Source organism: Pimephales promelas, chromosome 7 (assembly GCF_988280905.1).
Source record: "Pimephales promelas chromosome 7, fPimPro1.hap1.1, whole genome shotgun sequence".
Lineage (NCBI taxonomy): Eukaryota > Metazoa > Chordata > Actinopteri > Cypriniformes > Leuciscidae > Pimephales > Pimephales promelas.
The window spans coordinates 12,951,109-14,090,108 of record NC_142775.1 but is presented as its reverse complement, the minus strand read 5'-3'; the positions used below and the strand labels follow the sequence as shown (position 1 = coordinate 14,090,108).

The 1,139,000-nt window shown below is 38.9% G+C and overlaps 3 protein-coding genes, 2 long non-coding RNA genes and 1 pseudogene across 9 annotated transcripts; 2 read left to right on the top strand and 4 right to left on the bottom strand.

The window, feature by feature from the left end:
* Nucleotides 1–165,035: 165,035 nt before the first annotated feature.
* Nucleotides 165,036–635,453, bottom strand: erbb4b (erb-b2 receptor tyrosine kinase 4b). 2 transcript variants are annotated; one of them, XM_089133085.1, is made up of 28 exons: nt 635,111–635,453; nt 406,472–406,623; nt 337,181–337,367; nt 306,883–307,014; nt 300,261–300,326; nt 286,912–287,030; nt 284,370–284,511; nt 281,595–281,708; nt 278,666–278,792; nt 275,963–276,036; nt 268,784–268,874; nt 265,225–265,424; nt 261,628–261,760; nt 258,405–258,476; nt 254,483–254,576; nt 246,945–247,099; nt 246,003–246,047; nt 239,994–240,126; nt 237,618–237,740; nt 232,877–232,975; nt 229,729–229,914; nt 188,256–188,411; nt 185,753–185,828; nt 185,450–185,596; nt 182,034–182,131; nt 180,984–181,154; nt 174,731–175,064; nt 165,036–171,261 (listed from the first exon to the last, which is right to left on the bottom strand). In XM_089133085.1, the coding sequence occupies exons 1-28, from the start codon at nt 635,187–635,189 to the stop codon at nt 170,576–170,578; spliced, it is 4,191 nt and encodes a 1,396-aa protein (XP_088989211.1). In that variant the 5' UTR covers nt 635,190–635,453; the 3' UTR covers nt 165,036–170,575. The 2 variants fall into 2 exon arrangements, with proteins under 2 accessions (XP_088989211.1, XP_088989212.1); XM_089133086.1 differs by lacking the exon at nt 258,405–258,476.
* Nucleotides 495,789–498,447, bottom strand: LOC120485611 (uncharacterized). The gene is made up of 6 exons (XR_016169397.1): nt 498,404–498,447; nt 497,853–497,907; nt 496,811–496,862; nt 496,658–496,701; nt 496,470–496,530; nt 495,789–496,366 (listed from the first exon to the last, which is right to left on the bottom strand). It is a non-coding gene; the product is annotated as an uncharacterized LOC120485611 (long non-coding RNA).
* Nucleotides 635,454–684,481: 49,028 nt separating the features above from the next.
* On the bottom strand, nt 684,482–712,544 carry ikzf2 (IKAROS family zinc finger 2). Of its 4 annotated transcripts, none has more exons than XM_039649719.2 (9): nt 712,266–712,544; nt 712,075–712,178; nt 707,936–707,984; nt 702,044–702,148; nt 697,032–697,235; nt 695,497–695,664; nt 691,366–691,503; nt 689,412–689,537; nt 684,482–688,078 (listed from the first exon to the last, which is right to left on the bottom strand). In XM_039649719.2, exons 3-9 carry the CDS (start codon nt 707,967–707,969, stop codon nt 687,351–687,353), a joined length of 1,503 nt encoding a protein of 500 aa, XP_039505653.2. In that variant the 5' UTR covers nt 707,970–707,984; nt 712,075–712,178; nt 712,266–712,544; the 3' UTR covers nt 684,482–687,350. The 4 variants fall into 4 exon arrangements, with proteins under 4 accessions (XP_039505653.2, XP_088989209.1, XP_039505652.2 ...); XM_089133083.1 differs by having other exon boundaries at nt 697,044–697,235; nt 712,266–712,541; XM_039649718.2 differs by lacking the exons at nt 712,075–712,178; nt 712,266–712,544 and adding an exon at nt 710,704–711,269.
* A 57,067-nt stretch (nt 712,545–769,611) lies between these two features.
* Nucleotides 769,612–773,436, top strand: LOC120461521 (serine/threonine-protein kinase pim-3-like; annotated as a pseudogene).
* A 132,042-nt stretch (nt 773,437–905,478) lies between these two features.
* On the top strand, nt 905,479–908,651 carry LOC120477957 (uncharacterized). The gene is made up of 3 exons (XM_089133082.1): nt 905,479–905,686; nt 906,704–906,986; nt 907,176–908,651. Exons 1-3 carry the CDS (start codon nt 905,601–905,603, stop codon nt 907,695–907,697), a joined length of 891 nt encoding a protein of 296 aa, XP_088989208.1. The 5' UTR covers nt 905,479–905,600; the 3' UTR covers nt 907,698–908,651.
* Nucleotides 908,652–1,127,017: 218,366 nt separating this feature from the next.
* Nucleotides 1,127,018–1,131,624, bottom strand: LOC148978313 (uncharacterized). Its single transcript, XR_016169262.1, has 4 exons — nt 1,131,570–1,131,624; nt 1,130,528–1,130,605; nt 1,129,345–1,129,865; nt 1,127,018–1,128,229 (listed from the first exon to the last, which is right to left on the bottom strand). It is a non-coding gene; the product is annotated as an uncharacterized LOC148978313 (long non-coding RNA).
* Nucleotides 1,131,625–1,139,000: the final 7,376 nt, after the last annotated feature.

Sequence of the window (1,139,000 nt, the reverse complement as noted above, 5' to 3'; positions counted from 1 at the left end):
GTACCCCTTACGTTTTTTTTTTTGGGCGAAAAATTAAGTTTCTCCAATCTTCCCAAATTCTGATAGAGGGCCATGAGACTTAGACCTGAGTGCAAAAATGGAGGTTCTAGCCCCTTCCAGAGCTGAGATATCGAAACTCAAAAATTCGGCCCGAAAAAAAAACGACAGTGGTACCCCTTACGTTTTTTTTTTTGGGCGAAAAATTAAGTTTCTCAAATCTTCCCAAATTCTGATAGAGGGCCATGAGACTTAGACCTGAGTGCAAAAATGGAGGTTCTAGCCCCTTCCAGAGCTGAGATATCGAAACTCAAAAATTCGGCCTGAAAAAAAAACGACAGTGGTACCCCTTACGTTTTTTTTTTTGGGCGAAAAATTAAGTTTCTCCAATCTTCCCAAATTCTGATAGAGGGCCATGAGACTTAGACCTGAGTGCAAAAATGGAGGTTCTAGCCCCTTCCAGAGCTGAGATATCGAAACTCAAAAATTCGGCCCGAAAAAAAAAACGACAGTGGTACCCCTAACGTTTTTTTTTTTGGGCGAAAAATTAAGTTTCTCCAATCTTCCCAAATTCTGATAGAGGGCCATGAGACTTAGACCTGAGTGCAAAAATGGAGGTTCTAGCCCCTTCCAGAGCTGAGATATCGAAACTCAAAAATTCGGCCCGAAAAAAAAACGACAGTGGTACCCCTAACGTTTTTTTTTTTTGGGCGAAAAATTAAGTTTCTCCAATCTTCCCAAATTCTGATAGAGGGCCATGAGACTTAGACCTGAGTGCAAAAATGGAGGTTCTAGCCCCTTCCAGAGCTGAGATATCGAAACTCAAAAATTCGGCCCGAAAAAAAAACGACAGTGGTACCCCTTACGTTTTTTTTTTTGGGCGAAAAATTAAGTTTCTCCAATCTTCCAAAATTCTGATAGAGGGCCATGAGACTTAGACCTGAGTGCAAAAATGGAGGTTCTAGCCCCTTCCAGAGCTGAGATATCGAAACTCAAAAATTCGGCCCGAAAAAAAAACGACAGTGGTACCCCTTACGTTTTTTTTTTTTGGGGCGAAAAATTAAGTTTCTCCAATCTTCCCAAATTCTGTTAGAGGGCCATGAGACTTAGACCTGAGTGCAAAAATGGAGGTTCTAGCCCCTTCCAGAGCTGAGATATCGAAACTCAAAAATTCGGCCCGAAAAAAAAACGACAGTGGTACCCCTTACGTTTTTTTTTTTGGGCGAAAAATTAAGTTTCTCCAATCTTCCCAAATTCTGATAGAGGGCCATGAGACTTAGACCTGAGTGCAAAAATGGAGGTTCTAGCCCCTTCCAGAGCTGAGATATCGAAACTCAAAAATTCGGCCCGAAAAAAAAACGACAGTGGTACCCCTTACGTTTTTTTTTTGGGCGAAAAATTAAGTTTCTCCAATCTTCCCAAATTCTGATAGAGGGCCATGAGACTTAGACCTGAGTGCAAAAATGGAGGTTCTAGCCCCTTCCAGAGCTGAGATATCGAAACTCAAAAATTCGGCCCGAAAAAAAAACGACAGTGGTACCCCTTACGTTTTTTTTTTTGGGCGAAAAATTAAGTTTCTCCAATCTTCCCAAATTCTGATAGAGGGCCATGAGACTTAGACCTGAGTGCAAAAATGGAGGTTCTAGCCCCTTCCAGAGCTGAGATATCGAAACTCAAAAATTCGGCCCGAAAAAAAAACGACAGTGGTACCCCTTACGTTTTTTTTTTTTGGGCGAAAAATTAAGTTTCTCCAATCTTCCCAAATTCTGATAGAGGGCCATGAGACTTAGACCTGAGTGCAAAAATGGAGGTTCTAGCCCCTTCCAGAGCTGAGATATCGAAACTCAAAAATTCGGCCCGAAAAAAAAAACGACAGTGGTACCCCTTACGTTTTTTTTTTTTGGGCGAAAAATTAAGTTTCTCCAATCTTCCCAAATTCTGATAGAGGGCCATGAGACTTAGACCTGAGTGCAAAAATGGAGGTTCTAGCCCCTTCCAGAGCTGAGATATCGAAACTCAAAAATTCGGCCCGAAAAAAAAACGACAGTGGTACCCCTTACGTTTTTTTTTTTGGGCGAAAAATTAAGTTTCTCCAATCTTCCCAAATTCTGATAGAGGGCCATGAGACTTAGACCTGAGTGCAAAAATGGAGGTTCTAGCCCCTTCCAGAGCTGAGATATCGAAACTCAAAAATTCGGCCCGAAAAAAAAACGACAGTGGTACCCCTTACGTTTTTTTTTTTTGGGCAAAAAATTAAGTTTCTCCAATCTTCCCAAATTCTGATAGAGGGCCATGAGACTTAGACCTGAGTGCAAAAATGGAGGTTCTAGCCCCTTCCAGAGCTGAGATATCGAAACTCAAAAATTCGGCCCGAAAAAAAAACGACAGTGGTACCCCTTACGTTTTTTTTTTTGGGCGAAAAATTAAGTTTCTCCAATCTTCCCAAATTCTGATAGAGGGCCATGAGACTTAGACCTGAGTGCAAAAATGGAGGTTCTAGCCCCTTCCAGAGCTGAGATATCGAAACTCAAAAATTCGGCCCGAAAAAAAAAACGACAGTGGTACCCCTTACGTTTTTTTTTTTGGGCGAAAAATTAAGTTTCTCCAATCTTCCCAAATTCTGATAGAGGGCCATGAGACTTAGACCTGAGTGCAAAAATGGAGGTTCTAGCCCCTTCCAGAGCTGAGATATCGAAACTCAAAAATTCGGCCCGAAAAAAAAACGACAGTGGTACCCCTTACGTTTTTTTTTTTTGGGCGAAAAATTAAGTTTCTCCAATCTTCCCAAATTCTGATAGAGGGCCATGAGACTTAGACCTGAGTGCAAAAATGGAGGTTCTAGCCCCTTCCAGAGCTGAGATATCGAAACTCAAAAATTCGGCCCGAAAAAAAAACGACAGTGGTACCCCTTACGTTTTTTTTTTTGGGCGAAAAATTAAGTTTCTCCAATCTTCCCAAATTCTGATAGAGGGCCATGAGACTTAGACCTGAGTGCAAAAATGGAGGTTCTAGCCCCTTCCAGAGCTGAGATATCGAAACTCAAAAATTCGGCCCGAAAAAAAAAACGACAGTGGTACCCCTTACGTTTTTTTTTTTGGGCGAAAAATTAAGTTTCTCAAATCTTCCCAAATTCTGATAGAGGGCCATGAGACTAAGACCTGAGTGCAAAAATGGAGGTTCTAGCCCCTTCCAGAGCTGAGATATCGAAACTCAAAAATTCGGCCTGAAAAAAAAACGACAGTGGTACCCCTTACGTTTTTTTTTTTGGGCGAAAAATTAAGTTTCTCCAATCTTCCCAAATTCTGATAGAGGGCCATGAGACTTAGACCTGAGTGCAAAAATGGAGGTTCTAGCCCCTTCCAGAGCTGAGATATCGAAACTCAAAAATTCGGCCCGAAAAAAAAAACGACAGTGGTACCCCTAACGTTTTTTTTTTTGGGCGAAAAATTAAGTTTCTCCAATCTTCCCAAATTCTGATAGAGGGCCATGAGACTTAGACCTGAGTGCAAAAATGGAGGTTCTAGCCCCTTCCAGAGCTGAGATATCGAAACTCAAAAATTCGGCCCGAAAAAAAAACGACAGTGGTACCCCTTACGTTTTTTTTTTTTGGGCGAAAAATTAAGTTTCTCCAATCTTCCCAAATTCTGATAGAGGGCCATGAGACTTAGACCTGAGTGCAAAAATGGAGGTTCTAGCCCCTTCCAGAGCTGAGATATCGAAACTCAAAAATTCGGCCCGAAAAAAAAACGACAGTGGTACCCCTTACGTTTTTTTTTTTGGGCGAAAAATTAAGTTTCTCCAATCTTCCAAAATTCTGATAGAGGGCCATGAAACTTAGACCTGAGTGCAAAAATGGAGGTTCTAGCCCCTTCCAGAGCTGAGATATCGAAACTCAAAAATTCGGCCCGAAAAAAAAACGACAGTGGTACCCCTTACGTTTTTTTTTTTTGGGGCGAAAAATTAAGTTTCTCCAATCTTCCCAAATTCTGTTAGAGGGCCATGAGACTTAGACCTGAGTGCAAAAATGGAGGTTCTAGCCCCTTCCAGAGCTGAGATATCGAAACTCAAAAATTCGGCCCGAAAAAAAAACGACAGTGGTACCCCTTACGTTTTTTTTTTGGGCGAAAAATTAAGTTTCTCCAATCTTCCCAAATTCTGATAGAGGGCCATGAGACTTAGACCTGAGTGCAAAAATGGAGGTTCTAGCCCCTTCCAGAGCTGAGATATCGAAACTCAAAAATTCGGCCCGAAAAAAAAACGACAGTGGTACCCCTTACGTTTTTTTTTTTTGGGCGAAAAATTAAGTTTCTCCAATCTTCCCAAATTCTGATAGAGGGCCATGAGACTTAGACCTGAGTGCAAAAATGGAGGTTCTAGCCCCTTCCAGAGCTGAGATATCGAAACTCAAAAATTCGGCCCGAAAAAAAAACGACAGTGGTACCCCTTACGTTTTTTTTTTGGGCGAAAAATTAAGTTTCTCCAATCTTCCCAAATTCTGATAGAGGGCCATGAGACTTAGACCTGAGTGCAAAAATGGAGGTTCTAGCCCCTTCCAGAGCTGAGATATCGAAACTCAAAAATTCGGCCCGAAAAAAAAACGACAGTGGTACCCCTTACGTTTTTTTTTTTTGGGCGAAAAATTAAGTTTCTCCAATCTTCCCAAATTCTGATAGAGGGCCATGAGACTTAGACCTGAGTGCAAAAATGGAGGTTCTAGCCCCTTCCAGAGCTGAGATATCGAAACTCAAAAATTCGGCCCGAAAAAAAAAAACGACAGTGGTACCCCTTACGTTTTTTTTTTTGGGCGAAAAATTAAGTTTCTCCAATCTTCCCAAATTCTGATAGAGGGCCATGAGACTTAGACCTGAGTGCAAAAATGGAGGTTCTAGCCCCTTCCAGAGCTGAGATATCGAAACTCAAAAATTCGGCCCGAAAAAAAAACGACAGTGGTACCCCTTACGTTTTTTTTTTTGGGCGAAAAATTAAGTTTCTCCAATCTTCCCAAATTCTGATAGAGGGCCATGAGACTTAGACCTGAGTGCAAAAATGGAGGTTCTAGCCCCTTCCAGAGCTGAGATATCGAAACTCAAAAATTCGGCCCGAAAAAAAAACGACAGTGGTACCCCTTACGTTTTTTTTTTTTGGGCAAAAAATTAAGTTTCTCCAATCTTCCCAAATTCTGATAGAGGGCCATGAGACTTAGACCTGAGTGCAAAAATGGAGGTTCTAGCCCCTTCCAGAGCTGAGATATCGAAACTCAAAAATTCGGCCCGAAAAAAAAACGACAGTGGTACCCCTTACGTTTTTTTTTTTGGGCGAAAAATTAAGTTTCTGCAATCTTCCCAAATTCTGATAGAGGGCCATGAGACTTAGACCTGAGTGCAAAAATGGAGGTTCTAGCCCCTTCCAGAGCTGAGATATCGAAACTCAAAAATTCGGCCCGAAAAAAAAACGACAGTGGTACCCCTTACGTTTTTTTTTTTTGGCGAAAAATTAAGTTTCTCCAATCTTCCCAAATTCTGATAGAGGGCCATGAGACTTAGACCTGAGTGCAAAAATGGAGGTTCTAGCCCCTTCCAGAGCTGAGATATCGAAACTCAAAAATTCGGCCCGAAAAAAAAACGACAGTGGTACCCCTTACGTTTTTTTTTTTGGGCGAAAAATTAAGTTTCTCAAATCTTCCCAAATTCTGATAGAGGGCCATGAGACTTAGACCTGAGTGCAAAAATGGAGGTTCTAGCCCCTTCCAGAGCTGAGATATCGAAACTCAAAAATTCGGCCTGAAAAAAAAAACGACAGTGGTACCCCTTACGTTTTTTTTTTTGGGCGAAAAATTAAGTTTCTCCAATCTTCCCAAATTCTGATAGAGGGCCATGAGACTTAGACCTGAGTGCAAAAATGGAGGTTCTAGCCCCTTCCAGAGCTGAGATATCGAAACTCAAAAATTCGGCCCGAAAAAAAAAACGACAGTGGTACCCCTAACGTTTTTTTTTTTTGGGCGAAAAATTAAGTTTCTCCAATCTTCCCAAATTCTGATAGAGGGCCATGAGACTTAGACCTGAGTGCAAAAATGGAGGTTCTAGCCCCTTCCAGAGCTGAGATATCGAAACTCAAAAATTCGGCCCGAAAAAAAAACGACAGTGGTACCCCTTACGTTTTTTTTTTGGGCGAAAAATTAAGTTTCTCCAATCTTCCCAAATTCTGATAGAGGGCCATGAGACTTAGACCTGAGTGCAAAAATGGAGGTTCTAGCCCCTTCCAGAGCTGAGATATCGAAACTCAAAAATTCGGCCCGAAAAAAAAACGACAGTGGTACCCCTTACGTTTTTTTTTTTTGGGCGAAAAATTAAGTTTCTCCAATCTTCCCAAATTCTGATAGAGGGCCATGAGACTTAGACCTGAGTGCAAAAATGGAGGTTCTAGCCCCTTCCAGAGCTGAGATATCGAAACTCAAAAATTCGGCCCGAAAAAAAAACGACAGTGGTACCCCTTACGTTTTTTTTTTTGGGCGAAAAATTAAGTTTCTCCAATCTTCCCAAATTCTGATAGAGGGCCATGAGACTTAGACCTGAGTGCAAAAATGGAGGTTCTAGCCCCTTCCAGAGCTGAGATATCGAAACTCAAAAATTCGGCCCGAAAAAAAAAACGACAGTGGTACCCCTTACGTTTTTTTTTTTTGGGCGAAAAATTAAGTTTCTCCAATCTTCCCAAATTCTGATAGAGGGCCATGAGACTTAGACCTGAGTGCAAAAATGGAGGTTCTAGCCCCTTCCAGAGCTGAGATATCGAAACTCAAAAATTCGGCCCGAAAAAAAAACGACAGTGGTACCCCTTACGTTTTTTTTTTTTTGGGCAAAAAATTAAGTTTCTCCAATCTTCCCAAATTCTGATAGAGGGCCATGAGACTTAGACCTGAGTGCAAAAATGGAGGTTCTAGCCCCTTCCAGAGCTGAGATATCGAAACTCAAAAATTCGGCCCGAAAAAAAAACGACAGTGGTACCCCTTACGTTTTTTTTTTTGGGCGAAAAATTAAGTTTCTGCAATCTTCCCAAATTCTGATAGAGGGCCATGAGACTTAGACCTGAGTGCAAAAATGGAGGTTCTAGCCCCTTCCAGAGCTGAGATATCGAAACTCAAAAATTCGGCCCGAAAAAAAAACGACAGTGGTACCCCTTACGTTTTTTTTTTTTGGGCGAAAAATTAAGTTTCTCCAATCTTCCCAAATTCTGATAGAGGGCCATGAGACTTAGACCTGAGTGCAAAAATGGAGGTTCTAGCCCCTTCCAGAGCTGAGATATCGAAACTCAAAAATTCGGCCCGGAAAAAAAACGACAGTGGTACCCCTTACGTTTTTTTTTTTGGGCGAAAAATTAAGTTTCTCCAATCTTCCCAAATTCTGATAGAGGGCCATGAGACTTAGACCTGAGTGCAAAAATGGAGGTTCTAGCCCCTTCCAGAGCTGAGATATCGAAACTCAAAAATTCGGCCCGAAAAAAAAAACGACAGTTGTGCCCCTTACGTTTTTTTTTTTTGGGCGAAAAATTAAGTTTCTCCAATCTTCCCAAATTCTGATAGAGGGCCATGAGACTTAGACCTGAGTGCAAAAATGGAGGTTCTAGCCCCTTCCAGAGCTGAGATATCGAAACTCAAAAATTCGGCCCGAAAAAAAAAACGACAGTGGTACCCCTTACGTTTTTTTTTTTGGGCGAAAAATTAAGTTTCTCCAATCTTCCCAAATTCTGATAGAGGGCCATGAGACTTAGACCTGAGTGCAAAAATGGAGGTTCTAGCCCCTTCCAGAGCTGAGATATCGAAACTCAAAAATTCGGACCGAAAAAAAAACGACAGTGGTACCCCTTACGTTTTTTTTTTTTTGGGCAAAAAATTAAGTTTCTCCAATCTTCCCAAATTCTGATAGAGGGCCATGAGACTTAGACCTGAGTGCAAAAATGGAGGTTCTAGCCCCTTCCAGAGCTGAGATATCGAAACTCAAAAATTCGGCCCGAAAAAAAAACGACAGTGGTACCCCTTACGTTTTTTTTTTTTGGGCGAAAAATTAAGTTTCTCCAATCTTCCCAAATTCTGATAGAGGGCCATGAGACTTAGACCTGAGTGCAAAAATGGAGGTTCTAGCCCCTTCCAGAGCTGAGATATCGAAACTCAAAAATTCGGCCCGAAAAAAAAACGACAGTGGTACCCCTTACGTTTTTTTTTTGGGCGAAAAATTAAGTTTCTCCAATCTTCCCAAATTCTGATAGAGGGCCATGAGACTTAGACCTGAGTGCAAAAATGGAGGTTCTAGCCCCTTCCAGAGCTGAGATATCGAAACTCAAAAATTCGGCCCGAAAAAAAAACGACAGTGGTACCCCTTACGTTTTTTTTTTTGGGCGAAAAATTAAGTTTCTCCAATCTTCCCAAATTCTGATAGAGGGCCATGAGACTTAGACCTGAGTGCAAAAATGGAGGTTCTAGCCCCTTCCAGAGCTGAGATATCGAAACTCAAAAATTCGGCCCGAAAAAAAAACGACAGTGGTACCCCTTACGTTTTTTTTTTTTGGGCGAAAAATTAAGTTTCTCCAATCTTCCCAAATTCTGATAGAGGGCCATGAGACTTAGACCTGAGTGCAAAAATGGAGGTTCTAGCCCCTTCCAGAGCTGAGATATCGAAACTCAAAAATTCGGCCCGAAAAAAAAAACGACAGTGGTACCCCTTACGTTTTTTTTTTTTGGGCGAAAAATTAAGTTTCTCCAATCTTCCCAAATTCTGATAGAGGGCCATGAGACTTAGACCTGAGTGCAAAAATGGAGGTTCTAGCCCCTTCCAGAGCTGAGATATCGAAACTCAAAAATTCGGCCCGAAAAAAAAACGACAGTGGTACCCCTTACGTTTTTTTTTTTGGGCGAAAAATTAAGTTTCTCCAATCTTCCCAAATTCTGATAGAGGGCCATGAGACTTAGACCTGAGTGCAAAAATGGAGGTTCTAGCCCCTTCCAGAGCTGAGATATCGAAACTCAAAAATTCGGCCCGAAAAAAAAACGACAGTGGTACCCCTTACGTTTTTTTTTTTGGGCGAAAAATTAAGTTTCTCCAATCTTCCCAAATTCTGATAGAGGGCCATGAGACTTAGACCTGAGTGCAAAAATGGAGGTTCTAGCCCCTTCCAGAGCTGAGATATCGAAACTCAAAAATTCGGCCCGAAAAAAAAACCGACAGTGGTACCCCTTATGTTTTTTTTTTTGGGGCGAAAAATTAAGTTTCTCCAATCTGCCCAAATTCTGATAGAGGGCCATGAGACTTAGACCTGAGTGCAAAAATGGAGGTTCTAGCCCCTTCCAGAGCTGAGATATCGAAACTCAAAAATTCGGCCCGAAAAAAAAACGACAGTGGTACCCCTTACGTTTTTTTTTTTGGGCGAAAAATTAAGTTTCTCCAATCTTCCCAAATTCTGAAAGAGGGCCATGAGACTTAGACCTGAGTGCAAAAATGGAGGTTCTAGCCCCTTCCAGAGCTGAGATATCGAAACTCAAAAATTCGGCCCGAAAAAAAAACGACAGTGGTACCCCTTACGTTTTTTTTTTGGGCGAAAAATTAAGTTTCTCCAATCTTCCCAAATTCTGATAGAGGGCCATGAGACTTAGACCTGAGTGCAAAAATGGAGGTTCTAGCCCCTTCCAGAGCTGAGATATCGAAACTCAAAAATTCGGCCCGAAAAAAAAAACGACAGTAGTACCCCTTACGTTTTTTTTTTTGGGCGAAAAATTAAGTTTCTCCAATCTTCCCAAATTCTGATAGAGGGCCATGAGACTTAGACCTGAGTGCAAAAATGGAGGTTCTAGCCCCTTCCAGAGCTGAGATATCGAAACTCAAAAATTCGGCCCGAAAAAAAAACGACAGTGGTACCCCTTACGTTTTTTTTTTTGGGCGAAAAATTAAGTTTCTCCAATCTTCCCAAATTCTGATAGAGGGCCATGAGACTTAGACCTGAGTGCAAAAATGGAGGTTCTAGCCCCTTCCAGAGCTGAGATATCGAAACTCAAAAATTCGGCCCGAAAAAAAAAACGACAGTGGTACCCCTTACGTTTTTTTTTTTTGGGCGAAAAATTAAGTTTCTCCAATCTTCCCAAATTCTGATAGAGGGCCATGAGACTTAGACCTGAGTGCAAAAATGGAGGTTCTAGCCCCTTCCAGAGCTGAGATATCGAAACTCAAAAATTCGGCCCGAAAAAAAAACGACAGTGGTACCCCTTACGTTTTTTTTTTTGGGCGAAAAATTAAGTTTCTCCAATCTTCCCAAATTCTGATAGAGGGCCATGAGACTTAGACCTGAGTGCAAAAATGGAGGTTCTAGCCCCTTCCAGAGCTGAGATATCGAAACTCAAAAATTCGGCCCGAAAAAAAAACGACAGTGGTACCCCTTACGTTTTTTTTTTTGGGCGAAAAATTAAGTTTCTCCAATCTTCCCAAATTCTGATAGAGGGCCATGAGACTTAGACCTGAGTGCAAAAATGGAGGTTCTAGCCCCTTCCAGAGCTGAGATATCGAAACTCAAAAATTCGGCCCGAAAAAAAAAACGACAGTGGTACCCCTTACGTTTTTTTTTTTGGGCGAAAAATTAAGTTTCTCCAATCTTCCCAAATTCTGATAGAGGGCCATGAGACTTAGACCTGAGTGCAAAAATGGAGGTTCTAGCCCCTTCCAGAGCTGAGATATCGAAACTCAAAAATTCGGCCCGAAAAAAAAAACGACAGTGGTACCCCTTACGTTTTTTTTTTTTGGGCGAAAAATTAAGTTTCTCCAATCTTCCCAAATTCTGATAGAGGGCCATGAGACTTAGACCTGAGTGCAAAAATGGAGGTTCTAGCCCCTTCCAGAGCTGAGATATCGAAACTCAAAAATTCGGCCCGAAAAAAAAACGACAGTGGTACCCCTTACGTTTTTTTTTTTTTGGGCGAAAAATTAAGTTTCTCCAATCTTCCCAAATTCTGATAGAGGGCCATGAGACTTAGACCTGAGTGCAAAAATGGAGGTTCTAGCCCCTTCCAGAGCTGAGATATCGAAACTCAAAAATTCGGCCCGAAAAAAAAAACGACAGTGGTACCCCTTACGTTTTTTTTTTTGGGCGAAAAATTAAGTTTCTCCAATCTTCCCAAATTCTGATAGAGGGCCATGAGACTTAGACCTGAGTGCAAAAATGGAGGTTCTAGCCCCTTCCAGAGCTGAGATATCGAAACTCAAAAATTCGGCCCGAAAAAAAAAAAACGACAGTGGTACCCCTTACGTTTTTTTTTTTGGGCGAAAAATTAAGTTTCTCCAATCTTCCCAAATTCTGATAGAGGGCCATGAGACTTAGACCTGAGTGCAAAAATGGAGGTTCTAGCCCCTTCCAGAGCTGAGATATCGAAACTCAAAAATTCGGCCCGAAAAAAAAAACGACAGTGGTACCCCTTACGTTTTTTTTTTTGGGCGAAAAATTAAGTTTCTCCAATCTTCCCAAATTCTGATAGAGGGCCATGAGACTTAGACCTGAGTGCAAAAATGGAGGTTCTAGCCCCTTCCAGAGCTGAGATATCGAAACTCAAAAATTCGGCCCGAAAAAAAAACGACAGTGGTACCCCTTACGTTTTTTTTTTTGGGCGAAAAATTAAGTTTCTCCAATCTTCCCAAATTCTGATAGAGTGCCATGAGACTTAGACCTGAGTGCAAAAATGGAGGTTCTAGCCCCTTCCAGAGCTGAGATATCGAAACTCAAAAATTCGGCCCGAAAAAAAAACGACAGTGGTACCCCTTACGTTTTTTTTTTGGGCGAAAAATTAAGTTTCTCCAATCTTCCCAAATTCTGATAGAGGGCCATGAGACTTAGACCTGAGTGCAAAAATGGAGGTTCTAGCCCCTTCCAGAGCTGAGATATCGAAACTCAAAAATTCGGCCCGAAAAAAAAACGACAGTGGTACCCCTTACGTTTTTTTTTTTGGGCGAAAAATTAAGTTTCTCCAATCTTCCCAAATTCTGATAGAGGGCCATGAGACTTAGACCTGAGTGCAAAAATGGAGGTTCTAGCCCCTTCCAGAGCTGAGATATCGAAACTCAAAAATTCGGCCCGAAAAAAAAACGACAGTGGTACCCCTTACGTTTTTTTTTTTGGGCGAAAAATTAAGTTTCTCAAATCTTCCCAAATTCTGATAGAGGGCCATGAGACTTAGACCTGAGTGCAAAAATGGAGGTTCTAGCCCCTTCCAGAGCTGAGATATCGAAACTCAAAAATTCGGCCCGAAAAAAAAACGACAGTGGTACCCCTTACGTTTTTTTTTTTTGGGCGAAAAATTAAGTTTCTCCAATCTTCCCAAATTCTGATAGAGGGCCATGAGACTTAGACCTGAGTGCAAAAATGGAGGTTCTAGCCCCTTCCAGAGCTGAGATATCGAAACTCAAAAATTCGGCCCGAAAAAAAAACGACAGTGGTACCCCTTACGTTTTTTTTTTTGGGCGAAAAATTAAGTTTCTCCAATCTTCCCAAATTCTGATAGAGGGCCATGAGACTTAGACCTGAGTGCAAAAATGGAGGTTCTAGCCCCTTCCAGAGCTGAGATATCGAAACTCAAAAATTCGGCCCGAAAAAAAAAAACGACAGTGGTACCCCTTACGTTTTTTTTTTTTGGGCGAAAAATTAAGTTTCTCCAATCTTCCCAAATTCTGATAGAGGGCCATGAGACTTAGACCTGAGTGCAAAAATGGAGGTTCTAGCCCCTTCCAGAGCTGAGATATCGAAACTCAAAAATTCGGCCCGAAAAAAAAAACGACAGTGGTACCCCTTACGTTTTTTTTTTTGGGCGAAAAATTAAGTTTCTCCAATCTTCCCAAATTCTGATAGAGGGCCATGAGACTTAGACCTGAGTGCAAAAATGGAGGTTCTAGCCCCTTCCAGAGCTGAGATATCGAAACTCAAAAATTCGGCCCGAAAAAAAAACGACAGTGGTACCCCTTACGTTTTTTTTTTTTTGGGCAAAAAATTAAGTTTCTCCAATCTTCCCAAATTCTGATAGAGGGCCATGAGACTTAGACCTGAGTGCAAAAATGGAGGTTCTAGCCCCTTCCAGAGCTGAGATATCGAAACTCAAAAATTCGGCCCGAAAAAAAAACGACAGTGGTACCCCTTACGTTTTTTTTTTGGGCGAAAAATTAAGTTTCTCCAATCTTCCAAAATTCGGATAGAGGGCCATGAGACTTAGACCTGAGTGCAAAAATGGAGGTTCTAGCCCCTTCCAGAGCTGAGATATCGAAACTCAAAAATTCGGCCCGAAAAAAAAAACGACAGTGGTACCCCTTACGTTTTTTTTTTTTGGGCGAAAAATTAAGTTTCTCCAATCTTCCCAAATTCTGATAGAGGGCCATGAGACTTAGACCTGAGTGCAAAAATGGAGGTTCTAGCCCCTTCCAGAGCTGAGATATCGAAACTCAAAAATTCGGCCCGAAAAAAAAACGACAGTGGTACCCCTTACGTTTTTTTTTGGGGGCGAAAAATTAAGTTTCTTCAATCTTCCCAAATTCTGATAGAGGGCCATGAGACTTAGACCTGAGTGCAAAAATGGAGGTTCTAGCCCCTTCCAGAGCTGAGATATCGAAACTCAAAAATTCGGCCCGAAAAAAAAACGACAGTGGTACCCCTTACGTTTTTTTTTTTGGGGCGAAAAATTAAGTTTCTTCAATCTTCCCAAATTCTGATAGAGGGCCATGAGACTTAGACCTGAGTGCAAAAATGGAGGTTCTAGCCCCTTCCAGAGCTGAGATATCGAAACTCAAAAATTCGGCCCGAAAAAAAAACGACAGTGGTACCCCTTACGTTTTTTTTTTTGGGCGAAAAATTAAGTTTCTCCAATCTTCCCAAATTCTGATAGAGGGCCATGAGACTTAGACCTGAGTGCAAAAATGGAGGTTCTAGCCCCTTCCAGAGCTGAGATATCGAAACTCAAAAATTCGGCCCGAAAAAAAAACGACAGTGGTACCCCTTACGTTTTTTTTTTGGGCGAAAAATTAAGTTTCTCCAATCTTCCCAAATTCTGATAGAGGGCCATGAGACTTAGACCTGAGTGCAAAAATGGAGGTTCTAGCCCCTTCCAGAGCTGAGATATCGAAACTCAAAAATTCGGCCCGAAAAAAAAACGACAGTGGTACCCCTTAGGTTTTTTTTTTGGGCGAAAAATTAAGTTTCTCCAATCTTCCCAAATTCTGATAGAGGGCCATGAGACTTAGACCTGAGTGCAAAAATGGAGGTTCTAGCCCCTTCCAGAGCTGAGATATCGAAACTCAAAAATTCGGCCCGAAAAAAAACGACAGTGGTACCCCTTACGTTTTTTTTTTTTGGGCGAAAAATTAAGTTTCTCCAATCTTCCCAAATTCTGATAGAGGGCCATGAGACTTAGACCTGAGTGCAAAAATGGAGGTTCTAGCCCCTTTCAGAGCTGAGATATCGAAACTCAAAAATTCGGCCCGAAAAAAAAACGACAGTGGTACCCCTTACGTTTTTTTTTTGGGCGAAAAATTAAGTTTCTCCAATCTTCCCAAATTCTGATAGAGGGCCATGAGACTTAGACCTGAGTGCAAAAATGGAGGTTCTAGCCCCTTCCAGAGCTGAGATATCGAAACTCAAAAATTCGGCCCGAAAAAAAAACGACAGTGGTACCCCTTACGTTTTTTTTTTTTTTGGGCGAAAAATTAAGTTTCTCCAATCTTCCCAAATTCTGATAGAGGGCCATGAGACTTAGACCTGAGTGCAAAAATGGAGGTTCTAGCCCCTTCCAGAGCTGAGATATCGAAACTCAAAAATTCGGCCCGAAAAAAAAAACGACAGTGGTACCCCTTACGTTTTTTTTTTTGGGCGAAAAATTAAGTTTCTCCAATCTTCCCAAATTCTGATAGAGGGCCATGAGACTTAGACCTGAGTGCAAAAATGGAGGCTCTAGCCCCTTCCAGAGCTGAGATATCGAAACTCAAAAATTCGGCCCGAAAAAAAAAACGACAGTGGTACCCCTTACGTTTTTTTTTTGGCGAAAAATTAAGTTTCTCCAATCTTCCCAAATTCTGATAGAGGGCCATGAGACTTAGACCTGAGTGCAAAAATGGAGGTTCTAGCCCCTTCCAGAGCTGAGATATCGAAACTCAAAAATTCGGCCTGAAAAAAAAACGACAGTGGTACCCCTTACGTTTTTTTTTTTGGGCGAAAAATTAAGTTTCTCCAATCTTCCCAAATTCTGATAGAGGGCCATGAGACTTAGACCTGAGTGCAAAAATGGAGGTTCTAGCCCCTTCCAGAGCTGAGATATCGAAACTCAAAAATTCGGCCCGAAAAAAAAAACGACAGTGGTACCCCTTACGTTTTTTTTTTTTTGGGCGAAAAATTAAGTTTCTCGAATCTTCCCAAATTCTGATAGAGGGCCATGAGACTTAGACCTGAGTGCAAAAATGGAGGTTCTAGCCCCTTCCAGAGCTGAGATATCGAAACTCAAAAATTCGGCCCGAAAAAAAAAACGACAGTGGTACCCCTTACGTTTTTTTTTTTTGGGCGAAAAATTAAGTTTCTCCAATCTTCCCAAATTCTGATAGAGGGCCATGAGACTTAGACCTGAGTGCAAAAATGGAGGTTCTAGCCCCTTCCAGAGCTGAGATATCGAAACTCAAAAATTCGGCCCGAAAAAAAAAACGACAGTGGTACCCCTTACGTTTTTTTTTTGGGCGAAAAATTAAGTTTCTCCAATCTTCCCAAATTCTGATAGAGGGCCATGAGACTTAGACCTGAGTGCAAAAATGGAGGTTCTAGCCCCTTCCAGAGCTGAGATATCGAAACTCAAAAATTCGGCCCGAAAAAAAAAACGACAGTGGTACCCCTTACGTTTTTTTTTTGGGCGAAAAATTAAGTTTCTCCAATCTTCCCAAATTCTGATAGAGGGCCTTACGTTTTTTTTTTTTTGGCGAAAAATTAAGTTTCTCCAATCTTCCCAAATTCTGATAGAGGGCCATGAGACTTAGACCTGAGTGCAAAAATGGAGGTTCTAGCCCCTTCCAGAGCTGAGATATCGAAACTCAAAAATTCGGCCCGAAAAAAAAATGACAGTGGTACCCCTTACGTTTTTTTTTTTGGGCGAAAAATTAAGTTTCTCCAATCTTCCCAAATTCTGATAGAGGGCCATGAGACTTAGACCTGGGTGCAAAAATGGAGGTTCTAGCCCCTTCCAGAGCTGAGATATCGAAACTCAAAAATTCGGCCCGAAAAAAAAAACGACAGTGGTACCCCTTACGTTTTTTTTTGGGGCGAAAAATTAAGTTTCTCCAATCTTCCCAAATTCTGATAGAGGGCCATGAGACTTAGACCTGAGTGCAAAAATGGAGGTTCTAGCCCCTTCCAGAGCTGAGATATCGAAACTCAAAAATTCGGCCCGAAAAAAAAACGACAGTGGTACCCCTTACGTTTTTTTTTTGGGCGAAAAATTAAGTTTCTCCAATCTTCCCAAATTCTGATAGAGGGCCATGAGACTTAGACCTGAGTGCAAAAATGGAGGTTCTAGCCCCTTCCAGAGCTGAGATATCGAAACTCAAAAATTCGGCCCGAAAAAAAAAACGACAGTGGTACCCCTTACGTTTTTTTTTTGGGCGAAAAATTAAGTTTCTCCAATCTTCCCAAATTCTGATAGAGGGCCATGAGACTTAGACCTGAGTGCAAAAATGGAGGTTCTAGCCCCTTCCAGAGCTGAGATATCGAAACTCAAAAATTCGGCCCGAAAAAAAAACGACAGTGGTACCCCTTACGTTTTTTTTTTGGGCGAAAAATTAAGTTTCTCCAATCTTCCCAAATTCTGATAGAGGGCCTTACGTTTTTTTTTTTTTGGCGAAAAATTAAGTTTCTCCAATCTTCCCAAATTCTGATAGAGGGCCATGAGACTTAGACCTGAGTGCAAAAATGGAGGTTCTAGCCCCTTCCAGAGCTGAGATATCGAAACTCAAAAATTCGGCCCGAAAAAAAAATGACAGTGGTACCCCTTACGTTTTTTTTTTTGGGCGAAAAATTAAGTTTCTCCAATCTTCCCAAATTCTGATAGAGGGCCATGAGACTTAGACCTGAGTGCAAAAATGGAGGTTCTAGCCCCTTCCAGAGCTGAGATATCGAAACTCAAAAATTCGGCCCGAAAAAAAAACGACAGTGGTACCCCTTACGTTTTTTTTTTGGGCGAAAAATTAAGTTTCTCCAATCTTCCCAAATTCTGATAGAGGGCCATGAGACTTAGACCTGAGTGCAAAAATGGAGGTTCTAGCCCCTTCCAGAGCTGAGATATCGAAACTCAAAAATTCGGCCCGAAAAAAAAACGACAGTGGTACCCCTTACGTTTTTTTTTTTGGGCGAAAAATTAAGTTTCTCAAATCTTCCCAAATTCTGATAGAGGGCCATGAGACTTAGACCTGAGTGCAAAAATGGAGGTTCTAGCCCCTTCCAGAGCTGAGATATCGAAACTCAAAAATTCGGCCCGAAAAAAAAAACGACAGTGTTACCCCTTACGTTTTTTTTTTTGGGCGAAAAATTAAGTTTCTCCAATCTTCCCAAATTCTGATAGAGGGCCATGAGACTTAGACCTGAGTGCAAAAATGGAGGTTCTAGCCCCTTCCAGAGCTGAGATATCGAAACTCAAAAATTCGGCCCAAAAAAAAAACGACAGTGGTACCCCTTACGTTTTTTTTTTGGGCGAAAAATTAAGTTTCTCCAATCTTCCCAAATTCTGATAGAGGGCCATGAGACTTATACCTGAGTGCAAAAATGGAGGCTCTAGCCCCTCCCAGAGCTGAGATATCGAAACTCAAAAATTCGGCCCGAAAAAAAAAACGACAGTGGTACCCCTTACGTTTTTTTTTCGGGGGCGAAAAATTAAGTTTCTCCAATCTTCCCAAATTCTGATAGAGGGCCATGAGACTTAGACCTGAGTGCAAAAATGGAGGCTCTAGCCCCTTCCAGAGCTGAGATATCGAAACTCAAAAATTTGGCCCGAAAAAAAAACGACAGTGGTACCCCTTACGTTTTTTTTTTTTGGGCGAAAAATTGAGTTTCTCCAATCTTCCCAAATTCTGATAGAGGGCCATGAGACTTATACCTGAGTGCAAAAATGGAGGCTCTAGCCCCTTCCAGAGCTGAGATATCGAAACTCAAAAATTCGGCCCGAAAAAAAAAAAACGACAGTGGTACCCCTTACGTTTTTTGGGGGGGGCGAAAAATTAAGTTTCTCCAATCTTCCCAAATTCTGATAGAGGGCCATGAGACTTAGACCTGAGTGCAAAAATGGAGGCTCTAGCCCCTTCCAGAGCTGAGATATCGAAACTCAAAAATTCGGCCCGAAAAAAAAAAACGACAGTGGTACCCCTTACGTTTTTTTTTTTTGGGCGAAAAATTAAGTTTCTCCAATCTTCCCAAATTCTGATAGAGGGCCATGAGACTTAGACCTGAGTGCAAAAATGGAGGCTCTAGCCACTTCCAGAGCTGAGATATCGAAACTCAAAAATTCGGCCCGAAAAAAAAAACGACAGTGGTACCCCTTACGTTTTTTTTTTGGGCGAAAAATTAAGTTTCTCCAATCTCCCCAAATTCTGATAGAGGGCCATGAGACTTAGACCTGAGTGCAAAAATGGAGGCTCTAGCCCCTTCCAGAGCTGAGATATCGAAACTCAAAAATTCGGCCCGAAAAAAAAAACGACAGTGGTACCCCTTACGTTTTTTTTTTTGGGGCGAAAAATTAAGTTTCTCCAATCTTCCCAAATTCTGATAGAGGGCCATGAGACTTAGACCTGAGTGCAAAAATGGAGGCTCTGGCCCCTTCCAGAGCTGAGATATCGAAACTCAAAAATTCGGCCCGAAAAAAAAAACGACAGTGGTACCCCTTAGGTTTTTTTTTTTGGCCGAAAAATTAAGTTTCTCCAATCTTCCCAAATTCTTATAGAGGGCCATGAGACTTAGACCTGAGTGCAAAAATGGAGGCTCTAGCCCCTTCCAGAGCTGAGATATCGAAACTCAAAAATTCGGCCCGAAAAAAAAAACGACAGTGGTACCCCTTACGTTTTTTTTTTGGGCGAAAAATTAAGTTTCTCCAATCTTCCCAAATTCTGATAGAGTGCCATGAGACTTAGACCTGAGTGCAAAAATGGAGGTTCTAGCCCCTTCCAGAGCTGAGATATCGAAACTCAAAAATTCGGCCCGAAAAAAAAAACGACAGTGGTACCCCTTACGTTTTTTTTTGGGCGAAAAATTAAGTTTCTCCAATCTTCCCAAATTCTGATAGAGGGCCATGAGACTTAGACCTGAGTGCAAAAATGGAGGTTCTAGCCCCTTCCAGAGCTGAGATATCGAAACTCAAAAATTCGGCCCGAAAAAAAAACGACAGTGGTACCCCTTACGTTTTTTTTTTTGGGCGAAAAATTAAGTTTCTCAAATCTTCCCAAATTCTGATAGAGGGCCATGAGACTTAGACCTGAGTGCAAAAATGGAGGTTCTAGCCCCTTCCAGAGCTGAGATATCGAAACTCAAAAATTCGGCCCGAAAAAAAAAACGACAGTGTTACCCCTTACGTTTTTTTTTTTGGGCGAAAAATTAAGTTTCTCCAATCTTCCCAAATTCTGATAGAGGGCCATGAGACTTAGACCTGAGTGCAAAAATGGAGGTTCTAGCCCCTTCCAGAGCTGAGATATCGAAACTCAAAAATTCGGCCCAAAAAAAAAACGACAGTGGTACCCCTTACGTTTTTTTTTTGGGCGAAAAATTAAGTTTCTCCAATCTTCCCAAATTCTGATAGAGGGCCATGAGACTTAGACCTGAGTGCAAAAATGGAGGTTCTAGCCCCTTCCAGAGCTGAGATATCGAAACTCAAAAATTCGGCCCGAAAAAAAAAACGACAGTGGTACCCCTTACGTTTTTTTTTTTGGGCGAAAAATTAAGTTTCTCCAATCTTCCCAAATTCTGATAGAGGGCCATGAGACTTAGACCTGAGTGCAAAAATGGAGGTTCTAGCCCCTTCCAGAGCTGAGATATCGAAACTCAAAAATTCGGCCCAAAAAAAAAACGACAGTGGTACCCCTTACGTTTTTTTTTTGGGCGAAAAATTAAGTTTCTCCAATCTTCCCAAATTCTGATAGAGGGCCATGAGACTTATACCTGAGTGCAAAAATGGAGGCTCTAGCCCCTCCCAGAGCTGAGATATCGAAACTCAAAAATTCGGCCCGAAAAAAAAAACGACAGTGGTACCCCTTACGTTTTTTTTTCGGGGGCGAAAAATTAAGTTTCTCCAATCTTCCCAAATTCTGATAGAGGGCCATGAGACTTAGACCTGAGTGCAAAAATGGAGGCTCTAGCCCCTTCCAGAGCTGAGATATCGAAACTCAAAAATTTGGCCCGAAAAAAAAACGACAGTGGTACCCCTTACGTTTTTTTTTTTTAAGCGAAAAATTGAGTTTCTCCAATCTTCCCAAATTCTGATAGAGGGCCATGAGACTTATACCTGAGTGCAAAAATGGAGGCTCTAGCCCCTTCCAGAGCTGAGATATCGAAACTCAAAAATTCGGCCCGAAAAAAAAAACGACAGTGGTACCCCTTACGTTTTTTTTTCGGGGGCGAAAAATTAAGTTTCTCCAATCTTCCCAAATTCTGATAGAGGGCCATGAGACTTAGACCTGAGTGCAAAAATGGAGGCTCTAGCCCCTTCCAGAGCTGAGATATCGAAACTCAAAAATTCGGCCCGAAAAAAAAAAACGACAGTGGTACCCCTTACGTTTTTTGGGGGGGGCGAAAAATTAAGTTTCTCCAATCTTCCCAAATTCTGATAGAGGGCCATGAGACTTAGACCTGAGTGCAAAAATGGAGGCTCTAGCCCCTTCCAGAGCTGAGATATCGAAACTCAAAAATTCGGCCCGAAAAAAAAAAACGACAGTGGTACCCCTTACGTTTTTTTTTTTTGGGCGAAAAATTAAGTTTCTCCAATCTTCCCAAATTCTGATAGAGGGCCATGAGACTTAGACCTGAGTGCAAAAATGGAGGCTCTAGCCACTTCCAGAGCTGAGATATCGAAACTCAAAAATTCGGCCCGAAAAAAAAAACGACAGTGGTACCCCTTACGTTTTTTTTTTGGGCGAAAAATTAAGTTTCTCCAATCTCCCCAAATTCTGATAGAGGGCCATGAGACTTAGACCTGAGTGCAAAAATGGAGGCTCTAGCCCCTTCCAGAGCTGAGATATCGAAACTCAAAAATTCGGCCCGAAAAAAAAAACGACAGTGGTACCCCTTACGTTTTTTTTTTTGGGGCGAAAAATTAAGTTTCTCCAATCTTCCCAAATTCTGATAGAGGGCCATGAGACTTAGACCTGAGTGCAAAAATGGAGGCTCTGGCCCCTTCCAGAGCTGAGATATCGAAACTCAAAAATTCGGCCCGAAAAAAAAAACGACAGTGGTACCCCTTAGGTTTTTTTTTTTGGCCGAAAAATTAAGTTTCTCCAATCTTCCCAAATTCTTATAGAGGGCCATGAGACTTAGACCTGAGTGCAAAAATGGAGGCTCTAGCCCCTTCCAGAGCTGAGATATCGAAACTCAAAAATTCGGCCCGAAAAAAAAAACGACAGTGGTACCCCTTACGTTTTTTTTTGGGGCGAAAAATTAACTTTCTCCAATCTTCCCAAATTCTGATAGAGGGCCATGAGACTTAGACCTGAGTGCAAAAATTGAGGCTCTAGCCCCTTCCAGAGCTGAGATATCGAAACTCAAAAATTCGGCCCGAAAAAAAAAAAACGACAGTGGTACCCCTTACGTTTTTTTTTTTGGGCGAAAAATTAAGTTTCTCCAATCTTCCCAAATTCTGATAGAGGGCCATGAGACTTAGACCTGAGTGCAAAAATGGAGGCTCTAGCCCCTTCCAGAGCTGAGATATCGAAACTCAAAAATTCGGCCCGAAAAAAAAACGACAGTGGTACCCCTTACGTTTTTTTTTTAGGCGAAAAATTAACTTTCTCCAATCTTCCCAAATTCTGATAGAGGGCCATGAGACTTAGACCTGAGTGCAAAAATGGAGGCTCTAGCCCCTTCCAGAGCTGAGATATCGAAACTCAAAAATTCGGCCCGAAAAAAAAACCGACAGTGGTACCCCTTACATTTTTTTTTTGGGCGAAAAATTAAGTTTCTCCAATCTTCCCAAATTCTGATAGAGGGCCATGAGACTTAGACCTGAGTGCAAAAATGGACGCTCTAGCCCCTTCCAGAGCTGAGATATCGAAACTTAAAAATTCGGCCCGAAAAAAAAACGACAGTGGTACCCCTTACGTTTTTTTTTTTGGGCGAAAAATTAAGTTTCTCCAATCTTCCCAAATTCTGATAGAGGGCCATGAGACTTAGACCTGAGTGCAAAAATGGAGGCTCTAGCCCCTTCCAGAGCTGAGATATCGAAACTCAAAAATTCGGCCCGAAAAAAAAAACGACAGTGGTACCCCTTACGTTTTTTTTTTGGGCGAAAAATTAAGTTTCTCCAATCTTCCCAAATTCTGATAGAGGGCCATGAGACTTAGACCTGAGTGCAAAAATGGAGGCTCTAGCCCCTTCCAGAGCTGAGATATCGAAACTCAAAAATTCGGCCCGAAAAAAAAAACGACAGTGGTACCCCTTACGTTTTTTTTTTGGGTGAAAAATTAAGTTTCTCCAATCTTCCCAAATTCTGATAGAGGGCCATGAGACTTAGACCTGAGTGCAAAAATGGAGGCTCTAGCCCCTTCCAGAGCTAAGATATCGAAACTCAAAAATTCGGCCCGAAAAAAAAACGACAGTGGTACTCCTTACGTTTTTTTTTGGGGCGAAAAATTAAGTTTCTCCAATCTTCCCAAATTCTGATAGAGGGCCATGAGACTTAGACCTGAGTGCAAAAATGGAGGCTCTAGCCCCTTCCAGAGCTGAGATATCGAAACTCAAAAATTCGGCCCGAAAAAAAAAACGACAGTGGTACCCCTTACGTTTTTTTTTTGGGCGAAAAATTAAGTTTCTCCAATCTTCCCAAATTCTGATAGAGGGCCATGAGACTTAGACCTGAGTGCAAAAATGGAGGCTCTAGCCCCTTCCAGAGCTGAGATATCGAAACTCAAAAATTCGGCCCGAAAAAAAAACGACAGTGGTACCCCTTACGTTTTTTTTTTGGGCGAAAAATTAAGTTTCTCCAATCTTCCCAAATTCTGATAGAGGGCCATGAGACTTAGACCTGAGTGCAAAAATGGAGGCTCTAGCCCCTTCCAGAGCTGAGATATCGAAACTCAAAAATTCGGCCCGAAAAAAAAAAACGACAGTGGTACCCCTTACGTTTTTTTTTTTTGGGCGAAAAATTAAGTTTCTCCAATCTTCCCAAATTCTGATAGAGGGCCATGAGACTTAGACCTGAGTGCAAAAATGGAGGCTCTAGCCCCTTCCAGAGCTGAGATATCGAAACTCAAAAATTCGGCCCGAAAAAAAAACGACAGTGGTACCCCTTACGTTTTTTTTTTTGGGTGAAAAATTAAGTTTCTCCAATCTTCCCAAATTCTGATAGAGGGCCATGAGACTTAGACCTGAGTACAAAAATGGAGGCTCTAGCCCCTTCCAGAGCTGAGATATCGAAACTCAAAAATTCGGCCCGAAAAAAAAACGACAGTGGTACTCCTTACGTTTTTTTTTTGGGGCGAAAAATTAAGTTTCTCCAATCTTCCCAAATTCTGATAGAGGGCCATGAGACTTAGACCTGAGTGCAAAAATGGAGGCTCTAGCCCCTTCCAGAGCTGAGATATCGAAACTCAAAAATTCGGCCCGAAAAAAAAAAACGACAGTGGTACCCCTTACGTTTTTTTTTTGGGCGAAAAATTAAGTTTCTCCAATCTTCCCATATTCTGATAGAGGGCCATGAGACTTAGACCTGAGTGCAAAAATGGAGGCTCTAGCCCCTTCCAGAGCTGAGATATCGAAACTCAAAAATTCGGCCCGAAAAAAAAACGACAGTGGTACCCCTTACGTTTTTTTTTTTGGGCAAAAAATTAAGTTTCTCCAATCTTCCCAAATTCTGATAGAGGGCCATGAGACTTAGACCTGAGTGCAAAAATGGAGGCTCTAGCCCCTTCCAGAGCTGAGATATCGAAACTCAAAAATTCGGCCCGAAAAAAAACGACAGTGGTACCCCTTACGTTTTTTTTTTGGGCGAAAAATTAACTTTCTCCAATCTTCCCAAATTCTGATAGAGGGCCATGAGACTTAGACCTGAGTGCAAAAATGGAGGCTCTAGCCCCTTCCAGAGCTGAGATATCGAAACTCAAAAATTCGGCCCGAAAAAAAAAACGACAGTGTTACCCCTTACATTTTTTTTGGGGGGCGAAAAATTAAGTTTCTCCAATCTTCCCAAATTCTGATAGAGGGCCATGAGACTTAGACCTGAGTGCAAAAATGGAGGCTCTAGCCCCTTCCAGAGCTGAGATATCGAAACTCAAAAATTCGGCCCGAAAAAAAAACGACAGTGGTACCCCTTACGTTTTTTTTTTGGGCGAAAAATTAAGTTTCTCCAATCTTCCCAAATTCTGATAGAGGGCCATGAGACTTAGACCTGAGTGCAAAAATGGAGGCTCTAGCCCCTTCCAGAGCTGAGATATCGAAACTCAAAAATTCGGCCCGAAAAAAAAAACGACAGTGGTACCCCTTACGTTTTTTTTTTTGGGCGAAAAATTAAGTTTCTCCAATCTTCCCAAATTCTGATAGAGGGCCATAAGACTTAGACCTGAGTGCAAAAATGGAGGCTCTAGCCCCTTCCAGATCTGAGATATCGAAACTCAAAAATTCGGCCCGAAAAAAAAAAACGACAGTGGTACCCCTTACTTTTTTTTTTTTTGGGCGAAAAATTAAATTTCTCCAATCTTCCCAAATTCTGATAGAGGGCCATGAGACTTAGACCTGAGTGCAAAAATGGAGGCTCTAGCCCCTTCCAGAGCTGAGATATCGAAACTCAAAAATTCGGCCCGAAAAAAAAAACGACAGTGGTACCCCTTACGTTTATTTTTTGGGCGAAAAATTAAGTTTCTCCAATCTTCCCAAATTCTGATAGAGGGATATGAGACTTAGACCTGAGTGCAAAAATGGAGGCTCTAGCCCCTTCCAGAGCTGAGATATCGAAACTCAAAAATTCGGCCCGAAAAAAAAAAACGACAGTGGTACCCCTTACGTTTTTTTTTTGGGCGAAAAATTAAGTTTCTCCAATCTTCCCAAATTCTGATAGAGGGCCATGAGACTTAGACCTGAGTGCAAAAATGGAGGCTCTAGCCCCTTCCAGAGCTGAGATATCGAAACTCAAAAATTCGGCCCGAAAAAAAAAACGACAGTGGTACCCCTTACGTTTTTTTTTTTTGGGCGAAAAATTAAGTTTCTCCAATCTTCCCAAATTCTGATAGAGGGTCATGAGACTTAGACCTGAGTGCAAAAATGGAGGCTCTAGCCCCTTCCAGAGCTGAGATATCGAAACTCAAAAATTCGGCCCGAAAAAAAAAACGACAGTGGTACCCCTTACGTTTTTTTTTGGGTGAAAAATTAAGTTTCTCCAATCTTCCCAAATTCTGATAGAGGGCCATGAGACTTAGACCTGAGTGCAAAAATGGAGGCTCTAGCCCCTTCCAGAGCTGAGATATCGAAACTCAAAAATTCGGCCCGAAAAAAAAACGACAGTGGTACTCCTTACGTTTTTTTTTGGGGCGAAAAATTAAGTTTCTCCAATCTTCCCAAATTCTGATAGAGGGCCATGAGACTTAGACCTGAGTGCAAAAATGGAGGCTCTAGCCCCTTCCAGAGCTGAGATATCGAAACTCAAAAATTCGGCCCGAAAAAAAAAAACGACAGTGGTACCCCTTACGTTTTTTTTTTTTGGGCGAAAAATTAAGTTTCTCCAATCTTCCCAAATTCTGATAGAGGGCCATGAGACTTAGACCTGAGTGCAAAAATGGAGGCTCTAGCCCCTTCCAGAGCTGAGATATCGAAACTCAAAAATTCGGCCCGAAAAAAAAAACGACAGTGGTACCCCTTATGTTTTTTTTTGGGCGAAAAATTCAGTTTCTCCAATCTTCCCAAATTCTGATAGAGGGCCATGAGACTTAGACCTGAGTGCAAAAATGGAGGCTCTAGCCCCTTCCAGAGCTGAGATATCGAAACTCAAAAATTCGGCCCGAAAAAAAAAACGACAGTGGTACCCCTTACGTTTTTTTTTTTTGGGCGAAAAATTGAGTTTCTCCAATCTTCCCAAATTCTGATAGAGGGCCATGAGACTTATACCTGAGTGCAAAAATGGAGGCTCTAGCCCCTTCCAGAGCTGAGATATCGAAACTCAAAAATTCGGCCCGAAAAAAAAAACGACAGTGGTACCCCTTACGTTTTTTTTTCGGGGGCGAAAAATTAAGTTTCTCCAATCTTCCCAAATTCTGATAGAGGGCCATGAGACTTAGACCTGAGTGCAAAAATGGAGGCTCTAGCCCCTTCCAGAGCTGAGATATCGAAACTCAAAAATTTGGCCCGAAAAAAAAACGTTTTTTTTTTTCCCTTACGTTTTTTTTTTTTGGGCGAAAAATTGAGTTTCTCCAATCTTCCCAAATTCTGATAGAGGGCCATGAGACTTATACCTGAGTGCAAAAATGGAGGCTCTAGCCCCTTCCAGAGCTGAGATATCGAAACTCAAAAATTCGGCCCGAAAAAAAAAACGACAGTGGTACCCCTTACGTTTTTTTTTTCGGGGGCGAAAAATTAAGTTTCTCCAATCTTCCCAAATTCTGATAGAGGGCCATGAGACTTAGACCTGAGTGCAAAAATGGAGGCTCTAGCCCCTTCCAGAGCTGAGATATCGAAACTCAAAAATTCGGCCCGAAAAAAAAAAAACGACAGTGGTACCCCTTACGTTTTTTTGGGGGGGCGAAAAATTAAGTTTCTCCAATCTTCCCAAATTCTGATAGAGGGCCATGAGACTTAGACCTGAGTGCAAAAATGGAGGCTCTAGCCCCTTCCAGAGCTGAGATATCGAAACTCAAAAATTCGGCCCGAAAAAAAAAACGACAGTGGTACCCCTTACGTTTTTTTTTTTGGGCGAAAAATTAAGTTTCTCCAATCTTCCCAAATTCTGATAGAGGGCCATGAGACTTAGACCTGAGTGCAAAAATGGAGGCTCTAGCCCCTTCCAGAGCTGAGATATCGAAACTCAAAAATTCGGCCCGAAAAAAAAACGACAGTGGTACCCCTTACGTTTTTTTTTTGGGCGAAAAATTAAGTTTCTCCAATCTCCCCAAATTCTGATAGAGGGCCATGAGACTTAGACCTGAGTGCAAAAATGGAGGCTCTAGCCCCTTCCAGAGCTGAGATATCGAAACTCAAAAATTCGGCCCGAAAAAAAAACGACAGTGGTACCCCTTACGTTTTTTTTTTTGGGGCGAAAAAAATTAAGTTTCTCCAATCTTCCCAAATTCTGATAGAGGGCCATGAGACTTAGACCTGAGTGCAAAAATGGAGGCTCTAGCCCCTTCCAGAGCTGAGATATCGAAACTCAAAAATTCGGCCCGAAAAAAAAAACGACAGTGGTACCCCTTAGGTTTTTTTTTTTGGGCAAAAAATTAAGTTTCTCCAATCTTCCCAAATTCTGATAGAGGGCCATGAGACTTAGACCTGAGTGCAAAAATGGAGGCTCTAGCTCCTTCCAGAGCTGAGATATCGAAACTCAAAAATTCGGCCCGAAAAAAAAAAAAACGACAGTGGTACCCCTTACGTTTTTTTTTTTGGGCGAAAAATTAACTTTCTACAATCTTCCCAAATTCTGATAGAGGGCCATGAGACTTAGACCTGAGTGCAAAAATTGAGGCTCTAGCCCCTTCCAGAGCTGAGATATCGAAACTCAAAAATTCGGCCCGAAAAAAAAAACGACAGTAATACCCCTTACGTTTTTTTTTTTGGGCGAAAAATTAAATTTCTCCAATCTTCCCAAATTCTGATAGAGGGCCATGAGACTTAGGCCTGAGTGCAAAAATGGAGGCTCTAGCCCCTTCCAGAGCTGAGATATCGAAACTCAAAAATTCGGCCCGAAAAAAAAAACGACAGTGGTACCCCTTACGTTTTTTTTTTGGGCGAAAAATTAAGTTTCTCCAATCTCCCCAAATTCTGATAGAGGGCCATGAGACTTAGACCTGAGTGCAAAAATGGAGGCTCTAGCCCCTTCCAGAGCTGAGATATCGAAACTCAAAAATTCGGCCCGAAAAAAAAACGACAGTGGTACCCCTTACGTTTTTTTTTGGGGCGAAAAATTAAGTTTCTCCAATCTCCCCAAATTCTGATAGAGGGCCATGAGACTTAGACCTGAGTGCAAAAATGGAGGCTCTAGCCCCTTCCAGAGCTGAGATATCGAAACTCAAAAATTCGGCCCGAAAAAAAAAAACGACAGTGGTACCCCTTACGTTTTTTTTTTGGGGCGAAAAATTAAGTTTCTCCAATCTTCCCAAATTCTGATAGAGGGCCATGAGACTTAGACCTGAGTGCAAAAATGGAGGCTCTAGCCCCTTCCAGAGCTGAGATATCGAAACTCAAAAATTCGGCCCGAAAAAAAAAAACGACAGTGGTACCCCTTAGGTTTTTTTTTTTGGGCGAAAAATTAAGTTTCTCCAATCTTCCCAAATTCTGATAGAGGGCCATGAGACTTAGACCTGAGTGCAAAAATGGAGGCTCTAGCCCCTTCCAGAGCTGAGATATCGAAACTCAAAAATTCGGCCCGAAAAAAAAAAAACGACAGTGGTACCCATTACGTTTTTTTTTTGGGCGAAAAATTAACTTTCTCCAATCTTCCCAAATTCTGATAGAGGGCCATGAGACTTAGACCTGAGTGCAAAAATGGAGGCTCTAGCCCCTTCCAGAGCTGAGATATCGAAACTCAAAAATTCGGCCCGAAAAAAAAAACGACAGTGGTACCCCTTACGTTTTTTTTTTGGGTGAAAAATTAAGTTTCTCCAATCTTCCCAAATTCTGATAGAGGGCCATGAGACTTAGACCTGAGTGCAAAAATGGAGGCTCTAGCCCCTTCCAGAGCTGAGATATCGAAACTCAAAAATTCGGCCCGAAAAAAAAATGACAGTGGTACTCCTTACGTTTTTTTTTGGGGCGAAAAATTAAGTTTCTCCAATCTTCCCAAATTCTGATAGAGGGCCATGAGACTTAGACCTGAGTGCAAAAATGGAGGCTCTAGCCCCTTCCAGAGCTGAGATATCGAAACTCAAAAATTCGGCCCGAAAAAAAAAAAACGACAGTGGTACCCCTTACGTTTTTTTTTTTGGGCGAAAAATTAAGTTTCTCCAATCTTCCCAAATTCTGATAGAGGGCCATGAGACTTAGACCTGAGTGCAAAAATGGAGGCTCTAGCCCCTTCCAGAGCTGAGATATCGAAACTCAAAAATTCGGCCCGAAAAAAAAAACGACAGTGGTAACCCTTATGTTTTTTTTTTGGGCGAAAAATTCAGTTTCTCCAATCTTCCCAAATTCTGATAGAGGGCCATGAGACTTAGACCTGAGTGCAAAAATGGAGGCTCTAGCCCCTTCCAGAGCTGAGATATCGAAACTCAAAAATTCGGCCCGAAAAAAAAACGACAGTGGTACCCCTTACGTTTTTTTTTTTTGGGCGAAAAATTGAGTTTCTCCAATCTTCCCAAATTCTGATAGAGGGCCATGAGACTTATACCTGAGTGCAAAAATGGAGGCTCTAGCCCCTTCCAGAGCTGAGATATCGAAACTCAAAAATTCGGCCCGAAAAAAAAAACGACAGTGGTACCCCTTACGTTTTTTTTTTCGGGGGCGAAAAATTAAGTTTCTCCAATCTTCCCAAATTCTGATAGAGGGCCATGAGACTTAGACCTGAGTGCAAAAATGGAGGCTCTAGCCCCTTCCAGAGCTGAGATATCGAAACTCAAAAATTTGGCCCGAAAAAAAAAAACGTTTTTTTTTTTCCCTTACTTTTTTTTTTTTTGGGCGAAAAATTGAGTTTCTCCAATCTTCCCAAATTCTGATAGAGGGCCATGAGACTTAGACCTGAGTGCAAAAATGGAGGCTCTAGCCCCTTCCAGAGCTGAGATATCGAAACTCAAAAATTCGGCCCGAAAAAAAAAACGACAGTGGTACCCCTTACGTTTTTTTTTTGGGGCGAAAAATTAAGTTTCTCCAATCTTCCCAAATTCTGATAGAGGGCCATGAGACTTAGACCTGAGTGCAAAAATGGAGGCTCTAGCCCCTTCCAGAGCTGAGATATCGAAACTCAAAAATTCGGCCCGAAAAAAAAAAACGACAGTGGTACCCCTTACGTTTTTTTTTTGGGCGAAAAATTAAGTTTCTCCAATCTTCCCATATTCTGATAGAGGGCCATGAGACTTAGACCTGAGTGCAAAAATGGAGGCTCTAGCCCCTTCCAGAGCTGAGATATCGAAACTCAAAAATTCGGCCCGAAAAAAAAACGACAGTGGTACCCCTTACGTTTTTTTTTTTGGGCAAAAAATTAAGTTTCTCCAATCTTCCCAAATTCTGATAGAGGGCCATGAGACTTAGACCTGAGTGCAAAAATGGAGGCTCTAGCCCCTTCCAGAGCTGAGATATCGAAACTCAAAAATTCGGCCCGAAAAAAAACGACAGTGGTACCCCTTACGTTTTTTTTTTGGGCGAAAAATTAACTTTCTCCAATCTTCCCAAATTCTGATAGAGGGCCATGAGACTTAGACCTGAGTGCAAAAATGGAGGCTCTAGCCCCTTCCAGAGCTGAGATATCGAAACTCAAAAATTCGGCCCGAAAAAAAAAACGACAGTGTTACCCCTTACATTTTTTTTGGGGGGCGAAAAATTAAGTTTCTCCAATCTTCCCAAATTCTGATAGAGGGCCATGAGACTTAGACCTGAGTGCAAAAATGGAGGCTCTAGCCCCTTCCAGAGCTGAGATATCGAAACTCAAAAATTCGGCCCGAAAAAAAAACGACAGTGGTACCCCTTACGTTTTTTTTTTGGGCGAAAAATTAAGTTTCTCCAATCTTCCCAAATTCTGATAGAGGGCCATGAGACTTAGACCTGAGTGCAAAAATGGAGGCTCTAGCCCCTTCCAGAGCTGAGATATCGAAACTCAAAAATTCGGCCCGAAAAAAAAAACGACAGTGGTACCCCTTACGTTTTTTTTTTTGGGCGAAAAATTAAGTTTCTCCAATCTTCCCAAATTCTGATAGAGGGCCATAAGACTTAGACCTGAGTGCAAAAATGGAGGCTCTAGCCCCTTCCAGATCTGAGATATCGAAACTCAAAAATTCGGCCCGAAAAAAAAAACGACAGTGGTACCCCTTACTTTTTTTTTTTTTGGGCGAAAAATTAAATTTCTCCAATCTTCCCAAATTCTGATAGAGGGCCATGAGACTTAGACCTGAGTGCAAAAATGGAGGCTCTAGCCCCTTCCAGAGCTGAGATATCGAAACTCAAAAATTCGGCCCGAAAAAAAAAACGACAGTGGTACCCCTTACGTTTATTTTTTGGGCGAAAAATTAAGTTTCTCCAATCTTCCCAAATTCTGATAGAGGGATATGAGACTTAGACCTGAGTGCAAAAATGGAGGCTCTAGCCCCTTCCAGAGCTGAGATATCGAAACTCAAAAATTCGGCCCGAAAAAAAAAAACGACAGTGGTACCCCTTACGTTTTTTTTTTGGGCGAAAAATTAAGTTTCTCCAATCTTCCCAAATTCTGATAGAGGGCCATGAGACTTAGACCTGAGTGCAAAAATGGAGGCTCTAGCCCCTTCCAGAGCTGAGATATCGAAACTCAAAAATTCGGCCCGAAAAAAAAAACGACAGTGGTACCCCTTACGTTTTTTTTTTTTGGGCGAAAAATTAAGTTTCTCCAATCTTCCCAAATTCTGATAGAGGGTCATGAGACTTAGACCTGAGTGCAAAAATGGAGGCTCTAGCCCCTTCCAGAGCTGAGATATCGAAACTCAAAAACGGCCCGAAAAAAAAACGACAGTGGTACTCCTTACGTTTTTTTTTGGGGCGAAAAATTAAGTTTCTCCAATCTTCCCAAATTCTGATAGAGGGCCATGAGACTTAGACCTGAGTGCAAAAATGGAGGCTCTAGCCCCTTCCAGAGCTGAGATATCGAAACTCAAAAATTCGGCCCGAAAAAAAAAAAACGACAGTGGTACCCCTTACGTTTTTTTTTTTTGGGCGAAAAATTAAGTTTCTCCAATCTTCCCAAATTCTGATAGAGGGCCATGAGACTTAGACCTGAGTGCAAAAATGGAGGCTCTAGCCCCTTCCAGAGCTGAGATATCGAAACTCAAAAATTCGGCCCGAAAAAAAAAACGACAGTGGTACCCCTTATGTTTTTTTTTGGGCGAAAAATTCAGTTTCTCCAATCTTCCCAAATTCTGATAGAGGGCCATGAGACTTAGACCTGAGTGCAAAAATGGAGGCTCTAGCCCCTTCCAGAGCTGAGATATCGAAACTCAAAAATTCGGCCCGAAAAAAAAAACGACAGTGGTACCCCTTACGTTTTTTTTTTTTGGGCGAAAAATTGAGTTTCTCCAATCTTCCCAAATTCTGATAGAGGGCCATGAGACTTATACCTGAGTGCAAAAATGGAGGCTCTAGCCCCTTCCAGAGCTGAGATATCGAAACTCAAAAATTCGGCCCGAAAAAAAAAACGACAGTGGTACCCCTTACGTTTTTTTTTCGGGGGCGAAAAATTAAGTTTCTCCAATCTTCCCAAATTCTGATAGAGGGCCATGAGACTTAGACCTGAGTGCAAAAATGGAGGCTCTAGCCCCTTCCAGAGCTGAGATATCGAAACTCAAAAATTTGGCCCGAAAAAAAAACGTTTTTTTTTTTCCCTTACGTTTTTTTTTTTTGGGCGAAAAATTGAGTTTCTCCAATCTTCCCAAATTCTGATAGAGGGCCATGAGACTTATACCTGAGTGCAAAAATGGAGGCTCTAGCCCCTTCCAGAGCTGAGATATCGAAACTCAAAAATTCGGCCCGAAAAAAAAAACGACAGTGGTACCCCTTACGTTTTTTTTTTCGGGGGCGAAAAATTAAGTTTCTCCAATCTTCCCAAATTCTGATAGAGGGCCATGAGACTTAGACCTGAGTGCAAAAATGGAGGCTCTAGCCCCTTCCAGAGCTGAGATATCGAAACTCAAAAATTCGGCCCGAAAAAAAAAAAACGACAGTGGTACCCCTTACGTTTTTTTGGGGGGGCGAAAAATTAAGTTTCTCCAATCTTCCCAAATTCTGATAGAGGGCCATGAGACTTAGACCTGAGTGCAAAAATGGAGGCTCTAGCCCCTTCCAGAGCTGAGATATCGAAACTCAAAAATTCGGCCCGAAAAAAAAAACGACAGTGGTACCCCTTACGTTTTTTTTTTTGGGCGAAAAATTAAGTTTCTCCAATCTTCCCAAATTCTGATAGAGGGCCATGAGACTTAGACCTGAGTGCAAAAATGGAGGCTCTAGCCCCTTCCAGAGCTGAGATATCGAAACTCAAAAATTCGGCCCGAAAAAAAAACGACAGTGGTACCCCTTACGTTTTTTTTTTGGGCGAAAAATTAAGTTTCTCCAATCTCCCCAAATTCTGATAGAGGGCCATGAGACTTAGACCTGAGTGCAAAAATGGAGGCTCTAGCCCCTTCCAGAGCTGAGATATCGAAACTCAAAAATTCGGCCCGAAAAAAAAACGACAGTGGTACCCCTTACGTTTTTTTTTTTGGGGCGAAAAATTAAGTTTCTCCAATCTTCCCAAATTCTGATAGAGGGCCATGAGACTTAGACCTGAGTGCAAAAATGGAGGCTCTAGCCCCTTCCAGAGCTGAGATATCGAAACTCAAAAATTCGGCCCGAAAAAAAAAACGACAGTGGTACCCCTTAGGTTTTTTTTTTTGGGCAAAAAATTAAGTTTCTCCAATCTTCCCAAATTCTGATAGAGGGCCATGAGACTTAGACCTGAGTGCAAAAATGGAGGCTCTAGCTCCTTCCAGAGCTGAGATATCGAAACTCAAAAATTCGGCCCGAAAAAAAAAAAAACGACAGTGGTACCCCTTACGTTTTTTTTTTGGGCGAAAAATTAACTTTCTACAATCTTCCCAAATTCTGATAGAGGGCCATGAGACTTAGACCTGAGTGCAAAAATTGAGGCTCTAGCCCCTTCCAGAGCTGAGATATCGAAACTCAAAAATTCGGCCCGAAAAAAAAAACGACAGTAATACCCCTTACGTTTTTTTTTTTGGGCGAAAAATTAAATTTCTCCAATCTTCCCAAATTCTGATAGAGGGCCATGAGACTTAGGCCTGAGTGCAAAAATGGAGGCTCTAGCCCCTTCCAGAGCTGAGATATCGAAACTCAAAAATTCGGCCCGAAAAAAAAAACGACAGTGGTACCCCTTACGTTTTTTTTTTGGGCGAAAAATTAAGTTTCTCCAATCTCCCCAAATTCTGATAGAGGGCCATGAGACTTAGACCTGAGTGCAAAAATGGAGGCTCTAGCCCCTTCCAGAGCTGAGATATCGAAACTCAAAAATTCGGCCCGAAAAAAAAACGACAGTGGTACCCCTTACGTTTTTTTTTGGGGCGAAAAATTAAGTTTCTCCAATCTCCCCAAATTCTGATAGAGGGCCATGAGACTTAGACCTGAGTGCAAAAATGGAGGCTCTAGCCCCTTCCAAAGCTGAGATATCGAAACTCAAAAATTCGGCCCGAAAAAAAAAACGACAGTGGTACCCCTTGCGGTTTTTTTTTGGGCGAAAAATTAAGTTTCTCCAATCTCCCCAAATTCTGATAGAGGGCCATGAGACTTAGACCTGAGTGCAAAAATGGAGGCTCTAGCCCCTTCCAGAGCTGAGATATCAAAACTCAAAAATTTGGCCCGAAAAAAAAAACGACAGTGGTACCCCTTACATTTTTTTTTTGGGCGAAAAATTAAGTTTCTCCAATCTTCCCAAATTCTGATAGAGGGCCATGAGACTTAGACCTGAGTGCAAAAATGGAGGCTCTAGCCCCTTCCAGAGCTGAGATATCGAAACTCAAAAATTCGGCCCGAAAAAAAAAAACGACAGTGGTACCCCTTACGTTTTTTTGGGGGGGCGAAAAATTAAGTTTCTCCAATCTTCCCAAATTCTGATAGAGGGCCATGAGACTTAGACCTGAGTGCAAAAATGGAGGCTCTAGCCCCTTCCAGAGCTGAGATATCGAAACTCAAAAATTCGGCCCGAAAAAAAAAACGACAGTGGTACCCCTTACGTTTTTTTTTTTGGGCGAAAAATTAAGTTTCTCCAATCTTCCCAAATTCTGATAGAGGGCCATGAGACTTAGACCTGAGTGCAAAAATGGAGGCTCTAGCCCCTTCCAGAGCTGAGATATCGAAACTCAAAAATTCGGCCCGAAAAAAAAACGACAGTGGTACCCCTTACGTTTTTTTTTTGGGCGAAAAATTAAGTTTCTCCAATCTCCCCAAATTCTGATAGAGGGCCATGAGACTTAGACCTGAGTGCAAAAATGGAGGCTCTAGCCCCTTCCAGAGCTGAGATATCGAAACTCAAAAATTCGGCCCGAAAAAAAAACGACAGTGGTACCCCTTACGGTTTTTTTTTTTGGGGCGAAAAATTAAGTTTCTCCAATCTTCCCAAATTCTGATAGAGGGCCATGAGACTTAGACCTGAGTGCAAAAATGGAGGCTCTAGCCCCTTCCAGAGCTGAGATATCGAAACTCAAAAATTCGGCCCGAAAAAAAAAACGACAGTGGTACCCCTTAGGTTTTTTTTTTTGGGCAAAAAATTAAGTTTCTCCAATCTTCCCAAATTCTGATAGAGGGCCATGAGACTTAGACCTGAGTGCAAAAATGGAGGCTCTAGCTCCTTCCAGAGCTGAGATATCGAAACTCAAAAATTCGGCCCGAAAAAAAAAAAAACGACAGTGGTACCCCTTACGTTTTTTTTTTTGGGCGAAAAATTAACTTTCTACAATCTTCCCAAATTCTGATAGAGGGCCATGAGACTTAGACCTGAGTGCAAAAATTGAGGCTCTAGCCCCTTCCAGAGCTGAGATATCGAAACTCAAAAATTCGGCCCGAAAAAAAAAACGACAGTAATACCCCTTACGTTTTTTTTTTGGGCGAAAAATTAAATTTCTCCAATCTTCCCAAATTCTGATAGAGGGCCATGAGACTTAGGCCTGAGTGCAAAAATGGAGGCTCTAGCCCCTTCCAGAGCTGAGATATCGAAACTCAAAAATTCGGCCCGAAAAAAAAAACGACAGTGGTACCCCTTACGTTTTTTTTTTGGGCGAAAAATTAAGTTTCTCCAATCTCCCCAAATTCTGATAGAGGGCCATGAGACTTAGACCTGAGTGCAAAAATGGAGGCTCTAGCCCCTTCCAGAGCTGAGATATCGAAACTCAAAAATTCGGCCCGAAAAAAAAACGACAGTGGTACCCCTTACGTTTTTTTTTGGGGCGAAAAATTAAGTTTCTCCAATCTCCCCAAATTCTGATAGAGGGCCATGAGACTTAGACCTGAGTGCAAAAATGGAGGCTCTAGCCCCTTCCAAAGCTGAGATATCGAAACTCAAAAATTCGGCCCGAAAAAAAAAAACGACAGTGGTACCCCTTACGTTTTTTTTTTGGGGCGAAAAATTAAGTTTCTCCAATCTCCCCAAATTCTGATAGAGGGCCATGAGACTTAGACCTGAGTGCAAAAATGGAGGCTCTAGCCCCTTCCAGAGCTGAGATATCGAAACTCAAAAATTCGGCCCGAAAAAAAAAAACGACAGTGGTACCCCTTACGTTTTTTTTTTTGGGGGCGAAAAATTAAGTTTCTCCAATCTTCCCAAATTCTGATAGAGGGCCATGAGACTTAGACCTGAGTGCAAAAATGGAGGCTCTAGCCCCTTCCAGAGCTGAGATATCGAAACTCAAAAATTCGGCCCGAAAAAAAAAACGACAGTGGTACCCCTTAGGTTTTTTTTTTTGGGCGAAAAATTAAGTTTCTCCAATCTTCCCAAATTCTGATAGAGGGCCATGAGACTTAGACCTAAGTGCAAAAATTGAGGCTCTAGCCCCTTCCAGAGCTGAGATATCGAAACTCAAAAATTCGGCCCGAAAAAAAAAACGACAGTGGTACCCCTTACGTTTTTTTTTTTTGGGCGAAAAATTAAATTTCTCCAATCTTCCCAAATTCTGATAGAGGGCCATGAGACTTAGGCCTGAGTGCAAAAATGGAGGCTCTAGCCCCTTCCAGAGCTGAGATATCGAAACTCAAAAATTCGGCCCGAAAAAAAAAAACGACAGTGGTACCCCTTGCGGTTTTTTTTTGGGCGAAAAATTAAGTTTCTCCAATCTCCCCAAATTCTGATAGAGGGCCATGAGACTTAGACCTGAGTGCAAAAATGGAGGCTCTAGCCCCTTCCAGAGCTGAGATATCAAAACTCAAAAATTTGGCCCGAAAAAAAAAACGACAGTGGTACCCCTTACATTTTTTTTTTGGGCGAAAAATTAAGTTTCTCCAATCTTCCCAAATTCTGATAGAGGGCCATGAGACTTAGACCTGAGTGCAAAAATGGAGGCTCTAGCCCCTTCCAGAGCTGAGATATCGAAACTCAAAAATTCGGCCCGAAAAAAAAAAACGACAGTGGTACCCCTTACGTTTTTTTGGGGGGGCGAAAAATTAAGTTTCTCCAATCTTCCCAAATTCTGATAGAGGGCCATGAGACTTAGACCTGAGTGCAAAAATGGAGGCTCTAGCCCCTTCCAGAGCTGAGATATCGAAACTCAAAAATTCGGCCCGAAAAAAAAAACGACAGTGGTACCCCTTACGTTTTTTTTTTTGGGCGAAAAATTAAGTTTCTCCAATCTTCCCAAATTCTGATAGAGGGCCATGAGACTTAGACCTGAGTGCAAAAATGGAGGCTCTAGCCCCTTCCAGAGCTGAGATATCGAAACTCAAAAATTCGGCCCAAAAAAAAAACGACAGTGGTACCCCTTACGTTTTTTTTTTGGGCGAAAAATTAAGTTTCTCCAATCTCCCCAAATTCTGATAGAGGGCCATGAGACTTAGACCTGAGTGCAAAAATGGAGGCTCTAGCCCCTTCCAGAGCTGAGATATCGAAACTCAAAAATTCGGCCCGAAAAAAAAAAACGACAGTGGTACCCCTTACGTTTTTTTTTTTGGGGGCGAAAAATTAAGTTTCTCCAATCTTCCCAAATTCTGATAGAGGGCCATGAGACTTAGACCTGAGTGCAAAAATGGAGGCTCTAGCCCCTTCCAGAGCTGAGATATCGAAACTCAAAAATTCGGCCCGAAAAAAAAAAACGACAGTGGTACCCCTTAGGTTTTTTTTTTTGGGCGAAAAATTAAGTTTCTCCAATCTTCCCAAATTCTGATAGAGGGCCATGAGACTTAGACCTGAGTGCAAAAATGGAGGCTCTAGCCCCTTCCAGAGCTGAGATATCGAAACTCAAAAATTCGGCCCGAAAAAAAAAAACGACAGTGGTACCCATTACGTTTTTTTTTTGGGCGAAAAATTAACTTTCTCCAATCTTCCCAAATTCTGATAGAGGGCCATGAGACTTAGACCTGAGTGCAAAAATGGAGGCTCTAGCCCCTTCCAGAGCTGAGATATCGAAACTCAAAAATTCGGCCCGAAAAAAAAAACGACAGTGGTACCCCTTACGTTTTTTTTTTGGGTGAAAAATTAAGTTTCTCCAATCTTCCCAAATTCTGATAGAGGGCCATGAGACTTAGACCTGAGTGCAAAAATGGAGGCTCTAGCCCCTTCCAGAGCTGAGATATCGAAACTCAAAAATTCGGCCCGAAAAAAAAATGACAGTGGTACTCCTTACGTTTTTTTTTGGGGCGAAAAATTAAGTTTCTCCAATCTTCCCAAATTCTGATAGAGGGCCATGAGACTTAGACCTGAGTGCAAAAATGGAGGCTCTAGCCCCTTCCAGAGCTGAGATATCGAAACTCAAAAATTCGGCCCGAAAAAAAAAAAACGACAGTGGTACCCCTTACGTTTTTTTTTTTGGGCGAAAAATTAAGTTTCTCCAATCTTCCCAAATTCTGATAGAGGGCCATGAGACTTAGACCTGAGTGCAAAAATGGAGGCTCTAGCCCCTTCCAGAGCTGAGATATCAAAACTCAAAAATTCGGCCCGAAAAAAAAAACGACAGTGGTAACCCTTATGTTTTTTTTTTGGGCGAAAAATTCAGTTTCTCCAATCTTCCCAAATTCTGATAGAGGGCCATGAGACTTAGACCTGAGTGCAAAAATGGAGGCTCTAGCCCCTTCCAGAGCTGAGATATCGAAACTCAAAAATTCGGCCCGAAAAAAAAACGACAGTGGTACCCCTTACGTTTTTTTTTTTTGGGCGAAAAATTGAGTTTCTCCAATCTTCCCAAATTCTGATAGAGGGCCATGAGACTTATACCTGAGTGCAAAAATGGAGGCTCTAGCCCCTTCCAGAGCTGAGATATCGAAACTCAAAAATTCGGCCCGAAAAAAAAAACGACAGTGGTACCCCTTACGTTTTTTTTTTCGGGGGCGAAAAATTAAGTTTCTCCAATCTTCCCAAATTCTGATAGAGGGCCATGAGACTTAGACCTGAGTGCAAAAATGGAGGCTCTAGCCCCTTCCAGAGCTGAGATATCGAAACTCAAAAATTTGGCCCGAAAAAAAAAAACGTTTTTTTTTTTCCCTTACTTTTTTTTTTTTTGGGCGAAAAATTGAGTTTCTCCAATCTTCCCAAATTCTGATAGAGGGCCATGAGACTTAGACCTGAGTGCAAAAATGGAGGCTCTAGCCCCTTCCAGAGCTGAGATATCGAAACTCAAAAATTCGGCCCGAAAAAAAAAACGACAGTGGTACCCCTTACGTTTTTTTTTTGGGGCGAAAAATTAAGTTTCTCCAATCTTCCCAAATTCTGATAGAGGGCCATGAGACTTAGACCTGAGTGCAAAAATGGAGGCTCTAGCCCCTTCCAGAGCTGAGATATCGAAACTCAAAAATTCGGCCCGAAAAAAAAAAACGACAGTGGTACCCCTTACGTTTTTTTTTTGGGCGAAAAATTAAGTTTCTCCAATCTTCCCATATTCTGATAGAGGGCCATGAGACTTAGACCTGAGTGCAAAAATGGAGGCTCTAGCCCCTTCCAGAGCTGAGATATCGAAACTCAAAAATTCGGCCCGAAAAAAAAACGACAGTGGTACCCCTTACGTTTTTTTTTTTGGGCAAAAAATTAAGTTTCTCCAATCTTCCCAAATTCTGATAGAGGGCCATGAGACTTAGACCTGAGTGCAAAAATGGAGGCTCTAGCCCCTTCCAGAGCTGAGATATCGAAACTCAAAAATTCGGCCCGAAAAAAAACGACAGTGGTACCCCTTACGTTTTTTTTTTGGGCGAAAAATTAACTTTCTCCAATCTTCCCAAATTCTGATAGAGGGCCATGAGACTTAGACCTGAGTGCAAAAATGGAGGCTCTAGCCCCTTCCAGAGCTGAGATATCGAAACTCAAAAATTCGGCCCGAAAAAAAAAACGACAGTGTTACCCCTTACATTTTTTTTGGGGGGCGAAAAATTAAGTTTCTCCAATCTTCCCAAATTCTGATAGAGGGCCATGAGACTTAGACCTGAGTGCAAAAATGGAGGCTCTAGCCCCTTCCAGAGCTGAGATATCGAAACTCAAAAATTCGGCCCGAAAAAAAAACGACAGTGGTACCCCTTACGTTTTTTTTTTGGGCGAAAAATTAAGTTTCTCCAATCTTCCCAAATTCTGATAGAGGGCCATGAGACTTAGACCTGAGTGCAAAAATGGAGGCTCTAGCCCCTTCCAGAGCTGAGATATCGAAACTCAAAAATTCGGCCTGAAAAAAAAAAAACGACAGTGGTACCCATTACGTTTTTTTTTTGGGCGAAAAATTAACTTTCTCCAATCTTCCCAAATTCTGATAGAGGGCCATGAGACTTAGACCTGAGTGCAAAAATGGAGGCTCTAGCCCCTTCCAGAGCTGAGATATCGAAACTCAAAAATTCGGCCCGAAAAAAAAAACGACAGTGGTACCCCTTACGTTTTTTTTTTGGGTGAAAAATTAAGTTTCTCCAATCTTCCCAAATTCTGATAGAGGGCCATGAGACTTAGACCTGAGTGCAAAAATGGAGGCTCTAGCCCCTTCCAGAGCTGAGATATCGAAACTCAAAAATTCGGCCCGAAAAAAAAATGACAGTGGTACTCCTTACGTTTTTTTTTGGGGCGAAAAATTAAGTTTCTCCAATCTTCCCAAATTCTGATAGAGGGCCATGAGACTTAGACCTGAGTGCAAAAATGGAGGCTCTAGCCCCTTCCAGAGCTGAGATATCGAAACTCAAAAATTCGGCCCGAAAAAAAAACGACAGTGGTACCCCTTACGTTTTTTTTTTTTGGGCGAAAAATTGAGTTTCTCCAATCTTCCCAAATTCTGATAGAGGGCCATGAGACTTATACCTGAGTGCAAAAATGGAGGCTCTAGCCCCTTCCAGAGCTGAGATATCGAAACTCAAAAATTCGGCCCGAAAAAAAAAACGACAGTGGTACCCCTTACGTTTTTTTTTTCGGGGGCGAAAAATTAAGTTTCTCCAATCTTCCCAAATTCTGATAGAGGGCCATGAGACTTAGACCTGAGTGCAAAAATGGAGGCTCTAGCCCCTTCCAGAGCTGAGATATCGAAACTCAAAAATTTGGCCCGAAAAAAAAAACGTTTTTTTTTTTCCCTTACTTTTTTTTTTTTTGGGCGAAAAATTGAGTTTCTCCAATCTTCCCAAATTCTGATAGAGGGCCATGAGACTTAGACCTGAGTGCAAAAATGGAGGCTCTAGCCCCTTCCAGAGCTGAGATATCGAAACTCAAAAATTCGGCCCGAAAAAAAAAACGACAGTGGTACCCCTTACGTTTTTTTTTTGGGGCGAAAAATTAAGTTTCTCCAATCTTCCCAAATTCTGATAGAGGGCCATGAGACTTAGACCTGAGTGCAAAAATGGAGGCTCTAGCCCCTTCCAGAGCTGAGATATCGAAACTCAAAAATTCGGCCCGAAAAAAAAAAACGACAGTGGTACCCCTTACGTTTTTTTTTTGGGCGAAAAATTAAGTTTCTCCAATCTTCCCATATTCTGATAGAGGGCCATGAGACTTAGACCTGAGTGCAAAAATGGAGGCTCTAGCCCCTTCCAGAGCTGAGATATCGAAACTCAAAAATTCGGCCCGAAAAAAAAACGACAGTGGTACCCCTTACGTTTTTTTTTTTGGGCAAAAAATTAAGTTTCTCCAATCTTCCCAAATTCTGATAGAGGGCCATGAGACTTAGACCTGAGTGCAAAAATGGAGGCTCTAGCCCCTTCCAGAGCTGAGATATCGAAACTCAAAAATTCGGCCCGAAAAAAAACGACAGTGGTACCCCTTACGTTTTTTTTTTGGGCGAAAAATTAACTTTCTCCAATCTTCCCAAATTCTGATAGAGGGCCATGAGACTTAGACCTGAGTGCAAAAATGGAGGCTCTAGCCCCTTCCAGAGCTGAGATATCGAAACTCAAAAATTCGGCCCGAAAAAAAAAACGACAGTGTTACCCCTTACATTTTTTTTGGGGGGCGAAAAATTAAGTTTCTCCAATCTTCCCAAATTCTGATAGAGGGCCATGAGACTTAGACCTGAGTGCAAAAATGGAGGCTCTAGCCCCTTCCAGAGCTGAGATATCGAAACTCAAAAATTCGGCCCGAAAAAAAAACGACAGTGGTACCCCTTACGTTTTTTTTTTGGGCGAAAAATTAAGTTTCTCCAATCTTCCCAAATTCTGATAGAGGGCCATGAGACTTAGACCTGAGTGCAAAAATGGAGGCTCTAGCCCCTTCCAGAGCTGAGATATCGAAACTCAAAAATTCGGCCCGAAAAAAAAAACGACAGTGGTACCCCTTACGTTTTTTTTTTTGGGCGAAAAATTAAGTTTCTCCAATCTTCCCAAATTCTGATAGAGGGCCATAAGACTTAGACCTGAGTGCAAAAATGGAGGCTCTAGCCCCTTCCAGATCTGAGATATCGAAACTCAAAAATTCGGCCCGAAAAAAAAAAACGACAGTGGTACCCCTTACTTTTTTTTTTTTTGGGCGAAAAATTAAATTTCTCCAATCTTCCCAAATTCTGATAGAGGGCCATGAGACTTAGACCTGAGTGCAAAAATGGAGGCTCTAGCCCCTTCCAGAGCTGAGATATCGAAACTCAAAAATTCGGCCCGAAAAAAAAAACGACAGTGGTACCCCTTACGTTTATTTTTTGGGCGAAAAATTAAGTTTCTCCAATCTTCCCAAATTCTGATAGAGGGATATGAGACTTAGACCTGAGTGCAAAAATGGAGGCTCTAGCCCCTTCCAGAGCTGAGATATCGAAACTCAAAAATTCGGCCCGAAAAAAAAAAACGACAGTGGTACCCCTTACGTTTTTTTTTTGGGCGAAAAATTAAGTTTCTCCAATCTTCCCAAATTCTGATAGAGGGCCATGAGACTTAGACCTGAGTGCAAAAATGGAGGCTCTAGCCCCTTCCAGAGCTGAGATATCGAAACTCAAAAATTCGGCCCGAAAAAAAAAACGACAGTGGTACCCCTTACGTTTTTTTTTTTTGGGCGAAAAATTAAGTTTCTCCAATCTTCCCAAATTCTGATAGAGGGTCATGAGACTTAGACCTGAGTGCAAAAATGGAGGCTCTAGCCCCTTCCAGAGCTGAGATATCGAAACTCAAAAATTCGGCCCGAAAAAAAAAACGACAGTGGTACCCCTTACGTTTTTTTTTTGGGTGAAAAATTAAGTTTCTCCAATCTTCCCAAATTCTGATAGAGGGCCATGAGACTTAGACCTGAGTGCAAAAATGGAGGCTCTAGCCCCTTCCAGAGCTGAGATATCGAAACTCAAAAATTCGGCCCGAAAAAAAAACGACAGTGGTACTCCTTACGTTTTTTTTTGGGGCGAAAAATTAAGTTTCTCCAATCTTCCCAAATTCTGATAGAGGGCCATGAGACTTAGACCTGAGTGCAAAAATGGAGGCTCTAGCCCCTTCCAGAGCTGAGATATCGAAACTCAAAAATTCGGCCCGAAAAAAAAAAAACGACAGTGGTACCCCTTACGTTTTTTTTTTTTGGGCGAAAAATTAAGTTTCTCCAATCTTCCCAAATTCTGATAGAGGGCCATGAGACTTAGACCTGAGTGCAAAAATGGAGGCTCTAGCCCCTTCCAGAGCTGAGATATCGAAACTCAAAAATTCGGCCCGAAAAAAAAAAACGACAGTGGTACCCCTTATGTTTTTTTTTGGGCGAAAAATTCAGTTTCTCCAATCTTCCCAAATTCTGATAGAGGGCCATGAGACTTAGACCTGAGTGCAAAAATGGAGGCTCTAGCCCCTTCCAGAGCTGAGATATCGAAACTCAAAAATTCGGCCCGAAAAAAAAAACGACAGTGGTACCCCTTATGTTTTTTTTTGGGCGAAAAATTCAGTTTCTCCAATCTTCCCAAATTCTGATAGAGGGCCATGAGACTTAGACCTGAGTGCAAAAATGGAGGCTCTAGCCCCTTCCAGAGCTGAGATATCGAAACTCAAAAATTCGGCCCGAAAAAAAAAACGACAGTGGTACCCCTTACGTTTTTTTTTTTTGGGCGAAAAATTGAGTTTCTCCAATCTTCCCAAATTCTGATAGAGGGCCATGAGACTTATACCTGAGTGCAAAAATGGAGGCTCTAGCCCCTTCCAGAGCTGAGATATCGAAACTCAAAAATTCGGCCCGAAAAAAAAAACGACAGTGGTACCCCTTACGTTTTTTTTTCGGGGGCGAAAAATTAAGTTTCTCCAATCTTCCCAAATTCTGATAGAGGGCCATGAGACTTAGACCTGAGTGCAAAAATGGAGGCTCTAGCCCCTTCCAGAGCTGAGATATCGAAACTCAAAAATTTGGCCCGAAAAAAAAACGTTTTTTTTTTCCCTTACGTTTTTTTTTTTTGGGCGAAAAATTGAGTTTCTCCAATCTTCCCAAATTCTGATAGAGGGCCATGAGACTTATACCTGAGTGCAAAAATGGAGGCTCTAGCCCCTTCCAGAGCTGAGATATCGAAACTCAAAAATTCGGCCCGAAAAAAAAAACGACAGTGGTACCCCTTACGTTTTTTTTTTCGGGGGCGAAAAATTAAGTTTCTCCAATCTTCCCAAATTCTGATAGAGGGCCATGAGACTTAGACCTGAGTGCAAAAATGGAGGCTCTAGCCCCTTCCAGAGCTGAGATATCGAAACTCAAAAATTCGGCCCGAAAAAAAAAAAACGACAGTGGTACCCCTTACGTTTTTTTGGGGGGGCGAAAAATTAAGTTTCTCCAATCTTCCCAAATTCTGATAGAGGGCCATGAGACTTAGACCTGAGTGCAAAAATGGAGGCTCTAGCCCCTTCCAGAGCTGAGATATCGAAACTCAAAAATTCGGCCCGAAAAAAAAAACGACAGTGGTACCCCTTACGTTTTTTTTTTTGGGCGAAAAATTAAGTTTCTCCAATCTTCCCAAATTCTGATAGAGGGCCATGAGACTTAGACCTGAGTGCAAAAATGGAGGCTCTAGCCCCTTCCAGAGCTGAGATATCGAAACTCAAAAATTCGGCCCGAAAAAAAAACGACAGTGGTACCCCTTACGTTTTTTTTTTGGGCGAAAAATTAAGTTTCTCCAATCTCCCCAAATTCTGATAGAGGGCCATGAGACTTAGACCTGAGTGCAAAAATGGAGGCTCTAGCCCCTTCCAGAGCTGAGATATCGAAACTCAAAAATTCGGCCCGAAAAAAAAACGACAGTGGTACCCCTTACGTTTTTTTTTTTGGGGCGAAAAATTAAGTTTCTCCAATCTTCCCAAATTCTGATAGAGGGCCATGAGACTTAGACCTGAGTGCAAAAATGGAGGCTCTAGCCCCTTCCAGAGCTGAGATATCGAAACTCAAAAATTCGGCCCGAAAAAAAAAACGACAGTGGTACCCCTTAGGTTTTTTTTTTTGGGCAAAAAATTAAGTTTCTCCAATCTTCCCAAATTCTGATAGAGGGCCATGAGACTTAGACCTGAGTGCAAAAATGGAGGCTCTAGCTCCTTCCAGAGCTGAGATATCGAAACTCAAAAATTCGGCCCGAAAAAAAAAAAAACGACAGTGGTACCCCTTACGTTTTTTTTTTTGGGCGAAAAATTAACTTTCTACAATCTTCCCAAATTCTGATAGAGGGCCATGAGACTTAGACCTGAGTGCAAAAATTGAGGCTCTAGCCCCTTCCAGAGCTGAGATATCGAAACTCAAAAATTCGGCCCGAAAAAAAAAACGACAGTAATACCCCTTACGTTTTTTTTTTTGGGCGAAAAATTAAATTTCTCCAATCTTCCCAAATTCTGATAGAGGGCCATGAGACTTAGGCCTGAGTGCAAAAATGGAGGCTCTAGCCCCTTCCAGAGCTGAGATATCGAAACTCAAAAATTCGGCCCGAAAAAAAAAACGACAGTGGTACCCCTTACGTTTTTTTTTTGGGCGAAAAATTAAGTTTCTCCAATCTCCCCAAATTCTGATAGAGGGCCATGAGACTTAGACCTGAGTGCAAAAATGGAGGCTCTAGCCCCTTCCAGAGCTGAGATATCGAAACTCAAAAATTCGGCCCGAAAAAAAAACGACAGTGGTACCCCTTACGTTTTTTTTTGGGGCGAAAAATTAAGTTTCTCCAATCTCCCCAAATTCTGATAGAGGGCCATGAGACTTAGACCTGAGTGCAAAAATGGAGGCTCTAGCCCCTTCCAAAGCTGAGATATCGAAACTCAAAAATTCGGCCCGAAAAAAAAAAACGACAGTGGTACCCCTTACGTTTTTTTTTTGGGGCGAAAAATTAAGTTTCTCCAATCTTCCCAAATTCTGATAGAGGGCCATGAGACTTAGACCTGAGTGCAAAAATGGAGGCTCTAGCCCCTTCCAGAGCTGAGATATCGAAACTCAAAAATTCGGCCCGAAAAAAAAAAACGACAGTGGTACCCCTTAGGTTTTTTTTTTTGGGCGAAAAATTAAGTTTCTCCAATCTTCCCAAATTCTGATAGAGGGCCATGAGACTTAGACCTGAGTGCAAAAATGGAGGCTCTAGCCCCTTCCAGAGCTGAGATATCGAAACTCAAAAATTCGGCCCGAAAAAAAAAACGACAGTGGTACCCCTTACGTTTTTTTTTTGGGCGAAAAATTAACTTTCTCCAATCTTCCCAAATTCTGATAGAGGGCCATGAGACTTAGACCTAAGTGCAAAAATTGAGGCTCTAGCCCCTTCCAGAGCTGAGATATCGAAACTCAAAAATTCGGCCCGAAAAAAAAAACGACAGTGGTACCCCTTACGTTTTTTTTTTTTGGGCGAAAAATTAAATTTCTCCAATCTTCCCAAATTCTGATAGAGGGCCATGAGACTTAGGCCTGAGTGCAAAAATGGAGGCTCTAGCCCCTTCCAGAGCTGAGATATCGAAACTCAAAAATTCGGCCCGAAAAAAAAAACGACAGTGGTACCCCTTGCGGTTTTTTTTTGGGCGAAAAATTAAGTTTCTCCAATCTCCCCAAATTCTGATAGAGGGCCATGAGACTTAGACCTGAGTGCAAAAATGGAGGCTCTAGCCCCTTCCAGAGCTGAGATATCAAAACTCAAAAATTTGGCCCGAAAAAAAAAACGACAGTGGTACCCCTTACATTTTTTTTTTGGGCGAAAAATTAAGTTTCTCCAATCTTCCCAAATTCTGATAGAGGGCCATGAGACTTAGACCTGAGTGCAAAAATGGAGGCTCTAGCCCCTTCCAGAGCTGAGATATCGAAACTCAAAAATTCGGCCCGAAAAAAAAAAACGACAGTGGTACCCCTTACGTTTTTTTGGGGGGGCGAAAAATTAAGTTTCTCCAATCTTCCCAAATTCTGATAGAGGGCCATGAGACTTAGACCTGAGTGCAAAAATGGAGGCTCTAGCCCCTTCCAGAGCTGAGATATCGAAACTCAAAAATTCGGCCCGAAAAAAAAAACGACAGTGGTACCCCTTACGTTTTTTTTTTGGGCGAAAAATTAAGTTTCTCCAATCTTCCCAAATTCTGATAGAGGGCCATGAGACTTAGACCTGAGTGCAAAAATGGAGGCTCTAGCCCCTTCCAGAGCTGAGATATCGAAACTCAAAAATTCGGCCCAAAAAAAAAACGACAGTGGTACCCCTTACGTTTTTTTTTTGGGCGAAAAATTAAGTTTCTCCAATCTCCCCAAATTCTGATAGAGGGCCATGAGACTTAGACCTGAGTGCAAAAATGGAGGCTCTAGCCCCTTCCAGAGCTGAGATATCGAAACTCAAAAATTCGGCCCGAAAAAAAAAAACGACAGTGGTACCCCTTACGTTTTTTTTTTTGGGGGCGAAAAATTAAGTTTCTCCAATCTTCCCAAATTCTGATAGAGGGCCATGAGACTTAGACCTGAGTGCAAAAATGGAGGCTCTAGCCCCTTCCAGAGCTGAGATATCGAAACTCAAAAATTCGGCCCGAAAAAAAAAAACGACAGTGTTACCCCTTAGGTTTTTTTTTTTGGGCGAAAAATTAAGTTTCTCCAATCTTCCCAAATTCTGATAGAGGGCCATGAGACTTAGACCTGAGTGCAAAAATGGAGGCTCTAGCCCCTTCCAGAGCTGAGATATCGAAACTCAAAAATTCGGCCCGAAAAAAAAAAAACGACAGTGGTACCCATTACGTTTTTTTTTTGGGCGAAAAATTAACTTTCTCCAATCTTCCCAAATTCTGATAGAGGGCCATGAGACTTAGACCTGAGTGCAAAAATGGAGGCTCTAGCCCCTTCCAGAGCTGAGATATCGAAACTCAAAAATTCGGCCCGAAAAAAAAAACGACAGTGGTACCCCTTACGTTTTTTTTTTGGGTGAAAAATTAAGTTTCTCCAATCTTCCCAAATTCTGATAGAGGGCCATGAGACTTAGACCTGAGTGCAAAAATGGAGGCTCTAGCCCCTTCCAGAGCTGAGATATCGAAACTCAAAAATTCGGCCCGAAAAAAAAATGACAGTGGTACTCCTTACGTTTTTTTTTGGGGCGAAAAATTAAGTTTCTCCAATCTTCCCAAATTCTGATAGAGGGCCATGAGACTTAGACCTGAGTGCAAAAATGGAGGCTCTAGCCCCTTCCAGAGCTGAGATATCGAAACTCAAAAATTCGGCCCGAAAAAAAAAACGACAGTGGTAACCCTTATGTTTTTTTTTGGGCGAAAAATTCAGTTTCTCCAATCTTCCCAAATTCTGATAGAGGGCCATGAGACTTAGACCTGAGTGCAAAAATGGAGGCTCTAGCCCCTTCCAGAGCTGAGATATCGAAACTCAAAAATTCGGCCCGAAAAAAAAACGACAGTGGTACCCCTTACGTTTTTTTTTTTTGGGCGAAAAATTGAGTTTCTCCAATCTTCCCAAATTCTGATAGAGGGCCATGAGACTTATACCTGAGTGCAAAAATGGAGGCTCTAGCCCCTTCCAGAGCTGAGATATCGAAACTCAAAAATTCGGCCCGAAAAAAAAAACGACAGTGGTACCCCTTACGTTTTTTTTTTCGGGGGCGAAAAATTAAGTTTCTCCAATCTTCCCAAATTCTGATAGAGGGCCATGAGACTTAGACCTGAGTGCAAAAATGGAGGCTCTAGCCCCTTCCAGAGCTGAGATATCGAAACTCAAAAATTTGGCCCGAAAAAAAAAAACGTTTTTTTTTTTCCCTTACTTTTTTTTTTTTTGGGCGAAAAATTGAGTTTCTCCAATCTTCCCAAATTCTGATAGAGGGCCATGAGACTTAGACCTGAGTGCAAAAATGGAGGCTCTAGCCCCTTCCAGAGCTGAGATATCGAAACTCAAAAATTCGGCCCGAAAAAAAAAACGACAGTGGTACCCCTTACGTTTTTTTTTTGGGGCGAAAAATTAAGTTTCTCCAATCTTCCCAAATTCTGATAGAGGGCCATGAGACTTAGACCTGAGTGCAAAAATGGAGGCTCTAGCCCCTTCCAGAGCTGAGATATCGAAACTCAAAAATTCGGCCCGAAAAAAAAAACGACAGTGGTACCCCTTACGTTTTTTTTTTGGGCGAAAAATTAAGTTTCTCCAATCTCCCCAAATTCTGATAGAGGGCCATGAGACTTAGACCTGAGTGCAAAAATGGAGGCTCTAGCCCCTTCCAGAGCTGAGATATCGAAACTCAAAAATTCGGCCCGAAAAAAAAAACGACAGTGGTACCCCTTACGTTTTTTTTTTTGGGGCGAAAAATTAAGTTTCTCCAATCTTCCCAAATTCTGATAGAGGGCCATGAGACTTAGACCTGAGTGCAAAAATGGAGGCTCTAGCCCCTTCCAGAGCTGAGATATCGAAACTCAAAAATTCGGCCCGAAAAAAAAAAACGACAGTGGTACCCCTTATGTTTTTTTTTTGGGCGAAAAATTCAGTTTCTCCAATCTTCCCAAATTCTGATAGAGGGCCATGAGACTTAGACCTGAGTGCAAAAATGGAGGCTCTAGCCCCTTCCAGAGCTGAGATATCGAAACTCAAAAATTCGGCCCGAAAAAAAAACGACAGTGGTACCCCTTACGTTTTTTTTTTTTGGGCGAAAAATTGAGTTTCTCCAATCTTCCCAAATTCTGATAGAGGGCCATGAGACTTATACCTGAGTGCAAAAATGGAGGCTCTAGCCCCTTCCAGAGCTGAGATATCGAAACTCAAAAATTCGGCCCGAAAAAAAAAACGACAGTGGTACCCCTTACGTTTTTTTTTCGGGGGCGAAAAATTAAGTTTCTCCAATCTTCCCAAATTCTGATAGAGGGCCATGAGACTTAGACCTGAGTGCAAAAATGGAGGCTCTAGCCCCTTCCAGAGCTGAGATATCGAAACTCAAAAATTTGGCCCGAAAAAAAAAAACTTTTTTTTTTTTCCCTTACTTTTTTTTTTTTGGGCGAAAAATTGAGTTTCTCCAATCTTCCCAAATTCTGATAGAGGGCCATGAGACTTAGACCTGAGTGCAAAAATGGAGGCTCTAGCCCCTTCCAGAGCTGAGATATCGAAACTCAAAAATTCGGCCCGAAAAAAAAAACGACAGTGGTACCCCTTACGTTTTTTTTTTTGGGCGAAAAATTAAGTTTCTCCAATCTTCCCAAATTCTGATAGAGGGCCATGAGACTTAGACCTGAGTGCAAAAATGGAGGCTCTAGCCCCTTCCAGAGCTGAGATATCGAAACTCAAAAATTCGGCCCGAAAAAAAAAACGACAGTGGTACCCCTTACGTTTTTTTTTTGGGCGAAAAATTAAGTTTCTCCAATCTCCCCAAATTCTGATAGAGGGCCATGAGACTTAGACCTGAGTGCAAAAATGGAGGCTCTAGCCCCTTCCAGAGCTGAGATATCGAAACTCAAAAATTCGGCCCGAAAAAAAAACGACAGTGGTACCCCTTACGTTTTTTTTTTTGGGGCGAAAAATTAAATTTCTCCAATCTTCCCAAATTCTGATAGAGGGCCATGAGACTTAGACCTGAGTGCAAAAATGGAGGCTCTAGCCCCTTCCAGAGCTGAGATATCGAAACTCAAAAATTCGGCCCGAAAAAAAAAACGACAGTGGTACCCCTTAGGTTTTTTTTTGGGGGGCAAAAAATTAAGTTTCTCCAATCTTCCCAAATTCTGATAGAGGGCCATGAGACTTAGACCTGAGTGCAAAAATGGAGGCTCTAGCCCCTTCCAGAGCTGAGATATCGAAACTCAAAAATTCGGCCCGAAAAAAAAAAAACGACAGTGGTACCCCTTACGTTTTTTTTTTGGGCGAAAAATTCACTTTCTCCAATCTTCCCAAATTCTGATAGAGTGCCATGAGACTTAGACCTGAGTGCAAAAATTGAGGCTCTAGCCCCTTCCAGAGCTGAGATATCGAAACTCAAAAATTCGGCCCGAAAAAAAAAACGACAGTAATACCCCTTACGTTTTTTTTTTTTGGGCGAAAAATTAAATTTCTCCAATCTTCCCAAATTCTGATAGAGGGCCATGAGACTTAGACCTGAGTGCAAAAATGGAGGCTCTAGCCCCTTCCAGAGCTGAGATATCGAAACTCAAAAATTCGGCCCGAAAAAAAAAACGACAGTGGTACCCCTTACGTTTTTTTTTGGGCGAAAAATTAAGTTTCTCCAATCTCCCCAAATTCTGATAGAGGGCCATGAGACTTAGACCTGAGTGCAAAAATGGAGGCTCTAGCCCCTTCCAGAGCTGAGATATCGAAACTCAAAAATTCGGCCCGAAAAAAAAACGACAGTGGTACCCCTTACGTTTTTTTTTGGGGCGAAAAATTAAGTTTCTCCAATCTCCCCAAATTCTGATAGAGGGCCATGAGACTTAGACCTGAGTGCAAAAATGGAGGCTCTAGCCCCTTCCAAAGCTGAGATATCGAAACTCAAAAATTCGGCCCGAAAAAAAAAACGACAGTGGTACCCCTTACGTTTTTTTTTGGGGGCGAAAAATTAAGTTTCTCCAATCTTCCCAAATTCTGATAGAGGGCCATGAGACTTAGACCTGAGTGCAAAAATGGAGGCTCTAGCTCCTTCCAGAGCTGAGATATCGAAACTCAAAAATTCGGCCCAAAAAAAAAAAAAAACGACAGTGGTACCCCTTACGTTTTTTTTTTGGGCGAAAAATTAACTTTCTACAATCTTCCCAAATTCTGATAGAGGGCCATGAGACTTAGACCTGAGTGCAAAAATGGAGGCTCTAGCCCCTTCCAGAGCTGAGATATCGAAACTCAAAAATTCGGCCCGAAAAAAAAACGACAGTGGTACCCCTTACGTTTTTTTTTGGGGCGAAAAATTAAGTTTCTCCAATCTCCCCAAATTCTGATAGAGGGCCATGAGACTTAGACCTGAGTGCAAAAATGGAGGCTCTAGCCCCTTCCAAAGCTGAGATATCGAAACTCAAAAATTCGGCCCGAAAAAAAAAAACGACAGTGGTACCCCTTACGTTTTTTTTTTGGGGCGAAAAATTAAGTTTCTCCAATCTTCCCAAATTCTGATAGAGGGCCATGAGACTTAGACCTGAGTGCAAAAATGGAGGCTCTAGCCCCTTCCAGAGCTGAGATATCGAAACTCAAAAATTCGGCCCGAAAAAAAAAAACGACAGTGGTACCCCTTAGGTTTTTTTTTTTGGGCGAAAAATTAAGTTTCTCCAATCTTCCCAAATTCTGATAGAGGGCCATGAGACTTAGACCTGAGTGCAAAAATGGAGGCTCTAGCCCCTTCCAGAGCTGAGATATCGAAACTCAAAAATTCGGCCCGAAAAAAAAAACGACAGTGGTACCCCTTAAGTTTTTTTTTTGGGCGAAAAATTAACTTTCTCCAATCTTCCCAAATTCTGATAGAGGGCCATGAGACTTAGACCTAAGTGCAAAAATTGAGGCTCTAGCCCCTTCCAGAGCTGAGATATCGAAACTCAAAAATTCGGCCCGAAAAAAAAAACGACAGTGGTACCCCTTACGTTTTTTTTTTTTGGGCGAAAAATTAAATTTCTCCAATCTTCCCAAATTCTGATAGAGGGCCATGAGACTTAGGCCTGAGTGCAAAAATGGAGGCTCTAGCCCCTTCCAGAGCTGAGATATCGAAACTCAAAAATTCGGCCCGAAAAAAAAAACGACAGTGGTACCCCTTGCGGTTTTTTTTTGGGCGAAAAATTAAGTTTCTCCAATCTCCCCAAATTCTGATAGAGGGCCATGAGACTTAGACCTGAGTGCAAAAATGGAGGCTCTAGCCCCTTCCAGAGCTGAGATATCGAAACTCAAAAATTTGGCCCGAAAAAAAAAACGACAGTGGTACCCCTTACATTTTTTTTTTGGGCGAAAAATTAAGTTTCTCCAATCTTCCCAAATTCTGATAGAGGGCCATGAGACTTAGACCTGAGTGCAAAAATGGAGGCTCTAGCCCCTTCCAGAGCTGAGATATCGAAACTCAAAAATTCGGCCCGAAAAAAAAAACGACAGTGGTACCCCTTACGTTTTTTTGGGGGGGCGAAAAATTAAGTTTCTCCAATCTTCCCAAATTCTGATAGAGGGCCATGAGACTTAGACCTGAGTACAAAAATGGAGGCTCTAGCCCCTTCCAGAGCTGAGATATCGAAACTCAAAAATTCGGCCCGAAAAAAAAAACGACAGTGGTACCCCTTACGTTTTTTTTTTTGGGCGAAAAATTAAGTTTCTCCAATCTTCCCAAATTCTGATAGAGGGCCATGAGACTTAGACCTGAGTGCAAAAATGGAGGCTCTAGCCCCTTCCAGAGCTGAGATATCGAAACTCAAAAATTCGGCCCAAAAAAAAAACGACAGTGGTACCCCTTACGTTTTTTTTTTGGGCGAAAAATTAAGTTTCTCCAATCTCCCCAAATTCTGATAGAGGGCCATGAGACTTAGACCTGAGTGCAAAAATGGAGGCTCTAGCCCCTTCCAGAGCTGAGATATCGAAACTCAAAAATTCGGTCCGAAAAAAAAACGACAGTGGTACCCCTTACGTTTTTTTTTTTTGGGCGAAAAATTAAGTTTCTCCAATCTTCCCAAATTCTGATAGAGGGCCATGAGACTTAGACCTGAGTGCAAAAATGGAGGCTCTAGCCCCTTCCAGAGCTGAGATATCGAAACTCAAAAATTCGGCCCGAAAAAAAAACGACAGTGGTACCCCTTACGTTTTTTTTTTTGGGTGAAAAATTAAGTTTCTCCAATCTTCCCAAATTCTGATAGAGGGCCATGAGACTTAGACCTGAGTACAAAAATGGAGGCTCTAGCCCCTTCCAGAGCTGAGATATCGAAACTCAAAAATTCGGCCCGAAAAAAAAAACGACAGTGGTACTCCTTACGTTTTTTTTTTGGGGCGAAAAATTAAGTTTCTCCAATCTTCCCAAATTCTGATAGAGGGCCATGAGACTTAGACCTGAGTGCAAAAATGGAGGCTCTAGCCCCTTCCAGAGCTGAGATATCGAAACTCAAAAATTCGGCCCGAAAAAAAAAAACGACAGTGGTACCCCTTACGTTTTTTTTTTGGGCGAAAAATTAAGTTTCTCCAATCTTCCCAAATTCTGATAGAGGGCCATGAGACTTAGACCTGAGTGCAAAAATGGAGGCTCTAGCCCCTTCCAGAGCTGAGATATCGAAACTCAAAAATTCGGCCCGAAAAAAAAAACGACAGTGGTACCCCTTACGTTTTTTTTTTTGGGCAAAAAATTAAGTTTCTCCAATCTTCCCAAATTCTGATAGAGGGCTATGAGACTTAGACCTGAGTGCAAAAATGGAGGCTCTAGCCCCTTCCAGAGCTGAGATATCGAAACTCAAAAATTCGGCCCGAAAAAAAACGACAGTGGTACCCCTTACGTTTTTTTTTTGGGCGAAAAATTAACTTTCTCCAATCTTCCCAAATTCTGATAGAGGGCCATGAGACTTAGACCTGAGTGCAAAAATGGAGGCTCTAGCCCCTTCCAGAGCTGAGATATCGAAACTCAAAAATTCGGCCCGAAAAAAAAAACGACAGTGTTACCCCTTACATTTTTTTTGGGGGGCGAAAAATTAAGTTTCTCCAATCTTCCCAAATTCTGATAGAGGGCCATGAGACTTAGACCTGAGTGCAAAAATGGAGGCTCTAGCCCCTTCCAGAGCTGAGATATCGAAACTCAAAAATTCGGCCCGAAAAAAAAACGACAGTGGTACCCCTTACGTTTTTTTTTTGGGCGAAAAATTAAGTTTCTCCAATCTTCCCAAATTCTCATAGAGGGCCATGAGACTTAGACCTGAGTGCAAAAATGGAGGCTCTAGCCCCTTCCAGAGCTGAGATATCGAAACTCAAAAATTCGGCCCGAAAAAAAAAACGACAGTGGTACCCCTTACGTTTTTTTTTTTGGGCGAAAAATTAAGTTTCTCCAATCTTCCCAAATTCTGATAGAGGGCCATAAGACTTAGACCTGAGTGCAAAAATGGAGGCTCTAGCCCCTTCCAGATCTGAGATATCGAAACTCAAAAATTCGGCCCGAAAAAAAAAAACGACAGTGGTACCCCTCACGTTTTTTTTTTTTGGGCGAAAAATTAAATTTCTCCAATCTTCCCAAATTCTGATAGAGGGCCATGAGACTTAGACCTGAGTGCAAAAATGGAGGCTCTAGCCCCTTCCAGAGCTGAGATATCGAAACTCAAAAATTCGGCCCGAAAAAAAAAACGACAGTGGTACCCCTTACGTTTATTTTTTGGGCGAAAAATTAAGTTTCTCCAATCTTCCCAAATTCTGATAGAGGGATATGAGACTTAGACCTGAGTGCAAAAATGGAGGCTCTAGCCCCTTCCAGAGCTGAGATATCGAAACTCAAAAATTCGGCCCGAAAAAAAAAACGACAGTGGTACCCCTTACGTTTTTTTTTTGGGCGAAAAATTAAGTTTCTCCAATCTTCCCAAATTCTGATAGAGGGCCATGAGACTTAGACCTGAGTGCAAAAATGGAGGCTCTAGCCCCTTCCAGAGCTGAGATATCGAAACTCAAAAATTCGGCCCGAAAAAAAAAACGACAGTGGTACCCCTTACGTTTTTTTTTTTTGGGCGAAAAATTAAGTTTCTCCAATCTTCCCAAATTCTGATAGAGGGTCATGAGACTTAGACCTGAGTGCAAAAATGGAGGCTCTAGCCCCTTCCAGAGCTGAGATATCGAAACTCAAAAATTCGGCCCGAAAAAAAAAACGACAGTGGTACTCCTTACGTTTTTTTTTGGGGCAAAAAATTAAGTTTCTCCAATCTTCCCAAATTCTGATAGAGGGCCATGAGACTTAGACCTGAGTGCAAAAATGGAGGCTCTAGCCCCTTCCAGAGCTGAGATATCGAAACTCAAAAATTCGGCCCGAAAAAAAAAAAACGACAGTGGTACCCCTTACGTTTTTTTTTTTTGGGCGAAAAATTAAGTTTCTCCAATCTTCCCAAATTCTGATAGAGGGCCATGAGACTTAGACCTGAGTGCAAAAATGGAGGCTCTAGCCCCTTCCAGAGCTGAGATATCGAAACTCAAAAATTCGGCCCGAAAAAAAAAACGACAGTGGTACCCCTTATGTTTTTTTTTTGGGCGAAAAATTCAGTTTCTCCAATCTTCCCAAATTCTGATAGAGGGCCATGAGACTTAGACCTGAGTGCAAAAATGGAGGCTCTAGCCCCTTCCAGAGCTGAGATATCGAAACTCAAAAATTCGGCCCGAAAAAAAAACGACAGTGGTACCCCTTACGTTTTTTTTTTTTGGGCGAAAAATTGAGTTTCTCCAATCTTCCCAAATTCTGATAGAGGGCCATGAGACTTATACCTGAGTGCAAAAATGGAGGCTCTAGCCCCTTCCAGAGCTGAGATATCGAAACTCAAAAATTCGGCCCGAAAAAAAAAACGACAGTGGTACCCCTTACGTTTTTTTTTCGGGGGCGAAAAATTAAGTTTCTCCAATCTTCCCAAATTCTGATAGAGGGCCATGAGACTTAGACCTGAGTGCAAAAATGGAGGCTCTAGCCCCTTCCAGAGCTGAGATATCGAAACTCAAAAATTTGGCCCGAAAAAAAAACGTTTTTTTTTTCCCTTACGTTTTTTTTTTTGGGCGAAAAATTGAGTTTCTCCAATCTTCCCAAATTCTGATAGAGGGCCATGAGACTTATACCTGAGTGCAAAAATGGAGGCTCTAGCCCCTTCCAGAGCTGAGATATCGAAACTCAAAAATTCGGCCCGAAAAAAAAAACGACAGTGGTACCCCTTACGTTTTTTTTTTCGGGGGCGAAAAATTAAGTTTCTCCAATCTTCCCAAATTCTGATAGAGGGCCATGAGACTTAGACCTGAGTGCAAAAATGGAGGCTCTAGCCCCTTCCAGAGCTGAGATATCGAAACTCAAAAATTCGGCCCGAAAAAAAAAAAACGACAGTGGTACCCCTTACGTTTTTTTGGGGGGGCGAAAAATTAAGTTTCTCCAATCTTCCCAAATTCTGATAGAGGGCCATGAGACTTAGACCTGAGTGCAAAAATGGAGGCTCTAGCCCCTTCCAGAGCTGAGATATCGAAACTCAAAAATTCGGCCCGAAAAAAAAAACGACAGTGGTACCCCTTACGTTTTTTTTTTTGGGCGAAAAATTAAGTTTCTCCAATCTTCCCAAATTCTGATAGAGGGCCATGAGACTTAGACCTGAGTGCAAAAATGGAGGCTCTAGCCCCTTCCAGAGCTGAGATATCGAAACTCAAAAATTCGGCCCGAAAAAAAAAACGACAGTGGTACCCCTTACGTTTTTTTTTTGGGCGAAAAATTAAGTTTCTCCAATCTCCCCAAATTCTGATAGAGGGCCATGAGACTTAGACCTGAGTGCAAAAATGGAGGCTCTAGCCCCTTCCAGAGCTGAGATATCGAAACTCAAAAATTCGGCCCGAAAAAAAAAACGACAGTGGTACCCCTTACGTTTTTTTTTTGGGGCGAAAAATTAAGTTTCTCCAACTTTCCCAAATTCTGATAGAGGGCCATGAGACTTAGACCTGAGTGCAAAAATGGAGGCTCTAGCCCCTTCCAGAGCTGAGATATCGAAACTCAAAAATTCGGCCCGAAAAAAAAAACGACAGTGGTACCCCTTAGGTTTTTTTTTTTGGGCAAAAAATTAAGTTTCTCCAATCTTCCCAAATTCTGATAGAGGGCCATGAGACTTAGACCTGAGTGCAAAAATGGAGGCTCTAGCTCCTTCCAGAGCTGAGATATCGAAACTCAAAAATTCGGCCCGAAAAAAAAAAAACGACAGTGGTACCCCTTACGTTTTTTTTTTGGGCGAAAAATTAACTTTCTACAATCTTCCCAAATTCTGATAGAGGGCCATGAGACTTAGACCTGAGTGCAAAAATTGAGGCTCTAGCCCCTTCCAGAGCTGAGATATCGAAACTCAAAAATTCGGCCCGAAAAAAAAAACGACAGTAATACCCCTTACGTTTTTTTTTTTGGGCGAAAAATTAAATTTCTCCAATCTTCCCAAATTCTGATAGAGGGCCATGAGACTTAGGCCTGAGTGCAAAAATGGAGGCTCTAGCCCCTTCCAGAGCTGAGATATCGAAACTCAAAAATTCGGCCCGAAAAAAAAAACGACAGTGGTACCCCTTACGTTTTTTTTTTGGGCGAAAAATTAAGTTTCTCCAATCTCCCCAAATTCTGATAGAGGGCCATGAGACTTAGACCTGAGTGCAAAAATGGAGGCTCTAGCCCCTTCCAGAGCTGAGATATCGAAACTCAAAAATTCGGCCCGAAAAAAAAAACGACAGTGGTACCCCTTACGTTTTTTTTTGGGGCGAAAAATTAAGTTTCTCCAATCTCCCCAAATTCTGATAGAGGGCCATGAGACTTAGACCTGAGTGCAAAAATGGAGGCTCTAGCCCCTTCCAAAGCTGAGATATCGAAACTCAAAAATTCGGCCCGAAAAAAAAAAACGACAGTGGTACCCCTTACGTTTTTTTTTTTGGGGCGAAAAATTAAGTTTCTCCAATCTTCCCAAATTCTGATAGAGGGCCATGAGACTTAGACCTGAGTGCAAAAATGGAGGCTCTAGCCCCTTCCAGAGCTGAGATATCGAAACTCAAAAATTCGGCCCGAAAAAAAAAAACGACAGTGGTACCCCTTAGGTTTTTTTTTTTGGGCGAAAAATTAAGTTTCTCCAATCTTCCCAAATTCTGATAGAGGGCCATGAGACTTAGACCTGAGTGCAAAAATGGAGGCTCTAGCCCCTTCCAGAGCTGAGATATCGAAACTCAAAAATTCGGCCCGAAAAAAAAAACGACAGTGGTACCCCTTACGTTTTTTTTTTGGGCGAAAAATTAACTTTCTCCAATCTTCCCAAATTCTGATAGAGGGCCATGAGACTTAGACCTAAGTGCAAAAATTGAGGCTCTAGCCCCTTCCAGAGCTGAGATATCGAAACTCAAAAATTCGGCCCGAAAAAAAAAACGACAGTGGTACCCCTTACGTTTTTTTTTTTTGGGCGAAAAATTTAATTTCTCCAATCTTCCCAAATTCTGATAGAGGGCCATGAGACTTAGGCCTGAGTGCAAAAATGGAGGCTCTAGCCCCTTCCAGAGCTGAGATATCGAAACTCAAAAATTCGGCCCGAAAAAAAAAACGACAGTGGTACCCCTTGCGGTTTTTTTTTGGGCGAAAAATTAAGTTTCTCCAATCTCCCCAAATTCTGATAGAGGGCCATGAGACTTAGACCTGAGTGCAAAAATGGAGGCTCTAGCCCCTTCCAGAGCTGAGATATCGAAACTCAAAAATTTGGCCCGAAAAAAAAAACGACAGTGGTACCCCTTACGTTTTTTTGGGGGGGCGAAAAATTAAGTTTCTCCAATCTTCCCAAATTCTGATAGAGGGCCATGAGACTTAGACCTGAGTGCAAAAATGGAGGCTCTAGCCCCTTCCAGAGCTGAGATATCGAAACTCAAAAATTCGGCCCGAAAAAAAAAACGACAGTGGTACCCCTTACGTTTTTTTTTTTGGGCGAAAAATTAAGTTTCTCCAATCTTCCCAAATTCTGATAGAGGGCCATGAGACTTAGACCTGAGTGCAAAAATGGAGGCTCTAGCCCCTTCCAGAGCTGAGATATCGAAACTCAAAAATTCGGCCCAAAAAAAAAACGACAGTGGTACCCCTTACTTTTTTTTTTTGGGCGAAAAATTAAGTTTCTCCAATCTCCCCACATTCTGATAGAGGGCCATGAGACTTACACCTGAGTGCAAAAATGGAGGCTCTAGCCCCTTCCAGAGCTGAGATATCGAAACTCAAAAATTCGGCCCGAAAAAAAAAAACGACAGTGGTACCCCTTAGGTTTTTTTTTTTGGGCGAAAAATTAAGTTTCTCCAATCTTCCCAAATTCTGATAGAGGGCCATGAGACTTAGACCTGAGTGCAAAAATGGAGGCTCTAGCCCCTTCCAGAGCTGAGATATCGAAACTCAAAAATTCGGCCCGAAAAAAAAAAAACGACAGTGGTACCCATTAGGTTTTTTTTTTGGGCGAAAAATTAACTTTCTCCAATCTTCCCAAATTCTGATAGAGGGCCATGAGACTTAGACCTGAGTGCAAAAATGGAGGCTCTAGCCCCTTCCAGAGCTGAGATATCGAAACTCAAAAATTCGGCCCGAAAAAAAAAACGACAGTGGTACCCCTTACGTTTTTTTTTTGGGTGAAAAATTAAGTTTCTCCAATCTTCCCAAATTCTGATAGAGGGCCATGAGACTTAGACCTGAGTGCAAAAATGGAGGCTCTAGCCCCTTCCAGAGCTGAGATATCGAAACTCAAAAATTCGGCCCGAAAAAAAAACGACAGTGGTACTCCTTACGTTTTTTTTTGGGGCGAAAAATTAAGTTTCTCCAATCTTCCCAAATTCTGATAGAGGGCCATGAGACTTAGACCTGAGTGCAAAAATGGAGGCTCTAGCCCCTTCCAGAGCTGAGATATCGAAACTCAAAAATTCGGCCCGAAAAAAAAAAAACGACAGTGGTACCCCTTACGTTTTTTTTTTTGGGCGAAAAATTAAGTTTCTCCAATCTTCCCAAATTCTGATAGAGGGCCATGAGACTTAGACCTGAGTGCAAAAATGGAGGCTCTAGCCCCTTCCAGAGCTGAGATATCGAAACTCAAAAATTCGGCCCGAAAAAAAAAACGACAGTGGTAACCCTTATGTTTTTTTTTTGGGCGAAAAATTCAGTTTCTCCAATCTTCCCAAATTCTGATAGAGGGCCATGAGACTTAGACCTGAGTGCAAAAATGGAGGCTCTAGCCCCTTCCAGAGCTGAGATATCGAAACTCAAAAATTCGGCCCGAAAAAAAAACGACAGTGGTACCCCTTACGTTTTTTTTTTTTGGGCGAAAAATTGAGTTTCTCCAATCTTCCCAAATTCTGATAGAGGGCCATGAGACTTATACCTGAGTGCAAAAATGGAGGCTCTAGCCCCTTCCAGAGCTGAGATATCGAAACTCAAAAATTCGGCCCGAAAAAAAAAACGACAGTGGTACCCCTTACGTTTTTTTTTCGGGGGCGAAAAATTAAGTTTCTCCAATCTTCCCAAATTCTGATAGAGGGCCATGAGACTTAGACCTGAGTGCAAAAATGGAGGCTCTAGCCCCTTCCAGAGCTGAGATATCGAAACTCAAAAATTCGGCCCAAAAAAAAAACGACAGTGGTACCCCTTACTTTTTTTTTTTGGGCGAAAAATTAAGTTTCTCCAATCTCCCCACATTCTGATAGAGGGCCATGAGACTTACACCTGAGTGCAAAAATGGAGGCTCTAGCCCCTTCCAGAGCTGAGATATCGAAACTCAAAAATTCGGCCCGAAAAAAAAAAACGACAGTGGTACCCCTTAGGTTTTTTTTTTTGGGCGAAAAATTAAGTTTCTCCAATCTTCCCAAATTCTGATAGAGGGCCATGAGACTTAGACCTGAGTGCAAAAATGGAGGCTCTAGCCCCTTCCAGAGCTGAGATATCGAAACTCAAAAATTCGGCCCGAAAAAAAAAAAACGACAGTGGTACCCATTAGGTTTTTTTTTTGGGCGAAAAATTAACTTTCTCCAATCTTCCCAAATTCTGATAGAGGGCCATGAGACTTAGACCTGAGTGCAAAAATGGAGGCTCTAGCCCCTTCCAGAGCTGAGATATCGAAACTCAAAAATTCGGCCCGAAAAAAAAAACGACAGTGGTACCCCTTACGTTTTTTTTTTGGGTGAAAAATTAAGTTTCTCCAATCTTCCCAAATTCTGATAGAGGGCCATGAGACTTAGACCTGAGTGCAAAAATGGAGGCTCTAGCCCCTTCCAGAGCTGAGATATCGAAACTCAAAAATTCGGCCCGAAAAAAAAACGACAGTGGTACTCCTTACGTTTTTTTTTGGGGCGAAAAATTAAGTTTCTCCAATCTTCCCAAATTCTGATAGAGGGCCATGAGACTTAGACCTGAGTGCAAAAATGGAGGCTCTAGCCCCTTCCAGAGCTGAGATATCGAAACTCAAAAATTCGGCCCGAAAAAAAAAAAACGACAGTGGTACCCCTTACGTTTTTTTTTTTGGGCGAAAAATTAAGTTTCTCCAATCTTCCCAAATTCTGATAGAGGGCCATGAGACTTAGACCTGAGTGCAAAAATGGAGGCTCTAGCCCCTTCCAGAGCTGAGATATCGAAACTCAAAAATTCGGCCCGAAAAAAAAAACGACAGTGGTAACCCTTATGTTTTTTTTTTGGGCGAAAAATTCAGTTTCTCCAATCTTCCCAAATTCTGATAGAGGGCCATGAGACTTAGACCTGAGTGCAAAAATGGAGGCTCTAGCCCCTTCCAGAGCTGAGATATCGAAACTCAAAAATTCGGCCCGAAAAAAAAACGACAGTGGTACCCCTTACGTTTTTTTTTTTTGGGCGAAAAATTGAGTTTCTCCAATCTTCCCAAATTCTGATAGAGGGCCATGAGACTTATACCTGAGTGCAAAAATGGAGGCTCTAGCCCCTTCCAGAGCTGAGATATCGAAACTCAAAAATTCGGCCCGAAAAAAAAAACGACAGTGGTACCCCTTACGTTTTTTTTTCGGGGGCGAAAAATTAAGTTTCTCCAATCTTCCCAAATTCTGATAGAGGGCCATGAGACTTAGACCTGAGTGCAAAAATGGAGGCTCTAGCCCCTTCCAGAGCTGAGATATCGAAACTCAAAAATTTGGCCCGAAAAAAAAAACGTTTTTTTTTTTCCCTTACTTTTTTTTTTTTTGGGCGAAAAATTGAGTTTCTCCAATCTTCCCAAATTCTGATAGAGGGCCATGAGACTTAGACCTGAGTGCAAAAATGGAGGCTCTAGCCCCTTCCAGAGCTGAGATATCGAAACTCAAAAATTCGGCCCGAAAAAAAAAACGACAGTGGTACCCCTTACGTTTTTTTTTTTGGGCGAAAAATTAAGTTTCTCCAATCTTCCCAAATTCTGATAGAGGGCCATGAGACTTAGACCTGAGTGCAAAAATGGAGGCTCTAGCCCCTTCCAGAGCTGAGATATCGAAACTCAAAAATTCGGCCCGAAAAAAAAAACGACAGTGGTACCCCTTACGTTTTTTTTTTTGGGCGAAAAATTAAGTTTCTCCAATCTCCCCAATTTCTGATAGAGGGCCATGAGACTTAGACCTGAGTGCAAAAATGGAGTCTCTAGCCCCTTCCAGAGCTGAGATATCGAAACTCAAAAATTCGGCCCGAAAAAAAAAACGACAGTGGTACCCCTTACGGTTTTTTTTTGGGCGAAAAATTAAGTTTCTCCAATCTCCCCAAATTCTGATAGAGGGCCATGAGACTTAGACCTGAGTGCAAAAATGGAGGCTCTAGCCCCTTCCAGAGCTGAGATATCGAAACTCAAAAATTCGGCCCGAAAAAAAAACGACAGTGGTACCCCTTACGTTTTTTTTTTTGGGGCGAAAAATTAAGTTTCTCCAATCTTCCCAAATTCTGATAGAGGGCCATGAGACTTAGATCTGAGTGCAAAAATGGAGGCTCTAGCCCCTTCCAGAGCTGAGATATCGAAACTCAAAAATTCGGCCCGAAAAAAAAAACGACAGTGGTACCCCTTAGGTTTTTTTTTTTTGGGCAAAAAATTAAGTTTCTCCAATCTTCCCAAATTCTGATAGAGGGCCATGAGACTTAGACCTGAGTGCAAAAATGGAGGCTCTAGCCCCTTCCAGAGCTGAGATATCGAAACTCAAAAATTCGGCCCGAAAAAAAAAACGACAGTGGTACCCCTTACGTTTTTTTTTTGGGCGAAAAATTAACTTTCTCCAATCTTCCCAAATTCTGATAGAGTGCCATGAGACTTAGACCTGAGTGCAAAAATTGAGGCTCTAGCCCCTTCCAGAGCTGAGATATCGAAACTCAAAAATTCGGCCCGAAAAAAAAAACGACAGTAATACCCCTTACGTTTTTTTTTTTGGGCGAAAAATTAAATTTCTCCAATCTTCCCAAATTCTGATAGAGGGCCATGAGACTTAGGCCTGAGTGCAAAAATGGAGGCTCTAGCCCCTTCCAGAGCTGAGATATCGAAACTCAAAAATTCGGCCCGAAAAAAAAAACGACAGTGGTACCCCTTACGTTTTTTTTTGGGCGAAAAATTAAGTTTCTCCAATCTCCCCAAATTCTGATAGAGGGCCATGAGACTTAGACCTGAGTGCAAAAATGGAGGCTCTAGCCCCTTCCAGAGCTGAGATATCGAAACTCAAAAATTCGGCCCGAAAAAAAAACGACAGTGGTACCCCTTACGTTTTTTTTTGGGGCAAAAAATTAAGTTTCTCCAATCTCCCCAAATTCTGATAGAGGGCCATGAGACTTAGACCTGAGTGCAAAAATGGAGGCTCTAGCCCCTTCCAAAGCTGAGATATCGAAACTCAAAAATTCGGCCCGAAAAAAAAAACGACAGTGGTACCCCTTACGTTTTTTTTTGGGGGCGAAAAATTAAGTTTCTCCAATCTTCCCAAATTCTGATAGAGGGCCATGAGACTTAGACCTGAGTGCAAAAATGGAGGCTCTAGCCCCTTCCAGAGCTGAGATATCGAAACTCAAATATTCGGCCCGAAAAAAAAAACGACAGTGGTACCCCTTAGGTTTTTTTTTTTGGGCGAAAAATTAAGTTTCTCCAATCTTCCCAAATTCTGATAGAGGGCCATGAGACTTAGACCTGAGTGCAAAAATGGAGGCTCTAGCCCCTTCCAGAGCTGAGATATCGAAACTCAAAAATTCGGCCCGAAAAAAAAACGACAGTGGTACCCCTTACGTTTTTTTTTTGGGCGAAAAATTAACTTTCTCCAATCTTCCCAAATTCTGATAGAGGGCCATGAGACTTATACCTAAGTGCAACAATTGAGGCTCTAGCCCCTTCCAGAGCTGAGATATCGAAACTCAAAAATTCGGCCCGAAAAAAAAAACGACAGTGGTACCCCTTACGTTTTTTTTTTTTGGGCGAAAAATTAAATTTCTCCAATCTTCCCAAATTCTGATAGAGGGCCATGAGACTTAGGCCTGAGTGCAAAAATGGAGGCTCTAGCCCCTTCCAGAGCTGAGATATCGAAACTCAAAAATTCGGCCCGAAAAAAAAACGACAGTGGTACCCCTTGCGGTTTTTTTTTGGGCGAAAAATTAAGTTTCTCCAATCTCCCCAAATTCTGATAGAGGGCCATGAGACTTAGACCTGAGTGCAAAAATGGAGGCTCTAGCCCCTTCCAGAGCTGAGATATCGAAACTCAAAAATTCGGCCCGAAAAAAAAAAACGACAGTGGTACCCCTTACGGTTTTTTTTTTGGGCGAAAAATTAAGTTTCTCCAATCTTCCCAAATTCTGATAGAGGGCCATGAGACTTAGACCTGAGTGCAAAAATGGAGGCTCTAGCCCCTTCCAGAGCTGAGATATCGAAACTCAAAAATTCGGCCCGAAAAAAAAAACGACAGTGGTACCCCTTACGTTTTTTTTTTGGGCGAAAAATTAACTTTCTCCAATCTTCCCAAATTCTGATAGAGGGCCATGAGACTTAGACCTGAGTGCAAAAATGGAGGCTCTAGCCCCTTCCAGATCTGAGATATCGAAACTCAAAAATATGGCCCGAAAAAAAAAAACGACAGTGGTACCCCTTACGTTTTTTTTGGGGGGCGAAAAATTAAGTTTCTCCAATCTTCCCAAATTCTGATAGAGGGCCATGAGACTTAGACCTGAGTGCAAAAATGGAGGCTCTAGCCCCTTCCAGAGCTGAGATATCGAAACTCAAAAATTCGGCCCGAAAAAAAAAAACGACAGTGGTACCCCTTAGGTTTTTTTTTTTGGGCGAAAAATTAAGTTTCTCCAATCTTCCCAAATTCTGATAGAGGGCCATGAGACTTAGACCTGAGTGCAAAAATGGAGGCTCTAGCCCCTTCCAGAGCTGAGATATCGAAACTCAAAAATTCGGCCCGAAAAAAAAACGACAGTGGTACCCCTTACGTTTTTTTTTTGGGCGAAAAATTAACTTTCTCCAATCTTCCCAAATTCTGATAGAGGGCCATGAGACTTAGACCTGAGTGCAAAAATTGAGGCTCTAGCCCCTTCCAGAGCTGAGATATCGAAACTCAAACATTCGGCCCGAAAAAAAAAACGACAGTGGTACCCCTTACGTTTTTTTTTTTTGGGCGAAAAATTAAATTTCTCCAATCTTCCCAAATTCTGATAGAGGGCCATGAGACTTAGGCCTGAGTGCAAAAATGGAGGCTCTAGCCCCTTCCAGAGCTGAGATATCGAAACTCAAAAATTCGGCCCGAAAAAAAAAACGACAGTGGTACCCCTTACGTTTTTTTTTGGGCGAAAAATTAAGTTTCTCCAATCTCCCCAAATTCTGATAGAGGGCCATGAGACTTAGACCTGAGTGCAAAAATGGAGGCTCTAGCCCCTTCCAGAGCTGAGATATCGAAACTCAAAAATTCGGCCCGAAAAAAAAACGACAGTGGTACCCCTTACGTTTATTTTTTGGGCGAAAAATTAAGTTTCTCCAATCTTCCCAAATTCTGATAGAGGGCCATGAGACTTAGACCTGAGTGCAAAAATGGAGGCTCTAGCCCCTTCCAGAGCTGAGATATCGAAACTCAAAAATTCAGCCCGAAAAAAAAACGACAGTGGTACCCCTTACGTTTATTTTTTGGGCGAAAAATTAAGTTTCTCCAATCTTCCCAAATTCTGATAGAGGGCTATGAGACTTAGACCTGAGTGCAAAAATGGAGGCTCTAGCCCCTTCCAGAGCTGAGATATCGAAACTCAAAAATTCGGCCCGAAAAAAAAAACGACAGTGGTACCCCTTACGGTTTTTTTTTGGGCGAAAAATTAAGTTTCTCCAATCTTCCCAAATTCTGATAGAGAGCCATGAGACTTAGACCTGAGTGCAAAAATGGAGGCTCTAGCCCCTTCCAGAGCTGAGATATCGAAACTCAAAAATTCGGCCCGAAAAAAAAACGACAGTGGTACCCCTTACGTTTTTTTTTTTGGGCGAAAAATTAACTTTCTCCAATCTTCCCAAATTCTGATAGAGGGCCATGAGACTTAGACCTGAGTGCAAAAATGGAGGCTCTAGCCCCTTCCAGAGCTGAGATATCGAAACTCAAAAATTCGGCCCGAAAAAAAAAAACGACAGTGGTACCCCTTACGTTTTTTTTTTTGGGCGAAAAATTAAGTTTCTCCAATCTTCCCAAATTCTGATAGAGGGTCATGAGACTTAGACCTGAGTGCAAAAATGGAGGCTCTAGCCCCTTCCAGAGCTGAGATATCGAAACTCAAAAATTCGGCCCGAAAAAAAAAACGACAGTGGTACCCCTTACGTTTTTTTTTTTGGGCGAAAAATTAAGTTTCTCCAATCTTCCCAAATTCTGATAGAGGGCCATGAGACTTAGACCTGAGTGCAAAAATGGAGGCTCTAGCCCCTTCCAGAGCTGAGATATCGAAACTCAAAAATTCGGCCCGAAAAAAAAACGACAGTGGTACCCCTTACGTTTTTTTTTTGGGCGAAAAATTAAGTTTCTCCAATCTCCCCAAATTCTGATAGAGGGCCATGAGACTTAGGCCTGAGTGCAAAAATGGAGGCTCTAGCCCCTTCCAGAGCTGAGATATCGAAACTCAAAAATTCGGCCCGAAAAAAAAACGACAGTGGTACCCCTTACGTTTTTTTTTTTTGGGCGAAAAATTAAGTTTCTCCAATCTTCCCAAATTCTGATAGAGGGCCATGAGACTTAGACCTGAGTGCAAAAATGGAGGCTCTAGCCCCTTCCAGAGCTGAGATATCGAAACTCAAAAATTCGGCCCGAAAAAAAAACGACAGTGGTACCCCTTACGTTTTTTTTTTGGGCGAAAAATTAAGTTTCTCCAATCTTCCCAAATTCTGATAGAGGGCCATGAGACTTAGACCTGAGTACAAAAATGGAGGCTCTAGCCCCTTCCAGAGCTGAGATATCGAAACTCAAAAATTCGGCCCGAAAAAAAAAACGACAGTGGTACTCCTTACGTTTTTTTTTTGGGGCGAAAAATTAAGTTTCTCCAATCTTCCCAAATTCTGATAGAGGGCCATGAGACTTAGACCTGAGTGCAAAAATGGAGGCTCTAGCCCCTTCCAGAGCTGAGATATCGAAACTCAAAAATTCGGCCCGAAAAAAAAAACGACAGTGGTACCCCTTACGTTTTTTTTTTGGGCGAAAAATTAAGTTTCTCCAATCTTCCCAAATTCTGATAGAGGGCCATGAGACTTAGACCTGAGTGCAAAAATGGAGGCTCTAGCCCCTTCCAGAGCTGAGATATCGAAACTCAAAAATTCGGCCCGAAAAAAAAACGACAGTGGTACCCCTTACGTTTTTTTTTTTTGGGCAAAAAATTAAGTTTCTCCAATCTTCCCAAATTCTGATAGAGGGCCATGAGACTTAGACCTGAGTGCAAAAATGGAGGCTCTAGCCCCTTCCAGAGCTGAGATATCGAAACTCAAAAATTCGGCCCGAAAAAAAAACGACAGTGGTACCCCTTACGTTTTTTTTTTGGGCGAAAAATTAACTTTCTCCAATCTTCCCAAATTCTGATAGAGGGCCATGAGACTTAGACCTGAGTGCAAAAATGGAGGCTCTAGCCCCTTCCAGAGCTGAGATATCGAAACTCAAAAATTAGGCCCGAAAAAAAAAACGACAGTGTTACCCCTTACATTTTTTTTGGGGGGCAAAAAATTAAGTTTCTCCAATCTTCCCAAATTCTGATAGAGGGCCATGAGACTTAGACCTGAGTGCAAAAATGGAGGCTCTAGCCCCTTCCAGAGCTGAGATATCGAAACTCAAAAATTCGGCCCGAAAAAAAAACGACAGTGGTACCCCTTACGTTTTTTTTTTGGGCGAAAAATTAAGTTTCTCCAATCTTCCCAAATTCTGATAGAGGGCCATGAGACTTAGACCTGAGTGCAAAAATGGAGGCTCTAGCCCCTTCCAGAGCTGAGATATCGAAACTCAAAAATTCGGCCCGAAAAAAAAACGACAGTGGTACCCCTTACGTTTTTTTTTTTGGGCGAAAAATTAAGTTTCTCCAATCTTCCCAAATTCTGATAGAGGGCCATAAGACTTAGACCTGAGTGCAAAAATGGAGGCTCTAGCCCCTTCCAGATCTGAGATATCGAAACTCAAAAATTCGGCCCGAAAAAAAAAAACGACAGTGGTACCCCTTACGTTTATTTTTTGGGCGAAAAATTAAGTTTCTCCAATCTTCCCAAATTCTGATAGAGGGATATGAGACTTAGACCTGAGTGCAAAAATGGAGGCTCTAGCCCCTTCCAGAGCTGAGATATCGAAACTCAAAAATTCGGCCCGAAAAAAAAAACGACAGTGGTACCCCTTACGTTTTTTTTTTGGGCGAAAAATTAAGTTTCTCCAATCTTCCCAAATTCTGATAGAGGGCCATGAGACTTAGACCTGAGTGCAAAAATGGAGGCTCTAGCCCCTTCCAGAGCTGAGATATCGAAACTCAAAAATTCGGCCCGAAAAAAAAAACGACAGTGGTACCCCTTACGTTTTTTTTTTTTGGGCGAAAAATTAAGTTTCTCCAATCTTCCCAAATTCTGATAGAGGGTCATGAGACTTAGACCTGAGTGCAAAAATGGAGGCTCTAGCCCCTTCCAGAGCTGAGATATCGAAACTCAAAAATTCGGCCCGAAAAAAAAAAAACGACAGTGGTACCCCTTACGTTTTTTTTTTTGGGCGAAAAATTAAGTTTCTCCAATCTTCCCAAATTCTGATAGAGGGCCATGAGACTTAGACCTGAGTGCAAAAATGGAGGCTCTAGCCCCTTCCAGAGCTGAGATATCGAAACTCAAAAATTCGGCCCGAAAAAAAAAACGACAGTGGTACCCCTTATGTTTTTTTTTTGGGCGAAAAATTCAGTTTCTCCAATCTTCCCAAATTCTGATAGAGGGCCATGAGACTTAGACCTGAGTGCAAAAATGGAGGCTCTAGCCCCTTCCAGAGCTGAGATATCGAAACTCAAAAATTCGGCCCGAAAAAAAAACGACAGTGGTACCCCTTACGTTTTTTTTTTTTGGGCGAAAAATTGAGTTTCTCCAATCTTCCCAAATTCTGATAGAGGGCCATGAGACTTATACCTGAGTGCAAAAATGGAGGCTCTAGCCCCTTCCAGAGCTGAGATATCGAAACTCAAAAATTCGGCCCGAAAAAAAAAACGACAGTGGTACCCCTTACGTTTTTTTTTCGGGGGCGAAAAATTAAGTTTCTCCAATCTTCCCAAATTCTGATAGAGGGCCATGAGACTTAGACCTGAGTGCAAAAATGGAGGCTCTAGCCCCTTCCAGAGCTGAGATATTGAAACTCAAAAATTCGGCCCGAAAAAAAAAACGACAGTGGTACCCCTTACGTTTTTTTTTTCGGGGGCGAAAAATTAAGTTTCTCCAATCTTCCCAAATTCTGATAGAGGGCCATGAGACTTAGACCTGAGTGCAAAAATGGAGGCTCTAGCCCCTTCCAGAGCTGAGATATCGAAACTCAAAAATTCGGCCCGAAAAAAAAAAAACGACAGTGGTACCCCTTACGTTTTTTTGGGGGGGCGAAAAATTAAGTTTCTCCAATCTTCCCAAATTCTGATAGAGGGCCATGAGACTTAGACCTGAGTGCAAAAATGGAGGCTCTAGCCCCTTCCAGAGCTGAGATATCGAAACTCAAAAACTCGGCCCGAAAAAAAAACGACAGTGGTACCCCTTACGTTTTTTTTTTGGGGCGAAAAATTAAGTTTCTCCAATCTTCCCAAATTCTGATAGAGGGCCATGAGACTTAGACCTGAGTGCAAAAATGGAGGCTCTAGCCCCTTCCAGAGCTGAGATATCGAAACTCAAAAATTCGGCCCGAAAAAAAAACGACAGTGGTACCCCTTACGTTTTTTTTTTGGGCGAAAAATTAAGTTTCTCCAATCTCCCCAAATTCTGATAGAGGGCCATGAGACTTAGACCTGAGTGCAAAAATGGAGGCTCTAGCCCCTTCCAGAGCTGAGATATCGAAACTCAAAAATTCGGCCCGAAAAAAAAACGACAGTGGTACCCCTTACGTTTTTTTTTTGGGGGCGAAAAATTAAGTTTCTCCAATCTTCCCAAATTCTGATAGAGGGCCATGAGACTTAGACCTGAGTGCAAAAATGGAGGCTCTAGCCCCTTCCAGAGCTGAGATATCGAAACTCAAAAATTCGGCCCGAAAAAAAAAACGACAGTGGTACCCCTTAGGTTTTTTTTTTTGGGCAAAAAATTAAGTTTCTCCAATCTTCCCAAATTCTGATAGAGGGCCATGAGACTTAGACCTGAGTGCAAAAATGGAGGCTCTAGCTCCTTCCAGAGCTGAGATATCGAAACTCAAAAATTCGGCCCGAAAAAAAAAAAACGACAGTGGTAGGCTACCCCTTACGTTTTTTTTTTGGGCGAAAAATTAACTTTCTACAATCTTCCCAAATTCTGATAGAGGGCCATGAGACTTAGACCTGAGTGCAAAAATTGAGGCTCTAGCCCCTTCCAGAGCTGAGATATCGAAACTCAAAAATTCGGCCCGAAAAAAAAAACGACAGTAATACCCCTTACGTTTTTTTTTTTTGGGCGAAAAATTAAATTTCTCCAATCTTCCCAAATTCTGATAGAGGGCCATGAGACTTAGGCCTGAGTGCAAAAATGGAGGCTCTAGCCCCTTCCAGAGCTGAGATATCGAAACTCAAAAATTCGGCCCGAAAAAAAAAACGACAGTGGTACCCCTTACGTTTTTTTTTTGGGCGAAAAATTAAGTTTCTCCAATCTCCCCAAATTCTGATAGAGGGCCATGAGACTTAGACCTGAGTGCAAAAATGGAGGCTCTAGCCCCTTCCAGAGCTGAGATATCGAAACTCAAAAATTCGGCCCGAAAAAAAAACGACAGTGGTACCCCTTACGTTTTTTTTTCGGGGGCGAAAAATTAAGTTTCTCCAATCTTCCCAAATTCTGATAGAGGGCCATGAGACTTAGACCTGAGTGCAAAAATGGAGGCTCTAGCCCCTTCCAGAGCTGAGATATCGAAACTCAAAAATTTGGCCCGAAAAAAAAAACGTTTTTTTTTTCCCTTACTTTTTTTTTTTTTGGGCGAAAAATTGAGTTTCTCCAATCTTCCCAAATTCTGATAGAGGGCCATGAGACTTAGACCTGAGTGCAAAAATGGAGGCTCTAGCCCCTTCCAGAGCTGAGATATCGAAACTCAAAAATTCGGCCCGAAAAAAAAAACGACAGTGGTACCCCTTACGTTTTTTTTTTTGGGCGAAAAATTAAGTTTCTCCAATCTTCCCAAATTCTGATAGAGGGCCATGAGACTTAGACCTGAGTGCAAAAATGGAGGCTCTAGCCCCTTCCAGAGCTGAGATATCGAAACTCAAAAATTCGGCCCGAAAAAAAAAACGACAGTGGTACCCCTTACGTTTTTTTTTTGGGCGAAAAATTAAGTTTCTCCAATCTCCCCAAATTCTGATAGAGGGCCATGAGACTTAGACCTGAGTGCAAAAATGGAGGCTCTAGCCCCTTCCAGAGCTGAGATATCGAAACTCAAAAATTCGGCCCGAAAAAAAAACGACAGTGGTACCCCTTACGTTTTTTTTTTTGGGCGAAAAATTAACTTTCTCCAATCTTCCCAAATTCTGATAGAGGGCCATGAGACTTAGACCTGAGTGCAAAAATGGAGGCTCTAGCCCCTTCCAGAGCTGAGATATCGAAACTCAAAAATTCGGCCCGAAAAAAAAAAACGACAGTGGTACCCCTTACGTTTTTTTTTTTGGGCGAAAAATTAAGTTTCTCCAATCTTCCCAAATTCTGATAGAGGGTCATGAGACTTAGACCTGAGTGCAAAAATGGAGGCTCTAGCCCCTTCCAGAGCTGAGATATCGAAACTCAAAAATTCGGCCCGAAAAAAAAACGACAGTGGTACCCCTTACGTTTTTTTTTCGGGGGCGAAAAATTAAGTTTCTCCAATCTTCCCAAATTCTGATAGAGGGCCATGAGACTTAGACCTGAGTGCAAAAATGGAGGCTCTAGCCCCTTCCAGAGCTGAGATATCGAAACTCAAAAATTTGGCCCGAAAAAAAAAACGTTTTTTTTTTTCCCTTACTTTTTTTTTTTTGGGCGAAAAATTGAGTTTCTCCAATCTTCCCAAATTCTGATAGAGGGCCATGAGACTTAGACCTGAGTGCAAAAATGGAGGCTCTAGCCCCTTCCAGAGCTGAGATATCGAAACTCAAAAATTCGGCCCGAAAAAAAAAACGACAGTGGTACCCCTTACGTTTTTTTTTTTGGGCGAAAAATTAAGTTTCTCCAATCTTCCCAAATTCTGATAGAGGGCCATGAGACTTAGACCTGAGTGCAAAAATGGAGGCTCTAGCCCCTTCCAGAGCTGAGATATCGAAACTCAAAAATTCGGCCCGAAAAAAAAAACGACAGTGGTACCCCTTACGTTTTTTTTTTGGGCGAAAAATTAAGTTTCTCCAATCTCCCCAAATTCTGATAGAGGGCCATGAGACTTAGACCTGAGTGCAAAAATGGAGGCTCTAGCCCCTTCCAGAGCTGAGATATCGAAACTCAAAAATTCGGCCCGAAAAAAAAACGACAGTGGTACCCCTTACGTTTTTTTTTTTGGGGCGAAAAATTAAGTTTCTCCAATCTTCCCAAATTCTGATAGAGGGCCATGAGACTTAGATCTGAGTGCAAAAATGGAGGCTCTAGCCCCTTCCAGAGCTGAGATATCGAAACTCAAAAATTCGGCCCGAAAAAAAAAACGACAGTGGTACCCCTTAGGTTTTTTTTTTTTGGGCAAAAAATTAAGTTTCTCCAATCTTCCCAAATTCTGATAGAGGGCCATGAGACTTAGACCTGAGTGCAAAAATGGAGGCTCTAGCCCCTTCCAGAGCTGAGATATCGAAACTCAAAAATTCGGCCCGAAAAAAAAAACGACAGTGGTACCCCTTACGTTTTTTTTTTTTGGGCGAAAAATTAACTTTCTCCAATCTTCCCAAATTCTGATAGAGTGCCATGAGACTTAGACCTGAGTGCAAAAATTGAGGCTCTAGCCCCTTCCAGAGCTGAGATATCGAAACTCAAAAATTCGGCCCGAAAAAAAAAACGACAGTAATACCCCTTACGTTTTTTTTTTTGGGCGAAAAATTAAATTTCTCCAATCTTCCCAAATTCTGATAGAGGGCCATGAGACTTAGGCCTGAGTGCAAAAATGGAGGCTCTAGCCCCTTCCAGAGCTGAGATATCGAAACTCAAAAATTCGGCCCGAAAAAAAAAACGACAGTGGTACCCCTTACGTTTTTTTTTGGGCGAAAAATTAAGTTTCTCCAATCTCCCCAAATTCTGATAGAGGGCCATGAGACTTAGACCTGAGTGCAAAAATGGAGGCTCTAGCCCCTTCCAGAGCTGAGATATCGAAACTCAAAAATTCGGCCCGAAAAAAAAACGACAGTGGTACCCCTTACGTTTTTTTTTGGGGCAAAAAATTAAGTTTCTCCAATCTCCCCAAATTCTGATAGAGGGCCATGAGACTTAGACCTGAGTGCAAAAATGGAGGCTCTAGCCCCTTCCAAAGCTGAGATATCGAAACTCAAAAATTCGGCCCGAAAAAAAAAACGACAGTGGTACCCCTTACGTTTTTTTTTGGGGGCGAAAAATTAAGTTTCTCCAATCTTCCCAAATTCTGATAGAGGGCCATGAGACTTAGACCTGAGTGCAAAAATGGAGGCTCTAGCCCCTTCCAGAGCTGAGATATCGAAACTCAAATATTCGGCCCGAAAAAAAAAACGACAGTGGTACCCCTTAGGTTTTTTTTTTTGGGCGAAAAATTAAGTTTCTCCAATCTTCCCAAATTCTGATAGAGGGCCATGAGACTTAGACCTGAGTGCAAAAATGGAGGCTCTAGCCCCTTCCAGAGCTGAGATATCGAAACTCAAAAATTCGGCCCGAAAAAAAAACGACAGTGGTACCCCTTACGTTTTTTTTTTGGGCGAAAAATTAACTTTCTCCAATCTTCCCAAATTCTGATAGAGGGCCATGAGACTTAGACCTAAGTGCAACAATTGAGGCTCTAGCCCCTTCCAGAGCTGAGATATCGAAACTCAAAAATTCGGCCCGAAAAAAAAAACGACAGTGGTACCCCTTAGTTTTTTTTTTTTGGGCGAAAAATTAAATTTCTCCAATCTTCCCAAATTCTGATAGAGGGCCATGAGACTTAGGCCTGAGTGCAAAAATGGAGGCTCTAGCCCCTTCCAGAGCTGAGATATCGAAACTCAAAAATTCGGCCCGAAAAAAAAACGACAGTGGTACCCCTTGCGGTTTTTTTTTGGGCGAAAAATTAAGTTTCTCCAATCTCCCCAAATTCTGATAGAGGGCCATGAGACTTAGACCTGAGTGCAAAAATGGAGGCTCTAGCCCCTTCCAGAGCTGAGATATCGAAACTCAAAAATTCGGCCCGAAAAAAAAAACGACAGTGGTACCCCTTACGGTTTTTTTTTTGGGCGAAAAATTAAGTTTCTCCAATCTTCCCAAATTCTGATAGAGGGCCATGAGACTTAGACCTGAGTGCAAAAATGGAGGCTCTAGCCCCTTCCAGAGCTGAGATATCGAAACTCAAAAATTCGGCCCGAAAAAAAAAACGACAGTGGTACCCCTTACGTTTTTTTTTTGGGCGAAAAATTAACTTTCTCCAATCTTCCCAAATTCTGATAGAGGGCCATGAGACTTAGACCTGAGTGCAAAAATGGAGGCTCTAGCCCCTTCCAGAGCTGAGATATCGAAACTCAAAAATATGGCCCGAAAAAAAAAACGACAGTGGTACCCCTTACGTTTTTTTTGGGGGGCGAAAAATTAAGTTTCTCCAATCTTCCCAAATTCTGATAGAGGGCCATGAGACTTAGACCTGAGTGCAAAAATGGAGGCTCTAGCCCCTTCCAGAGCTGAGATATCGAAACTCAAAAATTCGGCCCGAAAAAAAAAACGACAGTGGTACCCCTTAGGTTTTTTTTTTTGGGCGAAAAATTAAGTTTCTCCAATCTTCCCAAATTCTGATAGAGGGCCATGAGACTTAGACCTGAGTGCAAAAATGGAGGCTCTAGCCCCTTCCAGAGCTGAGATATCGAAACTCAAAAATTCGGCCCGAAAAAAAAACGACAGTGGTACCCCTTACGTTTTTTTTTTGGGCGAAAAATTAACTTTCTCCAATCTTCCCAAATTCTGATAGAGGGCCATGAGACTTAGACCTGAGTGCAAAAATTGAGGCTCTAGCCCCTTCCAGAGCTGAGATATCGAAACTCAAACATTCGGCCCGAAAAAAAAAACGACAGTGGTACCCCTTACGTTTTTTTTTTTTGGGCGAAAAATTAAATTTCTCCAATCTTCCCAAATTCTGATAGAGGGCCATGAGACTTAGGCCTGAGTGCAAAAATGGAGGCTCTAGCCCCTTCCAGAGCTGAGATATCGAAACTCAAAAATTCGGCCCGAAAAAAAAAACGACAGTGGTACCCCTTACGTTTTTTTTTGGGCGAAAAATTAAGTTTCTCCAATCTCCCCAAATTCTGATAGAGGGCCATGAGACTTAGACCTGAGTGCAAAAATGGAGGCTCTAGCCCCTTCCAGAGCTGAGATATCGAAACTCAAAAATTCGGCCCGAAAAAAAAACGACAGTGGTACCCCTTACGTTTATTTTTTGGGCGAAAAATTAAGTTTCTCCAATCTTCCCAAATTCTGATAGAGGGCCATGAGACTTAGACCTGAGTGCAAAAATGGAGGCTCTAGCCCCTTCCAGAGCTGAGATATCGAAACTCAAAAATTCGGCCCGAAAAAAAAACGACAGTGGTACCCCTTACGTTTATTTTTTGGGCGAAAAATTAAGTTTCTCCAATCTTCCCAAATTCTGATAGAGGGCTATGAGACTTAGACCTGAGTGCAAAAATGGAGGCTCTAGCCCCTTCCAGAGCTGAGATATCGAAACTCAAAAATTCGGCCCGAAAAAAAAAACGACAGTGGTACCCCTTACGGGTTTTTTTTGGGCGAAAAATTAAGTTTCTCCAATCTTCCCAAATTCTGATAGAGGGCCATGAGACTTAGACCTGAGTGCAAAAATGGAGGCTCTAGCCCCTTCCAGAGCTGAGATATCGAAACTCAAAAATTCGGCCCGAAAAAAAAACGACAGTGGTACCCCTTACGTTTTTTTTTTGGGCGAAAAATTAACTTTCTCCAATCTTCCCAAATTCTGATAGAGGGCCATGAGACTTAGACCTGAGTGCAAAAATGGAGGCTCTAGCCCCTTCCAGAGCTGAGATATCGAAACTCAAAAATTCGGCCCGAAAAAAAAAAACGACAGTGGTACCCCTTACGGTTTTTTTTTTGGGCGAAAAATTAAGTTTCTCCAATCTTCCCAAATTCTGATAGAGGGTCATGAGACTTAGACCTGAGTGCAAAAATGGAGGCTCTAGCCCCTTCCAGAGCTGAGATATCGAAACTCAAAAATTCGGCCCGAAAAAAAAAACGACAGTGGTACCCCTTACGTTTTTTTTTTTGGGCGAAAAATTAAGTTTCTCCAATCTTCCCAAATTCTGATAGAGGGCCATGAGACTTAGACCTGAGTGCAAAAATGGAGGCTCTAGCCCCTTCCAGAGCTGAGATATCGAAACTCAAAAATTCGGCCCGAAAAAAAAACGACAGTGGTACCCCTTACGTTTTTTTTTTGGGCGAAAAATTAAGTTTCTCCAATCTCCCCAAATTCTGATAGAGGGCCATGAGACTTAGGCCTGAGTGCAAAAATGGAGGCTCTAGCCCCTTCCAGAGCTGAGATATCGAAACTCAAAAATTCGGCCCGAAAAAAAAACGACAGTGGTACCCCTTACGTTTTTTTTTTTTGGGCGAAAAATTAAGTTTCTCCAATCTTCCCAAATTCTGATAGAGGGCCATGAGACTTAGACCTGAGTGCAAAAATGGAGGCTCTAGCCCCTTCCAGAGCTGAGATATCGAAACTCAAAAATTCGGCCCGAAAAAAAAACGACAGTGGTACCCCTTACGTTTTTTTTTTGGGCGAAAAATTAAGTTTCTCCAATCTTCCCAAATTCTGATAGAGGGCCATGAGACTTAGACCTGAGTACAAAAATGGAGGCTCTAGCCCCTTCCAGAGCTGAGATATCGAAACTCAAAAATTCGGCCCGAAAAAAAAAACGACAGTGGTACTCCTTACGTTTTTTTTTTGGGGCGAAAAATTAAGTTTCTCCAATCTTCCCAAATTCTGATAGAGGGCCATGAGACTTAGACCTGAGTGCAAAAATGGAGGCTCTAGCCCCTTCCAGAGCTGAGATATCGAAACTCAAAAATTCGGCCCGAAAAAAAAAACGACAGTGGTACCCCTTACGTTTTTTTTTTGGGCGAAAAATTAAGTTTCTCCAATCTTCCCAAATTCTGATAGAGGGCCATGAGACTTAGACCTGAGTGCAAAAATGGAGGCTCTAGCCCCTTCCAGAGCTGAGATATCGAAACTCAAAAATTCGGCCCGAAAAAAAAACGACAGTGGTACCCCTTACGTTTTTTTTTTTTGGGCAAAAAATTAAGTTTCTCCAATCTTCCCAAATTCTGATAGAGGGCCATGAGACTTAGACCTGAGTGCAAAAATGGAGGCTCTAGCCCCTTCCAGAGCTGAGATATCGAAACTCAAAAATTCGGCCCGAAAAAAAAACGACAGTGGTACCCCTTACGTTTTTTTTTTGGGCGAAAAATTAACTTTCTCCAATCTTCCCAAATTCTGATAGAGGGCCATGAGACTTAGACCTGAGTGCAAAAATGGAGGCTCTAGCCCCTTCCAGAGCTGAGATATCGAAACTCAAAAATTAGGCCCGAAAAAAAAAACGACAGTGTTACCCCTTACATTTTTTTTGGGGGGCAAAAAATTAAGTTTCTCCAATCTTCCCAAATTCTGATAGAGGGCCATGAGACTTAGACCTGAGTGCAAAAATGGAGGCTCTAGCCCCTTCCAGAGCTGAGATATCGAAACTCAAAAATTCGGCCCGAAAAAAAAACGACAGTGGTACCCCTTACGTTTTTTTTTTGGGCGAAAAATTAAGTTTCTCCAATCTTCCCAAATTCTGATAGAGGGCCATGAGACTTAGACCTGAGTGCAAAAATGGAGGCTCTAGCCCCTTCCAGAGCTGAGATATCGAAACTCAAAAATTCGGCCCGAAAAAAAAACGACAGTGGTACCCCTTACGTTTTTTTTTTTGGGCGAAAAATTAAGTTTCTCCAATCTTCCCAAATTCTGATAGAGGGCCATAAGACTTAGACCTGAGTGCAAAAATGGAGGCTCTAGCCCCTTCCAGATCTGAGATATCGAAACTCAAAAATTCGGCCCGAAAAAAAAAAACGACAGTGGTACCCCTTACGTTTATTTTTTGGGCGAAAAATTAAGTTTCTCCAATCTTCCCAAATTCTGATAGAGGGATATGAGACTTAGACCTGAGTGCAAAAATGGAGGCTCTAGCCCCTTCCAGAGCTGAGATATCGAAACTCAAAAATTCGGCCCGAAAAAAAAAACGACAGTGGTACCCCTTACGTTTTTTTTTTGGGCGAAAAATTAAGTTTCTCCAATCTTCCCAAATTCTGATAGAGGGCCATGAGACTTAGACCTGAGTGCAAAAATGGAGGCTCTAGCCCCTTCCAGAGCTGAGATATCGAAACTCAAAAATTCGGCCCGAAAAAAAAAACGACAGTGGTACCCCTTACGTTTTTTTTTTTTGGGCGAAAAATTAAGTTTCTCCAATCTTCCCAAATTCTGATAGAGGGTCATGAGACTTAGACCTGAGTGCAAAAATGGAGGCTCTAGCCCCTTCCAGAGCTGAGATATCGAAACTCAAAAATTCGGCCCGAAAAAAAAAAAACGACAGTGGTACCCCTTACGTTTTTTTTTTTGGGCGAAAAATTAAGTTTCTCCAATCTTCCCAAATTCTGATAGAGGGCCATGAGACTTAGACCTGAGTGCAAAAATGGAGGCTCTAGCCCCTTCCAGAGCTGAGATATCGAAACTCAAAAATTCGGCCCGAAAAAAAAAACGACAGTGGTACCCCTTATGTTTTTTTTTTGGGCGAAAAATTCAGTTTCTCCAATCTTCCCAAATTCTGATAGAGGGCCATGAGACTTAGACCTGAGTGCAAAAATGGAGGCTCTAGCCCCTTCCAGAGCTGAGATATCGAAACTCAAAAATTCGGCCCGAAAAAAAAACGACAGTGGTACCCCTTACGTTTTTTTTTTTTGGGCGAAAAATTGAGTTTCTCCAATCTTCCCAAATTCTGATAGAGGGCCATGAGACTTATACCTGAGTGCAAAAATGGAGGCTCTAGCCCCTTCCAGAGCTGAGATATCGAAACTCAAAAATTCGGCCCGAAAAAAAAAACGACAGTGGTACCCCTTACGTTTTTTTTTCGGGGGCGAAAAATTAAGTTTCTCCAATCTTCCCAAATTCTGATAGAGGGCCATGAGACTTAGACCTGAGTGCAAAAATGGAGGCTCTAGCCCCTTCCAGAGCTGAGATATTGAAACTCAAAAATTCGGCCCGAAAAAAAAAACGACAGTGGTACCCCTTACGTTTTTTTTTTCGGGGGCGAAAAATTAAGTTTCTCCAATCTTCCCAAATTCTGATAGAGGGCCATGAGACTTAGACCTGAGTGCAAAAATGGAGGCTCTAGCCCCTTCCAGAGCTGAGATATCGAAACTCAAAAATTCGGCCCGAAAAAAAAAAAACGACAGTGGTACCCCTTACGTTTTTTTGGGGGGGCGAAAAATTAAGTTTCTCCAATCTTCCCAAATTCTGATAGAGGGCCATGAGACTTAGACCTGAGTGCAAAAATGGAGGCTCTAGCCCCTTCCAGAGCTGAGATATCGAAACTCAAAAATTCGGCCCGAAAAAAAAAACGACAGTGGTACCCCTTACGTTTTTTTTTTGGGGCGAAAAATTAAGTTTCTCCAATCTTCCCAAATTCTGATAGAGGGCCATGAGACTTAGACCTGAGTGCAAAAATGGAGGCTCTAGCCCCTTCCAGAGCTGAGATATCGAAACTCAAAAATTCGGCCCGAAAAAAAAACGACAGTGGTACCCCTTACGTTTTTTTTTTGGGCGAAAAATTAAGTTTCTCCAATCTCCCCAAATTCTGATAGAGGGCCATGAGACTTAGACCTGAGTGCAAAAATGGAGGCTCTAGCCCCTTCCAGAGCTGAGATATCGAAACTCAAAAATTCGGCCCGAAAAAAAAACGACAGTGGTACCCCTTACGTTTTTTTTTTGGGGGCGAAAAATTAAGTTTCTCCAATCTTCCCAAATTCTGATAGAGGGCCATGAGACTTAGACCTGAGTGCAAAAATGGAGGCTCTAGCCCCTTCCAGAGCTGAGATATCGAAACTCAAAAATTCGGCCCGAAAAAAAAAACGACAGTGGTACCCCTTAGGTTTTTTTTTTTGGGCAAAAAATTAAGTTTCTCCAATCTTCCCAAATTCTGATAGAGGGCCATGAGACTTAGACCTGAGTGCAAAAATGGAGGCTCTAGCTCCTTCCAGAGCTGAGATATCGAAACTCAAAAATTCGGCCCGAAAAAAAAAAAACGACAGTGGTAGGCTACCCCTTACGTTTTTTTTTTGGGCGAAAAATTAACTTTCTACAATCTTCCCAAATTCTGATAGAGGGCCATGAGACTTAGACCTGAGTGCAAAAATTGAGGCTCTAGCCCCTTCCAGAGCTGAGATATCGAAACTCAAAAATTCGGCCCGAAAAAAAAAACGACAGTAATACCCCTTACGTTTTTTTTTTTTGGGCGAAAAATTAAATTTCTCCAATCTTCCCAAATTCTGATAGAGGGCCATGAGACTTAGGCCTGAGTGCAAAAATGGAGGCTCTAGCCCCTTCCAGAGCTGAGATATCGAAACTCAAAAATTCGGCCCGAAAAAAAAAACGACAGTGGTACCCCTTACGTTTTTTTTTTGGGCGAAAAATTAAGTTTCTCCAATCTCCCCAAATTCTGATAGAGGGCCATGAGACTTAGACCTGAGTGCAAAAATGGAGGCTCTAGCCCCTTCCAGAGCTGAGATATCGAAACTCAAAAATTCGGCCCGAAAAAAAAACGACAGTGGTACCCCTTACGTTTTTTTTTGGGGCGAAAAATTAAGTTTCTCCAATCTCCCCAAATTCTGATAGAGGGCCATGAGACTTAGACCTGAGTGCAAAAATGGAGGCTCTAGCCCCTTCCAAAGCTGAGATATCGAAACTCAAAAATTCGGCCCGAAAAAAAAAACGACAGTGGTACCCCTTACGTTTTTTTTTTGGGGCGAAAAATTAAGTTTCTCCAATCTTCCCAAATTCTGATAGAGGGCCATGAGACTTAGACCTGAGTGCAAAAATGGAGGCTCTAGCCCCTTCCAGAGCTGAGATATCGAAACTCAAAAATTCGGCCCGAAAAAAAAAAAACGACAGTGGTACCCCTTAGGTTTTTTTTTTTGGGCGAAAAATTAAGTTTCTCCAATCTTCCCAAATTCTGATAGAGGGCCATGAGACTTAGACCTGAGTGCAAAAATGGAGGCTCTAGCCCCTTCCAGAGCTGAGATATCGAAACTCAAAAATTCGGCCCGAAAAAAAAAACGACAGTGGTACCCCTTACGTTTTTTTTTTGGGCGAAAAATTAACTTTCTCCAATCTTCCCAAATTCTGATAGAGGGCCATGAGACTTAGACCTAAGTGCAAAAATTGAGGCTCTAGCCCCTTCCAGAGCTGAGATATCGAAACTCAAAAATTCGGCCCGAAAAAAAAAACGACAGTGGTACCCCTTACGTTTTTTTTTTTTGGGCGAAAAATTAAATTTCTCCAATCTTCCCAAATTCTGATAGAGGGCCATGAGACTTAGGCCTGAGTGCAAAAATGGAGGCTCTAGCCCCTTCCAGAGCTGAGATATCGAAACTCAAAAATTCGGCCCGAAAAAAAAAAACGACAGTGGTACCCCTTGCGGTTTTTTTTTGGGCGAAAAATTAAGTTTCTCCAATCTCCCCAAATTCTGATAGAGGGCCATGAGACTTAGACCTGAGTGCAAAAATGGAGGCTCTAGCCCCTTCCAGAGCTGAGATATCGAAACTCAAAAATTTGGCCCGAAAAAAAAAACGACAGTGGTACCCCTTACATTTTTTTTTTGGGCGAAAAATTAAGTTTCTCCAATCTTCCCAAATTCTGATAGAGGGCCATGAGACTTAGACCTGAGTGCAAAAATGGAGGCTCTAGCCCCTTCCAGAGCTGAGATATCGAAACTCAAAAATTCGGCCCGAAAAAAAAAACGACAGTGGTACCCCTTACGTTTTTTTTTTGGGCGAAAAATTAAGTTTCTCCAATCTTCCCAAATTCTGATAGAGGGCCATGAGACTTAGACCTGAGTGCAAAAATGGAGGCTCTAGCCCCTTCCAGAGCTGAGATATCGAAACTCAAAAATTCGGCCCGAAAAAAAAAACGACAGTGGTACCCCTTACGTTTTTTTTTTTTGGGCGAAAAATTAAGTTTCTCCAATCTTCCCAAATTCTGATAGAGGGTCATGAGACTTAGACCTGAGTGCAAAAATGGAGGCTCTAGCCCCTTCCAGAGCTGAGATATCGAAACTCAAAAATTCGGCCCGAAAAAAAAAAAACGACAGTGGTACCCCTTACGTTTTTTTTTTTTGGGCGAAAAATTAAGTTTCTCCAATCTTCCCAAATTCTGATAGAGGGCCATGAGACTTAGACCTGAGTGCAAAAATGGAGGCTCTAGCCCCTTCCAGAGCTGAGATATCGAAACTCAAAAATTCGGCCCGAAAAAAAAAACGACAGTGGTACCCCTTATGTTTTTTTTTTGGGCGAAAAATTCAGTTTCTCCAATCTTCCCAAATTCTGATAGAGGGCCATGAGACTTAGACCTGAGTGCAAAAATGGAGGCTCTAGCCCCTTCCAGAGCTGAGATATCGAAACTCAAAAATTCGGCCCGAAAAAAAAACGACAGTGGTACCCCTTACGTTTTTTTTTTTGGGCGAAAAATTGAGTTTCTCCAATCTTCCCAAATTCTGATAGAGGGCCATGAGACTTATACCTGAGTGCAAAAATGGAGGCTCTAGCCCCTTCCAGAGCTGAGATATCGAAACTCAAAAATTCGGCCCGAAAAAAAAAACGACAGTGGTACCCCTTACGTTTTTTTTTCGGGGGCGAAAAATTAAGTTTCTCCAATCTTCCCAAATTCTGATAGAGGGCCATGAGACTTAGACCTGAGTGCAAAAATGGAGGCTCTAGCCCCTTCCAGAGCTGAGATATTGAAACTCAAAAATTCGGCCCGAAAAAAAAAACGACAGTGGTACCCCTTACGTTTTTTTTTTCGGGGGCGAAAAATTAAGTTTCTCCAATCTTCCCAAATTCTGATAGAGGGCCATGAGACTTAGACCTGAGTGCAAAAATGGAGGCTCTAGCCCCTTCCAGAGCTGAGATATCGAAACTCAAAAATTCGGCCCGAAAAAAAAAAAACGACAGTGGTACCCCTTACGTTTTTTTGGGGGGGCGAAAAATTAAGTTTCTCCAATCTTCCCAAATTCTGATAGAGGGCCATGAGACTTAGACCTGAGTGCAAAAATGGAGGCTCTAGCCCCTTCCAGAGCTGAGATATCGAAACTCAAAAATTCGGCCCGAAAAAAAAAACGACAGTGGTACCCCTTACGTTTTTTTTTTGGGGCGAAAAATTAAGTTTCTCCAATCTTCCCAAATTCTGATAGAGGGCCATGAGACTTAGACCTGAGTGCAAAAATGGAGGCTCTAGCCCCTTCCAGAGCTGAGATATCGAAACTCAAAAATTCGGCCCGAAAAAAAAACGACAGTGGTACCCCTTACGTTTTTTTTTTGGGCGAAAAATTAAGTTTCTCCAATCTCCCCAAATTCTGATAGAGGGCCATGAGACTTAGACCTGAGTGCAAAAATGGAGGCTCTAGCCCCTTCCAGAGCTGAGATATCGAAACTCAAAAATTCGGCCCGAAAAAAAAACGACAGTGGTACCCCTTACGTTTTTTTTTTGGGGGCGAAAAATTAAGTTTCTCCAATCTTCCCAAATTCTGATAGAGGGCCATGAGACTTAGACCTGAGTGCAAAAATGGAGGCTCTAGCCCCTTCCAGAGCTGAGATATCGAAACTCAAAAATTCGGCCCGAAAAAAAAAACGACAGTGGTACCCCTTAGGTTTTTTTTTTTGGGCAAAAAATTAAGTTTCTCCAATCTTCCCAAATTCTGATAGAGGGCCATGAGACTTAGACCTGAGTGCAAAAATGGAGGCTCTAGCTCCTTCCAGAGCTGAGATATCGAAACTCAAAAATTCGGCCCGAAAAAAAAAAAACGACAGTGGTAGGCTACCCCTTACGTTTTTTTTTTGGGCGAAAAATTAACTTTCTACAATCTTCCCAAATTCTGATAGAGGGCCATGAGACTTAGACCTGAGTGCAAAAATTGAGGCTCTAGCCCCTTCCAGAGCTGAGATATCGAAACTCAAAAATTCGGCCCGAAAAAAAAAACGACAGTAATACCCCTTACGTTTTTTTTTTTTGGGCGAAAAATTAAATTTCTCCAATCTTCCCAAATTCTGATAGAGGGCCATGAGACTTAGGCCTGAGTGCAAAAATGGAGGCTCTAGCCCCTTCCAGAGCTGAGATATCGAAACTCAAAAATTCGGCCCGAAAAAAAAAACGACAGTGGTACCCCTTACGTTTTTTTTTTGGGCGAAAAATTAAGTTTCTCCAATCTCCCCAAATTCTGATAGAGGGCCATGAGACTTAGACCTGAGTGCAAAAATGGAGGCTCTAGCCCCTTCCAGAGCTGAGATATCGAAACTCAAAAATTCGGCCCGAAAAAAAAACGACAGTGGTACCCCTTACGTTTTTTTTTGGGGCGAAAAATTAAGTTTCTCCAATCTCCCCAAATTCTGATAGAGGGCCATGAGACTTAGACCTGAGTGCAAAAATGGAGGCTCTAGCCCCTTCCAAAGCTGAGATATCGAAACTCAAAAATTCGGCCCGAAAAAAAAAACGACAGTGGTACCCCTTACGTTTTTTTTTTGGGGCGAAAAATTAAGTTTCTCCAATCTTCCCAAATTCTGATAGAGGGCCATGAGACTTAGACCTGAGTGCAAAAATGGAGGCTCTAGCCCCTTCCAGAGCTGAGATATCGAAACTCAAAAATTCGGCCCGAAAAAAAAAAACGACAGTGGTACCCCTTAGGTTTTTTTTTTTGGGCGAAAAATTAAGTTTCTCCAATCTTCCCAAATTCTGATAGAGGGCCATGAGACTTAGACCTGAGTGCAAAAATGGAGGCTCTAGCCCCTTCCAGAGCTGAGATATCGAAACTCAAAAATTCGGCCCGAAAAAAAAAACGACAGTGGTACCCCTTACGTTTTTTTTTTGGGCGAAAAATTAACTTTCTCCAATCTTCCCAAATTCTGATAGAGGGCCATGAGACTTAGACCTAAGTGCAAAAATTGAGGCTCTAGCCCCTTCCAGAGCTGAGATATCGAAACTCAAAAATTCGGCCCGAAAAAAAAAACGACAGTGGTACCCCTTACGTTTTTTTTTTTTGGGCGAAAAATTAAATTTCTCCAATCTTCCCAAATTCTGATAGAGGGCCATGAGACTTAGGCCTGAGTGCAAAAATGGAGGCTCTAGCCCCTTCCAGAGCTGAGATATCGAAACTCAAAAATTCGGCCCGAAAAAAAAAAACGACAGTGGTACCCCTTGCGGTTTTTTTTTGGGCGAAAAATTAAGTTTCTCCAATCTCCCCAAATTCTGATAGAGGGCCATGAGACTTAGACCTGAGTGCAAAAATGGAGGCTCTAGCCCCTTCCAGAGCTGAGATATCGAAACTCAAAAATTTGGCCCGAAAAAAAAAACGACAGTGGTACCCCTTACATTTTTTTTTTGGGCGAAAAATTAAGTTTCTCCAATCTTCCCAAATTCTGATAGAGGGCCATGAGACTTAGACCTGAGTGCAAAAATGGAGGCTCTAGCCCCTTCCAGAGCTGAGATATCGAAACTCAAAAATTCGGCCCGAAAAAAAAAACGACAGTGGTACCCCTTACGTTTTTTTGGGGGGGCGAAAAATTAAGTTTCTCCAATCTTCCCAAATTCTGATAGAGGGCCATGAGACTTAGACCTGAGTGCAAAAATGGAGGCTCTAGCCCCTTCCAGAGCTGAGATATCGAAACTCAAAAATTCGGCCCGAAAAAAAAAACGACAGTGGTACCCCTTACGTTTTTTTTTTTGGGCGAAAAATTAAGTTTCTCCAATCTTCCCAAATTCTGATAGAGGGCCATGAGACTTAGACCTGAGTGCAAAAATGGAGGCTCTAGCCCCTTCCAGAGCTGAGATATCGAAACTCAAAAATTCGGCCCAAAAAAAAAACGACAGTGGTACCCCTTACGTTTTTTTTTTTGGCGAAAAATTAAGTTTCTCCAATCTTCCCAAATTCTGATAGAGGGCCATGAGACTTAGACCTGAGTACAAAAATGGAGGCTCTAGCCCCTTCCAGAGCTGAGATATCGAAACTCAAAAATTCGGCCCGAAAAAAAAACGACAGTGGTACTCCTTACGTTTTTTTTTTGGGGCGAAAAATTAAGTTTCTCCAATCTTCCCAAATTCTGATAGAGGGCCATGAGACTTAGACCTGAGTGCAAAAATGGAGGCTCTAGCCCCTTCCAGAGCTGAGATATCGAAACTCAAAAATTCGGCCCGAAAAAAAAAACGACAGTGGTACCCCTTACGTTTTTTTTTTTGGGCGAAAAATTAAGTTTCTCCAATCTTCCCAAATTCTGATAGAGGGCCATGAGACTTAGACCTGAGTGCAAAAATGGAGGCTCTAGCCCCTTCCAGAGCTGAGATATCGAAACTCAAAAATTCGGCCCAAAAAAAAAACGACAGTGGTACCCCTTACGTTTTTTTTTTGGGCGAAAAATTAAGTTTCTCCAATCTCCCCAAATTCTGATAGAGGGCCATGAGACTTAGACCTGAGTGCAAAAATGGAGGCTCTAGCCCCTTCCAGAGCTGAGATATCGAAACTCAAAAATTCGGCCCGAAAAAAAAACGACAGTGGTACCCCTTACGTTTTTTTTTTTGGGCGAAAAATTAAGTTTCTCCAATCTTCCCAAATTCTGATAGAGGGCCATGAGACTTAGACCTGAGTGCAAAAATGGAGGCTCTAGCCCCTTCCAGAGCTGAGATATCGAAACTCAAAAATTCGGCCCAAAAAAAAAACGACAGTGGTACCCCTTACGTTTTTTTTTTGGGCGAAAAATTAAGTTTCTCCAATCTCCCCAAATTCTGATAGAGGGCCATGAGACTTAGACCTGAGTGCAAAAAATGGAGGCTCTAGCCCCTTCCAGAGCTGAGATATCGAAACTCAAAAATTCGGCCCGAAAAAAAAAAACGACAGTGGTACCCCTTACGTTTTTTTTTTGGGGACGAAAAATTAAGTTTCTCCAATCTTCCCAAATTCTGATAGAGGGCCATGAGACTTAGACCTGAGTGCAAAAATGGAGGCTCTAGCCCCTTCCAGAGCTGAGATATCGAAACTCAAAAATTCGGCCCGAAAAAAAAAAACGACAGTGGTACCCCTTAGGTTTTTTTTTTTTGGCGAAAAATTAAGTTTCTCCAATCTTCCCAAATTCTGATAGAGGGCCATGAGACTTAGACCTGAGTGCAAAAATGGAGGCTCTAGCCCCTTCCAGAGCTGAGATATCGAAACTCAAAAATTCGGCCCGAAAAAAAAAAAACGACAGTGGTACCCATTACGTTTTTTTTTTGGGCGAAAAATTAACTTTCTCCAATCTTCCCAAATTCTGATAGAGGGCCATGAGACTTAGACCTGAGTGCAAAAATGGAGGCTCTAGCCCCTTCCAGAGCTGAGATATCGAAACTCAAAAATTCGGCCCGAAAAAAAAAAACGACAGTGGTACCCCTTACGTTTTTTTTTCGGGGGCGAAAAATTAAGTTTCTCCAATCTTCCCAAATTCTGATAGAGGGCCATGAGACTTAGACCTGAGTGCAAAAATGGAGGCTCTAGCCCCTTCCAGAGCTGAGATATTGAAACTCAAAAATTTGGCCCGAAAAAAAAAACGTTTTTTTTTCCCTTACTTTTTTTTTTTTTGGGCGAAAAATTGAGTTTCTCCAATCTTCCCAAATTCTGATAGAGGGCCATGAGACTTAGACCTGAGTGCAAAAATGGAGGCTCTAGCCCCTTCCAGAGCTGAGATATCGAAACTCAAAAATTCGGCCCGAAAAAAAAAACGACAGTGGTACCCCTTACGTTTTTTTTTTGGGCGAAAAATTAAGTTTCTCCAATCTCCCCAAATTCTGATAGAGGGCCATGAGACTTAGACCTGAGTGCAAAAATGGAGGCTCTAGCCCCTTCCAGAGCTGAGATATCGAAACTCAAAAATTCGGCCCGAAAAAAAAAACGACAGTGGTACCCCTTAGGTTTTTTTTTTTTGGGCAAAAAATTAAGTTTCTCCAATCTTCCCAAATTCTGATAGAGGGCCATGAGACTTAGACCTGAGTGCAAAAATGGAGGCTCTAGCCCCTTCCAGAGCTGAGATATCGAAACTCAAAAATTCGGCCCGAAAAAAAAAAACGACAGTGGTACCCCTTACGTTTTTTTTTTGGGCGAAAAATTAACTTTCTCCAATCTTCCCAAATTCTGATAGAGTGCCATGAGACTTAGACCTGAGTGCAAAAATGGAGGCTCTAGCCCCTTCCAGAGCTGAGATATCGAAACTCAAAAATTCGGCCCGAAAAAAAAAACGACAGTGGTACCCCTTACGTTTTTTTTTGGGCGAAAAATTAAGTTTCTCCAATCTCCCCAAATTCTGATAGAGGGCCATGAGACTTAGACCTGAGTGCAAAAATGGAGGCTCTAGCCCCTTCCAGAGCTGAGATATCGAAACTCAAAAATTCGGCCCGAAAAAAAAAACGACAGTGGTACCCCTTACGTTTTTTTTTGGGGCGAAAAATTAAGTTTCTCCAATCTCCCCAAATTCTGATAGAGGGCCATGAGACTTAGACCTGAGTGCAAAAATGGAGGCTCTAGCCCCTTCCAGAGCTGAGATATCGAAACTCAAAAATTCGGCCCGAAAAAAAAAACGACAGTGGTACCCCTTACGTTTTTTTTTGGGGGCGAAAAATTAAGTTTCTCCAATCTCCCCAAATTCTGATAGAGGGCCATGAGACTTAGACCTGAGTGCAAAAATGGAGGCTCTAGCCCCTTCCAGAGCTGAGATATCGAAACTCAAAAATTCGGCCCGAAAAAAAAAACGACAGTGGTACCCCTTACGTTTTTTTTTGGGGGCGAAAAATTAAGTTTCTCCAATCTTCCCAAATTCTGATAGAGGGCCATGAGACTTAGACCTGAGTGCAAAAATGGAGGCTCTAGCCCCTTCCAGAGCTGAGATATCGAAACTCAAAAATTCGGCCCGAAAAAAAAAACGACAGTGGTACCCCTTAGGTTTTTTTTTTGGGCGAAAAATTAAGTTTCTCCAATCTTCCCAAATTCTGATAGAGGGCCATGAGACTTAGACCTGAGTGCAAAAATGGAGGCTCTAGCCCCTTCCAGAGCTGAGATATCGAAACTCAAAAATTCGGCCCGAAAAAAAAACGACAGTGGTACCCCTTACGTTTTTTTTTTGGGCGAAAAATTAACTTTCTCCAATCTTCCCAAATTCTGATAGAGGGCCATGAGACTTAGACCTAAGTGCAAAAATTGAGGCTCTAGCCCCTTCCAGAGCTGAGATATCGAAACTCAAAAATTCGGCCCGAAAAAAAAAAACGACAGTGGTACCCCTTACGTTTTTTTTTTTTGGGCGAAAAATTAAATTTCTCCAATCTTCCCAAATTCTGATAGAGGGCCATGAGACTTAGGCCTGAGTGCAAAAATGGAGGCTCTAGCCCCTTCCAGAGCTGAGATATCGAAACTCAAAAATTCGGCCCGAAAAAAAAAACGACAGTGGTACCCCTTGCGGTTTTTTTTTGGGCGAAAAATTAAGTTTCTCCAATCTCCCCAAATTCTGATAGAGGGCCATGAGACTTAGACCTGAGTGCAAAAATGGAGGCTCTAGCCCCTTCCAGAGCTGAGATATCGAAACTCAAAAATTCGGCCCGAAAAAAAAAAACGACAGTGGTACCCCTTACGGTTTTTTTTTTGGGCGAAAAATTAAGTTTCTCCAATCTTCCCAAATTCTGATAGAGGGCCATGAGACTTAGACCTGAGTGCAAAAATGGAGGCTCTAGCCCCTTCCAGAGCTGAGATATCGAAACTCAAACATTCGGCCCGAAAAAAAAACGACAGTGGTACCCCTTACGTTTTTTTTTTGGGCGAAAAATTAACTTTCTCCAATCTTCCCAAATTCTGATAGAGGGCCATGAGACTTAGACCTGAGTGCAAAAATGGAGGCTCTAGCCCCTTCCAGAGCTGAGATATCGAAACTCAAAAATATGGCCCGAAAAAAAAAACGACAGTGGTACCCCTTACGTTTTTTTTGGGGGGCGAAAAATTAAGTTTCTCCAATCTTCCCAAATTCTGATAGAGGGCCATGAGACTTAGACCTGAGTGCAAAAATGGAGGCTCTAGCCCCTTCCAGAGCTGAGATATCGAAACTCAAAAATTCGGCCCGAAAAAAAAAAACGACAGTGGTACCCCTTAGGTTTTTTTTTTTGGGCGAAAAATTAAGTTTCTCCAATCTTCCCAAATTCTGATAGAGGGCCATGAGACTTAGACCTGAGTGCAAAAATGGAGGCTCTAGCCCCTTCCAGAGCTGAGATATCGAAACTCAAAAATTCGGCCCGAAAAAAAAACGACAGTGGTACCCCTTACGTTTTTTTTTTTGGGCGAAAAATTAACTTTCTCCAATCTTCCCAAATTCTGATAGAGGGCCATGAGACTTAGACCTGAGTGCAAAAATTGAGGCTCTAGCCCCTTCCAGAGCTGAGATATCGAAACTCAAAAATTCGGCCCGAAAAAAAAAACGACAGTGGTACCCCTTACGTTTTTTTTTGGGCGAAAAATTAAGTTTCTCCAATCTCCCCAAATTCTGATAGAGGGCCATGAGACTTAGACCTGAGTGCAAAAATGGAGGCTCTAGCCCCTTCCAGAGCTGAGATATTGAAACTCAAAAATTTGGCCCGAAAAAAAAAACGACAGTGGTACCCCTTACGTTTTTTTTTTGGGCGAAAAATTAAGTTTCTCCAATCTCCCCAAATTCTGATAGAGGGCCATGAGACTTAGACCTGAGTGCAAAAATGGAGGCTCTAGCCCCTTCCAGAGCTGAGATATCGAAACTCAAAAATTCGGCCCGAAAAAAAAAACGACAGTGGTACCCCTTACGTTTTTTTTTGGGGGCGAAAAATTAAGTTTCTCCAATCTCCCCAAATTCTGATAGAGGGCCATGAGACTTAGACCTGAGTGCAAAAATGGAGGCTCTAGCCCCTTCCAGAGCTGAGATATCGAAACTCAAAAATTCGGCCCGAAAAAAAAAACGACAGTGGTACCCCTTACGTTTTTTTTTGGGGGCGAAAAATTAAGTTTCTCCAATCTTCCCAAATTCTGATAGAGGGCCATGAGACTTAGACCTGAGTGCAAAAATGGAGGCTCTAGCCCCTTCCAGAGCTGAGATATCGAAACTCAAAAATTCGGCCCGAAAAAAAAAACGACAGTGGTACCCCTTAGGTTTTTTTTTTGGGCGAAAAATTAAGTTTCTCCAATCTTCCCAAATTCTGATAGAGGGCCATGAGACTTAGACCTGAGTGCAAAAATGGAGGCTCTAGCCCCTTCCAGAGCTGAGATATCGAAACTCAAAAATTCGGCCCGAAAAAAAAACGACAGTGGTACCCCTTACGTTTTTTTTTTGGGCGAAAAATTAACTTTCTCCAATCTTCCCAAATTCTGATAGAGGGCCATGAGACTTAGACCTAAGTGCAAAAATTGAGGCTCTAGCCCCTTCCAGAGCTGAGATATCGAAACTCAAAAATTCGGCCCGAAAAAAAAAAACGACAGTGGTACCCCTTACGTTTTTTTTTTTTGGGCGAAAAATTAAATTTCTCCAATCTTCCCAAATTCTGATAGAGGGCCATGAGACTTAGGCCTGAGTGCAAAAATGGAGGCTCTAGCCCCTTCCAGAGCTGAGATATCGAAACTCAAAAATTCGGCCCGAAAAAAAAAACGACAGTGGTACCCCTTGCGGTTTTTTTTTGGGCGAAAAATTAAGTTTCTCCAATCTCCCCAAATTCTGATAGAGGGCCATGAGACTTAGACCTGAGTGCAAAAATGGAGGCTCTAGCCCCTTCCAGAGCTGAGATATCGAAACTCAAAAATTCGGCCCGAAAAAAAAAAACGACAGTGGTACCCCTTACGGTTTTTTTTTTGGGCGAAAAATTAAGTTTCTCCAATCTTCCCAAATTCTGATAGAGGGCCATGAGACTTAGACCTGAGTGCAAAAATGGAGGCTCTAGCCCCTTCCAGAGCTGAGATATCGAAACTCAAAAATATGGCCCGAAAAAAAAAACGACAGTGGTACCCCTTACGTTTTTTTTGGGGGGCGAAAAATTAAGTTTCTCCAATCTTCCCAAATTCTGATAGAGGGCCATGAGACTTAGACCTGAGTGCAAAAATGGAGGCTCTAGCCCCTTCCAGAGCTGAGATATCGAAACTCAAAAATTCGGCCCGAAAAAAAAAAACGACAGTGGTACCCCTTAGGTTTTTTTTTTTGGGCGAAAAATTAAGTTTCTCCAATCTTCCCAAATTCTGATAGAGGGCCATGAGACTTAGACCTGAGTGCAAAAATGGAGGCTCTAGCCCCTTCCAGAGCTGAGATATCGAAACTCAAAAATTCGGCCCGAAAAAAAAACGACAGTGGTACCCCTTACGTTTTTTTTTTTGGGCGAAAAATTAACTTTCTCCAATCTTCCCAAATTCTGATAGAGGGCCATGAGACTTAGACCTGAGTGCAAAAATTGAGGCTCTAGCCCCTTCCAGAGCTGAGATATCGAAACTCAAACATTCGGCCCGAAAAAAAAAACGACAGTGGTACCCCTTACGTTTTTTTTTTTTGGGCGAAAAATTAAATTTCTCCAATCTTCCCAAATTCTGATAGAGGGCCATGAGACTTAGGCCTGAGTGCAAAAATGGAGGCTCTAGCCCCTTCCAGAGCTGAGATATCGAAACTCAAAAATTCGGCCCGAAAAAAAAAACGACAGTGGTACCCCTTACGTTTTTTTTTGGGCGAAAAATTAAGTTTCTCCAATCTCCCCAAATTCTGATAGAGGGCCATGAGACTTAGACCTGAGTGCAAAAATGGAGGCTCTAGCCCCTTCCAGAGCTGAGATATCGAAACTCAAAAATTCGGCCCGAAAAAAAAAACGACAGTGGTACCCCTTACGTTTATTTTTTGGGCGAAAAATTAAGTTTCTCCAATCTTCCCAAATTCTGATAGAGGGCTATGAGACTTAGACCTGAGTGCAAAAATGGAGGCTCTAGCCCCTTCCAGAGCTGAGATATCGAAACTCAAAAATTCGGCCCGAAAAAAAAAACGACAGTGGTACCCCTTACGGTTTTTTTTTGGGCGAAAAATTAAGTTTCTCCAATCTTCCCAAATTCTGATAGAGGGCCATGAGACTTAGACCTGAGTGCAAAAATGGAGAATCTAGCCCCTTCCAGAGCTGAGATATCGAAACTCAAAAATTCGGCCCGAAAAAAAAACGACAGTGGTACCCCTTACGTTTTTTTTTTGGGCGAAAAATTAACTTTCTCCAATCTTCCCAAATTCTGATAGAGGGCCATGAGACTTAGACCTGAGTGCAAAAATGGAGGCTCTAGCCCCTTCCAGATCTGAGATATCGAAACTCAAAAATTCGGCCCGAAAAAAAAAACGACAGTGGTACCCCTTACGTTTTTTTTTTTGGGCGAAAAATTAAGTTTCTCCAATCTTCCCAAATTCTGATAGAGGGCCATGAGACTTAGACCTGAGTGCAAAAATGGAGAATCTAGCCCCTTCCAGAGCTGAGATATCGAAACTCAAAAATTCGGCCCGAAAAAAAAAAACGACAGTGGTACCCCTTACGTTTTTTTTTTGGGCGAAAAATTAACTTTCTCCAATCTTCCCAAATTCTGATAGAGGGCCATGAGACTTAGACCTGAGTGCAAAAATGGAGGCTCTAGCCCCTTCCAGAGCTGAGATATCGAAACTCAAAAATTCGGCCCGAAAAAAAAAACGACAGTGGTACCCCTTACGTTTTTTTTTCGGGGGCGAAAAATTAAGTTTCTCCAATCTTCCCAAATTCTGATAGAGGGCCATGAGACTTAGACCTGAGTGCAAAAATGGAGGCTCTAGCCCCTTCCAGAGCTGAGATATCGAAACTCAAAAATTCGGCCCGAAAAAAAAAAACGACAGTGGTACCCCTTAGGTTTTTTTTTTTTGGCGAAAAATTAAGTTTCTCCAATCTTCCCAAATTCTGATAGAGGGCCATGAGACTTAGACCTGAGTGCAAAAATGGAGGCTCTAGCCCCTTCCAGAGCTGAGATATCGAAACTCAAAAATTCGGCCCGAAAAAAAAAAAACGACAGTGGTACCCATTACGTTTTTTTTTTGGGCGAAAAATTAACTTTCTCCAATCTTCCCAAATTCTGATAGAGGGCCATGAGACTTAGACCTGAGTGCAAAAATGGAGGCTCTAGCCCCTTCCAGAGCTGAGATATCGAAACTCAAAAATTCGGCCCGAAAAAAAAAAACGACAGTGGTACCCCTTACGTTTTTTTTTCGGGGGCGAAAAATTAAGTTTCTCCAATCTTCCCAAATTCTGATAGAGGGCCATGAGACTTAGACCTGAGTGCAAAAATGGAGGCTCTAGCCCCTTCCAGAGCTGAGATATTGAAACTCAAAAATTTGGCCCGAAAAAAAAAACGTTTTTTTTTCCCTTACTTTTTTTTTTTTGGGCGAAAAATTGAGTTTCTCCAATCTTCCCAAATTCTGATAGAGGGCCATGAGACTTAGACCTGAGTGCAAAAATGGAGGCTCTAGCCCCTTCCAGAGCTGAGATATCGAAACTCAAAAATTCGGCCCGAAAAAAAAAACGACAGTGGTACCCCTTACGTTTTTTTTTTGGGCGAAAAATTAAGTTTCTCCAATCTCCCCAAATTCTGATAGAGGGCCATGAGACTTAGACCTGAGTGCAAAAATGGAGGCTCTAGCCCCTTCCAGAGCTGAGATATCGAAACTCAAAAATTCGGCCCGAAAAAAAAAACGAAAGTGGTACCCCTTAGGTTTTTTTTTTTTGGGCAAAAAATTAAGTTTCTCCAATCTTCCCAAATTCTGATAGAGGGCCATGAGACTTAGACCTGAGTGCAAAAATGGAGGCTCTAGCCCCTTCCAGAGCTGAGATATCGAAACTCAAAAATTCGGCCCGAAAAAAAAAAACGACAGTGGTACCCCTTACGTTTTTTTTTTGGGCGAAAAATTAACTTTCTCCAATCTTCCCAAATTCTGATAGAGTGCCATGAGACTTAGACCTGAGTGCAAAAATTGAGGCTCTAGCCCCTTCCAGAGCTGAGATATCGAAACTCAAAAATTCGGCCCGAAAAAAAAAACGACAGTAATACCCCTTACGTTTTTTTTTTTGGGCGAAAAATTAAATTTCTCCAATCTTCCCAAATTCTGATAGAGGGCCATGAGACTTAGGCCTGAGTGCAAAAATGGAGGCTCTAGCCCCTTCCAGAGCTGAGATATCGAAACTCAAAAATTCGGCCCGAAAAAAAAAACGACAGTGGTACCCCTTACGTTTTTTTTTGGGCGAAAAATTAAGTTTCTCCAATCTCCCCAAATTCTGATAGAGGGCCATGAGACTTAGACCTGAGTGCAAAAATGGAGGCTCTAGCCCCTTCCAGAGCTGAGATATCGAAACTCAAAAATTCGGCCCGAAAAAAAAAACGACAGTGGTACCCCTTACGTTTTTTTTTGGGGCGAAAAATTAAGTTTCTCCAATCTCCCCAAATTCTGATAGAGGGCCATGAGACTTAGACCTGAGTGCAAAAATGGAGGCTCTAGCCCCTTCCAGAGCTGAGATATCGAAACTCAAAAATTCGGCCCGAAAAAAAAAACGACAGTGGTACCCCTTACGTTTTTTTTTGGGGGCGAAAAATTAAGTTTCTCCAATCTCCCCAAATTCTGATAGAGGGCCATGAGACTTAGACCTGAGTGCAAAAATGGAGGCTCTAGCCCCTTCCAGAGCTGAGATATCGAAACTCAAAAATTCGGCCCGAAAAAAAAAACGACAGTGGTACCCCTTACGTTTTTTTTTGGGGGCGAAAAATTAAGTTTCTCCAATCTTCCCAAATTCTGATAGAGGGCCATGAGACTTAGACCTGAGTGCAAAAATGGAGGCTCTAGCCCCTTCCAGAGCTGAGATATCGAAACTCAAAAATTCGGCCCGAAAAAAAAAAACGACAGTGGTACCCCTTAGGTTTTTTTTTTGGGCGAAAAATTAAGTTTCTCCAATCTTCCCAAATTCTGATAGAGGGCCATGAGACTTAGACCTGAGTGCAAAAATGGAGGCTCTAGCCCCTTCCAGAGCTGAGATATCGAAACTCAAAAATTCGGCCCGAAAAAAAAACGACAGTGGTACCCCTTACGTTTTTTTTTTGGGCGAAAAATTAACTTTCTCCAATCTTCCCAAATTCTGATAGAGGGCCATGAGACTTAGACCTAAGTGCAAAAATTGAGGCTCTAGCCCCTTCCAGAGCTGAGATATCGAAACTCAAAAATTCGGCCCGAAAAAAAAAACGACAGTGGTACCCCTTACGTTTTTTTTTTTTTGGGCGAAAAATTAAATTTCTCCAATCTTCCCAAATTCTGATAGAGGGCCATGAGACTTAGGCCTGAGTGCAAAAATGGAGGCTCTAGCCCCTTCCAGAGCTGAGATATCGAAACTCAAAAATTCGGCCCGAAAAAAAAAACGACAGTGGTACCCCTTGCGGTTTTTTTTTGGGCGAAAAATTAAGTTTCTCCAATCTCCCCAAATTCTGATAGAGGGCCATGAGACTTAGACCTGAGTGCAAAAATGGAGGCTCTAGCCCCTTCCAGAGCTGAGATATCGAAACTCAAAAATTCGGCCCGAAAAAAAAAAACGACAGTGGTACCCCTTACGGTTTTTTTTTTGGGCGAAAAATTAAGTTTCTCCAATCTTCCCAAATTCTGATAGAGGGCCATGAGACTTAGACCTGAGTGCAAAAATGGAGGCTCTAGCCCCTTCCAGAGCTGAGATATCGAAACTCAAACATTCGGCCCGAAAAAAAAACGACAGTGGTACCCCTTACGTTTTTTTTTTGGGCGAAAAATTAACTTTCTCCAATCTTCCCAAATTCTGATAGAGGGCCATGAGACTTAGACCTGAGTGCAAAAATGGAGGCTCTAGCCCCTTCCAGAGCTGAGATATCGAAACTCAAAAATATGGCCCGAAAAAAAAAACGACAGTGGTACCCCTTACGTTTTTTTTGGGGGGCGAAAAATTAAGTTTCTCCAATCTTCCCAAATTCTGATAGAGGGCCATGAGACTTAGACCTGAGTGCAAAAATGGAGGCTCTAGCCCCTTCCAGAGCTGAGATATCGAAACTCAAAAATTCGGCCCGAAAAAAAAAACGACAGTGGTACCCCTTAGGTTTTTTTTTTTGGGCGAAAAATTAAGTTTCTCCAATCTTCCCAAATTCTTATAGAGGGCCATGAGACTTAGACCTGAGTGCAAAAATGGAGGCTCTAGCCCCTTCCAGAGCTGAGATATCGAAACTCAAAAATTCGGCCCGAAAAAAAAACGACAGTGGTACCCCTTACGTTTTTTTTTTTGGGCGAAAAATTAACTTTCTCCAATCTTCCCAAATTCTGATAGAGGGCCATGAGACTTAGACCTGAGTGCAAAAATTGAGGCTCTAGCCCCTTCCAGAGCTGAGATATCGAAACTCAAAAATTCGGCCCGAAAAAAAAAACGACAGTGGTACCCCTTACGTTTTTTTTTGGGCGAAAAATTAAGTTTCTCCAATCTCCCCAAATTCTGATAGAGGGCCATGAGACTTAGACCTGAGTGCAAAAATGGAGGCTCTAGCCCCTTCCAGAGCTGAGATATCGAAACTCAAAAATTCGGCCCGAAAAAAAAAACGACAGTGGTACCCCTTACGTTTTTTTTTTGGGCGAAAAATTAAGTTTCTCCAATCTCCCCAAATTCTGATAGAGGGCCATGAGACTTAGACCTGAGTGCAAAAATGGAGGCTCTAGCCCCTTCCAGAGCTGAGATATCGAAACTCAAAAATTCGGCCCGAAAAAAAAAACGACAGTGGTACCCCTTACGTTTTTTTTGGGGGGCGAAAAATTAAGTTTCTCCAATCTCCCCAAATTCTGATAGAGGGCCATGAGACTTAGACCTGAGTGCAAAAATGGAGGCTCTAGCCCCTTCCAGAGCTGAGATATCGAAACTCAAAAATTCGGCCCGAAAAAAAAAACGACAGTGGTACCCCTTACGTTTTTTTTTGGGGGCGAAAAATTAAGTTTCTCCAATCTTCCCAAATTCTGATAGAGGGCCATGAGACTTAGACCTGAGTGCAAAAATGGAGGCTCTAGCCCCTTCCAGAGCTGAGATATCGAAACTCAAAAATTCGGCCCGAAAAAAAAAACGACAGTGGTACCCCTTAGGTTTTTTTTTTGGGCGAAAAATTAAGTTTCTCCAATCTTCCCAAATTCTGATAGAGGGCCATGAGACTTAGACCTGAGTGCAAAAATGGAGGCTCTAGCCCCTTCCAGAGCTGAGATATCGAAACTCAAAAATTCGGCCCGAAAAAAAAACGACAGTGGTACCCCTTACGTTTTTTTTTTGGGCGAAAAATTAACTTTCTCCAATCTTCCCAAATTCTGATAGAGGACCATGAGACTTAGACCTAAGTGCAAAAATTGAGGCTCTAGCCCCTTCCAGAGCTGAGATATCGAAACTCAAAAATTCGGCCCGAAAAAAAAAAACGACAGTGGTACCCCTTACGTTTTTTTTTTTTTGGGCGAAAAATTAAATTTCTCCAATCTTCCCAAATTCTGATAGAGGGCCATGAGACTTAGGCCTGAGTGCAAAAATGGAGGCTCTAGCCCCTTCCAGAGCTGAGATATCGAAACTCAAAAATTCGGCCCGAAAAAAAAAACGACAGTGGTACCCCTTGCGGTTTTTTTTTGGGCGAAAAATTAAGTTTCTCCAATCTCCCCAAATTCTGATAGAGGGCCATGAGACTTAGACCTGAGTGCAAAAATGGAGGCTCTAGCCCCTTCCAGAGCTGAGATATCGAAACTCAAAAATTCGGCCCGAAAAAAAAAAACGACAGTGGTACCCCTTACGGTTTTTTTTTTGGGCGAAAAATTAAGTTTCTCCAATCTTCCCAAATTCTGATAGAGGGCCATGAGACTTAGACCTGAGTGCAAAAATGGAGGCTCTAGCCCCTTCCAGAGCTGAGATATCGAAACTCAAAAATATGGCCCGAAAAAAAAAACGACAGTGGTACCCCTTACGTTTTTTTTGGGGGGCGAAAAATTAAGCTTCTCCAATCTTCCCAAATTCTGATAGAGGGCCATGAGACTTAGACCTGAGTGCAAAAATGGAGGCTCTAGCCCCTTCCAGAGCTGAGATATCGAAACTCAAAAATTCGGCCCGAAAAAAAAAAACGACAGTGGTACCCCTTAGGTTTTTTTTTTTGGGCGAAAAATTAAGTTTCTCCAATCTTCCCAAATTCTGATAGAGGGCCATGAGACTTAGACCTGAGTGCAAAAATGGAGGCTCTAGCCCCTTCCAGAGCTGAGATATCGAAACTCAAAAATTCGGCCCGAAAAAAAAACGACAGTGGTACCCCTTACGTTTTTTTTTTGGGCGAAAAATTAACTTTCTCCAATCTTCCCAAATTCTGATAGAGGGCCATGAGACTTAGACCTGAGTGCAAAAATTGAGGCTCTAGCCCCTTCCAGAGCTGAGATATCGAAACTCAAACATTCGGCCCGAAAAAAAAAACGACAGTGGTACCCCTTACGTTTTTTTTTTTTGGGCGAAAAATTAAATTTCTCCAATCTTCCCAAATTCTGATAGAGGGCCATGAGACTTAGGCCTGAGTGCAAAAATGGAGGCTCTAGCCCCTTCCAGAGCTGAGATATCGAAACTCAAAAATTCGGCCCGAAAAAAAAAACGACAGTGGTACCCCTTACGTTTTTTTTTGGGCGAAAAATTAAGTTTCTCCAATCTCCCCAAATTCTGATAGAGGGCCATGAGACTTAGACCTGAGTGCAAAAATGGAGGCTCTAGCCCCTTCCAGAGCTGAGATATCGAAACTCAAAAATTCGGCCCGAAAAAAAAAACGACAGTGGTACCCCTTACGTTTATTTTTTGGGCGAAAAATTAAGTTTCTCCAATCTTCCCAAATTCTGATAGAGGGCTATGAGACTTAGACCTGAGTGCAAAAATGGAGGCTCTAGCCCCTTCCAGAGCTGAGATATCGAAACTCAAAAATTCGGCCCGAAAAAAAAAACGACAGTGGTACCCCTTACGGTTTTTTTTTGGGCGAAAAATTAAGTTTCTCCAATCTTCCCAAATTCTGATAGAGGGCCATGAGACTTAGACCTGAGTGCAAAAATGGAGAATCTAGCCCCTTCCAGAGCTGAGATATCGAAACTCAAAAATTCGGCCCGAAAAAAAAACGACAGTGGTACCCCTTACGTTTTTTTTTTGGGCGAAAAATTAACTTTCTCCAATCTTCCCAAATTCTGATAGAGGGCCATGAGACTTAGACCTGAGTGCAAAAATGGAGGCTCTAGCCCCTTCCAGATCTGAGATATCGAAACTCAAAAATTCGGCCCGAAAAAAAAAACGACAGTGGTACCCCTTACGTTTTTTTTTTTGGGCGAAAAATTAAGTTTCTCCAATCTTCCCAAATTCTGATAGAGGGCCATGAGACTTAGACCTGAGTGCAAAAATGGAGAATCTAGCCCCTTCCAGAGCTGAGATATCGAAACTCAAAAATTCGGCCCGAAAAAAAAAAACGACAGTGGTACCCCTTACGTTTTTTTTTTGGGCGAAAAATTAACTTTCTCCAATCTTCCCAAATTCTGATAGAGGGCCATGAGACTTAGACCTGAGTGCAAAAATGGAGGCTCTAGCCCCTTCCAGAGCTGAGATATTGAAACTCAAAAATTCGGCCCGAAAAAAAAAACGACAGTGGTACCCCTTACGTTTATTTTTTGGGCGAAAAATTAAGTTTCTCCAATCTTCCCAAATTCTGATAGAGGGCTATGAGACTTAGACCTGAGTGCAAAAATGGAGGCTCTAGCCCCTTCCAGAGCTGAGATATCGAAACTCAAAAATTCGGCCCGAAAAAAAAACGACAGTGGTACCCCTTACGTTTATTTTTTGGGCGAAAAATTAAGTTTCTCCAATCTTCCCAAATTCTGATAGAGGGCTATGAGACTTAGACCTGAGTGCAAAAATGGAGGCTCTAGCCCCTTCCAGAGCTGAGATATCGAAACTCAAACATTCGGCCCGAAAAAAAAACGACAGTGGTACCCCTTACGGGTTTTTTTTGGGCGAAAAATTAAGTTTCTCCAATCTTCCCAAATTCTGATAGAGGGCCATGAGACTTAGACCTGAGTGCAAAAATGGAGAATCTAGCCCCTTCCAGAGCTGAGATATCGAAACTCAAAAATTCGGCCCGAAAAAAAAACGACAGTGGTACCCCTTACGTTTTTTTTTTGGGCGAAAAATTAACTTTCTCCAATCTTCCCAAATTCTGATAGAGGGCCATGAGACTTAGACCTGAGTGCAAAAATGGAGGCTCTAGCCCCTTCCAGAGCTGAGATATCGAAACTCAAAAATTCGGCCCGAAAAAAAAAACGACAGTGGTACCCCTTACGTTTTTTTTTTGGGCGAAAAATTAAGTTTCTCCAATCTTCCCAAATTCTGATAGAGGGTCATGAGACTTAGACCTGAGTGCAAAAATGGAGGCTCTAGCCCCTTCCAGAGCTGAGATATCGAAACTCAAAAATTCGGCCCGAAAAAAAAAAACGACAGTGGTACCCCTTACGTTTTTTTTTTTGGGCGAAAAATTAAGTTTCTCCAATCTTCCCAAATTCTGATAGAGGGCCATGAGACTTAGACCTGAGTGCAAAAATGGAGGCTCTAGCCCCTTCCAGAGCTGAGATATCGAAACTCAAAAATTCGGCCCGAAAAAAAAACGACAGTGGTACCCCTTACGTTTTTTTTTTGGGCGAAAAATTAAGTTTCTCCAATCTCCCCAAATTCTGATAGAGGGCCATGAGACTTAGACCTGAGTGCAAAAATGGAGGCTCTAGCCCCTTCCAGAGCTGAGATATCGAAACTCAAAAATTCGGCCCGAAAAAAAAAACGACAGTGGTACCTCTTACGTTTTTTTTTTTGGGGCGAAAAATTAAGTTTCTCCAATCTTCCCAAATTCTGATAGAGGGCCATGAGACTTAGACCTGAGTGCAAAAATGGAGGCTCTAGCCCCTTCCAGAGCTGAGATATCGAAACTCAAAAATTCGGCCCGAAAAAAAAAAACGACAGTGGTACCCCTTAGGTTTTTTTTTTTTGGGCGAAAAATTAAGTTTCTCCAATCTTCCCAAATTCTGATAGAGGGCCATGAGACTTAGACCTGAGTGCAAAAATGGAGGCTCTAGCCCCTTCCAGAGCTGAGATATCGAAACTCAAAAATTCGGCCCGAAAAAAAAACGACAGTGGTACCCCTTACGTTTTTTTTTTTGGGCGAAAAATTAACTTTCTCCAATCTTCCCAAATTCTGATAGAGGGCCATGAGACTTAGACCTGAGTGCAAAAATGGAGGCTCTAGCCCCTTCCAGATCTGAGATATCGAAACTCAAAAATTCGGCCCGAAAAAAAAAACGACAGTGGTACCCCTTACGTTTTTTTTTTTGGGCGAAAAATTAAATTTCTCCAATCTTCCCAAATTCTGATAGAGGGCCATGAGACTTAGGCCTGAGTGCAAAAATGGAGGCTCTAGCCCCTTCCAGAGCTGAGATATCGAAACTCAAAAATTCGGCCCGAAAAAAAAAACGACAGTGGTACCCCTTACGTTTTTTTTTTGGGCGAAAAATTAAGTTTCTCCAATCTCCCCAAATTCTGATAGAGGGCCATGAGACTTAGACCTGAGTGCAAAAATGGAGGCTCTAGCCCCTTCCAGAGCTGAGATATCGAAACTCAAAAATTCGGCCCGAAAAAAAAAACGACAGTGGTACCCCTTACGTTTATTTTTTGGGCGAAAAATTAAGTTTCTCCAATCTTCCCAAATTCTGATAGAGGGCTATGAGACTTAGACCTGAGTGCAAAAATGGAGGCTCTAGCCCCTTCCAGAGCTGAGATATCGAAACTCAAAAATTCGGCCCGAAAAAAAAACGACAGTGGTACCCCTTACGTTTTTTTTTTTGGGCGAAAAATTAAGTTTCTCCAATCTTCCCAAATTCTGATAGAGGGCCATGAGACTTAGACCTGAGTGCAAAAATGGAGGCTCTAGCCCCTTCCAGAGCTGAGATATCGAAACTCAAAAATTCGGCCCGAAAAAAAAAACGACAGTGGTACCCCTTACGTTTTTTTTTTTGGGCGAAAAATTAAGTTTCTCCAATCTTCCCAAATTCTGATAGAGGGTCATGAGACTTAGACCTGAGTGCAAAAATGGAGGCTCTAGCCCCTTCCAGAGCTGAGATATCGAAACTCAAAAATTCGGCCCGAAAAAAAAAACGACAGTGGTACCCCTTACGTTTTTTTTTTGGGTGAAAAATTAAGTTTCTCCAATCTTCCCAAATTCTGATAGAGGGCCATGAGACTTAGACCTGAGTGCAAAAATGGAGGCTCTAGCCCCTTCCAGAGCTGAGATATCGAAACTCAAAAATTCGGCCCGAAAAAAAAACGACAGTGGTACTCCTTACGTTTTTTTTTGGGGCGAAAAATTAAGTTTCTCCAATCTTCCCAAATTCTGATAGAGGGCCATGAGACTTAGACCTGAGTGCAAAAATGGAGGCTCTAGCCCCTTCCAGAGCTGAGATATCGAAACTCAAAAATTCAGCCCGAAAAAAAAACGACAGTGGTACCCCTTACGTTTTTTTTTTTGGGCGAAAAATTAAGTTTCTCCAATCTTCCCAAATTCTGATAGAGGGCCATGAGACTTATACCTGAGTGCAAAAATGGAGGCTCTAGCCCCTCCCAGAGCTGAGATATCGAAACTCAAAAATTCGGCCCGAAAAAAAACAACGACAGTGGTACCCCTTACGTTTTTTTTTCGGGGGCGAAAAATTAAGTTTCTCCAATCTTCCCAAATTCTGATAGAGGGCCATGAGACTTAGACCTGAGTGCAAAAATGGAGGCTCTAGCCCCTTCCAGAGCTGAGATATCGAAACTCAAAAATTTGGCCCGAAAAAAAAAACGACAGTGGTACCCCTTACGTTTGTTTTTTTTTGGGCGAAAAATTGAGTTTCTCCAATCTTCCCAAATTCTGATAGAGGGCCATGAGACTTATACCTGAGTGCAAAAATGGAGGCTCTAGCCCCTTCCAGAGCTGAGATATCGAAACTCAAAAATTCGGCCCGAAAAAAAAAAACGACAGTGGTACCCCTTACGTTTTTTTTTTGGGCGAAAAATTAACTTTCTCCAATCTTCCCAAATTCTGATAGAGGGCCATGAGACTTAGACCTGAGTGCAAAAATGGAGGCTCTAGCCCCTTCCAGAGCTGAGATATCGAAACTCAAAAATTTGGCCCGAAAAAAAAAACGACAGTGGTACCCCTTACGTTTTTTTTTTGGGGGGCGAAAAATTAAGTTTCTCCAATCTTCCCAAATTCTGATAGAGGGCCATGAGACTTAGACCTGAGTGCAAAAATGGAGGCTCTAGCCCCTTCCAGAGCTGAGATATCGAAACTCAAAAATTCGGCCCGAAAAAAAAAAACGACAGTGGTACCCCTTAGGTTTTTTTTTTTGGGCGAAAAATTAAGTTTCTCCAATCTTCCCAAATTCTGATAGAGGGCCATGAGACTTAGACCTGAGTGCAAAAATGGAGGCTCTAGCCCCTTCCAGAGCTGAGATATCGAAACTCAAAAATTCGGCCCGAAAAAAAAACGACAGTGGTACCCCTTACGTTTTTTTTTTTGGGCGAAAAATTAACTTTCTCCAATCTTCCCAAATTCTGATAGAGGGCCATGAGACTTAGACCTGAGTGCAAAATTGAGGCTCTAGCCCCTTCCAGAGCTGAGATATCGAAACTCAAAAATTCGGCCCGAAAAAAAAAACGACAGTGGTACCCCTTACGTTTTTTTTTTTTGGGCGAAAAAATAAATTTCTCCAATCTTCCCAAATTCTGATAGAGGGCCATGAGACTTAGGCCTGAGTGCAAAAATGGAGGCTCTAGCCCCTTCCAGAGCTGAGATATCGAAACTCAAAAATTCGGCCCGAAAAAAAAAACGACAGTGGTACCCCTTACGTTTTTTTTTGGGCGAAAAATTAAGTTTCTCCAATCTCCCCAAATTCTGATAGAGGGCCATGAGACTTAGACCTGAGTGCAAAAATGGAGGCTCTAGCCCCTTCCAGAGCTGAGATATCGAAACTCAAAAATTCGGCCCGAAAAAAAAACGACAGTGGTACCCCTTACGTTTATTTTTTGGGCGAAAAATTAAGTTTCTCCAATCTTCCCAAATTCTGATAGAGGGCTATGAGACTTAGACCTGAGTGCAAAAATGGAGGCTCTAGCCCCTTCCAGAGCTGAGATATCGAAACTCAAAAATTCGGCCCGAAAAAAAAAACGACAGTGGTACCCCTTACGGTTTTTTTTTGGGCGAAAAATTAAGTTTCTCCAATCTTCCCAAATTCTGATAGAGGGCCATGAGACTTAGACCTGAGTGCAAAAATGGAGGCTCTAGCCCCTTCCAGAGCTGAGATATCGAAACTCAAAAATTCGGCCCGAAAAAAAAACGACAGTGGTACCCCTTACGTTTTTTTTTTGGGCGAAAAATTAACTTTCTCCAATCTTCCCAAATTCTGATAGAGGGCCATGAGACTTAGACCTGAGTGCAAAAATGGAGGCTCTAGCCCCTTCCAGAGCTGAGATATCGAAACTCAAAAATTCGGCCCGAAAAAAAAAACGACAGTGGTACCCCTTACGTTTTTTTTTTTGGGCGAAAAATTAAGTTTCTCCAATCTTCCCAAATTCTGATAGAGGGCCATGAGACTTAGACCTGAGTGCAAAAATGGAGGCTCTAGCCCCTTCCAGAGCTGAGATATCGAAACTCAAAAATTTGGCCCGAAAAAAAAAACGACAGTGGTACCCCTTACATTTTTTTTTTGGGCGAAAAATTAAGTTTCTCCAATCTTCCCAAATTCTGATAGAGGGCCATGAGACTTAGACCTGAGTGCAAAAATGGAGGCTCTAGCCCCTTCCAGAGCTGAGATATCGAAACTCAAAAATTCGGCCCGAAAAAAAAAACGACAGTGGTACCCCTTACGTTTTTTTGGGGGGGCGAAAAATTAAGTTTCTCCAATCTTCCCAAATTCTGATAGAGGGCCATGAGACTTAGACCTGAGTGCAAAAATGGAGGCTCTAGCCCCTTCCAGAGCTGAGATATCGAAACTCAAAAATTCGGCCCGAAAAAAAAAACGACAGTGGTACCCCTTACGTTTTTTTTTTTGGGCGAAAAATTAAGTTTCTCCAATCTTCCCAAATTCTGATAGAGGGCCATGAGACTTAGACCTGAGTGCAAAAATGGAGGCTCTAGCCCCTTCCAGAGCTGAGATATCGAAACTCAAAAATTCGGCCCAAAAAAAAACGACAGTGGTACCCCTTACGTTTTTTTTTTGGGCGAAAAATTAAGTTTCTCCAATCTCCCCAAATTCTGATAGAGGGCCATGAGACTTAGACCTGAGTGCAAAAATGGAGGCTCTAGCCCCTTCCAGAGCTGAGATATCGAAACTCAAAAATTCGGCCCGAAAAAAAAAAACGACAGTGGTACCCCTTACGTTTTTTTTGGGGGGGGCGAAAAATTAAGTTTCTCCAATCTTCCCAAATTCTGATAGAGGGCCATGAGACTTAGACCTGAGTGCAAAAATGGAGGCTCTAGCCCCTTCCAGAGCTGAGATATCGAAACTCAAAAATTCGGCCCGAAAAAAAAAAACGACAGTGGTACCCCTTAGGTTTTTTTTTTTTGGCGAAAAATTAAGTTTCTCCAATCTTCCCAAATTCTGATAGAGGGCCATGAGACTTAGACCTGAGTACAAAAATGGAGGCTCTAGCCCCTTCCAGAGCTGAGATATCGAAACTCAAAAATTCGGCCCGAAAAAAAAAACGACAGTGGTACTCCTTACGTTTTTTTTTGGGGGCGAAAAATTAAGTTTCTCCAATCTTCCCAAATTCTGATAGAGGGCCATGAGACTTAGACCTGAGTGCAAAAATGGAGAATCTAGCCCCTTCCAGAGCTGAGATATCGAAACTCAAAAATTCGGCCCGAAAAAAAAAAACGACAGTGGTACCCCTTACGTTTTTTTTTTGGGCGAAAAATTAACTTTCTCCAATCTTCCCAAATTCTGATAGAGGGCCATGAGACTTAGGCCTGAGTGCAAAAATGGAGGCTCTAGCCCCTTCCAGAGCTGAGATATCGAAACTCAAAAATTCGGCCCGAAAAAAAAAACGACAGTGGTACCCCTTACGTTTTTTTTTTGGGCGAAAAATTAAGTTTCTCCAATCTCCCCAAATTCTGATAGAGGGCCATGAGACTTAGACCTGAGTGCAAAAATGGAGGCTCTAGCCCCTTCCAGAGCTGAGATATCGAAACTCAAAAATTCGGCCCGAAAAAAAAACGACAGTGGTACCCCTTACGTTTATTTTTTGGGCGAAAAATTAAGTTTCTCCAATCTTCCCAAATTCTGATAGAGGGCTATGAGACTTAGACCTGAGTGCAAAAATGGAGGCTCTAGCCCCTTCCAGAGCTGAGATATCGAAACTCAAAAATTCGGCCCGAAAAAAAAACGACAGTGGTACCCCTTACGTTTTTTTTTTTGGGCGAAAAATTAAGTTTCTCCAATCTTCCCAAATTCTGATAGAGGGCCATGAGACTTAGACCTGAGTGCAAAAATGGAGGCTCTAGCCCCTTCCAGAGCTGAGATATCGAAACTCAAAAATTCGGCCCGAAAAAAAAAACGACAGTGGTACCCCTTACGTTTTTTTTTTTGGGCGAAAAATTAAGTTTCTCCAATCTTCCCAAATTCTGATAGAGGGTCATGAGACTTAGACCTGAGTGCAAAAATGGAGGCTCTAGCCCCTTCCAGAGCTGAGATATCGAAACTCAAAAATTCGGCCCGAAAAAAAAAACGACAGTGGTACCCCTTACGTTTTTTTTTTGGGTGAAAAATTAAGTTTCTCCAATCTTCCCAAATTCTGATAGAGGGCCATGAGACTTAGACCTGAGTGCAAAAATGGAGGCTCTAGCCCCTTCCAGAGCTGAGATATCGAAACTCAAAAATTCGGCCCGAAAAAAAAACGACAGTGGTACTCCTTACGTTTTTTTTTGGGGCGAAAAATTAAGTTTCTCCAATCTTCCCAAATTCTGATAGAGGGCCATGAGACTTAGACCTGAGTGCAAAAATGGAGGCTCTAGCCCCTTCCAGAGCTGAGATATCGAAACTCAAAAATTCAGCCCGAAAAAAAAACGACAGTGGTACCCCTTACGTTTTTTTTTTTGGGCGAAAAATTAAGTTTCTCCAATCTTCCCAAATTCTGATAGAGGGCCATGAGACTTATACCTGAGTGCAAAAATGGAGGCTCTAGCCCCTCCCAGAGCTGAGATATCGAAACTCAAAAATTCGGCCCGAAAAAAAAAAACGACAGTGGTACCCCTTACGTTTTTTTTTCGGGGGCGAAAAATTAAGTTTCTCCAATCTTCCCAAATTCTGATAGAGGGCCATGAGACTTAGACCTGAGTGCAAAAATGGAGGCTCTAGCCCCTTCCAGAGCTGAGATATCGAAACTCAAAAATTTGGCCCGAAAAAAAAAACGACAGTGGTACCCCTTACGTTTGTTTTTTTTTGGGCGAAAAATTGAGTTTCTCCAATCTTCCCAAATTCTGATAGAGGGCCATGAGACTTATACCTGAGTGCAAAAATGGAGGCTCTAGCCCCTTCCAGAGCTGAGATATCGAAACTCAAAAATTCGGCCCGAAAAAAAAAAACGACAGTGGTACCCCTTACGTTTTTTTTTTGGGCGAAAAATTAACTTTCTCCAATCTTCCCAAATTCTGATAGAGGGCCATGAGACTTAGACCTGAGTGCAAAAATGGAGGCTCTAGCCCCTTCCAGAGCTGAGATATCGAAACTCAAAAATTTGGCCCGAAAAAAAAAACGACAGTGGTACCCCTTACGTTTTTTTTTTGGGGGGCGAAAAATTAAGTTTCTCCAATCTTCCCAAATTCTGATAGAGGGCCATGAGACTTAGACCTGAGTGCAAAAATGGAGGCTCTAGCCCCTTCCAGAGCTGAGATATCGAAACTCAAAAATTCGGCCCGAAAAAAAAAAACGACAGTGGTACCCCTTAGGTTTTTTTTTTTGGGCGAAAAATTAAGTTTCTCCAATCTTCCCAAATTCTGATAGAGGGCCATGAGACTTAGACCTGAGTGCAAAAATGGAGGCTCTAGCCCCTTCCAGAGCTGAGATATCGAAACTCAAAAATTCGGCCCGAAAAAAAAACGACAGTGGTACCCCTTACGTTTTTTTTTTTGGGCGAAAAATTAACTTTCTCCAATCTTCCCAAATTCTGATAGAGGGCCATGAGACTTAGACCTGAGTGCAAAATTGAGGCTCTAGCCCCTTCCAGAGCTGAGATATCGAAACTCAAAAATTCGGCCCGAAAAAAAAAACGACAGTGGTACCCCTTACGTTTTTTTTTTTTGGGCGAAAAAATAAATTTCTCCAATCTTCCCAAATTCTGATAGAGGGCCATGAGACTTAGGCCTGAGTGCAAAAATGGAGGCTCTAGCCCCTTCCAGAGCTGAGATATCGAAACTCAAAAATTCGGCCCGAAAAAAAAACGACAGTGGTACCCCTTACGTTTTTTTTTGGGCGAAAAATTAAGTTTCTCCAATCTCCCCAAATTCTGATAGAGGGCCATGAGACTTAGACCTGAGTGCAAAAATGGAGGCTCTAGCCCCTTCCAGAGCTGAGATATCGAAACTCAAAAATTCGGCCCGAAAAAAAAACGACAGTGGTACCCCTTACGTTTATTTTTTGGGCGAAAAATTAAGTTTCTCCAATCTTCCCAAATTCTGATAGAGGGCTATGAGACTTAGACCTGAGTGCAAAAATGGAGGCTCTAGCCCCTTCCAGAGCTGAGATATCGAAACTCAAAAATTCGGCCCGAAAAAAAAAACGACAGTGGTACCCCTTACGGTTTTTTTTTGGGCGAAAAATTAAGTTTCTCCAATCTTCCCAAATTCTGATAGAGGGCCATGAGACTTAGACCTGAGTGCAAAAATGGAGGCTCTAGCCCCTTCCAGAGCTGAGATATCGAAACTCAAAAATTCGGCCCGAAAAAAAAACGACAGTGGTACCCCTTACGTTTTTTTTTTGGGCGAAAAATTAACTTTCTCCAATCTTCCCAAATTCTGATAGAGGGCCATGAGACTTAGACCTGAGTGCAAAAATGGAGGCTCTAGCCCCTTCCAGAGCTGAGATATCGAAACTCAAAAATTCGGCCCGAAAAAAAAAACGACAGTGGTACCCCTTACGTTTTTTTTTTTGGGCGAAAAATTAAGTTTCTCCAATCTTCCCAAATTCTGATAGAGGGCCATGAGACTTAGACCTGAGTGCAAAAATGGAGGCTCTAGCCCCTTCCAGAGCTGAGATATCGAAACTCAAAAATTTGGCCCGAAAAAAAAAACGACAGTGGTACCCCTTACATTTTTTTTTTGGGCGAAAAATTAAGTTTCTCCAATCTTCCCAAATTCTGATAGAGGGCCATGAGACTTAGACCTGAGTGCAAAAATGGAGGCTCTAGCCCCTTCCAGAGCTGAGATATCGAAACTCAAAAATTCGGCCCGAAAAAAAAAACGACAGTGGTACCCCTTACGTTTTTTTGGGGGGGCGAAAAATTAAGTTTCTCCAATCTTCCCAAATTCTGATAGAGGGCCATGAGACTTAGACCTGAGTGCAAAAATGGAGGCTCTAGCCCCTTCCAGAGCTGAGATATCGAAACTCAAAAATTCGGCCCGAAAAAAAAAACGACAGTGGTACCCCTTACGTTTTTTTTTTTGGGCGAAAAATTAAGTTTCTCCAATCTTCCCAAATTCTGATAGAGGGCCATGAGACTTAGACCTGAGTGCAAAAATGGAGGCTCTAGCCCCTTCCAGAGCTGAGATATCGAAACTCAAAAATTCGGCCCAAAAAAAAAACGACAGTGGTACCCCTTACGTTTTTTTTTTGGGCGAAAAATTAAGTTTCTCCAATCTCCCCAAATTCTGATAGAGGGCCATGAGACTTAGACCTGAGTGCAAAAATGGAGGCTCTAGCCCCTTCCAGAGCTGAGATATCGAAACTCAAAAATTCGGCCCGAAAAAAAAAAACGACAGTGGTACCCCTTACGTTTTTTTTTGGGGGGCGAAAAATTAAGTTTCTCCAATCTTCCCAAATTCTGATAGAGGGCCATGAGACTTAGACCTGAGTGCAAAAATGGAGGCTCTAGCCCCTTCCAGAGCTGAGATATCGAAACTCAAAAATTCGGCCCGAAAAAAAAAAACGACAGTGGTACCCCTTAGGTTTTTTTTTTTTGGCGAAAAATTAAGTTTCTCCAATCTTCCCAAATTCTGATAGAGGGCCATGAGACTTAGACCTGAGTACAAAAATGGAGGCTCTAGCCCCTTCCAGAGCTGAGATATCGAAACTCAAAAATTCGGCCCGAAAAAAAAAACGACAGTGGTACTCCTTACGTTTTTTTTTGGGGGCGAAAAATTAAGTTTCTCCAATCTTCCCAAATTCTGATAGAGGGCCATGAGACTTAGACCTGAGTGCAAAAATGGAGAATCTAGCCCCTTCCAGAGCTGAGATATCGAAACTCAAAAATTCGGCCCGAAAAAAAAAAACGACAGTGGTACCCCTTACGTTTTTTTTTTGGGCGAAAAATTAACTTTCTCCAATCTTCCCAAATTCTGATAGAGGGCCATGAGACTTAGACCTGAGTGCAAAAATGGAGGCTCTAGCCCCTTCCAGAGCTGAGATATCGAAACTCAAAAATTCGGCCCGAAAAAAAAAACGACAGTGGTACCCCTTACGTTTATTTTTTGGGCGAAAAATTAAGTTTCTCCAATCTTCCCAAATTCTGATAGAGGGCTATGAGACTTAGACCTGAGTGCAAAAATGGAGGCTCTAGCCCCTTCCAGAGCTGAGATATCGAAACTCAAAAATTCGGCCCGAAAAAAAAACGACAGTGGTACCCCTTACGTTTATTTTTTGGGCGAAAAATTAAGTTTCTCCAATCTTCCCAAATTCTGATAGAGGGCTATGAGACTTAGACCTGAGTGCAAAAATGGAGGCTCTAGCCCCTTCCAGAGCTGAGATATCGAAACTCAAAAATTCGGCCCGAAAAAAAAACGACAGTGGTACCCCTTACGTTTTTTTTTTGGGCGAAAAATTAAGTTTCTCCAATCTTCCCAAATTCTGATAGAGGGCCATGAGACTTAGACCTGAGTGCAAAAATGGAGGCTCTAGCCCCTTCCAGAGCTGAGATATCGAAACTCAAAAATTCGGCCCGAAAAAAAAAACGACAGTGGTACCCCTTACGTTTTTTTTTTTGGGCGAAAAATTAAGTTTCTCCAATCTTCCCAAATTCTGATAGAGGGTCATGAGACTTAGACCTGAGTGCAAAAATGGAGGCTCTAGCCCCTTCCAGAGCTGAGATATCGAAACTCAAAAATTCGGCCCGAAAAAAAAAAACGACAGTGGTACCCCTTACGTTTTTTTTTTTGGGCGAAAAATTAAGTTTCTCCAATCTTCCCAAATTCTGATAGAGGGCCATGAGACTTAGACCTGAGTGCAAAAATGGAGGCTCTAGCCCCTTCCAGAGCTGAGATATCGAAACTCAAAAATTCGGCCCGAAAAAAAAACGACAGTGGTACCCCTTACGTTTTTTTTTTGGGCGAAAAATTAAGTTTCTCCAATCTCCCCAAATTCTGATAGAGGGCCATGAGACTTAGACCTGAGTGCAAAAATGGAGGCTCTAGCCCCTTCCAGAGCTGAGATATCGAAACTCAAAAATTCGGCCCGAAAAAAAAAACGACAGTGGTACCTCTTACGTTTTTTTTTTTGGGGCGAAAAATTAAGTTTCTCCAATCTTCCCAAATTCTGATAGAGGGCCATGAGACTTAGACCTGAGTGCAAAAATGGAGGCTCTAGCCCCTTCCAGAGCTGAGATATCGAAACTCAAAAATTCGGCCCGAAAAAAAAAAACGACAGTGGTACCCCTTAGGTTTTTTTTTTTTGGGCGAAAAATTAAGTTTCTCCAATCTTCCCAAATTCTGATAGAGGGCCATGAGACTTAGACCTGAGTGCAAAAATGGAGGCTCTAGCCCCTTCCAGAGCTGAGATATCGAAACTCAAAAATTCGGCCCGAAAAAAAAACGACAGTGGTACCCCTTACGTTTTTTTTTTGGGCGAAAAATTAACTTTCTCCAATCTTCCCAAAATCTGATAGAGGGCCATGAGACTTAGACCTGAGTGCAAAAATGGAGGCTCTAGCCCCTTCCAGATCTGAGATATCGAAACTCAAAAATTCGGCCCGAAAAAAAAAACGACAGTGGTACCCCTTACGTTTTTTTTTTTGGGCGAAAAATTAAATTTCTCCAATCTTCCCAAATTCTGATAGAGGGCCATGAGACTTAGGCCTGAGTGCAAAAATGGAGGCTCTAGCCCCTTCCAGAGCTGAGATATCGAAACTCAAAAATTCGGCCCGAAAAAAAAAAACGACAGTGGTACCCCTTACGTTTTTTTTTTGGGCGAAAAATTAAGTTTCTCCAATCTCCCCAAATTCTGATAGAGGGCCATGAGACTTAGACCTGAGTGCAAAAATGGAGGCTCTAGCCCCTTCCAGAGCTGAGATATCGAAACTCAAAAATTCGGCCCGAAAAAAAAAACGACAGTGGTACCCCTTACGTTTATTTTTTGGGCGAAAAATTAAGTTTCTCCAATCTTCCCAAATTCTGATAGAGGGCTATGAGACTTAGACCTGAGTGCAAAAATGGAGGCTCTAGCCCCTTCCAGAGCTGAGATATCGAAACTCAAAAATTCGGCCCGAAAAAAAAACGACAGTGGTACCCCTTACGTTTTTTTTTTGGGCGAAAAATTAAGTTTCTCCAATCTTCCCAAATTCTGATAGAGGGCCATGAGACTTAGACCTGAGTGCAAAAATGAAGGCTCTAGCCCCTTCCAGAGCTGAGATATCGAAACTCAAAAATTCGGCCCGAAAAAAAAACGACAGTGGTACCCCTTACGTTTTTTTTTTTGGGCGAAAAATTAAGTTTCTCCAATCTTCCCAAATTCTGATAGAGGGTCATGAGACTTAGACCTGAGTGCAAAAATGGAGGCTCTAGCCCCTTCCAGAGCTGAGATATCGAAACTCAAAAATTCGGCCCGAAAAAAAAAACGACAGTGGTACCCCTTACGTTTTTTTTTTGGGTGAAAAATTAAGTTTCTCCAATCTTCCCAAATTCTGATAGAGGGCCATGAGACTTAGACCTGAGTGCAAAAATGGAGGCTCTAGCCCCTTCCAGAGCTGAGATATCGAAACTCAAAAATTCGGCCCGAAAAAAAAACGACAGTGGTACTCCTTACGTTTTTTTTTGGGGCGAAAAATTAAGTTTCTCCAATCTTCCCAAATTCTGATAGAGGGCCATGAGACTTAGACCTGAGTGCAAAAATGGAGGCTCTAGCCCCTTCCAGAGCTGAGATATCGAAACTCAAAAATTCGGCCCGAAAAAAAAACGACAGTGGTACCCCTTACGTTTTTTTTTTGGGCGAAAAATTAAGTTTCTCCAATCTTCCCAAATTCTGATAGAGGGCCATGAGACTTAGACCTGAGTGCAAAAATGGAGGCTCTAGCCCCTTCCAGAGCTGAGATATCGAAACTCAAAAATTCGGCCCGAAAAAAAAACGACAGTGGTACCCCTTACGTTTTTTTTTTTTGGGCGAAAAATTGAGTTTCTCCAATCTTCCCAAATTCTGATAGAGGGCCATGAGACTTATACCTGAGTGCAAAAATGGAGGCTCTAGCCCCTCCCAGAACTGAGATATCGAAACTCAAAAATTCGGCCCGAAAAAAAAAAACGACAGTGGTACCCCTTACGTTTTTTTTTCGGGGGCGAAAAATTAAGTTTCTCCAATCTTCCCAAATTCTGATAGAGGGCCATGAGACTTAGACCTGAGTGCAAAAATGGAGGCTCTAGCCCCTTCCAGAGCTGAGATATCGAAACTCAAAAATTTGGCCCGAAAAAAAAAACGACAGTGGTACCCCTTACGTTTGTTTTTTTTTTGGGCGAAAAATTGAGTTTCTCCAATCTTCCCAAATTCTGATAGAGGGCCATGAGACTTATACCTGAGTGCAAAAATGGAGGCTCTAGCCCCTTCCAGAGCTGAGATATCGAAACTCAAAAATTCGGCCCGAAAAAAAAAAACGACAGTGGTACCCCTTACGTTTTTTTTTTTGGGCGAAAAATTAACTTTCTCCAATCTTCCCAAATTCTGATAGAGGGCCATGAGACTTAGACCTGAGTGCAAAAATGGAGGCTCTAGCCCCTTCCAGAGCTGAGATATCGAAACTCAAAAATTCGGCCCGAAAAAAAAAAACGACAGTGGTACCCCTTACGTTTTTTTTTGGGCGAAAAATTAAGTTTCTCCAATCTCCCCAAATTCTGATAGAGGGCCATGAGACTTAGACCTGAGTGCAAAAATGGAGGCTCTAGCCCCTTCCAGAGCTGAGATATCGAAACTCAAAAATTCGGCCCGAAAAAAAAACGACAGTGGTACCCCTTACGTTTATTTTTTGGGCGAAAAATTAAGTTTCTCCAATCTTCCCAAATTCTGATAGAGGGCTATGAGACTTAGACCTGAGTGCAAAAATGGAGGCTCTAGCCCCTTCGAGAGCTGAGATATCGAAACTCAAAAATTCGGCCCGAAAAAAAAAACGACAGTGGTACCCCTTACGGTTTTTTTTTGGGCGAAAAATTAAGTTTCTCCAATCTTCCCAAATTCTGATAGAGGGCCATGAGACTTAGACCTGAGTGCAAAAATGGAGGCTCTAGCCCCTTCCAGAGCTGAGATATCGAAACTCAAAAATTCGGCCCGAAAAAAAAACGACAGTGGTACCCCTTACGTTTTTTTTTTGGGCGAAAAATTAACTTTCTCCAATCTTCCAAAATTCTGATAGAGGGCCATGAGACTTAGACCTGAGTGCAAAAATGGAGGCTCTAGCCCCTTCCAGAGCTGAGATATCGAAACTCAAAAATTCGGCCCGAAAAAAAAAAACGACAGTGGTACCCCTTACGTTTTTTTTTTTGGGCGAAAAATTAAGTTTCTCCAATCTTCCCAAATTCTGATAGAGGGCCATGAGACTTAGACCTGAGTGCAAAAATGGAGGCTCTAGCCCCTTCCAGAGCTGAGATATCGAAACTCAAAAATTCGGCCCGAAAAAAAAAACGACAGTGGTACTCCTTACGTTTTTTTTTTGGGGCGAAAAATTAAGTTTCTCCAATCTTCCCAAATTCTGATAGAGGGCCATGAGACTTAGACCTGAGTGCAAAAATGGAGGCTCTAGCCCCTTCCAGAGCTGAGATATCGAAACTCAAAAATTCGGCCCGAAAAAAAAAACGACAGTGGTACCCCTTACGTTTTTTTTTTTGGGCGAAAAATTAAGTTTCTCCAATCTTCCCAAATTCTGACAGAGGGCCATGAGACTTAGACCTGAGTGCAAAAATGGAGGCTCTAGCCCCTTCCAGAGCTGAGATATCGAAACTCAAAAATTCGGCCCGAAAAAAAAAAAGACAGTGGTACCCCTTACGTTTTTTTTTTTGGGCGAAAAATTAACTTTCTCCAATCTTCCAAAATTCTGATAGAGGGCCATGAGACTTAGACCTGAGTGCAAAAATGGAGGCTCTAGCCCCTTCCAGAGCTGAGATATCGAAACTCAAAAATTTGGCCCGAAAAAAAAAACGACAGTGGTACCCCTTACGTTTTTTTTGGGGGGGCGAAAAATTAAGTTTCTCCAATCTTCCCAAATTCTGATAGAGGGCCATGAGACTTAGACCTGAGTGCAAAAATGGAGGCTCTAGCCCCTTCCAGAGCTGAGATATCGAAACTCAAAAATTCGGCCCGAAAAAAAAAAACGACAGTGGTACCCCTTAGGTTTTTTTTTTTGGGCGAAAAATTAAGTTTCTCCAATCTTCCCAAATTCTGATAGAGGGCCATGAGACTTAGACCTGAGTGCAAAAATGGAGGCTCTAGCCCCTTCCAGAGCTGAGATATCGAAACTCAAAAATTTGGCCCGAAAAAAAAACGACAGTGGTACCCCTTACGTTTTTTTTTTTGGGCGAAAAATTAACTTTCTCCAATCTTCCCAAATTCTGATAGAGGGCCATGAGACTTAGACCTGAGTGCAAAATTGAGGCTCTAGCCCCTTCCAGAGCTGAGATATCGAAACTCAAAAATTCGGCCCGAAAAAAAAAACGACAGTGGTACCCCTTACGTTTTTTTTTTTTGGGCGAAAAAATAAATTTCTCCAATCTTCCCAAATTCTGATAGAGGGCCATGAGACTTAGGCCTGAGTGCAAAAATGGAGGCTCTAGCCCCTTCCAGAGCTGAGATATCGAAACTCAAAAATTCGGCCCGAAAAAAAAAAACGACAGTGGTACCCCTTACGTTTTTTTTTGGGCGAAAAATTAAGTTTCTCCAATCTCCCCAAATTCTGATAGAGGGCCATGAGACTTAGACCTGAGTGCAAAAATGGAGGCTCTAGCCCCTTCCAGAGCTGAGATATCGAAACTCAAAAATTCGGCCCGAAAAAAAAACGACAGTGGTACCCCTTACGTTTATTTTTTGGGCGAAAAATTAAGTTTCTCCAATCTTCCCAAATTCTGATAGAGGGCTATGAGACTTAGACCTGAGTGCAAAAATGGAGGCTCTAGCCCCTTCCAGAGCTGAGATATCGAAACTCAAAAATTCGGCCCGAAAAAAAAAACGACAGTGGTACCCCTTACGGTTTTTTTTTGGGCGAAAAATTAAGTTTCTCCAATCTTCCCAAATTCTGATAGAGGGCCATGAGACTTAGACCTGAGTGCAAAAATGGAGGCTCTAGCCCCTTCCAGAGCTGAGATATCGAAACTCAAAAATTCGGCCCGAAAAAAAAACGACAGTGGTACTCCTTACGTTTTTTTTTGGGGCGAAAAATTAAGTTTCTCCAATCTTCCCAAATTCTGATAGAGGGCCATGAGACTTAGACCTGAGTGCAAAAATGGAGGCTCTAGCCCCTTCCAGAGCTGAGATATCGAAACTCAAAAATTCGGCCCGAAAAAAAAACGACAGTGGTACCCCTTACGTTTTTTTTTTGGGCGAAAAATTAAGTTTCTCCAATCTTCCCAAATTCTGATAGAGGGCCATGAGACTTAGACCTGAGTGCAAAAATGGAGGCTCTAGCCCCTTCCAGAGCTGAGATATCGAAACTCAAAAATTCGGCCCGAAAAAAAAACGACAGTGGTACCCCTTACGTTTTTTTTTTTTGGGCGAAAAATTGAGTTTCTCCAATCTTCCCAAATTCTGATAGAGGGCCATGAGACTTATACCTGAGTGCAAAAATGGAGGCTCTAGCCCCTCCCAGAGCTGAGATATCGAAACTCAAAAATTCGGCCCGAAAAAAAAAAACGACAGTGGTACCCCTTACGTTTTTTTTCGGGGGCGAAAAATTAAGTTTCTCCAATCTTCCCAAAATCTGATAGAGGGCCATGAGACTTAGACCTGAGTGCAAAAATGGAGGCTCTAGCCCCTTCCAGAGCTGAGATATCGAAACTCAAAAATTTGGCCCGAAAAAAAAAACGACAGTGGTACCCCTTACGTTTGTTTTTTTTTTGGGCGAAAAATTGAGTTTCTCCAATCTTCCCAAATTCTGATAGAAGGCCATGAGACTTATACCTGAGTGCAAAAATGGAGGCTCTAGCCCCTTCCAGAGCTGAGATATCGAAACTCAAAAATTCGGCCCGAAAAAAAAAAACGACAGTGGTACCCCTTACGTTTTTTTTTTTGGGCGAAAAATTAACTTTCTCCAATCTTCCCAAATTCTGATAGAGGGCCATGAGACTTAGACCTGAGTGCAAAAATGGAGGCTCTAGCCCCTTCCAGAGCTGAGATATCGAAACTCAAAAATTCGGCCCGAAAAAAAAAACGACAGTGGTACCCCTTACGTTTTTTTTTGGGCGAAAAATTAAGTTTCTCCAATCTCCCCAAATTCTGATAGAGGGCCATGAGACTTAGACCTGAGTGCAAAAATGGAGGCTCTAGCCCCTTCCAGAGCTGAGATATCGAAACTCAAAAATTCGTCCCGAAAAAAAAACGACAGTGGTACCCCTTACGTTTATTTTTTGGGCGAAAAATTAAGTTTCTCCAATCTTCCCAAATTCTGATAGAGGGCTATGAGACTTAGACCTGAGTGCAAAAATGGAGGCTCTAGCCCCTTCGAGAGCTGAGATATCGAAACTCAAAAATTCGGCCCGAAAAAAAAAACGACAGTGGTACCCCTTACGGTTTTTTTTTGGGCGAAAAATTAAGTTTCTCCAATCTTCCCAAATTCTGATAGAGGGCCATGAGACTTAGACCTGAGTGCAAAAATGGAGGCTCTAGCCCCTTCCAGAGCTGAGATATCGAAACTCAAAAATTCGGCCCGAAAAAAAAACGACAGTGGTACCCCTTACGTTTTTTTTTTGGGCGAAAAATTAACTTTCTCCAATCTTCCCAAATTCTGATAGAGGGCCATGAGACTTAGACCTGAGTGCAAAAATGGAGGCTCTAGCCCCTTCCAGAGCTGAGATATCGAAACTCAAAAATTCGGCCCGAAAAAAAAAAACGACAGTGGTACCCCTTACGTTTTTTTTTTTGGGCGAAAAATTAAGTTTCTCCAATCTTCCCAAATTCTGATAGAGGGCCATGAGACTTAGACCTGAGTGCAAAAATGGAGGCTCTAGCACCTTCCAGAGCTGAGATATCGAAACTCAAAAATTTGGCCCGAAAAAAAAAACGACAGTGGTACCCCTTACATTTTTTTTTTGGGCGAAAAATTAAGTTTCTCCAATCTTCCCAAATTCTGATAGAGGGCCATGAGACTTAGACCTGAGTGCAAAAATGGAGGCTCTAGCCCCTTCCAGAGCTGAGATATCGAAACTCAAAAATTCGGCCCGAAAAAAAAAACGACAGTGGTACCCCTTACGTTTTTTTGGGGGGGCGAAAAATTAAGTTTCTCCAATCTTCCCAAATTCTGATAGAGGGCCATGAGACTTAGACCTGAGTGCAAAAATGGAGGCTCTAGCCCCTTCCAGAGCTGAGATATCGAAACTCAAAAATTCGGCCCGAAAAAAAAAACGACAGTGGTACCCCTTACGTTTTTTTTTTTGGGCGAAAAATTAAGTTTCTCCAATCTTCCCAAATTCTGATAGAGGGCCATGAGACTTAGACCTGAGTGCAAAAATGGAGGCTCTAGCCCCTTCCAGAGCTGAGATATCGAAACTCAAAAATTCGGCCCAAAAAAAAAACGACAGTGGTACCCCTTACGTTTTTTTTTTGGGCGAAAAATTAAGTTTCTCCAATCTCCCCAAATTCTGATAGAGGGCCATGAGACTTAGACCTGAGTGCAAAAATGGAGGCTCTAGCCCCTTCCAGAGCTGAGATATCGAAACTCAAAAATTCGGCCCGAAAAAAAAAAACGACAGTGGTACCCCTTACGTTTTTTTTTGGGGGGCGAAAAATTAAGTTTCTCCAATCTTCCCAAATTCTGATAGAGGGCCATGAGACTTAGACCTGAGTGCAAAAATGGAGGCTCTAGCCCCTTCCAGAGCTGAGATATCGAAACTCAAAAATTCGGCCCGAAAAAAAAAAACGACAGTGGTACCCCTTAGGTTTTTTTTTTTGGCGAAAAATTAAGTTTCTCCAATCTTCCCAAATTCTGATAGAGGGCCATGAGACTTAGACCTGAGTACAAAAATGGAGGCTCTAGCCCCTTCCAGAGCTGAGATATCGAAACTCAAAAATTCGGCCCGAAAAAAAAAACGACAGTGGTACTCCTTACGTTTTTTTTTTGGGGCGAAAAATTAAGTTTCTCCAATCTTCCCAAATTCTGATAGAGGGCCATGAGACTTAGACCTGAGTGCAAAAATGGAGGCTCTAGCCCCTTCCAGAGCTGAGATATCGAAACTCAAAAATTCGGCCCGAAAAAAAAAACGACAGTGGTACCCCTTACGTTTTTTTTTTTGGGCGAAAAATTAAGTTTCTCCAATCTTCCCAAATTCTGACAGAGGGCCATGAGACTTAGACCTGAGTGCAAAAATGGAGGCTCTAGCCCCTTCCAGAGCTGAGATATCGAAACTCAAAAATTCGGCCCGAAAAAAAAAACGACAGTGGTACCCCTTACGTTTTTTTTTTTGGGCGAAAAATTAACTTTCTCCAATCTTCCCAAATTCTGATAGAGGGCCATGAGACTTAGACCTGAGTGCAAAAATGGAGGCTCTAGCCCCTTCCAGAGCTGAGATATCGAAACTCAAAAATTTGGCCCGAAAAAAAAAACGACAGTGGTACCCCTTACGTTTTTTTTTGGGGGGCGAAAAATTAAGTTTCTCCAATCTTCCCAAATTCTGATAGAGGGCCATGAGACTTAGACCTGAGTGCAAAAATGGAGGCTCTAGCCCCTTCCAGAGCTGAGATATCGAAACTCAAAAATTCGGCCCGAAAAAAAAAAACGACAGTGGTACCCCTTAGGTTTTTTTTTTTGGGCGAAAAATTAAGTTTCTCCAATCTTCCCAAATTCTGATAGAGGGCCATGAGACTTAGACCTGAGTGCAAAAATGGAGGCTCTAGCCCCTTCCAGAGCTGAGATATCGAAACTCAAAAATTCGGCCCGAAAAAAAAACGACAGTGGTACCCCTTACGTTTTTTTTTTTGGGCGAAAAATTAACTTTCTCCAATCTTCCCAAATTCTGATAGAGGGCCATGAGACTTAGACCTGAGTGCAAAATTGAGGCTCTAGCCCCTTCCAGAGCTGAGATATCGAAACTCAAAAATTCGGCCCGAAAAAAAAACCGACAGTGGTACCCCTTACGTTTTTTTTTTTTGGGCGAAAAAATAAATTTCTCCAATCTTCCCAAATTCTGATAGAGGGCCATGAGACTTAGGCCTGAGTGCAAAAATGGAGGCTCTAGCCCCTTCCAGAGCTGAGATATCGAAACTCAAAAATTCGGGCCGAAAAAAAAAAAACGACAGTGGTACCCCTTACGTTTTTTTTTGGGCGAAAAATTAAGTTTCTCCAATCTCCCCAAATTCTGATAGAGGGCCATGAGACTTAGACCTGAGTGCAAAAATGGAGGCTCTAGCCCCTTCCAGAGCTGAGATATCGAAACTCAAAAATTCGGCCCGAAAAAAAAACGACAGTGGTACCCCTTACGTTTATTTTTTGGGCGAAAAATTAAGTTTCTCCAATCTTCCCAAATTCTGATAGAGGGCTATGAGACTTAGACCTGAGTGCAAAAATGGAGGCTCTAGCCCCTTCCAGAGCTGAGATATCGAAACTCAAAAATTCGGCCCGAAAAAAAAAACGACAGTGGTACCCCTTACGGTTTTTTTTTGGGCGAAAAATTAAGTTTCTCCAATCTTCCCAAATTCTGATAGAGGGCCATGAGACTTAGACCTGAGTGCAAAAATGGAGGCTCTAGCCCCTTCCAGAGCTGAGATATCGAAACTCAAAAATTCGGCCCGAAAAAAAAACGACAGTGGTACCCCTTACGTTTTTTTTTTGGGCGAAAAATTAACTTTCTCCAATCTTCCCAAATTCTGATAGAGGGCCATGAGACTTAGACCTGAGTGCAAAAATGGAGGCTCTAGCCCCTTCCAGAGCTGAGATATCGAAACTCAAAAATTCGGCCCGAAAAAAAAAACGACAGTGGTACCCCTTACGTTTTTTTTTTTGGGCGAAAAATTAAGTTTCTCCAATCTTCCCAAATTCTGATAGAGGGCCATGATACTTAGACCTGAGTGCAAAAATGGAGGCTCTAGCCCCTTCCAGAGCTGAGATATCGAAACTCAAAAATTTGGCCCGAAAAAAAAAACGACAGTGGTACCCCTTACATTTTTTTTTTGGGCGAAAAATTAAGTTTCTCCAATCTTCCCAAATTCTGATAGAGGGCCATGAGACTTAGACCTGAGTGCAAAAATGGAGGCTCTAGCCCCTTCCAGAGCTGAGATATCGAAACTCAAAAATTCGGCCCGAAAAAAAAAACGACAGTGGTACCCCTTACGTTTTTTTGGGGGGGCGAAAAATTAAGTTTCTCCAATCTTCCCAAATTCTGATAGAGGGCCATGAGACTTAGACCTGAGTGCAAAAATGGAGGCTCTTGCCCCTTCCAGAGCTGAGATATCGAAACTCAAAAATTCGGCCCGAAAAAAAAAACGACAGTGGTACCCCTTACGTTTTTTTTTTGGGCGAAAAATTAAGTTTCTCCAATCTTCCCAAATTCTGATAGAGGGCCATGAGACTTAGACCTGAGTGCAAAAATGGAGGCTCTAGCCCCTTCCAGAGCTGAGATATCGAAACTCAAAAATTCGGCCCAAAAAAAAAACGACAGTGGTACCCCTTACGTTTTTATTTTGGGCGAAAAATTAAGTTTCTCCAATCTCCCCAAATTCTGATAGAGGGCCATGAGACTTAGACCTGAGTGCAAAAATGGAGGCTCTAGCCCCTTCCAGAGCTGAGATATCGAAACTCAAAAATTCGGCCCGAAAAAAAAAAACGACAGTGGTACCCCTTACGTTTTTTTTTTGGGGGGCGAAAAATTAAGTTTCTCCAATCTTCCCAAATTCTGATAGAGGGCCATGAGACTTAGACCTGAGTGCAAAAATGGAGGCTCTAGCCCCTTCCAGAGCTGAGATATCGAAACTCAAAAATTCGGCCCGAAAAAAAAAAACGACAGTGGTACTCCTTAGGTTTTTTTTTTTTGGCGAAAAATTAAGTTTCTCCAATCTTCCCAAATTCTGATAGAGGGCCATGAGACTTAGACCTGAGTGCAAAAATGGAGGCTCTAGCCCCTTCCAGAGCTGAGATATCGAAACTCAAAAATTCGGCCCGAAAAAAAAAACGACAGTGGTACTCCTTACGTGTTTTTTTTTGGGGGCGAAAAATTAAGTTTCTCCAATCTTCCCAAATTCTGACAGAGGGCCATGAGACTTAGACCTGAGTGCAAAAATGGAGGCTCTAGCCCCTTCCAGAGCTGAGATATCGAAACTCAAAAATTCGGCCCAAAAAAAAAACGACAGTGGTACCCCTTACGTTTTTTTTTTGGGCGAAAAATTAAGTTTCTCCAATCTCCCCAAATTCTGATAGAGGGCCATGAGACTTAGACCTGAGTGCAAAAATGGAGGCTCTAGCCCCTTCCAGAGCTGAGATATCGAAACTCAAAAATTCGGCCCGAAAAAAAAAAACGACAGTGGTACCCCTTACGTTTTTTTTTTGGGGGCGAAAAATTAAGTTTCTCCAATCTTCCCAAATTCTGATAGAGGGCCATGAGACTTAGACCTGAGTGCAAAAATGGAGGCTCTAGCCCCTTCCAGAGCTGAGATATCGAAACTCAAAAATTCGGCCCGAAAAAAAAAAACGACAGTGGTACCCCTTAGGTTTTTTTTTTTTTGGCGAAAAATTAAGTTTCTCCAATCTTCCCAAATTCTGATAGAGGGCCATGAGACTTAGACCTGAGTGCAAAAATGGAGGCTCTAGCCCCTTCCACAGCTGAGATATCGAAACTCAAAAATTCGGCCCGAAAAAAAATAACGACAGTGGTACCCATTACGTTTTTTTTTTGGGCGAAAAATTAACTTTCTCCAATCTTCCCAAATTCTGATAGAGGGCCATGAGACTTAGACCTGAGTGCAAAAATGGAGGCTCTAGCCCCTTCCAGAGCTGAGATATCGAAACTCAAAAATTCGGCCCGAAAAAAAAAAACGACAGTGGTACCCCTTAGGTTTTTTTTTTTTGGCGAAAAATTAAGTTTCTCCAATCTTCCCAAATTCTGATAGAGGGCCATGAGACTTAGACCTGAGTGCAAAAATGGAGGCTCTAGCCCCTTCCAGAGCTGAGATATCGAAACTCAAAAATTCGGCCCGAAAAAAAAAAAACGACAGTGGTACCCATTACGTTTTTTTTTTTGGGCGAAAAATTAACTTTCTCCAATCTTCCCAAATTCTGATAGAGGGCCATGAGACTTAGACCTGAGTGCAAAAATGGAGGCTCTAGCCCCTTCCAGAGCTGAGATATCGAAACTCAAAAATTCGGCCCGAAAAAAAAAAACGACAGTGGTACCCCTTACGTTTTTTTTTCGGGGGCGAAAAATTAAGTTTCTCCAATCTTCCCAAATTCTGATAGAGGGCCATGAGACTTAGACCTGAGTGCAAAAATGGAGGCTCTAGCCCCTTCCAGAGCTGAGATATCGAAACTCAAAAATTTGGCCCGAAAAAAAAAAAGGTTTTTTTTTCCCTTACTTTTTTTTTTTTGGGCGAAAAATTGAGTTTCTCCAATCTTCCCAAATTCTGATAGAGGGCCATGAGACTTAGACCTGAGTGCAAAAATGGAGGCTCTAGCCCCTTCCAGAGCTGAGATATCGAAACTCAAAAATTCGGCCCGAAAAAAAAAACGACAGTGGTACCCCTTACGTTTTTTTTTTGGGCGAAAAATTAAGTTTCTCCAATCTCCCCAAATTCTGATAGAGGGCCATGAGACTTAGACCTGAGTGCAAAAATGGAGGCTCTAGCCCCTTCCAGAGCTGAGATATCGAAACTCAAAAATTCGGCCCGAAAAAAAAAACGACAGTGGTACCCCTTAGGTTTTTTTTTTTTGGGCAAAAAATTAAGTTTCTCCAATCTTCCCAAATTCTGATAGAGGGCCATGAGACTTAGACCTGAGTGCAAAAATGGAGGCTCTAGCCCCTTCCAGAGCTGAGATATCGAAACTCAAAAATTCGGACCGAAAAAAAAAACGACAGTGGTACCCCTTACGTTTTTTTTTTGGGCGAAAAATTAACTTTCTCCAATCTTCCCAAATTCTGATAGAGTGCCATGAGACTTAGACCTGAGTGCAAAAATTGAGGCTCTAGCCCCTTCCAGAGCTGAGATATCGAAACTCAAAAATTCGGCCCGAAAAAAAAAACGACAGTAATACCCCTTACGTTTTTTTTTTGGGCGAAAAATTAAATTTCTCCAATCTTCCCAAATTCTGATAGAGGGCCATGAGACTTAGGCCTGAGTGCAAAAATGGAGGCTCTAGCCCCTTCCAGAGCTGAGATATCGAAACTCAAAAATTCGGCCCGAAAAAAAAAACGACAGTGGTACCCCTTACGTTTTTTTTTGGGCGAAAAATTAAGTTTCTCCAATCTCCCCAAATTCTGATAGAGGGCCATGAGACTTAGACCTGAGTGCAAAAATGGAGGCTCTAGCCCCTTCCAGAGCTGAGATATCGAAACTCAAAAATTCGGCCCGAAAAAAAAAACGACAGTGGTACCCCTTACGTTTTTTTTTGGGGCGAAAAATTAAGTTTCTCCAATCTCCCCAAATTCTGATAGAGGGCCATGAGACTTAGACCTGAGTGCAAAAATGGAGGCTCTAGCCCCTTCCAAAGCTGAGATATCGAAACTCAAAAATTCGGCCCGAAAAAAAAAACGACAGTGGTACCCCTTACGTTTTTTTTTGGGGGCGAAAAATTAAGTTTCTCCAATCTTCCCAAATTCTGATAGAGGGCCATGAGACTTAGACCTGAGTGCAAAAATGGAGGCTCTAGCCCCTTCCAGAGCTGAGATATCGAAACTCAAAAATTCGGCCCGAAAAAAAAAACGACAGTGGTACCCCTTAGGTTTTTTTTTTTGGGCGAAAAATTAAGTTTCTCCAATCTTCCCAAATTCTGATAGAGGGCCATGAGACTTAGACCTGAGTGCAAAAATGGAGGCTCTAGCCCCTTCCAGAGCTGAGATATCGAAACTCAAAAATTCGGCCCGAAAAAAAAACGACAGTGGTACCCCTTACGTTTTTTTTTTGGGCGAAAAATTAACTTTCTCCAATCTTCCCAAATTCTGATAGAGGGCCATGAGACTTAGACCTAAGTGCAAAAATTGAGGCTCTAGCCCCTTCCAGAGCTGAGATATCGAAACTCAAAAATTCGGCCCGAAAAAAAAAACGACAGTGGTACCCCTTACGTTTTTTTTTTTTGGGCGAAAAATTAAATTTCTCCAATCTTCCCAAATTCTGATAGAGGGCCATGAGACTTAGGCCTGAGTGCAAAAATGGAGGCTCTAGCCCCTTCCAGAGCTGAGATATCGAAACTCAAAAATTCGGCCCGAAAAAAAAAACGACAGTGGTACCCCTTGCGGTTTTTTTTTGGGCGAAAAATTAAGTTTCTCCAATCTCCCCAAATTCTGATAGAGGGCCATGAGACTTAGACCTGAGTGCAAAAATGGAGGCTCTAGCCCCTTCCAGAGCTGAGATATCGAAACTCAAAAATTCGGCCCGAAAAAAAAAAACGACAGTGGTACCCCTTAGGTTTTTTTTTTGGGCGAAAAATTAAGTTTCTCCAATCTTCCCAAATTCTGATAGAGGGCCATGAGACTTAGACCTGAGTGCAAAAATGGAGGCTCTAGCCCCTTCCAGAGCTGAGATATCGAAACTCAAAAATTCGGCCCGAAAAAAAAACGACAGTGGTACCCCTTACGTTTTTTTTTTGGGCGAAAAATTAACTTTCTCCAATCTTCCCAAATTCTGATAGAGGGCCATGAGACTTAGACCTGAGTGCAAAAATGAGGCTCTAGCCCCTTCCAGAGCTGAGATATCGAAACTCAAACATTCGGCCCGAAAAAAAAAACGACAGTGGTACCCCTTACGTTTTTTTTTTTTGGGCGAAAAATTAAATTTCTCCAATCTTCCCAAATTCTGATAGAGGGCCATGAGACTTAGGCCTGAGTGCAAAAATGGAGGCTCTAGCCCCTTCCAGAGCTGAGATATCGAAACTCAAAAATTCGGCCCGAAAAAAAAAACGACAGTGGTACCCCTTACGTTTTTTTTTGGGCGAAAAATTAAGTTTCTCCAATCTCCCCAAATTCTGATAGAGGGCCATGAGACTTAGACCTGAGTGCAAAAATGGAGGCTCTAGCCCCTTCCAGAGCTGAGATATCGAAACTCAAAAATTCGGCCCGAAAAAAAAACGACAGTGGTACCCCTTACGTTTATTTTTTGGGCGAAAAATTAAGTTTCTCCAATCTTCCCAAATTCTGATAGAGGGCTATGAGACTTAGACCTGAGTGCAAAAATGGAGGCTCTAGCCCCTTCCAGAGCTGAGATATCGAAACTCAAAAATTCGGCCCGAAAAAAAAAACGACAGTGGTACCCCTTACGGTTTTTTTTTGGGCGAAAAATTAAGTTTCTCCAATCTCCCCAAATTCTGATAGAGGGCCATGAGACTTAGACCTGAGTGCAAAAATGGAGGCTCTAGTCCCTTCCAGAGCTGAGATATCGAAACTCAAAAATTCGGCCCGAAAAAAAAACGACAGTGGTACCCCTTACGTTTTTTTTTTTGGGCGAAAAATTAACTTTCTCCAATCTTCCCAAATTCTGATAGAGGGCCATGAGACTTAGACCTGAGTGCAAAAATGGAGGCTCTAGCCCCTTCCAGAGCTGAGATATCGAAACTCAAAAATTCGGCCCGAAAAAAAAAACGACAGTGGTACCCCTTACGTTTTTTTTTTTGGGCGAAAAATTAAGTTTCTCCAATCTTCCCAAATTCTGATAGAGGGTCATGAGACTTAGACCTGAGTGCAAAAATGGAGGCTCTAGCCCCTTCCAGAGCTGAGATATCGAAACTCAAAAATTCGGCCCGAAAAAAAAAAACGACAGTGGTACCCCTTACGTTTTTTTTTTTGGGCGAAAAATTAAGTTTCTCCAATCTTCCCAAATTCTGATAGAGGGCCATGAGACTTAGACCTGAGTGCAAAAATGGAGGCTCTAGCCCCTTCCAGAGCTGAGATATCGAAACTCAAAAATTCGGCCCGAAAAAAAAACGACAGTGGTACCCCTTACGTTTTTTTTTTGGGCGAAAAATTAAGTTTCTCCAATCTCCCCAAATTCTGATAGAGGGCCATGAGACTTAGACCTGAGTGCAAAAATGGAGGCTCTAGCCCCTTCCAGAGCTGAGATATCGAAACTCAAAAATTCGGCCCGAAAAAAAAAACGACAGTGGTACCTCTTACGTTTTTTTTTTTGGGGCGAAAAATTAAGTTTCTCCAATCTTCCCAAATTCTGATAGAGGGCCATGAGACTTAGACCTGAGTGCAAAAATGGAGGCTCTAGCCCCTTCCAGAGCTGAGATATCGAAACTCAAAAATTCGGCCCGAAAAAAAAAAACGACAGTGGTACCCCTTAGGTTTTTTTTTTTTGGGCGAAAAATTAAGTTTCTCCAATCTTCCCAAATTCTGATAGAGGGCCATGAGACTTAGACCTGAGTGCAAAAATGGAGGCTCTAGCCCCTTCCAGAGCTGAGATATCGAAACTCAAAAATTCGGCCCGAAAAAAAAACGACAGTGGTACCCCTTACGTTTTTTTTTTGGGCGAAAAATTAACTTTCTCCAATCTTCCCAAATTATGATAGAGGGCCATGAGACTTAGACCTGAGTGCAAAAATGGAGGCTCTAGCCCCTTCCAGATCTGAGATATCGAAACTCAAAAATTCGGCCCGAAAAAAAAAAACGACAGTGGTACCCCTTACGTTTTTTTTTTTTGGGCGAAAAATTAAATTTCTCCAATCTTCCCAAATTCTGATAGAGGGCCATGAGACTTAGGCCTGAGTGCAAAAATGGAGGCTCTAGCCCCTTCCAGAGCTGAGATATCGAAACTCAAAAATTCGGCCCGAAAAAAAAAACGACAGTGGTACCCCTTACGTTTTTTTTTTGGGCGAAAAATTAAGTTTCTCCAATCTCCCCAAATTCTGATAGAGGGCCATGAGACTTAGACCTGAGTGCAAAAATGGAGGCTCTAGCCCCTTCCAGAGCTGAGATATCGAAACTCAAAAATTCGGCCCGAAAAAAAAAACGACAGTGGTACCCCTTACGTTTATTTTTTGGGCGAAAAATTAAGTTTCTCCAATCTTCCCAAATTCTGATAGAGGGCTATGAGACTTAGACCTGAGTGCAAAAATGGAGGCTCTAGCCCCTTCCAGAGCTGAGATATCGAAACTCAAAAATTCGGCCCGAAAAAAAAACGACAGTGGTACCCCTTACGTTTTTTTTTTGGGCGAAAAATTAAGTTTCTCCAATCTTCCCAAATTCTGATAGAGGGCCATGAGACTTAGACCTGATTGCAAAAATGGAGGCTCTAGCCCCTTCCAGAGCTGAGATATCGAAACTCAAAAATTCGGCCCGAAAAAAAAAACGACAGTGGTACCCCTTACGTTTTTTTTTTTGGGCGAAAAATTAAGTTTCTCCAATCTTCCCAAATTCTGATAGAGGGTCATGAGACTTAGACCTGAGTGCAAAAATGGAGGCTCTAGCCCCTTCCAGAGCTGAGATATCGAAACTCAAAAATTCGGCCCGAAAAAAAAAACGACAGTGGTACCCCTTACGTTTTTTTTTGGGCGAAAAATTAAGTTTCTCCAATCTCCCCAAATTCTGATAGAGGGCCATGAGACTTAGACCTGAGTGCAAAAATGGAGGCTCTAGCCCCTTCCAGAGCTGAGATATCGAAACTCAAAAATTCGGCCCGAAAAAAAAAACGACAGTGGTACCCCTTACGTTTTTTTTTGGGGCGAAAAATTAAGTTTCTCCAATCTCCCCAAATTCTGATAGAGGGCCATGAGACTTAGACCTGAGTGCAAAAATGGAGGCTCTAGCCCCTTCCAAAGCTGAGATATCGAAACTCAAAAATTCGGCCCGAAAAAAAAAAACGACAGTGGTACCCCTTACGTTTTTTTTTTGGGGGCGAAAAATTAAGTTTCTCCAATCTTCCCAAATTCTGATAGAGGGCCATGAGACTTAGACCTGAGTGCAAAAATGGAGGCTCTAGCCCCTTCCAGAGCTGAGATATCGAAACTCAAAAATTCGGCCCGAAAAAAAAAACGACAGTGGTACCCCTTAGGTTTTTTTTTTTGGGCGAAAAATTAAGTTTCTCCAATCTTCCCAAATTCTGATAGAGGGCCATGAGACTTAGACCTGAGTGCAAAAATGGAGGCTCTAGCCCCTTCCAGAGCTGAGATATCGAAACTCAAAAATTCGGCCCGAAAAAAAAAACGACAGTGGTACCCCTTACGTTTTTTTTTTGGGCGAAAAATTAACTTTCTCCAATCTTCCCAAATTCTGATAGAGGGCCATGAGACTTAGACCTAAGTGCAAAAATTGAGGCTCTAGCCCCTTCCAGAGCTGAGATATCGAAACTCAAAAATTCGGCCCGAAAAAAAAAACGACAGTGGTACCCCTTACGTTTTTTTTTTTGGGCGAAAAATTAAATTTCTCCAATCTTCCCAAATTCTGATAGAGGGCCATGAGACTTAGGCCTGAGTGCAAAAATGGAGGCTCTAGCCCCTTCCAGAGCTGAGATATCGAAACTCAAAAATTCGGCCCGAAAAAAAAAACGACAGTGGTACCCCTTGCGGTTTTTTTTTGGGCGAAAAATTAAGTTTCTCCAATCTCCCCAAATTCTGATAGAGGGCCATGAGACTTAGACCTGAGTGCAAAAATGGAGGCTCTAGCCCCTTCCAGAGCTGAGATATCGAAACTCAAAAATTCGGCCCGAAAAAAAAAACGACAGTGGTACCCCTTACGGTTTTTTTTTTGGGCGAAAAATTAAGTTTCTCCAATCTTCCCAAATTCTGATAGAGGGCCATGAGACTTAGACCTGAGTGCAAAAATGGAGGCTCTAGCCCCTTCCAGAGCTGAGATATCGAAACTCAAAAATTCGGCCCGAAAAAAAAACGACAGTGGTACCCCTTACGTTTTTTTTTTGGGCGAAAAATTAACTTTCTCCAATCTTCCCAAATTCTGATAGAGGGCCATGAGACTTAGACCTGAGTGCAAAAATGGAGGCTCTAGCCCCTTCCAGAGCTGAGATATCGAAACTCAAAAATATGGCCCGAAAAAAAAAAACGACAGTGGTACCCCTTACGTTTTTTTTGGGGGGCGAAAAATTAAGTTTCTCCAATCTTCCCAAATTCTGATAGAGGGCCATGAGACTTAGACCTGAGTGCAAAAATGGAGGCTCTAGCCCCTTCCAGAGCTGAGATATCGAAACTCAAAAATTCGGCCCGAAAAAAAAAAACGACAGTGGTACCCCTTAGGTTTTTTTTTTTGGGCGAAAAATTAAGTTTCTCCAATCTTCCCAAATTCTGATAGAGGGCCATGAGACTTAGACCTGAGTGCAAAAATGGAGGCTCTAGCCCCTTCCAGAGCTGAGATATCGAAACTCAAAAATTCGGCCCGAAAAAAAAACGACAGTGGTACCCCTTACGTTTTTTTTTTGGGCGAAAAATTAACTTTCTCCAATCTTCCCAAATTCTGATAGAGGGCCATGAGACTTAGACCTGAGTGCAAAAATTGAGGCTCTAGCCCCTTCCAGAGCTGAGATATCGAAACTCAAACATTCGGCCCGAAAAAAAAAAACGACAGTGGTACCCCTTACGTTTTTTTTTTTTGGGCGAAACATTTAATTTCTCCAATCTTCCCAAATTCTGATAGAGGGCCATGAGACTTAGGCCTGAGTGCAAAAATGGAGGCTCTAGCCCCTTCCAGAGCTGAGATATCGAAACTCAAAAATTCGGCCCGAAAAAAAAAACGACAGTGGTACCCCTTACGTTTTTTTTTGGGCGAAAAATTAAGTTTCTCCAATCTCCCCAAATTCTGATAGAGGGCCATGAGACTTAGACCTGAGTGCAAAAATGGAGGCTCTAGCCCCTTCCAGAGCTGAGATATCGAAACTCAAAAATTCGGCCCGAAAAAAAAACGACAGTGGTACCCCTTACGTTTATTTTTTGGGCGAAAAATTAAGTTTCTCCAATCTTCCCAAATTCTGATAGAGGGCTATGAGACTTAGACCTGAGTGCAAAAATGGAGGCTCTAGCCCCTTCCAGAGCTGAGATATCGAAACTCAAAAATTCGGCCCGAAAAAAAAAACGACAGTGGTACCCCTTACGGTTTTTTTTTGGGCGAAAAATTAAGTTTCTCCAATCTTCCCAAATTCTGATAGAGGGCCATGAGACTTAGACCTGAGTGCAAAAATGGAGGCTCTAGCCCCTTCCAGAGCTGAGATATCGAAACTCAAAAATTCGGCCCGAAAAAAAAACGACAGTGGTACCCCTTACGTTTTTTTTTTTGGGCGAAAAATTAACTTTCTCCAATCTTCCCAAATTCTGATAGAGGGCCATGAGACTGAGACCTGAGTGCAAAAATGGAGGCTCTAGCCCCTTCCAGAGCTGAGATATCGAAACTCAAAAATTCGGCCCGAAAAAAAAAACGACAGTGGTACCCCTTACGTTTTTTTTTTTGGGCGAAAAATTAAGTTTCTCCAATCTTCCCAAATTCTGATAGAGGGTCATGAGACTTAGACCTGAGTGCAAAAATGGAGGCTCTAGCCCCTTCCAGAGCTGAGATATCGAAACTCAAAAATTCGGCCCGAAAAAAAAAAAACGACAGTGGTACCCCTTACGTTTTTTTTTTTGGGCGAAAAATTAAGTTTCTCCAATCTTCCCAAATTCTGATAGAGGGCCATGAGACTTAGACCTGAGTGCAAAAATGGAGGCTCTAGCCCCTTCCAGAGCTGAGATATCGAAACTCAAAAATTCGGCCCGAAAAAAAAAACGACAGTGGTACCCCTTACGTTTTTTTTTTGGGCGAAAAATTAAGTTTCTCCAATCTCCCCAAATTCTGATAGAGGGCCATGAGACTTAGACCTGAGTGCAAAAATGGAGGCTCTAGCCCCTTCCAGAGCTGAGATATCGAAACTCAAAAATTCGGCCCGAAAAAAAAAACGACAGTGGTACCTCTTACGTTTTTTTTTTTGGGGCGAAAAATTAAGTTTCTCCAATCTTCCCAAATTCTGATAGAGGGCCATGAGACTTAGACCTGAGTGCAAAAATGGAGGCTCTAGCCCCTTCCAGAGCTGAGATATCGAAACTCAAAAATTCGGCCCGAAAAAAAAAAACGACAGTGGTACCCCTTAGGTTTTTTTTTTTTGGGCGAAAAATTAAGTTTCTCCAATCTTCCCAAATTCTGATAGAGGGCCATGAGACTTAGACCTGAGTGCAAAAATGGAGGCTCTAGCCCCTTCCAGAGCTGAGATATCGAAACTCAAAAATTCGGCCCGAAAAAAAAACGACAGTGGTACCCCTTACGTTTTTTTTTTGGGCGAAAAATTAACTTTCTCCAATCTTCCCAAATTCTGATAGAGGGCCATGAGACTTAGACCTGAGTGCAAAAATGGAGGCTCTAGCCCCTTCCAGATCTGAGATATCGAAACTCAAAAATTCGGCCCGAAAAAAAAAACGACAGTGGTACCCCTTACGTTTTTTTTTTTTGGGCGAAAAATTAAATTTCTCCAATCTTCCCAAATTCTGATAGAGGGCCATGAGACTTAGGCCTGAGTGCAAAAATGGAGGCTCTAGCCCCTTCCAGAGCTGAGATATCGAAACTCAAAAATTCGGCCCGAAAAAAAAAACGACAGTGGTACCCCTTACGTTTTTTTTTTGGGCGAAAAATTAAGTTTCTCCAATCTCCCCAAATTCTGATAGAGGGCCATGAGACTTAGACCTGAGTGCAAAAATGGAGGCTCTAGCCCCTTCCAGAGCTGAGATATCGAAACTCAAAAATTCGGCCCGAAAAAAAAAACGACAGTGGTACCCCTTACGTTTATTTTTTGGGCGAAAAATTAAGTTTCTCCAATCTTCCCAAATTCTGATAGAGGGCTATGAGACTTAGACCTGAGTGCAAAAATGGAGGCTCTAGCCCCTTCCAGAGCTGAGATATCGAAACTCAAAAATTCGGCCCGAAAAAAAAACGACAGTGGTACCCCTTACGTTTTTTTTTTGGGCGAAAAATTAAGTTTCTCCAATCTTCCCAAATTCTGATAGAGGGCCATGAGACTTAGACCTGAGTGCAAAAATGGAGGCTCTAGCCCCTTCCAGAGCTGAGATATCGAAACTCAAAAATTCGGCCCGAAAAAAAAAACGACAGTGGTACCCCTTACGTTTTTTTTTTTGGGCGAAAAATTAAGTTTCTCCAATCTTCCCAAATTCTGATAGAGGGTCATGAGACTTAGACCTGAGTGCAAAAATGGAGGCTCTAGCCCCTTCCAGAGCTGAGATATCGAAACTCAAAAATTCGGCCCGAAAAAAAAAACGACAGTGGTACCCCTTACGTTTTTTTTTGGGGGGAAAAATTAAGTTTCTCCAATCTTCCCAAATTCTGATAGAGGGCCATGAGACTTAGACCTGAGTGCAAAAATGGAGGCTCTAGCCCCTTCCAGAGCTGAGATATCGAAACTCAAAAATTCGGCCCGAAAAAAAAACGACAGTGGTACTCCTTACGTTTTTTTTTGGGGCGAAAAATCAAGTTTCTCCAATCTTCCCAAATTCTGATAGAGGGCCATGAGACTTAGACCTGAATGCAAAAATGGAGGCTCTAGCCCCTTCCAGAGCTGAGATATCGAAACTCAAAAATTCGGCCCGAAAAAAAAACGACAGTGGTACCCCTTACGTTTTTTTTTTTGGGCGAAAAATTAAGTTTCTCCAATCTTCCCAAATTCTGATAGAGGGCCATGAGACTTAGACCTGAGTGCAAAAATGGAGGCTCTAGCCCCTTCCAGAGCTGAGATATCGAAACTCAAAAATTCGGCCCGAAAAAAAAACGACAGTGGTACCCCTTACGTTTTTTTTTTTTGGGCGAAAAATTGAGTTTCTCCAATCTTCCCAAATTCTGATAGAGGGCCATGAGACTTATACCTGAGTGCAAAAATGGAGGCTCTAGCCCCTCCCAGAGCTGAGATATCGAAACTCAAAAATTCGGCCCGAAAAAAAAAAACGACAGTGGTACCCCTTACGTTTTTTTTTCGGGGGCGAAAAATTAAGTTTCTCCAATCTTCCCAAATTCTGATAGAGGGCCATGAGACTTAGACCTGAGTGCAAAAATGGAGGCTCTAGCCCCTTCCAGAGCTGAGATATCGAAACTCAAAAATTTGGCCCGAAAAAAAAAACGACAGTGGTACCCCTTACGTTTTTTTTTTTTGGGCGAAAAATTGAGTTTCTCCAATCTTCCCAAATTCTGATAGAGGGCCATGAGACTTATACCTGAGTGCAAAAATGGAGGCTCTAGCCCCTTCCAGAGCTGAGATATCGAAACTCAAAAATTCGGCCCGAAAAAAAAAACGACAGTGGTACCCCTTACGTTTTTTTTTTTGGGCGAAAAATTAACTTTCTCCAATCTTCCCAAATTCTGATAGAGGGCCATGAGACTTAGACCTGAGTGCAAAAATGGAGGCTCTAGCCCCTTCCAGAGCTGAGATATCGAAACTCAAAAATTTGGCCCGAAAAAAAAAACGACAGTGGTACCCCTTACGTTTTTTTTTGGGGGGCGAAAAATTAAGTTTCTCCAATCTTCCCAAATTCTGATAGAGGGCCATGAGACTTAGACCTGAGTGCAAAAATGGAGGCTCTAGCCCCTTCCAGAGCTGAGATATCGAAACTCAAAAATTCGGCCCGAAAAAAAAAAACGACAGTGGTACCCCTTAGGTTTTTTTTTTTGGGCGAAAAATTAAGTTTCTCCAATCTTCCCAAATTCTGATAGAGGGCCATGAGACTTAGACCTGAGTGCAAAAATGGAGGCTCTAGCCCCTTCCAGAGCTGAGATATCGAAACTCAAAAATTCGGCCCGAAAAAAAAAACGACAGTGGTACCCCTTACGTTTTTTTTTTGGGCGAAAAATTAACTTTCTCCAATCTTCCCAAATTCTGATAGAGGGCCATGAGACTTAGACCTGAGTGCAAAAATTGAGGCTCTAGCCCCTTCCAGAGCTGAGATATCGAAACTCAAAAATTCGGCCCGAAAAAAAAAACGACAGTGGTACCCCTTACGTTTTTTTTTTTTGGGCGAAAAAATAAATTTATCCAATCTTCCCAAATTCTGATAGAGGGCCATGAGACTTAGGCCTGAGTGCAAAAATGGAGGCTCTAGCCCCTTCCAGAGCTGAGATATCGAAACTCAAAAATTCGGCCCGAAAAAAAAAACGACAGTGGTACCCCTTACGTTTTTTTTTGGGCGAAAAATTAAGTTTCTCCAATCTCCCCAAATTCTGATAGAGGGCCATGAGACTTAGACCTGAGTGCAAAAATGGAGGCTCTAGCCCCTTCCAGAGCTGAGATATCGAAACTCAAAAATTCGGCCCGAAAAAAAAACGACAGTGGTACCCCTTACGTTTATTTTTTGGGCGAAAAATTAAGTTTCTCCAATCTTCCCAAATTCTGATAGAGGGCTATGAGACTTAGACCTGAGTGCAAAAATGGAGGCTCTAGCCCCTTCCAGAGCTGAGATATCGAAACTCAAAAATTCGGCCCGAAAAAAAAACGACAGTGGTACCCCTTACGGTTTTTTTTTGGGCGAAAAATTAAGTTTCTCCAATCTTCCCAAATTCTGATAGAGGGCCATGAGACTTAGACCTGAGTGCAAAAATGGAGGCTCTAGCCCCTTCCAGAGCTGAGATATCGAAACTCAAAAATTCGGCCCGAAAAAAAAACGACAGTGGTACCCCTTACGGTTTTTTTTTGGGCGAAAAATTAAGTTTCTCCAATCTTCCCAAATTCTGATAGAGGGCCATGAGACTTAGACCTGAGTGCAAAAATGGAGGCTCTAGCCCCTTCCAGAGCTGAGATATCGAAACTCAAAAATTTGGCCCGAAAAAAAAAAACGACAGTGGTACCCCTTACGTTTTTTTTTGGGGGGCGAAAAATTAAGTTTCTCCAATCTTCCCAAATTCTGATAGAGGGCCATGAGACTTAGACCTGAGTGCAAAAATGGAGGCTCTAGCCCCTTCCAGAGCTGAGATATCGAAACTCAAAAATTCGGCCCGAAAAAAAAAAACGACAGTGGTACCCCTTAGGTTTTTTTTTTTTGGGCGAAAAATTAAGTTTCTCCAATCTTCCCAAATTCTGATAGAGGGCCATGAGACTTAGACCTGAGTGCAAAAATGGAGGCTCTAGCCCCTTCCAGAGCTGAGATATCGAAACTCAAAAATTCGGCCCGAAAAAAAAAACGACAGTGGTACCCCTTACGTTTTTTTTTTGGGCGAAAAATTAACTTTCTCCAATCTTCCCAAATTCTGATAGAGGGCCATGAGACTTAGACCTGAGTGCAAAAATTGAGGCTCTAGCCCCTTCCAGAGCTGAGATATCGAAACTCAAAAATTCGGCCCGAAAAAAAAAACGACAGTGGTACCCCTTACGTTTTTTTTTTTTGGGCGAAAAAATAAATTTATCCAATCTTCCCAAATTCTGATAGAGGGCCATGAGACTTAGGCCTGAGTGCAAAAATGGAGGCTCTAGCCCCTTCCAGAGCTGAGATATCGAAACTCAAAAATTCGGCCCGAAAAAAAAAACGACAGTGGTACCCCTTACGTTTTTTTTTGGGCGAAAAATTAAGTTTCTCCAATCTCCCCAAATTCTGATAGAGGGCCATGAGACTTAGACCTGAGTGCAAAAATGGAGGCTCTAGCCCCTTCCAGAGCTGAGATATCGAAACTCAAAAATTCGGCCCGAAAAAAAAACGACAGTGGTACCCCTTACGTTTATTTTTTGGGCGAAAAATTAAGTTTCTCCAATCTTCCCAAATTCTGATAGAGGGCTATGAGACTTAGACCTGAGTGCAAAAATGGAGGCTCTAGCCCCTTCCAGAGCTGAGATATCGAAACTCAAAAATTCGGCCCGAAAAAAAAACGACAGTGGTACCCCTTACGGTTTTTTTTTGGGCGAAAAATTAAGTTTCTCCAATCTTCCCAAATTCTGATAGAGGGCCATGAGACTTAGACCTGAGTGCAAAAATGGAGGCTCTAGCCCCTTCCAGAGCTGAGATATCGAAACTCAAAAATTCGGCCCGAAAAAAAAACGACAGTGGTACCCCTTACGTTTTTTTTTTTGGGCGAAAAATTAACTTTCTCCAATCTTCCCAAATTCTGATAGAGGGCCATGAGACTTAGACCTGAGTGCAAAAATGGAGGCTCTAGCCCCTTCCAGAGCTGAGATATCGAAACTCAAAAATTCGGCCCGAAAAAAAAAACGACAGTGGTACCCCTTACGTTTTTTTTTTTGGGCGAAAAATTAAGTTTCTCCAATCTTCCCAAATTCTGATAGAGGGTCATGAGACTTAGACCTGAGTGCAAAAATGGAGGCTCTAGCCCCTTCCAGAGCTGAGATATCGAAACTCAAAAATTCGGCCCGAAAAAAAAAACGACAGTGGTACCCCTTACGTTTTTTTTTTGGGAGAAAAATTAAGTTTCTCCAATCTTCCCAAATTCTGATAGAGGGCCATGAGACTTAGACCTGAGTGCAAAAATGGAGGCTCTAGCCCCTTCCAGAGCTGAGATATCGAAACTCAAAAATTCGGCCCGAAAAAAAAACGACAGTGGTACCCCTTACGTTTTTTTTTTGGGCGAAAAATTAAGTTTCTCCAATCTCCCCAAATTCTGATAGAGGGCCATGAGACTTAGGCCTGAGTGCAAAAATGGAGGCTCTAGCCCCTTCCAGAGCTGAGATATCGAAACTCAAAAATTCGGCCCGAAAAAAAAAAACGACAGTGGTACCCCTTACGTTTTTTTTTGGGCGAAAAATTAAGTTTCTCCAATCTCCCCAAATTCTGATAGAGGGCCATGAGACTTAGACCTGAGTGCAAAAATGGAGGCTCTAGCCCCTTCCAGAGCTGAGATATCGAAACTCAAAAATTCGGCCCGAAAAAAAAAACGACAGTGGTACCCCTTACGTTTATTTTTTGGGCGAAAAATTAAGTTTCTCCAATCTTCCCAAATTCTGATAGAGGGCTATGAGACTTAGACCTGAGTGCAAAAATGGAGGCTCTAGCCCCTTCCAGAGCTGAGATATCGAAACTCAAAAATTCGGCCCGAAAAAAAAACGACAGTGGTACCCCTTACGTTTTTTTTTTGGGCGAAAAATTAAGTTTCTCCAATCTTACCAAATTCTGATAGAGGGCCATGAGACTTAGACCTGAGTGCAAAAATGGAGGCTCTAGCCCCTTCCAGAGCTGAGATATCGAAACTCAAAAATTCGGCCCGAAAAAAAAACGACAGTGGTACCCCTTACGTTTTTTTTTTTGGGCGAAAAATTAAGTTTCTCCAATCTTCCCAAATTCTGATAGAGGGTCATGAGACTTAGACCTGAGTGCAAAAATGGAGGCTCTAGCCCCTTCCAGAGCTGAGATATCGAAACTCAAAAATTCGGCCCGAAAAAAAAACGACAGTGGTACCCCTTACGTTTTTTTTTTGGGCGAAAAATTAAGTTTCTCCAATCTCCCCAAATTCTGATAGAGGGCCATGAGACTTAGACCTGAGTGCAAAAATGGAGGCTCTAGCCCCTTCCAGAGCTGAGATATCGAAACTCAAAAATTCGGCCCGAAAAAAAAAACGACAGTGGTACCCCTTACGTTTTTTTTTTTTGGGCGAAAAATTAAGTTTCTCCAATCTTCCCAAATTCTGATAGAGGGCCATGAGACTTAGACCTGAGTGCAAAAATGGAGGCTCTGGCCCCTTCCAGAGCTGAGATATCGAAACTCAAAAATTCGGCCCGAAAAAAAAAACGACAGTGGTACCCCTTAGGTTTTTTTTTTGGGCGAAAAATTAAGTTTCTCCAATCTTCCCAAATTCTGATAGAGGGCCATGAGACTTAGACCTGAGTGCAAAAATGGAGGCTCTAGCCCCTTCCAGAGCTGAGATATCGAAACTCAAAAATTCGGCCCGAAAAAAAAAAACGACAGTAATACCCCTTACGTTTTTTTTTTTGGGCGAAAAATTAAATTTCTCCAATCTTCCCAAATTCTGATAGAGGGCCATGAGACTTAGGCCTGAGTGCAAAAATGGAGGCTCTAGCCCCTTCCAGAGCTGAGATATCGAAACTCAAAAATTCGGCCCGAAAAAAAAAACGACAGTGGTACCCCTTATGTTTTTTTTTGGGCGAAAAATTAAGTTTCTCCAATCTCCCCAAATTCTGATAGAGGGCCATGAGACTTAGACCTGAGTGCAAAAATGGAGGCTCTAGCCCCTTCCAGAGCTGAGATATCGAAACTCAAAAATTCGGCCCGAAAAAAAAAACGACAGTGGTACCCCTTACGTTTATTTTTTGGGCGAAAAATTAAGTTTCTCCAATCTTCCCAAATTCTGATAGAGGGCTATGAGACTTAGACCTGAGTGCAAAAACGGAGGCTCTAGCCCCTTCCAGAGCTGAGATATCGAAACTCAAAAATTCGGCCCGAAAAAAAAAAACGACAGTGGTACCCCTTACGTTTTTTTTTTTGGGCGAAAAATTAAGTTTCTCCAATCTTCCCAAATTCTGATAGAGGGCCATGAGACTTAGACCTGAGTGCAAAAATGGAGGCTCTAGCCCCTTCCAGAGCTGAGATATCGAAACTCAAAAATTCGGCCCGAAAAAAAAACGACAGTGGTACCCCTTACGTTTTTTTTTTTTGGGCGAAAAATTAACTTTCTCCAATCTTCCCAAATTCTGATAGAGGGCCATGAGACTTAGACCTGAGTGCAAAAATGGAGGCTCTAGCCCCTTCCAGAGCGGAGATATCGAAACTCAAAAATTCGGCCCGAAAAAAAAACCGACAGTGGTACCCCTTACATTTTTTTTTTTGGGCGAAAAATTAAGTTTCTCCAATCTTCCCAAATTCTGATAGAGGGCCATGAGACTTAGACCTGAGTGCAAAAATGGACGCTCTAGCCCCTTCCAGAGCTGAGATATCGAAACTCAAAAATTCGGCCCGAAAAAAAACCAACAGTGGTACCCCTTACGTTTTTTTTTTTTGGGCGAAAAATTAAGTTTCTCCAATCTTCCCAAATTCTGATAGAGGGCCATGAGACTTAGACCTGAGTGCAAAAATGGAGGCTCTAGCCCCTTCCAGAGCTGAGATATCGAAACTCAAAAATTCGGCCCGAAAAAAAAAACGACAGTGGTACCCCTTACGTTTTTTTTTTTGGGCGAAAAATTAAGTTTCTCCAATCTTCCCAAATTCTGATAGAGGGTCATGAGACTTAGACCTGAGTGCAAAAATGGAGGCTCTAGCCCCTTCCAGAGCTGAGATATCGAAACTCAAAAATTCGGCCCGAAAAAAAAAAACGACAGTGGTACCCCTTACGTTTTTTTTTTTGGGTGAAAAATTAAGTTTCTCCAATCTTCCCAAATTCTGATAGAGGGCCATGAGACTTAGACCTGAGTGCAAAAATGGAGGCTCTAGCCCCTTCCAGAGCTGAGATATCGAAACTCAAAAATTCGGCCCGAAAAAAAAACGACAGTGGTACTCCTTACGTTTTTTTTTTGGGGCGAAAAATTAAATTTCTCCAATCTTCCCAAATTCTGATAGAGGGCCATGAGACTTAGACCTGAGTGCAAAAATGGAGGCTCTAGCCCCTTCCAGAGCTGAGATATCGAAACTCAAAAATTCGGCCCGAAAAAAAAAACGACAGTGGTACCCCTTACATTTTTTTTTTTGGGCGAAAAATTAAGTTTCTCCAATCTTCCCAAATTCTGATAGAGGGCCATGAGACTTAGACCTGAGTGCAAAAATGGACGCTCTAGCCCCTTCCAGAGCTGAGATATCGAAACTCAAAAATTCGGCCCGAAAAAAAAACGACAGTGGTACCCCTTACGTTTTTTTTTTTGGGCGAAAAATTAAGTTTCTCCAATCTTCCCAAATTCTGATAGAGGGCCATGAGACTTAGACCTGAGTGCAAAAATGGAGGCTCTAGCCCCTTCCAGAGCTGAGATATCGAAACTCAAAAATTCGGCCCGAAAAAAAAAACGACAGTGGTACCCCTTACGTTTTTTTTTTGGGCGAAAAATTAAGTTTCTCCAATCTTCCCAAATTCTGATAGAGGGTCATGAGACTTAGACCTGAGTGCAAAAATGGAGGCTCTAGCCCCTTCCAGAGCTGAGATATCGAAACTCAAAAATTCGGCCCGAAAAAAAAAAACGACAGTGGTACCCCTTACGTTTTTTTTTTTTGGGTGAAAAATTAAGTTTCTCCAATCTTCCCAAATTCTGATAGAGGGCCATGAGACTTAGACCTGAGTGCAAAAATGGAGGCTCTAGCCCCTTCCAGAGCTGAGATATCGAAACTCAAAAATTCGGCCCGAAAAAAAAACGACAGTGGTACTCCTTACGTTTTTTTTTTGGGCGAAAAATTAAGTTTCTCCAATCTTCCCAAATTCTGATAGAGGGCCATGAGACTTAGACCTGAGTGCAAAAATGGAGGCTCTAGCCCCTTCCAGAGCTGAGGTATAGAAACTCAAAAATTCGGCCCGAAAAAAAAACGACAGTGGTACCCCTTACGTTTTTTTTTTTTGGGCGAAAAATTAAGTTTCTCCAATCTTCCCAAATTCTGATAGAGGGCCATGAGACTTAGACCTGAGTGCAAAAATGGAGGCTCTAGCCCCTTCCAGAGCTGAGATATCGAAACTCGAAAATTCGGCCCGAAAAAAAAACGACAGTGGTACCCCTTACGTTTTTTTTTTGGGTGAAAAATTAAGTTTCTCCAATCTTCCCAAATTCTGATAGAGGGCCATGAGACTTAGACCTGAGTACAAAAATGGAGGCTCTAGCCCCTTCCAGAGCTGAGATATCGAAACTCAAAAATTCGGCCCGAAAAAAAAAACGACAGTGGTACTCCTTACGTTTTTTTTGGGGGGCGAAAAATTAAGTTTCTCCAATCTTCCCAAATTCTGATAGAGGGCCATGAGACTTAGACCTGAGTGCAAAAATGGAGGCTCTAGCCCCTTCCAGAGCTGAGATATCGAAAATCAAAAATTCGGCCCGAAAAAAAAAAAACGACAGTGGTAACCCGTACGTTTTTTTTTTGGGCGAAAAATTAAGTTTCTCCAATCTTCCCAAATTCTGATAGAGGGCCATGAGACTTAGACCTGAGTGCAAAAATGGAGGCTCTAGCCCCTTCCAGAGCTGAGATATCGAAACTCAAAAATTCGTCCCGAAAAAAAAAAACGACAGTGGTACCCCTTACGTTTTTTTTTTGGGCGAAAAATTAAGTTTCTCCAATCTTCCCAAATTCTGATAGAGGGCCATGAGACTTAGACCTGAGTGCAAAAATGGAGGCTCTAGCCCCTTCCAGAGCTGAGATATCGAAACTCAAAAATTCGGCCCGAAAAAAAACGACAGTGGTACCCCTTACGTTTTTTTTTTTGGGCAAAAAATTAAGTTTCTCCAATCTTCCCAAATTCTGATAGAGGGCCATGAGACTTAGACCTGAGTGCAAAAATGGAGGCTCTAGCCCCTTCCAGAGCTGAGATATCGAAACTCAAAAATTCGGCCCGAAAAAAAAACGACAGTGGTACCCCTTACGTTTTTTTTTTTTGGGCGAAAAATTAAGTTTCTCCAATCTTCCCAAATTCTGATAGAGGGTCATGAGACTTAGACCTGAGTGCAAAAATGGAGGCTCTAGCCCCTTCCAGAGCTGAGATATCGAAACTCAAAAATTCGGCCCGAAAAAAAAAACGACAGTGGTACCCCTTACGTTTTTTTTTTGGGCGAAAAATTAAGTTTCTCCAATCTTCCCAAATTCTGATAGAGGGCCATGAGACTTAGACCTGAGTGCAAAAATGGAGGCTCTAGCCCCTTCCAGAGCTGAGATATCGAAACTCAAAAATTCGGCCCGAAAAAAAAACCGACAGTGGTACCCCTTACGTTTTTTTTTTGGGCGAAAAATTAAGTTTCTTCAATCTTCCCAAATTCTGATATAGGGCCATGAGACTTAGACCTGAGTGCAAAAATGGAGGCTCTAGCCCCTTCCAGAGCTGAGATATCGAAACTCAAAAATTCGGCCCGAAAAAAAAAACCGACAGTGGTACCCCTTACGTTTTTTTTTGGGGCGAAAAATTAAGTTTCTCCAATCTTCCCAAATTCTGATAGAGGGCCATGAGACTTAGACCTGAGTGCAAAAATGGAGGCTCTAGCCCCTTCCAGAGCTGAGATATCGAAACTCAAAAATTCGCCCCAAAAAAAAAAACGTAAGGGGTACCATTGTCGTTTTTTTTTTTTCGGGCCTAATTTTTGAGTTTCGATATCTCAGCTCTGGAAGGGGCTAGAGCCTCCATTTTTGCACTCAGGTCTAAGTCTCATGGCCCTCTATCAGAATTTTGGAAGATTGGAGAAACTTAATTTTTCGCCCAAAAAAAAACGTAAGGGGTACCACTGTCGTTTTTTTTTCGGGCCGAATTTTTGAGTTTCGATATCTCAGCTCTGGAAGGGGCTAGAGCCTCCATTTTTGCACTCAGGTCTAAGTCTCATGCAGCCGCGGCGCTACCATTGGGCCTGGGTGGGCCTGGGCCCACCCATTTTAGGTCCGGGCCCGCCCATTTTGAGCCAGGCGGGTAACTCCTATTACCGTCTGCAGAGACCTCGCAGGCGTACGGATTTTCATTCTCAGACATCCAATAAGCAGCCAGAGGAAAACTTTGAGTGAAAGCTTCTAAACCAATCAGCAGCTTCTACCTCACGTGTGGACTCTTAAGCCTGCCCACAGGCTGCATCGTCACCAGCAAGTGATCCAATGAAATGAATGACGTTGGCGCGCAAGATTTTCAATGAGACAGAAACAGTCGGTAGCTATTAGCTAAAATGAAGCGTAATATGGAAAAGCAAAGCAGCTTGTTTTCATTTAAATTTAGCAATAAAAAAATAAAAAACGCTCCGAGGAGCAGGAGGAAACTCCTGCCATTTTTAGTAACGCGGTTTCTTCAATGAAGAGTTACCATCCTGCTCGGCCGCCCTCTCTGCATCAAGTCCTCCCGTAACCAACTTATAATTTTTTGCTCATGTGAATGTGAAACTGTGACAGATCGGATGTGTTTGTGACCATGTAAACAGGAAAAAAAAACGCATGCATTCGGCTATTTCGAGATCGGTTTCAGGCCTCATTCATATGTGGAAATAAATTGGAAATGAATCAGATGTCAATGCATTTAGACCACTTCTCCGCGGTTTAATGACGAGAGCCGACGCGCATCTGCAAAGGGATGGATTGCCCGACAAAACGCCGTAGAGAAAACGTGAATGTTTGTGGACAAACGTTGACGCATATCAACATATCAAAAAGGTTGGCTTGCTCTTCCTAAAATTTCGGACCCACTGCTCCTCGTTAAAGCCTATATTTAAACACAATATGCTTCCACCAGTCCTGAGATTTCTCTCGCACACAATAACTGAAGCGCATGCGGCCATGCGCAGGCAGCAATGATGGCACTTTTCGTCGTCCTCCTCCTCAAAATCATGGTAATGTTTGGAGAACTTCGCATAAATTGCAGATTTAGCATGAAGCATGTTTCACGTTCGTCCATCTTTAAAAAAGAGAATTTAACCCTTTAAGCTAGGGTGACCAAACGTCCTGTTTTCCCAGGACATGTCCTGTTTTCACGTCTTGCTGTTTTTTATAAAGTGATGAAAATGTCCTGGTTTTAATTATTTTTCATTGGGCCATTTAAAAAGAAAAACATGAAAAAGAGGAAGAAGAAACCTAAATATAAACAACGTTAGTTAGGTTTTTGTTAAGTTTGTGAGAGCTATTTTGGTTCAATTTGGAGGTAGGCTATTTTTTATTTTTATTTATTTATTTATTTATTTATTTCTAATACAGAAGAGACATTATTTCTATCATTATTTTTGAAACCTGTCATAATAAAACATGTTGAGTAGAGTATAACCTCTGAGAAGCCTATCTGAATTTGGTCTTTGGTTATAGATTTTGTAATGTAACCATTTATATCCGGAGGCATACCCTATTAAATTATTGAAATTAAGGCATCTTTGAGTAAACTTCGAGTATCATTTGAGTATCTCATTGCCTGGCCGATTGTCCTGGTTTTTGATAATCAAAATATGGTCACCCTTTAAAGCGCGATGTTTTTAGATATGGCTATATGGCAAGCGTAAACACATGACTCGGATAAAGTTGAAAGAACGTGTAAACGGACGGTAAAAGAAAAAAAAATCGGAGAAATGTAACAAATTAGAATTGGGCATCAAGACCTGCAGAGTAATCGAGGCCTTTTTTTTCAGAATAATAACAATTTAACTTTTTTATTTAATCTAATTATAGGCATATTTTACCACTCTCCACGCCTCCCATGGCATGCTCTGGCTCCCCACTTTGGTTAGATATGTTGTTCATTTCATTATTTCATGTTGGTACAGTTCTTCTATCATTCTGAATAAATAAAAAAAAAAAACAGTTAAATAATTTTGTATCGTTTTCCTGCTGTTTTTGTTTAGCAGCTGTGTCAGATTCAGTGCTGCTGTTATTTCACAGCCCATTCTCACCCCCAAGGCGTCACTTAACTGACGCCTTGGGAAGCATTTTGACATGCTTCAATATCTGACGCTTTAGGCGCCCTTTAGCGTCAGTAAGATGACGCCCTAGGATCGCGTGTACCCTACCCCCACCCCACACCTAAACCTAACCACGTCCTCTAACAGACGCTTTCCTTTAGCGTCAGTTAGAGGACGCCGTAGGATCGCGTCATGTAAGTGACGCTAAAGGGCGCCTAAAACGTCAAATATCGAAGCATGGTCAAAGGTGACGCCTTGGGGTGAGAATGCGTTGTATTTCATGTCGATAAAGTTCTTCTGTCATTCTAACTTTATAAGAAACAGTTAAATAATTTTGGACAGTTCTCTGCCCGTAACTGGAGAGAGAAACAGAGACCCTCCAAAGATATAATTCCGTTTCAGTCTTTTTGTGTATTAAACATTCAAAAGAGATAAATCAAGTTATAGGCTTACTGAGTCGCTGTCCACAGTGCCGCAGAAAAGCGCTGAAACGGATATGAAGGGGATTTTTTTTTTTTTTTTTTTTTTTTTTTTTTGCCTTACGGACGGGCCCATCCAGTTTTCTGAAGGCCCACCTACAATCAAAATCCTGGCGCCGCTAGTGCTTACAAGTGCAACAGCAAGAAGGCCAGGTCAGCATCGATTTTGCAGGCTTCGCTTTCTTTCAGTTCTATCTATTCTGAAAAAGCCGGTCCGTTTTCTCTTTCTTTGTTCCTCTGATAAACACTGCCGAGCTTCTTTTACATCAGCCATCACGAAAACTTGAAGAACTCAATATCTAGCGTTACCTTTTTCTTATAGCTAGCCGGCTCCTGGATGGATGGGGGCGTGTACGCATGCGTGTGCGCGTATAGTGCCGTAAAGCAATTAGTTATCTCGCGAGACCTGAAATCTCATGATACTTCCTAACACTGAGGCCGGCGGGCCGGTAAAGTTACACGGGTGGTATTTTTCCGGCGTCCCCCAGCTCCTCGTTTAATATAATTTGACTCAAGAGGGCAGTATAGCCCTATTTATGGTTTTGAGTTTAAACTATCACTATCAGTTAATCCGTGACATCTACACGTTTTCCAAAGTGGACCAACGATTATTTCACGTCTTGTCGTGATGTCAGGTTTGGCACTGAAGTTACAGGAGTTTATTGTTTAAAAATGTTTAGCATGTTTTTGTTACTTAAAATGAGCTAAATGACAGATATAAAAAAAAAATAAAAAAAAGTTTGGCAACAATATGCAATCCTGGAAAGTACCATAAAATCCATTTTTTTTTTAAATTTAAAACAAGACTCAACAAATCCAAGTAATATTCTATGAAATGTTTAAACAACCATTTATACAGTACAAATATATACATAATTTCTACAATTATCTGAAATGTCAGGTAATAATAACCAGGAAACTGGAACCTGTCTCTCTGCACAGTATTCATTCATTTCATTTCATTCAGTCATTTTTTGCTGTTTTATTTCATTTTTTTCTCTTCTTGCCTTGTGAAAGTCAACAAAGCAGTTCCTCTCTGCAGTGAAGCAGAGGAAAACTGCACACTTGGAGCACTTGCATCTCACAATGCCCTTGCATCCTAGCATTTTGCATCTGCCCTTCTCAGATACATGCGAGGAGGGCCAGTGGTCTGTGCGGTCTCTGCAGACAGATTCTGGCGGGACAACGCTTTGGGGCCCTCTTTTATTTCCCCCCAACGCAACAGCTTGTGAAGGAATCCCCTTCCTCTTGTTTCTCACCTTACTCATGCACAAGCATGAGGACACTTGGATTTTGAATTCCAACAGTGAGTGGGAGATGGGCAATCATCTGGGACTGGCAGTCTCTTCTCTAAAGCAACCATGTATTTACCAGGGTCATGTCAAGCATGGGAAATTACAATGATTTGGTACCATTTCTTCATTTCATTATAATGTTTTTACCTTTAAAATATAATCAAAAGTTGTAAACATATCTCAGAGTAGTTTCATGCTGTAAGTCAATGGGACTCCATTAGGTTGAATGCACTGGGGTGTTTCCATATTTGCATGTAGTTGCCATATGGCAACAAATGAAGAGTTCAGATGCAAAAGCCTCTATTTGAAATTTTTTTCTAGAATGATCATTTTTATCAAGCTTGTATATTTAAGTTCAGTAATTTCACTTAAATTGCAATGAGGATTACCTATTAATTGTCATTTAAGTGAAATGACTGAACTTGAATATATAAGCTTGATAAAAATGATCATTTTAGAAGAAAATTTCCAATGGCACTTAGAGGCTTTTGCATCTGAACTCTTCAAATGTATTTTAGCATATTACAATAAATGTATAAAATCAAGACTGAATTTAATGTTAAAAAAATTAAGTTTTCTTACTCCCGATAGTGATTGAATTTTTTTTTATTTGATGAAAACTTTCCAAAATTCGGAATAAAAGGCTATTGGAGCCCCAGACAGTGATGTTTCCATGTCAATGTCCATGCATGAGCAAAAAGGACTGGCAAACAGGATCCTGGTCATACGACCTCCTAAATTAAATTAAAGTAACCCCCCCCCCCCCCCCCCTTTCACAACTAACTGTATAAATATAGATTTCATATCAAAGCTTTTTAGAAAATTAAGAAAAAAGTAATTGTTGCCATATGGCAACACTATGCAATAAAGGGTTAAGTTTCAGTTTAAGTGTAAGTTTCACGTTTGACGGGGGGTTAAACCATGACATCTAGCCTACACGTTTTCCAAAGCGGACCAACATGATTATTTCACGTCTTGTGTGATACTGGGTTGGAGAAATGTTGTTTTGGCCACTTTGATATAATCACAACAATATAATGTTTAAGCAAGAATGGGATTTGAACTCAGGTCTTCTTGATTAAAGCCCAACGCTTTATTAACTGAGCCACTTAGTCTGTTGAGTTCAAAGGTGTATTGGATGGGTTATTTTATTGCGGGTTTGGTTTTATTTGTTGGGAAAATAAATATAGAAATATAATTTGACACAAGAGGGAAGTATAGCCCTATTTATGGTTTTGAGTTTAAACTATCACTATCAGTTAATCCGTGACATCTACACGTTTTCCAAAGTGGACCAACGTGATTATTTCACGTCTTGACGTGATACCGGGTTGGGCACTGTAGTTACAGGAGTTTCTTCCCGTTGCTAAGCAACGGAACTAGGTCGAGTATTTAAAAGGTTATGGTTAACACGGTTAACATGGTTTAACGCCGATGAGCTGGGGGACGCCGGAAAAATAGACATTTTACTCATTAGGCTGCTTCATTATACGTGACATTTAGACGTTTTCTTCGGCGTGGATCAAGGCAAATGAATCCTTTTCACCTTGAAAATTATAAATGTTTTTTTTTTCCATTTTAAATAATAGAACATTTCTCAGTGATCGTCAATAAAACAAAATTCCATTTTTTCTCGGTTTAATGAAAACCAAGGTCGTTATGGAAGAGGCGATTGCGTGTAGAATAGGTCAACATCCAGGTATCTCTCCACTGGAGCATGTTAACGCAAACGTGTAAGTTTCACGTTTGAGGGGGTTAAACCGTGACATCTACACGTTTTCCAAAGTGGACCATTTAGGCTGCTTCATTAAAAACATGACATTTAGACGTTTTTTTTGTTTTTTTTTTCCGGCGTGGATCAAGGCAAATGAATCCTTTTCACCTTGAAAATAATAAACGTTTCTTTGCTTTTTAAATAATAGACCATTTCTCAGTGATCGTCTATAAGTCAATAACAAAATCCCCTTTTTCTCGGTTTAATGAAAACCAATAGGTCGTTATGGTAAGTTTAAGTTTCAGTTTAAGTGTAAGTTTCACGTTTGAGGGGGGGTTACACCGTGACATCTAGCCTACACGTTTTCCAAGGTGGACCAACATGATTATTTCACGTCTTGTCGTGATGGTTGGAGAAAGCTACGGCAGTTCATTGGAACGAATGCGTCAATAGAGCCGCCATCTTGAAACAGGGGAGCCCCTCCACTTTAATGCATCAGCGTCAATGTAGTAGACACAGGTCTAACGGAAATAAAATCACCATAAATCATCATGAATGCGATTTTTCTTGTTTTTTTCGGTTTGTTCCAACAGTCAGACATGTATTTATCATTGATTCCAGAAAGAATTATTATTATTTTTTTTAAAACATTCTTCCTAGTTCAGATTTCATCCGTGAACATCATACGCTGCACAAAAGTCCGCTACCATCAATGAATTTAAAGTAAAGACAGCGTTACCTAGCTACTTCCTATGACAAGACCCCTGTTCCAAGATGGCGGTGGTTTTGACGCATGCTTAGAACCCCAAGTTGAGGTCTAGTGTATATGTCTATGCGTTTAATTGATGACGCAAAGTGTTCTGTGAGGAGAAATGCGAGCCGATCCGAGTTGGAGTATTATATGTGTGCATGCATCCTATAAAGTGAGTTAATTCTTGTCATTATACACTTAGGAGAAAGTTCATATTGTAATCTTGTATATAATTGTTGTTTCTTGAAGTTATTGAAACTAAATTCGAGTGTTCAATGGTGCCTAACGATCGTTACATGAACGATCATATTCATATCTGCTGTCGAATTATGCGATCGTTGATCATACTGCTGTCATATTTTATGTTGAGATAGATCGTTTTCTTTGTTTAATATGTTGGTAGTAAATTGCAAGTATAGGGGTGAGTCGATGGCGATTATATTTAAATGGCCTATTCTGATGCTAATATTGCTAATCGTGGCACTATTGTATTTCACTCTTATTGCAAGTAATATTCCACACAGATTGTATCATTCTTTACTATATTGGATTGTTAAATAATTGGATCTGAAGTCTGTATGTTTACTTATTGTAATTATTATTTCTCTTTGTACAAACCACATACAAACATACTCCAGTAAAGGCATCGAAAGAAATAACAGTGGTTGACTGAGTTCCTGGGTTCTGATAGGCCCATCCAGGACGAGTGTTGCTTATCCCTCAGTCCTTACGAGATAAAAGTCAAATTTCCAATTCCAAATCCAACAAGCCAGCCAGCGCTGGCATTTGAAAAAAATAAAACACTGGAATTATACATGCAAATTATTTTAAAATAATGAAGTCTTAGCCTACTTACAGGTTGTGGCCCAACAACTGCTGCCTCTGGTTTTAAAGTTGGAACTGCTTTTTTAGTAACAGTTTCTTGTTGAATTCGTGGAGATTCTGGAAGCTGTCTTCCGTAAAATGCGCAGCACAGAGAGCTAAATTACGATCGTCATTTTCAGGAACATAATAAATTGTATCCATTGTTGTCGAAGTACAGAGTCCGTGGGAAGCCCGAACACAGAAGACCTGACAGCTGGGTGAACACAACACACTTGACGAGCCGCAGAAATATGGCCATGCCCTTTTTTGCATATTCCGGAGGGAGGGGTTGATGCAAATGTGTGGGTTAGTGACGTCTAGAACCCAGCTGTAGCCCCAAGAGGCGTTTTTTAGGGAATATACTTCCTGATTTTTAAAAGATGATATCTCTGCTTACACTTAACTTTCAGCGCTGCAACTTTGCAGATACTGTTCATGCACCAACAGCAACATTACACACTATTTAAAATGAAAAAAAGTGAAATCTCAATCAGGGATGCAGTGAGAGAATTGCAAAGAATCCTGAAATGCTATATGAAAATACATTGCTGCTTGTATCCGAATACATTATAAGTGTGAGCGAGAGTATACAAAGATGCAACTTATGTCATCAACATCACTTTACACCAACCAAACAACCTGAACACAGACGTAAAATGAACTCCAGTCAACAGAAAGCGGCCTCTGAAGAATGGAACTGATAGGCCTTAAAATCCCAATCAAACGCTTCTGATCACATGCACATGAATGAGCACAGAGAGTCTCATCTCATTTACAAAGAGCAATGTGTGAGCTTTGAAAATCCCATGGAACAATTACACAGAGAAAGAAGGATGAGGCAGCAAACGTCTGGAGATCAGATCACTTCACATTGGCGCAGCAGAGGCAGGATCCGCAGTAATTACCAAGACAAACATGCAAACGCATGTCTTGCCACGGCTCTGCATGACGGCTGTTTCCTGATTGCTAATTGTGATTAAAAGCAGCACCTGAGGATGGAGCTGACCTGGAGAATGATCCTGTTGTGGGAGAGAAATAATTGGGGTAATTTTCTTCGCTTTAGCCGTTCCACTTAAACGATACTGCGTGATTTAGAAAAGAGAGAGAAACAAGAACATTTCAAACGAGGATTCCTTCATAAAAAGGGAGAGAAAGGAGTCAGGAGAAACAAGTATGTGCAGGAAGAAAGCATTAACAAAAAGCAGCCGTTGTAAATTGACAGCTGATTCTGTATAGCCGTAGTTTAGCTCTGTTGCATTTCTCCAGGTGTGTTGAATAAAATGAGACGGGCATCATTCCCTATTCAGACTAATGAGACATTGTGTTCAACAGTCTATCCCTCCCTCTGCACCGACAACCCTTTCATTGGAAACGAGTGTTTTAAAGGCTCAGTGAGTATATGTGGAAAGGGGCTGTTGGAGTAATCAAGTGTGGTACCGAGGTATGAATAGCCTATATAATGTCACACAGATATAATACACATATATTTGGTATATGCATACTGAGAGAAGCATGTTTGTTTACTGCAGGACATTCCATTTAACCTTCCAAAGCATAAACTGGAAGCAATAGCAGATAATTTAATATCAGTATCTTTTATGTCTCATTATTAAATCTTATTGCTAAGGCTTAAAGGAGTAGTTCACTTAAAAAAAAAAAAAAAAAAAAAAAAAAAAAAAAAACAAGCAACCTTTTGCTGATAATTTACTCACCCCCATGTCTTTCTTTCTTTAGTCAAAAGAAATTAAGGTTTTTTTATGAAAACATTCCAGGATTTGTCTCCATATAATGGACTTCAATGGGAACCAAATGGTTCAAGGTCCAAAAGACAGTTTCAGTACAAACTGTTCAAAGGGCTTTAAACGATTCCAGACGATGAATAAGGGTCTTATCAAGCGAAACGATGGCTCATTAAAAAAAAAAAAGTTTAAGTTTTATAAGCTCAAATGCTCACCTTGCTCTGTTCTGTTCTGTTCGTGACTCTCTCGTTTGAACTCGTTCATCAAAATGAATAAATCTTTTTTCATGTCATTTGATTCATTCAACGAACGAAATGAACGAATTGACTCGGAAAAAAGATTCATTCATTTTGATGAACGGTTTGAACAGGAGAGTCACGAACGCACATCACAGAACAGAGTAAGGCGACCATTTGAGTTTATAAAACTTAAACTTTGTTTTTTTTTTCTTTAAATGAGCGATCGTTTCACTTAATAAGACCCTTAATCATCGTCTGTAACCGTTTAAAGCCCTTTGAACAGTTTGCAGTTTGCACTGAAACTGTCTTTTGGACCTTGAACCGTTTGGTTCCTATTGAAGTCCATTATATGCAGAAAAATCCTGGAATGTTTTCATCAAAAACCTTAATTTCTTTTCGACTGAAGAAAGAAAGACATGGACACCTTGGATGACATGGGGGTGAGTAAATTATCAGCAAAAGTTTTTTAAAAGTGAACTACTACTTTAAGACATTTTATTTTATTTCTATGCAAACCTAGACTGAAAATGCAATATATATATTTTTTTTTCTTTCCAAGATGATAAATTGAAACTTGGTGAAATGTGCATATATGATATGCAAATTTCTAAGGCCTCTAAATTTTCAACATGATCAAAACTTTGCTGGAAAACCTGCTGTACACAATTCTACTACATGCTTAAAACTATAAGATGACCAAAAGCAAGTAAAAAGAAATTATAAATGTCCTCTTTCAGGTCTGCAGAGCTTTGATCAAGCATTTAAATATCATCTTTCTTAAACATATTGGGAGATATAAAATGATAAATGATATTTATATGCATTTATGTAAGTAGTCCACTACACTTTTGCAAAGATCTTATTGATTTACAGTCACAAGCGATCACAATTATGGCCATATACAAATCAGCAACTACACCAAATTGCAAATTCCATTGTAAAAATGGTTTGACTTTAGTTTCAGTAAACCTTTCCATAAAAATACATCTGACTATTTTCATGTGTCATGGTTCATATTAAGTAGTTCCACGAGAAGCTATATGTGACGAACGCAGGAAAATAATGTCACGATAAAGCTGACTGGCTGATGGGACAATAAGAAAACAACTCTTCCCTAATAACGAGCTCTGATGAAAAAAAAAGGCAACAGAAAGCTTTTCATGATTTTAAGTGCACTGATAAAATATATTCTGTAATATAATGAAATCTACTTTTGGATAATACACAGATACTTTGAAATGGCTGACAATAGAGAAAAATGCTTGTTGCAGCTAATGATGTCGTAACAGTATGCAACAGCAGGAGCCGTGACACTGTAGCCAAACCATGAAACCTAGTTACTCCCAGAAAACAGGAGAGAGTTACCCTCATACTGACAAACCACATATCGTTTACAGAACATGAAAACTGAGGGTCGGATTGAATAAAATGCTGTACAGCTTAGAATGTCAAATCACAGTAATCGGGTGCATCCGCCAACCCAGCACTGAGAACTGCGAGATGTGGAATTCACCCTGTGGCTTGATTTGCAGAAAACACATGGAAATAAACACAAAATTATTTCTACATTCTACAAAAGGCCAGCAGTGAGAATCCAGTTCTCTACATATCTCTGAAAGCATTTTGCTTGAATAAGAAATTTGACAAATTGCTCAAGTGGTGCAAAAACATTCCAGCCTATTTACTGAACCGGGTGGCCATGCAGTTCTCAGCGGAAAATTGTTCTGTAGATCCAAGAAGTTAATCGAGGTTTAGTTCTATTTTTATAAATTAGAAGACTACAGTATTGCTCAAAACCTCAGCAGCCGGGAAACTATCCAACATGAAATGTTAGTGCTTGGTGGCAATCATTCTGTTAGATACAAAAATTATATTTTGTAATGGGATTCAGTCAATGAGATTGCTCTGGAGATTGTCCCATAGGTTACCTGTAGGCAGATGCGTATCGATAGGCACATTGAGGGAAAATGAAAGACTCTTGCTTGGTGGCTTTTGCGCCTCATCTCTCCACTGCAGGGAATGTAATATGCGTCCTATAATGAAAGCTCTCAGGGGAACTCTTCCTCTGCTTAGTGGTCTATACCAGGCCCACTCAATCACAAACGCAGTGCGTGCTGATGCACCGACAGGGCTTTCAGTAACACCAAGCTGTGTAGTCTGGAAAATGCCGTCTATCGCCTTTAGCACCGTACTCTTTTCTTGCCACATGACAAAGCACAACATTTATCTCTGCATTTATGGAAACGAAGATGCTCGGCTCCACGATATGAAAATGGAATACCGCTGCTCTGTTGTGAAAGAGAACACCATTGCCTTTCCCCCGGTTTAGTTGGTTCATTAAAGCAGACAGTTGCAGTATATTATCAGGGTAAATGCGACTCTAAAGGTGATCCTTTTAACTATAGATTATTTAAAGAGTTGTTACATTATAAGGAAGAGGGGACTCATTTAAAAAATGTTCTGTAGAAACTGTCCTACATTTGATCTGACGATCATTTCTCAGATGTGCGCACATGATTCAGAGAATGAACGTACACACACACACACACACACACACACACACACACACACACACACACAAAGTGTGTATGCCTCCAGATATAAAAAAAAGTTTCAGAACTCGGAAACTACGTAAATCTTCTTAGACCACCATGCGGTGCTAAGCAGTTTTCCATGTCAAAGATTGTTTTTATAAATTTGAATGTTGGCGTTCAAAGTTGACTCTAAGTTGAAATCTGTGCGTACACATGTTTTATAACTGTAGAGTTGTGAAGACTGGAATACACTATGGGACTTTGTCCAGATTTTTGCTTCCCATCAGGAAGGGTCAACGATAGTTGCAGAAAGTCAATGCCAGCCACAGATTTAAAGGAATAGTTCAAGAAAAAATCCATCATAATTTCATTTCACTCCAAACCTGTATGTAGTTCACTTTGAAATTAATTTTTGATATGTTTTAGCTTACCTCAAGGGCATCAAAGAAGTAGGAGTCTTTGTTTAAACAGTATTATCAGTATTTTGATATTTTTAGGTCAAACCGTTCTTGTCTGTCAGTCATATAATGGAGTTCTATGGTCACCACCTCAAAGAGCATGCACAGAGAAGTCCAAATTAAACATGATTCAATGACTCGTAAATGTAAGCACACATTGATGGCCTAAGACACGAAATGAGCGGTTTGTGTGAATAAACAAACAGTGTTTATACCATTTTTTACCTCTTGTAACCACAGCCACGTCCAATTGATCTGACGGCACGGGCGCTTCGTTCTGTACAAGCGCCGGAAGTGATCTGTTGATTTATCGAAATCGTCTTCCATTGCAATTTCATGTATATCTAAATATGTATAGATCTTTACAGTGAAGGATAACACTTCTGAAATCTCTGTGAATAATGAGTGATGTACACGCGTGAGAGATCACTTCCGGCGCTTGCGCAGACAGAAGCGCCTTCGCCTTCAGAGTACTTGGACGTGACTGTGATTACAAGAGGTAAAAACGATATAAATACTGTTCGTTTTCTCACACAAACCGCTCGTTTCGTGTCTTAGGCCATCAATGTGTACTTACAGTTATGAGTCATTAAATCATGTTTAATTTGGAGATCTCTGTGCATGCTCTTTGAGGTGGTGACCATAGACTTCCATTATATGACTGACAGACAAGAACGGTTTGACTTAAAAATATCAAAATTAAAAATACTGTGGAAACAAAGACACCTACATCTTGGATGTGCTTGAGGTAAGCTAAAACATACCAAAAAACAATTTCAAAGTGAACTATCCCTTTAAGAACTTCCAAAATAAGTAAATAATAACAATTACACCATACAAGTATGAAATAGTTGGCATTTAAATAATGAGATGACGTTTATTTTTGGATGAACTATTCCTTTAGGCGAGCAGTTTGCTGGAGTTAATTTCCTGTCATTTTCAGGTCCTGTTCACGCAAGTAATATAAAAGCACCTAATTTGATCCTAATTACTCAATTATATGAATTATTTTAGGCCAGACGTTGTCAGAAAAACAGCGGCAGTAAATCTCAGCTTGAGAGATCAGGTCATATTTAGATCCAGAGATGCTTATCATTTCTCTTCAAGGGAAAATCCATACAGAATGTCACAGGTAAAGGGGGGATGGCTGTGGGAATGATGGATTGCGTCTATCACACTCAATTATGTGCTTGAGAAAAGTGATTTGACTCGCTGTGAGAGGGGGAAAAAAAGAAAGACAATACTGATCACACCCTCTTACAATATTGGATTTCCAGTGACAATACCATCAAATGTCACTGTGGGGAAAAGAGCAGAATCTGTCATGCACATGCACACAACACAAATAATATACTTTATCATCTTGTGTTGTGATTATCAGAAATATTAAATTTTAAGGTGGTTGCAATGCAATTCAGGTATGAGTGCAATAACTTTCATCAGATTGCCGTCTAAAGCACTACTCAGGTAGTAATGGTTTCTCATGGTCTAGAAGAACATTTGCATGGCTTCTATGCTAAAACTCAGGAATACAAATGCCAAGTAATTCAAACAGGAACGAGAAAGTGGTAATGCAATTTTATTCAGCACTAATAATATCTATACTACGTTACAGACATTGTCGAGAATACTCCTGTTTGTGTCAATATATACATGAGGGTCAGGTAAACAAAACTAGATGGTGCTATGACTCACCAAACCAATTCTGTCAGCAAAAACTTTTCCCTACCTATACGCATACAAAATAACATACAATTACAATATATATATATAAAAACCTTCTTCATGCTCTTGGAAATGTCAAATGACACGCTTCATTGAAGTTGAGTTAACTGTCCTGTCCCAATGTTTCATGACTGCCAGGTTTTGGCTTCTGAGAGAAAAACAAACATTTCCAATTTGGACGCCATAAAATCTCTGACTAGCATCTATGCTGAAACTACGTCAAATTCCCATATGAAACAATTACCATCTGAATAGGGCTCGAGTGAAGCCTTCTGATGAAACAAAGTGTTGAATAAATCACATGGCCAGAATGTCTTCTAGTGGTTCACTGTGACATTTTGTGCTATATATCAGGGTTTTTTTTTATAATGCTTAAAAAGGTTGTAGCATGTGATTTTGAAATCTGAAAGTGTTCTAGAGTGATTTTAAGAGTCTGAATCATTGCCTTGAGATGACTGCAGACTTGACAGACTCTCACTATCAAGACATTTAATATGCTGTGAAAAAAATGTCAAATTTTGACATTCAGAAAGTAAAACTCTCTGAGCAATCTTAATCCTTAATCAGACACCGTGCACCACAGGATACTTACTCTTTAAGCTTTTGTAGGAGGCATGAGAAATAATTTTTCACCAGTTCTGTCATCAAACTGTTGAGTCTGTTTCGAGTATGTGGGTCACATGAATTTATTCAAATTTTCTGAGCTTGATTTGTCAGTTTGACCTAAAGCCAACATGTCCACCCATGGAACGGGACATTCTGACTTTGTAGAAATTAGGCATACATTAAGCTTACTTTTCTTCAGCAAAAAGTGCAAAACAACTGCTAATATTAATTGTCAACATTAGTGGTCGGGCCGTCGAAATCTTGTTCCAGGACCGGGAGCCTAGGGAAGACCATTATAGCCCCTCCTGTACACAGTCCCTTTTCAATCTATGCATTTTGAGTAAAAAAAAAAAAATGTGTATATGTAAATATTCACATGTAAAACAAACAGTATTATGCTAAGTTAACTACAGTTAACTTTGAAGGTTTTTTAGTTAAAGTAGAACTCAGGTGTTCTGACGATTCATGCTACACATCGAGATTTGCTACTTACCGGTTATGCACATGTGCAGACTCACATTTTTTTTTTAACAAAAGGTACATTTTCCTGTTATAATGTATAATTTCCCTTTAAAAAAAATTCTTACTACCATATGAAAATTTGTACGGTCAGCCACCTGAAAAAGAATAACTGAAAGTTTAAGTTACTTTGAGGAAAGGTGTACTTTGACAAGTCAAAGATGAATATTTTATGATAATTTTTACTTTTCACACCGTTTTAAAAATAAAAACAGTAGTCTATACTGCAGCTACTCATAACTTAGAATTGTATTATAATTGTATTTCATACGACTTTAATCGGCATTCTGTGATCAATTCGCGCTATGGTAGCATTTTTCGACAAGGCAGCAAATATCGACAGAACACCGGCGCAAAATGAAACTTTGGTATAATTGCACATTGATACCTAGTCGACCGTTCTCTGAGAATTGTTTTCATGATAATTGAACGTAAAGAGTTTTATATCTGAAACCGTTTAGCATATACGCTAGTATATGGGGGCATAATAAGTAAAAAGAAATCGCTAGTTTATACCACTAACAAGGTTCAAAATAGCCCCACACTAACACAGTAACATAATGAGGGTCCCTAAATACAAAACGAAGCATTGAGAACTTTGTAAGTGTACAGACCATTTAATAAGATGATAATTTATAAAGACAGTTCACTTCGTGTATACAGGCGGCGCTATCTTTGGAAAACAGTCTCGACAACTCGAACCACAAACGACGTTCATACAGTTCAAAAGTTCGCTGAACTTCATACAGTTCAGCTCACTTGGCACGTCGTTCGTGGTTCGACCCAAGTCCAGATGATTTAAAAAATAAAAATAAAAGAAGTACAATGATTTTTGCTGATGGATTTCCACTCTTGCCTGTTTATGGGTTAACCCTCCTATTATCCTTGGGGTCAATTTGACCCCATTCAATGTTTAACATCTGTTAAAACATAATTTTATTTATTTTTTTTTTGCTTCAAATTTAATGACTTTTCCTAATTTAATGGGGACAACTCTGTAAACATAAAATTAACCTGCTAATATTTTTTCAAAGTCCTGTACAAATTTTGTAGCATCGGTGTTCCTTGGGGTCAATTTGACCCCAGGCTCTTTTAGTTGTATAATAAAACAGAAGAAATATTAAAATTTCACACACATTTGTTTTGGTTGTTATATTGAGGTCATTATAACATGTTATAATTTGAATGTATAATGTTCATTGTAATTTTACATATTCAATATCATTTTCAAAAAACGTCCCTCTGTTTTAGGGCTCTAACCAAACAGAACCATATCTGTAGTATTGCGAGAACTACTAGTAGTTCACATGACATGTGACATAATTCTCAAGATAACTAATAATTCTTTCCTGTGTATTTGGGAGGGGAAAACATGATTTTTTGTGAGAACTTTGATGTTTCCCGTGCCATGGGGGAGGAGAAAACATAATTTTTGTGAGATTGACCCCAAACATAACTCGTGTTACTATCCTTGATAAAATAAATAGTTTTTCTTTCCAAATGTTATAGATGACAAAAATCTATACTTAGAAATATTATAAAACAAATAAAACACCAGATGTATTTGTACTTTTCCAATTTTAGGTCAAATAAGTAAGATTTTATGTTGATTTGTAAATTTGTCCATAGTCGGGCAATGGGTATTCTGGATATGTAAGGGGTTAGGTGGAGTTAGGTGGGGTTAGGTGGGGTGGGGAGGGGGGTGGTGGGTGGATTTCAACTTAAAATGTTACTTAAGTAGTCAACAAAGACATAAATTAACTGAGACAAACCTTTGTACAAAAAAATAAACATATTGTGGAGATTTAAATTACTGGGGTCAAATTGACCCCAGAGGGTAAAAAGTGTTATCAGATTTGAGGGTAACAGGAGGGTTAATGTCATGTTTAAAGAATGTGAGATAAATTCACTTTTGAAAACACACACACACACACACACACACAGACTGACATATCAGGTGTTGTATTTATTTATTTATTTATATTAAATTAAAAATATAGATTCAGGTAACAAAACTGTGAAACAGTATTTAAATGCTCTAGCTTTGGGGAATGGGAAAGTGTGGTGGAGAAAGTTACTGTGACCAGAGCCGAAGATGGGCTTCTCAACTCTCACTGTATGCCTGGATCAAAAATGACAAGACTTGACTTTAGTTTTGACGAGCCGTCACTCAATCACAATGCGGCCAAATGAACACTACAGGCAATTAGTCCTCTTGACAGCATGAATAATACACTCTGACTTATGAATCTCTTGGAGAAACACCATGGCGGATGCATTTGAGAAGGTTGAGCTCAGGGACGGTGGCTTTCCCCGTAATCGCTCGCTAAGCCTGAGCTCACCGTGTGGTTGGCAGCAGATGGGAAAGGAGATGGGAGATTGTGCATGAATAGGAATTACATACCGAGAAAGAACTAGAGACTACCGATATGACCCGGACTAAAGTCAGGGAAAGCATAACTGGAGTTGAGAGAGATTCCTGGGATATTCAAATGCTTATCGTCACGCAGCTGCAGATTCCCCACACTGCATTCTGTACAAAAAGAGAAAATTGTAGGGCTATACCTGACAGAAAGAAAACATCTACCTCTTGAGCATGGGCAGGGGTTAAAGAACACAAAAAAGCACCAAGCCGGGCTACATACGGTCACGAAAAAACACACCGAATTCTAAAATAACCTGCAAGATCTACAAAATCAAATATGTGCTGTTCAAATTACAGATATATACAGCCATCAAATAAGAATAATAATCTCACACTCAATATAAGTGAACAAAACATAATGGGGGGAAAAAAGAGCGCAAGTTTTCTCAGCTATTTACAAATACATCAGGCCAATTCAACTTTCTATAAAAATACTATTCACATTTTCTCATTGACGTACAGTAGTAAAATCACGAGGAACAACCATTCCAAATGTCAATGTTATAGGAAGATGTTTTTCTCCCCTTTATTTGTCCTTTGTGATATAAAATGACTTTTTTAAACTGTGCTTAGTCTACCGTTACCTTCCTTGACACATGCAAAATAAGTTCCAGTGAGCAGATAAAAGAAATGATAAATAATACAACAAAAAAGGGGGCACAACTAATGAAAAGGACCCAAAAAGAACAACATGTGCTTTTTTTCCATCTGACACTGCAGATTTGATAATCAGTTCAGCAAATGTAGACTCAAAAACACTGCAAATTAATTCAATTTTTACACTAAATGCCCAAACATATTATAAGTAGCCTAACATTGTTTTTAGTAAAGCTTATTGCCTCTCAATACTGTCAAATACATGATCGTAGGGTCATTATAAATCCCTTTTTGAGTCATAGGGCCAATTTTAAAAATATGAAGGGGATGTTCAACCCGGTCTCATGACCAAATCGTACGAATTCGACGAATGATTAAAAAGTGGCTAATTCATAACAATTAATACGACTTCACTCGCACGAATTAGTACGATTTTGCTAAATCGTACATATTTTACGAATTGGCCAATTTGTATGAATTCGTTCGAATGACCTACCCCTAAACCTACCCATCACGTGGGTTTAGACAAATCGTACCAATTCGTACGAGTGAGGTTGTACGAATTAGTACGAATTAGACACTGTTTAATCATACGTCGAATTTGTACGAATTAGGGATGCTATGTGCCTAAATCAAGTAGTTGACAAATGTGTTAAACAAAACTGAGGAAAAATGAAAAAAAAAAATATTTATGGGTGAATTCACTAAACAAAGTAAAAACCTTGTATTTTTTAACCAATCACCTACAATCGTTCAACCATACGCTAAAAGTGGTAAAATAGTTCTGTGCTTTATTTAAAAGAAGTCATTGTTTTCAGCACACCGTATACACGCCTTGTGTAAATTAGTTTATCAACTCATCGTTATTGGCTATCACTCCAGACAGAAATCAGGCGGAAACCATTTTACATTTTAAGCAGATGTTTGCATACATACACTCTTCACTCTCAGAAAAAAAGGTACGAAAGCCACCACTGGGGCGGTACCTTTTCAAAAGGTACACTTTTGTACCTAAAGGGTGCATATTGGTACCTTCATGGTGCATATTTGTACAATTATGGTACCAATATGCCCCCTTTAGGGACAAAAGTGTACCTTTTTGAAAAGGTACTGCCCCAGTGACAGCTTTTGTACCTTTTTTTCTGACAGTGTTGGGTCAAATATGGACAAACCCATAGTTGGGTTAAAAATGTAATTAAAAAATTCACAGTTGAAAGTGAAAGTTGAAGTTGGGTTAAAATTTTACATGACATTTTTAAGCCAACATTTGGGTTTGAACAACCCAGCATTTTTTAGAGTGTAAATCATCAAATGTTGATTGAATGATGGAGATCATCACATGATGCGAGTTGTAGTAGTGCACTTTAAGCATTTTAAAGAGTTGATTCAAGTGCCCGGATCTCAGTACTGGAGATTCAAGCCTCCTGCATTCTTCACAATCAAGATCAGAATTTACAAATTGCATTCAGCACAGATTCTGTGTGCGTATTTGGACCGTTAATTGATTATTTTAGTGAATCGGGGGCGTGTGCAAATAAACAACGCTATCAGTGGTTTCATTCTTAGTGAACTCACCCATCAGTTTTTTTATGCATTGTGTAAAAAAAGGGGGAATATAAGCATTCACCAATTACTCACAACTCTTCACATTATTATCTCCAAATCCCCGCAGGTATATTTACACAAGTTCAAGATGTTTGTCTCACGTTCTTCTAGATTCCGCTAAAAGTGTGTCACTAACAAACAATGTGCAGCAAGACAAAATGTTTGTGCTCCAACGTAACTTTATCTCCAGGAAAGTGGAAATGTTCCCAAAGAGAACGAGTCCCATCCTCTAACAGTCTCGAACTGAAAGCATTTGCAAACAGTCTCTAATATCACAATTTCCGTTTTGGTCTAGTTGTTCCTCACGTGATGGATTTAGTAGATCGTTCCAAACCCTGTTTCCACAGCAGTTGCTACATATGTAGATTTAGATGCCCTAAACTGCGGTGACGTTATCAGTAGCGTGTACACGAGGTCCTCGTCTTTTATTGGGTTAAGAGAAGAGCTGTCCATCCCCCATGTGTGTTTTCATGGAGGTTGCAGTACTTTGGACATTTCATAACCACATCATAAGCAAGTGCCTTTGCATAAATGCATTGTGTTTGTCACAAATAAACAAAAACACATGAATAAAAAATGAATAAAAATATAATTTGGCCTTAGTTCTACACACTCTACGTACTTCATAACTTTTTTAAATAGAGTTCGAATTCTCTAGGAGCTAAAATGAAGCAGTTTCAAGTATCAGTTTGATTCTGTAAAAGCGTCTTATATTATTATTATAGGTAATCTTAGCGTTCTTTTACTGCAACCCATCTTAAATTATGCTCTATTCATTTTATTTTTAAGGTTAAAAGCTTGAGATAAAATACTTCAATTAGTAAACATCTGTGTTTGGCAAAATTACTACGCGTCACTAACATTCCCTGATTTCGTTTCCAGTAGAGAGCCAAAAATGTCATTTGTCTAATCTGTTATCACATGGGAACAGCAATATCCACAATGAAAGGAACTCTATCGTTGTTATGTTCATTAATTAAAGTGCTCCACGTAACCGTAAACCTTCATATTCATAAGCACAAAAAACGGGAAAACAATGACAGAGCAAAACAAATGTATGTGGGCGGGTGGTGTTTGCTATCGTCATGTGAGCTGTGATTATAATAAATGAGTATTCAATCAGTGCCGTTGGTGTTTAAAACAAACTCATGCGGCTGTGCCAGGCTGTTAAGTGCTTTAAAACCATTTCATATCTCCAAACCAGCAACACAACATCATTATACCTCTTAGCAGAAAAGCAGGGTGTCTGGCAGTGCTCAAAACTATACATGACGTGGTTGGTATCGAATATGTAGCAGTTGTTCTCCAACATGCTCAAATAAGCTGCGTTATCTTCCTTAACTTGTATCCGTGTGAATCCATGAGACGCTTCTTATAGAAAAGTCATTATGGGAGACAGTTCAAATGGAGATGACAGATTTGAGGAAGTCTCATCTCTAACCCTGGGGCAAATATTCCATTTGTATGTTCTCCTCGTAGTTGATGGATTTCGCATTCCTTCTCGATTTCAAAATGTCCCTCATTGTTGCAGCTTTACAAAAAGCTGCCATCTTGATAGCAAGTCTGGATATCCACTCGCACGTGGACGAGATTTATACAGTTGTAACAGTTTTCCGGCCATATTTCAGGACAGGAGCCAGGCGTTGTGTGATCTGTCGAGTCTTCCGTGCAAACCTGGTCCTCTGTCGCTGTGTAAATATCCATTCCACGCAGTAGATCCGTCAATGTGGATGCTATTGGTCGCTAGTATTGATTTTAGCTTCTAAAGTTCAAGGTAGACCCATTCCGGGTTTTTTATTCCACACATTAAATGACAAAATAAGGAAGGCTACCTTAAGGTGACAACTCACAGATCAATGCTGGCTAGATCAACAATGAAAATGTTATTACAGTAGACTGTTGCAGATCTGCTTTTATGAAGTTATTGATTTTGTTGTGGCCTTGTTCATATGCGGGCTGATACTATTCTCTTCATCACATTTGTTTTACACATGTAGTTTTACAGACGTATAATGCGGTCCGCTGGACTGTCTCCGGTTGTGAATCGTTCCAGTCTTGCTCAAAAGGAGGAGAGAGCGGCTCAATATAAGTAATAAAAAGTGCTTTGTTTGAGTAATATGATGTGCATAAAACCAGATGAATTATGAGAAGAACATCACATAATGTGTTGTCTTTTGAAGATGTGCCATCTGAGAAGGTTGTGGTCCGGGTCGACAACACACTAATGATGACTCTATAATGTGTTTGTATGTAGCATACGAGTTTCAGTTATTAGGCAACATCAAGGACCTTTTTGGGCCGTCTTGTCTCAGGGCCCATGACGATATTTCCAGTACAACACATCTGCCTTATATAATCATGTATGGAGTGCTTAAAAAAAACCTATGCTAACCAAAGTCATAAATTACAACAGATCATATCATAGCTTCAAATCAAAATCCCAAAATGAGATAAATATTTCTATAATAGCACAAAATAATGACTCCTCTCCGCTATTTGATCGACTCCTCTCTGCTATTGGATCGACCCACGTTGCATGTCATAATCAGTACTTGCTTCCAATGAGATGAGCGTAACATCTACCTTATGTTGGGAACAATATCGCTTTCTGATAGTTGGGGTCAGGTAGGGGGAAGGGTCTTAATGGGGATTGGAGTGAGGAGAGACAAGCAGATTGATGTGGTCATAGTGCCTCTGGAGGAGAAGCTCACCCAAGTGGATCAGTTCCAGGTTGTTGGAGGTTGGGTGTTAAATCCAGTTCAGAGAAGAGCAGAGAGATCAGGATGCTGGTGTGAGAGCCAGGGTAAGAGCACACTACGACTCTCTCTTTACCTCCATCTTTCCTTCTTTGTCTCGGTCGTTGTTGCTACACAACAGTGTTCCTCTGGCGGTAGGGAGGCGGCGGCAATACGGTGCCGGGTTTTAGCGCATACTCTGACAGGTACTCCTGGTTCTCGGCCACGGCGGGTCGGATCCGACCGTTTTGCCGATAGAAGAAGCGTGTGCTGCAGTCCTGCAGATATTCTGGGTTGTGGAGACTTGCCTTCGGGGGAAGACTGTGCTGCCAGTACTCAGGATTGTCAAATGTCTTTTTGGGCTTTATGTCGGGTTTGATGGTCCCGGAGTGAGCGGGATGGAGGTTGTGTGCTGGGTGGAGGGTGTGTCCGGGATGGGCAGAATGGACGGTGTGGCCTGAGAGGGTGGAAATGCTTTGTTTGCCTTGGTACAGTGGCTGTGTTGAGATGTGGGCACTGAGTGCTGCCGGTTGCATGGTTTGAGAAAGATTTTGGCTGTTGGAAGTTACAGTATTTGGCGCTACTACTGCTGCTGCCACTGCTGTGTGTGCCACAGGGACCCCATTCTTCCTCAAAATGTCGTGACTCTTTTCTCCAGAGTTATGGAAGGTGTTGAGGTACAGAGGGTCATTGACATACTCATCCTCCACCTTGGGCTGCCCATTGGAGGTGCTGTGGTAACCTCGCTCAAGAGTGTGGACCTCTCCGTTTCTGCGAAGGGTGACAAAGGGGTTCTCCTCCACGGGGTTGAGATAATCTGCGAGAGAAGAAAAGAGCATTGAGAAGAGAGAAGGTGGGGGACATTGTGCCAGCTAGTGCTCTAAGGATAACATCGATCAGTAGCGGAGTGGCAATCGGGAGAGTCGGGAGTTTTCCCGGTGGGAAAAATGATAAAATGTATTTATTGGAAGTTCGCCATGGCCCAAGCTAAGGGAAGAAAACAATTTTCTTTTGACATTTTTTATAACGGAGCATATATTTGCACTAAGTGCCTGTCTTTACAGCAAAACGACACCCGTCTTGAAACAGCCTCAGTGGCGTAGGTTGTAGGGCGTGAAATACTTGAAAGCAGCTTTTTGATGCCGCCTTGCCGAACTCTCTCTTCTCCCTTTTCCCAACACAGATATGTAAAGATGTAAAATGTAAAACCTAACATTAAGGTCTCTAGCGTTATATTTTGCCAACAAACTAAAATTTAAACCATATGGCGTTGCGCCATTATAATAACTGACATTAGAATAGCATCCAGTTTGTTCTGCGTGATCTTTGCTCTCGCGATCGTTTGGTGTTTTCTCCTAAATAAAAGCTCAAGGGTTTATTTCTTGCAAGTGAAGAAATTAGGACAAAAGTATTTTAATTTTCCTATATTAGTGTAATGTAGGTTAAAATATACTTTTGAAATACTCATTTTCATTTACACATTTATAGGCTATAAATGGATTTTACAGTACGTCATAGGAATAATTATAAATCATTATTAGGCTACATTATTATAATAATTGTTTGGCATCCTAAAACACCATTGATAATGTAATGCAAACTGAGACTCTCATAACTAAAAAAATATTTGAGCCCTCTTTATTGTCCTGGTACAAATTAATGTTTTTTCTTTGTTCAACGAGCAGTTCATGGGTCTTAATTTCGATCTCTCAGAGAGCATGAGATTGATGCATTATAACTAGGGTTGGGTATCGAGAATCGAGTATCGATTGGAACCGAGACTAACTTTTCGTTTTTCCCGGAATCGTTCAAAAGTTAAAATTTCGATTCCTAGTTTCGATATTCACAGTCCGCCGACCGGAAGAAGAAACCGCTGAACAACACCAACGAAGAAGCGTCTACCGGAAGTGTTGGCATAACCACGTGAGTCGAACATGAGGACCTTACGTCGGCGATCCAAAGTGTGGCTTCACTTTTCTAAAAATAACGAAATCTCAGCAAAATGCAAAATTTGTGACAAAAAGAGTATTTTTACAGAAGGAGTATTTCCTTCAGAAAGGATTATTTCCTTCAGAAAGGCCGTTGGTTAGCAAGGTTAGCTTAACTTTTTTGTCCCTGCCTCCTAAAAGAATCGGAATCGAGAATCGTTAGGAACCGGAATCGAAACAAGGAATCGGAATCGGAATCAGAATCGTTCAAATTCAAACGATACCCAACCCTAATTATAACCTTAAAATGTCCAAAATTTTCTTGTGGGGGAGCATGCCCCCGAACCCCCCTAGAGGCACAGAGTCCACCCAAATAGTTTTAGAAAGTACTATGGGAAAGAACGACCATTTATGAACTTTACTCCAGCATACTAGTACAACAAAGTTCCCTTTAAATCAGTAAAACTGTAAATGCTATTGGCTAATCGTGCCAGCGACGAGGGCCGGTGGTCTACGAAATTTCCCGGTAGATTTATTGGTCCCACTCCGCCCCTGACATCGATTTACCATTGATTTAAGCAGGTTTTCTTCACACACTCAATTGAAGGCTCTCTCAAGTTCTAGGCCTGGTACTGACACTTAAGTAGATTTAATACATGTGCAAAGATGAAGAAAGTCGTATACATCTAGGATGGATTTAGAGTGAGTAAATAATGGGATAATTTTTAATTTGGGGTGAGCTAACTTTATTCTGTGGAACACCAAATAACATATTTTAGGATTTGTTTCAGTGTTTTTTTTATTATTTTGTGTTCCACAGACAAAAATCAGTGATAATCAAATTAATTTACACACTCTCATGCATATATATATATATATATATATATATACACACTCACCTAAAGGATTATTAGAAACGCCATACTAATACTGTGTTTGACCCTCTTTCGCCTTCAGAACTGCCTTAATTGTACGTGGCATTGATTCAACAAGGTGCTGAAAGCATTCTTTAGAAATGTTGGCCCATATTGATAGGATAGCATCTTGCAGTTGATGGAGACTTGTGGTACGCACATCCAGGCCACAAAGCTCCCGTTCCACCACATCCCAAAGATGCTCTATTGGGTTGAGATCTGGTGACTGTGGGGGCCGTTTTACTACAGTGAACTCATTGTCATGTTCAAGAAACCAATTTGAAATGATTTGAGCTTTATGACATGGTGCATTATCCTGCTGGAAGTACTGTAGCCATCAGAGGATGGGTACATGGTGGCCATAAAGGGATGGGGGACATGGTCAGAAACAATGCTCAGGTAAGCCATGCCATTTAAACGATGCCCATTTGGCACTAAGGGGTCGAAAGTGTGCCAAGAAAACATCCCCTACACAATCACACCACCACCACCAGCCTGCACAGTGGTAACAAGGCATGATGGATCCATGTTCTCATTCTGTTTACGCCAAATTCTGACTTCACCATCTGAATGTCTCAACAGAAATTAAGACTCATCAGACCAGGCAACATTTTTCCAGTCTTCAACTGTCCAATTTTGTTAAGCTCTTGCTCTAGCCCATCCGCCTCAAGGTTGTGCGTGTTGTGGCTACACAAATGCTTTGCTGCATGCAGCATACCTCGATAGTAACAAGTGTTTTTTTTCAGTCAAAGTTGCTCTTCTATCAGCTTGAATCAGTCGGCCCATTCTCCTCTGACCTCTAGCATCAACAAGGCATTTTCGCCCACAGGACTGCCTCATACTGGATGTTTTTCCCTTTTCACACCATTCTTTGTAAACCCTAGAAATGGTTGTGCGTGAAAATCCCAGTAACTGAGCAGATTGTGAAATACTCAGACCAGCCCGTCTGGCACCAACAACCATGTCACGCTCAAAATTGCCTAATTACATCTCCGTTCCTAATAATCCTTTAGGTGAGTATATATATATATATATATATATATATATATATATATATATGTGTGTGTGTATGTGTGTGTGTGTGTGTGTGTGTGTGTGTTGGGGCACTGGGTGATCTATCCCTTTAAACAATTGGTGAAATTTACACAGATGAACAAACAGTTAGTAAAACAGGCTTTGTGCTGTATTTGTTGAGACAATATTATTACCCTTGTAAAATATGCAAGAACTGTAAACCAGGGTTTTCAATTTACAAAGTTAAATCTACATATTATTCACTTACCACTGGGCAAAAGAATGAACATTGTGAATCATTGAACAAAGACATGGGGTCATTGGGTTACCAATGACACTGGATAAATAATTTGAATAAAGCGTAACATCTCTATGTGAGCTCTTTTAGATCTATCTCCTCTACCACTCCTGCTCACTCCAGTTCCAGTACCTGAGGGCTTCTTGTCCTGCATAGCGCCCATGTATCCATCCTGGTTGGTCTCAGCTCGGGCTCCACGCTCACACAGTATCACAGTTGGATCTGCACTGTACCGCTGGCCAATGCTGTCCTCCCCGGTGCTCGCCCTGGGTGAAGCCTTCTTCCTGAGAGTGCCATTACAGCGGCTGTCTTCAAATGCATCAGAGGACCCTGAGGCCCCCTGCTGGGCCATAGATTGCTTCTGAGCGGAACAGCCCGGGCTGACCGCGGACACAGCCACGACCCGTGGGATAGTGGCCATCATCTCCTCCATGCCGAAGCTGCCATCCTGGTATGCGAACTGGTTCTGCAGAAACACAAACAAGCCTTTTAGTATCTATTCAGTGATCTATTTCTGTTTGCTTTACAATTAAATATTTCAAGCAGCAAATATTTTATACTAACAAGTCTCCAAATATTAATACAGTTTGAGATTTAATGAAAACTTGGCATCAGTGAATGAACAGACGCGAGTGTAGGAGCACAGCTCTCCTGATGCAATTAGAAATCACATCACAATTAATCTATTTGTTTTTTTCTTATTCCTAATCCTCAGATTCTCTCCGTCTGCTTGTCTTTGTTTTTCAGTCTCGCTTTGAACTTGTGTTGGAAAAACTGTTGCATAAATTCACGCAGTCACCCGGGACAATTTTTTACGCTATCTTATGCTAATACCATGGTACTTTGAAGGGGTAATGAACTGAGAAATCAAATTTTCCTTGAGCTTTTGACATCTAAGAGGTCATCATATTATAAGAATATCCTTTAAGTTTCAGAACTGAAAACGTCCTTGTTAGTCCAATAACAGCTTTTATTGACACCAGGCTCAGCAAACGACTTGTTTTTCAAAGTGGGGAACTATGACGTTAAAGAGGATAAAACACCACCCCCGCAGAAAAGATCAACAAAACAATTTCCCTCAAGTGCACCGAAGGGTGAGTTGAAACTCATTATAATATGCAAAACTGTTGTCCACTCACAGCTTACTTCCTTTTACTTCCAAGTCTTCAGTGCGAGACGCCCATAAAAACCGAGCGTTTTGCAGCTAGGCTCAAAAAATAGTGTATTACTTATTCATTTTGATGTTTTTGAATGCAAAAACCAAGCAAACGTCTTAAATTGACCTCAGACAACAATATACTAAAATTAAAAAAAGCCAGTTCATGACCCCTTTAAAATATACCATGGTACCAAACAATACCATGCCATTTTCATTCATTATGGTATTTATATGGTTATCAGCAGTATTTATTTATAGTGTGATATATACCATTCCAAAACCATTGTAATACCTAATTATGTGGGAGAAAGTTATAATAAACTAACGTAAAGTTTATATTTGGTTACACTTTATTTTGATAGTCACTTTAGACATTCTACTAATTGTAAGCAACTTTTCAACTACATGTCAAGTAACTCTCATTAGAGTATTAGTATATTATCATGGATTGTCAGTAGACTGTTAGGTTATGGTTAGGTGTTAGGCTTTGGGTTTGGAGAATAAGTTTACTTGTAGTCGCCAAGTTACTTATAGTCAGTAAAATGTCTGTTGGGGGACCAACAAAATAAAGTGTTAGCTGACAGTCAACTAATACTATAATGACAGTTAGTTGACATGTAGTTGAAAAGTTACTTATAGTTAGTAGAATGTCTAAAGTGAACTATCGAAATAAAGTGTTACCTTATATTTCAATAAATACGGGGTAAAGCATATTACTGGATAATAGTCAGGGTGTAAATGCAGGCAGAAGAAGACAAGGAAGGATCCAATACAAAGTATTTACTTATAATTTAACTCTATTGATACATACACAAATCACAACGTTACATAGACGACAACCGAAAAAGACTAACTGAACAGAAGGAGACTAATGCTGCGTTCACTTGCTATGGAAAATAGGATATTTTCCACTTGTGAACTGGTATTTACCAGTGTGTTGCGTTCAAGTGCTTTTGTTGTCGTAATGTGGTAAAAAGATGGAGACCCATCTAGAAGAAGGTAAATAATATGCTGTATATTTTCTAAATCATGAATAGTATATACACTCACCGGCCACTTTATTAGGTACCCCATGCTAGTAACGGGTTGGACCCCCTTTTGCCTTCAGAACTGCCTCAATTTTTCGTGGCATAGATTCAACAAGGTGCTGGAAGCATTCCTCAGGGAGATTGGTCCATATTGACATGATGGCATCACACAGTTGCCGCAGATTTGTCGGCTGCACATCCATGATGCGAATCTCCCGTTCCACCACATCCCAAAGATGCTCTATTGGGTTGAGATCTGGTGACTGTGGAGGCCATTTGAGTACAGCGAACTCATTGTCATGTTCAAGAAACCAGTCTGAGATGATTCCAGCTTTATGACATGGCGCATTATCCTGCTGAAAGTAGCCATCAGAAGTTGGGTACATTGTGGTCATAAAGGGATGGACATGGTCAGCAACAATACTCAGGTAGGCTGTGGCGTTGCAACGATGCTCAATTGGTACCAAGGGGCCCAAAGAGTGCTGAGAAAATATTCCCCACACCATGACACCACCACCACCAGCCTGAACCGTTGATACAAGACAGGATGGATCCATGCTTTCATGTTGTAGATGCCAAATTCTGACCCTACCATCCGAATGTCGCAGCAGAAATCGAGACTCATCAGACCAGGCAACGTTTTTCCAATCTTCTATTGTCCAATTTCGATGAGCTTGTGCAAACTGTAGCCTCAGTTTCCTGTTCTTAGCTGAAAGGAGTGGCACCCGGTGTGGTCTTCTGCTGCTGTAGCCCATCTGCCTCAAAGTTCGACGTACTGTGCGTTCAGAGATGCTCTTCTGCCCACCTTGGTTGTAACGGGTGGTTATTTGAGTCACTGTTGCCCTTCTATCAGCTCGAACCAGTCTGGCCATTCTCCTCTGACCTCTGGCATCAACAAGGCATTTCCGCCCACAGAACTGCCGCTCACTGGATGTTTTTTCTTTTTCAGGACCATTCTCTGTAAACCCTAGAGATGGTTGTGCGTGAAAATCCCAGTAGATTAGCAGTTTCTGAAATACTCAGACCAGCCCTTCTGGCACCGACAATCATGCCACGTTCAAAGTCACTCAAATCACCTTTCTTCCCCATACTGATGCTCGGTTTGAACTGCAGGAGATTGTCTTGACCATGTCTACATGCCTAAATGCACTGAGTTGCCGCCATGTGATTGGCTGCTTAGAAATTAAGTGTTAACGAGCAGTTGGACAGGTGTACCTAATAAAGTGGCCGGTGAGTGTATTTTTTACCATTCACAACTCTCGCGGTGCTCTCCGCCATTTTGAAATGGTTAAAGGTTATCTCATCTCGGCAACTCGTCCATCAAAATATTCTATGAGTGCGGGGGTGTTCATGTGCATTTTCCATGTCGGCTTTTGGCATTTACCATATAGCACATGAACGCACCATAAATACAAATACTAATGAACAATGATGAGGTGAACACAGGTGACACAGACGATGAAGACGAAGAACAGGTGGGTAATTGAGGGAGTGAGTTCAGGTGTGGAGACGTGTAGTGAAGACAGGATGGTGCAGACGACGACTGTGACAATAATCTTGTAAATAAATTATTCAATTTATTTAATAATGATTCAATAAATTATTAATACAATATCAAATATCAAAGGAATACAAATAAATATTTAAAAATATAAACAAAATATAATTACTTAATACACATATGAATAATAAACCACTTTTTTTTTTTCCCAATATTTACTTTGATTTAATATACACAGATATCTACCATCGCATGGTACTTTCGATCATACCACACAGCTGTACTTGCATACATTTTTTGTTTTTTTAACGTTGAATAAAGTAGCTGGTAATGTTTATGCCAAACCTAAAAAAAAAAAAAAAAAAAAAAAGCCAAACCTGCATTTTTTCCCTAGTTTTCCATTAAACTTAACTATGCGACCAAAGCGGAGCTGAAACACACACACACACAAATGTTTTTTTCCATTATGCTCAAACTTCACAACATTTTGAGTAGAGATGAATTTGAGTTAATATTGCATTCCGCTGTTTGGGTTATTTGGCAGAGTTTTGTTTTCCCAAAGCTCAGTTTATACGGCAAACTGCAGGCGAAAGATTTCTGTAATGTTCCAAAGAGGCTCTGAAGGATTGATGTCCCTCATTGATATTCATACCGCTCACTCTCTTTTCTCTCCCAGTTAGACAAAAACAAAACGCAAGTTAGAATGCAAAATGGCACACATGGTTAGCGAACATGGTCCAGGAGAAAAAAGGAAACATTTCATCACAGCCACCCCTCCCACACACTCTCAAATCCACATAAGTCCCTGGTAAAGAATGTTTGAACCCTGAGATTTTGTCTTTCTAAGTTACAGTTAAGAGCTGATCGAGCGGCATCCCAAATGGCTGTCCTTTCCCATTGCCGCTGTACACACCAACAGTTAATAACATGCTCATGGCTGCCTAACACAGAGCAAATACCCATTCTGGTCTTCCTGTCGATGGGCAAATATCAACTTCACTTTAGTGAGGACCCAGTTATTTACACTGGCATGCCTCTTTAATGAAAGCCCAGGCATGGAGCCCATTATAGGCACACATGTAAGGGCCACTTTATTTTTCTCCCCCACTCCACAGGAAAACCCTAATGCACCTTACAAAAGCACTGCTGCTTTCTAAAGACAAATTAGCACCTGAAAATAAAAAATAAAATGAATCTCAGCATTTCAATACCATTCACCATGCACCAAGGGAAATTATTCATGATTTGAACGAGACTTCTTTTTTTGTTGTCATCGCATTTCTTATTTCAACGGCAGACAGGTTTGTTCAGGGAGAGTAGCATCTGTCGGTGTAGGAATGGTGTGCTGGGGCCTGGGATTTCTGAAATGCTTATGTGGGCGGTACTTAATTGGGAAGAGGAGCATATATCCACCCCAAGGTCAACGTCAGTTAGATGATAGACTCATCTGAAAACTCAATTCAGTCTCAGACAAGCAATAAATAGAGATTCATGAGTGAGAAGTGAAAGTGCATTAAAATGTAAAAGCTATCCTAAAATATGTAAAAATGTGCAAAACGCCCAAATTTGAAGGTGTCGCATGCATGATGTATATGTCAATGCATCAACGACCTCTTGTCCTTAGTCTACTTAAAAAATATTTCAATATTTGATGACTCAATGCTATTTTCAATACAATTTTCCTGAAGAGTACCACCAACTTTGGGGTTTACCATGATTTAAAGTATTCAGATGAGGTATTAGGAACTGTAAAGAGTTAAAATGACGATAATCCAATGATTTTAAAAGAGTTCACACAACTGCACCCACAAAATAAAATCGGATTTAGCCACTAAACCCTGACAGATCCCAACCCAAAGTCACCTTTGGGGCTAGTCTATTCATTCAAGCCTGTTATACAGCACCTCTATAACTGAATGGGGAAACACTCAAACACTGCTTGTTAAAGTTTATAATGTGCTGTCGTTCAAAAGTTTGGGTCAATACGAAGTAATGTTTTTGTAAAAGGTCTCTCATGCTCACCAAGGCTGGATTTATTTGCTGAAAACCTGAGAAATTGTGAATATTACAGTTTAAAATAGTAATAAATAGTAAGTGTTTTAAAACAGTTTTCTATTTTAATATATTTTCATTGATACATTATAAGCAGCCATTATTTCAGTTTACCAACAGAAATCATTTGATATGCTGATTTTGTGCCCCAAAATCTTCCTCTCAATGTTATAACATTTTCATGGAAACCATGATACATCTGAATAGGAAGTTCAAAAGACTACAGAATAATACAGAAATAATATAGTTTTTGTATCAATAAATGTGGAAATATTTCGATCAATTTAATGCATCCTAGCTGAATAAAAATATTATTTCATCATTTTTAAAATAAAAATCTTACTGACCCCAAACCTTTGAACAGTAATGAACAACGCTCGCACACACTCACGCATGCAAGCATATAGTATATTTAATACATTTCAGGTTTAGTCTAGCCAATTCACATTTTGCAGCACCAAACAAAAGGCAGGGTATTTATTTACCTTTACAAGAGTAGCCTAAATTGAGCATTTCAATTTCCTCCATTTATTGTAATACAAGTGGACCGTCTATGCAATATACTGTCTTCGACAGAGCATGGTTTATTAAATTACTGAACCTAAAGACACTGTGTGTGAGTGAACAAACTGTGAGTACACTCACTCTGTTGGGGTCCATGCGTGATCTGGTTGTATATGCCAGTGGAGGAACACCGAAGGCTTGTGGCACTAAATACTCCTCGGCATCCATCAGATCCTCCAGTTCTTCCTCATCTAGCAGACTTTGGAAGAACTTACTGTCATTGGGGCTGGGCAGCTTCATGCGGTCGTCCCCCTGGCACAGAGAGAATCAGAGATGTATAAAGTACTAGAAACCCAGACTTAAGTAAAAGTACAAGTGCTCTATCAAAAAAGTGACTTGAGTAGAAGTTGAAGAGCTCTTTAAGCACCGCACTTAAGTAGAAGTACTAAAGTATTCAACATTTTTTGTACTCAAGTATTGCAAGTAGTTTCTTTTAAAATTCACTACTTATGTACTAAAAGTAAAAGTACAAGTATTGTGTCATGTAATTATTGAAGAAAGCAGTCAAAAGTTTGAACTACCAATCAAATAAGGCGCTTTGGCGGGATACAAATTTGCTTTGGCGGCCGCCAAAAAAATGTCATTGCAGGACAACCTCTGCATTAGTTGTCAATGTGTGTGTCAATCAATCCCATTACCCTATAAAACTGGCGTGTGATTTAGGCAGCATGAAAGCCAACTTGCAACGAATGATTCGTAACATTTTTATAATTGTAACGAGTAACTAGCAGAACATCAAAAAAATATCGAAGTAAAAGTATAAAATTTATCGAAAATATCTACTGAAGTAAAAGTACACTTCTAGTATGAGAAAAAAACCCCAATACTCTAGTAAAGTACAGATACAGCATTTTAGTACTTAAGTACAGTACTTAAGTAGTTCTACTTCGTTACTATACATCTCTAGAGAGAATCAGACTTCAGATATTTATGCAGTATGCAGAGAAATGACACTTTTATGATACTTGTATTATTTATCATTTTTTTTCTGTTATAGATTTTATCATTGTATAGCATACTGGTCAACAGTTTGTTTTTTAAAGTGTGCTCTATAAATAAACTGAACTGAACTTAACATCCTTGACTCTCATCACAACCATGGTCAGTTGTGTCGAGCTGTAAAGCTCTTACCTGGATGACTAGGTAACGCTGTGGGTCTCTTGCCATTCGGCAAAACTCTGCTGCAAGCTCCTTAAATCTTGGTCTGCTGTCTGCATCTATCATCCAGCCTGGAGGGGCACACATAGCACAACTTCTGTCAGCAAAGTAGACCAAAATGGATAAACAATGCAGTGAGCAATACATTTAAAAGAAGATGATGAGTACAGTATCAACGTACCACATGCTTTTGATTAGCGCATAACTAAATATTTCCTCTAGATTTACAAACAATTTTACATGTCTTTATTTTTAATGAATTAAGAATCACCAATCTCTTATTGATAATTATATAGCCGTTTACTTAAGTACAACTACAAGATTCAACAGTCATTGATCTACAGTATAAACTCACAAGATTTCCTAAGCCGACCTGCTTGAACACTACATAAGAAGTTAAAACTAGGGCTTTCAATAGATTATTGTTTTTAATCACGATTAATTGCTCACTCATCGTGAAATTAAGCATACACCATTTATCTTGTTTAACACATTCATTTTTCTTACAAAACTGTGTTTCTGTTAGGACCACTATCGTCAAATACAATTGAAAATAAGCATACAGTTTGGACTGGCGGTATGGTTCTATTCTGGGGTGCGTTTCCCAAAAGCATCGTTAGCCAACTATGGTTGCATACTTCAACAAGTCGGTGTTTCCCGAAACAATCGTTCCAACGAACATTCGCAAACAGCATCGCAAAGTTGTGTGGTTTGAACGACAGCTCTCGACCTGTGGTTAGAAGCATAGTTTCTATATTGCATCACATTTGGATGCAATAAATCCTTATCTTGAGCAAAATAAGCAAGCTGACATTCAGCACAACCGGTGCCTTTTATTTAGAATACATACAAATGTATTTTATGTCTTTTAGTTTTAGTACCGTGTTTGAAGAGTGCGCATGTGTGAACGTGCTCTACTATGTAAGAACGAGCCAAATATTCAGTCTGGCAATAAAACAACACAACTGAGAACAATTAGAAATAGTCCTCAGATGACATGTCTGTAATTTATATTTAAAAATCTAGCGTTAATTGGATCTCAAACAGTTTCATTAAAAGTAGTTATTACTCCACCACGTGCGAAACCAACATGGTTGAACGATACTTTGAGACAGTGGGTTTCAGGAAACAGTTGTGACTAGCTAGTTGATTTCTCCAAAGATGCATCGTACTATGGTAGTGAAGCTGCGAACTACGGTCGTTGTACGTTGTACAGATGTGTTTACATAATATATGTGGGTGCACTGTGTATAATTATTTAGTATATATATAAAAATACACCTAATATGAAGTTTTAAAAACACAAGCAGACACAACAAAGTTTAAAAAAACACAAGCAGGTTATAACTGTGTGTTTTATGTCATAGTTCAAAACGTGAAAATATGTAGAGGCTTTGTAAACAACAGACCTTATTTCAGGTGATTTAGCAAAAAACAATTAAAAAAAACCCATAGACTTCAGGGTGAGGGAACCGGAAGTGCTAAAAACTCACTTCCGCGTTTTGGCCTACAAAGTGTCGTCACTCCCTTAAGGTAAACAGAACAGAACCAACTTGAATGTATTGCTGATATCATTAATCAATTTTAATGACAACATAATTAGAGAATTTATTCAGATTCAGGGGGAATCAGAATGCCAAACCCTGACTGGTGAGAGGAGAAGGCGGAGCTGGGGATGGAGGAGGATAATGAGCTCATGAGAAACGCGATAGCTGCTCAAAATACTAAAGGAGCTTATATATGTATACAGTGATAGGCGTCGTATTCCTATAGGTAGAAGTGGATCAGCCGAGAGTAAGCTGATGCGAGCTTGACTAACGTGTCCCGCCGTTAGTCAACTGACACAGCACTTGATTTCTGCAAACTTGTTTTGGACACCAAATAACCAAAATAAGAAGTCCATATAATTCATACATTTATGCACACCCATAAAAACAAATAACAAACAGTCAAAAATCATGGTAACACTTTACAATAAGGGGGCACTAATAAGCATTAATTCATGCTTAACTAATGCACAAATAATACTGAATTAATGTGTAACTAATGATTATTTAAGCTATCCATTAATGATTACCACATTAGGAACTAATTAAGAGTATGTAAGGTTAATGTAAAGTTCATACATGAATTGTTATTAATTAAATATGTAATTGTGGATTAATTCCATTACAACTAATTTTTTTAACTAATAGCGTAAATTAATATGTTAATTACCAGAATGAGTCAAAGCCTTGTATTTCAACTTCCAGATAATATGACTGGTACACAAATATGCATTAATACATGATTAATTACTTTATTGTTATTGCAAATTCATGTGCAAATTACTACAATCACTAAATGACTAGTTAATAATAATGTGCCCCAACAAGTAAAGTCATAACATAAAGATACCTTTGCAAATCATTAGCTAATGATTAATTAAAGCAGACAACTGGAAGCTGAAGTGCATAGCTTTGACTAATTGTGTTAATTAACACATTAATTTACACTATTAGTTCGTAAAATATGTTATTAAGGAATTAATACGCAATGACACATTGAATTAATAGCAATTCATGTATTACTTAATCTATTAATCATATGGACTCTCTATTAGTTGCTGATGCAGTAATCTTTAATTAATGGTTTAGTTCTTCATGAGTTATACATTAACTCATGATTATCTGTGCATTAGTTATGCATGAATTAATGCTTATTAGTGCACCCGTATTGTAAAGTGTTACCAAAATCATTACAGGAAAATGTACAGCGCAACAGCAAAGAGCTTGTTTATATTTTAGACGAGTCAAGTTTCGATACAGAACAGGAACACATGGAGATGCCGAAGAAAGAACTAAATCAACTGCCTTGACCCGACTTCATATGCCTTCAACATTAAATGGATCCGTTCAGAATTACTAAACACAGCACATACACTTGACAAATCATAACATTATCACGAATGTGTGTGGAAACAACGTACTGAAATGTGTCTGTGCATAAATACAATGTGCGATCAGCGCAGTCGCACAAACATGGTTTGTTTGTTAGTTAGTGGATCAATAACAGACTCATGCATGGTTACTGTATGACTCCTGTCTACTGTATGTCACGGCAATTGTCTTTACCTTGTTCGCAATCCTTATCCATCAAAACTTTACTAGCGAGACGCTGCTTTGCTTTATCCAGCTGAGAAATGTTGTTTCAAACTTCAAATGTAGTCAACTGGTGATGTAAATTACGTTAATGACACAATTTCATGTGCTTTAGTAATTTATTTGCGTTCACTTATTTTAATTGCGTTCAAGGATTTTGAATTAATCACATGCGTTAACGTGTTACACTCACAGTTAAAAAAAATAAATAAACAATCTGGGATGAAAATTTGTGCAAAGCCCTCTTACATTTGACCATGACCATGTAGACGTCAATAGTGCAGATAGGAGGTTGAGGAAGCCTCTCTCCTTTCTCCAGCAGGTCAGGGATCTCTCGGGTAGGGATTCCATCGTACGGCTTTCCTCCAAATGTCATCAGCTCCCAGATAGTCACTCCTGGAAAAAATAAATGAATAAATAAACAAATTAAAAAGCTTGTAGGCATGTGCTAAGGCTGTTTGCCCAATTCATACAGAGTTTGGATGCATAAAAAAAAATGTCCACTTGGGACATTTTACTGAGGCATGTAACTGTAATTAAGGCTAATCTCACCGTAACTCCATACGTCACTCTGGTGAGTGAATTTCCTATAGTGGATACACTCCAAGGCCATCCACTTTATAGGCATCTAAAAAAACAATAGGGAACATTTCAGCGGCTTGTGTTGAATAAAAAAAGCACACAATGACACAGTACATGAAAATGTAATAAAGTTCAAGTGAGCACAGTCAGTATTGAAAACTTAATTATTGTTTATTTACGAAACTTGACAAAGTTTTTTCAAAGCTTACCCTGCTAAAACCAAACCTTATGCATTATTTATTAGGTCTGGTAAGTTAATATTTCAGAAATGGAATAATCAGTGATATCTGATTCTTTTCATCTTTTGCTTTAAAGGGAAACATAAGAAACAGGTTGGGGTAAATGTGTGTGTGCAGAGCTGCTGGGTATCAAACTGCACTAACACTTTAGAGTTTCAAGAGGTTTAAAATTTCTCCTATGTGGAAAAACAGTCATGGCTGATTTAAAATGGTAGCTGGTTAAAGCTGAACGGAGCACGAGCGAGTCCCAGGATGCTCTATTCCAGCATGGCAACAAGAAGGAGATTCAGAAGGATAAGATCAGATCAAGTGCATTAACATGCACGTTTAAAAGCATTAAACCGTTTTCTTTTCCGCTCATAAACGGCTTAAGAATGAACCAATCGACACAGCTAGATTTTGGCCATAACCCCGATTTTACCAGGTATCACACATTAACCTATGTTTTGTCACACTATATGTAATGTTACTGCTTTTTGCGGTAAAAAACATGTATTTCCATTAGTGCTGTCAAACGATTAAAATATTTAATCGTGATCAATCGCATTAATGTCATAGTTAACTCGCGATTAATCGCACATTTTAATCTGTTCTAAATGTCTATTGATTTATTTTTGTCCCATTATTTTTTTCTCATTTTAATGCTCTTATCAACATGGAAAACTGGATCGGCTTGCTTTGTGCAAATGTTTTTTATTGAAAACAACATTGGCATATACTGTGTTCAATTTCACACTAACGTTCTCACTTGGAACAAATAATCTCTCGCAGACAATGTAACACTGTCCATCAATAAAAGGGTGACCGAAATACTGACGAGGTCCTGATATTGATAAGGGGGTGGAGAATTCGCATCAGCTGTGTGTGTGTGTGTGTGTGTGCTTGGCCATCATCAGGTGGTATTTCAGACTGGACGTGCTGCGATGATGATAGCTCAGTTCACAACGACAAAACCCACAGATCACTTTGGTCTTGTCAATGGAACCATTTGGCAACTTTTTAAAAGTAAACTTTCCATTTAGAATCTTAATAGCATCTATTTCGGCGTCTCGCGCTCGTCATTCACTCAAAACGTAACGTAAACCAACTATTTGGCCGGCTCGCAAGCCCAAACGAGTGTGTGCGGCATGCCTGTTGTTTTGTTTACGGTCTAGCTAGATCCGCTTGCGCTTTGGTCGAAGAAACAACAAAACGTCCTCTAGCGGCGCAAGCCATTGAAATGAATGGGTTTCATACATAGCACAGTGTGCGCATGCCGCGTCCTGTTGCAAAAGCATGTGAAAGAAAACTACAAAGTTTGCTAGGCCAAAAAGGCTGTTAATCGCGTGATAAAAAAATTGACGCCGTTAAAATGGGTTTGCATTAACGCCGTTAATAACACGTTAAACTGACAGCCCTAATTTCCATATAATTTACAGTAAAAGGCTATTCCATATGATCACATATGATTATATTGAACATAAACAGCTGAGTTTCTTCTCATTTTTGTTATTAGTAGTGTACATTAAGGTGTTTTGTTTTACGCTTTCTGTTATTTAGTTACTATTTATTATATTATTTTAGTGTAGTACCCTCATGGTGTTTTGTCTTTGCGTGTATGACCCTGTGCATCATATATACTGACCATGTTTTATGGACTTTGAATCATCATGTGTATTTATATTTTACAACCTGCATTTCTATGGTGATTATTGAGGTAAAAGCCAATTTTGCTGTTTGTTACTTAATGAAAAATCTGATTATAATATGTAAAATACAGGCATAAATATGCCATTCCATAAAACCCATAAAACATTTAGCCTATATTTTGTACAATGAATTTCTGGAAATAAATTTATGTATACAGAATTTCTTTGCCCATTTTCTCGCCAGGTGAAAACTGTAAGTTTATCACTCAGAAAATTAGAAGCACACATTTCTTAGTCACATGCCAAGACTATTCCCAGCCACAATAATACTCAATAAATACACAAAAATAAGACTAGTCTATGGGTAGTCATGTAAAGTGCACACCAACATGACCCTTATACCAATGAGTCTTTGAAAGCGTGCAGAGCAATAATCTTCTGTCTTGTAGTCTGCATTATTAAGGATTGTTAATTAGCCTGTCATAAGATGTGTTCTAAAACCCAAAGACAAAGAGTGCAGCAAATCTTTTGACTTCCAACACAAAGAGCATATATTAACTGGTTCAGTGCATGCCCTTTGTCTTGTTGGGTTCATGTGACACTGACTTTTCCACCATCTGCGTTGTATTCCTTCTCATCTGCATCCAGAAGGCGAGCCAAGCCGAAGTCAGTGATCTTTATATGGTTGGGGGACTTCACTAGGACGTTCCGAGCCGCCAGATCCCTGTGCACAAGTCTCCTCTCCTCCAAGTACATCATACCCTGCATCAACACACATACACACACTTATATAATATGGCAATAATTTAACTGTTGTGTGACAACCGACAAACTTGCCAATTCAATAAAATAACATAATGCATAGCTGATATAAAAATGTGGGTGACAAGTAATTTCCTATTACTGTACTTCATTCTGAAAAAAAATTGTATCACATTGTTTATTGTAAGTAAAAGTTGTCGTTTTGGAATATTGGTCTTCCTTTACCTACACAATCTGTGACAACTACAAAATATTACTGAAAAATACACATTTGGATTTATGATAATACCATCATTATCTCTCATAAGCTTTTAAAGTTCATGTACTTCTGCATTAGTTTCATCATGATATCCTTAATATAGAAGGCAGCATTAGGAAGAAGGCATTAGCACTAAAATCAAAGTTTGTTTGTTCTGCCATCACTTTTTTCAAAGACACTTTGTGGAGGGATTATACTAGAAAAAAAAAGTCACAGAATTATTATTGGCGATTGTTCACAATGATAAGCAATGAGTCTCTTCTCAGGCATGGCCATGTATCGCAAAACAATGAAAACTCCAGACATCAATTTTCTGGAGGAGCGAACAATGCATGTAATCGATTTAAGTCCAAACCGCAGCATGGAGGCCTTTCGCAAGAAAATAGCCTCTCTACTTTTCCTTCCAACGGGGCTTTCAAGTGTCCTTGAGCTGGTGGCTGGAAGAAATTTAAATCTTAATGTGATTGGTAGAGAGGTAAGGACAGCATGTGGCAAAATGGTTTAAAAGAGTGAGATAGTGAAAGGGAGCTTGTAAAAGTGGGGAAATACAATTTGAGAGGTCCAGTGTAGGTCATCACAGGTGCTCTCTGAGATGAGAAGATTGTGTCTGTCATCACAGAAAGAGTCTGGATACAAGTGCTTTTAATATAAAACATCTCGGAGAATATATTCATAGGAAGATAGCGTATTACATCACCTGCAAGTTGGCAGTGCATCATATATTGTGTATGTGTATGTTTGCACTGAAGTACTTTGTTAGCAGATTACTGGTTAAGTAAATGAATCTAATATTACATGTACGGTGAATGTAAATTCAGTCTACTGGGATATTTATTTTTTACGCCTACTCCCATGTAAGCTATATGACAACTCGAGACTACTCATCAAACTGAATTATTTATATATATATATATATATATATATATTTGAACATTTTCATTATTTAATTTAGCTTAAGTATTTTTGTTATGTGCTTTTTGTAACTTTATCGTACACTTTCTTCCACATTGGCCCCTTTAGTTTGTGCTGTTCCCCATGGGTCTGTTTTAGGACCGTTGCTGTTCTCTCTGTATATGCTTCCTCTAAGTTCTATTTTTCGGAAGTATAGTATTTCATACCACTGTTATACCACAATCTCCAGTTTTACTTTCCTGTGAGCTTAGATAAAACCTGTTTGCTGGACAAAGCACAGGAATGTTACAGTGACATTACACTTTGGCTTTCTAGCAACTTTCTCCAATGAAATGAGAGTAAAACTGAGGTTTTGATTGTCGGCTCTCTCATTTTACCTATTTTTGATGATCATTTAGCTTCCTTGTCCATAAATATTGAAGATCATGTAAAGAGTTTAGGGATAATCACAGACTCATCACTAAATTTTAATAAACAGATTGGTGCCGTTGTTAAAGGTAGCTTTTTTAACCTGAGATCAATTACTAAAGTAAAGCATTTTATATCCAGTAAGGATTTGGAATTGTGAATTCACTTTTATTTCATCAAACATTGACTACTGCAATTCTTTATATAGTGGTCTCCCCCATAATAAGGTACATCAGTGACCTTATTATTCCCTACTCTCCTTCTAGAGTTCTCAGACGATAGACAATAGTCAGGGTACAGAGTTCTTCTATATTGCAGCTGAACACACTCATTTAATGACATTGACTTAAACTTAATTTACTATTATTATTTTCTATTTAGCCAAATCTGCTGGATATTCTTTTCATTTTCCCAGAAGTTAATAACATGGTTATACACCTAAGAGAGAGATCAATTCTAATTGGGAAATAAAAAGTTTCACATAAAACGTATAATGAATGCATGTCAACAGTCTAGACTCAGATCTGAGAGTGTGTTTCCCACTGTACTTATTAACATGATGGCAGCAGCTCTGAAAGAGATATCCCCCAATTTAAGATGAGCCGAGAATACATAAGTGGACTGGCTAAAGCAGTCTGGGAATTGAAAGAGGGGTTTATTACAACCATATTCAAATGGGTTTGGGTTAAGCGGGGAAAGAGGATAATGCTTTACTAAGAAGGGTCAAAAAAAGAATAATATGTTGCTCAGACTGCTCATTTATTATGACAGTTCTTTTCTATTATAAAACAAATGTTCTCTGCCTATAGAGGCATGTTTCCAAGGCATTATGCATTGTGATTAAATCAGTGAGACATAAAGCCAATATGGCGCCATATTATTATATCATATCCATTAAAAATATACATAATTCATCCAGGGCAATCTTTGCATTCAAAACTACACTGGATAACCTGATGCGTTTCCTACAGTAATAATTGATGGTCTAACCTAGTAAAGCCACAGAAGGGTATATTGTGAATGGGATTGGTAGGATATGATAAATTAAACAATAAACCCTTAGTGTCCCTCAGGGTTGAGGTCAGTGCAGGCCAATGGTGTTCATTATGTATCACGGGAGAAATGCTAATCGGTATGCTTTAAAATACACAAATGTGTGCAGAACTGTGAAGGAGGAGGGAACAAATCTCTTTATGCCATGCATATGCAATCTTTCCCCAGCAAGCAAGTGTAATCTGAGATAATGGTGTGGGGATTACATCCTCTGTGCTTGCTGAAGAAAAAAAAAAAATCACTTCCTCCTCTTCATACTCACCCACAGCACCACATTATTACAGGACTGTAACATATAGGCATAACACTAACTGTTCAAACTTTTCTGGTCAGTAATATTTAAAAAATAAATAAATTAATGTTTTTATTCAGCAAGGATACATTCAATTGATCATCGCAAGTATCGTTTTTACTGTATTTTTGTCAAATAAATGCAGCATTGATTAGCAATAGAGGCGTATTCTGATTATAACATTAATAAAGGAAGTGACAATCAGATCAAATGACCATGACTGGCAGCCATTCTGTTGCCTTCCTCTTTCCTCTGCACACATTGCAGCAGGTATACATCTCACGAAAGACATGGTCTTAAGAGCTTTTCAAAGATTAATGAGCCTACATTAACGTTAATCGTCTATCAAAATGCAATTATCTTTGCGTTTGCAGAGCTGAGGTAGAGAGGAGGGAAATGTAAATTTCAGGTTAAATAATCTTGGCTTCTGCACGACTGTATTTGCAAACAAGGAAAATGCTTGCACCACATTAAAACATTTACAAATGTTTGTCACAACTATTTTCATTGACATTGAGTCCTGGCTGTAAGCAGAGGCCACATGCATACAGGCTACACAGTGTTTCTCTCACTCAGTGTGAGTCAGCACGCAGTGCACTGCAGTTCCTATCAGTTGATCCACGTCTCTCACAGGACTAAACCCGAACACATTCCACAGTCAGCGCACAGGTCGCTTTGCCCCATTCACTCTGGTCCCAGTGTATTTAAAACAGATTACTTCTTTATCCCGGACAGTCAATCAATACTCACTCTGATTACAATAAGCCACAAGATGGCCGCGGCACACAATATTTATCCCCAGAGTGGACTTCAGTGTAATTAGAAATCAATGGCTCACACAGTCCATTAATGCACCGGACGTGCTGATAGAGCAAGAGATTGTCGCATACGTGAGCGTTAAAAACCCGGAAGAGAGAACAGGCGACTTTATGAAAGAGGTGAGCAGATAATGCTCAAATAATGCCCAATCTGGGGATTCTACATTAACATGTGTTTATAAGGGCTTTCAGTGACACTGAGCTCAAAAAGTGCGCAATACACATTCAATGCTTGTAGAAAACATGGGTGAATATAATTCACTATAAATGTATATGCATCAGTGTAGAGCAGATGTCTTCAAATAAAACTAAATGAGGGCCTATAACATACATAATACAATATAACATGCATGTAGTGCCATTTTAATGTATTTACTATACATACATTCTAGCGATCAATTTCTTTACTCTAAGCACCATACGTTTACTGCATGCACTGATTTGTGACATCGCTGCTGAATGAGCACATTTGTCATATTTTAAGCATTGTGAGTTTGCAGTTCAAGTACAATGGGATTAGATAAAAGTCACATGTACCACAAAATACTGTCAAGAAAACCTCTTTCTTTTAAGTTGTAGTTACGAACTATACACAGTAAAATAAAGCGTGAACAGGCCAAATCACAAACAAATGACTTATGAATCGTTTCTTTTAGTGCTTAAAAATACAGAGTGAACCAGTTAAGTCTGACGACTATTTTAATGAATCATTCAAAAAGACTCATGTTGTCATTTCACTGAATCAAAAAAAATATAGTCTACATTCACCTAAAGGAGTATTAGGAACACCTGTTAAATTTCTCATTAATGCAATTATCTAATCAACCAATCACATGGCAGTTGCTTCAATGCTTTTATGGGTGTGGTCCTGGTCAAAGACAATCTCCTGAACTCCAAACTGAATGGGAAAGAAAGGTGATTTAAGCAATTTCGAGCGTGGCATGGTTGTTGGGGCCAGACGGGCCGGTCTGAGTATTTCACAATCTGCTCAGTTACTGGGATTTTCACTCAAAACCATTTCTAGGGTTTACAAAGAATGGTGTGAAAAGGGAAAAACCAGTATGTGGCAGTCCTGTGGGCGAAAATGCCTTGTTGATGCTAGAGGTCAGAGGAGAATGGGCCGACTGATTCAAGCTGATAGAAGAGCAACTTTGACTGAAATAACCACTCGTTACAACCGAGGTACGCAGCAAAGCATTTGTGAAGCCACAACACGCACAACTTTGAGGCGGATGGGCTACAACAGCAGAAGACCCCACCGGGTACCACTCATCTCCACTACAAATAGGAAAAAGAGGCTACAATTTGCAAGAGCTCCACAAAATTGGACAGTTGAAGACTGGAAAAATGTCGCCTGGTCTGATGAGTCTCGATTTCTGTTGAGACATTCAGACAGAGGAGTCAGAATTTGGCGTAAACAGAATGAGAACATGGATCCATCATGATTTGTTACCACTGTGCAGGCTGGTGATGGTGGTGTAATGTAGAGGTCTTCACGGGTCCACGTGGATCCGAAAACCCGAGGTCCGACCCGAGACCCGAGCGGGTTCGGGTCCAAAACTACGACGAGTGTCTCGGACACGGGTCGGGTTCGGTATTAGTAGCCTCGGGAGCTCGGGTAACTTAAAATAAATATGCCTTTTCCCAATGGACCCGAGAAGACCCAAATTATTTTAAACAATGTTGGGCATTTAACAAAATTGCAGCATTGAGAGAGCGAATTCGCCCTTTTACGTGCAATGGGATATGAGCATAAGCACGGTTTGGTACAGCTTTGATTGGTACAACCATAGACCAGTCATGTTGATATTCTGACCAACAGCAACAGCAAGTGTGATTATCTGTGATATTGCTTTAAAACAACAGTTCAATAAAAAATAGTAACTTACATTTTACACACAATATCGCAAATTGTCGAGTTTTGTTCGGCCAAGGAAAATAGTTCCAAACAAAGCAACAGCAGAAACATTGTGCATAGAGCAACACACGACACTGCTGTATTGTTTTTTGCATTGTGAAATTCGCACTGATACCCAGTTCATCTTATCTAATTTTAATAACACATTTTAAAGCAGGGGGTCAATGAATATGCACTCATAGCTCTATTTCAGCTTCATTTAAACCTAATACTGTGCTTTTTGTGACACATTATTTATTTTTTCCATAAAAAATAGGTCTAGATCCAACAGATTCATCTACAATACCATCACACACCCTCAATGGGCTCCTGCTAAAGATACTCAATATGGAGAGATCATTCTTGCACTCACCAAAGGAAACTCAGAAAGGATTTGTCTCCATGTATAGTAATCATGTTTCAAAATGAGAGCTTTAAAGGAATGAAAATCCTCCTGTTTCATCATTATTGGATTACTATCTCTATGCCCATACTGCTTCCCCCATAAACTGCTCTGATTAAATCAACTTCCTTCCCAACTCGCTTTTGACCTTTTGAGTGATGTCCTTCATTCCCTAAGAGACAGATTTAAATTGTGTTTGTCACGTATTTTGCAGTGATGTGAACTTCTCTAACTTCTCTAAAGCCTTCTGTGCCTTTCCTGTCTCTGTGGAGGATTCGTGAAATAAGACTGGGAATAATCACTGAGTAAAGAGTGAGGAGTGTGACCTGTGAAGACCCACCGCAGAGAAAGTGATTCAGTCCTACTGTCTCTTCACCCGCATTCACACTCTTTATCATCTCCTATACCTGTAACCACATCTGACTGGGATTAGACTCAGCCATCTTTTCCTCATCTGAGACACATAATCTGTCCCTGCTATTTCAGCTGTGCAGAGCGTGGAGCCGTGTGATAGGTTCAGTCTAGTACGTGCAATCATCAGTATTCTGAATGTCCTTTCTGAACAGTGTTACCACCACAAAACCATTCCATCAATTCCAGACCTGTCAGAAGACCACAGTAGCTTGGAAAAAAAAATATGACAATCAACACAATTGGAGGGGAGATCTGTCAAACGATTATAACTTCAATCGCACTAGTGAATTCTATATAATGCCAGCTGGCTCTTTTTAGAAAGAAATTGGGGCTTTGACCTTGTAGATAAAGTTCACTTCTTCTTATTTCAGACAATTCAAATCACTGTCCAAAAATATTGTCATGTAGGATGAGATCGTATATAGAACATCTTAGTATATCAACTTTTAAACTTTTAAAACGGTTAAAACTTATTTTGTGGGTGAACTCTCCATTTATGTTTTAAAACTGCAGCACTTTATAAAAAGCTTTGATTTACAAAAATCACGATAAACAAAATATTACTCAGCTTTTGCATAGCCTAATATACTGTACACTATCATATTAGAATGATTGAAGGATCATGTGGCACTCAAGACTGAAGTAATGATGATGAAAATCTGCTTTGACATAACATTAATAAATTACATTTTAAAATATATTCAAACAGAAAACTTTTATTTTAAATGTTAAAATATTTCACAATATTACAGTTTTTTTATTTATCTATTTATTTTTTTTTTACAGTAATTCTGATCAAATAAATGCAGCCTTGGTTATTAAGAGACTTCTTAACTAAACATTAATAATTCCAAACATGTGACCGGTATTGTGTAGATGACAAAAATAGTTTTCCTGTCATTTACATTACATTCTTCTAAATACCAGTAGATAACCATGGAGGAAAAATGTTTAGAAAAAATATCAGCAATATATAGTTCCAACGACAGCTCCAGTGAGGACGTACCCTAGCCTGTGTGTCCTAATTTGAGATTGAAAATCGGGACCCCACTACTTACTGAATAGAGGAATAAGAAATGCTTATTAGAAATGATGTCTCTTTTCCCTCTGCCAAGCTTGTTATTATCTAGCACCTGGAATGTGCATTAATAGAGGTTAAAGAATCTCTCACACACACAGGCTGCATAAGGCAGGCAGTACACTCCCTCTGTGACCAATTTTCAAGCCAGTGTATGGAAAGAACACAGCGCAAGCACAGGAAAAAAAAATAATAAAGAGCGGCATGCTGCACAGACAAAGGGCTAATTAAAAGCTGAGCAGCACAACATGGCTGACAAAAGAGAGGCCTGTTTAAGTAGTTTGTATAAACATGCCACTGAAGACTACTGGTGCAATCACAGAAAGAAGAGGACGGCGGGGTGTAACAAACAATGACAGGTGGTGAGAGAGAGAGAGAGAGAGAGAGAGAGAGAGAGAGATGCAAGAGAGAAATTAAGGGCAGAAACATAAGAACGAGCCTTACAGCATGTGTCTTTGAGTTAATGCCAGTTGTGCTGCATTAAATAGCCATGTTGTGATGTTAATAAAATGAAACCAAATCAGGGTTGGTTAAAGGAACGCGCTGACTTTTTTGGACTTTAGCTTATTCACCGTATCCCCCAGAGTTTGCTAAGTCCATACATACCCTTTTCATCTCTGTGCGTGCCTTAACTCTGTCTGACACACCCAAGTAGAGCTTAAATAGGTGCTTAAAAATATATATATATATATATATATATATATATATATATATATATATAATAAAAAAGTGCTTAAAATGTGGGTGCTATTTTGTCACTTATTGGGAGCAGTATCCTAGATGGAGTCATTTACCTCCACTATTATATACCTCCACTAGGCTAGAGGTGGATGCGTCAGACAGAGTTAAGGCACACAAGGAGATGAAAAGGGTGTGTATGGACTTACCTAACTCTGGGGGATATGGTGAACAAGCTAAAGTCCCTAAAAGTCGTCGTGTTCCTTTAAAGGTGCCCAATTATTTATTTTAAATACCAGGCATAGCATTAAGGATGTCACAATACTCTTACTTTTAGTTTTACTACCTACACCTGACCCAAACTAATATAATTTTTTAAAAGAATCTTAGGGCTCATCATGCATTTTCAGTGCATGGAAAAGAGCAGCTTTTAATTTTGAAAAAAGCTCCTTCACTCATTGGAGAAAAAAGTTGAGGGAAGTTAAAGCAGAATTCAATTAAAAATTAAAGCTGCAAGCAGCATGTACCAGGGTTCAAGCATTTAAGCCCTTTAAGCAAAAACAAATTTAAAGACAATAAGTTTTATTTTGCAAGAATGTAAACACTTAGAAAATGGAGGAAACCAAAGGTAACTCATAAAACATCATATAAGAGATTCAGTAAAGAATCATTTTGTACAAATGTAAATAATATAGGTTGGATTGATATTTATAAGCAAGTTCATCTTGATAATGCATTGTCACCATTTGGAAGTTCATCCTTTGGTGGACAAACATGCACCTATTAAAAAATGCAGTGAAGAATGTGGTGAGAAGCATTCAGATGTGTCCGTTATTAATGGATTAAACAGCACTGATGTGGAAACCAGGAAGAAACATTGTGCCTTGAATGAACTATCCAGTGTCCAGAGATCAGCAACATTCACCATGGATTTACTGTAGTAACACTAACTGTAAACATGGAAGTTTGGCAGGAATAGTAAGTTAGGCTACAATGCTTTCAAGTTACGTTACGTCCATTTTATTTCGACATTATGAATAAAATTGCTACCCTCAAATGTTTATCTGAAATAAAATAAACTGTAGTTTATAACTATTAGAATATAACATTATATTTTTTTAAGGAGCAAGGAGCTGTTTTATATGTTCCTATGAAGAGTCAAGTATAGCTCCATCTTTGCTCAAAGTAAAAAAAAAGATCATACTTTATGATGCTAGTTTTAATTAAAAAAAATAAATAAAAGGAAATTGCTTTGGCAATTTTTTCTTTTTGTTGTATCTAAAACGAACTGAACCGTGACACCAGTGTATCGTGTACAAAATCGTATACACTGAACCGTGAATTTTGTGAACCGTTACACCCTAATGTTTTTTTTTTGGGATGAATGATTCAATAATGATTCAATTTGGTGAAGTTCTGCCATTTCATAAAATTTGTCAAGAAAAATAAAAACTCTCAAACCCAATACTGCATCTGTTTCTTTCACCTTGGCTCAAATAACTTTTAATAATAAAAGAAAATACACATTTTATAACAGATGTACAAAAAGAAATGTAATCAGATATTGGATATGACTCAAAACACAATGATTCAGAATTCCTCCCAATAATCCACCTTGACTTTCAGTAGTAGATGGAAAATGTTGGAAAAATAGATTCAGTTGAACAACGTTCATGAATAAACCAACTCAGTTAATCAAAGTTTTTCAATCAAAGGATTCAGTTTAAAGAGTTGTGTACACTTGGTAGTAGTGTTGTCAAAAAACTCGGTACTTCGGTACCAAGTCGGTACTAAAAAAAAAAAATGTTACGGTACCAGCTTTTCTAGGTACCGAGTACGTTAATCCAGTTCTGTTCTAGACGCGATGTCTGAAACGTGCACATTTGCGTCCTCTTCATAACGCTGATATGGCTCTCTCTCTCTGAATCCACTTGTTGAAACGAAAGGAGGAAAGAGCCACATATGGAAATATTTTGGATTAGGCTAATGTCACGTTGCCATAAGAGGCCGATTACATGCAATTTCAAATATAGGCGTGATTCAAGCGCGCTCCTAATAAAAACTCGTTGGCGTTGCATAGCAACGACAGACGCCGCGTGAGAGCAAGCGCTTTGGAAAGAATAAGCACGCGCAAAAATATAATTAAAAAACACGCGCGACATGTGAACGGCCTCTAAAGTGCTTTCGGGGTAGTTTTACTAGTACATGAGCACAGTAGTATCTACCCGACACTAGAGTACGTAGTAAGTATTATCATTTAATGTCAATGCCAGTTCTAGGCGTATTCTTGCCTTTATAACTCAGCAGGTTTAAAAAGCCTTTTTAAAATTAAATATGAATGCAGTTTTAGATTAATAAAAGGACAGTCAAGTCAAATAAAACATGTTTTATGGTAATGCTACAAAGATACCATTCATAAACATTACTTAGTTATCAACACATTGAGTGAACAATATATTTTTACAACATTAATTAATGTTTGAAAATGTTATTTATTACAAACACCTGATTGTTCATGTTTGTTCACTTAATTCATTGTGCATTAAATAAATAATGGATTAAAACTTTACAAACAACTTTAAAAATGTGTTATTGTTTATTTTAGGTCATTTTATCTAATCTTTTTCTAAAGTGTTTATAATACGAATGTACAGTTTCCATACTTGTAACCGTGATAAACACTTAAATATATGTAAATTTAAACTAAGCTTTGGTACCGAAATTGGTACCGAGAACCGTGAATTTTAACTGGTATCGGTACCGAATACTGAAATTTTGGTACCGTGACAACACTACTTGGTAGCTTTTCCTTTGGCTAACTTGTTCACCTCGGTCTGTGAGTGTGGCCTACTCAACTCAACTCAAATCAATTCAAATAATTTCTGAAATTTTCTCTCTCTGACGACACTCCAGCCTGACGCATCCAAAGTTTCCAAGTACACTCAATCCCAGTTCCCGTTCGATAATGATTTAGTGAAAGGAGTTTCTGGAGAAATGCTCCGTGTGCTCGGCCTCGTCTGACCTGTTCTCATCTGATTCCCTCATCTGTTCATGCTGACTGACTGCAGCGCCGGTGCAAACTGTGGGCGGGTCTAATGAATATGCCGCTACTGTTGGCTGTCAGGGGTGTCAGTCACTGCAGCACAATCAGTGTTAGGATGAATCATGTTTCTTTGTAGAAAACTTTAATTCTTTCTTTTTCTTAACTATGTCCAACTATCAAGTCATTTACTTGTGGCCTGGGATACCCGGGTTACAACTATATTTCTAAAACAATGGTTTAACTTAGATTATATGTCAATCGCTAAAGCTATTTGCCTGATTTCAAATTGCCTGTTTTTTTTTTGTTTTTTTTGTCTTGATCGAACTAACGCCTTTGAAGATTACAACATTTTTTTTACGTTTTAAAGCTCTAAATAATACCGTTACAAAAACCATAAGGCAAAACCTGCCATGTTTAGTATCATTGGACACTGCAAGGATTCATGAGTATAAAGAGGGCACTCCCGTGAAAAAAAAAAAAAACGCTGGGTTGAAAATTCTCAGGCTCCTTCAGGGCATTGTGCCAATGATGTATACTGAGTTTTTTGAGATATGCCAATGTTCTCATAGACTATCAAGGTTCCCTGGACAAACAGACTGCATGCCAATTTTTATTTGACTAATGGTTTGGTGCAGTAATAGCCATTTTAATGACTTTTTCCCCTTTTATAACGCCACCAAGTGGCCAATTGTTGCAATTTTTTTTTCATGTGACATCAAAATGAGCTCATGAACACGTGTCCCAAGTTTAGCGAAAATATTTCATTCCATTCACAAGTTATAACCGTTTTAGTAAAAGTGGCTCTGGTACCATCAAACATTTTGCTTCCCCTTAGCGACCGACAATTGAAATTGTGATTTTTTTGATGATTATAGACAGTCAGACTCCAGAGAACATTTCTGCAGTGGTTTGGTTCAGATCGGACCAAAAACCTAGGAGTAGTTCTCAAAAGTACGTTTTTCAAAAAAAACCGCAATTTACTCAAAATTGGCGAGCCAATCCGGGGCATGCATGGAGCCAAGGATTACAACGATGTAAGACACTTGAGCCTACGCTCGACGGTTGAGGAGTTATGAGCCATTTCGTACTTTTTCCCGCTGTAGTGCCGCTGTGAGGCCGATCGGGGCATGCCTTTGTGACGATGTCGGCGGATATGAGTACTACCAGCCCCCAAAGTTTCAAGTCTCTAGGACTTACGGTTCGTCCCGCATGATCAGTTTTACATGGAGAATGTTGCATGATGGGTAAATTAACAATAACAATAGGGTTTCAGCACTTCGTGCTTTAACCCCTTAATATGAAGGTGTAACTCAATATAATCAATATGTGTGTGTGGATGGATGGATGAATGGATGAATGGATAGATACAAATATATTTCATTTTGTGGTTTTGTTTCAGGTTTATGTTTTCATGTCTTTTTTTTAAATTGCCCTCTTGTGATCATGTCTTGTGGTCTCATGTGTCTTGTTCTGATTGGTTCTTGTGTTCACTGCTTTCAGGTGTGTCTTGTTTAGTCATTAGTCTTGATGTATAGCCCTTCAAGTCAAGTTATATCCATGTCTGATCATTGTCGTGTTTTGTTTATTTTTGTATTGGTTTCACATTTACTCCAATAAACTGTACATGGATTCTCATTCAATTTATCATCAGTGGATATTTGTTAAAGGAAGCTAGACAAGAGACAATGGGAAAATGAGGGCTATTTATACACCAAGACTAATGACTAAACAAGACACACCTAAGGACAAATGAACACAATGAATTAATCAGAACATGACGCATGAGAAGCACAAGTCACATGATCACATGAGGGCAATGAATCACTTGACAAACAGGAACCATGACTATGTTAATTATAAAAAAAGACATGAAAACATAAACGTGAAACAAGTCACTTGATCCTTTAGAACTGATTTCTTACTTTCAATATTGTAAACAGTTGTGATGCTTACTATCTTTATGGTAACGTGCATATTTTAGTCTTTGATGAAAGCAAGTTTAAAAGAACAGCACTTATTTGAAATATAAATCTTTTGTAACAATTTAAAAGTCTTTACTGTCACTTTTTACCCATACAGTGCACCCTTGCTGAATATTTTTTTTGAACGGTAGTGTAATATTCTTTATATCCACATAGCATCACCACTACATCACATCGGTCAGTGTGCCTTGTTTTCAGTCCACTGCGCCAGTGAATAAATGATGACCATTTTAACAGGGGGTGCTCTAATATAGCAGCCCTAACTCCGCCCACAACATTTTTTGGTCGGGAAGTTCGGTCTGGACTCGATCCATTGAGGAGTAATTCTGATCGGTTCAGAAATCATCGGGCCAATCAAATTGCCAGGACAGGCTTTATACGATGATGGACAGATGATCTGCAGTTACGTAATCGTCACTTTATCAAAGAGCGCTTGGGTTGAACTGGTTTCCCCTCAAAGTTGACTGCAGCTGGAGAATTGAGATCTATAGATTCCGCTATTGTGCCTGTTGTAAAAGAAATAGATTTTAAAAGACGAACAAAGAACTGAAATAAAGGCATTTGTCGATCGAAAAGATGTGTTTGCCATCCATTGGGATTTGGCAAAGGTTTAATTTATCACCTGGCTCCGACAGTCGCTAAGAAGAGGGAACGCAATGAAAGCCCTGTGGTCGTTGTGGTTTCTCCTTTGGTTGCATTCACGGAGGACCAAGTAAAATAATCAACACTTATTATTTTACTTCTTCTAGCATGCGTGCAGTTGAGGTCTGTTCTGTTGACAACTATGCGTTTTTTTTTCTGGTTCGGTTACTTTTTTTTATACACAACTACACAACTTTGAATTGCCAAGAGCACATAATATACGCAGAAATACAAGGCCACACTAATCAATACTGATATGATTCTGACTTTTTGGTGTAAATTTACAACAAAAAATGTTTTTTTGTGTGTGTGTGATGAGCATGGTGTATTATTTCACTCTCAGGCATTCAAAAAAATAAGAGGAAATTGGAAGTGTGCATGTGTGTGTTTGTTTGTAAAGGTGAGTGTATATGTGTGTGAATATGTGGCCTTGTGTGTGAGAGCCTGGCTCCTGTCCGTCACACTTCACTACCCGTTCAGCAGCGCTCAGAGTGACAGAATACCAATAGGAAACTTAGACAGGAGAAGGACAACCAGGCCATAGTGAAACCGAGCTGGACGCTGACAGAAAAAGAATAAGGCAGGAGAGGCAGGACCCTGATCAAATCCTTCAACCTATCACTGACACCTGCTTTGTAAATCATGGAATTAACATTAACCTGTCATTCCTATTTATAGCTAATCCATTACGGCCAAGACTCTGGAGTCGCCATAGTGCTAAGTGCTATATGCTTTTTTTCTGTTCTGCTTGCTTTAACAAAAGCTCACAAAACAACTTTTAAAGTTCTGATTCTTGCTTTCAGTTCAGCCTGTTTTAAAAGCATGAAAAAGAGCTGAACATTTGTGTATGCAGTGTTAAAAGCTTAGATGCCAATTGAAATAACATAACGAAGAAAATGATACTACAGTCTTGTCATCATTATGTCTTTCTAATGTCTTAAGTGGTGAGCTGTAAGTGTTCCCAGATTGTACTTGCCATCTTGATGAATTGATTTTGGCCTGCATGCATTATACTGTACTTTATTTAGCGTTCCAAATGCCCTTACAATCTAAGACTGAAATGAAGCTGTTACAAAACAGCTTGTATATAATATAGGATTGCCTATAAAAAAAAAAAAATATATATATATATATATATATATATATATATATATATATATATATATATATATATATATATACTCACCGGCCACTTTATTAGGTACACCTGTCCAACTGCTCTTTAACACTTAATTTCTATTACGGCCAATTTCTATTACGGCCAATCACATGGCGGCAACTCAGTGCATTTAGGCATGTAGACATGGTCAAGACAATCTCCTGCAGTTCAAACCGAGCATCAGTATGGGGAAGAAAGGTGATTTGAGTGACTTTGAACGTGGCATGATTGTTGGTGCCAGAAGGGCTGGTCTGAGTATTTCAGAAACTGCTAATCTACTGGGATTTTCACGCACAACCATCTCTAGGGTTTACAGAGAATGGTCCGAAAAAGAAAAAACATCCAGTGAGCGGCAGTTCTGTGGGCGGAAATGCCTTGTTGATGCCAGAGGTCAGAGGAGAATGGCCAGACTGGTTCGAGCTGATAGAAGGGCAACAGTGACTCAAATAACCACCCGTTACAACCAAGGTGGGCAGAAGAGCATCTCTGAACGCACAGTACATCGAACTTTGAGGCAGATGGGCTACAGCAGCAGAAGACCACACCGGGTGCCACTCCTTTCAGCTAAGAACAGGAAACTGAGGCTACAATTTGCACAAGCTCATCGAAATTGGACAATAGAAGATTGGAAAAACGTTGCCTGGTCTGATGAGTCTCGATTTCTGCTGCGACATTCGGATGGTAGGGTCAGAATTTGGCATCTACAACATGAAAGCATGGATCCATCCTGCCTTTTATCAACGGTTCAGGCTGGTGGTGGTGGTGTCATGGTGTGGGGAATATTTTCTTGGCACTCTTTGGGCCCCTTGGTACCAATTGAGCATCGTTGCAACGCCACAGCCTACCTGAGTATTGTTGCTGACCATGTCCATCCCTTTATGACCACAATGTACCCAACTTCTGATGGCTACTTTCAGCAGGATAATGCGCCATGTCATAAAGCTGGAATCATCTCAGACTGGTTTCTTGAACATGACAATGAGTTCGCTGTACTCAAATGGCCTCCACAGTCACCAGATCTCAATCCAATAGAGCATCTTTGGGATGTGGTGGAACGGGAGATTCGCATCATGGATGTGCAGCCGACAAATCTGCGGCAACTGTGTGATGCCATCATGTCAATATGGACCAAACTCCCTGAGGAATGCTTCCAGCACCTTGTTGAATCTATGCCACGAAGAATTGAGGCAGTTCTGAAGGCAAAAGGGGGTCCAACCCGTTACTAGCATGGGGTACCTAATAAAGTGGCCATATATATTTCTTGACTAAACCTGTGGCAAACAGGCTCAGGCTAAAGTAAGATGAAGGTACTATTAAAAATACACTGTTCAGAAGTTTGGGGTCAGTAAGTTTGTTTACATTTTTTTTTTAATAAATTAATACTTTTAGTCAGCAAAGATCCATTAAATGAAAAAAGTTACAATAAAGACATTTTGTAACGTTATATATATATATATATATATATATATATTATATATATATATAATAAAACCTATAAAATCCTGTATTGCAGTTTGCACAAAAATATTAAGCAGCTGTTTTCAACATTAATAATAAAAAATATCACTAAATCGTAGGGGTGTAACGGTACATGCATTCATATTGAACCGTTTCGGTTCGAGGCTTCCGGTTCGGTACGCATACAAACCGAACGATTGCTTGGACAATTTTTCCTGCCGGCAAAATTCGTGCTGGCGCGGCCAACACAACGTTGCACAACATCAAATGGCAAGCGTAATGAAAGCAGAACGAAACTGCGCTACTCGTTATGTGCTTCATGGATCGTTTATCAGTTCGGACCAGCAACATCTGTGCAGTGCGAGCCGATCTCGATCAAGCAACACTGTTGCACAGCGCTAAGAGATCCGGTAAAGAAAACCTTTGAATTCGCCACTGAGGTAATAACATCGCTGCGAGATCTAGTGAGATGCATTCACATTTCTCCGTTATTAACCCAAGATCTCTATTAGATCAAACAGCGCTGTCATGGAAACCAGGAGAAACATTGTGCCGTGAATGAACTAGAAATACTTTCGTCCACAGACAACGTTCACCATGGATTTTATATAATAGCACTAACTGGAACCAGTTTGGCTGGAATGGTGAAATGCTTTCAAGTACTTCACACATCTTTTTCCAGCACTTCAAAATTCAAATATTATATAAATAAATATATATTTAAATGTTATTTTTAATGTGATGACCAAAACATTATTTGTTCATCCTTCAAAGATGACCCCCATTTATAAACCTGAAAGTTTCAAGATCTAGGAAAACTCACACTTATTTCTTTAAACAAATAGGAAATTTCTCTGGCATTTCTTTCTGTTTGCTGTATCGAAAACGTACCAAACCGTGACTTTAAAACCGAGGTACGTACCGAACCCTGATTTTTGTGTACCGTTACACCCCTAAAATCGGCATATTAGAAGGATTTCTCAGGGATTATTTGACACCTAAAATGAGAAAATTCCACGTTTTTTGAACAAATGAATGAAGCTTTGGTTGGCATAAAACACTTCAAAAACATGATGGTGAAAAAATTCACCATGGAGTTTTCCCTCAATCAACTAGGAAGTTGTTGTGTTGCTTATGATTATGTATGGGGAGTATATTTAAAATATAAGACATTAATATGTAATTTATAAGTACTAAAAAACAGCCAATATGCTAATATTGCATGGTCAAGATCACTTAGTTAGCAGGGAATAGTGTTCCCAAATGTACCTCTAGTAACGCCTCTAGTTGGCTTCATTAGCGCACGGTTCTGATCTCAGGTGTTGGGCCTTTGGGGAGGGAAATGGTGTGCCAGAACATATGCCAACACATGACCTTGTCCTGACAGACTGGGCTGTACTTGGCATGGGGCACGGGGCACCAGATGGGCTTGGTAATGTGCTCGGCGTGAGGGAGGAGCGAGACCTACGTGCTCCTCTCAATCAGGTAAGACCTGGAGACCTGTGGAGGCCTTAGGGGTGGGGGGCCAAATTCATTAACAACACAGTGTGAGGGGCACAATAGGGGAGAGGGGGCATCACCCCCACCCAAAACACACACTCTTATTTGTCCTCTGCTGTGACCTACTATCATAAAAAATTCACACATTGGAGATATTAGTGGAAATGGATTAATGTTGTTTTCCTTCATATCATATTTTACCACAAGAGACAGTTCACCTAAAAATTATTTCATCATTTACACCAACGTAATTCCAAACCTGCTATGGATATTTTGAACAATGTTGAGGTCCAAACTACTTCGGACAAAAAAAAAAAAAAAAAAAAAAAAAACATACAGGTTTAGGCTTCCTCAATTCACTCAAAAAGGGTGAGTATAAATGATGACAATTTTCATTTTTGGGTGAATTATATCTTTAAAGTCCCTGTCAAGTCAAAATTAAGTATGTGTTCCGAGTTCGTGAACACCACAGAAAAATGTGTTATTAGCTACCCAGCCAAATTTGAATGATAAAAAAGTTGGCAAGTACATAAAATAAGCTATCAAAATCTTGAAAAAAAAAATCAAAATGCTGGGGGCGTGTCCGCTGGCTGCGCTGAAACCACACCCACTCGCAGGAAAGCTGCCGACAGTCATGCTGATATTAGGTGATACTGCTTTCGGGACGGGAGGATGAAGGCCGAGGCAGGAGATAGTCGTTTCGGCCCCGTTCGCCAGTAACAGCGGATTATCAGTGAATCCCAGTTGTCTCCGACGAAAGTTTATAAAACGATCCCGTGTAAAATGATCACTACAGAGGCGGGTGTTGGCGGTGATCGTCAGCTCTCCATCAAGGTGGCTCTTCACAAAATTAATCCACCTCTCCTTGATGTGATCATTTTTAGGAAATTTAAATAAAGACATGGATCTGTTTTGTACATGATTGCCATAGGCAGCGCTAGGGAGGGGCTAGCAGGTGCTTCAGCACCCCCAAGAAAGACCAAAGCACCCCAATAGCACCCCCAACCCCAAAAATAATATCTGTAAGCAATTATATTTTGGCTGTATAGGAAACAGTTTACTAATAAAAATCAATGTTTTCGTATATTCTAATTCATAAATGATAAAAATAATTTAAGACAAACATTTTACTCATTACACATAGGCTATGCGACGTCCGACGTCAGGTCACGTAAATTGCAATTTAAATTTTTTAGAAAGATGGAGCATTTCCTTCTGCCAAGTAAGCAAACTCATAATTCTAATTTAGTTTGTGAAAATGAGTAGCCTACATACATTTACCTCAGCCCGAGGTTGACAACGTTTCCGAATCGGATTTTAACTGTACGGAGTCTGACAAGGAGTCCGTTAATGCGTTTGCCTCAGATGCAGAAATGGCAAAAGTTACAAGGCGTTTCATATGCACCTCCTTTGTCGTAGGTCTGTGGTCTTTAAATGCTGTAATAACCTAATAAAATATAATCACTGACAAACATGCACATGCTCTGATTATAATCATATAGCCTATAGATCATTTTAGATGATGTTCTGTATGCTTTATTTTAGCAGCTTGCAAATTATTTATGCTATCTATGAAAGTTGGGGGAAAGTCGTCTTTTTCGGCTCGTGCTTCAATCTATCGCCATAGTGATTGTATGTGTACATGACTAGTGTTGCTAAGAACTAGCAATGTATAAATATCAGACCGGCCCTCGCGGCCTCGAAACACTCGCGGCTCACCGGGAAAAGTCCCTGGATTGCCACTCCGCTACTGACCGGCGGCCACAGTATCACTTGTGCTCGCGCATGTCTCATGAAGCTGCCGCTTCTTTGCTGCGAGCGTGAGGAGAAACACCGACCACAGGGAGGGACTGGAACCGCACACACCGATACGTCTCTTACAAGTCTGGAATGCGGTTATACATAAACGTATCAATTTTAATAAATTTAGGTATCGTTAGGTTTTTAATTTCCGAGTATCGTGATATCGTGATACTTTTGAAGTAGGCTTATCGGTGCACCATGCAACACTAATATATATATATATATATATATATATATATATATATATATATATATATATATATATACACACATAATTGCGCAGCTCCCCCTGAAAATGATCTAGCACCCCCTCAGCACCTGCGTTAAAAATGTTCTGGCGCCGCCCCTGATGATTGCATCCAGGTAGTAGCCTAAGCATACCGTGTCGAAGACATAGCTAGCTAGAAAACTGTAGGCTGGAATAACTAATAGTACTGACAGTAACTCGTGATTGAGTGGCGAACTGATGCGAATGTGCTCTATTGTTAGGGGAGGGGCCAGCCTCAGTGCGTCATCAAGTAGGGGCAGGGCCAGAAGCTCAGGGGCTCCAGTGCATCATCGAGCCCCCATTTTAGCCCCGCCCAAAAAATCCGGAAAATAGCAATGGTGCAAACGGTCTAACTCTACAATTCAGTACTTCACAGTCTTTGTAATATTATAGCAATACATTTGCAACATTTATAATGAATGAACAACTACAATTACTGTGAAAAAAAGTATATTTCAGAAGAAAATGAAAAAAAATATATATATTTTGAACAATATAGAAAATACAATTAAAAACGTCATCCAAAATGAAGCGTAATGTATTTAGGTAAGAGTAACTTCCACTCTCCACACTTTACCTTTTAAGAAAAACTGAGTGATGGTGACAAATGCACTCCCACTCTCTCTCTAGGATGCTGTCACTCTCTTCACATGACTTGTTGCTGTTAATTGAACCTCATATCCACCAATTTACTGCTCAATTTGTTGGCCTGGATGCGTCTCTTTAAGCTGTAACGGATGCCTGGCAACACATTAACCATTCAGTGGGATACAGACACGTTCCCAGGGAATCACACTGGGAGTGAGAAAAAAGACTGATGACTGAATAGGCTTCAAATGACATATATAATTCAATATTAAATCTAACCATCATCATAAAGAGCTCTTGACTGTTTATTCTTTACATAATGGAAAGGTTTTTAATTACATAGAGATGAACCGTGTGAGTGAGATGAGATGAACCACGAGAGAGAGAGAGAAAGAGAGAGAGAGAGAGAGTCCTCAAACCTCACCATTGTATGTGTGCAATTCACATAGACTACTTTATTATCTTTTTTGGAGCTTTTCTACTGCATCTGTATTGAAAAATGCACACTACACAGTCAGCAAAACCTCCACAGAAGAAAGAATCTTCTTTGAAATGACATGAGGGTGAGCAAATATCTCCATAATTTTAATTTTTGGTGAAATATCCCTTTAAATCAAACAGCTCAATCCAGTGTGAATGCATCTGCTATAAGTTCATGCAGTCGTCCTTTGCCTCATGGCATTACACTAGGGCACAAAGAAGAGCTTAACACTCATTTTCTGGATGATTAATTTACTCTAGATATGATCTCAGATAGTTCATTGGCACCGCCGCCCATTTCCTTTCTAACAACATTGGCTTCTGCCCCATTTTAGAGTCTTTTTCTCCCCCATTTTTTTTTCTCTGACCTGAACACTAATGTTTACAGATTCAGAGCGAGGTCTGGCACTCCTCAGGCCAGAGTAAATTATACACATCTGCCTGCTCCCCAAAACACAGCTCTGTCCTCTAGTGTCTGCTAGGCGCAGGTCTTGCAAATCAATATTGCAGGTTGTGTTTTGCGCTGGGGGCCAGTGTGGTTTTTTTTCAGGAAAAGGGGATGTTCATGCCTTTCCTCTGAGGCTGGTCTTACTCCATTGCAACAATGAGTAAACCTCTGTGGCAGCCATGATAAGGGCATCAGCATAAGGCTTCTGGGAAACGTAATGAACTGTCTCTGGTGTGTGAATATCGACTATTTTACAATGGCTTGTGCAATCATCTATAGTCTATACAATTGATACAAAATTAATACAAAATACAGCAAAAACAGAAATATTGTGAAATTTTCCAATTGTCTAACATATTTTAAAATGTAAAGCTGAATTTTCAGCATCATTACTCCAGGTTTCAGTGTTACATGATCCTTCAGAAATCATTCTAATATGATGATTTGATGCTCTAGAAACATTACTATTATCAATGTTGAAAACAAATTTCTTTTCAGGATTATTTGATGAATACAAAGTTCAAAAGAACAGCATTTATATGAAAGAGAAAGCTTCTGCAGCATAATAAATGTATATACTGTCACTTTTGATCAATTTATTACATCCTTGCTGAATATAATTATTAAAGGTACAATATGTAAGATTTTTTTTGCCACCAGGGGTCGCTAACCTCTTACAATAACAAAGGCGTATATTGATGACATATATTCTGCATTAAGCGGAATTATGGATCTTGTCGTCAAGCTGATGGATCTTTTATGGATGAGTGAATGGGCTCTATGCACGGCGTTATTTCTGGTGAAGGATTAAGGATGCTCGATAACTTCCGCCGATCATAGAGTCCAATGCAATACCGAGAATTTATATTGAATTTTATACTCCATGGTGTGTACGTATGTACGTTTCGTTTCAAAGACGGGAGGACAGTAAATATTGAAGACTCTGCCATAATCCCGTTTTCTCCGGGTTTCCTCCGCTTTAATCTACACAACCGGAAATGGACGAGCATCCTTACGTCAAATGCGGAACTTATGCGTGCATATAGCCCATACAGTGATGTTTTTAACATCATCATTTAACATCATTTTTTTCATCAATTTGAACTAATAACATTGATTAGTTTGCTCACCATGCTCAACATTTGCTCACCTGTTTAATAAAGTAACCTGCAACACTAGCGATGTTGATCTTCGTTTTAGTCCTCGTTTTGTCTCAAAGTCTGCTTGCCATGATTCCATTATGTTTGAACAAAACAACAACAGCCTGAGCGTCCTTCTAGGCATAACCGGCATAACCAACCCAGTTGTCAACGTCTGTCGCCATGGTTACTGTTGCAGTACAAGGTCAAACCGTAGCTGGCGGAAACCGGGGGTAATGCGGATATGACGTCATTGACTGGCGACTCCTCACCCCTGCTCACACGTCCCGTTTCCTTGGTTAAAAATCGCAATTTTCTCACATTTTACAAATAGTTGAAAACATTTGGGATATTGTAAGTAATCAACTAAACATAATATATATCACTGGCCTAGTGGTTTTTGGATATTTTACTGCAAAAATCCTGCATATTGTACCTTTATTTTCTTTAATTTCTTTCTAAAATCCGTAAGCAGAACAAAGTTAAGTATAATGTTTATTATATTATAAACTAGATACTAAACTCTGTGTATGGATGGTGCTCTGCTGATGCTCGCATGCCTGGAAGAAAAATAAAATCAACAAACAAAAAGCATTTTCTTCAGAAATGAGAAAAATGAGAGAAGGGGAAAGTCATTTTGCTTGAGGCGGCACAACACATCCATTTTTGCACTCCTTTAACTTAAAGCACTATGCCAAATGTGTGTGTGTTTTACGTTTCAGAGCAAAAACTCCTTCTGACAGCAAATGTTTTGGACTACACATGGGGAAAACCGTTTGTTTTCTTTCATTTTTGAATTGTTTCATGATCACTTATTAAGTCATGTTTATATTTTATATGAAGCCATATGGAGTGTATGTAAAAGAGCAGATATTACGCAGTACTTTGCGTAAAATCTAAATTTTTATTACACAGAAGGAGGAAAATACATGTTGGAATAACATGAGGGTGAGTAAATTATTTCTGGTTTCTTTTTTTGTACTCCTTTAAGCTCCAGTCGATTAATCATTTACTTTGTCCAGGTGTCTTTAGGGGTCTAATATTGGCTGTGTGTATATCAGTTCATGTACACCATAACACTAATTTAAATCCTGCGCCTTATGAAACTAGCCCTGGTGTAAAACCCCAATTCCAACAGACAAGTGCTAAGTGTCAGTCAGCAATTCAGACAAATGCTCCAAAAGTGAATCTGTGCTCCCAGCTGTCTCTCTCTGTCTGTGCGAGCGGCCAGTGAGCAGTCCGTGATACTCTCTGCACGCAGCCACATGGCTAGTCATGCTTTCTGTACACGCTACAGCATAACAGATGGCCGCCTGTGGTAAATATGGCTAACTTGACCTGATGAAATAGCACAACAATCGATCCAAGTCATTATCGTCTCCAGCTAATTGCAGAGGGCTTGATGAAACGGCAAAAGGAAAACGGTTTATATTCAGATTAGATGATTGCATTTTCTACTGACTCATCTGTATCTATTGCTCTTTAAGTATAATAAAAGCAATTATATGCTTAATTTTATATTCCTGTCATTCCAATACAAATTAAACACCTGAAGTAGCTCTGACCAATTCAATTCCAGAGCTGTGTTCAAAATCACCTCCTATACCCTTAAAAAGGGCATGTTTGTAGAGGTGTCCAAAACTACAGTGGATGTTATTGAGTGGACTCGTTCAATCCCATGATGCACCACAATAATGAGTGTACAACTGATGTACACTCAACGGCTAGATAATACCAATAATGCATTGCAAGGGTAGCGTCTCGCCAGAAGATAGAGCCCACAGGTTCAAACCGCTAGTCCAATGTGTGTACAGTGTAATATCATACCCGAGATGTTTACAAGTCATTTTTTGGAAGACTGAGTCAAGTCTCAAGTCTTTGAGCTCAAATCCAAGTCAAGTCTCAAGTCTTTGAGCTCAAATCCAAGTCAAGTCTTAAGTCTTTGAGCTCGAGTCCAAGTCAAGTCTCAAGTCTTTGAGCTCGAGTCCAAGGCAAGTCTCAATACTTTGAGCTCGAGTCCAAGTCAAGTCTTAAGTCTTTGAGCTCGAGTCCAAGTCAAGTCTCAAGTCTTTGAGCTTGAGTCCAAGTCGAGTCTTAAGTCTTTGAGCTCGGGTCCAAGTCAAGTCTCAAGTCTTTGAGCTCGAGTCCAAGTCAAGTCTTAAGTCTTTGAGCTCGAGTCCAAGTCAAGTCTTAAGTTTTTGAGCTTGAGTCCAAGTCAAGTCTCAAGTCTTTGATCTTGAGTCCAAGTCAAGTCTTAAGTCTTTGAGCTTGAGTCCAAGTCAAGTCTTAAGTCTTTGAGCTCAAGTCCAAGTAAAGTCTCAAGTCTTTGAGCTCAAATCCAAGTCAAGTCTCAAGTCTTTGAGCTGAAATCCAAGTCAAGTCTTAAGTCTTTGAGCTCGAGTCAAAGGCAAGTCTCAAGGCTTTGAGCTCGAGTCAAAGGCAAGTCTCAAGTCTTTGAGCTTGAGTCCAAGTCAAGTCTTAAGTCTTTGAGCTCGAGTCCAAGTCAAGTCTTAAGTTTTTGAGCTTGAGTCCAAGTCAAGTCTCAAGTCTTTGATCTTGAGTCCAAGTCAAGTCTTAAGTCTTTGAGCTTGAGTCCAAGTCAAGTCTTAAGTCTTTGAGCTCAAGTCCAAGTCAAGTCTTAAGTCTTTGAGCTTGAGTCCAAGTCAAGTCTCAAGTCTTTAAGCTCGAGTCCAAGTCAAGTCTCAAGTCTTTGAGTTTGAGTCCAAGTCAAGTCTTAAGTCTTTGAGCTCGAGTCCAAGTCAAGTCTCAAGTCTTTGAGCTCGAGTCCAAGTCAAGTCTCAAGTCTTTGAGCTCGAGTCCAAGTCAAGTCTTAAGTCTTTGAGCTTGAGTCCAAGTCAAGTCTTAAGTCTTTGAGCTCAAGTCCAAGTCAAGTCTTAAGTCTTTGAGCTTGAGTCCAAGTCAAGTCTCAAGTCTTTGAGCTCGAGTCCAAGTCAAGTCTCAAGTCTTTGAGTTTGAGTCCAAGTCAAGTCTTAAGTCTTTGAGCTCGAGTCCAAGTCAAGTCTCAAGTCTTTGAGCTCGAGTCCAAGTCAAGTCTCAAGTCTTTGAGCTCGAGTCCAAGTCAAGTCTTAAGTCTTTGAGCTCGAGTCCAAGTCAAGTCTCAAGTCTTTGAGCTCAAGTCCAAGTCAAGTCTTAAGTCTTTGAGCTTGAGTCCAAGTCAAGTCTTAAGTCTTTGAGCTTGAGTCCAAGTCAAGTCTTAAGTCTTTGAGCTCAAGTCCAAGTCAAGTCTCAAGTCTTTGAGCTTGAGTCCAAGTCAAGTCTCAAGTCTTTGAGCTCAAGTCCAAGTCAAGTCTTAAGTCTTTGAGCTCAAGTCCAAGTCAAGTCTCAAGTCTTTGAGCTCGAGTCGAAGTCAAGTCTCAAATCTTTGAGCTCGAGTCCAAGTCAAGTCTCAAGTCTTTGAGCTTGAGTCCAAGTCAAGTCTCAAGTCTTTGAGCTCGAGTCCAAGTCAAGTCTCAAGTCTTTGAGCTCAAGTCCAAGTCAAGTCTTAAGTCTTTGAGCTCAAGTCCAAGTCAAGTCTCAAGTCTTTGAGCTCGAGTCGAAGTCAAGTCTCAAATCTTTGAGCTCGAGTCCAAGTCAAGTCTCAAGTCTTTGAGCTTGAGTCCAAGTCAAGTCTCAAGTCTTTGAGCTCGAGTCCAAGTCAAGTCTCAAGTCTTTGAGCTCAAGTCCAAGTCAAGTCTTAAGTCTTTGAGCTCAAGTCCAAGTCAAGTCTCAAGTCTTTCAGGGCCAAGTTCAAATCAAGTATCAAGTCTTTGCTATGAGTCCAAGTCAAGTCTCAAGTTTCTCTTGCCATCTGATCTGTCCCCCTGCTGAGAGACGAAAAAAAAAAGAAAGAAAATCGTGTCTGTGTACACGAATCAAGAGATTTAAAGGTCCCACTTTATACTAAGTGGCTTTAAGTACTATACACTTACATTGAAATTAATTTCATACACTGAAATTATTGTTATTGAGTCGCAAGTCAAGTCTGAAGTCTTTTGGGTCGAGTCGCAAGCAAGCGGCAAATGTGAGGGGGGTAAATTCTGCCCTACAAAGCAAAAAGGCTGTAACTGCAGTTTTGGTAAAGCATTAATTATTACAATTTTCATGACATTCAAGGCATCCTTTGTTATATGACTAAACATCTTATCTTAAATGCGTGTCGTTTTAGAGAAAAATGGTAGTCATTTGTACAGTAACTGCAAAAAAGCCCTAGCAAAAGTCATTTTTCTCAGTTCTGCACTCTGCGTAGTTACTGCCTTTTTGCTTTGTAGGGCAGAATTGTTTTACAATTCATCCGTTTAAATTATATTAAGCCTTAAAGTTCTGCATAATTAAGGGCGTGGCCACTTGAGTGACAGGTGGGTTGTCGCTGCTTAAACTGCTAGTCTGTTTTGTCTGCTGTCTGTTAGCTTCACCAGCTGTGTTTGTGCTTTTTCGGGAAAAAAAAAAACTTTTTCGTGCTTTTGTTTCATACAATTTAATACACATATTATACCTTCGCCCATGCACGCCATTGGATTCCGTCATTGCAGAGTATGGAGAGAACAACCACTGCTGTATTTCCACTTGTTTCCCTCGCATACACTAATGGATGTCTCTGACTATTTCATTGCTTTTTGGAGATTTAAAAACGTCTGTAGATATACACTCATTATGGAGTACTGCTGCTCTCATGGAACAGATATGCTTATTTAACTTTGTAGTGTAAAATAAAAAAGTGCTGTCAGATGAAATCCTGCAAGTGTCAGTGTTTTCTCTCCGTCCATGCAATAGATGCACACACTTAAATCAGCGTGGATTTCTAGTGGACTTCTGAGATAATATCTTTATTTGCTAGTTTAAAAGCTGGTTTAACCCATCTGAGAAATTGCGAGGCAGCCAAAATCAGATTGTAAAATGGACTGAATAAAGCTCTTTACGAACTTGACGTACGATGCCCTGCTGACTGATATGTATGTGCATGAATCACTGTCACAAGCTCAGAGCAATATTGTAAGTTACTGTCTGCATGATAATACTTTTTTTTTTAACTAGAAGCATAATAATGCATCACACAGCCCATTCTCACTCCCAAGGCGTCACCTAACTGACGCCTTGGGAAGCATTTGGACATGCTTCAATATCTGACGCTTTAGGCGCCCTTTAGCGTCAGTTAGATGACGCCCTAGGATCGCGTGTACCCTACCCCCACCCCACACCTAAACCTAACCGCGTCCTCTAACTGACGCTTTCCTTTAGCGTCAGTTAGATGACGCCGTAGGATCGCGTCATGTAAGTGACGCTAAAGGGCGCCTAAAACGTCAAATATTGAAGCATGGTCAAAGGTGACGCCTTGGGGTGAGAATGCGTTGCATCACAATACACATAGTTGACTGCTATGTTGTGAGAAATGTGTGTGATCTGTGCTATGCAGCCTACTGTTGTATACATGCTCTTAACTAATTGCCACTTGTGGGATTAATAAAGTAAAATAAATAGTCTCACTTTTAGTTACATCTTTTAACTATTATAATATTTCGAAGGGCAAAAAAAATGAACTTTAACTATTGGCTTTACTTCTTCAATCAGCTGTCACTTTAACGCGAGGCCAGTAGCATATAGCATTAGCACCTCAGCTCCTTCCACGTCCCGCCTCTTTGCCCATTTTATTTTATCCGGTAGTGGCGAGAGGTGACGTGCTGCCAAGATGGGGATGGCCGGCCCCGCCCACTTTAGGCTTCAAAAACGCTCTTTAGAAACAGATACTACGTCCATATCTTCTCAGACTCGAGTCCCCATCTCTATATCACACAAGTATAAATTTATTTTTAATTGATTACTAAATTGTTTAATTAAGGTTTATACATACTGTACTACTTTCCATGGCAGAGTACAATATAAATGTTTTCATTACAACTGGAGCTGCCAGTTTGCCAAGTTTCAAATGATTATTAAACAGTAAGCACAAGCTATAAAAAAAGTGGCAGCCATTCCAGCACACTCAGTGTCCAAATTTTCTCGCTCCTTCTCACTTGATTCACTCCCTCAAGCGGACTATATTAGTAGACTAATGAACGGAACAGTGAATGAGGGTATCTAAATTCTCAGCGATAGTTCATGCAAAAATGAAAATTCTGTCATCCTTCACTCACCTTCATGTCACTCCAAACCTGTGTGGAGCAAACCTTTTGCGAAACACATAAGATATTTTAAAGGATGTTGTTAACCAAACACTTTTGGTGACCATTGACTCCTATTGATAAAACACGTAAATATATTTCTCATATCTTTATGTCTGTCTTTTTTTACTGAGCTTGTCACAATGCCTTCTGGTATTGCATTATGATAATTATCAGTCCTATTTTAGTATGATTTATCTACTATTACAGCTTTTATTAATTTTATTAACTAGTTATTTTTTATTAATTTCTTTTGGAGTTTTATTTTTATATATTTCAGTTTCCATTTCAATTTTATTTAATGTTTTTGTAATTTTGCTACATGTATGCTTTTGTCATTTTTTTTTAAATATTACTATTTAGGATTAATTTATTTTGAATTAAGTTCAAGTTTAGGTTTTATTTATTTACAGTTAGTAATTTTAGTGCCCTTAAACTTATTTCATTTAGTTGCCAAGCACCAAATATTTATATAATATTCTAATATTTATATTTAATTTAAATGATCAAAAATGTATTAAATAGTTTTAGGTGATGATAATAACCATGACAAGAACACATGTAAAGTCAAATCAAAGCAAAAGACTTGTTTCTACTTGTAAGCATAATGTTTTTTTATTTTTTAATTTTTTTTTTTCAGAATGCACGGAGTGTGCCTATAAACGCCGCCTATGCAGGCCACTTACTTGGATTTAGAACAACAAAAACAACACTCAAACTTCTCTTCTTAGCATATCTTTCATAAAACTCTTTAGAAAGTTTGTTGTTTTTTGTTGTTGCATGACACATGACATGCTCATAGAAATTGGGGACAAATGACAGGTCCCCATACCCCCCTCGTTCCCACCACAAACAACCGACAGATTCACAGAGGTCAAAGCAATTAAAGCTGCTCTTTTAGACAGGCAGTTTTGATATCCAGATAATTGAAATTGAAGGCCCTGCTAAACTGTTGGTGTCCTTGTTAACTTCATCTATCACTGGCGAGTCACTCTAGTCTGCAGGTCTACTGAGCTGAGAAAGCCCCTGTGTTCTCTGACACCTCTGCTGTCTTACTCTCTCTCTTACCCGTTTCAAATTTCAGCAACCCAGCATAAAAAAGCAAGCTTTAGAAAGAGTGAAGAAGAGGTAGGAAATGTAAGATGAATGATTTTATGTGGGAGAAAGACAAAATCTATTTCAAATGAATATTGGAAAAGATCTGTATACGGATGGCCTTTAAAGTAAATTGCTTTGCATCCGTTTGTTTGTCTAGGGTTTGCGGGACTCAGAGGATGTTTTTAAAGGTTTTTATTCAAATCTGAGAGATCTAGGTTCAGGTATAAGCTAAGCGGGATGACAGTTACAGCTTTATTTAGCTAATTAGGTTACATTGTTCAGGAAAGGTGTTCTTTCAAGACATCTTCACATATCTTTATCTACGGTCAATCCGTAGATTGTAATTAGCAAGTTAGAAGCCCGGCAATTGTCATCTCAACTAAAACCATTGAATATCAAGTGTCAATTTAATTACATCTATTGAAAATTCAATTGGCTTAGCTTCAAACATGAAGAATGGGAGGATTCCAAGATTTCCTCAGATGAAATGAAGCATGAAAGGATAAAAGGGATAATTGTTGCCTGTGATTATATCAGTATCATCATTGTTCTTAATAAGAACTCTGTAACTTGAAATGAAATTTAAACCACCACGTATATGCTTTCCATTATAAAGTTCTCCTCCAACTGGCAGAACCATGTCACTTCTGTTTTGGAGGGAAAATGACATAATTAATAAAGATATAAAGTCAGAATTGTGAGATATATAGTCAGAATCGTGAGATATGAAGTCAGAATTGTGAGATATGAAGTCAGAAAGAGGGGATATGAAGTCATAATTGCGTAATGTGAAGTCGCAATTGCTTGTTATAAAGTCAGAATTGCGAGATATAAACTCACAATTGCATGTTATAAAAGTAGAATTGGGAGAAATAAACTCACAATAGCAAGACATAAACTCACAATTGCAAGAAATAAACTTGTAATTCTGATGTTTTTTCTCGCAATTGTGAATTTATATCTCACAATTCTGACTTTGTATCAAGCAATTCTGACTTTATATCTCCAAATTGTGAGATATGAAGTCAGAATTGTGAGATATGTCAGAATTGTGAGATATAAAGTCATAATTGTGTGATATAAAGTCGCAATTGCGTGTTATAAAGTCAGAATTGTGAGATATAAAGTCAGAATTGTGAGATATAAAGTGAGTATTGTGAGATATGAAGTCAGAATTGTGAGATATGATGTCAGAATTGTGAGATATGATGTCAGAATTGTGAGATATGAAGTAAGAATTATGAGATATGACGTCAGAATTGTGAGATATGATGTCAGAATTGTGAGTTATAAAGTCAGAATTGGGTGATATGAAGTCAGAATTGTGAGATATAAAGTCAGAATTGTGAGTTATAAAGTCAGAATTGGGTGATATGAAGTCAGAATTGTGAGATATGAAGTCAGAATTTTGAGTTATAAAGTCAGAATTGTGAGATATGAAGTCAGAATTGTGAGATATAAAGTCAGAATTGTGAGTTATAAAGTCAGAATTGTGAGATATGAAGTCAGAATTGTGAGATATGAAGTCAGAATTGTGAGATATAAAGTCAGAATTGTGAGATATGAAGTCAGAATTGTGAGATATAAAGTCAGAATTGTGAGATATAAAGTCAGAATTGTGAGATATGAAGTCAGAATTGTGAGATATGAAGTCAGAATTGTGAGATATAAAGTCAGAATTGTGAGATATGAAGTCAGAATTGTGAGATATAAAGTCAGAATTGTGAGATATAGTCAGAATTGTGAGATTTGAAGTCAGAATTGTGAGTTATAAACTCAGAATTGTGAGATATAAAGTCAGAATTGTGAGATATAAAGTCAGAATTGTGAGTTATAAAGTCAGAATTGTGAGTTATAAAGTCAGAATTGTGAGATATGAAGTCAGAATTGTGAGATATGAAGTCAGAATTGTGAGTTATAAAGTCAGAATTGTGAGATATGAAGTCAGAATTGTGAGATATAGTCATAATTGCGTGATATAAAGTCGCAATTGCGTGTTATAAAGTCAGAATTGTGAGATATAAAGTCAGAATTGCGAGTTATAAAGTCAGAATTGTGAGATATAAAGTCAGAATTGTGAGTTATAAAGTCAGAATTGTGAGTTATAAAGTCAGAATTGTGAGATATGAAGTCAGAATTGTGAGATATGAAGTCAGAATTGTGAGTTATAAAGTCAGAATTGTGAGATATGAAGTCAGAATTGTGAGATATAGTCATAATTGCGTGATATAAAGTCGCAATTGCGTGTTATAAAGTCAGAATTGTGAGATATAAAGTCAGAATTGCGAGTTATAAAGTCAGAATTGTGAGATATAAAGTCAGAATTGTGATATAAAGTCAGAATTGTGAGATATAAAGTCAGAATTGTCAGATGTAAAGTCAGAATTGTGAGATATAAAGTAAGAATTGTGAGATATGAAGTCAGATTTGCAAGATATAAACTCACAATTGCATGTTATAAAAGCAGAATTGGGAGAAATAAACTCGCAATAGCAAGATATAAACTCACAATTGCAAGAAATAAACTTGTAATTCTGACGTTTTTTCTCGCAATTGCAAATTTATTTCTCACAATTCTGACTGAACATCATGCAATTCAGAGTTGATATCTCCCGATTGCATGTTATAAAGTCAGAATTGTGAGACATAAAATCCGGAGAAAAAAAGTTCTGACTTTTTATTTAATATATACACTTCTCTCCCCTAAAATATATTTACATACTATCTTGTTTTATCATATTTTTGTTAGTAACAGTCTGCAAATCAACCAAAATGGGTCAAACTTTTAGAAATGCAATTAAAATGTCAAATTACCCGAAACTACTGTGATGTGTATTTTTCCCTTTGGGGCTCGCCATAGGACGTATATTGGAAGCTGATGGACAGTCGCCGGCAGGACGGTTAACTCAGTAGTCCCAGAAAGACGCAGGCACAAACATCAGCTCTCTCTGATTGCAGAATGACTATGTAAATGAAGCTTAACATCTGAAAAATGGGCCGTAAAAGAAGTTCATGGGATGCAGTCCTAATGAGTGTGCATGCATGTGTGAATTCAGTTTCATGCTGTGTGTTCTGTTGTTTGCCAGTGCTGTCACTTCCTGTGTGTAACAGTATGTTTCCTTAACAATTACACCTCTAAGCTGTTTTCTTAAATGCCACTCGGAAAATATAGACTCTAGAGGTAAACATTCAAAACACAATAACCAAATGTGTAATTACTGCATAGATGTTATGGTACAGTGCCTCACAATTAGTATTTGAGGGAAACTTCAGTCTTGCATGGTTGCAGATGGTTGTCAGCTCCACACTGTTAATTTGAGAGATGGTGCTGCTTTGTACTGCTCTATCCTTACTCGAAGATCTCACCTGTTCACAAAGACTGCCACTATACAAAAAGACACACACGCTAAGAGCATGAAAGTTGCGGCAAATGTCCAGTAGAAGTCACAATAAATCAATGTTTTTGTCTCTCTCACCCAAACACACGTACGCACGAGCGCACACACACATCAAAGTAGTGCCTGACCTTTTCTTTAATAAAAAGTACTACTGGGGGTCTCTGGTGATCTAACAGGGCATCGAAATTTAACCTTCACACGTCAGGCTTATGTTGGCTCTTGAGTGAGTCATTTTTTTAAAGCATCTACACTTGATCACACCTATTCCGTTCCACACACACGTCCAATACATTAACAGAGCACGGATCTCATCCCATAGCATTATTCATTTATTAATCTACTTATTAAAATTCCTTTCATGCCTGATTATTTCATCAATAATCTATTGCATGGAGTGTATTTTTTTCCCCCAAGACTGCCATTAACCCTTTGGCACAGTGAGACAAACCACAAAAATAGGCTTGTAGTCTTCTGGGACACTTTGCCATGTTCTATCTCTTTGAATGGTGCTTTTTTCTTTTCTTCATGTCCTCTTTCATTTTTTTTTTACGTACATTACAGTACCCTCTCGAGAAGAACAATCGCTTTGTCCGGTTGCAGTAGTCATAACTCTGAAGGGCTCAACAATAAGGATGGCCTGCTGACCCAAGGTCAGTGTAAGAAAGATTCAGGCAATCTGACTGAACAGACACATGGCCTTTAGGGTCAGGGCTGTGTTTTAACTGAAACATTTATAATCATTGATTTTGTACATCCATGTTTTGATGCCTTACAAACTTAAATGTTTGGTCTTGAAACATCAATAACATTGTTGTATGTTTGCAAAGAAAAAAAAGTACCATTCTTTAGTGGTGGGGCCATTGAAAATGTTCAATGAAGACTGACACTGAAGTTTGTCCAATCTGTTCAATGACTGTCAAAATGGCTTGCATTATACTTATAAAGAAGACGGCACTTAGTGTCTTGTGAACTGCAAAAAGAAGTACTTGAAGCATTATCACAAGGTCAATGGGGAATATCATTGTCTCCAAAAACAAACAACGAGAAAAACAACGAGTCTATATATATATGTGTGTATATATATATATATATATATATATATATATATATATATTAGGGCTGGGCAACGATTAATCGCTGCAAGTTTTTGTTTACATAATATATGTGTGTGAACTGTGTATAATTATTTTGTATATACAAATTCACAAATGTATTATCAATATAAAAAATCTTAAAATTAATATTTAATAAAAACGATGTATAAATATATTTACAGTAAATACATGCAAATATTACTTTTATATATACACATGCATGCGTGTGTATTTATATATACAAAATAATTGTACACACAACACACACATATGTTATGTAAACACAAACTTTTATTTTGGATACGATTATTCGCGATTAATCATTGCCCAGCCCTAAATATACATACTGTATAGAACAATTAGAACAATATATAACTACTAGGGTTGTCAAACGTTTAATCGTGAATAATCGCATCCAAAATAAAAGTTTGTGTTTACATAATATATATGGGTGCATTGTGTATAATTATTGTGTATATATATATATATATATATATATACATGAAAATATTAAATATACAAGCATGTATATATATATATATATATATATATATATATATATATATATTAGGGCTGTCAAACGATTAATCGCGATTAATCGCATCCAAAATAAAAGTTTGTGTTTTGATAATATATGTGGGTGCACTGTGTATTCTTCTTTTATATATAAAAACACACACACATGCTTGTATATATTTAAGAAATATTTTCATATATATACTGTATATAGATTTATTTATAATTTATATTATATATAAATAATATTTTACATATAAATGATATATATTTTTTTTAAATATACATGCATGTGTGTGTATTTATATATATACAAAATAATTATACACAGTGCACCCACATATATTGTGCAAACACAAACTTTTATTTTGGATGTGATTAATCGCGATTAATCGTTTGACAGCCCTAATATACACAAAATAATTATACACAATGCCCACATATATTATGTAAACACAAACTTTTATTTTGGATTGTTTGACAGCCCTTATAACTACACAACTATCTCTCAAACATGATTGTTCTTTCTGTTTATTTGACGTTTTTTCTTTTCCTCGATCTGGCCTCATTAAAAGAAACACCTCATAGTCAGGTTCCCAATACAAACACACACACACACACACACACACACACACACACACACACACGCGCACACACACACACACACACTGTATTGAGTATGAGTGTAAATGTCAAAGAAACTGCATGAAGAGGGCATTGCAAAAACAACACACTCTATGTCTGTAATAAGGTACTTGTAAATAATGCATATGCCACGGTTTTGCTTCATCAATAATGCATGGACCACAACAAAACATAAGTATAAAATTATTTTTCTCTTCTCAAAATGAGTTGGTGTATAGTAACTGGCCATCTTTGTGCAATGGATTCAAATAAAAGGTATGCAAAACAAACAGTTTTAGAGACACCAAAGCCCTCTTTCACTGATGAAGATGAACCACATCCACAATCACCACACAATAGGGCTTCATATACTGTATATTGGCTAACTGAAATATCTCTATATATCTGTCTATGCCTTGATGAAAGGTTGGTTTATGTTATGATTTTGAAGCCAGTCATTTAACACTGAGTATATGAGGTGACATTTCTAAAGCCTTTCAAAACGAGCCTTGGCTCGTTTTGCTCGTTTTATATTGAAAAGAACAGGTCAGACACTGTCTGATTTTACTCTCACATTGCAGCCTGCTCTTAGAAAGACTATTATAAGATGAGCCTAATACATACATAATAACTTCTGGTTGTATCACTTCAGTTTAACATTTCTCAAAAGTATTGTGCCTAAAATATGTATTCTGCATGGCTGATTTGGAAAGCCACTGAAGTGGTCACGTGAGTACGGCAACCAAAAACCTGAATACCAATTAGCCCTCTTTGATTTAAATGCATGATATTTATTTAAACAGTTGAATCTGGCTTTTGTCTGTTCATGTACAATACAAAGCTAAACTAACACCAGCAGTGGCTAACATGGACATTCATTTCTATTGGTTATAATGTTTATTTGTATGCATTAGAGAATGTATATATTATACAAATATTTTATTACTACACTCTAAAAAATGCTGGGTTGTTTCAACCCAATTTTGGGTAAAATATGGACGAACCCAAACGTTGGGTTAAAAATGTAATTAAAAAAAATTAACCCAATGGCTGGGTATGTCCATATTTTACCCAAAATTGGGTTGAAACAAGCCAGCATTTTTTAGAGTGTATATTAGGGCTGCAACTAACGACTATTTTAATAGTCGACTAGTCACCGACTATTGAAACGATTGGTCGACTAATCGGATAATTATTACATATTTCAAAAATTTAGCATGAATTCCTTTAATTCTGTGGAAACTGATAGTAAACACAAGAAATAAGGGGGTACTTCAATGAAAAATGCATATTTTATTGAACTTTGCTGCTGATAGGCCGATTCATACTAAAAGTAAATTAAAAAATGCTCTGTCTAAAACCACTTAGGCAGAGTGCTTGGTCACTATAGACATAAATATATAAATAGAGAAACTCTATCATTTTTATAAAGGCCAGGCACATTTGTTTTACAAGAAAAAAATAAATTAAAATCAAGTAAATATTTTCTTCCTGTAGCTAAACCAGGGGCAGGCACATTAGCAGCAATAAAACAGTAAACAAAAATATTAAGTGCATTTTGTGAGATACATTCAGTGGTCAATCTGTTGCAAAATAACTTCTCGTGATCCAAAACAAAACGTATTGACTTCCATGTTATTTGCCCTATTTTCCGCACTTTAAGGCGCACCTTCAATGAATGACCTATTTTAGAACATTTTTCATATATAGGGCGCACCGGATTATGAGGCGCATAAGATACTGCAGTCACACGTTTGACTGGGTTTGCGACTTTGCGTTATGCATCAACTAGATGTGCTAAAGGGTGTGGCTAAATAGTGCGTGGCGCCGGAGCTGGTGAGTCGTTTATAATAGTGTGAGCGCGCTGGGGCGTGCACGTAACTTTCGCAGCCTGCGCCTCGTCAGCAACAGCTGGCTGTTACGAATGAGAGTAAGACGACCCGGTTACTATGAACGGGGAGCGCTTTATGAACGTTCTGTGACGCCCGAGTAGTGCCGGGGACAGTGTGTCTGTTAAGAGTGAGCGTTCGTGAGCGGGAGACACACATAACTTGATTTATACGAGGTTGAACTGGCTGTGTGACAAAGCAGGCATAAGATGGACACGAGCGCGAGTTCGCGGGCGAATTTAATAACGCGGGGCGTTGTTAACTAATTGGTCCATATATAAGAAGATCCGGATTACAAGGCACACTGTCGTTTTTTGAGAAGATTAAAGGCTTTTAAATTCGCCTTATAATGCGGAAAATACAGTAAATCTTACCGAGGCGAGTCAAACTCCGTTTTATTCAACTGTCCGACGTGCTTTCTTTTTAAATGTTCGTGCATCACCGAGGTGCTGCCGTGATAGCAAGGACTGCTTTGCATGATACGCAGGTAACCTTTTTATTCACCGTATCCAGGCTAAAATGCTCTCAAACTTTAGATGTTTTGGTATGTGCAGCTGCTGCGTTGGACACTGCCATTTCGGTATGTTATCGCTCAGTCAGCAGAGAAGCGAATGTGCTCGGTCAAAAAAAAAAAAAAAAAAAAAAACATGTCTGGCGACAATTCGACAATGAAATTCATTGTCGACTATTTCTATTATCGATTTTTGTCGACAACGTCGACGAATCGTTGCAGCCCTATACTATATACTACACAGCGATCTTGCATAGGTATGAATGAACCGCTCGTAAAAAAAAATTCCGGTCGACATTTGTTAAGACATCTGCTTTACAATGCTTATGATAAACATTACAATGCTCGTGATAACTTTTGTTAACTCTACAATAAGTAAATCCACTTCACCAGCTAATTACTCCTCGACAGCGATGCCATAGAAATATACAGAGCGACCGCAAAAACGGAAGTTCAAAGACAATATTCTAAAGATGACGGTGCCCACGTTTCTCTGGTGCATAAGGTCTATATTTATAATTATTTGTTTTTCAGTACCCCTTTCTGCATGTTACATAGTTACCCAAGTTGGTAGTGACAAAGGGCTGACTGTTTGAGTGAGTCATGAATCATTCACAAACGTTTCTTAAAAAATAAAAATAAAAAAAAACCATTAATTCAGGAACAAAACAAGTTTATGAGTGAGTCATTGAATCATTCATTCAACTGAAACGCTTGCTGAATATAAACCCGCATTTTTTAGCATACTTCTAGTATGATTTATTTGTGCCATGGCTTTGTTTGTAACCATTTCCGTTGACCGAGCAAAAGGAAACAAAGTAGCTGGCAATACTGAAACTAAAATATATGGAAACTTTAAGACCGTGTGTCCACCAAAGCATTTTTCCACGTGCCTGGCATATGTTTTCAATTGTTTTCAATGGGAGCGCTGCGTTTTTTAAACGCCATGAGCGTAACGAGGCGCTGAGCGTTTTTTTCACGCTGAAGCGCCGGCCGCCCAGCATTTTTACTGGTCGCCGAGAGTTGAAAAATGTTCAACTTTGGATAAAACGCAGCGCTCATCACTGTCACTTTTTACCCAGCCGCCCAATCACAGTGGAGGAGGGGCGGGACTAAACCACACTGACCAACTGTCACAACATTCAAACTGCTGCGGATATTCTGTAGCAACGAAACGTCTCAATGGAAAAAAAACGCTGTGCTGCCAAAACACTCTCAAGCGCCCAAAGCACGGCGTCTTCAGCAGAGCGTCTAGCGTTTTCAGCTGGCTAAAAACGCTTTGGTGGACACACGGCCTAAGGGGAAATGGTGGTTAAAAAAAAATAGGGAGGAAAAAATAAAAAGCCAATGCTTTTGGGTTCTCTCACAAAAAGTTTTGTGTGGTTTGCGAGTGAACGCAACGTTTCTCTAGACAGACTTCGTCATACTCAAATTCTAGTCAGAATATGAGTCTGATACTGCTCCGTAGGGTTTTGATTATGAGGCGTGTCTTAACCGAACCAGGAACCTCTGCACTCAATTGGATAGTCGGTAAACCTACAACCAATCAGAGCAACGCAGTAGGTTAACTCCTTTGCATAGCGCAGTTTTCAACTATAGAACTTACTTATTTTAGAAGTAAAATAACGAGTGTTGCTTCTTTCGGCAAAAAATATCTTTCCTATCGACAAATGCCTTGATTGCAGTTTTCTGTTCGTCTATTAAAATGAATGCGCTGTAAATTTATTTTACAACAGACGTGACAGCAGAATCTATACATCTCAATTCTCCAGCTGCAGTCATCTTTGACAACGTGATGATTACGTCTCTGCAGATCATCTGTCCATCATCGTATAAAGCCCGCCCTGGCAATCTGATTGGCCCGTTCATTTTTTTGACCAATCATAATTTCTCCTTAATGGATCGAGTCCAGACCGAACTTCCCAACCAAAAAATGTTGTGGGCGGGGTTTGGCTGGCATCCAGGCTAACATTTCTCAGGAAAACGCAAACATTTTGCGAGCGACCGCAAAGTTTCTCAGGGAAATTTAAAAAAAAAAAAAAAAATTGCGAGAGAACGCAAAAGCATTCCTATATACATTTTCCTCCCATCTCATATTTTTTCTTCACTATGTCCCATAAGGGGCTACGTAAAAATGCAACTTGCAACGATAGATAGATCTAAAGTACATGGCACCCTTTAGCGTCAATATAAGGTTATGGGTAGGTTTAGGTCTGGGGTAGTGATAGGGTTAGAGCACTAGGAGGCGCCTTCTGCCCCATATATATCTGCATCTCATATTGATGCTAAAGGGTACCATGTGAGTTAGATGTTTACGCTTTGGCAAAAGCGTCAGTATATGACGCCTTGGGATGAGAACGGGCTGGCTATATTTTTAAAAATCTTACTGACCCCAAATTTTTTAAAAGGTAGCCCACTGTATACTCTCTCTCTCTCTCTTTTATAATAATCAAATACAATTCAGGCTGCAAACACCATTTCATGTTAACTTTAAAATAGTTTTAATTGAAGTATATCAGTTCATACTGCAGTCACTGCGAAAACTGTCATGTCAACAACCACCTGTGATGTAACTCCTGAGTAACCCGGTTCACTCATATTCAAGATACCGTTGTTCTTTTCCTTTTAACAATATTTGGTAAACAATATTTCCTGAAATAGCTCTGTTACTGTTCAGCTTAAATCATTGTTTTAACCCCCCTCCCACACACAAACACACACACACACAGAATTGATATACAGTTTTGCATCTCAGAGGTGTCAAAGGTTTTGTTTCGAGTGACAAAAAGCAAAGCTCACAGATACTACTTTGAGCTCAGATCAGACAGAGCGTGCTGTACGCTGCTTATCTATCCCAGCAGCCTTTGAGGTGTTGCTGCTCTGAGATCATTCACATGCACTCCCAGTCTGAGAGACACAGAGATGAGGAAATATGACCACCATTGGTGTGGGAGGAATATAAACAGAGTGGTACAGACAGCAGACGGGGTTGGGGGTCCAATATCAAAGAAATATTGCAAAATGATGCTCGCTGCATGACTACTGGGACTGGGAGCAAGAGAGATTGAGCGAAGATCTGTTTTAATGTAGCGTAATGTAAATTTAGAGAGCAGACCCAACCCCCTTTACTTTAAACAGACAGTAAGTTGTTTCTTTCCACTTTAAGAATTTAATATGTACAAATTATTAGTACTTCTGAATAAAAACTTGAGACATATCAATGGCCACAGATGTATAAGATAAATAACTTAAGAGTGGTTTCAACTAATGCTGCATTTAACTGATTCAAAAAGGATTTGGGGCGTCTTACCTTGGCGATCTGAACACACCAATTGAGCAGTAACTGGGAGCCGATGTTGTCTTTGTGCTCGTGCACGTAGTCCAGCAGACAGCCGTGGGGCATGAGCTGAGTGACCAGCTGGATGGTTGGGCTCAGACACACACCCAGTAACCGCACCAAGTGTGGATGCTCCATGCTGGCCATGATCAGAGCCTCCTGGAGGGAAAAACACAGTGACTCAGAGCACAGGAATAATGACCGATCAATCACAATGAGTGGATTAAATGTCAAATTTTACAACATGTAAGGTAAATGTCTTAAACTGTTCTTTTATTAAAGCAGTAGTTCACTTAAGAAAACAAAAAACAAAAAAAACAACTTGTTGATAATTTACTCAACCCCATGTCATCCAAGATGTCCATGTCTTTCTTTCTTCAGTCAAAAAGAAATTAAGGTTTTTGATGAAAACATTCCAGGATTTTTCTCCATATAATGAACTTTACTGGTAACCAAACAGTTTAAGGTCCAAAAGACAGTTTCAGTGCAAACTGCAAACTATTCAAAGGGCTTTAAACGATTCCAGACGATGAATAAGGCTCTTATCAATCTTATCAATGGTTGCCTTGCTCTGTTAGGGTTAGTGTGTGATCAAAATGAACAAATCTTTTCCCGAGTCAACTCGTACATTTTGTTCGTTGAATGAACCAAATGACACTAAAAAAGATTCGTTCATTTTGATAAACAAGTTGGAACAGGAGTCACGAACGCACGTCACAGAACAGAGCAAGGCGAGCATTTGAGCTTGTAAAGCTTAAACTTTGTTATTTATTTATTAAAGAGCGATCATTTCGTTTGATAAGACCGTTATTCATTGTCTGAAATCGTTTAAAGCCCTTTGAATAGTTTGCACTGAAACTGTCCTTGGACCTTAAACCATTTGGTTCCCAGTAAAGTGCATTATATGGAGAAAAAATACAGGACTGTTTTCATCAAAAACCTTAATTTATTTTCGACTGAAGAAAGAAAGACATGGACATCTTGGATGACATAGGGGTGAGAAAATTATCAGCAAAAGTTTTTTTTTTTTTTTTTTTTTTAAAGTGAACTACTCCTTTAAGTAAACACAACTGGTACTTTTAGACACACACACACACACACACACTGTTGAAAAGTAGTGGTATCAACAGTCTTGAGTGTCACATGATCTTTCAGAAATCATTCATGCTGATTTGCTGCTCAAGAAACATTAATTCGTATTATCAGTGTTGAAAATAGTTGAGTACACATTTTTTCCTCGGATTCTTTGATGAATAGTTCAAGTTCAAAAGAGAGCATTTATTTGAAATAGAAATCTTTTATAACATTATAAATGTCTTTACTGTCACTTTTGATCAATGTAATGCATCCTTGCTAAATAAAAGTATTCATTTATTTCCAAAAAAAAAAAAAAAAAAAACATTTTACTGACTCCAAACTTTTGAATGGTAGCCTATTGTAAGTTACAAAAGCTTTCTGTTCAAGATAAATGTGGTTCTTCAGAATGTTCTATTCATCAAAGATTCCTGAAAAACAATGTTTACACACCAGTTTAATCAATTTCAATTCAATTAAGCTGCACTACCTTATTTTGTGTTGTGGAAGCAGAATTTATTTAAAAGGATATCTTTTGTAACATTATATTTACTGGGTATATATATTTACTGTCACTTTTGATCAATTTAATGTGTCCTTGCTAAATCGTTCTGACCCCACACACTTTTAAACGGTAGTGTGCTTTACTGTTGCACAGCTCATACCAACAATAAATTATCTGTTAAAAGATGGCATATTCTGAAGCAAGATAAACAGTGCATGCCTTATTGGGCTACAAATATGTGAGACTGAATGACAGTGTCTTATATTTGACAAATGAGAGCTTGTTTCAATTACAAAAAACAGAAGTGCATACATGTTACAAAGACAATTTATTCAGGATTTGTTCTGAAGCACTTCTCATGCATGTTGGAACACACACGTCCCACTGAGATGCATAAGTGAAACAGCCCCATAGTTATAGTCTGCAAAATGAGTGTTGGATTTATTTGCTTTTTCATGACAATTGAATTGCGTAAGCTGGAGTATTTACTAGGCAGACTTATTACCCATAAATCACTAAGACTGGACACTTGCATGCTGAAGATGAGCACCTACATAATTTAACAAAATCTTTATACTTGTCTATTTCAGTTACTGTGCTTCAGTAGTGTGATCAAGTAAATCTAGTCAAAAATTAGAAATCCTACTAAACGAGAACACATTTATGATCCAAATTCCAGTTTATATCCAACATATTTAACCTGTGGTCCAAACAAAAGAAGCCACAGAATATAAAAGTATCAGGGACTAAGAAAACACAGAACATAAAAAAAAATACATATAATTTCCACACACAGCTGAGGGGATAATTCAGAAATAATATCTAAACCTCGGGCCATAAGGTTGTATTACTGCAATAAAAGATACCTCAGCCATTAATATGATTTCAGGCCTTGGAGGGATCCTCTTACGTTTGTTTGAACATTTTGGAAAAAAAATAAAATAGCCTGTAACACACATCCAACATCCACAAACACACACACACAAACCCATTATCTGAACACTACATAAAATGACACACTTGACAGTTATATAATGAGCATTCACACTCCTGCTATTCTCCAGCTGCTGAGATGATTGCGTGCCCGTCCAATCAACAGCGGAGGCCAGCGTATACACGTCCGAGCCGCCTTCACGTGAGTGGATCTGTTCATCTACAAACCCTTAAGAATATTCTGAAAGTGAAATGCCCATTAACACTGATGAATTGTGGGAAATACCTTACGTGCGGGAGTCGTGGAGAGGATGCTTTAATGCACGCACATATGCTCAAATATCGTACTGAAGACAAACACATGCATTACTCACATGGAAAAGGACTGGCTTCTACGCGCAAATAAGCAGGAATAACTTAAGACATATTTTTTGATTGCACTCAGCATGTGTGTAAGGAAGGGCCTTTGGTAAGTGTTTCATAGTCCTTGCATCATCTAAGAAGATGTTTCAAGGTTTACATGCATTTTTCCTTTTGAACTACAAAAGAGCTGAATATTCGCTTACTGGAATTACACAAACTACAGCCTTGCAACAGAGTGACACTCACATCCATGAACTCTACATTGGCTTTGGGACCCGTCGCCTCATTCAAGATCTTGATGGCCACGGGAATCTTCACAGTCTCACCCTCAGGAACCCAGATACCCTGAAATCACACACACACACACACACACACAAAATATATATTTATTAGAGGTAATTGGGTGGAAATGCACTGTTTTTTTAATGTGGAAAATGTGAATGTTCATGCAAAATTGACGCTAGACTGTTGATAAAGTCTTCTGAGCTGTTCTTAACACACTGCTAAGGTGTTCTGGTTATTAGGGTGTTTTAGTTGTTTAAAAAAAGTCTACACTCAAATACCTCCTTCAAAGTATGATATTTTCATGAGTTTTGATCACTTTTGATTTGAAGTGCACTCGGGGTTGATTAAATATTTTAATGATTTTGAAAGAGGTCTCTTATGCTCACCAAGGCTCATTTATTTGACCAATCTATTTCAAAATAATCTTCAGAAAACAGTTGTGCTCCTTAAATATGGAGCCCCCCTAGTCCCACTTTCGCAAAAAATAAATAAATAAATAAATAAATTATAACTATCTCGTGGCCTCAAGATACTAACTCGTGGCCTCAAGATAGTAACTCGTGGCCTCAAGGTACTATCTGGTGGCCTCAAGACAGTAACTTGTGGCCTCAAGATAGAAACTTGTGGCCTCAAGATACTAACTCTTGGCCTCAAGATAGTAACTCGTGGCCTCAAGATACTAACTCGTGGCCTCAAGATAGTAACTCGTGGCCTCAAGATACTAACTCGTGGCCTCAAGATACTAACTCGTGGCCTCAAGATACTAACTCGTGGCCTCAAGATACTAACTCGTGGCCTCAAGATAGTAACTCGTGGCCTCAAGATACTATCTCATGGCCTTAAGATACTAACTCGTGGCCTCAAGATACTAACTCGTGGCCTCAAGATACTAACTTGTGGCCTCAAGATAGAAACTTGTGGCCTCAAGATAGTAACTCGTGGCCTCAAGATAGAAACTTGTGGCCTCAAGATACTAACTCGTGGCCTCAAGATACTAACTCGTGGCCTCAAGATAGTAACTCGTGGCCTCAAGATACTATCTGGTGGCCTCAAGATAGTAACTCTTGGCCTCAAGATACTAACTTGTGGCCTCAAGATAGTATCTTGAGGCCACGAGTTACTATCTTGAGGCCACGAGTTACTATCTTGAGGCCACGAGTTACTATCTTGAGGCCACAAGATAGTTATATTTATTTATTTATTTTTTTTTTACGGGGGCTCCGTACCTTAATATTTGGATATGTGGAATATCTATTATGAATTCTATTACACATAGAAAGTTCAAAAGATCAGCATTTATTCGATTTTGTTCAAGAGATGTAAATATTAGATCTTGAATGATAGATCTTTTCTGAAGATCTTTTCTGATCTTTTCTATACGTGTTGTGCGCTACATTAGGCCAAGCATGCGCCCTTAAAATAACATCAGAATTACACACTGCTGACTTTAGACTAGGATTTTCCTGGTCAGTGGTGGAATTGTTTTCTGGAACTGTAAAATAGCACCAGGGAACGTTTGCGCCAGAACATGCCTCCTCTTGTCGCTGAACCGCCCCTGGGAGCACAAGTTCATTCCCTAATTTAACCGATTTGCGTCTGTGGAGGGAAAAGTCTGCTTTGCGTCAGGTGCAAAACAGGAATGATACATGCGTCGGTACGTACAAAGTCAATTGCGCTGTGTGCAAAATAGGGCCCTTAGTGTCAAAAGGATAGCTCACCCCAAAATTTTAATTTTTACGTTAATTACTCCATGTCATTCCAAACCCAAAAACATCTTCAGAACACAAATTAAGACATTTTTGATGAGTCCCTCCATTGACTGCTATGCAACTACCACTTTGATGCTTAAAAAAGTTATAAAATCCTAATAAGATAATATTAATATCTGTTCATCATATAAAGCCATCATGTCTCTTTGGACTAAACCGCTCAATTCATAAGGATTAGTTTTACGATCTCTTTATGAACTTTTTGAAGTGCAGAAGTGTCAGTTGCGTAGCTGCCAATGGAGGGACAGAAAGCTCTCAGTTTTCATTAAAAAGATCTTTTGTGTTCTGAACAAAGGTCTTACGGGGTTTGGAACGAGATGAGGGTGAGTAATTACTGACAGAATTTTAATTTTTGGGTGAACTATCCCTTTAATGGTGTGTTCACACCGGCGAATAGCGCGTCAGGCGCGAGTGTTTTCAATGTTAAGTCAATGCAAAGACGCATTACAAGCGTAAAAAATTCCTGCGGCGCGGTAGGCATGAATACGCCTCATTCGCTCGTCAAGTTCGTGCGAATTGAGCGTCTGGCGCATTAAACGTGTTGCACCGTGACGCCGCAACACGCGATAAAAGGTATCATTTCCTTGTTTTTGTCCTAACCAGACGCGACGGCGACACGCAAAGTTTCTAATTTAGAAACGGTTCCTATTTTTGCGACGTCGCGGCTGACAGATCCGCCCACACAGAGATATTACACTGGTTATGAGTACACATTATTTTTTTTTAGTTAATAATATGTCACTGTGCCACAAGCGAGAACGGATAATTTACCTCAGATTTTGAAAGCATATAATATAGCGTTCAAAATGAATTCTATGCAAACATACAACTGTACTTCATAACAAAATTAGTCAATGAGTATATTTTGTTAATGTTTTGATTTTTAATAATGTTATTTCTGGAGTTGCTTATGACCTTACCCATTTCCGATGCGAGTGCGGGCCAGCAGTGTGCTTTCACAAAGAAACTCCGCCCACATGTTCTGAACGGCTGTGATTTTTGATTGACGTGTGGCGCCTCACACTTGCTGGAATTTTATTGCGTCGTGTGTAGTTAGGACACAGTGTTACGCGCAAATTATTTAGTTAGTGCTATTTGTGCATTCACGCGTTTGACGGGAATTCGCGCCTGGCGCCCGAGTTCTGAGAAAATGAACTTTGGCATCAATTAGCGCCGCGTTAACCAATCAGGAGCCTGCTGCTTGCTCACGTGGTATCTGGATGATTCAATAAATTATTTAGTAATATAACTAAATACATGGTGTGGTTCTAATGCACAACAAAGCAAATATTTTATCACTTAAAACGTTATTTCAATATATGAGACATGTTCATTTTGTATTAAATGTTATTTATTCCATATCTAGATTATATGAAATATTATTATGATGTAAAGATAACCAACATACATGTGCATAAGTTCGTGTCTGGACGTGAGAGAGAAAAAAAAACCACAACAGGTTATAACTTTTGGTGGCTGGCTCTATTTATCATCAAAACAAAAATAAATGACAGCTAGGTGGATGAGGACAAGGGTGATCCTCGCTCCAATGTGGGACAACAGGTCATCAAACTGGGCGCGGGACACGCGGAAGTACCGCTGACAGCGGCCGTCATCCATCGCAGCTCCTTAAGTGAGCAAATGGTGAAACTCGCCAAACGGTTCGCCTGCGAAGGGTCTGGTGAACACAAATATACAGCGACGAAATACAGTGCGGCGACTCTCTAGATGAATGCTCGATCAACATAAAAAAGATGGCCGCCAACGGGTTTCGATTCTGATGCGGGTAAATTTTGCTTCAAACTTTTGTTTTTACACACGTCAATTTCGCTGTTAACGCGCGAATGGATTCAAAGTGTTCAAGCTAGTGCTGTAGCGGCGCGTCGAAAATTGCGTCGACGTCATATTTTTGCGTTGACGCTTCTTTATTTATTTATTTTTTGCATGTTCCCGGCAGTACAGCTTGCCACACACATCTGGGAGACCGAAACATTGCGGACTAGAGGACGAAGACAACTAGAAGTGAATGTGCTATCCATTAAATGAATCACACACAGAGTAAACAAACCCTTAAAAAAAAAAAAAACTTTTTGCAATTTAGACGCGCAAACTGGGTGCCGGTGTGGTGAGACGTACAAGCTCGGGCAGATTCGGCTTGAAGTCGTTCATCCCGGACGCGGCACCGCACGCGCTGTTACAAAAAAGGCGTACACAGCCACAGTCTTCCTGGTCTTGCGCACCCAACGCGTCATTTTTGCCGCACGCACATTCGCGCTCGTGCGGACGTGTGGAGTAGCCTATAAACAAGGCTTTACTCCGTGACGTGTCAGCACGCGCTCTGATCAGTAGGTGCACAAACCTCTCCCGATTCATCTCCATCAGTAGCAGCCTCCGATCGCACCACTAACTCCGCCTCCGTTTCCCTCCTCAGCTGATGTTAATATTTAAACATTCTCTATGATAAAAACTGTTTGTAAAAAAATATATTTTAATAACACGGTTTTGGCGGTTGTAGAGTTATAGCTAATGATGGTGTTCAAATACATAACATAAGACTAACGTTAGCCAGCATACAGTATCTCAGCATGCTAGTATTTATTTGAGATACATTGTTTTTTTTAATTAATTGAGCAGCAGAAAAATATTCTTTATATTAGTCGTCCAATTAGTCATTAGATTAGTCGCCTAATCGATAAAATAATCGCCCAACTAATCGTTTAGTTAATAATCGTTTACCCCAGCCCTAGTTCAAGCGTATAACTAGGCGCGAATTTGACGCGCTATTTTGCGTCCGGTGTGCACGCGCAGTAAGTGTTTTGATAACCCCCCAGAAAATGTATGTGTAATAGTTACAATAATGCTTTCCTTATCAAAATATACAGGCTGCACAGATCTGTCTTCAGTTCGCTCTGTCTCCTCTTTGATGTCATTACCTTGTAGACGGTGCCAAAGGCCCCGGCTCCCAGAATCTTCACCCGTTTCAGCTCGGTCTCCTTCAGAATGCGCAGTTGGGCCTGGTTTGGGGCCGCACCGCTGGGAGTCAGAGGCTCCACCAACTGAGACACACAAAGCAATGCTGTCAGTGACGCTAAAGCCAATCTGGACAATGAACGTTTGACCATAACTCAAATAAATTGAATAGCCCAGACAATAGTGTATGAATTCCTTGTAATTTATTTAGTTTTTCTGAGCCATTATGTGGTGCATATAAGAGTTTGGGAGTTCAATCAATGCATAAGAACCCCTGGTGATAAAGGAACTATTGAAATGCGATGAGAAAGAGAGGGACAGAGATAAGAGGAAAAAGCAAAGAGAGAAGATACAGGAAAGAAAGACTGAAATAGAGAAGGTTAACCTGATAAAAATATGAAGGGAGAAAGTGTGTAGGAGAGATTGGGAAGCGTAAGAGAAAATGAGAGTTTTAGAGAGAGAGCGTAAATCAGCCGTTCTATCGACCCTTTGCGTCGTCCCCCGGCTCATCACAGCGCCTGATTAAAAAACAATAGCACTTCTTCATTTAAATGGAATTGTAAATCAGGAGCCAGAACACAGAAGGCGGAGGAGAGCCAGGGGAGAGGACGAGCCGTGATCCAGGGAGCTGTCCGCCGCAGGCGGTGCTAAAACACAGATCAGCTGTCCGTGGTGCTGAAAACCCTAAGTGGCATTGTGCTGCTCCAACTTAATATGAATTTATAGTGACAGGAACAGCCTGTTCCGGTGAAAATTGAGATATGGGAACGTTCAAGACCGCATGATGTCCATTTTCACAAATACGTGCTTTCTTATGTGGCATGCGTGGGCCAGCTCCAGATTATTCTATGGAGCATCTGAGGAGCATTACACTCTTCGTTCAAAGCCTGAGGCCATAAGGATATATGCAAGCATGAAGACGAGAGGTTGGAACCTTCGGGCATTGAAACTTGCGCAACCTGCACTATTTATGAACCCTCCCACCCACACTGTGATATGAAAAATAAACAACAATATTAAGAGGATGGATAGAAGGAGATTGAGTAAATGAAAAGAAAGGACATAAACGGTAATCATTAAGAGGAAAAAAAAAGCCATAAGTGAGGCCAAAATCCCACCAGCAAGGACACAACTTCTCATTAATGTTCATTTAATTAACATTCAATCTCTTTCAAAAGAGGCGCAAAGATAGGCCATTTTCCTCAGCATTGGAATAATTCAGTTTGACTGTTCATGAGGTTTACATACAGTAGTAATCAAAACAGACTTAGTTATGTACTTTTAACTTAATTTTTATAATGTTGAACTACGTTTTGTCATTTTGTATTTAATATCATCATAAAAACAATATTAAAGGATTAGTTCACTTAAAAAAAAAAAAATTATAAATAACTTTTGCTGATAATTTACTCACCCCCATGTCATCCAAGATGTCCATGTATTTCTTTCTTCAGTCGAAAAAAAATAAGGTTTTTGATGAAAACATTCCAGGATTTTTCTCCATATTATGGACTTTACTGGTAACCAAACGGTTCAAGGTCCAAAAGACAGTTTCAGTGCAAACTGCAAACTGGTTAAAGGGCTTTAAACGATTCCAGATGGTGAATAAGGGTATTATCAAGCGAAACGATCGCTCATTTAATAAATAAATAACAAAGTTTAAGTTTTATAAGCTCAAATGGTCGCCTTGCTCTGTTCTGTGATGCACGTTCGTGACTCTCCTGTTGGAACTCGTTCATTAAAATGAACAAATCTTTTTTCGAGTCATTTTGTTCATTCAATGAACGAAATAAACGAATTGACTTGAAAAAAGATTTGTTCATTTTGATGATTGAGTTCAAACAGGAGAGTCACACAGAACAGAGTAAGGCGAGCATTTTTTTTTTTAAATGAGTTTTTTTTTTTATGAGATTGTTTCACTTGATAAGACCCTTATTCATCGTCTGGAATCGTTAAAAGCCCTTTGAACAGTTTGCAGTTTGCACTGAAACTGTCATTTGGACCTTGAACCGTTTGGTTCCCAATGAAGTCCATTATATGGAGAAAAATCCTGGAATGTTCATCAAAAGCCTTAATTTCTTTTCGACTGAAGAAATAATGACATGGACACCTTGGATGACATGGGGGGTAAGTAAATTATCAGCAAGTGTTTTTTTTTTTTTTTTTTTTTTTTTTTTTTTTAAGTGAACTACTCTTTTAAGGTTTTGACAATTAAACAACATATCAATCAACAGATTATGATTGTTACTGCTAAGAGAGAGAGAACAGTCTGTTTTCTGAATGCATGCTAAAGTTAAAAAATTAAAGAAAGAGAAAAAAAAAGATGTACTGTGTCTAACCTCAGTCTCCAAGAAGCGTCTCAAGGCTCTTTTCTTCTTGATGCTCTTCCTTCTGACTGATATGGCAACACTCAGACCCACAATGATCACCACAAACAATCCCCCAATAACCCCAGCCGCAATGAGGGGAGTCCTGAGGGAAACACGGGAGAGAAAATAAACATTAGCCATAAGCAATAACAATAAACTACTAGGTAATTGGTCCCATTTCACAACCAGAGCTTATCAACTGGTTCTGCTTCATGACTAAGATATTTCAACATCGGATATCATTAAAATGAAACATTGAAATATAAGAATACATCCATTTATGTATTTATTTATTAAATACAACATGTTTGTAAAAACTCGACAGACTTATATTTATAGTTGAAAACCACTGACACATACTACAGAAGAACAAAAGAGCTGTACAGATCAGTAGAGAAACCCATCAGAGGAGCGAGCTGAGAATTGCCAACATCCTACAAATGAGAAGCAACATGAACAAAGCCTCATGCTTAGAAAGAAATGAGATATTTGGTTGGATGCGAAAAAACCTTTCCAACTGCAGTTATCTTGCATCAGTCTTCTCTGGGCTATACTTTGAGGTTTCAGTTTGAAAATGTTCCCTTAGCATTAATTACGACCTAATGCAGTTAGCGTGGAAAACGGCAGCACTAAATCAGGACTGACTGCATACAATACACAGTACATGCTGTCCTATTACAGGTCTTTCATTAAGGTTAACTCTTCAGAATGACAATTTTACCATGTAATTGTCTCTGCACTTTTTTTCACCAGTATTTCTTAAAAGCACATGGATATAAAGTAGACTCGCCATTAGGGGGGGTATTATCACGGACCAAAGTATAAAGTCTTCTTTTTAGTTTTTCTGTGGAAAAAGATTTAAGTATGTTCCAACTTTGCTGATAGATATCTTTGGAATTTTACATCTCAAAGTTGCCATTTGTTTTTTGTATCTTGTAGAATCAGCATTGCATTTAGAAACCATATTAAGTTTAAAGTAGCTACATTTTATGCATTGAACATCCATGTGTTGTCAGTTGCGCAGGTGTCAATGGAGGGACAGAAAGCTCTCATTCTTTCATCATTTCTCATTATTTCATCAAAAATAATTTTATTTGTGTTCCGAAGATGAATCAAGATTTAATGGGTTTGGAACAACATGAGGTTGAGTAATTAATGAAATAGTTTTTTACTCTTGGGTGAACTATCCCTTTAAAGGGATAGTTCACTTTTAAAATTAATTTTTGATATATTTTAGCTTATCTCAAGAGCATACAAGATGTAGGTGTCTTTGTTTCTGCAGTATTTTCAATTTTGATCATTTTAGGTCAAACCGTTCTTGTCTGTCAGTCATATAATGGAGGTCTATGGTCACCACCTCAAAGAGCATGCACAGAGAAGTCCAAACTAAACATGATTTAATGACTCGTAAATGTAAGTACACATTGATGGCCTAAGACACGAAACGAGTGGTTTGTGTGCGAAAAAAAAAAAACAGTATTTATTTCGTTTTTACCTCTTGTTACCACAGCCACGTCCAAGTGATCTGAAGACACAGGCGCTTCAGTCTGTGCAAGCGCCAGAAGTGATGTCGTGTGTGCTTGCGGAAAAAAAAAAAATCAAAGTTGTCTGTTGATATATCGAAAACGATATATCGTAAAACGATATATAAAGGGCAACACTTCTGAAATCTCTGTGTAAACAATGAGTGACATACATACGCGAGAGATCATGCGCTTGCGCAGACCGAAGCGCCCATGCCTTCAGATCACTTGGACGTGGCTGGGGTTACAAGAGGTAAAAACGATATATATACTGTTCGTTTTCTCACACAAACCGCTCGTTTCGTGTCTTAGGCCATCATTGTGTACTTACATTTATGAGTCATTAAATCATGTTTAATTTGGACTTCTCTGTGCATGCTTTTTTTATACATTAATTTATCGACTTTTCCAAAGCATTAACAGAAAGCATTAACATAAAGCAGATACAATCTAAGTTAAAGCTTTTCCCCTACAATAACCCATTCCGCCAAAATAAATAACAATACATTACATACAAGTCAAGACAACAATATCAATAATAATAACCCCAAAAAAATAAAAATAAATAAATAAGTAAACATACGTAGCCAATAATGAAATTCTGTCATGTTCGTGGTCCGTATATAACTACAAAACAAAACCCCAATTGACAATCACATCTAACATTGATGAGAGTCCTCATCTTCAGAGAGAGTCCTCATCTTCTCAAATATGACTGACAGACAAGAATGGTTTGACCTAAAAATACAGCGGAAACAAAAAAACCTGCATCTTGGATGCCCTTGAGTTAAACTAAAACATATCAAAAATTAATTTCAAAGTGAACTATCCCTTTAATATATAAAATTAGCTGTAAGCAATTTTTTTGATTGAATAACCAAAAATCTCAGTAATTAATGACAGAATTTTTATTTTCGGGTGAACTATCCATTTAATTACGATGGACTGGCAAATATATATATAAATATATATATATATATATATATATATATATATATATATATATATATATATATATATATATATACCTCTTCACAGAAGGCGTTTGTGTTTGGTCTTCCCTCCTGTGTAAATTTGGAACTGTAAGTTTGTGGGATGAAAATGAATTCCCACTCAGTGAGGTGGGGACAGTAAAGCATCGCCCAGGCATGATGAGTGATAGACTGCTAGATTATCTATGGGCGAGATGAGAATCTCTCCCGTTAATTTGATATTGATCTGCAGTCAGAATACAAAGCTTATGAGCCACGGAGACCATAGTCGAGTGCATACCATCACCCACCGAAGCCTGTGTGAGTGTATAGATCCCACATGCTTCTTTCGCACTGACAATGAGCAGGCAATTATGTTGATGCTGCATTGCTGTCAGCACGCGCCGTGCCGTGCCACTGCCGTATATTGCAGGGGAAGGAGGACAGGATGTCTGACATCTTGTTTTATGTAACCTGTCATGTCTTTTCCAATTGTGCAAGAGAGACTCTTGGAGAGAAACATTAGAATACACATTACAGAGAGGTTCAACAAGGATTTTTGGAGGTATGGCGGTGATTCTGATGCCCAAGGCAAGATAAGACATGACCCACCCATCCAGCATTACTTATAGTGAAACCATTCAGCGATAGTATTATATACACATATTACATAAATAATCTAATATTGTATTTAACAATATGTAGACTTCCATTACACATTTATAATATATAGATAAATATACAAATGGCATTAAATAGTCACTCATGCTTTTCGTTGTGAAAAATATCCTCTTAACCTGACTCTGCAGGCTGTTGTGAGTGTTGACTATCACCTGCCTCTCATCTTGTTCACACTAGAGATGTTCAACTCTCTCCTGAGCATGTTTGGTCCCCAAGGATAGCAATGTGTTTTATCAGGATTACTTCCTCCAGCCTTTACTCTGATAGTCTGTCCAAACAACACCTGCACTATAATACACTATTAGGACAGGACAAAACTGTGTGTGTGTGTGTGTGTGTGTGTGTGTGTGTGTGTGTGTGTGTGTGTGTGTGTGTGTGTGTGTGAGAGTGAGAGCGAGAGAAAAGCGAATACTGTTGATATAAATCCTGGTCCACATTACAGCTCATTGTTCAGTGAAGAACCTCTGAACGACACTTCGTATCTCAGTTGATATAAACCTGTGCTCCCTGACTCTGAGATATCCAAAAAGAGCCAATCAGATTGCATCTTGTGAGAAGCTTTTGTTTTCAAAACACATCAAGCAGTCCGCGGTTGTGATGTGTGAGGTCGAGACAAACGATTTTTAGCTTTGGCTTCCTTCCCCTGCCAGGACTGTGTATAGCACTATGGTGGATATGAAACAGCAAACACATTTGCTCTGAGCAGTTAATGGTATTTTGTTCCAGCTTTCCCATGAGAAGAAAAGTAAGTGATATCAATTTATCAAATATGCCATGAAGCAAATGCACACACACATACACACACACACACAGGCCTCACAGCAGCACATTAATCACAGAACTGTGGCCTGGTCATTATATAACTCTTTCTTTTTTGTTCACCGTGCATTTTTGTGTTAAAGCAGAGCTTTGTCTTGAAAGGCAGCTGGCACTAAAACAATGAGCAGTGTGTGTGTTCATGATGTCATCAACACAGGAATTAGGCCAATCAGATGCAGATGGGTTTGACAAAGCTATTGCACTGTACGCAGCCAGTGAAGGATGAATTTTAAAGTACAGTGAGAAACCAGTAGTGAAAATACCTCTATTTTGCAAGCATTGTTCATTTAAAATAACATTTCATTAAAAATGATATTACAGCATAACTATTTGAGTGAAAACTTCATGTGATCAGTCACACATTTGCTTACTTAAATATTAAACAAGATATTCAAATAAAAAATACTCAATTTGTGAGTATTTTAAAATAAGTGTAATAAGTGTTTAAAATAAGTGTTAAAATTCGACATCGACATCAATATATATATATATATATATATATATATATATATACATAAAATGTAATTATTTATGTCATATTATTTAATATTTAAAAAATATGTAAAGGATCTCCTGTCACAGTGGTTTTCTACAGATGACAGCCAGTGAGACTCGAATCAACTGTTGGATTTTGGGCAGAAAACCAAAATAGATACCATGAATAAATGATGGTTTAAGGGAGGATGAGAACCTGGTTCCAGGATTCTGACCTTACAAACCTACTGACAGTGGAAGTCACTGGTTTTTGGAGAAAGAGTGTATAACACACAGTAGTGATGCTTGCTAGGACATCATTTATGTTACAGAGATTTAGGCTTAAAGTACAATGAAACAATTATATATATATCTAGTTTAATCTCACTGTAATCTTGGAATTAATCTAGATTAATCTAGATTAAAATGGCTCATTTGAATTTTGCCGAAGGCATTCAGAATATGTATGCATTATGCACGAATATGTTTGAATTTTACAAATAAATAGTTTGTAAGATGGGCAGGGGCGGAGCTAGTGAGCGAGACTCTCAGTACAGTGGGGGCGGAGCTAGACTCTCAGTCCCAAGACCTCGCACCTCACGCCACCCACTGTACTCCTGAGGCAAGTAGGCCTGCCTTATACACTGTGTTTCGGTTCATTTATGACTCACAAGACGAGCTTCAGTTCACACGCCGGCCCCTCTGTGTCGTGATTAACTGTCTGCTAGATTTATTGATTATTTATTAAATCCATGCAATTGGTCGATGAAACATTGATTAAAATTTAGATACAATCAATTCAGAACGAAATGCACCTTAATGAAAGGCTTTGTGCTTTATGTTTGTGAAAGTTTTAAAGCGGTCTTTCAGTGCCGCTTACAGAGCGGTCAAGTCCTTACTTTTTAATATCACTTATTACTTTTTAATAATATTATTAAAATATAATATTACTTTTATATTACTTTTTATATTATAGGTAATATTACTTTTTGTACTTTTGCCACCTAAAAGTATTTTGTGTGTGACGTCCGGATGTGTATATCACACATATTAAATATAAAATGAGTTTGACAGATATTTTCCTAATGTCTGGATAAACAGACATTTCAATATATTAGTTTTAAATGCCCCTTACAGTGCAATTCGGCTAGGTATACATCTGCGCTAAAACATCACCGTGAAAGTCATCATATAGCTTGCGTAGTGTAAACCCAGCCAGCTCCCAACCCAACTTTGAGAACAGATTAGCGACTGATAAGAGTCTCACCGATAACGGCCCACCACTAATATATATATATATATATATATATATATATACACACTTAGGGGACACTTATATATATATATATATATATATATATATATATATGTACTGTATATATAAATATATATATATATATACACACACACTTAGGGGACACTTTTTTTTTTAAAGGTGAAAAAGCACAATATATATATATATATATATATATATATATATATTAATATAAATATATTTAAAATGACTGTACCTGTCCATCATTCCAATGCAGTCTTGCAGACGAGGCCCTGTGCATCTGAAACAATAAATAAAGAATACAAATGAACATAATGAAACACACACACACAATAATATATCTAAATTTGTCTTAATATGTATATAAAAAAATATTCAAATTCATACATTTATTAGTACTTTATTAATGTGTACTAAAATATTTGAATAAATAACAAAATGCCATGCAAGGTATTCAATGAAAAGTTACGTACTTAATTTATGCTACTGAGGTTCAAAGATTCAATCAAAGATCTCATACTTACACGACTAGCAAAGATTGAGAATGAAATCTAATGACTGTCCTGAGTCAACTTAATGGTCAAACGAAACCAGATTAAAATCATCTCAAAACTGCTTCATTTTATACTGTCACTCACAATTCATCAACTCTATTAGCGCTAGACCTATTTTAAAAACACTCTCCTGTCTTTTTCCTGACGTCTAAATTCCTGCCCTTCCACCCTGATGCTCACAGTCCCGCCGTTTTGTCAGCTAACTGCTAACGTCACTCATCATCCCTGGCTAATCACATCGTCCCTGACACAGGAGGAAGAAAAGCGAGATAGTGGTTTTCTACAGGAAATTTGAGCCGTCTCTCACGTAACCCCCAAAGGCCTGAAGTTACGTTGCAGGTGCCCAGCCGGATAAATTCGGAGAGTGTGATGGTTATCATTTAGGGCTAAAGTTAGATGGCAGAGACGCAGCAAGGGCAAACTCCTTCCTCTAAAATTAATGATGCTTTATGCACAGCCAGCTCCGAGGACACAAGAGCTCTAAAAAGGGTCAGTGCGTTGACAAATAGGCTCTCCGAAGTTCCTGAGGCTAGAACTGACGTGGCCAACGAGCACAGGAAGTAGTTGGACCGCTCCAGATACATTCCCCACACACAAGAAACATTTAACAAACACGTCCATACCCCTGGGTGCAGTTGACATGACAGGGGTGACACTCATTGTTGGCCTCGGCATATTTGAAGATGAAGCTGTTTGCTCCCTGTAGGCCATCAGGGCATTTCTCCACACAGTTGGGTCCGTCTTTAAAGTGAAGACATTTAACACAGTGATCAGGACCCTGCAAGAGAGAGAAAGAAAGTGGAGGAAAGAGACACATAAAATAGCAGCAACTATGGATAATAACCATCCCTCACCACCAACACAATGACCATAACAATCAGCCGGCGCAGGATTTATGGCCGCAATATGGAGAGAGGAGGCCGGAGAGGGGGAATTGTTAGCTTGGATATCAATATGAGCACCCTTAGAGTCATCCGAACACCTCATCAACCAGAAAGACAAATAACAATTTGCGGACAATAGGAAGAGATGCTCCGTATTGAGGGTGTAAAACGCAAGCTGCGCCTACGTAACCTTGAGGAACATCTGTGTGCGAGCGTATCTGTCTGTGCTTATATGCTTCTTTATGAGTGAATCTCTTGTGAGAGATGAATAAATGCCTTGCAGCAATTACAGCTGCTCTTCATTTCACGCTGTAAACCACCTCTAGATGCAATAAAGCAGCAGACGGCACCCAGACGCGGCCGTGAGAGCCAGGCAGCACGCAACACGCACGGCTTCAGGGCCGTAAACATACAGTTTTCCATCGATATTAAAAGAGGCGCACTACAGTTCAGATTTTTTTTAAGAAATTACTGTATGAATACTTATATTCTGCAAGGATGTGACATTAAAGGGGTCATGAACTGGCTTTTTAAATTTTATTATATTGTTGTCTGAGGTCAACTTATGACGTTCGCTTGGTTTTTGCATTCAAAAACATCAAAATGAATAAGTAATAGGCTATTTTCTACCCTAGTTTTGAGCCTAGCTGAAAAACGCTCGGTTTTTATGGGCGTCTCGCACTGAAGACTTGGTGAGTGGAGAACAGTTTTGCATATTATAATGAGTTTCGACTCACCCGTCGATGCACTTGGGGGAAATTGTTTTGAAAACGTCCAGTGTTAACCAGAATGATTCACCCATACATGTTCGACCCAGAGTCCGTGTGTTGCACAATTCCTGTCGGATCCAATATAGACGGCACAGCACCGTTCTTTACTCTTAATCGGTCTGCAAATCCAGTCTTGTTTACAAAACAATCCTCAGTGAAATGAAGCGAACAGACGGACAATGTTTTACGCTCATCAGTTGGAACGTCATTAAAAATAAACTTTATCAATTCAGTCCTATTGGAATCCAGAGGAAGCTTATGCAGCGACTCTCTTCTTCCACAACCAGGCACTGCACAATATTTTGTATTGCTTGGTAGCTCTATCCGGTTTGTCATCACAAGGTAGGCATCTATGTTATTTAGCTATGCGTGAATGGGCGAATCGGTGGGCGGGGCTAAACCGGCCGTGTTGAAGTAGGCGTTGATCTTGTTCTGCGGGGGTGGGGTTTTATCCTCTTTGACGTCATAGTTCCCCACTTTGAAAAACGAGCCGTTTGCAGAGCCTGGTGTCAATAAAAGCTGTTATTGGACTAACAAGGACGTTTTCAGTTCTGAAACTTACAGGATATTCTTATAATATGATGACCTCTTAGATGTCAAAAGCTCAATTAGATTTCTCAGTTCATCACCCCTTTTAAGACATTTAGAGAAGACTTCTATTTGATGCTGTTCTAACTCTGACTCTAACTCTCAATTCCACAAAACATCAACTTTGATAATAATAAGAAATGTGTCTTGAGCAACAAATCAGAATATTACAATGATTTCTAAAGTAACAAGAGAGGAGTAACGAGTGCTTCAAATCCCGCTTCACCATCACAGAAACATATTTCAAAATATATTAAAATAGAAAATCATGTACACACATTTATGACTTTTTTCACCTGTGCAAAAGAAGACATTTGGAAGAATATTTTTGTCCATATAATGAAAGTTAATGGGGTCCTAAATAACACCGGACTCCTTTGACTTTCACTATATAGACATAAAAAAAAAGACACTTCACAAAATAGTGTCTCTTCGTTTGGGTTCCACAGAAGAAAAAGTCGTCCTGGTTTGGAACAACATACGAATGATGGTGATAGAAGTTTAATTTAGGGGTCAACTATCCCTATCATTTCTCATCTACCCTCTACTATTGCTATTAAGTAGCAAAAGGCTCAAAACTAAAACAAATGAACACTCAACCATAACTACATGACAAGCATGCTGCTTTATTCAGCATTGCATTATTAAGTTAATATATTAATATGAATTAATTTTACCTTCAAGTCTTATCAAAATGATCATGGCTATGAGAATGGTGTGCATGAATGTCACCAGAATGTCATAATTACCAGTGGGGGAACTCTAGATAATCATTGAGTTTGGGGGCATGTTAATTAAAGAATCCCGGCAGAAGTAAATTATTGTTTCTGATTACGTTTTAATTGCGAATGTTGACTGTACAATTTAGTTTGCATGCATTGTAGGCTACTATAAAGCTGACCAAATGCCTCCTCATTTGGTTTCCTCGTCATTTTTTATATAGCTCTGAAAAAGCTTACTGTCTTCATTGGTAAGTAAAAAAGAGAGAAAGAAATATGACGGCCCAGCGAGTCAGTGTTATTCCTGCATTGGGCCGTGCGTAGCATAGCATATAGAGATAAAGGTGTTTAAAAACTCCTCCAAGGCTAGGTTACCTAGAAAGCATCGTCACGTTTTCTGTTAATTGTGCTGCTCCTCCGGACACCTGCTGCACACAAATCTCCATTCCTCTCCACACACACAACATTGTTTGTTAGTGTTGTCTAATTATGCCTTTGTGAAGCAGATGTTGCTGATTGCTTCAAAGGTAGGTTAGACCACTCAGCAGTTAATCTGCACTAATAACAACAATCATTTTAACAGTTTAGCTAAGTCGTGCATCACCTCAGAGGCTTATGGGTGTGTACAGTCCTTATTGGAGAAAGTCAGTTGGATACCTAGATGATCGCTTTATTGTGTCTCTGATTTGCATATTGTCTCCAATTGGCTAGTTTACACTCTAAAAAATGCTGGGTTGTTTCAACCCAAATTTGGGTCAACTATGGCCAAACCCAAATGTTGAGTTAAACATGTAATTTAAAAAAATACAGTTGAAAGTGAAAGTTTTAAAATTTTAAATTACATTTTTTTAATCCTACATTTGGGTTTGTCCATATATGACCCAAATTTGGGTTGAAACAACCCAGCATTTTTAAGAATGTAGGAATGTGAAGATTTTTGTCTGGATTTTGCTATACAATTATTTTTTAATTCTCAAAAGTAATTCTCGTAATATTCGCATTACTGTAATGAAGGTTTTTTTTTTTACATGACTTTTATTTAAAAATAAATAATTATTAATATATTAATTTTTTTTAGTAGTTCACTTTTCAAAAAAAAACTTTTGCTGATAATTTACTCACCCCAATGTCATCCAAGATGTCCATGTCTTTCTTTCTTCATTCGAAAAGAAATTAAGGTTTTTGATGAAAACATTCCAGGATTTTTCTCCATATGCATACAATTGACTTCAGTGGGAACCAAACGATTCAAGGTCCAAAAGACAGTTGCAGTGCAAACTGTTCAAAGGGCTTTAAATGATTCCAGACGAAGGGTCTAATCAAGCGAAATGATTGCTCATTTAAAAAAAATAATAATAATTAAAAAAAATAACAAAGTTAAAGTTTTATAAGCTCAAATGTTTGCTTTGATCTGTTCTGTGACGCACGTTCGTGACTCTCCTGTTCAAACTCATTGATCAAAATAAGCAAATCTTTTTCCGAGTCAATTTGTTTGTTTCGTTCTTTGAATGAACAAAATGACAAGGTGAGCATTTCAGCTTATAAAACTTAAACTTTGTTATTTATTTATTAAATGAGCAATCGTTTCACTTGATAAGACCCTTATTCATCGTCTGAAATCATTTAAAGCCCTTTGAACAGTTTGCAGTTTGCACTGAAACTGTCTTTTGGACCTTGAACCGTTTGGTTCCCATTGAAGTCCATTATATGGAGAAAAATACTGGAATGTTTTCATCAAAAACCTTCATTTCTTTTCAACTGAAGAAATAATGACATGGACATCTTGGATGACATGGGGGTGAGTAAATTATCAGCAAAACGTTTTTTTTTTTCAAAAGTGAACTACTCCTTTAAATTAAATATGACACAAGGTTTAACAAGGAGATTTTGTCAATAATTTTACACTGCAAAATGCCTTCAATTTTTTAAATAACAATTACTAACATAAACACATACTGACATGGCACATTGACTAAACTGAACAGATAAACAAGCTTTGATCAGGCAAATACCACTTGAAAGAGGAATATTTAACTTTCCAGGGACAGGTTAAAAAAAGAAAAGAAAAAAGTCAGGACACGCACTTAGTTTTAGAGTTTTTGTCTGTCTGTCTGTGTTTGTGCTGGAACGGGTCTCGGAGGGCTCATGATCGCGTCATTTGCGAGACCTTTCTGTTTGACTCAAGCAGACAACAGCCCGAGGCCTCTGAGCTTTAGAGACGGATCGGCTAATTCCTCTTTTGCCAACAACACACACAAGCACACGGCCGTACGCATCTTGTCATGTAGTCATCAATTTAAACCCAAGTGCTTGAGGCTGTTTTGAAAAAGGGGCAGCGCTGAACACACAGCCCATCTGTGGTAATGTCTCTAACCTGATCAGATTCATGGACAACCAGCTTATTCATCCCACTCTCAGGAGTTTTCTATGGGGCAGGACTCTCTGTAAACACTTGCCAAGCTTAGGCAACTTAATCTACTTTCTCACTAAATTAACAAGAAGTAAAATCAATCCCACGGCAGCAAAAGTACACTTCGACAAGGGATTCAATTAATCATTTGACCAAGCCAATCGAAGGCAGTGTCTGCTGTTCAGCTCTGTTTGTGCTTTAAGCTAATATATATTGAAAGAGATTGCATTGAAATTAAAGAAACATGCACACAGAATCCAAAATTAACAATCACCAAGCACCGAATGCAAGAAAAAGCATCTTTGGTGAATGAAACACACACACACACACACACACACACACACTGTATACTCTATATATATCCAATGATTAATCGCGATTAATCGCATCCAAAATAAAAGTGTTTACATAATATACTGTATGTGGGAGCACTGTGTATACTTATTTTGGCTATATAAATACACACACATGCACATATATTTAAGAAAAAAATATTATCTATATATAGAATATTAATATTTATAAATGATTAATCATTGGATATATATATATGAAATAATCAAATATCACTTTTCTTTTCTGTAAAAACAGAAATATAAAATTAAAATCGTCCTGAATATGATGCTGTGACTGACAAAAACAGCCTCTTTGCCTTAAATATTGAAGAATATTAGATTCTGCCTTACATATTGAGGAATATTAGAATCACAAATACAGATTTTGCAATTTTTTTTTATATAATGCAAATAAAATTGCCAGTAAAAAAATAATGATGGTCAGTAATTTATCTAATTAAATTCACTTGAGATGCTTGGTGACAGTTTTATATACTCTGCAAAGAGCAAAGGAGGATTCAGGGGATCGGCCAATCAGAAACACTCATTGCCTGTCAATAACTGTGACATATGCATTTGAAGGGTGGGGTTTATGCGAGAGACTGGTCTAAATCAGTGGCAAAGAAAAACTTATAACACAAATATGAAAATAAAAAATATGAAAAAGTACTTTAAAATACTTTTGGGGTTTGGGGTTGAGTTTGGGGTTGGTAAGATTTTTTTAAAGGGGTGGTTGATTATGATTTCACGTTTCTAACTTTAGTTAGTGTGTAATGTTGCTGTTTGAGCATAAACAACATCTGCAAAGTTACAATGCTTAAAGTTCAAAGCAAAGTAAGATATTTTCTTTTAACAAAATAACTTTTTAAGGACCACAACAAACGGCTGGTATAGGGACTACACAACATTCCTCCCAGCTATTATACGTTTTTACTATTACAGCTATCGAGATTAACAAATCGTGAGAAGTTTTTAAAGTATTTAGATCTATCCCCATCACATAAAATTGTTGCCGTGATGAGCATTGAGCAAGCAGAAGACAGTTTGTTGATCGCGAGAATGAAAATCTCATCATTGCAACACAGTTTCTGCACTCTCTCTAATGCTTTCACCAATGCAGACACGGTGATGTAAATACAGTAAGACAGTCGTTGTACAGTGTTACGTGTGTCATTGATTTCATAAAGAGTTGTCCAGATTGGTCTTTGATATATTTCTATATAATTTGTGCATAATACATATAAGATTATTTTCGATGTGAAGTTGATATTATAGTCACTGACTTGACTTATGCATAAACCGTATAGGATGATTTTGAGAGAAAGATTACCTGTCTGAACTTGAACAGTTAGGCTACACATTAGAAATTGTTGCTTGGTAGGCTCGGATGAAGGAACTAAAAAACACTTTCGTGTTCATTCGTACATCCGAACACTGATCAACTGCCATGCTTCGCTGGTTTGCAAGCCATGATATCTCTCGAGGAAAAACTCAAATCACGTTCGTACTTCCTACTGTAGCTCATTTTCTAATGAGCGAGCCAAATTCTCTGTGCGGGCAAAGAGAGGAGGTAACCTTTCCCCCGTATGACGTAATACGGAAAAGATTCAAGATCAGCCCGTCTGAGCTTTCATTTTCTCAAAGGCAGAGAAAGATAGCCAAAGCTCGGTTTAGCCACTGGGGGACCATATACAGGCTAGGAACACTCATATTAAAAAAAAAAATCAGAAAGTAAAAATATCATGTCAGGGGACCTTTAACATGCTATATAAAAATAAATGTGTGGTATTTTGAGCTAAAACTTCACATACACACTCTGGAGACATCAGAGACTTATTTTACATCTTATGAAAAGGGCATTATATCACCCCTTCACATATTTTTTAAAGAAGCCTCTCAAGTTCACCAAGGCAGCTCTTATTTGATGAAAAATACAGTAAAAAACAGTTATATTTTGTAAAATATTATTAATATCATTTAAATGAGCGATTTCTATGTATGTTTACAATGCAATGCATTCCTGTGACACAAAGCTGAATTACTTCAGTCTTTAGTGTCACATGATCCTTCAAAAAATATTTCAAATATGCTGATTTGATGCTCAAGAAACATTTCTCATTATTACCAATGTTAAAAAAAAAAACAGTTTTGCAGCTTAATATCGTTGTGGAAACTGATTTTTTTATTTATTTATTTTTTTTTTTTCAGGATTTTTTTGATGAATAGAAGGACCAAGGACAGCATTTATTCGAAATCTTTTGTAACATTACAAAAGGCTTCAGTGTCACTTTTGATCAATCAATAAAAGTATTCATTTCTTTAAAAAAATATATATATATTGTATTTTTTTTTATAATCAGAGAATGTCTAAAACACCATGTCAATTACATTGACGTTGTTGTTTTTAAAGGCTGATATTATTGGTGTAGCTGGAGATAAATATGACTGAACTCACAGGCCCAGTGCAGGTAAGACCGTCATCTTCTGCCACTTCACACTGCGCGTCACACTCCAGGCACACCGAACCATTTGCAAACTCACGCACATCCCTATAAAAGATAAAGAGAAAAATATAAGGTAACATAACACACTACAATTGCATTTAATGACTGTTCAAGAGCATTCAACTTTCAGATGGGAATAATAGTCAATCATCAAAGTTCTTCAAGGAATTCCTGCTCAAGGTCAAGGATTTAGATGCTTCAATCACTAGCCTTTTAAAGTCAAGACAACTCTCCAATTTCAGGCTAGATATTAAGTCTTTATGTACACTTCAGATTCCAAGATCTGAATAAGGAAATGCTGAATCACTGGCAGTAAAAGAAGAGCCGTCACACATACACACATACACACGGGTAGATTGTGAAAGAGCGGCCGAAGGGAATTCAGTGCCTGAGGCACAAGGCCGTAGGGAGGCAATAGTGGAATCCAACACATCCGCCAGGTGTTTACAGCACTTCTCAGAGAGCTGCCACAGCTGGCAAACACAGTTACTATTGACCAAAAGTAAACAGTCAGCCTTCACCACCTATCGAGGTGACAATTCATCAAGCACATTCAGGGACACCTCAAAGCACCACACGGAGGAAATCAGCCAGGGACCTCTGAAACAAATGATCACAAAATGGTTCAATACAGGCGAACGCAGTCGCCGCCCGGTTCCATCACTACTCTGAAGAGGGTAGTGACATTTTAGAAGCTGACATCCGTTACCGTGACATGTGGAGGATGGCAGCTTAGTGAGAGAGAAAATTTTGATTGACGTGCTATGTCAATGAGTGTTAAAATAAACGAGAATGAATTATTCTTTATCTAAAAAGGCACAGGACATTTTGTGTAGACTGTGAGGAAGCTTTTAAAAGACCCTCTTATCATTAGAGGACTTCTTTTTCTCCCTTTATGTGAACGTTATACTTCACAGGCTCGGTGTCCACACATGTTTCCTGGTTCACTCTGTGTTCTCTTTGTTCACAACTGTGTTTGCTATAGGACACACGTTGACATTGGACATCAAGTGGAGACCAAAGACAGAAACAAAATGGTTTATCATTCAAAAGTAAAGAAATAAGTACTTAAATGAATGCTACACTCTCAGAAAAAAAGGTACAAAAGTTGTCACTGGGGCTGTACCTTTTCAAAAGGTACACTTTTGTACCCAAAGGATGCATATTGGTACCTTAGTGGTACATTTTAGCACCTAAAATGTACATATTAGCTCCTGAAATGTATATATTAACACTTAAAATGTACATATTAGGACCTACAATGGACATATTAGCACCTAAAATGTACATAATAGGACATGGACATATTAGCACCTAAAATGAACATATTAGGACCTAAAATGTACATATTAACACCTAAAATGTACTTATTAGCACCTAAAATGGACATATGAACACCTAAAATATACTTATTAGCACCTAAAATGGACAATTAACACCTAAAATATACTTAATAGCACCAAAAAATTTACATATTAACACCTAAAGTCAGTGGCGGTTCTACTTTCAATTACACCCAGGGCGAGACCCCTTCGACCCCCCTTCGAAAAAAAAAAAAAAAAAACACCCCAAAATTAAAATCACATTTCGTTCATTTGAAAAACACAGTTTTTAGAATCCAGTTATTTTGCTAGATTAATCTAACTTTAAAGGGAGGAAGTAACCATTAGTGCATTGGTTATTGCCTTGAATTATGTGCATGGCACACTTTTAGTTATGACTAGTTAAAGTATACTTTGTCACGAAATGGAGTTTTTAAAAGTAAAAGCGTCAGAGAGACACTTAGGCCTATTTAGTAACACAATACTTATCTCTTAAATAATTTTGAACAGATATCATATTAACAACTATCCAAACTGTTATAGACCTAAAATAGCTTTTGTAGCCCTATGTCACTCTTAAAATGTCAGAGAAAAGGACAGAATCAGAGATTATTTAGAAAATAGAAAATTGTACTTTGCATATTATAGGCTACTGTAAAAACACATAAAGTTGATCATTATGTAAATTATTTTCATTTCATGAATATAGTGACCAACATGATCACATACACAGAATCTTGTTCAAAAAGCCTAATACACAATGAAATCAATTCACCAAGTTAATAACATTAAAGATTTGTTTAATCTTACCCACTACACTTAAAAAAAAGGTTAACACAAAAGATTTAAAAAAATTATAAACCTCATATTTCAGCATTCAATCATCTCTATAAAAAGAATGAGTCAATAAAGATACATTCCTGACATTTATAATGCACAGTAGCTGATCTTTTATTATTAATAGTAAAATTCGTGCGCCTAATCGCCTATTTGAAATAACGACCTCAAGCGTGCAAAAGACGCGATACGTGAACTAATCAAGAGACCCCCTTGACATCGCTTCTGTGCACGGCACCTTCTCCGCAAGCAGGGGCGCCATTGCCAATAATTGAATTGAAATGATAAAAAATAGAAAACCTTCGCGGGACAGAGGATTTTTTTTTAACTGCTCGTGCCGCCCCCATGTGACATGAAGAGATGCCGCCCCGGGCGACTGCCCGGTTCGCCTGTGCCTAGAACCGCTACTGCCTAAAGTGTACATATTAGCACCTAAAATGTACATATTAACACCTAAAATTGTACATATTAGCACCTAAAATAGACAAAAGTTTACCTTTTGAAAAGGTACAGCCCTAGTGACCTTTTTTTTTTCTTAGAGTGTACTAGAAAAATGCAAAACATGTTTGTTTCTGTATCTCCATTTCATGTCTAATGTGAAATATGACTTGGCTGAATTTTGCAGATTCATAAACAACTGCAGGTGTGGGATTTACAGTACAGGCATTTTACACAAGTTTCTTATGCTCACCAATGCTGCATTTATTTAATCAAAAATACAGTAAAACAGTAATATTATTTTGAAATTTTACTAAAATTTAAATCTGTTTTCTATTTTAATATATTTTATAACGTATAATTGATCCTCTGACGTAAAGCTGACTTTTCAGCCGTCATTACTCCACTCTTTAGTGTCACATTATATTAAATAAATATTCTGATTTGAAGCTCAAGAAACATTTATTATGGTTACGGGCTGTTTTAACCCAATTTTGGGTAAAATATGGACAAACCCAGCCATTGGGTTACATTTTTAAATTACATTTTTAACCCAATGGCTGGGTTTGTCCATATTTTACCCCAAATTGAGTTAAAACAGCCCAGCATTTTTTAGAGTGTATCGTCAACAGTTGGCAATTTGTTTTTAGGATTCTTTTGATTAATAGAAATTTCAAAAGAACAGCATGTGAAATATAATTTTGTAACATTACAAAAGCCTTCACTGTCATATTCGATCAATTGAATGTATCATCGGTGAAGAGAAGTATTCATTTCTTTCAATAAATAAATAAATGACATTTCCTCTCTCCCTAATAGTGTCAGACACTGAAAACCGAACCCGAAAGCCTTTTAGACTGTCTTCTGATATCTGTATTTATCACTAGCCACCTGTTAAACAATCATCTGAAATGAATGTCAATACCAGCCTTAAAAAAGCACAAAACGTTCTGCTTGCGTCCAGCAAACCAAACAACAAAAACGGTCCTAATCATCTTCAAAATCTTTAATTCAGAGCTCACAGTAGGTATTTTCATTTTTTAGCTGTCTGTTCCCTAATACTGAGTGAATCATCTTGTGTGAACAACGATTGAGACCGCAGAGGTCGACAACCAGAGGAGAGACAGAGAAAACATTGAGATCACCTTGCAAATCAAAGCACACACACACACACACAAACAGCAAAGATAGCGGAGCACTGGGTGACTCGTGTGGGACGGGTGAGTAGGTGGACGTGACAGTGCGAGACAGTGATGCATCCGTGTCCGTGCCGTACCTCTCCAAACCTGCCTCCCGTTTCTCGACCACATAGGGCCTGGTGAGCAGCTTGGGCCTAGAGCCGGCCAGTCTGCAAGGCAAAAGAATCATGTGGGACGATCGCAGGGTGCACGAGCCCTGGTGCTGATTCACTATCAATGCAAAACCAACATGGATGTGGCATTCACATAAAATACAGTGCACCCATCCATGATAGTCCTAGTACTAAACACTCAAAGGACGACGGGCCGTCTCAAAATGGCAAATGACTGTCGTTTTAGGATGTGAAAATGGATGTTGTTTGTTTATTGCCTCGTTTTACCTCTGGGCAAGGGAGAAATTAAATTGAGCTGCTTCACTCAGTCAAATCAATCAAAAGCTGATATTCATCTTTCCCTTTGAGCAGTTCGTAAGCACACAACAAATAAAGAGGGGACTCGAAACCAATCTGTAATTTACTCTGTTCACTGCACTGATTAACACCTTTATTGTACTTATTCCAGATGTGTTAACCAAGAGAAGGAGCTTAAAGGGATACTTCAGGATTTAGCATTAGCTTTGTGTTAGTAGAAAACCTGTAGCATTTTCAAAATACCATGCTTTCCAGCCTCATATCCCCCTGAGGCGAGAGATTTGTGCATTTTTTGTCAATCCTTAGATGATGCAAAATTATGATTTTTGCGTCATCTGAGGATTTTTTAGACAAAAAATACATAAATTTTGTAGGCTAAAGACTAGTCAGTAGTAGAGGCTGTTGCGACCCGCCCATAGAGGGGATCTCACTCACTGGGATCAGAATGTACACAACAGTGTCGGCCATCTTGTTTGGAAGCTAAGCTAGCAGGCTCTTGTTCTGTGGAAAAAGCTGAGTAGTAGGTGTTACCATCCTCGATGTCCAGGATTCAGCTTTTGCTTTCTGCAGTCGCCATTCATTGTTTACATGCACAGCTTTTGTTTCAATCTAATCTAATGAATGGCGACTGTAGAACGCAAAAGCCGAATCCCGGACATTTTGGGCGATCTCGAAACACATTTTCGGGCAGATTCATCATGGAGACTCACTAGTAGCCTAGACTTGTTGTTTAACTACTGCGCTCTGTTAACGGTAGGCGTGGCCTCCTAGGGCAGGGAACCAAGTGCATTCTGGGAGTTGTTGTCTTTCATCCACATAAGCCAAAAATATTTTTTTTTCTGGATTTCTCAGTCTAGACAGCTCCAAATTCAAAAATAATTTCACATTACTTCTACATAAATGACCCATTTTACATACCAATTCATCTTTCCAGAGGTAAAGTCAAAACTATTTTTTTGTGGAATCAGACAGACACTCACTATCAAATGATTTTTTGTGCTGGTTTGGTATTGGAAAGGCGGTTTACAAAGGAAGCCTGGCTGGTTAAGTTAGTTAAGCAACATAACGAGAACATCATCCATAACACAACAAAGGACTTTCTAATGCCATGGCAAACCAAATTATTCATTTTTCAGTTGTTTAGGAGTTTATGATGAGATAAAGACACAGGGTACCACGAAATAACACAAATCAAATAAATAAAATGTCACTCTTTATTTCGACAGTTCACTTTAGACATTCTACTAACTATAAGTAACTTAATTTGCAACTACATGTCAACTAACACTCATTAATTAGCAACTACATGTCAACTAACTCTCATTAGATATTAGTAGACTGTAAGGTTAGGATTAGAATAAGTTGAAATGTAGTTGCAAAGTTACTTATAATCAGTGGAGGACCATAAAGTGTTATCAAATATTAAGTAGATACTAAGAGTCTACTAATACTCTAATGACTAGTAGTTGACATGTAGTTGCAAAGTTACTTATAGTTAGCAGAGTGTCTTTCAACTATCCAATTAAAGACTTAGCAATTGTCTACCTATTACTGGCTGCACAAGAAACAAGACAGGACAAGAAAATACACAGATTTACTACACACAATATGTTTTTCTGGAGTGTTCTGGCACACATTACAATTTCATATGCCCTACATATCCACCCACTCTACTTCAATGTGAGACTAGCCAAACACAGTATATGTACAGTATTTGTGTTTTTATTAAATCGATTTATTATTATTATTATTATTATTATTATTTGTTAAATGAAGACCATTTGTCTTGGAAAATATTTTCTAACACCTTAATCTATTTTTCCTACTTTTAAAATTCTTTTAAAAGGGTAGTGCATCCAAATTTGTTTGTTCTTGCCATGCATGTCCTTCCAGACTCATATGACTTTTCTTCACAAAAGTTTATTTTTGTGTGTGTGCCCATACAAAGAAAGTCAATGTGGTCCAGAACAAAACTGAAAATAGTGTAACTAATTAGTAAAAGTTTAATCACTAAGAATTTTTTTTCCAAAAAACCCCCCAAAAAAACAAAAAACATTTTAAGTTTTTCAAGAAGTCTATTTTTTATTTTTTGGATGAACTATCCCTTTAAAGTTGACATTTTATTATTTGTCACATATCCACACTATAAAACATACAGTAGACTAAGTCATATATTATTAAATTGTTAAATCTTTTATTAATATCATTAAACCATCAATTAATTAAAAAAAATGATCTTATAACATTTTTATTGCATGGAAAGGATAAACTAGTGAGTTTGAAAAGTGTGTTTCAAGAGAGTTTCTTTTCTTCAAGTACACAGGGTCAAAAGTGCCCATGGAAACACTCATATGTGTCTGTGTGTCTGTTTATCTACCTTAAATCTTTGTGCCTGTGTGAAAACAAAACCTAGGCTTTACTTAGTTCTTTATTCTGTCATGGTGCTCCACACACTGCCGTATTTGATGTAGACGTCATATGAGGTAGAGCTCACCCAAACACTGTTATTTATTTTCCAGCTCAACCAAGCTTACATTTCATCATTGCAACCTGCTCTCCAAAGCCAGGGGACATGCTGCTCTGCTGTTTTATTATTGTTTGTCTAGAGGATGTAGACATGAATCTTTGTGAAAATCCCTGTAGAACAAATAGCTATTGTTCAACCTTAGGAAGACACATCTTCTACAAGCTAACATTAATAAACTGTGCCACAAAGTGTATGCAAATAATCCAACAACAAAGCTTGAGCAAACCTATGATTCTTGAGATTTGTAGATTTATGTAGTAAAACAAGTCCTGTACAAATATAGTTTTGTGGAGTTTTATATACATATCTATATTACATGTTAATATTTATCAGTAGCATTGAGAGTGGCGTTTAATAACTTACCCTTCGTGCAGGTTGCAGGATTCAACACAGGTGCGTGCCCTGCTAAAGAACCGACAGGACAGGCACTGGTCGGGCCCTGGACCCCAGCATCCAGCATCAGAGCACAGCGGGTCACATACCATACGATCCAAAACTGCAAAAGATATGTTAATCGTTAACACAAGAGCACTCCTGCCAGTAAAGAACTCACTTCCCCATTGTTTCCTATCATCTTTCATCTGTCCTACCACTGAAAGTCTTATTTAAATAAATGATAATAAAACATGTATTATATTATTTTATTACACGGCTCTGTGGAATACTTTATTATAATTGGTCAATCGCGCCATCCAGCAGATAACAACCCTGATAACAACTGGTAAAAACAGATAACACAGGCTCATCCGGGTAATTGAAGTCAGAACTATAATGTGCCACTAAAGACTGGCTGCTAAAAACTTTGACATTATAAGAATAAATTAGATTTTTAAATCTAAAGAACCAACAGGACAGTTATTTTTTTTTTAAAAAAAGTTATTTTAAATTGTAATAATAATAAAATATTACTTTTGTTTTTACTGTATTTTGGATTAAATAAATGCATATATATATATATATATATATATATGTATGGCAATAGACAACGCATTCTCATCCTAGGGTGTCATCTAACTGACACTTTTGACCATGCGTCTAAATCCGACGCACATGGCAACATTTAGTGTCAGTTAGATGACGCGGATAGGGTTAGGGTTAGACCACTAGGAGGTGCGTCTCATATTGACGCTAAAGGGTGCCATGTGCGTCAGATGTTGACGAATGATCAGTTAGAAGCGTCAGTTACAGTAGATGACGCCTTGGGATGAGAACGGGCTGCAATAGATGATACACAGATATATTTTTAGAATAAAAATGCTGAATTTTACATTTGCCAAAATTATAATGTAGTGCTAATTGTGCAAGTGACTTCTCTAGTTGACGTTTTCTAATAAAATGTCACCTGTTTCCAGAGGTTACAATGAAAAACTAATTTCTGTCCATATCGGCATGTCAATCTATTGCACATTCTCCAAATGATGCTGTCAATCCACCCCAAGGAAACGTTCAGTTGATAGATGGAACTTGGAAGAGATCCTTTGTCAAACCCTGACTGAACACAATGCACACGCCATCTGTGAAAAGTGTTACTCGTCCGGTCATGGATGCATTAGGCTTGTACGAAGCTGGCTGTATAGGAACTGCCGCATTTTAATTTGAAATGAGGACAGAATGGTCCGGGCGCCCACCCACCGAGGCACTGGATTTTGCAGCAGCTGGGAGAGTGTTTTAAAATACTGCTGACACCACTTCAGCAAGTCTCACAGACGTCCTCCTCAACAGACAAACTTCTGAAACTAATGATGAGAATAATATCACTGAAGTGTTACAGTATATCGGGGTCAAAAGATTCGAAACCACAGTTAAAATATGGATGTTAACTAATGTGTATTAAAGGGGTGATGAACTGAGAAATCAAATTTTCCTTGAGCTTTTCTAAGAGGTCATCATATTATAAAAAATATCCTGTAAGTTTCAGAACTGAAAACGTCCTTGTTAGTCCAGTAAAAGCTTTTATTGATACCAGGCTCAGCAAACGATTCGTTTTTCAAAGTGGGGAACTATGACGTTAAAGAGGATAAAATCCCACCCCCACAGAACAAGATCAACACCTACTTCAACACGGCTGGTTTAGCCCCGCCCACCGATTTTCGCATTACACGCATAGCTAAATAACATAGATGCCTACCTCGTGATGACAAACCGGATCGTTCTACCGAGCAATGCAAAATATTGTGCAGTTGCTGGTTGTGGAAGAAAACAGTCGCTGCATAAGCTTCCTCTCGATTCCAATAGGACTGCATGGTTAAACTTTATTTTTAATGACGTTCCAGCTGATGAGGTAAAACTTTGTCCGTCTGTTCGCTTCATTTCACTGAGGATTGCTTTGTAAACAAGACTGGATTTGCAGACCGATTAAGAGTAAAGAACGGTGCTGTGCCGTCTACATTGGATCTCAGGAATTGTGCAACACACGGACTCTGGGTCGAACATGTATGGGCGAATCATTCCGGTTGCCATTTTACAACATTGGACGTTTTCAAAACAATTTCCCCCAAGTGCATCGACGGGTGAGTCGAAACTCATTATAATATGCAACGGTTATCCACTCAGTGCGAGACGCCCATAAAAACCAAGCGTTTTTCAGCTAGACTCAAAACTAGGGTACAAAATAGCCTATTACTTATTCATTTTGATGTTTTTGAATGCGAAAACCAAGCGAATGTCATAAGTGGACCTCAGACAACAATATAATAACATTTAAAAAGCCAGTTCATGACCCCTTTAAAAATGAGCAAACATATCATATTTATTACATAATATATTATGTAAGAGTTTTTCTTTTTTCTTCTAATTTTCAATTTGAAAATAATGCAAACCTCCAAAATGTATATATATATATGTTCAAGTTCAGGTTCTAGGTCAAGGACCAACTTGATGCTTAACGCAGGTATCCAACAGCACGAGGAACGGCAGAGAGAAGCCTTTTCAGCTCTACATTTGTGGCAGATGGATCAAAAAGATGCCAACTTCAAAGTTTTAACCTGGTTGAAAACACTCAATTTGGGTTGAGTTGACGTCAAAAGCAGTGCTAGGTTGGTTTCCAGGGAGATGTGTAAGAGCCAGGGGGATCGCGAAGCCCAACAAAAGGCTACGGTTGCCGCGAGACATTAATGATTGCTGTTGCATCACAACATCCTGTGCAATGGAAAAGAAGGGCAAAAACAGCTTTTTAGCTGTTTTTCATAAACATCACTCAGCAGCAAGAAAAGAGAGAATTCTTAAAGACAGAGGTGAAAGTAAATTCCCTTTGGTGATTACAGCTTCTCCTAGAAAGAAAATAAATAAATAATCTGAAATGTCATAAATTGTTGCAGGGTCTTCCCTGCAATTAATTCCCTGTGATTGTTCATGAAGCAACTTAACATTTGCAGAGAATGGATAATTCTAAAAAAAAAAAAACAGAGGCATTTGGGGTCTTTTCTCACAGTAACATCTTCAAGTCTTCCACACACACACACACACAAAAACAACAACCTCAAAGAACTCTATGTTGGATCTAAGGGTGATTTTAAAGGGTAAAAAGGGAGCACATAGTAGGGGGTTTGCATCAGTACTCGTATTTCACAGCAGAGTGAGACTCTGATCGTCTGACATCTCCTGACCCCCTCCATCTGCGGAGGAACCCGGGTCCTCATGGCCCCTGCTAGGCTCGGTGAGGTGCAGTGACCCGGCCAGAACGACAGGTATGAGGGAGCCGCACCAGCACCTTCCAAAGTGACCGAATTTACTGCCTCAAAGTCAGCGAGCTCAGCGTGAGGCGTCGTGATCTCTGGCTGTGGTTCGGGTGAACCAGAACAACCAGCAGTTGGAAGCCTGAGAACCATCCTAGCCTTAAGATTTTTGCTGCTGATTGTTGGGTAGATGTTGTGAAGAACTGTTTATGATGTCTAAAATCTGGCAATTCTAGGATATGACTAATTTATCCTAAAAATGAATGAAAAAAACAGATGGACTCACTGCACTCCTTGGGGTCGCGGTTGTTGCGGATCAGGGACTTCTGGGCGTTAGTGCGGAAGAGTCGTGTCCAGTTGACCGTGTTGTAATAGCAGAGTTGACTGTTGTTGGTGACGTACACGTTTCCAGCACTGATCTCATTAAGTGACTGCAGCTGAAGTGATGAAATCCACTGCTGCTTCAGCACCAGAAGAGAGATGCCACTAAACACATGAGAAAGCACAAGGGGACAAAAGGTTACTGTTGACACTCTATCTATCTATCTATCTATCTATCTATCTATCTATCTATCTATCTATCTATCTATCTATCTATCTATCTATCTATCTATCTATCTATCTATCTATCTATCTATCTATCTATCTATCTATCTATCTATCTATCTATCTACTCATCAAAAGGATTATTAGGAACACCATACTAATACTGTGTTTGACCTCCTTTCACCTTCAGAACTGCCTTAATTCTACGTGGCATTGATTGAACAAGGTGCTGAAAGCATCCTTTAGAAATGTTGGCCCATATTGATAGGATAGCATCTTGCAGTTGATGGAGATTTGTGGGATGTACATCCAGGACATGAAGCTCCCGTTCCACCACATCCCAAAGATGCTCTATTGGGTTGAGATCTGGTGACTGTGGGGGCCATTTTAGTACCGTGAACTCATTGTCATGTTCAAGAAACCAATTTGAAATGATTTGAGCTTTGTGACATGGTGCATTATCCTGCTGGAAGGAGCCATCAGAGGATGGGTACATGGTGGCCATAAAGGGATGGACATGGTTGTGGCATTTAAACGATGCCCAATTGGCACTATAAGGGGCCTAAAGTTTGACAAGAAAACACCCCCCACACCATTACACCACCACCACCACCAGCCTGCACAGTGGTAACAAGGCATGATGGATCCATGTTTGCATTCAGTTTACGTCAAATTACATCTGACCACCTTACATCTACCATCTGAATGTCTCAACGGAAATCGAGGCAATATTTTTCCAGTCTTCAACTGTCCAATTTTAGTGAGCTCTTGAAAATTGTAGCCTTTTTTCCCTATTTGTAGTGGAGATAAGTGGTACCCGGTGGGGTCTTATGCAGTTGTAGCCCATCCAGGTTGTACATCTTGTGGCTTCACAATGCTTTTCTGCGTACCTCGGTTGTCAAAGTTGCTCTTCTATCAGCTTGAATCAGTCTCTGACCTCTAGCATCAAAAAGGCATTTCCGCCCACAGGACTGCCTCATACTGGATGTTTTCCCCTTTTCACACCATTCTTTGTAAACCCTAGAAATGGTTTTGCGTGAAAATCCCAGTAACTGAGCAGATTGTGAAATACTCAGACTGGCCCGTCTGGCACCAACAACCATGCCACGCTCGAAATTACTTAAATTACCTTTCTTTCCCATTCTGATATTCAGTTTGGAGTTCAAGAGATTGTCTTGACCAGGACCACACCCCTAAATGCATTTAAGCAACTGTAATGTGATTGGTTGATTGGATAATTGAATTAATGAGAAATTGAACAGGTGTTCCTAATAATCCTGTAGGTGAGTATATATTAATAAAATTAATTTTCACTGTTTTGAAGGAACACATTAAATTGACAGCAACAATTTTAAACAATCAAAAACAACTAAGATGACCAGACTTTCTTTAGCCTGGAGACTTTTGATCAGATCAGAATGAGTAAGAATGAAACAAAAGAATGAGATCTGACTCAAAAAACTGAAATGATGGCTTCATGAACAAAGGGCACGAGTGATTTGTCAGTGTGAGAGATGCTTTTGCCTTTCTAAAGCAAGTGTTTAGCTTGCGTCCCCACCTAGCATCGCAGAGGATCTCCCACTTCACATGAGATGAGATGGGTTAATGCTGAGACGTAATCACAACAGTGTTTTTAATCACGGGCAGGCGTGCTGGAGAGCACATCAAAGGGCCTTTGAGAGTCAGAACGTGCAGGTGCACTTAGACACTGACATCGCTCTCATCTCGCCGAGACATCTCCTCTGTTATTCCTCTTTCTCTCTACTTTTTCCTCTGTGTTTCAGGCAAAAAGCCAGTGTCAGACACAGAGCACATCATGTGACAAACGGTAATTGCTACAGTGGTAGAGCTTTCAACAAATGACCCGCGAATGTTAAAACTGTGCTCTTGCTCTCTTTCTGCCTCTCCAGACTCTTTAACTCTAAGCAAATGGGTGTTGCACTGTGTGAATAGAGCTTTTCATTTGTACTCTTTAAACTCTTGGCAAGAAAGACTCGGCCTCTTTAGAAAACACGAAAGAGGGGATTCACTAAGAGTGAATTACGCATTTGCACATGCTGTCTGCGTTGTTTTAGTCCAATTCACTAAAACGACTAAATGATGTAAACCAGGAGATAATGGAAAAGTAGTCACACAATTAGTGCTGAATGCAATTTCAACAGCTATAAATCTATTAGGCTTACAGGCTAGTTATTCATCAAATGATAATATTGCAGATTATCATGAGATGAGTAAATGCCACGATTAATAGAAACTATAAAGAAATATCTCTTTTAAATAAACATTCATTAAGCACCTCTTTAACATGGACGATAAAGGCACAGCACATCACAAAGGCTTTGCATTTTGTGAGTGGAAAACAACTCTGTAGCGAATTATAATGAATGATTTTGCAAGTAATTACATGCTGTATTCCAATTATTTTTAAGGTAAGATTAGAGAACCACTGCAAAGTTATTTAATTGACTTTCATGGTTTGCTTTATATAATACAAACATTTAGTTTTTATTAGGGCTGTCAAACGATTAATCGCGATTAATCGCATCCAAAATACAAGTTTGTGTTTACATAATATATGTGGGTGCACTGTGTATAAATGTTTTATAAATATAAATACTAGGGCTGTCAAATGATTAATCGATTAATCGCATCCAAAATAAAAGTTTGTGTTTGCATAATATATGTGGGTGCACTGTGTATAATTATATATATATATATATATATATATATATATATATATATACTGTATATATATATATATATATATATATATATATATATATATATATATATATAAATACACACACATGCTTGTATATATTTAAGAAATATTTTCATGTATATACTGTATATAGATTTAAATATAATTAAAATTATATATAAATATAAATATTTTATATATAAATAATATTTTTTTTCTTAAATATACATGCATGTGTGTATATATATATATATATATATATATTATGCACAGTGCACCCACATATATTATGTAAACACAAACTTTTATTTTGGATGCGATTAATCGCGATTGATCGTTTGACAGCCCTAGTTTTTATACCATTTACAGTATAAATAATCAATAAAAAATGAATAATCATTTGGAATTCAGGTTTTTTTTTTTTCAAAGTTCACTGCTCAAAATATAATTCTTTTGTTTTGATAAGGCTACCTCTGCGTTATTTTTGACGTTGTAATACCAAATGCCTGATTTGGAAAAATGAGTTTCACAGGTGCACTTGTGGAGGTAGGTGGACTTTTTCTAGAGATGGCAACAAAGAGTAAGCCCTGCATCTTACCTGTAGAGAGACCTGCCTCCGATGGTTGCCAGATTGGAGAAGACACTCAAATCAGTCATGTTTTCTGGCCAGGACTGAATGTTTAAAAAACCTGGAAAACACAAGATGACACATTCAATGAGCCAAATGATCAGCCAACATAGTAGACATAAGTGGTGCCACCTAGAGAAATGCATTACTTTCATTGCAGCATGAAAAAAAAAAAAAACCTCTTAGAAGCTTATTAAAGTCATTAATGAGTGATCAGTAATGGGTGATCAGTGCATACAGTCAATGTGTTCTTTGAAAAACATGACCACCATATAATGCCTGACTATATTCTCATACCCTGCATCTATTTCCATTTATTTAATGCAGATTGAAGAGCTGATAGCTATAGATCAAGGAGGAATTTTAATAATGGATTCAAAAATGAATAATTTATTGAAGGGAAAACAATCCTGTGCATATGCCAGGAATAGACAAACGGGCCATGAGGAGAGAAAAAAAAAAACTTTCTTTCTTATTCTTATTCAAGGACAGGAAGAACATAAATTACTCCAATTGTTTTAACAATGCAAAGCTTGGATGGTGCATATTTCAAGTAATAACTGATATTTGATAGCCTTCAAACTAATTCATTACTTTGAGAGGGACATGTTTGAGCAATAGCGGTCTTGTGTAGACTAATATAAATATTATTTCTGCTGAGAGTTTATATCTCTAGGCCACAACTTGTGGTTATCATCCCAGGCCTGCTTTGTTGTGCTTCGTTACAATTTCGGATTCAAACATTCGAATTCCACACTCATTAGCATGTCTACCGGAAGAGACTAGTAAATATTAATGCAGCCATTTGATTAAGACATTTGCCTCCAGTGATGGTTTACTGGAGGAGAGAGAAACGCCATCAATAAATCATAAATCATCTAAATTTGACATTAGTTTGAGCTCTGCTGACATTGTTGCCAGACTGTTTATTATTAATGCAAAATGTGCCTGAAATTTCATGATTTTCACTCTTAGAAATCGATCATTTCTGAGCTGAAATTGGGTTAAACGCTTCAGCGTTTGCATTTTCTGCAGCCTGGGTTATTTGGTCTAATGTTGTGGAGGCAGATTAGAGGAAGTGCCTCAGTGAGGTGTCGTTAGCATGGTGTCTGCTGACACTAATTGCCTTAATGACAAAACTGTGCGATGGGAAGTCTAAGAGAGTGTGTCTGCAGTGCGTTGAGAGTGGGCCACTTGCCTGTCTGTGTTGTAATCTGTTTATTTTTTTACGTGTGGAGGCGAGACTTCATCATGCTAATAGTGCTAACGAGGTCCCAGAGAACACTTGTCAGCTCCAGACAAACATCAGGAGAGTAATACTGCCCCACAAATGAATTGCACGCAACAATCACAAAGGGAACTGCTGCAAATGAGTCCGAGTAATACATCTGCCGACACCAGCGAGTTTGATCTACGCCAACATTATCATAAGGCTTGATCTCTTTGTGTCTTAACTCAAAATTCATGCTTTAAATTTCGGGTGCGCATATATATATATATATATATATATATATATATATATATATATATATATACATACTGTATAGTATTTGTTATAATATCAGTGCATATAGCATATGAAGGACATTTTTTTTAAAGACATGTATGCTTTTATTCAGAAAGGATGCATTAAATTGATCAAAAGTGAAAGTAAAGACATTTGGAAACATGAATTAAGCATGAATTAAGAATGAACAATACTTCTTCAGCATTTGCTAATCTTAGTTAGTATACATTCTTAACTAATTAATGCACTGTGAACTAACATGAACAAACAATGGACAGCTGAATTTTCATTAACTAACACTAACAAATATTAATAAATGCTGTAACAAATGTATTTTGTTCACCATTGTTCACCATTGTTCACAAGTCACCATTGTTAGTTCATGTCATTTTATATACCTTAGCTAACATTAGATAATGAAACTTATTTTAAAGTGCTACCAGACATTTATAACATTACAAAATAATTCTAAATCAAATAAATGCTGTTCGACATTTATACGGTATATATATTTTATATAATTTATATTATATATAAATATGAATATTTTATATATAAATATTTTTTTTCTTAAATATACATGCATGTCTGTATGTATGTATATATATATATATATATATATATATATATATATATATATATGTTAATGCAGAAGCCTCTAAGTGCCATTTGAAATTTTCTGAATGATAATTTTTATCAAGCTTGTATATTTAAGTTCAGTAATTTCACATTGTCATTTAAGTGAAATTACTATATAAAAATATAAATAAAAAATAAAAAAATAAAAAAAATATTAAAAAAAATCCAAAAAAATATATAAAAATAATCATTCTAGAAGAAAATTTCAAACAACACTCTTTTCGTATATATATATATATATATATATATATATTTACATTATTCAAATCTTCATTTAACAAAAATAATGTGGAAAACTATATTTGTACTATGTTTTTTGCTTTTTGCAATAAACAGTCTAAATCTACTTAACACTGGCTGTTTGGCTGAAAAAACTATCTTCAGAGAAAATAAATAAATTTGGAGAAAACTATCAGATATCATCATCAAAAGGCTGCAAATTATTTTTTTTTCTCAGAAAATATTGCTAATTTTTCACAGTTCTATGTCCCCATGCTACCTCAAGCCCTGAGACCAGGCAGAGGTTAAATCAGGTCAGCCTCTTCTGTCCATCTCTCTTGAGAGATGATTCACAGAGGGCTTGCCTTGAGCTGAAGGCAGTGCCGGAAGAACCACAGGCATTTACCCAAATCTTCAAATACTGGTGGAGAAACATATTTGACTGCGTCTGTGAAATTTTCGTTCAATGCAAGTCAGGCTTTGGGGTTTACTGGGAGTCATACTGACCATGCAACTGAAGCTAGATAACCTTCTTCATGTCAAGTGTATAAATGTACACTGAATTCATTCAAATGGAGTAAACGCATTCAATTTAAAAACCCTCTGTAAAGAAATACACATAGCAGGCACCTCTGGATCTGTCAAAGTCTTCAAGCTGGGGGTCACAGAGCAGAAATAACACCTTTCCAGTGAAGACATTCTGTCAGACTGTGGCCACATGCATATAGATGTGACAGCCTGACATGCATGCCTCACTGACTTAGAGAGCCCTCCAGCAAGAGAGTGAGAAAGGTAAAGAGTGTGAGGAAGAGAGAGAGAGAGAGAGAGAGAGAGAGAGAGAGAGAGAGAGAGAGAGAGAGAGAGAGAGAGAGAGAGAGAGAGAGAGACGTGTTTCCAACTGCTTTCATGTTTCTTACGAGTCCTGCTCTCCTTTGGGAAGCTCTCTTCAGTTGGAGAAATCTTCTTCATCATGTATTCATCATAAATAGGGCCTCCCCGCTGAGATACAGAGAAGCGGACACTTGTACAAACACACACACAGTTACACACGTCCCAAACACTCGTCTACAAATCCACAAACACACTGGATCTTCCTCTGTGCTTTGTTCCTTGTGTTTTTGATGGAACTCTTCAATAAAACAGGTGGATAATGAAAATCTGGGCATGTGAATCAGCTATTTTCATTTTACAGGCCCTTCTCTATGAAATAGTAATAATAATAATTCATTACATTTGCATAAGTTAATGCCCGAGTTCTAAAATGTAGGAAGCTGCCTCGCTGTGACACGGCCGCATTAACCATAGGGCTAGGCGGGGCTAAAGCCCCGGGGCCCAAGCAAGGAGGGGGCCCGTGATTGGCTGTGGAGCAGATACTGCAAGCCGTCTGATTACCAAAGCCTTACCACGCAACGTCCCCCACAAATTAGCCCTGTTATTTAGTGGCACTTTCCCTTGTTATATTCCATGCATTATCATGGAATCATTATCATTAATAGAGACGTTCGCAAAGACCCGCCTTTTTTAGTATGTGACGAGCCACGAGCCAGGCGGGTCTCACGAGTCACGCACATCATGTTCTCATGCACTCACGCAGTGAAAAAATACATCGCGGGGCAAAGACTAACGTTACACCGAGTGATTACGAGAGAGAGTTCAGAGCAGCTTACTGATGATATGAAACAAAGTCTCAACTTTCAAATATTGTCATTTAAGTAATTTAAACAACACCGTTTTCAAGTTCATATCCACCGACGTTACTGACAGCTTTGTTGTCGGACAAAGTTGCTTATTTGGCGTTATGATTGGCCAGGCCACCTGTCAATCAAACCCCCGTGCAGCAGCAGGGCAAAATTAAAACGTCAGGTTTTAATTTAATATGACAAATACATTTATTCTATTAACTTGTGAACGACCTGCTGCTGCATTAACCAATAAATACATCAACCAATAAATCGCCTTTACTCTTCACTTCATTCTAGTCTATTCTTAAAACAGTGTCATCATCGACCCCACAAACTTTCGGCAAGTTTGAATATTAACTTGATGGATGTATAATTTTGCTTTTTGTGTTTGATTAAACTCTATATTCGCCTAAAGGACTGGCGATAATATATCGCAACCCGGTATCACGACAAGACGTGAAATAATCACGTTGGTCCACTTTGGAAAACGTGTAGATGTCACGGTTTAACCCCTTCAAACGTGAAACTTACACGTTTGCGTTAACACATTCCAGTGGAGAGATACCCGGATGTTAACCTATTTTAAATGTATAACATTAATTACAAATGCAGCGAACACACTAATGTCTCCTAATCTGTAAGCACTAAGGTGCTAACGGCACTGAAGTTACAGGAGTTTCTTCCCGTTGCTAAGCAACGGTGGGTCGTGTATTTAAAAGGTTATGGTTAACGGTTAACGTGGTTTAACGTCGATGTAATGAGTTGTTTTAGCGAACCTTTTGCTTAAACGAGGAGCTGGGGGACGCCAGAAAAATAGACGTTTAACTCATTTGGCTACTTCATTAAAACGTGACATTTTGGCGTTTTTTTCGGCGTGGATCAAGGCAAATGAATCCTTTTCACCTTGAAAATAATACTTTTTTGCATTTTAATTAATAGAACATTTCTCAGTGATTGTCGATAAAACAAAATTAAATTTTTTCTCAGTTTAATGAAAACCAATAGGTCGTTATGGCAGAGGCGATTGCGTGTAGAATAGGTCAAACGTGTAAGTTTCACGTTAGAGGGGGTTAAACCGTGACATCTACACGTTTTCCAAAGTGGACCAACGTGATTATTTCACGTCTTGTCGTGATACCGGGTTGTATATCCGGTAGAAATATTTAAATTTTGCTGCGCATCGATGTAAGTTTATCATTTAAACGCGTTTTTAAACATTGTGGTTTGGATACAAATTATTTCAAACTGCTCAGGCACAGTGAGCAGGAGAGAATTCATTTTGTAAATGCTGCTTTTGAGACCATGGTGAACTTGAGACGGTTTTGCACAGCGCACTTGAATCCGACTCTGAGGTCTCAAAGTGACAGACGCTGCTAATAAAGATGCTGTCGCCATGTGTGTCAATAATGTTAATCAAACATCAGAAAGAAAGTAATTTAACGTTACTGTATTTGACTGAATTACTTTTGCAAAATTAACAAGAATGAATGTTGAATTTATAGTGAAAACCATGTAGGCTATTGTATATTTGATTACTTTATATAATATAATATTATTCAGTGCTTAAAGTTTTTCATAAGTCGATTTATTGTGCCTTTGTTCTATTTTAATTTGTGACTCTTGTCATCAGTAAGCTTGAGATTATTTTCTTAAGCCACTATTATTTTTGGTGATATTGAAATTGGTCACAATAATTATGAAATTGTAGTCGCAATACATTTTAATATGATAAAAAAAAATAGTGTTAAAAGTAACATAACTTAACTGTGAAGTATATCATAGATGGATAAAATGACTCGTATAATAATATAACATTTAGCTCATGTAGTTGGTGACCTAAAGTGGTGGGGGGGCCCTGCAGTAACTCATAGCCCCGGGGCCCAGTGAGCTCTTAATACGGCCCGTAGCTGTCTACTGTCTACTGTCTACTATCTTCTAAGGCTGCATGAAGTACCCTCATTAGTGACTGGTTAGCCCGTTCTCATCCTTTAGCGTCACATAGAACGCTATATGACAAAACAGCGCTATACTACGCACATGGCACCCTTTATCGTTAATATAACACGCGAGCCCAAGGTGTCATAAATCCTTTAGCGTAATATGAGACTACCCTACCCTACCCCACACCTAAACCTACCCATCACAGCGCGTTATATTAACGATAACGGGTGCCATATGTGTGTAGTATAGCGCCATTTTGTCATATAACGTTACCTATTTGACGCTAAGGATTTGGAACATTCTCTCAGGCCCTGTTCAAACCTGGTATTGTGATGTGTTTTGGTTAATCGGATCACAAGTGGACAATGTGTGTAGAGGTGTAAATACAGGTGTAAAGGGGGGTTTAATATGTTTTGAGCTTTTACACTTCCAGACTTAGACAAAAATGCATTCGACCAGATTGATTTTGTAGCGTAGACACTCACTGTCAAATGAGTTCGAACAGCCACAAAACAAAAGCCAACTATCCACCTACTGACCTAAAGCGTAAAGATTATGGGAAGTGCGCTATCCAGACTGGATTTAAACTTTGTCTTGGTTCTGGAGAACCAAGTTTTTGAAGACGAAAAACGTGCTAAGCACAATGTTCTCTCACCATTGATGATTTCTAATGCGGTAGTCTTGTGAATGTAGGTGCAAACAAGATACTGTTATAGATTGTAAACGGGAATGTTTCTCCCTCGTCTACTTGTGATCCAACCGATCAAAAATGCATACCAGGTGTAAGCAGGGCCTTAGTGTGTTAAACAAATAACCCTCCTCGAGCATCGTGCACAGTAAACGTAACTAGACTGATTTCAGCAGGGATTGAGTTAGCAGTGCTTGTGTCAGCACATATTCTAATAAGCATAAACATACATACATTTTGGGTAAAATTGTTCACTTATTATATTAGCATATAGCATTTAAGTACAAGAGTGCCTACAAGAGGAGGATGGGCGCCCCCTGCTGAGTGCTGGTTCCTCCGAAGGTTTTTTTTTTTTTTTTTGTCTTTTATGGCTTGCGCAATTTGTGTTTGTAAAGCACTATGCATTGTTCAAATATGCCTTGACAACAATTATTATGTAAAAAAACAATCCAAATAAAACCAACATGACTTACCAGTGATCTCTCTAACGGTGCGGAACACATTGAGTTTCTCTGGATCCAAGGGCTCGATGTTGTGGTATATGTCCCTGTAACACACAGCACACTCAGTCCATACTGATAGCCACGCCATTTTTTTAAGAAATCAAGAAAAACCTAGCAGTTGAGTCCAGATCGTGTAACAAGCTCTTAAAGCAAACAGTGAGAAGCCATTTGCAAAAATCAAGTTATTAGAGAGTCCATAAGTCCATACGTCAACATACAAGCATTTAACCAGTGTCTGCTGACCACATCCATCCCAGTATGCTGCATTTTGTAGAGTCCCCATGCCCAACCAGAGCCCGTCTAACGGAGAGCCTTGGCACTTCCTATTAGCCCCATTGTGTATCATCCTGGTTGCAGTTCCATTAGAATTCCACTAGAGGTGATCGCAGGGGAGAGCAGAATGAATGGGAGTCTATGGGGCTAAACGGCTAAAAGTGTCTCTTTCACCTGCTTGTCGTTTATTGTTGATTCCGCAAGTTCAATATAGATTATAGGCCAAAAGTCGAATGAGCGAGTACTTATGTCCTTTTGATTTCTTACAGGTAACGCCGTTGTTGGCCGGAACACGCTAGCATTCAGCTATTGTGACGTCATCACATTTTTGAACGGATTTTTAGAACAGATAAGTGAACTTAAAAATGCGATTTTCAGCTGAGTGTATTATCTTAGCCCTCCCTTTTGAATGCAACTTTCAAATTACTTGACAAAAAATTACATCCTGAGAAAAGTGGATTTCTGGGGCTGAAACCCCATTGACTCCCATTCATTCTGCACTCGAATGCGAGCGCCCCCGCATGGACAGAGACGTGTTACTGCAGCCAGTCCAGAACCCGGAAGTAACCAGCCAGTGCCAATTCTCTTCAATTAGACATTCTCTGGCCCTACACTCTGGGAAAAAAGGGTTCATTGGGGTTCTATATATGAAGCATAGTGTTCTTTACTCAACTCCAAAGAACCTTCTATGCTAAAAAAAGGTTCTATAATTACAAGAAAGAACCCTTTTGGCACAAAGGTTGTTTATAGGCTATTATTCAATCAAATATTACATTATTCTACAACATTTCGTAGTTGTAATTCTATAATTTTTTATTCAATTTTTGCAGTAACTTAATATCACATTTTAATCATGCTGATTTTTGGAGGAGAAAAACTGAAATGGCACTCTTCGTGTGATATTGATTACCTACATAAAATGATATAAATATATACATTTTCTAACCCCATATCTTGAATTTTGTGATCATTCACCTGCATTCATATATACATTTTAGGATCTTGATGTGTGTCAATAATATGAAATATTTAATCCGGAAAGGACAAACCAAATGATAATGAATGAACCGAAAAGGTTCCATATAGAACCTTTTTCCTGGTTACAAAGAATTGAACCCTTAAAAATAAAACCTTTTAGGGGTTCCAAATACGAAGCGCTGATAGAACCTTTTAAGGTTCAACACTACTGTGAGCACTACTGTGTTTTTATTTAAAAACGGAGAATTAAAAAGAATACGATCTCCGTCCACATCAGCGTTTTATCTGCGTATTAGAAATGATCTCCGTCCACATTAAAACGACTGAAAACATGGATCACGTGACCATTCACCAACACAGGGCACGCGCGTGCCGGTGTAAACAGGAAACGGGTCATGTGAAGGGTGACTGACGAATCAAGGATGGACCCGTCATGACTAATGACACCCAATCATCGATTTTAAAGTCTTGAAAGTTAAAGTTTTGTCCCGTCTTCACTAAAAAACGCCCTCCAGAGATTCAAAACGCGAAACGGAGTTGCAGCGTTTCTAAACTTCTCCGTATCAGGTCTTCGTTTTTTCCTTTTTAGTCTGGACGGGAGGTGCAAACGTAGCAAAAGTTCTCCGTTTTTTTAAACGACGGGGCCTAAGAGTGTATAATGTTCTTTTGAGCAGTACAGCAAGTTTTAATAGCACCACTGAGCTGGAGATCTTCAGGGAGGATGTGTCCAGAACACCTGCTGACGCGGCGTGTGCGAGAGTGTGCACGTGGGAATACGTGTTCGAAATATGTGCACAGTTTGTGGTGGAGATGATGTCATACAGTATGCAAGTCTATCAGGATGTGTGTATGTGTGCACATGAGATGGGTTTTCCCAGCTTGCTGCGGCTGCTGGCCCTGGATTGCTCTTTAAGAGCAGAGTCAGCTATATGGGGTTAAAGGGTCAGCCAAGCAGGCGCAGTGGGATCAGAAAGAGACCACTGCAGGGAGCAGGTCAACCAGAGGTCAAATGACTTCTTGACAAGCTGACAATCAAATATTTCACAACTCTTATATAAAGAGGGGGCAGCAGATTTCTCACATAAAGTCACATTAACTGCGGCCGTCTTGAGAGTCAGTCGAAGGTCTCGTAGGTCTTGCTTGCCTGTCTAAACTCGCAAAGTGTGTTAATGGCACTTTTATTGTGTGCTATTAAACTAGCCACTGCTGGGTTTTTTTTTACACAGCCATGATGTGAATGGTTTCTCTAGAGCTTTTCTTTCATGAATCCCCTCCTGCATCATTAAAGCTGATGTTATCTGATAAAAAGAAGCAGCATAGGTCAAATGGCTTCCGACGATCCAATATTCGATATTCAGCTGTAAAGCAGAGTGTAATGGCTGTGAAGTGAGCCGAAAGAGACCTTGAAGGAGCCACTCTCACCCTTTAATGCCTGTGATGAGGAACACTAGATTTCCGTTGATCTTGGTGCAGTTGATGAATCTGTCGATGTTGCTGGAGTCGACGGTTTGAGCCGTCTGAAGGCTGGCAGTGCCAATGCCATCACACGCTATAACATAAACCAGACAACTGTGTAAAAATCATAACTGGAACTTTCAGGTGATGTTTCATGACTTTGAAAGAAAGAATAATTAATGGATGGTTAATGTCAGGCAGGGCTGGCAGAGTTTCATGCCTTAGACCGGCCCACTTTAGTTCCCGACTGACTATATTAAAATAATGTAATTAAAACCTCAGTGTATAAGCAATTAGTGCACTGTTCTGTACAGCATTGTAATTCATTGTATTTTTTCAAAAATATTATTTTCTATTTAGTGCAATAGCCGGGTATGCTCCTCCAGGATTATTATTATTATTATTTTTTTTTTAAATAAACCATTAAATGCACTTTCTGGAGAGTTTTGTGCAAAGAAATATAGAATAAAAGTAGGTCTAGCAAAGTCTTATATTTCTGTAAGTCACACAGAATAAACACAAATATGCTGGCTGAATAGATTGCTAGCTGAGAAACACTGCTTTAATTTATTGTATTTATGATGACTTTTTGAAATGTTAACTAAACAGCATGAGCCTCTTCAGCTGGCCAGTATAAGGTTATTTGGCAAATTTCATTCTGTAATATACAGATCTGTATAATGCTATTGTTTTTGATAGTGTTATAGCCTACATTTCTTACAGAAAATCACGATGATCATTGCGTTTGTCTTACCGAATGTGATAGCTTTATGCAATTACAGTTTGTCTATAAGCTTTTTTTTAATTTATTTTTATTAACGCTGACAGTAAAGTGTTGCCAGATATTGCTGCGAAAAAGAAGCAAAACAAAACAAAATATTAATAATAATCCGAAATTAGTTAATATAGCTTGTGTTTTGGAAATAAGATGAATATATCACTAACCCTAACATGCAAGTTTCCACTTTAATAACTTTTTAAAGTGTCACGTTAAATCAGAAAAACAGGTCCAGGAGATTAATGCACCTTTCCATTACGTGGATCTGGCAACACGGATGCTGCACTCGCGCTCTCATTCACAACGCGCAGTTCACTGCGCTAGCTTCTCACACTCACAGCAACATGAATTGGAAACACTCATGTGAGGTGGTTTAAACATGCCTAATTAATCATTCAAAGAGCATGACATTTTTATTTTTGAATGTAAAAAAATGACAGAGGTCCAAACCTCGGTGACCTCACATCTGTGTTAAATAGGAATCCATTGTAATAAAGTTATTCTCATTCTGATCTGGGCACAGTATGCAATAGGCAATTGCTCTTCCTGCTTCTCTTTCTCTCTTCTTCTCTCAGTCTCTTTAACTTTACCTGTAAATCTCCCCTTCCTGAAGCAAAGCTTTGATTGATAGTCTTTGCAATCTGATTATTTATGTCGGTCGTTTAAAACTTCTATCGTAAAACAGCTGTTTAGTATAGCCACTTGCATCTTATTATCTTGGGAAGCGTCGCGTTGGGTTTCGTGGTACGTGGCTCGCGCTTCTGTGGAAATAAATCCAGCTTTGATCGGTCATCTCAAACATTTTGCCATTGCCGACGAGCGGCGTTTGAGTGCTGATGTTGAGGTTGGTTCTCGTTGCGTTATGGTGGTGGGTGCGGCCCTGACTCGTAAGCGCTACTATTGTCCATGTTTCGTATCTCTTTTTTTTTTTTTTTTGTTCGCACATCTCTAGCAACTGACTTTTTTGTGGGGCTGCGAGAAAATAATAATAAAAATAGTTGGGCTGCGCTGTGACTGGAGCGCAGCCTATATTTAACACATTCACCCAGTGCAGTGACAACGCCGGCCCTCCTAGCCAATAAAACAGACCGGCCCACCGGGAATTCTCCCGGTGCTCCCGATTAGCCAATCCGGGCCTTATGTCAGGTCAGGACCCCTTCAGAAATTGGTTAGCAAGTTCCCACCAAAATACCATAATTCACACATTACTGTTACTGCTGTAAAGTTCACAGTGGACAATATGTGTTTCGTCACAATACACCACTGCATGATGAACAAAGTAGGTTGTGTACTGGAAAGGCTGAACTATCCTGATAACAATAATTATAGTAACCACTGAACTTCAGTGAACTATGTAACTATCCACTGAACTATGTATATATATATATATTTATAAACACTGATTATAAATGTACAATATTATATATATATATATATATATATATATATATATATAATTATTGTAAGTTTTAAAAAAAAATAAACATCTGAAATGGTGAAAAATATATATTTTTAAGCTAAAGTACTAAAATTATGAAAACCAAAAATGAAATAAATAAAAAAAAAAATAGTAATAATACAGCCCGTTCTCATCCTTTAACGTCATAACGCTATATGCAAAAACGGAGCTGTACTACGCACATACCACCCTTTATCGTTAATATAACACGCGAACCCAAGACGTCATAAATCCTTTAGCGTGAATATGACACGCACACCCTACCCCACACCTAAACTTAGCCCTCACAGCGCGTGTTATATTAACGATAACGGGTGCCATGTGCGTAGTATAGCGCCGTTTTTTCATATAGCGTTCTATATGACGTTAAAGGATGAGAATGCGTAGAATAATAATATAAATGTCAAAAACACACCTGAAAATTAAACTAAAATTAAAATATAAAAACTAATTAAAAATATTGCTAAATAGCATGCAAGTAATATTAAAATAATACTATACTGTTATAAATGAAATAAATAGCATTTCCACCAAAAATATGTTTTTGCTTTGCTATCACAGTCTGTAAAGTTTCACAGACAACTGAAATTTTGGTTCTGGGGCAATCATCATAGCGAATATGTCATTTTGCTGAGTTTTGATGAAGTGTGTGTGATCACCTTTAGGGCAGATGTCAGTGCAGGGGATGCACATCTTGATCCTGTTCTCCTCCACCTCCATCTTGTTGCTGGGACAGGCTCTGACACAGGAGCTGTGGTCCACCACAAAGTTATCTATCACCCCACACACAAAAGGAGAACAAACAGTCAGACTGCAGCGTGCTCCTGAACAAACTCTAAGCAATCTCTGTGAAAAAGGCCATTGACATTTTGTAATGGTAGAGAAGAAACATCCATTCTCAGACAAAAACCATTAACACATCTGCACGAACGCACTTGGGACCCTGACTGTGGTGTGTGTGTGTGTGTGAGGAAAGAGCCCATTTCCGGCGGCGACTGTGCAGTGTGGCATCCATCACCAGAGAGGAGAAAGGGCTCACGACGGGCCAGATAACAGAAGATGGAGCTCTCAAGTGCAGACGTCTCTCTTCACCTCTTACATTAAACGTGAATCTCAGAGTCTTACTGTGGCATTAGATTTAACGTGACACCACAAGAAAGAATAAAACACAACCCTCACTTAACAGTCTCGTGAAATCCAACCAAACTGAGGATTTCAGAGATGCGCCATTGAATGAAGTGGCCATGTCCAAACTGCAGAGGATTGTTTGGGTTATGGAACGGGTCTCTGAGTATTGCACAATAACATTCATCGTGGACTGAGCACTGGAGTGGGCGTCTGTCAGTGTGCAAACCCTTCATTCTGCAGCAGTGGCGGCCCAGCAAGGGGGAATAATGGCACTTGTGCTACCTATAACCACTGTTATCAAAACTCTCTTTCATTATTTTGATGTAACTTTCTCTTTCCCCGGTCTCTCCTCTTCAAAGAAGTAAGGCCAGTTCATTCGAAATTGTCCTCGTTCCAATGAGAAACGCACGGGATTCCTATCTTCCTATCAGGTCTATTCACACTCAGCTCTGTTTTATATGTTGCATTGTATTCATGGGTATCGTAAATATGAAGAGTTCAGATGCAAAAGCCTCTAAGTGCCATTTGAAATTTTCTTCTAGAATGATCATTTTTATCAAGCCTGCATATTTAAGTTCAGTAATTTCACTTAAATTGCAATGAAGATTACCTATTAATTGTCACTTAAGTGAAATTACTGAACTTAAATATACAAGCTTGACAAAAATGATCATTCTAGGAGAAAATTTCAAATGGCACTTAGAGGCTTTTGCATCTGAACTCTTCATATACATACTTTGTTGTGGTGCTGACAATGCAAAGCCATTAAAAATGTACTCATAGATCACATTTAAATTTTTACTTAAAGAGATAGTTCACTTTGAAATTAATTTTTGGTATCTTTTAGCTTACCTCAAGGGCCTTACATTAGGTCAAACCGTTTGTGTCTATCAGTCATATAATGCAGGTCTATGGTCACCACCTCAAAGAGCATAAACAGAGAAGTCCAAATTAAACATGATTTAATGACTCCTAAATGTAGGTCGACATCGATGGCCCAAGACACGAAACGAGCGGTTTGTGTGAGAAAACGAACCATGTTTATATCGTTTTTACCTCTTGTAATCACAGTCACTTCCAAGTGATCTGAGGGCTCGGGGCTTTGTGTCTCTGGTAACAAGAGATAAAAACGATATAAATACTGTCATCTAGACATCTGTGTAGTATGATGAGCCACTATGGTTGAAGTGTTTGTAAACACAAATGCTAATTGTCATTAGAAAATGCTTTTCCGAACTTGTTTCTCTGTCACTTTCTCAGTGACCAAGACAGTGATCTGAAGGCACGGGCACTTTGTGACTGTGGTTACAAGAGGTAAAACGATATAAATACTGTTCGTTTTCTCACACAAACCGCTCGTTTCGCGTCTTAGGCCATCAATGTGTACTTACATTTATAAGTCATTAAATTATGTTTAATTTGGACTTCTCTGTGCATGCTCTTTGAGGTGGTGACCATAGACTTCCATTATATGACTGACAGACATGAACGGTTTAATCTAAAAATATCAAAATTGAAACTACTGCAGAAACAAAGACACCTACATCTTCAAAGTGAACTATCATAAAATATCGGTCTACTAGAGCTTGATTAGGTTGGATTAACGTATTAAATTAATGCGAAGACAAAAAAATATTCATCAAAAATAAAAATAAACAAATTCTCAACAGAACATGAGGGTTAGATGTCGTTTTGAATGCATATTTTAGTATTTTAACAATAATTATTTTGAGATCAAACAACATTTGGTGGACCCCCTGCAGCACTGCCACAGATCCCTCGTTGAAGACGCTTTCTTTTCTTTTCTTTCTTTTCTTTTCTTTTCTTTTCTTTTCTTTCTTTCTTTCTTTCTTTCTTTCTTTCTTTCTTTCTTTCTTTCTTTCTTTCTTTCTTTCTTTCTTTCTTTCTTTCTTTCTTTCTTTCTTTCTTTCTTTCTTTCTTTCTTTCTTTCTTTCTTTCTTTCTTTCTTTCTTTCTTTCTTTCTTTCTTTCTTTCTTTCTTTCTTTCTTTCTTTCTTTCTCTCTTTCCTCCAAGTAAACAGAGGTCAAGAAGCTGAGTGAGATATATAAGACAGGCTCACTCCTGGGGCTCTACGTGTGGGCCGCACCTCAACAGGGGCTCAGAGGAGCCTGAGGACTCAGGTGCAGCCGATTCGCCTCATTTGCATTCAATCTGAAACATGCTTACATGCCTGCTTGTGAACGCGCCTAGACATGGCATCTGATATCCATTTATGTGAGTGAAAGATTGAGCTAGAATCGCGTGCGTAAGCATAGACAGGTTTGTATTCATTCTCTCTGTCTTACGTGGGCACTTTTTGACGCAGAAAGCCCCATATGTGTATTTGGCCCGCGGGTTGTGCTCCAGCTGGAACGTGGTTGGGTTGTAGACGAAGGGTTGCGGGCATTGCGTCACACATGCACCGCTGTCGTTGAAGTTAGTGCAGGCCTAGACACAAGGAAACAAGGTTATTGACAGCTATACACATTTATTTGATAAAACAGCTGACAGAATCTTGCGTTGCTACTCTTACAGTCTCATTTTTGAAAAATTATGCAATAGAAGAATGCGCATGAACACAAAATAAGCTTCAACACACAAAAAGAGTACTGTATGTCAACCAACACTAATACTACATAAAAGCAATATAGAGCAGCAATGCTACTGATAATGATTCAAACAGGCTAATGGAATGGAAAAAGCTCTATACATTGACTTTAGAAACATGTGAGAATAAATGTTTTCTGTCTTAGAATTGCTGAGATGAAAAAAAATTGAAGGCATTGATCCAAATCCCAATGCGTGCAGCGAAAGTGCTTTTTTCAATTAAAAGGGAACAATTGAGAAGTACAATATCAATGATTACAGCTGAGGATAACTAATTAAAAAACCAAGGAGGTGCGATAAATCGCTTTCTCTGAGGGCCGGAGAGGCGAAGAGCAGTCAGAGACGTTCGGGATCTGCCCAGGCATCACGCAACAAAAGAGTTACAGAGGTGTGGCCCCCACTTCATTCACAGCAAAGCATTGTGGGAGGAAATGAGATTTTAATGGTATCTCCAGTGCAAAGACCCTCTCCTATAGGGAGATTTCTGGTCAAAAGCGAGTCATCTGTGGGCAACATAGATCTCTTTTGCAGAAGTGAATATCACAGCTGAACAAAAACTCACAGATAAGGTGAGGGAGCCAGAATGGGTCTAGCGCTGTTACCGTAACACTTACACAATCGCAGGTTTATGGGATGCTGATAAGGCCATAGATGACTGACAGACTGTGGGTGTGCGAGCGTGTGTGCGAGCATGTGTGTGTGTGTGCGTTTGGGGGGAAAAAGTTTTTACATGCTGAGACATCAGGATTTTCCTCCATATAATGGACATCAATGGGAACCAAATGAAAAAAACAAAAAAACAAACAAAAAAAACCCAACAAATTTTAAGTTTTATAAGCTCAAATGGTCGCCTTGCTCTGTTCTGTTCATTTTGATAAAAGATTTTTTTTTTTTTTTTAAATGAGCGATCCTTTCGCTTGATAAGACCCTTATTCATCATCTGGAATCGTTTAAAGCCCTTTGAACAGTTTGTAGTTTGCACTGAAACTATCTTTTGGACCTTGAACCGTTTGGTTCCCATTGAAGTCGATTATATGGAGAAATATCCTGGAATGTTTTCATCAAAAACCTTCATTTCTTTTCGACTGAAGAAAAAATGACATGGACATTTTGCATGGCATGGGGGTGAGTAAATTATTAGCAAATGTTTTTTTTTTAAAGTGAACTACTCCTTTAAAAGCACAATGTCCACTATTTTCACATCTACATAATTTCAAACACAGTGAGGTTTAAAAATCTGATTCCACTTTAAAAAAGTATTTTAATACTCTTTTTTGAGATTATTCAAAATCCAATTTTAAACCTATGAAAACTATTTTAGAATTAACATTTCACATTAACATTAAATGGCAACTATAACAAACAATACCTAGAAAGTTCATTCAAATTCTATGAGAATAGGGAAGTCCACACCACAACTAAATATTAGAAGAACGACATAATTGAAATCACTTGCAAAACGATAAATGAACGATATATTTCAAAATGATTCTTTTTCCAGTTGATAAATGATAAAAACACTGACAGCCAATCAGAATCCACCCTGCTTCAAAAACCTGAGCATTTAAAGTGGCAGGCGACATAATTCCACTGTGTGCCTATAATAAACAAAATGTCACTGTGCATTGGTGTGGACGTTTATATATTTATTGTTAGCTATAATCTTCATTATAGCAAACAATAAATCTTTATAAATCTAAATAGATCTTTATAGCTATCTCAGTTATTACTCTTGGTGTGAACTTGTACAAAAGTTCAAATGTTCTTGCTTCCTTTGAAGCTCAATAAGGTCTTTGGATCATTCTCAAATCTTGCTGGAAAATATGATAATCAGGTTTTTTACAAACTTGTGAAGGTCATGCAGCTTGAGTACTGCTGTTATTAAAGCAAAAAAGAAAAAATGTGTTTGCTGATCATATAATTTGTGTTGATAAAAACCCTAAAAAAAATAGAAGAATCCAAAAGCTCAACTTTGCTAGTGGACTTCGAAACCCAACTACACTGTATATATTGACTATGGCATGATACAGAACAAATACAGAATAGACACAAAGAAAGAACAGTTTGTGGACAGAGGACTTTTCATCCTGCTGTCACCATATAGAACAAGCTGCAGTCATGTGGTCTGTGACTAGTCGACACAGAGCCAAAACATCAACTAGTGGCAGAGCTGCTTGACTATACATCTGACATCACTAGTATGGGTGTATGTGTGTGAAAAAACAAATACTGAAGACATACAAAGCAGTCTGTGTCCTTTGGTCCCGAACAGCCTCCAGCACACTCGCGATGGCAGCAGTCACTGACGTACGGCCCAAAACAGCGGCCATCGCACTGCTCAGCACACACCGTCTTGGTCACTGAGAAAGTAACAGAGAAACTAGAAGTTTAGAAACTATTTGTGAAAAAAGCATTTTCTAATGACAATTAGCATTTGTGTTAACAAACACTTCAACCATAATGCCTCATCACACTAAAAAGATGTCTATAGACAACAAGAGGTAAAAACAATATAAATGTCATCTATAGATGACATAGACTTGACTGTGATTAGAGGTAAAACGATATAAATACTGTTTGATTTGTCACACAAACCGCTTGTTTCGTGTCATCAATAGGCCATCAATGTGTACTTATATTTACGAGTCATTAAATCATGTCTAATTTGGACTTCTCTGTGCATACTCTTTGAGGTGGTGACCATAGACCTCCATTATATGACTTACAGAAAAGAACGGTTTGACCTAAAAATTTTAAAATTGAAACTACTGTGGAAACAAAGACACCTACATCTTGGTTGCCCTTGAGGTAAGCTAAAACATACCAAAAATTAAATTTCGAAGTGAACTATCCCTTTAAGTAGAAGAAAACCGAGCTAGCCGGAGAGAACAAGGGGTGATGTGTGGTCTCTTAACTTCAATGATTTCCTACTCCTAGCGATACTCCATAATGAATATAGACATTCACAGTAATTCCTACCATATGGCATGCCAAATACATCTCCGGTGTAGCTGTTGAATGAGCTTAGGGAGCTTTCTGAAATAAGGCCAACTTTATGCGATGTAAGGATGCAAATAAAGATGTGGATGCTTGGCTAATGCAACTCTTCTTACGTTGTCAGGATAGTAACAAACTTTACTCATGGGTGTGATCGAGTTATTATCAAAATGCATCAAATGTTATTAAGGTTCAAAAATGTGGGCTTGGTACGTTTTGGTGTTTTATTTTTTGAAAGTATTATTGCAATTTAAAATAACTAATTTGTATAATATATTTAAAAATGTAATTTATTCATGTGAAAGCCAAAGCTGAATTTTCAGCATCATTTCTCCGGTCTTCAGTCAAGTTAAGCCACATTTATAGCGCTTTTTACAATACAGATTGTTTCAGGAAAATGCAACAAAGTTTGTTTCCAGAAGGAAATAGCTAACACAGTCTCATCCCAAGTCGTCATCTAACTGACGTCTTGGAACGTCTTTTGACCATACGTCAACATCCGCCTTTTTAGGGTACCCTTAAACGTCGGTTAGTTGACGATCCCAGGCCGTCATACAACTGATGCTTTACCTTTAACGTCGGTTAGGTGACGGGGTAGGTTTAGGTCTGGGGTAGGGTTAGGATCCGATAACGTCATCTAACTGACGTTTAAGGGTACCCTAAAAAGGCGGATGTTGACGTATGGTCAAAAGACGTCCCAAGACGTCAGTTATATGACGTCTTGGGATGAGACTGCGCTTAAATAGCATATTTGTCCAGCTTAAGCTTCAGTTCAGTGTCACATTTCCTTCAGAAATCATTCTAATATGCTGATTTAGAAAAATGTCTTCCTATTATCAATGTTGTAAAAAAAGTTGTACTGCTAAGTGTTTTTGTTTTGTTTTTGTGGAAACTGTGATACTTTTTCCACCACATTTTTTTTGATGAAACAAAAAAAAAAAATAACAATACAAATGTCTTTAATGCTACTTTTGATCAGTTTAATGCATCCTTTCTGAATAAAAGTATTAATTTCTTAATATATATATATATATATATATATATATATATACACATTTTTAATGGAAGTTGAGCTAGCTGTAAATGTGTCGAATCAACCCGATCTCACAGCAATTCGTATGAATTTTACGAGAAGGCTAATTCGTAACAATTTGTACGACCTCACTTGTACGAATCAGTACGATTTTTGCTAAACCGTACATATTTTACGAGTTGGCCAATTCGTATGAATTCATACGAATGACCTATCCCTGACCCCGCCCCTAAACCTACCCATCACGTGGGTTTAGACAAATCGTACAAACTTTTTAATCACTCGTACAAATTCGTCGTGAGATTGCCAACACAGTCTCATCCCAAGAAGTCATATAACTGATGTCTTGGGACGTCTTTTGACCATACGTCAACATCCGCCTTTTTAGGGTACCCTTAAACGTCGGTTATATGACGATCCCGGGCCGTCACACAACTGATGCTTTACCTTTAACGTCGGTTAGGTGACGGGGTAGGTTTAGCCAAGGTCTGGGGTAGGGTTAGGATCCGATAACGTCATCTAACCGACGTTTAAGGGTACCCTAAAAAGGCAGATGTTGACATATGGTCAAAACACGTCCCAAGACGTCAGTTATATGACGTCTTGGGATGAGACTGCGCTGAGATTGTGTTGGTCGAATTGAACTAAATTCCCGAGTAAGATTCTCTAAAACAGCTGCTATGTTGACCTGAAAGAGAGAACTAGCTATAGACCATTTTGCAAGATATAAACACTGGTCCAGAAGCACTTCCTGTTTCAGTTTTTTAACACTACATAAAAGCTGGGATAAAATACAACCAACAGAACATATAAAACTGAATCAAAAAGTTAAACAAACATCTTTAAGATGTTTTCTTTACATGTGAAATAAAGAAAAAAGTTACAAACTGAAACAGGAAGTGTTTCTGGACCAGTGTTGTTTACATCTTGCAACATGGTCTATAGTAGAGTACAGTTTATGCTATTGGCCAATGGGTTATGCTTCTGGAACGCAACAATGTACAAAATCACAGACTCAAATCCTACTGAAAGACTGTCCTTTTAATTTATCTACTAGCTCCCACACAAATGTGAGTGTGTTACTAGCAAGGTGCTTGTAAAACGGTGTAATTGGATTTCCACAGCAGCGTTTGTATATGCACGCTTGTTGGGGCTGACTGCACGCACCACAGCCTCTTACAAATGCATGTTAATTCTTTCTCAAGAGTTCATTAGGCTCTCTAAGCATGACAGGATTCAGATGTACATGGATCTTACTACGTTGACAGCAGTGTCCTGCTGGGTGACATGCTATACTTAATCCAAAATTAGTTTTTTTTAGTATAACTTCTATAGACCATTTCACAAGATGTAAACAACACTGGTCCATAAACACTTCCTGTTTCAGTTTTTTAACACTACATAAAAGCTGGGATAAAATACAACCAACAGAACATTTAAAACTGAATCAAAGAGTTAAACAAACATCTTTAAGATGTTTTCTTTACATGTGAAATAAAGAAAACAGTTACAAAGTGAAACAGGAAGTGCTTCTGGACCAGTGTTGTTTACATCTTGCGAAATGGTCTATACTACATGCAGTTTTAACAATCTCATGCAAATTTAATATTTAGATTTTTAAATATTCATGCAAAGCCACATTGCTTACAGAATCAATTCCTTCAAAAACTGAACTTCTGATGTGAGATACATGAATAAATTCTTATTTGATCATCCATTTTTGTTTATACAGGTGACACTTATGACATTGCGTCTACATCCGACGCACATGGCACCCTTTAGCTTCAATATGAGACGCAGATATATCGGCCAGAATACGCCTCCTAGTGGTCTAACCCTAACCCTAAACCTACCCATAACCGAAGCGTGTTATATTGACGCTAAAGGGTGCCATGCGTCGGATTTAGACGCCATGTCAAAAGCGTCACCTATATGATGCCCTAGGATGAGAATGCGTTGTTACATATCAATGATGGGAGATCAGAATGATCCACCCAGATTACCAGGAGAGTCAACGTTTAAAACTCCGCCAAACCTTCAGCTGTTTCTGGTTCTGTGTAGCACCTGCTGCTCTGCACATCCTTCTGAATGATCCCAAAGTTGGAAGTTTATTTGTACATTCCAAGCGATTTTTATCTCACAGATTTTTTTTCTCACAATTTCCAGTTTATATCATGCAATTTTCACTTTATGACTTGCAATTACAAGTTTAAACCACACAATTCTGACTTTATATTTCACAAAATAGCTAGTTTATATCTCGCAATTGTGAGAAAAATGTCAAAATTATGAGAAAAAAAATGTCACAATTACTTTTTTTGTTGTTTGTTTTTTCATTATGTGGCGAAATCAAGCTTTCATACAAGGTTGATCATTTCTGTCTAACTTTAATTTTATTAAAGGGTAACTAAACCCCTCAAATATTTGAGAAATGCTGAAAAAGTGGGCAGACCCCAGCGGAGATAGAGGGGACGAAATAGATGCTAAAACACTCTATCCTGATCGTTTTCAATACTCACAATTCCAACTCCTGACTGGTTTTGACTAAACAAGCTGGTTTTTATACTGCCAAGGGGCGTAGCTCGTACCAAGAGCGTGGTGAGCTGAAACCTGCGTACGTCATGAAGTGCGGAACATCCAATAGGAAAATTCTAGCCAGTAGCCACCGTTCAACCTGAAGAGGGCAGCACTACGACGTTTTTACACCATATATTGTAGAAATAAAGCACTTTATATATAAATGTCAAAAAAGTTACTCGAATCAATGACTGGTTTTAATAAAGATCCAGTCTTACAGATCATTAACTAAAAAAGTTGGTTTAGGGTTTAGTTACTCTTTAATTAGGCTACACAAATAAATATGAATTGTTTTGTCATAAATCGATGCAACCAAAAAGTTGTTTTTAAAGAATAAGACAGTTAATATTATATTAATCCCAACAACAAACCTGCTTCCCATATGAGTGAACCAATTTTTTTTTTTTTTTTTTTTTACAAAAAAAAAAAACAACAACCCAAAAACGTAATATCTTGGCACCAGGGGAAATAATAATAATAGAAAAATGTTCGATACGAACCCTTCAAGAGAACTGTAAAAATCCAATTGTTACGGGTGTGTGGTACTGGAAACACGAGGAGACGAGGAATACCAGGAAACAGGATGTTTAATTACCAAAACTTAGGAACCACAATATCACACATTACATGAACGAGAACGGACCAGGAGTGAGGAGAACACAGGGTTTAAATACACTAGAACAGACTAGGGGAACAAGGCACAGCTGGGGCAAATTAACCAAACACAGGTGAAGGGACTGAATACAAACGAGGAGCGGGAAAATAGAAACAGGACTGAACCAAATACACAAAGAATGGGGGACCACAGGACACACATGTAACACCAATAGGGCATTGGAAATGATTATCTCAGCACCTACACACACTTTCCCTTGAACATTTATAACACGTTTAAACTAAAATGCTGATAGAAATGGTCATCTACATCTATTTATGAATCCAAGGACTTTATATGAAAAGGTACATAATCGATACACTCCGAGAGGCATATGTATAAAATTTATTACATGAATAGATTCAATTGATGTGAATTGTCCTTACTCTGAAATACCACTTTTACAATTCCATTATGGCAGCGTAAACCATAACCGCATAGACACCAAATGGCCTGTTATACAAAACACAAAAACATTTTACTGAACCAAAGGCCCACTCAGAAACTCGATGATATGTTGAGTCATTTGCCATAAAACACGCTTTTTAAAATACACCTAGCTCAGGCAATTATACACAATCAATCTGATAAAGTACACAGAAGACTATAAAGCACAGAATATTTAGCCTCTGAGAATTTCATTAGCGGCTCAACTGCCGTGTTTTACGGTGCGGACACATTTTAGGTCAAGAAACGCCGCCCTTGTTTAGATGTAATGCCTGTTTAGCTATGCACAAATTGATTCCAAATCTAATTATGCATAAAAAAAATATATTATTTGAATACACTAGATTGAAACATTTAGTCAGTATCCACTGGGTTGAGGAGAAATACAGATTTAAGTTTGCAGGGAAGCTACAGCGAAAATCCAACAAGAATGTTTAATGCTCTCAACTTAGTAAATAGCTTCATTAGCGTGAGATGGAACTCGAATCCATTTCACAGTCGTGCAGTTCTCCAATTACTTCGTCCTTATCGTTTCGACAATTAAGACTACTCAAGCTAGGCAGCTGGTGGTGAGGCGAGCTGCGGATTTAACCGCTGTGATGAGAGAAAGGAGGTGAGGACGATGAGATGAGGGAAGAGGAGTGAGAACAGACGGGACTTATCTGGTGCAGTGCGGTGACATGTAGTGTCTTTGTGGAGGCAGATTGCAGAAGCAAAGGTTTGCTTATGACTATCTAAATGAGATCAGGATATACTCGAGAGAAAGAGAGAGATAGTACAGGCTATGTTCCAAAAGCTAATGAGCTGCTTATGTCTGCAACATTTTTAGTTCACGCAAAGATGAAAATTCTGTTATTATTGTTCCAAATCCAAATGTTGTTACGTGTGCTATGGAACAGACACTTTTGGTGCTTTCTTATATTGATTTTATATTGAACAGTTCAGGGGCCTCATTTATAACCCAGCCCATTCTCACTCCCAAGGCGTCACCTAACTGACGCCTTGGGAAGAATTTGGACATGCTTCAATATCTGACGCTTTAGGCGCCCTTTAGCGTCAGTTAGATGACGCCCTAGGATCGCGTGTACCCTACCCCCACCCCACACCTAAACCTAACCGCGTCCTCTAACTGACGCTTTCCTTTAGCGTCAGTTAGATGACGCCGTAGGATCGCGTCATGTAAGTGACGCTAAAGGGCGCCTAAAACGTCAAATATTGAAGCATGGTCAAAGGTGACGCCTTGGGGTGAGAATGCGTTGTATAACCGTTGCGTACGCACAAAAATGGCCCTGAAATAGGCGTACGCCACTTCCGACGCATTTGTTGTGATTTATAAAAACAAACTTGACGGGAATATTTGCGCGCCTTCACGCAAACGTTTTGGAGATGGAGCAGTTTGGCGACACCAATGGCGAGCTGGAGTTAGATGTCTTTTTTGGTCACTTTTGGACCGCAAATCTAAAGTGAAATACATGAAGAGTTCAGATGCAAAAGCCTCTAAATGCCATTTGAAATTTTCTTCTAGAATGGTCATTTTTATCAAGCTTGTATATTTAAGTTCAGTAATTTCACTTAAAGGGTTAGTTCACCCAAAAATGAAAATTAAGTAATTAATTACTCACCCCCATGCTGTACCAACCCCGTAAGACCTTCGTTCATCTTCGGAACACAAATGAAGATATTTTTGATTAAATTTGAGAGCTGTATAACTCCCACATTGGCTCCTAAGGGACTGCCTCTTGACGGCCCAGAAAGTCAATGAAGAAAATGTTTAAATATCCCAAGTGACTACCGTGGCTCAACTATATGTTTATCAAACGACGCGAATACTTTTTGTGCGAAAAAACAACCAAAAATAACGAGTTTATTCAACTATTTCTTTCTTTCCTTAGATTTCCACGACGCATGCGCGAGAATTGCGATCTGAAGTAGTGTAAGCTGGTGTAAGCAGATCGCAATTCTCGCGCATGCGTCGAGGAAATCTAAGGAAAGAAAGAAATAGTCGAATAAACTCGTTATTTTTGTTTGTTTTTTCGCACAAAAAGTATTCGCGTCGCTTGATAAACATATAGTTGAGCCACGGTAGTCACTTGGGATATTTAAACATTTTCTTCATTGACTTTCTGGGCCGTCAAGAGGCAGTCCCTTAGGAGCTAATGTGGTAGTTATACAGCTCTCAAATTTAATCAAAAATATCTTCATTTGTGTTCCGAAGACGAACGAAGGTCTTACGGGGTTGGTACAGCATGGGGGTGAGTAATTAATGACTTAATTTTCATTTTTGGGTGAACTAACCCTTTAAATAACAATTAATAGGTAACCTTCATTGCCATTTAAGTGAAATTACTGAACTTAAATATACAAGCTTGATAAAAATGATCATTTTAGAAGAAAATTTCAAATGGCACTTAGAGGCTTTTGCATCTGAACTCTTCACATGCAGAAAGAAAATACAAATATATTTTAACTCACCAAGCAAGTATCTATCTCTTCATAAATGTTCGCACCTGTGAGTGCGTTGGGCCGTTCATTGAAATATATAATATATGGCCTATCTAATGCAAGATAAATTAAATCTTCATTATGAGTCATAATCATAAATACAGTGCATGTCCACAATAACAGTTTTAATAAATAAATAAAATGATTTACACTATGTTTTACTTCTGATGTAAGCATTTAGAATAAATATGGCGTTCTCATTTATGGGGTTAAACACTTGAAAACTACACGAAATCCTTACTATATATATATATATATATATATATATATATATATATATATTTGTTGTGGATGCAATGCTTTTGAAAACTTCCTCTGACATGCTGTGCTTTAGTGTTTTAACAACAGAGATAATTGCTCATCATAATAGAAGATTGTCTGAGAAAATAGTTTTGTGCAAATAATGCACAACAAGGTCTATCTGCTTCCACTCAAAATATAAATCAATTAAAAATGCTGTTTGGTCAGTGGAAAAGATGGGAAAAAAAAACTTTCTCTGAAATTTTACACTATTTGATTTACTTATTAAAAAAAAAGGCAAGGATAGACTACTAAATTATTTTTTATTAATGTAATGTGACGGCACATCCATATTTATTTTTCCTAATGTCTTGTACCGTTAACACGTTATCACATAGATAAATAATGATATGCAAATGATATGCAGATGAGGATATGCATAGTAAAACTAGACGTTGTAAGCGCCATATTTCGGGGAGGAGACGTGTGTGCGCAAAATCTTCCGCTGTCTGGGATTTATAAAGTGAATTCTGCGCAGGTTCTGGCGTACGAACAGGTTTATAAGTCTGATTATTTATTTTTTTTGCGTACGCCATTTTTGACTTTCGGGCGCACGTACACTTTTAGTAAGGATCCTACGCACAGTTTTATAAATAAGGCCCCAGATGAGTTTGGAATGAGATGAGGATAAATAAATAATGCTAGAATTTTAATTTGTTTTGGTGAACTGCTGCTGTCCCCCCAAAAAAGGTAAGACATAACATCCCAATATATTTCGTGGAGAAGGCAATCCCATAATGATATAATAATTTGATGAGCTCAATGAAAGAATCCATCCAAGATGTTGATTATAAATATACAGTACACACTGCAATTCAAATGTCCCATATGCTGACTGCATTTATTTAATCCAAATTCAGCATCATTGTAATTTAAAAGGACTGTTTTCTATTTTAATTTATTTATAAAAAATAAATCATTTATTCCTGTGATGGCATTGGCAAACCTGAATTTGCAGCAGTCATGTCTCCAGTCTTCAAAATGATCCTTAAGAAATCACTATAATATGCTGTTTCGGTGATCAATACATATATTTTTTTAATTATTTAATCAATGTTGAAAACAGTTGGGCTTCTGAGGGTTTTTTGTTTTGTTTTGTTTTGTTTAAAATAATGAATACTTGAGAATTATAAATCTTTTTGTAATGATCTTTACATATCCTTGCTCTATGAATTAAAAATAAAAATGAAATACTGACCCCAAACCTTTGAACGGCAGTGCACAATTCTTTCAAAAAATAAAATTTTGTTGATGAGTATTGATTATATAATTGTATTAAAACTTCTATCCAATATGTGCGTATGCTGAATACATTAACAACAGTGGAATCAACAGAGATTCCAGTCTTTTGTGCACTTTGCTATTTGTTTGAGTTGCTGTTTCAAATTGGTTACTACATATGAGGTCCCATTTGTGTTAGTATGCTTTGTAGGACACAGCCACAGAGAGACAGAAGCGCTGTTTCTCCATTTAAATAACAGATTTCCTCTCAGAGGTCTTGAAGATGGAATGAAAACAAAACTGAGTGAGAAGAATGAGAGTGTGTTGGTACCCATATGGAGGGACAGAGTGAAATGACAGGTACATCTGCAGAAGAGAGAGGAAAGAGGAAGCAGGGAGGACATTATGATTAATTCAAGTATATTTGAGAGGCAAAAAGGCTCATATTCTCCTGCTTGACCCGCCAAACCATTTTACTGTAAGTCTATAAAAATGATTGTCCATTACATGAATAAATGGTGATATCACCAGGGTAGTACACATTTCAGATATACAAGATAGTTTTCCTGCCATTCCGTAAAGTGAAATTGCTCTGCTCTGCTCATCTGTGTGATGATACTGTCGTGAATACAGATACATGGTCTCACAGATGTGCTGAAATACCATTAGCAGTTCCAGACAGAGTCGGCAGACTTTTTGCTCTTTTTTTAGGTGAAAATATGTAGAATTTTTGCGGCAAGTATGGTCAAATAAAAGAACTAGACACCTATGTTTAGGTAGTAACATTTATGCTGCTTTCATTTAAGTTTTCTTTGCCAATCACTAGTATGGATCAACAACAATATATCATTTATTATAAATATCCACTAAATTGAATGAAAAAATAATGGAGACGACATAACATCTCGTTATAAAGACATATAACGTTATAACGTTATAACGTCGTTTTTTTTTTTACATAAATATCTTGTTATTTCAAGATAACAAGATATGTCATTTTAATGAGATATTATGTTGTTTTAATGACTAATTAAGTAGAAATAACGACTTATTATGTCATTATAACAAGATATTATGTCGTTTTAACGAGATATTATGTTGTTATAACGACTTATTAAGTCAAAATAACAAGATAAGTTTTCTTTTCTTTTTTTTTTCTCACCTTGCGGTTCAGGGCTTCCGTACTTAATACATAGTACAATGTGCCCCTTTTTATGTTGAAATAACTAATTATTTATGTCGAAATAACGACTTATTATGTCATTATAACGAGATATGTCGTTTTAATGAGATATTATGTCGTTATAACGAGATATGATGTCGTTTTAACGACTTAGTATGTAGTTATAACGAGATATGTCGTTTTAAGGAGACATGTCGTTTTAGTGACTTATTAAGTCGTTTTAACGACTTATCTCGTTATAGACAGATATTATGTCGTTTTAACTAGATATTATGTCGTTTTAACTATATTATGTCGTTTTAAGGAGATATTATGTTGTTATAACGAGACATAATATGTCGTTAAAATGACATAAGTTTTCTTCTTTTTTTCTCACCTTGCGGTTCTTTTTTTTTCTCACCTTGCGGTTTTTTGACAGGGAACACGTGGAACAAATCACCGCTCCATATTTTGATTGACATCCGTCACAGCCTACAAGTGGCCGTGTTTACTCCTTTCTTTTCAACTAAGATTAGATAAGATATAAAAAACGGCTCTTGTATTTGTACTTACGACGAAGCGCTGTTAAATATAGGCAAAAAACTATGCTGCAAAAATAATAAATAAAATCCTTTCTTAAAACGGCAAAAGAACGCATGCATGTTTTCTTAATATGATAATTAAAAACGAATAGACTGCTGAAAATGTGGGACATTTCCCTAATATGCGACGTGCGGGACGGGTGGTCACCCTAGGCATCAAAATTCTGTGGGAATCTGTGGAATTATCTGGAAAAATGATCCGCACAGATTCTGTGTGGGTCTGCTTATTATCTTCCCATCTTCTCTAGCTCATGCTAATGGCACAAGAGTACTGTAATGCCATGAGAGGTTTTTCTCTAATATGAAAATTTCAAAAATTGATTATTTTTTCAGCAGAAGAAATAAAATAAGTTGTTTTGTCCTTAAAAAAAAAAGAAGAAGAAGAAAAAAAAGACACTTTTCGAGGCAGGGGAAATGACATGTTTTTGAGCAGTCTGATTTAGCATTTGACTGCATTATAAGAGCACACCAGGGGAAATCAAAGTTACAGGGTGTTGTGATCAAACTTGTTGAGAGGAAGCGAACAAGAGAGAGAGCGACGGACTATCTGTCTACGTGTGAGATTTTTGAGGGACCTAAAGTAATTAATCCTGGCAGTTTTAAGTGCAGCTGGTTTCCTCAGCTACATGTGAGAGGAGAGGGAGAGTCAGGCTTCCCGTCTATCTCTTCAATTATCCTCCACTGGGAGGGCAGCGGTGAGCCACGGCCTGCTGGAGGTGTCCTATCGGGCCTGTGGAGAAAGCTGGAGAACTCTCACAGAGTGGAACGACACTTCACCTCTCTCTGCGGCTGTCTCTGCACAGTACATCCATGAGGAAAAGTTACATCTGAGAGATTTTTATTCATCCTGGTTGATAAATTACTACAGTATGCTTATGCTATGCAATGTATTAGAAAATAAAAGCAATAAGCCAAGGCTGTTTGTTAATTTTTTTTTTTTTTTGTTGCTTAAACTCTATAAATCACTGTAATGCCTGGCCTTGAGTGACTATGCTTTTTAGAAAATGGTTGAAACCAAAATAGGAGTTGAATCAATCAATAAATATATTAATCATGAAAATATCAAACAAATTTCCATAGATTGCATTCATCAGGCACAACAAGAACTTGGTGCCTACTAACATGCGGTCATGTGTGTATTCATCTGCATTGCACGACAGCTTTGTGTTAAGCACAACCAATCCAGAGTTATTATCATTAACTAAAACTAAAACTTGAACTCGCATTGCCTACATGAGCACCAGAATTCAAAGTTCAATGACTGAAAATCTCTGATAAAGGATGGTGGCATCATTTCACACATGGCAAAACATGATTTCAACATGTTTCAAAAAAGTAGTTAAAGACTAGAAGTGTTGTGCCTGAACGCGTTCATATTCAAAAGTCAAAATGTACTGTACTGTATTACTGCCTGATGAATGTTACTGTGAACGCGTTCATTCTAGTGTCTGTGAACGCACGCTCTCTCAGTTTAACTTCGTACAATTAGGGTGCCAGATTTCTATAGAGCCTTCCAGGCGAAAACCCGGCTAAAACACACGTAAACAGGCCTTAATATAGCGAAAAAACACCCAATCTGGCAACACCAGCCACCAGTGTCACACTGTGGATGCCGTCGACAAAGCAGCGGGCAAGGAGGCGTCGTATGATCATTTAAACAGATTTTATGACGAGGTCGGTGAGGATGGGAAAAATCTTGCAAACTGTCCGTCGATAAAATAATTGTTGTCTGAGGTTGTATATGGGCTGTGGCAATAATCAAAATTTTGAACTAAAATCTTTGAAACCTAATCTTTGAAACTTGAACTAGTTCATTTTTTGAAGTATGAACTATGAACTGAACTACATCATTTTAAAATGTGTGAACTGAACTTTGAACTAGTTCATGTAGAAAGTGAACTTTCCCAACACTGAAGACTCGAAACTACTTCAAATCCAGTGAGGAATGATTGGACTCTCATGTGACCAAAAGTTGAGAAAAGTAACTTTTGCACATTCAGATACGCATACAATCATCATTTCACACTGACCCCCTTTTTTTTTTTTTTTTTTTTTTTTTTTGGACCATGATAAAAGTCAATTTACGACACTTACAGCTTTGGCATTGGTCGTCCTTTGGCCCCCAACAGCGTCCATTACATGCTCTATGACACCTTTGACCTGCAACCAGGAAAGATAAAACATTTAGTTATTGAAATGTTCGAAATAAAAGATTACACAAAACATTTCCCTTATTGACCTGTGCATAATAAGACCAAAAAGTAATCTTAGTAAATTTTGATTTCGAGTTGACTAAAACTTTTAAGTGTGCATCATTACGGGGACGTATATTGTCCTAATGTTCAATCACAGTAACCATAATTTGGATCATTCCGCTTTGGGATAGAACTCTTTCCATCCGCACTGACCCTATTCTGATGAAGTGGGGAAGAGTCATGGCTGACTGACAGAACAATGTTCTCCCTGACTCTCCGGAGCTGTGCCTGAATCCTCCCCGGCCCGTAGAGTTTGCTCCACTCATCTGCAGTGGCTGCTCTGCCACCCAAGCTTAATTGACTGTTGGGTAATTGCAGTGTGAGCATGGCTGACTGATGGAGTGTTGTCCTCTGTCCTTGTTCCACTTCAGTTAAGAGTAATTACACTAGTGGCTTACTCTCTTCAACTACATGGGGCAGACACTTTTGACTTTCTCCCCTTTTTAAACCTAACCCTTTTTTTTTACACTCTCTACCAACTCATCGTCTGCCTACTCTATTTTTCTGTTGTTCACGGCAAACTTTCGTGAGATACTGGGAGAAAGGCCCACTTTCTAATAGCTCAGTCTAAATGAGAACTCGTCATCATGTCATGGAAATTAGGCTACGTTCAGACTGCAGATAAATGTGGCCCAAATGAGAAAAATGTTTTGCTCATATGTGACTCGGATATGCTTTTGTCATGACAATGTGAACGGCACAAACCACAAGGAATCTGATCTTTTTAATGCTGTTTTGCGTCACTTTCAGTCATATCGGAGTAAAGCCCATTACACACTGAGTCCGAAATTTGCATCCGGAATTTTCGCACGTAAAAAAAAAAAAAAAAAAAATCGACCTCATGTCAGTCACGCTTGCACACCGCCTCCGAAACTTTCGTCCGTCAAAAAAAAAATTCGGATCGGGTTCGATTTTCTGCGTTTTTCGCATCCACAGCCAGCATGTTGAGAGGTTTTTTCACATTTCAGGGCCGGGGGGAGCTCGTTTACTGTCTATGGAGCTCGTTCCGCATATCATTGCGCATATGCGTAGTGTTTTCATTTTCAGTTTTCAATTGGATCAAGTGTTTATGTTCTCTTCTCTTGATTGGATTATGAAAGGAATAACCACCCCTTTCAATCAGATTGAAATTTCGGATCAATTAATGTGTGATTGAGCAGCCAATTCGATAACTAATGTAGTATTTGGGTACAATATATAACCTGTAGCCTATACAGCTGTTCTGTTTGCCCAGCGCTTCCACACGCGCGCGTGCGTGTGTGTGTCCATACCTGACAGTCTCTGTTCAGAATCGATTGGTTCACGGAAATTGGTGGTCTTGTTTTTAAAATGTGGCTCCAGAATCACAAGGAAAAGCATCAAACTGTTCCACTGACATTCTGAGGTAAATTTTGAATCGCTCGGCATAAATTCGCAACTCCTTGATAAGGAGGTGCTTCCTCTCGGCGCAATTTCAGGATTGGAAGGACGCAATATTTTCTCTTTCTTCTCGAGAGGACAACAAAATCATCCTCACTGCTTGACGAATCCATTTTGTATTTTTGCGATTTTTTTATAATACGCATCGGACTCAGTGTGCAAGCTTTCTGTGCGTGACGAATTTTAAGGCTGATGAACACGAAAAAACGCATACGAAAATTTCGTACTCAGTGTGCAGTGGCCTTAACATAGGCTATGTTTACACGGATACAATTCTGAAGAGAAAACGCAAAAGTGGCGTCAAAGTTATCACTTTTTATTCTTCCTTTAGACACACGTTTTGGGTGGGAAATCCGCATGCGTATGGTGACGCATAAGTGTGTGAAAATCAATGTATTATGCACTCCACGCGGCTAGGTGGCGATGTGGAGCACTGCCACACAACAACACCAAGTCCGCGCGCCTGCGTACAACCTTCACTGTCAAGCAGACTTTTGGGTTTTTACCCTTTACACGGGAACGCGGCGGTGGAGCGTTTTTAAGATTTCCACTCTAGAGTGTGGTTTCACATTTTTGCGTTTTTAAGCCACAAAAAAGCCGTTGCCGTGTAAACGAAAGGCACATCCGATAAAATATTTTTACGTTTTCACCTGCGAGCATTCTCGTGTAAACAGGGTCATAGGGTAACAAGAGTAACATTCGTCACAATTCAGCACTCATGGGAGTCACTTCAAAGATTTTACATGCCCCGAATTTATCGAGACAGTTCACGTTGTTTCACATGTAGAGCTCCAAAGAGGACAAAAGATCAGAATAAAAGTAGTCTATACAACTTGTACATATACAACTGAATGCACGTACAATAGTTTCATGTGAGGTATAGATGTAACTTACGAGTCGAATGGGCCACTTTTATGGTGCTTTTTTGAGCTTGAAAGCTCCTGGTCACTGTGACCATTTCACATTTCACAACAAAACATCTCCCCCTGTTTCCACTAGAAAGAGAATTTCATTCAGGTTTGAAAATGAAATGAGTGCGAGTAAATAATGATAGAGGCGCTCAAGGTCTCATTTGGTTCATTTTTAATGTTTAAATTGACCATATGCTTCTCCTTAACTGCCTATACACTGCTGCTTCTAACCCAATCTGAAGGTTACAAACATTGGAAATAAGTAATTGATAAACATTGCCTGGAAGGGCAGTGTTGCATTTAAATTGGTGAAAGGACCATTGCTTATTCCCTGTTGTTTTTAAAATAGCTAATGTAAATAACCTCACTAAATAATGAAATAAAATCAATGAGGACAATCCTTCCCCCAAAACACTAAGAGATTTACTGGCTTACAAACTCAACACCCTTGATCTGGGCAGTGGGGAGAGAAACGGATCAAGATTGATTGATTGGACATAACGTCTCTCCAAATTAAAATAATTTTTTTCTTTTTTTTCAAAGAGTTTTTAAGATTAGATAAACCCAAAATGAAATCTCACCCTCATCTTGTTGTTCTCACTATATGTTGTTTTTGTTTTGTTTTTTGAGACATGGGACACAAAAGGACATTTTGGGGTATTTTTCTATATGATAATAGCACTAAGTAAAAGTACCATCAAATAGCTTTGTGTTTTTTTGTTTGTTTTTGTTTTAATCCTTTAATCCTTTAAAGAAGGTATGTGGGAACCTTCTCCAAACTTTTTCCTTTTGTGTTCGGAAAAATAATAGTAGGCTATACAGGTTTGGATCGACACGAAAGTGAGTAAATAAAGACCAAATTTAAATTCAGGTGTAGTTAGACACACAGATTCCAAAAAGAATCAAAACATCTTTTAATAAGCAGAGAGACTGTGCAGGAGAATCAGATCAGCAGTGGTGGAAAGAGTACTGAAAAAACATACTCAAGTAAAAGTACCATTACATTCCAAAAAATGTAGTGTGAGTAGAGTAAAAAGTACTTGTCCAAAAAACTACTTGAGTAAGAGTAAAAAAGTAGCTTATTTAAAAGTACTCAAGAGTAGTGAGTAGTGAGTACTGAGGTGCGGATTCTTACCCTTATAATAAACACTGTGCACTACAATTTATGAATTAAAAAAAATGCACATACTGGAATTCACATTATATTTTGTTCTTTGTAAGAAAGATTGAAGAATATCTATCATCCATCTTTTTAAAATGCATAAAATCAGTACACTCATCACCATTTAAATCATATTATTTGGGGGGGGAAAGCATTTAAAATTAGGCGAAAAGCCACTGGGCCTGAGCATGTTATTGTTGCACATAAAATATCAATATTCATAACTGTGCAAATAATTCAAAAACCTTTAGAAACTCATATGATAGTTCAGCATCACACACCAAGAGATGGGATAAATAAAATAAAAAAATACCCAATTTCTCTCCAAAACGGTACCAATGTTAGTGTTTTGATAAATGAGAATCACTAATATTATCATATTACCTCAACTAATGCACTGAAAAAGGCTAAGATAGTGAGCTAACACTAATTACACACTTTTATTATATGCTATTAAATATGTTACAATTTAAATGTAAATGAAAATGTAAATTCTAGAAGGGTGGCATCATCCTTTACATTTTACACGGCTACATTTACTCACATTGTAATGCTGATAATATAATTTGTAAGGAAAATTGTGCATTAAATAGGGAAGTTATATCCAGGAAACTTTTACAAAAGAAACAAACACACTTTGTCTCTGAAGTCTCTGAAGCATCCACAAAAAAAAAAAAGTTCAGCATGAAAAATGTTTTTGCGCAAGTGCACTTGCCAAATGAAGACGGATCATATAATGGATCAATCAAAAAACGCTGTTTATTAACGAGCTGTGCTAATTTCTTATTAAGTAATGCAGTTCAAGTTAACGACATGGTGCACTGATTCTGAATCTGGCGGCATGGCGAGCGCGAGACGCGGCAGTGCACAGATCGTGACGCGCGTCATTCGATTGTGAAGTAAATGGGAGCGGGAATTCACCGCATTATGAACTCGTCTCGCAATTCCCCCAACCTCAGACCAAATGTTAGGCCATGTAGACAGGCCAGCCTATATAAATATCATATTAAACAGAAATGTACCTTAGCATATAAGAGGAAGACGCTGATATCTGGATTGAATTGATGCGTGATGAATGCACTTCCACAGCAGTCAGTCACGAGTAACAGCAGGAATATGCGGTAAGTTTTCTATGCTTAATTTGAATTGATGACAGTCACGAGACCGATTACTCGATCCAATCACGTTGATGGATAAAAATAAAATTAAAACAAGCATGTAACGAGTAACGGCCACAAACAGAAGAAAAATAGCGGAGAAAAAGTACCGATACATCACTTAAAACGTACTCAAGTAAAAGTAAAATTACACAATTTTAAACGTACTCAAAAAAGTACAATTACTGAAAAAAACTACTTAATTACAGTAACGTGAGTATTTGTAATTCGTTACTTTACACCCCTGCAGATCAGCAACTACAAAACAACACAAGCAAGACCGAACAAAGGCTATGTTCACATTATCAGTCAAAATCTGGACATTTGTGTAGCCAAAATCTGATCTAAATGATTGGTTATCCATGTTGTGTCCAACTGTTCAGATCCGATTTGTGTGTCCCATGCTGCTCTTTTGTTTTCCGAAATATCTGCATTGGTTTCTATGGCAATGGCGTTGCGTTGGTAGGTAAACGCCAAACAACAACAACATGGAGGGATTTGCAATACAAAACACGTCTCCATTATTGTCATGTTCTGCTCGTCTGGGACTTTGCAACAACACAACCTTGTTTCTGCAGGCATTTTCAGCATGTTTCCTAAAGTCTGACACTTACTTTTTTTTTTTTTTTTTTTTTTGTGGCGTGAGAAAGTCACATCTACCACGCAAAATCTGATCAGAGCAAGCAGACTGAAAAAGATTTCCAGAAATGCTTTTTGAATTGGATTCATTTGAATGTAGCAAGAGACGGATTTGAAAAAATAGCATTTCATGTGATTTTTTCTGCCGTTCACACTTCTAAATCTGATCGGATTTCAATCAGATATGCACAACTTATTTATTTATTTATTTATTTTTTTCGTAGCCAAAGAAGTAAACTAAGAGCTGAAATAGACAAAAATAGGTGCCAATGACCACGGAAGCTAATGAAGCAGGGAAAAACAAAACACAGACATAGATATAACCCTGACAACTACAGTATACATCAAATGGAAAAACAATACTAACATGGTTTCTAAACAGTGTGTGACACTTTTTTTTCTTCAGGATTCTTTGATGAATAGAAAGAACAGTAGTACACTACCATTCAAAAGTGTGGGGCCAATATGATTTTTTTTTTTAATAAATAAATTATTTAATTCAGCAATTGGCAGAACATTTATATTCCAAATCAACTGTTCTCTTACACAAATATTGTGCAGCACAACCGTTTTCAACATTGATAATAATAAGAAATGTTTCTTCCACCAAATACAGAGTATATTATATAGTATATAGTGTAGTATACTGTACTATTAGTGTATATATAGTAGTATATGAAGAGTTCAGATGCAAAAGCCTCTAAATGTCATTTGAAATTTTCTTCTTTAATGATGATTTTTATCAAACTTGTATATTTAAGTTCAGTAATTTCACTTAAATAACAATTAATAGGTAATTATCATTGCCATTTAAGTGAAATCACTGAACTTAAATATACAAGCTTGATAAAAATGATCCTTCTAGAAGAAAATTTCAAATGGCACCTAGAGGCTTTTGCATCTGAACTCTTCATATAGTATATATCGTACATATATTGTATATATAGTATAGTATTATATAGTATAGTATACTGTAAGTATAGAATGATTTCTGACAGATCATGTGACACTGAAGACAAGAGTAATGGCTGCTTTGCCATCCCAGAAATAAATTACATTTTAAAAACTTTCATAAAAAAAAAGCATTCTTCCAAAAATCACACTGACCCCAAACTATTGAACAGTAACAATTCATTTTTGCACCTCATGCTCTAATTGGTCAGTAGTACTCACAGGAGTTGCTGCTATTAGACGGCACAACCAGGTGATCAGAGCGGGCGTTCTTCACTATATCCTGCCAGTGGATGGTATCGGCATGACACAGGAACTTGTTCTGGTCCACGTACACCCCTCCATTCAGAATTTCTGTTAAAACACCGACAACAACAATAAAACACCAATCAGTCTGCAATGAATTATGTCAGCGGACACATCTGAGCGAATCATTCCAGTCAAGGTGACCTCATCACTATCTTACTTTATGTGGAATATAGCAAGGTTAGGCTCTTCCGAGAACAAAGATAATGTATAAAATAATTAGATTTCTTCACACAATGTCACTTTTTGACCCTCTGGTGTTTTTGACTGGCCTGGTTAGTCAGCCTGGAATCCACAGCTGGTGTTTTAAAGGGACAGCTCACTCAAAAATGTAATTCTGTCATTATTTACTCACTCTAATGTCATTCCAAACCTTCTGTTGCTCAAAATGCATTAGGTCGCAATATGCGGTAAATCCTTCCCTGATGTCAGTGTATCACACTAAGTTATGGTTTGATATACAACAATTTATGAGTCAAATAGACATATTTTATTATATGAAGAGTTCAGATGCAAAAGCCTCTAAGTGCCATTTGAAAATTTCTTCTAGAATGATAATTTTTATCAAGCTCGTTTTAGTAATTTCACTTAAATGGCAATGAAGATTACCTATGAATTGTCATTTAAGTGAAATTACTGAAATCTACGAGCTTGATAAAAATTATCATTCTACAAGAAAATTTCAAATGGCACTTAGAGGCTTTTGCATCTGAACTCTTCATATTTTTATGTTTGTGCTTGCATCCTTTTTTAAAAGCTTAATTAAAAGCTCCATTAATGGTAAAATATCCTACAAAATGTCTCCTTTTATGATCCAAAGAAGAAAGTATTGCAATGACATTTGGGTGAATGAATAATGACAGATTTTTATTTTATTTTATTTTGAGATTAACTATCCTTTTAACAAAGAGGCCAGACAAATTCGACTCTGTTTCAATTTGATTTTTGTCCCCCTCTTCATTGCAACCCACACCCCCCACACACACTTCCCGCTCCTTTGAGAAACGTCTACTCCCAGCAGACAAAAACAGAGGGAAGGAAATGATTACATTCCCGACAATATCAAAATCAGATCCATCGTGGATTTGGAGCTCTGACATTCTGGTCAGCAGCGCTAACAGATTTCTAATTTCATATTTCATCTGCAGGGAGACACTTTTCAATCCTTAGCCCTAATATGCATCATACTGTTTCACACGGATCACCGGATGGAGAGGAATCCATCTGTTGTTCCCCTCTCCGTGCGTTCAATGGGTGAGACGTCTATGTTTGGGCACACCAGACGACAGTGAACATTATGATCTTAACGTGTCTGGAGTAATCCTCACTTGCGTGGACAAAAACACTGGAGAGCTTATAACAGATTTGCATTATTTACTGCAATGGATTTCTCTTTCACGGCAACAGGAGATTAGCTGTGTGTCAGTAGAACAGATGAGACATTCATATAACCACGGGCCATCTGAAACTGATAATAGCCTAACAAAAGCTTGATTAAACTGTACTCCATGGATGATTGGAGAAGGTGTTATTGTGAATTTCCCCGATCTCTACAGGGCATTGAGAAACCTGTCGCTCAATGGATAAATTAATTTTAGCGTCCTCTGCGTTTGACATGCTGGGAGGGCTGAACGCAAATGTCTTGAGCTCTCCTAGAGGCAAGAATCAGAAAAAAAACAACAAATAAATGCAATGGCAGAACTCAGCAGGGGTCCTCAGACGGCCTTACCGGTTGATAGGGGGCCGGAAAGCTGTCGTTCTCTCTACAGATGTAGCAAACTAGCTCTATGAAATATTAATAATCAATCATAACTTGTTAAGCGCAGTCTCATCCCAAGACGTCATATAACTGACGTCTTGGGATGTCTTTTGACCATATGTCAACATCCGCCTTTTTAGGGCCCCCTTAAACGTCGGTTAGATGACGTTATCGGATCCTAACCCTACCCCAGACCTAAACCTACCCTGTCACCTAACCAACCTTAAAGGTAAAGCGTCAGTTGTATGACGGCCCGGGATCATCATGTAACCGACGTTTAAGGGTTTTAGTGCGTTTCCCTGATTCTCTTGAAAAGTTCCTCGTTCTTCGAAAAGGACATTGGGCAGTGAGCGTTGTCTTTTGACGCAATGATTTGGTAAGATTTGAGTCATTACTATTGGGTTAACATGTTAATATTATACATTATGTATTATTCACATTAATAATGAACCTGTATAGAAGTTCTTAGTAGTTTTCCGAGAGGAATTTAGCAATGCAGTAGGAAATTGTCTTCTCTTCTGAAGATAAATGGGAAACTCGGTTAGAATTTGGCTAAAAGAAGATATCTGGGATTTAAAAAAGATCTCTTAAATTCAAGAAAGTGCCTATGATGACTAAAGATGCTGCCTCATAGGCAACTCGTGAGATTTTACAGAACACAAACTTGCAGAACATAATGATTTCTCTGGGCCTGAGACAATCAGTTTCGTTTAACTAAATGGACAAGACATGGACATCATTTTGGAACCAGTGTTGTAATAGTACCAGGGCCTTTCATTAGCTTAACTTAAGGGGATAGTTGACTTTGAAATTAATTTTTGATATGTTTTAGCTTACCTCAAGGGCATCCAAGATGTAGGTGTCTTTGTTTCCACAGTATTTTCAATTTTGACATTTTTCAGTCAAACCGTTGTTGTCTATCAGTCATACACTAGAGGTCCACCAAAAAGCATGCACAGAGAAGTCAAAATTAAACATGATTTAATGACTCGTAAATGTAAGTACACATTGATGGCCTAAGACACGAAACGAGCGGTTTGTGTGAAAAAACTAACAGTATTTATATCGTTTTTACCTCGTGTAATCAAAGTGACGTCCAAGTGATCTGAATCAGTTGTGCAATGTCTAACTGAACCAAACTGAATCAGTTCAATGTTACGCCGGAAGTGATCGCTTGCGTGTGACGTCACTCAATATTTACACAGAGATTTCGGAAGTTTTAACTTTTACTAAACATGTTTAGATATACCGAAATCTTCTTCCATTGCGGTTTCCCGTATATCTAAATATGTTTCGTGAAAGGTAGAACTTACGAAATCTCTACAGTATATAAACAAAGAGTGACGTAGGCGCACAAGCGATCACTTCCGGCGCATGCGCAGACCGAAGCGCCCGTGCCATCAGATCATTTTGTCATGGCTATGATTACAAGAGGTAAAAACAATATAAATACTGTTCGTTTTCTCACACAAACCGCTCGTTTCGTGTCTTAGGCCATCAATGTGTACTTACATATACGAGTCATTAAATCATGTTTAATTTTGACTTCTCTGTGCATGCTTTTTGGTGGACCTCCAGTGTATGACTGATAGATAACAACGGTTTGACTGAAAAATGTTAAAATTGAAAATACTGCGGAAACAAAGACACCTACATCTTGGATGCCCTTGAGGTAAGCTAATTAATTTCAAAGTGAACTATCCCTTTACAGATAAACACTAGTCAAGCGTCTCCTTTTAACAATCACATAGTCCTATTCCAATAGTTCATTCACACTTCCTCTATAAGACGATCAAGTCAGTCAGGCAGATATGTGGCTGCCTATTCATCACAGAGTGCCAACATCACCACGGCCTTACGCCAGTCATTGCCAGCAGTCTGGCTCTGCATGTGGCACAGAGGGATCGCGCCTGGCAGGGCTTATGAGGAATGATATGCCAGACTGTGCCAACTTCCCCTGCCGCCACTGTACAAATAGGTGATCTTCTGCACCATCCATCAACGTGAGGCTCTACACCACACAGCCCTGCCTCTCTAGGCGCGTTACCAAGGAGATGCTGTCTGGGTAAAAAATGCAATGGGTAAAGTTGAACAAACAGCAAGAGGGAACTGAGTGATTTTTCTTCCTAATAAGAGGAACAAAAAGTGTCCGCAATCCAAAGACACTAGGACTTTTGTGAGAAAAATAAACACTTTACGTCTTAATCATGGTTTAACTGAACATTATTGTTCTTTTCACTGTTGAGGGTGATAACTTCTATGCTGTCTTTTTTTTCTTTTGTGAGACTTAGAATGCTAAAACCATGGCCTAAGTACAAACAAGACCTAAGAGAGAGACAGAGAATATCTTACATCTCTTACATATCTTTCACCGGATATTTGAAGATCGAGTGTCCCTCTGTGTCCAATTTGAGTGGGAAAAACGCAAGTAACTCCTTCCATGTGTCCATTAGAGTCTGGCTGACAGAAATTACTGAAAAGCAGCCAGAGAACACCTCAAACTCTTCTGGATAAATGATAGCATTCTGTGCACTTTTTTTTTTTTTTTTTTTTTGGCTTATTGCGGACTGACAGAGACAACTACCTGAAATGTTCTTACTACCTGACAGATTGACTTCGGTGGTGTCTTTCAGGTATTAGGGACATCTTCAGTGTGTTATTTCACAAAAAAGTCACTTCCAGCTCGTAATGATTTGTTCTATCTTCTGAATCCTACATTGGGACATTGCGTGATTTGTTGAAATATTCTGCTTCCATAAATTTTGCATCTGAAGGGAAAATGCATATGCAATAAGGTCAGCCGCAAAAATAACTATGTCCACGCCTTTTCAGCGCTCATTCTTCACTACGTGTCTTTATAAAATCCTGATAGTTTTTAAATGGCAAAAATGGTTTTGTGCTGGCATAGGCTGCATCTAAATCTGGTCCTATGGCTGATATCTATATCTGATCAAAAATGCAGTAAAAAAAAATAATAGCTTGTTCTCATATGACGTCACGCCACTTCGTTGCCATGGCGCGAAATACAAATGGAGGGCAATGTGATTTGCTATATTTAGAAAGCCAACCCGGTCTCATCCCAATACGTCATATAACTGACGTTTTGGGACGTCTTTTGACCATATGTCAATATTCGCCTTTTTAGGGGCCCCTTAAACGTTGGTAGATGAGGTTATGGGATTCTAACTCTACCCCAGACCTAAACCTAACCCTAAACCTAACTGACGTTAAAGGTAAAGCGTCAGTTGTATGACGGCCCGGGATCGCCATCTACCGACGTTTAAGGGGGCCCTAAAAAGGCGGATATTGACGTATGGTCAAAAGACGTCCCAAGACGTCAGTTATATGACTTTTTGGGATGAGACTGTGTTACGAAAGCACTATAACAAACTCAAAATGCCTGGGTTTTGAGTCATTTATGGTTACTTGAATCGATCAAACCACAAGTTTTTATCGTGTACCAAAAGTTGTTGTTCATAAGGGGGGAAAATGCAAGAAATTGCGTTTTATATTCACGGACATGACCGCGCTGAAAGCGACTTTAAAACTTTCACAGAGATCTTAAAGAGAAACCACAAAGAACATTTTCTTTAAAGTGAATTTCGTTTTTTATTAATTGTATCTTAATTTCAGTCAAAGTTCCATCAACCAATTGCCTGGTTTTAATAAATAATAAGTATATAGTAAACAATAGCTGATCAAGACGGAAGCAACAGGCGCAAACTGGACTTTGGTCTCATAAATATAGCTGAAACTGGGCGTATAATGTAGCCTACTCTTCTCACAGGCCTGAGAAATATATAGACTATGCATATTTTAAAGCAGAGGTAGACAGAAGTCAAAGGGCTAACCAGCCTAACCTTATAGTACTGTTATTCTGCAGCAGTCGGGGTGATAGAAACTTTCGGATGTTCATGTATTATTAGGGAGATCGTGCTGTCATGCATATCCTTTGGAAGTTATGAAGAAAAGAAAAACATTCATTTTGTTTTTATCTGTGATTTAATAAAAAAAAAAATAACGTGATCATATCACATTTGATGAATGATTTTTTCGATTTAGTTTAGCGATGTGGGGATGACACAATCTGAAACACAAGGCAAAAAAGCATAGACCAGACTCGAACCGGAAGTTGGCAACCGGAGTCTTCGTCATGGCAACGCGCATTGTTTAGAGCAGAATAAGGTGGATATATATTAAAAAAAGTATCTATGGTAAAAAAAAGCCACAGTGTGAGCCACTGCTTGTTATTATCTAAGGTAATAAGAAACTTCAGTGATGGGCTTTCCATGAACACCTCAGCCAAGGTCAGAGCAAAAGAGCCACTCACATAAATCTAGAGGAACAGGGGTGGCAAACTAGGAATAAAACACAGACAGACTCTATTTGAATTTAATTGCACTTTTATGTATTTAACTACTGACCTGAAAAGAACAACGGCTTTAATTTAACTACATAAAAGCATTTATGAGGAGTTGATGCTGCAGGCGTTGGGGAGAGAGAAAGAGGGAAGGCGCGGACCTGTGCGGGAGTAGTTCGGCAGGCATTCGTGCCATGCTGGCTGCGAGCAAATGCACTTTTAACGAGACACTGTTGACATTCAAGCATGAGTGGCCACGGCAGGCAAAGCATCATGGGAGCCTACTGATGGTCCATTTGTGATCGGCACTGACAGAACATGTGTTCTACTGGTAACATGTGTCTGTCTGGAATTTATCTGAACCAAGGACCCTCTTGTAGCGCTCAATGCATCATTTTTTTTTCTTTTTTTTTTTCTGCCCAGGCTGCAGAGGGACAAAATCCAACTCGATAACAACTCTTGAAAAACCAATGACAAAGGCAGTAAATAACAGCCAAGAGCAGCATTGAAATAAATCCTTTTCAAATCCAACCATGGTTGATAAAAAAAAAAAAAGGAAAAATCGTGCAATATAGGACACCATTTCTGTCTACAGGAGGGCATTTTTTATTGGCAAATGTTATAAGGGAATTGTCACAGTGACGGTATGATATACAAGCAATAAAGAGAGAATTGAAAGTATATTGAATGCTGAGTGGAAAAGGATGTGCTGGACTAGTGGTTTAAAAGCAGTGACAGATGCTCTCAATACACTATAACATCTTTTTATGGACAGTTAAAAGCAAAAGAATTTGAGCCCAGGATAATTTTGAGTTGATTGTTGGGTTACAAGGTATATCAGGGTTCGAGGCTGGTCGGCTGCATACACATTGAATATACATTCAGTGTACTGTATATAAACAGGATGGATGACAGTGGTCTTTACTTACACTCCTCCCTGCCCTGGGTGGTAATTGCGTTTAAAGCGGGCTGATTAAATTGCGTTATCCCTTACGCAATTGTTTCCGATGAATCTTTATGAAAAATGGATAAGATTAAAGGCTTATGGAATTATCAAGGGCAGGGAGCATCTGCTTATTTATCTGGGAAAAGAATAGAAAACGAACAGCGGTATAAATGAGAGAGGGCAAAGGGATAAGAGAGGGCAAGACTTCCCCTCTCTTATTTCTAGTAACAGAAATAACCTTCCATGTTACATATCTGGGTCAGATAGGTAAGCTTGTTAAATCACTATGTAGTGGCACACTTGTGGGAATGGATCTCTAAAACGCAGGGAAAGGGAACATACAGTAATGGTTTGTCTGCTAATAAAGAACACAGATTATGAAAGCTGTCCTAAATCGTACGCACAGCATGTGTTTTCGGCCAGCTATCTCCTCTGAGAAGATTTGAATGCAGTTACTTTGGGTCAACACTGCGATAAACGATTTTATAAGAGAAAGCAGTGCCGAGTGCCTGAATATGATTTTAGTGCGGTAATGGGGGATAACATAGTCTCCATAATATCTTTCTATATTATTATTTAATTAATATAATATAATCATTTTTTTTTCAGTCAAAGATTGTCATCTTTAGAGTTCTGCTATGGTGAAAGCTGTTGTTAGCATTGAATAGTAATTCAAACATCCATTCTCTCTTTTCTTGGGTAAAGCAAAATGCCTCTTTAACTGCACAATGGTTCAATCAGAGAGCACAAGAGAGCTTAAATGAATGCCACAATAAAAATAAAAAAATAAAAACACAATGAAAAACATAGGCAGAGAGAGAGAAGGCCAAGTGTGGTTTCTGACTGAGTGACACTTCAGATATCAGAGCAGGACTCGGTTCACCCCACACCAGCACTGCAATGAGCTCTGTACCCGGGATCTACAGAGAGAGAGAGAGAGAGAGAGAGAGAGAGAGAGAGAGAGAGAGAGAGAGAGAGAGAGAGAGAGAGAGAGAGAGAGAGAGAGAGAGAGAGAGAGAGAGAGAGAGAGAGAGGGGGGGGGGGGGGACTCAAACAGAAGAACACCTGCATACAGATGACTGTACTTGTGACCTATCTTAACCTCAGGGAAAGGTCAGCATTCCCGTTAGACTGCAGTGGAAGCCAGGGACGTCTTTGAACCCAACCTCTAAATCTCATAGCAGCGTGAAAGACAATTTAAATCTATATATAAAAATAGAACTTCTCTTATACACATGCGCGCACACAGAATATACAAAAATAATTTTAGAAATATTTGTTATTTATCAATTATTTTCTATTACCTAAACCAAATCAGCATTTGGTATGACCACACTTTGTGTTAAGAAGAGTTAACAGTTTTAAACATTACCAGCTCTGGGGTGTCTGCATTCTTCTTAAAATGTAAAAAAAAAAAAAAAAAAAAAAAAAAAAAGCTGTAATAAATAAATTATAAGCATTAGAGCTGTTGTTAAATCAGAATTTAAGAATAGCATGTCTATTCTCGAACTTACTAAATAATAGAAAGAATCCTTACTTACACAAAAATCATTAAAGGAGAACTCCGGCCAATTTTAACATTGAGCTCAGTTTTTTGTACATTTGGAGTGCTGTCAGTACAGACAAAAATCGGTGTTACCTACACCGTGTTATTGTCCTTTTAAAATTTGCACCCGGATGACTTCAATGGGGCATGTTTAAACCTGCTTCTAGCCTCTTAACATCCTTGATTTGTCATTACGAGTGCACAGCCATGTGAGTGGTGTTATTAAGAGTGACCACGGTCAATCTGACTGCAGTAGATGTGAAAGATTTTAATAAAAATGATGTTAATTCAGCCATCTCACATACCTGTATTTACTTCCTGTTTTCGGTCGAAGTCCACAGTAGTCGATTATCGAGTTTTTAAAAGAGGAAAACACGGTGTAGGCAACACCAATTTTTGACGTTTTTTTCAGTACTGACCGCACTCCAAATGTACAAAAAAAATGAGCTCAATGTTAAAATTGACCAGAGTTCTCCTTTAACAGCTCTGGGGTGTCTGCATTCTTCTTAAAATGACAAAAAAAAAAAAAAAAAAATGCTGTAATAAATAAATTATAACCATTAGAGCTGTTGTTATATCTTATTTTATATCAGAATTTTAGAATAACATGTCTATTCTCAAACTTACTAAATAATAGAGAGAATCCTTTCTTAGAATTGTTATAAAAGAATCATAAAATTAAATTTAAACTCTCACTTTTCGAGGGCTAAACTTTTGTTCTGGTACGAAACTTGATTTGACACAAAATACCTTGTGTAACACATAATAAATGAGTTCATGCAAAGTGATGCAAGAGGGTTGGATGAGGAAATGCTCTGTATTTAGAAAAGTGATTTCAGATGTGCGCTGAAAGTAAACAAAAGTCCAGGTGGGGAAGTGAGGGAGGAGTTAGGGGTATATTTAGCATCATGCATTCATCCGCATGGCAGACCCCACCTGAGCAGCTCGAGCGCTCGTCAGGGCGGCCGTAGCAGCGACAGCAGGGGCTATTCATGTCCTATTACCCTCCACTGCATTCAGTACAGCCCCTGAGCCTCGTCCCTGTGAGCCACTATGCAAAAAATAAATACATTAATTATTAAGCCACAGAGGGAGATGGGTATGCTGCAGCAACCATCTCGCTGTGCCAGTTTAGCTGAAACACAAGAACAGCCGCACACTCGATTTACCACTCCAGATGCACACCAGCTGCTTTCTGCGTCTCTAACTCCTTCTGGTGTTTTCTATGTCACTGGGCATGTTTTTTGGTGTCGTCTGATGTGCCATGACTCTTTGGTGGTCAGGTCTCCCAGGTACGTTCACCTGCTCCTTCCTAGGAAACGACTCACTGGCCAATCAGGAGCAAGTAAGAGATCCGCATCATAGATGTTGCTGCCGAATCTGTAAGAACTGAGTGATGCTATCATGTCAAAATGCTGAAATACCTGAGGAATGTTTCCAGCACGTTGTTGAATCCATGCCACAAGGAATTAAAGGAGTAGTCCACTTAAAAAAAAAAAAAAAAAACTTTTGCTGATGATTTACACTACTCACCCCCATGTCATCCAAGATGTCCACATCTTTCTTTCTTCAGTCGAGAAGAAATTAAGGTTTTTGATGAAAAATTTCCAGGATTTTCTCCATTTAATGGACTTCAATGGGAACCAAATGGTTCAAGGTCCAAAAGACAGTTTCAGTGCAGCTTCAAAGGGCTTTAAACAACACCAGACAATGAATAAGGGTCTTTTCTAGGACCCTTCGAGTCATGACTCGAAAAAAGATTTGTTCATTTTGATGAACGAGTTTGAACAGGAGAGTCACAAACGCTCATCACAGAACAGAGCAAGGCGAGCATTTGTGCTCATAAAACTTAAATTTTTTCATTTTTTTTTTTTTTTTAACACTAGAAGTGCCAGAATTCCAAAACTACTAGAACGGCCACAAACGGTCATTTTGATCGTTAAATTCAAAACAGTGTTTATTTCATTGACGAATAATTATTTTCGTCAACCACATTTTTTCAAAGACGAAAACGAGACGATAACTAAATGAAAACTAAGTTTGAATGACAAAAACTATGACGAAAATGTTAGATAGTGACGATATGCGAAGCGGTCAATAGGCTAATAATAATAATAGAGCAGAACTAGTGAACAGCCCATGCAGTAAAACAGCGCAGGACGGGCAGCAGAGCTCACCAGGATCATCCGACATGAATGGAACATCTGGATCCGCCGTGTCTGATGATAGCTGCCGTCTCTTTTTCCTTGATGTGGACTCTGACTCTGAATCACTCTCTGATGATATATAGCCTATAGATAACGTATTATAGATAACTGTAGTCTGGTTTTATTTGCTTATTTCTCATCAACAACTAATGTAGAAATTATTATATAGAAAACACCGCTACAGAGGTGACCGGACGGACCTTTCTGTTGACAGTTGAGAGAGACCAGATCAACCGCGGGATATTTAACAAAAAAATATCGCGAAATTCAGTGCGGTCAATAGGACCGTCTATGGCCGAAATAGGTAAATATGTTCATTTTTTTTTGGTTTTGCCTTACGTTTACGCAACTTAATTTATATGAAAAGCATTTTAAATGAAAATACAGACAATTTTAGGAAAAGTCAGGTACCAACAGGATTTTATTATTTTTTTCAACAAAGTTATTGTAGATATAAAATTCAAAACAGTCAAAATGACCGTTGTGGCCGTTCTAGTGTTAAATGACTGATAGTTTCACTAGATAAGATTCATCGTCTGGTGTCATTTAAAGTATCATTCGCTGCACTGAAACTCTCATTTGGACCTTGAACCGTTTGGTTCCCATTGAAGTCCATTATATGGAGAAAAATGCTGGAATGTTTTCATCAAAAACCTTCATTTCTTTTCAACTGAAGAAAGAAAGACGTGGACATCTTGGATGACATGGGGGTGAGTAAATTATCAGCAAAAGTTTTTTTAAAAGTGAACTACACCTTTAAATTATTTCTGAAGGTCCAACCTCGTACTAACGAAGTGTACGATTGACCTGCTCCTAAACAGTTTATAAAAAAATAAAATAAACGTTTATATGCCAGTCTCTTCCAATTTGCAATTTGGATTAGACTTCATGACAACAGTCTGGCTACACAAGTCTACAGTCTCCATCTGATCTATCGATCGTGTGAGCAAATCACAACCCACTGTTTCAGCAGAACAACGATTCTTTCACACTCCCTCTAAAACAAGCGTTCTGTGATTGTCAGGAGAGGCAATTGCCTTACCACTCTTAAATGTTTCATTAACGTATCCTGCTGCGGACTTGATGAAACAATGCCAAATTTGAGGCGACATCAAGAACAGGAGGACTAGCGGAGGTGGAGATGCCTTTTTATCCAGCGCAGTCTCATCCCAAGACGTCATATACTGACCAATTTTGACCATACGTCAACATCCGCCGTTTTAGGGTACCCTTAAACATCGGTTACGTGACGTTATCGGATCCTAACCCTACCCCTAAACCTACCTGACGTTAAACGTAAAGTGTCAGTTGTTTGACGGCCCGGGATCGTCATGTAACGGGTACCCTAAAACGGCGGATGTTGACGTATGGTCAAAAGACGTCAGTTATATGATGTCTTGGGATGAGACTGTGTCATTTTATCAGTCTGTAGTGCCTGTATCACTTAAAAGCGTAAGTGTTTTTGTACGTATAGACGTGTCCGGCTTTGTGTGGACTTTGCTCTGCATGCTATTGATGCCAATGACACAGGTTTTGGCTGGCATACACTGTGAAACCCAGCCAGAACAGCTGGCGAGCTCAACACAGCACTGTTCAAACATCAACGACAGCGTTACACACCTGCCAGGAAACCTGCTACGCCCACCGACTCAACCTGATCAGGTCTATTGGGTGACTTTTTAATGTCTTGCTTCATGCACCCCACAGTCTTTGCCTTGGTTGCATTGTGTCGAATGGCCTGGTTTTTGACTCTGCAGGGCTGTAGAAGAAACTGTTTTGATTATTAATTGGCATCAAAATTCTTTGCACGGCTCGCATTAACTTTTAATGAGGCCCAAGTCTGATATCTGAAGAGGTGGAGGACTGAAACGATTTGAAATGGACAGGCGAGCAGAGTTTGCAGCTTTACACATGAGTTTGCTGCTGATACACATTGTGTCTGTGTGTGTGTGTGTGCGCAGGACAAAGGTGAGGTGCGGGCACACTGCTCATCAGTGGCTGGAGTTCCTGCACTCCGGCTGGCCCTGAGGCCCCATGTGCTGCCATGTTGTGAATAATTCAACATCCACAGCCGCTCTACTTTTTTTTTCAACCCTGTTTTTTGCTCCTCTTTTCTCTTGACTGCGAGCGTTTGCTTGCACTCAAAGCGGCACACGCATATAATCAAAGGCATAAGTGTACGGAGTCATTTAGTATTATCGTGATGTACAGCTCTGGGTCACGGAACAGCTCTATTTGTGTCAAAAAGCTCGCACGAGTCTGTGTTTCGGGCTGGAGCGTAATGACTGATTTTCCAAAGCCTCGAATCAAATGGTAAAGTCAGGTGCTAACAACACCCTAGAGACTCTTTGACTCCATTAGCAGAGGCTTACAGGTAATGGAGACGAATGGGGGAAGCTAAAACGTGTGTATGTCAATGCTTTTTTAACACAGGAGCAAGCTGTCGAATAACAGCAACGCTAAAACACTAAAACAGGTATCACACTTACTGTACATTTCTGTCAGCTGAACACAGAAACGATGAAGTAAAGCTACAAAGTTAGCACAAAATGACTTGATTAAGGCTTAAAAAGTAATAATGTTCACTTGTATTTAACTTAACATAATTTAATTTGTATTAACCTCTACTTTTTTGTCTTCGGTCAAATGCAAAAGAGGATATTTAGGCACAATTTTTGAGCTTCTGTTTTCCAAACAACGAAAATGGGTGAATATTTAATCAGGCACCATCAAAGTTTAATAAAACGTATAAAAATATTAGGGCTGTGCAAAAATTAATTGCGATTAATCGCATCCAAAATAAAAGTCTGTGTTTACATAATATATTTGTGTGTGCTGTATATAATTATTTTGATTATATAAATACACACACATGCATGTATATATTTAAGAAAATGTGTTATTCATACATAAAATATTTATATTTATATAATATAGATTATGTATTTATAAATATATACAGAATTTAAGCGCAAATAATTCTTAAATATATACATGCATGCATAGGTATTTATATATACAAAATAATTATATACAGCACACACAAATATATTATGTAAACACAGACTTTTATTTTGGATGCGATTAATCGCAATTAACTTTTGCACAGCCCTAAAATATATATATATATATATTCCAAGCCATACTTACCTTTTATTTATTTTTATTTTTTTATTCAGAAATGACATTTGAGTATAAATGACATTTAAGAGGACTACAGAAGGAAAGATGATCAGTTTCAGTGAATAGGGGGAAAAAGCAGTCTTTGATGTATTGATTTATATAATATAAAGTAATAAAACAATACAGGGTTTCAACGATATGAGAGTGAATGATGTAAATGATGACAAAATGTCATTTTGGGGTGAACTATTTCATGGTCAAACAGTTGTGATCTTTAATAAGCTGTTGCATTCATTAATAACTAACAAATCTCGATATATCCCTTGTTCTACATTAATATGATTTCCACCTGCCTCAGATTACGTAACCGCTCAGTGATGTGCTCCCCTTTCTTTTTACAGTACACAGAACACAATGATGTTAATTAACCATTTTCTCTGGATGGTTCATGCAATTGAATTAGGCCATTAAAAGCTATACACACATTAGAAAACCGGCACTTGTCATGATGTTGGATTTACGTTAGGTTCAATCCCTCAGTCCTTTACTTTTGTACATTTACTGCATAGATTATGGGGGGAAATCTTGGAATTCTGTAGAATTCATTTAAGAATTTAACAGAACATACTATGATCTAATTGGCAGATGACAGCATTTTAAAGTTTTTAATGTTGAATGACTTGTTATACAAAAATCTCAAGTTTCACAGATGAAATAATTGCATGCAGGTTTAGAACAACATGAATAGTCTGCATTCATTTACTCACCCTCATTATTTTAGTATAGTATCTATTTAAAGGTCAAGCGTGTCATTTTTACACCATTGATTGAAGCAGAGGTTTAGAAGCTTGGTGCTTAAACACACACATCAATGTTTTAAAAGTGCCACAGAGCCCTTGAATTGCTTGTCTCTACACACTAAGCTGAGGAAATAACATGTCATTCAACATAAAAACTTCAAAATTCTTATTCACTGCACTTTGTGAATGACAGACAATATATACCATGGAAATCTGCAGGAAATACTTTATCCTTTTCTGTATGTGCGAGCCCTTTCTTTTCTTTTTTTTTTTACTGTGAAAATTGTTTGAAGCCAGGAGATATGTTTAATCATTCCGATTCTTAATGATGACACCAGATTCATTATTAATGGGCCTGGTATCTCCATTGATTGGGGTGGGCGAGTGGGTATTAGCACTAGCTCCACGCTCTCTATTTGATCTCTGTGTAATTACAGCTTTTCTTTTTTCTCTCTCCCCAATTCACATTACAGGCTTTAAATACAGAAAACTTTTAAAAGGGATTCTTCCATTTCTCTACTCCACTTCCCAGGGCTTTGTTTCTCCTCAGCAGTTCTGTCATCCTTTCATTTCCATTGAAAAGGAAAATAGACTGCATGTTTTCTGTATATACAAACACACTGCAGTTAGAAAGAGAAGCACACTTAATAGGGTTGCTATATATTTCTAAAAAAACATCTATGCAGTGAATAAGTCTCACAGCAGGTTTTTACGGCTCAATGAAAAGTCATGAAAACTGCTTTGATTACCGTCACACACTTTTCCTTTCCTTTGTGAGGGCAGAAGGGTCAAATCTTTCTAATGATTGCAATTTTAAAAGTCCTTCTGTGGTTAGACATCAATATTTCATTACATTCTTTTCTCACAGCTTACATAATTCCCAAAAGCTTTAATTAATGAGCTTGGAAACTTCTTAAAGAAATTAAGAAGTGAAAAGCACAAAAAATATGCAAGTGGTAAATGTAAAAAAAAAAAAAAAAAAAATCAAAACCTAATAAAGAAGCACTTGTTTGTGTTGTTTCAAATAATCATAGTACTGTCACTTTTAATGCTGTTTTTCCCCAATGCCATGCATGGAGAACATGTCCTGTCATTGACACCGTCCTTTCCACCTCTGTAACCTTGCGTTTTTTTTTTATATATTTATGTCACTGGTTATTACTGCACTACAGCTGCGCCAAAAGATTAATAATACAGCCACATTCTAGATTTGCTGCAGTGCAACTGTTGTCCTTCAGAAGGAGGATCGCTCCCCTGTGCCTCAAACAGTGAAAAATCGAGTATGACACAAATGTAATTGCATGGGAAGTAATCAATTAGACACACAATTGGAAGTGACCCGGGGTCTGGAAGCCTCAGTGCGAAAGATGGAAATGAGTGTTGTGCAAGCACCAACAAAAGTAATTTTCTTTTTCTCCTCCCGGTTTCCTTTACACAGACCGCGCTGAGCTGAAAATGAAACTAAACGGGTAAAGAGAGGGAGCAAGAGACGGACAAGTGTCTGAGGGAGTGATAGGCTGGTCTCCTTTTCTCATTCTTTGTCTTTCATCTCCGGTGCGCTGTTCCAGACCACTTTGATGAGACACTAAGCAGGGCTCAATGAGGTTAATGAATAATAATTGAGATTTTCTCATTGAACAGGTGCAGGTATATTGACGAGTAAACATAAAGAGCTGCTATCATATGTACATGAATGTGTTTGTGTTTGGATTGGAAGAACTGAAGTAGAGAGACATATCGATTGCAGTTGTGCCACATGGATTCTCTCATGGAATATATCAAATATTAGATCTAGCTTTAGATTGTGCAGTTCTGATATGCCCACACTCTACAAGAAGGTGAACTGGAATGACAGGAAGAGGAACTTACCGAATTTTAATTAAAAAAAACAGGCGATACATTTACAATTATTCATTTAGCTGACGCTTTTATCCAAAGCAACTTACAATTGCTATATATGTCTGAGGTCGCACGCCTCTGGAGCAACTAGGGGTTAAGTGTCTTGCTCAGGGACACATTGGATTCGAACCCAGGTCTCTCAACTAAAGTCATATGTCTTATCCACTGCACCATCACCACCCCCATATACATGTCAGGAAGTTCTTCCACCCTGGTCCACAATTTTTCATTTTTATTTTTTTTTTTATTATTCAATATGGCATGCATAAACTAAATTCTCATTTTTATAAATGATCCATCCACCCATCCATTCATATATCTGTAAGGCCTATGAAAAGTCATTGTTTTAAAACTTATTTTAAAAACTCTAAAGCAAGGCTTTGTAAATCCAATAATCATGATAATATTTGCTTTTCTAGTTGAATAAAAATGATTCATAAATTATCTGATGAATGTCTTACTACTTGTAATTCAAATTGTAATTCAACATCCTGTTTACTGGCTTAATTCAAATTTGATTCAATCTCTGCGACTGTCTTGGATTTGAAATGCCATTCTTGATTCAATTCTGAATAGTGCACACTTAATACATTATTTATGAAATGACAGCTGGAGAAAATATCATGTGAATCTGCAAGAAACAGCAGAGACAAAACCACAAAACACATGAGAGCAGTACCAGTAACTGCGCACATTCACAGGTCACATTTTCAAGATACAATGTACTTTACAGTGACACCAAATTCCTGTCAAAGTGTGCACTTGTGCAACTTTAAAAATCTCTCTATCAATTCAAACTTACAGAAAAAAAATAATAGAGAAAAACAATGCTAATGCCTTAGAGCAAAGCTGAAAGTAAACAGAATGGGATAAACCACACACACACACACACACACACACAAAAAAAACATTTACTGAAGCCTCTGATCAAGTTAATGTTAAAGACACACAGACAGTTGACAGAACAATCCATAAAAAAAACTAGCGTACAATACAAAATTAGAACCTTGAGACAGCACAGACACAAACCTTGACAAAACAAAGTCCTCTTTTAAGATAATTTGTTCTAAAAGGCAGGAAAATAAATAGCTTGCATGAAGGACAGGACATTGAAGCCCATTTTCCACAGTTGAAAATAAGAATAATGAGCAGTGCTACTACAATTCCGAGGCATTGAGAGGCATTCATGATAATATCATATAATACAACTAATCAAAGGTAAGCTAAGAGGAGGAAAGTAAACGTTTAGTTGCACCCAACCCGTACAAGGATTACGAAGCTACTGTATAACCTCAGCCCGTTCTCATCCCAAGGCGTCATATACTGATGCTTTTGACAATGTGTATACATCCAACACACATGGCACCATTTAGTGTCAATATGAGACGCAGATATATGTGACCGGACACAGAAACCAGGGACACAAGTCAGTTCTGGAGCATTATGAGTTATTCACAGATTCTGAAAGTGTAGTCTCCAAGCTTTCCAGCGATGTGTAACATGTCACATGAGAGATAAGTATGGTTTCCCCCTCAGAGGCCAGACCCACAATTTCCACAGCTCCGAATAAGGATGGAAAATAGTGAAAATAATCTGCCATGGTGGAGCTATCAGGAGTGAAATTAAGTCCAAAAACCATACTCGGGCCGGCCAAAACGGGGCTAGCAGAAGAAGACTAATGCCTTCCTGACGCTCCTCTCCAGGACTCCCGGGAACAGAGCGATCGGGGGAAACACATACAGGCGAAGACTCAGCCAGGCCTTTACCATGGCATCCAACCCCAGCAGGCTGGATGAGTGAGGGAGAACCAAAGTGGAAAGTGGGCCATATCAACTCCACCACTCCTCTGGATGGAGTCTCCATTCCCCGGGCCTCAGCCCTGCCTCGACAGGATGTCTGCTCCCTGATTCTGAACCCCCGGGACACATATTGCTCTTATAGATAATAGTTTCCCTTGGGACCATAAAATAATCTGATGCGCCAATCTGGAATGTATCAAGACGTGGTAACCCTTGATGTCTGGAAGGAGCCCTGAACACAGCCAACTCCTATAGGCAATTTATATGCCAAGAATGATGATGGTCCTGCCACAGACCCCTGGCAAAGCGGCCGTCCATGATCACGCCCCAGCCACTGGAAGCGTCTGTCGAAACGGTTTTCCGGCGACACGACGCCCCTAACACTGGCCCTTGGGACAAGAACCAAGGTTTCTTCCATATTAATAGGGAACGAAGGCATCTGCCCTTAACCTTTATTATACAGGACGGATTCCCCTTTTTTTTTTTTGGGGGGGGGGGGGGGGGCTTTGAGGTGCTTTGAGCCACCTCACGTGAAGCGGGCCCAAAGGAATTATGTTGGATGCCACTGTCATGAGGCCCAGCAGTCTTTGAAATTGCTTTACTGTTATCGCCTGGCCTAGCTTTATCCTGGACACCATGGTTAGGATGAATTCGAAATGAGTGGGAGACATACATGCCCGCATTGTAACCGAATTCCATATCACGCCCAGAAGAGTAGTCTTCTGAGCTGGGTCCAACACATTTTTCTTAGGGTGCTTTCACACCTGGATCGATTTGTTTTGTTCCGGAACAGACCCGAAACAGAATACTTTGTTCCGAATCAATTTTATACGTCACTCTGTTCACACCCAACCCGATCTCAAGGGAATTCGTACGAATTTCACGAGGTGGCTAATTCGTAACAATTCATACGACCTCACTCGTACGAATTAGTACGATTTTGCTAAATCGTACATAGTTTACGGATTGGCCAATTCGTATGAATTCGTACGAATGACCTACCCCTGACCCCGCCCCTAAATCTAACCATCACGTGGGTTTAGACAAATCGTACGAATTCGCACGAGTGAGGTCGTACGAATTAACCACTTTTTAATCACTTGTACGAATTCGTACAAAATGGTTGTGAGAAAGGGTAGTCACACCACACTGTTGTAAAGCGGTCCAAATTGCGCACCCTTTCAGGGCTTTCCTTACACCATTACGTCACTACCGCAGGTTGACTTGACATTCCTAAACTATAAAGGGAATATATAATTACCATGATATAGCTATTCTAGAAAAATACCATGATATGTTTGCAGAGATTTAGGAAACATGCTAAGTCCACATACTTTCTCAGAAAAAAACAGTTACAGCTAGTTCAAAACGCAGCAGCTCGAGTTTTTCAGAACCACATATTTTAACATATTGCTGATCACTTTCAAAGCACTAAATGGTTTAGCTCCACAGTACTTAATGCATTATAGTCCTTCATGTCTATTGCGTTCTCGAAATCCCCACCAGTTGATGATACCTAGAATATCAAAGTTGACCACAGGCAGTAGATCCCTTTCCTATTTAGTACCAAAACTCTGGAACAATCTTCCTAACATTGTCCGGAATGCAGACACAAATCAGTGTCAAATCTAGACTAAAACACATCTCTTTGGCCTAACATACACATAACACACTATAGACCATTTCACAAGATGTAAACAACACTGGTCCAGGAGCACTTCCTATTTCAGTTTGTAACTGTTTTCTTTATTTCACATGTAAAGAAAACATATTAAAGATGTTTGTTTAACTTGTTGATTCAATTTTAAATGTTCTGTTGGTTGTATTTTATCCCAGCTTTTATGTAGTGTTAAAAAACTGAAACAGGAAGTGCTTCTGGACCAGTGTTGTTTACATCTTGTGAAATGGTCTATAGATTTCCTTAATTCAAAATTAGGCTGCATAGTTTAGATCACCCGGAACCGGGAACACATCCTGGACATCTTGAGGTACATCATAAGAAGGATGGCATCTACGCTAATATCTCTCTATTTACCCCAAGGGACCCTCAATGGTGGACCTGCACCTGGACCCATCCCAACTCATCCTGAAGTGGCAGCCTCATCAGATCTGTGAAGGCCTCATCGACACGACAGCCATCGGCACTGATCCTCAACAACTCCAAACTGGCGTGATTACCTCCACTTCCAACCAGATGGAAATGGATAAATACTCTAAATGTTCTGATCCAATCTGACTTGTAATGTTGCCCAAATCATACACTGTTCCTTTGTTGGCCAGAGGAGAACTGGCCCTCTGACTGAGCCTTGTTTTTCCCAAGTTTTTTTTCTCCATTCAGTCACCTGATGAGTTTTGGTCCCTTGCCATTGTTGCCTTGGCTTTTGGCTTGCTCAGTTATGGACATTTAATATTCAACAATATTATTGATCTGCCTTACCAGCGCAGTCTCATCCCAAGACGTCATTTAACTGACGTCTTGGGACGTCTTTTGACCATACGTCAACATCCACCCTTTTTAGGGTACCCTTAAACGTCGGTTAGATGACGTTATCGGATCCTAACCCTACCCCAGACCTAAACCTACCCCTAAACCTAACAGACGTTAAAGGTAAAGCGTCAGTTGTATGACAGCCCGGGATCGTCATGTAACCGATGTTTAAGGGTACCCTAAAATGGCGGATGTTGACATATGGTCAAAAGACGTCCCAAGACGTCAGTTATATGACTTCTTGGGATGAGACTGTGTTAGCCTTACTTAAGGTGGATGTTGATGCAATTTTCTTCTAGAAACAAACTTTCTTGTATTATTTTCATGTTATTACTGTGAAGCTGCTTTGATATACGTAATCTGTATTATAAAAAGTGCTATAGACATAAAAGTGACTTGTGTGATCCCACCTTTTGCTAACTTACCCAATAGTACTTTGACACCCTGGGTTGCCAGTTGGCCTAAAATGCAGTGTATTGCAGCCATGCAAGCCAGCAAAAATACTAGGTCAGAAATCGCAGATTCTAACCGACCTAAAAACAACTACCCGACCTAACAATTGTGAACATTCCTGTTGTGTGTCTTCAATTTGGCAACCCTTTTGCACATCTGCAAGTCTGATGAGGAGGAGGCAGGAGAAACAACCATCTCTGATATTTTGAATTTGAACTGCAGTACACATTTCAACCACTAGTTGTCAATATCACAAACAATTACTTAGACACTGATCGTTTTCTGTTCAAATTCTGGGTAGAGAAGAAAAATAATGTGTAATAATCAAAAGCACTCCTCAACAAGGGGGTAATCCATCGACCGGGAGTTGAAACCTCGCGGGAGCTGTCATCTTGTAGCAGAACTTCACTTGCGTTAGCATTCCTATTGACTCCCATTCATTTTGGCGTCACTTTGACAGCGAATAACTTTACATCTGAGGCGTTTGAAGACCCCATCTGTCCTTTATTTGTTTCTAGAGAAACACGACAATGTATTAAATGCTCCATTACCTTCTAGCTTATGTTATGGCCCCGTAGAAGCAGTTTTAGTGAAAGTAGGCTAACGATTGCGTCATACCCACGCGACTCTCTGTCGCACAGTAGAGAGATTACCGTATGGACAGGAGGAGAAGCTTGCGCGCATCGGGGAAACGTGGAGGCAAAATGACAAAATAATTAACAGTGTTGGGAGTAACGCATTTACAAAAGTAATACATTACAGTAACATATTACTTTTTGCAGTAACGCAGTAGTGTAAGGCATTACTAATCAATTTTCAGTAATATTTTACTCGTTACATGTTCAGTGAGGCTTGTATTACTGTTGTATTACAGTGTATTGTCTGCTTTTACTTCTTAAAGGCAACAGACTATGTGAAAGTTTTAAAGCAGTCTTTTAGTGCCACTTCAGAGCGGTCGCGTCTGTAACATTATTTTTTCCTCATAAATGCGAACACGAAAACTAAAATAAAATGAATATTTTAAGTTCTATGGAGACTGGAGAGCCAACCCTTCCTCATCCGATTTGCGCAGTGTAATTAACAGAATTACAAAAAATCGATTTTGCCTCCTATTTTTTTGTCACGCATGAATGTGTGTCTTTTCCCTAATATTAAAAATAAAACATAGACTGATATTTGTCTAATGTCTGGAGTCCTTTAAGGAAGTAGCCTATATACGTTTCAATACATGTATTTTCTGAGAATTTTTATTTCAAGTTTTGACTGCAAATGTCATGTCCATAATGCTGGACTTCCCCAATTTTAAATAATTTATCCTCAACTAGTTTTGTGGTGTAGGTCTACGTGTAATGTTAACTTCAAATAATACTAATAGCCTAATTTAAAGATAAGGCAGCATTGGATCTGGACGGTAAGGAGAATAACGCTGGAGTTTTTTACGCTGGAAGAGGTTTGTCGCGATTCTGTAGGTTCGTGGATCTGAGTCGTGTGGCGAATCGTGATTTCGGTTTCATATTGCATATCGTTACAGCCCAAAAGTTAAGTTCTACTTAGTTATTTTGGTGAAAGTAACTCAAAAGTAATACATGAGTAGTGTAACGCATTACAATTCTGGGACAGTAATATTGTAAGGTAATGAATTACTTTTAAATAACAGTAACAAGTAATACCCAATGTATTACAGTTTGGAAGTAGCTTGCACAAAACTGATAATTAATCAGAATACCAAGCAAAATAGCTCATGGACAGCTCCTACTCACACTCTCCGCTTCTGCAAGTTTCAGAAGGGAATAATTCAGATTTCACATGCCACAGCACTAGAAGACAGATGGGTTGCTCTCGTCACAACTAGTAGAGAAGCTCTGTTTGAGTCTGCGCGTCAGGCACGGAAGTGCTAAAAAAAATCGCCAAAAATCATCTCAATGGAGTTCCAATGAGATCGCTCTGTCCATTTATTTTACTGTCTATGCTCCTCAAGGGCAAAAAATAGAAAGTGGGAGGACTAATACAGACAACAGAAAACTAAAGAAACCGTAAACTATAGCTGAAGAAGAAAAAGGAAACAGTTAAATTTACACACTCGTCCGTTCTTAAGGAGATTGCTATTGTTCTGAGGTAATTACTGTCTAAGCTGCATTTGCTGAAATAAATAACAAGAAACAATGAGGTGCACAAATGTTGAGTAAAAAAAAAAATGTTTTGCCAAGGCATGAACAAATTTCTAATTCTTCTGAAAAGGATGAAGAAGAGCCACTTTGAAATGTCAAAGAAAAGATGCGAAGTTTAACCTTTGCCTCAGCAGTGGGACGAGGTATAATTATTACAAATCACCAGCCTCTTGAGGCCTTTGAGGACACGGACACAAGACGACACAGCTCCTTCTGGCCTGACAGTAGCAGATGGTAACACTTTCTATGAAGCCTGTATACATTAAAGATTACAATGCACATCCTAATCCATAACATCTTCCCATGAATAATTGTAAACAGAGCTATAATTCATTATATTGAGCTATTTATTATTACACTTAAAAGAGCAAAAATACAACAAAGGACATGAAATGTTGGCATGGGTATTAACACAATAAAAAGATTTGAAAAAAGATACAAGCACGGATAGTATTTTATTATTATACATAATGTATTGTTAACTGTTGCAATTATTTATAAGAACATGCAATGTATAAGATATATTATACTTTAGAAGACATTATTGAAGCGAAGCATAAATAATGTCAATAATACAATCTATTATTGTTGCTAGGTACACATACTTCATATAAACACACACATAAAATGATTTAAAATACTAAAGCAAAAGCCACTACATGTAAAGTTTTTGAAGATCATGAGAAAAAATATATTCAGTCATTTGTGTCCAAACGTTTGACTCCTAGCATTTAATGCATTACACATACATCCTTCATAGAAAGAGTTACCAATCACACAGTAAAAACAAAACACAAAACATGGACGGTTGTACCAGTGAGTTCGCTAGTGGGTAAAATTAACATCAAATTGTGGAAGCCAAATGGAAGCCAAACGACATAAGACATAAAAAGCCTAATACTATTAAAAAGTTAATCATAGCTATTAAAAAATCCTTAATCAACAACCTTCAAATGTTTCAAATGCTTTTCGAGGCGTAGTAAAGGTAGCGTTGTGCCATTTAGCATTCAAACAAATAGTTCAGATAGCTCACTCCATTGACTCTGACTTAATAACCCAGCAGGGAGGACGTTTGAAAGCCAGTCACAAGGGAAACCCGAGCACCACATCACCGTGTCGCCCACACACCACCTCTCAGAAAATCAATAGAGCAATATCAGAATATACCAGCGACAAATTGATTTTATCCAGGGCAATTTCTACCTCCGTGGATTTCAACTCTAGTAGCAATGCCGACATGCTGGCTTGATCAGATTCGGGATTAGACCCAGCGCAGTTAATCGCCTTTATTCTCTTAGATATCATTTATGGATGGTATTGATCACTTTACACATCTCTGGAGAACTGCTATGAGAGGAATGACATGATAATGTGACAGGGGATCAAAAGGCTCATAATGTAGGTCTGACAAGCTGATAGTCCTTGACGGAGAGCGAGAGAGATGTTACCGGGCTCTGTTCCAGCTTTGATCTGTCTCAGGGTTACGGGGCGCTGACTGAGTTCAACATTTAGAAGACCAGTGTTGGGAGTAAGAGACTAAAAATAGCTACTTATAGGCGTTTATTCCTAGTATTTCCAACAACTGGTGTCAAACTTTGATAAAACGTTACATTGTTCTATTTGTGTCACGACTTATGTCACATATTCATTTTAAAGTCAATTCATTTGGAAGTTTTATGTTAGTTATGCCATCATTTAGTCTCCCTTATGTTGTTGCAAACCTGTATGCATTTCTTTCTTCTGTGGAACACAAAAAAGAAGAATGACAGGGCATAAACAACACTAGACCCTGTTGAATTTCATTGCACCAGCAAAAAAATACAGATTTTATTTGTTTTCTCTCTCCAAAATATGTTCTTTCCACAAAAGAAGGAAAGTCATCAAGTTTGGTACTACATGAGGATATTAATGACAATTTTGACTTTTGGTTAAACCATAAATGAAAGAACAAGCTTGTAACAATTCTGAAGTCGCTTTCTTATAGCTGTGGAAAGGCCGATAATACTTTGCTGTACTGCTCAACGAAAGCACAAGAAATATACAAATAAAGTTGAGGGCAGTGAAAGTAGATTTCACAAAGTCTTCGGAGAACAAGAAAACAATGAGTGGGTGAGACACTTTAATTTAAGGAGACGTATAGTTAACAAGTTACACGTTTTAGTAACAGTAAATTATGTATATTTACAACCAACCCTAAACCAAACCCTAACCATAACTCTACAGTACATGTACTGTAGTTAATTAAAGGGATAGTTCACTTTGAAATTAATTTTTGGTTTACCTCAAGGGCATCCAAGGCCATCAATTTTGATATTTTTAGGTCAAACCGTTTGTCTCTTTCGGTCATATAATGGATGTCTATGGTCACCACCATCAAAAAGCAAATTAGCGTCCAAATTAGACATGATTTAATGACTCGTAAATGTAAGTACACATTGATGGCTTAAGACACGAAATGAGCAGTTTGTGTGAGAAAACGAACAGTATTTATATAGTTTTTACCTCTTGAAACCACAGCCACGTCCAAGTGATCTGAGCGCCCTGGTGCTTTGTGGCTGAAACGATATAAATACTGTTTGTTTCCTCACACAAACTGATCAATGTGAATTTACATTTACGAGTCATTAAATGTTTAATTTGGACTTGAAATTTGGACTGTGCATGCTCTTTGAGGTGGTGACCATAGACCTCCATTATATGACTGATAGACACGAACGGTTTGACCTAAAAATATCAAAATTGAAAATACTGCGGAAACAAAGACACCTACATTTTGGACGCCCTTGAGGTAAGCTAAAACAAATCAACATTAATTTCAAAGTGAACTATCCCTTTAAAACTACTAAGCACTTATTTGAGTTAGTCGTCACATTAAAATAAAATGCAACTATTGAATGTATGCAGGAAGAGAGATGGATGAGAGAGTGAGAGTAAACAAGTGTGCAGAGCTTCTGTGCTGTCTGCTTCCTTGTGGGCATGGCTGGGATTTCAAACATCCTTAACTCCAGCGCTGTTGCGTGTTAGTCTGCCAAAGACGGGATCACACTCCTCTGGGAGCACCTGGTCTTCTCGACGTTCCTAAACACTGTCATCTTCCAAGAATACAGCATTAAATGAAGCACAGTTAGGCTTTAAGTGATGTCAGCATAGCAATGTGGCATTTGGGTTATGTACGCTGCGTCGAGTGGGCTGGGGACAGAGTAAGTGGAACAATACACACGGCTTAAATTATTTACCCGATCTGCTATGCCATGTCGCTCTCTGCTCTATTTCTTTTGCCTAGCCACAGCAAGTGAATGAAGGTGTTTTCTGGACCAGAAACATTGTTCCATAAGAGACAGACAGTGTTCCTGAACCATTTATGTGCACTAGGTTAAATAGCTAGCCATATTTCACAATGTGATCATCCCTTTTTCAGAGATACAGACTAAAGCAATTTCAATGCAATGTGCCAAAAAAAAAACAAAAAAAAAAAAAAACAAGTGCAGCTCTTTCTGCCCTTGTCTGCCACAGGTCACAAACAGATAGTCCCGCACCAAACGAATACTATTCATTGTGCATAAACAACAAACAAACCAGAACACTTGCATCGTTTAAATATATTGTGTGTATAGTGTACATTTTATTATTCTTTATTGTTGGAAACTTTTGCAACTTAAGAATTTCATTGCATGGTGTAAATCTGTGCATATGACAAATAAACGTCTTGAATCTTGAGAAGGAATCAAACTAGAAATGGCTTGTAGTCGCCTCCTCATTTTAAGTTGGGATACATTTACATTTATACATTTTGCATAAACTATAATCCAAAGCAATTTACATTGCATTTAAGACATACTTATTTTAATCAGTTTGTGCTTATGCACTTAATATTAAGCTTCAAAGAATTACTGTACAAAAGTTTGGGGCAAGTATGATGTTATTGAAAAAAAAACAAAAAACAACTGTATAATTTTATTCAGCTAAGTATGCATTCAATGCATCATATGAAAATAATGACTTAAAACTGTTACAAAAAAATCTGTTTCAAATCAATTTTTAATTTTTAATTTTGATAAATTCATATTTTGAACTTTCTTCTCATCAAAGAATCCAAAAAAAATAGTATCTAAGCTTTTTTTTTTTTTTTTTTGGTAATGTATCATTTGTTCAATGATGGATTTGATTCCATGTGATAACTTGATAACTCAAACTGATAAGATGTATACTGTAAACTGCTGTTGATACCAATATTTGAAAAATAAACACATGCAGATGAAAATGGCCTTAGTCCTTAGTGGATTGAAAAGAAAGTGGCACTGCTCACAATTTAGAGCCCAAATCATCTTCTTCAGCATTACAAGAACACTCTGCATCCTGGTTCCTCACACCAAAAGCTGACTGGTAGTCGCCACTGATTAATGCTGGTTAAGATTACTCAAAAGATTACTCATTATAACATAATAAAAGTACAGATGCAATTACTCCAACAACTATTAGAGTCTGTACCATTATGGATGTGTCTGGAGGATCATTTAAAGGGATCCTCCACCCAGAAAATGAAAATGCTGTCATCATTTAATCACCCTCAAGTTGTTGCAAACTTGTATGAGTTTCTTTCTTCTGCTGAACACAAAGGAAGATATCTTGAAGAACGATTGGAATTTTGGCACCATTGACTTCCATAGTATTTTTTTGTTTTCTACTATGGAAGTCAATGGTGCCAAACAACTGTTTGGTTTCAATTGTTCTTCAAAATATCTTCCTTCGTGTTCAGCAGAAGAAAGAAATCCATACAGGTTTGCAACAACTTGATGGGGAGTAAATGATGACAGCATTTTCATCTTTGGGTGGAGTATCCCTTTAAGAGAGAACGTACTATTAATTTGCCAAAGAAGACAAAAGTGGAGCATGGTAAATGTCAGGCCCATGCACTTAAACTAGCGCCATCAGCCAATCAGAAGGAAACGGAACAGTTGTGTAACACAAATGATCAGGTACTGTGAAGAAGAGACATTTCCAACTGGCCCTAGTAGTGAAGCAGAAAGAACAAAGACACTTACAAACCCAACTCATCCCGGATTTAAAATAATAATGAAATAATGAAATCTATATTTACCCCAACGTTCGACTCCACAGAGGTGTGTGTTTGGTGTCTGTCTTTGTGTTGGGCCTTTGTGTTTTATTTGTAACCCATGAAGAGACATACATTTGAATTTGGCTACTGGTTCAAAATAACAATTCAGAAACCTCTGAATGAGTATATGCTGCATGTATGTATGTCCTTGCAGTGAAATGAACATTTTAACAAACTCCAACTGAACAATGCTGAAGAATATTTCATAGAAGAGCAGAGATGTTGAAAAAAGGTCATTCACAGACAAACCAGTAATTAGATTAGTAATTGTTTACCCTTATGTCTTTATTCATCATCTAATCGGAAAATACATAATGCAAAGGTACTTTAAAGATTACTTGATTTAAAAAATAATTAAGTTACTTTACAGATTACTTGATTTAAATTACAGACTACTTGTAATTACAGATTACTTGTTACTTCCGGCGCATGCGCAGACCGAAGCGCCCGTGCCATCAGATCATTTTGTCATGGCTATGATTACAAGAGGTAAAAACGATATAAATACTGTTTGTTTTCTCACGAAAACCGCTCGTTTCGTGTCTTAGGCCATCAATGTGTACTTACATATACGAGTCATTAAATCATGTTTAATTTTGACTTCTGTGCATGCTTTTTGGTGGACCCCCTTAGCCTCCAGTGTATGACTGATAGACAACAACGATTTGACTGAAAAATGTCAAAATTGAAAATACTGTGGAAACAAAGACATCTACATCTTGGATGCCCTTGAGGTAAACTAAAACATATCAAAAATTAATTTCAAAGTGAACTATCCCTTTAACCATCGTGTCTCTGAGCAGTTTCGTGACAATAAGAGACTTTAAAATACAATTTAGGGAAATACATACTTCCACAGTAGTGTTAAATAAAATTGCCACTGAAATATTTTTGAATGTTTACAAATATAGCCGAAAGAAATTCAAAGTTTAACACATGTAAATCGTATCCGGTGTAGACTATCTGGCACTTTCAAGAAGTTTAGCCTTTACCACTCCTGCAAAACTGACAGATCTAAATAAATAAAGCCTTGGTTCATATCAGAGCAGCACCATCATCAAGCTGTTCAAGCTCCAGCGTTCCCCAAACCTCTCACTGAGTTTTATGGATCCAATTCCAGGTGCAGATATTTAGGTGTATTTCACTGCCAGCGTCAGTCCCCATCCATCCACCAGTTAGAAAACCAGCTAAGTCATTGCTGATGGAAGTTGTGTGAAGTCAATTTAGTATGATATCCATATTCATAAATCATCCCCCTCTCATTTCTCCGAGAGAGATCAGAAAGCACTAGCCAACTTCACAAAGGCCTCGACGAGTGAAATTTACTGTGCGATTATATACGACAGATATACATTCTCAGCCAGACGCAGTTATTGATGTTGTAATGAGTGATTTCAGCAGGGATCATAGTACTAAAGTGGATATCAAAAAACGACAAACCAAAGAATGTATGCTCAATCAAGAACATTCACAAAAGAGAAGCAATGACGGGAAAAAAAAAATGAACACACGAGTCATGTGACCTGTGGACTCGTGAGCTAATATTGTACCTGTGAGATTCTTAAGGCCGAGCTGACGGAGACCGAAGTTGCCGTCTCTGCGGTAGTTGAGGAATACAGCCAGGGCGTAGCGGTCTTCATACAGCCTGGTGCCGCGGACGATGCGAAGATTCTCCAGGGGCAGATATTCAAACTGATTTAGAGCCACAAGCACATAGCCCGTCACCTCACGAATGGACTGCAGACAGAATAAAGCACAAATATCAATCAACAAATATTGACCAACCAATCAACTGGAACTTCTGGAAATAAATTAGATGAAAAAAAAATCTCGATTTAGAGGGAAACAAATGCATATTAAACTTTGCAAGGAGGTGGATACAGAACACACCACACCATTATTTACACTGTTGACCACTCTGATGCTGCTATATCAATTGTATAATGAAGCATGACACTATTGCATGTAAGACATTTTCTTTACTTGTTAAATATAGTGGTAATTGGCATTTAGCAATTAGAAAGTAAAATAAAAATCTGTTATATAAAATTGGGTTTCACTTTATTTGGATGGTCCCTTTAACACATTCAGTTGACTTTAAGTTATATTGCACCTACATCTCTACTAACTCTCATTAGTGTGTTAGTAGAGTATTAGTAGACTGGTAGTGTTAGGGATAGAATAAGTTGACATGTAGTTGCAAAGTTACTTATAGTCTGTAAAATGTACTGTATGTTGGAGGAGCATCACAATAAAGAGTTGGCAGATATTAAGCAGTCTACTAATACTCTAATGAGAGTTAGTTGACATGTAGTTGTAACGTTACTTATAGTCAACAGAATGTTCAAAAGGGACCATCAAAATAAAGTGTTACCAAATTTTGTGTTTCACAAACATAAGCCCTATTCGCACGGGATTAGTATTATCTGGTGACCTGTAGTAATTTGTAATAATTGCGGAGTTTGTCTGAGATCTTAATCCTGTGCGAATCTGCCATGTCTGTAATTTGTAAAGTAAAAATTCCCCCACAAATTACCTACTATATTTCGCCGAACACCGAGGTCCTGTGATAATATTAGTCCTGTGCGAATCGACATCTCTGTGATTTGGCCGGATCGTATATAATTTTTTCAAGGTTTTTGTTTCATCTGCGCCTTTTTATCCATCTTTCGCGGAGAATAGCTGAGTTGGAGTGTTTTGATAGTATTTTGGGTGCGGGGTAAATACCCGCTCACGAGCGCTCACTCTTAACAGAAACACGAACAGACACATTGTCCCCGGCGCTGCTCGCGTGTCACAGAATGTTCATAAAGTGCTCCCCGTTCACAGTAACCGGGTCGCCTCATTCAAAACAGCCAGTTGTTGCTGTCAGGCGAGCCACCGCACATTGAATACTCATATGAGTCAGGCTGCTAATGTAAGTTACGTGCCCGCCCCAGCGCGCTCACGCACTAAATAAACGCCTCACCTCCGGCGCCGCGCACTCACTACATTCCCTTTAGCCTTTAGCACTAGTGGATGCATAACGCAAACCCAGTCAAACGTTTGACTGCAGTATCTTATGCGCTTTATAATCCGGTGTGCCCTATATATATAAAAAAAATGTTCTAAAATAGGTCATTCATTGAATGTGCGCCTTAAAGTGCGGAAAATACGGGTATACAATTTGCAGAAAGAGAAAGCTGAAAACCATCAGAAGAGCAAAAACAAAAAGAACGATTAGATGGAGATGAATGACATGTTTAGCAGCATATGGTAAGGACAATTCTTCTGTTTATTAGGCTATATACAGCTAGACATAATAATGACAAGACATTTCAAAGCTATAGCCTAATGACATCATATCCGCGAGATAAGTCAGTAAATTCGAGTAAAATCACAGGCTTCACTTAAATCCTGTGCGAATGCGCCACATGAAATTCAGATGTGGGTGGGTAATTTCAAATTCACACGTGGTCCCCAGGTAATACTAATCCCGTGCGAATAGGGCTATACTTTGCGAATTTAATCAGGTCCGAATCTACCAAGTCTGTTTTTCCTTACACAACGTTTGTAAAAAATCTAGGGCAAATTACCTACTGTCTTACAGGTTAACTCAGTGGTCATCTAAGAAATCTAATCACGTCTGAATGCGAATGTCTGTGATTGCTGACATAGTATTTTGACCTACTTGAGCTACCGTTTGCGTACCAATCTTTGGGACGCTTTCATTTCATTTTAATTTGGATGGTATCCGATGAAAAAATAAAATGCTAAAATTAATAAATAGAGTCAAATCGCAGAAAAGAAGTAATATCAGTGTCAGGTGAGGTACTAGTCTAGATTTCGTTTCTCCCTTTTGTGGGTTTACTATAAACAGCCACTTCTTGTAAAGTTCACTTAAAGCTGCAGTCTGGAGTTTCCCCTCTTTGTCACCATCTCTGTTCGAAATCTGCAATTGCAGTCATTCGCGGAATTATCAACTTAAAGGTTCTCTAAGCGATGTTGGGTGACGTGACTTCTTGTTGACGTTTAAAGTATTTTCAAACAAAACGGAGGCTAGATAGACCCACCCTTCTCCTCATCTGCGTACTGACCCACAAACTCCACCCCCAGGGCCTTCTTGTCAGTTATTGGCTGGAACAGTTTGTTACGTTTCGTGGACGGGTCGCCGCAGTTTGTCTTTGTTGCTATTTGTGGAGCCTGGGTTGTCTGGATAGACCGTGTTTTTTTACAGTGTGTTTAAGGGACAGGCATCTAGCGGATAGTGAGGCCTAAAAAACGTGTGACATCGCTTAGAGCACCTTTAACGTGAGTTGTAATTCGACACGGCACAGCGCGGATGTGACTCTGGCATTCAGAATCACAGATTTTTTTTTTTTTTTTTTGGAAGTATGACCAAAAAAGAATTCAAATCGGAAAATGTCATCAGACAACGCATTCTCACCCCAAGGCGTCACCTTTGACCATGCTTCAATATTTGACGTTTTAGGCGCCCTTTAGCGTCACTTACATGACGCGATCCTACGGCGTCATCTAACTGACGCTAAAGGAAAGCGTCAGTTAGAGGACGTGGTTAGGTTTAGGTGTGGGGTGGGGGTAGGGTACACGCGATCCTAGGGCGTCATCTAACTGACGCTAAAGGGCGCCTAAAGCGTCAGATATTGAAGCATGTCCAAATGCTTCCCAAGGCGTCAGTTAGGTGACGCCTTGGGGGTGAGAATGGGCTGCATCAGAACAAGTAACATCCACTTTTGTTTTGGTACTGACATTGCAGTAAATCACGCTGATTAAATCTAACAATTGCTCATCATATCACGCAAAACCGTTCAAATTATACTTTGTTCTCAAAATTTTAATGTTAACATTGCGTGACTGCAGGTAATATCTTTCTGATACGTAGCCTATCCTTGTTTTCGCATGGATCCGGTTGGAGGTCTAAATAGGTTTTTGTAATCAATTAAAATTATATCAATAAATAATCAATTAAAAAAAACATACTTCATACGTGATGCACATGACCTGTAATCCCCACATCTAGAAAACACACACTTTCTCGGTACATGAAAATCACAAACGTTGAGTGATAAAAAACTGTAACTCAAATGTCATTTAGAAAACTAGTCCTGTCAGAAAATACATTTCTGAAAAAGATCATCTTCCCATATAATCCTGCTGAAATATGTGTATATCTCAATTATAAAGGTGAAATCTAAAGTGCAGCATACAGTCATTAGCTGAAGTGTTGGGAGTGGGTAGTAGCAGTAGAACAGAATAAGCCAGAGGGTCTTGGCTCTCTCGTTCTCTGTCTTGTTCTTTTTTATTCTCTCTCTCTCTCTCTCTCTCTACCCTCTACTAGACAGATAATGATCACGAGGATGACTCAAATTCATCCAACCACATCCGTGAGACCCTCGCCGTGACATACTGGTGCCGTCACCATGCCTGTCATTAAGGCAGACACAGTTTCATTCATTCTGACAGAGCGCCTCCTGCTGTGAATGATGACACCAAATGTGTGTGTGTGTTGGGGGCCAGAAGTAGCCTTGAGGAAGTGCTAACAGCGGGGAGTGCTCTCACTGACAGCCGTCAGTTAGCGTGAGCTTCATCTCGGGACCCATGCAGTGTGACAGGGCCGGTCCTGCTGCTGTCATCGTCCGCCATGTCCGGCTAATGGGCAGAGACGTGAGCTCTTTTTAGCAGCAGCGCTAGAAGGCCAGTCAGAGCCTCAGTCATTTATCTAGGCTAATGAACTCTTCTAATAGCTGCAGGCACATTGCAGGAAGAACTTTGTGTGCGTATACGTGGGGTATCACTGATGTGTACTGTGAGCGTTGTGTCAAGTGGTGTTACAGGACTTACGACGAGAAGGTACGGAGAGCGGACCAGATGGAAATGGCATCACAGCTTTAAGCAGAATCAGTGCTGCTTCGGTACACGCTGTACAAAGACGAGATTGCTTTTTTTTCTATAACTCTGATACTACTTCAAGAGCACAATTAACAGGCCATAATGCAAATGTATGGTAGGAAGAATTTTGTACTTTTTTAACGGTGTCTGGGCCTTTTTATATTTAAAAAAGGAAGATGCAGGAGAAGTAGAATGAAAAAGGTTCTTGATATTATTTATTTTGGACAAAATGTAACTTTTTTTAACTTGAGCACCACAAAAAGATGCAAATGGCATATGTGAGTGGAATGGTCAAACACATCTGTCTGGTACATCTGTTTACATGAAAACACTGGAAATGCAGAATGCAAAAACAGGCTTTCACCATTCAGAAAGTGAGATAAAATCTGTAATGTACTATCAAATAAATGGGCTCTGGGAAAATGTACGACAGCCAAAGGAAAAGTTTTATTTTTTTATTTGATTTTTTTCATAAAGACATGAGTTTGAATTAAAATGAACTATAAAAAAAATATATATGTATACAGCACAAACATTAAGATTCTCTAATATCAGTGGTGTTTTAAAATGAGGCAAAGTTCTCACATTTTTTTATATACTGCATGAAATATAAATGTATGTCAGTTACACTTAATTTTCCTGGTTAAATAAACATTACATAAAAAAGAGAGAACAAATACAAATCTATTTTGTATTTTTTTCTATAATAGTCATCATCAAGGTCTTTTGCAGCACAAGCGCCGATCTGAACGGTGTCTAACATGCCGTCTTTCTGTGCAAAAGCTGGTGTTTTAATTACAATAGAAGCATATGACGAGTTCAGATGCAAAAGCCTCTAAATGCCATTTGAAATTTTCTTCTTTAATGATGATTTTTATCAAACTTGTATATTTAAGTTCAGTAATTTCACTTAAATAACAATTAATAGGTAATTACCATTGCCATTTAGGTGAAATTACTGAACTTAAATATACAAGTTTGATAAAAATCATCATTAAAGAAGAAAATTTCAAATGGCATTTAGAGGCTTTTGCATCTGAACTCTTCATATTGAAACAGCTCTCAGATTTAATCAAAAATATCTTCATTTGTGTTCCGAAGATGAACGAAAGTCTTACAGGGTTGGAACAACATTAGGGTGAGTAAATACTGACAGAATTTTTATTTTTGGGGGAACAAAGTCGATTGGGACAGAGGACTCCACCTGTAACTCCACCTGCGGGTGTTGCTGTTGGACACTGTTACTTTAAAAAAACGACTGACTTTTACACTTTTTAATGTCACATTTTGTAATATTTGTTCTGTTTTATTTGATGCAAAACCAATTATATTCTCATCCAATTTTTGAGGAGATGCTGCCTCCCTTGCCACCTCAGAGGAAACTCCCTTCTAATAGTGACAACCAATATATGGTTCCCTTTCAAGGGAACTCGAGCTGCGTCGAGACGCTGTGGGAACGCCCCTATGTGATTGCATCATGAAGAACGTGTATAATCAGTCCAATGAAGAGATGAGACATCATAGGCGGGTGACGCCATCGACCAGGAAACTATATAGCACACTTGAAAACAGTGGGGACACATGGGATTAAAGTTATTTGTTTGAGAGTGGAGCATGCATGGTCAGCTCTATATTGGCTTACAGTGTTCATTCATAAATTCCCAATGTGTAAAATATGCACTATACAGAGTTTTAGCTCTGCTCTTGTTGGCTTTCTTCTCAAGGGAAGAAAGTCAATAAAGATTTGGCTCGGCTCTCGCATTTGCCAAGGCAGCGCATAGATTACGGATCTGCAAAAAAAAAAAGATTATGTGACTCGATCTCGGATCTCGCGTGTGCCTAGGTAACATGTAGATAAATAGTCGTGGCTTGGATCTTGCCTTTGCAGAGGCAGCGCGTAGATTATGGGTCTGCATATCTCCAATAAGAATCTATGGCTCAGATCGCGCTGCAATGCATCTCTACAATAAGAATCTATGGCTCAGATTGCATGCTTGCCGTTGCCGGGGCAGCGCGCGTTGATTATGGGTCCGCATCTCTACAATAAGAAGCTATGGCTCTGATTGCGGGCTTGTAGAGGCAGCGTGTAGATTATGGGCTGCATTTCTGCATAAAGTGGCTCTTCTCACATTTGCAGAGGCAACGTGTAGATAATGGGCCGCAATGCATAATATGCGCAGGGAAGTGAGTAGATGGGAAATGCCCCTTTCTCTCATTCTCTTATGATTGTGTGAAAACTAATTTCGTATTCTTTTTTGTTTGAGATTAGGTCTATATTAATACACTATTTTCAGCATTTCAACTTGACCGTTTCTACTTCGATTGATATTTGGCTGCATTTAAGTTTTTGAGAAAATTAAATATGTACTCATCTAATCTTTGAGTTGAATGTCTGTATTAATATACTATTCAGCTTTTTCATCCAGACTGAGTTCATTTGTCCGGTTGATATTTGGCTGCCTTTAATTGAGAAAATTCAATATGCGCTCATCTGATCTTTGAGGAGTCATTTAATTCTAAAGAAAAAAACTGTAGTTCCCAGAGGAAAATGGAGAACACCTCATTATAGAGTTCTAGTTTCAGTGTCTGACTCGATGAAGGTGGGTTTAAGAGGGGTCAGTTTGGTTATTTCCTGCCGCTCATCCATTTGAGGACGCCGGATTTGGCCTCTCAAGATATTGAGAGGCTGGTTCCTTTTTAGTGGTTTAAGCCGTAGTCGTCATGGGATAAAACATATCTGAGGACAGTTGTTATCTCAAAGAAAGCTTCAACCAAAAAAGTTCTGACGCCGAGGCTATCAGGCTTGTGAGAGTGGCCCCTTCGGGGAGAGATTGGTTCGAGAATCCGTGTCTCCTCGGCACCCTCTGGGGGGGCGACTCTCTGAGGAGGGTTGAAGCGCTGCCAGTTTGGTTGTTCCCTGCCATTCCCTGCTGTTCGCCATTTCAGGGCACTGAGGTGTCAACGTCCCTCCGAGGGTCGTTTGAATAGTCAGTTCGGTTGTTCCCTGCCGGTTCGCCATTACAGGGCACTAAAGTGGCTGTTCGACCAATACCAGAGGGTGGACCCCAAGCAGGCTCAGGATATGTATCATTAATGGGAAGCTACTCTCTGAGGTGGGTTCAGTTGTTCCCTGATGGTTTGCCGCTTCAGGGCACCGAAGTGGCTTTTCAACCAATACCAGAGGCCAGTCTCGAGAAACTGGTCCCGTTACTAGATTTTCTGACAGCCTGTAAGCTACTGCCAAATATGATAGATAGATAGATAGATAGATAAATACTTAATTTATCCGTTAAGGAAATTCAAGTTTCCAGTAGCAACAATTAATAACAATTAAAAACTATCCAAAAAATTAAATTACAGGGATGCGTTATAAAGCCGTATCGCCTGAGGGACAAAAGACTTCCTCAGTCTGTCGGTGGAGCAGGACAAAGAGAGCATCCTGTCGCTAAAGGTGCTCTTCTGTCTAACAATGATGTTGTGCAGTGGGTGAGAGGCATTTTCCAGGATAGAAGAAAATTTACTAAGTGTCCTCCTCTCTGCCACGGATGGTAAAGAGTCAAGTTTCACCCCCACCACTGAACCAGCCTTCTTCACCAGCTTATCCAGCTGCATGGTGTCCCTTTTTTTAATGCCGCTCCCCCAACATACTACGGCATAGAAGAGGACACTAGCGACAACTGTCTGATAAAACATCTGCAGTAGCTTCTGACAGATATTGAAGGAGCCTAACCTTCTCAGAAAATATAGTCTACTCTGTCCCTTCCTATATAAAGCATCTATGTTTTTGGACCAGTCCAGTCTGTTGTCCAACTGCAGCCACAGATATTTGTAAGACTGGACCACCTCCACACAGTCACCTTCGATAAATACAGGCTGCAGTTGGGGCCTCGGTCTCCGAAAGTCGATCACCATCTCCTTCGTTTTTTCAGTGTTCAGCTGTAGTTGGTTAAATCTACACCACCTCACAAATTCATCAATCAGTGTCCGATACTCCCCCTCATCTCCGTTCTTAATACACCCCACGATTGCAGTGTCATCAGAATACTTCTGTATGTGACACAATTTTGAGTTGTACTTAAACTCTGAGGTGTAGAGTGTGAACAAGACCGGGGAGAGCACTGTCCCCTGTGGTGCTCCCGTGCTGCTGAACACTCTCTCAGAGGTGCATTCTCTCAGACGAACGTACTGTGACCTCTCAGTAAGATAGTCCGTCACCCACGTTATTAGTTTTAAGTCCACACCCATCTCCTTCAGTTTGTCCTTCAATAGTGGGGGCTGGATGGTATTAAATGCGCTAGAGAAATCAAAAAACATGATTCTCACCGCGTTGCCACCCCTATCCAGGTATGAAAAAGACCGATGGAGCAGATAGAGAATGGCATCATCCACCCCCACCCTCTCCTGATATGCAAACTGCAGAGGGTCAAGCGCATGGTGGACCTGTGGTCTGAGGTGGTGTAACAGCAGCCGCTCCATGGTCTTCATAACGTGGGATGTCAGGGCAACTGGCCTAAAATCATTTGGCTCCTTAGGGTGTGGCTTTTTTGGTACTGGCACAATGCAGGACGTCTTCCACAGCACAGGAACCTTCCCCAAATGCAGACTCATGTTGAAAATATATTGTAATGGGTCACCAAGCTCTCTAGCACAGGCTTTGAGCAGTTTTGGACTTACTCTGTCTGGGCCAGCCGCTTTACTGGGACGGAGCCTTCTCAACTCCCCGCTCACTTGGGTTGCTGTGATAATGGGTAATGGAAGTGGGATATTAATCTCACATCCAGTGCTGTTAATAACACTGCATGCAGGCGGGTAAGGTGTGGAAATAACAGCAGTACATGCCCCGGTAGTGGAGGACACAGGGCAATCGAACCTGTTAAAAAATGCATTAAACTGGTTGGCCTTTTCCACATCCCCCTCCACAAGGTTCCCACGCTTCAAACCACAGCCAGTGATGGTCTTCATGCCCTCCCACACCTCCCTTATACTGTTTTGCCGTAACTTCTGCTCCATTTTCCTTCTGTAAACATCTTTCGCTTCTTTCAGCCGGAACTTGAGCTCCCTCTGTATGCATCTTAACTGTTCCCTGTCACCAATCATAAAAGCCCTCTTCTTCTGGTTGAGGAGGTCTTTGATGTTGCTTGTGATCCAGGGTTTGTTGTTGGCAAAACAGCGTACAGATCTAGTAGGAACAACAATATCCATACAGAAGTTAATGTAGTCAGTTGTACAGCCAGTGATACCATCAATGTCCTCCCCATACGCCTCCTGCAGCATTCCCCAATCGGTACACTGAAAACAGTCCTGCAGGGCTTCCTCCACCCCAGGAGACCACTTCCTGAAAGAACGTATGGTGATGGGTTCCCTTACAACTTTGGGCTTATAGTGAGGTTGGAGAAAAACAAGATTATGGTCTGATCTCCCCAGTGGTGGTAGAGAAATTGCAGTGTATGCATCCTTAACATTAGCATACAATAAGTCAATAGTTCTATTTCCTCTGGTGGTACAGTCAACATACTGATAAAAAGCAGACAGTGGGGAGTCCAGTGTGACGTGGTTAAAATCCCCAGAAATAATCATGAAAGCTTCTGGGTGCTGTGTCTGCAGTCTCGCGACAACCGAGTGGATGACGTCACATGCGACTTCAGCTTGTGCTCGCGGGGGAATGTAAACACAAACCACGATAGTGTGTGAAAACTCTCTAGGCATGTAGTAAGGACGCAGACTTACAGCCAACAGCTCAATGCCCCTAACACAGGTTGTCATCTTCACAGTAATATGTCCAGGATTACACCATCTATTGTTGATAAATATCGCAAGCCCTCCTCCCTTGCGCTTCCCACTAGCCCTCGTATCTCTGTCTGCTCTGACTGTAGTGAAGCCAGGTAAGTCCAAGTTGGCGTCCGGGATGCTAGTTGTTAGCCATGTCTCGGTGAAACACAGTAAACTGCACTCCCTGTAGATCCTCACATTCTTCACCAATGCAGCCAATTCATCGGTTTTGTTAGCCAGTGAGTTGACATTCCCCATGACCACTGATGGAACAAAGGGCTTAAATCTCCACAGCTTCTCCCTGCGCCTAGCTTTCACTTTAGCGCCCGCCCGACATCCGCGGTATGGCCGTCTCAGATTCCGAGGTAGATGTGGTACAACGCCGGCACTGGCCGAAGTCCTGAGGCTAACCAGCTGGTCTCTCATGTAAACAAGTCTGTGATCGTTATTCAGTAATATGAAGTCCATATTCGGTAAAAATAAAAATAAAGATATGATAAAAAACAACACTATACTAAACATATATATCTATAAATACTAACATTTAAGATAAAAATGGGCTATAAAAACACTGAAAAAACGAGAGCACAAACAAAGCTACTGGAGGAGCTGCCGCTTGCAGCTGGCGCTCATTATGCAAATATATCTCATTGGGTCCTGCTCACTATAGAAATGGTTTCAGAATTCAGTTACGTTTGGCCTCCTGTACATGAGACCCCTGCAGTGGTGGCTCAGGAACAAGGGGTTTTCTCCAAGGGGAAATCCGTTTCGCATGATCAAGGTCATGGGGTGATACCTATGTGCCTTAGTCATGTGTAACAAACCTTGGTTCCTTCTGGGGGCTTCTTGTCGACGCATATGCTATCGACGGATGCTTCCCTCATAGGTTGGGGGGCAATCATGAGTGGTCGCTTGGCGAAAGGTCTTTTGCAGGACCGTCGACTTTCTTGGCACATAAATCAGCTAGATATTACGTCTGTGCTTCGATCTCTCAAGCACTTCCTGCCAGACCTGAGAGGTCAGCATGTGCTTGTCTGCATGGACAACACATCGGTGGTCCCTTTTACATAATCCAAGAACCTTTTCGCATCTTAGAGAACACACACTGCCCACTGCGGCTGCGACAACTACTCTGGGGCTGGACGCTATGATGCAGATGTGGCAGAGGTCACATCTGTATGCATTTCCTCCGATATCTCTGCTCTAGGGAGTTCTGGAGAAAGTTCGTCAGGACAGGGCACATCTTAGCCCCATGTTGGCAGGCCCGGGTACGGTTCTTGGACCTTCCCTCTACCCAGAATTATGGAAACTTTGGGCTTGGCCTCTGAGGGGGCCCAGTTCATAAGTTCAGATCATACTCAACTACAGAGATCCCTCCATGAGGAACCTCTACACCTTGAAGTGGAAATTGTTCACTTCCTGGTGTGGAGAGCACCAGCTCGACCCAGTTATCTGCCCTGTGGTTGCAGTGCTGGAGTTCCTGCAGGAGCATTTCTCTGCAGGTATATACCCCTCCACACTAAAGGTGTACATGGCGGCCTTAGCTGCTTACCACGTCCCTTTAAGTGGTGTATCTTTGGGGAGACACCCTGTAGTATGTTTCCTTTGCGGCACTGTGAGGCGTCTGACCAAGATACTAGGGTTATGGCTGCCTCAAGGTCTATGACTTGGATTTAGGCTCCACTCCGGGCTCTAGGGTGCTTGATTCTTAGTGTGCGCAGTGACTTCACACAGAACAGGCACTTGCTATTATGCCATAGTGGGTATAGAGTTCGCACAGCGTCTCGACGCAGCTCTTGTTCCCTTGAAATTGAACGTCTCAGGTTACGATTGCAACCCTGATTCCCTGAGAGGGAACTACGTCGCCCTGCCATACTCCCTGCATGCCTGTGATCGACTTACTTCGGCCAATCAGAAGTTAGTGCAATCTGTTTCAGGTGTGCTTTATAGTTTCGTGGTCGATGACGTCACCCGCCTATGACGTCTCATCTCTCCATTGATCTGATTATGCATGTGCTTCACAACACAATCACACAGGGGGATTCCAACTCAATCCCTCTCAGGGAACCAGGGTTACAGTCGTAACCTGAGACGTTTCTTTTACTGCCGAACGAGGAGCAGGAAACATAAAAAACTACACTACTCCACTCACATACTCTGATTCCGTCACAGCATCTGAATTTGGATGAAAGCATGAATACTGGCCAAGCCTTTGACCTTGCCGTGGTCCCTCCATTTCCTCTTCCTCTCCTTACGGCCAACAAAAAGCCACTGCACTTGCCACATCCTGCCAACAACCCCTTCGCCCCTGGCCATCGGGAACTAAACCCATCCCAGTTACCTAGCAACCTCTGGAACCTGCTTCTGTCTAAAAGACATGAGAGAGGGGGAAAGTAGAAGGTGGAAGGGAAAAAAAACAGCAACTTCTTTGTTGTACTTCTCCTAATTTAATTAAAGGATTACTTTGCGGAGATTTTCCACACAGCCTATTTGGCTTCCCGCACTTGCTTTCCATCACCATTTAATTCCTCTTTCTCAAACTAATTTGTTATTTTCAAGCCAGTGGATCGATACTTTCCAGGGTGGAGAAGAGAGAGGGGGGGAGGGATTGAAAGGGGACCTCTTTCTTCTTGCTGTTTGCTCAATAATGAATCACATATATAAGTAAGGTAAACACCTTTTTGTGATTACAAGCATAGTTTAAAGCTAATGACGTGGCATCAATGAGGAGCACTTTCCAACTGTTGTTAAACATAACACAACCAACCTGAGCTATATAGAGATCAATGGAAACACAAAGCAACAGCTCTTTCTGTTACAACATCAAACAGTCTCTTCACCTCTAATGTAAGGGCACAGTTAAGGCTCTGGGGTCAAGTGCACCTGTAACACAAGGATGACTGTCACTGCATCTTTGTTCAGGATTTCTGTGTTCATTTGTAAGAACTTTCAACCTATTTGTTTTAGTTGTATTTGGAGTAAGAATTGTTTGTGTTGCACCCAAGGAGGTCGATCCTCTACAGAGTGAAAAAAACAAAACCTAAAACTTTTTTAGTTTTTTTTTTTTTTTTTTTTAAGTTTTTTGTTGTTGTTGCTGCAAAAACACATACATCAAAAGTTTGGGGTCAGTTTAAGATTATTTAATATTTTCGAAAGAAGCTGTAATCTTTTGCTCACTAATGCTGCATTTATTCTATCCAAAATATTATAAAATTAGTACTATTGTGAAAAATTATTGCAATCTAAAATTGCAATGGTGATAGTAAAGCTGTATTTTCAGCATCATAACTCTCTGACAGTCTGTAGTGTCACATGATCCTTCAGAAATCGTGCTAATTTGGTGCTCAATATTTATTATTATTAACAATTTGGAAAACAGTTGTGCTGTTTAATATTTTGAGATAACAGGATTCTTCAATCAATAGAAAGGTTTAAATGAACAGCATACATCCCAAGAAGTCATATAACTGACATCTTGGGACGTCTTTTGACCATACGTCAACATCCGCCTTTTTAGGGTACCCTTAAACGTCGATTGGATGACGTTATCAGATCCTAACCCTACCCCAGACCTAAACCTACCCCGTCACCTAACTGACGTTAAAGGTAAAGCGTCAGTTGTATGACGGCCCGGGATCTTCAACTAACCGACGTTTAAGGGTACCCTAAAAAGGCGGATGTTGACGTATGGTCAAAAGACATCCCAAGACGTCAGTTATATGACGACTTGGGAAGAGACTGTGTTAGTTTGGAACATAAATCTTTTGTCACTTTTGTGTCTCTTTAGAAAAAGAAAAATGTCTTTCAAAAAACAAACTAACACATTTTGAACAGCATTTTATATATATATATATATATATATATATATATATATATATATAAAACCTCTCCCAGCATTTCCACGTATCCTATCTGCCGTACTTATAAACTGACAACAGACACTAAAGATGCTTTTAGAAGCCAACAAGAGAGACTCTTATACATGTGGTCTAATAGAGCACTTAAAGATACACCCAGGGCTAGGGACCATTTGAATGATGCATGTTAAAGGTAACAGTCCTGATAAAGCCAATGTATAAATACAGCTCATGTTCCTCCATGAGATGTGCGGAGAGAGCGGGAGATATTATAGCCCTGATTTTGTCTTTGGAAGCTCTGATGACAGTGGTCCACTTAAAGCTGTCGGGATAAGGACATCTGAGATTTGAAAGCTACCGTTATATAGCCTGGTAATACCAAACTCTGCTACTTCGCTATGCTTCGTAGACAGAGTCTAGAATGGCATAATTGAAAAGTGTTTTCTTTCTTGCGAGAAGGCGCTTTTCTGAAGTATAAAATCATTGGTTACCCATAAGCCAGACATAACGATTGGTTATGACGTGTATTATTCGCCAACTCAGCCGCATTGAACTTCCACTGTAAACACAAGCAGTGTATGATGTGAAAACGAAACCATCGAGAGAAATACCAGAGTGAACATGGCTCACCCAGTTTTGCTGCCTCCTTAAGGTCAAATTATACTTCTGCGTCAAGGGTACGCAGTAGGCGACGCCATTGTGAGCATTTATGCTTCTGCATTCAGGTCTTCGTTGCTCTGCAGTACTGCTCCGAAACGCTAGTTGGCGACAGATGGTTTTAATGTTCCACTGTGTTTAGATTCCTCGCGGCTAGGTTACTACAAGCAATGGCGACTGAAAGACAGCGGATCATGTTGGAGTTGGAGGTTATTGAGGTGGAAAAACAGTTAATTTTAGTGAACTTACTATTAAATGCAGAAACGAGAGAAGACATCGGAGGAGATGGTACGTGAGAAAATGTGATGCTACCAAGCCGACCAATCACAACTCTTGCGGTCCGCGTCGTCACGACGTGTAGTTAAATTTTTGAGGAGGTTAGGTTACGGCGAAGGTTACGCGGTGTGGTACTGTACGCGTCTGTGCGTGTTCTACGCCGTACCTACTGCGCGCACCCTACACAAAAGTATAAATTGGCCTTTAACCTGATCCTCCATGAGTGCAACCAAGGGGGACACAATCACAACTATCACCTTGCCAGCCTTTGGCCTGCCCAGTTTCTCGCTGACAATCGGTAATAGTTGATAAATTGGCACATTTCCCAAAACCTTTCGATTGTTTTCAATTTCCCTAACCTAAAATACAATCTTAAACTCAGTGCTTAGCGTCTACATCATGGCTCTCACCCCGCCCCCTGTTCGTTGATTGGCCAGCTGTTTTTAGGCCGGATGAAAACTGAGAGACATGTCGATGTCTCAGACTGAATAAAGAAGCGATCGAACTGAAATAGAGCGGAAGTCTGACACAGTCAGGCTAACCGTTATATGGAATAGAAAGTAATTTACAGATATAGGAACACATACCAGATTGCCTGCTGGCAAATTATCCTACTTTACAATATCATTCAAATTACAGCCTGGACTCTAAAAGATCTCTTGATTCTAAAAAATGTGTCCGCTTGTAACGTTAACGTTTATAACGTATCATCATTCAAAGAGTCACTGAACGTGATTCTGCATGTGGTAAAATATAAAATGCAAAAGTCACCACAGTTTACCCTATTCGCCCTGGGCCTTCCATTCAAACGCAGTCAAAGAAAACAGCAGTGAACAAAATAAAGGCGAAAGATATGGACAGATTCTCAAGATTTCCAGGGATTCTCTCTTTTCTCAGCGGTAGAGTGTCGGAAAAGAGGACGTGTGCCGTGAAAACAAAACCCCCTTTCACTCCCCGAGACGTGCTCAGTGTGGAAATAAACTCCTGCAATTCACAAACAACAGTGGAATGGAGAGGAAAAACTGGGAAGAGGAGAAAGAAAGAGATGAGGACGAGGAGAACGACAGGGCTGCAGTCAAGTGGATCATAGTCATAGTTGCTCCTCTGTATATTTTAATGCATAATTAATACTCCACCTGTTCCAGTTCAGAGAAGACGACAGAGGGGTTGAAAACGAGAGAGGAGTAGGAGGACAGACTAGACAAAGAGAGATTGAGAGAGATTTAAAAGAGAGTGTAAACATATAGCAACACCATGGCCCTGTGTATACCATTATGCTAATTGGTGCTCATTTACATACATATAGATCTTGTTGTGTCTTTCGGAAGAGTGGGCGGAGACATACATAGAGGTTTCGGTGTTTGGATCACTGAGTGTCCTTATGCTAATGCATTATACCCTCAAAAAAAGCACCTCTCTGCTACATTTCTGTACAGTTTAATAATGAGGACATGTTTATCATTATTATGCAAATACTTGTTCTGATGATTATAATTACTTATTAGTAGAGTTGCTAGTCATCATTCATTAGCAAAATTCTTTGAATCAACATGCAGGTGGCATTTTCCATCCAGTTGGTGTGTTGTACTTTTTTAAAGGCATATAGAGGTGAAAAACTAGTTTTTTGTAAGAAACTACCAGAAACGTATAGTAACTATTCTGAAACACAACACTTGTCTGTATCCCTCTGCCATCCCATCCCATCTCAAATGTCTTGACCTTCTCTGTATCGAACAGTGAATGTAATACTATGACATAATCATGAAAAACATCAATCTAACAAAAAGGTTCCATGCCCAATATTGTGTGCAACCTATACCTTTTTACTTCAAAAATGACCTTTTCATGTGTTTATTTTTTAACAGTTCTACAAAAAACATTGCAGAGTTTCCCGCAACTACTATTATGCTAAAGTGCCACAGAAAACAAAAGGGGGTTTTAGTTGTACAGGAATCGATAAAGATCATTTGTTAATTGAAAATCCTTGTGCTTCCCATACCGAAAAATATATGTGTAGCCACAGCCAAGGGAAGATTTGTTATGTTCCAGAGTACGCCTGGTTCAGATTACACGATTTTAGCCCGATTTTGGCACGATCCGTTTGACGTAGGGTGTCGTGGAGATTCGTAAACGACAACGGGTGTCAGGACAAAAGATTCGATCGTATCATCTCGTCTATCTGTCATAGTGGTTGACAACCTACGTCGCTTCTGCGATGCTTCACGAGATCACGACAATTTTTTTAACGGTCGTCCACGACGGTTCCGTCACATGTATGAGGTTGACCAATAGGAGCACAAGCTTTTCCGTACACAACTTTCAAAAATGGCGAAACGAAAGAGACACGATGGTGCTAACGTTAAAACTAAAAGTAAAAATACATAAGAAAACAATATTTTACCTCAAGTTCCCTTTGGAGGATTGACAGCCCATACTGTCCTCTTCGAGCAATCCAGGAACGTGTCAATTGTCGGGTTTTCTTTCTTTTTTTTTACTTTTATCTGAACACAGGACAGCCAATACAACACTCACCGCTTCATCCATTGTTTACGTTCGTTTCCGGAAGTCACTCGCTACTAGTTTCGCCTTCTCGATGACATCACGCTCGCCATTAAAGACGACATGCGATGACTGGTCAGGAAGCAATGTGTAGTCTGAAATGTGTCTTGTCCACGACACGACAAGATGCTAGGAGTCAAAATCGCGAAATCTGACACAGTGACTATCGTAACAGACAAAAAAAAAAAAGTGTAATCTGAACCAGGCATAAATGCAGTCCTAAATCCTTTCCTGCTCCATTTTTACCCTTTATTTCTCTTCTTAAAGTTTACTTCAAAAAGTGACACTTGAAATAAATAACGTTTATGGCGATATTTTGATCTCACAAAGATGTGTCTGATGTGTTTCATCTCACCCTTCAACCAAAAAGGGCATTCTATCTTGAACAAACTAAACAAAAGTACAATCAAAATAACTAAAATCCCCTTTTTATTTTCTTCACAAAGACCCTATTTTATGAATGATCATTTTAAAAGTAAACAAACTTTTGAGCTACATCAAACCAATTACCTTCTTTAATATAACTTCTTTGCGGATATCCCTGTCACCATTAGAACATACAGCATGTCATTTGCCTAATCTGTGTGGACTGACGGAGACGCCAGACTTCAACCGCGAAAGGAATTGTGAATGAGAGGCGCAGCACAGCGCTCTGTTTGATTCTCATTGGCTTAGACAGTGTGCAACAGACACATGTCAGGCTTGTTGATAAGCAAAGCCTGCAAGATATGTTGATTACCACAAAACATTCTGTGACAGCAAATATTTGAAAAGACATGACAGACAGGGAGGTGTTCTCTCTAATTTCATAATGTATGCTAAAGAAATGGATTGCTGCGTTTTGGAATCCCTGAGATAAACATGCACACACCAGTTCTATTAGACAAGCCCAGATACTTCAAGTGCCTTGACTCATGTTGTGAGACAAAAGAACATGGTAACAAACAATAAAACATTGTCTCACAATGATGTGAGCAGATTTACAGTAACTCTGTAAGCAAACACGGAATTCACAAACAGGTCATTTGAACCTTTAAAGGGGAAGTCCACTTTGTGTATACAATAGGCAGTTTGACTTGACAAGTCGAACCACGAACGCTGTTCATACAGTTCAGAAGTTCGCTGAGCTTCGTACAGTTCAGCTCACTTGGCACCTCGTTCGTGGTTCGACTTGTTGAGACTGTTTTCCAAAGATGGCTGCTGCCTGTACTCTAAAAAATGCTGGGTTGGTTTAACTCAATTTTGGGTCAAATTTGGACGAACCCAAATGTTGGATTAAAAATGCAATTTAAAAATGTAACCCAATGGCTGGGTTTGTCCATATTTAACCCAAAATTGGGTTAAACCAATCAAGCATTTTTTAGACTGTGTATAGACGAAGTGGACTGTCTTTATAAAGTATCTTCTTATTGAACTGTCTGTACACTAACAAAGTTCTCAATGTTTCGTTTTGCATGTAGGGACCCTCATTATGTTACTCTGTTAGTGAGGGGCTATTTTGATATAGGGGCCTTCTTAGTGGTATTAACTAGCGATTTTTTTTTCTTATTACATGCCCCCATTTGAGTTCAACCTTTTAAACGGTAAAAAAAGACAATAAACCTGAAAAAATAGACAATAAACTAAGATTACTGTACTATAGGCATACAATTCTTTCTAAGCTAAATGTGTAAGAATAAATATGCATTATTGGCAAAACTTTAGATTTGGGAATAGTATGAACCATAATTTGCTTATTAGTATGCGTATCACTAGCATACTGGCATTATATATATATATATATATATATAGCCAATATGCTAGTCGATTAGCCACACGTTTAGCCACACATTTCCTGGATTAACTTGCACAACATTTCCCATCATGCACCTCCCTGGACTGATTACACCAAACATCATACCTGCACTGCGCTGATTACACACACCTGCATCTCATTCACACACACACACACACACACACACGCACCACACCAGTGCGAAGACTTGACTTTCCTAGACATCATTTCTGAGCGTTATTTTCCAGAGTTTGATTCCTGTGTTTGACCTTTGGATTGTCTATTGTTGCTGACCCTTCTCTGCCTGCCCTGACCCTGGACTGTTTACTGGTCTCTGATTCACTCTGCCTGCCTCGACCCTTTAGCTGTCTACCTGGTTTATCTCAGCCTTGCCTTCTCTGTTTTGTTTGCCACTGTTTGACCCTGCCTGTCTTGACCATTCTAATAAATGCTGCGAATGGATCTCCTTGAGTCTGCTGATTCTTTACAATAGTTAATTATTTTTTCCTTAATCTAACGTTTTACCAATAATGCATTTTCAGCTTATTTATTCTTACACAACTAGTAGAAAGAATTGTATGCTTATAGTACAGTAATCAAAGTTTGATCACATTAATATCATGCAACATCACTGAAAGACATTTCTCATATTTTCAATCCAAAATATGCATGATTAGCCTACACACTATCGTAAACAACCGCATTTGTTGTAAAACACCATATTTACGCTTTAATAGCTACACCTCCAGCGGGATCAACCTGTCATTTTAGAGAAGAGAGAGTAGGATGACATGTTTTGAAGGTGGAGTGAGCTGTTGTTAAGAGCTGACAGCCCTGTATTCCTATAGCGATTCCTTCGCACTGCTGCAATGGACTACCATCTCACACACAGTAGATGCCACAGGAGCAGACAGCAGCCCGCCGCTACAATGATGTCACTGATTATTAATGGAGCTTTGGGCTTTTTTTTTTTGCAAACATGCATTTTCAAACCATCTGGCTAAGCGGAGTGTTGATGCTCCAGTGTGATATCTTTATATTTCACCGCCTGAATTATGTTTGGGAAACATGTCTGGCACAGGAGCGCTCCATCTGTGTGCACACAGACGCTGGTTTTGAGATACAGAACACGCTTTTCCAGTTGTATTGATACATATGCCTATGTAAAAATAAATAAATACATGTTTAAAACATATGGGGCAGGTTTAACTTTTGTTACGCTTCCAAAACTGAAATCCACTATCACGTAAACATGAAAGGAAGGTTTTGAAATAATCCAGATATAGATCAATCGGTAACCTGCATGAAAGCATAGTGCAGCACGCCTTGTAAATATCCAGCCCGTTCTCATCCTTTAACGTCATATAGAACGCTATATGCAAAAACGGTGCTATACTACACACATGGCACCCTTTATCGTTAATATAACACGCGAACCCAAGACGTTATAAATCCTTTAGCGTGAATGACACGCACACCCTACCCCACACCTAAACTTAGCCCTCACAGTACCTGTTATATTAACAATAATGGGTGCCATGTGCGTAGTATAGCGCTGTTTTGTCATATAGCATTCTATATGATGTTAAAGAATGAGAATGCGTTGAAATATCACAATACACTTTGTTAAGTAAATAAACTACTTTTGGAACAGAACGCATTTTGATGTCCACTGCTCTCCATTTTATTTGTCACGTAATTATTGCGCTACGTGGATGTGTTTTACTGCTGCACGGCATCTCTCTGTGTTTTACCATGTAACCCCTTCTAGTTCTACTCACACCACTGTGAGTGATATTCAAAACCAAACCAGCATTTCTGCCATGGGAGGCGGGCATGTTAACAAGGACACTAAAGACCGCACACTCTCGCAAATTCGCCAGTGCGCCTCTTGAGATCAGGGGAGTGAGGTTTACCCACACAGCTCTTATTATCTGGCCCCCATTACACTCACCCTCCTAAAACTCACTCCCATTTAGGTCACGCCGATTTGAATGATGAATAATGAAGGCTGGCTAGAAACCTCAGTCCACTGATATTAAGAGGTGTACAAGCGAAAGACACAAGAAGCTGCGTTCTTTAGCATCCTTGTTAGCGTTAGGGCTGTCGCGGTAACTGCAATTTTGTAGTACCGCGCTTCTGACAAGTCAACCGCAGAGGATTGCACGTAACCGCAGCAACCGCGATATTCACATTTTTTTTTTATAAGGCTATACCCTTCTTGTTTTGAACTTAATGCATGTGTATTGAATGTTAAACAAGTTCCTAATGATAACAAGACTGTTTATCATGGTGATGTGTAGCCTACAGGCTTCACACAGACAGTGAATGATCGGCAGAACGCGTGCAATTCTGCGTCTGTCTTTGAAGTCGTGAAAAGCTTGTCGTGTCAAAGGGAAGCGGAATATTTGTCGCATCATCATATTAACGTTCTCTTCACGGATATTTTCCCATAAATGCGCATCAGCAGCAGCGCTGGTCAGCATCCCATAGCACAAGGAAACCACGGGGAAATAAAATCAGTGAGTCACGCACTGAGTCTCTCATAAGTGAAGCATCAGCTTCAGCGTTGCCCATGTGACGCATTGCTGCTCAGCTGAGCCTTGAAAAGTTGAACCTCAAAGTTAAAAATAATTAACATCTTGTTTTTTTACATCTCTTTTAATGAATCAGCTTTTTTAAACGTGTTCGTTGAATGAACGGTTCAATGACTCGCTCAAAGTCCGTTGTCATGACAATATGCGCGCTGAGTGAAAGTCTTTCAATGCGCATATACTGTGTGGACGCTGTTTAGTTTCGGTTACATTGGTTACTGAAAATGTCCTCATTTTTGTCCACATCGGAAACTTTATTTATATAGCAACAAATACATATAAATTAAATAAATAAATAAATGGCGGTAATACCGCATATCGCGCTATTTTTCGCGCCACTCAACATTACCGCAAGGGAAATTCCATAACCGCGACAGCCCTAGTTAGCGTACCTATCTCCCATGGAAATGCGGGGCAAGTACATGTGCATACTTTTTACTTCGCCAGGGACCAATGGTTGTAAAAAGGTGTTTCGAACTCCAAACAAAGTTAATTTTGACCTGATTTTGTTCACAATTATTTTTTTGACGTATATCAGGGCCTATATACTACATATAAATGTATAGCTCACCAGTATAGTCTGAATCATAAACAAATGACTTTTGTGAGTTGGTTCTTTTTAAAGAATCAAAAGTTCTTCTTGACTGATCAAAAAAATTGTGATAAGTCAAGCCCAATTCCCACATCTAATGATCCTAATGACCAGGTTCAAAAAGACCGGGTTCAATCAATCTGAAACGCTGTCTACATAATTTACAGACTTAGCAGACAATATGGACATTCTAAATGAAAAATACCCAACTGAATCTAAATTGAAATGAGAGCTGTGATACTATACTATATAGGTCAGTCCAATGACATACTATCTCATGTTTCTGCTGTAGAAGGAAGATCACAAGCTTTTGTAATAGAGACATTAAGTGCTGTGTATCTACACTACGTGTGCGCTCTGCACAGTTGTTCAGGATAATGATCAGTTTAAGCATAATTAGCATTCTGGAGAGGCTCTCCAATAGTAAGTTTGCACTGCACAACATCAGCCCTTCTTACAGTAACTGAGCATGCAGCAACTTCCTGTCCGAGCTCTTGTCATTTCTAGACTATTGCAAAGCTCCTCTGGCAGGACTTTCAACATGTGAGATCAAACTTCTACAAATGACCCAGAATGCAGCAGCACGACTGGTCTTCAAGGAGCCCAAGTTGAAGACAATGACATCAAGTTCAAGACACTGAAGCTTGCGTACAGAACAAACAATGGATTCTACATCCCCTCCAGCGCCTCATGGTACTCTACGAACGAGTTACAGAATCACTTAAGAACATTTTCCTTTAAAAATGTGTAATATTCTGAATTGTGTCTGAAACTTTGTATCACTTGCATTTCTAATGTTAATGCCTCTTTAAGATGAATCGCTTGGTGAATTCCTCATTTGTAAGATGCTTTGGACAAAGCACATGCTAAATGAATAAATGTAAACGTAAACATCTGCAAGGCCATTCACAGGTGTGAAGCTGATTGAGGACTGGTCCCTTCGGACCATACAAACTCTTTCATCTCACACTCAGAGGGGGTCGGAGAGTGATGGGCGCTCTTACAGTGACGCCCCATTCTAAGATGGATGCTGGCTGGGACTGTGTGTTAAGACCCTTGATTATTGCGAGAGAAAGAAAACCTGTCACTCTGCAGGAAGTCTGTCTTGTATCCTGCTTCCTCTACTTCCCACCTTTTCCCTGTGGACTAAGAATCGCAAAAGCAGCACTGCTGTGGCACTATATACAGCGCTCTCAGATGTGTGTGTGTCGATTTATTGTGATTTGCTGTAGGGAGATGCCTCGTGAAAATAGAATGTTCCCTCAGATGTCTTAATATAATCATTCATTCATTTGTTTTATCAGCACTTTAAAAAAGCTTTCACGCACACAGACTTTAGCACCCCACAATGAACTATGCTTGAGTTCCTTTCGTATTGATTGGGCTCAACAGTAATTAAGAATGATATCCATCTCTTTCTGCTGACTCTACCCATACAGATCACTTCCCTTTGCTCTTTTTCCTCAACATGTGCTCACAGCGTCAGTTGTGACGCTTCACTGCCATTCATAAAATCTCTCCCATGGCCTCATGGGATAATAAAGGGCCATTGAATGCGCACAGAATCTTGCTGGAAGTATTAAGTCACCGATGGTCTGTTCCGCCTTTCTGTTTTTTTTTCTTCAAAAAACTATGCAATAATACTTTTGCCATTCTTTTTATTTCCTGCATAATTTGTAAAGTAGGTAAAGTATTCGATTTTGGATGCAGTGAATGTTTTTCAAACCTGCCACAACACAATCATCTGATGAACGGAAATCAATGCCATGCGGTGTCAATGACATCAACTACATATTTTTAAAGCAAATAATTATATTGTATATATATAAAAAATACTTTAATTTTGATATTGTCCTCTATCAAAGTGCTTCAAAGGATATATACTACCATTCAAAAGTCAAGGGACAATCCTTCACAAACCATTCTGATATGCTGTACTGGTGCTCATGTAATATGTAACAATTCTAAGTAATATTGGAAAATAATAAGTAATATTGGTAATAAATTATTACCAATATGAAAAATGAAAAACAGTTGTGCTGCTTAATTATATATATATATATATATATATATATATATATATATTAGACTACCGACTAAATATTACTTTCTAGCCCCTCCCATTCCAAGGGTTTTTTTAACTTCTATGGTGGCCGTATTATTCCAAGATTAACAAATCTTCCAGTTTGACTTCTTCCATGAGTGTTCCTTCAAGTAATGAGGTTACTTTTGAAAAATATTACAAAGTGCATTTAGTTATTTCAGTTAACATGTATATGACCTCTATGTAAAACGAATAATAGATTGGTACCATTTCAATGCTAACATCAGCTATCAGTTCCCCAAACGAATGCAAGCTAATGTTAATAAAGTATCAGTGCTATCGTTATGCAGTATATTGTACATGTTGGGAAGAAAGCAGGCAACGTCAACCCTTTTAAAATCCTTGCTCCTCATGAGCTCTTTCCATGTTGGAAAAGCCACTCCAATATTGACTTTGGTCTTATTGACTTGCCTGTCGCGTTGTTGTTTTAATTCTCTCTTTCGCTTCCTTGGCGTGATCCTCCATCTTCAACGGGCTTTCAAATCTACCGGCAGTCGCGAGTAATCTCCCCCTCACATTCGTCACAGTGCCACTGACTGTACAAGCGCGAAAGTCGAAGCTCAAATTTCCAGGTATGTCCCTCTTTGGCTAATGTATTTTCAAGATGGAGGCGCAACATGGCTGCTGCCATTCGAGCGACTCGCTCGTATGTATTCTTAATGGCAGATGCTACGCTTAAGAGAATACTTGATTAGTTGGTGGAAGTAATAGGACATATAATTTTGAATGAACAAAGTGGTTTTTGCTACAGTAAGTGTCAACTTAAATTATGAAGTGTAGCTTTCAGTTATTCTGTCAAGATTGTTTGAGGAATAGAAAGTTCAAAAGAATAGCATGTATTTGAAATAGATTTGATTTAAACATTCTAAATGTGTTTACAATTTTGATACATTTTAATATAACTTTTAAACTTTTGAAAGGTTGTGCAGTCAAGGACTGCTTTTATGTTTTACGCACTGTTTTTTTTTTTTTTTTGGAGCTTGGCAGCATATCCACTTTGTTGAGCCATCTCAGACATTCAATTTTAAATTCCTAAAAACAAAAGTTCTACGATGGGGTCAGAATGCCATGAGTGTGTGTACACAAATGTTTGGGTAAACGCACCCTTTAAATGGAGATGTCCTCACGCTGTGTCTATCTTCTTATCCCCTTAGTCAAAGTGAATATGTCTGCTCCATTTTGTCTTCAAAAGCATCTTCTCTTTGATTCAGATGACAGAGTCTGTCTGTGTCCGTTTCCTTTTTATCCTGTCCTCTGCACGCTGAGATGTCAAATATGTGATGTTGACAAGACGCAGAGTGCTCGAGACAAACCTTCACATTTTTATTTGATCTGCCACTGCAAGAATTCCCTTTATTGCAGTGCCCAGTTCTAGAAGTACTTCCTGTGCCGCTGTTTCAAATGCTTGGTAGGTTTCTAACTGACTCGATGAACCTCGCTATTTTTTTTTTTTACCTCTTGGTTTAAAAAGAAAAATCCATATATTTACATTTTGGAAAGGTCACCCAATGGAAAAAAGATGATGTCTTGAAACTGTCAGGAAATGATCAGCTGTGCCTCTGATGCATTAACCTTAAACTTTGAGGTTTGGCTCTATGTGCGTAGAATGTTAAAATGTGCCCTGCACTGCAGCTGAACCCGGGATGTCTTCAGAAGCTGAAGAATTTCCAACTTTGTGGGCGCTGAATCTAGGAAATGACATCATCGGCAGCGGACAGTGATGTATGAGCTTTGCCCTGGCAGGTGGCAGATCAGACTCTCTGTCTCTAAAGCAGATGTTAAATTGCGATTTAAGAACGTTCACTCTTCTTGAGTTTTAAAGGTCTCTTCGGCTGGCTTGTTACTAGAGTTGAAAGGTAGATTTTCCAGACATGTGAAGGATTAGGATACTGCTCCATTGTAAGGAAAAAAAATAACTCAAACATTTAGGATCTCACATACTTTAAGCCACTTTGCGGTCTTTTCTATAATAACACCAAGATGTCACTGTATGTTCCAATGATTTTGTTGAGAGAAAGCATTACACACTGGATATGGTATAGTATATCATACTACTCTTATGCATTCAATCAGTAGTATGTGATTTTTTCATGTTTAAACAAAATAAAACATGCATGTGTGTGATTGCTTTTCTTTTGTGCATCTGAAAGTTAAGTTACTGAATAATGTGTAAGTTTCCATGGAACAAATCCTACTTGGCAAAATCACACTGAAAAGCCCAAATAATGATACAACTGGTTTTGAGTATATATTCAGAATATGTATAATAAACATATTACTACATGGTCTGACAATGCAATGTACAAATGTCTAATGTTTCAAACGGACCAGGACCATCACTAACATTTTAGTGATGGTCCTGTAATATTGAACCACTTCCACTGGGAATTCTAAGTGTATATCACAGAGATGAAGTTTCAAACAGAGGGCCAAATTAATTTAAATTTATAAAATGTAAATTTATTATTTATTAATGTATCTAAATATTTATTAAATATGTGTGTTATTACATGTTGCTTTTTCCGCTTGGAAAAAAATGAGCATGTCGCTTCCATCATGTGCGCGCATACCGCGCACATACATTTGAAATAACGAACTTATGTGCGCAAAAGATGCGATATGTGAAATCCTCCTTCATTTATTTTGATCACATCAGGAGGTTGCTTTATGATCTGTTTGGTGGGAGAAGTTCAGCTCTCCTAGTCCAAATTCATGAGAGCGCCCCCTAATGCTGCTGCTGTCCCCTGACTCTCTGCTAAATTCATGGTGCTCATGAATAGTCAGGAGACTCATCTGAACTGAAACATATTGCCACTAATTCGTATTTATTCGTAAAGATTTTTAAGCATTTTAATTGTTTAAAGGAATAGTTAACTTTAAAAAAAAAAAAAAAAAACTTTTGCTGATAATTTACTCACCCCCATGCCATCCAAGATGTCCATGTCATTCTTTCTTCAGTCAAAAAGAAATTAAGGTTTTTGATGAAAACATTCCAGGATTTTTCTCCATATAATGCACTTTATTGGGGACAAAATGGTTCAAGGTCCAAAAGACAGTTTCAGTGCAAACTGCAAACTGTTCAAAGGGTTTTAAACGATTCCAGACGATGAATAAGGGTCTTATCAATCGAAACGATCGCTCATTTAAAAAAAACCAAAAAAAAACAACAAAGTTTAAGTTTTATAAGCTCAAATTGCTTGCTTTGTTCTGTGATGCGCATTCGTGACTCTCCTGTTCGAACTCATCCATCAAAATTAGTGAATCTTTTTTCAAGTCATTTGGTTCATTACAACGAACAGTGTTGTAGTCGAGACCACCTCACTCAAGTCCGAGTCGACACCGAGACCAGAGAGAGTCGAGTCCGAGTCAAGACCGAGTCCATAGAGAGTCGAGTCCGAGTCCGAGTCGAGTCCGAGACCACAGACGGTCGAGTCCGAGTCGAGACCGAGACCAGTGAGGGTTGATTACCTAATTTACTTTTATTTACTTAGAGAAATCATTTTTTTTTTTAACTGAATTTACTTTTTAAGTAAAGTTTAAAAAAATATAATCAGTTAAGGGTAAAAAGGCCACATAGTAAGTGGTGTTAAAAGTAATTTTATTACAATTTGTCATGCGCAGTTGCGCACTAGAAAATCACTAATCACTGGGCGTGTCAATCAATTTAAAGAAATATTTTATTAACATACATTAATAATCATGAAAAATATTTTTAATTGAACTCGAGTGGACTCGGGAATAATTCCGAGTCCTAAAAAAAAATGTTCGAGTACGAGTCAATTCAGTCCATGACAAGACCAAGACCATTAAAATATGGTCTCGAGACCGAGTCCGAGGCGAGTCCGAGTCTCGAGTACTACAACACTGACAACGAACGAAATGAACGAATTGACTCGGAAAAAGATTCGTTAATTTTGATGAACGAGCTAGAACAGGAGAGTGACGAACGCGAGAGTTAAAGTGTTAGTTCACCCAAAAATGAAAATTCTGTCAGTATTTACTCACCCTCATGTTGTTCCAAACCTTTATGTGTTTACTTGTTCTGTTCTGCTATACACAAAGGAAGATATTTGGAAGAATGTTTTAATCAAACAGATCTCATTCCCCATTGACTATGAGATCTGTTTAATTGAAAGCATTCTTCCAAATATCTTCCTTTGTGTTCAACAGAACAAATAAACACAGAGAGGTTTGAAAACACACAGCAGGCATCAATTATTCTGAAAAACCCTGCCATATAAAATCTAGATCCTGGGACACACCAAGCCAAAGTCAAAGAACTAACAGCGGCAAAAGCTGACTGTGTTGTTGCCTCTCATCGACTGTGTCTAGCCCAAAAAGCTGTGCTTGAGCACCCCAAAAGGACTAAAGGCAACTGTCAGATTGAGTTCTGCAACTCTAAGTTAATATCTGTCTATATCAGCAGGTTTCAATAGTCGGTTTTCGTCATTGAATAAGGGAAATGGAAACTAAGGCTGCAGCGCTTGCTTACCATTTTGAATATCAATCACACTAATAATTTTCTTTATTCCAGTCAGCTCATGTTATTATGAAAAAATGTGTGCTTTCGAATGCTATTCAATTCCTTGATTTTATGTCAGGTAAGATGACATAAAATTATAACAGCCTTCTCTCTGTGCCATCTTGACGTCTTTGCTCGCTGTCATCTCTTTTGCTTTTATTCTCATGCAAAGTTACCACCAACGGCATCTGACAAGAGCCAATGGAGGAACACACCGGAACAACTAAGGTTCCCGACGTTTAAAAACGACCCGACGGCCGACCGTTTCCCAGCCTTTAAGTGACTTAATTTACTCATCACAGAGACCAAGACAACACTGCTGTTTTTTTTTTTCCCCATCCCAGACAAGAACCATTAGTTCTTTTATGTTCAACATTAGTTTAGATGACTCTAGACATTAAAGATGTCCTTTCATGCCAATCAAATTTCATTTTCTCTGTCTCAGGGATTTATTTATTATTTCAGGATAGATGATTGAGCAGAAGAGAGGAACAGCCCGTACAGATCTACGACTTTGACACTCCAAACATCTCCTTGAGCAGTGTAAATCTATCGGGGAGCTAAAGAAGAGCAGTGTCTCTCCTCCTGGGAGCGGGACTCCATCAGTACTCTGATAATGAGGCGCTCTCCTGCAGGAATTCTCAAAATGGAGTGATTTGTAATTGATTTGGTGCATTAATTACCGTCCGGTTCTGCCTGTGTCATGGTTAATATTGCACACTTCTGATGAGAGGAGGATCCGCACTGGGATCGTTTGGGCGAATGGCAATTATTCAATTAGAGTTGAGGTTACCGCTGCACATCTTCATTCAGTAGTGGTAATCACACCAGCTGATTGTGTCTACAGCAGAGTACGCTGCAGAACGTCCACTTGTTCATGATATAATGATATACTGTATATTAGTGCTAAAAAAATATCTCAGTCGTGATTAATCGCATTAATGTCATAGTTAACTCTCGAATAATCACACATTTTAATCTGTTCTAAATGTCTCTTGATTTCTTTCTGTCCCATTATGTTTTTGCTAATTTTAATGCTCTTATAAAAATAAAAAAGTGGATCGGCTTGCTTTGGGTTTTTTATTGAAAACAACATTGACAATACTGTGTTCAATTTCACACTTTTTTTACGCGGTTTGGCCGCTTGCCACACAGGTCACTGAAACATTTTTGATAACCCCTGCCGGGCTGAGTTTTTTCAGAAACGCCGGTTACAGTGTTATCCGCCGTTATCCGCCTACCGGAACGTGTAATGACTTTTTGTTAGGCTTCTGATTAGCCAACGTGGCTTTACGGTTAGGGTTATATCGCCACCTTCTGGTGTGGCATGCTTTTGACAGCGTGTTTGTGTGTTTTCATGTGGATGGGATTTTTTTGTTTTTTTTTTTAAACGCAAGAGGAAAAACACCCATGTCCGTGTGGACAAGGCCTCAAACATTCTCCCCTGGAGCAAATAATCTCTTACACAATGTAACACTGTCCATCAATAAAAGGGTGAAAGAAATACTGACGAGGTCCTGATATTTACGAGGGGGCGGATAATTCGCATCAGCTGTGTGTCTGTGTTTGGCCATCAATGATAGCTCAGTTCACAACGACAATGAACTAAACTTTCAATTCTGAAACTTATTGGCATCCATTTCGGCGTCTCGCGCTCATCATCCACTCAAAACATAACGTTAAAGGAGTAGTTCACAAAAAAAAACAAAAAAAAACTTTTGCTGATAATTTACTCAGCCCCATGTCATCCAAGATGTCCATGTCTTTCTTTCTTCAGTCGAAAAGAAATTAAGGTTTTTGATGAAAACATTCCAGGATTTTCTCCATACAATAGACTTCATTGGGAACCAAACGGTTCAAGGTCCAAATGAGAGTTTCAGGGCAGATTCAAAGGGCTTTAAACGACAGCAGACGATGAATAAGGGTCTTTTCTAGGACCCTTCGAGTCATGATTCGAAAAAAGATTTGTTCATTTTGATGAACGAGTTCGAACAGGAGAGTCACGAATGCTCATCACAGAACAGAGCAAGGCGAGCATTTGTGCTTATAAAACTTAAACTTTTTTATTTATTTTTGAAATGGCAGATCGTTTCGCTTGATAAGACCCTTATTCATCGTCTGGTGTCATTTAAAGCCATTTGAAGCTGCCCTGAAACTCTCATTTGGAGTCCATTACAGTATATGGAGAAAATCCTGAAATGTTTATCAAAAACCTTAATTTCTTTTCGACTGAAGAAAGCATCACATGGACATCTTGGAAGACATGGGGGTGAGTAAATTATCAGCAAAAGTTTTTTTTTTTTCTTTTTTTTTTTAAAGTAAACTACTCCTCTAACCTAATTGGCCAGCTCACAACAAGTGTGTTCCGGTCTAAATACAGTAGATCCGGTGCTTTTAGACAGGATGTGGAATGCACAGTGCTATGCCAGTTTTCAATGCCAAAAAGTTTCTATTGGCCAAGCTAAAGTTGAACTATTTAAACTTTTTACCATGGTGTGCGCGCCGCTGCTCTAGCGCTTTGGTCGACGAAGCAACAAAACGTCCTCGCGTGGCGCAAGCCATTGAAATGAATCGGTTTCACAGCACATCACCACATGGCGCATCCTGTTGCAAAAGCATGTGGAAAAAAATACAAAGTTAGCTATTCCAAAAAAAAAAAAAAATGTTTATCTCATGAAACGAGTCGCCAGTAATTCCAGTCTTACTTTCGGCATGAACCTATGGGTTTGTAACAATTTGCATAATGCCAGCTTATTGTCTTCATTGGCTGCTCGCGAACAATGTCTATTTTGACCCATCCTAAAACACTGTTGTAGCTAACATCTGGAAGAGCTTGGTTCACATTCTGACCATGTCAAGAAAATGCTGTTTTCTGTGTTGAGAACGCAAATCCATTTTGAACCGTTTCCAACTCTGTGAGAACAGAGGTTATGCTGCAATGTATAACATGAGAAAATGTAAGTATTTTCGAATGTGATGCATGACGTCCGAAACAAACTTAGGAGCCTTTAAAATAGCATAATAGGGCCACATGAAAATAAAAATGTTGTATTTTATAGACAATAAATGTCAAACTTAATTTATACATTTCATGAATGATATAAAAAAACATGATATTCAAACCATTATCCATATATTTTTTAAATTGTATCCCTTCCTTCTCTATTACTTCTACCTCTCCCTTTTTCTGTTGACATTTTAAGGTTTGCTACAAAAGACAAAGTCAAGTAGTCCTTGAGAGCCGTCTCTGATGACTGAAGATGGAGATCACAATGAAAACAATATGCCTTTCAAACGGCTTCATTCAGTCATTTAGAATCACAAAAAGCTTGTTTATGACTCTTTGGCCATTTAAAGCTTCTCTAAAGGAAGTGATACGTTTGTTATTCACGAGCTTATTTCAGTCATTGAAAGGTTTTGTTGAGCATCTCACGGGAGATGGCCTAATGTGAAATGCAACTGAGTGAAACTTCTCAGAAAACCTGTTACTTCTGATTGATTTTGAATGACTTTTCCCCTGCTATCAACAACAGCATCAGGTTAATTGCTTATTTTCAAAAGTATGAATATGCATAAGATCGGCTGCATAGAAATTAAAACGCTAAATGAAGTCTTTGTTCATTAGTTTAACCCCTTCAGGCGGCATGAAAACGAGAGAAATGTGCCCTGTGAATGCATGGCCCTGTCATATTAATTCAAAATAATTACAAAATGATAAGAGTGTTTTAAATTATTTACTTGATTTGTGAATATCACAAACGGAAGTTATGATGAACATGCTTTAAGGGTTGTAAATCTAATAGTCACTCTGGAATGAGTTGATGTTACTGAATTACGGACCGATTTCATTTAGCCGAGAGAGTATTGCTCATTTAGTCATACAAACTAATTTGAGCTGTTTGTCATAGATCTGTGTTATGAGGATGAAATTTTATGTCTTATTAAACTACATTGGAGAGATATAAGCTTTACTTGTATGTGTATTTTAAATCTAAACACATATTAGCCATTATGATAATCTATGCAGCTTTATTTTATTATATTTAACAATATCAGAAAATTAATTTCAATAAATACTGCAGTCATAACAAATTATATATATATATATATATATATATATATATATATATATATATTCAACAATAATTTTTATCAACATTTTATTGTCACTGACAAAAACAAGATGACTATATATATATATATATATATATATATATATGAAGAGTTCAGATGCAAAAGCCTCTAAATGCCATTTGAAATTTTCTTTTTTAATGATGATTTTTATCAAACTTATATTTAAGTTCAGTAATTTCACTTAAATAACAATTAATAGGTAATTATCATTTCCATTTAAGTGAAATCACTGAACTTAAATATACAAGCTTGATAAAAATGATCATTCTAGAAGAAAATTTCAAATGGCACTTAGAGGCTTTTGCATCTGAACTCTTCATATATATTATGACAAAATATACTGATATTTGAATTGAAACGTACCAATCTACCCAGCCAAACCTAAGTCACACATGCTGCATGTCTTATAAAACGTACAACAACTAAAACCTACACTAAAGCTAAAACAATTCAGATGACAGAAACTAAAATGGCATTTTAGTCAAAAGCCAACAACTAAAACTAGATGAAAATTTGCTATCAAAATGCTTTCTAAGTATGTTTCTTTTAGTTAGCCTCATTTCTCATTCTTTTTTTTTCTAACAATACAGAAATAAAAACAGGCACAAGTGTAGCCATAGGCTCTATCTGAAAGTGCATACTTCCCTTACTAGTAGGTGAAAAAAGCCTATTTGACATGAGTAGTATGTCTGAATTCACAGCACTCATAAAATAGTGAAGACCAGGATGACCTACTACTTCAAGCAAAGTTGTGAAGTGTGCATCTGATGGACATTTACTATCCTATGAAGCCACAGGAGAACATTTGTGAATGGCAGTAAAGTAATGCAAGTGACACTGGTAGGCCACAGGGACAACATGGCGAATGTAGTACACCTGGAATACATTCATACTACACACATTCATACTATTGACAGTGATAAGTACTAGGCCTATAACTGATTACATGTAATCTAGAAAAAAAAAAATGTAATCTTCCAAAAAATATATTTCTTGTAACTAGATTAGATTATAAAATACTTGTAAATCAGACTACAGTTGTTATTATTATTTTATTACACGTTATTCTCACAATGGCAGTACATTTTTTCTTAATTCAATGATTCGCCAAACTGCATCTTTTTTATCTTTTAAATTTTCCTTTCTAAAAAAGCCTAATGTTTATATACGTTCAGAAGGTATTTCAGGTTTGTGGAATTACACACACGGACCAGCCACTAGTCAAAACTGAGACCCATATAACATTTGATTACTGGATTTACAGAAATCATTTCAGCACTTTTCTCAACATTGCGACATTTTATATCCAATCATCTCATTTAAAACGTTCATTATTATATGATTTATCACTCAGTGAGTCATTTAACAATTTATTACTGTATTTGAAAGGCTTTTGTCTTGATTTATTTATTTATTTATTCGTTCATGACATTTTACAACATATTATTTTATTTCCATGAATGAAAAAAAGGAACAGGATGAAGAAAAAAAAATATTGTAATACCTGTAAGAAACAGAAAAAAAAAAATTTTTTTTAAATGCTTTATGAATGGATCAACCCCAAATTTAGTGTTGTTAAATGATTAAAATATTTAATCGCGAATAATCGCATTAGTCATACTGTAGTTAACTCACGATTAATCGCAATTAATCACACATTTTTATCTATTCCAAATGTCTCGATATTTCTTTTTGTCCCGTTATTTTTTTATGTTCTTATCAACATGGAAAAGTGAATCGGCTTGCTTTGTGCAAACATTTTTTATTGAAAACAACATTACTGTGTTCAACTTCACACAAACACTCTCAATTGGAAATAATCTCTCACACAATGTAACACTGTCCATCAATAAAAGGGTGAAAGAAATACTGATGAGGTCCTGATATTGACGAGGGGGCGGAGAAAAGATACACTCAATCAGATAATTTGGTCTCATAATTACTAACTTAATACATTATTTAATGATATAAAATTGTATGATGGCTTCAGAAACTCTAAATGAAAGATTACAGGGATTACTTTTCTCAAGAGCAAAAGCAGGTGCAAATGTCTTGCTGCTGTCTAGGAGAAACAACTAAGATATTGATGAGACAACATTAGTCTAAATTCCAGCAGTAATTCACAGTGGTCCTCTCCAGCATGCCAGTCTTTTTTTAACAGCTACCACTAATGGGAGACAAGACAGTAAAGCATCTGAGGTCAAAACCATCTGTCTCAGTAGCACCTGCAACTTAGCTGTCCCCATTACTGTAAAGACTGTTGGGACGTAACACACTTTAGCACATGCACTTCTGATCTTTTAACTCAAACAATATAAGTCATTTTAAATAACATATGGGCTATAATGAAAACGTATATGCTTTGCACTAGGACTAAGGCCTATTTTTAACCTTACAACATCATCACTGCTAATAACTATGCAGTGTGAGCAGCTGTAGCACACTTGCTAATGCTAACTAGCGATAGCCAGGAGCTAAGAACACCTACTGTATTGGTCTTGTTGTATTATAGACTATTACACTGAACAAACTTAAAAACGCAATACTCATTGACCCATTGAACATGTTTGAGATGCTCTGGATCGGCGTACAGTATACGGCAGTGTGTTCCAGGTCCTGCCAACATCCAGCAACTTCGCACAGCCATTGAAGAGGAGTGGACCAACATTCCACAGGCCACAATCAACAACCTGGGGTGCGTTTCCCATACAATTATGTAGTTTGCTGCTTCACTGCCATAGTACAATGCATCATTGGAGAAATTAACTAGCTAGTCATGACTGTTTCCCGAAACCCACTGTCTCAAAGTATCGTTCAACCACGTTGGTTTCGCACGTGGTGGAGTAATAACTACTTTTAATGAATCTGTTTGAAATCCAATTAACGATAGATTTTTTTTTTTTATATATACAAATTACAGACATGTCATCTGAGGACTATTTCTAATTGTTCTCAGTTATTTTGCTTTATTACCAGACTCAATATTTGGCTCGTTCTTACAGAGTAGAGCACGTTCGCACATGCGCACTCTTCAAAATCAGTACTTTAAGGGCCAATCCCAATTCTACCCCTTACCCCTTCACTTTCCCCTTTCCCTCCGTTTTGCGCGTCCACGTGAAGGTGTAGGGCTGTCCCAATTCTCTTTTGGTTGGAGGGGGAGGGCTAGGGGAAAGGGCCAGATAGCCCTTCAAACGAAGATTTTTCGGGAGCACACTTCAAACGAAGGGGTATGAGAAGTGTCACTGCTAACCCAGGCTACAGACGCAAAATGGCTGCCCAAGCATAAAAGGAGACCCATAAATGTAAGTATTTGTGGCTTTAATAAGTATTGTAACGACAAATAATGACTTGCTTTATGTTACATTCAATATTGTGTTCATATTTACGGTCAGTTTCTTCACAGAAACGTTTGTAAAAAAAATCGCTAAAATTACTGTAGTTTGCTAACGATAGTCCCGCAACATATTTTCGTCGTCTTCGTTGTTTCCTGCGAACTTCACAAGATAAATGCAAGAAAATAGCTGTAACCCACGCGACTGAGATAACTGCAGCTGTCAACGGCATCTTGGAAGTTGTGATAAACATCGGCGCATCTCCTGTGACGTAGGCGCTAGCGACGACTTATAAAAACTAAAAGTCGTAAATTACATTTGTATGTATTCTAAATAAAAGGCACTGGTTGTACTGAATGTCTTATTTTGCTCAAGATAAGGATTTATTATGTCCAAATGTGATGCAATATAGAAACGACCCCTCTAACCACAGGTCGAGAGCTGTCGTTCAAACCACCCAACTTTGCGATGCTGTTTGCGAATGTTCGTTGGAACGATTGTTTCGGGAAACACCGATTCGTTGAACTATGCTGATAACGACGGAACTTGCGACCATAGTTAGCTAACGATGCTTTCGGGAAACGCAACCCTGATCAACTCTGACACCCAAGTTCTCCCACTACAGTCCTCCCTCGATTAGTTAGTACTAATGAAAATGTTATTCCTGATTTCAGAAATAGACATCTTTTATATTAATATCAATAATTCACATTTTAAAATAGTAAAAATTTAATTATTGATATAATAAAACGCATCCTGTGAGTTAATAAAAGCTAAAATGGCATGCCATGGCATGTCACTGTGTTTTAAATAATAAAAAGCAACAATTGATACTTGATGGCTATGATTTCCTGAGGGATATTGACCAGTATGTCCAGCCAATCAACATTTTAAATGCAATAGTCTGTCAATATATTACGTTCCATCTTGCTTTATTGCAAGAGTTGTAACTAAACTGACTTGGAGACTAGATAATCCTTGTCTTGTTTTAAAAGTATGAGCGCCTAATCAGGAGTGCCATCACCCCCATATTGTACTTGTAACTAACTGATCCCATATATGTTTTACTGGAAAGTGCGCGTTTCATTTCAGGCACGCGCATATGAACTCATGTTAACTCGCGACGTGGTTATTTTTTCCGATCTGCACCGTTGCCCTTTGTATTATCAAACGTAATCTTGTGAAAGTGTGTATCTATACCACAAATTAAATTTCTCGTGCTATATACGCCCAAAATGATGTTGTTGTTGTTGTTTTTTTTTTTTTTTGCGTGCATATGGTACGCAGTGTAAATCTCTTGGGTAGGATTAGGGGTGTGGGAGCCCGTTCTGATCCCAAGGCGTCATATACAGTACGACGCTTTTGCCAAAGCGTAGACATCCAACGCACATGGCACCCTTTAGCGCCAAATGAGACGCAGATATATATGGGGCAGAAGGCGCCTCCTAGTGGCCTAACCCTACCCCTACCCCATACCTAAACCTACCGTAACCGAAGCTACGTCTCATTTGATGCTAAAGGGTGCCATGTGCGTTGGATGTCTACACTTTGGCAAAAGTGTCGTATATGATGCCTTGGGATGAGAATGCGTTGGGTGTGGAGTGCGCGCATACACGCCAAAAAAGTCTTGAGTGAAGGCTTGAGTAATTTGTGCGTAGTGGACGTATAGGGAGGATCGGCTCCGCACTGCATGAGGCAAATGGTCACACCAAATACTGGTTTTCGCTATAGAAAAAGTCTTAGATATTTGAGTTCAGCTCATGGAGGGGGCAAAATGGGGGCAAAAAATATAGTGTTGCATTTATAATTTTGTTCAGTGTAGTTGTTTTGTGAATTGCTTCGCCGGCTTTTTAAAGTGCTCAAAGGGTGGGATGTTTCCTGTGAAGAAGGCTGATGATCTGAGAGCTAATTAATCTAACCTCTGTTGTGTGTTTTTCTTAGCCAATCATTACCACTGCTGAGGTGTTTTCAGATAGAGTGTCAAATCATGCTGAGATATTGGCGAGCCCAGGTTTTAGCTTTGTGCCGCAGGGTTGTTATCCTGATGCCAACAGAGATTAGTTCTGTTTAATAGATGCAACCGTGATATTAGCTAGTATGCTGATAGGTTTTGATTAATAAAAGAGCTGGTGAGAGTTTGTCTCTGTTCTCTCTAGCTGTCAGATACAGACAACAAAGACTACTGAGAGAATGCCCGGCGTTTACAATAGATTTCCCTCAAGAAATCAGCTTGCAAACTCTTCTGAAGCATCTACATAGGACTAACTGTTTATCTGCCCTTGTGCCGCCCTAGAAGAGGAAAAAAGTGAGCTTTACGACTCTGTTCACTTTCCATGCACACGCTATTAAGGGATGTTCACACTAACAGCAACAAAGCAGCAATAAGTCATTAATTTACAATGAGAGCTGTGCATGATGGGGCAAAGAACAAGATATATATCCTGTTTTTATTCTTGATCCAGGATTCTGAACACAACAGCACAGAAACTCAATGTGGTCATTTCTCTAATTTAGTATGCAACACATTCTCATCCCAAGACGTCATCTAACTGACGCTTTTGACCATACGTCAATATCCAACGTTTTAGGGTACCCTTTAACGTCAGTTAGATGGCGATATCCTAGGGCGATATCCTATCCTAAAGGTAAAGCGTCAGTTAGATGACGGTAGGTTTAGGTCTGGGGTTGGGATTAGATAGCGTCATCTAAAGGGTACCCTAAAACGCAGTGTTGTGCAAGTTACTTCCAAACTGTAATACATTGGGTATTACTTGTTACTGTTATTTAAAAGTAATTCATTACCTTACAATATTACTGTCCCAGAATTGTAATGCGTTACATTACTCATGTATTACTTTTGAGTTACTTTCACCAGAATAACTAAGTAGAACTTAACTTTTGGGCTGTAACGATATGCAATATGAAACTGAAATCGCGATTCGCCACATCCACGAACCTACAGAATCGCGACACACCTCTTCCAACTCCAGCGTTATTCTCCTTACCGTCCAGATCCAATGCTGCCTTATCTTTAAATTAGGCTATTAGTATTGTTTGAAGTTAACATTATAAAATACGTAGACCTACACCACAAAACTAGTTGAGGATAAATTATTTAAAATTGGGGAAGTCCAGCATTATGGACATGACATTTGCAGTCAAAACTTGAAATAAAAATTCTCAGAAAATACATGTATTGAAACGTATATAGGCTACTTCCTTAAAGGACTCCAGACATTAGACAAATATCAGTCTATGTTTTATTTTTAATATTAGGGAAAAGACACACATTCATGCGTGACAAAAAAATAGGAGGCAAAATCGATTTTTTGTAATTCTGTTAATTACACTGCGCAAATCGGATGAGGAAGGGTTGGCTCTCCAGTCTCCATAGAACTTAAAATATTCATTTTATTTTAGTTTTCGTGTTCGCATTTATGAGGAAAAAACAATGTTACAGACGCGACCGCTCTGAAGTGGCACTAAAAGACTGCTTTAAAACTTTCACATAGTCTGTTGCCTTTAAGAAGTAAAAGCAGACAATACACTGTAATACAACTGTAATACAAGCCTCACTGAACATGTAACGAGTGAAATATTACTGAAAATTGATTAGTAATGCCTTACACTACTGTGTTACAGCAAAAAGTAATATGTTACTGTAATGTATTACTTTTGTAATGCGTTACTCCCAACACTGCTAAAACGTCGGATGTTGACGTATGGTCAAAAGCGTCAGCTAGATGACGTCTTGGGATGAGAATGGGCTGTAGTATGTATTGAACTCTGCAACGATGTAATTTTAAAAATTATTTCTATAAAGGGGTAAAGCAGATTTTCAGAAATATGTTCTGGCGTATTCAGAAAGGGGGGGGGGGGGGGGGGTTTACCCGGGACATCATTTAGACCCTGGTTTGTGCGGTGTAAAGTACCACCCCAAAGTTCCTAGTTCCTGGGGAAAGTTCCTGCGGTGGAAACGTGGCTTAACTGACGCTAAAGGTTGCCATGTGTGTCAGATTTAGACGCATGGCCAAAAGCGTCAGTTAGATGATGCCCTAGGATGAGAATGCGTTATATTAAAATATTATATTAAAAATTTAGATATTATACAGTTTCTGCTTGATTAATAACACAGAATACATTGATACCTACTAATGATAGAGTTGTGAATGCAATACGTTACTTCCTAAGGGTCTCATCAAGTAACTTTTTTATTAGTTTGTTTTGGAAAAACTAACACAGTCTCATCCCAAAAAGTCATATAACTGACGTTTTGGGACGTATTTTGACCATACGTCAATATCAGCCTTTTTAGGGCCCCCTTAAACGTCGGTAGATGGCGATCCCGGGCCGTCATACAACTGACGCTTTACCTTTAACGTCAGTTAGGTGACGGGTTAGGTTTAGGGTTAGGTTTAGGTATGGGGTAGAGTTAGGATCCCATAACCTCATCTACCGACGTTTAAGGGGGCCCTAAAAAGGCGAATATTGACGTATGGTCAAAAGACGTCCCAAAACGTCAGTTATATGACGTCTTGGGGTGAGACCGGGTTGGAAAAACATAATTACTGATTAAAACAACATTCCCTAAAAACTAAATTGCTTGAAGTGTTCCATTATACAAATCGATGTACTTCTACTCAAACTAGACTAGGTTGTTTTAATTACTTAAAAAAAAAAAAAAAATCAAAATCAATCCATGTTCACTTAAATGTGATATTATATAAAGAAAATCCCATCTTTTTGCACAAATTTAGTCTATATATTGGGGCATGAAAATGTGCTACCTATGTAGGGAATGACCCAGTGGTGTCAGGATGAATGCTTCTTTACACAGAGCCAGGCTGCACTTTAACATTCAACAATCATTAATTCGATGAGCTTGTGCTCACCTTATAGAGAGCTGATGAGGTCTGCTTATTGATCAGAGCACATGAGACACAAAGTCTCTATTGCTCTCTACATTGATTTTTTTTGGCTGTAATACAGATTTAGTAACAGTTTGCTGAAAAACAACCACTCTCTTGGGTTCAAACAGAGGGAACGGAGTTTATTAGGTACCCTGATCCAGTAGCAACAAAAGGAAACTAAAAAACAATTTTCTTATATTCACAGTGACATATTTACAATGCTCAGGTGCACTAGAAGTAAAATATATGCAAAATAAGACCCAGGGCTGTCATTGAAAAGACCTGTACCAAATTACAGTGACCCCAAAAAAGTATTTGGACACTTAAGCTGCCATTATAATGCAAGCATGTCTTGCATGTCAAGCATTATCAAAATATAAAAACAAGTATAAATTATTTGAAATAAATAACTAAGCAGGAAAGGAAACATACATGTGTTTGGTTTTGTGATGGTGGCACGGCACGTTTTGGCACAGTCAAACGTTCCCTTTGAACAGTGTGCTCACCGTCCCTACAGGGGAATTTATGAGCTTTCCTGAGAAAAGCTCTCTCGCCCAGGCAATAAATTCAGGCTCGCATCCATTCAGAGGTCTAAGGCATTATCATCAAATTTTCTAAAGGTTGCAATGCTGTCAGAACTCCGTCCGGCCGCATCCAGATTTACAGCCGGCTCTGGAAATAACTGGCTTTTCAAACGTACATTACTCACACAGCCACTTCACTTTCCCGCTCACTCGTTTTTTTTGTTTTTTTTTACCATTATTTGAATTTGACTACTTATGAACAAAAGAAGAAAGAGAACGAACAATTTGCTTTTCATTGCTATTCGTGCCTAAAACGATACAAAACGTCTATAATTACCCAGCTCTGACTGTATTTATGAGGGAAAGATGAAGTCCTAACACTGGTGTGGGGAGGAGCTGGCACGCTCTGTGACAATGCTTTAATTTCACAGTAAAGGGCTGTAATTACACGGCCGTTCTCTCTTTCACTCCCAATTTCTCTTTTTCCCTCCCTTTCTCTTTCTTCCTGTGCCACTGCCCCCTTATTGGTTCCGTTGGCGCTCTTATCGGTCCTGCTGTCAGAGTGAGGAATATTAGTGCTTTTAAACAGCATCATTAGCTGATGAGCAATTAAATTAGTCTGTCGACTCTATTTAAGGCAAGATCCGAGGAATGCATCTTAATCCCCCCCTTTCCGTTCCCGCGAAGTACCCTTTGTTTTAAAATTTTGCAATGAAAGGGGACGGTTCTCATATTGAACTCTTTTAGCCAGCAGGGCGGCATGCCACTACGTGGAGCAAAGCTGAATATATCTGTGGCTCGTTCCATCTCAATTATACCCCTGTTCATTAGCCCAGGTGCCGCGCCACTGACTCCTGCTCCCACAAATCAAAGTGAGGTTACCGAGTGTCCTCGGCACTCGGGACAACTACAGTGAGAGGAACATGCATAGCAGATCCTAAATTAATTACAGAGCTTGCAAGGTGAGCACTGTATTGAACTCCCTCATATGTGTTTTAGTTATTTTAATACATTTTTTTTCTGAAATAAATTCATTAACACCTCCATTCAAACTTATTTTGGGCATCATTTCAACCCTAGGTGCTAGTTTACTTTACACTTTATTGTCTATTCAGTTTGGCATAGAACATAAGTTTGCATTTGGCACTGAAATAGAAAAAAATAATCAGACAGTGTCATTGCCAAATACAAGTTTCAACATTATCGAAAACTGAATGAACAATAAAGTGCAAAGTTTTTATATATTGCAATGAAAATGATACACAAAAAAAGTATAAGTTGATCATTTTAGCTTTGTGTGATAAAAAATAGACATAGACATAGATAAACATACGTGAAATGTATAATATGTATACTATTTTTAAATGAATGATTAAATGAATCAATGATTGAATGATTGAATCAATGGAAATTAAGATTAGATTTTCTGTCACAGAATGCAGAGCAACCACTGCCTTTTTCTTCAAAAACATGCCAATCTAACCAGTGGTATAAAGTATTCAAGGAATAGCTCAAGGTTTTCAAGAAAAACTTGGAAAAGTCATTCCATGTATGTTGAAAATGGTAGAAAATGAGCTTTTTCCGAGTAGAATCAGTATGAAAAATATAAATTATCCTAATCCAGTAATCACAAATGGCTGTTTAAGAAATGAATTAAAGCTGTGGGAAGCCAGATTAGGCACAGTAAAAGTGGTCTATACGACTTCTGTGCTATATTGGAAGTCTTCTGAAGCCACATGATAGCTTTGTGGGAGGAACAGGGTGAAATTCTGGGGGAGGGATTATCAATGAATAGAAATTGGAGCAGGTAGGAGCACAGAGATATTGCTGTGTGATTTTTAGCCCACACATGCTCAGGGAACGAATAGTGTGAGAAACGGCCCAGGCAGAGCCTGTGCTTTTTTTGTTGAACTTGATTAATGGCTACACTAGTCCTAGTTAAAGCCATAATTATAGCCCAGCAATTGGATTTCAGAGGGTCCTCTCTCTGCAGAGAGAGAAAGGGCAACAGGAGAGAGGGGAATGTGTGGCGCTGTTGTTGTCCCTATTAAGCTGCAACAACACACAGGAGGCAGCCTCACGGACAAGCACTGCACATGCTAACGCCTCAGGCCTGAAGCAGACAGAATGAGGGGGAGTCAGAAAGAAAGAGAAGGGCAAGATATGAACAAAGAGCAATAACGTGAGGAAATGATAAAAACGCAGGAAATGGGAAATATAAGCATTGAAATGAGGACTGATACAGAGAAAGATCAGGGGAGATCGGGCTAGTTGTCACACTCAAGGAAATATTTCATAGGGTATGTTTTTTGTTTGAAAGTCTATGTTGAGCCCCTTTCACACGTTGCACGTTGATCCCGGGAAATTGCCAGAATGCCTTCAATGTGAACGCAAACACGACCCGGGTGTTACAATGGAGGCTCCCGCTCCGCCTCCTCTCCGCCACCAGAGGGAGCCTTCACCAGAATATTGACCATTGGCTTTGAACTCAAATTCCCATCATACCTCTTACCTGGGACTGATTGCGTCACACACCTGCACCGCATTAGCACACACACATAAAAGCCACTTCCACACACCACACCAGTGCGAAGTCTTGTTTTGCCCCGGCGACATTTCTGAGCGTTTATACCCCTGATTCTGATTCTCTGGTTTTGGACTTTGGACTGTTTGACTCCCTCTTGATTGATATCTGCCTGGCCTGAACTCGGACTGTTTACTGACTACGATTATTGCTGCCTGCCCTGATCTCTGCCTGTATCTTGTTTATCCCGCTGTCTTGTCTGCATTGCTCTGTCTGCCCGTCTTGATCCTGCCTGTACGACTCTGTCTAATAAAACGCTGCAAATGGATTCCTCTGTTCCTTGTGGATCATTACAGAAGACTTCGCCATCTTCTAATCCAGCAGCTGTTCAACAGTTAACCACCGAACTCACCGCTCAAGCTTCCCGCCTGGATCTACACCACCAACAACTCAGCCATCTTACCACACTCACTGAACAGCTTGTACAGGGGATGCAGGAGCTTCGCACCGCAGTCGGTGTCACACCCAATCCGCCTGAGCCTCCTCCGTCACCGATAGTCCCACCTGTAAATGTGAGTACATCAGTCAATCCACGGCTCGCTTTTCCTGATAAATTTGATGGCACACCAAGTAAATGTAAAGGGTTCCTGCTGCAATGCACGATTTTCGTCGACCAACAACCTGCACTTTATCCCAGTCACGGGAGTCGTATTGCATTCGTATGCTCGCTGCTCACCGGCAGAGCATTGGAGTGGGCTACGGCCATCTGGAGACCAGACGGGAATACGTTCACCACTTTTCAAGAGTTTACACAACAGTTTCGACAAGTCTTCGAACATACCACAGGAGAGGGTGATGCGGGAGAACAACTTTTGAATCTCACACAAGGGAAGAACACCACCGCTGATTATGCATTGACTTTTCGAACGCTCGCTGCACAGACCAACTGGGTAGAAGACACTTTAAAAACGCTATTTAGAAGAGGACTTACCCCAGAACTCCAGTCTGAATTAGCCTGTCGCGACGAGGGGAGAAGCTTGAATGAATATATTTCCCTGGCAATTCAAGTTGACAATCTGATCCGTACTCGACGTAAACCCCGGGCCACTAACCGAACTTTTCTCCAGGCAGCAACCTCTCATGAGCCCATGCAGTTGGGTTTCACACCCATTTCTCCAGAGGAACGAGAACGCAGATATCAGAACCGACTATGTATGTACTGTGGCCAACCTGGACACATGAAGCTCTCCTGTCCCGTACGACCATCCTCTCATAATTCTCCGGTGAGTTCATCCGCTAGAAAGGGAAAATCATCTAATCATCTCTCAATTCCAGTTCGATTAACCATTCAGGAACAAGTGTTTGATACTATAGCCTTTATTGACTCTGGAGCCGCTGGAAATTTCATGTCTCAATCATTCGCCGAACAATGTAACGTCAAATTGAATCCATGTCATTCTCTTCTAACAGTGGAAGCGCTAGATGGACACCCCATCGGAGAGGGAAAGATCCAATGTGTTACTGCAAACATTACAATGGACATTGGATCTCTGCATTCGGAAAACATCCAATTTTACGTCATTCACGCTCCTCTTCATTCTATCATTCTGGGATATCCATGGCTCCGGACTCATAACCCTCATATTTCCTGGAGAGAAGGTGAGATTATTCGCTGGGACGAAGCCTGCCAGAATCACTGTTTAACCAAGGTCACCAGAATAATCCAGTCCATTTCAGCATCCTGCACGAAAATACCCGAACTCGAATCATTACCCCCCAACTATGCAGATCTTACTGAGGCTTTCAGTAAAGAAAAGGCTTCGCAACTTCCTGAACATCGTCCCACTGACTGTGCCATAGATTTGATTCCCGGTGCCACTCCCCCAAAAGGGAGAATTTTCCCGTTATCCAGACCTGAGTCCGAGGCCATGAAACAATACATTGAGGAAGAACTCGCTAAGGGTTTCATTCGTCCATCAACTTCACCTGCCGCAGCCGGGTTCTTCTTCGTAAAGAAGAAAGATGGAGGACTCAGACCCTGCATTGACTATCGAGGATTAAACGATGTAACGGTCAAATACCGCTACCCACTGCCTCTTGTTCCTGCAGCATTAGAACAGCTTCGACAAGCCAAATATTATACCAAGCTCGATCTACGCAACGCTTACAACCTGGTTCGCATCCGTGAAGGGGACGAATGGAAAACTGCTTTCTCTACCACTAGTGGGCACTATGAGTACTTGGTTATGCCTTTCGGCTTGTCCAACAGTCCTTCAGTCTTCCAGGCATTCATGAATGATATTTTCCGAGATATGCTGGACAGATGGGTGATCGTTTACATTGATGACATCCTGATCTATTCCAATTCATTTGAGGAACACGTCCAACATGTCAGATCGGTCCTTCAACGATTAATTCAATTTCATCTATACGCCAAGATGGAAAAGTGTGAGTTTCATCAAACCAGCGTCTCATTCCTGGGATATATTATCAGTCAAGATGGGGTCGCGATGGATGAGAAGAAGGTGAGGGGAGTAGTGGATTGGCCACTACCACAAACAGTGAAGGAACTACAAAGATTCCTGGGCTTCGCAAACTTTTACAGAAGATTCATCAGAAACTTCAGTTTAATCACCGCCCCTCTAACCGCCCTAACCAAACGACACACATCTCGCATTTCATGGAACACCGAAGCACAACAGGCCTTTCAAGAACTCAAGAAACGTTTCACTACTGCACCCATTCTGCGTCATCCGGATCCTGAACGCCAGTTCATTGTCGAAGTGGATGCTTCTAACACAGGGGTGGGGGCCATCCTCTCACAGCGTCAAGGGAATCCAGCCAAGATGTTTCCGTGTGCCTTCTTTTCCCGTAAACTCTCCCCAGCTGAACGCAACTATGATGTGGGCAACCGTGAACTACTAGCCATGAAGTTAGCATTGGAAGAATGGCGTCACTGGCTGGAAGGGGCAACCGAACCATTCATCGTACTCACAGATCATAAAAACCTGGAATATCTACGATCAGCCAAGCGCCTCAATCCCCGCCAAGCCAGATGGGCTCTCTTCTTCACTAGATTCAACTTTACTGTTACTTACCGTCCCGGATCCAAGAATACCAAAGCTGATGCGCTATCTCGTCAAACTGAAGAGACGAACTCCAGTCCCAACCCAGAAAAGATTCTCGGTGAGAAATTACTGCTAGCTCCTGTTCAGTGGGATATCATAACAGAGATTCAGAACGCCAATGCCCTAAATCCAGCACCGGTTGAATGTCCCGCCAATCTCCTCTTTGTCCCAGATGCCTTGCGATCCCGTCTCCTGGATCAAGTCCACTCTAATCCCAGCTCTGGTCACCCTGGAATCAACGCCACAATTCATCTGCTCCAGAACCGGTTTTGGTGGCCTACCATTACCTCAGACACCATAACCCACATCCAAAACTGTACTGAGTGTCAAACTTCAAAATCACCTCGAACACTACCATCTGGTCTTCTCTGTCCTCTACCCACACCACAACGACCCTGGTCACACATAGCCATTGACTTCATCACCGATCTCCCAAATTCCCAAGGCTACACCACCATCCTCACCATAGTAGACAGATTTTCTAAAGCATGTCGACTGGTCCCCCTCACGAAACTTCCCACAGCTCTCGAAACTGCCGAAACTCTATGTAATCAAGTCTTCCGTTTTTATGGCTTACCCGAAGACATCGTGTCTGACCGTGGACCCCAATTCACCTCCCGAGTCTGGACTGCATTCTTCAAGAACCTCAATGTGAACATCAGTCTTACCTCCGGGTACCATCCACAATCCAACGGTCAAACCGAACGCCTCAATCAGGACATCATACGTTTTCTACGCACCTACTGTCAGCAACACCAAGAAGAATGGAGCAGATATCTATTCTGGGCCGAATACGCACAAAATTCCCTCGTCAAACCAGCAACCGGCATAACACCATTCAAATGCATTCTTGGATTCCAACCACCTCTATTTCCCTGGTCCGGTGAACCCACAGAACTCCCATCTGTCACGGAGTGGCTTCAAAAGAGTGAGGAGGTTTGGGATCAAGCACACACTCATCTGCGGCATGCAGTACGGCGCCAAGAGCATCAGGCCAACCGTCATCGTCGTCCGGCTCCCGAATACCAGGCGGGTCAGTGGGTATGGTTGTCCACCAAGGATCTTCGACTCAGACTTCCATGTCGCAAGCTCAGTCCCAGGTATGTTGGTCCCTTCCAAATTTTAAGACAAATTTCACCTGTATCATTTCGATTAGACCTGCCCGCTAATTACCGCATTTCTCCCACCTTTCATGTGTCTCTGTTGAAACCCGCTGGTGGTCCGAGGGGAGAAGCGGAGGAGGGGGCTACCTCCCGGGGCCCTCCTGCCTTTCTGGTTGACGGCGAGGAGGCGTACAAGGTGCACAAGTTGCTGGATTCCAGACGTCGGGGTAACATTCTCCAGTATCTGGTCGATTGGGAGGGGTACGGTCCGGAGGAACAGTCCTGGGTCAACTCAAGGGATATCCTGGACCCCACTCTCACGGAAGAGTTTCATAGGACATATCCGGAAAAAACCGGCCCCTCGACCCCGTGGGAGACCCCGACGACATTTGCCTCCTCGCGTCAGGAGCCGCTCGCAGGGGGGGGGCTCTGTTACAATGGAGGCTCCCGCTCCGCCTCCTCTCCGCCACCAGAGGGAGCCTTCACCAGAATATTGACCATTGGCTTTGAACTCAAATTCCCATCATACCTCTTACCTGGGACTGATTGCGTCACACACCTGCACCGCATTAGCACACACACATAAAAGCCACTTCCACACACCACACCAGTGCGAAGTCTTGTTTTGCCCCGGCGACATTTCTGAGCGTTTATACCCCTGATTCTGATTCTCTGGTTTTGGACTTTGGACTGTTTGACTCCCTCTTGATTGATATCTGCCTGGCCTGAACTCGGACTGTTTACTGACTACGATTATTGCTGCCTGCCCTGATCTCTGCCTGTATCTTGTTTATCCCGCTGTCTTGTCTGCATTGCTCTGTCTGCCCGTCTTGATCCTGCCTGTACGACTCTGTCTAATAAAACGCTGCAAATGGATTCCTCTGTTCCTTGTGGATCATTACACCGGGATTGATACCGGCATCGATGCCCGGCAAATCACTGGCAGTGTGAATGAACCGAAATCAAACAATCCCGGGACAAATGCCGGGTCACATTATCCATGTATTTTCCGGAATCTCTGTGTGAAAGGGGCTTTAGTCTTGGCAAAAATAAAATAAAATAAAATAAAATAAATAAAAAAAACTACTGAAATTGTACAGGTTACAGTTACTGTTACAGTTATTGCCCAGGACAAAAAAAAATCACCTTGTGTGACAATTTCCCCCAATTGTGTCACTGCATAGGGCAAGATGTCACAATGGAATATGTCATTAATCAAACAGTAATGCACATAAAAGTAACACTTATAGAGAATGAGTTCAGAAGGCTAATCTGTAAGGATGCTAACTGCTAACACAAACAGAGACAAATCTTCAATTTGTGGAAAATGTACCTTTTGTGACAAAATGCCCCAATGGGCTATATGCACGCATAAGTTCCGCATTTGACGCAAGGATGCTCGTCAGTTTCTGGTTGGGGAGATTAAAGCGGAGGAAAACCGAATAAAACGGGATTATGGCGGAGTCTTCAAAATGTACTGCATCCCACTGTATGGGGTAAGTTGTCACAGTGGAATCATGCATTTAATAAAACTTTTATTAGGAACTTTTATTTTATTAGGATTATTAGGAACACCTCTTCAATTTCTCATTAATGAAATTATCTAATCAACCAATCACATAGCAGTTGCTTCAATACAATGAGGGGTGTGGTCCTGGTCAAGACAATTTCCTGAACTCCAAACTGAATGTCAGAATGGGAAAGAAAGGTGATTTAAGCAATTTTGAGCGTGGCATGGTTGTTGGTGCCAGACGGGCCGGTCTGAGTATATCACAATCTGCTGTTACTGGGATTTTCACGCACAACCATTTCTAGGGTTTACAAAGAATGGTGTGAAAAGGGAAAAACATCTAGTATGCGGCAGTTCTGGGGGCAAAAATGCCTTGTTGATGCTAGAGGTCAGAGGAGAATGGGCCGACTGATTCAAGCTGATGGAAGAGCAACTTTGACTGAAATAACCACTCGTTACAACCGAGGTATGCAGCAAAGCATTTGTGAAGCCACAACACGCACAACCTTGAGGCGGATGGGCTACAACAGCAGAAGACCCCACCTGGTACCACTCATCTTCAATACAAGTAGGAAAAAGAGGCTACAATTTGCAAGAGCTCAACAAAATTGGACAGTTGAAGACTGGAAAAATGTTGCCTGGTCTGATGAGTCTCGATTTCTGTTGAGACATTCAGATGGTAGAGTCAGAGTTTGGCGTAAACAGAATGAGAACATGGATCCATCATGCCTTGTTAGCACTGTGCAGGCTGGTGGTGGTGGTGTAATGGTGTAGGGGATGCTTTCTTGGCACACTTAAGGCCTCTTAGTGCCAATTGGCTGAACATTGTTTCTGACCATGTCTATCGCTTTATGGCCACCATTTGCACATTTCACAAAGCTTGAATCATTTCAAATTGGTTTCTTGAACATGAAGTTCACTGTACTAAAATGTCCCCCACAGTCTCCAGATCTCAACCCAATAGAGCATCTTTGGGATGTGGTGGAACGGGAGCTTCGTGCCCTGGATGTGCATCCCATAAATCTCCATCAACTGCAAGATGCTATCCTATCAACATGGGCCAACATTTCTAAAGAATGCTTTCAGCACCTTGTTGAATCAATGCCACGTACAATTAAGGCAGTTCTGAAGGCGAAAGTGGGTCAAACACAGTATTAGTATGGTGTTCCTATGAAAGTTATATATAAGAATTAAATATGAATATAATTAAAAAAAAATGTTTTAACAAATACTGTAATTAATAAATGTATATAATTTAAAGCACATTTGCCAAATATGAATCAAAATCTGACTCATGTAAAACCCTGTGTAACCACAGTCAAAGCTTTACTTATATATATTTCTCAGCAGAAGCCGAGTTATGAGTCTCACGCAGGAGTAATGATGACGTCTTCATTTGTTTTAAAAGAATTTAATTTGGCCAGCACAGGGTCAGTAAATGTGACCGGCCCCTCAGAGGGCAATTTCACCTTGCCCCATGGACCCTTTTCTCAGTCATTATTTTCAGCTACACGAGAAATTGCCCATCGGCTAATCAACATTCAGCTCTTCCAAGTGTGTTATTACACACAGCAATTGATGGATGGTACAATTACACCCAATGTCACTTAGCTAAATGGCTATGTAATTCTAATGAGTTCTTATTTAAACAGCCACTAGTTATTGTGTGAAAGTACAGGGAGGGATGGGGGGTAAACAGACCGGACGACGCGTAGAGCCATTCGTTTACTAAAATGATTACGGTGAGGATACGTCACACCATAGTTTAAGGAGAATAAATGGCATTTTAATCTCTCTAATAAACATCTCTTAAAGGCAGGTTAAAAAACAGGCCCTTTCTCTCACATTCCCCCACCTTAAAACAAGGTCAGAGGGACAAACGCCGACCAATCATAATTAAAGTCAAGCGGCACAAAAACCAACCCTTCGCACTCAAGGACCCCTCGCTTTAATAGAAACAGAGGAGTGCCGTGGCTGAGGCCTAGCTAAAATAGCGTAAAACATGATGGATTCCCAGCCATCCCGGAGCCTGCCGCCTCTCAGTCACACGCAGACACACACATGCACCTGTCTGACTGTCACCCTCTCTGTGGAGAGCCGGCCTGGCATGGACACGCTGCTCCTATCATGCGTCAGAGCGTGTCGCATCTGTTCAGCCCTCTTTCTGCAGGTATTAGTCTTCATTTCCATTGTTTACCCATTCCGTCCTTCCTCTGAAACTCCGTCCTCAGGGCCTCCTTCTACTGCTAGCTCCTTTATCTTGACTGCTATAAAACCAGTAAACCCCCCAAAAGAGGACATCGTTCCTTGTTACACAAGCTCAAATACAGGGTTGTGTTTTTCTGCTTTCTTTTGGCACCTTTGGAGATTCTAAGTTTTAATACCAATTTAAAAGTCAACATCAATCAAATTGATCTATCTTAGATTCGTAATACACATTTATGGTCGTACTGTGCATGATTCATCAGTGCATGTTGGAAATCATTTATCAAAATGTAAAAATTCTCTACCTCTGTAATTAACTTCATTTTCAATTAAATAATCTTGAGTGAACTTGACCTTTGGACTTCTTTGTGCATGCTCTTTGAGGTGGTGACCATAGACCTCCATTATATGACTGATAAACAAGAACGGTTTGACCTAAAAATATCAAAATTGAAACTACTGCGGAAACAAGACACCTACATCTTGGATGCCCTTGAGGTAAGCTAAAACATACCAAAAATTAATTTCAAAGTGAACTATCCCTTTAACTAATGCTAACAAATACAAACTTTGATTTGTATATTAGTAAATGTTGAAATTAATCTTGCTCTAGAAGTATTCCAAGGTATACTTAACTAATGATCCTTATTTTAAGATTTATATATATATATACTGTATATATATATAAAGTGTTACAGATTTTTCATGTTTTTGAAATGAGGTCTCTTATCTTCACTAAAGATCAATTTATTTGATCACAATTAAAAACAGTTTTAGCGGTACATTAAAAACAGTAATATTGTGGAACATCATTACAATTCACAATACAATTCAACAAATGTAATTTACTCCTTTGATGGCAAAGCTGAATTTCCAGCATGTCTTCAGTCACATGCTCTTTCAGAAACAATCAAATCTTGATCTTATTTCGATTCGTAATACACATTTATGGTCGTACTGTGCATGATTCATCAGTGCATGTTGGAAATCATTTATCAAAATGTAAAAATTCTCTACCTCTGTAATTAACTTCATTTTCAATTAAATCATTATAATCTTGAGTGAACTTGACCTTCACCCTCCAAGGTTATTAAACAGTATGATCAACGCGGATTAATATAATATAATCATTTGATTTTAATAATTAAAAAAAAATGATCAAATGAAATAGTTTATTAAAATTAAATGTTTAGTGGGTTTATTTGTAAGTGAACCCTTTCTTGGCAACTAAAAAAGAAAAAAAAAAGACTACAGATTTACGACATGATTATGACTAGTTTCCCCAACACAGCTCCAGTCCAGAGAACCCATTAAAAGCCGTCTCATAATATGAATGAAAACGTGGGTGGTGGGTGGGGGGGATCTTCACTTAATTCCAGATGGCTTTGTTATCAGGAAGCAGCGGTTAATAAAGTATGTTCAGCCATTATAAGCACGTTGAGCCTGACACGACCCATACTGAGAGCCCGGACTGAGTGCTGCTATTGTGTAAATTGATTTCATTTAGCGTGCGAAAGTGGTCTAGTCCCAGATTCCCCCTCTCGCTAAGGAGAGTGGAGAAAGGACAGCGAGACGGCTAGCGTAAGTGCGGCTCCCGGACAGGCTATTGTGACTCCCTTGATGCTATTCCTCTCATACTCTTTATTCAATGACCGGTGTTCTTTTGAGATAAGAAACCAACGCTTCTTCTCCTCTTTATCTCGTTTCTCTCTCTTTCTCTTTGACTCTTTATCTGTCTGCTTCTCCATTCTTTGCGATTGGAAAGTGTATATGAGGGACGTGAAGTGCTTGTCAGGTTGCGCTCTGTTTTGGTGGGTGTAAGACATCTCAGTTAACACGGAGAAAGTTCCTGCAGACATACAAGTACAGCGGAACATGACATGCCTCCGCACTGCTGAAAGTCACCTTCACTAGAGGAGAAATTGTTCTCTAGTGAATATTTCTCAGTAGAGACACATAAACTTTTGATTTTTTTGCCAACACTTTACAGTAAGGTTCATTAATGGGGGTGGTAATGGCGCAGTGGATAAGACACATGCCTTTGGTGCGAGAGACTGGGTCCGAATCCACTGTTAGTTCTACACTTTGAAATGAATTTTTGGTATGTTTTAGGTTACCTCAAGGGCATCAAAGATGTAGGTGTCTTTGTTTCCACAGTAGTTTAAATGTTGATATTTTTAGGTCAAACCGTTCTTGTCTGTCAGTCATATAATGCAGGTCTATGGTCAGAGTATGCACAGAGAAGTCAAAATTAAACATGATTTAATGACTCGTAAATGTAAGTACACATTGATGGCCTGAGACACGAAACGAGCAGTATTTATATAGGTTTTACCTCTTGTAACCACAGCCACATTCAAGTGATCTGAGGGGGCAGGCTCTTTGTGGCTGTGGTAACAAGAGGTAAAAACGTAATAAATACTGTCCGTTTTCTCACACAAACCACTCGTTTCGTGTCTTAGGCCATCAGTAGCCTCGTTTCCATCCACTTTTTGCGCTGTTATGTTATCGACAAAGTGAATATGCGAAAAAAAAAACAATACGAAATTTGCCGTCTCCTGACTGTTTCCATTCAATTGACCTTTTACCGATAAGATTGTGTGCGTGATGACGTCACGAATGACGAAAGCGATTTGTCGCATATGTTTTGGTGTATCGCAAAAAAAAAAAAGTGACTTCAGCCGTTTCCATAAACAATTTTTTTTATTTTTTTATTTTTTATCGCAAATTATACCTTTTGAGGTTCCAGTCAGCACACCCTCAACACCAAAACAAACAAACAAGAAAATGGAGAGAGTATTCAGGCAGTTAATTGAAATTTGCCAACTTACTGTCATTTCAATTAACAGTTACACAAATAATTGCAAGTGTCCGAAATATCAGAAGACGACGGCAGAATTAATTATTATATAGAATGAATTGGGCTTATTATGCGACGAAGCCCAAGCGTCTGGGAGAGACCACGCAATAAGGCGTTCTGGGAGGAAGTTGTGGAGAGACACTTTACAGAAAGTCTCTGGGTGCAACATTTTAGAATGACACGGCCGACGTTTGAGATGCTGTGTGGATTCATTGGTCCTGATGTTGCGCCTACCCCAGGTTGCCACCGACCACCGGTTCCAACACGAAAGCGGATTGCCATTGCCCTCTACAAGCTGGCAACCTGCGCTGAGTATAGAGTGGTAGGCGAAACTTTCGGGGTTAGATTTCTCTGTCGTTTCCCGTCAAAAATACATGTTATATCATTTCCTTCCATTAAATGGAGAAAATAACGAGTCTCCTCATCTGTCCACGAAAACCGCTCCCGAGTCCGCCATAGTGTTTGTTGTGACGACGACTGCACCTTGCGCGTGAGGAAATTATCACGTGACACCACATTTTTTTTGCGCGAAAGCCCTTTTTCTCGACAAAAAGTGTTTCCAAACTCGTTTTTCGCGACATTTAAAATATCGACATAACATTTATGCGCTAAAGTTAAACGGAAAAGGATTGTGTCGACATTTGCAAAAAAAAATCGATAATTGGCGTTTCCATCAGCTATATCGGTAAACATTTTGATGCGCAAAACCTTTTTTCTCAAAAAAACCCTTGGATGGAAACCTGGCTAGTGTGTACTTACATTTATGAGTCATTAAATCATGTTTAATTTGGGCTTCTCTGTGCATGCTCTTTGAGGTGGTGACCATAGACCTGCATTATATGACTGATAAACATGAACGGTTTGACCTAAAAATATCAAAATTGAAAATACTGTGGAAACAAAGACACCTACATCTTGGATGCCCTTGAGGTAAGCTAAAACATACTAAAAATTAATTTCAAAGTCAACGATCCCTTTAACTAATGCTAACAAATACAAACTTTGATTTGTATATTAGTAAAAGTTGAAATTAATCTTAACTAAGATTAAGCATTTATGCTGTAGAAGTATTGTTCATTCTAAGGTATACTGAACTAATGATCCTTATTTTAAAGTGTAACAGATTTTTCATGTTTTTGAAATAATGTCTCTTATCTTCACCAAAGCTTAATTTATTTGATCACAATTAAAAACAGTTTGAGCAGTACATTAAAAACAGTAATATTGTGGAACATCATTACAATTCACAATACAATTCACTAAATCGTAATTTATTCCTTTGATGGCAAAGCTGAATTTTCAGCATTTTTTGATTACTCCAGTCTTCAGTCACATGCTCTTTCAGAAACCATTGTAATATGCTGATTTGGTAATAACATTACATATTATCAATATTGAAAACTGATGAACTTCTTAATATTTTTGTGGAAATTATTTTTCACCCCAAAAAGAACAGCATTTATTTGAATCTTTTGGAACATTATACATGTCTTTACTGTTAGTTTGATCATTTAAATGCATCCTTGCTAATGCTAAATAAATCTATTAATTTCTTTAAAACAGTTAACAGTAGTGTACCTTAAAGTAGCCTACACTAAGCTAATAATTCCCTGCTAATAATCAAATGCTTGAAAAATGACATATTTTATAAGCCTTTCTCAATTATCGAGATTCCCAATCAACAATTCAGATCAATAATGGTTCCAAATGAACTGCACGTCATTAAATACACTGGAAATGAATATATATTTCAGTGCAACTATTAAAAAAAAAAGAGCAGCGTGATTGAACTACTTTAACTGATATGTAGCTTGCAGTTTGGCAAGATAGTTTCAAAGTACCTTCCTCAACACTGATGTGGAAGCAACAGTGGAACGATGAATCCGACTGTCCATCAGGGCATGTAGCATCATTAGTGTGCACTGTGAGGAGGATGTGCCCTGACTACAGCTCATACATCTTCCTGACACACACAGTCAGGACAGACCCTGTAAACTCCAGCCCTCCCAACTAAACACTGACCCAGCCATTATTAAACACATGACCAGCACAACCTCAGCAAACTTTCCTGCTGCGAGGTTATGAAGGTCACGTACACCACCTACTACATCATAGATGAGCGGACGACGACAACCTGAGTTCATTCTGACGAGATATGTAGAACCTTTAAACTTTACAACAGCATTTAAACTGCATTCAAGTCACGCTTTATAATTCAACCACATAATTCAACAGTCGGGATTCCCACACTTTCCCCATAAATCAGCTGTGGTTACTATAAGACTATTAAAAGCAGTTCGAATTAATAGATTTACCATACAACCATACATGCTTCCTCCTCAAAATAATATTCTAATATAATGTAATGCATCAAATTTATCAAAAGCGACAGTAAAGACATTCATTGTGTTATTAAAGGTTTCCATTTCAAAGAAATGTTGTTCTTTTGACCTTTTTTTTTATGAAAGAATTCTGAAAAAAAAAAAAAGGTTTCATGGTTTCCACAAAATAAATAAATACAAACAAGCATAAATAAATAGATAAAAAATTATTAAAAGCAACTTTGAACAACTGTACAACATTCATAATAATAAGAAGAAATACTTCTTCAGCACCATCAACTTCTTTAAATTAAATGTTTTGATTTAAAAAAAAAAAACTTTATTTAGTATGCTCAGAACTATGAATAGTTCCGCCTCCACTCACTCACACAGACTCTTCTGTTGATGTACAGTATCAGATTGGTAATGCGCTATTAAGGAGAAAATACTCAGGAATAGTGTCGACTTATGATTTTGCACATGGTTTGTCTTAAATAATATTAAAAACACCACCTAGACATATAAACAAACTTGATTTTCACCACAGGGGGGATTTATGAAATGAAAGGGGAGGTACTTTATTTTCTGACTTCTATTTGCCTTCTATCATCCACAAAAGAGAGATAAACCTTCTGCTGACAAACACTGACTGGTCCCAAACACATAAACCAACAATATAAACAAAATTCTATAATGCTTGCCTGTAACACTTGAGCTTGTCTCACTAGATCACCGTCTCTCGTTTCAGCTCAAACACCTGCTCTTTCTTCCACACTGTCTCCTGAGGTGTTGTCGCTCTGCCAGAGCTGGACGACACTCATCATTACGGCAAGTGAGACATCCCTGACTGCACCACTGCTGTGTGAGCCGAGCCTTTGAGAACGTGAACCTGTGCTGACATTCGCCGCAGGCATGAGAAGTGAAGAGGCAGTCGAGAAACAGGTTTTTACATGCATGTTTGGAAGTGTTTAAATTTCTTCTAAAACTCCATTAAACTGAGTCCATAACATGAGGCAAAAAGTTTCAGTGATTCTGGTAGTTTTGCTAAAGGACCCCGATAAAAATGCAAATAAAGTAAATACAAATGTTCTCAAACACTGACATTTTACAAAAATGAATAATAATAATTGAATGTTAATTTAACATGAAATAATAAATTGCTTTATTTTATCTGAAACATACTGATATTCAGTTAAAGTGGTCTTTTTCCTCTAATTGCACCAATATTTTACTAAATATTTCCAAAGCTAATGAAATTCCCCTCCTCTATTGCTCCTTCTCTCTCCTCCCCGTTTACGCCCGTCTTCATGTCATATTAAAGTGATGGAAATTAACTTGAGAGTTTGCTAATTGCGATTGTCAATCCCATCCAGGCAGAGCTGAAAGACATGGACTCCCAAACACTTCATCAGTCTTCATTAATATTGAAGGGCACTGTGAAAACGTCTCTCGATCAAATCTGATCTAACGTAGCACTTAGCCCTGGAAAAAAACATTACCTGGGATATGAAGTACATGAACGTCATTACTGTACTGTGTACATTTTCCAGCAATTTAGAAACACTGTTAGGGGTGTGACGAGATCTCGTGTCACAAGATCTTGCGATAATAAAATATGACTATTTCTGGCTGAGGTAAAAATCTGTCTCACGATATCAGCATGAATAAGTTGAGTTTGTAGAAAAACATGTTACAGTGCTTGCATTATATACAGTAGTTCTGTCTTTACTTTACTTTGCAGGCATTTGTTATAATATATAATGTACTTTACTGTTTATATTACTGTATATTACTTGTATAATGTATAATGACAGTGTTGCTCAATAAAAAAATAAAATTACTTGTGTTTTTTTTTTTACTTTAGTTGAACCAATTATTATTGCCCTGTTGTTATACATTTAATCAATAATTTATGGTAAATCATTTTACATGCTATTGTTTTAGTTTTATTACTATATATATATATATATATATGTATATATCCAATTACTTACTTAATTGTAAAAATAATTGACCAATTACTCGATTACCAAAATAATCATTAGTGACACAAATAGATTAGTTAAATTATAAGTAAAACACACCTGCATTGTTTTGCATTTTGTGACTTTCGGTTAAATAAAAAGTCACTGAAGATTTCTTAAAAATATAGTTTCGTCTTGTACTCCTCAACGCAATATTGTGTTTCGTCACACCCCAGCCTAAACACTATTGCAGTTGATTTTTGCTTAGTTACGTTTCAACGCAAAAATGATACTTTATCCTTTTTTTTAAAGTGCTAGGTACTTTCAGCATTTACATCACTCCATCTTCATATTAAACCAAGTTTAAGCCAAAACTACAGGATTTTAAGTCCGATTTAAGCCCGATTTGCAAAGTGTTGAGCTCGCCGACAGGTCAGGGTGTTATCGCGTGCAAATCGCGGGGAATTAGCGGATTGTGAATGCTTGCCAATCTGTTAGTATGAAAGAGCCAACAACGCATCAAAGACGCCCGCAGACGCTTCGCAGATGCGTTGCCGAGCCCAGAAAAATGTCTAGCATGCTAGATATCCAGAGCTGCCGCGAGACTCAACCTCAGTGATGTCATGAGCTCCAGCCAATCAAAGCAAGGCATGGGTTGAGGTCACCAGGTAAATCTTATTTTTTTCTTTTGTTGCAGTTTTTTTCTCAAAGCAAATCATTGCGCAAACAATTTGAAGCACCAGTTTCTGTCTGACGTCCATATTTGCCTGTTGTGTTCTTCTCTTCTTCGCTGGGTATTGACGCCCATGCTATTTTGCGCCATTTCCGGTTTGTCTTATCGCGTGATTTTTCGTGACAAAATGTGGCAGAGTTGTTGTCAGCTCGTGTAGTGCGTTACATCCTGTTGTGGATCAATCACGTTGTGTTGTGTGGTGTGAACAGCTCAACAACTTTCACTGAGAGCAAGTCATGTAGTGTGAACCGCAAAGTTCAATCCGTCGTTTTAAAATCATGTAGTGTGAACAAGGCATTACCAAACTAACACACAAATAAAACTGCTCTCATTTTTTTTGTCACAGACATCACAGTCTTTTATTTAAAGCAATATATAACCATTGCTTTAAACAGCTCTATGCAAAAATCAATCAGATGGTGTTGAATTTAAAACTAATAAGTTGATATGGTTCTATCAACTACTGTCTTTAAGCAGTAGGATGTAAAAAGCTAGTGAGTCATCCATTACCAAACAAAATAAACAAAAATGATTTATTTTCAAATCATTTGTACCGTTTTAAAGTTTATGAAAGTAAATTGTATCTTATCACCGTGAGACACTTCTCAGGTTTGAACGGAGAACCAAGTATTCACATCCCACACAATAACGGCTGCTTAGACAATATTTGCCAGGAAAACAATCCTAAAATGTTCTCTATTTCAAGGTACGTTCTATTTGAATCAATATTCAGAGTCAGTAAACAAATAGGAAAGTTTATAAGAAGTGGAGGTGAATGTTTCTCCGAGTTGCAACCTTCGGCCCATCCAAGCTCAGAGACGCCTCGGGCTGAGAAAAACAATGGAGGACACTGAGATTCCTTCCCTGTGCGATTGTTTTATTTAGAATTTGCTTATATAAGACATAAAACACAATCAGAATTGTACTCCATACAGCCTTTTATGGTAATCCGACAAATTCGTTATTTACATTCAAAAGCTGTCACGACACTATAATTCACGTATCCATATTTGGCGAAACTACTGATAAGCATTACATAATATTCATTAATGACTTTTTAAATACTCCAAGCAATGTTTTATTATGCTCCAGCACTAAATCTGTAAAATGTCACTGACAGTTGAAGACTGGTGACCCTTTAGCAAAGTCACATCAGCGCTACAGGGCCAAAACACAACTCCCGATCACTTCAGCTCAGGATCGGAAAGCTATTCTAGGAACATTGCTTGTTTTGGCGAGCCACTTTAACTAGATCAGACAACATGAAGAGAAAAGAAGGAAAATACAATGAAAAGGAAGAAAAAAAAACAGACAATCAATGAGAAAAAGAGACATGAAATTAAAAAGAAGAATAGTTCCGGTCCCTGTCAGGGCGCCATGGCAACACCGTATATCCAGTAATATTTCCTATCAGACCTCACACTCTAGGCACTCTGTAGTATCTAATCTTCAGCCTAATGACATGCTGCCTTGTGGAAATATTTACGCTTTCCTCTTGGAAATGATAACCGGTTATTAACTCTATATTGGCTCATTAAATCCTGAACTAAGCATATAATGTATTATATGTGAATGGAGGGTCGAAAGATGACCTTATCAAAGATGGGGGAATCTTGCAAGAGGGTGTCAGTAGCTGGATCCAAATGTTTTACTTTTTTTAAAGAGGTGATGAACCGAGAAATGAAATTTTCCTTGAGTTTTTGACATCTAAGAGGTCATCATATTATAAGAATATCCTGTAAGTTTCAGAACTGAAAATGTCCTTGTTAGTCCAATAAAAGCTTTGATTGACACCATTTTTCGAAGTGGGGAACTTTGTCGTCAAAGAGGATAAAACACCACCCCCAGAGAAGATCAACACCTACTTCAACACGACCGGTTTAGCCCCGCCCACTGATTCGCACATTCACGCATAGCTAAATAACATGCCTACCTCGTGATGACAAACCGGATCGAGCTACCGAGCAATGCAAAATATTGTGCAGCGCCTGGTTATGGAAGAAGACAGTCGCTGCATAAGCTTCCTCTCGATTCCAATAGGACTCCATAGATAAACTTTATTTTTAATGACGTTCCAGCTGATGAGGTAAACATTGTCCGTCTGTTCGCTTCATTTCACTGAGGATTATTTTGTAAACAAGACTGGATTTACTGATCAATTAAAATTAAAGAACGGTGCTGTGCCGTCTATATTGGATCTGATAGGCAGTGGCGGTTCTACTTTGAATTACACCCAGGGCGAGACCCCCTTCGAGCGCCCCCCTCCCCGCCCAAAAAAAATAAATACAAAATTAGCATATTAGGCTACTGTAAAAAATCATAAGTAAAGTTGATTTTAGTTGATCATTAAGAAAAGTATTAGATAATATGGTGACCAAAATGATCACATACACAGAATCTTGTTCAAAAAGCCTAATACACAGTTAAATCAATTCACCAAGTTAATAACATTAAAGATTTGTTTTAAAGGAGTGTCTTTCATCTTACCTACTAAACTTAAAAAAAGGTTAACACAAAAAAAGGTTTTTATATAAAGATAAACCTCATAGGCTATTTCAGCATTTAAATCATCTCTATAAAAAGAATGAGTCAATAAAGATACATTCCTGAAATTTATAGTGCACAGTAGCTTATCTTTTATTATTAATAGTAAAATTTGTATGGCTGTCGTTGCTATAGAACCATCCACTCATTACACTGCGCTCTCCAACGACAAAGGAGTTTTAGTAGCTAATGTATTTCCACCACAGAAAAACGCTTGCTGTAGCTCTGCTAAAATATTCATTTACGGAGAAGAGAAAAACACCCAAGTGTTTGGGTGCACGTGCTGAAAAGTTTATGAGCGCACTTCCCGTGAGCGCATAATGAGCGCGCTTCCCGTGAGCGCATAATGAGCGCGCTTACCGTGCGCCTATTTGAAACATAGAGGATTTGAAATAACGACCTCGAGCGCGCAAAAGACGAGATACGTGAACCAATCAGGAGATCCCCTTGACATCGCTTCGGCGCACGCAGCAAGCAGCAAGCAGGGTACCATTGCCAATAATTGAATCGAAATGATAAAAAATAGAAAAACTTCGCGGCACAGAGTATTTTTTTAACTGCTCGTGCCGCCCCCCATGTGACATGAAGAAATGCCGCCCCGGGCGACTGCCCGGTTCGCCCGTGCCTAGAACCGCTACTGGGTAATAGGAATTGTGCAACACACGGACTCTGGGTCGAACATGTATGGGCGAATCATTCCGGTTGCCATTTTACAACATTGGACGTTTTCAAAACAATTTCCCCCAAGTGCATCGACGGGTGAGTTGAAACTCATTATAATACGCAAAACTGTTCTCCACTCACAGCAGTGGGCGTTTACTTCCAAGTCTTCATTGCGAGACGCCCATAAAAACCGAGCGTTTTTCAGCTAGGCTCAAAACTAGGGTAGAAAATAGCCTATTACTTATTCATTTTGATGCTTTCGAATGTAAAAACCAAGCAGACGTCATAAGTTGACCTCAGACAACAATAAAATAAAATTTAAAAAGCCAGTTCATGCCCTTTTAATGTATTTCAGAAAATTTGCCAAAGAAAGAATGCAAAACATTGAACTTCATACATTTGCAACGTGTTTGTCAACTTTGTAAAGAGTGGAAGATGTTTCCAAATAATGAAAATACGGCATCTGCTTTGCAAAAAGATTTTTTTTTTCTAGTACCTTTAACTCCACCTCAGCTTAGCCAATGGATATTTTGATGTTTATGTGAATATCAAGTGTTTAAATTCAGCGCAAATTTAAAATGTGCATAAATGGATTGGAAAACCAGCAACTGTCCACTTGGACTGAACGTCCATGCAAAACATCTAACTCTAAATTGCGATGTAACCTTAGACGTTAAAAGAGAAATGTGGAATTTTTAAGAGGGCAGAATTACAGTTATTCATCACATATGGGGTCTAATTCATCAGCCCTGAAGGCACGAGAAGATGAACTCTGTTTACCACTAAAGCTATTCTGGCTGTTTTGGAAGTGGCCATCAATCTCCAGCTATCTTTAAAAAAGAAAGCATCAGTTTCAATCACCCAAGAGACGGCTAGTCAACTGCTGAAAAGATTTCTCTTCTCCTCCTTGTCTCTTCAAGGTGAAGTTTCCCCAACTGACGTGAAGACCCTGGGGAAGCGTGATATTAATGCTTTAAAATATAAAAAAATCCTACCAAAAATACACATGTGACTCCACTCTTTGGCCCTGCTGTTGTTCTCAATTAGCAACTTCAATTAACCTGTGCAACTGAGGCCTCTAGATACACCAAGACCTCATTGGCCTACAAAGATGGCAGTCTAAATGTGAAAGCATTTTCCTACAAGTGATTTTCGCTGTGCTCTATCATCTCCTATGGTGCGGGGAAATAAACATGGACCGGAATTGTTTTTAGATTGATGTCTAAGACCAGAATGTTCTTCTCCCTAACCATCATCCTATTTAGCCTGAGCAATAATATGACTCTGTTTATCAGCGCTTTTACTTTGATACTAGCAATTGCATTGGCCAATTACCTCAGCGGGAGGCCAGTGTTGCCCTGCTCAGTGTGTTGTTGTGGCAAGAAGAACAATTAGTAATGCAAATCTCTGTCCACTGTGAGGAAAAAAAGATGTGATGGACCTACAGGGCTGGCATCAGACACGACAACTGGGAGTGCTGTTCAAGGGCCTATGATGAGGGGAGTCCACAAAGGTCCTCTTAATCTATCTATATTTGAGTTTTCAAAACAATAAATCTCCACAAAATCAAAATGATGACATTACTGATTCACCCTAATGTCATTACAAACCTGTTTTTTTCAGTCTATACATAAAGATCATATTGACCACATCTTAAACTGCATAAATTTTAAATTTATTCAATTCAAGCATAAAAAGTTATACAATTGTGTGCTACATTCAAAGTACTGAAGCCATAAATTAGCTTTGTGTAAGGAACAGACTGAAGTTTAAGACTTAGTCATTGAGTCTGCGAATCATTCAATGAACCATTTACACTGAACTGAAAAGATTTGTCTCAATTGAACAATTCAATCATGAATTGAACACTGCTACTTCAGTGAACAAATCATTCATACTGTGTTTTTTTTTAAAGAATGTTCAGATTATGAGCAAATAAATATATATATATAATAATATATAAATATATATATATATAAATATATATATATATATATATATATATATATATATATATATATATATATATAATAATATATAAATATATATATATAAATATATATATATATATATATATATATATATATATATATATATATATATATTCATTTTTTTTTTTTTTCCAATGAAGAATTTTTCAAATGAAATCAATTGAAATTGGTCTTAAAGTTAGGCAAGGGGTGATGGGAGTCAGTAGCGGTTCTAGGCACGGGCGATTATGAGCAAATAAATATATATATATAATAATATATAAATATATATATATATAAATATATATATATATATATATATATAATAATATATAAATATATATATATAAATATATATATATTTATATATATATATATATATATATATATGAATATATATATATTCATTTTTTTTTTTTCCAATGAAGAATTTTTCAAATGAAATCAATTGAAATTGGTCTTAAAGTTAGGCAAGGGGTGATGGGAGTCAGTAGCGGTTCTAGGCACGGGCGAACCGGGCAGTCGCCCGGGGCGGCATTTCTTCATGTCACATGGGGGGCGGCACGAGCAGTTAAAAAAAATCCTCTGTGCCGCGAAGTTTTTCTATTTTTTATCATTTCGATTCAATTATTGGCAATGGTACCCTGCTTGCTGAGAAGGTGCCGTGCACAGAAGCGATGGGGCATCTCCTGATTAGTTCACGTATCGCGTCTTTTGCGCGCTCGAGGTCGTTATTTCAAATCCTCTATGTTTCAAATAGGCGCACGGGAAGCGCGCTCATTATGCGCTCACGGGAAGCGCGCTCATAAACTTTTCAGTATGGGAGTGCACGTGCACCCAAACACTTGGGTGTTTTTTTTCTCTTCTCCGTAAATAAATCTTTTAGCAAAGCTACAGCAAGCGTTTTTTCTGTGGTGGAAATACATTAGCTACTAAAACTCCTTTGTCGTTGTGGAGAGCGCAGTGTAATGAGTGCATGGTTCTAGCAACGACAGCCATGGGAAAATCGGTAGAAATTTTACTATTAATAATAAAAGATAAGCTACTGTGCATTATAAATGTCAGGAATGTATCTTTATTGACTCATTCTTTTTATAGAGATGATTTAAATGCTGAAATATGAGGTTTATCTTTATATAAAACCTTTTTTTGTGTTAACCTTTTTTTTAAGTTTAGTAGGTAAGATGAAAGACACTCCTTTAAAAGAAATCTTTAATGTAATTAACTTGGTGAATTGATCACTGTGTATTAGGCTTTTTGAACAAGATTTTTGGTCACCATATTATCTAATACTTTTCAAAATAATCAACTAAAATCAACTTTAATTATGAGTTTTTACAGTAGCCTATAATATGCAAAGGTTATTTTTTTTTTTTGGGGCGGGGGGGTTGGGGGGGGCGCTCGAAGGGGGTCTCGCCCTGGGTGTAATTCAAAGTAGAACCGCCACTGATGGGAGTGCCAGCAATGTGTTCACTAGGAAGTTTAGAAAGCCTTACTGGTCACGTATGAACACATATTATACACACAATATTTACACCTGTGTTCTACCTGAGGAAGAGATCCCTGACCTTTCTCAGAATACCCATTATCCTCAAGTTACGGGCTGTTGAGATGGGGGGAGGTGAGCAGTGATGTCTGACTCCCATCTAGCTCTATTTTCTTCACTAGTGTTGTCATGAACAAAGCAATGTCTAATCTTTTAAGTGAACAAATCGTTTTTATTCAATTCCATGCACTTACAACTCAGAAATCTCTCCTGTCACAGAAGTGATTTGGTTAATTTTTCCTGACTTCAAAGAATTTATACAAATAGCATAGACATGCCATAGCCTATAATTGGTTTGACCAACTGAACGAAAATGCCCTTTACTGAACTACGTGGAGGAGACAGAGTCATACACTCTATGCTAATCTAGCATGTTACTCTTATTATTTTTGCCATATGCTTTCCTAATTTCAGCCTTAAAGTAGAGTCAATGAGACATCTTGTCTGGAAAATGAACTAAATGAACTGGGACAGGTCATTTGCAAACGAAATGAACAAAGAAGCTACCTCTTTTGTGAACAAGAATTTGAACTTGAGGCTTGATTTGCGGCACACATTTGAGTTCAGAAAACTACTTTTAATGGGTGGAATGTTTTTTTCAAGCGGTTACTGATTATGGATCGATAAAAATAGTTATCAAAAATCCCCTCAGTAAAAACTCCAATATCTCCAAACGAATGGGAAAGTATTTAATTAGATATAGCATTTGCATATTTAGAAACATTTCAGAAAACCTGTAATACAAAACAATTGCGATAATGTACTGTGATTACCACTTATTTCGTGTCTTAGGCCATCAATGTGTACATACATTTTCGAGTCATTAAATCATGTTTAATTTGGACTTCTCTGTGCATGCTCTTTGAGGTGGTGACCATAAACCTCCATTATATGACTGACAGACATGAACGGTTTGACCTAAACATATCAAAATTGAAACTACTGCAGTACTGCAGTAAATGTGTTAGTTTAACCTGTTAACTGTCACCCCCCCTTTTTTGAATAGACATGAAAATGCACATTTCGAACTTAAATGGTTGTAATTTAAGAATGCTTTGGAATATAGACATATGATTGGTCTTGTTTTAAAGAAGACCTTTGGCAGATTTTTGTAGAAGTGAAATAAATTAAGAAAGTGAAACAGAAAAAAAGTTATAGAAGTTTGAGTTTATGGAAATGTACAATGTAAAAATATTAATTATTCATATTTTACATAAAATATAAATTTTCAAAACCTGGGCTACTCTAAAATGGCAGAAAGATCAAAGCCAAAAATCTGAACAAGTTGTGTTTCAAATTTTAGGTTGATATCTCAAAAAATGAGCTTTCAGTAAGATTTTGTTTGAGCGCAGTACCAAACTTTTTCACTAGGGCACAATCAGACTCCATTACTGCCCATATAAGGGCGCCTGCATTTCCATTCGTGTTTTGAGTGATATGAACCATTATTTTCACAATTTTCATACAATTTCTGAAGTAGAGATCCTATTCAGAAGTAGCATGGGAAGTTTGGCAGATTTTGAAATGAATTGAACCTCTAAGAAACACATACAAAGAACACGCATGTAAGTCATAGCTGGCTGCCACATCACAAATGGTGAATGTATTATTTTTTTTCTTGATATTTCAAACTTTTCAGACCTTTTTTTTCCAAAATAATTGAATGGATTCTATCTTTTGAACTTTTGGCATGAAAACAAACTGAGGTATCTACCATTTTTTCATGATTTTTCATGTTTACTGCTATTTTAAAATAAAGGTCTGAACACGCCTTATGAGTATAAAATATTCTTGTTGCATATTGATAAATTATGGCTCCTCTGTAATATATTTTGAAAATCAGTCACCAAATATGGAAACTAGAGATTGTAAGCTTTCAAATGATATATAGTTTGTCAATATTATTTAAGGTATTTACTAAGATATTATTGTTTAAAAAATATAGTGGCAAACGTCCCACCTGTGGGACGGTGACAGTTAAGTGGCTAAATGTTTACACTGTAGTGTCTTGCTTAAAAAAGCAAGGTGCAGAATGTGATGTCATAACATCCGTTGCAGCGTTGGTAGAAATTGTATATGCACAAAGTCTGTTTCTTTACAATAACCTTACAAACTGAACTCTGAAGCCAAACCAGGCAAATCAAGTATGGTAATTAAAACCGTGAACCTTTGATAAGGCACAGAGTATTAGGACACTATGGAAAACACAAACTATTAATATGAAATCTGAGATGTCATGTCGGGAATGGCCTGTAATGACTCACACATACTACTTACCCTAAGAAAGGACAGGTCACGACTGCGATCGATGCTGGTGATCTCGAGGTTCCCCATCACCACCTCGCAGTTCTCGTAGTATTTACGAAGGGTCCGATACTGCTGGTCCAGGTCTGACAGCGTACTCAGTTTATTCTCTGTACCAGTACACACTGCAAAAATAAAAATAAAAAAACAATAATTACGTTTTGATGTAAACAATGCTGGGACTAGTTGATGCAGGAACTGGTTGGTGCTTCAGTCCATCCAGCAATACAATTCAATCATGCCTGAAGAAGACAGACAAGGAGGCTCAAGGCCCAGACGGACAACTTGACAAGTAATTAAACAGAGCCATTTCTGCTCATCAAACTCCTTGCACCAATCAAAGATATTTGCCATCTGTTGCATCAGCTGGCAGTGCCTTTGAGCCAAGAGTGTAGCCCTCCCTCTCACGCCTCACTGAACCACTGTCACAACATCCACGAGCAAATCCACGCCTATCCCATGCCACCGGCTCTCTGCCCACCAGAAAGACAGAGAGAGAAAGAGGAGTCCGCTCATGACACCATGTGATTAGACTAACTGACAATGCAACTACACAAACTGTATTATATTTGAAATACAGCTACAGATGTTTGAATAATGTTATGCTACTTTCTTACTGTATATGCAACAGCAGAGACCTTATTCATCAAGTGCTCATTACCAAACTCACACAAAATGAAGCGGGGGTGGTTGATTCATGTCGAATAAATATTTTTTTTTTTCTAGGCCACATCTGCAAGCCTTCAATTTAAAGGAATATTTGACCCACAAATCAAACGTTTGCCATTTACTCATCATTTACTTTCCCTGTGACTCGACCACTGAGCTGAACTTCAACTCAGTATGATTCATGATTCAATCATTGAGACTGCATTTCTTACAATCAGTGTCACCCTAAGTAGATTGTAGAACCATTGGCACCAATGTTGTCTACTATCAGCTTAGCTCACAATGCTTTTGACAACTGTTTTGTGAACTTGCTCAAATGAGACATTGGACATATTTGACTCAAAATAGCATCATTTACAACATCTTCACTTCTCTCTTAAATATATAGCTATGTCAGACGTCCGGTATTTCAGTGAATCACAGCTTTAATTTCAATGTGTTCTACTATATAGATTCAGAAGTCTTGAAACACAGACTTTTATTATGTTTTATGTTGCTTTTGCATCATTTTAGAAGCTTGAAAGCTTTTTTTTTTTTTTTTTTTTGGAAAATGAAGGAAGAATGAAAGCCACTACAAGAACATGAGTTTAATCCTCTCTTATTATCCTTGGAGTCAATTTGACCCCATTCAATGTTTAACATCCATAAAACTACTAGTAGTTCACATGACATGTGACATAATTCTCAAGAGAACTAATAGTTATTTCCTGTGCCATGGGGGAGGGGAAAACATCATTTTTGCGAGATTGATCCCAAACATAACTCATGTTAATATCCTTGATAAAATAAATTGTTTTTCTTTCCAAATGTTATAGATTACAAAAAATCTATAGGCTACTTAGAAATATTATAAAACAAATAAAACACCAGATATATTGGTACTTCCCAATTTTAGGTCAATCAGTAAGATTGTATGTTGATATGTAAATTTGTCCATAGCCGTGCAATGAGTATCATGGATGATAAGGGGTGGTGGGTGGATGTCAACTTAAAAAGGTTACTTAAGTAGTCAACAAAAGTAGTTAAAAACAAAATCATAATGTGGAGGTTTAAATTACTGGGCTCAAATTGACCCTAATGGGTAAAAAGTGTTATCAGATTTGAGGGTAACTGTTGGCAGAATATTCATTATTTTTTACTTCAATCACACTGTTCAAAAGTACTATTTATTTCTTAGTCTAACCATTTTAATGATCAACAAATTACTGAATGCACTTTAGGAAAGTATGATTAATTCTGATTTTGTGTTGTCTTTTTTTAAAGACCTCAAAGCTCTAAAGTCTTCATTAGTAATCAAGAGAAGCACATAACAACCCTCCATATTCTCCCTCAAAATAGTTCCCCTAAAAATACAGATTTTGAGAAGAATATAAAATGGAGAGAGATTGAAATACGTTGAGGTCAGGTGTTAGACTTGGGTCTTTTCAATAACCCTTAACATGCATTAGAGCGAGGGAGGTATTATGAAAGAAGCTTAGATGTAATAAACATTTATTGCACCCCGAGGGGATCCGACGCGAGATTACAGGTGAATTGTGGGATATAATGTTGTTAGAGGGGATGTTCCTTTCTATACCATATTTCTATACCCAAAGATAACCCAGTTAAAGAAAAAAAAAAAAAACACCAACATCAAATTCATGAGGGAGACAAAATATACTGCACAGTTTAAAACAAACAAACAAACCACCAACCTTTTTACCACCAACCAGCTTAGAGTTTTTTTTTTTATTATTATTATTATTTGTGATCATTTTCAGCAAACTACCTCCCTTTTTTCAGAGCAAGATCTACGTATAATCACACTGATCATTAGGAGCTAAGATGTGCTGTGTGTTCCTGCTGAGCACTTTACACACACATTTTGTGGGTAAACATTATGTGAGCATCACAACATATTTGAGACTTATAGATTGTACACTTCTTTGCCATGGGCCACAGTAGATGTTAAAATGAAGCACGTCTTGCTTACAAACCCCCACGTTTGTCTTTTTCAATAAAGAAGAATACAGTCGTGCTTGCCCTTCAGCAAACCTCCTGACTGATGCACATAGGCAAACAACACGCAAAAAAGTGGTGTCTTTATTTCCAGTTTATGCCTCTGACTGCAGCTTGATTGAGTTTTTTTTTTTTTTTTTTTTTTCATAAATGATGGAGCATGAATCTTTAATTGGATTGGATTAGGGCAAATATTTATAATCAATCTTAATTTTTCACATAGCTCATTGCAGTGCATTATGGGACTGCCACCACCATTTCTTTTAATTTAGCCAAAAGAAGAGATCTAAGAACTTGAAGACATGATGGCATTGTCTATGCTTTAAACAAAAAAAATCGAAGATACCTTTAAATCTCACCAGATTTTGGAACAGAGCTTTTAGTAACAAAAAAATGAGTTCATATGAGCAAATAATGTTTTCTACCACTTTTTATAATGACATTATTTATCACAAAGAACAAACTTGTAAAAGTGGACCTCCACAGTAAGAGAATAGAACATGAACAGCTCTGAAGCACTAAGCCTTGAATATTTTTCATTCATTTTTGCAGACATATGTATGATTTAAAGACCTCAGCAAAACACACACTCAAAAAGCATTGAGAAAAATCGTTTTAAAAGACACTGTTAACGCTGCTTTGTAACTTTGGTAGTTTTTTATCCCAAGTTCTCATCCCAAGGCGTCATCTAATTCAGGGGTTTTCAAACTTTTTTTGTGTGTGGACCACTATTTGTAATCAAGATTTTTCACGGACCACCTCATAATACACATATTACGATATTACATATTATATTATTTATTACATATTATAATCAGGTTCGTTTGAACAACAGGCTTATTTCCATAGCAATGGAGTATGAAATCTATACAGCAATAAGAACACTTGGATAAGGTCAGCATTTCAAAACCTTTAGCGATTTTAGGGGATTATTAATGGTAATCTTAAGAGTTCTACAAGTCCTCAAAAAGTAGACTTGAGAACATATTTGCCTCTGCCCTATAATATTACACATTTAAAAGAAAACACAGTAGGCCTAACGTTATTCCAGGTTGAAAATAAAGTTGTCAAAAGGAAAAGCTATTGGAGTCTATTTGCCAGCCCGATATGAACGCAATATCCTCCTTTGTCACCCTCCACATCTTTCCCTTCCTCTTTGTATCGACTGTCTAATATAGACCAATATTAAAAACAAACAACTAAATAAATGCTCACCTAACCTGTTGCTATCCACCGATCCGGTGTTGTGGTTCTGACGACACGGAGCTTGAACGTCACGACCGAGCGCCACTAGCCTATTTTAGTAATCACACAATAGCTTGACAATTTAATTTACATTTTATATAAATATAGACCTATGTCAGGTTCTTTCCATTAAATTTTCAGGAGACATTCGTGAAGTCAATAAAGTGTCATTTATTTGACGGTAACAATTAAGGGTTGACCAGACATTGTGCAAAAACCAAAGGTAAAAAAAAAACAAAATAACACAAACAAACTAATAAATGAGGCAACCACAGCACATTACTGAGTTCTGGGTCTCAGATGTTTCACGAGGGATCCCACACCAGAACTAACTCAGCCACAGACATGGAAGCACTTTTAACAGCCCAGAACAAACCATTTGGATAATTACAGGGGTAAATCACAAGACTTCTCATTCCATTACATTAAACATAAAAAAGGGGGAAAATATATACAACAATACACGGACCTGAATGAACATAAGAATAACATTTACCATAAAGCCATAAAGAAAATACACTTACACATTCATACATAAACACCTCCTTTAAACACATGTGGATTAACACACAACCCAACCCCTATTGTCCTAAAACTACATTTCCCATGATCCTCCATGAGCTATATAAAGGACACCAGGAAAAGGCCGCACCCTTTTTATTCCAAACCGTTCCATGCTGCAGTCATGGATCCCGGCGAAACCAAGGGTAAGAAACATATAACCAACTTAAATAAAACTTTAAACCCATATTTTGGTTGTGGTTCTTTCATTTACTCTAGCGTGCACTCTAGAAATAAATGGTAGTAGATTTTGTTACTCCTTGATGTTTAAACCACTGCAAAGACAATGTAACTTTTCAGTTCCAAGGTATGGGTAAATTAAATTCAAGCAAACAAATTACTTGCAAAGAAATTCATAAATAGACCAAAATAGAGAACATTAATTCATTAGACCAAACAAAAATATACATTCTTACATAAAAAAAAAAATAATAAAAAAAAAAAAAACTAGAACCAATGCAAATGTTCATTCAAGTGTGGCCTTAGCCATCACAACCTACATATTCTTTTCACTTTTTTAATGGGAATTCATTGGTAAAATATTTTATATTTTATTTCGCCTTTTCACGGACCACCTGCAGTACCCTCACGGACCACAGTTTGGGAATCGCTTCTGACCATGCGTCAACATCCGACGCACATGGCACCCTTTAGCGTCAATATGAGACGCGCCTCCTAGTGGTCTAACCCTAACCCTACCCCAGACCTAAACCTACCCGCGTCATCCAACTGACGCTAAAGGTTGCCATGTGCGTCGGATTTAGACGCATGGTCAAAAGTGTCAGTTAGATGCGCTGAAACCGGGTAGCTTTGAATCATTTTTATTTATTGCTTTCTATATTCATTTTCTTACTATAGCAGATACACCTGATTCAATCCCACCACATGTCTAATGTGTTTCATCAAAGAAATAAAATGCTCTCTTTCCCTTATTCAGTCACAGATACACAAACAAAACTGTTTATCATCCCCCTCCAACTCCTGCCGGCCTTGCATTTGTCAGGAAGGTGTGTGTATATCCAACATGACCAGAATACATAAAGCTCATCCTTATCGCTGGGACAGTGAAATATGCATTTAGACCTGCGTCTGAAAGGTGCTGCCTCCATGGGAATCTAAACAGTACCGCGGCACCCGTTTCCTGTAGACATGGGAAAACTAATAGAGAATTATTAAAAAAAAAAAAAATCTGTCATTACTTACTCTCAAAGAAAACTGTGTGAGACTTAACCCCTATTAAACCCGTAAACCATTCTACAAACTGTTTCTGATATTTGGTTTCGTCGAGGGACCACCATATTTGTTATCACAAAAACAAAATAGCATTTCAAATCACACCTGCTAATAAACAACTTGGCATAAACACGACCTCCAATCTCATCAATTCCGATTCCACTCTTGTATATGTAAATATTCCCATTGGAATTAAACATGCCTCTATTAGTCGATGCATTTCATAAGCATTGCACAAAATGACTTCATCAATGAAGAACGGGGGTTTATTGAACATCAATATAAGCGAGGAAAGAAGTCGGAGTCTCCAAGGCTTACTGGACCCACAGCAATGGCAGAAAAGGTCATGCCAATAGCCGGCAACTCATTGAGCTAAATAAAGTTGCAAATGTCACTTCCTGAAGTAAACATCGTCAATGCATTGGTTTAAAGGACGTGAGCGGATTGGAAGATCGGAGCTGATCGCCAGAGGGTTGTAGTGATGGTGTGATCCACGCAAGCGTATTGCAGTTAGGTTTGGTCGGCTGTTGAGAGGGCATCTGGTGAAGGACTAAATGGTAATAATGACAGTCATGATTGCATCTCTGCGTGACGGTGCTACGGTCCGGTAACCATGTCCTCTACAGTCCTCCCAGTCACTAGTCTATGGGTTTGCCCTCTCCAAATGGGACCGGCTGATATTAGTATCATAAACACTTTAGCGGTCCGACTCGGCTGACGGAGCACTGGAGCTTTGAACTCACCCGTGAGGTCAGGACACGGTGACATTAACAATTGTCCGAAGGCTTGTGCACCTATAAATAATAGGGTTTATTGCTCTCCGAATCACCCGAAGAGACGATTTATCAAGTAAATGTCTCGTGAAATGATCATGAAAATAGTATCAGATTTACTAGAGGGATCAGACTAAAATAGAGTTAAACGTTTTAAACTGGATGCCATTTAGCTGTCAGTCCAATTTGAACTGCCCTCCTGTGTGTCTTGGAAGAGGACAGCACAGTCCAAAAGCTAAAGGGCTCCTTTTTTGTTGTTTTCTCTGTCTTTTCTAGGCCTATAAATGTGAAGACTAAATACTGGAGTTCAGAGTGTTCTCAGTCGAATGGGCTGTGCTGACCAAGGTCCACGCCTTATTACCTATAATCCCATAGGCCGTCTCATTCACACTAGGCAGAGAAAAAGACATACCTCTGGGAGAGAAGAATGTATCAGGATGGAAACTTCCACTCTTAAAGACCTCCGCTAAGCTTATCCTGACAGGAATTCGAAGAGAATAAGCTTTGGTTTATCTCTACTGAGCTGTGGCGGATTTGCAGTGAGAGCTGAACAATTTCGTCGAACCAAATCGTATTGTTTTTAAGGATTTTATTTCACATGCTGAATACTGAATTATATCATACACGGGTGAAACAGATTTCCATTTATAATTATACATTAGAATCAAATGGATTTAGTAATTTCCTGTTTTCATTTTGCGAGTACAGGTTTTTGTTTCGGCCATCTGATTTAACAGACAAACTTTAATCATTTATTTTAACGATGTGTACGTTAATCTGGTAAACTAAATTACTGACAACAATGGCATCATTGATAAAACGGATCAGTCAAAAATATGTATCATTACAATAATAAAATCAATTTAAAATGTTTAATTTAGCTCCCAATTAAAATGGGTGTACAGTATATATGATAATATATGAATGATTCAACAAGTTTAGCATACCAGTATATTCACATAAAGCGCTATATATAGCAAATCTACACTGCCTGAACTTTTTTATTTCACCAAATGTAACTATATCATGGCCCAGTTCTTTATATAAAGATGGATATATAAGCCATACTTATTTGTATGCTGCTTGTATTGATGCCAAATATCAGCTCTAATCTGCTTAATGGATAAGCCATTAGGCATAAGGATATTATATTATAGGTATTATAAACATTAAAGGGGTCATGAACTGGCTTATTAAATTTTATTATATTGTTGTCTGAGGTCAACGTATGACGTTCGCTTGGTTTTTACATTCAAAAACATCAAAATGAATAAGTAATAGGCTATTTTCTACCCTAGTTTTGAGCCTAGCTGAAAAACGCTCGGTTTTTATGGGCGTCTCGCACTGAAGACTTGGAATTAAACGCCCACTGCTGTGAGTGGAGAACAGTTTTGCGTATTATAATGAGTTTCAACTCACCCGTCAATGCACTTGGGGGAAACTGTTTTGAAAACGTCCTATGTTGTAAAATGGCAACCGGAGTGTTTCGCCCATATATGAGTCCGTGTGTTGCACAATTCCTGTCGGATCCAATACGGCACAGCACCGTTCTTTACTCTTAATCGGTCTGCAAATCCAGTCTTGTTTATAAAATAATCCTCAGTGAAATGAAGAGAACAGACGGACAATGTTTTACCTCATCAGCTGGAACGTCATAAAAGATAAAGTTTATCCATGGAGTCCTATTGGAATCGAGAGGAAGCTTATGCAGCGACTGTCTTCTTCCACAACCAGGCGCTGCACAATATTCTGTATTGCTCGGTAGCTCGATCCGGTTTATCATCACAAGGTAGGCATCTATGTTCATCTAATCAGTGGGCAGGGCCTTGAAGTAGGACTTGATCTTCTGCAGGGGTGGTGTTTTAACCTCTTTGACGTCATAGTTCCCCACTTCTAAAAACGAGTCGTTTGCTGAGCCTGGTGTCAATAAAAGCTTTTATTGGACTAACAAGGTCGTTTTCAGTTCTGAAACTTACAGGATATTCTTATAATATGATGACCTCTTAGATGTCAAAAGCTCAAGGAAAATTTGATTTCTCAGTTCATCACCCCTTTAACGTCATGATTTTCTTTAGAGTTTCTTTGATACTGAAATTTAAAGGACATTATCCCTTAAAAATAACATTTTTATTATCCATAATAAAAAAATATATTATCAATTACATTCCGACTCACATATTCAAAAGACAAAAAAAGTGTAAAAATATGATACTTCATCTCATCTCATCAGGAAGATGGCACACTCTTGTTTTAACCCCATCAGCGGGATGTCTATGACGGGCAGTTTCCTTTCAGGAGACTCTGCATGGATGACTTAGAGGAAAGCCACAAACCCTGATGTACAGCGACCGCTTAAACCAAGGACAGGCACGTATTCCCATCCTCCCATCTCACGGAGGCCCAAATCCTATTTTTGGTGATGTTGATCGAGTCATAAATCCATGTCATCCGCTAATAGCAGGAATATTTATTATCACAGGCCCATCACACAGAGGCCACAACCAAAGGCATTTAATTTGCTGCTGTATGGCAACTCTCACAGTTTCAGAGCACTAGGTCATTGGCAATTAGAGAGTGCAAGAAATGTGCTGACAGCTGGTGGGAACTCAGTCTCAAAAAGCAGTCTTTGTGTCTGAGGAGCACTTCTGTTCTGTTTTCAGCATTCTCTCATGCTGGTCTATCTGTGCAGGCATCAGACGGGTGAGACTGAAAACCTTCCTAATGGCTTTTACAGCACATTTACAGCAGAGGCGTCCCCGTCATCAATTACCCCCCTGCCTGCTCTGCGGTGTATCCTTCATGCGGGAGATCGTCTCATCCCTTCACGGGGCCCATGAAATGAATCTTCATCTCGTAAGCGAGCAGTCCTCATTAATTACAGCGGCTTGAGCCTCCGCTCCGCCCCATCTTCTGTTTCGGTCATTAAAAAGGGGGAGGCATTTCTTTGTGGATTTTTTCTCTCGACAAGAATTTACACGGAAGCTGGGAGGGCAAGGGACATTTCTTTCTCCACAAGGGAAAAGCAATTTGATGTGTGTACATATGTTTGTGTTTTGTTGTTGTGTTGAGTTGTGTGTAATGTAGGTATAACGTGGACTGATTACACTCTCAGAAAAAAAGGTACAAAAGCTGTCACTGGCACTTTTGTATCCAAAGGCTACATATTGGTACTTTAGTGGTACATATTAGCACCTAAAATGTACATGTTAGCACCTGAAATGTACATATTAGCTCATAAAATGGACATATTAGCACCTAAAATGTACATTATCACCTAAAATGTACATATTAACACCTAAAATTGACATATTACTACCTAAAATGTACATATTACCACCTAAAATGGACATGTTAGCTCATGAAATAGACATATTAACACCTAAAATGTACATATTATCACCTAAAATGTACATATTGCCACCTAAAATTGACATATTACTACCTAAAATGTACATATTAACACCTAAAATGGACATATTAGCTCATGAAATGGACATATTAGCGCCTAAAATGTACATATTAGCACCTAAATGTACTTATTAACACTTAAAATGTACATATTAGCACCTAAAATGGACAAAAGTTTAGCTTTTCAAAAAGGTACAGCCCCAGTGACAGCTTTTGTACCTTTTTTTCTGAGAGTGCAGGAGAAGTAGCAGACAGTAAATTAATAAATAGCCCCTCAACGCCTATTTTGGAGTTTCCAGACCAACTTCTAGGCTTAAAAGAAGGGAAGCAGGATGATTCTGAAATGGATTTCATGTACAAAACACAAAATCATTATTTTACATGACAATGCCTCATCGATAACTAGAATTATACATTAGAGAACGTAAACGGCACATGACCTTGCTGCCACAGTTTCATTGGTTGCTGGTTGCTTACAGACACAAGTATTAAAGCTCACTCCTAATGTCAATGATCTCACTCACGATTACTAGAGACGAGGCCTTCTAAATTAGCTTGTTACGCGGAATGTCTCAGATCGTCACGCCATGCACAAATCCTTGTGCTACCACAGCAATGGGCGAGCTGTTAGAGGTAACACTAATCTCTGCGATCCATCACTGTAAACCACTCATGACAGGGTAGGCTGTTCTCCTCATTTCTCTCTTCATCTGTCTTACCGCTTGCAAAACAGGGGTCTGACCACATCACACTTCTCTTCCTCCCTGGACCATTACGCTAATTTCGTCTGCTTTCCCTCTGTCCGTATCTCTATTATATTGAAGTTCCTGCAAGAAACCATCTGTATCTAGTAAAGCGGTCACGGGCACATTTAAAGAGAGGAGTGAAGTGCAATCAATTCAAAAAACAACTCATGAAAAAAAGGAGATCCGATTCCCAACCTTTCTGGAATAATGTTCTTCAATTTTCCGGAATCAGCAAACTCTCATTTACCCTCACGGTGCTTTCTAATGGAAGACAGAAAATGGATGAACAGTTCTAGCATACATCACATGCTGCCTGAGGGCTCGTGTCGTTATAATAGCCGCGAGGGTTACGTGTAAGAGACATCATAACAGATGGGTTGAGGTGTTACGCAAATGCTTTAATGAGTGCAGGATTGCATTGGTATCCCTGACCTCTTCCATCATGAACATGAGCTTGTACAGTGCCTGTAAGTAGCGAATATTACTCCATCTCTGAGACTTTACATGCCTGAGCTCTTGTCTGTTTCCGTTTAATTTATGATATCTTGAATCGATTATAATTTGTTTGAATGCTGAGCAGAGGAATGTAAACTGCAAGTGGTTGGCATTTAAAAAGATATTCAAACACTCAGCCAATATAGTCATAGCAGAAACAACGATAGGATTTAACTGACGATGCAATCTACACCGGGCACAAATTCAACCAGTGGTATAATATATAATGTGGGTGAAAGGTCTGGCTGTGTGATGAAGAGCTCGGCAAACAGTATGAGCTATCAGAGCTATCAAGGGGAAATATCGCTCTCTTATATTGCTTGGCAATGCACTCACATTAGCTCCCAGAGATCAGCTCAACACTTTGGCCCTGAAAACAGCGATCCTTGCTTTATGCTCTGCCTTGTTTCACATATGTGAGTGAACCATACCACTTGTGACTTTCATTCCAGATTATGTTTTCTGCTTCTAAGGGATGCCAATTTGGTTGGTTTGATCTACTTTCAGGTGTTGATAGTAATTCTCCAATTTTCCAAACAATTTTAAAAAGACAACCCAAAACTCACAGCATTGTAGGGCTGGGTTTCAGATGAGATTTATTGATCCAATTCAGTTCCATTGTACTGTATATTTATAAATATCACTCTTCTACTGCTGCAAATTAGTGTTTCAAACTGATTCAAACCGGTGACACTTATTGAATTATTAACGAAAAGAACTGGATCATAGTGTTGAGTCTTCTGTTTTTGAATCCAAATGCTCCAGAAGAGAAGCTTCAAAGAATTGGCTTAGAATTAACAATTTATAATAACAAGCTAATATTCATTGGTTAAGAATGAGTAAACAGTTAATTCATAATACATAAAGCATTAATAGACACTACTAAGCAGTTAATAAATATAGCTATAAATGTGTTCTCCTTGATTTGAAAGCATATATATAATTTGTTTAATAATTGTATTTTCATCAATTTATCATTTCTAAATTAAGAATTGCGTAAGATTACTTAGAACGTGTAAGTAAACAATTAATAAACTACTTAAATGTACATTTATACATCTTATTATTCAGAAGTATAGTGATATGGTGCGTTCTATTATTCATCCGAAACAGACGACAGACGTTGCCTAGCAACACGCCCCCTTTCCTCGGATTTCTCCTCTCGGACGTCGGACAACCATGAGGACACCGAGCAAGAATTCCGTTTCGGAATTCAAAATGGCTGCGCCCTGTGACTTGTAAGAATGAATTGTATTCATTGTTTTTGAACCGCTTTGGTATTTTAAATGACGATTATAATCACTCGTATTACTGCGTCCCCTGTAGGTATGGGAATCGGTTGTTGTGAGTGCAATTACTAACGTTGCTAGCGTTGCTAACAGAATATTAACATGGAAAACTTTAAATAAAGTGAACATTTTCAAGTTCCAATTGCTGCGTTTTGGTGAGGTGTAGTCATAATATGTTTATTTTAATGTAAGTGCCTGGTACTCGGCCAGTGCTACCATTACAACAGCTTTCTCCAACTCGGACAAGCAAAACATAATAGAACGCTTGAAACGTGGACGTGACGTCAAATCCGAGGTCCGAGTCGGTTCGTTGGGTATAATAGAACGCACCAATAGTTACTTAGTGTCTTGATAAATGCTTTATTAACATGTATTTATGCTGTAATTCAGGGTTAATTTGGGTAGTTATAAAGCATTTAGTAGTGGTCAGTTAACTATGTTAGTGAGCTCATCTAAAGTGAGGACTATTCATGCCTTAAAGCATTTATAAAGGAAATTTAAAGGCTGTTAAATATTTAATATATAATTTTTGTTACATTTTACTGTTTAGAAGATTGAAGAGCCTTTAAATCTCCTTTATAAATGCTTTACAAAGCATGAATAGTCCTCACTTTAGATTAGCTCACAAAATAGTTAACTGACCACTACTAAATGCTTTACCTGTATTTACTACATTTACTTACACTTTCTAAGTGATCTTATGAATGATTGACAACTCTTTAATAACTGGTTTGTAAACAAAGCTATACTTTATTTGTAAATTATTAATTGATCATTAACAAAGTATGAAAATACAATTATTAAATGCATTATAGATATGCTTATAAATCAAGAAAAAAAGCATTTATATTATTTATAAACTGCTTGTTAATATCTATTAATGCTTTATAAATGATTAATTAACTGTTTACTCATGCTTAACTAATGATTAATAGCGTGCAGTTATATAAAGTGTTATCGAATCCTTTTGTTTGTGAATTGGGCATGTTTCGGCAACAGATTTTGAAAAAAAATAAAATAAAATAAAATCACGGGTCACACACACACTCACAGTTTAATGCAATCCCACCTGTTACCACCAGGGACAGATACATTACAAACTTCACCTTTAATAACTCAAACGTACCTTCATTGAACAAGCAAATAAGCAAATCAGTTTCCAATCCTAAAAATGGAAATTGGACAGTATCTCCAGCAGAAAGAGCCAAACATGAGCTCTATAAATTAGCTTCACGCTTTAAACAAGAACCGAATCGCTGAGGCAATATGGATGTGTTATTATTGTTTGAAAGTGTTCATTACCACATCACCACAAAGATGCTGCAGGTTAAAGCAATTATAGCCTGGCCTTTGTACGTGCTGAATTGAAGAAATGCTAATTTGACATGTTGTTACAGCCAAGCCAAAACATCCCCGCCAAACACACCCGGGCAATTTCCTTCTCCTTCACACTCAGCCTTGGTGTTATATTACAGCAGGGTTGTGTAGGTGATGGTAATGCAGGATGAACAGACCCACTACATCACCGTTACATAGGTAAAAGCTATGCCGGGGCAATTATTAATGTCTTGTGTCTGTTCTAGTTTTGGGAGGAATGGAACAAATAGGCTTCATGGTGCAAAAAGAGGATGCTATTGAATACAACGGATTGAAGGGGCAAGACAGTAATGCATTGCGAGACACAATACAGACAAAGGGAAATGGGTTTAGTGTCTTCAATTTAAAGTCTTGCGGGAAAGCAGCTGCGGGAATGCCACTTGCGGGAAAGCAGCTGACGGTGATATTAGGTGATACTGCTTTCGGGATGGGAGATAGTCGGTTCGGCACCGTTCACCAGTAACAGCGGATTATCAGTGAATCCCATAGTCTCCGACGAAAGTTTATAAAACTATCCTGTGTAAAGTGATCACTACAGAGGCGGTGTTGGCGGTGATCCTCAACTCTCCATCAAGGTGGCTCTTCAAAACATTAATCCAGCTCTTCTTAATATGGTCGTTTTTCGGAAATTTAAATAAGGACACGGATCTGTTGTGTAAGTGATTGCATCCAGTTGATGCGCATTTCCGCTATGAAGGCATAACTAGCTACTAGCAAACTGTGCGTCATCGACAGTAGGGGCGGGGCCAGGAGCTCAGCGACTCCAGTATCATCGACAGTAGGGGCGGGGCCAGGAGCTCAGTGGCTCCAGTGCGTCATCGACAGTAGGGGCGGGGCCAGGAGCTCAGTGGCTCCAGTGAGTCATCGACAGTAGGGGCGGGGCCAGCAGCTCAGTGGCTCCAGTGCCTCATCGCCAGTAGGGGCGGGGCCAGGAGCTCAGTGACTCCAGTATCATCAACAGTAGGGGCGGGGCCAGGAGCTCAGTGGCTCCAGTGAGTCATCGACAGTAGGGGTAGGGCCAGGAGCTCAGTGGCTCCAGTGCCTCATCGACAGTAGGGGCGGGGCCAGCCTCAGTGGCTCCAGTGCCTCATCGCCAGTAGGGGCGGGGCCAGGAGCTCAGTGGCTCCAGTGCATCATCAACAGTAGGGGCGGAGCCAGGAGCTCAGTGGCTCCAGTGAGTCATCGACAGTAGGGGTAGGGCCAGGAGCTCAGTGGCTCCAGTGCCTCATGGCCAGTAGGGGCGGGGCCAGGAGCTCAGTGGCTCCAGTGCATCATCAACAGTAGGGGCGGAGCCAGGAGCTCAGTGGCTCCAGTGCATCATTGACAGTAGGGGCGGGGCCAGGAGCTCAGTGGCTCCAGTGCCTCATCGCCAGTAGGGGCGGGGCCAGGAGCTCAGTGGCTGCAGTGCATCATCAACAGTAGGGGCGGGGCCAGGAGCTCAGTGGCTCCAGTGCGTCATCGACAGTAGGGGCGGGGCCAGGAGCTCAGTGGCTCCAGTGCATCATCGACAGTAGACACCGTTTTAGCTCCGCCCCAAAAAAAATCATGAACACAGCAACGGTGAAAAACTGCAGTTCACAGTCTTTGTAATGTGTTTTAGAAATACATTTCTAACATTTATAATGTGTTTAGAATAATAAAGCTACAGGTTTAAATGTTCTAAATAAAAAAAAAAATAATATAATAATAATACAAAAAAAAAAAAATCTAATTCAGACATCCATGCAAGTCAGTCAAGAAGGTCCTGTGGTATTCCGGTGGTCTCAAGTGTAATTTCAGCACAGGACAGACAGGAGGAGCGTAGCACACATCCCAGAAGTTCTTTCAGGCCAGCTCTAAATTGTCGTCTTTCTCTTGGGGCTCACTGGTTGTGTTCATCGAGAGCTCAGGACCTGCTAATTGTTTAATCTTCAAGGAGGTCAGTCTCCTCACTTACACAAATTAGCCCTGAGTCTGGAGCCATGGGAAATTAGGCCTCTGGCTTCTTTTCTGGCACAGAAGCCACTTTCGCAGCAAGAACTGTCGTTTTTCTCTATCTTTTCACATTTTCTGCTTCCCATCTCTTTGACACTCAATCTTGCTCTTTTCCCCTCTCACTGTTTTCTTATCAGGAATCAATATATCGCCTGGGACATGAGAATGAAGATGAAAGCAGAGTTGATTTCTTGGCAGACCGTGTCACTACTAATGCAAGATGAACTGTTTAACTCACCACGAGGAAAAAATACTGCCATTGATCTTGGAGGTGTTTGAGGTAATTGAATAAACTTACAGATCACAGCTCTAACAGCTGAACAGAGCAGTTCAGTTCGTACAGCGCCAATGATCACGCAACAACAAGGCCCTTCAAAGAGCTTTGCTTTTAGGACATGGATGTACAAGGCATTTTGCTGTGACTGTCTTGCCTCGATCGATAAAAGTGAGCTGTGCATAACACTTAATACTTTTGGAGATCTCAGACATTTCTCCTAAAATGCCTTAAGATAGATTAAAAATAAAGACACATGTGAAACAATTTTTGAGTGCAAATATACAGTAGAGCAAATGTGAATTGCATAATTTAGATAATTTGGTCATGGAAGAATGTGTGTTCATTATGTTCATTTTACAGAGGTTGGTACCTTGCCAAATTTGAGCACAATTCGAGGCACTGTTCCTTCTGAAACACTTAATTTACAGGGCTTTTAATTCTCAGGAGAAAAATCCAAAAAGCAACTGATCATAATTCAGTCTCGCTGCAAGAGAAACAACTGAGATCCTGAGATCTCTACCTGTGGAGATTCTATTTGATTCTATATATATAATAGAATCTCCATATATATATATATATATATATATATATATATGAAGAGTTCAGATGCAAAAGCCTCTAAATGCCATTTGAAATTTTCTTCTAAAATGACCATTTTTATCAAGCTTGTATATTTAAGTTCAGTAATTTCACTTAAATGACAATTAATAGGTAATCTTCATTGTCATTTAAGTGAAATTACTGAACTTAAATATACAAGCTTGATAAAAATGATCGTTTTAGAAGAAAATTTCAAATGGCACTTAGAGGCTTTTGCATCTGAACTCTTCATATATATATATATATATATATATATATATATATATATATATATATATATATTTTATACATATATACATGCAAATATATACATGCAAAAGCCTCTAAGTGTCATTTGAAATTTTCTTCTAGAATGATCATTTTTATCAAGCTTGTATATTTAAGTTCAGTGATTTCACTTAAATGGCAATGATAATTCCCTATTAATTGTTATTTAAGTGAAATTACTGAACTTAAATGTACAAGTTTGATAAAAAATCATCATTAAAGAAGAAAATTTCAAATGGCATTTAGAGGCTTTTGCATCTGAACTCTTCATATATATATATATATATATATATATACTGAAGTAAAATAACAATAAAACATTTGGGAAAAAAGAAACTTAATAAAAATACATTTCAATAACTCTAAAATGAGCTAAAATCAAATAAAAATGAGCACATATTGCTTTCATCTTTATTATTCAATAGTTTAATATGCACAATGTATCATCTAACAACTATTTACTGTAGCTGCACAAAAAATACTGAAACTACAACAAAAATAAACTAAAAATTGAATAATAAAATAATAATGCAACTATAATAAAATAATAAACTATAATAACTAAAATTATAATATATATATATATATATATATATATATATATATACACAATTATAAACATATTGTATAACTAAAATTAACAGTCATGTAGTTAATTTTATGGAACACTTCATTAAATTAAAAGGATTAACTGAAACCAAAATAGAAATTAAACTAAATTCAACACAATAATAAACCTGTTTTATATATATATATATATATATATATATATATATTGTTAACTGCTCGCCTTCTCACCTTTACAAAAGATACATAACATTCTCTCGTATCATAACCTCTGTCAGAGCTGCTCATCTGCCAGACCCCTGCCTGTCGTCATGTTTCCTCTTACCTGAAACTTAAGAGCTGAAGGGCTAGCTCTTGGGTTCAGGTAAAGAGAAAACATGAAGACTTGCAGTAAAAAAAGAAATAATAATAAAAAAAAAAAAGCTTTAAGTGGAGTTCTTTTGACGAGCAGACTTCCCTTCCAGAGCAACACTACAGGAAAGCCAGTGCACTTTGGGCCCAATCAACTGAGACAGAAGTGTAGAAAACCTCCTCGCTGCAAAACAAAACTGGAATAGCTGTACTCTACAGCAGAAAATACACAGGAATAAGGATCTGTAACACTTGAAGATTACATCCTATTTTAACCTACAAGTATAAGGTGATGGGATAAAAATAAAGTGAATAAATGACAAAAAATTTAATCAGTATTTTTGTAATTAAAAAACAGTACCATGGCTCAATGAGTTACATCACTAACCACTGGGCCATGACTCTTTCCAGATTCCACTCTTTTAAACTACTGATTTATGATGAACAAATTATGAGGAGCTTAACACCTGTAGCATCTGTAATAAATTATACTCATTTACGATCACTTGCTGAACACACCAACATTAATGAATCCCCCAACTAACTAAAACCAAACCCACACATGTGTACCTGAAGGTGGCAAGTGAGGGTCTAACCTGCGTGTGCCTTAATTGTTATATACCCCTTGGCTCCGGGCAGTTATGCTTCCTGACGTCAAATTAGGGACTAATGAAAAACAAGTCACAATGAATAAAGCTCAAGCTCACCAGAATTCCATCTGCCACCCACCATAATGAAGAGACTCTGAGAGAACTGCAGGATGACTTTGGAAACAAGCTTTGAGACGGAGCGACGGAGTGAAGCAGGGATGAAGGTATCCGTAGAGGGGGGCCGTCCGCTCCCTCTCTCACTGTTTCTCATTATACCAGCCCAGACACTTCGCATCTAAAGCTCACACGGCTGCCAGACGATGACGCAAAATGAAGGAATACGAGCTTCAACTGGCCAATCTTTACAACTCAATTTCTTTAAAGTGGGTTGACATGTGCTCTGACCTTTTATCACTGTCATTACAGAGAGAGCACGTCTGTGCCCATGCCTCAGCGGAGGTGTACCTGATCCTGAATGCAGTGGCGCTACGACGGGCAGGGACCCACACAGGGCGGCCGCAACTGCAACAACAGAATTAGTGCTGACTAACTCATAATGCTTGATGAGAAAGGTTTCATTCTACTGTAGTCTCATGCTTCAGTCGCAACGTTTAATCCAGGGCCCATGTTATCCAGGACGCGGAGTTCTGTAGCTAAGCAATTACAAGCACTTAATTCCTCCAACAGGCAAAAAATTTCCTTAAAAAAACAAGAACTAATTTAAATAGAGGTGTTCAGATGATAATGCTGCAATCAGAAAATTCAATGCATTGGTTACATATTTAAAAAATTATGATTACTTACTTGTTTAGGCTAAATCTGGCCAGTTAGTCCATATATTGATTGAATTGATAGAATTACTGTCAAAAATAAACAGATCATGGAATTATTATCAAAAGTACTATTTAAAAAAAATCAACAATGTTATTGATCTGACTGTACTGATGCTGTTGAATGAAAACTGAACTGAGCAGGACGATGACATCGTTTTTTTGTAGAATTGTTTTATGAAATTAACTAATTTAACAATTCTTTACAACAGATCTGAATCAAGACTAATCTGACTTTTATTATATAATTAAAAAATCTGATTTTAATTAAGTCTACAACAAATAAGCAATGTTGTTTTACAAAAAAATATTTATAAAATCGCATAACCAAGTAACTAACTTTTCAGACTAAAATTGGCCAGTTAGTCCATTGATTGAGCTGATTGACTTCTTGTCAAAAATAAAATGAATTGAGGTATAAAATAATTATTAAAGAGTAACTAAACCCTAAACCAACTTTTTTTTAGTTAATGATCTGTAAGAATGGATCTTTATTAATACCAGTCATTGATTTGAGTAACTTTTTTGACATTTGTGTATAAAGTGTATTATTTCACAGCCCATTCTCACTCCCAAGGCGTCACCTAACTGACGCCTTGGGAAGCATTTGGACATGCTTCAATATCTGACGCTTTAGGCGCCCTTTAGCGTCAGTTAGATGACGCCCTAGGATCGCGTGTACCCTACCCCCACCCCACACCTAAACCTAACCGCGTCCTCTAACAGACGCATTCCTTTAGCGTCAGTTAGATGACGCCGTAGGATCGCGTCATGTAAGTGACGCTAAAGGGCGCCTAAAACGTCAAATATTGAAGCATGGTCAAAGGTGACGCCTTGGGGTGAGAATGCGTTGATTATTTCTATAATATATGGTGTAAAAACGTCTTAGTGCTGCCCTCTTCAGGTTGAACGGTGGAATTTTCCTATTGGATGTTGGAGGTTCTTCGTGACGTACGCAACGCAGGTTTCAGCTCACCGCGCTCTCGGTACGCGCTACGTCCTTTGGCAGTATAAAAACCAGCTTATTTTGCCAAAACCACTGTAGCAAATCAGGAGTTGGAATTGCGAGTATTGAAAACCATCAGGATAGAGTGTTTTAATATCTATTTCGTCTCTTCTATCTCCACTGGGGTCAGCCCACTTTTTCAGCATTTCTCAAATATTGCCAGTGGGTGGAGTCAGGCTCTGACCAGGGGTTAAGTTACCCTTTAAATTAGGAATCTTTAAAAATGTTGACAAAATAAAAAAAAAATCACATTTTAGTGAATATTTACAACTGATTCAGATTGTTGTCAGAGCCGGTATCTCTGCAAGAGACCCTAACCCAGTTTTATTTTCAGAGTTTAGAGGCTTTACCTTTTGTTATGGAAGCCAGCGACTGTGAGGGTATGTTTTCTCTCTCTCTCTGCCCGCAGTTGGCCTGGGGCCCTCCCTCCCTATGGCCCCTGACAGTGCAGTAATATTATCTGAGTGCGGTGGCAAAGCCTTATTGCTTTCCTCTAAATCTCATTTGAAGCATACGATGTGTGTTTGAGATTAATGATTAAAATAATATTGCTTGAAAATAACGATGGCAGTAAATCCATAGGTTCTAAGCGAGCCTTGACGGATGCATCTGTTTTTATTTGGGGAATGAAAACTGCACAATGTGACAGTTTTCTGTCCATGCTTCCCTCTTAGACAAGTACAGCAGGACTGGTCAGACCGAACGAGCATCACAGTGGCTTACTTGGAAACTGTGGCATGCCAGGAAAAGCCGCCAGGAAATATAGGGAAGGAAAGGCAAGATGGATAAGATGCTTTTTCTACCTCTGTACACTTAAGGTTAAGTGAGAAATTTGTTTGGATTCTTCAGTGGAGACAATAGAGGGGGAAAAACGAATAATCAAATAAAACAAAAATCAAATAAACCAAAAAAATGAAAAAGATAAAAGGAAATATATATATATATATATATATATATATGAAATGCATACACTACATAACTACACACACACAATTGACAACAGGCTGTTGCATAATAGATGCACACCTGAGGTGGTAATGCAGTCACAATGTGAAGCTTTTTTTTCCCTAAAAATTCAATGGCCTAGAGTCAATTATTCTGCTTACAGTCATCAATACAGTTATTTGAGAGAGAGAAAGAGAGAGAGAGAGAGAGAGAGAGAGAGAGAGAGAGAGAGAGAGAGAGAGAGAGAGAGAGAGAGGAAAGAGTTATCAAGTGTGTGTAAATTACCCGAATCTGTGCATCTCTCAACAGTTTTCAGCAGCAGTTTCTCTATTAACAGCAGATCTAGTTGACAACAGAGCCGTTATTACCGGTCATCGCTAGTGAGAAATGTCTCGTAGCTTTTAAGTTGATAAACTATTTTACTGAAAAAAAAAATAAAAAATCAGAGCAGCACTAACAACACACTTCTGTGTGAGTGTGTGTGCCTACTGTATATGTGTGCGTTCGAGAAAGAGAGCGGGAGAGAAACATTGTATGTCCAATCCTGTATAGTAAACGTAATTTTGTGGCAAAAAAAAAAAAACATCGAAAATGTAATTTTTAACTTTTTGCTTACTATAATTATTTGCTTGGTCAGTGTTACCGTGGGGTTTGGTTCTTTTGCTGTTGTGGGCTGTAAATACCTTTAACCCTTCGGAGTCTTGGGCTATTTTGGCCCTTTTTGAGTATTTTTTTTTTTATTTTTTTATTTTGCGACATAAACAAATGTTTACCATACCAATTTTGTGGTACCATTTTTTTTCAGCACAACATCACCTATATGACCAGACAATTAGTTTATCACTTTGACGTACTGTATCAACATACTGGACCCAAAATCACACAAAAAACACAAAATCCGAATAGAAATATTTTTAGCTTTTCTACTACAAAAAACACAAACATGCTCAATGAAGCATTTTAAAAGGTTTAAAATGTAAACACAAGTTGTAAATGTCAAAATATACAGGTAAAATTTTGATATATAATCAAGCTATATACAAAAAAAAAATGATTTACAAAAAAGCTTTTTTTTCCATTTTAGCTTTGCCACTTTTTTTAAAAAAAAATTGTGCACACAAATATACAGAGAGTTATATTTAAGGCCTTGCATTCCCAGAATATGAGGGTTCTCAAATAGTGCAAATACAACATAAAAAAGGTAAAATTGAGATACAATGAAACTATATAGAGCAAAAAGTGGAGAGAAGTGGACGGCAGCGCTCAACGTGACTTTGTTTTTATGCTTCGACGTCTTAAACTGGACATGTGGCGTGATCGGCGACCCTGAAGGGTTAAAATAACTGAAATAATTTGGTGAAGTGATATGGAACTGTAATGTGTCCGTAAACACATAAGATTCCAGCATTCAACAGCCCGTAGTATAAACACTGATTATATAATTGAAGGAGTGTGTAGAGTATGGAGTATCAACGCATCTCATCCTAGGGCGTCATATTGGTGACGCTTTTGAAATTGCGTCTAAATCCGACGCACATGGCACCCTTTAGCGTCAATATAACATGCTTCGGTTATGGGTAGGTTTAGGTCTGACGCTAAAGAGTGCCATGTGTGTCGGATGTTGACTCATTGTCAAAAGCGTCAGTTAGATGACGCCTTGGGATGAGAACGGGCTGGGAGTAATTCATTCCTTAAACAACCATGTAGGAAGATACATCATGGCCATATTCCAGGATTACAATGTCAAGATTCATCAGGCTCAAATTGTGAAAGAATAGTATGATGTTATTTCCATCAAGAGGTGCAAACATTTCTGGTCAAGACGATGCAAGAGTCCATCACTCTGTAAAGTCTACTCCAGCACATCCCAAAGACTTTCAAGGAATTTAAGGTCTTAGCTCTGAGGTGCCAATTCATATGTGAAAATGATTCTTCATGCTCCCTCCCAACCATTTTTCCCACAATTTGAGCCTGAGGAATCTTGACATTGTCATTCTGGAATATGGTCATGAAGTGTCTTCCTACATGGTTGAAGAAATGAAAAGCTACTCCATCAATTAGGATTAGAAGAACTGTTGCCATACATATTGCATGCTAGAAACAGCGTTTGTCATATTTAAATCCAAAAAGCAACTTTCTTTTCTTTTCTTTTCTTTTTTTTTATCTCAATGGGCACCGTAATTTCAGTTTACATTTATATTTCAAGTAAAAAAAAGTTGTTATGGTTTTACTTTTCGTTAAAGGGTCCTGAAAGTCTTGACTTCTGAGTCAGTTCCATTCATAAAATCTCTCAGTGAGAAAATATAAGGGTACAATTGCCTGGAAGCCTTTACTCCATCCTATCATCATCAGGACTGATAAAGAGTTACACTGAAAAATATGATGGTAAGGCAAACACAGATTTAGGCTTTTAATAAAGAGGTATAGTGTATATATCATAAAGTTTGGGATCTGATTATCATAACCAAATACAAAAGCGCTGGCGGGATGAAGAAAGGGAGATGGGCATCTAGAGCTGAATAAATCAAAGATTGTGAAAGGAAGATAGAATAATGGATAGACTGTCTCTATCTCATTCACATCTATATTTAATGCATGACAGACCACATTTCCTATTAACCAATTTTACTTAACTTAAGTGGCTGTTCAAACAAAATGCATAAAAAAAAATGAATAAATGCAATAAATCGAATAGGAATGTGTGATGTGCATTGAAGTCAGCATGAAACGGACGTTTTTTTTTTCTTCTCTATTGTGATGTATATCTGAGTAAAATGGCTTCTTGAACAAGAAAAAAAATGTAGGGCAGGACTTGATTTTATCCATTGGGAATTGATTGGATCATTGGATTGTCAATGCACAGGTTGTCCTCGCGCAGAGAAACACATCAATGAAGAGACAAAATGTTGCTGCAAGAGGGAGTGGAAGTATTTTTTTTTTTCTGAATTAAGATTACAAGAACGCATGATTAAAAAAAAGAAAGAAAAAAAATTGATTTGATTTTGTCAATTTTGATTTCATGCTGACTTTCTCTTCCATACACCCATTGCTAATATAAACACTCAAGATGCTCCGTCCCCAGACTCAAGAGACTGCGTGTTATTATATTATATTAATAAAATAAAATTATATATATATATATATATATATATATATATATATAATTATTATTATTATTATTATAGAGTGTTTCCTATATTATATTATGGAGTGTTTCCTATATGTAGAATATGAAGTGAAGGTGTCTGTCTACAGTTGTGGGCTCAACATAATCAAAAAAAAAGTTTTTATAAATTAAAGGCTATGAAATATCCAAGACTGAATAAGGATTTGAATTTTAGTTCCTTTTTTTCCTAAATTTTGTTTGTTTTGTGAAGTGTTTGAACCATATCTGGTAACACTTTATAATAACTACACGCTAATAATCATTAGTTAAGCATGAGTAAACCATTAATTCATCATTCATAAAGCATTACTAGACATTAATAAGCAGTTCATAAATACAGCTATAAATGCTTTCTTCTTGATTTAAAAGCATATCTATAATTTGTTTAATAATTGTATTTTCATCCTTTATTAATGATCAATTTATCATTTCTAAATGAAGAATTGCATTTTTATAAACCAGTTATTTAAGAGTTGTCCGTGGTTCATACGATTACTTAAAGCGAGTAAGTAAATGATTAATAAACTATTTAAATGTACATTCATACATCTTATTGTTCAGACATATAGTGATGGTTACTTAATGTGTTAACCCTCCTGTTACCCTCAAATCTGATAACACTTTTTACCCTCTGGGGTCAATTTGACCCCAGTAATTTAAACCTCCACAATATGTTTATTTTTTTTAAAAAGGTTTGTCTCAGTTAATTTATGTCTTTGTTGACTACTTAAGTAACGTTTTAAGTTGACATCCACCCACCACCACCCTCCCCACCCCACCTAACTCCACCTAACCCCACCTAACCCCTTACACATCCAGAATACCCATTGCACGACTATGGACAAATTCACAAATCAACATAAAATCTTACTGATTTGACCTAAAATTGGAAAAGTATAAATACATCTGGTGTTTTATTTGTTTTATAATATTTCTAAGTACAGATTTATGTAATCTATGACATTTGGAAAGAAAAACTATTTATTTTATCAAGGATAGTAACACGAGTTATGTTTGGGGTCAATCTCACAAAAATTATGTTTTCTCCTCCCCCATGGCACGGGAAACATCAAATTTCTCACAAAAACGATGTATTCCCCTCCCAAATACACAGGGAAGAATTATTAGTTATCTTGAGAATTATGTCACATGTCATGTGAACTACTAGTAATTCTCGCAATACTACAGATATGGTTATGTTTGGTTAGAGCCCTAAAACAGAGGGACGTTTTTTGAAAATGATATTGAATATGTAAAAATACAATGAACATTATAAATTCAAATTATAACATGTTATAATGACCTCAATGTAACAACCAAAACAAATGTGTGTGAAATTTTAATATTTCTTCTGTTTTATTATACAACTAAAAGAGCCTGGGGTCAAATTGACCCCAAGGAACACCGATGTTACAAAATTTGTACAGGACTTTGAAAAAATATTAGCAGGTTAATTTTATGTTTACAGAGTTGTCCCCATTAAATTGGGAAAAGTCATTAAATTTGAAGCAAAAAAAAAAAAAAAAATTATGTTTATACAGACGTTAAACATTGAATGGGGTCAAATTGACCCCAAGGATAATAGGAGGGTTAATAAATGCTTTATTAACATGTATTAATGCTGTAATTAAGGATTAATTTAGGTAGTTATAAAGCATTTAGTAGTGTTATGAAAAACTATTTTTGTGACCTAATCTAAAGTGAGGACTAGTCATGCCTTGTAAAGCATTTTTAAAGGCTGTTAAATATTTCCATGTTCTGTATCACTGTGTTGTTTGTTACATTGTACTGTTTAGAAGATTGACAAGTCTTTAAATCGCCTTTATAAATGCTTTACAAAGCATGAATAGTCCTCACTTTAGATTAGCTCACAAAAATAGTTAACTGACCACTAATAAATGCTTTATAACTACCTGTATTTACTACATTTACTTACACTTTCTAAGTGGTCTTATAAATGACTGACAACTCTTAAACAACTGGTTTGCAAAATAATGTTATACTTCATTTAGAAATTATTAATTGATCATTAACAAAGTATGAAAATACAATCATTAAACGCATTATAGATATGCTTATAAATCAAGAAAAAAGCATGTATAGCTATATATATAAACTGCATATTAATGTCTATTAATGTTTTATAAATGATGTATTAACTGTTTACTCATGCTTAACTAATGATTAATAGCGTGCAGTTATTATAAAGTGTTACCCAATATCTTCATGAGTATAAGTATAATAGACAATAAATAATAGCAAAATGTTAAACACTATATGAGATTGAGTCACACGACAACTGTTTGCAAACCATATGACTAATAAAAACCATAAAAAAATAATAATTTTATTTCACACTTGTTGAAAAATTGTTTGTATTACTCTCTCTGAGGATGGCCTGCGCTGAAACATAAGAGAGTTCTTTTAACTTTTTTTTTTTTTTTTTTTTTTTTTCATGTAGCCAAAAGATAATAAAGGCTTTAAAATCTAGTGGAGTATGTTTTTAGAAGAAAATACTATTTCATTCTTTTCACAAAAAAAAAAAAAAAAAAAAAAACATTTTTATTTAAATGTGTTGCTGTTTCTTTGTTATTATTCCTGAAATTTACTAGCAATATCTGAATGAAAATCAAGATAGATCAAAACTAAAAGTCCAACACCATCCCAGTATACATGCCCAATGTGAAACGCCCCAAGCATATATGCACATGCATGTCTGTATTAGGAAGCCATTGCCCTTTGAAGAGGCCATTGTTGCTCCTTGACTGCCTCCTCATTTTGAATGACATTTTAAATTCCAGGTGAGCACAAGGAAAACATTGACCTTTCTTCCCAGAGGCCTGTGGAATCGATAATCAAGGAATTAAGTGAATTAAGCAGCGCCAGTGCCGCGTGCTAACCGAGGGAGGGTGGAATAATGTTGAGCTGTAATGATAAACTCAATGGCTTGTAAGTAATGCTCCATCATACGGCCGTCCACGAGTCACCGGGTCTCATGTTATTAAAAATCCGCCACATTCTTTTGCGAGGACTGCTCACCATTTAAAGTCTAGACATTTAAAGTGCTAGACATATGGAAGCTGATTTCTTATTGAAGTGCTTGGTAGCACTTGTAGGTAGTTAATGAGAATGAAACAAATCTACATTAAGCATCATTCCTACCCATTAACTCCATTATTTAATTCAATAAAATTACAAAAGCCTCACGTTGAGATCAAGCTTGGGGGAATGACTGCATTCCATCATTGAAAGACTAGATAAATAGCAACACGGGGGCTTTTCTTGGTCAATTTGAGTCTTTTTCACCATTTATGCATGGTAATTCAACATATGTTTGTTTTGAGAAAGAGGCACAGATATACAAAACAAAGCTGTTTCAAAGTTCACAAACAGGAATAATCACCAGACTGTGCAGTCAACCTCATTTCTGTATTTTGCAAGGAGTGGTAATGTGAAGTGCCAGATTCCATTTAAAACCAGATCGTCTGCTTTCATTTCACTGCCGCCAGCATGCCTTTGGTTCCTTTTCACCATCTCTCCTAACTTGCTTCTTAGAGCTCAACAGCTTGTCACGACCTCTCTGAAGAGGAGTCTTAATTGCTGTCTGAGCCCTGTTAAATGGCACGGTACATTAAGGCATTCGTCATTTGCGAAACAATACTAAAACTCATTTGAGGAACGTGCCCTCCATCGAATTTTGTGTGCGTGTGAGTGTAGCCAGTAAGTTGGTGTAGGTGTTTTGGTATACTTCAGACCAAATGAGGTTACTGGGGCTCTCAAATGAGCATTTTTGACTGGATCACGATGTGTGGGAGGTGATTTGTCTGAAAATTGGATGATAATGATTCAGTTTTAAGGAAAGAAATGATGCATAAAATAGCATTAAAGGGATTGATTTCCATTACACGAGAGTAGATGTAAAAAAAAAAAAACTTCATGCTGATTTGTACTCGGCTTTCGCCAAGATAGGCACAAACTAAGACTTATCTTTACAGTAAACTATGCTTCTGCATACATTTACAGCGCAGTCTCAACCCAAGACGTCATATATCTGACGTCTTGGGACGTCTTTTGACCATAGTCAATATCCGCCTTTTTAGGGCCCCCTTAAACGTCGGTAGATGACGTTATCGGATCCTAACTCTACCCCAGACCTAAACCTAACCCTAATCCTACCCCGTCACCTAACTGACGTTAAAGGTAAAGCGTCAGTTGTATGACGGCCCGGGACCGTCAAATACCAATGTTTAAGGGGACCCTAAAAAGGCGGATATTGACGTATGGTCAAAAGGCGTCCCAAGACGTCAGTTATATGACTTCTTGGGATGAGACTGTGTTACCATTTACGCTTCTTTCCATATGGTGATGTGACTCTCCCTCTGTCCAGCGTTAACGGCTGCAGTGTACTTGGTGTGTCAGCACACATGACGGCTGCAACTACAGTGTGGTCTCCCTAGTGGACAGCACCAAAACAGTCTGGATTGAGCCGAGTAGGGGACATCTCTAGGGTCTTCAAGTGGGCACCTTCCATCCTCAGTGTTTCGTCGACTAGCCCACGACACCTCAAGAAGGCTTGACAGTGACTCTGGCATCCCAGAATTACCCCCCTCCGTCCCCCACTCAATTCAGCCCAGCGCGTCATATAGAGGCGCTTTTGACATTTCGTCTAAATCAAACGCACATGGCACTCTTTAGCGTCAATATAACACGCACAGAGCCGCACATGGCACTCTTTAGCGTCAATATAACACGCACAGAGCTTTGTTCGGTTATGGGTAGGTTTAGGTCTGGTAGCGTTAGGGTTAGACCACTAGGAGGCGCTTTCTGGCCCATATATATCTGCGTCTCATATTGACGCTAATGGGTGCCACATGCATTGGATGCAGACGAAATGTCAAAAGCATCAGTATATGAGACCAGGCTGGACCTTTACATCCCTCCTGCTGCTGAGGTTGATCCTTCCTCGTAGTTCACATATGACCTAACCACAATCTCTCCGCAACCCAACCATACGTTCCAACCCCGTTTGACTAAGGCTGTCGAGCCCCAATGTCTTCCAGGGCTGTTGGAACGAATTCCGAAATTCGAATATAATTCGAATATAAAAAAAATCAGTACTATTCGAATGCTAAAGTTATAATTCGAATATTGCTTTTATATATATATATATATATATTTAAAAATAAATATATACTTCCGAAGTGACCAGGTGTAAACGACCCCTTATCGCAGCGCGTGACTAGCTTTCGCGTGGCACATTTGCAAGGTCTCGTTTACTCCCTCTCTGCTATGCACGCGCCGCGCGCTTTGTATGTTATGCGCGGATTCCGGGAGACTTTAACTAATTTGCGGCCTTCAGGGAGAAGCTATCAATATGCGGGAGACTCCCGGAACTTCCGACGCGATATGACGATCACATCACCTCAGATCTGAGCCCTTATTAATCAAGCCAACATGCCGCAATCTATCACAAATCAAAGTGAAAGTAAGTCGCAGACGCTTCACACTACCATCTTCATTAAAAGTAAAGGCATGAAATGATATAGGGCTGTTGCTGCTCTCTCTTATTGCTGTCTGATTTTGAAATCAGCCGATGATCAATAAAATGCAGCTCAAATCTGTTGCTTTCGGTGACGTGCACTTCATTACATCTGTATATAGCGTGGGAATTGAAGATCGGATTTATTTTGCAAAAACACATTTATGTGACCAGGTGTAAATGGAATCGTTTTGATAAATCACAACCCGATCTCATGGGAATTCGTAAGAATTTTACGAGGTGGCTAATTCGTAACAATTCGTACGACCTCACTCGTACGAATTAGTACGATTTTGCTAAATCGTACATATTTTACGAATTAGCTAATTCGTATGAATTCGTACGAATGACCTACCCCTGACCCCGCCCCTAAACATAACCGTCACGTGGGTTTAGACAAATCGTACAAATTCGTACGAGTGAGGTCGTATGAATTAGTACGAATCAGCCACTTTTGAATCACTCGTACGAATTTTTACGAATTGGTCGTGAGATAGGGTAGGAGCTATCCGATCTGAGAAAACGCATGAAGTGGCCAGGTGTAAACAGCCCCTAAATGTTTATTGTAGTAATGTTAGATGTCCCTCTAGTGGGCCAAACGTGTAACAACAACCACAGGCTATAGTGGCATTGACGATCCATAAGAATGTGTAATGTCGTTAAAATTAATAATAGGATAAATTTGAGCATTTAATATTCAAATATTATTCGAATATTACATAACATAAGGAATGGAATTAGAAAAGTATTATAGAGGAAGATTGACACCCCTACTGTCTTCGTAAAAGTAGTTTCAGTGGCAGCGGCTCCATATAGCATACAACCTACCGCAAAACACAATATCTTAACACCAACCCTCATTCACACAATATATGCAGGAACGTAATAACTGTAATTACTATTCCAATACTATTGCAATACCGAATTACTGTTACTATACTAAACCAACAGACTCAAGAATTTTTCAAGAATTCTACGAAACCAGAGCGTGGCGGCCTGTCCACAGCCAGCCAGAATCTTTCCGTCTCAACCACAGCCAGTTGCTGCTCCATTCTGCTGCTTCAGAAAAGTTCTTTACTGTGCGACGCAACTATTTGCCTGAATCTGACGTCTCTGAGGAACCGGGTTGTAGAGTGTGCCACAAAACCTCGACAACCAACTTCCACTGGATAAACCTGGACTCTCTATCCTCGCTGTTCTGCTTCAGTGGCCAGATGAGCATACCGCAGTTTCAGATGCCTCATCTACTGCATCCTCCCATGGCACTGTTAACTCTATCAGTGCAATCAGAACAATGCGTGCTGATCCAGACCACAAAACAACATCTGGTTGTAGATTAGTGGTGGCAATCTCAGGTGGAAAAAACAAACTGTTGATCAAGATCAGCCAGCATCTTCCAGTCCCTAACAGCTTCCAGTTGTCCTGGGCGACACCTGTTGATCGCCTGGGTGGAGGGATAGTGTCTATATTGGGATAGTTCACCCAAAAATGAAAATTCGGCCATCATTTACTCACCCTCATGTTATTCTAAACCTTCAGGATTTTTAACGAAACTTCAAGTTTTGCAATTTCTTACATACTTACGTCTGTAAGATTTTTATATGTTCTTGAAATGAGTCTTATATGCAAAAAAATACAGTGAAACAGTGGAATATTATGTAAAATAAAGTGAAATATTATCCAATTTAATATAACAGTTTTCTATTTTAAAATATTTTTAAATGCAATTTATTTGATGGCTTAAGAAATCCTTCTATACTGATTTGGTGCTCAAGAATTACTTCTTAGTATTTATTATAAATGTTTATTTTTTCTTTCTTTGTAAAAACTAATACATTGTTATCATGATTTTTTTTTAATGGATAGAAAGTAAAAAATAAATACATGAATTATACAAAATGTACTTCCAGAGGTTCTGTTTTTATCATACAGTCTGATGTTTTATATATATTTGCACGAAAGAAATAAAGCTTTTTTTGTGTGTAAAGTGTTTTGATAAGATGCAAAGGAGCTATAAAAAGCTTTCCGAATAATTTCAAATCAGAACTAAAATGAAATGCTTGGTAAATTGCAAATATTTATAAAATAAGTTACAATGAATATGAACATCCACATGTACAGTAATATGCTCCATATGTTTTGTTACCCACAATTTCCTAAATAAATGATCCATATTAAAACAACCTGGAAAGCTAAAAAAAAAAAAAAAAAAAAAAAACTACCTGTTTTCAAACACAAATATAAACAGTACCCCAACCAACAAAAACGACTATGTTCTGTCTACTATTCAGTTAAAAACCAAACAGACATCTGATGCTTCAAGGACACAGCGGTGCCGGTACTAAGGGAGCAGAGCTGCTGGTCAGGCAAAACATTTAGGAGTGCATCTGCTAAAACTCTACAGCTCTGGGAGAATCCATCTGGACCCGTCCAAAACAACCTCGCTCTGATTGACCCGCATAAAAAGTGAACTTGACTTGGAATTGCATCATAAAGTCATTTTTGTATCACATTAAAACCAACTCACACCATTCAGTTTCTACTATGTTTTTCCAGACTGTTGAAGTTAAAAACAGAGATCAGACAGAGCAGAGATGCAAGAGCCAAAATCCCTCCTAAGTTATTGATACCGTGGCGTGTTGGAAATAAATCGAGTGATGTCTGAGGTGTTGTATCCCTGGGGCTATAGGAGATTCATTTTATTAAGGTACTGTTAAAAGATGTTTGTGAAGGAGTCAATCTGTCTGTAATGTTCAGAATAGGATATACTGAAAAAAATATTTGGTGTAGGACTTAATTTAAAACGATTTTGCCACAAAGTGAATTTTTGAAATAACTTCAAAGAAATGACAAGTAACATGCAAAGACTGAAATGTAACACTTCCTTTTACAGTACAGTACTTACAGTGTACTTACAGCGTACTTATACCTAAAAAGTACTGGCTAATATAAGGTAAGTTCATGGAACAGGGGTAGGTTTAGGGTTAGTACTAGTTATTACCCAGTAATTGTAGTTACTAAAATAAGCACATAGTATTTACAATGGACTGTAAATGGACTGTAAAAGGAAGCGTTACAGACTAAAATAGTATTTTCTTGAAAAACTTCTTAAGCTTCAAAAATCTTTTTACCGTGTACTTGCTCAATGTTTAATGTGTATAATATATACAGCTCGTATAGAATAAATCTGCATTTGTTCTGTAACAATAACATTATGTAAAAACATCTCAATTATTGGCGGTCCAATAACATAAGTTAAAATAAGAAATAGTATATGTGACCCGCTCTGGCGAAATGAGTCGGAAGTCGCAACGTTCCATTTTAAGATATGGGCCGATTATGTGGAAAAACAATGAAATAACAAATTTTTTTATTTTTTTTTTTGGCTAATTTCAAAGAACAGACATTCAAAAATAATCTTCCAAAGTTTCGTAGTCCAGATAATTGAGTAAAGGTATTTAAATAACGATTAAAGTTGTCAAAGCTTTAAATTCGCTGAAATAAACATTGCTCTTTTCAACTCCCCTCATCACCACTGAGCATTTCCCGGCTATCCCCTGAAACGTTGAACTCACTGGAGGCTTCTAACCTAAGCTGTGTGAGTATATTTATCTGCAAGAAGAATATATGTAAGGCTGTAACGATCGCGACACTCAGATCCACGAACCTGTGTCGCGGTGTGAGAAGATAGAATCACGACACCGACACGTCCCTTCAACTCCCGAAGTTATCCTTCACGTCCAGACCCAATGCTAGCTACCACATCTTTAAATTACTATTAGTATTATTTGAAGTTAACATTATAAAATACGTAGACTTACACCACAAAACTAGTTAAATTATTACTAAATAATTGTTTAAAATTGGGCAATTTCAGCGTTATGGAGGAGATCCATAATTCCCAGATAATTAAATCTTTTAATCAATTGGCCTATGTGAACCACACTGCACAAACCAAAAGTAATACTCACCGGATGAAGAAGGGTTGACTCTCCCCAGAACATAAAATCTTTATTTTATTTTCCGTGTTCGCATTTATGAGGAAATAAACAATTCGAAGGTGACCGTTCTCTGGAAGCAGCACTAAAACTTTCACAGAGCTTAAACAGAAAGCAAGCACAAAGCCTTTCTTTAAAGTGAATTTCGTTTTAAAATAATTATCTTAATTTAAATCAATGTTTCATCAACCAATTACTATTATTTAATAATAAGAAATAAATTGCAGACAATGGATAGGCTAGGCCTAATCACGACGCGGAGACGCGCGGCACGTGAACTGAAGCTTGAACCGAAGTCTCATGAACCGAAAGTAAGCTATCCTAGCCTCACAGACCGGTCTACTTTTAAACACAACCATTCAAAACGAAAGAAAACAGACTGCTCTCTGCTTATTTGGGCTAATCCGTATGAAAACTGAATTTCTCTTTGACTCCTCTTAATCTTTCTGATTTTAGAACATTTTTGTAAAAGTGACTTTTTAATTATTTATTCCAAAAAAACTTAAAAATAAGCTGAGCTTCAGCCTTGTTAAATTGCATTTATATATGTTAATCTATTTGGTCAAATTAAGTTATATAAAATAAATAGTTTATCCCTTAAAATTCTACGGATTTTGAAAGCTATCAAAAAAGGGCAAAAAAAAACTTTAAAAGCGATTTTCTCAGGTTTTCAGTTGGAAAAAAAGGGCAGACGACCAGAATTCAAATGTGTATATCTTTACAACCATTCAAGGTATGACTTTGACCAAGGTATCATTTGAAAGCTTACAGTGTCCTCTTTCCATTAATATCAAAATCTCAATTTTTAAATTTGGGTCACTGTGACTCATTTTGCTGGATCAGGTCACATATGATATTTGTTTTTTTTTTCCTGGTGATCCAAGGCTTGATTTTCCTTTGTACTTTTGTTTCCTGAGAGGATCAAGCTCCATGTCTTTCTTTCTTTAGCGGAAGGTGCCCAGTAGCTTCTCAGACTTGTTTCACACTTGTGTCCTGTGACAGACAGGATCTGCATTTGAACTGCAGTGCTTTTTGTTATGAATTGTATCCTATTTTACATTATGACAGTAGACTATGTGAAGTGATATGGAACTGTAATGCGGTCAAGACCTGCCTGGAACTACTTTAGCCATGCGTTTCCATGAAAATAATTGAATTGGACACCTTAGAACGTTCATCAACCAATCAGATTCAAGCATTGGCCCTGTAAACTAAATCTAGACATTACATGCATACTATATACTGCAGTAATAGTTATTTTAGAACAGTTTGCTATTTTGAACCTGAACAGAGCCATGAAAGTCCATTGATAGAACATTAACAAGGGAATTGTGGGCGTCCCAATCAGCTCCAGACAGTGTTTTTAGAGCAGGGCAGAGCCAATGTCATCGCAGACAGTCATTTACTAGCTCAGAACAGCTGTGAGCAGACAGAGCCCACCCTGTGACAAGAATCCATCAGAAACCAGATGACACCCAATGAACGAGGCCTCACAAATGTTTAGTTTATGATGATGAAGTCTTGAACAATGCTATGGCTCACGTCACATGCCTTCATACTTTTTATCCGGCACCATAACTGTCCAATCACATTTACGACAGTAAGTAGTCTCTGGCTGGCTTATTCAAAACGATGTAATTCATGTTAGATTATTTGTACAGTACACTACTTCTATATTATATATAAGTATATGTATATGCAAACAGAAGTCCCAAAGCAAAGATCATGTCAATGTCATGGCACAAAACAGGATTAGAGCCAGTGCAACTGAATTTCTATTTATATTCTGTTACAGGGATGTAGCACCATCTCAGAGCGTACAAAAGTCAGAGGAACGTTCAGCTTTACTTGTGAATTTTCCCAATCATAAGATAACACTTAGTCCCTTTTCTAAAACCAGGCCATTCCCACTGCAATTTCAGTTTTCAAAATCAGTTTTATGAGGCAGCAGAACACACAACTTAGAGTTCAGGACAAAGAGATACTTTGTAGCCCCGAATCATGCGAACACGGGTTTTGTGTCTTTGTACAGAGGCCAATTGTTCATCATGGCTGTTTCTCATGGCCAGCTATCAGTTATTGGTTGTGAAAGCTTTTTTAACATGTTTTCATCTCAACACAAAGGGCTCATACCAAAATGATTCTATTGCATGGAAAAGGGCTACATTCTTTCTTGATAAAGAACTCTCAAGATCATGTTTCTTCGTAAAAGGCTGCAAGGAGATTTCCAAAAGTAAAAATCCCATTCATTTCAACCATAGAGAAATAGATTTTTAGCAATGTGTGATTTACCATAGAGACTATACACACACATGTTGGTGTGTTTGTCACAATGTTTTTTTGTTTTTTGTTTTTTTGTACTTTTTTGTACTGTTTTGCACGGTTCTAATATAATTTACACATCAGATGTTTTCCCCAACAGTTAACCAATCATCCACTTAAGACATAACAGATAAAGTTTTTGTAAATACTCTTGCCAAGACAGATATTTTTAAATACTGTAATTATGTGTGTATGTGTTGTATATCAGGATCAGAGTTGTGCAAGTTACTTCCAAACTGTAATATATTAGGTATTACTTGTTACTGTTATTTAAAAGTAATTCATTACCTTACAATATTACTGTCCCAGAATTGTAATGCGTTACATTACTCATGTATTACTTTTGAGTTACTTTCACCAAAATAACTAAGTAGAACTTAACTTTTGGGCTGTAACGATATGCAATATGAAACCGAAATCGCGATTCGCCACACGACTCAGATCCACGAACCTACAGAATCGCGACACACCTCTTCCAACTCCAGCGTTATTCTCCTTACCGTCCAGATCCAATGCTGCCTTATCTTTGAATTAGGCTATTAGTATTATTTGAAGTTAACATTATAAAATAGTAGACCTACACCACAAAACTAGTTGAGGATAAATTATTTAAAATTGGGGAAGTCCAGCATTATGGACATGATGACATTTGTAGTCAAAACTTGAAATAAAAATTCTCAGAAAATTCATGTATTGAAACGTATATAGGCTACTTCCTTAAAGGACTCCAGACATTAGACAAATATCAGTCTATGTTTTATTTTTAATATTAGGGAAAAGACACACATTCATGCGTGACAAAAAAATAGGAGGCAAAATATATTTTTTGTAATTCTGTTAATTATACTGCGCAAATCGGATGAGGAAGGGTTGGCTCTCCAGTCTCCATAGAACTTAAAATATTCATTTTATTTTAGTTTTCGTGTTCGCATTTATGAGGAAAAAACAATGTTACAGACGCGACCGCGCTGAACTGGCACTAAAAGACTGCTATAAAACTTTCACATAGTCTGTTGCCTTTAAGAAGTAAAAGCAGACAATACTGAAAATTGATTAGTAATGCCTTACACTACTGCGTTACAGCAAAAAGTAATATGTTACTGTAATGTATTACTTTTGTAATGCGTTACTCCCAACACTGATCAGGATTGCACGCTGTCTAAGCTTAACGCTTCGGATGTGTCAGTCAATGCGAGTAACATTGTTTTGTTTACATCAGCATGAGTTTGAAAATCACATTCATTGCAAGGATTGCCAACTTTGGGACTTTGGGTGGAGTGAGACTACAAAATTTCAGTGCGTGCGTGAAAATTATTTTGGTAACCCTAATTTTAAAAATATCAGTCCTTGTTTACTTAGTATAAACCCTGATTTAAGCACAAACAAAGCAAAAAAAAACAAAAACAAATAGAATAGAAATGCTTTATCAAAATGTACAATTAATGTATTGATTGATTGATTGATTGATTGCACTATAAAAAAAAAGGATAATTAAAAAAAAATAGATTAAGAAAGCCACCACTGGTCACATCTATGGAAGTGAAGTGATCCAGTGAAGTTGTGTAATAGGCATAATTTGGGGTGGGATGAATGGGACACCAGTTTTTCTTAGGATCAATATTGTCCCCCACAACTTTCTGAAACATTGAGGCATGGATGTACCCAATACAAATAAATTAGGGCTGTGCAAAGATTAATTGCGGTTAATCGCATCCAAAATAAAAATTTGTCTTTAAATAATATATTTTTGTGTGCTGAGTATAATTGTATATATAAATACACACACATGCATGTATATATTTAAGAAAATGTGTTATTCATATATAAAATATTTATATTTATATATAATATAGATTATGTATATATATATATATATATATATATATATATATATACACACACACACAGTATTCACGTGCAAATAATTCTTAAATATATACATGCAAGCATGTATTTCTATATACAAAATAATCATACACAACATACACACATATATTATGTAAACACAAACTTTTAAAAGTGAAATCACAAAATAAAATGCACACAAACGTGTCCCTGCTTAATATAGACTGTAACCACTGATGAATATATTCGGTTTATTAGATGAGAAAAAAAAAAAAAAACTAAGATCTACAAAAGATCTGCAAAAGATCTACCATAGACCATTTTAGAAGTCAAACAAAAAACGCAGATTTATTTACGGGTTGAGCAGCGGGCAGCGGTCGCACACCAGGCCGCCGGATACAATTTATAACAATTTATATATCAGATCAGCCCTCGCGGCCTCGAAACACAGGGAAAAGTCCCAACTCTCCCGATTGCCACTCTGCCCCTATAAAATAATCTATAAAGTAAATATAGACTAATCCTTATCAAAGCTGTAAAAGTTAAGTTTGATTAACATTAATGAAAGACAGCAGCAGGTTTATTAGGCTGCTGTCACTTTAAGACCTAGCGAACATGACGCAGAGCTGACACCTTTACCAACTCTTTACGTTCTTTTAACTCTGTGCTTACAACAATACTCGACAAAATATAAATTTGTCCATTGTCCGTTGATGCCGTGGTCATATTTAGTGCAGGCAGATGACAGGAAAAAAACAAAAACAAAAAAAACGGATGCTGCTTTAATTGTTCTAAATATTATGGAAAAAAAAAAAAATTTCATGCGTTCACGCAGTTTTTTTTACAGCCCTAAAATACACATACGCGATGTTCATTCCGTGATAACGCCAGCTGTCAGTCGGTTGCTAAATTAGACGTAACGGTTTCTCAATTCATTCTCTCATTCCGTCTGCTGCTGTTGACCTTTGGTGGGAGCTGTTGCAGACATTTACAGCGGTGACTCATATCTGGTTCATCAGTACTGATAGCAAATATACTGTGGGAGTTCCTCTGGAAGTCATCCGCCAGCCAGGCATCAGGCAATCCCATGGTACCGCATGAGAAAGCAATGCTGAGATATCATCTCTAAAACGTTCACATTGCTGTACACACTGCCTGTGATATCCCAAACCATGATTCCAACACAATAACTACAGATGAACAGGCCTTTGCCTCAAAATTGAATACAGTAAAACATTTATATCCTGCTGGAAAATAAATGCAGGCACCAACAAGTAATTTTCTGCCCTAAAGGATTAGATTTTTTTTTTTTTTGCCTCCGGACATCTACAATACTATATTATTTACAAAGACCTTCACTCATTTTCTCCCCATGTGGCATTTTTATGTCCTCCAGATTCAATGGGGCATTTAGAGCCGGAGGTCTGAAGTTTGTAATGTTCTAGTGATTGACAGAATCCTGTGGATATGTTGTAGCAGCCCAGCAACCCTCTCTGCCCGGTCGGGCCATAATGAAAACATATCCAACAGAAAGCTTTGCTTTAGCTGATGTGACTAACTATAGTTCACCCAGATATTGAGAAGTGAAATGGAGGATGGCAGGTTAGTCGTAACAACACCGGGTTTTATGGATTGCTTACACTTAGGAATAATATTTATTTTATAAAGATGTGGTACAACATTAACACAATTCATCCCCAGTGATGGGCTTGAATCAATAGCTGTGTAGTTGGGGTATAATGAAAGAGTAAGAAATATGTCTTTAATAAGTCAGTCTTAACGTGTTTCTGCACGGAGCAATAGTAAAACAGTCACGTCTCAATGTTCTATCGATTTCAAGATGCACTTGAGCCTTTCATCACAGAAGAAACGGCCATGAACAAGAACATGTTCTGTGTGAGTCAGGTCAAGTCACCTTTATTTCTATAGCGCTTTATACAATACCGATTGTTTCAAGCGTCAGTACAGTTAGATCAATAATATTGTTGAATATTAAGTGTCCCCAACTATGCAAGCCATAGGCGATAGTGGCAAAGGAACCCAAACTCCATTGGGAGACAGAATTGAGGAAAAAGTCCAGGCTCAGTCCAGGGGCCAATTCTCCTCCGGCAAACCAATGAACATGGTGTGATAATGATTCCAGCTGCATCACATTGATAAATATGTTATATGTATGCCAGGTTAAAGAGGTGTGTTTTTAGTCTAGATTGTGATGTTCAAAGGGAGCCAATGCAGTGTTGACAGAACCGGGATATTATGGTCATACTTCCTGGTTTTAGTGAGAACTCTAGTTGCTGCATTTTGGACCAGATGGAGTTTGTTTATTAAGCACGCAAAGCAAACACCCAGTAGAGCATTACAATAATCTAGCCGTGAGGTCATGAATTCATGAACTCACTTTTCTGCATGTGTCGTCTTACTCCAATATAGTTTAGAATGTCTGTAAATGTCAATCCCAATGAGCCTTTTTCATTATGTATATTAAAATCACCATCACTTAGGGTGTATTCACACAAGGAAAGTCCGATAGTTCACTTGCTTTGGTCCGGACCAAATACATTTTTTTTTTTTTTTTTTTTTTTTGGTACGGTTCGCTTTCACACTGCTCTTTTTGCAAGTGAACCAACATTTGTAAACCAAACCACACGTGTGCTAAGGTCGCCCATTCATTGGACAAGGATTCTCAAGGGAAATCAGGAAGTGCAAAAAAGGCTCAGCATGGAGATATTTCCATATATTTCATAGTGCAATATTTGTTCTTTTACTAATTTTGTGTTAATTCTGTACAAACGCAATATGAAGAAACTAATGAGTATCATATGATACAATGTCATCTATACGAAGTTGTAATTCGGATTTTGAGAAGACGACGAGTGTAACGTTTGAGTGGCTCTATAAACGCGGGGAAATACGACAACTCTCGTCTTTCGTGCATCTTTTCATTCGACCATCTACTGTTTTTTTTTTTTATCTGCAACATCTCAACTTTGCGTTACAAGTGGCACTGCACAGAAGACGGAGAAGGTATAAAGTTTTCATTCATAGAGAGGGGCTATGTTCACTCATTCAAATAATGAGATTCTTATTGTGTACAAGTGCTGTCAATGTTAACGCTTGCGATTAAGTTTGTCCAGTTTAACGTAAATTAACGCATATCATCCTTGTATTGTAACTATCCTTACATTAATAATAATAATAATTCATTACATTTATATAGAATTTTTCTCGGCACTCGCTTTAAGGGGGAAACTCGTCAACCACCACCAAAAGGTGGTGAACTGCAAATGCTTTATGAACTGCAAATGATTTTTTTTTTTGCATCTTTGCGCGATTAGACATTCACACACGACGCGCAGAAAGACGCGCAATATTCTCTTTCGACGCAGTGCTTTCTTGCAATTTGGGTCGGTTCATGTTCACACCGTAAACGAACCGTACCAGAGTTCGTTTGGAACCGTACCGAGACCACCTCTTCAGCTGGGTCTCGGTTCGGTTGTTTGGTCCGCACCCGAGTTCGATTGCTGTATTCACACCTGCCCAAAAGGTCCGCACCAAGGGGGCAAACGAACTAGAGTTCGATTCAATCGAACCAAACAAGGCAGGTGTGAATACACCCTCAAGATTTTACTTCAGCCAGTGCTAATTCTGATTTTTTCTTTATAAAGTATGTATTGTGCCCTTGTGGCCCGCATACAGTAGCCAGTAAATGTCACACTAGATTTATCACTTACACACAGGACCTAAAATTAATACTCGCCATGTGAAAAATGCAAGTAAAAATCAGAGTTGGCAAGTATATAAAAATTGGTGTCAATCGAAAGTTGGCTGTTAATATAGTTTATAATTTCTACCAATACAATTTTTTGAGAACATGAATGTAAACAAACATGAACAATACTCAGGAAAGTTGCCTGGAAAGTTTAAGCCTTGCCAAATAAAACATGTTCGTCACTGTGTGGGAAGTTTTCTGTGCGCAAACATATAAAGAGCACACCGAGAAATCCGCATCTCAGACAGCACGTGATTTTTGAATTGAACTCTTTCACATCTTCTTGCTCTTGAAATTGCCACTTATTGGCAAGTGTCCTTGTAAACATAATCAGTTGTCTTAGGTTAACATAAAGTATAGGTAAAGCATCAGTATATTGCATTAACCCTTAAAGTGACATCAGCATAATAGGCTATCTGCAGCCGTCTATGTCCTTAATGTTAATCAAACAATGAAAGACGAAGAAAAATCACTCACTGCCCTTAACTGAATAAGTAACTTTTGGAACTTATATAATGATTTATCTATTTTTAATTTATACAGTACTATTTAACATTTGATTATCACATTTCTGTACCTGGAAATTGTAAATCTTAACTGGGATCTAAAAGTTTGCTGTTATAACTGCCTGTTTTTGCAAAAAGAATTGCATGGCTGGTAAAAAAAAAAAAAAAAGTGTATAAGTAAAATAGTAATACTGGAAATATTACTGGAAATTACAGCAACGCCTCCCCCTTTGCCTTTCAGACGAGGCGTATATTTATAATAGTAATTTTAGGAGGTGGACTCATTTAAAGTAATGTAATAGTCTGGTTTTAGCAAGGTTTCTGTCAAACTCAAGATCATACAATTTACAAAAAAAAGTGCTTTTGTAGAAAGGGATCTAATATTCAGCAAACCAAGGTTTTTCAGTGAGCAATATCCCATTTTTGTTCCTCAAACCTTTGCCACCACAAGGGTCCTTAGGATGTTGTGCTTCAGACCCTATACGCACTGTGGCACAGAACCACCTCGTCCTTGAAGCTAATGAAAACATAGTTACAAAAGCCTGCTTTTTCATCAGGCAAGTTGGTTCCAGAAGTATTTTACCCATTCATAATTTCTATAGGCATTTCCAAAAATTGTTCAATAAAAAAAACAACCAATACTGTATGCTCTCAGATAAAGCCAACAATTCAGTCGAAGCAAAAAATGTTTTGAATTCATGAAAATGTATTTAATGAAATTCCAAATAAACTACACTCTAAAAATACTGGGTTGTTTTAACCCAACTTTGGGTCAAATATGGACAAACCCAAACATTGGGTTAAATATATATATATATATATATATATATATATATATATATATATATATATACGTATATATATATATATATATATACGTATATATATATATATATATATATATATATATATATATATATATACGTCTATATATATACGTATATATATATATATATATATATATAAATACCCAATGGCTGCTTGTCCATATTTGACCCAAAGTTGGGTTAAAACAACCCAATTTTCTCTTTCAATTTCATGACTTCCTGTGGGGTGTCGCCAAATAAATTCAACTCATTAATTTTAAATTATGCCCAACCCTTCTGGATAGCATAAGATTATATCCCTAAATTATTGTTATATGATTTCCCCTAATAATATATCAGTGTTTAGAGTACATTAATATGAGAACCTTTGAAAATGAGCACATTTAACTACATACAGTACACAGAACCAAAATAAATGCAGAAACTGCAGCTTGTGGTGTGTGGGTGGGCCTTTCGCTTCTAGAACTCTCCGCAGATCAATCTCTTTTTATGAGGAAAAATAAGGTGTGAAATCAGAAAGCTGTTACTATTGGTAGAGGATGCTTCCCGGCTTAATGACTTGGCAGATGAGCGTGGAGCAGATAACCCTGAAGATATCATACCCGACTGTTTATACAACCTACATCTATCACTTGGAGCTCCTTCTAATAAGATGGTCAGCGCATAAGAAGAAGCGATATATTAGAGGACAGAGAATGAGCATGGAGGAGTCAGCTGGCGTTCGGGAGGTGACCTCTCCGTCACAGTGAGAGATTGGGAACTGCCACAGGGATACAGACAGTCGGGTTGGCAGCTCTTGAACGTTGCCCGAATCATGCCATCTGACACAGGGACGAGAGAGAGCAGAGAAACGGGCCTGCCAGCACTGGGCACACACATGGTTAAGGGCCGGCTGCCACGACTCCTGCCTCCATGTCATGACTTAGAGGGCTGGACAAGGTCCTTGCTATGGGTCCAAGTACCCTAGCGCCCCCCATCACACTCGCGATCAGTCCTTGAGTCCTCTTGTCCTCAAGCCATGCCATTCCTACATAATGGCAATACATCAAACTGGAAAGACAGACTCAGAGGGGCAGGCCAGGACATGTCACCTTGGTTTGGGTTTCAGGGTGTGAGGTCAGATCTCAAAGCCTGTCAGCTTGGTGCTGGGCTCAAAAGAAGGCCAAGGCCTGTCTTCAGCAGCTGTGGCCAGGGCCTGAGGTAAGAAACAGCCCGGCCCATACCTTCGCTTAACAACAGAAGGCCCGTTCCTCTCCAACTACACCAGATGAAGGTTAGGACCATGGGCCCTATCAAAGCAGAAAGACTTCTGAACAGAATATTGCAGAGAGAATGTATTGCAGTGTGTCGATTGGTGTAAATAAACTGCATTTTAAACAATCTGCCTTATATATTATTAAACAACGTGGTATACTACAATACTAAGCTTGCAAGAAAATGTTACAATTAATACCACGAATGTTGAAGTTATTACACGCAAACAGTCTAGCGATGGAGTAAAATAAAACTGATAGACAAGATATTCAACAAAAGTAATGAAGTCAAGGAAATCAAGTGTTGAAAAAGTATTCTTTAAATATGATACAATATTACATGGAAATATTTTAAATGTAGCATTTCTATATTTGGCTAACTAGATTTATGTGAAGATAGACTGAAAGAAAAATGGGTGAATAATGGGTAGACTGAACAAAAGAATGATGGGTGGAATGATGGATAGACAGAACGAAAAAACAATGGATGAATGGATGGAATGAAAGAATGATGGATGGATAGATAGATGGATAAAAAAGAATGAAAGAATGAGGGATGGATAGATGGATTGGCATATATGGCGCTTTTCCACTGCATAGTACGGTACGGTTCGGTTCGGTACGGCTCACTTGTGGTGCTTTTCCACTGCATGGTACAATACGGTTCGCTTCAGGTTGCTTTAAATGGTACCTGGTCTGTTGAGGTTCCAAGCGTACCGTACCGGTACTAAAATGTGACGTGAAACACTGCAGATCACTGATTGGTCAGACAGAATCGTCACTACCAGCGTCACTACTAGCGTCATTGGATTTGCGACACGAGACACAAGACACTTTTTTAGCAGTATTTTTGTTTTGCTGCCATCAGCCTCATTTTAAACAAATTTTTCCATCTAGCAGTTAAAAACAACCACATACCGAGAATCAGGAACACCATCCCCTCGATAGTCTCCATTATTCCTGTGTTGTGGGTTTGAAAATGTGGCGCTTTTAAGATGATGTCATGGCAGTAGAGGCGCGCGCAAATAACGATCAGTCCCACACACTTTGAAGGGGTACTACTGCGGTGGAAACGCAAAGCGAACCGAACTGTTCTGCGCCGAGTCGAAGCGTACTGGGCCGAACCGTACCGTACTATGCAGTGGAAAAGCGCCTATAGACTAAAAGAACAAATGATGAATGGATGGGTGGGTGAACTTTACTCTTTTATGAAAAATCTGACCAATAAGTTGTTATCTAATGTTGACCAGTTGCCAGATCTTGTATTAAATGCATTATATTCACAAAATCCACACATCATATACAATTTCAAAAGACTGACCCATATTGTTACCCAGTTAAGGCCGAACATTTTCATCCTGACTGTGTGGAACACTCTTGATGTGATTTGCCCCCTTAGGATGCTAACTTATTGGGTATGACCCTTCTAGGTTATCTTCTCAGACTCTTTGTGAGTACCTGGTGATTATGCACTATATGAGACCTGGGCACCTGCCCTTGGGACTTTGGTGTCGAATCCCAGCATGCACAGCGTTTTACACTGTGTTCCCCTAGCATAAGATATTACGCAGTGCGAGATAACTTCTCGTAAGAGAACATACTCCGTTTCTAACGTAACCTCGGTTCTCTCTAGAAGAGTGAGCGGAGGAAAAAGAGCTTTAGTGATATATTCAGAAGAAGAGTTAAGATGAAAAGATGGGGTTTGTGGAAGATCAGAGGATATGAAAGGAAAGAGAGATGTCTGGCCTCTCTCGAGGGTCAGATATAAACACAGAAACACAACTCCCAGAACTGGGCTACAGTACATCAAGTAGCTTTTATGTAACATGTGCTGAATTAAAGATGCGTGAGGTGGCGACAGCATTAATTACTCTACTGTCTGTGATGCTGAATTTGGACGCAGGCGCTGTTTTATTTTGGTTTGATTCTCACATCTAAAACGACAGGAAAAGCGCTTTGATGCTCTTACTAATTAGCCTGCCAAACAAAGTGACCACTGTTCTACCAAACTAATGAAAAAGGCTTTTAAAAAAAAGAGCAATTGTGAGGGAAAACATGACGTTTCTGAAGTACGTTCTCCCATTTTAAAGAGATTACTATTATCTTGTCCCTGTGAATTGTCTACTTATATTCATTTTATATCTGTATGCTGATATTCTATTCAATGGAACACAAAATGGAGAAAAAGAAAAAGAAAAAGAAACGCACCCCCCTTTTTCTTTAAGAATACACTTTCAATGATAGTGGCCACTTTTCTCCAGTGCTTCTGGTATCTGTTATGAGATGTTCACTGAGAATATGGCATATGAGCACAGGAGTCTTGAGGTCATGGACTCACAATATCTGGCCAATACCAATGCGGAGTGAAATATTGATAGAGGGTGCTTTCATATGACACATATCCACATAATTCTCCATCTGCACAGTCTCTCCGTGACATAAGTGACCTCCCATTGTCCTCGTGATACTTCAGTGGTCAGATAAGAAATAAATAAAAATGAAGATTTCAGTGCATTACTGCTTCTAGTCCAACAGAAGAAACAGGAAAGAGTAAGGAAAAAGGCTTTGATTCCTGTAAGGAGGAAAGTGCTGGTCTAATAACAGACTTGGGATCAATACCACCTAAATGATTTGTTATTAGACATCAAGCTGGTTTTGACAATCACCTTTGTAGTCTGTAATTTAAGCTGAATGGTCAGTGATTCCTATAATTTCACCTTAATTGTTTTCCCATTTGCCCCAGGCGCCTGGTTCACGCATCCTTGAGTTCTGTAGGACAGGTTTGTTTTAGCGGCAAAAGCAGAATGGTATTCAGATTAAAGTTTAAAGGGACACTTCACCCATTTGCATTAAGATTTGTATCTTTAGAAACCCAGTCACATTTTTGACTGGTCATGGTTTATTCCCTTATTCTCCCCTGAGATGGGACAAATAAGGATTTAAGTGTTTTTCTTCCTGCTTATTATGACGTAAAAATCGTCATTTTGCGTCATTATAAGCAGGAAGTCAAATTTCATTAAAAAGTGTAGAGACTACAAACATTAGCTCATTATTATTCAAGGGTGTGGGACCCACTCACCCTACAGGCTTATTACAGATCAGTGGGTTGGACTTCACATGCAGAAACTGAATCAATATCAGCCATCTTGTTTGGAAGCTAAGCTAACAAGCGCTGTGGAGATAGGAAGTTATGACAATGACGGAAGAAACTAAACATGATATTGAAGAAGAGGATTTTGAAACTCTGCTGCTCGAATCCGATGTTCGTGGCTATCTTTACGAGCCGCAGTATAGTGAAGAGAAGCTGAGGCTGATGGAGGAACAGGAGGCGGCTGCCTGTCGCGGTCGAGGAGCCCAGACTGGCTCGAGCTGGGCGGACTGCTGTGCATGTGATCTCACTGTGAACTACGAACACAGATAGTTGTTTGTGTTGGGATGTGAGCCATCCTAGTTTCGCCTGACTGAACATCCAGGTATAATGCAGTAATTTACCATTTAGAAATACATACAAACGAGGAGTAATTCACTAATGAGTTTGCCAATGTAACGCTAACAGGGTTAAACAGTTAAACATTTTAATAGTAAAATGAACAAATACAAAACGAAAGTATATGCCAGCAGCCCCTCATTGACGACTGCTGTAACGTTACTCACAACAGAAACAAAACACATCATAAAATCAGGCCTGTTTCTCTCTCGATCTGCCGTCGTAGCTCCTCGTTTTATGCTTTCGCTCTTCTCGCCCTTGATCGTTTTGCTCGCCACAGCCAACTAACTTGAAATTTTGAAATTTCAAACTCTGGTGACAGCTAACGTTAGCCTTGTAGACGGAAGAGTGATTTCTCTGTTTGCGCTGTTCGGATTAGTGGGTGTGGCTTGCGGAGCTGTGGTGCATTGTGGGAGTTGTTGTCTTACATACAAATGTCTTTTCTCAGTCAAGAGGGCACCACAGTCAAAAATTATTTTACATTTAGACTACATATATATGATCCACTTTCAATAAAGATTAATGATGAAATTGGTGAAATGCTCCTTTAAGCTGAGGATTGCAAAAGCGATATTAGAAATTCAAACATCTGAGAGATATTATAATAATAAATTATAATAACTTTCAATAAAGTCAATGCAGGAATAGTTCACCCAAAATAAAAATTCTGCCATCATCTACTCAATCTTTTGGGGACTTAAGCTCCAAAAAATTGGTCCATAGGCCTTTTTTTAACATTAACGATTGCAAATGATACAGGCTAGGTTTTTTTGAATACGGTTTAAGAGCTATGATAATAGGTCAATATTTCCAATTAAAATTGACTTAAATATATTCAAAAACTTCAGAAGACATAGATATGACAATTCATATGGTCTAAATCTAATTGGTCCTTTGCTCTCCTTTTATAGTCCCCCATAGTCACTAATTTTATCCCTTAAAGCTCATCTTTGATAGCAAAATGACATATTTATAAATGTTGTCCTATGAAAAAGGAAAAAAAAGTATTTTTGCCTTAAAATAGCTCTACATTACGCAGAAAATGAATATGCAAATTAGCCCCACTTCCACTCAATCACACAAGCTCAGAATCCACTCTGTCAACTTTACAGTAAACGTTGCATAATGGCAAGTGGAAGTACTGGTTTAATCCATTGTATCGCTCTTTACAACGTTGAACACATGTTGGTAATTGATTTGACTAGCCTTTTGCTTGACAACGTTATTAAACAGTTAATAATGTGTTGTAAATGTTACACAAGCCATGTTCCCATTTGCCATCTCAGTCTGCCTTCAATAATCAATATCCTTAGAAATGCTTTGAACAACTTAGAACGTCAGTGGAGAAAGGCATAGTTCATCATAACATCGCGATATGCATCATATACATATTTCACCCGCTATATTGCTAAACGTACTAGATTTTTCATATCAACAGAAAAATATACCAGGATTTGCTTCTCTTGAGACTCCTCTGCTTCACAGCAGTTCACAACTGTGATTTCAAACAATTTTTGAGACTGTCTTTGGTTCACTGCATTATTTTTTAAGGAGAAAATACTCAGCAATGGTGTTCCCTTATGAATTTGCACATGGTTGGACTTAAAGCATATAAAAAACACCATATAGACATATAAACTTCATTTTCATTTAAATCATCTCTTTTGGTGTTCTATGGAAACTATAAAGATAAGACTGGTTTGGAATAAAAAGAGAATTTGGAATTTGGAGTTTGCTGACCGTAAATAGCGACTGAATTGTTGATGCATGAAAACTTTTTGGGGGACTTGTTGGCATTCCCATCTGGAGGGTCTGTGATAGTTAGTGGGGCTCAAAGTCAACCAAAGTTACGATGCCAAAATTAAAAAAAAAAGCTGTCAGAGTGTCAGCCAACTCTGCCTTCAGCAACGCTTTGTCCATGTGTGCTGCTGTGTGTTCAAAACAATGCCAAAGAGCATGCTGGGAGAAATAAAACAGAGATAGGTCTAAACATCTGGACCCAGCGTCACAGAACATCTCTAAATTATTCAAGGTCTGCTTTTGTATTCCGTAGAAGAAAGAAAGTCATTTTTTGGGTGAATTATCTCCTTAACTTAAAAGACAAATGTGATGCTTTATATGTAAGCATCACAGTTCCAGAGATCGTATTTGACATTTCACAGCCCCTCCTGTGATTGAAATGTTCACTCCCTCGAGCCCAGATGTCAGAAATCAGGGTGAGGAGCACAAGTCCCACAGACAGACAGAACATACCAGCAGCACTTTGAGGACAAACAAATTGAAAGGGCTGTCTTCATGACGCAGAAGCTGACGGACACGTACCACACACACAGTGAGGAACGACACTCTGTCAGTCTTAGTTTGAAGCATCATTGAGATGGTGAACCATAGGCTGCTGAATATGTATGCATGTCAAATAGAGATCAAGCCAAAGACATGGAATGGTCTCAATCAAGCCATTAAACACACATGCACACATTTAAATCAAAAGCAAGGGAAGGGGACAAAGTAACAGATATTTTAATATTTTTGACAAATTTGCTTAGGTTACTGTATCATAAATTGTTTTGTATAAACGTGTCTACTAAATGCCTAGTTGAGTACTATGCATTTATATATTTTTTGGGGGAATTTCATTTATTTTATTGCATTTTTTTTCATATTAAAATACTTTCTCCCATCTTTTGCCTTAAAAAAGGTTATTTATCTTCATCTATGGTTTCATGAAGAACCTTTAACATCCATGGAACCTTTGCATTGCACAACAAGTTCTTTATAGTGGGCAAAAGGTTCATTAGATTCTTAAAATGTACTTCACATTATGAAAATTATCTTCACAGAAAGGCTCTTAGGAAACCAAAATGATTCTTCTATTGCATCACTACACTCTTAGAGGGTTCATTGGGGTTCTATATTTGAAGCATATGGTTCTTTACTCAACTCCAAAGAACCTTTTATGCTAAAAAGGTTATATAATGACAAAAAAGAACCATTTTGGCACAAAGGTTCTTTATAGGCTATTATTCATTCATATATTATATTATTCCTCAACATTTTGTAGTTGTACTGTAATTCAATTATTGTAGTAACTTAATATCACATTATAATCATGCTGATTTTTGGAGAAGAAAAACTGAAATGGCACTCTTCGTGTGAAATTGATTGAACTACATAAAATGATATAAATATACACATGCATTTATAAATATATTTTAGGGTCTTGATGTTTGCCAATTATATGAAATATTTAATCCAGAAAGGACAAAACAAATGATAATGAATGAACCCAAAAGGTTCCATATAGAACCTTTTTCCTGGTTACAAAAAACCCTAAAGGGTTCTTATTATTGAACCCTTTATATATGTATAGAACCTTTTAGGGATTCCAAATACGTAGCACTACTTTTAGTCTAGCTTAATGCAGAAACAAAACACATTGTTGGAAATACACAGAGACACTGGCTCAACCAATAGTGTGAGTTTGGGTTGGGACTATCTTGTGAATTCAGGTTGATTGGAACCCCTTATTCCAAGTCATCTCGATGGCAAAAAGTGTCCCAATCATCCTGAAACTTGACCTACCAATGACAGTTCAATAAAGCTGATTGGCAACCATCATTATTTGCAGTTATGTTTGCTTACAGTAGTGACCCAGACAGTTTAACATTTCACCAACAGAAATAACAATGCGACAACCAAATATATCAACAGTCAGACTTCAAACCTGTATTATCTCCTTGGGAACCACAGATGAATAAGTCTGGATCTCAACTGCATGCATCAGGGCAAGTAGGTGTAGAAAATAATTAAAAAGCTTGCCTGTTTGTTTGTTTGTTTTTAGCTGTTAGTTTAGTGCAAGATCATTTTAACAACTTTTAATTGTCCACTAACATATAGATGACATCAAATAGACATGAACTAAAATCCACAAAACTTCCATTTTTATTTCATGGCTTTTTAACGGTGAACATGACAGCAGCTTGGTGTTATGGGAATGATTCTTTAGCCCAATAACTCTCAAAAAGAGACAGTTGTCTTTTACAGCTCTTTTACCTGCTCTCAAATTCTATATGTTTCCTTCATATTCCATTTTTTCTCTTTCTGACCTCCCTCCATGATTGACTTGACAGAAGACTATTGCCTGAGGGTAAATGTGTCATTAATAGTTTAATGACAAGAAACTGCAGAAGAGTGCATGACAACACACACGAAAAGCATTTTAACTCATATTTAACAACGGGGGCAACCAGATGCAATATTTCCTTGAACTGCGACAGGTTCCCAACACATTGGATTTGACTTTTATCCAGTAAATCTGTTTTAAAAGACTGTAAATAGTTCAACCAGAACCAGTGATACAGTGTTTATGCAGGGCTGCACATGCTCATGAACAAAAAACCTATAAGAGTTGGATGTGCGGAAGGAAATAAATTGACTATGACGTCCCAACTGAATGACCTCTAGAGATCAGAGAAGACGTGCACATTCTGCAGTATGAGGGGGGGGAAGTATGAGATTGACCATTAGACAATATTTGCTTCAAACAGCTGAGACGGATCATGCGGTTCTTAAAAAAAAAAGAAATGAAAATGATTTTAATGATTAAATACGGTTAACTAAATGGAAAAGGAACAGGAGATCAAATAGAGAGGACCACAATGACTTGGTTGACCAAATTTCAGATTCCATGTCATTCTTAAGCTTCCACAAAAAAAGAAAATGAAATTGTCATGATGTATTCACCCTTGTAAAAAAAAAAAAAAAAAAAAAAGAAGAAAATAAAATACAAATAAATAATACTTTCCCAAGACATTTATCAAAATATCTTATTTTGAGTTCCACTGAAGAAAAAAAAAAATACTCTATTTTGGTACTAAATGTGGTTGTGTAAATTATTACTATTTTTTATTTATTTATTGGTGAACTCTTCCTTTAAATTTGATTTGTATAATTTGATAAATGGGAAAATACTTTCCAATTTCTCTTTAACAATGTATTCAAAATTGCCAAAATGGCATAAAAATGGTAGAAGAAACCCAACACGCTCTGGTGACATGTCATAATAATGCATACGAGATGAATATGACCATATAAAAGCAGTTTATAGAGCATTTTATTTCATTTAAAATTGAGGTTAACATTTGGGTCTAGATCAAACGCGCTTTGTACGACCCAACGTTCAGCATCTCATACAAATTCCTGTGACTTGATGAGATCATTGAAAAAAACTACAAAGGATAAAGATATTGCGTGTGATATGAGAAAGAAAAATCATTTCTCAAAAGAGACCATTTCGCTTGTTTCCCGAACAAAGGCCACACTATAGACTGACTTGTTCTGTGTTTCTGGCAAGGATGGTTGAGTTGAGATGCCTTTGTGGAGGATATGTCTGTTTTACACTGGTTGGACCTGGCAGTGATGCTTATTTTTTTGGCAGTGAAACCTAAATCCTTCCATTGATTGGTAAACTCACAGACCCGTACTGTTGGCGGAGATGCCTGATCCTCCAGCAGTGTCAAGTGCAGACTCAAATCTTCCTACCTAGCTCATGAATTTCCATTTCTGGGAGAAGACATGACACCAAGAGCTGAATAATATAACCAATAAGAAAACACATGACATGTTTTGGAACATAAAAGGGCGTGTAAATAATGGCAGGATTTTCATTTGAGCAAATCATTTCTTCCCAACCCAATGAAATAAAAATGCATAGCCCTAAAGAAAGAAGAAATGTATTCAATCCTCTCAAGAGATCAATGGGGAGAAGGTAAAGAGAGCATGCTAATACACTCTTATCTTTCAAGCAACAAAGGTTTCACTAAAGATTTACAGTGAGAGATACAAAAAAGAAACATTTACATTATAACTTTGACATTTTCTTCTTGAAGTTTCCCCTCAAAGCCTCAGCACCAAATTGCGTCAAGAGGTTCAGCACGTAAGAGAAACACCTGAAGCGTCAAGCGCCAAGCGTTTTTTACTGGTCGCCAAGAGTTGAAAAATGTTCAACTTTGGATAAAACGCAGCGCTCATCACTTCTTACCCAGCCATCCAATCAGATTGGAGGAGGGGCGGGACTAATAACACACCGACCAACTGTCACAACATTCTTTGTCTGTACAACGACATCAACCGGCAGAGACAACCGAACAAAATGGATGAAAAAAAAAAACATTTTTAGTATGAAATAAATTATTTGCGAAATCTATTACAAGTAAACTGTGCTGCGTATATTCTGTATCATAGCAACGAAACATCTCAACTGAAGAAACGCTGCGCTGCCAAAACACTCTCAAGAGCCCAAAGCTTGGCGTCTTCAGAAGGCTAAAAACGCTTTGGTGGACACATGGCCTCACTCTTTACACATATATTGTACGTTTTAACAGTGTTTTCAAACAACATTTCAGTAACAGTAAATTTACATGTTTTCACATAGTGGTAAAAAGATGATCAGAGGATCTATTCAAGGAACCAGTTTCTTCAAAAAAAGTACCATTTTCAGCAATAATAAAAAATAATGGCTGCTGAAAGATTTGGTAACACTTTATAATAACTGCACGCTATTAATCATTAGTTAAGCATGAGTAAACAGTTAATTCATCATTTGTAAAACATTAATAGACCTTAATAAGCAGTTTATAAATATAGCTATAAATGCTTTTTTCTTGATTTATAAGCATATCTATAATGCGTTTAATAATTGTATTTTCATACTTTGTTAATGATCAATTAATAATTTCTAAATGAAGTATAGCATTATTTAAAAACCAGTTGTTTAAGAGTTGTCAGTCATTCATAAGATCACTTAGAAAGTGTAAGTAAATGTAGTAAATGCAGGTAGTTATAAAGCATTTAGTAGTGGTCAGTTAACTATTTTTGTGAGCTAATCTAAAGTGAGGACTATTCATGCTTTGTAAAGCATTTATAAAGGCGATTTAAAGGCTCATCAATCTTCTAAACAGTAAAAAGTAACAAACACAACACAGTGATACAGAACATAGAAATATTTAACAGCCTTTAAAAATGCTTTACAAGGCATGAATAGTCCTCACTTTAGATGAGCTCACGAACATAGTCAACTGACCACTACTAAATGCTTTATAACTACCCAAATAAACCCTGAATTACAGCATTGATACATGTTAATAAAGCATTTATTAACACACTAAGTAACCGTCACTATATGTCTGAATGATAAGTTGTATGAATGTACATTTAAATAGTTTATTAATCATTTACTTACACACTCTAAGTAATCTTATGAACCATTGACAACTCTCAAAGAACCGGTTCATAAAAATTGCAATTCTTCATTTAGAAATGATAAATTGATCATTAATAAAGGATGAAAATACAATTATTTAACAAATTATATATACGCTTTTAAATTAAGAAGAAAACATTTATAGCTGTATTTATAAACTGCTTGTTAATGTCTATTAATGCTTTATGAATGATGAATTAATGGTTTACTCATACTTAACTAATTATTATTAGCGTGTAGTTATTATAAAGTGTTACCAAAGATTTTCATCACAGAAAAAAAAAATACATTTTAAAATATACCAAAGTGGAAAATAAGTATTTTAAACTATAATAATACTATTTCAGAACAACAAACTAATTGTTCTGAATCTGTTATATAAACTATACAATATATATTATTGTATTGTATTGTATGTATTGTATTATTGTTAATCTTAAAATTAAGATTGGGGTCCCTCAAGGATCAATTCTAGGGCCTCTTTTATTTTTAATTTACATAAATGATATGCCTATGATTTGTACTAAACTTCTCCCAGTTCTATTCGCTGATGATACAAATCTTGTAGCTTCGCACCATGACTTCAATATACTAATAAAAATGGTTAACGAGGAACTATCATATATCATGGAATGGTTTCAATCGAACAAACTTACTCTCAATATAAAAAAATGCAACTTTATGATTTTTTGTAATACTCACAAACGTTACCCTATTGAATTATCTAAGATCTACATTAATAATGCACAAATCGAATTGGTTCAGCATACCAGATTTTTAGGAGTCATTATTGATAGTGGTCTTAATTGGTCTAATCATATTAATTTTGTTTCTAAGAGGTCAGCTAAAATGCTGGGTATATTGAGGAGGGTTTGTCCTTTGGTTCATTCTTCAGCATTTTTAACCTTATATTATAGTTTTTTGTTTCCATTTATTAATTATTGCAACATTGTTTGGGCAGCTACATATCCTACCCACCTTAATAAATTATTAGTTATACAGAAAAAGTATCTTAGATTTATTTCCCATTCAAACAGATATGCACCTTCGGTCCCTCTTTTTAATAAATTTAAAGTTCTCCCTATTGATAAGGTAAATATTTATCAAACATGCTTACTTATGCATAAGTTTATTTATAGGAAACAAGATCTACCAGACTCTTTCCAGAATTTGTTTATTCCTATCTCACATGTTCATTCATTGCACACTAGACATAGCAATAATAACTTAGTCTTACCAATCGCACGTACCACAAGACACCAATTTAATATTTCTTTTAGAGGTCCTAAGCTTTGGAGTGAGTTAAGTCCATCGTTGCAATCAATGTCCTCTTATTCAGCTTTTACAAAGCATTTGAAGAGTGTACTATCGCTAGCTTGATGCCTTTTATGTTGTAGTTTTTATTTATTTTATTATTGTTATATATATATATATATATATATATATATATATAATATAATATATTATATTTTCCTCGCTTTTCTTTTCTAAGCACATTTGTTTGTATTGAATTGCTTTCTATCATTTGTTGTTTATTTTTATTTTTCATCTTTTGTTTTGTGTGTTCTGTTTTTTGTTGTTGTTCTTCTTTTTTTCTTCTGTGATGCTTAGTCTGCATATCTCGTGAGTTAATAGGAATAGGAGTGGAACTCTGTACAAGCCTAGTCTGGCTTCGTTCCCTCCTAGCATTGTTCTGTACTTGTACTAAACGTGCTAAACAAAATAAACTAAACTAAACTATATCGGCCGCCGATACAATATCGGCCGATATGGTCAATTTTTTACACATCGGTATCGTTCCGATGTCAAAATAGGGCTGATGTGAACAGGCCGATAAACATTCCTGTGTATTGGATGTGTGTTTAGATGTGAGTGTGTTGGGGGTGGATGTTTGTTTTTGCACGAGCTCATACGAGCGCAAGTCCTGTCAGTTCATCAAGCGCAAAAAGACTGGAACTTGCCCGCTGTTTTCTGTCAGCCCAATGGGCCTTTCACACAGGACGCAGAATGTGCGCGCTGGCCGCTAGGTTCAGCGTTGCTCTTCAGATACAACATGATTTGTGCTGTGCTATGCCAGAGTAAAGTAGGCGGAGTTTTCAAGCAGGAGATCTATAGACCTTATGTAGCCCCACCCATTTTCAGCGTTGCACTTGTTGTCTTTTGTCTTCCGGTCTGTATTTTCACAGCAAGCTTGCCTATTTATGAATGAGCGGCTCGTTTTAAAATCTTCCCGGTCTACTGACATTTGTTAAGACAATTGCTTTATACATTACAACCCTTATGATAACTTTCGTTAACTTCACATTAAGTAAATCCACTTCAAAGCGAATTACTCCTGGACAGCAATGCCATAGCAACGCATTCTCACCCCAAGGCGTCACCTTTGACCATGCTTCAATATTTGACGTTTTAGGCGCCCTTTAGCGTCACTTACATGACTGACGCTAACTGACGCTAAAGGAAAGCGTCTGTTAGAGGACGCGGTTAGGTTTAGGTGTGGGGTGGGGGTAGGGTACACGCGATCCTAGGACGTCATCTTACTGACGCTAAAGGGCGCCTAAAGCGTCAGATATTGAAGCATGTCCAAATGCTTCCCAAGGCGTCAATTAAGTGACGCCTTGGGGGTGAGAATGGGCTGGCCATAGAGATATACAGAGAGACCGCAAAACCGGAAGTTCAAAGACAATATAGTAAAGATGCTCTGGTGCATAAGGTCTATACGTCAGTATAATAACATTAGTTATTTGTCCCTATACGACCTCAAACTTGCATCGTACATCTCAGGAAATTCCGACACACACAGTACTTGCTGTTCATCCATTTTGATTTCCGTGGTTGTTTGGATGTCCCGTTTCTATTGGCCGCACTGGTAATCGTCACAGAGCGAACAAAAGTTGAACTATTTTGAACTTTGACCGCGTCTTGCGCGCAAGGACGTCAATGGTGTGCACCGCTGTGCTTGTGCTTTGGTCGATGCAGCAACAAAACGTCTTCACGCGGAGCAAGCCATTGAAATGAATGGGTTTCATAGTGCAGCGCATTCCACGTCCTGTTTGAGCGGCCCATTAGGCGTATTTTTGTCCCGCCAAAAAAAACGTCTTCCATTGCGATTTCCCGTATATCTCGATATGTTTAGTATAGACGCGTAAACGCGCAAGAGATCACTTACGGCATAACGCTGGACACGGTTCAGTTCGGTTCAGTTAGACATCTAATTCAGATCAGTTCGACAAAGCTGTTACAAGAGGTAAAAGCTATATAAATACTGTTCGTTTTCTCACACAATCCTCTCTTTTCGTGTCTTAGGCCATCAGTGTGTACTTACATTCACGAGTCATTAAATCATGTTTAATTTGGACTTCTCTGTGCATGCTCTTTGAGGTGGACCCCCTAAACCTGCATTATGTGACTGACAGACAACACCGGTTTGGCTGAAAAATGTCAAAATTGAAAATACTGTGGAAACAAAGACACCTACATCTTGGATGCCCTTGAGGTAAGCTAAAACATATCAAAAATTAATTTCAAAGTGATCTATCCCTTTAATATCGGTTATCGGTATCGGCCACAAATTTTCACATCAGTGCTTCACTACTGTTAAGGTCTCTAAAAGACAATATGTGCTGGAATAGATGAACTTCAAGAGTCTGTAATCCTACAATTATTAAAAAAAAAAAAAAAAACACTGGTCCAAAATTCCCATACACAGTTTTTATGTTCTAATGTTGCACACCATACAACTTATTGAATCTCGTCTTTTTACGAAACATGAAGTGGGGGGAAAAAATCACAATAGAATTAATGATTATTTGTTTCATGCACAAGCCCCTATAGGAAGTCACGGATCAAACATAGAAACATCTTGACAGCCTCTTGACAACCCGTTAAACGCTTAAGGTCAAGGTCAAGATGGACACAAGCTGAGCATCTGATCTGAGGAGGAAGTATTCACAAAAACATGCACCAAGCCTTGGGCTGACTGCTCTCACACCCCAAACGATGGCCTCATGTTCACCCACAGCAGACGAATGCAAAGTTATTCACCGGATAAGTGGGAGGCAAGCGCGTACAAGCATGTTTGAGTAAGAAGGGGTGAGATTAGTAGAAAGATCAGAGCTCAGAGATGAAAACACAAAGAAAGTGGGTGAAAGCAAGGTTGAAAATTTGAGAAATGACAGTGGCGTGTGCAGTTTTTTTCCTCAGACAGCACCTGAAGCTGCACAGGTGGCCGCGTTTGACACTTTGCGCTGAAAGGAATAGCGCAACAAGCCTTCTGCTGCGAGGTCCAACAGACGCTTTTGCTCTTAACCCTTTCTTATTCCATCAGAAAAGATGAAAAGAAAGAGAAGCAACCCAGGGGGTGAGTGGGAGTATGTGGGCCGAAACAGAAGATACACAATGGTAGAGGAGTGGAAGAACGGTTACACAGTGAGGAGTCACGTGTTGAACCTCTCCATTTTGGGATGCCTTAAAAATCCTCACAGCAGATGGTCCTTCAAGCGTCCAGACTGAGGAGAAGACAGAGCGTGTCCACTAAGACAAGCCTCCCGCAGCTCTTGCAAATGGCAGCAATAAATGGAGCTGTCTACAGAGAGGCGGATGAGAAGAAAAGGAAATTGTCATCACCGACGTGAGAGGAAATCAGGCAATTATGCAAAAAGGTTGAGAGAAATGGAATCATGAGATGAATGTGAGAAATCGCTTTCACAATTGCCTAAATATGGCTGTTGGGAATTAGAAGAACGAGGCTGGTGATTTCCACACACCATACAGTTCATCACACTTTTAGTACAAATATCAAACTAGTCTCCCATTTACTACCTTAAAGGAGTAGATCACTTTTGAAAAAGCTTTTGCTGATAATTTACTCACTCCATGTCTTTCTTTCTTCAGTCGAAAAGAAATTAAGGTTTTTGATGAAAACATTCCAGCATTTTTCTCCATATAATGCACTTCAGTGGGAACCAAACGGTTCAAGGTCCAAGACACTTTCAGTACAAACTGCAAACTGTTCAAAGGGCTTTAAACGACTCCAGGCGATGAATAAGGGTCTTATCAAGCGAAACGATCGCTCATTTAATAAATAAATGACAAAGTTTAAGTTTTATAAGCTCAAATTCTTGCCTTGCTCTGTTCTGTGACGCACGTTTGTGACTCTCCTGTTTGAACTCGTTCATCAAAATGAACGAATCTTTTTCCGAGTCATTTGGTTCATTCAATGAACGAAACGAATGAATTTCGAATGAAAAAATGAACGAATGAAAAAAAATGAATGAATCACAGAAAAAGATTTGTTCATTTTGATGAACGAGTTCGAACATTAATGGTAACAGTCAATGGACAATTTTTGAACGAATGAAACATTCTAAGTGGAAAATAAACTCCAGGCATCACAACACATATTACTTATACAACTCATTAATCTTGACAACTAAATAAAACTAGGGAGAAAACAAATCGCATTCTGATGCATGCTGGGAACACAAGGTTAAGCAGACTGAACCAAATTTACACAATTATAGTGCACACAGCAAACAGCAGAGCATGGCGCTAGCAGCACCAAGGTCATGGGTTTGGTTCCCAGTGAACGTAAAAACTGATAAAATGTTTATCTAGAATACATTTTAAGCCACCTCAAATAATCTGGCAAGCATTTGGAAAGTGCATAAATGTAATAGAAATGCACAGTCTTACATTGTGTGCAAAAATGGAAGTGCTTTTCACAGAGAAATTTGCTAATCTTCTGTGGTATTTAAAAAAAAAAAGGAGGAAAAAAAGGAACACACGGTTACCAATTGTTTCCAGTGCATTTTCATATCGAACATTTAATCATCTCTGGTTTGGGATCTTGTGCTTTGGAGGTTCATTGGCCCGCAGAGGTCATTAGTCCAACCACCAACACATATATTTCAACGCATTCTCATCCTTTAGCGTCATATAGAACGCTATATGACAAAACGGCGCTATACTACGCACATGGCACCCTTTATCGTTAATATTCACGCGAACCCAAGGCATCATAAATCCTTACGCGTAATATGAGACTACCCTACCCTACCCCACAACTAAACCTAACCATCACAGTGCATGTTATATTAACGATAACGGGTGCCATGTGCGTAGTATAGCGCCATTTTGTCATGTAGCATTCTATGTGACGCTAAAGGATGAGAACGGGCTGGATATTTCATTCACAATTTTTCGAACAGGATCGGTATATTATTTGTGTTCACACAGTACATAGTATCAAACATATGGCCACAATATACACTACCATTTAAAAGTGTGGGGTCCGTCATGTTTGTTGTTGTTGAAAAAACAAACTTTTTTATACTCGTCAATGCTGCATTTACAGTAACAACTTTATACACCTGTTTAACTGCTCGTTAACGCAAATATATCTCAAATCACATGGCAGCAACTCAATGCATTTAGAGATGGTTAAGACAATCTGCTGTTCAAATTCAAACTTAACATCAGAATAGGAAAGAAGGGTGACTTGTGACTTTGAACGTGGCTTGGTTGTTGGTGCCAAATGGGCTGGTCTGAGTATTTCAGAAACTGCTGATCTACTGGGATTTCCAATCTCTGGGGTTTACAGAAAATGATCAGAAAAAGAGAAAATATCGAGTAAGCGGCAAGTCAGTTGGAGAAAATGCCTTGTTGATGCCAGAGGTCAGAGGAGAATGACCAGACTGGTTTGAGCTGATAGAAAGACATCGCTAACTCAAATGTTTCCCTACTGATGAGTCCTGATTTCTGCTGCAACATTCAGATGGTAGGGTCAGAATGTGGTGTAAACAACATGAAAGCATGGATCCATCCTGACTAGCATCAGTGGATTAGGCTGGTAGTGTAATGGTGTGGGGAAAATTTCTTGGCAGACTTTGGGCCAATTAGTACCAATTAAGCATCATTTAAACACCACAGACTACCTGATCATGTCCTTCCCTATGACCACAGTGTACCTTTCTTCTAAAGGCTACAGTACTTCCATCTGGATTGTCACAAAGCTCAAATCCTGTACTTCGGTACCAATCCGGTACTTCGGTACCAAATCGGTGCTAATTTTTTTTTAAAGCCACACTATGCAGGATTTCCATATTTGTCAAAATGTGACCCATAGAGTTGCTGTGGAGTACTGTCATAAACTGCGCCCTGTTGAACTGTCGGCAGTCTGTATTATATGCGCCTCGAACACCACATGTATACGACGCCGGGTTATTTCTGTTTGATGCTCATTTTATCAGATCTTTCTTGCCGTAAAGCAATTCATTACATCGCGAGACCTGATATCACGCGACAACGGGCGCAACGGGGGAGACACCCAACATTCAACCCGAAAATAGTCATATAACCATTGCAATAACTCCGAAGCTATTCAATTAAGGTTCAATTAAAATTATTGGTCCCACTTTATATTAAGTGGCCCTAATACCTGTGAACTTACATGGTTACTAGGTATGTACTAAGTATGTAAGTACAGTGTAAGTAAACATTGGTACATAGTATTTACAGCTGTAATATTTGTGTAACTACACAAATGTAATAACACACAGAAAGGTATGGGTAAGTACAAATGTGTAACAGGACATTGGTAACAACACTTTTTTCACTAGAGTAAGTACACATGTGTAACAGGCACTATGTAACTACATTTTGTAACAACAATGTATTTACACACGTTCTTCCACTTCCACACAGTCTTCAATACTGTAGTTACTAGTTTGGAAGGCACTGAAACTCCACTGAAATCATGATAATTCCTACACGTGTATACCATGTATTTATTGTATGACTGGCAGGACTCGCGCTGAATTACAGCTAAAGTTTCCCCTTGTGGTATCAGTGTACTGTACTCACACGGTAACTCCTCAGTAACTCTGCACTTGATAGAATGTGTTAAACAATCATAACTTACTGTGTATAATAAAAACAACCAAACCTCTGTACAACTCTGTATTAACAGTGTACTTACATGGTAACTCCTCAGGAAGTGTCTACTTAACATAAAGTGTAAAAGGGCCATAACTTACTGTGTATAGTAAAAACACCCTAACTCTGTACACTGTATTAACAGTGTACTTACACGGTAACTCCTCAGGAAGTGTCTACTTAATATAAAGTGTAAAAGGGCCATAACTTACTGTGTATAATAAAAACAACCAAACCTCTGTACAATTCCGTATTAACAGTGTACTTACACGGTAACTCCTCAGGAAGTGTCTACTTAATATAAAGTGTAAAACAGCCATAACTTACAGTGTAATATACAAAACCCAAAGCTGTGTGCAACACTCTATTAACAGTGTTACACGGTAACTCCTCAGTAACTCTGCACTTGATACAAAGTGTAAAACGGCCATAACTTACTGTGTATTATACAAAACCCAAACCTCTGTACAACACTGTATTAACAGTCTACTCACGTTGTAACTCCTCAGGAATGGTCCACTTGATGCAGTGTAAAACGGCTTCAACTTAACGAGTAATATAAAAAAAACCCACAAACCTCTGTGCAACACTGTATTAACAGTGTTACATGGTAACTCCTCAGTAACTCTGCACTTGATACAATGTGTGAAACGGCCACAACTTACGGAATCATCATGATTTCAATGGAGTTTCAGTGCCTATATTGAAGACTGTGTGGAAGTGGAAGAACGTGTGTAAATAATACATTGTTGTTACAAAATGTACTTACATAATGCCTGTTACACATGTGTACTTACTCTAGTGAAAAAAGTGTTGTTACCAATGTCCTGTTACACAATTGTACTTACCCATACCTTTCAGTGTGTTATTACATATGTGTAGTTACACACATATTACAGCTGTAAATACTGTGTACCAATGTGTATTTACACTGTACTTACATACTAAGTACATATCTAGTAACCATGTAAGTTCACAGGTATTAGGGCCACTTAATATAAAGTGGGACCAAATTATTCAATCAAAAAAAAAAAAAAAAACTGCATACTGCTGATTTAAACGTCACGCCACCGGGTTTTCCAGCGCAGTCTCATCCCAAGACGTCATACAACTGAAGCTTTTGACCATACGTCAACATCCGCCGTTTTAGGGTACCCTTAAACATCGGTTAGATGACGTTATCGAATCCTAACCCTACCCCAGACCAAAACCTACCCCGTCACCTAACTGACGTTAAAGGTAAAGCGTCAGTTGGATGACGCCCCAGGATCATCATCTAACTGGTACCCTAAAATGGCGAATGTTGACGTATGGTCAAAAGCATCAGTTGTATGACGTCTTGGGATGAGACTGGGTTTTCTCAAACCCGGTACCTGAAGCGCGTGCATGCCTGAAGCTCGTGCAGTTGCGTCCTCTTCATAAACGTGCTGAGATATTGTGGAGCTGCTGATGTGGTGGCTGTAAATCCACTTGCTGATAAGAAAGGAGGAAAGAGTAAAATATGAAAATATTTAGGATATTAGCTCAAAATAGCGACGCAACACGCTTGTTTTTACAGGCGCGCAGTTCACAGTTCATTGGTGCATAACAACAGAACGCAAAACGCCCATCTGGGTCTGATCAGAGACTATTTACCCACAAGCACTTGTGGAAAGGAGAAAGCAGTGGGAACTGCGCTCTCCACGATGATGAGGAAGTATTAGCAAAAAAATAATTGATTTCTAGCCCTTGCATTAGCTTTACTACTAGATATATTAATGGAGATGAAAAATTTAACAAAAAATACTGGCTGAAATGCGTCACTGTCGGCATCGGTGAACAGATAATGGGCCAGATCCGAGCCTATTTTTGCTGCGCTGCTCATGCTTAATTAAAAATGATGGACAAAAATGTTTGCATGTCTAATGTGTTTTAACAAGAAGAGCAGAAGAGAGGAACAGGAGAGGAAGAGCAAGGGAAAATGAGGGCGTTTTTTTGTTTTGTTTTGTTTTGTTTTTGCGGGGGTCGGGTCAGCATCTAAGATTATCTTGTCCTGGGCCCAGACAAGACTGTCAGCTGGCCTGCCTCTTAAACTGGTTTCTTCAACACAGCAATGAGTTCACTAGACTCAAATTTCATCCACAGTCACCAGATCTCAGTCTAATAGAGAACCTTTGGGATGTGGTGGATTCGCATCATGGATGTTGCAAATAAGCAACTATACCTGATGCTACCAATATGGACCAAAATCTCTGAGGAATGTTTCCAGCACATTGTTGAAGCTGCCATTTATTTAAAATAACAACAACACACACATACTAAACTTTTGAAGGATAGTGTACATCAATTGCTGTGCTAAAATAGCTAAAGCTGGAGCCCAAGGGCATAAACACACAACATTCACATCCATATAAACCACATAAAATAACTGTTAAAGTTTAGCTGTGCAAAACAACTAACCACCTGTTTTCTAGGTTCAGTATAATGGGCTGGCGATTGAAGAGTGAATGTGTGTGTGTGTATAGAAACTGATATTATTAATGATATGATATTAAGGTCCCACAGCTCTGACAGTGTGTTCTCGCTGCTGGAGTTTGGCACTGGCTCTCACTACTGTGTAATCCCTGCGCAGTGCAACAGGGAGTGCACCTGTCCAAACCGTGTAAACACACACACACACACCTGTAACAAACGGTAATGTTTAGGTTATGTGTCAAAGTTTAACTTAGAAGGTTTTTTTTTTTTAGTAGAATAGTAGTTTTTGTAGTTTTGAGTAGTGCCACTTGCAATAAATTATTAGTATCACTATAATTTGTATTGGATTCCGCATGTACATATACTGCATGGTATGCTATGACTCAATCTGACTAAAGAAAATATTAATGCAAATTAAAGTCTTCTGCCAAAAAAAAAAAAAAAAAAAATCAATTTCGCTGAACTCTGGAGAAGACTAAATGACTGAGGCTAGACAGAAACTGACAGGTAGGGGTGATGAGAGAGGATGAATGCAGATTGGAGGAATGAAGGGACGGGATGGTGTTTGGGCACAGGGCAGCTGTTAGTGTACCATCTGTGAGTCCAGCCTTGCCAGGGCAGTAATCAGGCAATCTATCACTCAGTTTCCTGACACTGTCAATTAAATGCTTTGCTTCTCACTTTCCTTTTCAACTCCTCCTTAAGGGCCGTACACACCGGGACGAATATCGGCGCACGTTATTTGCCAGCGTTTTTTGTGTTCACACCCAAACGATTTTCGCTGACGATGAGCCGAGTGAACATGCAAATTAATTCCCTGACATTAGATGGCGCCCATTTGCTCTGCAATACGACTCCATAACAGTTCTCTTTTAGCAAGATTTTTGTAGTCGCTGTCACGTTTATCATATGGTTCTTTATGTTCTAACACCGAGACCAGCAGCTCTACATTCTTCTTGCCTTTCATCTTCCTCGTCTTATTTCTTCCTGGCAGTGTAGACGGCGATGCTACTTGACGTAGATCTTCTTCGCTGTTACAGTATGTATGTGTGCTCGGCAAAACCGTTTCGTGTTTGAGCGCTCCCAAGTTGTGTTTTACAGTAACTTCAGAAGCTCCAAACACGCGAGCAAAAGAGATAGTTTTTGACGCGGCACGTCAAACTAAAAAAACGAACCCGAGGCGTTTTTTTTTTAAAAATACAATTTTACGTGTGGCGTTGTACACGTCGGTGTGCACACTCACATTGGCGCCCTTTGTTTAGTCACGAGGCATTAAACGTCGGCGAATATCGCGTGTGAAATCCGTCCCGTTATGAAGAGACCTTTATTCTTCTTCCTTCTAACCTGATCTCATTGATATTCAAAAGTATCTGTATGTAAAGTACACATACAGATTTTTTATAGCAAAACTCACAAAGATTTTGTCTAAATTTGCGGGGTTTTTTCTATTTGCATTTGTTTTCTTCACTTGCAGTGTGTAGTGCTCTCACAGCCACCACAACTAATGAGTACAATGTCAACATAGAGAGACATGCAGGGCCCTATCATACAGTTGGTACAATGCAGCATCAGGCGCAACGCAAATTGTGTTTTGCTAGTTTCAGCCCAACACATTTATATGAAATAGACTGGACCCGCCTATATCCGCACATTACTAACGCGCTCTTTAAATAACCAAAAATTATATATATTGCACCATTGACTTTAGACCAGGTTTCAATTCAAGGGCGCAATATTGTTTTTGTTATTTAAAGAGTGCATTAGTAATGTGCACCGAAAGGCAGGCACACAACACACATACACTTTATCCTGTAGATCTGCTTGATAAAAATCCACCCAGGGTTTTTTTTTTTTTTTTTTACAATCTCAATAAATCATATGCACTGTCTCAGAACTAACTGTTCTAAGATTCAGCGCTTTGTGGCGTAGAATTGAGCAAGGGGTTTGATTGACAGTGTGGTTGTGGCATAGACCCCGCCCTCAGTGATCTGCACATCCATAATTGCAAAGGGGACGCGATTACAACTCTATAAACATAAATGTATCAAACAACCATACCGAGACGTCCTGGTCCATTCTCATTTGTGTTTATTCTGCCGGAGACTCTTCGTCATCTGGGTCTGATCAGAGACTATTTATATATTCCAATTTAAAATGTACAGCTGAATGACATACAAAACAGCAGGTCTCTCACTCTCAGCCATTCTGCTTAGACCGACTGCCATAGGTCTGCAAGTTACGCCCTCATCCAAAGGCAGGGCGGGGATATGCAGCTCATTTGCATTTAAGGTCATATGCACCAAAACAGCACTTTTTAAAACAGGCCCCAAAAATGACATTTTAAAATGGTTATAATAAATTAACTGTGGGGTATTTTGAGCTTAAACTTCACAAATACATTCTGGGGACACCCAAGACCAATATTACATCTTGTAAAAAGAGGCATAATAGGTGCCCTTTAAGGGGAATGGGAGATGAGACTGATTGGTATTTTGCACGTTACGCCCAAAACGCCCATTAGTCATTAAGAGGATAGGGACAACCCCTTTAGACCGACCATTTTTTTTCCCACCATGAAACTAGCAACAAGTGGATTCAGCACTCCCCATGGGAACATTCATACATTGCACATTCATGCAAGGCTTTATGTTTTAAAAAGTTGTCCATTTATATTGTATCAAGGTCTATCCTGAGTATGAAATATGCTCTACATATGAATACCTAAGAATACTAATGAAATCACTTCACTCCTCTCCATATGCATCAAGAACAGCGAATGATACAATCACCATTAGTTAAAGGACAGCACTTTACATTAATCTAACTGATGGGATGTACAATATTCCATAAAATCACTTTACCATTAACATAAGAGAGTTTTACTGAATTTTTACACAGAATCACACATTACAGCATTCTATATTATGTCGCGACTGGGGCAAGGTCTCATCACATCACTTCCGGTTACCTTAGCCACATGCAAAATGAAATGGGCATTTGCAAATGCTGTACTGTTGCTGTATGAATAATTGCTATGTTCAATGTAGTGAGCATGATTTTAAGGCTCTCCATTATGCTAAGTAGTTTTTAAAACGTACAATGCACCCTCATTTTGGCCAACAACAATCCCAGAATGCCTTGCGCCAATCATCACGTGTTTGTTTAGAATGTAGAGCAGAGTCAGTGTTCTGTTTTAGACAGCAGCAGCCTAAGACAGAGGGATTTGTATAGGATTTGATGGCTTATTATACATTTTAAATTATGAAAAGAAAGAAACTAGCTGTTAAAGGTTACTTAATCTAAACTTTGTTTTACATAAAATCAGAGTCTGTCCCTGCGACTCTCAATGGAAACTAGCAACAAACACAATCAATGTAAAGATGCATCCAGCTCCATTATTAACAGTGCGAGCGTGTGACGGACCAAACACAATGAGATCTGCAGAGGAAGAGAGGAAATCATTAAACAAAGCCTGATCTCTGTCACACTGCATCAAACTGTCTCCTTCATGATACCCACGGCTCAGCCATGCTCTGTGTTCAGAATCAAATGAGAACATTGCATTCGCTCTTTCCCCTCCTTTCCCCTCCTTCCTGCTTCTTCTAATAAGTGACCCTCCATGCAGCAATTAAAAACCTTCAATTTAGAGGTCACACGCTCTTAGAGAATAACCTGCTGAATGCAACACAGTGCCTCGCAAAACTAATTTACAAGGTGTAGAGCAGATTGCCCTCATTCCCTGATCACACTCACCCCTCCTCTGGGGCTGCAGAGACATAATCAGAGAGGTCTCAAATTGGGAGAACAATGTAGTCACTGACAAACAGTCTGAACAACAACACTAATGTTTGTTTGTTGGCCAGAGGAGAACTGGCCCCCAAGGCTGATCCTGGAAGGTTTTTTCTCCATTCTGCCACCTGATGGAGTTTGTGATCCTTGCCACTGTCACCTCTGACTTGCTTAGTTGGGAACATTTATTATTGATCTGGCTGTATACTGACGCTGTTTTATGAGAACTGAACTGAGGTGGATGATGACATCATTTTTTTTGGGAGAACTGCTGTGAATTAACTAATTTAATAATTGATGATCGTTACAACGGAGATGAATCAACACTTAACTGACGGCCAAATGTCATCATTTTCCAGTTATCCCTGTAAAGCTGCTTTAAAACAATCTGTATTTTATAATGCGCTATATATGAAAAAGATGACTTGACAAATCCATACTGCACTATGAAGACAAACCTATGCCAACACTGAAACAGACATAATTAACTGATTAATTAAATTACCTTACCAGCCTTGAAACTGTTATTTGAAACGATTAAACTGTTTTTAACATAACCCTAACATTCATGTTTGTAACAAACAGGACATAGTCATATAGTAATTTTCAGAATCATATAAAACATAAGAAAACGGTTGTGTTTTTTTTTTTTTTTTTTTTTTGGTTTCTCAAGATTTTGTATGTGACTTTCATATTGGAATATTTCACTGACGTTTTGAACCCCACTGACAAAAATTATTATTGATGCTCTATTGGGCCGTTTTTGCCACACCTACCAATGGGTTTATTTATTTTTCTACATATTTGTGATGAACACTATATCACCATACAGTCACTCACAGAATCATAATTACATTTAAAAAAAGAAAACAGTGATTTCCTATTGGTGACATTGTGATTGGTGACATTCAATGCATTTCTTTCTTCTGAAAAATACAAAAGAACATATTTTGAGAAAGGTTTTATGATCATGTTTTATGATTATACAATGAAAGATAATGGGGTCTGATGTCTTTGTTTAGTTTTTTGACCCAACTCACATTACGAAAAAAAAAAAAATATATATATATATATATATATATATATAATTTTACGAAAAAAACTTTTACGTAAAAAATAAAATAAATTAGTTATAGAAATATATATATATATATATATATATATATATATATATATATATATATATATATATATATGAAGAGTTTGGTTCCAAAACGCGATAAACGCCATTTTAAAAAAAAATGAGTTACTGCAAAAATCGGACTTTTCAATACCGACCAGATACAAAACAATGTTTAATATTACGTAAAACGGGATATCCGCCGTGTTATTATGTAATGTTTTCTCCCTTTCTTTCCAAACCGCTACAAACGCCAGTCTCCCTTTTCTGCAAAATGCCACATATCCGCTAAACCAATCGCAACGCACCATTCCACGCAATGTAAACAGTAACGGCAGCGCTTTAACTAACCCGGCTTCCTAGGTTTTCTCTATTGTGTCCTTTCGATCAACAAACAAACAAAGAAATGAATAATTTTGACAGCATTGGTGAACCTGCGGAGGGTAAGGCATCCTGCATGGGTAAACGTGACATCGACATCGAATCATTTACGTGAGGAAGAAGATGGACTCGGGAGGAGGAAATGCCGGCTGTTGCTTGTTCTCACACGACAGCATCAAACTTCTGTCACGCTGACACACTGACCCCCAGAGGATCTTTTGGAAAACTTTCAGTTGTTTTATTCAAAGTCAACGAAAACCGAGCAGGACCAAGCCAGTTTACAGCTGATCGCCGTCAAAAAAGTTCAGCGGCGACGTCCCAAGTTTGACAACAGCGATGTATATGCATAACGTTAGATCATGCTTAATAAATCATAATTCATGATGATGTGCTCGTCTTAGTTAATGTTTTAATTAAGGTTTTGTTCATCCATGAAGTCATGAATGAAAAACGTTGAACTGTTAAAAAAAAAAACTTGATAGTTCCTGATGATATTAATATTAATTAATGCATAATTCATTTATCCATGAATTCATGATAATTCATGACATGAACCCTTAAAGTGTTACCGAATATTGTTATATTAAAGCAATGGATTTATAGTATGCACAAGAAATTCAATGTCTATAAAATTTTATTTTGATTAATTGCATTTTGAAAAAAAAAATATTATTGGATTTATTGCATTTTGGGGAAAAAAACGATCTGTTTTTATAATAAATCTTTGGAAATCAAAACCTGGATTTCATTTTTTATTGTTATTATAACCTACAAATGCTATGTGAAAATTTGAAACCGAAAATAGTGGTTTTCATCTTCCCATTTACTTGCTAAAGAAAACACAGTTTTACTCAAATTCATCAAAATGGATTTATAGCGTTTTGGAACCATACTCTTCATATATATATATATATATATATATATATATATATATATATATATATATATATATATATATAGGCTATTTCTTATTATTATTTATTTTATTTTTTATGTAAAAGTCATACAGGTTTGTAGCCCCTAAAGGGACCTTTGCAAAAATGAAAAACTGTCGCGTGTGCACGTGAAAGTCTATATTTTTATTTTTAGCAAAGGTCCCTTTAGGGGCTCAGTAGGTTTGGAATGACATAAGTAAAAATACAGCAATACACATTTTCATTTTTGTGTTGGGACAGAAGGTTTCGTAATATTTACATCATTTTTAAAAATGCATGTGCCTCCCAATTAGATGCCGAGCAACAGGAACAATGTGCTGTTGAGTAGGAAAAACCCTCCTACAGCTGACAGGAGCAGCAAGACTCCCCGACACCCACCTCTCACACACCTGCTCACTCTCCCATGGAGAAACAACCATAGAGAAGGAAAGAGAGGAAAGCAGGAGAGAGTGATTGGCAGGCAGCCAGGATCTCTACTACTTTAAGTGCTCTATCTCCCTGTGTGTGTCACACTCTCATTTTTATTTTCTGTTCTCTTTGAGTTCTGTCACTGTCCCTTCAAACCACAAATATATGCAAAACCTAGGCTTGATGCGGCATCATGCTCGGTGACTGCATATAAAAAGACATGCTGCTTTTATGCGACAAGGATCGCCTCTTCCAGTACACACACACACATCAACACTCAGGGAGTTGTGGTTGACTGAATCAAAGTTAACACCAAACTTTTTTTTTTTTTCAAATCTCAAAGCTAATTATTGCACGTTGGATTCATGGCTAATTGACTTGCTTGCTATTTTAACATGAAACTGCTTTAGACAATGTATGGACAGAAACTGTGACAGACTGTATGTGACATGGCTTATTTCATGAATATTAATTACTCGGGTCATTCAAATGTTATTTAATCTTCTCCCAAAACTAATGCTTATTAATATTCATAAGACAAGTAAAGCCGAGACTGGTACAGTAAATTCCCATTTCAGCTGCAAGCTGTTCTGATATGAGCTTTATGTTTACCTTTCTTCAGTATATGTTTGATTGGTTTGAAATCAAATATTTCTATATTACAACACATAGGCCTATTTAAACGTGCATTGATCTGGGTCTGTAGGAGAGCATTTGCTGCCAATTTAAAATGACAACGTCCACAGTTAAATTACTATTGGATATATATATATATATATATATATATATATATATATATATATAGTATAGTTTATTTTAAATAAAGGACATTTAATTTGATATGCTGTAATGTAATGCAAAAATATTTATGATAATTGGGTATTTTTTGGGGGGTGAGAATGATTTTATACCTTGATATAAGTAAAATCATTTTAACAAATCATCAGTACAAGACCTTTTATGTTATTCATATTCCTCCAATCACTTCCATTAATTTTTTACTATTTGACTACCATTCACCCTGTCCCTCTGTGTATTTTGTAAGAACATTTGCCTGTTTGAAATATCAAATATCGAATTATAGTTTAAATCAAATTTGTTTAAATGGGCTACATTCAGATCTCTGAAACCTAAGCTAAGAGATGGATGACGCACAGGATCTGCAGAGACGACCGATTGTCCACATCAACATGTAAACTGCATCTCACTAAAAACATTTAAAGTGTAATTACACACTCAGATGTGCCTGTTTGTGTGGATCAAGCTCATTTGAGCGCTTATAGTTCCTGTCTAAAATTATTTTGTATGCTTGGGTGGTGCTACTGATTACCTGGAACCGGAATAAAACTCCCTGTGAAATACAGAGGACAAAAAAAAAAAATTAAAATAACACCTCTGCATCAACAAATCAACTGACGGATTTTGTGCCCATCACAAAATGTTGCGAAGAGAATTGTCTGATAAAATTATGCAGTGAAATTTAATAGGGTGAAGAATACTGCATTATTACGGTACTCTCTGAAATGAATGAGGTGAAAAAGCCTTGTGATTTGCTAATGACACTCAGTAGGCCATCAAGCGTCCAGGCTAATACGCATTAGAGCTGCACTGCAGCTAAGAGGTGAGCTTAATAGGGCACAAACAACCCTCCTCATGCACATCGCACTCGTACCCGACCTAGAGCCGTGCTTTATTTCTTCTCTTTAATAAACGAGCTGCCACACAAGAACATGATTGCATAGGAAACTCTATAGGAAATGAGATCCCAATTGTTTCTCTTAGACAGAAACAGAATTAAAAGCAGATCAAATGAAGGATTGCTTAAAATATGAAGCGTCAACACTGCACCATTAGCATCACCAAATGGAGCTGCAAAAAATGATGACTGTTTTTGCCATTGTTCAAAAAAGGTACTCAAACATTTTTTTTCATGTGTCTCTAGAGATCAGCATCTCAAACTGTGCTCAAGCCAGATCAGTCTTGAAAACTCGAGCATTTCCCTATGAACTATGCACATTTATTTCATTGCTGTATACTCTTGCAATGTGTCTACAATGCAAATGCATTCACTTAATTTACTCACTCATGTTTTTCCAACACACACCCATAAGAATTTGGTGGTAAGCAAACGCATGGCACAATTTGTTTTTTGAAAACGATACCGTCATCTTCTCTGTGTAAACTACAAACGAATTACATGTTCAATCTATTCTCCATAGGCATACGCGAGTATCAAAATAACAACAAAGAGAGATCGACAACTATGGCCTGGCATCCATAATACAGCCATTTTAGGTGCTTTCGCGAATCCATGTGAACGGGGATTATTTTGACATTGTCGTTGCTGTACTGAAACTTAATGATGAACAAAAAAACACAATTAAATTAAATATAAACCGGACATTGGTACATTTTCAAAGCACAAATTGTTATATATATATATATATATATATATATATCCTGAGACATTTCATTTAGTTTCTTTACTGAAAGTCTGGTAAAAACCCCAAAAACTAAAATGTATTTACATCTGATAAATGTACTTCAGTTTACATTGATAAATGTGATGTGCTCTATGTATGTAAGTCAATCATTATTTAAAGAGTTAGGTCGGTATTTTACACTTAAAGCCCTGTTTTAAGATCGTTTCTGATGAAATAGAATGGTTAAGATTGAAATTTGCTGCTGATTTGATACAGAAATCTGCTGAAAAAGATGCTTTCCAACAGGTTTAATCGTAGTGTTTGTCTGACTCCATTGACTTAGTTAAAAAACTACGATAAAATCTAATGGAAAGCATATTTGCAGCGATTTTTTGCAGCGATCAGTGAACACCCCAGACCACTCGGTGATTTTCACGTCTTTGAAAACTAAAGTTTTATGCGTTTTAAAGAAACCGAAAATTCTCGGGACAGCAGCATGTGTCCAAATTTCAATCTTAACCGTTCTATTTCATCAGATACCATCTAAAAACAGGGCTTTAAGTGTAAAATACCAAACTAACCCTTTAAATAAAAGCCTAAATGAAATGTGATAATCATAAAAAGAGATTGCATCTCAAGACTTGGATTAAACAGCTCAATTCACATGGATTCATTTCACAAAGACTTTATGACCTTTTGGATACTTGGACTTTTTAATGGAGAGACAAAAAACCTGCATGTTTCATTAAAATATTTTAATTACGTTGTGTCTATCTATCCCTTTAAGTCTCTTGAGCTATGAAAGAGCAATCACTGGGTTATCAATTTGAGTTAATTGAGTTTAACCCTGAGGTTTTCTTTTTCTTTTTCTACCATCCAGCTTGTTTTGGCTGCATTTCATTCTTTGAGTAGTTATCTTTGTTTTACACCACACGTCCTCCCATTCTCTCCTCCCAGGGGTGCAGTGCAGCAGAGCATGGCTGTTTCTGGTGAAGTTCACCCATGTGTATGTGAGACGTTTGCAATGTGCAATCTCTGGATCACCGCCTTGGGCATCTGCCCACTGAACGACGAGCCAATTACGACCTCTCTCCTTCAAAACATGACCTAATGAGGGAAAACACTGTGCTTAACAATAGAAGACTTTACAAAGAAGTAAATGACACCGGTTAAATGGCCATTCCTAGGGGCCAGTTGTTCAAAACATTTAATCTGGATCAAAATGATCTGGATTTGGAAATCCCATTTTTTCCTATCCAGGATCAGGAAATCCGTCTTACTTTTATGCTATTTTTTCAAAGCAACATTGGACTGGATCACCCTGATCCAGATACACAGTTTTCAAGATTGCTAAATCCGGATTACCAGTACTCTAAATGGGACAACATATCACAATGTGGGCTACTAGCCAACATGGGGTCACTGTAAGTGTTTCTTATTTTGAGACAAAACAAAAATGGGGACAAGATCATTTTTATTTTATTTTTACTTAACTATACTGAATAGTTTAATTGTTAGCCTATGTCTACTTTATCACTGTTACAACGGTTACACAAGTCAAGTGCAAAATATAAATAAATGTATGTACACTTTTTTTATCAAAGTTATCCAAATCCCACTGACAAGTTTTGAACAACACAAACTGAAGGTTTGATCCAGATTAAAACTAGGATTGGATTCCCTGATCTAATCTGATTTCAGATTCCTTCTTTCCCTTTTGAACAACCCATTTTCAAGATTTGATCCAATCCGATAACCAAAATCCGAACAACTGGCCCAAGTAGATTCATTTGAGATCTACAGATAAAGGGAATAGTTTCTATGAATAATGACCCAAATATTGACATGTTCTTAACATCTTTTATAAAGCCAGTACAGCTATTAAAACTATTATATGATTTTAGAAGACTTTGAATATGGCATACAAGTCATATGGCCTACTTTTATGACACTTTTTATTGGTCATTTTGCAGTAAAGTCCTAGTTCACTTTCATATATGGAATAGAGCATTTTGGGTTGAGCTACCACTTTAATGACAAGGTCTCTGTAGATACTACAGATGACTAAAGCATGCACAAAAGCTGAAGAGATTTAGTTTTGTCAAAGTAATACAGTGGTTATAGTGTCAGGGAGAAAGACTATTGGCACTATTCTCATTCATTAGTGGCAGACTCATGAATGACTAACGCATCCCATTGCTTCATGCACCCATCAGCGAGGTTCAATGTAAGGAGACCCCTGAGCATCACATGGGAGGTTGACAGCCGTGAATCAAACACAGTATATAACGAGGGCCACATTTGACTGTACAGAGCTCTCAGATATCCGTGTGATGATAGAAACTTCTGTCCCTACAGGGGCGAATGGATCGTTTCTGTCTGCGGTCTCTGGTTCAGCTGTCTTCAATGTCCAGTTCTATTTACTGTAAATTAAATGAACATCCTCCATCTCAGACCACTCGGCCATAAAGGTCAAAACGGGTGGTAAAATGTTTGAATAACTGTATATTCCTTAGTAAAATTGCTACAAATGGTGAGAAAAAAAAAGAATATATATATATATATATATATATATATATATATATATATATATTACAAAACATTAGCAAATCAGCACTATTACCTAAAACTGTGTTAATTAATGCAGATTGTCTGTCGTTCTTTTTACTTTGAGTAAAGATAAAGGATGGAGCAAGTTTTGTTTAAACAAACGTTTATGCTACATCAGTAGCTTGGCTAATGTAAGTTATGCTCTATTGCTAAAGTTAATGATATATTTCCCACATGTGTACTGCAATAAATTAATAATATTCAATTCAATTCACATTTATTTGAAAAGCGGTTTCAAAGCAGTTTTAGAGTGATGTTATCAGAGGCAATTGTCTAAGTTATGTATTTCAAAATTGTACATGTACGAATCACAATTAGCTAAAAATGTACTAATTTAAACAATGTAATGATTTAAGGCAGAAACAATGAGCTCATTGAAGAAATGAATAATTGTTTTTTTTTTAACAAAATACTATGACAGAAATTAGAAAAATACACAGCGGTTTATCGATGAACATACTCTTGTTAATGCTGATGGTGATGAATTACAGTTGCAAAATTTCATAATTTATTCGACTTCAAACTGAGTAGCGCATCACAGATCAACTTCCTGCTGAAGTCATTCTTACGATGCAGGTTGGGTTGAGATTAGTGTTGTTAAACGATTAAAATATTTAATCGCGATTAATCGCATTAATGTTCTTTAGTGAAATGTTCTACATGTCTATTGATTTATTTTTGTCCCATTATTTTTTTCTCAATTTAATGCTCTTATCAACATGGAAAAGTCGATTGGCTTACTTTGTGCTTTTTTTTTTTTTAACAACGTTGGCAAATAATCTCTCACACAATGTAACACTGTCCATCAATAAAAGGGTGAAAGAAATACTGACGAGGTCCTGATATTGACGAGGGGGCGGAGAAGTCGCATCAGCGTGTGTGTGTGTGTGTGTTGGCAATCAGTGGTATTTCAGACTGGACATGCTGTGATGATGACAGCTCAGTTCACAACGACAAAACACACAGATCACTTTGGTCTTGTCAATGGAATTTGGCAACTTTTAAAAATAAACTTTCCATTCAGAATCTTACTGGCATCCATTTCGGTGTCTCGCGCTCGCCATCCACTCAAAACGTAATGTCAACCTACTATTTGGCAGCTCGCAAGCCCAAACGAGTGTGTGCGGCATCCCTGTTCTTTTGTTTCCGGTCTAGCTATATCCAATTGCGCTTTGGTCGACGAAGCAACAAATAGTCCCCGAATGGCACAAGCCATTGAAATGAATGGGTTTCAGAGCGCAGCACCGCATCCTGTAGTATCATCATGTGAAAAAATACGACAAAGTTTGCTATCGCGCAATAAAAAAATTGACACCGTTAAAATGGGTTTGCGTTAATGCCGTTAATAACGCGTTTAACTGACAGCCCTAGTTGAAACCAATGTTTCGCCATCTGACTCGCGCTCTAATCGATATAAAATACATGCATCGTTAATGTCTTTACAGTGTGTACATTCGCTGAGGACTCAGGAAGCCTTCGGAGCTGAAGTTCAGTAAGGTTGAGGGCGTTTCATTACAATAAGCGGTAGACCAATCACAACAGACCGGGCCATATGACCAATCACGACCAGAGTAGGCTCACGAAAAGAAGATGTTTCGAGAAACTGAGCATTGATTATGTTTTCTAATTGTATATTGATATACATTACTTTTATATATACATTAAAATTACTATAAATAAACAATAGTATATTTACTTAAATTACTTAACTGTTTATTTGTTATAAAAAAAAAATACTTTATTTTTCGAAGAAACATCATCTTCATTTTGTAAAAACGAATGAACAGTTAACTGTTTGCACATGCATTTGACCACAAATGCTAAAATGCTCACACACTCACTCCGCTCTCCCAGTGTCGCATTTCTCTCGCCACGCGTATCTGTCACGGCACACAGATATCAGAGAGAGCAGTCACACTCTTCTGTAATACATGAGATACAATTCAACAGATAAATTAGTGTCAGTTTCCACATCCCATTCCTCGCCTGCAGCCTCCCTCTCTCACTGAGTGTCGGGTGTTCTGCATTCTAAATGAGACGGCATCAATCACAGGCCACCCAAAAATCCAGTCGGGTTACAAAAACACTCTAAGCCTTTGTGTGTGTATTAGTGTATGATGTTTGTAAAGGGACGGGTGTGTGGTTGTGGGAGCTTGGTATTATATCTCACCAGTCAATAAAAGATACAAGACGGATTCATATTAAAATGATGGAAGATGCTGTAGGCGAACCAGTTATTGAGACATGGGAAAAGGAAGTATTAACAGTGTGCATCAACAATTTGTATGCAGCGCTGCTGTTTTTAATGACTTAAGCTACCATGAGAACACAACTACACAACAGTGTTGTTCACTGGCTGTATAAATTTAAAAAACAATAGACATTCAATAAATAGCTTTAGCATACAGTACTTGTATATTTTAAGCTCATCAATTATTGGATCAAAATACAATACAACAGAAATATTGTGAAATATATTTACTAGGGGTGTAACGGTACATGTTTTCGCATTGAACCGTTTCGGTTCGAGGCTTCCGGTTCGGTACGCATACAAACCGAACGATTGCTTGGACCATTTTTACTGCCGGCAAAATTCGTGCTGACGCGGCCAACACAACGTTGCGCAACATTAAATGGCAAGCGTAACGAAAGCAGCGCGAGCCGATCTCGATCAAGCAACACTGTTACTACACAGCGCTAAGAGATCCGGTAAAGAAAACATTTGAATTCGCCACTGAGGTAATAACATCGCTGCGAGATCTAGTGAGATGCATTCACATTTCTCCGTTATTAACCGTAGATCTCTATTAGATCAAACAGCGCTGTCATGGAAACCAGGAGAAACATTGTGCCGTGAATGAACTAGTAATAGTTTCATCCACAGACCAGCAACATTCACCATGGATTTAATATAGTAACTGGAACAAGTTTGGCTGGAATGGTGAAATGCTTTCAAGTACTTCACATATCTTTTTCCAGCACTTCAAAATTCAAATATTATATAAATAAATATATATTTAAATGTTATTTTTAATGTGATGACCAAAACATTATTTGTTCATCCTTCAAAGATGACCCCCATTTATAAACCTGAATCTAGGAAAACTCACACTTATTTAAAAATATTTTTTCTTTAAACAAATAGGAAATTTCTCTGGCATTTCTTTCTTTTTGCTGTATCGAAAACGTACCGAACCGTGACTTTAAAACCGAGGTACGTACCGAACCGTGATTTTTGTGTACCGTTACACCCCTAATATTTACAATTTAAAACAACTGTTTTTAAGAAATAAATATTAGACCTTTATAAACGCGTTATTAACGGCGTAAACGCAAACCCATTTTAATGGCGTCAATTTTTTTATCGCGCGATTAACAGTCTTTTTGTCCTAGTAAACTCTGTCGTTTTTTTCACATGCCTTTGCAACAGGACACGGCGCTGCGCAATGAAACCCATACAATTCAATGGCTTGCGCCGCGCAAGGACGTTTTGTTGCTTCGTCGACCAAAGCGCAAGCGGATCTAGCTAGACCAGAAACAAAACAACAGGCATGCCGCACACACTTGTTTGGGCTTGCGAGCCGGCCAAATAGTAGTTTAACGTTACGTTTTGAGTGGATGACGAGCGCGAGACGCCAAAATGGATGCCAATAAGATTCTGAATGGAAAGTTTACTTTTTAAAAGTTGCCAAATGGTTCCATTGACAAGACCAAAGTGATCTGTGTGTTTTGTCGTTGTGAACTGAGCTATCATCATCGCAGCACGTCCGTGGACTGATCCACTTTCCCATGTTGATAAGAACATTAAAATGAGGGAAAAAAAAGTAATGGGACAAAAAGAAATCAAAAGACATTTAGAATAGATAAAAATGTGTGATTATGTGCGATATATACAGTATATATATATATATATATATATATATATATATATATAATGAGCATTGCCAATTATCTAATAATCTAAAAAAGTGTGAAACAAAATCTGTCATGCTAATAAAAGCAGTATCATTATGCTAATGTGGAGCAGATCCGAACCTTTGCCAGCGAACTGGCCTTTACGACAACAAAGGACGAGATATGGTTTGCATGTGCATGAAGAGAAAGAGGAGTCTTTAATAAGAAGGATGACATGGCTGGGTCCACACCAAAGACTTCAGCATAAAGATCATCCCCTGACCTGTCACTCACCTATTCCCCCTCTCTCCCATGCTCTTTTTTTTTTTTTTTTCTCCCAAGGTTTGGCAGACTAATCCCACACAGCGAGCAGAGTCAAGGGGCAAACACAATCTCAGAGCTGAAAGAGACGCTCTCTCACACCTGGAGCACTGTGCAGAGAGACAGTCATTCCTCCCCAGCCACCTTCCCTGTTTACCCACACTGCACCGGGGTGTTAATTGCTTTTGGGGGGATTAGTCCTGACTGAGCAAGGCCTAAGCCACAGAGCCTTTGCGCTGTCACACACACTCCGGGCCCCAGAGTCCTCTCTGGCTCTGGACCAGCGGCAGTGAAGCTGTGCTCTGGATCGCCCGTGCCTAAAGCGCAGACGTTTCCTCACAGCTGATTGGATATCGAGTCGGGCTTAGGCTGATTGATGGGGCTGAGGTAAGCAAAGAAGATCAGCTCATTTAGACCTGGGGATCTCAACAAGGTTGTTGAGATACAAGTGAGTGGATAGGCAGAGCAAGGAGAGCATAGTGAAAGTGTGATTAAGAGCAGATGAAAAACATGTGAAGTCAAATGAGTATGCTTGATTGTCTGCCATTGATTAGATTGAGAGAGTCAGAGTGACCCCTCAAGCAGGAATGGACTGTCCCAACCAGATGTATGCTTCTCCCAAAAGTGAACTACCTACTGTATAACCTAAAATTAACAATTGATTTCAACTTATTTATGATAATTATGATAAAGGTTTATTATTATTATCTTCCATCAATAACGCTTAATATTACTAAAATGGCCATTAATACAGTAACTCAATTTGAGATGGGTAAAGAGCATTGTTGCAGGAATCATCAATAATTTTGGTTGGGTTGGTTGGGTGTTAGGGATGAAGGTATGGAGGTACAGATAGGTTGGTTGGTTTAGTTGGTTGGCTTGGTTGGATGAATGGGTGGGCGGTTAGGAAGGTACTGTAGATAGTCGTACTAGTACAGCTCCTGTCTACTTGAATGGGGGAAGTGAGTTTATATCATGCTATCCTATCCCTGATTTATTAATCCCAACCTGGGGGCATATCTGAAAAAAAAGCACATAATTATGCAGTCCCTAATCAATATTTAAATAATCTTCCATTCAATAAGCTTTCAACACTGCTAGCATGTGAATATCAATTGTCACAATCAGTTTATAGCTATTTTTGCCTAAACAAAAAGCAAATTTACAAGATGAATTGAATTGTCCAAAGCAAATCTGACAGATTACACTGTCTTGTTTGTCTTTTTGCATCTTGCATACCTGATAGCCTGACTGTTTATTGTAAGAAATATGACAAAATGATTGATGGATGGACTCCCGAAAGAGGAGTGACAGCTCAAAGTGTGTGGAGATGGCAGCTAAATCGATATGGAGGAAACAGGAAACCGCCATCACCTAATCTTGAAATGTCCCTTCATCAGGATTTGTTTCAGTATTATTTATTATAAAATGTTTTTAATTTTTCTATTTTTAGTTTTAATAAGTAAGTTTTTCAAAAAAAAAATTTTTTTTTTTATATTTCAATTTAGCTTTAAATGATTATTATAGTTTTAGTAATTGTAGTACTTCGACTTTAAACCTAATTATTTTAAGTAGTTGCCAAGGCAACATTTTGAACTTTCATTAAAGGAATCATGACATGAAAACTCTAATTTGCCTTGATTTTTTGACATATAAGTGATCTTTGTACCAACAAAACATCCTGGGTAGCATTTCCCAAAAGCACTGTAAGTTGACCATAAGACCATTGGTGGCAGTTTTTCTACAATCAACTTAGGCTTACGATGCTTTTGGTAAATGCAGCCCTGGAAGTTTCAATAGTTTAAAATATCCTCCTCATAAACAAATCATTTATTTAATCAATCTAGATATAGTGGGGTTTGTGATGCATATGCCTGCCTCCAGAGCAAGACATCAACGAATAGTTATACATCATCACACCATAGGGTCCGCCTATTTGCATTGAGGAACATTGTACAAATCAGAAAGTTATTTTTTTATCACTAAAAATTATTTGCCAAATAATGTGTTTAATGTGAGCAACTTTTTATACAATAAAGACTCCGATGTGCTGATTCATATTTGGCATGCACTTTCAAACAATAATTAATAAAGCATTCTTTTTGATATGTCAGTCAAACATGAATGACTGCAGTTCAAGTCATGTAACTGCAGCATGTTAAATAAATCCGTATTGCGAGAGGTGTAGTCTGATTGATTAGCAGATTGATCCGAGCTCCCCTGGGCGTCTGTACTTGTGCCTGCTCTGCTGGGAGGGCCCGAGTCTGTGGCTCTCCGCCATCTCATTAAAAAGCACCCCATTGGGTAGTGCTGAGAAGGAGGGATGTTCTCTGTAATGCCAAAACTATCCTCTGAGACCAGAAAAACAAAACTAACATTTAAAGAACAGCTCAGAGATAGAGCATGCCACTAAATCTGTAGTTTGTAACACTCGCTGAAACATTATGGGCGTTTGTAATATCACCGGTCAACTGATGGTTAAGACTGAGAGGGTGGCATTCGCTGCTACAAAATATTAAAGTCATCTCGTAAAGTCGAATCGTGAGCAATGTGACTAGGACTTGACATTAACTTTTTTGCTCACCAGCCACTGGGGTTAGTGGTTTTCCAAAGGTACTAGCCACTGCGCATTTTCACTGGCCACAATTTTAACATCAATACCATGGGGAAAAACTGACATATATATATATATATATATATATATATATATATATATATATATATATATATTTGGCAGCAGATAAATTAGGATGCTGTCACTTTAAGACCTGTCACACAGACCTTATTATCCTCTTATACATGTGTTTTCTTTCTCAACTATTAACATAACTGACTGTGTTAATGTGAATACCCGCCAAGACCCACATTTTGAAATTATTTTGTGTTGTATTATTTTAAACGCAATAAGCAGTGAAAAATTCAGACTTGAATTTTTTACACTGATTTTTAAGTCTTTTTTTAGAAACGGCAAAAATGCAATGCAATAGTTGGCCTTGACAACATATTAAATGAAAAAAAGAGACATCGACAGTGTTTCTGAGCCTTAGCTCTATAAAAGAAAAATAAAATTACTTGTTATCACATAAGTACAGCGCTGACATGCAACAGGGCACCAAAATTAATATGTGCCACATGCTGCAGACAAAAAATATGAGGGAGGATTTAAGCCTTATTCTTATTTATTGATCATTCAACAATTTTCCAAAGTCTCGATCCACTTTCTACAAAGTCTCTCCACGCCCTTTCCTTATCAAATGATCCCATTTCCCAGCACTCCCCTGTTCCTCGAAGCAAAAAGAGATCTACAGTATTTGTTTTAGCATGCGAGTAGTATCATCCTGCTGGAAAAAGCCGGGCTGAGCCGATCTCCTGCAGACATTAATTGTAAGAGGAAGTGGATTAGTGAATTAGGGGGGATCAGGGAACTGGTCGGCGCTGAGCTGAGAGGAGATTGGGAAGGGGGGTATAACGGAGAGATCAGATCCGCCCGCCTGCACAGCTCCAGGAGTCCGTGAGGAAGCTGAGCCTTAGACGGGGGATCAGAGTGATGGAGAAAGCAAGAAAAAGACATGCAAGACCACAAGCTGTCAGAATGTGAGCAGGAAAAGCTTTGCACCCTCCACGAATCACAAATTTTATTACAATTTAAAGTAACTATTTCCTATGGTAAGTGTTGGGTGTAATGCATTACTAAATAATACTTACTTCTGATGTAATAGCAATACATGCAATACATAGACTGCGGAATAATTATATGTAAGCAATAGTGTGTTTAATGTTAAATGTTAATGGAAATGTATGTTTTTTTTTTTTAAATGAAATATTCTCCCTTCAAATAATTCGACATATAATAATTTGAAATATTTTAACACATTATAAAAATATTTAAATATTAGTTAGAGATACATAAAATACAATATTAGTTAAATATACATAAACATGTTTATAGAGTTTTTATAGACTTATATAAGTATACATAAGTTCAGTAATTTCACGTAAATGGCAATTAAGATTACCTATTAATTGCATTTAAGTGAAATTACATAACTTAAATATACAAGCTTGATAAAAAAATGACCATATGAAAATTCCAAATGGCACTTAGAGGCTTTTGCATCTGAACACTTCTTATATATATATGTGTGTGTGTATATATATATATATATATATATATATATATATATATATATGAAGAGTTCAGATGCAAAAGCCTCTAAGTGCCATTTGAAATTTTCTTCTAGAATGATAATTTTTATCAAGCTTGTATATTTAAGTTCAGTGATTTCACTTAAATGGCAATGGTAATTACCTATTAATTGTTATTTAAGTGAAATTACTGAACTTAAATATACAAGTTTTATAAAAATCATCATTAAAGAAGAAAATTTCAAATGGCATTTAGAGGCTTTTGCATCTGAACTCTTCATATATATATATATATATATATATATATATATATATATGTGTGTGTGTGTGTGTGTGTATATATATATATATTTCATCTGGTATGATAATTTTTATCAAGCTTGTACATTTAAGTTCAGTAATTTCACTTAAATGACAATTAATAGGCAAACTTATACTTATATATATATATATATATATATATATATATATATATATATGAATATATGAATGAATAAATTAATTTAATTTAAAAAAAATTATAGAAATGATGACAATGGAAAAACAAATCATGCAAAACAATGCATTGAATTTCAGAGAGGCTATTTTTAAGGACATAATGGAACAGAAAATACATAAAATCATAACCGAAATCTTACAAATAAAAATATTTGTTTGCCTATTAAACTTTTTTGAGGTGCATATGTATCACCTGTATCAGTTATTCGGGACGTCTCGCTCTCATCGAATTTTTCGAATGACTCACAGGGGGGTGTAATTTACCAGCTTTACGGCTGGGCTAATTGCTGATATATTTTGGTGGGAGTCTATCGAGGAGCGGGTCACGGCCTCCTTCCTCCCTTGATTAGCACAGGTCAGCGATAATGAGTGAGAGGTTCATAGCGGCTGCCAAGCCCCTCGACTTATCAGTAAGCACCTCGGGTCAACCTTTTGATCTCAGCTTTTGGAGTCCAGGGCAGAATGACCACAGGAGGATAACATCAGAGGTGGAAGAATGGCCTTTAATTAAAAACTCTATCTTTCATAACTCACCATATTATAGATTTAGAAATGACTCATTTAAAATGTGAATTTGAACTGAAATATTTGACCAAAGATGTATCTATTCTCCAACACAAACCAGTGGTTTGTTTGTTTTTCCCCAAACACATGCACAGAAGCTATCTGAAATGTATGAGCGATTAAGACACACACACACAGACACACACACACACACAAACACAAAACAGCCTCAATATGCAATGCACTTTTTGACCTATAGAGGTCACTGTGTGTGTGAACATGAGGCTTGTCACATGACTGCACCACCCTGAACCTGTACTTGACCTGCCAATCACCAAACTAGTTTCCCATATTAAGCAACATCTAACCACAGCCAGTTCTCCAAGGAATCACATTTGTAAATACTGCAAATGGCCTGAGGCTATCAGTGTTGGTCATACAAGTATGTGAACTGCCTTCCAAGTATGCTGCAGAATGTAATGGGCTGATGAGCACAAAGAGAGGTCATATGTTATCTACGGTGTAAGGTGTACCTTCACCCCCAGATGGGCAAAATATGTCACAGTCAATTCTTGATCTAGTTTACAACTTTTTCGTTTTGAGCCATTCCCTACCAAAGCATGTGAACAAAAATGCTTCAAGCTACACAATCTCAGTTTTGCTCTTTCACTGTGAATTGTGGGAGACATTTTTAAATATAAAACTATATGATTTGAAGATACAAGTGTTGTTATACAAGTACTAGCGTTAGCGTACATACAAAAAATCCATAAGGATATTGATCGTTCGTCTCAAACCATGGGATTTATTATTTTAAAGGTAAATCTAAGAAGAAAAATATATATTTTAAAAGGGGTTATGAACTGGCTTTTTACATTTTTTTTTTTATATTGTTGTCTGAGGTCAACATATGACGTTCGCTTGGTTTTTACATTTAAATCCATCCAAATGAATAAGTAATATGTTATTTTCTACCCAAATTCAAAAACGCTCGGTTTTTATGGGCGTCTCGCATTGGAAACTTGAAAGTAAAAGCCCACTGCAGTGAGTGGAGAACAGTTTTGCTTATTATAATGAGTTTCACTCTCGATCCGGTTTGTCATCACGAGGTAGGCATCTATGTTCTTTAGCCATACGTGTAACTCACGAATCAGTGGGCGGGGCTAAACCGGCCGTGTTGAAGTAGGAGTTGATCTTCTTCTGCGGGGGTGGTGTTTTATCCTCTTCGACGTCATAGTTCCCCACTTTGAAAAACGAGTCGTTTGCTGAGCCTGGTGTCAATAAAAGCTTTCCAGTTCTGAAACTTACAGGATATTCTAATAACCTGATGACCTCTTACAGTAGATGTCAAAAGCTCAAGGGAAATTTGATTTCTCATCACCCCTTTAACAGCCATGGGCTAGCATTAGCGCTAAAAGTCAAATTACAGAGTGTTTAATTATTATAGTTTTGGAGTGTTGACCATAAGGTGTGTAATGACACGATGATGGGCACCATACTATTTGAAATAATTGTATCACTCCGCTCTTCGTGCAGAGTGCCTTAGGCATGTGTTTGTTTTTCAATGTTCCATGACTAAAATATCCACGTGGCCCTTTATAGTGTTTGCTGGTCCTGAACCAAGTGACCATGACAACACAGTACTGACTATGAGATGCACAGAGAATTTCGGGGAACATGCTCATCCCTTTCTCATGTTCACTGCATGAAAAGTGGGATTTTCGTCCCCGTAAACTGCCGGAAATCTCCCTAATTTTCGGCAGTTAACGACAATTTACAGACTGTGAACGTCGCGTTCGTCTGTGCCACATATTGACGGAAACGAACCATGACGTATGCATGGAGCGCTCGCGGAGGTGTGAATGGCCCTAATTAGCATATGAATAGCAGCACTGCGCGCGCCTTGCCAGAGAATGGCTTGAATTTCCTCACTCAGTATTGGTTGAAATTCACTACATTTAAACAAGAAAATCACTCGTGATTGGTTGGCAGATCTGTTACTATTGGTCAGCCGACATAAAATTATAATAATAATATATATATATTCATATGATATGCTATTATGTTGTTTATTCATGTCATTGTTATCCTATGGACTAAATTATTATTACCATCAAGGACATGAATTTATTGAGGAAAGGAACATTTGCCACATACTGTTTATTCAAAGAAATAGCTTTATTAGAACAAACACACAACTATGTACACAGCATTGGAGAACATCTTCACAGCACAGAAAACATGTCCTCCACCCTCTGGAAACATGGGACAACATACACACAGCACTACAGTTATACAAATAAATCAATAATATATTCAATATATTGCATCTTTATTCAAAAATAAATTGCCCTGAATGGCATCAGAATTGGGCACCAGATATATCAAACACAGAAGGCAGAATTATGAATGAATAATAAGGATGTAATTTAAAGGTATTGTTCACTTTGAAATTAATTTTTGATATGTTTTAGCTTACCTCAAGGGCATCCAAGATGCAGGGGTCTTTGTTTCCACAGTATTTTCAATTTTGATATTTTTAGGTCAAACCGTTGTTGTCTGTCAGTCATATAATGCAGGTCTATGGTCACCACCTCAAAGAGCATGCACAAAGAAGACCAAATTAAACATGATTTAATGACTCATAATTTAAGTACACATTGATGGACTAAGACACGAAATGAGCGTTTTGTAAGAGAAAACAAACAGTATTTATATTGTTATTGTATAAATGTGTATATATATACATATTTAGATATACACAAAAATGCAATATATCTTAATATGTTTAGATCTTCACAGTAAAACTTCTGAAATCTGTGTAAACAATGAGTGACGTACCAGTGCAAGATCGCTTCTGGCACTTTCCGCCGCATGCGCAGATCATATATATATATATATATATATATATATATATATACACACAAACACACACACTGTTCATTTTCTCACACAAACCGCTCATCTCGTATCTTAAGCCATCAACGTGTACTTACAGTTATGATTCATTAAATCATGTTTAATTTGTACTTCTCTGTGCATGCTCTTTTAAGAGATCCCCATAGACTTCCATTTTATGACTGATGCCCTTGATGTAAGCCAAAACATTTCAAAAAAATAATTTCAAGTAAACTATCCCTTTAAAACTCTTAATTCAAGTCCTGTAGGCTTGGCTCATCAGGGCGAAGTGAATCCAAGTCTTTGCGACGCGTGCTTGAGGTTCACCTTGATGTACATACACCTCAGTGGCTGTGGAACCGAATTTCATGACCCCTTCTGCAAAGTTGAAAAAGACAATGATTTAGATTTATGGAAAGGCAATCTGCCCCAAGTCCCCACATTTGTAAGCAAAAATATATGTTTCTTCTGCATCCACTACCTGGTTTCCTTCAGGCGATGGCGGATGTCGACCAGTAGTTTCAGGACCTTTTTCTGGAACACTGAAGTAAACAAACACATTTGGTGATGTTTACAATACTCTAATTAGAATAACAAAGTTTGATAGCTCACAAGGGAGAAGGTGTCTATTAAAAGTGTCTTCTCCACTGCCAATAGATCAATACTTACCACCAGGTTTCAGTCACTGCATCTCCCAGTCTCAGTCACTGCATCTATACCACAAAAAAATGTGTTATAAAGTTATTATCAAATGATGAAACTGAACAGATTTATAAGATATTTAATAACTTGGTCAAACATTTATAACTGAATATAACATGCCATGTTCCAGTTCTCTTTGGCGTTTTCACCACTGTCTCACGCTCAAAGTCATCTATAAACACAAACGTTAATACAAATTAGTTTAGTTTTACTTTTTATTTGACTGGGGCCTGTTCAAAAGAAAAGAAGATGAGATCACAACACGTAGCAGTTCCGCATCACAATCCGTACAGCGACGCTTCCGTAACATGAATCCGTACAGTGACCCTTTGAATCAAATGTACAATGAATCACTTCCAGGTCAACTAAAGTTATATATACCTTTGGAAACTGTGTTTTGTCATCTTTGATTTTCTTCACGCATTGTCGAAGTCCACGCCCTTTGAAGACGACATTTCAGCGATAAGTACAATGACACCTGAGTGACATTTAAAAATGTAGGTGGGCAGGGATCTCGCATAGATACCGGTGAAGGAGGGAAGAGAGTCAGCAAATGAAATGAATGAAGTTTTGGTCATGTGGTCAATAGTATTGAAGTTAAACGTAATGGTTATTGGTGTTAAACATTTTTAACCTAAACTGTGTCTTATAAGGTTAATAAAATCCCATTTTAAACGGCAGTTTAAAAACTATGTCTTGGAAACGACCTGCGGCGACCGAACGCGCCATTTTCCATAATGAACAATATTTTGCAGATCAGCGATAGCAGCTAAGGACTTTAAAGTCACCCAAAGAGTCAAATGTGAAGTAAATTGTGTCATAATGAAATCTAACTACTGCACGATGAGGCAGGGTGTCCATAAACGTTGTTTATCCCCGTTGTACGGTTTCATGTTACGCTCCCAACAATGACTGTACGGAATCTTGTGACGCGTAACATAGTTCCCCACCCAGCGCCGCCTCAGCAAATCGCCATTTATGAGCATTTCATAGGCCAAAAATAAACCAATCAAAGCTATAGAAACAAAGATAAGACCTTCCCCCAGTAAATGACGTATCAAAAGTTCATTGGTCTAATCCGTTAAGGGTTGCTCTGACGTTTTTTACGTGCCCGGAAGCGAGTTTTCGTGTACGGATTGTGATGCGGAACTGCTAACGTTACCTTGTTTAGGTGTTTTTTCTCCTATCAGCGAAGGACACCTCACTCCTTACAGCCCCTGAGAGACAAAACAAATCACAAACACCTGAAGATTTCACTCCATCACACAAAGTGATGAAATTTTACAAACAAGGATAGCCTACACTAGAGCATACAAGCACATTACGCGCTTTATGTTTTATGACCCTGGCACTTATTATTTTTTCATAATTTCTGACGATATTCACAGTAAACGCATTGGGAAAAGCCAATTGAACACTCAGTACGAGTTAGTTTGATTACTAGCAAGGAATGGTAGCTAGCTTGCAGCCAGATAACAAAGTGCAACCTAACGTACAGTTTAGTGTCCCAAATTGTTCAAATTGAAACGAAACTAAAAAAGAATTAAGAGCAGCAAGCTAACGCAAAACAAAAAACTGTTCCGTTAGGTTAACACCCTTGGACATTCGCGGCAGTAATCACAGCAGATTTGTGAAGTTTAAGACAATAACGCTAAACTACCAAACACTATAAGTACACATGAACATAGAATTCACTAAGTTGGACGAACTTACCTTCAATTTAGAGGAAAAGATGGGTTCACCAGCGATCATGACGGCGAAGTAGGCTGAATATCTGTGCCGTTATTTCTGCTTGAATAACACGCCACATGCCTGGCACGTTGTCTCAGCCAATCAGAGTGGCTGACGTTACAGGTTGGATTATGATGATATGCTGCCTCAGCCAATCAGAGTTACGTTCACTGGTTTTTGACTCAGGTTGAAAGGCTGTCGTCGGCTGTCCTTTTCTGCTGCTGTTCATTTTAAATTAGGAATAAGGTAGATATACCCAAATAGGCTACCATGAAATGTAAAAATACATATATGCATAAATAAATAACTTTATTAGGCTACTTAAAATAAATAAACCAGTAAAAAAATTTGTAAAAAACAAAAACAAAAAAAACATCTGTTTATAACTGTGAATTAACATCCAAAGATGTTATCATATATTTTGAAAACTACTTCTGTAAATGTTATGATGAATCTTGTAATTGTATTAGGAAAATTTCATATTCATAAGAGTAAAATGAATAATTCTAAACCTTGTTTGAAGTTTTTTTTTTTTTTTTTTTTGGGGGGGGGGGTCGGATTTTCAGTATTCAGTATATTGAGTCTCTCAAATGTATCGATAAAAATGTAGTGATACAATTGTATTTGCTAAAGAATATTGAAGCTAATTGAAAAGTGAATTTATGTGTATGCTATTTTCTTTCTTTAAATAGTACAAATTACTGGTTTCTAACTTTCTAAATTATTATTTGTTGATTGTTATCTTTTTGTATGTCATGTTGCAATGTTAAAAAAAACAAAAAAACAAAAAAAAAAAACACGGTAATTAGGTTATACTGAGCCTGATCTATTTCTACCAGAGATTGTCTTAGAATGAAGTTCCTTTCAGAAAAATGTTACCTGGGGTGAAACTCCCCTACCCTTATTTGCATGTGTATAGCTCACAGCATTTTCATTTACATGTCAAAGCCTCCTCTAGATTTAGGAGAAGGGGGGACAATGGGGGGACAACTGCCAAGCAAGGCCCACGTCAATTTCCGGCAATTCACGGCAGTTTTGAGTGTTACCTGTAAATTGCCGTGTGCAGTCGTAAACCTGAACTTCCACGACAATCTACAGTGCCGCTTACTGACGAAAATCCCACTTTTCATGCAGTGGTTGTTGTTTTTTTTTTTTGTTTTTTTTTTATCATGCTCATGGCCTTTTTCAAGCTCTCTGTTTCATTGTTTTTTTTTTTTTCTTTTCTTCTATATCTCACTTTCAACCTGAAGTAACAGGTTCTTGGAACAGTAGGGGGTTTGTGTTAATAAACGCTATACGAGTTGTTCGGCCAGGTCTAAGGTCAGTGCTCTGCTGAAAGTGGAGTTGCATACAAGTGTGTCAAAAGAAGAGAAAAGATCTCTCAAAAGCTTTTCAGGTCGCAGCACATGGGGCAAAAAAAAAAAAAAAAAAATGAGTGACCTAACATAAAAACATAAACCTACAGGCATTGCATCTTTATTTTTTAGTAAAGACAGAACAATAAATACCCAATCTTGAACTGAGTAAAAAAAAAAGTGTACAAATCAATGAAGAGCACTCATTGTCTCAAAGTAAGCAGAATCTGTGCTGTAAAACAGTGACTGACTGGTAGGTTACATGACTTGGAAAGATAGGTAGTGCTAGACCTGTTTGTCTACACGAAAGAACTTAGATGAGCTGGAATGTACACTCTCACACACATTCACACATCATATAAACACACTGCTAAAAAAATAAGAAAGGGTATCTATCTATCTTAGCAACCATCTAGAGAGGCATACATCCCTTCAAACATCAATTATCTCTTCAATCAACCCAAGTACACACGTCTTATATAACCTTCAGCCTTCAAAATAACCTTCAAACTAAAGACTTGTCAAGCCAACATTCAAAGCTTGTCTTGATGAAGCTGTTCTTGAAAATGTCTGCATAATTTCAACTCGCATCACCGATCCCTTTATCATCAACTTATTCTTGGTCAACATTATCAATTCTGATATGTCCACTTTTTACAATCCAATCAATTTCTGATGTCTCATCCTACACTTTTTTTTTTCCCCATTTGCAATCCTATTTCACTCTGTGAGTTCAATGAGTTGCAAATTCTATTTCGTGTTGACGCTACCAGATTGAATTGGTGCTCGGGGACTTTAAGAAAACACACTGATCTCAGACAGTCATCTGACACACAAAAGAGAGATCAGCAGGTTATAATTACGAAACCATTGTGTGCTGACAAACTGACTGACAAGCCAACTGATTGTTCCAGAATTGCAAGTATAAAAAAGTGCAGCGTGAAGAACTTGCTGTTACTCAAGGCTAGCGCTGTGTAGCTGTTTGGGGTGGTTCAGAGAGGAGAACAAATGTCCACATCTTACCTGCAAAGACAAAAAAAGAGAAAACAGGACAATTTAATTTCCTATCACAGTGTAATTCACAAACATATTCTACAAACACAACTAACTACAGGTACATTCATGCAGTATTCAAAAGATTGACATTGCACAACCCATCCTGCATTGTTTCTTTGGCTTCAGTTAATGTACAAATCAAAGGAAACGATCTTATTTATGCAAACCGACATGCATATTTTTGTTTGTTTGTTTGTTCTGCTGAATCCATTTTACTTGAGCAATCAGAGCTTTCTGAGAGAGGTTATGCATAGCCCCCGACACATGAGGCCGTAAACAGGTTAGAAACCTGATTGTAGCTGGGACACACGCCAGAGAACCTTTCAGTTCACCTCCTCTGCTTCTCTACCAGACAGACAGGTTGCATATTTGACTTGGCAGTGACTACTAAATGCAATCTTACTATGCAACAAAGATACATCAGCAAGTGTTTAACCCTTTTAAGAAAGACTGCTGGAAATCAATCAATCAAAATAGGGAGTCATGGGAATGGCCTATGTGGACCGTTTCTTATATTATGCACTAAAAGTATATGCTTGGCTGGTGATGCAAAAGTCTATACTTATGAGTAGTAAAACATACTCAAATGTACTGGGACGTACCTTTGCTTTATAAAAATGCATTGATACTACAGACCCCATTGCTGTGTACTTTTGCATTTTTTTTACTTTTAAATGCATTGTTATTTAACATTTCAGTATTAAAATATATATATAAAACCTATCTGTTGCACATCTGATTAGGGGATATGTAACAATCTTTGTTGCATTCATTTCCTGTTATCACTGTAAAGCTGCTTTGAAACAATCTGGATTGTAAAACGCGTCATATAAATGAAGGTGACTTAACTTAAAGGAGTAGTTCACTTTTAAAAAAAAAAAAAAAAGAAAAAGAAAACTTTTGCTGATAATTTACTCACCCCCATCTCATCCACAATGTCCATGTCTTTCTTTCTTAAAGGGTTAGTTCACCCAAAAATGAAAATTAAGTCATAAATTACTCTTCCCCATGCTGTTCCAACCCCGTAAGACCTTCGTTCATCTTCGGAACACAAATAAAGATATTTTTGATTGAATCTGAGAGCTGGATCAGTCCTACATAGACTGCCTAAGGGACTGGCTCTTGACGGCCCATAAAGTCATTAAAGAAAAGGTTTAAATATTCCATGTGCCTACAGCGGCTCAATTATAAGTTTATCAAGCGACGAGACTACTTTTTGTGCGAAAAAAACATAAATAACGACTTTATTCGACTATTCTATTACTTCCTTATGGGCGCATGCGCGAGAACTGAGACGAGGACGTTCTCCTTCGACTACTTTTTGTTACCGGCTGCTCACCGCTTAGGAGTTTTACCGCCACCTACCGTATAAAATGATGTGCTGATATAGCTGGAAGCGCAAAACTTTCTGTTTTCAAGCAGAGGAAGATGCGCGCTGTACATACGCTTTTCAAGTAGAGTATTTTCCGCACTATAAGGTGCACTTACAGTAAAAGCCTTTAATCTTCTCAAAAAACGACAGTGTTCCTTATAATCCGGAGCGCCTTATATATGGATCATCATCTTATACGGTAGGTGGCGGTAAAACTCCTAAGCGGAGCAGCCGGTAACAAAAAGTAGTCGAAGGAGAAGAACGTCCTCGTCTCAGTTCTCGCGCATGCGCCCATAAGGAAGTAATCGAATAGTGGAATAAAGTCGTGATTTATGTTTTTTTTTCGCACAAAAAGTAGTCTCGTCGCTTGATAAACTTATAATTGAGCCGCTGTAGGCACATGGAATATTTAAACATTTTCTTTAATGACTTTATGGGCCGTCAAGAGCCAGTCCCTTAGGCAGTCTATGTAGGACTGATGCAGCTCTCAGATTCAATCAAAAATATCTTTATTTGTGTTCCGAAGATGAACGAAGGTCTTACGGGGTTGGAACAGCATGGGGGTGAGTAATTAATGACTTAATTTTTATTTTTGGGTGAACTAACCCTTTAAGGGCCTTATCAAGCGAAACGATCGCGCATTGAAAAAAAAAAGTTTAAGTTTTATAAGCTCAAATGGTTAAAATGAACAAATCTTTTCTCGTGTCATTTGGTTCATTCAACGAACAAAATGAACAAATTGACTCGGAAAAAGATTCGTTCATTTTGATGAACGAGTTCGAACAGGAGAGTCACGAACGCATCACAGAACAGAGCAAGGCGACCATTTGAGCTTATAAAACTTAAACTTTGTCATTTATTTTTAAAATGTGCAATCGTTTCTATTGATAAGACCCTTATTCATCGTCTGGAATCGTTTAAAGCCCTTTGAACAGTTTGCAGTTTTTTTAACGAAACTGTCTTTTGGACCTTGAACTGTATGATTCCCATTGAAGTCCATTATATGGAGAAAAATCCTGCAATGTTTTCATCAAAAACCTTAATTTCTTTTCGACTGAAGAAAGAAAGACATGGACATCTTGGATGACATGGGGGTGAGTAAATTATCAGCAAAAGTTTTTTTTTTTTTTTTTTTTAAAGTGAACTACTCCTGAAAAGACTGTATTAGCCTAAAAGATTGCACATTTTCATACTGCTGGAAAGTGGGTATTTCTAGTGTACTATTTTTCTAAATACTATGAATTAGGACACACTAATTGCTATTTAGGATGGACAATAAGCACATTGAGATAGCGTGCTATTGTGCAATTCAGGAGTCAGCAGAGATGTGAGAACGTGAGGAATATTACTGGTTTCTGGTTAAGGCCTCAGTGTGTGTAAACTACCACTGCTCCACTGCTGTAGTGCACAAGAGGCTATTGTCTCAAATAGAGTTAGTATTCCCCTCATCTCCTAATTGAGGGTTATTTGCATGATGATTTTGTGGAAGAGAGATAAAAAGATGGGAAGAAAATCCCAGATCCATATTTTTCTTCTCTTGCTGAACTCCCGCAATACCTCAAACCCACCCCTGCTGCTATGTGTGGGAGAAAACAAATCAATTCAAAAATCACAGCCAATGGACAGTTCTCTATGGTCTCTATATACAGTAGTTACTATATTTTTCACATCAGAATGATTGGATAAAGTATCCAAACTGGCTGAAGAAACCAATTTCGATCCCAAAAATTGGGCACTAAAAAAAGAACAAACAAACCATTGAGCTATAAGAGAAGGATGCTTTTTGCCTGCAAAAGACCCCTTTTCCAATTACAATAAACTATGGCTTCACTAGAATAACCATCAAGATGACGGTATTTTAGTCAAGCATGCTTTTTGACCAGCTTCAACCGTTCACCAGGTCCTCACGACCTGGGTCAACGTGGAAATTGAAGATGGATTCAAACTGCAGCCCCATGATGCCCACAGATGCTTCATATTTCTGGATCTGCCAGGAAAGAAACTATGAATAGTGACACTTAAGGAACGAAGAGGCTTTGGAGGGAATCCAGTATACAGGAATAGATGCACTTCCTATTAAAACATGATTAACAAACCATGTGCACTCCCTTTTCTGTAGCAAACTCCTGTACTGGCATATGGCACTGATTCCGGAGACAAAGAGAATCTCTCTAGAGGAAGCAAAGCAACAAAGACAACACTTATATGACCTGCAGTCATTTGCTACAGAGCCAATTGATTCTCCATTAACACACAAACGCTGTCTAAATCAACCTAGACTGTGCTCTTCACATGTCTGACAGTGCAATCTTAATTAATTCTGATTCAAGGCCAGAGAACAAAATTCCTTACTGTGTTCAACGACCGACAGTTAATTTGTCCCGCGCAGCTTGGTTTTAATGGCCATTCTGTTTTTCAACACCCTCATACTGATATCAGTCTCTCTCCACTCTTCTTTCTGGATTCCTCAATTCTTTATTGACAAATTTAAACATATTTCTTAATACCAAAAGGAAGGTTCAGAGCATTGATCTTACAAACTAACCGACTGACATCCTGCCAGTTGATGGAAATATTACCGCATCTTAAAGGGATAGTTCACTTTGAAATTAATTTTTGGTATGTTTTAGTTTACCTCAAGGGCATCCAAGATGTAGGTGTCTTTGTTTCCACAGTATTTTCAATTTTGACATTTTTCAGTCAAACCGTTGTTGTCTATCAGTCATACACTGGAGGCTAAGGGAGTCCGCCAAAAAGCATGCACAGAAGTCAAAATTAAACATGATTTAATGGCCTAAGACACGAAACAAGTGTTTTTTTGTGAGAAAATGAACAGTATTTATATTGTTTTTACCTCGTGTATTCACAGTGACGTCCAAGTGATCTAAATCAGTTGTGCAATGTCCAACTGAACCGAACTGAATCAGTTCAATGTTACGCCGGAAGTGATCGCTTGCGTGTGACGTCACTCAATATTTACACGGAGATTTCGGAAGTTTTACCTTTTACTAAACATATTTAGATATACCGAAATCGTCTTCCATTGCGGTTTCCCGTATATCTAAATATGTTTCGTGAAAGGTGAAACTTCCGAAATCTCTGTATAAACAAAGAGAGACGTAGGCGCGCAAGCGATCACTTCCGGCGCATGCGCAGACCGAAGCGCCCGTGCAGTCAGATCTTTTGTCATGGCTATGATTACAAGAGGTAAAAACGATATAAATACTGTTCGTTTTCTCACACAAACCGCTCGTTTCGTGTCTTAGGCCATCAATGTGTACTTACATTTACGAGTAATTAAATCATGTTTAATTTGGACTTCTCTGTGCATGCTTTTTGGTGGACCCCCTTAGCCTCCAGTATATGACTGATAGACAACAACGGTTTAACTGAAAAATGTCAAAATTGAAAATACTGTGGAAACAAAGACACCTACATCTTGGATGCCCTTGAGGTAAGCTAAAACACATCAAAGATTTATTTCAAAGTGAACTATCCCTTTAACACACAATGTAAACAGCCCGAAAGCTATTTAAATGACACTGTGTAGGGTCATATAAATTTGAATTACTTTAGAATGGTAAAGTCGCTGCGATTAGTCTTAAATAAATATGAACTATGAACAAAGAATCAAAAAAAACTCTTAAAGAACTTTGTCACACAATAACCATTCTGATTGGCATTTTGACTAAGGGGGTGTGAGTGTGGAGCTGATGGAGAAGACTAATGCTGTATTCAGAATTACTGTAAGTTAGGGCTGTCAACGCGTTAACGCATACGATTAATTCATGTTTAAATAATTTAATGCAAATAAATTACTGAATAATTTGCGTCATTAACATAATTAACATCACAGTTAGAAGATCTAAGAAGCCGGGAGTTCATCACACTGAGCATTTACATAGGAAGTAGGAAATTTCCGATCGCCTGTGAATGCGGCATAAGCGCCGGTTGTCTAGGCTGCAAAAGGCAAGTCTTCACCCCTATAGAGGAAAGCAGCCAATGACGCACATCCTCCACGTCCTTCCACGTCCTTATTGAACAGGCTGACGGCAATAGCAATCTGAATTTCACACCCTAGTGCCCCGGTCAGGACGAATGAGCCTAAGAATGTGAGTAAATTTTCGGCCCTATGTCTGCTGATCGATGAGGCCTCCGTTTGAGCACTATTGATCTGCCATTTGTGGGCTATAATCAGACCTTGTACCCCGGCGTCCCCTCCTGGCCCCTTCACTTGCTGGCAGAGATTGGCAGAGAGAACCATTGCAGGCAGAGGTTCGCAGATAACATGGCCTTCTCACCTCTGTAAGTGGAGCTAAACTGAGAGATAAAGAACTCCCCGAAGCCTCCAGCCAGCACTTACGGAGCTATGCTCACCATGCAGAGCCGTTTCCGTCTCACTCTTACTCAGCCGGTGCAGCGGTAGTGCCAGTGGGACAGGAATGCTCGATTGGTGAAGTTCCAAGTCTCTCCTCTTACTAGCTATGAATAAATTAATCTCCTCATTTGAATATGTTCCAACTGGCCTGTACTTATTCATAATTACCTATTAGGGCTTCTTAATGTAATAAGCAAAGCTAAATGTGGAATTTAATCGTAGCACAAAAGAGGATGCGGCTCCATGCTGCATTACGAAACCAAACGTTAAAAGAAAACGGTAGTTTAAAGATTGCCAGGCACCATCTTGAGAAAATCAGATTAGCCAGTGTAAATGAATAGGAGGTCTGGAGAAAAGCCCAGGGCTAAAGCAACTCAGCTGAATTCCAAAGGAGCCCAACAGCTGGCCGATCGAACCACTAAATCAAGAATCAAAGCCATGAAATGTCACAGCTGAGGGCAAAATTATTGTTTTATAAAAATGTTTAATATAAAAACTCCTCTAAGAAAGTTAAGTATGTTTGTATTGTTAGGCAGATACTGTAGACAATGCCATCGTCCATCGCCAATGGATGACAGACGTCACGATATCGAGCCAGCTTCGTGATTCTTCGCGATTCTTCCGCATCCCGGCATGTTTCCATCCGGATCGCGAGACAGAACGTTTCAAAACAACGGTGCAGATCACTACAAGCACTCAGGATCGTTTGTGGTAATGACATTTCAGCGCTTCATTCAAGCCCTTTCAACTTTGTGCACATTCTCTCTTTCTCCAGACGCGCACCACACTAAAGGAGTAGCTTAAATTATCAGGAAAAGTTTTTTGAAAAGTACTGACCCCCATATCATGCAAGATGTCCATGTCTTTCTTTCTTCAGTCGAAAAGAAATTAAGGTTTTTGATGAAAACATTCCAGGATTTTTCTCCATATTATGGACTTCAATGAGAACCAAACGGTTCAAGGTCCAAAAGACAGTTTCAGTGCAAACTGCAAACTGTTCAAAGGGCTTTAAACGATTCCAGGCGATGAATAAGGGTCTTATCAAGCGAAACGCTCATTTAAAATAAATAACAAAGTTTAAGTTTTATAAGCTCAAATGGTCGCCTTGCTCTGTTCTGTGATGCACGTTCGTGACTCTCCTGTTCAAACTCGTTTATCAAAATGAACAAATCTTTTTCCGAGTCATTTGGTTCATTCAATGAACGAAACGAACAAATTGACTCGGAAAAAGATTTTTGTTCGGAGAGTCACGAACATGCATCGCAGTACAGAGCAAGGTGAGCATTTGAGCTTATAAAACTTTATTTATTTATTTTTTTAAATGAGCGATTGTTACGCTTGATAAGACCCTTATTCATCATCTGAAATCATTTAAAGCCCTTTGAACAGTTTGCAGTTTGCACTGAAAGTGTCTTTTGGACCATGAACCGTTTGGTTACCACTAAAGTCCATTATATGGAGAAAAATGCTGGAATGTTTTCATCAAAAACCCTTAATTTCTTTTCGACTGAAGAAAGAGAGACATGGACATCTTGGATGACATGGGGGTGAGTAAATTATCAGCAAAGCTCAAACACAACCCACCGATGTCATCATCCATTGCAAAGTTTTCCTGTAGACATCGTCTGATGCCAATTTCCTAGACATCACCAGACCATTTCACAAGATGTAAACAACACTGGTCCATAAACACTTCCTGTTTCAGTTTGTAACTGTTCTCTTTATTTCACACGTAAAGAAAACATCTTAAAGATGTCTGTTTACCTTTTTGATTCAGTTTTATATGTTCTGTTGGTTGTATTTTATCCCAGCTTTTATGTAGTGTTAAAAAACTGAAACAGGAAGTGCTTCTGGACCAGTGTTGTTAACATCTTGCAAAATGGTCTATATGAAGAGTTCAGATGCAAGTGCCTCTAAGTGCCATTTGAACTTTTCTTCTAGAATGGTAATTTTTATCAAGCTTGTTTATTTAAGTTCAGTAATTTCACTTAAATGACAATTAATAGGTAATCTTCATTGTTATTTAAAGGATACATATCATGCTTTTAAATCATTCATTTTTACATATAAATCATACCGTTGTGGTCTATATAAAACATAACTGCAATGCTTGGGTCTGAATTCCGCATTATTATAGCTCAAGCCCCTTTTCTACCCCTTTTCTGATGTGCGTCTTTGAGCGACCCGTTTTGAAGCGTCCCCTTTAAATAAAAAGGAGATGCGTCATACCCCGCCCGCTCTCCAGGTCGTTGAGTTCACGGTCAGTTCAACTCCCCACGTTCGGCCATTATTGTAGTTTGATTAGAGATAAACGATTATATACGATACCTTCAAAGAACATTTTTATTCACACTTTAATAAAATGTCAACAACAGAAGACTTGTCCATCAAGCCTTACATATTCGAGCCAGAGCGAGCGAGTCGATAAAGACGACGACGAACCTGCAGACCTCTTCATATGGATATATTGGTATGTGAGTTAACTGTTTTGTGTTATTAGTGAAAGTCAACTATTTCTCTTGTTAAAACAAGAACACTGACAAGATAAATGACTACATTCTAATCTTACCACAAAAAAATCTGTATTGACAATATGATACGTTTAGAAAAGCATCAGAAAAACGCAGCTAAATGACCACTGATGAAACTCAAGAACAATAATACTGCAGACGTGTAACGTTACTTCAAAACAAAAACAAAGAAAGACAAAGGTACTGCTAAACCATGAACACCATGTGTTTTAAGAAAGTAAAGTGGCAGCTACTTTATTTTTATTAACGATATTTAAAGCTTATCGAAATGCTCTGTTCGTCGTCTCCAAAGATAGAAGGAATTTACCTCTCATTCAGACGAAGTCAATCGGCAAACCCTTCTTTATACTGGCGGAGGTTGTTGAAGTGGGAATCCTTGAAGTGCTTCAGGTCACTAACGTACATCCAAAACCCGAACATTTTGACTTGCCCTCTCGTAACTTCTGCATCATTGAACTCGGACTACAAAATCGGAGCGAGAAATAATAATGGCGGATTGCTCGAAGTGTTGGACCGGTAGTCAATGTCCTTATTTGTCAGTTCCGCTGCAAATACGGTGACGCACTTGCTCAAAAAGCGTCATAGACAACAGAAAAATCTGAACAGGTTAAAAAATATGACCAAATCAGAATATAAAGATATAAACGAATCACCTGAAGAGAATAATTTAATCTTTTCTGTACTTATAAACACTCCAAATATACAACAAAATGCATTCAAGGGCTAAAAAAGTGGATTTTGCATGATATGTCCCCTTTAAGTGAACTTAAATATACAAGCTTGATAAAAAAGATCATTCTAGAAGAAAATTTCAAATGGTACTTAGAGGCTTTTTGCATCTGAACTCTTATATAGGGATTCATCTAGGCATTCTTCAGACCATATGAACGGTCTCGCACTCATTTTCAGTTGCTGATAAAGTAGGTTTTGAAAAACTGTCTCAAAGCAGTCCCTTTCAGAGCTCACTTCAGAGTATTACAACACTAATGGCACAAAGCGATAAAGACATCTACAAACCTTCAGAACTATCAAACACTTGGCCTCCAGCTCAAGACTTCTGGTGGAATGAGGCCATATTCGCGGATGTGAGGGAGTACGAGAGGAACAGGAGGAGATGCTGTATCGAGCGCCTCTGCTCCGGGTGCCTTGAGACTCTATTAACAGTAAAACAAGCGGCATGCACACACACACTAATTAACTAAGTTTCCCAAACGAACCACTGCGCAGAAATAAGTGCATCTGGGAGCCCCCTCAAAGCAGCAATGGCACAGTGGCATGCCAGAGATTGTGCAATGCAAATGGGGCTGTAGAGAACTTGCCAAGAGCCATCAGGCTAAAAACACAAAGACAATGGATCAGACAAAGCACTGTAATAAGTAGATCCGTGCAAACAGTACTAATTCAGTGTCTGGGGAACCGATGCTTTGTGACAACAACCGGAGTGGCTTTTGACCTTTAAGGTTGGCTCGTGACTCCTCGCTGAGCTTTGGGATTGGGACAATGATAACGGAGATCAATGGCCGCCCCGGGGTAAAAGTGGATCGATGAGTGTCATAAAACAGCCGTCATGATAGCGCATGCATAATCCAGATGAGCAGAACTATGTGACATTGCATGACAGAATTACACTGGCTGTGGATTTAAGCCTCGTCTGAAAATACAGGAGAGAGAAAGAATTGTTCATTTAAAAGACCACAGCGAAAAGTTGACTTTGTTCACCGGTGCACCTTAAAAAGTTATGTTGATATATCTCCATCTGTGAAGACACTGAGGCGAGTGATCTTCAGTGAGGTGGGAAAATCATCTACCCACACTCCCTTGCCAAACTTTTACTTCCTCACACCTTCAATATTTTTTTTTGTAAGATGGGGTTTTACCGCCCACGGTGCTCTCTGTGTTTGCCCAGGGCAATGAAGATACCAATCGGACTCTTTTGTAGCTGGCAGAGGTCTTCTCAACCTCCATATCCCCTATGCGTCTCTACAGACTGATTCAGTTATACCTGACCTTATATACGTATACATGTGTGTGTGCGCAAAATAAGTAAACAAACAAACAAAAAACACATTAGAATACAGGGGTTGGACAATGAAACTGAAACACTGGCCAATGTTGGAGGTTTCACATCTATATGCCTGGCGGCCAATCTTCAGAGTGAAGCACGGGTGGATCAGTGATGGTTTGAGCTCCAATATCATGACAATCCTGATTGTAATTGATGGACACGACACTGCCGAGGACTACCAAACCCTTCTGGAGGATCATGAGCACCTGATGCTCAAACCGCTCAAACCGCATGATCATGCACCAACACACACAGCAAGACTTGTGACAGAAGGGTTTGATGAAGATGAAAGTGACGTTGAACATCTCTCATGGTCTGACAGTCACCAGATTTGAATATTATTGAGGTGTTTTGGAGGAGCGAGTCCACCAGCATCATATAGTGACCTGGACACTGTTCTGGAAGAGGAACGGCTCATAATCCCTCTGGTCACTGTGAAGGACTTCTATCTGTCAATTGGTGCTGTATTTGGATGCAAAATGAGGCCCTCACCATTCTAACAAATTATTGTGTTGTAAAACCAAGTGTTTCAGTTTTTTTGTCCAACCCCTGTATATATTACAATAATTTCTAATGGTGACAGTAATTGTAGCTGAAAATGCAGCTATGCTATTACACAAATAAATGCATTTTAAATATATTATAATAGTAAATATTTATTATAAATTTTAATAACATTAATGTGTGTGTGTTTTGATCAAATAAATGCAGCCATGAAGAGCAAATATACACACACAGACACACTACTTCTCCATCTCTATACATTTTTTTTTTTATGAAATATATATACACATACATGAATTTCCTAAAAACTAACTGTTATTACTGTTATTCATAATTATATGGTGCTATAACATTTTGGCCAAACAATGTAGAAACTGCTAGTCCCAGAGAGAGTTATTACTAAATTCTATGCAACGTAATCCAGTATATAATATAAATAATACATTCTGAAAAAGTAAAGAATATTGATTAAAAAAAGTGACACCAAAGCACAGTGAGACAGTTTTAAGTCCTTGCATTCCTTCCAGACAGTTGGGTAATGATCACCCTACAGTAAACAGCCTCTGGCAGTCACCGCACACACACACACACACACACACACACACATACTGGTATATATGGTTTACCAGGACATCATGTAACCACTGTGGTTTAGAGGGACACCCATTACCTAACAGTTTACAAATGAAACAGTCATGCTAATCAATGTTAAATGGTCTCTTTAAGATACATCTCACTTAAAAATGTTGTTCTAACAATAAAATCATGGAAAATAGCACACCTGATTTTATAAGGTTTACTAGGACACCATGTAACCACTGTGGTTTAGAGGGACACACATTTCCTAACAGTTTACAAATTAAACAGACATACTAAACAATGTTAAATGATCTCTTTAACATACATCTCACTTAAAAGTATTGCACTAACCATGTAATCATGGAACATAACACCTGGTCAAATTAATCATGGTTTGTTAGGACATCCAGATTTATAAGTAGATTTCTTTTATTTTATTTTTATAAAACATATATACACATTAAGCAAAGAGGTCACATTATCTTTAGGAAGAGTAGGTTTTATTTTAGCCTACTCTGCATTTTCACAGCTAGCTCATTTTGGCATGATTCAGAACTCAGTATGATGTCTCCATTAGTTCAGTTTATTCAGTTTATTTTTATATGAACATGCCAGTCACACTCGGACACATACAGATCTGAAAACGCTGTTAAAAATGTGATTGGTACTTCACCATAGAGAGGATATATGCTGATTATGACAAAGCAATGAGTTGTCATTAAAACACTGAAAGCAGAGAATTTTGACTGTACTCTAATTAATACATTTTGAATATAAATTTAAATATTTTTTTTTAACTATAAAATAATTGTAATATAATTTTTCATTTAAGAATATTACGTATTTAACAGATTTTCTAAAACAGGCCACACAATCTATTTGTATACCCCTAAAAGAGCAACATACTGTTTCTATGAAACCCCCCAGATTACAATAACCTTTTTAGCATTCAAAAAGATGACTTGTATGATAAAGAGTTGAGTTATACTAGTCTGCTCCTACCAGACTCTTGCACTTGTGTTTATATATATATAAAACCCATATGATACCATTGTTCCTTGATTCCCTGCTAATTACAGCTAATACATTATTTTTTCTAAAAAATTGAGGGAACAAAATCTATTTCTCGTGCCAAAAGTTGAATGTGTAAACAACCTGTGAGACCATAGCAACCAGAAATGATCAGAAATGTATAAGCCTATTTATTTTTTATTAAGAATGACATGAATGAATATGAATGATATGAAGAATAATGAATGATAAGTACAGACTCAAGAAATGATTGTGTTAATTATATTATGGCCTATTATGTTGTGCACAATGTTGCCTACAGACAGCATTCAAATGAGTTTGTTATTTCAATAAATAATAAAGTATGGAATAAAATATGGACCATAAAATAATATAAATATATTTATCCATCCCACCTCACAACCTTTTAAAACAATTAGCTGATCATGTCTATATTAATTTATTTATTTATTATTAATAAACCTAAATAAAATAAAATGTTCTACATTCCCGTAAAGTGAACTTGCAGGAAATCGCCTGTGCGCCATAAATAATCAAAGCTTTATTGGCATGACTGTCAGGGATTTACAGTATTCATTTTACGGGAATTTAACATATTTAATTGTATAAATATAGGCAACATTGCTCACAATATAATAGCCTATAATATATAAATATATCAATTTCTGATAATTCCAGGTTGCAATGGTCAGGCAGGTTGTTTACGCATTTAACTTGTGGCACAAGAAATCGATTTCGTTCCCTCAACATATAAAGTTGTGGCATTGAGAAAAATATGTCGTTCTCTGAACATAGTAACTCGTACAACATATGAATCTCGCGTGGTCACAACATAAGTTCTCACGAGTTTATATGTCGTGGACATAAAACTATGCGAACTGAACATGCCCCATCCTGGTCACCCTAGTTTCTACTCTAGACTATAGCTTGTTTGTAAACTTACAACCTGTCAAATACCCACTGAATGTTAGAGTTAACTGTTATATATTTACCTGTTTTCATACTAGATTTATTTCATTAGATACATTTATTAACTTAGCACAAAAACTGTATAGAACAATATTTAAATAGGGAATAAGCCGTTTAAATATAAGACAGATAGAATAAACTCATGTCCATATTTGTTTTTTATAAGTTAGGGAAGCAGTTTGATTCGACTGTCCCTTACTAAATTGTAACAGATAGAAGACAGATAGAATAAACGCATGTCCATATTTGTTTCTTGTAAGCTGTGCCCTTGTTCCGGACAAAGTCTCTTATGTTTTGGCTTGTCCGTAAAGCAAGAATGGGGTTCTTGCAAGCCTCACATTCAGTCAAAGATGCCAGCTTCCCTTTTGTGATGTGGTTTCCAAAGAACTTCATTACTGATTTGACCTCTGAAGCGGTCCATGATCTTTTACATTGGCCCTTTTTTTTGGTCTATCAAGCTCTATTAGAAATGTATAAGATCGTTAGTACAACAAAGTACATATGTACAACATAGTTAAATCCACTGTATACAAGAGAGAAATGAATGCCAAAGTAATGGAAAGTTGAAACAAAACCAGACGTGGATGAAGTAGTTGTCAGGTATACAGGTGGTGAAAGGAGCAAGGACTCAGGTGCAGAGACGATGGGTTCTTATTAATGGTAATAAAAAACAAAAAAATACAAACAAAACTACCCCATGGGGAAAAGGACTTGATAACTTGACTTGACACAAGGGGTAACACACCAGGTACATACGACAACGAAACAGCACGGGACTGCAGACACAAGGAGAATAAATAGGGAGAACAAACAAAGGAGCTAACGAGGGAGGACAAGTCATGGGGCAAATAAAACAGGGCTGCGTTCAGCCCGGACAAAACGTTGCACAACGTTTTTTAAACAGAAACGGTGATGCGTTGAACACATTGTTCTGATGATGCAAGAGTTGCAACTATGGCAGCTGAGAAAGGCCATTCTTTGTGTTCTTTGTGAAGAATTTTCTGAGCCTGATGAAGTCGGTATAAATATGTGTATAATACTACAAAATGAGCCCAATATTACAGTTACTGCACTTGCTGCACAAGAGAGCATACCAATCGAGTGAAGGGATTTGTGGAAACTGAAAGCGCACATCTTACCTACAGTAGTTCAGACTAAAACACAATCTATTTACCCTCACACACTAACTTTATATGTTTTTATACTGTTTTAATACCCTATTTTTATTCAAATTTTTAGGAAAAGCAATTATTATCATTGTTTATTTCTAAACCAAATGTAATAGACTTGAAACGAAGCTAAACATATAAACAACTACATAATTATGTTGATATCCTATATTTTTACAATAAAACTTACAACAAACATATATTTTAATATCCAGTTGTTGCGTATACCGAGCTGCATTGAACACATTTGTAAATTACTTTCCTTGAACCCATTGTGCGAGTTCACTTTAATACCACGTGCTTTATATACATGTTGCTACTGATTGGACTGCAGTTCTGACACACCCACCAAACAAGAGAAAACATATCTCAAACCCCGTTGCACACCGGTGCACACCGTTTCCAGGAAACATGACGTTCAACCCGGAAACCGTAGCAAAACGTTGCACACCGTTTTGAACTTGAACGTGCCCAAGGTAACAAGATGGAAGGGGCTAGACAATCAACAGGAGAGCATATGGCACATAGACAGTATAAGAAATGGACAGAGTGATCTCATTGGAACTCCATTGAGAGGATTGAAGCCCGTTTTTGGCGATTTTTTAGCACTTCCGTCCCTGACGCGCAGACTCAAACAGAGCTTGACTATGTAATGTGACGAGAGCAAACCGTCTGTCTTCTAGTGGCTGTGGCATGAGAAACCTGAATCATTCCCTTCCGAAACATGCAGAGGTGGAGAGTGTGAGTAGGAGATGTCCATGAGCTAGGAGAAGGAGACACTTTTGCTAGGTATTCTGATTAATTATTTTGTCATTTTGCCTCCACGTTTCCCCGATTGCCCGCAAGCTTCTCCTCCTGTCCATATGGTATTCTCTCTACTTTGCGACAGAGAGTCGCTTGGTTATGACGCAACCGTTAGCCTACTTTCACTAAAACTGCTTCTACGGGGCCATAACATGAGCTACAAGGTAATGGAGCATTTTATACATTGTCGTGTTTCTTTAGAAATAAATAAATTGGGGTTTCAATGGGATTCAATGGGAATGCTAACGCAAGTGAAGTTCTGCTACAAGATGACAGCTCCCGCGAGGCTTCAACTTCCGGCCGATGGATTACCCCCTTGATATGGCACAAGGAAACATAACATGAAAAGCCACGTGCTCACCAAACATAACTAACACAAGCACATGGTCAGTAAAACAAATAAATAAATAAATAAATATAGACATGATCAGCTAATTGTTTTAAAAGGTTGTGAGGTGGGATGGATAAATATATTTATATTATTTTATTTGTTGACAGAGTTAAAACAGTTTTTGTTGTTGAATCATATTTTTTCTAGAACATCCTAAAATATAGAGCTCATGACAAATAAAAGTTCCAGATGGACAAATATTAAATGCAAAAACTAACTAACAGGATTAAGTATTACGCCTTCATTGCTCAGACAACGCAAGTCAATGGATTTTTTGGAAAAGTATGTCTGACCAGTTAGAAAAGACATGAGTGAGTCAGAAGGTCTGATCTGAATTTGGTGAAGCAAGTTCTAGGCGGAGTCAATTTCTCATAATAATAATAATAATAATAATAATAATGTTATATGCATGCTGGCTTTCTCAAGCCAACATAATAAACAGACCTCAGAGAAACATCGACCAATTCAGTATGTAATAAAATTTAATTGTATTCGTTTTATAATAAAACTAAAAACATAAAGGTATTCCGTGCTCTTCAACTGACATGATTAGTTAATCCCAAACCCTGTTAATTTTGTAAGTAGGCCTACGTTCTGTACGTTCACTGATTCTAGCTTCTCTCTTTTCTGTCTCGTTCTTTTCATGTAAACTGAGTAAGCTACAGATGCTTACATTTATAAATAGAAACTTTATTTCTATTCTATTTTCAAAATTATTTAGGCCTATACTGTCACACACACCTTTTGATGTAAATAAAAGAAGAGAGTGGTAATAAACATATTATCATGTTACAGTTCACCCTATTATTGATTTTTATTTCCACTTCTCTTTTATCCAAAGAGACGGAACAATTTGCACTGTATTTATCAATGGGAAATACAAAAAAAAAAAAAAAAAAAACAACAACAAATAAGCGAGCTGGTTTTCATTTCTCGTTATTCCATTCCAAACAGGAAATCAAATGACCAAAAGATATACTGACCTAACTACAGCTCAGGCAACATATACTTAAATGTGTATCACTTTTAGCACTGTTTTATGAAACTGCAAAGGGTTTCCTGTAAAATAACACCAAAACTGTGTATTTAGGCCAAAGTATGTGGGAATGGGAAGCTTTTATAGGCCAAATCCAGGCGGAAATTCCCCAAAATGGCTAAATAATCTATTTTAGGAGTTAAAGACTACAGTCAAAATGCTTGCCACAATGTGTCAAATTTTTAATATTTAATATACATATATTGACATTTTATTTGTTTTTTTATATTAATTTATTTTTTATTTCCGTTTAAATTTTAGTTCTGTCGGTTTTTATTTATTTCCAGTTAGTAATTTTAGTGCTTCAACTTAAACTTATTTCAGTGATTTGCCAAGGCAACATTTCTAATTTTAGTTTGGGTTTTTTTTTTTTGTTTTTTTTTATCCTCATAAATCATAAACAGTGTCTCAGAACAAGCCTTTTGAAGATTCTGGGCAAAGTGACGTCACTTTACACAGGCTCCTCCCACGCCATTAATTTGACGCCAGAGCAGCTGTAGACAAGTATGTCTTAATTGACAAGTTTTGTTGTTGGATGTAAGAATGAACATATGCATAGCAGTCATCATTTACTCCTGACATCTGAACCGCTGAAAACACAGTGAATTGGTTTTGTTTTTGAAGGGAACACGCCACCCAACATTTAGCACCCCCTGAAAAGGTCTGTATATTAGTTTAATGTTAGTTATAATAAGTTAGTTAGGTGTAACAACTGTGTAATCCGCTGTAAATTGTGCCACTACAGGTCACTTCATCAAAAAGATAAAAGGCGTAGTTTGATGATGCAGTGAATGATTATGGAATTTTATTCAATAGGGACAGAGACGTGAGGACAGAGACTTGGGGTTTCCACAGAGAGGAGAGGTGAGGGGACCCGTGATGACACTGTAGTTCTTGATGAAGAGATAGACGTTAGCAAAACCAAGACATTTCTGGAGTTCCCTTATGGTTTACATAAACACATTTGATATAGAGGAACTGTCGGCTGTAGAACTACATACACAAGTCCTGCTAAACCACATGTCCTTGTATACCATGATTGTGTTTACACAAACACATTTGATATAGAGGAACTGTCGACTGTAGAACTACATACACAAGTCCTGCTAAACCACATGTCCTCGAATACCCATCACAGTGTTGGGTTTGTGTTCTCCAGGTGTCCACTAGATGTCCTCCTTCCCCACAGTGTCATTCACTTTCTGTAACTGTATTTCCCATGATCCTGTTCTGTCACTTACTGATCATTGCTCTCAGCTGTTCCCACTCACATCATTTGTATCTGGCTATTCATACGCTGTCTGTTTCTGTATTCATGGTGGATTCCTTGTATTATGTCCGCACACTTCCGGTATTTGTATCTGTCTGGTTCTTGTCTGTATGCTTTGGATTGCCTTATTGATTTTTTGTCCCTTGCCTGGACTGGTTTGTGAGTATAGATTATTAACCATTAAATATACTGCTTTTGGATCTTACATTTCCTGTGTGTGTGTATCGTGACAGAAATCCACCATGATAACAGAAACAGACAGGGTATAAATAGCCAGATACAAATGATGTGAGTGGGAACAGCTGAGAGCAATGATCAGTAAGTGACAGAACAGGATCATGGGAAATACAGTTTCAGATAGTGAATGACACTGTGGGGAAGGAGGACATCTAGTGGACACCTGGGGAACACAAACCCAACATTGTGACAATACCATGATTGTGTTTATACAAACATATTTGATATAGAGGAACTGTCGACTGTAGAACTACATACACAAGTCCTGCTAAACCACATGTCCTCGTATACCATGATTGTGTTTACACAAACACATTTGATATAGAGGAACTGTCGGCTGTAGAACTACATACACAAGTCCTGCTAAACCACATGTCCTCGTATACCATGATTGTGTTTACACAAACACATTTGATATAGAGGAACTGTCGGCTGTAGAACTACATACACAAGTCCTGCTAAACCACATGTCCTCGTATACCATGATTGTGTTTACACAAACACATTTGATATATAGAGGAACTGTCGACTGTAGAACTACAAACACAAGTCCTGCTAAACCACATGTCCTCGTATACCATGATTGTTTTTACACAAACACATTTGATATAGACACCTTTTGCGCGGACGTCACAGTTACGTCACGGCGGGCCGCTCAACCGAGGTAACGTACGTTAATCCTGTCAGATCATCCATGCATTGAGTGAGCGTGTAGGCGGCTACAGGTCGGCCAATCTGGTTCCGTCCGTTAAAAATAACTTTTGGAAATAACAATCCCGGTCCTGGACACTGAGTGACCTTACTTACACATTAAGATAATATCGGATTTTCTCCAGTCATTGTTAAAAACCAAGCTAACAATCCTTGCTAACTAGCGTTGAAGCGGCCAGAGGGATCTTTCTGCCTCCACCTAAACTCCGCCCACAAAAAAACTTCACCATGTTTTCCAACTGTAAAAGGGTCTATAGAGGAACTGTCGGCTGTAGATCTACATACACAAGTCCTGTTAAACCACATGTCCTCGTATACCATGATTGTGTTTACACAAACACATTTGATATAGAGGAACTTTCAATTGTAGAATTACGTACACAAGTCCAGCTAAACCACATGTCCTTGTATACCATGATTGTGTTTACACAAACACATTTGATATAGACCCCTTTTGCGCCGACGTCACAGTTACGTCACGGCGGGCCACTCAACCGAGGTAACGTACGTTAATCCTGTCAGATCATCCATGCATTGAGTGAGCGTACAGGCGGCTACAGTTCGGCCAATCTGGTTCCGTCCGTTAAAAATAACTTTTGGAAATAACAATCCCGGTCCTGGACACTGAGTGACCTTACTTGCACATTAAGATAATATCGTATTTTCTCCAGTCATTGTTAAAAAACAAGCTAACAATACTTGCTAACTAGCGTTGAAGCGGCCAGAGGGATCTTTCTGCCTCCACCTAAACTCTGCCCACAAAAAAACGTCACCATGTTTTCCAACTGTAAAAGGGTCTATAGAGGAACTGTCGGCTGTAGAACTACATACACAAGTCCTGCTAAACCACATGTCCTCGTATACCATGATTGTGTTTACACAAACACATTTGATATAGAGGAACTGTCGACTGTCGAACTACATACACAAGTCCTGCTAAACCACATGTCCTCGTATACCATGATTGTGTTTACACAAACACATTTGATATAGACCCCTTTTGCGCCGACGTCACAGTTATGTCACGGCGGGCCACTCAACCGAGGTACGTTAATCCTGTCAGATCATCCATGCATTGAGTGAGCGTGTAGGCGGCTACAGGTCGGCCAATCTGGTTCCGTCCGTTAAAAATAACTTTTGGAAATAACAATCGCGGTCCTGGACACTGAGTGACCTTACTTACACATTAAGATAATATCAGATTTTCTCCAGTCATTGTTAGAAAACAAGCTAACAATCCTTGCTAACTAGCGTTGAAGCGGCCGGAGGGATCTTTCTGCCTCCACCTGAACTCCGCCCACAAAAAAACGTCACCATGTTTTCCAACTGTAAAAGGGTCTATAGAGGAACTGTCGGCTAGAACTACATACACAAGTCCTGCTAAACCACATGTCCTCGTATTCCATGATTGTGTTTACACAAACACATTTGATATAGAGGAACTGTCGGCTGTAGAACTACATACACAAGTCCTGCTAAACCACATGTCCTCGTATACCATGATTGTTTTTACACAAACACATTTGATATAGACCCCTTTTGCGCCGACGTCACAGTTACGTCACGGCGGGCCACTCAACCGAGGTAACGTACGTTAATCCTGTCAGATCGTCCATCATTGAGTGAGCGTGTAGGCGGCTAAAGGGTCGACCAATCTGGTTCCGTCCGTTAAAAATAACTTTTGGAAATAACAATCGCGGTCCTGGACACTGAGTGACCTTACTTACACATTAAGATAATATCGGATTTTCTCCAGTCATTGTTAAAAACCAAGCTAACAATCCTTGCTAACTAGCGTTGAAGCGGCCAGAGGGATCTTTCTGCCTCCACCTAAACTCTGCCCACAAAAAAACGTCACCATGTTTTCCAACTGTAAAAGGGTCTATAGAGGAACTGTCGGCTGTAGAACTACATACACAAGTCCTGCTAAACCACATGTCCTCGTATTCCATGATTGTGTTTACACAAACACATTTGATATAGAGGAACTGTCGGCTGTAGAACTACATACACAAGTCCTGCTAAACCACATGTCCTCGTATACCATGATTGTTTTTACACAAACACATTTGATATAGACCCCTTTTGCGCCGACGTCACAGTTACGTCACGGCGGGCCACTCAACCGAGGTAACGTACGTTAATCCTGTCAGATCGTCCATCATTGAGTGAGCGTGTAGGCGGCTAAAGGGTCGACCAATCTGGTTCCGTCCGTTAAAAATAACTTTTGGAAATAACAATCGCGGTCCTGGACACTGAGTGACCTTACTTACACATTAAGATAATATCGGATTTTCTCCAGTCATTGTTAAAAACCAAGCTAACAATCCTTGCTAACTAGCGTTGAAGCGGCTGGAGGGATCTTTCTGCCTCCACCTAAACTCCGCCCACAAAAAAACGTCACCATGTTTTCCAACTGTAAAAGGGTCTATAGAGGAACTGTCGGCTGTAGAACTACATACACAAGTCCTGCTAAACCACATGTCCTCGTATACCATGATTGTGTTTACACAAACACATTTGATATAGAGGAACTTTCAATTGTAGAATTACGTACACAAGTCCAGCTAAATCACATGTCCTCGTATACCATGATTGTGTTTACACAAACACATTTGATATAGACCCCTTTTGCGCCGACGTCACAGTTACGTCACGGCGGGCCACTCAACCGAGGTAACGTACGTTAATCCTGTCAGATCATCCATGCATTGAGTGAGAGTGTAGGCGGCTACAGGTCGGCCAATCTGGTTCCGTCCTTTAAAAATAACTTTTGGAAATAACAATCGCGGTCCTGGACACTGAGTGACCTTACTTACACATTAAGATAATATCGGATTTTCTCCAGTCATTGTTAGAAAACAAGCTAACAATCCTTGCTAACTAGCGTTGAAGCGTCCAGAGGGATCTTTCTGCCTCCACCTAAACTCCGCCCACAAAAAAACGTCACCATGTTTTCCAACTGTAAAAGGGTCTATAGAGGAACTGTCGGCTGTAGAACTACATACACAAGTCCTGCGAAACCACATGTCCTCGTATACCATGATTGTGTTTACACAAACACATTTGATATAGAGGAACTGTCGGCTGTAGAACTACATACACAAGTCCTGCTAAATCACATGTCCTCGTATACCATAATTGTGTTTACACAAACACATTTGATATAGAGGAACTGTCGGCTGTAGAACTACATACACAAGTCCTGCTAAACCACATGTCCTCGTATACCATGATTGTGTTTACACAAACACATTTGATATAGAGGAACTGTCGGCTGTAGAACTACATACACAAGTCCTGCTAAATCACATGTCCTCGTATACCATGATTGTGTTTACACAAACACATTTGATATAGACCCCTTTTGCGCGGACGTCACAGTTACGTCACGGCGGGCCACTCAACCGAGGTAACGTACGTTAATCCTGTCAGATCATCCATGCATTGAGTGAGCGTGTAGGCGGCTACAGGTCGGCCAATCTGGTTCCGTCCGTTAAAAATAACTTTTGGAAATAACAATCGCGGTCCTGGACACTGAGTGACCTTACTTACACATTAAGATAATATCGGATTTTCTCCAGTCATTGTTAAAAAACAAGCTAACAATCCTTGCTAACTAGCGTTGAAGCGGCCAGAGGGATCTTTCTGCCTCCACCTAAACTCCGCCCACAAAAAAACGTCACCTTGTTTTCCAACTGTAAAAGGGTCTATAGAGGAACTGTCGGCTGTAGAACTACATACACAAGTCCTGCTAAACCACATGTCCTCGTATACCATGATTGTGTTTACACAAACACATTTGATATAGAGGAACTGTCGACTGTAGAACTACATACACAAGTCCAGCTAAACCACAGGTCCTTGTATACCATGATTGTGTTTACACAAACACATTTGATATAGACCTCTTTTGCGCCGACGTCACAGTTACGTCACGGCGGGCCACTCAACCGAGGTAACGTACGTTAATCCTGTCAGATCATCCATGCATTGAGTGAGCGTGTAGGCGGCTACAGTTCGGCCAATCTGGTTCCGTCCGTTAAAAATAACTTTTGGAAATAACAATCGCGGTCCTGGACACTGAGTGACCTCACTTACACATTAAGATAATATCGGATTTTCTCCAGTCATTGTTAAAAAACAAGCTAACAATCCTTGCTAACTAGCGTTGAAGCGGCCGGAGGGATCTTTCTGCCTCCACCTAAACTCCGCCCACAAAAAAACGTCACCATGTTTTCCAACTGTAAAAGGGTCTATAGAGGAACTGTCGGCTGTAGAACTACATACACAAGTTCTGCTAAACCACATGTCCTTGTATACCATGATTGTGTTTACACAAACACATTTGATATAGAGGAACTGTCGACTGTAGAACTACATACACAAGTCCTGCTAAACCACATGTCCTCGTATACCATTGTGTTTAAATGTTAAAAAACATAAAAAAACATACGGAAGCTGCGAAATCATATAGAGAAGGACTTAACAATGTATTGCTCACGGTTCATGTTAGTTAGCCTAATAATGCATTAACTAATTTTAACAAATCAAACCACATTTACTCAGAACACCTCTTAAAATGAGATCGTAAGTGAGCTTACCCCATTTTACCCCAGGATTTAACCTTGATAAACAGTATTTTCAGGTTATTTATATAACAATGTGTAGTAAAATAACCCCCCCCCCCCCCAAAAAAAAAAAATGTTTGTTAAGTCTGTTGTGAAGTGACACCAGAATAAAAATGGCAAAACAAGTTGTTAGCAAGCTGCTAATTCTATTCAATTGTATATGGAAAATTAAGACAATTAGTGAAAATAGACTATGTAGGCTAATGCTAATTATTATGCTAATAATTATTCTACTTTTTGATATTGATATGATATACCCAAATAATTATTAGGTATAGCAAAGAAGGATTTTATCTTACAAAGCTATGAAATCCAGTGAAAAATCACAAAAAAAGAGGGCAAGAAAGGAAGACTGAAGACCAATTTTGACCCAGGTAAAACCCTGAGGTCAATTCTAACTGTATTCTAATAGGCTTCATCACACAGTGATCCTAGAATCACTGAAAACTGCAACTAAATAATTGGTTTGTAAATAATGCTATACTTCATTTAGAATGAAAACACAATTTTACATGCATATATGCAATTTTCACGTCCATTTTATACACCCCACACCACTAATTCTATCCAAACATATCATACAGTACGTACCCCACACTAAACCTACCCATGCGTATCATATGCACGTAAAAACTCACTTTCGCGTATAAATTGCACGACAAACACATATGCTGTCCATGGTACAGAAAATGAGCCTGATGCTATAACATTATCTGATAAGTAAAGGTAGCATAGTTTAGGTAGCAAGAGACCGTTAATGGTGTTAATTTAATGACAGACGGCAGGGGTCACATCCACGTAAAGACCGAGTACGAATCTCTCAGTGAATTTACTTCACTGTAGCACAAAACTTGACACGCTCTCAAACATACAGTGGCCTCATGTCACTTGGATATAATGTGTGCATGCACAGAGTGTCAGTTTCTCCAGTGCATAAGCAGATTTTAGTTAGCCAGTTCTGTAGTTATTTATTATTTAAGATGCCTAGTTATTTCAGTTAAGTGCCTATTGTAAACAGAGGCTAGCAGAGACTATTTATATAGACATGCCACTTCCTCAATCCTTAATACAACTATATAGGGAAAACCTGTAACGCCAAAGATGGCAGTTGTATGCACATGCCCCGCCCCTCCCGCTGGAAAGCCAATCGTCTGCTTTTAACAGTCAAGCCGGGAAACATTTAAGCCTATCGTCTGGTTCCACCGACGCATGCGCACAGTTGAGGTTTGTGACAGCGGAAAATACATTACTGTTTGAAAAGGCGGCAGATCTGATATGCACTGTATGTGTTGTGTAAATACAGTATCAGACATCTCAAGTCTCCCAGAAGTCCCGGGTGTCACCCGCAAACTGATAGCGGCTCGCTGATCCCGCAAATTAGTTCAAACTTCCCGAAATCTAGAGCGAGCGAGCAAAAGCGCGCGCACATACTGTGTTTCAAACCGTGTAGCGTGCACGGCAGAGAGTGAGAGAACCCTTGCGCATGCGCAGTAAAATTATGACCTGTGGGGAAAGGATTTTTAAACCTTATTTTGGGGCAAAGTCATCAAACTTTTTCAGCGATTTTTATTATATTTTACTGCTGTTTCTACACATGCAGTTTTTATGTCCCGGTGACCAGTGAAAGTGTAGTTCTGACTCTCTGCCCATTCATTTAGATAGGAGCCTGGTCTTGTTCAGTCCGAAATAGCTGCCCGGAGGCGTTGCCAAGATGGCGGCCGAGTGGCACGACTTGCCTAAAAGGACTTTGTTAATACTGACAAGCCTCAGCTTTCCATTATTGTTAATTATAGTTGCAAGGTGCACTTTTAAATGTGCATAGAATATTGTCAGCTGAAAAAAACTGTGCTTCAGGGACTATATTCATATAGCATCTAAGGCTAAATCTCTTTACAGCTGAGTTTAACACTAAACAGCAGAAAATAAGTCTAGTCTCCCCAGCCGCAAATGTCATTGGCAGTGTTGTTTATAAAAATTGACACATACACAACACATAAGCAGTCTTTCAAAATGCTCAATTACATGTCAATGCATACTGTATACATTAAAGTCCCTGTAAAGTCAAAACTAAGTATGTGTTCTGAGTTTGTCACACCACAGAAAAATGTGTTATTAGCCACCCAGCCAAATTTGAATGATAAAAAAGCCGGCAAGTACATAAAATAAGCTATCAAAATCTTGAAAAAATTAGCAGTTATCATTTTTTACAACACCACTACACAGGTGTTTGTCTGTTCTCACCAATAGCAAAATTAAATGTTTAGTCATAGCCTCTTACATTTCAAATTGTAATAACAGTGTCTGTGTCATAGTGTTCTCAATATTTTGTACATACTACACCAAAATCATTACTTGGTATGAGAGGACTATTTACATTTACACATCATGGTATGTAAGGTCATAGCTGTATTCATACACATACACATCATGGTATGTAAGGTCATAGTTGTATTCATACACATACACATCATGGTATATAAGGTCATTTTTTTGAAAATGAAAAAACTTAATATAGGCATTAATTTATGCCTTAAAATAACATATATGACCTCGGAATTACGGGGACACTGAAGTGTCCTCATAAACCTATGTGTCCTCATAATGCTGGTGAGTAACCTGACATTTTGTCCTTGTAAACCATATATACAAACACACACACACACACACACACACACACACACACACACAGAGAATCTCAATATCTTTCACCGACCAGTGTCTTATCCAGGGGATAAGTGGAACTTACTGAATTTTAGGTGTTATCGAGTGCTGTGAGAACAGTCCTTGGCTTACATTAGTGTCTATGGCTAGACCCTGTCCTGAACCAAACTCCATGAAAAATTCGGCCCACATCACAGTGTCCTTAAAAGCCTGCTTGAATCTACGGGATGGGGTCTCAATGTTACAGTCTTTGTGTTCAACTCAGACCTCATTAATCGAACAAAGTGTCAAAAAGGTCTGCACAGGGACTTTTTTTCTGGACAAATTGCAAGGTTTGCGCACAATGTCTTGTTCTTCATGAGCAGACGAGAGCAATGCTTGTACCCAACACATTATTACACAGCAATCTTCTTTGTTGCAGACATATCAATCCTAGCACAATCTTGGCAAACACAACAGACTTCTCTGTTGAAGTAACATATCAATCTTCTATTATAAGGTATTTTAAGTGGATCATGAGATGAGTTCAAAATTGACTTTTTCCATTTCTGAGAATGGTGTGAACAAAATTTACAATAACCAGTGTTGGGAGTAACGCATTAAAAAAGTAATACATTACAGTAACATATTACTTTTTGCTGTAACGCAGTAGTGTAAGGCATTACTAATCAATTTTCAGTAATATTTTACTCGTTACATGTTCAGTGAGGCTTGTATTACAGTTGTATTACAGTGTATTGTCTGCTTTTACTTCTTAAAGGCAACAGACTGTGTGAAAGTTTTAAAGCAGTCTTTTAGTGCCAGTTCAGAGCGGTCGCGTCTAACATTGTTTTTTCCTCATAAATGCGAACACGAAAACTAAAATAAAATGAATATTTTAAGTTCTATGGAGACTGCAGAGCCAACCCTTCCTCATCCGATTTGCGCAGTGTAATTAACAGAATTACAAAAAATATATTTTGCCTCCTATTTTTTTGTCACGCATGAATGTGTGTCTTTTCCCTAATATTAAAAATAAAACATAGACTGATATTTGTCTAATGTCTGGAGTCCTTTAAGGAAGTAGCCTATATACGTTTCAGTACATAAATTTTCTGAGAATTTTTATTTCAAGTTTTGCCTGCAAATGTCATCATGTCCATAATGCTGGACTTCCCCAATTTTAAATAATTTATCCTCAACTAGTTTTGTGGTGTAGGTCCACGTATTTTATAATGTTAACTTCAAATAATACTAATAGCCTAATTCAAAGATAAGGTAGCATTGGATCTGGACGGTAAGGAGAATAACGCTGGAGTTGGAAGAGGTGTGTCGCGATTCTGTAGGTTCGTGGATGTGGCGAATCGCGATTTTGGTTTCATATTGCATATCGTTACAGCCCAAAAGTTAAGTTCTACTTAGTTATTTTGGTGAAAGTAACTCAAAAGTAATACATGAGTAATGTAACGCATTACAATTCTGGGACAGTAATATTGTAAGGTAATGAATTACTTTTAAATAACAGTAACAAGTAATACCTAATGTATTACAGTTTGGAAGTAACTTGCACAACACTGACAATAACTATATTTTGCATTTTTATAAAAAGTTAAATAAATAAAATCAACAAATAAAAAAAATGATAATATCAATAATAATAATAAAAAATCTAGCTATTGTAGATACATTTTCGAGTAAAATATTTACACTTCAGCAAACTTTACACTTTAACTTTAACAAGTTACAACATATTAAATAACGTCTTGAAGTACAGGCTTTTACAACAATGTCCCTTTTGTAAAACACAAGGAACGTGTTTTTTTTTTTTTTTTTTTTCTGAAACTTGCTGAAAGGCTTTTTTAACAGGTTTAAACAAAGTACCCTAAAGGAGTTTCATAAACGTTATTTTACAGAATGCTCTCATTTCCTCTTAAAGACAAGGTGAAAACGACTGCTCCCCAAACTGCCATAAAACATTTAAATTTGCCCTAATAAATCTGCTAATGGATAAATGAATACATTATCTCCTTCATTAGATATTTAACCAGGTAATCATGTGTAGGCACAGCACAGCTCTCTCTGGTTAGCATAGAAGTGTTAACCCAGGCATAATATCCCTCTTTCTAAAATGGATGATTTTAAATGATCAGTTTAACTTGTGCTTGGAAGGTAAGGGAGTAGGTAAAAAAAAGTCTGACATGCAACATTGGTTTAATTATGACACCATGCTGATAATAATAAGAGTAAATGTATCAATACATTTATGTAAGCTGGCTTAATTACAAGCTGAAACAATGGTTTAAAAAAAAAATTGGGCCACTACACTTGTTATGATTCCACTGGAGGCGAGCTTGATGAACCCAAGTGCACTGTTTATTTAATATAAGAGTACAAAATAAACAAAGACGTGACTAAGCATAACGTGACATTAAATACACTCTCCAAACAGTTGGTTACAAAAACTATACAAGACAAGAGACAGTGGAAACATAAGGTCATTATTAACACCACTACTAATGACTTGGCAAGACACACCTATGAACATCATTAAACAATAAATCAATGACAGAACAGAACTGAAAAACAAAACACATGACTAAATCAACCACTGACAACATGGGCTTTTCTCAGTCTGTGTTCTTGTCTGTACTTGTGTCCTTGCTTTCTTGTAAAACGTCATTTTTTGTGGCCCAAGTACTGTCCCAATACACAAGTTTGCATCTTAATCCCGGATGTGTTCTTGAGTAAACTTGACGTCAGAAATATCCCAGCATTCAATTCGGCATTCGAGGAAGGAGAGGCAGGTCATTACAGTAATTCGTTTTTCTACAATTACGTACGCCATTTCATCACTAAATTCACTTGTGGGAACATTTGATGCGAGAAATGAACTGTGTAGATTTCAAATCTAAAATGTGTGAATCGAAAATGTGCTCGAACGTTTTCGAAAGTGAGAATCTCAATAAGCGCCTGCAGGTGTTAAAGGGATAGTTCACTTTGAAATTAATTTTTGATATGTTTTAGCTAACCTCAAGGGCATCTTTGTTTCCACAGTATTTTCAATTTTGCCATTTTTCAGTCAAACCGTTGTTGTCTATCAGTCATACACTGGAGGCAAAAAGCATGCACAGAGAAGTCAAAATTAAACATTATTTAATGACTCGTAAATGTAAGTACACATTGACGGCCTAAGACACGAAACGAGCGTTTTTTTGTGAGAAAACTAACAGTATTTATATCGTTTTTACCTCGTATAATGACGTATAATTTTACCGTCGTATAATTAAAATCTTATAATTTTACCACAGTGACATCCAAGTGATCTGAATCAGTTGTGCAATGTCCAACTGAACCGAACTGAATCAGTTCAATGTTACGCCGGAAGTGATCGCTTGCGTGTGACGTCACTCAATATTTACACGGAGATTTCGGAAGTTTTACCTTTTAATAAACAAATTTAGATATACCGAAATCGTCTTCAATTGTGGTTTCCCGTATAGACGATTCCGGCGAAACTACCGGAAGTAAGCGGGTGCCATTACTGAGCTGTTGCTGGGTAGCGTTGCGCCATTGCCTTCTATTGTTTTAGTTGCAACTTGCGTCCACTGGAATAAACAGCTCGCGATTTACGACTGTTACTAACGTTACAACGTTAGCCCTTGTACAATGTCGAGTGGGTAAACAGTTTCTGTTATAAATTGTTTCAATGGTGGCAGTAAAATTTCAATTTTGAAGAGAAAACATTGTGAATACCCCGGGTCGACTGCCCCTGTCTGGTGCCGTACGGTTTACACAGATTTCCTGGGCGAGTACAAGATGCGGACATTCGCGTATAATAACAATTATTTAATGACATAAGTAAAAAAATATAATAAATGTGTGATATAGTGATCAGCAAAATCTCCTCTCTTGTTATTTTTTCTATTCAATTTACATGCAATGGTCATTAATTGGCTTTCCTGAGCTGAATGTAATGTTATGTGACATAATTGTTCTCCTGCTGTTATATTGACCTCTTTCCATGGTTTAAAAACAGTAGTTGGTCGATATTGTGTATACTTTCTAGCTGTAACGTTACCTTACCCATGCCCGTTGCAATGTAAAAATGAGATAAATAATGGACACAAATGAAAAACATGAAATTGTTTATTTGATTTCATTTATTTATTTATTTATTGTTGCCAAATGGACAGAACTTTTTTTAGTTTCCTCGGTAGCTTGCTTGCCAAGCTATTTTCATAAATAATCTGTAAGATCGTTTGTACCTTCATCTGTGACTGGAGGCCAATGTCTAACATCATCAACCCAACAAGTCTGCCTGGCTGTAGCTGTCATCAAGGGTGCGTTATCACCTTATCTCCGAGGTTTGTTTACATACCGGTGCATATGTCTATGCCGGTGTAACAGCTCAGTAATGGCGTCGCCACAAGATGGCAGCCTACACAAGAACGCTCGTCGGATTCGTCTATATCTAAATATGTTTAGTGAAAGGTAAAACCTCCGAAATCTCTGTATAAACAAAGAGTGACGTAGGTGCGCAAGAGATCACTTCCGCCGCATGCGCAGACCGAAGTGCCCGTGCAGTCAGATCTTTTGTCATGGCTATGATTACAAGAGGTAAAAGCTATATAAATACTGTTCGTTTTCTCACACAAACCGCTCGTTTCGTGTCTTAGGCCATCAATGTGTACTTACATTTACGAGTCATTAAATCATGTTTAATTTTGACTTCTCTGTGCATGCTTTTTGGTGGACCCCCTTAGCCTCCAGTGTATGACTGATAGACAACAACGGTTTGACTGAAAAATGTCAAAATTGAAACTACTGTGGAAACAAAGACACCTACATCTTGGATGCCCTTGAGGTAAGCTAAAACACATCAAAAATTCATTTCAAAGTGAACTATCCCTTTAAGTTAGCTAGCGACCCAACCGGACAGTTTGCCCACAGAATCGTTTTACCCCACAGTCAAGAGACCATTGCAGTATGGCTGTTCTCGTCAATAATTCACGTTAAATTTGGGCACTGCAGACGGCATCTGTTGCGGGGGTATTATAGCACAATACCAGCAAGAACACATCGTCTAAAACTGTCAGCAGCGTTCTGTGCGCTTGTCACCTGGTGAGTTCATTCTTCCAAGAACAACTAGCAAGAGCTTTCTCCCCAAGACCACAAGTTTGTTTTTTGCATTCTTGGTTTTAAGAAACACCCCACGACACATTCACAAGGGGAGCACATGGCAAGAACACATGAGGAAAAAGGGAATCACATGACAGGAACCTTGACAATTAAAGACGTGAAACGTGACAGTGAAAACAAAACCAAAACTACACGTGACAACACTGTAGTCTAAAACATGTTTTCATTTTGAATACTTCACATAGTAGGTCATGTTCAAAGTGAAGGAAAGATGAAGGTATAGAAACAGCCAATAGGCTTGTATTGTGCATATCATGTCCTTGGAGCTAATCATTTTCAACTGCAGCAGGTTGACGTTGTTCTGCGCCAAATGTGAACAAATTAAATGAGGCAATTAAAGACTGAATAAGCCGGCGTTGATAATTGTGGCCTGATATGCCAGCGACAATTATAATGAGCCCAGTTCTGCTTCACAGACTTAGCGCTGTTCAGAAACACCGCCAGGAGTTAAGTTTTTCCGCGAGGGCACTTGGGCCAAGGTTTCCACAACAGTCTCTTAGCCGTACCATGCTATAAGATTTTCACAGCGGGACCGGCTATGAGATATCCCTCTCACGTCAACAGGCCTGTTGGTTACAAGCGGACGGCTGTGGCGGGAAGCAGTCTGGTGGAAAATTGGGCCGCTCTGTTATATCCTGCGCTCTGTCATGTCCAGTGCTTCTAGCCTTTGGGTTTATTGTACACGAAAGCTCGGCTGCTGCCGAGCCACTGGAGTTAACTATCCCTGTCACTTCCATTTGGGAAATAGGCATGGATCTCTTTTAAAAGGAATCATCCTCTGGTTTAGGTTGCACAAGAGTGTATTCTACGTCTTGCCTTTTCAGGTCAGACCTGTTTGCTAGCAGTGGAACTTATATAAGAGAGAACAGCAACACAGAGTTGTTCACGGCCAATTATATCTACTTACTAAAATGAGGCAATGATAAGGAGCAAGAGTGCACTGAAAAAGTGTAATAGCAACACAAGCATGTCTCTCTCGTCTTCTCCATGTGGTCCTCAGAAGACACTCCTGAAAAGTTGCCAGCAAAATCTGGCAGAAAACACTTTACTGAGGGTGGTTAATGTAAACATGGTAAGATGTGCAATGTATTATTTACATTATGGGATAAACAGGTTGGTGTAGCGGGGTTATGAAATGTACATAATGTGGGGTAGTGATGATGTCTTTGGTGTGAGATACCCGGGTTCGAATCCACTGTGAGACACCAATGTGTCCCTGAGCAAGACACTTAACCCCTAGTTGCTCCAGAGGCATGCGACCTCATATATATATATATATCTATATATCTATATATATATATATATATATATATATATATATATATATATATATATATATATATATATATTCGAAGTCGCTTTGGATAAAAGCATCAGCTAAATGAATAAATGTATATGTAATGTAAAAGCCATTTAAGGAGCGTAAAGGTTGAGGGTCAAGATTTCCCCCCCTGTTGGTAGATGCCATAACTACACCATGTGAACGCACACACTCACACACAATTGTTTCTCCATTGATTGTCATTAAAAAATAATTGTGATTAATTATTTATAATTATAAAATCAAAATGGGAAATATAAAAAAAACATTTAAATTATAACTAAAAACTATAATAGTATCTCAATGCCACTGATATCTATGATCACCTCAATAAAATCTTTGCTTTTACGTTGAATTTGTAAATATTGGTAAAAAACACAATCTGGAAAACACAGGAAAAGGGAAAAAACAGTTCTTTAGCTTGATTGACAGTGAACTTGCTTTCAACTGCACATCCATTTGAATTTGAATTTTAAAAACACAAAAAGCCTGACAATCAATTGGAAATCTACAAATAAGCGATAGTCTGAGCCGTTGTGTTTTTGCTTGCCTTGGCCCAGTTCTGTTGTGTTTCTAAGTACTGCTGCTTTAAGTACTCTCTCCTCTCTCAGTAATGATGGGATAAACAGCTCAGCCTTGGTTCTCCTTTCTCTGAGACCTAATGTCCTCAGCTCTCAAACAGCACATCAGCCCTGACCCACACTGTCTGCAGCCTCTTCTAATAGTGTACACAGCTTCATCTCTGAGGAGAGACACTCCATGCTTTACTGCTCTCATTTTCAATGACTATCATATTGTTCATTTACAGGCGGGAAATTGGCCAGGAAACTGTGGCTTGAATCTTGCATTTAAAATGATGGATCGGTAGTGAAAAAAATAAATAGAAAATTATATATATATATATATATATATATATATATATAGCATTCAGAGGACTAATCATATTAATATTGCATTATAATAAATATATACAATGCATTCTCATCCTGGGGTGTCATATAGGTGACGCTTTTGAAATTGAGTCTAAATCCGATGAACATGGCCACCTTCCGCGTTAATATAACACGCTTCGGTTATGGGTAGGTTTAGGTCTGGGGTAGGGTTAGGGTTAGGGTTAGACCACTAGGAGGCGCCTTCTGGCCCATATTTATCTGTGCCTCATATTGACGCTAAAGGGTGCCATGTCCATTAGATGTAGACGCAATTTCAAAAGCGTCACCTACATGATGCCTTGTGATGAGACCGGGCTGATATATACTATACAAGTTATATGGACTGGATTTACACTAAAAAAAGTTTAGGGTCGGACAGATTTTTTTAAATGTTTTTGAGAGGAGTTATTTGATCTATTTGAATTATTTGATCAAAAGAGTACAGCAAAACCAGTAACACTGAAAAAATATGAATACAATTTAACCCTCTACTGCACACATTTTAATGGTACATGACAAAAAAAATGATTCCACATCATTTCTTGGTTCATTTGAGAACATTTCATTGATAAAAAAATGTCCTCAAAATTATTTGATTAATAGAAAATTCAAAAGAGCCAGTTATTTTCTCCCAATTGAGATACTATCAGTTGTTTTCTTAATTTTAGTTACGATTAAATTTTAGTAATTTATTAATTTTAGTTTTTCATATTATATTTTTATATTAGATATTTTTATTTTTCTATTTCATGTAACAAAACAGTTTTTTTTAAGTTTTACTTTGAAATAACTATAATATCCACGAAAAGAGCAGGATTTATTTGAAATTAGCATCTGAAATTGTTTGTAATGTTTTTTTTTTTTTTTATAAGTATTTTTATTAGGATTTTAAATTTTACAAAAAAGCAAAAGAAAACAAAATACATTTAGATGTATACAACTCAATGAATGATAATATCAGCAGAAACAACAGAATGAATAATTATTAATATCATCCACCATTAATAACAATAATATAGAACTAAAATAGAAAATAAATTAAAAAAAACGAATAAAAAGGAATCAACTGATAAATAAAAGCAACCAGGACATATACAATTTCAGTAAGGGAGCACAATAAAAAATTGAGTGGAGGGCAGAGCATACATTACTGATCAGAGTTTGCGTTGAACTGGGTAAGATGATCCAGAAATGGTTGCCATATGTTGTAAAATTTATCAAGGTTACTCATAATTCCATACCGTACTCTCTCCATGTGGAGTATTCCAGTGAGTTGAGTCAACCAGGCCTTGAACTGAGGAACAGTATCTGATTTCCAGAGTCTTAGAATGATGCTCTTGGCAATAATCATTCCATAAATAATAGTGCTTTGTACAGAGACACTATGGTCTGACAAAGAGAGAGAATATCCAAATAATGCAATCTCTGGATCAGGGTTAAGCACAAAACCATACATGTCAGAGAACCACTTAAAGACCTTACACCAAAACTCGTAAAGCTTAGGGCATGTCCAAAAGAGATGGGTAAGAGAGCCCTCTGCAGATTTACAACGGTCACATGTAGGAGAAATAGTGGGGAAAATTCTGTGTAATTTAGATTTTGAATAGTGCAGTCTATGCATCACCTTAAATTGAATTAACTGATGTCTGGAGTTAATAGAACAAGAACGAACCCTGCTAAGGCTTTCTTCCCACACTTCAGCCCCAATCTGAATACCCAGTTCCTCCTCCCAAGCATTTTTTAAGGAATGTGTAGAACAACTAATTTCTTCAGAAAACACAGTAACAAAATTTGAAATCAAATTTTTGGAAACAGGCGATCCCAACAACAGTTTATAAATCCTCTTTTCCTCTGGCATAGATTCAAAATTAGGCACTGCGTGGCGTACATAATTTCTTATCTGCAAATGTCGAAAAAAGTGTGTTGCGGGAAGAGAAAACTTCTCTTTTAATTGAGAAAAAGAAGCAAAATGTTTATTAATGTACAAATCCTCCAAGGTAACAATACCATTCAGCCTCCACATATTGAATGTTGCATCTGATAAAGAAGGGGGAAATGCGTGATTTCGATATACAGGTGCGAAAATAGCAGTGTTGGGTAGTCTGCAAACTTTCTTGATTTGGCGCAATATCTTCAAACAGTTTGAGACAATAAAATTATCCACCTTAACAGATGTAGGCAATATGGTGTTTGTAAAGAGAAGTGCTGGAAGTGAACTATTTTTAACACCGTTTTTTTCAATGGAAACCCAGGGGGGAGTGTCAGTTGAAATTTCTGTTTTATAATCCCCCTGCCAATAAACAAGGGCCCTCGCATTCGCTGCCCAATAATAATGTAGGAAGCAAGGTAACCCTAGCCCGCCCTTATCCCTTGGTTTCTGTAAATGTATTTTTGATATTCTGTGAGCTTTAAAACCCCAGATAAAAGGCAGGATAATTGAGTCTAATGTTTTGAAAAAAGACTTTGTCAAAAAAATAGGAAGGTTTTGAAATAGATACAAGAATCTCGGCAGAGAAACCATTTTAACAGCGTTTATACGGCCTATCATTGAAAGAGGAAGAGTTCTCCATTTGCTAATGTCTGTCTTTAAATCCTCTAATTTTTGTAGAAAATTCAACTTAAAAATTAATTTATGGTTTTTGGGCAAAACAACTCCAAGATACTTAAGTCTGTCTGTAATTTTGAAAGGGAGATTTTGCAGAAATTCAGGATCAAGGTCACCACCTAAAGACATGAATTCACTCTTCTGCCAATTAATTGTATATCCAGATACTGTACCAAAAGATTCGATAAGATCTAACAGCAAAGGGACTGACTGCTCAGGATTTGACAGAAAGAGAACAACATCATCTGCGTACAAGGAGATGTGATGATCCACATTTCCGAGTCTTACGGGCTCAATAGATGGATGGTTTCTAATACTAATCGCAAGGGGTTCGATCGCAATTGCAAACAGCAAGGGGCTGAGGGGACATCCTTGACGCGTCCCTCGATGTAATAAAAAGGACTTCGACTTTTCTTGGTTTGTGAGTACGGAAGAGGTTGGGCGAGCATATAATGTTGTAATCCACGACACAAAACGACTACCAAACCCACATTCCTCCATGACTCTCACCATATAAGGCCATTCCACCTGATCAAAGGCCTTTTCTGCATCTAAGCATAGAGTAGCCACTTTAGAGCCTTTTTTATATTTATGGTACATTATGTTCATTAATCTTCTAACATTAAAAAATGAAAATCTATTAGGAACAAAACCAGTTTGATCCAAATGTATAATGGATGAAATGTATTTATTTAACCTATTAGCTAATAATTTCGTAAAAATTTTCACGTCAGAGTTAAGTAATGCAATAGGCCGATAAGATGAAGGCTCAGTCTCATCCCTACCCTCTTTTAATATAAGTGAAATATTAGCATCGTATAATGTATCAGGGAACTTTTGAGTTTCAAGAGAATGAGTGAACATCCTCAGTAAAAGGGGAGCCAGCTTTCCAGAATATTTTTTATATAGTTCAATACTGAAACCATCTGGCCCCGCCACCTTGCCGTTAGGAAAAGATCTTATAGAATCAACAATCTCTGGGATAGTGATTTCAGAGTTTAAAGCCTCACAGGCAGCGTCACTCAATTTAGGAAGATTCAATTGTCCTAGCCAATTAGAAATGTCCCCTTTTGCTCTTGAAGTATACAATTGTTCATAATATTCCCTAAAACGATCATTTATACTTTTAGGATCCACAAGTATGTCCCCTGCTTTTGATTTTATTTTGTGTATGGCTTTATTTGCTTGTAAACCCCTCAGCTGTCGTGCAAGCAATTTATGAGGCTTATCCCCTAACTCAAAATATTTTTGTCTTATCCTCAACAATTGATCCCAAACCTGTCCTGATAAAATAGTATTGTATTCATACTTTAATTTAAGAATAGTCTGTAAGGTAGAGGGGCTAGAGGAAATTCTATAGGAGAGTTCCAATTGAGATTCCTCATCTATTTCTGCAAGGCGTCTACTTTTGGCTCGTCTGGCCGAAGATTCAAAAGAGATTATTTGACCCCTAATAACAGCCTTAAAAGATTCCCATAAAGTTGAGTCAGTGACTTCAGAATTATCATTAATATCTAGGAAATCTGAGATTTTTTCAGAAATAAATTGGCAAAATGATTCATCAGAGAGTAGAGAAGGATGAAAACGCCAGCAATATGGTTTAGTCTTCTGGCCAAGGTCGAAAACCACTGAAGTCGGAGAGTGATCAGAGATTAAGATGTTGTGGTAGTTTGAAGATATCACGTTTGATATAAGTTTTGAATCAATTAGAAAATAATCTATTCTAGAAAAAGACTTGTGTCTTTGTGAAAAAAAAGAATAGTCTCTACCTGTAGGGTGTATCAGTCTCCATATGTCAACTAGATTCATAGAGGACATAAGGTTATTTAGAACTGTGGAGGCAGAAGGTAACTGGCTTATTTGGGCAGACCTGTCCAAAACATTATCAAGCACACAGTTAAAATCACCACCTAAAATAACATGCGAATCGGCAGAATCCGACAGTAAGTTAAATATTTTAGCAAAGAAAGTAGGATCATCAAAGTTAGGCCCATATACATTGAGAAGTGTAACATGAAATGAATAAATGTAACCAGTTACCATAATATATCGACCGTTTTGATCGCTCAAAGTAGAAACATGTCTAAAAGGAACTGTTTTACGGATTAAAATTGCAACTCCTCTTGCCTTGCTTGAGAACGTGGACTGGAAGATATGGCCAACCCAGCTGCATTTAAGCATCTTTTCTCTCGTAGGCCTAATATGGGTCTCCTGTAAGTACATCACATCAGCAGACAGAGATTTCAAATGCGAGAAAACTTTAGCTCGCTTGATCGCATGACCCAGGCCACGCACGTTCCAGCTGGTAAAAGTGATGCCACTGCCCTTTGAGGTTAAATTAGGATTCATACAAAAGCTGAAAATAAATAATGTACAAGCCTGGCGCCCTTTTAAAACAATTAGTGGTGAAACAAAAAAAAATAAAAAAATATAACTCGCGGAAAAGGAACGTTACCCCCCCACCCCCGTCCCACTTCCCCGAACAAAGTGAGAACACGCATCCCAAACACTCACTGAGGGGTAGCTGGACCATCGAAACAGCGAAACTACAACTAGAAAGCCCTAACTCCTTCTCCAATCACTTGAGCAAATTGTAAACAAAGAAAACGGTCATATAATGTTACATGTCCAAGTCTGAGCAACAGTAGCTGTTAGATAAAAGTCACATACCAGCTGTTAAGACAGCATAAGTAGGCACTGAATGCTTTTCAAGACAGCGTCCCGATAAAGGCCTCCGCTTCCTCGGGCGAGGAAAACACCTTGTCAGTGGTACCATGAGTGACGCGCAATCTTGCCGGATAAATGAAGCCGCTTCTCACGCCGGTTTCTCGGAGACGCTTCCTGACATCATTGAATGACTGCCGCTGCTTCATTATTTCAGCCGGAAGATCGGGAAAGATGTGTATTGGCCTGCCCTTGTAGCGCAGAGGAAATTGTTGACGAGCCAGCTGAAGTATTTTTTCTTTTATTTGAAAGTGATGAATTCGGGCAATCATCACACGCGGCCGCGCGTCTTCTCCAGAAAATTGTCTCCCGAGACGATGTGCTCGATCTACTTCTAACGGCTTCAAGAAGTTGCTAGCGCCCAGCAGGTCAGGGATGAACTTGGTCAGGAATTCCGTGGGGCGCCCATTTTCAATCTTCTCAGGTAAGCCTACGATTTTAATGTTTTGCCGTCTGGAGCGAGCCTCTAAATCGATCACTTTCTCGCGGAGTGATCTGTTCTCTGATTGTACTTTTAAGCACTTCTGCTCGACGAGAGAAAGGCGGCGGTCATAGTCAGCAGTAGCATTCTCCACCTCCTTAATTCTATCCCCGAGGCACGCTAAAGATGCTTGAGTGGATGTCAGAGATGCTTCCAGAAGATCAAATCGATCAGTCATCGTCTTGTTCATGTTTTGTATTGCCAGAAGTATACTGGTAGATTCGGCGTCAGCTCCGCCACTCGACCCCGGGGATGCCGCGGCCTGCTCTGCCATCTCCGACTGTGATTGAGCAGGGGATTCATTCAATGCTTTATCCAACTTCTTCCCCTTTTCAGCTTTTGGCTTAGTCATTGTACAGCTCTTCAATAAAACACGTATAAGTAATCCCAGGTAGAAAAAAAAGAGAAATTTAAACAGTGACCGAATAATTGGAAATATGGAGAGGAGCTCAGCAAAACACGTCTACTTCACGCGGTACTCCATAGCGCCCCCCCCCCCCCCCGTTTGTAATGTTATATATATATATATATATATATATCTTTACTGTCACTAATGTGAATAAACATATGCAATTCTTTACAAACAAAAATCTTACTAACCCCAAACTTTGGAATTGTAGTGTATATCACATTTATGAAACTTTCGCATAATTTTTCCAGTATAAACTCTTCAGTTCCCATTCACTAGCCAAGATGCCAACCACGAACCACAACATTTTTTGGTCAGGAAGTTCGGTCTGGAAAATCGTCGGGCAAATCAAATTGCCAGTACGGGCTTTATACGATGATGGACGGATGATCTGCAGTTACATAATCGTCACTTTATCAAAGAGAACTGGTTTCCCGCAAAGTCCCGCAGCCGGAGAATTGAGATATAGATTCCACTATCACGTCTGTTGTAAAAGAAATCGACAGCGCATTACTTTTAAAAGACGAACAGAGAACTGCAATTAAGGCATTTGTAAATCGGAAAGATTGACAGTGTTTGCCGTCCTTCCTACGGGGTTCGGCAAAAGTTAAATTTATCAGCTGGCTCCAATAAGAAGAAGAGGGAACGCAATGAAAACCCTGTGGTCGTTGTGGTTTCTCCTATGGTTGCACTCATGGTAAAATCATCACCACTCATTACTACTTCCAGCTTGCTTGCAGTTGAGTTCTATTGACAACTCTGCATAGCTCACTTATTGCGTTGCTCTGATTGGTTGCAGGTCTATCCAATTTTCCTGGTTTGGTTTGGTGAGACACGCCTTATAATCAAAGCCCAGGCAGTATCAGACTCACATTCTGACTAGAATATGAGTATGACGAAGTCAAGCTACCCATTCACAGTAATTGCACGTAAAGTAGCCAGCACAATTTTCAGAATTTCCCCTTTTGTGTTCCACAAAAGAAAGTCACACAGGTTTGGAACAACATTCGAGTGAGTAAATGATGACAGAATTTTCACTTTCTTTTCCTCACTAAGAGGAGGGGTGATGACATTTTAACCCATCTATCCTGCCCAAGCAGCGGACCTTTCTGTGGAGTGTGCAAGAAATCGCCCCCTCACACCGCACTCAGGGATCTTACACGAGCTGCACGAGTCCTTTTCATCAGCTCAGTAATTGAAAAATTTAAGGGAAAAACAAGACTCTGATTTCCTTGGGATGAGCCTTTGATAAGGCCTTCACTCTGAGAGCTTTGAAGGGAAGGCTCCTCTCATCTTCTGAATGCTTTACTCGCATTCAACCCCCAGAAAAGTGAGAGAAAAATAAAGAATAGAACTGAAAAAAGTCAAAAGCATCTCATTGTATCAATGGGGGCAGCAAATGATCTAGAGCAGAGAAATACTATTATGCTTACAATGTTGAATTGAATTCAAATCCCAAAGACATTGCAGGGACTGTTGGGGGAGCGAGTTGGAGAACGATAGGTACAATGTGACCTCCATTAGTGGCACCAGAGTGTGAAATGACGCACGCACACGTGTACAGGTCTTCTGTTTCTGCTCAGAGGCAGTAACAGCGAGTCAGTGGGGAATCATACTCTGTAGCGGCCTAATGGACAGTAATGAGGATCGACTCACGGCACGCTGGGTTTCAAACCTAACCCCACCATGGCCCATCTGCCTGCCGCTAACCAGAGCGACAACTGATGGATGCAGGAAATCAGACATCTCTCCCATATCTAAAACCTCCCAGGGGGACATTCCTGAAGGGAAATGAGGAATGAGCTGTGGGAATTGTGTAGGCACTTTAGAGAATGGGTTTGATAAAGTGTTGACGTCACCAGTGCTTTTTTTTTTTTAGAAGGGTTAGAGGGTTTTTGTTTTTTTTGAAAGCTCTCTTTATTTGTAGAAACTCTTAAGACTTACTATGATAAGATACAATGGTTATATTACATGCAGACATGCAGAGAACACTATTAATCAATAGATTTTTTTTTTTTTGATTTTAGATTGGTGATAATGCTTTGCAAGAGTGAGGAAAAATACAATTGTTTCAAAAGTGAAACTTCATCAGGTGAATAAAAATGCAAAATGTGACCGATTTCTGCAAGTGACATGAATCAGAACCAAGACATCATTTCTTAATTTGGAATGAGATGCGTTGCATACATTTTATTTAATTTGAAAGGAATTCATACTTTTATTCAGCAATGATGCATTCAATTAATATTGTAGTTAAATAAATATCACAAAAGATTGCCATTACACATAATTGCTGTTCTTTTGAACTTTCTATTCATCAAAAGAGTCCTGAGGGGAAAATAAGTTTGATGATTTGCACAAAATCATTAAGCAGCACAACTGTTTTCAGCATTGATAACATTAAAGGGATACCCCACTTTTTTTGGAAATAGGCTCATTTTACCACTCCCCCAGAGTTGAATTTTTTGAATGTATTCAAACGATTATTTTATATATATATATATATATATATATATATATATATTTAGAAGAATATCAGTAACCAGACAGTTTCTGGTCTCATTGACTTCCATAGTATATATATTTTTTCCTACTATGGAAGTCAATGAGACCAGAAACTGTCTGGTTACTGATATTCTTCTAAATATCAGAAAATCGGCTGAATGCATTTGAAAACAGTGAAACTCAACTGTTTAACTCTGGGGGGGTTGTAAAATGAGCCTTTTCCAAAAAAAAAAAAAAAAGTGGAGTATCCCTTTAAGAAATGTTTTTGAGAACCAAATCAGCATATTAAAATGGTTTCTTAAGGATCATGTGACAATTAAGACTGGAGTGATGACCGCTAAAAAATACATCTTTTCATCATAGGAATACATTTAATTTCAATATATTGATATAGAATTGCTTTTAATAATGTTGATTAAATTATTGCAAAATTGATGGGCATATGGTACATAATAAATAAATAAATAAATAAATAAATAAATAAATAAATAAATAAAAATCTAACTAAGCCCAAACGTTTGAACACCAGTGTATGTTCTCATCAACAGTGCAGGTCAGAAACAGTTTAAATATCTTTGATTCTGTTCAGATACAGACCTTCACTAGGTTTTTGAACTTATTCGTGAGTTTTCTCTATGATGTACTGCAGCGATTTCATCATAATCAATTAAAGGGCGCATAAAATGATCAATGGTCCGGATTTTGTCTGCGGGCTGCTTTTTGGGAGATCCTGCCCCAAGTAATTAAGAAGATACTCTCAGATTTGCACAGAGAAATTATGGCTATGTCCGAAACATAGACATCAGCAGATCAATTTATTCACATAAGACAGACTTTTATGTGAAAGTACATGAGGAAACAGGTTGCAGACAGGCTTCTAAGGCACCATAATGCCATGTCTAATGGTCTAGAACAAATTCAAATGAGCTTTAGAGGTAACCAAGCACATATTGAAGGACTGCAACGCTTGTTTCTCGTTTCTTAAGTCATTTTTTTTTTCGCTAAATGAATGAATGAAACTGTGTGCGCAGAATTGTGGGATATCTAACACAGTCTCATCCCAAAAAGTCATATAACTGACGTCTTGGGACGTTTTTTGACCGTACGTCAATATCCGCCTTTTTAGGGCCCCCTTAAACGTCGGTAGATGGCGATCCCGGGCCGTCATACAACTGACGCGTTACCTTTAACGTCAGTTAGGTGACGGGTTAGGTTTAGGGTTAAGTTTAGGTCTGGGGTAGAGTTAGGATCCCATAACCTCATCTACCGACGTTTAAGGGGGCCCTAAAAAGGCGAATATTGACGTATGGTCAAAAGACGTCCCAAAACGTCAGTTATATGACGTCTTGGGATGAGACCGGGTTGTAACATCAGTGTAAGATGTTGCCATCAAAATCCAACAAGATCGACAGGATGTTATGCAATCAAATGTCTATAGTTGTAATCTAAATTATGCAACCCCAAAAATGTACAGACTTTCAGCAGTTCGCAAAAGGTAAAACAAAAGTATCAAACAAAAGCAATTGAAATAGCTCAGTGGTTTCCCCAAATTCAGCTGAGATTGCAATTTTTAATGACTGCAGTCTCACAATTATTCAACCCCCTGAATACAATCCGTCAGCACAAATCTGCAAAACAGGTGTTGTCTCAAGCTCACCAGATGCAACTAATCAAGGGCTTCATTGGTTGCACCAGGTGAGCATGAGCTAGAACACATGAAATGTCTGAACTGGCTGGGTTTGTTGAGTCCCACTGTCAGTGAGGAAGCTGAAGCTTGGGCTTCACTGGAACTTACAACAGGACAGTGATGCCAAGCATATCTCAAATAGGGATGCACCGAATATTCGGCCACCGAAAATTTTCGGCCGAAAATGGCCCAAAAACGCATTTTCAGACTTTTTTTACCGAAACAATACGGCCGAAATGTTGTCATGACGCAAACAGAAACCGCGACCTGCACGTGCTTGTCTGAAGCAACATGTCTGCAGTGCGGACGTATTTCAGTGTATCTGAACCCGCGAGGAGACGGAAGCCTTGTTCATCCACCTATATCTGCTCTAAACAATGCGCGTCGCCATGACAACGACTCCGGTTGCAAGCAGGTGAAGTATAAATGCCTCAACCGCGCTGTCTGTGTCTGTGGAGACTTGCGCTGCGGAGGCAGGCGAAAGTATAAACAAGGCAGCGCGAGTCTCCACAGACAGCGCGCGCACCGCTCCAAACTGCGTTTTTGAAACGCTCGCCGTTGTACTATTCCTTAAAACAACAGGGGACGACTCAAGTAACTGTCATCTAACCAGGAATCGGTGAGAAGAAGAAAGATAAACACATGACAATGTTTATTTTTTTAGTATTCCACCACCAATACAAAAATAATCATGTTAAACCCAGTAAACCCTGAGATTATTGACATTACAAATAGGCTAATATGTATGAGGACATGTATGTAACGTTATAGAACTAACGTTAAATTAATGCTCTCTTAAATATTTTCTACATTCATTAAACATATTTAGTGTTTCACTAAACAGGCTTTTTATGTTTGGTATGCTAAATTTTTAAAATGTAAGCAACTAATTTAGACTTGCAAACTAGGTGCTGGTGTGATGAGAAGTTCATGCTCGACTTTGTTTTTATGAGAGAACATTTAATTTTAAAACCTTTCTGCAGGCCATATTATTTAATGTCAGTGTTGGGAGTAACGCATTACAAAAGTAATACATTACAGTAACATATTACTTTTTGCTGTAACGCAGTAGTGTAAGGCATTACTAATCAATTTTCAGTAATATTTTACTCGTTACATGTTCAGTGAGGCTTGTATTACAGTTGTATTACAGTGTATTGTCTGCTTTTACTTCTTAAAGGCAACAGACTGTGTGAAAGTTTTAAAGCAGTCTTTTAGTGCCAGTTCAGAGCGGTCGCGTCTAACATTGTTTTTTCCTCATAAATGCGAACACGAAAACTAAAATAAAATGAATATTTTAAGTTCTATGGAGACTGGAGAGCCAACCCTTCCTCATCCGATTTGCGCAGTGTAATTAACAGAATTACAAAAAATATATTTTGCCTCCTATTTTTTTGTCACGCATGAATGTGTGTCTTTTCCCTAATATTAAAAATAAAACATAGACTGATATTTGTCTAATGTCTGGAGTCCTTTAAGGGAGTAGCCTATATACGTTTCAGTACATAAATTTTCTGAGAATTTTTATTTCAAGTTTTGCCTGCAAATGTCATCATGTCCATAATGCTGGACTTCCCCAATTTTAAATAATTTATCCTCAACTAGTTTTGTGGTGTAGGTCCACGTATTTTATAATGTTAACTTCAAATAATACTAATAGCCTAATTCAAAGATAAGGCAGCATTGGATCTGGACGGTAAGGAGAATAACGCTGGAGTTGGAAGAGGTGTGTCGCGATTCTGTAGGTTCGTGGATCTGAGTCGAGTGGCAAATCGCGATTTTGGTTTCATATTACATATCGTTACAGCCCAAAAGTTAAGTTCTACTTAGTTATTTTGGTGAAAGTAACTCAAAAGTAATACATGAGTAATGTAACGCATTACAATTCTGGGACAGTAATATTGTAAGGTAATGAATTACTTTTAAATAACAGTAACAAGTAATACCTAATGTATTACAGTTTGGAAGTAACTTGCACAACACTGTTTAATGTACACATGAGTGGGGTCAAAAACATTTTAGTTTGAATTTTATTTTATACGGTGCATTGTGCTAAATAAAAATTTGTAATTGATTTATTCTTTGAAAATGTTATATTAATTTATGCAATTGTAATGCCTTGATTTTAGTAAAGTTTGTACATAGTCATCATAGCCATAAATGCAATGATACTAATAATTGGCATAATTTCTTTCGGTGTTTCGGTTTTCGGTTTTCGGCCTTGGTTTCCTCTTTTTCGGTTTTCGGTTTCGGCCAAGAATTTTCATTTCGGTGCATCCCTAATCTCAAATTCCACCAAGGCTTGATTGCAGAAGAAGTCCAGGAAGATTCTATAGTGGCCATCACAGTCATTTGACTTGAACCTCATAGAAAATATCTGGTGGGATTTGATGAAAGCAGTTGCAGCACGCAAACCCAAAAAAATTGTGAAGTGGAGGCCTTTGCTTATGAAGAATGGGCTCAGATTCCTCAGAAACGCTGCCAGAAGCTGGTGTCTGGTTATAAATCTTTTATGCAGCTGGTCATAACAGCAAAAGCATGTTCTACTAAGTTCAAAAGATGATTGCCATCATGGGGTTGAATAATTTTGAGACGGCAGAAGTCATTAAAAGTTGCATTTTGAGTTGAATTTGGGGAAACCAGTTGAAACCTTTGTTGTGTTGAGCTATTTCAATTAATTTCAAATTGTTCATTGCAATTTTGCTAATAGACCTGATTTTCCAACATGACATCATGACTTTTGCGTAAACATACGAAGAGTTCAGATGCAAAAGCCTCGAAAAGCCATTTGAAATTTTCTTCTTTAATGATGATTTTTATCAAACTTGTATATTTAAGTTCAGTAATTTCACTTAAATGGCAATGATAATTACCTATTAATTGTTATTTATTATATATATTAATTGTATATTAATTGACTTTTATTTGGAAAATCGATAGAGTCCAAAACAACACTTTCATTTCACCAAACCCTCCATACATGTTTGGAACAACATGTGAGTGAGTAAATGATTAAATAATTTTCATTTTGGGGTGAATTACCACTTTAATATTCAAAATAAATCACATGCTTCACGTACATACCGTTCCTGCTAACATTTTGAAGAAAAAAAAAAAAAAGTTTAAGTATTTCATGACTCTTCAAGCACATCGTATTTTTCTCATACAGTATTTCTGTTTGTCAAGTACAAACTGAGAGAACTGGTTTGATCTCACTGGTTCAAAAAACACTTTTGAAGGGTCAAACCAGAATGGAATTTTCAGTTTTGAGTGAACTAACCCTCCAGGCACATTTTCGACATACAAACATACACAATGGGGTGATGCAGCGGCTTCTAACAGTTCAGAGAGTTGCACAGTGAGCGATGAAAATAATTAAGGGCTTTAAGCCTCTAATTACCACAGTACATCAGCTTTCAATATGCTGGCCATTGATTTGATAGAGTGCACATGACGTTGGATGAGCAGTAATCAAACAACTTCATACAGGAGGGAAAATATTAAAGAATGGCCTGCTGTTATATCTGGCACACGCTCAGAGTACTTGAATCTTTCGTTCTCTCCTTTCCTCCATATTTTAGTCTCCGTCTCACATAAAACTCCTACAAACAATCCAACAACATCTGCAGAGAGTGCATAATATCCATTAACACCAATTCCTCTGGGAAACCTGCCACTAGTGATTAGTAGTAATGAAAAATGTAATGTCACACTTGGTCAATATACATGCAAGTCATCAGAAATGAACAGGTATTTATCAAATTCTGATTCTCAAAGTAGTTATTTACACACCTACACTAGACACATGATTTTACAGATTTCTCCCAGACCGAAACCAACTGACAGCACAATGCAGCTCCTATCAGATAGGTCGGTTGTTTAGAAATAAGAGATGGTTTTATATTACACAGATAAGCGGAGGAACAAGATAAAGTGATGGACCATGTCAGTTTGCTCTCTTATCACATTCTGCTTTGGGAAAGGAAGTGAGAGAGGGAGAGAGGAAAGTGATTGGGTAGTTTGCTGAGCCACAGATGCATTCCTCATCCTCGGAGAAGTCACCGTTCAGGACTAGTGAAGTGTGACAGCAGAAATGCTGAAACACCCATATGGCAGAAAACGAACTGAAGAATACATAAACATTCAAGAACACCTCAGGCACAAACAGACACACCTGCAGTCTCCAAGAACATGACGTTATATGCGTTATACAACATGTTACTCCGCTCTGCCTGTGTTGCCGAACATAATGTTGGTCAAACAAAGGGTGCCATTCACTCTAACTAGGCATATGTGTGTATTATAAAGCTGTGAGCAAGCAACAAGTCGGGACTTTTTACCTGAAATTAATTAGGGGTGGAAAAAATGTATAAAAAACGAAATGCATTGAATGCAGTATTTAATAATCGATTATGATGACTGCAATCATATCCAGATGCCGTTTCAGATTACAGTATGAAGAAACAAATGCAAACCTTAAATGAAGAAAGTTCATGCTACTGATTTGAGAATCATTATTCATAATTGTGTGCATCTGTTTGATGAAAGTTAGTCAATTTATTCTGCATATTCAGGAATATTTGGAGATTGTAGCTTAGAAATGCTTTCCTATGCCTTGATTAAGGATGATTTATTTGTTATTTACATTTTATTTGGCAGATACACATGAATTTCTTATCCAAAAAATAAAAAAATAAAAAATGAGACCTGATGTATTATTTTTTTGCAACTATAGTGCCATTTTCTCTCAAATAGCCTGCTACATTCAGTGCTGGTAACTGATTACATGTAATCTGGATTACATAATCAGATTCCAAAAATCTTGTAATTGTGATCAGATTACAGTTACTTTTTATGGATTGCATGATTACCTATTCACATAATGGCAGTAAATATATCAATTTATTCATTTTCACTGAAATACTTACATTTTCCTTACCATTTAGCTTCGACTAAATTCACAATATAGAATGTAATGTAAATAAATCTGTGACGCTTCAAAATTTAGGGGCAAAAACGCCTCTCTTTGGACCATGCATGAGATTAATAATTATGCAAGTCACTCAACACTGCTGATATACAGCTATTAAACACTTTTAAAAAAAAAATCAAAAAGTAGTCTAAACCTAAAATGAGGAATCTAGATTATGCTACTAACTACAATTTTTATCATGTAATTTGAAATCAGTAATGGACAACAATTCGCAAGAAATCAGCCCAGCACTGGTTCCACAACTGTTTTTTAAAGAAAAAAAATATATATATAATAATAATAATAATAATAATTCAAGGACGTATTAAATTGGTTAAACATTTTTAATGTAACCAAACTGGTCGATTTAAAATAAACACTGTTCTTATAAACTTTTTATTAGTCAAAGAATCCTGAAAAAGAAATAAAATTTTACAACAAAAATAGGCAACACAACTGTTTTCAACATTGATAATACTAAGAAATGTTTCTCGAACCTCAAATTCAGCTTTGCAATCACAATAACAAATTGCATGATAAAATGTATTAAAATAGAAACAATTATTTTAAATTGTATTTTTTTTTTATCAAATAAATGTAGGGTTGGAGAGCAAAACACTTCTTTTAGGCTATGTTTACACGCAAAAGTGGCGTTGCATTATCACTTTTTATTCTGCGTTTAGACAAGCGTTTTAGGTGGGAAATCCGCGTGCAAATGGTGACGCAAAAGTGTGTGAAATTCAATGTAGAATGCACTCCAGGCAGCTAGGTGGCGATGTGAAGCACTGCCACATAACAACGCCAAGTCCGCATGCCTGCGCACAACCTTCACTGTCAAGCAGACTGCTGTGTTTTCACTGACTTCCAACTTTTCAACAGTAGTGAATGCTGTTACCACATTTTTGGAGAATTATAATTCCAAAAATAATTAAAACAAGACAGAATTGAACCAAATCATTACACAGTTTCATATTTCACAATGCAAAGATAAAGCAAAGATTTATAATCAAACTAAATAATCTTAGAACAAATATTTACAGCCCAACTTATAATAACCTGCCAACAGGAATGATTTGATCCTGTGCAAATCCATGCATCCCATATCATCCTCTCACCTGAAGCCCTGGATTTCCACTCACCCATGAAAGTGCACAGTCATGGGTTGCACCACAGACAACAGCAATAACAGATAGCATCAGCTCCCACCGCACTACATGAGAAATACCATCAGCAGCCTATTTGGCGAACCTTGTGATCTTATCTCACTGGTTGGGTTAAGTTTCTCATGGAAAATGAGCAAAACAGGACATCGATGGAGTGAAGATAATGTGTAAAGGTGTTATGTGGTCTGTGCAGTATGTTATTTAACATCTTAATCATTCCTGCTAGAGAACACTGAGATTAAACAGAGGATAAATGTTGACTGTTCCTAAAGTGTCCAGACCACCTCAGACTTTCCCCTTAAGTGTAATATCCTCCCACATGTGCCTCCTATAGAGTAGCAGAAATGATCTAATCAATATCATAGCCTGGGCACTGATTTCCAAAGTTAGAATGTTTTTTTTTTTTTTAATTTAATGTAAACATTATTACATCAAAAAAATACTTGGAAGACCAAATGATCTGGGGTGTGTTTCCCGTACAACTATGTAGTTCGCTGCTTCACTACCATAGTACAATGCATCTAGCTAGTCACGACTGTTTCCCGAAACCCATTGTCGCAAAGTATCGTTCAACCACGTTGGTTTCGCACGTGGTGGAGTAATAACTACTTTTAATGAAACTGTTTGAGATCCGATTAACGCTAGATTTTTAAATATAAATTACAGACGACTGAGGACTATGTCTTTGCTTTATTACCAGACTCAATATTTGGCTCGTTCTTACATAGTAGAGCACGTTCGCACATGCACACTCTTCAAAATCGGTACTTTAAATCTTTTGACAAATTAAAAGACGTAAATTACATTTGTATGTATTCTAAATACTGAGTGTCAGCTTGCTTATTTTGCTCAAGATAAGGATTTATTACGTTCAAATGTGATGCAATATAGAAACGATCCCTTTAACCATAGCTCGAGAGCTGTCATTCAAACCACACAACTTTGCGATGCTGTTTGTGAATGTTCGTTGGAACGATGGTTTCGGGAAACACAGAATCGTTGAATTATGACAACCCGATCTCACGGGAATTCGTACGAATTTTACGAGGTGGCTAATTCGTAAAAATTCGTACGACCTCACTTTTGCTAAATCGTACATTTTTACGAATTGGCCAATTCATATGAATTCGTACGAATGACCAACCCCTGACCCCGCCCCTAAACCTACCCATCACGTGGGTTTAGACAAATCTCAGTGATTCGTACGAGTGAGGTCGTACGAATTAGTCCAAATTAGCCACTTTTTAATCACTCGTATGAATTCGTACGAATTGGTCGTGAGATAGTGTAGACTGCTGATAATGATGGAACTTGTGACCATAGTTGGCTAACGATGCTTTCGGGAAACGCACCCCTGAGCAATAGTATCTACATTTATTTTATAGCTACAAACTCTTATTGTGTGTCAGAATTGTCTCCTTTTGAGTCAATTTTACTTCTGCATTTTAGGAGAACTATCTGTGAAAAAAAAAAATGTCCATACAATCTCGTATTATCAGCAAAATGTCTTTCTACTTCACTCACACATGCTCTCCTTTTCTGTCCTGCACACGTTTAACTAAGACAGGATGTAATCGGTGGAATGATTGTTTGGAAAAAAAAACAGCTTGGGCATTGTTCTAAATGTCATACAGTAAAGTCATACAGGTTTGAAACGACATGAATGTGAGTGAGTACATGACAACAGAAATTTCATTTTTGTGAACAAGCCATGCTCATTTTGAGAGCAACACAAAAATCGATCTCTAGTGTGTACCTGACCAAAATACATGATTGCCTCCGAATTCCTCTATGAGAGAAATATTTTATGAATAATATTTGAGCCGCTACTTCCTGCACATATTCCCTCCTTACAAATTCCCATCCGAATGAACAGTTTGTTAAGGGCGCCTGCAATGTTTCTTTGAATCTTACTTGAGAGCATGTTCATGAGGGTACCATCCCCAACGGCAGAAGGCCGATCCAAGCGTTCCAGTTTGATCGTATCACAAAAGAAGAAAAAAATACCAACACGAGAAGCCCGAGAATGAGCTCTACCTCTGAGGCGATTCAGAGCACGAAGCAGAAGCCTCAAAGCGCCTGATATGGCATATTCTTACATTACGAAAACAAGATAAAAACAATGTAAGGCCTTATAACAAAAAGAAGAAAGCAAAGGCGAGGAGGGGTGAGGGAGCTTTGAAGTGTCTGTGTTTGCATACGACTGAGTTTCCTCACAGGGTGTATCCTAAAAATAAAGAGGGTACATTAGGGTTTTCAGGGCTGTGGAGATAAAGTAGGCCGTTGGTTCTCTTATTTGGGCCTGTTATTCCTCCGAGTGCCTTTGAGAAGGGACAGGCCCGGCTGCTCTGTAGCATTACTGTGCTGTGATTGAATTCCTGCGGGTCAAAGCCTCAGAAGAGACCATGAGAGAGTACTGCCAACTTCACAGTACGAACTGTACACTGTAGATCTGTGCAATGATGGGGCATTTATTGTTTCATTCTATTAATGGAGGGGAATCGTATAAGGAATTTAACGATTCCAGTTGCTAATTGACGGTACGATCAATCGCAGAGATGTATAAAGTACTAGAAACCCGGACTTGAGTAAAAGTACAAGTGCTCTATCAAAAAAGTGACTTGAGTAGAAGTTGAAGAGCTCTTTAAGCACCACACTTAAGTAGAAATACTAAATTATTCAACATTTTTTTGTACTTAAGTATTGCAAGTAGTTTCTTTTAAAATTCACTACTTAAGTACTAAAAGTATTGTGACATTGAATTATTAAAGAAAGCAGTCAAAAGTTTGAACTAGCAATCAAATAAGGTGCTTAGGCGGGATAAAAATTTGCTTTGGCGGCCGCCAAAAAAAATATCATTGCAGGACAACCCCTGCTTTAGCTGTCAATGTGTGTGTCAATCAATACCATTACCCTATAAAACTGGCGTGTGATTTAGGCAGCATGAAAGCCAACTTGCAATGAATGATTCGTAAAGTTTTTAGAATTGTAAAGAGTAACTAGCAGAAAATTTAAAAAATATCGAAGTAAAAGTATTAAATTCATCGAAAATATCTACTGAAGTAAAAGTAGAAGTATGAGAAGAAAAAAAAAAACAATACTCTAAAGCACAGATACAGCATTTTAGTACTTAAGTAGTTCTACTTCGTTACTATACATCTCTGATTAATCGTTCTTTCATACTAAACAAAAACATGACATATGAACATATGATCAGAAATTACATTTATCGTGTTGATTTCGCAAGCCAAAAGTACATCACTCATGAGCTTGAGACTGATTTATGAGTCTTTTCACCAATTATAAAAAAGAATCCGCTCATAAGATCTGTGTTTGTGAATCAGATTGCAAAGGACAATGCAATAGAAAGACATATTGTCCAGTTAGGGTTTGTACACTGTAAAAACTAATATTCTTGATTTGTTATCACAACTTTTTATCTTCTGTCAAATCAGCTTTGTTAATGAATGTGGTTAAGATAGCATAATATTTTGAGTTTCTATTTTTTTAAAAAAAAACAATCTCCTTTGTTGTATGAACTCAAATTTTTAATTCCAAGAACTGAAAACTAAGGCAACTTACTTGTTTAAGTTAAACCAAACATTTTTTAAACTATTATTAATATTTTATTTACTTTTAATAAGTAAACCAATAATGGTTTATTCAATCAAGCTGCATTGATTACAAACTTGTAATTAGAGATTATTACTTTAAATATTACAGTGCATTATTTTTTTTTTGTGCACGCTGTAAAAAATATTGTTGGTTTAACTTAAAAAATCAAGTAACCTGGTTGCCTTCAAATTTTAAGTTAATTGAAATGGTTAATAGAGTTAATAGAATTAAGGAGATTGATTTAATAATTAGAAACTCAAAATATTAAGTTATCTGAACCACGTTAATTATTTAAGTTCGTTTAACAAAAGAAAAAAAATTGTCATTACAAATCATGAACATTTTTTTTTTTACAGTCACAGGTTGCACCTATATTATCTCACCAATCACAAATAAAATTTAGACTGAAAGATCATATTTGAGCAAAAATATGAATTATTTTGCAAAACGTCAAATGTAGGTTCCAGTATGTTTTTAATAGAACCAATTCTGAATAAGAAGGTTTTTCAATATCCATCCCTCCTCATAAACAAAATAAGACGAACAATTTCTTCACAAAATCTGCTTTTCCCAAAGAGTTTGAGTTCTTTTACAGCCAGCTTTCCATATGTTCATGAGTAAACATCTGTCTACACTGCAAAAGAACAACATGGAAGACACAACCAAACTACAACATTCCTATTCTAAATCACCAAAGCAGACACTGCCAGCACGCAACACCGCTTGTCAGACCAAGGGCCAAGACACACTGGCACTCCCCGTCAGCAGCATTCACCGCCGAAGGCTTGGCATGGACGAGGAGGCTGTTGAATCTCGGCAATGGCGCCCAGTCCTGCCACCCAGCCCTCTGTTTATTTATACCCACCCCCAACCAGGTCTGGCACTTCAGACCTCCTCATCCTCCCCCATGTGCCCTTCCCCTCAGCCTCCAACACAAGATATATATAGCCATGACCGCGTTTAGCAGGGCTGCCCGTGGAGGGAGACAGGTGGGGATGAATTCCCCAGCTGCACATTCCCAGAGCTTGATGATGGGGGCTGATGGGGACCACGGCGGAACAAAGCACAACTGTCCCTTCTCAGCAGCTGGTGCGGCCCATTAGATGGGATTAGAGCATGCAAACAGGCCCCGTCGTCCCTCTCTCGAGGGGACAGGGCTCGGAGGAAAGACACCTTGACCTTGACCCAGACTGACTCACATTTGTTTGTCTTTCGTCGCCTATAAAACCCTGCCACGAGACTGGTACCATTTTCTTCTGCCAAGCTGACACCCCCGCAAAAACTCGACAATAAGGACTGTCCAATGGCCTGGGGCCAGCATGAAGATACTTGGGAGAATCACCACTGCCCTCTTAGTCACAAAAGTTTACATTTGCATGTGTTTTAAGTATGGCTGTCAAACAATTAATCGCGAATAAAACACAAAAATAAAAGTTTGTGTTTTAAATATATGTGGGTGCACTGTGTAAAAGTATTATATATATATATATATATATATATATACACAGTATATATATACACACACATGCTTGTATATATTTAATAAATATTTTTATATCTTATTTATATTATATATAAATATAAATATTTTATATATATTTTTTTTTTCTTAAATATACATGCATGTGTATGTATTTATATATATATGCAAAATAATTATACACAGTGCACCCACATATATTATGTAAACACAAACTTTTATTTTGGATGCGATTAATCGCGATTAATCGTTTGACAGCCCTAGTAAGTTTTGCCTGTTTCAAAATTCAAGCGATTTTAAACCATTGAAGCACAAGAAGACACGGAAGAAAACTTAATTCTGGACTTGCATGCTGTTTTCCAGCCCATTCTCACCCCCAAGGCGTCACTTAACTGACGCCTTGGGAAGCATTTGGACATGCTTCAATATCTGGCGCTTTAGGCGCCCTTTAGCATCAGTTAGATGACGCCCTAGGATCGCGTGTACCCTACCCCCAACCCACACCTAAACCTAACCGCGTCCTCTAACTGACGCTTTCCTTTAGCTTCAGTTAGATGACGCCGTAGGATCGCCAAATACGTCAAATATTGAAGCATGGTCAAAGGTGACGCCTTGGGGTGAGAATGCGTTGCGTTTTCTGTGCATTCACACCCAAAGAGCGCAGACAGAGTCTCAGACAGTGTGAGAATACCGAACTGAGTTCTTTTTTGCATATTCTTGCACTTGAATCTAAAAATACACTAAACATGTCAAAATACCCATCTTGGGGAGCATCTTTGTAAACACAGCCAGTTATGTATTAAGTGAACATAAACAGTTTAGCAGATGTGCAATATGGTATATTGGATTCATGCTTAAGACTTAAAGGAGTAGTTCACTTTAAAAAAAAATAAAAAATAAAAAAAAAATCGCTGATAATTTACTCACCCCCATGTCATCCAAGATGTCCATGTCATTCTTTCCTCAGTCGAAAAAAAAATTAAGGTTTTTGATGAAAACGTTCCAGGACTTCTCCGTATAATGGACTTCAATGGGAACCAAACGGTTCAAGATCCAAAAGACAGTTTCAGTGCAAACTGCAAACTGTTCAAAGGGCTTTAAACGATTCCAGACGATGAATAAGGGTCTTATCAAGCGAAACAATCGCTCATTTAAAAAAAAAAAAAAGTTTTATAAGCTCAAATGGTCTTGCTCTTTTCTGTGATGCGAGTTCGTGACTCTCCTGTTTGAACTCGTTTATCAAAATGAACGAATCTTTTTTCGTGTCATTTGGTTCATTCAACGAACGAAACGAACGAGTTGACTTAGGAAAAGATATGTTCATTTTGCATTATATGGAGAAAAATCCTGGAATGTTTTCATCAAAAACCTTATTTTCTTTTCGACTGAAGAAAGAATGACGTGGATATCTTGGATGACATGGGGGTGAGTAAATTATCAGAAAAAGTTTTTTTTTTTTTTTTTTTTAAATGAACTACTCTTTTAAACTAATAGCACTAAGCAGTGTTATTTTACATTTGATTATTGAAATTCTTTCCCTGAATACTACTGTTATACCTATCCCAAAAGAGGAGTAGATGTAGTCTCGTGGGTACCCCCCAACCTGCGAGGGGCATATGTGGCGAGCAGGTCGAGGCAGAGGGCCGTGAGAGAATGGCGCGAGCCCGATGGCGTGATTGATAATGAGCGACACCTACGTAACGCGTAACTGCGTAACACCTGCGTATGACAACAGTCATCCTTGAGGGGCTGCTGTCTTTACTTTCAATTTGTAATTTGTTTATTTTATAGTTATTAAAGTTTTTGAATGTTTGTTAACTAGTTAGTGGCAGGACTAGTGAAAGAGCAGGGCAGAGCAAGTAAATATTTGACCCAGTAGGAAAATAAAAAATAAAAAAAAAACACTGAAGAAATAAACCTTTCAAATTGAAAATGAAAGTCTATGTTACTTTTCAAAGAGAAGGATCATTTGTCCAATGCAGTACAAATGAGTCTCAATAGGGATTGCATGTGGCAACGAAAAGGCTAATAGAACTGGGGAAGAGATTAACCAGGGTTTGAGTTTTTAATGAGATTTGCTCTTTTACTCTGGTGAATAAGCGACCAGATGTCAAGTTAACGTGATGTAAAAATTCCTTAGAAATGGACCCATCATTACTAACTCTACTAATTAAATCAATAATCAAAATCATTAACGTGCTTTAACAAAGGTGGCTCATTCATCGCTGCTTGTATGATATTTATCTGTTTGAAAAAAGAACATGAATAATGCGTGTCACCTGCCAATAACCATGCGTGCGGTGTGGGAGAAGAGCATCATTCATGTAGGAAAAAGACAAACCTGTCGAAGATGAACAGTGACAGCAATTGTTAAAATATACCTCATGGTCCAGAATAATCTGCTACAGCCCGTTTGGCACTTAATAACAGTTGACATTTAACATGAAACAAATAAAAGAACAGCGGTAAAGGTGACTGCCTCCTCTGTCATGAGAAATATGCTTTGCACGGCACTATAAAATGATCTGACACACTATACCCTCTAGTTCTCTCATTTTTCAAATGAGGCCGGCACAAAATAGTTTTTGATAGAAATACGAACAGAAGAACCTTAAGCGGTAAAAGGACTAGCACACTTATTTCAATCATTAAAACAGCTTTCTGTAGAGAAAGGCATTCTGTGTTTTGTGAAAATATACGGGGGGGAAAGTTGTTCAATGGTGTTCCACGAACTGGCCCTGTCCACAAGTAGTGACACCAAACAGTAGCACTTGTTTTAGTGTTAAATACCATTATTCAGACTCAGAAAGTGATGTTGTTTTATTATTTTGGGTCATTTAGCCGTTGTTATTTTAATTGTTAATTGTTATTCTACCGTTTTTGTGCTAAAATATTTTCAGTTCATGAAATGTAGTTTACTGGTCAAATAGCATAAAAAAAATGTAATATTGAAAGGAGTCATGTCAAATCAAATGTTCCTTGATATTTTGAAATATACGAAGAGTCTGTACTAAAACATCCTGCGATTTCATAGCTTAAATGTCATTAAAAAAACATGATATTGTGAGATCTGTGATGTCACATGAGCAAAAACATTGGCATATGACTACCTCTGGAGCAAGACATCGACGAATAGATTTACATCAGCTCACCATTATGCCCACCCACTGGCATTCAGTCGTTTGTCTGTAGCCTATCTGAAAATTACGATTTTATATGGATAATATTTTTAAAAAATACTAGCGCACATGCATTAGTGCATGTTTTTTTTTCTGATACAATTTGTTTAAGTCGTCATGAAACAGAAACTGTAATCGTCTTTTCTTCCTTACTGCGAGAATCTTGAACAAAAAAAAAAAAAAAAAAACGTAGGTTGGGACTTGATTTTGTTCATTGGGAACTGATTGTTTACTAATTGCTGCAATCTCATGTGAATGACAGGTTGGAGGAGGGAAGGGATTATTCATAGGCTAATGAATAAATAAATAAATAAAAAAGATTATATTAGTCATTAGATTAGATGTTATTTACAATTGAATATTTACACATTAACATTAAAGGTGCAGTGTGTATTTTTAGCGACATCTAACAGTTCGTTTGTGAGTTGCCCACTGCTCACCCCTGAGTCATCTGAGACAGTAGAGAATAGCCAGAGTAAGCCAAGAGTGTGTAACATTGTCACTGTTTCTGTACCACAGTCCAATATAAACCATATCATGGATAAAGTTTACAAAGCAGGTGAGGATCAAGGGTCTTAATATATAATATAATAATAGTGATCAGCTGATTGTCTCACAAACGTAACCAGCACATTTCTCCCCACATAGCAAACCCATAATGCAGCGAGGGAGAAGAACCACATGAAACTATGCAACTATATGTTTTTCTAACAGGGTAGTTAAAGTTTAGTTGGCTAATATGAGCTGTTACTGTGGCTGAGTTGGTTAAAGCGTAAAGCCTTGTTGAAACTCGACGGGTCCGCGTGAGCCCAAAGGTAGACACCATTTACTATAGGCTTTTATAATAGGCTTTTTTCGTGGCCTCAAGATAGAGTTAGTATCTTGAGGCCACGAGATAGTATCTTGAGGCCACGAGATAGTATCTTGAGGCCACGAGATAGTATCTTGAGGCCACGAGATAGTATCTTGAGGCCACGAGTTACTATCTTGAGGCCACGAGTTACTATCTTGAGGCCACGAGTTACTACAGTATCTTGAGGCCATGAGTTACTATCTTGAGGCCATGAGTTAGTATCTTGAGGCCACGAGTTAGTATCTTGAGGCCACGAGTTAGTATCTTGAGGCCACGAGTTACTATCTTGAGGCCACGAGTTACTATCTTGAGGCCACGAATTAGTATCTTGAGGCCACGAGTTAGTATCTTGAGGCCACAAGTTACTATCTTGAGGCCACGAGTTAGTATTTTGAGGCCACAAGTTACTATCTTGAGGCCACGAGTTACTATCTTGAGGCAACGAGTTACAATCTTGAGGCCACTAGATAGAATCAATTTTTTTTTTTTTTTGCCAAAGTGGGACTAGGGGGGCTCTGTAGAATTTATACTTTTTAACCATTTATTTATTTTTTCTCTTTCTCTCAAATTCAACTCAACAATGCTATGAATGCTCAAAGAGAGGTGTTGCAATTTCAACAAGCAGGTGTCCGATTCCCAGCCGTACGTGGATAATTAGTGGAGTTTTACACAGTAGTCTAAGGATCCACATACAGTATGACCACTGCAAAACACAACCCTGAAGCGGGCGCAAGAAAACATTAACCCAGCAACCATTTAGAGCAAACGAATAGTGAGCAAGATCGAGATATATCACATTAATTTCCTGATGGCTGTGACATCATGACATAATTACAGGTAGGTTATCTATGGTAGCAAGTGGTGATAGCGACATGGAGCAGTGAAAAAAAAAAAGGTCAGAGAATCAGATGTCAATTTTTAGAGACTTACATTTCTAGACATCTAACTTGACTCAGAGATCAAGAAACAAAACAAGTGGTCTCTTGTGACTCAGCTCAATGCTTTTTAGGGCCATATCACTCACCTGTCTGAGCCTGAAAATTTCTGCCTGTGGTTCTCCCATCTAGCACCTCTTCAGGAGCCAGCGCTGGCATTACTGCTTACTGTTGGAGTCCCATTTGTGCTCTTAGAGAGCATGTATCACTCTCTTCGGCCTAAGTCAATATTTTGAGATTATAATAGCTATATTCAGAACAAAATAATAGTTTACTAATCCACAAAATTCTGCACAGTACACACTACATACTGTATGACATACATATCTACTATGTGAAGCCATGCATGGTGCTATAAATGTTAAAAACAGCAGTTGTCACATGACTATCAAAATGCATGTTAAATTCAGAAATTATATTTCAATTCTCCTTTCAATAAGGTGCTAAAAGCTGTTTGACACAAATTCCAATAAAATACATCTGACAACACACTATACAATACAACATACACTGAAAAACAATATTTGAAACAATTTTCACTGTAAATTTCACAAATAATTTGGACCCAATAACACATTCAATTAAATGTGAAAGACTGAAATTTTCTTGTAAAATATATATATATATATATATATATATATATATTTTTTTTTTTTACTTGTACAAATTGTCCAAAATGCGCACAAAGCTGTCCCATAAATCACATGCTCAATGGAATCGAATGTATAACAAAAACATGCTGAGGAGCGTTTAAACAAGCTGAACAACAAGGTGTGGGTGGATAGTGGGGTTTAGACTCAACAGCAAATCCACACACTGAGGGATTTCTGTCAGCCACAATCCTGACAAATGTCTTTGGCTGAGACTATGGAGTAAAACAAACGGACTGAGACAGCTCTGAAGGTGAAAAAAAAAAAAAAAAACACTAAATATCCCTGAGAAAGCTGCCTGTGTGTGTGTGTGTGTCTAGCCGATTGAATTCATCGTAGGCGCTATATATCATGAGGGCAATCGCAGAATGCAATTGCAATTAATTAAATTGTTAAGGAAAAGGAAAGGAACAGGAAAAGATTAAAAAAAATAATAGAAAATGTAAAAAGTGACAAAATGTCAGGCTGAATAAGGATATTAATTTTAACATGAAATGACAATCCACCATCTAATTTCTAAATGCTTGTTTTGATCTTTTTGTGAATGACTCGTGCATGCATCAATTTTTAAGCTTATTTTAAAGATGCTATATGTATTTTTTTAGCGGCCTCTATTGGTGATGTTTTAGATTTCAACCAATTTTTGCAAGAGCGCTCGAAAACAAAAGCGAGCACTCATGGTACCGGTGTTGTGCCAAATTTCGAATTCGAATTTCGCAATAATGTGGCAGGGGGTAATGATTCGGCACAACACAAAACATGCTGGAGACTCATGTAAACTCCCAGTGCAACGTTACAATAATAGACTACTTTTATCTGCTTGACGTTGAACTAATGCTCCATGCTTGTACCATGATAACGTTACATTTGTGGTGTTATCTAGCATAAGGCATTTTACAAACTATCCGTGTATCTTTTCCAGTGTTGGGTGTAACTAATTACTAAGTAATTAGTTACTGTAATTTAATTACTTTTCCCTTGAAAATGTAAAGTAAGGGATTACTCTTCATTTATCTGTAATTTAATTACAGTTACTTCTGATGTAATTGAGGTAAATATTGTGTATGGATCAATCCGATCTCACAGCGATTCGTATGCATTTTATGAGGTGTCTAAATCGTACGACTGCACTCGTACAAATTCGTATGAATTATTGTAAAATATGTATTGAAAAAGTGTGAAATGTAATGAGATCAGACACAAAAAAAATAGTGGGTTTAACATCAAAATATATTGTCTGATGTTAAAAAGTATGTTTTTATAATGTAACCTTCTCCACCCTGTTCAGTTTAAGGATAATTCATGCAGTTTTATAGTATTTATTTGAAAGAATTAAAACAGATCCATGTCTATCCTTGTATTATTCAGCTGGTTGAGATTGATATGGGATTTTGAAATTAATTAGTAATTAAAAGTAATTAAATACTTTTTAGAGAGAGTAATTCGTACAGTAATCTAATTACACTGTTGAAGAGGTAATTAGTAACTAGTAATTAATTACTTTTTTAGAGTAACTTACCCAACACTGATCTTTTCCATTCAACAATGTCAACATAGGCGAAAGTATAATATCATATCAAAAACAGTTAGTGAACTAGAACAATTTCAGTGTAACAGTAAGATTGCAGGAAGTAACATTACTGTAGTGAACATGTCTGGAAACAAATAAATGAAAAATAAGTATCCCAGATATAAAGGGTATTAAAAAAAAGTCCAGTCACACATGGGGAAAACATTTACAGCAACAGTTTGCTTCTAAGTAAAGAGATATATTTTGAAGGAACACAATGATGTGACAGATCTTAGAGACCCAGGCATGCTAAAGGGGCTTTAAATTTAAAGGCACGTCTACCACTCTTTTTGAAGATGTTTGGCACAGTGAAGGAGAGATATTCAGTGTGTCTCAATCTCAATCTATAGCTGGGTCTATATGGAAGTAAATATTCCTTCAGATAAGAAGGATAATTATAATACACAAACTGAAAAATGACCAGTGATACTGTCTTCTGGCTTTTGGTGATAATAAGCTCAGTGGTCATACATTACACAATGGTGAGTAGTAAAAGGACATCTCAGCAAAAATCTACATATATAATTGAAAGCAGGATTCAATGACTTCAAGTTTGATTCTGATGTGTTTTGATAGACAACTCCCTCATAGTCGGACAATATGACTTTTTCTAATTTAATAGAAGATGGTTGGATTAGAACCAAAGTTGAAGGGCATTTGCAATGAGGACTGAATCTTAGAGACAGACATATTAGAAGTGTAGATCACTGTCATCTGCACATAGATGGATACAACAGTCTGAGCAAGTTAAAGAAAGATCATTGATAAATAAAGAAAACGAAGAGCCTTGAGGGACACCTTTGTCCATTATTAAACACTGTGATACAAAACCATGAAAAGAAACACGTTGTCGTCTACAGTGGAGGTAAGAATTAAACCAGAGAGGATAATCTTTAGTAAGGCCTATCGCATACAATTTGTCAATAAGCAAATAGGGAGCGACCATATCAAAGATCTGTAAATAGTGCACTAGTTGACATGTTATAGTCTAAGGAAGATGAAACCTCATTGATAAATTTTAGAAGAGCAGTAGTTGTAGAAAAGTTTTCTCTGAAACCAGATTGATTTAGAGACAGAATCGAGAAATCATTCACATATTTGAATAATTGTTTAAATATTATTGTTTAATTATTTTAAATCCAAAATGTCATACAGTGCAAATACACATTGATACAATTTATTCATTGCTAAATCCTATCGATATAAATCTAATTATATAACCAAATATGTGTGCTATGTATTTTATGCTTAGTAGGACATTGCTGGCTTGTAATGCTCAATTATATTGTAAATAACTGTGAGTTTCCATTGTGGAGAACATTCCAAATTAGTCACCTATGAGGTTCCATTTCTCTTAAGATATGGCTTATCTTAACAGAAGAGGATAAGATAAGAGCTTAGAAGGCTGCAGCCTATGTAGGAAGTGTGTGTGTATGGGTGGGTGGGTACTGATGGAGGCCCTTTGCTGACAGAAACTAGCAGGTGACACATGGTAGATTGGCTGAAGGCCACTCTAAAAATACTGTATCTCAAGCCTTACACTAGACATAGTTCTAACACCATCACACACACACTAACCAACATTCCTGCCAACTGGCTTGCATAAGTTTACAATGTTGAGAGTTTAGCAGCACTGAATTCCTCCCCATGTGTGCTGGGCTCCACCCTGAACTCGAGGGCCCTCGACATCTGTCTCCAGGGGATCCCGAGGCACAGGCTGTGGTGGCCGGTTGTCGGGACCCAAAGGAGACAGACTGGATCCTGGCTCTGTGTTGGGGAGAGCCCAACGACACCATCTGTCTCTCATCTGCTCTACTTCAGTGCGACGAGTCATGCCGCAGCACTCCGCAGGATTTACGAGAGCGTTTCCAAGCATGAGTGTGAACATACCGTATGTATGTTTGAACACACACACACACACACACACACACAAAGAAAGAAAACCCAGAATGATGCTTTCTCCGGTGAAAGCAAAAGCCTACAGTGACTGAGGTATGTCCTGACAGGCAGCTGTGTAATAACACACCTGAGGTCTGCCGTGGGATTGTCAGCAGGCATCTGGAAGGCTTGACTGTGTGCATGCTGAAACGTTTCTCAGGCTCTGTGTTGATGTGGTCTGGAGTGGTTATTTTACTCCCCTCCTTTTAGCCTTACTGTTTGCTCTGAGCTGGAGGCAGACAGCCAGAGTGATGTGGACTGTCTGAGGCATGCCTGTCAGGTTACAAAAAGCAATACGTCCAGCTGTCACCTCCTCTAGTCAGACTCTCATCACTGAACTGCCACTGGCCCCCTGCACAGAAACCAGCTTCAAATTCCCTGACACAGCAACAGCAAATCACACATAGAGACTGTGTATGCACACAAACATGCTCAAACACATTTGACACATACACAAATCCAAGCACATCAAATGAAAAGAGATGAAAAGGGGAAAGGAAAGGAAAGGAAAGGAAAGGAAAGGGGGAAATGAAAAAGGGAAAGGAAAGAAAAAAGGAAAAGGGAAAGGGGAAAAGGAAAGGGAAAGGAAAAGAAAGGAAAGGGAAAAAGAAAAAGGGAAAAGGAAAGGAAAAGGGAAAGGAAAGAAAAAGGAAAAGGAAAAAAGAAGGGAAAGGGAAAATGGAAAAGGGAAGGAAAGTGGATAAAAGGAAAGGAAAGGGGGAAAGGAACAAGGAAAAGGGATAAAGGGAAAGGAAAAGGACAAAGGAAAAAGGAAAAAGGAAAAGGGAAAATAAGAAAGGAAAAGGAAAGGAAAGGGGGAAATGGAAAGGAAAGAAAAAGGGGAAGGAAGGGGGAAAGGAAAGGAAAGGAAATGAAAAGGGAAAGGAAAGGAAGGAAAAAGGAAAGGAAAAGGGAAAGGAAAGGGGAAGGAAATGGGGAAAGGAAAAGGGAAACAGAAAAAGGGAAGCAAAAGGGAAAGGAAAGGAAAAGGGAAAGGAGAGGAACAAAGAAATGGGATAAAAGGAAAAGGGGAAAGGAACAAGGAAAGGGAAAGGAAATGAAAAGGGAAAATAGAAAGGAAAAAAGGAAAGGAAAGGAAAAGGGGAAAGGAAAATTTAAAGGAAAAACAGAAAGGAAAGAAAAGGAAAAAGGGAAAGGAAAGGAAAGGAAAGGAAATAAGGTACAGGAGAAATGAAAATGAACAGGGAAAATGAACAGATAAAAGGAAGAAAGGAAATGAAATGAAAGGAAAGGAACGGAAAGGAAAGGAACGGAAAGGAAAGGAAAGGAAAGGATGGAAAAGGGAAGAGGAAAATGATATATGGAACAGGAGAGATGAAAATGAACAGGGAAAAAAAGAAAAAAAAAGAGATGGATAATGTGGAAAGATAGATGGGGAAAGAGAACAAAGAAAAGGGAAAAAGTAAAGGGAAAGTGAACAAGTAACTGGAAATCTTAGAAAAAAGTACTTAAGTACAAAATATGCACCATTTAGAGGAAAAGAAGATAGAAAGGTGTACCTTTTTAAGGGAACCACCGCAATGAAAGCCCCAAAAATAAACAGCACACGAAAGGGAATCTAATAAACCTTCAGAAGTTTACTAAGCTCTTATTTTTTGGTTCGGACCACAACCAGGTACAGGAACTGTGGAAGTTTTGGCCTCAGCCAGTGCTCTTCTCACTGCCATCACAAAAGCACAGCACAGAATCTCATTCATCAAACTTGTTCTACTCTCAGACAGATGGAGTCTGTGGATACCCCCCAGAAACATCACTACTGCGACCATCCATTCACAACATTCATTTCAATTCATGAGAGCTGGCATGAAGGCAGAATACCAGAAGCAATAGTGTTTAGACAGAGATGGTGAAGAAATGTCCAGGACTTGCTTATCGTGCTTATCTGGACTGGACAGTTGCTGTATGTGAGCTGTTGTGTCTAAATTTAGGTTAGCGTTAACAGTTGTTGAATGTCTGCACAAAGATCACCACTAAAAACTTAATTGGACAGACAGAAGGGCTTTTCACACACTGGGATATAATCGTTCTAAACTACACTATTAAACGTTTCACATTTGGAGTGAAGATTGGAGTCAATTATTAACTTTATAGTGCAGTACTATCAAATTTAGAAATACTAAGGAAGTGCAGTCAGTGCTAGATCCTTTATGTTAACAGGTCGGGTGCTATATTCACCCAATCACCAACACTGACTAGACTATTTAGGAATGTACAGTGTGAAATGTAACTTCATGAATCCCTAGGATTAATTGTTAATTTAAGTGGATGTGCTCTTGTAAATGTGAGCTTGTGCCTATCATAACTATTAACAGACTGAACTTCCCCTAAATTCCCTAGCAATGAATGATAGCTGAAATAGCCTCTCCTGAGATTCATGATTAAATGTTCTTATAGTGTTCACTGTTGAGTCAGTGCTTTAGTCCTTGAAATGGATTTAGTTTAATTACATCATATCTTAAACTAATGACTTTGATATGGTCTTTAGTCATACATGCTCTAAAACACTGTTCAGCAAGACGCCACATGGGATGACAGCAGATTAAACCAGGATGTGTTGCCTTGATTAGAAACGTAAGTCCGCCCTCACACTATATGGTATTTGATTCTTTGTTTCAGAGAACACACTTTCCACCTCTTTAAAGGAACAGTTTGAGGAGTTTACAAAAAAAGCCTTTATAAAAGCCAAACCATCAAAGCAAGTGTTCCAACCAAACACTTGACACAATAATTGTGGGCTATCAAATCCTGCTGGCAAATATGATGGACACTGATTTGGAAACAGCGCTAGCAAGCAATATATTGCCTCAAGTGTAGCATCCATGTGAATTTTAAGTGAATAAGAACAGGGAGAAAAGAGTCTTTCTGGCTGGAAGTGTGAAGTGGGTAAGATGCTGATGCCATTCTCTAGTGCCCTCTGATCCACTCTGATTGGCCCCAGGGAAGTTGCTGGCATGCTGTAGTAGAATGGCGGGGCTGGATAACCCGGTTATGGACAGCTATAAACAATATAGAAATGCTCAGTGTGCCTTCTTTGATGGCATGACACAGTTAAGTAAGCAAATAAAAACTTTATTCTCCATCTCTTTATCAAAGATTTATACAGCTTATACAAAGTACTGAATATTATATTTGTATAATAAAAGCGAAAATGTGCATATTTTAATCATATGTATAAAAATTATAACAAATATGCAGCAGCTCAAACAGATTATCAAAATCATATAAAACGTGTAAGCTGTATATATCTTAAAGGAGCTATATGCAATAATTTTTTTTTTCAATTAATCATAAATTTTCCCTGATATGTCACTAGATATTAAGAAATCAAGTTCATTTCAAATACTTATATCACTGACAACAGTAGTCCGGCCAGGATATTGCCAATTAAAAAGTGCAGTCGCAGCCCTCGACTGGTGTTGATGTTGTCATGTTGTGTTTTGTTCTGATGCGTCACCCTCCACCGATCTACCAATCACGGACTCAGTAATGTTGCGGCAATTGGGTTGCCAGCTCTTCAGTTACCACAGCTGCAGATACAAACTTGTCGGAATCGGATTAAAAAAACATTGCGAAACCAAAAAAAAAAAAAAAAAAAAACTCGAAATGAATCCGAAATACTTTGTGACAAAGTCAGAAATAAATAATTAACAGAAAAAAAAAACTCAATCTGTAGGACTCGTCACTTGCCATTGGAAGCTTCTTGTAGTAGCCTACGTTCCTGCTGGATCCTGCAGCATATCTGGCAACCTTTAGGCAAGGGGGACGGGGGGAAGCACCCTAATTTGAAAGTGATTGCAGTACCAGTTTTGGCCACAATCTTGCATACAGCTCCTGTAATGTATTTTATTTATTTATTTATTTATTTATACATATGTATTCTGAATAAACACGTATTTTTATATTATATAACAATTTATAATACTATATATAAAATTATAGCAGTTTTGCTGCAGCTCAAATGGATGTTTCCTTCAACATACACTCCTGCGGATTGTTTGGACAAGCTAAAAATATCTCTTTTTAGGAAGACAACCTGTTCTGGGATGATAATCAGCTCTTTTAAGTAACTCTCAAAAGTATGCATAATCAGGCCACCCCAAAAAAACTAAAAAAGGCCCACTTGAAAATTGAGCACTGAGAAAAGTGTTTCATTAAAAAAAAGGCCAAATTTAAGTGCATTACATTCTCTGTACAAACCTTAAAGAGCCCCTATCATAGCATTTGAAATGTTCCTATTTTTGTTTTAGGAGTTCCCAAAAACAGTTTAACATGCATGCAAGGATAAAAAACACTTTATTTGTCTTATAATATGCATTTATTTTAACTGATTTGCTCACCGACTCCCAAATGACTCGTACAACGACTCATTTTTCCAAACCACTCCTTTGTGTGACGCTAATCGGCGGTGATTTGTCAGATGACAGATCCAGTCAGTTATTGTTTGTTAGCATAACGCATAAACATATTGATAAAGCACTGCAGTACTACAAGACGCTCTATTCTTTATGACAACTCCAATAACAGCGACAAACATTTCACATATTTAAAAAAAAATTGACATTGGAGACCTAGAGGCTGCGCTGAGCATAACTTACACACACACACGCACACACACACATACTTATTGTGCCTTCCCTGTTCCCTCCTCGCGCCCCGACGCTACAAAACCGTTCAAAACCCATAAAAGCAACAATTATTAATAATACTTACAGGTTGTGATTCATAGGAGGAAGCTGATCCATATACACTGGGTAAGTACGTTACTGAGCCCTCCTTTAGGAACAACCGCTTGCGAATCCACATTTGAATTCATTTATGTTTTTGAACGATTCGTAATTAAAATGATGAGAGCACAATCGGGCTATACTGTTGTGGTATCGTTGCAAATATGAACTCTAACCACCGATTCTTCACATGCTCGTCCCTTGTAAATGAAAACAAAGTGTCTGAACTATCTTTGCATTGTTGAACACATGCAGCGTCTTCTCGACATGATGCTATGATGAAGTATTTGAATGTGTAGACTTCAAGTTTACACTTCCGTCTGCGCACGCAGTAACTGGGCACGGCTAATATGTATCTACGTCACTACGAACCAGCTAATGACGCGTTTCAAAAACAATTCATTCCAAAGACTCGGAGTCGACTCTCACTTTTGAAAGACACTAACTTTATATACGGTGCACTTTCAGATATAAATCTTTGCAGGATGTTTTCATTCCCTTAGAGCTATATTCCACACCACATGAACAGTCATTTTCAAAAATCCATGATAGGTGCTCTTTAAACAGAAGTGGAAGAGAAAGAAGTCAAAATACTGTCCAACGGCACAGCCATTCTGACTGCGTTCATAAAAGTGTGAACAATACTCAAAAAAAAAAAAAATTGATTTAAACAAGAGAGCAAGCAGGAGATCAACGGAGCAACTCATAATTGAGCTCTCGTCTGCCTGAGTAGAGATGAAAGAGAGTAAAGGAGAGGTAGGTCATGCGTTTACCTCAGATCTCTGTTCTCTGGTTAAAGCTATTCTACAGAAAACGTAGAGATGAATCTGCTCTCTGCATAACAAACACAGGTTATGATTTATGTGCTAAGACAGCGCCAAACAACTTCCCGGGGGGAAAAAATCCTGTGCTACCTGCATCATTGCAGGCTTCAATGTCATTTAAAGTCTCGTCAAATTCTCATTGTTAGAGAGGGAGTAATCTGAAGGAAGCCGTGCTGGTTTCATTCATAAACTGTTTCATTATGGATAATGTCTCTTTCTCTCTCTCTCTCATTTCTTCTGACTGTTTACGACAGAAAACCATATATTTTCATGATAATCTACAGATAAATTGCTTCAGTGCTTTATTGTTATTGCCTCTCTGCTGTGGGAGAGGGCAGTTATCAGTTATAAAACGCACAGGGTAGTACTCAAGAGAGCTAGGCCAGGTATGAGGAACTGTCTCGAGTGAAACAGTAAGTCAAAACTGCTGAAGATAACCGATCTAGAAATAAAAAGGGAGTTTAGCTCAAAGGACAGAAGCCTTTAAATGGATGAAAGTCACGGGTCTAAAAACCTAGAAATATTCTATCCATATTTGTCAATTTGACTCCATTTCACATAAAATGCATTAGTAAGTAATGACTGGTGAAAAAAATGTGTCACTGGGGAACATCGGTCAGCCAGCTCAATGTCCTCGCAAACTGGTAAAAACATCATCTGAGCTAAACTTCATATGCAAATTGTGATATTACAACCATAAACAAGTCTCAGATCATCTATATTCTGGATGAAGTGTTAGAAAAACAAATCCATCAACAAGCCATAAACTCCCCCTTTTTTCATCTATCTTAGAGTGGATGCAGATCTCACAGGTAAAAATCTCATCACTTTTAATTATATATTTCCCTTGTATTGACCTATGCTGCAAACTGGTTCTCAGTTCATTAAGAACCAGCAGCGTTTGAAATTGGTCAATATATTTAACAAACGACCTCTTCAGAAGAGTTGCTTGCCATCTCAGCAACTTCTGCAAGGCCGACCCCACAGTTGTGCGAATGTTATTTCTCCCTGAAATTACATGATGAGAAAATGGATAATATTGAGGCCTGAGGAACAATACACAAAAGGTGCATCAGCACTATTTAGAAGCAAAAAGGTGAAAAACAAACACACATTTTGGTCAATGGTAAATGGACTGTAGGCAGATTATTTCAGATACACAAAAAGTTTCACAATTTTAAATTTCAATTCAATAGGGAGAGACATATTTGCCAAGGTTTAGAGTTGCTCAATTATGGTAAATTCACAATCATGATTGATTATCTTGGACCAGTGATGGAGTACTCGAGTCCTGGACTCGTGACTCGACTTGGACTCATGGACTGATGACTTGTACTTGGAATCGGACTCGCATTACAAACCGAACCATTACAGTTGGACCATTTTTTCCTGCCGACCAAAATCTGCACTGGCACGACCACCTAACGTTGTGCAAAATCAAATGGCAAACGTAATGAAAGCGGAACGAAACTCATTTTGTGCTTCACGGACCTTTATCAGTTTGGACCATCAACAACAGTGCAGCGCAAGCCGATCTTGATCAAGCGACACCCAGGGCTGCCAACTCTCACGCTCTCACGACACACCTCCGATTTCTCACGCTGAAGTGTCAACCCGGCCGGTCAAATGCCTGAAAGATGAATTTTCTATAGATCTAACTGTTGAACCACTCGTGATTGACTAGTTATACTGCAAATTAGTTAAAAATATCCTCTAATCTAGAGCGAGCGAGCATACAAAACAGATATTGAGCTCCTAGCGGCGCGGACGCAAAGCCAGGACCGGACCCAAGCCTGTTCCTCTCTGCACTCTAAACGTTCTGTTATCACTCCGCTTGAGTCCATTACGGGTTTTCCAGTCTCACTCACAGGAAAAACTGCTCTGTGTTCAATCGATTTTAAAAGATAATCTTATGTTATATATATATATATATATATATGTCTGAATTTATAATACTATATGTAATGGTTTGGAAAGTATTTTACACGTTTAATACATTTTCCAGCTGCCTTTGCTTACACAAGTAAACCGTATGGGAAAGCGCACCCAGGAAAAAATAAGAATTTGACAAATTCTACAAACAATTTTAGTTTGCCAACAGTTAATAATAATAAATATACATAATATAATGGGAAAAGTGAGAAGCACTAATATTTCTCCGTTATTAACCGATCAAACAGCGCTGACGTGGTGTGAATGAATTAACTAGTTATAGTTTTTTCACAGATCCACAGATGAGCTACATTCACCATGGATTTAATATAATAACACTAACTCGTAACCATGAAAGTTTGGCAAAACAAAATAGCCTACATCACACATCTTTTTTTCCAGCACTTCAAAACTCAAATAGAATTATATTTAAAAAGATATTTTTAATGTGATGACCAAAACATTATTTGTTCATCCTTCAAAGATTACCCCTATTTATAAAACTAAAAGTTTCAAGATGTAGGAAAACTCTTTAAAGGTGCCAGAGTGGAGACATGTAGGAACTGGGGACTCAAATCGTACTCGAACACGGGACTCGAGACTCGACTCGGACGATTTGGACTCGACTCGGACTCGAACACTGGGACTCGAGACTCGACTCAGACTCGACAGTTGGTGACTCGACTACAAAACTGTCTGGGACTATCCACAAGTTTCCTACGCCCCATGAGGCCTTGCGTCAAAAGTGGGCGCGACTTCCGGTTGGAAGTAAACAAAGCGCGATTTGACATGCTTGACACTCGTTCATTCAACAGTTGACAGTCATTCAAGTTATAGCGATCCAAACTAGCTAACGATGTGGGAACACAACCTCAACGAAATTAAAAAGGGTGAAATAACAGTACCTTTACCCTCCGCAGTAGTTGATTGGGAGTATTATAATAACATTATTAATAATCAATACTCATCAAGGCATGGTGACAGACAGTTGTGCGAGCTGACAAACAATTAAAATAAAAAATACACACTTAGTCATTGTGCTTTGGAGTTTATTCAAAATTATAAATATATGTGCTACTTGAATACATTAACTGGCACATTTGGTATTCTGTCAACACAGGCTTTGATCCTGAGTTTAGGTGTAACATCAGTAGAAAACAGCCAATCACATGCTGATAGAGTTTATAGAACATTAAGAATTTAAACAAATGTACACAGGAAGATTCGTCATCTTTTGGGAGGTGATGGAAACTACAGTCGTTGGCAGGATCAGAGACGGGCTCTGGCAGAATCACTCTGATTTCGTTTTCAGCTTATGTTCAAAACAATCCCGTTTAAGCCACTAAATTAGTTTAGTCCGGTTATACATACAACCGCGAGCAGCACATGTTGTCCCTGAGCTCTGTAACGACATCTCTCATAAAGATTTGCGTCTTTAAATAGTAAAATAATTCTCCGAAAAACAGCTAGCCTCTTCGCTAACTAACACACAAAATACCATTGGAATGCTACTTCCGCCGCGTCACCGGAAGTTTCACCCACTTTATTTTTTACAGGAGCGCCCCTCGGAAACTTGTGGATACTAAGATCACAAATATTCAACACTGTTATGGACTTTGGAAACACCAGGCATCTTTTTAAAAACTGATTGAAAATAAACAGAAAATGCAATGAAAATTTTTCTATATTGATCACTGCTGTCACTTCTAAGTACTCAAGCCCATCCCCACCCCTGTCTAGTCACTATAAATCATTGTGGTTCTATGGTGTACTCGCCATAGTATATGATGCTGTCTTCAGTGTTCGAATGAAGTGTGACCATGCCACCATTAAAGAAATAGATGACTGCAAGAGCCTTTGTCTTCCTCTCACCGCTGGGTGGCTAATGAAAATGGCAGGCCCTCATATTGGTGAATAGAATATTGACTGGGACTGAAGATTTACACCCAGACTCCTGAACGCGGACATGACAAATATAGCACGTAATTGAGTTTGGTCAGTGAGTCGTGTTTGAACAGAAGAGAGGGAGAGCGAAGAAATGAGTGTTTGTTGGTTTGAGCCCAAGTTCCTGCCACCAAATAGAGGAAAAACAGAAGGTGTTTACCAGACATGAAAAGAAGGAAAATGGCAGAAGAAACAGCGAAGTGCTGGGTGGATCCTCTCCATCTGTTAGCAGAGGAGCAGTTAACCTGATCTGGTGTGTGAAGCTCTTAGCGTGGGGTGAGCATGACGGCCACCATCGATCTGAGACGGCCAGCATAAATGTCACGTCCCTGTTGGTGGGCTGTAAGGTGACGGATGCTCAGCTGGTGACAGCCACCACCCTCTGAGACTACAGTGTCCAGGTGAAAGATCTACCAATGAAACCTAGAGACTACTTTCACTTCAAAAATCGACAATGCACCGATATACGTGTTTTGGATGCTAATGTTCTTAATTTACTGTAAACCTGTAATGCCGCGGTCTACCAGCTTCACTTTCTACATTTTGCTTGCTATGGCCATCCTGCCCTTTTCCTGTGTGGAACGAGGCGACAATTCCCCGGCCACGCTCCAAAGAATAACAGCATCCAAGATCATGCAAACCCAGTCTGTAGCAGCTCTGTGCCAGGAATATGATGTCATACATGGAGCAGAGTTTTAGTCCTGAGAGGCAGGATTCTTCCAGATGGACAGAGCTCCATACGGGCCACATAGATCGACACTCATTGTGGTACCGAGACATTCAGAGCCTTTGCCAGGTAGAATCCTCTGAAAGTGAAGGCGATATATTGTGTTTCTGCCTTGAAGATGAGCAAATGTGTCCTCCCACTTTTACACTCACTTTTCCCAATTCCTAGATTTATTTATTTAAAGATTGAAATCAATCTATATGTCCGTCTGTCTATCAATCAAGACAACTCTCGTAGTGTTTGGCATGGTAATGGGAATGACAATGTGTTTGGTATTGTAGGAATAGATCTGCTACACTGCTGCTGCTTTTATTGCTGCTGTACATGACTTGTTGCTGCCAATACATACATACATGAGTCCGAAATTTTCGCATGTTTTTTTTTTTTTTCGTGTTCGTCAGGCTAAAAATTCGTCACGCATAGAAACCTTGCACACTGAGTCTGATGCGTATTTATTAAACCTTTGCAGGGAAAAAAAAAACGCAAAACAAAAAAAAAAATACAAAATGGATCCGTCAAGCAGTGAGGATGATTTTGTTGCCCTCTCTCTCATTGAAAAGAGAAAAAAGAAAGAAAAAATATTGGGTCCATCCAATCCTGAATTTGCGCCGAGAGGAAGGAGAGTTCCACCTCGTTATCAAAGAGTTGCGAAATTATCCCGAGTGATTCAAAATTTACTTCAGAATGTAAGTGGAACAGTTTGATGCATTGCTTGCAATTCTGGAGCCACATATTAAAAAGAAGACCACCACCAATTTCCGTGACCCAATGGATCCTGAACAGAGACTGGCAGTATATCAAAGTATGGACACCTGTAACCTGTATAGGCTACAGGTTATACTGTATATTGTACCCAAAGAATACATTAGTTGTCAAATTGGCTGCTCAATCACACCTTAATCGATCATCTGATTGAAAGGGGTGGTTTATTTTTTTTCTAATCCAATCGAGAGAACATGTAAACACTTCGAATTGAAAACCGAAACTGAAAGGACTTTGTAATCCACATTTGGTTTGTGATACAATAGCCTACATTGTGCTGTGAGGCGAAGTGTATCAACTTGTCAGAGGCCATTCTGGATGTTGTCGATCGCTTGTACGGTGGCTCTGAATTGTCAAAAACACTCTCAAAATGCTGGTTGTGGATGCGGAAAACGCAGAAAATCGAACCCGATCCAATTTTTTTTATGATGGACGAAAGTTTCGGAGACGGTGTGCAAGCATGAATGACATAATGTGAGGTCGCATTTTTTTTTTTTTTTTTACGTGCGAATGAGCAGCGAGCTCATTGGCTACAGATACGCGGAAGCCAATGAGCTGTGCCCTACAGATAACGATGTGATTGTGACCAGGCTGAGTTAAATTACTAGACTAAAAATGACTAAATATCTAGAGTGACAGATATGCATGATAGAACTTTGGATGTATATATATATATATATATATATATATATATATAAATTATAATTATATATAATTATAATTATATAAATTGTTACTGTATATTCATTTATTTCACTCCAATTTCTTTTAATTCCAATTCCTCAAATCCTAAACCAGGAATCGAACTCAAAACCAAAATTCTAAACTCAAATCACATGGATAGTCAAAGTTTTGGCCTGGCAAGACTAGGTGGGTCACAGAAAACTGTCACACGGAGAGGCTGCTTTCGCAAAGGTACTCTCGCTGCAGTTGGAGATGAGCTCAAACTCAAAAAAAGTTGGGCTGAGTTCCAACCCAAAGAGTCCAGCATCATATTTGGGATAATTATACTGAAGAGCTCCATCGGTGTGGATTTTGTTGCCAATAAATGGCTGGCAAAGTGAGCTAATTAAATGCGGAGCAGGCAGAGAGGGGAACTGAGATGGAGGGCTGGAGAGAATAATGACACTCCTGAAGAGCAGAAGGAACAAGATAATGAGAGTGACTCGGATAGACAACACACACCCTCTACATCAAGACTGAGACAAGACAACATACAAGATGGACCAGCGAGCTGTGCAGTGCACACACACAATAGCAAAGCATTTGATGCCAAGCAAACACACATGCAAGCGCACATATCCCTCAGCACCAAAGCAAGTCTGTGAGGAAAATGAACTACAGGAATGAGCGATATCAAGTAGAGATTACTGTATTGAGTATCGAGGATGAAAATGATGCACACTGTGGCATGCCGCCACAGTCATTACGTGTGTATATGTGGATGAAATGTTTATGTTAATGAACAGCGCTGTGGCAAAAACAAACAATTACTTTTTCTCCCCATATATCTCGTTCTTTATGGCTGTCAGGTAGGACACGGGGAACCCTCTCATAGTCCATTTTAAAAATGTTTTTGAAACAAGGCTGATGTTTTCAAGAAGTTATTATGAAAGCTATTTGATTGTCTGCGCCAAAATCCACTCTGATACCATTAACTGGTTTTAGATGCTTAGCAAAGATTGCATCCCACATGCCAATAGCATTTAGGAGAAAATGGAAAGAGAAGCAAATGGAGTAATGCTTTTATGATGAAATTATGTGCAGAGTACAGACCTCTAGAATCAACAACATACTGACAAGGTCCCACTTTGTCTTTGTGTGAGAGAGGATGGGACAATAGAAAAATGGAAATATTTGTAGTACAGTGTATTCTGCCAATCAGAAGGCTCCTTTATGAGGAGGTGAGAATTAGGCTTCGTTTACATTTTAATCCTTAATGAACAGATTTGATCTTTTGACCATTTCTGATTTTGTTGTCCCGCCTGATTAATCACTTTAGACTGGAATATCCGATATCTGTGTTTCTATTAATGAGCCCCTATCACAGCATTTGAAATGTTCCTATTTTTGTTTTAGTTCCCAAAAACAGTTTAACGTGCATGCAAGGATAAAAAACACTTTATTTGTCTTATAATATGCATTTATTTTTAATTAAAAAAAAAAAAATTATGCATTTATTTTTTTAATTAATTTTTATTTTTGATTTGCTCAACGACTCCCAAATGATTCGTACAACGATTCATTTTCCCAAACACGATTGGCAATTGGTCAAATGACCCAGTCAGTTGTTATTGGTAAACCGTAGGCAGAGATTGTCGGCAACGGAACGCCCATAACCAGGATTATAGCTTGTCAAGTGTTGAAAATTGCATATAGTGTTTGAACAAACGTGTCAGAAAAAGTGCACTTTCCACACGGTCCCTTACTCGCGTCTCCGTCAAGAGCGAGCTTTCCCGGGGAAACTCACATTGCGGGGGCTTTTGAGGGGCAGTGCTTATTATATAGAGCGAAGTCATATTTGGCTAAGTCGTTTAGGAGGTAATTGCCATTTTTCAATGAATGTCTGGTGAATATCAAAAACAAAACTAACTTTACCCCGCTTAGAAGCTGCGCGGAGTGTTTACAACACACACAACACAATATAACTATAGTGTGTATGCTACAGAAAACATAACAGCAAACATTATTAATATTACTTACAGGTTGTGATTCGGAGGAGGACGAACCTGATCCATATACACTGGATACTGAGCCCTCTTTCAGGAACAACCGGCTTGCGAATGATTCGTCATTAAAATGATGAGAACACAAGGTTCGGGCTATACTGTTGCAAATATGAACTCTGACCACTGATTCTTCACATGCTCGTCCCTGGACAATGAAAACAAGTGGCTGAACTGTCTTTGCAATGTAGAACACAGCGTATTCTCGACATGATGCTATTCAGCTGAAGTATTTGAATGTGTTCTAGACGTCACTTCAAGTCTGCGCGCGCAGTTGTTGGGAGCGGCCAATAACCTATCTACGTCACGATGTAACAGCTAATGACTCGTTTCAAAAACAATTCATTTCATAGACTCAGAGTCGACTCTCACTTTTGAAAGACAATAACTTTATATACGGTGCACTTTCAGATATAAATCTTTGCAGGATGTTTTCATTCCCTTAGAGCTATATTCCACACCACATGAACAGTCATTTTCAAAAATCCATGATAGGGGCTTTTTAATCTCTGCTCAAAATGATTCAGTTGGTGATCACTTTACTGTGCAAAATGGATGTCATGGATGTTTGCAGTGCAAAATATGACTGAACGGATATAGACTGTGAGGTAAGGTAGTGAGGTCAGATTCATTATTTAAATGAATTCGAAGGAATTAAAGAGGAAGAGAGAGATTGGTAGTATTGAATTACCTGTGTGCTTGTAAGTTTATTTACAGCAAGTTAATCACCTCATTTCTGAGAAATGGCCTGTAATGTAGCTTTCAGTAGTGAAAAAAAATGAAGGGGCCTGAAATTGAAGCAGTTTATCCTGAATGTTATCCTATATGTGTGCAATTTCTTAAATATAAAGTTTCCACCTCAGTTAAAAAAGATATAGTTTCAGTGCGAGCGCAGACACGTCTGCTTCATAATACGACATTAAAAAGCAATTTATATGCAAACGTGTCACGCTCGCCTCATGGTGGCTTGGATTTTATGTTTAGACGTAGGTCAGATGCCCAGATATCGGATATGTATGGAAGTGGCTCAGAACGAATGCGAAAGAATCTGATCTTGTGCTGACTTTTGTGTTTACATGTGTGCAACAAATTCCAATCCATGTCATATGTGAGTAAAAAAAAACACAAATGTAGGAGTGTGTGGGGTGGGGGGATTGGGGGGGGGGGGGCATCATAAAGGAATTATGCTTAGGGTATCAGTCCCCAACAGGGGGGTCGCGGCCCACAGGGGTGTCTTAGGCCATCAATGTGTACTTACATTTACGAGTCATTAAATCATGTTTTATCTGGACTTCTCTCTGCATGGTCTTTGAGGTGGACCCCTTATACCTCCAATATATGACTGACAGACAAGAACGGTTTGACCTAAAAATTAAAAAATTGAAAATACTGTGGAAACAAAGACACCTACATCTTGGATGCCCTTGAGGTAAGATAAAACATATCAAAAATACATTTCAAAGTGAACTATCCAGTGTTGTAGTACTCGAGACTCGGACTCGTCTCGGACTCGGTCTCGAGACCATATTTTAATGGTCTTGGTCTTGTCATGGACTTACTCGGAATTATTCCCGAGTCCACTCGAGTTCAATTAAAAATATTTTTCATGATTATTAACGTATGTTAATAAAATATTTCTTTAAATTGATTGACACGCCCAGTGATTGGTGATTTTCTAGTGCGCAACTGCGCATGACAAATTGTAATAAAATTACTTTTAACACCACTCACTATGTGGCCTTTTTACCCTAAACTGATCATATTTTTTAAACTCTAAGTAAATTCAGTAAAAAAAAAAAAAAGAAAGGATTTCTCTAAGTAAATAAAAGTAAATTAGGTAATCAACCCTCACTGGTCTCGGTCTCGACTCGGACTCGACCGTCTCTGGTCTCGGACTCGACTCGGACTCGACTCTCTATGGACTCGGTCTTGACTCGGACTCGACTCTCTCTGGTCTCAGTGTCGACTTGGACTCGAGTGAGGTGGTCTCGACTACAACACTGGAACTATCCCTTTAAGCCCAGTTTGGTTCTTCAGTGGTTCTCTGTGGTGGTTAACATGCTCTATGGCAACTCGTATGGTTCTACATAGCACCATATGACAAAGATAAGTGGTTCCCCTATGATTACAAGTCAATGAACCACTTTTAGATCTATTTAGCACCATTTTTAGAGTGTAGGCTTACGTTTTTAAATTACGAAGGGCCTACTGGTGTTTTTGTTTTGTATTTTCAATATTATAGGCTATTATTTATACATAGACATACTGTATCTGGTTACAGTAAACATACCGTTTGTTTGAAAACAAAATATTGTTATCATATTTGCTGCAATCTTACAAGAACGATAATATCATTAAATGTGAGGGGGGGCCCTAGAATATTGGGAAAAAGGCAGTCTCATACAAAAAAAAAAAAAAAAAAAGGTTGGGAACCACTGGCTTAGGGCACCAAAATGTCTAGCAGCAGCACTGGGGGGACACAATGCCATAAAACATTAGGAGGACACAGGTTGTAACACCAATACAAGCAATTGTTCGCCTGTAGGACCATCCAGACAATCCGAATGAAATGAGCTGCCTGTAACGGTAAACAGCAACGTTTGCTCCGTTAAATGTTGGTATCTGTCTTATCAAAAGACAGATAAATACCCGTTTCTCAGTTGCTACACATCGCAGTTCAAATCTTATGATATCAGTTAGAATGTTTTGTAAATGTCTTAAGTGGCACTTTTGATCAATTAATTGAGTCCTTGCTCAAAACATGTAATTGTTAGACAATGTGAAAATGGCATAATATGTCTTTTTTAGTAGACATTTTAATGTCTTTATTTAAGACATTACCTTTAATCGTTTGTACAATTTGGGCGATATAATATTCCTAATATAGTTACAAAACTATTGTTAAGATTTATTTTAATGCCTACACCAATTTTTACTATTTGGCATTTGGTGTTAATTTTGGATCTTGGTCACTTGCTTTTAAACAACATCTGAGGTTCGCTGAGCATTGCTGGCATTGTCTACATATGAGACTAAAATTAATCAGAGTAGGAAGTGCAAGACCCAGTGAACACAACACAAATTTCCTTAATCGAGTCACTTGTCTTAACATAATAAACCCTTTCACTCAAATGCCAGCGCATTGATTAGGAAAATCCCTGTATGAAAACGAACATGCATGACCAGAACAAGAGGTCACTGCTAATTCTGCTGTTAGCTCGACCGAAAGCACCGAACAGCAGACTTGCAAGCATTGACATATTAAGATGAGCATCTCATTCAATGCTTGTCGCGCATTTGAAAGAGCACTTTATTTCTGCTTGACCCCTATATCCCAGGTTTTGCTCATCAATCCGCCAACTTCATTAGTCCCACATCCCCTGCCGTCTCTGTGCCTTTGCTCTGCGCTCAATGTCTCCCGCCTGAGGTGATAGCTGAATTGGAGCTAAAGCACTCCTGAAGCCTGAGTCTTTAACGTTATACACTAAGCACCAGACACATTTACTGTCCCCTGGGGTCTTTGTTACATTGCTGTCGAATGTAATGTGTGTTTTTTTTTCGCCTTCTCACCACCAACCCACTTGACCTTTCCTGCACATTTATGTGGGTATCGAACTCGCCCAATCAATTTGGAAACTAAACAGTGAGAGCGACTGGGGCTGAAGGAACCTTGACCTGGGTGCAGTCCAGGGATGGTGGCCCCATTGTAGAGAGAAAAGAAAGAAGAGTATATAAAAAAAACACGATCGATAGGCCCCTGTTTGTCAGGAAAAGGGAAATAGAAGGATGTATGGGCTGAGGAATGATGGCAAATGCAGAAAGATTCTCAATGTTTTAAGAACATTAGATTCTAAAAATAATAATGCCAATTAAAGTAGTAGTTCACTTTTAAAAAAAATAAATTTTGCTGATAATTTACTCACCCCCATGTCAACCAAGTTGTCCATGTCATTCTTTCTTCAGTCGAAAACAAATTAAGGTTTTTGATGAAAACATTCCAGGATTTTTCTGCATATGATGGACTTCAATGGGAACCAAACAGTTCAAGGTCCAAAAGACAGTTTCAGTGCAAACTGCAAAAAGGACTTTAAACGATTCAAGACGATGAATAAGGGTCTTATCAAGCGAAACGATCGCTCATTTAAAAAAAAAAAAGTTTAAGTTTTAAAAGCTCAAATGGTCGCCTTGCTCTGTTCTGTGATTCGCGTTTGTGACTCTGCGGTTCAAACTCGTTTATCAAAATGAACAAATCTTTTTTTGTTTGTCATTTGGTTGATTCAACGAATGAAATGAACAAATTGATTCAGGAAAAGATTCGTTAATTTTGATGAACGAGTTCGAACAGGAGAGTCACGAACGCACATCACAGAACAAGGCAGCCATTTGAGCTTATAAAACTTAAACAATTTGCACTAAAACTGTCGTTTGGACCTTGAACCGTTTGGTTCCCATTGAAGTCCATTATATGGAGAAAAATCCTGGAATGTTTTCATCAAAAACCTTAAGCAAAAGTTTTTTTTTTTTTTTTTTTTTTTTTAAGTGAACTGCTCCTTAAAATTGACATTGTATACAAGTCCACTTATGAGATTCCTGCAGAAATAGTTCTTAAAAAGCTTCAGGAAACTTTTAAATTAATTAGAATTCTTCTTTTATATTTTTATTATCATTATATATATATATATATACAGTATATATATTATATATACTGTATATATAATCTTAAATTTTAAAAAAAACCATTTACATTGTTGATCATCTATGTGAATTTCTTAGGTTAGAAACCTATTCTTAAAAATCTACTAAACTACAAGATATACATATACACACTAACAACAATGCAAGCTATTGCTTTAAAGAATACTGGAGATGCTGAAGCTCATAACTTCATTTGTATGCGTGATGGAGTTTGGGTTAGCGGCCCAAAGAAAGTGAAAGTCCATCTAATTATCTGGGTTGTAACGTCATCTTTAGTGTCATTGTTTTTATTGTGTGTGTTGTTGACTCAACTTGGCCATAAGTGATAGCAGGCATGATTTCACTGCAATTATGATATTGATTGAAGTCATGTGCAGCAGAATGCAATTCTTGGATACATTCACTGAGCTGACCTCACTGCTTATCAGCTTTAGCAAACAGTGAAAACAGAACAGAGCTAGACATTAACCTTCCCAGACGCACACACAGAAACACTTTGCTCAGCAACACAAACACACCAAAACCCAGGACATACCACAAGCAAATCTTGTTGAATCCTGATGGCTAAATCCACCACAACCAAAGCTTGACACAGATGTACTACATATAAATAAATAAATAAATAAACAGAATTGCATTCTGACAGCAAAACGGGTATGCATAGTATCAAATTTGTAATTCAATTAGTGGTCTGGTTTGGTTTTGTTTACCCAACACAAAAAATAATATTTTTTGGTATATTATGCAAAATCAGTTTCCACAAAAATATAAAGCTGCACACCTGTTTTCAAATATTGAAATCAATAATAAATGTTTATTGAAAACCAAATTATCATATTAGAATGATATGTGAAAGTTACACCAAAGACTGGAGTAAAATTAAGCTTAGCTATCAAAGGAAAATGATTACATTTCAAACTGTATTAAAATAGAAATATTTTAAATTGTAATACTATTTCACAATTTTACTGTTTTTACTGCATTTGTGATCAAATAAATGCAGCATTGGTAAAAAAAAAAAAAAAAAAAATAGAGACTTCTATCAAAAACATCAATTTGAACATCTAACTGACCCCATACTTTTGAATGGTGGTGTATACTAACATTATTTTGTATATAAGGCATAATGGTTCCCCATAAAAAAATAAATAAATAAATAAATAAATTACACCTGGAACACAGCACCAAATTGTTTTGCATAAGTGAGGAGGGTGGAATTTGGACGATTGCTTTGTTACGATGGATTGGCAAAATGGGCCAATGTTAACTGCTGCAGCCACATTGGAGATTCATTTGTAAAATAAGCCAGTACTAAAATTACAGCTTTAAGATGTACAGCTCATTTACTAAAAGCAAAATAATACAGAATTTGTTTCAAAATACTAGACTATGCAATCTTGTGTGCAGCTGAAAAGAGACCCGAGTAGAGAGAGAACGAGTTCGTGTTGGGAGGCATTTAGAGGCATTACTGCCAATGTAGTGACAGGAAAATGAGCCACATTAGCAAGCTACCTTTCCCTTAGGGGCTTAAGCTTGCTAACTGTGGGGTACATGTTCATTTAACACATGCATAAGCATGTTAGGAAGACTCAAGAGGGTTTTAATGGAGCCTGAGCAGAGGGACAAGAAAGCAACCCCTCAATTTATTATTTTACAAGTCTGCTTTTTTCACCTTTTGCTAGCACTGCAACTGCAGACAGTGAGGTACATCCTCCAGCATGGGGCTCAAGATGTTATTAGTTACGCTACTATAAAAACAACAGGTGCCCGCTGTTTTAGAACAGCGGCACGCAAGTGCTCTGCCTGCTAAACAGCCGCTCGTGACTCAGATGAGAACTAGAAACCATTCCACTAGTGTCAGATTTAATATAAAATCAACATGTTACGATGTGATGCTGCAGCCATTATCATAAAGGTTTGGTTTACTCAAAAATTTAAATTATGACAAGGGTAAGTGTGAAATCCAAGGATGATGTGTGACACAAAGTGAACACAAAGATCAATAACTACAAATGAACATAACAGTAACACGACGCTTAAATAGACATGATTAATGAGACAAGGAACAGGTGGGCTATGTAACTAATAAGAAACCATGACAACTAATACAGACCTAGCACAGGCTAGAGACAATGAAAACCATGGCTAGAACCTAAACAAGACAACAAATCCAAACATGACTGTGACATAATGCGCATGGAGCCTGATTGACAGGTAATCTGGCCAATCATACTTCACCATCCGCCATTTTGTCTGACAAAGCAGTCAGGAGAGATAGAAGATTAACATGGGAGGAGTTCTTCAATACTGTCACATTATGTTCAGTTAGTTTCATTATCATGGATTTTTAGTTTGGTTTCATGTCCATCATGTGTTCATTTGTTCAGTTTTCCCGCTCCTCATTATTAGTTGGTGTCAGCTGTGTTTTATTAATCATACTCATTTGTGTTAGCTATATAAGTTGGTCCCTCACATTTATTCTCTGTCCGATCACCGGTATGTGTGTGTGTTAGCCTGCCTGTTTGTATATGCGTTGTACTTGATTCTTCAGTCTTCCTGAAACCACACGTGACAAATACAGAGGAGTTTATATTAGTCTGTCTCTCACACAGGAATTATGAGATTGTTTTTTGGGACAATACTGTTAAATGAGCCATACACGAGTTGCGTTAGCAGTTGTTATTCCAGGTCATTTAAGGGTCAGTTTTTAGACATGGCCATGAGTAGCAGGGCCTGAGTCATAATGGCAAACGCGTCCAAGGAACTGAGAAGCTGTGCCTCTTATGAGTGCATCAAAGAGAAAATAAATTCAGAAACAAAATAACATTTCTTAGCACTGCCATAAATTGTCAAACCAAAGCTATTCAGTGTGTCTATGATAGATATGTACAAAACAACATTTATTTATTTGTTTATAACATTTAATATTTGGTCTAAAAACATTCTCTTAGATGTCACCGTCAGCACGCAAAATAAACCACTGCACATTATATACCTGTACAGTATATATATACATCAATCATAAAGGGTCTACTATATACAGTACACTATAACAGACCATTTTTGATAATAAAAAAAGGGGAAGGGGAAGGGGGGGGGGGTTGTACACTTGAGCAAAACTAGAATATAGTAGCATGTATATAATATAACAGCATGACATCTTGGCAAGTGCAAAGAGAGAGAATCCATACAATATCAATGTATTGTGCTCTCATTGAAATCCATCAACTTTAATGTGATAAAAAAACAAAGGTACTGATATCGCTCTTAAGGAAGAGTGTATAGAGACAGTGTCTAATCAAATGAGTCTAGATTTGTACAGTATAGCGCTGTGTAGAACCACTATTCAGAGACTACAGTCTACTCTAGACAACGAGATAAAGAACACATCATCATCTTTTTTTAAGCAAAGAGTAGCAGGTCTTCTAACTTTGGAAATAATTATTTTTAAAGGGATAGTTCACTTTGAAATTATTTTTTGGTATGTTTTAGCATACAAAAAAAACCAAACAAACAAAAAAAAAAACAGTTGTGGCTGTGGTTACAAGAGGTAAAAACGATATAAATACTGTAGTACAGCTCATTTCGTGTCTTGGGCCATCAATGTGTACTTGTCATTAAATCATGTTTAATTTGGAGATCTCTGTGCATGCTCTTTGAGGTGGTGACCATAGACCTACATTATATGACTGATAGACAAGAACGGTTTGACCTAAAAATATCAATATTTAAACTACTGTGGAAACAAATACACCTACATCTTGGATGCCCTTGAGGTAAGCTAAAACATGCCAAAAATTAATTTCATCCCTTTAATGATTCCAACAGTACTCTAACTGTAAGGGGAAAAAAAGTAAAATTTAGGAAATAATATAGATATTTCCCTTTTCATTTTTCAAATATAATACTTTTTTTCATTATACAAATATTCTTTTTATTGAAAATAATCTATAATTTGAAAACCTGACATTGAAAATTAATGTTTCAAGTATAAGTATATGGTGTTTTTAATATGCTTTTAGACAATGTGCAAATTCATAAGTCAACACAATTGCTGAGTATTTTCTCCATAAAACTGCAGTGAAAAAAAAATGATTTTTTTTTTTTTTTTTTTTTATGTCACAAACACGTCAGGGGCTTTAGCATATCATAAATTGTTGAGCAGGGGAGTCGCCAGATTAACTCAATATATTTTTCTGTTGATATGGAAAAGGGTAATTAGCAAAATAGCGAGTGATTTATGTATATGATGTAATGATGAAGTCTGTTTTTCTCCACAGACGATCTAAGTTGTTCGAAGCATTTCTAAGGATGCAGATTTTTAAAAGGCAAACTGAGATGGCGAACAGGAACATGGTTTGTGTAAAATTAGCACATTATTAGCTGTTTGACAATATAGTCAAGCAAAAGGCTAATCATATTTATTACTGTTATATGTCCGACATCATAAAGAGCAATAACATTGTGCAGCGTTTACTACAGTGAAGTTAACTGAGTGGATCTCTGATCTGGTGTGAATGAGTGAGTGGAGGTGGGCTAATTTGCATATTCATGGTTCCAAGTACACTAAAAGCAATGGTGTAGTAGAGTTACATTCAAGCTATTTCAGATAGTTACACTACCAATATTTTGTTTTTAACTTTTAGTCCTATAAAAATTGTATGTATATCTGTGTCATACACTTATTATTTAATGTTTTGTTGAATAACTAGATAATACCATTATGTCATTGACCCTAACACGAAACACAGAGACACACGTCTATCTGAGTCAAGCCCTGAATGTGTGTGACACAACATTGTGAATGATTTCTATCCTTCCACCCACACCTCCTCATCCTTTCTCTAAATGGATTATCACAAGGACCATTACCCCCATTTTAGGAGCTGTCTGAGGCTAATCAATGGGTCTCTTGTCTGGACTCCCCTGTTTTCCACATGAGAATCTGGGGTGGTATTAGAGGAGGTGCGTGGTGTCAGAGGGTAAGGCCTCCAACGCTCTTCCCAGAAGTCTCAAGCATCGCAAGAGGAAAATGATAAGTATGGCCCCTCGCATGAGCTCAAGAACGTGAAATAACAATGTCTCCACTTGAAGAAACACTGGGGCCTGCAGACTAAGCTGTATTTATATGTAAAGTGGTTAGTATCCTCAGCTGGGGGCTTACCAGTCTCTTTAAAACTCATGTAACTTTTTCAATGTTAAAATATAACTATAAGGCATCTGTAGGCTAACTTCTCGAAGACACTGTGCCTCTTTAGTGCTATTAACATTGCTTGTTTGTCAGCTGACTCAACCTACGGTTTGAGTTCTCAGTGTCCCTGTAGCTCTAACAGCAGAGAATCAGTTCAATTCTCAGAGAATGTATGAACAGATAAAATGTATACATTGAATGCTTAAAGTCATTTTGAAATAAACATTATGCATAAATTTAAATGTTTCATTTAAGGATCAACTTTATCTAAGATGTTTTTCCTAAAATTCTATTTACACAGGGATGGACCAATTTGAAAAGCTAATATCGCTTTAACATTTAGCTAAGTTCCAGGCAGGTCTTGAACGCATTACATTTCCATATCACTTCACCAAATGATTTCAGTTATTTCAAAGGTCTTTATAACCCATCAAAAGAAACCAAACCCCACAGCGACACTAAGCAAATAAATAGTAAAAAATAGGATAAAATGACAAATTATTTCCACGTTTTTCCCAAAAAATTACGTATGTATGGAAGACACATACTCTCTTTTTCACACCAACGCACACACATGCTGGCTATTTCTCAGTAAAATGGTTTAGCAACTTAAAGCTGCTTGACATTTCTTACTAGGGAGGTAATAACGGCTCAGTTCATGGACCAGGTAAACGTACAGTTCTGCTATTAGTGGAGACGCTGCAGCCAAACACTGTTGAGAAATGCACAGATTCAGGTAATTCACATGCTCCTCTGAATTGCTTAATCTCTCTCTCTCTCTTTATCTCTCTCGCTTTAATAACTGCATTAATTACTGCATTAGTCAGCTATCAATAGCAGAAGCTTATTTTTACTAGCATTTAAATTACATCTTGGAATTAGCAACGAGAGTTTGGGATGAGAAGCTGGGAAGAAAATAGTCCTACACACAGGAGCGTTTTAAGGACAAAAACCTGACAAATGTCTTGAAATACATCATCATGTTTTGAGATGTGGTAGAATTGGAATAATTGACTATTGAATTATTGAAAAATAATGCACTGTGCTTGGTGTTTTAGCCACATTAGCACCTTATTTTTAATACCAGATTATTTTTCTAATAATCCAACGGCCTGTAGTCAATTATTCCTTTATTGCCATTTAAGTGAAATTACTGAACTTAAATATACAAGCTTTATTAAAAATATCATTCTAAAGAAAATTTCAAATGGGACTTTTTTTGGCTTTTGCATCTGAACTCTTCATACACACACACACGGAGAGAGAGAGATATATCACATTTAAGTGTTAAGTGATGAAAATGGTGGATCTAAATGTATAAACTGGGGGAATAAGCATAATTGAATAAACAGTCAATACAAAACAAACAATAAATGTCATTTATAGACATGCATTAAAAGAATGAAGCTACGAAGTATCTGGTATCTTGACAAATATTTTAAGATCACTTCTGAAACTCAACAGGAGAAACTAGGAAAGATTACTAGGGGCATCAATCGCCAGTAAATAGTCAAACAAAGTCACCATTTAAACTCATCTAGGTGAACCAATTAAAATATTAGGGATCTTTTGTGATTTTCTTTCATGTAGGCGGTAACAATCAAAGGCTTATTTTCAAAAGCATTAGAGGAGGAATCCTGCTGTGTCTGTTTTGTAGAGGGAACCGGTGTCACTTTGGCCTAGTTTGAAGGCTGTGAGCGAATGCTGTCAGCATATACATTCTAATGACCGTCCACATCCTGACAGAATGAGGCTGCCCGAGTCCCCAGACGCACATGTTTCTCTGTCCTGAGCCCTTGAAACCCTCCAGGAGACACAAATTCTCTCAACTACCTCAGAGCCAAAACACCTTCTGCAAGCAGACAGAATTCATTTCACTTTTTGTCAGGCCTATGCCATGAATACAGCTGCCATACAGTAATGTCTTTGAAATATATTCAGTTCTTAACAAATGATTGATGTAATACCCACTTATTTGAGACTAATTTGATTAATGAAATCAGCAAATCATGTAGTACATTTGATTACCTTTGTCATTCGATTGACAGCACTAAAAAAATACGTGCAGATAAATGTATGTTGCCGTGTTAAATTCTATTCAGATAACAAATGACATATTTTGTGTGCAAGCAGTGTGTCTACAACAACATCAACGGTTCTAGTCGGAGTAAGACAGATGCTAATGGAAGGCAAACAGAAGCCTGATTAAAAGGACACTTCCTCCTTGGAGACCAGGAGACACTAACTTCCCTTTCCCTTGGAGCGACGGAAACCTTCACACAGCAGCAGAGGGTCCTGATAATGTAAGACTAATTAAATTAAGCCTCCTTTAATAAAAGAGGAAGCAAACTGAACACGTTAATTCTCTTTTTGCAATCAAAGGCACCAGCAAAGAAATTAAAAAAATACAAAATACAACATGACCGGCAGTTATGAATATCTGTGCTCTTCATCTCATATTTGGAGCTAAGTTCAACCCAGGAAAACATAAAGACTTATAAATAGAGTTGGGTCTTGTTTTAGACAACCAAGAGACTGATTTTGAAACTCCGCTGTACTGCACAACATTAAAAAAAAAAAGATATTCTGCTCTTTTTTTTTTTTTTTTTTGCAAGTTAGGGCCCAATAGCACCCTCAAAGCTGACAGTCCAACTGAGTTGAGTGAAACAGAAGTGCACGCATATCAGGAAAAAAATCTCAGTTCTCCTGCGGTTAACCTAAGACAGAGGGATTATCATAAATTTCCATCTATAAACTTTTTGCCAACTTAAAAATAGCAAATACACTGGCTTTTGAATGATCTTTTAACTCAAGATGACACACTGTAGAGTGGGTGGGTCCAAAAACAAAAGACCACTAAAGCTAATTAATACAAATCTGCAAAATAATTTAAGTTTAAGGGATACTCCACCATTTGTTTGTTTTTTTTTTTTTCATATTAAACTATGTTATTCCCTTAACTAAGAGGAGTTGATACATACCTCTGTTGTCTCGCACTTAACTAGCCCAATTCATTCAATATTGGCCAAGCAGAGAAGCGATTAAACACCTCCACGTTCCCTATCGAGGGAACTCAACACTGCGTCGATAAAATCGACTCTTTGGGGACGCTCCCTAAGCGTGCGCCTCTGAAGTATGAATGAAACTAATCCAATCCTGATTGGTGTTGCGTCGTGACGTAACATGTGACGGCATACCCGGAAGTATAAAAGTGACGCTGTCACAACACACACTAGCTTTCGCTTTTCAGCAAGCGCTTTATGTTGAAACTGTCTGTCTTATTTGGTGTTGTTTGTCTTATTATTGAAAGAAAGTATGGCCAGTGAACAATTCAAGAGGTGTGTGCATCCCTGCCCTCGTTTCATCACGGGTGGGGACGCACACTCTCTCTGTGTGTATTGTTTGGGAGTGCAGCACGCACGGGCAGCTCTCGAGGGGGCTGCTTGTGAAATGTGTGAGGCTTTGCCTATTAGAGTGCTGCGCTCCCGGCTGGCGTGCTTTGACGAGCACGGTCAGGCTCGCGTTCCCCAGGGTTCCGGTCCCGCATATGTCGAGGCGATGCGGCGACTGAGATCCTGGGGTTCGCAGCGGGATCTGGCGGAGGAGAGTGAGAATGCTGAGGCATTTTCTCGCTCGCCATCGGCTGATCCCGCAGCCTCTGAGAGTGGTGTGGGAGCCCGCGCTGCGGTTTCTCCTACCCGCGATCAGGTCCCGGTGCTTGAGCTGTCTACTTCTGAGGAAGGGGACGTGCTCAGCATCGATGCGGACGACCGTGATCTCAGCACGCCATCACGCGGCCTGGGTTATGAGGAGCTGGTGGAGGTTGTGACACGCGCTGTGGCCAGACTAAACATCAGCTGGCCACAACATGAGCAGGAAACGCAAGTCACCAGTAAAATGGACGAGCGTTACCTGCAGCGCAGGTCACAGCCTCACCGCCGGGGTCTGCCGTTTTTCCCTGATCTCCATAAAGAGATCTCGAGAACGTGGGAAAGACCGCATTCGTCCCGTATTTCGAGTCCCAATGTAATAGATTACAGCAATGTTATGGGGGCTCGAGATATGGGATATGGGAAGATGCCGAAGGTGGAGGAGGCTTTAGCGAGCTATCTCTCTCCCGAATCGGCGTCTTCCCTAAAGACCCCGGTGTTGCCTAGTAAGCCCTGCAGAGAGACATCTGCATTGGTGGGCAGGGCTTACATGGCGGCGGGTCGGGCTGGTTCGTGTCTGCACTCAATGGCGATTTTGCAGGCATACCAGGCCGACCTCCTGAAAGATTTGGATGAGGGGGAGGGGCCTACTCCTGAAGATGTCGCGGAGTTGAGGAAGGCCGCAGATTTGTCTCTCCGGGCCACTAGGGAAGCGGCCAGCGCTATTGGCCGCTCTATGGCGGCCATGGTGGCCACGGAGAGGCATCTGTGGCTGAACTTATCCGGTATTAAAGAAAAGGATAGGTCCTTCCTGCTGGATGCGCCGCTTTCGGCTTCTGGCCTGTTCGGCGACGCCGTTAATTCGGTTGTCGACAGGTTTCAGGAGTCGAGAAAACAATCTGCGGCGTTCCAGCAGTACCTCCCCCGGAAAGCGAAGGCCAAATCTAGTAGGGGGGGGCAAAGCAATCAGCCCCAGCCATCAGCCAGCTCCTCCCACAGGAGAGCAGAAGGAGAGCGTTTCCTCTAGAGCCCCCCCTCCGGGGTCTTGGCAACAGAGGAAACGCTCCCAAAAACCGAAGTCCTCCAGCCAGAGGGGCGACCTGAGGGACGTCATTCAGGCTAAGAGGACTTCGGAAAAGAGGTCCTAGCCAAGGCAGGACTTCAGAGGGCTGCCCCCTCCGCAGTGAGACAACCGAGGTTGTTCTCACAACGGGGCCCTCTAGGAAAAGATGCAGGTCCGCCGTTAACAGCGCTTCGGGCCGCATCAATTTCCAGCGAAAAGACACCAGAGGCCAGCCTCGAGAGGCTGGTACCCTTAGCAGATTTTGTAGAGGGATGGTATCATCTTCCCAACATATCTCCATGGGTCCTGCAGATAATACGAGTTGGGTACAGACTGCAGTTCGCGCACCGCCCCCCCAAGTTCTCTGGGGTGGTGCTCACTGCGGTGGTCCCAGAGCAGGCTCAGGTGTTGGAACAAGAAGTACAGACTCTGCTGTCGAAAGGAGCCATAGAACGTGTTCTTCCGGTAGACAGGGAGTCCGGGTTTTACAGCCGGTACTTTATAGTTCCAAAGAAGGATGGGGGGTTAAGGCCAATTTTGGATCTCAGGGTGTTGAACCGGTCTCTGAGAAGGTTCAAATTCAGAATGTTGATCATTCCAACAATCGTGAGTCAAATCAGATCCGAGGACTGGTTTGTCACGATAGATCTGAAAGACGCCTATTTTCACATCTCCATCCTTCCTTGTCACAGGAGGTACCTGAGGTTCGCTTTCGGGGGCGAAGCATACCAATATCGGGTTCTTCCGTTCGGCCTAGCACTCTCTCCCCGCACATTTACCAAGTGTATGGACGTGGCCCTTGCTCCACTGAGACTTCAGGGGATTCGCGTATTGAATTATCTCGACGACTGGCTTATTTTGGCCCAGTCTCGGGAGATGGCAGTTCGGCATCGAGATGTCGTTCTTGGCCATATTCAAAAATTGGGGTTAAGACTCAATTTGAAGAAGAGTGTGCTAGAACCGTCCCAGGGCACGACCTTTTTGGGAGTCGTGTGGAACTCGATTACAATGCAGGCACGTATGTCTCCCGCACGTATCGAGTCAATTCTGGCGATGGTGTCCAGGGTGAGGCTAGGTCAGGCCGTCACTGTGAAACACTTTCAAAGGATGCTGGGCCTCATGGCAGCGGCATCCAACATTATTCCTCTGGGCCTCCTTCACATGAGGCCCCTCCAGTGGTGGTTGAAGACCAAGGGGTTCTCACCCAAAGGAAATCCGTTCCGTATGATCAGAGTAACGCGCAAGTGCCTTCAGTCTCTGCAAATATGGAAGAAGCCTTGGTTCCTATCCCAAGGGCCAGTGTTGGGGGTGTCATGTCGCCGGGAAACCGTTTCGACAGACGCCTCCCTTACGGGCTGGGGCGCGGTCATGGACGGCCGCTTTACCAGGGGTCTGTGGCAGGACCATCATCGCACTTGGCATATAAATTGCCTGGAGATGATGGCGGTATTCAAGGCTTTGAGGAGCTTCCTCCCAGACATCGAGGGTCGCCACGTCCTTATACGGACAGACAATACGTCAGTGGGGGCCTATCTGAACCGACAGGGGGGACTCAGATCGCGCCCTCTGTGCAAACTGGCGCATCAGATTATCCTTTGGTCCCAGGGAAAGATATTGTCAATAAGGGCAATGTATATCCCAGGGGTTCAGAATCGGGGAGCAGACATCCTGTCGAGGCAGGGGCTGAGGCCCGGGGAATGGAGACTTCATCCGGATGTGGTGAAGTCGATATGGGAGAGGTTCGGACCGATGGAAGTGGATCTGTTTGCGTCTCGAGAGACGTCCCACTGTCCACTTTGGTTCTCCCTCTCACATCCAGCCCCGCTGGGGTTGGATGCCATGGTACAGGCTTGGCCGAGGCTTCGCCTGTATGCTTTCCCCCCGATCGCTCTGCTCCCAGGGGTCCTGGAGAGGGTCCGTCAAGAGGGCATCAGTCTACTTCTGGTTGCCCCGAGATGGCCGACACGAGTATGGTTCTCGGATATAATATCACTCCTCATAGCTCCGCCATGGCCGATTCCTCTGAGGAGGGATCTATTGTCTCAGGCGGAGGGCACAATCTTCCACCCTCGCCCAGAGTTGTGGAAGCTGTGGGTCTGGCCTCTGAGGGGGTTCAGTACCTAAATGCTGGCTTATCAGCTGAGGTGGTTGAAACCATACTTAGCTCTAGGGCCCCATCTACCAGGAGATTATATGGCCTCAAGTGGAAGGTGTTTCACACTTGGTGTGGAGAACGGAGGTTGGATCCAGTAAACTGCCCAGTGGCTTCAGTTCTGGAATTCCTTCAGGATCGTTTCTCTGCGGGTCTCTCCCCGTCCACTCTTAAGGTGTACGTGGCTGCCGTTTCGGCTTTCCACGCGCCAGTAGATGGTGGACCTCTGGGGAGGCACCAGTTGGTCATTAGGTTTCTCCGTGGTGCTTGGAGGATGAGGCCGGCGATCAGGTCCAGGGTGCCTGCCTGGGATCTGGCAATAGTTCTGGAAGGGTTGTCCCTCGCTCCCTTCGAACCTTTAGAGTCGGCTTCGCCTAAGGACTTAACGTTGAAAATGGTCTTTCTCTTAGCGATTACCTCTCTTAAGAGGGTGGGAGATCTCCAGGCCCTGGCGGTAACGCCAGCTTGCTTGGAGTTTGCCCCTGGCAAAGTAAAGGCCTTTTTGCACCCGAGTCCGGGCTACGTGCCTAAAGTTCCTTCGAGTACGGCTCGCTCTGTAGTCCTTCAGGCATTCCATCCTCCACCTCATGTGTCGGCGGGAGAAGAGAGGCTTCACTTGCTCTGCCCCGTCAGAGCTTTGAGTGTATACTTGGAAAAGTCTGCTTCTTGGAGAAGATCTGACCAGTTGTTAGTATGCTTTGGGTCACCTAAGAGGGGGCTCCCGGCAACCAAACAAACTATAAGTAACTGGATTGTCCAGGCTATTACTGAGGCTTACAAGGTGCGTGGGGTTCCTTCACCTTTGGCCTTAAGGGCTCACTCGACTAGAGGCATGGCTTCCTCTAGGGCCCTTCTGTCGGGAGTACCTCTGCAGGAGATTTGTGAGGCAGCCGGCTGGGCTACCCCGCATACTTTCATCAGGTTTTACAGTCTCAGCCTTCCCAGTACGCCCGGTGCACACGTACTCGGCCCTTGCTGAGTGCCTAATCAGTTTCACTCTGGGGCGGGTCTGTTCGGTGCGTGGCCTAGTGGGTACTCGTTCCCCAAAGAGTCGATTTTATCGACGCAGTGTTGAGTTCCCTCGATAGGGAACGTCTCGGGTTATGACTATAACCCTTGTTCCCTGAGAAGGGAACGAGACACTGCGTCGTGTTGCCACGCCCCCTTTTCAGACCCTTGAGCGTCTTGCTTCATCGCGAGGCTAGTGTGTGTTGTGACAGCGTCACTTTTATACTTCCGGGTATGCCGTCACATGTTACGTCACGACGCAACACCAATCAGGATTGGATTAGTTTCATTCATACTTCAGAGGCGCACGCTTAGGGAGCGTCCCCAAAGAGTCGATTTTATCGACGCAGTGTCTCGTTCCCTTCTCAGGGAACAAGGGTTATAGTCATAACCCGAGACGTTTTTCCATACGTATTTAAATACAGTTACTCGAGCAGTCTAACTCAACCTAGGGCGGTGACACAAAATAAAACGCTGCGATTTTCTAAGCGTGTAAAGTGGATAACTATATTGTATGGCGGAATACCACAACAACTGTTTGGGAGCACTTCGACTCGGCGCAGTAATATCATCACTTGTGAAAAGTCCTCTCCCCCCTTTCAGGCCCTGTTCACACGAAAACGGTCGCAGGTGAAAACGTTAAAAATATTTGATCGGATATGCCTTTCGTTTACACGGCGATGGCGTTTTGGGGGCTTAAAAACGCAAAAAAAGTGAAATCACCCTCCAGAGTGGAAATCTTAAATACGCTCCACCGCGTGTTCCCGTGTAAAGGGTAAAAACGCAAGAGTCTGCTTGGCAGTGAAGGTTGTACGCAGGTGCGCGGACTTGGTTTTGTTGTGTGGCAGTGCTTCACATCGCCACCTAGCCGCCTGGAGTGCATAATACGTTGAATTTCACACACTTTTGCATCACCATACGCACGCGGATTTCCCGCCAAAAACACTCGTCTAAACGCAGAATAAAAAGTGATAACTCAATGCCACTTTTGCGTTTTCTCTTCAGAACCGTTTCCGTGTAAACATAGCCTCACTCTCCGGAGTGATGATATTACTGCGCCGAGTCCATAGATATATATGCGCCGAGTCGAAGTGCTCCCAAGCACTTGCCACTTTATACAACACAACTTAGAAAAACGCAATGTTCTATTTTGTGTCACCATTCTTGGTCGAGTTACACTACAATTAAAATATGGACAACGTGGAGGTGTTTGGTCGCTTCTCTGCTTGGCCCATATTGAATAAACTGGGCTAGTTAAAGGAGTAGTTCACTTAAAAAAAAAAAAAAAACTTTTGCTGATAATTTACTCACCCCCATGTCATCCAAGATATCCATGTTATTCTTTCTTCAGTCGAAAAGAAATTAATGTTTTTGATGAAAACATTCCAGGATTTTCCTCCATATAATGGACTTCAATGGGACTTAAGGTCCAAAAGACAGTTTCAGTGCAAACTGTTCAGAGGGCTTTAAACGATTTCAGATGATGAATAAGGGTCTTGATGAATAAAAAAACAAAGTTTAAGTTTTATAAGCTCAAATGGTCGCCTTGCTCTGTTCTGTGATACGCGTTTGTGACTCTCCTGTTTGAACTCGTTTATCAAAATTAACAAATCTTTTCCAGAGTCAACTCGTTAAATGAACCAAATGACAAGAAAAAAGATTCGTTCATTTTGATAAACGAGTTCGAACAGGAGAGTCTCGAACGCGCATCACAGAACAGAACAAGGCGACCATTTGAGCTTATAAAACTTAAACTTTTTTTTTTAAATGAGAGATCGTTTCGCTTGATAAGACCCTTATTCATCATTTGGAATCGTTTAAAGCCCTTTGAACAGTTTGCAGTTTGTACTGAAACTGTCTTTTGGACCTTGAACCGTTTGATTCCCATCAAAGTCCATTATATGGAGACAAATCCTGGAATGTTTTCATCAAAACCTTAGTGAAACTACTCCTTTAAGTGCGATCAAAGTGTCTCATGCGCCAGAGCGATTGAGCGATTAACACGTCTTAGTTAAGGGAATGATTGTTTAATATGAAAAAAACGGTGGAGTATCCCTTTAAAAACAGAATTCGGTATATGCTAATTTTCCTTTACTGTCCCCGTGTACTCAACAAAAAGATTAGAAAATTATTCAAATGAGAATGATTTTTCACATGATCAATGCCACAAAGTTGCTTATTAAATTAGTGACCTAGAAATAGTGCAGAATATTTCTTATTCATTTTACATCATTTTTTTTTTCTCTCTCTTTTGCATTTTTCAAAACTTTGTTTAGTAACAGATTTAAATGAGATTTTCTCAGACATTTGACCTCACGGTCCCATAGTAACTGTGGTAAAACTGCAGTGTACCAAGTTCTTCTTTGGGCTCTACGGCACTGATGCAAATAGACAGGCACATCCTGTCTGACCAAACAGGGAGAATAGAGGCAGAAAACCTTTCCTCCTTGTTATGTAAACCATATGCAGAACTATTCATTGGGGTCCCCTGAGAGATAATTACCAGTGGCTTCCCACCCTAATTGGCTAAATCTAATTTCTTTCTTCTGTGTTCTTTTCACTCACTTACGCACTTACTCACACTCTCTCTCTCTCTCTCTCTCTCTCTCTCTCTCTCTCTCTCTCTCTCTCTCTCTCTCTCTCTCTCTCTCTCTCTCTCTCTCTCTCTCTCTCTCTCTCTCTCTCTCTCTCTCTCTGTTTTCAGTTTCGTCTTATTTTGGTTTTTAAACAGGAAGAAATGTCTTACTTCCGCATGCTTCTTTTCCTCATTCTCACCATCTTTTCTCTCTTCTTTTGAGCTTTGGACTTTATGTTTCAGATTTATCTGAGCATCTGCTCCAGCTGGCAAACAACACACACCAGATTTTACAAATCGCTAATTCCTTCTATTTGGCTGAACTAATTGGACCAGGAAGATATAAAATTCATCAGAGAGTGAGCTTCCTGTAAAATACATATTTCACGATTATGATTATTTCAGTGCAGTTGTGAGGGGAGACATACTGGATGTTTTTTTTTTCTGACAGAATAACTACATATTTCAGCAATTTTCTACAATAAGCAGTTTATGTTTTCCTAAAAGTGAAAAACGTAAAACTAAGAAAGTGGAGTGCATGCCAAATCCATTAAAAAAACACGCACTCATTCACATTCTGTACATTACTCGCAACAAAACTTCTTGACTCCAAAATGACAAATTAAATTCAGCAAAACCAGAATATGTTTGGGAATCTGGCATAACAAAAGTCATTAGTTTTATGCGTTAGCAGCCAGCAATAAATAAATGTTCTAAAAACTAAAAGCTTTTTACAGCTTGATGCCATTGAAGAAACTTCTTAACTTCAAACTATAAGATATGGAGATAAAATAGTGTTGCATTGTAAGTGTGGCTCATAATAACATGCATACATTACCATATTAATTTATGTACATTCTTTGTTATGATGCTTGCAATGCATTGCAAAGTCATTAAAACAATCATTATTGATGTAAAAAGTCATTAAATTGAAATCCTACTCAATATCTTTATGTGGGAAGAACAATGAAACAAAACTTTATCTTTAAATTCAGCTTTGGTTGAAATGAACATTGTATTATTGCAGTGCCATCACAAATCTCGTTTTAAAAACACTTATATTAGTGCTTTAAAACCAAATATTGTTGATTTAACTTAAAAAAAGTAAGTTACCTGGTTGCCTTAAAATTTTAATCGATTGAACAGGAAAAAAAGTGAGTTAATACAATGAAGGAGATTAATTTAATCATCAGAAACTCAAAATAATAAGTTATCTGAACTAAATAAATTATTTAAGTTGATTTGACAAAAGAAAAAATGTTGTGATAACATCTTGAAAAAAAAAATATATATATATATATAATATTTTTTACAATGTGATGAACATTATATGGCATTGCAAAAAATAATAACCAAACAGATTCTCCAAACACTGTTTGGGCTAACAGAAACTCAATTTATTTAGTTATTAGTACTAAGCTTATAAAGTCAATATCGGTAAACAAACTGCTTCAGTTTGGTATAAGACCTGCTTTTTGTCAGGTTCAACTTCGCTGTACTGTACATTATTGCTTCTGGGTGTGCTGTTTTCTTTCTACCACTGCAAAACTACCTGAGATTTGAATCAGACACAACTTATGGACATCGCCAGTGAGAGAACAGCCTCAGCATTGCTGCATTTGCATTCATGGGAGGAGGAGAAGGTGGAGGAGGTGACACTGGAGCATAATGAAACTTCATTTATCTATTCATCTTTCAGGGCTGGCCGGACGGAGGGAGAACCCTTCACACGGCCGCAGATTGATGGCCTGCCAAATCACAGCGTACCACTCCACCAGCCGGGGCGTGGGCCGCACACAAAAGAAGGGCCGTTAGGCATTTAATTAAATGACAGTCAAAAGATATGGATTATGACCCAGGGAGTAAAACCTGGGCCATTGTACCGTGACAACATTGCTGTAAAAGCCAGCAGAGCGGTGTGGCTGAAAAGCTGAGACAGGCTTTTCCTTAAGTGTGTTTTTGAACAATGCAGTCAGCTAAACAAGGAAGGAAATGTCTTCTATTTCCAGCAATGCAATCAAAGCCCTCTTAAATAAGTCCCTGTTTTCTGAAAATGGAAGTAAATGCATAAAATAATATTCATTACTCACACATTCACCCACCAAAATTGAATCAACTCTTAATCGTGTGTTCTCGGCACTACTATATATCTTTACATATAAACTGTGCTATGATTTTGCAAAAGATGTTTAAATAAGGGGAATCTTTGTGAAAAGTGTTTTTATTAACTTTCAACTTTACATATCTCATCTTAATCATGCAATGTAGACATAGTATGTCTCCAGTGTTATCCCATTAAACCTGTATGGATTTCTTTCTTCTGCTGAAGACAAACAAAGATGTTTTGAACGATGTTGTGACCAAACAGTTGATGGACACCATTGACTTCCAGAAATACTATGGAAGTCAATGGGGTCCATCAACTGTTACCAACATTCTTCAAAATATCTTCATAAATAAAAAAAGCACCTGTCATTATGTCAAAAAGGTCTATTGTCTTTGAAGATGACACTTGTCTAAATATGATTCATAACCTACCAACAGCCGATATTAGGCTATAAATCATGATTATTTATTTAATTTTTTGCCACAGACTTAACCCAATAGAGTTAGACCGAAAGAAAATTTGCTAACATCCCCTATAAAAAAAAGCACCTGTCATTATATCAGATAGGTCTATTGTCTTTGTGGATGACAGTTGTCTAAATATGATTCATAACCTACCAACAACCGATAGTAGGTTAATAATCATGATTTATTTATTTATTACTTTTACCACAGACTTAACCCAATAGAGTAAGACTGAAAGAAAATTTGCTAACACCCCCTTTTAAAGTTCTAATAAATTCCAGAAGGATTAAATCAAGTCTTGGCCTACATTTTCTTCTCATTAAATATGCTGTTTCACTCAGAAATGTCAAATTACGAAAGCGAAATGCAACAATTCACATCTAGTATAAAAGGCTGTTCAATTTAGTATATACATTTTCGTGTATAATATATCAAATAATGTTGTCCTCTGCTGAAATGTACACTGCAACGTATTTGTGTAATTTGAACAGTATTTTACCGTAATATGTACAATACAATACTGTAAATAGTCAAGGATTATGACAAAAAAGTGTTTACTACTGTAATTCTTTTCTACTGTAAATCGAAAAAAAATCTAATTATGTAATAGGAAATCAATTGTAATACTGTAAATACAAATACAGTAGTTGTACTCATTAATACAGTATTATTCCTGTAAATTAAAATTACTTATACTGTAAATGAAAAATACAGTACTCATACTGTAAATGATTGTATTACTGTAAATGAAACAGTAATACAATCAGTAACAGTTTGCAGTACTGATACTGTAAACACTTTTACAGTAACTTACTGGCATCCAGCTGTCTTACAGCAGCCTTTTTACAGTGTAACGTTACTGCTGCTCACATATAATTCAGTGAGACTCAATCACAGTCATTCCAACATCAAATTACTTGCTCATTTAAATTGTTTTTAGGGGTAATACATTCTTTGTACTGTATGTAGCCTATGCCTTTTTAGAGCTTGACATCCTGTTGTCAAATCTGTGATTTCATGTTTTGTTCCACAGCAACAAGAAAGTCATAAAGGTTTGCAATGACATGAGGCTAAATGGCTGGTGAACCATCCCTTTAAAAGCAGTATATATCCCAATATCCAGTCTAACAAAAACAGTAGCATATCACAGCAGAGTTTATGTAGTATGTACACCAAACTTTGAGTCATTTTAATTGTAGAATAATAAATACATTTTGAGAGTGTGTCCATTTACTCTGCTACCCGCAGAAGTCATTTGCAGGTACCAAAGCTGCCGGCTGCTCTGCATGCGCCACTATCAGTTCAGCTACAGCTGCTCTCTTATAGATAACTACAACATTTAACAATTCCATTCCGTGAGTGCTATTTACTGACAATAATGAAGAGATAGCGTGGAAAATGAAAACGGAGGATGAAGGAAAAAAAGAGCTGATAGAAATTATGTGAAATAAACATGGGAAATTAAAGCATTGCGAGGACAGAAATACAAGAATAACACCAAAGGCTAAGGAGAAGCTACTGCATTAAAAAAGGGAAACGCATGGAACATTGTTGCATCCGTTTAGTGATTGCTTTCTGAAAACTTGTTGCCAACTTGGAAATGTTAAATAGCTGAGCACCAATACATTACACGCGTCTATAAATCCCACACAAAGGAGATGAGGTAGTAACATGCCCTCAGTGTAATCTCTAAACGCTCAGATTTGACCTCCACACTCTCTATAACAGCATCTGTCACTCCCAGACCACCGCTGAACATCTGATGATTACATTAAGAAGAGAAGGCATTCATTTGTCTCTCCCAGCTCCTCTATGATCCAGGTTCACCCTGTCTTTCCTTCCACTCATCGCCTGCTGGGAACAGAAGAAGGCCATACTCCAGGGGCTGCTCTCAAAGCCAGTGCGTGGAGAGACGCTGTTGGCAGAATTACGCTCCACTAGCTATTATAGTGATTAGGAGCAACATCAATCAAAGACGGCCCCAGAAGCTAAAGGGGATATGCTGACGAACAATTAAAACACTCATAAAAGACAAAGTCTCCACATTCTGCCCTCCTTGAAGAAGATAAAAAGCAGTGCATTGCTCAATTAGTATTTCATGTGGACTCTCTGACCAAAGACTAGTCCATCAGCATACATAAAAACCACAAAATGTATCAAATAATGCTAAATTTACAGTGTTAAGGTGGCACAGAAGTGCTTCTGAAGTTGCTATTAAGGCCTGTTCACACTGGGACGAATTTCGCGAGCGATATTTGCCGACGTTTAACGCCTCGTGACTAAACAAAGGGCGCCAATATGAGTGTGCACACCGACACGGAAAACGCCACGCGTAAAAGCGTCATTTTTAAAAAAAAAACATCTCGGGTTCGTTTTTTATCCGACCAATGAGATTGTCGATTTTGCTCACGTGTTTGGAGCTTCTGAAGTTAAGACCAATTTATACTTCTGCGTCGAGGGTACGCCATAGGCTACGCACGTAGGCGACGCCGTCGTGAGCATTTATACTTCTGCGTTCAGGTCTTGGTTGCTCTGCAGTACTGCTCCGAAACGCTAGTTGGCGGCAGAGGGTTTTACTGTTCCACTGTGTTTAGATTCCTCAAAGCTAGGTTATTACAAGCAATGGCGACTGAAAGAGAGCGGATCATGTTGGAGTTGGAGCATATTGAGGTGGAAAAACAGTTAATTTTATTGAAATTACTAAAACTAAAAGGCAGAAATGAGAGAAGACGTCGGAGGAGATGGTACGTGCGGAAATGCGTAGGAGGAAAGGCGATGCTACCAAGCCGACCAATCACAGATGTTGCGGTCCGCATCGTCACGACGTGTAGTTAAATTTTTGAGGAGGTGCGCGACAGGCTACGGTAACAGTCTCATTCCAAGACGTCAACTAACTGAGGCTTTTGACCATACGTCAACATCCACCGTTTTAGGGTACCCTTTAACGTCAGTTAGATGATGCGGGTAGGTTTTAGGTCGGGGGTAGGGTTAGGATTACATTGCGCCATCTAATGACGTTAAAGGGTACCCTAAAACGGCGGATGTTGACGTATGGTCAAAAGCGTCAGTTGTATGACGTCTTGGGATGAGACTGCGCTGGCTACGGCGAAGGGTACGCGGGATGGTACGTGTCTGTGCGTATGCTACGCCGTACCTACTGTGCACACCCTACGCAGAAGTATAAATTGGCCTTTACAGTAAAATACAACTTGGGGGCGCTCAAACACGAAACGGTTTTGCCGAGCACACATACGTAACAGCGAAGAAGATCTACGCCAAGTAGCGTCGCCATCTACACTGCCAGGAAGAAATAAGACGAAGAAGATGCAAGACAAGATGAATGTAGAGCTGCTGGTCTCGTTGGTGTTAGAACATAAAGATCTATATGACAAACATGACAGCGACTACAAACATCTTGATAAAAGAGAACTGTTATGGAGTGGTATTGCAGAGCAAATGGGCGCCATCTAATGTCAGGGAATGAATTTGCATGTTCACTCGGCTCATCGTCAGCGAAAATCGCTTGGGTGTGAACACAAAAAACGCGTTGAAAAACCCTGGCGAATAACGTACACCGATATTCGTCCCGGTTTTTACACAGGCTGTTCGATGAGGCTTAGAAGTAGTATAAAAACACAGCAATTTTAATAGTATACTTTTATAATAGGGGCTAATGTGGGTCAGAGCAGGCATATTTTAGTCTGGCTTTTATGCAGCTTTACAGCTTTACACCGGTTTTCGAGCAGGCACAGAGCAGCTTACCATAAGCATGCACAAAAGCAATTATTTACAAATTAACCCATCATAATAATACCTTAGTGATTCCCTACTAATGTAATGTATGAGGTGATATTCTTGGCAGGCCTTTAGCAGTTGCAGAGAGGATGTTAATAAAATCTTCATGGACCATAGATTAAGAAATCTAATAATTGAATTAAATTCAGTAAAATTATAAAACTATAATGAAGTATTTTAAGAGCCATGCCATACTTTTTAAATATTTTTTTTTCCCCTATTAGGTCTGCTTACAGTATAATATGTTTATTTAATCATTTATAATCATTTAGGGGTTTTAATTATGGGCCATGAGTGTTCACATATGAAAAAAATAACGTTCTTAACTTCACTCCAAGAAGTTGAGTTCAATATAGTTTTCTCATTTTAAAACTGTTAAAAATCAGACTACACCAGAAACAATTTATTTAGAGACATGCCACTTCATCAATCCTCTATAGAACTGTATAGGGAAAACCTGTAACGCCAAATATGACGGTTGTATGCACACGCCCCGCCCCTCCTGCTGGAAAGCCAATCATCTGCTTTTTTAACATTCAAAACATGTAAGCCTATCGTCTGATTCCACTGACGCATGCGCACAGTCGAGGTTTGCGACAGGAGAGACGAGAACCCTTGCGCATGCGTAGTAAACATATTACCTGGAGGGGAAAAAGACCTTTTAAACCTTATTTTGTGTTTTCAAAGTCTTTTCAGTGATTTTTCATCATATTTTACTGCTGTTTCTATACAAGCAGCGTATACAGCAATTTCTAGTGACCAGTGAAAGTGCAGTTCTAACTTTCTGCCCATTCATTTAGAAAGAAGCCTGGTCTTGTTACTCCGAAATATCTGCCCAGAGGAGTTGCCAAGATGGCGGCTGCGTGGTATGACTTGCCTAGAAAGGACTTTGACTACACTCTTAAAAACAAAAGGGTTTCTTGCCAAAAAAAAAGGTTTTTTTTTTTTTTTTTTTTTTTTTTTTAAAAGGAAAACATATTATCTGTAAAGAATATCTATAGAACCATTTTTCACTAAAAAGACCTTTTGCGCAATGGAAAATTTTTGTGGATATTGAAGGTTCTTCATGGAACCATCAATGGCAAAAACAAAAAAAACTATTTTTACCATTTTTAATAGCGAAAAAAAAAAAAAAAAGAACTAAGACACATTTTACTCTTAGCTCTTCTGGTGGTTAGGAAAAATAGTACCTATCCCACCTCTTCTGCATGACCTCACCTATTGTTTGGGATTTCTGATTTTTAGGGAAACTGATTTTCGGTAAATGGTCGGAAAATGATGGTAGTAATGAGTTCGTAAATTCACCTAATATAGTTAATATAGTTTCATAGCACATTTGAACTACTCTTTAACCTTAAGATGTCATGTTTCCTCAAGAATCCTTCGAGAAAACACATATAATTTTAGAGGAATATCAATGTTTAGTAGACCGCAGATTCGCACAAACACTAAGTTGCACTGTATACCAACCCAGGGTGTTATACTGTGGAACAGTAGCAACAATGATTTAAAATTATGTAAAAACTTATTGCAATTGAAATATATGTTTAAAAAAAGAATCCTTGATGGATATGAGCTGGAACAGTGATTTTCTTTTTTCAACCTTAGGTAAAGTAAACCTTAGGTAAGTTAGTTTAAGTAGTTAAAATATTATTGAAGTGGGGATAGGACAAGACAAGTTATTCTAACTTCTTCCTACCCCCTTTGAACATGATTGTTGTTTGGACCATCTGTAGATGATCTTTTTTTCTTGATGTTGATGATTAACTATTTATTTTTACTTTTTATTCAGTTTTTGCTGTTGTGTTTTTTTTTTATTGTTTTTTTTAACATGTTCAATAAAGAGAAAAGAGAGAAGAGAGAGAGTCTTCAGCACACATCATTCACACAGAGTAGTTCATACAACGCGTTTATATTATATTTCCTAAAGCCGGAGCGGTCAGTGTAAGAGTAGTAGTGAATGAACAACATTTACACTCTTGCACCCTGAGCCTCCTCTCTATTGTGAGTGTGGATGGGTCTCCTGAGCACTAAAGAATGACACTTCAGCAGAAACAAGAGGTCAACTCAGTTACAGACCTGCCATTTATCAAACACTTCAGTTGGAGCTCACAGCAATACACTGAAACTGAGTGACAGCACAGAGAAACCAGCAGACATAAATCCCATGATACTCTCTGATGCGATCCATCCCTCCTGTTTGACATGGGATCAATGATGTCTGGTCATCACGAATGCTGCACAATTAAAAACAACTGCTTGATTATTTAAGGTGCACAATGATAATAGCCATAAACAAAACATGAAGATGGCTTTCTTCTGCTGTAATATTGACCATATGACCACTGAGTGTGTGTATTATATAACATTTATTATGAACAAGTGGAATGATGGGCTACTCGGATTAATTACTTCCCAAATTGGCTAGTTCCGCATGACAGCGCTCTGCTCTGGCTGATGTTATTGTAACAGTTCTGTTTCTGATTCCACTTAACATTTTCAGTTCTTCAATGATCACAACAACAATTCTTGTAGTATTTTTGGAGAATGTTGCCCTCCATAATTGGTCCAAACTTTATACAAAACACATTTTTGTAAGAACTAGTCTGCAATTTAGTCTCAGGGAGGAAAATTAACAGCCACTAAAGGCCAACAGATGAACAATCAAAGGTCCAAACCCATTTTTTAAAACAAGGGACAAAGAAAATACATTATATGATATAATATGCAATTAATATAGAATTTGTATAAAATAATAAATGTAATATTTCTCTCTCGCACGCACACACACACATATATCAGCCCGTTCTCATCCTTTAACGTCATATAGAACGCTATATGCAAAAACGGCGCTATACTACGCACATGGCTCCCTTTATCGTTAATATAACACGCGAACCCAAGACGTTATAAATCCTTTAGCGTGAATATGACACGTACACCCTACCCCACACCTAAACTTAGCCCTCACAGCACGTGTTATATTAACGATAACGGGTGCCATGTGCGTAGTATAGCGCCGTTTTGTCACTAGCGTTCTATATGACGTTAAAGGATGAGAATGCGTTGCATATATACAGTATATACGTGTGAACAGCTGTGTTTGTGTGTTCTATGCATGTGTGAGAAATATTACATTTATTATTTTATACAAATTCTATATTAATAGCATATTACATAATATAATTTATGTATTTTCTTTGTCCAGTCTGTGTGTGTGTGTGTGTGTGCGAGAGAGAGAGAGAGAGAGATAGAGAGAATAGTCCATGCATCTGAATCAGACTCGTCTGACATGTAAACCGGTCGATCAGGCACACTGTTTGGGCTGGCAGTAATGAGGAGCAAGAGCTCACTGGCGTGCCGAGTCCAACCACGGCTGCGGTGTTGTGATGCAAATGAAGTCGGCATCATGCCCGCCCCTGTGCCAGTACCACCTTTAATTGTCTTCTTTGATCTGCGGCTAATTCCACTAATTAGGTGCCTATTCTGGAAGTTTTGCTTTGCTTCCAGCAGCTACAGAAACTCAACTGGGTAAACCACGGGGAAATGGGAAATTGGATACCTAGATGAACAAACATAAACAAGCTCATTCAGCTCCAACAAGAACAGACCCCTAAATACAAGAGACAGATGAGCAGTCACATGCAATCACGCTGCATGGTTGAGCACAGATGCTGACTGCTGCCTTCTCTCGCAGACACGCAAATGCAGAGAACATGAGCAAATCTGGTAAGGCACACATATTAAACACCTTCCCCCATGCCATTTGCACCTGATGCCACATTCACTGTATTTGTGCACACTGACTGACTCTCCCAGCAATGATGATCTGGTCCGATTAATATATGTCAGATTAATATATGCACAGTGCACACTAAGGCTTGCTTTAGTAAATAGCCACTTTTTTTTTCAAACCAAATCAGCATAAAATAAATATGACTATCATTATTATTATTATATTTTACAGTATGCAAAATTGCAGTTACAGTATGAATTATTCTCAAATTTCCTCACTTTTATAAATCAAACATTCTGGTGGAAACAAAAGAAGGAAGACGGAAGAGCTTTAAGTTTAAAGGGATACTCCACTTTTTTTGGAAATAGGCTCTTTTTACAACTCCCCCAGAGTAAAACAGTTGAGTTTTACCGTTTTCGAATCCATTCAGTCGATTTTCTGATATTTAGAAGAATATCAGTAACCGGACAGTATCTGGTCTCATTGGCTTCCATAGTAGGAAAAAATATATACTATTAAAGTCAATGAGACCAGAAACTGTCTGGTTACTGATATTCTTCTAAATATCAGAAAATCGACTGAATGGATTTGAAAACTGTAAAATTTCCAAAAAAAAGTGGATTATCCCTTTAATACATTTCTCATTACAAAATTGGTGAAATGCTGTAAACATGTGCATAAAATAATGTAACAAATGTAAAAAAGTGGACACCTGCTGATCCATGATTTACGTGATTATTTTTTTAGCTTGGTTTTAAGATAAAAGCTTAATGATAATACACTGCCTTTCAAAGGTTTGGGGTCAGAAAGATTTTTTGGAAGAAATGAATACTACTATTCTGCGAGAAAAAACAAACTGATAAAAAGTGACAGTAAAGATATGTATAATGTTACAAAATATGTCTATATAAATGCTATTCTTATTAACTTTCTATTCATCAAAGAATCCTGACAAAAATATGCAACAAAAAGTAAGCCGCAAAACCGTTTTCAACATTGACAAATAATAAGAAATGTTTCTTGAGCGCCAAATCAGCATGTTAGAAGGATTTCTGAAGGATCTGGTAACACTGAAGACTGCATTTATGCCTGGTTCAGATTACACAATTTGTTTTGTCTGTGACGATAGTCACTGTGTCAGATTACGCGATTTTGACTCCTAAAATCTTGTCGTGTCATGGACAAGACACGTCAGACTACACGTTGCTTCCTGACCAGTCATCGCATGCCGTCTTTAACGGCGCGCGTGATGTCATCGAGAAGGCGAAACTAGTAGCGAGTGACTTCAGTAAACGAACGTAAACAAACAATGGATGAAGCGGTGACTGTTGTATTGGCTGTCCTGTGTTCAGAAAAAAGATAAAACAAGAAAGAAAACCCGACAATGGACACGTTCCTGGATTGCTGGAAGAGGACAGTATGGGCTGTCAATCCTCCAAAGAGAACTTGAGATAAAATATTGTTTTCTTATAAATTTTTACTTTTAGCAACATCGTCTCTTTCGTTTCGCCATTTTTTAAAGTTGTGTACAGAAAAGCTTCTGTGCTCCTATTGGTCAACCTCATACATGTGACGGAACCGTCGTGCACGACTGTTAAAAAAATTTAACATGCTAGTCTTTTTGTCGTGAAGCATCGCAGACGTGACGTAGGTTGTTGCCCACTAGGTCGACATACGAGATGATACGATCAAATCTTGCGTCCCGTTGTCGGCGCCCATTGTCGTTTACGAATCCCCACGACACCCTACGTCAAACGGATCGTGCCAAAATCTGGCTAAAATCATAGTAATCTGAACCAGCACCCTAGCGGCAGCAAAAATTATTTTGCAGCCAGTGTGGTCTAGCAACTATCCATAGACGTTTTAGCTGGTAAAACCAAACTCTGGTCAGGCCAATCACATCGTGTATAGAGTCGGCGGGCGGGCTTAATGATGACACAGAGTTGTGACGGTTCACTGCTACTTGAAAACAAAGAATGGCTGCTGCTGGCGAACAGCTGTCTTTCGATTCGGCTTTTGACAGCTACTCTGGATGATTTGAACTTAAGCTTTTCTTTGAAATCAGAACAAAGAATGGCACTTTGTCATTTCTAAAAAAAAAAAAAATTAAAAAAAAGAGTTTTGCCGACTGGATATGCTCTGACTACATCACCTTCGTTGCTCTGATCGGTTGTAGCGCTATCCAATTGCATGCAGAGAATTTGAAAGACAACCGTTTATCCCGCCTCTCGGATTGAGCCCCGTCAATGATGAGTTACCAGACCTAACATCTTGATAGAGGGTGTGGCTTGCCCGGCTAGACTGGAGTAATAGCAGCTGAAAGTTCAACAATTTAAGATGTTAAATATCGTGATAAGCAAACAAAAACATAACAATAAAACTTACCAACCACAAAAATTGTGAACGGTATTTCATACATCAAGAAATGCAATATTGTTCATTATTTTCCTCGCTGAGTAATGAGTGAGATATTGATGAGTGATGACCTTGATGGGAGAAAAACCTTTTACACAATACAAGAGGTCCCAGCCCCCACTGTATGCATACAAATACAGCACTTAAATCTGGGTCAGAGGCAAAAAAGAGAAGGAAAAAAGGAGCTTGTGCGCTGTGAGGAGACGACCCTACGCCAATCGGTGCATGGCCTTTTAGCCTCACACTCAGCCGGAGATGCCAGTTTGATGGACGATATGAGTCCGGGTGACAGTTGAGTGTGTGTGTGTGAGTGTGTACACAACTGGGAAGGCATCGAAACACTACAGCGCAGAACATCGCTGCCAATTTGCAGCTGCCTGTCGTTAGAGCTTCTGCTAGCACGACTGCACATTTCCTCACCTCACCTGCAGCTCTCATAAACAATCCCTCTTCTTATTTATTCATTCATGCCTTCATTAGCATCCCTGCCATTAGCGCTAAATCCTCTACCCTTCACAGCCCGTCAGGCAGACATCCCGTCTGTCAGCGAGAGAAAGAGCCGCCCTGCAATCCTAATGCTGGGTCTCGCCAAACAATGATATCTTGCAAAATAAATTTTGTTTAAAATTACTTGATATACATCTCACAAATTAAATTATATATTGTATATTTAAATATATATTAATCCGTCGCCATGCTGTTTATATTGTATTACCTTTTAACTTTGTTTGATTTATGAAGAGAGAATCAGTTCATATCATGAAAATTATTTAAAAAAAAAAGAAATAATTATGAGATTTGGGGTCCAGCGATTTAAACCTGCCTTTTGTATTAAAATATTCTAAACATGTTTCCTCACATCCCGAACACCGTCTAGTGAATTAAAAACACTTAGTAATCAGTTGAAGCGATTGACTCAATTAATCAGACTCACTCACTGAACCGCAAGTCATTAATTTCGTCTAGTCTAACTCAAGCAAGTCCTGTACTTAAGACTAAAGAGAATTTGATTCACATGTATTTGTATATAACGTATTACAATATCATTTCAAAGCAGCTTTTTTTTCTTTTTCAAATATTACAATAAGGAACCCATAAGTGACCGTGTCAAGGAGACAAAAAAAAACCTTGAGAGACTCTAAACAGCCTCAACAAACTAGTACTCAAATCAGAACAAAACACACATGAAAAACATTACATATATTCGATTATTTGTGCACTCAAGTTGGGGCGGATCCATCACCTGTCCTCTCCACCCCTCCTACTTAACTGTGACTCGCAACAATCTGGAGCGTGGCTCTAACGAGCATTTTGTCAGGTTTGTTGCTCTAATAAATTAAATTAGGGAAATGCAGAGGCAGATGGCTACAAAGCAGGGAAAATGTTCCTACTTTCTCCCTCTCTGATGCCCCCAAAACTTTCCACAGGGAACTGGTACGTGGTAGCCGGAGAACTGGTGGATACACACTGCAGCCCGGAAACTAATCATGCTTGATTAGATGCTGGCTGCTGACAGAAAACTATGGGTGACATGCAGCATGCTACAAATATATATACAGTTTTTGTTATCATGTTAAAAATCTATAGTTTTGGTTTTAGTTTTTGTTATATTTAAACTAAACGAAAATTGCCTTGCAACTTGCTGCAATAATATATATATATATATATATATATATATATATATATATATATATATATATATATATATATATATAAAATTTAAATTTTAGCAGTTAATATTTATTTTAGTACAAATAACAACCTTTTTGTATTTTTTTGTATTATTTTTTTTTTTTTATTATTATGTCTTTCCCCGAGTCTCTTTCTACTTTTTATCCAAGTGGTCTAACCCTAACCCTACCCCAGACCTAAACCCTAAACCGCATCATCTAACTGAAGCTAAAGGTAAAGCGTCAGTTAGATGACGCCCTAGGATAGCATCATCTAACTGACGCTAAAGGGTGCCTTAAAGCGTCGGATGTTGGCGTATGGTCAAAAGCGTCAGATGACATCTTGGGATGAGAATGTGTTGAAAATTATACAATTATTGTCTCCGTGTAAACTACAAAAAAAAACACGAATTTGTGAAAATGGTGGTGTCATGCGCAGGGATATTACATGTTCAGTCTATAGGTGCGTTACTTTACAAAGTAACATCGCCAACTACTGGCATGACAAGCATTGTCTCATCGTTATTGCGGATCTGTGATTGGGTATTGCTTTGACAACATTGTCGTGTGTGAAAAACACAATGTACCCTTAGATTGTAGCCAGTGGTTCCTCACTTATAAATGTGATCAAGTGGACGTCATTGTCCCATTGTCTTGGCAGGGCACTTGAAATATATGTATATATGTTCTCTCTTACTGTTAATGTTTCACCCTACACAGTCTTGACTTTACATTTGGGCTTTGTGGGGTTAGTTACCAAGCACACCTCAACTCCTGAAACTAACTCAGTTCTTAGAAAACATACTGTTTAAGCGTGAGTGTGTGTGTGGAATCAGTATGTCGTATCTGTGAGTTATTATAAATTCTTGCTGGCAGCTGAGCAGAGGATTTAAAAGGTTGCTGTGCTCTGCAGTTGAAGATGGCAAAGAAACTGTTGGAAAAACTGGCCAGTGAAGTGGCAGTGCTCTATTCAGACGAGAGCGTTCTGGGTTCCCTCAGCCTTGCTTTGGGCTTCTCCCTTCATAACCTGACAGATGGTTACAGAGAAGCAACCGAGCGATCAATAACACGAAACACTAAATCTGCTGAATCAGAAGCTTCTGCATAGAGCTTTACATGGCTCCCAATTTTTATTTTTTTTTACTTAAGCTTCTTATCAAGCAAAATATTAGATGACATTTAATAACTTACACAGCTGAGATTCATGACACTGTGTAAATTGCTATAATATCAAAAAGCACATTAAGAATAACAATTCAGTTATGGCATTGAGAATATGGTCAAATTAAATCTCCCTCACACAAAAAGAAAAAGAACACTTTCAGGGAAAAATGAAATATGATTCTGTAATAAAATTCTGTCACTAATTAAATAAGCACATTTCAAGTGTATAGTTTTTGTACAAAATTTCATATTTTCATGCTTACATCAAAGCACAATAAGTTATTTTTTTAATCAGCAAATCATGCTGGAGAACATGATCGGCAGGTTGGCAAACTAGGCATTCATGTCTGCTACTCTCATTAAAGCAATAGAGGGACAAACCAAATAATAAGAAAATTCTAAAATTTATTTAAATTTTAAAACTTCTCAATCAACGTTTTATTAAGATAATTGAAAAATTAATTAAACTTTTTTATCATTTCATTAAAAAAAAAAAAAAAAAATCCTTTTGGGATTTTGAGCAGAGAAAATGATACTCTCTCTTTGCTGACCTGGCTCATAAAGGAGTGCTAGTGGGGAGAGTAGCAGAACCTGGCAGCTCCCCCAGGGGCACAGACTATGAGTACCCATTAGAATGATAGGACCTGGCAGCTGGGTGCCCTTATACCCTGCTAATTAAACCCATGCCACACTGACACTGGCAACACTGCTCATTGTAGCCCGTTGAAGATGGGAAGGGTGTGAGGGGATGGACTCTGGGCAGTGTGGGATGACGTTGGGCATATAGGGAGGTCAAAGTCTGATTACAGGGTTTGTAAGGCAGCACATTACTGATATTCCTCAAACATTCTGATCTAAACCCCATCCTGCAAGAGCAACTACATAGTCAATAGCCCCTTTCACACATTAAACTGGGTAAATTACAGAAAAATGACCAGATTGACTTTTCTGGCAAGTACACAAATGTAAAACAACAACAGTATTCTATCTTTTTTCCAGGTAAGATACCATTTACATCCTTTAGAGATGGTAAAATCTCTAGTACCAAAATAGTACCATTCATTAGTACCAAAATCGGGTAAACTCAGTGATGTCAAGCCTTAGAAATTACCTCAAAGCAGTAGCGTAGGTTTGATTTTGAAATTGGTGGGGACAGGAACATCAATATATAAATATATTATAGTTTTGATCAAAATTATTGCTAGGGATATATCAGTGTCACTAGATATTGGTGGGGATACGTCCCTAGCATCCCTAATAAATTCTACACCCCTGGGTTAATTTACCCAAAAATGAAAATGATGTCACTCACCCTCATGTCGTCCCAAGCCCGAAAGACCTCCGTTCATCTTTGGAACACAGTTTAAGATATTTTAGATTTAGTCTGAGAGCTTTCTGTCCCTCCATTTAAAATGTATGTACGGTATACTGTCCTTGTCCAGAAAGGAAATATAGATATCATCAAAGTATGTTCATTGACATCAGTGGGTTCGTTAGAATGTTTTGAAGCATCGAAAATACATTGTGGTCCAAAAATAACAAAAAATATGACTTCTTACTGGCTTGGGATGTCATTATTGACATAATTTTCATTTTTTGAGTGAACTAACCCTTTAAAACATGCACTGTTTTCTCCATCCACCTGGATGAGAAGTGCTTGAGTTTCACTGTTTGTTCAAAAATTGTCAGAACTCTTTTACTGTTATTTTTGAAAAGGTCCTGTTCACACCTGATCTCCAAACGGAAATTTACCAGTAAAGACTGTGGGCCCTATCATACACCCGGCGCAATGCGGTGCCAGGCTAGTTTTGCAAGTTTCAGTCCAACACAGTTATCATTTTCACATCCTGCACCACACTGTGGAAAATGAGGTGCGTTGGCATTGGCTGCTATAAAATGTGCTATATAAATAAAATGAACTTGAACTTGAACTTGTATAGGCAGGTCCACAACCCGCGTACACTTTGTCCCGAAGATGGTCTGCTTGAGCGATTTAACCTAGTGCACGAGCAGATCCATTTCCTCGCTATAGAAGTGTTCAGTCTTTCCGCTTGCAAATCCCGCCATGTGAATGGCAATCCGCCATGGCACGAGTGCAACTGGGTTTTAAACTCGGTTGCACCTTACACCCAATACACACCCATTGCTTATTAAGAGAATAGGGACAACCCTTTTAGACCATGCGCTGTCGTTAAACTAGCAAAAGTGCAATCGCCATCCAATTAGATCGTTAAAATAGGGCCCTGTTTGTGCGAAAGGGGTTAATAGGGTTAATATTTATTCGATTTTACACTGAAAAAAAGAACTGTTATTATTTTGAATTTCCATTAAAGAAAGTTTATACTGAACGTATTACGGCCATACAACCATGAGCAATCCAGATCTCATCTGATTTTGGAAGCCAAGCAGGGTTTAGCTAGTTTAGTACTTAAATGGGAAACCTCCTGGAAAAAAAAAATGTAATGTGTTGCTAAAGAGATGGCAAAGAGTTGCCACACCATATCTGGGTTTACTCAGGCAGAGACAAAGGGCACTGAAACCATGTATAAAGTGAGTCAAACAAGTGCTTTAATTAGAAGCAAGCTTTAACTCCAGAAAAAGAGAGCATGAAGTGGAAAAAGGCCCAGCTGGATGCTTGCAAAGCCAGTTTGCATAATAAAAAGAGCAAAAAGGGGGAAAAAGAAAAACAAGATTACATTTAAAAAAGCCTAGCAGAATGTGTGCAGTCATTTCACATGAAACAAAAATACATGGGTGTTTCTTCAACTGGACACAAATCAACATGAACTCTATTCATGTTGTCGGCATGGTCTGAAGATGATCTGATAAAATTTTCATGAAAATCAGAGTAATGGCCTAGGAGGAGTTTGAATAGGTATGTTTTACCGATATAAAACCGATATTAACCATTTTTATGGTTATCGGTATCGGCCATTTTCAAAACCGATTTGCCGATAAAATTATTTTGAAACGCGCTATATTTGGCTCTAACGCAGCCACATCTGTCGGAACTCACAACTCTGTAGACTAGACATATGTCCCCGCACAACTGATTTGTTAGGAGTCACGAGTCCGGCGGATCAACATGGAAAGCTGAAGGCACTGAAAGTTTTGCACCCTAACACCAAAAGCACTTGCTGACTGGAGCTGCTTCACTGATCATCAGTTGTCTCTCAAGTTAAGGCAGCAGCAGACTTTTCTGAAGAAGCAATACTACTACACTGAAGTTGCAAAATACCTCAACAACAGAGCCCTGTGATTTCCACGATTTCCACAAAACAGACGAAATCATATCAGAATCAGATGAGTCATAAAAACTTAATTTACTTTATAAAGCGGAAAATCACGGAATTTGACAACTTTTTGAAGAATTACGAAAAAGCAGGTCAGTACAAATCAAATCGAATTTCAAATCGCAAAAAAAACTATTTAAATATAAATGAATCAAGTACTAACCCATCACTTGCGCTGTTTTCAGCCTCAGCCGCATCATCATATGAGGACATGATTGCATTATCGTCATCTCCAGATTCGCTTAGTCACTTCATGAGCTTTTTAATGGTTCAACTGAGAAAAGTTATCGTCATATCATAAACACACAGAAACTCAAAGATCTCCACAGCAACCAGTCAAAATAAAAGTCTGTTTTTTTCATCGGGCCCTAAAAATGTAATTCTTGCTAAACTGTAAATAAATTGAATAAGTTTGATTACAATTAATTAGAAATGCTTTTTGATTGCTAAAATTGTATTTAAACATTAAAACAGAGTCTTTAGGTTTTACAAAATGTTTACAGAATGCTGCTGGGAGCTCCCTGCACTTTTTTTAAGTTATTATAATTATTATTAAAAATTATTATTATTATTTAAAAAATATTAATAAAACAGTTCTCAGATTCAAAGTTGTGTTTGATTGTTGTTGATGTGTTTAAAATAATTTTTAAAAAGTATTTGTTAAAACCCTTTGCTATTCTTAATTTTGAAATTAATTTACACCAGACATATATCGGTTCAAAATATCGGTTATCGGTATCTGTAATAATCGGTATCGGCCCTGAAAAATCACATATCGGTCGACCCCTACTCCACACCTTCGGTGCTTGGGCCCTAAAAATATTTGATGCTTCATAAAACATAGCAATGTATAAATTTTACCAACTTCTGGGTAAAACTAAAGGAAATGTTACAACTAATGACAAGTTTTTTTCTTTCCCAATGAGAAAACCTGAGCAATGTCTTGTACAATGTTTTATTCATCCTGTGCCTGTCACGGGTGAGTGGGAAATATTAAGAAAGAGACAGCGCTTTTACCTCCCACACTTCTACCTTCCAGTATTTACAATGAATAATTGCAAACCTGAATCCACAAAACTGCTTTCAGGTTGAACTACCTGAGACTACCTGTGTCTCAGAGGAGACAAAAATGCAGTATATGTTCCACAGTTCGATCACGTGATCAGAGAAACCCCTCAGAGATGGCTCCTCCATCACAGGGGCCATTTAACTCAAAGACAGCATTTGTTGTTTGGGGCTTTGGCCCATCTCCGAATGCGGTGTTCTTTTACAGGCTCAGCCTCAGGAGAACACAAAACTCAGGTAATGGGAGAGGAGTCTGGGAATCACCAAGCTGGCTATTATCACTCCGCAGGGCACAACGCAGACACCCAGATGCTAAGAAGAGCGCAGGAGATGCTGGGAGTACATGAGGGTCACACGAGGGGGACTGAAATGCTCAGAATTCACAAGGGATACAATTATAGGGCATTTAAACATATACAGTTCAGCAAATGGCTGTAATGTTGCATAGTAAGCGTTATCACTGCTGGATGCCTGTAAAGCCATTGGTTAGTTGCACAATTGGCCATAGCAAATTATATTAATTGACCTATTAGGTTTTCTGTAGCACAACAGGTAGAGCATGTTGCTTGAATCCAAGGTCACAAGTTTGTGTGAGAAATCACAAAATGATTAAAATGCATATTTTAGACGTACCGTGAGTCGCTTTAGATAAAAGAATGTCTTAATGTAAATGCAAAAAATAAGTTCTCATTTTACATAGAATATACAATTCTGCAGGGAAAATGTTTCTATATTTCCACAGTGCATCATCATCACAAATTCACTTACGTCAACATTTACACTTTTTAAATGCTTTTAACCAAAGCGACTTGCAATATATACACTACCATTTTGGAGTCTTTTTTATTATTATTTTAAAATACTAGTAATAATACTTTTATTTATAAAGAATGGATTCAACTGATTGACATTAAATATGTTTACATTGTTACCAAAATATAGATTTCTATATCATATAATTGCTGTTCCTTTGATTCACCAAAGGATCCTGAAAAAAAATATATAGTTTCCATACAAATATTAAGCAAAATATTAAAATAATAACCGTTTCAAACATTGATAATAAGAGGAAATGTATCTTGAGCTCCAAATCAGCACAATAGAATGATATCTGACACTGAAGACTGGAATAATCACTGCTTAAATTAAATAGATTTTATAATATATTAAAAAAAGAGAATCTCAAGTGTTTTGCATAGGAAGTGAACTCTGTGTACCAAACAAATGGCAATCCCTTCGGGCATCCCTGAGGTCTGCTAGCAGTGAGATTGAGGGAGAAAAGATGGAGGAGCAGTATGAGATAGAGACATACCGCCGAGTGGCATGCAGTGGTTCTGTGGATGGCAGACTTTGGGTGTCCGGTGGCTGGCCATAATAAAACGTCCCTGTCAGAGGCTTGTGGCTCCCCAGAGTGAGGTCTGATTAATTGGGCTGTCCAGTCTCTCTGATAGCAGCTGCTTTACCCACTGCTCCTGGGAACCGTACCCATGCCCCTTTCACTCAACCTCATGCCAAAAAAGGGAACGAAAAAAGAAAAGCGAATATCTGGCCTTCGAGCCTTCGTGGCTAAAATTAGAGACTCTCTTCCCTCGCTGTCTTTCTCCCTCCATATTCCAAAAATGATCCTGCATCAGCATTCTGTTCACCTTGCTGGGGGGGTTTAATGTGTATTTATGCATGTGTATCAGGAAGCAGGGGACATTCAAACAGCAGACGCCTCAGCATGAAGCATTTACAAGTTTCAGTGATGTGTGCGTGTGTACAAGTGTGTGACAAACTGTTAAATCTATAGCCAGGTCACCATAAGACCTCCTAGATTAAGCACAGCTGTCCAGAGTAAATAGCCACAGAAGGCAAAACTCAACAGAGATAACTTTGCAACAAAACTGCTATGCAAAGGCCAAAGTCCTGCTCTACCGTATCACCAAACACTAGGGGTGGGAAATGTAAGGAAATCGTAAAGTTGTAATTGTAAATAGAAACTGTAAGAAATTGTGGGTTTTTTTCTATTATTATTATACCATAATATACCATACCTGAATATACCTGAAAATATACCATAATAAATGCTGCCACAAACTGTTCTTTCAGTACTTTTGAGGAAAAACTATTTGGGAAAACAGACATGCAATTCCATTCCTAAATGATGAAATTATAGATAAACATTGAAATTCTTGCAAAACGTCTGTTTACACAAATATTTAGCTGAATTTTCAGCCCTTTTAGAGATGACATAACTGCAGTCCAGTAATTGCCACTGAGCTTAAAGGGATACTCCACTTTTTTGGGGGAATAGGCTCATTTTACAACTCCCCCAAAGTTAAACAGTTGGGTTTTGCCATCTTCGAATCCACTTAGCCGATTTTCTGATATTTAGAAGAATGTCAGTAACCAGACAGTTTCTGGTCTCATTGACTTCCATAGTAGGAAGTCAATGAGACCAGAAACAAGACTCGTTATATTCTCAATTTAATTGAAGAAAAGTATATTATATGTATTTTGATGGAAAACGGCAAAGGAATGCTACAACATTTCAGGAGTTGCAATGAAAAATGGCTATTAATGGCTACACTGAGCCATGCCATATTCTTCATAGAAAATGGAAGGTACTGAAACAGCGTTACCTGGCAGAAAACTGTCTGTAAAGTGTCTCTCCACAACAAAGCCTTATTGTGTGGTCTCTTCCAGACCCTTGGGCTTCGTCACATAAGGGTAGTTACTTCGAGCCCTATATGAGCAACTGCTTCTGCCGTCGTCTTCAGATATTTCGGACCCTTGCAATTATTTGTGAAAGTAAAATGACAGTAAGCTGGCAAATTTCAATTACAGTAACTGCCTGAATACTCTCTCCATTTGTTTAGTTGGTGTTGGGGTTGTGTGCTGACTGGAACCCCAAAAGGTAGAATTTGCAACTTTAAAATAAACTAAAAAAAATTGTTGAAACGGCTCAAGGGCACTTTTTTTTTTTTGCGATACACCAAAACATATGCGAAAAATCACTTTCGTCATTCGTGACGTCATTACGCACACACTCTTATGGGTAAAAGGCCAATTGAATGGAAACAGTCTGGAGACGGTAATGACGGTAATGACGGTAATGACGCAATGTCACATTGTCGATAACATAACAGTGGAAAAAGTGGATGGAAACGAGCTTATTGATACATTGATCAAAATTTCCAGCTTTCTTCCTTATTTTCATTTGTTATATGTGATGACACATCTTCTGAAAGAGTCCAGAATCTCTGGATCAAAAAAGAAGATTCATTCACTTGAGTATCAGTTGGAAAAAAAACAAACACCAACACTAGTGTTGTGGATCAAAACCATACAGCATGACCCGTGAATCAATAAAAGAACTGGCTCATGAGAGTCAACTGGACTACAATGCCTGCACTGTATGGTTGCTTCACTGAAAAGTACCAGATTATTCAGTCTCTGGTATTAAAAAAAGTTATCGGTTCCTACTCTACCGAAGAAAGAGCTTGCCTCAAAGTCAATTCATTGGGGAAATCGTTCATCACTTCCAGGTAAAACTTTCACAGAGAAAAATAACTCAGCACACAGACACTAAGACAGCAACTCTCCCTTCCCCTAAGCTTCTACAGGTTGAACGACAGTCCTTGCTCAGCACACGGCTCATCTCTCCCGCAGTCAGTCAGCCAGCCAAGGTCAATTGCCTTTTCCCCTTTCCTCTCATTCAGTGCTTTATGTGCCTTTACGGCCAACGTTTTTTTCTCCTCTGCACCAAGGTGACTGCTGGCCCACAGAGACTGGCACAGGCCTGCTGGGCAGCGTTAAAGAAGTAGTTCACTTTAAAATGAAAATTATCCCATGATTTACTCACCCTCAAGCCATCATTTGTGTATATGACATTCTTCTTTCAGACAAATAAAATCGGAGTTATATTAATAAATGTCCTGTCTCTTCCAAGCTTTTTTTTATAATGGCAGTGGATTGCAACCAACAGATTGAAGCTTAAAAAAGTGCATCCATCCATCGTAAACAAACTCCAAACGGCTCCAGGGGGATACCAAATGCCTTCTGAAGCAAAACGATGAGTTTGTGTAAGAAAAAGAGTCATATTTAAAACTTTATAAAGTAAAATAACTAGCTTCCGGCCAAACGAACATACAGATCTGACTTCAAGTGCAACTTATGCGAGTAAAGGCGGGCATACACTGTGCGATTTTCGTCCGATTTTGAGCCGAATTCTGACTCGTGCGACTCATTTTCGTGTCGGACCGATTTTCAGCTTTGTCGTGCGTCGTTTGTCGTGCAGTGTTCGTGCAGTGTACAGGGAGAAACGAGAGGCGATTAACCTCTCACGATCGACAATCGGATGGTCGGATGAATTTCTGCCATGTCAGAAATTTTGGTCGCTCCTCGTGACTATATCGCACAGTTGAAGCAAAGCTACGAACCGATTGCCCTAAACTCAGTGTTTTTTCCCTCACTGCACCTGCGCGAAAACAGAAGTTTAACCATTTCATCTGCAGCAAAAATAAAATTAAAATAAAAACGAGCTACAAATTACTGTTGCTTACCTCCAGTTCGTGTTGCAAAATGGATAATATTACCCACCGTCTTCAAGCCACCTGATAACACCTCTTTTATTATTTTGTCAAACAATGTTTTTGAAATAAACCTGTTTTTAATTTTCATTGATGATTAATAATTGCAATGTTCGGACATGTTATAGACTGTTAATAGTTATTTTATATATAATTCATTGTAATCGACCTAAATGTTTTAGACAATTTTTAATGAGGAGTAAGATTAATATTTTATTATCCTCACGTTGTGCTGTGAAAATATTGCGTGGCAAATTAATTATAATAGAGGATCAATTTAATAGTAAAATTAGCCTATAGGCCTCCCCTAATAATAATAATATAATAATAATAATAATTAAATGCATAAATTGAAAATACTAAATCATCTTGATACTGATAGCAGATGCTTGTTTTGACAATATCTCTGGATACATACACGTAAATAGGTGCAATCCAGGGGGTTATCGCAGATATTACACGTATAGTGTGAGCAGTGAAGTCGCAGCTCGACGATCGGACCGTACAGTGTGAGCACATAAATCCTGAACTTTGGCTTTGCATCGCATGCGATTTACTCGTTCAGTGTGAGTAGGTACCTTGCTGAAATCGCACAGACATTGCACAGTGTATGCCCGCCTTAATGCAACGTACTGCTGATATTTACACTATGAAGCACTACACTACTTCCGACAACATAAGTTGTCCATTAGACCGTAAGTAGACCGTTTGGCCGGAAGCTAGAATTTTACTTGGTCACATGTCAAAAGATCAGCAAATGCAGCACAGGCCTGACCCTCTCAGTTCAGTCTGATCGCTTTCCCTTTTCACATTTCGTTTTATATTTCCTCAATCTTTAAATCACATCACTGCTTGTTTCTAAACTTCACCATTACATTTTATTTGGCATTTCTCCATTTTACTCTCATAAATGGCATGAGCATTCACATTTCTCTTAAGTACTCGCTTTTATTCTTCAATGTCTTTTTCCTCCTCTCTAAATCTCTAATTTTCTGTCTCTTCCATTTCCTCTCTCCCTGATGTCTCCTTACGGGCTGTAAATTCACCTATAAACCGCTCACATCCATAAGAGCTTCATTAGCGGGGACAAACTGTGTCTGTTGCACACAGCACAATAAAAATATGTCCCTGAGAGGGAATACAAACATTTAATTATACAGCGATGACATAAAAATACAGAAAGATTAAGACTGAAAGATAGAGAGAAAATGGCTTGAAGGTGAAATGTGCAATCTTTACACCACTACTGGAAGCAAACGGAACTGCAATCTGTTTAAACGGATGTTGAGAGAGAGAGAGAGAGAGAGAGAGAGAGAGAGAGAGAGAGAGAGAGAGAGAGAGAGAGAGAGAGAATTTAAAGCAAATGCTAAAATGAGTTTAGGTTTTTGTTTTGGCAAACGGGGAAGTGTTTGGAGTGTGTAAATTGGTGCTTTAAGTGATGCTAAAATGACACGCTTCCCCTTTAACTAATCAAGTACTTACAAATTTAATTTTGACTGTCTATTATAGAGATGGGTAAAATACTGACTATTTAAAATTGTCCCAAAAGTTGAATTAATGATTCAGCGATGATGCAATGGCCAGACTGTTTCTTACAATGAATTGATTCAGCGGATGACTTCATAGATTTATCGATGCATATCCTCTTAAATAAATAAATGGACCATTTCCACATTTCTGGGCTTCTCAAATGCATAAGTTGTTATGATATGACGGTCTGGGTCATTCATGCCAAATCAACCAAATTTCACAAACTTTTTCGGCTCATTTAAAAAATTTGTTTTATGAAAGTTTTTGTTTGTTTTTTTTGTAATTTTTTAAGAAAGACAAACAGGAATAGAGATAAAAGACAAAATATTAAATGTCATGAATGTATTTTTCAAGAATATTCTACTATTTTGTAGTAGGAGGTCAAAATGACAAATTTCCCCTGAGATTTTGAACCATTTGTTTTTTTACACAGATTGGTCTGTTAATTAAATAGACTGACTTTAGCCATCTTTGCTGCATTATAACAGGGACAATTCAAATGTCACAGTTCAAAAAGGGGAAAAGTACTTTGGTTTAATAATATAGCAAACTTTTATTATTTTTTTATGGCCCTATGCGGTTCAATTTCAGAGATATTCTGATCCCAATGGCTCCATGAGTAAACTGGCAAATGGTACACATTGATTGCTTGCAAAAAAAGTATTACAGATATTTTAGATTTTCATTCTTAATAAGCATTTTTATTTGTACTTTTAATTTACAGTAAGGCCCTATTTGGTTCAGTCCACTAGATATGGGATCCGTGACATTTAATTTGTTGTCTCTTCTTCGTTGCTGTTTTTTTGTTGTTGTTGTTGTTGTTGTTGTTTTTTAACTAGAAAATAATCTAAATCAAAATTTTTAGAACGGGACCTTTGGTTGAGTTGACACAGAATGACCATTCAGTCGACCGAAACTGACAAATATCATTTTTACTTAACGTTATAATTTTTTATTTTTTATTTTTTTTTTTTAGTAATTTAAGTATAATGTGCATATATATATATATATATATATATATATATATATATATATATATATATATATATATATATATATATATATATATAAACTTTTCCAGATTTAGGATGTTTAAAACTATGGAAATGCATCATCAGTCCCTGAAAAGGGTCCATACATAAAATATTAAAAGATGTTCACCAGTAAAATATTCAGCGCACATCCAGACATTTTTTGACTGCTCTTCTGATATTTACTCAAACACATATTAGCAAATCAAGATTAAGTCCATTTGGGCAGCACAGTCATTTTTAAACAGCCAGTATCGCTCAAAGCGTGGCTGTAATTACATTGTAAATGCAGATTAGCGCTGAATATTTTAAAAAAGGATTACAGAGAAAGAGTGCAAGGCATACAGAGAAACTGCCCCTTCAGCAGCCCCTCACAAGAAAGAAAAACATGAAACGCTCATTAGAGGGAGGTGCGTTTTGTTTATAGCCAAGAACACGAGTTTGTAATTATTCTTTTATTTGTTAAGTCCATTATTCGGGAGTTTGAAACAGCGAAAGGGGAGGAGGGTGCAGTTTAAATGAAAAGAAACAGCTCACTTAGTTGTCAGCGACCTTAGAGGGAACAGCAAGGGGGGTGGGGGGAGATACTAGGGATGCACAAATACCTTTAATTCCGTATAATTGCTTTTAATTCCATGCGCTGCGGTAATAATGAGTGCATTTTAGCAAAGATTGGGCCCATATCCATTGTAATACTAATTTCTTGCTTTTGTGGCATGCACAAGAAAGGGATGAAAGAAGTTGAAAGGAAGAATTGAAGCAGACGGCGGGAGAAGCCTGGAGAGCAGGACGACTGTATTAAACGATTGGCAGTGTCAATCAGAGCCAATGTTTCGTTTTCTCCATCGCTGTCCTCACGCAGACGAAATCCTCGGAATGGCACTTATTAACAGCCCCTCTGCTGTTCTTAATTGTAGTCTGACAAAGCCTGTCTTTGGCTTTGGGAGAGAGGGACAAAAGCAGCTCTCAAACATCATAGTCACAGACGTCTGAGCTGCTCATGTACATCTGAATAGCACTTTGAATAATGAGTCAGAGCACTGAATGTTATGAATTTTGTCAGTGTGAAGAGGTGGAACTTCAGTTTGCATGGCACAATAGCTAGCGGCTGTTTGCCGCTGATTGCCGTCGCACTGTTTATTGGCTGTCACTCTGTCACCCTTGTCACTTAAAAGTGACGAGAACTATCATTAAACTTGACTGTTCATCTGAACTCTGATTCGATGAAATGGCCAACATATACCGTCTGCAAATCTGCAGCAAATGATTAGCTGGAATGGGGTAAAATTGTATCAATAGCAGTGTTTGCGTATAGGCTCGTACTTGGGGTTAGAGGTCTGAACATACCCTTATGACGCTGTGGCACAGACACAGATGTAAATGAGCTTTAAATTGGAGAAATTCATTTGCAAAGCAACTCTATGGCCATTTTTGTATGGTGGATATTAGTGGGGAAAAAAGAGACCAGAACCATACAGGGACCATATGACTCAATTAGCAACCACCTAGTAACCATCACTAACACCTTTGCAACCTCATGCAACCTCCCAAAATCCTGTTAGCTTTGTCACAAAAGTCTGACTTTCTCCAAACAATAAAACAAAGTAAAGGTCTCAAAAATGCATTTCCGCTAATCTGTGAGGAACTTACGATGGACATAATAAGCAATCCACTGCCATTATAAAACTTGGAAGCAAGGCATTTAATTAATATAACTCTGGATTCATCTGAAACAAGAATGTCATATACACCTATGGCTTGAGGGTGAGTAAATCATGGGATAATTGTGATTTTAAAATGAACTAATATCAGCAAATGCAGCACTATGCAATATGCTTATTTTAGTGACGAAAAATTCACAAATTTTCTGTGTAAAGATATGTACAATATTACCCTAACATGACTTCTCAACCAAACGGTTGAGCACATTTTGAGTCACTATATTTTATTAAGAGGAGTACCTAACTTAACTCAAACTGATTGAGCCATCTCTATCATCTGTATATTATGCCAAAAAAAAAAATCCATTAGATTTCACAGTGTCAATCAACAGCACTTGTCACAACACTTGGATGTCAGAAACAAATAAATCACCCCAGGTGAACTGTTTTTGGTGAAATTTTGCAAGGTAAGGATATTTTTTTAACATATTACACTGTAAGAGCCCTAACTTTACAAAATGATGTTACTTGGTGCTATGAAAAAACTTTAGTATATTTTTAACATTTTTTCAAAAACATGCTCAACCAAATGACTGATTTGGCACATAACGGTTAACTGTCACCCCCCTTTTAGAGAATGGACATTACAATGCACTATTAAAACTTGGTTGTAATTCAAGTGTAATAAAGATCTAAGTGTAGTCTTGTTTTAAAGAAAACACCGCTGATTATTGCTGAAGTAAAAGCACTTCAAACAATAAAAGTATGAACAAGTTATGGAAGTTTTAAATTGACATTAAATCCAATGTACTGTACTTTTTCTTTTATATAAAATATTTATTTTACAAAATATTTTTTCCTATAAAATCAAAGCCATATATCGATCAAATTTGTGTTCCAAATTTGAAGTTGATATCACAAAAATTGAAGTTCTCATGAGATTTAGTTTAGGCGTAATACCAAAAATGGATTTACTTGTATGCATTCTGTTGTAACAAATGAATACATTTCTGTCCAAATATCACTTCTGTTACAAAATATGGAACCTTGAGACTCAGACCTTTCTGACAATGTGTTTAGAAAAGGTGTTGATCATAATATGATGGGCAATGAAAAAGTAGAGCAAAGTATGTGTATGAATTCCGGTACCATTTATTACCAATAAGTGACATCTCAACCATTTGGTAGAGGCCGATATTTAAAAAAATTATGGGATGTCTTGAAAAAAAAATACATTGAGTGTGGTTACTACTATCAACATAAGAAGATAAGAAATGCAAAAAAAAAAAAAAATGTCCATCACTTTTTTCTGGGTGCGTACTTATAGGTTAAAATTATGGATGAAAAAAAAATAACCCGTTTTACAGCTCAAATGATACACATTTTATGTGAAGAAGTATTATAAATGCTAAAATGAAAAACTTTCTGCTTTTATATCCTCCAGAAAATGGTCCTATTTACTTGCACTTTAAGTGCCACACCATTCCCTCCATTATTTTTAAAGAAAAGGGCGAGTCTAAATAATATTTTGTGGAAATCAAAATTACACCATAAGTGCTGTTGATTGAGCATCCTGGACTCTTACATGTATAGTAGATATGAAAGGACAAAAGATGCTTGGGGCATTCAGAAGAGACATTTTGTTAGGCACAGACAAAATCAAAAGTGATAAAGAGTTGCCCGAAAACAGTCAGAAAAAAAAGGTGTTGTCTTGGCATGCTGTAATCGTTCTAATGCCTCTCTCAGCTCTCAAAACAATTTGATTCCAGCACATTCTCTTCAGGCCAAGATTGCTCTTGTTTCAATACATCACTGCTGAACTTGTAAAGATGGAAATCAAGAAAACAGCCACATGGGGTCGATCTGGCAGTCACTGCTGTCCTAGATAAAGAGAAAGCATCCCCAGCCAGCGGAGCTGAGCAGTCAGAGGTTAAATGATGTGAACTTCTGAATTACAGCAGCTGACCTTGAGAGGAAAATTACCGACTTCTATCTGATGCGATTCTCTTAGATAATATTGTAAAGCTATTGTCAGAATCAACATTTTCTCTACAAACAATTTTGCATTATGAATTACACACGGGTTGCCATGTCCTTTTACACTTGGTCAAACAACGCATGTATGAATACTGATAACAGTTCAGTGAAGGGTCAAACCAACAGAAGATTGTAAACACAGCATGAGCATGAATGCATAAAAGGCCACATTAGAAACGTTCTCCTTGGTTTTCCCTCTGTCCTCCCTTAGACTTCAGGCTGTATAAAGGCATTTCACACTTGTTGTTGGCACTAATTGTAGCATGACTCTGCTCAGTAACTACTGTTGAAAGGCCATGCAATTGGAGATAGACTGTAAGGTACAATTTACAGTACAGATCCTCTAGTGTACTATTTTTGCTATTTTGTAATTGTTTGATCATTGATAATAACATCAAATCCCGCTGGGGTTTGTTCAGCGTATCGCACCATGAACACATCGTCTCAAGTAAATAAATAGTTCCAAACCATGACTTTCTTTCTGCTCTGCAAAACATTTCTGTTTTTCATACATACAATGAATGCGAACCATGCACTTACTGTAAGAAGACCTTAAAGGAGTAGTTCACGTTTAAAAAAAACTTTTGCTGATATGTCATTCTTTCTTCAGTCGAAAAGCATTTAAAGTTTTTGATGAAAACATTCCAGGATTTTTCTCCACATAATGGACTTCAATGGGAACCAAACGGTTCAAGGTCCAAAAGACAGTTTCAGTGCAAATTGTTCAAAGGGCTTTAAACAATTTCAGATGATGAATAAGGGTCTAATCAAGCGAAACGATCGCTCATTTAAAAAAGTTTTATAAGCTCAAATGCTCGCCTTGCTCTGTTCTGTGATGCGCGTTCGTGACTCTCCTGTTCGAACTCGTTAAAAACAAATCTTTTTTCGTGTCATTTGGTTCATTCAACGAACGAAATGAACGAGTTGGCTTGTGAAGAGATTCACTAGTTTTGATGAACGACTTCAAACAGGAGAGTCACGAACGCGCATCACAGAACAGAGCAAGGCGACCAAGCTTATAAAACTTCAACTTTTTTTTAATGAGCGAATGTTTCACTTGATAAGACCCTTATTCATCGTCTGGAATTGTTTAAAGCCCTTTGAACAGTTTGCAGTTTACACTGAAACTGTCTTTTGGACCTTGAACCGTTTGGTTCCCATTGAAAATCCTGTAATGTTTTCATCAAAAACATTGATTTCTTTTCGACTGAAGAAAGAATGACATGGATATCTTGGATGACATGGAGGTGAGTAATTTTTCAGCAAAATATTTTTTTTTTTTTTTTTTTTAAGTGAACAACTCCTTTAACATTTAGGTATGAGCCTTTAAAAGAAGAAAATAAAAAAGAAGATTCATTGGGCAGGTTTTGTTGGTTAAATCAGTGTAAAAATCTATGGCAAGTCTAGAGATTGAGAGGAAGTGACAGAAATGAATATGGGTGATCAAATCCACAAACAAATCATCAAATTCCCATTAGCCTCTGGAAGGCTGAGGCAGCACATATATAGCAGTCAGTACAGGGAGACACTCAGAGTCGGAGCAGAGAGCAACACGCTGCGCAGAAACCCGCCTTCGCTTGCCAGGAGTTGGCGCTCCTAACAGAATCAAAGGCTGCTTTTCTTCCCATTGAGAGACACAGGCTCAGAGGTCAGCCTGCCTTTCTTGGACCAAGATGGAGAAAAAACGGAATAAATGGGCTTTGTGAGACAATGGGTTATTGCTGCGTGGGCAGGCGTTTGTAGCACTGTGCCCTCTCACTTTGACAAAATAAAAAGAGAGCGAGAGATGATGCGCTTCGACTGCCACGATAAAAGCAAATACTTTGCCCTTCTTTGTTGATGGGGCTTCCTGTCTGTGCCACACTTTGTAAACATTTAGAAACTGGGAACTTGAGATGTGTGTGCCTGCCTGGATATGATTATACAATGCCTCACGAACATGGCATATGCCATATCATAAGCCGCAGACGGAGTTACGTGTTATAAAGCATAATAAAAAAATGATTTGAGTAAACAACAGCATTAAAAAAGTAGGGATTAAAAAAGACAGTATGCTTAGAGCAGTGAAACTTCTCCAGAGAGTGAGGAAGGAAAAAGGAGAAAGGATTCCCGTGGGATACTTTGGCCTCATATGGGAGCTGTCAATCAAAAGCTTGTATGAAACCTCGAAAGGGCCAGATCAGAATTGACAGAGGTGAGCTAAGGAAATGTACTTTCCCACAGTCAACAAAAATGTAATTTTCACATTCATTCTTAAATAAATACAATAGATAGATAGATAGATAGATAGATAGATAGATAGATAGATAGATAGATAGATAGATAGATAGATAGATAGATAGATAGATAGATAGATAGATAGATAGATAGATAGATAGATAGATAGATAGATAGATAGATAGATAGATAGATAGATAGATAGATAGATAGATAGAGGAGCCATTTTAAGATTTTAGATATACAGACAAACCCTGTATTATTCACTTCTCATGCTCCATTGTAGCAGGGAATCTATCCAAGAAAAAGATCAGATAGAGAAAAGGAGAGTTAAATTGCTGAACGATTCATTTTCATCAGCAGCCAGTATCACTGACGGGACTTAATCCAAAGCTAAGCCGATTAACAAACTGATATTTGTGTTCCTACTATTCCCCGAGTCTTGCTGCTGGCACGGCTCCTAAATGTCAAGGAATAGATTGATTTAAATTCACGACCATCTTCGGACAGACTGAAACGATAACCGATACGGATCACAATAATGAGTTATACAGCCAACTAAACAACAGCACACTGCAGTGGTCAGATCTCTCATCATCATAATCGTTATCATTAACCCTTTCATAAACTCGGCATTCACTAGAAGGACACGCTTCAGGATTTGGTCTGATTATGAGCTTATGATGAGACAAATTGTGCAAAATTAACAGATTTAATACGTTTTTAATTATTTTCACTATTCAACTATGTATTTATTAAATCTAATGAACTTAGGTTCAACAATTATATTGAAGTAGTTGACAAAACTTTCCTTCAACAAAGATTTTTAGACATGGAAAAGTGTGCAAAATACGTCATGATTGTCATAACTTTTAAACACATCTTTACATTCAAGTTCATTTAAAATGCACTAATGAAATTCGTTTTTAAAATGTTTCCACATTAATATGAGTTTATAAAACCTGCATGCATAACAAATAGGTAGGCTATTGATGAACTGGAAACATTTAGCTTAGTTTTTGATGAAGTATAGCATGCCAGAACACTGGACAACAAGGTTTTCCATACTCATTTCCCAAATATAGTTCATAATGAAAGGAAATGAAATACCTAAATATAATTAAATAAATAAAACGTTTAAAAAAAGTTCTTTATGAAACTTGCAAAGGCTGATTAGAACCAAAGTTGATTATTCTACTGTTGCAAGTCAAAGAAACATCCAGAGATATGTAACTACAAATCATGTTCGTAATAAGCATGTTATTTAGCCTACTTTTACCGACCTTAATTTTGCAGAACATCCTACACTAGTGTTGTTGTTATTATTTTAGCAGTTTACCCATTAACATCGCTCTCCCCTAAGGCTTTTTTAATTTATTTAATCTAAAATAACAATTGGATCAGGATCGTGTCTCCTCCGGGCAGCGCAGCGGAGCGCATGACGTGCGTCAGGAGCCCGTGCCTTTGCCAATGACACTGAGATCAGTAACTATAAAAACTGATTCATTCGTGATCTTTACCTGCTTTCGACAACTGAAATGGCTCCAAGTGTTTCCCTTTAGTCAATGGTCAGTGTGTCTAATCGCCATAACGGATTACTACATAAAGAGACAAACATGTACCAAATGGCGTAATGCTTTGCTATAAAGTTTTCTTGAATGTTTTAATGAGGTCATTTCAGCTCGACTGTGATGGAAGATCGTGGTTACAGCATCATTTACTAATCGATATCGAGGTTGATTAAGTTACCTAATCTGGATGGATCTGCGATTGAAAATTAGTCACATTGACTATTCATCAATGCATGTGTGTGCGCGCGCATGTGTGTGGGGGGTGTATGGTGTAAAGGAATGAGTGTGCCAAGATACAATTAGCCTATTGATTCATATTTTATTTTATACAATATATTTCAGTTAGCCAATTATTTTAATAACATATTGCTTTTAACATATACTTAAAAAAGACAACATTTTATTTGTATTACTACACATGTACGAAAAAGTATATGCTAAAGTCGAGAGAGAGAGAGAGAGAGAGAGAGAGAGAGAGAGAGAGAGAGAGAGAGAGAGAGAGAGAGAGAGAGAGAGAGAGAGAGAGAGAGAGAGAGAGAGAGATATTCAGACTATCTCGGTTCATACTACCACCATGTGGAGATGTGGACGCAACATTGCTGTGTATTTATACTTATGTCATAAAATCTGCCAGTCATATTATGTGTTCTAATTTTTTTTTTTTTAAATGCTACTTACATTTTAAAAACAAGTCTGTTTAGTTAAGCAAACTTTTTCATTGAAAAACATTCGAAATAGACCAAAAGATCCCCAGTAAAATTGTACATTAACACAGCTTACACAACTACATTCTGCATGTTTACATCTAAAAATATAAAGGACGCTCAAATCAAATATGGCGCATTTGATTGCACGATGACATTTCAAGTTTTCAGTTTCTTCTCAGCCAACGAAAAGTCAACTAAGCAGTCACGCGCACCAGAAGGTACGACTCAAAGCAATAGCAGTGATTTTTTTTTTCACATGCACGGAAAGCAATGACCACTCAAACACTTTCTCAGACAGTGTACGGGCTGAGAATAACAAAACAAACGTCCAATGAGACTGAATGCCCCTTTCAGTGCCACTCTGCGCTATCAGTGCCATTGCTCCAACTGTATGCCAGCCTAATTCACACCAACACACATAGAGACTTTATGCATGTGAAATCTATGCATCATTGTGTTAGTGAACAGTGAACGAATGGCACTCATTTACCATTACAATAACGCATCTTATAAATTTCAGGGTTTTATTGTTAAGGGAGATTCAGACACACACACACACACACACACAAAACACACACACAAAAAAAAATGGTTACTCGCACCAGAGGATGGATAACTTACTGCGAGAAGCATCCTGAAAAAACTATAGGTGCGTGCACGAGACGCATAAACACCTTTGCGCACGAGACGATGGTCAGTCGTTTACTCACCTTGCTGCGAGTCGCTCAGACGGACCGCCACAGAAGTGAGAAGAAAGCCGAGGCAACACAGAGAAGATGCCAGCTTCATGTTTGAAGTTTCCCGTGTGTTTCACATGTCCAACACCATATCCTTTTAATTTAAATGTCTTAAGAGAGGAACGCAACTGCGGAGGAGTGACTTCTCAAGTGCTGCTGTTGCTTGACAGAGTAAATATGTAAATAAGACGTCCCGTTTAAATGGTAAAATAGTCCTCGGGAAACAGTGTAAAAGTTCAGGTGCGAGAAATTTGCTGTTTAGTGCTTTGACAGGATCTCGACGCAAGGCTCATGCTATTACTCTCTTCAGACGCTCTTCAGCGCTGCGACGGCACAAAGCCTAAGACACGCCCCCGATGAACTACACACCGCCCTCCACTCAACTGATTGGTCCAAAGTCTGTATAATTAGACAAGAGCCCGCCTTAGCACGTCAGCGTACGTTTTTGATTGGCTCAAGAGGCGCTCGCTTCTAAATACACCTGTCTCGTTCTGTATACAGCGTCTTCTTTAACAGGGCGTTTGTTCAGATTTCAAGAGGTTGAAAAGCAAAGCTTTTCCCATCATGAATTAATGTAGACGTCGTTATTCCAAATAAAGCTCACAGAAGTTGGATGATTATACAATATACCACCCCAGTCGGTATATTTAATGTTTGTAAAATTGTATTAGGCTACTTGCAGCATCAGTGCATTTACATGACTTTACCATGCCTTTCTCTACATTTATATTACTATAATTATTTTCTAAAAATCACAATATATATAGCAGTCACTCACAAAGAGCAACATTCGATTAAATGTCTTGGGGCCAAACATATAGACTGCAAAAATGTCTATTTACTTTAAAGGATTGCATGAATTTCCATGTCTTTTCCAGATCTAGAAATGACAATCTTAAAACTCCATGATATTTTACAGGTTTTCTATTACAGCTAATACCCAAAGTTGAAAATGACAGAAACATCTAGTTAATAGCTGCAAAGTGTTACGGAGAAAATCAATGTTTTATATTAGGGGTCTCTGAGTTGCGTTCAGACCACTAAGCAGAGTACTTTCAATTACACACTCCACGTACACACCTGCTATCAAAAACGGGGACAGTCAGACGCAATTATAATAATAACAATAATATTTGGTATGCTTCACACACCCTCATATAAACATGTCACACAGTCATACTTGAGAGCAAAATATTGAAACAATGCAGAACTTTGTGTTTTCTAGTATTTTGCTTTTAACTACAGCCAATGTTTCAGTGCTCCTCGTTGAATTTGTTAATATTGCATGAACACTTCTATAAAGTCAGTAACACTTTACAATAAGGTTCATTAGTTAGCATTAGTTTTTAAATAACATGAACTAACAATGAGCAATAGCCTACATTTGTTACAGCATTTAATATTTTTTGTTAATGTTATTTAATAAAAAACAGCTGTTCATTGTTCATGTTAATTCACAGTGCATTAAGTAATGTTAACACATACAACCTTTGATTTTAATAACGTATTAGTAATTTTTTTTTTTTTTTTTAAAGAATTGTTGAAGAAAAGCTGAAGAAGAATTGTTCATTCTTAGTTATGTTATGAATTAGAAGTAGTTCATGTTAGTTTCATGGCTATATATGCATTAGGCTATACACAATATTGCTGTGTATAAGCAAACTGGGTTGACCTAGACAATCACTTTCATTTTCACTATGTCCTCATTCCAGTAAACTCTGCTTTTTACACTTCTGATGGAGTCAAAGCAAAGTTTGACAGCTCGATGTACAGGTTTGGTGTTACTGTAGTACTGACCTTTCTCCACAGGAGGGAGTCATAGCCACATCTCAGGGGTTACCAAGGGTCAGAGCCAGCAGGAGATCAAGCTGTTTCCATCCAAGCATACAGCCCTGCAAATGACATTGGCTTCTTCTTAATATTATATGGAGAAAACATACTCTATTAAATAAGCAACAAAGTTTTGCAATTTGATTAAATATTATAAAACATCAGTCACTTAACAAGACGCGTTCCTGTTCTAGTTTGTCAGCTCAAAAGCGAACAACAAAATTAAGTGACAAAAAATTCAAATGGGATTTTTTGTTCCTTTAATAAATCTCTCAGAATGGTATGTATGACAATATCTTCCAGATGCTTTCAATCGCATAATTCATTTTCCGGATTGGGAGAGTGAATAGCAGAGGTTCCGTTGGTTGGCAAAAACACCCTTGATGCCGGGTGTAGAGCTAATCTAATACATGACTCCATGATTTGTTTAATGGATGAGAGTTAGTTGTGCAAGGACCGCCAATAAAACCTGAGCCTCCAGAGGCCCTTCCGTGCATAATGATTCCAGACACACAATATCCAAGTAATGAAGCGGCTTTATCAAACTAGGCAGAGCTTATTTCCACCGGTGTCCTTCTCTCCCCTGCTATCTCCCATTACACTTCTTGCATTCAAACGGCATTGATGCTCAACAGCCTGCCACAAAAGACCAACAGCAGCGCGTGCCAGAGAATTGGTCAATTTTGAGAAAAAAAAAGAAAAAAACTAAATTATTTACATTCAGGAAATGCTGTTTCCCCACAGACCATCAGAATCAGAAGAGATTATATCTGACTGGAGGTATTATGGCTACTGAACTAAAAAAAAAACAAATGCAGACCTTTTAAAGAAGCCATGCCCTTTTACCAAGTCTTGGTTGGTCTACTAGAATAGGTTTTCATTAGGGATGGGGCCGATCCGATCCAGTATCGGTATCGGGACCGATACCAGCGTAATTCACGTATCGGATTTTTCCGATCCAACCTGCGGAGAAATCCGATATTTATGATCCATGTCTGCGCTTTAACGTTGGCTGCTGAAATGACTCCAAAAGGGATTCCCCGGGGCTGCTAGTCTGCTAGCTGGCTGCAAACTGTGGAATGGATATCCTGAACGGAGGTGCAGCTCAATCATAGACTGTAAAAATAGGGCTGAATGAGACACACAGACGCCCGCTCAAGAAATCCATTCCGCAGTTTGCAGCCAGCTAGCAGGATAGCATTGAGCTACCAATATGTTCGCTGTGTGGAAATCCTATGGTGGAAATACTTCACACTGGAAACATCGCAGCAGAGCAAGACAGCAAAATGCAATGTTTGCAAAGCCGTATAAATTAAACTATTTGTCTGTGATGCATGTTTGCAATTCGCAGTCCAGAAGAGAAAGAGAGAGAGATCTCTCACGCGGTGCCACAGCACGCACAACACGACAGCCCTGCTTAATGAGTGACGACAGAGAAAACATAGCCTGGTTACACTTTAGATCTGTGATATTAGTCTGATTTCCAAAGATTAAAGAATATATTGAGGTAAAAAAAAAAAAAAAACATTAAACAATAGCCGCATTCTGTGTAGCCAACTTCCTTCCCATCGCGGCGGTGCACTGTCATTTCTCCGTAAAACTTTAAGACAGAATCAGCACGATCGGTAATTGTTGTAAAATGCCGTCTCTGCTGTTGCTAAATTGCGGAACGCTTTTAATAATAAAAAGAGCTATTAAAAGTACAAAATTTGCGCAAGAGGGCCGAAACAGACAAGCAAATTATACTTTGGGCTTCATATGCGCGTCTAAACGATCAAATGTAGCCTGCACAAAAATGTCAAAACGACCGGCTTGGAGATTATCACTTAACTACGTTCATTTTAGACATAAACGGTTTATGGAAATAGTTGGGAGAAAATATGGTGCATCAGTAGACTATGAAATCCGCACTAGTTCTTAAAGGGGCAGCAGTATAAATGTGACGATTGCGACATTACTGAGAATAAAACAACCAAAGGCAAAGAGAAAATCACTCACAGCTCTTGAATGAATAACTTCAGCTTTAATAAGCATAAATCTATCTATGATAAACTTTGCAGTGCTATTTTACTTTTGATTACTTTATTATAATTCTTTTTAGACGATATACCTGAATAATGTTAGTAGACCTTCCTGAAATTAAAGCACTGTGTAGGCCTGTATAATGCCTGTATAATATAAATCTTTGTTTAATTGTCTATCTATTGTTTAATATATCTATTATATATATATATATATATATATATATATATATATATATATTGACATAGGCTACATACGTACGTATCATCCTTGCTTGTAGAGAGGTGTTTATTTCAGCATCATATAAAATCAACAATATTGATAAATAATGTTAAAGCAAACACAGGTCTGGTATCGGAAAAGTATCGGTATCGGCCGATATCCAAAGTCAGGTATCGGGATCGGATCGGAAGTGAAAAAATGTGGATCGGTGCATCCCTAGTTTTCATGTTTGAATGTGGAAAAAAAAAAGAATTTTTCACATATTTTACATTGTTGCAGCACCTAGTCTTCCAGTAATTCAGAGTACACGCTCCACGATATTAGCCCCAATTTTCACTCGGTGAGAGTTTTGTGGAAATCGCCATCAAATGCCTGAAATTGTCCTTCACTGCCTTTGATATCCCACAATCCTGTGTGTTTCATTCTGTGACAGTTAAGCTAAAAAATAAAGATGGTGTCTTAAAGTTGCAATTTGTGTGTACATGTATTTGAACTATGTTTTCCAATTTGATGTAATTTCTAACCAGAAATTACTATTGTACACTGTAAAAAATAAAACCGTATTTTTTACGTAAAAAAACGGCAGCTTTGGTTGGTCAGAACTTTACCGTTAAAAATACGGTAAGAACGTTTATGGTTCCCTTTCGAAGGGAACTTCGAACTGCGTCAAGCGCTGAGCCGTTTCCCATATAGCGCTTGACGCATTGTCTCATTCCCTGTTCTCAGGGAACATAGGTTACAGTCATAACCTGAGACGTTCCCTTTCGAAGGGAACGAGACACTGCGTCAATTGCTATGGGAAACGGCTCAACACTTGACGCAGTGTCTTGTTCCCTGTTCTCAGGAAACATAGGTTACTGTCGTAACCTGAGACGTTTAACAGACTTTACTTAACAATTACAGTAATAAACCATATTTCATTATCTGATAAAATGATGATTCACCATCATTTTGAAATATTGATATCTGTTTTGTACCATTGTAATACACTGACAACCACCAGTCATCACAGCAGTGATGCGAGTCACATGATCAATCAAAGCTCATCACAAGCAGTCTTCCATTAGAAGGTTAACACTTTTATAATGAAGCTGCACATTGTAATCACACAAACATTAAACACCATCATGGTAACACGATACTAAATGATATTAAAAAAATGCAATAAACATTAATTTAACAACATTAAATGTAACATAAAACACTAATGTACATAACTGATTAGAAAAAAAAAGAAAACTATGAGGAACCATAGTTATTTCGACAAAAAAAAATACATAAAATGTACAGTGTCACACAGGGAACTGTGGGAATGTCAATACATATACTGTACAATGAGTTGTTCTTTTTCACTTTCAAAAACTGTAAATTTAACAGTATTTTACTGTAAAATTATATCACAGTTATTTAACGTATATAGTACGGAAACATTCTGTTAACCAATTAACAGTTTTGCACTGTGGCATTTTCACATTTTCATTTTCAAGTCTTTTACCGTTAAAATCACAATCATTTTTTTTTACAGTGTCAATAAAATCTTCTCTCAGTTATCACCAAAAGCTTGGTCTATTTATTGTACACCAAAAACTCATTATGCTGCCACAGAAGTCTGTCCAAATCAGTTTTGTGAGCAACCTATGTGTGGAAACGCTGCCTGCAAATGTAATGGAGAACCAAAGCATTCTCATCCTAGGGCGTCATCTAACTGACACTTTTGACCATGCGTCTAAATCCGATGCACATGGCAACCTTTAGCGTCAGTTAGATGACGCGGGTAGGTTTAGGTCTGCACTGTAAAAAATATTTTCAAGATTTGTTGTCACAACATATTTTCTTTTGTAAAATCAACTTTATAATAATTGATTTAGTTGAGATAACTTATTATTTTGAGTTTCTGATGGTTAAATTAATCTACTTCATTGTATTAACTCACTTTTTCCAGTTCAATAAACTTAAAATTTTAAGGCAACCAGGTTACTTACTTTAAGTTAAACCATCAATATTTTTTTACAGTGTGGGGTAGGGTTAGGGTTAGACCACTAGGAGGCGCGTCTCATATTGATGCTAAAGGGTGCCAAGTTCGTCGGATGTTGACGTATGGTCAAAAGCGTCAGTTAGATGACGCCTTGGGATGAGAACGGGCTGTGGAGAACAGCTAATAATAGTCAGAAAGACCGTTTCGAATCTAGCTCAGAGCGGTGCAAGTATAGAACCAGTGGGGTTACACTAAGTCATTAGGTGTTTTTTTGTTTGTTTGTTTTGTGATCAACTCTTTATTGTCTTTAGAAACAAAGATAAAACAAACATCTACAAAAAAGTACAAAATAAAAGACGGGGAAGAGGGAACAACAGACACATCAAGAAATGTACAGTATGACAGAGAACATGGCATAAGACAAAAAGTCATTAGGTGTGTTTGACTTGAAGTGCGGCTGCACAGACCGAAACGTTTATGAAATAATGCTAATGCAACTCAACCAGGCCTGGTTTCTTTTTGTTGTGTATGACTTGGGCAGGAGATATTTAAATGAGAAATATTGTTGCGTATACGGTGTGTGACGAAAACCTTCAGGGAGTTCAGAAACCGGTATATCGAGAATAACTTCCTTTGGATTGGACTTTGTGTTTTTGTAACTTTGCAGACCTTTTTCATACTCAAACAGCAACACTACACACTAAACAAAACTCTAGGTTCAACAAAGTTGAAAATGTAAAAATGATAAAGAAATGATTAAAAACTCCTCTTAAAATGATCAGTCTACATAAAAAATGTAGCCATAGCCTCCTTTGATCATGTAATTTCATCTAAACTCCATAGAGTAACATCATGCTTGCATTTAAAACACACATTTGACTCTTTAACTGAACCGATTCAGTCTACGGCGGAGAATTTTGAGAAAATAACTGAGCTGAATGACACAGAACTAACTTAAACCGTAATCGGTATTAATACATCAATGTACAGTACAAATGACCAAGATATGACATAATTACGCTCTTTTGAATGAGTCTGCATTCAGTAATCTAAATATGCCCTAAAGTTTGATGATCTGTTACTTTTTTAATGGCCCGGAGTCAATTGACAAATTGTGTCGTCTTTAGGCAGCTTAGATCTGGAGTCGCTGAGCAATGAGAAGCATTACCGAATTACACACACGCCATTACGTGGTCACTGCCATCGCTAACCGCCCTCATCAGAACTGAGAAGAGGATTCAGTGACTGTGTAATTGTTTTCCGTTCGGTAGACGCTCCCTGCTACCATCTCATCGCGAGAGTTCTCGGACTCACTCTGGGTTCTCGCTGTTTTCATCTGCTCAGTACTTTCAGAAACATTTACCCACTGAAATACATGCAGAGACGAATGAAGCTATTGCTGTGTGAATAAGAGAGCAAGAGAGAGACTTTGGTTTAGCTAAGTGCTGATTATTAACAGCAGTCTGCGTGATGCTGTCAATAGAATTTTGGTTACCTGGAAAGTACTGTGTAATTAAGAGGAATTTACAGTGTAACTTTCTGTAATTATAGTGTATACCTATAAAGTACTTAAGTATAAAGGAACAATATGTAAAGTTTTGTGAATAAAGGGGTAACAACCAAACTTACATTTGGGAGCAATTGAGTGAGAACATAAGTACACTGCATACCTTTATATATATATATATATATATATATATATATATATATATATATATATATATTTATTTTTTTTATTTATTTTTTTTTTTTGATAGCAAAAGTGCAGATGTTTAAGTTTGGGCACTGAAAGGCGAATGTTTCAAGGCAATAAAAGCTAAGACTATTGCATTTTTTAATATCTGGGAAATATATCTGGTTTCATGTGATTACTGGGTAAGTGGTGCTTGTATAATAAATATAGGTTTCTGAGTCAGTGATATAAGATTGTGTATGCATTGTTATTGTACTTACCCTGTAACTACATGGAACAAGAGGGTAACAATGACCACTACATGAAACAAGAGTATTTTTCACCAATATTTAAGCAAAAGCTGCAATAGTTTTCATTTTCAGTGCACTTTTGTTAAAGAGATAACTTTATAAATGCATAGATATGTACTCTGTAGTTTTTAAAAAGCCTATAGTACTGGTTCACCATTATTTCAAAAAGGTATGTTCTTGCTAAATTGCCCCCATTTGTAAGATTATTATATCATAAAAGTAGAATAAGTACCCCTTAGTTCTATAATACTTACAATATAAATATTTTTGTTACCCCTTTATTCCCCAAACTTAACATATTGTTCCCTTATACTTATATTTTAAGTACGCTATAGGTACACTATAGTTACGCTGTAAAATCGCTTTAATTACCCACAACTTTCCGGGCTGTAATCTAAAGCATTACCAGAATTTTCAAATAGGCTACTCTATGGTTCTCTATGGCTTTTCACTGGCACCCTCATTTGAACAGAGAATCACTGGCTAACGACTGATGAAAATTGTTATGATTCAATGCTTGTTAATGGGTTAGTTCACCCAAAAATGAAAATAATCCCATAATCTGCACCCTCAAGCCATCCTAGGTGTATATGATAGGGTGACCATATTTTGATTACTAAAAACCAGGACACTCGGCCCCAGCAAACAGACACTCAAATGATAAGTTTACTCAAAGATGCCTTATTAATTTCAATCCATTTAAAGTAGGCTATGCCTCCTCATGGATAGAAAATGATTGTATTATAAGACACAAATTCATATAGGCTTCTCACAGGTTGCTCAACGCGTTTTATTATGACAGGTTTCAAAAATAATTAATGAAATAATAATAGAAATAATGTCTCTTCTGTATTAGAAAAATACATACATACATATATATATATATATATATATATATATAAAATAAATACCTCCAAATTGAACAAAAGTAGCTTAAAAAACAAAATATATTTATATCTTTAGTTTTCGTCTTCCTTTATCCTGTTTTTCTTCCTTATCCTCCTTGTTTGCCCATCTATATCTACTGTTGGTCACCCTAGTATATGACTTTCTTCTTTCAGCCAAACACAATCGGTGATAGGCTACACTGCATTTAAAAATTCTCTGGCTCTTCCAAGATTAATGGGAGTGAATGGCACCAAAAAGTGCATCAATCCACCATAAAAGTTATCCATATGGCTCCAGGGCCTTTTGAATCGAACAATGTATTTTTGAAAAAAAAAAAAAAAAAAAGTTTTTCCATATTGATAACTTTCTAAACTTTAATCACTACGCGAGTCTAGTTCCAGCGGAAGATTGACCTCTGACCTGACGTATGATGAAGGATGTAGTAGCGTAAGTTTAGGTGAGGGTCGCTTCCAAGTTCATCAATACGTCATGCGTCAGGTCAGAGTTCACTCTTTGGCTGTAACTAGACTTGCGTACAGGCCGTTTCCAGTGATTAAAGTTTATAAAGTTATAAATATGGATATTTTTCTTATAAAAATGCATCACTTCACTTCAGAAGGCATTTATTAATACCATGAAGTCTACTAGATTACTTTCATGATTGATGGATGCGCTTTTTTGGGCTTCAAAATCTAAAGTAACATTCACTTCCATTATAAAGCAAGGAAGAGCTAGAATATAATAGGGTGAATTGCCCTAATGTGGGACATTTTTGTTTTTGTTTTTCAGACTTCTGTACCATATTGTAATGTGAAGCCAATAAATATATCTTTGATTATGTTTGGCTGAAAGAAGAAAGTCATATAGCTACACCTGGGATGGCGTGAGGGTGAGTAAATTATGGGATCATTTTCATTAGTGGGTGAACTATCCCTTTAAGTGTGCTTGATTTGCTATAGGATGCTTCCATCTTCAGGATCACAGAGGCACTACAGGCAATGTGATGAATGTGGCTTAAGAGACAAGCCAACAGATAATAGAAAAATCAAAGCTTTAGCATTGAAGGTGAACACATTTGCTGTTAAAAAGTTATACTTCCAGAGAAATAAATGGTAGGCCTATTTTAGCTATATGAAAGTCATATCAGACCATAACAATGACCGAGGAAAATACTTAGAATCTCATGGATAATTTAGTCATCTTCTATTTTATAAATAAAACTATTTGGAAAATAAAGGCTAAAAATCCATTACTTAACATGTTAACAACAGGAATACAGTGCCATGATGTATACATCAAATCAAATTGTTTAAGAAAGGAAAATTCAGAACAAAAATAACATTTTCAGTCATTACTTGGAACAAAAATTCTAAAATATATGAATCTAAATCTTGCTTTCTGCCAATGATGGGCAATTAGATTAAACTATTGTATGATTTCAGATAGTAATTATATGTAAAAGTGCTGAGTTTAAAAATATCTAATTTTATCTTCCATGCAAAAAAAAAAAAAAAAAAAAAAAAAACCTAAAAAAAAAAATAGTAGCATATGAGGGTGAATAAATAATGACAGAACAATTTTTTTGGATGTAACTATTCCTTCAAAACACAATATAGTTTGTGAAATGATGACATCTGCTGGGCATTTGGGATAAAACACAACTTTACTAGTTTGGTAATGAACTCGAGTAAAAAAAAAAAAAATGGACTTAAATTGAACAGAAGAAGAAAAAAGCCTCCGCCACTTGGAGGCAGCATCAGTCTTGGGTAAACTGTGTTATGGTCATGACTTCACTCAGCTGGTATGGAAACTGCACCACTGCATTTTGAAGTCAGACATAAAAATTAGACTACTACAATCGCAAGAGACACTCAGACAAGCAAAACACTGAGAGTTCAATTCCAGCTTGTCATGCAATTATACCAGAACATTTGTCGTTAAGGTAAAACAGGCCACTGAGAGGCCATACACATCTTTTTCTGATAGATAAAAGGGCTGAGAAACATGCTCTGAGTCTCTATAAAAACACAAGAGTGCTGCAGTCCTGCGGTCTCGAGTGTTTCGGGGTGTATGGACGTGATGGTTCACATTCACAGCTGTCACTATTTCTGTAGGCTACAGATAGAGAGGGAGGCTAGTGTTAACAGAATGCTCAAATGTGTCTGTATGTATACAGACTGAATCAGCTTGAACTTGATCTGCATACATGCACACTTTTGTGCATGAGTTTTTTTTTTTTTTTTTTTTGTTGTCCATGCACAAGTGTCAGTTTGTTTCTGTACGCTAAGACTTTCCACTATCACACGCTTAAGTCACTCCCACCACTTAACCTCCAGCAGCATCCAGACTCTACACAATTTCCTAATTATTCAACCTACTTCTTTAGTGATGAAAGGCCCACAGCCACAGAGAGAAACAGAAAAACACACTCATACAAAACGGTCAGAGTTACCAACTAGCAGCGCAGACAAACCACAGTCTTCATACTGTATGTTCACCACAAATCAACGGTTTTTTGTTTGTTTTTTAATTGTCATTATTTGTGAACTCGGCTGTATAGACATAGGGGAAACTAGGCGGTTGACACGGAGTGAACCCAGAACGATGTTTTTATTTTATTGGAGTGGTGGGGGAGAGAGAGGGTTAATTAAGTCTCTATAGAAAGTAAATGGGAATTTATTTTACAGAACGTCAAAAACATCCCTGTGTGAACTCATAAACGGACAGGACAGCAGATGCGGAAATGAGCCATATAGGCCTATGACTATGTTATTCAACGCGGACACACGAATGGGACGCGACACCGTACAATTCAACACTTGTAACTCGATTTGTTTACTATCTGCTCTGTTTCTTTTCGAAGATTCGAAAAACGAATCTTTTTTCGGGTCATTTTGTTCATTCAACCAACAAAAAGAATGAAATGACTCGAAAAAAGATTCAATCGTTTGAACAGGAGAGTCACGAACGCGCATCACAGAACAGAGCAAGGCGACAATTTGTGCTTATAAAACTTAAACTTTTTATTTATTTTTTAAATGAGCGATCGTTTTGCTAGATAAGACCCTTATTCATCGTCTGGTGTCGTTTAAAGCCCTTTGAAGCTGCATTGAAACTGTCATTTGGACCTTGAACCGTTCGGTTCCCATTGAAGTCCATTATATGGAGAAAAATCCTGGAATGTTTTCATCAAAAATCTTAATTTCTTTTCGACTGAAGAAATAAAGACATGGACATCTTGGATGACATGGGGTGAGTAATTTTTTTTTTTTTTTTGTTAAGTAAACTACTCCTTTAATGAAACAATCTAAAAATATTTAGTAGAAACCATATGTTTTGTAAACTACCGTTTAAAATTCTCCCGTTGACCTCAGGCGCTCAGCTTCCAAATTTGCAACGAACGCAGAGGATGTCATCGGAATTATCCCATCTCCAAACTACATTGTGATTGGTCTTCTTACTAACATCTATTTACATACTGGATTGCGATTTGCTTCTCTACCTTGTATTTACTAGGTACAGTACATTATTTTTGTGAACCGGTTCATTTCAATGAACCTGTTAAGAACGATTCACCAATTCTTTTGAGTCATCACACAAAAGACGTCCATTCGGTCCAACATGAGATCTGTTTTAGTAGAAAAATTGCTGTTTATTGATATGCGTACTGGAAGTCTATAAATAGAGATGTTGTTAGACGTTTGAAAAAAAAAAACAATATTTTTGACATTAATTAAAAGTACAGTAGCAATTTCAGAGAAACTAGCTTGCAGAAAGCTAGCTTTGAAAGCACTGAATCTCACACTCCCTTAAGAGCATTTACAAAGCCATGCCTTCTTCAAGACACATGAACTCACAGCAGAGTCTGCAAAGAGATGGTGTTAAATTACCTCATGGTGGTTTCTTGTACCACCTGACTGCTGCAAATTCATTTCCGCGTTGATTTAGTATTAACATAGAACACTTTCACATCCGGGTAGAACGTCACAGGGTTGCCTTTTCTAAATTAAAGTTATGACATGGTGTGAACGCAGCATAAGCTCGTTGTTTTGGTTCTGGAGGAACTGTAAAAGGTGGCTGCTGTTTGTTTACAGTGCCAAGTGACTGTTTGTATACAGCTCTGCATAGCCTTATGGAACACACTGATGACGTGTGATGTTTGTGTGTAGTTGCTGTGCAAGTAAACCTCACTCGTCTGATCTCAATAGCAACAGAGCAACACTAGCAACAGACACTAGAGGCTGCAGTCTAGCCCCGACTCTCACACCAGAGACTGGGTTCGAGGCTTGCTCGGAGCGGGTCGAGTAGGACCCGGGTCAGGTGAGGGGTTACATGTGCGAGTGTTCATTAAAAAAAAACTACCTTTAAAGGGATACTCCACCGGGTTTTCATATTAAACTATGTTATTCCCTTAATTAAGACGAGCTGATGCATACCTCTCTCGTCTCAGTGCGTGCACTCTATCGCTCTGTATTGCCGCAAAACTATGTTAGCACTTAGCTTAGCCCAGTGCATTAAATATGGGCCAGAAAGAGAAGTGACAAAACACTTCCTCGTTTTCCCTATTTAAACACAGTTACTCGATTAGTGTAACTCGACCTAGGCTGGTGACACAAAATAAAACGTTGTGTTTTTCTAAGCGTTTAAAATTGATGACTATATTGTATGGCGGAATACCATAAAAAAGTGCTTTAGAGCACTTCAACTTGGCGCAATAATACCTTCACTCGTGAAAAGTCCTCTTACCGGCTCCCGCTTTGGCGCATGTCACGTTGGCTGCATTGACGGAAATAAGAGGGAGGGGGAGAGCGAGGAAGCGGGAGCCGGTAAGAGGACTTTTCACGAGTGAAAGTGTTATTGCGCCAAGTTGAAGTGCTCTAAAGCACTTTTTATGGTATTCCGCCATACAATATAGTCATCAATTTTAAACGCTTAGAAAAACACAACGTTTTATTTTGTGTCACCAGCCTAGGTCGAGTTACACTAATCGAGTAACTGTGTTTAAATAGGGAAAACGAGGAAGTGTTTTGTCACTTCTCTTTCTGGCCCATATTTAATGCACTGGGCTAAGCTAAGTGCTAACATAGTTTTGCGGCAATACAGAGCGATAGAGTGCACGCACTGAGACGAGAGAGGTATGCATCAGCTCGTCTTAATTAAGGGAATAACATAGTTTAATATGAAAACCCGGTGGAGTATCCCTTTAACACCGTGTCCTAACTACACGCGTTGCGATGCCGCGACACGCGATAAAAGGTATCTTTTCCATGTTAGTCAGAGTTTTTGTCCTAACCAGACGCGACGGCGAAACGCCAAGTTTCTAATGGGCTATATGCACGCATAAATTCAGCATTTGACGCAAGGATGCTCGTCCATTTCCGGTTGTGTAGATTAAAGCGGAGGGAAGCCGAGGAAAACGGGATTAAGTCTTCAAAATTTACCGTCCTCCCGACTTTGAAACGAAACGTACATACGTTTAGATGTAATTTTATATATAGTTATGTTTATTTAATATAATTTTCAAAAGAAGCATAAACACAACGAGGGGTGTCTGTTTTATCTGTTTTTGTGACTAACGTTTCTTTATTATAACCATGGAGTATAAAATTCAATATAAATTCTCTGTATTGCATTGGACTCTACGATCGGCGGAAATTATCGAGCATCCTTAATCCTTCACCGGAAATACCGCCGTGCATAGAGCCCATTTAGAAACAGTTCCTATTTCTGCGACGTCGCGGCTGCACAGAATGAAGAAATTACACTGGTTATGAGAACACATTATTTATTTTTTGTTAAAAATAGGTCACTGTGCCACAAGATAACGGATAATTTACCTCAGATTTTGAAAGCATATAATATGGCGTTCAAAATGAATTCTATGCAAACATACAACTGTACTTCATAACAAAATGAGTCAATGAGTATATTTTGTTAATGTTTTGATTTTTAATAATGTTATTTCTTGATTTGATTATGACCTACCCATTTCCAATGCGAGTGCGGGCCAGCAGTGCGCTTTCATGCTGTTCTGAATGATTGTGAACGTGTGGCGTCTCACACTCGCGTCGCGTCTATTTGTGGACAGACACACTTGCAGTCGCTGGAATTTTATCGCGTCGCGTGTAGTTAGGACACGGTGTGTGTTCAATTATTAACATTAATAATATGAATTATTTCCAATATTGTTCCCACTTGATGGATTTACGTCCTAATGTCAAGTTTACAAATGTTTTGTGAATTGGCTCAAAAAAACAAACAATTAAGTCGCAAATCAAACATCGCTACAAAGCCAAGGCCCCATGAGACCTTTGTTTGTGTAAAGGCTTTATGTGTGTATATGTGTTGGTGCATCCATCTGCCAGTTAAGTCAGATCAAGTATCATTAGATCTGTATTATCCATATTTATTATTATTTCTGGAGAATTATAGTAAATAAATATAGGATCGCCTTGCAGTGTAAGACATTAAGTGTTTTACATTTGAAGATTTAATCTTTACTTGGGCTCAATTAACACTTCTATCCATCTTTTGCCAGTCCTTAGGGAAAAAATTCCAAAGTTCCCACCTCAGATTTTTGTATCCATGATGCATCTGGACCTGAGATCTGGATCCTGCTGTCAGGGCAGAAACAATAGCTTTTTAATTAACACTCCACCCAGCCTGTGTGTGCTGGGGTGAGAAGCGTCTCACATCTGACCTGCCTTAACCTCTCACTGATCGCGCCATTCACAGACAACCAATACCAGCCCACACACTACTTTATCCACAGTTACAACCAAGAGTCTTCCTACTCATTACAGTACAGTGGAGACACAGTGGTCGCTATGACATTTTGGAGAAGAAGGCACAATGCCAAATGAAAGAGGTGAAATTTGTCACACCATACGTTTATGTGGGCTAGACAGTACAAGTGATGTAATCAAAGAGCTGCAGAACCAAACCGCTGGCATTTGATTAAATGTATGTTTCTCATGGTCTGAAAAACTTTTGATCCAAAGACTTTTAAAGCTGAATCATAAATTATTTATTTAAATTATGAAATATAAATGCTTAAAAATAAAAATAAATTGTACCTAAATATGAATTTATTGAAAAAAATTGTGATGAAAGAAAAGCTGTCAGCACATGAGAAATTATTCAGTGCTGTTTAAAAAGCATGGTCCATTCAAGGTTATTAAAGTTCAAACTAAAACCTTAAAAACTTTTCATTCCTTGAAATAAATTACAAATAAAAGACGTATTCCTTTTACTTTATCTATTACCAAAGAAACATTTCAATTTTCATTTTGTAAATTTGTATTTAGTTTAACTTGAAAAATAACAAAAATAACAAAAAAAACATATAGTATAAAATAAAAGTAATAAAATTAATAAATTAAATTAAAATGAAATTCAGATTATGTAAATAAATGAGTTCAAAACATTAAAACTATAACAGTACTTCAATAATATTAAAATACTAGATCCATGAACTCACTGTCACAGTCCTCCGTCTGCACCAGTCTGTCTCGTCATCTGCACTACACTTCCCCGGATCCTTTTGTTTCTACTCCCGGACTCACTCCCCAATCAGCCACCTGTTCCTCGTCCTGTCATCATCATTTTCACCTGTTTGCACCTCGTTTAGTTTGATTCCTCTGTGTATTTAGTTCCATCTTATTCAGTCTGTGTTTGTCGGTCGATGTTGAATGTTACCCTGTGTTGCACCTGTTTACCTTCTTCTTGCCTGTTATTGGAATTAAAGTTATCTTCGTGTTAATCTGGACTCTGCCTGATCTTCTGCCTGCTCCACACCGTGACACTCACAAATTGCTTTGAAAGAAGAGTGTTTTAAAGACAAAAGTGGCCAAATGATAAACCTGTCTTGTATTTGAGCTTTTATAGACACTAGCATTAGTTTTAATTAAATTAAATTTGATTGAATTAAATATGCATCTATATTGTTGCATTTAATATACTTTAATTATCGTTTATTTAATGTAATATTTAATTCAGTTTTAAATATTAAACATTGTATGAAAGGTTTTATTTTTATCTCAAAAGAAAAATTACACGATTAATTCAATTATGTTTTCAAACTCAGACTCTTTGACCCTATATATATATATATATATATATATATATATATATATATATATATATATACAGTATACACACTCACCTAAAGGATTATTAGGTACACCTGTTCAATTCCTCATTCATTCAATTATCTAATCAACCAATCAAATGGCAGTTGCTTCAATACAGGGTGTGGTCCTGGTCAAGACAATCTCATGAACTCCAAACTGAATGTCAGAATGGGAAAGAAAGGAGATTTAAGCAATTTTGAGCGTGACATGGTTGTTGGTGCCAGACGGGCCAGTCTGAGTATTTCACAATCTGCTCAGTTACTGGGATTTCCACGCACAACCATTTCTAGGGTTTACAAAGAATGGTGTGAAAAGGAAAAAACATCCAGTATGAGGCAGTCCTGTGGGCGAAAAAGCCTTGTTGATGCTAGAGGTCAGAGGAGAATGGGCCGACTGATTCAAGCTGATAGAAGAGCAACTTTGACTGAAATAACCACTCGTTACAACCGAGGTATGCAGCAAAGCATTTGTGAAGCCACAACATACACAACCTTGAGGCGGATGGGCTACAACACAGAAGACCCCACCGGGTACCACTCATCTCCACTACAAATAGGAAAAAGAGGCTACAATTTGCAAGAGCTCACCAAAATTGGACAGTTGAAGACTGGAAAAATGTTGCCTGGTCTGATGAAACTCGATTTCTGTTGAGACATTCAGATGGTAGAGTCAGAATTTGGTGTAAACAGAATGAGAACATGGATCCATCATGCCTTGTTACCACTGTGCAGGCTGGTGGTGGTGATGTAATGGTGTGGGGGATGTTTTCTTGGCACACTTTAGGCCCCTTAGTGCCAAATGGGCATCATTTAAATGCCACGGCCTACCTGAGCATTGTTTCTGACCATCTCCATCCCTTACTGTAATGGCCATCATATTCATCCTCTGATGGCTACTTCCAGCAGGATAATGCACCATGTCAAAAAGCTTGAATCGTTTCAAATTGGTTTCTTGAACATGACAATGAGTTTACGGTACTAAAATGGCCCCCACAGTCACCAGATCTCAACCCAATAGAGCATCTCTGGGATGTGGTGGAACGGGACCTTCGCGTCCTGGATGTGCATCCCATAAATCTCCATCAACTGCAAGATGCTATCCTATCAATATGGGCCAACATTTATAAAGAATGCTTTCAGCACCTTGCTCAATCAATGCCACATAAAATTAAGGTAGTTCTGAAGGCGAAAGGGGGTCAAACACAGTATTAGTGATTATTATTAGAGAACACACTTTCAATAACCACTCACTGTGGAATAAAAATGTGGAAATTTTAGGTCTTGTGTACCTTCACTCAGTCCTTCTCCTGAGCCTGCTGTGTGTGTGTTCTTGTATATGGTTTATGAGGACACAAATGTGTATAATGACATGGGTATTACTACATAAATATAGTTTATGAGGACATCTGTCATTATAAACCAAATGGCTGAAAAAATCCCAATACTAAATCGTGTTTTTTAAATAAAATAAAATGCCAAAAGTTTTCTGTGATTAGAAGGTTTAGGGGTAGGTTAGTGTAGGGGGATATACATGTATAAAGTTTGTACAGTAAAAACCATTAATCCTATGGAGAGTCCTTACAATTGACATACAATTGAGTGTGTGTGTGCGTGTGTGTGTGTGTGTTGCATACAGTATTTTTTGCACTTGATGCATGTATATTGTGGTTTTCTGTCCATGTTGGGAACAGCGCTTCTTTTTGTTGCTGCTGGCCGCAACCTTGAAAAGATTCCTCTCTCTCTCTCTCTCTCGAAAGCAATGAGTTTCGGCTAAACTTCAGACTCTGCAGGTCGGGTGGATGGGGCACCAGCATTCACAATGTTGCAACAATGTTGCAACCTTGTGTATGAACCGCAGGGGCAGAAACACAAAACTCACACTTGGGCTACATTTACACTGCAGGCTGAAACGACAAAATTCCGATTTTTGTTGTTTTTTGCCCTTATGTGACCTGTATCTGATCTTTTCATGACAGTCTGAACGACACAGATCCAATCTTTTCAAATGCGACCCAGGCCACTTGGGTATGTGGTCCAAATCCAATATTTATCCGATCTTTTGAAATGTGACTTCAATCTGAATGGCCAGGGCACATGTATCCGACCCGCATGTCATTGATATGCGACAAACGTCATAATTCTGCATTGACGTAGGCTGGAATGAGAAGATTGTTCTGGCTCTGTTGGGAAAATAACTCTAATATTGCTAAACGAGCTACACTGTTGATATCCATGTTTAGCTATTCCGCAAACAACAAGTGACGTCATTGACCGCTGAGTACTCTTCTGTGCATGCGGGTCACTTCTCGGTCATTTCACGTTCACACAGGAGATCACAAAAGGTCACATTTAATTGGAAATGTGAACGGCCTTGCAAAAAAAATGATTTTTGTTTTCAAAAAATTGGAATTGAGCATTAAGCCCGTGCAGTGTGAACGCAGCCTTACGCTCGCTCGCTCTCTCTCTCTCTCTCTCTCTCTCTCTCTCTCTCTCTCTCTCTCTCTCTCTCTCTCTCTCTCTCTCTCTCTCTCTCACACACATACACACACACAGTAAAACTCTGCCCCTCATGTGTTGTATAGGCTGGTATGTACTGTAAAGGCAGTGTGTTCAACATTGATGTTTAATCTAGACTGACATGTATGTGTTCAGCTTGCGTTGTGTTAACGGACCTGAATGGGTTAAATTTCTACATTTCTAATGAAGTTCAAATAAATAATAAATCAATAGTTATGAAAAACCTTGCTTCATTTCTAAATTTGTTGAACGTTTAGACTCATATCTTGATTACAATTGATTTTCTTATTTTTATTAAAAAACAAACAAAAAAATGATTAGCACTTTAATTCTTAAATGTGATCGAACAAAGGTAAAGAGAAAATATTAACTATGGGCTATATGCGGTTTATATTGCTTGTAACTGGGATGAAGTTAACATCTGTTGAGTATTTTAACATCAAACCTTAAAAATGCAAACACCAGACAAGGATTAAGTAAAAAATTAACTGTAAAATATTAATCAAATTAAATTAAATTGAACTTCCTTTTATGTTATGTTGACATGCTTCTGGAAATGCATTTCGTTAATTATTTTGTAAAAGGAAATACACTTTTTATTTAATTGAATATTTTATTTTATAGTTAATATTAAATAAAATATGAATGTTTCGTGTTTTTGTATCTTGAAATGCTTCCACGGTGTCAGGGGCATTTTCGCGATAAGGGTTTGCTGAGTAAGTGACACCACACTCCATGCATAGATGTGAGACCAGTGTTAGACCAGCTCCTTCAGCTCTGTGGTTACGTTCCACTGACCTTTTCAGTCCGCAACGCTCAAACGCCTGCTCAGGATGTGAGAGTGTGAAAAGAGCGAGCAAGTTGCTAACGCTCAGATTGTGAGGCCTAATGTGTGCCTCATATCCGCGAGGAGGGCATGGCATGATACCGCGCCCAAGGTGTCTTGAGTGACCGGACACAGGTCAAAACTTGTGTTTCATCCGGCAGAGAAATCTCCCTCCTTTTTGTATCCTAATATACCTTCTGAATGTCATCATGGGGTTGTCAGATGTGTTGGGAGATGCATGTCATCTTCATTTGTTTCCTGTTTTCACTTCAGCTATTGACAGCTGTGCACCCATTTTTATCAAACCACTGTTTCACAGTTTTCCTCCAGTTATCTGTCTCTCTCTCTCCCCACACACACACGACTCCTTCCAGCCTTCTCTCACTTTCCTCCACCTCTCCACAGATGTCTCTTTCCACACATCTCCTTTCACCCAGGCTCCACACAGGTGCAAAAACACAACCTTCGGTTTTCTGCCTCCGTCGTTAAAGTTTGTTAAACTCCTTGAGCGAGTGCAAAGTTCTTTTGCAAGCTTTAGGCTTAGGCGATCATAATTTTGGGTGTTTTCAGGCTGTTTTGCCCTAAATGGGTCCCGCTTTGGGAGTTTCCCCCTTGGCAGTGGCTGTATGAATTTGGTGAGCGGTAGGAAGGAAAGTGGAAGCCCCCCTCCCGCTCCTCCTTCCTCCTCTCGCTTCAAATTGCCCTAGCTCTCCGACTGCATAACCACAAACCAATACCCAGAGGCCTTTGCAGCTGTCTCTGTCTCTCTCTCTCTCTCTCTCTCCCTCTTTCTCTGTTCTTTTTTCTTCTTCTTTTTTTCACGCTTAGCACAGGAAATAGCACTCCTCAGCCTCTTCAGACAAACCAAGATGGAGGTGTAGCATCCCTGTAGCTATAGGCGAAATTGTGAAATTGCTGGGTAGAGAGGGTCAGGCAATGACTAGTTCAGATAATTGTAAGAACTATTAAGCCCCAGTATTCTCTGAAGTGCTCATATATGTAGATCTAATAAACTTTTGGGCTGAACAATGAGAAACATTTACTTACCCTTTATAAGCATGTTGCACGCAACACTGATGTTGAAACACAGAAAGTAGATCTAAGGCAGAAGGTCTGAGCTTTTCTATACTGAGGTCCTGTTTTCTATACAAAGAAAGTGGAGGATAGTTTAAACTTCCAAGTTTGAAAAAGACTAAGATCACCAATCTTATAAAAGTGGTCCAAATGGAGTCTCCAATGATTGGGAAGGCAACATGACATCATGACTTTTGCGTAAACATACACGCCACTTTCGAGTCAGGTGGCGTGTTATCTCTACGCATTTTGAGCCATCCGCGTGTATGCGTGTATGTCTACGCCATTAACGTCCGCGCCATTCCGCGTGTCTGTACACGCAGTCAAATCTCCAGTCATAAATGCCATTAACCCCAGTGACGGTTAAGTTTAGGGATGGGGTTGAGGTAAGTCATATCTTTTTTTTTCCTAGGATGGTAAGGGAACAGTCATAAATGCCATTAACCCCAGTGACGGTTAGGTTTAGGGACGGGGTTGAAGTAAGTCATATATTTATATAACGTTAAGTCAACGGCGTTCATAAACACGCTGAAAGGCGATTATGCGTCTTGATAGCACGCCAAAAATGGAAATACGAATTGGCGTGGGATACACACGCTACTTCATGAGATCAGTCTGGGGAAGGAAATAAGAAGGGAGAACAAATTGTATTTCAAGGCTTTTGCATTTTCTTTCAAAAGTATTGCGTTCCTTGTCGGCGCCAATAACCTTGTGTGCAGCATGCTGACATATAGCACTGCGCTTCAGGCGACCCGAGTTCGAGTTTTGGCTCGGTGACCTTTTGCAATACATTTTTTAAAAAGTACTGCGTTTCCCAAGAAACTTTGCATTCACTCTCAAAACTTTACAGTTCTCTCACAAAAATGTTGCATTCCGCCAAGAAACTTTGTATTCGCTCTCAAAACTTTTTTGCAAGTATTGCGTTTGCCTCAACGCATTCTCACCCCAAGGCGTCACCTTTGACCATGCTTCAATATTTGACGCTTTAGGTGCCCATTAGCGTCAGTGACATGACACGAACCTACGGCGTCATCTACTGACGCTAAAGGAAAGCGTCAGTTAGACGACACGGTTAGGTTTAGGTCTGGGGTGGGGGTAGGGTCACACGCGATCCTAGGGCGTCATCTTACCGACGCTAAAGGGCGCCTAAAGCGTCAGATATTGAAGCATGTTCAAATGCTTCCCAAGGCGTCAGCTAGGTGATGCCTTGGGGGTGAGAATGGGCTGGTTTCCCAAGGTTCTCAAGTCTCACGCATTGGCCATGAGACACATGCAATTCAACCAGTTCACACGCTCACACGCCACACTGTGTATATTTCTCACGCTGAAAAGGCAATGCCAACCAAGTTGTCCTGCAAGCTTTATATATAACGTTGTACATGAGGCTTCCTGCCGCCAGCACGTATCTCTCAGACATAATGCGTTCGTTAGGCAACATAGTCGCGCAAACACACGGAAGTTGATGGAACATTCTCGCCCACCGTACACTGTAAAAAATTTCTTGTCAAATTAACAATAACTTACTGGCAACAATTATCCAGTACTTGCTGTATTTCATTTAACAGTAAAATTACCGTAACACTAACTACAGTACTGTTAAGCATACTGCAAATTAAATAACATTATTTTACTGTAATTTCTTACCATATTAAAGTACAGAATTACACTGTTAATTTTTAATAATACTGTATAGTATGAAATGTTATTGTATTTATTTTATAGTGCTACTGTGTAACCTGTAGAAAATCCGTAGAAATATTATTTTAACTGTTAATGGGAAATAGAAAAAAGAACAATTGAAGCTTTAACTGCACAAGGTTTATTGTGTATTTTCAAACACATTAGTACATTTACATAATATACATTTAAATACATTAATACAATTAAAAACATTAATAATAAAAATGTAATATAATACAATAAAAATCATGCATGACAATCATGAACAATTATGCATAAATACATGCAAAAATTATCATGAACAGGTAAAATAGAAAAGATTAAAGGGGTACTATCTGATCAATCTATTAGAAAGATAGTTCATAACAACTCATCCACCCACTCCCTGCTGGGGTAAAACAGCTTAAACTAGTCTAAGATTGTCTATTGGTTTGAGATAGACTGTCTAACTGGTCAGTTGCTGATTTTAAAGGGTTTTTGGCTGCTTTCTATCTAAGGGACCAGATTTGCAGGGCTGGGAGACACATACTTATAAACTATAAAAGCTTTGACGAGTAAACCACCAATCCAGATGAGTATAACAAAATGACAAGTTATCCAGTGTCCTTTAAAAAAAAAAACTAAACACAAAACAACCTCATCATGCACATGTGCCATGAAAAACTTGCATTACGGTATCAATAATTATTTATATGCAGACTTATGTTCTAACTTTTGCAATAGGAAGTTTTCTATCCAAGCTTTTATGCAATTAAACCTTAAACTGTACAGTAACGTTTATTTTCACACAACAATTCTAAACAACTTGCAGATAGACAAAATTCACAGATGGATAAAAATCCGTTTAAAATGTTCTCAGTGGGTCAGTACTGGACCAAGGTATAGTAGGCCTAGTAGTAGTTAGATAAATAGAATAATTAAATTAGATTTACAATTCATCGGTCATCAAGATGAATAGGGGTCTTCTTAACATGCACAGCTCACACCTGTGGAAAAGGAGAACAGACAAGACAGTTAAAATATAGTACGTTTTTGTTGTTGTTTTGGCTAAACAGCAAAAACAGACAAAATGATGTGTAATTCACTTAATACTAAAATCTTGTTTGTTGGACTGTTGTTTAAAATCAATTCATTTACGATCACGTGAAAACGTAGGCTAAATCTTGCTTGTGTGATACTAAGTTACATGACTTAAAAAAAGATTGACAAGGCATCGTTCCCTTCAAATGAGTACATGTCATTTTACACATAGTAAAAAAAAAAAAAAAATGATATTATAGCCGACAATACTGTAGTATATGCAGTGAATGGTTCCTATCGGAACACCCCCAGGCAGTTTGTGTAGTTGGTATGACCCTGGTTTTTTTTGTTGTTGTTGATTCTAAGTTCGCTAGTAAAGTGTTCAACACCAGGCTAACTCCCTCGTGTATGTGTCGTTAATGATAACCAAAGATTAACAAAGACCACAACAAATACTGTAAATGTCACACATAGCTTTGTATTTTGGACAAAAATACACCTTGGGCGCTTTCCGCGGTCCAACTTTATCACTGAGGAAAGGTTATAATGGCAGAACGCCAGGTCAGGATTTACACGAAAATAAGCGTGAAAAAATCAATAAGAGGAATCGGCACTTTAATTTTATAACAATAAATCCGAATCCTAACCTTGGATGTCCGATTTCAGGATACATTTATCGATTAGCAATTCCTAACCCCTGTAAGTCATAAAATAATGAACGTGCAGGCGCTTCCACCGACTTAACGTGGTAAATAACAAAATGATTAGACCATTTTGACCGTATAAGAGGTTACATATGAAATATATGTTAATAAAATCACATTTAATCAAGTAAGGCTATCAACATAAAAGAAATCCGCGTCTGACTTATACAGACGTAGAACATTCCGCGGCCACTTCTTTCTAACGTTAATCTGTTAACGTAAGTAACTCATATGGTTTGCATAAAAATATGAATTACTAACCAGATGTATGGCGAAAACGTTGCCGACCGACAGCGACGCGATGCACGGCCTGCGTGTTCTTACAGAGGGAAGGGAACTGAAGAGTTCTTCATAAAATGGCAGCTTGTTGTGGTTATTTTTCGCGGTCATTTCGTACTAATGTATTTGAATTTACAGTAACATCCCAAATGGCTACATTGAAGAGTAGCCTATCATATACATATTATATTAAAATGTCTAGAATATATTAAATTGAATATAGAAATCGTGGTCAGCTATTCTAAATAACTTTAAAGTTATTAGCTAGAATCCGTTTGCATACACATTATAAGAATTATTACTTACCAGATGAAGAAGTTGCAGGTCGGCAGAAAAGACAGCAGCACCACTGACACGACAGAGAAACTCTTCCAAAGTCAAATATGCTCTCATGCACACCCCACTGACATAAATTATGTCATAAATTATGACTGTTAATGGTCAACCAGTGCTACATTTTTATTTTAAATGTAAGAATAACATTAGTAGGCTAGCAATTTTACCCGTGGAACTGTGTGTGGTGTTTTTCGCGGTCAATTGCACTGCTGTATTTAGATTAACAGTAACTGATAATTTCCCAGAATGCATTGCAAGTCTACAGTAACATACTGTCAACTGTGTACACAGTTCATAACTGTTGAAAAAACAATTTAGTACTGTGAAAACAACTAAATCTACTGTAACTTACTGTACATAGATTATACAGTAAGAAACTGTTGAGAAAAACAGTATAATCCTGTGAAAACAACAGAAATCATTTACAGTGTACATTTGTTACTAGGTAACCAACAACATCGCGCAAACACACGTCGTGATGGAGAAAGGAAGAAAGCTCGTCTAACGTTTTTAGGCTATAACATTTAATATATAGACCATCGTATACATTATTATTGATGCAGTCAAAAACTCTACAAACTACTTTGCAACCAGGCCAGAAGCTTTGGCTCAGTTTGGCTTGCTTACATAAGGGGAATGTTAGTGGGTATGGGAATGAATGAAGATGTATTTCTTCATTTTATTTTAAATTATATATTATAATGTTTTAATAGTCTTTCTAGTTACATTAAGGCTACATGAATTAAAGCAGAGTGCATATTTGCACTCTGCAAATAAAAAAGCAAAAAGATATTTGTACACACACACACACACACACACACACACACACCTTAATATTCTAATATGTACATTTGTTCACAATGTCGCACCACACAATAAATCATTATACCATTTCGACTAGACACATTCAAAATGCAAAAAGATTTGTTTTCCCAAACTGTTTGGGGCAATTTGTTGTATTTTTTGTATATTTTAGAAATATAACCTTAAAGGGTAACACTTTATAATAACTGCACGCTATTAATCATTTCTTAAGCATTGGTAAACAATTAATTAATCATTTATAAAGCATTAATAGACATTAATAAGCAGTTTACAAATACAGCTATGCATTTTTTCTTGATTTATAAGCATATCTATTATGCATTTAATAATTGTATTTTTGTACTTTGTTAATGATCAATTAATAATTTCTAAATGAAGTATAGCATTATTTACAGTTATTTAAGAGTCGTCAGTCATTCATAAGATCACTTAGAAAGTGTAAGTAAATGTAGTAAATACAGGTAAAGCATATAGCGGTCAGTTAACTATGTTTGTGAGCTCATCTAAAGTGAGGACTATTCATGCCTTGTAAGGCATTTATAAAGGAGATTTAAAGGCTCTTCAATCTTCTAAACAGTAAAATGTAACAAACACAACACAGTGATACAGTCTATTACAGTTTTTCTCGCTTGTTTACACACATTTTCTGGTACTTGAGACACAATGACCACAACATGTAACTCATTCACCAACCCCCTGAACCAATTCTACTGAACCACAAGCACAATTCCTGCTTTACACTCAAATTGCAGTTCAAAAACACACGTTTTTCAAAACACTACACACAATTCTCTGCATTTGGCACAATTTTCATGCAGAAAATCTCTTGTTTTCATGAGGAACACACTGCTTTTCAAATATTCAAACTGACTCGTCACATGGGCAAACACATGTCACACAGTTTTACAATTAGCGATCAGAGCTTTAGCATACAATACCAAAACCAAAGAGAGGATGCAGCATAGATATATTTTTTATTTCTTTTTTTTACTGTAACAGCAGAAGAAATTCTGTTGTTTTGTATGTAGACCACTGTATGTGCAACTTTGTGTTGGTTGGGGAGTACAAAATGTGGGATCTATCTCCCATTGATTTTGTGGGAAAAATAAAATATATTTGTTACCGTGTATTTGTGTGTTCTGTGTATAAAAACAATATTCTCAAATATTTTACAACACAGTTATGTATGTAATATCTGTAGTAAGTGTAACACTGAACAAAAAAGGCCTAAGTCATTATGATGAATGGAGAAGAAGTGTTTTCCATTGTTCATAGTGTTTTACATTGAGCACATCAGTGTTCAACTGGTTCTTATAAATGTCTATTCATATGATCGTTTGTGTGTGTCATTTGAAAACAAAATACTATTTTAAGAAGAAATAACATTGCTTTGAATGTAAAGTTTCATTTTGCAGGAGAATTGAGGGGTTTTGCCAATTGTGTGAGTGTTTTTAGATTTGTGTGTAGAGTTCTGAGAATATGAGGCATTCTTTCAGAAAATGTGTGTAAACAATCGAGAAAAACTGTAATGCTTTATGCAGGGGCGTAGCCATATTTTAGCTTACTTTATTTTCAGGTGAACTGTCTTTGCACTGCTGACTAGCCTGAATAAAATAGACAAGTTATTGTCTACACTAGTTTGTCCAGCCTTTATTGAGCTCTGTTGGTTGAACATGATGATTTGCCGAATATAAAGGTGTAACTGTTTTTGCAGTTTGTCTATTCATTTTTGTACTCTCTAAGGTTAATTATTATTGAAGTAATTTTCTTCTATGAAAAACTATAGACCATTTCACAAGAACAACACTGGTCCAGAAGTACTTCCTGTTTCAGTTTTTTAACACTACATAAAAGCTGGGATAAAATACAACCAACAGAACATTTAAAACTGAATCAAAAAGTTAAACAAACAACTTTAAGATGTTTTCTTTACATGTGAAATAAAGAAAATAGTTACAAATGAAACAGGAAGTGCTTCTGGACCATCGTTGTTTACATCTTGTGAAATGGTCTATAGGCCCACTCACATTTTCACTGGCCCACCCAAAATAAAATTTCTGCCTAAGCCACTGGCTTTATGAATAATGAATTAACTGTTTACTCATTCTTAACTAATGATTAATAGTTATTATAAAGTGTTACACATTAAAGAGTAGGCTATATTTGATGTGATGAATTGCTGTCATTTATGAGATTTACCAACTGTCATAATTTCAATTTGTGCTGGTTAATTATGAACAATGGCTAAAATTGGGGGGCGGGGATGGGTCCATTGGGGCTCCTCCCCTAACCGCATGTTATCTCACTCAAGTAGAGAACCCTGGCGTTTTCCATACAGAGAAATTGCATGGTAATTTAAAGGGTTAGTTCACCCAAAAATGAAAATTAAGTCATTAATTACTCACCCCCATGCTGTACCAACCCCGTAAGACCTTCGTTCGTCTTCGGAACACAAATGAAGATATTTTTGATTAAATTTGAGAGCTGTATAACTACCACATTGGCTCCTAAGGGACTGCCTCTTGACGGCCCAGAAAGTCAATGAAGAAAATGTTTAAATATCCCAAGTGACTACCGTGGCTCAACTATATGTTTATCAAGCGACGCGAATACTTTTTGTGCGAAAAAACAAACAAAAATAACGAGTTTATTCGACTATTTCTTTTCTTCCTTGTAGGCCAGAAACGAGATTTCCTTAGATTTCCACGACGCATGCGCGAGAATTGCGATCTGCTTTACACTACTTCAGATCGCAATTCTCGCGCATGCGTCGAGCGAAGGTCTTACGGGGTTGGTACAGCATGGGGGTGAGTAATTAATGACTTAATTTTCATTTTTGGGTGAACTAACCCTTTAAAGCTGCAGTGCTTAGCTTTTTTGGGGTTAAAAATTATTCAAATGTATATTTGAGAAAATACATAACCAGCGAGTGTTTAAAACTATCTGCTTGCTCGTAGCTCGATTCAAAGTGGTAATAATGTTTTTAATTCCAGTGGTACTGGTGGATTTCCGTTGAAGATTCGAGCAGGTCTTTGAGTCATTACATCACATCTGTACACATGAAGGAGGAGTCTTGGCTAGTAGGCTCTATTGCGTGTGAGGATGCTGGAAGTGGAGATGTATAGCCTTTTCGCACAGCACTTTATATAATTATTAAACTTATTCATTTGATGGCGGCTTCAGAAATGTTCAAACAACAATCACCAGTGACAACATATTCACGTACCCGCTGTAAAATGCAAAAGACTTTGTTCGGACTTCAGAGTCCGAACACAGAAAATGGCTACAGAAAATAAGAGACTGCAACCCATGCGAAAACAAGGATGATATCGGAAAGACATTACATGTAGTCACGCAATGCGGACGTTGTTAACATTAACAATTTGAGAACAAAGTGTAATTTGCACGGTTTTGTGTGATACTTTTGGATAACATCCAAAAGTGGATGTTACTTACTTGTTCAGATGACATTTTCTGGTAAAATTTCTTATATTGGTTATACTTCCAAAAATAATAATCTGTGGTTCTGAATCCCAGTATCCACACCGGTGCGGTGTCAAACAACTGTGCACTATCCTCAAACATTGTGTTCATCCGCGCTGTGCCGTGTCGAGGCGATGTCGAAGTACAACTCACGTAAAGTTGATAATTCTGCGAATGACTCTAATTGCAGACTTCGAAGAGAGATGACAACAAAGCGGAAAAACTGCGGGCTGCAGCTTTAAACTGCCAAGCTTAAAAAAAAAACCCACAAAGATCACCATAAAATCTCATGTGGAGTGGTCCCATACAGAGCCCCTAACTCCGCCTTCACACTGGCAGTTGAAATCAGCTCTGTAATATGCAATCCGCCCCCAACGGACGTTGTACCACAGTGAAAAGCGTTGGAAGCGGGTAGAACAAAAATGGCATAGAGATTAGAATGGTTGATTCTGTCAGTTCTGTATGATCTCTCTGATGAGGTTTATAGAGATATTAATAGGAAGGCTGCATGAGGAAAATGGCTGAGGACGTTGACATGTCAGGTCGGCTAAAAAATGTGATATAGTGGTAGGCCATAATGTCAATATTTCGATGTCTGCCAACAATTTAATTGTATTAACTGCCCTAATAACCTTAGAAAATAATGAAAAAAAAAAAAAAAATGACATGACAACTTATCATTATAAAATCATTATTTATTTTATTAAAAGTTAAGAATTCGGGTTTGTTATGCATCATAGCAACGCTAACTTCTGCTGGAATTGTCGGATGGGAACCGTCTGAAGCTTTTCGCAAGAGTTCAATTTTTTGAATGCATCCGGATGACCAACAGGCACGATTTTCTCCTTACCGCACTCGGTCATACCCGTTTCGGACCCATTACGGTCTGCGAATCTCCATAGGAAATTAATGACTTCCGGCCGTTTTGGAGCCGTATCGGAGCTGATTTCAACTGCCAGTGTGAAGGCGGCGTAAAAGGACACGATCATTGTGAAAATAAATGGGGGTAGGAAAAATCAATGCCTTTGTATTTTTTTTTTTTTTGCAAAAGTATTGCATTAGAGATTGCAAAAGAGAAACTTTGCATTCGTTTTCAAATCTTTTGCATTCTCTCATAAAAATATTGCGTTCTCCAAAATACTTTGGATTAACTTTAAAATGTATTGTTTTATCACAAAAAATAGCGTTCCGCCAAGAAATTTTGCATTCACTCTCTCGCAAAAGTATTGCTTCCCCCTGAAAAACTTTGTATTAGCCCTCAAAACTTTCTCTCAAATATTTCTTTCCCCCAAGAAGATTTGCACTCGCTCTCTAAGTGTTTGCATTATCATGCGAGAAGTATTGCGCTCCTTCAAGAAATTTTGCATTTACTCACAAAAAACACTGAAATATCGATTTTCCTCCAGACTAGTTTTATAAGTGAATGCGAAGTTGTTTAGGGGAACACAAACATTTTGCGAGCAAGCATAAAGTTTCTTGAGGTTGCGTAAAAGCATTGATTTTTTTTTTTTTGATTTTTTCCAATCACTATGTCCCATTTGGTGTTCTGTAGGTCCATAGTACTACAATACAATAGCTTTGTGTGAGGATCAGACCAAATTTTAAGTTGTTTTCTTGCGCAATTTTTAAACGTTATTTTTGTTGGTCACATGACATGCAAAAACAATGCCATTTGTCGTTGCCATTTGTCAACCAATGCCATGTCAATGATTTATAGAATACAATACACAAATATATATATATTTGTAAGCCATATGAAAAGGCTATGTTGTGTATGAAAGGCTGTGCAGTATTACGAATAAGTAACAGCCCAAGAAGGCCATTGTTTGGCGCAATGCGAAACGGAGGAACCCCTTCAGCCGTTACTTATTCACAATAAAGCACTTGCTTCAAGTACCTTATTGCTTTAATAAAATGGTTATCACACAATAAAAATATTAAAGTAAAAAAAAAAAATTATTAGTGCAACTTTCATGAAGTAAAATCCCTGAAAGTCTTCCTTCCGCTAAAAAAAAAATAGTTTAATATTAAATGTCCCCAACTAAGCAAGCCAAAAAGCAAGGCAACAGGGGCAAGGAACCAAAACTCCATCAGGTGACAGAATGGATAAAAAAAAAAAACCTTGGGAGAAACCAGACTCAGTCGGAGGGCCAGTTCTCCTCTGGCCAACGAAGGAACAGTGTATGATTCGTGCCGCTTTACAAGTCAGATTGGATCTGAACATTTATTTATCCATTTCCATCTGGTTGGAAGTCGAGTACGCCAGTACAGACGAGTTGTCAACCGATATGCCTTATAATCTTAAAACATGTGTTTGGAGAAGATAAAGGGAAGAACAGCTTCACTTGTATATTAGCCGTTAGCTCGCGCTAGCTTTCATTATCAAACATCAATTTCTAAACATTTTAATAGCAATAACTTTTAGTTAAACCAACAGCATGCTATTACAGTTATTTTAAATATAAAATGAATAACTTACGATCGTAACTTCTCCAAGGATTAGACAGAAACAACAGTGTGCATCCAAAACAGATCATGGAAGGAGTCTCTTCTTCTATTAATCTATGTGCTTCCTCTTGCGTTCTAAGCAACGCAATACCATTTTTCACCACTAGGAGTCACAAATGATCTACTTACACAAATCAAAAATAAACTACAGCTTGCAAAGAAAAACTAACACCGCACAGAACATTATAAGTGAAGAAGTTCATAAAGACATTACTGCTGTGCTTGAACACTTCTGGGCTTGAAGCTTTCTTTTTCGTTAGTTTAGCCACTGTTTCAAATAAATACCAAAGATTATGTTTATTTTCTTCTAATAGGGTAGAAAAATTTGCAGATCTAGATGCTTTTAAGGCCTCTCTGTAAGCAATCGAGCGCTCCTTCAATGAAATCCGAAATACCTCTAGTTTAGTTTTCTTCCAGCTATGCTCCATTTTCTGGCTGTTCTCTTGAGGGCCCGGGTGTGCTTGTTGGTAACACACATTCACAACATGTAATTTGACAGTGATATGTAAACCTGTCACGTGTGGGTTTTTGTATCTTGTTTTGTGTGTCATGTGTTCCCCTGTTTTTCCATGTCAGCTGTTCCCCATTTTGTTGATTAGTCTCCCCAGGTGTTTCTGATTAGCCATGCCCCCTTGTTACCTTGTTTAGCTTGTTTGTCTGTGTATTTATACCTCTGTTCCCCAGTCTTTGTTTTTCGGTCGTTTTTTGTGTAGTGGTTTCTTGCTCCTGCAGTGGCGGGTCTACTTTGAATTACACCCAGGGCGAGACCCCCTTCGAAAAAAAAAAACCCAACAATAAAATCACATTCCGTTCATTTGAAAAACACTGTTAATAGAATCCAGTTATTTTGCTAGATTATTCTAACTTTAAAGGGAGGAAGTAACCATTAGCACATTGGTTATTGCCTTGAATTATACAGTATGCATGGCACACTTCTAGTTATGACTTGTTAAACTATACTTTGTCACGAAATGGAGTTTTTAAAAGTAAAAGGGTCAGAGAGATACTTAGGCCTATTTAGTAACACAATACTTATCTCTTAAATAATTTTGAACAGCTCTCATATTAACAACTATCCAAACTGTTATAGACCTAAAATAGCTCTTGTAGCCCTATGTCACTCTTAAAATGTCTTAAAAAGAGAAAAAGACAGAATCAGAGATTATTTAGAAAATTGTACTTTGCATATTATAGGCTACTGTAAAAACACTTATAAAGTTGATCATTATGTAAATAATTTTCATTTCATGAATATAGTGACCAACATGATCACATACACAGAATCTTGTTCAAAAAGCCTAATACACAATGAAATTAATTCATTAAGTAAATAACCTTAAAGATTTGTTTTTAAGGAGTGTCTTTTATCTTACCTACTAAACTTAAAAAAAGGTTAACACAAAAAAGATTTAAAAAAAATTTAAACCTCATATTTCAGCATTCAATCATCTCTATAAAAAGAACGAGTCAATAAAGATACATTCCTGACATTTATAATGCACAGTAGCTTATCTTTTATTATTAATAGTAAAATTCGGTCCGATTTTCCCATGGCTGTCGTTGCTATACAACCATTCACTGCGCTCTCCACAATGACAAAGAAGATTTAGTAGCTAATGTATTTTCCACCACAGAAGCTCTGCTAAAAGATTTATTTACGGAGAAGAGAAAAAAAAACACCCAAGTGTTTGGGTGCACGTGGACTCCCATACTGAAAAGTTTATGAGCCCGCCTCCCGCGAGCGTGTAATGAGCGCGCTTCCCGTGCGCCTAATCGCCTATTTGAAATAACGACCGCAAGCGCGCAAAAGACGCGATACGTGAACTAATCAAGAGATAACGCTTCTGTGCACGGCACCTTCTCAGCAAACAGGGGCGCCATTGCCAATAATTGAATCGAAATGATAAAAATAGAAAACCTTCGCGGCACAGAGGATTTTTTTTAACTGCTCGTGCCGCCCCCCATGTGACATGAAGAGATGCCGCCCCGGGCGACTGCCCGGTTCGCCCGTGCCTAGAACCGCTACTGTGCTCCTGCTTTGAGTTTTGTTTCCTAAGTTCTGTTTCCTGAGTTCTGTTAGTTTGCCTTGGATTACCTGTTTGTTTATTTTAATTAAAGTGCTTGCTTTTGGATTCTCTCTGCTTCACTCCTGCCTCAACGTTACAGAACGACCGACCAAACATGAATCCAGCAGCACTAAAGGGGAAACTCCAGTCATGTCATCGTCGCATGATCCTCATTCCAAGGATGGCCGCCGCTGAACCGGTGGGTCTGGACAAGATGGCCGCCACCGAGACCGACCTGCCGGAGCTTGTCCCTGCCGAGCCTGCGCTCCACGTCAGCCCTGCCGAGCCTGCGCTCCACGTCAGCCCTGCCGAGCCTGCGCTACACGTCAGCCCTACCGAGCCTGCGCTCCACATCACGTCTGCCCCGTCAGAGACTGTTCACGTCACGTCTGCCCCGTCAGAGGCTGTTCACGTCACGTCTACCCCATCAGAGACTGTTCACGTCACGTCTGCCCCGTTAGAGACTGTTCACGTCACGTCTGTCCCGTCAGAGGATGTTCACGTCACGTTTGCCCCGTCAGAGACTGTTCACGTCACGTCTGCCCCGTCAGAGACTGTTCACGTCACGTCTGCCCCGTTAGAGACTGTTCACGTCACGTCTGTCCTGTCAGAGACTGTTCACGTCACGTCTGCCCCGTCAGAGGCTGTTCACGTCACGTCTGCCCCGTCAGAGACTGTTCACGTCACGTCTGCCCAGTCAGAGACTGTTCACGTCACGTCTGCCCAGTCAGAGACTGTTCACGTCACGTCTGTCCCGTCAGAGACTGTTCACATCACTTCTGCCAGTCGAGAGACGCTTCACGTCATTTCTGCAGAGCCAGAGACGCTTCAAGTCACTTCTGCGAAGCCAGAGACGCTTCACTTCACATCTACAGAGCCAGTGTCTATGGACAAGATGGCCTATCCAGAGTCTGTTCATGTCACTTCTGGCGAGTCAGAGACGCTTCACATCACTTCCTCCGAGCCAGTGTCTACGGACAAGATGGCCGATTCTGAGACTGTTCACGTCACTTCCTCCGAGCCAGTGTCTACGGACATGATGGCCGATTCAGAGACTGTTCACGTCACTTCCTTCGAGCCAGTGTCTTCGGACAAGATGGCCAATCCAGAGTCTGTTCCTGTTCCCGAGTCAGATTGTGTGTTGTATATTCCCGAGCCAGAGTGTGTGTTGTCTGTTGCCAAGCCTGTGTGTGTCGTCTGTCCCTGAGCCAGTGTGTGTGTCGTCTGTTCCCGAGCCTGAGCCAGTGTGTGTGTCTGCCCCTGAACCAGTGTGCATGTTGTCTGTTCCCGAGCCAGAGTGTGTGTCATCTGTCCCCAAGCCCGAGCCAGAGTGTGTGTCATCTGTCCCCAAGCCCGAGCTAGTGTGTGTGATGTCTGTTCCTGAGGCAGTGTGCGTGTTGTCTGTTCCCGAGCCCGAGCCAGTGTGTGTGAAGACAAGATGGCCGATTCAGAGACTGTTCACGTCACTTCCTTCGAGCCAGTGTCTTCGGACAAGATTGCCAATCCAGAGTCTGTTCCTGTTCCCGAGCCAGAGTGTGTGTCGTCTGTCCCTGAGCCAGTGTGTGTGTCGTCTGTTACCGAGCCTGAGCCAGTGTGTGTGTCTGCCCCTGAACCAGTGTGTATGTTGTCTGTTCCCGAGCCAGAGTGTATGTTGTCTGTTCCCGAGCCCGAGCGAGAGTGTGTCATCTGTCCCCGAGCCCAAGCTAGTGTGTGTGTCGTCTGTCCTTGAGCCAGTGTGTGTGTCGTCTGTCCCCTAGCCAGTGTGTGTGTCGTCTGTTTCCGAACCAGTGTGTGTGTGGTCTGTTCCCGAGCCAGTGTTGTCTGTTCCCGAGCCAGCGTCTGTTCCTGTGTTTGTGTCCGTCCTTGTCCCTGTTACTGTTCTAGTGTCTGCTGTTCCCGAGCCGGTGTCATCCGAGGGGTCTTCTCCACCCTGGCCGCCCGAGGGGTCTGCTCCGCCCTGGCCACCTGCGAGCCCCCGCCCTGCTCTGCCCTGGTTGTCTGCAGTTCCTGCTCAGCCCTGGCTGCCTGCGCGTCCTGCTCTGCCCTAGTCGCCTGCAGTCCCTGCTCCGCCCTGACCACCTGCGCGCCCTTGCAATGCCCTGGTCCTATTCCCCTGCACGGACTTGACCCTCCATCCCTCCCCCAAGACCGCCTCCACTTCACCACCCTCCTGTTCTATTTTTGTTTTTAGGGGCGTTGGGAGCCGCCCATAGGAGGGGGGGCTATGTCACGTTTGGGTTTTTGTATCTTGTTCTTGTGTCATGTGTTCCCCTGTTTTTCCATGTCAGCTGTTCCTCATTTTGTTGATTAGTCTCCCCAGGTGTTTCTGATTAGTCATGCCCCCTTGTCACCTTGTTTAGCTTGTTTGTCTGTGTATTTATACCTCTGTTGCCCAGTCTTTGTTTGTCGGTCGTTGTTTTGTTTAGTGGTTTCTTGCTCCTGCTTTGAGTTTTGTTTCCTAAGTTCTTTTTCCTGAGTTCATGTTCTGTTAGTTTGCCTTGGATTACCTGTTTGTTTATTTAATTAAAGTGCTTGCTTTTGGATTCTCTCTGCTTCACTCCTGCCTCAACGTAACAAAACCTATGAATAACCTCTGAAAACCAGATCACACAATTTTGTAGTCTTAGCAAATAACTCTCTAATTTGTGTAATTTGTTCCTGGCTGCAAAGCATGCTGGGTAACCAACAGTGTCACAGTTTAAATAACCAAGTATTGTTGGATCTAAAAGCAATGATAAAATGCTTATTTTCTCTGTGAAGAATTTTTTTTTTAATTGAGACAGTAGATCTGTCACAGAGGAGGCTCCTGGACCACCTCCTCTCTGCCACCAGAGGGAGCCTTCTCTGGAATATTAACTATTGGCTTTGAACTCAAATTCCCATAATACCTCTTACCTGGGACTGATTGTGCTTCCCGCCTGCACTGCATTTACACACACATTTACATTTATTCATTTAGCTGACGCTTTTATCCAAAGCAACTTACAATTGCTATATAGAGGTCGCACGCCTCTAGAGCAATTAGGTGTTAAGTGTCTTGCTGAAGGACACATTGGTGTCTCACAGTGGATTTGAACCCGGGTCTCTCACACCAAAGGCATGGGTCTTATCCACTGCTCCATCACCACTCCATAAAAGACACTTCTACTCACCACTTCTCTGCGAAGTCTTGATTTGCCTTGGTGATCATTTCTGAGCGGTTATCCCATGTCTTGATTATCTGCTTTTGATATTGGACTGTTTCCTCATTTGTATGATTGTTATCTGCCTGGCCTGACTTGGACTGTTCTTGGACTTTAGATTATTGCTGCCTGCCCTGAATTCTGCCTGTTGTCTGGATTACCCCTGCTGTTTGATCTACCTTGCTCTGTCTTCCCTGTTTGACCCCGCCTGTACGACCTACCTTATTAAAAGCTGCAAATGGATTCTACTGAGTCTAGTAAATCATTACAGAAGACTTTGCCGCCAACCGATCCAGTAGCAGTCATGCAATTGACCACTGAGCTCACAACCCAAGCTTCTTGTCTGAACCTGCATCACCAACAACTGAATCATTTGACTACACTCACTGAGCAACTCGTACGAGGGTTGCAGGAACTTCGCACAGCAGTTGTTAATGCACCAAGTACTCCCGCTGCCCCACCACCACTAAGTGATCCTTCAGATACAGTGAGTTCATCAGTTAATCCTCAGCTTGCTTTCTCTGATAAATTTGATGGCACTCCAACTAAATGTAAAGGTTTCCTACTACAATGCACGCTCTTCGTTGACCAACAACCAACTCTTTATTCCACCCATGCCAGACCCATTGCGTTTGTCTGTTCTCTGCTCACCGGCAGAGCACTGAAGTGGGCTACCGTCATTTGGAGACCAGAGGGCTCCCCATTTGCTTCGTTTGAAGACTTTATTCAACAGTTTCATCAAGTTTTTCATCTTACTCCAGAGGAACGTGGACGTAGAATGCAGAAACGGCTTTGCATGTACTGTGGTCAACCTGGACACATGAAGCTCTCCTGTCCCGTCCGACCTTCTAATCCCAATCAATCTGTGAGTCAACAAGGAAAACATCAAAATTCTGCATCCAGTTTCTCTCTCCCTATTCGTCTGACCACTCAAAATCAAATTACTGATACTACAGCATTGATAGACTCTGGAGGAGCGGGAAACCTCATTTCTCATACATTTGCCAAGTAATGTAACCTCAAATTAAACCCTTGTCATTCTTCCCTAACAGTGGAGGCGCTAGATGGACGTCCCCTCGGAGAGGGCAGGATCCAGTGTAATGGAGAGAGTAAAAATGCACATTGGGTCTCTTTATTCCAAGTACATCCAGTTTTACGTCATTCATGCTCCACATCATTCCATCATTCTTGGTCATCCCTGGCTTCAAAACCATAACCCACACATTTCCTGGAGAGAAGGTCAAATAATTCACTGGCATGAGACTTGTAACAACCGCTGCCTGTCCAAAGTCACTCGAATAACCTGTTCAACACCAGAATCTGTCACATCAGACCCCGAACTGGGAAACATAGCCTCTGCATATGCTGATCTCTCTGAAGCCTTCAGCAAATTAATTTAATTAATTTAATTCCCGGTACTACACCCCCAAAAGGACGAATATTTCCCCTATCTAAACCTGAATCTGAGGCCATGAAACAATACATAGAAGAAGAGCTTGCTAAAGGTTTCATTCGACCTTCCACATCACCAGCCACTGCCGGCTTCTTCTTTGTGAAGAAGAAAGATGGGGGACTCAGACCATCTCTTGTTCCAACCACCTTAGAACAGCTTCGCCAAGCCAAATACTACACCAAGCTCGACTTACACAATGCTTACAATCTTATCTGCATACGTGAATGTGACGAATGGAAAACTGCCTTTTCCACCACTAGTGGGCACTATGAGTACTTGGTTATGCCATTCAGCCTGTCAAACAGTCCTTCCGTCTTCCAGGCCTTCATGAACAATGTTTTCCGGGATATGCTGGACAAATGGCTGATCGTGTACATTGATGATATATTGATATACTCAGACTCACTGGAGGAGCACATTCACAAGGTCAGATCAGTTCTCCAACGACTCATTCAATATCATCTCTATGCCAAAATGGAAAAATGTGAGTTGCATCAGACAAGCATATCCTTTCTGGGATAAATTATCAGTCAGGAGGGAGTAGCCATGGATGAGAAGAAGGTAAAAGGAGTGCTGGATTGGCCATTACCTCAGACCATAAAATAATTGCAAAGATTCTTGGGATTTGCAAATTTCTACAGAAGATTCATCAGAAACTTCAGTCTCGTAGCCGCTCCTCTAACAGCTCTAACCAAACGTCACAGTTCTCGAATACTGTGGACCCCCGAAGCACAACAAGCATTCCAAGACTTAAAGACACGATTCACTACAGCACCCATTCTACGTCACCCTGACCCGGAACGCCAATCCATTGTAGAAGTGGATGCTTCCAATATAGGAGTGGGAGCCATATTATCCCAGCGACAAGGGAACCCAGCCAAGATGTATCTGTGTGCTTTCTTTTCCCGCAAACTTACCTCAGCTGAACGAAATTACGATGTTGGGAACTTTGAACTATTAGCCATGAAATTAGCCTTAGAAGAATGGTGTCACTGCCTGGAAGGAGCTAATCAACCATTCATCATTCTCACCGACCACAAGAATCTGGAATACCTACGATAAGCCAAGCGTCTCAATCCCTGTCAAGCTAGATGGGCTCTGTTTTTTACCAGGTTCAATTTCACCGTCACATACCACACGGGCACCAAGAACACCAAAGCTGATGCCCTCTCTTTGCAAACCGAGGAGATAGCCCAGACCTCCAATCCTGAAAGTATCCTTAATGAACACCTGTTAATAGCCCCTGCCCAGTGGGATATCATAACTGAGATTCAACAAGCAAACCTTCAGATACCCACTCCCACCGAATGCCCAACAAACCTCCTCTTTGTACCTGAAACACTACGGCCCTGTCTCCTCGATCAAGTCCATTCAACCCCAAGTTCCGGTCATCCCGGAATCACTGCCACTATTCAACTACTCCAAAATCAATTCTGGTGGTCCACCCTTCGTCCGATGCCATCAAACACGTTCAAAGTTGCATCAACTGTCAAACCTCCAAATCACTTCGAAGATTACCCGTTGGTCTTTTACGTCCTCTCCCAACGCCTCAACGACCATGGTCACACATTGCTGTTTATTTTATCACTGACTCACCCAATTTCCAAGGCTACACCACCATTTTCACCATAGTGGATCGATTTTCCAAGGCCCGTCGACTAGTTCCCCTCACCAAGCTTCCCACTGCTTTCGAAACAGCAGAACTCCTGTGCAGTCAAGTGTTTAGATTCTATGGATTACCTGATGATATAGTATTGGACCGGGGACCTCAATTCACTTCCAGAGTATGAACAGCTTTCTTCAAGCATCTGAATATGACCATTAGCCCCACCTCAGGCTATCATCCAAAGTCAAACAGAGCGCCTGAATCAAGACATAATCCGCTTCCTCTGAACTTACTGTCAACAACATCAACATGACTGGAGTTGATACTTATTTTGGTCTGAATACGCCCAAAATTCTCTGGTTAAACCCGCAACTGGCATCAACCCCTTAAAATGTATACTCGGCTTCCAGCCTCCTCTCTTCCCATGGTCTGGTGAACCCACAGAACTCCCATCCATCACGGAATGGTTGCACAGGTGCGAGGAGGTCTGGGATCAAGCACACACACACACTTACTGCATACTATCAGACGTCAAGAACAACAAGCCAATCGCCATCGTCGCCCTGCTCCAGAATACCAGATCGGCCAATGGGTATGTCTATCAACCAGAGACTTACGACTCCGACTTCCATGTCGCAAGCTCAGTCCCAGGTATGTTGGCCCATTCCAAATTGTTAGACAAATATTCCCAGTATCATTTCGTTTAGAACTACCGGATGATTATCGTGTTTCTCCTACTTTCATGTTTCTCTGCTGAAACTTGCTGGTGGTCCGAGGGAAGAACTGGAGGAGGGGTTCGCCTCTCAGAACTCCCCAGCTATACTGGTCAACGGCGAGGAGGCGTACCATGTGCACAAGTTTCTGGACTCCAGACGTCGGGGTAATATTCTCCAGTATCTGGTTGACTGGGAAGGGTATGGTCTGGAGGAGCATTCCTGGGTCAGTTCAAGGGATGTCTTAAGTTGGACCCCACTCTACTGAAGAGTTTCATAGGATGCACCCAGAGAAACCGGCCCCTTGACCCCGTGGAAGACCCCCACGTCAGTTGCCTCCTCGTGTCAGGAGCCGCTCGCAGGAGGGGGCTCTTTCACAGAGGAGGCCCCCGTAGCACCTCCTCTCTGCCACCAGAAAGAGCCTTCTCCGGAATATTAAGAATTGGCTTTGAACTCAAATTCCCATAATACCTCTTACCTGGGACTGATTGTGCTTCACACCTGCACTGCATTTACTCACACCCATAAAAGACACTTCCACTCACCACTTCTCTACGAAGTCTTGATTTGCCTTGGTGATCATTTCTGAGCGATTATCCCGTGTCTTGTTTATCTGGTTTCTTGGACTGTTTCCTCATTTGTATGATTGTTATATGCCTGGCCTGACTTGGACTGTTCTTGGAATTTTGATTATTGCGATTATTGCTACCAGCCCCGAATTCGAGACAATTCCCTGTTGTCTCGATTTCCCCAGCTGTTTGATCTACCTTGCTCTGTCTGCCCTGTTTCACACCCAAGCTTTTTTTGTATATATATATATATATATATATATTTTATGAAAGTGGCTTCAGGCACCATGTTGACAGTATTTTTCCTCTCTCACAGATATTCACCTCTCATGAGTCTGTGTAGGATTTCAACAGTAGCTTCAGGCAAGTAAGATACAGGCCTTGCTTTCCTGAGGCTTTGTAAGAAAGGATACTGGCTGTTGGAACTTTATGACAGTGGCACCAAACCGCCCACACCAGTGGAGCTGGATTCTCCTGACACTCCCAGTGCTAAAAACAGCATGGCAATTGCTCTGTTTTTCCCACAACATTTTCATAATTCTCTTTATAGATAATAGACACCGTGACAGTCATGACGCTTAAGATTTGAACTCCGCACATTTTTCGGATGTTTTGTCACTAAATCCTGACCTCTGACTGTAGATGCGTAAATAAAGGCATGCTTTTTAATAGGGTGTGTTCTCCAGCGCAATGGATGGCACAAAGGCCAGCGAAGACAACCCCCACACTGCCGGCGCAGGAAAAACTGGAATAGGAGTCACCTGTGATGATTGCACAACAATCCTGAAGATATTTCTGGGTCACAATGATCAGTTCTTACCAAACACAACACTAATCGTCCAAAAATTAGCATGCTTCACTGGAGCCCTCATAAAAGCTGATTCGTCTGATTGGTCCTGATCATTAGAGAGAAGAGGGAAGAATAAAAGGAGGTTGAATGTTCCGAAATATAAATCATGCTCTGTTGAATTCCACTGGAAGTTTCAAGTGATGAGTGACATCCATTTATAAACTGAAAAATGAGAAGTAATCTTTTTTTGAAAGCAGTCTCTTATGCTCATCAAGGCTACATTTATTTTATAAAAAATATGGTAGAACAGAAACAGTTGTGCTGCTTAATATTTTTGTGGAACCTGTGATATGGATACAGATCAAACGAATTCCCAGGATCCTTTGATGAATAGAAAGTTCAAAAGATCCACATTTATTTGAAATAGAATTTTTTTTAATGTCTTGCTGAATTAATTTCTTTAAAATCTTACTAACCCCTTTGAAAGGTGGTTTAAAATATATATAGGACAATTCATTCAAAACATTAAAACTCATCTAAATCTATGCATGGCAAAGTAATACTGCGACTCACAAGAAAGTTATAAAGTTCTTTCCATTCTGACGCTGCAAATGTGTGAGAATATTGAAATAAGGAAACAACAAAATGCCACAGAGTAAGTTCACACCTATCTGAGGGCTCATTGTACAATTGCCACAGCATGAGGGGTAAAGGCCAAAAGCGATTTTATGGCACAAGTCACACATCAGTTTTTAGCTTCCCTTCACACTGTGGTGGATTCTGGTCTGCAGCTTCCCTAAGACTTTACAGAGATAACATGTGAGAGATGAACGTCCTCACTTGTTAATGTACCGATAGCCTTCAGAATTAACCAATGCCACTAGTCCAGCCAAAAATGAAAGTGCTGTCATCATTTACTCAACTTTATGTTGTTCCAAACCTTTGTCTTTCTTTCTCTTTTCTGTGGAAAAATGGTCAACAAACTATTTGGTTTCCAACTTTCTTTAAAATATTTTCTTTTGTGTTTCACAGATGAAAGAAAATCAACATGAGGGTCAGTAGGCCTAAATGATGACAGAAGTTTCATTTTTGGGTGAACCTTTTCCTACATTTTCAACAGGCAGTAGTTTTAAAACAGCATCGCTTTGCGCTAACAATCTACTTCTTCCAACAACTTAATGTCACAAAATACTACATTGCTATTTTATTGTCTCATTGTGTAGATTTACTGTGTTTGAACTTGTAATTTTATAGCACAGTTAATGATGATAAAGCTGGTTGGCTGATCTGGCTGGTTTAAAGGGATACTCCACTTTTTTGGGAAATAGGCTCATTTTACCACTCCCCCAGAGTTAAACAGTTGGGTTTCACCGTTTTCTAATGTATTCAGCCAATTTTCTGATATTTAGAAGAATATCAGTAACCAGTTACTGGTCTCATTGACTTCCATAGTATATTTTTTTCCTATCATGGAGGTCAAAGAGACAAGAAACTGTCTGGTTACTGATATTCTTCTAAATATCAGAAAATTGTCTGAATGGATTCGAAAATGGTAAAACTCAACTGTTTACCTCTGGGGGAGTTGTAAAATGAGCCTATTTCCCAAAAAAGTGGAGTATCCCTTTAAAAGCTGGTTTAAACTGGGTGAAGCTGGGTTGCCGACTGGTCTTCCAGCCTGACCAGCTAAAGAAGTGGTCAAAGCCCCACTAAAACCAATCTGCTAAACCAGCTGTAACCAGAATGAAAACACCAACCAAAGCTGTTTTTTTCAAGTCACAGAGTGGAGGTATCACAACAGCCGGCATCAAATGTTCCTTTGAAAATAGTGCATGGTTCCTATTTGGTTATTTCATTGGGACATTCTAGAAACATTCTTGTACATATTCATTTAGCTGATGCTTTTATCCAAAACGACTTACAATTGCTATATATGTCCGAGGTTGCACGCCTCTAGAGCAATAGTATCTTGCTCAAGGACACATTGGTGTTCGTAGTGGATTCGAACCCGAGTCTCTCACACCAAAGGTATGTGTCTTATTTACTGTGCCGTCACCACCCTGGCTTTTTTGGGCTTTAAATTGTTATTGTTCCCTGCTGAATCAAACAGCTAAAGCCTGAGCTGGTCTTACAGCCTGGTTTAGCTAGCTACTTTTATAGGGGTTTTGACCACTACTTTAGCTGGTTAGGCTAGCAGACTAGCTGACTATAGCTCAGTTGCTGAATAACAAAGACCAGCCAAAAGGGCAGTCTCTTATAGACCGTATGCACCAGAGAAACAAGTGCACAGCCATCTTTAGAATTTTGTCTTTAGCTGTGTCTGAAATCGCTCCCTATCCACTAAATAGTGCACTATATCGGGTGTCGGCTATTTTGTAGTGGTGTCCGAATTCTGAGTGAACGACATCATTCCCTACATTCATTCACTACTTTTACCCACAATCCTCTCTGAATTCGAGAGTACATTCGATGTACACTCGCTGAAGCCCTATTTCCCACAATCCAATGCGGAGAGAACTGAGCGCGCATGAAAGTTCGGCGCGAGCAAGTTTAAACTAGAGATTACATTACATCCAGTGGAGGATTTGAAAAATGTCCGTTAATCGTCGTTTTGAACATAATAACGGTCGCCGGAGGGCGCTCGACGACACGTCATCTGTGAACGTGAGAGTTAATGTACAATTTCAGTCGATGAAACTACAAAGCTGGCACGGAGGTATAATTACAAAATAAAGTCATTATGATTGTTATTGTTGTTAATATTATTTTATAAAGTAGGTAATGTAAGATAAAAGGAGTTTTATCAGTATGCGTGACGAAGCCTTTTCTGTGACAGCTCCAACTCTCCGACGCACAGTGTAAACGTCAGCGTCCGAATTCACTCACTTCATCTCCTTCACTCCTTGCAGATATAGTGCACTCAAATGCCATACACTATATAGGGATTAGTGAATGAGTGAACGAGTGAGCGGTTTCAGACACAGCTTTTGAACGTTTTGCGGTAGCTCTTTATATTTCTATGGCAGCGCTGTCGAAGTGTAATTTGCTGGTGAAGTGAATTTACTTAGGTAACGGAAGTTATCATGAGCATTGTAATGTTTGAAGTGGATATCAAATGTCAGCAAACCGGGATTTTTTTTAAAATGACCCTTTCATTCATAAATCCGTAAGATCTTGCCTTTATGCTGTGGAAACATAAACTGGAAAATAGAACACAGTGCGGCGCTGAAAGGGGGCAGGGCTAAATGAGGTTAATATAGTGCTGTAAAATCAGTTTCACACCCAGACAGCAAACTGACATTGAATCAACGTGGAAACGACGTCTCTCATGACATTGAAACAACGTTGATTTTGCTCATCGAATTAACGTTGAACCAACGTCAGACGCGGCATTCTTCAAAGCTAAATGAAAATCGAAAATTGGTTTGCTTTCATAACGTTGAAACAACGCGTTGATTTCAAGTTGATTTTCCGTTAGTTTTGAAAGAATGACGCGTCTGACGTCGGTTCAACGTTAATTCGATGAGCAAAACAATGTCCGATCAACGTTGTTTCGATGTCATGTTTCCACGTTGATTCAATGTCAGTTTGCTATCTGGGCAGTTAATCGATTCATTTGGATGATTTGTGTAAATGTACCGATTAACTTGACATATTCTGTTTTATATGTTTATTGAATAAATACTGTCACTGTTTTTCATTCAGTCATCAAAATTACGGTGTATTCTAGCTTTTTTTTTTTTAGCTGTGTTATAGTGTAAAATGGATCTATCCAATGTTGCCAGTTGCCCTGAGTAAACTATATAATTTGATATTGATATATTTAAAAAAAGATATTGTCCCCATAAGTACTGTAGCTTCAAAGTTGTTAGCTACTTTTTGTTTGTAGCTTCTAGCTAACAAGCTAATGATTAGCTTGTGAAGCATGAGCTTCCCTAAAACTGGCACTTAACAGTCCACAGAATTGAAGTTTGTCTTTTTCTAGTATATAAACACATTCTAAAAGCAAAATAATAGCCTGATACAATACCTTCCAGAGTAACACACAGAGATTCTCTCATGCTACTATAAGATTATTGGCCTATATGAGCCAATGCATTGGCAGCACTCCTAAAATCAAAGCTAAGCAAAAAAAGACAGTTGAAGAGATAAAGCTCACCTCCACCGTTAAGGATATGAGTCATGTTCAGACAAGATCAGGCCAACAACCTATCACAAAGACAGAGAGAGAGAGAGAGTAGCAAACTGACAAACCCCAAACAATAGGGAAGGCTGAGTAGAGGTTTAGAGATATTCTGTTGCAATCATGTCTTAACCAACACAGCCCCTTCAACGCAAACTTATCTCTGTCATCTCTGTGCAACTGCACGCATCTCAGAGGGGCTTCGACATTGCGGCCGCGTGAATCGGGCCAGGGCTTTGATGCATGTGGACTTTGAGAGGTAGAGGGGATGCCAGCATTTCTGCAAAGAAAGCCACAGACAAGGAGGTACCCACCGCCTCCTGGCATTTGGAGCATCACCCAAGAAACACACAAGCCAAAGCAAAGGTCACAGACTGTGACAAGAAGAGGCGCTTTTTTTTTTTTTTTTTTTTTTTTGCAGTGCTGGTGGTGGAGACACGGCCGGTTCAGTGCTGTTAGAGGTTCCTCGAGCGCTCCTCACAGAACACATTCAGTGTAAAATAAACAGGATCGCATGTCTGTGTCCAGATCAAACATTTAAACGTCAGTCAAACGTGTATTTAAAACAGTTTGTATTCAAAGGCAGGAAAGCAATTAAAATGAAGCAATACGGTTGAAAAGTTTTAAAGAACATGGTTAGACATTACAAACAGACTTGAGGGCCTTGTTGCTTTGCTAATAGGGGACACATTCTTTAGAACTATTTTTATTAAGTCAATTTGGCATGCTTCTGCTATTCCGCATTGACCAATCAGCATCTAGGACCAGAAATATCCGATTTATAATAAATATTGATTTAAAAATTATTCAGTAAAAATGGCAACGGTAATTGCCCATAGGCCTACATAAAAACACAATCTAAAACACATTGAAAATTTTGATCACAAATCTGACTGATCTGAGATAAATATATGTTGGCATCAGGAAGGCTAAGCTTTTGTTTTTTTAAGGTCAGCTTCGATCTGTTTTGCCCAGGTTATCTTGGGTACCATTAGTTGGCCCTTCCATGGCATTTGGCAGGCCGCTGCCACCAGAGTAGTCTGTAAGATAGGCGTTGTTCGTTCACCATAGTTGGCCGAACCACTGTAACAAGCGCTTCTGGATTACTTCAACCTTTTGGTTGATTTTTGCACCTCCGTCTGATGACGTTATTTCGAAGCCGGTCGCACCTAGTATTTCGCACATGTGGCACCTATTCGCTGCAGGTACCGCAAACACTTTGGCCTGGTTTCAGAAAGGGCTTAGATTGAGCCAGGATCAGGCCTTAGTTGAGTTAGGATATTTAGTAGCTTTTTATAAATGTGCTTTAAAAAAAAAACATTACTGGTGTGCATCTTGAGACAAAACGATGGCACCGACATATTTTAAGATATGACAATGCAAGTTGCTTTCAGTTAAAACAGCTAAAACATGAATTTTATACTAAACTTAAACCTTGTCTGTGAAAATGGGAGGTTTTTTTTTTTGTTTTTGTTTTCCAAGTCTGCTTTTTTGGGACCAATGCCGGTCCCAAGCCTGGATGAGAAAGGAGGAGGGTTCTGGTCCCCTGCCGAGTCACTGTAAAAACCAGGTGAGTATACAGTGGTGGATCGCAGACAAAATGTAAAATGAATAACTTAGACTTCTACTACCTAGACTATTTACTATTATGTTATTTAATCGAACATATGATTCTATACAAAAATACACACACATACATACTGTATATATTCTCTTATGCTCACCAAGTCTACATTTATTTGATCACAGTAAAACATTGGTACTATGAAATATTATTACAATTTAAATATATATATATATATATATATATATATAAGAAATATCTCGAAATAGAAATAGCTGCTTAAGAAATATCTCGATGTTGAAAAAAGTTGTGCTGCTTAATATTTTTGTGTACCGTGATACACTTTCAAAATATTTAAGTTCAAAATAACATTTTATCTGAAATATAAATATTTTATAACATGCATTGTAAATATATAATAACTTTTGATCCATTTAAGGCGTGCGTCCTTGCATACAATCTTACTGACCCCAAAGTTTTGAATGGCAGTGTATATTAGATGCAAATTATTAATGTGAAATAAAGAAATGGCAAATGACACTGACAAAACTACAACACTAAAATAAACACTTGATTTTCTTATTCTTGTGCCCTCTTCGTCACCAAGTAATAGTATAGTAGCATCTATATCTGGCTTGTTCCAGTAACACTGTATGTGTTTGTTGATCTGACTTCAACACACACTCTCTCAGGCTGCTGAGCATATTTGCAAACCGGAAAAGGACAGCGGAAACAAAAGAGATGGCCTTTGACTAAAACCACAAGTCCCTGAAAAAAAAAAGGGCTGCCTCGTTCTATGAGACCACATATCTATTCTCAGTATGCAAGATCGAAAGATTCACACAAGCAACAATATTTATAAGCACCACACAACAGTGTGAAAATGAGGAGGAAAGGAGGGGAACAGACAGCATCAGGTTCATATGATGACAGTATTTAATGCAGAAAAGCCCATGCTTTAAAAACCAACATAGAACGACACACTTTCCTTAAAGATGCCAAGGTTACAAAAGTCAACCTTAGAAACAGTAAACCTTGGTCTTAAGATTTCTATCTAAAAAAAAAATATTTATATATATATATTTGGATATTTTACTTTGTCAAATAGTGCTAAACAATTCAATATTAATTCAATTCTCTCCTACAGTTCCATACAAATGCCTTAAGAAGATTTTTGACAACACTGTACCTGAGAAAACCCAAAAAAGTGAACCGACACACAGCAAAAGATAACCCCTTTCAACATTTTTACCAAAATATACTGTATATAATTCATACATACATTTATTCACTTGTATAAAAATACACTGCAAACCCTTGTCTTACTGTTTGTAAGGTCCACAGTGAATAAGAACCGTTAAAAAAACACCTTTCTCTCACAAAAAATATATATATTTATACAGATGAGAAAATAGCAGTCCCATACACTTTAAGGTAAAAAGTGAAACCTGACTCTAGAGTGCCTTTCTTGTAAGTTCAAGTACTCTCCACTCCCATACGTGTGGACTCATCGAAAGAACACGTTCTGTTCATGTGCTCTTGTTCATTCAGTTGTAAACATAGTCTTACATCAATGTTTCCTTCACCTTGTTTCTTTTTTTTTAACTAAACAAACACAATGTATAATATACAATAAGCTTTGATAATAATTCTATAAAATGCCCTGGAATTGTGGAGCACATTCAATTTCATGCCTGCTTGTGACACCAATCCAAAAAAAGCAAACAAACAAAAAAATTCATAAAGATATTCATGCTTCACAAGAACAAATAAAATTCTTCAAAATGTTTCATGATTTAAGAGGTGATATGTGTGCGCGTTGTCATTTTTTGGAGGTGTAAAAAAAGGCAAAGCTATTATTTAAAGAACAATAAAACGCATTTATGTATTTTTCCTCATAACGTTTAAAGGGCATATTCACAGTTTTTTTGGACTTTTCCTCAAAGCAGAGAAGACAAAAGCAAAGCTTTAAAACAATAGGTACAACAGAGTCTGATAGTGATGTTAAGCTCTTGTAGCACTGACATAAAAGCCCAACAAATATACAAGGGAGCTTCTGAACAGTAGTACACGTTGAGACAAATGCGTTGATTGAAGCTTGATTTACGGTTGTGCTACAGAACGCTTCATGTAAATATTCAACAACATTGAAGAAAGAAAAAAAGAGTAAGTAAAAAGGGAAGACACACACGACTGTGAACATTATAAAACAAATAGTTTAAATTTTCACGACGCATTTTAATGCCCTGAAAATAATGAGAACAGGTCTCTGCATCAAGCATGGGAAAATTCTAAAGAGTTGGAGGGGGCGAAACATTGTTTGATTAATAAACCGCGTTTTATCTTGTAAAGCTCTCGTGCAGTCCGGGTTAGTGATGAAATCTCGACAGCAATCTTGCATCTATAGAAGTTGTTATTAGGTTTATAAGATCTACATCGTTCCAGTATCAGACAGACTCCTTTTAGTCATTTGTAACTGCGCATACGTTATCTATTTGTCTCTCTATGATAAAATATATTAGCTAACTAGAGGCAAACGAAAAATGCATGTAGGTGAATATTTAACCTCCTGGCTCAATAACAAATACATTGGTCCATGTGCGGGCTAAAAAGACAACATTTGTCATTTAAAAACTGAAAATCTAGACTCTTTACGGATCTAAAGACTTTGTGCTGTAACACTGAAGACAGTCAGAGGAGATTTATTTAACAAGGCATTAATAATGAGGCATTCGGTCTGAAAGGCAGAGTGAAATTCACAGATTTCAATCAAAAATATGGCAACCCTGTTGGTAAAGCATGTTAATATATCTGCAGACTACTGCACTGGGACTAGCTGAACTAAACAATGATCTTTGTTCCCTTTATCAATAGCATGGAAATAGCATATTTTTGCCCAAGGCCTCAAGCTAATAGTGCAAAAAACAGGTTTATCAAGGCATGTCGCAGTGCTGTTTTCAGCGAAGTGCATAAGAACGCAAGAGATGATAGTAAGTGTGCAACAGAAGCAAAACAGCACGGAAAACTCACCTGTCCTTAACATGGCAAAAAAAATACTTCGGTCTCCCGTACAAATCTACGAGATTTGTCATCAACATTTCATTGTAATCTGTCGGAAAGACCGTGCCAACTACAGGACTGCTTTTGTGAAACTAGCATAGCACCGGCATGAGGAACAGGAAATTAGCACGAAAACCAAAGCTTCGGCCCACACGAACCGAGAACTTCATCGGAATGGAGCGGGTGATGAGAAAAGATGCTAAAAAGATACAAACCACTCTGTAAAAGGCAAAATCGTGCCGTTCAAAACATCAGCAAGGCACTAAGAAGCCACAGCAGCATGAAGCTATGAATTAGTCTTTTTTTTTTTTCTTCTTTTTTTTTTTTTACACAAAACTAAACGGTTTAGTTCTCCAGTGGTCCTCTGGTTTCTCTGTGTACCTGGTCCATGAAACAGGAATGATAGCATGCATCGAGGTAATAAAGATGACAAAAAAAAAGGGAAAGAACTTCACAACTTTAGATAACACATAGCTGCTCTGCTGGAAGGTTCAGTACATACACAACAATAAAATGTGTTTTGAAAAAAAAAAAAAAAAAAAAAGTCAAGCGAAACATTCACAAAATAAACTACTCATCCCCTCACCCAGAACAAAAATCTTCAAACAGCTCCAAAATGAAAAAACAATTCTATTGGACCCAAACCTTCATATATCTGCCGATTGGTGCTCACGTAATGCTTCGGCCGTAAACTTGTGCCGTCTGCAGTAAATCGACTGCAAGAGTGCTAACGAAAGGTGTGTTCTCCACGAACGATGTGCGAGGAGAACTCGTAGCGATCTTTGCTGCGGTGGCCGCAGATGTTGCACTCCAGCGGGTCTCTGTAACCATGGCAACCCATGTGGATGGTGTACATGACGTGGTCCAGGAACAGAACGCGGCAGTGCTCGCACTGGAACACCCTCAGCTCCTGGCCCTCGCGGCTGAAGACGCGGATGCCATCCCTCGGGGTGGACCGGCTGGCGTCGATCGCCCTCCCTTCCTCTGGCCGGCCGAACCCCGGGCTGGATCGCGACCTGTGCCCGGCAGCGCTGAGCTTGTCCCGAGGGCTGCTCCGTGCCGAATCGGCCGAATCCGGTCCACTGTGGCACGGCGACCCGTCTCGGGCCAATTGAGGATTCTTGGGCCTGACCAAGGAAATTGCGCCATTGGTTGGGTGCGGGAACTCTGGGTTAGGGTGGGGCATTGGTGGAGCCTCTCGACTGCTGGGCCTGTCCATGCGTGGGCCGAGTGGGTACACCGGATGGAATAGCGGGTTCACCATTGGTACCACCTCGGCCATGGAGAGGGATGGGTGATGGACCACAGGCCTTAAGGAGTCAGAGCCCAGGTAGTTGATGGCATTGCTAATGGCATGGTCCATCATTTGGGCCTGCATCAACTCCGCTTCCTTTTCATACTTCAGGCCCATCTCATAGTTCAGTTCAGGGTACGAATAGCGAACCATTTTCTCACCTTAATAGACAATGCAATAAAAACATGCATTAACAATAGCCTCAAAGTACTTTCCATTATGATCCGAACATATACTAGCCTTGCAATTTGCAGTAAAAGATACATTTAAAGAATCTGCTACTATGTTTCATTGCATTAATGATGGAAAGTCCCATTTGGAGACTGAAGTGAGAAAATTTAACCCCTGTAGAATATGGATGCGGTAAACTGCACTGGCGTAGTCAGTAAAAGCAATGGCAAAGCTACAGGTGTGCAAAAACCACAAAATGAAAGAAAAAAAAAACAACTCCCACTCAAACCTTTTCTGTATCGCTCTCTCTCTTTCACTTTAATACTTAAGTTTGATTTCCGCATATATTGTCAATAGGCAAGTAATGAGTTTCCTTGCAAATTATATTTTTCTATCTCCCTTTAGAGATCTTATTTATGTCTTTATATCTTTAAAGTGAGTTCTGCTCTCTGTTCCGTCATGTGGAAACTCAGCATTCACTAAGCAGTTGCATGTGGTATTTCAGCTCAAAAACGTGTGTATTGCTCTCTAATCACCCGCAATCCAGTTTAACCAGGCGCTAAATGCTCTGAAATAGCACTATGCTGTAGTTAAATAAGTAAATGAAGAGTTCAGATGCAAAAGCCTCTAAGTGCCATTTGAAATTTTCTTCTAGAATGATCATTTTTATCAAGCCTGTATATTTAAGTTCAGTAATTTCACTTAAATTGCAATGAAGATTACCTATTAATTGTCATTTAAGTGAAATTACTGAACTTAAATATACAAGCTTCATAAGAATGATCATTCTAGGAGAAAATTTCAAATGGTACTTAGAGGCTTTTGCATCTGAACTCTTCAAATATTAAATAAGTCTTTATTTGTGAGCACTTTTGAAAATGAGACATTATGGCTTGTGCCTTATCCATCCAGCTATATTTGCTGTTGCTTCTACAGAAAGTAGGAGGTACTCATTTCTATGATTAAAAAGATGTTTTTGTGTTCATTTGTAATGATTATGGTAGAAGTAATTAATGAAATGGTGTTTAAATAACGGAAAAGTTATTATTAGGAATGTATCTAGACCTGTGTCCTAGACAAGCTCACTTTCAGTAAGACTGAACTCAGGTGACAAAAAAACATATTTTTGCCAGTGTATGCACCAGTACCTGACTTAAAACAGAGCAGACAGAATTTGCATTTTGCAACAAGGATTGTGTGAGGTTGAAAATGTTTATTCCGCCATGTAACCTGCCTTACATTCATTAGCACCGCTAGAACTTTGAAGATCAGTGTGTTGCATACTGTAGATTCAACCACATTTACTGCTGAGGTGACACTTACCCACAAACTTCTGTGGCGTGGTGCTCTTCCGTTTACCCACGTTCCCCAGTCTTTCAATTACAGGAGGCCGGTCAAAAGCCGCCATGCCAGCGGACTCCAGCGACCTCTGCTCCTTTGGAATGTCCCCTGGGAAATGATGAAATGATTCAGCATATCAACCAGGCTGGTCCATTATACATGAAGAAAACTATTCATTAGCATTTCTATTCATCTCAAAGTTTTGCAGCCAGGTTTTTTTGAGCCAATCACTCGAGTCATCATTTATAAAGACGTGATCATAAATGTGAATGAGCTACAGTTTCCGAAACAATTTATAAAACTTTTTCTAAATGCATCTCTATTTATAAATTGCGGTTTATCTACAGAATGCACACAAATAACTGGTCATGGTTTAGAAGAAGTATGCCTCTCATTATCAATGGCAAGGAAATCCAAGTAAACATATCCGCAATATAGGCGGGTTTCTGTACGTCTGTGTGTAGGCATATATCATCATTTTCAGGAAAGCATTAATATAAATTAATTTCAGTGATTTAATTAGTAAAAGGCAGTTTATATGTTGCTCATTTGTGCATTAAAGGAGAACTCCGGCACAAAATGAACATTTGGTCTAATAAAACTTTGGTACCTAGTCGACCATTCTCTGAGATTTGTTTTCATGATAATCAAATGTAAAGAATTTAATCTCTAAAAACTGTTTCGTGTATAACGCTAGTAGATGGGGGCATTTAATAAGTAAAAAGAAATCGCTAGTTAATACCACTAACAAGGCTCAAAATAGCCCCACACTAACACAGTAACATAATGAGGGTCCCTACATGCAAAACACAGCATTGAGAATTTTGTAAGTGTACAGACCGTTTAATAAGAAGATAAGAAGAGTCCACTTTGTGTATACACAGCAGGAGCCATCTTTGGAAAACAGTCTTGATAAGTCGAACCACGAACGACGTGCCAAGTGAGCTGAACTGTATTAAGTTCAACAAACTTCTGAACTGTGTGAACAGCGTTCGTGGTTCAACTTGTTGACTGTTTTCCAAAGATGGCGCTGCCTGTATAAACGAAGTGGACTGTCTTTATAAAGTATCTTCTTATTGAACTGTCTGTACACTTACAAAGTTCTCAATGCTTCGTTTTGCATGTGTGGACCCTCATTATGTTACTGTGTTAGTGTGGGGCTATTTTGAGCCTTGTTTGTGGTATAAACTATCGATTTCTTTTTACTTATTATATGCCCCCATATACTAGCATTATACGCTAAACAGTTTTTAGAGATAAAACTCTTTACATTCGATTATCATGAAAACAAATCTCAGTGAATGGTCGACATGGTACCAATGTTTTATCAGACCAAAGGTTCATTTTGTTCATTTTGAGTTCTCCTTTGAATTATATCTATGCTTACTGTGCTTATTTCCATTAACATGTTGAATTACTTCAATTACTGGTATATTTAACATTGAAAAAGCTAAGTAGTATTGAAAACATTGAAAAAGCTGATTTGTTCCTCACTTTTGATGGTGGATAAAATCCATGGTATTTAGAATCAAATCTGATCACACGTAAATTAGGTCCTTGAACCCGAAGTGCCATGTAACTAACTTCCCTTGCCAAACACAGCAATAATGTCAAGACAACACTGGTTTTAGCTAGAATGATAATGTTCCAAAGACTTGTAGTTTGGACATCTACCAGCAGGGGTTAACCATGCTAACCAGCAAAACTTTGTACCCTTGGTGTCAATGAAATGTACCCCACAAATGATAGTGTACTGTAGCAAATCTACACTATGTTAGTAGTTGCTATTGTTTTGTTTCCATAAAACATTCCAGCTCATGAAACACCGTTGTGTCATCCAACACCAAAAGGATTTCACAATAAGTCACAATAACACTTGCTCAATTATGTGGAAAACTGTCATTTTACAGTCTCAATGAAGTCATGAGCCACTCACCTGGATATGGGCCAGGATTGGAGGCGGAGTCCATTCCGACGCTCTGCAAGTAATTATGACACCGTTCTTTGTGCTCCTCCAATGAGGTGCGCTGCTTGTAGCTCCGCCCACAGTAGTTGCACTTGTGTGGTTTGCCCACTAAAAGACATCAAAGAGTAGCAAAATAAGTATTAAGTCGTAAAATAACTCATTCAGACCGCTCACACAACTGAGTTTCAGTCTCCAACTGAGTAAGCGAGAAAGTGGGCAAAATCAGATTTCGTGATGATGCAACCACTACAACGCGGTGAGGGGGTTTGCTCCAGAAGAGGATAGAATTACGTACTATAGTACTATTTTATCGTCATCGATCTCTAATTGGCACCATGAGTGATGACTTGGAAATTCTCTTTGAACAATAAACAGAAACCGAGTGAGTGTTTCTCCTCAGCCGGATAAGGTGTGAAGTGATTCACAGTCAGTTCCACTAAGATTAGGTCAGTGCAAGGGTGATAATGCGGGACAAAACCTCCCAAGAAAGATACAGTAATAGAAACAAGCTTCTTGTCCTTCCGTCGTGGGCAGAGAAGAGTAGTAGGAGGACGATGCTTAGCCTCCAGAAACAGATGTGAGTTTTCCAGTAGCGAAGGGAACAATTCGTTTATTGATTCATTCCGAGTTTCATTCATCAATTGGTTGAGTCATTCATTTATCTGTCATGTTTTTTCTCATTCACTCATCGGTACCAATTCGGAACATAGCCCACCACTACGTTTGCGCTGTTCTGTTATGTCAGCTAAAAACAGAATTCAATTTGAGACAGGGGCTGCTGTCAGCACTGTGGTCAATCCTTGGTGTAAGGGACTTTCAGAATTATTCATAAAGTGAAACAAAACAGCCTAGCGAATTGAGTCATACTGTATGAACTCAGTTAACCAGTCTCTTACTGCACGTGAGAAAATAATGATAATTCACACCTGTTACTAGCAAGCCTGTGGGATTACCTGTAAGTGTGCCAAATGTAAAAAAAATACACCCCACACTTTTCGGTAACCCTCTTCAAAGCGCCATAGTGCTTTCCGTCTGAAGCACTGAACAGTGAAAATGAGACAGCTACTGACTGAGACACTGAGAGAGGTGACCTTTCCCATGTAGAACGCATGTCAAACAACGAAGGCCCTGTCACTTCTGTGGGAAAGGATGGATTACAGCAAAAAAAAAAAAAAAAAAAAAGCTTTGGTTTGCTTGAAATACAATGTCGCATAAAATAATTAAATCACTGAAGAGTGTTGAAATGTAGCTTAGGTCTAATTTAAATAGAAAACGATTTATTTACAGTATGTACAGAGTTACATTAAATAGACTTTCATGAACTTGGTCTTACTCTGTAAAGGTCAGGTAATCAAGGGATCTAGTGCAGACTCTGTTTTGCGGTCTTTATATGTCAGTGGGTGACTGTATTGGAAACAGTTTCAACTGATGAGAGAGCTCTGAAAGTGACATTTTTTGTCACACTTTCAATATCTCTAATAAATGGGTGTGTGCATGACAGCACACTAGAAATGGTTTGGCGCAGACATTTTAGAGGATACAGCGCATCCACACAGACAAATATAGCCTATAAATGGAAAAACAGAACTGAACTGTTTGGTTCAATGAACTGTCAAAACACCTGCAAGCTGCAATGTCTGGAACAGGCAATCATGCTAATTATGCGATGGAGACAAAAATGCGAACTGTTACGGGGCAAAAGAAATGCAATGGTTTTATCGATTAATACCAGCCATTCAAAACCCCTCGAGTTCCTGTAGCAGAGTTTGGACGATTTAGAAAAAAAAAAATCCCTGTCTAAGCACTTATTCAAATGCAAATTCATGCACATAGTGATGCATTAAAGCCCTCTAAACCGCATCCATTCGGGTTGAAAACAGGAAACAGTGAGATGAGGATGACATTTCATTTCAAGTAAATGCCTATCAATTGTAGAGCATCAGCAAAAGTGCTCAACTTACTCAACTGGTAGTTAAACACGCACCAAAGCATCCTTTCCCTGAATCAAGTGTTAGCCCCTCACCTCACGTTTCTTATTTTACTAAGCTGCCAAAGACAACCAAAGCAACCCAAAGAAAAGTCACCAACATTATGAATCACGCCTAAAACTGTGGTACAATCTATGCCGTTTCAGTTTCATCAGAATGCCTGTGGTCTCCGTGCATGGCATGCATGTGGATTTCAGCGACAGCCGTTTGTGTGTTTGAATGTTTCAACTCCCTCTCAACGTAACTTTCCTGGGCTGTTTGCCACCAATCCTCCTGTTGCCAGGGGCCGAAAGAGGATGAGTCCTTTCATGTGGCGCTCGTTGCACAAGAAGTCGACAAACCTGCTGAGTTCCTCGCATTCCGCTCCAGCTGAAGTGGCTGGCGGGAGGGCGGACGGGACACCAAGGAGTGGGGAAGGACTTGCGGCAAAAAGGGCGAGACCACCCCAGGTGACACTGCTGCTTAAGTACTCCAATTACTCATTGAAACGTCTCCAGCAACAACTACGTGTCTTACACTCTGGTAGAACAAACCTTTCTTGTGGCATCTCCTTAATAATGCCTATAGAAATGGATATGCAAATGATTTAATGACTCTCATCGGCCACAAACGTTTATACGCTGAGGTAGTTGGGTGCGTAGGCTTTGGTGGTAAAAGTTTTCGCACTGACATTTGATATCAATATGATAGACCACAACACACAGACACACACACCACATATTTTGCATAGTTTGTTGATTAAATGTTGGAGAATCTATACTACTAGTATGGATACACCAACTCCTACTGTCTCATGACCATTCATGACATTTTAGTCATCAAAACTGTTAAATAAGACATATGGAAGGACTTAGTGAGCAAAAAAATGGTTAAAAACGAAATTAAAATAATAAAATAAAGTCAAGTAAAAATTGGTAGCCTATTTTAGCTCCTTCAAAGTTTCAATCGTTTGTCTAGATTACAGATCACAAAATGCCAACCATCTCTGTTTCCATAGAAATGTAAGCTTTGAAAAAAAATTCAAGCATACACAAATTACACTAGCGTTTAAAAGTTTGGGGTCGGCAAGATTTTTTTTGAAGACATTAATACTTTTATTATTCAGGGACGCATTTTAAGGATGCATTAAATTGATCAAAAGTGAAATTTATAATGTTTATATATTTCAACTGTCTAATCATCAAACAATCCTAAAAGCAATACAACTGTTTTTAGCATTGCTAATAATAAGAAATGTTTCTTGAGCAGCAAATCAGCATATTAGAATGATTTCTGAAGGATAATGTGACACTAAAGACTGGAGTAATGACAAAAAATAAATTACATTTTCATATATAAAAATGAAAAAAATATATTTCACAATTGTTCAGTTTTACTGCGTTTTTGATCGAATAAATGCAGCCATAAAGACCCCAAACTCTTAAATGGTAGCATATTTAAATAAAATTATATTGTTTTGAAGACTAAAATAGCTCTCCCACCACGACCATCAGCGCATATATGAAACCAAAATGTAGCTATGTCTTAGAGAATTATTTCATAAATTCTGCCCACAAAAACAGGACACCACAGACATCAGCTGCCTGGCCTATAAAACTGCACTATCCCTGCGCTGTGATTAGAGCTGCAAAACAGGAAATGACAAAAGACGAAGAGAGGCAGAAAAACACGATGAGAGTGATAGGCCGCTCCTGCTCTCCCTGTGCATTTCAACAAGCCTGTCCCTGAGTGACAGCCTGTGAAGTCCCGACCTGAGCGCTGATGCTATCGTATGACCCGGATCTTCAATGATGAGGACTAAACAACTGATGGTGGGCTGATATGAAAGTGGGTTAGAGTGTGATGCTTCACCAAAGCGACACTTCCCTTTGGTTGACAGAGAGCATTTCCTTTGGTGGAGCGCAAGACTTGCAGGCAACACAACAGCATGTCCTAGGTGGCCCAACCGCAGTGTTTGCTAGGCTGTCTTTACACGTCCCTCAGGACAGAACAGATCTGCTCAGTTTTTCCAGAACATGTTAGCTGTGGCCACAGAAACGGCACACATTAATACCCCACTACCGCCCATACATGTGTCTTCTATATAGCATGTGCAGTGTTGTGGTGGCCTGACCTGAGTGTGTGCGCAGATGTCCAGTCAGGGCGTCACGACGGCGACAAGCGTAGCTGCAGAACGGGCATTTGAAGGGCTTCTCTCCCGTGTGGAGTTTGATGTGCCTCAGCAGGTTGCCCTTCTGAGTGAATGAAACCCCACACTGGTTACACTGGAACGGCCGTTCACCTGATGGACAGAGTCACGAACAAGAGACATACTTATCACCGGTTTAGCTAATGTAAATAAGCATAAATACTGCAGTGACATTTGAATAGCAGCCTTGATATAAATGGAAAAAATGGTGTCAGATTTGTAAAATACATTTGCCTATCAGTCTATATAAAGGACTCATTTGTGCAATAACCTGAAATGTTTGTGGAAGTCTCAGTGTGGCCTCATATTTTTCGTATTATGTTGGACACTTCATGTACTCAACTGGACTGCTGATTGACAAAATAACCATGTAAAGGTCATACACTACACAGTTGAATGTATAGTGCATTCCTTCTTATTTTATAAGTGCGTAGTGTATAGCGTGTCATTTGGTATCATGTAAACCTCCATCATTGACATTTTTTGCCATTTATGAGCACTAAGGATTGTCTTCATCTCATAAAATACCTTTCACAGCTATGAACAAGCCTCTTTGGTACAATTTGTTGATTGGGAACCTAATTGGATTAGTCATACATCAGAGTACCTGCTCTAAATTTAGCCTGTGACTCTAAAACACATTTGATGGACACAGAAATTGAAATCGTTAGTTTCTTTAACCCCAGGTTGAGAGTTGGGGTGCTGCCGTGGCTTGATATGGTGAACGTTTTATCATTACGGGCAAACATGGAAAAGTGAAATATGATCCTTTACTGCTCGCATGTTGTCTGACACTATCAGCGTCAGCCCAGGGCTTGGGAACAGGTTATGGAGGATTCCTGGGATGCTTTCCCTGAGAATAACTCCTAGTCTTAACTATTGTTTTCTTATAGAACAGCTACGAGCTCCACACCCTTTTAACACTGAAAAAAGGAAGAACGCACGAGTGACAAGCCTTGGTCACGAAAGGGTTTTGTTATTTTAATGGGAAGTCATTGAAATGTTCTCTGTTGAAACTTACTTGAGATGTGTCACAATAAATGTAGGCAAATCATTTGAACTTTGAATTGCTGGATTATGATGCTTCATGGGCATGGTATGATTAAAATAAACGTTTAAAAAAATACACATAGCCTAAATGTATGTTTAACATATCTTATCTTTTAAACTTTCATTTTATTTAGGGTTCCTTTTCCATAATCTTTTCTGTCTTGTTTTATGCAAATGTATGCTGATTCACAAGCAAGTTTTATTCTAGCTCAAGCTCAAGTTTTTCTCAAGCCCTCAGAAAGACCAATACATAGCTGATGACATTTTTAGACCAGAGAAAAACTAGAAGACATAGATTTTCTTTAGAAGGTCCCAAGACTTCTCCATGAGGTTTCCAAGACTATATCTTTAAAAATATATATATAAAAAAATGTATATATATATTTCCTTTTAAAAATCGTAATATTTACCATTATATTTACCATTTGGCAGTCTTATTCCCGTGTCATTCTGCACTTCTGTTCCTGGCCCAGCATCTTGTAAGTTGTTTGGACTGTCAATCATGTGCTCCTCCAATCCAGAACCTTCCTCACCGCTGTGACTTGCCTCATCTGGACCACTGGGCCTTCTCTCCGTCTCCTCCTCTGTACCTTCCTCTTGTTTGATTGTGCGTGCTGTAAGAAAAAAAAAAAACTCAAGCTTTCAAACAGAACGAAACACAAAAGCCAAATATCACCCACTGCACACTACAGTAGTTTCCATAGACATGATCAAGTACTGGTCAAAGACTCTTTTGAAGTCACTTGTTACTATGACAGCACACTGACCAAGAAATCTGTTCTCCAACATGAAAACAGCATTGGGATGTCAACAAACAGGAAAAAAAAAGGCAGATGCAGCTGTAGTCTCTAGAGAAGGGAGGCAAACTGTGGGCAGGTGGAGTTCTACATGACTGACAGTGGGAGACAGAGAAGAGGAGGCGGGCCAGTGCTTTGGTCTGGACTGTGCGGGTCTCTCCATTATCTCAGCGCGCAGGCTGTCGAGCACCTCCAGGGAGGCCACCCCCACATGCAGAGACACACAGAGCGTGACAAAAATAGACATGCAAAGGGACGCATAAACACAAAGCGACACGTAAACACGCGACAGCCCGGCCCGCAAGTTTTCCGTCTCAACCACGCACACGCTCCAGGTTTCACGACAGATGGAAAAAGAGCAGGCAGCTCTCTATGCCATCCGGACGAACCTGTTTGTAATTTTACAGTGAGTTTAATCTCTGGGCGAGAGCTTGAGACTAAGCTTTGACTCACCTCCGTCTTTCCCATCCGTACAGTATGAGTGTTGTCCCTTAGGCAAACCTCTCTGCTGTTTTGCTAGATTTGAGTCACAGTCTGAAATCATGACTAAAATCTCTCTGACCCCCCTTAAACAAAGCTTAGAGTTTGCAGACTATAAAACCAGCGCAATGTCACTCATAAACACTACTCAAATGGGACTAGTAAATGTGTATTTCATAAACATACTTGATATTTTTGAAATTGTTTGTCTCCTCACACAATCTTCGTAAAAACTCCGAATCAAACTACCCACCGTTTTTGACTTATCCTAATTTATATTGACCTTTGAATATTGTAGCTATCGGTGCACTCCTTCGTGCACCCTCATTATGGATTTTGACCTTTTTGCCAACTTGTAGTTCTGGGTAAAAAAAAGTTGAAAGTTGGCTTAAATCAAGTAAAGTCTGATCAGTCTGAGTGAGGTAACCTTCATTAATCCATACATTATTATATTCACATATAATATTGACATTCGTACATGGATACCACTACCAGGGTTCCTAAAATTTGGCCATGTCCTGCAGAGCTTAGTTCAGACCCTGATCAAATTCACCTATCTGTAATTCTCTAGGAACTTTAAAGACCTTTATTAACTTATTCAGGTGTGTTTGAATAGGTTTGGAAATAACTCTGTAGGGCAGTGGACCTTTAGAACCGGATTTGAGGAACCCTGATTTGTAATACAGTGTATATATATTTATATATATATATATATATATATATATATATAAAGGTAATAAAAAAAATCCTAATTAGAAGATCCCCTCTAAATAGTGCTATACATGTACAGAAACACAGATTAGCATAAGTATGTTACAGTTAAATTACATCTCTTTAAAAACATCCCATTTCGATTAAGAGATTAAGAGTTTACACACGGTGACATGCAGGTTCACAGAGCTTTTGAAATGTAAGTGCTGTGTGGCAGTGCCACAAGATAACCCTCACTTCACTCGCTGGCACTTCCAACGAAGTATTATGGGCGCACTTGCTTAATATTGCACAAGAGATCTTCACTTTCAAAGAAACACTTATGGCTCGCAAGAACAATCGCAAGCTTCGCCGATTACAAAATTGTACCCACAGAAAACACGGTGCAATCCTGTCAACACATCACAGTCGAACGGCATTACCTCAAAGAGTCGAGACGTACTGTATGTTTCTTCCTATTTCTCTGTCCGTTCTGTAATTCGTGACATCAGAAAACAGCCGCTTGCGGTTTAACTATCTATAGCATACACATCATGGAGTATCTATAATGGCTGCAGCTGAGTGAACTTGAAATGGTTGCCGAGACAACATACAGAATCCTGATCAAAGGAGATGAATGAGAACAAAACGCACTCAGTGCTGGGGATCCATAAACCCGAGTCATCGACTAGGCACAGAACAAAAGCAGAGTAAACCAACATAGTCGGATGCATAAATGACGTCCCGGTCTAACTCGAAGGTCTCTTTCTATTAAAATTTCACCTTTGCAAAATGTCTCACCCTTGAATATTAAATTATGGCTTGCACTGACGTCTTCTTTTGAATAAGTTCTTTACAGAATGATACAGTAGATACATGCAGATATGCATCTCTCCATCTCTGCATGCTTGTATAACTAAACTGTCTATGTGTAGGTTAGACTTCTCTTTACACAGTAACATGTTTCTCAACATCCTTTGCAACATGACCAATAAATTATCTAGAAAACCAATCTCCATCTGGGATCATGGTCTGTGCCTCCATCCTTTGGCGGCGAAAGCTTCCCTTTTCTCAGTGTGCACGCTCATGCTGACAACTGACAAGCCCTCCATCTTAACCAGTAGTTGATTTTGAGGAAGGGAGATGTCAAAGAGTGGGCCTATCCCATCAGATCGTAGATAAAGCTGTAACTTCTTTTTTTATATATATATACACTGCAAGATAAAGGTCCTTCCTCTGTCCCTTGCGAGCTGATGCTCACTAATTTCGCCTTTTTCATATATTTTGCATTGAAAAATGAGAGATTGTATTTCATATCCGCATGTTAGAGGGATAGTTCACCCAAAAATAACAAATCTATCATCATTTACTCACCCTTCTTTCAAGCTTTAAAACTCTTTCAAGCTTAGAAAAGGAAACAAAAGCACAGTTAAATATTGTAAAATGTTGGAAAATTAGTAATACTATACGATGCTAATGTTCTAAAGCCATATGAAAGCTTTGTGTGAAAACAGATCAATTCATTATTATTAATCTAATCTTCCTCTCCAGTAAGATTGTTATGTGACAACTGTTGCTGTTGTTGCAATGTGATCATTTAGTCAGCAAGTTGTTTCAAATGGAAAAAAAAAGAACCAAATCAAGAGATTCATTTAAAACTCTGACTCAAAGAATGACTTGTAAACCAGACTTGGCACATTTGTATAGCGACTGAAATTTAGTTATTTTCATCATATGAGGATCATTTTGGAAGAATTTAGATAAATATCAATTCAAAATTGGGGAAGTGCTCCAAAAAAGGGGGAAAAACCAACACACTGTGTTATCTCCTGCAATAAAACTTTTATATATCAATAAATTGCAGTACATCGTTTTGACCAATCAAGGTCTTTGTCAGGCCTTAAGACTTTAGATACAGTTATATGATATGAACCACATTTATGACAATTTTATAGTGCTTTTGCATCCTTTTGAAGCTTGAAAGCTCTAGGTATGAAAAAAAATGACCAGCACATTATTTGGTTAAACTTTTTTTCGATAGTATACTTTAGACATCCTCCTTTTGGAACAAAAATATATGGGAATATATATGCTGCAAAATATAATGAGATATATTAGATGATAAATTTCCAAATATGGGAAACTAGGGCTTATATTTTTCAATATGCAATACATGCATTGAACATGTATGGCTGTATAGTTACATATAAAGTATTTAGAAATTATGAGAAAAATAGCATTACATACACACACATTCACAGAATGAGTAACACATGCATACAGTGTCCAGCATGCAGCATGCTGGGTTTTTGGGATTACCCTTATGCTGAAGAGTAGAGCCTGTGGTTTGATTGACGATTGGCGAGCACCATTAAGACTGTAGCCTATGTTACTATATTTAAAAAGTTATAGCTTTGAACTCCTCAGCACAGAGGTAGTCTCTTTGCTTAATACTTTAGTACATGCAAGTGTGCTTGTGCTATTGTCAACTAGCTTGAACATATGAAACATTTATAATGTAAATAATTATCAAATTAAGAAATAAACTACATTGTACATCTCTCTATATAAGCTTTATTTGTTTATACAGAATGAGTAAATATATGTTCAAAATATTTATGCATATGCAGTACTATATCTTATCACATGTATATCTATATATTATAAAGTGTATTACTGAATATAGAATTACATTTTTCAATATAAGAAAAGTGTCTTATATGTACAGTATTATTCCATATATTTTATTTAATTAACACAATATATTATTCTGTATATTTTTAAATATACCGTTAGATAATTTAATATATTGATAATTCATATATCCGTCATGAGAGTCTACTATAAGAAACTTTGCAACTACTTGTCAACTAACTCTAATTATTTTGCAACTACATGTCAACTACCTCTTATTAGACCAAAGTATTAGTAGACTGTTAGGTTAGGGTTACGTCATAAGTTGAAATGTACTTGCAAAGTTACTTATAGCAAGTAGAATATCTGTTGGAGAACCATCAAAATAAAGTGCAATCAGATATTAAGCAGACAGTCTACTAATACTCTACTGACTGGAAATTTACATGTATTTGTGAAGGGTTTTGATTATATTACGGAATTCTAATGCATTTCTATGCTAATTATAATACATATATTCAAACACGGATTCAATGTTAATCATCGGATAATTTTATATACATTTTATAGCCAGCAGAATATCTGTTGGAGGACCATAAAATTAAAGTTTGCAGATATTAAGCAGAAAGTCTAGTTTTAAGAATTCTAAGAATGAAATAAATGCAGGGTTGGAACAATATGAGGGTGAGTACATGATGATAGAAATTTCATTGTTGGCTGAATTATCCCTTTAAGCTGATCAATGATGCACAACATCTAAGAAAGTCAAATGGGAACAGGCATTGAGGGGAGTGGCCTTGATAGAAGACATGCCTACTTACCAGCAGGGGAATCAGGACTTTTGGAACGCTGGCCATTGGGTGTGCTGGTCGACAGGTCCACCAGCATTCTCGAGTTCTCCTTCCTGGGAGAGCAGTCGCCATTACCTAGGAGACAGAAACAAGTGCACTGAAGACATTGCCGTCATGCTCGAGACAGCACAGCTATTGTGGCTAAATGCAGCTCTTACCTCAGATCTATACGAGCAGACAGTTCAAGGACCAACTCTCTTATTAAAGCCATGCTTTTTGATTATCACTCAAAGATAAAAACATAGAATAAAGGATAACTGTAAGAAAAAGATTCATTTCATACTTTCAACTGTGCTCTACTATTTAATGTTTTCAACTGAATAGTTCATTACACCTTTTTACTGCAATCTACTGTTTTAAAACCGCTGTTTAAGAGGTTTGAGATGCTGATTGGTTAAAACAGTGAGCCTTCTTATTAATTAATACACTTTTCATGTTTTAAAATCAAATATACTCCTCCCTGCAATGTAATAATATGTTTTGTCAGGTATGCAAACAAATGTATTAAAAAAATATTATGTATATCTACTGCATTCTATAATATTTACACACGGACACACTCAGTATATATATATATATATATATATATATATATATATAGTAAACGATTAAAATATTTAATCGTGATTAATCGCATTAATGTCATAGTTAACTCACGATTAATCGCACATTTTTATTTATTCTAAATGTCTCTTGATTTCTTTTTGTCCCATTATTTTTTTCTCATTTTAATGCTCTTATCAACACGGAAAACTGGATCGGCTTGCTTTGTGCAAATTTTTTATTATTGAAAACAACATTGGCATATACTGTGCTCAATTTCACACTAATGTTCTCACTTAGGGCAAATAATCTCTCACACAAATGTAACACTGTCCATCAATAAAAGGGTGAAAGAAATACTGACGAGGTCCTGATATTGACGAGGGGGCGGAGAATTCGCATCAGCTGTGTGAATGTGTGTGTGTTTGGTAATCATTAAGTGGTATTTCAGACTGGACGTGCTGTGATTATGATAGCTCAGTTCACAACGACAAAACACACAAATCACTTTGGTCTTGTCAGTGGGACCATTTGGTAACTTTTTAAAAGTAAACTTCCCATTCAGAATCTTAATGGCATCCATTTCAGCATCTCGCGCTCGACATCCACTCAAAACGTAACGTTAACCAACTATTTGGCCGGCTCGCAAGCCCAAACAAGTGTGTGCGGCGTGCCTGTTGGCCGCGCATGCCACGCCCTGTAGCAAAAGCATGTGAAAAAAACTACGTGATAAAAAACTGACGTTGTTAAAATGGGTCTGCGTTAAAGCCATTAATAAAGCCCTAATATATATATATATATATATATATATATATGAAGAGTTCAGATGCAAAAGCCTCTAAGTGCCATTTGAAATTTTCTTCTAAAATGATCATTTTTATCAAGCTTGTATATTTAAGTTCAGTAATTTCACTTAAATGGCAATGAAGATTACCTATTAATTGCCATTTAAGTGAAATTACTGAACTTAAATATACAAGCTTGATAAAATTGACCATTCTAGAAGAAAATTTAAAATGGCATTTAGAGGCTTTTGCATCTGAACTCTTCATATATATATATATACACACACACGCATAAATTAAACAAATATCTGTATTTGTCTCAGAATATTATTTAACAATTAAAATAATATGTATATAATAAAATGAAAGAATTAATCTGAATGGTTAGATTACACAACAACTGCTTGTATTCACTTTGCACAGTACTGAACCCTACTGTTGTCCATTTAAAACATGCCTCTATAATAGTTGCTGATGCCTTGGTAAAGGAGAGCAACACATCCCATGGTTTTCAGGTACTGTACACACACTGCTTTTAATACCACCCCGTCTCTGTTACCAGAGCTGAAATTTCTCTAGGGTCAATGATCATCTCAACACTTCAGTTTACAGAGACTGTGAGCCATCAACTCATTTGTGGTGAGGTTGTTAAGCTTTCAGCCACATCCTTAAGATTCAGATTGGATTTCCTCATCTCTCCGCGCACTGGCTTTGGGAAATAATATGGCTTCACTCTGGGGGAGCGATTCCTGCTCCCTGATCCCGTTACCCACTGACCCCTTCAGAGCCAAACACTCAATACAACGGCAACGACATTAGACAGCTCTTAATGCTTGCATTATGCATACACACAACCTCCAAGGGCAGTATTACGGCTTAGATCATTCCTTGAACTCCACGTTTATGACTGGAAAGTACCTTGGATGTCACCGTTAAGCTCGCTGTTACATCTCTAACCAATCCACTAAATCTAGTCAGTCCCTCCTTTAAACAGGTTTGTTAGGTAGCAGAGTGAGTCTGCCAAAGGGCTCCAAAACAGTATTCATGGCATTTTTAATGATTCATTTGTCTGTGTTCTTCTTGTGAATCAACAGGTCCTTGTTCAATGTACTATACTACAACAAACACCACCCTTCATAAACTACAGTAGAAAGGTTTTAAAAAGATTCATTAAAACATTACATTTGTGATGAATCAGTAAATGAGGGCCTTTGAGGCGACAGACATCTGTGCTGTCAAGCTGGCAGACAGACACTGTCATTCTGACAGGGAGAGCAACTCAGGGAGACGAAGCCAATGACACAATCCCAAAGCCCGTCTCCTGTTACGGTGCCGGGGTTGAGGGAAATCTCAGGTAACCGGCAGTCCCTTGGCAACGGGAAATAAGCAGCCACTTCGATTTGAGTGACGGCCGAGGGGAGGATTTTCCATAACAGAGTGCTGTGTCTGATGGCCTCCCGGCATGAGAGAGGTTCTCAGGAAAAAAGATCTGTGAGAGCAAACTAAACTCTTGTACAGTAGCGGCTGAAAGAGCTCTCTTATCCCACGTCTAAACAGAACCGCGATAAATATATAGCTAATGCCAACCGCATACAACAAGACTTGTCAGCACATTTAAAGACTCGCAGCTTGACTTAAAAGTCAATTAGATGTTTCTCTTCCGCATGTACACACACACACACACTCCTGTTCAAAAGTTTAGGGTAAGATGTTTTAATGTTTTTTAAAAGAAGTCTCGTGTTCACAAATGTTGCATTTACTTGATAAAAAATAAATAGTATTGTAAATATATTTTTAAATGTAATGTATACCTCTGATGACAAAGCTGAATTTTCAGCATCATTACTCCAGTCTTCAGTGTCACATGATCCTTCAGAAATCATTCTAATATGCTGATTTGCTGCTAAAGAATATGTGCTCTGTTTAAAATGGTTGAGTTGTGGGAACCGTAATACATTTATTTTTGGATTCTGGAAAATTCAAAATAACAGTATTTATAAAGAAATGTATATAGTATTTATATATTATAAATAGTATAATAGATTGTTACACTATACATGTCTTCACTGTCACTTTTAATCAATTTAGCACATCCTTGCTAAATAAAAATATTAAATTAATTAAAAAAAAAACATATTAAAAAAATAAAACAACCCTAAAATATTATAAATTACGCAAAAATGTGTTCTATTTTCTATTCGTTTCCTTTATAGGTCTTTCTTCCCAACTATGAAGTCTTGCAGTGTGCACTTGGCATTGTTATCGATTGAAGAATCTCTGACGCACTTTAATATGTGGCTTTCTCAGTTTTAGAATGATTCCACGCTGTTTAATTTGTTCTATAAATCACATTGAAATTCCCACACATATGATTGTTGATGGCCCTAGAGCTCTATTGTAATAACGGCCTACAGCATACAGTTTATATTAATAAGGCTACCATCTGCCCCCATGCAGTGATGCATGCTGAAAATCCGTAGGCCCATTGGAGACTACTGGAGTGACTACAGGTCTGGCCTGTGACAGTGCTGAGTCAGAATCAGATCCCGATTCACTCATTCGCTGAGACTGTGTATACAAATCAAACAGCAGCCTACAGAATGGACTGTTCCATTCACTTTTTTAGTGGATCAATGAGGAAACTAATTGGGGGTGTTTTTAATAGTGGCCCACGGGTTAAAATCAACCTAAATGACTTCTGTAATATGTTTTCAGAGCAAAATGGGATATTCAATGAGGGGGGGAAATGACTTTTATTCATGAGGTATTGATTGAATCACAAAAAGTGGATGTTAAAAATGGAAAAAAAAGTTATAAAATTTGTATTTGATTTTTTTGAATAATTATTGAAGTAACATTGGTCAATCTGGATTTCATGTTGACTGTGCCCAAATCACTTCAGCGCTCTATAAGTCAAACACAGTGATTCCACAAAGGTTTCCGTCGGCTGTATTACATTAGTGGGGGTGGAGCCTGAAGACAGGTTCTGTGCCAGAGTGGCGATACTAGACAAGAAAAAGTTTTTAACAGGATCGGTTCTCCCAGGAAAGAGAGTGATTGGTTGTGGCATGTTCGAGTGTGTAAAGTTCGAGCGTGGATCAGGTTTATCCTGTCCGTCCACACACCTCCAAGCCATCCTTCCACATCAAACACAAAACACATTCCCACTCACGCTCCTTGCCACCTGCCACCGTTGAACTGCTCTTTAAAAGGGGGACGAAATCTTTTTAGCATATCAATAGCAGTTTACTGTACAAAAGGTTGAAGTAGCCTGTGATATGAGATGGACAAACGCAAAACTGTCTTTTTATGAAAGCAAGCTGTTTGACTATAACTAGTTTTGGGGGAAACTATCAAGTGGTTTTAAACCAGAAAAGAATTAACCTGAAGAAAAAAAGCTAAATATTGCCGTGAAGACATTTTGACACATCTAAGCACATCTTCAAGTCATTAACAACTTCATTATCTTGAACTATAAAGAGTTATGTTTTCTGAAACGTGATAAAGCTATTCAAAAACCAGGTGTTGTTCGACATTCATACATGCTTTTAAAATATAACGAGCCCTTTAAGAAAGGAAAAATGCCTTTGAGAGTCTATGGAACCAAGTTAAACTGTAAACTTTTCATTTTCCAAGACACCTGCAAGAATTTTTAGACGAGGGACGTTTTATCAGCATGTTCCATCTGAGGGAATCTGCCGGGGGAGTTAACGGGCTTGAAGGTACCACTGTGCACCTGGTACTGAAGCCCTGTCCAGATAACAAATCTCGAGGGGAGCCAAGAGTCGATGCTTTTCAACTGGATCTTGGGGCCAGCGAGTGTGCTTGACTACTGCACATATTCATAAAGCAGAACTGGTCCTAAAAGCTGTAGACAAACTCCCACAGTGCTCTAAGAATTAGATAGCATATCTGAAAAAAATAAAAAAAAAAATAAAAAAAAAATATATATATATATATTATTTTTATTTTTTTATTTTTTTTACAATGGAAAAGCAATAGATAAGCTTTTTTGACCAGGTCTTCCAAATTGATTTACAGAAAGAATTCCTTTATAAACCTTGGTCCAAATATGTGTCGCTCATTTTAAGAAGTCAGGGGAAAAAAGACAATAATCAATAGGCTTGAGTCTAAACCCAATGAAGTGTGTGCCTTATACACACGCAGCATGTGAGAAACAGAGAAGCAGGTGACATGTTAATAACATTGTGATGACGGAACAGCTTGACTATTTTAGGTCTGTATGTGCTCTGATTGATACAGTAGAACTATTACTGTGCTAATATGTTCTTATCTTGCATTGTTTCCATGCATTGCTTATCTTGCATTTATTTCCAATTAGCTTTTGTCTATTAGAACAGAATTGGAAAATGAACTTTAAATGCATTCAATAATTCACTATACAGGTTAAAAAACATTTTTGACATTAAAAATGCAATTTAAGATGTTTTTATGTGCTAAATAAAGGATGTTCTTATATATATATATTTTTTTTGAAAGTGGCCATTAAAGTGTATGCAAATACTTGACTTACTCGCAATATAGCCATTCGACGCCTCCATGTCCATTTTCAGGGGGTAGAGCTGTGAAATAAAGAGTTATAAATTAGATGTAGGATTTTGCATTGTTCTATAATTTAAAAAAATGGTCATTTAACAAGCATTACTGGAACAGGTTTCTTTAAATATTTGCAGTATTTTTTTTTTTAGTCTTTAAAACTGATTAACCACGGTATTATATAATAATGTTCTGTTTTTCCTCCAAATTATGCAACACCTTAAGTACATTCACTAGACGTTCAATGTCGACAGTTCATTTGTAATACATTTTTCATTTCAAAGACATATCTGGCACATAAACGAACTGCCGTGAAAAAAAGAGACACTAATGTACGATTTCTCAATGTTAAGCTTTTATCTTACAGTTTTTTAGCTCTACTGCACTGAATCCAACTGTCTGTATCACAGTCATACAATCTTCAAAAATAAAAAAATGTTTTTTATGAAACATCTAAATTGTCTTCTGAAGTATTAGGGAAGTAACATATAAAGTGACAACTTCCTGGTTAGTCAAAAAAAGATACATGCAAAGCGTGAAAATTGACATGTTTTCATAGAGTTTCAGGTCCTTCTGAAACAAGTCTAAAATTAAAAGTTTGGACAGAGCAAAGTGAGCTGTAAAAATCAACGACGCTTATTCTGATGTACAGCATATCGTCCATCAGATCGTATGAAAGCTGGCCTTATCGCTGGATAGAAACATGGATACTGGTTCTATAAGCTTTACAGGTTTCCTTTAAACTAAAATAAATCTAAGGCTTATTTTAGAGCACAATCAGATGGAATCATCAATTTCACACAGAAAAACAAGCAAAGCATTAATATGCTTTTACTGGTTTAATATTCCATAACGGACTGGGAGGGATGTCATTTTCACTTGTGATGACAAAAAATAGCAATTCCGTGACGTTTTCGAAATACCACAAACAAGAGCTACTGTATTGTTTATGTTTCACCGGACGGAAAGCGCAAAAATATATTATCTTGGCTTAGTCACAAATTATCCTTATAGAACCTCATTTATGACAGAGCTTAGGGCATCTATAAACACTGGGTCAGGTTTTTATTTTATTTATTTTATTTTTTTTCTATTTCAACTTTAAAATGTTTAATTGCTAGGGTTTTATGAGTATTTCTAAACCCATTAAGTAAATACCACGTAAACCAATTAAGCAGCTTAATAAATAAACGCTCTTATGCTTTAATAAATCGCAGATGCTAAATGCACTTAAAGTAATATAAACATTTGTTTTATCTCTCTACTCTTCCATATCGCTATGTGGCAATGCACGGTCCTTTAAACATTCATAATGTGCACACATACAGTGCATTAAACAATAATAAATCAGTAAAATATCAAGTTAACTTTTAAGTCCTTATCAAATCAGGAACTACACAATATCACGAACCATCTTTCCTGATATCCCATTAATTATGAGCAGTGCACCTGGATACTCTGACCCTGATCAAAGTTTCTGAAATAAACAAGACACAAATTACAGCTCCTTGATATGGAAATACAACCAAATGATATCTCAAATTAAAAAGCACTAGGAGTGAAGTTGTCCCTATGTATGGTGTATCGCGCTGCGCTTCTCCAGGGGACCTAACACACACTGATCACGGCACGCGTGTGCATAACCTTAACCATCCAGCACTACAACAAAACACTATCGTCCCGGATCAATTCCTGAATATCAGTAGACTACTTCGATCTAATTAAACCCCTTTGAGATGCAATGGATGTTACATGCATTATAGAGGTCAATGATGAATAAGGATTTAAAAAAGAGAACTGTTAAAAATCAAATGCAAAACACATGTAACATATCCTTAGAAATGTAATCATTGGGTTCATGTTTAGAGTGGGGGGGGGGGGGGGGGGAGACCATTTAAACAGGAAAACAAAAATGTGGTGTGTGTGTGTGGTGTAACCCTCATGTAAAAAAAAACAAGTTTTCAAGTACCTACACCATATGATCATAATCTGGTTATTTAAACACATTGTCAAGTTAACATTTAAAAATTATTTTTAAATTATTCTTGATTGAGGAATATCAAAAAGGTGTTCTTAGTGTAACTCTATTTGAAAAATATTTGAATTAAAAAAGTCAGAATACATGAAAATCATGACAGTAATGAGGGTCTACAGGGGTCTCTGTTTTATGATTGTCACATGAAAACAAAATGGCGTCTTGCATGCTTATGCCAAACTGACTTAATTATTTTTAAAATATTAATAATATTTAAAAAAAAATACCAATAATGTCTCAAAATTGATTTAATTTTTTTAATAGATTGTATGAACCTAATTCCACCAACATTTTCAATAACATTAACCTTAATTACTTCCTTGGCTCTACATATTTACAATATTCGGACAGTTACAATGTCTTCTCTCTCTTTTTTTTTTTTTACTTTAAGCCTCACAATTATATACATCTATAACTTGTTCAACATTTCTTGAGTTATCCTCTATGATATATATATATATATATATATATATATATATATATATATATATAAGAAATGTTGAACAAGTTATTAGATTCTGACAAAAATAGCATCACAATAAACGGATGTTAATGATATTACTGTATTTGGGCTATGTCACTTGAGGTATCAGCTTTAATACATAATGTCAGCATTATAATCTACAAAAAAAAGTCTTTCTGGACTTTAATTGAACTACAAGACTCTACGAGATGTTAACCATTAAAGATGATTGCATTGAAACTTTTACCTTTTTGTTTGGTCTCCCCCCTGTGAAAACGCAAGTAAGTCTCCAAAGAAATCCTTGCGCAAAAAAAAAAGAAAAAGAAACGCGTGAAATTATTTCCAATGACAGAGGCTTTTCAGAGTCTACTGTGATGATGAAGAAGTCCTCTGATGACTGTCATGTTCAACTGGAGTTCATATTGGTCACAAACAGGGGACGATCTTGCCCCAAATGAAAAAAAAAAGAAGAAAAAAAAAAAAAACTTAGGAAGCAAGCTGCTTCTTGGGTTTCTATCGTTTGGTGACTTCCTTTGCGCCGAACAAGCCCGTCAGCTTTTCCATTTCACACGCGTCTACGCGCTTTCCCCCCGACTATTAGATTTCTTCCTCTGATCTGAAACTGCTTTGACATAGTGAAGTGAAACCTGTGCCTGTTCAACACCTGGGTCAATCGATGTCAGGCTGGGGCGAATACTCAACTGGATCCACCGGTTCCAAGGGAATTAAGCCATAAATAAGGAAATGATGGGAACTGCCTACAAACAGGCTTAGAGCCCAATAATTCCACCTGTCTGACAGTCCATCAAAGGTTGTGGGATGAGTGTGTGCGTGTTTTCTTTATGCTTCATGTGCAGCTCAGTATTCATGTGACACATACGCCGACAGTATTCACATGCATTTAAATGCTCTTTGCAGACGCGTCATTGAATTCTCGCAATATAGGCTGTACGCACATTTAGAAAAACGATTCATATTGATGGCGAATGGCAAGGCTGGGAGGGAGTCTTAAAAGTATATCCGTGTTTTCACACAAGTAGGCAATAAAATGAATTTTCAAACGTTTTTTTTTTTAAACATGGATTAAACGTTAGGGTGTTGCTTTTGCCTGAGGAACTGTCTATTGCTAACAAAACATTCGTAGGCCTGCTGGCGTAATTTATTTCAAGTTAATACAGATTTAACCATACCACATAAATCACAAAAAAAAATATATAGGCCTAGTGATGTTTAAAACGTCTTTAAAATATAAAAGTTTAAGATTAGTAATGCACGCGCTAGGGGCGCCAAAACAATCTCACCTGATTGCGCCCTTCAGACATTTTATAAAATCAAAAGTTGATTCCTTTTCAATTCCTTTACTAAATGGCACACTGTTAGGGGAAAATAATTTTACAATCACAAAAAGTGGCCAAGGCCATTGTACTAATTATTCAAGTGATATATATAATGACAGTAGACTTATGTTTTATGCGAGGAAGCAGACACCTGTTGCTATGGTAACCTTAAATTATGCTCGCGAACGATCCGTTTAGCACACTCGGACTAACTTGTAATATAACTTTATTAGTTACTGAAACATTGTTCGAAAACGCTGACGAAAAGCAAGAACACTTACATATAACAAAACTTTGAGACCCACGCCTTCTTTGACCTGTTTTTAGGGGTAGGTGGGGTCAAACTCCCCCATAATTCGCACCCTGACCCAGACGCTTCCTGGACCTGTCAAAACACAGAACATACAGATGCATAAAGCCTTGAAACAAACAAAGGAAAACCTTAACATTCGAAACGGACATTTTAGCTTACCTTTAGCGATGTACGAAGTGACACACTTCCATCTCATCTGATATGGAGTTACAGACAGCGTCTAAATACTGTGTATCCACTGCAGTGCGATAGACACGCAGCAATAGTGATTCCCTTCGCCTGCTTCCTCCATCTTCAGCGACCGTCTGACTCAGAGAAACCGATCTATCAGTGCCGCTCGGTAATCGATTAACGTTAGACGCATTATCACTGCATTTAAAATGCGTTTGGCGTGATCTCCAGCAGGCTGTAGTAGCCTATCTATAAGAACACAGGGAGGAGAAACTTAAATTCAAGCTGCTAATTCTAAACCCTGTGCATGGCGTTTTATAATACATTCATATCATGTTTACTGATTAATATAATATAATTATTAGTACTATAAGCTCTTGTTACGAATATATTCATTATGATTTTAGTAATGACCGCTGTTGTGCTGCAGTCCTTATACATCCATGATTGCCTATCATAACGTTTTCGTTCCGTTATTAAATATATATATATATATATATATATATTTATATTTTCAGTCACATTTATAATGTGGAGGAAGAAAGAGAGAATGAATCAATTATAATAGGCAAAAAATATTTATATATATATATTTAAATAAATAAATAAATAAATAAATAAATAAAAGATTCAGATTTAGCTTCAGTCATTTTCTCTTGGACCCCCTCTACTGGTCGACAAGAGAAATACACCACTGACCTAGTTGGAATCCTGTCAGAACTGTGGAGAGCTGGTGATGTCAGTGAAACAAAAGTCCTTTTTGCAAACATTTATTAAAATTCATCTTATTACAGTATTACATTATGTCCTGCTGCTATAGACTACATATCAGATACAATGCAATGTTAAGTCAAAACAAATGTTAATATTTATAAAAATAAATAAATAAATAAAAACTGTGACTATCTACAATCAGAGAAACCAGGCACCAATGATCTTGACATTTGTTTATCATCCTTGGAGACTGAATAAGCTGTCATTAGGGTCTGAATAAAAATAAGTGTTACTGAGATGTTACACTGAGATGAATGAGGAACTGAAGCAGGTCATGTTAGTCATGAAAGGTTGTGCATTTCCATTTTTTTCATTGTTTCTTTTACAGTAAATTGAAGATGCGGATATTAAAATGTATTACTGTAAGTGAGGTGTTTTAAGAAGGTTACACAAAAAAACAGGATAACAGCTTTTCAATTTCACTAAGCACTCTTTCATTGACTATTAGATTGTGAACTGAAACCTGCATGTTCAACACCTTGGATACATCTAAAATGTTTACTTTAACAAAGGTTTAAAATAGTTTAAAAAATGGTGTGCTATTGTTATTGTGTTTTGTACACACACACACACACACACACACACACACACACACACACACATATATATATATATATATATATATATATATATATATATATATATATATATATACACACAGTGCTGGGTAATAACTGATTAAATGTATTTGGATTAAGTAGTCAAACAGATTACAGTTACTTTTTTTGCTGATTACATGATTAAATGTTAATTCAAATATTCATAATTTTTTGATTTTCCCTAATTCTTCTTTGTCATTTTCTTTTCTAAAAAGGATATTATTGAACATATATATATATATATATATATATATATATATATATATATATATATATATATATATATATATATATATATATACTGTATATAGTTCCTTCACAAACCCCACTTTGCGAAGCCCTGTAATGTTTAATGTACTTCATGTTGTTGATAACAAATAATAGAATATATTTTCTTTCTCATTGTATTCTAAAAGTAGTCAGATTATATTACCAAAAAACATGTAATGTAATGGATCGCATGTAATTTGGAATAAGTACTGTAATGGACTGTAAAAAAATATTGTTGGTTTAACTTAAAAAATGAAGTAACCTGGTTGCCTTAAACTTTTAAGTTCGTTGAAATGGAAAAATTGAGTTAATACAATGAAGTTATCTGAACTACATAAATTATTTAAGTTGATTTGACAAAAGAAAAAATGTTGTGATTACAAATCATGAAAATATTTTTATATATGACAAAAATTGTAGTTAATAACCTTATCCATTACACGTTTAATCGATAATTTGAAAAATGAACAATTTATGTATTATTTATTTATAAAAGTGATCTTGTTGAAAATAAACTAAAGATGCTTTTCTTTGAACAATGTACTGTAATAAGGTCACCGTTTGCATGTCCAACTGTGTTCTTTGAGGCTGCATTGTTTGTTTACTCTGCCATCAACTCTCTGATTTGTAGAAGTATCCTCAGATAACAATCAGTTGCTTTTGTTCAGAGGCTGCTGGTTAACTTTCCATGGTTTAAAAGAGCACTGTTTGAAGTAGAGGGGAAACCGTTAGACGCCCCCCTCCTCTGCCACCCTCTCCCCTATCTTTCTTTTATTTATTTTTACATTACTGTCTACTTTCCTCCCGTCTTTAAGGTTTCAACCATCTATGAATTACCTCATTCATTCTGTAATGGTTTCCACAGTCCTTGCATGATCTTATTTAGTGCCAGTAAATGGACAGTCTCCCAGATGTAGATTTAAGCCCACAGTCCTAAACAAGGATTCTCAGATGAGTGCACTGTAAAAAAAACATCATTTTTTCTTTTGTCAAATCAACTTAGATAATTTATGTAGTTCAGATAACATAATATTTTGAGTTTCTGATGATTAAATCAATCTCCTTTATTGTATTAACTCAATTTTTCCATTTCATTTTCCAACTTAAAATTAAGGCAACCAGGTTACTTATTTATTTATTTAAGTTAAACCAACAATATTTTTTTTTTACAGTGTGCATGTCAGCATAATTTCATTTCAGTAAACAGATTAGGCTATAACTGGACATAAATTCCTCAGTAAATGACTCAAATTTAAGTAAAATTACTATAAATTCAACTAATTTGATTTATGGCTCACCATGGTCATGATGGATTTTGACAAATCATTTAGTTACACATAAAAAATTCAACAACATTGTTGTCAGAAACAAGTTAACTTTAACTTGTAAAGTTAAACAATGGACACTGAAGCCAGAAAACACACCAGTCATCTAATAAAACATAAAAAAGAATATAAGTAAAATAAATAAATTAACTTTGCAATATGAAAACGAGATTCAAACGGATTTGATGGATGACATGAAATACACTCATTCAGTAACAATACACACTGTACACTTTTGACAACTGAAAGCAAATCTGCTAACTGAAGCATGAAGTTCATTGTACATCCTGTGCTGGTTTAATCATGGGTGACCGGGTTCATCTAATGAATGTAAAGTGTTGTAATGTTCTGCAGAACCTCAAATAATGGCTTACAATTACATGGGCTGAATTTCCACCTTGGAAATTCAAGAAAACGCTTTTATTTTCATTTGGGTATATGGGGCTAAAATACCTCCATAAAGAAAACGTGCATGTTTTTGGTCCCAAAGTGTACTGAGATCCATATTAAGCATGACTTTTCTGAAAAGAAATTATGAAATAAGTTTGTTATGAATAAAAATATATTTTTGTGGTAGGGTCTGGGTGCTCAAATGCTTTCAATCATTCACCAATACCGGGAATTGTTTTTGATTTATTCACTGAAAACTAAAAATCATTAAGTGCGATGTCTGAATGAATATACTGTATATGTGAAAATTTCAGGGATTGTAATTTGCCACATAAATGTAGATCAAATGAACAAAAAAAATGAAATTTAGTTCTTTCTCAATGGATTATATTGTTTGCAAAAAGCAATAGCAGGCATTTAGGAAAATGCATGCTTATTAGTGTTTTTACTCAGCCATGCACACACACACACACGCGTTTTATAAGGAATTTAATGTCTTGTATAGTGTACAAATTGTATATTATACCCCCTAAACCCATACCCATCACATACTTTTAACATTTTCATTAAAAAAAAAAAACATTACTTAGTATGATAGTTTCTTCAAGGGACCAAAAAATCCTCCCACAAGGACAAAGGGTTGCAGATTTTGCCATCTTTGAGGAAACATTTTACGCTTGTAGTTCATCACTTCTTTCAGTACGGTTACTCTACCCTTTATTTTACTCAATTAAACTGAAGTTATAATATTATATTATCAATAACGTCTGTCAATCAGGGTGAGAAGACAGGATAAGGATTTTACAAAGACAATATACAGCCAAAATATGTCTGGATAGGGATGAACCATTTCACCAGAACAATCATCAATTCGATATGATTCAAACTAATCTCACAGATGTATGATTCCTCTATTCATTGAGTAATGGTGAGCGATTTCCATATGAATGTCTTCTTTTTTTATACTCAGAATGATTATTTGGGTATGACTCCGGATACTACACCGGAACTAAGTCTGTAAATAAGAAAATCTGGCAAAGTGTGGATCAGATGATTGAGTTTTGACAATCATGGTTGCAAAAACGTGTCTTGGTTTCAGTCGAGAAGAGAAGCGCGTCTCATTACCTCTAAACCGAAACGAAGGAATATGTTTCACCTTCATCTGGCTTAGCTTGTGCACTCCGGTATAACATGCAACACATATTCAAGCTTACAAAACCACTCATTAGAAAAACAGCCTAAACCACAGGTCTCATTTTCCTCATCATCGAAAAGAAAATGTTCATCTTTTTTCTGCATTAACCTCCCCCAGTTTCACCCCTTTGTACCCCAAAGTGTGCACACATACTGACACACACACACACACACACACACACACATACACTCTTTCTAATGTTTTGCACAGTATTTCTGATCTTTATATTTGATAGCTACTCTTTTGCACCAGTTTCTTTTTCTGATGGACTCATACAAGCACACATACTGTACACTACCTCTTAAATATGTTGTTTTTATTTTTATAGTAAAAAAAATAGATGTTTTATATTATTGAAAAGGCCCAAAATTAGTTTTCTTTGTCAAATTTAGCAAGCACAGACAGACATTATCAACATGTATTACAGTTTTTCTCACACTTTTCTTGTTTACACACAAATGATGATCCTTGAGACACAAAGACCATAACATGTTACTCAGTCACCAACCCCCTAAACCAATTCTGCTAAACTCCTGCTTTACACTCAAATTGCAGTTCTAAAACACACTTTTTTTTTTCTTCAAAACACTACACACAATTATCTGCTTTTGGCTTCATTTTCATGCAGAAAATCTCTTATTCTTATCTCTATATTCACAAGGAACACAGCTAATTCAGATGCACACTGACTCGACACATGGGCAAACACATGTCACACAGTTTTACAATTAGAGCTTTAGCATACAAAGGGATGCAGCATAGTTTTATTGTTATTATTATTATTATTATTTAATGTAAACAGTAAATGTTTCGGTTGTTTTGTATGTAGACCACTGTATGTGCAACTTTGTGTTGTTAGGATGTACACAGTGTACTTTTTTTTTTTGTGGGAAAAATAATAATATAAATTTGTTAGCGCGTATTTGTGTCTTTTGAATATAAAACCAATATTCTTAAATATTTTACAACACAACGTGTGTACTGTCTGTAGTACAAGTGTAACACTGAACAAAAAAAGGAACAAAATTATTATGATGAATGGAGAAGTGTTTTCCATTCATCATAGTGATTTACATTGAGCACAACAGTGTTCAACTGGTTCTTATAAATGTCTATTCATATGATGGTTTGTGTGTGTCATTTGAAAACAAAATACCATTTTGAGAATAACATTGTTTTGAATGTAAAGTTTCATTTTGCAGGGGAATTGAGGGGTTTTGCATATGTGTTTTTGATTTGTGTGTAGAGTTCTCAGAGTATGAGACATGCTTTCAGAAAATGTGTGTAAACAATCGAGAAAAACTGTAACTCACCACAGATACGTGTCACCAGACGTATGCTCTCTATACACAGAGAGAGAGAACCAAAGCAACCTCAGATAGGCTTACGTTTCAGACATCCACACTGAGATCACACATAAGGTTGGATATCTGCACACCCCTGCACTGAGGATGGATGGCCAGAGATGTGAAAATGTTTAAGAGCATGTGAAAGTGTGCAGGGCTTTTGCACATTGGCTTCTCTCAGAGCGACTGATGCACTTTAAAACAGGAAACATCTTCATATACCCATCACTGGAAACAACCCAAGGTCTTTCACAGGAGAAAGCCATTTCCTGCTTTTGACTAAATGAGGCACCTCGAGCATATTATGTTTCACATAAGAAGCATTTTACCAACTGACAGCATGTAAACAAAATGCCTACACTGCTTCTTATGTTGTATATTGAGTAAAAATATCCATTACCATTCAAAAGTTTAAGATTTTTTGTTTTTTAATTGAAAGAAGTCTCTTTTGGTCACTAAGGCGGTGTTTATTTGATCAAAAAGACAAGATGCAGCGTATTCCTGTGAAGGCAAAGATGAATTTTCAGTGGTCATAACTCCAGTCTTCAGTTTCACATTATCCTTTAGAAATCATTCTTATATGCGGAAAAAAAACAAACATTTCTTACTGTTATCAATGTTGAAAACAGCCGTGCTGCTGATTATTATTCGTTAGGAGTGTTTCTCTTCAGAAGGGGCCTGGAAAACTCATAAAGGTGGAAGAAAGAATGAATACTGAAAGACAACTCAAATCTGCTGAAATCCTCAAGTCACTGGGATTTAGAGGATGAGTCATCATCCAATGGGACAATGACCTACATACAATATGCGTCTGTCTTGGAATGGGCCAGTCAAAGCTCTCAATCCAATTTAGCATCTGTGGAATGATTTTAGTCAGCAACTGCCATTAATGCTTCTCATTCAATCAGGTTCAATGTTGTTGAAATTTTTCTAATTGATTTTAAATTAAATATATTGAGCCAAATACATCCACAGATCCTTTCATAGTACCTCTGGCGAGTCCCTATCCCTGTTTCCCAAACATCAATTTCAAAAGAAACCATTTCAAAAAACTATTACCACAGAGTGGCTTTATGTATTATGTACTTACATTGAACAATAAGTACAATGTATTATTGTGTTCCTGTTGTAAAGTAAAACACTTTTGCTGCTATTGAGGTCTGATACGGGTAAGGTTAGGGACAGGTGTGGTGGTATGGGTCGGTTTAAGGGTAGGTTAAGGTGTGAGGGGAGGGTCAACTGTGTAATTACAAATGTAATTACATTAAGTAATTATAGCTGTAATTACATGCTGGTATTTTTAAAATACAAGTACAATGTAAAAACATGTCTGTACACAATAAGTACATTGTATCAAATTATTAATTTCACTGTAATTACATAGTACTTAAAGCCACTTAATATAAAGTGGGACCCAGATGTTTAGTTGAATTGTGTACTAGGCTTTTCATGAGTGACTGCAGAACGTTAAGCTTTTTGGTTTTAAGCCACTCCAGTGTGTTTTTTGCTGTATGTTTAAAGTCATTGCCCTGTTGGAACATAAATCATACTTAAAGAGTCATATTCTGCGTCCAAAATCATGCACTGTCTACATTTAAACTTGAATTTACTTTGCTATCGTTAAAAAAAGCATTCTCTGCATAGTATGAATGTGTGATGAATGAAATTCTGATGTACTACATACACCATGTTCTTACTGTCACTTGACCCACCAGCGTCAGTTGTATCGCCTCACTTCCAATCATAAATCCTCTCCCGTGGCCTCATGAGATAGAAAAAGTGTTTCTTTCTGTTCTCTAGTTCACGAACAAATCGTTCTTTTGAACTGGTTATTTTTTAGTGAACTGGTTGAACTAGTTGTCATTAGGGTTGGGTATCGTTTGAATTTGAACGATTTTGATTCCGATTGTGATTCCTTGTTTCGATTCCGCTTCCTAACGATTCTCGATTCCGATTCTTTTAAGAGGCAGGGTCAAAAAAGTTTAGCTAACCTTGCTAACCAACGGCCTTTCTGAAGGAAATAATCCTTTCTGAAGGAAATACTCCTTCTGTAAAAATACTCCTTTTGTCACAAATTTTGCATTTTGCCGAGATTTCGTTATTTTTAGAAAAGTGAAGCTACACTTTGGATCGCCGACGTAAGGTACTCATGTTCGACTCGCGTGGTTATGCCAACACTTCCGGTAGACGCTTCTTCCTTGGTGTTGTTCAGCAGTTTCTTCTTCTTCCGCTCGGCGGACTGTGAATATCGAAACTAGGAATCGAAATTTTAACTTTTGAACGATTCCGGTAAAAACGAAAAGTTTGTCTCGGTTCCAATCGTTACTCGATTCTCGATACCCAACCCTAGTTGTCATGAACCAGGTTTCTCCCCTCACAATTTTTCTCTGTCACACACACACACACACACACTCACTCTTCTAATGCCCTTTTTCATCTACCTCATTATTACAAGCAATTGCATTGATTCTCTCTCACCTGTTCTCCCTTTCCTCTTGATTTTGTTTTCTACTTCTAGCCTTTTCTTTTTCTGCTTCCTTACGAGATTATTGCGTATAAACCCGATGTTTATACGCCACTTTTCCTAAGCCTGTCTGAGTCTTGTCTGTGTCCTGCCAGATCCCCGTTTGGTGATACCTTTTCTCATTGAGTGCTCTTTATCTATTTGATCTGTGTTCTGCCTAGTTAATCTGTTGCTGAGGGCTGTTCCTACCCCGTGTCCAGTCTCCCGCTGCCTGCTACAATTATGGTCTCTGTCCACTGTCTACGGCTATCCAGCCCGAGCTCTTCTATCTACCTGTGTGATTACTTCAAGAGGAATATTTCTGTTGAACTGTCTTTTGCCAATTTAGGGGCCATTTACCACCATTTACATTAAAAAGACGTTATTTACCTGCACTTCGCTCTTGGGTCCTCTCTTCTCCACCTGAGAGAATAATCTCGCCAGTATGGGCCCAGCGGAGGATAACCCTTCCCACAGGACGGTCGAGCTTCATGGAGCAATGCTGGGCAAACATGAGCAGGAACTCCACGCTACTCGTCACGCTGTGGACTCTCAGTCTGCCCATTTGTCCCAACAGTTTATCATCTTCGCAAGGAGCCTCCACACTCCCCAAGGACTACTGACGTTCCCGAGCCCAGGGTAAATAATCCTCCCTGTTACACAGGTGAGCCTACTGAGTGTCGTTTATTCCTAACCAAGTGTGAGGGTTTTTTTTCCCTCCAGTTTCTCACTTGTGCTAAGGACTGAGCCAGAGTTGTGTTTGTGGTTTCCCTGCTAACTGGACGGGCTTGTAAGTGGGGAACAGCTGTCTGGGAGGCTGAGGCGTCGACCGCTCTGCTACCGTACCCTGGCTACCACGTGCGGCTGGAATGAGCTTGCGCTGATCGCTATTTTTTTGGAGGGACTCAACGTTGACCTCAAGGACGAGATTCTCACTCGTCTAGACTCGTCCCCTCATCGACTTACACCGCTGGGCTGGGAAGCATGGAAGCCGCTCTCCTTTCCATCCCTTTTCCCGTCTCTGCTTCCTTCAGGACTTCCTATCCGGAACCTATGCAACTAGCTGGAGTTCCAACATGACATCATGACTTTTGCGTAAACATACACACCACTTTCGAGTCAGGTGGCGTGTTATCTCTACGCATTTTGAGTTATTTACGCGTCATTCCGCGTGTCTGTACACGAAGTCAAATCTCCAATCATAAATGCCATTAACCCCAGTGACGGTTAAGTTTAGGGATGGGGTTGAGGTAAGTCGTATCTTTTTTTTACCTAGGATGGTAAGGGAACAGTCATAAATGCCATTAACTCCAGTGACGGTTAGGTTTAGGGACGGGTTGAGGTAAGTCATATATTTATATATACAGTAATAACGTTAAGTCAACGGCGTTCATAAACACGCTGAAAGGCGATTATGCGTCTTGATAGCACACCAAAAATGGAAATACGAATTGGCGTGGCATACACACGCTACTTCATGAGATCAGTCTGGGAGTTCACATCTCTGTCGCTGAACGTGAATGGCGAATCATCAACTGCCTATGCCTATATGTCTGCAAGTCATTTCGTCTCCCTCTGTCCATTGAAAGCCAAGCCTTGCCAGTAGAGAGGGTCACTGGCGAGTGCTACTACAATAATCCCTCCGCCCAGAACCTGCACTACTTTTCCTTTTTTTTACGGTGGCCTGGTTGTTCTGTTTCCTACGTTTCGTTGATTGACTCGCGACCAGGGGATTCCCCTGACTGATTTAGAAAGGTCCACCTCTGTTTTTGCCCCGGATGGTAGCGCTCTTCCTGTGGTTCACCGTGCTACCATTCCCGTGAGTCTCACCGTCTCTGGCAACCATCATGAGACAATTTCTTATTTTAATTTTTAAGTACCCATTTACCTCGGTTGTGTTGGGACCCCCTTGGTTAGTCAAGCATAACCCTCAGATTAATTGGTCTAAAGGCATCATTCTCTCCTGGAATTTGTCTTGTCATGTTGATTGTTTGGTGTCTGCTGTTCCTTCTGTCTCTTTTTTTTCAGGAGGAGCCTGCTGATTTGTCTGGGGTGACTACCCAAGGAGTACCATGATCTGCGGGGGATTTTCAGTCATTCCCGGGCCACTTCTCTCCCCCAACATCACCCTTATGATCATAGCATCGATCTCCTTCCTGGATCTATTCTGCCCAGTGGTAGACTTTACTCTCTGTCGGCACCTGAGCGCGAGGCTCTCGAGAATTATCTTTCTGAGTCCCTCGACGCTGGTACCATAGTTCCATAGTTCTTCTTCTTCTGCCGGTTACGGCTCCCTGCATCCCTGAATAGATTATCATGGTTTGAATGAACTGTCAAGAATCGTTACCCTTTTCCACTTATGTCATCAGCCTTCGAGATCTTTCAGGAAGCTAGAGTTTTTACTAAATTGGATATTCGCAACGTGTACCATTTAATTCGCATTAAGGAGGGGGCCAAATGGAAGACGGCGTTTAGCACCTCCCACTCAGTTGTATCCCGAGCCTGCCCTAAGAATTTGCTATTTGTTCCCTCCGCTGTGCGATTGGCCGTTCTCCAATGGGGTCATTCTTCCAAATTTTGATTACATTAGGGGTACTCTGGCCACCATTCACCAGAGGTTTTGGTGACCCCTTTGAGAACATGACATTCACTGCTATGTTGTGTTGTGCACTGTCTGCGCCCAGACTAAATCCAATAATTCTCCACCCGCCATTCCTTTCAGACCCCTGCCTCTTCTGTCCCGTTCATGGTCTCACATTGGTCTTGATTTTATTTCGGGCCTCCCTCCGTCTGGAGGCAATACCGTTATCTTGACGGTTGACGATCGCTTCTCTAAGGCGGCTCATTTTATTACTCTCCCTAAGTTACCCTCCTCCAAAGAGACTGCTCAGACTGTTGTTGACATTGTTTTTAAACGTACTTGGAAGAGGGTGAGGTCCGCTTTATATGTCAGTCCTGACCGCGCACTCGTTTAGCCGCTAACCGACGTCGTGTCAAGAGACCCAGACACATCTGCGGTCAGAGAATATGTCTTTCCACCCTTAACCTTCCTCTCCAGTCAGTTTCCTGCATGTTGGCTCCTCGATTTATCGGGCCTTTCCGCATTTCTAAAGTCATTAGCCCTGTCGCCGTTAACTTAAGACTCTCGCATAACCTTCAATGCATCCATCCTGTTTTTCATGTTTCTTGTATTAAACCCGTTGTTCGCTTGCCTTCTCGTCCTTCCCCCCAAGCCTACCCTTGTCGAGGGGTACCCTGTCTATAGATGACTAGATGTCTGCCCTCGGGGTCACGGTCACCAGTTTTTGGTTGATTGGGAGGGGTATGGTCCTGAGGAGAGAAGCTGGATTCCCTCCTGGGATGACCGCTTGCTCATCAATGACTTGGCTCATCAGCGCTCGTTGAGGGAGCAGTACTGTCATGAACCAGGTTTCTCATCTCCCCTAATTAGTCTCACATACACACTCATTCTTCCTCATGCCCTTTTCCATCTACTCATCTACTACTAATGTCCCTTATTATTACCACCAATTGACTGATTCTTTCTCACACTTTCCCTTTCCTCTTGATTTTGTTTGCTACTTCTAGCCTTCTCTTTTTCTGCTACACCTAAAAATATCTCTGAAGTATACTCCCATTAATATTTAATTTTTTAGCACACCAGGATGAAATTGTCTATTACGTCTTGTTTCACAGGAGTATAAATATGAGGAAACACAAAGGCAAAAGTCCCTTAATCATCCATCACAATGAATAAAACTAAATAAGTTCAGATGTGCAGAAAAAAAGAATGTGAATGTTGGAAAATAGCAAAAGCATTGAAATTTTGAGGCAGCTACACTTACACTGTGTCTAAAATGTGTCTAAGAAAGTAAAATGTATTTGTATAGTACATTTCACAGATAAAAATCATAAAGTGCATCGCAACAAAAGGAGGAATACACAACATTATTAAATATTTTTTTTCTACAGTATCTAAAACTCACAAAATAACCACACCCACTTTTTGGGTGCTCTAAAACAATTAAACAAAGATAAATAATATAACCACATTTGATTTGTAATGTTATATTACAACCTATGTAATGCCCCTGAAAACTAAAGTGACAGATTTCAGACAAAAAATAAAATAAAAAAAATAAAAATAAAAACGAAAAACTGTTTTAACAGGGGTGTATGGACGCTTTATATCCAGCCATTTCCATTAGGACACGGATATGTAGCTTTTGGTAGCTACTAGATGGCACTATTGGTCTTCCAGATCTTCCAGCTGAACAAAATTCAATATTCACACATCATGTTTAGCAATAAGCCTGTTTTCCAAACTCAATCTCTTTCACATCTTAAAGATTTCTCTCTTAAAATACGACTGAACCATAGATACGATAAAAAAATTATAATAAAAAAAACATTAATATCAATATTAAACTCATGTTTGTACTCTCAATGTTTTAAATATAGCACAAACCTTGCTCAATTTTACGTTAGATGAATGTTGAATGCTTTCTGTCATTTTGTCATTTTTCTGTCAAAATTTATTTTTAATTTAATCTAGGGAGCAATAGGGATTGCACTGTAATTCACAGTGATATTTGCTCATGACTGCCATGTGTCCTGACGTGCACATTCTCATAGCTGCCTTATTGATCTAGATGTATTTCCCAGCAGCCTCCATCCCAAGATTCATATGTCTGTGATTGGAAAAGCTGAATGTATCTGAAAATCATATAATAAAACAAAGCACCAAAAAGAACGCACACACGATTTCAACCGAGGCGAACCTCCCTCCTCCCTCCTCCCCCCTGCCCCCACCCTGGCCTATTTAAGTGTGGGAAGAAGAAGACATAGTTGGTTTGAAAAACCCCAAATCATATCTCATATCATGGCTGGCATTATGCCAGAAGGCATGTAAGAGACTGAACAATCTGGATGGATTTTAAAGTCAACAACTTGCAGACACGGATTGAGGCTGAACATAATGTGTGCAAAAGGAAGTGAAAACATATTTACAGGATGTTACAAAATATCAAATATTTACAGCTGCCAATATTTTTGACTTTTAACTAAGCGCCAACATTCTAATCTGAAAGATGAAGCCTACCCGGAAGTGCGAAAAACTGCAATACATCTCAAATCCGCTAGAGGCCGGTCCCAAAAGGCAGCAAATATCCATAGACGTCGTGTTAAAATATCCGTTTTCATATCAGCATAAATTCATGTTTTTACAGGTTGGTCCCATGGACTTTTATTGTAATCTTCAATATGTTCCGCATGCCTGACAACTGTGAGGGGGGTGAATTTTTTTCTAACTCGTTAGTTTAGATCAAATTTAGATATAAAATGCATTTACAAATAAGGGCGGTTAACTTTGATTGACAGCTGATAACAGGCTGCGCCGAGTGAATGTGACATCTCGGCCATAATCTGACACAACACATCATACCATCTCTGTATCCTTTCTGAAACTTTTGTATTTTGTATTTTCCAGTATGGCTCTGCCCATACCCCCCATAAACAGCCTCAAACCCGTTCTTCAGAAAGACACTTTGACCATATTTTTTACAGTCTATGCTTTTAACTTATGCAAATGTAACTTCATTGATCGTAATGGTCAGGAGGACCAGGGTAATGACAGGGTTATTAATGTAAGTTGCATGCCATTAACATGAGAAATGCCAGGAAGAAGTACGAGTTTGGGGTCAGTTATTTAAAAAAATAATAATAAATAATACTTTTATTCAGCATGGATGCTCTAAATTGATCAAGTGTGACAGCAAAGAAATTCACATTTTTACAAAAAATTTCTATTTCAAATAAATGATGTTCTTTTAAAATGTTCTATTCAACAAAGAATCCCCCAAAAATATTTTTAGAAAACATTATAAAGTATTAGTAATTAATATTATTAAATATTACGATGCACAGTTTTCAAAATTTCAACAGATTTACGATAGATCATATGACACTGAGGACTTGGCTATAGAAATTTTGGCTGTGTGTGTGTATATATATATATATATTATCTGCTAGTGTAACAAAACAATAGATGCTGGGCAAAGACAAATGTGTAGCGGATCATTTTTAATTGGTTCATTTACATGAATTTGTCAAACAAATTCTGTAATCCAACACAACACGAGCAAGAATATACCATTTAAAAGAGCATGTTTGCTTATAAAATCAGTTCATTCTTCTGTAAAGACGTGCATGAAACACAATGCGACAAAAAAACAATGTTTTTTTTTTTTTTTTTTTTTGGAAAACGTTCTATCACTACTCATTGGATAAAGCAGCTTTTTAAGGGAAAAGATATACTATTAGCCCAAATGAGCCCAAAATGGTGTGAGCAGTTCTGAGCGCAAGTCAACTGAAAGTTGATTGCATAAAATGTGTCAAAATTATAACCCATTCTTTATACTATTCTATTGAGAAAATGAAGTCAACCATTTGCCACAGCATGAGCCTAAAGTGGGTTACCTACACTTCTATTAGATCATAAGTAGAAATCATGAGTTGACCCACAGGCGCTGCACTGAGTCATTGGGACCACAAAAATGATTACCATCGCCTGCTGACTTTATCAACACCACATTTAGAGCAAAGCCCCTGAGACCTACACCAAGATCATTTCCTGCTCACTAAACAACATTAGGATGGAGGGCACGAAATGAGACCACTCATTTAATGGCAATAAACAATGATCAACAGACAAAATAAATACTAAGATGCACTTACAGTAGGTTTGCATATGATGTGACTAGTAGTTTCCCAATAGTTCCCAATATTTTACAGGAACAGTTTTTGCGGCTTTTATCAACGTCGGTTCAAACAACTCTTTTCACTTAACCGTTCCATTTTGTGCTGATCAGGGCCAACCGGCATGGATAGGGTTTCATTTTTCACTGCAGGGGTGATAATGGAGCTCTTTGGAATTTAATCTGTGTCAGTTTTTGCCTAGCGATTTGAGATGATCGTATATTTCTTTTACTTCAATTGCAACAGACAAATGACCAATCCTGAGTTGCGACATTACTACACGCGTTCTACCAGCACGGTTCGCCTGCAACTGTGCCGCGAATTCCATGAAAACGGTTTGTAATCGCGTCGTGCCGTACCAGTCTCAAGTGGAAACAACTGGAGTCATTCCTTACCATTCTTAAAGTCCCCGTGAACCGGAAGTTGCAAACAAGTTTTCTCCAGTGTTGTGACGTATTTCGGAGAGAAGCGGAATACTAAATGAGGCAAAATAGTGGGCGTGGCTTTTTTTCTAGCTAGCACCTGATTGGATCTAGAAAAATGGGCGTTTCATTCTGAAATGGAGGATGACGCAAGTTTACACACACTGTCAATCAATGCTCGCTCGGCGCTCGCAAACACACAGCAGCTGTCAGTTGGAGGGGCGTGGTTAGGCAAACAAAGTAAGTATGGTCAATTTTGATTTCATAGGGACTTTAAGGCCTGTTCACACCAGGACGAATTTCGCACGCGTTAATCGCCGACGTTTAACGCCTCGTGACTAAACAAAGGGCGCTAATGTGAGTGTGCACACCGACGTGTAAAACGGCATGCGTAAAAGCGTCATTTTTAAAAAAACGGGTTCGTTTTTTTGGTTTGACGTGCCGCGTCAAAAACTATCTGGCCAATGAGATTTTGCTCACGTGTTTAGAGCTTCTGAAGTAACAGTAAAACACAACTCAACTTCAAACACTCAAGTTTGAAGCTGTTAGTAGGATTAAAATATCATAGCCTCTGTAGCACCATAGCTGTACAGCACATTTAAGTAACTTAACATGCCCTCTTGAAATCACTTGAGGAGTTTTGCAGTGAAAGTTGGGGGCGCTCAAACACAAAACGGTCTTGCCGAGCACACATATGCAATGGCGAAGAAGATCTACGCCAAGTAGCGTCGTCGTCTACACAGCCAGGAAGAAATAAGACGAGGATGATGCAAGGCAAGATGAATGTAGAGCTGCTGGTCTTGTTGGTGGTAGAAAATAAAGAACTATATGACAAACGAGACAGTGACTACAAACATCTTGATAAAAGAGAACTGTTATGGAGTGGTATTGCAGAGCAAATGGGCCCCATCTAATGTCAAGGAATGTATTTGCATGTTCATTTGGCTCATCGTCAGCAAAAAACGCTTGGGTGTGAACACAAAACACGCGTTGAAAAACGTTGATGAATAACGCGCGCTGATATTCGTCCAGTGTGTACGGGCCTTTAGAACTAGTATTATTCACTCTCATGTAATTAAAAACCCATAGGCCAATGACTTACTTCGTGAAATACAAAATTTGAAATTCTGAAGCATTTAATCACAATCATTGGGTACTGAAACGTCAAAAAAGAAGCTAGGTATCAGATATTACTTCTACCATTTGACTATAGTCTAAAATTTGTGAAGCCATATGATAGGTTAGTGTGCTGGTTGTATTTAAATATATCAGCTTTTACATGGCAGATAATGATTCAACATTCGACAAACAATACAATCAACAAATCAACAAACATTTTGTAAAAATGAACTTCGAAAAAAGTATTACATACAGAACAGCTCCATAAAAGCTTTAAAGGGTAACTAAACCCACTGGCAATATTTGAAAATGCTGAAAAAGTGGGCAGACCCCAGTGGAGATAGAGGGGACGAAATAGATGCTAAAACACTCTATCCTGATCATTTTCAATACTCACAATTCCAATTCCTGACTCACTACAGTGGTTTTGACAACACAAGATGGTTTTTATACTGCCAAGGGCATACAGTAGCTCGCATGGTGAGCTGAAACCTGCATACGTCACAAAGTGTGGAACATCCAATAGGAAAATTCAACTGCAGTAGCAACCGTTCAACCTGAAGAGGGCAGCACTAAGACGTTTTTACACCATATATTGTAGAAATAGCACACTTTATAAACAAATGTCAAAAAAGTTACTCGAATCAATGACTGGTATTAATAAAGATCCATTCTTACAGATCATTAACTAAAAAAAAGTTGGTTTAGTGTTTAGTTACTCTTTAAATGCACTTGTGACAAAAAAAAAGGCAAAAGATGGTCCATCTACGAAACAATTCCTTCGAAATGATGTGTGAAAAACTGACTGCAAGTGCAAACAATCAGCAATGTCTGATTTTTGTTCACTAAACAGAACTGGTTCTCTGAGAAAGTTCATCTCACCGACTTATTGAATCAGTCACAGTGGTTAACAGCTCACTTGAGTGACTAGACCGTTAGCTTTCAACCCTATGGCTTCAGAAGACTTGGAATTCAGCACACAAGTCACACCACTTTCATTAATTGGCTGAACCATTTCTTTAAGTGTGTGGTAATGATTAAAACATTAAAAACATCGAAAGTTGATTGAAATTATGACATCATTATCAGCCTGCAGGGTTATTGGGAATGTACATGTGCTCAGTAAACTGGCACAATCTTTAAAACAAGGGCAGCTTTTCTCAAAGTCAACACTTTTCCTTTTTTTGTACTGGCAATGGCAAAATAAGGATTTTCTCCCAGATGAGTGCTCCCTTTCTCTGTAAAACTCCTAAAGTGATTTCAAGAGTTACTTAAATGTGCTGTACAGCTATGGTGCTACAGAGGCTATGATATTTTAATCCTACTAACAGCATTAAAAGCTTTCTGCACCATGTCAGTACATTTATTGAGGCTAAAGGTCTCACACCCCAAAGGAAAGACTTGACAGTCATATTTTTTGTGATATTACAGTCAGTAATGAAATGCAGGTCCAGTTGCGACACATGTGAAATTCGGGAAACTGCTGATGAGTAAAAAAAAATAAAAATAAAAAATCAGTCTAGTCTTTGTCACCTGCTCCCTTTGTTCATTGATTGAATCGCAAATCACAAATTTGTAAAATGAATTGAAAATGAAAGCTAAAATGAATGAAAACCTGGTAAATGTTTTTGTTTTGTTTCTCATTTATATGTGAATCTTTGTCTCCCACGTGCTGAGGAAAATGTGGAAAGAACTGAAATTGCACATATTACAGCTAATTTCAGTAATGTGAAACATTATGAATCATAGTGGTCACAGTCTATTCTGCGAACTGACTCCATCATGGCTTTATACTTCAAACACATCATTTTTTTCACTGTCGTGGTTGTGGAAAAAACACACACACACTTACATATTACACTAGATGGACTTTCCAATGTTCAATTTGGCCATTAATGAGTGCTAAACTGGTTTACAGGAATCCCTGAAAGCTGGTGCATTCATTGTAAGACGATTCACAGAAATCCTATTGTGTTCATAGAGGTGGGTTTCTTTGTGTTAAAAGAAATTGGCCTAAATAAACTCAACAGTTTGGCTCATCGCTTGGTTTTTACAGTGCTAGTCTGAGTCACGATCCTCCTTTCAGTTAGCCACAGATCAAGATGCTGTTCTATCCATTCATGGTAGAGAGGATAACGGTTTCACTATCAGTATAAGCGCGAGAAGCAAAATGCTTCTTTGGATTTTAACAGTAAATTGACAAATGTTTCACGTATTGAAATTCTCAGAAGTTCTTATCTCTGTTGCTTGTTTGCAGATGTATAAACATTTGAAAAGTTAATAACAAAAGCTACATTCTTTTATTCAGACTGAAATTACTGTGATGATGAGCATATAAAAAGTGGTCTAAATATTACAAAAGAAAGAATGTTCATTAAATACATGACAAATGTTTAATATGAACTCAATCATTTCTCATTCCAAATCATTGTTTGGATTCAAATGACTGCATGTGATGAAAAATGTCAAAGTGATCCAAATACCTTCAACGTTGAAAATGGATCTTAAAAACAATGACAAGATATAGCAAAGTTTTAAAACCTGACAGAAATGTTTTACCTTTAATGATACAAGAGATCTCTGTACATCTCAACTGTTTCTTGTCATGAGATTAAATGAAGAGCAAAAGATTTCGATCAATCTCACAAAATCTGCGTAGTTTCAGAAGAGATCTCAATAACGTCTCAAGCTGCCAAGAAGCCAAAGTCTGCAAGATTTCAATATGAACTCAACCATTTCTCAATCCAAATCGAGGCACAATCATCTTAGCTATGCTACAAAGACTCCTTTCATAATACATACTTTATCATACGTCAAAAATGTCTTGAATTCTATGAGAAACATCAAGTTGACACTTAGATGAAACATAAATGGATGCCCTGAGCTACCAAATTCATTCCTCTGAGTTTTCGCTAATGATCGTTGTTATGAACCCTAGTGTTACTTTCAATTTTCAGTGAAAGTACTGTGGGATTTACATTAACAACTCATCCAAAGTGTTGACATCTGTAAATACGACAACACCGTGTGAGTAAGTGCTGCATGCGGTACCTCTGTGAACCCTGCAAGGCTATGCTGGCTTTGAAGCGCATTTCATACACTTGATGAAAGTTCTTCTGTGGTCAAAACAACAGAACGACAGGTATTGTCAAGTCAATATCAGTTCTCAAGATAAAATTAGGAGACTATAGCACTACTAAAGCCAATCTTTCAAGATCTATGACAAATTCACATTCTTGAAAGTGACGCTGCTCCTGTGTTCTCACCTTGAACACCCCAGACCACAATGTTCATTCTCAGCCCCCATGTCAGCTCTACTATCTCACCCCCTCCAGTTCAAGAACATGTGTTAAACCCATACATGGGAATGTAAGGTGGGCCGTGAAGAAACTTTTCAGGGGTTTGTAGTGTGTTAGCACCTGTAAACTTCCAGTACTGTGTGGGTGTCATTGCCAACAGCCAGGTGAGATATGACTATCAGATACTCACTTCACTGTACCCTTATCTTGACAAACCACTTCCACTCATAAATAGACTCTCTTGACTCATCCTTGGAAAAAAGGCAATTAGGCAAATTACCGAAGTCATAACAACTACAGTAACTGGTTTTTGAAAAAAAAAAATAAAGATTACTGGCATGTGTACATCTACAAAATCACTTCTGTGTCAGTAATGAATGCACAAAGACAATTCACTCAGACAATTAAAATACAAACTGTTCCTTAAATTAAACAAAATGTGTAACAAAAAAATAGTAATTGACAACTATAAAAATGAAAAGTCAAAAAAGAATCTAGGTATCAGATATTACTTCTTCCATTTGACTGTAGTCTAAAATTTGTGAAGCCATATGATAGGATTGTGTGCTGGTTGTATTTAAATGTATCAGCTTCACAGGCTTTTACATGGCAGATAATGATTCAACATTTAACAGACTATTAGTATTAGTACCATACTAATAGTAATACTAACACCATACTAATACTGTCTTTGACCCCCTTTCGCCTTCAGAACTGCCTTAAAGGGGAAATGAAGCAGTGAATCAAGTTTACATGATTTACAAGATGGATTTCCAATATAATCAACAATTATATAAGGAACATTACAAATGTAACCATTTAGAAGAAAAGAAAGAAAAAACTTTGTATCTTTCGCCGCCAAGGCGCCGCCATTGTGCAGTTGACGTCACGGGGTTGGTTGGCTCAAGTTTAACAGGCTCTGGGCATTGAAAATCGCGACATCAAACTGTGTTTACACCAGTGTTTTGACCGCGAACGACTAATGTTAGGTACAGATATTAGACAAAAAGACGACGTCTCATGTTATATGTTGACAAACTGCACATAGAAACATTGTTCCCGATGTCTGCCGTCAGATATTCCCGTCTCGTCAATAACATGTAAGTTAGCACGTATTTGTTAAAGGAGAAATGAAACGTCCATATTTTCGCACTGGTAGTGCTAGTAACGTTAGCTACAGCCTACATATACTAGGAAAAAGTGTCTCCGCTCTGACATCCTTCAGGGAAAGCATTGCCGCTTCTACACGTCTAACTCCCGGCACAGCATGGTAAACGTGCGCGCCGGTGATGCAGAATTGACCACGCAACACATGCTCAAGATCAACCTCTTGACAACAGATGGACTCTGACACGGAGGGCATCGCAGGACAACAGCCACACTGACACCTGGTAAGTTAGCGTTGCAAACCCGCTCTCCGCCCCAAACCGCCACTGACTGTTCTACACAGCAACGTAACTTACATGTTGTTGACGAGACGGGAATATCTGACGGCAGACATCGCGAACAATGTTTCTATGTGCAGTTTGTCAACATATAACATGAGACGTCGTCTTTTTGTCTAATATCTGTACCTAACATTAGTCGTTCGCGGTCAAAACAGTGGTATAAACACAGTTTGATGTCGCGATTTTCAATGCCCAGACCCTGTTAAACTTGAGCCAACCAACCCCGTGGCGAAAGATACAAAGTTTTTTTCTTTTTTTCTTCTAAATGTTTACATTTGTAATGTTTCTTATATAATTGTTGATTATATCGGAAATCCATCTTGTAAATCATGTAAACTTGATTCACCGCTTCATTTCCCCTTTAATTCTATGTGGCATTGATTCAACAAGGTGCTGAAAGCATCCTTTAGAAATGTTGGCCCATATTGATAGGATAGCATCTTGCAGTTGATGGAGATTTGTGGGATGCACATCCAGGGCACGAAGCTCCTGTCCCACCATATCCCAAAGATGCTCTATTGGGTTTAGATATGGTGACTGTGGGGGTCATTTTAGTACAGTGAACTCATTATCATGTTCAAGAAACCAATTTGAAATGATTCGAGCTTTGTGACATGGTGCATTATCCTGCTGGAAGTAGCAGGGTACAGGGTATCCTGCTGGAAGAGTACATGGTGGCCATAAAGTGATGGACATTGTCAGAAACAATGCTCAGGTAGGCCGTGGCATTTAAACGATGGCCAATTGACACTAAGGGGCCTAAAGTGTGCCAAGAAAACATCCCCTACACCATTACACCTCCACCACCAGCCTGCACAGTGGTAACAAGTCATGATAGATCCAGGTTCTCAATCTGTTTACGCCAAATTCTGACTCTACCATCTGAATGTCTCAACAGAAATCGAGACTCATCAGACCAGGCAACATTTTTCCAGTCTTCAACTGTCCAATTTTGGTGAGCTCTTGCAAATTGTAGCCTCTTTTTCCTACTTGTATTGGAGATGAGTGGTACCCGGTGGGATCTTCTGTTGTTGTAGCCCATCCGCCTCAAGGTTGTGCGTGTTGTGGCTTCACAAATGCTTTGCTGAATACCTCGGTTGTAACGAGTGGTTATTTCAGTCAAAGTTGCTCTTCTATCAGCTTGAATCATTCGGCCGATCCTCTTCTGACCTCTAGCATCAACAAGGCATTTTCACCCACAGGACTGCCGCATACTGGATGTTTTCCCCATTTCACACCATTTTTTGTAAACCCTAGACATGGTTGTCCTTGAAAATCCCAGTAACTGAGCAGATTGTGAAATACTCAGACCGGCCCGTCTGGCACCAACAACCATGCCACGCTCAAAATTGCTTAAATCACCTTTCTTTTCCATTCTGACATTCAGTTTGGAGTTCAGGAGATTCTCTTGAGCAGGACCACACCCCTAAAAGCATTGAATCAACTGCCATGTCATTGGTTGATTAGATAATTGCATTACAGATTTTTACCAACTGCTTACACACAAAATCTTTTCATGTCACACGATTTTTGAAACCTCTCACTCAAAGTGCAAAACTACATGCCACACCTTCAAAACCATGAGCTATTTCTCAGCCTTTGACTCAGTTTTCAATTGCATAAAACACATTTTCAAACCACTACACACAATTATCTACCTAAAACACAAAGATATATCAGGAAGTGACTTGCTTTCCTTTTCCAAACACAACCAATCAAAATGCTACACTTATTCACCAGGTCACACAGACACACTCCTCACTAGTGTTGTCAAAAAACTCGGTACTTCGGTACCAAGTCGGTACTAAAAAAAAAAAAAATGTTACGGTACCAGCTTTTCTAGGTACCGAATACCAGGTTCGTCCAGTTCTGTTCTAGACGCGATGTCTGAAACGTGCACAGTTGCGTCCTCTTCATAACGCTGATATGGCTCTCTCTCTCTGAATCCACTTGTTGAAACGAAAGGAGGAAAGAGCCACATATGGAAATATTTTGGATTAGGCTAATGTCACGTTGCCATAAGAGGCCGATTACATGCAAATTCGCAATTTCAAATATAGGCGTGATTCAAGCGTGCTCCTAATAAAAACTCATTGGCGTTGCATAGCAACGACAGACGCCGCGTGAGAGCAAGCGCTTTGGAAAGAATAAGCACGCGCAAAAATATAATTAAAAAACACGCGCGACATGTGAACGGCCTCTAAAGTGCTTTCGGGGTAGTTTTACGAGTACATGAGCACAGTAGTATCTACCCGACACCAGAGTACTACTGGTATTAGTATTGTCATTTAATGTCAGTGCCAGTTCTAGGCGTATTCTTGCCTTTATAACTCAGCAGGTTTAAAAAGCCTTTTTAAAATTAAATATGAATGCAGTTTTAGATTAATAAAAGGACAGTCAAGTCAAATAAAACATGTTTTATGGTAATGCTACAAAGATACCATTCATAAACATTACTTAGTTATCAACACATTGAGTGAACAATATATTTTTACAACATTAATTAATGTTTGAAAATGTTATTTATTACAAACACCTGATTGTTAATGTTTGTTCACTTAATTCATTGTGCATTAAATAAATAATGGATTAAAACTTTACAAACAACTTTAAAAATGTGTTAGTTAGTGTATAATATTGTTTATTTAGGTCATTTTATCTAATCTTTTTCTAAACTGTTTATAATACAAATGTACAGTTTCCATACTTGTAACCGTGATACACTTAAATATATGTAAATTTAAACTAAGCTTTGGTACCGAAATTGGTACCGAGAACCGTGAATTTTAACTGGTATCGGTACCGAATACTGAAATTTTGGTACCGTGACAACACTACTCCTCACATGTGCAAACACTAATTGCTTACGTAAATGTTTATAGTTTTGCTGTATGCTATTGCAGGGGCGTAATTTGCGGGTGGGACATGTCCCCACCACTTTTTGCCAGGGTTGATATTGTCCCCACCACTTTTTAAAAGCTCTCGCGGCACGGATAGCTAACAGTAGAAATAAATAAAACATCTCCAACTGGCAGACCGTTCGTTTGTAAAATAAAAGAAGCGATCTATAGCCCTAAAATACGTTGTTTTTTTAAATCAAGTGATCAAAGTGCTCCTCGCCGCCTGCGATCGGTGGCGCGGTTACAGTGTATCTCGTGGCTCACGCACAGTTTTCACATGCACGCTTCAATCCGTTTCGGAGACTCTTGTTCGTTCCGGTGCAGAGCATATGAGCGGAGTGGAGTGGGAGAGAGCGGGGAGCGAACGGGCGGATCTTGGACAGAGCGCAGAGGGGCATCTTTAAAAGGACGGAGCGTCGTCCCGCTCCACTTTCGCTCCGCTCACCTCACACCACGAGTCTGGCAGAGGGCAGAGAGGGTTTTCTCCGCAACCACTGCATGGGTCTGAATCCTCAGACATTGTCCAAACTTGTGTTCTTGAAGGTGAACTCAAAAGAACTGTAGATAAGGAAAGCAATTCATTTTCTTTCTTTTTTTTTTTTTTTTTTAAAAAAGGCTTGACAACATAAGCCATGTAAATTGTAATCCATGTGCACTCTGCGCAAAAGTTCAGTTATACGAATTTTGGCCTAATAGTTCATTTAGCATACTTTTAAAACGTTGACGTAGCCTACAGTAGGCCTATAGCCTGTATATTTTTATTTATATATAATTAGGCCAATTGATTCGTTTAATTTTACAGCATTTTTTGGTACAATTGATATAAGCATTTTTTTTTTTTTTGTGTGTGCGCTGTGCAAAAGTTTAGTTATCAAAATGTTGGCCTAATAGTTAATTTACTTTTTAAATGTTTAGGCTATGTATTTTTGTTTATAAACTTTTTTATCTTTATTTATATTATTAGGCCCATTTATTCGTTTAATTGTACAGCAGTTTGTGTGTACAATGGAGAGACTATAAGCCAATTTAAATTTTAATCGTGCTGTTCCGCAAAAAATCAGTTATCAAAATTCTGGCCTAGTAGTTAATTTACTTTTATGTATATTTTTGTTTATATAATTTTTATTCATATTATTAGGTCAATTTATTCGTTTAATTTTACAGGACTTTCTGCTATTTCCACTGGACATGTTGTAAAGTCACATCTATGTTTTTATTCACGCGTCACGTAATTCATTCATTTATACACACATGTCCCAGCCACTTTTTAAAACAAAGTTACGCCACTGTGCTATTGTATGCCAAAGTAATGTTTGGCCTGATAAATATTTTCTACATTCTACATCTCTCAGAAGATTACTTCCACTGTAGAACATTGTATTGAAATGTAGATACAAGCCTATGAAAGACCAAAGAGCTTTAGATTTAGAACAGCAGAGTTTACATGCTATATCCAAAAATTAAAGTGTTTGCCATTTGATGCAAACGCTTCATTCTGACATATGTTTATGGCATTTTAAATGCAGTGTTGCATTTTGAAGGAGATGTGATGCATTTTGCATTTTGTGTGTGCAGTTTTGAGAATTGTGTGTAAAGTTTTGAAAAAAGGTGACTTAGCTGGTGTGTAAGCAGTTGGTAAAAACTGTAATGAGAAATTTAACAGGTGTTCCATTCATTGTAGCAAATCCATTCATACATTGCATTAATGAGAAATTGAACAGTAGTGTGTGTGTGTGTGTGTGTGTGTATATATATATATATATATATATATATATATATATGAAGTGTTCAGATGCAAAAGCCTCTAAGTGCCATTTGAAATTTTCTTCTAAAATGATCATTTTTATCAAGCTTGTACATTTAAGTTCAGTAATTTCACTTAAATGGCAATGAAGATTACCTATTAATTGTCATTTAAGTGAAATTACTGAACTTAAACATACAAGCTTGATAAAAATTGTCATTTTAGAAGAAAATTTCAAATGGCATTTAGAGGCTTTTGCATCTGAACTCTTCATATATATATATATATATATATATATATATATATATATATATATATATAATCTAAAATCTTGTATTATATATATATATATATATATATATATATATATATAAAATAAAAGATTTTAGATTCTGCAAGAAAAGGAAGAATTGTTGAGACTATTTAACCCCACTTTATACAGAAAAATATATATACAAAAACTATACATACAACAGTATGTATCCTTGCAGGTGTATATACTATTAAAAACATATTTACATAATAAAATAAAATTATTTTAGCTAATACAATTCCATAAAATTGAAATGACATAGCTTTCCACTCTAATACAATATTTTCAATTTTGTGCATCCAATTGTTGCATTTCACAACAGGTCTGCCAAAACTGCTTTAAAGTCGCCATGGCACCAAAATCCACAGTTTGTCACAATAGGAAAGAAAACACTGTCGCAACATGTTTCGTGCCGTCTCAGTGAATGTGATTGCACTGAGATCAACATGTAACTGGATCAACATCTTTGGTAATCTTGAAACAACATTAAGCATCAATCAGATTTGAGGGACACATCCCAAGTTTAAGCTTACAACCAGAGATAAGTACTTCCACATCAGTGTTATCATTTTCATCTGATTAGGGCGTAAGTTATGGGGTTAGGTTTACAGGTAGGGTTAAGACAAGGAATCTTGTTATAAATATTATGTTCCAGGAACATGTCTTACTTGGAAAAATTACAGTGATACAATGTGCAAGGTTTCCACAACAATTACGGTTTGGCTTTGTTGCTTCATGGGCAGCATTAATGCTTATGATGTAAAGGGCTGAGGCATTTTCATGCTTATTAGGATGAATAAAATCTCTGGGTGTATTTGCCTGTGATCTTCTTCTCTTGCACAACTAACTTGTTGCAGTATTTTCATAAAACACAAGCACCCGTTGGCCTCTAACCTTTTTTGTCAGTTATTAGATCGTTTACCATGCATTTTCTTTCTCCCACTGCCTGTGTCTGGTATTTAAAGAGATCAAGAAATTACAAGTTATTAAAAATATTTTTCAAAAATATAAAAAAAAAAATCATAATCAATCCTGAGCTAATAGCTCTAGCCCATTGTGTGTATCATTTCCTCACCCTCATGTCACTTTTTCTTCAGTTTAACAAAAGCAGCTGCACTTCTAAATACAATGAAAGTGAATGGCGACCATACTGTCAAGCAAAATTTGTCATCATGACATCATGACTTTTGCGTAAACATATACGCCACTTTCGAGTCAGGTGGCGTGTTATCTCTACGCATTTTGAGCTATCCGCGTGTATCCGCGTGTATGCGTATATGTCTACGCCATTAACGTCCGCGTCATTCCGCGTGTCCGTACACGCCGTCAAATCTCCAGTCATAAATGCCATTAACCCCAGTGACGGTTAAGTTTAGGGATGGGGTTGAGGTAAGTCATATCTTTTTTTTTACCTAGGATGGTAAGGGAACAGTCAATAAATGCCATTAACCCCAGTGACGGTTAAGTTTAGGGATGGGGTTGAGGTAAGTCATATATTTATATAACGTTAAGTCAACGGCGTTCATAAACACGCTGAAAGGCGATTATGCGTCTTGATTTCCAAAAATGGAAATACGAATTGGCGTGTCATACACACGCTACTGAGATCAGTCTGCAAAAAAATAAATAAATAAAACGAATTTAATGCACAAAAGGCATCATATAAAACCAGGGGACTTCGGACTACTTTAATGAAAAATGTATGCTGCATTTGTGTCCTTTTGAAGCATGACAGCTGTGGTCTCCATTCACTTTCATTGTATTGAAAGGGCAGCTCAGACATTCTGTGAAACTTCTCATTTGTTGTTCCATGAAAGTAAAGGTTTGGAGGTGAGTGAAGGGGAGTAAAGGATGACAGAATTGACATTTTTGGCTAAAATATCCCTTTAAAGTGTGCAAATTTGAAATTAAATTATGAAAACGTGAATCAGGAAAACTACTCTGAACACCGTGGCCGAAATTGTGCAGTTGCAGACCTTTTGCAAATTTCAAAAGACAAGAATGCCTTCCTCCTTACTACTTTTAACTTGCTCAAGCAAATCCTTTTCAATGTAAAACTATCTAGCAAAAGCTGAGTAGAACCTCATTCCATTTCAGATCCCAATCCTTACACTTTCCTTTCTATCAATAGATTAATCCACCTGGAAAGTCAGATTTTTAAAAGTGTCCTTCATGGATCATAGCTGAAATTCTGTCATCTCTTCAAGATGCTTTTGCCTGAGGTTAAATGGAAATGGCAGTGCTGGTAAACAACCACAACTGGTTAAAAAGTCGCGTAAAAGGAACTTAAGAGGTTCAGTGGTTATAGAGCAGGGGCCTTCCTTCAACTTAAACAAACTGATCAAGAACTGATCTTTAACTACAGGTCCAGAGAACATTTAGTAAATACTGCTAAACAAAATATAAAGGCATAGAAGACAGTCTAAACAGTGCAAACACCATTTAATGTGACATTTTTTTTTTATAAAGATTTAATAAATATCAACCAAAGTGCCCATAAATAAAACACAAAACTTTCACTCACATAATCACTCAAGACATCAGCTATTCTGACCTTTACGTTTTTCCAGGAAGTCAGAGGAAACCGAGCATAAGCCCAAGAGGGGACGACAGCGCTGAGGAACAGAAAAAACAGGCAATCAGTCACCACTGAGAATTCTCCTATTCCAACTATACATCCACCAGCTCTCAAAACAACATCTCACTGATCTGAACACCATCAACAGAGGTGACTCAGCTCTACTGCAGGATCTCTCACATCCACACACTATATACTATTCTGTACTACCATTATATCAAAAGAATGTGTCATGATAGCTTTATGGTAATTTCAAATATTTCAAAGAATAACAAGGTTTTATCATGGTACCATGTACAAAAAAAAAAAAAAAAGGTGTCGTTGTTACACTGTAATTATACATTCAAGTACTGAATAACTACATGTATTTACTATAGGGTTAGGGTAGGATTAGGGTTTGGGCATGTAATAATAATTTTTTTTTTTTTTTTAACCTTTATTTTACCAGGAAAGAAGCACATTGAGATTAAAAATCTCTTTTACAAGAGCGTCCTGGCCAAAACTGACAGACACAGCACGTTCGAGTGTAACAAATAACATCCAACAACACAGACACATATATACACAAAAGCAACTCAAGTACAATTTCAAAATCAAATACAGAACTAGCTAAAACATCTACAGCCCGATGTTTCATTCTCTAAATCATTTAAAATTTATTTAAAAGTGTCCAACGAAACCAGTTTCCTCAGTTTCAACGTACTTTGTAAACAATTCCAAAATAAAATAAAGTGTTACCAAAAAAATAACACCCTTCAATACAAATCACAATCTTTGTGTGGTAGTGATGCAATCAGATGGTCATAATACTTTCATTAATCATTCTAATGAGGGTAACTCGGTTTTGATAGTCCACTTTAGACATTCGTAACATTGCAACTACATGTCAACTACAAGTCATTGGATTATTAAAAGACTGTCTGCTTAATATCTGGTAACACTTTCATTTGATGGTTGACATGCACTTACAAAGTTACTGAATGTAAGTAAGTTGGCAATTATGTCAACATATCCGACTAACCCCATACACTCTATTAAGAATTAGTTGATGTGTAGTTTTAAATATCTAGTTTTTTTTTTTTTTTTTAGCAATATTGCTGGGGAATGTTGCCATCAACGGGCAACCAGATGAGACACAGGGCCCATGACCGCTCTAAGGTATCCAGATAGAAATTGGTCGCCCATTTTAAATGGGAAAGTGCCCAAGCAACAATCGCTCGCCTACCAACATTGCTCAAAAGTTGCCCTGTGTATCATCACCTTAAGCCTAGTTGATGTGTAGTTTTAAAAGAGGACACCATGCTGAATGTCCATGGTAAAAACACGATTTACAAAATATGATTTGTTTGTTAAAAATTTGTGTTAAATTACGAATGCAAAGGACATATTTGTCAAGCAAGGCAACATTCTTTTCTCCATAGCTGTACCTTTGCATCCAGTGTTGAACAACGTTTGCAAGCCTCTGAAGCCTGAAATTCTTTTGACATTGATGAAGCTCATGACAACAATGATGGGATGCCCTCTGGTGGTAGCTTGGCAACTTAATCACATTACTTCAAACAGATCTGCAGAATTAATCAGCTACAGTGCAAACAAGTTTCTGATGTCTGTTTAATGATAACACGGCTCAGCGTGCAACCAAACAAAATGTACAGGAGCGAGAAATGCATTTAAAACACCAGGATAGTGAGTGTTGGTATTACACGATAAAACCATTACAGATGCAGAGAGAGAGAAATGGAAAGACAGCGAGAGATACAGCATGTTTGCTCTTCCATATTCATGTTGAAAATGTCAGCCGGTGTTGTACTGCACAGAGAACTACTACTGTCTTGTGAACGCAAAGTGCATATCTGAAATGAACAAGGAATCCCTGGCTTTTCTTTAATTAAATGCCAGCTGACAATCCATTTGGGACTCCAAATCTCCAGCTGGACCTGTTGTGATCCTTCTGATGATCATTTTCACAGAACATGTTCACTGGCGTTGGAAACATGGGACCCCCATTATGGCACTATATTAGTCAGTTTTATTAAACAAATATTAAGGTCAAATTTATCCTATAGTTTCATACACTGGATGGCAGAACTTCTTGCTATTGCCAGCCAGTGAGAGGCATGCTGTTAGAGATAAAGGCTGCCCATGCATATAAGCAAAAACAGGTTCCCAACTAGGGAACCCTTTGCACACTTCCAAGGGGCCAATAAGATTAAAGATTTGTTGCTGTTGTTGTTGTTTTAAAAAAAAAAAATCAAGATGTATTCATCATATTCTTACGGAAGTACGGAAGCCCTGAACCGCAAGGTGATAAAACAAAAGAAGAAAACTTATCTTGTTATAACAACATATTATGTCGTTTTAACAAGATATTATGTCATTATAACAAGATATTATGTCGTTTTAATGACATACTAAGTTGTTAAAATGGCTTATTAAGTTGTTAAAATGACATAATATCTCGTTATAACGAGATACATTTTCTTCTTTTTTTCTCACCTTGTGGTTCAGGGCTTCCATAATTTTAAGAACGCTAAATATAACTTAATGCATATTAGTATGTGCCCCTTATTACGACGAAATAACGAGATATTTGTCGAAATAACGAGATATTATGTAGTTTTAATGACTTATTAAGTGGTTTTAACGACTCAGTATGTCGTTATTACGAGATATTATGTCGTTTTAATGAGATATGTCGTTTTAACTATGCCGTTATAATGCTATATTATGTCGTTATAATGCGATATTATCTCATTTAACGTCTTATTAAGTCGTTTTAACGACTTAGTATGTCGTTATAACGAGATATTATGTCGTTTTAACAAGATATTATGTTGTTATAACGAGATATTTCGTTTTAACAACAAACTAAGTTGTTATAACGAGATATTATGTCGTTTTAACTAGATATGATGTTATAATGCGATATTATGTTGTTTAAGGACTTATGAAGTCATTTTAATGACTTAGTATGTCGTTATAACGAGATATGTCGTTTTAACAACAAAGTCGTTATAACAAGATATTATGTCGTTTTAACTTGATATTATGTCGTTATAATGCAATCTTGTGTTGTTTAACGACTTAGTAAGTCATTTTAACGACTTAGTATGTTGTTATAACGAGATATTATGTCGTTTTAACGACATACTAAGTCGTTAAAACTACTTAATAAGTCGTTAAAACAACATAATGTAATATATTATGTTGTTTTAACAACATACTAAGTCGTTATAACGTGATATGTCGTTTTAACAACATACTAGGCCGTTAAAACTACTTAATAAGTCGTTAAAACGACTTAATAAGTCATTAAAACAACATAATATCTCATTATAACAAGATAAGATTTCTTCTTTTTTTTCTCACCTTGGGGTTCAGGGCTTCCATATTCTTTCTGTTTTTTTTTTATTATTGTTTTTCTATAATTTTTTGATAAATTGCTGAGAAATTACTATTTATCAGGAAGAAAATAACGTATAATTATTGGTCATAAAGAGTAAATAGTGAAGAATCACTCCTATAACCTGGTATACTACAGCTTGAAAGCCCATTAAATTCCCTAGGTAATGGAGGGATAATTAGATTCACTAAATAGAGAAAGACTTCTCTTTTTTAAATGTGCATAATATCAGTTAATTAATTTACAGTCAATTTGAAATGTTGGACTCAAAGCCATTATGGAACAAAAGAAAAAATATATATATTTGAATAATTTGCTCACAATAGTCATTTGCAGTACAAGAATGTAATGGATGTTGTTTGCTGCAGTATTTGCAGACTCTAAAATGTTAAATTATCAGACATAAACTAACCAATCGATTAAGGACAAAACGTTATTATATCACCTCATCCTTGTGCACATACATTTAAAGATTCTGTAATTGGAAAAACCTTCCATCGATAATTCCATTCATCATATTTTACACATTTGCCTCACATTGCCAGTGTTGTGAACATGACTGACTAGGATTTTGCTGTTCAAAGCTAGTTAGCTGAGCTAGTTGAGATCTTTGCCAAATATTAAATGGGGACACATCCACAGGAAGAAGCCACAGGAGCCAAAGCACCTCTAATTTACGAATGCTGTAGTAGCATGCTGCTGTTTCCAGTACCTGCCTTCCTCAACGCTGTCAGCCCTCCACATTAAGTGAGTCTGAACAGACTTATACAACCTCCACTTCTATCCCAGCTCACCTCTCAATTACCAGATACTTTTCCCCCCCAGCGAGGGATCTGTAGACGGTGCCACGCAGAGTGCCTCGCAAATTTAATCTCCACCATCTCCCTCTAATTACACCGTGATGAGGAGCAAAATGGGAATCTTCCATGGAACACATTCCAATCCCATGCACGGATGAGGCTGCTAAGTAATTGAGCTGATACAGGTGCCAAAACATTGACAAAATGCCTTGGGTGTTTTGTCTGAAAGTATTCTGCCCTTTGTAGAAGAGCTGCAGGCAAAGATTGTGTGAATGAAACTAATGAAATGCTCACTCGGTGGTGACAGATTTAGAGCGAAGGTTAAAAAAAGAAAATGTCTGGCGACTACGGTCCATCCTCTACTTTTAAGAAAAAAAAATAGCCAGCTAGTCATTATCAACAAAGGATCAGCAACACACTCACTAGGCGAGTTGACAAGATTACATCCCAGATTACAACCCTCCAGACCTAACGAAGCTTCACGCTGATAAATTCCTACGGTGGATACTTCGGTATTAGACGCAACATCATTAGATTGAAATGATGTGGAATTTATCTTGTCCCGTACTCCCCAAATGAAGAGCTACAGCACAGATAACCTGCTTGCTTAGAATAATGATGAGGAAAAGAAGACTAATATAGCAGTCTGCCATATTTATGATGTATTTCCGTCTTAATTAACTACTTCACGTGCTGTGCCACTTTAACTCAGCATCATAAATATACACTTAAACAACACCTTCAATTATCAGTATCTGGACCGACCTCTGACTGAATTGCTATTTAACCAAATTATCATTTACAGTTCTTTAATTTAGGCCTACTGCTGTTTTATTTCAAACCATTAATTAAATGGTGAAATATGTAGAGATAAGGTTTTAATAGACCAGAAGAGGAAAGTTTGTCAACCTTAAATGGTGTGAAAAAGCCATGCCTGAATGGTTTCAAAAAGTAGACAGTCTAATTGACATATATGAATAGAAAATGAAAAAAAAGAGATATTACAAACCAACAGACAGTCTAATTGAAAAGGCAGATTGAAAGAATGTTAGACAGTAAGACAGACAGGAAAATAGACAGACAGATAGAAAAATATACAGATTAGACATATACAGAGACCGAAGTAGCCGTTCAAAATAACCTTCAAAACACTGACATGAGAGGACTACTCAGTGTGCCAAGTACATAATTAAAATGCACTTAATAGCAAAATTGCTTTCAAAATGACATTGAGCATTCTTGGAATGCAAGAAATCATATTCAGGGGCTCCCGGGCCCTTGATAGATAGCAAAAGAATATGGGTATTAAACAGTATCTTAAAAAGCCCCCAGTCTACTTAAAGCTGTCTTCATAGTAGAGAAAATTCTCATTAATGGGAGCTGAGAGAGCAGTGTTCTCTCGAGGATGACATGGTTAATGATCTGTTCCCATTGTGCATAAACCAATTAGCCTGTGTGACCCCAGACATGGCGTCTATGCCATAACAGTAAAGAAGATTCTTGCAGCTGCCACTCTCTTATCTGCAGCCACCAATACAAGGTTAGAGGCAGTGCATTATGGGCTAGCGTTGGCCGCACCATGAAATCACAGACACCAGGCAAGGTCAATTAGTGAAAGCTGTACAGAATGCTAGGAAAGACATCTTCACCTTTCCTGTCTTCACTGTGTTAATGGTGATGTTGTGGGCTTTAGTTCTGTGGGCTGTAAAGATGTTTGAAATAGCTGAAATCATTTGGTGAAGTGATATGGAACTGTACTGTGGTCACAACCCATGCGCCTGGAACTTTAGCCGGTGCAAACTGCAAACTGTTCAAAGGTCTTTAAACGATTCCAGACGATGAATAAGGGTCTTATCAAGCAAAACGATCGCTCATTTAATAAATAAATACATAGCTCAAATGGTCGCCTTGCTCTGTTCTGTGATGCACATTTGTGACTCTCCTGTTCGAACTCGTTTATCAAAATGAACAAATTTTTTCCCGAGTCAATTTGTTCATTTCGTTCGTTGAATAAACCAAATGACACGAAAAAAGATTTGTTCATTTTGAAAAACGAGTTCGAATAGGAGAGTCACAAATGCGCATAACAGAACAGAGCAAGGCGACCATTTGAGCTATAAAACTTAACAACACATTCTCATCCCAAGACATACCCGGCGCTATGGGCGGGCCTTAGGGGTCCGGGCCCACCTACCGAGTGCCTGTGCCCCCCTGTGCCCCCCTCTTCATGCAATTTGCATTTAATAAATTATTTTAAAAATAAAAATAATGTATTGAATAACTCATGCGGAGATTCCACTCCCAAAAACGTCGACTTCAGCTGTATTAAGAACATGAGTGGGACAGTTATTTTTATTACTCTTCTTAAGTTGCACCAGCCCTGACACAATGCTAAATCATAAAACAGATATGTACAATAACATTACGATGTCCTTTAATCGATTTAAATAGTTATTGATTTAGGTTTATGTGGTTGTTCAATTACGCCTTTATATTTGTATTGAATGTGAATGTAAATGGTCCAGGAGTAGAACTTTTGCCAAGCGTGCCAGAGGTTCTGGGTTCTAATAAATGTTGTTTTAAATTATGTTTATCAGTAGTTGTATATCAGGCAGAGACAAAACATCTTCAGAACATTGTGTTTTAATTTCACCGGAATGAATAGAGTCTTTCCACAACGGACTGCGCGTCCGAGTGAAGAAAAACGAGCAAGCGGCGACGAGCATTTGAACAGTTGATTTAAAAAACAAATTTCTGCGCTAGATCGTCTCTTATTTAAAAAAAACAACGAAACGAATGCTCTGCTAGTTAACTGAAGATGTTTTGATTATTTGTATTGGTACATTCGTGCCGGGATATGTTTCAAAAGTGGTGGGTACAACATCGACGATGGGGACATATCCCACCCGCAAATTACGCCTGGTACTTGAAATCGGCGTGAAACTGTTGTAGCAATAGTTGTTTTTTGTCCTATAGAAACATTTATTGGATGTCATAATTAGGCCCCCCCTACAATATTAAATGCCCGTCCATGGTTTGTTTCTGCAGCCGGCTCTGTCCCAAGACGTCATCTAATTGACGCTTTTGACCATACGTCAACATCCGACGCTTTAGGGCACCCTTTAACGTCAGTTAGATGACGCTATCCTAATGCGTCATCTAACTGACACTTTATCTTTAGCCAGTGTTAGGAAAGTTACTTTCTTCATGAACTAGTTCAAAGTTCAGTTCACACATTTTAAAATGAACTAGTTCAGTTCATAGTTCTTTTTTTCCATATGTTGCGAGCTTTATTTATTATTATTATTATTATTGCCACAGCCCATATACAAACACAGACAACAATTATTTTATCGACGGGCAAAGTTTGCACAGAAATGTAAGACTTTTCCCATCCTCACCGAACTCGTCATAAAATCCTTTTAAATTATCATACGACGTCTCCTCGCTCGCTTCTTTGTCGACGGCGGCTGTAGTGCGATACTGGTGGCTGGTGTTGCCAGTTTGGGTGTTTTTACGCTACATATTAAAGGGGGGGTTGACTGCGATTTCACGTTTTTCATTTTAAATAGTGTGTAATGTTGCTGTTGGTGCATGAACAGTATCTGCAAAGTTGCAGTGCTGAAAGTTCATTGTAAGCAGAGATATCATCTTTTAAAAATCAGGAAGTATATTGCCTACAAAAACGACTCGATTGGGACTGCAGCTGGGTTTTAGACGTCACTAACCCACACATTTGCATCAACCCTCCCTCCGGAATATGCAGGAATGGGCATGTCATGTGCATATTTCTGCAGCACGTCGAGTGTGTTATGTTCATCCAGCTGTCAGGTCTTCTGCGTTCGGGCTTCCCACGGACGTACATGTACTGTGTCAACAATGGATACAATTGACCCTTCGCTAAGCCACGCCCGAAAACCGCCACTGGCCAATCATGTCTTAGCAACCGTAACTATGCGCGGGAGGTCTGTCAAGCTTTCGAACGAGGGAAACATGCTGAGGCATTGTGCGTATGGATTGTGCAAATCTGATACCGGTATAATAAAAGTTTGGACGGGGGAGAGGAGTTGTTTTCCTTCCAGAAAATCTAAAAGCCAAGGGGAAAAATGATTGGCGTGATCTAGCATCTATGTGCGAGACCCATTCACAACTAACTACTGGTAAATGTCGACATGCTTAACAAAAACACCTAACGTTATTGCTTGAAAATATTGACCGTTCTTTGGTCATAATGATAACGTAAAATAAGACGATTAAAGAGACAAGACAAAGGCTCACTGACACTAAAATATATTTCAGTATTTTGTTAATCGACGTCCTACTAACGTTACCCCTTAACTTAACCCAATCCGATCGCGGCTCTCCTGGTATTAGTGTTATTCCACAAGATTTATTGATAAGCTGTTTGATTTATAATTATTACGATTATTTTCACATACCCTGCTGTGTATGAACATAGCTGTTACTCAATTTGTGTTTCCCATTTGAACGGTCAGCGTATGAGGCGCTGCTGCTTGCGCTGGGACTATAACGTTAGGCTTTAACTTCAATTTTTAAGAAATTATTCTCTAATCGGTTGCATATAATGTCGTGAATATATCCCTCGAATGCATACTGTAGTCCCTTTTGTCTTGCTCTCTCAGATATTTCACTTGTTCGCCGAAAATTACAAATTATCTCATTGAAATGTCTGATACCGGGTGCATCCACACTATAATAGATGGGCCAGCCACGAAAGCTTGACAGGCGTAGCAACAGTAACTAGGGAGGGCGGGGCTTAGCGAAGGGTCAATTTATGTTTGATTATGTTCCTGAAAATGACGATCGTAATTTAGCTCTCTGTGCTGTGCATTTTACGGAAGACCGCTTCCAGAATCTCCTATTTTATGTCTACGACAAACGTGTACAAACATTATGGACCTGAATTTTGTATAGGGACTAATGTTGTAAATGTATTTTTCATATATATGTTTTATGACGTTATTTTCGATTTGATCAAGAACGTAAACTTGCCAGCGCTGTTAGAGTATAACTTAGTAGCCAGTCAGTTGCTATTGTTGCCAGTCAGATGCTATTGTGTAAAACAAATGTGTATAAAGTTAAAAAATGTAGCAAACCATCATTCAGAAACGTTTAGCAAGAGCCGTGTGTGGTGAGGTTCTGTTTGACTCGCTTCATCCCGGCTTTCTCGGTCTGATTCTGGGTCATACTGATACTGCAGTTCGACGCATATTTACATCTGGACCGGAGCTCATGACATGCTCGTTTCGCCCGTAAAGATAATGGGCGTTAACTTTCCGGACAACGTGAGCGACAGTTTAGCCAATTACAACACACCGGGCCAAACTAACCAATCATAGTTTTCATAGAATCAGGAAGTCAACCGCTCGTTCAAGGACAGAGGAGAGCGCGGCTGACAATAAAGGTGAAGTTTATGAAAAGTACGACTTTTTAAAAAAGAAAAACCACGAATACATGTTATATTGCACCCCATAAACACAATCATTCAAAGAAAAAAAGAACTTAGTGATTGCTTTCAGGATGTGAAGAGACTTTTAACCAGCATAACAACAACAACAACAAAATTCTGAAACAAACTACCCTGTTTTTGATATAAACTGTTGGAAATGTTGAGGATCAACCCCTTTCTCTTTCCCTTAAAGGCCCACCGAAGTGTCTTGAAACGCGCAGCATTATTCAGTGTTGACATATTTTTTCACTTAAACAGGAAGATAGGGCGGAACGCAACAAGCAGCTTTAGTAAAATAGCCAATAGCGTTTTCTTAATGTCACAGCTCGGCCAGAGCCCCTGAGCTCAGCAAAGCCGCATGTGACAGATTACGACAGCCACAGTGAAATAGATTCTTCTTTTAGATTTAATATTAATAAAGTGTGAAAAGTGTGTAATTCAACGTGGGTTTCACTTTATTTGGATGGTCCCTTTAACACATTCAGTGGACTATAACTATAAGTAACGTTGCACCTACATCTCTACTAACACTCACTAAAGTGTTACAAGTGTTATCCCTTCTACTCGTCAGTGCTGTTTCTAACGTCGTGTCTGTGTCGCATTCTCAGTAGAATTGTTTAGTGCTCTGACTATTGAGCACTGAGAATATTGTCCGTTTTATGTTGTAATTGCCTGTTAAATTTGCCACAAGGTCAAAAGAAAGTAGCATGCTAGTTAATCACCGTTTTCTCATTTCTTGTTTGAGAGCAGTAACACACAAATAAAGTGGAAAGACTCTGCTCTGGGTGTATGAAACGGTACTTAGGGAACCTAAGTACAGAGGCACGAGGCCATGGAAATGTCCTCATCCGACTGAAGGATATGTGGGTTAACTCGGGCTGATGTGTGCTCCCAAATCACATTACAAAGACTTTTTTGAGAGTGGAGGGTCACATGGCTCATGAGTCTCGCTAATGTAAAGCCTGTCATTCTCGGGAGTAGAGCTGAGGAAAGCATAAATCAACAGTGTGTCAGTCAGAGATTTCCCACCATGGAGATGTTCCAGAGGAAGAGCTTCTGCAGCAGATGCCCTGAAGTCTGTCAGCCGTTAAAGGCGGCGCTTTAGAATTCAGCTCACAGAATGTGTCAGCGGCACACACTCTGTGCTGATTCTCTTGGATCTGGTCCACGTGTCTCCTCTGCTCAGCCGAATCGTCTCAGGGCCCTAAGGCAGGGCTTTAAAAGGTCTGTTCTGATAGCAGGAACCTGCTCGACTCTGACCGCTTCCGAGGGAGGCTTGATCCGCCGTGACATGCCGCTTCTTTCCACGCTGAAATTTACCATTGGATGCACGTAATGCCATTAGGGTTTTTCTGTGAGAACATATTTAAACCATCCGATGCTTAAAACAGGACTGTTAAATCATCATAGCATGTTTTGATTACTCCTTCACTCCATTTATCATCACGAATGATGGATGTTTCTACGGATACTCATGATACAGCTAACATAATTAATCCAGACAGGACATGACATCAGTATCCCCGCACACTTCAACTCTAGTTCTTGTGGTAACGCTCTAACTGGCCTTTCTCAATACTTCATTTGGAAAAATGAATGATGTCAAAGAATGGGAGTGGTCGTGTGGATCATTTTAGTCGGGAAACAATTTTTTCCGCCACTTTGTGATAAATCGCACTTGTTAGTTTGGTGTCTGTTCTGGATGCGTTAAGAACTGAAGACAGTCAACAAACCCCTTCATGATGCTCAAGACTTTTTCAATGATACTGCTCAAGGGCAGAGCTGGAGGACAAATTAAACACATGACCACCCAGCTGCAAAGAATGTGCAAGTAAACCAAAGATTCATTTACGATTGTTTCCAGCAGTTTAATTGAGTTTTTTTTTTTTTAGTAAAAAAAAAGTACAAGGTGCAAAATGTTTATTATAAAACGGGTAGTTCCGGTCCTTGATTCTGATTGGTTGAGCTGCGTTCAAAGCCATTGTAAATTACTCAAAAAACATACACCTGTGACCGCATTACATTAGTATTACTGTGAAACTGCCGTTTGTGATTCTTTGTTGCCGCATGTGTTGCTTGGCAACCTCTTTGGAACTAGAATAAATGTGTTATAACGTTGTATTTTTTGTTGCTGGAGTTTATTTTATGAATAAAATAAAAATAAAAATTTATATTTTAGGCAGTAACCATTTTATAAAAGCAATAAGCCACCAGAAGCTGTGATTTACAGTGAATTTAGAACAGCTAAGGGGTTTCAGGCACTGCCCTCCACGTCTAAATACTACTAAATTCACAGTATATCACAGCTTTAAGGGGCTTATTACTTTAGACACAAAACACAAGTACCCATCACTTGTATACAGCATATACTTTAAACACCAGTTTAGTAGGACTTTTTTTGTCTTGGATTCTCGCATATATAATGAAAATTAAAGAATTAAATTAAACATTGAAATAATTAAAATAAAAATATCTACCATAAAAAATATCATAAAAGTAATTTTACAAAACAAAATATTACCTGCAATTGCTTCAGATTAATTCTTCAACAACAACACCCACACACTAACTCGCGATAACGGTCCATAGCATTATTTACTTACTAATTTCAGCTGTATTAACTTTCATTTCAAGGAATAGTCGAAGAAAGACTTATATAATACTTTAAACAATAATGATTGTTTCAAAGTAGTAGACAGGAGTATAACAGTATTAATGTTGCACAATTCAACAATTATGAAACAACTTCAATTACAGATGTAAAGCAGATCTACTGAAGACAAAGGTATTATGAAGTACAATAAGATCAATAATATTTTCTGAAAATAAGTAAATGATTCGTAAATGACAACGGGCTTCGGGACGCAAGATTTGATCGTATCATCTCGTATAGTGTGTCATAGTGCAGCCCATTCGCACCCCCAAGGCGTCACCTAACTGACGCCTTGGGAAGCATTTGGACATGCTTCAATATCTGACGCTTTAGGCGCGCTTTAGCGTCAGCTAGATGACGCCCTAGGATCGCGATACCCTACCCCCACCCCACACCTAAACCTAACCGCGTCCTCTAACTGATGCTTTCCTTTGGCGTCAGTTAGATGACGCCGTAGGATCGCGTCATGTAAGTGACGCTAAAGGGCGCCTAAAACGTCAAATATTGAAGCATGGTCAAAGGTGACGCCTTGGGGTGAGAATGCGTTGCATAGTGGGTGACAACCTACGCCGTGTCTGCGATTCTTCACGACATCAACAAAAAGACTACCATGTTTAAGCCTCTGGGGACCAAGGGCTATTTGGGCTCTTTGAGATGTTCTGACATGCCCTGACATCTGTGTTTTTTTCAGCTGCTTATAAACATATTAATGGCACAGGTGAAATTACACTATATTTAGCAGACACAGTACAACCATGATATATTGGCAACATGTTTGTACATGTTTGTATTTTTGAGAGAATATTGTTTATGCATGGTTATTGTGAAAACTAAAAATGAAAGTTTCTGAAATAAGGCCACAAGACACATAGTAAATGCGTCTACAAGACTTTTGAGTTTTGACTAATTGATGTTGTTGCCTAGGGTTTTTTCTTCACAATGATCTGAAAATCATCCTCCTAATCGTTCACATAGAACTGTGAATTGGGTTATATTGTGAAACACATTTTTTTGTTTGCCAAGACAATATGCGAATAGGAGTGAACAGGCCAGCCCCATCATGAAAATTTAGGTAATTCTCACCTGATAGACAAAGACATGCATAATAATGAGCCTTTCATTCAGGTGAGTCAGACAAGAAAAAATTGAAAGGACAACATACACACACACACATGCATATACATTTATATATATACATATATATATATATATATATATATATATATAAATGAGAAGTTCAGATGCAAAAGCCTTTAAAGCAGCGCTCAGTAAGACTGGAAACTTCTTTGCTGTTTTCTCGCAGGTTTCTCTCTCGAGCTCCCCCTACAGTTTCGGAGTATATATACATGAGAAAACTGTCGTAAACTCGTTGTCAACTCCCCCTCCCATCTCGTTCAGGCAGGCCATGTGAATTTGTTTTCAGAGAAGCCGGCGAACAAACGGATTTTGTCCCCACCACTTTTGAAACATCTCGCGGCACAGATGTACCAATGCAAATAAAACATCTCCAGTTAACAGCATTCGTTTCATTTGTTTGTTAAATAACAGGCGATCTAGCACTGAAATGTGTTGGCTTCTCTCAGAAACGCGCTTCAATCCGTTGCGGAGATTCTTTCCGGTGAAATCACAAATAAAAATGCACACAAACGTGTCCCTTTTTCTCATGGTTTCTAATTCCTCTCTCGTATATTTTCCCCCACTCATCCAAACATATAAAACCACTGATAAACATTATATCAATTCAACCACTGATAAACATTATTGGTTTTGATGAGGGGGAAATAAAAACTATTCGAGTGCGGAACCTCTGGCCGGACCATCACTGTATTGTGCTCATTTTTATTTATGTGCATCAGGAAGCTATGGACATCGTCGTTCAAAATATTACCTACTCGAAAGAGAAAAAAGAATGAATGCGTTACCCAGCACTTTTGAAAATACCCTTCCGAATGCGTCTCTGTCCCCAGCACATTTCAAACCAAACTGACGCCCGAGCCATATCCACTGAGGTATGATTCTCAGAACAATATTATTATGTTGAGATAGTGTATATTTTTATTGTGTTACCAAACGTTATCAGTAACATTATGGTTAAAAATCAATAATACTATAAGAAATATTTCCGCTATTTATTTATTTTTAGTTTAGCCTACAGCTATAGCTACTTTGATTATGCATTATCAAAATACATGTTACGTTACATTCATCATTTTTCTGGTGATCCGAATTGTCTATCGTAACGATTGACCAAAGAAAGTCAAACACGTTTAATTTGTTTATTACAAGTTTGTTTATTTTATTATTGAAGCTTGAGACCGGTGGTACTGGTGGTCTGGGGTGCCTCGGAGTTGATAACACTTGCCAACGCTTGTAGCTAAAAAGGAAAAAGAAAATGTATCAATCTTTTATCAACATATCATTTATAGACAAGGTCAAAATAGCACAGATGGAGTTGCATGTGTGAAGTTGCAATGCAATTTCTCGTTTACTTATAGTTCTGTTTGTGTAAATGTGGGTAAATAAATATAAAAAAGTTGCATTATTAGCTAGCAGCTCTCGTGTCGGTTTATGCATTATCAAGTCAGCAGCACAGTATAACGTTACTAATTCTGAGGCTGACGACAAGCTAAACTAATGCATAATTTGTAGAATTTCATATCGATTTATAGGCGATCTGAGAAACACAAATAAACCCTGATAGAGGAACGGACAAAACACTTACTTACAGAAAACAAGCAAGTTTGTTTGCTAATGAAAATGCTAACATCTAAGTTACAGTATCTAACGTACTAGTAAGCCGGTAACAGACAGCGAGCATAATATAATAAATTAAAAAAACAGACAATAGCAAACATCCCGACTCCCGAGGTCACAATTACAAGAAATACAAACATTAAACACAGTTTATTATAAAGATACTTACAAGTGCAACAGCAAGAAGGCCAGGTCAGCATCGGTTTTGCAGGCTTCGCTTTCTTTCAGTTCACTCTATTCTGAAAAAGCCGGTCCGTTTCTCTTCTTTGTTTCTCTGATAAACACTTCCGAGCTGTCTTCTTCTTCTTTTACATCAGCCATCACGAAAACTTGAAGAATTCAATATCTAGCGTTACCTTTTTCTTATAGCTAGCCGGCTCCTGGATGGCCGGGGGCGTGTACGCATGCGTGTGCGCGTATAGTGCCGTAAAGCAATTCGTTACCTCGCGAGACCTGAAATCTCACGATACTTCCTAACACTGAGGCCGGCGAGCCGCCGGCCCAAAGTTGCAAGGGTGGTTTTGCGGCTCACAGGCACCAGGGGGGTGCGAGATGATCACCATTCAACACGAAATCAGTAATATTAACATTACAATGACTCCAAAGCTGTTCAGTTAAGGTAAAAAAAGTTACTTAGTTCTGCTTTAAGTACCATTTGAAATTCTTCTAGAATGATAATTTTTATCAAGCTTGTATATTTAAGTTCAGTAATTTCACTTAAATGACTATTAATGGGTAGTCTTAATTGCCATTTAAGTGAAATTACTTAACTCTTCATACATACATATATGAAGAGTTCAGATGCAAAAGCCTCTAAATGCCATTTGAAATTTTCTTCTTTAATGATAATTTTTTATCAAACTTGTATATTTAAGTTCAGTAATTACTGTCATTTCTGTCATTAACTGTCATTTCGTTCGTTTGTTCACACACGCGGATTATATTTAAACACTATTTTTTGGTTATACAGATAACTAATGTAGTATCTTACTAATGTAAGCATTTCAGAGCAAAAGTGAATCAACCTATCAGACGTACCTATCAAAAGTACCTATCAGACGGGCATTTGATATTTAAAAATACCTATCAGACGGGCATTTGATATTTAAACAGTTGTGCACTTTACAGACACTATTCAATAACGCGATTAGAACAAAGCACTTATAAATGACTTACTGCATCAGCTGAATCCGTGCTCCTCAAAATGAAACTGGTAACTTTTTTCCAGGATCTCCTCACTGCGCAGCAATACGAAACGTTAGGACGACGTTAGATCCATAATAAACTGTGTTTTTATCGACGTGGGCTTTTTCATGGCTTACTTCAACATTAGAGTTTGAATAGCACGCGCTCTTAGTGGGCGGGGTCACATTAAAACGTCATTCGCTGGCTAATGAGGTAAAAGGGAAAAGAGTCAAGACTGACATCTCTCTCTTTTCATACAGATTACATCAACTAAGAAAAGTTGCTTTTTTATATAAATGACTTCATTTAAAAGAAGAGAATTTCAGCTTCATAAAGAGAGATCTTTCGTGTTTCTGTGACATATAAATTTAATGAGTTAGGCTACAGCTGATTTTTCGGATGCGTTTCAGAAAGATTTTTGCAGAGACAGAGTGAGCTGAAAGCGCACCCTGTTTAATTTATTTATTTTACAAAAATACAAGGTTTTGATATTACTAAGAGTGTACGCAAAAAAGAAGACCCCGTTTATAATCATGTAGGCTATTGATTTTATATGACCATTAATGACTGAGTATTTTAAGTCTATGTTCAGCTATGTGAAAGAAAAAAAACCATCAAAACGCTGGGACGCGTTTATTGGTCCCCAGGAGGTTAATTTTTTTTTAACAGTCGTCCACGACAGTTCTCACGTGTATGAGGCTGACCAATAGGAGCACAGAAGCTTTTCTGTACAAAAAAAATGGCGAAACAAAAGTGAGACGATGGTGCTAACTTAAAACTAAAAGTAAAAATATATAAGAAAACAATATTCTCAAGTTCTCTTTGGAGATTGACAGCCCATACTGTCCTCTTCGAGCAATCCAGGAATGTGTCCATTGTCATGTTTTCTTTCTTTATTTCTTTTTTTTTTCTGAACACAGGACAGCCAATACAACACTCACCGCTTCATCCATTTGGCCTACATTCGTTTCCAGAAGTCACTCGCTACTAGTTTCGCCTTCTCGATGACATCGCCATTAAAGACGGCATGCGATGACTGGTGGTCCGGAAGCAATGTGTAGTCTGACATGTGTCAAGATTTTAGGAGTCAAAATCGTGTAATCTGACACCCCAGACAGCAAACTGACATTGAATCAACGTGGAAATGACGTCTCTCATGACATCGAAACAACGTTGATCTGGCATTGTTTTGCTCATTGAATTAACGATGAACCAACGTCAGACGTGGCATTCTTCAAAGCTAAATGAAAATTGGTAATTGATTTGCTTTCCTAACGTTGAAACAACGTTGATTTCAAGTTGATTTTCCGTTAGTTTTGAAGAATGACGCGTCTTACGTTTCAACGTTAATTCGATGAGCAAAACAATGTCAGATCAATGTTGTTTCGATGTCATGTTTCCACGTTGATTCAATGTCAGTTTGTTATCTGGGACAGTGACTATCGTAACAGACAAAAAAATCGGACAAAAAAAAAACAGACTAAAAAATTGTCTGTTACTGTCATAACAGACAAAAAAAATCGTGTAATCTGAACCATACAATACACATAAAACTTAGATCATATGTTCAACAAAAATCACCTGTTCAAAAACAACTTAACATCAAGGTACTAGAACGGCAATTCACACGTCACATGAGTGTCTGTTCACTTACAATAATAAATTGATACAACAGCTCAAAATGATAAGTAACTTGCAGTACTCTTAATGCATAGCTGTATGGAAACAGACAAACAATCTTCCATGTTTGCAGTAAATTGAAAGTTTCAAGATAACGAGATTCATTGTCACCAATTAGCGTGGAGCGTAAACCAAAGACTACAATATCAATGAATGTAGCCTAATGTTGTATCATACTGTAATGCTTTCTGTAACAAACTTTGCGTGTGTGTGTGTGTATGTGTGTCAACTATCCTTTTGAGTAGCCGCAAATAACCATTTTGATGAGTTTCCCACAATTAACATTTCAAAATATCTGGTGTGGTCAGAGTTTTAAGTGCTCCTTGTAAAAGTTTTTGGCTCTTCACCACCTATATCGGGAAGAACAAATATATTTTTTTCATGTTAATGCCCTGAGCCTAATGAAACATGGACAGCTATGCAACCAATATGGGCTCAATGTTACACCTGAGAGGTCTAAAAAAGACATTATACTGTATCTTCCTTATGTCATTTTTTTACTGTTCCATCCAGAACAAAAGTCCCATCTAAAAGAGATGCATTGCATTTCCGTACATATTGCACTGTTTTTGCATGATACGACTGTTTTTGCATGATATGTTTGCTGTGAAAGTTGCTGAATATCAGCTTCTCACCATGAGAAGAACAAATATTTTTTTCTTGTTAATGCCCTGAGGCTAATGAAACACAGACAGCTATGCGACCAATACAATGCTTAATGTTACACCTGGAAGGCCTAAAAATAATTTTTTTTTACTGTTCCACCCAAAACAAACTTCCTATCTAAAAGAGATGCACTGTGTTTCCGGATCTACTGGACTAATGTTTTAGCATGGACTGACAATGGATCTAATATGTGTCAAGTGACAAGCCACTCACCAATGATGGCAGATTAACTGTAGATGAGGAAGAATATTATGTCTGTCACATGCTAATATGCCTTTTTAATCATCATTTTATTGCAAACGGTTTTGTTTATTATGACGTGCCTTTTTTATGTGTCTCCCAGAGGTATTAATATCTGTTCGTAATATTCCATGCTCTCTTATTTTGCAGCGAAACCTCTAGGGTCTGTTTAACCGAATAGGATCATTCAAATATTTTCAAGCATTTTGTTTGAAGAGGCAGAAGAACAACAATATCTTTTCAGGGAATTAGAAGAGGTAATAAAAGACAGAAAATAGCAGAACTAATATTAAAAACTGTCAGGTAGGTCTACAATCAGATCTTTTTAAAGGATGGCAATGTGATTTGTAGTCAAACTCGTAGCAGTTCCTGTGAATGAGTCATTCAGCTCCTTTGAGGTCTTTCGTTTAACAAGTATCACAAGGGGGCAGAATTGTCTCAGCATTGTGGTAACATACAAGGTGATTTTTTGAACTCAACACGTAAATATATTATGAAATGCTGGGTCACTCAGAAGCGAAAAAAAAAATATTAATAATACGAGCATCATCATTCAGTGGATCTGAATCAAAGGCTAATTTTTACTGTCCAGACTTGATAGCGAGGAGAAAAATGGCCTCATACACTGACCCCTCTTTTCACAAGCCCTAATTACTTCTGAAGGGCACAGCTCCTGCTATGTCAAATTATTAGAAAGTGATTTTAAGAGCATGTCAGACTGAATTACAGTAATTCATGCTCTTATATTCTAATCATGTGCTGTCACAGACGGAGTACCTGAATATCTGAACCGTTGATTAGATGGTTCATCTAACCATGAACACAGAGCAAGTAATTGGAAATTGAAATGTGTCACACATCGCGAGGAATTTGTTCCTTAGGGTCAATTTTAACATCAAATTACGCTTGAATAAAAAAAAGGTTTATCAAAGTAATACAGGCAGTCAGATTAAATTGAGAGCACTGGCCCAAGAGAACATCAGTGCTTTTGAAGCTTATCATCTAAATAATCTCATAAACAAATAAATAAAAGAAAAAAAAAGCGTGCATTTTATGAAGATAATGTGAATGCTTATCCAAGGCAATCTAACCCAATCTAAAGGCTCAAACCACATACCATTCACTGCTTATTCTTGTTCTTTACACATTTCCGTCATTTACAGCAGTGATAGCTGCGTTCTACATCCGAATTTACTCACGGAAAATTTGCATTTACAAAAAGGACCGAAATAAAATCCAAATAGGCCTACTTTCCATCAAAAACATGACGAAAATTGAGACTTCCCACCTTGATACCTTCCCACTTTAATAACTCCATGAACTTAATGGCTTTTGAGCCAAACATGAAAAACAAGCCCAAAAACCCTTATAATGAGTGGGCATGGCAACACTACAAGTAGCTTTCCAAATATAAGCAGAACACGGCGAGTCATTTGTCACTAATATTACTTCATAAAAAAAGATACCAAAAGCGCGAGATGCCAGAACATTTCAAATTGCTTACAGTTTCGAGAGTGAGTTGTTACACAGAACAATAATTTAGGGGATTTACTCCTGCTCCTAAATGCGGTTGTCACTCTTGAAACTTTGCAGTGTGTACGTGGCCTGTGGTATTCTTGTCTCTATCCTTTGTAGTAGGCATTGAGTTATAACAGAAAATTAATGGAAAAAAATCCCCCGGGATGAACTAAAAGGCTCAACTAATTCGATACGCTGATTTCATGCAGCCGCCATTTTGAAATCGAAAGCTCTGGTGGGAAGAACCCCGGAAGTACAGATAGACAACAATGCCTTGGACTACCAACATGAAGCTGCTGCCGCGATTTACACTATGGGCTATATGCACGCATAAGTTCCGCATTTGACGTAAGGATGCTCGTCCATTTCCGGTTGTGGAGATTAAAGTGGAGGAAAACCGGAGAAAACGGGATTATGGCAGAGTCTTCAATATTTACTGTCCTTCCGTCTTTGAAACGAAACGTACATACGTTTAGATGTAATTTTATATATAGTTATGTTTATTAAATATAATTTTAAAAAGAAGCATAAACACAATGAGGGGTGTCTGTTTTATCTGTTTTTGTGACTAACGTTTCTTTAGTATAACCATGGAGTATAAAATTCAATATAAATTCTCGGTATTGCATTGGACTCTATGATAGGCGGAAGTTATCGAGCATCCTTAATCCTTCACCGGAAATAACGCCGTGCATAGAGCCCATTGGATGTTAATATCCAATATAGGATATGTATATAGTTTGTTCCTTTTTTTTTTACGTTCTGAATTATATATAAAAATATTATTTTATTTATGAATGAATTTCCCTGTATGTAGTCTAAAGTATGAAAGACATGTATGTACATTTTTAGAATAACTCATTTCTACATTAAACACAACAATACGCCAACAAATTCGCGACTCTCCTATGATTAAAAATTGACACTTCCGGTTTTCTTCCCACTGGAGGCGGCTGTGTGAAATCAGCCTTTAGCACCTTTGCACTGCAACACCTGAACTTTGAGTGCAATTGCCAGTGTTAGGGAAGCTACTCTGAAACTGTAGTTTGACAAGCTACAAGCTACTCGTACGTTAAAGTAGCAACAGCCAATCCAGGTAACCATGTCATTGGACATTCAGCAGACCTTCAGCCAACCTAAAAACCACTAAAACAACATTGGGCCAACGTTGGGCCAAGTATTCAGCAGTCAGCAGACCTTCGCAAACTTACCCCCATGCTGTACCAACCCCGTAAGACCTTCGTTCATCTTCGGAACACAAATAAAGATATTTTTGATTGAATCTGAGAGCTAGATCAGTCCTACATAGGATGCCTAAGGGACTGGCTCTTGACGGCCCATAAAGTCATTAAAGAAAAGGTTTAAATATTCCATGTGCCTACAGCGGCTCAATTATAAGTTTATCAAGCGACGAGACTACTTTTTGTGCGAAAAAAACATAAATAACGACTTAATTCGACTATTCTATTACTTCCTTATGGGCGCATGCGCGAGAACTGAGACGAGGACGTTCTTCTCCTTCGACTATTTTTTGTTACCGGCTGCTCCGCTTAGGAGTATTACCGCCCCCTACCGTATAAGATGATGTGCTGATATAGCTGTAAGCGCAAAACTTTCTGTTTACAAGCAGAGGAAGATGCGCGCTGTACATACGCTTTTCAATTTGCGTATTTTCCGCACTATAAGGTGCACTTAAAAGCCTTTAATCTTCTAAAAAAAATGACAGTGTTCCTTATAATCCGGAGCGCCTTATATATGGATCATCATTTTATACGGTAGGTGGCGGTAATACTCCTAAGCGGAGCAGCCAGTAACAAGGAAGTAGTCGAAGGAGAAGAACGTCCTCGTCTCAGTTCTCGCGCATGCGCCCATAAGGAAATAATGGAATAGTGGAATAAAGTCGTTATTTATGTTTTTTCGCACAAAAAGTAGTCTGGTCGCTTGATAAACTTATAATTGAGCCGCTGTAGGCACATGGAATATTTAAACCTTTTCTTTAATGACTTTATGGGCCGTCAAGAGCCAGTCCCTTAGACATCCTATCTAGGACTGATCTAGCTCTCAGATTCAATCAAAAATATCTTTATTTGTGTTCCGAAGATGAACGAAGGTCTTACGGGGTTGGTACAGCATGGGGGTGAGTAATTAATGACTTAATTTTCATTTTGGGGTGAACTAACCCTTTAAGAGACGGCACAACAGACAAACTGAATTGGTTATAAAATTACCCTTTTTAATGGTAACAAATTTAACTTATTAATGTTTAATGCAGTTCACAACGTGTTGTGTTGCTGATGTAAAAAAAAATGCTAACAAAATTAAAACAAAGCCAAAGAAATCAACAAGGACCCAAAAAGTGACAAAAAAGGCGGCAAAGAAAATGCAGAAGGAGGCAAAAAGATAAAAAAAAAAAACACTTAGTGACTCTGATGAACACAAACAACTTTTTAGAACATTTAAAATATGTGTCATTCTATTTTAATTACACAAGTAATAGTTGAGTGTATAGTTTTATGAGGGAAAAGTCGGATTTATTTTCTAGTAGGAGAGATTTATCATGTTGGGGTAGCAAATTTATTATACATCTAGTGTACGCCTAGTAAAGATGAAATAGACCTCTATTTAGTGGTGGGGTTAGACAGAGGAAGAAAAAAACAATCATTGGAATACACTTACATTCACTTTGAGCTGCTGGAATCTGCTTGAGTGGGAGGCATCTGCTTTTCTGTGTTAAAGGAAAAATAGTAATTGAAGAGTTCAGATGCAAAAGCCTCTAAATGCCATTTGAAATTTTCTTCTTTAATGTTGATTTTTTATCAAACTTGTATATTTAAGTTTAGTGATTTCACTTAAATGGCAATGATAATTACCTATTAATTGTTATTTAAGTGAAATTACTGAACTTAAATATACAAGTTTGATAAAAATCATCATTAAAGAAGAAAATTTCAAATGGCATTTAGAGGCTTTTGCAATTATCAAAATGTAAATTACTTAAAACTTATATATGAACATAATATATACATAAATACATAAAATAAATATAATACACATTTATAATATACATTTACATATACATAAAATAAAATAAAAAATGCCCATAACCAAAAAAAATAAATAAATATCACCGCCACTGCCCCATACCCTAATTCACTATTCCCCAGTAGCAGCTCCCGGCTGCAAATCTATGTAGGGCAGATTCTGGGTCTTGGCGCTAGTTTATGATAAACAGTTTGTAAGCTTTATATCCTAATTGCTGAACACATCAGACACTCTTTCATACAGGGTAGAATATTGGGGATGTGATCGGGAAGGCGGGAAACAAACCCCTCACTGTAGAAGACCAGCAACTGATTTGTCACCTTTCTCTACATTAAGACTCAACAAAGTAGTAACAAACACAAATATTGTTCACATTTAGAATCTTAATGATTTTCTTTACTTGCACTAGAGAGTACTTCAAGATGAGAAGAATCTGTCCCAGTAAAAATGACTGGGTGGACATACAATGGAATGGAGGACAAATGAACCACTCCCAACAACCAGACTGGTACAGCTGTGGAGTGTTTGTAAAGCAGGTTGGTTTTCCTCACTAAACTGTGAAAACACATTTCAAGAAACTAGTTTTTATAAATCTGTGGTGCTAAATGTTGAAATTTGGGAGTAAATAGTTCTCACTTTAGTTTAGGTCACAGAACATTGGACAATTGAATTGGAATTGAGTGATAAACTAATTGATTCCTGAGCAATTTGATAAGGTTATGATTATCTTTTAACAGATCGAATGTCACCGCTGCAAGAGATGGTTCCATGTGGCATGCCTTTCTATATGTCACGAAAAGGGGTTCAAGAGAGTTCAAAAGGTTGACTGGGAGTGCTGCCTAATAATTGTGGATTGGTAATTGGTATTTTTACAGTTCCCAACAATTACCAAAAATGAGTCAAAGGCATTTATTTGGTTGGCAGCCGACAGAAATAAAATGAAGAAAAACAAATAAACATGTTAGATATATTAAGATATTTTGTATCATATTTTATTTCTATTTTTATTGAGCTTTAAAGGTACCATGTGTCAAAAAAAAAAAAAAATCAAATCAAATCATACTCCATATTCCATACCAGATGGGGGCAGTATACCTTCAGAAAGTGAGTTGTGCCGCGGCCACGCGGGCGGACTGTCACGTCCTCCAACAACACGAGCGAGCGCTGTCTTGGTCTCTCTCTCTCCCTCGAGCATATTAATCAAATCAATTGAACACGATAGTAAAAGGTTGGAAGACCGCAGTTTCACGTGGAGCATTTGGAGATTTTTAGAGATCAGAGACTCAATGAACATCTCAACATCTCAAGAAACATCTCAACACTAAATTATAAAGGCCGTCTCATAGACGCCTGTCTCAAATACAAGCCGGTGCATTTCGAAAAGTAAAAAAAAAAAAAAGTTAAATTGTATTCGTTTTGTTCATATTACATTTTTATTGTTAGTTTGAATTAACCTCTGATGGTCTTCGGGGTCTGCTAGACCCCAAATGACTTTTGCTTGAATTAAATTTTTTTTTTATCTTTTTCCAAATAGTATGAAACTTCCTATGGCTCTCAACACTGTCAAGATCTACAAAAAAAAAAAAAAAAAAAAAATGGAATTCTATCTGTTTTTATGTAGGCGTGACAAAAATAGTCACACTCATGGTCTTCAGGGTCCATTGGACCCCAAAAAATACCATTTAATTTTGTAACAGAACAATAGTTTTTTTTGTATACAAATATTATTTTACTGTTTATTAATGTTTTTAATTAACATTTGTGCAGTTCTTGGAGGATTTATGATATCTTTTAAATATCTATAAATTAATAAATAAATATTTATTTATCATTGGACTCAAAATGCAAAATTCATCATCAAAATCAGAAATAACGCAGAACACAGACAGAAATGACAGAAATTAAGTGGCACACTTCCAACAATGCAAAAAGCATCCACAATCCAAAATTATCATGCTCACACACACAAACACACACATATAGAGGAATACAATATACAGGAATACATACAGACTATAAAAACTGTTCGCTTATCATTTGTAAAATAAAATACTCTAAAATGCAGAACCACCGCAAAAATAAATTGGTAACACTAAGACACATTGAAAATGTGCACACACACACACACACACACACACACACACACACACACACACACACACACACACACACACACACACACACACACACACACACACACACACACACACACACACACACACACACACACACACACACACACACACACACACACACACACACACACAGGAATACATTTGTAAGGCTAAAAAAAATATAAAAGAGATGAGACCAACTGTTCTATTGTTCCAAACTATAGTTGTTCGATTTTCTTCCCAATTTACTTTTTTTTTTTTTTTTTTTTTTACAAATATTTAATTTTACTGCTTTATTTGCTAATTTGTTATTGCTGTTCAGTTGAAATAAATGATAAAATCTTAAGACTCCAACATTTCTCTTTGTAACATGTTCAGGTTTGATTCTAATCATAATGTAACATTATTGAAAAACTGTTGTTTTTTCAGTACAAAAACAAATGCTAAACTTTGACAAAAGTATTTTATTTTTGTTATAATTGTGATTTTATAATATTTAGATATGAATCCAACTGAATCCAACTTTAGAAACTATATCTTTTATCTATTTAACATAAAATGCTGGGTTTTTTTTTTGTAAAAATCCTATTTAAATAAATATTTATTTATTTATTTATTTATTTATTTATTTATATAAATAAATAAAAAAATCATAAATCCTCCAAAAACTACACAAATGTTGAGTAAAAACATTAATAAACAGAGTAAAATTATATTTGTTAAAAGAAATATACTATTCTGTTACAAAATTGAATAATATTGTCTGGGGTCCAATAGACCCCGAAGACCAGAATTGTTAGTTTTTTTGAAGACCATCAGAGGTTAATTTGGCAGACAGCATTTGCTGATGTTGACCAAGCTAGCACCATTCAGAGCTGCCAGCTCTAACGAATTCACCATGAGACACGCAATTGACACTTTTCACATGCTCTCACGCCACACATCAATTTTGTCACGCACCGAAAAGGACACGGAGACCGCCAGACTAGAAAGAGCAGGTTAGTTATGATATATAAAAAAATCTCAGCTCTCAGATTCTTTCAATTTTATTAAGCAATTCAAACAATAAATAGCGTTTTGGCGCTTGTAAATGTTAAACGACAGATCCCTAGCGCACGTGAACCGATCATCTCTACTAGTTAATGGTAAAAGAACACGAACACTGTTGAAAGATACAGTATGCTACAACTTACCAAAATGTATTCCTCGTGCATAATATCGACCAATAATTTTTTGTACTCTTCCCTGAACTTAAATGTAGAAGTGGGCTGTATACTTTCCACACGATTGACATCAGGTTCAACTTAGTACACTCACAAGCCGTGCGAGTTATTCGTGTTTTGCAGTTTGGCTGTTGGTTGTTGCCCGCCCGCATACCACCTCCCATGGCCGAAACTGCTATTATGACACCTGCCGGGCCGGGGCTAGTAATGTAGTATGCTAATTCAGGTTAATATCTCTGCAGCACTATAACTTGCCATTTTATAATGACATCATTGCCCATCTTCTCATTCTTTTGATGTGTATAGCTCATTTGGATATTTTAACCTCAATTCTTACACATGGCACCTTTAAAGTACTGTCATATTTTGTGTATGACCCCATACAGTAATGAAATACAGCAATATGTACACCTGCTTTAACAGCTTATTGTCATAAAAATCAAAAAGTTGGTTTTATGACAGTATGTCATTGTCTTCAAATGCTATTGAGCTTGAAATGATGTCATATTTTGTGTATGACCCCATACAGTAGTGAAATACATTCATAACAATAATTAGTTATTTACACGTGCTTTAACAGTTTATTGTCGTTAATATCAAAAATCTAAAAGATGTGCATCATACCCGAGACCCAGACGAACAATTTACAGTTGGATTTATGACTGTAAGTCATTGTCTTCAAATGCAATTGAAGTTAGAGACGTTTATACCAATGTCGCATGTAACTTTAGAGACGGTCCCTAAATACGCGAATATTGAACGTCCACCGTCAAACCAACTTCATGTAAGAAGATGGCTTTCACCATCTTCAAGTTTCCACTTTTTCCCTGTTGAGAGAGACTTTACAACAAGTATCCGTATGAGGTGTTTAAGTGGGTGGCCACTCGTCCAAATTATCCTCCCTTTAGCTTTTTTGCTCAGATTTTGGACAGAAGCAATGACTGGGTTCCGTTTGACTGTAAGTGAAAATTAGCTTTGGGAAGTGGACGCTTTTGCAATTAGCTTGATGAAGATTTTACACGAATAATTCCACGGATTGTCATAATAATAATAATAATAAATGCGCAGGAAAGAATAAATCGCATATGTACTAAAGAAAAGGTCAAAGATTAAGATATATTAGTTGAGATTCGATGTGCGCTTCACACGACTTCACGTGTGCGTGCTGTGCCAATGAGCGATTCGCTTTTTAGTTGCTATAGCGACGCGTTTTTTGAATTCTGTCCGCATATATCAACAATTTCACGGATCGAAATCTGTTGGTTGACAAACGAGGCGAATTAAGAGACTTTTACAGAGTATTTTGAAGCTGTTCTGAGGATTGAGAGGAGACTCAGGAGAGATTGAGCAGAGAAAGAGATCGGAGATTGAGGATTAGGAGAGAAAGACATCGGAGAAGTTTCACATATCTTATTTTAATATTCAAAACTTTTATTTGATTTGTTATTTTTTAATTTTAGAAGGGGTTTCGTGTTTTATTTGATTTATTTAATTTACTTTCTTTCTTTTTTTTCTTTTTTTTTTTGGTAGTTGTATTTCTGGGGAGATTTGTATTCTCTTTTTTGTAACGTTATTGTTTTTATTGCAGGTTGGAGGAGGATATCGATGGCTCACATTGGTGAAAGAGGTGAGTCTTTAATTTTTTATTGGTATGATGTTGCACCCGGTACAATGATAGACTAACTTAATGCAGTGGCGTGTCCAGGATTTTATATTTGGGGTGGCAAAGGGGGGGCAAAAGCTGAATGAGGGGTGGCAACTAGGCTTCCCAAAATATATGTAAAAAAATAAAGTGTTATAAATGCAATGCATAATGTTATAAGATTAATGTTTTAATTTAACCTTTGAATACAAATAAGACATTTTGGAAAAAAATGTATGATACTTTTGAACATGAAACTAAACTGCCAGTAGGTGGCAGCAAGTCACTTAGCTAGCCTAATAACTGAGTCATTGATTCACCTGATTCATTCAACACGATGCATGCTGTTTTTCTTTGTTTAGAACTATTTTCGATGGTAAAATTGAACAAAAACAGTCAATAATGTCGCGTTTAAAAAGCAAGTAACTTAATATGAACAACCTCTTTTTTTTTAAAACTTAAATCAATGTAACATTTGCAATCGTAATAATATTGGGCAAAACATAGTCATGTTATTAATATTAAACTAAACATTTTGAATGTATGTTTCTTCTGTGTGTTTTGTTACGCTCATTTGGTTTGATTTCTCCACTAAAGTCTCTCAAAAAGAGGCAGGCTGCGCTGGCCTCAGCTTTACCAGAAATGCACTGTTATCCATTTGTAATCAGAACTGTTAATAAAATCAGAACCGTTCTCGCTTTTCTCCAAGTTATTTTTTGTCACTTAAGTTTTAATCAGGCTACTTGTCCGATCAGGCAAGTAAATGTCTTTTACTTGGCCCTTTAACAAAATCGACTTGTGTTGTCACGGACAATGTCGTCGTAGGCCTCTTTATATCAACCACCACTCATGTATTTTTTTTTTTAGATTAACGAGCAAGATAGACACATGATTGACTTTACCTGTTTCTGTGCATTAAAAAGAGAAAAGTTAAGCTTCAGCCTGGTGGTCGTGGGCCTGTCACATGTTGTATTTTTGGCAAAAAAGATTAAAGAATGGGGGAGTGGTGAAGATAGGTTAGTGACATCACTATATGACGAACACTTTCCCAATAAATATTATTTAGTTTGCACAGGCATAAAAAAAAGAAATAAAAAAAAGCTTACACAGGCATTGTATTGCTTTTCCATTTTAATGTTTGCTTAGGCTATTTGCTTTTGATACATTTACATTTTAATAGCAATTAATTAATCCCAAAACAAGATAATCTTGGAGATATGTTAAATGTTAAATATATGTTTTAATTATATTTATGTAATATTAAATAAAAATCTTTTAGTACATTAATTTAAAAAACATTTTTATAATTAACACATATAAGTTCTCGACATGCTTTTTTTTTTTTTTTTTTGTCAGGTTTTTTCTGTCAAATCACTGTGATTGCAAATGGCAAATGGGGTGGCAAAGCTATTTGTTAGGGTGGCCACCCCGTGCCACCCTTGTGGCCACGCCCCTGACTTAATGTGAAGAAACTTGTACGAGTTAATTTGATCCCTAAATGTTCCCCAGCAAAGTGATCACATGTATTCGATGCCTTGCATATGAAATAAACTTTTCTATTTGAGTAACGTTAACTAGTAACAATTATTAATTGACCACTGGCATTAAATATTGATTATTACTATTAAAACATTACAATGTGATGTCTGAAAAATTCCAGCCTCAAAATTGAGCCAGGAGCTTCCTGAATATTTAGCACCTCTGTCTTCTGTGTTTCTGTTTCCATAGCTAAGGCTGACAGGAAGAGGAAGAGGAAGAGCAGCAGCGAAGATGATGGAAGTCTGTCCACTTCATTTCAAAGACCTGCTAAACGCTCCCGCAAAGGTCAGAATAAACTTTTATTTAAAAAAAAAAAAAAGTTATGTCTCTGTTAATAATTAAAATGATTCGTCATTGAAAATAGAAAGTTGACAATAATAAAATCTCTGTCTTCTGTGTTTACTGTTTCTGTTTCCACAGGTGAGGCTGACGGGAAGAGGAAGAAGCAGAGCGGCAGCCAGAGGAGCCAAGATGATGGACGTCCATCCACTTCAAGACCTGCGCAACGCTCTCGCAGAGGTCAGAATAAGCTTTTATTAAAAAAAAAAAAGAAGTTATGTCTCTGTTAATAATTAAATGATTCGTCATTGAAAATAGAAATTTGAAAATAATAAAGTAATAATGTGATGAGACTAATTACTGATTAAAAAAAAACAACAAAAAAAACAAAACATTTTTTGATGTCTGAAATATTCCAACCTCAGGACGCTCCAGATCCAGCAGAGCTGCTTCCACTCGGACTGCTGGTAAGGAGAGACTCGCTTCTGATGATCGCTATCAGGATCCGCTGCCAGACCCGACGCAGACGCTGAGTTAGGAGCTTCCTGAATATTTAGCACCTCTGTCTTCTGTGTTTCTGTTTCCATAGGTAAGGCTGGCAGGAAGAGGAAGAGGCAGAGCAGCAGCGAAGATGATGGAAGTCCATCCACTTCACTTAAAAGACCTGCTAAACGCCCTCGCAAAGGTCAGAATAAGCTTTTCATTTCAAAATGATGGCTCAATTATTAAATGATTCTTCATTAGGTGCATGTGTTCTCTTAAGGACATTTCTTGTGATCATGTGTGTTACAGAAGCATATGAGAAGGGCCCATTGTTGGGACAAGGCGGATTCGGCTCTGTGTATGCTGGGATCCGCTTGTCTGACGGACTGCCAGTAAGACATTTTCTTCCCTCCTTTGTTCAGACAGCCTTTATAAATGTTGATATCAGTAAATGTCATCTGTCACAATTAGGCAGGTGTGATTTACTGTGGTTTATCCGTCTACAGGTAGCCATCAAGTACGTCTCTAAAGACAGGACCCGGAGGAGGCTGAAAGTTGTAAGTTCCAGTGTGAATCCGTTGTTTTTTGTTAGCCGTTTCGTTCAGCCCTGGATATAATGGAGCCTTTGTCCCTGCAGGAAGGTCAGGGTCTGCTGCCGCTGGAGGTGGCATTGATGACCCGGGTCAGTTCAGCTCCTGCCTGCCCCAACGTCCTGCAGCTTGTGGAGTGGTTTGACCATCGCAGTCACTACAGCCTGATCCTGGAACGGCCAGTTCCCTGCCAAGATCTGCAGAGTTTCTGCGAGGAGAACGGCTGTGTGGATGAGAGCTTGGCCAAGAAAGTGCTGGTTCAGCTGATCACCGCTCTGAAACACTGCGAGAGCCGCGGAGTCCTGCACCGGGACGTCAAGCCAGAGAACCTGCTGATTTCCACAGCGTCCCATGACATCAAGCTGCTGGACTTTGGTTGTGGAGACCTGCTAAAGGACTCGGCCTACACATACTTTGCAGGTTAGCTTTGCGTTACAGCAGGAAACGCTCAGTGGATGTTCACTGAACTTTTGATGATCAAACAAAGAGAATTCGTTTGGACTGTAACCTCTTCAGTGTATGTTTCTGGTCTTCTTGGGTCTCTCAGGTACTCTTAAATACGCTCCTCCCGAGTGGTTTGATCAGCACCGCTATCATGCAGGTCCGGCTACTGTTTGGTCAGTGGGGGTGACGCTCTACAACATCCTGTGCTTTCCCTTCATAGTGGCACGGACGGTCTTCTTCAAAGGCCGACCGCTCTTCGCTAGAGAACTGACAACAGGCAAGAGATAGCAAACATTCAGAAGTAGAAATCCAGGATAAGTTTGTTCTTTTGTGTTCCTAAAGACTGTGATGTGTGTAACAGATTGCTGTCAGTTGATCAGCTGGTGCCTCAGTGACGCGGCAGGAGATCGCCCCAGTTTAGATGACATCGAGCGCCATCCTTGGTTGCGCTGAACAGGTGACCAGTGACATTACACTTATCTGAATCACAGCAGACATGGCTTGGATTGTATTGTTAGGATTAGTGTAGATAAACATTTATGATCATTTGTATAGGGTGAGCTGGAGAGACACAGGAACTGCAGAGATCTTCCTGATCACCTACAGAAAGAGAAGGGGACCACGAACTAGGTTACAACATCTGCTCCGTTCTGTGTGGATGCTGGAGGAGCTGAACACACCGCGGCAGCTGAAACCGGAGCCCCGGCCAGAGATCAGCTAGTCGAAAGTAGCAAAGCCAGGGACGGATGATGGCGATGATGTGCCCTGGGCACGGATGTCTCAAAGGCCCCCTTCACCAATTTTTTGGACAACAGTGTTGCACCTCTATGCCCAGGCGCCGCAATAGGACAGGCAAGCCAGGCATTTTTAAGGGGACACCTGAGGGGTGATCATTTAAACAATCAGAAATGTTAATATACAGACAGCATCCCCCTTATCCCCCTCTCTCGTTACGCTCGTCATGCTTTTACCTTCTTCAAACTGGTGCAGCGCTTATCGCGCTAGGTAGAAAATGCATGATTTCATTTGTTAAACGTGAAAAGGACGTATCCGTCTGGCATGGCAGCTCGCTCTAACTTTAACCTAGATAACTGCATATCCAAAATGTATGTGCGGACTGCGGAGTGTGCAGGACGCACTGCATGGCAGATCGGCGCGAACACTTGCACTTTCCCCTCAGTTTATAAACTGTACTCACAAATTCTTAAACTGTTCCCTCGGTTTAACAATTCATGCCCACGGATTAAACCGTAGGCTACTCACGAGTTCCTAATCTGTGCTCTTAGGTTTGTAAACCGTTCAGTTTTTGCAATACCCACAAATTCATAAACCGTGCCCACGCTTTCACAATCCGTACTCACGGGATTGTAATCCGTACTCACGGGTTTGTGGCGCGTCCCCCAGAGTGTGCCGCATGATTCAACCAGGCCTCCTGTTTAGATGCGGGATGCATTGCATTGTTTTTAAAAGGACTTCACATACAAAAAATATATATAACACAAACACAAGGTTATAGGCCTATAAAAATAAAACATTGATAAATTACTTTTTTGATTAAAATATTCCTGTCTTAAGTGAACTCATTTATTTATAAACGCAAATAATAGGCCTAATAATAATAATTAGGCTCTTATTATTACATTTAGGCTACATATTTAGATATAAGACGCTTTTATACAAAAAAAGAAACAAAGCAATTCGTCAAATGTCAGTCATAATACAGGTTAGACAATAATAATACAGGGCTAAGATTATCACAAATACACAAGATTTTGATGCATAGGCCTGTCCATTATCCAAGTGTTTGTGCACAAAAAATAAATAACATTGATGTTTAGATTTTTGTTTAAGACTTTTAACTTTTTAAACATTTAAAATATTCGCAAATTAATATGGAAAAAAAAAATAGATTGTACTTTCTAAAATCAAATTAGAGCATGGAAATTATATTTTGCCCGCAGTGCAAAATGAGAAGAGCATGTCTCTGTAACCATACAGAGAGATGATTTATAGGTTATTTATAGGCTCATCTTAATAGATGTGTCTGAAAAATAACGATAACGAAATAACGATTTATTGTTTAAATACTGCCGGCAGTCGAAGGCAGGGGCCTCGGCGACCCGATCCCTGGACACGGAAACTAGCCTTAGGGACGTGGAACATCACCTCGCTGGCGGGGAAGGAGCCTGAGATTGTGCGTGAGGTTGAAAGGTTCCGACTAGAGATAGTCGGGATCACCTCTACGCATGGCTTGGGCTCCGGAACCACACTCCTTGAGAGAGGATGGACTCTTCACCACTCTGGAGTTGCCCATGGTGAGAGGCGACGGGCTGGTGTGGGTTTGCTTATAGCCCCCCAGCTCAGCCGCCATGTGTTGGAGTTTACCCCGGTAAACGAGAGGGTCGTTTCCCTGCGCCTACGGGTCGGGGATAGGTCTCTCACTGTCGTGTGTGCCTACGGGCCAAACGGCAGTGCAGAGTACCCAGCCTTCTTGGGGTCTCTGGGAGGATTGCTGGAAAGTGCTCCGACTGGGGACTCCGTCGTTCTACTGGGAGACTTCAACGCTCACGTGGGCAACGACAGTGACACCTGGAGGGGCGTGATTGGGAGGAACGGCCCCCCCGACCTGAACCCGAGTGGTGTTCAGTTATTGTACTTCTGTGCTAGTTACAGTTTGTCCATAACGAACACTATGTTCAAGCATAAGGGTGTCCACCAGTGCACGTGGCACCAGGACACCCTAGGTCGCAGGTCGATGATCGACTTTGTGGTCGTATCGTCTGACCTGCGGCCATATGTCTTGGACACTCGGGTGAAGAGAGGGGCGGAGCTGTCAACTGATCACCACCTGGTGGTGAGTTGGATCCGATGGCAGAGGAGGAGGCTGGACAGACTCGGCAGACCCAAGCGTACTGTAAGGGTTTGCTGGGAACGTTTGGCTGAATCTCCTGTCAGAGAGATCTTCAACTCTCACCTCCGGCAGAGCTACAACCAGATCCCGAGGGAGGCTGGAGATATTGAGCCTGAGTGGACCATGTTCTCCACCTCCATTGTCGAAGCGGCTGCTCGGAGCTGTGGCCGTAAGGTTTCCGGTGCCTGTCGAGGCGGCAATCCTCGAACCCGGTGGTGGACACCGGAAGTAAAGGATGCCGTCAAGCTGAAGAAGGAGTCCTATCGGGCCTGGTTGGCTTGTGGGACTCCGGAGGCAGCTGACAGGTACCGGCAGGCCAAGCGGACTGCGGCCCGGGTGGTTGTGGAGGCAAAAACTCGGGCCTGGGAGGAGTTCGGTGAGGCCATGGAGAAGGACTATCGGCTGGCCTCGAAGAGATTCTGGCAAACTGTCCGGCGCCTCAGGAGAGGAAAGCAGTCCCCTACCAATGCTGTTTACAGTAGGGGAGGGCGGCTGTTGACCTCAACTGGGGATATCGTCGGGCGGTGGAAGGAATACTTCGAGGATCTCCTCAATCCCGCCGTCATGTCTTCCATTGAGGAAGCAGAGGCTGAGGGCACAGAGGTGGACTCGTCCATCACCCTTGCTGAGGTCACCGAGGTAGTCAAGAAACTCCTCGGTGGCAAGGCACCAGGGGTGGATGAGATCCGCCCTGAATACCTCAAGTCTCTGGATGCTGCGGGGCTGTCTTGGTTGACATGCCTCTGCAGCATCGCATGGCGGTCGGGGACAGTGCCTCTGGCATGGCAGATTGGGGTGGTGGTTCCTCTTTTTAAGAAGGGGGACCGGAGGGTGTGTTCCAACTACAGGGGGATCACACTTCTCAGCCTCCCTGGGAAAGTCTATGCCAGGGTACTGGAGTGGAGAATACGGCCGATAGTGGAACCTCGGATTCAGGAGGAACAGTGTGGTTTTCGTCCGGGCCGTGAAACACTGGACCAGCTCTCTACTCTCTACAGGGTGCTGGAGGGTTCATGGGAGTTTGCCCAACTAGTCCACATGTGTTTTGTGGATTTGGAGAAGGCATTCGACTGTGTCCCCCGAGGCGGCCTGTGGAGGGTGCTCCGGGAATATGGGGTCCGGGGTCCTTTGCTAAGGGCTGTCCGGTCCCTGTATGACCGAAGCAGGAGCTTGGTTCGCATTGCCGGTAGTAAGTCAGAGTTTTTCCCGGTGCATGTTGGACTCCGGCAGGGCTGCCCTTTGTCGCCAGTTCTGTTCATAATTTTTATGGACAGAATTTCTAGGCGCAGCCAGGGGCCGGAGGGTGTCAGGTTTGGGGACCACACGATTTCGTCTCTGCTCTTTGCGGATGATGTTGTCGTGTTGGCCCCTTCACACCAGGACCTTCAGCACGCACTGGGACAGTTTGCAGCCGAGTGTGAAGCGGCTGGGATGAAATTCAGCACCTCCAAATCCGAGGCCATGGTCCTAAGCCGGAAAAGGGTGGCTTGCTCACTTCAGGTTGGTGGAGAAATCCTTCCTCAAGTGGAGGAGTTTAAGTATCTTGGGGTTTTGTTCACGAGTGAGGGTAGGATGGAACGGGAGATTGACAGACGGATCGGCGCAGCTTCTGCAGTAATGCGGTCGATGTACCGGTCTGTTGTGGTGAAGAAGGAGCTGAGCCGTAAGGCAAAGCTCTCGATTTACCAGTCAATCTACGTTCCTACTCTCACCTATGGTCATGAGCTTTGGGTCATGACCGAAAGGACAAGATCCCGGATACAGGCGGCCGAAATGAGCTTTCTCCGCAGGGTGGCTGGGCGATCCCTTAGTGATAGGGTGAGAAGCTCTGTCACTCGGGAGGAGCTCAGAGTAGAGCCGCTGCTCGTCCACATCGAGAGGGGTCAGCTGAGGTGGCTCGGGCATCTGTTCCGGATGCCTCCTGGGGAGGTGTTCCGGGCACGTCCCACTGGGCGGAGGCCCCGGGGAAGACCTAGGACACGCTGGAGAGACTATGTCTCCCAGCTGGCCTGGGAACGCCTCGGTGTCCCCCCAGAAGAGCTGGAGGAAGTGTCTGGGGAGAGGGAAGTCTGGGCATCTCTGCTTAGACTGCTGCCCCCGCGAACCGGCCCCGGATGAGCGGAAGAAGATGATGATGATGATGATGATGATGATAAACTTTTCTAAATTAGTGTCGGCTAAACATATCTCCATCTCCGCTGTAAAGGATGCACCTCTAGAGAGAAATGCACCTTTCGGATTGTATTATCAGACGGTATTTGCTTTCGATTCGAATTTGTTCGTTTTAAAGTGGAAGAGAAAACAAATAGGGCATGCTTTCATGGTCTCCGTCACTGTGGCGTGGAGCGTGTCTCAAAATTTAACTAAACACAGTGTATAGCCTCATATGATTAATATTTCTATATAAAGCTTCAAATGTCCACTTTTAAACTAAAAAATTCGAATCGAAACCAGCCGACACTGATTTAGAAATATATATATTTTGTATTATTAATCCATAAAAATGGCTAGTTTTTTCCCCCAGACATATATTATCATTAGCCTGCTTTTGCCGGTGCTTCGCGGCAATATTTATGCATGCGCTTGAGTGCGGAATAGGCTATACAGGATTAACAATGTGGCACTAATACGCGGAGAGAGAATGCACACAATATTTTGTGCTTTCTTTTCACTGATCCACTTGGTTGTGGTTTTAAACTCGTTTTTGTTTTGGTTTTTGATTAACCGTCTTCTACAAGTGACTTTTATTTGACGCAATGCTTTTTACTCGCCTTTAGATGTTCCTCTCAACAGCGCAGCAATACATTAAAATTATTTATTTGATTTATTGACTAGTTAATTTTTGCAACTGCAAAAAAAATAAACATTATTCCCCAATATTTAACACAGTTTTACTGAAAATAAAAATAAAATAAAAATAATTATTTGAAAAGAATAGACAGTAAATTTTACAGGGCCCAGTGCCCAGTTGGCCCATGCATTAATCCGTGCCTGAGCAAAGCCTGTAGTTTGTACCCCAATAAGAAAAGAGCAAAGTGTGAAAAAATAGGGACAGAATGTAAAAAAGCATAACAGTCTGCGGCAGGGTGTAAAATAGCATAATGTGTGTTTGTTTTATTTTTTAAATTAGGACAAGTAAAATAAAAATCCAAAAAGTCCAGTAGGTGGAGATAGACAAATAGAATTAATCTATAAACTAAAGACATTTTTTATGCTCAGAACAATAACTAACATTTTGTACTTTGAAGTAGAGGTCGACGCGTAAAAGTCATTGCACTGCAGAGTGTAAATCAGCATAATAAGTTTTATTTATTACAACAGGGAAAAGGAACAAGTATCAGAAATAAAATAGAATAGAAATAGAAAAAAAATCAGAAGAAATTAAACCCAGAGCTACGGTGACCACCCGTCCCGCTTTGCGTTGTACTGCACAGCATTTTCACCCCTTGTCCCGCACGTCACATATTGAGGAAATGTCCCGCATTTTCATCAGTCTATTGGTTTTTAATTATCATATTAAGACAACGTGCATGCGTTCTTTTGCATTTTTATGAAAGCATTTTACTTATTACTTTTGCTGCGTAGTTTTCAGCGCTTTGTCATAAGCACAAATACAACAGCTGTGTTTTATATACTATCCAATGGTTGAAAAGAAAGAGTTCTTGTTAGTATTGTGTATTCAATATTCACCATGGTAACTGTCATTTCTATATTAACCCCTTAATGCCCCTATTTTTCTTTGTGTTATTTTTTTAAATATTTTTTTAAATGACTGTAATGGCTCAACGTTGTATTAACAAAATAAATAAACCAATTAATAAATCACAATTACAATTCCAAGGGAATAATCTGCAATTTTTTTCATAGCTAATTATGCAGCCCTAAGGTGAGGAAACCTGTTTATTATTTATTCATTTGATTCAGCAAATGTTCAAGTTTCAATAAAACTACTTGTGACATGTCATATTTGGCTTTGACTGAACATTTGCTCTCACTTTGCAGAAAAAATGTTGGGATATATTTTGTATATCGAAATTCAGCCTAAATATATCGGGATATGACTTTTGGTCCATATCACCCAGCCATAGTTGAGATGAAAACTCTTGTTCATTACATTTTACTTCATAATTGTAGCCACATGTGTTGTATTCATTGTTGCAAAACTTGTTCGTTTGTTATCGTGATCAAAACCATTGATCTGAAGCTCAATGCTGATGCTGTCATGTAAATAGTTTTATTTCTTATCAGCAATAAATATAGCAATTATAGATCAACCCATATCAATTGCATGCTTAAAATAACGGTTAAAGCCCTGCCCATTTCAAGACTACCCGACCCACTTCCGGGTTTAGGCCCCGCCCAGTCCGAGTACAGATACAGATACAGATAATTCATATGGTTAACAGATACAGATAATACTGTACTCGCTCATCCCTAGTAAACATGGTCACTCGTAGGTTGTGACGGCTGTCAATCAAAATGTGGCCCAGTGATTCGTTTCATTTGTTCTCTGTGGGAAAACAAATGGATAATGCTGTAAATTAAAATGTTAATTTAACGGAATTCATCTGTTGTTGTTTAACCTGCTGTGGTTGTTTTAATTCACATCCTTTCTAAAAATATGAAAGTTTTCTGTCTAAAACAGCTAAAAGCTGTCTATCTAATTTCATGTTGTTTTATATTTTATTTGTTCATTGTTTATTTTGTTGTTTAGTGTTGGTAACATGTCCCACATTGTCCCACACAATCTTATAATTGTCCCACATTAGGTTTGTTTGATGGTGGTCACCCTAAACATTGCAAGAACAAAATATACATTTAACATAAATTGCATTTAGAACATTTTCTCAAAAATACCGATTGAACTTGGACAAATAAGGCCATGGGTAATTAAAGTTAGTTGTTTCTCCATCCTCCAAATCTGCCGTCACCTCTTGCTCCATCATGGATAATCATAATATGGGTGTGTCACTGTCAACCCACTTCTTTACGTCAGTGAACCGTTAGCCGCAAGATGCGTGATTAAACAACAGGTGGCGGTAATGGCAAAAAATGAGTTTGTAATTTAACAAGAAGAAGAATATCCTTGCATCGCGCTGATTCGCGCAGGCTCGACAAACGCAATGTAGCTTTTGCTCGAGCTACACCGCTACTTGCTGCAAAAAATAGTCAGCTACTGGAAAAGCTACACTGTTAAAAAAGCAACTGAGCTAGTGCCAAGCTACTGAAAAATGTAGTTAAGTTAGTAGCGTCGCTACTTGTAGTTAACTACTCCCCAACACTGGCAATTGCCTCTGCCTGGCGTGGATCAAGAACTATAGTTTGTCTCACGGCAGTATGAATAGAGACAACAGCAAAACTAAATACCCTCTTAAAGGGATAGTAATCAATCTCCAATGATCCAGGTGTCTTTCCGTAAATTTCTGCATCGACGATCTCTCTTTAGGCACTCTCATGCAAGTTAGATGTAAGGTTTGGTTGGTTTAATCTTCTTTGCCCGAGGGGCTATGTCGAAACAATTTGCGACAATTAACGGCCATTGGTTCTTGGTCTAATTTATGGACCAGCTACAGAGAAAGCCTTGGACTGGCATGTGTCGGTCTCTGAAACTCATTCAAACCCATCAAGTGGGGACAGCCTCAGGAACCAGTACGCCTAGCCACCAGTGTCCGTTATCACAATGTTGGTGCAAGATCTCCACTTATACCTCTTCAGCATTTCCACCATGGGAACCCAACAGCTCCTCCACCTCCTAGACGTGGTGGGACATCAGTCTCACACACGACACCAAGGCCCCCATCGACGTCACCCACCTCTAAAGCATACATACTCTTCCAAATAAATGCAATAATATAAGTAGAACTCAGCCAATTTTAATTTATTGACTGTATCGCGCAACAGTAGAAAATACATGCCTGTAGCACAAACAGTGCGAGACGAGTGATACCCTGTAGTTTAATACTTAGTGTTAGAGGCTTGTTCACATTACTATCCTCAAGTATGAGCAGTAGTAATATTGATGCTTGCCTCAACAACCTCCACAACAAAACCTGAGGCAGTGCAACTCGAAGAAACAAAGGTGTTTGAAGCCACAAACCAGTCAGAATACCAACATTTGATTAGATGGGCAAGGACATGCATCCCACTGTGAGACTGGCTTCCCCCCTCCCCCCGTCAGTTAGTCAGTCAGTAAAGCCTTTGTCAGGTACGACCACTGAGACATAATCCCTATGAACATGTGCCCACACTGAACGTCATTCACCTACTGAGAGAGAACAAACGGTAAGCAATGCAGGTGCCAGTTAAACATCACATCCATGCTGTCACGGTGCATCTGGAGGAACAAACAAAGTGTGACAGAGAGCTGCATTAAGACCTCATAGTCTTGACAAAACAGACAAACACTTTGGACTAAAGGGAGCTGTCCTACAGTCAGATGTCTCATTAAAAGTAAAGGAACATGTTTGCTTGCAAATTTCAGTGTCCTCTGTGTTTCTGTTACTATAACGACAGAAATTATGCAAAATAGACACGGTCAGACACCCAGCGTTCTCATTTTTTATTTACCTCCCATAAATCCTCTCTTATGAGAGCAATGTTTTCTTTCGACCACAATACAAATTACATAGAGGAATTGGTCCTCAATACAAAAATGAAAAGCAGAAAATGGACGTATTTATGCAGCAGAATGCTGATGTTTTTCTAGCTCCAGGATCATTCGTAGCAGGGTTTCTCTTAACCAGTGAGCAGAGAGGGAGAATTGGAAAACCCATTTAGAGATATGGCTCATTTTAAAACATTTCATTCTGAATTTCATATTTTGGTTTTGGGGGGGGGGGGGGGGGGGGACACCTAAATGGCTAAAGTGTGTGTGCTGCTATTCAGTAAAAACAGTAATGTTGCTTTTACAATACTGATTGATTATACAAACCTAACACACTTCTGGTAATGAAATCCAGACACAATCATCTTAAACATTCTCATTTCAGAAAAATAGAAAATATAAATAAACATTTCACAAGTTGCTTAAACAATCTAAGTGCATGGTCTAAAGCACACGGCGCAAGTGCAGTTAGGGCGTGTCTGAATCCACTTTTGCTTGTTTAACCCTCTGGGAACCAAAAACGACTTAAAAAAAGACTTAAAATACTCAGTCATTAACGGTCATATAAATAAAACCAATACATGATTATAAACTATAGAGGGTCTTCTTTTTTTGTACACTCTTATTAAAGGGGGGGTTGACTGCGATTTCACTTTTTTTCATTTTAAATAGTGTGTAATGTTGCTGTTGGTGAATGAACAGTATCTGCAAAGTTGCAGTTCTGAAAGTTCAGTGTAAGCAGAGATATCGTCTTTTAAAAATCAGGAAGTACAAACGCCTACAAAAACGACTGGATTGGGACTGCAGCTGGGTTATGGTACGTCACCAACCTACACATTTGCATCAACCACTCCCTCCGGAATAAGCAGAAAAGGGCATGGCCATATTTCTGCAGCTCCAGCAGCTCGTCGAGTGTGTTGTTCACACAGCTGTCAGGTCATATGTCTTCGAACTTCCCACGGACGCTGTACTTCGCATTTTACGGAAGACAGCTCCCAGAATCTCCACGAGTTCAACACCGGGATTCAATGAGAAACTGTAAACATGAAGCAGTTCCAACTTTAAAACCACAGTTGTTGGGCCACAACCTGTAAGTAGGCTAAGACTTAACCATTTTAAATGTATTTGCATGTATAATTCCAGACGTAGGCTAACGTTAGCCTTGTGTTTTAGTCTTTTTTCAAATGCCAGCGCTAGCTTTATTGCCACTAGGCTATTAGTTATGCTATTTTGTGTCTACGACAAACGCGTACAAACATGAATTTTGTAAATGTTGTACTAATGTTGTAAATGTTGTTGACGTTATTTTCGATTTGATCAAGAACGTAAACTTGCCACCGCTGTTTGAGTATAACATTAACCAGTCAGTTGCTATTGTAGCCAGTCAGATGCTATTGTGTTAAACAAACGTGTATAAAGTAAAAAAAAATGTAGCAAATTATCATTCAGAAACGTTTAGCAAGAGCCGTGTGTGGTGTGGTTCTGTTCGACTCGCTTCATCCCGGCTTTCTCGGTCTGATTCTGGGTCATACTGATACTGCAGTTCGACGCATATTTACATCTGGACCGGAGCTCATGACGTGCCCGTAAAGGTAATGGGCGTTAACTTTCCGGACAACGTAAGCGACAGTTTAGCCAATCACAACTCACTGGACCAAGCTAACCAATCTGAGCCCACGACGTGTTTCTGATGGAGTGTTTTCATAGAATCAGGAAGTCAACCGCTCGTTCGAGGACAGAGGAGAGCGCGGCTGACAATAAACGTGTTTAAAAAAGTTTATGAAAAATAAGACTTTTTAAAAACGAAAAACCACGAATACATGTTATATTGCACCCCATAAACACAATCATGCAAAGAAAAAAAAGCAGTCAACCCCCCCTTTAACATCAAAACCTTGTGTTTTTGTAAAATAAATAAAATAAACAGGGTGGGTTTTCAGCTCACTCTGTCTCCACAAAAATCTTTCTGAAACTCAGTAAATAGTTCTCACAGAGACGTGTGAAAGATCTCTCTTTATGAAGCTGAAATTCTCTTCTTTTAAATGAAGTAATTTATATAAAAAAACAACTATTCTCAGTTGATGTAATCTGTATGAAAAGAGAGAGATGTCAGTCTTTTTCCTTTCACCTAATTATAGCGTATATGATGTGTTAATGTGACCCCGCCCACTGAGAGCATGCGCTATTCAAAACGCTAATGTTGAGGCAAGCCATGAAAAAATGCATATATTAGCTCAATAAAACATCCAGTTTATCACAAATCTAAATTTACCTCGTGTTGCTGCGCTGTGAGGAATAATCCTGGAAAAGTAACCCGAGTTAGCTGTTTCATTTCGAGGAGGAGCACACGGACGCAGCTGATGCAAGTCATTTATTCTTAAGTGCTTTGTTCTAATCGCGTTATTGAATAATGTCTGTAAACTGCGCAAAATCTGTTTCAATATTAAATTCGTGCATTACAAAAACATACCTGACGCTAACCTGACTTCGTCAGACTCATATTCTTGTCAGAATGTGAGTCTGAAACTGCTCCGTAGGGCTTTGATTATGAGGCGTGTCTTAACCGAACCAGGAAAAAACAGTTTTCAACTATAGAACTTACTTACTTTAGAAGTAAAATAACGAGTGTTGCTTCTTTTACTAACTCCTTCATGAGTGCGACCAAAGGAGAAACCACAACGACCTCAGGCTTTTCATTACATCCCATCTTCTTAGCAACCATCAGAGCCAGCTGATAAGTAACACTTTTGCCAAATCATGTAGGAAGGATGGCAAAAATATCTTTCCGATCGACAAATGCCTTGATTGCAGTTTTCTGTTCGTCAATTAAAATGAATGCGCTGTAAATTTATTTTACAACAGTTTTGTATAGTCGCGTGACAGCGGAATCTATACATCTCAATTCTCCAGCTGCAGTCATCTTTGAGGGAAACCAGTTAAGCGCTCTTTGATAACGTGATGATTACGTCCCTGCAGATCATCTGTCCATCATCATATAAAGCCCGCCCTGGCAATCTGATTGGCCCGTTCATTTTTTGACTGATCATAATTTCTCCTCAGTGGATCGAGTCCAGATCGAACTTCCCGACCAAAAAAAATGTTGTGGGCGGGGTTCGGGCTGGCATCCAGGCTAACCTGACGCAACATTTTTGCAAAATAATGAAATGAAATGTCCAGTGGGTGGCGCTGTGTTTAGTTTTTTTTTTTTTTTCGGAACAGATGAACATAAATATGGAGTACAGTGGAGATTGTACGCATCAACCGCAGTACTGAATTGAAATGTCCTGTGAGTGACGCTTAATGCTCCATTTCAAAATAACGTGCACCTACACTAAACCAACACGATAGTTTTAAGAAACATAAAAACACAACCGGTAAAAGTGAACATACGAAGCTGTTAAGTAACGCAAGCTCCAAAATATATTCATTTACAAATCATGCACTATGGTAAAAAGTGTTTTGAGGACATAATATATATTATTGTAGGTAACATTTCTTTACAGTAGGCTAAAGTAGGACACTACAGATTTTTTTTTCTGTTAAAGGTGGAATACCTAAGATTGTTGCATTAAAATATCCCAAAATCACAAGGCCAGTGTTATATATTTAGTTAAGATGATAACTTACAATATTCCAAATGTTTCAAACAATGTTTAAATCGCGAGAAAATTTAGATTTTAACCAAGGAAACGGGTCGTGTGAGCAGGGGTGAGCTGGGAGTCGCCAGTAAATCGCGTCATATCCGCGTTACCTCGGTTTCCGCTCGTACTGCGTGTAGTCCTGGACAAATGCGGAAGTTGTAGTTGTGCATTAGCGTCTATCAAGCAACAAACGTCAGCTTGTTTCGCGCATTTGTTATGGAATGGAGCACAATTATTCTTTAGCGATTGCACCTGGTTCTGTCTACAAAGACAAGTCTCATAAACGCAAACGTCAACGAACGGGTCAACCAAACGACCCAAGAAGAATTTGGGACAAGAGAAATAAAACCAGCTCAACATCAGTGTGGTATTTCCTAAATGGAGAGAACTTCGTGAAAAACTCTAACTAGAAAGAGACGCCGATCTTGCATGTGTTTTAATTGACAGGTGAGTAACACCGTGTTCTGTATTCAAATTTCATGTCAGTAAACCATGCAAAACAATTAGTATTATTGTTAGAATGTCTTGTTGTCTATGCATATGATGTGAATAATCGTAAGGTCATATTCACCGCGAATACTTCTCGGAATGTGAACTGTTGGCTGTATCTTAGAAAACGACGTTTATCTGAAAAGTGTTTCAACCGTCCTGGCTCTTCCCTAACATCTGTGATAACTAATTTACTTTTAAACCTTACTTTTCTTGCGTTTTTTTCAGTTTAATGAAAAACAAGCATGTCATTAAACGCAACAGTTATAGAAATCAAACCTCATCCATGACAACTAAGTTTCGAATCCCATCTGACTGATTTATACTGTCTAATTTATCCACGGTGGAGTTGAAAACAACAGTTCCCATCATTCCGCGTTCCTCAACGGCGTCGTCAAGCAAAGCCGTTGTTGTTGTTTTGATTGTAGCGCCCTCTAGCGGCATAAAATCTTACGTATTGTAGCTTTAAAGAAATTGCAAAAATGTCTCTTTTGATAATTCAATTACATAATTGTTTTAAGTAAAATATTACTAGTGCTGAAAACGTGTAAAGGAAAGCAACTCTGTAGTGCACCTTAGTGTTTTGTTTTGTTTTTTTTACCACCTGCATTCTTTCCCAGGTATTTTGATGTCTCATCCAGAAATTTGACAAAGTACTAACCCATTGATTACTGGCACCTCCATTTATCAACTGGATCTGGACTTGGGCCCACAGTCATCATATGGCTTGCACCCAGGATGAAATATGAAGGAGATGCAGGTGTATGCAGGGGTGCTGGAATAAATCAATAGCACTGCCAGGGATTCATCAAACGAGAAAAAAAAGGTTTGTTGGTAAATGAAGCATTAATACTTAACCTTGAGAGATGCTATTTTGTATCCTATTTAATAAGTTCTTATAGTAATCCTTAAACTAATCACTGGCCCCTTTACACCTGGCATTAACATCTGTCTTGGGTGATCTGATCACAAGTGCTTTAATGACACCAAGAAAGTCAATAATGCCTGTCAGACTATCCATCAATTCGTATTCATTTCAACGGCAGTCGTGCGACTGACGCAGGCATTTGTGTGACACATTAATTCCATGTGTAAACAGAGTCAATGTTATATAGTACAGCTGTACATTCCGAATGAGTCCACAGTGAAGTAGATATCTAATCACAATTGCCATTCTGAAAGGTGGTTATGGATCATTTGTCAAAAATTCATTTTAACACCTTGTATTACTGCCATTACTTGACATGAGCCATCTGCTTATTGGTTGTTAAAACGAAATTATTTATTTTCTCTGACAACAACTTTGCCCTTGCATCACTATTTATCCTTTGGTTTAATCATCGCAGTATGGTTCCAGGAGCTGTGGGCATTACAATGCGTTTCAGTTGAGAAAGAAACAAAAAAGAAAGACAAAAATCTTTACTTTTCACGAAGCCACACAAGGAGTCTCCATCTGAACAAATAAGTCAATAAAATGAGAAAAAAAACAATAATTTTCTCACAACTCGGCCATCTGTTTGTCCTTAAAAAAGCAATTCTGCACAGAGAATACTCCAGTCACAAAACATGAGATTTTACCAGAACATAGCAATTCTAAAGTCAAACAGCATATAACTAACGCAAGTGTAAAATAAGTGAATCCACTGCAAATATAAGCTCATTATCTGGGTTAGGAACCCAAACGATGTTCGGTTCTGTTAATGGTTCTCACACAACCAATGCAGTCTGATTCCCAAAATAATAACTCATTTGACCCAGTTCAGGGTGACCAATGTAGTCCAACTCTTGAATCAATGACTCAATAAGTTGCTACTTTGAATCATAAATGAATGAATCTAATGGCTCGGTTCTTTTAAAGTACGAATCAAGAACACACACAACTATGATCAAAGTTGAGTTTCCCTAAAGTAAGACAAAGTAGATCATAGAACCCACTAGAACCCACTAATGGGCGGTCTCTAAGATGATAAATTAAAAAAAAAAAATACAGAAAAGTGATTTTGGAAAGTGCAGCCAGGTGTAGTTACTGAGTAAAAATACTCAATATGAATGTTACCTCATATAACACATATTTCAGGTAAATCAGACAGGTAGGGACATCATGTGCGTATACAAAATGTCTTAAAGGGATAGTTCACACAAAAATGAATATTACTGATATCCTCATCCTCATGACATCCTAGATGTATATGACTTTCTTCTTTCAGATGAATACAATCATAAATATTTTAATGCCCTGGCTCTTCCAAGCTTTATAATGAATAGAGGATGAGATTTCAAAAAAAGCCCCCAAAAAGTGCACCCATCCATCATAAAAGATATCCACATGGTCCGGCGGTTTAATAAAAGTCTTCTGAAGCAAAGTGATGTCTTTGAGTATGTCCATATTTAAAACTTTATAACACATCCAATAACACATGGCTTTTCAGATAAGAGGAATGTTTTGATTAAAAATAAATAAAGACAAATGGTTTTTACTTTTTGATCAAGCACCAATGCATAATTTAAAATCGACCTAGGATCATGCATTAAGAAAGTAGGTTTGATTTTGAATGTCATGTCAACTTTAACTAAAGATGACTTTATAGAGTCAACATTCTAAGTATTCATTTTGACTTTATACTCTTTTTCACTTATATTGATTGAGAAGACTACAGAAACCTTTCAAAAGCGATGAACATTTTTTTAATCAAACTCTAGAAAATCAGCATTGCAAGTGTTTGATCTTGTGGATCTTTTCAGCTCAAGTGCCTTACAGAAAATGAGGAAATGTCAGCTGCCAACTCAATCTTCTGTCCACTTTAGAAGTGAATACAATCTTGATTTCCTTCCCATCATCTCTCTTTGGAGTTCTGGACCCTCACATTAACATTCTCCAGACTTTATTTACTCACCCCAAAGGTTTTCATATGGCATCTTTCATGCTCAGCTGCTCTATTGTCTTGAAAATAGTTTAGAATCGCAGGCTGCAATCCTCCCTCTCCCTCCCAAGAGTTAAGTCTTCCTGCACACACACACACACATGAAACTCTGCCTGCTGGCTGTTTGTTGCTGTTGCATGCAAAATATGTGCCAAGGCAGAGCAGCTGGAAACCAATTTGATGCATTTCAAAAGAAAAACTTCCTCTGCTCTCTCTGCAAAGCCAACTGACGGAGAGACAGAGAGAGATGGAGGGATGTGGTGTGGGTCTGTAAATAATTGTACCACAAACATGTGAATAAATCATGGGGCTGCATTTATGTCCACACACAAGAGCATTGTCACATATCATTTAGTCATGAATGCAACACTTCAGCGGTGTCAAAATGACAATGACAATTTATTTGTATAGCACTATTAAAAACAACAGCTGTTGACCAATGTGCTTTCCACATAGACAAATCAAACACAAAACAAACACAAATTTTCACAAATCAATAAGGAAACTTTACATTTAAGTAACACGTAAGCACATTTAAAAACGAAGTCTTTAATCAAAAGACTTATTTGGCTTGGATTTAAAAATAGTAAGAGATAGAGCCTGTCTTAAGCTAATTGGGAGAGTATTCCAAAGTCTAGGTGGAGCGATGCAAAACGCTCAATCTCCTCTGCGCTTTAGCTGTGATTTTGGAATGGACGGTAAGGCCAGATTTGAAGAGCGTAAAGACCTTGCAGGCTTTTGTTCTATTAATAATTCTTCTAGATACGTTGGTGCTAATCCATTCATAGATTTATAAACTAAAAGTAGGGTGACTAACCAACCCGATCTCACGACCAAATCGTACGAATGATTAAAAAGTGGCTAATTCGTAACAATTCATACGACCTCAATCGTACGAATTAGTACGATTTTGCTAAATCGTACATATTTTGCGAATTGGCCAATTCGTATGAATTCCTACGAATGACCTAACCCTGACCCCGCCCCTAAACCTACCCATCACGTGGGTTTAGACAAATCGTACGAATTCGTACGAGTGAGGTCGTACGAATTAGACACTTTTTAATCATTCGTCGAATTCGTACGAATTGGTCATGAGATGGCGTAGGACTAACTGTCCTGTTTTCCCAGGACATGTCCTGTTTTCATATAACAATATAACCATTTTCTATCCAAACAGAGGAGGCATAACCTACTTTAAATGTATAGAAATTAATAAGGTATCTTTGAGTAAACTTCGAGTATCATTTGAGTTGGCCCATTTGTTTGCTGGGCCGAGTGTCCTGGTTTTTGGTAATCAAAATATGGTCACCCTACAAGTAATACTTTAAATTCTACTCTGTAACACACCGGTAAGCAGTGCAATGATCTTAGAATCGGTGTAATATGCTCTCTCTTTTTTTCCGCACAGAAAATGGGCCGTAGCATTTTGGACAAGTTGTAAACGAGATAGTGTTTGCTGACTAATTTCCAGATATAATGAATTACAGTAGTCAAATCTTGTTGAAATAAATTGTACTAAGTCCTAAACAAAGTCTAGTACTGGTTGCTAATTCATGGATTAAGTTTAGACCTGTGGCATGTGATCTTACACGTAAAAAAAAAGGAGCGTTCAGTAATGTTACTATTGTCTAGCAAATTATTTTCCTGCATATCATACAGCGGCAATATCTTAACTCATAATGTAACAAACAACAAACCGTATTATTTACCCCAAAGGTAAGACACTGGGCACAGTCAAAAACTGTTTGCTTCCCAATCAGCAACACCTGTGTCTGAGTTTTCTCTAAATTAAAAGACTTACCCGGGCTGACCCGAGATAAGCTGTGCCACAAAGCACATACAGCCCCCAAGTGGCACAGCATGACAAATACAAAATGAATATGGCTCATACACCCCAGCCTCTAATTGCATCTTCCAGAGCAATTACACCAAATTCAAAAGAGCCATGAATACAGAAAATATAGCCCACTGTGAACCAATTACTCTTTAACTTCATTAAGCAAGTATATTTTAGTAATGGGTCGTTCAATGATGTTTGTCTTGGACTTCAAACGAACCACACGTACCAGACCTCTCTTATCAGGGAAGATTTCCAGGACTCTTCCAAGCATCCATGACCCACGTGGCGCTGTGGAGTCCACAACCATGACCAGGTCTCCAGGAACAAAATTCCTCTTCTCCTGGGTCCATTTTTGACGTTCCTTTAAAAGCGGTAAGTACTCGCGGATCCACCTCTTCCAAAAGAGATCCAAAATGTACTGGGTTTGTTTCCACCTTCTCCTTGCGTAAACATCCCTTTTGTTGAAAATCCTGGTGGGAGAACTGGTTTTCCTTTGAGGAGTAGCAGATGGTTTGGCGTCAATGCCTCAAGATCGTTGGGATCCTCTGACAGTCTTGTGATGGGGCGATCGTTAAGAATAGATTCAGCCTCACAGAGCACGGTATGGAACCCTTCAACCATGTTCTGCATCCTCAGGTAAGTAGCTGTGTCATAGCTGTTCTCGCTCGCATCAGCGAAGTGATGCAATTGGGTGCTGACAGTCGTCCCAAATCCTGCAGGCTTCACACATCTGTGGATCTTAAAATATGTCACCTACTCAAGATCGGTCAGCCATTTGTTCCACTTCTTCTAAAAGGCTGGAGGTATTGGATTGTCCCAATTATACTTCATCCTGCATAACTCCTGCAACAGATGCTTGGCCGGGAGTATTATAGGTGCCAGGAACCCTAAAGGATCATAGACAGAACTGATGATGGATAGCATGCCTCGCTTGGTTGCCGGCTTCTCCTTGACTTTCAGCTTGAATTTGAAAGCATCCATCTCGTCCACTGTAAACCCAAAGTTCTGTCCAGTGGCAGCTTATCCCTGTCCAGATCAAGCTCTTGCAGGTTCTTGGACTTGAGATCTTCTGGGAGGCTTTGAAGCACTTCTCGACTATTACTAATCCATTAGTAAACCCTCCTCTGCCGCAAATGGTTATAAGGTTCTTAACCATGGTGACTGCATCCTCTTCAGAGGGCAGGCTCTTCGGTAGGTCATCCATATAGAAGTTTCTGTTGACCGTTTCAATCACTTCTGTTGGAAAGTTAGCCTAATGGTCTTCAGCAGTTTTTCTAAGAGCAAGGCTTGGCTGAAACCGCTCCAAATAAATGGACAGTCATGCGATGCTCTACAAGATCTTGATCCAGGTTACCTTGAGGCCACCATGAGAATCTTGGGTAATCCTGGTGTTCCTCTGCCACCTTAACCTGGTGGAACATAGCCTTTATGTCCGCCATTACGGCCACTTGTTCCTGTCTGAATCGCATAAGAACTCCAACTAACGAGCTGGTGAGGTTCGGTCCTTGCTAGAGCTGACTGTTGAGCGATATCCATTTGTACTCTGCTCCACAGTCAAACACCACTCGTAATTTTCTTTTCCGTGGATGGTAAACGCCGTGGTGCAGAATATACCGCACCTTCCCCGTAGGCGTTTCCAACTGATGTTGTGGCACTTCTTCAGCATAGCCATTGCTAATAACATCAGCAAGAAAGTTGTTGTACTCTTTATGAAAGCTTGCGTCCTTTTGAAGTCTCCTTTTCAGACCACGAACACGTTGCATGGCAACACAAAGGTTGTTCGGCATCGAAACATCTTTCCCTTTGAAAGGCATTTGATACATGTAATGTCCATTTTTAAACTGAGTTTAACTTTTAACAGAGTCTTCCATTATCTCCACAAACTTCTTTTCTTCCCTTGACAATTCTTCCTGTTCTGCAGAAGCTTGCTCATTGAAGTCATAGTTGTACTGGCTGGTTAACAGTTCTTCAATTCTATCAATGGCAATTCTGTTGGCATAAACTAAAGGGTGGTCAATTCCACAGTCACTACTTCCCCGAAAAGGACCATTATTACCCTTCCCAGTAGGCTTCTGACCACGCAGGGTCCTTCACCTTCACGACTGTTAATCACCTCCCAAGGCTCCATTAACTTGGAGGTGTTTGTGCCAATTAATAAGTCAACCTCAGCATTTATAAGGGGAATCTTTACATCATCTAAAAAGGGCCATTTACTCAGCTCCCTTTCACTGATTATGTTGGCTGTGGAGACAGGTATCCCTTTCTGGGTACACACTTTAAAAAAGTGAATAGAAGCACTCACCAGAAACTCCTGAAATTTCCAGATTGTCAACAATGGAGCTTTCTACTGCGTTATTATGGCCCAAGGTGCGGATATGAATCTTGCATTTGCGTCCTTCCACATTCAACTTATCAATGAGCTGCCTGGTGCAGAAAGGTCCTGTACTCCCTGGGTCCAGAAAAGCATAGGTTTCAATAACCTTGTTTCCTTTTGAGCACTTCACCTTAACAGGCAAAATGGGAAGAATTCCATTGCAGTGACCAGCCCCTGTAAGACAACAAGCGGAGGATGTTGTACAGCTGTCGGAAGAATTCAACCGCTCAGTAACTTTCTGCTCACCATCCTTCTGATCCTGAATAACTCTTTCCATCTCTCCTATGTGCAAAACCCTGGGGTGCGTTTGGTTGCACTTGTTGCAAATGATCTCAATTTTTACTCAAGTGTCCTGTGCACAAGCAACTGAAACACAGACCTTTCTCCTTTAGATAGCCCAGTTTCTCCCTGTGTGTCTTTTTACCCAGTTTAAAACATTGTTCCAAAACATGATTACCAGCAGCACAATACAGACAGGAAGCAGAATCATTCTTGGTAAAGGATGTCACTTTTTTCTGAGCCTTTTCTTTGGTACTATCTGGTTTGCTGTTTCCTTCCTCAATGACCACCTGTGTTGCAAAGCTGTTTCTTCCCAACTGAGGTTTTACCTGTGACTAGTTTACTTTTGTACTTTTGTTACTCTAATAACAGGTAAATCATCCTGTATATCACCAAAGACTGGATCTGAAGTGATTCTGACCTGGCGCTCGACGAACTCCACAATGTCTGTGAATCATGCTCTTCGCCCAGTTTTCTCCAGTATCTCACATGCCCTTGCTCTCCACTTCTCTCTGAGTCTGTACAGAAGCTTTTGACACAGAATCTTTATGTTTGCTGGCATGTTAAGTTCCTCTAAATACCGAAGGTCCTCCATACCATTGAAACACTCACGGAGGAAGAGTCCATAAGCTTTGAGCGCGTTGGGGTCCTCAGCTTTGATACTTGGCCATCCTGTGACGTTCTCCACGTAGGCTTCTGTTATCTTAAACTCATTTCCAAAGTGTTCCTTGAGCAATTTTTTGGCAATAGCGAATCCTCTATCTGCAGTCATATGAAGGCAGCTGCGCACAATATCCCTTGGCTGCCCCCTAGTAATTGCTCAAGATAAACAGTCACCTTTACACCTGGTCTTTGCCTCCACACAGAGTTCAAACGCCTTCATAAATCTGTTGAACCTTAAAGGATCTCCATCATAAATTGGAATTTCTCGGCACGGCAGCATTTGTAAAGTTTGCATTTTAACAAGGAGAGCTGTTATGTCATTCTGTTGTTGCAGTAAATTATACGTAGATACCTGCTGTCTGATGTTGGCTTGGCAGGGGTTGATGTTGGTCTAGAGTGGATGGAAAGCTTTGAATTACAGTTGGCTTTGGCAAGATAGATGCTGGGTTGGCAAAAGGAGAAGCATTGCTTTGTAGTGGTGGAGATGCATGTCGCTGTGAGGGCAGAGGCACAAATACTGAGGCCTGTGGATTGAGAGAGGTGGGTGGGACCTTAGATCTAGCCCCTTTCCTGATATAGGAAGCCATTCCATCAGATTGCCTTGAATGGACGCTACTACCGACCTGTAGCACTGCTAACTTAGCAGAAGTGGCAGCTATCTCAGTGTCCATCTCAAGTTGCTTTTTCTTTCTCCTCAAGATGAGCTCCTGCTCCTCCAATGCATGTTTGTCCTTTAAGGCAGCAGCTCGAGCCAAGAGCGCGGCCTGTTCTGCCCTTACCCTGAGTCTGGCTGAAGAAGTGGAGGATCTACAACTGGAGGATCCACTACTTGAGCCACGGTGCCTTGACTGCACATTTGAAATACTGTCTTGAGGTTGAATCTGATCATCTTCCTCATCCATTCCACCAGCATTTCCTCTTCCATTGCTGGCATCAATCTCATTTCCATTTTCAACATCAACATTTTGAGTTTCAATTTAAACCGGCAAATCATCATGATCATCATTCACTTTAGTAACTGAACAAGCTTTAGTGTCATACAACCATTGATTTGTATCCACAAAAAACTCATTGAAACTCAACATTTTCGCTTGGTACCATATTTCATGGTTTTTTTTTTGTTTTGTTTTTTGCTTCATCAGCAGGCAATAAACCCAATAAAGATGTATGTACATGCTGTATTTCGCCACACAACTTATTGTAAGTGTTAAATTCATTTTCAACCTTACTGACATTTTCTTTATCACCCATCAATTTAGTAATAGTTTCTTTTGCATTTGACAATTTACTAAATTTATACTTTCTTTCCTTTTCTAAAGTGCTTATTTTTCCCAACAAAGCTTTGGGTGTTAATTTAACCACACGTTTTTCAGTCTCAGGGCCAAGCTGGCCTTTTTTCCTTTTCAGCCATAATGACAACACAAAGCGAATTGGCTTATTAATCAATAAGCTCGCAGAATAGTTTTATGTTGCGCAACAAATCGTCTAGAATTATTTTTAGACGGTTGCAAGTTACCACCAATGCATTGAATGTGTGCACACAAATTACCATGGCCATTCATAATATCAGCGCTGTTTACCACTTTACCCCAATCGAGCGTTGGCCGGCTTGAATGATGTCCCGATGTAAAGATGCTGATAATTCCATGACCCAGCTTGCTCCGGCACAGCTCCTTTCAGTAATCGGCAACTCCAAACATTTTCCCTCCTCACATCCATGGTTTCCAAACGAACATAGTAAAATCCACTTATGGCTGGTCCGGCCACGTCCAACTGAAGCAGTTTTCGACCTAAATGTACTAAGTCCTAAACAAAGTCTAGTACTGGTTGCTTTCGTGGATTAAGTTTAGACGTGTGCCGTGTGATCTTACACGTAAAATAATGACGGAGAGTTCAGTAATGTTACTATTATCTAGCAATTTATTTTCCTGCACATCATACGTCGGCAATATCTTAACTCATAATGTAACAAACAAACCGTATTATTTACCCCAAAGGTAAGACACTGGGCACAGTCAAAAACTGTTTGCTTCCCAATCAGCAACACCTGTGTCTGAGTTTTCTCCAAATTAAAAGACTTACCCGGGCTGACCCGAGATTAGCTGTGCCACAAAGCACATACAGCCCCCTAGTGGCACAGCACAAAATGACAAATACAAAATGAATATGGCTCATACTATGAATTAATTTCTCAAGATCTTTAAAAGAGAGAAACGGTTTTGCTTTTAACGAGCAGACGTAGCTGATAAAAACACGATTTTACCACAGAGTTAATTTGACTATCAAATTTTAAATGATCTAAAACAAAACCCAAATCTTTCACCCAGGGTCTCACACAGACAGACATCTCCCCCAGATTTAAGTTTACAGATTTTGATAGCTCAGATGGGCTAAAAATAATGATTTCGGTTTTCTTTTCATTAAATATAAAAAAAAAAAAAAAGAAGAAAGAAAGCCGTACTTTTACCTCCTCGCATGCTGTAAGAGACGTTAGGCTTAAAGAATCTCGTTTCTCAGGCAAATAAACCTGTGTGTCGTCTGCGTAGCAGTGAAATGACAGACCGTGTTTTTTTTTTTTTTTAATGGACCCAAGAGGAAGCATACATAAAGAAAATAATAATGGAGCTAAAGTCCTGCGGAACTCCATAGTGTAGGTGTACTGTACTCGAATAAAGTTCGCCCATCTTAACCCTTTGATGCACAACATGGGTCTAAATAGACCCGACTGAGTTTTTATTTTCTACATCTTTGCAAGAAATTAATTTCATCATTCAGTATTCCAGGTATTCCTCAATTAACTTGTTTTTGATCATCACAAATCCTTATTTTTATTTATCCTTTCTTACTTTTTGAATAAAAATAGTTTTTGTAGAGCAACCCTTCTAATGCTTGTTATTCCAGGTATTCATTAAATATCTTGTTTTTGATTTCCACAACTCATTATGTTTATGTTTCCTTTCTTACTTTATAAACAAACACAGTTTTTGTATTTCTACATCTTACATACATGGGTCTAAAATGACCCATATCTATTTGCTATGTTATTTCAGTGATGGCTGAGTGTTTCTTTGCTGAATCTTTAATTTAAAATATGTGTTTTTTTTAATCATTTCTTATTCCAGGTATTCATTAAATATCTTTTTTTTAATTTCCACAAATCATTATGTTAGGGTTTTTTATTTATTTATTTCTACATCAGTTTTAATTACATGGGTCAAAAATTATTATTAATCTTATTATTTTAACCACAGACATTTTTTTATATTGTAAAAGATAACAACATAATATCTCAATATTAGGCTATGGTTACCTTGACCTTGTAATCTTAGTGAGAAATTACTTGTGAGAAGGAAAAACATGTCCAAGACTAGCTGTTGACATATTCTAGCTAGCTAATGTTAACTACACTAAAAAAGATTGTTTTTTAAAGCTTATTTACATTTAGTAGTCCTAACAGTTCATAATCATTCATATGCTGAAATGATTCTTATACTGAAATCATTCAATGACTTAAATGATGCCCAGCTGCCAAAGACAGAAAAGTCAGCAGCTGGTGTTCCCAGAGCACAAGGCCTGTGTGCAAGGAGCACAAACATGTAGTTGTCATTTGTGAGGCATGTAAGCACTAAGATGGCAATTTGAGATGCCACTCTACCAGTGTGATTTTATTTTTTCTGTTTTCTTTTCTTTTATTTGATCACATTCACCACAATACACTACACCACAGTTCAATTTCAGTGTTATCAGTTATCTGTGATATGTGAATGCTATGCGAGACAAAGTGGCAAATAAACATTTCAAGTGTTAAATGTGTTGTCTAAATTACTTCTAAGATGATTAATTTAACTAAATGTTGTCTTTATTCTTTTGTTTTATTATGCTTGATAAGTACATTTGATATAGTAACACAAAACCTAGAAAAAAATAAAAAAAAATATTTTTGGTAATTGAAAAAAATTGTTTTTTTAATATTTATAAATCATGAAATTTATAGATGATGGAATATTAAATGCTTAAATAAATTGATCTCAAAAGATAAAAAGAAAAGAAAAGTCCAGCCATGCATTAAATAACATAGGAAATGAATACGGGTCTTTTTAGACCCATGTATGTAAAATTGATGTAGAAATACAAAAACTGTGTTTGTTTATAAAGTAAGAAAGGAAACATTAACACAATGATTTGTGGAAATCAAAAACAAGATATAATACCTGGAATAAAAAATGATAAAATACATATATTTTAAAGATTCAGCAAAGAAAACACTCAGCCATCACTAAAATAACATAGGAAATGAATACAGGTCTTTTTAGATGTGCATTAGTTGTTGTGCATGTTGTAGAAGGGATATCCATAGCTTGCGCATCAAAGGGTTAACTGAAAAACTCCTATTTGTTAAAAAATGATATTAACCATTTCAAAGCTGAATCTCCTATACCAACACAGTTCTTGAGACGGTCAATTAGGATAGTGTGATCAATAGTATCAAATGCTGTTGTTAAATCAAGATGAACAAGTACTGAAAAATCACCAGAGTCGCAAGTAATTAAGAAGAACTCTGACCAATGCAGTCTCTGTGGTGTGACATTTTCGAAAGCCAGACTGAAATATTTCAAATAATGAGTTCTCAGCTAAATAACTCTGTAACTGTAATAGAATAATTTTTTCAAGAAATTTAGAAACGAATGGCAAATTAGAAATTGGCCTAAAATTTGCCACAACAGATGGATCCAGGTTAGGTTTTTTAATCATTGGACGTATCACTGCATGCTTTAAGCAGTCAGGTATATTGCCAGATTCTAGACTGCGATTTATTATAATCATTCAGAAAATATGGAGCCATGTCTGTAATGAGTTGTTTGAATAAAAAAAGGTGGAAGACTATCCAGTGGTGAGCCAGAAGGCTTGAGCTGCTTTGCTATTTCTAACAATTCCGCCTCAGTAACTGAGTTAAACTCACAAAATGACACAACATCAGTTTCATTTATGAAATGGTTATTAGGATTAAGAGAAATTGTAGAGGACGTGCAAGTTATGTTCTGTCTGAGATCTCTTATTATGTTTTCAAAGAAGAATAGAAACTCGTCACATGACGGGGATGCAACCCCCAGAGAAAGTACAATCGATGGATTTAAAGTAACATTTATAATATTAAAACGTGTCTTTGGTCTGGAGCAGTTCTTTTTAATAATGTTTGATAGATGTCGACATTTGGCTTTCTATACTTTCTTCTGGTAGCTGCGCGGAGCATCCTTTAAAATCTCAAATGACACCTGAAGCCCGTCCTTTTTAGACTTTCATTTCGCTCTTCTGCAACAGCGTCTAAGGCAATGAATGGAATCATCAATCGAAGGTTCATAATGGGATTTTTGTCGCGGTGATCTTTAAAGTGCCACGGCATTCAAGGCATCAGAACAGGTGGAATTAAATCTGGAGAGAAGTACTTGCGCGCTGATCTCACAAGCAAATTCATCCAGTGATGGCATAACTTCATCAAAGATGGTTAAGAAAGATGATTTTGTGTGATTATTAATGCAACGATATGGAGCCTCACAAGGTAAGATTGTAGATGTCTTCGCATGACAGGGTACGTACAGTGAACATAATAGTCTTATGATTAGAGAACCCGTTTTCACAAATGTCTAAATCAGTGATAGAAACTCCATGCTGGAGCACTAAGTCAAGGGTGTGGCCACCTTTGTGTGTGGAAACATCGATCCCCATAGTAAAATCAAAAGCATTTAGTGGATGCATAAATTCCTTAGCCAAGCAATCATTCATGCAGCATACAGTACATGCACATTAAAATCACCCACGATAAGAAACGTATCATATTTTGGCGTCAGATTACCAAGGAATTCTGCAAAATCTGTTAAAAAGTTTGGGTTATATTTTGGTAGTCAGTAGATAACAGCAATCAGAAGTGGATCCGTAAGATACGTGGATCCGTAATCCGAAATTAATAATTTAATACAATGGACTTATTGTGCACATACATGTTTTCACATTGCATGTAATCACAGCTGTAATTTTATGTAATTACATTTGTAATTACACTGTTACCCCTTCCCTTAAACCTTAACCTACCCTTGAACCGACCCATGCCACAACACTGGGGTTCAATGGGGCATGTTCAAACCTGCTTTTAGCCGAGTGCACAGCCATGTGAGTGGTGTTATTAAGAGTTACCACGGTCAATCTGACTGCAGTAGATGTGAAAGATATTAATAAAAATGATGTTAATTCAGCCAGCTCACATAACTCTATTTGCTTCCTGTTTTCGGTCGAAGCCCACAGTAGTCGACTGTCGATCTCACGCGCGCGATCATCAGTGAATATCATCTCAAACCTCCTCTGTGTGTTCAACATCTGATTCGGATGAACTATCCATTTGAGCTGATATTCTCAGAACACCACACAGTGTTGGGTTTGAGATGATATTCACTGATGATCGCGGGCGTGAACTCGACAATCAACTACTGTGGGCTTCGACCGAAAACAGGAAGTAAATAGAGGTATGTGAGCTGGCTGAATTAACATCATTTTTATTCATATTATCTACTGCAGTCAGATTGACCGTGGTCACTCTTAATAACACCACTCACATGGCTGTGCACTCGTAATGACAAATCAAGGATGTTAAGAGGATAAAAGCAGGTTTAGAACATGCCCCATTGAAGAACATGCCCCATTGAAACCCAGTGTTGTGGTATGGGTCGGTTATGAATCCCCATACGAATCTGTGAAAACGACAAATAACACTTTACTATGCATGCCAGACAAATAGTTGGCGATGTCACTTTGTAAAGAAAGACACATTCTTTTACTATAGTATTACTTTGTCTTCTGGGTAAATGTCTTTATAAAGCCAGATCCATTCACTGTAATCCCAATTTTAGAATGCTGTCTTCTGATTATAAAGTCCCTTTTTATTTTCGTTAATAAATAAAAAGGAAATAAAGTCACCGTTTTCACAGATTAGTTTAGTTTTTTTTTTTTTTTTTTTTTTTTTAAGATTACACGGAGATGATAGGGGTGTTGTTTTCAAAAACTGCAATTTGGGTATGTTTACACAACGATATGCTTAAGACACAAAAGTTTTTTCCTTTGAGTGTCCCGCGTGCCACCATTGCCAAAACGATCCCAATGGGCTATATGCACGCATAAATTCCGCATTTGACGCAAGGATGCTCGTCCATTTCCGGTTGTGGAGATTAAAGCGGAGGAAAACCGAGGAAAACGGGATTATGGCAGAGTCTTCAAAATTTACTGTCCTCCAGTCTTTGAAATGAAACGTACATACGTTTAGATGTAATATTATATATAGTTATATTTATTTAATATAATTTTAAAAAGAAGCATAAACACAACAGATTTTTCGGGGTCTTCGGTGGGTGATTCGGGAATGCCGGAGAAGATTAGATTGTCTCTCATACTGCGTGACTGTATATCCAGGATGGTTTCTTGCATGGCTTTGTTCTCGGTGATGACGGAGGTAAGTTGAAAGTTTTGCAGTGAGTGTGTCCACGGAGCTTTTCAGTGATTTATTTTCTTCTGTGAGTGAATCGACTTGCTGTTGACTGTATTCCAGGCTGTGGCGGAGGTTTTGAAATTCTTTGTGCAGTACTTCGATTAGTGAAAGTCTAGAGTCCAGGTTTGATAAGCGCTCGTTGATTGATAGGAGAATGTCGGAACAGCAGTTTGTTTTGATCGGAGTGGATAATGGTGATGTTGGTGACGGCGGTGAATCGGTTGATGAGGGAGAGTCCGAAATGCGTGTTTTTTTGGCTTTGCGTGATCGGCCCATTGTAACGTTGCAGAGTCTGTTGAAGTGGTGGTCAATGTAATCCTCAAGTTGGTCCAGGTCCGAGTTGTAATCCAGGTTTTAAGTTAGGGTTAAAGCGGTTGATTTTGTAGTTGAAAAAGCGAGTGAGGAAAAAAAAAAAAGTTCGTTTGTTTTTCTAGCAGCGGCGCGCTGCCATGTTGAATTAGCACCCAACGCGCACACACACACTACGTCAATACGTCATCACGTCATATCCCCCCGTATATAGCCTATAATCTAACGGCAGATGGAGTAAAACCGTCCAGCATAAACACAACAAGGGGTGTCTGTTTTATCTGTTTTTGTGACTAACGTTTCTTTAGTATAACCATGGAGTATAAAATTCAATATAAATTCTCGGTATTGCATTGGATCGGCGGAAGTTATCAAGCATCCCTAATGCTTCACCGGAAATACCGCCGTGCATAGAGCCCATTCACACGGATCTGCGAAAACTAAAAACCCTTGTATTCTGCTGCCAGGCCATTAGATGGCGATGAAGCACTATAGACTGAATATGCAAATCGTGTGCGTGATCCTCTTCAGAGGTTTGCATTTTTGTTGTTTACACGGAGACCATTTTCAAAAACCATGAAACCCGTTTTCAAAAGTTTGCGTTTTCAGGCACCCAAAACGCAGTTGTCGTGTAAATGAACAGCCAAAACGCTTTACTCTGTTTTTAGTTGAATATGGTGTTGTGTAAACAGCCTCAGTCACACTATCATGTCAGTTAATGAAAAAGCCTACTTTTAATGTGCTGTAATATATTTAGATATGGCATCCTTTAAAGGGATAGTTCACTTTGAAATTAATTTTTGATATGTTTTAGCTTACCTCAAGGGCATCCAAGATGTAGGTGTGTCACAGAGCCATCTGCGTCAGCACCAGACACCATCACTCCACCCACTCGTTCTGGTTCCCCGGACTACTAATCATCCTCACCTGCCTTCATCACCTGTCTTCACTTCCCATTCCAATCACCTGCAATATAAAAGACTCACTCACTCAGTCCTTCACTGTCTGGTCTCGCCTTCACTACGACTACAGACGCCATACTCGCTGAGTATTCGACGCCATCACTTACCTGCTAAGAAGCCTTTTCTCCAGTCAGCTCCTGTTTCCAGTTCCTCTCCGGTCTCCTCGTTTCCAGCCATCTCTCCAACTCCATCCGACCCTGCTAAGAGATAAGAGACTCCTCATCAGACTGTTCCGCTTCCATTGAGTTATCTGCATCTTCTATACTCACCTGCCTGTGATCATTGACTGTCCATTTCAATAAACTCCGTTAATACTTACCCGTCTGTGTCCTTCTGGTTCGTGACAAGGTGTCTTTGTTTCCACAGTATTTTCAATTTTGAAATTTTTTGGTCAAACCGTTGTTGTCTATCAGTCATATAATGGAAGTTTATGGGGTTCACGCTGGGTCCTCCTCAAAGAGCATACACAGAAAAGTCCAAATTAAACATGATTTAATGACTCGTGAATGTAAGTACACATTGATGGCCTAAGACACGAAACGAGCGGTTTGTGTGAGAAAACGAACAGTATTTATATAGTTTTTAATCTCTTGTTAACAGCTACGTCGAACTGATCTGAATCAAATGTCCAACTGAACCGTGAACATTACGCCGGAAGTGATCTCTCTCGCGTCTACGTCACGCATTGTTTACACGGAGATTTCGGAAGTTTTACCTTTTCACTAATCATATTTAGATATATCTAAATCGTCTTCCATTGCGATTTCAATGGTTTGACCGAAAAATGTCAAAATTGAAAATACTGTGGAAACAAAGACACCTACATCTTGGATGCTCTTGAGGTAAGCTAAAACATATCAAAAATTAATTTCAAAGTGAACTATCCCTTTAACTGTTTCCACATTTTACAGTCAATTCCTGCCAACCACGGCTGCCATTTATTTATCAGGATTTTTTTGCAGTACCAAAAAAAAACAAACAAACAAACAAACAAACTGATATGTAAATATGTTCATCTGGAACACACCACTCCTTTTCATTCAATACTAGAGCAATAGAGCAGAGATTGTTCTGTAAGGAACATTTCTTTGTTTATTTACCTTCTTTGGCCTTATGTGGAACTATCGAGCATGTGCATGTGAGTTTAGAAACCTCAAACAGAGTATGTGAAGACAGAAGCTACACATAGACAGAAGGAGTAATCACTATCATGAAGCGGCTCTCTGAGGAACGGCATTGAAAGAGCGAGGGCTAATTTAACGGATTTGAGTAATAACCTAAAGGTGTTCAAAGGCACATTCTCAACAGTCTTCTCCTGAGGGACGGACAGCATGTATATGAGGATCACAGGAACCGATAAGCGTGATAAATTCACATTAGAGATGGGCCTCTTTGGTTTTGTATTCACTAATATCTCGCAATCACAAAGATGATGATTTGCCTTACTCACAATGTGTTCTGGCAAATAATTGAGAGAGATTAATAGAGTCACACATGTTCATTTCCTCAGCTTTCACTGTTGATGTTGGGCAATAATTTAGAGTTTGTTATCATTTATCAAATTTCAACATGTTATGATGGTGTTTAATGTTTGTGAATGACACTGAAGCTACTACATTAGTATTAACTTTCTTGTGGAAGAGGTGCTTATGATGAGCTTTGATTAGTTGACTCTCATTACTGTTTTTACTCTATTACTGCTGTGATTGTTGGCTGTCAGTGTATTACAATGGAACAAAACATATTAATACTTCAAAAGGTCAGTAATTTAAAGGGGTGATGAACTGAGAAATCAAAATTTCCTTGAACTTTTGACATCTAAGAGGTCATCATATTATAAGAATATCCTGTAAGTTTCAGAACTGAAAACGTCTTTGTTAGTCCAATAAAAGCTTCTATTGACACCAGCCTCAGGAAACGACTCGTTTTTCAAAGTGGGGAACTATGACGTCAAAGAGGATAAAACACCACCCCCGCAGAAGAAGATCAACGCCTACTTCAACACGGCTGGTTTAGCCCCACCCACCGATTCACGCATTACACGCATAGCTAAATAACATAGATTCCTACCTCGTGATGACAAACCGGATCAAGCTACCGAGCAATACAAAATATTGTGCAGTGCCTGGTTGTGGAAGAAGACAGTCGCTGCATAAGCTTCCTCTGGATTCCAATAGGACTGCATGGATAAACTTTATTTTTAACGACGCTCCACTCCAATTGATGATGGTAAAACATCGTCTGTCTGTTCGCTTCATTTCACTGAGGATTGTTTTGTAAACAAGTCTGGATTTGCAGACCGATTAATGACATAATTTTCATTTTTGGATAAACTAACCCTTTAATAACTTGACTGTGTTACTTTTCCCTGAAAGTTGCATGTTGTAAGAACTTCAGAACAGTAAGTAAACAAATAAATATTTTTTTCTGTTATTTACTAGATCTAAGTATGTAGCAAATAATTAATAGAATAATTAAAAAGAAAAACATCTCAATAAAGACACCATGCAGAGTTTTATTAAACTCTATAGTCTCTTTAATATATACTTTATATTCTTTCCAGCAAATACTCTTAGTTTCACTCTAGTGCAGAGCTCAGTTGAGTGCTGAACTGAAGTGATTGACATCTTCAGTCATTATAAAGGGAACGTCCTTTCATTATTTTCTTGCTTCCTGTAAATAGTTTATTCGGAATTTAAATAATTTGTCGTTGTTTTTCAATGTAAAGTTGACTGATTAGTCACTGTTTCGATCTCCTAATGCACTGAGCAGCACTTAACTAATTCAGAAATGGTTAACAATTTTTTATGTGTAGCTTATAAAGAATATGGCACTCACACACACACACACAAATAATTTTAATGTCAATAATATATTCCACAATGTGTTTCATACTGGACATAATGATTGTATTGGGCTGATTATTTCCCTTAAAGGCATAGTTCACATACAAATTAAAATGTCATCATTAATAGTACTCATCCTCAAGTTGTTCCAAACCTGTATGAGTTTTTCTTCTGTTTAACAGAAAATAAGATATTTTGAAGAATGTTGTAACCAGACAGTTGACGGTAGCCATTGACTTCCATTGTAGGAAAACAAATGAAAGTCCAGATCATTCGACTAGTTCTGAACCGTTACTTTGTTTTCAGATGGAGATGAGGTCCACACACAGGAACTAGTGTCATGCTCTTGATCAACGTTTTCTGCCATTGGCACAGAGTTAAATGCAAGTAATGGCATACGCTGCATGAGTGAGAGGTTCAGAGCTTGTATCTTGGCTCCCGGCTGCCTCACCTCTGTCCAAACTTTAATAACACCATCTGGCCTGCAGTGGGGCCTGTTCTTACCACCTGAACAGAGCATATTCAGTGGTCCACAAAGGCTCCTGGACTGTGACTGTTCAGTGGGTTTGGATCAGCGTCCTCTACGCTGCAGCAATTCTCTGATTAGATTACCTCACATATGACCCAGATGCCATGAGGGCTGATGAACCGCCACTGCCCCGGTTATAAAACATGCATGCTGACGGGACTAGGCTGGCGAGGGGAAGCTTGTCAAGGTCACCAGAGCTTTTTGGAAAGAACTGAATGCTGATTTTTTTTTATTTTTTATGGAAGGATAGAAGTCACTGCTGGTTTCCAAAGTAATGGAAACATTGTTTGTGCTAGTGCCACCATCTTTAGGTTTTGTTCATTCATGTGACACCATAATTTTGGCACAGGAGCATGGCCAGAGAACTGCCTCTGAGGTATTTGTGGTTCAAAAGTTACAGATTAATTAATTCCCTCTTTCCAAATAGCAGAGAATAACATGAAATGTGCCTCTCAAATGTAATTCTGCTATGAGTCACTGTTTACCAAAATGTTTCTCAGCATCTGTCTCCGAACTCAAAATGTAATTTCAGCAGGGAAATAAATTGTATCATGATTACAGCAGACATACAGGGCTAAAGAATACAGTGAAGGTGATAAGCAAATGCATTGAAAAAAAAAATATATATATATATTTGAAAATGTATTAGAAAAAGGAAGAAAAATAATACAAATGTACACTGCAAAAAAATCTGTTCAATTTAGGGGAAAAAGAAACTGGCAGCTATGTGGTTACCAGTTTTCCTGTTAAAAATACGGTAGCAACATACTTAGGTTTTACAGACTTTTAACCATATTTAATTTTACAGCAATAAAAATACAATTTCATTATCTGATATAATGTTAAAGGGGTCATGAACTGGTTTTTTAAATTTTATTATATTGTTGTCTGAGGTCAACTTATGATGTTCACTTGGTTTTTGCATTCAAAAACATCAAAATGAATAAGTAATAAGCTATTTTCTACCCTAGTTTTAAGCCTACCTGAAAAACGGTCGGTTTTTATGGGCGTCTCGCACTGAAGACTTGGAAGTAAACGCCCACTGCTGTGAGTGGATAACAGTTTTCCGTATTATAATGAGTTTCAACTCACCCGTCGATGCACTTGGGGGAAATTGTTTTGAAAACGTCCAAAGTTGTAAAATGGCAACTGGAATGATTCGACCCAGAGGAAGTGTTGCACAATTCCTGTCAGATCCAATATAGACGGCACAGCACCGTTCTTTACTCTTAATGACTCACCCTCATGTCGTCCCAAGCCCGTAAGACATCCGTTCATCTTCGGAACACAGTTTAAGATATTTTAGATTTAGTCTGAGAGCTTTCTGTCCCTCCATTGAAAATGTATGTATGGTATACTGTCCTTGTCCAGAAAGGAAATAAAGACATCATCAAAGTAGTCCATGTGACACCAGTGGGTTAGTTAGAATGTTTTGAAGCATCGAAAATGCATTTTGGTGCAAAAATAGCAAAAACTATGACATTATTCAGCGTTGTATTGTCATCTGGTTCTGTTGTCGAGCCGCGTTCAGTGATGCTGATAGCGTAAGACGTTGATGGCGTGTTATCAGTGCGCCAGAACTTCGTTTACAGTCTGAGGGAGACGTACGCTGTAAACAAAACAATCTTCTCAAACATGTCTAAGGATTTCGGCCCAGAGGAAGACTTGGGATTTTTTGCCCAAATTTATTTGAACCCGAATTCACAGATGCACCAGATAACCAACGAATTATCATCCTAGGGCGTCATCTAACTGACACTTTTGACCATGCGTCTAAATCCGACGCACATGGCAACCTTTAGCGTCAGTTAGATGACACGGGTAGGTTTAGGTCTGGGGTAGGGTTAGGGTTAGACCACTAGGACAGGGGTCGGGAACCTATGGCTCGCGAGCCATATATGGCTCTTTTCAGGATTTCATATGGCTCTCCCAATTTTCAAATGGTGACTGAAAAAGTCTCTCAAAAAGTAAAATATTAAGAGATAATTTGAGATGCACCATGCAACACTTATGATGCCCGTTTCTCAATTTGTGTGGCGTCATAAGGGGGGGTCGCACACCGGACGCGCACCGCGTCTCGGACAGAAGTATCGCACACCGGACGAGAAGTGCGCGCCGCGTCTAGGACGGGTATCGCAAACCGGACGCGCACTTTCTCAGTTTATGGCCGGCAATATTGTTATGTTTAAGGACATTATGGAATTAAGATAATGTACTATGTTATAATTGTACAGTACAATTAAATACAATCGTTGCTAAATACAAAAGTCTGCAGAACACTTTACCTCAGCAATTTTCATCAGCAATTTTCATTTAAGCAGCTGATTTCTGAAAATGAATGTAAAAGTAAATATAAATTGCAGCACACGGTGAAGTCAGTATGTACATTAACGACTGTTTGAGACAAATAAAAGTAAGTTTTATATAAAACTATGTAAATGGCGCTATGTGGCGAGGCAGGATTTTTGAACAAGGTCCTGAGCTGTTGCTGGGCGCCGCGGACAGAATGGGCCACCGGTCACCGGTGTACACTCCAGAGAATAAAGTGTTTGAATTTTATGAGGCGCTGCGCTTCTCGTCCAGTGTGCTAGAAACCAGCATGTCAGTGAACAAAATATCAGACATCCCAAGTCTCCCGGAAGTTTTGGGAGTCTCCCGCATATTGACAGCGTCTCCCTGATGGCGGAAAATTAGTTAAAATCTCCCGGAATCGAAAGCGAGATAGTCAATCAATGCTGCGCGCGTGCATATCGCGCGGCGGCGCGTGCATGGCAGAGAGTGTCACCTCGAGTGTCTTGCGCTCTCCCTCTCTGTCATGCACGCGCGTATATGTGCCTCGCGAAAGTTAGCGCCCCCCCCAACACACACACACACACAAACAAATAAAACAACTTTTTTTTTTGTGGGGAAAAAAAGTGTTGTTGTAACGTTATATAACTACCAGAACTGCTACCAGTGCAAGTCGTATATTACTACTGTTGTTATTATATATTACTGTTGCACATTTGTCTAATATATGAGTGTAAACTTTGCTCTGGCTTTGAGAAAAATTTCTCAATTTTGTTTTGTTTGTTTGGCTCTTCTTGGTAAAAAGGTTCCCGACCCCTGCACTAGGAGGTGCATGTCATATTGACGCTAAAGCAGGGGTTCTCAACTCCAGTCCTCGCGACCCACTGCTCTGCATATTGTGTATGTCTATTGTGTATGGTAGAGTCTATCCCAACGAGCTGAGGATCTGAATCAGGTGTGTTAAATAAGGGAGACATACACAATATGCAGAGCAGTGGGTAGCGAGGACTGGAGTTGAGAACCCCTGCCCTAAAGGGTGCCATGTGCGTCGGATGTTGACGCATGGTCAAAAGCGTCAGTTAGATGACGCCTTGGGATGAGAACAGGCTGAGATAACACATCAGCAGCGCCTTACGTCATCAGCATCACTGAACGTGGATTGACAACAGAACCGGAAGACAATACAATGCTAAATAAAGTCATAGTTTTTGTTATTTTTGGACCAAGATGTATTTTCGATGCTTCAAAACATTCTAACTAACCCACTGATGTCACATGGACATACTTTGATGTCTTAATTTCCTTTCTGGACAAGGACAGTATACCGTACATACATTTTTAATAGGGGACAGAAAGCTCTCGGACTAAAACTAAAATATCTTAAACTGTGTTTCGAAGATGAACAGAGGTCTTACGGGCTTGGGACGTCGTGAGGGTCATTAATGACAAAAGGGTGAACTAACTCTAACGCGAGATTATGTAAATCCGCACATGGGCGTATTCGTTATGCCATAGGCTTCACATGGGTGACAACAGAAAAGTTTCCCATTGCTATTGGTTTATTTTTTTACCACACATATTAGCATTATACATGATCACACGTCAGCAAAAGCGCCTGACATCCTTCAATACTTTCTATAATTACATGGCCAGTTTTCATCGGACATCTTCTGGACCGATCTCATTCATTTCCAGACACTTTACTAAAAACACTGATATGTTGTTTTCGTTGAATAATGCGCTAGATGTGGAGAGTTCGTCGAATAAACAGGACAACGCCCCATGTGATTAGCAAATGTCAGGATGTAAACAATAGAAGTAATATGGATATTTTTAACAGTTTGCATGTTTTTGGACAATTTTTTTCCCATGGACATCATATACTGGACTCTTCACATGGTAAAAAGACCGATGTCATCATTATTGTGCCAAGCATTACATTTACACAACATAAAAAGGTAAGCCCCCCCACCCCCCTTCATAGTTGTATCACGTTGTTAAAGTTGATACAGAATAACAAAAAACGGCAGCAAAGTTATCTTGATTGTATAATGCTTATATCGAAATGAATATACAATGTCGTAGCTTTCCAACAATGTATTGGTTAACCTTATAACTTGAAAAATAGATATTGTAAACACGCGATCAATGTAAACAATACAAGTTGGGATCACTGGTGATCCCGTGCCAGGCAAGGGGTTAAAATAGAAATGAAACTTATATTAAGTTCAGTCAAGACGCTTAAAACAGTATGTTTAACTAGTCTGGGTTTCCCCATGCTGCCTTCCCGCAGCGCTATTTTATTCACGCTGAAAGACAGTATGGATACCATGGTCCAGATTTTCGTCTCATTTCAGGAACCAATCACAGAACAGGGAGCGAGCAGCAAGACGATGACGACATCTATGTGACACACCGAAGCAGTTTTTTTATTTCTATGGATTCAACATGGCAGCAGACGTGAAGCTACCTATTGATGCAGCCTTAGATAATGCTCTAAGTAGTTTAGAATACAAGTTTAAATTGAAAAAAAGAGTAGCTTTTGGCGTTAAACTTCGCAAGACCCCAGTCGTTATTGTTGTCTCGCCATTAATCGCCCTAATGGAGGATCAGGTACAGGAGGCGGTCAACCTTAGAATATCTGCCGCTCAAATGTGTCCCGAGACAGAAAATGCGATAAAGAATTATCGATACCAACTTCTGTTCAGCAGTCCAGAGGCCTGGATGAGCGCAAAGTGGCAAGACATGTTAGCCACAGAGTAGTGGCAACCTGCTAGGCATCGTCGTCGACTAAGTCCATTTAACTTATTAATGGTAAGTGGTATTTATTAATATCATATTGTCATTATGGCTGTAGACTTCCTACTGTGGTTGTCACAGTGCCACTAAGTTGTGTTGCTTTTCAATATCAATATACAGCTACCGCTTTAGTAGCATAACTTTCAGCTGTGCACATGTACCCGATTAAAGTTGTTGACACTTTAGTCATTAAATTTAATTGTACATTTTTTTAAATTTGTGAAGTACAAGCGCAAACAATTTCCAAAGCAAATAACAACTTCAACATATATTGTAAACTGTACTTAATACTTGTGTTTTTCTAATTGAAACGATTGGCAATGAGCTACGTTCAGGCGCATTTGATAGACATTCTTAGCACCCACTAACGGCGCCGGGCATTCGTAAACCACACGTCAAATCAACCCGGTCTCATCCCAAGACGTCATATAACTGACGTTTTGGGACGTCTTTTGACCATACGTCAATATTCGCCTTTTTAGGGCCCCCTTAAACGTCGGTAGATGAGGTTATGGGATCCTAACTCTACCCCATACCTAAACCTAACCCTAAACCTAACCCGTCACCTAACTGACGTTAAAGGTAAAGCGTCAGTTGTATGACGGCCTGGGATCGCCATCTACCGACGTTTAAGGGGGCCCTAAAAAGGCGGATATTGACTTATGGTCAAAATACGTCCCAAAACGTCAGTTATATGACTTTTTGGGATGAGACTGTGTTAGTCAAATACATGTGGTTCCCAGACCCAAGTCTCAACGAGAGTTGGGTCTGGCGTTAGCCAGGCTAATGTTTAACTAAAAACATCAACTATTTTTACTATTGATATTGTGCTACTGAAATGTAATTAACTAAATAAAACGATTCTAGAGATGGAGGCCCTCAGGTGCCCTGGGCAGAAAATATAGTCAGTACTCACAGAGACCAGCGTTTCCCTCCCTTTGAGCTTGGTGAAGATCCAGCCTGGCATTTGTTTTGCACATTATCTGAAGCCGTGCCCGTCCTTGATGAAACCAAACATCATCTCACCCTCCCAACAGATCTCTACACTCAAGGGTTCTGCTTCCTCCTCCATTCCGCTTGTAATTACTCACCCAATGGACAAATAGACGGTTCCATTATCCGAGTCATTATCATTCGTTTAGGCCAGCAGCATCAGGCAATTTCATGCCCCAGCATTTGTCAGCTTTGTGCTCTCATAGAGATGCAAGGGTTGCGAAAGAAAAATCTCATTTTTCCTCATTGCTAATTATCCTCTACGCACTGTCCTCTACTTCTTAAATTCTGCTTAGTACATTTCCCAGGCTGTTAACAATAAATGCTGAAAAATATATAGCCTAAAAAGGCACTCGACAGAAAATCTCTTTTGTCTTTCTAAGACGTACTCAATGCATTTTCATTAAAATTTCCATTGCAATAAAGAAGTGAACTTGAAAGGTATAATATAAAAGCTGTTCCACTAACCAATTTAATTCTCCAACTCAAATGAGACAACAGAATTCACCAACACGGCACGCCAACACTCCGTTATGACTCAAAGCCACCCACAGCATGGTCAATAAATAAATAACAACTAAATGCTTAAGCCACGAGGCTTGTTACACTGTTTAACCGTACTATCTTAGAGACCATGTGCCAACCAATTTAATTGTTAAAACATATCACCATGTAGAAAATAAACCCATTACTGCCTAATAAACTATATTGACTATACATCTCCACAACATCAGACTGGCTTTGGATAAATTTTAATTTTACTGGCTTTACATAAACAATGGAAAAAAATACCCACTATGGTAGTCAAACATACAAGTGAAGGTTTGAATGCTTAGCAAAACCCCATTAGCCCCTGATTATGTAACTCCATCTGGATGAACAAAAACGTTTTTGTAAGTAAAATGTTTTGGAATCAACATATCTACAATATTCATATAGCTGTACAATTACATTTTAGTGTGGGGGTAAGAAAAATATATCAAAGTAATGTTAACTTCTGCATATTCCTATATAATACTGTACATATTTTTTCTCACAATTGTGATTTTCTCTAAATAATTCATTCACACAAAATATCTCCTTTAGTCTTCTAATTTTATTCTCCAAAAATATAGGTTAATCCACAATAACTGTGCCATAAATGTGGTATAACACGTTTATTCAATAGAGAAATCATTTTGAATAGGCCATGACTATTACACATTTAAAGTGACAATTACTTATTCACTTCAAAGCACCTACAATGGGTCAAAACAATTTCACAGCAACACGTTAATCATCATCATGACTATTTTTAAGAAAACGATACTATAAATGCACATTACTTTTATCATGCAAGATGCCATAAACAATAGAATTCATTCTTTGCATATACATTATTTTCTCCAGTGTTGTCTGACTCTCTAAATCCTTACTCTAATTCCGCCAGCAGAGGCTGTTCATATAGAGAGGCCGTCAGACTGAGTGCCGAGGCAGAATTCTCTTTTTGAAGAAAGATAAAAGAATAGAGAGCATCCCAAGCACTCAGGCTAATTGTATTTGACCAACATGTCCATCCTTGCCAACCATGTTCTCCTCTGAGGTTCAACACGGTTAGACAGAACAAAGAGCTGGATTCACAGGTTTGTGAAAAAAGAGGGACTTCAGTAGCAAAGACAGGCGTTCGGCTTTGATCCCACATGAGGCCAATGCGGACAATCCCCCATCCTTTTGTCTTTGGCAGCGTTCAAAAAATGAGTTAACGATATCAGCACTCGTGCAAAAGTTGCCGGAAGATGGTAGTACATTGCTTTTTAATTACATAACAAGGAAAACAAAGTGAGTTTGTGTAAAACATGACTTCACCTTCCTATTTATCGAGTGGTCGTTTTGTCCAATAGAATAAAACCATTTCTACACTTAATAATATTTGTTTCTCAAAATAAAGACTTGATATTTTTACCGTTAGCATATGTTTCATAATTGCTTCACTGTTTAGACGGCAGGCCAGTATTGTGGTTACAAAAAGTGACTGCAAAGTAGTTCACTTTTAAAAAAAAACTTTAAACGATTCCAGACGATGAATAAGGGTCTCATCAAGCGAAACGATCGCTCATTTTTAAAAAAACAAAAAACAACAACAACAAAAAACAAAGTTTAAGTTTTATAAGCTCAAATGTTTGCCTTGCTCTGTTCTGTGATTCGCGTTCGTGACTCTCCTGTTCGAACTCGTTCATCAAAATGAACAAATCTTTTTTCGTGTCATTTGGTTCATTCCACGAACGAAATTAATGAATTGACTCGGGAAAAGATTCGTTCATTTTGATGAACGAGTTCGAACAGGAGAGTCACAAACACGCATCACAGAACAGAGCAAGACGACCATTTGAGCTTATAAAACTTAAACTTTATGATTATTTTTTTTAAAATGAGCGATCGTTTCGCTTGATAAGACCCTTATTCATCGTCTGGAATCATTTAAAGCCCTTTGAACAGTTTGCAGTTTGCACTGAAACTCTCTTTTGGACCTTGAACCACTTGGTTACCAGTAAAGTGCATTATATGGAGAAAAATCCTGGAATGTTTTCATCAAAAACCTTAATTTCTTTTCGACTGAAGAAAGAAAGACATGGACATCTTGGATGTAAATTATCAGCAAAAGTTTTTTTTTTTTTTTTTAGTGAACTCCTGTAAGCAAAATACACATGCAAAACTACCATTTCTTTTCTTCTATCTTCTGTTTATTTGCCTCCTGTCGTGAGATTTACGGCTAATTGAACTCTCAGCAATCACAACAGCAAAAGGTTGTATTTTAAACCGGTGCAGTAAAAACAGCACTAACTATAATTTAGTAAAACATCACATAATGGCCTAATTCACCTCATTAGAAAAAAGGGTTCTATATATGTAGCATAGGGTTCTTTACTCAACTCCAAAGGACATTTTATGCTAAAAATGAAAAAGAACCAAATAGCTTACCACAGCTACGCAGACGACACACAGCTCTACTTAGCCCTATCGCCTAACGACTACAGCCCCATTGACTCCCTGTGCCAATGCATTGATGAAGTAAACGGTTGGATGTGTCAACTTTCTGCAGTTAAACAAAGACAAAACTGAAGTTATTGCGTTTGGAAACAAAGATGAAGTTCTCAAGGTGAATGCATACCTCGACACTAGGGGTCTAACAACTAAAAATCAAGTCAGGAATCTTGATGTGTCTCTAGAGTCAGACCTTAGTTTCAATAGTCATGTCAAAGCAATAACTAAATCAGCATACTATCATCTGAAAAATATTTCAAGAATTAGATGCTTTGTTTCCAGTCAAGACTTAGAGAAACTTGTGCATGCTTTCATCACCAGCAGGGTGGATTACTGTAATGGCCTCCTCACTGGCCTTCCTAAAAAGACCATAAGACAGTTGCAGCTCATACAGAACGCTGCTGCCAGGATTCTGAGCGGGACCAGAAAATGTGAACACATCACACCAGTCCTCAGGTCTTTACACTGGCTGCCAGTTACATTTAGGATTGATTTTAAAGTATTATTACTGGTATGTAAATCATTTAATGGGTTAGGACCTCAACATATTGCAGATATGCTCACTGAATATAAACCCAACAGATCGCTCAGATCATTAGGATCACATCAGCTAGAAATACCAAGGGTTCACTCTAAGCATGGAGAGTCTGCTTTTAGCTATTATGCCAGCTGCAGCTGGAACCAGCTTCCAGAAGAGATCAGGCGTGCTCCTACAGTAGTCACATTCAAATCAAGACTCAAAACACATCTGTTTAGCTGTGCATTTACTGAATGAGCACTGTGCCACTGTTCGTCCGACTGTTACTGCACTTCATTTTATTCTAAATTGTTTTAATTTACTGTATTTTATTTTTATCATAATTTTTATTTTTCATTATTTCTTATTTTTTATTCTAAACTGTTTTAATTATTCTGATTTCTTTTTTGGATTTATTTAATTTCTTCTATGTAAAGCACTTTGAATTGCCATTGTGTATGAAATGTGCTATATAAATAAACTTGCCTTGCCTAAAAAAAAGGTTCAATAATGACAAGAAAGAACACTTTTGGCAAAACGGTTCTTTAAAGGCTATTATTAGAATATATTACATTATTCTGCAACATTTTGTAGTTGTTATTGAAGTATTGTTTATTAAACTGTTTTAGTAACTTAATATCACATTTTAATCATGCAGACTTTTGGAGGATAAAAACTGAAATGGCACTCTTCGTGTGATATTGATTAATTACATTTTTTAACCACCATATCTTGAATTTTGTGATCATTTACATGCATTGCATTTAAGGGGTTCCAAATACGTAGCGTTTTAGAACTAGCTTTTTAACTGTCTATGTAGTGATGTGCATATCATTATCTTGATAGCCACACATTTCAAAACAAATTGTCATGTTTGCTGAGAAGAACACATGTAATTTACTATTTAGCTGTGAATAGACATGGACATAATTTATATATGTGTGGTCTGCAGTGCTGTGGAAGCTGTGAAACTATTCAAGCTAATGACATAGAGATTTTCAACTTCAATATATCCAGAAAAGCAGTTGCTACGCTACGCTACTACACTACTATCCATTATTAACTACACTTAAGCTATAAAGTGTGTTATGTCTTAAGTTCTGGTAATCATGAAGACAAGAAACTTGTAACTTCTTCAAGGTTTATTCAAACCCACAAGCAAGGCAACAGTGCCACACGGTCACATAATTAGACAGCAGGTGCAACACCCTCCTTTCTTACTCTACACCTTTTATAGGTAACATCATGTGAACTACAGCGCCATCTCCTGTCAAGTACATAAACACAACAAAGTGAAATATTTTAAATATATAACTATCGAACTATATAGTTTGTACTTTTAATCAGATCCATAGTAGGCACAAAAACAAGTTTTTTTCATGACTGAATAAATGAATGTTTGAATTAATTAATCAAAATACAACAAAAAACTAAAATAGCCTACTAAATATAAATAACTAAAATAAGACACACTAGGCTAAATGTTAAATAATGATGATAAATAATGATAAATAAATAATATATCAGGGTTATTTTAGTATTGTTATATTTATATTTTGAATTAAAATTTTCTTTTTTTAATTTTAATTCAGTTAAAGGTTTAGTAAATATTTATTGTCATCAATTGTTTTTTTTCTACATAGTTTATATTAATTCATTTCAGTTTTAGTTTTTAAGGTAAAAATGAAAATGGTAAATGTTGCCTTTTTGTATATTTTATTTTATATTATTTCAGATTTATTTTAAATGTTTTTTTTTTCTTTCTTTTAGTTCAAGTTAAAAATGAAAATCGTAAATGTTGCCTTGGTAACTGGCTAAATAAGTGTTTTGTGTGTATATATATATATATATATATATATATATATATATATATATATATATATATATATATATATTATTTTTTTTTTTTCAGATAGGTTTATTTTTAAATGTTTTTTTCTTTTTTTTTCTTTGACATTTAGTTGTTTTGGTCAATTGGATCAGCAGAGACATACCGGTCTACACCTGGTGTTTTAATCTGTCTCTTTTGTTCACTTTCAACCATTTCTGTCCTGATTTGTTTAATGTGAGGGTCTAAGAAAGGGTAAATGTATTATCAGGTCAACAAAGTTTAAATCTTGTCTGGTTATCGTGCTTCCGTATTAGAGAGTAGACTTTTGTGTCTTTTGTGGCTGTTTGACAGGTGACCATGTGTGCGTCTACACTTTGAAACCAATCGTGTCGAATGCGTCTTCAACTACCTCTGGAAGTGGTCAAAAGTGGACAAGCTCAAATGTTTAAATTTAATTTTTTGGGTGAACCATCCCTTTAAATTAAACAACACCAATGCACAGGTAAGCCGTGCAGATTAAAATTAACATTGGAATCACAGCGGTCCGAAGCCATAACTGAACATCTATCACAGCTCAATTTAGCCCATTCTCCTCATCTCTGACAGCTTATATTCTGAGTGTAATATCCTCATGTTGATGCAGTTAAGCTTTGCCTATATTTATTAATGCATGAATCACATGAATCTCTCAGCTTCCATGTCTAGATGCAGAGTAACAATGTGGGGAATTATGCTACAGACTGGTACACAAACAGTGGGCACTGCAAGCTTGGCAGAATATTCTCTGGAGGAAGAGAGATAGATCAGTGTGTGAACAAACTTCAGCTGAGTCAGTGTAAACAAACACAAATTACAAGAGCATGAGCCATGGTGACACAGCCTTCATTTCTAACATAAGACAAGAAATGCAAGGGTAAACAAAAAACACTGAGTAAATGGGTTTACGATTTTCTGATTCCAACATTGTTCTTTCTTTAGTTGTTTTTAGCTGCTAGAAAAAAAGAAAAAAAAACCCACGGCAAAGAACACTTCCCACATTCACACAGTTAACGGTGTATTTTTCAGTTTTTCTTTACCTAATTTTGAGCAACATAACATGACAAGCCAAATTGTTGTAATGCTCGCTAGGCCCGCTGAAGGACACTATGCCCGACTTGAAGCTGCTCAAGCTTAAAAGGCTTGTTCGGCGGCGAAAAGAATCAGCAATAGCCAGAAATGTGTAGTAGACCTGCTATAATGGCGAATTTCAGGACTAATATAGGCTGAGGCCTTTGACAGACTCTGTAATGACGTAGCGTGGTTTCATGCGCCCGCGCCATTGGATGTGCAGTTGCTGTAGCACAGCCTATGAGCCAGCCAGGTGCTCTGGTGCTCTATGTATAGCTATGCAACACTTTGTTCCCTAACTCAGGGAACTGTGGTTATGTGAGTAACCAAGTAGTTTTCAAGTCTGGTCATTTAGAGCTTGCTTAGACTGCAAACCTGCAGATTTGACAGCTTTGTTGATTATAATCAGAGCATTCTACCATAGGTTTGTTGCAATGCTTGATCATGGTCAATAATTTATTAAATTAATTTGAAAAAAATAAAACAGTTTTTGATGCTGCTAGGAGAACCGACGTTAGAGGGATAGTACACCCACAAATGAAAATTTGCCGTTAATTTACCCATCCTCAAGCCATCCAAAATCTAAAACAGTAAATAAGAATAAAACATGGTCCTTGGTGTTCCCTTTCAAAAGCTACAATTGATCCTGCGCTGCTTAGCGCATTGGGAACGTCTTTAATCGCTGTGATGTCCAGTGAATATAGTGTGTAAACATGTCGATAGAATCGACCTGGAGGTAATATAGCCTCGGTCAGTGATGTCATCAGCGTGCACCCGTGACACAAGGCTATAAATAGATGAGGCACCGGTGCATCATCAACATCTTTTTTCTTCAGATCACTCTTTGCATGTGTGTGTCAAACTCTCTCTCTCATTATCTTCTGTAGAGAATCGAGGCGAATCAAACACAACTTTATCAAATTAATCTCTCATGGGATTAATTCACAGGGCTTCAACACTCCAAAAGTTCTGGAGCCCACATCCCAGAGTCACGGAACGGCGCCGAGGGTTTGCTTTGGGGGGACAATAAACCCCCCCTCTGAAGACTTTTATGGTCCTGCAGATAGCAACAGAATGCCACAGGAAGAAAAGTGTCAATATGTTAATGTTTACTAAGACAAATCGGCTCCAAAATGGTGGAACGAGAGGCTCACAACCAAGACCCCTTTGATCCCCTGACAGAGATGTTCCACAGAACACATCTCCTCGTCCCCCTTACGAGTTGAACTCGCAGTAACCTTGCGGTTGAGATCGGAGATCTCACACATAAAATCATATAAACTCACCACAGAACAATTCTTGGACCTATAACCAATCATAATTGTTGTTGTTCCTACACTTCATGTGTTATTATGCTTAGATCACATAATAACCATGTAATTGTTGTTAACCATTAACTCTTGTAATTGTTATACAACCATTAGAAGTGTGAATGCCTCGTTTGCTCTTAAACAAACCGTATTATCGTAATTCAAAAGATGGCTTGATTGAAATCTGCGTAAAAGGTTTTGTTTTATGATTATAATTATCATAAGGTTAAAACGATGGTCTTTTGTCTCTGCTAAGTGCTGGAGACCAGCTCACAGACCATGCATAAATTATGATAAAGCAAGAAGTAGATCCACCTCCTGAGATCATGCCATTACCCATTGGCCTGAAGTTTCTTGGAGGTTGGACTAGAGTTTAAGTTAAAGATCCGAACAAAGGACCTCATGTTCAGAAGATTTTTGCAGATTTTTGTGATTTTTGTTAGTGTTTGTAACTGTTAAGTTCGTGCCTCTCTCTAAAACCAGCAAGAGAGTGTTCTGTTCGTGCTTATCTCTGAAACAAAGAACATGATCGCATGCTTCTACATCGACTAGACCAAATTCGACCCGCAGACGAATAACCCATCAAGATCAGGGTTACAATTCAGCTCAGTCAAGCCATCCGACTCGTCTTACTTTCATTTCTTTCCTTTATTTTCTTTTTCGTAAAAGTCTCGTTTCAAAGTTAAGTTTGCAACGCGCAGTGGCGGTTCTACTTTGAATTACACCCAGGGCGAGACCCCCTTCGAGCGCCCCTCCCCCTACTTATCTCTTAAATAATTTTGAACAGCTATCATATTAACAACTATCCAAACTGTTATAGACCTAAAATAGCTTTTCTAGCCCTATGTCACTCTTAAAATGTCAGAGAAAAGGACAAAATCAGAGATTATTTAGAAAATAGAAAATTGTACTTTGCATATTATAGGCTACTATAAAAACACATAAAGTTGATCATTATGTAAATTATTTTCATTTCATGAATATAGTGACCAACATGATCACAGAATCTTGTTCAAAAAGCCTAATACACAATGAAATCAATTCACCAAGTTAATAACATTAAAGATTTGTTTTTAAGGAGTGTCTTTTATCTTACCTACTAAACTTAAAAAAAAGGTTAACACAAAAGATTTAAAAAATATATAAACCTCATATTTCAGCATTCAATCATCTCTATAAAAAGAATGAGTCAATAAAGATACACTCACCGGCCACTTTATTAGGTACCCCATGTTAGTAACGGGTTGGACCCCCTTTTGCCTTCAGAACTGCCTCAATTCTTCGTGGCATAGATTCAACAAGGTGCTAGAAGCATTCCTCAGGGAGTTTGGTCCATATTGACATGATGGCATCACACAGTTGCCGCAGATTTGTCGGCTGCACATCCATGATGCGAATCTCCCGTTCCACCACATCCCAAAGATGCTTTATTGGATTGAGATCTGGTGACTGTGGAGGCCATTTGAGTACAGCGAACTCATTGTCATGTTCAAGAAACCAGTCTGAGATGATTCCAGCTTTATGACATGGCGCATTATCCTGCTGAAAGTAGCCATCAGAAGTTGGGTACATTGTGGTCATAAAGGGATGGACATGGTCAGCAACAATACTCAGGTAGGCTGTGGCGTTGCAACGATGCTCAATTGGTACCAAGGGGCCCAAAGAGTGCCAAGAAAATATTCCCCACACCATGACACCACCACCACCAGCCTGAACTGTTGATACAAGGCAGGATGGATCCATGCTTTCATGTTGTAGACGCCAAATTCTGACCCTACCATCCGAATGTCGCAGCAGAAATCGAGACTCATCAGACCAGGCAACGTTTTTCCAATCTTCTATTGTCCAATTTCGATGAGCTTGTGCAAATTGTAGCCTCAGTTTCCTGTTCTTAGCTGAAAGGAGTGGCACCCGGTGTGGTCTTCTGCTGCTGTAGCCCATCTGCCTCAAAGTTCGACGTACTGTGCGTTCAGAGATGCTCTTCTGCCCACCTTGGTTGTAACGGGTGGTTATTTGAGTCACTGTTGCCCTTCTATCAGCTCGAACCAGTCTGGCCATTCTCTTCTGACCTCTGGCATCAACAAGGCATTTCCGCCCACAGAACTGCCGCTCACTGGATGTTTTTTCTTTTTCGGACCATTCTCTGTAAACCCTAGAGATGGTTGTGCGTGAAAATCCCAGTAGATTAGCAGTTTCTGAAATACTCAGACCAGCCCTTCTGGCACCAACAATCATTCCACGTTCAAAGTCACTCAAATTACCTTTCTTCCCCATACTGATGCTCGGTTTGAACTGCAGGAGATTGTCTTGACCATGTCTACATGCCTAAATGCACCGAGATGCCGCCATGTGATTGGCTGCTTAGAAATTAAGTGTTAACGAGCAGTTGGACAGGTGTACCTAATAAAGTGGCCGGTGAGTGTATATTCCTGACATTTATAATGCACAGTAGCTGATCTTTTAATAGTAAAATTCGGTCCGATTTTCCCATGGCTGTCGTTGCTATACAATCATGCACTCGCGCTCTCCACAATGGCAAAGAAGTTTTAGTAGCTAATGTATTTCCACCACAGAAAAACGCTTGCTGAAGCTCTGCTAAAAGAGTTATTTACGGAGAAGAGAAAAAAAACCAAGTGTTTGGGTGCACGTGCACTCCCATACTGAAAAGATTATGAGCGCGCCTCCCGCGAGCGCGTAATGAGCGCGCTTCCCGTGCGCCTAATCGCCTATTTGAAATAACGACCTCAAGCGCGCAAAAGACGCGATTCGCGAACTAATCAAGAGACCCCTTGATATCGCTTCTGTGCACGGCACCTTCTCCGCAAGCAGGGGCGCCATTGCCAATAATTGAATTGAAATGATAAAAAATAGAAAACCTTCGCGGGACAGAGGATTTTTTTTAACTGCTCGTGCCGCCCCCCATGTGACATGAAGAGATGCCGCCCCGGGCGACTGCCCGGTTCGCCCGTGCCTAGAACCGCTACTGGCAACGCGCTTCGAACTGGAAAAGACTCTCATTCGCTTGCTAATCACACGTGACCAGCGGCGAAACTTCCATCCCTGCACTTCAAAGACAACAAACCACGCAACGGACCCGGCCGGGAAACCCCCCTTCGACGCGACGCAGACAAAGGGAATTCCCTCAGCCACTACAAAGCGCAAGTACTCCAGGCTCTAACTGAACTGGTGCTTTAATGTTAATTGAATAACCTCTCTAAGAAATGAAGGTTCAAATTAATGCTTGGTGGTCCCTTCAGGTTATGACTTACGTGCATATAGAAAGTTGAAACTTTCTCTCACTCTTTCCAACTCACTCTTTCCCTTTCGCGACTGTATGAATGTGTGTGTGCGTGATTATGTTTAGTTGTGTTAGACCTTAGTTGTGTTTAGAATAGCTAATAAAGTCTTCCATATATTTGAAAAGATAAATATTGTGTCGTGTTTGCACATTTAATGTCTTGTACTGTTCGATCTAAAGTTACCTTGCTAAGACATAGTGTTTCACTATAGATTTGGTTATAATTACGGCCCGTTCAAATGAATTCTAAGCGAGTCATTTGCTCGGTTCAGTGATTCGGTTCCATAGATTCATTGCAAATCAATGAATCATTTCCCTTTGAGCTAAATTGGCCTTCGGCCCCTTAAATACATTTTATGTATATTATTAAATGTTGCATTTGCTACACTTCTCTGATATTTGTTAGGAGTTAGTTTTGAACTGGCAGTGTGCAGAAAATTCTCATTCTCTACCTTTTTCTCTGGAAGTCTGTTAAAAGAGTTTAAAAGCAAAAAAAAGAGTAGAAATGAGTCAAAGAAGTAAGTGTTGCGTTCCTCCAAGCTCCCGTCCCATGTCTGAGCTGGATACACATGAATATTGTGTGTTTGGGGTAAGAGCACGCGGTTCTGGCTTTAGAGAAAGGCGAGTGCAGGCATTGTGAAATGTTCATGGTAAAAATGTTGCGCTCTGGTCTGAACTATTTCCACATTACCACTGTGGGGGTCTCACATGGATCTGTGTGATGAACAAAAGACGGGTCCATCCCTTTCTCTTGTTGCATCACCACATCCACATGCTCCCTCACTGGATCCCGAAGCGCATTTCGGTCCTTCTTCGGCAATCGCGGGGGACGATGATTTATCTCTTGGGTCTGAAGACTATGAGCGGCCATCTTCTGAGCATTCCTCTCGCAAAAATAAATCTGTCGAGGAACTGCTCGAAGTAGTCACTCGCGTGGATCAACAGACCCTGGAACAGTTTAAGCTAGGGGATAGGTTTATGTCTGGTGGCAGGGGGAAGGAACCAAAACATCAGTCTCTCACCTTTTTTGAGGACCTCCATGAAGAGCTGTCTAAATCATGGAGTAAACCATATACTTCCCATATCTTTCTGTCCTTGACGTCGACTTTTTCGACTATCGTGGGTGCAAAGGCACGGGGGTATGTGGAGATGCCACTGGTAGAAGAGATGCTCTCGAGCTATCTCTCGCCTGCTTCGGCATCTTCCATTAAGAGACCACAAAACCATGTACTGGCTCCATTACAACTCCAGGGCATTCACATTTTTAATTAAATTGATGATTGGCTAACACTAACACAATCGCAAGAGAGCGCTTCAACACAGAGACGTCGTGTTCAACTAATTTCTCTAGGGTTGAGACTCAACACCAAGAAAAGTGTTCTTTCTCCTGCTCAGAGAATGAGTTATCTCGGGGTCATTTGGGATTCGATCACAATGTGGGCACAACTGTCTCCCGCTCGAATCAGAGCCATTCGACACATTATGAGCCAAGTCACGGTAGGCCAAGATCACACTGTTCATTAGTACCAAAAGATGTTGGGTTACATGGCTTCAGCATCCACGATGATTCCTTTGGGGCTGTTGCACATGAGACTATTTCAGTTGTGGCTAAATTTCATCCAAGGGCCAATCCTCAAAGACAAATAAAAGTGACGCGCCATGGGCTTCGTACACTATCTCTGTGGCTCAGATCCCGGTTTCTCGCTTTGGGTCCCACTCTAGGGGCGCCGTGTCGCCGCAGATTGTTAACAACAGACCGCCTCCCTGACGGGCTGGGGAGCAGTCTTAAATGGTTGTCCAGTTCAAGGGGAATGGGAGGGTCATCAGCTCGAGTGGCACATCAACTGCCTTCGAGTTGATGGCTGTATTTCTGGCCCTGAAATACTTTCGCCTATTCTATTTTCTTTCAGTTAAGAGGCTGTCATGTCCTAGTGCGGGTGGACAACACAGTGGCAGTCTCTTATATAAATCACCAGGGAGGTCTGCGCTCATGCAATTTGAACAGAATAGCAGCAGATTTTTCTCTGGGCCCAGGAGAAGTTCCTGTCAATCAGGGCAGTATACTCTTACTGATTGCACCTCGAAGGCCAAACAGAGTATGGTTTTCAGAGATGCTGTCTCTCCTCAAAGGATTTCAGAGAGGAGAGACCTTCTGTCTCAGGCTCAGGGCACGATATTTCACCCCAGGCCCAACTTGTGGAACCTGCATGCTTGGCCCCTGATAGGTACCAACTAAGGGACACAGGGCTTTCAACTGATGTTATTGAGACCATTTTTAGTGCTAGGGCCTACTCCACAAGAAAGAGTTATGCCAATAAATGGGGCGTTTTTGAAAGGTGGTGCAGAGCATATAATGCAGATCCGGTCGACTGCCAGATTGCTTTGGTTCTGAATTTTCTGCAAGAAAAGTTGTCAGCAGGCATATGCCCCACCACACTCAGAATTTATGTGGCCACTCTTTTGACTTGCCATGCCTTGGTGGATGGGGTGCCACTCGGGAGGCATCCTCTGCTTGCTCGCTTCATTCGTGTGGCCAAGAGATTGAGGCCTTCTGTAAGAACAAAGATCCCTTCATGGGACTTAGCTATAGTCTTAGAGGGTCTGGTTGAGACCCCCTTCGAACCTCTAGAGTCAGCGTCTGACAAACTTCTGACCCTAAAGATGTTTTTTCTTATTACTGTAACCTCTCTAAAGAGAATTGGGGATATGCAGGCTCTGTCAATATCGCCAACCTGCTTAGACTTTGCCACAGGAATGGTGAAAGTGATTTTGCATCATTATCCTGATTACCTACCTAAGGTACCATTCTCGGCTGTACATCCGGTCACTCTAGAGGCCTCCTGTCCTCCACCGTTCACAACGTCGGAGCAGGAGAAATATCACAGACTGTGTCCAGTCCGTGCTCTTCAGGCTTATGCCCACGCTCTAGCCAGTGGCGTAAGTCAGAACAGCTGTTCATTTGTTATGTGGGAAGCAACAGGGGTGCTGCAGCGAATAAACAGACCATGTCATATTGGGTCAGGGATGCAATTGCTCTTGCCTATGGGGCGCGCGGCCAAGTTTCGCCAATGGGTCTAAGGGCTCACTCCACCAGAGGGGTTGCCTCCTCTGCTGCTTTGGCATGGGGTGCCCCCTTACAACATGTTTGTGATGCGGCAGGCTGGTCCTCTCCACACACATTCATAAGATTTTATAGTTTGGAAGTTCATGCCAGTCCTGGCTCTCATGTCCTTGAGTCAACTTCACAAGCTAATGTCTAGGGCCTTCTTGTGTTCTTGTGAGCCCACCTGCACAACCGTTGGGGTCCAGACACCTTCAAGCATGGCGGCATGGGTATTCTTGTTCCCAATGCGCTAAGCAGCGCAGCATTGATTGTAGATTTTGAAAGGGAACGTTCTGGGTTACTTGACTGTAAGCCTGTTCCCTGAATAAGCGGAACAAGTTGCTGAGCTGCCTTGCCACGCTGATAATGTCATAGGACAGATCTTCAGAAAAAATAATCCTGATGATGCACCAGTGGCTTATTTATAACCTCACGTCGCAGGTGCGTGCCAATGACATCACTGACCGAGGCTATATTACCTCCGGGTCAATTCTATCGACGTGTTTACACACTATATTCACAGCTGGTCACGATTAAAGACATTCCCAATGCGCTAAGAGCCCAGCATCTCGTTGCAGTTTTCAGGGAACAGGGTTACAGTCAAGTAACCCGGAACGATTCATATGATCACTGATGGCTACAGTCACTTTGGGAGTCAAATAAAAACAAACAAACAAAAAACACATACAGGCATGTAAAAATTAATACCAGTGGCCCCTGACAATACATTGAGGTTTTAGGGAGCAAAATGATCGGCTTGAGCAAGAAACTGTACATTATTTACAACATTATTACCTGTAATCCACAGTAGAGGTCGACCGATTATCAGCCTGGCAGATTATCGGCGCCAATTTTAAGCATTTTTATGGTTATCGGTATCGGCCATTTTCAAATCCGATTTGCCGATAAAATAATTTTATTTTGAAATGCGCTATTTTTGGCTCTAACGCAGCCAGCCACCTCTGTCGGAACTCACCACTCTGTAGACTAGACTTATGTCCCCGCACATCTGATTTGTTGGGAGTCACGAGTCTGGCCAATCAGCGTGGCAAGCTAAAGGCACTGAAAGTTTTGCACTCTCACACCGAGAGCACTCGCTGACTGGACTGGAGCTGCTTTACTGATCACGCATCAGTTGTCTCTCAAAGTTAAGGCAGCAGCAGATTTTGCTGAAGAAGCATTGCAATACACTGAAGTTGCAAAATACCTCAATATAATACAGCCCTGTGATTTCCGCGATGCAGTAAACAGACGGAATCGCGGACTCCAGTCATAAAAACAGAATTTACTGTATAAAGCGGAATATCACGGAATTTGTCAACTTTTTGATGAATTAATAAAAAGCAGGTCAGTACAAACCAAACCGCAAAAAGACTATTAAATATTAATCGTGCGTGTCTCTAAATGAATGGCGCTGACGCGTGATTTCATTTACCGCACACACATAACACACACTGGAGCACGCGTGACGCTTGCGCTGTTTTCAGCCTCATTCGGATCATTATATGAGGACACGATTGCATAAACAACATCTCCAGAGTAGCTCGCTTAGTCACTTCATGAGCTTTTTAATGCTTCAACTGAGAAAAGTTATCATCACATCATAGACAATCGGAAACTCAAAGATCTCCACGGCTACCCGTCAAAATAAAAGTTCGGTTTTTCAAAAGGCCCTAAAAATGTAATTTTTGTTAAACTGTAAATAAATTGAATAAGTTTAATGATTTTAATTCATTAGAAATGCTTTTTGATTACTAAAATTTTATTTAAACATTAAAATAGACTTAAATAGTCTTTAAGTTTTACAAAATGTTTACAGAATGCTGCTGGTTGCTCCCTGCACTTTGTTATTATTATTATTAATAACAGTTCTCATATTCAAAGATACGTTTAAAATCATTTAAAGAAATTTGTCAAAACTTAATTTTGACATTAATTTACAGTTTTACACCAGACATAGGCTAATATATATATATATATATATATATATATATATATATATATATATATATATCGGTTCAAAATATCGGTTATCGGTAATAATGATAATATTAATATTTGATAATGATAATATTAATAATAATATTTGATCTATAATAATCGGTATCGGCCCTGAAAATCACACATCGGTCGACCCCTAATCCACAGCCTCTGCAAACTGTTAGTCAGTTTGTTTGATTTTATGTATATCTGTCAAAGGCTTGAACATGGTTCATTCAACGTTATGAATATGACATAGGTAGTCATTATACAAGAACTGAATAGTTAAACAAATATTTCAAATGCAGACACAATCATAAACCGGTATGGTACATAATTTTCTTTCTGACTTCATCCATTAAACTTTTTTATTGTTGACATCCAAGAAAGGCAGTTCAACAGATGTTTCGGAAAAGTCACCCTCAACTTCGCAGTCTAACTAAATAACACTCTTGTGAAATCTAGCCGTAAGTTATACAAAATGTTCAAAATCTGTTTCTGTATGTCTAGCCCTCTGAAGCAGAATAAGAATTTAGCAGTAAGCATCTGTGTGGGAAGCATCCACTCTGCTCGCAACCCTTCCAACAGATGTCAAAGTCAGAGCTGTTTGAATAGATAAACATATGTTGAGAGTTGGAAACACATGCATGCTGTTCTCATTTACATAACAAGATGAATTAGAAGTACAAAGGCTTTACCAGTAAGCTGAGGCATCTTAGGCTGACATTTTTTTTTTCTGCACAATTCCTCAGTTTCGTCTAGGAAAAGTCAACATATGAATTCCATCACTCATTGATTCAATTCAATGCATTTTACTTAACCTTTAAAAGTGTCCTTTCCATCATTTTTCTGTCAGCAAGATGCAGGCAGACGATGAAGCAACAGAAGTTAATGATTATGATGATTCAAAACACAGTATTTAATAAAAAATACAAAAAGTAATCCATAGACGGCTTAGAACAAACACAATAATACTGATGCTAACATAAACATGACCGGGCAAATGTACACTGAAAAGGCTGCAACTTAAATACAAAGCAAATGAGGGCAATAATGGCAAACACCTGATAAATCGCTTTCAAAGAGCTTTGAGTGCAGAGAAACGTGCAATGAGTGCAGAGAAAAGTGCAAATAAATGCAATGAATTATTATTATAAATTAATCTCCATGACAACTAAAGAGTAGCGGGAAACTGAACAAAGGAACACATGAGACTGAAAAAAACAAATGAAAAGTCAATTGAAATGAAACTAACTATATAGAACTGTGACAATTATCCACAAGTTTCCGAGGGGCGCTCCTGTAAAAAATAAAGTGGGTGAAACTCCCGGTGAGGCAGCGGAAGTAGCATTCCAATGGTATTTTGTATGTTAGTTAGCGAAGAGGCTAGCTGTTTTTCGGAGAATTATTTTACTATTTAAAGACGCAAATCTTTATGAGAGATGTCGTTATGGAGCTTAGGGACAACATGTGCTGTTCACGGTTGTATGTATAACCGGACTAAACTAATTCAGTGGCTTAAACGTGATTGTTTTGAACATAAGCTTAAAACGAAATCAGAGTGATCCTGCCAACGACTGTAGTTTCCTAACCTCCCAAAAGATGACGAATCTTCCTGTGTACATTTGTTTTAATTCTTAATATTCTACAAACTCTCTCAGCATGTGACTGGCTGTTCGCTACTGATGTTGCACCTAAACTCAGGATCAAAGCCTGTGTTGACAGAATACCAAATCAGTTAATGTGTTCAAGTAGCACATTCATTTATAATTTTGAATAAACTACAAAGCACAATGACTAAGTGTGTATTTTTTATTTTAATTGTTTGTCAGCTCACACAACTGTCTGTCACCATGCCTTGATGAGTATTGATTATTAATAATGTTTTATAACACTCCCAATCAACTACTGCGGAAGGTAAAGTTACTGCTATTTCACCCTTTTGAATTTCGTTGAGGTTGTGTTCCCACATCGTTAGCTAGTTTGGATCGCTATAACTTGAATGACTGTCAACTGTTGAATGAACGACTGCCAAGCATGTCAAGTCGCGCTTTGTTTACTTCAAACCGGAAGTCGCGCCCACTTTTGACGCAAGGCCTCATGGGGCGTAGGAAACTTGTGAATAAAACTTTAGATAATCTATAATTGCATATTATTTTTATTTTAATGTTTTCTGAAGGATAGTATGACTCTGAAGACTAGAAAATTCATACTTTTCCATCACAGGAATATATTACATTTTATAATATATTCAAACAGAAAACAATTATAAATTGTAATCATATTTTACTATATTACAATTTTAACTGTATTTTATATCAAATAAATTTATTTTATATCAAATAAATGTATTAAAAAACAATTAACTTTTTCAGTGCCATGTAATTGTCATCATCATTATTATTGATATAGTGTGTGTTGCCTCAAGCATCGACTATTTGCATTCATTGATTAATTTTTTTTTTTTATTATTATTTCTTTTACAAAAATCCAGCCAAGGCACTGTAAATTCTTTGTTTTCTTGCATAATGTGCACATTTGAGTTCTTCTCAACAGTGGCTCTATGATGTTAAAATTCAGTGTCATTCAACTCAGGACAACTGTTGGAGACAAGCACATACTGTAAACCTTTAGCACAATATTGTTTTGTTTGAAATTGTTGTGATTTCGGAGTCAAAATCAACAGAGGCATAACATAAAAAAAACATATATATATATATATATATATATATATACATATTATATTTGTTATTCCTAATTCCACGGTCCAAAGAGAAAGTTATTTATATATATATATATATATATATATATATATATATATATATTTGTTTTTGTTTTTTTTTTTGGGGGGGGGGGCTTATTATGTATTATAAATTTTAATCTTATTATATGCAGAGCTTTTGTGCATCTCATTTTGAATCATAAATCAGTGCTTTTGACGTGGATCACTGTTAGAGTCTCTGCAGTTTCATCACCTTGTAATCCCCTCTCTACTTTGTAAGCACAGCACTGACTAGCTGGTGAAAAGAATGCAAAGACAATAGCGAAAGCTCTTTGATGGTTCATTTTTGTAATGGAGATGAAAGAATCCTTTCTTGAAAGGCGATGTTATGATGTGCCCCTGTGTGTCCTTGTTTCCGCAGTGGCTGCTGTAGGCAAAAAGCACTGACACACACTGACACACACGCACACACACACACACACACACACACACACACACGGCTAACAAGTGTAAAATCACAAGTCATCTATGGAAAATCGATAATTATATACATGAATTATAAATAAGTCTCTGTGTCATTAAATTTCCCATCTATGTACATAAGCCTTTTGTTTTAAAATGTGTGCTAACAAAGTACTGTATAGGCATAAACTTTGTCATAGAGTCTATAGGATGTGTAAAATAAGGGGATAATATACCCCCTTTTGGAATTTTTTTTATACTTTTTTCTGAAAATACATTATAAAATAATAGGCAGAATGTCCAAGCTGCCCTTTTCCATACCACAAAGTGGATAGTGATTTATTCTCCAAAAAGACAAAAAGCACCATAGAATTAGTCCATATGATTCATGTACCATATACTTTGATATGACTGATATATATAAAAAAAAACTGTGAGGAACAGAAAGAAAAAAAAAATGCTATTTGGTTGTGTTAAATAACAAAAAAGGCTGAGCTTAACGTTGCTAATACCAAACATTATTGGTTCCCATGTCATGTTATTGATGAAGAAGATAGAGCGGAGTAAATTATGACAATATTAATTATTGGCAAAATGTATTATTTTATTCAATATGTTACGAGTGACTGACAAGATGATTTATGTCTGTAACTGAACATTAACGCAGCACAGTATTGTGTTGGTCTCTCACGGTGTCTCCACTGTACATGAGGGTTCACATTGATAATTTACTGATCTTAGTGATCCACACATACTTGTTAAGCCTACGGTCTTTTCTAAAAGTCTTTGCTAATTTGCATTAGGGAAAAAATGGCTGCAAAGCTCATATAGATTCATAACTCAGGGCATTTATGAGGTACACAGATCAGATCTGCAGGAGATGAAAGTAGACAATGCTGATTCAGCAGTTTCTGAATGCCAAGTTATGCAGAAGAAATGTCTCGGTTACGTATGTAACCCTCGTTCCCTGAGTAGGGAACGGAGACGTTATGTTGGATGACGGAGAATGGGGGTTTCGCATAGAAAGCCATTCCTCTTCGAGTATTAAAAAACGAGGCGATGGCATGAAAATGCCTTGTGTCTGCAGAATTTGCATAGCGTATCTCCGCCCCACCCGGTGGGTATAAAAGCAGGAAGCAGACGCAACTGCAGTATGTCTTCGCTGAGGAGCCGAGACTGAACTCAGGCATCTACCCAGCGGTACAGCAGAAGAGGCAGGGAGACGTAACGTCTCCGTTCCCTACTCAGGGAACGAGGGTTACATACGTAACCGAGACGTTCCCTTTCATAGTCACTCCGAGTTACGTCGGATGATGGAGAATGGGGGTCCCCCGTGTAATCACGCCACCTTCACAGCTGTCTTCCAGTGCCCTGCGCAAGTCTGAACCCCTGTCGCACTTAGCTTACGGAAGAGGAGTCCAACTTGACACAGGAATACCATAGTACACTGGGGAGCATATCCCAGGGGAATATGGCGCAGTATGCCTACCCGTAGGGAGGACTTAAGGATACACATATGGCCCAAGGGGGCTACATATGGAGGAACACTGGAGACACCAACCCGTAGGGTGGCTAGAACCTTAACTCCAGGAGTGGCAAGGTGGCTTGCCGAGGGAAGACACATGCTCAGAGAGGCTTACAGTGGAGAATACACATGTGGAGGTTACAGCAGGAACCATGCACACGGAGGCAGGGTGCCGACGTCCAGGCAACAGACACTGGCGCCAGCATCAACGGTGCTGGAGGACCCAGGGCTTCAACGGAAGGCTCAGCTGAGGAAAGTACCGCACTTATCCAGTCCGTGGAGTGGAATGGCGAGCAAGCGAAGACACCTGAGCGGGTCCAGTACTGGCCGGGTGAGTGAGTACAAGAGAGGACACAGGCTCCACTCGGAGGTTATAGAATCTCGCGAATGTGTTAGGTTTCGCCCAGCCTGCAGCTCTGCAGATGTCTGCTAGCGAGGTGCCATGCGCTAGAGCCCAAGATGAAGCCACACTCCGGGTGGAGTGGGCCGTCACACCAAGGGGGCACGGTCGACCTTGCTGCTGGTAAGCCAAAGCGATGGTGTCCACTATCCAGTGAGACAGCTGCTGCTTTGAGAGAGCCCTTCCCTTCTGGCTCTTGCCATAACAGACAAAGAGCTGGTCTGAGGTCCTGAAACACCACGTCCTGTCTACGTAAGCATGGAGTGCACGTACTGGACAGAGCAGTGCCAAGGCTGGGTCTGCCTCCTTCAGGGGCAGCGCTTTCAGGTTTACCACCTGGTCCCGAAAGGGAGTGGTAGGAACCTTGGGCACATATCCAGGCCGGGGTCTCAGGATCACGTGAGAGTAGGCGGGCCTGAATTCCAGGCACGCTTCGTCAACGGAGAATGCGTGCAGGTCCCCTACCCTCTTGATGGAGGCCAGTGCAACCAGGAGCCCTGTCTTCATCGACAGGAACTTAATCTCAACTGATTGTGGAGGCTCGAAGGGAGGCCTCTGCAGGGCACTTAAAACCACTGAGAGTTCCCAAGAGGGTACGAGAGGAGGGCGAGGAGGATTCAGTCTCCTCGCTCCCCTCAGGAACCTGATGATCAGGTCATGCTTCCCCAACGACTTACCTTCGACTGCTTCATGGAATGCGGCAATTGCAGCCACATAGACTTTTAGGGTGGAGAGAGACGGCCTTCGCTCCAACCCTTCTTGCAGGAAGGAAAACACGACACTGATCGAGCATCTCCGGGGGTCTTCTCGGCGAGAAGAGCACCAGTTGACGAAGAGGTTCCACTTCAACGCATAGACGTGCCTAGTGGAGGACGCTCTAGCGGAAGTGATGGTAGCCGCCACTGCAGGTGGCAGGGTACTCAACCCTGCCTCGTCCTATCCAGGAGCCACACGTGCAGTCTCCACAGATCGGGACGAGGGTGCCACAGGGTGCCCCGTCTCTGAGAGAGGAGGTTCTTCCTCAGGAATTGGCCAAGGAGGTGCTGTCGCGAGGAGTACGAGTTCGGAGAACCAGGACTTGGTGGGCCAATAAGGGGCTACCAACAAGACCTGCTCCTTGTCCTCTTTGATCTTGCACAGAGTCCGTGCAAGAAGGCTCACTGGGGGAAACGCATATTTGCGTAGATGAGTCGGGGGAAGCGAACAGATCTATCTGTGCCTCCACGAACTGGTCCCATATCAGCTTGACCGACTGGGGATGGAGTCGCCATTCGCCAGAGATCGGCCGGATCCGTGACATCTCGTCGGCTGCCAGGTTCCGCTCTCCTGGAATGTAAATAGCACAAAGGGACCTCAGGTGCTTCTGACTCCATAATAGGAGGTGGTGTGCGAGTTGCGACATCCGTCGTGAGCGTAGACCACCCTGACGGTTGATGTACGCAACTGTTGCAGTATTGTCTGAACGGACAAGTACGTGTTGACCCCTGAGCAGTGCTCGAAAGCAGTGCAGGGCCAGTCGTACTGCCAGCAACTCGAGGCAATTGATGTGCATGAGGCGCTGGGGTCCTGTCCAGGACCCTGTGGCTGCATGACCATTACACATGGCTCCCCAACCCGTGGCAGAGGCATCTGTGGAGACAACAACATGCCTGGAAACTCGCTGAAGAGGGACACCGGCCCTTAAGAAGCTAAAGTTCGTCCACGGGAAGAAGGTCTGACGGCAGGTCGGAGTCACTGGAACACTGAGCGTACCGCGATGCCATGCTCACCTCGGGACTCGATCGCGAAGCCACAGCTGAAGTGCTCTCATATGAAGCAGTCCGAGCGGCGTCGCCGCGGCTGCGGATGCCATATGCCCTAGGAGCCTCTGAAAAAGTTTCAGTTGGACCGCGCTCTTGCCCTCGAACTGTCGAAGACAAGTTAGCAGTGAGTGCGCTCGCTCGTGAGCTGCGCGGACATGGCGACCGAGTCTATCTCCATGCCGAGAAAAGAGATCCTCTGCACGGGGCAGAGTTTGCTCTTCTCCCGATTGACCTGAAGGCCCAGACGGGTTAGGTGCCGAAGCGCAAGGTCTCTGTGTTCGCAAACCTGCTCTCGAGAGTGTGCTAGGATAAGCCAATCGTCGAGGTAGTTCAGGATGCGAACCCTGTGTTCGCGAAGGGGAACAAGGGCTACCTCGACGATCTTCGTAAAGACGCGAGGGGACAGAACTAAGCCGAATGGGAGAACCGTGTACTGATATGCCTGTCCATCGAAAGCAAACCGAAGAAACGGTCTGTGTCGAGGTAAGATGGAGACATGAAAGTACGCGTCCTTCAGGTCTATCGCTGCTAACCAATCCTGAGGCCGAACGCACTCGAAAATGCATCTGGCCGTGAGCATTTTGAACGGCAGTCGGTGAAGAGTGCGGTTCAAAACGCGAAGATCCAGGATCGGTCGTAACCCACCGGTCTTCTTGGGGACAATGAAGTAGGGGCTGTAAAACCCTGACCTCATCTTGGCTGGAGGGACAGTCTCGATTTCACCCTTCGCCAACAGGGTGGCAATCTCCGCTCTCATAAATGGGGTATTGCCACCGACCACAGTAAAGCGAACTCCCCGGAAACGGGAGGAGGCCGTGCGAACTGAATCGCACAGCCGAGCCTGATCGTTCGGGCGACCCAGCGAGATAGGCCGAGGAGCTCTAACCAAGCTTCCAGGAACCGATCGAGCGGGGTCATACGAACCACAGGCGTCCCCCTGGAGGGGCAGCGGTGCGGAGAGACCAGCAGACGTGGGGGAGTTACCCCCCGCGGGTGCGCAGTCAAGCTCCGCTCCCCAACAGAGGAGAACAGGGAAGGACCAGCTTTTCACGGGGGTCTGCTCTGCCGGGGGTCTGGCGATAGATGGGGAAGGGAGCGGCGTGGTCCGGGGATGACACACGCTCCCTTCCGCTCTCTCAGAGACAGAAGAATGAGTGCGGCGACGCATGGAGACGTTGTGCACACTCACTCTGCTCTGTGTGCTCAGTGATAGTGTCAAGTCTTTCTTTAACCAACTCAGGGTGCTGCCCACCTGTGGGTGAGCAGCGGGGAGCGGAGAACAAAAGATTCTCCCCCTGCCATCCACCGGGGGACGGATGGGGCCTGCTACCACCTCCTGGAAAGGACTTGATGCCATCACTGAGCAGCCCGTCTCAGGAACGCCGCTTTGCCTGGCGTTTAGCGGGGCCTGAGGGGGCTGTGGCGCCTTCCAGCGGCCTCCTCCACGACGTGGCCAGGGTGGAGGCAGCAGCTGGCCGTCGGGGCAGGATGTGTTTAATGGCCTCAGTCTGCTTCTGGGCGGTCGAGAACTGCTGGGCAAAGTCCTCGACAGCACTGCCGAAAAGGCCAGCCTGGGAGAGGGGAGCATCGAGCAGACGAGTCCGCTCGGCGTCCCGCACGTCTGCCAGGTTGAGCCAGAGGTGGCGCTCCTGGACCACATTAGTGGCCATCACCTGACGCAGGGAGCGTGCAGCCACTTTAGTCGCCTGGAGAGCGAGGTCAGTGGCCGCACGCAGTTCATTGAACGCCCCTGAATTAGTCCCGCCCTCGTGCATGTCCCTGAGCAGCTTTGCTTGAAAAACCTGCAAGGTGCTCATTGCATCCAGGGTAGCGGCCGCCTGTCCTGCAGCTCTTCCACTCCAGCCCGATGCTCACGGCGCCCCGAGACAGCATGGCTGTCTTCTTGGGATCAAACACGGGCAACGCCGGCGCTCCCGAGGGAGGCAACTTCACCCTCACTTCCCGAGGAGTCTAGCCCACCTTGTGATGCTGCGATCGACATCGCATCCTCCTCTGGAGCACCGAATGAAACAGACGGCACCTGCGAAGAGGCGCTCAACTGAATCACTGCAGCACTCGTGGATTGCTATTACTTCGGGTCCCGGGTCTGTTTAACATTGTGTGTAATACCAACGCATGCTCATCCTTTAGCGTCATATAGGACACGCTGTATGACAAAACGGCAAAATACTACTCACATGGCACCCATCGTTAACGTTAATATAACACGCGCTGAGAACGGGCTGGTAATACACGTGCGATCGGAGTGCAATCTCAAGAGCGTGTCATGTTTCTATGGCAACCAGAGCAGAGCTTCCGCCAAAGCGTGCTTTGCATTTTCTCCAATGTTTATAATAATATAAATGAACCTTCTTGTTTAATCTTAAAGTTTTGGTGGTCAGATTCAGACTCAATGAAGAGATTTGATCAAGCAACAAGCAATCGTTATTATAGTTCAAAAGGGCAAACAGTTAAAGTTATTATGTGAGTTAACTCGAGTCAGAATGTACATGTGCAAGGCTGCATTTTTCATCCATCACCGTGAACAAGTGGACTTTTAAAGCTGAAATAATGAGTGGATTAAGCTTGGAAAAACGAGAGAAATAACATGGACAAGGAAGTGAGACGACGACTACTAAAATTAGGTAAGACAAAAAGTTTTATTTTTCGCAACTCGTGTGAAATTATATGTGAAAATCGGGTCTAGTCGGGTTTGTGTCTTCCTGCCGGGTTCGGGTCCAGTTTTCAAATAATAGACGGGTCCAGGTCGGGTCCGGGCAGTACATTTATGGCATTTCTCGGGTCTGCACGGGTCCGGGTCCAACTTTTGAAATGAACGACGGGTCCGGGTCGGTTCAGTGTAGCACAATACAGGTCTCTTCCGGGTCGGGCATGAATTTTTGGACCCGTGAAGACCTCTACTCTCAGTGTCAGATCATTGAGTCTAGATCTCAGCGTTGCGATGGTCATGCTCCCACAAAGAGAACATGACTCATCCACGCTGCTCTTGCTTGCTCTAAGCCCAGACACACAAAACAGCGCTCGTGCCCATCAGAGGAAGACAGAAATCGACCGCACCCAGAAGAACACGGGCGAACCATCTTTAAAAAGACGTGCCACGTACAGCTCTTTCAATAGAGAGGAGGAAATTCACTCTTCAGCGCTGAGGCGACCAGGGAGAAGCGCAAAGTCTGGCAGACCACTGCACAGATCGCAGGCAATGCAGAATCTCGCTGGGTACAGCCGTCACACCAACACTGGAGAGGACGCTCGTCTCGAAGAGTTGAAGTCAGTACAATGGCTTGTGGAGTGAAGATGTCTCTTGGATACGAAGCGAAAACATACTGCGGTTGCGTCTGCTTCCTCCTTTTATACCCACCAGGTGGGGCGGAGATACGCTATGCAAATTCCGCAGACCCAAGGCATTTTCATGCCATTGGCTCGTTTTTTAATACTCAAAGAGGATTGGCTTTCTATGTGAAACCCCCATTCTCCGTCATCCGACGTAACTTGGAGTGACTACGAAAGGGAATAAGCGGTGAAGAGTTACTCAACTTTCTTTTCAGAAGCACAGTCAGGTGGTAAATATATATATATATATATATATATATATATATATATACCCACTGACACCACACTTCATTCATTGTGCAACATGAGGGTATGTGGAATTTGTTTTTAAATGGCTCTGCAGCTGTAAAAATAGGCTGATAGAGAAGCTAAAATGTTGGTACAGGAATGCATTCCTTTTGCTTTTTCAGAGTTCTGGACACTGGCTCAGTTTCTCTTTTAATAATTTATTCATCTGACCCAGTGGCGGTATCATGGTTAGAATCCAAGAGGAGAGATCAGAGGCAGGGATATGGTTCCCACTCCGGTTAGAAAGAATTTGGAATGATCTGATGTCACCTCGTAGCTTCAGCCAACCTATTTACCCATGAAATACATGTGTGCTGAGGTGTGTCAAAGGTGGATTGCTTTTGAGCAGCCACTTAACACACCAGTGGATATGGTGAAGAGCGTCAGGCCAGCTGGAATGAAGTGAGCAGAATCTACAATGTCAACACCAGACTCGTGTACACAAGGGTGGATACGTTTGGATCACAATGTTCTGGCATCTGGACTGCTTCCAAACAGAAACATCTGTAGCTAAACTTGATCATTGTCTCTTGCTTCATATTATCTTTCTACATATTTGTTGAGACAAACATAAGGTATACCTTGGCTTGAACGCAAATTACTTTGGACAAAAATGTCTGTTAAACGTAAAGATGAAAATAATGTTATGATTTACTGATTGTAACTCCAAACTAGGGGTTGAACAACTTTTTAAAGATTTTTTGAAGTCGACTGTTATGACATCAAAGTCGAGTCAACGTCGACTAGTCGCTCATGTCATTCATAAAAACACAAGAGATGTGACTGATTTGCAACATGCCACAATTTGCAATTAATTAACAGAAAATTATACAGATGCTGACAGCTCAAATTTGGGACCGTTTACACCTGGACACTTCATTCGTTTTTAATGATCTGATTTATCAAAACGATTCCATTTAGACCTGGTCACATAAATATGTTTTCGCAAAACGGATATAAATCCGATCTTCAAACAACGCGCTAAATGCAGATTTAACGGAGTTCACATCCCCGAAAGCAACCGTAGGCTAATGAGCTGCATTTTATTGATCATCAGCTAATTTCAAAATCATCAAAGACCGCAATAAGAGAGACAGCACTGGTAAGATCATTTTGTTTCTTTACTTTTAACGAAGATGATTGTGAGTTAATTGTCCACTTTGATTTACGATAGTTTGCATGTTGGCTTTATGAATAGATGCTCAACTGTGGTGTGTGTTGCCATAGCTTCATCATACAATGAATATAACATAGCATAGGCTATAACACTCTCACGTTTTGTTTTTTTTTTAGTATTTTTGGAGAAGTCCAATTTACATATATGGTTTCAACAACCAGATGCATTTACACGTGTCCAGTTTCGTATGTAAAGCGGCCCAGACCTCCTCATGAAGTGGTTTGAGCGATCTGATTTAAATCCCTCTAGAATGCGTTTCGGAGGACATTTAGCTTAGGCCTACACCTGGTCTTTTCACGATCGGATAGCAATCAGATCACAGAAACACATGAAGTGGCCAAATGTAGCTAAACAGCCCGCTGTTTACATCATCATTTAGGATGAAAAAGAAAGAAAGAAAAAAAAAAGCTATAAATTCACATCTGCACATTAGTGATGGATCCAACAACATAATATTCTAAATAATTGGGGGTGAATTAGAGATGCATATGTTTAAATAAATATATGAAAAAAATAATGTTTGAATGATTTTAAAAGAGTCTGCTCTCATTTCCCGGTAAAACAGTGAGCGTGAATCATGCTTTTACTTTAGTTTTCAACAGTATAGTGCTAAATTATTAAACTATTTCCATAAACACTTTGTGTAGCCTACCAATGCTGCTTTCTTGCTGCAATGACCCTCTGGGCTCTTCATCTGCTAGCGCAATCATATAGTGTCATGACCAACGCAACTAGTCAACGTCAAGCTTAAAGCGTCATGGCATAGCATTAAGGTCGACTAATTGACTAGTCGGTTCAACCCTTACTCCAAACCTGTGTGCTTAGATATTTAAAGCCTAAAGGATTTTGAATACAAATTCTAAAATAACAAAACTACTTTATTATTATTATTATTATTATTATTTATCTCTGAAAATTAAATATTGTAACATTGTAGCGTAAAACAATTTCAGTCCCTCTGGCAAAAATCACTGCCTTTACAAAATGTAATTTACTTGTGAAGTTTTAAATGTATAGAATTGTGGCTTTTAGACATTCATTATTACAGTGAGAACAAATTTTATAAAAGTAATTTAATGTGGGATTGGATTACTCTGGTCCCATTATCAAAATGTCAAATCTTTTGAACAATTAAAAATGTGAAGTGATCACTCACCTTGAAGAAAATTGAATTGTTTGGCCCGATTCGACATGTTGAATTTGACACTTTGAATCGTCGTCGGGCCGTCTGGGAAAGATAGAACTCTGATTGGCTGTTCAGCTTAGTGAAAGAGTCAGTGCACAAGAATAAAAGCAAAACAGCAAGCAAAGAAGTCAAAACGGTAAAGATAGAAGGCTGTTCTTATGTTACGTCATCTTGAGTGTTCCTTATGGTGAATATTCAGTATTAACATGAGCGGAGTGGAACACTCTAAAAAATGCTGGGTTGTTTTAACTAAATTTTGGGTTAAATATGGACAAACCCAAACGTTGGATTAAATATGCAATTTAAAAATGTAACCCACTGGCTAGGTTTGTCCATATTTGACCCAAATTTGGGTTAAAATAACCCAATATATTTTTTAGAGTGAATAAAGAAAGTGTTAAGCAGGATTGATTATCAAAACGATAAGCACGCGCTACTTTGTTTACGTCATTTGTATCTGCAGCCGGCAGCGTCGGTTTTACTTTTTGAATGACGAATATAGACTAATATATCAGCAGAAATAGACAGTTGGCTCATTACACGCAGGCGCAGAATGCACATTATAGCTGATAGTCGCCTGTAGTTCTCTCGTTGTGTTCAAGTGCAGCTTTTTACCCCGACGAGAGCGGACGAGAGGCGACAACACAGTCGGCGTTCATCAGCGCTAGTTCGTCAGCGTCGGCTTGGTGTGTTCCGGGCTTAACACGCCTTTCTTGAAAAGGGGTAAGGATACTTAATGCATCAAATAATAAGACTAAGTGTGATTCTTGCATGTCTCGTCCATTTGAATTAAACTGTCCTGATACAATACGTGGAGGCTCCTGTTGCTCTTTGCTGATGTGGTCTTGATGAGAGAGAACCAGTGGTAGTCAGAGGAACTTTGGTGGATGGAAAGATAAGGCCGCAGCCTGGCACAAGCTTGGGAGTCCTTGTGGGACTTCTAGTTCAGCCTCATCTTCACGTTAGGACTTCTCAAGAAGGACCAAGAGCTAGAGGCTAAGAGGACCAGAGAGGACAAGCGAAGAGCTAAGAGGACAAGCGAGGACAAGAGAGCGCGACAGAGGGAAGGGCTGGTGTGGATGGCGCTCATTGCATGTGCACGCTGGAGGGGTGGTAGCCAATGAATTGTAATACTAATATGTTGTTGGTAACAACATATCACGTACACTGGAGGGAGACCGGATGACACCATGGAGATGACAACGTTGGCGTTGGAGATACAACCATGTAGCCGGAGAGCCAATAAAACGGAAAGATGTCAATGACCTAGGAGGCTGCAACGGAGCCACAGCGACGACCCCCCGAGGTGGAAAAAATTTGACCTGAGATTGACCAAAGATTGACCTGGAGCAACCAAGTGTGGAAGCAGAGCCTGAAGGAGGGTGGAGCTAGCCAAAGCTGAAGGGATGGAGGCCAGAGAGCAGTGGATCCAGGTGGAGTCGGTGGTCCGAAGGAGCCCAGCAAGGCCAAATGGCCGATGGTCCCTGCTGGAGTCAAGACAGGAAGAAGCACAGGCAATGGGTCGAGGTGGAACAGAGCGTTCTGAGGCTGGAGGCGGAGCCACCTTACGGGTTCCTCACGCCCAGGAAGAGGTAGCTCCCAGCAGTCCCGAGGTGATGCCACTCCACTGAGAGGAGGCTGAGGTGGTACCGAGGGTCAGATGGGAGACAGCGATGATTGAGTGGCAGGAGTGGCTGAGGAGGAGAATGGAGAATAGAGCAAAAAACAACACGAAACAAAGCCTTCATAATGACAGTCTGAAGAGGTGGTGGAAGAGGGAGTTTGAATGGGGTTAGCAGGACTGAAGACTATAATAAACATTCTGGCAACACTTCCACAAAGATGATTAGTGTAGCCGGCTCGCACACCTGGTCAACCTCTAAAGTCTCCGAGGTGATGTCTACTCTGCCGCTCCTGTTGGCACTGACTCAAACATCGCGGCAGAAGCGGACTCGTCTGTGATGGGTTTGTGCTGCAGCTCCTCACAGTGAGATAGTATCTGGCTGGGCAATGAATTGGTAGTGGGGCTAAAATCGTCATCAGCTAGTCAGATGGTCAGCGTTGATCCACAAGACACCATCACCCACTTCACATAGTTAGTGAAGCTCCCCCGAGGGTGCTCCCCAGAGAACTACTCATTGGTGGCGAAATGAGTAGAAATGAGCAGAGGCAGTCATCCGGGAAGTTTGATAGATGTGCGAGAAAGAGGAAATCCTCAAATTGTTCCTTGAGGGAGTGATTCCCTTGTATAAGGCATATTAACAAAAAAAGGATTGTCGATGGTGAAAAAAGGAACAAAAATCTCAAAAAACACAAGATGAAAAGAACATACAATATACAGAATGCTCCCTCGTAAATTACTTCTGGGTTGGGTCTTCCCTCATAACACTGTTGTAAACGCACACAAATACGATGATGAGGCTAAATAGGTAGGTTTTAATAAAAAATTAGTCCATAATGAGTCCAGACAATGGGTTATGGGAAGTGTAGTTCATGATGGAAAGGCAGTACAGGAGACTGAAGGAGTGTCTGGACAGCTAGCGGGTGTAACAATATGTATATATCCTATCCCTCATAATTATTATAGTATAGGGAACAGCATACAGGTTTGAAATAGAACCAGGGTGAGTAAATAATGACAGAATATTCATTTTTTTTGTGTGTGTATTTCATCCAGCTGGACTATCTTGGTCAGCTAGCTTGACATAACGGCATAAAAGATGGCCTTTTGAACAGGTTAATCTGCTAATCACTCACTTTAACATCAGAGTTATACCAGATCCCTATTGTGAGATTGTGAACAGAAGCTTCTCATCAGCAAATGTCAACATGCCACGGTAATGATGGAGAAATCCAAAGTAAGATTCTGAGTTTAAGTGAATTCGCTGTGGGAGAGGTCAAGGGTTAACCATTCTCCTGTCAGGCTATTACTCTGATGATGGTGTGCTGTCGTAAATGAGTTCCAGGCAGAAGGCGTGAGCACCCCATCGGGGGTGAAAGGTCAAGTGACTGGTGCTGATTCAGTCAGTCACAGTCTGTCCAGAGACTCTTTTCCTGCCCCTCATAATCATTTGTTTATGTTTTATTCATTCATTCGCAACTCTGGAAATACTGATAGGCTCAGCTTAGGGGCTGTTTCAATTTTTCATAAGTTCCTTGATAGGTACAATATCTGTTCTGTATGGAAAACGCAGTATATCTGCTTTTATGGTTGTTCACAGCGACTGAAGAATATGGTGAACAGCACTTCTTCATACTCTGATATAAACAGCTTTAGAGAGGCCTGCACAAATGAAAAATGCAGCCAGAAAGTTTTAGATATGAGCAAATGAATATTTCAAAACGTATATTTTTTTAGTTTTGTTTTGCATTTCTTTGTTACATGTACAAGCAAACGACCATCATAAAAAATCTTGACAAGACAGAGACGTAGCTTGTTGTATATTATATTTTCTCCTACGTGATGAGAAAGTTTTCTTTTGTTATTTTATAACACTTCAATTTAAAGCAAACCAAATCTTGAACTCTCATATTGATTTTGCAGTCCAAAGCAAAAGTAAGCTTAAATTTTTCTTCCAATGTTTTTAAAATGACTGGATGATTTACAAAAGTTAGTGTGCTCATTTGTATGGACTATTATTGAGATTAGATTATTTTTTTCTGATCCTGCTAATAAAATGCAGGCTTTTCTTGAATCATTTGGGCTTTTAAACTTGTGTACGGCAAATGTTTTAGCATATCTCTCAAATTTCTGAGAACGAATCAAAAGAGGTACTTCTTTCTTATAATTGTAATAAAAGGGTAAAAAACAACAAAAAACACAGTCCTGATACTCAAGGCTGCACAACATGCTGCTTTTCATGAATCATGTTTAGTGATTTTCAAAGCTGAAAATGTTGTTTGTTAGATAATGACTTTATTTGTCTCACAAGTGAGAAAGGAGATTGACAGTAGTTTATGGAAAACTGCATGAGTTAGTTGTGTACGAGGTTTGGAACTTATGAAAGAATAAGGTACTACTTAGTTTCATAAAGTCTGTCAATGAGCTATCAGAGCTAGAATGAGTCTCAGTGGCCCAGGGCCTCTCATCACACTCACTTTATTTAGCTTTCAAATTCAATTTACCAGTAATACATATGATTGTTCCACCAATTCTCTGCAGACAAATGTTGCATTACTGGTTGTCACATAAGGCTCACTGTCTTTTTCTGAATATATACATCTAAACACACACACATACTTATATATCCTTCTAGTATCTAATGTAATAGGAGCATAACGCTCATTCAAAAGGGATACATTCTCTCTCAGATTTGAGGGCACTTCTAGTTATCTTCTAGGAAACTTCTAGCTAATTATATTGAGCGCAAAGAGTTCTCCTCCATTATTCCATCTGTTAGGTCTTCCAGGGGAGATCTATTTACTTCCCCTACAGATATAGATAAAAAATGTAAAGAATTCTACATAGATCTGTATACTTCAGCGTCGTCATCAACTGATGAGGATATTAGTAGTTTCCTGGAACCGCTAGATCTCCCTAGGCTTTCAAATGACCAGAAGCAACTTCTGGATTCAGATATAACTTTGGAGGAAGTGATCGAGGTGATCAGAGCATTGCCCACGGGGAGAGCTCCGGGTCCGGATGGTTTTCCCGCTGAATTCTTTAGAGAAAATGTCAAAGAACTTGCTCCATTAATGTTAGAAGTCTTTATGTGTGTAATGCTACGTTCACACCGGACGCGAATGATTTCAATGTTAAGTCAATGCAAAGACGCTTTACACGCGTGAAAAATTTCCTGCGGCGCGAATGAGGCGTGGAGCGCGGCGCGGAAGACACGAATACGCCTCATTCGCGCATCAAGTTCGCGCGAATGGCGCGAATTGAGCGTCTGGCGCGTTACGCGCGAATGATTCAGTTAGTGCCATTTGTGCATTCACGCGTTTGACGCGAATTCGCGTCTGCCGCCCGAGTTGAAAAATCTGAACTTTGGCGTGAATTCGCGCCGCGTTAACCAATCAGGAGCCTAGCTGCTTGCTCACGTGGTGAAGTGTCTGGATGCTTCAATAAATTATTTTCTTAATATGACTAAATACATGTTGGGATTATGCACAACAAAGCAAATGTTTTATCACTTAAAACATTATTTCTATATACGAGACATGTTCCCAGATAGCAAACTGACATTGAATCAACGTGGAAATATGACATCGAAACAACGTTGATCTGACATAGTTTTGCTCATCGAATTAACGTTGAACCAACGTCAGACGCGTCATTCTTTCAAAACTAACGGAAAATCAACTTGAAATCAACGCGTTGTTTCAACGTTATGAAAGCAAACCAATTTTCGATTTTCATTTAGCTTTGAAGAATGCCGCGTCTGACGTTGGTTCAACGTTAATTCGATGAGCAAATCAACGTTGTTTCAATGTCATGAGAGACGTCGTTTCCACGTTGATTCAATGTCAGTTTGCTCTCTGGGTTCATTTTGTATTGAATGTTATTCATTCCATATCTAGAAATAGTATTATGTTGTAAAGACAATCAACATATGTGCATAAATTCGTGTCTGGACGTGAGAGAGAGAGAAAAATCACAGGACAGGTTAATAACTTTTGAAGGCTGGCTCTATTTATCATCAAAACAAAAATAAATGACAGCTAGATTAGATGGATGAGGGCGAGGGTGATCCTCGCTGCGATGCGGGACAACAGGTCATCAAACTGGGCGCGTGACAGGCGGAAGTACCGCTGACAGCGGCCGTCATCCAGCGCAGCTTCTGAAGCGAGCAAATGGTAAAACTAGACAAACGGTTCGGTTCCGAAGGGTCGGGTGGACACAAATATACGCGACGATGATCCCCACGCCGCTGTTCTGCTCTCCAGAGTAAATACAGAGCGGTAACTCTCTTGATGAATGCTCGGTCGACATAAAAACAATGGCCGCCAACGGATTTCGATTCTGACGCGCGTCACGCACGTAAATTTCGCTTCAAACTTTTGTTTTTACGCGCGCCAGTTTCGCTCTTGACACGCGAATTAACACAAAGTGGTCAAGCGTCAAACTAGACGCGTCAGGCGCGAATTTGACGCGCGATTCGCGTCCGGTGTGAACGTAGCATAACAGACACTTTTGAAGTGTCTGCATTTCAAAAAACGTCTTATAATCAGTTTGATGAAGTGATTCTATACTATAAGAAATGGTTCAGATACTTAACCTATTTGGAAAACGGACAGTAATCATTGAGTTAAAACCATGCTCACACCTGAAAGTGAACTTACGAGGGTATATGTATGTATGCTATTATTTTCTTTTTTCTCAACATGGTTTGCCGGAAGTTGTCTTAACTGCACTTAACTCGCACACCTGATCAAAACAAATATGTGTGGCATCGTGCCTGTTGTTTGGTTTCCGGTCTAGCTTGATCCACTTGCGCTTTGGTCGACGAAGCAACAAAACGTCCTTGCACGGGGCAAGCCATTGAAATCAATGTGTTTCATAGCACAGCGCGACACATGCTGCATCCAGTTGCAAAAACGTGAAAAAACTACAACGTTTGCTAAGACCAAAAAGACCATTTATCTCGCGGGAAAAAAAAAAAACGCCGTTAAAATGGGTTTGCGTTAACGCCGTTAATAACACGTTTAACTGACAGCCCTAATAACCATACATGAAATTATTTAGTATATTAGTTGCCCCATTAGTTGTTGTTGTTTTTAAAACTTTTTAGTATTTATAACTATACATGAAAAACATGATCATACTTTTCAGATGGCTGACATTTCTGCATTTAAAATCCTTTTTTTATTGATTGCATGTAATATTCTAGTTTTCTGAGATTTTGAATTTGGGGTTTTCATAAGCTATAAGCCATAATCATCAAAATTATAACTTTTGCACAGTATTCCATCAGTAGTAATATATGTAGTTTATGGTGTTACAATAACAAACATGAGGTCCAAGTACCTAAATGCAGCTGAATAGCACCCTTGCAAAGTAGATGGTCAGTTATGCAAATTGGTATTTTCGTAAACATTGTGACAGTTGTGACAATGAAGGCAGATTAATGTCTGCAAACTATCTTTCTACAAACAACAGGTTCGCCTTTTCATCCATAACATTCTGTCAAAAGAAAAGCAATTTTATGTTCAATTATTTATTTATTTTTTAAAGTTGTAATAACCATATTGGTTTCAGAGTTCTATTTGTACCTAAATCTAAATCTGTTTCATAACTAAAAAAACGTAAATATCTCAAATGAGGAATCTCTCAATGAAAAATATGTTGGGGGAGGGTGGGAAAATATATATTATCTTGATATAATTCTTGTTTGATTGTTAAATGTGACTGCATTAACGTGGAGTTTGGAAATAAAATTGTTTATCTATAGTTTATGTTTGTTTTATATTCATATTGTTCATTTCCAGTTCTATACCTGAATACTAAAATGTCTTATAATGTTTGTAAAAATGTTTATTCATATTATTTCTGAATGTAATAATAAAATGTGACTAATACACGGATGCAACATCCAGTATTTGTGCAATTTTGACCCATTGGGATTTGTCACTACATATATGTACTTAACATCTCACATCCAGTTGTGTCAAAACAGGAAAAGAAAAAACAAACACCCAAATTGAGATATTTTGCCCTTTTGCACTAAATGATCAAGACCACTCACTTACATGTTATCACTGTGAAGCTGCTTTGATACAATCTGTATTGTGAAAAGCGCTATATAAATAAATGTGACTTGACTTGACTTGACTTGACCACTCAGTGTTAAATCTATTGCAGTACTGCAGATCAAGACAGCAACTCCCTAACTGTGGCTTTGTGCAAGAAAGTGGAACAACATGTAAAATAAATGACAACACACAACACTGGTCAAGTTAGGCCTGAAACATTTAGGAGCAGCTCAAAGCAACACTATGATAATATCATAGAGATCCAAACAGGGTCTCTAAATACAAGTCAGATTTAATAAGCAAGGGGCATTTGAAGTGTTTTTATTTTTCCCTCCAGCGATTACTCAGGAAACAGTCTGTGAGTGAGGCTGGTCTTCAGTAATTCCTCATTTCAGAGTACAAACAAACTATCAACAGTAATGTTTATTTACAAGCTTCACTGAATCACTAAAGCTTTGTAAAATCCTTTGTGGTTAATTATAACTGAGCTATGTGTTTCAGAGTGAAGCCACAATATCCTCTCCTTTAAAATCAGTTTATTGTTTATCTGAGGAAAATGCAAAAATCCATAACTTAAAAGTAACCAGGAAAACACCAGGATCCATGTCATTTAATGCATCCGTAATGAGTCCAATTCCAAAAATGCCTAGGAAAGAAAAATCCCAGCACAGTTTAGTTAGCCAGTTCTCCTAAACAGAAATTAAATAAAATGGATTACATCAAATAGTAGATAATTATTATTAAATCTCCTGCATCTTAGATTTTCTTACTGATTTGCCAAGACTCCACACTCTAAATGACCATACTCTAATCACAAGTCAAAGATCTCAATTTGAACTCAAACATTAGATGAACAAATGATCCGATCTATGCTATCTACATTCCTTTATTCTCAGAAGGCAAGCACTGGTACTTGGGCGGAGTGATTAGCGCAACACCTGAAAAGCACCTTTGTTACTTCCGTCAACAAAACTAACGTGACTAGCTAGCAAGTAGCGAACGTGATCTCAGGTGCTGCGAGTAAATCACTCTGCAGAAGAAGTATCGCCTGCTGAGAATATAGATCCAAGTCTGTATACGGTTTGAAGAGGTTTTGGTTTCTTAAAGGTGCCCTATAATGTGAAATTGAATTTATGTTGGCATAGTTAAATAACAAGAGTTCAGTACATGGACATGGCATACAGTGAGTCTCAAACATCATTGTTTTCTCCTTCTTACTTAAATCTTGCTTTTGAAAAACAACCCTGAAAAACAGGCGAATCTCCACATAATAAACTCTGACGTAAAAGTCGGGATCATTAATATGTATGATCCATAATATTTGCATATGCCAGCCCATGTTCAGTGACAGACGAGACCAGCCGAAGCATGGCCGTTGATCAGTGTTTGGATGTACACATGAATACAAAATATTTTTAGTTCCTTCATCCGAGCCTCTGAAGAAACAATGGGTTAATTTTATTTTCTCTGGATATTTCCAAACATTTCACCGACGACTGTTTCCTCAACTTCCCAAGAGCTGGCCTCGGACCGAGCTGATTTGTTATTGTTGTTCAAGTTCAGACAGGTAAAGTTAACGTATTAACGTTAACGCTTTCACTCAAAATCGTTCAATACTGTTTATGCATCAGTAAGTCAAGCCAGGGACTTCACATCGTTTCTTTTAGTAGGATGAAAAAATAATAATAATTGTGAATAAATTGTATACAGAAAGCGATCAATATCTTTCCACACAGCGCGAGTTTATCTGGACACTTGCCAAACTCGTTATGAATTCAATGACGCACGTTACAATGCACAACGAAGCTCTTTCTATATTTACATGATCGTGTCTGCATTAGTGAAAGCAGAGAAGGCAGAAATTGCGTTGCAATGATAAGATCTTCATCCTCGCGATCGACAGGCTGTCTGTCCTCTGCTTGCTCAATACTCAACACAGCAACATTTTATGTGATGGGAATAGATCTAAATACTTCAAAAACATCTCACGATTCATTAATCTCGATAGCTGTAATAGAAAAAAAACTATAATAGCTGGAGTAAAATTATTCGAAACAGTTTCACATGTAATACTTAGCTATTTTATATGCAAGCATGTCAGCCAATCACAGCAGAGGCCGGTTACACACAGCAGACACGCCCCTTCAAACAGAGTGTTCAAATCAGAGGCTAAAATCAGGCTAGGAAAAATGCCTTTTTTTTCTAAATTATGACTATTTTTGATCTAAAAAAAAACATACTAACATTATAAGGGCAACCCAGGAAACATTATACAATAATAATAATAATAAAAAAAACCATTTTAGGGCACCTTTAAGATAAAAAACAAAACTGGAGAACTATTTCACTGCTTGTCAAATGTAACATGCTTTATCCTCCAATAAAAGATTTATAATAAAAGAAGATGGCTGTGTCTCGGGAAAATGTTGGCTTTATTTTGTCACATACTGGGAGCAGTAGGCTAAATGGAGCTGTTTACCTCCAGTATTTGTGCTAAGCTAGGCTAGCGGTGGGTGAGTTATGGCAACGCATGAAGATGAGAAGGGTATGTATTGTCCTAAACAAGCTAAAGTAGGCATGTTTCATAACAACCATGGACACTTTCCATTGTTCTTTCGCATGGGCCGACACTTTCGCATTGGGGTTACAGTGCAAAAGGATTCTTTAGATTATTCAAATGTTCTTCATATACTATTAAAAAAAAATATTATTTTAAGAACTGATCTTTGGGGAACCAAAAATGGTTCTACAAAGGCATCCTTTTGGAAAAAGTAAATATTTGTCACTGATCTTCTCAAATTGATTAATTTAACCTAATACATGAAAAACTACATTACTACAAAAAAAAACTCATAAGCCACAAAAGACCAACATCTGAGCAGAAAAAAAGAGAAAACTTTGGGAACTGTAGTAGACTCAATAAGCTATTGATAAGGATTCTGTCATCAAGCATTCATGTTGGACTCTATTAGTTGAAAATGACTTCCAATCCCCAATAAAGGCTGCTGTCCCACGCAGGTGCATCTACATAAAACACATGCCCATCAAGCATTCTTCACAGGGCGCTACCAAGGGATGTTAAATATTCATTGATTGCTATAAAGGCTTTGAACAAAGATATGCCTCACTTTGAAAGGTAATATTGAAAACAAATAATAAAACTGAAAATTCATTGTAGGCACTTCTTTTTCAGATTCCATTTTCATTCTCCCCAGCGTTACGGAGATGAAACAGGGGTCCCTGAGCTATTCGTTAGTGCAGTCGCACAGAACATGCTCCCTAATAATGAGCAGGCAGCAGCAGCATCAGTGTACTGGCAAAGGTTAATTAAAATGCAAGAGAATAAAATCAGAGCTGGCTGTCTCCCACGAGGCAGAGCAATAGAGGACAAAGATGGATCTTGTTGCACCCAACATAAACTATCTCTAAATAATGTGTGACAAAGTCTTGATGACCAAAACAATGACCATTGGTTTAGGGAAGGGGTTTTCAAACTCTGGTCAAGGGGGCAATGCCAGAGGGTCTGTGGAAAAGTTTAGAGAATAGTGTATTTAAAAAAAAATAAAAATAAAAATTGTAAACTACTTAATAAACAAATACCTATCTGATTAAAATGATAAATTAAAATAAATACATGTTAATCTTAAGTAAATAACTTAAAGGTCCTATATGTAACTTTTCTTCTAAAATGAATCCTTTTTTTATTGCAAGTGTGTGAAGGGGTTATAATCACACATTACAATGATCCACTTGTCAGCTTTTGCTATTTCTACCCTATCTCACGACCAATTCGTACGAATGATTCAAAAGTGGCTAATTCGTACTAATTCATACGACCTCACTCGTACAAATTTGTACGATTTGTCTAAACCCACGTGACGGTTATGTTTAGGGGCGGGGTCAGGGGTAGGTCATTCGTACGAATTCATACGAATTTGCTAATTCGTAAAATATGTACGAATTAGCTAAATCGTACTAATTCGTACGAGTGAGGTCGTACAAATTGTTACGAATTAGCCACCTCGTAAAATTCGTACGAATTCCCGTGAGATCGGGTTGGCTATTTCCACTGAAGGCACGAAAACATGGATCAACATTGGCAGAGCGTCTGAATTATGGAGAGACCTTGAGGGTTGAGGGTTCTGGCAGTGGCAAGTGGGAGTTGTTTGAAAGTCATCTTTCTCCATGACCACATGGCTAGTTTGGACAAGGCCTGGGGCCCTGAGGCCTATTGAGGCCACGCCGAGCACCCAGGAGAAGTGAGGAAGTCAGAAGTGTGGGTGATTGGAGTCGTTGTTGGTTGGAGTCCTGGTTTCAAACTCCTGAGATTGTCCTCGGTACTTTGAGAGTCGTCTCTCTCCTCCATGAGTCCGTATCTGGTTGTAAGCAGGGCCTGCTGGGCCCTCGGGGCCCCCATGGAAGGGGTTCCCCAGTATCACAAGAAACGGTGTCTGCGGCTAGATGAAAAACTACTAAGAGGCAGAGGTGGAAAGAGTACTGAAAATTTGTACTCAAGTACAAGTAGTTCCTAAAATAATACTCGATTACAAGCAAAAGTACTGGTGTTAAAAATGTACTTAAGTAAAAGTACAAAGTACCCCTCTCAAAAACTACTCAAGTACTAATTACTAATTACTTTTAGCCTGTGATATTTATTTACTTTTATGGAAACCAAGTTATAAAAATGGTCTAATATGATTATTATTATTATTAATGAATTATAATGCAAAATAAATAAGCTTATTGGGTTATTTTATGTATAAACTTCTTTTTTTCTCTTTTTTTTTACAATAAAGATTTCCAAAAGTACCCTACTAATATTTCAAAAGTTATCAGCATTTAGCACTGACACAAATGTACCATCTAGACAGACTGTCAATCAGTGCAGTTACACTGCTATGTCAGTGGGTCATGGCCGGCAAGATACTGTTGTTATGAAAGAGTCATTATTAAACTCTTCATTCTAAGCTTAAAACACGGATTTAATATTAATAAAACAATGTGTTGACAATGACATACAATATGACTTTTTAATCTAAGTTTACAATGTTAAATCTTTATTATGGTAGGCTATATGTGCTTGTCACCTGAGTAACGCTGAAGCTCATGTTTCAAGTGATGTTTTTAGTCAAATTATCGTGAGGTCTTCCCAACTTTAAAAACAAAAACAACTGAACTATCACATATCACTGCAGAAACAAATTTTTTATATATAAAAAAAAAACACTGTCTTCTTTCCTTCCTCTGTATAAGAACAACTCCTCCATGTGGGGTCATGGGCACTCGTCATCTGGTATTTCTTCTGAATTTTCAATGAATTCAGTGTCTCGAATGTCCATGTCCATTACGGCAAAGTTCTTTGATAACACTAAAATACAAACTGAAGGACGTGTGAGGATGAATATAGCTCTCCAGAAACCGGGCTTTTTTCCCTCTCCAAATACAAGGGTTTTTATTGGCCTGCCCACGATCAGTTATTTCCATTGGATACCCAAATGCTGGTCAAGGATTTGAATAATTGTTGAATTCAAATTGTACAAGTACTTTGTAATTAATGGGATTTTTAAAGTAGTGAAGTACAATTACTTAACTTAATTTGTAGTCAAGTACAAGGAAAATTACAGACTAAAAAATTTACTCATAAAAGTACAAGTACACGAAAAAACTACTTAATTACAGTAATCTGAGTAGTTGGAATTCGTTACTTCCACCTCTGCTAAGAGGGAGGTCACATGGACTGCCCCTAAGGGTTGGCTGACCATTAAGAAAGATGATATATATATATATATATATATATATATTAACAAAGTAAAAACAGGTAATACATACCAGTACAGTAGTACAGGCAGCAAAAAGTGGAAAAAAACAATGCAATGTAATCAACACATTTAAATACATTTTTCCACAGTATCAATTGTCTCTTTGAACTTGCAAATATAACTACCTTTTAAATTTTGGTACAGGGGTTCCTTGCAAGAGGATAATCATATCATATAATCATAGGTCTTTGGCTTCTAAAATATTGTAAACCCCTGGTTAAGGGAGAACTATGATCCTCACTGCTTAAGGATGGTCATGGATGTGAGAGCAGCACAATTGCGGTTGATATATACGAGAAGTTAATATTGAGTAACTTACATATTAGTCAGTACTGTTACTTTGCAGACTGCATACTGTAAATTTGTCTGGTTTTCCAGACAAAGTTAGGTCCAAACTATGCCAAAGCAGTCCTCTCCAAGCAACACACAGTAGTGGCATATTGTACCCGATGAGTCAGTGTAGTGAGCAAATCGGTTGAATTAATGATTCAATGACTCACTCCCCTAAAAAAAAATCACCCCCTATACCCTTATTCACCATTCCCTACATTATTCCACTAATACGATCCATTTGAAGGAGTGAATGAAAACGAGTGAGCGAATTCGGACACCGAGTGCACTGGAAGGGCTGCCGCTTTTTAGCATAGTTTGTGCTTACCATTTAATAATCATTTGACACTTAGCAAACTGGCAGCTCCAGTAGTATTCAAATTAATTAATCCATCAGTAATACCATTGATCAGCTCAACCAAACGTGGATATTTTTCCACTAAGAAACAAACAGTTATTATGTTTTGATTGATACTATTACTGTGAAGCTGCTTTGATGCAATCTACATTGTGAAAATGTATATTCGGTTTGGAAAATGGATGGATGGATGGATGATTCACCTGTGGGCACCATCTTCTGGATGGTGGACGCAGGAATTCATTCGACCTCACCCTCACATTGCATTGTGGGTATTGATTGCAGTTGAGTGCACATCAGTTGTACACTCGTTATTGCAATGCATTATAGGATAGAATGAGTGCACTCGATAACATCCACTATGGTTTCGGACACCACTATAAATGGCAGTCCCCTCAAATAGTGTCCTATTTAAGTATTTCTGGGGCGATTTCAGACACAGCCAACATCACTTGTTTAGTCCAAATCAGACTTTCCTTCAGGGGTTGGATTGGTTGATTGATTGATCTATTGAATGGTTGATTGATTGAGTGATTCTTCACACTTTTACAAAAAAGACTATATAAATTGTAGCACATACGATAGTATTTACATTTGGGTGCAGATGGATCTGCATTTAAAACTGTGTATGGTCTTTGAAAAACATATTGACAATAAATAGATGCATATCACACAAATGACAATCTGGGGGAGATAAGAATTTATAGTTGTCCATATCCTGAGACAGAAAGATATATATTTATATTAGTAATGCCCAGGCACATAGAATCTAAACCCTCAGAAAGCTCATGGAGGTTACCGCATATTCTTTTATCAGTGTTTCTATTTTTTCCCAATAATTCTGCACTTTTTACCTAAAAATCAGCAGAGAAAATGTGAGAAAACTCTTCAGATTCTGTCTGGGCCTGTGGTACATCACCTTTACCTTCATCATCAACACTGGAGGTTGGCAATATATGAAATGAAGACACTCTAATAGTAGATACTCTCTGGCAAACAAGACTAATATCAGGCATGTTTCCTGCCAGACACACAGCGGTGTGTCGATGAAAGGCCCATCAGTTGATGTACTGTAAGCAGATATGTGTGATAACCCTTGGGTCTGTATGGTGACTGATGACAGGACACAGCAGAGCATAAATATGCAACTAAACGTCAGGGTGGTGAAGCAGCCATAAATCTGTGAGGAGGAAAGTCTGGTATATCCTCACAGAAGAGCTGAATAATATTTCCACAGTGTGATAGCTGTGGCTGTCCAATACATTATGCAGTCAACACAAGAGGTCCCTGAACCATTTAATCACTAGGAATAAGCAGACCATTGTTAAGTGCACACAATGACAGGTCTCAGTCTATAAATAGTCTGGGAATGCATCTTTGATCATGCTTGGAGTGTCTCACTGTCATAGTCCATACATGCATAGACACTACATGACCAAATGTATGTGGATGCCAGACCAGAGTATGTAAGCAGGGCAGAGTGGTAGCAGAGTTACTTAGAGATCAGTTGGGCATATTTTTTATCAGCAGTCCTCTACCCACGAGGGTAGGAGGAACAGCAAGAAACTCTACAAAGCTCAATTTACAGGTAATACAAACAAACAATATACCAAACCACCAGGCCGAGTCTGCCGGCGGAAGGACCACTTAATGGCTTTTCCAAAAGCACAATCCAACTCACCCACACACACACACGTCACCGTGCACCAAATCACACACACAGGCACTTCAAAAGTGTCACCTACTGCAACACCACCGCTATCACCATACAAGAGAAGGTCCTTCCGTCTGGCCACCTCAGTTCCACAAGAGAATATTCCTCACATATAATTCCCTCTGGCTACTGTTTACAGCAATCATCAAGACCGCCGATTAACTGAGGGGTGAACAGACACTCACTCTGAACTCATAACGTGCACCGCCGGAAAAGTGCTGATTGACAACTGAGACGTGAGTGAATGACGCACGCGGGGAGGCGGAGTAAAGACGCGACGCATCTCCGGACACAGCCAACCCGCATTAAATAGATGATACTATCCCCTGATAGGATGCCACAACTGTCAATCACTTAACTAATAATGTCACACTGGCATGCAAATTATCACACGTTAAATTTTAGACCCTGATTATAAGATGACCCCATTTTGGAGCGCCAACAACGAAGAATGCCAAATATGTGCAAAACGAGTGTTTCCCCCAGGACTGATAAATGCAGTGGAGTCAAACAACTCTGATTAAGCAGCCAAGAAATATGGTGTGTCAGAGTGTAATGTTAGAAGATGGTGAACCCCAAAAGACCGCACTCCTAAATGTGGCCGCTTTGAAGGTCAAGGTCACGGTCAAAGTTTTTTTCTATAACACTTTTTAACAACACGAATGTTGACTAAAGTGCTTCACAGATACATCAGAAGTACACATACAGTAGAGCATATATATATATATAAAAATATATCAAACCACGTATAGACCTAATAAATAGAATCTTTATAATAAGTACAAATTTTAAACCTAGTGACCTCACAAGAACTGCAGCCTTGTAGTATTTCATAGATGCAAGAAGTATTTTTAAGTGAATTTTTCAATTTAATAAACTTGACAAAAAAGGTAGGTTTTAATTGATGCTTTAAAAACATTTAAAGTAGGAGAATCTCTGATTGATAAAGGTAGGGTATTCCAAAGTTTTGGAGCATAGACTGAAAAGGACCTATCAACTTTTGTTTTCAAACGTGATTTCAGGATATTTAACAATAGCAGAGGTGACGACCTAATTAATCCTCAAGAAACAGAATCTCTACCAGAGTCTAATGGTAAATAGAGTTAGGTATCATCTGCATAGATGTGATAAGAGATCTTATGATGCTCAAAGATCAAACACAATGGAAGCATGTAAAGAGAGAACAGAACTGGACCCAGGATCGAACCCTGTGGCACCCCGCAGGTAATTGGTACTGAGGAAGAGGACAATTCTCAGATTTCTAAAGATAAACTCCAATTAAAAAGATAAGACTCAAACCACTATAAGGCAGTTTCATAGATGCCAACCTTATTAGTCTTTTTAACAAAATGCACTGGTCAATGGTGTCAAATGCTGTGCTGAAATCCAACAAAACAAGGACTGCACAGTTTACAGAGTCAATTGATACCAATTGTCACTCTTAGTAGGGCAGATTCAGTACTGTGCTTAGCTTTGAAAGCAGATTGAAAAGGATCTGAGGCGTGATTTAAAATTAAGTAGTGTAAGTTGATTTAACACCAATTTTTTACAGGACTTTAAGTAAAAAGGGTAATTTTGAAATCGGCCTGTAGTTATGGAGTTCGAGAATCAAGGCTTGGTTTTTTTTAGCAAAGGGTGGACAATATAATATGTTTTAAACAGGATGGAACAATACTGCTTGCCATAGATGCTTTTATAATGGAAAACAGACACATCCAATAACTCATTTAAAAGGAGAACATAAGTAGTATCCAGAAACCAAGTGGTTAATTACATTTTCGAAATCACAGCCAGCAGATCAGTGTGAGATATAGTCTGAAAAGCAGATAGACAACAAAAAAATCCGTAAATTATAGCAACTTTTGGATGAAGATGATGAAATCAGTGACCTAATAACAATTATCTTATCTATAAAGAAGTTACAACTTCTCACCCAGTGTTGTGGCTAATTTCGACCCCCTGCCAAATTGTTACCCCCCTCGTCAAGTCATTACCTGATTGCCAAATCCAACCCTGCCCCTAATTCTAACCCCTCTCCCACAACTACCAATGCTAGGGGGGGTAATAATTTGCCAAGACCCAAAACTCGGCACAACACCGGCGGCCCGCCGGCCCAAAGTTACAAGTGTGGTTTTTCCGCTCACAGGCACCAGGGGAGTACGAGACGGCCATAAATGACCCGTAAAATGTCATTCCCGTAAAATGTCATTTAGCCATTCCAATAACTCCGAAGCTGTTCAGTTAAGCTTAAAGGGTTAGTTCACCCAAAAATGAAAATTCTGTCAGTATTTACTCACCCTCATGTTGTTCCAACCCCGTAAGACCTTCGTTCATCTTCGGAAAACGAATTAAGATATTTAAGATATTAAAATCGCTCCTGCATACAGTCCATAGGCTTCTTGAGGGACTGGCTCTTGCCGTCCCCGAAAAGTCATAAAAGACATCGTTAATAGTCCAAGTGACTACAGGGGCTCAATCTTAAGTTTATCAAACGACGAGAACACTTTTGTGCGCAAAAAAACAACAAAAATAACGACTTTATTTCAACTATTCGTTTATTTCTCCCTCTGCGCGAGTCAGCTAACTAGTTTAATAGCGTAAGCTTCTGTTATTGTACGTCACACGCATCACACACACATGACCAGCGTCGACCAATAGTGAGCCTACGTGTGACGTAGCTCTACGCAATCACACTACGTTAACGGACTATAGGCTTATGGAGAAGGAAGTGAATAGTTGAAATAAAGTCGTTATTTTTGTTGTTTTTTTGCGCACAAAAGTGTTCTCGTCGTTTGATAAACTTAAGATTGAGCCCCTGTAGTCACTTGGACTATTTTAACGATGTCTTCAATTACTTTTCGAGGACAGCAAGAGCCAGTCCCTCAAGAAGCCTATGGACTGTATGCAGGAGCGATTTTAATATCCTAAATATCTTAATTTGTGTTCCGAAGATGAACGAAGGTCTTACGGGGTTGGAACAACATGAGGGTGAGTAAATACTGACAGAATTTTCATTTTTGGGTGAACTAACCCTTTAACAAACTGCATAGTTCCCCTTTAATAGATTATCACACCGCTTGCCCTTCGACTTCAGGGAGAAACTGCTCTCATTTCAGCGCTATGTGATCAGCCTAACCGTACGTTCACATTGCCGCCGTCTTGAGCGTCAAAGAAGCTCTGGCCGCCCTGTCAAGGACGCTTGTCAAAAAGCATGGGAAAGCTTTTTGACGCTTTGAAATCTCTGACGTTGCAGGGAGAATAGAAGTGTCACAACATGAAATGTAATAAACAGAAAGAAAAAAAACAAGCAATACATTGAAGAATCCTTTTTTAATGACCGCATTTTTATAACAGTTTTGGTCACATTTGGTCGGGAAAAAATAGCTATTATTATTATTATTTGCGGTCAAATCGGCGTCACCATGAGCAAATTAATTGCATTCCCGCTTTAAAACGAGCGTTCGTAAATATTTCAAATATAAATTGCGCTCATGCGGTCCCTATAAGCAAACAACGCCATGTCATAAATGATACCAAACCAGCAGGAATCACAGCAACGGCGATGATTAGCTTCTCTTTCATTTTCTCGGAACTAATGTTTTGGTAGGAACGAAAGTTTACATTGTGTGTTTCTCCGGAATCAGACAGCGTGAAGTACGTCTATATTCCAATTGGTTGCTGGCGTTTGCCGCTGCTTGCCAGCTCATTACCATAAAGTTGAGCTTTTTTCAACTTTCTGACTTTCTGATCAAAACGCTCAAAACGCCCAAAACGTGACGCCGAGGAATTTGACGCTCCTTGCAGCTTAGAGAGGCCGGCTTCCATTGAAAATGAATGACTTCCGGGCCACTTTGGAAGCTCAAGTCGGCGGTGGTGTGAATGTACAGTAAGGAAAAAAAAACATTCAGATCCCCTGGATCAGATTGGTAATGCAGATTTAATACCTGTGTTTTGGACATGCCAACATCTGTCACTGTATATAAGAAAGTGAACTTATATTTTTATATAATAATAAAAAAATTTAAATATTGTCTAATATTTAATATTTAAAGAGGCTACATGCGTTTTCCTGAAATTTAAACTCGTGACTGACACCTGTGGCTGAAAAACAAAACTGCTCTTCCTTTCTGCTCGCTCTCGCAGCGCGCGCTCGTACGTCCACACTTCACAAGTCATCTGCTGCAAGAAGGTCAACATTATGTTTACAGAGGTAAGAACAGTCAGGTAAGAACTACTTGCTGACTAGCGGTGGTGGCAGAGTGATCTGAAAGGTTTAACATAAACACGCTTGATGTCACATCCGCAAACAGCGCGGGAAAAGTCCGACCCGACAGAAAATAGGAAAAATAGGATACAGGCTTATAGGTGCACCCACTGTGAGCGAACAAGATGTCAGTATGCTCATCAGGAGATGTTTGAGTCATAAATGGTACAATAAAAAGGCTATTATGTTTATTTTGGGGGAAAAAAAAGCTGCATATAGCCTCTTTAACACCCTCAATATTTAATTAGGGGCTGTCTAATATGCAGAGTAGTCTTTTATTTGGAACATTACTGTTCTTTCAATGTCAAATACTTTGTCAATGTCTGTGACAGCTCTAAAAATACAATATATATATATATATATATATATATATATATATATTGTATGGACCCCACTTCAATCCACTTGAAATTCTGCTGTTAAACTGCCTGAATTAAAGCTTTGATGATATTCAGTTAAACATATTAAAATAACATGTTCAGTCACATAAGTGGGGTGTCCAGGCGTCCACATACTTTTGTCAATGTGGTGTAATCACATTAGAGGTCTCCAAAATGTAAGGTCTACATGCAGACGTTGCAGTCTAAAGCTCCTGTGCCCCCTGTGGAAATAGTGTTTCTTGTCACATAGACCATATAAATTCAATATCATTTATATGAGCTTTTGTTTATGGTTCCTCAGAGACTTTCTCATTTCAAAGGCCTGCCAGAACAGTTTGATAGCTGTTTATATGGAGCTTGGTGAGAGGAGAGGCGGGAAGAAGAAAAAGAGAGAGAGGTGAATCCGTCCAACTGTGGCAGTGGTCACAGAGTGACACGGTGACAGACAGCAGAGAAAAGAGAGGAAGATTGGAATCCTTTAAAGGGTCGAGGAAATGAGAGCGTAACTTTGCTCTGTCAATCACCTAGTCTGGCCTGTAATAAGCAGCGCCCAGGTTTCTCCTCCAAACCAGCAACACGCCATCTCTTTGCTCTGACCAGGAAGTTACTATGACCTGAATTTCAATTTACTCCTAGTCTCCTGAGGCAAAGCAGCACATATGACAGTCTACTCAGTCTACTCACATATGAATTTATAGTGGGCGCTTTTAATAATACAGACATTAACGGAGGGGATCTTTTACAATTTGGGAAGGAAATTATGTAGAAAATGTAAGTCAAATTAGAAATGTTCTGTTGGTGCTTCAGAAAAAAGCTATGGCGAAGTTATGATCAGGTGGAATTGGTCTGGTTGGCACCTCCTCAGGGACTTTGGCTGCTGCTGATGGAGATTTTACTGAGCTGTCACCTTTCACAACCCCTTCAAAATATTTTCCAAGAACTTAGCCACTGAATTTATGGATGACAGCATCAAAAGAGCCAGTGGTACATACAAGCCCAGAATGCTAATTAATAGAGTATAAAATGAACTCCAAAAAAACGAGCAGGATCCTGATATGGGGTTTATTAGTAAAAAATTACCAAACAAATAAATACTTAAATATAAGTTGAAATTGTGTGTGTGTGTTCATGTTTATATTACATTTTGTGGACCAAATGTGGAATGAGGAAACAAAACAGCATATAAATCATACTAAGTAATGTTTTTTGAAAATGTAAAAATGCAGATTGTTTCCTGTGATGGGTAGGTTTAGGGATAGGGGCAGGGCAAGGGGATAGTCAGAAAAAAAGGTACAAAAGCTGTCACTGGGGCGGTACCTTTTCAAAAAGGTACACTTTTGTACCTAAAGGGTGCATATTGGTACCATAATTGTACAAATATGTACCATGAAGGTACCAATATGCACCCTTTAGGTACAAAAGTGTACCATGAAGGTACCGCCCCAGTGACAGCTTTCATACCTTTTTTTCTAAGAGTGAATATACAGTTTGTACAGTATAAAAACCATTACGCCTATGAAGAGTCCCCACTAAGATGTGTGCGCCTGTTTGTTTTGTGTGTGTGTGTGTGATCCTGATATTTTCTACAATATGGGCAAATGTCCCCACAATTATAATACCAGTATATTTTGACCTTGTGGGGACATTTTTCGGTCCCCATGAGGAAACAAGCTTATAAATCATACATAATGATCTTTTTTTTTGAAAATCTAAAGTAGTAGAACGTTTTCTCTGATGCATTGGTTTAGGTGTAGGGGGGTGGAAAATACAGTTTGTACTGTATAAAAACCTGTGTGTGTGTGTGTGACATGTTTGTGTTTTGCAACAACAACAAAATTAAACTGCAGAAAGGAAACTTGTGACATATGCCGCAATGGAAAAGTCAGACAGTATTTCAGATAGTAGTGTAATAAAAGTATTAAGTGTGATATATTAAAGACAATGAGATATGAATTACATTACATTACAGATACTGAAGACCCCTGAGGGCATTTTCACTACAATCGAAAAATTTGTAAACAAGAATGCAAGTCTGCACTGTTTTACGACGAAAGACATTAAAGTAGCGCCGGTATTAGTTATCGGGTCTGATACACAATACAGTTTTGCCAAGTACTGTATGATGACGAGAATTAGGAAACATCTGACCGTTGGGTCATTGTAGTAATTGATCAATCAGAATCAAGTATTCCAGACAGGCGTGTAATAATGTTTGATAAAAGGCGCATTGAGGCTAAAAGTTCACAGTAATGGATGTTCAATATAAACAAACATCAGTAGTCTATATTAATAGACATACACACTTGTGTGTGCAGTGGGAGCAGAGTGCAAATTAGAATCAACTAAGTGTAAGAACATTGCTGACAGAATCAATAATATCATTCTAATAAATTATAGAATTAGAGCAATCTTATTGATTCTCTATGTCTGATGCACATTGCTTCATTATGGTTGATTTGTAGGTGATTTCTGCTTCTCCAAGAGCACCCGAAAGCATTGTAATTTTCTCAGGATGATATATGCGCCAAATCTTTTGAATCTGATATGATTCTCTCTGCCAGGGCTGCTTATCTCAACAGATCAGATCAGGTAATTAAGCGACATCATGCAAATAGCCGATAATGATGGCTGGCGTGATAAGAAGGCTTACGACGACATTCAGAAATCAAATAGGGGATCTTGAAATTTACATTAGCATTTTATTTAAACAGTTTGTTTTGAATGTCTTAACGTTGTGATCTCACCGAAAGATTAAAAAAATAAAAATAAAATAGAGCTGTCTATTACCAGTGGTTGTGCAAGTGGGAACCGGATCTCTGGGGCCTATTGCCTGTTGAATGAATAAACCTGTATTTAGGGCAGTATATCTCTTTCTGGACAGATAAATATGGAGATGCAACATCATTTAGTAGGGTAATCTCATTAGCTTTTGTGTGCGTGTATATATATATATATATATATATATATATATATATATATATATATATATATAGTATGTGAAGTGTAGTACATGTACTAAAATGTGCTGACAGCATGTAAAACATAAAACATTTTACAGCTAGAGGAAAATCTCTTATTTTTTTTTTCTTTTCCTCTGCAGACTAGCTGGAAACAGAAATTCTAAATCAAATCCAATGTAAACAAACTAAGAAAATGTCAAAAAAAAAATCTTTAAAACACTAAAATTTAATTTAAAAACCAACACAAGATAAGACTTGTATCGTATCAATGAATGTGTGTATAACTTACTGCTCTTAAAAAAATATAATATTTAAAAATAATTTTAAAACAAGAAGTGTTTTTTTTGTGGTTTTTTTGCCATTCAAACTATCATATCGGTATTCTTAGTTGTCTGTAACTTGTCATTTATTAGTTTAGATTACATTAGAAATCATTATTAATTACACATTTACACCATTCCACCATTCCACCATTACACATCACAAGCAGCACAAACAACTAAATATGGGGTGAGAATTGTTGCATTATTCCAAATAAGATTATGATCCACAAATAAATGTAAAGAGATTCAGAAAAATATATAAAATTCACAAATGAATAGATTAAAATCCACAAATAAATGTAAAGAGTTTCACAAAAAAAAAAAAAAAAAAAATATATATATATATATATATATAAAACTAAATACAATGAGATTTACAAAAAAAAGTATTTACAAATGTTTTTTTTTTTTTTTTTTAACTATGGGCGCTTCATTCAAATTGAGCTGTTTGTGTGGTTAAAACATGAGATTAGAACCAATAATCGAACCAGCCTTCCTAATTATTTTATAATTAATCCTATTTTTTTGGGCACTATATAAAAAATACTTACGATATAGTGAAATATAGTCGAAAATACAAGGGAAACACAGATTGTGTTCTGTAATTTCATTTTATAATGTAGACATGCTTCAGAAACAAACAGATAGTCCTAATGTCATCACAATCACTCCTGTTTGGTTGAGAGAAACACACACACGATTTTACAAATACACAATACTTTCTCACACTGACTCTGACATGTCACTGATGAGCCAAAATATCATGACCAGTAACATGGTTAAGCGAATATCATTAATCACAGCCACACATTAAAGGGTTAGTTCACCCAAAAATGAAAATTAAGTCATTAATTACTCACCCCCATGCTGTACCAACCCCGTAAGACCTTCGTTCGTCTTCGGAACACAAATGAAGATATTTTTGATTAAATTTGAGAGCTGTATAACTACCACATTGGCTCCTAAGGGACTGCCTCTTGACGGCCCAGAAAGTCAATGAAGAAAATGTTTAAATATCCCAAGTGACTACCGTGGCTCAACTATATGTTTATCAAGCGACGCGAATACTTTTTGTGCGAAAAAACAAACAAAAATAACGAGTTTATTCGACTATTTCTTTTCTTCCTTGTAGGCCAGAACGAGACTTCCTTATAGATTTCCACGACGCATGTGCGAGATTTGCGATCTGCTCACACCAGCTTACACTACTTCAGATCGCAATTCCTGGCATGCGTCGTGGAAATCTATAAGGAAGTCTCGTTCTGGCCTACAAGGAAGAAAAGAAATAGTCGAATAAACTCGTTATTTTTGTTTGTTTTTTCGCACAAAAAGTATTCGCGTCGCTTGATAAACATATAGTTGAGCCACGGTAGTCACTTGGGATATTTAAACATTTTCTTCATTGACTTTTTGGGCCGTCAAGAGGCAGTCCCTTAGGAGCCAATGTGGTAGTTATACAGCTCTCAAATTTAATCAAAAATATCTTCATTTGTGTTCCGAAGACGAACGAAGGTCTTACGGGGTTGGTACAGCATGGGGGTGAGTAATTAATGACTTAATTTTCATTTTTGGGTGAACTAACCCTTTAAGGTCTGGATTAGATAGTAAGCAAACAATCAGTTCTCAAAATCAACATGTTGGATGCAGGAGAAATTGGCAGATATAAAGACCTGAGTGACTTTGATAAGGGCCAAATTGTTATGGTAAGGCGACTGGGTCAGAGTATCACAGAAATGGCAAGGCATGTGGGTTGATCCCTGACAGCAGTGGTGAGACTATACCAATAGTGGTCCGAAAGCACAAACCGGCGACAGGGAGTTGGGTGTTCAAGGCTCATCGATGCACAAGGACCACGAAAGCTATATCCAGTCTGGTCCGAGCCAACAGAAAGTCTGCTGTGGCACAAATCACAAATTTGTAATGATGGTTAAGGGAAGGAATGTGTCAGTCTGCTGCCTATGGGGCTGGGTAGTTGCAGACCAATCAGAGTGCCTATGATGACCACTGTCCACCTGTCCAGCGTCCCACTGGACCTTGGAGCAATGGAAGAAGGAATCTGATCCGATGAGTCCCTTTTTTTTCACATGACGTGGTTGGCCGTGTACATATGACAATGGTGTTCCCTGGTGGAAGTGTCCTCTTTCAGCAGGATAAGGCCCCTAGCTACACTGCACACCTTGTTCAGTAATAGTGTTCAGTTCAAAGTGTTTGTTTCCAAATTCCCCAGATCTCAATCCAAATGAGCATCTGTGGGATGTGTTGGACCAACTTTGATTCACGGCAGCTCCACCTCACAATCTACAGGAGTTGAGGGATCTGCTGCCAACGTCTTGGTGCCAAACACCACAGGACACTTCCAGGGGTCGAGTAGAGTCCATTTCTCAGTGGTCAGTGCTGTTTTAGCAGCTTGGGGAGGAACAAAAACATGGTAGGTAGGAGGTCATAATGTTCTGACTCATCTGTGTATGTGCTTTTTGAAGAAGCACCAGAGAAAATGGTTGTCATTGAAGATTTTTATTTGTGAAAATGGGACTTCGTTGACTATTTTCTTTGATGGGTCTAGAGAGAATTTAAAGAGGTTTTAAATGAGAAAAATCTTTAATTATTTAAATAAAGTCCTCTCTCTCTGAAATCCTGTAAGCCTGGAGGTGTTTTAGTTCCTGTGCTCATTTGATATGACTTGCCTCTTTACACAATATATTTTACCTGCAGTTTTGCTGTTGTGTCTCTACAGTCTCTGTTTGCTCACATGTTTATTCATGTGACAGTCCATTATATTCTCTGACTATTTTACCGTGTTATATAAGCCATCAATGGGATTTCATTCCACTTTCTTCTGAATGGCAGAAGTTCAGCTCAAACACATAAATATAGCTGGGTTAGCATTCTGATTATGGATTAGCATTCTGATGTTTCGATTTATTGATTTTATTTGTTGTCGCATGTTTTTTGCATTAGTGGTTAACACACACTTGTTACATGGAGCAGGTACAAAGATTTTCCTTCTTGAAAGAAAAACTCAGATCTTGTGAGGTTTTGTACAAAAGATACAACTTTTTCAGAAAGTAACCAGTGCCATCCATCTTCCTATTCAGTCAGATCTCTGTATCAAATCAAGGCCATTAAATATTCTGAAGTTAAGGCTTCAGTTTTACATTAAGGGCTGAGCGATATGGCCTAAAAAAAAAAATCCCAGATTTTTTTTCACAAAAAAATCCAATTTATGATGTAAATCGATTTTTTTCTGTCCCTACTTAAAATCATTCTGCAGATGACAAAGAAATTGTTCAAAACAAGTTTGAACTTTATTTTGTTTTGATATTCCCTTCTGTGATATTATCTGGATTAAAGTGCAAGCCAAAAAGAAGAGGGCAGGCTGTCATTGTAAATAGTGTAAATGTAATATAACATAAATGGGTGGATTGGGATTGTAAAAAAACAAAAAGAAACAAAAACAACTTGCATCACAATAAGTTTATTGTGATTGTCAAATTATTTGGTAACTGAACATAATTTTATTAGGTTTATTAACCATAAATACAATGTTGGTACAAAGACTGTATGCTACTGTTTTTATTATTGCTTAACACAAATTTCACAATTTCAAAGATTTGATTCTGATATTGATTCAATATCAATTCCTTTGGATAAATATTAGGAACAGTATACGTTAATGTGTTATGTTAACTGTTCTCCAAAAATAAATCACCTAATGCTGTAAACATACAGAGAGACCTGTCAGCTGTATTATTAAAGGTCAAAACTATAAACATAATGCGTTTTTTATAATAACAAACAACGTTATAATATTTTAATGATATACGTCAAATATAATAAATGTGTAATATAGTTATCATATTTAGCTAAATGCTTCTCTCTATAGCAATTATTTTAACTCCAACTAACGTGTGTGCTATATGGGTCATTAAAAGGCATTGCTGAGTCTGAGCCTGAGGTAAATGTAACATTACGTGACACATGTTGTTCTCCAACTTCTCTGGCTGTTTTATGGACATCTTTCCGCGGTTGAAAAACACTGATCGATCGGTTTTATTTCGGTAAGTTAGCAGTAAAGCGTAACATATGATCGGTTCACGTGTCGCTTGAACTGCAGATCTGTTAGTGATCTTTCACATTTACAAGCGCCAAAATGGTGTTTATTGTTTGAATTTTGTAATAAAATTGACAGAATCTGAGAGCTGAGAATCTGTCTCATATCCAGTCCCGGTTCTAGAACCAAATTACTGAGGGTGCTTTTGAAAATAGTGAGGGTGCTCAAATGTTAAACAATATTCGATATCCATGATCGAGTAGCCTATGTCCCTGTATGAGTTTTTGTCCTTTACATATCATTTTTATAGTTAAGAAATGTTACACACAGTGCTTTTTCCCCAAATAACAGCAGTATGCAAATGTGTGAAGTATTGAAACTAATTTTATTCTGCAGTTAAATAAACAAGTTAATATAAGTAACGTACATTTTAGACATTAGTTTCTGACGACAATGAATCAGTCCTTTTAAACGAAACAGATGATTTAAAGACTAAATGCTGGTCACTCGATGTCGATCCCCACCAGATTTCGTCATTAGTAATTTGTACCCACCACTTTTGGAAATGTTGAGGAACAGATGTATCTACTACAGATAAAACATCTCCAGTTAACTAGCAGAGCATTCATTTAGTTCGCTCTTAATTAAGAGATCTAGCTACTGGTTAAATTTGATGTTTTTGAAATCAAGCTGAGGACTATTTGCCACTGCTGTCAGTTTCATGGATACAGTTCTCGTGTGTCTCGCGCAATCTTCACTCGGAAGCGCACTGCGCGCACTTCAATCTACCGCGGCCGTTGCAGAGACTCTCTAATTCATTCCGATTTATATAGACATTTATTGGATATCTAAAGGCTATCAGCCCCGTCACTAACGAATTTCCTGAGCGGGACGCACACACGCAAACAAAGTGGGCGATTAAAGAGACAGCTTCACCTGCGTATTACGATCGCGAAATAAATTCTGATGAGTTTGTGTAACCTATTATTTTGTATGAGTGTGAAATCCGTGTTTCTTTTGTCGGCAAAATCTCGTTTACATGTGTGCTAATAAAAAATTAATCTGAGGGGGGTACCATTTTTGTTTGAGGGTGCTTAGCACCCTCAAGCACCCCCGTAGAACCGGGCCTGCTCATATCAATAGCAACCTGCTCTGTCTGTTGGTGTCAGTGTCCTCTTGCTCTTTGCTTCGCGATGTTTCTCTGCATGAGAAAATGGATGTGTGCGTGAGAGAGTGTAAAAAGTGACGATTGCGTCTCTCACAGTGAATTTGTGAGAGTTGGCGGCCCTGCAGATTCAGCTTGTAAATGTTTTCGGCGGGTGTGCTTCTGCTGCCGCGGTCTTGTTCATTTGCCATGTTGTTGGCGTATCTCTATCATAGCAAGCGCTGAGCGCGGTCTGAACTACGGGAGTCCAGATGGCCGCGTCGGTGGTTGTTAAAGAGAAAACCGATTTTCATTCAAAAAAATCTTCGCAAATCGGCGCAAACTACAAATTCGAGTTAATCGATACAATCGATTTATCGCCCAGCCCTAACTGTACACAAAACCTTTATGAGAGGATGTTAAATGAAAGAGCTGAGATGAGATGAAGAGACATGGGAAAGATAGTGGAGCTACATTATACAAGTTATAGTACTATTTGTTCTCTGGTGAAATACATTGTGTTCAAATTTTACTCTAAGAAGTTATTAACTCTAACCAAAACAATCAAGTTTACAACCCACCCATTTTTAATGGTTAATGGAAACATAAATCCGGCTATCAATGCCTTACATACATTGCAAGGTCTGAGCTTTTATAAGCACTAAGTTTCAGTACGAACCAAATGGACCAATTATCTGCACAACATGACTGAAGCCTGGTTTGTGCAAATCACTTTTTAGGTGCTTAATATAAAATACATGCAATTATGTTATTAACCAACTTTGCATGTGGATGATACCACAAAAGACCATTTTAAAACAAAAAACAAATAAACAAGCAAATAAATACCTAAAACGGCTCACTTTGTACCCGCCCAATATTTTTATATATATTTAAATATATATCAAATATAAAATACTTATTTTATATATATATATATATATATGAAATTGTATTAGTTCATACCAATTCACCAAAACATAAAATAGTGGTTTCCTTGGTTGTATTTGTTTTACAACATTATGTGGTGGTGTAACGGTGATAGTGCAGTTGAAGCAAGGATAAGGTGCTGGATCCAAGTGCAGCACATACTTTATTTAACAGACTCCAAAACTTAAAAAGACTACAAACGACTAGACTCGGGACTCAGGAACAACCAACACCAACCATTTAACATTAAACAAGAACTCACAAAGACGAGGCTGAAACACAGGGCTTAAATAATCAGGGACAAACGAGCAAGGCAAGGTAACAAGGGGGCGTGATAAATAAGAAACACCTGGGATAATTAATAGACAGGGAACCACTGATAACGAAATGAAAAGACACAAAATCACATTATGACAGGTGGAAATTACACTTAATATACATATATATATATATATATATATATATATATATATATGAAGAGTTCAGATGCAAAAGCCTCTAAATGCCATTTGAAATTTTCTTCTTTAATGATGATTTTTGTTCAAGTTCAGTAATTTCACTTAAATAACAATTAATAGGTAATTACCATTGCCATTTAAGTGAAATCACTGAACTTAAATATACAAGCTTGACATAAATCATCATTAAAGAAGAAAATTTCAAATGGCATTTAGAGGCTTTTGCATCTGAACTCTTCATATATATATATATATATATATATATATATATATATATATATATATATATATTTATTTTATTTTTTTGCAATAAAACAGCCAACTCTTTTGTGTTGCTAAGACTAATTTTAGCTAGCATGTTATTGTTTGCAAATGCTAATTATTAAATAATATTTTAACATTTTTTTAATATAATCTGACCAAACTGAACCTTCACTGGAATTGACAAAACATCCTGTTCAAATGAGATTTAATTTTATTTCATATTGTTTACTACACACATCATGACTCACATTTCTCAAGCTTTTTACTGACACTGTTGTCTACTTGGTAAACAAGTGGTGCAGAAGTCTTGGTTGCAATGGAAAGGAAACAACCCACAGCTGTAATTTGGGTAACAACTTAAAAAAAAAAAGGTTTGCTGGACTTTGTTAAGAATCATTTTAATCAATTTATCATAGTTTAACTTTTTTTTTTTTTTTACCAATGACAATTTTGGTCTGAAATGAGGGTAAAATATAAGAACATTGAAAACTAGCAAAATACATTACGAAGATAATGTACAAAAGGAAAATAAAAAACAACCTCTGGGACACGAATGTACCTGAATTTGAACTCGCTTATTATGAAGACACAAATTAAATATTTAGAGCCTCTTGGTGGATTCTCTATTTTTATTTACTCTGAGATTAAATGGTATTGAAGGCTTTCATGTTTTGTTCTTAGACAAGCTAAACCACACAACACAATATGAAACGTCCCTTTGTTTGTTGGAAATTTGCGTCTGCTACGGTAGTTTTATTTGTGATGCTATATGAGTTTTTCGATGGTACTGAACAACGGTAGAACTTTGATGGATTGTTTTGAAAAAGTTGCCCAGAATGGCTCGAGGCTCAATTTAATTCTCCTTTCTCAAAAGCATGGCAGTAACTTTTCACATTTCAAGTTTGTGAATTATTGATACGTCCTTTCAGACCTCTCCATCAATCCTCCTGTTAGCTGTAAGTGATTACCTCGAACCAACCAGTAACCAACTTCAAAAGCTGCCTCAGAAAGTTGCACGACTGGGAATTCAGTCGAGAGCTTTAATGTGAGACTAATGTGTCAAATAAGAAATGTAACCCCATAGCTCAGTTTCTTGCTGGCTTTGTATTAAAGAACACTGATAACTCATGCACTGAGAATAATACACAATCAGATGTATGTCATTATTTAAAAACTAATTAGTGACAAAACACAAAACTATAATTTTAAAATCACTGATGTAAAAAATGATTGAATTGCGGTTCTGATAAGTGCACATCAGGGCACATAAAAGTGATATTGTGCTCTTGGGGATTCAATCTGGCCACATCCTGATTTCATTTTTCCCACGCTCTCCTCTTTTTTATATAACTGTCCTGACCATTAAAGGCAAAAAATAATAAAAAGTTAAGTCTTTTAGTGGACATATATGTTCCTCTTATTTTATCTTATCAATTGATAAGCAATTTGATTTGAAACATACAGTATGTATTCCATATAACTTAATTTATTATATCCTCCATCTACACTCTTCTTAAGATATTTCAGCCCATTCTCACCCCCATTTGGACATGCTTCAATATCTGACGCTTTAGGTGCCCTTTAGCGTCAGTTAGATGACGCCCTAGGATCGCATGTACCCTACCCCCACCCCACACCTAAACCTAACCGCGTCCTCTAACAGACGCTTTCCTTTAGCGTCAGTTAGATGACGCCGTAGGATCGCGTCATGTAAGTGACGCTAAAGGGCGCCTAAAACGTCAAATATTGAAGCATGGTCAAAGGTGACGCCTTGGGGTGAGAATGCGTTGGATATTTGGTGCGTTGGTCATTTTTTTTCGTGCAGAAAAAAACAAACAAACACTAATTAAAGTATAAAATTAGAGGAGATATCTGTTCAAATTCGCATTTTATTTCTTTCTTTAAAGCAGGGGTATCCACAGGGGTCCTCTCTTTCATCTCTAATGAATTCAGTCTGGTACTTAGCTTAAGCAGTAAGCAATGAAAAAAAACATTTCAAACTCTCTCACCATTAGTAGTAATAGTCAAGTTTATAATCTTGTGCAAAATGTTAAGGTACAGATTTGTCGAACGACAGTAGCTCTTAACTGGGTTTGATTTAGGACTTTACATCGGACATCAAAGTGGCAACCAAACACATAACTAAAATGGCATTTTGTACAAAATAATAATAATATTAATCAACCCGCTCATTGGAAATGTGTCCCTCTGTCAACATCTGTACATGAAGAGTTCAGATGCAAAAGCCTCTGAATGCCATTTGAAATTTTCTTCTAGAATGATCATTTTTATCAAGCTTGTATATTTAAGTTCAGTGATTTCACTTAAATGGCAATGATAATTACCTATTAATTGTTATTTAAGTGAAATTACTGAACTTAAATATACAAGTTTGATAAAAATCATCATTAAAGAAGAAAATTTCAAATGGCATTTAGAGGCTTTTGCATCTGAACTCTTCACATGTACATTACAGTACAGTACTTACACGTACTTACAGTGTACTTACTGGCTAATATAAGGTAAGTACATGGGTTAGGGTAGGTTTAGGGGTAGGTTCAGGGTTACCCGGTTATTATATTATATACCCGGTAGTTATTACCCAGTAATTGTAATTACTATAATAAGTACATAGCACATGGGTAACAGGACTGTAAAGGAAAACATTAGCGTTTCCTGAATCTACCACTGGAAGCAGTAAAACATCAACAACTGTTACAGTTGATTACAGAGGCAGATTATTGATTAATAACGACTTATTCATGCAATTCCTTGCACAATAATGTTATGACCTCAAAACAAATTTATCATATAGTGCATACTTTTTTTGGTCTCTCTTTTTTTTTTTTTTACTTTTTTTTCATAGTGCAATACTTTTTCATAGTCTAATTTACTATTAAACTAATACATTTTGATGTTTACTTTTTCAGAGAAAATGGAACACGCTATTTGAATCAGCCATGAAACGTGATACAACCAATGTCATTTTGCGAAAACACCCTCAGGTTAAAAACATTCCACGACACTGACTGTTTAAAGTCGTAACGAATCGAAAGTTCTGTTCGTTTTGTCTTCCCCTGTTGCCACATATCTGAGTGAAACGGCTTTTGGAATGAGGAAAAAATGTTCCCTCCTTCAGGAAAGATTTGATCGTAGGAAGTTGGGCATTGATAAAGATGGAGGTAGATATGAATGCCTGTTCGTAGTCAGTTGTGGAGGACATTTAGTTCCACCCTCTACTGAGACCAGTGTTGGGAGTAACGCATTACAAAAGTAATACATTACAGTAACATATTACTTTTTGCTGTAACGCAGTAGTGTAAGGCATTACTAATCAATTTTCAGTAATATTTTACTCGTTACATGTTCAGTGAGGCTTGTATTACAGTTGTATTACAGTGTATTGTCTGCTTTTACTTCTTAAAGGCAACAGACTATGTGAAAGTTTTAAAGCAGTCTTTTAGTGCCAGTTCAGAGCGGTCGCGTCTGTAACATTGTTTTTTCCTCATAAATGCGAACACGAAAACTAAAATAAAATGAATATTTTAAGTTCTATGGAGACTGGAGAGCCAACCCTTCCTCATCTGATTTGCGCAGTGTAATTAACAGAATTACAAAAAATATATTTTGCCTCCTATTTTTTTGTCATGCATGAATGTGTGTCTTTTCCCTAATATTAAAAATAAAACATAGACTGATATTTGTCTAATGTCTGGAGTCCTTTAAGGAAGTAGCCTATATACGTTTTAATACATGAATTTTCTGAGAATTTTTATTTCAAGTTTTGACTGCAAATGTCATCATGTCCATAATGCTGGACTTCCCCAATTTTAAATAATTTATCCTCAACTAGTTTTGTGGTGTAGGTCTACGTATTTTATAATGTTAACTTCAAATAATACTAATAGCCTAATTTAAAGATAAGGCAGCATTGGATATGGACGGTAAGGAGAATAACGCTGGAGTTGGAAGAGGTGTGTCGCGATTCTGTAGGTTCGTGGATGTGGCGAATCGCGATTTCGGTTTCATATTGCATATCGTTACAGCCCAAAAGTTAAGTTCTACTTAGCTATTTTGGTGAAAGTAACTCAAAAGTAATACATGAGTAATGTAACGCATTACAATTCTGGGACAGTAATATTGTAGGGTAATGAATTACTTTTAAATAACAGTAACAAGTAATACCTAATGTATTACAGTTTGGAAGTAACTTGCACAACACTGACTGAGACACATCATGAAGAGAACAGATCGGTCGTAGTGAGGGGGAGGGGAGGCTAACACTAACCCTGTAAGACCCTTGGTTGTAAAATTACAACATCACATTTAGCTCTTCAAAAAACACATCTGCAAATACGTTTTTGTTTTTTTTAAGACCACATTTACATAGTTAATGGGTCCTAATGTTTAGTTTTGCAATGCCATTTGATAGTAAATGTGTATATAGGTCTTGTCATAATGTCATGAACTCTTGCAACCTGAAAACTTTACTGGAAGCGCATCTCCTTGTTTTATTATCTCAACGTTGTTCGATATCTCAACGTTGAAGTAAGTAAAACCCCAGATTTTTTTTTTTTTTTGTCATTGTTAGAATGTCTAGTTCATGTCTAGTTCAACCCGGTCTCATCCCAAGACGTCATATAACTGACGTTTTGGGACGTCCTTTGACCATACGTCAATATTCGCCTTTTTAGGGCCCCCTTAAACGTCGGTAGATGAGGTTATGGGATCCTAACTCTACCCCAGACCTAAACTTAACCCTAAACCTAACCCGTCACCTAACTGACGTTAAAGGTAAAGCGTCAGTTGTATGACGGCCCGGGATCGCCATCTACCGACGTTTAAGGGGGCCCTAAAAAGGCGGATATTGACGTATGGTCAAAAAACGTCCCAAGACGTCAGTTATATGACTTTTTGGGATGAGACTGTGTTAAAATACTTGGTTATTGTGGAATGCATGCATCAAATTAGATTGATAGCTTATTATGTCTTTGTTGTAATTTTACAACGTTGGGATAGAATAGTAGTCAAAATAGCATGTGCACCTTGCACATTACATGGAGGCATTGCACTTCTTAAATGTTCACATACAGGAAAAATACTGTTATTGATTATTCACAACATTTAAATGTGTTATTTGTTATAATTTCAAGTTTAGATCAGATTTGAATAATTTTAAATGAATAAATTATTTCTGGTTGGAGTTTCCTGTCAGTACCCGTACTTGAAATTGTTTCTGTATGTTAGCAGTTTTTTATTTATTTTTATCTAGGCTTTGTTTGTTTGCCCAAATATCTGCTTGTAGCAAGGCAGACAGTGTTTGTAGACTGCTGTGGAGGATGGTTATTCAAGGTGTGGATGTCCAGACATAGGGGGTTGCATGGTCCATTGTTCAGGGACAGGTGTTAATGTTCAGGAATGTGGGGATGTAAGAGGTCTGGGGGTTTGTATATTCCTTTTAGAATTGTGTGACTTCAGTAGGGCCGGGACGGTATGGATTTTTTAACCGCGATTGAAAAGCAAGAAATAGCCCATCCGAGCATCTCTAATAAAAAAGGAATATTATTATGCGTCAAACGGCTCCCCAACTCGCGAAAGGTCGGATCTGCTCCATCTTTTGATACGTTTTGGTCAGACAACCTTGAATCCATGTAAGACACAATGTAATTAGACGTAATCCATGTCATTAGAATCAATGAATCCATGTCATTAGACACAACGTGCACACATGGGCAGATCTTGGGGAGCTTAGCCCCCTTTAAATCGACAGGAGTGCGAAATTTGGGTGTTCTTATTGACCAGTCGTTAAAACTTGACAAACACATATTAGGTGTCGTCAGCTCCGGTTTCTACCAACTATGTCTATTATCTAAAATCAAAGGCTTTCTTACTCCGACAACCCTGGAAATGGCAGTTCATGCTTTCATCACGTGTAGGCTCGACTATTGCAATTCACTCTATTGTGGGATATCTGCTTCTCAAATTGCCCGTCTTTAGCTGGTCCAAAACGCTGCGGCTAGACTTATTTCCAACTGTCGCAAATATGACCCCATCACTCCAATTCTTGAGTCTTTACACTGGCTACCTGTCCGGCAGAGAATTGATTTTAAAGTCCTACTATTTGTCTTCAAATCGCTACATAGCCTAGCCCCAGCCTATCTCTCCGAACGTATTCATCCCTATACTCCATCTAGAAGCCTAAGATCCCACGACCAGGCTCTGCTGGTAGTCCCTCGTGTCAGACTTAAGTGCAGAGGGGAGCGTGCTTTTGCTGTGGCAGGGCCCCGTCTGTGGAACACCCTGCCCCTAGAGATTCGAACGGCCCCAAACCTGTCTATTTTTAAATCTTTGGTGAAAACCTACCTTTTCTCTTTAGCATACTGATCTCCTTTTAAGTATTTTATTATGTTATAACTGGGTCTCTGACAAGGCTATTTTTTTTGTTTTTAATTCTGTGTTCTGTAAAGCACTTTGGTCTGTCTGAGCGGCTGTTTAAATGTGCTATATAAATAAATGAACTTGAACTTGAACAGATCAATGTTTTGTTTTTGTTTTTTTTGTGGTGATGACGTGACAAGCTCAGACCCACGGTAGACGTCACGGGACCACGGTATTGCGGTAACTGTCCCAGCCCTAGACTTTAGTGGAATGTATCACATAAATAGGATTAATTGACATTAACCTGACTTGAACATACTCTAACTCTTACAACTGTTATCTTCATTTCAGAAAGGACGCTGCAGACACTGCAAAAAAGAAATATTCGAATACGCTCCGCAAGAAGTGCAATCTCCGTCTCTGCTTTTCAGAGGAAAGGAACTGCTATTAGGACTACCATTGCAAGTGTTTTGTATTTAATATTTATATTTTATGTTTATTTTTAATAAATTCGGGTGATTATTCATATGTAATTCATGTGGGTGCTATGTAAGCAAGCCCCTCAAATAAGCCCTTAGTTCAGGGTTCCTCAACAGGCGGCCCGCGGGCCACATCCGGCCCGCGAAAGGAAAATGTTTGGCCCGCGCTCATTTCCAGGTTGTTGTCATGGTAACATCAGTGTAAGCAAAAATTCAAATGCAGTATCTAGGCATTCGCGCAACGGAAATATGGCAAGTGCGAAGAAAAGAAAAGTGGACACAGAAAACAGATGATTCAAATCTGAATGGACTGAACAATTTTGTTTTATTTTGCCTGACCACCACAACGCAAAGCCAACGTGTTTGCTATGCACGCAGACCGTGGCTGTCTGTAAGTCTGACAATATCAAACGCCATTTTAACATCTGCTCAAAATTTCTTGAATAAAACAGACTCGTTTGAAAAAGAAAATAATACATAAAAATAAATAAAAATAGAATAATTGGGCTATGTGGTGATTTGTGGCTCTTTTTAACAAAACAACAACAACAAAAATAGCAGAGCAAACTTTGAGGTCATAACATTGTGGTTGGTGGCCCTTGGCTCTGTATTGTCAGAAGAATTTTCTATATTTGGGTCTTACAAGGTTAATGATGAAAGGCTCACCCAAAAATGAAAATTAAGTTATTAATTACTCACCCCCATGCTGTTCCAACCCCGTAAGAACTTCGTTAGTCTCCGGAACACAAATGAAGAATTTTTTGATTAAATTTGAGAGCTGTCTCACTACCATATAGGCACCCTAAGGGATTGAAACTTGACGGCCCAAAAAGTCAATGAAGAAAATGTTTAAATATTCCATGTGACAATAGTGGCTCAAGTATAAGTTAATCGAGTAACGCGAATACTTTTTGTGCGAAAAAACAAACAAAAATAACTACTTTATTTGACAATTCCTTTTCCTCCTTGTAGGCCTGAGACGAGAGTTCAGGAGATATCCACAACGCATGCGCGAGAACTGCGATCTTCTTCTACTGTCGCGCATGCGTCGTGGAAATCTCCTGAACTCTCGTCTCAGGACTACAAGGAGGAAAAGGAATAGTCGAATAAAGTAGTTTTGTTTTTGCACAAAAAGTATTCTGTAGTCAAATAGAATATTTAAAAATGTCCTGGGCCGTCAAGTTTCAATCCCTTGGGGTGCCTATGTGGTAGTGATCCACCTCTCAAATTCAATCAAAAATATCTTCATTTGTGTTTTGAAGATGAAAAAAGGTCTTACGGGGTTGGTACAGTATTGGGGTGAGTAATTAATAACTTAATTTTCATTTTTGGGATAACTATCCCTTTAAAGATCATGAGTGCATAGCAATGAAAAAATAAACCCACTTCTGCATAGCGCCTCTTGTGGACGAGTCAGCTGATAAATTGCAGCAAATAAATTGTACCCGGAGGGCATCAGGTTTTGCAGAAATGTAGCCAGTCACATATTTCCAATGAGCCAGGGTTGAGGTTAATATACATTAATATAAAAATAACAATACAGAAATAATAATACAGATACTATTAATAATTAATAACAATGCTACCACAAACTACACAGGCCCAGAATAATGCAAAATTATTATCATGACTGAAGAGGAAAACTGTCAATTGTGTTTAACAGCAATTTAACGGTTTAAAAAATATGTTTTTAAGATTTCAATTGTTTCCATGCAGCCAATAACCCACCACATAAAAAAAAAAAAAAAAAACATTATGCTCGGCACAAACCATGTTTATTCTGATTGCAAATTCATATTTAATGTAGTCTAGTTCATATTTTATTTTACCTTGCATAGTTCTGTTCATAGTTTTGAGGATGAGTGGATGTCACGCAATCTGCTCATGTTGGCATCTGCATTCTGCATAATTTGCTATAATAATTTCCAAATACTCAAAACTTTGATGAGATACATGTCCTTGGACGATACAAAACAAAAGATTTGGAAAGCATTTATCCTCCCTTTTAAAATTAAACCTGACGATTAAATGGATACGCCTATTTTATTTTGCGAGCTTAACTATGCACACATAAATAGTTTTATAGATTTATCAAGCAGATCATTAGAAACCCTAAAAAAAAAAGAAATGCCTCAATCTTCATAGCTAAAACCACTTATACCATTCATTTTGATCAGAGCATGTTAAAGCACTTCAGAAGCCCTCCTGTAAGGTTAGTGTCAGAGAAATATTATCACACATTGCCGTGTTTCTCCTGATAGAAACACAGTCCCTGAGGCACCAGCATTCTGTATACACACCTCTCAAAACATGAAAAATTTGAACAAATCAATAGATTAATTATCCATCAATCACCCAGCTGTCACATTCATGTTAGGCGCTGTCAGTATTTTTCACCCTGATCAGCCTGTAGTCTTCACACATGAGAAGACCCACGTGTGTTCAGTGAAAATACGGATGGAGGGCTTGATCAAAACACAGCGTAAATCTCCAGAAACCCTCCAGCCATCGTTTCCATCAGGCCTGGCAGAGTGTGTCTACACACCAGTCATGGGCGTGAGCAATGGTTTGCCTTTCCCTGAAGAGAATGCCATAACTTCACAGCATGTTTTGAACAGACTTCACTTTATGGAGTGGTTGAATAGAGTTACATTAAGGGCAGTTTCAATGAAATATTTTCCAGGAAAATAACAAATAAAGACACTTACTGTCACTGGGTGATTGTACAAGTACGCTCATGAAGATGAATATCTCAATCAAAACAGGGAGTAAGTACATAGACTAAATTAGTTAAATAATTTACATCACCAAAACACAATGAAACTAAACCAAAACAGAGCATTTAGTACATGTTACACTGATAAAATAAAAAAAGACCAAGCTTGTGAAACTTTTCCAATATGCATTCTTTAAAGGAGCTGTATGTAAGAAATGTATTTCAAACAATCATAAAATGGCCCTGATATGTCACTAGACATTAATAAATCATGTTCTTTTCAAATACTTATATCACTGACAACAGTAGTCTGGCCAGGAGATTGTCATTTAAAAAGTGAAGTCGCAGCCCTCAACTGATGTTGATGTTGTCATGTTGTGTTTTGGTCTGATGCGTCACCCTCCACCTATCTACCAATCACGGAGTCAGTAGTGTTGCAGCATCCGGGTTGCCAGCTCTGCTCTAGTTACCACAGCTGCAGATACAAACGTGTCGGATAAAAAAAATTGTTGGATCCTCCAGCCTATCAGACCTTGAGTCAGGTGGGAGCTCCTTTAATAAAGTCAAATTTTGAGGTCAGCTTAATTTATCCAACAGCTATTTGTTCTCTGCCTTTATATGAAGGTGAAAAAAAAGTGATTTCTGATCTGAACATAAAACCAGAACTCAATTGAAAGTTAAATTATTTCTGTCATCATCTAGACTAAGAATATAAATTACTGTTTTGCTATCAACCAGATTACCAAAAGGTAATATTTAACTGAGTTGATTTTTATACTCAGAATGCTTGGAAGATTTATGACATTGATAAAAGTATAAAATACATTTTAACATGATCAAATAGAGTGGAATGCCTTTTACTGTTTGTCCGCAGTTTGCGGAATAGTTTACAATGGCTTAATTTTAGTAAGTTATTTTTCCTTTAAGGGGCAATTATATTTCCTGTGATTATAAATATTTATAATTATTTGTCGCGTTAAGCTGCAAGGATGCTCATGACACATGTGATTCGGTGACTTAAACTGAATTTAATAATATAACCACATAGAACTCAGGAGAACACAGCCATGAGACAGAACAAAGAACTAAGGAAACTGTAGGCTTAAAAATACCAACGCATTCTCATTCTAGGGCGTCATATAGTGCGACAATGCGTAGACATCCAACGCACATGGCACTCTTTAGCGTCAATATAACATGCTTCGGTTATGGGTAGGTTTAGGTCTGGGGTAGTGTTAGGGTTAGACCACTAGGAGGAGCGTCTCATATTGGCGCTAATGGGTGCCATGTGCGTTGGATATATCGCAGGGGATGAAACACATTGGCAAAAGTGTCAGTATATGACGCCTTGGGATGAGAACGGGCTGTAAATACACAGGGAGAGAAATCGGGGGGAAACAGAACAAATGTGGGTAACACTTTAGAATACGGTTCCTTCGTTAATGAATAACTACACAAGAACTAATGAGTAACACAATATTAACAATCTAGTAACTACTATTAACTAAAATAAATTCTTATTAACGAATTAGTAAGTAATAGCTCACAGATGAAAGTGTTACTAGATACTTCTGTGGGAATTACTAATTATTTGGATTCGTATTATAAAGTGAAGATCATTGGAACTAACTAGTAATGACTCAAGTGTTACTAAAGACATTTTCTAAAAGTATACTATACTAATACTTGAGTCATTACCAATTAGTTCCAATGATCTTCACTTTATAATACGAATCCAAATAATTAGTAACTCCCACAGAAGTATCTAGTAACACTTTCATCTGTGAGCTATTACTTACTAATTCGTTAATAAGAATTTATTTTAGTTAATAGTAGTTACTAGATTGTTAATAAACTTTTTCACTAGTTCTCTGGGAAGTATTAAAAAAATAGTAGTTATTGATTACTTAATAGTAGGGGTGTAACGGTACACAAAAATCACGGTTCGGTTTTAAAGTCACGGTTCGGTACGTTTTCGATACAGCAAAAAGAAAGAAATGCCAGAGAAATTTCCTATTTGTTTAAAGAAAAAAATATTTTCAAGTAAGTGTGAGTTTTCTTAGATCCTGAAACTTTCAGGTTTATAAATGGGGGTCATCTTTGAAGGATGAACAAATAATGTTTTGGTCATCACATTAAAAATAACATTTAAATATATATTTATTTATATAATATTTGAATTTTGAAGTGCTGGAAAAAGATGTGTGAAGTACTTGAAAGCATTTCACCATTCCAGCCAAACTGGTTCCAGTTAGTGTTACTATATTAAATCCATGGTGAATGTCGCTGGTCTGTGGACGTAAAGTACTAGTTCATTCACGGCACAATGTTTCTCCTGGTTTCCATGACAGCGCTGTTTGATCTAATAGAGATCTACGGTTAATAACGGAGAAATGTGAATGCATCTCACTAGATCTCGCAGTGATGTTATTACCTCAGTGGCGAACTCAAATGTTTTCTTTACCGGAGCGCGGTGTGGTAACAGTGTTGCTTGATCGAGATCGGCTCGCGCTGCACAGATGTTGCTGGTCCGAACTCCGAACTGATAAACGATCTATGAAGCACATAACGAGCAGCGCAGTTTCGTTCTGCTTTCATTACGCTTGCCATTTGATTTTGCGCAACGTTGTGTTGGCCGCGTCAGCACGAATTTTGCCGGCAGGAAAAATGGTCCAAGCAATCGTTCGGTTTGTATGCGTACCGAACCGGAAGCCTCGAACCGAAACGGTTCAATACGAATACATGTACCGTTACACCCCTACTTAATAGTGAACTACCACTTTCGTCTGTGCGCTATTACTTACTAGTTCATTAATCAGAGTTTCTTGTTAATAATAGTTACTAGATTGTTAATATTGTGTTACTCATTAGTTATTGTGTAGTTATTCATTAACGAAGGAACCGTATTCTAAAGTGTTACCCAAATGTGTTGAAACTTATTTATAACCATGGAAACTACTGTAACTTGGAACTCAGGAAGGCAAAACAGTAACAGAACAAAACAGACTATGTATAATACCTACTTTTTGCAATGCTACTTTAAATTGGTACTTTTCTAATGACGCTAGTGCAACATATATCCTCTAAAGACATTAACCCTGAAATGAAGGGCAGTTAAGTACACTGCTCAATTCCCTTCCGCTTGTTTCAAATTCCTCGCTATCATGAGGTTTTGCAGCGTCGCGGTCCACAGTATATCTGTGCATCAGAGTGAACTCCAGGGAGATTCATATCCTTTCTTCTCAGAAGGCAGTGTCAGAACCAATCAGGGAGAAGATGGCGCATACTGGGAATGCAGATTGCTAGAGGGTACTCACATAAAACTACTCTTAGAAAACTTTGGGCTGTAGGGAAAGGATACACCCTGAGGATGTTTAAAACTTATCAACTACTGAGTTGCATAATAATGCTGCAAGTATGGGGAAAACTAGAATTGATAATCTCAACACGACCGTCTTTGGCCTTGCTGTTGACACGTCTCCTCCGGCACATTGACCTGTGTGTCCTTCAACCTTCGACGTACCCGTGTTAACAACAACTGTGAAAATGATTTACTCTCTCTCTCTCTCTTTTTTAAACGCCTATCATTTAGGCGCCTGTCAAGCCGGTCTTGATCTCACTACATTGGCTGTCAGTCAAATATAGAATTGATTTTAACATTTTGAAAAATAATAAATAAACATTTTTTGTATTTAAATATCTTCGTAATGAGGCACCACAGTTCTTATCAGATCCGCAACATCCCTACACTCGGTTCTGGACTATTGCAAGTTCCCAGTATAAAACTAAACAACCCGGTCTCACCCCAAGACGTCATATAACTGACGTTTTGGGACGTCTTTTGACCATACGTCAATATTCGCCTTTTTAGGGCCCCCTTAAACGTCGGTAGATGAGGTTATGGGATCCTAACTCTACCCCATACCTAAACCTAACCATAAACCTAACCCGTCACCTAACTGACGTTAAAGGTAAAGCGTCAGTTGTATGACGACCCGGGATCGCCATCTACCGACGTTTAAGGGGGCCCTAAAAAGGCTGATATTGACGTATGGTCAAAATACGTCCCAAAACGTCAGTTATATGACTTTTTGGGATGAGACTGTGTTAAACTAAAACATAGAGGTGATTGTGCCTTTTCTTTTATTGACTCTATGGAATAGTCCTGGTTCATATCAGAACTGTTTGCTACCTTGTGCTTTATAGTTTTGATTTATTGTTTTCTTGTACAGAACATTGGTCAACTTCAGTTGTGCTTTATAAATAAACATTGTATTGTGTTGTATTTACATTTGCCCAGTTTACAGTTTTAAAACACTTTTCCCGCCCAAAATTTCAAATTAACTTCTGATCACAAACTATGTTTATAACATTCAATTTTCCTGCAAAATCCTATTACCATTTCACCTCTAAGTGATATATTGGCTGAAAGAACTTTTCATTCCTACTATTCGGTGCCTGATTTTTAAATCTTACAAAATTTTCTTTATGTATGTACAATAGGGATCGACCGATATGGATTTTTTAGTGCCGATACCGATACCGATTTTTTTCCCATCAGCCTTAGCCGATGACCGATACGGGCTGCCGATTTTCTTGAGCCGATATTTGGAGCCGATACATTTTGCTCCCTCAATTTACATCTTAAAAATAACATGATGTTAACAAATGTTACAGGTCTCAATTTAATAAAAGTAACATTTAACTAACTTCAAAAATTAATATTTAACAAATAGTAAAAACATGTGAGGTAGAACAAGAACAAGTAGATAAACAATTTAAAAAATATGAAAAACATGAAGTAGAACAAAAAAAGTTCAGTGCTGAAAATGAATATTTAAGCATAAATTAAATAATTACACTATTGCACAGAGTAGCAACCAGCATAATAAAGTGCACAGTGCACACTGTACATTTTAAAAGAAACGAACTATGTACTGCATGGTTTCAATTTTCCTACATAAAATAAAATGAGCATGTCTAGTCTCTAATATTACTGCGATTGCGAGGGAGACAAACTCCACACGCCCCAAACCTCAGCCAGGTGAGCGCTGAATAAATCTCCCACAAAAAGCACAGAATAACGTTGGCATTCCTTAATCCTATGACCAGAGTTCGTTACCGTATGCATACTAGGGCTGTCAAAATTGCTCAAATGGCGTTTGCATATTCCCTCTAAAAAACATATTCGAACATCCCGTTGCGCGTTTTGTTGTTGACGCGCATTACATCAATAACAGGACACATTAATAAAAAGAGACATAACTACTAGTATTAGATGGTTTATTTGAGTTTAAACATTATTGACAACGTATTAAAAAGCAAGTAAATCAACTAATGGCCAAGACCGCAGAGCTCACTCTGTCTCGCCCTGGACTCGCTCAGGCACTCTCTCTCTCTCTCGCCCTCACGGTCTCTGCGCGTCGGTTAAATGAACAACAAATGTTGAGTGCTAAACAAGAGTTTTGTGCAAGCAATTTAAGTTTGCGAGTCGCGACTCGTGTCCCAAATATAGCAGGCTTCAGTTCATTCAGTGATTGAAGTTTCACAGTATAGAACCGACAGTGAGCGCTCCGAGCGAGCTGTGCAGCTGTGGTAACGTTATTAGTCTGCAACCACGGGCGTGTTTTTCCACATTCAAATATTAATTTTCACCTTCAAAATTAATAGATATTCGAATGTAGAATATTCATAGACAGTCCTAATGCATACTGAACGGATAACCTACACCTTAACTATTTGCAGCTTCTTAATACAATGGCAAGCAGTTAAGTTTTATAGACGAGGCATTCGCGTTTTCCATTTGGACCCACAAACTTGCTTAGTTGCAAGCACATAACAGTTATAGGGCGACGTGTTTCCATTTTCAAAGTGTTTGACAATATTTCAGGAGTCAAACATTTAAAAGATCCTTTAAGTTACCATTCTCGTGAAGAGCAGGTTGCACTCTGCTAGTGGAGGAGGGCGGGGCACGTGAACTACAGCATCTCCAGCAGCACGGAGCTGCCCGTGGCCGCCTGTCTATAAATAACGGCGGGAAAAAAAAAACTATCGGCGAACGCGCAGCGGTGTATCGGCCGATTCCGATACACGTAAAAACCTCAAATATCGATATATCGGTCGATCACTAATGTACAAATTGTATTTACTTTAAAATATAATAAAATATACAACACATCTCATCATTTGGTGTCATATAGGTGACCCCATATGACATTTCGTCGAAATACTACGCACATGGCACACTTTAGCGTCAATATAACACGCACTGTTATGGGTAGGTTTAGGTCTGGGGTAGAGTATCCGTCTCATATTGACGCTAAAGAATGCCAGTCACCTGTATGACGCCTTGGGTTCTGCGTGTTATATTGACGCTAAAGGGTGCTATGTGCGTAGTATTTCGACAAAATGTCATATGGCGTCACCTATATGACGCCAAATGATGAGAAGGGGCTCAAATATAATATAAAATGACTTCACTTAAGTTGAAGAAAATATCAAACGACAAAACATAAAGAGTATTTAAAAAGATATAATATTTAGTCTGAATTTTATAATATTTTTGTTCTTTTTGGAACTTGACAGACACTGAACTAATTAAATTAAATCATTTAATTGAACTTTAATTAAATCATTTCTTATTTTGTGTCACACTGAAAAACGACAACAATAACATACAGGTTTATACAATCATGAGGCGAGAAAATAATGACAGAATTGTCCTTTTTTGGGTGAACTGTCCCTTAAATAGATCAAAACGTGGAGTTAAATTAAATACATATGTTCATCCAGCACCTGGAATTTCTTTCTTATCAGTCAAGTGCAGTGTTATGTGCACATTGTTACTCTGACAGGACACTAGCAAACATGTCACACACAAGAGAGATATGTAGTTGAATTATTCAGAGATAACACATTGTTCCTCTGTCTCCAACATAACATGTGAGAGGAAAAAGAAAGATAGATTGAGTGGTTGGATAAGAGCGAGTTCTACATTCCTCCACTCAAGGTATCAGTGAACACTAGAGTGGTATCCAGCAAAAAAGGAGATATACAGTACAGTGTGTCAGAAGGAAATTTCAGTTTACATTTGCAAACGTCCATTTTCCCATTAATCATAATAATCCAGTGATATGTTTATATGCACAAAGAGTATGACAATAGTCTGACAATAGCCGGCAAGTTTTAGACACAAAGTGAGGATGCTTTCAAAAGTAATATCATAAATATATTTAATTAATTAACTTATATTCATTAAATCAAATCAATATTCAGTCTGACCACCCTTTGCATTTAAAACAGCTTTTGTTACCCCTCTTTATGACCAAAATTGCTTATTGCAAGTATGATACTGGACTACATTTTACGTAGGCAACATTACACAATGGGACAATAGTCACCAAGCAGGATTGTGTATTTTAATTAACTTACTGTATTAGAGGCCCAATACTTTATTGCTTTACGATTCAGCTGCCTAGAACCAGTGTTTCTCAAAGACATTTGCAGAGCTAAGCCATCTTTCACAGAAGAGAGTAAATCACAATTCCTTATAGCTTATGTTGAGCCAAAAATCAAATAAAGTGTGCACTGTGCAGCAAATTTGCCCCATTCTTCAAAACCCTCAATTTACATTCAGCATTTAATACATTTCACTAAACCAAATGCTAAAAGATTATGAAATACGTGATACCTCCTTTTTAAGTTTAGATTTATTTATTTATTTTTAAAGCAAGTCAACTTCACTGTGTCTTTTAAGTTTAATTTCCTTCAAAGAATCAAAATGATCAATAACTATTCCAGACATGGAGTACAATAAGTGTGAAGCTATTTTCCAGACAAGTGGTTTAAAGAGTTACACCAACTCTGCTTCCCTTGACATGGCAGTGGATCAAACACATCCTGTACAGAAGGTAACTACATGCTGAGAAATTTAGTTGTGAAAGGTGACATGTTTATTTGCTGAAAAATGTCTTGGACGGTTCTTTAAAAATGACAAGCTTGGGTTTGTGTTAAATCAAAGCATGCTGCAATGTTTTCAGACAAACACATCTCAGGAGCTCTTCAAAAAGACTCCCGCTGACACATGATATTTGATGCACAACCTACGACTGCTTGGTTGACAGTACAATATCAAGGACCTCTCGTTGTACAATGAAAAGGTACGCGGGTTGCAGTATCTCCTGATTGAAGTACGCCACCTGATATTTTAAGTTAAATAGTTAAACAACACATATGTATGTACACAGTAGCATATATGCAGTTCTCTCGCAAGCCAGTTTTGGAAACCCTGGCCAAGGGAAAGCCACACTTGACCAGTTGTCCATGAACAAAATCAATACAACAAATACTGCACATTCATTTGTGGTTGATTTCCTTCCGCCAGCCTCACCTACAACTGCAGACCTGCCAATCAGAGAATGATGAGAAAGAAACTGAAACTGCGTTCTTGTCTTGAGTAATACCATTTCTATTTGAACCAAGATCCCACAGGATGACTGATCTGATGAAGAGGCCCACAACAATCAATGGGATGAGTAGCGGTCATCATCATTAACGATAGGCTGTCCGAAATCTGGAAAACACTGCCTTTCCATATGAAGCAATCAAAACACTGGCCAAATCCAATGTTTGCATAGCAACTTGTCTACTAGGAGTTTCCATTATTTTCTTAAATTAAGTATCTTTGACAAATTCTCCACTCTTAAAAATATTTTTTTTTTCTTGGCATTGATGGTTCCATGAAGAACCCCTAAAGGGGACACTGATTACGTTTTTTTTGACTACGTTTACATGCAGCCAATTTTCGGGTTATATTCGGGTTAAGGTCACTATTCGGGTTTCTGAAACATTAGGAATAACCTGTTTACATGCGTGAGCAGAGAGAGTTTCTCCTTTATACATGGAATTGCAATATCCCGATGTAAACGGCGACGCGTGGTCAGCGTCTAGACGTACGGGCAATATGCGGCAATATGTTCTTCCTATATCCAAAGACAAGAACAACAGCAGCATGTGGATAATGAATAGTTCGGGGCAGATAGTGGTCGCCTTTGTTTGCGCTTTGATGCTGGTAACGTAACTGTCCTCGCTCCAAAAATATGCTGTGCTGTGTCTCGTCTGGTCTCGCCATTTTACTTCCGGTATACTAAATGCGGATTTTTGTATGCGCCGATAAGTTTCTCTACTCAAAAGACCAAGATTACTTGCGAAGAGAACATGTGCAGAACACAAATCACTATGGGGATATGCCGATACGCGTTTACATGAATAAAAATTCGGGTTAGAAAAGGGGTACCCCAGATATAATATCCCGTTTTTTAAAATATGAGCATATGATATGAGTGTTTACATGGGCGTTCGCGACTGGGTTATTGCTAATATCACGGTTTTGAACGGGTTATTTGCTGCATGTAAACGTAGTCACTGACGATTATTTTAAAGGGATACTCCACTTTTTTTGGGAAATAGGCTCATTTTAAAACTCCCCCAGAGTTAAAGAGATGAGTTTTACCGTTTTTGAATCCATTCAGCTGATTTTCAGATATTTTGAAGAGTATCAGTAACCAGACAGTTTCTGGTCTCACTGAATTCCATAGTATATATTTTTTTCCTACTATGGAAGTCAATGAGACCAGAAACTGTCTGGTTACTGATATTCTTCTAAATATCTGAAAATCGGCTGAATGCATTTGAAAACGGTGAAACTCAACTGTTTAACAACTGTTTAAAAATGAGCCTATTTCCAAAAAAAAAAAAAAATGATCTGAAATGATCAATTTTGCAAGGGACGACCCCTTTAAAGGTGCGATGTGTCAAAAAAAAAAATCAAATCATACTCCATATTCCATACCAGATGGGGGTAGTATACCTCCAGAAATTGAGTTGTGCCGAGGCCGCACGCACTCTCATGTCTTCAAACAACACGAGCGATTGCTGTCTTGGTCTCTCTCCCTCGCACAAATTAATCAAATCAATTGTGACGATAGTAAAAGGTTGGAAGACCGCAGTTTCACATGGAGCATTTGGAGATTTTTAGAGAGACTCAGTGAACAACATCTCAACACTAAATTATAAAGGCCGTCTCATAGACACGTCTCAAATACAAGCCAGTGCATTTCGACGATATGGGAAAATAAAAGACCGGGCTGCTTTTTTAAGTTTTATGGTATTCGTTTTGTTCATATTACATTTTTATTGTTAGTTTGAATTAATTTGACAGACAGCATTCACTGATGTTGACCAAGCTAGCGCCTTTCAGAGCTGTCAACTCTCACGAATTCACCGTGAGACATGTAATTGACACTTTCCCCACTTTTCCCTCTCACTCCATACATCAATTTTGTCACACACAGAAAAGGACACGGAGACCGACAGACTAGACGGAGCAGCTTAGTTATGATATTAAAAAATCTCAGCTCTCAGATTCGGTCAATTTTATTACGCAATTCAAACAATAAATACTGTTTTGGTGCTTGTAAATGTTACATGACAGATCCCTACTGCACGTGAATCGATCATCTCTACTAGCTAATGGTAAAAAAAACCCAAACACTGTTGAAATATACAGTATGCTACCAAAATGTATTGCTCATGCATAAAATCGACCAATCATTTTTTGAACTCTTCCCTGAAATGAAATGTAGTAGTGGGCTGTACTTTCCACACGATTGACATCAGGGTCAAGTACACCCACAAGCTGTGCGAGTTACTCGTGTATTGCAGTTTGGCTGGTGGTTATGTTGCCCGCCCGCATACCGCCTCCCATGGCCGAAACTGCTATTATGACACCTGCCAGGCCGGGGCTAGTAATTTAGCATGCTACTTCAGGTTAATATCTCTGCAGCACTATAACTTGCCATTTTTTGATGACATCATAAAACCTTATTTCTTCTCATTCTTTTGATGCGTGTAGCTCTTTTTTTTTTGTTGATATTTTAACCTCAATTCTTACACATGGCACCTTTAAGGCATAAACGGACACTGTTATGATTGGCTACCGTCATTGCATAGGAAATGGTATATAAACGACCACTTGTTATAGCGCATAAGTGTAATGAAAACATTATCCATATAAAATGGTAATTTACAGATTTACAGCATTATTGATTTGTTGCTTACATTTGTCCTCTTGTTGACAGACTCAAGCACATGAACTTGAGTACGTCAGAAAGTGAACAGGCACCTGTATAATGCATCCAAAACACCAATTTTCAATCTTTCAACGTATCAAATACGAGCCCGTTCTCATCCCAAAGCGCCATATAGGACGCTTTTGCAAAAGCGTAAATATCCAACGCACATGGCACCCTTTAACGTCAAATGAGACGCAGGTATATTTGGGCAGAAGGCGCCCCCTAGTGGTCTAACCCTTACCCTACACCATACCTAAACTTAACCATTAACCGAAGCGTCTCATTAGACGTTAAAGGGTGCCATGTGCGTTGGATATTTACGCTTTTGCAAAAGCGTTGTGTATGGCGCTTTGGGATGAGAATGCGTTGCAAATACATGGCAATCTGCGTATCATGTGCACATTTGACCATTTTACATAAGACCATCAGGTTGAGACAATTAGAAAAGTATGGGAGCTCATGAGATTTGAGAGAGGGCACAAACATAGATGACACAAACAGAAAGAAATTACAGGGATGAGCTGATGAACAGATTTCCAAAACAACAGGATTTAAGTGCTGCTGTCTAACTACGAAAAGCTTAAGGCATCTGATTTACTAGCCAGATCAGTTCAACAGTTAGGTCTAGCCAAGATTGTGTTTTAGGAGAAAAGCCAGAGAGGATTAATTTGTGGTCATATCGTGGGGTGGGTTTTAAGGGCCACAGTCCAGGGCCCGTTAGTAATGGGATCTCAATCTCTGCCTCTCAGGAAAAACAGCCCACTCTTACTCTATTACTGGGATAACGAGCAACTCTTTTCCATCCGAGTGCAGCTGAATGGTGGTTGTATGTCAGACCCATCATGCCTGATGTAAAATTCCCTAGGATCATATTGATTTTGGGAGAGTGTGAGGCAACAAGCCTTGTCTGTCCGATGAAGAAACCTCTAGAAGTGGACAAAAGTGATTGCTGTTTGGGCTATACTGGAATAGTAGAGTTGTAAATTTCAGAAAATAGGCTGAATGGATTCAAAAACGGTAAAACTCAACTGTTTGACTCTGGGGGAGTTGTAAAATGAGCCTATTTCCAAAAAAAGTGGAGTATCCCTTTAAATAAACATATCTATTCATTATATTGTAAAGAGAAATTATTGAAAATATCCTAAATTATTGTTGTTGTATTAAATAATGTCAGTGTCTTAAAATTATACATTTCAGAAAACTATGCAGAAATATAATGGCTATACCTTTATATAATAAAAATCAAGACAAGCTCGCATCATGTCTACCTATAGAAATATGACGCCTATCACTGTATACATATATAAGCTCTTTCAGTATTATCAAAAGCTATCGCATTTCTCAGGAGCTCATCCCCTCCTCCATCCCCAGCTCCTCCTCTCGCCAGTCAGGAGTTTTTTACCTAGAACAGAACCATACCGCCAATCCTAATTGTATTCTCCTTGTCAATGGTTTTCGACGATGGTGGTCCTGACAGAAATATTAACATTAACCAAATTCAAATGTAATATTATTTAAATTTGGCAAATGTTATATATGTAATTTTATATATATATATATATATATATATATATATATATATATATATATAATGGTTATATATATATATATATATATATATATATATTTGGCATATATTATTATTATTATTATTATTATTATATTTGGTAAATGTAACAAATAACACTACAGTATATGGCAAAAAAACATATATGTATATATATATATATATATATTTATTTATTTTTTTAATTATCTGATTTTTTTATTTTAACTAGGCTCCATTATTAGGCCTATGCCAAATAATAAAATTCTATCAAAAAAAAAAAAAATAATAATAATAATAATAAGATAAACTCTTCTCAGCCTTTCCATGAAGCCAGGGCATTTATGCTGCTGGTAGAGCAATTGATTGTCAAAAGAGTGAAATATCTCCACCGTAGAGAAATGCATAACAACTGAAGAACAAATCCCCCTGCAGTAAGGATAGTTATATGGAGCTGTACGTGCATGAAATGTCATCATGCCTCTGAAAGAATGATGGCTTTAATTACTCAGCCCACAAACAAAGCCCCCAAGGAATTCAAATTCAAAAAAGGTCAGTGAACAATGAAGATGGGAGATATTAAATAAAATTAAGCCATAGACCACAGACGTGTTTTTAAAGGGATGTGCAAAACCATGAAACATGACCTATCCAATGTAACATACAATGCTCCCATCATCTGTATCGTAAAATTGGCGGTTTCAGCCAATTAAATTGTAATTAATTCAATTAATAAATAATTACATGATTGAAATATCTGAGTGAATTGCAGTTATTTCCAATTATCGCATATTTACTTTCAGTCATATCATGTCACTGAACATAACTCTATCACTGGCCTACAGTTCATACTGTCAAGCATACTAAGAAGCACACTATTCTCTATTAAAAAAAGTTCTCTATTTTTTTTTTTTAATAAATGCAAGATCACATTTTCATTACAGGCCGCATTCACATTTTGCTGCATTGGTAGCATTCATTAAACAAAACAACACATATCACTTTGCTTAATTAATTATAACGTGTAATTCTTCATACTAATGCTTCAATTTAGAATAATGCATTTGGTGTGGAGGATGAACATCTGGCCATTAGTAAGTTTGGCTGAAAATCAAATACTGCTTGCAACAGCAAGACATGCTCTTCCCATGATGTCCTCTGTTTAGATGATTCCCAAAGGGTCTGTTCACATAGAGGAGAACACAGATCCATAAAACTTTCATCCTACTGTCTCAGGGAGAAATCTGAATCTGATAATGCTTTTCAAAACTGCAAGGGTGGAATCAATGACAATCAATTAGCCTAAAAAAGATATGTGCTCATGTCAGACTAAATATTTACATCACAGACAGGTTACACTAGCCTGGGTTTCCCCATACTGCCATAGCGCAATGCGATTTTATTCACGCTGCCAGGTAGTCTGAATTGACTCTGTGCACGAGAAAAATGCTAACTTCCGCCTTGAGGGCGGATATTGGGTACTTCGGTTCCGGTTGCCGTTGTTTACATCCTACATCAGTGGACCGGCTATCTAAAGCTTAGCTATCTAAATATATTTGTCTAAAACTATGTTCGTTTGTTCATTGTCAAGTCAACCAACACAGTTTTCACTCATATTTGGGTGGAGCCAGGCGCTGCTGCATTGTGAAAAGTAAACGATATTTCACATTTTGTCACCGCACCCAAGCAGTCGCTTTACAGAGTGGAGCGTTGCGTATCCATGACAACTAGAAGGAAGTTTTTAGGCTACTAATTATTTATTATATTATACCCTTTAACCAGGAGAAGCCCCTGGGTTTAGAACCTATTTTGAATGGGAGACCTGTTTAGAAATATGTGTGAACAGCCTAATATGTGTTAAACAGCCTAACTTGATAACGAACGAACCAACGTCGGAAACCTTTACTCCCTGTATGACATGTATAGTGGTTGTCAACACTGATCTATATGACATTCTATATAGATAGTGGTTGTCAACAACATAGCCTCTGAACATCATAAACAAAACAATGGCCAACACAAACTGTTCTGGAAAATGCACTTTCTAACGCATGATTTCGCATTTTATAATGTATAGAGAGACAGTTACCAAATCGCATAGCTTGAGCACGTAGCATGGCAACATTAATGTCCGAGTGATTCCACGTGTACCGCGTATGTACACGCCGTCAAATGTCCGAGCGAAACAAAACAAAATGTAGATCTACATCTGGGGAGCGATATTTATTTTTTCCTAGGATGGTAGGAGTGACGGGTAGGTTGGGGTTGAGGTAGGTCATATGCTATATATATATATATATATATATATATATACACTGTGTATAATATATATATATATATATATATATATATATATACACAATAATAACGTTAAGTAAACGGTATTCATAAAAACGCTGAAAAGAGATTATGCGTGTTGATAGCATGCCAAAAATACATGATACGTGTCATACATACGCAATTTCATGAGATCAGTCTGAGCATGGATGTTGTTGTGACTTAACGTTCCCTTCAAAATGATGCAAATACTGAGAAATGTAATATTTAAACCCCTTCTCTCTTGCTCTGGGGAGCTGGAGGAAAATCATTAGCCAGTCGATTAACATAATCGACTGTAATATTCGGCAAATGTTCAAGACATCTGGAGAAACATACATCCTCTACGTCGTCCATCAGGCTACTGGAAACTAGACACCCCATATCGGTTTCGCAGCCGGAACTAGCATATGCTAACGTGCACATAGTCCATACCATGGAAGAAATTTTCACCTCAGCAAGGGGACCAATCACAGAACGAGGAGGGAGCATCAAGATGCTGATGACGTCTATGCGACACACCGAATCAGTTTGTTTATAAGTCACATGTTTGACTTAAGACTTATCAGTCTTAATGTTTGAGAACCCCTGGTTTATACCTATGAATGGCAGCAGATGCGAAGTTACCTTTCAATGCAGCCTTAGATATTGTTCTAAGTAGTTTAAAACGCAAATAAATCTCTGACCCATCGTCTTCTTCCTCGTCTAATTTCTTTCGCTCTACATTCGTCATCTGGTATAATTGAAACAATTGGCTATAAGCTACGTACATATACTGTACATACTTTGTATACCACGCCTCAAACACGAGAAAAATAACATGGCTAAGGCTAAGGTTACACTGCATGTCAAAAAAAGTGAAAAGAAAAAGCTGTGAAACTGTGAATATACACTCACCGGCCACTTTATTAGGTACCCCATGCTAGTAACGGGTTGGACCCCCTTTTGCCTTCAGAACTGCCTCAATTCTTTGTGGCATAGATTCAACAAGGTGCTGGAAGCATTCCTCAGGGAGTTTGGTCCATATTGACATGATGGCATCACACAGTTGCCGCAGATTTGTCGGCTGCACATCTATGATGCGAATCTCCCGTTCCACCACATCCCAAAGATGCTCTATTGGATTGAGATCTGGTGACTGTGGAGGCCATTTGAGTACAGCGAACTCATTGTCATGTTCAAGAAACCAGTCTGAGATGATTCCAGCTTTATGACATGGCGCATTATCCTGCTGAAAGTAGCCATCAGAAGTTGGGTACATTGTGGTCATAAAGGGATGGACATGGTCAGCAACAATACTCAGGTAGGCTGTGGCGTTGCAACGATGCTCAATTGGTACCAAGGGGCCCAAAGAGTGCCAAGAAAATATTCCCCACACCATGACACCACCACCACCAGCCTGAACCGTTGATACAAGGCAGGATGGATCCATGCTTTCATGTTGTAGACGCCAAATTCTGACCCTACCATCCGAATGTCGCAGCAGAAATCGAAACTCATCAGACCAGGCAACGTTTTTCCAATCTTCTATTGTCCAATTTCGATGAGCTTGTGCAAATTGTAGCCTCAGTTTCCTGTTCTTAGCTGAAAGGAGTGGCACCCTGTGTGGTCTTCTGCTGCTGTAGCCCATCTGCCTCAAAGTTCGACGTACTGTGCGTTCAGAGATGCTCTTCTGCCCACCTTGGTTGTAACGGGTGGTTATTTGAGTCACTGTTGCCCTTCTATCAGCTCGAACCAGTCTGGCCATTCTCCTCTGACCTCTGGCATCAACAAGGCATTTCCGCCCACAGAACTGCCGCTCACTGGATGTTTTTTTCTTTTTCGGACCATTCTCTGTAAACCCTAGAGATGGTTGTGCGTGAAAATCCCAGTAGATTAGCAGTTTCTGAAATACTCAGACCAGCCCTTCTGGCACCAACAATCATGCCACGTTCAAAGTCACTCAAATCACCTTTCTTCCCCATACTGATGCTTGGTTTGAACTGCAGGAGATTGTCTTGACCATGTCTACATGCCTAAATGCACTGAGTTGCCGCCATGTGATTGGCTGCTTAGAAATTAAGTGTTAACGAGCAGTTGGACAGGTGTACCTAATAAAGTGGCCGGTGACTGTATATATTAATGTGTAAATGTTATGTGACAACTAGCCCTCATCGAAGCGTTGAGGATAAGATGAGACGAGACTAGAAAAAAAAATATTCATTCTGAATAAATTATTAAATAATTTATAAGTAAATGTTTAAATTGTATAATGAGTCCAGTCACTTTTTAACAAAAACTAATAAAATTACATGGAAAGAACCTCCTTAATGCTCGTATTCATCCAGAACCCCCTTTTGGTGAGGAGATTGCCATCAGATTCTTCCTCCTTTCTTGAGGCATTTAGCATGTTACATTTAATTATATTTGAGACAAATATTAATCCATTAATCCCTAATGCTAATTTTGTCTTTCCACAACTCTTGAGTTTATCCACTGTAATTTGATCCTGGTTTATTAACAGGTTCAATGATGACTGCTTATGAATTGTTTAACATCCAGAAATTTAAAAAAAAAAAAAGACTGCCTTATCAAAAATACCAGAGACCGATCCAGACTGTATATTACACTCTTAGAAAAAAAGGTTCTATATAGAACCATACAAGGTTCTATCAGCGCTACGTATTTGGAACCCCTAAAAGGTTCTATACACTCTTAAAAAAGGGTTCCTTTGGGTTCTATATAGAACCCTGGGGTTCCATACTTGGCCAATAGAACCTTTTACCAAAAAAAAAAAAAAATGTTCTTTTTGGAGTTCCATGAAGCGGGGGATGGAACCATTTCTGGTTCTACAAATAAATAGAACCATTTCTTCTAAGAGTGTACCATCACGTGAATCAGAAAAAAAAGATCATTCATTCGTTGATTGATACAGCAAAATAGACAGAGATAGCAATTAATCTGTAGCTGTAATGAACATCCAATGAAGGCAAGTTACAAAGAACCCAAGTGCAGTTTATTTAGAAAAATGTGAACAAACTTGAAACAAAAACATGGACATCATGGACATGGACATCAATGAGGTGCATATCAGAGACCCATTTGCTTATCCACCTTCAGCTCCGACTCGAGAACATGAATCATTAATTAATGCATTTTTAATAACACTGTTTGATATCAAACTCGTCTCACAGGTTGGCAACAGTTTACTGCATTTTACAACACTTAACTATTTGGCAGATTTGGGACTTTTGGGTGTTAAGTTTGGGCTTTTAGAGAGGAATAAAAGCACCGCTGTGAAAAAAATGAAGGTGTTTGGACGAAATGTGCCAGTGGCACAATAATTATTATACCTGGGTTGTCTTGTTGGTAGCCAATATCGAAACCTATTGAACAGGACTTAGTATTTTAAGCATGAAACTAAATACTGTTTTTTTTTTTTAAATCTTTTGTGTTCGATAGAGACAGAAAATCATGCCCGTTTGAAACATCATGAGGGTGAGTAAATGATGACAGTCATTATTTTTGGGTGAACTATCCCTTTAAGGTCCTGGCTCACACCTAATTCTCACAATCCAAACCGTTTTAAAGGTTATTTTTATAATGTTAAGCAAAAACATTTGTGTAAAAATAGAGAGGGAGAGGAAATAAATTGCAAATACACAGTGCACAAGGATTAATGCTCCTTAAAAGTGTGTGTCAACTGCTCTGGCTGATGCCAGTGTAAAATTGCACCTTTGGCAAACATTATGCAGTACATAATCTGTCACTACCTACTAATATTCACAATTTATGTGCATTTGGTCACCTTTCAGGACCCATCAACATACACCACTGTAGCTAGTTTACTTTCCACTATATTATAACTTTATATAATGAAAGAGCAATTCAAAACCCTGAATAACATCAAAAAGTTGTCAATAAAACAGAAAAGCAAAAGTGCATGTTACAGTAGGTGACTAACTGCACACAAGAGATTCAATAAATAATATGAATTAAAAACATATCATAATAGACATTATATATGTTATTTTTGGGGTTAAGCATTGCTCAATAGATGTATTGCATGTTGTTGGAAATGTTATATTATATTTATGCTTTCATTATGTGATATTAACGTGTGTTTCTAAGGTAGTTTGTGTGTCATTTGTAAGTTCGATGGCAACACGCTAAGTCAAAATGTGGACAGTATATACTGTGGTGCTGCTTGTGCCTTTTTCATTTGTGCGAGAAAGAAAAGCATAAAGTTTTTGCCTTCCAAGCTTGACCACTATGTCAACAATCAATTATTTCATTCTCCAGAGAAAAGAGTTGCCCAGTATTGCCGCTGTTGAGATAGACTATAAGGTTTCAGTAAAACCGTTTGTTGTTGGATCTATAATTACTTGTCTTGTTCAGGGATAAACTAAAACCCCCTCGATCTCTGCCAGGGCAAAAATGTTAAAGTGTTTCTTTTGTAAAGTGTTTTGTACAGAAATCATTTTTGAGGTTTGTGAATATTTTACTCCTAGCCTAATGGGACCAGAAAAATAAATATATAAATAAACCTAGCATATTTTTATGCTTTATTTATGAGACAGAATAAAAGTGAAAATCTTTCAATCCCATTAAGAACACATACTGTATAATCAAGATATTTATCTTAGCTTTACTTCAGAAAAATTACAGTTTAAAATTAATTACAGTAAAAATTAAAATACATTACAGTTGACGTGATTAGTTAATATATTCTGTTTTTTTTTTAATTATTTATTTTTTATGTTGTCTATTTAAACTTTTGAATGGTAGTGTATGTTGTGAAAAATATTTTAGATAAAACATCACAGAGTGTTAATTTATAGATTACTTAAAGACAATGAGCACTATTGCATTCATTTTGACAGATATGATTTTAAAATCATACAGTATGCAACTACTTTTAATTCCAATGCTATTGACTGTTCTGAGAGTTGATGGAAAACTTGTACGTATTAGCATTTCTCTCAGACTTTAACCTATGTTTTAAAGCGTCGTCCCCTTGGAGGAAGTCGTGTAACTTCAACACATAAAAACACACAAAGGAGTCTAATGTGTGAATGGTTTTTCTGGCTAATTCCACAGGATTCAACCTGGTTGGCCTAGACGGGCCAGGGGGTGAATGTGGCTCAAAGTGGGACATTAAAGTTGTCTCCAAAATGTTTTTTTTTTTTTGCATTTAGCAGGAACAAGGCAGGCCGGCTAAAACTAAGGAGTAAAAATTGAAATAGGGGAAATCCCGAAATTCTTCAAGGTTTCATAAATAAATAAATAAAATAAAAAAATTAAATTGCCCTAATTATGGATTTTTGAAAATTACCTTTCATGTAGTGTGTAATGTAACAACTCTGAAGATCGGACCGGCACAGGGAATTTACATATAATAATTAATAATTGAAAATTAATAATTATTCATACAGGTTTTGGGTCACATGTTATTAAATCTCCCGATAAGGATGATATATATATATATATATATATATATGTTGTCAATTAATAATTAATTACATGATTAAAATATTGGAGTGAATTGGAGTTATTTGCAATTATCACATTATTACTGTCTTACTGAAATACTTCAGAAAATCAGTTGTGGGACACTATTACCTAAAACTGTGTCTATTAATGCAGATTGTCACTCGTTCTCACTACTTTGAGGAAAGATTACGCATGGTCATGGAGCAATATTTGTTCATGGAGCAGACTGAGCTCAGGACAAGCAGAGCTGACGTTGTTATGACAATGGGTGTTTTTGTTGCGACAAACGCGCTGTACACAGTAAACCAATCACAACAGATTGAGCTGTCTGGCCAATCAGCATAGCCGTCAACCCTCCCATTGTTTTCCCGCTGTCTTCCCGTTTTAGTATTTATGTGTGAGACGTACAAGCTCGGACAGATTCGGCTTGAAGTCGCTTTACAAAAAAGCTGTGCACACAGCCAAGCGAAATGAGGTCTTGCCGGTCTTGCGCACCCATCTTGTCATTTTGTCGCATCGAGTATAAAGGCTTTACTCCATGTCAGCGCACGCTCTGATCGGTAAAGGTGCACAGACCTCTCCCATCTCCAGCAGAAGCACCACTAACTCTGCCTTCGTTTCCCTCGTAAACTAATATTAGTATTTAAACAACATTTCTTTTAAATGACACACTGTCTCTTTCTCTCTCACACACATATGTAGGCTAGTTATAAACTCTTTTGACTTTTAATGATTAGCGCTTTATTTTTAAAGTTTGTGGGTAAGAATCGTGTAAAAAAAAATTCCCTTATTTTGGGATGGATTCCGGGAAATCTCCCGTATTTTCAATGTTCAATGTTGACAGCTGTGCCAATCAGAGGAAAGTAGGGAATCATTTGTTTGAGAATCATTGGACTTTTTTTGACATTAGGAAACTTTGAAATAGCATAATAGGGGCACTTTCAGATAAAAGGGGCCACATTCAGATAAATAAAAACAAATACATGTGATAATAAGTTACAGTTTTTCTCAATTGTTTACACACAAATTCTGGTACTTGAGACAAAATGAGCACAACATGTAACTAAACCAATTCTACTAAACTACAAGCACAATTCCTGCTTTACACTCAAATCGCAGTTCTAAAACACGCTTTTTTTTTTTTTTTCAAAACACTACACACAATTCTCTGTTTTTGGCACAATTTTCATGCAGAAAATATCTTGTTTTCACAAGGAACACACTGTCATTCAAATATGCACACTGACTCATGGTGGGTTCTATTATACCCAACGAACTGACTCTGACCTCGGATTTGACGTCACGTCCACACTTCAAGCGTTCTATTATGTTTTGCGTGTCCGAATCAGAGAAAGCTGTTGTCATGGTAGCACTGGCCGAGTACCAGGCACTTACATAAAAAAAAAAAATATATATATATATATATATATATATATATATATATATATATATATTATGACTACACCTTATCAAAACGCAGCCATTTGAACTTGAAAATGTTCACTTTATTTAATGTTTTTCATGTTAATCTTCTGTTTTCTGTACTAACAACGTTAGTAATTGCACTCACAACAACTGATTCCCATACCTACAGGGGACGCAGTAATACGAGTGATTATAATCGTCATTTAAAATACAAAAGCTGTTCAAAAACAATGAAAACAATTAATTCTTACAAGTCACAGGGCGCAGCCATCTTGAATTCCGAAACGGAATTCTTGCTCGGTGTCCTCGCGGTTGTCCGACGTCCGAAAGGAGAAATCTGAGGAAAGAGGGCGTGTTGCTAGGCAACGTCTGTCATCCGATTCGGATCTCCGAGACGGATGAATAATAGAACGCACCATCATCACAAGGGCAAACACCCATTACACAGTTTTACAATTAGCAATCAGAGCTTTAGGATAAAAGGGCAACAGGTGAGCTCTTCAATGGAGCAATGGATGCCCACATTGGAAACAGAGCCAGAGGAGTGAGAGTAAGAGGAGGAGGAGGCCTAGGACCGTAATCTCTGATGAGATCCGAGCCACTTTGGTTGATCATGTGCTCAACCATGGTCTATCAATGAGGGAGGCTGGGCAAAGAGTACAGCCAAATCTGAGCAGGTACACTGTAGCATACATCATCCGGACTTTCCGAAATGAGAATAGGTAAGGTATCTACTCTCACTAGAAAATTGCAGTACTGCATATCAATACAGTACTCAATGAGTACAGTAGTACAGTGCCTGTGGACTGTTCTGTAGGACTGTAATACAGTTTTTGCCCATTGCTTGAACACTATAGACACATGCTTAAACCAAAGTAACATAACCTGAAGTTGTTCTTACTATACCTTAAACAAAGTGTAACCATACCTTAAACAAATGCGCTGCTTTGCACTTTAGTTGCAATTCTGTAACACACTTGCTCCTTTCTGCAACACACTTGCTCCTAGACACTACACACTATTTCATACATAAGACACTTAGTTCAAAAATGAAATCTCAGGGTACCATTGGGGAAACACATCAATTCAAAATACAACACACATTGGTTAATTGAAAAGACATAGACACACACCTGAAAACACTTACTTACAAAAATGAACACCAATCAGCCAGCTACAAAAATGCCTCAGTTAAGCCGCTTTGAGAACTTTGCAAGCATGGAGGCAGGGAGAGCTAGAGGCAGAGGAAGAGGAGGACAGAGAGAGAGAGAGAGAGAGAGAGAGAGAGAGGAGGACAAAGAGAGAGAGGACAAGGACGTGGTCAAAGAGGCCACACAAGGACCATTATTTCGGATGACATAAGAGCAACTTTGGTGGACCATGTTATAAACCATGGCCTGACTATGAGGGAAGCTGGGCAGAGAGTCCATCCTAATCTAAGCCGCTTCATAGTTTCATCCATAATAAGGACATTCCGACTGGAAAACAGGTATGTCTTCAACTCTCTACTCTACTCAGACTGCATTGCATTGCATCTTCTTCCGCTCATCCGGGGCCGGGTCGCGGGGGCAGCAGTCTAAGCAGAGATGCCCAGACTTCCCTCTCCCTAGACACTTCCTCCAGCTCTTCTGGGGGGATACCGAGGCGTTCCCAGGCCAGCCGGGAGACATAGTCTCTCCAGCGTGTCCTAGGTCTTCCCCGGGGCCTCCGCCCAGTGGGACGTGCCCGGAACACCTCCCCAGGAAGGCGTCCAGGAGGCATCCGGAACAGATGCCCGAGCCACCTCAGCTGACCCCTCTCGATGTGGAGGAGCAGCGGCTCTACTCTGAGCTCCTCCCGAGTGACCGAGCTTCTCACCCTATCTCTAAGGGATCGCCCAGCCACCCTGCGGAGAAAGCTCATTTCAGCCGCCTGTATCCGGGATCTTGTCCTTTCGGTCATGACCCAAAGCTCATGACCATAGGTGAGAGTAGGAACGTAGATTGACTGGTAAATCGAGAGCTTTGCCTTACGGCTCAGCTCCTTCTTCACCACAACAGATCGGTACATCGACCGCATTACTGCTGAAGCTGCACCGATCCGTCTGTCAATCTCCCGTTCCATCCTACCCTCACTCGTGAACAAAACCCCAAGATACTTAAACTCCTCCACTTGAGGAAGGATCTCTCCACCAACCTGAAGTGGGCAAGCCACCCTTTTCCGGCTGAGGACCATGGCCTCGGATTTGGAGGTGCTTATTTCTTTCTATTCTACTCAGACTGTATCTAGATTATTTACAGTACTGTAGCCTACCATATCACATTACTGTATGACATGTATTGTATTCCAGAGTGCTAAAGCTCCTTTTTTTCAACAAAAGTGGTAGTTTTGTGAAACATACCATGATACTGTAACGTGTTGAGATGTTTCAGTGCTGTATATGGTAAATACAGTAAAGTTCAGTATACACAGTACTGTAAAAAAGAAAAAAAAAACGAGAACAATTTGTGGTTGCAATTTTCTGCAGAATGACTAGAAGACCTGCTGGGGGTGGACGCCAACGCCTGTTCACGCAACAGCAGGAACTTGCCATAGTGAACCTAGTCAGAGCAAACAATGCAATCCGTCTCCACCAGCTACAGCAACAAATACTTGCAGATAGACAAGTATTCAACAACATAAATCGAGTAAGCATTACAACTATCAGACGGATCTTGGTAAAGCACCACATGACCATGAAGCAACTGTACAGGGTCCCATTTGAGAGGAACAGTGTCAGGGTCAAAGAACTTCGACATGAATATGTGCAGGTAAGTGTTTCAGTCCTTTAAATTTACAATAAAGAATGGGTGCACAGTAACAGATGAATACCACTGGATTAGTACCACATAGATTCATTCAGAAAGCTACACCGGTGGGATGGGTCGGTTCGGTTCTGTATAGTAGTGTAAGTGTGTGCTTTGAGTAAAGCCATCCACAAAATGTATTTTTTGTTACAGAGAATCTTGGACATGGATGGGGCTGCCCAGCCGCATGAATGTATTTACATTGACGAGGCTGGATTCAACCTTAGCAAAAACAGACGACGGAGACGTAATATCATTGGCCAAAGGGCAATTTTGCACGTCCCAGGGCAGCGTGGGGGAAATATCACTTTGTGTGCTGCCATAAGTCTTCGAGGGCTACTGCACCATCATGCCAAACTGGGTCCCTATAATGCACAACACATAATAACATTTCTAGATGCACTTCATGATGCAGTTGTACAGGATGGACCAGAGCAGCCCAGGTTTGTTGTTGTCTGGGATAATGTCAGTTTCCATCGGGTTGCTCTGGTCCAGGACTGGTTCACAAACCATGATCAATTTGAAATTCTGTACTTGCCCCCTTACTCGCCATTTTTAAATCCTATAGAGGAATTTTTTTTTCCGCTTGGAGATGGCGTGTATATGACCGCCAACCACATGCCCGTATGCCTCTTCTGCAGGCAATGGAACAGGCCTGCGGAGACATTGAGGTGAGGTCAATCCAGGGATGGATTCGGCACACAAGGGGATATTTTCCCCGATGCTTAGCAAGAGAAGACATTGCTTGTGATGTTGATGAGATCCTGTGGCCAGACCCCAACAGACGGCAGGATCCATAAGCCCACTTGCGCACAATTGTGTTTTTCTGTGTTTATAGTAGTGTGTTGTTTGTTTTATTTTTGATTTAACTGAATTTACTGTACTGTAAAATATACTAATTTAATAATTTTGAATTCATTATTTCATTTTTTGGTAACTGTGAAAACATGCCCTCTATGGAATTGAATAAAACATTGACAACAAAAGACTGTAGTTTTTTTATATAAAGTAGACTAGTGTGTTGCTGCTGATCTGAAAGTGTATTCATATGATGCAAGTGGGTATCATTTTGTCATCAGAGTGACATTTTGACAAAGGATTGTTAGGTTTTGATAGTAGAGTTTAAATTTGACATAGATGTGAATGGTTTATTTTCCAATGTTGTGTCTTATTTGCTTGTGTGTAGAGTTTTGACACAATGAGCCAAATTTAGCAAAATGTGTGTAAGCAATGGGCAAAAACTGTAATACTGTAAAGTATGTTTCAAGTATTTAAGAAATGTATACCTACTTTGTATTTACAGTATTTTACTATTTGTTTGGCAGAACTGAAAGATTACTAAGACAGGGTGGTCAGGAATGTGTTCTGTCTCCTGAACAGGAAACTGAAATCATAAACATGGTCCTAGAAAACAACGCCATAACATTACAGCAAATACAAAGAAAAATAATAGAAAACAATGACATATTTCAAAATATTGATCGGGTAAGCTTATCAACACTGGACCGTGTCTTGCGCAGAAATCATCTCAGGATGAATCAGGTCTAAAGGGTGCCATTTTAACGCTATTCAGAAAGAGTCAAAGAATTGCGATATAATTATGTGCAAGTGAATCCCACAATTGATGCATACTCTCAAAACTGTATACAGTAAATTATACATATTTCAATATTGTAATCATAATGATTGTGCTTCACAATAGTGACCACTCCATGTCTATTTCTGATATTGTCATGTGTGTTTCAGAGTCCTTGAGCTAAAGGTGGCTGCAGTGGAGCACCAGTTCATCTTCATTGATGAGGTTGGGTTCAACCTCACAAAAAGACAAAGGAGGGGAATGAATATCTTCGGCCAGAGTGCCACTGTTGAAGTCCCTGGCCAGCGCGGAGGGAACATCACAATGTGTGCAGCGATTACCCACCACGCCGTCATCCATCACCATGCTACCCTTGGACCCTACAACACCGCCCATCTGATCACATTCCTGGGCACCCTACACAACACACTCATTCCACCAGATCAGGTAGATGGCCCAGAGCAGCTCAGGTACGTTGTCATTTGGGACAACGTAAGTTTCCACAAGGCTGCTCTGGTTCGTAACTGGTTCACTGCCCACCCCCGCTTTTTAGTTGTTTTTTCCCCTCCATATTCTCCATTCCTCAATCCTATTGAGGAATCTTTTTTCAGCCTGGAGATGGAAAGTGGTATGACCATAATCCACAAATGCATATAACTCTTCTCCAAGCTATGGAGGACACATGCGGAGATATATCAGCTCATGCTTTTCATGGCTGGAATAGCCATGATAGACGATATTTCCCCCGCTGCTTGGCCAGGGAAAACATTGCTTGTGATGTGGATGAGGTGCTGTCGCCAGTATAGTATAAAAACAACATTCTCAAATATTTTACAACACATGTATATGCTGTCTGTAGTAAGTGTAACACTGAACAAAAAAAAAGGCCTAAGTCATTATGATGAATGAACAAGAAGTGTTTTCCATTCATCATAGTGTTTTACATCGACCACATCAGTGTTCAACTGGTTCTTATAAATGTCTATTCATATGATGGTTTGTATGTGTCATTTGAAAACAAAAATACCATTTTGAGAAGAAATAACATTGTTTTGAATGTAAAGTTTTGAAGGAGAATGGACTACTTGCACTGAGCTTCGCGACACACTTCCGTTTGGAAACAATACAGTACATATCACTTATTTCCGGTTACGTTTACTTTTAATGTACTGTGGTCAATGAGTTGAACAAACACCACCTAAAATGAGTGTATTTTTAGTGACAGAAGAAGGGATATTCTGATGTTTACCATGTGCAGAATTTTCAAAACTCATCGGAACATTAAGTTTCAATCCAAACCAAGCCAATCCGAGAAAGTTGCGGCTCTTAAAAATACGCCATTATTTCACCACGGGGTGTCAGTGTTCATCTACACTAGTGACCGCGACGCTGAAATGTGTGAGAACAGATTAATAACATCAGTACAAAACACGAACATTTATTTCTTTGGATTAAATATTGTAATCATTCAGTGTCGTTTTTCAATGTCAATCGTTTTACTATTACATGTTCATGCCCAAAATGCTTGATTAATATTCAGAGAAGTTGACTGTCATTCTCCTCTAGCTACGTGCGTTCTGATCGCAGGCACCTCGCGATCTTTCATTCATTCATTAAACTATGTTAAAAAGACAGGAATAAAGCACCAATGCACACTTTTTATTAGTCAAATTCATTAAAAAATGTAAACTCAAGTAAAGAATATAATACTGCTGTTAATGAGAAGACAGAAGACTGCTGCAGGTTAGTGGATCAATATATTTAGCCTATTTATTATTCAGAATCGAATAGTTAGAAAGAAAATATATTTATAGGAACATTTCAGCAGGCTCAAGATAATTAATACAGAGATCGTTATTCATTGTTTTAATCAATTGGCGTCCACAAAACGTAGTGATAATTTGCATTCTCATGTATGGACGTGCGATGAACACTCTAACCGGAAACTCCTGGTATGTAATAAGTAGAACGCGGAAGTAGTTGTGCAAGTAGTCCATTGAGGCGTTTTGCCCATTGTGTGTGTGTTTTTTTTTTTTTTTTGATTTGTGTGTAGAGTTCTGAGAATATTTTTCTTTCAGAAAATGTGTGTAAACAATCGAGAAAAACTGTAATTTCATAAATTCAGTATGTCAGACCCACCTGCACTTTTGTTTTGTTTTTTTACTAACAATCACTTAAAACACCTTCAGTGTATGGATTAGAATTGTTTTTTATAAATTTAAACAATTTGAGGGCTTTCTAGACAAACATGACAGAGAAGCAGCTCTCTCCGTGACCTGTCAACAAAATCATTATCTCACCTGTTTGTAACCCTACCTCGGAAAGCATCATTGACAGACACTGACATCTCATCAAAATCTCATTCCAGTCTTGCGTTACCTCCTTATAAATTTTAATGATTCAGGAGTCGATTATTCCACGTACAATGCAGTTAAACAAACTTCATTTTTTCCTTCTCCTTTTCCAGTACTCAAGAACAGCAAGCCTCTTTCTTTACACTGATGATAGCTTGCGGACTGTCCCGATGGATCTTTCTATCAGCAAGGTGCTTGTGTTTGGTATGCTGGTGGGTGAATCTTTTTTGAAACAAAGCTTCTATTCAGGTCCATTACTGCACCATTGATTTTCGCTCTAGGAGGTGGGCAGGGACTCCTTACTGAATATTTATGAATACACTGTGTTTAAGGCCACATGGAAGAAGTACAGGGACAAAGGAAACTATTTTGAAAGGAATTTCAGCAACGTGGTCAGCTAAGTTTGCTCTTCTACTACTACTTTCTTAAAAGTATGTATACGAAGGTCTGGTGGCAACTGGCAACATAATCTGAAATGATCCAACAGTGAACCTGTGCAAATTAAAAAAAAATGAGCATTTGCCATTTTTCACACCTTAACAGCCCAACAAACACATATTTCAGTTGCACTGTGTGTGTGTGTGTGTAACAGGTCTGCACAGACAAAGCACTTTGAGAATAAAGACATGCTTTTCAAATGGAGTAAAATTGCAGTCTATTAGAGGTCTCATGTTGTGAAAACTAGCTTTAAACCTGAACAGTTGGCCATAGTTATAAGCACTACTTGCAAAGAGGTACCTTGTTAAGTCGGAGGAGGGGAAACATTATCCCACCGTGCAATCTCAGGTTTTGCATAAATGGCCGTAACTGCTCTCCTGCAAATTATTCTCACAGACATTTGAACAGAATTACGTCGCTTTACGTTCTGACTTTGTTATGAAAACCAAATAAAGGTTTTCTGGGGAATAAAAACAGTAGCATTTAGACACTAACAAATCCAAACTATAACAAAGTCCATTTAATGCATTTCAAGGGTCTTTAAAAATAATCAGGGACTTGTTAATCTTCCATAATAATATTGTGAAATATTAGTGATGTATATGTTATTTGTTATATGGTGTAGTTACAACAAATAACCAGCAGGAGCAAACTGGCTCATGCTAATCAGCCAAACCTTGATCCGCTGTCAGAAACCGTTCAGAGAGACTGTGATTTCTCATTTAGGCCCTGTTTACACAAGAACGCTCGCGGGTGAAAACGTAAAAATATTTTATCAGATGCGCCTTTCGTTTACACGGCGACGGCGTTTTTGAGGCTTAAAAATGCAAAAAAGTGAAACCACCCTCCAGAGTGGAAATTTTAAAAACGCTCCACCACCGCGTTCCCGTGTAAACAGTAAAAATGCAAAGTCTGCTTGACAGTGAAGGTTGTACGCAGGCGCGTGGACTTTTTGTTGTAGTATGCACTCCTAGTCGCCTGGAGTGCATACTACATTAAATTTCACACACTTTTGCGTCACCATTTGCACGCGGATTTCCGACACAAAACGCTTGTCTAAACGCAGAATAAAAAGTGATGACACAACGCCACTTTTGCGTTTTCTCTTCAGAATCGTTTCCGTGTAAACATAGCCTTAGTTGTAGGTCTTTGGATGGAAGCTGTCACGTAAACCTGTTACGATCTGTGATTGGATATACGTATCTACGTATAAGTACGTACTAAAAGAAAACAACGCAGATCACGTGTGTTAAGTGACGACATGTTGAAATAAAGTCAAGCTAAAGACAATCTTCCGTCTCCTCATATATTTTACGAAGATGGTAAAACTTCACATGGTGTCAGAAGTTAACTGAAACGGCACGCGGACTCGAAGATTAGTTTTCACTAGAGGAAACCGCCCAGAATGGCAAAGTTTTCGGCGCCAGAGCAACTCAACTTCGCTAAACCGGAGGATTGGCCCGATTGGAAACAACGCTTCTCCAGGTACCGAATAGCAACGAAGCTTAACAAAGAGCCAGCCGATGTCCAGGTCAGTGCATTGATTTATTCTATGGGCCCGGAGGCAGAACAAGTGTACAAATCATTCGTCTTGGAGGATGAAGAGGATTTTGACTATGTGTTGAGGCTGTTTGACGAGCACTTTGTGCCGAAAAGGAACGTGATTTTCGAGAGAGCACGTTTCCACTCGCGGACGCAAGAGGCGAGTGAGTCCGTTGAACAGTACATAAGGCACCTGTATGAACTCGCAGCTCACTGTGACTTTCATGAGAAGGATGAGGAAATAAGAGATAGACTGGTCATAGGGATTAAAGACAAAGATCTTTCATTGAAATTACAAATGACAAGTGACCTCACTCTGAAAAAGGCAGTTGACATGTCCAGACACTCTGAGCTAGTGAAGCAACAGAACAGCGAGGCTGGCGCATCAGGGCACGTTGATGAAGTAAAATCAAAGCCTTATAAAAGTAAATGGAAAAAAAACACAGTATGAGGCAACGGGAGGAAGAAAAGAAAATGAACGGAAAAACTGTGGAAGATGTGGGCGCAGACATGCAAGAGACAAATGCCCAGCTAAAGACAGAGAATGTAATAAATGCCACAAAATTGGTCACTTTGCAAACAAATGCAAAACCAGAATGGTACAGGAAGTGACTGATGAAGTTGACAGCTTATTCTTAGGCTCAATAAATGAGACTACCACTAAGAATAAGGCTACAGTGGATGAAGTCATCACTGATACAGAGCCACCATGGCGCACAACTGTAGTTATATGCCATACTCCAGTTAGCTTCAAGATAGATTCTGGAGCTGACACAACGATAATAAATGAGGCTACATATAGCAGCCTCCGTGTTAAGCCAAAACTTAGTCCAGTTACCTCTAAACTGGAAAGTCCAGGAGGAAAAGTGGTCCATTTGGGGCAATTCCTAGCTAAAACACAAGAATTAAAAGGGAGAAAAATAACAGACTGTTATTTTAGGGTAATAGTGGCAAAGTCTACATGTGATAACCTACTCAGCAGATCTGTCGGTGCTCGCTTGGGTCTGATAAAACACATCGGAGAAATCAGTGTGTTTGGGGAGTTAGGACTGCTTAAAGGAGACCCTATAAAAATAGTCCTAAAAGAAAACGCTAAGCCATACAGCGTCGCAGCCCCTCGACGGATACCCATTCCACTGCTACCTAAAGTAGAAGAGCTGAAGCGAATGGAAGAAAATGGCATAATAGAGCGTGTGACGGAGCCCACAGAATGGGTAGCGCCCATGGTGTCTGTGATTAAGCCGACTGGAAAAGTAAGAATCTGTGTAGGTCTTACAAAACTGAATGAGAACGTAAAAAGGGAAAAGTTCATCTTGCCGACCACAGACAGCATCTTGCACAAACTGGCCGGAAGTAAGGTGTACACAACTCTGGATGCTGCCAGTGGATTTTGGCAGATGGCCCTAGATGAAGAAAGTTCAAAGTTAACTACCTTCATTACACCAAATGGCCGCTACTGCTTTAAACGGCTCCCATTTGGAATAACATCGGCACCAGAGATATTCCAAAGGAGGATGCAGGAACTGCTGCAGGATCACGAGGGCACGGTAGTTTACATGGACGATATACTAGTGTTCGGAGCCACCCTGGAAGAGCACGACCGCCGCCTGAAAAGGGTGATGGAGACAAGCCGTGCATCTGGCCTAAAACTCAACCGCCAGAAGTGTAAGTTCAGGCAGGCTTCCCTTCACTTCCTGGGCCAGGTTATCAGTAAGGAGGGTGTGACTCCAAGCCCAGAAAGAGTGTCTGCCATCACCGCCTTAGAAACACCTACAAATGTGAGTGAGTTAAAAAGAGTACTTGGTATGGTGAATTATGTTGGCAGATACATACCCAACTTGTCACAAATCCTTCATCCCCTCAACGAGCTGTTGAAGAATACAGTGGCATGGGTGTGGGACTCGCAGCAAGAAGCAGCCTTCGAGAAGGTAAAGACACTGATATCCTCTGCACCTGTCCTTCAGTACTTTGATCCAAAACTGCCCATGGTAGTAGGTGCTGACGCGTCCAGTTATGGATTAGGTGGAGTACTACTGCAAAATCATGGAGGCGTACTCAAACCAGTAGCCTACTGCTCTCGTACACTAAATGAAGCAGAAAAAAAGTACGCACAAATAGAAAAGGAGTGTCTTGCTAGTGTATGGGCTTCAGAAAAGTTCTATCTATATTTGTGTGGTCTGGAAAGCTACAAGTTACTTACCGACCATAAACCACTGGTGACACTCATCAACCACAGAGACCTAGACAAAACTCCACTGAGGTGTCAACGACTTCTGATCCGCCTTATGAAGTTCAACCCTGTCGCTGAGTACATCCCTGGTAAGAACCTGATAGTACCTGACGTGCTGTCAAGGCACCCGGAGTCAAAAGTGGACGACACAAAACTGAGCGAGGACGTCCAGGCATACGTGGACGCCATCGAAGAGCTGGAAAGGCCTAAAACAGTGCTGGAGCGCATAAAGGCAGAGACAGAGAATGATGAAACCCTGCAGAAGGTCAGACTATACATTAAGTCTGGCTGGCCGCGATATAAAAGGGACGTTGTCACACCAGCTTTAGACTATTTTATGGAGAGAAGTAGTCTTAGTGAGCATGATGGACTGGTAAAGAGGGGAAACCAAATTGTGATCCCACAATCTATGAGAACTGAGATGCTGGAGAGGATCCACCATGGGCATCAGGGCTTAAACAAATCCAGGGAGAGATACAAAGATGCCATCTGGTGGCCAAAGATTAGCCATGCGGTAAAGGAAAAAGTCGTCTCATGCCCACACTGTAATGAACACAAACCAAGCCAAAACCGGGAACCACTCATCACAATGCCTTTGCCAGAGCTCCCTTGGCAAAAACTAGCTGCAGATCTGTGTGAGTTTAAAGGAAAGTACTTCCTGGTTGTTATTGACTATTATTCAAGATGGCTTGAAGTATTGAGTCTCACCCAGACCACAAGCGAAGCAGTTATAGGTAAGCTGATGAGCATATTCACACGGTTCGGGATACCTGAAGAGCTGATGACCGATAACGGCCCGCAGTTTACCTCACAGCGGTTCCAAGTCTTCACATCCAAGTATGATATCCAGCATACTAAATCGAGCCCATACTATCCCCAAGCTAATGGGATGGCAGAGCGAGCTGTCAGGACCGCTAAAAGCATCCTTAGGCAACAAGATCCCCAGCTAGCTCTCCTGATCTACAGGGACACAGCCACAGAGCCGACAAAAGAAAGCCCAGCCAGACTCCTTATGGGAAGGAGACTGCGAACCACAGTCCCCAAGCTCCACCATCAGCTGAGACCAGCATGGCCCAACCTGTCAACAGTCAGAAAGACAGATGCCAAAGCTAAGCAGGCCTACGAATACACCTACAACAGGAGATACTCAGCAAAGCCGCTTCCTGTCTTAGGTGTCGGCGACAGAGTGCGACTGAAAACAGACTCAGAGAAGACATGGAGAGGGACCGGTGTAATACAGGCTTCATGTTCCACTCCACGTTCGTTTGTGGTGAAAACGCCACAAGGAGACACCACCAGACGAAACCAGAGGCATCTGCAGATCGTGAACCAAGAAAGGAAGGACACTCCGACAAAGTCACCAGAAGTCTCCACCCCACCGGGTACCATGCCATCCCCCAACCGTCCAACCCAAACTGATTCTGAGACTGGTAGCATCACATCGCCACCCAGAGTTTTGAGGACACGCTCTGGACGTGCTGTGAAACCTACTGTCAAGCTGACATATTAGTCAGAAGAAAAGAGTTAACTAGTAACGTTTACAGATGATTACAGACCAGTTAAAGAAAAAAAAGGAAGGTCTGAGCAGAGTGTTTGTTTGTTTATATCTGCTTGTTCATTCATATTACTGTTAGACATGTGCCGGTAATCGGTAATGCGATAAATCGCGGTAATGAATATGCACGATATTGTTATCGCGGGCTCTTCAAAATACCGTGAAAAATAATAGATTCGAATTTAGACTTTTAGAGCGTGCATTAACTTATTTTCCATCAACCGCTCAAACACTGCGTATATGCTGCGCAAAACACGCACGCACTCTGATGTAAACAATCCCCACATAAGCACTGTGTGCATGCGACAGTGCGCACTAGTCAAACAATCCTCACATGGAGTAGAAGCATGGCGGAACGCTCACGACGATTTATCCCCGCAGGGCTGCCAACTCTCACGCATTCAGCTTGAGACTTTCAGACAGGACGCGGAATACGCGCGCGACGCGCAGGGATGTTTTGCTGCTGCGTCGACCTGCATCGACCAACACACGCCAGGGTTAAAGTTCAAAATAGTTCAACTTTTTATTTGTAAAATGGCAAATCGCGTTGTATCTGAAGGGCAACGTTGAACCAAGCGGTCAGCGTCGCGCATTTCGCGTCCTGTCTGAAGGGCGCTTAACGCATTTGACACTTTTCACACGCTCTCCCACAGAGAAAAATCACAGAGCAAAGAGGACACTGACACCGACAGACTAGACAGAGCAGATTACTTTTGATATGAAAGTTGTTATTGATAAATCAGCTCTTAGGTTCTGATCACAGATAGTTGCTCCTCAGTTCAAGTAAGCCGATCATGTTACTTTCGTTTTTATTTAAAGATACAGTACAACTTACCGAAAGGTATATTTACTTATACATAATAACGATCAATAAGTGTTTTTAAACACGGAAAGAGGTCAGTAACACTGCAGGTCAGTAACAGTTGTGTCACAAAACGTTACATTTACCACAGGAAAGCCATTTAATGTCCAGCAAATTAGTTGAATAGAAAAAAATAACAAGGAGTATTTTTGCTAAATATTATATTTAATTTCTCTCTGTATGTTTACAGCATTATGTGTATTTTTTTTTCTTGAGAAATATTAAAAGACTGGGGCCTACCTAATATTTATCCAAAAGAGTCAATATTGAATTAAGACTGAAATCAAATCCAAGAATTTAATTGAGTAATACAAACAGTAACCTACCAGTCATTGTATCATAAACATTGTAACATGTTGTCACTAAACTTTAAAAAAATTATTTAAATAGTTTAAAATTAACTATTTAAAAATGTTGGGGTTTTTTTTAGAGACCCACAGTGCATCTGTTTTTCTTAAGCATTAAAATATTAATTTCATTAAAATATCGTGATAATACCGTATACCGTGATAAAAGCTCTTCAATTAACCGCAGCATGAAAATTTGATACCGGCACATGCCTAATTACTGTTAATATCTACTTAAACAGGAAGTTTGAAAAGAATAATATTGATAAATAGAATAAGAGAAATTATGCTTATTTGATACATATGCTTTCTTAAAGGTATATGAAAATTATTTTGTTGGCATACAAAAGTAACTTCTAAGAAACAGTTGTTTTGTTTAATACTGTTATGAGACCCCAGACTAAAAGGGGGAGATGTCACGTAAACCTGTTACGATCTGTGATTGGATATACGTATCTACGTATAAGTACGTACTAAAAGAAAACAACGCAGATCACGTGTGTTAAGTGACGACATGTTGAAATAAAGTCAAGCTAAAGACAATCTTCCGTCTCCTCATATATTTTACGAAGATGGTAAAACTTCACAGAAGCATTATGCCAAATTGCCATCTCACCCTCATGTAACTTTAAGAGTTCTGTGTTTAATGTCAAATGATTGCTGTAATCAGCCTGTGTTGGAAATGGACATTGATCACTTAAAATATGAATGACCCTAGAGACGCATCGGATATAGTAAATTATGTGACGTCATTAATCTGCGCTCGCATTTAAAGGGTTATTTCACCCCCAAAAAATTCTGTCAGTAATTACTCACCATCATGTTGTTCTAACCCCGTAAGACTTTCGTCAATCTTTGGAACTCAAATTAAGATTTTTTTATTAAATCTGAGAGTTGTCTCACTACAGGCTTCTATGTAATTGGAACTAACTCTTTAAGTTCAAGCGCATCTTCAGGTGAGCTCTCGCCTGTTTGTTTGCGTTCTTTGGCCTGGCTGTGACCGTCCCGGGGTAAGAGGACCGATGGTAGAATGAGTGCAATCTCAAGTGTGTATGTGGCAACTAAATGGTTTGTTGATCTTGTTTAGTGGGCAAATGTCACTACAAACGTCTTTAACGGATGGCTGCTGTGTGGGTGTCTGTGTCCTTCAGGTGTGGGTATGACACGTTTTAATGAATTGTTGTTGCCATTTTAAATCATAGCCACTGGTCCGATAGCAAATCGCCTGTATTGGTTTCTAGTTTGTGATTGTGCGATTGACGACTGCTGTGAACTTTTTAAGGGACATCCTTTTAAGTATAAAATCCCACAGCTCTGTAACTGTAGGTTGGTAAATCTAAATTTCTCCTGTTAAGAAAATATTTAAATTGTCTTTTAATCATTTGTATGAAATTTAGGGGTATTTTAGTCCGGGTAGTGATGTTACCGCTGTTTTGACATAGACTGTTTTGACGATGTACTACTGTGCTCAAATTACATCCTCATATCCCTGCTTCACACACGCTGCCTACGTTAATGTTTAAGTAATATATAATGCCCATATTTAAGATTACAAATTGCCTTGTGCTCTGCCCAGTTTGTTTGGAATTTTGCTTGCTTTGTCGGTTTCTTTGGCAAAGATGTTACTGATGTGAATCTTGATTTATTTCTGTATATTGTACACCTATATACCTTCTTGGTGGTGTTTTCACCATGTGCCGTGACTGTTCACTTCACTGGGGTCCTTGTGCTGTGAGTGTGTGTGTGTGTTTGTGTGAATGGAATGCAAGTATCTTTTATATTTGCCTTGTTAACTGCCATCGGCTATCAGGAAATTAAAATGACATTTGCCGATGTTTATATGTGTCATGAACGCTGTGCTCAGGTGAAACTTTTTTCCCCTCTTTTTATTTGGGCGGGGCGAGATACCGAGATGGAAGAGGGACCCGTTTTTGAATGTTATTTTTCAGAAATAAGGTTATAATATCAACCAAAAAAGTGACATTAAAGTTTGTTTTTGTTTCATAAATTGGTCTGATTGTATTTCTTCTCATTCTAGGATAGTGTGATCAATAGCCGAAAGACTTGTATGTTTCAGTGGCATAAAAGAAGGAATAAATCTGTGATGTGATCTGGGAAAATCCACCACATGGTGACATTTGACATATTACAGGTTTTGTGACCATATTAAAGCTGGGTTCAAGCCCTTTCCAAATCTGTTTTTTTTTATTTTATTTTTATTATTTTTTTTTTTAATAATTTGTCTGTAACAAAAGTTATGGTTATCTGAAGTCGGCTGATCGCTATGATTTTCAGAAACGGAATTTTGAGAAAAACAGGTTTAGTTAGTTACAACAGCCAAGTTGTTATGTTAAACATTGGTATCAGTATCGGCCCAGAATTTCCAACCCGATCTCACGGGAATTCGTACGAATTTTACGAGGTGGCTAATTCGTAACAATTCGTACGACCTCACTCGTACGATTTTGCTAAATCGTACATATTTTATGAATTAGCCAATTCATATGAATTCGTACGAATGACCTACCCCTGACCCCGCCCCTAAACATAACCGTCACGTGGGTTTAGACAAATCGTACAAATTCATACGAGTGAGGTCGTATGAATTAGTACGAATTAGCAACTTTTGAATCACTCGTACGAATTCGCACGAATTGGTCGTGAGATAGGGTAGGAATTTCCCAATCAGTGCATCCCTATAATAAACTTTTGTAATTTTGCATAAATACCTGTGTCTCCATTTATTCCTGTCTTTAGTGGGGAACCTGTGTGATGATAATATTCTCTGGAAGAAATTCCCAGGGTGGCGTAGTCAAAGATCAAAACTTGTTCTTTTTCCCTTCAGAGTACAAACTATTTCATTATTGAACTTTTTTTTTCATTTGTCTATTTCTCCAGGTTGCCACACAAATATAATGTGTTCTGCCATAATACCTTGTATAACCATATGTTTACTGTTTGACAGAATATGTGTTTTTTTCTTGGCTATTGAAGCATCAGCTGTTACAAAACCAAGTGAGATGCCTACCTCCTAGGCACCTACCTTTCAAATGAGTCATGAACTGCATTTTTTTTTATGTTTCCTGATGCACTTATCATGATAGTACTTTATTACTGTACTGTACTGTATTTTACATAAAAAAATGTTCATAATTTAGAAATAGGCATTTTTTCAACCCTGATTTTAGTCCTTGGAAGGGGTGTGTCTGATGTGAGACTTCAATGTAAACGCCCACTGCTATGATTGGCTAACATTTTTGCACATGAAATAAGTCTTACATGTGAAACTCTCTCAAAATCTTTTACTACGTTTTTACTATAACAGCTGTCATGATTAACTAATAAGTGTTGATTATAGCATTATATTTAAATGTACCTCCGTGACAAGAAGGTTTGCAACAATAAGCATTGCAGCCGATCACAGTCATCTCTGATGGGCGCATGAATGCAGTGATCTCATCAATGCAAATCGACTTCTGCACTCTCACAAATACTTTCTTCATAACTAACAGTTCAAACACAATGTAAATACAATATTCATTGTGCAGTGTAGACCGCATCATTGATTATAACAGGAGTTTTGGGGAAGAGTCCAGAACTTAGTCACTGATAAACTCACTCTGATTGATTGACAGCTTCAGGGATTGTAAAGCAGGAATTAAAGAATTAAAGTGAAAAAAATTATTCTGATGGATTTTCCAGGCCAAGTCATATTCCTTTAACTTTATTTAAATAATCGAGACCAATTGCGTTTTAAGTGGAGATGTTTTAAACCTCTTTAATATTGCCATTGCCGTTTTTTTCCACGTCGTGCAGTTTGCTGTGGAATGACCTCACAGGAGGAGGAAATCCTGAAATCTCAAAAACCGTTCAAATTAAATAATATTGTCAATTTAGCAACACAATCTGATCCTGTTTGTTATGTTCAAAACGCATTTCTGCCTAGACCACACAATGTGCATGTGCAATCTTCACATAGAACACATTTTTCTATTTAACCTTTTCAACTGTTTTTTTCTATGCAATCACACACTATCACAAATCACAATCACAAACTGCAGTACTAATAGATCCAAGACAACTGCTGGTCTTAACCAGTCCAAGAGGCAATGGAAATAGAATTAGAATCATCCACAAAGTTGAAATGTACAGTTGTGTTCAAAACAATAGCAGTCCAACATCACTAACCAGATCAATGATGAAGGCAGTACTGGACTGTAGATGGTGATTATAGTGCATTTCTGTCTGAACATCTGAATAAAATGGGCCGTTCCAAACATTGTTCAGTAGAACAGCATACTTTACATTTACATTTATTCATTTAGCTGACCCTTTTATCCAAAGCGACTTACAATTGCTATATATGTCAGAGGTCGCACGGCTCTGGCGCAACTAAGGGTTAAGCGTCTTGCTCAGGGACACATTGGTGCCTCGCAGTGGATTCGAACCCAGGTCTTTCACACCAAAGGCATGTGCCTTATCCACTGTGCCATCACCACCCCACCACATTGATTAAAAAGTTGATTGGAGAGGGGGAAACTTATAAAGAAGTGCAGAAAATTATAGGCTGCTCAGCTAAAATGGTATCAAATGCTTAAAATGGCAACCAAAACCGGAAAGACGTGGAAGGAAACGGAAAACTACCATTCGAATGGAGCGAAGAATAGCCTAAATGGCAAAGACTCCGCCAATGAGTCCGCCAACGCCAGCTCCAGGGTGATCAAAGAAGATCTAAAGTTACCTGTGAGTACAGCAACAATTAGAAGACGCCTATGTGAAGCCAAGCTATCAGCAAGAAGCCCCCGCAAATTCCCATTGTTGGAAAAAACGGTATATGCTAAAGAGGATACAATTTGCCAAAGAACACATTGACTGGCCTAAAGAGAAATGGCGCAATATTTTGTGGACTGACGAAAGCAAGATTGTTCTTTTTAGATGTCTAGGGGCCGCAGTCAGTTTGTCAGACAACCCCCAAACACTAAATTCAAGCCACAGTACACTGTGAAGACTGTGAAGCATGGTGGCACAAGCAGCATGAAATGGGCATGTTTCTCATACCATGGTGTTGGGCCTATTTATCATATACCACGGATCATGGATCAGTTTAAATACATCAACATACTTCATGTTGGTCATGTTGCCATATGTTGAAGAGGAAATGCCCTTGAAATGGGTGTTTCAACAAGACAACGACCCAAAACACACCAGTAAGCAGCATCTTGTTTCGAGACCAACAAGATTAACGTTATGGAGTGGCCAGCTCAATCGCCGGACCTTACTCCAATAGAAAACCTGTGGGGTGACATCAAAAATGCTGTTTTTGAGGCAAAACCAAGAAATGCAGAGGAACTGGTCACATTGGTCTGTAATGTGATCGTCCTGGGCTGGAATACCTGAAGTCGGTTGACTCCATGCAACACAGATGTGAAGCAGTTCTCAGAAACCGTGGTTATACAACTATTCGCAAGAAAGCTATCTTCAAACAGTTTTTCAGTTTATACAGTAAATGTTTGACTTCGTAAAGAAAAATGCAGACACTGCTATTTTTTGAACAGCCTAATATACCCTTTTCTCCACTTTCTATGAAGTAAAAACAAATTTTGATCTTGAATAGAATGTGCAGGGTTCCCAATGCATTTTTGTGTATTGAAATAAAAGTTTTGAGCTTTACTCACTTTTAAACACACAGCTATTATTTTGAACACAACTGTATTTAGTCGGCTAAAAATAAACTAAAACAAGCACAGCTCAGCGAGCTTTAAAATATTTCTAGCAGTGCACATCTTGTCAGCAGTTAAATTGCAGTAGAGTAAAAATAACTTTGAAAACAATCTGCTAAATAAATGCTAGCGTCTCTTTTAGCAATTCTGAGGCAAAGCAAATTGCAGTCCTAAATGAAGGATCAAGGGTTGTTTTATCGTCGTTCGGTGCTTACACAGATGTACTAGCAGAACAAAATACAGTTTCACTAAGGGAGCCAAGGCATCCAAAATTCATTGAGATTAATGGGAAAGCTAATAGGTCTCTCAAGGTATAGTAAACATCCTCTGCATAAATAGAACAAGCGAAAAAGAAAATAATATATATATATATATATATATATATATATATATATATATATATATAAAATGTGTACGAGAAATCAAATAACAGTTCAAATAAATGAGTGAGAGGTGATTTGTTAGCAAAACGAAAGCATGAATATGCAAATGAGCACTGTAGAACAGGGGTGGTGGGTCATATAATTACCAACAGATAGTGCAGAGATTACCATGCAATAAATATTAAAGCAGACAGGTATACTGTTGTGAAAGAATAGTTCATTTTCCAATTAGTTTTAGGCAAATATCATGATGCACCCTTTTGCATCTTTGGCTCTGTAATTATCTCGCAACAAGACAGTGTGGTCATCTCAAATTGATCCAGAATACCCAAATAAAGTCTCTAAATAATTTTCAAACATTATAATATATTCTATAGTGTGGTATTAGTGGCATATCAGTGACTAACAAACCTGAGCGAAGTATGCTGGTTTACAGCACAGAAACTTGTAGTGACTTATCTGTGAACCACCAACATGTAGCTTGTTTCTGTCAATGTTTCTGCAAAATTTAGAAAATGATCATGTCTAATGCAAATCACATTCGGCATATTTATAAATTTATAAAATTAAATGTAGATTATTATTATATATTTTTTGTACTGTTCCTTACATCTAGCTTTAACGATACGATCATAATGTATAATTTTAGAAGACTTGGAAGTTGGGACATATACAAAGTACTTTTGGTGCTTATGTCATTCTCTCGATCCTGACAGTAAAAGTCAGTGTCCAGTTGTACAAAACACACCTTTTGTGCCAAACCTTAAAATTAGCTGTTTGTGATTCTAATGCTCCAAAGGGAGATCGGCTTCAAAGAGACGTTTATGGCAAAAAAGTGGAATTTGGCACTAATAATATGGATAAATGGCTAAATGATCTCAACAGTGAAAGAGTGTTGAAATGAGGTTCTTGAAAAGTCACATGTAAGTATTTTTGAAATGTGAAATGTCTCCAGCTGCCTCTTACTTTGTCAGAGAAACTGCTTCGGATGCACCCCAGGTATCAGCATGTTGTCTGTTCTCTGCCTCACCCCAGGATGGTTTGCATACAGCGAAACGGACAGATCCATCTGTTTGTCAGAGAAAGCAGAGGTGCATGGGAAAAGGGAACAGACCTCACCCTTGCACTGGCAGCTGTTTGGGTAGATAAAGTCTAAAGCTAGGCATAAAGGGAATTGAAAGAGTGATTGGTGCATGCTGTAGAAGTCAGCTTGTAAAGATGTTAAATGGCAGAAAGAGATGGACAGGAGGCCTGGACCATATGTAAAGAGATTTAAGGGTGGAGGTTGTATATGTAATGACCCAAAGGGATTAGCATGGATGGGCTCAATGTTATACAGTCTTACAGGGTAGCTAAGTAGTGAGTCAAGGGTTTCTGCTCCCACAGCTATAAAGCAATTCCTCTAGACTTTGTGTAAATGTTTGTCTTGACTATATTTCGTCAAAGTTATTGTCTGCAGAATACCATTATCCATTATCATTTTTCATCATCATCAGCCTTAAGAAGTAAAATCAATTTGAATTCAGACATTTGTGTCAGGTGTAGTAACTCGCACAAATAGGAAAATAGTAATACTACATCTTTAATAAAAGCGCTCAGGAAACACAGAAATATATAAACATGAACCAAGTAGAATGACAGACGACACGAAGGGCTTAAATACTAGGCGTGTAACGGTTCACAAAACTCACGGTTCGGTTCGATGCGATACACTTGTGTCACGGTTCGATATGTTTTTGATGCAGCAAAAAGACAGAAATGCCAGAGAATTTCCTTGATTTATTTTTATTTTTTTTTATTATTATTGACTTTGAGCAATGATGGAGCTATACTTGACTTTTCTTAGGAGCTTATAAAACAAAACAGTTCCTTGGACAAAATGAAATGTAATATAGTAGTAGTTATAAACAAAAGTTTATTTTAGTTAATTTTAACATTTGAGGGCAGCAATTGTATATTAAAATAAAACCGACGTGATGTTACTTGAAAGCATTACAGCCTACTATTCCTGCCAAACTTCCATGGTTACAGTTAGTAGTGTTACTATAGTAAATCCATGTTGAATGTTGCTGAGCTGTGAACACTGGATAGTTCATTCATGGCACAATGGTTCTTCCTGGTTTCCACGTCAGCACGGTTTGATCCATTAATAACGGAGAAATGTGAATGTTTCTCACTAGATCTTGCAGCGAAGTTATTACTTCAGTGGCGAATTCAAACACTTTCTTTACTGGATTTCGCTGAGTAGTAACAGTGCTGATGATTAAGATCGGCTCCCGCTGCATTGGTCCAAACTGATTAACGGTCCGTCAACCACACAATAACGAGTAGCTCAGTTTTGTTCCGCTTACATTACATTTGCCATTTTATGTTGGGCAATGTTGTAATCACGCCAGCGTCTCTTACACGCCTACATTTGAAGTAACAAAATTTTGATTAGCAGGAAAAATGGTCCAACGAACCTGTCACAGACTGACTGTGACTCAAGACTTTTATTTTGAAAGGATTGAGACTGGGTATGCGCACTCAACAAACTGTTTCAGCATTACACATACACGCAAACTAAATACTGGCAAAATACACAATTCTTTTTGTGATTGTATGTTGGTAGCCATTTTGTTTGTGTTGTAACATCCCATCAGGTGCATCAAGTTTTTAGTTTAGGTGTTTAAAATGTTTAATGATTAGTAGCACATGACGATTAAACATTTTCACAGAAAAGAACACCAAAACCCTTTATACAACAAGGGATTATTTAATTTCATTCAGCTACACAGTTAACATGCATTTCAAACAGCTACACATACCTTCCAGTACAACCCTCATTTGCCAAACCAGTACACAAGGAAGTAGCCATTTTTAAACTAGCATGTGCTCATGGAAGATTACTCCATCTGATTCTGACCTCATGGGGGAGGGAGGGAACCCTGTATGTAAGTTTTCTTCCTATATGTATTGTCTTTATTGGTTTGAGCACTTTAAATTGTACTGGATATAAATGATGTATGATTTAGAGTTGAAATATAATGACAGTTTGTTTGTTTATGTCTTGTCACCTCTTTGTAATTTAGAGGTTTCTCCCTAAAATGGCATTTCCCAAAAATAGGAGGAGTTCAGGCCTATAAAACAGGCAGCCATTTTGGGGGAAGAGAGAGGTGTGGAGAGGTAAAAGCTCGTTTGTAGTGGTGGGCCTGTATATTGGCATAGCCAACTGACATTTGTTTATGTAAATCAATTTTGATTTATTTTCTTTCGTATTATGATTTTTGATTTTTTTTCTGAAGATTTGCCTATTCCTGATGGATATTGATTTTTCTTTTTGCACCTTTTGGAATTAAAACCACACTGGACTGTGTTTTTCTGCCCTTGTCACTTCATTTATACCTCTGGCCGTTGGTACATCCTAACAGAACCGTTCGGTTTAAAAATGTATACCGAAAACCGAACCAAAAGCCTCATACCAAGCGGTTCAATACGAATATGTGTACCGTTACACCCCTATTAAATACACAGGAACAAATCAATGGAACAGTGAACAGGTGTGGAACTCAAATCAGCAACCAAGGCAACTAAAGGTGCATTCACGCCATGTTGTAATTTCTGTAACTATTCTGAACTAAAAGCCTTCACGTGCTGGTAGAATTCTGGATGGGAAAGGGAAATTTGCTGAAGTTTAACTGACTTTATGCACACCAACTGCCTATGCCTATGTATTTTAAAACAGTAGGCTGTATTAAATATAGAAAATTAGTGTTTTCTTACAATACTAATGAGAATTTTAAAAACAAGTATATTACAAAGTTTTCATTTTGACCCTAAATATACATATTAACTTGTACAAAAATGGCATTATATGACCCCTTTAATTTGATATCATTTCCTAGTCACGCAAGATTGCTTTTCTCTCATCTTATTGCTATGACCTTGACCTCTATTAGCCAAAGTGAATGACAATATCACTCACTTTATTCTCATGAAGCAACATGCTTTCCAGCAGAACAGATGATAACTCTCGAGTTAAAGAAACATCTATCCTCAGAGAAAATATCCTAGCTTTGAACTTGACAAGACTATATGGTGTGCAACTCATTATACAAATCTAAGATTATCTTCTGATGGGTTCCTCAAAATGGCACTGCTCAATTGCTGTCAGTACAAAATTCAGAATTTGCTCCCCTCCGATTTATACTCATGAATTTCAGTTGAACTGGCTATACCTACAGGAAGTGGTCTGACCGAAAGAGAAAAACATTGAATTTGAATTCTAAGAACTAATGCATTCTGGGAGATGAAGATAAACAATTTTAATTAAATGCTCCGAGAGAGATGCTCCGATCAGAATTTTTGGGGCCGATCACCGATCACCAAAATCATGATCTGCTGATTGCCAATCACTGCCGATGACAGAATGGCAGGGAAATGGGAATCTTTCATCTATAATCTAGCAGAGTTTGCACCATTTGTAGAAATGAAACTAACTATGAATTAACTGCATTGAAGAGAAAAAAACAGTAGAAAAACTACAGTAAAGATCTTGAAGAACCACCAAGTCTTTATTTCATTGAAAATTAGATAACTTGAGGCTACTGTAGTTAAATGAGATAACTTGAGGCTACCATCTTTCCCAAATAAGGCAAAGTAACATAAAACTATTCCAAACAAAGAAACAAAGAGGGGTCAGGCAGACCAACACACATTAGATCAGCTTAATAGGATGGGATCAAGTTACAATTGGTAATTGTAGCCTCTTAATACACTGACTACATTTAATAATTTGCAGCAAAACGTAAAATTGGCTACTGCCACAAAGGACAAAACTATATGGCAAGTATTTTTTTGTTCTGTTGTTATTATGAATGTCTCATGTAGTTGAGGAACCAACTAGTCCTATATCAGATTCAAAAAATAAAGTAATGTAAGCTTCCAATGCTTCTTCATAAATAACAAGGCAGAGAAACATAAGGAGGCCAAGCATGGCTAATTTTACATCTCTGTCGGACACTTTGAAAAACTTCCAGACGGGAGAACGAGAACTCATGTTGCCACTGGCAAGCTCCACTCTGCTGTTGTGTGCCCGTGCACCGCGCATTCCAGGGCTTGAGACTAAGAGCAATGTAACTGGTCGCCCATTTACAATTATTGTGTCAATTGATGTCGATTAATATGCGCGAGGGAGAGAGAGCAAGACAGCGCTTGTGTTGTTTGAAGATGGTGAGAGCGTGCGCGCGGCCGGGGCACTCTCTCATCTCGTTATGCACCGACAAGCACAGCAGTCAATCTATTCTACATCACTCACTGATCAAATAAGGCTTTGACGGGACAAAAACTCGATTCAGAAGCTGGCAAAAACCCCTGCATGACCAACTGTGTTTTTGGGGATATTCACCGAGACGTGCATTCCGACTTAAGGCCCGTACACACCGGGACGAATATCAGCGCGTGTTATTCGTCAGCGTTTTTCAATGCGTTTTTTGTGTTCACACCCAAGCGTTTTTCGCTGACGATGAGCCGAGTGAACATGCAAATTCATTCCCTGACATTAGATGGCGCTTAATGTAAAACAGAAATAATAATAGAATACTATACTAGGGTGATCATATTCATGTCTCAATGTTTTATTATGACAGATAAAAAAAACGAATGAAATAATGATAGAAATATTATCTTATGTATTTAGAAAAATAAATAAATAATAAATAACTAAAAGAAATGCCTCCAAATGTTACAAAAAATAGCTCTCACAAACTTACAAAAACGAACTAACAAAATCTATTTATATCTTTAGTTTTCATCCTCTTTATCCTGTTTTTCTTCCTCATCGACCTTGTTTGCCCATCTATATTTTGCTGTAGAACTGATCTTTCCCAGCAGTTTTTTTGAAAACCAGGACATTTCAATTAAAAACAGTCAGGACAGGACGTGGAAACAGGACAAGTGTAACGCAAAGTTGAGATGTTGCCCAGAGATAAAAACATAGCAGTTGTCGGATGAACAGATGCACAAGAGACGAGAGTTGTCGTATTTCCCCGCGTTTAATAAAACCACTCAAACGTCACACTCGTCCTCCTCATACACGGGGATCGAGCGAGAAAAAAAACAAACAAACAAACATCTGGTCACAATAGAAAAATAAAATAAAAGAAAGAATACAAAGAGTCGGCAGAGCGGTTATCTCCTCTCCTCACTTGTCAAAATTTAACTGACACTCACACTATGCGCAGTTCTCATCTCAACTCAGATTTCTATAAAGCACAAAGTGACCGTTTTACACATGTCCAGGGAAAACAGGACTATTAGTCACCCTATACTATACTATTATTACAGAAATACTAATATAAATATTATCATACAGCTCTTTATGCTCCGAGACCAGCAGCTCAACATTCATCTTGCCCATAGGTATCTTATCTCTTCTTCGCCGTATGTGTGCTCGGCAAGACCGTTTTGTGTTTGAGCGCCCTCAAGTTGTGTTTTACTGTAACTTCAGAAGTACCAGACACGTGAGCAAACCCACCAATCTCGTTGGTCGGATAGGTTTTGACGCGGCGCGTCAAAAAAAAACCCATTGTTTAGTCACGAGGCATTAAACGTCGACGAATATCGTGCGCGAAATTCGTCCCGGTGTGAACAGGCCTTTAGGCCGTGTGTCCACCAAAGCGTTTTTAGCCAGCTGAAAATGCTAGACGCTCTGTTGAAGACGTCGTGCTTTGGGCGCTTGAGAGCATTTTGGCAGCGCAGCTTTTTTTTTCCCATTGAGACGTTTTGTTGCTATGATACAGATTCTCCACAGCAGAGTTTACTACTCTGATTTCCCAAATAATTTGTTTCATGCTAAAAAAATTATTTTTCATCCATTTTGTTCAGTTAGCTCTGTTGGTTGATGTCGTTGTACAGAAAGAATGTTGTGACAGTTGGTCAGTGTTGTTTAGTCCTGCCTTGGGTGGGTAAAAAGTGACAGTGATGGGCGCTGTGTTTTATCCAAAGTTGAAAATTGTTCAACTCTCGGCGACAAGCAAAAAGTGCTGGGCGCTCAGCGCTTCAACGTGAAAAAAAAAAAAAAAACGCTCAGCGCCTTGTTACGCTAATGGCGTTTAAAAAACGCGGCACTCCCGTTGAAAACAATTGAAAACATACGCCAGGCGCAGAGAAAAATGCTTTGGTGGACACCTAAATTTAGAATCATCATGTCCGTAAAGCTCAAAGAGAGCACTGAACTCTTTTACTGCCCGGCTCTTTGTGCGTACGCTTGCGCATGGATGTTTAAATTGACAGGGCTTAAAAAACATTGCACCTATTTGCAGATTACTACTTTGAATGGAGCTAAATAAATATTATTATTATTATTCTCTTTATTGAACATGTTAAAAAAAAAAAAAAAAAAAAAAACACAACAGCAAAAACTGAATAAAAAGTAAAAATAAATAGTTAATCATCAACATCAAGAAAAAAAGATCATCTACAGATGGTCCAAACAACAATCATGAAGAAGTTAGAATAACTTTTCTTGTCCTATCCCCACTTCAATAATATTTTAACTACTTAAACTAACTTACCTAAGGTTTACTTTACCTAAGGTTGAAAAAAAGAAAATCACTGTTCCAGCTCATATCCATCAAGGATTCTTTTTTTAAACATATATTTCAATTCCAATAAGTTTTTACATAATTTTAAATCATTGTTGCTACTGTTCCACAGTATAACACCCTGGGTTGGTATACAGTGCAACTTAGTGTTTGTGCGAATCTGCGGTCTACTAAACATTGATATTCCTCTAAAATTATATGTGTTTTCTCGTAATTGGAAAAGCTCTTGGATATTTCTAGGTAATTGGTTGTTGTGAGCTCTAAAAACAATTTGAATAATTTTATAATCAATCAGATCTTTGAAATTTAATATTTTGAGTTTAATGAACAATGGGTTTGTTGGTTCTCTGTATGCTGTTTTATGTATGATTCGAATAGCCCTTTTTTGTAATATATATCATAAACATTGTAATGCTGTTTTTATTATGTGACGAATAACTAGAGATAATAAATTACAGAAACAACATTTTGCTTTTGGGACGGTTGACATTAACTTTAGGATGGTTCCAGGACGGAGTGGGGAAAAGTTAGTCTGGAGTCCTGATGCATGCAGGTGGAAAAAAGTCGCGCAAAAGTCGACTTTTTTGATCGCCGCTTTTGGGGTTCGCCGATCAAGCTATTTTTAGCCAATATCGGCCGATCATGATCGGCAGCCGATCAATCAGAGCATCACTATAAAATATGATGAAATTATATGTGAACTAAATACAAATGTCAGATGGCATTTCATACGGTTAAAAATAGCAGTAGCTGAAAAAATTGTTACTTTGAATTTCAATTCCATTTAAATTCTACTTCCTTACATTCAAATTTTAAATGCAGTTCTTGTTTGCTTGTGTGATATTGCTTAATATTTTGAGCTTAACAAGCTGAAAATGCTAATCTGTTCTTTAAAAAAAAAAACACACACACAAAAAAAAACACAAGGCAAGCAGCATTCTTTTTCATGAAAGGGGGTTAAATTCCCAAAAGCTCACCTGCAGGTGTGGGTTAAATCAGAAACATTGTGATTTCAACCACAAAATTAGCTTAAGGTAATCATGGTGACTTGCGTCTAATGTAGCTAATGCAAAAGGTTGATATGGTGATAGCAGGATCAGAATTCCAGGTACAAACAATTTTCTTGAGATGAAATTAAGTTTGCTAAACTAATAACCTCATGAGTATTCAGTCCAGGCTCCCTGTGTTTCCTAATGAGAAAATGTGCAGCCTATACCGAAGCCACTGGGTTGTGTAATTAACTGAAGACTTTCATACAAAATGGCCTTCTGCGATAAAAATAGAATGTATTCCTGTTGAGGGGTGAAGAATAAAGCAATAAATCTATCCTAAAGATAAGAGGCAGCAGTTTGTTTGTTTTTTTTTATTTTCTTTCTTTCTTTTTTTTGGTGTGAAAAATACATTATGCATCACTGATCCCCAACACTCAAATTAAATCTGAATAACAGTGAAACAGACTGCAGCTGATTAAATTCCACATTATTTCTTCAATTTCCCACATGCTCCTCAAATCTCTTCCTCTTGAGATGATAAAGTTCATCAGTGAATGATATTTTTCTGACCTTTACAAACCCTGCTCAGGTATCTGAACGTTTAAGACGTTGGCTGGCACTGAGTACTAAAACTGTATTTACAGTAATGTATTGCAGTTCACTTCAATAATGTTTTAAACAGACCAGCTAATGTGGTTTTCATTTCAGGAGACTTAAGCTACAGTATATTGAGTATTAATGAGTAGGCAACCAAAACTCTTAAAAATTACGATACTGAGAACACAAATAAACACAATACGAATCAATCAGACCATACATCTTTTGTGAATATTTTAGCAGCTTAATCACTCACACAATCTGCTCTTATTTTAAGACCAGTCTGTTTTAATACTGAATCTTTTACAGTTGCTTTTTAATGTTGCGAATGTTCTAAAAACTTATTTTTTTTATAAATGTTGTATTACCTTTTTACCACAGCGGCAGGAAATCCTAAACTGCCAGGTTGAGTTGGCAAGCAAACAAAAGAGAAGTTAGGCAAAATCAAAACTCAGCAACAGCTCTTCAAAACTATATGCTTATTTACAGAATCAATAAATGCTCTGTTCAGCTCATAATTGCACTCTTTAAAAAGATTTGGTAGTGCCAAAAGGTTTTTGAGTTTATTTCACTATAGTGGAAACTTAAAGGATTAGTTCACATTAAAATAAATAAATAAATAAACTTCTGCTGATAATTTACTCATCCCCATTATCCAAGATGTCCATGTCTTTCTTTCTTCAGTCGAAAAGAAATTAAGGTTTTTTGATGAAAACATTACAGGATTTTTTTTTTCCATATAATGGACTTCAATGGACCCCAACCGTTTCAAGGTCCAAATGACAGTTTCAGTGCAGCTTCAAGGTGCTTTAAACGACACCAGACAATCGAAATGAACAAAAATGATTAATGGACTGCATTTATATAGCACTTTCACAGACCCAATGGCCACCAAAGCGCTTTACATTTGCCTCTTATTCACCCATTCATACACCGACAGCGGTGTCAGCCATACAAGGCGCCACCCAGCTCGTCGGGAGCAGCTGGGGTTAGGTGTCTTGCTCGTGGACACCTTGACACTTGGCCAGATGGAACCAGGGATTGAACCACAAACCTTCCGGTTTGTAGACAAACTACATGAACCTCTGAGCCACTGCTGCCCCAACAAATCTTTTTTCTAGTCATTTTGTTCGTTGAATGAACGAAATGACTAGAAATAATTTTAAAAAATTGTTAATTTGGGGGGGGGGGGGGGTTGCCAGAAGCCACCACACACAGACACCAGCAAATACACACACACACACACACACACAAACTCTGAGGAATTTCCTCTATATAACGACATTAGTAAAACATATTTGTTATGTTTGAGATATGTGTATGTTGGCTATGTCTTGCGAGTTTGTTAGAAGATGTTATCATAAGAGTAAAGGAATTATAAATGATTATGCATTAATTATGCATTGAGACGTAACTTTGTAATCCTATACCTGTTGCATGTCTTGTCTGATATCTGTATGATCCCCTGGATCTGACCCATCTATATATTGATACTGTAAAATGTATTATCGCATGTACATGCCATTTTCAAAGGAGAGATTAATTTCCAACTCAGTCATAAAAATGCAAATTAACGCCGTTCCTGTCACGTGTCTGTCCTGTCGTGTTAGCACATGGGTGGTTTTGTTATGTTGAGCCATGTGCTCCTGTCATTGTTTGATCCTCCCCCTCGTTACCTGATTAGTGTTTGAGTTCTCCCACCTGTTCCCTCTTGATTTGTTCCCTATTTAAGTTCCTTCATGTTTGTAGTCTGTGTTGGATCTTTGTCTTATGTCTCCCCTGTTCCCTGGTGTTATTCATGGTCAGTGTATGGTATTTCAGTTCAAGTTCAGTTTTATGTTTTGTTGAGTATGTTTTCCCCCTCGTGGGTTTTTGCTTTGTGTTTTATTTTGTTAATAAATCATCCCTTCACTGCACTTGAGTCCTTCCCTTCACTTTTGTTAAGTGTATCGTGACAGTTCCCCGACCAACAAGGGGCGAACTACTTGAAAAGTTGGACCGTTGTCATTGGTTCAAAACCCTCCTAGGGTGTGAACACTTTACACCTTAAAATCACTTAACATGTAACTTCTCGCTCGCTTACGTGTGTCCTCTTTCGTGTTACTTTTAGTGTTAATCTTCATCATGTCCTTTGTGCTTGTTTTATTTGAATTTTGTTTATTTTGCGCTTAGCCAATCTGTTCTTAGTTTGTTGTTCTTGTCTCCGGACTGAACCACCCACGTGCGCTTCAGCCGTCTTCAAACCTCCGGACGAAAAGACTATCATCACGCGTACAGTATTCTTTTAGGACGTTTTAAATTTCCCACGAGCAAACCACGCTCGGGAAGAACCAAAAGAAATCTGCCGTCTCAAGAGCGCCCCGGATGCCTGCACGCTTCTTCCTGTTCAACAACATAAGGTCCAAGTTTGCAAGTATAGTTCCATCCAAATTTGAATGCTCTAAAGTGTGTATTCCTAGTTGTCTCTGCTAGCAATTGTGTTTCCATTTCTCTTTCTTACTGTTTTTACTTTTATTTTATTTCACATATATACTCGTGTTACATGTAGTGGTAGTTCATTTTTATTAAACTTCATTATACGATTATTGTCTCTGTCTGTTGATCGCATAACAAAGCCTCTTTAATAAGCAATCTAAAGCCACAAGCTGATATTGTTAAGTGAACTGACCTGTTTAGTAAGCTTAAGCTAAGAATAAACCATTAATTATTGATAATTGACTCAACGAATTGGCATCAATTTTTTAAAGGTATTCTAAAAATCAACAGTAACCTGTCTGTGTAGGATGTATATTCCTAATTAATCATAATTCATTGTGTTTAATTACAGTACTTGTATATATCTGAAGCAGATGTGTATGCTGTATAACCCCTTTTGGTTGATTTATTTATGCACGGACCTGGTTCAAACCGCATTCGATACCTGTTGATCAGAGATAAATTATTGTTGATTAGAGATTAACTATTGAATGTTTTCCCCGAAATTGACCAGTTAGTTCTTTACAAGAGCAAGGTGAGCATTTGTGCTTATAAAACTTTTTTATTTATTTTTGAAATGACCAATCATTTCGCTAGATAAGACCCTTATTCATCATCTGGTGTCTTTTAAAGCTGCACTGAAACTGTCATTTAAACCAGTCATTCCCAAAGTCGGGGTCCCGACCCACACGTGGGTCGCGGGAGATTTTGTCTGGGTCGCCAAGTCGAGCACTATTTTTCAGTGTGTTGTAGGCTACTCTCTAGATATGGGCTATTCAATTGGCGGCCCGCGGGCCAAGTGCGGCCCGCCAATCATCTCCATACGGCCGAGAGCACCCCAACCTCCCTCTCCTCCTATTTTCTGGTGGTGCCGCGCGGCTAAATTTGGTTAGATATGCGCGTGGACGCAGTGGCGCGTGCAGCTGGATGACTACACGCACGCACTGTGTGTGTACCATAAGCACTCCGACTGACCTGAGAGAAAAGTTTACAGTCCGAATATTTCAGCAGTTTTTATGTGTGTCCCGTATTTCTGTCGACTGAACCAGCGATAATAATCATTCGTTGGTTTGATTATTTCCTTTCCATGAATTGGCCATTGGCCAAACGCGCGTGCATAACGGTCTGAAACGATTCGGATTTGTTCACCTGAAGCGGTTTCTCGGTAAGTAACAACAAATAGAGAACAAAATAGCGCTGGTTTCAGTCGTTTCACTAGTTTACTTTGAACTAGGCAGCACGGCCCAGTGGATAACGGAACGCAAAGCTTAAAGGAGTTGCGTTTACTCCCGGTCCCGGACACTATTATTAAACAACGTTGCGCGACATCCTTTAAGAAGCGTCGGACACGTACTCCTCTCTCTTACAAACCACACATCACTCAATGATTTTAACTAGTTTTAAATCGGATGAAACAGTCTTAACATTCCCAACACTACTGATGAGAAAAACAGAAGAAACATGAATAAAGTTAGAAGACTAAATGCCCTAATCACCCCCCTTACAAACATTTACCATGTAGCCTGAATGTAATAATTTCAACACGAACTTTCATGAGATCGGGCTGAATAATTTACCATGGTTTGGGCATAAATGTGGAATATTTATATTGAATGCTATGTTATAGTCATTTATATTGCCTTAGATTTATTAGGGGGGTAGAGGAATATGTATTTAATCGTGTGTGTAGTTTTTTTGTGCCTGTTTAGGCATTTTTATGCAGTGGTAGTGAGCCATGCATGGTTACAAAGTCTCAGTGTCAGAATATTTTAATTTAAGCCTATAATAATTATTATAGTAAATTATGTACACTGTAACTATGAGAATATGAAAACAATGAGATGCCCTGTCAACTTTTCCTTTCTCATTTCACCTCTGCATATTGTCAACAACAGGTTAAACAAAAAAAGTGCTTTGTCAAATATCTGTATCTCTTTTAAATAGTGAACTGGAAGCTTAAAAAATGACCTTAAAAAATGGTCATACATATTTTGTTAATGCATAAATTCTCTTCGTGATATATGAACTATATGGGCCTAATGTTTTTTGGGTCACAAGGATTTATCGACTTTAAAATGTGGGTCGCCAGAAAAAAAGTTTGGGAAACACTGATTTAGACCTTGAAACAGTTGGGGTCCATTGAAGTCCATTATATGGAGAAAACTCTTAGGTAACACTTAATAATAACTACACGCTAATAATCATTAGTTAAGCATTATTAAACAGTTCATTCATCATTCGAATAAAGCATTAACAGACTTTAATAAGCAGTTTATAAATACAGCTATAAATGCTTTCTTTTTGATTTAAAAGCATATCTATAATTTGTTTAATAATTGGATTTTCATCCATTATTCATGATCAATTTATCATTTCTAAATGAAGAATTGCATTTTTTTTATAAACCCGTTATTTAAGAGTTGTCAGTGGTTCATAATATTACTTAGAATATGTAATAAAGTAAATTAAAGCTGCAAGCAGCGAAGAAAAGGTCCCTCCCACCCGTGCCGCCGTCACCCGGTGGTTTTAGGAAGACAGAGCACGGTATGTAATGATAATAAATATAGGAGGACTACGTCAAAGCATTTGTATTTGCCACACTTCCTGCTACCAGCAGGTGGCGCTATTGCTATAACCAAATATGAGCATAGTCATGTGTTCAGGACGGGACTCTTATCAAACATGTGAAGTTTGGGGCAGACTGGACATTAGGGACTTTAAGCAACAGCTGCTGATAGAACGGCGACGGCAGCCGGAAATAAACAGTTAACTGCCGTAGTTAAAGAGCGCAAAAATCACTAAGCAACAGTAAAGAGGACGGCATAGGGAATAATTTAATCATCAGACAAAATACAAAAAGAAAGTGATTTTAAAAAGAAAGAGATGGGTTGATTTTAGCACTTAATGATATACAGAAACGATTTCAATGCCACATAACCTAAAACATAACATTAACTGTCTTAATCTGTCACGTAGTAACGACTACGGCAAATCAGCTGTTCTCCCGTAGTAGACGGTTACAGTAGAACGTCAAGAAGTAGCAGTTAATGTCGCGCATGCGCAATAGAACGCCAGAATGCCGTTGCCGTTCCACCAGAGGCTGATGCTTAAAGTCCCTATTGTATGCCTGAGTTACTGCAGGCTGTCTGTGGTTGCCTAGCAACATCGGAACTGCAAACAATATTTAACTGTATGGCATATTCATTCACAAATTACCAAAAGGCTGAATTTGGGTGTACATTTGTCAGGCCGCCAAGGGTACACCCTTCGACGAAAACTCAAGATCTTCGCAATTTAACGTCGCAAAGGCCTTAAGATTACACTCACCAAATTTAAAGTGGATCAGATCAAAACTGTAGGAGGAGTTGGTTAAAGTACAACATCAGGAAATTATGAAAAATGCACAAAATCTTGGAGGAAGTTAAAAATAGCTGACTTCCTATTGTGTTTAGGGCTATACTTCAAGAGACTTTTTTGTAGGTATTGTGTCATTACATGTATGTACCAAATGTCATACCTGTATGTGAAACGCAGAGCCGGGGCAAAATTTGGGGGCAATAATTTAAAGGAGCAAAACGCAAGTATCTGAGTTTTTGTAGAACTACGCCCCCTCTGGCGACAAGCGAAACTGCGTGCGCGCTCACACACACATACACGCACACGTTTGCACGAGCTGTTCATACCAAAGGAGCATCAGCGGCACACATCGTTTGTTACAGTCATAATGAGGTAATACAGTTATAAATCTGCAGGTCATTTAAAATATATGAAAGGAAAGGCATTCAAGTACACACTTATGTGTGTGTGAGGGGAAAACAGGGGTAGTAGAAAACTTCGGTTTTTGTTTCCATCTATCTCCATATTGAACTGTTTTATGTGCTTACTGTATCCACGTATGATTGTATAATTATGGAAACACGTTCATGAACAATATAAGTTATTACTTTGTATAGGACCCGTTTGAGCCCTAGAGCAGACTGCCCAGAGATCTCTCCTTTTGTTGAAAGCCTTCCCGATGTTGACTCTCATCTTATTCTGACGACTGGCACTGGACAGACAGAAGTTTTATTTTCTTTGTCTCACGTGGAGTTTGCGTTGGGGTTTGGAATGAAAAAGCCGATCTCTTTGGGGCTGTTTACACCTGGCCACAATGCGTTTTCTCAGATCGGATAGCTATCTGATTTATCAAAACGATTCCATTACACCTGGTCACATAAATGTGTTTTTGCAAAACGGATATAATCTGATCTTCAATTCCCGTGCTATATAGGCTACAGAATTCATGAAGTGCACGTCACGGAAAGCAACAAATATGAGCTGCATTTTATTAATCATCGGCTAATTTCAAAATCAGCAAAGACGGCAAGTCTGCGACTTACTTTCACTTTGATTTGTGATAGATTGCGGCGCGCCGGCTGTATGAATAGACGCTCAGCTGATCATCTGAGGTGATGCGCGTCATCATATATGACTAAAATAACATGACATAACCTATAGCCTGCTTTCAACAACCAGATGCATTTACACTTGTCCAGTTTTGTCTGGAATACAGCCCAGACCACGTTCTCAAGTGATTTGAGCGATCGGATTCAAATCCGTCTCGAATGCGTTTCGGCGGGCAACCTGGTCTTTTCACGATCGAATAGCTATCGAACCACAGAAAACGCATGAAGTGACCAGGTATAGGCTAAACAGCTCCTTTGAATCCATCTTCTACTTTTGTGGAAAGTTGACTAAAGTTGTGTCGTTCGAGTTGAATACACTACCTGCAAGACATAGGCACATAGCCAGGCGAGCGTGAACGCGCATGACGTCACGGCCAGTCTCAGATTCGAGCCCGAATCCCTCTTATTTATTTTACTGTACAGGATTATAGAGGCGATCTGAGTGATCAGAGAAGGGCTCATTCAGCCCATCAGGCGATTGTTTAAGCACGTATGGGTTAGAAAACGGCTATTTTTTTTAACATGAAATGTTGCGCAATGCACCTTTAAAGAATTTAAATTCAGGGTTAATTCGGGTAGTTATAAAGCATTTAGTAGTGTTCAGTTAACTACTTTTTGTGAGCTTGTCTAAAGTGAGGACTATTCATGCCTTAAAGCATTTATAAAGGAGATTTAAAGGCTGTTAAGCATTTTTTATGTTCTGTATAACTGTATTGTGTTTGTTACATTTTACTGTTTAGAAAATTGATGCGCCTTTAAATTTCCTTAATAAATGCTTTACAAAGCATGAATAGTCCTCACTTTAGATGAGCTCAAAAACAGTTAACTGACCACTACTAAATGCTTTATACCTGTATTTACTTACACTTTCTAAGTGATCTTATGAATGATTGACAACTCTTAAATAACTGGTTTGTAAATGATGCTATATTTCATTTAGAAATTATTAATTGATCATTAACAAAGTATGATAATACAATTATTAAATAGATTATGGATGTGCTTATAAATCAAGAAAAAAGCATTTATTGCTGTATTTATAAACTACTTATTATGTGTATTAATGTTTTATAAATGATGAATTAACTGTTTACTCATGCTTAACAAATGATTAATAGCGTGCAGCTATTATAAACTGTTACCAACTCCGGTAATGTTTTCATCAAAAACATTAATTTATTTTCGAATGAAGAAAGAAAGACATCTTGGATGATATTGGGGTGAGTAAATTATCAGCATTTTTTATTTATTTATTTTTTTTGTTAACTAATCCTTTAAGTCAAGTGCCTTTTCAATCCATCACACTAAATGAATGCAATACTTTTCAAAGGTTTGGGATCAGTAAGAATTTTTTGAAGAAACTAATACTTCCAATCAGCACTTTCTCTTCAAAGAATCCTGATGTCTTCCACAAAAAAAAAAAAAAAAAAAATGAAAATATTGATCATAGAATATGAAATGTTACCTGATGTAGAGAATCAAGGCGAATCAAACACAACTTAATCAAACTAATCTCTCATGGGATTAATTCACATGGCTTCAACACTCCAAGTTCTGGAGCCCACATTCCAGAGTCACAGAACGGCGCCAAGAGTTTGCTTTGGGGGACAATAAACCCCCCTCCGAAGACTTTTATGGTCCTGCAGATAGCAACAGAATGCCACAGGAAGAAACGTGTCAATATGTTAATGTTTTTACTGAGACAGGTCAGCTCCAAAATGGTGGAACGAGAGGCATCACAACCAAGCCCCTTTGATCTCCTGACAGAGATGTTCCACAGAACACATCTCCTCGTCCCCCTTACGAGTTGAACTCGCAGTAACCTTGCGGTTGAGATCGGAGATCTCACACATAAAATCATATAAACTCACCACAGAACAATTCTTGGACCTATAACCAATCATAATTGTTGTTGTTCCTACACTTCATGTGTTATTATGCTTAGATCACATAATAACCATGTAATTGTTGTTAACTATTAACTCTTGTAATTGTTATACAACCATTAGAAGTGTGAATGCCTCGTTTGCTCTTAAACGAACCGTATTCTCGTAATTCAAAAGATGGCTTGATTGAAATCTGCGTAAAAGGTTTTGTTTTATTATTATAATTATCATAAGGTTAAAACGATGGTCTTTTGTCTCTGCTAAGTGCTGGAGACCAGCTCACAGACCATGCATAAATTATGATAAAGCAAGAAGTAGGTCCACCTCCTGAGATCATGCCATTACCCATTGGCCCGAAGTTTCTTGGAGGTTGGACTAGAGTTTAAGTTAAAGATCCGAACAAAGGACCTCAAGATCATGATTTTTGTAGATTTTAGAAGATTTCAGATGATTTTTGTTTAGATTTTTGTTCAGTTCGTTCAGTTCTGTAACTGTTAAGTCCGTGCCTCTCTCTAAAACCAGCAAGAGAGTGTTCTGTTCGTGCTTATCTCTGAAACAAAGAACATGTTCGCATGCTTCTACATCGACTAGACCAAATTCGACCCGCAGACGAATAACCCATCAAGATCAGGGTTACAATTCAGCTCAGTCAAGCCATCCGACTCGTCTTACTTTCATTTCTTTCCTTTATTTCCTTTTTCGTAAAAGTCTCGTTTCAAAGTTAAGTTTGCAACGCGCTTCGAACTGGAAAAGACTCTCATTCGCTTGCTAATCACACGTGACCAGCGGCGAAACTTCCATCCCTGCACTTCAAAGACAACAAACCACGCAACGGACCCGGCCGGGAAACCCCCCTTCGACGCGACGCAGACAAAGGGAATTCCCTCAGCCACTACAAAGCGCAAGTACTCCAGGCTCTAACTGAACTGGTGCTTTAATGTTAATTGAATAACCTCTCTAAGAAACGAAGGTTCAAATTAATGCTTAATGCTTTCTGTTTATTTTATTTGATCGCAGTGCGTGTTCCATTGTGATAAACACTTAATGCCTTCTGTTTATTTTATTTGATCGCAGTGCGTGTTCCATTGCTTCTCCGTGATAAATGCTTAATGCTTTCTGTTTATTTTATTTGATCGCAGTGCGTGTTCCATTGTGATAAACACTTAAAAGCCTTAAAGTTATTTATCTGATCGCAGAATATGTAGCAAATGCAACATATAATAATATACATAAAATGTATTAAAGGGGGCCGAAGGCCAATTTAGCTCAAAGGGAAATGATTCATTGATTTGCAATGAATCTATGGAACCGAATCACTGAACCGAGCAAATGACTCGCTTAGAGTTCATTTGAACGGGCCGTAATTATAACCAAATCTATAGTGAAACACTATGTCTTAGCAAGGTAACTTTAAATCGAACAGTACAAGACATTAAATGTGCAAACACGACACAAGAAGATTTATCTTTTCAAATATATGGACAAGACTTTATTAGCTATTCTAAGCACAAACTAAGGTCTAAACATAATCACGCACACGCACACACACATTCATACAGTCGCGAAAGGGAAAGAGTGAGTTGGAAAGAGTGAGAGAAAGTTTCAACTTTCTATATGCACGTAAGACATAACCTGAAAGGACCACCAAGCATTAATTTGAACCTTCGTTTCTTAGAGAGGTTATTCAATTAACATTAAAGCACCAGTTCAGTTAGAGCCTGGAGTACTTGCGCTTTGTAGTGGCTGAGGGAATTCCCTTTGTCTGCGTCGCGTCGAAGGGGGGTTTCCCGGCCGGGTCCGTTGCGTGGTTTGTTGTCTTTGAAGTGCAGGGATGGAAGTTTCGCCGCTGGTCACGTGTGATTAGCAAGCGAATGAGAGTCTTTTCCAGTTCGAAGCGCGTTGCAAACTTAACTTTGAAACGAGACTTTTACGAAAAAGGAAATAAAGGAAAGAAATGAAAGTAAGACGAGTCGGATGGCTTGACTGAGCTGAATTGTAACCCTGATCTTGATGGGTTATTCGTCTGCGGGTCGAATTTGGTCTAGTCGATGTAGAAGCATGCGAACATGTTCTTTGTTTCAGAGATAAGCACGAACAGAACACTCTCTTGCTGGTTTTAGAGAGAGGCACGGACTTAACAGTTACAGAACTGAACGAACTGAACAAAAATCTAAACAAAAATCATCTGAAATCTTCTAAAATCTACAAAAATCATGATCTTGAGGTCCTTTGTTCGGATCTTTAACTTAAACTCTAGTCCAACCTCCAAGAAACTTCGGGCCAATGGGTAATGGCATGATCTCAGGAGGTGGACCTACTTCTTGCTTTATCATAATTTATGCATGGTCTGTGAGCTGGTCTCCAGCACTTAGCAGAGACAAAAGACCATCGTTTTAACCTTATGATAATTATAATAATAAAACAAAACCTTTTACGCAGATTTCAATCAAGCCATCTTTTGAATTACGAGAATACGGTTCGTTTAAGAGCAAACGAGGCATTCACACTTCTAATGGTTGTATAACAATTACAAGAGTTAATAGTTAACAACAATTACATGGTTATTATGTGATCTAAGCATAATAACACATGAAGTGTAGGAACAACAACAATTATGATTGGTTATAGGTCCAAGAATTGTTCTGTGGTGAGTTTATATGATTTTATGTGTGAGATCTCCGATCTCAACCGCAAGGTTACTGCGAGTTCAACTCGTAAGGGGGACGAGGAGATGTGTTCTGTGGAACATCTCTGTCAGGAGATCAAAGGGGCTTGGTTGTGATGCCTCTCGTTCCACCATTTTGGAGCTGACCTGTCTCAGTAAAAACATTAACATATTGACACGTTTCTTCCTGTGGCATTCTGTTGCTATCTGCAGGACCATAAAAGTCTTCGGAGGGGGGTTTATTGTCCCCCAAAGCAAACTCTTGGCGCCGTTCTGTGACTCTGGAATGTGGGCTCCAGAACTTGGAGTGTTGAAGCCATGTGAATTAATCCCATGAGAGATTAGTTTGATTAAGTTGTGTTTGATTCGCCTTGATTCTCTACATATTCCCCCCTCGATCGATGATGGGTTGAGAAGAAGACATCATTGAACGCTGGAGAAACAGAAGAAGAAGAAGCAAACACACACAGCAAACAACAAGGCAACTCCTCCATGACTGGTCACTTTACTGGTGCAGGGCATTAGGTTATCTAGGCCTAACGAGTTCACTCTCTCAATATAGTCAATTATGTGGAAAAAGTTTAGTTCAATTTTAGGACCGTTATTCTAGTTTGTGTTAAACGGTGATTGATCAACTTTGTGACTAAATTTGATTTGTTTGTTTTATCCACTTCTAAATTGTTCTAGGTTTAGACCAATTTACCTTCCAAATTTTGATTCGAATGATGCAGGGAGTTCTCTGGCTAACATTCGTTTTAAGGTGACTTGCAAACGTCAGGCGTGATGCGTCAATCCTTATATTGTAACCTTGACCCTTATGGGGTAAAAGGGATTTTACCTAATAAGAGAAGAAGGGAAGGAAGAGGTAAAACAAAACAAAGCAGTTGAGTGACTCCAGTATGGGTACTGTGATGCAGTGACAGGTGTCAACATGTAATGAGAGGTGTTATACTTGTTGGGTGTATTGCTATATGTTTCCTGTGGTGGAAAGGTTAGCTAATACAATGAAAAACATGTTTGTTGAATGTTTTCATGGTAGATGTGATTAACTTGTGTATGTCAGTACAGTGTAGTGTAGTGCATGTACTGTATGTATGCTGTATGTATGTCAGATCTGTCTCAGTCTGTTTTGCTCCCCCCTTTGCTTGATGGCTTAGCTTTGATGAGCTTGTCGCATCTTTGCCTTGGAAAGGGATCTTCTGTGATCTGCTGGGGGTCAGTCCCGTTAGGCAGGAAGTTCTCTGGCAGACATTGGGAGGTGGTTTGGCACGGATGCGTGAAGCTGTAGTGCAAAACGTGGTCTCCTTGTTGCATTCCACTTGTGATGCCTTCTGGTTGTGACAGACAGTCTGACTTCTGTGCTTACTGGTGTTGCGGCAGCACACAGATGGTTCTTGAGTTTGGAGCTTGTGGTGTGATGGGTAACCAGGATGGTGTTTTCTGGTACCTCTGGGTGTTTGTCAGTGGTTGACTGTGAGAGGCCACTTTGTTCTGTGTTGTTGTAGAACAGGTGGACGTCTCAGGAAGGTGTGCAAGGTGATCACTGGTCTTCTGTGTTCAGCTTGTCTTTGAAGAACACTTGCAGTCGACTCAGTAGTCGCTCCATGTCCTCTGAGGGGAGACAGTCGTGTTCTTGGACACACTCAGTGTGGTGTGGAGGTGGGTTTCGTTGTCGCTTACCCACATAGAATGCTTTTGGATGCACTCGTTGATTCCAGTTGTTTCCTTCTGGTGGGTCCCATGACTTTTCCACGTGGTTGGAGTGGTCGCTGTCGTTAGCATGGGAGTAGCATTCTCTGTGCTCCTGATGAAGGACTGTGGCGTTGTCATGCCACTGGGTGTCTTCCAGTGCAAGGCTTGTGTCTTGGCTGCTGGAGTTTGACACTGTGGATGTTTTCAAACCTTTCTTGGAAGTCATCTTTTGTTTGATGTAGGCCTTGTGTGTCAGGTCACGTAGCTGTTGAAGCGTCATGGTGACTGGGCAGGCCATGATGCCGAGATGACGACTCAGTCCTGGATGCAGGTTTCTCAGGAAGAGGGTTTTGAAGTTCAGATCCTCTTCAGATTCAGGTTTGCTATGTGCACCGAAGTAGGCTTGTCGGAAACGGTGATAATAGGCTTGGGGAGTCTCTTGACGACCTTGTTTGGTTTCCAAGGCGACTAACACACCATGTTCTGACTCTGGACTTGTAAATTCTTTAATCAGGATCTCACGTAGCAGCTGGTAGTTTGACTTGACACGAGCAGGTTGTCGGTCTAGGAAGCTTCGTACCTCTTGACTGGATGTGGATCTGAGGAGGTATAAAATGTCTCTGTCAGTCAAATGGGGTCTCACCTCTAGGAGGAAGTCAATATCTTGGAGGTAGGCCTGGATGCTGTGGCCCTCCGTGGAGTTCGGGTCGAACTGGTTGATGTTCTTAGCCAGCTGGTTGAGATCTTTGAAGGTCATTCCAGGTGCAGCTTTGGAGTCTGGCTGGATGATCTCTCTTTGTTGGTTGGCAGGGAAGAGTTCTCTGGTGAAGGCCGGTGACGTTTTGGGGTGTGGCCATTCACTTCTTCCGTAGGATGACAGTTCTTGGATGGAGGACTCTGTTCTGCTCAGCAGTGATGATGCTGAGGGAGGTCTCTCCCTTCTTGACTCTGGTTTCTGTGTAAAGACATGTTGGAGTTCATTTCTGACCGCGTAGAGCTCGTCGTTGGCGTCGTCTCGCTGTTGGGTCAGATGGTCAATTTCAACGCTGCACCTTCGCAGGTGGTCTTCCAGAGCAGTGAGTTTAGAGTTCTTACTTTCAATGTCAGCTTTGGCTTTCTCTAGCTGATGTTCGGCAGACTGGAGTTGGTTTTCCAGGTGCTTCTGGACAGTCTTTAACTCTTGTTTGTCACGTTCAGTGACTGCAAGGGCTTCTTGGAGCTTGTCAACTTGGGTCTTTGTTTCTTGCTCCGCTTCGTCGGACGCTTTGAGCTGGTCTTTGCAGTGTTGAGTGTGCATCAGCTCTCTCAGGAACTTGGTGGTCTTGAGGTCGTCCTGGACTTTCACTTCCAGCTTGTCTATGCGGCTTTGGGCACGTGTCAGCTCCTCCTGAAGGTGGGTGACGTGCTGGTGGCTTAGCTTTAGCTGGGCTGTGAAGGCATTGCTTAGGGAACAGGTTATTTTGGTTAGTTCCACATGGCTTTGGTTTTGGCTTGAATCATGTGTCAGGAATCTTCTCAGAATTATGATTATTATTAAGAATAATAACAGTTCAATTGTCTTTGGTGTGAGGCAGTCTGTAATGCCTCTGAGCCAGGCGTCCATGTCTTCCCGTTGGGCAGTGGGGTTTGCCGTCCACGACATGTTGGCACGCTCGGTGAAGAGACTGACACAGATCTGTGTGGTATAAGCCTATATGTGGTTGCACGGCTGAGTGTAGTTTCAGTAAGTGTGCACCAATAGTGAAGTGTCGTGATGACTAAATGTTGGTCTAAGTGTACACAGTGAGGCTAGGGATGTGAGGATCTCGTCACTCAACTGGGTAAAGGAAAGAAAAAGAGAGAGGTTAAAACAAATCTCAGATGGAAATAGCTTTTTTTTTCAATGGAAGAAAATATTTTTGTAAATATTTTCTATCACTGGAAAGCTGGTTTCAACTCGTGATGTGAGGACTTCGTCACTCAACTGAGTAAGAGAAGAAGAGAGAAAAGTTAACAACCAATTTCAAATGAGAAAGAAACGAAACAAAAAGGAAATTATTAACTAGGGAAAGTATTAATTTCTCATAAATGTTTCTATCAATGACAATCTGTTTCCAGAAAGGTAAACAATATTTTTGATTATGTTTGCAATGAAAAATAATACAATAATAATGCTGATACCTCTTTTCTGAGTTTGACAGGATTGACACACACACCTTCGGTTGGACCGCTTACAGCAGGGCTTACAGCAGGGATGCTTTGAAGGCGGAGTTTGCTCAACACTTGTCTCTGTTAATTAATCTTGGATAAGATGTCAAAGTTTAAATTGCGTTTACAAATGCAGGGAGAGTGAGAAGAACACACAAGGGTTTGATTAAAAATCAAATACCTAATAATCTGTTGGGAAAGATTATCTTTGTCTCTTTTTAGAGTTGGTTGATGGTTCTTCCAGGTTTGTTCCCGACAAATGTGCAAAATTAGATGGAATAAAGCAGGACAGAACAGGAAAGACGCGATGAGGGAGAAATGAAGCAAGGAGGTTGGATCCCGCTACCTTTAGATCTACTACGAGTATAGAATTGATAGTTGATGAACAACTAAACACACAAATAAACTTTGTAAAAGACGATTGTCTCTGGTTTATTTGTAACTCGTATGGAGATGGTAATGTCTCCTATTGAAGCGTCACGCAAATGAATTATTCCAATATAGTGGTTAAGTTTATAACCAACAAGACGAAAGGATAACGCAATGACAATAATAAGCAAATCTGAGTCTAACACTATTTTTGTAATAGTAATAACAACTTTCCAAATTTTTACTTTCGGAGTTCTTAAGTTTCAAACCTAATTCACCTAAAGTGATTAGATCTCAAAGAGAAATGTAAAAATTATGAAAATTATGCAATTAGAATTATTACAAAAATAAGTCTAGAAATCATTAGAAATGATCTATCTAGAAAAGTAGAACTTCAATTTTGTTCACTATTTCCTTGTTCGTTAAAATCAAATTAGGAATTTGACAATTAATAATCATAAACCAGTATTTTCTTTTTCAAGTAAAATGCAGGTAAAATAATTAATAATGGTACACCAGTATTTTCCTTTCAGGAAAAATATGGTTAACTTTAAAGAAAAGTGTGATAAAGTTAAAAGAAGAAACAAGAAAAGATCGATAGGTGTCTAAATGGTTAAATCGCTTTAACGTTGTTCAAACAGACACTATAGCTAACCGCTGGGGTTAGTATTGATAATAGTAACCGATGCTAAAGGCTTTAGCACAGGCCTCAATGCAAACAACCGCTCAGCTTTAGCTTAGCCTAGCTTAGCTTAGCGTAGCGTTTGTTTGGTTTGTTTACAAAGTTCGAGGGGGTCAGAGTTCACCCGGAAGTGTTGGTTAAGACTTCCGTGTCACGATAGCAACTAAAGCGATCAAGCGAACGCTAGTGGGCGAACCGTGAATTGCAGTTGGTAAGCAGTTTGTTACAGTTCCATGCAATGCGAGCGCATTTCAATGTTCACAGAACATACAGTATTACGTATTACAGTATTACGTATGATTATCGATCATATTACGGGAAATGTCGGCGCATTTCACACTGTTCAAATAAAATACACCACTCGTAGCTGGGTTTACGACATGGGGCTTCACTCAGTTTGTTGAGAGTGATATTAACTTTAAGCACGCGGCGGTGCGCTGTATGAGAACGATGGTCTCGTCTCTGTCTTTGTGCAGGTTTAGTTTCACACAAAGTAACAGGGTCTAACTTGGTTCAGTTTCAAAACAAGCTTTACTTGGACAAAACCTAAAATAAGTCCTATTCAATTACACTCGGACACGCGCAGTGTTTACACGATAAATAATTGAACAGACATACACAGAAAAGCATTAACTGTTTATCACGGGGATCACGGATAGTGGGACACGCACTGGTGATCAAATAAAATAAACAGATAAGCATTAAGTGTTTATCACAATGGAACACGCACTGCGATCAAACAAATAAACAGAAAGCATTAAGCATTTATCACGGAGAAGCAATGGAACACGCACTGCGATCAGATAAATAACTTTAAGGCTTTTATGACTAGATTCGACAAGGAACACGCTTGACGCTCTGTCAGGAAAATATTGTAACTTACAGGGTTAGTTTTAATTACTGCAGTTTGATTTCGTTCGGCTTCTCTGACTGATATAAACACACACACACAACGTTATAGCTCTCTGAAAGACTCTGGAACACGCAGATGTCGATCAGCTATAACGAGGTATTTTTCTGGAAATAAGGAACACGCTTAATTCCTACCTTATTGTAGTGTGAGGTTTTATATCTTATGCAGGTATAAAGAAAACAAAATAGGCGACAGACTAGACTTCTCGGCTTTCTCTGAGAGCTTCACTCACAGATTACAGCAGCAGCAACATTCAACGTGCGCGCGGTGCATACGTCACACACAGACTCGCGGAGGTTCGGATCTCGCATCCGCAACCAAAAATGAAAAGATAACTTCTTGATATATGTTCACAATTTAGGTTGAACTGCCCTTCATTCTCCACCAATATGTAGCAAATGCAACATATAATAATATACATAAAATGTATTAAAGGGGGCCGAAGGCCAATTTAGCTCAAAGGGAAATGATTCATTGATTTGCAATGAATCTATGGAACCGAATCACTGAACCGAGCAAATGACTCGCTTAGAGTTCATTTGAACGGGCCGTAATTATAACCAAATCTATAGTGAAACACTATGTCTTAGCAAGGTAACTTTAAATCGAACAGTACAAGACATTAAATGTGCAAACACGACACAAGAAGATTTATCTTTTCAAATATATGGACAAGACTTTATTAGCTATTCTAAGCACAAACTAAGGTCTAAACATAATCACGCACACGCACACACACATTCATACAGTCGCGAAAGGGAAAGAGTGAGTTGGAAAGAGTGAGAGAAAGTTTCAACTTTCTATATGCACGTAAGACATAACCTGAAAGGACCACCAAGCATTAATTTGAACCTTCGTTTCTTAGAGAGGTTATTCAATTAACATTAAAGCACCAGTTCAGTTAGAGCCTGGAGTACTTGCGCTTTGTAGTGGCTGAGGGAATTCCCTTTGTCTGCGTCGCGTCGAAGGGGGGTTTCCCGGCCGGGTCCGTTGCGTGGTTTGTTGTCTTTGAAGTGCAGGGATGGAAGTTTCGCCGCTGGTCACGTGTGATTAGCAAGCGAATGAGAGTCTTTTCCAGTTCGAAGCGCGTTGCAAACTTAACTTTGAAACGAGACTTTTACGAAAAAGGAAATAAAGGAAAGAAATGAAAGTAAGACGAGTCGGATGGCTTGACTGAGCTGAATTGTAACCCTGATCTTGATGGGTTATTCGTCTGCGGGTCGAATTTGGTCTAGTCGATGTAGAAGCATGCGAACATGTTCTTTGTTTCAGAGATAAGCACGAACAGAACACTCTCTTGCTGGTTTTAGAGAGAGGCACGGACTTAACAGTTACAGAACTGAACGAACTGAACAAAAATCTAAACAAAAATCATCTGAAATCTTCTAAAATCTACAAAAATCATGATCTTGAGGTCCTTTGTTCGGATCTTTAACTTAAACTCTAGTCCAACCTCCAAGAAACTTCGGGCCAATGGGTAATGGCATGATCTCAGGAGGTGGACCTACTTCTTGCTTTATCATAATTTATGCATGGTCTGTGAGCTGGTCTCCAGCACTTAGCAGAGACAAAAGACCATCGTTTTAACCTTATGATAATTATAATAATAAAACAAAACCTTTTACGCAGATTTCAATCAAGCCATCTTTTGAATTACGAGAATACGGTTCGTTTAAGAGCAAACGAGGCATTCACACTTCTAATGGTTGTATAACAATTACAAGAGTTAATAGTTAACAACAATTACATGGTTATTATGTGATCTAAGCATAATAACACATGAAGTGTAGGAACAACAACAATTATGATTGGTTATAGGTCCAAGAATTGTTCTGTGGTGAGTTTATATGATTTTATGTGTGAGATCTCCGATCTCAACCGCAAGGTTACTGCGAGTTCAACTCGTAAGGGGGACGAGGAGATGTGTTCTGTGGAACATCTCTGTCAGGAGATCAAAGGGGCTTGGTTGTGATGCCTCTCGTTCCACCATTTTGGAGCTGACCTGTCTCAGTAAAAACATTAACATATTGACACGTTTCTTCCTGTGGCATTCTGTTGCTATCTGCAGGACCATAAAAGTCTTCGGAGGGGGGTTTATTGTCCCCCAAAGCAAACTCTTGGCGCCGTTCTGTGACTCTGGAATGTGGGCTCCAGAACTTGGAGTGTTGAAGCCATGTGAATTAATCCCATGAGAGATTAGTTTGATTAAGTTGTGTTTGATTCGCCTTGATTCTCTACACTGAGCTCCAAAACAGCATAGAATGTTTACTGAAGGATCCGACCAATGTCTGCTGAAAATTCAGGTTTGTCATCACAGAAAAAAATACACTTTAAAATATGAAATATTAAAATAGAAAACATATATTTAAAATGGTATTCATACTTCACAATATTACTGTTTTTGATCAAATAAATGCAGCCTTGAGCACAAGAGACCTTAAAAAACCTTGCCAAATGAAACTCCACTAAATAATGGTCACTTCTTCAATCCCATTTCTAAACAAAATTAGTAAATGTTAACAAATAATTTAATATATATTATAATACACTTGCAAAAACTTAATAGCAGAAGGGTTTTTTTTTAAAGGTGAACTCTGGTGAACAATGAACCTTTGACCAATGAACAATGAACATCTGACTGTTTTTACTGTTCTGCTTTAACTGCTTTAATACTGCTCTGACTGGAAGAGATTTTGATGGAGAGCGGGAGAGTCTTCACTTCGATGAGGCGAGTGAAGAAGTAAATTACTTATACTGAGCGTCATTAAGGGTAATGGCAGCAGAAACGTGCTCTGTGGGGGCCCCGCTGGGCATTACTGGTGTAGCACCACCCCAGCAGAGTACGTCCCTGGGCTAGAGGTCCAGTTGCACCGTAAACCAGCTCAATCTCTTCCATCTCATATAGGGGTATACTGGAAGAGATTTTGATGGAGAGCGGGAGAGTCTTCACTCAGATGAAGCGAGTGAAGAAGTAAGTTACTTATACTGCTGAGAGTATAGGAAGTCGCTGAGAGCGTCATTAAGAGGAGAAAAGTGCTCTGTGGGGGCCCCGCTGGGCATTACTGGTGTAGCACCACCCCAACAGAGTACGTACGACGCTCTACGTCCCTGGGCTGGAGGTCCAGTTGCACCGTAAACCAACTCAATCTCTTCCACCTCATATAGGGGTATACTGCAAGAGATTTTGATGGAGAGCGGGAGAGTCTTCACTCCGATGAGGCGAGTGAAGAAGTAAGTTACTGCCGAGAATATAAGAAGTCCCTGGGCTGGAGGCCCAGTTGCACCGTAAACCAGCTCAATCTCTTCCATCTCAGATAGGGGTATTACTTTATTTTATTTTTACTCTTAACTGTTTTTATTTATATTGATTGCATTTACTGAATGAGCACTGTGCCACTGTTCGTCCGACTGTACTATACATTTTATTTTCGACACTGTATTTTATTTTTATAATTATGATTTTTTTATTCTAAACTGTTTTAATTATTCTGACTTCTTTTGATTATTTTAATTTCTTCCATGTAAAGCACTTTGAATTGCCACTGTGTATGAAATGTGCTATATAAATAAACTTGCCTTGCCTTGGGTCTAATAAAACATTGATACCTAGTCAATAGTTCTCTGAGATTTGTCTTCATGATAATCGAATGTTAAGAGTTTTATCTCTAAAAACTGTTTAGCGTATAATGCTAGTAATGGGGGCATTGACTAAGTAAAAATAAATCACTAGTTTATACCACTAACAAGGCTCAAAATAGCCCCACACTAACACAGTAACATAATGAGGCTCCATACATGCAAAACGAAGCATTGAGAACTTTGTAAGTATACAGACCGTTTAATAAGAAGATACTTTATGAAGACAGTCCACTTCGCGTATACAGACAGGAGCCATCTTAGGAAATAGTTTCGATAAGTCGATCCCCGAACGCCGTTCATACAGTTCAGAAGTTCGTTGAACTTCATACAGTTCAGCTCACTCAGCACGACGTTCGTGGTTTGACTTATCTATTTTGAGCCTTGTTAGTGGTATAAACTAGCGATTTCTTTTTACTTAGTCAATGCCACCATTACTAGCATTATACGCTAAACAGTTTTTACAGATAAAACTCTTTACATTCAATTATCATGAAAACAAATCTCAGAGAACAATTGACTAGGTACCGATGTTTTATTAGACCAAAGGTTCATTGTTCGCCGGAGTTCTCCTTTAAGTGTTCTTCATAAAATGTTGTGGACACAAATGATGCTTCTTCATATTATGACTCCTGCAAGAACAACTTGTAAAGCAGGCTTTAATTTCCCCCATCCACCAAAGGCATTAAAAGATTAGTATTAATTAATGTTAAAGGAGACAAATTTAAAGTGCCCTTTTATGTGCAAAACTATTGAAGAAAGGAAAACGAGAAATAAATGAAGGAATCCAAGACATGCTTTGTACTATTTCTGCTAAAAGCATTCTTTTTTTTTAAAAAGTTTGACTTTTTTTTAACTTGAGTGCCGCGTTTCAGAATGCTGGGTGTCAGATGTGGACAGAAACGTAGAACATTTACTTGAGTACAGTCCTTAAGTACACTTTTTGAGTATCTGTACTTTAGTAAAAACTTTTTACTTTTACTTCACTACATTTGAAAGACAAATATTGTACTTGTTACTTCACTACATTTCGGTAGTAGAGTCTTTTTTTTTTTTTTTTTTGTCTACAACGTGATAGTTCTTTTTGCAGGTGACAGACACCCTACCAGTAATCACTCTTGTAGGGTCACGTGTTGTGAGGTTCAGTGATTTCCCATCATTTTCACTGAACACTAATCAACTGGCGGCAAAATGGACGAAGACTGATCCTCAGCACAGTGCAAATAGGCCTATCTGTTTTGCTGTTTGTTAAACCATGCTGTTGGGCAGTTATACAGCTATGGTTGTCTAGCTGGGCTTTAAAGCAGGTTGGATTTTTACAAACCACTTGATTCAAATGTGCATCAATGGATACACATAGATTTTGTACTTCTTTTGTTGGGGTGGTAAGTCCTGTATTACAGAATTACAGACCTGTCTCTCTCTGTCATTCATTGCGAAAACACTTAAACGAGTTGCTTTCAACAAAGTATCAACTTCCCTGTCTCTGAACAACCAGCTGGATGTCAACCAATCTGGTTTCAAGAAAGGGCATTCAACTGAGACCGCATTACTGTCGGTCACAGAAGCACTGCGGATCACAAATGCTGATTCCAAATCATCAGTTCTCATTCTTCTGGATCTGTCTGCTGCCTTTGACACTATGAATCATCAGATCCTTATGTCCAGCCTCTCATCACTGGGCATCACTGGAACTTCCCTCCACTGGTTTGAGTCCTATCTGAGAGATAGGTCATTCAGGGTCATATGGAGAGGTGAGGTAACCAAAGCACATCAACTGACCACAGGGGATCTTCAGGGTTCAATTCTTCTCCATTTACACCACATCACTGGGACCCATCATATATGCACATGGTTTCTCTTACCATTGATATGCTGATGACATACAGCTCTACCTTTCATTTCAACCAGATGATCCCATAGTAGCTGCACGTATCTCAAGCTGTCTGGCGGATATCTCTGCATGGATGAACATCACCTGTAGCTCAAACTGGCAAAGACTCATTTTTTTCTCATTCTGGAGTTTCTCATCCTCCCTGCCAATTTGTCTCTTCAGCATTACTTCACTATCCAGCTAGTTTCAATCACGCCATCAAGGTCGGTCAAAAATTTTGGAGTAATATTTGATGACCAGCTGACCTTCCCAGACCAAATTACAAAGACAGCTCGATCATGCAGATTTGCACTGCACAACATCAGGAAGATCAGGCCTTTCCTAAATGAGCATGCACTACACCTTCTCGTCCAGGCCCTGGTTATTTTTAGGCTTGATTACTGTGATGCTCTTCTGGCTGGACTTCCATCATGTGCAATTAAACCTCTACAAATGATCTAGAATGCTGCAGCCCGTCCTGTCTTTAACAAGCCCAAAAGGGGCCACGTCACACCTCTGTTCATCTCTCTGCACTGGCTCCCACTCGCCGGCTCACATCAAGTTCAAGGCATCGACGCTTGCTTACAGATCTACCACAGGCTCAGCTCCCTCCTACTTTAGTCAATTTTTTCCTTGTCAGTGGTGTAAAATATGTACCCTATTTTCTGGACTATAAGTCGCTCTTTTTATCATACCTTGGCTGGTCCTGCGACTAAAGGCCAATTTATACTTCTGCGTAGGGTGCGCGCAGTAGGTACGGCGTAGCATACGCACAGACGCGTCCAATTGCGCGTACCCTTCGCCGTCGCCTGACGCGCACCTCCTCAAAAATGTAACTACACGTCGCGACGACGCGCACCGCAGGATCGGTGATTGGTCGGCTTGGTAGCATCGCATTTCCTCCTACGCATTTCCGCACGTACCTTCTCACACATTTCCATCACTGTCTATGATTTCCACACGTACCATCTCCTCCGACGTCTTCTCTCATTTCTGCCTTTCAGTTTTAGTAATTTCACTAAAGTGAATTGTTTTTCCACCTTAATAAGCTCCAACTCCAACATGATCCACTCTCTTTCAATCGCTATTGCTTGTAGTAACCTAGCCGCGAGGAATCTAAACACAGTGGAACATTAAAACTCTCCGCCGCCAACTAGCGTTTCGGAGCAGTACTGCAGAGCAACAAGACCTGAACGCAGAAGTATAAATGCTCATAACGGCGTCGCCTACGTGCGTAGCCAACGCCGCACATTACGGCGTACCCTCGACGCAGAAGTATAAATTGGCCTTTAGTCAGGTGCGACTTATATATCAAAATTACCAAGATTTACTCGTCACCCAGATTATTATTTGCGAGTTTTTGATGTATTTGTGGTATGACGTGAATGCATCATTTGCCGAAATTGGGGGTGACATTACCGTCTACAGCCACAAGAGAGCGCTCTATGCGCTCTAGACTACAGCTACGGTAGTTTTACCGCTGAAAAAATTAACTGAAAATTAGCTTCACGGCAACCGGGAGGATGTGCCATGCAACTTTCCAGCAAGTCCTTGGATGGGTCGACACTGCATGGACTGCAGTGACAACCGAAACCATCCTGTCGCGATTCAGAAAGGCTGGAATAACCGGAACTGATGCCTAATCTGACGACAGCCCCGCAGAAGAGGAGACGGCGCTTCATCTTCCTCCGGAAATAGCGGAGTTGTTCAGAAGCGACACGGAGGATGAAAAATTCAACGGGTTCAGTGATGTGGAATAAGATCGCGGGAGCTTGGTGAAATTGCTTTACCGATAACTGTTGGACTCGCTGTCTTGTTATGTTATTTTATTTTATCCTATTCAGCCTCTCAGGTATGTTCTTTATGGTATTCTTGTGTAGCTAACTGCTGATGTGTTACGTTAACAACATACCGGACACATATTCAGCCTGTTGTTCTTTGTGCTATTGTGTGTAGCTGAATAACTTAAATGCCTTCTGTTTTAATTAATTAAAGTCTGTTTAAATAACTTTTTCTTGGTCTTGAATTTTGTTAAATAAATATCTAAATAAATGCGACTTATAGTCCAGTGCGACTTATATATGTTTTTTTCCTCGTCATGGCGCATTTTTGGGCTGATGCGACTTATACTCCGGAGCGACTTATAGTCCGGAAAATACGGTAGTTAGACTATTTCATGTAACTTAGTTCTTGTCCCTCACTGTGTTATGGTTTTGCAATGTGGGGATACATGTGCTGGTTACATTTGTGAGATGGTAACCATAAAACAGTATGTTACAGGAATCACCAACCCCTCGATCGTGGTCGGCAAGTCGATCTTAGAATAATTTTAAGTCGATTGCGAAGAGTTTTCAAAATCAGTGAAAAAAAGCTTATTGTGTGTAGTAAATGGTGTCTAGGGGATGTGGAGGCGTGCGCGCTGTTACAATCATGTCATTTTTGCCGCGCGCACCTTTGGGCTCATGCGGACCCGTCGAGTTTCAACAAGGCTTTATGCTTTAACCAGCTCAGCCACAGTAACAGCACATACTTAGCCAGCTAAACTTTAACTACCCTGTTAGAAAAATTATATGTGGTTCTTCTCAAGTCATGATGCACAAGATGGTGCAAAAGACGCGAGACGTGAGCAGTGGTTAAAGACATCGGTCTAGAGTGCTTACATTGAAAAACAATGGAAAAGTAGCACAGTGGAATTGAAAAATCATTTTATTCTGGCAATGGACAATTAATAAAAAAATAAAAATAAAAATAAGAGCTGTCACAGCCTTGCAGGCCATTATGATATTTACATACCTAAAACATTTTCTCCAACATGTTTGTATATTATGGGTCAGAAGGGCTCTATAAATGTAGGATCTTCCAGCATATAGGTGCATATATCCATTTTGTGGCCAAGCTTTTATTAACTATAGACCCATAACAGGACTTTGAGATGCACTCTGGGGAGATAAAAGGGCATGGAAAATAGCAGTGGTGAGAGGCTTCAAGGCAGTAAATGGGGAAAAGCAACTTAATGTAGCTGGGCAGCAGTTCAGACTGCAAAAAGTGGGAAGAGTGTTCTAATTCTCTTGACGGCCACTTTGATGACATATTCATGGGTTTTGCTACCGTGCAAGTGGTTTAAAGCACTTCGCATGGGACTAAAATTTGACTAAATACAACTGAATTCTGCTGCTGGGCTCATTTTGGCAGACGGCTTGTTTAATTATAGGAAATGTAGACTTTAATTTACTTCAGTATACATTCCAAAATACTTCAAAGAACAGTCCTTTCCTTTCAAAATAATTTATTTTGATGATATAATAGGAGTGCTGTTGAATCTGTTCATATTTCATTTAAAGAGTTATGGCCAACTGACAATGTGTTTGCCAACAACTCACATTTTTATTCAAAGAAAGTATTCAGAGAAACAGGAGAGATTATATAGTTGTTTAGAAATTGATATTTAAGAGAGTAGACCACAAAACAATGGAATCATACATTTTAAATTCATTTCAATTCATTGCATAGCATGATTAACAGAACACATTGTTATGAAAGAGTAAACGTTAATTTGTTGGGTTCCACTTTATTTTGATTGTCCACTTTAGACATTCTACATACTAACTTTGCAACTACATGTCAACTAACTCTCAGTAGAGTATTAGTAGACTGAAGTAAACTGTCAGTAGACTGTTAGGTTAGCGTTAGGTGTTAGTGTTCGGGTTAAGGGAATAAATTGACTTGTAGTTGCCAAGTTACTTATAGTCAGTAGAATATCTGTTGGGAGACCATTAAAATAAAGTGTTAGCAGATATTAAGCAGACAGTCACCTAAAAATCTAATCAGAGTTAGCTGACATGTAGTTCCAAAGATACTTATAGTAAGTAAAATATCTAAAGTAGACAATCGAAATAAAGTGTTACCGTTACTTTAAACAGAATAATCCGTCATCAAATAATTGTTAATATTGATATGTTGTTTAAAGTAGTGATGTGACAAAATTTCAGCATCCAAAACAGCAACAAAAACAACAAATAAAGCTGATGTGTTTTGATTGTGTACACAACACGGATAAGCTACAACGGGTAAACATGTCAGTAGTTTAGGTGCACTTCCCCATCCGTGACTAAAAATTATGCCAGAGTAGCAATATGGAAATTCGTTCGGCGGGTTGTTGCCAAAAAGCTTTACTATGTTAATTTATCACCTATGAACAAGACAACCTGAACAGCATAATACAGAGTTCAAGTAGGGGGAGACCAGGGATGGTTGTAACACTTTTTGTTTTTGCATCTCTATCTCGTTGAATTTTATTAGCTATAGAGTGCAAAAACTTTTATACAAAGTACCCATGTTTGTTTTCTACAAAAGCACCAAATCAATTCTTTAAGCACCCTGTAAAAGTTGATGCCAAATACATGGGTCTGTTGTAAACAAAAGAAGCAAAAACAGGGGCCATGAGCAAAATGCTCTGAAAGTGGGTTTATTAAAACAATCCAAAACAATGCCTCTCTGTGACAGACTATAACTTAAATCCACTCTCTTTTTGACTCAGTGGTGTGTAAATTAGTCTACTAGAACAAACTTCTTTAACAGTACACTGAAAAAAAATGTTGTAAAATTACAGGCAGCAACATTTCCAACAGTAAAATACCATTTCAATAAACAACTAAATCATGAAAATGTACAGCTAATGGACGTTAAATTAAGCACTTGCAGTAAATTTACAATATTTAACAGTAAACCGGTTTGTTTCTGAGAAAAATGTTTTTGCGCTATAAAAAGCAGCACACAAGCTTGAGTCAGAAGACAGGGGTCGCTCAATGGCATCTCTTCAAAACTCTTATCGTCTTTGTCTACTTAAGAAGAAAACTGTTCAAAGTAAGTTTATTTATTTGTTGTCATTTTTCTGTTGCACTCAGCTTGTAAAATTGCCTTTTTTGACTAACGTTACTTGGCGCGAATCGCGTGTGTTGCAGCCAGCCAGACCGCTCCCGGGTGAGGTATTTCACTAGTCAGTGTTCTCCATCAGATTATAACTCTAGGTTGGCTAGGTTTAGGAATAATTGATGATGGGCTGCTGAATTATTTGAAAAATCATGCACATCCGAGTTTGCAATGTAGCCAGAACTCGAAGTGCAATTCAATGGCTCGTCATTGAATCGGCAACTTTTTATCGGCAAGTTACAGCCATGTGAAAACTAAAACTTTTTCTATTTTTCATTCTGTGCAGTGGTTAGTTCACAGAAATGACAAAAATGAACTTTTCCAGAAATTCATTTTTACCTTTATAAAGGTCAATATTTTCAAACCAAATAAAAAAAATAATAATTTTTTCAACCAACTGTGTCTAAATGTAGGTCACTTAATATTAACTTCTTTTTTATCAAACAGTAGTATAAATCAATATCACAATATAAATCAATATCACATAAACATGATTTTTGCAAAGTGAGGGACATACTCTATGGTCAGATCGCAAAAAAAAAAAAAAACAACAACAATTACGAAATTATCATAGACAATATATCGCACACCCTAAATTAAATATGAATGTTATCATTCAGAAGTACCAGGTAGTTCTTAGGCATCCCAAATAGTTGTTATAGTATGTGACGAGTTAAATAAAGAGTAAAACTTACTTCCTCATTTTGGGTTGAAGTTAGTGCTGGGCAGTATACCGGTTCATACCAAAAACCAGTGTATGTTTTTGTAATTAATTTTTAATATACCGCCATGCCGATGTATTTTATTCGCTGTGCGACACTGTTTCAGACAGACCCATTACAATGTTGCACTTCTAAGCAGCGACTGCGAGGCCGGGGGTATACAGCAGTGCTCTGCTACGTTACAGGGAAGATGGATGTTGCAGAACTATGGCGCTATTTTCCTGTCTAATGTCGTGCACTATTGTAGCGCGAAAGTACATTAATATAATGTGCGAGCACGAATCTCTTCGTTCGCACGTGGAATATAATGTGCTCCGCGCACTCTCTCAGATACACACTGCTCTTGTAAAAATAAGTCTATTTTCTCTGGGCTCGCTCAGAACATCCTGCACATAAAACGTGTTCAGTGCAATCGTGTTCAGTGTTTAGTGAAAGGTAAAACTTCCGAAATCTCAGTGTAAACAATGCGTGACGTAGTCGCGTGAGAGATCACTTCCGGCGTAACGTTGGAAACGGTTCAGTTCGGTTCAGTTGGAAATCTGATTCAGATCAGTGCGACATAGCTGTTAACAAGAGGTATATTTATATTTATATACGTAAGATGTGAAACAAACATCCTTCCCAAAAACTGTTCATATAACACATATCATGCACTGTCATTTGATAGGAGAAGGTCCACTGCAGGGGCTTACCACAGTATTTTATAAAAACTTATTTTAAGACTTTTATGTCCACATATGGGTGTTTATGGAAATGTATTGGCTGGAAGCACTAAAACATTCTGTCCACGGTCTCATGGAAGGGTTTATGTCAGAATGTCATCTTATTAGCCAAGGTAATTGGATTTCTGAGCTGCCCCTGCTCATGGTTGCGCTCTCTTGTTATTCAGTCGCCTCTCGATTCTCTCCAGCAGCCTCAGCTGCTCATTCATTTGTTTATCAGCAGATGGCTTGTTTACATTACAAGTCTGATTACTATGTACATCCATCCCTCAATTTATTAATCGTTCGGACCATCCTTCAGTAGTTGTCAGACTTTAAAACTAATACTTGGCGTCATAAAACATTTTTTTTCATCTGTTACTTAATTCATCATGTTTATTCAGGCAGAGCAGTTGTTCACACTACATTGAGTTACATGCTCTCAATGCTACAGCGACTAATTAAAAGAAATTCTATTTTGTTTTTTTAAATGAACCTTAATTAAGCATTTAGCAAGTAGAACTTCTTGGATGCTTCAATGCAACTAAAGTCCATTGAAATTCCACTCTGTCATTAATACTAAGCGTACGCTGTAAATTCTTCAACTGGGTCATTAGTGGCATTGCAAGTTGAGGTTGAAACATGCTTTCTTTGTTAATCTAGAGGATTTTTAAAAGTTTAAGATTGACAGATGCTTGCTAAAAATAAAAGAAAATATACAAATAAATCATATGTATTTAAATAAACTGGCAGATTAAAAGGTCCACTGACAATTTTTAACATTAATATGAGTTCCTCTAGCCTGTATATGGCCCCTCAGTGGCTAGAAATTTCAATCGGTGTAAACCGAGCTTTGGCTATCTTTCTCTACCTTTGAGAAAATGAAAGCTCAAATCATCTGATCTTGAATCTCCTCCGTATGACGTCATACGGAGGAAAGGTTTCCTCCCCTTTCTCTGCTATGCCCGCCCAGAGAATGTGGCTTGCCCATGAGAAAATGAGCTAGGAAGTACGAACGCTCGAGCACGATTTGAGTTTTTCCTCTAGAGATATCATGGCTTGCAAACGAGCAAAACATGGCAGTTCATTAGTGTTCGGATGTACAAATGACCGTTTCCTCAACTTGGGCCAATACAGAGCTGGTCTCGATGAACATCTGAAAATAAATCGATCGAGCTACCAAGCAACAATTTCTGATGTGTAGCCTAATTGTTCAAGTTCAGACAGGTAATCTTTCTCTCAAAATCATCCAATACTGTTCATGCATAAGTCAAGCCAGTGACTAAAATATCAACTTCACATTGTTTCTTTAAGTAGGATGAAAATAGTCTTATTTAAATTGTGAACAAATTATACAGAAAGATGTCAAAGACCAATTTTCCACACAGTGCAAGTTTATCTGGACAACTCTTCATGAAATCAGTAACGCACGTTACACTGTAAAACGAAGCTCTTACTGTACATCATCGTGTTTGCATTGGTAAAAGCATTAGAGATAGTGCAGAAACTGTGTTGCAATGATAAGATCTTCATTCAAAATCAGGCTAGGAAAAATTATTTTTTATTTCTAAATTATTTATATTTTTTATCTAAAAAACATACTAACATTATAAGGGCAACCCAGGAAACATTATAAAATAATAAAATAACCCCATGTTAGGGGACTTTTAAAAGGTGCTGATTTGTTTTTTAATACCACGCAGTGAGAAAATGATTGACATTCAACAACCACAGAATGTTCTGCCTCCGCTTTCTTCTTTTCTTAGTCATTTAAGTGTAGGAGAACTACAGAAAAATGTGCAACACAATCACTATGGATAACAATTGCAGTTATCCAACAATTAACGATTTTCAATATGGGCCTTTGTGTTTGCTAAGGAAAAAGTTTGGACGACGTCAGAGCAGGACAATGGCTTTTCAGTTCTTCAGTGTGAAAAGAAGCTTACCCCCATGATGTTCTACCTCATCCACACTTTCTAGAAAACACACACACACACACAAACAGGGTTCTCAAGTCTCAGGCATTGGCCGTGAGACATACACAATTTAACCATTTCACACGCTCACACGTCACACCGGGTATTTCTCACGCTGAAAAGGCAACGTCAACCAAGATGTCCTGCAAGCTTTATATATAATGTCGTATACTAGCCGTAGGCACACAGTGAAGTTTCCTGCCGCCAGCACGTATCTCTCGGACAGACTGCGTTCGTTAGGCAACATAGACGTGCACCGCGAACACACGGAAGTTGATGGAACATTCTCGTCGTTACTAGGTAACCAACAACAATCGCCGAAAACGTGTCGTGATGGAGAAGGGAAGAAAGCTCGTCTAACATTTTTAGGCTACACTCTTTCTACACATACAGTATATGTAGTGGAGAAATACAAATTTGTCAAATGTTTAATTTAGGTTTCCACTCCAATGTTATAAAAACTGATAAAGTCTCCAGCGAGAGTCTCCTTTCCCGATATTGCTGTTTTTGATTGGATTAGCTATAAGGGAGACTTCCACCTTTTGTCTTTAATGGCTCTGGGATGGCTCTTTGGAACCAGAGTTCCTGGCCACTATCAGCATTTGAATAGTTGCTGATTCAATTGGATTGGTAACGGCATCAGAGAGGGTGTGTTTCTATTTCATTTGCATGCTTTTGTTTCAGTTTTCTCCCCCCTCAATGTAAACTCCTCTAAATGTATAAATCTAAATGTATAAATTGTAAGGGAATGTTTTCCCTTAGTTAGACTTACTTTGAGATGACTACAGTGACGCAATAAAGAACTTCTGCGTGAAAGATACCTCAAGAGTCTCCTGGTCTGTTGCGTGGAAGAATAAAAACTTCACTACAGTAGCATAGGGTTCTCTTACGAGAGGTTCTCTCGTATTGCGTAAGCTAGCTTACGCTACGGGAAAGATTCATCTTTGCTGAGAAGTTGAAGCCAAAAAATTATTCCATAATTTTGTAATCATTGTCAACGCAGTATCTCTGAGGCAGACCATGAGCGGGGCTAGCTAGCAGCTCATTGGTTTGCTCAGAGAAAATGCATGAGCCTATGGGAGAGCGGCGCTGAGCCTGCGGCCAATGAGCGGACGGCGCTCACTCATTGCGTCAGAGCCCACCGAAAGGGGCGTGGCTATAGTGTATAAAACTGGCTCTCCCAGGCTCAGTCGTCGATTCTTCATCATTCAGCGAGCTACACACATCCGCTGTCCTGGGAAGAAGCCGCCGTCGTCGAGAAGGCAACTTCTAGCGAGCTCCGGAGACTGAGGAAGCCGGCCGTCTGCCACCTTCAGCCGTCCTGCAAGCTAGCACCATCCGACACCGTATCCTTTCCATACTTATTCCATTAACTAAAAGAGCTCGAGCGTCTTTTTCAAGATGCCTCGATTTTCCTGCGGTTCATGCCGCTCTCCACTCGAAGAAGGAGACCGCCACCCCATCTGCGCTCTCTGCCTCGGAGTGGAACACGCAGAGCTCGCCCTCGCCAACGGAGGATGCGACCACTGCGAAGACCTGCCTCTGTCCTCCCTGCGGGCACGACTGCAGGCGGTCAAGACCGCTTCCGCGCCGCCTCTCTCTTCGCCGCGGAAGAAAAAACGCCGCTCCCAGAGGCCGCCAGAGCCCCCTGCGGATCCATGCGGGCCGCCACTGCCGCCCACCGACCGCTCTCCCTCTCCGCCCCAGCCGGACATACAGTTGCCGCTGAGTGGCCGCTCTGCCGCCTCCGACGACACCGTGGAAGAGAAGGACTCTTGTTCGCTGCACGCTTCGGACAGCGAGGACTGGTCGTTGATTGGCTCTTCGACGAGAGAGTCTGCGGGGACTCACGCCGGCATTGAAGAGGAATTGTTACGTCTCCTCTCACAGGCCGTCGACCGCCTGGGACTCGAGTAGTCGCCTCCCCCCGAGCAACCACCGAATCGCATGGATGGTAAATTCCTGCACCGGCGCCCGGCCCCCACCTGCAACCAGGCTGCACCATTCCTGCCTGAGCTACACAACGAGCTCACCAAGTCCTGGAACGCCCCTCTTTCGGCTCGAAACCGCTCCGACGTATCGCACTGAGCCGCCGAGAGGGGATATATTGCCATGCCGCCCGTCGAGGACCTGGTCGCCGCTCACCTTTTCCCACCCTCTGCTAGATGCCGTTCTTCCCCTACGCTTCCTTCGTAAGCGTGCAGAGTGACTTCCACTTTTCATGCTCGCACTTACGCCGCCGCCGGACAGGCCGCTTCAGCGCTGCATTCCATGTCAGTCCTCCAAGTGCTACAGAGCGACATCTTGTGCGAGATGGCGAAGAGCGGTAGGAACCCGCCCATCCTCTCGGATTTGAGAAGCGCGACGGACCTCTCCCTTCGCGCCACTAAAGCCGCCGCACAAGCCCTGGGGAGATGTATGGCCGCCCTCTGTGTCGCTGAGAGACACTTGTGGCTCACGCTTGCCGACATGGGAGATTCAGAACGCGCCGTGTTCCTCAACGCGCCTATCTCTCCGACCGGCCTCTTCGGATCTGCCGTCACGGGTATCGTCGACCGCTTCTCTGAGGTACAAAAAGCCACCCAGGCCATAAACTTGTTCCTGCCCCGCCGTGCCAGCACTTCTGCAGGCCGCTCTCACGAGCCCCCTGCCAGAAACCCGCAACAGCGGCCGCCTCAGCAAGCTCAGCAGCCCCAGCGTAGACAGGGCGGCCGCCCTCACTCTCGCTCTGACAGCCTCCTCCCCGGGGGCCTCGACCCAAGATCACGCTGAAGCCTGATCAGCAAAAGTCTGCCTAGCACAGCTGAGAAAAAGACGGCCCTCTCCCGCTGCGGCCGGACCGCAGTCAAAGTTTCGTCCTCTACTAGTCCCCGACGGTTCGCCGACTACAGTAGTGTTTTCCGCCACAAACAAGCCGGTTTCCCTGCCCGCTTGCGAGCGACAAAAAGCCATTTTCACGGCTACCCAGAGAGTTCACAAAAAGAGCATAAAAGCCTCAAGTGTAAGAAATGTGCCCACAAGCATGTGTTCACTCATACACACAAGCACCATATGCCCCGTGTCTCCCACAGAGCCCATTCTCACAGAGCGGCCACTGACCGCTCTAGTAGCAGAAAACATAAACACGCCCACGAACCCATGCGCGTGTCCCCCCTCTGCTCGCTCTGTCTCATGGCCCAAAAACACCTCTCTGAGTGTAAGTCCCGTTGCTCTAAGCGCGCCCACACACAGTCTTCAGCCCGCTATATGCAGCAATCAGGGCGAAATTGCCATTCAACCGCTAGCCGCATGCTGCGAAACGTGGGAAGCCATCCCCGGCATCTCCCCATGGGTTTTAAGCATCATAAAGAATGGCTATCTATTACAGTTTCGTCGCTGCCCGCCCCGCTTGCGCGTTCGGATCGAGTCTGCTGTCAGGCTATTATTCATTTTTGACATTTTTTATCCTTCAAAAATCAGCATGATTAAAATGGGATATTAAGTTGCTACAACAATTTAATAAACAATAATTTAATTAAAATGTTGCAGAATAATGTAATATATGAATGAATAATAGCCTATGGCACTCTTCATGTGATATTGATTAATTACATTTTTTAACCCTTGAATTTTGTGATCATTCATGCATTACATTTTAGGGGTTCCAAATACGTAGGGCTTTAGAACCTTTTAAGGTTCTATATAGAACCTTTTCTTCTAAGAGTGTAGAACATGTAATATATTGCCCATTGTATACATTATTATTGATGCAGTCAAAAACTCTACAACTACTTTGCAACCAGACCAGAAGCTTTGGCTCAGTTTGGCTTACATTACCTGAATAGCCTATATAAGGAACATGTTTGTGGGTAGGTATGGGAAGGAATGAAGATGTATTTCTTCATTTTATTTAAAATTATATATTATACTACAGTATATTAATAGTTCTAGTTACATTTAGGCTGCATGTATTAAAGCAGAGTGCTCTGGGTAATATTTTATATCCGGTCAAAACATACATTAATTATTGCCATTGCATTTGTATTTTTCAAAGATGTCAGGGAAAAAGCAAAAAGATATTTGTGTACAAACACACACACTTTAATATTCTAATATGCCCATTTGTTTGCAATGTCCCACCACACAATAAATCATTAAACCATTTCGACCAGACACATTCAAAATGCAAAAAGATTTGTTTTTCAAAACTGTTTGGAGCAATTTGTTATATTTTTGTAATTTAAAAAAAATATATTTTTATTAATATAACATTAAAGAGTAGGCTATTTTTGATGTGATGAATTGCTGTCATTTATGAGATTTACCAATTGTTATAATTTCAATTTGTGCTGGTTAATTATGAACAATGGGTAAAATTGGGGGTGTGATGGGGGCGGGGCTTCATTTGGGCTCCTCCCCTAACCGCATGTAATCTCACTCCAAGCTTTTGATAAAACTTGAGAACCCTGCACACAAAGATACATTGAAGAATGTTCAAGCACTTGTCCATACATCAAATGTCGGTGGGGTACCAAACAACACGGGAACCAACAAACTGTCATTGTAAGGACAAAAACAGAAAATTTAAATTAAATTAAAGGGCACCTATTATGGAAAATTCACTTTTACATGGACATAAATGTTTGAACATAAATGTGTGTTGGCAGTGTGTGAGCAAAACCACCCTAGAATGATAAAAATCCACCCAGTGTTTTTTTACAATCTCAATAAATCATATGCACCGCCTCAGAACGAGCTGTTCTGAGATTCAGCTCTTAGTGACGTAGAAAGGGAGACAGGGGTTTGATTGACAGTGTGGCTGTGAATTAGACCCCGCCCTCAGTGATCTGTACACATCATCCTCCATTGTTTCAACGACGACAGCCGGTAATGTCTCTTGGAAACATACGTGTTCTGTCGTGGACTCGTGGGTTAATCCTATTGTTGTAGCTTAAAAGTTAATCCTTAACTCTGGATCGTCATCTACTGTTTGCGATCCACCGTCACATCCAGTAACAGTAAGTGTGTTTTATGATTTTTGAGCAAATAGTCTTTTCAGTCAATGTCAGCCAATTCAACAACAAATGCGTCTAAAGTTGTTGTCGTCGTAGGATGTCTGTGTAGGCTATATAATTTAAACCTTGTTTGTATAGTGTGTAACCACACGTTTATATATATTTAAAGATATTGTATTAAAAACTGCATATATGTTGTTGTTCTGTATGTTAGCCATCTCCTCACATTTGCCACAGAAGCACCCGTATGACAAGTAAACATGACACCACAGGTCCCCGTCCCTCGCATAAATGTAATTTCGCTTGTACGTAGCAAACTTTATCACAGTATGTAATTTCAAAAAAATTGCGCCAGCATTAGTGTTTATGTGTGTCTGTGTGTTTGTGTTGCACATGCCCATCATTTCAAAGGGAACGCGATTACAACGCTAAAGTACATAAATGTATCAAATAACCATACCGAGACGTACTGGTCCATTCTCATTTGTGTTTATTCTGCCGGAGTCGCTTCGTACTATTTATATATTCCGATTCAAACGTACGCTGAATGACATTCAAAACAGCGCGTCTCTCACTCTCTTAGCCCTTCTGCTTACCGACTGCCATAGGTATCAAGTTACGCCCTCATCCAAAGGCAGGGCGGGGATATGCAGCTCATTTGCATTTAAAGCCGTATACCTCCGAAACAGGTCATTTTTAAGCAGGCCCCAAAATTACATTTTCAAATGGTTATACAGACACCAGAGACCAATATTACATCTTGTAAAAAGGGGCATAATAGGTGCCCTTTAAATCTCCTATTAGGTTCCAGAGAAAAAAGTCATACAGATTTTATGAAAGAACTATTCATTTAACACAACGATGTAATGTCTTTGAATGATCTTTATTTTATGTTTTTATTAATTGTGATTAAGTAATGGACATATCACAAAATTAATTAGAATTAAAATCAATCTATATACAGTACTAGATTTTTGGTCTATTATTCCAGTTTGGAACCCAGAAACGTCTCTGACGACAGGATAGTTACTGAACTTCAGTTGTTGTGGCCTTCAGTTGGAAGAAGAATTTGAGAACAGTTGAACTCAAAGCTAGTCCACATGGCTCATATGTGATAGGTCAAGAGTAGTCAAGTAAGGATACTTTTCTGTTAGATATTCTGAAAAGGCTTTTCCAGAGGGCATCCAAAAGCTTAAAAGCAAATGTTATACAGGCTACAGGCTCCAGCTTTCAGATATACAGCAAGTGCATTAACCAGACTGCAAAGTACTTTCAATTGTAAAGTAGACCAAATTAAGAGCCTTACAAAATAATAATAACAATAATAATAAAATTGTGTACTACAGTTTGTTGTACAATGGTTAAAGCTAGCAGCAGGTTCCCTTAAAATTGCTCCACTGAAAAAGGTCACAGCTCCCAAAAGCAAAGGTGATACTAGCAGGCATGAATTAATAACAACACATCTGACAGCTGTCAAGGTTTCCTCCAGACACACATTCTTCCATTGTTTCAATGAAAAACAACAAAAGTTTATGATTACGTTTTTGGTTTGCTGGATGACATTGGCCCATGGTATTACAGATTGCAAGTGCTCGACCTACAAAAAGCTTGCTACAAAAAGGTGAATTCCCTGACTTCTACCTAGTCCTCTACAACCAATGCAATTTCCTATGCCCTTCAAAATGAGAGGACACATCCCCTATATAAAAGGAAGGATGTGTGCTGAAAGAGTTCAAATGGGGCAGAAGTGACCTTTTTTTCTAAAAAAAAAAAAAATATGATCAAAATGTAAAAAGTAATTAATACTGTATTTCATTGCAGGGTTAGTCATAAATTCTATAAGGAGATTGGGGTAAGTTGTGACACGTTTTACTTGTTCTTAACTTTGTCCTTTTATTGTCATTCAGGCCAGGAGAAATGAGAAAGAGACCTAAAACTACTTTGTATATAGTGGGATATCAGCTATCAACTGCAATGACAAGAAACTTAAGTGTAGCGCACCACGTAACTGATATGCTACACCTAGAAATTAATATTCAACATGGGACAATGTGATCAGAAGTAAGGAACGTCTTCTGGAGGGAGGAAATGACGAATGCAGGTGAGTGAAAAGTGGATAATTTTGCTCTTGGTGTTTTGTTTCAATTACATCAATAACAGTCAATAAATAAAAGAAACACAGTCATAACTTCTACTGTTTTCCTGAAGGGCTGAAAGATTCAATACTCAACAACTTCAATTAAATGAACGTGACACTTTTCATTCAATGTATGAATAAAGTAAACTCAAAACCCAACAATGTGGCTGTCTCTTTCACTCTGCATTATTAATTGCACTTGCACTAATGCATCACTTTTCCTGTCATTCAATCAAGCCTGTTAGCTTTCTGCGTACCTCCATTCCATCCTCTTTTTATAGCATTATCTACTTTTAAGTTAATTGTTTTTCAAACGCAACATACTGTGGCTCTACATCTACACGCTTGTTTTCGGTCTTTCTATATTTATTAGATCAAATTTTCCTTATAATTCACTTAATTTTAAATAAAAACTAGAAACAAAGTTTGATGAGACAAACTTTAAGTTGGCTTGAGAAAGCCAGACCAGAGAATTTGAAAAAGTTAAAATTAGTTTGAAGTGAAATGAAGTTTGATAGATGGAAAGAAAGAAAGAAAGAAAGAAAGAAAGAAAGAAAGAAAGAAAGAAAGAAATTAGTTAGAAAAAAGATAGATTAGTTAGGAAGAAAAAAAAGATAGATTAGGTAGAAAGAAAAATATATTAATTTGAAAGAAATTTAGATTAGTTAGAAAGAAAGAAAGATTTGTTTAGAAAGAAAGAAATGTAGATTTGTTTAGAAAGAAAGATAGATTAGTAAAAAAGAAAAAAGATAGATTAGTTAGAAAGAAAAAGATAGATTATTTAGAAAGAAAGATAGATTAGTTAGAAAGAAAAAAGATAGATTAGTTAAGAGGAAAAAATGGTAGATTAGTTAGAAATGAAATATATTAGTTAGAAAGAAAGTTAGATTAGTTAGAAAGAAAGAAAGATTTGTTTAGAAAGAAAGATATATTAGTTAAAAAGAAAGATAGATTAGTTGGAAAGAAAAAATATAGATCAGTTAGAAAGAAAGATAGATTAGTTAGAAAGAAAAAAAGATAGATTAGTTAGAAAGAAAGATAGATTAGTTAAAAAGAAAAAATAGATTAGTTAGAAAGAAAGATAGATTAGTTAGAAAGAAAAAAGATAGATTAGTTAGAAAGAGAAAGATAGATTGGTTAGAAAGAAAGAGATTAGTTAGAAAGAAAAAACATAGATTAGTCAGAAAGAAAGATAGATTAGTCAAAAAGAAAAAAAGATAGATTAGTTAGAAAGAAAAAAGATAGATTAGTTAGAATTTCAGATAGATTAGTTAGAAAGAAAAAAGATAGATTAGTTAGAAAGAAAAAAGATAGATTAGTTAGAAAGAGAAAAGATAGATTAGTTAGATAGAAAGATAGATTAGTTAGAAAGAACAAATATAGATTAGTTAGAAAGAAAAAAGATAGATTAGTTAGAAAGAAAGATAGATTTGTTAGAAAGAAAAAAGATATATTAGTTAAAAAGAAAAAAGAGATTATTTAGCAAGAAAAAGATAGATTAGTTAGAAAGAGAAAAATATAGATTAGTTAGAAAGAAAAAAAATAGACAAGTTAGAAAGAAAAAGATAGATTAGTTAGAAAGAAAGAGATTAGTTAAAAAGAGAAAAGATGGATTAGTTAGAAAGAAAGATAGATTAGTAAGAAAGAAATAAGATAAATTAGTTAGAAAGATAAAAAGATAGATTAGTTAAGAAGAAAGATAGATTAGTTAGAAAGAAAGAAAAATAGATTAGTTAGAATTTCAGATAGATTAGTTAGAAAGGAAAAAGATAGATTAGTTGGAAAGAGAAAAGATAGATTAGTTAGAAAGAAAAAAGATAGATTAGTTGGAAAGAGAAAAGATAGATTAGTTAGAAAGAAAGAGATTAGTTAGAAAGAAAAAATATAGATTAGTTAGAAAGAAAAAAAAGATAGATTAATTAGAAAGATAGATTAGTTAGAAAGAAAAAAATATAGATATGTTAGAAAGAAAAATGATAGATTAGTTAGAAAGAGAAAAAGATAGATTAGTTAGAAAGAAAAATAGATTAGTTAGAAAGAAAAAGATAGATTAGTTAGAAAGAAAGAGATTAGTTAGAAAGAGAAAAGATGGATTAGTTAGAAAGAAGGATTAGTTAGAAAGAAATAAGATAGATTAGTTAGAAAGAGAAAAGATAGATTAGTTAGAAAGAAAGATAGATTAGTTAAAAAGAAAAAAGATAGATTAGTAAGAAAGAAAGATAGACTAGTTAGACAGAAAAAAGATAGATTAGTTAGAAAGAGAAAAGTTAGATTAGTTAGAAAGAAAGAGATTAGTTTGAAAGAAAAAAACAGATTAGTTAGAAAGAAAGATTAGTCAAAAAGAAAAAGATAGATTAGTTAGACAGAAAAAAGATAGATTAGTTAGAATTTCAGATAGATTAGTTAGAAAGAAAAAAGATAGATTAGTTAGAAAGAGAAAAGATAGATTAGTTAGAAAGAAAGAGATTAGTTAGAAAGAGAAAAGATGGATTAGTTAGAAAGAAGGATTAGTTAGAAAGAAATAAGATAGATTAGTTAGAAAGAGAAAAGATAGATTAGTTAGAAAGAAAGATAGATTAGTTAAAAAGAAAAAAAGATAGATTAGTAAGAAAGAAAGATAGACTAGTTAGATAGAAAAAAGATAGATTAGTTAGAAAGAGAAAAGATAGATTAGTTAGAAAGAAAGAGATTAGTTTGAAAGAAAAAAACAGATTAGTTAGAAAGAAAGATTAGTCAAAAAGAAAAAGATAGATTAGTTAGACAGAAAAAAGATAGATTAGTTAGAATTTCAGATAGATTAGTTAGAAAGAAAAAAGATAGATTAGTTAGAAAGAGAAAAGATAGATTAGTTAGAAAGAAAGATAGATTAGTTAGAAAGAAAAAAGATAGATTAGTTAGAAAGAAAGATAGAATAGTTAGAAAGAAAGATAGACTAGATAGAAAGAAAAAAAGATAGATTAGTTAGAAAGAAAGATAGATTAGGTATAAAGAAAAAAGCTAGATTAGATAGAAAGAAAAAAGATAGATTAGTTAGAAAGAAAAAAGACAGATTAGTTAGAAAGAAAGATAGATTAGTTAGAAAGAAAAAGATAGATTAGTTAGAAAGAAAGATAGATTAGTTAGAAATAAAAAACATAGATTAGTTAGAAATAAAAAAGATAGATTAGTTAGAAAGAAAGAGAGATTAGTTAGAAAGAAAAAACAGATTAGTTAAAAAGAAAGATAGATCAGTTAGACAGAAAAAAGATAGATTAGTTAGAAAGAAAAAAGATAGAGTAGTTAGAAAGAAAAAAAGATAGATTAGTTAGAAAGAAAGATAGATTAGTTAGAAAAAAACATAGATTAGTTAGAAATAAAAAAGATAGATTAGTTAGAAAGAAAGAGAGATTAGTTAGAAAGAAAAAACAGATTAGTTAAAAAGAAAGATAAATTAGTTAGAAAGAAAAAAGATAGATTAGTTAGAAAGATAGTTAGATTTGTTTAGAAAGAAAGATAGATTAGTTAGAATGAAAGAAAGATAGATTAGTTAGAAAGAATGATAGATTAGATAGAAAAAAAGATATATTAGTTAGAAAGGAAAAAGATGGATTAGTTAGATAGAAATATAGATTAGAAAGAAAGAAAAAAAATAGATTAGATAGAAAGAAAAAGATAGATTACTTAGAAAGAAAACAGATAGATTAGTTAGAAAGAAAGATAGATTACTTAGAAAGAAAAAAGATAGATTAGTTAGAATGAAAGATAGATTAGTTAGAAAGAAAGATAGATTAGTTAGAAAGAAAAAACAGATTAGTTAGAAAGAAAAAAGATAGATTAGTTAGAAGGGGAGATAGATTAGTTAGAAAGAAAGATAGATTAGTTAAAAAGAAAGATAGATTAGTTAGAAAGAAAAAAGATAGATTAGTTAGAAAGAAATATAGATTAGTTAGAAAGAGATTAGTTAGAAAGAAAAAAGATAGATTAGTTAGAAAGAAACAAGATAGATTAGTTAGAAAGAAAAAAGATAGATTAGATAGAAAAAAAGATAGATTAGTTAGAAAGAAAAAAGATAGATTGATTAGAAAGAAAAAAGATAGATTAGTTATGAAGAGAAAAAGATAGATTAGTTAGAAAGAAAAACATAGATTAGTTAGAAAGAAAAAAAGATAGATTAGTTAGAAAGATAGAAAGATAGATTTGTTTAGAAAGAAAGATAGATTAGTTAGCAAGAAAAAGATAGATTAGTTAAGACAGATAGATTAGTTAGAAAGAAGAAAGATGGATTAGTTAGAAAGAAAAAAATAGATTAGTTAGAAAGAAAAACAATAGATTAGTTAGAAAGAAAAAAGATAGATTAGTTAGAAAGAAAGATATAATAGTTAGAAAGAGAAAGATAGATTAGATAGAAAGAAAAAAAGATAAGATTAGTTAGAAAGAAAGATAGATTAGGTAGAAAGAAAAAAGATAGATTAGATAGAAAGAAAAAAAATAGATTAGTTAGAAAGAAAAAAGACAGATTAGTTAGATAAAAGATAGATTAGTTAGAAAGAAAAAGATAGATTAGTTAGAAAGAAAGATATATAGATTAGTTAGAAAGAAAAAAACAGATTAGTTAGAAAGAAAAAATATAGATTAGTTAGAAAGAAAGAGAGATTAGTTAGAAAGAAAAAACAGATTAGTTAAAAAGAAAGATAGATTAGTTAGAAAGAAAGATATATAGATTAGTTAGAAAGAAAAAAACAGATTAGTTAGAAAGAAAAAATATAGATTGGTTAGAAAGAAAGAGAGATTAGTTAGAAAGAAAAAACAGATTAGTTAAAAAGAAAGATAGATTAGTTAGAAAGAAAAAATATAGATTAGTTAGAAAGAAAAAAGATAGATTAGTTAGAAAAAAAGAAAGATAGATTAGTTAAAACAAAAAAGATAGATTAGTTAGAAAGAAAGATAGATTTGTTTAGAAATAAAGATAGATTAGTTAGAAAGAGATTAGTTAGAAAGAAAAAGATAGATTAGTTAGAAAGAAAAAAGATAGATTAGTTAAAAAGAAAAAAGATAGATTGGTTAGAAAGAAAAAAGATAGATTAGTTATGAAGAGAAAGAGATAGATTAGTTAGAAAGAAAAAAACTGATTAGTTAGAAAGAAAAAAAGATAGATTAGTTAGAAAGAAAGTTAGATTAGTTAGAAAGAAAAAAGATATATTAGTTAGATAGAAATATAGATTAGATAGAAAGAAAAAAATAGATTAGATAGAAAGAAAAAGATAGATTAGTTAGAAAGAAAGCATATAGATTAGTTAGAAAGAAAGATAGATTACTTAGAAAAAAAAAAGATAAGATTAGTTAGAAAGAAAGATAGATTAGGTAGAAAGAAAAAAGATAGATTAGATAGAAAGAAAAAAATAGATTAGTTAGAAAGAAAAAAGACAGATTAGTTAGAAAAAAGATAGATTAGTTAGAAAGAAAAAGATAGATTAGTTAGAAAGAAAGATATATAGATTAGTTAGAAAGAAAAAAACAGGTTAGTTAGAAAGAAAAAATATAGATTAGTTAGAAAGAAAGAGAGATTAGTTAGAAAGAAAAAACAGATTAGTTAAAAAGAAAGATAGATTAGTTAGAAAGAAAGATATATAGATTAGTTAGAAAGAAAAAAACAGATTAGTTAGAAAGAAAAAATATAGATTAGTTAGAAAGAAAGATAGATTAGTTAGAAATAAAGATAGATTAGTTAAAAAGAAAGATAGATTAGTTAGAAAGAAAAAAGATAGATTAGTTAGAAAGAAAGATAGATCAGTTAGAAAGAAAAAATATAGATTAGTTAGAAAGAAATATAGATTAGTTAGAAAGAGATTAGTTAGAAAGAAAAAGATAGATTAGTTAGAAAGAAAAAAGATAGATTAGTTAAAAAGAAAAAAGATAGATTGGTTAGAAAGAAAAAAGATAGATTAGTTATGAAGAGAAAGAGATAGATTAGTTAGAAAGAAAAAAACTGATTAGTTAGAAAGAAAAAAAGATAGATTAGTTAGAAAGAAAGTTAGATTAGTTAGAAAGAAAAAAGATATATTAGTTAGATAGAAATATAGATTAGATAGAAAGAAAAAAATAGATTAGATAGAAAGAAAAAGATAGATTAGTTAGAAAGAAAGCATATAGATTAGTTAGAAAGAAAGATAGATTACTTAGAAAAAAAAGATAAGATTAGTTAGAAAGAAAGATAGATTAGGTAGAAAGAAAAAATATAGATTAGATAGAAAGAAAAAAATAGATTAGTTAGCAAAGAAAAAAGACAGATTAGTTAGAAAAAAGATAGATTAGTTAGAAAGAAAAAGATAGATTAGTTAGAAAGAAAGATATATAGATTAGTTAGAAAGAAAAAAACAGATTAGTTAGAAAGAAAAAATATAGATTAGTTAGAAAGAAAGAGAGATTAGTTAGAAAGAAAAAAACAGATTAGTTAGAAAGAAAAAATATAGATTGGTTAGAAAGAAAGAGAGATTAGTTAGAAATAAAGATAGATTAGTTAAAAAGAAAGATAGATTAGTTAGAAAGAAAAAAGATAGATTAGTTAGAAAGAAAGATAGATCAGTTAGAAAGAAAAAATATAGATTAGTTAGAAAGAAATATAGATTAGTTAGAAAGAGATTAGTTAGAAAGAAAAAGATAGATTAGTTAGAAAGAAAAAAGATAGATTAGTTAAAAAGAAAAAAGATAGATTGGTTAGAAAGAAAAAAGATAGATTAGTTATGAAGAGAAAGAGATAGATTAGTTAGAAAGAAAAAACTGATTAGTTAGAAAGAAAAAAAGATAGATTAGTTAGAAAGAAAGTTAGATTAGTTAGAAAGAAAAAAGATAGATTAGTTAGAAAGAAAGAAAGATTTGTTTAGAAAGAAAGAAAGATAGATTAGTTAGAAAGAAAAAAGATATATTAGTTAAGACAGATAGATTAGTTAGAAAGAAAAACGATAGATTAGTTAGAAAGAAAAACGATAGATTAGTTAGAAAGAAAAAAGATAGATTAGTTAGAAAGAAAAAAGATAGATTAGTTAGAAAAAAGAAAGATAGATTAGTTAGAAAGAAAGATAGATTAGTTGAAAAGAAAGAAAGATAGATTAGTTAGAAAGAAAGATAGATTTGTTAGAAAGAAAGAAAGATTAGTTAGAAAGAAAAAAGATAGATTAGTTAGAAAGAAAGATAGATTAGTTAGAAAGAAAGAAAGAAAGAAAGATTAGTTAGAAAGATAGATTAGATAGAAAGAAAAAAAGATATATTAGTTAGAAAGAAAAAGATAGATTAGTTAGATAGAAAGATAGATAGAAAGAAAAAAGTTAGATTAGATAGAAAGAAAAAAGATAGATTAGTTAGAAAGAAAAAAGATAGATTAGTTAGAAAGAAAGAGATTACTTAGAAAGAGAAAAGATAGATTAGTTAGAATGAAAGCTAGATTAGTTAAAAAGAAAAAAGATAGATTAGATAGAAATAAAAAAGATATATTAGTTAGAAAGAAAAAGATAGATTAATTAGATAGAAAGATAGATTAGATAGAAAGAAAAAAGATAGATTACTTAGAAAGAGAAAAGATAGATTAGTTAGAATGAAAGCTAGATTAGTTAGAAAGAAAAAAGATAGATTAGTTAGAAAGAAAAAAGATAGATTAGTTAGAAAGAAAAAAGATAGATTAGTTAGAAAGTAAGAAAGAGATAGATTTGTTAGAAAAAAAGAAAGATTAGATAGAAAGAAAAAAAATAGAGTAGTTAGAAAGAAAGAAAAATAGATTAGTTAGAAAGAAAAAGATAGATTCGACTAATCTATCATTTTCTTTATAACTAATCCATCTTTCTTTCTCTCTAACTAATCTATTTCTTTCTTTCTAACTAATCCAGGGGTTCTCAACTCCAGTCCTCGCGGCCCACTGCTCTGCATATTGTGTATGTCTCCCTTATTTAACACACCTGATTCATATCCTCAGCTCGTTAGGATAGACTCTATGTTTAAGATGATTACGTCTTAGCTAGGGATGGGAATTGATAAGATTTTATCGATATCAATGCCACTAACGATTCTGCTTATCGATCCGATTCTTTAACGATTCTCTTATCGATTCCTGATAGCACTGTGTGGGAAAAAGTAGTCATATGCTTTTTTGGGGAAAAAAAAACCCCTAAACAAGTGGTTTTATTTGTTTTAAACCTTACTTGACTAAGCAAACTGTAATTTTGATGTAATTTATATAATAAATGAAACCTTATTGAAAAGTGTTACAATTAGTTATACACCAATTAAACGTCCCATAAGTTCAGTGTTGGAAGATCAGTTCAGTTGTTTTAACCATTCATTAAAACGAATCAGTTCAAATGAGTCATTAGTTCGCGTATTGAACGTGTCATTATCGGACATATGCGCTTTGTGTGTGATTTATCCCGGTAGTTGGGACATCCTACACAAGATGCTCTCGCAAGATACAGAGAGAAAGATCGTCGGCGATTCTCTCAGATCGCGTCTTTGCTCATTCACACTGCATGATTGTCACTCGCATGAACGAGCGGCAATTTATCTGTGATTTCGGGCCTTTGTCGGCTATTTCTCAAAACCTGTTGGTGAGCCAAAATCATGGCTAAAATTTAGCAGTCTGAACTCTGCATGACCACAGCAGCCTGAATGCCAGACGAGAACATCACAACTTGACAAGACCTAGAAACAAATGCCTGTGAAGACCTCGTTGACATAACAGTCCTCGGCACAGTCATCGGACCAGAGAAACAGAGCAGTCCACCACACAGACCCAAAGGCCAGCTTTAACTCCCCTCCCACCAATGCCGTCGTGATCTTATCTTAGAACCAAAACTGGAGAACATAGATGTGAATTTAAGAACTTGTACAATAAATATTTTTATTTGAAAACCTGTTGAATGTTGAGATTTTCACTCGCAGACAATAGTCAAAAACCTGTTTTCTGAACTTGAAGCTGCAGACAAGTAGTCACAAATGTATAAAATGCCTTTCACAGAAATAGAATGAGAGACACACAATTCACATTCACAGTACAACCTCAATTAGGCATTTGCTACTTTTCAAATCTGTCATTGCTATTTCAAATCTTCACGCATTGATTTGCAACTATTTTCGTAATGTATTAGATGCGTAACTAACTTGTGCATTTGCAAACTGTGTGGTGGTGAGAGAGAAAGTTGTTTGAGAAGTTGCAAATCCCTTATACAGGGTTTTCACTGTGAGTGTAAATTTTATTGTACAAGTTCAAATATTTATTGTACAAGTTCTCAAATTCACATCTACATGCTCTCGAGTTTTGCTACTCTTTTACCTTGGTGAAATCTTTTCCAATCTTCAAGCAAAAGGAGCTGAATAAAATACTCGGAATGGAATCAATCCACAATCTGATTTGTGAAGCAGCCTGGAATCCTTACACACAACATGTTCGTTGTTTAGCCAGAGGAGAACTGGCCCCCCGACTGAGCCTCGTTTTTCTTTATTTATTTTGTCACTGATGGAGTTTGGGTTTTTGCCACTGTCGCCTCTGGCTTGCTTACTTGGGGACACTTATTCTTAGTACTACTAATCGGCCTGCATTGACACCATTATATGAGAACTTAACTGAGCTGGACGATGACATCACTGTTTTCTGCAGAGCTGCTTAATAATGAAAATGGACTTTTTTATAATTGATATACTTTATAGAGTACTGAATCAACACAGCTGTATTCAGCTGAACAATAACACTAATTTCTTTTTAGAGCACCCAGCTTTACAGCCAAATTTAACTCTGTTCGCATCATTGATCATTTTCCTGTTTAACCCTGTAAAGCTGCTTTCAAACAGCCATTACTGTATCGGGCTATATATTTACTTGACATTTGCAAAATGAATTTATTTACTGTTAAAAAAAATGAGTTTGTGTGTGAAAGAGAATGATGTTTTTCTCTTAATCATATATAATACATATAAATAAATATAAATATAATTGACTTATTATTTTGTTTAAAAATGAATTGTGTTGTTAAATGTTAATGAAGTGTAATTTGTTCAGTGTTAATAAATGTTTATATTAAAGTGTTTTTGAAGAGATCAGATGCAAAAGCCTCTAAGTGCCATTTGAAATTTTCTTCTACAATGATCATTTTTATCAAGCTTGTATATTTAAGTTCAGTGATTTCACTTACAGTAAATGGCAATGATAATTATCCATTAATTGTTATTTAAGTGAAATTACTGAACTTAAATATACAAGTTTGATAAAAATCATTAAAGAAGAAAATTTAAAATCGCATTTAGAGGTTCAGATGCAAATCAAACTTTTGAGTTGTGGTGCCCATAACAGCTTTATTAATAAATCCTAACCTCTGATTCCTAATTTCATCCTTTTTTGGAAGGCCAAAAAAAGTGCTTTTGCATCCAAACACATAGCATCCAAAAAAAGCTTTTACATTTCACATTGCGATGTGGATGTTTTAGGGCCCTTTCCCATCTACCTTGTAGGGTCCGAATTTTCTGACTTTTCAGTTTGGTCCAAATCAAAATTACAGGTGTGAAACCACACCCGGACGTGATTTGGTCAGACGAAAAGAGGTAGTGTTTGTCCGGATCAAACTGAACAAAGGTTGGTTTGTTTCTAGTGTGAACGCATTCGCTGTATGGTTCGGTCTTTCAGACCATTTACAGGAAGTTCTGGTGGTTCTTGCAGAATGTACAGAATCAGAATTTGGTATAGTGAATGGGTCCCCCAAAGAAGCTACCTTCTCCATTACTTTAGAAAAGGGTAGAATAATAAGGGCTAATTATTAAGTACATACATACATACATACATACATACATACATCTTCTTCCGCTTCTTCCGGGGCCGGGTCGCGGGGACAGCAGTCTAAGCAGAGATGCCCAGACTTCGCTCTCCCTAAACACTTCCTCTAGCTCTTCTGGGGGCACACCGAGGCGTTCCCAGGCCAGCCGGGAGACATAGTCTTTCCAGCGTGTCCTAGGTCTTCCCCAGGGCCTCCGCCCAGTGCGACGTGCCCGGAACACCTCCCCAGGGAGGCGTCCAGGAGGCATCCGGAACAGATGCCCGAGCCACCTCAGCTGACCCCTCTCGATGTGGAGGAGCAGCGGCTCTACTCTGAGCTCCTCCCGAGTGACCGAGCTTCTCACCCTATCTCTAAGAGATCGCCCAGCCACCCTGTGGAGAAAGCTCATTTCAACCGCCTGTATCCGGGATCTTGTGCTTTCGGTCATGACCCAAAGCTCATGACCAATAGGTGAGAGTAGGAACGTAGATTGACTGGTAAATCAAGAGCTTTGCCTTACGGCTCAGCTCCTTCTTCACCACAAGAGACCGGTACATCGACCGCATTGCTGCAGAAGCTGCACCGATCCGTCTGTCAATCTCCCATTCCATCCTTCCCTCACTCGTGAACAAAACCCCAAGATACTTAAACTCCTCCACTTGAGAAAGGATTTCTCCACCAACCTGAAGTGAGCAAGCCACCCTTTTCCAACTGAGGACCATGGCCTCGGATTTGGAGGTGCTGATTTTTATCCCAGCCGCTTCACACTCGGCTGCAAACCTACCCAGTGCATTCTGAAGGTCCAGGTGTGAAGGGGCCAACACGACAACATCATCCGCAAAGAGCAGAGACGAAATCGTGCGGTCCCCAAACATGACACCCTCCGGCCCCTGGCTGCGCCTAGAAATTCCGTCCAAAAAAATTATTAACAGAACCGGCGACAAAGGGCAGCCCTCCCGGAGTCCAACATGCACTGGGAAGAAGTCTGACTTATTACCGGCAATGCGAACCAAGCTCCTGCTTCGGTCATACAGGGACCGGACATCCCTTAGCAAAGGACCCCGGACCCCATATTGCCGGAGCACCCTCCACAGGCCGCCTCGGGGGACACAGTCGAATGCCCTCTCCAAATCCACAAAACACATGTGGACTGGTTGGGCAAACTCCCATGAACCCTCCAGCACCCTGTAGAGAGTATAGAGTTGGTCCAGTGTTCCACGGCCAGGACGAAAACCGCACTGTTCCTCCTGAATCCGAGGTTCCACTATCGGCCGTATTCTCCTCTCCAGTACCCTGGCATAGACTTTCCCAGGGAGGCTGAGAAGTGTGATCCCCCTGTAGTTGGAACACATCCTCCGGTCCCCCTTCTTAAAAAGAGGAACCACCACCCCGGTCTGCCATCCCAGAGGCACTGTCCCCGACTGCCACGCGATGCTGCAGAGGTGTGTCAACCAAGACAGCCCCACAACATCCAGAGACTTGAGGTATTCAGGGCGGATCTCATCCACCCCCCCGTGCCTTGCCACCGAGGAGTTTCTTGACTACCTCGGTGACCTCAGCTAGGGTGATGGACGAGTCCACCTCTGAACCCTCAGCCTCTGCTTCCTCAATGGAAGACGTGGCGGCGGGATTGAGGAGATCCTTGAAGTATTCCTTCCACCGCCCGACGACATCCCCAGTTGAGGTCAGCAGCCGCCCACCCCTACTGTAAACAGCATTGGTGGGGGACTGCTTCCCCCTCCTGAGGCGCCGGACAGTTTGCCAGAATCTCTTCGAGGCCAGCCGATAGTCCTTCTCCATGGCCTCACCGAACTCCTCCCAGGCCCGAGTTTTTGCCTCCACAACCACCCGGGCCGCAGTCCGCTTGTTCCCAACAAACCCTTACAGTACGCTTGGGTCTGTCCAGCCTCCTCCCCCGCCATCGGATCCAACTCACCACCAGGTGGTGATCAGTTGACAGCTCCGCCCCTCTCTTCACCCGAGTGTCCAAGACATACGGACGCAGGTCAGATGAAACGACCACAAAGTCGATCATCGACCTACGACCTAGGGTGTCCTGGTGCCACGTGCACTGGTGGACGCCCTTATGCTTGAACATGGTGTTTGTTATGGACAAACTGTAACTAGCACAGAAGTCCAATAACTGAACACCACTCGGGTTCAGGTCGGGGGGGGGGGGGGGGCGTTCCTCCCACTCACGCCCCTCCAGGTGTCACTGTCGTTGCCCACGTGAGCGTTGAAGTCCCCCAGTAGAACGACGGAGTCCCCAGTTAGAGCACTTTCCAGCACTCATCCCAGAGACCCCAAGAAGGCCGGGTACTCTACACTGTCGTTTGGCCCATAGGCACACACGACAGTGAGAGACCTATCCCCGACCCGTAGGTGCAGGGAAACGACCCTCTCGTTCACCAGGGTAAACTCCAACACATGGCGGCTGAGCTGGGGGGCTATTAACAAACCCACACCAGCCCGTCGCCTCTCACCATGGGCAACTCCAGAGTGGTGAAGAGTCCATCCTCTCTCAAGGAGTGTGGTTCCAGAGCCCAAGCCATGCGTAGAGGTGATCCCGACTATCTCTAGTCGGAACCTCTCAACCTCACGCACAATCTCAGGCTCCTTCCCCGCCAGCGAGGTGACGCTCCACGTCCCTAAGGCTAGTTTCTGTGTCCAGGGATGTATACGAGCCCCGACCCCGGGCCTGGCTTCAGGGTGGGGCCCCGGCTGCGCCATACCGGGTGACGTCACGGTCCTTAAATCTATTGTTCTCATAAGGGGTTTTTAAACCGCTCTTAGTCTGACCCGTCACCTAGGACCTGTTTGCCTTGGGAGACCCTACCAGGGGCATATAGCCCCAGAGAACATAGCTCCTAGGGTCATTCGGGTACTCAAACCCCTCCACCACGTTAAGGTTGCAGTTCAAGGAATTATTAAGTAATTATTCTTATTATTTTACAAATTGGGATTATTTTAGCAATTTTTCACATTTTAGGTACAATACCAGTAGATAAAGAAAGGTTAATACAATGAGCCAGTGGCTCTACAATGATGTTCGCAACGGCCTTCATGATCTTACTAGATATTCCATCTACACCAGCGATGTAATAGCTCCTCAAGTCCAAAATGATCTTGAGGAGTTCAGTATTGTCTGTTGATATCATGAAAAATGAATGAATGTAACTACCAGAGAGAAAATGCCCTTGAGTTGACTTATCTTTTTAGACAGATTTACACCTATAGAAACAAAATGATTATTAAAACTCTTTGCAAGATCAGCTTTGGCATCATCAAGATCGGGTAGAGCAGTCAGTTTGTGTCGCCTATTGAGAACTTCATTTAACAAATTCCATGACCTCTTACAGTCCCCTGTGAGGCTTTTAGAAGTTCTGTATAATGATTTGTTTTGCTCTTTCTTATGATCTGAGTTAACTTATTTTTATAAGAAATTTATTTCTCTTTATTTAACTAGAAGGATTTTTCATGTAGATTTTATAAAGCCTACTTTTATATTTATTAGATTTCAAAATTCCCTTTGTAATTCAGGGGTTCTGTAGCCTGGCTGCGCCCTCCTACGCACTCCCGCTCAATTTCATTTTACTTCTGTACTACGTCTGGGATCGCTCCATATCCTTAGGTTTCCAGAAACCAATTTTTTGTAGGACCAATCAGCGAATAGAGGGAGTGGCTGAGAAAGATGACGTTGATGTAAGCGCGTCAGTTTCAATTCAGTAATGGCAGCGGAGAAAGACGTGAGAAAAGCTATTCGGTCCGTTGTTGGAAAAGAAACTGCCGAATATATAGAATTTAAAGCCGGATTGTTATCGTCTCACCTCTTGTTGCACAACTGAGGACCAAGTGAAGGAGGCAGAAAGTTTGGAAGTTTGTGCTGGGCAGTTCGTGCACGATGACCGTGACATTTTGGACGGACGGTTTAGCCTGGTGTTCGCGGTGTTCGGAAGCCCCGAGTCCTGGCTGCTAAACTATTGTTGAAGATCCGCTCAGGAGTCATGTCAGTCGCTCATATTCCCAACTGTATATTTACTGATTCTTGTGATGAATAGAACATTTTGAGCCCCTTTGTGCACTCGTGCAGGAGGTTTGTGTGTCAGTTTTACATGTTGTAAATCATACAAATTGGTTGTGATTTAAAAAAAAAAATAATTGTCATAAATAAAAATGTGAAAAACCATACTTTGAAGACATTTGATTTTCAGTTTTAGATGGCAATGGTTGATTTGTTTTACTAAAAAAAATAAATGCCACATAAAAATGTACAAACACATACTTTGAAGACCATAATTAAGGTAATTAAGAAACAATAAGACGTAATATGAAAAATTGTTGTTTATTACACATCTGCAGATAGAGACAGACTGATCATTCACTGTAGCTGCTACAGCATTTGCGGCAGATCAGAGACGACCACAGCGGCGTATTTGTAATGATTAGACACAGCTTCCACCATTGAATGAATACATCACTGTCCTTCGTGTCAAATATACATTTCGAATTAATAATTGTTCCTAGATTAACAAAACCTGCGGCGCTCGTTGACTGAAATCCTATTGTAAACGTAATCCTCTTATCATTTCGGCGCGTGACATACGTCACTCACGACACCCCTTTAGCGATTGGCTATGGCAGATCGTGAGTGACTTTGGGCAGATCCAATAGATTTGAACTTTAATAGTGAACCCGCCTACAAAGAAGGAAACGTTTTTCAATGGAGCGGTTCCAGACTCTATGTGGAAACGAAATGAACTAGAGTCTGGTTGAACCAGGCTAGGGGTTCTGGGGAGTAGTGCTGCATTTGATGGTCTTCTCAGGAATTGGAGCCTTGAATGATCTTAATCAGATTGTCATATGCAGCATCAGAAGTCGCACTGTCATAGACAGAAGCCCACGAATTGGACTGTAAGTTAACAATTAAGTGCTGTAAGGTTCTCTCATTAGGGATTTTTGATTTGATTTTAGAAAGTGGAGGAGAAACTGATTTACCAGAGTCAAAAATATTGCAATTGGAAAATGATCTGTAATATCAGCCTGCACAACTCACACAGTAATTTTTATTTTGGGGGGACTATCCACGATACATATTGTCACTTTCCACGATATGTATTGTTGCATTTTTGTATTGCGATATATTGTGGCACGATATATTGTTACACCCTTAATGCCTTGGTGGTTACTCGGGAAACCCCAGTTAAGATTAATTGATTGGTTTGAGAGACATTTTGTCAAGAAAAATAAAAGTTTTTGATGTGGGGCAATTCTTAATAGACTTCTCACTCATTTCCTTCACTTCAGCAGTTATCTTTCCCTAGTTGCATTCACTCATGTCCCAAAGTCATCTTGAATGTTTAATTGTCAATACAACTGAAAAAAAATTAGAGAACAATATAGTCGACTTCATAAATTGGTGTTGATTTTCCTCAAATGATTTTTTTTAACTCACCATTATAGTGATTGGTGTTCCCTTTGATTGGCCACTTGGAACGTCTTTTATATTATTGTAATACCCTTCCTATTGATGCAGTAATGCAACAAGAAAATTGATTAAATTAATTCAAAGGAAGGGAAGTAATACATAGGTTACTTTTAAAAGGTGACCTAACTTCTAACTAAATCACTAACTACTCTATTTCTCATGTGGGATAATGATCTTTTAACATTGTGCTGCAAAGACTTATGTCATAAGCACCCTCTGAACCCTTTAATTGGGTAATATTATTGCTCTATATATTTATGACAATATCTTGCAATCGACCATGCTGAAGTCACACAGTCTTCAACATTCAGCATGCAAAACACAACAATGGTAACAAAATGACATTTTATCAATTGTGACAATGACAATTTTATTTGCTGTTTTTGTTGTGCTACTGACAGCAAATAAAATTGGCAAAGAGCAAAACAAAAAAAAAAGATTAAAAAAAAGCAATTGGATAATTTATTTATGCTGCAATGCACTTTGGGAGTCAGTAATTCTGGGTAGCTATGAGTCGACAGTAAATCTAACGTAAATTATCGAGTACAATAGTTGTTTTAGTTTCTACTATTAAAGTGCTGATACACAGGCCAACTTTTTGGGCAATGTTGCCATCAATGGACAACCAGATGAGACTCAGGGCCCACAAACGATCTAAATTATCCAGATAAAAATGTATTGCCCATTTTCAATGGGAAAGTGGCCAAACAACAATTGCACTGCAAGATTGCCCACCAAAATTGCTCTAATAGTTGCCCTGTGTATCATCACCTTCAGGTAATGAAGCTAACCAAACATTTATCTGTACAACGCAATTCCTATTTCACTTTGCATTGCTTAAGGCAATTGGTGCGTGTTTTTTTTTTTTTTTTTTTTTTTTTCAAAGGAAGACTAAATATTTTGATTTTAAAGTGTATGAGCTTTGTAACTTGATGAGCTTTGCAGATCTTATACATGCACAAACATACAATACACACTAAAGGAACATGGTAATCCTTTAGTTTAGGGTCCAATTCTCACTATTAACTTGGTTAATTAGCATACACATTGATATATTGGCTGGTTATTACTACTTATAAAGTACATATAAATGCCTTATTCTGCATGAGTCATGACCATATTCTACATCCCTTAATCATACCTAAACTTAACAACTACCTTAATAACTATTAATAACAAGTAATTTGGAGTTAAAAGTCATATGGTTAATAGTTAGTTATAGTGAGAACTGGACCCTAATCTAAAGTATGACCAATATTATTTATACAGTATTATATTCAGTACTTTATTTTTGACAGCTTGAATTAAAGCTTGTTAAGTGGGTTTTGTAACATTGTACATGGTTTGAGCATCTAGCCCAACAGAAGAACATTGGCTCAAAAATTGTTTAAGTTTGGGGCGAGACTATCAAATAATCTGACAAATGGCAGCTGAAGATGGTTTTGGGGTAACATAAAAAAAAAAAAAAAAAAAAAAACATTATTTTTGCAATTACATTTGGTGCCGCTAATGACACACTTCAGTTTTAAGAGAAGACTTCCAAATGGCTTGAAAACACCACAGACGTTTTACACGCCTTGCAACATAAATCCCCTTTAGAATAGAATACAATATGTTAGAATCCAGGAACAACATTTTGGAACTTCATCCCCAATCACAATGCAAGCAGCCATGACAGGCATTAGTGGGAAATCTCAATAACTGAACCCATAATCCTTAGCAAGAAAAGTGTTTGAAATTCTCTACTGAATGCCCAGTAAAAAGGCTGCAGGCACACTTTATCTGAATGAGGAGCTGTAGTTATTTTAAATAAGTAAAACAACCTCCTCCCAAAATGGGTCCGCTGAGGTACAGGTGACAACTGGCTTGACACAAACATGTTCAAAATAAGGCTAGAAAAGGGCAAGAAAAATGTCAAACTTGATATGATGTCAAACTTCAGGTCACGGCCCAAAAAAAGGATTATGAAAGAAGAAAGGCATTTTAAGGATATCCAAAGCTTCTGAGAAATTCAATAGTAAGTTCAAATGTACGATAATAAGACTTCAAAACACTCTAGGTCATATGGTAATAAGTAATTATTTCAAAGCCACACATTAGTTAATATAGGCATTTCTGTCCATTATGTTGCAGAATGTGTAGAGCTGTACTTAAAGTGTTATTTAAAAAAAAAAAAGCATACATGTATAAATTTTGTATTGAATCCTTTCCTTCACTTCAGCATAAAAAATGTATTTTTTTAATATTTGTGTCCTTGCTAAAAAAAAAAAATTAAACAAGCTAAAGATTGCATCACACACATAGCCCTAAAAGTTCCAATCTACATGTACACTGTAACTGCAGTCATTTATGAATTCATAGACACTCTACTCAGGCTTTAGGTGCAAATATGACATTTCCACACAGTATTATAGCACATTTCTACAGATCGAAGTCCGTTAGGCCACAGACAATTTTGACAGTTTGGCTTTTGGGCATATGCATCAATTCAGTGGTTCCCTTTAAATGACATGCGTTTTCTTTGGATTCATAGGAAATACTAGTAGAAAAGTATCCTACTAACTAATTACCTATCTTCCAGTTATTGTCATCTGACTGTCCCATTGCTAGTGCAATACCTTATTGCAAATTTGGCCAGGATGCCGGGGTTATTCCCCTACATTTCGGGATTTTTAATGGGATTCAGAACCTCGGTTTAACGTCTCATCCGACAATTTATTAGCCAATGGCTAATAATAGACATTATATATTCGCCCAGAGCGGAGATTTAGTTGCGTACAGTATATGAGGGATTTACTCGCATTAGAGGGTTGCAAATGCATGATTCAACAAAATGATTCAACTGTATTCATGTACAATTTTTGGGCAAATCATTATTTTTAGTCAGGTGTTATCAATGAATGAGGCATTTATTGGGATTTTGGAACTATGCCATCCAGCATGTCATCCAAAATGTTTTGCAATATGCCTAGTTACTTCATCAATCTGTTCATCTGCAAATATCAGAAGATGGAGGCCAAACAAGTCCATAGCCATATCCAGCAGAGTAGACCCTACGAAATAACACCCACACACAGAGCCCAAAAAAATGTTAAACCGTTAATCATTTTGAAGAAGCAATCTGCAGAGCACCTGTTTCAAGCAGTAGACTATTAGGAGACTTCTGGAGAGGAGGATCGTGGGCCTAATAGTTTAGAACAGACCTTATTTCTACACATATTGGCTATACAAGATGGACTGTACAAACAATTTACGCCAGAATTGAAACTGTGCTCAGCCACTACGAACTGGCATGAAATGGCCATTTTTCTAGAGGACTGTTAACTGGGATAAGGGTGGCTTATTTTTCTAGAGGACTGTTAACTGGGATAAGGGTGGCTTATTTTTCTAGAGGACTGTTAACTGGGATAAGGGTGGCTTGGCTTTGCAATGTCTTCTGAAGTTAATGATTTAACCTAATGTATGTCTGTAACACAGAGAGAAGCAGACGGTAGTGGGCCTGTTGCTGGATGAGGCTGCAAGTTCCTTAGAAAACTAACCATTGTGGTCTTGTTTCTATAGCAATGCCAAATCCAATGATGACTAAAGGCTGTTACACACTACCCCAACAAACAGCAACATTGTAAACACTCTAGTTAGCTGTTGTATTTACTGTGTTGAAAAAGGTGTCGTGCACACCTTGCTTAAGTGAATAATCGATCAATTGTTTTTCGGATTAATTCCTTAAAAAATGGAAAATGGAAAAATGGTACAAACAGAATTTGTCATTAAAAATGTTATAATGGCCTTATGACAGCCAATGTCAAAACCAACCACATGAAAGTTTAATGTAATGTTAACCCATAAAGTTATGAGGTTTCTTAAGTTTGAGAATTAATCTGCTATGTCATGTTTATGACATATTTATGACAACTTGTGTTGTCTTAGTAATGTCAAGTTGTCATGACAAAGACACTGACAGGTTATGATGTATTGGTTTATTTCAAGGTGTCATAAAAGACATCTCAAACAATGCCATATTTGCATTAAAAATGTCATAATTGAGCAAATGACAAAAATGCATACTCCTCCTTCATGAAGGGTTAGGGCAGTGGGGGTCTGTACAATCTGAATCCATCATTAAGCGGCTCAATTTGGCCAATGGGGCTGTTATCTGATTGGCTTGAGGAAGTAGCGGGTGGAGTCCACTTATTTGTGGATTTATCTGCACGTCAACACTAGAAGTGTTTCAAAATCCACAGATGCGTGAGGGGATTTACAAATGCACAAGTGACGCAACTGAGAGTTTGTAATCGCAACTGACATCGGTAAAGTTAAATGAAGCTTTTGGACGCCTAGCTCATTTTTTTCTCACATGTCATGTGACTTATCATGTGACCACCAATCATTTAAAAACCCTGCATTAAATAACATTTTAATTATTAGTGTGTGGATTGGTGTCATGGCAAAATTTTCATTTGTATGTAAACTGTACCTTTAATCTTTGTCATGAACATGTTAAACAATTATAGCCTATGTGTATGTAAGCCATGTGTATATTTATAAACCAAAAATATATTGGTGTATTATTGCTTATAGACAAATTGGTCCTTTCAGAACATACTAATTCATTCATTCACAAATTTAATATAATCATAATCTATGCCATTTTACCTGCACTGTCATCCATGTTGGCACCACAGTCATGTTTTGCATTGCTCTATGGACACTGACCATTAGAAATGACAAGCTCCCCTCTTTGTTGAGTGTGTGTACGTCACCAGCAGGAAGCTAATCCTGGGCTCAGTTCAGAACTGTCCTACTGCCAGCCTGGACACCACTTGTGAAAAAGATCCCTCTTCTCTCACAGTGCACAGCAGGGACTCTCGGCCAGGAGTGAGATTTTCTGGATTTGAGAAAGAGAGAGGAGGAGAAAAAGACACAAAAAGAAATGGATAAAGAAAGATAAGAAGAGATATGCAGAAGATTTGAAATTTTTGTTCACTCTTGCCGCAGTCTTTTATAGTGCATATGTGGAGTTTTATTATTATATGGAGCAGAGATGAAAATATGCAGTCTCTCAATATGCTCATAAGCCAAGCATTATTAGAGACAGATGATATGAGAGTCAGTCAATGGAAAAAAGTTATTCATTTGACAAAATGAGCTGGATGGATAAGTCAATATTGACTGCATAATGAGTTGTGAATAGATGTATTACTAGTAGGTTATACGCTGGAACTTTTTCCAGCTAAAGAAAAATGTCCATGTCTCCATAATCAGAGGGATAAACTCATGAGTGTAATATATAAGTGTGTATATATATATATATATATATATATATATATATATATATATATATATATATATATATATATATATATATAGGATAGACAACATCTGCATCAGCAACATCTGAAACAAACTCTTGAGTGTCTGAATATTTTTTTTTTTTAGAAATTTTCTAAAACCAGTGTGAGGACTTATCAGAATTCTCATTTATCAGTTAATGAAAAAGAATCTCCTCAAAGAATAGCAAATATGATGGCACTAATAAAATCTAAAGCTGACTGCTCTCTTGAAATGGTAGAATGTAATTATCATGAATCCTAAAAGTATTAAATATAAATGAAACAGCGACACTTTAGTTTAGGGTCCAATTCTCATAAACTAGTTGCTTATTAGCATGCATATTACTAGGATTTTGGCTGTTTATTAGTACTTATAAAGTAGCATTACCATATTCTACATCCCTCAATTCTTCCCAATACCTAAACTTAAAGGCATACTTCAGGATTTAGCATAAGCTTTGTATGTATAGTATTTTCGAATTACCATGCTCTTTCCAACCTCATATCCCCCTGAGATGAGAGATTTATGTATACTTTGTCTGTAAAAATTCCTCTGATGACCCAAAAATCGTCATTTTGCGTCATCCGAGGATTTTTTGAACAGAGGCTGAAGACTACAATCAGTTGTAGGGGCCGTTCCGCATGTTCTCAACCCGCCCATAGAGGGTGGGATCTCACTCACAGAATGTACACATAGTGTCAGCCATCTTTTTTTGGGAAGCTAAGCTAGCAGGCTCTTGTTCTGTGGAGAAAGCTGAGTAGAAGGGATTACCAATCTCTTTTTCCCGGACATATCCGGCCGTCGACGTCCGGGATTCAGCTTTTGCTTTCTGCAGTCGCCATTCATTGTTTACATGTACAGCTTTTGTTTCAATCTAACGGAATTCCTTGTGATTGGTAAATCTGAATGTAGTGTTTACATGAACGCTAAACAAGTGATCGGTTGATGTGCGTTTTAACATTACTAAGAAAATTCCCGCTCCTCCGGGAGAGATACAAGACCGGTGCGTCTCACAAGTGCCACTCATCAGTGATCACGCCACCGGCCTCGCTTCGTTTTCTTCCGCAGCCCTCACTCATCCTGCTCGCCACAGTAAACATGATGAATGGCGACTGTAGAACGCAAAAGCCGAATCCCGGACATTTTGGGTGATCTTGAAACTCATTTTCGGGCAGACTCACTCATCACGGAGACTCACTAGTAACCTAGACTTGTTGTTTAACTACTGTGCTCTGTTACCGGTAGGCGTGGCCTCCTAGGGTAGCGAAGCAAGTGTATTCTGGGACCACGAAGCAAGTGCATGCTGGGAGTTGTTGTCTTTCATCCACATGAGCCAAAAATAAATTATGGCTTTTCTTAGTCTAGAAAGCTCCAAATTCAAAAAATAATTTAACATTTCTTCTACATAAATGACCCATTTTAACAACTACATTACTAACCATTAATTCACAGTAATTAGGATTTTATAAAGGCAAAAGTCGTATTTAATAGTTAATAGTGAGAAAGAATTGGTCCCTAATATAAGTGTGACAAATGAAACACAATGTTGTGTTACATAATTTTAGTTTCAGTCATTATTTACCCACCTTCATTTGCTTCAAAACAGTTGGTTCCCTTTTACTTCCATTGTATTTCATGTCCATTTAATGGAAGTCAAAGGAAATTATGCAGTCATGCAGACTTGGAAAGATTGGGTGAACTATTTCATTGATTGTCATAATTGTTCTGAACAGAATAGATTGGAACTATTATAGTGTCCAATTATGTAAACGGTTTAACTGTGTTAAAAAATATATATGCATATGACGTATTACATAATTAGTATAATTTAATTAGCTAAACATGTACTTAAATGTACTGTGAACCTTAATACAAGTTATATGTACCAGTGCATAAAGTGCCTAAAATCTACAGTACAGTACTAGTGTGCTAAAATCATACTTCACCATTGACAGAGCTATAATATCTGTCTTTTTGTCTGTCTGTCTGTCTGTCTGTCTGTCTGTCATTCGGCCGGTGGTGGAAGGCACTAGAGAACCCCAGGGATCTGGTGCCGAGTCAGTGTGTGAAGTCTCAGCATAGGCAAGGACAAGAGTAATCAATACAAATCGCCACTTCGAGCCATTGTTCAACACAGGCCAAAAAAGGCTGATGTTTTGTCTGACTTTTTGTTTCATTCTGGAATAAAAATAGTCCCGTTTCGATGTATACCACAGATAATCTAGGTGAGCCAATCCCTCCATACGTCACATATCACATCACATATTTTAAAATAATATAATTTTGTTTCTTCTCATTTTTGTTTTTGGTAATGTAAGTTACTTACAAAAAACTTCATTAGTTAACTAATTAATTGCATTAGTTAACATGAAATAATAATAAATTGCACTTTTACAGCAGTTATTAATCATAGTTAATTTTAATTTTAACATTTACTTATAATTTTAAATCAGTAAATTTATTTGTAATGCACTGAACAAACAACGAATAGCTGTATTTTTATTAAATAATGGTAACAAGGATTAACAAATACAGTAACAATGTATTGCTTGTGGTTAGTTCATAACATTAATGTTAACAAATTAAACCTTATTGTAAAGTGCTATAGTACACTTTTACCATAAATGTAACAAGATATTTTTATAGGATACATCCTCGATGGTCACCCTGATTTTCCCAAGTAATACATGTTCCTGGATCAACATATTTTGTTGATCCTGGAACAACATTCCTGTATGAAAATGTAGTCCTAACTCGTTGCCCTAAAAGATAACCCTACTCACAACTTATCCTTGCAATCGGAAGAAAATTATATATGAAAAACACTGATGTAGAAGCACCTAATAATGCTGTAAGCCTAAACTTCACATAAAGTCCATCAAATCTGGGCTGTGTTTCCCATTAAGCCTACGTTTATCGCATACAACATTGGTGGCAATGTTTCTATGATCAACTTAGCCAGAGCTATAATCATGCTTATGGGAAACGCAACCCTAACTGGAATGTTGTGCAAGGATGTCCAATATGGTGAACATGATTTCCGGTTGTACTTTGTGAAATCACGTTCACCATATTGGACATCCTGGAACAACATTAGGTGCTTAGGTGCAGGGATAGGTGCTTCTACATCAGTGTTATTCACCTATTTCAGGGATAAGTTATGGGTTAATGGGTAGGGATAGGTTTATGACAAAATGTCCACACAGGAATGTTGTTCCAGGATCAACAAAATATGTCTTACTTGGGGTTGAACGTGATTTCACCAAGTAGTTCCTTGATCAACATCTTTGTTGATCCTGGATCAACTATCCAATAAACCAATCAGATGTGAGGGACAAGTTTACAGTCTATGTCAAGTTTAGGCTTAGAACCAGGGTGAAGTACTTAAACATCAGTGTTATTCACCGATCATTACCCTCTGATTTTAGGGAAAAGCTATGGGCAAGGTTAGGATTAGGGGTAGGGATTGGGTAAGGACTACATTTTGGGACAGGAATGTTGATGGAGGAAAATGTCTTACTTGGGAAAATCACTGTGACCCATCATATGAGTAGTATTGAAGTGTTAATAACCAGTGTTGGGCAAGTTACTTTTAAAAAGTAATTAGTTACAGTTATTAGTTACTTCTTCCAAAAAGTAACTAAATTAGTAACTCAGTTACAAATTTTTAAAAGTAATTAGTTACTTAAGAAAGTAACTATTGCATTACTTTCAAGTAAAATTAAATTTTAAATGATCAAATGTGACCCCACCTCTACCCCTATTTAACGGAACTTAAAACACATGTGCATGTTCAATTATTTATGAAAAATCTGAATTTTATAATGAAATGGACACTTAATACAATACATTAACAGAAACATGAAACATTGTACACACATCTAAAAAAAATGTTGCTGTGGGACAAAGTGAGACTAGCCTCCAATCAAATGCCATGTATGTAGATATTATGTTTATATAGTGGATCAATGCAAATAACACAATAGATGTTTTGAAACTTTTGATATTTATTGCCCCTCAACAGGCCACAACTGGGCAAAATTAAATTAAGTTTTTTAAGCTGTTGAGTTATATGTTCTCATTAACTATATTATTTTATGTTTCTTACTGTTATTTTGTTTTTACTTTATGCTATTTACTGTTACTAAAAATGTGCAAGAGTTCATTGTGCGCATGTGTGAAGAAATGGGGACTTTTATTTTGACTCAACTTTTGTTCCTTCCTTGAGATGAATGTCGTGCTGCTGCTCCCTCGCTCACTGATGTTATGCCAGCGCATTGAGATGAAAACTAACAAATAAATAACACTGAGAAATTGTATCTGGATTGTTCTTTAGAGGATGGATTATCGCAACATATTGTGCATGGACATGACAGACGGAAATGAAAACTTAACATAAGCAATACCATTTAGAGAAGGATTATTTGGGCTCGTCGGCATACCTGTCTCTCGTTGACTGACTGGCTTGTGTTATTCCTTGTGTCCGTTATTCCTGTCCGACTATGCGTTATGATGGGTCGTTCGCAATTCATGAGCGTTAGCCGATAGTGATGATGGGTCGTTCGCGGAGGAGCGTAGGTGATGATGGATCGACTCGTTCGCGAATGAGCTTTTGATGAGTCGTTCGCGATTCGCGAATGAGCCGACTCTTTTATTTGAACGTCGGGAGCTGGCTCGCATATCTGAAGAGCCGACTCTATTTTTACAAATTTAGCCTATAGAAATTAAATAATTATATAATAAAAAGTGAAGTATTATAGTCAAAGTCATTTAAAGAGCCGTTTGTGAGCCAAAAGAGCCGGCTCTTTTCAGAGCTGAGTCAAATAAAGAGCCGAATGCTCATCACTACTATGCGTGCTTTAGAACACCCGCCCAACTCTACCTCTGATTGGCTTACAGTGACAGTTTACTCTACCTCAGCCAATCGTCAGCATTTATGCGCTTGTCTCGTGCTCAATGGAAGAACAGTAAAAAAGTGTGCCTCTCGCTCAGAGATCTAGTTGGTCTGATGAAAAAAACAACAGCTTCATCAGTTGTTATAGTAACGGGACGCATTTTTGGTAGTAACGGTAACGGCGTTGTTAAGATGAGAAGAGTAATCAATTAGATTACTCGTTACTGGAAAAAGTAATGCCGTTAGTAACGGCGTTATTTTATAACGCCGTTATTACCATCACTGTTAATAACCAGAGACATCAACCTCGATTGGTTGTCCGTGGACACTGAGCAAAGGGCTGTCATGTTCTCACTCATCCATCACCTTTGTTTGTTAAGCACTATTAATTGGCCACTCATGAACCATTAGGCATTGTTTATTAATTGACATCCTATTCTCATTACAGCCTATTAACGGTTACAAGACAAACAGTGTGCAATTATTCAGGGAAAACTCCCTTAGTGAGACGCACTGCAAAGTCTATTATCGCAGTTCATTTTGTGAGCAGTTTGGTCACCATCGCAAATCTGGAAAAAACTAATGTTTTATAAAATGAGGCATGGGTTGAATTTTGAGAATGTAAATAAATAATGGTAATTAGATGCAGTGTTTTTTTTTTTTTTGCAATGGTCAGCTGAAAGCAGTTTCAAATACCTTGCATTGAGACATGTAGCTACAGTAATCTCATTGCATTAATCGGTAAAAATTGCATGAATTATATCTGTAATAGATTAGCTGTCATGAAGATTTATTGAAAGTGATGAACACTGCGTGTGGTTCTTTGACCAATGACCGCAAAGCGTCTCTTCTTAGATTGAGCCATTTGATCCTGAGGTTTCAGTTGTCCTTAGTACACATGTATGTATCGTGTCTCTGGTGTTTTTTGAGATTTTGGAACAGAGTGTGAATGGGTTAGTCTATTGGATCTGACATGAGAGGCAGGCTACTGCCAGAGATAAATGATGCTCTTAGAAACTCAAGCTTCTCACAGTGGGCAGTGATGTGCGAGAGAAAGGGGTTTTCTAGGAGTAAAATAAAAAATAAATCAAAAAATTAAATTAAATGTTCAACTTTATAGTCTGTGAAAAAATGGAGACTGTAGCTAAGCACAGCAACAAAAAAATAAAGATTGATCATTTTTGTTTTGCTTTCTGGTAAAAAAAAAATGTATCTAAAGCTTACATCCATATTAAAAAATAATGTTGAGAAGCAAATATGTTTGTGCTTCAAGTCTTGACATTTTAAGCAGTTTTGCTTCTCAATGAAATTGTTTTATGTTTAGATATTGGAATGAGATGTTCTGGAAAACAAGATATTTAAAGGAGAACTCCGGCACAAAATGAACCTTTGGTCTAATTACACATTGTTACCTAGTCAACCGCTATCTGAGATTTGTTTTCTTGATTGCCGAATGCAGATATAGTTTTATCTTTAAAAACAGTTTAGCCTATAACGCTAGTAGATAGGGCATAGAGTAATGACAAATAAAAATCGCTTATTATTACCACTAACAAGGCTCAAAATAGCCCCACAGTAACACGGTAGCATAATAAGGTGTCCCTACATTCAAACCGAAGCATTGAGAACTTTGTCAGTGTACATACAGTTTAATAAGAAGATATTTTATACATACAGTCAACTTCGCAAAAACAGGAAGAAGCCATCTTTGAAAAATAGTCTCTACCAGTCGATCTACGAACGCCGATCCAAGTGCGCTGGTGAGATGTGAATAAGGTGATAAGGTGAGCGCGAACAGTAGTCTACGTGTACATATTGAAGAGAAGAAAATGGTTCGTGTATCTTCCGGAAACAACGGACCATATGAGATTCTGCACAGTTAAGCGCAGTTGGATCGGCGTTCGTAGATCGACTGGTAGAGACTATTTTTTTTTGTCATTACTCTATGCCCTATATACTAGCGTTATAGGCTAAACTGTTTTTATAGATAAAACTATTTACATTCGGCAAACATGAAAACAAATCTCAGATAACGGTTGACTAGGTAACAATGTGTAATTAGACCAAAGGTTAATTTTGCACCAGAGTTCTCCTGTATTAAGTTCAGCCAACTTCTGAACTATATGAACTGCGTTCGGGGATCGACTTATCGAGACTATTTTATAAGATGGCTCCTGTCTGTATACACAAAGTGAACTGTCTTTGTACTAGCATTATACAGTTTTTAGAGATAAAACACTTTACATTTAATTATCATGAAAACAAATCTCAGAGAATGATTGACTAGGTACCGATTTTTTATTAGACCAAAGGTTCATTTTGCTCCGGAGTTCTCCTTTAAAGTCTATTTTGCATTTTTGTTTGATACCATAATTACATTTAAATTCATATATTAAAAACATTCACAATGCAATAATTTATGCCAAATAAAATAAACTGTGATACAAAACCCAGACAGCAAACTGACATTGAATCAACGTGGAAACGACGTCTCTCATGACATTGAAACAACGTTGATTTGCTCATCGAATTAACGTTGAACCAACGTCAGACGCGGCATTCTTCAAAGCTAAATGAAATCGAAAATTGGTTTGCTTTCATAACGTTGAAACAACGCGTTGATTTCAAGTTGATTTTCCGTTAGTTTTGAAAGAATGACGCATCTGACGTTGGTTCAACGTTAATTCGATTAGCAAAACAATGTCAGATCAACGTTGTTTCGATGTCATATTTCCACGTTGATTCAATGTCAGTTTGTTATCTGGGAAGTTATGGAATCATATTGGAACAAAACATTTTTCATTTTTCAACAGTTTATTTTTTTTGTGTTTTTTTCCAGGAAGTTAGGAAGACTTTTTTGCTTCCTGTCTTGGCTGACCCGTGACTTTGGTGGATCTCGGAAAGATCTCTGTTATTGCTTATACTCTTTTTCTTTTGTTCATGTCTGTGAACAGTTCATCTTTTCAAGTCTGTCACTTTCAAGAATCAGTTCTTACTTTGTAACTATTGAGCTGTAAATTGACCAGACATAAAATCCCTGTGGATAAAGTTTGCAGATCCATTATTTAACTTATCTTGTGGCACCCTTTGAAAACTTTCATATATATAAAGAGGCAGATGTCTTTTATATAATCACTGCCACTCAGTTGCCTGGAATTCCTTCCATTTTTTATAGCACCAAAGGGTATTTTGTCTTCTTGGCCCAAATACATATTGTCATTATTTTTGATTACAGGGATCAGAACTGAGCCCACACAAAAATTCATAGTCACATTTTTTTTTTTTTGTCCCAGTGAATGACCTTCACTAATAGGACAAACAAGTCATTATAGTATTTCACTTGCCTTTTTTCGTATTCTTCTCAGGGATTGCAGCCACTGAACCTTACATTTTAGCGGGTTGTTTGTAAAGGCTTGATTTATTTCCTTTGCGAATGAGAGAGCATATTATTTATTCCTTTTTTTATTTTGCATTTCGCAAGTCATTTAAGAAGCCTTTGAATAGGTGAGTGTGTATTATGTGGACAGAATAAAAAATACTGAGTGATTCTCAAAAATATAATAACTTAAAAAATTGAATCAGAAATAACAGCAACGTTAGGTCGGAATACCAGACGATTATTCAGGGTACACAATCGCATTTGGTCTTAGGCACAAGGTGCCCTAATTTCATGTCACAGTTTCATATATATATATATATATATATATATATATATATAAACAGGAAAGGTTACACTCAAAAAAGAGCAATTCAAAGTTGTTGTTTTTTTAATCTGTGAGACATTATGCTCAAAGGCAATGACGCTTACTGACTTTGAAGAATCCAGCCTGCTGACTTATCTGAATGCAAAACCTGCGGGAACAATTGTCATTGAATGTTTATATATCATCATAAAGCTCTGAATTCTCTAAGTACATACTAATTATGTATCTCTTACATGTGGTTTATTTGCTTTTCCACAATAGAATTTAATTTAGTATATGAATAATTAATAGCTCAAAACTAAATGGTTCCTGAAATACAAAACCGTGTTTTTGTTTTTTTGCATAATGTGCAATGTGTCTTAATAAATCTGTAATTAAAAAAGTTTTGAAGTAATAATAGCTTTTAATTAACTGAGCTGAAGTTATTGTTTTCATATTGGTTAAAGTAAGATCAGATTCAATACAATTTCAAATCAACAACATTTCTGGAATAATGTCGGTTACCACTGAAAATCTTGAGTCCCTTGTTAGTTGTTACAAGGAGGTTGGAGATAACAAGAATGTACTTAAAAGTGGATTGGGTATTTTTTGAGAATATAAAAGCAGAAACAGTAAGTTTACTATTGTATAATTGGAATTACTTGCTTTTTATTCATCCATTTTACTGTAGGTTTAGGGTTTATGATGTTACACTGTCATGGTGATAAAGATGTAGAATTGGATAGAACTTTACACAGAAGGTTAGTAAGAATGTTAACACTATTTTTTTTTTTACATCTTGAGGCTATACTTGACACAGTAAGTCACATTTGCGGATTGGCTCTTTATTAAGTGCCTCAGTGTAACCCAGATTCGACCTTTTTTAAAGAAAAGACTCAATAACTCAAACGATAGAACAAGGTGCTGCTAGCATGAATAAGGTCATTGGTTCGATTCCCATGAATACAGGAAATGCATATGTAACTGAGGCCAGCTAGTAAGAGATGTGTATGTAAAACCTCATTCCTCTGGCCGCATAGCAACTGCACTAGAGATTGCGGTCTAACGTACTTGTTAGTATGCCTGCCCCCCTTGATGGTGACACTGGTACAAATCCCGCTCAATGCGACTAAGACCAGTTACGTTGGTGCCGTGACCCGAGTGGGAGTGAAGTTAAGGGGTTGAGTGTGATGGAGGCCAGCTGTAAACAACTGTACTGTGTCCAGACTACGCCTTTCGTCAGTCATTTTAAAACTAATGACAGAAATACTGTATGAATAGCCAGGGTAGTTTTTTGGACATATTATTTCCATAAATCAGAGAAAATAAAATTATCATGGGCAGTGTTGATTTTATTATTTAATGTTTAAGTTTTCAAAGATGCCAGCAATAGTGGTGTGTTTTTTACTTTAGCTCTTTCACTTTTTCATAAATATTTGACATTGTTGAAAACCTTGACTTTGCCCAGATTCTGTTGTTGAATGTGACACTGTCACAGCATCACCTGCTGATTAACTTAGTTAAGCTGGCTTTACTTAAAGGTCAGGTCACCACCTACCTTTTCGTTTAAATTCCTTTTTCTTTCTTTTTTCTTCCATTCTTTGAATTTCCTATTAAATATGTTCCACATTGTCAGTGATCTTACCTCAGAAAACTGTTCCTCTTTCTTTAGTTCTTGAAAGACTTCAGGAATCATTTTGATCACCTATTGATGAATTTGTAGCTTTGAAGTAAAGTTTATAAAGATCAACCTCTTTAGTCCTGTCTTTTTAGCACTGGATAACAGACCTCATAAATTTAATAAGGACTTTGTCCAAGAGCTTTTGTCACCCCTGGCATCTCGCTCTGAGAGACTGAATTTTAGGAGATGTGAATATTCACATTTGCTGTCCGTCTAAATTCTTGGTTAAAGAATTTTAAAAACTTTTGGACTTATTTAGGACAATATAAAATAAGTTGTAGGTCACACACATGAAATGACACATGTGAGTAACAAATGTTATTAGTTATTGTTTTACTGTGACTATACTATATTTGATGTTGCTATTTCTGGCCACAATCTGGTTGTGTTTGAATGCATACTGTCATGTCCACTGCCCATACTCCCCCAGCAGTTCTCTGATGCCCACAAAGCCACCCATCTGTCCCATGTCACGAAAACACTTGTGGTTTGGACACTGAGCAGTTGGTGAGTCTCTTTAACCCATTAACATACCAATACAATCCATACTGTGTCTCCTCTTAAACCAATGAGATCTAAGGCTCTGCTCTGGCTCAATGAGTCCACCCACACTTTCTGGCATGAGTGCAGATCCATGTTTTTTATTATGTGAAATTTTCAGAGACTATCAAAGGTAATATCAAAGCTCTGTAAAGGCAGAAAAATCTATTTTCTTAGTTAAATGCTAGCAATGGTAGTAACGGAGCTATAAACATGCTGTAGTTAACATTTAGCTGAAAAGACTTCCAGTAAAACTGCAGGCCAATATCTAATCTTCCCTTTATAAAACAACAAGAATGGATCTGTTCAGTTCGTAGTTTTTATTTCCGGAAAATTTGCATTTTTAAGGCATGGTTTCCCTCTAAAAATTAAATTTTGAACTACTGTTTAAAAGTTTGTGATTGATTGATCGCTTGATTGGTTGATTGATTGATTTTATTCATCAAATAATTCTGAAAATACCACACAGTTTTCACAAATTTAGTATGCAAAACATAATGTACTGGTTGCTAAAAATTCAGGTTTGCCAGCAGGAATAAATTACCTTTTAAACCAGCTCGTTCTCATCCAAAAAAGTCATCTAACTGACGCTTTTGACCATGCGTCAACATTCGGCGCATTGTCAAAAGCGTCTGTTAGATGACGCCCTAGGATGAGCGTCATCTAACTGACCCTAAAGGTTGCCATGTTCGTCGAATTTAGACGCATGGTCAAAAGCGTCAGTTAGATCAGTGGTTCCCAAACTTTTTGAAAGCAAGGCACCCCTTTGTAGTTATTTTTTTTCCACGGCACCCCAACCCAATTAAACTAAACAAACATATGTACATACTGTAAGGACTTTGCCAGGACTCAACCCTCCCCCGAAACGGACACACACACACAAAAGCCCTTCCCCCACACATCGGAATGTGTTGAATGTCTCTGAACAAAGAAGGACTTTTGGTGTTTAAAGACATTTAACAAAATGTTTTCAATGTTTTTTATGTATGTGTGTTTTCCTCCATGTCACAGTGAAATATCTTTGTTTGGTCACGGCATAAATAGAAATTAGAAATACCTTCTTCATGCATCATAAACATAAGTGTATATTCCTTTGATGTAACAATGTTCCTTGATGTCTCCAGAATGCTTATTGAATGAAACACCCGAATATGCATAGAGATGTAAAGTAAAGCGCATTTTTAATTTGTTTTACTGCCAATGAAGATCAAATTGTTTTACTATAAAAACCCTCATTGAACACACCCCCTTCCACGAGGAGCGCGTGCTATATGAACAAAGGACAATAAACCAAGAGTTCCCGCGCAACGTCCATCTCCCCGATTGGCTCAAGCCAACAGGAAGGGGATGGATTTATCCAAGGGGATAAAGGTAGTGCGCCAGCTCCGCCTCTCGCTTTTTTTATTCTGACCTTCTCAGAAGAAACATGTAACGCTCGCATTCTCCTCAGAGATCTGAGCCGACCATGGATCTTTTCTTTTGTTCGTTTAAAAGTTTTGTCTTTTCCTCAAATGGACTACCAAGTTCATCTCCCAGGAAAGGAAGTGGACTTTGCCGAACTATTTCCTCGGGTAACGTCACCTCAGAGACTTTAAGCCTTTCAAACACTCGCGCTGAATGCCAACGAACACCACGTGACTCCCCACGAAACAAAGGAGCCACGTGCAAGCGACCAACCATGCACACGCCGGGATGGGCCGTGCAAAAACGCTGCGGCCGCGCTCCACCTGACGCGCGCACGCAGGACAGCTCCAGTCGACACGCGGCCCGAACGGGCCGAGCAACGAGCCCGCGACTCACACAGACCAAATATGCTCTGCAAGTATACCTTCTTTTAGAGCTTCTAAGAAGCGTTAAGAAAGTGTTTTCGTGGTGTTCAGAAAGGTTAACTGACTGTTTTGGTGAATGTAACTCTCCCTTTCTCTATAACTCACTCTCTCTCTCTCTCTCTCCAACTCACTTACGCGTATCCATTGTCGAAACGCCCTGCGTAGTCTTAGTTTGTGTTTTAATGTTTGTAAATACATGTATCATTGTAACGTAGTAAATGCTTAAGTAGTTGCTTTATTAAATACAATTATGCTCATTTTGACTGAATCATTGTCTTGCTCATAATACTAGTCAATGAAATGTCGTCCAAGAAGCTGCACGCTTTACAGAACTAAACATACCTAAAAGGGTATTTGTTTATAGAGCAGGAAGGCGAATTCTTGTGGCCACGGAATTTGTTTTCACGACTCTATAAATTAATTGAGCTAATTAATTTTACTTGTCTTGTAAAACGTGGTCTGTGTAATTGATTACAATTAATTTGTGGTTAATTGCAGAGACGCACATGTATGCATACAAGTAAAATTTAAGAAAGCCTCCCTAAATGGGAGATTTATTAACATGTAAGACCGGTCTGATCTAAATCTGTATGAATAATTATTAATTATCAATTATTAATTACGATATGCAAATTCCCCCCCCCCCCCCTGATCGGACCCGAACAGTGTCTTTACAATACATAGGCCTATATACAATTAGTGATGCCGGTAACGCGTTACTTAGTAATGCGTAACTCTAGTCTGACTCTGAAAACTTTTTTCAGTAACAAGTAATCTAACGCATTACTATTTCCAAACCAGTAATCCGATTAAAGTTACATCCAATTTAATGTGCGTTACTATTTTTGTCAATTTCTTTAGTAGAAATGATGGCTGTCTGACATGCTATATGAAACAGAAATGTGTTAGAAGGCAAAATCAGACACACCCCTTCCAACTCCCAGAGTTATCCTTCCTGTCCAAATCTAATGCTACCACATCTTTAAATTACTATAGTATTATTTTAAGTCAACATTATAAAATATGTATACCTACATCACAAAACTAGTTGAGGATAAATTCTTTAAAAATGGGCAATTCCAGCGTGGACTTGACATTTGAGGTAAAAAAAAAAAAAACAGAAACTTGAAAAGTAAATTCTCAGAAAATGCATTTAATATCAGTATATTGAAACATCTTATCCATGCCCCCTTTAGATAAAAAAAATATCACTCCACACGCGTTTATATTTAAGGGAAAAACACATCAGTTATGTATATACGACACACACACACACAAAAAAAGACTTTCACTTTTAGGTGGCAAAAGTGTAAAAAGTACTACTACCCACTGGAAAGAAGGGTTGGCTCATCTCCACAGAACATAAAATATTAATGTTGTCTTATTTTTCGTGTATGTATTTATGAGGGATAAATAATGTTGCATGAAAGTTCCCTGTTACGGACTTGACCACTCTGAAAGCGCCTCTGAAGGACTGCTTTAAAACTTTCACATCAAACATAAAGCATAAAGCCTTTCATTAAGGTGAATTTCATTTTTGTATTAATTAAATCTTAATTTTAATAAATGTTTAATCGACCACTTGCCTGGATTTAATAAAGAAGTAGCCTAAATACGGTATTTAACGGACAATAGATAATCACGACACATAAATTAACCGAAACACAGCTTATAAGTTAGGTCTACTTGCCTCACATACCAGAGAAATATATCTATAGAAAGCTCGAAATGTCTACTTTTAAACAGAACAATTAAAAAAAAAAAGAAAAAGAAAACAGACAATTCTCTGCTTATGTAATCCGTATGACATGTGCATTTCTCTCTGGCGCATTCACTAGCCATACTGAAGTGATTGCGAGTAAGATCAAGAAAGATTGTCTTTTGTTTTATGTTTTAGAAAAAAACACATGTTAAGTGAAGCCAAGAAAGACTGTCTTTTGTTTTATGTTTAAGAAAAAACAGGTATTTATGTTAAGTGAAGTAAAGAGAGACCGTCTCTTTATAAAAAAGACCGTCGGTCTTCTAGGCTGTGACATTTCTGCTTTTCTTTTGTTTAAACCTATAAATGTATCCATTTGTCCTGTTCTGTCAATCTGTGTGAAATATAAAATTGAGCCCATTACAAACAGGCGGAGCGAGCAGGACGATTCCCTCCCGACAACAGTCCAGATTGCGGTAAAGAAACATTTAAACTTTAAATGTATAATAGGATTTTTTTCCGCTTATTCATTTTCGTTTGGACATGCATATGTTGGTGTTTTGAATTTTTTTTTAAATATGCTGTAAAAGGTTATTATATGGTATGATGGATAGTTTAGGCTGTTTACATAGGAAAATAAAGCTGAGATTCTGCGGCACCCCAAGCCAGTTGTCACGGCACCCACTTTGGGAACTACTGAGTTAGATGACGCCCTAGGATGAGCGTCATCTAACTGACGCTAAAGGTTGCCGTGTTCGTCGGATTTAGACGCATGGTCAAAAGCGTCAGTTAGATGACACCCTAGGATGAGCGTCATCTAACTGACGCTAAAGGTTGCCATGTTCGTCGGATATAGACGCATGGTCAAAAGCGTCAGTTAGATGACGCCCTAGGATGAGCGTCATCTAACTGACCCTAAAGGTTACCATGTTCGTCGGATTTAGACGCATGATCAAGGCGTTAGTTAGATGATGCCCTCGGATGAGCGTCATCTAACTGACGCTAAAGGTTACCATGTTCGTCGGATTTAGACGCGTGGTCAAAAGCGTCAGTTAGATGACGCCCTAGGATGAGAATGAATAGTTTAAACAGTACAGTTATTTAAAAATGTTACTGTTTTACTGTATTTTTGAAACTTTTGATTGGCAGGCCTATTTATAAGCTACCCTTTAAAAAAGTTGCATTTCTCTGACATTTCGACTTCAGATCTTGTGCCGTCTTATTCCTGCTTGCAGCATTTGACATGATTGACCATGACATTCTTTTAATAGGCCTCGAGTCTTTGATTGGCATCCAAGATGTTGTTATAAAATGCCTCTTGCCTCGCATAAGAACTTTATAATAATAACGAGAAACTACTTAATCTACCATTTTGTCAGTCACATTCAGTTTGTTTTAGGTTCTTAGACTTTGTTTTGTTTACTTTCAACACATGTGTTCCTCTTGTTATAGTTTCCTGCCACTCATTAGTCACCACGGACATGTTTGTCTTTAAATAATCACCATGTGTATTTATTACCTGCTTGTGCACTCTTCAGTTGTCCGATATTGTTCGTGTTTGTTTCGCATGTTGGCTATCTCTGTCTGTGTCATGTAAATAAACCCTGTGTTATATCTTCATCATCATCAATCATCGAGTGACACATTTAGACCAGACAGCCGGTCCCAGCTATTTATTTTAAATTCTTAATTGACATCAAATGTAGTAAATAAACATCCTTCAACATAATGAAAAAATGGTAGATTCTGCATCTCTTGATTTCAGGGCAATATACTATGGCAAGCAAATCAGCTTCATTATATTCTTTGGATTCTGAGGTGCACCAAGGCTGTAAATCCAGACTTCAGAATTTCTGTTTTTATAAAATCTTTATTGTGCTAAATGCATTCTCTATTTTATACATTTTAGTTACGTGTTGTCCCATTAATTGTTTGAAATATTTGCTTCACCTTGGCTTCTCTTGTTTTTAAATGCTCTCTATGTGACTCGACTTGAAGGTGCTTTCGAAGTATGGAACAATGTTTTTTGTTAAAAAAAAAAAAAAACCTAAAATGCAACTCATATACAGATGTAGAAGGAATAATAACCCAATAATGTAAATTCTGTTATTCTTTACTCAAACACATGCTGTTCCAAACCCATTTGACTTCCTGTCTTGCATGGTGATACTGTTGTTATTTTGTAGCTTGACAGCCCAATCACTTGCATTATAATGAAACAAATGCCCAGGGTATTCTTTAAAATTATGAGATCCATGAAAGAAAGAAAGACTCTGAGTCTATTTATGAGTACAGAATTTACATTTTGGGTGAACTATTAATTTAAGAGAGGTGCAAATAATGACTGATTCTGGGGTCCATGAGGGCCCAGACTGCCATTTGCACAGGAGATCATGTGGAGAGCGGCATACTGAGAATTTGAGATCATTAGGGTTGTTAATTAGAGTCAGCCGGAACCGGGCTGTCTGCAAGCCCTCAGCACGCCCACAGTGACAGGTGAGCCTCTGTTCACCAGGAGGGTGGAGAAATGGTTTCTGAAATGGAAGAAATGGAAATTATTCCTCCCTCTGAAATTAAGGAAGAAAAAAAAAAGATTTATGGGTTTGGAGAATTATGTGGCTATTTTAAAGTAAAATGTGAGGTTCATAAATTTCTCATTTGTCTGCTCATTTTCAGAGTTTGGTTTATTTATAGTCTTAAACCGCTGACCCTTCCAGAACATATCCCATAGGAAGAGAGCTATAAAAGGACAACTGACTCATGAGTTTTCAGACAAAATCTCTCTCACGTTAGGAAAGATACTGATTTATAACAAATATATTTATGATACAAGACTTGTCAATTCTTAAACCCAGAAAATAATAAACATTTTGAGCCATGGTTAAAATAACCTTTCAACTACTGTTCCAAAAAGTTTCAGTAGTCAGTAAAGAATCAGTAAAGTTTATTTATTTAATTAAAATAATTATAATAATAATACTTTTATTCAGCAAGGACACATTGAATTGATCAAAAGTGACAGTAAAGAGGCTAAAGAATAAAAGGCTAAAGGCTAAAAAATAAATGTGCTCCACACAGCTCCGGGGGTTTTAGGCGCAAGTAGACTGTATGGCTGTTTGGCTGGAAGCTAGAATTTTAGTTTGTAACATGTTAAATATGAATATTTGTCTTAAATTCACTGCTTCGCTTCTGAAGGCCTTTATTAACCCCCAATATGGAGCACTTTTATGATGGATAGATGCACTTTTATGGACATCAAAACAGAAACAGCCATTCACTGCCATTATAAAGCTTGGAAGAGCCAGGACATTTTTGTAATATAACTCAGATTGTATTCGTCTGAAAGAAGAATGTCATATACACTTAGAATGAATTGAGGGTGAGTAAATCATGGGCTAATTTTAATTTTTGGAGGAACTATACCTTTAAGATCCTTTCATTAATCAAATAATCTTGAAAATGTATTATGGTTTCTGCTAAATATATTAGGCAGACCAGCAGTTTTGAACATAATAAGAAGAAATGTTTTTGAGCAGCTATGATTTCTGAAGAATCATGTGACGCTGAAAATTCAGCTCATCACAGGAATAACTTACATTTCAAAATATACGAAAACAGTTATATTTTGTTAAAATAGACAACAGTTTCACAATATTACTGTTTTACCTTTTGAAACTTTTGACCAGTAGTGTATCTGAAGACTACTATTTGCTTACCAACCTGCATGAAATAGACCCAAAACATAAGTTTGGAAGATGCTGTTTAAAGGGGACATATCATGCTAAATCCACTTTTTTAGCCCTTATATGGATTTTGTTGTATATTTGTAGTGTTTATAAGTACATAAAAGTTGAAATTATTCTCTTCAGGTGCTTTGTTTATATCTTTATATTCTGTTTTGGTCATATTTTGCAACCTGTTCCGATTTTTATGTTCTCTATGACGTATTTTGAACAATTACGTCACAGTAATTGCAGCGGAACTGACAAATAAAGACATTGACTACCGGCCCAACACTTTGAGCAATCCGCCATTATTATTTCCCGCTCCGATTTTGTAGTCCGAGCTCAATGATGCAGAAGTTACGAGAGGGCAAGTCAAAATGTTCGGTTGTTGGATGTAGTGACAAACACGCTTCATTACACAGTTTCCCAGCATCAGAACCTCTTCAAAGTGCCTGGTTGAGTTTTATTTATCAAGGAAATGTAACCATATCTGTGGGTAAAGTCATTTTTTGTGTGCGCGAAACACTTCAAGGATACCAACTTCAACAACCTCCGCCAGTATACAGAAGGGTTTGCCGATCCATTTCGTCTGAAGGAGGGGTCAATTCCTTCAATCTTTGGAGACGTTGATACTACTATAAAAATAAAGTAGTTTACTTTCTTGAAACACATGGTGGTCATGGTTTAGCAGTAGCCTGGTTAAAACAAGACCATCTCAGTTTGTAACTGAGTTATGGTCTGGCAAAGCTTCATACACAAATAATTTCCAGAGGGGCATCACCAATGGACGTAGCTCAAACGCCCCAAAGGTGCAATTGGATAGACCTAAAACCAATCAGAGCGCTGAAGGAGATGACGTATGCAGAGCGACGTTCGTCTTAAAAAAAACTTTGCAATGAACTTTGCAATTTAGACACACCTGTATGGTGAGACCTTACTGTCTATGGGTGAGACGTACAAGCTCGGGCAGATTCGGCTTGAAGTCGTTCATCCTCAGACATGGCGCCGCTACAAAAAAAGCCATGCACACAGCTAAGGGAAATGGGGTCGGTCTTGCGCACCGAACGCGTCATTTTTGCGGCGCACCTTCGCGCTCGTGCGGACGAGTCGAGTATAAACAAGGCTTTACTCCGTCAGCGCGCGCTCTGATCGGTAAAGGTGCACAGACTTCTCCTGAATCATCTCCATCAGTAGCAGTCTCTCATCACTAACTCGGCCTCCGTTTCTCTCGTAAGCTGATATTAGTATTTAAACATTCTCTATGATAAAAAATGTTTGTAAAAAAAATATTTTAATAACATTGTTTTGGTGGTTATAGAGCTCTAATGACAGTGTTCAACTATAACCGTCACACCCCTTTGTAAATGTTTACCGTCACTGTGGTGTCGTCATCGTGTAAAGCCCGCCCCAACGTTTCTGATTGGTGCCGCGATTTCAGCGGATTGGAAATGGCCTTGAATGAGCTCTTTACCAGACTAACTTTCAGTGCAAATCTAAATTTGCCCGAAGTTGTCTGGGTTTTCCCTGGTTAGTTTAGCAGTACTTTAGTCTTTCTTTGTTTTTTGTTTTTAAGTAACGTTACAGTCTGCAGTATTATTGTTCTTGAGTTTCATCAATGGTCATTTAGCTGCTGTGTTTTCTGATGCTTTTCGTATCATATTATCAATACAGATTTTTAGTGGGAAGATTAGACCATAGTCATTTATCTTGTTAGTGTGCTTGAGAAACAAGAGAAATAATCGACTTTCACTTACAGCACAATACAGTTACATACCAATGCATTCAAATGAAGATGTTGATTCATCATCTTATTTTTCAGCTCGCTTGCTCAGGCTCGAACATGTAAGGCTTGATGGATAAGTCTTCCGTTGTTGACATTTAGTCAAGGTTTGTTCTGTGACGCTATACAATTGTATATCTCTATTCAAACTACAAAAATGTCCGAACGGGGTGGAGTTGAACTGAGTGTCAACTCAGCAACCTCGAGAGTGGGCGGGGTATGACACATCTCCTTTGCATTTAAAGAGGCCGCTCCAAAACGAGTTGTCCACAGACGCACATCAGAAAAGGGGTAGAAAAGGGGCCTGTTGAGCTATAATAATGAGGTATTCAGACCCAAGCATTGCAGTCTCACTTTATATAGACCACAAATGTATGATTTATATGTAGAAAGGACCAATTTAATTTACCCTTTAAAAAAAAATAACAAGGATGTGAGTTCACTACTTGAATAATCTAGCAACTTGTATGTTAAGAATGAGTTATTAAAGCGGTTAAAGACACTATTCTAAAACCCCATTTGAATTTCCAGACTAAACCCATGTCAAATTAACCTTATGGATTTCTTCCACATATCTCTCCACTGGTTTAAGGAGGAAAGAAAAGAAAACCGCTGCAGGAAGCTCTTGTTTGGTGCTGTTCCTTTGTTCTTTCAAATTTCCTTTCACACACTATTTCCATTTTTCATTTCAAGCATTTCTCACTCAGTTTTCTTTATTGTATCTGGCATTTTCACTCCAGCAGTTTTGCTTAGTGGATGTGACATGGAGACTGTTTAGAGAGTAATTTCTTTCATGCCTGTAGTATATGATGTACAACAATAACTTTCAGTAACACGTAAGTCATTGCCTCCGTAAAGCATTTATATCGTTCCATGTGAATATTATATGTGCCCTTCAGAGTCAGTTTTAATGTTCTGACATGTTGACACAATGTCCTTCTTCCTATCTACATGATGAATAACATCCCGTAAATACTCTGAGAAAGAGAAAGGTTGTTTATTTTGTTAAGCCCAACAAATCTTCCAGAAAGGCAAGTGCAGTTGGACTGATGGACAGCCTACTCAAGGCAAATTGGGCAAGAGTGAAATAGCAACAATTTACTTCCTTTTTCCAATTTTACAGGCAATGTCATTTATTGCTTTTTCTCTTTATATGTGGGCTTTGGTTGTCAGTATTCAGTCAACAATGTATAAAAGGCAAGTATGTGTTTGACTTTCCCAGCAGTTTGCAAATAGCCTCAACTGACGAACGAGGACGAATAGCTTATAAACATTAAGTTAGTATTGAGTATGTTACATTTTAGAAATAATATTGTTATTTTGACTGTCCTTATTACGGCAACCAAAAAAAGCTCATTAAGACCCCGACCGAATTCACGTTACAAGTCTCTGAGCAACACAGTAATGAATGGATCAAGGAATTTGTTCCGTGAATTACTCATAAAGACAGTTGTCTCTCCCGAATCAATCAATGTGATTGTTTCAATGAATCAAATAAGTGAATGATTCAATCACTTAATTATAAAGACAGTAGCTATGTCTTTTAGGAAATCCCATACTAACCTACTATACAATAGGTGAATAACGCTATGTTGTCACGGCGAGGAATGACCAGACAGGTGAGTATAATGTAACTGAAGATTATTATGAACAGAAGCATGGAAACCATTAGATGTAAATGGTAAGTTGAACACAAGGAAAAGAGTTGAATGGAACTTAGCTGATGAATAACAGTATTGTCCTTCACAGAGAACTGAACAAGGCTGATGGCAGACGTGGATAAGAGTCACTGATGATGATAGCAGGTTTGAGGAACGCGATCGGAAGACGAGGATGACAGGTGGAACAAGTAAGGATCGAGGTAGCGTCTGTAACAGCGTACCAATTCACCTACTTATACTACGAAATTACGAATATATCCTATCACCGTAAACTGCCCTGTCAATCATCTCGTCAGTTAAAATCCTCCATTCAATCTAATTTAATTTCTTACTGTTTCGGAGAGAAATGTTGTCGCACGTTCATCTGCCAGTCGTGGTTATTTAATGCGGAGACTCTCTGAATGTGTTTGCAATTTGAATGTAATGATACATTTAAAAGTTAATGGCTAAACGTATCTTTACAAAAGTTCACAATGCATCTGCAGATATAATATCTGCAATAATATAATGTAGCCTGCAATATAATAATGTAGCCAACATTGAATTAATATATTTCCGACAGGTTAGATACTGATAATTAATCACTAAATCCCCTTTATCTAAATGGACTCGCGTGTCCTCCATGTCTGTAGTTCTTTAACACCTTTTCACTTGCATTTGTAGTTCTAACTGATTCCTCGTCCAACGTGCAATGGATTGTGGGAAATATCAGCCGTTAGAGTGTGCATCGATCTGCTCTTCAGATTCTGACTGGATATAGTAGACCATCCGGGTCCATTTGGAACACTCATTTCAACATACTACGATTTGGGACATACTAATTTTATTTTCGAATACTATTTAGGACGGATAGTATGCGAATGGGACGCAGGATGTGTGTCCATGGAAAGACGAGATCAGACAATGAAGATTGGTGCAAGTGAATGTATATAGTGAACAGGTGACAAGGTACAGATGTGGTAATCAGGGGAGAGTGAACGAGTGGGTGTAGATCTGGTGGATCTGTGCCATATGTGACAAAAGAAGAATGTCCGAATTGACAATACTCATTAAAAGGTAGGCAAAAAGTACCCAAATGGCATACCTATCTCGAGATACTGAAGTGTGTATACAGTGGACATACTATCCTATGAGGTCATTGATAATATTTATAATATACAGAACATACCTTTTTAACGCTTACAATGTACTTATTCAAAATAAGTACCAACAAGAGTATGTGGTTTCAGATTAAGCCAGTCACTTGTTTCTTTACTAAATTAATCAGCTTATTTGAACAAACAGCTTCAGTGAATGAATTCACTTCACAGTGAATGAAGTCACTTGTAACCTGCAAAAAAGGTCAATGAAAATGTAATTAAAGTAACACCAGGTAACTTTTCAACCTCCATAATATATTTCCAAGTCTCTTGTGATGGTACATCGACTTACAATAGGTTGGATGACACGTCTGCCATAGCCTGACGGGGTCTGTAGCGTTTTTAATCAAACTTTTAAACTTCGGGTTTCGGGTGTGTTTTGTAGACAAAGAGAACTACAAAATTTGACTGCTTTCAACATGTACGTCACTTCCACCACCACTTCCTTAAAATCGGACGTGCGAGCCAAATGTTATAGTCATGGCCGAAGCAGCACAGAAAAACAAGAAAGCAAAGGTTTTTAATTTAATTTAATAAATATTTAGATTTAATATATAAGGACTTCATCAAAAAAGTAAACATCAACAAACAAAGTAAAGAAATCGTTTTTTCTTTATTGCAAGTGGACTTTTAAGATCAATAAGCAATGCATTTTGCAAGCCTAACTGTGTATGATTATAGTTTAATTTTATTATTTAAAATAGATTTAGACTTATGTTTTTCTCTACTGTCCACAATCCCATCAGAACAGTCCTATTTTTGGGGTCAAGTTCCTTGTGATCTAAGTGATTGTGTTTGAATGAGTGATTTTTTTTTTTCCCGTGCAGGGAATTATTCTGTTTAATGAAATATGCACCCTGAACTATTCCTTTGATCATAAATGCTTTAGTTGTATGCCTACTTAAATATTTACATTTTGGGGAGCAGTGCTGTCAGTTATATCAGATTTGGCCTAACTAATACAGTAAAGCACACAATACACAGTACAGCCACAAAATGAGAGCTGCAAACTAAAAATAAGGTGGACCTTGCCCCATCCATAATGCATGGCTGGCGGATTTCATGCTACATTGACAGTTTGTGTAGCACAGTCTTCCACCTGAGAGGCAAAAAAGAAACAAAGCGGGATTCAGGACCTCATCATTGATCAGACCATCCCGGGTCCTTCAAAGACAATTGCTCTTGAGTCACTGAACCTGCCAGGAGTCAGACTGGACAATCGAATACAAAAAGAAGCCACTATATAGACATGCTTGTTCACAAAGCAAATATTTAGCACTTCATTACTATCTGAATGTCATTTTTTTTTCAATGTTAAAATACTTTCTCATACCCCAGTTTGCTGAAATAAGGTTGATTATCCCAAAAAGCATAAACACTTTTACTCAGGCTTTAAAATAGCATTTTATTTATACAGAATGAAAGCATTAAACCTGAGCTTACCTAAAACATTAATACTATTCTTTTACCTGGATAGAATGATGTCAGCAATATATTTGAATTGTAATGGGTATTTTCTTCCTTAGGTGAGACTACCATAGGTGAGAGTAGGAACGTAGATTGACCGGTAAATCAAGAGCTTTGCCTTACGGCTCAGCTCCTTCTTCACCACAACAGACCGGTACATCGACTGCATTACTGCTGAAGCTGCACCAATCCGTCTGTCAATCTCCCGTTCCATCCTTCCCTCACTCGTGAACAAAACCCCAAGATACTTAAACTCCTCCACTTGAGGAAGGATCTCTTCACCAACCTGAAGTGGGCAAGCCACACTTTTCCGGCTAAGGACCATGGCCTCGGATTTGGAGGTGCTTATTTTCATCCCAGCCGCTTCACACTTGGCTGCAAACCGTCCCAGTGCACGCTGAAGGTCCTGGTATGAATGGGGCCAACACGACAACATCATCCGCGAAGAGCAGAGACGAAATCGTGTGGTCCCCAAACCGGACACCCTCCGGCCCCTGGCTGCGCCTAGAAATTCTGTCCATAAAAATTATGAACAGAACCGGTGACAAAAGGCAGCCCTGCCGGAGTCCAACATGCACCGGGAAGAAGTCTGACTTACTACCGGCAATGCGAACCAAGCTCCTGCTTCGGTCATACAGGGACCGGACAGCCCTTAGCAAAGGACCCCGGACCCCATATTCCGGGAGCACCCTCCACAGGCCGCCTCGGGGGACACAGTCGAATGCCTTCTCCAAATCCACAAAGCACATGTGGACTGGTTGGGCAAACTCCCATGAACCCTCCAGCACCCTGTAGAGAGTATAGAGTTGGTCCAGTGTTCCACGGCCAGGACGAAAACCGCACTGTTCCTCCTGAATCCGAGGTTCCACTATCGGCCGTATTCTCCTCTCCAGTACCCTGGCATAGACTTTCCCAGGGAGGCTGAGAAGTGTGATCCCCCTATAGTTGGAACACACCCTCCGGTCCACCTTCTTAAAAAGAGGAACCACCACCCCGGTCTGCCATCCCAGAGGCACTGTCCCCGAACGCCACGCAATGCTGCAGAGGCGTGTCAACCAAGACAGCCCCGCAGCATCCAGAGACTTGAGGTATTCGGGGCGGATCTCATCCACCCCCGGTGCCTTGCCACCGAGGAGTTTCTTGACTACCTCGGTGACCTCAGCTAGGGTGATGTACGAGTCCACCCCTGAGCCCTCAGCCTCTGCTTCCTCAATGGAAGACGTGACGGCGGGATTGAGGAGGTCCTCGAAGTACTCCTTCCACCGTCCGACGACATCCCCAGTCGAGGTCAACAGCCGCCCACCCTTACTGTAAACAGCATTGGTAGGGGACTGTTTCCCTCTCCTGAGGCGCCGGACAGTTTGCCAGAATCTCTTCGAGGCCAGCCGATAGTCCTTCTCCATGGCCTCACCGAACTCCTCCCAGGCCCAAGTTTTTGCCTCCACGACCACCCGGGCGCAGTCCGCTTGGCCTGCCGGTACCTGTCAGCTGCCTCCGGAGTCCCACGAGCCAACCAGGCCCGGTAGGACTCCTTCTTCAGCTTGACGGCATCCTTTACTTCCGGTGTCCACCACCGGGTTCGAGGATTGCCGCCTCGACAGGCACCGGAGACCTTATGGCCACAGCTCCGAGCAGCCGCTTCGACAATGGAGGTGGAGAACATGGTCCACTCAGACTCAATATCTCCAGCCTCCCTCGGGATCTGGTTGTAGCTCTGCCGGAGGTGAGAGTTGAAGATCTTTCTGACAGGAGATTCGGCCAAACGTTCCCAGCAAACCCTTACAGTACGCTTGGGTCTGCCGAGTCCGTCCAGCCTCCTCCCCCGCCATCGGATCCAACTCACCACCAGGTGGTGATCAGTTGACAGCTCCGCCCCTCTCTTCACCCGAGTGTCCAAGACATACGGCCGCAGGTCAGATGAAACGACCACAAAGTCGATCATCGACCTACGACCTAGGGTGTCCTGGTGCCACGTGCACTGGTGGACACCCTTATGCTTGAACATGGTGTTCGTTATGGACAAACTGTAACTAGCACAGAAGTCCAATAACTGAACACCGCTCGGGTTCAGGTCGGGGGGGCCGTTCCTCCCAATCACGCCCCTCCAGGTGTCACTGTCGTTACCCACGTGAGCGTTGAAGTCCCCCAGTAGAACAACGGAGCCCCTAGTCGGGGCACTTTCTAGCACCCCTCCCAGAGACTCCAAGAAGGCCGGGTACTCTGCACTGCCGTTCGGCCCGTAGGCACAAACGACAGTGAGAGACCTATCCCCGACCCGTAGGCGCAGAGAAACGACCCTCTCGTTCACCGGGGTAAACTCCAACACATGGCGGCTGAGCTGGGGGGCTATAAGCAAACCCACACCAGCACGCCGCCTCTCACCATGGGCAACTCCAGAGTGGTGAAGAGTCCATCCTCTCTCAAGGACTGAGGTTCCAGAACCCAAGCCATGCGTAGAGGTGATTCCGACAATCTCTAGTCGGAACCTCTCAACCTCACGCACAATCTCGGGCTCCTTCCCCGCCAGTGAGGTGACATTCCACGTCCCTAAGGCTAGATTCCGTGTCCAGGGATCGGGTCGCCGAGGCCCCTGCCTTCGACTGCCGCCCAATCCTCTCTGCACCGGCCCCTTACGGCTCCTCCTGCAGGTGGTGAGCCCACGGGAAGAGCCCATTGGATAAAAGTTGATCAGTTTATTTTTAACAAAACATACTATATATAACATATGAGCAGAAACTGTCTAACTAAAGCTTATTTTATGCCTATGTTATAGTAAAAACTTTATAATCTATTTTGTCTGTAATAGTGGCTATGCATCTGTGCGTTTGTTCGTTCACACACCCGATTCATATTTAAATATATTTAGTTTTATTAAAAAAAAGAATTAAAAAAGAATTATCATAATAACGGTTCCTCAAAATTTGAAAGTAAAACTTTAGCTCCATTGAGAATTTCTCTGTATTTCCTTGTTATTATGTTACAGTTGCCAATAAGGTTCAAATGCCAATCAATCTTCCTCAAGATTAATTTTGTGCAATTTTGCTGCTTTGGAGCAATTTGTATTTTGAAAAGTGCAATACAAACCAACTGAATTGAACTTTAAAGTTCATTTGACAATGTTGTGTACATCATTGAGGTATCCTCCCTCCACCATTAAGATGTGGATTTCTGCAACATTATTGTTTTTTTTTTTTCCTCGAAGCTACAGTATAGTGGGGGAAAAAACATTGTTCATTTCCTGACCGCTTTCGAATGTCATTAAACACCCATTCTTTTTCATTAACCCCCTGAGCCCGACGGCGTCGTCGACGATGCCACACGTCACCTCCGATAAATGTTTACATAACTCGATGACAGATTTATCGATTTTCTTACCGTTTTTTCCAGCAGAAAGCTAACGAGCTAGCCATCACGGGGGTGTCTTTCGGGTCTTTCTAGCCTTTACAGAAGGTTTTCTATCCAGCCTGGAACTTGTGCTTCCTTTCAGAGGTTTTCAGCAATAAATCCAAACGCTTTATGTCAAACTTTGATAATCTTGAAGCCCATAATTCATAAATAGTCGGTCATTTTTGCCGCTAGCTTGATGCTAGCGGACATCCTGGATATCACGTGATGTTTTCACGTGATGGTTTTTGACCAATTACAGGCTGATCCGTTGTAAACATTGGTGTGCGTCATTACGCATGAACCAAGCGCTGATATAGTGTAGAGAGATAGAGAGACTCACGGAGACGCGCGATTCACAGAGAAACACAGCGAAATGGACGTAAATAAAGCGCTGGTCTATTTTGGTGCATTGCAGGATGAAGGATTTTCAGGAGAACAGAGCTTTTTGACAGATGAGGAACTAGATTACCAGGATAGACCCAGCTGAAGTGCCATTTATTTATTTACTGTAAAAAAGTATTATAGTAGTATAAATGTATTATAAAAGAATAAAAAGAACATAATAAATAAAAGAATAAATAAAATAGAAATGCAAAACCTGTGATGTGGCCCTCTGTGTGATTGCTGATAGGAACTGTTTTGAGGCTTGGCACCAGTGAATTTCATGAGGCCCCAAACGCCTGGACTTCTTTTGGAAAAATGTCAATATTTTTTGTTCTGTACAAGTTATAATGTTTATTCCTGTGCTCCAGGACTCCAAAGACATGAACAAACTATTTTCCAGAGGAAAATTGCTTAGCTTTTAATTATTTGTGTGTGATTTCAATAAATAATTGAGTGATTCCATTTCCGATTTATTTTTTCATTTGTCTTTATGGTCCCATAACTTATTTTACATTCAGGTGACATCAATGTAACACAAATATGCTGAAAGTTCAATTTGTCCTGAAAAAAAAGAGGTGTGTCAATTGTCTGTGCACCAAAGGGTTGATATTTTACAAGCTTTTTTAGTAAATGACACCAGACGGAAAATTTATTGTAAAAATACCCTTAGGTCTCAGAGGGTTAAGGTGACATCTACTTTTCTCACTTCATAAATCATAATAAATTACACAATAAGAGGCTGAGCCCTTTAAAATGATCATTACATTGTATCATCTATGAAGAGGAAATTAAATTAAGCAAACATTTAATCATTTTCAGAGACAAAACTTCCATGACGCTTTAATTGGCTAGCCCAACGATGTTTACTTTAAAATCAAATATGGATAATCTGGTCAGTTGACGAACAGTGCCTTCATCTGTCTAAATGTAAAATGTACGAGTATACGTTGGTCCCGTATTGTTACATCATGGGTCATATACATCTCTCATGATTTAACTTTTCTGTTGCACTCTGGCTCTATATCTCTACTCACCATGAAGTGTTATTTTATGGACTGCAGTAAAAGCATCACAAGAATACTTTTTATGACCTCCATTATCCTAAAAGGTCACTTCCCTTATGGCACAGCTCTGTGTCAGTGACAGACTTATCACTCTTTACAGAGAACATCAGTCTCGCTCTGAGCCACTTCGTGGCTGAAAGAAATCCCTAATGTGACAAGAGAACATTACTGAAAAGTGCTGTTTCAATCACTGACTAAGATAATTAACACTCGGCACGTAAATATGCAGGTCAGGAAACTATTACAGCATTCATCTTACCCCACAAATCATCTTTACAATGATCACTGCTTTTAATTGGATAAAATTGTTTTGGTGACCTACGTTGGTTTATCTGCATATTGTTTCCCACTTCCCAGAGAAATGCATTGTACATTATTCTGTTCAAGTTTATTTATACCATTTATTCGATCAAAAATACAGCAAAAACAGTGCAATTGAGAAATATTAAAATAACCTTTTTCTAAATAAAATGTCATTTATTCAGCCGGTTCTCTTCCTTTAGCGTCACATAGAACGCAATGACAAAACGGCGCTATACTACGCAGATGGCACCCTTTATCGTTAATATTCACGCGAACCCAAGGCGTCATAAATCCTTTAGCGTAATATGAGACTACCCTACCCTACCCCACACCTAAACCTAAGCATCACAGCCATTATATTAACGATAATGGGTGCCATGTGCGTAGTATAGCGCCGTTTTGTCATATAGCATTTTATATGACGCTAAAGGATGAGAATGTGTTGCATTTATTTGTGTGATAAAACCTGAATTTTCAGCAGTCATTACTCCAGTCTTCAGTCACATGATCCTCACAGAACTCATTTTAATTTGTGAAATTAGTGCTACAGCAACATTTCTTTTTATCATTGTTAAAAGTTGTACTATTTAATACTTTTGTGGAAAAAAAACAAAATCAAGATTTTTTGATAAATAGAATAATAGAAAGAACAGCATTTATTTGAGATCTTTTGTAACATTATTCATGTTTTACCATCATTATGGGCTATATATGCACGCATAAGTTCCGCATTTGACGTAAGGATGCTCGTCCATTTCCGGTTGTGTAGATTAAAGCGGAGGAAAACCGGAGAAAACGGGATTATGGCAGAGTCTTCAATATTTACTGTCCTCCCGTCTTTGAAACGAAACGTACATACGTTTAGATGTAATTTTATATATAGTTATGTTTATTTAATATAATTTTAAAAAGAAGCATAAACACAACGAGGGGTGTCTGTTTTATCTGTTTTTGTGACTAACGTTTCATTAGTATAACCATGGAGTATAAAATTCAATATAAATTCTCGGTATTGAATTGGACTCTATGATCGGCGGAAGTTATCGAGCATCCTTAACACTAGAAGTGCCAGAATTCCAAAACTACTAGAACGGCCACAAACGGTCATTTTGACCGTTAGATTCAAAACAGTGTTGATGAATAATTTTCGTAATTATTTTTGTCAACCACATTTTTTCAAAGACGAAAACGAGACAATAACTAAATAAAAACTAGGTTTGAATGACAAAAACTATGACGAAAATGTTAGATAGTGACGATTTGGCGACGCGGTCAAGGCTAATAATAATAATAATAGGACTCGCAGAACTAGTGAACAGCCAATGCAGCAAAACAAACAGCGCAGGACAGGGCAGCAGAGCTCACCACGATCATCCGACATGAATGGACCATCTGGATCGGCCGTGTCTGATGATAGCAGCCGTCTCTTTTTCCTTGATGTGGACTCTGACTCTGAATCACTCTCTGATGAGGAGGAAATGTTAACTTGCACCCAGGAAACGTCGCTGTCACTTTCCACCTCCGATTGTTCCCCTGCATCCGAATTATAGATAACTGTAGTCCGGTTTTATTTGCTTATTTCTGATCAACAACTAATGTAGAAATTATTATATAGCAAACACAGCTACAGAGGTGATCGGACGGACCATTCTGTTGACAGTTGGGAGAGAACACGATCAACCGCGGGATATATAAATTCAGTGCGGTCAATATGACCGTCTATGGCCGAAATAGGTAAATATGTTCATTTTTTTTTTGTTTTGCCTTACGTTTACATAACTTAATTTATATGAAAAGCATTTTAAATGAAAATACAGACAATTTTAGGAAAAGTCAGGTACCAGCAGGATTTTATTATTTTTTTCAACAAAGTTATTGTAGATATAAAATTCAAAACGGTCAAAATGACCGTTGTGGCCGTTCTAGTGTTAAACCTTCACCGGAAAGAACGCCGTGCATAGAGCCCATTGATCAATTTAATGTGTACTTGTTTAATAAAAGTTCATATGTACATAGTGTCATGATTTCCTGTTTGTGTTCAAGGATTCTTAATTTGATATTTGGTTCTCTTGCCATTTCTGGTTTTCATTTCCTGTGGTTTAGTTCCTGTTTGCCTTTATTTTAGTTAGTTGTTAGTCACCAAAGTAACTCATAACCGACAACTGTTCCTTGTTAGCCTCTTGTTAGCCAATGAATATACTCAACGCATTCTCATCCTAGGGCGTCATTTAGTGACGCTTTTGACAATGCATATACATCCAACGCACATGGCATCCTTTAGCGTCAATATAAAACGCACAGAGTATGGGTAGGTTTAGGTCTGGGGTAGGGTTAGGGTTAGACCACTAGGAGGCGCCTTCTTGCCCATTTAAATCTGCGTCTCATATTGACGCTAAAGGGTGCCATGTGCGTTGGATGTGTACGCATTGGCAAAAGCGTCAGTATATGACGCCTTGGGATGAGAATGTGCTGATATACTGTATAGCCCTGTGTATATATATATATATATATATATATATATATATATATATATTCCAGAGCATGCACCACTTATCTATGAACCTCTGAGGCGATTGGTACCAGCCCACAGTGCCCTCCAGCCTGGCTGTCTAAGTGTTTCTAATTCTGGTGGTCTCAGCCCTCCCATGTCCAGTGGGCCCAAATCCAGAGTTCCCAAGTCCAGTGGTTCCAGGTGTCTCAAGTCCAGTGGTCCCAGCACCTCCATGTCCAGGGGTCTCAAGTGCAGTGTTCCTGAAGATCCTTTCTACTTTGGACTGCGCTTTCTGTGATGTTACCTACATCTTGTGTATTGGGGCTGCACACACTTTCCCTGCTCCTCCTGAGACGGCTGCGTCCGCTACAGTTCCTCCCAATGTGCAGGCATCTGCTACCCTTCTTCCAAGGTGGGGTTCTCCCGACGTGGCGGCGTCCGTCACAGCTGTTCATCTGCTAGTGAATTCTCTGTTCCTTCATCACGGCCACGGAGGCCATTCTTGAACTTTCAGGCTGCCCTGTCACGGCCAAGGATGCCGAATCTGAACAATCTGTCTGCCTTGTCATGGCCAAGAGGACCATAACTGACCTACTAAACTACTAAACTCTCTTTATTACCAAACTTTCCATCTAAACTGTCACGGCCAAGAAGGCTATTTCTGAACCCTACAACTCTACAGTCAACTACATGACCGCCGGATCCACTGTGGTCTCATGATCCACTGTGGTGGTCTCCTGCCCCGCAGTAGTGGTAATTTTTGGGGTTTCCTCAGCCATTTTGAATTTCATCTTCATTGTGTGGATCATCTCCTTTGTTTTCTTTGTTCATTCTCCATTGTTTATCTCCTTATTATTTAATAAATACACCTTTTGTGATTAGATCCATGCCTCGCCTCTCCTCCTTTCCTGGACCAAAGCTTAAAAATATATTATCATCTGTATTACAGATCTATTCTATAGCACTATTTGGACAGAACTAGTTTTCTATATGATGTTTGAGCTACAGCTCTTATCAACCGATGTCTGTGATTCCATATACCGATTCAGACTGGGAGTGTGTGTTTCTAGACATGGCAGTTACAGAAGGTCATGTGCTCTGCATGCGTCACTTATGTGTCTTTTAATTTATTATTTGCTGATTATTTGATGATTTTAGTTTATTTAAAATAAAATAAACATTTCAGTAAATGAGTTTATAGCAGTGGCTGTTTATAATAAATAAGTGAGCAGAGAAATCTAAACAAGTAACTTGCTCTTACCTGACACTGATATTAAAATGGGTTTCTGCGAATTGGCTTTATTTATTAATTGCATGTTATTTTTTCTAAGGATACCATTCATATCGAAACTAAATTAAAGCTTGCCGAAGTTTGGTAAGCGGATGGTAGCTCGTGTAGGTCAAAAATAAATGAAGAGAAATGTTAGGATAATACAACGTCGCAAAATCACAGACATTCGTATTCCGATTAGATTGCTCAGATGACCGTTGAGTTGACCGTTGACCGCTGAAAAAAAGTAGTTAATTGCCCCGGAATTTTTACAGAGGTTGTGTGATAAATAGATGGGCATGGCAGACTCGGACGAGGTTAAAATCTCAAAGTACGTCTGAAACACGTATTTCTCTGACGACCCCCTAGAAAATAGTCCTAATGTAATCACAGTCCTAATGTAATAGCCAAAATAGTCCTAATGTGTAAAACAATATATTAAATCATATGTAATATGTTGTAGATATTTTGTGTGTGTATACACATACATACATACATACATAAATACACACACACACACACACACACACACACACACACATACACACACACACATATATATATATATATATATATATATATATATATGAGAGGTGCAAATCTGTCCGTTTTCCTATCTGGCCTGTCACAGAATAGATTGACCTGGGCACCAATCATTTTAAAACTAAAAAGTGGATTTCAAGAGTCTGACTGAGTAAGGCCAAGACAGAGCACAGCAAACAGGTTAATATGGACAGGGGCTGGAAAATTGATTTTAACACCCGGGCAAGTGTAACCTCAATGAATAGAGGGGTCAGATGTAATCCTGTGTGACAGCACTGCTGATTGGTGTAGGCTGGAGCAAGAGTGAGAAAGATCGCAACAAACACCACCCGAAAGAGAGAGGTGACTAAATGTGACTGTCCAACATGTCACAAAGAGGCTGTAAAACTCTTATCAGTGGCTAACGGTTGCAGATCTTAGGTTATCAACTTAAATGTGGCAAAAACTAAAGGGACTTTTATACATCTCCTAAAAGAAAAATTATGGTCAATATTGTAACTATTAGTGTAACCACCATCAAATGGGTGATTCTTCAACAATAACTCTGTCGCTCCTTCTAGCCACTTTGGTAAGTTGAATTTTATATATAATATTTTTTTTTTTCCATCGTAGTATTTTAAAAAGGCATCTGAAATAATAAAACTAAGTTCAATGTATTGTTAAAAATTGTTTGATTTTTTAATACATATTGATACTGAAACTCATCCAACTTTCCAATTTTCCGTGTAGATAAACGATACCAGTTGCGCTTTCTCGCTCTCTTATCTTTCTGACAGTGAGTTCCCTCACTCACTCATTTCATTTCCTCCAGATAAATATTTTTGGTGTCATTTTACTCATTCCTGCAGATTATGTGACACCTAAAGTGCACACACATAAAGTACATTTTTTTTCTGATTATTGTGCTTAAAAGGGCACCTATTATGCCCCTTTTTACAAGATGTAATATTGGTCTTGGGTGTCCCCAGAATGTATTTGTTAAGTTTCAGCTCAAAATACCCCACAGTTAATTTATTATAACCATTTGAAAATGTCATTTTGGGGCCTGATTAAAAATGAGCTGTTTTGGGTGTATGCCACCTTAATGCAAATGAGCTGCATATCCCTGCCCTGCCTTTGGATGAGGGCGTAACTTGATACCAATGGCAGTCGGTACTGAGAGAGTGAGAGACGCGCTGTTTTGTCTGTCATTCAGCGTACATTTGAATCGGAATATATAAATAGTACGATGAGACTCCGGCAGGATAAACACAAATGAGAATGGACCAGTACGTCTCGGTATGGTTATTTGATACATTTATGTACTTATATAGTTGTAATCGCGTATTTTTGCAAGTATGGGTGTGCAACAAACACACACACACACACAGATACACTAGGGCTGCAACTAACGACTATTTTAATAGTCGACTAGTCACCGACTATTGAAACGATTAGTCGACTAATCGGATAATTATTACATTTTTCTAAAATTTAGCATGAATTGCTTTAATTCTGTGGAAAATGATAGTAAACACAAGAAAGAAGGGGGTACTTCAATGAAAAATGCATATTTTATTGAACTTTGCTGCTGATAGGCCGATTCATACTAAAAGTAAATAAAAAATGCCCTGTCTAAAACCAATTAGGCAGAGTACTTGGTCAGTATAGACATAAATATATAAATAGAGAAACTATCATTTTTTATAAAGGCCAGGCACATTTGTTTTACAAGAAAAAATAAATTAAAATCAAGTAAATATTTTCTTCCTAGCTAAACCAGGGGCAGGCACATTAGCAGCAATAAAACAGTAAACAAAAATATTAAGTGCATTTTGTGAGATACATTCAGTGGTCAGTCTGTTGCAAAATAACTTACTACTTGTGATCCAAAACAAAACGTATTGACTTCCATGTTATTTGCCCTATTTTCCGCACTTTAAGGCGCACCTTCAATGAATGACCTATTTTAGAACATTTTTCATATATAGGGCGCAGCGGATTATGAGGCGCATAAGATACTGCAGTCACACGTTTGACTGGGTTTGCGACTTTGCCTTATGCATCAACTAGATGTGCTAAAGGGTGTGCTAAATAGTGCGCGGCGCCGGAGCTGGTGAGGCGTTTATTAGTGTGAGCGCGCTGGGGCGTGCACGTAACTTTCGCAGCCTGACTCATATATTGCGGCGGCTCGTCAGCAACAGCTGGCTGTTATGAATGAGAGTGAGACGACCTGGTTACTATGAACGGGGAGCGCTTTATGAACGTTCTGTGACGCGCGAGTAGCGCCGGGGACAGTGTGTCTGTTAAGAGTGAGCGCTCGTGAACGGAAGAAACACATAACCTGATTTATACGAGGTTGAACTGTCCGTGTGACAAAGCAGGCATAAGATGGACACGAGCGCGAGTTCGCGGGCGAATTTAATAACGCGGGGCGTTGTTAACTAATTGGTCCATATATAAGAAGATCCGGATAAGGCACACTGTCGTTTTTTGAGAAGATTAAAGGCTTTTAAATTCGCCTTATAGTGCGGAAAATACAGTAAATCTTACCGAGGCGAGTCAAACTCCGTTTTATTCAACTGTCCGACGTGCTTTCTTTTTAAATGTTCGTGCATCATCGAGGTGCTGCCGTGATAGCAAGGACTGCTTTGCATGATACAGGTAACCTTTTTATTCACCGTATCCAGGCTAAAATGCAGGCTAAAATGTTTTGGTATGTGCAGCTGCTGCATTGGACACTGCCATTTCTGTATGTTATCGCTCAGTCAGCAGAGAAGCGAATGTGCTCGGTCGAAAAAAAAAAACATGTCTGGCGACAATTCGACAATGAAATTCATTGTCGACTATTTCTATTATCGATTTTTGTCGACAACGTCGACGAATCGTTGCAGCCCTAAGATACACACAAACACTAACGCATTTTTTTAAACTACATACACATTCTGTGATAAAGTTTGCTACATAAGCGAAATTACATTAATGCGAGGGACCTGTGGCGTCATGTTTACTTGTCATACAGGTGCTTCTGTGGCAAATGTGAGAAGATGGCTAACTTACAGAACAACAACATATATGCAGTTTTTAATACAATATCTTTAAAAATATATTTATAAACGTGTGGTTACACACTATACAAACACTGTTGAAATTATATAGCCTACACAGACATCCTACGTCGACGACGACAACTTTAGACGCATTTGTTGATGAATTGGCTGACAGACTGAAATAACTATTTGCTCAAAAATCATAAAATACACTTAATGTTACTGGAGGTGACGTTGGATTGCAAACAGTAGACGTTGATCCACACTTGAGGGTTAACTTTTAAGCCACAACAACAGGATTAACCCACAATAGAACACTAAGAGACATTACCGGCTGTCGTTGAAACAATGGAGGACGGTGTACAGATCACCGAGGGCGGGGTCTAGGCCACAACCACACTGTCAATCAAACCCCTTGCTCAATTCTACGTCACAAAGAGCTGAATCTCAGAACAGCTCGTTCTGAGACAGTGCATATGATTTATTGAGATTGTAAAAAAACCACTGGGTGGATTTTTATCATTCTAGGGTGGATTTGCTCACACACTGCCAACATACATTTATGTTCAAACACCATGTAAAAGTGAATTTTCCATAATAGGTGCCCTTTAAACACTCAAATACAGATAAAAATAAATAAATAAACTCCTCTCTTGGTGAGTATTCCTGTAAACACATCAGTTAGGTTTTAAGTGAACGTGAACCATTGAGAACGAAAATGCAATGTATAATATAATGTTTCTATGTGTCATTGTTTTAAAGTGACAGCAGCCTAAAATACCTGGTGGCAAATTATGAGATAATATTAAAAATATCTATGGTAGTTTTTTCCCCATGGCAACAGCTACTGTGAAAAAAAGTTAATGTCAAGCCCTGACCATATTTAATAACAATTCAGAAAAGACTTGGCAGATGTAGCTTGAAAGCTATACTGCCGTGCCAACATGACATCATGACTTTTGCGTAAAAATATACGGCACTTTCGAGTCAGGTGGCGTGTTATCTCTACACATTTTGAGCTATCCGCGTGTGTCCGCGTGTATGCGTATATGTCTACACCATTAACGTCCCGGTTCAATCCACGTGTCTGTACACGCAGTCAAATCTCCAGTCATAAATGCCATTAACCCCAGTGACGGTTAAGTTTAGGGATGGGGTTGAGGTAAGTCATATCTTTTTTTACCTTGGATGGTAAGGGAACAGTCATAAATGCCATTAACCCCAGTGACGGTTAGGTTTAGGGACGGGGTTGAGGTAAGTCATATATTTATATAACGTTAAGTGGAAAAATGGAAATACGAATTGGCGTGTCATACACACGCTACTTCATGAGATCAGTCTGGCCGTGCAAAGATTTTGGTCAAAATGAGTCAGTTTTATCATGTGGACAAATATCTTGCGTCAATTTTGTTATTTTCTGCTAAAAATAAGATGTTGTTTTTGCCGTAACTTCCAAAAGCAGAGTGAAAGCAAAGGCAGAAGCCCTTAACATCAGTTACGGTCTTTTAGCTTTGTACCGCTGCACTCTAGAACGCCATTATGGTTAAGTTAAGGCACTCTGCCTTTGTTTTACCCACCAGCAACGAGTTCCAACGTTGAAGTTACGGTGTTATTATGCCTATATGTAATTGAAGCACTTTTGCCACATGCATCAAATAAAGTGAAAACAAAATTGTACCGCTGTTGCAATGATACTATTAACTAGTACTAGTAGGCCTACAAGTTTTCTCGTGCCATACAGGGTGGGAATCTGACGGTCCACTCACTGACCGAAAACAACGCGAGTAGGTTGGGGACGCTTCACAACACGCCTCACGACACACCTCTCCGGGCAAGGAGAAAACATTACCAGACACACACACACAAACCAACCCAGCAAATATAACAGATTGCAGCTTACCTTTTTTTTTTTTTTTAAACATGGTCAAAATCCATGGAAAACATCCATGGAAAACAACATCCAGTGAGAAGACAAATCCATTGTTTAAATCCATCATTTGCCGTTTGGCTAGCCTAATCTATCAAAGTGCAATGATATGCAATGACATGCAATTTTAAGTGTCGCTGTAGCTAGTATGACCAGAAGTCCCGTTTATACCAACCACTATGAAATTGTCCTGGCTAAACAGTAAAGCTAAAAACTAAGAGCTAAAAGACTAGCTAGCACAAGGTCACTCACTGCTGTTGTCAGAAAAACAACAGACGTGAATTAAAGGTTGCATTTACTTAAAGCTGGTAAAACTCGTGGTGCATTCATAGTTGTTGTAAAATATCTCATCTGTTTTTGTCGTTTAACATATATGCATAGCTTTAAAAAAAATAGTGAGAATTATTTCATATAAATTATTTTAAATAAATTATGTTTCAAAATTACATGTACAAATTCCACCAGTATTACATTTTACTAAAAAGAAGACTATAAACAGGGCGTACAAATTGTTTCATATTATTAAGCCCACACTGGTAACACTTTACAATAAGGCTCATTAGTTAATGTATTAACTAACATGAACTAACAATGAACAAAACATTACAGTATTTATTAATCTTTGTTAAAGATGTTAATAAAAATCCATCTCTTCATTGTTAGTTCATGTTAGTTCACAATGCATAACGTCTCGGTTACGGATGTAACCCTCGTTCCCTGAGTAGGGAACGGAGACATTACGTCAGAAGTGACGGAGATTGGGGGTTTCGCATAGAAAGCCAATCCTCTTCGAGTATTTAAAAACGAGCCAATGGCGTGCAATGCCTTGGGGCTGTGGAAATTTGCATAGCGTACTCCGCCCTACTCCGTGAGTATAAAAGGAGGAAGTAAACGCAACCGCAGTATGTCTTCGCTGAGGAGCCAAGATTGAACTCGGCGTCTACCCAGCGATACAGCAGAAGTGGCAGGGAGACGTAACGTCTCCGTTCCCTACTCAGGGAACGAGGGTTACATCCGTAACCGAGACGTTCCCTTTCGTAGTCACTTCGAGTTACGTCAGAAGTGACGGAGATTGGGGGTCTGTGCCATCACGCCATCTTCAAGCTGTCTACCAGTGCCCTGCGAAAGTCTGGACCCCTCTCTTTTTGTTTTTTTAGGGATCCCACTTTAACACAGGATTACCAAGGTACACTGGGAAACATATCCCGGTAGGGACATGCTACCAGCTGCCTACCAAAGGGAGGACTTACAAATACACATATGGCCGCATAGGAATGCATATGGAAACACTGGAGCACCAACCGAGGTGGCTACTAAAATTTAACTCCAGGGGTGGCAGATGGCTTGCCAAGGGAAGACACATGCTCAGAGAGGCTTACAGTGGAAAATACACATGAGACGGTTACCATGGGGAACCGTGCACATGGAGGCACCTAGCCAGCATCCAAAGCAACAGCAGTGGTGCCCGCATCGTCGGTGCTGGAGGACTCAAGACTTCAATGCAAGAACTGAGGAAATATCGCACTTATCCAGTCCGGGGAGTGGAGTGGCGAGCAAGCGAAGACACCTGAGAGGGTCCAGTACTGGCGGAAGCGAGTACGTGAGAGGACACCGGCTCAATTCGCAGATTATAGAATCTGGCGAAGGTGTTGGGTGTCGCCCAGCCTGCAGCTCTGCAGATGTCTGTTAGCGAGGCGCCGTGCGCTAGAGCCCAAAAGGAGGCCACACTCCGAGTGGAATGGGCCGTCACACCAAGGGGGCACAGACGGCCTTGCTGCTGGTAAGACAAAGCAATGGCGTCCACTATCCAGTGGGACAGCCGTTGCTTTGAGACAGCCCTTCCCTTCTGGCTCCCCCCATGACAGACAAAGAGCTGGTCTGAGGTCCTGAAACACTGCGTTCTGTCGACATAGGTGCGGAGAGCACGTACCGGACAGAGCAGTGCCAAGGCTGGGTCTGCCTCCTCCAGGGGCAGCGCTTGCAGGTTCACCACCTGGTCCCGGAAGGGAGTGGTGGGAACCTTGGGCACATATCCAGGCCGGGGTCTCAGGATCACGTGAGAGTAAGCCGGCCCGAACTCCAGGCACGCTTCGTCAACGGAGAATGTGTGCAGGTCCCCCACCCTCTTGATGGAGGCCAATGCAACCAGGAGTGCTGTCTTCATGGACAGAAACTTTAACTCTACCGATTGCAAAGGCTCAAAGGGATGCCTCTGCAGTGCACTTAAAACTACCGAGAGGTCCCAAGAGGGTACGAGGGGAGGACGAGGCGGATGTAGCCTCCTCGCTCCCCTCAGGAACCTGATGACCAGGTCGTGCTTCCCTAAGGACTTACCTTCCACTGCTTCATGAGAAGCGGCAATGGCCGCGACGTAAACCTTAAGGGTGGAGGGCGACAGCCTGCGCTCCAACCCTTCTTGCAGGAAGGAAAGCACGACCGCGATCGAACATCTCCGGGGGTCTTCTCCGCGAGAAGAACACCAATTGACGAAGAGGTTCCACTTCAACGCATAAAGGTGTCTCGTGGACGACGCTCTTGCGGAAGTGATGGTTGCCGCCACCGCAGGTGGCAGCGAACTCAATTCTGCCTCGTCCCGTCCAGGAGCCACACGTGCAGCCTCCAAAGATCGGGACGAGGGTGCCACAGAGTGCCCCGTCTCTGAGAGAGTAGGTCCTGTCTCAGAGGAATAGGCCAAGGAGGTGCTGTCGCGAGGAGCATGAGTTCGGAGAACCACGTCTTGGTGGGCCAATAGGGGGCTACCAGCAAGACCTGCTCCTCGTCCTCCTTGATCTTGCACAACACCCGTGCAAGGAGGCTCACTGGGGGAAATGCATACTTGCGTGGGCCCCGTGGCCAGCTGTGCGCCAGTGCATCTGAGCCGAGCGTACCCTCGGTCAGGGAATAAAACTGGGCGCAGTGGGATGAGTCCCGAGAGGCGAACAGATCTATCTGTGCCTCCCCGAACCGGTCCCAAATCAGCTGGACCGACTGGGGATGGAGTCGCAATTCGCCGGAGATGGGACGGACCCGTGACAGGTCGTTGGCTGCCAGGTTCTGGTCTCCAGGAATGTATACTGCACGAAGGGACCTCAGGTGCTTCTGACTCCATAACAAGAGGTGGCGGGCGAGCTGCGACAACCGGCGTGAGTGTAGACCCCCCTGGTGGTTGATGTACGCTACTGCCGTAGTGTTGTCTGAACGGACAAGCACATGCTGGCCCGAGAGCAACGCTCGGAAGCGGTGCAGGGCGAGCCGTACTGCCAGCAGCTCGAGACAATTGATGTGCATGAGGCGCTGGGTTCCTGTCCAGGAACCCGCGGCTGCATGCCCATTGCACATGGCACCCCAACCCGTGGTAGACGCATCCGTGGAGACAACGAGATGCCTGGAAACTCGCTGAATAGGGACGCCGGTCCGTAAGAAGCTGAGGTTCGACCACGGGAAGAAGGTTCGGCGGCATGCTGGAGTCACTGGAACTCGGAGCGAACCGCGATGCCATGCCCACCTCGGGACTCGATCGCGAAGCCACAGCTGAAGCGGTCTCATATGAAGCAAACCGAGCGGCGTTGCCGCGGCCGCGGATACCATATGCCCCAGGAGCCTCTGAAAAAGTTTCAGTGGAACCGCACTCTTGCCCTCGAACTGTGTTCGTGAGCTGCGCGGACATGGCGACCGAGTCTATCTCCATGCCGAGAAAAGAGATCCTCTGCACGGGGCAAAGTTTGCTCTTTTCCCGGTTGACCCGAAGGCCCAGACGGGCTAGGTGCCGGAGTGTTCGCAAACCTGAGCTCGAGAGTGTGCCAGTATCAGCCAGTCGTCGAGATAGTTCAGGATGCGAACCCCGTGCTCGCGAAGGGGAACAAGGGCTGCCTCGACGATCTTCGTGAAGACGCGAGGGGACAGAGCTAACCCGAATGGGAGAACCGTGTACTGATATGCCTGGCCCTCGAAAGCAAACCGAAGAAACGGTCTGTGTCGAGGCAAAATGGAGACATGAAAGTACGCGTCCTTCAGGTCGATCGCTGCAAACCAATCCTGAAACCGAACGCATTCGAGAATGCGTTTGGCTGTGAGCATTTTGAACGGTAGTCGATGGAGAGAACGGTTCAAAATGCGCAGGTACACGATCGGTCGTAACCCACCGGTCTTTTTGGGGACAATGAAGTAGGGGCTGTAAAACCCGGACCTCATCTCGGCTGGAGGGACCGTCTCGATTGCACCCTTCGCCAGCAGGGTTGCAATCTCTGCTCTCATGACCGGGGCATTGCCACCGACCATCGTGGAGCGAACTCCCCCGAAACGGGGAGGAGACCGTGCGAACTGAATAGCGTAGCCGAATCTGATCGTTCTGATGACCCAGCGGGACAGCCCGGGCAGCTCTAGCCAGGCTTCCAGGAAGTGAACCAGCGGGGTCATCCGAACCACAGACGTCCCCCCGGAGGGGCAGCGAGGCGGGTCGACCGGCATGCGCGCAGGAGTTACCCCGCCCGGATGCACCGTCGAAGCCCGCTCCCCGACAGAAGAGACCAGGGAAGGCAGAGCGTTCCACGGGGTCTGTTCTGCCGGAGGTCTGGCGATAGAGGGGGAAGGGAGGGGCGTAGCCCGGGGACGACACACGCTCCCTTCCGCGCCCTCAGAGACAGAGAGGAATGTGTGGGCTGACGCACTGGGACGTCGAGCGCACCCAATCCTGTCTGTGTGCTCAGTGATGTCAAGTCTTTCTTTAACCAACTCAGGGTGCTGCCCACCTGTGGGTGAGCAGCGGGGAGCTGAGAACAAAAGATTCTCCCCCGGCCCTCCACCGGGGGAAGGAGGGTGCCTGCTACCGCCTCCTGGGAAAAACTCAACTTCATCACTGAGCAGCCCGTGTCAGGAACGTCGCTTAGCCTGGCGTTTAGCGGGGCGTGCGGCCTGAGGGGGCTGTGAAGCCTGCCTGCGGCCTCCTCCACGCCGTGGCCCGGATGAAGGCTGCTGCTGGGGCCGGGCGGGAGGGAGGGGAGCCGCGGGGGGGCGTCCTCGGCGGCGAGCAGCGGGAGGCATCTGTGCCGACGACTGGGTGGAGGCAGCAGCTGGTCGTCGGGGCAGAATATGTTTGATTGCCTCCGTCTGCTTCTGGGCAGTGGAGAACTGCTGGGCAAAGTCCTCGACTGCACCGCCGAAAAAGCCAACCTGGGAGAGTGGGGCGTCGAGCAGACGAGTCCGCTCAGCGCTCCGAGTGTCTGCCAGGTTGAGCCAGAGATGACGCTCCTGGACCACACTGGTGGCCATCACCTGACCAACGGCGCGAGCGGCCACTTTCGTCGCCCGGAGAGCAAGGTCAGTGGCGGACCGCAAATCTTTGAATGCCGTTGGATCAGTCCCGCCCTCGTGCATATCTCTGAGCAGCTTCGCTTGGAAGACCTGCAAAGTGCTCATCGCATGAAAAGCGGTGGCCGCCTGTCCCGCCGCTCTATAGGAACGCGCCGCCATAGCAGACGAGAACCTACAGGCTTTGGATGGGTGCTTAGGAGGACCCCGGGAGGAGGCGCTCTGTGGACACAGCTGCATCGCAACAGAGCGCTCCAGCGGGGGCACCCACAGAAGGAACATGAGTCATCCACGAACGCTGCTGCTGCATGCTGAATGCCCAGGCATACAAAGCAGCGATCGTGACCATCAGATGACGATAGAAATCGACCACACCCAGAAGAACACGGGCGAACCATCTTTAAAAAGACGTGCCACGTCCAGCTCTTTCAATGAGAGGAGGAAATTCATTCTTTTCAGCGCTGAGGCGACCAGGGAGAAGCTCACCCCCATGCTGTACCAACCCCGTAAGACCTTCGTTCGTCTTCGGAACACAAATGAAGATATTTTTGATTAAAATTGAGAGCTGTATAACTACCACATTGGCTCCTAAGGGACTGCCTCTTGACGGCCCAAAAAGTCAATGAAGAAAATGTTTAAATATCCCAAGTGACTACCGTGGCTCAACTATATGTTTATCAAGGGATGCGAATACTTTTTGTGCGAAAAAACAAACAAAAATAACGAGTTTATTCGACTATTTCTTTTCTTCCTTGTAGGCCAGAACGAGACTTCCTTAGATTTCCACGACGCATGCGCGAGAATTGCGATCTGAAGTAGTGTAAGCTGGTGTAAGCAGATCGCAATTCTCGCGAAGGTCTTACGGGGTTGGTACAGCATGGGGGTGAGTAATTAATGACTTAATTTTCATTTTTGGGTGAACTAACCCTTTAATGTAGTGATTTTAAATGGCAATAACGGAGCCGTGAGCATATTAAAATGCATTAATCAAAGTCACCTTGCTACAGTTACAATTAAGTTATGTGTGGCTCTAAATGAACAAATAGCAATGAAAACAAAGCTCCAGAACAAAAACAGTTCCTCGACCTTAGGAAAAATGCATGTGCTGATTGCTGAAGTATGTTTTGATAAAACGCAAGAATTATTCCAGTAATTGAATTGTTACAGGAATGTGGTTTAAATGAGTGACATGTTGCTTTAATCAATTTCCGACTATAGTATGCTATTTTGTAAGGCAAAATAATTATGTAGTTCTTTCCCCTCTATCAGTTCACACACCAATTACAGCACACTTTTCAATGCTGGCACGCGGCTCTGTTTGATGGCGCACATTTGCACATAATGCATTACTGTGAAAAGACAGCAAATCAGCTGATGAAAGTGTTCAACAAATATGTGGTTAAGGAAATTACAAATGACAAGAACGGAAAAAACCTGGACCTCAACAAATGGTGTGACATTCATTCCACAGCACTTTAACATTTCACCAGTATGCAAATAACCACTTTGTTATCTCAACTGTGTGAACTAAATGTCACTGAAATGTTATTGTTTTGCCATTAAAAAGACTCTTCAGACAGTATGCCAAACCTTGATGTGATGCCTCATATGATATGTGGGGAAATTATATGCCAACGGAATACATGAAGAAGATTAATTCTTTACGCTTTATTTCGTTGATTATAATTCTAATGTGAATCTAAATGGGAATTTGCATGACCTTGTGTTGTCTATCACACAAAAGTGCTTCAGCATCTACAGTTGCTTAGGCAGAAATGTGGCTGTTTTTTAGTTCCCTTTCGAGGGAACTCGCAATGTGTCTATGACGCTTTGGGAACGCCTTTGCGTGACTGAGTTTGAAGCACTACTGTCAACTAGTCCAATGGAATGAATGAAGCGTCACGGGTGGGTGACGTCATGACCAGGAAGATATATAAGCCCATCGAGTCAAAGCTCTCGTTAGCTTTTGTGCCTCAGCAAAGTGCTCTGTGTCAAAACTGTCTGTTATATTTATTATTGTCTGTCTCTCATTATATCGAAAACATGGCGAAACAACTATTTAAAGCCTGTGCTTCTCCTTGCCCTCGTTATATCATGGGTGGAGATACACATGAGCTTTGTGTAGTTTGTTTGGGATTGGAGCGTGCAATGTCAGCCTTCGAGGGGGCTGACTGTCAGCATTGTGAGCATCTCCCGCTCCGCATGCTCCACTCCCGTCTGTCCACATTTGAGGATTATGGACAGGCTCGTGAACCTCAGGGAGCTGGACCCGCGGCTGCCGAGGCAGGTCGGAGAAGGCTCTCTTGGGATTCGCAAATGGATCTCTCGGTGGGGTTGGAGATGGACTCAGGCTTATCTCTTCCTTTAACCGAGGGATCCATCGCTCTCTTGCCGGTGTTGGAAGCCCGTGCTGCGGCTTCTTCCGCCCGGGAAGAGAGCCCGATGCTTCGTACTAGGGCTGCAGTTCGTACTAGGGTGCCGGCATGGGATCTGGCGATAGTTTTGGAGGGCTTGTCCGGAGCTCCCTTCGAGGCAGTTTCAGAAAAGTTTCTGACGTTCAAGACTATCTTTCTGTTAGCCATTTCGTCCCTGAAGAGAGTCGGAGAATTTCAAGCTCTTTCGGTGTCTCCCACCTGTTTGGAATTCGCACCGGGTATGGTTAAGGCGTTCTTATACCCTAAGCAGGGTTACGTCCCTAAGGTGCCAACCAATATTCCAAGGCTTATTGTACTGCAGGCATTCTGTCCTCCAGCGTTTACATCTTTGGACAAGGAAAAACTGAATCTCTTGTGTCCATTGCGAGCACTGGACACTTACAGTATATCCACAGGGCTGCCCGTGGAGAAGATCTGATCAGTTATTTGTTTGTTTTGGTTCACCTAAGAAAGGTCTTCCTGCTTCTCAACAGACAATCAGTGCATACGAGTCCTCTGGCCAGTCGTGCCCTTTGGTGGTCAGAGCTCACTCTACCCGAAGTATGGCGGCCTCTAAATCCCTCTTATCAGGAGTTTCCCTTCAGGAGGTTTGTGATGCGGCAGGTTGGTCCTCGCCGCTAACATTTGTGAGGTTTTATAGCCTGAACCTGGAAGCCGCCCCAGAATCTTAGGTGCTTTTTACTTAACTTGCCAACAATTTTATCATCTGGCATTTTGTAATTATGGCGAATTGGGTATTATCGTTCCCAAAGAGTCATCGACGCATTGCGAGTTCCCTCGAAAGGGAAAGTCTCAGGTTACGACTGTAACCCTAGTTTTCCCTGAGAAGGGAACAAGACGATGCCTCTCCCTGCATCCCTGCGATCGACTTTGCTTCGGCTTTATAAGCTAACGCAAGCTTTGCACCGGATGGGCTTATACATCTTCCTGGTCGTGACGCCACCCGCCCGTGATGTTTCATTCATTCAATTGTAGTTGTAGTTTCAAGACTAGTTGACAGTAGTGCTTCAGACTCAGTCATGCAAAGGCGTTCCCAAACCTTCATCGACGCATCGTCTCCTTCCCTTCTCAGGGAGCTAGGATTCCAGTCATAACCTGAGACGTTTTATGTGAAGACCTTTTAAAAAAACTCTAGCATATCTCATTGTTCCTCTTTTTGGAGCATGACATTAACACCACCAAAAGGTCCAGGTTTGATTCCCAGAAAACACACAAATTTATAATATATGATATATAATATTATTTGAATGCATTGTACTGTGAGTTACTTTAAATAAAAACATCTGGAAATGCATAAACGTACTGAAATAGTTTACGATACTTTCATTTGGTTTAAAGGGATAATTCAGCCATGTATATAAAATCCAGAACTGTATGAATCTCTTCTGCAGAACACAAAAGACGATATTCTGAAGAATATTGGTAACCAAAACGGTTTGATGTCAATTGACTTCCATTGTCTGCAAAAAAAAACAACAAAAAAACTAAGATTTAAAATATTTTCTGTTTCTAAAGAAGAAAGAATGTCGACGTATGTGTGACACGCCAAAGCAGTTTGTTTATATCTATGGACCATGGCAGCGGACGCGAAGTTACCTTTTGATACAGCCTAACATTTGACATTAAACATATCGGCTCAACTGATTTGGAGAGGGGGGATTTAAAGCTGTTCCCTTTTACTGGTGATTCACTTTTTTAATTTTTACTTCATATAATGTTAGCCTTTTTTGTTGATCACATATTTTACCATTTCATGTGTTTTAAGAGCTAGATCGTGTTTCTATGGATGCAGTTGTTCACTCCGGTAATATAATCATTTTTAAATTAATAAACTCCTTTTTAAATCAATATTTTGTGTCAAATTATTGATTTATTTGGTATTTAGCCATGTTATAAGTGGGAAAATGTATAGTGAGGCGGTTGTTACAGCGAATACAACCCCTTCAGGCTGATTCAAGACCCCTCCGCTTCGCATTAGAGTTTGTGGGGTTGTATTTGCTAACAACGTCTCCCTATACATTATCCCTTACTTTGGGCTGACAAGACAAAATAAGGACTGTCAAGTGTGTTTAAACAGTGCAGTACAGCAACCAAACCAGTAGCACTACACTGTAAAAAAAATTGGAGTAGGATTTACTTGAAAAAAGCTTGCTAAATTATCTCACTCAGAAAATGCTAGTAAATTTACAAAGATTTGCAAAGTAAAAACCTAAACATATTTATAGCTTTAATTGGAAATCTTTAAGTTATATTTACTTGGAATATGGAATTAAGTAAACTTTACAAAAAATAAGTAATTTTAACTCTAGTAAAAGGTTGACTAATATCGTTTTCCTTTGCCTTTGAATTACATTTTACTAAAACAATAATCTTGAAATTTATTAGTCATTTATAGTATGTGCTTTACTTAGATCATCTAAGTAATTTATATTACATCATGTCAGATGTTAAGCCTCATGTGATTGTAAACACCTCAATACTTGATAGACAATACACAATGGCGGTAACATTTGATCGTTTTTGTGTATGAATGTGTCATTTTGAGAAAAAAATGTACTCAAAATGTCACAAAATGGCAAGTTACTAATACTGACAACAAAAATCAATGATAAAACAGTGTAAATACAGCTGGAAACCAGTGAAAAACATCATTAATTATTCAAGGTCCAGTGCATGATGGGAACCCCAGTATCAGAAAACTTGAGTAATTTTCATTTAATTTTATTGAGTTGATATTTACACTTTCGTTTCTACTCGCTTGAATTAAGTACTGATATGGAATTTACTTAGTTTTTTTTTTTATTCTTGCCTGAACTAGTAAATTACATTGGTTTTTTTCACTAGTATTTACTTCACCAAAAAATTTATTTTTTACAGTGTACCATTTATAGGGTGCCAAAAGCGGACCTTTCACTGATGTAATGACGCAATGACGTCCACTTGCTAGCCTATTTCATTTACGTGTTCTCCGAATGCTAAAGAGGTGCCTCGTCTAGCCTCTGAAGGAAATGACTTGCAAGGACCCGTCCTGCCAAGGAAGTATCCTTGACATTGAGAAACACGTTTTGCGTATACATAAATTTCCTAAATCTCTGACCCATCGTTGTCTTCATCGTCTAATTTTCTGTCGCTCTCCATACGTCATCTGGTATCATTGAACCGATTGGCTATGAGCTACGTACAGGCGCATTTGATAGACATTCGTAGGACCCAATAATACGGCTCTGGGCCTTCGTAAACCACGCCTCAAATACGAGAAAATGAACATGCGGTTTCCAGACCATGTCTCATTGTCAGTGCGTTAGCAAGGCTACCCTTTAATATACACAGCTAAATCAGTGTCATAGGAATGCGATCGTGATCTTTTCACAATTAACAGCGCAGCTCTTGATAAAGATGCATTTTCAGTTTCTAACATACTCCGCACACTTGAGTCTTGTCAGTCCAGTTTAAACAGCTCCTTTGCATCTCTGTACTATGGCAAGCCGTTTTAGCTTAAATTGTATCCAGCCTTATTTATCGTAATTTATTTTTTACGAGTAAGAATTCAATTAGAGAGGTTTACAATGCAATTTGTACTAGTAGCAATTAAATGTGTTTCCATCGTAGTATATTATTCGCATGTCTTTTAATCGGATGGAAAATATATCAATTGAGTGCATAAGTTTCTTATGTGGATTTTTAGGATTTACACGCAGCTTGGCGTTTCCATTCAGAATTTTGTTATGATTATTAAAATCCCAAAATGCGCATAAAAATAGGTGGATGGAAACACTGTTGCTTCACTAAACTGTTATTAAAAACAAATTGCTTCCAGTTGCTTTGTCACTGCAAATCACACTCAGCAAGAACACTCTTACAGTACAGAAAGTGCCTTGCAATGGTGACAAGGCATCCCAGCCCCGATCTATAACTTCTACAACCCTGCATGGAAGATGCATTTATGTCAGCATTGAGTTTTCATGTGTTTTGTCAGTTTCATCCCACTCATCTCTTTCCATACGCATTAGCGGCATTATAGTATTGTTCTCTTATCCTCCTTTAGTAATCACGACTTGTCAGTATTGTTAATTTTAGCATATATCCCCAAATCCATGTCATGAGATTTGTATGTTAAACCAGGCCAGAGTCCTCTGACAGTGGCAGCTCGACTACATTTGGTCCGTGGGGAAGTAGGGGCTCATGATAAGAATGGGAACATATTCTTAAAGTGTGATTAAAACGGAAAGTAGCTCGTAAAAAGTGCCCTATTATCAGACACTGTACAAAGCAGCTTACGGCCACTGCCAGGCCAGTGACTTCAAATAATAAGTTCTTAGATTCAGGTTTGAGAAGAAATGCTAGTTCACTTTTGATTCAGTGTAAAATGGATTTTATATGGATATCTGTGAATTTCCAAGTCAAGTCACCTTTATTTATAGTGCTTTCTACAATACTGATTGTTTCAAAGTAGCTTTACAGTGATATTAGCAGGAAAATAATTAAACAACGTTTGTTTCGGCTGTACGGCAGATCTAGAAGAAAAAAAGTGTCACAGTCCAGCTTAAATGAATTTTCAGTCATTTTAAATGATTGTCCATTTCTTGATTAAATATGTCAGTCTGAGAGCACCATCATTTTTAATGCCCATTTCTTAAAATGACTTTGGCTCTAAGACAAAACGACTGCCAAATTTCAAGTTTGCCTCATCCTTTTGATCACCAATCTACATCAAGGCCACACCCCCCTTTCAGGTCAGCATTTTTCCATGGACACTTTTTCCCCTTTCATAATATTATACTCAATTTAAGAAAAACCTCTCCGAGGCTTGACATCAACTTGACATCAACACGGTATGTCCTTGTTCACCCAAGCAGAGGCTCATCAAGAGGCTTGTGAACTAAAGTAATTCACTTTTTTTTTTAAGTAAATGTGCATCAGCTGATCTTTGAGGATTCATATTATTATGGATAGATGTCCAAGGAAATTATGAATACAAGCATGAATCTGTTTCGCAGACAGTAAATGTCAACGTTGACATTTAATTGCCATTTTATCCAGAGAGAATTGCCCACAGAAACATCTGTTATCTTTGGCAAACCACTCAAAACTTGGTCCGCATCTAAATATCGAAACAATTTCATTATGATTCATTTGATTACAAGAAATATTATATTGAAATCTCTTGTAACATTACACTACCGTTTAAAGGTTTGAGGTCAGATCAATCTTTTCTTTCTTTGAAAGAAATTAAAACTTTTATTCAGCAAGGATGCATTGATTAAAAGTGCACAGTAAAGACATGCATCATAAAAAAGCTTTGTATTTCAGATAAATGCTGTCCTTTAGAACTTTCTATTAATCAAAGAACATTCATTATATTCATATCTAAAACAGTTATTTTAAATTGTAATAAATATATTTTCTGTTCCACAGACAACAGACGTTTAAACACGTTTAAAACAACATGAGGGTAAACAATGGCAAAATTTTTAAAAAATGCTAAACCGTCCCTTTAAAAAAATGCCAAAGCTATTAATGTCCATGGAAGCAATTTTCTATTTTGAGCTAAAATATTTAGACTTCAAAATATCTTAAATTGTGAAAACTCCCTATTATCATACTCCACACGGCTGATCCCTAGCAGATCCCTTCTTCACCACCTTCTCCTGCCCAAGCTATTACCCCTGCCAGCACTAGATAAATAAAATTACAAAATATTTATATGTAGGAAATGAGGGATAATTTCCTCATTGATCCTCAATTTCCTACTCAGGAAAATGAGAATCAACATTTCTGAACCAAGATTTAGGATGCTAATATGAATAATGCATCTCTGATGGAATATAGTGAGGCCATGCCATCTCCCACTGCAAGAAGCCAAATGTTTTACTTTTAATCAGGTTGATGCAGAGATGCTGAGGACTGTAGCCATGCAAATAAAGTCATCAAGCTTGCTTGATTTAAAATTGTAATTGTATTGAGGAAGATGTTCTGTCTATTGCAGATTTACCCTAATGTCTCACTTTAAACTGACACTTAGTAATTACAAGCAATTCTAAAATCGTCTTTTTTTTTAAACTATAATTCTGAAAGATGTTTTTAAATCAGAATAAGTTTAAAATAAACATTTTTTTCATCACAGCATTTAAATGTAATAGGTGTAATTTTATTCATTCTAAAATTAGGGCTGTCAATCCAACCCGATCTCACGACCAAGTCGTACGAATTCGACGAATGATTAAAAAGTGGCTAATTCGTAACAATTCATACGATAATTTAAGATGATGCATTACTTTGGAAATAGCAATAAATGCATTGGTTAAGCAAGGCATTTTTGCATTTAGTGAATGAACAAATTCAATTTGACAAAACAAAGTGTTTATTTGGACAATTCTAAAAAAAAATGTTGAGAGAACTTAATCTTAATGCATCATGTTGCTTTGATTATTATTATTTTTTTTAATTTAACGGTTCCTTTTTACAGAGCAGATAAAAGGGTTAGTTCACCCAAAAATGAAAATTATGTCAGTAATTACTCATGATGTTCCAACCCGTAAAACTTTCGCTCCCACAAAAAACTATCACTTTGACTATTTTAACGATGTCTTTACTTTTCTGGGCCGGCAGATGCAATTATTTGTAGCTACAGTATGAAAGAGTGAGCCAGCTCTCAGATTTCATCAAAAATATCTTAATTTGCAACGCATTCTCAACTTTTGACCATGCTTCAGTATTTGACGTTTTAGGCGCCCTTTAGCGTCAGTTACATGACGCGATCCTACGGCATCATCTAACTGGCGCTAAAGGAAAGCGTCAGTTAGATGACGCGGTTAGGTTTAGGTCTGGGGTGGGGCGGGTAGGGTTACACGCGATCCTAGGGCATCATCTAACTGATGCTAAAGGGCGCCTAAAGCTTCAGATATTGAAGCATGGTCAAAATGCTTCCCAAGGCGTCAGATAGGTGACGCCTTGGGGGTGAGAATGGGCTGTAATTTGTGTTCCGATGATGAAGATGAAGATTTTGTGTTCAAAAGTCTTATGGTGTTAGAAACAGGTAAGGGTGAGTAATTACTGACAGAACTATCCCTTTATGTACCATCTAATAATTTTGCATATTTGTGATCATTTGTTTTGGTTATATTCAGGCTACTTTTACACGGTTGCCATGGGTTGTTTTTGTAGTCCGCAGGTTGAAGCAACCATGCAACCATTCAACTTCATATCCATGCCCTATCAACCAGTTACAGCACCCTAGCAACCTGCTTGTTAAATGCAGCAAAATTTTATGTGATGGGGATAGATCTAAATACTTTAAAAACTTCACGATTCGTTAATCTCGATAGCTGTAATAGTAAAAACTTATAGCTGTAGTAAAAGTATTTGAGAGAGTTTCACATGCAACATTTAGCTATTTCAGATGCAAGCATGTCAGCCAATCACAGCAGTGGGCGGTTACACTGAATCCCACAGTAGCCACGCCCCTTCAAACAGAGCGTTCAAATCAGAGGCTAAAATCAGGGGTGCATGCGTTTCCCGTACAACGACGTAGTTCACAGCTTTACTACGATGGTACGATGCATCGTTGGAAAAATCAACTACCTATTCGTGACTGTTTCCCGAAACCCACTGTCGCAAAGTATCGTTCAACCACGTTGGTTTCGCACGTGGTGGAGTAATAACCACTTTTAAAGAAACTGTTTGAGATCCAATTAACGCTAGATTTGTTAATATAAATTACAGACATGTCATCTGAGGACTATTTCTAATTGTTCAGTTGTTTTGCTTTATTGCCAGACTCAATATTTGGCTCGTTCTTACATAGTAGAGCACGTACGCACATGCACACTCTTCAAACACGTTACTTAAAAAACTAAAAGACGTAAATTACATTTTTATGTATTCTGAATAAAAGGCACCGGTTGTACTGAATGTCAGCTTGCTTATTTTGCTCAAGATAAGGATTTATTAACCTCCAAATGTCATGCAATATAGAAACGATGCTTCTAACCACAGGTTGAGAGCTGTCGTTCAAACAACACAACTTTGTGATGCTGTTTGCGAATGTTGGAACGATGGTTTCGGGAAACACCGACTCGTTTAACTATGCTGATAACGACGGAACTTGCGACCATAGTTGGCTAACGATGCTTTCGGGAAACGCACCCCAGGCTAGAAAAAAATGCCTTTTATTACTAAATGATGACTATTTTTGATCTAAAAAACATACTAACATTATAAGGGCAACAGAGGAAACATAAAATAATAAAATAATCCCATGTCAGGGGACCTTTAAGTTCATAGCTAGAAGGGCTCATACCCATATTTCAAATAATTAGCAATCAGGCGGCTAATATTCAAATACTTTTAATCAGAGAGCACTTGAAACAGCAACCCCTCTGAAGCCAATCAAATATCCTCATAACTCTTACCGACACAAAGCCGACAGTAAAGTCCACAATCAACCACATGCTAGCACAGACTACAGAAATTATATTAATACATACTGTAGATCACCACCAAAAGATAAATATATTTTAATTCAGGTAATGAAAAAAAAAATCAATAAAAATTAATCACATTGTGCAGTGGTTGACCAAGTGAATCATGATCATTTGCACAGAACTTTTCTCTTCATTTAAGTCTGATTGTGTGGTCGTACCGAGCGTGTGTTGAGCGTACTGAGGAAGCAGCAGCGTGTTTATACAGTGTGACAGGTGACGGAGACCTCCTGAATACAGAGGTTATCAGAACAGCACACATGAGCAAAGAGGATCATGGCAGCAACGGGCAAGAGCATTAGCCAAGTGTAATCCCCCTGTGTGATGGGAGCTCTTAACCTGGCAACAAGCTGAAGTGCCTGACAAACTCATCCCTGGTGGGAATCCATGCCTTTCCTTCAACTCCTCTCTGGTCAGTCAGCATGAATATGCTGTGGTTTATATAAAACAAGTTTATTTCTGTAATCTCGGTTTTATGCTTGAATGTCTCTCTCGTCTGAAGCTCCTTATGCTTCAGTCTCCTATTCTCTCACCTCACCAGTCCTTACCCCCAGGTGGTGTGGCCGCCGGGACAGTAGAGCACAGTCTTGTGAATAACCCTCGGCCTGCGAGGGGTGATGGGGGTTTTTGGCAAGCAGGACAAGACTGAGGGCAGTGAGAACAGGACGAGGCCAGTGGTGTTATTGATGATGAGAGTTTCTCGTGAGGGAGCTTCGGAAACATAAAAGGGGGAGCAACAACAGTTACGAATGAGAGGGGAAAAGGCCTTTTTTATTTATGTGTGTGCGCCAGTCATCCATGAGGGGCTGCTGCCTTTACTTTTGGTTTGTTGTTTTGTTTATTTTGGAATTAAACACTTAAACCGGCACGAGTGGAAAATGCTAAGCAAATAATTTAATTTCATTTTTTATATAATCTGGACTTAAATAAAACATATCCAAAATATATATTTTTTAATTTGATATATATTGAATTTTATGAATTGTGTGTCCTGAGATACGTTGCCTGATTAGGGTATAAAAAAGGACCATGTTTTTAATCTGTTAACTGTTACTGCCACTGTATGTTTAAAACAATTATATCCCATTCTTCACCTGATCTAATGTTGACAAATTATATATCATTTGAAAGCTTACGAACTCAAGATTCAGCCTGTGAAACCCATTTTGAAATTGGATGTGTAACCATAGAAACGGTATTCTAAATTATTTTAATGGGCTCCTCCCTTTTTGGGCATTGTCATGTTTCATAATTTATGATCAAAACCTTTTTTTAATCTTGACACAACACATTGTCAGAAAGGTCTGAGCCTCAAGGTTTCATATTTTGTGACAGAAGTGATATTTGGACAGAAATTTATTAATTTGTTATGGCAGAATGCATAAAATTAAATTCAATGGAAGTCACCCGGTGGCTATTTTTGGTATTATGCCTAAACAAAATCTCATCTCATGGGAACTTCAAATTTTTTGATATCAACTTCAAATTTGGAACACAACTTGGTTAGATATATGGCATTGATTTATAGTAATTTTATAGGAAAAATATTTTGTAAAATACTTATTTTATAAAAAAAGAAAAATATTAAGTACAGTAGATTTGATTTAATGTAAGTTTTAAAGGTCCTTAACTTTTTCATATTTTAATTTTAGGTGTAAATTAGGTCTATATTGCAAAGCAATCTTGAATTATAATCATTTTAGTTTGAATAGTGCATTTTAAATAGAGATAGTTTAATCCCTTTTTTATACCCTAAACAGGCATTGTGTCTCAGGAGACATACATTCAAAACGTGCTAAATAACAACATGAACAGCATATTTTTCTCCTTCAGCACCTTAAGACAATGTTCACAATTAATTTTAGCAGTATTCTTTCTTTTTTTGCAGAAGAAAAGTAAGTTTACTTAAATATTTACTTATCTAAATATCTGAATGTTCTGCACCACTAGGAGCCATGTTGAATTTAAGTCAGGCTGACTAATTGATCACTAAAAAATTGAAACAAATCATGTGACCAGCACACTCAAGACAGATCAAGCTGTCATAAGTGATAAAACATCTGATGAAAAAAATCTTTCTTCACTCAAAAAATGAACTAGGAAGGTTGTGCACTTTACATAATATATTTATATATAGTTTAATTATAATAATTGTGTTTTTTGACTTTAAATGTTTTTCTCTATTAAGGTCTTTGTAATTGTGTCTCAACTTGACAGTACAAAATCCTAATGTGCTGTCTAAACACAAATCATTTATGTCAAGTAAAAAAATGTGTACATCCAGAGGGTGGCAGTATAGTGCGAGCCGACTGCCATTTTGCCCGAACTTAATTTTATTGTTCAATCTGCTTAAATCTAAGAACAATTTAAGATTACTTAATCCGTTTGTGTTGGATTACATGATTGATTTGTGTTGCCTTAACTGCAACTGGGCAGTGTTTTTAGTTCCCAGCATGCTTTGCATATGGTTGAATTAAGAGAGAATAAATGTTAAAATTAAGTGTTATGTTTTTTTTTTGAGAAATTTAGAAAAGAAGACTTGATAGCAAGTAATAGTGTTTAATGTTAAATTACATTGGAATTATTAAACCATTTAAATTACAGTGGGTTACCATTGTGGAGAAGAGTGGAGCATTTTGTTTGCCTGTCGACTGATTTCATTATTTTCCATTGCTTTGGATGAAGGACCATGTAAATCTTAGCATTTCAGATGCTAATATGTGCTTCTGCTAGCAAATAGCTAGCTAAAGTCTATCAATTTAATTAAATGTCACTGAATCAAATGGAATATAAATGGATGAAGGAATATAATAAAATGCCTTTGAATCATGTCAGGAAGCCTTTAAAAATTCATGTTGAGACTACTTAAATTGGGTAATTTAAAATCACATAATTCCATTATGTTGAAGTTCCATGAACAAATTATGTTTGCTTAACGTAATCCAGTTATTTGGAACCTGTTGACAAATTAAAATTAATTAAAGCCAACATATAAATTTTTATGCCCCCAAAAAATACAATAAAAACTATGTATCTCGTGAGACACGTTGCCCGTTTTAGTATGTTGAAACGTTCGCTGGTTCCTGCCTCATTCACTTATCAACGATGAACATGGGTTACAATCAGATTTTTTTCAAGAAAAGAACACTTTAGCATGCATTACATTAATCAAAAGTGAGAGCAAAGACGTGTATAATGTTACAAAAGATTAATCAAGAATACTTTGCTGCTTAAATATTAAGCAGCAAAACTGTTTTCAATATACTGATAATTGTTTCTTGACCAGCAAATCAGCATAGCAAAATTATTTCTGAAGAAAATTTGTGAAATTGCTGAAATTCAGATTTGCCTTCACATGAATAAATTGCATTTTGCAATATATAAAAACAGAAAAAAAATGCATTTAAATTGGAAAATTACTGTTTTTAATGTATTTTTGATCAAACAAATGCAACCTATCCTATATAACAAATTAAGATGAATATATATGTATTAATATCATGTTTTTTTCTTGTATTGTTATTGTTAACAATACATTATGTATTTTTTTAGGTCATTAACTCATACTGTACATCGTGTTGTGCTGTTTTATAGTTTTGATGGCTTTACTATTATTCTAACACATGGAAAATAGTAAAGATAAAACAATAGGCAGATGTGTCCACAATTTTCACTGGTAATATATGTCATGTGTTCTGTGTATTTCATTGCCTGTCATGTTCTTATTAGTTACCACATTGTCTAATTACGTTAATCTTCTTGCAACTGTGCTTGTTTAGTTCCCTCATTCACTTTGTGTACTTATACTCCCTGTTCTACCCTTTGACGGTTATTGTTGAATGTCAAGCTTGTCTGCATGTTTGTCGCCAGTAAACTCTTAAGTTGACTATATTCAATGATACGTGTCTTCCTTCATCTGTGACAATTTGTAAAGGGCTTATTTCCAGAAATGATTTTATTACAGTGCCATAGAATGAAACAAGGATGTGAGGGATAGCGGTGTATACGGTGTTCACTGTTTAATAATATTGTTTAGCTGACAAAACACCTTCCATGTTAAATAGACTATGTAACGTAAAATGTCTTTTTCATTACATGCAGTGCTAATATGTACTATTAAAATGGACTTGCATAATACAATATTTCCTGTACAGTTATTTCAATCGTGATCATTTCAAACACACTGGTGAAGTCATCAAACATTAACCACCATACTGAGTAGTACAGTCATCAACCATAGGCAATGACAAGGAGTTTAGAAGTGGACCCTAATCACTGTAATGACGAAGCAGAGAGTCTCATATCTGAGCTCTAACCTGGTCATTTAGCATTGCAGTCCAGACTGTGTAGCCCAGAAATGGGCTATTCTCATTCCAACACAGTGCCAAGTCAGAGCACTCCCTATTTCACAAATGCCACAGCTGAGATAAAAGCACATTTGTGTCTGAATTTCTTTTATGCATGTTTGAAATATGAGAGTCATCCTCGTAACGGACAAGCTCCTGTCGTTATACATCTTTCAAATGGTTCCGGCTCCTGAGTCATTTGTCTCCATGAGTGCATGATGGCTCATCCATTTTCATTTTTATTTCCTCGTTTCAGCACCACAGCCTATGGAACTATGGAATTCAAAAGGGCATTATGACCATTTCTGGTGTCTAGATGTACAGCCTTGATTAAAGAAAGAAAAGAAAGAAAGAGATATAGACACCCTTTGTGTAATCTGAGATACTTTAAAGCATCCTACAATATGTAGGAAATGGTTCTGATCAAACTTTAACCATGGCAGTTCCTTAAGACTTTTTCCTCTCAAAGAACTTTTTAGTCCTGATAAATTTACAGCAAAAATTTACTGTAAAATATATGGTGAAAATGTCCAGTCATTACAGTATGACACAGGAAGACTCACACATAGTCTTTACACAGCAAAGCCCCCAGTGTTAAATTAACACTCTGTTAAAGTAACACTGAAGAAGTGTTAAAGTTAAAGGCACAATCTGTATTTTTTCTGCTTTAAAAATGGCAAAAATAACTGTATGTTATATATTTCTATTAGATATGTACTTACATTATACAGACAGTTTCCACCAACTTTCAAATCCGGAGAAATGTATAGTTTAATTCGAAGACACGGGCCGTTTCTTTATTTCCGTTTTGTCGCCCGTCTATGACGTCATGTAAACTTTGACTCCACTATTTTCTACTAACTTCATGCGGAACCCAGCGAAACTGCCAAACACAAAGGGGAACACCGGACTACCGCCAATAAAAGCAAAGAAAACGACGATGAAGAAAAAAGTATTGGCTAGTATCATTTTGCACCTGCACCAAACTTGAGGGGGGTTTGGCTGCACGCGCAAGATCTCTTGCTAGCTTACAACCCTATGCTTACCACTCTGACATTGTGCGCGTGCGCGGTTAGGAGCGCAACATCAGTCTCGCAAACATGCTCGCTCTAGATTACAGGATATTTATGGACCATGATTATGCTTTGCCTGCACATTCTACTGCTGGAGCCAGCTCAAAGCGCAGACGTTAGGGTGACCAACAGTCCTGACATGTCCTGCTTTCACGTTCTGTCTTGGCCGTCCTGACTGTTTTTATAAAGTGATGAAAATGTCCTGGTTTTCAAAAAAACTGCTGGCTGAGTGTCCTGGTATTGGTAATTAAAATATGATCAACCTAGCAAACGTACAGGTGAAAAATATAACCCGAGAAGGGTTTGAGACAGGAGAAGAAGCATAACACATTAAACAGTGGGGTTGAATTTTAAAATGGAGAGAGCTTTGACAAGCTAAAGAGGCCTATAGGCAACAGAGAGATGTCGATCTCGCTTGCATTCTAATAAACAGGTAAGCACCAATTCAGTTACCTATATCTATCCGTATATTTTGTGAAATTATTTCATGTGTGAAACGCAGACGGGCTAGCTCTCATGTATAGTAGCTATAATGTAAATTAAAATTTGTTCTAACTTCTAAATAGAGCTGGAGAAAGTAGCTTTATATGCAGTTCACTAACGTTATCTAGTTCGATATCATAGTATAGACGTAATTATTTTATTAAAAGGTGACCGTGTTTTTTAAACCTCTATTAAAGGGTGCCTATTATGCACCCCATATTCACTTTTACATGGTGTTTGAACATAAATGTGTGTTGGCAGTGTGTGAGCAAAACCACCCTAGAATGATAAAAATCCACCCAGTGGTTTTTTTCAATCTCAATAAATCATATGCACTGTCTCAGAACGAGATGTTCTGAGATTCAGCTCTTTGTGACGTAGAAAGTGAGCAAGGGGTTTGATTGACAGTGTGGTTGTGGCCTAGACCCCGCCCTCGGTGATCTGTACACATCATCCTCCATTGTTTCAACGACAGCCGGTAATGTCTCTTGGAAACATAAGTGTTCTATTGTGGGTTAATCCTGTTGTTGTGGCTTAAAAGTTAATCCTCAAGTGTGGATCGTCGTCTACTGTTTGCGATCCACCGTCACCTCCAGTAACAGTAAGTGTATTTTATGATTTGAGCAAATAGTCTTTTCAGTCGATGTCTATGGAAGCCAATTCAACAACAAAAGCGTCTAAAGTTGTTGTCGTCGTAGCATGTCTGTGTAGGCTATATAATTTAAACCTTGTTTGTATAGTGTGTAACCACACGGTTATAAATATATATATATATTTTAAAGAAATTGTATTAAAAACTGCATATATGTTCTTTTTCTATAAGTTAGTCATCTCCTCACATTTGCCACAGAAGCACCTGTATGACAAGCTAAACATGACGCTACAGGTCCCTTGCATAAATGTAATTTTGCTTGTATCAAGTTACGCCCTCATCCAAAGGCAGGGCAGGGATATGCAGCTCATTTGCATTTAAGGTGGCATACACACGAAACAGCTGATTTTTAAATCAGGGCCCAAAATGACATTTTCAAATGGTTATAATAAATTAACTGTGGGGTATTTTGAGCAAAAACTTCACAAATACATTCTGGGGACACCTGAGACCAATATTACATCTTGTAAAAAGGTGCATAATAGGTGCCCTTTAATACTAGCTAGATGGAATATTGATTTAATAGGGGTCTGATAATTCATTTATATCTCTGTTCGAAAAGACGTGATTGTCAAAAATACATAGTTAGAATGAGTGAGGAATGAAGGGAATGACAGTTCCGATGTGTTTGCTTGCGCTCTCTCTCTCTCCCTCAGAGGGCTGGTTGTCATGGACAGCGACAACAACTCCCGTGAGCCCATACTCTTTCCCGACGTCATCAAAGTACGTTATTATTTAGATCGAGTGCCTCCTGGTGGCCAAAAATTACATACTGTACGTTTAATGGGATAATTAAGTGAATAATTGAGTGACGATTGAGCATCATTGAAGACACCTGATGATAACTAACAGAATCACTGAAGGAGAAAACCTGTAAATTTAAGTCACCGTTATGGTGATCAGTGTTTCATTTAGTTGGGCTCTTGACCCTTAAATCATTAACTTTAGATTTTGTTTGGCTGTTGTACTTGAGTTTTAACAGCCAGATGAACAAAGAAGTGTAATCTCATTTAATCTGAGTCCCTGAACTTATATATAGGCCAATTTCTGAGTTAGGTTTACTTTGTTAAATATAGTAGCACTGTCCTTGTATGACATATTTTTGACCTTTTCAATGAAACCAAATGATAAACAAATAAAACATGATTTATGTTCGCACACACAGATATCAAGAATTAGCGTGTCACAACAATGGTGACAAACAGTTCACTTTTGACCGTAAGCTCATTATTTATTCATGCAGCAATGCATGATGGAAGCCATGCACTACAACATGCTTTATAATTGTCACCATTGTAATTGTAGTAATTGAGACATGAAAAAAACAATTCTCTGTATTACATTGTAAAAATTTAAAACACTATGCTGCACAAGAATTGATAGAGTAACCCTAATTTGGGCTCTATATGAGTTCAGTAATCCAGGTCAAATGATTGTTCAATAATGATTGTTTAAACACAACAAACATAATCTGATCACCTTTTCTATTTGTTCATCTGGCTGTTATAAGTCACATACAGCAGCCAAACAAAATCTAAAGTTAAGTTGTACCATTACCAGTAAATTACTGGTATATGTGCTACATGTGTGAACGCAGAATGACGATTACCAGTATTTTGAACGTACAAGGTCAGAATGTGCTGATGCAAGAAGTGATTTGGGTCAATCAGAAGCCGTTGAAAGAGCAATGGCTCTGGGACATCCATAAAATTATTACGCGTTTAAAAAAAAATATCCGGCAATTTAGGCCACGTTTACACAAATTATTTAGAGGAACGGGTATTTACCCCACCTCAGTTTTCAATAATAACATCGTGCACACACCTGCATAAATACGCCGTCGAGCGCCATCATAACTATGCCCAGGGTTCGTACACCTTTTCCAAGGTCAAATTCAAGCACTTTTCAAGCACTTTCAAGGTCAATTTTAAAGTTTTTTCCAGGACCTTATTCACCGTAAATTACAAACCAATACATAGTAAAAAAATATTATTTTGCGGTTTTTCCACATTAAAAGAGATAGTGTGAAATAAACAGGCAAAATTGTGTTTCGTAATAGCAGAAGGATCAGATATTGAAGCAAAACACAGGTTTTATTTTTCAAAATGTTGTTAGAGGATTTGATCCAAATGACATGCAGTAGGGGTGGGCGGTATGACGAAAATTCTGTTTCACAGTTTATTTTTCACGGTTTAATTTTATTTTACGGTAACGATATATTTCACGTTATAGTTATTTATACATGTAGTTATTCTCCAAAAATCATCATAAAGGGCTTTGTATACTAAATAAACCCAAATACTTCAGAAATGAAAAGTTATTTTCCTTGTTTGACTCTTATTTGGCAAATAATTTATTTGGCAAACTATTTTGATAGCTAAATATAGTGAAAAAACATTAACTTTTAGAAGAACTTCCCCCAACTGACTGATATTACAACACTCATAGGTGCTCATAGGCACTCAATATACAACTCATAGGTGCAATTAAACTTTAAATAAGTGTTGCTGAATCATTTTTCAATCTCATGTTATTGCTTTACCTTATCAATCAGTTTATAATATCTAAATATTTTATTTTGAACTATTCTATTCATAATAATTTAGTAACTTCCTTTTAATTTGATAGGACAATATTAGCAATACTATTATGTTTAAATGTGTTCCCCGGTACATTTTTTGCCATGTCTGCTTATTATACTTCGTTTTTTAAGGGCCTTGTTCTGCTCTTTTTGTGATATCTGGCAACCCGTCACCTGGAGCTTTCAAGAGACGTTCAGAATCAGTTGTGTCAAGTTCAGAAGTGACTAGAAGGAAAGCAGCAGTATGAAAACCATACAGCAGCTACTGTTAATGTTGACTAAGCAGTTATACACCCCTATATTATACACACCTTGTAACTGCGTCATTATTTAATATGTTACAACTTACAACTGCCGCGGTACACACTGAAACACCAAGATCACGGTGCACGCGCGTCCTTTGCATCAGTAAAATGCGATCGGTTCATTTGAGCGTCAGGTTGTATCACGGATCGAATCAAATGAAGATTTTATCAGCTGGTTCAGAGGCCAATTGTTTAGAGTTAGAAATGTATAATTCGCGCTGCATATTTAGTAATTTTGCCTCAGGTCCCGATCCGAGACTACCTGGAGGAGGTGCTCCGAGTTCGGCTGGTCCCGAACCGTGCCGCGGTTCGCGTGAATGTGAAAGAATCACGGACAGGACTCGGGTGCGCACTTAGTAAAGTGACCTGTGCATGCGTTTTACTTTTAGCTGATTATGATGTAAAATAAAAACACATGTATAAGGATGATAGTGTTGATGATTTACCTTGGATACGAGCGAGAGTAAGTCTACAGTGCACACACATATAGCGCGTGGACTCAGGCAAACAAATTATTAGAAGTCCACTGTCTCGTTTGCAAGCAGCAGAGAGCCAAATGCGATACACAGTAAACCTGTTGGTTACTCAGCTGCGCATAATAACAACACAATATATTGACCCGTGTTCTGTTTTCTATCATGCGTCGTGCACGTTTGTGATGACGTAAGATGCACGCAAACGCACCAGGATTTGATAGAATCAAGTTGAGTGTGAAACCAGGCCAACGCTGCGGGGGGCGCCGGTAACAAACGCGCTCGGGCCGCAGCAAATGATTTATTTCATTTTCATTATTTATTTCGCCATTTAATAAACAAAATATTCAGTCAGATAGGTATTTGTTGTGAAAGAAACAGTTACAATTTCAAGCACTTTCAAGCATTTTTTACAAATTTAAGCACTTTTCAAACCTTGAAAACACAACATCAAAATTCAAGCATTTTCAAGGATTTCAAGCACCCGTACGAACCCTGTATGCCAAACGGGCGGCAGTGTGGGGAGAAGGATAAAACCATGCTAGCCAATCAGAATCCTCAGAATCAACAAGAGAGAACCTAAAACCCCGGTTTCTCCCAGTTGACACGACAACACATAACCAGTGTTTTCAGAAATCTCCACTTTGGCCGCAGATTATGGAAATAATTTGTGATAAAAACAGGGTTTTCGTGTAAATGACAGGCCAAACCGCAGGGAAATATCTGCGTTTTCCCTTAGTGTGAAAGGTGCCTTAAAGTCGTTCTGGCAATTTTACGGTAATTCACCAACATAAGTCAACCTATACTTCAACCTAAATTTGCTTAATTGATTTTCCTAAACAAAGATGAATCCTACCCTATCTCACGACCAATTCGTACGAATTTGACGAATGATTAAGTAGCTAATTCGTACGACCTCACTCGTACGATTTGTCTAAACCCACGTGATGGTTAGGTTTAGGGGCAGGGTCAGGGGTAGGTCATTCGTACGAATTCATACGAATTGGCCAATTCGTAAAATATGTACGATTTAGCAAAATCGTACTAATTTGTACAAGTGAGGTCGTATGAATTGTTACGAATTAGCCACCTCGTAAAATTCGTACGAATCCCCGTGAGATCGGGCTGGATGAATAATACAATTTTATATTTTAGTACAAATAACTAGTTTAGCAATATTTTACTTTTAAAGTAAATTTCCATTCAAATGTTTCAAATGTTTTGGGTCTGTAAGATTTTGTAATGCTTTTGAACATTACAATCTCTTATGTTCAACAAAGCTGTATTTGTTTGATAAAAAAAAATACAGTTCAACAGTTAAATATTATTATTATAAATGTATATTTTTCTGTAATATATATATTCCTGTGATTGCAAAGCAAATTTTCAGTATTATTACTTCAGTGCCTTCAGTGTCACAATGATCTTTCAGAAATAATTTTAATATGCTGATTTGGAGCTCAATAAACATTTATTTTTATCAATGTTGAAAAGAGCTGCTTAATATTTTTGTGGAAACTTTTTTTCCAGGATTTTTTATTTAGAGTAACTTTTATTTTAAATAGACATATTTTGTAACATTGTAAATGCCTTTACTGCCACTTTTGATTAATTTACAAGTATAAAACCACATTCATTTAAGTTTTTCAGTATATATATATATATATATATATATATACAGTATATATACACACACACACACACACACACACACACACACACACACATACATATATATATATATATATATATATACACACACACACACATATATATATATATATATATATATATATATATATACACACACACACATATATATATATATATATATTTTTTTTTTTTTTTTTTTTTTAATAATGCAGAGGGAAGCAGGTACAGGACCCGAGGCTAAACCATTTTATTGACGATCGTAACCCATACAATCTACTCAGCCGCTGCATGCCACGTGTGGAGCATAAACACCAAATATACATTACACAGATGAATTCTTTATGGCGTTGAATACATTAGCTCTCTGCTAATCGTATCATTAGAATGGTTGGAAGGCTGCCACCTTGTTATTCAGGCATTTGCTTACGGAATGAATGACAAATAGACTATTCGAACAAGCACATTTTATTCTCGTAAGCTGCCATGTATGATGCCATGGCTCCAGTGCTTTGGTCGATGCTGAAACCTTGGCTGGGTTTTCCTTGTAAATCAGTAAAGTGGTGCGATTAAGCTTTAGAGCAGGAAACAACTCAGGGAGGCCAAAAGCACAGGTACAGCCTTCCTTGTGTGTTCTTTAAATGTTTTGTTCATGCAAGACAGGTACCGCAACCCACTGAACACCAAGTCTAAACAGATTAAAGTACGCCCATAAATAATAAAGAAGACAGAACATCTAAAAGTGCTTCAGTGCTTTCCAGCATAAAATGATGTACCTCTATAATGGCATTCCCAATGGATGACACATCAAGAGTTATAATTCAGCCAGGCACTTTACTTACAAACTGCAGCTAAAATTTAAAACATTCTCAAGAAACAAGAGTTTCAACTTTTCATGTTCCCTGAATACCATCCTTTGGAGAAATACACGTAGCAGTCCTCACTGGGAAAGAAAAATGAGAAGGAAACGCAATTTAAAAGAAAATGAGGAGTAAGATGACACAGGTATTTTTGAGAATAGGAGTTGTTAATGTTCTTGTAATGGGTATTCATTAGACTTTAACCTTGAAAACACGTGAAGATGCTCCTCTAAAACACAAAAAACATTCAGTTGAGTATGTAAGCTACTTCTCTGGCTCTGGCTCTTGTCTTTTGGAAATAATAGACTGGAATTGCAATGCGCTTATGTGAATGTGCACAACATCTTGTGACAACCGTCACCCATTTTGAAAAATGAGCTGAAATTGGTCTGCTAAATTAATCATAATTGCAGAGTTTGCATTTAGCTCTGCTTGACTCTTTTGCTGCATTTCATTTCTTCCATTAGAAATATTCTCATAGTGAATGAACCCTGTGGTGGGTTATGTCTGGATTGACAGCTACTGGCCAAGCAAAAGCCTCAGTGAACAGAAATCAGATACTCCAGAGAAGTAGGGCTTTTATGGTAGATCAGGGTTTCCAGCCTCCCTCATTTAGCACATACTGTCAGCTAGCAGTAAGAGTGATGGCTTCATTTCATGTTTTAAGGGACAGTGCAGTTTCGGAGTGCAAATGTACAGGCGCTAGCAAGCAAAAATACATAGGGGGTCGAGAAAAGCAAAACCTTTTCTTGTAAGTCATTTCACACTTTTACATTTAGATGCACCCAAAATAAATTGATTAGATGCTGTTTTACAAACTACCGGAGTTTGCAGTTATTAGATTCATTTAACTGTGCAATATTTTTTGTTAACGTTGTGATGTTGTCTTCGATCTGCTTGGATGCAGAATCCTGCAAAAATAACTGACACAATGCAATTGTAAAAATGCACTATTAGTGGCAGTTCACATAGAACGCATTTTTCCATTACGCAGTGCTATTTTTCCATTATTTTTCTATGTAAACACGTGCTAGACTAATGTGTTTGGCCGTTGTGCTTGTGTCTTACGTCTTTTGCAGTGTCTCATGCATAATACGGCCTTCTCTAAAACATGGCTCTCAAGTTTAAATAAGTTCAACTTTTAACAGATGCATCTCGAGACTTTGAGGTTATTCCCCATTCCACTGCTGACATCTCACGATTTTTTAAAACCAAAAACGCTTTCCGTGTAAACTAGCCTTTAACATTTAACCATTAGCATTATTAAACCATTAGCATTATTAAATTATCAACATGATTAAAACTGGATAAGCTGTTGCAGTCAAGCTACTAGTGCTGTGTTGAAAAAAATCGATTCACCAATCCTGAATCGGTTTTCATATTAATTTCTAAAGATCGATCCGTAGCTCTGAGAATCGATTTATTAATAGGCCGCCTACATTTTCCCCGTGAACTTTAACTTGCCGCGAGTGATCCCTATGTGCGCATTGAAAGCTTTCACTCAGCGCGCACATTGTTACGACAATGGACTTTGATTCATTAAACCGTTCATTCAACGAAAACGTTCAAAAAAGCAGATTCATTAAAATAGTCATTAAAATCATTTAACTTTGAGTTCCACTTAAGGCTCAGCTGAGCAGCAATGCGTGGGCAAATGGCATTGATTCAATGCGTGACTCACTGATTTTATTTCCCCGCGGTTTCCTCGTGCTGTGGGATGCTGATCAGCGCTGCTGCTGACGCGCATTTATGGTAAATACCCGTAACGTGAACTTTAAAAGGATGATGACAACTGTTTTGCGTTCCTTTGACACGGCACGGCAAGATTTCCACGAATACATATACTTCAAAGACAGACGCAGGTAATCGCACGCGCTCTGCCGATCTTTTTCATTCACTGTCTGTGCGAAGCCTCTGTAGGCTACACTAGGGTTGCCACCCGTCCCTTAAAATACGGAATCGTCCCGTATTTGTGAAATAAAAAGCGCGTCCCGTTTTGAATCAATACGGGACGCGATTTGTCCCGTATTTCCGACGCATGGACCCATGCAAATCATGCCACCCGCATTCTGTGAAGACGCGTCCTATTCTACCCTTGATTGGGTAATACGCGCTGCCATTGTTGGTTTGATTGGTTTGTTTAACACTATCAGGTTCAGGACCAATCAGAGTCAGAAGAGGGCGGGTCTTTTGGCAGAGAGTTGCGTCCACCTCTGAAACGAAAGCGTATGCAAAAGTAACGACGAGAGTGTGAGGAAACAAAATACTTCGCTGGAAAATGTCAGTGGCAATGAGTACCCTAAATAAGTTATAATAAGAAATAAGAGAGAGAGATATTAAATACATATTTAATAATAAAAATGTGAATGTTGTGGAGAAAAATAGCTTGCTTAACAAACCCAGAGAATTCCATAGGCTATAATAGAATTAACAATAGCCTATGTCTGAATACATAAATAATAAATAGATTTTCTTACCAATAATAGAAATAGTCATACAGACATAATTTTACATAGACCCACACATAAACAAATAAGGATTTTACAGTAGGCTATGGATAATAGCTTAATTATAATGAAATCAATTTCACAAGAAGTAGAGTAATTAATTTGCCCGTGGTTGCATTTTAGTGTCTTTGTTTCATGATGAGTCTAGAGAACATGCAACTAAAAGCAACATGCCATGACCTATGGCCGTGACAGACAAATTTAAAGGTATAGGCCTATGTTTTTTTTTTGTTTTTTTTTTGGAAAATAAATATATAATATTAATATACAGAGCTTGGTAGACAGGTAACCTATTTGTTAATGTTATTAAACAGATTAATATATTTAAATATTATAATTTGCATTATTAAATATTAATCATATATGCATACTAAATTGTGATCCTATCTGTTATACACACTTTATGGCAATTAAAAGAAAGTTTTAAAAGTGCTACATTATTTAAATAAAAAATTGACAAACAATTACATAACAATTTCAAAATCAAATTCAAAATCAATTTTAGTAAATAAAAACAATCCATGCATAATTGTCAAAAACATGATTAATGGTTCTGTAATCCCTAACATATACAGAAGAGTTTATATAAGTAAATAAGAGTAAAATAATAAAATGTAAAATAATAATATAAAATGTTTTCTGTTAAGCTCACATACTTGATCTCATTTTTTCTCGTGGTTTATTGTTGAGCTGTCAAGTTGGCATGTTGAAATAATCAGTTCCATACACTTGACAATTTTTTTTTTTTTATTTAATTTAATTATTTATTTATCTTGTGTATGGGTGTCCCTTATTTTGCCTCAGTGAAGGTGGCAACCCTACACATCACCACGATAAACAGTCTCGTTATCATTATGAACTTGTCTAACATTCAACACACATGCATGAAGTTCAAAACAAGAAGGGTATAGCCTTATAAAAAACGTTAATATCATGGTTCCTGCGGTTACTTGCAATCCTCCTGCTGATATACCTCTGCGTCCTCTGTCGTCTACACCAGTGCAAGTTAGTGAAAGCAGTTGTATCAACACGGAAGGGGGATTGTTCTTTACAACAAATCAATAGGCTACTACATTAATTTGCAGTTGAATGTCTATAATAAATTATTAAAGGACTGTACTTATGCAACTATTAATAGTATCAATGTTTCATAACTACAGTCCTGTAATTCAGGTAACAGCTGGAAAAAAAATGCTTTTTTCAAAACAAATATCTAAATCTCGAAGATCGGATCAGATCGAATCGGATCGAATCGAATAATGATAATTGATTCAAGATCTTGAGAATCGGAATCGAATCGATTCTTGAAATCTGAATCGAAACAGCTCTACAAGCTACTACAGTACAGCATTCCGACATGCCTTCTGCCATTTGATTGATAGTTTAAATTTAGCAATTAAAAAATCCTTTTACTGTAATTCTTAAAACGCCCCCCACTCAGGTTGTAATACACGTGTATTTTTGCTGTGAAATTTTTAATGATTTTTATAAAGTATACATAATAGTAACTTTTTTAGAAAAGTAGAGTTAAAATGTGAATACATCAGGATTTTGAAGAACATTTGTATATCTCTCATCATTGCATTGCAATGCAATATGTTGCTCTTTGAGCATGACCTCCATATTTCACTATCTCATACTATATGGGCCCTATAGATCATCTTCTCTATTTAGAATTCCTCATATTTTTCAGAAGTTCAATAATACTGTTCGGTTTTAAATAAGAGATTTTACTAATATCTTATATGTCAGACTTCACAGGGTTAATGTAAACTATGAAATGGAGCAATCAGCTAATCATGTGACTTCAATACGGTGCCTTCATTAGGAGGCCTGCTCTATATAAATCAAAAGACATTTTTTATTTGGCTATTTTAAGTACTGCAGCCTTCAACTCAGGTGAGTCTATACAATAATAATCATATTATTCAAAGGTAAATTTAGGGACAAAACTGCCCCTTAAACATCATCTCAAATGATCGTCCTAAAATTAGGATTTCATTCATAGGTGAAAAAAAAAAACATCTGTTGACATACAATAAAGTGAATTACAGAATTATAGAACTACAATTTGGGATGGAACTTTGAGTTCATATTAAAAATTCCTGATTCACTCTTCTAAAATTTCATAGGAGAACACACAAACTACATGCATATACATATATATAGTTATATATGAAGAGTTCAGATGCAAAAGCCTCTAAATGCCATTTGAAATGTTCTTCTTTAATGATGATTTTTATCAAACTTGTATATAAGTTCAGTAATTTCACTTAAAAAACAATTAATAGGTAATTATCATTGCCATTTAAGTGAAATTACTGAACTTAAATATACAAGCTTGATAAAAATGATCATTCTAGAAGAAAATTTCAAATGGCACTTAGAGGCTTTTGCATCCGAACTCTTCATACATACATACATACATACATACATACATACATACATATATATATATATATATATATATAGTTATATATAGTGGCATAGTTAACTCGCGATTAATCACATTTTTTTTAATCTGTGCTAAATGTCTCTTGATTTATTTTTGTCTCATTATTTTTTCTCAATTCAATGCTCTTATCAACGGGGAAAAGTGGATCGGCTTGCTTTATGCAATTTAGGGCTGCAACAACTAATCGATAAAATCGATTATAATCGTTGTCAACGCATGCCATTATCGATTAGTTGGTCTGATTACGTCACGGGGATTGTTTACATGTTACATGCTTCATGGGTCACACATTGAAGGTCTATCTCCCTCTCCACTCTACCCTGCCTCGCGAGCTCAACATGGACTGTTTGGAGCACATTATCTTCTGTCCCTCATGCGCACTCTTGATTCCGTGAGTTGTTTGAACTAATTTGCGGGCATCAGCGAACCGCTATCAATGTGCCGCATACACGAAAATCACTCACCTTTCAGCACAATTCGCCGTTTTGAAACCAATCGTGTATACTTTATACTATATGAAGCCATACTCTAGTATAATGTGAGATAGAAATGTATATTTAAGTCATTAAATTCAAGTTGACGTAAGCTTTTCCCTCCATTGCAGCTGTTATCATTATCCATATGCCGGTGTTCAAACAGCGCGTCGCATTCGGTTACGACAGTCAACAGGATGAAACTCTTTCCAAGATGATTAAATGGTAATATTATTATAATTGATAGGTAGATAGATAGGTCTATGTTTTCATAAAATGACTATCTTGCTTGTCTTTTATTGCTATAACTTAATCACTTTCTACTGAGTCTGAGTGTCTGTTAGATCACAACACTAGAGGAGCCAGCGCACTATAATTGTTCTTCACGCGCACAGTAGCCTAACTGAAATTTAAAACTGTTAAAAGAAAAGGCTAAATAAACTATTGCATAGATACTGTATAATACACTATGCATCGATATGTCTCTCTTTCCTTGGTGCTTTTAACTTTTCAATGCAGCGGACTCGAAGAGCGGCGCGCCGCCCTGTGACTGTGTTGCTTCAAGCGCATCATTCAGCACTTGCGGTGCACATAAGCGCTGTGTTCAGCACTGTTTGAGTCTTTCACAATCATGTCATAATACATTTGCGCAATGAAAGCTTATTAATAGCCTTTCTTGTTCTGTCCTATCTATTATATGTTGCTGCCTCACTAAACAGCCGTGCCTTACATTTAAAACAGCTGTGCATATTATTTTTACGTTGTTATTTTACAACAATACAAAGAGCAGTGTAACGTTTTAGCAAATTTAGTGCTACACTTCTTGTCTCTTATTTCTTTTTCTCTAAATGTTCAGATTTTATACAATTATTGTGCACTTGTGATTTTTCTAGGCTAAGTTCTCTTACGAGAGGTTCTCTCGTATTGCGTAAGCTAGCTTACGCTACGGGAAAGATTCATCTTTGCTGAGAAGTTGAAGCCAAAAAATTATTCCATAATTTTGTAATCATTGTCAACGCAGTCTCTCTGAGGCAGACCATGAGCGGGCTAACTAGCAGCTCATTGGTTCGCTCAGGGAGAATGCACGAACCTATGGGAGAGCGGCGCTGAGCCCGCGGCCAATGAGCGGACGGCGCTCGCTCATAGCGTCAGAGCCCGCCGAAAGGGGCGTGGCTACAGTGTATAAAAGTAGCTCTCCCAGACTAGTTCGTCGATTCTTCATCATTCAGCGAGCTACACACATCCGCTGTCCTGGGAAGAAGCCGCCGTCGTCGAGAAGGCATCTTCTAGCGAGCTCCGGAGACTGAGGAAGCCGGCCGTCTGCCACCTTCAGCCGCCCAGCAAGCTAGCGCCATCCGACGCCGTACCCTTTTTTATTCCATTCACAAAAGAGCTCGAGCGTCTTTTTCAAGATGCCTCGAATTTCCTGCGGCTCATGCCGCTCTTCACTCGAGGAAGGAGACCGCCACCCCATCTGCACTCTCTGTCTCGGACTGGAACACGCAGAGCTCGCCCTCGCCAACGGAGGATGCGACCACTGCGAGGATCTGCCTCTGTCCGCCCTGCGGGCTCGACTGCAGGCGGTCAAAACTGCTCCCGCGCCGCCTCTCACTTCGCCGCGGAAGAAGAAACGCCGCGCCCAGAGGCTGCCGGAGCCTCCTGCGGATCCATGCGGGCCGCCGCCCACCGACCGCTCTCCCTCTCCGCCCCAGCCGGACATACAGTTGCCGCCGAGTGGCCGCTTTGTCGCCTCCGACGACACCGCGGATGAAAAGGACTCCTGTTCGCTGCACGCTTCTGACAGCGAGGACTGGTCGCTGAGAGACACTTGTGGCTCACGCTTACCGACATGAGAGATTCAGAACGCGCCGTGTTCCTCAACGCGCCTATCTCTCCGACCGGCCTCTTCGGATCTGCCATCACGGGCATCGTTGACCGCTTCTCCGAGGTACAGAAAGCGACCCAGGCCATGAACTTGTTCCTACCCCGCCGCGCTAGCTCTTCAGCAGGCCGCTCTCACGAGCCCCCTGCTAGAACCCCTCAGCAGCGCCCGCCTCAGCAAGCTCAGCAGCCCCAGTGTAGACAGGGCGGCCGCCCTCGCTCTCACTCTGACAGCCGCCGCAGACAGCCTCCCCCCCGGGGGCCTCGACCCAAGATCATGCTGAAGCCTGATCAGCAAAAGTCTGCCTAGCACAGCTGAGAAAAAGACGGTTCCCTCCCGCTGCGGCCGGACCGCCGTCAAAGCTTCGCCCTCTGTTAGTCCCCGTCTCCTCGCCGACTACAGTAGAGTTCACCGCCACAAACAAGCCGGTCTCCCTGCCCGCTTGCGAGCGACAAAAAGCCGTTTTCACGGCTACCCAGAGAGTTCACAAAAAGAGCAAAAAAGCCTCAAGTGTAAAAAATGTGCCCACAAGCATGTGCTCACGTATACACAAGCACCATATGCCCCGGGTCTCACACAGAGCCCATTCACACGGAGCGGTCACTAGCCGCTCTAGTAGCAGAGAACATAAACACGCCCACGAGCCCATGCGCGTGTCCCCCCTCAGCTCGCTCTGTCACACGGCCCATAAACTCCTCTCTGAGTGTAAGTCCCGTTGCCACTCACATTTTAAGCGCGCCCACACCCAGGGTCCAGCCCGCTATGTGCAGCAACCAGGGCGAAATCGCCATTCAACCGCTAGTCGCATGCTACGAAGCATGGGAAGCCATCCCCGGCATCTCCCAGTGGGTCTTAAGCATCATAAAGAATGGCTATCGATTACAGTTTCGTCGCCGCCCGCCACGCTCGCGCGTTTGGCTCGAATCCACTGTCAGCCCAGCTGCTATGAACACGCTTCACTCAGAAATAGCCAAGTTGCTGCAGAAGGGCGCAATAGAGAGAGTCCCGCCATCTATGACCGAGTCGGGGTTCTACGGCCGTTACTTTCTGGTTCCCAAGAAAGACAGCGGCCTCAGGCCGATCTTAGATCTCAGGGCTTTGAACAAAGCGCTCATGAAGAGACCGTTCAAAATGCTCACGGTCAAGAAACTCCTCGTGCACGTCCGCCAGGGGGACTGGTTCATCTCTCTAGACCTGAAAGACGCCTATTTCCAGATCCAGATAAATCCTCGTCACAGGCCATTCCTACGTTTCGCCTTCGAGGGTCAGGTTTACCAATATGCCGTTCTCCCGTTCGGCCTATCCTTTGCACCCCGTACGTTCACGAAGTGCATGGATACAGCGCTCGCTCCCCTGCGGAGTCAGGGGCTGCGCATTCTAAATTATCTGGACGACTGGCTGATTCTAGCAGATTCCCAGACGGAGCTTCTGTCGCACCGCGCAGTTCTCCTCAACCATCTGAAAGCGCTGGGACTCTCTGTCAACTGGACAAAGAGCTCTCTCCAGCCCAGTCAAACTATTTCATTCCTTGGAATAGATTTGAACTCGATCACAATGATGGCTCGCTTATCCACACAGCGCGCGCGCCGTGTTCAGTGTCTAGCCGCCTCTTTTTGGATTAGTACCCACACATCCCTGAAATCTTTTCAGAGGATGCTGGGTTATATGGCCTCAGCCTCCGCTGTGCTACAGCTGGGTCTTCTGCACATGCGCCCCCTTCAACTCTGGTTAAAGAGCCGCGTATCCCACCGCGAGTGGGCTACAGGCCGTCAGATTATCAAGATTACTCAGACATGTACCTCTGCACTGCAGCCATGGTCAGTAATCGAGTGGTTTCAGAGGGGCGTTACCATGGGAACCTTTTCTCGCCGAAAAGTCATCTCGACAGATGCATCCAACTCGGGTTGGGGTGCGGTCTGTGAGGGCTCACCGGCCGCCGGCCAGTGGTCGAGCCAGGAGAGTTCCCTACACATAAACTTTCTGGAAATGATCGCGGTCGAGAACGCGCTGCTGTTTTTCCTCCCGCGCATACACGGTCACCACGTCCTGATTCGCTCAGACAATACGGCCGTGGTATCTTACATCAACCGTCAGGGCGGGGTCAGATCCAAGAATCTCTTTCATCTGACGCGCCGCATCCTATTGTGGTCTCTCGCTCAGAGCGACGCACGTACCGGGCCATCTGAACGACGGTCCAGACATGCTGTCCAGGAACCTTGTCTCCCCCGGAGAATGGTCCCTGCACACTCAAACAGTCCAAACATTGTGGCGCCTATTCGGCAGAGCAGAGATAGATCTTTTCGCGTCAGAAGAGAACGCTCACTGCCCGATATTCTTTTCAAAGAGCGAGGATGCGTTAGCCCAGGATTGGCCCCGCCGCCCGCTCTATGCTTTTCCCCCGATTTCTCTGCTACCGCAGGTCATTCAGAGAATCAGGGACTCACGCCACTCTGTGCTCCTCATAGCCCCGCGCTGGGAGAATCAGATTTGGTTCCCGGAGCATAGGCAGCTGTCACAGACAGTCCCGTGGCCCATTCCAATCAGAGCAGATCTCCTCACTCAAGCCCGCGGCTCGATCTGGCATCCCCATCCACAGCGCTGGGCGCTTCATGCATGGGTGACCGACTACGCGTCGAATTGCCAGAAGGGGTTCTGAACACGATCAAACACGCCAGAGCGGAATCTACAAGAAAGCTCTATGCTGCTAAATGGTCTGTGTTCTCTAGATGGTGCACCGACAAAAATTTGGACCCATGGACGTGCGAGGTTTCGTCTTTGCTCGTGTTCCTTCAGGAGATGCTGGATAAGGGCAGGTCCCCATCCACTCTAAAGGTTTACGTGGCAGCCGTCGCGGCGTTCGTTGAACCAAAGACGAGCTAATCATCCGCTTCCTCAGGGGAGCCAGAAGGATGAACCCCCCTCGCCCCCCCACGGTGCCAGTCTGGGATCTTTCTATAGTCCTAGAAGCTTTAAAAGCCCCACCGTTTGAACCACTCGAGTCCGTGGAATTAAAATACCTCTCGCTAAAAAACGTTTTTCTGACTGCACTCGCCTCAGTAAAACGTGTGGGGCACATTCACGCGCTGTCTTCAAGCGCCGTGTGCCTTGAGTTTGTACCTAATGACTCCATCGTCATTCTGAAAACTAGACACGGTTATGTTCCGAAAGCTATTGGTACCCCCTTCAGGGCGCAAGTGATCTCTCTATCGGCGCTGCCTGCATCCGATAGCGAACGTGACGCTGATCACCTCTGCCCGGTTCGGGCTCTCAGAGTGTACACTACACGCATTGCTGCGTTCAGACGCTCGGAGCAGCTGTTTGTGTCGTTCGGTGGCCGCACCAAGGGATTAGCCTCCTCGAAACAGACGCTATCCAGGTGGATAGAAGATGCGATTGCCTCTGCTTATGCCTCAAAAGACCTGCCTTGCCCATTGGGCATCAGGGCTCATTCCACCAGAGGCATGGCCTCATCGTGGGCATGGTCCTGCGGAATTTCCATTCACGACATTTGTGTGGCTGCGGGATGGGCCTCCCCCTCCACTTTTGTCAGATTTTATAACTTGAAAGTTCCCGCCTTACATGCTAAAATCCTGGCGGTCTAGTACTATACAGCTCTCCTATAGGAAGCCGCACTATTGGGAGTTCTATCACAACCGGCTCGCCCCTTGTGTTTCCCCTATGTGCTTATGCATTATACGTTCACGGCCCGCTACGCCAGCCGCCCTTAGGGCGTTTTGCACTAGATGATAACGGCCGCTATGCTGGCCGCCTTATTGTCTTCGTCCACTTAAGATTCCCCCGGTGTTTTTCCCCCTGGGATGTTTAGTGGTTACATAGCGCGCACGGCGTTGACCAGATGTTCCCGTAGCGTAAGCTAGCTTACGCAATACGAGAGAACCTCTCGTAAGAGAACGAATCGGTTACCTAACGTAACCTCGGTTCTCTCTAGATGAGGGAACAAGTATTGCGTTCCCGGCCGTGCTTGCGCCACCAGCATTTCGCTTCATGCTTAAGAATCGACGAACTAGTCTGGGAGAGCTACTTTTATACACTGTAGCCACGCCCCTTTCGGCGGGCTCTGACGCAATGAGCGAGCGCCGTCCACTCATTGGCTGCGGGCTCAGCGCCGCTCTCCCATAGGTTCGTGCATTCTCCCTGAGCGAACCAATGAGCTGCTAGTTAGCCCGCTCATGGTCTGCCTCAGAGAGACTGCGTTGACAATGATTACAAAATTATGGAATAATTTTTTGGCTTCAACTTCTCAGCAAAGATGAATCTTTCCCGTAGCGTAAGCTAGCTTACGCAATACTCGTTCCCTCATCTAGAGAGAACCGAGGTTACGTTAGGTAACCGATTCGTTTTGCTGAGTTATCCACTAATCTAGTTTACAATAGCATTTTTGTCAGAGGTTATGGTCATATATATATATTTTTTTTTGTTGTTGTTGTTTTTCTTTATAATGAAGTTGTCTGTATAGTGACGTAGATTGTTTAACACACAAAATAGTGATTATCAGATCAATGAGGCCTCACCCTGCTCGCCACAACCCTGATTAAGGGTTTTATTTAGTTATAATAAAACAAAAAAATTAAATATAATTTATCCGATTAAGCGATTATCAAAATAATCGTTAGTTGCAGCCCTAGTGCAATTGTTTTTTTTATTTGAAAACAACGTTGGCATACTGTGTTCAATTTCACACTAACATTCTCACTTAGAGCAAATAATCTCTCACACAATGTAACACTGTCCATCAATAAAAAGGTGAAAGTAATACTGACGAGGTCCTGATATTGACGAGGGGGTGGAGAAATCACATCAGCTGGCATCATGCCTCAGACTAAAAGGCTTCAGTTATTGCACAAAACGGCATCGCGCCTCAGACTGAAAAGCTTCAGGTCTCAGGAAAAACAATGTCAGGTGTCAGGCCTCGTACAATAGGCATCAGACAAAACAGCCTCAGACAAAAAGGCATCAGACATAAAGGCATCGGGCTAAACGGACTCAGACATAAAGGCATCAAGCGAAACGGACTCAGACATATAGGCATCAGACATGAAGGCATCGGGCGAAACGGACTCAGACATAAAGGCATCATGCGAAACGGACTCAGACATAAAGGCATCAGGCGAAACGGAGTCAGACATAGAGGCATCAGGCGAAACCGACTCAGACAAAGGCATCAGGCGAAACGGACTCAGATGGAGTTTGGAGGTTCCCATTGCTCCACCCCTTGCGACGTCACATGGTTCATAGCTCGAAAGAACGCCTTACTTCACAATAGTTTGCACAAATATGTAATCTAACATTTTAAACGAGCAAATAAAACTTGCGACATGCATGTTCTCTTCTGAATACAAACAAAATTAGTGTAACATTTAATTAAAGCATATATATCACTAAGATTTTTTTAATGTTGTGAATATACAGTAAAGTGCAATTTATTCCTGTGATTAAAGCTGAATTTTCAGCATCATTACTCCAGTGTCACATGACGATCCTTCATTAAATCACTTTAATATGATGATTTAATGCTCAAGAAACATTCAATATTATTATCAATGTTGAAAATGCAATGCACAAAGAACAGCATTTATTTAAAATAAAATACTTTCTAACTGTAAATTTTGATCAGTTTAACTCATCCTTGATGAATAAATGCAGTGTTTCCGCTACATTCATTCTCCCGTGGCGGGCCGCCACACTTAAAATCCTCCCGCCACGGCTGCAGCTTCTCAGTGACGTCCGACATTCTGCATATTGTGTTATTTTGTTAAGCCTCACTAAAAAAAACTTTGTAAAGCACAATCAAGTTTTCACACTATACTCCAAGACTTCTAAAGTCATTCAATAGCATAATGTGTGGTAAAATTAATATTTTAGTCGTTAACGGAAAGTCATCTCGCCTCAGTCATTCTCCATTCAGCTTTCACACAGCGCGTCGCGTTCGGTTGCGACAGTAAACACGACGACACTCTCTTCAAGATCAATGTTCCCAATATTATACTTTATTTGTAGATAAAGCAAAGGTCTATATTATTTGCATAAAATGACTTTATCTTGCTGGAGTGGAGTTTATTGCCCTTTCTAAATCACATTCCCTTCTCCCGGGTGTATGTAAGATTACAGCACTGGAGTCGAGAGAGTTGCGCGATTGTTCTTGCGCGCTGAAATTTAAAACTGTTAAAATAAAAGGCTCAAAAAACTGTTGCATAGATAGAATACACTACGCATTAGTGCTGCAAGATGAATCATATCGCAATCGTAATAGCGATCTCAAACCTATGCAATTATAACGCAAAATGCCGCGATTTTATATTAAATAAACAAATTAGGACTAACGCAGCATCTCTTCTTTTTTGTCATCCTTTGACTAGTCTTACATGATCCCGCTCTTATTCGTGCAAATGCCTTTTCGCATTTTGCACGACAAGAAGTGAAAAGCTGCCTGTGAGTGCCCTAGAATAGATGAGACTCGCGTAATGCGCATGCACTGACCGCGTGCCAGAATATACAGTTCTCTTTCGAGCTTGAACGAACAATAGCACACACAATTATGCCAAACTGTCGTTTTGTCTAATATCTTCTTAACATAAGAAAAGTCTTGTGGACAAAGAGTTGTGCGCTATGAGGCGCGTGTGAGATCCGCGTCTCGGCAACGGGTTCTCTTAAAGGGCCAGCAGCGAATAAAGCGTTCTGTCTGTAAAGTTAAAAGAACAAAGGAAAATTAGAAAATTACTCACTGATCTTGACTAAAGAACTTTTGTAGCTTTAATAAGGATTATTCTATATATAATTTAAGATTCATGCAGCGCAGACTGTTTGATAACTTTATTCAATTTCTGTACCTGTTAAGACAGGAAGGGCACAATAAATATGTTTTTTATTATGGGTTTATGTGGGGATTATTTGAAGTTCACTACATCTAAAAGCTACTATAATTTTTTAAGCCTATAATTTAAAAAAAAAAAGTTGATAGCTTACAATTGTACTGATGGAATCACTGTAATGTTGGTTTGGTTGAAGGTTTATTGATCATTATAGGTGTTATCAATCATTTAGTTGTTGTTTTTAGTTTAAGTTGAGAAATAAACATCAATACACAGAATGATCACTAATCTGTGTGTGCATTTTACTTTAGAACCAAGCAAGTTGGACTCATGAAACCATTTTATTATATCGGAATCGCATATCGCAATTGCAAAATTGGCTCAAAAATGGCAATGACATTTTCCCCAAAATTGTGCAGCCCTACTAAGCATAGATTTAATCCCCTTCCCTTCGCTATGTTCTTTTCAATGTGAAGCGTTGTGTGCTGTGACTTGGTGTTGCTTCAAGTGCATCATTCTGCACACGGGATGCGCATGATCGCTTATAATACTTTGGGGAGACAAGGGGGCGTGGCCTAAGGGAATATCACTCGTGGGCCACGCCCCCTCCCCCTGGGGAAATGGGCCTGCCCCCACAGCTTGGAAAAATCCTAGAGGAAACACTGAAATGTATTGATGTATTTTATTTATTTCCCCCAAAAATAAAATAAAAATTCTTACTGACCCCAAACTTTTGAACAGTAGTGTTTAATGTTACAAAAGCTTTAGATTTCAGATAAATGCTGTTCTTTTGAAAGATTATTTTGTTCTTTTGCTGTTCTCTCTTCAAAGAATTTTGAAAAAAAAATATTGCACACAACTGTTTTCAACGCTGATAATAATAATGAATGTTATTAATGTTAGAGCAAATCATCATATTGATTTGATTTCTGATATGATTTCTGAAGGATCATTGTGACACTGAAGCCTGGATTAATGATGCTGAACATTCAGCTTTAATCACAGGAATAGATTACACTTTACTGTATATTCACATAGAAAACAGATGATTTACATTGGAATAATATTTCACAATATTACTGTTTTTTTATCAAATAAATGTAGCCTTGGTGAGCGGAAGGCACTTTTAAAAACATTTAAAAAATCTTAGTGATATACAGGCTATATATGTATATATGTATACAGTTCATATATGTTTTAATTAAATGTTACATGGTCTTTGGTCTTGTCAATGGAATTTGGAATGTTTAAAAGTAAAATTTCCATTCAAAATCCTATTGGCATCCATTTCAGCATCTCGCGCTCGCCATCCACTCAAAACGTAACGCTAACCAACTATTTGGCCGTTTCGCAAGCCCAAACAAGTGTGTGAGGTGGCGTGCCTGTTTTGTTTCCGATCTAGCTAGATCCGCTTGCGCTTTGGTCAACGAAGCAACAAAACGTCCTCGTGCGGCACAAGCCATTGAAATGAATGTTTCATTGTGCAGCGCGCGCACATAATAAAATTTAAAAAGCCAGTTCATGACCCCTTTAAAATGGGTTTGCATTAACGCCGTTACTAACGCGTTTAACTGACAGCCCTACACATTTTACATAACCTAAGAAAAGTCTGTTTGCTTTCCATTTCATCACAGTGTTGTCACTCTAGAAAAACATGGGTAATGCTCCAAGCTCAACCAAAAGACAGATATGGATAATCAATTTTTTTTCTGAAATTCCAAAATGTCACCTTAAAAGATCCCAAAACATCCTGATACAAATTTTCCTCCCACCCTCCCTCACCCCATGCAGGTTATCATGATTATGACACTAAAGTTTAGAGATTGATACATTTCAGAATATTCTGAAATCAAAATCCTTACTCATTCACAGGAGGACAAGTCTGATTATCACCACTGAAGAAAGACAAAAAAGACAAAAAACAAACAACAAAAAAAAAAAAAAAAACTCTTCCATGAAGAAGAGGAACTTAGCCATGTGGAGCACACTATAGAAGACAAATGCCAAATTTAAAATTGTTGTCTGCACAACAGAATACAGTTCCCCCTCTAAATACATCTCAATATGCATCTAACAGGTAGGTTTAATATACAGTGTGCTACATGTGTAGCTCTATGACCCCCACACATGCCATTTCACCCACAAACTATTCATACTGTCAAGCCTTGAAGATTACTCACACCAGTGAGAGTGATGCTATCCAATAAACATTTATCAAGGCTGGGCTTGGGTTGGAGTATTATCTCACACAGATCTTATATTTAATCAAATCATCCATCCAAGCCTTTCCCCGAGTAACAGAATTTGCTCAGCAATATTTTACAATTGATTGGGTATACCTTGGCAAAAGGCGATATGATTAACGCAACACGTTTAGCATCGATTTTACATCACTTCAGCCATCCAAATATAATGTAAATAGACTAAATATTCAGCAAACAGAATGACAATGGGAGACCACAGACTGTGAAATATTTAGTGCAGTTACATTATTTTTGGTTTGGCCAAATATTAAATTCAGTCAATTGCTCGCTATTTCCTCTGTGCCTTTATTTAAATAGCATTATTGTTGCTTGTTGGTTCATTGTTTTAGTCCTTACAGTGGCCCCTGAGCTGGTTTTCCTGCAGAGGAGGCTGGAATTTGCTGCAGGTGATGCATGATGTTATTGCCACTAGATAAAGAAAGCAAAGACTAGATCAATGGCATGAATGGAAGATGGATAGACACTCGTACTGTATGTCTAAACAAACACATTCTCATCCCAAGACATCATCTAACTGACGCTTTTGACCATACGTCAACATCCGACGTTTTAGGGTACCCTTTAACGTCAGTTAAATGACGATCCTAGGGCGTCATCCAACTGACGCTTTACCTTTAGTGTCAGTTAGATGACATGGGTAGGTTTAGGTCTGGGGTAGGGTTAGGATTAGATAGCGTTAACTAACTGACGTTAAAGGGTACCCTAAAACATTGGCTGTTGACGTATGGTCAAAAGCGTCAGTTAGATGACATCTTGGGATGAGAACGGGCTGGTCTAAACACATAAAACAATGCTATTTTTCCCCCACATAACTCTGTGTTTAGAAACAAGGCAAAATCAAGCAGTCTCTGGACTGAACTAAAATTACTTTTGAATTTACTTTTTTAATAACTATCATGCAGTGGCCTATTAAAAAAGCTTTCCTTTTCAATGTATTATGTTTTTAAACTTGGTTTAACTTTAGAAACTATCATATTTGACTATCAAATTGCTTTTGAATTTGCTTTTATTAGGGAATAAATGTAATTTCTGAAGTTATCTTTTAAAACTATAATTACATTTATATTTAATAATTAATTACATCACAGCATTTATTTCCATTAAGAGACGCATCAATTTTTGGTCAAGATAGTCTACTCCAGCAAATTCCAAAGACTTTCAATGAATTTAAAAGGGATATTCCACTTTTTTTTGGAAATAAGCTCATTTTACAGCTCCCTCAGAGTTAAACAGTTGGGTTTTACCCAACTTAACAGTTTGAACAGTTAACAGTTAATTTACCCAACGTAACAGTTAACAGTTTGGGTTTTATCTTCGAATCCATTCAGCCGATTTTCTGATATTTAGAAGAATGTCAGTAACCAGTTTCTGGTCTCATTGACTTCCATGGTAGAAAAAAATATATACTATGGTAGTCAATGAGACCAGAAACTGCCTGGTTACTGATATTCTTCTAAATATCAGAAAATCGGCTAAATGGATTCGAAAACAGTAAAACTCAACTGTTTAACTCTGGGGGCGTTGTAAAATGAGCCTATTTCCAAAAAAAGTGGAGTATCCCTTTAAGGTCTGGACTTAGAAGTACGAATTCATATGTAAAAAATGATTCTTCATGCTCCCTCCCTACCAATCTTTCTGATAAATCTCGACATTGTCATCCTAGAATATGCCATGATGTGTCTTCCTACATGGTTGTTAATAATAGTATCACAGGTTTTCATTTCTTAAGGCTCTGCACCAAGAAGGATAACTATAAAGAGAGCTATATTTATGTCCACACCAGTGGGCAATATTGTTCTGTTTATTCCTAGCATGGGCTTTAATTGTTTGAGCTTGTTACAGCAGGATAGATTCTGATTGGCTGCCAATTTGTCTATCGTTCATCAGCTGGATAAAATCGTTCTGAAAGTGATTCCAACTATTTTATCCACTGTGCACTTATTGTGTGAACTCTGCTATTCTTAAATATTCTCTATAGTTATTGTCCTTGGTGTGAACTGGCCTTTACCAAATTCAATCCAAACAGATATTTTTTGGGGGTTGGTTGGTCAGCCTATCTATCCTCCATAGAAGAGACTGAACCTTGAGTTCAAAAATAAGGTGTAAATACTTTAAGGTGCAAATATGAACTTCTAACAATCAAAAAAGTTCAAAGTTGTACTTACAGGTTCTATAATGATACCTTTTTTAACCTTTCCTTCATAGAGTATACCTAAAGTGAAATTAAAAAAACAATTTGTGGTGAAAAAATAACATGCTAGCAGCTTTTGCCCATATGCTAATTTCTAAAGCTATTATTACTTAAAGTTATTATTATTATGCTCCCATCACCATATCTATAGTATTTGGACAAAAACTATTGTGGTATTGGGACTCATTCTGCTGACCGAACAGGAGCTCTTTAAAAGTCATGGCAGGTTCACTTTAGCATGCAGAGGTTTGGTCTTGGTAAACATTGTTCAATCACTCTTCCTAAATGGCGAGGACCATTATCATAAACATCACTGCTGTTAGCAGCTAGATTATCCTGCAAAGGATGACAAATAGAGAGCTAGAATTAGAAAGGTCTGGATGTTCTCAGAGGTCAGGACAGGTTTAAAGAATCCGGAATGTTAATTTAGGAAACCAGTCCTCTCTCCTTAATCGGTTTCTTGGAAATTAAAATATCTGTTTTTGTGTGGCCATGGAAATGCACTCATGGATCTCAATGGGATCTCAATAAGTTAGTAATTAGCATAATGCACCCCCAAAACATCTCCATATATGGGCTTTTCATGCAACCTTTCCCGTTAAGGCATTTGTCACTCTTTGCAAAGTACTTCTCTAAAGATGCACTCAAGTTCACGACAAGTGTACTATTCTCAAAACCTATTTTCACTATTTATAGGCCTATAGACTACACACGATCAGTTGTATTTTACATTGTAGTGAGGCTAGGAGAAAAAGTACAAATGTAAAATTTTAAACCCAACAAAAAATATATCATTTAAAACGTTGTCACCATTACTGACATTCAGGAAAACTTGAAGGAAGACTGAGATTCATTCACTCTTAAAGATAAAACTGATGATTACACGAAGAACCTTTACCATCTATGAAACCTTTCAATTTTACAAAAGGTTCTTTATAGTGGAAAATATTAAAATGTTCTTCACACTAAGAAAAAAACCGTTCAGGTTCTTTGAGGAACCAAAATGGTTCTTCAATGGCATCACTGAGAAAATACCCTTCTAGAACATTTAGTTCAAAGTGTAACTAGTGGTAATTTGTATTCCATAGCTATACACCAGTGGTATCAACAAGTCTGTTTGCTGTATTTTACAAGGAAATGTGTTCCTCCCAATCATTTATTTTGATCATAGATAGATTTTGCTACCAGCTACCACCCATTAAAGGGATAGTTCACTTTGAAATGAATTTTTGCTATGTTTTAGCTTAACTCAAGGGCATCCAAGATGTAGGTGTCTTTGTTTCCACAGTATTTTCAATTTTGATATTTTTAGGTCAAACCGTTTTTGTCTATCAGTCATATAATGGAGGTCTATGGTCATTGAGGTAAGCAAAACATATCAAAAATTAATTTCAAAGTGAACTATCCCTTTAAAACAGTAGGTAAAAAGCCCATATTTGCACAAATGCAGTAAATGTGCAGGCACATTCTGTTGTTTAAGACTTTTTGGAACAAATTTCACGGTCTGCATAAACTGCATGGTCATTTCATTTGTGTGACAGCTGTCTACAGGGCATGTTTATTTGAGCGGTAGGTAAATATAAGACAGCATGCTTGAGGAAAGAATCTGATGCTTTATTTATGCTTAGAAACTATCTTTTTTTTCTTCCTCCCCTATTCCTCGCCTTACCTTGCCTCAACAATTCCGTCCTTTCATAGAGATGTGAGGGGCGAGTGAAGTCTCTAGAGGAGGTGTGTCATTGTGAGCAGGATGGGGCAGGTGGAGGGGGCATTAATTGCTGAATCAGAGCAGGTTCTCTGCCCTGCTGCGGTGCTGATAATTGGGAGGGAAAGCTTGCTGACAGCGCAATGCCAAGGTCAGAGAAAAAAAAAGAGAGAGATAACTGAACAAGAAGCGGACGGAAATAGCAGGAGAGAAATAATATAAACCTGCTCATGAGAACAACAACTGGGTATTCGGATATCAAATGGTAACGACACACTTTTTTGAACTAAAAGATTCTTTGAACTAAAAGTACACCGCTTTAGCCCGGATGTCAGCCGAACTTAGCCCCGCCCACAACATTTGAGGTCGGGAAGTTCATTCTGGACTTGATCCGTTGTGGAGCGACTATGCTCGAACCAGAGCCGTTCGGAACAATTAAATCATCAGGGTGGGATTTATACGATGATGAACAGATGATCAACAGTAACGTAATCATCCACGTCACCAAAGAGTGCTTGGGTTGAATTTGTTTACAATAAAGTTGTTTGTCGATGGAGAATTAAGATGTAGATTATCACGTCTGTTATAGAAGATATCGGCAGCGCATTCATTTTAAAAGAGGAACAGAGAACTGCGATCAAGGCTTTTGCCTTTTGTCCTTCCTATGGGATTCCGTTGCTCTGATTAATTGTAGGTCTATCCAATTGGGTGCAGATGCATTTTCTTTCCGGGTTCGGTTTAAATGCGCCCCATAATCAAAGCCCAATGGAGCAGTATCAGACTCATATTCTGACTAGAATCTGAGTATGACGACGTCAGCTTTACAATCACTCATATTTACAAATGAAACATGTATTTCATATTTAATGCCTACATCTTTGCCTTCTTATTTAATAAGAGAAATGGACTGACACATAACTTGATGTGACAGACAGACAAGACATTAAGTTTGATTCAGAAATGTTAAATAATATTATTCTTATAAAATTTAGATGTTGCCGCATAAAGAACCCATTTTATTTAATTTTACCATTGTTGGGGACCATTTTGTTTTTATTTTGACTAACTTTTACTTGTAATTCTGAACTTTACACTTTTGACTGTTTTTTTTAGAAGCTAGCACCTATTTCTTGCAACCCTTGATAAAACGTTAAATTTCCAGATTTCCCATCGCTTTGCTAAAATACGCAGTCATGAATACTGTTTGCCATTCACTTGCAGTGAAAATCTCTTGAGCCTGGATGCACTTTATAAAAGTAATTTTCACCACAGTGGTAACCCTATTTTTGAAGGTCTACCAAACAATGCACATTCTTTTATTTGCCACTATGATGTTAGACGTATCTGTCAGGAAAGGGGTGTGAATTGAAAAATATATGTGACCTGAGTGGTGCTACGCTTAAGTATGTTTTCCTGTCAGTTTGTTGTGTGATGTTTTAAAATGGTTCAAAATAGTTTCCAGATGAACTGAGCTATGTTAGACCCTGAGGTGATGTAAAGAATAAATGTAATTGTGCATTTCTCTGTATGTTTATTTGCGAATCTACGGCAATGAGTCAAAGGAGAGGAAAAAATAGTGACAATTCTATATATTTTGCCTTGGAGGAATTTCTTGCCCTCATTATACCAAAATGGCCTTTGGATATGTTTTTCATTTCTTTCTACTGAAAAGACATATTAATATATAAATACAGACCCTGTGATGTTCCGTTCTCAAATGCTACATGATTCAATGATTCCAAATCCACAATATGTACCTCTGCAAGTACGATAACTTATTATAACCCTACCAGTCTACTAATACTCTACCCAACACTCTAATGAGAGTTTGTAGACATGCTGGTGCAATGTTACTTATAGTCAACCAAATGTGTTGACCACCAAAATAAAGTTAAGTCAATGGCTAACGTCAACTGTCTGGTTACCAACATTCTTTTCTGTTCAACAGAAGAATGAAACTCATACAGGTTTGGAACAAAATGAGGGTGAATGATAAAAAAATTAATTTTGGGGTGAAACTTTAAATGTATTCAATGTTTCACACTCCATTTATTCATTCAAACCTCATTGTTTTTGTGCCATGAAAATAAATATCTGATTATGATAAATTATATTGCCAGACAGTTACAGTGTAAACTATAATTTAAAAACATAAATGCCTCTTTAAATAGCTTCACGGTCCTTGTATATAATATAGCAAACAACTTTTTCAAAAAGGTAGCTTCCCCAACATTGCAAACCACATACCCTAATAAAATGTCCCATATACTGGCTGAAGAAAGGATCCTGAGAACCTTCTGCAGCATTTGTGTCAGCCCAAGAACTCTGTCCCAGGAGACACTCAGCCAGGGCCTGTCACTGTAGCTCTCTCTGCCCCATAAATCTTCACATAGCATAGCCTTGTGTTACTCTGCCAAGAAGAATTAGGCCTGGAAAACAAGAAGCCATGACAAGAAGACAGAGCATCCACCTGAACCACAAGGGAATATGCAGCCTAAAACCTCAGTTGTGTAATATAGTATTATTATAAGAGTGTAAATAGAGCCATATCGCATGAGTACGAGTGTGATATTGCGTGATATTATAACAGTTTAATGGCACAAGTGTGTAAATAAATAAGAAACAACAATGTGGTGTCTTAAAACCCCTTGTGTGTGGAACTACTTCCTTCTGCCAAGGATTCAAATCTCAAATTGACAATTTAACAGATGAGTCCAAGTCTCTGTTACTATTACCAAAAGACTTTCCTCTTTTTCTAATTCAGCAACGCCACTAACGAAGGAATTCTGAGTTGCTTCATTGAAGTTAAAAGCTATAATACTGTATGTAAAAGCATTATGTAAAATACTTTATACTTAAGACTATATCGTGAGCTTAGAATTATAAGGTTCTATCTCCACTTTTGGTCGAAATTGAGTTTGACATAATCTGATCCATTAGGTGTTTATTAATGCCTGTGAGGTGTTATGTTTGTTAAAAAAAAAAAAAAAAAGTGTAATGGATAAAGCTATAATAGAAGATTATGCTACATAACAGTTTTGCCAGCTGGCATGTAAAAACTTTGATGCTCAATATCTCAGAACTACCCTAAACGGAGATATAACCTTATAATTCTAAGCTCACGATATGCTATAAACTCAAATTATTATGTTGAGTATTATGAGAGAGAGATTGAATGAGTGATTTTGATTACCTGCATCTGATGCAGAATTCATTTTTTGGGTCAATTCTTTGAGGAAAGTGATATTTTTGTCATAGTAGCCTTTCAAAGATTATGGGAATTTCCAATGATAACACTGGTCAATCTGGTCAAGATCCAGAGGCAGAAGAACTAATTGAGGGACTGTTTTCTGTGCGGTACGTGAGCTCACATCTTGAAGGAATTTTTTAAATAGGCACTATCTTTACAAATGAACTGCATATTTGAGGTTTAAACAATTACATTATCACCTAAAAACTCTTAAAACTACATTCCATGACACAACAACAACAGCAGATTTTGACAAGATCTATGAGCTAATCAGATTTGAGGACCAGAAGCTGCTGTTGTTGGACTAAAATGTTGGACGGATTAAATGTTATTTGGATTTCAGCATTTGAATTTGCAACTGGCACCTTCATTGAGGTATCATGAGAATCATGAAATGTTTGTGCATCATTAGACCATAACATTAAACCATAAACTACTACAATTCTTTCTGTAGCTGAAATTGAACTGAAATTTAAAATTGCATAAAACCTATTGCAAGTAGCCTCATTAAATTACAAAACAAATCAGTTTATTTGTTTTGCAGTTAACTATACGAGTTGCCAATTTCACACAAACTAATGCAACATACTTAAACATGTAAGAACAAAATAATACCCACAGTTACTGCCTTTCAAATATAACAAGTTAGAAGCACACAGCATAAAAGTCGTAAATTCTTTCTTTATCTTTTTTTGCTGGTATATAATTACATGCACTACTAGACTAAATGGATCACTGTAACTTAATTCAATTGAGTTAAAAACAACAACAAATATCTAGAAACTGATTCTGTTCTGCATTTAGATTTAATTGAGTAATGAGGATGCATGAAATTAACTTAAAATAATGAAAATACAAACTCAATGAAAACTCAACTAAATATAACAATTATTACATTAATTATGGCATTATACATAGTTAGCGTAGGCTTCCAGGTAAGGGTTTAGTTATACAGTGTTGTCAGACTACAGATATTAGTAAGTAAGTAAGTAATTCTTTATTGTTCAGCCTTGGCTGAAAATTGGTCTTTGGTCTCGCCATTACAATCACAAAACAATTAACAGCACACAATACATAATACATATAGGATTAAAATAAGCACATTTTTATTCAAAAGACTTAGTGCATTTGGTACGAAAGATTATTTATTGCTTTAATCGCTTTTGGTGTTCTGTTACAACGACGTGATGGCAATAATTCAAATACATGATTCAAAGGGTGTGATGTATCTCTTGCTATAGTCAAAGCTTTCCTCTGAATAGCAATTTGATATAACTGTGCGACCGGTTTTTGTTTAGATCCTACGATTTTTCCTGCGACTCTTGTAATTCTTTTACTTTATTCATATATGTAGCTCGTCCAAACCACACAGTCATATTATACCCTATAACACTATTCAGATTATTCAGAAATAGCTGACCACTGAATTTTGCGATTTTTATGTATTCCACAGAGCTGTGTGATAAACAATAATAATAACACCAGCAGCAAAATATCTCCGGGGGTCTCCAGCCCCAGTTCTAAGGAGGTCATCTTTACCTACCTTTACCTTTTTTCTTTTTATTTTATTTTATTTTTTCAAATTGTGTCCACAAATTCCACATTAAGAAACATGCTTAATTATTTTTAAATAAAAATGCAGCATAATATAAATACAAAATTAAATAAAATAAAAAAATGTTCATCAAAAGTCAAACCTGTTTACAAATGTTGATGTTTACAAACGTCAAAGTTGATAACAGCAGAAGTTAATTCTATATAAACTACCATTCAAAATTTTCAGTCAATCATTTGAAAGAAGTTATGCTCACAAGGCAGAATTTATTTGATCAGAAATCATTGTGACATATGATTGTTCCGAAACCCTAACTTTTTAATAAAATAGTTTTCAAAAACAGAATTTATTGGAATTTTTTGTAACAATACAAATGTCTTTATTGTCCAATTTAATGTTGTCAAGTTCTCCTCCTTGCCTGCACACTATGACAAATGCATCCTTGCTGAATAAAAGTGTTTAATTATTTAAAAAAATAAAATAAAATTACTGAACTCAGAAGTTTGAATGGTATGTGTATTATCAGAAGAAGAATTAAATGTGGAGTGGGAGGTATTTTGCCCCCATTACCCCATCATCTATGCATAAATAACACATTTTATCATTAAAACAATAGAGGCTCTATCCACAGCATACTACCAGACAGGGATGCAGAAATATCTTGGCCGTGCAGATGTTTCAAAAGTCCTTACCTGTGCATTTATTTTCTCTGAAACACTTCACCAATCAGGCCTCAGCCAGGTCAAACGTTATCTACCCTCATCACTATCTGCTGCAGTGCAAACGAACCCGAGCCCTTTGCCAGACAGTCTGTGAATGCTCAGAAGTCTGGTCTCAGGACAGGCCATAGTGCACGTTCTTTCTGAGATAAGACCGGTGATTAATAACCCTGTCCTACATGAGCGAGATACGATTCCAAATCAACGTTTGTATTTTGCAACAGTAAAGCTTCTCTAGCCATTTAGATTTTTAGTGAACTGGAACAATGCGCTGCAAAAAATAAATAAATAAATATATATATATATATATATATATATATATATATATATACACACACACACAGTTTAAGTAAGTTATAAATAAGTATATACAAATAATTACAATTATTTATTTTAATTTAGACAAACTTTAAAACTTTAAAGTTTAACTGAAACTTGGATTTCTATTTCCCAGCATGCTTTGCCCATGGCACTCGAAAGGGAGAGCAAATGCAGAACTTAAGAGTCATATAATTGGTTATGTTTCTGCAAGATTAATGTTAGTGCAGATTTAGCAGTGATTATTTTCATGCTAATTTAGAAGAATTTCTGTTAAAGTTGATTTTTGGAGAGTTACCGTATAGTGAGAAGTGGTGCATGTGGCGGTAACTCTCCTAGAATCAACTTTAACAGAAATTACTTTAAATTAGCATAACAATAATCACTGCTAAATCTCCCACTTAACATTAATCTTGCAGAATCTCCATAATGTACTTGCAAAAATGGAATTGCCTCACTTTTTAGAATCAGCCTTGTCCTCTCCCAGGTTCTGGAAACAGCACACAGTCAAATATTTTGATTGTAGTGTTCTGCAACAGTGTTTTAAATAAAGCTCAACCACTGTTTTATAATTGTGTCCTCTTTTGGCTTTTGTAACAAAAAACAGCATCTCCACGACATAACAACAACAATAATACAGCGAGAATAAAAGTTACGCCTTTTTTTCTTTGTGTATACATTTGGGTGGTGTTATGAAACTATGCCCCTGTATACTGATGTAGATTTATAGGGACATGTTTTAAGAAGGCATGGCTGAGCCTTAAAGGGATAGTTCACTTTGAAATTAATTTTTGATATTGGAAAGAGAAAATGTCCAGGGTGCTCAGGGAGTTCAAAAAGGTATTGGAAGGTGCTCTTTGGGGTCGGGAGTTCAACGTCAGAAAAAGGAAATCCAAGGCACTCTTCTTTAAAAAATTAAAAAGCCTTTAATGGACTGGCTATACCATGCTAGAAAAGTTAAAAACATGTGGGGGGGAAAAAAATAAAAAATACAACCCACACGTAACGTTAATTTTTGATATGTTTTAGCTTACCTCAAGGGCATCCAAGATGTAGGTGTCTTTGTTTCCACAGTATTTTTAATTTTGACATTTTTCGGTCAAACCGGTGTTGTCTGTCATATAAAGCAGGTTTAGGGGGTCCACCTCAAATACCCCTTTTCCACCAAAAAAAGAACTGGTTCGGAACTGGTGCTGTTTCAAAGTTGGTTCGGAGTTGGTTTACTTGCGAACCGCTTCAAAACCTATTTGTTTTTCCACTGACTAGAGTGCCCAGGGAACGAGAAAGCTTTAAAAACAATTGAAATATGCAAGTCTTTTAATCTTTTCATTTGATATGTAATTTTTTCTGATAAGTTGTGTACCCCAGTCTTGTGTCTTTTTTTCTTTCCATTTATTTGTTCTATATTGTGACTTTTCTTCTTTGCTTATAATTAGGGGTGCAACGGATCAAAAAAACTCACGGATCGGATCGTTTCTCGGATCAGGGTCACGGATCGGATCATTTTTCGGATCAGCAAAAAAAAAAAAAAAATTTCCCCCAAAATAACTGTAATAGCCTACTGACAAATTCTTTAATATTAAATAGACTTAAAGGTATAGCGGAGGATCTTTCCGAATTTTAGAGAAGACCCGCCCTCTCCAATTTTTTAAAAAAAATGCACAAACACAACACTCTTGCTCCCGAGAGGGAACGTCTATACGCCTTGCACAATTATGTTGCAAATTCTAAACTAACTAAAAAACATTCATAAAAAAGACAACATGTCAAATGCCCTTCCGTGTTTTATTTACTTATTATACTGATCGATTGAGTGACCGAGGACTCAAGACATGATATGTGCAACCCTGTATCACACGAAATACGTTCTGAGGAAACTATTTTGCAAATCGCAATTACGTTACATAATATCTCTCATTGTTAATACGTTATTTTTATACATAGTTGCATATGGAGAAGTAGCTTGTTGCATTTGTGTAATAATAAACACACAAGATTTTAGAATATTTCAGCGTGATACCATTTACCATTTTGGACAAAAGGCTACTTTAGACAAATTGAGATGTTTACCGTGTCTATGCGGTGCATGACTCGTGCCAGGGCTAGCATTGTAGCTTGCATTAACTTTTAATAGTGATTTTAAATGGATTTCTCCAAATAGCGTGACAAACTTTACCTGTCTGGTAGAATCTTCCCGACTGCAGCATCCGTGAGAAGCCCAACCTGTGCTTTTAGCGCACGCCAGCGTGTGATATTCACCCAAAATCTCTCTGGTCTTGTTTCTATATTCTGTGGCCTTTCTCTTCTTATCATACACTTGGTAAACATTTTTTCTCTTTCGACCCTCAGCCATTTTCAAAGGAATGGCTGAAACCACAACTCCGACATAATACACATGAAAGTGAAAACTACATAGGGATGAGCACGTAGCCTACGACGGCCTTACGTAAACATATCACCAGAATGATTGACACTTAGGTGGACCAATAGTATAGACTACCCACCCGGAAAAAGAAAATCATCCGCTATACCTTTAACATTATGATATTCTGTTTTATTTTAACTTCACAGGGTTCCAGACTGAAAGTTGAGGGCAGCATCACCTCAAATGAGAACTCACAGCGAGTTCTACAAAAAAAAAAAAAAAATTCAGGTAGCACTGGGGCTGACAATAAATCACTAAGCTTAATTTAGGGTGTAGATGAAATTAACTTAGTTATTATCATTTATAATGTCTTAATATCAATTAATAAAAGTAGTGAAAATATCATCGTACTTTTTTCATTTTAGGACAATCTTTAAAGGATAAACAAAAAATGTGTTGGTAATCACATAAAAAATTCAAAAAAATAAAACATTTATTTATGATATTATTGAAGTGCTGGGAAAAGATGTGTAGTAGGCTACTTGTAAGCATTTGACTATTTCTTACACATTATCATATATAGGCTGATTTGTGGACTGAAAGCCTTCTATAAGTGTTTCTCCTGGTTTCCACGTCAGCTCTGTTTGATCTGATATGGTTTATAACAGAAACCTGCGCCGAATCGGAGTGTTTCTCACTGGATCTCGTGGTGTTGACGTTATTAATTCTGAGGCGAATTCAATGGATTTCTTCACTGGATCTCCTAGTAACAGTGTTGCGTGAGCGAGATCGGCCCGCGACTGTCAAGTTCGGGGCTTTATTTTGTCAATGGATCGCTGCTGCTGCTCCGACCACGGTCCTAATCATAAATGAGTAGCGTATTTTCGTTCCACTTTCATTTTGTTTGCATTCGCTGCTAGGTAACGACTAACGAGTCGATAGATCGCTGATTGCTTAGACGCACATCAGGTTGTGATATTTGTCTCCGTCTCCCTCCCACAGATGTTTACGCGCGCTATTCTTGTCACGGATTCATTGACGCGCCGCTTTACCATGCGTTTAACGTGTGGCAAATTTACTGGTCGCACATGTGCGACTGGATGTAAAATTCAGTCGCACACACACTCTCAAATTTTGATCGCAGTCTGGTCTGGAGCCCTGAAATGACGCGGGGCGTTCAAGCTTCTCCGTTCCTCCGCTCGCTATGACGAAGCTGTGCGTTGACTGAACAACATGCGCACGTTTTTTTTTTTTTTTTCATAATCAAATCCGCGGATCACGTGTGTGCCGAACCGAAGACATTGATCCGAACGGATCACGGATCAGTGATGATCCGTTGCACCACTACTTATAATGTCTTCAATAAAAAAATTACAAATATAGAAAATCCATCATGTTCCTGCAAATGTTTCTCTTGGCTTTGTGATCCTTTATTATGGTCAGAAAAGATGTTTAGAACACATCTAAACCCGCCCCCAGCCCCCGACATAAGCATGACGTGGTAAAAGAATGGTTCTAGTCCAGCGAAAAGTTGGTGCCGCTTTGGAACCAGTTCTCCTGGCCGAGAACCGGTTCTTTGGCTGTCGAAACACAAAGAACTGGTTCACGCGCAGGCACCGGCTCCGAACCGGCTCTCAAAATGCTTTGGTGGAAAAGGGGCTAAAGAGCATGCACAGAGAAGTCCAAATTAAACATGATTTAATGACTCGTGAATTTAAGTACACACTGATGGCCTAAGACACGAAACGAGCGGTTTGTGTGAGTTAGCTTAATGTTTATGTTAACAGCTGTCAAACTGATCTGATTAGGGCAGTTGGAACAAATTCCGAAATTCGAATATAATTCGAATATTTAAAAAAACAATACTATTCGAATGCTGAAGTTACTATTCGAATATTGCTTTTATTTAAAAAATATATACCCATGTGTGCATATACATATACATATGTATATGCATATATATCTTTTTAGCGGCTTACACGCATTCGAAAATGAAATGCTTTTGTTTCGTCTAATGAACAATAAAGTTTTTGAATCGTAACACAATTGTGCACGTTATCCAAGCTGTTAGGCTATCATCAGGGTTTCCCATACAGACATCCGGGAAGATCCGGGAGTCTCCCGCATATTGATAGCGTCTCCCTGATGCCCGCAAATTAGTTAAAATCTCCCGGAATCTAGAGCGAGAAATAACATACTGCGGCGCGTGCATGGCAGAGAGGGAGAGAACGAGACCTTACGAGTGCTGCGCGAAACCCAGTCCTGCGCGCTCTCTCTCCCTTTGCAGACTGATCTCACGAAATGGCTCAAAATGCGTATAGATAACATGCCACTTGACTTGAAAGTGGCGTGTATGTTGACGCAAAAGTCTTGATCATGTTGCCCTTTGGAACACCGCTGCACAAATCAGTCCAACACAGCGCTATCAATGTCGGAGAACCAGCTTTAAAAAAGTTATTAGCCAGCATGCAAGGAGCCTATCTAATAAGGTGAGCTAAGTTATTATTAGAATACAGCTGTATTTGAGGTTAGCAGGCTGTATAGGTGGTAGTTAATATCGATGGACACACGTTTGTTCCGCTTTTTTTATTGTTAATAAGAAAGCGATCTAAATGTTTATTGTAGTAATGTTAGATGTCCCTCTAGTGGACAATAATAGTGGCATTGGCGATCCATAAGAATGTGTAATGTCGTAAATATTATTAATAGAATGAATTTGAGCATTTAATATTCGAATATTACATAAAATATGGAATGGAATTCGAATAGTATTATAGAGGAATATTGACAGCCCTAGATCTGATCACTAGTGAAAGGTAAAACTTCCGAAATCTCCGTGTAAACAATGCGTGACGTAGACGCGCGAGAGATCACTTCCGGCATAACGGTTTGGTTCATTTGGATATCTGATTCAGATCAGTTCGACATAGCTGTTAACAAGAGGTAAAACGATATAAATACTGTTTGTTTTCTCACACAAACCACTCGTTTCGTTTGGTATGTTTTTTTTCGTAAAACATACCAAAAATTAATTTCTAAGTGAACTATCCCTTTAACTTTTACAAAGAATATCTCTTTGGGTTTGACGCTTTGAGCGTCGTAACTCTCCAGATATTTTACATGCACAAACAGCTACATAACACACTAAAGAAAAAGGAAAACGAGATTGAATCACATGACCCCTTTAACTTGAAATGTTTGAGTACAAAATAAAAATCTGAAAATCATAAATCTTCAGTGCTTCTTCGGTCACTTGCAGCGCCCATTTCTTCCCGTTTGTATTTTCCCAGCAATATATTGCAGTTTATTCTACATATTACATAAATTCAAATTTTCAGTACAATGGGAATAACAACTTCAGATTAATAGAAAAACTCTCCATAACATAATTGAACATTAAAGTGTCCCTATTATGCTCAAAACCTCTTTTTTTTTTCAAATTATTTTTAATCACATTTTAGTCAAATTTAATACAATTTATCAGAGTTGCTAAGCTCAAATACCATCAGGCCTACAGATGGGTTGGACCTTGGCATTGGTTTTTGAGCTATTATGAAATTGAATTAAGTTAATGCATATGTCCAGTCTGTGACTTTGACTTTATTTACTGGTATTATCTACATATATCTATTTCCATGGAAGACATGCGTCCTTGCTGGCCCCTGATGTCTCTACTAGCCTCCTTATACAATTTAGAATTCTGGATTGTAATATCTATCAAACAGAATTATCTGATTATATGTCTCCCTTTGTAGTCCCCATTTTCTTACATACAATGCTGGAATAGGTTTAGGCAAAATTGCCTTTTATCTAGAACCATTATCATTTATTGCAGGCATAAATAGAAACAAGCCATCTCTGTGATTTACCGTTTCACTAGATTTATTTCCACCTTTCCAATCACAGAGAGTGAAAAAAAAATCTTTCAAGTCTCAACTCTGCACTCTCCTTGTTGCATTTCAGCAGTGATGCACATTGAGAGGCCAGTAGCTGAATTTTTATATTTTATGATCTCAACCTTCCATACTCACTGAAGGACAAGATCTCTATAGCTATACTAGAGCAAGTCTACATCTTCCTTTTCATTGGCAGTAAACGGCTCTGGTGGTGAAAAACAATGCACAGGGTTTTTGTTTTATTTTTATATTTCAGTATGGTTAAATGCAGCTTTATTCTCATTTAGTCTGGTGTAAACTTTTGACCCAGCAAAGATTGAAATAGTAGCAGGTCAAGCTTAACAATTACAGCGGGACAAATTGAGCAGTGATGTTCATAGGTGACAAGTTGGAATCCAGCTTTTGAAATTTCCCAATCATATCCTTTCCTTTCTCATTTAACACAAAAAAATCTATGTTGAGATGTAAATTCAGCAGCAAGTGTTACCAAACTTCATTGACATGCTGACACAGTTACTGATGTATGTAGTCACGAGACCTCCTCCTTTAAAATTCAATCCAAAGCGATCACAAGAGACACATTTGAGATGCAATGTAACACTAGGTGATGAGGGTTATTGAAGTGTTGATTGGATTCTGCAGTTGCTTGCCTGTATTGCATTTCATCCTGTATTGAATAGCTGGATAACTATAATGCTGATAATGTGCAGTTTTAAATGGCAGCTCGTTGTTTGCTGTAAATGACAGCCTCATAGAACCTGTGCAAAACCCTTAGGGATGATTGTGATTCCTAACAGAGCAGTTCTACATGAATACACACTTACAGCTTAAAATACAATTGTGCTAAGGCCTTTTATATGATATAAAAGAAAACCATGCTGTACAAGCTACAGTAGTCAATTTAGGTAGCTCAGCTACTCAGTGTTGGGGGCAGGGAATTACAAGTAATGCGAGTTATTTAGGGGTGTAACGATTCACTCGTTTTCTCGATGCATCGATTATAAATCCTGACGATGCATATGCATCGATCCTGAAACATGTATTTTGAATCGTGAATCATTTATTTACGTGAATAATCGATTTAAAATGCTAAGAATCGAATTAATCGCGATTTTATAGCGATTCAGTGGTTTAAAATATATAAACACAACCTTAAAGTGTTCCTGGTACAAGCTGCCTCACGAATTGGCCGTCATAACACATCCGCATTTGATTGGTTTCACGCACTCTCACACCGCTGATTTCTCACGCTGAAGCCCGGTCGGTCAAATGCCTGAAAGATGAGTTTATCTTTCTACCTTTTGAGCTACTCGTGTCGTGATCAGCATGTATTACCGCAAATTAGTTAAAATCTCCCGGAATCTAGAGCGAGCGTGCATACGAGAGACAGAGGTTGTGCTCTAAACCGCGTATCGCGCGTGCACACACGGCTGCACGCACTCGGCAGAGAGGGAACGCGAGCGAGAGACCACCTAGCGTGTACGGAGAGTCTTTCCATGTAATACATGAATGAAAGTGTTTTTTTTTCATAGTGCCCACGCAATGGCATGGCAGCTTTATCACTGGCTTGAGTGGTTTGCCTCAAAACTATTGCTTTCTCGACAGAGAGCTCAGGTGGAGAGCTCAAACATGGACTGCTCAAAAATCTGTAGTTATATGAGAGCTATGGGACAGAGCGCGAGCAAAATCCAGTGAAAAGATGTTAACGAGTGCACTGAGAGGACGCAAAATGAAACTAATGAAAACGTCTCCATTAATTTGTGCATGTAGTCATTTAATGCAATACTTTAAAAGCCTTTTTTTTAAAATTGGCTACTTGGGTAGGTTTCTACAAATGCTAATTTGCTAATGTGCCACTGTTTTATATATGTGCCACTGTTTGTCCGACTATTACTGTACTTAATTTTATTTTTTATTCTAAATTGTTTTAATTATTTACTGTATTTTATTTTTTATTATTATGATATTATATATATTATATTTTTTTTTATTCTAAACCGTTTTAATTCTGATTTCTTTTGATTATTTTAATTTCTTCTATGTAAAGCACTTTGAATTGCCACTGTGTATGAAATGTGCTATATAAATAAACTTGCCTTGCCTTATAATAATATATTCATTAAAATTAAAAACAAACATGAACTAATATTAACAATGGACAAAATCCCCACTATCTGACCCCTGAAGGCCGCTGTAGGCTAATTCAAACCCAGACAAAGACCCATTGGGTGAAGCATTGAAATAATACTATAATGCATATAAAAAAAAATCAAGAATCGAATCGAATTTGGATGTGAACCGCATCGAATTGAATCGTTCTGTATTTACACAAATCGTTCTTGAATCGAAAACCTATGAATCGTGAATCGAATCGATTCGCTGTCCACCCAAAGATTCCCAGCCCTAGAGTTATTTAATCAAATTACTTTCAAGTACTATTAAAGTGACTCATTACTTTCAAATTTAACAAAAAAAAATATCCACATACTTTTTAAATAAGGAACACAAATCACTTTGTTTTCCCATTTATAGATTGACACCGCTCCTGTCCCCATGTTGAGAGAAGTCAGGAGTAAGATGCAGAAGCGTTGTGTGCGCTGTATAAACATGATTGTTATTGTAGTTCTAGACTAAATGTGGAATTTACTCATCTCACTTGCACAAAAACAGATTCAGTATTCCTCAAAATTAATAAAAACAGAGAAACGCAAACTCAGAATAGGTAAACCGGTGAAATTAAAATTAAATATGTTAAATTACACAAAAGTATTTAATCTCACTTACTAACCAATGTCTTTTCTGGTAACCTTTGAAGGTCAAATTCAACGCATCTAAGCAAAACTGACTTTAGATATACATTACATTTGTTTCATTTTTGTTGTTTTTATTGCTGAAGTAAGTGTGTTGGACATCTTCATTTTTACTTTCGGTGTGAAAGGGACTTAACATTTGCCAAAAGTAGAACTTTGTTTTTGTTTTGTTTGTGAAAAGAACAGACTCATTCATTTACAAATTTGACATCTCTAGTTTTTATTCTAAATAGCAAACTGAAAGTAAAGGCTGGATTACTCTACACAAGTTTTGCACAGATTGTTGCCTGATTTGTAGTCACGAACGGAATGAATGATGCATCTCTGTCCAAAACAAGTGCATGTTTCTGCATGTTTGTTGTATTTGGAAAGACTTGAAACAAAGTCTGATGATTTTCAGTGGTTTAGTAAATGATACCCAGTTGTTCTCAGTAACCATTTCCAAAGTCAGCAAGTGTATAATGTCTAGTGTTTTAAAATCTGTTCAGATTGTAAAAGTCATGTTGTATAATCCAGTCTTAAGGTATGGTAACATTAGCAAAATTTCAGCAAAACTTTGTGGGCAAAAAAGGGTCCATTGTCTAGTCAATACTAGTGTAAAAGTCACTTTCAAATCCATCAGCCTTCTGTTGATCAAGCAGCAAATTCAATTGACTAACTTGGAACTCAAGGCGAAATCCTTAAAAATCTTTCGCCCTCACGTGACATTCCCAATCATGCAGAATCTGAATGACTGGATTTTTTTACTAGGTTTTTAAAACGCCAGGAGCGCAACAAGGCACTGACCGTCTATTTTACGCTGAGCGATCTGCGTTTTTTTAACAGTCGCCCAGAGCTAAAGAATGTTCCCATTTTGGTAAAACGCAGCACTCATCACTGTCCCTTTTTACCCAGCTGTCCAATCACAGTGGAGGAGGGGCAGGACAAATACCACACCATATTCTGGACATGCAATGTATTTCTGACACAATTATAGGATAGCTAACTTTTGGCAGCTTAGAAGCACAAAGGCGACACGTATTGTAATTGAATTACCTTTAGAGGTCAAACATTATTAATGTAACTCAGAGCACTCACAATATTTTAATCATTTATCAACCCTACACTGCTACACAATCAATAAAATTGCTTTGGTACATGACAACTTCACCATATGTATTAGACACTATTTATCCCAGTATTTTATCTTGTATGGAGAAGTCAATTACACTTAATTAGACCTAGTATGTTTCTTTCACAACAATAGACTAGCCAATTATTGCCAGCTTACGAGCTCAAAAGCTGACAATGTTGTGTAGTGCAATTACCTCAAACATTATTTACGCAACTCTGCACACTCATATGGTCCCTTTGATGTGGTACAGTAAAAACATCTCATTATAGAAGCCATAGGCAAGTTAAATTGGTCACGACTTGAGAAATATCTACTAAGACAGGTGAACAGCAACGTTCTGCCAAATAGCATTGTTCCCTCCGCTGCTGCTGGCACGATATGACATTTGTCTGCAGTTTGCTTTCAAACAAATTCAAATGGAAGCAATGTGAAGCCATCATGCCTTAGCCAGCAGAAGCCAGAACAAGCTAGCGTTTCAATAAGATATCTCAGGAGTTGGGCAGGTGACTGATGGTGTAGGTGCGGGGAGGGGGATTGTGCAGAAGACGAATTTGTCATCTAACACCACAGGCTCTTATTGATAGATGCCACCTAGTTCTTCTCCTCACACTTTACCACCGTCAGCCAGCAATATTTCACACAGCTGTCTATCTTACCTATTTTCATTTCTGCATAAACAGACAAAACCCTACATGCTGCTTCAATGCACAGCACATTCATAATTAGCCAAAAGACAGGGGAGATCATTAGCGCAAGTGGCTTATTTGGAGGAAACGGCTTTTTGATTCGCCTCTTGTGCTGATGCGTGTCGACTGCATACATTGCGATGTTGACTCTGCAGAATCATCTGTCTCAAAGTCTGGCAGGAGTCGAACCACCACCCACCATATCCATCACAGCCTTTGCCAACCTGGCATCTTCCCACAGTCATTCCTTTTTGAAAGTGCCACGTCATGTCTTTTCTGAAGGACAACAGAAGCAAATAGTAGACTGTTGTAGCACAGATCAGACACTGCCCCTCCAGCAAAACAGCAGTGACACAACGTCATCGAAAGCGAGATCGCGAGTCACTTTAACAATGATTGATCCGGCCTTCATGAAGCTCCCTCAGGGTGGCAGAACACATTCACAGCATGGCACACATTTGCATCCAGAATTGTTGTGCAATTAAAAGTGAAAATCACTGCAAACTCAGAAAGTGTTTTAAAAAAATAAAGTTTACATTAAAATAACCAGATTATATTATGAATTAAAATATTTAATTCAAATCTTAGTTTTTGATACATAATATATTATAAAATTTAAACATCTGTAAACATTTTAGCAACCCTAAAATGCTATAAACTGGAAGCTTGTCTCCACCAAGGAATAAGAAATAAAAAAGGTAACTGCAACTTTTTATCAATTTTTTTTTTCTCCCAATTGCAAGTTAATATCTCACAATGAGAGTTAGTAGAGATGTAGGTGCAACGTTACTTATAGTCAAATGAATGTGTTAAAGGGACCATCCAAATAAAGTGAAACCCAGAAAAAATATAAACTCGCAAAAAGTACAAATTGAGAGATATAAACTAGCAGTTCTGAAAAAAAAGTGAGATTTTTGATAATTACTAAAAAAAATTATAATCCATGGCAGAAACGTACGGTGGCCGAGAGAGCTCAACACGCTGCAACTGAAGCAAATAGAAAAAAATGCATGCAAATAGTACAACAAAAAAAAACATCTTCATCAGTTTCACAACACATGTGCTTCAAATACAGAAACGCACTGCGAAAGTTCACAACACAACCAAGTACAGAAACGTACGGAAGCCCTGAACCGCAAAGTACAAAAAACAAAACAAAACAAAAAATCTTTAAAAATAATAATCTGTGAAGTCGAACTGTCATTGATCAACACAAAATAGTAGCTTTTTACTTTTATCTGGGCTTTCAACAAAATTCTACACAGGTGCTAATCTACCAACAAGAATTACCATGGCATTGCCTAGACGAGCGCACAGACTCCACCGTAGTAGGTATCACAATCTTTTTGAGGTGTTTTCGTGTTTGTCTAGGCAACACTTTCTGGGTCGAGAACACAACAGTAACAGTAATATGTCTCCCTCTTCACCGTAAATACGTTCTGGATACATTTTAAGTGCATCATTCTATATCCAATTATTTAGCCAGATCCTACGATTTCACAACATTTAAAAAGCGGTTGGTTGAGGAGAGATTCTCTGATTATAAAGCGCTTTGAACGTAGGCCTGGTAGACATATGAAAAGGACTATATAAATGCCTCAATCATTCATTTATTCATAAAGCTGGATATATCCATCCAGTCTGAAAAGTGTTTTCCTGGTTGGTTTTCCTATAGCGGCACTCAGCTCAGAGCACAGCGGGGCCCAGGACTCTGATAGTGGGCGACTCCATAATCAGAAACATTAGTATCAGGGATACAACTACATGCTGCCTTCCACAAGGAACAACTTCTGATGTAAACAGGGAACTTCAGAACATTCTGGTGAAACATAAAACTGCAAATCGACTCATCACTCATGTGGGGAAGAACGATATTCATAAAGAGCAGTCGGAACTCCTTAAGAAGGATTTCAATGAACTTTTTGAAACACTTAAAAGACTGAAAGTTGAAACATTCATCAGTGGACCACTCCCAGCAAGAGGAACAAACAGGTTTTCACGGTTGCTTGGGCTCAACACATGGCTGCAAAAAACCTGCAATATAAAAGGAGTGAACTTTATTGACAACTTCAATCTTTTCTGGAGTCAGAGGCAACTGTTTCAACGGGATGGCCATCACCCAAACAAACTTGGTTCAAGAGTACTAAAGGACAATATCTACTTCTCCCTCCATCATCCTTCTGCTGTGTATGCCAATCCATTCAACCTGAATGGCACTCACACACCTGGACATAGTATGAACGACCACAGGACTTCATTTCAGCACCTGAATGGACATATTGCTGACACATCACACAAGGACAATGATAACACCACTCAGCCACAACAACAACCTCTGCTCACGGATACAATCTCAGCAGAGCTCTGCCCACAGAGCTCTCCACAGACAGACTGTGACATATCAGAACTGCTCCCAGATTCAGCACCCAAGGACGACTTTCTGGAAAACAACGAGGGAAACCAGGACAGCATTTTACACCCTCCAATAACACCAGAGCAACAGCCCATCTCACCTGACACGTTATCACTCTCTCCAGCATCTCCACTTCTGTGCTTCTCAGAGAAAATGGAACAACTGGTGTCTGCTGGAACCAAACTATCACACTCTTTTGCTGCAAGCCCCCAGATTCCAACCAAAAAACGGCAGGCCCCAAAACCACCAAAGCTTTCGGGGCCAGCTCGCCCTCCCCCTCCTCGGAGAGCTCTTCGGCCTCTGCCACAGCGCCAGGGCCCACAGCCTCCCCCATCGGCTCGAGGTGAACCAAAAACAACTGATACCAGCTTTAAGTGAAATATCTCGGTTCCTTGCTATGAAAACAATAACTTTATCAAATGTTTACAGAACAAGCGGGAACCCAGTGTGCCTGAATCTTTCTCGATTGCTGTTCATTTACATGATAGAAAATCTAAGGCCTTCAACAGCCGTACAGCAAACCCATCTAATCTGGTGCCCATTACACGCCAAACTAAGACTGCTGTGGGGACAAAAAGTAAGACTATAAAGTTAGCACTTTTAAACATCCGCTCCATTAAAAATAAATCACTTCTAGTCAATGACTTAATAACCACACACAACCTGGACTTCATGTTTCTAACTGAAACTTGGCTAGAAGACAGTAGTGCAACGGTCCTAAACGAAACATCCCCTCCTAACTTTACTTATATGAGTGTCTGCAGAGCGGGTAAGAGAGGTGGCGGCTTAGCTGTTCTTTTTAAAGATGTTTATCAATGTAAGCAAACATCATTTGGGTATTACCCCTCTTTCGAATATCTGGGTATTGTGTTAAAAGGTGCTCCACGTATTTTACTCATCATTGTTTACAGGCCTCCAAAATACTCTCCAGCCTTTGCTGAGGATTTTACTGAATTGCGATCAACAATTGCCTCTGAGTTTGACTGTTTTGCCATTGCTGGAGATTTTAACATTCACATACACTCACCGGCCACTTTATTAGGTACACCTGTCCAACTGCTCGTTAACACTTAATTTCTAAGCAGCCAATCACATGGCGGCAACTCAGTGCATTTAGGCATGTAGACATGGTCAAGACAATCTCCTGCAGTTCAAACCGAGCATCAGTATGGGGAAGAAAGGTGATTTGAGTGACTTTGAACATGGCATGATTGTTGGTGCCAGAAGGGCTGGTCTGAGTATTTCAGAAACTGCTAATCTACTGGGATTTTCACGCACAACCATCTCTAGGGTTTACAGAGAATGGTCCGAAAAAGAAAAAACATCCAGTGAGCGGCAGTTCTGTGGGCGGAAATGCCTTGTTGATGCCAGAGGTCAGAGGAGAATGGCCAGACTGGTTCGAGCTGATAGAAGGGCAACAGTGACTCAAATAACCACCCGTTACAACCAAGGTGGGCAGAAGAGCATCTCTGAACGCACAGTACGTCGAACTTTGAGGCAGATGGGCTACAGCAGCAGAAGACCACACCGGGTGCCACTCCTTTCAGCTAAGAACAGGAAACTGAGGCTACAATTTGCACAAGCTCGTCGAAATTGGACAATAGAAGATTGGAAAAACGTTGCCTGGTCTAATGAATCTCGATTTCAGCTGCGACATTCGGATGGTAGGGTCAGAATTAGGCGTCTACAACATGAAAGCATGGATCCATCCTGCCTTGTATCAACGGTTCAGGCTGGTGGTGGTGGTGTCATGGTGTGGGGAATATTTTCTTGGCACTCTTTGGGCCCCTTGGTACCAATTGAGCATCGTTGCAATGCCACAGCCTACCTGAGTATTGTTGCTGACCATGTCCATCCCTTTATGACCACAATGTACCCAACTTCTGATGGCTACTTTCAGCAGGATAATGCGCCATGTCATAAAGCTGGAATCATCTCAGACTGGTTTCTTGAACATGACAATGAGTTCGCTGTACTCAAATGGCCTCCACAGTCACCAGATCTCAACCCAATAGAGCATCTTTGGGATGTGGTGGAACGGGAGATTCGCATCATGGATGTGCAGCTGACAAATCTGCGGCAACTGTGTGATGCCATCATGTCAATATGGACCAAACTCCCTGAGGAATGCTTCCAGCACCTTGTTGAATCTATGCCACGAAGAATTGAGGCAGTTCTGAAGGCAAAAGGGGGTCCAACCCGTTACTAGCATGGGGTACCTAATAAAGTGGCCGGTGAGTGTAGATAACGCAGAAAACAATATGGCAAAAGAAATCAAAACTGTTTTAAAAACTTTTGATCTGACACAGCATGTACACGGTCCCACACACAATCGTGGACACACTCTAGATTTACTTATCAGTACGGGTTTAAACATCTCATCGATCGTTATTAAGGATGTAGCACTGTCTGATCATTTCTGTATTTTCTTTGATATATTAATCTCCCCTGCCGTTGAAGCTAGAGCTGTGTCTGTCAAGAAGAGATGCTTAAATGAGAACACTGGTGTGCTATTTATGAAGGCTATATCTTTAAAACCAAGCATATCTGCTGACTCTGTTGATTTTCTCCTTGATTCTTTTAACTCAAAAGTTAAGAGTGTAATTGATGATATTGCTCCTGTGAAAGTCAGGAAGAATAGTGGCAGACAAAAAGCACCTTGGAGAAACTCAACAGCTGTGCAAAATATGAAAAGACAATGCAGAAAAGCAGAACGCATGTGGCGGAAGACAAAACTTGTAGTCCATTACAACATCTACAAAGACAGCATCCACGCTTTCAATAGGGAACTAGGCAAAGCCAGACAGACTTTCTTCTCAAATATTATAAACAGCAATATAAACACACGCACTCTTTTTGCTACTGTAGAGAGATTGACAAACCCCCCAAGCCAGATTCCGATAGAAATGCTCTCAGACAGCAAGTGCAGTGAGTTTGCTTCTTTCTTCTCTGAGAAAATCAATAACATCAGAAAGGTGATCAGCACATCCTTGAGTTGCTCTGGGGTCAGGCAGACCAGACCACAACCTGAGAAAGTAGTTACTATTTCTGATTTCGAAGAAATTGATGACACAATTTTGGTAGAAACCGTACAGCACCTTAAAACATCAAACTGCGCCCTTGACACACTTCCCACATATTTTTTCAAAAGTGTGTTAAACTGTTTAGAAGCAGATCTCCTAGAAGTGGTAAATGCCTCACTTCGCTCTGGGAATTTTCCGAACTCCCTGAAAACTGCAGTTGTCAAGCCCCTCCTGAAAAAGAGCAATCTGGATAAGACCATCTTGAGCAATTATAGACCGATCTCAAATCTTCCTTTCATAGGCAAGATCATTGAAAAGGCTGTCTTCAATCAGCTGAACAAATTTTTAAGCTCAAATGGATATTTTGACAATTTTCAATCTGGTTTCCGATCGCATCACAGCACGGAGACAGCTCTCATAAAGATAATAAACGACATTCGCTTAAATACTGATACAGGCAAATTATCCGTGTTGGTACTACTCGACCTCAGTGCTGCATTTGACACTGTTGATCACAACATACTTCTTGACAGGCTGGAAAACTGGGTGGGGCTTTCTGGGATAGTCCTAAAATGGTTCAGGTCATACTTAGAAGGGAGAGGTTATTTTGTGAGTATGGGAGAACATAAGTCTGAGTGGACATCCATGACTTGCGGAGTCCCTCAGGGCTCGATTCTTGCGCCACTCCTATTCAACCTGTATATGCTCCCAATGAGCCAAATAATGAAAAAGAACCAAATAGCTTACCACAGCTACGCAGATGACACACAGCTCTACTTAGCCCTATCGCCTAACGATTACAGCCCCATTAACTCCCTGTGCCAATGCATTGATGAAGTAAACGGTTGGATGTGTCAAAACTTTCTGCAGTTAAACAAAGACAAAACTGAAGTTATTGCATTTGGAAACAAAGATGAAGTTCTCAAGGTGAATGCATACCTTGACGCTAGGGGTCTAACAACTAAAAATCAAGTCAGGAATCTTGGTGTGTCACTAGAGTCAGACCTTAGTTTCAATAGTCATGTCAAAGCAATAACTAAATCAGCATACTATCATCTGAAAAATATTTCAAGAATTAGATGCTTTGTTTCCAGTCAAGACTTAGAGAAACTTGTGCATGCTTTTATCACCAGCAGGGTGGATTACTGTAATGGCCTCCTCACTGGCCTTCCCAAAAAGACCATAAGACAGTTGCAGCTCATACAGAACGCTGCTGCCAGGATTCTGAGCAGGACCAGAAAATATGAACACATCACACCAGTCCTCAGGTCTTTACACTGGCTGCCAGTTACATTTAGGATTGATTTTAAAGTATTATTACTGGTATATAAATCATTTAATGGGTTAGGACCTCAATATATTGCAGATATGCTCACTGAATATAAACCCAACAGATCGCTCAGATCATTAGGATCACATCAGCTAGAAATACCAAGGGTTCACTCTAAGCATGGAGAGTCTGCTTTTAGCTATTATGCCAGCCGCAGCTGGAACCAGCTTCCAGAAGAGATCAGGTGTGCTCCTACAGTAATCACATTCAAATCCAGACTCAAAACACATCTGTTTAGCTGTGCATTTACTGAATGAGCACTGTGCCACTGTTCGTCCGACTGTTACTGCACTTCATTTTATTCTAAATTGTTTTAATTTACTGTATTTTATTTTTATCATAATTTTTATTTTTCATTATTTCTTATTTTTTATTCTAAACTGTTTTAATTATTCTGATTTCTTTTGATTATTTTAATTTCTTCTATGTAAAGCACTTTGAATTGCCATTGTGTATGAAATGTGCTATATAAATAAACTTGCCTTGCCTTGCCTATAGGCTAACGTCTTTTCCGGCCCAGTATATTTTATAACATCCTATAATGGTAGCCTAATGCTGGTAGATAGGCATCTGTTGAATTTCCTTTTGTTGAAACAAAACACACACAAACACACACACAGTGTGAAACACTCACTATGCACCATTATGAATGCCTGTTTGTGCAGCAATTTGAAACAATGGCAAGCGCACACAACTTCTACGGAAGACTATTCTCGTACTCTTGAAATGTTTTGACTTTAATCTCAAAATGCTAGATTTTTTTTTTTTTTTTACGTTGCAGTTTAGGGCTTCCGTAGAAACGTTCTGTAAATAATACAGACCACAATGGAAATGTTTCCAGGGGAACCAAATAAGTGACAAACTCGGCTGAGGCGTGCTTACAATTGTAAATTATTCCCAATTTTGTTTTCAGAAAATGGAATACTATGGTGCAAGTACACGTACTACACGGCGACGAATCAAAACAAAAGTGCAAGAACATTTAATGAGACTGGCTTTGGATACTTTGGAAGTACTTGATGAAACTGTGCAGCAAAGAATGTATTATGATCAGGATTTTGACAATGATACATTGGACCAGCTGAATTTGACATTGGATAGTGATGAAACAAATGACTAATTTCAAGATACTGACAAAGAGGAAATAGAGCCTCAGCTTGACACGAAGACGAAATTGGCTGAATGGGCAGCTAGTCGGAATATATCTAAGTCTACTTTGTCAGAATTACATCAGATAGTGGAAGGTCTTAATTTAACCAAAGATCCAAGAACACTTATGTCTACTTTAAAAGACTGTGAAGTAAAAAAAATAAATAAATGAGAAGTGGGAGTTCATCATTTTGGCCTTTGTAACGCAATATGTGCAGAGCTGACAAATGCACAAGATGAACTCACAGACACATTAACTCTCAGGTTAAATAATGATGGAATACCGCTTTTCAGAAGCTCCAATGCACAGTTGTGGCCCATACTTGGTAAAATAAAGGAGCTACGCTGTAAAAAAAAAAAAAGATTAGTCGACTCAACTAAGTCAAGGGAAAACCCGTAACACCAAAGATGGCGGTTGTATGCAACAGCACTGCCCCTCCCGCTGGACAGACAAACATCTGCTTTTAATGGTCACGCTGGGAAACATTTAAATACGTTACTGTTTGAAAAGGAGGCAGATTTGATATGCAGTGTATGTGTGCGTTGTGTAAATATCAGACATCCCAAGTCTCCCAGAAGTTCCTGGAGTCTCCCACAGATTGATAGAGGCTCGCTGATGCCCGCAAATTAGTACAAATCTCCCGGAATCTAGAGCGAGCGAGCAAGAGCGTGCACATACTGTGTTTCAAACTATGCAGCGCGCGACAGAGAGCGAGAGAACCCTTGCGCATGCGCAGTAAAAGTATAACCGTTGGGAAAACGGCGTTTTAAAGCTTATTTTGGGGCAAAGTCCAACTTTTTCAGCGATTTTTATCATATTTTACTGCTGTTTCTATACATGCAGTTTTTACGTCCCAATGACCAGTGAAAATGCAGTTCTGACTCTCTACCCAATCATTTAGATAGAGCCTGGTCTTGTTAAATCCAAAATAGCTGCCCGGAGGTGTAGCCAAGATGGCGGCCGAGTGGCATGACATGCCTAAAAGGACTTTGGTTGAGTCAACTTATAGGGTCAAGTTTATTACACTTCAAAACACGAAATGATGCAACATGTAGTCTGTTGACTCAACATCCTATATAAAGTAATGTAGACTGTGTTAAACATTACAAGAGAACTAAAAAAAAATGTTGGTTGGAACTTATTTTAGTAAATGGACAGCATTTATATTGTGATTTAAACAGACCCATGGCCACCAATGCACTTAACACATTGCCTCGCATTCACCCATTCATTCACTCATTCATACACCGACAGCGGTGTCAGCCATGCAAGGCGCCATCCAGCTCGTCAGGAGCAGCTGAGGTTAGGTGTCTTGCTCATGGACACCTCGACACTTGGTCGGGTGGAACCAGGGATTGAACCACCAACCTTCCGGGTTGTAGAAAAACTACATGAACCGCTGAGCCACTGCCACTCTATTGCCAAGTTACTTGAGTTTACAGAAATTACTAGAATTAAAAAAATTAAGCAAACTAATATCTACAAAGAATCTACATGAGAATTGAGAATTGGCCAGTCAATCTTAACACTGACACTCCGGCAGCGTTAGCCAGCTAGTGCTACATGCTAACGTATTTCCAAAAAATGAACAAACATGAAATATTCATCACAGGTTATGTTGACGGATAATTTGAGATGGATAGACATTAAACAACTTTTCATTACCAACAGATGAACTAGCTAAGCTAAAACAGTTTTACTTGGACGGCTCGACTCCGAGGAAAAAAGATGGCGGTCAGCTCGGATTTTCAGAGTTCAACACTGAAACTCTGAAGTGAGCCACTAAGCAAAATAATGTCAAAAAAACATCTTTTTAAAGTCTTTGTCACAAAAGTCAGACATTGAAAAGACGTCCACTGAGGAGCCAGAATGGGCTATATGCACGCATAAGTTCCGCATTTGACGTAAGGATGCTCAACCATTTCCGGTTGTGTAGATTAAAGCGGAGGAAAACCGGAGAAAACGGGATTATGGCAGAGTCTTCAATATTTACTGTCCTCCCGTCTTTGAAACGAAACGTACATACGTTTAGATGTAATTTTATATATAGTTATGTTTATTTAATATAATTTTAAAAAGAAGCATAAACACAACGAGGGGTGTCTGTTTTATCTGTTTTTGTGACTAACGTTTCATTAGTATAACCATGGAGTATAAAATTCAATATAAATTCTCGGTATTGCATTGGACTCTATGATCGGCGGAAGTTATCGAGCATCCCTAATGCTTCACCGGAAATAACGCCGTGCATAGAGCCCATTAAAGTTTTTATGGCGTCTTTTTTTGGTTGTGTTCTGCACGTCCGAAATAGACGTTCATGGACCCTTTGTACAAGGTTAAAAACTAGTTCAAATGTGGTCATTGTGGATATATTTTTTTACATCATTTATGGTCTCAATTAGATATAATTACTTTGACTATTGCTGTCAGAGGCTCTTAGTGAGAATTAACAGCGGTTTAGATGTTGATTTTTGTTTCATTTGAAGTGTACCTGGATCAAACGCGTTTATGATAAGTCTCTATGCTGGCCCATCTAAACCTCCATCAGTTCATGAAAGATGATGTTGAGGAATTTTAAAAACTAATAAAGGAAGGCTTGTACTTAAATGAGAAACATTACTATGTTCCCCTGCCTGATGCACTTATATGTGATGCTCCTGCAAGAGCTTTTCTTAAATGTATAAAAGGTCACTCAGGTTACAGCTCTTGTGAAAGTTGTGTGCAGTCTGGTGTTTAAATGGGAAAATAGCACACCCAGACATGGAAGCAGCCCTCAAAACAGATGTCCAGTTTGATGAAATGATGGATGAGAAACATGATCGTGATGTCTGCGGGAGTTGGGAGTGGGATTAGTTACATCTTTTGTTCTTGATAATATGAATTTAGTGTGCTTAGGAATTGTCTATAAACTTGTTTCATGGTGGGTTAATGTAGAATTTCATCAAGTGTTCTTTCAGTTCTATCTGAAAACCTGCCTACGAAAATTAGCCAAGGAATTTCTCAAGAAAGCCACGGTCACTTTATGAATATAGCCACTAGAAAGCAACATTTCCTAAACATATATATATGTTTTAGTTGTATCAGTTGCCATGAGAATTCTTTTGAGTCAGAATCTGTGCACTAACTATTGTGATTATGCTGAAAACTTGCTTAAATGTTTTTGCCAAAATCTATGGGAATGAATTTCTTGTATAACACACATGGTCTCATACATTTGGTACAAGATGCTCGTAAATATGGTGCTCTTGACTCTGTATCATGCTTTCCAATCGAAAATTACTTGGGATTATTGAAAAGGATGGTTAGGAGACCTCAAAATCCGGTTGAGCAAATTGTGAGACATGGGTGAGAGACAAACTTTTAACAGACACACAAAAGGAATATGTGAAGAACAGTTTAAACAGCTGCATTTCTCTGGTCCAACTCCACCAGGATTGTCCATATGCACACAGTTTATTAAGCAATGCCAATACAAAGGAATGATCATCAGCTGCTCTTCAGGAAACTGCTTTGGAATTGATAAGAGTTTCCCTTGTTAGAAATGTTTTGGTCTCCGCAGCAGACATTTTTTTAAGCTTGGGAATCACTGTCATCTCAGGACTTACTGGCCAGTTATTTGTTGTTCCAGTGGCACAACTCTAAAAAAAAAAACCCACATGTTCTTCTGCCAATGACAGATGTGTATGTGGCTTTGCCACAGCTGCATGGTAACTGACTCTATATAAAATGTCCTATTTTAGTGTTGTGGAGTTCACTGATAAATTTACAGCCGATAAAAGGACTGTCATTGATGTCATCCCTACAAGCTGGATTACTGGGCCCCAAAGAAATGAATGATTTTGGCCTACTGGTAAAACTCTCTGTATCAGCAAGGCTGTAAAAAACAAATAACTCCTGGAGCAGACTGGGCAAACTACAGCATTAAAGGAAATGCAGGTAACATAAAAAAACATAATTTGCTTGAAAAGATTCCAGATGGTAAGCTTTTTTTCACCCTAAATGTTTTTTTTTTTAATTTTATTTTACAGAAACATATGCTGCAGCAAGAGCTAAACTTAGCAGGGCCAAGGACACAAACTCAGGACTCGGATTTCACAAACCAATATTGAAATACCAAAGAAGTGCAAAAGATTGGAAGTAAAAACTTAGTTTTTTTAAAGTGATGCCAGGATGTTAGGAGCTATACAGACTTGCCCGGCCAAAATCTTCACAAAAAGTTATTGTTTTCTACAGAAGCCTTTGCAAAAGTTTGCAACACGTTACAGTGTACAGATTATGTATTTATACTATAACTATATAAATGTTGGCCTTATTTTGTCACTTAGGTAATAAGCCAGCTGGAGCCGTTTACCTCTAGTCTTTGTGCTAAGCTAGGCTAGCGGTGGATGCGTCAGACAGAGTTACGGCACGCACGGAGATGAAAAGGGTGAAGGAGCTTAAGTCCCAAACTGTCAGCGTGTTCCTTTGAAGGGTTATTTCACCGTCGCTTCACCATCGTTGCACACACACACAAGACCTTCGTTCATCTTCTGAACATAAATAAGATTCAAACTACGAGCCTTCTATACGTCAGTTTAGAATACGTTTTAGAATGTTATTGGCCTTTTTTTGTTCAAATGTGATTTTAAAAAAAAACTTGTATTTGAAAGTTTTATAAAAATATGAGTGTGTAATAAAACATTGACATACTGAACCTTCACAGTTTTTTTTATTTCACTTTTCAAATTGCTCCTTTCATGTTTTGTGATGTTATAAATCAGTGTTTCTCAAACTTTTTCAGCCCAAGGACCACTTTATCTTCTATTTTTTTTCTGAGGACCGCCTAACAAAATCCCACTGTAACACACCCCCAAAAAACAACAAAATTGTAAGGATAAACTAAATTTAAGTTTAAATTTAACTCCTAACTGAGCTTTGACTTATATAGGCTTTTCATTTTTCTGTCAGTAAAGAAAGTAAACATAGGGTCAACTGATATAGGTTGATTTTGCCTATGAATAATTTTTTTATTTACTGAAAGCTAAAGCTTGGTAATTAAGTTTATTAACCCTTTCACACGTAAGTTTAAAATATTCTAACTGACCCCCCAGCGTGAGTTTTTCAAGGCGACTGTTATTTAGAATTTGCCACTTTAATGTTTCCATGGTGACGCGTCATTCCTTGTCACGTGACACAGCACAACCAAAACACGGCGCTAAATGAAGGATGATCTGCTTTTGTGTCATTTTTCCTTTTTTGTTAAAAATATTCATAAATGTATTAGCTATAACATGAAACACTGATATTCCGATTGTCAAATATGTGCAAGTGGATGGGTTTGACATTGTTTAAACATCTTTATAACGATCGCGTTAGTTGAGCTGTATGCACAACGGGCGGTGCCATTTTAGTTTCTTTTTCAGTTCAGAGAATCAGATCTGTTGGATTTACAACGTCAATTCCTCCACTTTTTACGAAATACATGATAGTAAGTGGCTTGTAAACTGGGAGAAGAATAGGGTCAAATGTAGCTACTTACACAATGTGTATCTGATATGAATAAAACGTGTTGTTGTCTTATTATAACTGAAAGGATTATTGCCGCTTCCATAGACATCAGTGTGTATTTTAAAAACTCAAAATCATTGTTTTTCTAGTACTTAAGTGTATTTAAATGTCTGAAACCTGAAATAAACATTGAAAACACTCAATAGCTGTGTTATATGACAGCTCTGAGTGCGTCCGTCTCTGGCAAGTTTGAATTTAGCAGTTGCTGACGTGAAGCACTGACCGTTCTAATCACACCGGTGTGATCGTACACTCCAGGGATCAGCCAAGAAGACTGATCACACTGGTACGTGCGAAAAAGTAATGATTTTGTAAATACTTGCCTAGTTTAGGTAATCTTTTCGCGGACCACTAGGGGGCGATGGCGGACCACTAGTGGTCCGCGGACCACACTTTGAGAATTACTGTTATAGATGAACAGTGGAATATTTTTGCTGGAAACTGACATTTCCCTAACTGAAATAATGTATTTTTATCAGTTATTCACATACATAAGGTAAATTACAAATTTTCACTTTTAACTGTAAAGCTGCTTTGAATCAATCTGTATTGTAGAAAGCGCTTTATAAATGAAGGTGGCTTGACTTGACAATCAAGCATAAAAAGTATAATTAATACATAATTACACTTTCCAGGCCAGATGCATGATTAACCTCATCCAGAACCCAATGAAAAACCCATACTGGTCATATATCACATGTGGGCTTCATAAAGTGGGGGCAGTATGTTGCACATGTATGTTCCCCAGCAGGGCCGCACATAAACCCCGTTCAGATTCTATATGATATTTATGTGGGTTAATCATAGTGGGGCCATTGTGCAACCTGTGGACAAACCCATCTATTTAAAACCCATATTGGGCCCATATTGGCCCTACCCTGTAATATTGGCTGGGTTAAAGGGGTGGTTCAGAATTTGACATCGGGCCTCATTTCCAAGTGAGTGTTATTTAAGTGTTATTTATCAAATGGAGACAGTTTTTCATCCAGTCGTCCCAGAAAAATTTCATCCAGTCGTCCCAGTTGCATAGTTCACCGGGGCTAGGCTAGCGCGAGTCAATGGTAACTTTTAGACTTTTAGCATGCCATTAAAACAGTTTTACCCACTCCACAGTACACCAAAAGCAAATTAATTATAACGCCTGACTATCAATGCAATTGTCTGTTGAGAGAATAATGTTAGAAATCAAACTATCCTTTTCATCTCAATGATTGCATTACATTTACAGGAACTAGTTTTTCAGCAGCGGTGGAATTATACTTCAATCCGTTTAGTAGTAATGTTACTAAGTCAAAAAGTAAACACAAAACAGAAGCACATGACAGTCGGGACGTCTTGCTAGCTAGCTAGCTAGTTACTTTGGATTATTTCTGCGGGCTTGGACAAGGAGACACCGGCAGAGACTCCAAAAAAAAAATGAGGATTTGCAGTGCTCGTGACTGCAGTGATTTCCATTTTAGACCAGACGACTTAAAGAACCGTTTAATCGAAACGGTCACAGGTTTATGACAAGGAATGCAGTCCAGCCGTCTTTCCAGATGTACCAACAGCTACGGATATACAGGTAATATATTTTGTTAGGCTACTCTAGCTAGCTAATGAAGCTAGCCCTTTCATAACCGTTAGATCGACACTGACAACGTTAGTGGAGAATACGTAACAGTTCAATGCATTGTGTAGAGTGACAGTGTGACTAAGAGTATAGTGTAACTAAGTGTATACCATAAAACTTCATAGCTGAGTCCCAAATAGACGCCGGTCTCTTTTACACGCCTGGTGTGGCCGATAGAGGCCGATCGGCCACTTTTTTGGTGGCGCAAAAGCAAATTTCTGTCCCGCCAAAGCCTATTTTGATCGGTCATTGATGTAAAATAGAAACTGCAGCGCTTGACTGGCCACGTAACGAGCAAAGAGAGAGAGAGAGAGAGAGAGAGAGAGAGAGAGAGAGAGAGAGAGAGAGAGAGAGAGAGAGAATTGAATTTTAACAATCCTTTATTACACAAATATGACAATCAAAAACATTCACAAAAAAGGTCACATATTTTCACAAAAAAACTCACATCAACACTTCCGAAATAACCAGTTCATTATCAACTAATGAACACAGCACATTATTACAGCACCACTCAAGTTCAAAAATACTCAATGTACTCATTAGTTTGTAAAAATTAAACTCAATTACAAGTCGTGATTTTACCATTTTTTTGAAAGCTGGTATAAGTTCTTGTTCTCCTTTCTGTTCAATTGTATTTCTCCTAGTTATATAAATAGCTAATTTTGCAATACCAACAATAAAATTAAGCAATTGACATTTGTATTTTTTCTTAATAGTGTACATACAACCAAGTATAAAATCCTGCTTTGTAAAACACACCTCAAAAGATTCAAAAAGAAGCTCTAAAAGGCTAAACAAAAAAGAAAGTCTATCACAAAACATAAAACAGTGAAACACAGTCTCCCTTTCAGTGCAAAAAGGACAATTCTCACTAACATTTGGGTTTAACATTGCCACAAAAGAATTAACTGCAATAGCCCCATGGAGTATCCTCCACTGAAGATCACCAACTCTTTTAGGTAAGGGAGGTTTGTACAGAATCCTCCACACTGGTTTTGTTGTTTCAGTAATCTCTAACGGGTCTCTCCATACAGTATCGCTTCTATTCTTTAACCATTTTAAATTCATCACTTTGACAAGACTTCTGTACAATGCTTTCCCTTTAGCTTCAAAAAAATCAATTTGTACATCAATTTCCTTTTTCATCCAGGGATTAATATTGTCAAATGAAACAAGATCAGGTACAATACTTAAATCTGGAAAAAAATCTTCACAGTCTGGAAATATACATTTCTTGTTGTACTCATCAAGTAAAGTTCTTTCTTGTACATTTAAAGCCCCCTGTAGTTTATCTAAAAAATGTTTAACATATCGCTCAGATTTTACCTTTAAAAAGGCTGAAACTGCTTCTGCATCTTTAAATTCAGGACCTGCATTTTTAATAATGTGTTTTAACTGTAGAGATCCACTTCTGTACAACAAATATTTCAGACCCGGTATTTCATCCCCAGATACATCAAGACGTGCTCCACACACAATGGGCTCTTCCAATAACCAGTACAGCGACATTAATGGTTCCATCCATTGAGGTTTAAACAGACTCCATATTTTAAAAAGACTTCGATAAAAAGCAGGAATTCCTCTAAAATCGAATTTTTTAGAATCCATTAAAAACAACACATTGTCCAGGCCAAGTCCACTTATTCTGCGTAAAATGCACTGAGCCACTGGTCTCCACACCAGTCTTTCAGATCCCAGCATACACTTCTGCACAAACTGAAGACGGTAAGCAGCACATCTACTAGCCAAATGCACTAGACCTTGGCCTCCATCTTCTTTCGCCAGGAACAAAACACTTTGCGGGATCCAGTGCAAATTGTCCCAAAAGAAGTTCACAATTTCCGCTTGAATTTTCGGTAAGAGACCGACAGGAGGATCAACGCATGCAAGTCTATGCCAGAGGGAAGAAGCCGCGAGATTGTTAATGATGAGTGTGCGTCCTTTAAAAGACAGCTGTGGAAGAAGCCATTTCCATTTTTTCAAACGTCCTATTACTTTATCTGCCATTCCTTCCCAGTTTTTCTGCATGAAAACTTCATTGCCTAAGAACACACCAAGATATTTTAACCCATCTTTTTGCCATAATAAGCCTCCTGGTAGAGTAGGATTACCTCCTTCCCATTTTCCAATCAATAAAGCATCACTTTTCCCCCAATTTACAGTTGCTGAAGAAATCTCCTTAAAATCATTAACAACTTCTTTTAACATTTCAACATCATTACTATCATTTATAAAAACAATAACGTCATCAGCATATGCAGATAAATAAAAAGCATTATTACACTGTGGCAATGTTAGACCCTTTAACTTATTCCGTAACATAAAAAGCAATGGTTCTATAGCCAGCACATATAATAGCCCAGACATGGCACAGCCTTGTCTAACCCCTCTCTGTACATTAAAGGGGGCACACAAACTACCATTAATTTTGATCACACTCTCAATTTCACAATACATTGTTCTGATCATATCAATAAAACTTGAATTGAACCCAAAAGCTTGCAAAGTATTCCACAAATACAGGTGTTCAACCCGATCAAAGGCCTTCTCTTGGTCCAAAGAAATAAGGCCAATATTTATACCAAACAACTTTGAAACTTCCAAAACATCTCTGATTAGAGTAATATTATCACAAATTGATCTGTTTGGTATACAATATGTTTGATCGTAGTGTATCACCTTCCCTATAATTTTACTCAATCTTGTAGCCAAAGTTTTAGACAGGATTTTGTACTCTGAGCACAAGAGAGATACAGGCCTCCAATTTTTTATATTTTGAAGATCACCTTTTTTGGGCAATAGAGTGATAACTGCCCTTCTGCAACTGAGAGGGAGGAACCCATTAATAAAACTTTCATCAAACACTAATAAGAGATCTTCTCTTAAAATGGGCCAGAAAGTTTTATAAAATTCAATGGGTAACCCGTCGATCCCAGGGGATTTCCCATTCGCCATACTCATCATTGCTGTGTAAAGTTCTTGCTCTGTCAAAGGTTTTTGCAAACTTTCATTGCTCTCTTCATCAAGCTTTGGCAGACCTTCAAAAAAACTACTAATATTCATCTTTTCACTAATCAAATCAGCTGTATATAATTTTTTATAAAACTGTACAGCAACTTCTCTTAACTCAGAAGCTTCAATTAATTCCTGTCCTGTATCAGAGACCAAAGAATGAATTATTCTGCTTTGACTATTTCTTTTCTCCATACTGAAGAAAAATTTGGAAGGTGCATCCATTTGTGTGACATTCTGAAAACGTGAGCGAACCAGCGCTCCCTGTGCCTTAATGTCCAACATGTTTGCAAATAACGTTTTCTTTGATGCCAAAGCTTCCATATGTTCTTTTTTGCCTGTAGATTCAGACAAACTGTACAAATCAAGTATTTCAGTCTCTAAAATCTTCAATGATCTAGTTATTTCTTTTGTAACATTAAGAGTGTATTGCTGGCAAAAGTTTTTAATTTGTATTTTACCGCAATCCCACCATTGCTGTACAGAGCTATATAAGTGCTTTTGTTGTTTAAAAACATCCCAGAAAAAAGTAAAAGACTCTCTAAAATGTTTGTCATCAAGCAAAGACGTATTTAAATGCCAATAGGCACTTCTTGACTTCACATGACTAACTAGGACAGAACAAAGAACCGCACTGTGGTCTGAAAAACCTACAGGATTAATTTGACAAGATTTAAAAATATTGAGCTGGTGCTTAAAACTATAAAACCGATCAAGACGTGCCAAAGACAAAGAATTATCTTTACAATGAACCCATGTGTATTGTCTTAATTGTTTATGCATACTTCTCCAAATATCACAAAAATCAAAAGTTTGAATGATTTGCTTGAGAACTCTTTGAGATGCAACATGTGGTTCTAAATGATTTCGATCCATTTTATCACTCTCGGTACAGTTAAAATCTCCACCTAAAACTAAAAAATCATCTGTATTTAGGCCTTTGAGAGTAGTGTTGATTAAATTTAAAAACAAAACTCTTTCCACTCCATTATTAGGAGCATAAATATTTAAAAAAACCATAACAGTTTTTTCAAATTTAACAATAACTTTTAAAAAACGACCTTTTTCAATTTCAATAGATTCATAAGACACTGGAGTCATATTTTTACTAAATAAAATTGCAACACCTCCACTAATAGAGGATTTATGACTAAGAAAAAGTTGACCTCCCCACTCTCTTTTCCAATCCACCTCATTTTTTTGATCACTGTGCGTTTCTTGTATAAACATGACATCAACAGACTTCTGGTTAATAAATTCATACAACATCATCCTCTTACGAACTTCTCTAGCTCCATTTAAATTGAGAGTTCCGATTTTTAGCTGACTCATAGCTTTATTTAGATTCAACAAGAAACTAAGATGGGAAATAACAGAGAGTGTGCATAAGGTCAAAAAAAACCAGCTTAGAGATTTAAACCATGGCATTCTTGTCATCTCTACTAGGAATTTGTTTTTTTAACTTGTTTACAAACTTCCGTAAACGATACACTTCAAGATCTGAGAAAGCCCCTTCCTTTATCAGATATCTTGTGTCTTTCACAAATTGTGCACGATTAGGAAAATAATCCTCAATCTGCACACCTTTTAGCCCCTTCGTTTCCTGCAGAAAAACACTAATATCTTCAGCTTTGTACAGAACATTCCCTGCTTCATTTTGGGAACAGACAGAAACCTCAGAACACACAGAAACATTAGAATCAGAATCATCATCATCATCCGAAGCATCTTCTGCAGCCTCACTTTTTTTGACCTGTTTACTGTTTTTATCATTTCGACTCTTTCTTCTTTTAATTGGAGTTTTGAATGTAGATTCAACTTCCATATCCAGTTCACAGTCATTCAATCTCAGATTTTCCTGTATAATCTCTCTATTTTGTTCTACAAACGCTGATAATGTACTCAACCCCACCGCGTTCTCGGCCGCCAGAGACTCCACCACAACTCCTTCATCATCAACAGGAGAAAACACCCGCACCTCCGCGCTGCTCGCTCCCTCCAGCGGCTCGATCACTGTACTCGCGGGAATCGCCGACACGCTACTCTCATCCACAGCGCTCCCCGCTTTAGCTGCATCAATCAGCTCTGTGCTTTTATTCACCTTATCAGGGCAATTACGACTGAGATGGCCGATTTTCATACAACCAAAACATTTGATCGTCGTGTCAGATGATGCGAAAACAGTATAATCAAAGCCTTCTATTTTAAATTTAAAGACCAGGTCAAGTTCATCCTCACCATCCTTCAGAATCATAAACACCTGTCTCCTAAAAGACACAAGATGTTTTACTAGAGGAGATTTACATCCGAGTGGAATTTTTTTGATGGGGGAAACTATCTTTCCATGACGGGACAATTCTTGCACAATCATCTCATCTTTCACAAAAGGAGGAATGTTTGAAATCATTATTTTCTTGGCGGGAGTACTCAGAGGAAACACCGGCGTGAGTGAACCTTTGATTACAACACCTTTTTGCACTAATTCGTTCGCCTTCTCAATAGTGCTAAAAAAAAGCACAAACGCACTATTCATTCGCGAAGCGGACACGATGTGTTCATGACCCACAACGTCCCCCGCAGCCAAACACACATCTTCCACGTTAACATTTGAATCAATCTTCACTCCATGACGCCGAGTTAAATTTTCAAAAGCCATCGTGTTTGGAGTCGCCATGCTTTCCAGCAAAAATGCTGGAAGCAGACTATCCTCACAAAACAAAACAAAAACTCAACAACAACAAAGAAACACAAACATAAACACTTACAAAGAAAAAAGAAAAAGTTTGAAAAAGAGCACTCTTACCAGCCACAAACGGCTACCACTCACATCCACACACTCCGCCCACTCACTCCCAGCATGCACTCGAGAGAGAGAGAGAGAGAGAGAGAGAGAGAGAGAGAGAGAGAGAGAGAGAGAGAGAGAGAGAGAGAGAGAGCGCTTGCACTCTCATGTCTTCTCACAACCGCTCACAACACATCATAAATTATACTCTGTTTCTGAAGTGATGAGTGTCAGCGGCAGGTAAATACATTTGCGTGATTGTCGTGTGGACCTGCTCTCTCGGTTGCCTAGGTAACTTCATATCATTTCGCCGCTGCTGTAGACTGCTACATATAGGTAAAACAATATAGCTATTGCAATGCAATGAAAGGGTAGTTTGATTTCTAACATTATTATCTCAACAGACACTTACATCGATAGTCTGGAGTTATAACTAATTTGCTTTTGTTGTACTGTGGAGTGGATAAAACTGTTTTTAATGGCATGCTAAAAGTTACCGTTGACACACGCTAGCCTAACACCGGCGAACTATGCAACTGGGACGACTGGATGAACATTTTTTTAAAACTGTCTTCACTGATAAGTAACACTAAGGCTCACTTGGAAATGAGGCCCGATGTTCAAAATTCCGAACCACCCCTTTAATGGCACATGGTGGGCCTACAGACTCTCTAAATATTGAAATTAACATTAACAATGCTGTAGAAGTGCAGTTTATTAATAGTAAATGTTAAGTAATCTAGTTGTTACCAATTTTTATACATTCATTTTATACATTTTAAAAATTCAGAGGTTGACCTTGGATATTCTATAAGCTTTACACTTTTATTTTGCCTCTGCCACAACTTTCCGGGAGTGTGTAGCAACCATAAAAATCTAAATTTGGATATATTTAACAAAATACAATTAAGTTGTTGAGTAAAAAAAATTGGAAATCTTTTCTTCGTACTTTTGCCAAATCAGGATAATAAACAAATCACAGATTTTTGATTTTAGCATATTACAAAATGTCCCAACTTTTTTGGATTTTGGATTGTACGTATAACTGAAAATAAAATGTAAAAAATGTAATGTAAATTTGATCAACAACCATTTATTTTTCTCTATACTACATCTCCATGAACAGACACCTTAACCCCTTATCCCTGAATTTAAATATTGGTAGAAACACATTAATAAACTATGCTGCCTTCGGTTTATGAATTAGCATGGATATGACAGTCTTTTCTAACTCTTGCCTGAATTACTTAACTCAAACTGACAGTTTCTTTATTAGGCACTGGTAGTGGAAGCTAGGAATCCAGGGCAGTGTGATGAGAGAGTTAGAAACAATCTCTAAATTGAAGTTAGGCTGTTAAACGGATTTAAAGTATATCTAAATACCAATACGGTAACTTTAAAGCCTCTGTGGCACCATGGATTTCAAATGTGTACCATGGTTCAGTGATTTAGCTTTTATACAGGAGGCAGGAGCAGCTCCACAATGCAGAACAAAAGATCCTGTTCAAAGCAAAACAGATGCAAATGTAAACCAATATTGGACCCATGATGTAAAAAAAAAATAAAAATAAACAATGATGCTTATTGCGTTTTTTAATTGCATAGAGTGGAAGCACTTTTCTTAGCTAGGGTTATTTGTGAGTGTTGTATTCAGAACACATGTGTATTGCTAAATGCTTTTTGACACACAGTTCCTCAGGTCCCTGATGTGTTCAACAATGACCTTGGAAGACTCATGGGCTCTCAGTCACTAATGCTCTGCTGCAGAGGCACAAATCAGGATTCCGAGAGCATTTCTGTGGCATTTCTCTTGCATTTTAGAAAGCCCATGAATAAAAGAGCACAAGCGACACGGCACTATGCTGAACAATGCAGGGGGAGCATTATATTTGAGCAGTTTTTGGTCAGATGTTTATATATGCAAATTTTGGAAAAACATTAACCCTCTGGGGTCTAATGTGTTTTTGGGGTCTTGAGATGTTTTGACATGCCCTGACATTTGTGCTTTTTTCAGTTGCTTTTAAACATATTAATGGCACAGGCGAAATAACACTATTTAGCACAAACAGGGCTACTATAATATGTGAGCAACATGTATGTACATGTGTATTTTTGAGAGAATATTGTTTATGCATGGTTATTGAAAAAACTAAAAAGTTTCTGAAATAAGGCCACAAAACACATACTAAATTAGTCCACAAGACTTTTGACTAATGGATGTTGTCGCCTAGAGTTTTTGCTTCAAAATGATCTGAAAATCATCCTGACTAATCGTTCACATAAAACAATAGATTGTTTTTAATTGTGAAAAAAAAGTTTTGTTTGGCCCAACCCCATCAAGTCTAATTAGGTGGTTCTCACATGAGCTAGCTAGACCCTCACTCCTCCTCATTGTGTCCCCTCCCCCTGCCTTGTTTGGTGAACAAGAACGTCCATTTAGAAAAACAAAAACAAAAAATGATTTACCCACCAGTCCAGCAAAAACAGAGCTCCCTAAATATTTGAAGCAAATTGGAAGCCCTTCTGCCAGTGGAGTTCTTGCCACCTTTCGAAGGCTTTTCCAATGTAACTTTGGGATTTTGCGCATCCCTTATCCTATTTCATCTTTCTGCAATTTGTTCATCTGAATGTCGTCTCTTTGGTTGTGTGTTGGCCATATCAAACTTAAAGTCCCTGTAAAGGCAATTCTACAAAAAAAATCTTAACACATTATAAATGTTACAAATGTATTGCTAAAACATATTACAAATACTGTGAACTGTGAAGTACTAAAATGTGGAGTTAGACCGTTAAACAGTTTTTCACCATTGCTGTTTTACGGATTTTTTGGGCGGGGCTAAAACAGGGCTCGATGACGCACTGGAGCCCCTGAGCTCGTGGACACGCCCCTACTTGATGACACACTGAGGCTGATTCACCCTCCCAACCCCCCCTAACAATAGAGAGCACATTTGCATCAGTTTGGCGCTCAGTAGCGAGTTACTGTCAGTACTATTAGTTACTACGGTTAGTCAAATGCAGTTTTCTAGCTCAGTCAGATTTTCTAGCTCCCTTGGACACGGAAATGCATAAGCTACTAACTGGATGCGATCATGTACAAAACAGATCTGTGTCTTTATTTAAATTTCCTAAAAAGGATCACATCAAGAAGAGGTGGATTAATTTTGTAAAGAGCCAACCTTGATGGAGAGCTGAGTATCACCACCAACACCCGCCTCTGTAGTGATCATTTTACACGGGATAGTTTTATAAACATTCGTCGGAGACAACTGGAATTCAGTGATAATCCGCTGTTACTGGTGAACGGGGCCGAACCGACTATCTCCCGCTTCAGCCTTCATCCCCCCCGCCCCGAAAGCAGTATCAGCTAATATCACCGTGGGCAGCTGTCTTGCTGCGAGTCCCGCAAGTGGGCGTGATTTCAGCACAGCTAACAGACACGCCCCCAGCGTTTGAGAGCAGAGAATCTACTAATTTTATAAGATTTTGATAGCTAATTTTATGTACTTGCCGGCTTTTTAATGATTAAAATTTGGCTGGGTGGCACATTTTTCTGTTGTGTGACAAACTCAGAACACATACTTAATTTTGACTTTACAGGGACTTTAAAGAGTATAATTCTGTCTTCCCTCTTCATGCTTCTCTCCCCTCCACATCCTCCTTCATGTGCACGCGCATTATCCTCCCAACCCCACTACCAAATCCTTCTTGTCGGTTGTAGGCTGGAACACAGTTTGTTATGTTTCGAGGAGCGGGTTGCCCCAGTTTGTTTTTGTTGCCTTTTTGTGGAGCCTGTGCTGTCTACAGAGACAGCGTTTTTTTACAGTGAGGACAGGCAGCTAGTGGATAGTGAGGAGATGTTTGCTGTATGTGACAAACAATGTTTTGGCCTAAAAAACATTGACTTATCGCTTATCGTGACATCGCTTACAGAGCACCTTTAATATTACACGTAGTCAAACAGCAACATAGAAATTAACGCCAAATTAATGATTACCTTACTGCTTCATTGTGGTAATAATTATAAATAAAAACATAAAAAAAATGCAATGTATACTTTCTCATCAGTGGCGCAAAAAGTGGGTATGCGCTATATGCGGCGCAGCACAATGGGGGGCGCCAAAGCGATGGTAAAAAAAAAAAATAAAAAAAATAAAAAAAAGTATATATAGGCTATAACGGCAGCTATTTCTATATGTAGCTGCCGTTGTGCGTTTCTAAATAATTTCTGCATTCCTTCAATGCTATATAAAATTTTAGAGGACTAACAGCCAGGCTAGAGTAGGCGCCCTCATGGAGAAGGGGGGCGGGTAATATCGCGAGCGGGCGGGGGCGCCGTGAGCGCTGAGCGAGTAGTTGTCGTCGAAAAAGATGGATAAAACAAAATGCTGTGGTGCTAAAAATAGAAAAAGAAAGAGAGAAAAGGAGATGGCATGTCAATTGATGCGACAGCAGCTAAATAACTGCATGCATTGCTGAAATCCAACAGGTAGGATTTAAAATATGACATCCAGGTATGGCTATCTATATCTCTATCTCGGTGGCCATCGGGACTACCGGGAGATTCCCGCTGGGCCGACGTGCTTTTCAGACAATACATTTCATCCTTTTTTAATTTATTTGTCTTAACGGCCCACAAAACTCATACATCGGTGGCCCATTTGTTTGTTTGTTTTTGTTTTGTTTTTTGCTTAATTGGCGGCGCTGTGTTGGTGTAATGCATTGGTCAAAAAAAATCAGCTTTAGTTTTTTTTCTGACACACTGGCCCATGAAATATGTCATTATGCGCAAGTATCTTTCAAGTATAGAAATTAGTGCAAAACTAATTATGAAAGTTTCCTTTATTTTTCTGTGCATTTACAATAGCCTTTATGGCAATTACTATCATGGGATTAATATTATAACTATTATTTTGTAGTAGTGTAATTTAGACAGAGAAAAATTTGATCCTCTTTTAGTTAGTCTCTGTTTAATTTGCACCCTGAATATGGGTTGGAGCTTTTGATTTTGAACTCTCAAAGTGCACCAGTCTGCTGAATTTAACATTACAGAACACAAAATTTTCTTTCGGGGGAGCATGCCCCCGAACCCCCTTAGACAAACAGAGGTCCACCTACCACAGTTTTACCTAAAATCCTGTGAGAAACACTGGTATTGCTGTTCCAATGGAGCTTATGGTTTTCTTAGGGGGGGGGGGGGTTCATCAAGGTGGAGTAGCTATAGTATAATTGTGTTAATAAACGACAATTTTGCACTTATTTTTTTCTGTTAGCTCTCATTTCTTCCTACTCACTTATTACACAGCACACTTACATTACATTTATTTTATTTTTTTATTTTTATTGGGGGGGGGCGCTAAAATTGTTGCTGCATACCCCTCTGAAACTGGGTAGTTGCGCCCCTGTTTCTCATGCATGGTAAAAATCATACTGAAGTTATTTTGGAATAATATTATTAATAATAACATTAATTTATAATAATATAATATCATAGAATTATGAAAATGCAACGCTTATGAAACAAAAATTGCAAATGTAATGCATATTTAAACATTTTACATTATATTTGTCCATTTTTAATGTTTAATATATTGAGTAGCATAACCTTGGAGTATATTATATATAGATTTAAATTACATTTAATTTGTAGAACAATCAGATTAATTCACAAAAGGTTTCATTTAGCCTATATATATATATATATATATATTATTATTATTTATATTTATATTGTGATGTAAAGCATCAGGATATCTAAAATATTAAAAGAAAATAAGACTACTTTTACCATGCAGTTTATCTCTCGTCCCTAGTCACCACATTTTTAACAAGTGGTCCCTTATTACAAACTTATCACTGCATTACTTACGTATTTCTAAATGGATGGCGGAAAAGAAATGTCAGGCTTAAAAAAAAAACAGAGATACCACAGAGAACCATTTGTCACGACTGATTGATTAAAAAGATTGTGAATGTGCACACTTATAAATGTTTTTGATTCATGCAGACAGATCTTCACTCTGTTGTTTTGTAGATGTTACTGAGTCACGCATGACTAACTGTCCTCTCTGAACAAAATGAAGACGCATACCACACGTCTGACAGGAGCAGACTTCAACTGCTGACAGCACACACACATTGCTGTTATGTTCAGCTTTTGCATGCTTTGAAGCCTTAGTAACTATTTTCCTTTGACCCCTCCCTCCCTGAGAGGCTTAATGATTTTTACTGTAGATTTGATACCAGTGAAACTCAGACCAGCTTTCTTAGTATTCCACACTTGGGTTTGGTTGATCAATAAACATTACAATGCTCATGATAACTTTTGTTAACTCTAACATAAGTAAATCCACTTAACCGGCTAATTACTCCTCGACAGCGGTGCCATAGAGATATACAGAGCAACCGCAAAACCGGAAGTTCAAAGACAATATTCTAAAGATGACTGCCTACGTTTCTCTGGTGCATAAGGTCTATAGCGCATATTACACTTGATCCTTACCAGTTTGCCTACAGGGCAAATAGGGGAGTGGATGATGCAGTGTCGTTAAGTGACATCCACATTTTATTCTCCAACATCTTGAGTCTAAGAACACATATGAAGAGTTCAGATGCAAAAGCCTCTAAGTGCCATTTGAAATTTTCTTCTAGAATGATCATTTTTATCAAGCTTATATATTCAAGTTCAGTAATTTCACTTAAATGACAATTAATAGGTAATCTTAATTGCAATTTAAGTGAAATTACTGAACTTAAACATAAAAGCTTGAAAAAAATGATCATTCTAGAAGAAAATTTCAAATGGCACTTAGAGGCTTTTGCATCTGAACTCTTCATATGCTCGTGTTTTGTTCCTTGATTTTATCTCAGCTTTTAACACTATTATCCCTGTAAAGCTGTATAACTCTCTTTTAGCCATAGGTGTTAATACTCTCCCGTGTCAATGGATTTTTAACTTTTTGTCCTGTAGGAAACAATATGTAAAAATAAATAATCATCGGTCATCATGACATGAAATTTTCACTTTCTGACATTTTTTTAACATTTATATTAGTTCCCCTAGTCTGTATTTATTCCCCTCATGTCTAGAATTTCCAATCGGTGTAAACCAGTGATGCGCGGGTTGATCCGAAATAAGCGGGTGCCTGCGGTCATCCGCGGTTACCCGCAGTTACGGGTCATCCAAAAATGTTTTTAATGATATTCGGGTCGCGGTATTAGTACTAGACACAATTTTTGATGAAATATACAGCCCTACACATTATTGGCTGAATAACTGGCACGAAGATAACACACAAGCTCAGTCTAAACAGTTCTCGGTTCTATACTAGTGATTCGAGAACCGCTGTCCCTGTGCGTTCGGTAGTACGCAGTATCTATGCGCAGTATCAGCTGCTCGTGCTCATCACTTCTCTCAACAGTGGCACCAACATGTCTCGGGTCAGTGAACTGTTGGAGTTACTGGAGTAAAATAGAATTCAGGATATTGATTTATTTCGATTCGGAGGCGACTGTCAGGCATGTCTGAAAGTAAGTAACTAACTTGTGGATCAGCACTGACGCAAGACGCGAACTGTTTCGAACGATTCAGTTCGATTTAGCGTAGGTTCGACCAGTTCACTAAAAAGAACCGGTTCAAAAGAACGATTCGTTCACGAACCGGCCATGGCTATGATCACTACAGTCTGCAAGAAGCTCCGCAAATACACAAATAGAAAGAGTAAAAGTGTGGGAGACATTTGCTGAAATAATGAAATATGATGACCAAAGTGCTGGCTTTGCCTTTGTTATGTGTAGGCCAGGCCTACGTCTTCTTGCGATGCTGTGTTGTTACACGTCTATGGCCCAATAACGCTCCGATGAGCATTTACTACTTTTAAAAAATGCGGTCAATATTTTTTAACTTTTTTTTGCGGTCCGATTTGCGGGCGGGTAGTTGAAAACGTCGGTCGGTTGCGGTTTGTTTATACATTGACCCGCGCATCACTGGTGTAAACCAAGCTTTGGCTATCTTTCTCTTCTCTGCATCTCAGACACGCTGATTTTGAATCTCCTCGTTATTACGTCATAAGGAGAAAAAGGTTACCTCCCCTTTCTCTGCTTTGCCCGCCCAGAGAATTTGGCTCGCCCATGAGAAAATGAGCTAGGAACAGGATGTACAAACACGCAGGTGCGATTTTAGTTTTTCCTCGAGAGATCTTTCTTGCAAACGAGCGAAGCATGGCAGTTGATCAGTGTTCGGATGTACAAATGAACACAAACGTATTTTTTAGTTCCTTCATCCGAGCCTCTGAAGAAACAATGGGTTAATTTTATTTTCTCTGGAAATGAGCTGGCACAACTTCCCCACCGACAACTGTTTCCTCAACTTGGGCCAATACAGAACTGGCCTCGATGAACAACTGAAAATAAATCGATCGAGCTACCCAGCAACAATTTCTGACGTGTTGCCTAATTAATTGTCAGTTCAGATAGGTAATCTTTCTCTCAAAATCGTAACTAAAATATCAACATCACTTCAGTTCTTTTAGTAGGATGAAAATAATCTTATTTGAATTGTGATCAAATTATTGAGAAAGCGATCAAAGAACAATCTTTTCACACAGCACAAGTTTATCTGGACAACTCGTTATGAAATGACACGTTACACTACACAACGAAGCTCTTACTGTATAGACCCCTTTTCAGTTGGTAAACACGGTGACGTTTTTATGTGGGCGGAGCTTAGGTGGAGGCAGAACGATCCCTCTGGCCGCTTCTCTAACACTAGTTAGGGGTGTGCCGGTTTCAGAATTCGTGATGACGGTTATGACTTGAATCAAATGTGACGGTTCGTAACATAACATAACCGTCTGGGAGGGGGGGGGGGCTGTTTGCGAGTGCGAAGGAAAACTTGAATAAACGAGCAGACACTGATTAGCTACTTGCTCTATGTTTATTTAAAATGAACAGTTGGACAATTAGCAGTGAACACACAGTAGCTAAACAAATCCTTAACATAAAAATAAAATTGCACTGAACATGCTTTGTTTTAAATAAATCACACACAATAAACAAATCCTTTAAAAAAGGCTAATTAAGTTCTATAAGAGCTGCTAAATACTAATGAATGACTAGGTCTAAATTACAAAATAAATAAGTATAAATGGAAAATAAATGATAAAAAACTACATACCTTTATCAAAGAAAAAAAAAACAAAGAACGACTGTTCTACGACAACTAAACTCAGGAAACCAAAAAGTGCAATGCCATTTTAAATTCCTAATCTTTTTCGACTTCCAAGTTCTGTGACAGAAACACCAACATGTTCACTTTACTTGGTTTTAGTGAGGCTCTGACAGGGGTGACTACTGTATGTTACCCGCAGTGCTAAATACTCGCTCTGATGCGGTGCTTGTAGCACAAATACACATGTATTTGCGTGCCAATTTTGCTAGGAGCGTATAGCACGTTTCACTGTCTCCGCCATGCTAGTGGATCAGCCATAGAGTCCATGGGTGTTCTTGGCGTTAACTCCATGTCAGCGCGCGCTCTGATCGCTAAAGGAGCAGAGATTCCAGACCTCCGTTTAAGGAGATCTCCAAGATTTCTCTTCTTGGGAGGGGGGGGGGGGGTGCACAGACCTCTGCAGAATCATCCCCAGCAGTATCAGCCTCAGAAGCACCACTAACTCCGCTTCCGTTTCCCTCGTCAGCTGATACAATTTTCCCCCGGAGTGCATCTCTTGTCTCCTCCAAACCATCCCCCCCATTGCCTCTGTTTCTTGGGTCAAGGAAAGATGACTTTGCCAAAAGCTCCTGAGTGACTTGTGCACTGTATTTCTCCTCCTGTTCGCTGGACATCTTGCTTTTATATTTTATATTTTGTGTCAGTTCCGTTTCATTGGGGTTTGGATTTAAAAGATCGCTTTACTGAAGAAACTGTTGCATAACGTTGTTACAGAGAGAATGTCGGAAGTCAGCCACAGGTTTTAGACATTCTTAAAGCGATGTTAAAACTTTTTTATCTTGCCATTTTAGAATCAGATGCTGGTGATTTCTATCTGAGACCAGGACCCGTGCGATCGCTTGCTCTTGTTCCAAAATTCTCTCTACCATTTTCTGTTTTGTTCCCCACCGTGTCGGACAATCCTGTGAAATAAAATACTTTATTTTAATTATTTAAAATAATATTTTACATAATATTTATGATTATTGAAAGAGGACGTAATAGAAAAAAATAAAACGAATAAGCCTACCATGCTATAGCCTATATGTCTGCATTTATTGATTATATGCAGATGAAAACATAATCCAAAACCAATTTTGGCAAAAACTAATATAATATCATAATGAAAATCGGTAACACTTTACAATAAGGTTCATTAGTTAACATTAGTTAATGTATTTACTAACATGCACTAACCATGAGCAATACATTTGTTACTGCATTTGTTCATCTTTGTTAATGTTAGTTCATGAAAATACAGCTGTTCATTGTTTGTTCATGTTAGTTCACACTGCATTAACTAATGTTAACAAGATTTTAATCAAGTATTTGTAAATGTTGAAAATAACATTAACAAAGATTAACAAATGCTGTATATGTGCTATTCATTATTAGTTCATATTAACTAATGTAGTTAACTAATGTTAACTAACGAACCTTATTGTAAAGTGTTACCTGAAAATCTAATGAGTAAACAGTCTAGTCTATGATAGGCTATAAGTGTTGGGAAGGGTAGGCCTACTTTCAAAACGTATTTCGTTACAAGAATACATGCATGCCCATCAGCAAGTGCTATATTTACTTCTTATTTATTAGCCTAAATCCATGCTAAAATTGAGATAATTAATACAAAACGAAATTCACTTTAAAGAAAGGTTTAGTGCTTTCTTGATGTCTCTGTGAAAGTTTTAAAGCATATTTTAGTGGCGCTTTCAGAGCGCTCACGTCCATAACGGAGAACTGACACGTCCGTAACATTGTTTTTTTCCTCATAAATGCGAACACGAAAAATAAATGAATAGAAAATAAAATAAAAATAAAATATTTTATGTTCTGTGCAGACTACAGTTACTCATAATTTGTATTCTGAATACGTAATGCCAGTACACATATTCCGTTACTCCCCAACACTGATATTAGTATAACCTTAACAGAAAGACCCATATTAGCATTGCTTAAAATTATTGTTAATTTAGCATGCATATTAATAGAACAGTATAATATAGAGTTAAGTATCGTAGGCTAAAACAATTCTTACCAGAATGAGGCTGTGCTGTGGGATTTGAAGTTCTGATTGTGCCTTTATCAGCTCTTCATTTTTCTTCCAGCTCTGAGAAAAAGCGCTCACTATGGACCGACATAGACCAAGAGCTCGGCCTGTTCGGGCAGCGTCACTGTTTACACCGTTGGTAACAGCCAGTTGCAAATTATGTCCAAAACAATTTAGCCACGGCCATCCTAATTGTCTTAATGCAGCAACAATGTTCGCCCCATTATCGGTAGTGATACACGACAGCTTCTTTTCATCCAGACCCCGGTCGTGCAACCATAACTGCAGGCATTCGGACAAGTGTTTCGCGGTGTGGCTTTCAGGCGTGTAGCTTGTTTCCAAACACTTGGATTTCAGTGACCAGTCTTTTGTGAGGTAGTGAACGGTCAGGCTCATATATGGGGTCATATTCACGCTTGACCACATATCTGTTGTCAGCGCAAAATTACTGATATCCTGGAGTTCTCTTTGCACCTCATCCTTTACCTTACTATACAAGGCCAGAACAGCTGTTTGAGAGAAATACTTTCTCTCAGGCAACTCATACTGTTTGTCGAAAGTATGCAACATTTCTTTAAATGAATTTTTTTCAATCACAGCCAATCGCAGCAGTGGGCGGTTACACTGAAACCCACAGCAGACACGCCCCTTCAAACAGAGCGTTCAAATCAGTGGCTAAAATCAGGCTAGGAAAAATGCCCTTTATTTCTAAATTATGACTATTTTTAATCTAAAAAAACATAGTAACACTACAAGGGAAACCCAGGAACCATTATAAAATAATAAAATAACCCCATGTCAGGGGACCTTTAAAACTGGCGCCCCACAAGGGTGTGTCCTGTCTCACTGTACTCAATAATCATTGCATCATAATGAACAGTATATTAAAACGTTAATGGGAAAAGGTGATATCGAATTACACTTAACAGAACACAGAATTAATGTAAAAGAGTCTTCTGGGGAAAAGCTGCATTTACTAAAGCAAAAATAATTAAAAATGGAAATGGAAAAAACATTTTAAGAGAAACCCAAGAAGATTCTGCAGATGTTAAAATGGTATTTTAATATTTAAAGAGTTAAATAATATATATTTAAAAATTCTTCACGGAAAGCAATCTTCAATCCTGCGATCTCTTATTATGAATAAAAGCTGACATTTTCAACTCCATACCTTGTCCTGTCGATTTGTCCGTTCTCAGAGATGAAGGCAAGCCATCTTATCAGTCAAGCCTGAATAGCATCCGTTGTTCTGTAATGAAAGAGATTACTTTAATACCAAAAATCATTTTATCTGTATTCAAGCTTTTGGACATTTTTTTTGGATGCCACTAGAACTCAAGGCACAAAAAGTCTCTGATCTCGGTTCCAAAACATGCTACCTAACTAGACAGCATTTTTAGACATATCATAGGCATCTTTGATCAAGAATGCATGCAATCCAACAAGCTCTTCGAAAAAGCATCATCCATAATGTCGGAAAAAGTGAGAGAAATGTTGACTATAGTCCAAGGGTATGTACCTCTAAACCATGACCCTTTAAACCATGACTTTTGTAAGTTTTGTGAATAGAAATTGACATTTTGAGACATACAAAAAAGACTTCATGACCATCAACAGATTCATTGCATGATTATGGGCTCTATGCACGGCAGCATTTCCGGTGAAGGTGTAAAGATGCTCGATAACTTCCGCCGATCGTAGAGTCCAATGCAATACCGAGAATTTATGTTGAACTTTATACTCCATGGTTATACTAAAGAAACGTTAGTCACAAAAACAGGCAAAACAAACACCCCTCGTTGTGTTTATGCTTCTTTTTAAAATTATATTAAATAATTATAACTAAATATAAAATTACATCTAAACGTATAAAAGTTTTGTTTCAAAGACAGGAGGACAGTAAATTTTGAAGACTCTGCCATAATCCTCGGTTTTCCTCTGCTTTAATCTCCCCAACCGGAAACTGACGAGCATCCTTGCGTCAAATGCAGAACTTACGCGTGCATATAGCCTATTGCAGCCCGTACCTTGAACTGGTCAAACAGAAACTTTAATTTTATAATTTTAGACAGGATTTTTCACATTTTTAATTTTCAGCTGATGAAAAATGAAATGGCACAACCCAGAAAAAGATTTAACTACAAGTAACTCAGTTCAGTTATTTATAACGTTGTTCAAAAAATTAAAAGTTGTTTCAATGTAGCTAGTGTTACCTGCATCAGGGCTGGGAAGCCTGAATAGGTAAGTTGAATGAACCACCTTTGCCGGTGTTACGGATCAACTGGGGATCATGTTAACTGGGGACGCGCGCGTGCACGCAGACAGTTTTACCTGGATTTCCAGCAGATGTTAAACGGTGACAGATTCGTCACAGCTATTTTTTCACTGAGCAGATTTCCAAAGCTTTCCATTTTATTGTTAAATGTTTGCATCATATTTTGGCTCTGTTGTTTACTCTGCGCTGCTCCGCTGTATGTTTCAGACGCCTTTAAGGGAAGTTTTAATGTGCTTTAATTTCGCGACACACAGACCACGCCCACATTATTTTTTTACATTAGTTTCAATAAAATTTGTATCTGATGACAACTGTAAATATATTAAATAAATTATACTATTGACATTGTGTATTTGCAGTGCTTGTGTATTCGCAGATTATTGTTATGATGCCAATTTGTGGCTTAATTAAAATTGAGCAGCAATACTGCTGTGGTTAAAGGGACATGTCAAGCATTTATTTATTTATTATTTATGAATTTTAATGTTTCTGAGGAATGAGTTAAAACATAAAGCATACAGTACACTCCATAAATGTTCATAAAGAGTGGTGAAAATTGATAAGCCATAGCTTATGGATCCAGTGATTTACCCACAGCATTTATAGGGAATGTTCAACAAACATATTCATTAGCTAACTGTTAGCTAATGAATATGTTTGTTGAACATTCCCTATAAATGTTAAACAGACCTATGAAAGCAACAAAAGAAAGAAAAAAATAGGCAAATGTGCATGCATGCAGCCAGGACAGCTTTTTTGCCATCTGTGAAGGTCTGACCACACAGTCTCACCTTCTGAACATTCAATCTAAGGAAGGATGAACAAACTATAGAATAAGTTAGAATTACATGCTAATGAAGAACAGTTACTTGTTTTGCAATGTGTATAATTTTTTCTTACCCATTGGCCAGTTTGGCCTTACTGCTCTCCATCTCATTTAAATCATGGTATATTAGAAAATAAATGTCAGTTGTATTACCTTTCTATAGTAAGAGCAATTTAACACACAATCACCCTTCACTGAGAAATGTTCACATCTCCTCTTAGTGTTCCTTTATTGAGCAGCTGCCAAATAATGGTTATCCTACAAAGTTTTTGATTTGTGTAACTTTAATTGCATCAATTTGCTGTGGTAGTCTATGGCCTAACAACAATGACACCAGTAACATGACACTTAATTTATAGACCTTTTGAGCACTGGCATAATTTATATTACATAAAAAGTTGCCCAAACACATTTTTATTTTATTCACATTTATTTTATTTATAAAACTCATAGACTATTCTGTAATATTTCTTTTGTTAAAGATGTCAGCAAGTAAACAATAAAGCATTTCGTATTGTTTTAGAGAGGGTCATGACATTCATGTGAGGTGACAAATGATTAAGAGGTTAGTAATGTAGGTGAAAATTAGACATAGGCTAGAGAATATCAGGCCTATATATTTGTAATAAGTCATCATCACACAATATCATATGCTCTGCTTATTTCAGTAATACACTCTGTGTTTTTCACAGGACTTTAATCAGACAAAGTGTTCTCTAAATGTCCAATACAAGACATTAGCTACATTCAAGTTTATGCTACTGAGCATAATGTACAATGTTTGAGCAACTTTGCATTTCAAGGTACACATTCTAAAGTCTCATAAGTTCTTGCTTTCCCTGGGAATTGAACCCACGACTCTGGTGTAGCAAGCACAACACTCTACTGTTTGAGCTACATGAATGCTCAATTCCATGTTTTAATTGATCAAATGATTACATGCTTATACAAATATGCAGTAGTAAATACAAAATTGTTCTGAAAGAAACAAAGAAATTATTTTTTATTTTATGAATCTTTTGAAAATGTTACATTAAGTTCATGAGATAATTAACTTCATGATATAGATGATACGGACGCGTCACAGCTGGTTGTTCAAAAAAGAGAGCTAAATATCATCAGAGTAAAATAAGCTGATAAGATAAAAATAATTGATCCATTATAAAATTAGGCTACATATGAAGAGTTCAGATGCAAAAGCCTCTAAGTGCCAATTGAAATGTTCATCTTGAATGATCATTTTTATCAAGCTTGTATATTAAGTTCAGTAATTTCACTTAAATGGCAATGATAACTACCTATTAATTTTTATTTAAGTGAAATTACTGGACTTAAATATACAAGTTTGATAAAAATCATCATTAAAGAAGAAAATTTCAAATGGCACTTAGAGGCTTTTGCATCTGAACTCTTCATATGCAGATCGAAAAATGCAACTTGTTGAAAAAATGTAAATGACTTTGCAATTTATGTTTCTTTTAGGTAGCCTACTTTAACTTAATCTAACGTTACATCTGTTGTTATTTGTGATTAGAACTCATGACAACACAAGTGCGCTGACAAGTCTGTTCATCCAATGAAAGCGAATGACCCTTGTTAACATGGGCGTGGTTTCTGAGCTTGACACTAAAGTATGTTAAACTTCTTTGAAAATGCGTCAAATACAAAGGAATATCATACACTGCAAAAACAAAGCGCTTTATTTGCATACCGTGTACTGGTAACTGGTGAAATATTCGTTTTTATCGGTGAAAAATAGGGCACGAATCTGTCGCTGTTAACATCTGCTGGAAATCCAGGTAAAACTATTTGCGTGCACGCGCGCGTCCCCAGTTAACATGATCCCCAGTTGATCCGTAACACCGGGTTTGTTTCTCTGTAGAAAAATAAGCACACGCTGTGAGACAGGAGTACTGGCTGCAATCTCCAGCAAAGTTTAACACACATTCCATTAAACAAATAAATGTTTACATTACATTTTAAATAAAAGCTTTTCCTAAAAGTTGCTTTTGTCTGTATTTGTTCTGTAACACATTATAATCACAATATTGACCTGCTATAATGTTTTTCACATCACCATGAACAATTCCAGATTCACACTGCCACATGAATGAATCCCATATTCAGTTTCACATAACCGCATGTTGCACATGCAAGGCGCCATTTTGGCTCTAGCTCACGCTCTCGTGGGCCGCCATTTTGGCTCGAGACAACTCTAGATGCCAATATACATTTAACTCGCTTAAACATTACCATCCAATCACAATAAACATATAAAACACTTCATAAACATTCCTAAACTCTTTTCGCGTGAGTATTTTATCTCACTTCACCTCAATTTTACATATTTATCACTTGTGCAATCCGATATCAGGCCACTGCATGCGTTTTAATCAAACTAACAGTCTTTTTCAGTAAAACATCAACATGTTTGAAACCTAGTATTTAACATCAGTTTTGACCAATTTATGAATCGTTTTTGCTCACCTGTAGAAAAATAAGCACACGCTGTGAGACAGGAGTTACTGGCTGCAATCTCCAGCAAAATTTAATTAACTCTGAAGCAACCGGGGCAGTACATTCAACAGCGCTAAGGCCCTCTACAGGAGACAATAATAACAGCAACCTTTTCTTTACATACCCAAAGATAACGATGAATTGAACCAACCATTAACAAATGTAAAAGGCCCACACATTTATTAATAAACAATTTTTTTTAAGGGGGTGTCTTTTTTTTTCACTCCAAATTTTAACCTATATACATACATTTCAACCTACTACACCAACTACTTTTTGATGGTGACTTGTAGTGTAGCTAACTGTAGTTTACCTACTTTAACTTATGAGTAGCTTATAGCTTGTCAAACTACAGTTTCACAGTAGCTTCCCCAACACTGCTCCTGCGAGTAAAACTACCCCGATACAACCGCACCCAAGTCCACTTTAGGAGCCATTCACATATCGCGTTTTTTGCGCGCAAATTCATTATTTCAATTGTAGGCGCATGTGGCGAGATAAAAACATCGTAGCATCGTGACAAAAACCAATTGATCATCTTCAGCCTTTCCGTAACAACATCAAAACTTGGCCGAACAGCTGATCACAGGCTTTTTATTTCTCATCTCCATCAATAGATCTATTAGTAAAGCTAATGCAAGGGCTAGAAATCAATGAATCCTTTGCTGATATTTCCTCGTACGCATGGAGAATGTCGCTTTCTCCTTTCCAAAAGTACTTGCTCTCTCGTGGCATCTGTCGTGAACAGAGGTGGCCTGGAAAAACGAGCGCGCTTCCCGCGCGCCTACATTTGAAATAAAGAATTTGCAAAAATATTTTAATGGCCCCTTATGACAACGTGACATTAGCCTAATCGAAAATATTTCCATACGTAGCTCTTTCCTCCTTTCTTGTCAACAAGTGGATTCAGAGCCACCGCAACAGAGCCGGCGGTCGCCATATGTCAGGGTTTTTAGGTGTGTAAACGAATGTCGTGATTTTACTGATCATGTGAAGATTTTGCAGTGGTGCTGAAAATGCAGTGGCGGTGCTGTGCCGCTGCTAAATACATTGTAGGGGAAACACTGAGCAATACTATATGTGGATATATTTCAGAGTAGTCAATGTGCTGCTTGTATAGCAATATCTGTTTACTGTCCTCTGAAAATAACTCAACATACAGCCATTATTGTCAAAATAGCTGGCAACAAAAGTGAGTGCACCCGAAATTATAATAGCCGTTCGTCGTTAAACCATGCAAAGCCACACGTCCTATTCATCATGTTCGTGTTTTTGTCCGCTTAATACCATACAAATTTGTGTATCTTCTATTAGAGAAATTCTCTCATAGGCTACTGACCACTGGATGTTCAACATGGCACCTCATGGCAAATAACTCTCTAAGGATTTGAGAATTAGAATTGTTGATCTCCACAAATTTCACCAAGGCTATAAGAAGTTTGGTAACAGCTTGAAACTGAGTTGTAGTACAGGCCAGGGTCATTCAGAGGTTTTCCAAGAAGTTGAGTCCTTGTGCTGTGCGTCAGGTGCAGAAGCTGGCTTCAGAAAACAGACGCATGAGTGCTGCCAGCATTGCTTTAGAGGTTGCAGAAGAGGAAGGTCAGCTTGTCAGTGCACAGACCATACACCCCACACTGCAACTAGTTGCTTTGCATGCCCATCATCCCAAAAGGAAGCCTCTTCTGAAGAAAGCCCACAAACAGTTTGCAGAAAGCAACCTGTCCAAGAGCATGCATTACTGGAACCATGTCTTGTGGTCTGATGAGACTGAGATAAACTCGTGTGGCTCAGATGGTGTCCAGCATGTGTGGGGGCGCCCTGGTAAGGAGTACCAAGAAAATTGTGTCTTGCCTAGTCAAGAATAGTGGTGGTGATAGCATGGTCTGTAATACTGTAATTTATTTCAGTACTGAAAATCTACATAAAATGGTTAATTCTAATTAAAAATGTGTGTATAACATATGCATTATGTTTTTAGATACACTTGATAGTTCACTTTGGACATTCAACAAAGTATTTTCTTAATTTTACAGCACTTTGGTAGAACATTTGTTGTTTTTAAAGGGGACATATCATGCAAAATCCACTTTTTTAGCCCTTAAATGCATTTTGTTGTATATTTGGAGTGTTTATAAGTACAGAAAAGATTAAATTATTCTCTTCAGGTGCTTCGTTTATATCTTTATATTCTTTTTTGGTCATATTTTTCAACCTGTTCTGATTTTTCTGTTTTCTATGACGTTTTTTGAACAAGTGCGTCACCGTATTTGCAGCGGATCTGACAAATAAGGACATTGACTACCGGTCCAACACTTCGAGCAATCCACCATTATTATTTCTCGCTCCGATTTTGTAGTCCGAGCTCAATGATTCAGAAGTTACGAGAGGGCAAGTCAAAACATTCGGTTTTTGGATGTAGTGACCTGAAGCACTTCAAGGATTCCCACTTCAACAACCTCCGCCAGAACACAGAAGGGTTTGCCGATTGACTTCGTCTGAATGAGAGGTAAATTCCTTCTATCTTTGGAGACGACGAACAGAGCATTTCCATAAGCTATAAATATCGTTAATAAAAATAAAGTACTTTAATTTATTAAAACACATGGTGGTCATGGTTTAGCAGTACCTTTCTCTTTCTTTGTTTTTGTTTTGAAGTAACGTTACATGTCTGCAGTATTATTGTTCTTGAGTTTCATCAATGGTCATTTAGCTGCTTTTCTGATGCTTTTCTAAATGTATCATATTATCAATACAGATTGTTTGTGGTAAGATTAGACCGTAGTCATTTATCTTGTCAGTGTGCTTGTTTTAACAAGAGAAATAGTCGACTTTCACTAATAACACAAAACAATTAACTCACATACCAATATATCCATGAAGAGGTTGTTCTGCAGGTTCGTCGTCGTCTTTATCAACTCGCTCGCTCTGGCTTGAATATGTAAGGCTTGATGGACAAGTCTTCTGTTGTTGACATTTTATTAACGTGTGAATAAAAATGTTCTTTGAAGCTATAGTAATCGTATATCTCTTATCAAACTACAATAATGGCCGAACGGGGTAGTTGAACTGACCGTGAACTCATCGACCTGGAGAGCGGGCGGGGTAAGACGCATCTCCTTTTTATTTAAAGGGGACGCTTCAAAACGGGTCGCTCAAAGACGCACATCAGAAAAGGGGTAGAAAAGGGGCTTGAGCTATAATAATGAGGAATTCAGACCCAAGCATTGCAGTTATGTTTTATATAGACCACAACGGTATGATTTATATGTAAAAATGAATGATTTAAAAGCATGATATGTACCCTTTAAATGTGCTTTATAAATCAATCAGGTAGTCAATCAAAATGCCTATTTCCACCGCAGGTACCAATACAACCCAGTCACACACAACACTTGTTCGTGAAACCACCACCAGGTGCCAACTCACTTCATGACGACAGTTATGCATCCTTCTGTGAGATGATGTGGCTTTGTACATAGAATAAGGCAGTTGTGTGTTTATCATGTTTAATCAAAGTGTTTCTGTTTATTCAGCTACAGCGATGATGCCCATAGGGATTTCCTGAAACGATGTGCGTTATCGTACTCCTGCGGGACATATTTGGCGTGTCTGCGTGAGAGCCTTCAGATGGAGCAGCATTTACTACCGATCAGCCGCACTGCACTGTCAAGCTGCGCATAAAATAATGGCAGCCTTTGCCAAATCGTGTGTGGTTTCATTGCTATTGACTGAGAGGCCCTAAGGTCAATGCTTTTGCATGTGCTCACATAACTTCTGAGGTCTTTGCAAGAAAACGCAAAGTTTCTCAGGGGAACACAAAAGTTTTGCGAGGGAATCTCATTTCATATTTTCCCCAACACCATGTCCCTTTTTAGGGGCATATGAAAGTAATTCATATTCAAATGACACTGTTCAGTTAGCATTATTGATTGTTATTGGTCACTCAGCACATTAGAGGGACAATAGATAATCTTAAAACGGCTGTGGGTATTGTCTGCCTGCCTCAGCTCAATACAAACAGATCAG

Coding starts and splice junctions, on each gene's coding strand:
- ikzf2 (XM_039649719.2), bottom strand. CDS start 707,969: ATGGACATGGAGGCGTCGAATGGCTATATTGCGA. Junction 702,149..707,935: donor GTCGAATGGCTATATTGCGA/GTAAGTCAAGTA, acceptor TCTGTCTCCTAG/GTAATGGCGACTGCTCTCCC. Junction 695,665..697,031: donor GCCAAATGGTAAATATAATG/GTAAATATTACG, acceptor TCTGTCCATCAG/GTGAACGGCCGTTCCAGTGT.
- erbb4b (XM_089133085.1), bottom strand. CDS start 635,189: ATGAAGCTGGCATCTTCTCTGTGTTGCCTCGGCTTTCTTCTCACTTCT. Junction 254,577..258,404: donor CGGGAGGCAGGTTTGGAGAG/GTACGGCACGGA, acceptor TATCTTTTATAG/GGATGTGCGTGAGTTTGCAA. Junction 247,100..254,482: donor GTCTTACCTGCACTGGGCCT/GTGAGTTCAGTC, acceptor TCTCTCTTGCAG/GGTCCTGATCACTGTGTTAA.
- LOC120477957 (XM_089133082.1), top strand. CDS start 905,601: ATGAGGGAAGCTGGGCAGAGAGTCCATCCTAATCTAAGCCGCTTCATA. Junction 905,687..906,703: donor ACATTCCGACTGGAAAACAG/GTATGTCTTCAA, acceptor AATTTTCTGCAG/AATGACTAGAAGACCTGCTG. Junction 906,987..907,175: donor TTCGACATGAATATGTGCAG/GTAAGTGTTTCA, acceptor TTTTTGTTACAG/AGAATCTTGGACATGGATGG.